Source organism: Periplaneta americana, chromosome 2 (assembly GCF_040183065.1).
Source record: "Periplaneta americana isolate PAMFEO1 chromosome 2, P.americana_PAMFEO1_priV1, whole genome shotgun sequence".
NCBI classification, from domain to species: domain Eukaryota; kingdom Metazoa; phylum Arthropoda; class Insecta; order Blattodea; family Blattidae; genus Periplaneta; species Periplaneta americana.
In genome coordinates, this window is record NC_091118.1 from 113,674,127 (window position 1) to 114,827,559 (window position 1,153,433).

The window sequence follows — 1,153,433 nt, forward strand, 5'->3', positions numbered from 1 at the left end:
TTACGACTAATCGGCGATATACGAGTATGCAATGGAGGGCGAAAGGAACTGACCACTCTACCCCATTATCTCCTGAACTAGTTGCCTCCTAAATAGTGACATTATTGTTTCACTTGTGAGTTTGAGACCTGTCTTCGGACAGTTGTCTAAGCAACACCAACAACAAACAACTTCCACTGTGGAAAACAGTTTATTAATTGAAAATCTTTACAAGCATTTCCTTATGCATTGTCACCCAAAAGTGTGAAATTATGGATTTGAGCGTCGTACTTAATTTCCGGTATTCTTGGCAATATTGAAGATTGATATGGCTATTATATGGCGATCTACGTGTTTTCACTTGTAAAAGTTGTGAGCCTGTTCTTCTTCCTAAAAAACATATAAAATTGTCAATGACATTTTTGAAACACATAAAATCCTAAAACTACTTCGAGAAATTTGTAATTTTAGTTTAATTTTAGATGTTAAAACTTCTATGCTTAATTACCTCTTGATCTATGCAGAGTATAAACAGTGTTATCCTAATGGTAATGTTTGTGATTCAAATCCTTATTTATGAAGATCGGAGACTCGAGCTTGAATCTGTGAGAGTTGGTGCTGCAATTAAACTATCAAGGTCCTACGATTCTATTCTTGGTGATAGGCTTTGTTCTTATTTATATTGCTGGAGACTGCATCTTTTTGTGTTTTTTCTCACTTTAGAATTTATACTTCAACGAAACTCTGAATACAGGTGTGAGACAAATGGGCAACAGACTAGGAGCTCACAACTTTTTCTCTCATAATTAAAACTGTTTTCATCATTCATTAGATCCATGGAACCGTTCAGTCTCCTGTGCTATCCGCAATATCCAGAGACCTCTATGTAAGTTATATAAATACTCTCTTTCCAATTTGGTTTAAATTACTAAATTATTTTGGGTAGATAAGTTTCATTTATATGCCCTAAACGGTCCCACTGAGATATTCTGCATTAATTTATAATTTATTTTCTTTAAACTCCAAACACCTTTTAACGGTAACACTTACTTTCTTTACAATTCGCTATTGCTATCCTATTTCTATTCTTTCCACCATAGTGGCAGCAGTTTCTGTTCTACTCGAAATCTAATGATTGTATTCCCCTCCTAAAATCGTAAATTTCCCGACTTCAGACTCATTTTATTCCTTTCGGCGACCTTGTCCTCATCAATTAGCTGGCTTTCGACCCACATCAGGATTTGGTCTGAGAACCCGCCAGGACAAGTGGCTGGGAGCCCAATAAATGACTGATTATTCTCCTTTGGTTTCTGTTCCTGTTCTATATTTCTGAATTACCGTATCTGTTATCCGTTCATTCTTTATTGTATTTTTCTTGTAATTGGAAGATACATATTTTGGGTCTTCTTTTTGTCATGGTTGTGTCTTTGTTTATTTAGTATACTGCTCCGTCGATTTAGTAGAATGCGTTTGAGTCTAAAGAAAGCAGAAAACCGTACAAAGTGTGACGAGATTCCAAGCTCCCGTATGTCTGTAAGGCATCGTGTTACAAACACTTTCAAGTCTGTGTATTTCAGACAAAGCAAATATTATTCAAAGCCTTGAAAACGGCACAAATGTTAAGGGTATTGCTTGAGAAAGACTGTGTCTGATGTGACCCCATAAAAGGTGGAAGGAAACTGTAACAAGACTACTACTAGGACTATTATTTGACAGCTGATGAACATGCTCATACATACATACATACATACATACATACATACATACATACATACATACATACATACATACATACATACATACATACATACATACATACATACATACATACATACATACATACATACATACATACATACATACATACATACATACATACATACATACATACATACACTCTGTTTGCTGTATTAGATTTTAAATAATTCCACACCTATTTACCTAGTTCCTCGCTTCACACTTTTAGCATCCCACCACAACCGTGATACACGTTCACAGCATAACCTTGTTCTATCAATTCCATATCATCAAACATCTCTCTACTCCGCTTCTTTCACAATACACACAGCCCGTTCCTGGAATTCCTTGTCATAGGAAATCAGGAGCAGTCGGACTCTAAAATCTTTTAAGGGGACACTCAACTATATTTTGGAACTTTTTTCCTATTTGACCAATCTTTTTCAAATTTGGAGAAAAAGTTTAATATACAGATGGAAAGTAACATGCAAAATCTCAGCTCATTAGATCCAATACTTTTCAAAATAAAAATATTTCAATTTTTAATCAATCATTAATTGAAATATCACTTTTAATTATATATTTTTTTTGGCTTTGTGCATTTGACTGTGACTTATCAATGAATAGGGGAAGAATTCTGCATATTGATTTAGTTCTGTCATGTAAATTAGTTTAGAAATTTAATTTTTCATTTCTATGACACTTGTTCTCCAATTTTTAAGTTGAGTGTCCCCTTAAGCACACTCTACTTAGAAATGTTTTTATTGAACAGAACTAGACTCTTGCGGAAGTTTCTAAATAGTCTTAAATGACCAAGTTGTTATTTTTTTCTCCTCTCTCTTCTTCTTTTTTTTTCTTTTCTTTTTTTTTATTATCTAGTTGTATTTGTATGCCATTTAGTACGACTTTGCTAATCAACATTTTATGTCATGTAACCCACATGTATTCTCCTGTTAGTATATTAACTGTTTAATATAACTCAAGTGAATTAATCGTCGAATTTATCTCGAGCATTTTAGGTCTTATAAATTGTGTGTTTGTGTGTGTGTGTGTGTGAGTGTGTATATTCCCCTTATGTTATGTAACTGATTTTGATTATGTGTAATTTTCTACTTTATTTTATATATTATGTAACCGATCTTGACTATTTGTAATTTTATATTATGTAACCGATCTTGACTATTTGTAATTTTCTACTATATTTTATGTAATTTCTGAGGTATCTTGTTTTGCGTTGTTTTGTAATCTAATTTTGTACTTCATGTATATTATTGAAACCTGGTTGAGTGGAAGAGAAGGTCTTATGGCCTTAACTCTGCCAGGCAAAATAAACCCACTACTACTACTACTACTACTACTACTACTACTACTACTACTACTACTACTACTACTACTACTAGTACTACTACTACTACTACAACATACATACATACATACATACATACATATATATATATATATATATATATATATACATATAATAATATTGATTTTTTTAAATTTGTAAATAGAAAAACAGAACAGGCTCTAAAATAGTGTTGTACAATGTATTTAAAAGGTTCAACAGTAGCATAAATGTTGACACGTTGTTATTAGTAAATTTAAGGGAAATAGGTTAATTTGTTATATAGTATACTTCTAAACATAGTTTTTAAAAGGATTAACAATAGTATTGGAGGTTTTTAAAATTTGTAAATAGAAAAACAGAATAGACTCTAAATTAGTGTTGTACAATGTCTTTAAAAGATTCAGCAGTAGCATAGATGTTAACAAGTTGTAAATAGTAAATTTAGGGAAAGTAAAATAGGCTAGCAATAATATGTGTACATTGTATTCCGAAGAGTTAGCAATATTGTAATGTGTAAACTATTAGCATGAAGGATTAAAAAATACATAACATACATACATACATACATACATACATACATACATACATACATACATACATACATACATACATACATACATACATACATACATACATACATACATACATACATGCATAAACGCTCGCGCACGGATGGCTTGTTCCTGGGAACGTCGTGCTTCCTTAACGTTCCCAGCTGAATTTGTAGTTCCGGCCGAGGCTCGTTTACATAATTTGGTCGTTATCGTTACTTGCAAGCAAAACTCTCACAGCAAGCAGAGGCATGGGTTCTGGTCCAGGGAGCGGCATTACGAGGAGGCCATGCAGGTTGCCATGGTAACTGATTCGAACAAGACTCTTATGCGTTTAATTGGAACAAGTAGCGATGTTAACCCTGCATAGTGTTGTGGACTATTGGAATATGGGAGCAAATTGTCTGGAAAAACTGAAGTTGTGGAGGCGTTATTCCATATGTAATGTGATTTCATGCTCACCTGCGTGGTGGTTTATAAACTGGACTGCATTACATATGTAGCAATGACTGTAAGATCTTAGTAAAATAAAGAAGTGAATAGAATCAATCTTTCTTCCGTTACCTGAGGGTGGAAAAGGAGAAAGATAGGTGGGAAGAAGGAATTAAAAGAGAAGGAGACATTGAAATAAACGGTAAATAAGAAACGGGGAAAGGAAGAAAGATAAAAAGAAAAGAGGGAATTCAAGATGGTTCAAAGATCAAATGGAAGAGAAAGAAAGAAAGAAAGAAAGAAAGAAAGAAAGAAAGAAAGAAAGAAAGAAAGAAAGAAAGAAAAGAAAGAAGAAGAAAAAAGAGGAACTAGTAAGAGGAAAAAGAAGAGACATAAGGAAGTAAACAGACTGAAGTTGGAAAGAAAATGTAAAGGGAAGGAGGGTAAAAGAGAGGGAGAAAGTAAAACGAACAAAGGAAGAAAACGAAGTAGAGCGGTTGGAATGTTCAATAGTGAAAAGTCTTCCTTTGGGATCGCACTTTAGAGTTGGAGGTGAATAAAATGGCATGCTAACATCTAGGCAGTAAAGATGGTTAAAAATGGGTATCCGAGTTATTCAACTTCACATTTTCCTTGTAAGTTGAAATGCTTTCTCGCATTGTCGTAATGATGCACAATGCGGACAATGTATACGTGAACATGAGAAACCCGTCCACTAAGGATGTAATTAATTTAATATGTTGACATTCATTAAAAACATTCCTGAACAAAATGCGTCTTTCAATGTCGCCTTTAAACATTTTCTTATGATGGAATTGTACAATCCTCACCATATATTACAGACATAGAACTATAACTATGTACGTCTTTCTTCTCACTATGTATGGGAATTGAACGTCGTGTTATAATGCAACTCTCTTTTCCTTGTCCTTATTGTATTCCCATGTTCTGCTTGAATTCTTCTTGTTCTCCTTGTCTTCCTTCTTCCTCCTTGTCGAGCCTTTATTCTCCTTGTCTTCGCCTTGTTCTTCTTGTCATCGTCTTGTTCCCCTTGTCTTCCTCCTTTCTCCTTATATAGCCTTTATTCTCTTCTTCTTCCCCTTGTTCTCCTAGTCTTCGCCTTGTTCTCCTTGTCTTCCCTTTGTTCTCCTTGTGTTCGCCTTGTTCTCCATGTCTTCCCCTTGTTCTCCTAGTCTTCGCCTTGTTCTCCTTGTCTTCCCTTTGTTCTCCTTGTGTTCGCTTTGCTCTCCATGACTTCCCCTTGTTCTCCTAGTCTTCGCCTTGTTCTCCATGTCTTCCCCTTGTTCTCCTACTCTTCGCCTTGTTCTCCTTATCTTCCCTTTGTTCTCCTTGTGTTCGCCTTGTTCTCCATGTCTTCCCCTTGTTCTCCTAGTCTTCGCCTTGTTCTCCTAGTCTTCGCCTTGTTCTCCTTGTCTTCCCTTTGTTCTCCATATCTTCCCCTTGTTCTCCTACTCTTCGCCTTGTTCTCCTTGTCTTCCCTTTGTTCTCCTTGTGTTCGCCTTGTTCTCCATGTCTTCCCCTTGTTCTCGTACTCTTCGCCTTGTTCTCCTTGTCTTCCCTTTGTTCTCCTTGTGTTCGCCTTGTTCTCCATGTCTTCCCCTTGTTCTCATAGTCTTCGCCTTGTTTCCTTGTCTTCCCTTTGTTCTTCTTGTGTTCGCCTTGTTCTCCACGACTTCGCCTTGTTCTCCTAGTATTCGCCTTGTTCTCCTTATCTTCCCTTTGTCCTCCATGTCTTCGCCTTGTTCTCCTTGTGTTCCCCTTCTTCTCCTAGTCTTCGCCTTGTTCTCCTTGCTTCCCTTTGTTCTCCTTGTGTTCGCCTTGTTCTCCATGTCTTCGCCTTGTTCTCCTTGTGTTCCCCTTGTTCTCCATGTCTTCGCCTTGCTCTCCTTGTGTTCCCCTTGTTCTACTAGTCTTCGCCTTGTTCTCCTTGTCTTCCCTTTGTTCTCCTTGTGTTCGCCTTGTTCTCCATGTCTTCCTCTTGTTCTCCTACTCTTCGCCTTGTTCTCCTTGTCTTCCCTTTGTTCTCCTTGTGTTCGCCTTGTTCTCCATGTCTTCCCCTTGTTCTCCTACTCTTCGCCTTGTTCTCCTTGTCTTCCCTTTGTTCTCCTTGTGTTCGCCTTGTTCTCCATGTCTTCCCCTTGTTCTCCTACTCTTCGCCTTGTTCTCCTAGTCTTCGCCTTGTTCTCCTTGTCTTCCCTTTGTTCTCCTTGTGTTCGCCTTGTTCTCCATGTCTTCCCCTTGTTCTCCTAGTCTTCGCCTTGTTTCCTTGTCTTCCCTTTGTTCTTCTTGTGTTCGCCTTGTTCTCCACGACTTCGCCTTGTTCTCCTAGTATTCGCCTTGTTCTCCTTATCTTCCCTTTGTTCTCCATGTCTTCGCCTTGTTCTCCTTGTGTTCCCCTTGTTCTCCTAGTCTTCGCCTTGTTCTCCTTGCTTCCCTTTGTTCTCCTTGTGTTCGCCTTGTTCTCCATGTCTTCGCCTTGTTCTCCTTGTGTTCCCCTTGTTCTCCATGTCTTCGCCTTGTTCTCCTTGTGTTCCCCTTGTTCTACTAGTCTTCGCCTTGTTCTCCTTGTCTTCCCTTTGTTCTCCTTGTGTTCGCCTTGTTCTCCATGTCTTCCCCTTGTTCTCGTACTCTTCGCCTTGTTCTCCTTGTCTTCCCTTTGTTCTCCTTGTGTTCGCCTTGTTCTCCATGTCTTCCCCTTGTTCTCCTAGTCTTCGCCTTGTTTCCTTGTCTTCCCTTTGTTCTTCTTGTGTTCGCCTTGTTCTCCACGACTTCGCCTTGTTCTCCTAGTATTCGCCTTGTTCTCCTTATCTTCCCTTTGTCCTCCATGTCTTCGCCTTGTTCTCCTTGTGTTCCCCTTGTTCTCCTAGTCTTCGCCTTGTTCTCCTTGCTTCCCTTTGTTCTCCTTGTGTTCGCCATGTTCTCCATGTCTTCGCCTTGTTCTCCTTGTGTTCCCCTTGTACTCCATGTCTTCGCCTTGTTCTCCTTGTGTTCCCCTTGTTCTACTAGTCTTCGCCTTGTTCTCCTTGTCTTCCCTTTGTTCTCCTTGTGTTCGCCTTGTTCTCCATGTCTTCCCCTTGTTCTCCTACTCTTCGCCTTGTTCTCCTTGTCTTCCCTTTGTTCTCCTTGTGTTCGCCTTGTTCTCCATGTCTTCCCCTTGTTCTCCTACTCTTCGCCTTGTTCTCCTTGTCTTCCCTTTGTTCTCCTTGTGTTCGCCTTGTTCTCCATGTCTTCCCCTTGTTCTCCTAGTCTTCGCCTTGTTTCCTTGTCTTCCCTTTGTTCTTCTTGTGTTCGCCTTGTTCTCCACGACTTCGCCTTGTTCTCCTAGTATTCGCCTTGTTCTCCTTATCTTCCCTTTGTTCTCCATGTCTTCGCCTTGTTCTCCTTGTGTTCCCCTTGTTCTCCTAGTCTTCGCCTTGTTCTCCTTGCTTCCCTTTGTTCTCCTTGTGTTCGCCTTGTTCTCCATGTCTTCGCCTTGTTCTCCTTGTGTTCCCCTTGTTCTCCATGTCTTCGCCTTGTTCTCCTTGTGTTCCCCTTGTTCTACTAGTCTTCGCCTTGTTCTCCTTGTCTTCCCTTTGTTCTCCTTGTGTTCGCCTTGTTCTCCATGTCTTCCCCTTGTTCTCCTACTCTTCGCCTTGTTCTCCTTGTCTTCCCTTTGTTCTCCTTGTGTTCGCCTTGTTCTCCATGTCTTCCCCTTGTTCTCCTACTCTTCGCCTTGTTCTCCTTGTCTTCCCTTTGTTCTCCTTGTGTTCGCCTTGTTCTCCATGTCTTCCCCTTGTTCTCCTAGTCTTCGCCTTGTTCTCCTAGTCTTCGCCTTGTTCTCCTTGTCTTCCCTTTGTTCTCCATATCTTCCCCTTGTTTTCCTACTCTTCGCCTTGTTCTCCTTGTCTTCCCATTGTTCTCCTTGTGTTCGCCTTGTTCTCCATGTCTTCCCCTTGTTCTCCTACTCTTCGCCTTGTTCTCCTTGTCTTCCCTTTGTTCTCCTTGTGTTCGCCTTGTTCTCCATGTCTTCCCCTTGTTCTCCTAGTCTTCGCCTTGTTTCCTTGTCTTCCCTTTGTTCTCCTTGTGTTCGCCTTATTCTCCACGACTTCGCCTTGTTCTCCTAGTATTCGCCTTGTTCTCCTTATCTTCCCTTTGTTCTCCATGTCTTCGCCTTGTTCTCCTTGTGTTCCCCTTGTTCTCCTAGTCTTCGCCTTGTTCTCCTTGCTTCCCTTTGTTCTCCTTGTGTTCGCCTTGTTCTCCATGTCTTCGCCTTGTTCTCCTTGTGTTCCCATTGTTCTCCATGTCTTCGCCTTGTTCTCCTTGTGTTCCCCTTGTTCTACTAGTCTTCGCCGTGTTCTCCTTGTCTTCCCTTTGTCCTCCTTGTGTTCGCCTTGTTCTCCTTGTGTTCCCCTTGTTCTCCATGTCTTCGCCTTGTTCTCCTTGTGTTCCCCTTGTTCTACTAGCCTTCGCCTTGTTCTCCTTGTCTTCCCTTTGTTTTCCTTGTCTTCCCTTTGTTCTCCTTGTCTTCCCTTTGTTCTCTTTGTCTTCGCCTTGTTCTCCTTGTGTTCGCCTTATTCTCCATGTCCTCCCCTTGTTCTCCTTGTCTTCTCCTTGTTCTCCATGCCTTCGCCTTGTTCTCCTTGTCTTCTCCTTGTTCCCCTTGTCTTCCTCCTTCCTCTTTGTCTAGCCTTTATTCTCTTTGTCTTCGCCTTGTTCTCCTTGTCTTCCTCCTTTCTCCTTGTCTTCCCTTTGTTCTCCTTGTCTTCCCTTTGTTCTCCTTGTCTTCCCTTTGTTCTCTTTGTCTTCGCCTTGTTCTCCTTGTGTTCGCCTTGTTCTCCATGTCCTCCCCTTGTTCTCCTTGTCTTCTCCTTGTTCTCCATGCCTTCGCCTTGTTCTCCTTGTCTTCTCCTTGTTCCCCTTGTCTTCCTCCTTTCTCCTTGTCTAGCCTTTATTCTCTTTGTCTTCGCCTTGTTCTCCTTGACTTCGCCTTGTTCTCTTTGTCTTCGCCTTGTTCTCCTTGTCTTCTCCTTGTTCCCCTTGTCTTCCTCCTTTCTCCTTGTCTAGCCTTTATTCTCTTTGTCTTCGCCTTGTTCTCCTTGACTTCGCCTTGTTCTCTTTGTCTTCGTCTAGTTCTCCTTGACTTCGCCTTGTTCACTTTGTCTTCTCCTTGTTCCCCTTGTCTTCCTCCTTTCTCCTTGTCTAGCCTTTATTCTCTTTGCCTTCGCCTTGTTCTCTTTGTTTTCGCCTTGTTCTCCTTGTCTTCCTCCTTTCTCGTTGCCTAGCCTTAATTCTTTGTCTTCGCCTTGTTCTCCTTGTCTTCCTCCTTTCTCGTTGCCTAGCCTTAATTCTTTGTCTTCGCCTTGTTTTCCTTGTCTTCGCCTTGTTCTCCTTGTCTTTGTCTTGTTCTCCTTGTCTTTATCTTGTTCTCTTTGACCTCGTCTTGTTCTCCTTGACTTCGCCTTGCTCTCTTTGTCTTCGCCTTGTTCTCCTTGTCTTCTCCTTGTTCTCCTTGTCTTCCTCCTTTCTTCTTGTCTAGCCTTTAGTCTCTTTGTCTTCTTCTTGTTCTCCATGCCTTCGCCTTGTTCTCCTTGTCTAGCCTTTATTCGCTTTGTTTTCGCCTTGTTCTCCTTGTCTTCCTCCTTTCTCCTTGTCTTCCTCCTTTCTCCTTGTCTTCGCCTTGTTCTCCTTGTCTTCGCCTTGTTCTCCTTGTCTTTCTCTTCTTGTTCTCCTTGTCTTTACCTTGTTCTCTTTGACTTCGCCTTGTTCTCCTTGACTTCGCCTTGCTCTCTTTATCTTCGCCTTGTTCTCCTTGTCTTTCCTTGTTCTCTTTGTCTTCCTCCTTTCTCCTTGTCTAGCCTTTATTCTCTTTGTCTTCGCCTTGTTCTCCTTGACTTCGCCTTGCTCTCTTTGTCTTCGCCTTGTTCTACTTGTCTTCTCCTTGTTCTCCATGTCTTCCCCTTGTTCTCCTTGTCTTCGCCTTGTTCTCCTTGTCCTCTCCTTGTTCTCCTTGTCTTCCTCCTTTCTCCTTGTCTAGCCTTTATTCTCTTTGTCTTCGCCTTGTTCTCCTTGACTTCGCCTTGTTCTCTTTGTCTTCGTCTTGTTCTCCTTGACTTCGCCTTGTTCTTTTTGTCTTCTCCTTGTTCCCCTTGTCCTCCTCCTTTCTCCTTGTCTAGCCTTTATTCTCTTTGTCTTCGCCTTGTTCTCCTTGTCCTCTCCTTGTTCTCCTTGTCTTCCTCCTTTCTCCTTGTCTAGCCTTTATTCTCTTTGTCTTCGCCTTGTTCTCCTTGACTTCGCCTTGTTCTCTTTGTCTTCGTCTTGTTCTCCTTGACTTCGCCTTGTTCTTTTTGTCTTCTCCTTGTTCCCCTTGTCCTCCTCCTTTCTCCTTGTCTAGCCTTTATTCTCTTTGTCTTCGCCTTGTTCTCTTTGTCTTCGCCTTGTTCTCCTTGTCTTCCTCCTTTCTCCTTGCCCACCCTTAATTCTTTGTCTTCGCCTTGTTCCCCTTGTCTTCGCCTTGTTCTCCTTGTCTTCGCCTTGTCTCCTTGTCTTTGTCTTGTTCTCCTTGTCTTTACCTTGTTATCTTTGACTTCGTCTTGTTGTCCACCCACACACGTAGCCATTTTCCCTTTTTTATTATGGTGTAATTTAAACATTCGAAACCACCCCAATCGCTACTATCGTTTGGAGATCCATCGCAATGCGAGGCTCGCGGTGAAGAGTTCCAAATAGATGTTGGCCGATGTGGTCCGTACATGTATGGGAATTTGCGAGAATGCTTGGAAGTGTGTGGGGGCTTGATTACTGACTTTGGCGATATAGAGGAAAGAGGAAGCAGAGACAGGAACGCCACCGCCAGACGTCCGTCCGTTACCTGGCCTTGATATCGTGCTGGATTATTTATAGGCGCTATTATGCATGGCGGCTTCTTTGATTGTTGCGTCGCGCTCGGCTGCGAGTTACGCATTTGCATAACAACAGGCGCAATTGTTGCTGCCGGTCTCATTTGTTTCATATTCATATTCCGACGCTCCTCTTTGTTGCTATAGAAACCCCTGACGTTTACGACTCGCTGAAATGCGCATCTCACTTGTCTGTTAGTCATACGCATGTGCAGAATACGCTATGTTAGAACAAAGGTACTAACAGCACCATGATTTTTACAAGTAGGCCAATTTCACATATTACGTCCCGGATTTTTACGTTTTAACTTGTTTTTTCTTGTTTTCTATTTTTAAAACTTCAATAATTTTCCTTTTCATGTTAATTGCAGCCAAACCCGTGAATTATATTGACTATAAACTGTTAAAAGGACTGTAAAACCTAAAAATGGGCTAAATTTAAACAATAAAATTAAAGACAAATTATCCACAATTGAAGAAAAATATAGTTCAAGTTTTAAATGTTAATCAGCAGCACTTTAAATTTGCCATTTCGTCTAATATATAATCTAGCTTAAACCACTATGTATAAAATAACATAATTAAAATGCATGTAACATGGGATATAAATGAGAGGGATTCTAGCATTCAATTAAAAATAGGAAATTTAATTGTTGAATCGTAGCTTTAAGAACTTTGTCGCATTTATATGTAATTTTATTTTTAATACTCGTTCTTTGACATATAAATTATTTAGAGACGTGATATTTAAAATTAGATCCACTCCATTGTTACGTCAATATTGTGAACTGCAAGTCGGTATGCTTTTAAGTTATAATAGAAGTTTCTTTAACACAAGCCTAGATCTACAAAAGGTGAAAGAGGCGTATGCAGTTATCCAAAGAGTAAAGTTAATAAATGGACTATCGTGAAGACCAGTAGTATCGTCAATGAAATAGTTCTGTATTGTATATAGTGTATTGGAATACCATAGCACATGGGGTGTGGTGAGAGTACAGCGCGCTTTCAGACGGGAGTTTCAACATGCGACACCTATTGACAAGACGATTCTGTGGTAGTACGATACACATTACACACCAAATACATTTCTGTAGGTTCGCTATAACTCTCTAGGTGCTGCAGAATTCACAATGAATTGAAATGTAAACATTCACACCATTTAACACAATTTGCTTCTATCCAACAATGCCACAGTAGCAAGCAAAAGAGCAGGAACTCTGGACTCATTTCGCCGGCATTATCACTTTAAGCTCACTCAGACGCTAGATAACCATAGCAGTTGATAAAACATCATAAAATAACCAACTAAATAGAAAATAACAGGACAGTTGGTTATAGGAATTACCAAATACAATTTAAAAGCATTAAGTACATTTGGAAATACACCAATGAAATTATTTTGGTACCGGTGAAAATATGTTGTAATATCTTAGCAACTAACTGATATACACTCTTGATAAAAACAATTTGCGTTTTTAAGATACTTATGGCCAGTTTGTTCAAGAAATGTTTAATTTGGGTTAACTTTACTAGTGTTAAATTAACAGTCTGTTTATTTTTAACTTTTTGTTAATGTATTTTCCAGTTCTTCAACATCATTTTGTTTAAAACAACCAATACTTAACTGTAACAGTCGTTAACACTATTTTGACCACTCAGTAGCAGTTGGTAATGATTTTGCACATGTAAGGCAATTTTTTATTGGGTGATATTATTCTTTAAATTCTGTATTGTAGAATAAGTAATGAAACATGTATAAAATCATAACCTGGTACACTAGGCCATGATCGATAAAGAAGAAGACAAATGAAAGTTGTAGGCGACTACTATTGAATAATATTATTACAAAGTAAGGTTGTAGTACTAATGGTAACATATTATGACTTCTCAAAGAAGCAATTTTTGCTGAAACCTTTTTAATATAATACCCACTGTATATTGTGTATTTTGAAACATTATTGACATTGGCTATATTTAGTTTAAAATAGCCAGTATCATAGAATCAAGAATAAATAGTAGATGTTGAATTTGAGTAAGTGGTCTGTTTGTGTTTGTGAGATTATTCAAGTCTGGTTTAAATTTCTTGTAAAATTTTGAGGCCAACTTGTTTTGAAAATCTATATTGTCACAAAATGAGTATCATGCATAGTTATATAAATCATCATTCCTAGTTATCTTGCCACGTTGAGATCCCACATTTTCTAAATATTCAATAATAGCTCAGTATCAAAATAAGTAGCCAATGTGATAATTAGTTCACTTTTGAAGATTATCTTCCTTATATTAGCTTTCCAAAGTGTCTTTTAAATGTTCCGTTATCAGTCATTCACGAAATATTCCTTAAGGAGATACATAAAATATTATTTTCACAACATCTGTTTGAACAGCTGTGGTGTCATCTGCCATATTTAACTATCTGTCAAATGAGTTAACTGCCTAAAATCCTATACTTAAATTTGACAAACACTTAACAATCTGTTAAGCCTAACTAGTGTTGAAGACATGAAAAAATTATATTTAACAAACTGTTTAGAGTTTAACATTCATTAAATATTCTAACAATACTTGGAGAAACCGACCATTAACATTTATATAAAATAGGTTTTCCCTTAACAGATCTCAACATAACGTTTGGGGCAGGGTCTAGGAACCCTTAATAGTAGGAACCCTAAAATGCGGCCCTTTAGTTCCCCTCTTAATTAGGGCCTGACGTCTACAAAATTTCTTGCTAACGAAAGCTGGCAATATTCAAGTATGATGTGCACAAGTTGATAACAGATATCATTGAAACTGAAACGAGTATAAAAGAGCCATGAAACAAGTATAAAAGAGCCAAATACGTTTTTGACTAATGTTTCCGCAGTCACAGTCGGCAAACGAACTTGTGTACGTTGTGTTAGGTAAGACACTTTACTTTATATAACAGGAAAATCCATGTAAACAATAAAATATATTGAAATATATGTTTCTTTTGGTTCAAAAGGGGGGGGTTCAAACTCGATAACCCCCTCTTGCGAGGAGCTCCTGTGGAGCTATGGGGTAAGTATTCTGCTTGCCATTACAATTCACTCTGGCTCTACGATTATTTGTTTCTTTTGTTTTGTGCGTCCGATCAATAGAAAGCCTATAATTTTTTTATGAAATAATATTTCAATTCGCCGGACAAGTTGCTACAACGCAAAAATCAGAACTTAGATGGGCTAAAAACGTTGCATAATCCATCATTCAGTACAAATGTTGCGCCATGTGATTGGATGGATATGGACGTAAGTTTAACACATTTTAAGAAGCCTCAATGATCTGTTGAAGTTTATTCGTCTAGGTTTCGCAGGCAATTTCGGCTACTTTCAGAGAGAGGGTTGAATAACACAGAAAATAACTGTATTTTTTAATTAATATCTTGCTGTAGATTGTGTATGTGTTACAAACAAATTAAAAACTAGGAAAACAATTAAGCAGCTTAAGAACTAATTTGTGATTCACGACGGAGGTGTAAATACGAGTGTCTCTCAACATCGCCTTCATCCACCTCAAATTTAACTTGCAATCCTAGTCCTGAGGTTAGACTATCAATTGTCATGCACAAGAAGTATACATGATAACATTAAAGAAATTGTGTAACGGTCTGATAGGCAAGATTAGCGACACATAATCGCAAGTTATGAAGAAGTCATATAATAAAACTACTATAGAACTCATTCGAAATGTTTGAGATGGTTAATTTGTCTCCATTTCTGCATTGAGTTTATTTGCGATAACTATGATAGAACAGTTGACATAATAGTAGGAGCACGTGTGTATTAGACCTGTGCTTTATGTCCTACTGGATTTATTGTCCCCTTTTCTTAATGGAACTTACGATTTTATTGAAACTTAAACAATAACATAAAGAATTATAATATTTTATCTGAGAAAGAGCTGCAAGGATCTGTTACAATCTTCAGGCTGATAGTATGTATAACAATTGAGATGCGTTCAGGTTCTGATATGTTTCTACTGTATTATTTTTCCTGATATTACTTGTAGATCTGGGCATGCCATCATCATATTATTTCCCAAGTGTAATCTCAAGGAAAGTTGCTCCGTCCTCATTGAACAATCATCCTACCAGCCCCAAGGTCATACATTGCATAGTAGAGGTTTCGTGACAACATAACCTCAATATCAAGGTTCTCATTGCCCTTTTGTTACCGAAGCTTGTCTATGCTTGTAACGACTACTTCTTTATAATACCTTAACACCATATAATGAGGAATGTAAGTTTGCTTTGAACAAAACTACGAAATGATACTTTATACCGATCGGCATTTTATTATTTTCAAATGCTAGAAACACATTACCTCCCATTATACGTTCTACGTGTTTCCAAACAATAAAATTAAGCTCTTTTCTCAAAGTTGTTAGTTACCCGCAAACATAGTGAATATCAAACTTTAAAGTATTTTTAAATCAAGTCGAGAGAATATCTGTAGAATAAAACTTTTTACACATTTGAGGAATTATTGTTATCACTGCACTATTTAGCATCTGTAACTTATGGTTAATATTGTTCCTTGTTATTTATAATGGTTCTTGTAGGCTACTGCGTATGACTAACAAGGTACATTCGCGAAGTGCCTGATGGAAAGTTCAGCTGTAATCAATGTTTATGGTACCAGTTGTAGCTGCCCAGAGTGGTAATTATAAAATGTTTATCAACCTAGATAGATATTGGTATAATAATGAATACGGAAGGAAACTCATCTATAAATAATTATTATTCTACTAATTTTAGCTGTCCTTACATATAGTTAATTCCGGGTTTCGTCCTTTGTTGTTGCTGCAATTTACCATCAATACGGTCCCTTCGAAATCCTCATTCTTTTAATAAATCTTTCGCTTATGTATCGTCAGTCACCATAAAAGAGCTGAGTTTCCTAGTAGTGTTAGTTATTTGTCGCTTGGATCGCTAGCTGTATTCTTGCGCATGTCTGTCTGCCAAGAAAAATGGCGAAGTTTCCTTACTGTGTGCATAGTTATAATGCGGTGTTACTTTCTTCCTCACTAATATACTAATACTTGTTTTTCAGTAACATGGTTGTATTTCATGTGCAACATTCTCGTTAACTAGATTCGCAGATAATGAATATCGACAAAATCTGTCGAATAGTTTAGGAACAATTGCTGTATACACAGACGGCATTTCGAAAACCACTTTTTCTGTATGAGACAGTAAAAACATGAATACCCGTAAAAATCTAAAAATTGATATGTTCTAGGCTGCAAATATATGATTGAAATAGTTTTCCCAAGTTTAAAGAAAACACACCAATAGATGAGATATTCAATCATTACATAAGAAATTATTAAAATTAGTGCATCCTTAAAGTATAGAGCGTTGTTTAAGTGTTATTTAACGGACTGCCAGTTACGCCTATTGTTCTATTAGCCATTCAAGTTTTTATTTCGGGCGATTGAACGTCACCGGCTATAGTCACACAAATTCCACAAGAAATAACACCACTATACATGCGCAATTGTATTAAAAAATATTCGTAAACATATTTTGTAAGTTAGCTATAACCAGTCTTTGGAAGTTCGTACCAAAACATTGTTTTCAGGTTGAGTGCAGCGAGCATATAGATCTATTTCACTAGCATACTATACTCTGATCATATAAACAACTCACAGTATATCCGCAACTATGGGTGAACGACTACAGTCACTACATTACAAGAATACGCACAGTAGAGAAGCAGTTTCAGTACGTACTAACGTTCGCAGTGGAGTTGTGCAGTTAAATGAGCGGTTTTCAACGTTGACAAAAGTTAAATCCTCAAATCACAAGAAGTTGAATGCAATACTTCAAGAATTCGCTTGCAATCATATTAACAAATGGAGAAACACTTTACTGGAAATTATGTAATGTGGAAATTTAATCTATGCTACGAATAGTAGTTCAGTGTAGTAGCAGCAGCAGCAGCAGCAGCACACGCGGAAAACCTCTGTTTACATGACAAATATAGCAGTGAAGAGAAACCGTCTTCTTCAATACCTAAGTCAAATATACGTAATTCTTTTTCGATGTAATATGTATAATGTTGGTATGTTGCAATTCCCTTCAAACAATTGAATTGCCTATAACAATCATTCTGCTGAAGTCCAGAAATGTGGAAAGGATTGAAGCTTGAGATATGTGGAAGAATAATATTGTACAAGTATGTATACCAATCCACCGAAGTCGCAATAGTCATTAAAAGAAATATGAAAAATATCATTGAAAATAATTAATCGTGAAATACGATGTACCACGTAAGAGATGCACTGTTAGATTCACAAAGCTATTGTGAACTTGATGAAATAGTTTAATAAGAAATATTGCATCATATTTCAGATTTTCTCCAGTCACGTCTTGTAACGTAAAACATAATTATATACAAATAGTTTTTTCCTGAACAAAGAAAGAGTATTTCTTTTGATAAACTTAAAATGTACATTATTAACTGTTGTAACAAGTCTAGAGACATCACTATGTAGGCCTATTTGAGTTCTTACTCTTGTACGTAAATGATTTTATACTGAAAATTACGAAGGTTCTAATTGACTATGTTTTTTATATTATTTGCTTATTGTGTTTCGTGTTCTATGGCCAAGGACCACTGGCACAAAGACAAGTTTGGTTACCACCTGATTGTACACGTTTCTTGTACTGATTTGTTGACATTTAGGACTGCGTTATTACTCTTCATTCCGTAGAGATATAGTCCAAGATCACACAACATAATAGTTTCGGTACCAACTTCCTAGCTCTAAACACCATAATAGACATAAGAAATCAATATTATCATACGTTTCTCTCCGATTAGATCTGGGTTTTCCTGCAACTAAGCACTGAAAAATGGCAGGTGCCGTGGAAGATATAGTTACGAAGTTTCATCATCAGATGTCTGTACCAGCTGCAGTAGTCAGAACGTCCGTGATAATAAGCGAGTAAATAACCCTTCACTTTGTAGCCTATACCATTCTATCACTGCTATTCAAGTGCCAATTTGTTTCCTCACTACTCCTAAAATTTAATATTCTACATTTTACCTTTTATTTTCTGAAACTGGTAGCTTATTTAGAATCTTGTACGTTTCTGTGAGATTACATCTGGATATTTCTGCAATTAAGCACAGAAAAATGTCAGTAGGTTGGAAGATCCAGTTTCACCATTAGGCCTAGATGTTTGTAGGTACTGCCTGCCCGTCTATATCAATATATGAGTAACTAACTCAAATTGTACTCAGTTTTATCTCTATGTTCAAATGCCAATTTGTTTCCTCACTAACCTTGAAATGAAATAATATTTCCTTTTATATTCTGAACCTGGTAACTTATTCACAGTTCACAATTGAAGCGTTACGTCTTAGATTTATAACTTAGAGAACTTTTTTATTGAAACATTAACATTATCTGACGTTCTTTTAACTTCACATTAGTACTTATAGAACCGTAAAAGTTAAAGAACCGATGAATAGATTTTGCAATCTTGCATTTATCTTTCCATTTCGTATAGTGAGAGACTAAGAAGAGGAAGAAGTTGATGATGATGATGATGATGAAGATGAAGATGAAGAAAAATGCATTTTCTGTGTTGTTGTTGATAATATTCGCGACTAGGATGGTGAGAAAAAGAACGAGCATATAATCATAATAGCAATGACGTTACCTGCAAATTACTCTTCGTCTTTCCTCTTTCAACTTACTTAATTACTACTTCTTGATGATAAGAAATTAATTGGAAGGAGATGACAATTAAAATAAATTGAATGCTTTTAATTTCATTTAATTGCTTCAATTATCAAATCAAGATAGATGCAAAGTGTTATTTCTTTAGACTTCTTTATTTACATACGAGTATTTTCGATTTAATATTTAAATTGTTCTTTGTTGATAGAGACGAATTTCCTTCAGATGTCGCATTTGCTCTTTCCTTACTTAAAATACCATCATACTGTTAGTGCAGAAATTCAGATGAAAGATGGCAAATCATATCTCTGGGATAATGATGATGAAAAAAAAAGTTATGTTTTATTTAACGACGCTCGCAACTGCCGAGGTTATATCAGCGTCGCCAGTGTAACGAAATTTTGTCACGCAGGAGTTCTTTTACATGCCAGTAAATCTACTGACATGAGCCTGTCGCATTTAAGCGACCTGGCCTGGAATCGAACCCGCAACCTATAGGCATAGAAGGCCAGCGCTATATCAACTGCGCCAAGCAGGCCGACAATGATGCTGATATAATAATAATAATAATAATAATAATAATAATAATAATAATAATAATAATATGGAATTATTAAATTAAAATTATACCGTTGAGGAATAAAAAAGCCTAAGAACCGCGTAAAACGAATTCCTTTTTTATCTCATGCATTATTACTGTTTGAGTTATTTTAATTACAGAAAGATCAATCGCCGAAATTTAATTATACAATAATAAACAAGTTTGCGAAAGTCTTAAGTAGGAGTACTTATTACAGACTGAGAATTTATATTAATTACCTTTTCATATGTAAGGTAACCTCACCTAATCTCAGTGATAGAGAGTTAACTATATATATATATATATATATATATATATATATATATATATAAACTCGATTTCTGTCTTCCTCGCTGAATGAATAGTAATTTAATGTGATGCATAAGATCACGGAATGAAGATTTTCCCTGTCGTTCTCCAATTTCCTTCAGCAATACAGATTTAATTCCATCAATTACAGTTTGTATGCATTTGAAGTCTGACTACTGTAATATCCTAGATCTTATTATATACCCAGATTGCTCGGTCTTATAGACTTTGACGGTGACAACTTTTGTCAGGTTTACTATGCTGCCATCTAGTTGTTACATAGGGAATCACGTCATAACTCCCATTTGAATTGCATTAGCGACTGTACTGCCATCTCGTGTACGTTTAAGGAGGACGGATGGCGATCCTAGAGGTTCCTCTCTTCAAAGTGCTACCGATTTTAACATAGGGGTGATCAATCTGTTATTATCTGGGGTAATATGTAGCTAGTCGGCATGTACGCAATGAAGTGGGAAAGAAACTGGCCACCCTACCCCATTATCTCCTGGCCTAGTTGCTTCATGAGTGATGCCTTGTTGGTGTCACTTGTGGGGTCCAGATCTCTCTTCGGACAGTTGACTAAACACTACTACAGTACTTTATTTCACCCTCGCTTTTCCTCATTTAAAGCCATTTCATGTCATGAAAGTGTGGTCACGTACGAGCTTACAGAATGAAGATGTCAGCCAGATTACTATTGTTCTCTGTAAAAATACCACGACAGTGGACCGGCATCAGTCTGTAACGCCCAATTGACGAGATATGTTGGCGTAAAGAAATATTCCCCGTGCCAGTTGAAGTACACCCTGGTGGCGAGACTCGCTGGCATCCGAAGAATTGCCAGTATCAGGCTATCTGTCGGAAGATATGTAGATTTGGTGACCGTTAAGGAACTCTTATACTATTTCATCGAGACTGGAAATCTACTTGTACAGAATCACTAATTTCACCCTCTATGTAGAAAATTTACGCATAACGGATCAACAGTTTTGTTCAAAATAACGAAGAATTTTCGTTTGCTATCTCTCGGATCTTTCGGGGGGGGGGGGGGGAGCAGCCAGAGCGTCGTGCTCGCCAAATCATCTCCTCCTAGTATCGAAATCAAGAAAGCATGGGAGCTCTGTCTCCCTGCTCTCTTTGCGTCTTACTTATGCATACAGAAATGTGTACTTTTCTCTGAGTTATCATGGCCACAGAAATCTTTCACAGATCGACACAGACATTTTTAAATGAATAATAATAATAATAAAAGTTTATTTCGCTTGACTTCTGAAAATGAGTTACTCATTTTTACTTTCTGAAAAGTATAGAGAAAGTAAGTACTTCAATTAACCAAGAATCGATGTAGAGTTTTGGTAGAAATAAGAGTATTCAGTATTTGTATTTGTACATATGAAGCCTTTTCTCTTACACTATCAAAATTTTTCGTTATTTAGAAGCAGATTTTTGGACATTCCACCGTGTGCTGAAACTTCACATTTTTAACGTTTAGAAACTGTGTATAGATTCCTTCTTCAGGAAAATAGAGGGGAAGAGGTGCTTATCGGGCGACACGTGAAGCATCAATATCAGCCCAAGTAGGCATGTGAACTCCTTATGGAATAGGTTGCGTGCTGATTGTCCTGCCTGACTAAGCAGATCCCACCATCTCCATACCACGCATTCGTCTCCATACGCTAAATCTGTAGATCATATCTCTGGTGGTGGTCTGTCGTATCCCACAGATATATTTTGTTCCCGTCATAATGAGAAAGAAAAGGAGTGCAGGAGTTTCGAGGGCAATATAGGATAGAAATTGTCTACCTGTTGGTTCCGTTATGCTTGGCTACTCCAAAACAGAACCTGTTTGCTGTTCTCAAAACGTTAGTCTGCTTTTGAGTACAATCACGGTTAAAGCTTGAAATCACATACATTTTTATTATTCAACAGATCTTTCTACACGTAACTTACGCCTGCTGAAATGGTAAAATAAGATAGATACTGTATTTCAAAGCAAAGCAAAGAGTTTCTCTGAAAGAATATATTGCAATAATTTAAGTCCGAGCCATTATAAAATACTCGTACACTACGCAGCTAAAGTGTATTACCCAACCTAACAACATTCTCCTTCTAGAATCGAAAATTATTAACGGACCCAATATGTTATAAAACAAACACTTAAATCAAACAAAGCCACGTAACAACACATATTCAACCTGAATGATATTTCCTATTTGCATATGCAATTCTACGATCAATCCCAAACAAATTAGGAGGTGTAATCGCCACTTGACTTAAATGAAGAGGAAAAGAACCACAAAACTACGCTTAAGAAATAAACTCAAAATTGAAATAAATCAACTGGACATGAAGGCCACATGCTTGTGTGTCGATGGCGCCCATCTCTCGCTCCTCTAAACAACATTTTCCTCAGGAAAATTCTCTGCTTTGGAAAACAATAAATTTGTAGTTTTCTGGGGGTTATTTTACGACGCTGTATTATCTCAGGTTATTTAGCGTCTGAATAAAATGAAGGTAATAATGCCGGTGAGATGAGTCTGGAGTTCAGGACCGAAAGTTACCCAGCATTAGCTCGTATTGGGTTGAGGGGAAATACCGGAAAAAAATCTCAACCAGGTAACTTGCCCCGATCGGGATTCGAACACGGGCCACCTGGTTTCGCGGTCAGACGTGTTAACTGTTACTCCAACAGGTGTGGACGTAAATTGTTAATACTGGAACAAAATTTGGGCAGAATTGGTTCTAAATGATTTCTCTGTTCCTTTCCTTGATGTAGAGGAAGGCCTGTTGAAAATCTTTGGTTTAGAAAAGTGTACAATTTATTTATACTGCACATGTAATTTTATAAGAAGGTCTTCGCCAGTTATTGGGTAGCACAGGATAACAGAACTATCTTCAAATTAATAGGTACATTTTGCAGTATAGTCCATGAGAGGTTTGGAAGAGAGTCAATTTCGCTCTGAAAATGGAGTAAACAAAATTAAGCAGACAAAATAATTATTGCTTTAAAATGCATGTTTTTACTTAGCGGTATGATTATTGTGAATTTTCATCTGTGAGTATGTGCAATTGAAGGGTTTGCAGCCATAGTGGGCCAAGCGCCATTTACTAAAAACGGAGAAAGCAAGGGTTAAAGTTAAGTGAATACCATAGTTTAATGAAGATTGACATATAATTTAGTTTTAATGTGTATACTTTATATTACTTGCTATATGTTTCCATTGAATTATGGAAATAACTTCATTTTAACCCTTGTTTTCTACGGTTTTAGTAAATGAGTAAATGGCGCTTGGCCCACTATGGTTCTGAACCATTCAATTATGCAGTTACTTTGACACAGTTTTACATACTCGTATAACAGCGATTCTAAGCCTAAATGGTAAGTATGAAACAGTGCGATATTATCATAATACTTTATTTACCATTGCTGAGTGGCGTGGTTCTCAGATTGCTCGTGGTCGTGTGTTCGCAGTGGGTGATAGACGGTGCGAACTCGCTACCGTTGCTTCCTCCGTGGGGACCGAGACAAGTGGGAAATTCTACTCGGCCGGCGGAAGCCAAGTAATTGCGATTGTTAGAAAATACAAACATGGACGTAATTGCTACAAGACTTATTTTGGGTACGTCACGCACTCTTAACTATGAGAACTGAGGGCCAAAGAGCTACGAGTTGAGTTACAGCCCATTGAGATAGTTAAAATCGTAGCAAATAATAAAACAAGAAACCGTGCAATATGTTGTACACACGCATTCTCACATAGGAACTAATAAAATTATATTGTTACCTAAAGTTCCGTCAAATGGTTACTCAAAGCCCATCTTATTACTTCCTTTAGAGGGAGGTAGTGCAGATAGAAGTCCTGATTATGTATTTTACGTAAAACAAAACAGAACATGGATTTTATTTTCCCACAATTAGGCTATAGATTGTGGCAGAAATGTACAAACTTATTGAGTGTTTGAGAAAGTAGCCTATGTATGACGTGGACGTACTTTTGTTAAAGAGAAACAATGAGTGAATAAATTCTTAACTATGGTTTACATTTTTTCACAATGTAAGTTCGTGTGTCGCAGGGATACACGTTTACGTCATCCAACAGCATACGCTATCCCATTATTTGATTTGAATCGCTTCCCTCAAAAACCCCAGGGCAGTACAATATCGCTCAGCATTCACAGTTTATCATTATTAAAGAAATCGGCAAGCAGTGTTGTTAGGGCCGATTTCACTAACATGTTACTAATCCACAATTTTTCTCAGTTTCTGATATTTTATTCTTAATAAGGCCAGTGCCTGCATTGACAGGGCACATGACCTACGGAATCATAATTTTACTGTGTTTCAGAAGGCTGTGATTACTTAATTGGGAATTAACTTGATTTTATTTTAATTGTGTATTAGCTTAGTGAAATGCAAACGAATAATTAAATATGATTTAACTTCCGCATTTAACTTAAATTACAATTACTGTACTCCAACCACGAGAAAGTCTCCAGGGAATGAGACGGAGCGGGGTGATGCTGTGAATGAATGTTGATGTCGTAAGATGTCATAAGGTCACACACGTGGGTACTCGTATCTCTATTGGCTATCTCTCAAAGCACAAACAATAACACTGATATACACATTTTTATACTACCCTAGTTACAAAATTAGATCACGGTTAAGTTCCTGGTATTTTAATCCCTCCATACAGGAAATAACATATACAGGAGAGCGCATGATTTTTAAACTGACGTTATAACTCTAATATTATCTATCTACTTCGCTCCGATAAATGACGCAATAGTAAGCACATTCCTTTCACGGTTTATCTCCTGGTTGGAGAACAGTAGTTAATTGTGCGTTTTCTTTTGAAGCATAATTCTGTCCTAGGACTTCAGTTGATGTGCCATTGCAGTTCTCATAGGAATGCTCACTTACACACAGGGAAATTTAAAATTATGTGCACACATTTTGAGTCGTTATTGAGAGCATTTGAGTACAACTTATATGGCAGTAGTACGGTAGGATGCTAGGCGTCGCGTGCAGGGCATTGGAAAAATGACGCTGCTAAACGCTATTTATTGCTGTACAGCTTGATGTAATACCATCACATGGACTAGTGCACCAAACGAATAAGTCAGCTGTATGTTTGTTGTGAGTGAGCGTGTTCATTTCGACCTGGCGCAACGATGCAGTGCTCAGCCTGGCCATAACTTGCAGACATTCACCTTGTTTACGGAGCAGCAGGAGACAGTGGTGGTTGTGCTGCTCAACTGATTCAACCCGCAAGCCTAGCGACAAATGCAACGTTCACATCTCGTACGATGTTGACAGGAACACGTGAGGACATGGTCTGTTTTGGGTAAGTTTTGTTTTCACACGAAATGTCTTCTAATGTGCCGCCGCACGCAACGCAAGAAGAACAAGCACGAACAATCAGCGTGAAAGAACAGGTGCCCTTGCGTTCCGCAGAGAATCCTGCCTGAGACTAGCACTCACTCAACGAATGAGCTACCATTTAGCAGTGTTTGCCTCAGAATGTTCACAATGATCCTAAGTTTCTGTCGGTTCTCTTTTAGCGACGAGGCTTTTTTGAGCCTGAACGGATCTTCAAATACTGCTCAGACACGTGTATTTGTCACTTGTTTATTTACAAACTGGGGATCTTAACTGGAGGTACGGCGTGGGTGATGTGAAGGTAGAGATGATTGTCAGATAGTCCAAAACGATAAACATGAAGCTTATGTACTGTATTTAATAATATCAGATAATGCTAATTGTCGAACACATTATGTAAATACGTTAGAGTGTGTTTTCAGTTTGTATTTAAATACGCAGTATCAACTACTAGATCATTTAGCGTCGATGGAATTAGTGACGAGATAGTATTTGACGTGATGAGGCCGAGTATTCGTCATAGATTACCTGATGTTCGTCTTACGGTTGGGAAAAACTTCGGTAAAAACCCAACTAGATAATCAAATCAAGTGGAAATTGAACCCATGCCCGAGCGCAGATTCGGATCAGCTAGCAAACACGCCTGCCTGTGTATGTGACAAATTACAGGTTAGTATTATTCGACCAAGGCCAGTGGAGTCCTGCAGCCCGGAGCCGTGGTGCTACTGCTCCTGCGTTCGTAATACCGCATCGCGATAATTCACATTACGCCCGCGGCTCCCTCCACTCGCCTCGGTCAAGTAATAATCGTTAAGATCGTGCTTCATTTACTTTAGGATGCTCTTTGTTAATTTTATTATACTATTGTTAATATTATTTATTACTATTATTATTATTTATTAGTATTTATTATTATTATTAGTTTATTATTTATTTTGTTATTATTTGTGTTTATTATTATGTGTCATTGAGTGTAATTAGTTACTACTGCCACCGAGTATTTACCCATTTGCAGTGTGAATAAATACATACACATACATATCATTTTAAGGCAGGTAAAACAATTTTAGATGCAGTTTTATTTGCTGATGACGAAGTCATTTATGCAGAAATCGTAAACCAACTACAGATATCAGCTTATCAAAATAATGTAAATATAATTTAGACATTTCAACTGATAAAACAAAATGCATAGCCTTTCAAGGTAAATACAGTATAAGATAAAAAAATAATAATAAATAATAAAGCCAGTGGACAGGTTCGAAGTTTTAATTATCTAGGATGCGAAATTTATTTTCATGTATCTATCAAGGAGATATTGAACATTAAGTACACAACTTTCAGAACTTGTATGCAACAATAAGAACATGAAAAATAAAGTTAGAAAGGAAACATTACTTGAATTCTACAAAACAATGATTTTACCTGTATTAATTTGTGGATCAGAAAATTGGACCACGAATACCAAAAATAAGAGAATGGTTGAAACATCGGAAATGAAATCCTTATGTTATGTAGCTGGATATACCCTAAGAGACCAAGTACGGAATGATGTTATACGAGATAAGCTGCATATACTTACAAATGACTTTTAAGGAACACGCAGGTTCATTGCCGCCCTCACATAAGCCCGCCATCGGTCCCTATCCTGTGCAAGATTAATCCATTCTCTATCATCATATCTCACCTCCCTCAAATCCATTTTAATATTATCTTCCCATCTATGTCTCGGCCTCTCCAATGGTCTTTTTCCCTCCGGTCTCCCAACGAACACTCTATAATTATGCATTTCTGGATACACCCATACGTGTTACATGCCCTGCCCATCTCAAACGTCTGGATTTAATGTTCCTAGTCGCATATAACGACTTAAGTAGTATGATTCGAGAAAAAAAAATGATTCCAACATATACAAAGAATGACACTATCAAGACCAGCTAGATGCCTTTATGAATATAAACCAAAAGGAAAACGAAGTATTGGTCGACCACGACTACGATGGGAAGAAGACCTCTGAGTCGGAACGGATCGGAATCGGTCCACCTTGAAGTAGACGATGATGATGATGATGATGATGTAATCGTTAAGCAATGGTGATATCGGAGTTCCTATAACCTAATGCTCTGAATTTAATGGCTACAACTATCTTACGCCTTCTGTATCGTAAAACCCACCTCGAAATTTGTTACAGAAAATTAAATTGTTGTGTCGACCGCCACAGAAGAATTGAAACCAGGAGGTTGCACCTTCAAATACTCTCCTTATAGTTGCATTACGATGTACGTACAAACCTACTACAACACACATAAACGACACAGGAACAATGCAAAGTAACACGCCTTGCAGTGCTCTTAAAATGCTTTAATTACACATTAGCACATTTACAATAAAAACTCTTTAAACACTTAATTATGCATTACTCGTTTTCTTTTTATTACCGCATTAACATGAACATTAGGTACTAGTCAGTAGTCACTGTTAACGGCTTCCATGTGAAACATATCACTTCATGGCTGATGGACTCTGTTGTGGAATTCTGCACATTCACGAAACAGCTCGAATTTCAGTTTACTGTAGACATTAAACTTTCTGACATCATCATTACCTTCTTCATCACATTCATTATCATGGTCGTCACTTTTTACAGAATTGTCATTATAATATTATTACTACAGTTGTCATTATTATTAATCATATAATTACGTCATTATTGTAATAATAATAATAATAATAATAATAATAATAATAATAATAATAATAATAACTTATTTATTTTATCTATTTATTATTAATATTTATGTGCTGAACAACAACCAGAGGCCAATTCAGCACAATACAAAGACAGAATAAACAAAAGATACAAATAATAAACGAGAATAATTAAATTAATATCTATATAAACAAAACATAAATAATGAGAACAAAATAACATACATAAAATGATAATAATGATAATAATAATAATAATAATAATAATAATAATAATAATAATAATAATAATAATAATAGCAGCACACTCAGCCAAAAAATTAAGACAAATCCACCTCTTCTATATTCAACATTAAATCCAGAAACCAATTCAGACTTACCTTCAGCAAAATCAGAAGGAATACGATTAGTTTCTGTCAAACAAGAAGTAAATCAAACCATTGCTAATTGAATATACAGGGTGTTTAAAAATACGGGGCATAATTTCAGGTATGTATTTCCCACATGTAGACAATCAAAATAGTTCATTACAACATGTGTCCGGAAATGCTTCAGTCACAACATTGAAATTCACCGGAACGTTTTTCTTTCCGCAGGTCGTTGTCATTACAGAAGATGTTCAAAATGTCCACCTCCTGCTTGAATACAGACCTCACATCGATGTCTCATTGACATGCGAACACGATCCCAAACTCCAGGAGTATTGCATATGTCCTTAGAACATGCCACAATTCGATTCCGAAGGGATTCCAAATCAGGCACCGGAGACGAATAAACCAATGATTTTAAATGGCCCCACAAGTAGAAATCGAGAGGGTTCAGATCAGGTGAGCGTGGAGGCCAAGCAATTGGGCCACCTCTACCTATCCATCGATCAGGAAACCTTCGATCCAAGTACCGGCGAGCCGTACGACTGAAGTGTGCAGGAGCGCCATCATGCAAGAAGTGAATGTGTTGACGATTGATCAGTGGAGTGTCTTCTAAAACATGAGGTATGGTGTTTTCCAGGAAGTTTGTGTACGCCTGCCCCGTAAGTCTGTTTACAAGTACATGGGGTCCGACTAATCGATCACCAATGATACCGGCCACATGTTGAGGGAGAACCGCACCTGGTGATGAGATGGAACAGTTGCACGTGGGTTTTCATACGCCCATACATGCTGATTGTGGAAATTTGTTATGCCATCTCGTGTGAACTGTGCTTCATCTGTAAATAATACTAAGGCAGGAAAGTTCGGATTTACTGTACACCACACTGCTGCAAGAACCACTGACAGAACCTAACTCGTGCAGGGTAATCTGCTGGTGACAGGGCCTGTACAAGTTGCAAATGATAAGGATACAGTTGATACTCTTTCAACAGTCTCCAGACAGTCGTATGAGGAACATTGACTTGCAACGCTACCCTTCGTGTGCAGATAGAAGGAGTCATGTTCACAGCCTCCAGAATCTCCTCCTGTACTTCTGGAGTTGTAGATCTTGTTCGTCCCCTTCCCAAACCAGGAGAGTTAAATTTTCCATACTCGCACACACGGTAATGGAGACGTACAAATGTCTTCCGATCTGGACATTGTCGCTGTGGGTAGGCCTACCTCTCCTGGTACAAACGACGAGCCAGCGCAGCATTGCCGTCCGCCTTACCGTACATGAAGTGTATCTCTGCCAGCTCTTGATTTGAATACATGTCGCACAGTCTAACGCCTACACAACACTGAATGTAACCTTCGCCTCGGAATGAACTGTCAGAGAGCCCTCTTAATGTCTCCTTTGGCGGCAACGACCTGCGGAAAGAAAAACGTTCCGGTGAATTTCAATGTTGTGAAGGCCATAACTCGGAAATAAAGCATTTCCGGACACATGTTGTAATGAACTATTTTGATTGTCTACATGTGAGAAATACATACCTGAAATTATGCCCCGTATTTTTGATACACCCTGTATATCATTTATAAATTATTATTATTATTATTATTATTATTATTATTATTATTATTATTATTGTCATTATTATTTTATTATGATTATTATTATTGTCATTATTATTATTATTATTATTATTATTATTATTATTCTATACTATCGTAAATTAGAACGTAATAAGGTCTTTATTATAATTAATTAGCGCACCGTTAGCCGAACGGCTACAGCATTGGCTTTCCACCCTCTTAAGCCAAATTCGAATCCCGATAGATCAAGGTGAAATTTTTTATGGACGTAGCCAGTGCTTGGTGTTAGGTTTTCGTCGGCTTCTCCCGTTTCCCCTACCGTTCCTACATTAATAATCATCATGTAATGATTATGTTGGTGGCCTCCCATGGTGCACCGAGGTCAGAGCTACGGCCGAAGAATATCGACAAATCTAATCATTGTGACTCTTTGTTTTCTTCATAGCTTAAGCCATCTGATCTGTTCCGGATCAGTGTTCCATCCTACTAATTTTCGATGGCGTTTGTGCAAAAGGAGATAAGTCATAAGAATGAGTTTTGAGATAAATAAAAATTAAACTTCTGACTCGTCTTGAAAATAATTTTCTACTCAAGTAAAACAAATCAAATGCTAGTATTATTTAAATAAAACTTTTTTTTTTCAGGAATAGCTAATAGATAGGCTACAATTCCTTGTGTGCTACCATAATCACTGCTATTATTACAATACTTCATAGTCTTTCTATATCATTAACCATTATTATCACAATCAAGAACATTACTGTTTTTTCTTGTTGATTTCAACCTCGTAATTCTGAACAGTTCCCTTCATATTTCTCAACAAAGGATCAGTTACTTTATTTTCAGAACCTTTTTGTGATATGGCTTACGTTAGAATCAGAGCTCTTCAATTTCATAGCCCACCTACCAATTTTGGAAAATTACTTGTGGTGATTTAAGATCCATTTCACAGAATTATCAACAGTAATCTCACTAGAAGTTTTTATTTATTTAGAGAAAATCAAAACTCGAGTGGGATTTAATTGACTATTACACGATTAGAAGAAAGTATATAAAGATTAGAAGAAATAAAGTACTCTAATACAATAAAATATTAACTGACTTGCTGAAATTCTTTTTCACTAATGTTAGCTTCACCAAAATGTTTGAACAGAGCCGCTATTTTCAGTTGTTTGAAAATAAATGACGATTGCAAATCATGTTTTATAGTCTACCGTAAAGAATTTTCAGTTTGAAATGTTAGCAAACAAAGAAACAAATGCTAGGGCAGTGATAAAAACAAACAAATGCTAGGGAAACGATAAAATTATACAAATGCTAGAGAAGCGATAAAATTGTGCGATAAGCAGCCATGATTGGTTGAAAGACGTCCTTCCGTACCGTATTATTGGTGAAAAGTAGTATGACGTAGTAAAATTGTAATAGTCAGAATAAACATGAAATTTGACTCCCGCAAGATATAACTGAATCTGTCTATTGCGTATGTTAAGCTTAAGTCTTCGTTTTCAACAACTGGGCATACCTTTTTCCCTTTCATTCAACTTCCGACTGCAAAATGCTACCGGCACAAAATTTCCACAACTAACTATTTGATTAAGAGTTCCTGCAATTGCAATATCGGAAGCATCTAAAAACAAATGAATTTTTTTTAATCCGGTAAATGTATGGACGGCAATGAACTTAATTATTGAGATTAGATTGTATCAAAACTGTCTTGTTCGATTTGAGTCCGTTTAAAGACTGGTTTGTTTTCTCAGATCATTAAGCTGTGTTATTCATTGAGAATAATTGGGTTTATGTTTGTGATAGAAACCGCACGTGCCTAGGAAAGAAGCTATTTGTTTCTGATTTACAGGTACAGGAGAATGTATTATGGGCTGTATTTTATCTTTAATTAGGCTATATTGATTTTCCAATGTACAATATTATATCCCATAAATTCAATATTATCAACAGCTAAAATAACCTTGGAAGGGTTCACTTTCAATCCTGTTGAATCCAATTTCTGCAATAATTGTCATAGGTCTATATGCTGATAATGAGATTCTACTAAATCTGGACTTCAGTTTAAAGAAGCTATACTTACTTATAGCTATGACTATTGCTGTATTAAAAGAATAATATTTGTACTGAAAATATTATTTTGTGCCCGAGGTTGCGGGTTCTATCCCGGCTCAGATCGATGACATTTAAGTGTACTTAAATGCGACAGGCTCATGTCAGTAGATTTACTGGCATGTGAAAGAACTCCAGCAGGACAAAATTTCGGCACATCGGCAATGCTGGCATAACTTCGGCAGGTGCGAACGTCGTTAAATAAAACGTAATTTAAAAAAAAAATTTAAAAACATTATTTTGTTTTCTGGTTAATATTCAGTCTCTGTATAGGCTACATTTGTGAGCTCTTATGTGCTCTTAAATCTAGCGAAAACAGTTCGTCGATACCAGTAACGGCACAGAACATAATACGGTACTTATAGTGGCAATTTTAAGTGCCCCAATCTATATATGTACTACATTATAAATAGGTTATATACAGGGTGTTTCAAAAATACGGGGCATAATTTCAGGTATGTATTTCCCACATGTAGACAATCAAAATAGTTCATTACAACATGTGTCCGGAAATGCTTCATTTCCGAGTTATGGCCTTCACAACATTGAAATTCACCGGAACGTTTTTCTTTCCGCAGGTCGTTGTCATTACAGAAGATGTTCAAAATGTCCACCTCCTGCTTGAATACAGACCTCACATCGATGTCTCATTGACCTGCGAACACGATCCCAAACTCCAGGAGTATTGCGTATGTCCTCAGAACATGCCACAATTTGATTCCGAAGGGATTCCAAATCAGGCACCGGAGACGAATAAACCATTGAGTTTAAATGGCCCCACAAGTAGAAATCGAGAGGGTTCAGATCAGGTGAGCGTGGAGGCCAAGCAATTGGGCCACCTCTACCTATCCATCGATCAGGAAACCTTCGATCCAAGTACGCCTACACAACACTGAATGTAACCTTCGCCTCGGAATGAACTGTCAGAGTGCCCTCTTAATGTCTCCTTTGACGGCAACGACCTACGGAAAGAAAAACGTTCCGGTGAATTTCAATGTTGTGAAGGCCATAACTCGGAAATAAAGCATTTCCGGACACATGTTGTAATGAACTATTTTGATTGTCTACATGTGGGAAATACATACCTGAAATTATGCCCCGTATTTTTGAAACACCCTATATAACTCTATATAATATATAACATACAGTATGTACCGTATATATAAATAGGCTATATATCTTTCGGAAGTTATGACGAGATGAAAATCCGTCCTTCTCCCAAATCCGACTGATCTTTTTCCGACATAGCTACCTCGTCTCTACTTTACATTGGATAAATAGATGTAATCATATTTAGAAGGTACTCCTGAAACTTGAAACACGACACTTGATGGTGTCACGAACATCTTGACAAATTGCATTAGGAACAGGACGACAGCAACAGAGTCGTTAATATTTGGATGGCGTGCATGTCATCATAAATATCAGCCTCGTGTAACCTGCTGAGACGCAATAAGGCCTTGGGGGTTATTGAATATGAAGCAAAGATTTCCGCTGTTTATTATCCTAGCGCATTATTATGAAGAATCTCATGATCAATTCATACATGGACCGATATTCAAGTATTGGCAACCTCGTCTTTGCAATTCACACTGTCACTTTTTATATTAATACAGATTAAAAATAAACGGCGCCATGAATATGTTTTTCCAGAGAAAAGGTCAAAACGTAAAGGTTCTTACCTACTTATGGCTTTTAGAGAACCCGGAGGTTCATTGTCATACTCACATAAGCCAGTCATCGGTCCCTATCCTGAACAAGATTAATCCAGCCTCTAGCATCATATTCCACCTACCTCAAATTCATTTTAATAACATCCTCCCGTCTACATCTCGGCCTCCCTTAAGGTCTCTTTTCCTCCGGCCTCCCAACTAACACTCTACTGTATATACATTTCTGCATTCGTCCATACGTGCTACAAATCTGCCTATCTCAAACGTCTGAATTTAATGTTCCTAATTATGCCAGGTAAAGAATACAATGCGTACAGTTATGCGTTGAGTAACTTTCTCCATTTTCCTATAACTTCTTAGCACTAAATATTTTCCTAGGCACCTTATTCTCAAACACCCTTAACCTCTGTTCCTCTCTCAAAGTGGAGTCCAAGATTCACATGCAGAACAACCGGTAACATAACTGTTTTATAAATCCTAACTTTCAGGTTTCTTGAGAGCAGTCTGAATGACAAAAGCTTCTCAACCGAATAATAACAAGCATGTCCCATATTTATTCTGCGTTTGATTTCCTCCCGAGTGCCATTTATATTTGTTAATGTACAGGTCCAAATATATGAAATATCCATACTAGGAAGTCCGGGCATGTACTGGTCCAGGGAACTTAGTCCAGGAATAAAAGGTCCAGCAAATAGAAATATCCAAACTTAAAATGTTCAACAGGCAAAACTGGCCAATGTGTAAAAGTATCTAATCGGCAGACTGGTCCAATATGAAGAAGGCTAATCGATAAAAGGGGTGAATGTGTAAAACAATACAATGACGTCCAGTACTTAATGAGACAAATCCAGACAGAAATGTTTCGTATGTGACAGGGTCAAGTGAGGAACTCAAGAACAAATTTTTTTGTTGAAATGGTAATTTCAAAAAATACATTTAAAATAACTGTGGGCAGTCAAATTTTCAAGCAAATCAAAATAGTTGAAACTGTATTCTCACAGAAGAACAAACCTTCTACTATATAGAAACAACCTCTACCACTCACGAAATATTAGTTGAAGTGAGTGAACATGCAAATATTAAACACCCTCTGTGCAGAAGATATCTTCAGAATCAACATGTGGAAATCCTCATGACTGGATACCAACAATTCAAGGACGATAATGATATCTGTAGCTACTTAAGAGCAATTTCCTACCACCTGAAACTGCATTCTGGCCCATTACGACATAAAAATTAACTTTGAAGTATGTCCTCCAGTTCCGAGCTATTACAATTCTGAATAAATTTAATAAACTTATTTAAACACAGTTAATATTTAAATCCATTGATGATTTATTTATTTTTAGTAAGTCTGGACATTTTCCACATACAGTAACGTTTTGCAAAGTGGATTAGATTCAATTACGTGTTGGAGCTTTTGAAGTCCGAATCCCCGTCCGATTTGGAAATTTTAATTTTGGACTCTAAGTAATTGGTCATCCTTTCCATTTGGATCTTCTACATAATTGGTTACAACATTATGGATATTCTCGTGCTTTGGATATGGGACATGTTAGTATTGAACCATTTTTCTGCTAAATCATAAAAATGACACATACTTTCAATAAAATGTTGGTATAACAAAATTCGGGGCACAGTGAAATTATTTTTGTTTTATTAAAATTTCGTTAAACTGGGAAAATACAATAGATTCAAGTCGAGTAACATAGTTCATACGTATGATCTCACGCTCGCGGAGGTAGAGCGGAAGCGGCAGTGTACAGCGCAGCTGTTAAAATGAGAGTGTAGAAAGATAAAATGTATGCACAAGTGTAGATACATTGATGAAATATTACGTCGCTGCATCGGATATCTTCTGGGTTTTGTTTACTTCTTCTAAAATTTTAAAATGTTCTTTTAAAAAGAACGTTTTGCATTTTCTCTTTGCCGCTACATTGATTTAAATGTTTTACCTAAGATTCTCTGCACACTTAAATTCAGGACAATCATATCTTCGGGTACAGTACACTACGGTACACTAAAAAAAATATTAGGTCCACAAGACACAAATGTCCGGTGTATACAAAAGTCTAAAACTGTTTTCCAATGGCACATTTAATCTTCTTTAGCACATGGACAAAACAATAAAGCTCACTGTGGATATGTACGTATGTTTGAGTGATACGATTATATTTTTGACAAAAGAGGACATGATCTAGGCGAGGAAATACCGTAAGGGGACGTGGATGAGCAACTTGTTCCTTGAATTAGGTTACGATATACATTTACGGAGTTAATTATAGGAAAATTAATTTAAAAATTCTTTGTTCGGTCATATTTTGATGAAGGAACATTATTCTGTGCATTCTAACAAAATTTTAGTAATACCGACATTTCTACAAGTTACATTATTTAACATTGTGCATTTTGGAAACATAGTCGGAGTTTCCAATATTTAGCTGAACTGAAAAATTCGTTGAACTAGTGTTCGTTATATCTACTATCAAGTGTACGTTTTATGCAGTAACCAATAACACATCTACTTTAGGTAACTTATTGGAAATGAATTCTACGCAGCTTCTGTCTAACGAATATCAATTCCTTGTATGTGTCAAATCTCTCATAATTTGAGCACAGTTACACCAAACGTATTAGGCCTACTTCATATTATATAAATAATTCATTTTACCTTTTTTATTAGATTTTGTAATTATGTAAATATCCGTATATTGTAGCGCTTAACATATATTATTTGGATTCAATTACTTTTATTTTTAAAAAATAACTACCGGTATTTAAAAGGGATAGGAATATGAAAAGGTATTAGGTCTAGTTGTTATAATGTCATTCCGTGTTAATTTTAGAAAAGAAAAATAAAGTCATTGAAATGAAAATAATTTATAATTCGCCATAAATGGACGGTTTCGTAATAGACTGGGGCATTGTTTGGCTGCGAATTGTCTCATTTTGAGCATATGTTGTAAAGTTTTGTTTACTTTTATGTCTACTCAACATGATTTTACATAGGCCTACTTATTTGTTTCAAGTCTGAGGTCCACGAAATAAGTTTAATAAATAGTTAAAAGATATGAAACGGTTGAATGGATGAAATTTCTACACATTCATACGTAGAATTTAATGGTGATCGTGTAATTAGTAGGCATTTTCCGAACAGTTGGCCTTCTAGGTCACCAGACATAAATCCAGCTGACTACAGGTTATGCGGTTATCTAAAAGAAAAGGTATTTCTTAGTATACCTACGTGAGGAACTGAAACAGTCAATATCGGATGTCATTGAAAACATCCCTAGGAATGCAGTTTATAGCATAGAAGAAAGACTATTTCTTATTGAACAACACGGTGGTGGTCATATTTAATTTTTTCGTGATTTAATAAAATCCCATTTCTTTACGAATAAATTGGTTTTCTATTTTTGTGGAATCTAAAAATTTGACAAACGTATTACCATTTCAAAAAGGAAACTTACTTTTGAATAACCTTATATAATAAACTCACAGAGAAGAGAGATTACTTAATGGCAACGGAAAAAGTCTGGTTGGAAAAAATTATTGTAAACAATAAGTTTACAGTAATTCGCGGAAAGTCGAATGGAAAAGATGACGATAGTGTAGAACGTGAAGATGTTATATAAGATGATGATGGTGGTGGTGATATAGATGATGGAAAAGATGATGGTGTGGTTAAGATGACATGAAAGTAAGATAATGGATACTGACACTGATGATGATAGAGAAGATTTGTGAAGGATGGACAGAACAGAGAAAAATTCTCTCCGGCACCGGGACTCGAACCCGTGTTTTCAGCTCTATGTGCTGATGCTTTATCCACTAAGCCACACCGAATTCTCGTTCCGATGCCGGATTGAATCCTTCTCAGTTTAAGTTCTACCTCTCAGTTCCCCTTTGGTGGCCTACCCTCATGTACTGTGTCATAGAATATGTGACAGTGGCACAATATCCAACACATGTTCTACCCATCCTTCATCATATGGTAACGCAGAATTCCTGCACGGAAATATCATATGAAGAGTCCACTGCAAAAATGATGGACGTCATTTGGAACACATTTTTCAGGAGAAGCAATTGAAAGTTTGAAATGCTTAGCGCTCAAAGCTTAACTGTGATTTTCCGATCATTACTGGACAATGACTATCAGTGTTAATGCCATCTCTCTATGCACATTCTATATGTCTTAAGCTATGCATTGACAGTCTTTTTTCGACAAGAAAGTGACATCCATCATTCTTGCAGTGGACTCTTCATATGTACTTCGGTACATCATATTAAGAAAAGATTTAGTTGCCAATAAAGACAGAAAACAATTGGAAAAGATGAACCGGATGATGATAATGATTTAAAAGAAGAAAAAAGTAAGAAAAATAAACCGTTGATCGCCAGTGTTGCTCAGTAACTTACTTGAGGGAATACAAAATCCGGAGAAGAATGAAGTCGTAATCTGCGAATTCATGGCTCGTTGAATTGCCCTCTGCTCGCAATCTCTCAGATATTAATGGACGCTCACATCCTATTAAGACAATCACAAGAGACTGTAAAACGCTTTACGATCCGGCACTAAATAGCGCGAAAATCAGTGCCATGAATAATAGCCGAAGGCACGTTCAAGTTTTGATAATGTTCTATGATCCATTATAATGAATAATATTACGACATCACTTTTTTTGTTTCTCGTTGACCAGTGCTGTAGTTGGGCCGGTACGGGCCGGTACGCCGTACCGTCTGAAATAAAAACTCGCTGTTACCGTACCGGAAAAAAAAATTAGACTCGAAAATATTTAATAATGTATAAATAGTCTTTAATATATTTTGAAATAGGGAATGTTAGCTGTTTGAAAAAAACATTTTGATTTTGATATCTGGCATAAAAACAGCGGCTGGCATCTCATATCCTTTGCTTAAACACTTGTCCATTCGTTGTTTTATCGAAAACCATGGTCTGGCACTTCAGGAGTAGTTGTGACTTGTTAATTTCAAGCTTGCATATCGCCGTGGTATTTCTATAAGTAATTAACACTAACTTTATGGCATGACGCCTCAAGAAATCTGCTACACTGATTCGCTAATTTCAAAACTTGCGTAGTTGCGTTCGCATAAAACTAATTTTTGTGATGTGGCGCCTCAATAATTCTGCTGCACTGATTCGCTAATTTTAAAATTCGCCCGGACGTAATGCTAGCAGATTGCTAGGGGAGGGAATTTTTGTGCGTTCATGAATCTTGAGTCCAGTTACACATTATAGATTCTATTCAAATTTCAACTAAAGAATGTGAATGAGCATTACTGTAATGAACGATATCTGCACTAAGAAAAGGAATATTCTTCCAGTAAAAGAATTCCTGAACTTTTGTTCCTAAAAAGTGTTGGGCCACCAATGTCAGCCTTTAATTTCTTATCTTATATGCAATTGTGGCTGCGATCTGGAAGGAGGTCTGCATGACGAAGAAGTAACTTTTGAAAAGAAGTGCAATACGAGTCTATAGAGAGTCTAGTCTAACCAAGGACATTTCAACAGTACCCCCTAAAATGCGTTTCAAACTGCAGCACTGTCGTTGAAACATGAGCTGTTGAGAGCAGAAGTGGTATAAGTCAAAAATGGGGAATGAGAGTTAAAGTAAACATTCTGTAAAATATAGCGCAAAGTAGCAATTAATATTCAATTTATTTAAAACTATTAGTAGTCAGTGGAGAGCACCAAGGATATATTAATTGCTACTTTGCGCTGTGTTTTATAGAATTTTTACTTTAAACTTCATTACCCAATTTTGACTTAACATCACTTCTGCTCTGAACGGCTCATATTGTGAATGTGAAAAGTCAGGCAGTGCAATCACTCAGCCCAGTCAGTTCAGTTATGAGCTATTGGAGCAATAGTAACAATAACAGGCATAATTGAATGATTTCACAAACAGTTAAACCCGTAGAAAAATAAAATTAAAAAAATCCAAAGATATTTATATAATTATCTCAAAGATACTATTTCCAACATCAAATCCTTTGAATAAAACCCAGCTCAGTCAGTTTGTCAGTCTGTCACTTGACCAATTAGCTTGTTAGTCTAGCCCGTCAATTAAATAATCCGGGGCGCTACAGCCCGTGAAGGGCCTAGACCGACCAGCCGGCTGCTGGCCTCACGCCCACATGCCGAAGCAGAGGTGGACGGATCATCCAACCAGAATGGAGGTATCGTGTGGTTAGCACGATGATCCCCCCAGCCGTTATAGCTGGTATTCGCAACCGGATTTCGCTACCTATCGTAGCTCCCCAAGTGCATCACGATGCTGGGTGGGCACCGGTCCCATACACTGGCCGAAATTTCATGAGAAAATTTCTTCCCCCATGAGGACTCGAACCAGCGCGCATTCCGTAACGCGAGTCCTAGGCGGGATGCCTTAGACCACTACGCCACGGCGCGGGACAGTCTGTCAATTAATTTAGTAAATTATTTTGGTCAGTCAGTGCAGTCCATCCCAGTCAGTCAGCCAGTCCTGTTTCTTCGGCTTTACTGCAGCGCTTGCAGCTAGCAGTGAAGAGAAATAAGGTTCGATTTCCATCAAGGAAAGATACATTTTTCTGCGAGAGACTGTCTCTAGAAGGAGAATAGCAGGCAAAGAAAGGGGAAAGGCAGTCATATACGAAATAGAGGAAAAAAGTGGCAGGGAATTCACCGAATCCCAATAATTTCGTGGAACGTTTATGCTGTTCGTGATTATTATAGTGAGCATGGTGGGGTTATTAAAGGTGTTTGAGATTTGAAATAACAGTTTGATATTTCTTTTTATGTCTGTCTTCATACTTCCTGCATTTAAAATTTACAAGGCTGTGTCTTCTCGTTAACTTCTTCATAATATTCTCTTCCTCATTGCACGAGTCCTAGTCTCGAGACAACAATGCAATTGACAATCGAAACAATTCAGATATCAACATGACGCCAATGAGTTCTTTGAATAAGTAATGAATAATTATGTCATTACAGAGAATTAGATTCGTTTGAAAATGAATAGCACAGTTCAGTACATTAAGATTAGACTGTGTTAAATTAACTATTCCCGTCTTTATTATCCCCGTATTTATTAATTATCCCATTTGTGTACAAATAATATAGTTTTCTTAAATCAAAACGTAATATTGCGTTAAGATTTTACACGTCGAATGTTTTACGTGAATCTTTCCAAGTCCATCTGATCCCTGAAATCACATGTACAGTAACTGTTTTTAATACGGTCCTCCTTGTATAAAGATATAACTTAAATTACTGAAATGAGAAATCATCAAAATACATTATTTACTTTTTAATTTTATTAATATATCATCTGTTATTGTTGGAATTGCCTATATAAAGAGACGACATCTCTGATGGCAGGGTGGTTTCTTTCAGGAAATGCTGTGATTCACACAACTTTTTAACAAATAAAAAAAAAACATATATTAGGATGGATACATTAACATAATGAGTATAAATTGCGCATTTCATTTGACCAATGTTGCAGTTTCAGGAAATGCCTCTTAAAATATGAAATAAATGTGGATGGATCCATTAACATATGAAATATAGGTTGCACTTTCCATTTGATCAATGTTATAGCATCAGGAAATACTGCGATACACATAACCTCTTACAATATTAAAACAGATGAGGATGGATCCGCCAACGCAAGAAGTAGGCCTATATGATGTAGCAGAAGCAGACGTGGACCGTGAGTGAACAAAATATGAAATTCTTTAACGAATGCATTGCGGGTGGCATCGACGCAACTGCCTTAAGGGGCAATGTTGTAACTTTTGTTACATGTTTCTCTAGTGGTATGCAGAAATACGTTCGACATTAAAAGGGGAAGAACAGAATTGAGAAGAAAGGGAAGGAGGAGAAGAGACAAGAAAGAAGGGGAGATGAAGTTGACGTGAAGAGAAGTATTTGAGAAGTGGTGAAAAGAAAAAGGACGATGCTGAGAGCAAGAAAACGGGGTAGGAAAAGTGAAATGGAAACGAGGAAGGAGTGAAAGAAAATTCGATGGCGGGTAAGCAAAAGTAGGGAAAGGAAAATGAGAGGGGATGACAATAAATACGAGGAGGGGAAAGTGGAAGGCGACGATAAAGAAGAGAAAGAACAAATTTTGTTAATACTACTGTATCTCCTTTTTTATATTGATTGTATTATTTTATTTCTATTTCTCTTGCTTGTATTTTATTCTTTATTCTGTATATTTAAATTGAAAGAAAAAATAAAACATTTCAAGTGAGCTGATTGGCTGGTGGTCAGCATGCTTGCTTTCAAATATGGGAGGTCCCGAGTTCGATTTCCGGACTCCACTCTCGGGAAATTTTCCTTGAAGGATGAAAGTCTCCTCGGTGTCTAGACTTTGGAAATTTCTATGAATGCGAATATGACTGCGAATATATACCGTAATTAATTAAACACCCTTCAAATAAAATATCATTATCAGCGCTGTCGCTGGGCAGAAATTCGAACACAACTTCCAACATGGTATGTAACGCCATCAGTGAGCACAAAAAGGAAGTATCAGAAGATGCTAAACAGTCAACAGTAGATTTTTAAATATGTATATAAATGAGTTGATAGGGTACGTGAATAGTGACTGCGGATAATGAACCGTGAAAGCAAAGCCTGACTGCAGAGATATAATCGTAGCAAATCAAAGCGTGTCAGTCAGTCAGCTCTTTAACGGATGGACTTGTGTGTAGGTTGCATTTATTACGGTAGGGGCAAAGCAGCGGTTATGCGAGCCTACTGCCCACGTGTGTTAAAACCCTTAAATAGGCTATGTATCCTATAGGATATAACAGGTTAATAGGCTATATGCTATAATTTTAATAGAACAATAGAAAAAAAAAATTGGTAGGAAAATTAAAATTTCACAGTACTACAATATTGTACAACATATAAAAAAAAAGTACATTGCGATAGTTGTTTTCTTTACAGTCCGACACGGTTTAATAAACTAGTGTGAGAAATGAAGTTTTGCCAATTTAAAACCTGTTTGGAATTTTAATTAGATCTTCGAGATCTGTAGTGCATGGAGCTGTAGTATCTTAGATTTCTCCAGTTTCCTCTCCCAATACACCATTGCGCTGGTTTCTTCTCACACTAGGGTTGCTAGGTCTCCCCAGCGAATAAAGAATGGACACTGAGTGAATTTTCCTGTGTTTTGTTTCTCTGTGCTCCGGCGTTTAGTTCCACTTTCAAGCGCTAGAGGTTAGTGTAATCGAGGACACGCTAAGATAATAATTGAGAATAGAGTTGATACACAGGATCCAAACATCGCCTACCTTATTGCATAATCCAGTAACGCTTTGCTTCAAATACATTCAAGTTAACAGCTTTTCCTTATTTCTCAGTGACAAATTAGTCTATACTAATAATAAATCTGTAGCCGAAATTTTTCTGGTAATTTTCGATTTTCCAAAAATAATTGGTCCTAACATATATAATTAACCACCCTGAAACCGAAAATCGTTTTTTTTTTTAATTTTTGTTTGTCTGTCTGTCTGTCTGTCTGTATGTTTGTTACCTTTTCACGCGATAATGGCTGAACGGATTCCGATGAAAATTGGAATATAAATTAAGTTCGTTGTAACTTAGATTTTAGGCTATGTGGCATTCAAAATACATTATTTAAAAGGGGGGGTTATAAGGTGGCCTGAATTAAATAAATCGAAATATCTCGCTTATTATTGCTTTTTGTGAAACATGTTCATAATAAAAGTTTCTTTAAAAATAATTTGCAATAAGTTTTATTTCTTGAAAGATTTTGATAGGACTGATATTTAATGAGATAAATGAGTTTCAAAATTAAAATAACTGCCATCTAAGGCCGTGTAATGAATTAAAAAACAAATGACTTCGTCTATAAGGGGCCTTGGACAGCAACAATCGAAAGCTATGAAAGATAGCCTACAGATAATGTTTCTGCGTTTCTGTGAAGTAATATCGGAAGCTAAATTAACCGATTTGTATAATTAATTATTAATTCACCATTGGAAAGTATAGTTTCTCTAGATGGACATAATGCTATAATGTTATCACAGTAACTTCTGAGTGAATCGAGGACAGGTAAGATTAAAATAGATTCTTATGCACAGAAAACTTGATAGGCTATTCTGTATATTCGTTTCCTGTAGTTCCTAAACTAATTTTTATGACAAAATAAGTGGTCTCTGGATCAAAATGATCGCATTTTAATTTTTTAATTCAATTTAAATTAAGTAACATAATAAACGATTTATCCTTCTATCAAACACGAATGTTCCCTGGATCAAATGTCCTATTTTAATTATATAAATACTTTATATTTATTTCTAACGGGTGCAGCGGATCGCAGGGTACGGTTAGTTGAAATAATAATTTTTTATATTTTATCTATACTAATAATAAATCTGTTGCCGAAATTTTTCTGGTAATTTTCGATTTTCCAAAAATAATTGGTCCTAACATATATAATTAACCACCCTGAAACCAAAAATCGTTTTTTTTTTTGTTTGTATGTCTGTCTGTCTGTCTGCTGTATGTTTGTTACCTTTTCACGCGATAATGGCTGAACGGATTCCGATGAAAATTGGAATATAAATTAAGTTCGTTGTAACTTAGATTTTAGGCTATATGGCATTCAAAATACATTATTTAAAAGGGGGAGTTATAAGGGGGCCTGAATTAAATAAATCGAAATATCTCGCTTATTATTGCTTTTTGTGAAACATGTTCATAACAAAAGTTTCTTTAAAAATAATTTGCGATAAGTTTTATTCCTTGAAATATTTTGATAGGACTGATATTTAATGAGATAAATGAGTTTCAAAATTAAAATAACTGCCATCTAAGGCCGTGTAATGAATTAAAAAACAAATGACTTCGTCTATAAGGGGCCTTGGACAGCAACAATCGAAAGCTATGAAAGATAGCCTACAGATAATGTTTCTGCGTTTCTGTGAAGTAATATCGGAAGCTAAATTAACCGATTTGTATAATTAATTATTATTTCACCACTGGAAAATGTAGTTTCTCTAGATGGACATAATGCAATAATGTTATTGCAGTAATTTCTGATATAATATAATATAATATAATATAATATAATATAATATAATATAATATAATATAATATAATATAATTTAAGTTATTTGAAGGGTTCAGTACCATATTGGGCCAAGCGCCATTTACTGAATACGTAGAAAACAAGGGTTAAAATTAAGTTATTACCATAATTTAAAGGAAACCTATAACAAGTAAAATAAAATATACACATTAAATCTAAATGATGTCAATCTTCATTAAACTATGGTTGCATGTAATAAAATTAAGAAACAGGTTAAAGGAATTGTCATTGCACCAAATGAGTGTCTCTGGACCAAAATGATCGCATTTTAATTATTTGGATGCAATTTAAAATAAGCAACATATTAAACGATTTATCCTTCTATCAAACACGAATGTTCCCTGGATCAAATGTCCTATTTTAATTATGTAATTACTTTATATTTATTTCTAACGGGTGCAGCGGAGCGCACGGGTACGGCTAGTATATAATAAATTATAATATAAAATAATATACATTATAAAATTATGTATCAAATTCTTTTAATATTTGTATACAATATAATATAGGTATATGGTTTTACTTCTCATAGGAGTTTTGTTTTTCCATTTTCAGCGCTATCAAATTATTACATATTTTAAATTGTTGTTGCGGGTCAACTTCTCAACTCTCATTATAAAGGAACTCTAGAGTCTAGACATTAGAGTTAATGACGGATTTATTATTTCATCGGTCCAATTTATTTTATTTGAGTACATAATACGAGTATACCTAGATGTATTAATTGTATGTTTGTATTTCCGCTGTGTCGACTGCTAGCTGGTGTGATGTCAGTTCCAACGCCTGGGAGAAAGCAGAAATTCACGCTCAAACTGGTTTGAAGGTCATTGAAATCAGTCCTGCTACAACAAAGGTACCGACACGAAGTGTCCATACTGTATAATTATCTATACGCTGGTGTCCCCCTATTTTACGGGTTCTCCCGTATTTTATCCACATTTTCGTCAATCTTCTGTCTCACGTATTTGGCAGGCCTAATATTTTCTCCCGTAATTTATTTATTTTGGAGTATGAGCGAATCCAGAAATGCATATAGAGTACAATTGTGACGGTTGTCGTGTATAGTTTCTGGGGTAGCTCAGTCGGTAGAGCATTCGTGCACTAAGCGAAGGGTTCCGGGATCGATACCCGGCCCCGGAACAATTTTTCCCTTGAAATTTTTCAAGCCTGCAGATGAGTGTTAGTTGGAAGGCTGGAGGGAAAAAGATCTTTGGGGAGGCCGAGACATAGATGAGAGGATAATATTAAGATGGTTTTGAGGAATGTGGTATATGATTGTAGAGATTGGAGCAAGACCTGTTTTCAACTTCATTCATTCATTAGGTAACTCTTAACTAATAATTTAGGCCTACCGTAATAAAACTGAACGCCCGCCCGCGCTGCTACAGCTTACCGGTGAGTCGAGCAATGTATTGCGGGCAATCTGTTCCCCGACGTCTCCTGCATAGTGCGGTAACTTTTCGCTGCCCCTCTCTTTATAATGGGAGTTAATAAAACAATTAGGTAGGTTATATGCAATTTTCAGTTCTTCCATGAAGTTTAAGACGATATGAGGCTAATCTCGGAAAATCTTATGAGTTCGCTAACTAACTATTTTTGTTGAACTGAAGAGTTCGTTCAGAGTGACATCTAGCGTGCACAACTTTACTGTTAAACCATGATTCCGACATTTTGAACTCATTTCCAGTTCCCATAAATCAATTTTATTAAGAGGAACAGAGCTCAGTGAATAAATATTTTAAATATCGTATGTACAAGGACATAACAATATTTCTTCCGGGATTTTTTTCAGAACGACTTGACTCTCCTTCATGTACGTTTTACCGAGGGTGAGACTTCCACGCATGGGTGGCAGGCGTATCTCAGTAGATGATATTATGATGTATGAGAAGTAATGGGAAGGAGACAGGTCGTGACCCTTTGAATTGGTACTCTCCCACTATTCTCCTCGAGAGGCTTGTTAAATTACGAAAACCCAAGTCAGGATAGCTGATCCCTGGCATCGAACTCCAGCTAAGAGGGGGAATGATAAACATTGTTCCACCGCGCTTGGTTACAGAAATATTTTTATTAATTATGAATATTTGTGCTGAAAACAGTTGATTTCTTGAAGAATTAATGTTGAAACAATATTTTGTAACAAACCTCAAAATGACGATGCGATATGGGTTATTTATCAACAGGAAGCAGAGCGAGAGGTGTTTAACCCTTTTTATAATTTTGCTAGAAGTACCGGTCAAGATCTAATAGTGATACAGTTTCTATTTTGCTGTTATTCTCTAGACGGAACAAAAAAAAACACTGTTTTGTTGTGCTAAGAGCACAGAGGAATGTTCATCGTGATGCATTTTTGTGTAAATTTACTTCGCATTGTACACATAATACTACGCCAAAGGGATCGGCACTAAGAAGGTTAATAGCCTATCATCAGTTCACTGTTTCTCTATGTGAAAATCTCTCTCCTGGATCGGATAACTTGTGCACTATCCCACAATCAACTTCACGATACGAATATTGAATTTTTGCCGCTCAAATTTGGGATTAGGATCCCCGTGCGTCTCATTGCATCAGTACAACATATATGCCGTATGTAGAATATTCTTTTTTTCTGGGTTGGAAAATGATTGGGTAAAGGCAAAATCCCACTTTCAGAACCGAGAATATATCGCCGTTGTTCTTGGTAATTGATGTTACTACGACAATGACTGCGGAGATATCTGGTAGAAACGACGTTTAATCACAGACATTCAAACGGGTACAAGGAGTTTTCTGTACATTTCTGTGTGTTTCAGCCACGTACTGAAGACAAGCAGTGGCGGTATCATGTCGCTCTACAAACTCTGTCTCTACAAGCAGTATGAGGTGGTTTCGTAAAGCATGAGAAACAGAACTTCTTTGTTGTTCTGTTGGACAGAATGTAACCTGTTTACTTTGCTTAACGGTTCAATTAGGAGCATACAGAAACATTAATTGCCAAGCTGAATAATAATAATAATAATAATAATAATAATAATAATAATAATAATAATAATAATAATAATAATAATAAAATAATAATAGTATTATTATTACTACTACTACTACTACTGACCACTAAGTATGCGTTTCTAACATTCTTCTGTACGTGAATGAATATTGATATTTTTAGATATTCTCCCTAGAAGGATAAAATTATTAGGTTTTATCTCATTTTAATCTTCTTAATCTTTAGGGGCCGTATTCATAGACATTCTTAGCGCGGGCTTTCGGTGGATGATCAGCGAACTAACGTTTTTCGTATTCATAAGCCAGTGTCAGAGATATGATATGAATCCTATTTAGCACGCTTGTAGCGCGGGCTAGCGAAATGTCTATGAATAGCACCCTAGATGAGGGTAACAATTTATTAGTTATTCATTTAATAATAATATTGTAGAAAAACTGATTCAATATTATGTGCCAACGAACTGTTAAACGCCAGGAATTGACATGTCTTAAATCATAAGCAGGAAGAGAAAGATGACATAAATAAATGTAAGAAAGACAGCTACCTAATGGGGTTTGAAATATCGCGTGCTCTAAAGCCTTTTAATAGAACCGAATTTCTCAAAAGAGTAATGATTAAAATAGCTTAAATAACTTGTCCATAAGAAGTTTTTAATTTTTAAATACTACAAATTTCTCGACCAAGTATCGAGAGAAGAATTTAGAAAATTTCTGATTACTGTATATTCAAGAGGAAGGTTAAAAAAAGAAGCAAGAAAAATCGTATATTATTCACTGGCTCTTGATGACAGCAGTGACATTGCTGATACAGCAAAAGTTGAGATTGTTATCCGCGGGATTGATCAAGATGTTAGTATAGGAACCACCACTGGTTGTAGTTCTCATGTCAAGTACCTTTCCTCCATCTCCTTACTTCATAGGCTGTATGTCGCATGTAATCACTGCAGCTCGAGTTGGTCACCGCTGATCGACTAGTATGCAGTATTCCCTTCGACGCGCAAGGTGCACAGATATGAAATGTAGACCTATCTCAATATGTTAATCCCAAACCAATCGAAAAAAAAACAAATTACTTGGTTTCTAAGTGCTCTGTGAGTATGTACTATAGTGGACAAAAAGACTGTCGGGCTAGAATATTTCTAAGTCGAAGAATTAAATATCGCTTATATCCAGCGTCAAAAGCGCCGGTTCAAAACACAAATTTTCAAAACTGTGCAAACAAAGGTTAAACTAGCATAATCTCAAGTGTAATTTGATGCATCTCATATGAACCGCGCGTTATGACTTTATCATTTCAATGCTGGCAATGTTTTTGTCCACCATCGCACATTAAATCCGAGATTAGGCCTACTGCGAATGAACTGTCGTAGTCAAGGAGATGCACTCGGAAGAGGTTTGGAAACGGAAAGCGGGGCCCATACCTCGGTATCGCGGGCGATCTCTGAACCGTTGGAGGTATTCCGCTGTTAATAACCAACATCCGCTCCTCTGTCATTCGCAGCGACGTCGCGTGACCTCAAGCCAGTAATTAAAAGCGGAAACCGACCGGACCCACGAGGTCCGGACTTTGATACCCGGCATCAGCTGAAGGTCATAATATCCACACTGCCATCTAACAAGCTGTACGGACTCTCGAACTTTTAAAACGATCTTAATAATGAAATTGTCAAATGTGATCAAATTAATATGGCGAATATTACATTTTACATCTGTTTATATCAAACTATAATAAAAGAAGTCATATAATTTCTGTTATCTAATATATTTTTGGAGAAATGTATTTATTTATTTAATGTAATTTCATTCTACAAAGGGTAAAGGAGGAAATAATATTAAGCTAAGTTACTCTTCTGACAAAACTGAATCTTCAAAATATTATTATTTTTAATAAGTTGTTTCTGTTTAAGTGTATTTCATTTTCCAATTCTAAAGTTTATACAAAGAAACTAAATTAAAATCAACATCGAAGTAAGAAGAGAAACTGATAAGGCGAAGGAAGATTGGATGAAAGAGAAATGTAAAGAAATAGAGAATCTAGAGAGAAAAGGAAGATATGATTTAATGTACCGCGAAGAAAAATGTTTGGATTTCAAAAATATGAAAAGTAAATCCATGTGATTGATAGAGGACGAAATCGGAAATGAAATAACAGACGGACCAGGGATACTGAACAGATGGACGAAATATATACAGAAGAGTTATATGAGACAGCGAATCGTCCAGATGACTTAGCTATAGAAGACGAAGCAGCCGTATCAGAAGACCAAAAATGATTTTCTGTTCTAAGGGCAGAAGTTGAACTAGCGCTTAGGGAAATGAAGAATGGGAAAGCAACAGGAGTTGATGAAATCCTCACTGAATGAGTGAAATGCTTGAGTGAAGACAACTGATCATTGTTTCTTGTCTCTAAATTCAAAATTATTTGTTGAAGCCTCGCACATATCCGGCCGGACGAATCGATCCGAGGCGACGCAGCGAGGCCTCTCTGCGAACCTGTACAGACCGCGCACCTCGCAGCTTTAGAAACCACTCACTATAGCTCGTGCAGTCTGTATTTATGCTAGACGGACCTCACACCTCGAGCCTCGCTTACGTCGGTTCTGAAAAACCAAGTTTTAAACACAGGTGCATATATGCATTAGCCTCCTCTTCCAAAAGCAGCAAACAGTCGGCAAGACCATTGTCAATGTCAGTGGAGAAATGGGAGGAGAAACAATTAAAAGGTACCCGAAAACAGGTCCTTATAATGGAATTTGGGACTGAGTAAAACTGAATATGTGAGCTCCAAGCCTGTTGGCCACTTGTCTCACTCCGAGTTTCGCCGTTCCACTGAAGGAACTTCGGGGATTTTTGAATGAAAAATCCGGACACAACTGCGCTCAGCAACTAATCCTCCACGCGAACTCGCTTAACAAACCAAGGCTTAACAGTTTCTATTGCCAGCTACGTCCCTAGTTAGAAACGTCATCAACATCCGCTAGTAACATGGTAGATACTGATCCGGGGCTGAGCTCGGGCGTGTCTTCGAATCCCTCTTTGGCTAATTAACTGACTTTTTTTTTCGACTTTTTCTCAACTGCAAGACAAATTCCAGGTTATTACATGTTGATTCCTCAACATCATAGTGTCAAATACCATCTCGCTATCACTAATTCCACTACTGCAAATTACCTAGTACTTGGTACAGCGTCGTTAAATAACTGATTAAAACACCATAATAATGTTTCCAAGAAAGTCAATGAAAAGGACGTGAATAAAAAAAAAATATAACAATTGTGTTCTTAGGAATTTGTGTCAGTACCTACTACGAGCAGGAAACAAAGATATTTACTATGACAGTAGTTCATTGGATATCTCTCTCATTTGACACACATTTTTTACAAAGTAACTGTTTAATTGTTACTCAGCAAATGTATAATGGGAAAATATGTGTAATTTGCATTGGTCTGTTTCCTTAACGACTGGTGTACAAGGAATTCTCTTGTAAGCGGTAGTTACCAAGGAAGATATCCATCCTTAACGATGGTAAACGTGCAAGGCGGTGAGAACAGCTGCGATCGTCATGACAACGGTTCAGCTGTTATTACAGATGAAGGGTACTGAGATCGATTCGGCGACCTCCAGCTTGACGGTGAACGACTCGTAACAATGTTATCGCCGTGCCATTGTTTCCTTGCGGATGTGCTGATTGTAAATCTCTGTCTGTTATTTGTTGCTACTCACGCAAGATGGTGTTAGCGTAGAATTACAGATGCTTCGCTATTACTTTATCCAGTGGGTGTGATCTGCCCATTTCACTCCATTCATTGTAAATACGGGACAGGCGGCGCGCACTCTGTATCCGGGCTGATGGCTCCCTGGTAAAGGAAAGTGTACAATATGTACGGCCGTGGTTACTAAGACGTAACGTAAAGCCTTATCTACTCGCGGAATTCACGCACATTTCATCAAAATTTTGGATCTTAAATTAAAGGTGCGTGATTTAAGAGAAGAAGTTAAAAAATAAATTCTGGATCTTTGAATTCGCTTTCAGTTGCTCTTCTTTCATGCTTTTCTGCATTGCATAATAATAATAGTAATAGTAATAGTAATAATAATAATAATAATAATAATAATAATAATAATAATAGTAGTAGTAGTAATAATAATCCGTGGCGCTACAGCCCGTGAAGGGCCTAGACCGACCAGCCGGCTGCTGGCCTCACGTACACATGTCGAGCAGAGGTGGACGCTCATCCAACCACAATGGAGGTATCGTGTGGTTAGCACGATGATCCCCCCAGCCGTTATAGCTGGTATTCGCAACCGGATTTCGCTACTTATCGTAGCTCCCCAAGTGCATCACGATGCTGGGTGGGCACCGGTCCCATACACTGGCCGAAATCTCATGAGAAAATTTCTTCCCCCATGAGGACTCGAACCAGCGCGCATTCCGTAACGTGAGTCCTAGGCAGGATGCCTTAGACCGCGACGCCACGGCGCGGGACCATTGCATAATCTATGGTCTTCAATTTGAAGGTTGCAGTATGGCTCGAATATCGCAATTTGTTCATTGCTAAACTTCAACATATTCACACAATTTGCTATTTTCTGTTCACCCTGTCAAACTCAACTTGATAAGAATATAATATTAATTATTTTACCTACGGTATTCTCGCTTCGCTTCCATTGGCAACAGGATGCGTGCTTCAAGTTTAGTGCAAAGAACACTAATGGACCTATAAGTCCTCCCGCGCCAGTCGCATTGTTTTTCAACTCTCAAAGTTTAGTTACTGTAATTTCTTTTCATGTCAACTGTCGCTCATGACACTGATCAAGTTCAATACCATGTTCGTCATTTACATCCTAATTTAACTGGTTACTGGAAAGTCCTGACGTTTTCAAATGCTCGAAAAGGCGAGAAGGATCTAGCAGTTATCTGTACGGTACCGGTATTTCATACACCGTTGTACAATTGTTATAGTATTTCAAAGATAATTCAAAGGCTACGCAGATTGTCAAAATTCAACATTTTAGTAAGGGGCTGTTCAAGTTTCAGCATGGTGAGGCGCACTATATCGTTAAACGAATTATGAAAACAATTATTGCGTGAAATAAATAAAAATATGCATTTTCCTTTCATTCTATGGCAAACTTCCATATGCGTGAATTACGCGAGTGAATACAGTATGATTTTGAACTTCTGTAGCTGTGAGAAAAGGATTAACAGAGGACAAGGCATGGCACGAACCAATACCAAGTACAATCTGTCATACCTTAAGACAAAAAGCAATATGGCTGTTAATCAAAAGCGAAGTTTTAAATTGTAATACTCATAATGTATTGTTGTTGTTTAGTCAACTGTCCGAAGACAGATCTGAACCTCACAAGCGATGCCAAGAAGGCACCACTTATGAGGTATCTAGGCCAGGAGATGATGGGATAGAGTGGCTAGTTCCTTTCTCCCTCCAGTGCATACACCGCCAACTAGCTACATATTACACTAATCAGACTTCAGATGCATACAAACAGTTGTTATTCCTCTGACATATAGCCTAAGTTATCGTCAAGGGAGATGTACTGATAATAGATATAGGCCTACACATCAGCCAGAACCTCAATCAGAGGATATAATTTATTAATATGATGGATATTAGAGATTTTGCTTAACGCAAAATTATATATCATCTATAAGAAATGTTGTTTTAAGAACCAAGTATTCGCCGTGTAAATCATATAATACACATTTTATGTAAATAATTTACGTCGCGTAAAAAGGCTAATATTTTGCACCATATTCTACGCGGCATAATAAATTTTTTCATGAAAGTAAATTAATAAGTTATAGGTCATTCGTTATCTCGTAAAACCAAATGTTTGCATATAGTAGAATGTTATGGTGGAGGTAAGCTAGCTCCTTAGCTACAAGTAGAAGCGTAGCGAGGGAAAAAAGCTTCTGAGTCCACTTTCTTTTTCTCCTGATGCGCAGGTAGGTTTCACGAGATAACGAATGGTCTATACATACACTATTATATCTTTGAAGACGCTGTGTTGCTGTGTTCTTAATTAGCTAACCACAAATTACAGGTATACATTTTGCGCAGGTTTTATTTTCAAATTTTTTTAAATAAAACCAGAACTTTTTATGTGGGTTTTAAATACCGTCATTAGGGGTTACTTTGATATTGGGGGCTACTTTGATAACCACTTCGATCGATTACTAAAATCGAATTCGCGCGAAAGATATCAGAATGTGGCCAACTTTGGATCTCGTGTTGGCAGCTCCGTTAAACTAGTTATGAGATAGCGACGGTGCTATATAAATACTGCATGTTGTAGAGGAGAAATTAAATATTTTGTGGTTTATAAAGTGAATGAGGATTTCTGATACCTGCAAAACTTTGAAGCTACACAGGTAAGCATACTTATAAATGAATATTCAATTCTATCTTCAAATAAAGTAGTTCTTTGGCATTTAAAGTGTTGCTTGCCGTTTACTTGAAAGTTGCAGTATGCACACCAGTTACGTTGAAGAGTCACGGGGTAACTTTGATAGAGAGGATGGGGCTAAATTGATAATCTAGTCAAACATTTAAAATTACATTTATATTGTTTTAAACGTTATCGCTGTCCGTCCAGAGCTACTATGGTGCGAGATTATAAAAAGGAACTAGGTTCTCGCCCGTACAAAAAATGTTCAGATTTTTCAAAGGAGCCTGGCAACATATTTTGATGGAGTGGAAAGAGAAAAATCCTCAATTTTCAACTGTAACCAAGGCTATTTTTCCAAGCTTGTTGAAGATATCATTTATCCACATGGATAAGACGAAGTTACAGACAAATATTAGTAAACAATCATTGCCCGGAGATACGGAACATTCAGAAATAAAACACATTTTGATAAAACAGTTTCTTTTCTACTGGCATTTGTCCTTGCAATAAGAAAGAAGGCCTAAAAAAATTCCGGAGCCTGTAGAAGTTGTTGAACAACAAGTTGAGAGTTGCCTCATGGCATTTCTTCAACAACACTGATTTGGGAATTCTAGTACAGCTGGCTCTATGATGAGAAAAAAGAGACGACTCAATGTTGAATCAGGTAAGAGTATAGTTACTGCGTCTACTTCAAACAACAAAGGCAGCAATGATGACGAAGAGCCTCAGATGATTTGTGTAAATAGGCAGATCAAAGTTTCAGGCCCCATAATTCCAGAAGATGCTAACATATGAAATAGAGTCAGAAAAGCCAAAAACAGGAAATTTCATCCTTGCTAAATTTCTTTATATAAAGATAAGAAAATCTTCACACATGTCTTTGAAATTGTGGACATGGCATCAAATGGGATAGTGATTCATGGTCTGAAAAGAGCTGATGAGAGTGAAACAAAATTTAAGCCAATTGACAGAACATTTCTACCATTTCAATGCAACACATCATCAAGATTTTACCTTCTTCAGTCGCAGAACTAACTGACAATTCCATGATTTATCTCTTCCCTATTGTTCTTGAATTCAAGTAAATTCTAGTTTTGTTTCCATTATTTTTATGAAAAGTTGATTTAGTTTGTAGTCTAGATTAATTTTATTATTTATGAGATTGGTAATGTTTTGCTAGAACAAATTTGATTTCAACAATTTATATAATTTTCTATGTCTATTATAATGTACAGTGAGCCTTTGTACTTTTCTTGCAAATGAAAAACTAATGTGGTATTTGAAATGTCCTTTAAATATAATTTCATTTGCTTAATTTGCCCTGATTTACCTCTATAATAGCAAATCTCACAACTTTAGTTTGACTCTATTATGTCATCTTCGGGTTACTACGGAAATTTGGCTTTAAATAATGGTATATCAAAGTAGCCCCCATCACAGTTTAGCTTTGATAGTATGGTCTTTATTTTTTTTCACGGGTACAAATCAACACATTTATTTTCTTAGAAATAAGATAGCAAGGTAAAGACAGACTGATATCTACATATTTTTTATATGTTAAAATACTAAAAAATTAAACTGTAACCATAAAAAAATGTAAGTTAAATCTATCAAAGTAGCCCCACTTGACGGTACTATCACGTTTTACCTATAGGATATACTGTGGAATATTTAAATTAAAATTGTAATTTACAGTTAATTAGTTAATGCCTTGTAAATGAGAAATCACTTTCCACAGGTTAGATATTATCATACTTGCTATGCAAAGGTCTTCCTGCGTACGACATGTCTTCAATTATTATTTTTAATGCAGGATCTTACTAATTTCAATATCACTTATTACAAACCCTTACTGAACGCTTTGGAACTATGCTGTGAACTGAAGTTGATTATGTCCTCTGGGAAAGTGTCCACAGAGTTTTTAAAAGAAAACAGAGTTTGTGTTTTCTCTTTTAATATTGGTCTCTCTGAACAGGGCTTCTTCCGTCAGAGGATAAAGGAAAATAAACGAAGTCAGCATTACGCACAAATACGCTACCCATTGTCACATTGATGTAAGGAGTTTGGCTAAAATATATACGTAAAGACAAAAAATACCGATGAAAACCAAGAGATGTACAATGAAAAATGATAAAACCGTCGCCAGCCTTTGATGACTAGTAAACTCTAGAATCTATACCGGCCCGGCGAGTAGCTAAGCAACACGAGGAAACATTGTTTGGTGTCGGCTTAAGTTTCAAAGGACAGAAGAAATGAAGGCTTAATATGAAGAGCTCGAGTGAATTACACAATTAATGCGTGCTGGTAACCTGGGAACCCGATTACAACATGTGTCAATTTATTACATTTTTTAAATTTATAACAGACAGAGTTTGGAATTGAACGGGTTACATCAACTTCTTGTCTATGCGGATGACGTGAACATGTTAGTAGAAAATCCACAAACTATTAGGGAAAACACGGAAATTTTACTTGAAGCAAGTAAAGCGATAGGTTTGGAAGTAATCACGAAAAGACAAAGTATATGATTATGTCTCGTGACCAGAATATTGTACGAAATGGAACATAAAAATTGGAAATTTATCCTTTGAAAAGGTGGAAAAATTCAAATATCTTGGAACAACTGTGACAAATATAAACGACACTAGGGAGGAAATTAAACGCAGAATAAACATGGGAAATACCTGTTATTATTCGGTTGAGAAGCTTTTGTCTTCTAATCTGCTGTCAAAAAATCTCAAAGTTAGAATTTATAGAATAGTTATATTACCGGTTGTTCTGTATGGTTGTGAAACTCGGACTCTCACTTTGAGAGAGGAACAGAGATAAAGGGTGTTTGAGAATAAGGTCCTTAGGAAATATTTGGTGCTAAGATGGATGAAGTTACAGGAGAATGGAGAAAGTTACACAACGCAGAAATGCACGCATTGTATTCTTTACCTGACATAATTAGGAACATTAAATCCAGACGTTTGAGATGGGCAAGGCATGTAGCACGTATGGGCGAATCCACAAATGCATATAGAGTGTTAGTTGGAACACCGGAGGGAAAAAGACCTTTGGGGAGGCCGAGACGTAGGTGGGAGGATAATATTAAAATGAATTTGAGGGAGGTGGGATATGATAATAGAGACTGGATTAATCTTGCACAGGATAGAGACCGATGGCGGGCTTATGTGAGGGCGGCAATGAACCTCCGGGTTCCTCAAAAGCCATTTGTAAATATGTTGTAAGTATGGCATAAATTAAGCATTTTTACGCGTGTTTTGCGTGTCGTGTAAAAACAATTTTTTTACGCGTAACTTTCCAGTCCTTGAGTAACCACACATATTCAACAACGAAATCAATAAATTGAGTACCGTATAATAAATTTACGATAAAGTGTAAATTTTAAACACTACATATAATGCTGAGTTGAAAATTGCATCGCGTTTCTGATAACCTACAAACAATAATTTCCGATTCGTGTCACATTTGAACATCTCATCTGAATTTAAAATATGCACTGTAGTGACCAACCGTGAAATTAATTAATTTATTGTCTAAAACATGCAACATTACATTCTGTATTTTTTAAGTTGCTTATTTAACGACGCTGTATCAACTACTAGGTTATTTAGCAACGATGAGATTGGTGATAGCGAGATGGTATTTGGCGAGATGAGGCCGAGGATTCGCCATAGATTACCTGGAATTCACTTTACGGTTGGGAAAAACCTCGGAAAAACCCCAACCAAGTAATCAGCCCAAGCGGGGATCGAACCCGCACCCGAGCGCAACTTCAGACCGGTAATCAAGAGCCTTAACCGACTGAGCCACGCCGGTGGCTTACATTATGTAGCATGTACTGGTTACTAAATAGTCATCCATAGAAAAACTTTAACAATATTTTTTATGAACTACTAGAATTTGTAAAGTATATAAAGATACAAAAAAATATTGTTCTCTTAGTAGATATTTCTTTGCTGCTGAGTTTGAATTCTTCAAGTTTTGTCACATTTACCAAAATTCCCTGTTAAGCGTCTTCACATATTTTTCTCTTCTGATTTCTATATTTCTTATCTAATTCTTTTAAAATATTATTTTCATTTGAAAGCTATAGTAGCCTACATATATTTGTTAATGCGATAAAAAATATTGGACAACACTTTAACACCAATTCTTGTCTTCCTTTCAGTATCTGCATACGATCCATAATGTTGTCTGTCATCTGATATCTTCTTTTGTCCCGAACGTTTTTCCTCTTTCACCGTTCCTTTCAGTGCCTTCTTTAGTAGGCATTTTCTTCTTAGCCAGTGATTCAGTCAATTTCTTTTCCTCTTCCTGAACAGTTTCAGCATTAATATTTCTGAAGATGGAAATTAGAATGAAATACAAAGTTAGCACAACGTAATGAAATAAAATGTTTTCATTCATGTTGTAAATACATTCAAAACATCCATTTGTTAGACGATTTTCCCACTTTTTCTTTCATTCATTCATTCATTCATTCATTCATTCATTCATTCATTCTCTGATTCGTTCAATTATTAAGGCATTCGTTTATTTTATCATTCCTAGAATCATCCATTATTTCATCGATTTAATTATTCATTCGTTCACTCGTTCATTGATTAAGTCCTTCTGTATTTAATTAACTGTGTTATTTGCTCATGTTCTCATTTGTCTTTGATGAGTACTTTCACAAACCATTGATTATTCCATTTATTAAATTACGAATTTTTCAGTTCCATCGCTTATTTATTCATTTACTCATTCATTTTCCATTCATTTATTCACCTATTCGCTCATTTATTATTTCTTTAACTTTTTATTTCATTAATAATATTGCTTTTCACTTAATCTTCCATTCATATTGCAAGATTTACAAATTATGTAATTAAGAGATCTGAATAATTTCGAGGGAAAAATTGTTCTGGGGCCAGGTATCGAACCCGGGACCTTTGGTTTAACGTACCAACGCTCTACCAACTGAGCTACCCGGGAACTCTACCAGACTCCGATCCAATTTTTCCCTCTATGTTCACAGACCTCAAAGTGGGCTGACAGCTGTCAAGCAACCAACGTTGAGTGCACACTAACTCTGTGTGACTTAAATTGTGGCTTTCTGTTAATGAACAGTGACGTGTATTATGCAAATCAAACTTTCAGGTATAACTCCCTGTAAAGTTGATTTGAATAATATTTCGAGGGAAAAATTGTTCCGGGGCCAGATATCGAGATCTCTTCAACTCTAGGATGTCTTGCCAAATCACTAAAACAATACGGATGAACGGAGACCAAGTAGTGGATCAGTTAACTGACGACATTAACAAGGGGATCATAATTGTTATATCCCAGTGAAATTATGTAATACTTGTACAAAATTAAGCGTCTGAGGCTGTTTTTTGTTTTTGTTTATTATTTCGACTTTTCCTGCATTCTTGCTGTTCTATTGCGTCACCACCACTGTAGTTAAATTGCGAAACTAGGTGAAAAATAAATATACATATATACGTATAGGTAAATAAAATACTGGAAGATTAAGGATAGAGTGATGCAATCCCTGATTTAACAACAATAATAATCTTATTCTGACACATCCACTCGCAAGCGTTGATGTAGGGTAATATTAATGTGATGTCGAATACCCACATTGAAGCATCCTTCACTCTTTAATCTCAATAACATGTAGGGCGATCCAGAAGGAATAGTAATTAATATTTTACAGGATGATAGTACGCACTATTCTGGGAAAAATGTTCTATCACTTGTGAGATTCAGATCTGTCTTCGGACAGTTAACTAAACAACAAATAACAATTATTATTATTATTATTATTATTATTATTATTATTATTATTATTATTGTCTGTGTATGTATGTATTTATTCACACTGCAAATGGGTATATACCCGGAGGCAGTGGTAACTAATTACACTCAATAATGACATTAATAAGAAACACAATTAATAATAAATTAATAATACCACTAATAATAATTAATACTAATAATAATATAATAATAATAGTAACAACAGGGAGCATCCTAAATTAAATGAAGCACGATCACTAAAAATAACATTTAAAGTAAATCTAATTTGTATCTTAACCCTAAGTTCGAACTAAAACGGACGAGTATGATATGTTCATACCTACACAAGTACCTTTCAGCAATACTCTCATTTCGCTGACAACTCACTCACTGCACTGGAACTACGACACATTTCACTGATTTTTATCCTGAGTTCACTAACACTTCAAAAACATTTCACTGTTCAAATACTTTGTACTGCCACTATAAACTATAAAACTTCACTGACACAAACATACTTCACTTACACAATACACTTCACTGACACAATACACTTCACTGACACAATACACTTCACTGACACAATACACTTCACTGGCACAACACACTTCACACTTCACTGACACAACACACTTCTTCACTGATACAACACTTCAAATAAAAAAATATCAATTACACCCTTTAAATAGTGTGTATAATATACTACCGTCTATTAGAAAAGTCTTTAAGTCTATTATTATTATTATTATTATTATTATTATTATTATAGACAAAATCGATAAGAATAAGGTCTGGGGACCTTGGTGGCTAGAGATCGTTGAAGGCTCTGCCTTGTGTATTATTCTTTAATTCAATAATTCTTTTTTCTTTTTGTTCAAGTTGTTTATTTTTTATGTATTTCACCAATTTTACCGATGTCCTTCCACCTTTATCTTCCTCTTCTTTTCTCTTTTCGTCCCTTCTTTCTTCGTTTTCTTTTGTCTTTCCTTCTTTTTCCCGCCTGAAGTGAACTTGTCTCGTTCTTTTGTTAGTTATTTCAGTCGTATTTAATTCAGTCTGTCTGCTTTCTTTATTTTTTTCCATTACTTTTATTGCTACGTTCTTTCTTTGTTTCCTTTCTTCTTTCTTTCTTCGTCCCTTTCGCATCTTAACCTCTCTGTACAATTATGAGCTCGACTCAGTGTGCGAGCGGCCTGTCTCATTGTTCCTGTGGGACAAATCGCGGCCCCCGGCTCGCACACGCTACACCGTGGGACACGCGGCTCAACTTGTGAATGAAGTCAGAGCGTGACCAGACCATCTTACTACGGAGGCTATTCAGGGAACATGCCGACCACATCGAGTGACTTCCAGTTCCTAAAATTGAGGAACATCAGATTAATACGCTTGGACAACATTTTAGCGCATAGATGTGTCACAATGCTTCTTCGGCATAGCCGGTTTCCTTTCAGAACTTCTATTTCTCATACCGATACACTTCACCACCGTCACCTCTTCTCACAAAACCTTATTGTTTCATTTTTATGCTTACACAAATAGTGTACCGTACATTGAGGAGAAAATAACTTAAAATGTTATGCGTACAATTGAATTTCTTCTTCTTCCTACAATATTTCTCCATTCCTTGGACTTATCTTCCCAAATACCAATTCCATCGATGCTAGGTAACCAAAGTCGTTAAATATACAGTTTAAAATATTCACATTAGTATCTTGTCGATTTTGCTCACTCTTGACAAAAGAGCTGTGCGCCTATCAGGTGGATAGTAAAGACATCTGACAACATCTTTTAAAAAGTAATTTTTATTGTAAGTTGGCTGACCATTACACTTAGCAGATAGCCTATATGTGTTTGAGTCTACTCTTCAAACCCTTCATTTTAGTATAAGTTTCAGTTGAAATATCGCCTTTCCCTATTTCGAACTCTCCTTGAAAGTACTGTGATTTAGTGAAGAGTGCTACTATTTTTTTTCTTGGTTTAGTAGGCCCCACTGTTTACTTTCAAGTCATTGGATGTTTCCCTTTTTTAATTTCACATCTTGGAGGTAAAACAGATCTCCTTCACATAGGATTCGTGAAAGTGTAAACTATTCTGAAACCCTGGTAAAAGGACAAATGATTTTGAAGATAAAGAATGGCGACAAATAGATCTAAATACAAAAGTGTCGAAAAATGTTAACACCGTATGCTGTATCTCAACTAAATCTTTTGAGTAAGTACAGTGGAATCTCGTAAGTTCGACAGAACAGAATTGAAAGTTCTGACCAATAAGGGTAGTGGGCGTGACAGGTGAAATGAATACAAATTCTTATTGGTTATCCATCAACGAATACAGTACTGTACTTGCATTTCCTGCCCGCCCCGAGACTTGTGTATGCGCTTCTAGTACCACAGTGGGTTTCGACAGTTCCGTCTCACAAATGGCACAATTCTCAAATAGAAAAAGAAGAGTTCATTAATTTAAAATCAATGATCAATATGGATGTCCTAATCAATAAAATATTCTGTTTTCCTTTAAAAAAAGTATCACTACAAGATACAGGACCAATTTCCATTCAAATGGCAAACCCATTTCTTAGTGCCCGTATAGGGACGTGTCTAATTCCCCTACGTAAGCAGTCGAACTATGGGATGTCGAACTTGATTTCTGACGAATTTAAGAGCTTCCACTGTATATTATCTTTCTATTTATTTTTTAGGGTAATTAACTCACTTACTTACTTACATACTTACTTACGGGTTTTAAGGAACCCGCAGGTTCATTGCCGCCCTCATATAAGCCCACCATCGGTCCCTATCCTATGCAAGATTAATCCAGTCCCTACCATCATATCCCACCTCCCTCAAATCCATTTTAATATTATCCTCCCATTTTTTCATAACAAGTTTTTTTTTATGGTGATGGGTTGTTAGCCCTTCGCCCAACCTCCAAGCTGGAGGACCACACCTTATCGGCTGTACCTTGTTTTTAATTTCGGGTTGACTTTTGATTTGGTGTCTACATTTAATACATATCAGTATTGATTGGAATCTTGAAACTCAAAGAATTTGACGGTATTTTTTACCCATCAGTAAAAAAGAATGCAACAAAAACTAAGATCTTATTTGAAGGGCTCAGAGCCAAACGCGACTAACCCACAATTACAAAATTAGTAAATAAAGAGTTGAAATTAAGAGGATCCTGACAAAAATGATTGGTTTCACAATTTATTTTAATTGATCTACATTGAATAAATACGAAAAATATCATTCATCTATAACAACAATGTATAGTTTTGAAAAAAGGCTTAATAATGAACAATACAAAATTGTGGGTTGGTCGCCTTTGGCTCTGAGCCCTTCATTTAATAGTCAGAGTCAGTGGTTGATGATATTGCGATATGGAAAACAAACTCGAATTGTGAAATGTGCATAACGATGGAAATCTATTTCTGCCTCACAGTCGTTTTGTGCAGCGGAGTCTGGATTTTTGCCCTGCAAGATCTTCCTGTACTCGTTTCCGTGTTTGTGGAACGCCAGGAATTCGTGATAGGAGCTAGCTGTCTGGATTCGAAGGCGGGACATTTCGTCGTAATGCATGGGCTGCCTCACATAATTCGTGAGCTTAATATGCAAAGGGGAGATCGTATCACAGCCTTCTGAATGTGGACTGTTCTCGCGATGCATGTCGGATAATGATAACGTTTGTTGTGAGGAAGTTATTGTAATAACCACTGGGGGCAGCTCGCTCGCCGGAACGGTTGGCGGGCACTTTCACACCTGCCGAATTGAAATGGGACTAGAATCCGTGCAGTGATTTAACAAGTAACAGAAATTGCAGTTCTTTAGCTAACAACCGCAGTAGAGGTCATTCTATAATAAATTGAGAGTGGAAAGATTGTAGGACATGAAGAAACTTGCCTTAGTCCACAAACCTTACTGATTCTGGAAGATATCTATCTAGTGAGAATTCCTTGTTTCCGCTCACATTGTGTCATAGAATAATAATTATTTCTTTCTTATCCAGGTATCATACAGGGTTCGAATTTATTTGCAATATTTAGAAGTCTTCAGATATTTCATCTAATGAAATTCAAGAGTTTTTGGTAAAACAACCATAGTCCAAAAACATAAATTTTCGGGAGACACACGCTCTCGTCATGAAACAATACTAACAATACCATCCCATCGCACCTCCTCATACTCATCCTCTTTCACAATAGCCCTGCGAAGACTCTGGAATTCGCTACCTGCTAGCATCAGGGACTGTCGAAATAAAATTGAATTCAAAGCAAACTTGCTAGGCACCTGGTCAGTAATTGAAACTCGTTTAGACATGGTTTCTTGTAAACAGTTTCTTTAATCTATCACAAAATATTTCAATATCCGGTGATTTCATCACTATACAATTTTGTTATTCTATGTTTAATTTGTAATTCAGTAAATATAAAATATTCTTTGTTTTTCTATGGTAAATTATCTAGCTTTCATTAGTCAGGTAATCTTTTAGAACTTTGATTTTTATTGTAATTGTAATTGTAATTTAATACTAATTGTAATTTTGTTTGTAATTGTAATTGAAAATGTAATACTAATTGTAATTTTATTCTTCATATTATAGTTGGAATCTCCTGGTAGAGAGGCAGAGAAGGCCTGACGGCCTTAGCTCTACCAGGTTAAATAAATAAATACTAATACTAAAAAAAACTATATGGCATAGCATGCCATTTCTTAAGGCGTTATAGGAACTTGGGAAAACTTATAACTTAAATTGTCTCACAGAAATACATTGGTAAATATAGGTATAACTGTGAACAATGGTTGTTTTAAGAACAAAGTTCCTCTCATTAACTTGCAAGTTCTTTACTCTGTTAACTTTTAGGTAATTACCTGGTTGACTAGTTTCGAAGTGTTATCCTTCATTATCCAAAGCCAAGTCCAAAGTTGACTAGGATTTGGATGATGAAGGATAACACTTCGAAAGTAGTCAACCAGGTAATTACCTAAAAGTTAACACTATAAAGAAGCTGCAAGTTAATCAGTGATTATCTAAATGTTGAAAGTATACAGTGTTTTAATTAAGTATGGAATATTGCTAATAACTCTTTATATATTAATTTTATGAAAGAATACAAAAAACAAAAGTTTTTGGAGGTATCTTACTAAAACTGATCGCTATGGTCTCACAAAAGTATTGGTTCATGTACAGAGTGTGACAAAAATAACACTTTTTTTTAAATGACATTATATATTAAATTTATTATTTTTGAAATAACCATTCAATTTTACATACAAATAGAAGTTTGACTCAGCATAAATGATTAACACTCTCTTGTAAATGTTATGGTTCTTTCAAATGCTTTGATATGTAACACAAAACAAATGTGTGTTTTCATATGGAATAGGCCATGAAACAAACAAAACAATAACATAAATCAACAATGATTGGAAAAAGAGGTCACATTGAATGGCCAGCTAGATCAACTGAGCTCAACCCATTGGATTTCTTCCTGTGGGGTTACTTAAAGTCCAGACCGAACAGTATTGAAGACCTGAAATTAAGGATTAGTAATGAGATGGAACTGATCACTCCTGAAACTGTGAGAAAGTCAATGGCCTGCTTTCGTGATAGACTGAGGCATTGTTTGTAAGTGAATGGTTCTCATTTTGAACATTTGTTATAATTTTAAACATCCTCTGAAACAGTTACGTTATTGTTTTTTTTTTTTTTGTTTCATGGCCTACTCCATATGAATACATACATTTATTTTGTATTACATCATCAAATCATTTGAAAAAACCATAACATTTACAAGAGAGTATTCATCATTTATGCTGAGTCAAACTTCTTTTTGTATGTAAAATTGAATGGAGATTTCAAATATGTAAAATTTAATATACGGTGTTATTTAAAAAAAGTGTTATTTTCTGCCACATTCTATAATATGTGAATCAATACTTTTGTGAGACCACAGCCATAAGTTTTAGTTAGATATCTCCAACTTTTGTTTTTGGCATTTTTTCATAAAATTAATATATAAAGAGTTATTAGCAATATTCTATACTTAATTAACACACTGTATGTAGAACAATGAAGAAAATATTATCTGTTGTGGCTGAAGTATGCCTCGCCTTTAATCTTCTTTTTCTTTATTATATCATCTTATTCCGCACCTAAAGATGATTTCATAACTAATACAACAATTTACGTGCTAAAGTATTTGTCTTTGAGGTGGTTTTGTCACGTAAATATGAAACAGTACTGCCGATCTACTATAGTTAAAAATTGTATGAATAAATGTTTCAATATTATGTGAAGAGGATATTTGTAAATGCTACCATCGTCCTGAACAATGACTGTTTTCACAAAAAAAAAAAAAAAAAAATTGGACTATGGTTGTTTTATGAAAACTAGTGAAAATTTCCACTCCTGTAACATAAAACTATTTTTTTTCATTAACAATTAATTCAGTAGATGGCCGCCGAAATACGCTCACCACTTGCTTAATATCTCAAATTTGCATTTTATGAACTATGGTTCTTTTTTTTCTAAAAACAATTCAATTTTTCACAGTTGGAAGTCGAGATATACAGTTATAATTGTATTACCTATTATTGCGGAGCCAGACCAATTTCTTTCACCCAAACTATGTTCTTTTCTATCGCTATACCTTAAGTGCAGTAAATTAGATTTCCAATCTACGTGTATTTTTTATAATTTCTTTATATCTTGCATCAATTTGCATACTAGATGTGAAGTATGCCAAATCTTTGAAATTTCGTTCCTCGCATGTTGTTAACATAAACTACAATTCGGAATTTCATTGTCACAATGACGCAAGAATTTTAATGAAGAAAACATAATTTGGTATGACTCTATAAGACGTCAGGGTGACTATTTTGATTACCTTTTCAGAGAAGCTGTGTGAGAGTCTGTGATAAAATTTCTTGGTCTCCATAATTCTAAGACTCATTACCTTAATTTCTTCTAAGCCTGTAATGTAGACGTTTATTGAATTACCGCGCGATAAAATTTTATGGTTATGATAAGCCAGTACTAATTAAATTATTCTAACTCGGCATTTAAGACTTTGAATACAGTGAAGTGTATGCGATGAAATTTTGTGGTCATAATAATTCAGGTGTTGAAATTATTTAGTAGATGTATGAAGGATAGTTATTATTTGAATTTCAGAGTTTTGATAATGTGTACCAATGTAATTGCACTACAGCTGCTTTCATTACACATCTATACGTATACTTACTCGTGGCGTTTTGTTACATTTCAAATTCTTGTAATACACACAAAAAAAAAACAAAAACAAAAAAAAGTATTTAATATCCAGAAAAGATAGAGTAAATTAATTTTTATTTTTGTACTCTAACCTCCACATCGCTTACAGCCTTGAATGAGAGATAATCTTTCTTTCAACGAACTGTCATCAGAAGCTTTACTTCGAATAGTTCATATTTAGGCAATATGAGACACAAAATTCACCATAATGAAATAAATGAAGTTTTTTTTAGCGAGATACTGAATTTAAGATACTTGTACATTGTATGATTGACCTGCGGTGGCTGAGAGGTCAGACCTTCAGCCTGTCATGCAGGCGGTCTGGGTTCGAGTGACACTTGTGGCGCACAAGGTCACAGCTGAGTATTTTCTCGGGGTTCTTCCGTTTTCACATATTAAGCATCTACATAATTCCGTGAACATTTCTCCATTTCGTCATCATTCCATAGCATTACCCGAACGCCATCTGGTGATATAGTGGACTAGCCTAAGGACGAGTGGGGTTGCTTGCTCACCTGTGTACGCAACGAACCTTGATGTAATCAGTCGGTGTGGATTTGGGAATGCGCCTAGATTGCGGGTTAGCCCAATATAATTTAAGATCGCAGTGTCCCCTCTCCCAAAATTTCATTCCATTCCATGTTATGATTTCATAATTCAATATTTTTTTAAGTAGGTTATTTTACGACGCTGTATCAATGTCTTAGGTTATTTAGCGTCTGAATGAGATGAAGGTGAAAATGCCGGTGAAATGAGTCCGGGGTCCATCACCGAAAGTTGCCTAGCATTTGCTCAAATTGGGTTGAGGGAAAACCCCGGAAAAAACCTCAACCAGGTAACTTGCTCCGACCAGGATTCGAACCCGCGCCACCTGGTTTCGCGGCCAGATCCGCTAACCGTTACTGAACAGGTGTGGACAATTCAATAGCAATAGTAGCAGTAGTAGTGGTAGTAGTGAGGGTGATGGGAGCGGTGAGAGCGGTGACAGTGATAATAGTATTTTATTTTACAACACTTTCAACTGCAGAGTTTATTCAGCGTTGAGATTCAACGTGCGCGATAAATGGCCAACAGATTTTACCTGGAACCCTCTCTCAGAAGGATGTTATACGTGCTATAAACATAAGCTTATAGTGCGTTTGATATTGTCCGCAACCGTGCTTCATGCGAGTCCAGTGCAGGCAGTAGGGGAGAGTCGGGTAGTATCGAACATCGGGTAGTATCGGACAGTGCGTTTTTTCATCTACTACCATATGGTAGTACCTGAATGACATGGTTACGTTTCTCTATGCGACGTCACAGAAACGTAACCATGTCAATCAGGTACTATCATCGTGTGGTAGATGAAAGAAACTCACTGTCCGGTATTATCCGATGTCCGATACTACCCGACTCTCCCCTAACTCATTCATGTAACTGCTGACTAAAGCCTTGGATTTCTGAAGTGACGCGTGCGAGGTGAGAGGTGCGAGGCGAGGCTCGCCTCGCACAAATCCGGATTACACGAGAGATCATGAGTGATTTCTATAGCTGCGAGGTGCGAGGCCTATCCCATACAGCGTATTCTGAATCTCACCGGTCCGGTGGCATCAATGACGTCACGTTGTAGCGAAATAAGGAACAAAACTGCTGGAAGGATCGATGGCTGTCATGGCGACTGTACAAGTTGTTGTCTGTGCTACGCTAGCAAAATTTTGCGAAATTTTCGTACTCCCATCTCGTTTAAAGAAAAAAGAGCATAAACAATTTATTTCTTGAACCGGTAGTAATAACGGGTCCGTTGACATGTTCGCTCATAAGCCATTAACATATTGTTTTTACGTTGTGCTCATTACAAACAATACAGCAGAACTAAAGCAGAACACACCGCCATGACACAACAGTGCACCATGTTATTCGTCTGCTAATTCCCGCCCTATGCAAGAACCAATCAGATTCACTGATGGCGGCTGATGGAAACTGCCACCACCTCTGCAAGCTGATGGCACCGGTGCGACACCGGTGGAGCATCAATGACGTCATCGGTGGAATTCGGAACACCGTGATGCCATCGGATTGCTCACCGGTGAGATTCGGAATACGCTCATAGTGACATTTGTGGCGACCTTGTCCGCAATTGGGGGTTTTTCTCGGGGTTCTCTTATGGACGAGGGAGATTGCGTGCTCGAAACCAGGGTACGTTGCGATCCTTATTAATCCCGGTAGGGCTATGAAAAGGGAGCAGTTAAAGCTAGTGATGGTTCCGAGTATAGCTGCGGCGGGTGGAATGGGGTGAATTTCCCCTACAACTTGACATAAGCAGCGTACAGTCTGTACCGCTGCTTACCTCAAGTTGTAGGAGGGGAAATTCACCCCTTTGTTATGTTCCATTTAGTGAAAAATAGTTATTTATAGGAACCGCCCCCGAATACAAGATTTCTCAAATGGGTGTGCGCTACTTCAGTAATATATATTTATTTTGTATTGTATCTAGTAATAAATATTAAATACTAAATACTTGTTTAGATAGAAAAAGAAATGAGGATGTTCAAAATTCTTTAAAAACGAAACAAAACATCTTTGAGGGAATAAAGGACCAAAATCAAAATGGATGTCGGGAACACTTGCATTGCTAGACTTCCCAGGACAGAACACTAAGGCTTCTAAACCTGATGTGTTCATGATGATGATGATGATGATGATGATGATGATGATGATGATGATGATGGTGGTGGTGGTCTTGGTCGTGGCAGATTTCAAGTAACTGTATTGACATATCTGAAGATACCGACAGAATCCACAAAATACCTTCGAGTAGCTATTCTTGAGAATAGAACCTGCGTCGCTGGCAGGTGCTGATATCGTGCTGTGGGGTCGTCTGGACTCCAGCCGCTGTCTACAAGCGATAATCGCAGGTTCGATGAAGTTGGCTCAAATAATTACACACAAAGACCTTCATTTAAATGAACCGGGGAGGGGGACAGACTATTCCTTCCGCCAACCAGGATCAATGTCTAGCTTTGACTGAATACATATCTATGGTGGACAAGATCACAGAATAAATGGTTTTTATGTTTTTCTCAACTCTACGAATTTCATTTCATGAACACTCTTCACTTTACCTCACTTTTTCCCCCCCATTTTAATTTCATAAGAAAAGAACAGACTTTCTTATTATATTTCCACTCACAATTCGGTACCTTTATCATGTTACGAATGGTGTTATTGTCTATAGTTTATTTGGTCAATAGTCAGTTTCCTCTTGCCACTTTCAACGGACTCCTAACGAGTATTCACACGTTTATCACTGGGATTGTGACGCTGGAAATCAATTTATAACACTTTTATCTCAGCCACGACACATTTCAATTTTCATTGTACAATATCAATGCAATTATCACTACAATGACACAATAATTCTTACAGATAACACAGAATCAACTTAGGAAACGTAATTAACAGAGTCGCAGTTTCACTTCACTTCCACTAGTTGACTTTTGACTTCCAGCAGATGATATGCTATAGGTGTAGCAGGGATGCCAATATCGGCAAACGAAATGAAACTGTGAGGAATGTTACAATAGGTGTATAGTACGTTAGGTTAGATTAGATTTGGTTAAGTGTGTAAGATTATATTAATGGTTACCACAGTTGGCGACACTGCAATCATTCTCCCACTCCACCTCAGATTACATCACAACGACGAAATATGTCCGCCTTCTTCATTAAAGTACCAGTACGACGATTTTCCTATACAAGTAAGAAACCTATTTAGGGCGGGTTGGGTGCGACCACAGCTCTCCCAGTGATCACATAGAGTTTCTACAGGGACATCATTTTATTTTTACTTCAATTTTTATTGTACCGGAGTTTTTTAATGTACTTCACTCCCACCCCTTCCACTAATGAAGTTCAACCGTACTCCACACAGATCCAAGACCGCATATACAGATATAGTAGCCTTACGGTCATAGTAAACAGTACGTTCCAAAAATATGTTCGCGTTTTCCAGTGACGAAAGAGCTTTTAATATTGAATCATTTTCGCACAGGTACTGTCCTCCATTTACCTACGTCGTATTCCGGTTTTCCCCACCAGCTTTTATTCGCCAACTAGTGGCTGGGCTGTCTTGGCTCTTTTCTGAGAACATTAATTTCTGTTAGGAATTGGACGTCTACGTAATATTATACAACTGCTTAAAATAACGTAAATAAAAGGGCCTCGTTAAATAATTAACTGTCACGTGATTTTCTCCCTTTCTACGACCCTGCGACAAAACCACTTGGACGGACAGTAGATAGTATGTCTGAGTAATTTTATCTTTTCGGATCGGACAGAAGTGAAGACTGAATTTACAGTACGTAAGGTACTCTTTTATAGAGTAAGTACAGAATTATTTCAACATGAATTACTAGTACGAAGGACGAAACTGGTAATTGGGATTAGGTACAATAGTCTATAGTGCAATAATATGCACATTAGAACTGAAGCCTGTATCGAAATGAACGGCCACTTTTAAAAAATGTGTTTAAATATCCATATTATGATTATTTCTCAATTTAACTTCATTCTCTGTAGTGTACGCTAATGTGCAGTAGACAGTATAATATACACTATATAATGAATACGTTCGCATGGATAACTCAGTTCGTGAGTAAAAACACTCATTGTTAATACTGTACTGTGTTTCCTAGTTTACGTAAATGGATGAACTACTTTTCTTCCCTCCTATACCTAGTAAAGTGATTTGTTTGTATATTACGCCAGTATCATCGAACTCCAATCGTGGAAAGGGGTAGCAAACGGCGTTGATCCAGAGGTATAGGCAAGTTAATATTAAAAATGTTAGTAAAAATAAAATGATGTCCCTGTACTACTCCACACTACAAGACTGAGGTATTTTCAGTGTTTGTGTTTAATTCCCTATACTGGTAAGACCAAATTAAACATTCACCGTTTATTTCCTTGAACTGTTATACAAAAGAGGGCACATAAATAACCTAATTTAATATTGTTCCCAAATATATAGGTCTAATTTTTACAACTGCAGTGCCCTTAATTTGTCGCGGCCTGACTCTACGAGTGCGCTCATAGATGTCACTAGTGCCGAGAAAGTAGACCACTTTGTTCGTCAGAAAATATCCAGAATGCACAACAGGTGGTAGGTTCACATTACACTCATAATGATGAATGATGATGATAGAGAATTTAGGAGAACCGAAGTACCCATAGGAAGCCCCTGTGTTGCCTGGATCGTGGGCTTGCACAACATAAGTTTTAAATTCAGGTTAGAGTGGGATTTGAATCCGGACCCCCTAACTTATAAACCCAGATCTTTAATACTGAGCCATTGTGGCATTTGTATCCACCGAATAAGATGAAATTTTTCTTTCTTCATTGTATTTGAAATTAATAAAATTCTTTATAATCCAAAACTTAAAATATTTGACTTATTATACAATTTGTACGGCTTAAGTAGGCCTACATATAATATGTAATAATTTTCATAATTTTGCTGTGTGGAGTTTCTTTGCTTTTAAGCTTTACTGATGTGTAACAAATGTGTCACTATCATTTCCTTCACAATGTTAATTAGAATTGCCTGATAAGTCTAGATTTAGACAAATTCGTAATAAAAGTAGAAATCATAACAAATTCATGCCTTTTAGCAAAACTTTTTTTCAGTCGATAATAACTTGAGCGTCTCATATCTTACTTCATTCTACGCAATACAAGAAACGGCGAGGAGATTAACTGGATTTAATTACACTGGTCTACAACGAAAACTCATCAAGAAATTCAATTTCATGTTGATGTTTGCCGATAAGCTATTAATGTTTGACTATAATTATATGTGTACAAAACCGCCTTTGCTTATCATAAAATAAATAAATTAATTTTCATTAACGTTTTCGATACTTGTGTATCATCTTCAGATGTGAAGTTAGATTAATATGATGAAAACCTTGCCTATTAGATGGAACTTAATGTGGTAATTTTCGGGTCATATTAGTGTGGTTGCTTGGACTTAACTTAGGTTGATCTATGATATACATGCTATGTTAGGTTAAATCACTGCGAGTCATGTGATATGATCTAAAATATAAAATAAAACTGTTTAAGAATTGTAACCACTATTAACGTAGTTATTGAAATGTGAACACTTTGTACAAACACTTTAAAAGTTTAAATCACTTTGAACATATATTGGCTGTATTTGCCGATTTAAATCACTGCAAGTCATGTGATATGATCTAAAATATATAAAAATAAAACTGTTTAAGAATTGTAACCACTATTAGCGTAGTCATTGAAGTGTGAACACTTTGTAAAATCACTTTAAAGTTTATAATCACTTTGAACATATGTTGGCTATATTTGCCGATTTAAAATCCGTTGAATAGGGTAGTTTCTGTCGGTCTTGATGTTTGACGTTGAACTAAAGCGCAGTGTCGTTTTGTCACTAACATGTCTATATTTTGTTAAAATGCGTGTTGTTAAGACGTTTCATCCAATTGTAGTTGATAAAATTGTTGTAAATCATGGATATATTACTGAATACAATATGGAGGTTGTCATGTCCATAAATTTAGTACAGCCTGGCGTGTCTGTAACAATATGAATAAATATTAATAAATTGATTTGAAAATTTAGCTGGTATTGTATTAATTTTGGTTAAAACTGCTTGGGGTAATGACTATTACGAAAGAAAATTAACTTACGGTTTGACATGTGTTGGTCTGCTCGTGCTAGATGCCAGGCTGATACTAAAGTGATGGGCTTGCTCACAGTATTTTAAGTTACGTTATCTAATCCCGGAAGTGGAGGGGGGATTGGTGGGACCTGTGTGTGCGTTTGTTTGGGCGGGAATAATTTGAATAAATTGAAGAGTGGATTGTTTGTGTTAGCTATTTATTCATTTAGAAAGGGGTTTCCTGAGTTGTGTCCTTTTATGATGTGGAATTGTTCAGCTGTTTCTATTGTGGGATCATTTGTGATTTTTAGTATTTTCAAAGTTTCATTGATGTTTGCTAGTTCATGATTTTCATCTATGAGATGCTGTGCGAATTTGGATCTGTTTCTATTATGAATTAAATCGGAGGTATGTTCACGAAATCTTATTTTAAAATTGCGCCGGGTCTGATTATAAACTTTAAAGTGATTTTACAAAGTGTTCACATTTCAATGACTACGCTAATAGTGGTTACAATTCTTAAACAGTTTTATTTTTATATATTTTAGATCATATCACATGACTTGCAGTGATTTAAATCGGCAAATACAGCCAACATATGTTCAAAGTGATTTAAACTTTTAAAGTGTTTGTACAAAGTGTTCACATTTCAATAACTACGTTAATAGTGGTTACAATTCTTAAACAGTTTTATTTTATATTTTAGATCATATCACATGACTCGCAGTGATTTAACCTAACATAGCATGTATATCATAGATCAACCTAAGTTAAGTCCAAGCAACCACACTAATATGACCCGAAAATTACCACATTAAGTTCCATCTAATAGGCAAGGTTTTCATCATATTAATCTAACTTCACATCTGAAGATGATACACAAGTATCGAAAACGTTAATGAAAATTAATTTATTTATTTTATGATAAGCAAAGGCGGTTTTGTACATATATAAAATTATAGTCAAACTCATCAAGAAAAGTAATATGCGAATTTGGCTAAGTTTGGACTCCTGATTTCAAATCTGTAAATAGTTTTTTTCTATCACGTACAGTTTTTGAGATAATAAGGGAAGATGATAGACTGTCGTCCATGTGAAAATGATATAAATAATTCAGAAAATTCCCTCTTTTTAAGCGGATAGAATGCTTTACATGCACATTTGTTAAACAATTTTTATATTGTTTAATTCACATAACATCCGCAGCTAGTTTGTTATTTGTTTATATTAAATAGCCTGTGAAAATGATGTAAATGGCTACAGAGAATTCTTTTTTTACTAAATATATTCAGTGCTTTATGTGCACAATTGTTAAACATTTTATATTGTTTAATTCTCGTAACATCCGCATCTAGTTTACCGTGTTACTTGTTTATATTAAATTGAAAAAACAGAAAAGACAATGACAACATTTTGACAATACTCTTATTTGGTACTCGAAGAGATAGAATGTGATGATGGTTCCATCAGTCTAGTACGCGTTTCTCAAACTTTTTTGAAGTGGGGACCACTTTTTTAAGTCAGAACAGTTCCGCGGACCACCTTACTCTTGTTTCCTTCGAAAGCAAATTTATCATTTTTGTATTTTAATACCAGTATAGGCCTACTTATATTTTGAAATGTAATTACAATACTTTTCTAATTGTATTTTTGTAGCCAATCACAAGTAACTTATAACAAATTTTGTGCATTTTTTATTCATCGCTTGCCTGTTAGCAGTTAGTTGTTTGAAATCCTTCTTATGTGGTACGCGCTTGTAGTTGTCGATGTCTCTGCTAAATAGTGCCCATTATAAATAACGAAAAACTGGCTTCGATCCGGATATTTGAAAAGAACGAAACATGATGATACGCTTCATTTAGGTAGTGATAATAGTTCAGAAGCTGTGTGTGAATAAGTATATTAAAATCAGTGATTATAGTGCCATTAAAGAATATCTAGTCCTACAGTCGCGCTCAAACCTCCTGACGTTTGCAGGTGTGTCTGCTTATCGGCGATAGCCAATAGCGGCAGTGCTGCGTTGCAACATACGGGCTACGCAGACCCGCCGCATAGTCGCCGCTTAGAAATCTCAAAATCAAATAACAAGTGCGCTGGGAAAATTGGTATGTTGTTGGGACCCTGCATGTATATATGATGAATGCTTAATGTTTTCTGAACACATAGAAACAAAAATCACGTTTCTACCCCCAGTAGTTCCAATTTTATGGGTTAATACGATAAAACCCCGATAAGACGCTGTTCAAGGGACCGCGTGTAAACCTCGTATTAATCGGGACGGCGTATTAAACGGGTTTACTTTGTAATTTTGACTTATATACAGTATCTATTAGCATTTTCCTTTATGGAAATGCATGATTCATGAAAAGTAATACAGTATTACTCCATTATGTAATTACTTTATTGTACGTCAAAGACATTTACAATATGTACTGTACTCAATTCTATCGAAAAAAGTAATTTATATTTATTTGTCGTGTGCATGTTTCCAAGTTCTCATGTTTATCACACTTCACTCTCTTGCGCTTACATCCTTCCGACGTCGCAGCTGTAGAGATTTTTTATTATTGTCCTTAATGTGGATGATGGGATTTCTAATGAATCAGAGAGTTGTTTCTGATCATCGTAATTTCGTAAGATTTTTTCGTCACAGTTGCCTCTGTCTGATTGCTTTGTGCTGACTTCCAGCAATGAAGTAGTGGACGATGTTTATACAGCTGCGATGCGATAAGGAATGTTTATCATATGTAAGAATTTTGAGAACCATAAACTTACAGCTTCAAGCAAAGGGTCCCTTCAGAATATAAACAGAGTTATCTGTTTATGAGAGGAGAGAAGAGAGACTACTAAATTGAAATGTCAGTTCGATTTCTAATGGTGTTGTGTGCAGTTGGCTCTGTTTAAAGTACGGTATATGAAAGTGTAATGTAATATCTTTTTCGTGTGTTGGAAATTTGGCATTCTCAAAACAATTATGTCTCTTAGTGAGCCCAGTGTAATTGGGAATGGTGGATCGAGTGGATATGACAGTAAAATTCGGAAAATGGTGTTTAGTGTTTATAATTTCTTTAGGAAATACTCTTCTGAAGAAATGCGTAAAAATCTTAACTTTTCAAAATGTCAAGCACTGACTGCCGAGGCGTGTTCTTTAAGTGTGTCTACAGTGTCCCGTGTATGCAGAGACGTTAAAAGAGCGCAAACACAGTGTGCCAATAAATTATTCCATTCTCCTAGAAAGCATATGAATGTTCCTAAAAGAGTTACAAATCTAGACGACTTCCAAAAAGACGTTGTACGACGTACAATTTTTTACTTTTACGATAACGGAAAATTTCCGACAGCTGACAAACTAACCGTACTGCTTAGAAAAAAATTAATTACTCAGGTTCAGTTTCTTCCACTAAAAGATTATTGAATCGGTTGGGATTCCGCTACAGGAAAACCAATGATGGGCAAAAATATCTAATGGAACGGAATGATATTGTTGCCGCAAGACTGACGTTTCTGCGCAAAATGCACATGATGAGATCATCAGGTGACACTCGACCCACATTTTACCTTGATGAAACGTGGGTCAACAAAAATCATTCTCTGAAATATGTTTGGCAAGACTCAAATAGAAATGGAGGTCTTAAAGTGCCTTTGGGAAAGGGAAGTAGACTTATTTTTTGCCATGTAGGATCAGCTGAAACAGCTTTCGTTCCAGGTAGTAAATGGGTATTCAGATCAAAGAAAAACAGTGATTATCACGGAGAAATGACGACACAATCATTTCGCGATTCGTTCTTAAACAGATTTCTAAATCATCTAGAGGAAGGGAGTATAATTATAATGGACAATGCTCCATACCATTCCGTTAGCATTAATAGACCACCAAATACCTCCTCTAAAAAAGATGAAATCAGTGAATGGCTGAAAAGTAAAGGTGTTAGTTTTTCTCCCTCAGACACTAAGTCAGAACTTTTGGAAAAAGTGTTGCCTTTCAAAAGCAGTGAAAAAATGTATGAACTTGATCAGTTGGCCAATGAAATGGGGCATGAAGTGATAAGACTCCCACGTTATCATTGCCAGTGTAGTGCAATAGAACTAATTTGGGCCCAGGTGAAAAGGGAGTTCGCTAGAAACAATAAAATCTTCAAAATGTCGGATGTGGAAGAACTTGTAAATAAGGAACTTGAAAATGCGTGAAACACGCGGTGAAATTATTAGAGGAGGATTTCGCTAAAGTGTTAGGCCGGGAAAGCATTTTAGAACCAGTGGTCATTAATTTACAAGAAGACAGTGACACAGATGACAGTGAAACTGATGGTGAGGGGGCTGACGACGACGATGTTGGCTCACCATTAGCTCTGCCACTGGAGTAGAAATTTGCAGCACAAAAGGTACGTTTTATTAATTCATCACTTTCCTTAAACGGAACACAGGCATATAATAACCGCTATTATTGTAGTAATGTGCTCTGACTGCATGGACATAATGCTATTTAGGGCCATGTCAATTCGATCAATTCATTTGTAGGCTACAGAAAATTAGGGTCTACTATTTCAAATTAATCCTATCGTTCAATTTATTTCATAAAGCTGCGCCTTTGTGTTATTCGACAACTTTATTAACCCTAATAAAAGTAAAACTTACAAAACTGATATAAATTCAGCGAGTTACGTCTGACTCAACTAATTTTTCTATATTTTGTGACTTATAATTTCATTCGATGCAATCTGAAGATAATAATAAATATTATTATTATTATTATTATTATTATTATTATTATTATTATTATTATTATTATTATTAAGTTTTCTGCATCTCCCTATCAAACCAACCTCAGGTAAAGGGTCGCGCTCCACAGTTTTAAAACTACTGCCGCTGAGTGACAGAGACGGAGAGAGCAGTTGTGACAACATCGAGCTCGCATGTTACTGGCTTTCGCGAAACGTCAGGAGGTTTGAGCGCGACTGTAGTGGTAGCTATTCAAAGAAAAAATACTTCCGTAAATATGACAAGAGTTATTTGGAACTTGGATTTACTTGGTGTGCCAATGAGAGTGAACTAAAACCTCTGTGCGTTGTTTGTTACGAAGTGCTTTAAACGAGTATATGAAACCCGTGAAATTGAAACGGCACTTAGAGACGAAACAGGCAAGTGTAAAAAGTAAATCTGTCGGATTTTAAAATAGGCGGAGTCTGAAATTTCTTATATCGTCATCTGGAAAAACAAATAAAAAAAGTTAATGCAGAAACATGCCCAATTTTCAACAGGTAAAAATGCAATTTGGTACGTTCTATTATTGGTGTACGACGTGCAGTATGTGCCCATTTCAATGTGTAAAACTATTATGAAAGTCATCGATATATCAAAAGGTTCGGTACTTTGATCCTCTTATGAATTTGGATGGTTCCTGGGTGGGTTACAGACGCGTCGCGACATATGCAGGGAAACGCATCATTCATAACGCTTTAAATCCCTCTTTTATTGCTGAGAGTAGAGTGGGAAGTGGGTTGACGGGTAGGGTAAGAGATTTCATAAAATATTAATACTGGGAGAAAAAATGAAAGGCGATTGCCATGTGTCATTTCCAAACTCTGAGATTTTCAGCTATAGTGTGATACGCAATTCGTTTGAATTTTATTTTTTCTTCTGTCTTTTTTGAAGGACCACAGGTGGTCCGCGGGCCATAGTTTGAGAAACGCTGGTCTAGTATATACAGTCACGAAGCTTGAGGTGATGGGGTACTAGGAACAGTAGACTGTGCCAGTACCATTTCGCATTGTCTGTGATGAGGCGATAGTAGCGATCCTAGTGATTAGCAACTATATATTGATGCATATTCCCTACGTATTGAGCTTCGTGACTGTATACACTAGACTGTGGTTCCATACTTGATCAAAGTTTAGAATTTAGATGATGATGATGATGATGATGATGATGATGATGATGATGATGACGACGAATATCTTCCAGAGAAATATTCAGAGCCGAAACCTTTTAATCAGCAGGAACTGAATGATTTAATTAGAGATCTTTTTTTTACCGAAATACAAAGCAGAACTTCTTGCTTCTAGACTGAAGGAAAGGAACATGTTAAAGGATGATGTCAGAGTTTGCCATTTCCGTATAAGGAGTCAGAACTTATATCAATTTTTTGTGGTTGATGGTCCAATGGTTTATTGTCATAACATTAATGCCCTATTCACAGAACTGCATAAAGAGCATGTAGCAGCTGACGGGAAACGTGTACTCACGATGACAACACTGGACGCAAGCTGCAGTACATAAGATGTAATATCAATCGAGGAGTATAGAGCACTCAATTCGGATCCCAGTGGCGGACTCTCGACCCAATCATCTGACGTAGACTACACAACATTGATTTATAGATGGACAGATTAGATTATATTTTATTTCACCTTTATTTTTACTGTGCTACAACAACCTAGGAAAATACGTCACAAATTGCCACTATTAATACAACTCGTAAACTTTCGTCTGTTAGTCACAATATTTGTTTCGATTTCACAAACTTTTGTTCACAAAAGAGTAGTTCGGAAATAATACTGAATACAGACCCAAACATAGCGGCAGGCGACCTATGATAGGACTAGACATATTTTTCTATGGAGAGCATTTTAAATAAATCTAAGCCAGTCTGGTGTGTTATACAGTATAATGACAACGTTTTATATCCTCACTTATTTCCAGCCCTCTTAATAATACGTTATTCCATCTAGTAGACTTTTTTTTTTAATTCGTATTTCGAGTCCCGTATGTTACTACAGACACAAATTATTTTATGTTCAAATTCATATCTTCTACATATTTTCTTCATGCTTGGAATAACTCATCTCCTGTTGTATTTCCTTGGAATGCAATGACATCGAACAAATATTCGTATACAGAAAGATCCTTCGTAACTCCGCGGGTAAACATTATCAATTCCACTGTATCAATATCTGTGTTTCCACCTAAAGCGAGAGATTAGACCATATTTATACACCTTTGATTTTATTTCTCGTTCAATATCCCTTATCCTTCTTTGTATTATCCTTGTGGATAATTTCATACTGTTATAAACATCAGATTATTCGGGACAAATAATGCTAGCAACTTTATTCAGACATATTTTAATCAACTCTTCTTCATTATAGCACTTCACTGATTTTGCGATTTCCAAAGCAATGACGTAACTTGTATGGACTTCCCTTTGACTCGTAGCTTGTTTCATCGCATTTTAGACCGGAACTGTTATTTTAATTTAGGTTTTTTATGTAATTGCTTCGCCCCGTCCAGCCCTACAAAAGGAAAATTATTTGTATATTTAATTTCTACTGTAAACATTTACGTTTACAATTACATTGGATATATTCATGCGTACCTATGACTTTTGATAATCGTAATGTCGCTAGGTGTTTAATTTATAAATGTCTATTATAATTTTAGAACACAAGAGGCGTCTACATTTTCACCATGTGCACAACAAATACTGTTCCTCCCATTCTTCCTTAAACACGTTTCCGAACAGACGTTGAAGATTTCGAGAAAAAAGCAATATAACTTTAAGCAGGTAACCCGCCACTGTTAGATCCCTGTGTACTGGAGTTGTAGGGGAGTTGGACGGAAAGGACGGTGTGAAGCAAACACAGTTTACTGCGCTGCCCCTGCACGATGACATTTTTCGCTATCCCTGGCATATACCACAGATTTCAACAATTTCGGCAGCCGAAATTCGTCAGGTGTTTAATAACGTGTTCGAAAGGTGCCAGGCTTCTCTAGCAGCAGATGGACGTCATTTTGAGCACCTTCTGTAAATAAAGGTAAATTTAATCTACGCGCAACTCAGGGGAGACAAGTCGAGCCGTGACGCGGCAACTGTGCAGGCCTGTGCGGTAGACGTGCCGTGGGAGATGTGGGCAGGCGATTGCGTCGTAAGTGATAAACCCTGTATTACGGAGTGTTACTCTTAAATGCGTAACTATGTTCGGGACGACCTATCCCAGCGAAAAAATCTTTGTCACTTATAAAATTAGCCTACCTAGGGTGACCAGATTCACTTCGATAAAAAAGAGGACACAAAGTTTGAAAAAGGAGGACATTGTTCGAAAAATGAGATTAGAAAATATTATGTACTTAGATTTATTTATTTTTAATTGGTTATTTAACGATGTTGTATCAACTACTATGTTATTTAGCGTCGATGGGATAGTGATAGCGAGATATTTGGCCAGATGAGGCCAAGGATTCGCCATAGATTACCTAACATTTTTCTTTGTGGTTGGAGAAAACCACGTAAAAAAATTCAACCATGTAATCAACCCAAGTGAAGATCCAATCCACGCTCAAGCGCAACTCAGAATCGGCAAGCAAGGGCCTTAGCCGACTGAGCTACGCCGGTGGCTACTTAGACTTAGGCTTAGGTCTATATTATACTTTAAATTACGTCCATATCTATTTACAGTACAGATTTAGGCTTATATCATACTTAAAAGTATGTTAAAATCTACTTTATTACAAAATAATTATGATAAAACTTGATAATAATGATTTAACAGTTAGCTACTTATGAAAGTTAAGGGAACTATAATTATTAAAGAGGAGAAAAAGAGTATATTCCGTCGATGCTGCTTACAGGCAAATTACTTTAAAAAGGCGTCAAATCAGATAACTTCAAAATATCAGGCATAGAAGTTATGAAAAGGAGGACATTTCTTGATTTTTAAAAATCCGCCCGGACTCCGGACAAAGGCCTAAAACAGAGGACATGTCCGGACAAAAGAGGACGTCTGGTCACCCTAGGCCTACCTCACTAAGAGAGCACGTTCACGCTTGAATTAGTGATTCACATCTAAAGCCTTGATTTTTCTGAACCGACGCATACGACGTGCGAGATGCGAAATCCGCCTCGCACAAATCTCGCATCTCGCAGTTACAGAAACCACTCACTATCTCTTGTGTAGCCGGATTTGTACGAGGCGCGCCTCGCATCTCGCACGTCGCATGCGTCGGTTCAGAAAAACCAAGGCTTAAACGGCTTCTACTTGGACATCACTGAAATTCTCAATAACATTAAAGTTCAAGGGTACCAATACTCTGGTGAGTATTGTGAAAGTGTTATATTATTTCCTAGTTAATGTAATTCATATATTACACCTATTCGACTTCATGGTGCTTGTCCTCAGAATTACTTCATGGTGCTCACAATCTTAAGAAGGTCCAAACCCCTGCATTAGAGGATCATCCATTGCTGCCAAATCCTTTCTCAATGTCCTCCTTTCAAATATTCTAAGCCCAAGTTAGAACATAAATAAAATCCGAATAGATGCAGACGTTTTGATAGGAGAATCTTGTCTGAGGTTTCGCTTGGAATGAGGAGGAAGAAGGAGATCTAAGACAACGTAGTGGGTGTGACTGCTGATTAGCATATAATGCACGAAGCTGCTAATGCCTAGCAACGCGATTTTTTCCGTTAATGATCAGATCAAATGGGAGGGTAAAGAGCGGTGCTTCCTGTGAGTCAACCTCTTATTCATCATTGGGCACATAAATCAAACTGCAAACAAGAACTGTGGAATCAGAAGAGTCTGGGTTAGAATTCCTACATAAGAGACGGAACTTAATACGTCACATTTTTTGAGAACTTGACATAAAACCTAATGTTAGTTAATATATTTTAATTATAAATCTAATATATTGGAGGAATAAATTCCAGAAAATTCTCTGAAGGCTTGCTGAACTACAGACGTGGACAAATTAGACTAAATTAATTATATATACACAAAGCTGTATTTATCGGCAGAAATAATGAACAAAAATGTATTTTGCACAGATATAATGAACAGAAAATTGAGTCCAGAGGTTACTAATATTTTGTGAACATTCACTTATTCTTCATTAACACGTTGATTTTGTCAGGGATGCTGGAAACCAAAGTTGGCACTTTCGTTGAATATCAGCATCATTTAGCCAGTGCTTAAATGAGTCCATGTTTTGTTGTAAGCCACTTTTTGTTTACTTTCTTTTTCAGTATAGATCACAGATTTTCAATTTCGTTCGTGTCCGGTATTCTTGCAGGCGATGGGAGAACAGACTGTTGAATATCTTCTGCAGTATATAATTAAAACACCAGTAGTACCAATACAGCAAGAGAAAATATACTTAACCATTGGAAAAATGTACCAGAAGATGTAAACAATCATATTTACAACAATAGAGACTCTGTGAATTATACTGATAGTTGATATGACGAGTTATATTATGTTTCAAAGAAAAACATTTTAGTTTAAAATTTGTCCACGTCTGTATAATGAACAAAGAAGAATGTCAGTTGGGTTACAATGAAGCTGGCGTGGGTGGCTCAAACGGTAGACACATAGAGGCATGGAATATCTCTACCGCTTGGTCAGAAGAGTTATGGACTCGGGTCCTACCTCGGGCATGGGTATTGTGGTTGTATTGGTTAATTTAGGAAGGAAACAGAACAGAAAAATAAAAACTGAAACCAAACAAAAAAATGAACAGCAATCAAATTTTAAACATCGAGGGCAGAATTGCGATTTATAGTCCGAAAATATGGTAATTTATTTCAATAAATGTTATATAACTAGTTTATATTCTGGTTTCTGAACCGCCTAATGTGAGGTTCTTTTAGTGATAACACTGGTGATAATATCGTGGCTACAAAATTCCTTGTACTTTAGCTAGATAAATGTGGTACCACTATTTTTGCTTTCCCTGTCATTGAATTCACTCCCCTTTCTTAACAGACCGTGGATCATCATAAGACAGAAAACAGAACTGGAACACATTTTCGTCTATCACTTCAAATTTGTCATCTTTATCACCTGAATTAATCATTTTTCTACACAAAGAACGCATTTGCTTCTTTCCCGATGTTTTTCCCTCTCCATGTCACTACTTTTCTTTCTTTCCTGTTATAGAGATTCAGGTGATGTCAGAATGCAAGCAGATTGCTTGGATCTCCTTGATTTCTTTACTATGTTCACCTTGGTTGGTGTAGGAAGTGTGTCCCTAAGTGACATCACGGATTACGAAGTAGAAGCGGGAGTTCCCGATGCTTTGTCATTATCATTCTTTTGTGTAGTTGGTGTTTCTAGCGAGGTGTCCTTGCGATGGTCAGTGTTTGCTGAAATACTGGAGGTCTCCGAAGAGTTCAAGTTTTGTGGACATTCTGATTGGTGCTGTGAGGTCTGAGTAAAAGAACTGGAATTTTCGAAGTACGCTGATTTCAAATTAGTTGCATGGAAACTCACACTCTGTAAGTATTCATGATTTTGAACAACATCAGGATTAAAATGGAAAGTTCCTGTGGAAGAAATCCCCTCTAAGCTATCGATAGAGTGGCTGTCTTGGACCAAGCCATTTTCAAAATCCACCAAATGTTACTTCCGAGATTTTTCTGGGACCTCATCCGCAGAAGAAAACCAGTGCACAATGTGGTTACTAGCCTGATAGTAATACTTCTTTAGAGGCTTAAAGAAGGACTTATAGCGAGATTATAGCCTGAGGGATGTCTTGAGAGACATGACATGAATTTGGTTCTCCTCACAGAACTCTAAAGCTTTCAGATACTTGTGGCTGACTTGTCCATCCAGATATATTACCCTGTTATTCCTAAGGTAATTTAACCTGCAACAGGAAAATCTAAAGTATAAAAAGTACGTCGTTAAATGAACGTGATAACTTATTACACAAAGTTTCATTATAGGTTATGTTCACAAAGGGAGTATTCTTTAACCTCATGTCTATGTAAATATATATAAACATGTTTCAACTACAAATCCTTAAATTAGCACATAAATAAAACAAGAAAAAGAGACAATTCTGCGGTAAAAGTTCGTTGAAACTATTTCGTAGCGGTTTCAAACTAATTACAACGACCCACACCCAGGCTGCCACAATGATTCTCAACAGAAAGCTTCACTCAATAGCTCAATAGTTACTAGGTGTTGCCACTTGTCAACAAAAAATTGCGCGCCTTATCAGGAAAATCAAACGCAATCGGATTCACCTTCTTGAGAAGGCGATCGGAATCGCCGTACTCTAATTGTGGAAGCTTGTTCCATCTGATTATTGCTAGTAGAACACTGGTAGACTTACTAGAAGATACAGCAAGACGGATGTATAGCTGTTTAAGAACTATTTCCTGTTATAATGATGGAGCAAATTTGTACACACATTATACGAAGGTGATTCTAAAAGTAATGTAACAAGAGCTCTCACGGATGACATATTCCAGTCTTGCTCGAATTTTCCGCCAGGACCGCAACAATACAGCACAGTTTTATCACGCAGCCATAAGATGGCGCATATGTTGCGTCATACCCTCATAATGTGTTGTAAAATGGCTGTGCTCACGGAAACATTGTCAAACGTGGGAGTGAGTAGTGTGATCCGGTTTTTGTGTCTGAAGGGCACCTCACTAACAGAAATTCATCGTCAACTTTTAGAGGTGCACGGTGTGAATATCATGTCATGGAACTAGGTGTGAGTTTGATGCACTTAGTTCGATAACGGTAGACAGTTGTGCAAGATGACCAACGGTGCGGCCGGCCAAGCACGTCCACCACGGATGACAGTGTGTGTTGTATTGAAGATCTGATTCAGGACGACAGTCGCATTCCATTTAGCGACATGCTAAGGAACTCACAACTCAGTGGGCAGTCTGCACACTATTGTTCATGAGCAACTGGGATACCAAATACCCTCTTCATGGTGGGTGCCAAGGCAACTTACAAAAGATCACAAAGCCACTCCGTTGGAATTGTCTTTCATGCACTTCATGCGGTTTCATGTGGAAGGAGTGCCGTTCCTGCACCGTATTATTGCAGGGGATATAACATGGGTGCATCATGCGACACTGGAGACGAAGCAAAGCACTCATGTCATGGAAACACGCATCGTCCCCATCTCGCAAGAAAATCCGAATAGCTCCATCCGCGAAGAAAGTTATAGCGACATCTTTTGGAACCACAAGGGCGTGCATCTGGTTGATTTCTTCACCAGGGGAGTGACAGTGAATACTACTAGTTATTACACATTGGGTCATTTGCAGTAAGTAATTCATAAAAAACGACCTGGACTTCTCTCAACAGGCGTCGTGTAGCTGCATGACAACGCTACACCACGCAGCAACAGTACGCGTGTACTGTTGCGGCACTTCCGTTGGGAGGTACTGGACCCATCTCTCTACAGCCCTAACCTGATACCCAGTGATTTCCATATCTTCGGACCATTGAAGAAGCACCTGAGTGGTGAGCGATTCAACGCCCATACGTCCGTCCAGCAAGCCGTCATGACGTGGTTTCAGGAACGTGACATAGATTTTCTTCTATGCCGACATCGATGTCTTGGTCTACCGTTGGAACAAGTGTTTGGCAAGCATGGCGAATATGTTGAATTCATTCATAGTGCTCTGTCCAAGGGCAGGTCTTTCACTGCAAACCAAGCTTTCTCCAATATTTCCTATCTTTTGCCTTCCTCTTTGTCTTCGCTTATGATATATACAGTAGAACTCCTATTATCCGTCACCCTATTAACCAATCGGAGGATTATCCGACTTTCTTTCTCTCTCCTTCTTTTTTGCTATAGAACAAAATATGAAGTCCTGTAGATTGTTAATATGTATTGTTTCTTTAAAGGGTTAGGTAGGCTACAGCTTACAGCAGTAAAATTTTGAAAATATTCAACATTGTTTTTTTTTTTACTGTATCTTGTAGACTATAATAATGAAAATTAGTATGTGTAAAACACTGTCCTTCTGCTATATGAAAAAAAAAATATTTTTACGATTTAAAAAAATTATTTACATTTTTTTTTTTTCAAAATTCAGTTCACTGTGCAGTGATGAAGCGTTTCCCACATAACTCAAAACTATCCAACATTCTGTGATGAAACTTTTTGTGTGCATTTATGCATGTCGTATCTATAATATGATGCAAGATCACTTCTCTACCTTCGATAGATTGTCTGATAAAAAATAAATTCATTTTAAGAAATGGTCAAATATCAGTATTTTCTTCTAACACAAATTAAAAAAAAATTATGAAGAAATGTAGTTGAAAGAGCATGATATTGTAAACATGAGTTCCAGCAATAAAATAAAAGAGAGAGAACATGAAAAAGTTAAAAGTTAATGAGTTTTGAGGGAAATGCTTCATCGCAGCACAGTAAACAGCCACCATTTTGAATTGTGAAAAAATATATATAAATAATTTTTTTAACGGTAAAAATATTTTTTTCATATACCAGAAGGACAGTGTTTTACACATACGAATTTTCATTATTGTACAAGATACAGTAATGGGGGGAAAAAGTTGAATCCAAAAATTTTACTGCTGTAAGCTGTACCTAACGCCTTAAAGGGTTATTAGAAGCCTTTACACATGTATAGTAAGACTGTTTTCACGCACTTCAAGTAACAGAAGCAGTTACTTGTTATTTGTGGGGGAGGGTGTTTTTTTCCAACTTGTGAAATAGTCGCTATCTGCTTTCAAAGAAATGACTCCAGGAACTTTTACACAATTGCAAACCCATGCACCAATCAGTCTTTGTTCTACTGTTCGAGTAACTGTACTGTTTACCTTCTGTGCAAAATATCTTTCATGATCGTCGAAAGAAAACGTATTGTGCTTAATATCGAAAAAAGTGCAAATTATTGAGAGGTTTGGGAAAGGAGAAAATGTAACTCATGTCGAATGAGAATACGAGACTGACATTACAACTGTACGCTATTTAATAAAATAAAAACAGTGATAAAGTGTATAAAGTACGAGAGTGTATATCTACGACACGGCTTCTATCATTCCACAGACAACCATCAGGATTCCCTTGGCATTTCAAATCCGTTATTGACAACCGAACTTAAATTATTGAACTTCTGATCCACTAACCAGCATGTTAAACACAAGATCACGGAGAAAATTACGAAATTGTAGGCCTCAGTATTAGGCCTACGCACATAATTTATGAAAATCTTTTATGATACGGATTATCCAATTTTTCCGATTAACCGTTCAATCCACCCCCTTCATTATCACTGATAATAGAGGTTGTACTGTATATCCATTTCTTCCAGTGCATCATTCAGTATGCAGTTTCTTCTCATCCAGTGACCCAACCAATTCCTTTTCCTCTTCCTGATCAGTAGGGCTCGGAAGTTGAAGACCTATAAATTTCCTAAAAAGACCTAAAGATGTTCTAAAAAGGACCTAATAGGGTAAACATTGGTAATTTCGTGGCAATGGTTATTTCGTGGTACTTTTTCTTTGCTCTTTTGTGAACTAACCAATGGTGTTACGAGATCCAAATTTCCGCCAAGGGATTGCATATGTTATCCAATTTGCAGGAACATACAGCTAAGCTTTGTGTGACTATTGTAGTTGCTTCAGTGAGCTTTTATGTTTGGAGAGAGCAAGTTTGCGTCGACTTCTCAGGCGTACAAATTTTGTGCGTGTTTGTAATTACATTACAGGCTTATTACTAAAGGTAAGCATATGATACTGTATTTGGTACAAAGATTTATTGTATCTTCATGAAATTTTAGGAAATGTTTTTGGAATTTTAGATACATCTGTAGTCGCCATATAGGCTTAGCTTTACTGAAAGAAATCTTAGCTGTTTGAGGAGAAATTTTGTTGAGCATTAAGTGTTACATTTTATAATATTTTAAAAATTGTATTACAATATGAATTTTAGAAATCTGAAGACAAGATGTGATAAAAAAGAAAACGGAGACGCAATGGGTTCAGTGTAGCTTCTGTTTGAATTGTTATCATGCTAAGTGTCAATGATAAGTGCTAGATGACTTACTTGCAAGAATTGTGACAGAAGATGAAACATGGCTCCACCATTTTGGACCGGAGAAAGAGGCAGACAATGGAGTGGCATTATGCAAATTCACCAAAGAAATAGAAATTCAAAAGTACACCTTCGGCAGGAAACGTTATGGCTACTGTGTTTTTTGGATTCAGAAGGACTCTTGCTTGTGGACATCATGCCACACGGAACCACCATTAATTCTGACGGGTATGTTGCAAATCTCAAGAAACTTCTAGTTCGACTGAGTCGTGTTCGACGACATCGGGAGAAGCAGGATGTTCTGCTATTGCACGACAACGCACAGCCATATGTCAGTCACAAGACCACAGACCAGATCAGAAAATTCGGATAGACAACACTGAAACATCCGCCTTACAGTCCTGAACTGGCACCGTGCGATTACCATCTCTTTGGTAAACTGAAGGATCCCTTCGCGGAACGAGGTTAGAAGATGACTCCCTTGAGCACGCTGCTAAAGAGTGGCTCAGACGTGTTGGTCCAGACTTTTACCGTGCTGGTCTACAGGCCCTCGTTCCTAGGTTACGTAAGGCAGTTGAAAGGGACGGGAATTATGTGGAAAAGTGACATTTTGTTCCTTAAGGATGCATCTACATTCTGTGAAAATAGCAAAGCTGTAGGATAAAAACATAATTTTTAAACAAACGTTATGCATTACTTTTGGAGTTACCCTAGTAATATAGGCTATAGTAAAGTCCGTAATAAAAGTGTTCACCCTTTCAGGGCAAAGAAGATCCCTTTTCAATTTCAATTTCTACTTTGATTTCATTCTTATTATGTGTTGATATGTATTTCTATGTTTTCTTGCTATGAATATTAGACGGAATTACTATGTTTGAAATCTTGTAACAATAAATGAGAATTTCATTTGACTTTAATGAATTTTTCCACAATTCTTCTACCTCTCACGAAATTATCAATGCAATATCACGAAATTACCAAGGTTATCACGAAATAACCAACCTTTTAGCTTAAGTTGTAAAAGTGGTTTTTGGCACATATTCAAGAACGTATCCAATCTTTTATGTCTCCAGATTTGTACAGCAAGTTATCGTCTTTTAGATTAAAAAATCGGAATAAGGATATATTTAAACATTTGAATTTTAAATTAGTTTTCATGAAATTATCACGAAATTACCAATGTTTACCCTATAATGTTTCAAAAACACAAAATTCTGGTTGTATGTAACATACAGTGCGAAAAACACTATATGAATGAACTGCTTGTTCTTTCAGACATTATATATATATATATATATATATATATATATATATATATATATATATATATATATTTAGATTAAGATAATTTGAAAAAGGAATTCCATGTTTGTTAAAATAAAAGTACTTGGAGAATTTAGAATGAACGATTTTTGCCACCTAGAATGAATTCAGCGAACCCGCAATGGACATCCTGGAGAAAGAAATCGAAATTAGTATAACTAGGATATCTGGCTTAACCACACTAGGGTTACAGAAATTGGACTTCGGAAACTTTACCTCAGTTAGCATTGCAGTTTATTTGGCCGCGAAACCAGGTGGCCCGGGTTCGATTCCCGGTCGGGGCAAGTTACCTAGTTGAGGTTTTTTCCGGAGTTTTCCCTCAACCCAATATGAGCAAATGCTGGGTAACTTTCGGTGCTGGACCCCGGACTCATTTCACCGTCATTATCACCTTCATCTCATTCAGACGCTAAATAATCTAAGATGTTGATAAAGGGTCGTAAAATAACCTACTAAAAAAAACAATAGCCATCTCCAGGTTCTTAGGTGTAAAGAATCGTCGGTTTTTTGACAGCACGTTGCGGAACTTCGAGAAACTTCTCTCCACATCAACGGATGTCATTGGTGCATAGCCTACTTGAAGCAAGTGAGATCTCAAATGGCAGTAAATTGTAGTCGAAAGAAGCTGAAGTTGCACAAAGAGTCATTAAGATCTAAAAGAGATGCTAAAAAAAAGACCAATAAGCTGAAAAACGCCGAAAAGGGCAAAAAGGGATAAATAAAACCCACCATTTTTTGGCCTACAATGAGCCAAAATAATAATATAATATGTTCATTTTGGGTCATAATGTTGGGACTGGTCTTCGGACACTCGAAAAAAAAAGTATTTTTCCTCAACTTCCGGCCCTACTGATCTGTATCAGCATCATTCTTTCTTCTCCCACTCTTTCCAACACAGCTTCAATAGATCGATTATAGAGCCATCTCGAAATCTGTTCTCGCACGCGGAATATACTGTATTTCCCACAGGAAGCCTAAGCAGTAGAGTTTATTTGCGCCACTTGTATGTGCAAACCAGCTTGAGCAAACTGTTTCTATTCACACCTGTAAACGCTACTTAACGCATGTTGTTACGTGCTATGGTTGCTACATGTCTTTTGAAGGGGAACTTGGTGAATCACTCATCGATAATTCCAACCCATTTATCACTTTTCCGTGATTATGTAGGGAAACAATTGAACAAAGTGTTCTTAGCTAGATTTAGTTTAATTTACCTGAATGAATGGGATGGAATTTACGGGAGGGGGTCACTATTACCCAGCACTGCGACCTGTTATGATCTATTGCGCTAACACTCTAGCTACGCGCATTCCCAAACCCACACCGGCTGACTACTCTAAAGTTTGCTGCGTACCCAGGTTTCGAGCAGGCAACCATCCCCTCGTTCCTAGGCCAGCCCTCTCCGTGCGTCGCCAGCCGGCGATTGGAGAATGCTAGGGAATGATGACGAAATGGAGAAATGGTGACGGAATGGTGTAGATGCCTAATATTGGGAAAAACGGAAGAACCCCGAGAAAAACCCTAACTGCGATCTTGTCCACCACAAGTGTCACTATGGTTTGAAAAATCGCAGACCAGATCAGAACTCGAACCCGGGCCGCCCGAGACTGGCCATTCAGCCACCGCAGGTGTTTTAATGTAGAGGAAGTGTTACAAACATGGAATACCCGTACCATTTTGTTTTTTTCTTTTGGGAACTACTCCACGCTGGGGCACCCTGAGATCTTTTAAGGTGCGAAAGAGAGTGGTGTGCGGAAAGCAATGGAAAGGTAATGCATTTACGTTTCCCAAGAAAAACCTGACTGAGAAGAAACTGCCTATTGAAGGATGCACAGGAAGAAATGGTGAACGGGAGAAGAGTTCGGGGCAGAAGAAATAAGATGATAGATGACATTAAGATAAATATATGGATCACATGCGGAGACAAAGAGGAAGGCTGAAAATAGGAACGATTGGAGAATGCTGGGTTTGTAGTGAAAGACCTGTCCTTGGGCAGAACACTATGAATGAATGAATGAATGAAATGAATGTTTTGAATACTAAACGTAAAGTATCATCTTGTTTATACGTCGAATGTCCCTGTGAATGGTACACCGGACTAAGAAGTTAGTAAGATATGAAATATTTGAAAAAAAATTTCTTCAAAATCTCACATATTTCCTTCATAAAAATGGAGGTACACATATGGAATACTATTAACAAGTTACAAGATTAACAAAATTACGAAGTCAAAATGGTCTCTACTAAGAAAAGCACAAAACGAGCATTCAGCATCTTCATTAGAAAATGTTTTCCCAACCGTAATACTGAATCCAGATGAATCGTCTCTCACGTCTTTTCTCCAACTTGTTTTTATGGCTTCTTGCATTGCCTTTTCATTCCACTGTTTTCTAAGTTTGTTGGAAGGTGAGGTTTTCCCTCCTCCTACAATTGCCAACAGTAGTAACAAAACAAAAACCCAGGGAATAAAGATGAAATACTAATAATACTAGTATTTCATATTTGTGACGCACTGATGTTGTAAGTTATAAACTCAAAACATATCATAATTTAAAAACGAAATCAATTAAACATACATTGCTATAAACGTAGATTATTTCTCCTTAAGAATATATATCAGAATATTTCTAGCATTGAGAAATAACAATGCATATTCAAGAAAATAACTTAACGCCAATTTTCACTTTCCTCGAAAACGCAATAATGATAAACATTTCAACAGTTCAGCTTCTAACAGCGAATTAACACATTCCCACGAAAGAGAGTATCAGTGCGTAGTAGGCCTACCGCTAGAATACGACATGTCTCAGGTCGTATATCACAGTATTTCATATTTTGTACTCCTATTTCTTATTTGTAACCCTTCCTCTACCTGAAAATGAAACATTTATAGATTATTAAATTTTAATCGGTTTCGCTAAAAAAAATTAGTTTATTTTGACGAAATCTTGGTGTTATAAACGACGATCGAAAGCCATTTAGCAACACTGGACCTGCTACATTTAAATGGCTAGTTGTTGTTTAGTCGACTGTCCGGAGACAAGTTTGAACCTCATAAGTGATATTAATAAGGAATCATCCAGGCAACTAAGCCAGGAGATAATGGGGTAGATTGGCCAGTTCCTTTCCCCCTGACTGTTTAGTACTGATTAAGTTGTGAGAGCCGCCGGCGTGGCTCAGTCGGTTAAGGCGCTTGCCTGCCGGTCTGAAGTTTCGCTCGGACGCGGGTTCGATCCCCGCTTGGGCTGATTACCTGGTTGGGTTTTTTCCGAGGTTTTCCCCAACCGTAATGTGAATGCAAGGCAATCTATGGCGAATTCTCGGCCTCATCTCTCCAAATATCATCTCGATATCACCAATCTCATCGACGCTAAATAACCTAGTAGTTGATACAGCGTCCTTAAATAACCAACTAAAAAAAGTTGTGAGGATGAAATGTTTCGGAGAAATCGATTTTTAAAGAAGAAGAAGAAGAAGAAGAAGAAGAAGAAGAAGATGATGATGATGATGATGATGATGATGATGATGATGATGATGAAATTTAGTTAAGGATATTTTCAGAAAGTCACCCAAGTTTAAAATATCATGGTTGTTGACTCAATGTGCGTCTTGCTATACTTCTTCGCACAACGCGGAAAAGAAACGTTGAAGAATTTACGTTTCCTCCAGAACATTGGGCGCCGTCGCGGTGGTTGCTTCTAGCATGCATGTCGAGTTAGTTCTTCCCAAGTCTGAACAAGATTGAAATATCACTTTTTTGCATTCATTTCTTACTCAGTAATTATGTATATATATTTTTTTCTACTTTAAAGCTACTTTTAAATGTTTACTTATTTAGGCTATTTACAACGGCGATATTATTTGTATATCTATATTTCTCAATAATATACATAAAGTAAAATACCCAAATAAGAGACACTTTTTTTAACTGCTTATAAATGAGGATGGTAATAGACATTTTTAATTGAATGTGTGGAATACATACAGCATTTCGTCTATTTTTAGAATTGACAATACAAATTTTAGTCAGTTTTTTTGTTATTACTTTAAATAAAAAAAAAAAAGTAAAACTGGGAAATAATGATGTTTAGGAAATGGGTTCTAAATAAGAGTTACGTGTGATATTTAAGTTTATTTTTGAACATGGACAAAAATTATCATCATTTGGCTCAAAATTGAAGCAATAGGCCTATATATATAACATTGTGAAGTCATGTAGATACTTTAATAAATTCAGGTACATTTTAAAATTGAAGGGGTCAGTGCAACAGTGGTCTAACTCCTCTCAACAGAAATTCTGTTGTTTATTTGGCATTTTTCCGAGTGAAATTAAGATGGTTTACGAAAAGAACACAAAGTCGGTCAAATCGGACATGAATGTACTAATCTTATTTCGGCTACTATTGCTAACGTCAATATTTTCTTAGAGAAAGAAATATGATAGAATATTAAATTTCGATCTCCATATTTTAATTTTAAGTTGATTGCACTTATTTTGCCGACCCCTTTAATTGACACAATTCTTATTTCGGTGTACTGAGCAAGTTGGGCAAATGAAATGTTCTTCATCAGTGCTGCAGTCTTCGTGTGCCCAACGATGGCATTTTGAAAACTGAATCTATTTCTCGCCCCTGGGCCCTCGTGTCCTCTGAAAAAAATTCAGTGCAAAACAAGCACTCTCCATCATAATTTTCTCCACATTCCGAGTCACTAGAGTTAATTAATTCCATTTCCACATCGGATTATTCAACACTGGACGAACTCAAGTAGTGCTTCTTGGACTGAGTTTTTCTGTGGTTTTTGTTGTTTTTCGGACAACTTCCTGCGAGCTCCATTTTTTCTTTGTTTTTCCTTCTCTAAACTTCTCTCATTTGTTTCTGTAAGAGTTGATATTATGATAGCTCATTTTCCTGTCCTGGATGACTTTACATGCGACTACCTACTGGTTGAAGCTTGCGCCTTTTGAGGTTGTGGTTGTTGCTGCTACTGCTGCTGCTGCTTCTGTAGGAATAACTGTGGTATAACCAAAGTCTCCGTTTCTGACGCGCAAAATAAGTAATGGGAACGTTGAGAGCGAATAACTCATCTTTGCAACAGCCTATGGGCATTAAAGCTGACAACTGTGATTGGCAGATTGCTTACGTGACGTGTTGGGTGTTACCGTTCTCAGCTACACTGGCAACAAGTGCTCACTGACTGGCTTTTTGCTCAAGAACACGCGCCACAAATGCTGGCACTGGTTGTAGTGGCGACATTTACACAGCTCCAACAAAATTTTCGAAACCAGGAATCACAATTAAATTTAATAGTTTTAATAATTACACAAGATTTTTATTATAAATGTATAGAGAATATTTTACAAATTAAGCACTTATGTTTTGATCTTTAAGTAAGGTAAATATTGTCGGACTAGCCAATTTTAATTGACTTTAGCTATTGATATTATTGCCATCTCAATGAATAACTAATTTTGGTCATTAATAATAATAACTTAATCATTACAATTAGTAATTATTGTAATAAATAATTGAGGACAATTAATGATTGACATAATTCGTAATTAATTTTAATTAATGGTTCAATTAATCTTTCATTGGTTCTTATGTAGTTACTCGCAGACAAACTGACACGACTGGAAGCATTAACGCTTTTCGTAAACTCTCAAAGGTGAGCATCATAATAATACCAAATATGGGTTCTAAATAAGAGATACTATCTCTTAATAGGACCCTTAGGTATCTCTTATTAGGGAACAGAGAAAGTAAAAATGAAATAGCTACCCAAGGTCATAAATTATTATCTTCCTTATTAGCAATCTACCTTATTATATGCAACATTTTTCCAGCAATTTTATAAAATTAATAATAAATTTGTTGTAGCTTACATTACCTGCTGTTCTCTTTCTCAACAAAAACCAGTAAAAAGTTCAAAGTATGAAAAATTACTTTGCTTGCTCTCAGCTTCGTTGCTTACTTTCAACTGAGGTTAGACAAAGAACACGATGCCTTAGAAGCACAAACATTGATTTACCATAGTTTTCGAGAGATGGCAAATTATACCAGAGAAGTTAACAATGTATCTCTTATTAGGGCACTGTCCCTTATTTGGGTACTTTTCCTTACAGTGTACGTGAAGACAAGATGCAAAATGTTCATTTGTTTATTTATTTACGTATTTATTTAACTTTTCGGTAGGCCTAGATACTGTATTTATTTTTCGCTTATTATAAAAACTATAAATTAATCGAGTTTTGATCGAGTTGAATAAATGTTTTAATATAGTGTAATACACAATTATTATTAATTTAGTTTATGTTCGGTGATAAGCATAAGTATTAAATGTTGTATATCTGTATATATTGTATCGTTATATTTCAAAACAATTATTTTAATTACATATTAACATATTTATTATGAGGATTATAATTTGTGTCAATTTCTCCGGGGATTTTTGAGACAAATATGAATAACAAAAAGTATGAAGACTCACCTAGTTAATGCTGCTTCATCCATGATTTTAAACATGTGAATGCATTCACATGCTCCGATTTAAGTGCCGCTCTACGTTTAGTAATAATGTTTCCTGCATCACTAAATACGATTTTTTTTCTGTCAAGCACTTCTCCACGATCGTTCAATTGAAATCCAAACGTTTCACCGAGTTTACCTTTCAAATTCTCATATGAAATAATGGAGTTTACACTTTCCACAAACCACAGAAAACTTTTTTTTTTCTTCATCAAACTAAACACAATCTTCATGTAAGCCTACAAACTCAGTATAGAAACTGCAGAAGTGTGTAATTCGATTATCAGATTTTAGAAAGAGAAAAAGGTAGTTGTTACGCTCTCACTTGCACACAGTGTAGACATGGGTATCTTATAAGGGTTGAGGAGACGAATCCCAGGAAAGTATGTATTTCTTATGCTAGGAAGATGAGCTGACAACAAGATGGAAGTTTTCTTGGAAAACCGTAGAACTTAATAAATGTTTCGTATTGTGTTTCAACTTTCAAGAGAGGTAGACTAGGTCACTATCCTCCCATCTCCATCTCTTTCTGAAGTGTTTATGCAAAGATTTTTCCTACGATACCTGGTTTACAGTTAGAAAATAACACTACTATTGTGCTTTTAAGTAAGCAATTTCCGAGAGAGAAATATTGTAGGAATTTTTCGTATGAGTTTGTATTTGACAAAATAATAATTAATATCAACTACAACCGATTAAATTTAATCGACTGGACTATTCGATTAAATATTTTTGATCGAGTAATCTTACAACAGAAATTGATCGATTAATCGATTACATTAAATGATTAAAATCACAACACTAATAAAAACTGTTTTTTTTCTTATTTATAGATAATAATTGTTATATTTCCTTATTTATTTCTTTGTTTATTTTACTTGAAGCAAGTAAAGAGATAGTTTTGGAAGTAAATCTCGAAAAGACAAAGTAGGCTTATATGATTATGTCTCGTGACCAGAATATTGTACGAAATGGAAATATAAAAATTGGAGATTTATCCTTTGAAGATGTGAAAAAATTGAAATGTCTTGGAGTTGCTGTAACAATATCTCGGCAGGAAATTAAGCACAGAATAAATATGAGAAATGTCTGTTATTATTCAGTTGAGAAGCTTTTGTCATCCAGTCTGCCCTCAAAAAATTTTAAAGTTAGAATTTATAAAACAGTTATATTACCGGTTGTTCTGTATGGTTGTGAAACTTAGACCTTAACTTTGAGAGAGGATCAGAGGTTAAGAGCGTTTGAGAGTAAGGCTCTTAGGAAAATATTTGGGGCTAAGATGGATGAAGTTACAGGAGAATGGAGAAAGTTACACAACGCAGTACTGCACGCAGTGTAATCGTTACCTGACATAATTGGGAATATTAAATCCAGACTTTTGAGATGGGCAGGGCATGTAGCAAGTTTGGGCGAATCAGAGATGCATATAGAGAGTTAGTTGGGAGGCCGGAGCGCAAAAGACCTTTGTGTAGTTGGAAGAATGATATTAAAATGTATTAGAGGGAGATGGGATATGATGGTAGAGACTGGATTAATCTTCCTCAGGATAAAAGTTGTAAATCTCATTCAAACTTGCGAAGTATGATTACATCCGCAACGTAGTCCTGGTATTAAGGGATTCTACTGACTAAGGACGACTTCGGATACACAGGTTCCTACACGAAAAGGCTTCATTGCAAATCAATTGTAGGAACTGTTTCTATGTTATTATCCTTTGTTGTTTAGTCAACTGTCTAAAGACAGGTCTGAACCTCACGATTGATACCAACAAGACACCACTTTATGAGACAACTAGGCCAGGAAATAATGGGATAGGATGCCCAGTTCCTTTCCTCCTCCATTGCATACATCGCTGACTAGTAACATATTTCACTAATCAGACTTCAGATGCATACAAACAATTGTTTTTCCTCTAATATGTATCGTCAAGTGATATATATATATATACTATATATAATATATATATAATATATATATATTATATATAATATATATATAATATATATATATTATATATAATATATATATACATATATATATCAGCCAGAACCTCAATCAGAGGCACTATTGTATGTAGTCTGTGAAAAAATGATTACATATTTTGTACTTAAACCGTAAAAATTATGTATATGACGCCAAATGTCTAATTTTTTTAATTATGGAGAAGGTCTTTTGTGTATAATCAGAGGACGGTAATTGAAGCTAATTTTACAAACATAGCCATAGTCAAAAACTGCTTTATTAAATATTGAATGCTGCTTTATGGTTACTTTAGCGTTCATTTGCTAAACTACACTTTATTGCGAAGAGGAATAATGCTCTGCCTGAGTTTTAATCAAGTTTAATTAAAGATAAAGAGAACTCTGAATACTATCGTCTTTCCCTATTGAAAGATAATTATTTGTGGACTACGATTGTTCTTTTTTTTTTTTTGTAAAAAAATGCTTGAATTCTTCTTTTAATTTTGGTGCATATAAAATTATATTTTTCAGTTACTTTTTTTTGGTATAATTATAGTTCTTGAACTCAGCTATAAATGATATCATTCTACGATAAAGGAAATTAATTGTTGCAGAATGGGTAAAATTTTTAATGAGAACGTATGTATCATCTTTGTTACACCTTTCTTTCTATTCTTATTTTTATGTAATGAAACAGACTAGACGGTAACACTTCTTCTGGTTTCAGCTTCATTTCTTACTTTTGAACAATCTGTTTTCGCAATAACTGATAACGTCTATCTTTTTCTCTTCTGGTTGTGTTTTTGTTCCTCCCTTCTGTAGGTTGAATTATATCTGAAGCTAATTTGTTCACATTAATTTTTTTCTGAGGAATTTAATATTTACCAGTCTTTATTTTGCTTTTAACTTTGTGCTTACAAGCAAACATTCTCATGTGGGCAGATAAAAACTTATTTTGTTTCCTTCCGCCATGTTAATAATGTCAAATTGTGTCCACTCGAGCGCAATTACGAGGGGCTACCCAGAAAGTAAGTTTCCCTGGAGCCGTTTACAGACAGAAAACAAAATGTCATAGAAATATTTATTGGAACAGATACAGGAATTCTTGCGTTATTTTTCATCATATTCCCCACCGAAATTAAGACTTTTATCATACAGTGGGATCAGCATAGAGGTGCAGACGGCTGTCATTCCGATTCCAGGCGGCAGTCTTCTACGACACAGGAATACCCACAAACGTTGATCCCCGGTAGGACAACTGTCTCAATACCGGTGGGGAATATGTTGAAAAATAGCTCAATAATTGCTGTATCTTCAAATAAACCTTTCCATGAAATTGTGTTTTTTCTTTATCTAAACGCCTCTAGGGAAACTTACTTTCGGGGCGCCTTTGTGATTATGGTCGAGTGGCCAAAATTTGTATAAGCATTTGTTTTGACACTATTAACATGGTGGTAGAAAAAAATAACTTTTTAATCTGCCCCCATGAGAATGTTTGCATGTTAGTTATTCACGACTACTTTTACAGGTAGGCAAGAACAATAATTATCCTGTAAAGTTTATTTCATGTCTTGAATGTTCCTTGAAATCCAACCATTTTGTATAGACTATGTCTCCATCCATATCAAATTGCTTCCTGTGTATTAGAGATAATTATATTAATTAATTTAGTTTTGTTGATTTATATTTAAGATTTGATGTAGCATTATGTACAGCCTTGGTTACTCGGTTGACAGATCACTGCTTACAATGATCGAGAACTTACTTATTTACTTACTTACGACTTTTAAAGAACCCGGAGGTTCATTGCTGCACTCACATAAGCCCGCCATCGATCCTTATCCTGTGCAAGATTAATCTAGTCTATCATCATATCCCACTTCCCTAATCCTTTTTAATATTATCCTCCCATCTACGTCTCGGCCTCTTCAAAGGTATTTTTCCCTCCGGTCTCTCAACTAACACTATATGCATTTTTGGATTCGCCCTTACGTAACAACGACCGAGAACTCAACTTCAAACTCTACGATAACTGAGATGTATTTGTGATGGACAAAGTCAATGTTGTGAGGGTTTTCTCTGAGTTCTCCCGTCTTTTTCTCTTCATTCCACCAACAATTTCTACAATTCTCCTTTCATTACCATCTTCGTTTCCAAAAATTGAGCATGTAATTGTGTTGTCGGTGTCGCAATTTCCGTCCGTCGTGGCATGTGTTCCTCTTGGTATGAATAAAGTTTGGTAGATGACAGTAGTGTTGGTTTCTAGACGATTCAGAGGTTTACATAGGAACTGAAGTTCCGAATCTAGAGCGAGTAAATAGAGGATTCAGGTAGTCCTCGACTGTACGACAGACCATCATCAGGAAGCATGATTGCTGAACTTGATGGCTGAAGAAGAATGGTGCGCCGAATGATGCCAGCACAATTGAAAAGCAACTAATTGCATAAAGGATGCACAAAAAGCCTACTTTGGCTGCAGTGCCCAAGAATAATCTATACCACCCCAACAATTACCTTGTCTGCCGAACCTGTCTAACTTATAACGACTGTTAGAGAGTATCTTAATTTTTATATTGCTGTTGATATAACAGAAAACATTAGGTTTTAGTATTGATGTGATTTTCCATATATTTTACAAAATGAACTCGAAATTTGTTAATACCTGTGTCACGCAAATGACACCTCCACACCCTCTTCCTAGCATCTCGTTTTGTTTATATTTCACTACCTCGAACCCGAAACATATACCTTCTCTCTATTCCTCTGCACAGAAGATCTTTCTACTCATCATCTTTCAGCATATCGATTCCACGCCTCTGGAATTATTCTCTCCCTGACCATGTCAGAGACTGTCGGACAATATCAAAATTAAAATTAAAATTAAAGAATCACATTCTAGTTCATGGAATTGCTTGTTGAACACCTGTCAGGTTGCACAACTTCGGCTTAACCCATGATATATAATAAATATTGTAACTGTGCTGTTGTAAAATTGACAATTAATATGTAATGTATTTATAATAATAATAATAATAATAATAATAATAATAATAATAATAATAATAATAATAATAATATAATAATAATAATAATAATTATTATTATTATTATTATTATTATTATTATTATTATTATTATTATTATCAGTTATCACTATCATCATTGCTATCTTTGCTTTTCTTTCTCTTTCTTTCTTGTATTCGCTCAATGAGAGCTCTATAGCCTAGTGTTCTTTTGACTCTGTTGACCCTCTATAGGGCTTTAATTTAATTTGTATTATTTTCATCAGTGTTGTATTTCTTATAATATGCTATCTGGTAGGCTGGAAGAAAAGGTCTTATGGTCTTAATCCTGTCAGATTAAATATAATTAATTAAATAATAATCTGTAATTAAATGTCTTATGAAGTAGTTAATGAAACTGGTATTTAACGTAATTTTATGTTAAATAAATTGAATGCGGCTACCATCTAATTTTTTTCTCTTCTCAAATTGAAATTTAAAAAAATCAATGCGAATTAGAAAATATTTATTACATACTCTTGTATTTATTTTCAGACTTCAGAGTGGTAACGCGGAGCTGAACCTGAATTACAAGTAATAATGGACTGAATATTAATATAAAACGTGAATGCACCTCTTGTTTCCAGTCACGCTATCCATAGTCGTCACAGGATCGACTTCCGCTTGGCGCTGTTCTAGATAATTTGAATTTTATAGCTCATAATTGCTGGACAAAGGTCTGTCATTATGACAACTGTGTACTAATTGAGTTCCTTCGTATAATTAACTGTCTTTCTCGTCACATTTACAGACCCTTCATCTTCATACCTGCGGACCACAGTTTGTGCAATTGAGAAGAAAAAAATACATCTGTATTGTTAAGAGAGCGCTGTGACATCAGCTATTCCCATGATGAAATTCGTCCTAAGTACAGTCCACAGGTAAGTGTACCATAAAATTAGTATTTATTCACTCGTTTTGGTAATTACAACTGGAAACTCTTTACAGAAGTACAGTACAACGTATAACTTACACTAGGTGGATTTATTAAGAAATTTTCGTTATTTGCACGGGGGGTGTGAGAATGGAAAAAAGGAACAATAATTACAGGGCGCCAGAGGCTCAGGGGTAATTAAGAGGATATATTCAATTAAGCCCGTGCTCTGGTTTTATTGCGCGTATATCTCATTACCGTCGCCATTTCCTGACATCGACCGCAAAACTCGTAAAAAGTTTTTTCATGTTTCGTAATTATTGCGCATAGATCGTGGCGTTAACATCGCATCACTTCAGTTACACTAATTGCAGTAATTATCACTGTTGTGATAGAGCGGGTCACATCCACTTAGGGAAAACACTAGCACCAGATAACATCGGGCGCCGGCCGTGTGACTGGACACGCATCGTGCGACGCGGTTGTCAGATTTCTGACATCACTCACACCTGTGCGCATGCGCCATCTCGGCTATCATATTTACATACGTTCTAGCACTTATTGGTGTCGGCATGCACGCTTCTTACCTTACCTTCCAGTGTGAAATGCAACTTCTTCAGTCTGTACGCATGCTATAGTTGTCACTTCATCTCTCATGTGACTTTCGAGCACAATTCTTTATAGGATACGGATCATTCGCCATAAATTTTTCGTCACTAGGACGATTAGTAACACATTACAATTTCGTTACAGGACAATTCATAAGACATTACGAATTATGGATTATATTTGAAAAACTAAAAGAAGAAATTGTTACTCGACTTAATAAAACACTGATACCGGCTTTTATTTCGGTTGAGTACGAACCTGCAGTTTTGAGTGCCATTGGAACATCAACAATTGATGGATGTCTGTTTTTCCTTGCCCCAAGCATTCTGGAGACGTATACAGCTTGAAGGAATCAATGAAGACTTCAGAGGGAAGAAAACGGTGAACTTCGTGTTCATTTTTATTCCCTTATTGCCTTAACATTTGTTCCCGTGGACGATGTGACACTTGCACCTAACCAGCTGCGAGAGGTAACTGAGGAAGAACTGCTCTCAATTACTGACTATGCGGAAGACAATTTCATTAGAGGTCGAAGATGTGGTCGTGGGAGGCAACAACCCCTTTTCCCACCGAACATATGCAACTGCAATGATAGAACCTTAATGGAATTACCAAGAACAACAAACTCCTGTGAAGTTTGGCATAGGCGATTTAACCTTTGAATGGGAAAAGCGCACCCCTCACTATAACATCTTCTGGAACTCCTTCAGAGAGAGACGGCAGAAATCAGCGTGGAAATAGGAAGAATGGCAAGTGGCATACTCCACGCAAGAAAAAGAAGAAATACGTTCACTCAGATAAAAGAATTCAGAGAATTGTTGAATAATATGGGGAGTACAAGGATAACGATAATATATTGGGGTACTTACGGTCTCTTGAACATAACGTAGCAGGAAATTTTTGACTTTTATATATTGAAAAAATAATAAAATTAATAAAATGTTTAAGAATACAATATTTATTCATTCATATTGGCAGCCAGTAGTTCTGTGACCAGTTGTCACGAATGTGCCACATGTTACGAAAAAATACTTGTGACCAACTTATCATTGTGACGAACAGGTATTGTGACCAACAGGTATTATGATCAAATTTCCATTGTGACGAACTGCCAGTGACTAAAATAGCAGATGATGAAACATTTGTGACAAAATGTCTTAGACCCATTCTTTACAGCACGTCAACCACAATGTCACTAAAAGAGATATAAAATAAGATTGTCAAAGAAACCAAATCAGCTACAACGTTACCAATTGTTGCAAAGTACCAATTCAGTCAAATAAGATGCAAACACTGCAACGATAGGCGTAGTTGAGGAACAACACTTTTTAATCAAACTAGAGACTTCAGCTACAACGAAACCGTTAGCTGAAAGACAATCTTCCACTCACATAGAACACATCCGCTAAAACTAACAAATGGTGAAGTTGTCAGAAAACAGGGAATTTCATCTATAACGTTACCTGTGAGGCGCCAAAGTTCTCATACAATCAAGACACGTAAGCAAAAGCGAAACTGTTAGACAACAAGTGACAAATCTCTGATCCAACAGGATGCGTAGCTAAAATGGTACCAATAATTGAGATGTGCCAGATTTCACATCTTAATTCGACATGCGGCTAAAACTGTACCAATATTTGAAAGGCGGCAGATCTCACATCCAAATATGGCATGCCAGCTAAAACCTTATTAACACTTGGCGTTAAATTCCTCATACAAGCAGGATAAATCAACATTTTTCCAGTAATTCAAAGATACCAAATCCTTCATTCAAACAAGTCAGTCAAAAACAGAACTGAAGTTCAAATTCATAAAATTTCTCAGCTAATCATAACATGTCAGCTGGAATTGTACTAATGCTGAAAGGTGTGAAATATCTAAATACAAGTACAGCAGACCTAGTAAAACAATATCACAGACGAGAACTGCATACTCTTATCTCAAAGAATATCATATTCATTATTCTCCAGTGATAACTGTTCAATGGTAAGCATTAACCTTGCTGTTCTTCAAAGAATTGTATTGTCTACCTATAGCATTATTATGTGTGAATAACACAAAACATTTAATTGCAAAGTAGAAATTTTTTTCAGTTCTAGTGTGTAGTTTTTGTAAATAAATCAGATGAAAATTGCCCTAATCAACTAAACGTTTCTCCGTTATATAATAGCTTGTCTGAATCATTTCTTATGACAGTGTACAAGTGTGCTGCTCTGGTGATTTATTCTTATTGGAAGAGCATTATATCTCGCCAAGCTGAAATATTTTTATATGTTGGGTTATGAAGAATGGAATCAAGATATATTCCATGGCGTGAAGAAATTCACAAACTTCGTACACCTCAACTCTTTGCTTCCAGATTTGTGAAAGATTAGGAAAGTCGAAAAGTCTGTGTGTTTTATTTATTGGCTGACGGGTTGGAATTTTATTTCCTTAAAAAATTAAATTATTTTATTATCATTTCTTCCTTTGTTTAATGTCTTAACGCCACTTTTAACTGCAAGTAGTATTCAGCATGGTTGAGATGATTTTATGATTATAAACTAGCGTAAAGGAATCTTTCACGGCTACATGAAGGTACTATCCTGATATTTACCTATAGATAGACTGCCTCGGGTATCGAACCCGATAACGTGATCATATTACCTGACCAATGAGATCGTATACCTAGTGGTTGGCAGCAATGTTGCGGAAGAAATAAAAATAAACAACAAACAATCGTAATATTTTAATGTCATAATTATTACTATTATTATTATTATTATTATTATTATTATTATTATTATTATTATTATTATTATTATGAGTCTTCGCATTTGATGAACACATTGCGATTCGACTAGGCTGTGATGTATTGTGACTGTACTTACTGTGAACTCATTTCCCGCTCATCAGTGATTCTACGTTTTGCCGCAACATGGCAGGTCTACAGTGAGGAGGGCTCGCGACAGGAAGAACTTGGCTGTGAGCTCAAACTGCGCATGCGGGGACTTCTCATGAAGTGCCAGCTGATCCTTATCTGGATTTATAATTATTTTCTCGTGCACATTGCAGATCAAATCAAGAAGTTCCCTTCGTACTCCGGTTACACATCTTGCACACCTGAAGGTTAGGTTTGGTTAGTTTAGGTTTTTATTAACCAACTCCGCGCATGCGCGGTTTGATCTCACAGCCAAGTTCTTCCTGTCGTGAGCCATAGGTCTACGGTGAGCGTAGCAGATAATATTGTTTCTAGGCTATATGTTAGAGATTTGATTCTTCACGTCTGGGACCCGGATTAAATTTTCCGCTAATAATCGAAGTGGAATTGCAGTTGGAATAAAACTATGTTGAGTAGGTTTTCTTGCAGTGGTTCATTTACAATGCCATAACTAGACTGTAGTATTTCTACATCATCACAATCCCACTAAGAAGTATCTGACCTTGTAAACCGGCACTCTGGATCACATTAGGATATCTGACGAGCCACTTGGGTGAAGCAAATTATGAGAAACTACTAAGTAGCTTATGGTGCAAACAGCGCATGCATTATGTCCAGACACTTCCCCACTCTTCCTACAGAGCTGCGCATGAGATCGGTTGCCTTTGCCTTGAACTCGGTAGACATACGCCCGACCTTCCCTTCTATTCCTACCCCCCCTACCGCCGTACTGCACATCGCGAGTGTCTTGACAAAATGCATGAGCTGTACAGAGGGTTTGGAAAATTTTATCAACAGTAATCTCACTAGAGGTTTTGATTTATCTAGAGAAAATCAAAACTCGAGTGGGATTTCATTGACTATTACACGATTAGAAGTAAGTATATAAAGATTAGAAGTAATGAAGTACTCCAATACAGTAAAATATTAATTGACTTACGAAAATACAACTGTCTTCACCTGTACCATCTCAACATTACAAATATTACGCTAGATGGCAGTAGTATGTTATGATTAGCTGTTTTCTTGTTATCAGTTGTGCCAACTATGGAATCTACATTGAACTCTGTGGACAGTTAATGGTCAAGAAGGCTTTGTTGATTCAGTTTCATTTTATTAAAAAAGTTGCATTCTACTTCAATTATCCGGATCCCAGTAATCAACGTCACTTGACAGATGGTTTTCAATAAATCTTAGTATTAAACAATCTCTGATACGTGACTATTCATAATATCATACAGCAGAAGCTATAACATAACCTAAATAATATAAACAAGTGTTAGAAAAGTTTTAATTAGGGATGATGAAATAAACAAGAAAAATTTTAATTAACGATGATGAAATAAAAAATTATTGAAATTACAATTTTCAAATTTGAATGTTTTAGTGGTTGGTGCTTCAGTTGATGTTATATTGGACGTGTACGTAAAAGAAGTGGAACTCGTTGATGTACATGGTGTATTCCTCAACTTATTCAGGATTTCCGAGTGGTGCTCTTCATTTATTTGTAAATAGGATTTCAGAGAAGATGCATAGCTATGACCAATGATCTTTATTAATTCTTGTTCTTGAATGTCAATGCGAGTCATATTTGAAATTGCTGTGCATTGACTGGAGTGGTTTGTAATTTTCTGTTTTTTTTTTTCTTTTTTTTTTGACGTCCAGACCAGTGCAGTTTGAAATGTTGGCAAACAAAGAAACAAATGTTAGGGTAGTGATAAAAATAAACAAATGTTATGGAAGCGAGAAAATTAAACAAATGCTAGGGACGCGATAAAATTGTGCGATAAGCAGCCATGATAGGTTGAAAGACATCCATTCGTACCGTTTTATTGGTCAAAAGTAGTATGACGTAGGCCTAGTAAAAGTGTAATAGTCACTGACATAGTATAGCGAAAGGGGCCTAAGACAAAAAATTTCCATTAAGCAATGTCTGTCTTTTATTGTTATTGTTATCGTTAAATATTACTTCCGTTGACCATTCATAGGTAACCATTTATGAAAGATTCTTTGTCACTTTACTATTTCGAGTGTTATTAATTAAGATGGCTTCCAAATTGTCATCGCACAGTGAAAAAAAAATTGTGAAGAATGATGAATCACAACTTAGGTGACTAACCATGAATTGCGCAATACTGGGCGTTATAGTAATTGTAATGGCTTCCGGTGATGCTAAGAAAGGTATCGCGTACAAAATAATGCCAAGATGGTCTGCGATTAGTCCAAGCCTGGAATACAGGTTATTCTCGAAAGAGTTCAGAGTCAATGTACCAGCGGTGCAGTACTGTGTAGAGCAGGAAGGTGGTCTATCTGAGTATCGTCTGTAATTAATAACATCTCAGATGGTTGAGTGACAACGACCCACACATGAGTGATTGTCTGCAAGCAGACGCTGTTAGAAACATTTTACAATGTGGAGTAGCGTAACGAAGCTTGTTTGAACATTCATTACAAAATAGGAAATATGATGACTCTTTACCTACGCTATACAAGGTAAGTTTTCAAATGCCTGTATATGTAGACCTACATACTGACAGGAAACCAAAGCCGTAAGTTCCACTTCTTTGGTTCATAAGCTGTACCCCAGATCACATATAGATTGCTCGTTCCTTTGTTGAAATCGTTTGCACTTTGAAGAGGACAACCGCAGGATCGCCACCTATCCGCCGTAAACGAATACGAGATGACAGCACAGCCGCTAATGCAATTCAAATGGAAGTTATGACGTGACTCGTTATGTAGTAACTAGATGGCGGCATAGTAAACCTGACAAAAGTTGTTAACTTTAAAACGTATAACGCGGAGCAATCTGGGTATATATGACCTAGGGCTGTACCTACACACCATGTGAAAAATCCATAGTGACACTTGTGACTGACAAGGTCGCAGTTGGGGTTTTTCTTGACGTTCTCCCTTTTCCCCATATTAGGTATCTATATAATTTCGTTCTTCTCATTATTCCATAGCATTTCCTGACGTACCTCAGTGTGCAATAACGCAGATCTAGCTGGAAAAAAATAATAATTTCTCTGCATTCCAACCGATTGTTATGAAACTTTGTACAGACCTTATGAACAGCATATATTTTTTGTGTACAAACTCTGACTACGCTTGTGTAGGAGAAACTACCCCTTTATAAGTGGTGGTTTTAGACTAAAATAATAACTTGCCTCCTATTTAACAGATTTCTAAGAAACATTGTACGGAAGTTACAGGTAGAATATGTTTTTTGTGTATAAACTATATTTACGGTTCCATAAGAGGAAATAAATTCTTATTACATCTACAGGGTGTTTCCGAGGTGGTGTTACAAACTTTCAGGGTTGATGGCGAATGGCACATGTATCAATTTGAGATAAGGAACCATGGTCCGGAAATGACCGAGTCGAAAGTTACAAACAAAAATAGTTCTGTGGAAATGAAATAATTTTATTCCTCTGTACACCTTATTTATGTGTCTTTACCTGTACATCTTACATATACAATATTAATCTGACGTTGTTTACGTTGTCTACTTACAGTATTCCATTCAGTGCGTTGTCTGAGGGATGGGGACAGGAAACTACACCAAAGCAATGCAGATAGCGTAATGTGTAACGGACATGGTCGGTCCTGATATGCACGTCTGTAGACAGCAATGTATGTGTACAAGTTGCAGTGTCCAGTCGATCAGTCATAATGAAATGGAGGAGTACAAGAGAGCGGAATATGCACTCCTGATTTTCGAATACGGATGAGCCAATGGGAACAGTAGACAAGCTCACAGATTGTATCAGGGCAAGTACCCACGTAGGAGACATCTGGCCCATATCATTTTTCCACGCCTGTTCCTAAAGTTAAGTGAAGGAGGGCACGTGATGCCAAATTACAATTCCATTTCCACACAACTATTTATGCTTATTACTTTCGACTGAGTTATTTCCGGACCATGGTTCCTTATCTCAAATTTATACATGTGCCCTTCGCCATCATCCCTGAAAGTTTGTAACACCACCTCGGAAACACCCTGTAGGCCTATATGCTATCTGTAGGCCTAATTGTTGCACAAAATTTCATAAAAAATAAAAATATATTATATAGGAGAGAAATTATTAATTTCACTATAATGGGGCAGTTCCTCTTATAAAACATAATCAGACTTTGTAGACGAAAATATACTCTACTTGTAACTTGTGTATAAAGTTTCATAAAAAAACTGTTAGATAGGAGTGCAGTTATTAATTTTGTATAAATGCACCCGCTATATAGGGATAGTTTTCTTATACAAATGTAATCAGAGTTTGTACACAAAACATGTGTGCCACCTGTAAGGCATGTACAAAGTTTCATAACAATCCGTTAGAATGCAGAGAAGTTATTAATTTTGGCCAGCTAGGATTTGCGTTCTAATTTACTATGCGTTTGTTAAGGTTAGATAAAAATGTGTCCAATGTATTTTAACCTAATGTTCGATGTCATGTGAATAAAGTTGGAGGACTAAAACACTCACAAGTTATTAAAAACTTCTTTATTCCATGATTCTTTTCTGCTGTTAAGCCAAACATGAAACAGTTACCATATGCCCCACCATTGAAAAAAATTAATTACTGATAAATGCGCAAAAAACGCTCAAACTTTAAAACAGGGATTGAATACTTTAAATGATGCTGTATTAAATGGTAAAAGAGTTACTGTAACCGGACGTCACGGGCTATATTAAATCTCACATTATATTTGGAGAATTTTAAAATATAGCCTATATTTTTTTCAGTTGTATTGTTTAAACACTTCTATAAGAAGAAAAATACTTTACAAACTTATAATTGAAGTTACATTAGTAAGAAGGTACCTATCTGAACAGATTTCATATCTCACAACACAATAAATCACTAACAAATGGCTCTTTTTCATCCAAATAATAACCTCTCTGTCTATGACTGAACAGGAGCGAGAAGTATTAGGAAGAACTCATTGTTCATACCCTTCTAAATACAGCTTGCTACTAATAAAACAGTAAAAGCTGTTTCTCACAACATTCTTCAAATGTTAAAGAACATGAATCCTTTTTCACCTATGCCTAACTAAACAAGTCAAAATTTGATTTTTGTCCACCTAGACTGGGAAAATTGCACACGTGCGTACGAAGAGGAATAACCTAGAGACGAGTGAAGTTGCCTTCTCGAAAATTGGATACGCAGCGAAATTTAGTGTAGTCAGTCGGCTAGGGTTGGGAATGCTCTTTGCTTCAGGATTAATAAATAGTTTTATAAAGTAGCAGTGCTGGGTTGTAATACCCCTCTCGGCAAATTCAATTCCACGGAGGGTAGATGGAAATCTGATTTGTGTCCTGTATTAAAATTATGAAAGTTTTGATTAGTATTTTCCCGTGAAAATATCTATATTACTTCTTACAGCGTCACAGTACTTTCTCTGCTCATCTCGTATAATGAAAAAGTGAAAATTTGATGTTTAATCCTATCCAGTACAGGCTGAAGTCATTAAAACTTTGAGCAAATGTACAGAGTGATCCGTTTGGGAAGACATAAAACAAAAACGCTGTTATAAACATGAGAACGGTTGCTATTGTTTTTGGTAAGAATGGAAACATGCCCACTATTGTATACACACAATTCATATCGTGAGACTAATTCCTCTTATATCTAAAGGGTATTTTTTTTACAAAATTCGAAACAGTCTTTGCTTTGAGATCATCAATATTCTGGGTCGCTCTACATCAACATAATTTTTCACAAAACCCCGAACAAAAAAATAGGGTGACGACAGATGTGGAGAATTTTGACGCCATGTAATTGATCAACCACGATCGAATTAGTTGACGTCGAATGTTATTCACCACTTCTTTTCTCCAATTACTAGGTGGTGTACAATCCTGCTGGAACACCGTGCCCTTTTTATTTCCCTGTTGCAGCTGTGGTATGAACAGCAAATATGATCTATTTCTGGAGATCTACATCGTGTAATGTCTGAACACATTTCATGCTGTAGGGGTTGAGATAACGTTGAAAAAATGCATACCGTAGCTATCTCCGCGGACAGTCTTCCATGTCTCTTCTTGGGACTTACTGCAATAGCAGCGCCAACAGGAACTTTGGTTCCGCGAACATGCCTATGACCACCAGTGTGTGTTATGTTAACAGATCAGTTTTCTTCAAACTGCGATACCATTACATTATAAACTTGTAATATCTACAAACTTAAATCCGAATTGTTCGGAGCTCTTCAAACACCATACTCACCGCGTAAATGAAGTTTAACTAATGTTACAGTTCATAATTTTGTAAACCTCGCAAATTTCAAGCGCAATAATTAAAAATAGGTCCCTATTAGAAACAATAACCAAATTTCTAGGCTTAAAAGTCGATAATGTATTAAAATGGAAAAATCAATTTAAGAAATTACCCCAAAACTAAATTTAGCATGTTTTGCTATTAGATCTATGCAAAAGATAGTAAATATCAGTACCTTAAAAACAATATACTTTGCATATTTCCACTCGGTAATGAGTTTTGGAATAATATTCTGGGGAAATTCCACAGACAGTAACGGTATATTTCTACTACAAAAATAGTAATTGAAGAATCCACTGCAAGAATGATGGATGTCATTTGGAATACATTTTTCAGGAGAAGCAATTGAAAGTTTGAAATGCTTAGCGCTCAAAGCTTAACTGTGATTTTCCAATCATAACTATCAGTGTTAATGCCATATAACTCTCTATGTGCATTCTATATATCTTAAGGTATGCATTGATAGTCTTGGTCCATTTTCGACAAGAAAGTGACATCCATCATTCTTGCATTGGACTCTTCAATTAGAATAATAGTAGAGACCAAATCTAGGGAATCGTGTAGGACTATTTAAAAAAAACTACAAATAATGCACATGGCTTGTCAGTATATTTTCTCATTAATAATCTTCCTCGTATGTAATCGTGAAAACTTTGCAACTAATTCAACAGTTTATAACCTAAATACGCGTAAAAAAATGACTTTCATACTCCATCGGCAAGTCTATACTGCTATCAAAAAGGAGTGTGTTATATGGCAGTAAAAATTTTTAATAGCCTCCCTATCGATATAAAAATGAAACTCAAAACATAAGATTATTTAGGATCAAATTAAAGAAGTACCTAATTTCTCACGTCTTCTATTCTGTATGTGAAATTCATGACTTTCAACAACGCTTCACGAAATTGATACTAAAACTTTGTGTTGTACTAATATACTATATTGAATACCTCTTCTGTATACAGGGTGATTCACAAGGAAGATAAAAAATTTAGGTTACGATATCTTAGGCCATTTTGAGTGAAAAAGTTTATGTGAACATAGATCCGTTTTCTAACGACGGAGGAGCTAGGTGCATTTTTTTGGTAAAACGTCTCGCCCCAATTTGAATCAGACGTTACCATATGCTGCTGACGTGAGAACGTGAGACAAAGTAACCGATCGCATTGAATGACGTAACATTGGAATCTGCAATGTGAGCGATGTAGATATAAGAAACAAAGCGGGTGGTAGGGCATTACAAATGTCCAATCGCCTGCTCTTGTCTGATGTAATGACACAGAATCAGTACATAACACAAATACACTATCACTTATCAGTTCACAGCAGTTCAGTCAGCTACTTACATTACAGTAGTTATGCAGGTACAGTTATCGAAAGTGTTAAGTTGTGTTTTTCAAGATGCTTTATAAATTTTAGACTGCAGAATACGCCGATATTGTGTATGTTTATGGTTTGTGCGATGGAAGTTCCTTGCGTGCCGTCGCTGAATATGAACGACGCTTTACGAACAGAAGGGTACCATAACGAAGAGTATTTACTATCTATGTGGTTGAATGAAAGACTTGTTATAACAAACGAAAGGGGAAACAAGAGCGGCGCTAATCGACCATATTGTGGATGCTGCATAAAGAACAAGCATGAGCAACTCTCCCGAGCGAGAAGCGCGATTCACGCCCGAGCGCAGTAGTACATTGAAGCAGAAGGAGTTACTTTTGAAAATGTGCGAAAACATCGATCCCGACGTCTAGAATATTAGGTATGTATGCATACGTGAATATAAACTTTAAATTTGTCCGTTATCTGTCTCTAAATGCGAGTTAGTACAATGTAATCTCAGAAGTTTTTGTGAAATCAAAGAGCCATATCTCCGTAACCGTTCAAACACGGACCCATATTCATATAGACTTTTTGACTCAGAATGACTTTAGAATTCACATCCTAAATTTTTTACCTTTCCTCGTGAATCACCCAGTATATTTCAACTAGACTGTGACTATAAATTAAGACTTTATAGTAGTATTAAGTTTTCTGACTTGTTCCATATTCTATCTGTGAAGCAATGTATGAATACTATGGAATGTTAATAAATACAACACAATACAAAACCACTACATACATTTTCTCTAGTTGCATTGGTGTGCACGTCATTTTATTTATTCAGTCGCTTCTAAGTGGTAATCTGTTTTATTTTGTTTGTAAAAACAGTGATACAAAGCCATCGTGTTTAACGTCATTTTGGAACTAATATAACTTTTGTATAACTCCTGATATAATTTTATAACGATTTTACAACATGTCTTGCTAAACGGATCAGGCTGTATTCTAAAATTTATCACATTATGTTTTCTATTATTGAAACACTTTCACCAAATTTGAATAACTCTTTTACTTCAAACAAGTTCTTTACACGCCACGTATTTATTTCTTTACATCGAACTCGCGACCCCGTGTAGCCCGGTAGTATAGCCACCTCGCGGTGGATAAGTTATTAACACTGCTGATCCGGATGCTGATTGCGCTTTGGTGTCACCCCCCCTCAGATCCCTGGAGTGCATGGGGGCCCCATACCATGTCTGGCCCGCTCTCACGGGTCCGAAGCAATTGGCTCTTCAGAGATGGTATCTTAGAGTTCTCTGCTGAGAATTATTGCTTTTTAGACTGGTTTCCGAGGAGAAGAAGAAGTAAATTTATGCGTGGATGTCTCTCGTAACGTGTGAACCTGTGTTAGGTTCCTGTACAGCGTTTAACCCTGATATGAGAATCGTGTGAAATCAAGATCGCGGCGGTTTGTTTACATAACAAAAGAATGGACACATCCAGCAGTCAAGTTCACTGACTATTATTGCGTGAACAAGAGCGAATCACATCGCCATCACACTTGGCAGAATTGATATACTCAGGATTTTGCTGAATTTAGCAAGGGAAATACGATTTCTTAGAGCAGTTACAAGATTTCTCAAATGTTAAAAGAAAATTCATATAAGAGTACTTACTCGTAATAAATGGCCTTAGAACCCGGAGGTTCATTGCCGCTCTCACATAATCCCGCCATCAGTCCCTATCCTGTGCAAGATTAATCCAGTCTTTACCATCATATCCCATCTTCTCCAAATCCATTTCGACATTATCCTCCCATCTACGTCTCGGCCTCCACAAAAGTCTTTTTCTCTCCCAACTAACACTCTAACACTCTATTTAAATAAATATTTACTAGTCGCTAAAACTTAACTGAAGAATATTGCTGGAGAATCTTTTCAGTGTAGTGTAAATATTCGTAATTTAAATATGTATTGTATTGATTAAAGCTGGTTGAGTGGAAGAGAAGGCTCTATAGCCTTAACTCTGCCAGCGAAAATAAATTATTCTATTCTATTCTATAGGCATTTCTAGATTCGCTCATACGTGCTACATGCCCTGTCCATCTCAAACGTCTGGATTTAATGTTCCTAATAATTATGTTAGGTGAAGAATACAATGCGTGCAGTTCTGCGTTGTGTAACTTTTTCCTTTCTCCTGTAACTTCATTCCTCTTAGCCCTAAATATTTTCCTAAGAACCTTATTCTCAACACCCTTAATCTCTGTTCCTCATATAAGAGTACACTTATGTAATATACGTCCACCCAGCGGGCCGGGGTTCGATTTCCCGCTTGGGACGAGTTGCTTGGTTGAGGTTTTTTTCCGGGTTTTTCCCTCACTGCTATGGATGAATATGAGCTAACTTTATCAGGCGTATGGAACCTCACTCATTTCGCCACTTCCTTTCCCCCCCACCATCATCCTTTCATTATTATTCCGGTTGTCTTCTTGGTTTTCAGATCGCGCCTGCGACGGCCCTCCGAAGTTCCTGAATGTCTCGGCCGTCCTCCATGGATATGCCCTAGCATGGTAGTTGGTGACCCAGCAGCGGAACTCACTCCCCTCCCTACGGGAGAGGTGGCCTACACCTCAGACCGTTGGCCAGACGGGAGGGGTGGCTTACACCTCAGACCGTTTGACGGGGGAATGTGGCGGGGGCTGTTGAGGTGGAATGGTACACGGACTTAGAGGGATGGTGGGACTGGTCGTTAGGATGTTGGGGGTTAGGCCGGTACGCCGTGGGTGCGGTCGTTGGGCTACAACTCTTCCCAGGGGCGCACAATAGACCTCAGGTCGCGGTGCATAGGGATGTTCCCCTCCCGGCCTCATAGAAAAAAAAATATAATATAATATAATATTCATTCATTGTTCTGCCCAAGGGCAGGTCTTTCACTGCAAATCCAGCGTTCTCCAATCTTTCCTATTTTCTGCCTTCCTATTTGTTTCTTCATATGATCCATATATCTTAATGTCGTCTCTCCTCCCGTTCACCATGCCTTCTAGTGCATCCTTCAGTAGGCACTTTATTCTCAGCCAATTCCTTTTGCTCCTTCTGATCAGTTTCAGCATAATTATTTCTTCGCCTACTCTTTCCAACACAGCTTCATTTCTTATTCTGTCTGTCCACTTCACACGTTCCATTCTTCTCCATATCCACATTTCAAATGCTTCTATTCGCTTCTCTTCACTTCGTCGTAATGTCCATGTTTCTGCCCCATACAATGCCACAGTCCATGCAAAGCACTTCACTAATCTCTTCCTTAGTTCTTTTTTCAGAGGTCCACAGAAGATGCTTCTGTTCCTATTAAAAGCTTCCTTGGCCTTTCCATGTTACTGCTTATAGTACATCCCAAGTATTTGAAGCTGTCCACTTGCTCTACTGCATAATTTAGAATTCGCAAGTTTATCTTCTGTTTTTTCTTTCTATGACCATGCTCTTCGTCTTAATATAATATAATATAATAGACGAAGTACTACAATTAGTATGATATAGTACGATATATGACCTGAGACGTGTTGTATTCTTGCGGAAGCCTTCCAAATTGCTACGCAGTGATAGGCCTACTCTCTTTCGCGGGACTGTGTTAGTTTGCAGTTACAAGCTGAACTAGTGAAACGTTTATCATTATTGCTTTTTCGAAGGAAAGTGAAAACCCTGAATACATAAACATTGTTATTCCTTAATGTTAGAAATATTAATTATATATTAATTATTAAAGAGAAATAATCTACGTTTATAGCAATGTATGTTTAATTGATTTCGTTTTAAAATTATAATATGTTTTGAGGTTATGACTTACAACATCAGTGTGTCACAAATATGAAATACGAGGGCTATTTTTTTTTCAAGGTCCGATCGGACGCGAAATGAAAACCACAGTGAAAATCTGATAAAGCTTTGCGCGGATGTGTTACCCAGTGTCTGTAGTATGCCCGTCGATCGCGTCACATCGCACTTGTCAGTTTTGAGCGCGTAGTGAGCACGTAAACATGCCTACAACAATAGAGTCTCCCGCGAAATGTGAAGTGCGTGCTGCAATTCGATTTCTTTATGCGGAGGGGTGCAATGCAGCCGAAATTCATCGACGAATGAGTAATGTATACGGTGAAACTTTCACGCCTTCCGTTTATCGGGTAGAAAATGTTACAGTGTGCGCTTTTTGTCATTCGCCGCTTGTAGAAGACTGTGATCCTGGTCATGTTCTTTGAGAGCTGAAGTGCCTTCCATACGTCTTTTGTTTAGCTCATGTGCATAACGGCAGCGCTCTGAGGTAGTCTTTTATTATCTGCCGAGAATGCCCCGCTGAGATCAGATACCGGTGCAAAATTGTTGCTATAAAAACTGGGAACGTTGCGAATTAGGTGATCATCGTGTGGGAAAGGAGATCGTAATAATGGAGCAGATGAGGTCATGTAAGGATGGATGGATTATAGGCGAAGAATTACAAATCTAAGTGCATTTAGACAACACATCCGTATTAATTACGAAAACTGGTGTTGAATTTTTCGTTGACGGTAAATAATCCGTAAATCTGACAGGGACCGTCTCACATAGCGACAATATTATTTTACGTATCATAAATCTACCTCATGGGATTTTCAGTTTCTTTTTTCTTTCTTTTTTTTTCTTTTCTTTTTTTTTCTGACGGACTTTTAAAAATCCATCATCGATGGTCAGGTTTGAATTCAGGATCCTCGAATCCAATAAGTATCATATATAGCAGCGGTGACCAAAACTCGAACGGCAGTGATTACACGCGAGTGGCAGTCTAAGAATTAAGGAGAGGGGGAGAGGTATGACAACTACAACCAGTGGTGGTTCGTGCACTAACATTGAGTTCTTCATCAACTCCGCGAATAAAAATAGCAATCTTTGCTGTATCAATTATGTTACTACTGTCATCAAGAACCAATAGAAGTATATACAAATTTTCTTGCTTTTTTTTTTTTTTTTTTTAATATTCCTCAATGAACACAATCAGAAATTTCCTTAATTCTCTTCTGGATATTTAGTCGAGAAATGCGCAGTTTTTCAAAATTAATTATCATCTTTCATTGGACAAATTATTTCAGCCACCTTGACCTTCGTTGGAAGATTTAAGAGAACGAGCTTATTTCGTTCGCCACTAGATAGCTGGCTTCCTTACGTTTATTTATGTTATCATTCTCTTCATGACGATGATTGAAGGCTGATTTCAGTTCCTGGAGTTTAATAGCTCGTTTCATTACTACACTAGCAGGTAATATTCTATCAGTTTCTTTATATTATTATTATTATTATTATTATTATTATTATTATTATTATTATTATTACTATTATTTTATTACTACTGCTGCTACTGATAAAGCTATCAGTATTGTTATTAGTATTAGTCTATTATTATTATTATTATTATTATTATTATTATTATTATTATTATTATTATTATTATTATTATTATTATTATTGAATTAAATAACTGATAATAGTCATCAAAAGATTTAAAAAAATTAAAATTGAGATATAGCGTAGTAATTATTTTATCATTCAAGAGAAGACGTAGGCCTATATTGAGGCACGTAGGTGCATAAGAATTATGGTAACACTTGCTGTTAAATAATAATAATAATAATAATAATAATAATAATAATACTAACTGTTATGCCATGTATTCAGCGTAATGTCCTGTAATGTCGCTTCTATATTATACCACTACTAATTGAACCGTTGAGTAAAGCAACATATTACATTTTCTCCGACAGAACAGCGAATAAATTCCTCTTCCCATTCTGTACGAAACCTATCTCGTAGAGACAGAGGGTTTGTAGAGTGATATGGTACCGACACTGCTTACCTTCAGTACGTGAGCGAGACAGAGAGCAATGTAGAGGAAACTCCCCTTACCAATATGAATGTCTTTGATTACACGATGTAATCACGATACCCAGATTGGTCACCGCTGATATACAGTATCAGCAATAGTAATCACTACATAATCTACAAGTGGAAGAGATCTTAGGAAACAGTGCGAGATTTTTGGAACTGAAGTAGGCTTACAATATGAATGTATCCCCCATACAAAGTAATGGTAAATCACAAATTTCATCACGTTCCTTGAGAATCGAACTCAAGTTTCTCTAGAATGTAGGCCTAATTATCATCTGATGCGCTCAACTAAATTCGTCTCTTTTTCGTAGAGGGTCTGTCCCCTTTCCAATCCCGATTACATTGCAGCATATTCCCTTACTATGTTCGTACTTCTATTTTTTTATACTTCATTTCCTACTTTGTATGCTAGACGTCTCTATGACCTCATAGCTCTCCAGACAATCTGTAGTCTCAATCAAGGCATTGTCTCCGCGGAAACATCTTTCCATAAATTAACTTAACTTTATGACAAACAGCCATCTATTTTTTAGTAGATTATTTTACGACGCTTTATCAACAGCTTAGGTTATTTAGCGTCTGAATGAGGTGAAGGTGATAATGCCGGTGAAATGAATCCGGGGTCCAGCGCCGAAAGTTACCCAGCATTTGCTCATATTGGGTTGAGGGAAAACCCCGGAAAAAACCTCAACCAGGTAACTTGCCCCGACCGGGAATCGAACCCGGGCCACCTGGTTTCGCGGCCAGACGCGCTGACCGTTACTCCACAGGTGTGGACGAACAGCCGTCTAGTAGGCCAATATTTTGTACTAGATATTCACGAATCAGAGACATACAGGGTTGTTTCCGATCTCTGATAACGAATTTGAATGACGTCATGTGCGTCAGGAGTCACACGACAGCTGAACTGTGGCGCGAGGTGACAGACCAGTAGTGAGTGATCTCTTAGTCAGAGCGCATGGCGGCTCACAGCAGAAATTCCCAAGAAAGTCGAGCGCTTTTTGGAGAGGTACATTACAACCCTTTCCGATGCCAAGTACAGTTAAGTGAAAATAAAAGAATCCTGCAATAAACGAGGTTTCGTTATTTGCGAGAAAGGCATCTTCTGTGTACTTAATAAGATTGGTAAAGCTCGGATGGAATTAATTTATATCATCTCGTGGGGTGCGACGACTTGTGACGGGGGGGTAGATTTGCTTGTTTTTTCTAATCTGGAATTAATCCCACCCGAGCTTTGCCACACAAGATGCCTATTTTGGAAATAACGAAACCACGTCTTTTGCAGGCTCCTATGATTTTCTCGTAACTATAATTGGCATCAGAAAGAGTTGTTATGTATCCCTCCCAGAAAGGCTCGATTTTCTTGGGCATTGCTACTGTGATACACCGTGCACTCTGATTATGAAATCACTCACTACTGGTCTGTCACCTCTCGCCGCAATTCAACTGTATGTCGGTGTGATTCCTGACGCACATGACGTCATTCAAATTCGTTATCAGAGATCGGAAACAACCCTGTAGTCCATTTAGTTCTTGTTAATCTACTACAAGTGAAATTCGATTTCAATTTCCTCCTAAAAGAGACCGTGATGCAGACATTCATCACTACACCATAAAGTACCTCAGTTAACTCAATAATGGAGCATGGTCTTCTTATCCTGTAATTGAGGGTTCAATTCGTGACGTTGACTGGAGTCGTACTTGTTCGGGACAACATAGAAAGATGTCGGTTTGTTCTGTAGTTGTCACGTTTCTCTCAACGTTACACATTAAATTACGCCAACATTCACAGTTTTTCTTTATTTCACATTAGTACCGTAGAACTACGTCTTTTTCCTCACTAGCTATGGCAGGATAGTTTGGAAATTTACCGTTACATAAAAATGCAACCTCCAATCATCGCTACTGCTGGTATTCCCATTGTTCTCCTCATATTCCCCTTGTATTCCCTTTGTTCTCCTTAGATTTCCCTTGATCTCGTCATATTCACCTGTTCCTTCCTATATTCTCCTTATTCTACTTGTTTGTCCCTTATTCTCCTTGAATTCTCGTTTTTCTTCCTGTCTTCATTTTCTCCTTATACTCTTTGTATTCCCCTGGTCTTCCTCGTCGTTCCTTTATTCTTTTTGTTGTCTAATTGTTCTCCTTATATTCCTTTTGTATTGTCCTTTTTCTGTTTGTAGTTCTCTTGTTCTCCTTGTGTTCCCACCTTTCTTATAGTATTTCCCTTGTTTTTGTATTTCCATGACATACCCATCTTGCGCGCTGGTGAGTTCAACATAGACATATCCATAAGCGAGAACCCTTGACTTCATGCTCAACGTTTTGGTCAAGAGGCGCTTCTCGAAGATGCCGCCTACGACACTTCGCAGCTCGTGCGTTACATGGCCTTCGTAAGAAACGTGGACGGTTTACAATGCAGCCACAACACACCTACTGCTCCTATTATTGTCCTAGCCCTATTCTTGCCGTTTATGATTCCGTTATATTTGTAGAGTGCTGCGATTTGTTGTCCAATAAAAATTAGTATTGTTTACACAACTTCGTTTCATTTCTCGCACCACCCACACGCACTTCTACGCAAAAATATACAGCATAGTAAACCTATGCACCTATCGAGATATGTTCGCACCTACGCGTAGTTCTACATAAGCAGTGGTTCCTAAATGAGGGACGCGACCCATGGAGCTAGTGAGCTAGATGATTTACAAAATGAGACAAAAAAGTCATATTAACATACATTTGAAGGGGTGAGAATGGTATAGTCCTAAGTCACACAGACAACATTTTACAGGAGAGCGTGTTAAAGGTTTAGAGTCCAATGCTCTTAGGTGCGGTATCATGATTTTTTTTGTCGTATACTTACGTCAGTTCTGTGGTGTTCGGGTAAATGGGGATGTCATTTTTTGTGCAGATGGAATTTTGTTCCCCATATGAACACATAAATTAAATTATACAAATGAGTGTGCAAAAATCAGAAGAATACTAGCATTTGATATGTTTTATTTGTGCAGAAAATTATTTGCAATAAGGATCCGAAGTTTAATTTTCATTTATCTCCAAACTCATTTGTATGACTTATCTCCCTTTACTCAAACAACAAAGATTTGTTGAGTAATTTTTACAATATTTTAACAATAGCTTCCCCATATGTTTAAGAAATGAATTCACAAAAAAATCATTCTTGTTAAAAGTGTGGCTTTGAACTATCTCATTCTCACCCTTCAATTTATATTGCATTTAGAAACATAAACATAAACAAGTTGAACATAGAATAAAAAATGTTTTAGTAGTTATAAATTAAAAAAATAGTTAATGCGCTAAATGTGCATGCTTTTCAGAAATTATCTCCTCAAATCTGGATTCTGTATGCCATATACAAACAATGATATCATTTCCAAGTTCAAAGAAATTTGTGGTGATCATAGACAAGAAACTTATTTTGCATAAATACGAGTTTGCAAACATTAAATATATATATATATATATATATATATATATATATATATATATATATATTACGTGCTTCTGCAAGCTCGAGGTATTCTTGTACCCTTTTGATTCAAAATGGTCCAGACTTTGCAAAAAAAAAAATAACATTTCATCAGTAGATAGTCCTACACATTTCAATGAGTTTTTCCTTCATATTTACTGGAATTTCAACCAGTTGAACGAAACTATTTAAAAACGGATTCACTACTCATCTGTGACTATATTAATAATTATTTTGAGTTATTCCGGAAAACATTAAAAAAAGCTATTGTTTAAAATTATGGAAACTTAATTGCATGTCTTCAAAAACAAACTTAATATATTTGTCTGTCACACGTAGCTAAGTTTTCCATGAGTTCTTTAATACGCTGTAATGAATCAAATTCCTTTTCGTCAAGTAGTGTTGACCAGAAATCAAGTATCTCTACAAATTCGTTTTATTTTATCCTTGGCTGTTATAACATTACCATTTCGGCGTTGCAAACTGTTATTCAAAGTGTTCAAGTGTTCGAAAATATCAGCGAGGAAGGCCAATCTAAGGAGCCAAATAAAATTGGAAATAGATTTGCATATTCCGATTTCTCGTCTTGCATGTACCTGTATATTAAAAGTTCTGCTCTTAACTGTAAAATTCGTTGCACCACGAAAGCCATCTTACTTCCGTATGATAAAGAATATTTTTTTATAATAATGATCCCATGTCTTAAGAAATTTTGCTGAAAATAGGAGTTTGCAACGCTCTTCCTCTTTATAGAATTTATCACTTTGTATTGAACTATTACCGTAGTGCCACAATGATATTGTTTCGAATAGGTACTAGAAATTATGTTTACTTGATATTTGGTATCACTTTTGCACCGAATATTTGTGTTTTAGTCGTTCTTTGGGTGATATCCAGTGGTTTTGAATAAAATTATCGTTATTTTCGATTATACAAGGATTTGTATTTTTTCGAATGACTTTAAGACAAATATGACAGTGAAAAAAGTCTCGGCCGAAAGTGAGTTACTCCTTCGAAAATTTTGGGAATCACTGTACCTAAGGGTATACCGCATAGTGAAGCTATACAACTATGGAGATGTGATCGGACTCATGAGTAGTTCTACGTAAAGATATACATAAGAGTACAGATAATCTGCTCATCTGTCGACAGATGATCACACCCACAAGTATTTCTGCTTAAAAATATGCAGCATAACAAAGCTATACACCTGGCGATAGGTGATCGCACCCACATATAATTAGTTACACACAGTTCCACTTAAAAATACGCAGTAGTCTATAGTAAAGTTACTATGTACCTGTACATTTTATATCCTCAAGAAATATGACAGAGGATAACGTTCGACCGTTTGTGCTATCGGATGTAAACGGCCAGGGGATATAATTTTCATTCTTTAATACTTACCACCATAAACTGTTGAATGACATCTTCGGACGCCTTGTCTGAGGCAGTAGTCGCACAAACACCAATGCTGCAATGATTTATTTTTGGAACCGGAATGATAATGAAGGAAAATTGTGGAAAGTGTTGGTGAAATGAGGAAAGAAAAACGTGAGAACCCCGAGAAAAATACTAATCATTTTGACTTTGTCCACCACAAATACAGCTCCGCTATCATCGAGATTTGAACTTGGGCTCAGCAATCGTCGTAAGTCAACCCTCTGCCGACTAAACTACCAAGGTAGCTGCAATGTAGAGTAACTAAATCGTATCAAAATTGTCCTACTTCCTTCAAAAGCGTTTAATTTCCGAACGTCTAATCGGTGTACTCTATGCACGAGATATACTACGGATGGCAAATTAGTATTTGTTTTTACTTGTGTGCTGCCATATCCAAATACTCAGCGTCGATGTCAACTGAGGAATTCCGTACAATCTTGTTCCACAGAACGTTCGTCCTGTTTGGTTTCCTATATTTGCGTCGCTGTTTTTCCCAGCGTGACTCCTCCTCTTTGTTTACGCCTTTGGAAGTGAAGGCTCTATAAAGTCTAGGTAGGTAGTATTGTTCGCCATTTTTGTTCTTTCATTGCCGAGCTACCAGACGAGAAATCTATTTGCCGCGCCGTTATACATTATCATGTCGTAGCTCCTATGATAATAAATAAAACGCACTGTAATTGAGCAAATAATTGAGCAGCAAATAACATCCTCGTGTGCTTTCTGCGAACGCCAACGAAAGAGCAAAAATGGCGGGCGATTATATTAAGTATTTGTCGAGCCTTAGGAAGTACATAACGTGATCAGCAGCGGATCACAAGACGCACACATTAAATGTAGCCGACCTGCAACGTGATTGGCTGCCGGAAATAAGAGCGACGAGACTATAGTTGGAAAAATGTGTACGGTGTCGTATTTCCCATTTGCCACTGAACTGGTGATAGAAAAGATTATGAGCTGTGGAAAAATGGCAGTCCGATGGGAAAGAAAACTAGAGAGTTACGAGAAATGCTTTCAATCATCGTTCATGTGCACCAGAAATTTGAATGTCCTCGCGTGGACTGAAGACATGTTCCCAGGATGGAATTCTGTCTCTCTATCTGTGCGTCAAAATTGTTACGTTAGCGTCTGTTTTATGCTTATTCGTGCAGAACTGCTCGCCTAATTGTGTATTATTGCTGTATTTTTCATTATACGCTATAGTTTCCGCGAACTGATATTATCATCTGTGTTTAGTTAGGGTCTGAAGGAAGCCTACGAGTCCAGACTTTGACTACATGTTGCTCGGAGTCACGCGAGCCCGCCGTGGTACCGGAACCTGTCCCTAGGGGTCCGTGGACTCCCTGCTCGTTTGAAATTGTGTGCAGAAAAGTAATTAACAGCAATGGATGTGGAACATCACATCAGCAGCTTTTAAAACATTTGGCTACCTGAACCGTATCGACGACGATATCATGCCCAAGGTTCCGGAACATCCTTATGATTCCATAATTCGTAATTCTTTATGTTTTAAATCTCAAGAGTTATTCAGAAACAATGAGATGATGACCTAGCACAAATCGGACAAAGAAAAATGAAAATGGCAGCCGAAGCTGGACTACTCTGAGAAGACCTGCTTCAGATCAGGATATGTAACTGTAGTACATTTCATATGGAAATGAGATGGGCAGAGCGTTAGACTATGAGCTGAAAGAGCTTGGGTTCAAGTTCTGGTGAAGCGGGTATTTTCTTATGGTCTTAAGTTACGGAACTTCTCTGAGGGTCAGTCAAGAAATTGAGTATCGGTTCTTTCTCGACTGTAAAAGTAGTCTGTCGGATCGTGGCTCTGAACACACTCCTCCTACTGCCGGGGTCATAAAATGAGGTTCACGAAGGTCACATATACTTATTTATTATTTACTTTTAAATGTCTCGAAATAATACAGTTTTGTTATGTTGCGGATATTATTACCGTTCATACTTTACTCTCTTCAACTATCATTCATAAGACCAAACTAAACGAAGTGAATTAACATGCACTGAAATTAAAGATGAACTCTTATCCTCTGGATTACACGCAAATTGAATTAGGCCTATCTATAATCTATTTTATTTCCTGCTTATTTATAATCTGTTCTTTTAAGAACATTCAGTAAATATGACTAAATGTAACATGAAACTAAGAGCTAAATCATAACTATTCTACTATGGTTAAATATTCAGTGCGTAAATTTGTACACATCTTGAAACGTACATGCAAAAAATTAAATCGTTTAGCAGAGCAGAGGAAAATGTTAGACCTTACTTTCTTGGCCGTCCACTCATGTGTAGAGAAAGACACTAAATTTAGTGAATATGTTTAAATGAAACATGTTTTGTGAATGATGTGATGTGAATTATATATCACACAATATGGGCAACACTTCCAGTAACTCCTAGTGTGTACCGAATGTTATTAATGTAATAGAGTACGTAAATTTTAATGCGGCGAAGCAATGGGTTTGCGGATGCAAGCAACGGCCGGTAGCGCGGGGATCTTTTCGTTCGGCAAAGGCATTTTACAACGTTACATGTGTACCGATCAAATTTCTGCACATCTAAAGGACGAAACTGAAATTCTTCAATCGTTTATTATCACAATACTCTGCTCTATTAAATTGGCTGAGTATTTGGGAATTAAATGAATGGCTTTTCCAAAACACGCTATGAAATATTTAATATAAAACAAATTTTATCTCGAAATGAAAGCAAAATACGAACAAAATTCTATTAAACTTTTTGTCCAAAAATAACCTTCTGAAATTAGTGACATTACTTACAATTAATCCTGTACACACTATGTATTTCCGGATTTAAAATGTAGCCTATTTGCACATTAATGTGTTTCAGTACAATGTCACTTTATTTTCGATTCATTTATCTACTATACATCTGACTGGCCGATATGTAAGTTATTATCAGGCAGTAACCTACATCTCGCTTGACGATATGTGTCAGAGGAAGAACAATTGTTTGTATAGATCTTAAGTCTGATTAGTGGAATATGTAGCTAATCGACGATGTATGCAATGGGAGGAGAAAGAAACTGGCCACCCTACCTAATTATCTCCTGGCCTAGTTGCCTCATGAATGATGGCTTATTGGTGTCACGTATGAGGTTCCAATCTGTCTTCAGGCAGTTGACTACTCTTGTCATTAAATGAAGTTCTCATGTTTTACCCAAGTGTCTAGTATATGAGCTCCATCTTTTCATTCTTTTGAAAACGCTCCTTAACATTCTCCGCTTCGATAACTATATCTTAAACATGTTCAGGCCGTTCCAATAGTTTTTGTTGAAGAGCTACAATAAATTATTTCTTGAGCTTTATAATTAAGTCGGTAAGTTAAAATTCTTGAAAATAAAGCATTTATTTCAATAACGAAAAAATCTTAAACCTTCTGATGACGGTTTGCTTAATTGAACTATTTTTCTACTACGCAGAACAAAAAATATACAGCGTGATTCACTAGGATTTTCCGTTCTTTACGGGGCTTATTTTCGAAGACATTCTGAGCAAAAATGTCGTATAAACATTTGTCCTAATCTCACTATTTTCAGAATTACACTAATTTGAATTTGTTTGTAAACTACCATTATTTTTCAGTTTTAAGGGTAAAATAATATTACATACAAAGAATGAACTATTCAGAAGTATCATTTTTTAATTAGCTAGTATTCTGAAGTTAGAAATATGTTGTGAATTTCATAGTTGCTTCGTACAGATTTTTTTTTCGGTTTTTAGCTACAAAATTACATTTTCTTACGCATTTATCACAGCAATTGTTACAAATAACACCACTCTTGTAAATTCTTCAAGACTGTACATTAGGATTCATAATTAAACTGTAAAGAATCAAGTTCCTAAAGTCATATGATTTGTAACAATTTTTGTGATAAGTGAGTAAGAATGGTGTATTTTAGTTAAAAAATTAAAATCAAAATCGGTACAAAGCAATTAACAACACATTTTTTTAGATTCAGAACACTAGCCAAATAAAGAAGTGATACTTCTGAATAGATCATTATCTATTTGTAATATCTCTTTACCTTTAAAATTAAAGAAAAAAAGGTATTTGACTAACAACTTGAAATTAGTGTAACTCTGAAAATATTGAGATTAGGACAAATGTTTTTTCTCAGAATGTCTTCGGAAATAAACTCCGTAAGTGACGGTAAATCCTCGTGAATCATCCTGTATAAAGGGTAGAAGTGAAATAGGCTTACAGATTTCCAGAGCGAATAGCTCATTTTGTATGTAGGCCTAACAAAAAACTATAATATCATATTTGTAGAAAGTTAATATTTTCTTCAGAAAAAATGTTTTTCCCAAATGTTTAACAATCTCTTATTCAGTAACTTGCGAGTAAGATCGTGATTTTTGTCCATATCGATAGAAAGTCTAATAAAGATTAATTTGATTTGGCGTATTTGATTAGCGTGCACGGTTTTCGTGTAACTTTAATTTAAAAAGAAATTAAACTCAAATCATTTCACGAAGCGAACGCGTGGTAACGTCTTGGCAGCTTACGTACGGAGACTCATCGAGTTCGTTAACCTCTTACATCTGTATCACGAGTAGAGTGTATTAGCGACGATTTTGCCGGGCTGCTGAAACTTCAAACTTAATTTTTTTTAATTAACCGTGCATTTAATCACAAAACGTAGTAGAGGCCTATAGGTTTTGTACTCATTTACGTGTACCCTATCGTCTCTTTCAATCTGCTAGGTTATGTCACTTCCACTTGTATACGAAGAACCACTGGGGATCAAACTCCGGTTCCCATGGGAAAAAATCGTCAGAGCTACAACGGACTCGCCACTCTGCTTTTCATTCATTCATCACTAAGTTCCTATGCTGCTCATATAGAAATTTCAATTTACTTTATGTTTCACATTCCGATGAAGGAAAGATGAGGATCTGAAATTTCCTGAAGCGACATGATTAGGAGATTAGGTCCTAAAGATCCAATTCCATTATTAATATGACTATCCCTTTAATATGGTTGATTATTAATTGTTTTAATTAATTTTTTTTATTTAAAGAGGAAGAAACTAATACTGTTTTTAGTGATTAAGTAGTGAGGTTTTATTTTTTCAGTCCAATTTCCAAAAGAAATTATGTTAAGTAGAAGGGTTTAATTCTGAAAATCTAAGCAATTATATCATTGCAAAGTGGTATTCAAGAAGTGTGTAAATAATGTTCAATGAGGGCTCATAGTCTTCATAAGAGTGACGACACAATTGATCTCAACGGTGTATTTCATTCATAGCAAAGTGTTTTCAGTATCATTCTAGGAGTCGTAAATGTCTAACATGAATGTGGTAATATACTCTAGAATATTTTCGAAAAGTTTAATGTGAACGGTTGAATGTTGTAAGAGACATAAAAGTTTTTTATTTGCTTATAAAGTCATTAAAGGTTTTGTTTGAATATACACTACAATAACACATGTTTTATAGGGTAAATGTTGGTAATATTGTGATATGAGTAATATTGTGATAGTTCTTTTTGAGAATTTATTACAATTTTACTGTGCTGAGTAAAATTGTGACAAATTCTCAAAAAGACCTATCACAGTATTACTTGTATCACAATATTACCAACCTTTACCTTACGTAATGGTATACCGCAACTTTAATTTAGTTCTAAAAACAGCTTATTAAAGCCATATATACGGTATTTCAAAAATATATGGACTCGTTAAATATAGGCTACAGTTCGAAGAAGAACTTAATTTGAGTTTTTATATTATACAAATTTGGGGCTTACACATCAGCACCAGCACTTGTGTAGCTGCGATACGTCATTCAATAAAACAGTCTGCGCCTTGGACAGGACTATAGACTCTGTGAAATGTTATCAGCTTCAGAAGTTTGGTTGGTACGCGCTTCTCCCACACTGGCGTTGCCATGGTGATATAACCTCGAGTATTTATTTGGTCTTTAAAACGTCCTCGCGCTTCTTTATAGACTGGAGGGGACCTCCATCTTGCCCGCATTTTATTGCGTTCTCACGTCTCGCCGATATATTACCTACCTTCAGCTCTTTTCACTCCACACAGAATTCCTTGATAGAGATGTTACAGTGCAGCCCTGTCTTACTGTTCTGCGTTTCATTTTGGGACGAGCACACACTCGATATCTTGATAGTATCGATAATGAGAGGTATCGAGTATCGTCGGAAAAGTACTGTATACTCTTCGGGTATTTTGTTGTTTTTCTTGAAATTCTTGTCATCACTTACCTCGTCCATACTACATGAGTTGTGTCTTGGCCTTTGTATGAGCAACGGCGGTCTTTTAGAAGGACTGCTTAACCACAGGGCATAAATTGATTGGACTAGGAATGGAAATGGTGTTAAAATCTGTAAAAAGTAATAGTAGGCTGTTACCATCATAATCATAATCACGTCTTGAATTTTGTGAAAAATGGCGTTTAGAATGATACTAAATGTTATAAAAAGAAGTCTTGACATTTTGAATAGGGAACTCTCAGAAATTTGATTAAAAACTTCCATTGTTATAGTAAAACTTAACATTTTCCATGCTACTATATACTATTAAAATACACAGTATAAACAATGGCATACATATATTATAATGTATAATTCACCATTATATTCTTCTTCTTCTTCTTGCTTGTATACATCTTCCAGAGAACATTGACAGAGCAAAGGCGCAACAAAATAACGCTGGAAGTAGGCTATACTTCGTAAAAACGCACCGCGGAAACGTGAAAAGCGCACAGAATTTTCCTTCCCACTTTTACACACTTAGGACTGTCTACTGCTAACCACAGATGAAAGAATGTAAAATTGTAGTTCCCAATAGGGTTAGAGATTAGAGTTAGCAGTAGGTGTAGTTAAACCTTTTTGTGCGTTAAAATTTGTAGGTGATATAGACACACAAGTCTGTAGTTTAAATTTACGGGCATGTTTAGTCAACTGACCTTTATAATCTGTAATCAGCTGATATTTTTATTTGTCGTACTTCTGACTTTACAAATTTACAGAGTGGAAGTGAAATAACCTTGCATATTGAAAGAGACGATAGGGTACACGTAAACGAATATGAAACCTATGTTACGTTTTGTGATTTAAATGCACGGTTAATTAGAAAATTAAGTTTGAAGTTTCAGCAGTCGGTAACATCGTCGCTAAAACTCTACTCGTATACAGACGTAAAAGGTCAACGAAGTCGGCGAGTCTCCGTACGTAAGTTGCCAAGCTGTCAAGACGTTGCCACGCGTTCGCTTCGTGCGATGGTTTGAATTTAGAGGTTATTTAATTAAATTAACACGAAAACAGTGCAAGCTATTGAAATACGTACGCCAGAGGGATAAATTATTCTTTATTAGATTCCCTATCGATACGGACAAAAATTACGATCCTACTCGCAATAGTTACCGAATAAGATATTGTTAAACATTTTGGAAAAAAAATCTTTTTTTTTTCTGAAAAAAAAAAACTTTCCACCAATATGATATTATAGTTTCTTCTTACGTACAATATGAGCTATTCTCTCTGGAAATATACAAGGCTCTTTCACTTCCACCCTGTATATGTATTTCATTTTCTGCCTTCTTCTGAACTGCTTTCTGCTGGCACCTTGAAATTTAAAATACGTTTCAGCATGAAATTTTATTAGCACATCAATGGCTATGTGGATTGATGGATTAGACGTATAGAAATTCTTCTTTGAGATGCTTGTGGAGGCATTCGTCTCCATTAGTAGTGCAAGGAGTGTGTAAACCAGTATAAGTCCAAAGTACAGGAGGAAAGGAACTATCTTCCGCGACGTAGGTTTCAAGAATATAGTCGAAAAAACTGCTAACTCTGCTGTCCGTTTGCGGTGAAAAACGCTGATCAGGTTCACAAATGCACTAAGTGTTGTGCGCTTTTCATTGATAGGTTTTGGTGCGCTTTCATTAGTGCACAAAAATTTACCTGGGCGCGCTTTCAATGCGTAGCCATTCTCTTCGCACACTAAGGATTAGTAGTCTTCTTTCTATAGGGTATATTGATATGTGTACATAAATACCTGAAAAACAGCTGAAGAATGACGTAGTGTACGAAAAATGCCATGAAGACCAAAAAATTCCCACAAAACATGGGACGTCTGTTTTATTTATATAACTGCACTTCCACTATCCATAGCTGTGTCACCGGCCGAGCCTGCACAGGTAGAAAGTAGAACAGAGTCCTCTGAACGAAGAATTTCCCTGTAATGCACATTATCTTACCTCTCACTTTTGTTTCAATTTAGAAAAACGTCATTATTGCTTGTAGAATAGATATGTGTAATAACAGCCGATTCCTTTTTGAGCTTATTCTTTGGGCAACAGCAACAGACGTTGAAAGTGTAACATGTAGGAGGCGTTGTTGTTGAAGTTGAAGTTGAAGTGTTTCCCTAGTGATATAATTATCTCTTCTTCTTATGTAGATGGAAAATCTTCGAACCGCGTTCATATTTCTCATCTAATTGTAAGCAACTTATCCTCAACCACTGGAAAACAATGTTTAATAATTTCTATCCTGTTGGCCTTTGATCCTTGCTCATGTGAATTTCTCAATCCGATAGCTACTACCATTCACTATTACAAGAACATAAAACTTACAAAACTGTTTTCGGGGGGGGGGGCGTTACAACTAGATCAAAATATTTGTAGATTTTTGTCATTGAGTAGCGTTCTAACACCTGGCACCTTAGATCATTTACATTACTTCATACGTAAGAATGAAAACCTCTAGAACAAAGTGATGGGGTAAGGCTGGGGAATTCATGGATTGATTGGCTAATAAGAAGATCTAGGAAAGCAGTATAAACCTAAACAATTTAAGGGGTTAGGTACAGTTTACAGCACTAATTTTTTTGGAAATATTCAACATTTTTTTCCTCCATTACTGTATCTTGTTCAATAATGAAAATTGGTATGTGTAAAACACTGTCCTTCTGTTATATGAAAATACTTAGAGGAAAATACTGATATTTGACCATTTTTTAAAATGAATTTAATTTTTATCAATCTATCAAAGGTAGAGAAGTGATCTTGCATCATATTGTAGATATGACATGCATAAATACACAAAAACAATTTCATCACAGAATGTTGGGTAGTTTTTTATTTATGTGGGAAACGCTTCATCACTGCACAGTGAACTGGATTTTGAAAAAAAAATGTAAATAATGTTTTTTAATTGTAAAAATATTTTTTTCATATAGCAGAAGGACAGTGTTTTACACATACTAATTTTCATTATTGTACAAGATATAATAATGGAGGAAAAAATGTTGAATATTTCCAAAATTTTACTGCTGTAAGCTGTACCTAACCCCTTAAACTGACATTGATAACGACGAAGTGGACTTGTCGCAAGTGAGACGGTATCGTCTCTGGATTCCCTTCAAAGGAAGACGATAGTGTTCCTGGACTTATACAATGGCATATTGTTGTGTTTCTGGATTGTAGTAGGAAAAAGATAGTCCAGGATTTGTAGTGAGAGAGACTTTAGTATCCTAATTTTTTAGTATGGGAGACAATGCTGTTTCTGAATTTGTGGTGAGGGAGACAGCAATGTTCTGAATTTAGAGTAGAAGTAGCCTATCTGCAATAGAGGATACGATAGTGTTTCTGGAACTGTAGTAGAGAAGACGTTAGTGTTTCTGGACTTGCAATAGGTGAGTCGGTATTGCCCAAGGTGGACGTGTTTCAGTACCGTCCTTTCCAGCCGGAAATCGCGAGGACTTGAAGTTGCGTTTGCAGCTGGGTAAGTGCCAATTTACTACGCGATAATGGTTATTGCAACAGCGACTAGACTTATCGCTTGCCCTGAGTTGCTGCTTTGCCTTCTTTTACTTCGCAAAGTGTTTTCTCCGTGGCTTGTTCGTCTTCCTATGATCCTGCGTGTTATTATAATAATAATTGCCCCGGCTTCCGGCAGAGCCGTGCCACCCCGCTGCTTCCCCCACTCCTTGAGACGGTGATCATGACCATTCCGTTCCGCCATGTCACACTCTATTACATTATAAACCTCCGCCATTATAATTTTTATTTCTTATCACTGTTGCTGTTAGTGTTATTATCGCCGCCTTATTACTATTATTCACCACGTTATCTCCATTATTATTATTATTATTATTATTATTATTATTATTATTATTATCATTATTATTATTATTATTATTATTATTATTATTATTATTATTATTATCTATGAAGTAAATGAGTGTGAGTGGCTCTTGCAATCTCGAAATGCGGACACTGAAGAAATCTATTACGAAATATTTAGAGGGTGGGAACAAAAAAGAGGCACACAGTCGTATAAACCTCGTACATATACTGTAAGTGCAGGCTATAGGCCTAGATATAATTTTATCCCGCGTCTTAGCTACGTGGCCTAGGCCTTGCTATGCCTTGGACTAGCGTTAAGGAAAGAGCGCTGGTTGGTCTTCTTGGGGAAAGATATATTATGACATTTCGGCCAATACCGTTTTATTCACCTACAGCAGCGTTTCTCAAATTATGGTCGGCGGACCACCTGTGGTCCTCGAGATCTGCCCTTGTGGTCCTTCAAAAAGGACAGAAGAAAAAAATGAAATTCAAACGAATTGCGTATCAAACTATAGCTGAAAATCTCAGAGTTTGGAAATGACACAAGGCAATCACCTTTCACTTTTTCTTCCAGTACTAACATTTTATGAAATTTATTACCCTACCTGTCTATCGACTTCCCACTTTACTCTCAGCAACAAAAGAGGGATTTAAAGCACTATGAACGTGGTGTTTCTCGCCATCTTTCACCCTGCACATCAACTGATGGCGCATGAGAAAATAAATTTGGTTTGTGGGTCAGTTCCGTAAAACAGACAATTTTTTCACTATTTCCAACCCTAGAATCATTTTTGGTCGAAAATGATTTCGTTATTGGAAAAGAATTATGCAATGACACACATTCGCATCTCGAAACTACGACGTCACAATTTCAAACTTATTTTCCAAGTAAATATGACGAATTTTCATGTGTTCGTGATCCATTTCATTGCGATATTGAAAATAACAAACTTTCATTGAGTGAAAGAGAACAGTTAATTGAACTCTCGAATGACACCGGACTTAAAGTGAAATTTTGAGAATGTGTATGGTTAATTTCTGGACCTCATCACAAGTGAAAAGAGAATATAGTGAATTGTACAATGATGCTTTACAGACTATAGTTCAGTTTGCTTTTACGTATCTGTGTGAGAAAGGGTTTTCATCACTAACTCTAATAAAAACAAAGTACCGAAATCGACTCGATGTATGTGACGATCTCCGACTTAAGCTTACCAGCATACATCTAAATATACAACAACTGTGCAAGAATCGGCAGGCTTAGCCATCTCATTAATGTGAGTACCGATACCAACATTTATTTATTTTGTTTAGTTAGTAAGTTAAAGATTATCCAAACTCTAATAGCCTTGATTTATTAAAAACGAAAATGATTTTTTTCTATCAACATTAACTTAATTAGTTAATACTAATATAAAATTAAATGAATTAAATTAATTTTAATTAATTAATTCTCTTTTAAAATAGAAGTATACTGGCATTAAAATATGCTACAAAAATAATAAATTTTCTTTCGCAGGGAACGAGAGTAAGGTGGTCCGCGGAAATGTTCTGACTTAAAAAAGTGGTCCCCACTTCAAAAAAAGTTTGAGAAACGCTGACCTACAGAATGGGCTAAAAGTCACGCACCATAGGGATTTGACTTATTCTTCGTTTACATGTTTCAGATAAACAATGTTGACGACTGAAGAGCGTGTAGAACATATTCTCCTCTGTTATGTTATGTTTTCAGATGAAGCAAATTTTTATGTGAATGGTGAGATTAACAGCCAAATGTACGTCACTGGTCTGACAGAAATCCACATTGGTTTACCAGCAACAAACAACAAGGAGCTGCTCGTGTAATGGTTTGGTGTGGTCTGTGGAAAGACATATCATTGACTCATACTTTTTTCACGGAAATTTCGACAGTGATACTTACCTGACAATGTTGGGAGACTTATTACTGCCCGATTTGGATATCATTGGTTCACACCCTGATTGGTTCATGCAGGATGGTGCACCACCACATTACGCCATTCAAGTACGCACTTGGCTGGACAACTTTCCACAGTAGATTGGCAGTAGAGGACAAGAGGAATGGCCTCCTCGATCTCCGGATTTAAATCCAATGGATTTTGCTGTATAGGGCTACCTGAAGGCAAAAGCCGTAAAGATCAGGGATGAAGACCATCTGCGAGAGCAAATTGTAGCGGAGTGCCGTGATGTGACACCACACTTGGTGACCAATGTTATATACGGAACATGGCTGACCGTTTACAGACATGTTTTGATATGGAAGGTTCTCATATTGAACACAAAATAGAATAATCCCTATGGTGCGTGACTTTTGGCACAGCCTGTACTTGACTTCTCTCACGTATAAGACCTCATCTATTTTAAGAGTAAAATATAAATAACAATGAATAAAGGAAGCTTTTAATAGAAAAAGGAGCATCTTCTGCGGATCTAGTGAATTGCTTTGTGTGGAGTATGACATTGTACGGAGCAGAAACGTGGACATTGCTACGAAGTGAAGAGAAACGAATAGAAGCATTTGAAATGTGGATACGGAGAAGAATGGAGCATGTTAAGTTGACAGACAGAATAAGAATTGAAGCTGTGTTGGAAAGAGTGGGTGAAGAAAGAATGATGTTGAAACTGAGCAGAAAGAGAAAAAAGAATTGGATCTGTCACTGGATGAGAAGAAACTGCCTACTAAAGGAAGGAATGGTGAACGGGAGAAGAGTTCGGGGCAAAAGAAGACATCAGATGATAGACGACATTAAGATATTATGTAAGAGGAAGGCAGAAAATAGGAAAGATTGGAGAATGCTGTGTTTGCAGTGAAAGACCTGCCCATGAGCATAACACTTATGTATGTATGTATGTATGTATGTATGTATGTATGTATGTATGTATGTATGTATGTATGTATGTATGTATACACACACAGGGTGAACAATAAGTACAGAATATTACTAATAACTGCTTAAATTTTAATTAAAAAAAAAGTTTTATACAAAAGCTGTTGGAGATTAACCATACAATATCATACCATTGTTTCAGAAAAGTTAGTTATTGAGGTAGACAGAGTGTGACAGTAAACTTTATTTTTTAAATGGCACCCTATATTAAAATTCACATGTTCCGAATTTCCATTAAATTTTACGTATGAATGTGTATAAATTTTACCCATTCATCGGATTCATGTCTCTTAACTATTTATGAAACTTGTTCTGTGGACTTCAAACTTGAGACAAATAAGTATGTAAAATTATGTTGAGTGGGCCATGAAACTAAACAAAATACTGTGACTAAGCAAACTTTATCACAGATGCTCAAAAGATAACCATTCACAGCTAAACAATATCCCAGTCTATCAAGAAAATAGTCCATTGTCTTCTTCATAGTTATAAGACTGATTAAGTTCCATCTCGTATCTACAATGGATTATTTTCGTTATAATAATTGTTGGATGATTGTTCAACTCTGCTGAGGTATGTGGACGTGAAGCCGGCAGTCAGACGGCTGGTCTTGGAGTGTTACCGGGCTCGTATTTAAGGCTCTCCTATACGCTATATAATTTTCATCGACGAGATTTGAGTTATCTTCGATGATCTTGGAGATGCTACCTGTTGGATGCGAAATTCATGGGTTCAAACGCTACCGAAAGCGATGGGTTTTAGAGGGCAATAAGATTCGTAACATGGTTTCTTCTGTGAAAGAAGTAAAGCTGTAAGAGCCATTTCGTAGATTTACAGAATATAGGATACTGAGTACAGACAAAATTTTTAGGTCATTTCCCAACCATTATTAATTTCCACGCTCAATAATTTTGCAGTTGAAAGCATTGGTAAAAGAAAATAATACTGTCGCTATGAAATCTGTACAAGAATAAGTAAAGTTAGAACTATCTGTCCTTTGAAGACTTGGAACATTTATCTTCCAGTCAAAGTCGCTGCAGTCTGCTTATCTTTCCACCTGGACAGAGTCGATCATAAAATATCCAAAATCAGTCTTTCCAATTAGTAAATCTTTCACTAGGAAAATTGCTTGCATTCATTTTAACTATATTCTAAATCGAAACCGCATTACTTAGATCTAAATGTGTAAAAGACCTTAGGAGAGTAAACTTTATTTCTATTAACATATTGATTTCGTCTACACAGATTAATTGAGCCGTTCAGAGCAGAAGTAGTGTAAGTCAAAATTTGGTAATGATGTTTAAAGTAAAAATTCTGTAAAATACAGCGCAAAGTTGCAATTCATATGTTCTTCGTACTATCCACTGACTACTAATAGTTTAAATAAAATGAATATTAATTGCTACTTTACACTGTATTTTACAGAATGTTTACTTTAACCCTCATTACCCATTTTTAACTTACATCACTTCTGCTCTCAACGCCTCAATTATAGTTTTTTCGACAATTTATTAATTCTTAATAGTTTAGTTCGCAGTATTCGTAATATAAACTAGAATACGCAACTATAATTCTGAATGTTAAAACACGCGACTCTGTATGCTCTTCCTTTTTTGTTTTTAAAGGAAATGTAACCTACTAATCATTTCTTTTTGCACCGATTTATGCGTTCCAATGAAAGGCAAGACAAATCATAATTTTTCCTACACCAATATTTCTAAGTCCTTTTCCCCTGTAGCGAATGTATTGAAACTGCACATTTGTATACTGTCTCCAGAAAAATCATTACCTACTTTGACAGTGGATAATATTCATCAAAATAAATTAAATTTTCTACTAAACAATTTTTCAGAAACAATATCCTCGGAGATACAGACGATATCTCCATTTAACTAGATAGGGTAAAACTACGATAGGTGGAGATCTATCAATTGAAGAACAATACATTGACTGTGAAAGACAAAACATCTCATTTCAACGTGTTTACATTTTACGCTATGATTTGAACATGCAGCAGTCAAAACTAATTAATAAATTAGAAAATTGACTTACTTTTCGAGAGCCGAACACGGGACGAATCCTTGCACTTAGACTTGTTTTGACCTATTGTGCGCCCTATACAGCCTATGTCCTATGCGGTGAGTATCCTAATTTGAAAGATGGACTGGGAGGCAGTTCCAGAGCCCGGAGCCCCACGGCCTTCCAATATCAGCATCGGAAATCCAAAACTTCACGCCCGGTTACTTTTAACTTCAGTACAACTCCAATTCTGTATAAAATCCTTTACGGAAAGAGCCCATCTCTTTTGGTTCACTAAGATCGCAGTGATGCAGGCACACTAGGAAAAGATCCATAATCACGATAGTACCACAAAGAAGTACGCATTGTTATATAATGTAACATTTGCTTTAATACTAAACACAAATTACATCTTCATAATATATCAGATATACAGATCTTTTTTTTCTTTTGTGAGCTATAATATTTTAGGACTAAAAGAGTTCCTAACAAACTTGTAGTTTTATTGTGTTCTTAAATAAAAGTAAATAGTATTTTACAAACAGTTCTGATAAAAGTCGTGCCTGCAGCATAATGACTGGAGGATTGTACATAAGATTTCTTTATTCAGAAGTCGCCATTTTCACTTTTTGTGCAAGTTATTTATTCCAACTTGTCTTTAAAGTTTCAGTGGAAATTTTAGCCAGCAGGCAGTGACATTATAAATTGTTGCGTGGGAATATTAATATTACAATTACCTGCGATACGTTTAAATTCTTCGCCATTTCAATTCGACGAGTAACTTATAGTTTTTGTTGCATGTTTAAACATGTCCGCTTCACAGACATTTCTTACCGTCTGCAATGTGCTCTGTGCCAGTGCCTGAACTGCACTGGCATCATCGTTGTTTACTAAGCCACGGTGCGCTTACAACCATTTACAGAATTGGTATCGCATTATATTGCAGGTGATAGATGAAATGAGAGGAAAATGGAGAATGTCAGTGGAATGATAGAGGGTACCGGGAGTACTCCGAGAAAAACCGTTGTAATGTCTGCTTTCCACCATAAATTTCATAATGACCAGATAGGGGATCGAAACCAGCTCGACTGGGTGGAAGATCAGCGCGCTAGCCCTTTACCCACAGACGAGGTTGGTTGTAACATATGTAACGCTACATCAACGAGCTGTGAACACATTTCAGCATAGCAGACTGCGGCCTAGGGTCACCGATTCGCAAGATTGAAGTTTGGAACGCACGGAGTATACATGACGTCGTGACCCATGGGGTGAGATAGCACTGTGCTAGTACAGTTCGTTTCGTAAGAAATTACAGTATCGCCTTTATAATTCTGCTTGGCGTGGGTCCTTGAAATCACCACACGTAGGAGCCTACTTGAGATCCGGTAAGTATTTATTTTCATTTATTTATTTGATTATTTATACATGCATATTTGTGTTAGTCTTAATTTCGCTGTTTTATAATTCACACTACTGAGGAACATGTCGAAAATTAAGAGGACCAGGCGTTCACTTCAGATCGAACTTACAGAGAAGTTCGGAAAGGCATATTTTCTCATTAAAGGAAAAAAAAAAAAAAAAAAAAAACACTGAATTTTGTATATGCTTAAAAAAGTATAAGGACAGATAGAACTCGATTCTTTCAAAAACAGTGTAAAAAGCAAAAGATACATGAATAATATTTAATTATACAGTCAAAACTGCTATTAAACATCAAAATCAGACATAAAGCATGTAAAAGAATTTCATCGATATTTGTGTATAATCTTGGTACATGCCAACATCCCTTTCAAATATTTCAAAGCGTTTCTTGAAAAAAGCTATTTTGAGTGAAAGTAGGAGATACTTTTCTTTTGATGCGTTGCGGATGTACCTACCTTGTAATTCGGTGCATTGAATGGTGAAGAAATGTATTTTACGTAAGTATCGGTACTGTATATTTTTTCTTCTCCACTCTCACACAAATGGTTATTTCATATTGTTAAAACTGTACAGTATAATGTAAATTGAAACATATAATGTTAGACAATTATTTGTTATATTAGAAATGCACTCTATACATTATATTTGTAAACGTGAACATTTATTTTGTGCCTTACTCTGACTGAATGTTTACAGTACATTTTGAGACAAGGAATAATTGCACTTTCAATCTCCCATTCCCCTCGATCTACACAACACAGTGGTCAGTGCGTTCTTAACTTAATGCGTTTCGGTAGCCTGCGCCGCAGTCTGTTTATGAGTATCCAGAAGCATTCGAAACAAAACTTTTGCGACGAAGAGCTAAGTACCATACAGAAATGGTTGAACACATCACTGTAATAATATCGTACTGTAGGTATTATTCTTACTTAGAAAAAACTACGTCTTTTTCGTTACTAGGTATGGGGAGGATAATTTGAGAATTGACCGTCACATAAAAATGGAACTTTCTCTCCTTGTTTTCCTATATTGCCCTTGTTCTACTTTTATTTCCCTTGCTTTCCTTGCATTCTACTTATTACCCTCGTCTTCCCCTTATTCTCCTTGTACTCGCCTTCTTCTCTATGTATTCCTCTTGTCTTTCTTGTATTCTCCTTGCTACCTTCTCCCCGTTCTCCTTGTATTCCCCTTGTTTTCAATGTATTTTCTTTGTTTTGCTTATTTTCCCCTACTTCTCGTTGTCTTCTCCTTGCTCTTTGTTCTCCTTATCATTCCCTTGTTTTTTTTTTGTTTTTCACTCGTTTTTTCTACTTGTCTTCCCTTTGTCTCCTTGTCATCCCCTCCCCTCTCGTATTCCCATTATTCTCTTTTATATTCCACTTGTCATTTAACGATGTACTGAACTTGGAAACACATAGATTAACAGATCAAAATACTCAGATGCGAGAATGTATCTTCTTGTATTCCCTTTTTTTCTCCTTATTTTCCCCTTGTTCTCCTCGTCCTCCCTTTGTTTCCCTGTTATTCCCCTCGTGTGATCGTACCTACTCGTAGTTCTAAGTAAAGATATCAACTATAGCAAAACTATGTATCTGTCAATGTTTATTACAAATCATTTTATTTACTTATTTTGATGCGTACTATGCATTACCAAATACTGTAATTTGAATATCCTGCACAGTAAAATTTATTATTCGTACGCCAGTAAAAGTTCAAATACCGGAATAGAAAAAAACATTAGATTTTAAATTCCTAAGTTACAAGTTAATAACAGTATGCTGTATGTATATATACATATTATTATTATTATTATTATTATTATTATTATTATTATTATTATTATTATTATTACGTCAAGATGTAATTGCCTATGTTCTATTGATTAACACGTTGATGTCCCCGCGTGGTCTAAGGGCAACGGACGGCACTCCTACATTGAGATGCAATAGGGCTTTGGTTCTATTTTCGATTGAACTTATTAGCTTACCTCGTGCGTTCTTTCCGAGGTTTTCCCCAAATGTAACGAAAGTCAATGTTGAATCCTCGTGTTCTTGTTATTAAAGTATTATTACCGAAGCCAAATAACATCGCAGTTGGTACAGTGGTGTATGTGTATGTATGTATTTATTTACACTGCAAGTGGGCAAGCACCCGGTGGCAGTGATATACACAATATAAACAATACACAATAAAATGATAAACAATACACAATAAAACTTACAATACACAATACAATTATACAATACACAATACATTTTTATACACAATACAATAATAATAGACTATACAATTTAACACAATAATTACAATTAATAATAAAACATAAATAAAATGCATAATTTTACAATACAACCTACATAATTGCGTATAGGCCCTACATAAGTTTCAATAGTCTTTCACTTTACTCTCATCTCACTCACTGTAGTGGCACTATGACGCATTTCACTGACACTTTAGGACACATTTCACTGACACTCTATAACACGTTTCACTGACACTATAGAACACATTTCATTGACGCTATAAATTATCACTGATCGGAACTATTCACTGCACTGTAAAACCATAACTTCACTGACTCACCTCGCTTCACTGATACAACAGTTCAAATAAGTCAAATAATTACACCCTTATGCATACTTATAAACAGAACTACATTTAAACTAAACATTTCTGGTCTAAGGCCCTCTTACACGCTATTTTTAAATAATTTACAATTCAAACCAAGGAAGTAACTCGTAAGGCTAAATAAATACATGTCACCTTAAAAAATTAAATGTTAAATGTCACCTTAATTTTAATTTGCACTTTATACACAACTTTTTAAGTTATTCTTGAATCTCCTTAAGGAAGGACAGCCCTCAAAGACCGCTGCAGGTAGGTCATTCCAATCATTTATAGTTCTATTTAAAAATAAGAATTTACCTACATCCGTTTTCTGTTTCCTACATTTGATTTTAAAATCATGATCCTTCCTACCATAACCAAGCCGTTATGTCTACCCATGCTTTCTGACCTAGATGTGCTCTATACAATGATGTTATTCTAGTATTCCTACGTCTGTTTTCCAAAGTTTTCCATTTAAGTTCTTTTATCGTATCGTTTCCATCATCTCTTTTACCTTTAACAATTTTAGCTGCTCTATACTGCTGGATTCTTTCTAAGGAATTTACCTGATATATTCTATAGGGATTCCAACATGTATTCCATTAACGGTCGCACTAACGTTAGATATGCTATTTCCCTCGATTTGGGGCTAGCCTTTCTCAAGATTCTCATAATAAAGTGAAGTACCCTCCATGCTTTACCCCTAACAATATCAACATGCTCTCCCCAAGAAAGTTTGGAGTTTAAATACACTCCAAGGTATTTACAACATTGTTCTTGGGGAATTACAACACCACTGAATTCGTAATTAAGACTAGTTTCCTCTCGGGTTTTACAAAATGTTATAGATTTACTTTTAGAACCATTTATTTTCATCCTATGCATTAACGCCCGGTTATAAATTTTATTCAAGTCTGTTTGAATAGCATCTACATCGGAATTATTTCTAATCTTTCTATAGATAATGCAGTCGTCTGCAAATAGCCTCACATTTGATGTAACATTCTGGCATAAGTCATTTACGTATATTATAAAGAGTAATGGACCCAGAACGCTGCCCTGTGGCACCCCTGAACTTGTTATATAATAATCTTTTAAAAATGAATATCTATTATTATTATTATTATTATTATTATTATTATTATTATCATTATTATTATTATTATTATTATTATTATTGTAGTGGTGGTGGTGATGGTGATTTGTAATTCAATTATCACTGATTTCGAAGTGTCCGAAGTCCGATCATTATCATGTAATTGAGATGATGTAATCTGTCCTTGATACATTTTATAAACTTTCATGACTTGATTTTTTGCTGCAGAGTAGTCTGTAATAGTAGTAGTAGCAGCAGCAGCATCAATAAAAGTAGTAGTAGCAGTAGGAGTAGCAGCAGCAGTAGTAGTAGCGGAGCAGCAGCAAAGGAGTAACAGCAGCAGTAGTTGTAACAGCAGAAGCAGCAGCAGCAGTAATAGTAGCAGCAGTAGATCTGCAGCAGAAGTAGTAGTAGTAAAAGTAGTAGTGATAGTAGTAGTAGTATTGGTAATAGTAATGGTGGTGGTAGTAGTAGTAGTAGTAGTAGTGGTAGTAGTAGTTGTGATAGTGGTAGTGGTAGTAGTAGTAGTTGTGATAGTGGTAGTGGTAGTCATAGTAGTAGTAATAGTAGTAGTAGTAGTAGTAGTAGTAGTTGTGATAGTGGTAGTGGTAGTCGTAGTAGTAGTTGTTGTTTCAAAGCTTATTGTGCCGCACATTTAGTAGTAGTAGCACTAACAGCAGCAGTAGTGGTAGTAGTAATGGTGCTGGTAGTAGAAGTGGTGGTGGTATTGGTAGTAGTGGTGGTGATGATAGTAGTAGCAGCAGCAATGGTAATAGTAACAATGTGTTAGTGGCACAGACATATCTGAATGTGTCGATAGAAAAATTTAGTGTCAATAAACGAGAGCAGTTGATTGAGAACAAGTTTCACAATTACAAATAGGCCTAACTAGAAGAGAGCTATTACCATCAACTGCATCATCTCAGAAATGTCGACAACTATTGAAGTTGATGTATAAGTTAAAAAAAGATAATGACATTTTGTTCTAAGAGTTAATTTCAATTTTTGATCTTCATCTTTTAAAATTATGAATGTAATGATTTATTTTTGTTTTAAGGTTAATCTGTTACCAGATTGCGATCTACACATAAAACTTCTCCGTTAATTTGTGCTACTCGTTTTGTAGTCCAGCACATAAATATGTCTGCTTCAACCAGCGGAAATCATCAGAATAATTCATCCCTAAGTGCGCTAACAATGGTATCATAAAGCTATCATATGCGTAGTTCCTTTCGCACTCACTGGCGGCGCTTCTGTCTTGCAGGAACCGGAAATAATTGCAGACGTCACTGTGTGTTTATCTTGGTAACATATGCAGAGTAACGGAGTCAAGTGTGTAGAATAAATAATCCCACACTCGTATCTATGGCAACCTATTTGTTATGCGTTTAATTTCTTTCTAACCTACTTTTGGTTTCAGGAAGGAGGTAGGTTACCGGATGTCTGTATATGTTTGCATTCTTAACAAGTGTTTATACTATGAAATCTTTGCTATTCCGAGCTTCTTCGACATCATCTTTCACATTGCCTTCATTCATTCATAGTTTTCTGCCCAAGAGCAGGTCTTTCACTGCAAACCCAACATTCTCCAGTCTTTCCTATTTTCTGCCTTCTTCTTACAAGCAAACATTCTCATGGGGGCAGATAAAAAAATTTTAATAATGTCAAAACAAGTGCTTTTACAAATTTTGGCCACTCGAGCGCAATTACGAGTGCCGTCCAGAAAGTAAGATTCCCTGGAACCGTTTACAGAAAGAAAACACAATTTGATGGAAAGATTTATTGGAACAGATACAATTGTTAAGCTATTTTTCAATATTTCTCACCGGAATTGAGACATTTGTCATACCGTGGGAGGATCAACAGAGAGGTGCAGATGGCTGTCACACACTGGTTGCGAACCCAGGCGGCAGACTTCTACGACACAGAGTTACAAAAGTTCAGCATCATTCTTTCTTCACCCACTCTTTCCAACGCAGCTTCATTCCTTACTCTCCCTGTCCATTTCTCACGCTCCATTCTTCTCCATATCGACATTTAAAATATTTCTATACGCTTCTCTTCACTTCGTTGTAATATCCATGTTTGTGTCCCCATACAATGCCACACTCCACACAAAGCACTTCACTAGTCTCTTCCTTAGTTCTTTCTCCAGAGGTCCGCAGAAGATGCTCCTTTTTCTATTAAAAGCTTTCTTTGCCATTGCTATCCTCCACTGGACTTCCTGGCTGCAGCTCATAGATAGATAGACAGACAGACAGACAGACAGACAGACAGACAGACAGACAGACAGACAGACAGACAGACAGACAGACAGACAGACAGATAGATAGATAGATAGATAGATAGATAGATAGATAGATAGATAGATAGATAGATAGATAGATAGATAGATAGATAGATAGATAGATAGATAGATAGATAGATAGCTACTTCATTACTTGGACATGAAATACAATATGCATAGCAACGCCAATATAAATAAAATCATACAAAAGTATTAGCCAGGTTAAAATATTCGTTAATGCTATACAAACTGTGTTCATACAATTTTCTTTTAATTAACGATTTGTATAAATCGTAATTTAAATTTTTAGTTGAACTTGGTAAGCTATTATATAACTTCAGAGACATACGTATAATAAAAACTGTTTTGTGTAGTATTGTATCTACATAAATCAAGTCTTATATCCTTACAACTTCTCTTATGGTGTTCGTGAAAATTCAAGTTTAAAGGGAAATAATCAATATTCACTTTGGTATATAGCTAACACTGCAATACAAATAACGATGGAAGAGTGAGAATTTTACAGGATTGAAATAAAGGTTTACAATGTTCTTTTAGTCCAACACCACAAATAATTCTCACTGCTTTCTTCTGTAATTTAAAAATATTAAAAGATGAACTATGATTCCACCATAATAAAACACCATATTGAAGATGACTATGAATATATGAAAAATATACTGTTAATAGCACTTTTGTATCCACATTTTTAGACAAACATCTTAACATAGATATTCCTTTAGATATCTTACCCGAAATCATATTGATATGGCTATCCCAACCCTACTGCTTATAGTACACTTCCAGTATTTGAAGCTGTACATTTGCTCTACTGCCTCATTTATAATTCGCATGTTTACCTTCTTTATTTTTCTTCCTATAACCATGGTGTTTGTCTTGCTTGCATTTATCTTCATCCCATACTGCTCACAGCTGTCATTTAGCTCCAGTAGCATATCCCTTAACATCATCTCCTCTTCTTCCAACAACGCGATATCGTCATCAGATATGTAATTGAATCAACACGCATCATTATTTGAACAGAGAGGATGTTGAATTCCTACGTCGGAAACGCAAGTCCAAATGCCAAGTATCAGTGAAGTAGTAGTAGTAGTAGTAGTAGTAGTAGTAGTAGTAGTAGTAGTAGTAGTAGTAGTAGTAGTATTAGTAGTAGTAGTAGTTGGATGTTATGTTTCATTTAACAACTCTCGTAACTGCCGAGGTTATATCAGCGTTGCCGGTGTGTCGGAATTTTGTCCCGCAGAAGTTCTTTTACATGCCAGTAAATCTACTGACATAAGCCTGTCGCATTTAAGCACACTTAAATACCATCGACCTGGCCCGGGATCAAATCCGCAACCTCGGGCATAGAAAGTCAGCGCTATACCAACTGTGCCAACCAGGCCGACAGTAGTAGTAGTAGTAGCAGTTGTAGCAGCAGAAATAATAATAATAATAATAATAATAATAATAATAATAATAATAATAATAATAATAATAATTTCATTTACAAAGCTAGAACGAAACTAGTTGCAGATGTTCAGAGAGTGGATTATTTTCCAACTCTGGCACTACTTCATGGAGCACTTCAAAGTATTTTTTATAATTAACAATCCAGTCTTAAAAATTGAATCCGATGAGTCCATCAGCAAAAATTCTCGATCAAACAACATCAGAAGCATCACTAAATGTGTGTAGGCCTATCCAATGCCTACCCACTTCACTTACGTGATTCGGGTTCCGTATATTGCGGATAAATGGCAGGACTGTGACCCATTTTCAAGTTGCACACCACTTCGGCGGGCTGTGCAACACGTGTATCTATGGAGAAAGTTATGTCGTGTACTAGAGTGAGTGTATGTGTATGGGTAAGGTTGATGATGAAGATGAGGAAGGGAGAAGGAGGAACCCGGTGACGACACGTTAGCACCAAGAGGGCCGCTAGGCTTAACGTACCCGTCAGACGGACGAATCAGTATTAACAGATGCCTCTCTTCATATGCACTGGGGAAAGATTTGGGATTTAACCCAGGCATATTGATGCACAATCTAGTAATTAGAAGTTGTGCACCGCTATTTCTCCTAGTTCCGAGGTAGAAATTTTACACAAAAATATCTGACCTCGCTGGGAATTGAACCCGGGCCGACTAGTCTGGAGGGAGACGTGCTATCACAGAGTTAACTCGGCGGATCGCATCACTGAAACTGGATTCAGTAAATTTGGATTCTCAGAATTCCAGTAGACACAGTTTGCTTGTTCACTTTCCCATTTAACTTAAAAGTTGCTTTGTCACTCCACTCAGTGCTTTGTGAGCACTGACTTCGCCTTTATATCGCATTGTGTACCACTCGCAGAATTCTGTACGTCTGTCAGACCATCTACATCTAGACTTTGAAGTAAAATAGGCCTATAATAATGTACTGTAGTATATGGTCTCAGCTAAAATTTTTCTGCATTCTTTGTATATACTGGGTGTTCATTTCAAAGTGTGTTATGACGTCACTGTTGTTGGGTCACCGATTTGAAGCGAGTTTCAACTTATATGTTAGAGAAGTTGCCTATTATTTAAGGCGTTCTTCAATCTGTACTTGAGAACGTGTAGCAACAGATGGCGGTCTGTACAGTCTGTGTGCTACCATAACCTCTTTCGAACTGTGTTTTGCGCCGGCAAGTCGTACGCAGGGTATTTGTTATCATCGGTTGCGTACGGTAACATTCCACAACACAAATCAAATGCTCCGTGTCCATGTTGACCGTCGAATTTAATGTCAACAAATACGTAAGTAATCGTCTTAACCCTCTCCCCATATCCCGACAGTACGTATTTCCAAACAGTTCACATTCCTGCCACTACCGACGTTACCGTACGTATCGGTACGTACTCTTCAGAATGAACGCCGTACTTGCTAGCCAACTTCTCTGCCTCTTAGATTATACACCTGAGCTGCGGAAGTGTAGGAAGATTGAATTCTCTAGGCTCATCAGCTAGCCACATGACGGCATACAGCGAGCCAAGACACATTTTGAATTGAACACCCAGTACTTGTAAGTATGTCATATTCACGGAACTCCTTTCGTCTTGATTTTGTAGGTGACTGTACAAAATATTGCACTACGTCAAAATTGTCTCCCGCAGTAACAGGTATATGCCTACAGATGCTGTCTTTTCGAGATGAAGGAACAGTGTTCCGGAAAATGATCCAAAATAATAAACAAAATTGCAGTAATTGTCATGTTTTCATCAATTCTGAAGTACAGTGGACTCTCCCAAGTTCGACTGAACAGCATTAAAAGTTCAGTCCAATAAAGGTAGTGGGTGTGGCAGGTGAAATGAATACAAATTCCTATTGGTTATCCATCAACGCATACAGTACTGTACTTGCATTTCCTGCTCGCCCCGAGACTTGTGTATGCGCTTCTAGTACCACAGTGGGTTTCGACAGTTCCGTCTCACAAACGGCACAATTCTGGAATAGAAGAAAAAGAGTTCGTCAGTCATTAAATATGGATGTCCTAATCAATAAAATATTATGTTTTCCTTTAACAAAAATATCACTACAAGACACATTCAAAGGGCAAACCCATATCTTAGTGTCCGTGTAGGGGCGTGTATAATTCTCCTACGTAAGCAGTTGAACTATGGAATGTCGAACTTGTTTTCTTTCGAACTTAAGAGCTTCCACTGTACAAAAACACGCTCTTCCGTATATAACTTTCTATTCATTGTACACTTGTTAACTATCGAACTCTACAAGTGCTTTTTAATAGCTGTCACTCACTAACAACATAACTAGGATTAGGATTCTTAGGTAAATAAATATTTTATTTGCACTGTAATAGAAACTCGTAATTGTGTTTTATGTTTCGGACAAGGTCACCTGAGCATATGTTTCAAATTTTATTTTACATAAAAACACAAATTTTGAACATTTATGTAAATACATATTTTCAAATATTCACATAAAACACATAAAGTTAAGTTTTTGTCAAATACTTTTCGACAAAAGCTCTGTTTCAGATTAATAATCATCCGAATGTTCAATGCAGTTGCTTCAACTGTTTCTCGGAATTGCCTACCTGAGGACATGTGGAACTGCAGTCTGCTCTCTCACCACAAGCGATAAGAGCTGTCACCACTGAAAAATTATACTGCAACTGAAACACATGAGCCCTGATATGTCATTTAGGAGTCCTTGTAAGTTATCGTAACGCTAATTCAGGAAGAAATTATAATTTCATAAACATCAGCTGCCTCTGTTTTCGCTTCCAATCACAAACATGTCTCTAGGGAGTGCATGTTGTTTCTCAACGTCCAGAGCACTCTTTTTTCCAGTAGGAAGGCAATGTTCCGCGATAATCGTTAGTTATTTGTGATGGACAACTTGGGGAAGAATCTCAGTGTGTACTGTAATTCTTCAGCAGTTGGCGAGACAGCATAATTTATACTGCTGGGTACTGAATATTGTTTATATTCACATAAAATAATTGGCATAATTAAATGTTTTTCCTTTTTTTATTACATATTTTCCCGATTTTAGCACATAAAAATAAATATTTCCCGATTTTTAGCAACTAAAAATCCGAGCCCAAAACATACAAGCAGCTACTATGCTATCCAAGGAAGAAAGAAATATCAACGGACTTATGAGCCATCCTGCAATGGTAGTATCAGTAAGGGCAGTAGCTTAAGACCTACTCTTAACAAATATGAGTTACTCAGCGCACGTGGTCGGCTAACTACTGCACCCTATTGTTATACTGGAGCTTATTTATTTCACGTGTATTTTTCTATTTATAGATATCTTTTCGCGGTTTGAAATATTAGTAGGCCTATATCCAAATAAAAAATTCACGACAAACATTAAGCAAAATATATCAACTATTTGCACATTTTCACAAATTACCGATTTATTCGACAAATACAACATTATTCATCACCATAACAAACTTTTTTTTTGTCTAATGGTAGGGCCCTTAATTTATTGGTTGTTATTTGTCCCGACTCTCATAGATGTCGCTGGTGCAGACCACTTAATTCATCAGAGATTATAAAAAATTAATAAATGAATAATGCACCCTTATTGTGATTTATACTCCTCTACAAGTCCCGCGCCGTGGCGTCGTGGTCTAAGGCATCCTGCCTAGGATTCGCGTTACGGAATGCGCGCTGGTTCGAGTCCTCATGGGGGAAGAAATTTTCTCATGAAATTTCGGCCAGTGTATAGAACCGATGCCCATCCAGTATCGTGATGCACTTGGAAAACTACGATAGGTAGCGAAATGCGGTTGCGAAATCAAGCTATAACGTGGGGGATCATCGTGCTGACCACACGATACCTCCATTCTGGTTGGATGATCGTCCACCTCTGTTTCAGCATGTGAATGTGAGGCCAGCAGCCGGTGGTTGTTCTGGGTCCTTCAAGGCCTGAGGCTTCACGGATTATTATTACTATACCCTTATACAAAGGGAAAACCGTGTTGAAAAGGTTTGCTGTAGATTTGTGATTTCAGTAATCAGATAGACTTGGGAAAATTAATGTAAAACGTTTTTATTATGTAAAAGCTTGACGAAATATTAAATTCAATTTAAATTTAATCAAATAATTATTTGCAATAAATGGAGGTGATTAATAAATTCGGGCAGTATAAAGATAGAAATAAGCAATACTCATTTATACATAGTGTAGTGTAATCTATTGCACCTTTTATAATTGTTTCGGAACACTGAAGGGATTTCTCATTCGTGTATAGTGTAATCAAAGCTATCGTGTTTTTTCAAATTGATTTACAACGGTATATTGCGTAATGTAGCAAGTATTTGTGCTTTTCAGTTATGCAGTTAATGGAAGAAACATCTGATAAGTTATTTCGATCACTTCGCATGAAGAGCTTGCTCGACTATTTCAGAACAATTTTGGAATACATAAACCATTGTTCCCTACACTACTTTTATTGTTAAGACTATTTTATTACTAGTCAAGGCACAAGAAAAGTGAACAGATTTAAGCTAAATCTGGAGTTCTGAGACATAACTTCACGAACATAGTCATATTACTCAAATTAATAAGACAAGATGGGAAGTAGCTGTTAGACAAAATTTTACTTAATATACACACAATCAGATTTACTCGAGTTGGGGAAACTAAACAACGAGGGCACTGCATTGAATATTATTAATAAATATCTAAAGTATTTCATATGGTAACGCTTTGCTCTTTCACTTTGGTATTATTATTATTATTATTATTATTATTATTATTATTATTATTATTATTATTATTATTAAAAATTGGAAATTTATCTTTTGAAGAGGTGGAGAAGTTCAAATATCTGGGAGCAACAGTAACAAATATAAATGATACTTGGGAGGAAATTAAACACAGAATAAATATGGGAAATGCCTGTTATTATTCGGTTGAGAAACTTTTATCATCCAGTCTGCTGTCGAAAAATCTGAAAGTTAGAATTTATAAAACAGTTATATTACCGGTTGTTCTTTATGGCTGTGAAACTTGGACTCTCACTTTGAGAGAGGAACAGAGATTAAGGTTGTTTGAGAATAAGGTGCTTAGGAAAATATTTGGGGCTAAGAGGGATTAAGTTACAGGTGAATGGAGAAAGTTACACAATACAGAACTTCACGCATTGTATTCTTCACCTGACATAATTAGGAACATTAAATCCAGACGTTTGAGATGGGCAGGGCATGTAGCACGTATGGGCGAATCCAGAAATGCATATAGAGTGTTAGTTGGGAGGCCGGAGGGAAAAATACCTTTAGGAAGGCCGAGACGTAGATAGGATGATAATATTAAAATGGATTTGAGGGAGGTGGGATATGATGATAGAGAATGGATTAATCTTGCTCAGGATAGGGACCAATGGCGGGCTTATGTGAGGGCGGCAATGAACCTCCGGGTTCCTTAAAAGCCAGTAAGTAAGTAAGTGAGTATTATTATTATTATTATTATTATTATTATTATTATTATTATTATTATTATTATTATTATTATACATTTTCTTATTTTTGCTAAATAGGTCTACGTGTTATTCTATTCGCGAAATAGTCCTAGTAACTACCACAAGGGGTCTTTCGAGTATATTAAAATTTATCTGCAAAATAGAAAACCTCGCTAGGTATTGCAGTGATAATAGGCAACCTCCAAAGTAAGGAAACGCTTATTTGTGGGTGAAAGTCACTGTCACTGAGTTTCATCTATCCATGGCTGTGAATATTTCCTTCCTGTGGCAACAAAATTGCCCTAAATAGCATGACATAAATCTGAAATTGTTTAAATGAAATTACAATCTCCGAAGGAAGAAGGAATTTGAGTACTGGGAGGAATTTTCCCCTTCCCAGAAAGAAGTTCTCTGTTTAGTTCGACACTGGTTGAAAGTGTTAAAAAAACACAGAATTTTTTAACAACTTTTGCAGCGTGGGAGGCAGAAAGAGAGCACTTATTAATTTCTGGCGTGCACACTAGTCCACCGAATCCCTCTCTGTTTGCGAGTCACTTCAGTGAGTTGTCATGGAAACGCACGAGTAACAAAAACATAAAGTTTGTTTTAAAGAACCGCGTAATTGTTGTATCAATTAACATGGTGGACGGATTCATTAATTAGCGAACGCCAACTGCGCATGCGCTATCTGTGTTTGTTTATACAGAAGGTGTCCTTCCGTTTGTCGCGTGCGTCAGCACTTGTAAGCGACGATGGAACGATCTTGCACAGGAATGTCAGCAAACTTCTTTCCTTCCTCAGATATTTTGCCCTTGACAGGGTTTGGCGTTTCGTTCTTTCAACCTTAGGCCTACATAAAAACGGACATCTAGAACTATGCACAGGACATGGTGTCAGCCTCAGCACGTCGGCGAACCATCACTCAAAACACTCACAGGACATCGCATCAAATTCAAAACGGACAAACATCCATGTCCTATAGATTCTACAGAATGTTTAAGGATACTCCTAGAAATACATGTTTTAATCTTGTCCTTATATGTATTTATGTGACATCCTTGAGTTTTATACAGGAAACCAAATGCCTGTGAAAAGTGAAGTTTTTTTTACTGTAAACCCAATCTATCTTTCTAACTGTAGATTAGCCTATATAATAATTTTTCTGTTATGAAAACTTGAAAAATTACATTTTTGTAGGAAAAAAATTAATTACTCCAGAATGGATGTATTTATATCAATTAATTTTGGAATAGAGTTAGATACTATCTCAAGCTACTCTTCCACATCTCAATAATCTGCCACTTTACATCCACACTCATGAATTTCCACTCATTTTCACTTTTTTCAAGGGAAAAATCTAACCTTTCCACACTTGTAGCAAACTTCACAACTGTTTAATAAAATGGAGGGAATAAGCTGATTGACCAGTGTTAATAAGTCCCAATGTTATGATGTAAATGGCAGTGGTGGTCCCACTCAAACTCAAGAGAATTTTATAAAATGAAGAAACTTCTGGATTTTAATGCGTGAACGAGGTGTCGCAATTTGTTTAAAAAAGTAATATTTGCACAAGAAGCCTTTCAGATGTTTCTTGGGAAAATATTTGGGGCTAAGAGAGATGAAGTTACAGGAGAATGGAGAAAGTTACACAAAGTAGAAATGCAGCGTTGTATTCTTCACCTGACATAATTAGGAACATTAAATCCAGACGTTTGAGATGGGCTGGGCATGTAGCACGTATGGGCGAATCCAGAAATCCATATAGAGTGTTAGGTAGGAGACCGGAGGGAAAAAGACCTTTGGGGAGGCCGAGACGTAGATGGGAAGATAATATTAAAATGGATTTGAGGGAGGTGGAATATGATGATAGAGACTGGATTAATGTTGCAACAGGATAGGGACCGATGGCGGGCTTATGTGAGGGCGGCAATGAACCTCCGGGTTCCTTAAAAGCCATTTATAAGTAAGTAAGCCTTTCAGATATTTCTAACTCTATCCCAAAATTCATTGATCTAAGTATATTCATTCTAGAGTAATTAATCTTTTTCCAACAAAAAATGCAAGTTTTCATCAAGTCTCCATAACAGAAAAATTGTTATACAAGGTGTTTCCGAGGTGGTGTTACAAACTTTCAGGGATGATGGCGAAGGGCACATGTATTAATTTGAGATAAGGAACCCTGGTCCTGAAATGACCGAGTCGAAAGTTACAAGCAAAAATAGTTCTGTGGAAATGAAATAATTTTATTCCTCTGTACACCTTATTTATGTGTATTTATCTGTACATCTTACACTGTATTCATCTGACGTTGTTTACGTTGTCTACTTACAGTATTCCATTAAATGCGCTGTCTGAGGGATGGGGACAGGAAACTACACTAAAGCAATGCAGATAGCGTAATGTGTAACGGACATGGTCGGTCCTGATATGCAAGTCTGTAGACAGCAGTGTATTTGCACAAGTTTCAGTGTCCAGTCGATCAGTCCTAGTGAAATGGAGGAATACACGAGAGCGGAATAAGCAGACCTGATTTTCGAATACGGATGAGCCAATGAGAACGGTAGACAAGCTCACAGATTGTATCGGTGCAAGTACCCACGTAGGAGACATCCGGCCCATATCATTTTTCCACGACTGTTCCAAAAGTTAAGGGAAGGAGGGCACGCGGTGCCAAATTACAATTCCATTTCCACACAACTATTTTTGCTTATAACTTTCGACTCAGTCATTTCCGGACCAGGGTTCCATATCTCAAATTGATACATGTGCCCTTCGCCATCATCCCTGAAAGTTTGTAACACCACCTCGGAAACATCCTGTATAATCCGCAGTTTGAAAGATGGAGTAATTGGGTTTGCAGCAGAAAAAACTTCATTTTTGACATATATTAGTTCCCTTTATAAACATCTGGAGATTTCACGTAAGTAGAAGTATAAGGACAGGAGAGCAACATCTGTTTCGAGGGGTGTCCTTAAACTTCTAGTAGACCTGAATGCGGGATATGACACTGGGACTGTGATTTCATGAAATGATACAGTTGCGCACCTGCGCTGTTCGGCACGACACAAATACCTATACATATTTACTATAAGAGTATAAATAAAAAATTAGAAATTTCGAGTTGTGGGAAGCAGCTGTTATGTTGTCATTGAGAAACTAAATAAATTAATTTCATATACTAGTATTGGGACTGAAACAAAGCTCTCGACACTAGGTGGGAGTCATTATCACAAGTTTGAGTTCTGTCTGAGAAGGAGTCAATTCAATAAAAGACCGTCAAGTTTCGTGTTGACTTCAATTAAGTTAGACCCACTGCATGTTTGTCTATTGCCTTCGATAAAATCAGAATATGGAGATAAGTTTCTTATGTTAAGCCCAATGAGTCAACGAAACCTCCACATTAATAGTTAAGTAAATGGATGTCTAGGAAAGTATTTAAGTGATTGTAATAGAGACAACCGTACAAATGAATATATTCAAATAACTTAAAATTATTATTTTCTCCAAGTCAATTACGCTGCAGATATTTGACGTCGTACTGTACATTTATTTCAGTTTGAGGTACATCTTAATATGCAACACGTTCACAAGCCAAACAGTTTGGAATCGCGTGGTCTACATTGTCTTTTTGTAAAGATAAAGCTGAAGAGTTTTCTTGATGTAAACTACACCTTCTGTTGTTTTGACCTAGAAGTTAATTAATTTATTTAAATCAATTAATTAATTTGTTTAAATCCACCACCAACAGAAGCAGGCTTCGAATTACAGGTGGCTTACATAGATACATACACAAAATACATAATAAGAAAAAAACAAAACAAACAACACAAACGAAAGAAAGAAAATACATAACGGTATAGATGCTAGAATATAATATTGCAATTAATATAGTGCCAAATGTCAATATAATGATGCAAAATTATTTAAAAGTTAAGAGTAAAAACATTATACGAGTAATACACTTCTTCACAATTTAAATATCTAAGGAAATACAATTCTTTTTAATATTGTATGAAATTTTTCAACTGTCAAACTGAAATCTAATTGAGAATCACAGTTTAAAGACAGAGAGCTATAAGCATTACACATAACAAAAATGGAGAGTTCTTGAAGAAAACAGTTCTAGGAATGGGAATAACAAAAGGTTGCCTATGATATAATTCTGTTTTTTTTTTTTTTTAAATTGAACTGAAGGAATTTAAGAAAATCAGTTATCTTAATAGTAGGCTTAGCATTTCATGTGCACACTTTTCGGATGAATTAACTTGAACAAAGAAAACTCCCCTAGCAATTTAGAAGAGATACATACATACAAGTTCTCAATCAAAATTGTAAATATCTTGTTCTAATGTCATAAATTATGTAAATAATTATTGTAATATGTTATGTAAAGCATGTAGTATTACTCCAATGTAATGGAGCATGCTGATATACAAAAAAACATACATACATACATACATACATACATACATACATACATACATACATACATACATACATACATACATACATACAATGACATAAAGGTATATTCATTTATTGGTTTATTCAGTCGACCATAGTGGTCTAGTGGCTACCATTCTAGCTCTTTGATCCGACATCTGTGGGCTCAAATCTAGCCAAATCTATATGTCATTAAAATCCTTGGCATATCTTCCTCCGTAAGGGCTCCAGGCAAAATTTGCGGGCCATTTGCATTTCTCATCCACGTTACATTTCGATTCAGAATATCATCTACAACTGAAAGTGACGTAAAATAAAATAAAATCACTACTACCACCACCACCACCACCACCACCACCACCACCACCACCACCACCACCACCACCACCACCACCACCACCACCACCACTACTACTATTACTACTACACTACATACATTTAGTTACACTGCATGCTAAACGCATCTTTTCTACAGCCTATAATAATGTAATAATGATTGCTGTACATGCGTCGCGTTTTGAAATCATTTAATTTTCCAGCAAAACTGCACTTTGTGTGTACTTCACGTCACAAGAAAGTCATATAATTTAATTGTTGTTTCTCGTGTTCAATTATGCTACTAAGTAGGCCTAACGTCTATGAAACTGCAGTAGAAAATTAATAATTTAATAAGAATTGCATGTAGCCGTGATGGTGAGTAGCTAGTGGCACTGATGAAGGGATATGATCTCTGCACCTTTGCTTCATGTTTCATGTTTCGCTCACGATCTCCTCCCCGCTCGACGTGGGTTTGTTAAAGCAACGAATTAGATCTCGTTATCAGATCGACCAACGGGTGAACGGTCCGTGTAATAAATTTCCCGCGATGTCATTTCAGCTGTTGTTTCCTTGGCTTCGTCACACACAGAGGCGCTGCGTTGCGTGCTGAAGGTCGCGAAGCAGTGACCCGCGGGCAGATGCCGGCCCGGCCCCATCCGGGGTGCGAACCACGTGCGCCGATACCCGTGACGCTATTTATAACAAAACAAGGCCCCTTCTTTCTGCAATTTTGTAGATCCAACGTAGTTTGGAAACGTACCTTACTTTTAATCTAAAAAAATAGAGTATCCATGAAGGTTGTTATCCAATCTTCTTCCAAATGCCCTATGTGTGGATATGTATAAAGGTTACTACAGAATGTTTCAGTAAAAGCATGCGAAAATTGAAAAGGACATACGGGATGCTCTAATTGAACATTTGGACGTAGGGAACCTAGGGTCTGAGCAACCAGCTTAAGCAGATATGGGGTTAAACATGTCTATCATTATCACTGTTTTCTGGATTATTTGCAGCTAATTTTTACGTGTATTTCTTTACATTTCACTCGGGAGGAAATTAAACGCAGAATAAATATGGGAAATGCGTGTTATTATTCGGTTGAGAAGCTTTTGTAATCTAGTCTGCTGTCAAAAAATCTGAAAATTAGAATTTACAAAACAGTTATATTACCGATTGTTCTATATGGTAGTGAAACTTGGACTCTCACTTTGAGAGAGGAACAGAGATTAAGTGTGTTTGAGAATAAAGTTTTTAGGAAAATATTTGGGGCTAAGAGGGATGAAGTTACAGGAGAATGGAGAAAGTTACACAACGCAGAACTGCACGCATTGTATTCTTCACATGACATAATTAGGAACATTAAATCCAGACGTTTGAGATGGGCAGGGCATGCAGCACGTATGGGCGAATCCAAAAATTCATACAGAGTGTTAGTTGGGAGGCCGGAGGGAAAAAGACCTTTGGGAAGGCCGAGACGTAGATGGGAGGATAATATTAAAATGGATTTGAGGGAGGTGGGATATGATGATAGAGAGTGGATTAATCTTGCACAGGATAGGGACCGATGGCGGGCTTATGTGAGGGCGGCAATGAACCTCTGGGTTCCTTAAAAGCCATTTGTAAGTAAGTTTGTAAGTTTCTTTACATTTAGTTTTTACATTATTTACATTTATTACTGTACAGTACCACATCCAAGAACGTCGCGTCAGGGAACGCTCGTATGCTCAGCGTTCCCCAGCTCTGCTTTTCCCATTATTTTCTTTATGCCTAATTGTTTTGTATTATATTTTCAATTTTAATAATAGATTTTACAGGTTGTAGTGCTGGCCAGAAATAGCCAATTAGCCACCTGCACTTGCCAACGTCGTATGTATGGCCTTAACTCTGCCAGCGAAAATAAAACATTATTATTATTATTATTATTATTATTATTATTATTATTATTATTATTATTATTATTATGTGTGTTACACAAGTCAATCTGTATTGTTGGAAACAGCGGCTGTGAACGAAACCCTACGATTTAGGACGAAACGCAGCATTTCTCTGCCTGCACTGACATTGGTGGATGATGTATCTGCGCATGCGTTTTACTCCCCTCACAATCTCTCAGATGCCCACAGCCACGGAGTAGGCCAGGCATGTCAATTGATGTCCACAGGAGCAACCGCGCGCTTTAGAGCCCAGAAGAGCTTGAGCGCTTTACAGCGGAAATGAAAGAGACAGACGAAAGGGGTATTATATGCAGCTTGGTCGAGCTATATTCAGAGATGGCCAGCACTGATTCAATAGTTAAAGGGAAGAGAACTTATTAAAACTGTATCCATGTTAATTTTTAGATTTATCTGAGAAGTATAAGTGCATTATAAGAATTTAAGTTTTAATTTTAATGCTCATTTTTCACAAGTTTGATTTTTTTATTCAAAAGAAATATTTTCTCAACTTTTCGTATAGAAAAGTGAAATTTTCAGATATAGGCCTATTTATTTAGTAGCCTTACAGAATGTTTTCGTAAATATAATATACCGTATATAGCCTACGTATTACTGAAGATAGTGTATTGAAAATTTTGAAAATATTCGCATGGAAATTGTTTGTAAGGAAATGAATTAACAAAGCAACTACTGTTACATCATAAGCAAAAGATATGTGCCCGTGTGTTGTAAAAATGTCAGCTCTATAGCTTCAGCAGATTTCGAGAAAATAATTTAATACTCTGATGATAGGAAGTTGCTCACAAATATCACCTTAAAAGCATAATGCGATAAGAGTTTTGTTATGTAATATTAGTTACACTTAAAAACAGATATAATACCTAGGTAACTTTGCTTTGTACTGTAATATTGTTTTGATTAGTTTATTGATTACTTTTGTAAGGCTAAAGATATCATCAATATAAATTCCAACTTATGATGTCATAATCTCTTTCTTTGGAATATCACTTTCTTTATATGAATGATGTGTTTCATCCACTTAATACAGTATAATATTATACTACTATGGAATTTAAGTGAATATTCCTTCTTAACTCTCTATTATGTTATTAAGATTTAAAACACAAGTGCAATATTAAGAAATTAGTGTTAGTAGTTTTGTTTTACAGACAATATAGATAATAATAATTTCAAGGGAAAAATTGTTCCGGGGCCGGGTATCGATCCCGGGACCTCTGGTTGAACGTACCAGCGCTCTACCACTGAGCTACCCGGGAACTCCACCCGACATCGTTTCAACTTTTCCCTTTTATATCCACACAACTCGCGTGGGCTGACGAAACGCCAGAGACCCACAACGATACCCGGCCCCGGAACAATTTTTCCCTTGAAATTATTCAAATCTGCTTTACAGGGAGCTTCACCTGAAAAACTACATTGTATAATATATAGTGTACGTTAACAGAAAACCACAATTCCAAGTCATACAGAGATTGTGTGCGCTCGTTGTGGGTCTCTGGCGTTTCGTCAGCCCACGCGAGTTGTGTGGATATAAAAGGGAAAAGTTGAAACGGTGTCGGTGGAGTTCCCGGGTAGCTCAGTGGTAGAGCGCTGGTACGTTCAACCAGAGGTCCCGGGATCGATACCCGGCCCCGGAACAATTTTTCCCTTGAAATTATTCAAATCTGCTTTACAGGGAGCTTCACCTGAAAAACTAGATTTGCATAATATATACGTTACTGTGTACGTTAACAGAAAACCACAATTCCAAGTCACACAGTGATTGTGTGCTCCTTGTGGGTCTCTGGCGTTTCGTCAGCCCACGCGAGTTGTGTGGATATAAAAAGGGAAAAGTTGAAACGGTGTCGGGTGGAGTTCCCGGGTAGCTCAGTGGTAGAGCGCTGGTACGTTCAACCAGAGGTCCCGGGATCGATACCCGGCCCCGGAACAATTTTTCCCTTGAAATTATTCAAATCTGCTTTACAGGGAGCTTCACCTGAAAAACTAGATTTGTATAATATAATATAGATAATATTAAACAGAAAAAAGCCATATAAAAATAACGACATAAAATTTCACGTTCCGTTTGAAGTTTGTGCACCACTGTTTTCTTAATTCAACAGGTTGCTTATTCATATACACAACCCTTCCTCTTTCCATACTTAGCGCTTGCTGCCCGCGCACGACGTCAAGGTCGTAGGCTATAGAGTACGCCGTGCCACACCCCACACATTGCCAGCCTGCCCATATGCTAGCCGGCTAGGTACGAAATCGCGAAAAACCTGAAGGTCATGGAAGCAAGTTTGTCGTAGTTTTTTGCAATTAGGTATCTTTGTGTGAAGAGATGTAGTGTATAAAAGTGAATGACATACCCGAACCATTAGATTTGTTAGATATTTTACAGTTAAAATGATTATAAAATATAGGCCTACAGTGGAACCTCCGTAATTCGGATTGACTGGGGGAAATTTAGTCTAAATGAGTGAAAGTCCGAATTATTGAGAATTGACTGAAACAAAATTATTTCGATAATTGAAAGAAAACAATGATAGTGTTTAATCATTCTAATGTACAAACATAAATTGGAACACAAAACATTAATTAAAAAAATTAATGAATGTGAATTTCTTTAGTCCACGTCAATTACTGCACAGATTTACATATTGTAATTCGCTTTTACAAACTTATGGAACTAAAAACATTATTTAAAAAAGGAATGAGTGTGAAGATCTTAGTCCAAGTCAGTTACTGCACAGGAAGCACATACTGTAACTAGCTTTTACATATACATGGAACACAAAACGCTAATTGAAAAAATATTGAATTTGAAGTTCTTTACTCCAAGTCAATTACTGCACAGAAAGTACTAGCTTTGGAGTGGTAAAGACTTAGGTTGCGGTGCTAGCTTTCGGTCTCCTCCTCCGTATAAAAGAGGGGGGGAAACAATTTTTTTTTCTTCATTGTACTTGCAATGTCTCCATCTGGTTAGCTCGGCTGGAAAATTCGTCTATGAGACTTCATCGTTGACTTTGGTCTCAGAACCTGCCTGTGCGAACAGCTGACTTCGGATGTATTTCGTGAACTTTCTATGACTCTTGAGACTAATTGGTCACTCGCATTGTGAATAGTACTTAGCTTGCCTTTGCGAAGGCTGGACGGGGACTGGTCCGTAAGTTACATTTTGACACGCTTTGGTCCATTATGCGCTTTATGTATGCGATGGTTTTCCAAGTCCGACAGGTAGTCTGAATGGCATTCGCGAACCAGATGCTGACAGGTGGGCTATCCTGCCTTGGCCCCTAATAGAGCAAATCCTGTTTCGCGGACGTGTAGCCTGATAAGCTCCAAGAACCCGGAGCACCAAGTTCTTCCTATATCAGTATCATAAACCCATACGACCCCAATACTTCACCCCAGCCTATTTTTAACTATTGCAGATGATAGATGAGTGTTGGTGGAATGATAGAGGGAAACGGGAGTACCCCGAGAAAAACCCGTCTTTAACGTTTGCTTTATCTACCACAAATTCCATCATGACCTGGCTGGGGATCGAACCTGGTCCGCCTGGATGAAAGATCAGACCGCTCGTACTTTAGTCACAGAATTATGAATAATATTACTTACTTATTGGCTTTTAAGGAACCAGGAGGTTCATTGCCGCCCTTACATAAGCCCGCCATTGGTCCCTATCCTGAGCGAGACTAATCCAGTCTCTATAATCAAATCCCACCTCCCTCAAATCCATTTTAATATCTTCCCATCTACGTCTCGGCCTCCCTAAAGGTCTTTTCCTCTCTGGCCTCCCAACTAACACTCTATATGCATTTCTGGATTCGCCCATACGTGCTACATGCCCTGCCCATCTCAAACGTCTGGATTTAATGTTCCTAATTATGTCAGGTGAAGAATACAATGCGTGCAGTTCTGTGTTGTGTAACTTCCTCCATTCTCCTGTAACTTCATCCCTCTCAGCCCCAAATATTTTCCTAAGCACGTTATTCTCAAACACCCTTAACCTACGTTCCTCTCTCAAAGTGAGAGTCCAAGTTTCACAACCATATAGAAATTATGAATAATATTGCCTTCATAAAAGAATGACAAAACGACTTCAGAAAAGCAATATTTACTGTTGTCAACAGAACGGAATAGTGCTGAAATGCACTGATACGATGTAAATAAGCTATAAATCTAATTTTTAAGTCATTTTGTCTTTCCTTCGTTCCACTTGAAAGACTTGTTATGCATAACATTCAAACTGCTGTATTCCCACACTTATTGAAAATTGGACACATGTTTATATGAACTTTTTTATTCAGAATAATCCATATTACCACTCTCTAAATGTTTACTATTTCTCCTTAATCGCTCTCTATAGTGACCCTACGTATTTCCAGCTCTTTCTCGTAAAACTTCGCTTTCACTGCCGCTATGCAATCCGATGCTTTGGACGATTAGTTGCAATTTAGCTGCATCCGTAAGAAGTACCGATGCCAAAGAATAAAACAATTGAAATTGGTCTCTTATTCTTGAAGGTATCCTCGTGAAATCTTTATGGAGTAACAGAAATGCGTTGCAATGGTAACCTGAGCCCCGAGTGAGGATCGGCGAGAAACTCAAAGACGAATCTAGAGGTTAAATGGAGACACAATAAATCGTAAATGGCCCATAAATCGCCATGCACTGACTATTGGAACAAATGCAAAACCTAAGTCTGCTCCGATAATCGGATTCCGTTAACCTCTGAAATACACGAATTTTGTAAGGTTTTAATTTTAATTGTTTCGTACCTCTTATCACTGAAGACTGTGACATCCCTACCTGCTGAGCTATACGACGGGATGATGTAGGACTTCTCTCTAGTCCAATCATGTCAACTGATGCCCATAGGAGAAAGCGCGCTCTTTAGGCCTAGAGCTCAGGAGAACCTGAGGGCTTTACAACGGAAAGGAAAGAGACAGAAGAAAGAGGTATTATATGCAACTTGGACGAGCTATATTCAGGGATGGCCAGCACTGACTCAAGAGATAAAGGGAAGAGAACTTATTAAAACTGTATCCATGTTAATGTTTAGATTTATCTGAGAAGTATAAGCGCATTATAAGAATATAAGTTTTAATTTTAATGCTAATTTTTCACAAGTTTGATTTTTTTATTCAAAAGAAATATTTTCTCAACTTTTTTTAATAGAAAAGTAAAATTTTCAGATATAGACCTATTTATTTAGTAGCCTTACAGAATGTTTTCGTAAATCTAATATACCGTAAATACGTATTAGGCTACTGAAGATAGTGTATTGAAAATTTTGAAAATATTCCCAAGGAAATTGTTTGTAAGGAAATGAATTAACAAAGGAACTACTGTTATATCATAAGCAAAAGATGCGTGCCCATGCGTTGTAAAAATGTCAGTTCTATAGTTTCAGCACATTTCGAGAAAATAATTTAATATTCTCATGATAGGAAGTTGCTCACCAATATCACCTTAAAAGTATAATGCGATAAGAGTTCTGTTATGGAATATTAGCTACACTTAAAACATATAAAGCATCTAGGTAAGTTTGCTTTGTATTATAATATTGTTTTGATTAGTTTTTTTATTACTTTTACAAGGCCAAAGGTACCATCAATATCAATTCCAACGTATCATGTCACACTCAATTTTTTTTGGGGGGGGGGGGATATCACTTTCTTTATGAATGATGTGTTTCATCCATTTTGTACAGTATAGTTGTACTACTATGGAATTTATGTGAATATTCCTCTTAATTCTTTATTATGTTATTAAGATTTAAAACACAACTGCAATATTAAGAAATTGGTATTAGTACTTTTGCTTTACAGACAATATAGATAATATCAAACAGAAAGAAGCCATATAAAAATAACGACATAAAATTTCACATTCCGTTTGAAGTTTGTGCACCACTGTTTTCTTAATCCAACAGGCTGCTTATTCATATACACAACCCTTCCTCTTTCCATACTAAGTGCTTAATGCCCGCGCACGACTCAAGGTCAGAAAAATGCGCTTGCTTTGACATCACTGCTCTAGTCGATAGCCAATTTCATCTAACATATCCTTAGTGTGAACACGCTTCATACATGTTCGTTTCTTATCCAATACTGATCCAGTTGTACGACATTTCTTCACTAAATTGTAAATAATTGCTTTAGAAGGTTTTGGCAAATCAGGAATGACTAACGGAAGTTTGTTACAACTGTTCTCCAAGATTCGTATTTCACAAAGTTGTCGTAAATAAACATTCGTTGTTCAAGGCTATACTTCATAATGGACACACTACTGTACCACAGTCTAGTATATACAGTCACGAAGCTCAATACTTACTAAATATGTAAACAAAGACAGTTGAAATGTGCATCCATAGATAGTTGCTAACCACCAGGATCGCTACTATCGCCTCATCATAGACCCTTTCCCCAGCAGACGATAAAATGTATTGTACTTTCGATATCGTATTCTTTTGAAAAAATTAACACCTTCCTTCCATTATCGAAATGTGAAATACATAAGGTTTATATATTATTTTCATAAGGTATATACTATATTTTATGAACTCACCTTCCTGGATTTCTCGGAAGAATGATAAATCTGACCTCTTTTTCTTACAATATTTATAATACCATAAACGTCTCCTTGTCCCATATTATTATTCAAATTATTGTATTTTAGCCATTTGCAGTTATTACAATCGATAACGAACATTTCACAGTTTACACAACTTTTCACAACAAAGCGAAATACGGCACAGTCAATGCTTTTTATATCTAGACCAGGCCGTAATGTATGTTCGGGTTTTCTATTTCAGTGCATGGAGCTCAGTGAAATATTATATTATAACTTTATTGCATATCATTGCTAAGTTTTATTTAGTGTAATGTGTCCATAAGTTTCGTTTACTTCTTGTTGCATTATATGTTGCAGAAATAATTACAAAACTGTGTTATTTTAATGTGAAGAGAATTTTACGCGTTAACATAATCTGTTCGCATCAACATTTTAAGTTTAGAATGGAAGATTCAGTACTCAATTGAAGTATTAAAATACAGACAAATAGAATGTGACGGGTATCATACATGACATTATGTTTAATTATAACATATAATTGCGAATATAGGAATATAAGTTAAATATAGTAAACATAACCTATAGTTTCCATATGACATAACATACATATGTAGTGTCAGGACATTGGAGACCATTAAAATTAGACAGAAATGGGCAACTGGTACAGTAAACATAACCTATAATTTCAACACATCTAAATATTCGTGCAGTGCAATTGAAAATTATTGAATCGTGCATAAATGAATGTACAAGAATTTCGCAATATTTAATCAGAATAAAGGCAGGTATTACACATAAGAACAACGTAATTCTCACACCAAAAATAATATTACACCTTAACTCGCAAGGAATTATGTCTGAAGTGTCCCCTAATCATTGTTTTAAATTTTATTAATGGAATTACACTACATTTTAGAGAAATATATGTTACTCTTTATGTGTTCCAATTAATTTATATGGTTGAAACGCCGCCCTTCGTGATCGGGTTAAGCGAGTCACATGGTCTGCCTTACGGCCTGTATTAGATCACGATGGCAGTGACACAGTCTATTGTTCCTAGTACTCACAGCGCTCGAAGCGGCTAGCAACTATCGTGAGAAATGCAAAAATTACCCCAAGCTTCGTGACTGTATATAGTAGACTGTGACTGCATTCTAAATCATGGAAGGGCACCCTGCGACTCAGAGTACAGCAACCAGTAATACAGGGAAAAGTTGGGAGGGGTGGAAATGTAAACACAGCTGTTTCGGACCGATCCCTAGCGGATTCCAGTACGCAGCCGTAGTCTCATTATATTACTGTCTGCAGATGTCTTCAAAATCTGATTCTTCATCCGTGAGAGCAATATTTAATATTACTAACAAATGTTCATTGCTCAAACGAGACCTACGTTCTGATTTAACATATTTCATGAAGGAGAATAATTTTATTGTTCACATAGATATGTGGAGCACAACATGGCTAACATTTTGGAACCAAATTTACGAAGGTTCGGGTATTTTGAGTTTGGCAGTATTTAAAAAATGTTTGAGCATATAGACCTTGGCACCTACTTTTAATGACCATGTCATTTTGCATTTCTATAACTTCCAACTGTAAATTCAAGTGCTCACTTCGCACAGTCATTGGATTAGAAAATAATAAACAATCATTTTACATTTGTTGGAAATCTCTAAATTGCTGACAATTAAATTCTATATGTAGGTTTTCTAATAGATTGCTGTAATTTTGAAATTTTTGTTGTGTCACATTTCCTAAAGAGTTGAGACTAGGAAAGTGGTACAGGTTGTTTTCTAAAATTTAAGATTTCCACAGATCTAGTTTCGAAATTAATGCCTTCACGTCTCCATACGCATCCACTATATTTTTTTGTTTTCCCTGCAAATGTGTATTTAACTGATTCAAATATCGGTCAGAAATGCCAGGTCATATTAACCAATCTTCGTCTTCTAACTCAGGAACAGGTAATCCCTGTGTTCGCATGAATTCAGCAATTACCTCACGAAGTTCGAAGAATCTGTGTAGCAAACGACCGCGGCTGAGCCACCTCACTTCAGTGTAGTAAATTAAATCTTCATAATGTTGACCCATATCTTTAAGAAATGTTCGAAATCGACGGTGCTTAAGTGCTTTAGATTTTATTTTATTGATTGTCTTTACAACAATGTTCATGACGTTATCCATATTCAGCATACAAAGACTCCTGATGGATAATGCAATGAAAATGATACACTTTCTTATTTATACCCATCTCTTGTAAGTATGCCCTCAGTCTACCAACAAAACCTCGGGTTTCACCAATCATAGCTGGAGCGCCATCTGTTGCAACGGACACTAATTTTTGCCAATCCAATTCCTTATTTGTAATCAAAGTAGGAACTGCCGTAAAAATATCCTCTCCTGTTGTTTGTCCTGATAATGATATGAAATCCAGCTAACACTCAGCTATTGTTAACTCTTGATTCACACCACGAACAAACACGGCTAATTGTAGAGTATCACCTATAATCACAACTTTCGTCCAAAGCTATTGAAAAATGTTCAAATTCATTTAATTGCGCTGACAACTTTGTATCAATATATTTTCATATGTCCTCTAGTCTTCTTACTATGGTGCGTCTGGACAAACATACTTTCTCAAAATGTATTTTAAGACACACTTCTTCACAAACTCACTTTCAACGAAAGGTTTCATAGCTTTACAAATCTCCCGCGCTACACAATAACTGGCTATTAACACCTTCTTTGTCATTTCATCTTCTTTTGGTTCAGCCTGTTCATCATCATCATCATCATCATCATCATCATCATCATCATCATAAACAACACGGTTTAGGCCATAAGGCTTGTTCCGTCTCCATACGTGCTCTAAATGTTAAAATTAAAATTGGTCACTCCATCTCTTCCTAAGTCGACCGATGTCTCTTCTACCTCTTGGTTGATATTGATATATTAATTGTGGAATACGGTTTTGTTCCATCCTGGTAATATAGTCATGCCATCTATTTATATATTCATGTGTTGTTGTTATTACACTTGTCATATTTAGTTCTTCACGTATTTCTGTATTTATTTTATGGTGGAGTAGACTGTAACCTGTCAATGGTCTGAGCAGTCTCATTTCCGCTGCTTCCATTCTTTTCTTTTGTTTCTCAGTCAAAGTCCAAATCTCAGATCCATAGATTAACGACGGTATGGCAAGTACTTTATAAAATTTCATAACTGTTTCCTTTCTGACCTTGTTGCAAAATGTTCTTTTGATGGTTCCTACTAGCTGCTGGAATTTAGGAAGTTTTATTTCTACATCAGATGTTTTATCATACGATATATTACAGCCAAGTTAGCTAAAATTGTTAATTGCTCAATGGGCTCATTATTTATTACAATTTTCGTTCTAAGAGGCATTTTCCCCTGAAAGCCCATTACTTTCGTTTTCTCCGTTGAGACCTTCAGGTCATAATTGCAGGCTATCTGATTTAGTTGAAATAGTGCCCGTTGCATATCATCCTTTGAATTAGCAAATACAACCTGATCATAAGCGAATAAGACCGTATTTATAGGTGTATTTTTATTATAAAATGTGAACTTAGTTTTCATTGCCAAATTCTGGCAATTTCATCAATATATAAATTAAAGAGAGTAGGTGACAATGGGCACCCTTGTCGTACACCTCTTCACTTTGTTTATTACGATATAAGCGTCCTTTAATTAATGTAATAATATTGCCCTTTCCATCCCCACAATCTGATGATAATCTTTGATTCAACTGATAAGGGCGTCTAACGTTTCCCTTAAAAATGCCAATAGCGTTTTGGAATAGCGTTTTGGAACATAGCAGACAGGTAACATTTTCTCCACTTGCTACACAGAAAAACTCTTCTTCCCAGTCTCCTTTAAATTTTCATGTCGTGATACTATTTTTGAAAATTTGTCTCCACAAAGAGGTTTGACAACGAATACATATAAAATTAGTCACTTTCTTATCAGAAATAATTCCAAAAAGCTTAACAAATTGCAAAGTATCATCTACTGAAGTAGTATGACTTTCCTAAAAAAAATTGAAACATCGCACCTCGTTCGAGAATCGAACGGTGCGCGAGGACCGCCGCGTCGTGTGGTGAACGACCTCGTGGTGTGAACCGATTGCAGCAGGGATTCCTGAGATCTTCATCTCCGAAACCCGAGCCGTGTGCCGTCATTATGGCCCATATCTTTCGTTCTTTACGCTCGCTGCCAGCTCACAGGTGTCTGTGGAAATGCCGACATCAGTGGCGGATTTCAGGATCCTTCTAGACATTCAGATTCGCTTCAGCAGTGGCGGAATAATAAACTGAAGTACGCGGAGAAAAGCAATATCTTTTATTATCTCAGAACGTCGGGAAATGAAATCAGTCTTTTTTATCAGAAGTAGGATGGCGGCTGATGGAATTACAGTTGAATACAGTTGAAAAAAAGGTTAAAAAGTAAGAGGGAATTTGAGGAAATCCCCATGGTTGCTTGTATCTTCTATGCAGGAATTAAGGCAATCAAATTAGTATAAATAAATAATTACAATTTGTTGTAAGATTCAAGTGTGTCTGTAGAAACAGAATTAAACAAACTATGATAGTCAATTCTTCAACAAGGGGCAGATTTTTATGACACTGAGCAGCCTATATACCATTAGCCATGTATAGAAATATATAAGTTAAATACCTTATTTACTTGTTTCAAATTCAAAGAGTCTTTGCTAAACATATGACATTTTCAATTAAACTAATCATATTTTATGTAAACCGCGCGCAGCAGCTCTCGTTACCAATCGAGAGTGTACTACTGTATAATCTTCGCTCTGTTCACGTTCACTGTCAAAGAATTACTCAATATATTTCAGGATCAACGTTCACCAGACCTTAACAGAGTGCCCAATGACAATGAGAATTCTACCTGATACAGAGGAAATCTTCATTGATTTTGAACTAAACTAGGTTGCAATACTAATATTTAGCCTAGGTAATAAAAATCCGTTTCCTAATGCATTAAAACAGAATTTGCTCTTAAGGGGTTAGGTACAGCTTACAGTAGTAAAATTTTTGGAAATATTCAACATTTTTTTTCCTCCATTACTGTATCTTGTACAATAATGGAAATTGGTATGTATAAAACACTATCCTCCTGCTATATGAAAAAAATTCGATTTAAAAAAATTATTTATATATATTTTTTTTCAAAATTCAAAATGTTGGCAGTTCACGGTGCCGTGATGAAGCATTTCCCTCATAACTAAAAAACTTGTTAAATTGCTCATGTTCTCTCTCTTTTATTTTATTTCTGAAACTCATGTATACAATATCATGCTCTTTCAACTACATTCCTTTTCATTTTGTGTAATAGAAAATATTGATATTTGACCATTATTTAAAAATGAATTTATTTTTATCAGACAATCTATCAAAGGTAGAGAAGTGATCTTGCATCATATGGTAGATATGACATGGATAAATACACACAAAAAATTTCATCACATAATCTTAGATAGTTTTTTAATTATGTGGGAAACGCATCATCACTGCATAGTGAATTGAATTTTGAAAAAAAAAAAAAAACAAAAAAACAAAAAAAACAAAAAAAAAGGTAAATTTTTTTTATATCGTAAAAATATTTTTTTCATACAGCAGAAGGACAGTGTTTTACACATACTAATTTTCATTATTGTACAAGATAAAAAAAAGTTGAATATTTCCAAAATTTTACAGTTGTAAGCTGTACCTAATCCCTTAAGAGGAAAAATGAAAAACTGTTTTTGAGCCACAGACAATTAACAATTAAGCGGTATAATGTAATCCAGTGGTTTCCAAAGTCGGGGTCGTGACCCCTGGTGGGTCGTGTAAAGAGCTGAGGGGGTCGCGAGATGAATTATAAGATAAAACAAAAACGCCTTTTTAACATACGTTTATTTTTAAATTAGAAACAAACAACGCTGAACATAGAAGTAGAAAACTTTTTTGGCAGTTATAAAGTAAAAAATAATTAATGTGATAACTCTGTCTGTTTTTCAGACCAAGCCACTCAAATTTGGAATTTTACTTCATTTTAGGAATCTTCTCATCATTTGTGAGTTGTTGCCAGAAAGGACAAAGAGTACTTTAAGCATATATGGTTGTTTAGAAACATCGCGACACGCTATGGAAAAATGTTAATGTTGGGCTCAATTGATGCAGTTTTTATTCTAATTTTTCCCTAATATGTATGGATATGTTTTCCATACATTTCACATATCTGGTGCCAATGTCATAATTTTATATCTCTGTATTTAAAAAAATATAAATCGATTCCGAAGTATCAGCTCCTCCCATAATAGGGGAGATTTCGACACAGTATGAGAAATATAGGAAACATTTTAAAACCCAACATTTAAAACACAAATTTTGCTCCTGAAATATAGGCTACGTATAATATACAGTGTGGTGACTTGGAATACGCACCATAGCGATTTCAATGCTAAAAATTTATTTTTGTGATATTAACTCCCCTAATTATTATAGAAGAAAATGTCATAAAAGCTTTTTGTAGAGAAAAAAATTCTGCATACAATCATAACATTAAAACAAATTTTTGGCTTGGAAGAAAAAAAATCTAAAAAAATAATATAAAATACTCCGCCACAGAAACTGCACTAATTTTTAAAATGCATGCTAATCATAGTTGACCATGGATTAGTAAAAACAATTGAATGCAAAGATATTGTTGTTTATGATTAATTTATTAATCTGAGAATATGTATGCCATGAAAGGAAAAGTTCAAATTATTAAACGGTATTATACTGGAAATAATTGACTCCAAAGCACTACAGTATGTACCAGAATACGTAAACCTAGGACAATTGGTAGGAATATAGAACAACATGGACAGAGAACTAAAACGTAGAGTAGGGATAGCATGGAAAGCTTTCTGGGCCCTAAAATTCATTCTGTTAGACAAAAAACTAACCGGAAAAATCAAGATCAAAAGATTAGACTCCTGCATCTTTCCATCGCTACTATACGAATGCCAAACCTGGAACTTGACGGATACACAAAAAAAAAAAACGCATCCAAGTTTGTCAAAGAAAGATTGAGAGGAAAGTGTTATGATTATCCCTTAAAGACAAAGTACCAAACACCAGGATAAGGGAAGTAACTAAATTGGAAGACGTATCCCAACGAGCCATCAACTTGAAATGGAAATGGGGAGGCCACGTGGCAAGGTTCCAGAGCACCAGATGGGCGTAAATTTCTACAAAGTGGACCGCCGCACTGACAATAGCCGAAGAGGCAGACCAAGAACGAGATGGGACGACGCCTTCAAGAAGGAAGCAGGAGGACACTGGGCTAGGGTTGCACGAGACCGCAGTAGCTGGAGAGAGATCCGAAGAAGGAGGCAGGAAGTGCTCAACACGATCATCTAGTGCCCGATCGGGAAGAAGGGAGGATGTGCGCGAAGTGCGGAGTGACGAACACGATCACACAGTGCCCGATCGCAAAGAAGTGAAAGAGGAATAAAGAGGTGAAGTGCGGAAGTGATCCAGTGACTGCCCGGAATTGAGCGAATTCCAACGAAGCTAATCATTTACGAAGACTAGCTCCCAGCGTGAGTCTTACCGAGCTACCTCTCGCAAGAGGTGGCCTTAGCCCTTCAGGGACAAATCGGCTGTTCATTCATTCATTCATTCATTCATTCATTCATTCATTCATTCATTCATTCATTCATTCATTCATTCATTCATTCATTCATTCATTCATTCATTCATTGTACTGGAAACAGTGCACTTAGAAAATGCAACAAAATATCAAACATACAGTTAGCAAAAACGTCAGAGAGTTTTATAATATAATTGGTTATTGTTTAGCAGCAAATGGAGGTCTGTTTGACTATTTTTTGTGATTTACTAATTTACCATGAAATAATGTAAACATTGGTATTTTCATTGTTAGTCTGTAAAAAATGAATTTATATTGATGTCACACTCATTTGTTTCCTCTTTAAATTTTATCATAACTGGTTGGATCCTAAACTATTTTTTAAACACCAATATCAGTTATTCATGACTTACTGTAATTAAATTTTCATTAAAGATGGCTATAATTACTTTTTTAATTGTAATTAATTCCAAACACACTCATAATCAAAATCTTAATTTAACAAAACAAATGGATGCAGAATTTTTTTGTCTTCTACATTTTCTTGTGTAATAATTAGGGGAGATAATATAACAAAATATAAATTTCAGCATTGAAATTCCTATGCTGCGTGTTCCAAATCATCACACTCACTGACAGCAGTAAGGTCGATGCCTAGTCAAACTTTCAGCACAACCCGTTGTCGCCAAATCGGCTGCAACGACACAGAAACCCTTGGACATGTGCTGGGGTTCTGCCGAAGCATCGAACTGCTGCGAAACAATCGTCACCATCGAGTCAGAGCATCTATAGCTCAAATCCTACAACAACGTGGATGGGAAGTGCATGAGGAAGTTCATTGTCTTTTCGTAGAAGATTCTAATCGGAGAGCTGACATCATAGTACTTAAAAGGAATGAAAATATAGCATTGGTTTTAGATCCCACCATTCGCTTCGAAAGAAACACCACCCAGGCGGAAAAAGTAAATTTTGAGAAACAGGCTATCTACGAACCTTGCCTGCTATTCCTGTCAGAAAAATATAAAATTCCGATTAATCAATGTAGTATGAAAGGCCTCTTATTTGGAGCAAGATGTACCCTACCAAAATTCAACGGTGATGTCCTTAAAAATCTAAAAATTAATTTCTATGAAATTCAAGAAATTCTGATTAAAATTCTTAGAGATTCTCTCCAAATAATAAAGTACCACTTTGATGTTACGTTAAATTAATTTTTCTTTCACTGTTAACACTGTATTAATTTTAATCTTGAACTTCAACTTTGTAAATTCATTATTGTATTATTGCCTTCCGGATCCTTATGGTCACCCTCAGTGGAGGGCAGACGATTTTTTCAAATATCTCTCTCTCTCTCTCTCTCTCTCTCTCTCTCTCTCTCTCTCTCATATAATACTCTTAGTCACGTTGGTCAAATGTGCTTTTTTTCCTCATTACCACTAAACACGGTTGATCCTTCAGTATTCCTGATTCGGACAAGTAGGTCAGTAGGCCTATATTATTATTCCTATAAACCCAGTTACCTCATGAAACGATGGAAGAAAGAGTACAACGGTACTTGTAGTTCACTTTTTAATCTGCCTATTTTGAGAGGTAATTTCGCTGATTTTGTTTCATTTCCTGTCGTAAATAGAGGTGGAATTACGTGAGTCTCATCGTACGACGGAACATCGTAGCCATGATATATAAGTGAAATAACATTGCTACGTACAAATTTTTATTATGTATGAGTTGGAAGTATAGGCCTACAACGAAATTCTTGAAATTCATTAAATTATCGCGAATAAGTAGACCTACTACATATGCCTGAAATAAAAACCGATATTTCATATATTTACGAAAAAAAAATTCTTTTAAAACACGTGTCCGCTAATGACGTAGCTTATACTGCTTATTAGTTTATGAAAAATCTATATCTCTCCAGTAAGTACTTAATAAGTACTTACCGCACTGCTTTAGTATAATGCGTGTTTGCAGAATATAATCGAATAATTTTTTTCGCGTGTATGAGGCAATTGACTGTTTACATAGTTTACTATATGTCATTAAAATAATGTCCCAGAGCTCACATTTTTACTGCCTTAACCCCACGCAGAAACTTAAACTCCTCTATCGCATCCTTAAAACTCGGAATAATATAATACTAAGTAGAATTCGTCTTCTATTTAGGCCAGGCCTGCAGAACCCGTAAGTAGGGGAAATATGACGTCAGCCTCACTCCATTTCTATTGGGGATGATCGACTTACGCATAGAGTTGTTTATATTCTTTTCCCGTGCAAGATCCATCAGTGACGGCACTGTAGCCTAATTTTCAAACAGGATTGTAATAAATGCTTTGTATTTACAATGCGTTACCTGGTTTCAAGGCTTACAATTATGCTAGATTTCCTGTCGGTAGTTTCTTTGAGATTTCTTTGCACCTAGCCTGCTTTAGATTTTCGAAAACTTTCCTCCTATCACCACCTGCTGAAACATAAATTTATAGCATTTAAGTAATGAACCTTGAAAGTCAATATTAATTTCAATTCAAAATGAACACAACGAGAGACGTCCTTAATTTAACAGTATATAAATAAATAATCAATATACAGTTCGTGCATTCCATAATTCTTAATATGGACTTTGTTGAAATGTGGTTTAATATTGAAATGACGAGTAGAAATAAATTGGATGGGACACAGTAAACAAGCAATTATTTCGTCTTCAACTACAAAATAATCATATTCCCATTTCCTTTGGAAGTAGTATTCCTTCACGGGTTTGGATTTTGCCATGTTCCAGTTCTCTTTAAACTGCAGTACGCGTATTATTTGTTTGTTTGTTTACTTATTTACTTATTTTCTTATTTATTTATTTATTTGTTCATTCATTCATTTATTCATTCACTCATTTATTAATTCATTCATTTATTCATTTATTCGTTCGTTTGTTTGTTCGTTTATTTGTTCGTTCGTTCGTTTGTTTTGTTTATTTGTTTTGTTTTGTTTTGTTTGTTTGTTTGTTTGTTTATTTACTTGGCTGCAGTGCGTTACAATGTTGAATGACAGCATTGACATCCGGTCATATAGCTATCACTCACTTATCAACGTACAATTTATTTATCGTCCTATTACTTGTAAAACCAGTTAAGACCAGTAATGCAAGTTTTGTAAAAACAGGAATTAAAACTTTATTAATGCACGAAAAATCATAATAAATTCTTCAAATAAAGTAATTGGTTTGTTGCCTGCATGCAACATTTCGAACTTATTCCATTCTAGTAGAATACAGAGCACGGAAAGACAAGTCGGGTACTGTACTTAACTTATTTTACACAAAAATTGGACTTAATCGGTTTTACTAGTAATATAACGATATATATATATATATATATATATACATATAGGTAGACCTTCTTACATTATATACACACATACATTTTAAAATTTATTATACATGTCTTTTAATTATTTATTTCCCCTCATTCATTTTTCTCTTACTTTCTAAGGACATGTTCCTAAGGATTTTATTATTATCTGTTCATTTGTAATTCCTGATAGTGTATTGTATACCTGCCGCCGCAAGAATGAATGTTGATGCAGCCGAGCGTAACTAGAACGCTATAAGGCCGGAGGGACAGAGACCTTTGGGGAGGTCGAGAGGTAGATGAGAGGATAATATTAAAATGGATTTGAGGGAGGTGGGATATGATGATAGAGACTGGATTAAACTTGCACAGGATAGGGATCGATGGCGGGCTTATGTGAGGGCGGCAATGAACCTCCGGGTTCCTCTATAGGTTTTTTTAGTAGGTTATTTTACGACGCTTTATCAACAGCTTAGGTTATTTAGCGTCTGAATGAGATGAAGGTGATAATGCCGGTGAAATGAGTCCGGGGTCCAGCACCGAAAGTTACCCAGCATTTGCTCATATTGGGTTGAGGGAAAACCCCGGAAAAAACCTCAACCAGGTAACTTGCCCCAACCGGGAATCGAACCCGGGCCACCTGGTTTCGCAGCCAGACGCGCTAGCCGTTACTCCACAGGTGTGGACTCCTCTATAGGTATGCAAGAAATAGACAAATTACTATTTCTCACGTTTGGCTCTCCTCTAATTTCTAGTGAGTACCACTGCTTTATATAATAGTCCTATGTGTATGACATCAATTGTGTATGCTCATATTTAAATACATTTCTTAACATTATTCTCGTTGTTTCCATTACCGGTTTATTGTGAACCAGCCTTTACTGTGCCTATACATATCTATTAAGACACCGTAGTCAGCCTTTGTGGAGCACTCGGTAGCGTCGCGGTTAAGATGTAACTACGCAAACCGGAAGGCCGCGGGTTCGATTCCCGATGGAATCGTGGATTTTTCCATAGATCTAATCCTTGCGGCCGCACTATGGCCCTGGGATCTATGCAGCCTCTACAACAGGCATGCCAAAACCCTGCACATTGTACAGCTGTCTCTGTGCGATGTGCAGTTCCCATTCCCCTATCTGGAGGGCGTGAATGAGGTTGGAAGGGAGCGCGTCAGGGCTGCAGTAGCAGACCAACTTTTGTTTCAGTAACACAGGTCAGTACGGGTGCTGATTGAGCTGTAACTGTGAATGCGTTAGAAGAATAAAGTGAGGAGTTCAGAAATATAACGAAGAAGAGGAATCAGGAATCATATAACATAATTGTTATGTTTTCCTCAGCCAATAATAATTATTTTAAAATGAAAGGCTTTCATCAGCCCATGTCGAGGTAATAGTCTTGTGGCAGTTTAGATCAGATTAGTAAAGTTCTCAAAAAATGATATTGCCAGCGCTTATTTCTTAATCAGTAGGCTCACGGCTAAACAAACTTGACAATGGCGTTGTTTTGGAGTCTGTACTAACACAGTCATGAAAGATTAGGCGACTTACGACTTCCATTTCATAAGCTGTAAGTGATGAGAATGTAGTGAGGAATACATGTGAAGCTCTTGAGGTTGTAAGGAGCGAAGAAAGCAACTATTTGCAAGGCGGAAAAATTTTCTAGAAAAATATATAATGACAAATTTTCTATCTCACGTCACTATACTATGTTAAATCTTTAAACCTGACATAAAGAGAATGTCGTCGCTTCACACCTTGTGAACTACACTTTTAATTTCTTTCAGTAACGCTCCCAACTTGTCGATACTTGCTCTCAAAGTTTTCCAAATAAACTATATTTGAATTTAAATTGTAAGCTTAATTTATATTGACATACAGCAAGAAAATGATTTCAGTGTAAAAACTTCATATTGTCCTACTGCATGTAATTAATTAGGAGTATAATATTTTCTTCAACATTTGTGTACCAATGGTCCCAATAAATAACAATGCTTGACGAACAATGAAAGAGTAGGGTCTATTTCTTTAATATATTAGTACCTACTACGTAAAAAGAAATACTATGTTCTTTTTCGTTGTTTAGAAATTACTGCAATATATGTTTTCTTCAAATACTATATAAAAATCATGTTAATAAATTATGCTTTACAAACCACTGCTTTATGAAGTATAACTGAGTAAGGCTAATGTTTCTTGTATTTAGAGTATCAAATGTAGATACTGATAACAACTGCTTTTTTTCCTTCTGCTAAGTGTGTTTATAATGTCCAAATGCCTATTTAATCCAACACTAGAAACGCAGAATAGATTGTTGTACACCCCTCCAAGAGCGACGCTTGAATGACGCAGTCCGCACAGACCGGCGATCCGCGCACATAACTGCACAACCAGTGCCTCATTTCTGGCATGCCTGCTCTACAATAGTGAATAATCAGGGGAATTTCCATGGGGGTAAAGATGGCGTGCACATAGGACTGACATCCCTACTGCCATTAAATGCCGATGGCCTGTAGAGGTGGGAGCCTTAACCTCTCACTACCCTCTGGATCGATTTGGCCTGTCATGGGGTTGACTTTACTTTATCTAGCCATCCTTTCTGAACTTGCTGTTGGTCCCGATGTTCGCGAGTTTAAGCCCGTGCAAGTTCGATAAAGCCAGTAGCATGAGTTCCTCCCGGAGGGACCTACGACCTTGGAGGTCCATTTCGTAGATTTACGGCACGTAAATGAACTTGTCCCTGATAGGTAAAACCTGTCGGTCATTTTTCGCATATGTGTTGAATTTAGACGCTGAATAAATTCTGCAGTTAAAATCGTTCTAAAATTAACAACTACTACTACTACTACTACTACTACTACTACTACTACTACTACTACTACTACTACTACTACCACCACCACCACCAAAACTAATAGGCCTAATACTAATACTATTACTACTACCAATATCATATATATTTTGTAATAGAATAACGGTTGATTTGTATTTCCATTTGAAGACTATCGCATCAATATTATAAAAATAAAGCCTTCATTTTATCAAATAGTAGTTACGTTTTGTGGCTGATGGCGATGAGATCATTCCCTGCACGATCCATTAATGTGTCTTCACAGGTAGCCCGTTCATGTTAAATGCTTTATAAATACCTCCGCTTCAATGTCAACCTAGTAGCATCAGTGGAGCACTGGCTGCTGGGCAACCGTTATTATTTGATTCTAAAGAACACTTCGTTTCCCAGTTACATTTTCAAAGAGAAATGATTTCACACAGTAGTTACGCGCATCAGTGCTAGAAAATAAAAGTGAAGTCTCGTTTAGACCTTTCCCGCTAGTATAATTCCCTGGTCACTCTCTGCTTCTGTTTACTTTCACTGACGTACTTACGCATTTTTTATTTATATGTTCGTCTACTTTTCAATTTCTTCAGAATATTTTATGTAGAAAACATAAGCAGTGTTTGTCATGTGAGATATGCGGTAGATGTAATTTTCGGCGATCATGGCTTAACCTATCATTATAAGTTAGAAATAGAACAGAAAATATTGGGTAATAGTTTTTTTAATTAATACAAACTCACCTACTTTGAAATAGATACAGCATTTTCTAAGCAATTCCAATATCGATAAATTTAACGTAAAAGCTTCATGCCATTCATTTGAAATTTGTTTACACAATAGGCCTATAAGAACAAAGGTATATGCTCCTTTCACTCATAAAATGGGTCGAAATGTAAAAATTAAATAGACCTAGATCGTATCCAACCGTCAAATATCAGACTTGTACAAGTGTATACAACAGACGTAAAATAAGTAATCATGTAGTTGCCTCACAAGTGGTGCCTTATTCGTATCATTTGTGAGGTTCAGACCTGTCTTTGGACAGTCGACTAAACAACAAACAATCTTGTTTTTAACACATCATAGGTTACTTCTTTGTGAGAAGAATTTATTGCTGACACTGGTACGTAGTTAATGATTATATTAGGACACAAACTATAAACTGCTGCCAGGAAGTCAAAAGGAGGATAGCAATGGTCAAGGAAACTTTTAATAGATAAAGGAACATCTTCTGCGGACCTCTGGAAAAATAACTAAGGAAGAGACTAGTGGAGTGCTTAGTATGGAGTGTGGCATTTTATGGGGCAGAAACATGGACATTACGACGAAGTGACGAGAAGCGAGAAGCATTTGAAATGTGGATATGGAGAAGAATGGAACGTGTGAAGCGGACAGACGGAATAAGAAATGAAGCTGTGTTGGAAAGAGTGGGTGAAAAAAAAAATGATGCTGAAACTGATCAGGAAGAGAAAAAGGAATTGGTTGAGTCACTAGCTGAGAAGAAACTGCCTTCTGAAAGATGCACTGGAAGGAATGGTGAACGGGAAAAGAGTTCGGAGTAGAAGTAGATATCAGATGATAGAAGACATTAAGATATATGGATCATATGAGGAAACAAAGAGGAAGGCAGAAAAAAAGGAAAAACTGGAGAAAGCTGGGTTTGCAGTGAAAGACCTGCCCTTGGGCAGAACACTAAATGAATGAATGACTATAAAAAATATAGCAGCGTCGCTGTTATTTCCGTCGTGGCTCCTTCTCTTTGCTTGCGTCTAGGGCTGGCCGCGTTGTTGCACATTCTATAACTGCTTGCCGCCGAACAGGACAGTATATTAATTTAACAGCTGTTTACGAAATGTGGCAGTAGTGGAAGTGCGTAACGTCATCAGCTGCCAATGACAAGATGCGCACTTTTGAATGTAGCCAAGCTGCAACGTGATTGGCTGCCGGTGATAACAGCGACGCGGCTATAAGAGCGGACAGAGTTCCGGTGCCTTTCGGACGGTACAGGAAGCATTCCTAAACATTTCAGCCAAATGGGTTTTTTATGCATCCGTGATGGAATGAGTTGCGTGTCTACTTGCTGCCCGGCTAAGCCGGTCACATCCAACACATTACGCATTCTTGCCCAGCTTTCAAATCTTCATAACCTATCATAGATCTGGTGGTGGTCTGCTGTACCTGACAGATCTACAAGTACTATTATGAGTCGTCATATACCCATTAGATGGAAGGAAGAACTTGGTACCTCTTATACATACCAGTGGATCGCCTAGAATCCACTACCACTGTAATATATCAATCTTTGGACACATCGCTAGAAACACCCTCAATGGAGGACTCCCGATTCAGCACTATGCAAATATATGGAAACCTCTGCGGTGGCTGAATGGTCAGACCTTAAGACTGTCACGCAGGCGTCCCGGGTTTGATTCCCGATCAGGTCTTTTTTTGTTTTGATTGAAAAAATCCACAGTGACACATGTGGCGGACAAGGTCGCAAGGTTTTTCCCGGGGTTCTCCCGTTTTTCTCCATATTAGTCATTTACATCATTCCGTCACCATTTCTCCATTTCATTATCATTCCGTAGCATTCCCCGAACGCCGGCCTGCGACGCATGGAGGGGGTTGGCCTAGGGACGAGTGGGGTTGGCTGCTCGAAACCTGGATCAGAGAACCTTAGTGTGGTCGGTCGGTGTGGGTTTGGGAATGCGTCACCAGAGGGCTAGCGCAATAGATCTGAACAAGGTCGCAATACTGGGCCATAGTGTCCCCCTCCATTAAATTCAATTCAATTCAATTCAAAACACAGGGAGGTGCCCTTGTTTTCGGGACGGGGATAGTAATGAAAGGGGAATTTTGGAAAATGTTAGTGGAATGATATGGGAAAAACGGAAGGATCCAGGAAAACTCTCACAATCTTGGCTTTCTTCAAATACAAATCCATCATCGCCGAGGTTTTTTAATGTTTATAATATCTAATCTATTTTCCCAAGTTAGCCACAATATTCAGGACTTTAGATTTACTGTATTTGGAAATTTATAGCAAAAAAATTCTGATATTCATTGTCTAGAATTAGGTTTTAAATGCCAAACAACTGGTACTGCAAAAGAGAAGAAAGTGCAATAAAACGTAACAAAAATAGGGACAAAATATTTCCTATTACAGGAAACAATAATTTTATTATACTTATGGTGATACGAGAGAAGAATATTATGACTAGAGTACTGTATTTAGTTACCTAAAGTCTTCAAGCGACCCGCAACAGTGTAGGTACCGATATGTATGGAGTATGTATGGATCGGCGGCACCCGATCTTACTACACAGTTCAGGTCTGCTGTTCAGTGAACATGCGAAAACAAAACAAAGCTGGGGGCTTGGAAATAAGTGTTCTAATAGAAGAGTGTCATTAGAAATGAAAGAAGTCATTTTTTATTTTAAACACTTAAAATGTTTATAGTCATTCATCGTAATGAGTAGATACTCGTAAAGTACGCACTCATAATTTCTTTTATTTTAAGTTTGTGCTGATATTTATGTTTTTTTATTTATTAATTCCATTTTTAATTAAATATAAAGTATGTTAATGAGTATTATTTATAGAAAAAATCGGGGTAGACAAGTTCCGGGCGGCATGTAACCATGACGAATAAAAATTGTTATATGTTGTCTGAATTGTTTGTTGAGTTCACATTTTTGTTTACTTTGGTTTCTTTTATAACGCTACAACTAATACATAATGTTAATAAAACCTGTTGTAGGAAGAAATGCGAATGTGATTCTTAGATTAAAATTGGTACATTTGTTGCACATCTCAAGCTGTTGTCTCTACATAGCTTCAGTGGAGAGCACAGAGGCAGAGCGTCTCTGAGAGCGTGTGTTTGTATTGCATAGATATTTAGTATTGTTTAATATATTTCAATAAATGTGTCTTCATCTTAGCTCGATTGGTTTTCTCATTGTATGTGTGGGAAAAATGTGCTGGCTCCCGAATATAAAGGGGCTTGGGTCCTGGAAATTTTTAATTTTATCTAACCGTGGTAAAAATGATCTTTTATTGCATATAAGCTGCTTTTAAATAAATATTTTGTTATTGTTATTAAATCCAAGTAGTATTTTATACATGAGTGCTATTCCTGTTATTCACCGACTTATACACACAGGTCAGGGTTGCCAGATGTTAGGTCTACCAAGGAGGGACATCCTTCTTCCATCACATATAGTACTCATATTTTGTCTTATAGGAAGAGTGATATGAATGAGGGCAGAGTTAACATTTTCGTGACTGCAAAAATTTATTAAAAATGATCCCTTTGTATGCAGGTGAAGAAACTAATAATATGAATATCAAAATTGCAATTTTAATTTTAAAAAATATTGCAGGTACAGGTTTCCAAGTTCAAGACAATATTTATCTGGCTGTAAGTTACATCACATTTGTATGGCATATTTCTGAAGGGCTTGTGACAATAATATGTTATGCCAAATTATTATATTAACTCAATGACTTAATAGTAGTTCTGTCTCATAGATTTTCCCAGCTGTTTATTGTAATTGTAAAGCACAAATTCCATAACATAGCATCACATGTGACAAAATATTTAAATTTCAATGTTTTTCATTGATTACAATGACATAAAATTTATTTATAGCTAAATTCATATTTATTTTGTGACTTAACATTTTACTTAACATACAATATACATTTTCAGAGCTTCTACATAATATTCTTTTATCGCTGTACTTTAGCATTTTCAACAAACTTTTTTCCATTCTCTGTGTCATGAATGTCTGATGAACGTCTCTTTTTAAATGTTTAGAAATATCATATTCGCAACTGAATTCGCTGTCACAAACCTTACACTTGCCAAAATATTAGTTTTTTTTTCAATGTGCAAACCTAAATTGTCAAAAAAATTAATTTAAATTTAATGTAATTATTACTTAGGCCGAGTAAAAAATAGTTACTAGAAAGCGACAAAATTATACAACTGATGTTAATTTTCTAATGAAGGGACTTTTTGCGTCCCACCTGGAGTCGAAGCTGGACTCGGGATTTTTATACGGGACATCTGGCAATCCTGACACAGGTACACGAATAAATAGATGAAAACACACAAACTGGAGCATGTGGAGAGAGACCGCAGTTGTCCATAGCAAGAGAAGCTAGTATTATCGACGTACAGCTAACTTGTATTCAAAGTAACCAAACGCAGAACTCTAATTATGACAAATAAAATGTTCAGAAGAAGAATTTTTTCCTTGATACGATTGTCAGCTTATTATTATTATTATTATTATTATTATTATTATTATTATTATTATTATTATTGGTGGTGGTGGTGGTACCCGTTAGACCATGTCTACAGAAAGAAGATAGATCATCTTTTTGGATTGTGACTGTTACGACATTTTCGATAGGTAACAATAGGAACTTTGCACGTTGTTAATTCATCTGGATACCAGAGGGCACTGTCAGGGATAGTAAAGTTATTTTATATGCCATTAATTTAGTGTTACATGGGGCCTACAGCTTTATTTCTCGTCTGAAGGAAGCTATACTTCGTGTGACTAGATTCTGTGGCCTTGGAGGTTAAAAAAATTAAGACTGGAAATATATTATACTACTCTTCTGGGTGAGGTATTGGTAGTTGATTATATTTCACTTGTAAAAGAACGTTAGTTTACCAGATCAGAGATCCTTCGTTAAGGACACACCGTTAGTCAAACTGCTTAGAACGATGGCTTTCCACATTGGTAACCCGGTTCGAATCCCGGAGGGTCCAAGTAGAATCTGTGGTGGAAAAAATCGAAACTATTCACTACGCTGTAAAATCATAACTTCACTGACACCACGGTTCATTGATAGTTTACAACAGTTCAAATAAGACAAACAATTACACCCTTACTCATAATTTACATAATTTGGTATGCCGATTGTATGAATCCGAATGTCGTATAGGCTACGTACGAATATGACATAGACGGCGGTACATATTCTGAGCGCTAGTTTCTAAACAACAATACTTACTCACTTACTTACTTACAACTGGCTTTTAAGGAACCCGCAGGTTCATTGCCGTCCTCACATAAGCCCGCCATCGGTCCTTATCCTGTGGAAGATTAATTCACGCTCTACCATCATATCCCACCTCCCTCAAATCCATTTTAATATTATCCTCCCATCTACGTCTCGGCCTCCCGAAAGATCTTTTTCCCTCGGTCTCCCAACTAACACTCTATATGAATTTCTGGATTTGCCCATACGTGCTACATGCCCTGCCCATCTCAGTCTAAACAACAATACATATTAACTAATTTATTTATGAAAGGCTTTGTTTAGTCTTGTGAAAATATAAATGATAATTCGAAGAAATTTCAATCCGAGTAAGAAACATTGAATGTTTGGTTATATTTGTTATATGATGAACTGTTTTGTTGAGAACACTGATAAAGTTTCTGACAAACATAATAACACAACGTTGGCTTTTATTTGTTGATATATGATAAAGTATTTTGTTTAAAACCCTGTTAAAGTTGGTAAAACGATTGTCACTGCCGTCTGGATCCGCTAAAGTTAATTTTTCGGCCTAGATCGTTAAAGTTAATTTTTCGGCCTAGGCGCTAAAGTTCAAGTTTTCGGACTAATAGACCTAACAGTACGAAAAGCAACTATTTTAGAGAGCATGTACTAAAAAATGTATGTATTAGTAAAATTATGTGTATTCATTTTTCGCACCTACGTCATGTAACTTGCAACAAGTCCTTGTAAATTAGGGGAGAGTCGGGTAGTATCGGACATCGGGTAGTATCGGACAGTGCGTTTCTTTCATCTACCACCATATGGTAGTACCTGAATGACATGGTTACGTTTCTCTATGCGACATCACAGAAACGTAACCATGTCAATCTACTGTCATCGTGTGGTAGATGAAAGAAACTCACTGTCCTATATTACTCGATGTCCGATACTCCCCTACTTATCGTTTATGTTGGATAAAAAATTAAAAATTGGTCTTTGAGTGAAAACTGGAAATATATTTTAAAGTTAGGTAGACTTGACCACAAAACAAAATAAAAATTAAAGCACGATATCAATACTATTTCTGATTTAGAAAAATAAAATAATACTTAAGAAATGGAGGAAGAAGAATTACCTTTAAACCATGTTCAGTGCACCTGATATCGTGACTTAAATCCTTGTTTTATGGTCAAATGTACCCCAGTGAACAAGTTTACCACAGTTTAGTAATATATTATCTATATTTAATATAAATGAATTAGATTAAATATAATTAAAAGTATATTGGTTTATTAATTGTGGCTATTATAGATTGTGGATTTCTCAATTGAATTATTTTTCATACTTACTTATTAATTTGTTTACCTTCATTTGTTTGTTCATTTGAGAGAAATGGGTAGTGAGAACACCACGCGATATGGACCTACCCTTTAAGGTCTTGCTTAAATATCTTGCTCCCAAGAAAAACTTAATTGACGCTCCTAATTAAATTTTATCCTTTGCTTTACAAACTTGGAATTTGCAGTATTTTAAAATATGTGTCATTAGAACTATTGTTATTATTAATATTGTTACTACATTATCATTGCCATTAATATTGTTGTATTATTTTAGCAATACTAGTACTCACTATTATTGGTTAATCGCTGTTGAATAGGTCATTAATATTAAGTAAATAAAATACATTATCTCTCTTTCTACAATTACTAATACATTTGCGATGGTTGTTTTTTCATTGGCTTATTTTACGACGCTGTATCAACATTTCAGGTTATTTAGCGTCTGATTGAAATGAAGGTGTTAATGCCGGTGAAATGAGTCCGGGCTTCAGCACCGAAAGTTATCCAGCATTTGCTTGTATTGGATTGAGGAAAAACCCCGGAAAAATCTCAATCAGGTAACTTGCCCCGACCAGGATTCGAACCCGGGCCACGTAGTTTTGCTGCGCTAACCATTACTCCACAAATGTGGACGTGATGATTGTTATGAGGGTGGATTTAAAGAAGAAAAAAGTGATGATGATGATGATGATGATGATGATGATGATGATGATTGTACATCTTCTGTATAACTCACAATATTGGATGAACTTACGATAATAAATAAACACATTCTGTCTTTAACTCCGGTCGCAAAAACTTCTTCTGCAGGGACCGATACGCAGTGGGACGGTGGAAGAATGTTGTTTTTGTTTAGAAATAAACAGCTGTCAGCAGGCTTGTGGCATTGGAGGCACTCAGTCTGCCTGAAATAATTTTTCATTCACGATAGTTGACAACGTCTGTTTAGTCTTCGGTTCTTTAGTTCTGTTACGCAACCATTCTGTCTGTGTTTTTCGTGGTTTTCGTAAGTTGCAAAATCATATGTCGATATGAGCATCAGAAATAATGGACAACGGAGCTATTCATCTTCCGTTTAAACATTTAACTTTCTTGAACTTCAAGTATTCACTTTTCGGCTGATGTTTCCTTGACCTTGGTCACAAGGGCTATGAATTTGCACGAATCACGTTTCCAATCCCGACTTGTATGCTTCAGGTTCGAATCTTTACGACTGCGAAAGATGGTGCTGGCGATAAACCGCTAAGGTAGCCTACTGTCCGGCCTTGCTGCTGAGAATGTTGTCTCTCTTGAAGTATAGTTTGTTTAATATTCTCCAGTGCAATTTCACAGAAAGGACTTTATCGATTGACCTTATACTGTCCCCTATCAATTGGTTGTCATGAATAAATCTATTTTTACTATGACGGAAATCTTGCCTTCACCTGCTAGTAAGTAATCACAACCCTCATTTAGAAACACTGACAGCTTCCCTTTATCTCCACGTTGAGGAACAGTTGCCACATGTTTTCCGAATTCCAAGAATCCCTTATCAGTTAGCATGAGAATATCAACTGAATCTGGCAACTCTGAGCATGGGAATGGGGAATGGGGAATGGAATGGGATGGTCAGAAGTGTTTGTGTAAGAAGTCGTGAATTTGTTAAGTGGGTGTTCAAAGGAGTCACCGAACTGCACACGATGACAGTAAACCAACTGTACGCCTAATGCTTAGGTCGATATGTGTTCGGAGCAGTTACAGCGCTTAAGGGGTTGCTACTAGAGTCCTGCAAAACCGGTTGAAAGCCGAACAAACTTGCATAGCGCTACTGAACGCCTGGCTTTATAGGCAGTATGCGAAGTACATCTGCTTGCGTACTGCCTCAGTATTCGGTTTAACGTGTATTCGAGTTGATTCGATCTCTCTCTGGGTGGACAGCTCTGGCGTATAAAATGAAGATCACAGTGAACCATCCAGATATTATAGCTGCGGATCATCAAGAGGAACAAACAGCATGCAGCGTGAAACTACAGACGTTGTAAAGCGTAAATTGCACAAAAAAATCTTTCGGTATCCACAAATTACCAAGGTTGTAATTTTTGCTTACACTAGAAAACTGAATTATAATATTACAATAATTACATACTTAAAAAACAGTAAACTCGATCAATAGTAAAACTAAAACAAAAATAACTTTATATCTTCTGAAACCTACTACAACCAATGCTTTTAGTATGTTTACTATGACTAGAGAATTAAACGTAATATAGGTTTTCCATTCATTTAAGTGAACCTTATCGCCCCGTATAATCTGCAGGGTTATTTCACTTCTACCCTGTATATGAATAGCTACTGTTTTGGAGGAATGCATTTAGAGTTAATAATTATTTAATTTTATGTTTTGTGATTAATTGTAATTCTATTTTGGATTGATTTACTTATTATATCTCACATTACACATTATGCTTATTTCATTTTCTACATACTAAATTGATGGAAAGATCACCAAACAATTCTAGCCTCTCTAGCAACACTTGTGAATCGAATATTGGCCATTCCATGAATAAGTGTTTGCACCGAGCGTAACTCTAGACTAGTAAAACAGATTTATTAATACATAAACACAAGAAGTCAACACTGATCATGTAGTCTATGATAATAGGCCCTAAATAATAATTGTGAACATCAAATAGTTGATATTAGCACGTGTGCAATAAAATAGTTCTTTGAATGACACTTGTTTTCTCTGAAGTAGATCTTTTCTATACAGAATGATTTGTTTCTAAACCTTGCTATTCTTTTGTTATTCGTAGTTTAGAAATGTGTAAATTATACTTATTTAGTACAGAAAAACCACCATTGGGAGCCAAAGTAATCGTATTGTTGAAAATAACATTACTGTTTATCTTTTTAAATTGATTTCTTAATAAATAATATTGCAACTGATTAGAATAATTAAAAAGCATGCAACTATTGTTTTAGAGGTAGGCCTATACTTTTTTTAGTTTAAAGTACAAACGTCATAATGGACTTATGTACTTATTTCCTATTTTGTTTTATAATGAATTGTAATTATATTTTTGAATATGTTTACATTATATTTCACATTATACATTACGTCTATTTCCTTCGATGTCACTGTGTCCATTGTTCATTTATTTGGTACTAGTCAAATTACTGTAATATCAAAATACGAAAATAAATGTATTAAAGTGTCAAATTTTTTGTATTTCTATTTGAAGCAAACATATTTTTGTAATTAAACAAAATAAATATCTTTCAATATTATTACTCTGTTTGTATAGCCTATTGAGAAAATGTTAAAAAGTTATTGTATGATGAAATGTACCTGGTGTTATTTGGAGATGGTATTTTCTTCCTCCTTACCATTTCTTTCTGTGTGAGATTTGTGTTCTAAATAATTCGCGATCTTACATGAACTTATGTAATATCGATCATTGGGTTATACAAATCGAACAAGATTCAGTCAATATGTGACGAGAAAGAGTTACGACGTAATCAAATGATGAAGTTATGACGTATACTATTTAACACTGATATGGAAAAACGCCAGCTATATAGCGTTTATTGGTAAGAAAAATATACATGGCTTGTGCACGTCTTGTTCTGTGAAAAACTATAACATTGTTTAACATATCTATAAGCAACTTTCATTAGTAAAACTCTAAAAGTTTAAAATATAAACGATACTTATAAAGTTACTGCAAGTTCAGAATAATAAAGAAAATATATGTGTTATAGTGTCGAATGAACTGTAAGAATACTTGCAAACACTTTTTTTTTTCAATAAGACAACGTAAATTTCCTTGTTACTCCGGTTATGTACTCGAAAAACGTTATTTTCATGTAAATGCGCCTGATGTTCTGTCTACTCTGCAATACATCAGGCGTAATCGCTCGACAGCGGAGTTATTCGGCCCGATGTCATCGTAGCCGGTTGAGCTCCCGACCGGACGAATCTAAACCGGTTGTGTGCGCAGTTTTGCAGGTCTCTATCAGGTACAGCTTACAGCAGTAAAATTTTGGACATGTTCAACATTTTTCCTGCATTATTGTATCTTGTACAATAATGAAAATTAGTATGTGTAAAACACTATACTTCTGCTATATGAAAAAAAATATTTTTGCGATTTAAAAAAATTATTTACATTTTTTTTTTTTTTTTTTTTCAAAATTCAATTCACTGTGCAGTGATGATGCATTTCCCACATAACTAAAAACCTATCCAACATTCTCCAGTATATAATATCGCCATTTTCATTGTGCTATTTTCTGAAGTTTCTTTGTCATAATTTTTGTGTTTTCACATAACTTATTTCCTGAGCAACAGTGACATAAGTGTTAAGGTAGCGTTACTTGGTACGTGTACCTTATAAAGAATACTGGCTATTGAACGTATGCATGAAGACAGGTTCCCAAAATTACTTTTGAACTGTACTCCAGTTGGAAGAAGGAGTAATAGATGGGAAGATTAGTTTTTCTAAGAAAGATGGCCCAAACCTTAAAGATGATTATGGTGATTGTTCAATCATCCTCATGAAGTGTTCAAACTAATAATTCAATTCCTTATTTCATTTGTCTTCACCAGTCTTCTCTGTTTTCACTAGTCTCCGTATATCTTCATTTCGGATTTTTTATAATCGGGATATCTCTTCGTATGTTCTAAAATGTTTCCATCTCTAATGCTAAGAGTTTTCTTAACCAATGTTTTGCCTATTGGAGTAACACTTTCTTTGTAAATTGAATCGGTCATTTTTAATACCACATAGTCCACATTTTCACGAAAATGAGTTACGGGTACTATAACAATCTTGAGGGGTAGGCACATCATTTCCAGTGAAAAGAACTTGAGTCCAATCATTATTAAGCAGTTTTTTTAATCTTAAAATATTGAATTATTTTCAAAACCACATCAGTCCCGGACTCATGTGGCTTTAATGCTGTACGGTTGTTATATTTTAGCTGTACTAACTGCTACCAAAAAGTTCAATAAAATAGTTCATTACTTATCTATACGAGGACTCATATCTTCCCTGCGATAGGGATTTCGGCGTAGCTAAACGACTGATTCGACACACTGACAGGATCTGCGAACCTTCTGAGTGTACGGAAGTAATAGTAAAATCAAGTAAAAGCAATAAATTCACAGTGATAGAAGTAAAACATGATATGATAGATTTCAAGCACTGGTGACCTCAATACTTCAAGAAAAACACATTGTTCATTGCTTCTTAGGGTAAAGACATACATAAAGACTACTGTAGAAGGTTTCATCTGGTATTACAAACTAGAGGATGTTTATATACGATGCTACCACTCCCGGAGTTGTAGCAACATCAACCTATATTAATGGAGTAGAGACCCATTTATTTAGTCTTGGAAAGGCAATCAAGATACCACCACTGTCTACAGAAAGAGCATACATTTCACTGGTGCCCATTCAAGAAAGAAAGATGCAGAACATGGGGAAGATCATCCTCAATATATCCCACATCAACATGTTGAGTTTTATGATAATATATTGTAATGGCCGACTCACTCTCAAGCCTTGGAAACAGAGACTGATGATTAAGTAAAAGAACAATCTGAAAATGAAGATATAAGTAACACTGCGTGTTTTGTATGGATTTCTTCTTGCCTTTGTAGAGGTAAATATGAAATTTTATGTTATTTACTTATTGTTAACTGAGGATATGTGTGTACTTATACATTCATATTAAACATATGGTCGACCTGGTTGGCGAGTTGGTATAGCGCTGACCTTCTATGCCCAAGGTTGCGGGTTCGATCCCGGCCCAGGTCGATTGCATTTAAGTGTGCTTAAATGCGACAGACTCATGTCAGTAGATTTACTGGCATGTAAAAGAACTCCTGCGGGACAAAAATCCGGCACATCTGGCGACGCTGATATAACCTCTGCAGTTGCGAGCGTCGTTAAATAAAACATAACATTTAAACATATGATGGTACATTGGTTTGTATACTATGAAATAACTGTTTAAGACGGCTATGACATTTAGAATTTTATTTTGTGAATGATATAAACTGTTTTAAATCTGAAATAATAATAACATTGATTTAAAACTGTATACTAATGTATTTCGTGCTGCAACTACATAACATTGTATTAGGATAATAGAGTTTTTTTTTGGATACTTGTTAAAACAACATGAGTCTAAGAAACTAATGATTTGAAATGAGATAATATTATAATACCATGCTTCTGCAATAAAACAAACTACTTTATAAACACCCTATAAAATGTCACAGAGCTAACTTAAAATTCATTAACTGTAGACAGTTTTTTCTATTTTTTTCTTCAGAACATACTTTCTGTAACTCATGTGGTATTACGAATGACCGATTCAATTTTAGATCCAATTTTTAAAAACTGTTCAAACCAGTTTTTTTATTCTTTTCAATCTTATAGATTGTATTAAATATAAGTTCTCCTGTTATAGTTTCGCTTGGAATGTGCTCTTTGAGCGTCAGTATATCAGATGAACTTCATTTCTGCCGTCTCTCTTAGTATTCAGTTCCGATCTGTTCATGGCCCAGTTTTCTGCTCCACAAGTTAGCACTGAAACTGCTATGACTTTATAAAACTTCATCATTGTTTCTTTTCTGGTTTCATTTCGTAATGTTCTTTCACTGGTTCCACGCATGCTTTGGAAATTGGAAACTTTCTGGTTGAGATTGCTTTATCACTTATCTGGCAGCACGACAGATTAAAAATCTATAAGTCTATCTGTTAAATAATTTTATTATATAATACAATTTTTTACGAAATTGAATGTGCTCATAAAATGGTATAGGCTATGTTATTATTTGTATAGATGTCTAAATTATATTTCTCCACAATTTTATTGAGCACTAGTGTGGCCTTTCATAATTGATTTCCAGATTTTTCTGTGAATTCAAATTTCCTGACCCTCCTGGTTTTGTAGGTGGGTTGGTAGCCCTTGCAAGGAAAACAACATTACTCGTGTCTCTCAGAAGATGAAGAGACCTAGACTTTTTTTAAAGCTTTCAGAAATTATTTTAACCAGAAACTCGCCAGATTCAAGAATTAAATAAACTGTTAACAGCCAGTTACAAGAGCTTTATTGAGACATCGTAACTGCAGTATTCTATCACATACATTTTGTTGTAATATTAGACAACTGTTGTAGGTTCGTTTCCCGATGAGATCATGGAATTTCTTCATGGATTTAATCCATCTGTTCGCGCTATGACTTCGGAGTTCATTCAGCCTCTAACATAAATTAGTATTTCTTTTGGAACAAAGACGATCAACACATAGGTCTAACATCCCTACTACTAACCACTGCCGATTATTTCGCCAAGTGGAGGCCATAAATTTCCACACTAGGCCTTTCGTTACTTCGTGTGGGAAGCTTTGCCTTTACCAATAATTTTTAACGGGCCTACTATTTGAATTTTCAGAACTACAAGACCGTATTGTATAGACTTTATTGTAATTACAATGTAATAAAATTGTTCAATAAATACTCCTTGAGAATAATTTTTGTTAATTTTTTTTTTATTTTAGCAGGTTCTTTTACGGGGCGTTATCGACATCTTAGGTTATTTAGCGTCTGAATGAGATGAAGGTGACAATGCCGGTGAAATAAGTCCGGGATCCAACACCGAAAGTTATCCAGCATTTGCTCATGTTGGGTTGAGGGAAAACCCCGGAAAAAAACCTGAACCAGATAACTTTCCCCGACCGGAAATCGAACCCGGTCCACCTGGTTTCGCGGCCAGACGCGCTAACTGTTACTCCACAGGTGTGGACTAATTTTGTTAATTTGTCGAATGATATGAGCATATTTCCCAAGATTCCATCACGACTGAACTCATTGTAATAATATATATTTACTAAAAATATTCTCTAATACCTAACAATTTTAATTAATTTCTTATGGATTTATCATAAGCTAAAAATTGTATCACAAAACCACACACCCCCTTATTGAGAAAATATTTTAAAAGTTTACAGTGACCCTCAGTTGTTGTTGTTGTTGTCTAGTGTGCTGCATCTAACACTGAAGTCATTAACACTTGCTCTCCAGTACTTCCTTAAAATACGTAGTGTACTTAATTATTGTTAAAATGTGAAAATATCTTCTGCGACTAATTTATTTTCACTTACGGAGATTGACACCGACACCAACTGGCAGCTGAAACAGTTCGATCTCTTTCTTGATTGGACAATTTCCAAAGGAAATGTTACCTGTCAAGAGATCAATCAGTCGTCAGTTAAATTGAAAACCTGGAAAGTAGGCAACACTTCGTGCATCTAAACGAGAAGCGCTGCATGAGTTAGCTATGTCTGACGACCCGTATGTCATGATGCATGACGTGAGGTGTGGGAAGAAGAATTAAAAGAAGGAGAAGACAGAAAAAAGAAAAAGAAGTTGGAAAGAGATAGGAATAAGAAAAGAAGAAAAGTTATAGAGCAGAAATGATAACATAAGACGATATCTAGAAAAAGAGGATAATGATGATATAAGTGTGAATGGGAAGGGTAATTAATGCCGACAGAATGTAAGGTAAAAAGTTAAAGTAATTTCTTCAGAAGCCTTAAGGCTCATTGGGGCATGGAGGCAGAGTATCATCTTTCGTGATCTGGGCACAAGAATGAGTTGATGTGATCGACACCACGATTCGACCGTCTTTTACCACCTGGAAAGACGGTACTCAATAGACAGGAGGCTAAATGAACTCCGAGGCCTTCTAGATGTTTCGCAGTGCGAAAAATCCCGCCACCACCCTGGTTTGAACCCGGCACCTTTTAGTCAGTAGCCAGTTGCTATACTGTACCAGTTGAGCTACCGGGCCGCCAGAATAGTAGAAGATAAAGGTTGTAATAAAGAAGAATAAGAAGTAGAAGAATGGAGGGAAATTAAGTAGTGACGGTGGTATTCAACGACGTTGTCTGTGAAAAATAATAATTGACAGATTTTGCCTAGAACCCTGCATCAGGGACAGAGATATTTGCATACCATAAAGGCTACAATACGAAATTCACAACTTTATTTTTTTCATAGAGGCTGCTAACCTAAGGAGTTTATCTGCCCTTAAAGTCTCTCGCTCTTTGCCCGTTTCGAATCCTACGGCTAGTGTGGTAACCACTAGACCACTCAGGATGACGAGAGACGAGATGAGTAGGAATGAATAAACATATGAAAAAATATAGTAGAGAAACATTAAAAGGAAGTGAAGAAGAAAGAGAATGTTACTGAACACTGTTGGACAGGTTAGGTTTTGTAAAGGAAGAAGAAAGTCTCCTTGTCATCTCTAAAATATGGCATCTCTTTTGTTTGCGTGATGTCGAATCGGCCGTCGCCATGGTGGGTGTTCCTCGCGGTTTGTCGAAATGAATGAATGAATGAATGAATGAATGAATGAATGAATGAATGAATGAATGAATGAATGAATGAATTCAATTGAATTGAATTGAATTGAAAGAAAAGTGGGAGGAGAAATTTAAAAGGTACGCAAAACGCGTCCTCGCAAAGGGTTCGGGGCTGAAAGACACTGAATATGTAAGCTCCAAGCCTGTTGGCCACTTGTCTCACTCCGGGTTACGATGCTTCATTGAAGGAGCTGTAGAAAATTTTGAAGGGGGAAAGCCGAAAATTTACGTAACCTCTAAGGTATCACATACGCGAGGGGAGGGAAATGTGATCAAAGTGATCACAGGACAGGACGAGGAAGAATTGGCGGAAGGTATAAGTCTGCACATTGAAAGGAACTTTGTCATTCGCAGTGCAGATAGAGTCGAGAAGACTCCTTTGTCTGCTGTTCGATGACTAAGTCAAATAAAAGCCGTCGGAAGAGACGCCGCTAATTCTAAGTCTACAAATTGAAAGTTTCTCTGTCCTTTCGCAATGCGGCTAAAGACGAGTAACCTCGCCAATGTAAAAGGTATTTAATAGAATCTGAACCAGGGCATCTACGTCGTTTTATCAGAAATTGGGGAACTTTATAGGGAAGGGCATATAGGTCCGTGGCTCATTTCTCTTAGGGCTCATCCCGACATTTGTCATAGCGCCTTAGGAAAATCACGGAAATATCTTAGGCAGGGTGAGTTGTCTCAATATAAAAGACTAGCCAATTGGCTCTTAGGTAAAAGAGTCGATTGAATTATGAGAATGATGGAAGGAGAAATAGCCCTATTTAAAAGGTATGCGAAAACACGTCTCTGCAAGGGAAATTGAGGCTGAAAGAAAGTGTGTATGAACTCCAAGCCACTTGCCTCACCTCGATTTTCGCCGTTCCACATGAAGAAACATTAGAGAATTTTGAAAGGGAAAACCGAAAATGAATGTAACCTAATAGCTAACACATGAGGGTGGAGAACAGAACAGAAGGGATCCCTGCCCTTGAGTACCAAGGCGACATGCGAAAGCCAGGAGTCCGATTTCAGAAGAAAATGCCTAAATTTCAGTGGGTGAGGGAGGTGTAGGTTCGTGGCCCATTATTTTAAGGATCATCCCGAAATTTGTCTTAGCGCCTTAGCAAAACCACGGAGAACACAGGGTAATGATATTACTATGATGTATCGAAGTATACCTTTTCTACCTATTCTTCACCACAGGATAATGAATTATCTCAATTTAGGAGACTAGCCAATAAGTGTGCATAATTCTAATAAAATATAACCGAACGGCTGAGGGCATAATGTGGGGGAGGGTGTGTATTCTTCTTACCAAGGGGAAAATGAATTGCGTCTCTGGCTTAGTGATTGGTTGGGAGTGAGGTGCATTTACCATCCTCATTCTCAGTATAAATGATTCAATTGCTGAAGCAACAGCCATCGAGTTGGATGCCGAGTTAGCCGTGAAACCGAGTTCAGTTCCGTCGACCAATTCCGGGATTTGGGAATGTGTAGGGATGAAGGATAGGATCCTTTGACTAAAGATTGGTATATGACAGTCATGGTGCACTCTAGACGACACATAGCTCTATATAAGAGGCACTGAATCTTTCCTGGATCTCATTCCTGACTGGGAGGGAAATGACGACTCATGTAGAGCTGTGAGGTACGGCAGACTATCACCTAAGGTATGGTATACAGATTTTAAGACTGGAGAGGAATGCTTAGTGTAGCGGATGGTGGGACCGGCTTAACCAGGCAGCACATTCGGTATGCAGTTTATTCCATCAGAGTTGCACAAAAAAGGCTGTTTGGACTGAAGTGCTGAAGGATGCTCCGTGTTCCACAGTGTAAGCACTTTTATACCTCTAAGGCAGGGACTGGCAATACTCGATCGCAATCTACCAGCAAATTGCGAGAAGAGATTTAGAGGATCACGAGTATTTTAGCGAAGAGAAAAATAAAAAAAAAAGTGTAACATGATAATTAGTAATTTATTACCTCTCTTCGAATCGGCCGTGCTAAATTCTGATGAATGAAGGCTTCGTTTGCTTCAGCTTACATAAATTACACAGATATGCAACTTTTTTGCTACAAAGAAACTTTATATTTTTCAGCTCCCCACTATGGATAGTTACAAAGCCCATATGTAGTTCTTTTCAACACGTCCGATTTTCTAAAAGTAACGTTTTCTTTTTATAAGTTCATGAAAATGTCGAAATACTGAAACTAGTACATATCCTTAAATTATTATTATTATTATTATTATTATTATTATTATTATTATTATTATTGTTATTATTGTTATTATAATTATTGTTATTATAGGCCTACTTACTTACTTACTTATTTACTTACTTACTGGCTTTTAAGGAACCCGGAGGTTCATTGCCGCCCTCACATAAGACCGCTATTGGTCCCTATCCTGAGCAAGATTAATCCAGTCTCTATCATCATATCCCACCTCCCTCAAATCCATTTTAATATTATTGTTGTTGTTATTATTATTATTATTACTATTATTGTTGTTGTTGTTATAATTATAATTATTATTGTTATTATACTTACTTACTTACTTACTGGCTTTTAAGGAACCCGGAGGTTCATTGCCGCCCTCACATAAGACCGCTATTGGTCTCTATCCTGAGCAAGATTAATCCAGTCTCTATCATCATATCCCACTTCCCTCAAATCCATTTTAGTATTATTATTATTATTATTATTATTATTATTATTATTATTATTATTATTATTATTATTATTATTATTACGTTAAATCTGGTAATTCAGACATAATAGAATCACTAAAATGTTATAAAACAACATGAATTAAAAATGAACAAGGTATTCTAAATTTCATTTTTCTTGCTTAAAATTGTTAGGAAACTTGACAAAAATATTCACTTAATTTCTACATTTATTCATGTGCCATTCCTTGGAACTGGAAGATATAAGGCTTAAATGTGTGTTTATTTTGTGAAAAAAAGTCTCTTAAGTATTACAATAAAAGTACTTCCTGTTGAAGTGCACCGCCAAAGAGCAGAATTCCAAAACGACGTAACGGTACAAGCGACATTTTGGACATCTGAATTGATGTAAGTAATTTTAAATAATAATTTAAAGTGATTCATAATAAATAATATAATATAATAATATGGTGTTATATTAATTATATAAAAATGATTTTTGTTCGGTTAATAATTATTAATTTGACGTTTTTGAAATTCTTGTTCAGGTTTTTAAGTTTTTTGTTCTAATTTCCAAAAATTACAGAAAAATCTGCGCGATAGAGAAAATATGAATATAGACTCGGATTCAACAACCTTTAATACCTAAAAGCAGTCATGTAAGTTACATTATCGAATTAAATTTATATTTTTATATCTTGAACTGTGCCAATTTTGACATTTTTTCATTTTTCTTTTCAAAATTACAGAAAAACTTAACGTGATACAGAAAATATGACTACAGATTCGGATTCAGGGCACTTCAGTTAACTAGAATCAGTAATATTTTCTCTTGTAGCAGAAAACATTTTTTGAAATGCATATCAGTGTTGTGAATCTTGCTTTTAAAACATGAACTTCGTAACAAATAAATACAGGGCGAAGCTAACCGATGAACCTATGGAATCATGCATTTTACTCAGTATTGTCAATTATTGACCAAACATGAAAGCTTTGTTAAGGAAAGTTCCTGCCAAGTTTCACACTGACAAGGGAAGTACCCCAGCTCGAACGGCTAAAACCGAGTGTAATTGCGTTTACAATATAGAGCTGTGCTTGTTCTACCACTCATCAAGGTTATTTATCTGTAAAACTCCGCAGTCGTGTGCAATCAATGATTGAAGAATAACGAATCTAATCACTAGAGAAGCACAAATCGCTGAAGAAACAACACCGTGTAACAGACAGTTATGACAAGGAGATCCACAAAATACATAAATGAGGTATTATGAGGCAAGAAGTTACACGACATTTGCTTTAAATAATATACGAGTATAGGGTATTTCAAAAGTCAGTTCAAACATTAAACCACTATAAATATTATAATATGAGATAGGGAAAAAACAAACACATCACAGTGTTGGGCAAACAACGGGGTTTACAAAACATTGGGAAGATTTCCGCCGTTCTCTTGTTCAACGTACAGCATTCTGCCTGCTACACCATACACAGCATTTGGCAGATAATGTCTTGGAATACTGGCAATTTCTTGCGAGATGGCATCTTTCGGTTGTAGTAGGGTTGTTGGATGTGTGAGGAAAACTCGTTCTTTAAGGTAACCCCACAACCAAAAGTCGGCCGGATTGAAACCTGGAGATCGCGGAGGTCACATGGTTGAAAAGTGACTACTAATAACTTTGGTCGGAAAACAAACCTTAATTGCGCGTGTTAACTCCACCATTAATTATTTTAGTAGGTTATTTACGATGCTTTATCAATATCTTATGTTATTTAGCGTCTTAATGAGATGAAGGTGATAATGCCGGTGAAATGAGTCCAGGGTCCAGAACCGAAAGTTACCCAGCATTTGTTCATATTGAGTTGAAGGAAAACCCCGGAAAAAACATCAACCATTTAATTTGACCTGACCGGGAATCGAACCCGGTCCACCTGGTTTCCCGTCTAGACGCGCTAACCGTTACTCTAAAGGTGTGGACAATAATGGAATAAGACAGACTGTTACAGTAAACGGGGAGCTCTACTACAGCATGTTACAGAACTTCGTCATCCCTAGACTGAGGAATCACGATATGGAAAACATAATCTTCATGCAAGATGCCACTCCACCCCTCATCTTTATCCCTGAAAAACAATTAATTACGCAGATGTTTGGCGATCGTGTCATCAGTAGGCACTTTTCAACAATGTAACCTCCGCGATCTCCAGATTTCAATCCGGCCGACTTTTGGTTGTGGGGTTATCTTAATAAACGAGTTTTCCTGACACATCCAACAACCCTACTACAACTGAAAGATGCCATCTCGCAAGAAATTGCCAATATTCCAAGACATTATCTGCAAAATGCTGTGCATGGTGTAGCAGACAGAATGCCGTACGTTGAACAAGAGAACGGCGGAAATCTTCTCAATGTTTTGTAAACCCCGTTGTTTGCCCAACATTGTGATGTTTTTGTTTTTTCCCTATCTCATATTATAATATTTATAGCGGTTTAATGTTTGAACTGACTTTTGAAATACCCTATACTCATATATTATTTAAAGCAAATGTCGTGTAACTTCTTGCCACATAATACCTCATTTATGTATTTTGTGGATCTCCTTGTCATAATTGTCTGTTACACGGTGTTGTTTCTTCAGCGATTTGTGCTTCTCTAGTGATTAGATTCGTTATTCTTCAATCATTGATTGTATACGACTGCGGAGTTTTACAGATAAATAACCTTGATGAGTGGTAGAACAAGCACAGCTCTGTATTTTAAACGCATTTACACTCGGTTTTAGCCGTTCGAGCTGGGGTACTTCCCTTGTGAGTAAGTAAGAGTAGCTTTTCATAGCAAATTTGTAAAATTTTATATTCAAAAGTAGGTTCATAATTTTATTGTCTTAAATATTTTTTACTGTTGTCATATTAACTTAGTTTTCCAGAAATAAAAAATGGCATGGTAATTGTGATTATTATAGAGAAGATCATTTCAAAATGTGTGGATTTCTCAGTACTATATAGGCCTATGTTACTAATCATCGATGTCTGCAATTGAGGGGAAAGAAATTTGCCACCCTACCTCATGGTCGCCTGGCTTAATTGCCTCATGAGCGATGCCTTCTTGGTTTCACTTGTAAGATTCCAACCCTGTCTTCGAGCAGTTTATTAAACAATGTCGCCAAAACTTCGAGACTACCTTTTACTGCTTAACGGAAAAAATGAATATAATAGGAATAGAATACGAAGAGGAAGGAAGAAAGGAATTGAGATTGAGAAGAAAAAGAGAGAAAATAAGAGAGATCTGGAGAAACAAGTAGCGGGAAGAGAGGAAAGATATGAATAAGAGAATGTATCGTAGAACTGGGAAAAGACGAGCGATTGAGAGGGTGAGAAAGAAAGTGTTTGGATAAAATGAAAAGAGAGTTACCGGATAGAAATGAAAAAGGAGTGGAATAAATTCAATATAAGGGGAAGGGTGAGAAAATATACAATTTGGAAATGGTAGGCGAAGGTTATAGGAATGAGGTGGTGTCAAACCATGGAAGGAAGAATGGTATACAATAAATTTCAAAACCAAGCAGTTAATATTCCTTGAGATAGATTTCTTAATCGTATTAACGACCTTTTATAAGAGTATATATTTAAATTCATGCATGAGTTGCGATCGAATCATCAGTTTTGCTGACTGATACTTAAGACTGCCAGCCAGTCCGCCGGAGCGCGCGGGACGTGGGAACCTGCCCCTGCGATGCAGCCCGCAGATAAGCCCCGTCACGGAGCCGGGCCAGGCCGGGCGACAGATCTGGTGCAGTTCAAGGACGTAGCGCGGCCAATTCTGTCATTACCGTCCTAGTATGAAGAAACTTTCCAGTTCACACAGTAGTATAAACCTCACAGGCAGAACTAGACGCTCTTGCGCATGCAGCTTCCGAGGGTTACAATGATTCAATTTCGTTATTATCGTATACCTTTAGCAGAAGAATTAGGACATCGACTTTCCGTGGTTCTGAAATTTGTATCTCAGTTTGCAACAGTGAGAACTTTAAGGCTATTTTTAATGTGTTATTTACATATTTGTAACATACACAATGTACTGCAGAAAACATGGTATGCAAAAGTTAGATTGAGTTTCAATTGAAGGTTTTTTTTGAAGAAAAAAAAAACATGGTCCAAAAACATAAATTTTCAGGAGAAACAAAAAACTATCTGGCATGGATGTTGTTGACACTCTAAGTATGAAATTCGTCTCGTCATTTCTTAAGGTTTGTAGAAACTTGGGAAAAGTGAAATACATTTATAACTTAAATTTCCTCATAGAAATACATGTGCAAATGTAGGTAACTGCGTGGACAGTGGTTGTCTAAAAAGAAATACTCTGTTGTGGCTGAACTGTGCCTCTTCTATAATCTTCTTTTTGTTTATTATATCCTGTTTCTTCTCCTTTCGTTGCTTACGTTTCTTCCATGGGGTTATTTCTATACCTAAAGATGATTCCATAATTAACACAACAAATCACGCGTAAAAGTATTTTTCTCTGAGATGGCTTTTGCCGCGTACGTAAGAAGCAGTATTGCGAATCTACTACAGTTTAAAATTGTATGGAAAAATGTTTAAACCTGATTCATTCATTCATTCATTCATTCATTCATTCATTCATTCATTCATTCATTCATAGTGTTCTGCCCAAGGCCAGGTCTTTCATTGCAAACCCAACATTCTCCAGTCTTTCCTATTTGCTGCCTTCCTCTTAGTCTCCGCATATGATCCATATATCTTAATGTCGTCAATCATCTGATATCTTCTTTTGCCCCGAACTCTTCTGCCGTTCACCATTTCTTTCATTGCATCCTTCAGAAGGCAGTTTCTTCTCAACCAGTGACCACAAGTTGATATGAATGGGATATCTGTAAATGCTACCTTCGTCCTGGCTGGACAATGAATGTTTTCATAAAAAAATCTTTGGACTAATGTTGTTTTATGAAAACCACTGAAAATTTAACTCCTATAACATAGGTCTATGGTGTCTTTTTCCCCTAACAACTAATTCAGTAGATGGCCGCTGCAATATGCTTACCATAATATGCATAATATCTTAAATTTGAATTTTTTGTACTAAGTTTCTTTTTTCAAAAAACCCTTCAAATAAATAAGCAAACAAGCAAATAAATAATATTTTATATGGAACTTTTATCACACAATAGATTTTACGTCATTTCTTGCAAATTTCCCAGAAAATTATTACAGTAAAAGTGATAGGAAGTAAATCGTACTAGAAGGAGACCGGATAATTGAGTGGTCGGATTACTGAGGGCCGGAATAGCGAGAGTCTAGTGTATTAATAATAATTATGTCCACATACTTACAGGGTTAGGTACAGCTTACAGCAGTAAAATTTTGTAAATATTCAACATTTTTTTCCTCCATTACTGTATCTTGTACAATAATGAAAATTAGTATGTGTAAAACACTGTCCTGCTATATGAAAAAAAAAAAACATTTTTACAATTTAAAAAAATTATTTACATTTTTTTCTTTCAAAATTTAGTTCACTGTGCAGTGATGAAGCTTTTCCCACATAACTCAAAAACTATCCAACATTCTGTAATGAAATTTTTGTGTGTATTTATGCATGTCATACCTACAATATGATGCAAGAATACTTCTCTACCTTTGATAGATTGTCTGATAAAAAATAAATTCATTTTTAAAAATGGTCAACTATCAGTATTCTCTTCTAACACGAAAGAAAAAAAATCTATTTATTAAGGAATGTAGTTAAAAGAGCATGATATTGTAAACATGAGTTTCAGCAATAAAATAACAGAGACATAACATGAAAAAGTTAACAAGTTTATGAGTTGTGAGGGAAACACTTCATCTCTGCACAGTGAACTGCCAACATTTTGAATTTTGAAAAAAAATTTTATATATATATTTATAAATGTATTTTTTTAAATCGTAAATATATATATATATATGTATATATATATATGTATATATATATATATTTTCATATAGCAGGAGGACAGTATTTTACACATACCAATTTTCATTATTGTACAATATACAGTAATGGAGGAAGAAAATGTTGAATATTTCCAAAACTTTTACTACTGTAAGCTGTTCCTAACCCCTTACGCAGAAGTGAACAAATTATCCAATAAGTACGGGATAACGTGTGATGATCTCACCAGCCGTTACAGCTGGCTTGGGGAACCGGATTTCGCTATCGACTGTACTTCACCAAATTAATCACGATGCTGGGTGGACACTAGTTGAAATTTCATGACAGTAATTCTTGCCTCTTGGAGATTCGAAACATCTCTCATTCCGTAACGTGAGTCCAGTAATGATCCTTAGACCAGGGCTGGGCACCAAGAGCAATTTCTACTCTCTCACGGGGAGCCATATGACTTCTCGTCAACCCCTTCTTTCCCGCCGAACACCGCGCAGCGTTGAATTCGTAACGGATGAATATTGTGTCCCCGTTTAGAGATTGGATTTGCTCCAGGTGCCCAGACCTGCCTTAGGTAGTCATAGGCCTACATCTGTATACACACACCCAGTTGCCCTCAGGAGGATGATACATTTCGAATCACCTTTCTGGATTCGAAACTTTGTGCCCAGGACTTATTTAAGGCTATCATTACCAGCGTTTATGCCACTGTAAGAGGGAACTCCTTTGTAGTTTTTCGACAAAATTTCGCGATAATGTACCTGGAATAGACTTCTTAGAATAAGGTCGTAATGAAAAAACCGTACACCTTTTCGAACAGATTAATAGGAAAGTATGACGCATTGTATTTGTTACCGTGTCACAAAGGGCAGGGCGAGAGGTCGCTCGAAGGTTGAAATGCTATTTGACCTCACCATCAGTTTTACGCACGTGTGCTGGTGAGTATCAAGTTGTAACACCCACGACTTCGAGGAAGAGGGGGATATTGCACACCACGCGACGGTGTAATACAAACAGAACTAGCAACTGACAATGTATTATATTACTGATACAAATCTGTGGCTTTCAGCTATAAGCGTAATAACGATTTTCTTTACCTGCTGGTGACTATGGTGAAGTCCGAACGTTCATTTAATGCCAGTGTGCCCAACTGTAGCGGAATTCCGCTACGCGTAGCGAAATTTGTAGCGGAATTTTAAGAAATATATTTTAAAAGTTTAAAGTTGTATATATTCTCTGAAACTTTTCAAAAACTTTTATTCGTTTTTATACAAGATTTTGCGTAACTCTAATGTTCCCTAAGAAATGGTTCTAATGCTTATAATGACATGTAAAAATTGAAATATCATTTCTTTCCCAACTGTAAGAAATAAATAGACTATCACCTGCCATTGTAAGTGCTTTACTGAGAATAAAATTAGATCTTAAAAATACAAATATATGCTGTGAAACCTATAAACTTGGTGATAATCACATCAGAATATTCACAAACAAATGAATGACAAGAAAACCCCATCAACTTCATAGGATTGACCTGGGGAGGATTAACTTTTATATGTACAAAAAAAATAAATAAATTTTTTTTTCAGTAGTAGGGGGATGTGGTAATAAATAAAAAAAATAAGAATTTAATATGCATTTTGTATTCTAGAGTGTATAAGTAAAGAAATACATTAGAATACGCTTATTAATCCTACATATATTTCGACTTAAAGCAACATTATGTTATAATAAAAATGAATTAAAATGTATACTATGTTATTGTTATTAGTTATTACAGAAAGAAGAATAATTAGTAAAACAACTTGCTTTCAAACTGTCTTTATAAAATAAATATGCTTCAATAAAATAATAGCATTAGGCCCTACTTATTTTTCTGTTTACAAAAGAGAGTAATTTCAAATTTGAGTTCCAATATATCTAAATTGTGTCAATTCCCATCATTAAAGCCTGACCAAAAATTATCCATAATCAATCAATATACAGGTTGTTTCCGGGCTGGTGTTACTAACTTTCAGGGATGATGGGGAAGAGCACATATATCAATTTGAGAAAAGGAACTCTGGTCCGGAAATGACTGAGTCGAAAGTTATAATCAAAAAGCAAAAATTATTGTGTGGAAATTAAATAATTTTATTCCTCTGTACACCTTATTTATGTGTATTTATCTGTACATCTTACGGATACTGTATTCATCTGACGTTGTTTACGTTGTCTACCTACAGTATTCCGTTTTTGAGAGACGTACTCCCCGAGTTGTTGGAACATATCCCACTGGATGTTCGTCAACATATGTGGTCCCAACATAATGGAGCCCCATCCCACTTTGCACATACTGTTCGTGACCATCTGTGTGTGACGTTCCCTGAAAGGTGGATAGGAAGAGGAGGTCCTGTTTCGTGGCCAGCTCGTTCACCTGATCTGACCTCACTTGATTTCTTCTTGTGGGTTATGTGAAAAGTTTTGTGTATGAGACACCAGTCGCCACGGAAGAAGATCTCCGAGCACGAATTCTCACTGCCTGTGACAATGTTCGAACAAAACGGGATTATTCCAAAGGATACGTCAGAACCTTGTGCGACGATGTCATGCCTGCATCGAAGCTGGGGGACGCAACTTTGAAGACCTGTTGTGAATACAGTACAGTAGGCTATGTGTACGATGTACAGATGAATACACATAAATACTGTAAGTTGTATAGAGGAATAAAATTATTTAATTTCCACACAACTATTTTTGCTTATAACTTTCCACTCAGTCATTTCCAGAACAAGGTTCCTTATCTCAAATTGATACATGTGCCCTTCCCCATCATCCCTGAAAGTTAGTAACACTAGTCCGGAAGCACTCTGTATATGGCCCACACTTATTTATCCTTTACAATGTGCGTCATTAAATAAAATTTTTAATGTACTTCTAGAATGTGGATAAGTTGTTACGGGAAGCAGTTAAGGGAATTATTGGTTTACTCCATGATTGTCTAGATAGTAATTATGATTTACGCCCCTAAACGATATCGTGGTTTAGGACATATACAAGCCAAATGGGAAGCACTGGTCCAACATTTTAACATATGTAGCAGATTGCTTCAAGTTGACGACGCATATCTTCATGGTGTAAGAGATCTTTCTGCCGAAAGAAAAATATTGTAATGAAGAAATTGAACCTACGCGATGATAATGATGGTACCCAATGGACAGGTAGGAAAATAAGGAAAAACATTACGAGAACGAGTTTTTACATGGAAAGTGCATACATTAAGAGGCAGAGGCGTTGAGGTTTTTGCAGATCATCCTAAGGCAACCTTTTACGTCTTTATCAAAGTTTAAGCATTTCTGAATAAATATGAAATAAAATAAATATAATTCACAGCTTTGAGTATCAAACAATATAAATTACGCCAGAAAACACAATAAAATCTATTTTTATTATTCTTTAACATATTTCTAATTGTCAGCCTCTGTAGTGTAGTTGGTATAGCGCTGGCCTTCTATGCTCGAGGTTGCGGGTTCGATCCCGGCCCAGATCGATGGTATTTAAGTCTCCCCATCAAAGACTATTTCATCATTAAAATGTACCCCCAGATATCGAATAGGTTCATCACTGTTAGTCAATGATTCGATTGCAGAACCGTTATTTGTTGAAGAAGCCAGGCATAACGCTTTTAAGATATAAGTAATTACTTTTATTGGGATTTATTTTTAAACCAATGATAGATAAACCATTTTATGCTACAGAAATGAGAGAAGTTATAGGAATACTTTAACGCTGAAAAAAGTGACAGCAAATTGCTAATTAAGCTGAACATTTTGAATCATACCCATAAAAAAATTAATCAGGTAGACTACATATTATTATAACAATGAGACGTAAATATATTACTTACTTACAAATGGCTTTTAAGGAACCCGAAGGTTCATTGCCGCCCTCACATAAAGCCCGCTATCGGTCCCTATCCTGTGCAAGATTAATCCAGTCTCTATCATCATAAACCACCTCCTTCAAATCCATTTTAATATTATCCTCCCATTTACGTCTCGGCCTCCCCAAAGGTCTTTTTCCCTCCGGCCTCCCAACTAACACTCTATATATATTTCTGGATTCGCCCATGTACGTGCTACATGCCCTGCCCATCTCAAACGCCTGGATTTAATGTTCCTGATTATGTCAGGTAAAGAATATAATGCGTGCAGTTCTGTGTTGTGTAACTTCTCTATTTTCCTGTAACTTCATCTCTCTTAGCACTAAATATTTTCCTAAGAACCTTATTCCCAAACACCCTTAATCTCTGTTCCTCTCTCAAAGTGAGAATCCAAGTTTCACAACCATACAGAATAACCGGTAATATAACTGTTTTATAAATTCTAACTTTCAGATTTTTTTGACAGCAGACTAGATGGCAAAAGTTTCTCAACCGAATAATAATAGGCATTTCCCACATTTATTCTGCGTTTAATTTCCTCCCGAGTTCATTTATATTTGTTACTGTTGCTCCAAGATATTTGAATTTTTTCACCTCTTCGAATGATAAATCTTCAATTTTTATGTTTCCATTTCGTACAATATTCTGGTCACGAGACATAATCATAGACTTCGTCTTCTCAGGGTTTACTTCCAAACCTATCGCTTTACTTGCTTCAAGTAAAATTCCCGTGTTTTCCCTAATCGTTTGTGGATTTTCTCCTAACATATTCACGTCATCAGCATAGACAAGATGCTGATGTAACCCGTTCAATTCCATGCCCTCTCTGATATCCTGAACATTCCTAATGGGATATTCTAGAGCGAAATTAAAAAGTAAAGGTGATAGTGCATCTACTTGCTTTAGCACGCAATGAATTGAAATAGCGTCAGATAGAAATTGGCCTATACGGACTCTGCTGTAAGTTTCACTGAGACACAGTTTAATTAATCGAACTAGTTTCTTGGGAATACCAAATTCTATAAGAATATTATATAAAACTTCTCTCTTAACCGAGTCATATGCCTTTTTGAAATCTATGAATAACTGATGTACTGTACCTTTATACTCCCATTTTTCTCCAATATCTGTCGAATACAAAAAATCTGATCTATAGTCGATCTATTACGGTGGGTGGGTAGGTGGGTGAGTGGGTGAGTGGAGATGAAATGTTGAAACTATACTCCTTTCGGAGAGTTTAGACCAGTTTTGGTTCGAAGGAATGCAAGAATAGCTTGAGCTTGTTCTTAGGCTTTTGATAGTATAGCCTATGTAAGTTGGTATTTATGGAAATTAATTTTCTCGTCTATGATTACCATCAGAACAAAAGGGAGAAAATTCCTCAAGTTTGAAAATGATGTCAATGTGTGTAACGAATATATAGTTCAGATTTACTAAGTTTTATCTGTTCAAGTACAGTTGGTTGGATATAACATTTGATTTCCTGCAGCTGGAGATTCTTACACAACTCTTCAGCACCTTTTCACAATATTACAGCAATCCATTTCTACAATACGTTTGGTTAGGTTATGTAACGGGGTGGGTTAGGGACAACCCTTTGCACGTCGGTCATACTGAGGCCTATTGTGCACCTCGAATTTATGTAATGATTTAGGATGAGGTGTACCATCCCCATCGGCCGCATGTGACCCCCCCGCCATAAATTCCTACCGCCAAGGTGACCAAGCAACACAGGATCCGTTCCAACGATCCTTCCAAAGTGTCGAAGCGCTCTTGGAAGCACTCTTAAGAAATGAACCCTGGCAGAGATATTGGGGAAGGCTGGGAAACCAGATACGGTTTCGGAGAGGTCGCCCCCTCCCATAAGCGGACGAAGACATGCGTCTTGGCCTGAATATGTCTATGGAATGAGATGAAGATGAATGATGTGAAATCTAAATTATTTTTCTACACGCGAGAAGGGAAATGAACCGTAGCAATGAAAATTCCAACCCGGCATTTATCTAAGTAGCTGGAAAACCACGGAAAAATCACCATCAGGTTGGTCGGTCCGGGAATTGAAGCACGGATCTTCTGAATGCCAGTCCCATGACGAACGCATGAGCCACCTCATTCAGGCATCGCTACAATAATACCAGAAACTTGCAGGGCTCTTCTTGATATACTACAGGATTTAATTTGAAGTAATCGTAATTGTAACATAGCCTAATGCAAATTAAATCAGATTTTATTTAATATAAACAAAAACCTCGGTGCTTTCTCCGAAGAAATCCTCTCCATACACGTCACAAATCTTTCGAGCCGCCTCCGCTGCCCTTGCTTCTCTATTAAACTCAAACAAAAGAATATATCGAAAGTGTTCTATTTTTCCACTTGATACTTCATTTTCAAGCTACAAACAGCACAAATTTCTTCAAATCCGCAAAATTGTAAGCGTAGGTATTTACAAACACTACACTCCAAATAACAAAGGACAAATGATAAAGGATAAAAAAAAATCTAAATGCTACGAACTTATGCATGTTACCTAATATTTGAACGTAAAATGTTTATATTTTAGACAGATACTTCTTCTGTTTCTTGAACTAATATCTCCTTCCTATCATCCTCGTGGTAGCTAGAAGAATGGGATTTTGCTTTCGGAGTTGGAGAGGAAACTGAAGATATATTGAAATTCATCTACTGAGTCTCTTCAAACGCCAGATTTATTAGAACTGCTAGCAGATTTACTTCTCCTTATACACTGCTGGCGAATTATGTTGAGAAATCCCATACTTACTCCACGAAACCTGGTTTTCCACCATATGTGTTAAGTCTGAAATAATATGGTTTTATTTTTACAGAACGGTAGGTTTGTCCATACAGAACATAAATTAGCAATAAAATCAATTTTTTGTAAAATGTGACTTAGTGAAGTTTAACAAATTGATTCAATTGGACTTTCTTCTTTCAATTAGTATTTAGATACCAGACCTTAACAATTTAAAAATGTAATAAATGAATATTCATGGAATAAATTTGTATTGTAATAACCAGGCTTCGTATTCCAGCTACCTAAAGACTGAAGTTAAAGGATACATTGGGTATATAGTATGCCGAACATAGGTAATGCAACGGATAAGGATATAAACGAACAGGTCGTCGCTGTGTGTTCGTGGAGTACAGTCAACTCCCAACATTCTGAAGCTATGCTAGTAAACACATGCTTGAACCTTGATGTTATTTTCGTCGTGATCTTTGCAGTGCATAATAACGTGCATTCGTAAGTTACGGAACTTGAACATATGCGGATGTCACTTGAAATGATTTTGTATTGCAAGAAATTCTTTCAATAACTGGCGTTCAAAGATATCTGACCTACGATTTTGTGATCGTGTAAGCGAATTTTCCAACCACGGGATAAGTCAGAACCAAAGATAGAAAAAATTGACAAACTTTGAAAGAGTTCCGCTAGTTGTCAATAGGTGGTGTCATTATTGGAGCCATTAAAAAGGTGCCAGGGAAAATTATGTAGATTATTCCCATAAATGACAATATCAGCAGTTTCCAACTGTTTTACAATGAGTAAAGTGATTTGAAAAATTGAATTCTATAATGCTCGTATATTTATGTACGACTATTATCATCGCCATCTATTCATAGAAGTAATGACTAAAGGAACTACACTTACATCAACAAATTATCCATCACTATCGATTGGTGGGGTCAGATATCTTTGAATGTCGTGTGTATGACATTATTGGTGCATGATGTAGTACAAGATATTCCTATTGTCTGATATTTTTTCGTATTTGATTAGGATATTGCATATGTCGCTTATCAGTGAAAACTCACTAATTTTCTATGTAATTTTCTAGAAATTCCCTAAAATGTAGATTTATAGACCATGATTACATAATACATTTATTAATTGGGATGTTAGTACTGAACATCATGGTAGGCTACACAAATCCATGCAAAACGTCGAGTTAATATCTTCATAATATTCAGATTGTGATAGTACTTGTTTTTTTAGATTACGTGTAACACACTTTCTGTGCCTCTTGATATTGCAGTGTCTATTAGTGCAATGTTTTTATCACGTTTACCTTTATTTTACACTTTTACATGTAATGTTTTCTATATTGACAGTGAAAATATTAGTTTAAACATCCTCAAGTGTGCCCTGCAATATTACACGCTTGAGCGTCTTACCTAAGGCATTTTACCTCTGCAATGAACCTTCAATCAGCCACAAAGGTGTAGTTATTTAAATAATACGACTAGTAAGAGCAGTGATCGATAAGACTACTCACTATGACGGCGTCCCGGTTTTGACTTTCTAGAGAAAGAGGGCAGAGAATGCGTAGCCTATTTTGTATATGAACGTACCTGTTCCTGCGCTATGACGTCACATATACTTCGAATCAGGCAACCTCATTGCAGTTTATAGGTAGCTGAATTACGAAGCCTAATAATAAGGTTTAATGAAAGCTGTCTTTGATTTGTGTGTTTTGCTATTCCATCGGAATTATTGAGTTGCAATATGTATGACCATGTTGTCAGTACAACAGCCGCCGCTGATATTACTTCAAGAACGCACCTCTATTCTTACGCACATATTCCTGTCCGTGGCGCGTTTGACGCTTGCATATAAAATAGAAGCCATATCCAGTGTGCTTGTAATCTCTGTGTGTATCTGTGACTTTCGTGTACTGGACACCATACTCTGTCACAGCGGGTGTCGTCTGTCAGTTGTACCTCGACGGTGGTGCTACCGTGTGGGAGATTTGTTTTGGCACCTGCAACAAATCAAGAAGTACTCGGAGGGGGGTGCTAAAATTTCGTAACGTAATAGGATCGGACCAGATGTGACTGAAATCTTAATTGTTGACCTGGCGGCGACAACGTGAGTTAGAGGCGTGCTGGGTGTGGGCGTGTTGGTTCCTGACTTCTGTGCTGTAACCCAACTCGGGGGACACCTGCAGCTCGTACACGCCGGTCGTAGCTCAGTCAGCTGACAAGGCACTGGGAGGCAGGCTTTCTTCGAGAACTTCGGTTAATCATACTGTTGGTGTGCGTCGCTTTCATTGTGCCACATGTTCTAGACATTCTCATTGGTTTCTGGTCTTATTTTCCCACTGTGTGAAACAGCAAGTATTGTATTGCTGCAAGAAATCGATTAAGAGATTTTCATGAAAACACATTTTTAAAATAATTTGGTAACGGAAAAGAGGTTTTGGGCGTGCAGTTTGTCTCTCTTGTGAACACCGATTTTTCATGAATTATTGAACATACTATATATTCGCAATCAGTACATTCATTCATCCATTCATTCATTCATTTATTCATTTATTCATTCATTCATTCATAGTTTTCTGCCCAAGGGCAGGTCTTTCACTACAACCCAGAATTCTCCAATCTTTCCTGTTTTCCAATATTCTTTAGCTTCCGCATACGATCCCCATACCTTGTAGACTGTACACCCGGTGGCAGTGATAATATAATATATAATAATAATTACAATACTTTTATTAATACAGTTTATAATAATTACAGCAATAAAAAATAAAGTAAACGTAAATTTAATTCTAACTATGAATAAATAAATAAACTTAGGAATATGTATAATAAGATTTTCTTGTGTTAAATTCTAATGTACCTTGTTTACATGTTTCGACCTATTTATGGGTCATCCTCAGAACTGGTCGTTGTTGGTCTTGGCGCCTCTTGTTTTGTTTCCTGTGGGTGTGTTCATGTGGTATAATGTAGAGTCAAAGAGTCTGTGTGTTCTGAAATTGAGTTGTGTTTTGAGAATTTCGTTGGGGTGTGTTTTCGTGTGTCTGTATATTTCATATCCATGTATTGTGGGTCCCTATCACCACGGCATGGCGCGTCCTTAGGTTGCGGATAGAGGAGACGGCCTCCAGATATGGAGGGTAGCTGCGAATATATTGAATAAGCAGTCGTGGACAGCCGATAAGAGGTGGTCCTCCAGCTTAGGGGTTGGGCGAAGGACTAACAACCCATCACCGTAAAAAAAACAGCTTTTTACGAATCCCTACAATAAGCCTCGGAATAGGACTGATTCTCTGGCACGACCACAGCAAAGGAATAAGGTTTTGAGATTTGGCACTTGGAACGTAACTAGTCTTTATAGAACAGGAGGGGTAACATTAGTAGCAAAAGAACTAGCTAGATATAGAATAGACTTCGTGGGAATACAAGAGGTTAGGTTAGATGGGAATGGCATATCACAAATAGGAGATTACTTGTTGTATTATGGGGAAGGAAAGAATAATCACCAATTAGGAACAGGATTCTTTGTTCATAAAAGAATAAAATCAGCAGTAAAAAGGTCGAATTTATCAGTGACAGGTTATCATATTTAGTACTTAAGGGTAGATGGTGCGACATCATAGTTATAAATGCTCACGCCCCTACAGAAGAGAAAGACGACCATATAAAGGATAGCTTCTATGAGGAATTGGAACATACTTTTGATCAGTTCCCTAGATATCACATGAAAATTTTATTGGGGGATTTCAACGCTAAAGTAGGACGGGAGGATTTTTTTAGACCAACTATTGGAAAAGAGAGGCTACACGCAATTAGTAGTGACAATGGAGTTAGATTAGTCAACTTTGCCACATCGAAAAGTTTAATTGTCAAAAGTACAACATTCCCCCATAAGGATATACATAAATATACTTGGACTTCTCCAGATGGATTGACACACAACCAAATAGATCACATCTTGATAGATAAACGGAGACATACTAGTATAGTAGATATTCGAACTTTCAGGGGTGCAGACTGTAATACTGACCATTATTTGGTGATTGGAGAATTAAGAGGAAGACTATCAGTAGCCAAGCGAGTAGAGCAACAAGTTTGTTGTGTATATCAATTCTAGATGCCCGTGCGTCCTACTTTAAACGGTTCAAACCTACCCGCGCAAATTAGAGTCGCTGCTTTTTCTCTCTCAGAAAGTAGGTTGGCTCGCTTTTTTCCCTCTTGTGAGGGAGAAAGCAAAGATCGCGCGGCGACGAGTCACGTTGGCAATAGAAATACCCCCAGGCACTGTGACGTCAATGGCGTCCTCAACCACCATTGTTCCGAGGGGTATAAATATAACGCATCTCCGCGACTTCAGTCTCATCCTGCCTAAGGTTTTTCCGTGGTTTTCCTAAGGCGCTAAGACAAATGTCGGGATGAGCCCTAAAAGAAATGGGCCACGGACCTGCACTCATATCCCCATGAATCTCCCTAATTACTCTAAATTAATTAACAATTACATCTCTCCCCCTCTTCGTAATTGAGCCATCATATAGCCAAATGGCTGGTCTCAACAAGGCCATGCCAACAATCACCTCCTACATAATAGCCAAATTTGCTAGTCTCTTATATATGAGACAACTCATCCTGCCTAAGGTATTCCGTGGTTTTCCTCAGGCGTAAGACAAATGTCGGGATGAGCCCTATAAGAAATGGGCCACGGACCTATATGCCCTTCCCCATATATATATATATATATATATATATATATATATATATATATATATATATATATATATATATATTCCCCTTTCTTGTAAACGACGTATGCCCTAGTTCAGAACCTATAAATTGTCTATTAAATATACGAGGTCACTCAATTAGTCACAAATTGAAAGGACAGGGACCTCTCAAATTGCAGATTTAGATTTCACGGCGCTTCTTCCGACGGCCTTCACATGCTTTGTCATCGAACAACAGATGACAGCCTCTTGCCATCCTAACGGCAAACACCAGCCAACTCCTCCTCGCCCCGTTCCGTGATCACTTGATCAGAAACCTTCGACTTCAGTCACTGGTTGTCTAGATAGCAAAGAGGTCACTCTAACGCGTCCTCCGTCACTAGCAGCAGTCTTCCAACCAGGCCTCGCTATGGTTGTCTTTTGTTCGGACGTGCCTACACACGGCCACCACTCCGGGAACAGGAAGCCAAGTTGCGCCCCTGTCTCCTGTATTCTTTCCTACACCAGCCGAATCTTCCTCACTTCTTACGTATTCTAAACTTATTTTATTCTAGTCTCGCTACAAGCCTCATCACCACCTCCAACCCGCACACTTCTCTCCCCTGATCACCCTTAACTCTCACTATCCTGACTTCGACTCCCAGCTCTTATCCCGGCTTGTTCGATTAAACACAACCATCTCCTCAGCCCCCCTCTAGAGTCGGTAAGTCGCGAGTGCGCTCTGTTGATCCGTCGATGATAAAGGTCACCCTTCCCCGCTCCTGAAGTCGGCAAGTCGCACAGTACGCTGTGTTGATCCTCCGATGCCAGGAGCTTGTTCTCGAAGTCGGTAAGTCGCACAGTACGCTGTGTTGATCCTCCGATGCCAGGAGCTTGTTCTCGAAGTCGGTAAGTCGCACAGCACGCTGTGTTGATCCTCCGATGCCAGGAGCTTGTTCTCGAAGTCGGTAAGTCGCACAGTACGCTGTGTTGATCCTCCGATGCCAGGAGCTTGTTCTCGAAGTCGGTAAGTCGCACAGCACGCTGTGTTGATCCTCCGATGCCAGGAGCTTGTTCTCGAAGTCGGTAAGTCGCACAGTACGCTGTGTTGATCCTCCGATGCCAGGAGCTTGTTCTCGAAGTCGGTAAGTCGCACAGCACGCTGTGTTGATCCTTCGAACTAGAGAACTAACCTTCTACCCGATTCCTCTCTCTCTCGTTATTCTGCCCCCTCCACAACACCCATGAGAGCAAACCGATTTTCCCCAGGCACTCCCGTTACCCCTACCTCCCTCTCACTCAAGTCGCACTTTACTATCACGCATCATAACTCTTCCCGCATCGAAGCCTCAGGACGAATTTCTAAACTATCAATTTCTATCACGACTCCCCCGTTACCCCTGCCACAGAACTAGGAGGGAATCATAGTTACACTTTCACTGCTATATCTGTAATAAACAATGTTACTTTGAAAACAGTCTTTCCTTTAAACTTCACCACAGTTTCGTATCACCCCACCCACAAACCACAGCCATCTTGTCACGTCACTCCCGTTTCCCCTCCCCACCTCGACAACACGTCGTCGGAGAGAAACGACAAGGAGACCGGCGTACGACAAGTTAATATTACTAAATTCAATATTTTGAAATTAAAGGGCGAGGAAGTTAAGTAAAATTATCAGGTCGAAATTTCGAATAGGTTTGCCACTTTAGAAAGTTCCGACGAAGTTGAGAAAGAATCAGATGTTAATAGCGTGTGGGAAAATATCAGAGATAGTATCAAAATTGCAGCTGAGCAGAGCATAGGTTATTATGAAACTAAGAAAAAGAAACCGTGGTTTGATGAAGATTGTTGCATGGTAGTAGAAAGAAGGAAACAGGCAAAATTGAAATTCTTACAGGATCCAGTTGAGGAGAAGAGAGATAATTATTTCAATGAAAGACGGGAAGCAAGTCGTACACTTAGGAATAAAAAGAGAGGTTACTTGAGGGAAAAACTGAATGAGGTAGAAACAAATAGTAATAATAAAAACATTCGAGATTTACAGTATATAAGGGTATAAAGGAATTTAAGAACGGATATCAGCCAAGGGTAAACGTGATCAAGGATGATTATGGTGACTTGCTTGCAGACTCTCCATCAATCCTAAACAGATGGAAAAACTATTTTGCGCAACTACTAAATGTACGTACATAGGCCAAATAGAAATGATCGGGACGAAATTGAAATACAAACTGCTGAGCCATTTATACCCGAACCCACGCTTTCAGAAGTCGAAATTGCGATAGAAAATCTGAAAAAGTACAAGTCTCCAGGTATCGATCAAATTCCAGCAGAATTAATACAAGAGGGTGGAAGTGCATTATATAGCGAAATTTATAAACTTCTACTTGCTATTTGGGAAAAGGAAATTGTACCAGAACAATGGAAGGAGTCCATAATTGTACCTATTTTTAAAAAGGGGGACAAAACCAACTGTGGTGCTTTCGAGGAATATCACTTTTGTTGACGTCGTACAAAATTTTGTCCAATATTCTTTTGAGAAGATTAACTCCGTACGTAGATGAAATTATTGGGGATCATCAGTGCGGTTTTCGGCGTAATAGATCGACTATTGATCAGATTTTTTGTATTCGACAGATAATGGAGAAAAATGGGAGTATAAGGGTACAGTACATCAGTTATTCATAGATTTCAAAAAGGCATATGACTCGGTTAAGAGGGAAGTATTATATGATATTCTTATTGAATTTGGTATTCCCAAGAAACTAGTTCGATTAAAATGTGTCTTAGTGAAACATACAGCAGAGTTCGTATAGGTCAGTTTCTATCTGATGCTTTTCCAATTTACTGCGGGCTAAAGCAGGGAGATGCACTATCACCTTTACTTTTTAACTTCGCTCTAGAATATGCCATTAGGAAAGTTCAGGATAACAGGCAGGGTTTGGAAATGAACGGGTTACATCAGCTTCTTGTCTATGCGGATGACGTGAATATGTTAGGAGAAAATACACAAACGATTAGGGAAAACACGGAAATTTTACTTGAAGCAAGTAAAGCGATCGGTTTGGAAGTAAATCTCGAAAAGACAAAGTATATGATTATGTCTCGTGACCAGAATATTGTACGAAATGGAAATATAAAAATTGGAGATTTATCCTTCGAAGAGGTGGAAAAATTCAAATATCTTGGAGCAACAGTAACAAATATAAATGACACTCGGGAGGAAATTAAACGCAGAATAAATATGGGAAATGCGTGTTATTATTCGGTTGAGAAGTTCTTATCATCCAGTCTGCTGTCAAAAAATCTGAAAGTAGAATTTATAAAACAGTTATATTACCAGTTCTTCTGTATGGTTGTGAAACTTGGACTCTCACTCTGAGAGAGGAACATAGGATAAGGGTGTTTGAGAATAAGGTGCTTAGGAAAATATTTGGGGCTAAGCGGGATGAAGTTACAGGAGAATGGAGAAAGTTACACAACACAGAACTGCACGCATTGTATTCTTCACCTGACATAATTAGGATCATTAAATCCAGACGTTTGAGATGGGCAGGGCACGTAGCACGTATGGGCGAATCGAGAAATGCATATAGAGTGTTAGTTGGGAGACCGGAGGGAAAAAGATCTTTAGGGAGGCCCAGACGTAGATGGGAAGATAATATTAAAATGGATTTGAGGGAGGTGGGGTATGATGATAGAGACTGGATTAATCTTGCACAGGATAGGGACCGCTGGCGGGCTTATGTGAGGGCGGCAATGAACCTTCGGGTTCCTTAAAAGCCATTTGTAAGTAAGTAAGTATATTTCATATTGTTCTAGTGTGTTTAGTTTCTGGCTTTTTGGTTGGATGTGTATTATGTCCATGTCTTTGTTGATGTCTCTGTGGGTGTGGTTAGCATTTGTGATGTGTTCTGCATATGTGGAGGTGTTTTGTAATTTTGTTATAGCTGTGATGTGTTCTTTGTAAGGTGTTTGAAATGATCTGCCTGTCTGTCTTATGTAGAAGTTTTTGCAGGTGTTACATTTGAGTTTGTATATGCCTGTGTGGTTGTGTTTGTTTGTGTTGTTTGTGTGTTGTACTATTTGTTTAAACTGTTGTTAGCTATGCATAACCGTGTAGATCTGTAGGGAGTGCATAGTTACTTACCAGTAGGATACTTCAACTCCAGCACCTACATCGGATTACGCTCGAAAGGTACACTGAGGGCAGACGGTTACACTTTGCCCGGGATTATACTTGCTGGGCATGGCTGTTCTACATTATATTGACTCCCAGTAAATGAATTCCCTGCATATTCGTTCAGAGTAAGATTGATAAAGTCAAAACAGAGCCGTAGTAATTCCTGACAGGTGTAGAAAACCCCATATTGAATCATGTTTATTATTATTATTATTATTATTATTATTATTATTATTATTATTATTCTGAATAATGGAATTGTTATGTAAAGCACTCAGCTAGATGATGTTACGGTTTAGTCAGCCACAATCTCATAATAGAACTCCTAATAGAACTGTTTCATCTCGATCATTGTCACCCACAATCTCATGGGATAATGTGAGGTACTAGTAGGCCTAATAGAACTGTTTCATCTCGGTCATTGTCACCCACAATCTCATGGGATAATATGAGGTACTCGTAGCCTAATAGAACTGTTTCATCTCGGTCATTGTCACCCACAATCTCATGGGATAATGTGAGGTACTCGTAGCCTAATAGAACTGTTTCATCTCGGTCATTGTCACCCACAATCTCATGGGATAATATGAGGTACTCGTAGCCTAATAGAACTGTTTCATCTCGATCATTGTCACGCACAATCTCATGGAATAATGTGAGGTACTCGTAGCCTAATAGAACTGTTTCATCTCGGTCATTGTCACCCACAATCTCATGGGATAATGTGAGGTACTCGTAGCCTAATAGAACTGTTTCATCTCGGTCATTGTCACCCACAATCTCATGGGATAATGTGAGGTACTCGTAGCCTAATAGAACTGTTTCATCTCGGTCATTGTCACCCACAATCTCATGGGATAATGTGATGTACTCGTAGCCTAATAAAACTGTTTCATCTCGGTCATTGTCACCCACAATCTCATGGGATAATGTGAGGTACTCGTAGCCTAATAGAACTGTTTCATCTCGGTCATTGTTACCCACAATCTCATGGGATAATGTGAGGTACTCGTAGCCTAATAGAACTGTTTCATCTCGGTCATTGTCACCCACAATCTCATGGGATAATGTGAGGTACTCGTAGCCTAATAGAACTGTTTCATCTCGGTCATTGTCACCCACAATCTCATGGGATAATGTGAGGTACTCGTAGCCTAATAGAACTGTTTCATCTCGGTCATTGTCACCCACAATCTCATGGGATAATGTGAGGTACTCGTAGCCTAATAGAACTGTTTCATCTCGGTCACTGTCACCCACAATCTCATGGGATAATGTGAGGTACTCGTAGCCTAATAGAACTGTTTCATCTCGGTCATTGTCACCCACAATCTCATGGGATAATGTGAGGTACTCGTAGCCTAATAGAACTGTTTCATCTCGGTCATTGTCACCCACAATCTCATGGGATAATGTGAGGTACTCGTAGCCTAATAGAACTGTTTCATCTCGGTCATTGTCACCCACAATCTCATGGGATAATGTGAGGTACTCGTAGCCTAATAGAACTGTTTCATCTCGGTCATTGTCACCCACAATCTCATGGGGTAATGTGAGGTACTCGTAGGCCTAAGAGAACTGTTTCATCTCGGTCATTGTCACCCACAATCTCATGGGATAATGTGAGGTACTCGTAGCCTAATAGAACTGTTTCATCTCGGTCATTGTCACCCACAATCTCATGGGATAATGTGAGGTACTCGTAGCCTAATAGAACTGTTTCATCTCGGTCATTGTCACCCACAATCTCATGGGATAATGTGATGTACTCGTAGCCTAATAAAACTGTTTCATATCGGTCATTGTCACCCACAATCTCATGGGATAATATGAGGTACTCGTAGCCTAATAGAACTGTTTCATCTCGGTCATTGTTACCCACAATCTCATGGGATAATGTGAGGTACTCGTAGCCTAATAGAACTGTTTCATCTCGGTCATTGTTACCCACAATCTCATGGGATAATGTGAGGTACTCGTAGCCTAATAGAACTGTTTCATCTCGGTCATTGTCACCCACAATCTCATGGGATAATGTGAGGTACTCGTAGCCTAATAGAACTGTTTCATCTCGGTCATTGTCACCCACAATCTCATGGGATAATGTGAGGTACTCGTAGCCTAATAGAACTGTTTCATCTCGGTCATTGTCACCCACAATCTCATGGGATAATGTGAGGTACTCGTAGCCTAATAGAACTGTTTCATCTCGGTCATTGTCACCCACAATCTCATGGGGTAATGTGAGGTACTCGTAGGCCTAATAGAACTGTTTCATCTCGGTCATTGTCACCCACAATCTCATGGGGTAATGTGAGTTACTCGTAGCCTAATAGAACTGTTTCATCTCGGTCATTGTCACCCACAATCTCATGGGATAATGTGAGGTACTCGTAGCCTAATAGAACTGTTTCATCTCGGTCATTGTCACCCACAATCTCATGGGATAATGTGAGGTACTCGTAGGCCTAATAGAACTGTTTCATCTCGGTCATTGTCACCCACAATCTCATGGGATAATGTGAGGTACTCGTAGCCTAATAGAACTGTTTTATCTCGGTCATTGTCACCCACAATCTCATGGGATAATGTGAGGTACTCGTAGCCTAATAGAACTGTTTCATCTCGGTCATTTTCACCCACAATCTCATGGCATAATGTGAGGTACTCGTAGCCTAATAGAACTGTTTCATCTCGGTCATTGTCACCCACAATCTCATGGGATAATGTGAGGTACTCGTAGCCTAATAGAACTGTTTTATCTCGGTCATTGTCACCCACAATCTCATGGGATAATGTGAGGTACTCGTAGCCTAATAGAACTGTTTCATCTCGGTCATTGTCACCCACAATCTCATGGGATAATGTGAGGTACTCGTAGCCTAATAGAACTGTTTCATCTCGGTCATTGTCACCCACAATCTCATGGGATAATGTGAGGTACTCGTAGCCTAATAGAACTGTTTCATCTCGGTCATTGTCACCCACAATCTCATGGGATAATGTGAGGTACTCGTAGCCTAATAGAACTGTTTCATCTCGGTCATTGTCACCCACAATCTCATGGGATAATGTAAGGTACTCGTAGCCTAATAGAACTGTTTCATCTCGGTCATTGTCACCCACAATCTCATGGGATAATGTGAGGTACTCGTAGCCTAATAGAACTGTTTCATCTCGGTCATTGTCACCCACAATCTCATGGGATAATGTGAGGTACTCGTAGCCTAATAGAACTGTTTTTTCTCGGTCATTGTCACCCACAATCTCATGGGATAATGTGATGTACTCGTAGCCTAATAGAACTGTTTCATCTCGGTCATTGTCACCCACAATCTCATGGGATAATGTGAGGTACTCGTAGCCTAATAGAACTGTTTCATCTCGGTCATTGTCACCCACAATCTCATGGAATAATGTGAGGTACTCGTAGCCTAATAGAACTGTTTCATCTCGGTCATTGTCACCCACAATCTCATGGGATAATGTGAGGTACTCGTAGCCTAATAGAACTGTTTCATCTCGGTCATTGTCACCCACAATCTCATGGGATAATGTGAGGTACTCGTAGCCTAATAGAACTGTTTCATCTCGGTCATTGTCACCGACAATCTCATGGGATAATGTGAGGTACTCGTAGCCTAATAGAACTGTTTCATCTCGGTCATTGTCACCCACAATCTCATGGGATAATGTGAGGTACTCGTAGCCTAATAGAACTGTTTCATCTCGGTCACCAACTGAGGACGCGCAGAAGAGAAACAGTTCAGGAGCACGGATGCTTATCAGTTGGGTTGACCGTGATAACCTTCCTCACGTTGAAGGGGTGCATCACCTCCAGCACAACCACCCCGGTTTTATCTGTTTTATTTCACGTTTCAGTTACTGTCCCCCTGTCTCTTTCTTTTCCTTACTCCTTTTTTCTATTCTTTTTGGTTTCTTTTTTCAGTTTAGTTTTCTCCGTTCTCTCTTTGCTTCTTCCTTGTTTATTTTCTTTACGTTCACATTCATGTATTCCTCCTCTTCCATTTTTTACTTTTCTTGTTTATATTTCTTCCTTGTTTTTCCTTTAATCCTGTTTCGTTTATTGCAATTTTAATTCACTTTTATTTATCTCTTCTAGTTTTAATTTCTGACTTTCATCACAGTCTAGTGTATACATACAGTCACGAAGCTTGAGGTTTGAGGGTACTAGAAACAATAGACTGTGCAGGTACTATTTCGCATTGTCTCTAATGAGGCGATAGTAGCGATCCTAGTGGTTAGCAACTATCTATGTATGCATATTTACACGTATTGAGGATCGTGACTGTATATACTAGACTGTGCTTACATTCTCTCTCATTTCTATCTTCTATTTTTCGTCTCCTCTCTATTTTCTTCTTTCTTCCTCCTATACATTTTTTCCTCCTTTTGATTTATTTTCTGTTTATTTTCTTTTTCATTACTTCCTTAGTTTCTTTTTTCTTCTTTTCTCCCATTTTTTCTCTTTATTTCTTCTTCGTTTCCTACTTTGCTCATTCTTTTTCTTTTTTCCTTTTCCTTTGACCATGTCTACGAAGGTAAGTGATTCAAAGAGAAAAATAAAAAGAGAGAGAGAGCGAGAGAGACAAGAAGAAAATATGGAGAGGAAGAGAGTGAATAATCAGTGATCTAACTCATAATATAAATTGTTTTTATTTTACACTATTTATGAGCTGCTGTAAAAACTGGTAAAAAACGGTACCATATTACTGAAGTAAATGTGTTTCATTGACTTCAGAATGTAACGCATGTAATGGAATAGTAGTTTTCTTTTATGAATTAGCTCTCTTTCGTTGATATACTGAACCAACTTCACGCAATTAATTGAGATAACAGCTTAGTATTATCGTCGTCACAGTCATCATCACGACTACCATCACCACAGCTATCACCATGACAATTATCACCACAACCACAATTACCATCATCACCGTAAGCACCATATCTTACAAGCACATGCCAGCATTATCTTCTACTCTTCTTTTGCGGGAATTTGTGAGGCCTGCGTAAACTACGTTCCATCGTCATTTGAGAGATTTTAGACATTTACAGTACAATTATTTAATCCTGACAGTCGCCGGAGATGTGCACCTGGGTCAGACGAGTCCATTTAGTTACGCCAAGGAGTGTTTGGGTTAGTCACTCGCTTGCATTCGGTGCAATCGGATGTCATGTGTGCGGTAGAGCCATATGTTTCTAGTACAATTAAGCTGTACTGCATTCCTTTACCGACCGTTCGCCCTTATCTCTACTCCGGAGCTCTCCCCACTACTCCTATTACTTCCCCTCTTTCGCGTCGCTGAGCTGTCAGGACTAAATAATCGGTCTGTACGCCAGACTTTTCGTTCATAAAGCCAGTACGTGCATTCCACTCTCGCTGTGCAAAATTATGGCATTCATTAATAGTTGGACTATCCGTTATTCCAGATGGTCCGCACACTAAATTTGCGAGAATTAGACATTTACAAAGAGCGGGATTTTTTTGCATATTCGTATATGTTCCAATGTCACGTTGCGAGGATTCATACATTTTACAAATAGCCGAACTTTTCGTCTATGAGGTCAGCAAGTATGCTCCACTCCCACTTTATGAGATTTTAGGCATTCACAAGTAGCTGGACTTTTTGTCCATGAGGCCAGCATGTTCCTTCCTTTGTCATTTTACGAGATTCTATGATTTACAAATTCACGGATTTTGTTTTTCTCTTCAGGCTATCATATACACTTCAATGTCACTTAGCGAGATTTTAGACATTTACAAATAGCAGAAGTTTTGTTCTTGAGGCATGGATGTAATAATGTTCCACTGTCACTTTGCTAGAATTTAGACAGTAACAGACAGCCAGGCTATTTGGCAATGAGACCAGTACTTACTGTACAATCCACTCTCACTTCGTGAGAATTTATATATTTACAGTATTCCAGGCCTGGGCGTTATTGACTCGATTAGGTCACTGCAGCCCACCCCTTAACTTCGCATTCCGCCTTCCGCCGGCTGAGACAATAATGTTTTGGTGCAGCACTAGCAGGCAGAAAGGTCAGTGACGGGTTATATCAGGCGGACATAGTAGGTTTTAGGAACTTTCGTTTCCCTCTGGCGCTTAAAATCCCCATTGATGCACAGAGTCAAACTGCGCGTTTGTTTATAACGCGGTGTAAGCAAAAAGGACATGGACGAGGGTTTCTCCGTCCCTTTCGCTTGTCCTCTTATATCCAGGGCTGCAGTATTGGATGTTTTGTCTATGAGCATGTTTGTACCGCTGTTACAAAGTCCATGATAGCTGCACAGTCTAGTATATACAGTCACGAAGCTCAATACGTAGTAAATATGCATCCATAGATAGTTGCTAACCACTAGGATCGCTAATATCGCCTCATTACAGACAATGCGAAATAGTACCGGCACAGTCTATTGTTCCTAGCACCCTCACAACTCAAGCTTCGTGACTGGATATACTACACTGTGATATCTGCGTGATAAATAGAGACCGGAATCTTAGTCACTACTCATTGTGCAATGAACGAAATGACGACGAAGAGTAGTGGCGAGCGGCGCTGTACGATTCAAAACAGACTACTCCCGCATCAAGGTCAATAACCACAATGCACACATTAAAGAATGATTTCAAGAGTAGGGGTGTTTTGTGTATTACAAAGGAATAAACAGAGTCTTTGTTGTAAACTTTTAACTTAAAATGTTACAATTTCACAGCCACTACTCTTAATGAAATGTTTAAGCCTATGTTACAACATTTGGTGTAAAATTTTAACTTAAAATGTTACTGTATCAGAGGCACTACTCTTAACATGTTTAAACCTATATATTACAATAATCCTCGTGTAAAATTTTAACATGAAATTTCGCTCTTTCATAGGTATCGATATTAATGTATTGTTTATGGCCATATTAATATAATCTTTGTTGTAAAATTTTAACTTAAAACACCGCTACAACTGTAACACAGGTACTGCCTATATTAAAATAATACTTGCTGTAAAATTTAACTTAAAATGCCGGACCACTGTAACACAGGTACTGTACTTGTGTGTTAAGTGTACTTTCCAACAAAATTTTTAAAGCGGTTGTCCTCAACTTTGTTCAAAGGAATGTTTATAGGTATGCACCATCATTTCATACAGATCTCTGCTAAATTCGTCTGCTGGAACTGAATTACTAGTTGAAGGTAGATCGTCAGACTCACTTCTTTCTATTAATTTCAAATGTTATATATATTTTTTTTTAATCACACTTCTCCTTTAAATACCATCTTTTAGAACAGATTATGTCAGCCTTACAAAAATGAAACACAATTATGTAGCCACTTACACAGACATATTGTCTTCCGAATTCCTCTACCCACGTCACATTTATTTCAACTAGTAGTGTATAATATCATAAACGTAGTTAAAATGAAGTATACTGTACTTGTTTAGGAGTAAGGGAACCTGTTTAGAGTGACCCTGTTGCGCGCGTTACTTGTGCTTGTGGGCAGGGTGTCTACTGAAGGGCACGTGACGTAATGTATATCGTGTGCACACTTATATTCATGTCAGTATTGTTGGACTAAGAAAACGGTCTTTAGTGACAATATCACTTCTTGAAGGAACAGAGAACAGACAGGGCACGTGTATTTGTTTATGTGGAAGGAAAGAAATTTCTACTTCACTGTTGGAAATAAAGTTCTGCTTTCATAGATCTTGGAGAGTCATGACTGAAGATCAAGACTGAGTCCTTCTCGAACGGGCACTAAACCAGGGATGCAAAACTGTGCTCCAATTGTGGCACACGCCACAAGCCGGAACACGTGACTCATCCCTTCTTTTCATCCCCACACGTCATTGGTTATGGTAGGGAGAGAGGAAATACGTATTCAGTGTGATTGCGGACGTCACAGATACTATACGTACTGTAATTAAAGGCCGGGGGAATTTGGACGGGGAACAAACTCTTTCCCCAAGCTTTCACCTCTCTCTTCCCCAGTTCCGCAGCCCTGCATTAGACTGATAGCTAGTTGTCGAGAGTTCTGTGACGTGAAGTAAGCCGACCGTCTGAGACAACAAGACATCTTGCTGATAAAGGAAACAAATCTCTCTGTCTTACGCCAGATTTCAAGCCACGATCATGACTACTACGAAACGTTACAAATAGTTGCCGTAGAATTTCCATGGACGACCAGAGATTTTGACAGAGAATTAACATTGTTAAGTGCTAATTTAAAGTATAAATAATGGTTTTATAACATAACTTTTTATATAAGTTGATGTAAAAACTCTCCGAGTTTCGGAAAATGGTCAGTGTGCGCCTCGAACTACCCTGAAGACATCTGAAAGGTACTTAACCTTCTGCCAAGTGTTCCGTAAGATTTTTGGGGTGATCAGCGCAGCTGCATTTATAATGCGTTGTCTCAGCTTGTCAACTGTATCACGCTGGTACACAACACTTGTCACAAAGCCTCAGAGAAAGGTCAATGGGCGTCAAGTCGGTTGCTCTAGGTGGCCAGGCAAGGGTTCTCCTCTTCCTATCAACCTATTGGGAAAGTTTGCATTCAAGAAGCCATGCACTGCTCCATAGTAATGGGGTGGAGACCCATGTTGCTGAAAAACCGATTCTGGAAGGAGATAATCAACAACAAAAGTTCTGCAACATGTCCAGATACACATTCCCTGTGACTGTTGCCTCGATGAAGGAGAATGGTCCATGACGGAAGGTTCTACTGAATGGCGCCAGGCTTGTTTCCACGATAAAAGTTAGTGCACATGCGCATGAGCATGCAACTGTTTTTAAACCATTGGTGCATAAACTTGGACAGTTTCTGCATCTTGTCAGATGTAAATCACAACGATATCTTCTTCTGATTTTAAATGGTGAACATTTACTTCTCGATCCCTCTAAGCTTCTACCGTCTATTTAAAAGAAACAAGTCCACATGTGTGGAGTAACGGTTAGCGCGTCTGGCCGCGAAAGCAGGTGGCCTGGGGTTCGATTCCCGGTCGGGGCAAGTTATCTGGTTGAGGTTTTCTCCGAGCTTTTCCCTCAACCCAATATGAGCAAATGCTGGGTAACTTTGGTTGGACCCCGGACTCATTTCACCGACATTATCACCTTCACCTCAGTCAGACGCTAAATAACCTCAGATGTTGATAAAGCATCGTACTAAATAAAGAAATAATTTAACAAAGACAGATTTACTTGGAAGGATGTTGATGACGAAACTGAAAGCGTCTCATTCTGTCTCAAGATTTTTTCGCACTATAATATTACTCTATTTGTACGTCTTGATAAAAGCGTGTGTAATTAAATTGCACCATGTATTAAGTGCTGTGGGTCTTCCTCGCAATTTAACACATTTTAACGTAACGACTAGATCTGTTCCGGCCACGGGGCAACTCAATTAAAGCAAAACAAACCCAGACAGGAAGTAGCGGAACTTTGCACGGTGTTTCGAAATGAAGGAAACTACATTTAAAAGACTGAATATGTTGCAGGAAAGAATTACTTAGCAATATTAGTATTTCTGAAAATAAATCATAGGACTAAGCCAACAAAAGTAAAAATTACGTAAACAAAAGTGTTTCTGACGAAAGCGGAGAGAAATAATTGTGATTATAGAGAGAAGTATAAACTACAGGTGAAATAAATCCAGACGCTGAACATGGATTTGGTTTTTAGAGTAGGTTCACGACGGTCATGGTCCTTCATGGGCTGTCGTGCCGAATTATTATCACAAGTAGAAAAGCACGAGTACTTCCTGCTTACTGGAATTCCTTTTCCACTCTGGCTTAGATGCTGCAATTATTCGTACTACTGTTTTGGCGTTGAATTATGTTATCATTAGACGAAGAAGAAAGAGGAATTATTGTTATGCTGCAAAAATTGATTACGATATTGTTGCAGAAATACATGTTTTCTGCATCTCTGATATCGAAAAGTGGTTTTGACCAAGTCATTTGCCTGTCTGTCCGTCCACCCATCTGTAAACTGCGATTTCTCGTAAACTAATAGACGTATTTTGTTCATATTCAGCATCTATAGTCAGTTTATACAGAAATTATTCACATTAAATGCAGTGATTTTAACGCATATGTATTTGAAATGTAAACAAGCACAAAATGACGGTAAATTCGAAATCTGCTCATACGATTTTTGTATTTATTTCTTGCATACTCTTAAGGAATTTGTAGCCAGAACTATATATTTAAGAACGTTATCATTAGGGTTTGAGACTTTGGACCGGATACAATAAATTTACTGTGCATGTACTATAGGTTGTTGACTCACTGTAGGTAGTGAAAGATAGAGATGTATTGAGGTAACAACGTTGCTGTTTAGAGTAGACTAAAGTAGTATGGGGAAACACACACACATGTACAGTAGTGGCAAAAAAACCGGACCGACCCTTGTAGCTGATTTCAGAGCCTTGTTCACTCCAGAGCACGATAGACTGGTAACTAAGACTTTCGTGGTTCGAATCCTGCCTGGAAAGGAAACTTTTTTTGTTCCTTATTCAAATTTATTTCCAATACTTTTCGATTGCTGGTAAAATTCATGTTCTGGGAATAATAAGTTAATTAAGTAGTGAAATATCGCTGCAATCGAAAAGTATTGGGAATAAATTTGAATAAGGAACAAAAAAAGTTTCCTTCACAGGCAGGATTCGAACCACGAAAGTCTTAGTTACCAGTCTATCGTTCTCTGGAGTGAACAAGGCTCTGAAATCAGCTACAAGAGACGGTCCGTTTTTTTTTTTTTCCACTACTGTACATTCTGAAAGTAAATATACATTACACAATGACAATATCAAAAGAATGTGAAAAGCATTTATTATCCTGTCTTTTATAAGCATTTGTGTCTGGCGAAAATAAACATGTAGCAATTTTAATTTCTTCATTTATCCTATTGGTCGTCTTTAGGAAGTGCGGTTACAGTACCGAATTGCAGTGTACTACAAGATACATTCTCAGTGTCTCAAAAGTAAATCTTTTTTCGATTATCTGCCAAACAAAATTTGCACTGTGAAAAGCTGCGCTCTACGTCACATGACGTGATAGGAGCAAAACGAAAAAAACCTAACATCATTTCAGTCTCTAAGAGACTGTCCTTTATTCTCGGGTGACTCTATGTCCACTAATTTTCTGTTTATGTTACACAATGTTCCATATCCGTTATTTTTACATAAAATTGACTTCTGTTTTACACGTTCAGTAACCGGTGTACTTGGTGTCTCATTAATTCTATGGGTCATTTCCTCAACTAATTTGAGGGCTTCCGGCTCTGATTTTTCTAAAAGTAATAGTTTCAGACACAGTTTGGAAATGGGTATGTAGGCTATGGAAACCAAATTATTCGTCAGAACCTTCAAATCCAGAACTTTAATTATTCTGATTGCAGAACAGTCGTCACTCAATGTGTGGATTGTCTGCACAATTGTACGCGAGTATTTGGCATAATAAATAGCTGCATTAAGCCATGTACCCCATATAGTAACGATAGGCTCTGGAGGTAGAGGAAGAGTGTGTGCTAGTTTCTTGAATTTCGCAACCCCCTTTGCGTATTTGTTGGCATTCATTTATTCTACAGAACCCTCATCCACTGTACGTTTCACCACTATATTCAGTACGCCGTTATGCGGGTTCCCATTGAACTGCTCTATTGGGTCCGAAGTCTCGAAGCCTGCTTATCATATACAGAAGTATTTATAATTATTTTCGTTGTGAATATTCTAAGGCCGAATAGCCCAGACCCAAAACGGAATAGTCACTCACTACTTTTTTTCTCAAAATCCAAGATTCGCCTCCATACTTCGAAGCTGGCTTAGATACAATGTTATGTAATTTTAATTATACACTGTACATTGTTTCATTGTTTATAATGGGTGATATTCTACAAACCTCATACTTAGCACTTTAACAAGAATATATTTATATATTTTATTTTTCACATTAACTGGTTTATTATTTCGAGCATAAAGCGTAACTGTTTGCAGCAACATTGAAAAAGAATGTAAGATATAAGATTACCTAAGTTGGCCTTCACCTAGGCTACAAGTTGTTTGACCGGAGAAATATAGACAGACCGAAGAAAAGTTAGCAAGACGAGGTAGAATCGGAATTGTTTCCAGCCTTGAACCGTGAAGTGTAGCCTATAAAGAAGAGAATTCATATTTGCTACATATTACAAGAAATTCTGTCTTGTTACCAATTACCTTTGATTTTGATTTTGCTGGTAATAATTCTAGTGTCACTTTGCCTGCAATTTGTTTATTTCTTTCGGTTTATCTTCAGATTTAATCATTTCCTAACGCTTGTTGAAACTCTTTCAGAATGTTTCATAAATTTACTGCCAGATGACATTCAATACCACAATTGTCATGTTGATCAATACTCTAATAGCAGTTCATAAATTTCTCACCAGGTACTACACATCCAGCAATTACAGACAGCATAATTTAAATAAATTATTAAATAATTATCTGTAGTAATGTGTTTATAAATATTGAACGGCTGTCTAAAAGATTAGTGTACAACACATGTTACAAATGGTTTTATTTTGTTCGTAAATTTATTTCACTCGATCTACGACTTATTATCGCAAACATGATTACTCATGACATAAAATTCCATTCTTAACACTTATAATTTATCGTGAATAACTATTTTATGTGCAATGCAGAAAAAATAATTATCTACTTATTTTAGTGCGCAGTAAATTGCTTCGTATATGTGTGTCTGTTGAATAACAGTTTTAAAAATAATGTCACGGAACTCACATATATTTCTTCATTATACCTTTCACGCATTACATAATTCAGTTCTTTTGTTCCGACTAAGATTGATCGGGTTCAGCTGTGATCATTTTTGTTGTATCTGGAAGTGTATGCCACTTAATCAGGAAAGAGAATTGGAGTGGTGCATAACGCAACTGCGTTTGCTATGAAGTTAAAAAAAATGGCGACAGCTTCTTCACTGCACAGAGCTCGTTTTTACTGCAATACAGTGTCCATCATAATGACCTAGTGCCAACTTCGTATGCTATCAAAACGTTGGTAAACATTTTGAAGAGACAGAATCTGCTGTAAAGATAAAGCCTACAGTGAGTGTGAGAATCATTCATTCATTCATTCATTCATTCATTCATTCATTCATTCATTCATTCATTCACTCATTCATTCACTCATTCATTCATTCATTCATTCATTCATTCATTCATTCATTCATTCATTCATTCATTCATTCATTCATTCATTCATTCATTCATTCATTCATCTGGTAGAGATAAAGCCTTCATTCAGACCTTCTCTTCCACTAAACCAGAACTAACTACCACAAACAACTTATAATATAATAAACTAAGATAGAGACAATAAATGGTTTTAGAAGACAGCAATGGGCATATAAAGATTCAAGTAATATGTATAACACAAAAATGTAAGGTACACTAAGAAGTGCTCAGCATTCTCCAATCTTTCCTATTTTCTGCCTTCCTCTTAGTCTCAGCGTATGATCCGTATATCTTACTGTCTTATATCATTTTATATATTCTTCTGCCACGAACTCTTCTCCCGTTCACCATTCCTTCCAGTGCATCCTTCAGTATGCAATTTCTTCTCAGTCATTGGCCCAACTAATTCCTTTTTCTCTTTCTGATCAGTTTCAGCATCATTCTTTCTTCACTCACTCTTTCCAACACATCTTCTTTTCTTATTCTGTCTGTCCATTTCACATGCTTCATTCTTCTTCATATACACATTTCAAATCATTCTAGTCGCTTCTGCCACCATACAATGCCACACTCCATACAAAGCACTTCACTAGTCTCTTCCTTAGTTCTTTCTCCAGAGGTCCTCAGGAGATGCTCCTTTTTCTATTAAAAGTTTCCTTTGCCATTGCCATCCTCCTTTTGATTCTTCCCAGCGGCTCATGTTACTGCTTATAGTACACCCCAAGTATTTGAAGCTGTCCACTTGCTTTACTGCCTCATTTAGTATTCGCAAGATTAACTTTTTTTGTTTTTCTTCCTATAACCACGGTCTTAGTCTTGTTTGCATTTATCTTCATCCCATTCTTCTCACAGCTGTCATTTAGCTCCAGTAGCATATCCCTTAGTATCGTATCTTCCGCTAGTAACGCCACATCATGAGCAAATATCGTATGTACTTTATTCTTCTTCCTCCTGCTATCACCCCTCCCATGTTCTGAAAACAATTCACAAAATCTTCCAAGTAGATTTTGAACAGGATATGTGGTAAAGGACATCCTTGTCGTACTCCTCTCCCTATTACACTTCCTTCTGTCATTTGTTCTCCTGTCCTGACTTTGATTCGTTTCATATAAAGATTACTGAACAAGTAAATGACAGTATTAAGTAATTAACTCGTATATTACGCCCAGCAATTACACAAAAATGTACAATTAATAAGAGAGAAAGGAAATAAACGTATGAGTTGACAATCATATTTTACATTACTGATAGTGAGGTATTTAATTGGGTTATTTACAGAGCACAGAAGAGGCTGCAAAATTACATAATTCATTATAATGACATCCAGTAGAAGCAATATATTCTTCAAAATGTATTCCGCGGTAGCCTATACGGTATAATCATTGGTTTCCTATTGCTCCAATATGAACATTTGATTCTTTGATGGAATCAGCTCTTATCTATGATTGCTGCTATTATCGTTTATCGTCGTTCCAACATGTAGGCCTACGTACCCCTTAAAAATATGGCATGATCAATTTTGAGAGGCGGCAGGCTGAGACTTAGCCTATAGCAAGATGAAAAATAAATAAGAAATATGTAAGTAAATTAGTAACAAATAAATAAACACAGATCAATTAAAATATAATAATATTAATAATAATAATAGCCCTAACAACAACAATAATAATAATAATAATAATAATAATAATAATAATAATAATAATTATTATTATTATTATTATTATTATTATTATTATTATTATTATTATAAACCTAATAGAGCCCGGATTTTATGTAATTACATATTTTAATGCTACATATTTATGCACGAATAAAAGGCAAATGTTGACGAGATATACATGTAGGAATGTTGTCCACAAATTTAATTTTACATTTTTTTTCGCATAATTATTTGGTATTTGGTATAATGTCCCGCTCCGTGGCGTCGCGATCTAAGGCATCCTGTCTAGGACTCGCGTTACGGAATACGCGCTGGTTCGAGTCCTCATGAAATTTCGGCCAGTGTATGGGACCGGTGCCCACTCAGCATCGTGATGCACTTGGGGAGCTACGATAGGTAGCGAAATTCGGTTGCGAATACCAGCTATAACGGCTGGGGGGATCATCGTGCTAACCACACGATACCTCCATTCTGGTTGGATGATCGTCCACCTCTGCTTCGGCATATGGGCGTAAAGCCAGCAGCCGGCCGGTCGGTCTAGGCCCTTCACGGGCTGTAGCGCCACGGATTATTATTATGATTATTATTATTATTATTATTATTATTATTATTATTATTATTATTATTATTATTATTATTATTGGGTATAATATTACATATTTCACACCATACTATATAATTTTACATATTTTAACAGTATTCCAGAATATTGTAATAAATAATAATAATAATTTATTGAACACTATTGAGCTACTCATACATTATCGACATATTCAAAGCTAAATTACATGATTTCGATGCCACCAACAATGACTAGTTCCAAAAGTTTTCCTTCCTTGTTCTCAAACAAAACGCATCAGTTTATATATTTCTTTGTCAGTTATTTCCACCTCTTGTTGGAGATCACAGATTGTGTAACACACGGTATGCCAGTATAGACCTAAATTATTAGGAAGAACTGACTCTCAGTCTCTTATGTTTTTATCCTCATACGTCGTCAGGCTTTCTTCAGGTTTGAGACTCGCTGGATTATGTAAGATTTGTGATATGTACTGTACAGGGCCTTCAAACAGACGTTTATCCATGAAAGTGCGATCGCCTTGTTTTCCGGCAGAGTCGGATATTCATAGCCCTAAGTCAAGCTCATAGATTGCTCATGCAAAATAAAATTACAATAACCACCTACCTTTGGCATAGAATATATTGGAAATGATGTCCTTGTGTCACCACACATCTCTCACACCTTTTAAGAAAATTTGCATTAGCACGTATTTTATTCTTCTGAAATTGCTTCAGTTCCCTTCTTTCAGTTCTTCCAACGTATGCGACTTATTTCGATACACTTTATTTTTTAAGATTCCCTATAAATAGAAATCTCACCATCGCGCTAGCCATACTTCCTTACTGAAGACCTTATGTATGTATGTATGTATGTATGTACGTATGTATGTTTTTTTTTTTTTAATATTAGTTGAACGGCATGTCCCATTACAATAAAGGTAATACTACATGCCTTGCTACCTATATGTTTACAATATAACACATTATGTCTCGTTTCTGTCACTCTCTAAGCGTATGTAGGTCTGTTATTCTGTTGTGAAAATTTCAGTCTTTCATTATATCTATTGCCTACTCTTATCTATCCTAGATTAAATTATCCTACGTTTACTCGTCTAAATTTATAACATTGACATAGTTTGTGAATGTATGCGCATGAGGTGTATGTATGTATGTATGTATGTATGTATGTATGTATGTATGTATGTATGTATGTATGTATGTATGTATGTATGTATGTATGTATGTATGTATGTATGTATGTATGTATGTATGTATGTATGTATGTATGTATGTACTGGCGGGCGGACAACTGGTCGTTGTGAGGGTGTGTAGGTGGTTGGTGAGAGTTGATGGGTGGATAAATATTTATTTGACCAGGACATTATAAATACGTAGCACCATCAGGTAACAGAGCTGAAAATGCTGAAATATTAAAACACCTTTCAACCATAAAACTCATAAACGCGATGGAGAGAATTACGTTTCCATACTGATACCGTCATCCTGAATGCCAAGTAAGAAAGGCTTCTCATTTTAAAGGAAAGGCCGACTATCGAAGTAGGCCTATACTGAAAACTATTATAAGTCAAAATATGTTTAAATATTTTATTAACATAGAAGTTTATTCTCTGATTGAAGTTCTGGCTGATATGTAGGCTATGCCTATTATCAGGCAGTACATCTCACTTGACGATATGTGTCAGAGGAAGAACAATTGTTTGTATGCATCTGAAGTCTGATTAGTGTAATATAGGCCTATGTATCTAGTCGACGATGTATGCAATGGAGGGAGAAAGGAACTGGCCACCCTACCCCATTATCGCCTAGCCTATTTGCCTCATAATTGGTGCCTTGTTGGTATCACTTGTGAGGTTCAGACCTGTTTTCGGACAGTTGACTAAACAACAAGAAACAACATAGAAGTTAGAATTATCACGTGTGAACTAATTATTCGAGATAAAATTGTGAAGCTATTTTAGTTGCGCCCAACATATAGGAGATAGCCTGGAACAAACATTGAGGATAATGTGGAAATACCCATTTTAATGATAAGTAGTAATGTCACCATCCTTTTAAGGGTAAGTTATATTGGAGACCTGCGTAACTCCTGTACTGTGCTGTTATATGGGTGTCAGACATGGTCTCTTACTGCCAAACTTCGTAACAGTCTCCAAATATGCCAAAGAAAGATGCTGAGAAAGATACTAGGCTTATCACTGAGGGACAGAGTTCCAAACGAAGTGCTACAAAAGATGGCAGCAATTAAAGATCCAGCACTGCAAGCCACCAACACCAAATGGAAGTGGGGAGGCCATGTTGCACGACTTAGAGACGGAAGATGGACGCAGAAAGTCACACTATGGGATCCCCGCATTGGCAAGAGATCACCCGGAAGACCAAGACGAAGATGGGCCGACCTCTTCAGTGAACGAGTAGGAAGCCATTGGTCAAGCAGAGCAAGACATAGGGAAGACTGGAAAAACATAAGAAGACAAGTGAACAGCGACTAAAACCAGTGCGTCAGAAACAAGCGAACAATACCAAACTGTGCAGAATGTGAACCAAGTGAACAATTCCACTCTTACGCGGAGTAGCTCACCGCGTGAGACAAATTGAGTCTCCCTCTATAGGCGGAGGCCTTTGCCCTTAACAGGACATTTTTAGGCTAATCATTTCATCATTTCATTTCATATACTGTCGGTTACTTTAAGTCTCTTGGCCGTTGGTTCAGGAGCTTCGGTGAGTCACTTTGATTTCTGGTGGTTTCGCAGGAGCTGGGGTCGGCGGGTATGGCGGCGGCCCGCTAGACGTGCTAGAGCCCAAGTTTACGCAGCGCGCGACATATGGGAAACGTCGGGCTGCGCCGCCTGGGTTCGCTTTGCCCACGAGAATTTTCTTTCTTATCTAACATTTTTTCATTCTGTATACGCTTTGTCCTGTGACTCTCATAATATTCGAAGCATATGACAGGACATTTATACTATAAAGTTCGACAGTTTTCTACTTTTATTTTAAGCCGCGTCCGAAAGGTTTTGCTTGCTAATCGTAGCTTCCCATAATTTGACGAAACAAATCGTTCGATGCAAGTCCAATCGATCTAGCACTTCCCTTTGCCGATTTATGACTGCCTGAGACTTACCGAAGAGTGCTATTTTTAACCAGGCCTCAGGCAAGCGCTCAAGGTCATTCGACCGATAGCTCCCACCATGCACTAAACTTTCATCCTAGCTCTATCGATTGTTGTGCATTGTTTAGTTATTGTATATTAGTCATTTTAATTTTGTATAATTTTCGCCACAGGCCACACCACACTGGTTTTCACGACCTATCATCCTATACTGAGGTGCGAACAAAGACGTATTGTACCTCAAATAAATAGGAAGAACGAAGATAAGGAATAAATTAAGAAGAATAAGAAAAAGGTGAGGTGCAGGAAGAGTTCAAGTTCAGTATTATCTGTTCAAGATTCTTCCTGGTTCAAGCAAACCTTAATATTGATGTAAACAAAGAAATGGAAAAAGTATTTATAACTACACCACACGATTGAAAAGAAGAAACACGAACGTGCTTGATTTCAAATACTTCACATTACTGTCCCGTCCTCAGACAGGTACTTGATAAACCCAAGTTCTTCCTGCATCAGCACTGGAAAACCGTAGCCTACTATCACCAGAACTTCACCCCAGCCTACTTGTAACTCTTGCAGATGATAGATGATAGATGAAATGAAGGATATGATGGAGAATGTTGCTGAAATGAAAGAATGGAACGATAGGACTCCGAGAAAAACCATCTGCAACGTCTGCTTTGTTCACCAAAAAATTCCATCACGACCTGGCAGGGGTCGAACTTGGATGAAAGAACAGCATGCTAGCACCGAGCCACAGACGCAGAAGATTTTAGTAGTAGTTTTGGTAGTGATGTGACAGTAATAATGGTGGCCATACCATGCTGGTAGCAATGATGGTGATGGGGAACAAGATAACGCAGAATGAGACAATGAAGATGAAGGCGGTGGCAAAGGATACGGAAGAAAAGAGAGAAGAAAATGAGAAATATGAGGAACAACACTGAAGTCTACCGAGTATGTCATATCTCAAAAACTCATGGTTATCTTACAAGTTGATGTGAGTGTTCAGTTCGTCACAGTTGGCAACACTTGTTCTCATAACATTAAACTTCCGGGTACAGATATGTTATATATAAAAAGTCGACATTTCCTGCTGGAAGTCCGTGTTTGTACTGTGCACAGAAACGTTCATATTCATGTTCTCTCCTTACTGTAGTGACAAGCGACAATTTCCGAATGGCTCACACTATCCCCTGTCAGATGTGATGTGGCTAGTGTTAGGCGATCAAAATAGAAGCTAACCCCTCTCCATTAGGCAAGTGTACAGTGAATCAGCTTTCCACGCTTTAAACCAAAGTTCGAAATCCAGGCTAATATGAGATTTTGCTTGTCAGAGCACTTTCATTTTGTCAATAATAGTTTTGTATTCTCAGTCAAACACTTATCAAATATATTATGGCAGAAAAATAAATTCTGTTACATCATGTTACAATTTTATATATCACAAATATTTTTTACTTTTTATAAGTCATCCTCAGGTGAGTTTTCTGACAGACAATTAATAGAACTAGGTGAAAAACATATCAAACACATTTATACAGTGGTAATTAAAATGCTCATGCATGCATTTACATAAGTATGGTTTCCATAGCCTTAAAATTGATTAATGTATATAAAGTCAGAGATTTAAAATTTAAACACATGTTTACATTAATGATTAATCTGCCATTGCGTGCGTTTACATAAAGGTTAAATGGCGTCTATGGCCTTAGATTGGACATGTAGAATCGAGGTTCTTTGATCTTTGACTGAACATAGTTATCTGAGCATTTACTGTATGCTTGAATTGTGAAATTAAAAGATTAAAATCATATAAATGTTATAAAATTAAAATTGAAAAATTGTACATTATTATTTCGATGTGTTGCAGAAAGTGAAGAGGATTCTCAGTCTGTTTCACCGTGGTGATAGGCGTTTTGTCTGAAAAGATTAAGTAATCAAGTTTTAAAATTTTGAAAAGTGATATGTAAGCCTTTATAGGCATTTAAGTTTTTATACTCACAAAAGATGATCCATTGAGGGTATCCAGACGATGGTGGCCTTCTCACCCGACGTTACATGGCAGAAGGGATGCTATTCGGAAGGGAGGCCTGGAGGAAATGACAGACTGAACTGGTCGATAAACGGTTATTCTGCTATATGGTATAGAGGGTTACGCAAGTTAGGTATTTGTTCATTGAGTAACTGTGTATTGTGATTGTGATTTTTAACAATAAAGTACTCCTCGGCGGTATTGATAAGACGTGGATCATTTACTATTTTCAGTATTTTTTTTTTGCATATTATTAAGCTCATGGCCGGAATCGATTAGGTGGGTGGCAAATTTTGATTTATTTCTGTTATTAAAAAAGTCTGATTTATGTTCTTTGAATCTTGTTTGGAAATTTCGTTTTGTTTGACCTATGTATTTCTTATTACAATTTTTACAATCCAGTTGATATATACCACTTTGTGAGAATTTATTATTTTTTCTGTGTCTATTGGGGATTATGCTATTTAGTTTATTGTTAGTTCTGTGTGTGACATTTATGTTTTCTTTTTTAAAGAAGGTGGATAGCTGGTTATTGACTTTTCCGACATAGGTCATGGGGTGCCATGTTGTAACTTTTTTGGTGTTATGGGTTGCAAAGTGGTGGAGGTTTTGTTTCCTAATTTTCTAATTCTATTCCGGATGTAATTCTGTATCATGTTCTTATTGAAACCGTTTTCTATGGCCAGTTGTATTATGTAATTACGTTCGTTAGTGTAAGCTGTTTGGTTTAGTGGTGTATTTATTAAACGGTCAATTAGGAATCTAAATTTACATGACTTATGGGAATGTGGATGGTTAGATGTCTTATCTATAGTATAATTGATCGACATTGGTTTTCGGTAACTATTATAAATGAGTTTTGATTTATTTATTTTAATGGTTAAATCGAGGAAATTAATGCTTCTTTGGATTTCTTCTTCAAATGTAAATTTTATATTATGGTGTAATTTATTAAATGAGTCAACAATTGATTCAGAAGGAATTGTGCCACTATGTATAATAAAAGTGTCATCCACGTACCGGGAGTAGATTTTGATATTATGCTGTTTTTGTATGTTCGGAATGTTTTCATTTTCAAAGTTCTGTAGGAAGATTTCCGCTAAAAGGCCTGAAAGAGAGTCGCCCATGGCTAAACCTTTGGTTTGTTTGTATATCTTGTCATTGAAGGTGAGTAATTTTGGTGTAGGGAGATGTGTAATAAGTTTTCTAGTTGCTTGACTAAAGTTGGGTCAAGTTTTAAATCTAATAATTTTGTGACGATGATCTGAATGGTTTCGTCTATAGGAATATTGGTGTAGAGGCTTTCGATGTCAAGGGATAACATTTTATCCCGTTTGTTAACTTTTAGTTTTTGTAATCGCTGGATTAGTTGATGTGTTTTAGGAGAGTGTATTTGTTATCAATAGGAAAAGTCTTTTTTTAGAAACTGCAAGAGAAATTTGTTAATTTTATGGTTAGGGGCTTGCATACTGTTTACAACTGGTCTTATGGACAGGGTTGGTTTGTGAGTTTTAGGTAAAGTCTTTAAGATGGGAATGCTGGAGGCGGGGAGAGATAGGAGGGATACAAGTTGGGAAAGGAAAGGAAAAAAGAAGTTTAGTTAGGAAGAAGTGGAAGAAAAAAATTAGGAGGAAGAAGACAAGAAGAAGTTGAAAAGAAGTAAGAAGAAAATGTAAAATGAAGAACGAGAATTAAAACGGAGAGAAGGCGGAGGAAGAATTTGTAGGGGAAGGATTAGGGAAAGAGGAAGAAGTAAAGGAAGGATATGAGGAAGAAAGAACAAAAAGAAGGAAAGGAAGAAAACAAGGAGGTCGATGGGGAAGAAAAAGTTTGGTGGTGAAGGGGAAGGAAAAGAGGAAGAAGTAAAGGAAGGATATGAGGAAGGCAGAGGAGGAAGAAAGAACAAAGAGGAAGGAAAGGAAGAAAACAAGGAGGTCGGTGTGGAAGAAGAAGTTTGGTGGTGAAGGGGGAAGGAAAAGAGGAAGAAGTAAAGGAAGGATATGAGGAAGGAAGAGGAGGAAGAAAGAACAAAGAAGAAGTAAAGGAAGAAAACAAGGAGGTCGGTGAGGAAGAAGAAGTTTGGTGGTGAAGGGGAAGAAAAAGAGGAAGAAGTAAAGGAAGGATATGAGGAAGAAGGAAAAAAGAACAAGGGAGAAAAAAGGGAACAAGGAAGTAGATGAGGAAGAAGACGAAATTTGATGGTGAAGGTGCAGAAAAAAGAGGAAGACATAAAGGAAGGATGTGAGAAGGGAAAAAGATGGAAAAAGGAAGAAGAAAAGAAAGAAAATGAAGAGATAGGAGAGGAAGGCTTTCGGTGGGGAAGGTGCAGGAAAAGAGGAAGTAGACGAGGGATATGAGGAGGGAGAGAGAACGAAGGTGAAGAAAAATGGAGGATGAAGGAAAAGGAATTTGAATGAGGAAGGAATAGAAAAAGAGCAGGAAGTAGAGATAGGATATGAAGAGGAAAGAAGAGAGGAAGAAAGAAAAGAGGAGATAGAACAAAAGATAGAAAAGGAGAAATGGGAAGGAAGAAGAAGTTCGATGGGGAAGAGGCAGAAAGAGAGGAAGAAGGTGAAGAGAAATATGGGAACAGAAAGAAAAAAATGGAGAGAAAGAAGAACGAGTGGGATAATAACGTTCGAAGTTAACGGAGAATATAAAGAGACTAAGAAGATAAAGAGAAATAGGTAAATTATGGAAGAAGACAAAGAAAAATGAGGACGAGGAAGGAGCATTTTTAACGGATGAAAATGGAAAGAGGAAGGAATAGCAGAGGATGGAGTAAACGATGATAGATGTGAAAAGAAAGAGATAAATGGCAGAAGAAAACAGTGAGGGTAGAAGGAATAATAACAAAGTCGTACAATGAAGGAAAAGGGGAAGAGGAGTCAGGAAGTACGAAAGGAGATGAGAGATAAGAAAATGCAGACCATGAGGAACTAGGTGGAGGGGTAGAAAAAAGAGCGGAGAAGAAAAAAGGAGGGAAAAATGGAAGGACAATATCTTTTATAAGTCATCGAATTGAGACTGAGAAGGTGCAGCAAGGGTGGAACTGATGGCATTATTTTCTTAATGGAGGCGAATGTTCTTGAAAGAGACTCCCCTCGCAAGCTCTTCTGAGCATCGAACACGGAGAAGCCGAATCAAGTGGACGGGACACGCACGGGTTTTTTGAGGCAGGCTGGTGCGTTGCTAGGGAACAGAGACGGGGTCTGTTATCACAACCCGGTCATGCGGCTATCAGCTGATGTGTGCCACAGAAGAGGAGTTTTTATGAAAACATTATCTGAGAGATAGCTGCACTCTCGTGCGCATGCGTGTCGGTGTTCCACGGAACAGCGGTCTAAGGAAGCAACAACAATTGTCCGCGGGTTTGTGCGGCGCAGGTTCCGTTTGTTCAAGAATGAAAGGAAACCTGTGAGATAGAATTTATTGTAAGGGCAAATTGTACGACGTGCGATACAGAGTGATATAATTATTCATAGTTTTCTGCCCAAGGGCAGGACTTTCACTGCAAACCCATCATTATCCAATATTTCCTATTTTGTGCCTTCTTTGTCTCCTCATATGATCTACACAGGGTGATTGAAAACCTCTGCGACAAACTCTGAGGGTAATAGATCTAACAATAAGGAACCCTTTTTGTTAAACAACGTATGTCTTTTGACGCGTCGTTTCGAAGTTACTGTTGAAAATGTTTTTGCGCGGGCGTACGTCAACGTATGCGAATGTGTGCACCCCTCTTTGTTTGTTGAGATGTATGTAAGAGACGAGAAGGGTTGTTGTTTGTTTACGTCTAATGTCTAATACCTTTTCCTTTCAGTTCAGTCTAATCATCAATTTATTGAGAATGGATGTCTACACTTTTCCCGAGTTAGCCGACATGGTAATGTGTTATGGGGAGGCTCGCGGAAACGGAAGAAGAGCTCTCCACATGTAGCTACCAACAACACTTTCAAAACAGAAATCACCCTCACCACACAATGTTTGCTCGACTTTATCAGCGCCTTCGAGACGATGGGTCTCTTCGTCCCCGGCGCATTGGTGTAAGACCGCGTAGACATCCATTCTCAATTGATGATTACACTGCTGAACTGAAAGGAAAAGGTATTGAACATTAAACCTAAACAAACAACAACCCTTCACGTCTCTTACAAACATTTCAACAAACAAACAAACAAATAAACAAACAAACAAACATACAGGGGTGCACTCATTCCCATACATTGACGTACGCCCGCGCAAAAATATTTTCAACGGTAACTTCGAAACGACGCGTCAAAAGACATAGACTGTTTAACAAAAATGGTTCCTTATTGTTAGATCTATCACCCCTCAGAGTTTGTCGCAGAGGTTTTGAATCACCTTGTATATCTTAATGTTGTCTATCATCTGATATCTTCTTCTGACCCGAACTCTTCTTCCGTTCGCCATTCCTTCCAGTGCATCCTTCAGCAGACAGTTTCTTCTCAGCCAGTCAATCAATTTCTTTATCTCTTCCTGATCAGTTTCAGCATCATTTTTTCTTCACCCATTCTTTCTAACACGACTTCAATTCATTATTCTGTCAGTCCATTTCACATGCTCCATTCTTCTCCATACCCACATTTCAAATGTTTCTATTCGCTTCTCTTCATTTCATCGTAATGTCTATGTTTCTACCCCATACAATGCCACACTCTATACAAATCACTTCACTGATCTCTTCCTTAGTTCTTTTTCCAGAGGTCGCAGAAGATGCTCTTTTTCCTATTTTAAAAGCTTCTTTTACCATAGCTATCCTCCTTTTGCGTTCCTGGCAGCAGCTATGTTTCTCCAAAGTAACCTACATCCCAAATATTTAAAGCTGGCTTCTTGTTCTACTGCCTCGTTTCGAATTCGCACGTTTACCTTCTTTATTTTTCTTGCAATAACCATGATTTTCGTCTTGTTTGCATTTATCTTCATTCTATACTGCTGTAATTTAGCTGCAGTTCTTCTGCTAACAACACCACAGCACTTTATTCTTCTTCGTCCCTCCCCTCCCATGTTCTGAGCACAGTTAGAGTGGGATAATAGTGATGTAAATTTAACATTTATTTCAGAAGTGAACTGAAATTCTTAAATTGTTCCTTACATTAACAGAAAATTCTACCGATTCACTTTGTGTTCTACTTTCATATAATTTACAATTTGGCTATAAAACTTTGTAGTAAATAATCAAAATAGAATATTATATGAGTCAGATAAAAGATTTTCATCCTGAAATCTCAAATTACGATTTTATTAGAACTGTGTCGATTTTGTGGAATTTTTCTCTCTTGCAATTTTATGCATCAAAACGTTGTTGTTGTTGTTGTTGTTTAGTCAACTGTCCGAAGACAGGTCTGAACCTCACAAATGATACCAACAAGGCACCACTTATGAGGCAACTATAGCAGGAGATAATAGGGTAGGGTAGTCTGTTCCTTTCCCCCTCCATTACATACATCGCCGACTAGCTATATTACACTAGTGAGACTTCAGCTGTATACAATTAATTTGTTCTTCCTCTGACACATATAGGGTAACCAGACGTTCTCTTTTGTCCGCACATGTCTTCCTTTTTAGACCTTTGTCCGGGGTCCGGGCGGATTTAAAAAAAATCAAGAAATGTCCTCTTTTTCGTAACTTGTATGCCTGACGTTTTGAAATTATCTGATTTGACGCCTTTTTCAAGTAATTTGCCTGTAGGTGGCAGCAGCACCGACGGAATATACTCTTTGCCAATGATAACTCTCTTTGCTTAGGAAGTAATATTAAATTCACTTTTTGTGCCGTCTTTTTATGTATTTTGATATTTCTCTTTGCTGTCATATGTAGTTAACTGTAAAATCATTTTCTATTATTAAGTTTTATTATAAGTATGCTGTAATAAAATAGATATTGACATAATTTTAAGTATAATATATGCCTAAGCTTAAATCTAAATAGATATTTTCTGTCTTCTTCAATAATTATAGTTCCCTTGACTTTCATAAGTACCTAACAGTAAAATCATTATTATCAAGTTTTATCATAATTATTTTGTAATATTAACATACTTTTAAGTATGATATAAGCCAAAATCTGTACTGTAAATACTTTGTAATTTAAAGTATAATATAGGCCTAAGCCTAAATCTAAGTACATATTTTCTGTCCTCTTTTTTTCGAACAATGTCCTCCTTTTTGAAGCCTTGTGTCCTCTTTTCTATCGATGTGAATCTGGTCACCCTGGACACATATGATCAAGTGAGATGTACTGCCTGATAACAGATGTACATATCAGCCAGAATCTCAATCAGAGGATAAAATTTTATTATGCTAAAAAAAGTTACGATCACTCGTTTTCACAGTGAATTATAATCGATATGATCTGAAGCCGAGTAGCGTTTTTATAATAATTCTGTTTATTCCATTGTTTAGCGGTATATTTGTTCATTATGAGTTATGTACGAATCTAACCAATCATTATCATCCTTATTGATTGAATTTATAGCGTAACAGGTAAAAACTTAATAAAATAATAAGCAATATTAGTATATTGACAACGAGATAAGGATGTAGCACAGTTGGATTACGGAGTAGAGGCCGCTCGCCTTCAGGTCACTGATACGGGCTATTTGTGCTATGTCAGAACTGCGACGTGAGCGACAGATAGCCGAAAAACTTTTCCAGAAACCCTCTCTCTATCAGAGAGGATGTCAAGTTGATATCTATGGAATTTCAGTACAATAATGATCGAAGGAAAGTAACAAGTGATGAAAATATAATATACGTACTAGGCATAGACAGGGTGAACAACAAGTAATTGAATTTATTATTTGAGATATTTCACACAAAAAAGGTTTAATACAATTTTGCTCGTTTTTTCTTCCTTTTCGATATAAAATTGTTTTGTATGAAACATTTATAACGTGTTTTGGTAAAGCCATTGATTTAATTTTCCAATATGCTCAGTCAGTTTACGAGAGCAGTGTATTATGATAATGAATGATTGAAAGAATTTGAGTTTTGTTCTTTAATTTTATAGAAATTTGATCCGAACAAATGCAACTTTTCGTTCTGGAAAGGAATTTTACAATGTTACATTTGTTCGGATCAAACTTCTGCATATTTAAAGGACAAAACTAAAATTATTTCAACCATCTATTCTTATGATACACTGCTCTATTAAGCTGACTAAGCATATTAGGAATTCAGTCAATGACTTTCCCAAATCACGCTGTGAAATGTTTCATATAATACAATTTTACCTCGAAAAGGAAGCAAAAACGAGACAAATTGTATTCAACTTTTTTGTTTGAAACATCTCAAGGAATAACCTCTGAAATTATGACATTACAGTACTTACTGTTCATCCTGTATACTTTAACAGTACGTAGGCATACTCTTCCTAATAAAAATATTACTTAGATTTATTTTTTACATTCATATTTAATTTCACTTAGATAAGTGGGTGGATGAATGGATGGATGGATGGTTGGATGGATGGATGGATGGATGGATGGATGGATGGATGGATGAATGGATGAATGGATAGACGGGCAGATATTGGAGACCGAAAAATCAGAGATTCAACCTATCCGTAATTGTTAGCAGCAATTTTATTTATGGGTTAAAGCGGTAGCTATGACGTTCCCAGTCTGTTCTGTGAGACAGAGAAGCAGAAAAGTGCCTCGACAAGATTCACATTATTCAGACATTGATGGAAGTAAAGCAATTCGCAAATTGATTATAGTACTGATGTCTTTTATAAGATATAAACCAAGCACTATTTTATAACTGTATTTTTTTAAGGAAAATAGGGAAATCTCTTTCAATGAAAGGCTAATAAAACTATGATGTGAATGAAAGATGCGGATGTAAAAATATTGGAAATATTTCTTTTATTAAGAACTTTATTGAACTTTAAATTTTTAACCTAAATAGGCCTATTATTTACTGTAGAAGGGATTTTTTTTCAGTAATTTGTAATACCACTTAGTTCTTTTTAAGTAAAAGGCTGTCCACTTGCATATTACGTAAATTAATTAGCATTATAATGTAATGTATGTAATAATGTATATTGTTATACATACAGCGTCATTCAGGACCTCTGCAACAAACTCTGGGGATCGATAGATCTCGCAATTAGGATAATTTTTCGTAAAACAACCCATGTTCTCCTAGGAGCTAAGCCACATCGAAACAAAGATAGGTTTTAGTGACATTAACAATTATGAAATGAATTATTTTTCAAGTATATTTGCTGAAAAGTTACAGGTGTTCAAAGTGAACCTGATTACATTCATTACACCGTCGTAGCAGTGCTTATCGGTCTGTGTCGAATTTGATCAAAAGCAGCTAACACTCGCATAGTCGGTTCCTCTCTGGTGTCAATTAGAACGATGTATTACTTTACATGTTCCAAAAGAAAAAAAAAATATTAAGAGCGTGAAGTCGTGTGATCACGCTGGCCACGCAACAGGATCTCCCTATCCATTGCTCTCCGTAGATGTTGTTCAGATGTGCTCGTACACCAGATTGAAGTTCGTTGGGACATTATGTTGAATCACATGTCCCCTCACATCATGAAGGGACATCCTCTATGAGCAGCGGAAGCGTGTTCCGAAGAGCACTCTATTCAAACGGGGCAGCAAAATGACAGGACACTTGTAACCTGTTCGCAAGGGTACTCGAAGAAATAAATGAATAATTCATTTCATAATTAACTGTAAATGTCACTAAAACCAGTTTTTTTCGAAGTCGCGTAGCTCCTACACGAGGCATCGGAGAACATGGTCTATCAATCCCCAGAGTTTGTTGCAGAAGTTCTGAATCACACTGCATATTTAAGTTTTTTAGTTAACGACGCTGTATCTATTACTAGGTTATTTAGCGTTGATGGAATTTGTGGTGATCGATGGTATTTGGCGAGCTGGGCCGAGGATTCGCCATATGGTTGGAGAAAACTCCGGAAAAAATCCAACCCAAGCGGGAATCGAACCCACGCCCAAACGTAGCACCGGATCAGAAGGCAAGCAAGTACTTCTGCCGACTGAGCTACGTCCTTGGCTTTGTTATATTTATTTCATTTTAAAATGTATCATATAATCTAGTTTCAAAATATTTGACATAAAAAATTAATTACCCCCATTAATCTTAAAAGTATTTATTTGAGTCACTGACTTCACAGCATATGTTTAAGGTGCTACACCTTTACATTACATATTTAAAAGACGTATGAACGTTTTCGTTGGTCTACGCCAACATCATCAGATACGAGGTACATTTCAGCAATATCAATGTTCTGTACATAATATCTACAAATACAAAACATACTTAGTGGCATGCAAAATGAGACATATTAAAAACCATGCATGCCACTAAGTATGTTTTGTATTTGTAGATATTATGTAGAGAACATTGATATTGCTGAAATGTACCTCGTATCTGATGATGTTGGCGTAGACCAACGAAAACGTTCATACGTCTTTTAAATATGTAATGTAAAGGTGTAGCACCTTAAACATATGCTGTGAAGTCAGTGACTGAAATAAATACTTTTAAGATACAATATAGACTTCTCTGAAAATTAAAAATGAATTGCAAAATACCCCCATTAAGTTTGCCTTGAGATTAAACTTGAATGCATTTAGGATTTGTGTTAAAAGAATAGCTTGCCACGAAAGCAATATTGAGAGCCAACGGGCCCAGTCCACTTGCTGTTAAACAAAAGTGGCAATCATCCAACAGATATGGAGATAACATGTGGTCAGTATGGTAAATACCCGAACAGTAAGCAAATGTATAATAAACAAACCAATATGGAATTTATATATGTAAACTTATATATTGGGGCAGGGCATGTAGCACGTATGGGCGAATTCAGAAATGCATATTGAGTGTTAGTTGGGAGACCGGAGGGAAAAAAGACCTTTGGGGAGGATAATATTAAAATGTGGGGAGGTGGGATATGATGATAGAGATTGGATTAATCTCGCACAGGATAGGGACCGATGGCGGGCTTATGTGAGGGCGGCAATGTACCTGCGGGTTCCTTAAAAGCCATTTGTAAGTAAGCTTATATATTGACTAGCTGTACCCGTGCGCTCCCCTGCACTTGTTAGAAATAAATATAAAGTAATTACATAATTAAAATAGGACATCTGGTCCAGGGAACATTCGTGTTTGATAGAAGGATAAATTGTTTAATATGTCACTTAATTTATATTGTATTTAAATAATTAAAATGGGATCATTTTGGTCCAGAGACCACTCATTTAGTGCAATGATAATTCCTTTAACATATTTCTTAACTGTTATTACATGCAAATAATTAAAATATGAGCATTTGGTTCAGAGAACATCCGTTTTTGGTGCAATTTGGTCCCATCAAAATTTGGCTTGGAATGAAAGGTATCGGGAATCATTTTTAAAGAAACTTTTCTTACGTAACATTTGTCACAAAAACCAATAATAAGGGAGATATTTCGGTTTATTTAATTCAGACCCCTTATAACCGCTCTTTTAAATAAAGTATTTTGAATGACATATAGCCTAAAATCTAAGTTACAACGAACTTAATTTATATTCCAATTTTCATATCAATAGGTTCAGCCATTATCGCGTGAAAAGGTAACAAACATCCAGACAGACAGACAGACAGACAGACATACAAACAAAATTTTCAAAAAAGCGATTTTCGGTTTCAGGATGATTAATTATACATGTTAACACCAATTATTTTTGGAAAATCGAAAACTACCAGAAAAATTTTGGCTACAGATTTATTATTAGTATAAATAAGAAAACTTATTACTTTGGATTTAAAACTAGAAGTACTTTGCTACGTGACCGGTGAAGCTTGACTTTGCGTATTTCAGCAGAAAGCTTCACCACTCACCAAACAAATTCTACGTGAAGTAGCTATAATGTAGCGACAAACGTATTGTGTAATAAACAGTCAGTCTTTCGGGGGCTGCCTGACCGCTAGTTGAACCTGGTTGGGCAGGCTAATCATGACAGCGCACCGTAATGCTTTCATTTAAACCTACGAATCCTAGCGGGACCGTCGATCCTAGCCTGCTGGCGGACAGTTAGAGTATGAGTTCCCCCATGCTACTTTGCTTGTCTCTGCTAGGTACAGTAAGTAGGAAGATATTTTTGTAGCATTTATTAATTGTCTTTAGGCGCTATGCAGGCAATTGAAAAAAACTCAATCAAAAAAAGCAGTACATAGTACCACAGTCTACTAATAACAGTCACGAAGCTTGAGTTTTGAGAGTACTAGAAACAATAGACTGTGACGATACTACTTTCCATTGCCTGTAATGAGGCGATATTAGCGATCCTAGTGATGAGCAACTATCTAATGTTTGCATATTTACTAAGTATTGAGCTTCGCGACTGTATATACTAGACTGTGATAGCACATTGTTAAAAAATAAATTACTTATTAATATTACATAAATTAAAATTTAAAAATTCATCAGTTGAATAAAAAGGATGCTTTACTAACCACGTGTATACTCAAGTTTTAAAGCTTTATTACTTAAATTTTTAAATTTTCAGGCAATTTGTTATAAAATTTAGATCCAAGCTGCAAGTAACTATTCTGAGAAAGATGAATGAATGAATGAATGAATGAATGAATGAATGAATGATTGAATGTTCTCTCTCTTTCCTTTCTTTCTTTCTTTCTTTCTGAAAGACGAGTAGACAGTTAAAAAGAAAGAAAGAAAGAAAGAAAGAAAGAAAGAAAGAAAGAAAGAAGGATGAATGAATGAATGAATGAATGCTCTCTGTCTCTCTCTCGATTCTCTCTTTTTTCCTATTATTATTATTATTATTATTATTATTATTATTATTATTATTATTATTATTATTATTATTATTATTATTATTATGACAAAAATGTGCGGATGTACAAGACTGGTCAGTCATATGGCACATAATTTTCTTCATTCTTCATGTTATATTTTGTTAGGTTAATTATTTATTAATATTCTTTTTCTGTTTTTTGTTTATTTTTTCACATTCACTTCTTCCTCTTTTGCTTCCAACATTTTTTAAACCATTTCTTTTCCTTTTCATTGTTTATTTTTCTTACTTTGATTGTATTAGTATTTTTCCTTTTGCTTCTTCCTTAGCTTTCTTCCTTTGTGTCTCTCTTCATTTATTACTTACTTTCTCCATTGTGAACCCCTTTCTCTTTACCTGAACATTATGTTTTTTTTTTTCCACTCTTTTCTTTATTTATTTTTCTTTGTTTCTTCTTTTCGTTCTTTATATCGCTTCTTTACTCATTATTCCTCTTTTCTCAATTTCCGTGCTCTCCATTTTTTATTTGTTGCTCTGGACCCTCTCGTCTCCCACGCCTGGGTTATCAGGATTGATTGCTCTGCGTCTCGGGAGCAAATCCCGGGTCACTCAGACACGTATAAATTGCTGAGCCCTAAACGCGTTCAGAAACACCAACAAATCATTCGCCCGCAGCTGCCTCTAATCAGGGCATCTCTGTCGCTGTGTTCAACTTGTCCAAGAGCCCCCCCTCCCCCCTCGACTGAACTAATAATAACATGGAAATTGAAGAAAACGCTTTGTACTCGGGGCTGTCACCGCCAACAAACGCTTATACTTACTGTCTTATTTAATGATGTCTTTCAACTGGAGAGGCTATTCGAGGTCTGTGAGATGACGGTGTTCAGATAAGGGTGGGATGACTGCCATGGAAAACCGAAGTATTCAGAGAAAACTTTTGCTAATGCCGATTTGTGTATCAAAGAGCTAAATGTCTGGTTGGAAGTGTGACATTAAATGAGAAGCGTTAAGTCGACGTAATTCAGAATTCTCATAACCGTCTTGTTTTCATTACCGTGATATAATTTTATTTTGCGCGAAATCGTGCGTATTTGCTTGCTTTCCGCACAAAACCAATACGCGGTAAGTGTGAAATACCACATTCAGTATTCCCAACGTAACACACATAACAATTTCCCTCTTCTTACCGCTTAAGCTCCATATTCATTTTACTGCTTTACGCTTTTAACATATTATTTTTAGAGACGTTTAACATAGTAATAATTATAAATTGGAAACTTACCACTGCAATTTCACCTAAATTGCACTGTTAGTTATTGTTTTTAAATATTTGCAAAAATTAAGTAAACTCTACAACACCACAAAAGTTACTGCATTTGTAATGCAAGTAACATTAAGGAAGCCGTGAAAAAATCAACAAGATACCAGATGCCGATGTTATTACTACAATACGTTATATAAATAATATTGTTAAAATATTAAAATGAAAAATAAATCATTACATAACCTTACCGTTTGTTTTAAGTTCGCATTTATAGACTGGGGGAAAAAAAAGACAGACGTATATCACGGCCTGCTGGAATATAGTAAACACAGAAAACATTTTATAGCGACAATGTTGAAGATAGATATTTTAGTTTTTAAAAGTTACCGTCATTGAACAGAAACCAAGATGGAGATTTCATTGCAACTAATTAGAAATTCCTCTTTCAGGTATGTAATAAATGATCTTCGCACAAAATAATGTACGATACACGAGCGGTAAGTTTGTTTTCATGTTCTCGGAAATTAAAAAAGCTCAACTGCGTTTCGCTTTTTCAATCTTTTCCTCTCTTGTAACGCATATTACTATTTTATTTATTTATTTATTTATTTATTTATTTATTTATTTATTTATTTATTTATTTATTTATTTATTTATTTATTTATTTTTTACTGTAGATGTGAGTTACAATAGTAACGTCACAATGATCTGTGTAATGCAAGTTGCACTTTGGTGGCACGTGCTGTATGCCGTTTCGCTTGCCACTGTGTAACATAAAATAATGTTAAAGGAGAGAATCATTAGATGGAAGTTAGAACAGATTTTGATCGTCACCATTTTGTGTGTGTCTTTTAATAACAGTTCTACTACGAATTGCAATTCACGTCCATTAACCTCGAACTACTCGAAAATGACTCTTAGATACAGAATGTAAATAAACTTCGTACCGAGACGGAGTTTATGTACATTCTATATCTACGAATCAATTACGAGTAATACGAGGTTAATGGACATGAATTGCAATTCGAACTAGAACTGTTATTAAAAGACACACAAAATGGTGACGATTAAAATCGGTTCCATCTAATGATAATGAACTGTTCTGGGGAAAACGTTATGTCCAGACGGACAGATGGATGGTACACCAAAATCTTATGATAAGATAAATATAAATAAACTTCTTTCCCCGTAAACATTCCGAAATGTGTGTTTTACAAAGGACAATACTACGTAGGGTCTGTTTATATTTTGTGACACAGAAGTCACTTGCTAAATAATAATAATAATAATAATAATAATAATAACAATAATAATAATAATAATAATAATAATAATAATAATAATGTATTACTTGAACAAAAATACATATGAATAATTTCAAGGGAAAAATTGTTCCGGGGCCGGGTATCGATCCCGGGACCTCTGGTTGAACGTACATATAAAAATGCATTTATTAATATATATTATGATATAGAGCACGGATGTTTGGCAAAATGCCTTTCTTACTGGAAGTAAGTAGGCCTAATTACTTTCATAGATATAAATGTGGTTTGGGGTAAATCGAAGTGAAAGGGCCAATTTTTGTTTTGCCTATTTTGCCTTTTTAAGGTGTTTCTTACTAATTCAATAACAAATGCCTTTTTTGGCATTTTAAAGCAATTTTTCTTGTTTATTTACAATTTTCTAATTAATTGTAATGCAATGTGTATGAAATGTAAACATATGAAATAACTGCTCATTTTACTAACAATAGTAAATAAAAGTAATTTATTTCAGTGCTTAATCTGCTAATAATCGTGCTTTAATATTATTGGTGTAATATGAATAGTGATCGACAATCCACAGTTACAAATATAATATTGTCATGCCTTCACGATACCAACATAAAATAATTTTAAATATTAAGCTCTTTCTCATAGATGTTGTCACGTAACATTTTCAACTGTTTGCTTCCGAGTGGTTATTGTCGGGTGACAGAAGGTATAAGATCGGTTAGCTAGAACGCTTAAATTCAGTAAACCATTGAAAAGTAAACTTCATGCTTGCGTTGGTGAATTTGGTGCCCATGTTTTTTCAACCGATGGAACAGTTTTATTAAGTAAGGTTTGTGAAAAGACAGTTAATAAAAAAAATAATAAAAAAAAATAAGATTGCGTCAACTACGAAGTAAAAATGTGAATTATGTTGATATAATTTAAATGTATTACTAAAATACTTACTTTTTTTTAGTAGGTTATTTTACGACGCTTTATCAACAGCTTAGGTTATTTAGTGTCTGAATGAGATGAAGGTGATAATGCCGGTGAAATGAGTCCGGGGGTCCAACACCGAAAGTTACCCAGCATTTGGTCATATTGGGTTGAGGGAAAACCCCGGAAAAAACCTCAGCCAGGTAACTTTCCCCTACCGGGAATCGAACCCGGGCCACCTGGTTTAGCGGCTAGACGCGCTAACCCTTACTCCACAGGTGTAGACCTTACTGACTTACTGGCTTTTAAGGAACCCGGAGGTTCATTGCCGCCCTCACATAAGCCCGCCATTGGTCCCTATCCTGAGCAAGAGTAATCCAGTCTCTATCCTCTATCATCATAACCCACCTCCCTCAAATCCATTTTAATATTATCTTCCCATCTACGTCTCGGCCTCTCCAAAGGTCTTTTTCCCCAACTAACACTCTATATGCATTTCTGGATTCGCCCATACGTGGTACATGCCCTGCCCATCTCAAACGTCTGGGTTTAATGTTCCTAATTATGTCAGGTGAAGAATAAAATATATTATGCCTTTTTAAAATTGATATTGCCTTTTTCAAAATTCATTGTGCCTCTTTTTACGTTTTAATTGCCTTTTTTGCCTACCTATTTTAACTGTTATAAATGCCTAAACATCCGGGCTCTAATTATGAAGCAAGTTCATAATTATATACTTTATTGCAGGGATCAATATTTAGGGAACGGGCGAAGCGAATTTCCTAATTTTGTTGAAAGCAGTGACTATATGACATTATAAACATGTTCCATATGTTATTTTTGTACGACAGCATTATAAAACAATTAATAAATACCGTAGGGTAAATAACATATTAAATTTGTAATGATGGGTAGTTTTATATCATGATCTATGAAGAAAGGTGTCGCTATGACAACAGTGATGTGTTAAATATTATATCACGACAAATCATAATATTATTGACTTTATGATACAAATTATGCCGTCATAATAGAAGTCATGACGTTTTAGTTGACATGGTAATGTTTTACGGCTCTAGTACAGTAATGTGGCATATTATGAAAGATTTTCACTAACGATAAAGATTGTTTATAATGCTGGTGTACAAAAAAAGATTTATTGCAAATAGATTTTTTATCGACCGTAATTTTCGGAGCATTCTTTGTTAATGTGCTCATAAACGTTAACATATTTTGATAGCTCCAACTTTATTTGTCGTCTGATTGTGCGCTTTTATCTAATAATACCACTGTTGCATCCCGTTCCGTTTCTCGCGAGTGACTCTTGAGTTGATTTTATTTACTGTAGTTGGTTATTTAAAGACGCTGTAGGCCAGCCATAGCGAAAATGTGACTCGCGAGCACATTGTGGCTCGCAATGATAGCTATGCATTTCTCTTGCTTCCTACTTCCCCCAACCCCCACCCTCTCACCCACTAAAGTCAAATTCAGTGTCATTTGTATTTGTTTCTGACCTGTGAGTGGCGTATCGTCGCAATGTCTCTCTCGAAACCATGTACCTCTACAAAAACGAAAGTTTCCAGTAGGATGAGAGGACGCATTTTCTTGCTGCCAATATGATGAGAATTTAAATGTATGATTTGTACACAAGTATTACGAGGAAAACGGTTGTATAACATAAAACGACATTATACTACATGTCACTCATGAAACCTAAAAAGGTTAAGTGTTGTTGTTATTATTATTATTATTATTATTATTATTATTATTATTATTATTATTATTATCAACTCTGTACGTCGATCCTTTTTCAGCAGATGTACGAATAATGCTGTTAGATCTTCAATTTAAACTCACAGATTTACAATGTGATGTTAAATGAAAGCTAGATGTAAGGATTTGCCAAATGTTGAACTTTTAAAATCTTTGCCAAAAAATAAATATCCGAAGCTTCGTTCTTTCGCTTGCTCTGTTGAAGCCATGTTAGCTACAACTTACGTTTATAAAAAATTATTTTCAACAATAAAAATAGTAAAAACCAAATTTAGTTTGATTTTTATGCACTAATTCATTACTAATTTTTCCATCTTTCTTATTTTCAGTATCATATTTTCATTCTATCCTTTTATTTTCTAATTTTATGTTATTTTTGTTCTACTTTTGTTTATTTTTATTTCGATATTTTCCTTTTTTCTTCTTTTCCCAGAGCGGGGCGGTGTATTACACACTACGGTGTTACGCCAACAGATCAGAGCTGTCTTCAAGATGCATACCGACTCGCTCTACAAACTGAGATGAAGCCATAAATCTCGCAGATGGATGGACTCTCAGGAAAAATTGTGGGCGGATGTAGATTGCTGGTGTGGGCTTGCGGCCCACGGACGTAGGTGGAAGCATTTACCATTGGTGTAGTCATACATACGGGTTCGATTCTGAATAACTGCACACATCTACTACAAGATAAACCCCTTCAATTCAAGCTACTTTGGTACGGGCATGTGGACGCCGGACCATGATAGAAGAGATTTACCAGATTTTACATTTTCCACACCTTAAATATCGCTAATAACTGCAATATAGCCAATTGCTTTTATATATTGAAATTGAAGTATTCATAGAACTCTTCATACGAGTATATATAAATAGAACTTTGTTAGTATTTTAATTAATTATTATACTTAGAAAGCATTGATAGAGATATTCCGATAGTCAATATAATGTAATATAAATTAAAAATATTTTATTTAGAGTTCAGTCTAAATGACATAGGCTATCACAGTTTAAAATCAATAACACTTACAAATGTAAATGATCATTGCATATTATAAAATTGAAATGCAAACGTTTTCGCCCTTGGGCATCATCAGGCATTTAACTCACAATATCTTATACAATTTTTCATATCTTTGCTGTGAAATGCGTACCAGATAATTGAAGAGTCCATTGCAAGAATGATGGATGTCATATGGAATACATTTTGCAGGAGAAGCAACTGAAAGTTTGAAATGCTTAGCGCTCAAAGCTTAACTGTGATTTTCCGATCATTTCTGGACATTGACTATCAGTGTTAATGCCATATACCTGTCTATGTACATTCTATATGTCTTAAGCTATGCATTGACAGTCTTGGTTCATTTTCACTATCCATCATTCTTGCAGTGGAATCTTCAATTGAAATTTACAATCTTCTATATATTAATATTTTGATAGAGATATTCCGATAGTCAATATAATGTAATATAATCTAATAATAATAACCTAGTGCAGTATATATGAACTTAAATAATGATTCCACCATTGAATGGAGTGACAAATCATTGAGACCAATGCTCACACTACAAACACTCAACTAATGGAAGTGTATTTGGCCTATTATGAAGTTTAAGAGGAATCATATGGTTTTTCGTCATGTTGTTTTAATGATCACAATTTTATAATTTGAAACATAAGATCAATACAACATTTTAGTCGTCCACACCTGTGGAGTAACGGTCAGCGCGTCTGGCTGCGAAACCAGGTGGCCCGGGTTCGAATCCCGGTCGGGGCAAGTTACCTGGTTGAGGTTTTTTCCGGGGTTTTCCCTCAACCCAATGGGTAACTTTCGGCACTGGACCCCGGACTCATTTCACCGGCATTATCACCTTCATTTCATTCAGACGCTAAATAACCTAGATGTTGATACAGCGTCGTAAAATAACCCAATAAAAATAAAAAAAACATTTTAGTCACAATTTCATCATATATAATTTTAATACCTGTACTCATTTAAATTTCAGTTTGTTATTTATCATAGAGTTAACCATGTAAATAGTTGTTTATTAATATATACAAGATTGTAAGTTTCAATTATCTGGTACGCATTTCACAGCAAAGATATGAAAAATTGTATAAGATATTGTGAGTTAAATGGCTTATGATGCCCAAGGGCGAAAACGTTTGCATTTCAATTTTATAATATGCAATGATCATTTACATTTGTAAGTGTTATTGATTTTAAACTGTGATATGTCAATTAGACTGAACTCTAAATAAAATATTATTAGATTATATTAATTATTACACATTCAATTTAATTTAAATTCACCAGAAACCAGTCACGTACAGACAGTTCAATAAAAGCCTTAAATGATGAGTCAAATACATTTTAATTCGTTGCTGTTTGCATTATCGTGATCGTAATATTGCTTCACACAGGCATTGAGAAAATTGAATGACTAAGTTAAAATGACCCAAAAATGTATCAAATAGACTCCAATTCTAATAATAGAGAGTTCAACAGGAAATGTACTTGCTGAGCCAGAAAAATTTATTATTATTATTATTATTATTATTATTATTATTATTATTATTATTATTATTATTATTATTATTATTATTATTACAAACTTGGAATTCATTGTAATAATAGAGAGTTCAAACAAAAATGTTAAACCTCGAATTGTCCACCGCAGTGGAGTAACGGTTATCACGTCTGACCGTTGAAATCCTTGTTGGGACAAGTTACAGTACCTGGTCGGGGTTTTTCCGTGGTTTTCCCTCAACCAATTGAAGCAGAATTGTTGGGTAACTTTCGGCGTTATGCTATACTTGTACAAGAGCGCGGCCTTTCGGCTAATCATTCACAGAATAGGAGTGGTAAGCACAAGAAGCCTCAGGCTGCAGTGTAAGCAAGAGGAAAGAAAAAGAACATCGAGTTTGAGGAATTTTGGATAGTTCCTTTTTCTTAAGTAGTAGTAGTAGTAGTAGTAGTAGTAGTAGTAGTAGTAGTAGTAGTATGTTTATTTTGCCTGGCAGAGTTAAGGCCATGAGGCCTTCTCTTCCACTCAACCAGGTTTCAATAATATACATGAAATACAAAATTAGATTACTAAACAACACAAAAGAAAATAAGTCTCCGTAGCACAAGAATCCATCACGCAGAATTCATTGAAAAATAGTTGTTTATTAATGGTTAAAATTTTATTCATCAGGCCTATTATTTGAAATATCGTGACAAAAAGATCAGGCCTACATCACAGACTCACATAGACATTACAAAAAAAAAAAAAAAAAAAAAAAAAGATAGGAAAAGCAGTGTAGAAGACCTGTGATTGTGTATTTACGATGGACTCTTAAGATACATACATTTCTGTAATTTCTCATTCGATTCATTAAATAAACTGAAAATAATATAAAAATCACGTGAAAACTAAGTCAGCTTATCTGGTTTTTGCTTAATTACTCTTATGGTTGGGATCCTCGTCACACAAGATTCCGTCATACAAAATTAATTGTAGTAACAAAGAGTTCAAATGTTTACTGACTATTGTCTGAAATATCGTAACGAGAAAATTCCATCATAGACTCGTAATGACATACGAAGAAAGAACAGTGTACCAGATCTGTGATCATATCTTTCTGATGTAATCTCAAGACACATTCTCATCTTACACATTAAGTAAACTGAAAATAAATAAGGAAACCACGTAAAACCTGAGTCAGTGTATCTGAAACAGACATTGCGATTAGGCAGTGTAGTGAAACTGGAGCACCGTGATGGCCCGGGGTGGGGCGTGACCCCTTGTCGTCTGCTCTACAATCTAAGCGAGGCAATGTCCCGTGACAAGTGACATGAGACCAGATGACTATGTGTTGATAGCGAAGAGGGGTGCAGCGAGCCCAAATGGACACCCCTTTATCTCAGACAACGCATCGTAAGGTGCTGACCTAGTCTCTCAATTTGTACTATGTGTATGCAATGTATCTATTATGATGTCATTTACAGTCGATGAGCGAGCCAAATGCAAGATTCATTCATTCATTCAGTGTTCTGCCCAAGGGCAGGACTTTCTCTACAAACCCAGCTTTCTCCAATCTTTCCTATTTTCTGCCTTCCTCTTGTCTCCTCATATGATCAATATAGCTAATCTTAAAGTTGTCTATCATCTGATATCTTCTTCCACCCGAACTCTTCTCCCGTTCACCATTCATTCCAGTGCATCCTTCAGTAAGCAATTTCTTCTCAACCAGTGACCCAACCCATTCCTTTTCCTCTTTCTCTTATAATCATTGAGCGGGCTAAATGCAGGATTAATGGACAGGAATTTGAGATGAAATGGAAGTGCTCTGAGAGAAGCTGCTTCCTTAGCTCTATGTTCTCAATAATATCAAAGACACTGAGAAGGATGATCATACGTCGTTAACTGAATTGCGATCGGACCTTCTATGTATATATGTAAGCAAAATATGTACGGACTAGTAATATACCGTATTTCACTAACCAGACTTCAGATGTAAGCAAAATATGTACGGACTAGTAATATACCGTATTTCACTAACCAGGCTTCAGATGTATACAAACAATAATTATGATTGTTCTTTCTCCGACAGAGATCAAGTGAAATGTTCTGCGTGGTAATAAATGTAACATGCCAGCCAGAATCTGTCAGAAGTAAATGTTGGCACACGATATTGTTTATTATTAGTAAAATAATATGTACAAAGATACAGTCTTAATTCTTCCCTGAAGGAGTAAAAACTCGTGCTTAGGGAGTTATCTAAACACATACTTAACACAAACAAAGATAATTATTTGACACAAAGTGGGTCAAGGAAAAACAATTATAGGAATAAATTAACTTTAAAAAAATACAATTTCAATCTTAACAATTTAACTCATACAAATACATATATATATATATATATATATATATATATATATATATATATATATATATATACAGGTGTTTCAAAAATACGGGGCATAATTTCAGGTATGTATTTCCCACATGTAGACAATCAAAATAGTTCATTACAACATGTGTCCGGAAATGCTTTATTTCCGAGTTATGGCCTTCACAACATTGAAATTCACCGGAAAGTTTTTCTTTCCGCAGGTCGTTGCCGTCAAAGGAGACATTAAGAGGGCACTCTGACAGTTCATTCCGAGGCGAAGGTTACATTCAGTGTTGTGTAGGCGTTAGACTGTGCGACATGTATTCAAATCAAGAGCTGGCAGAGATACACTTCATGTACGGTAAGGCGGACGGCAATGCTGCGCTGGCTCGTCGTTTGTATCAGGAGAGGTACCCACAGCGACAATGTCCAGATCGGAAGACATTTGTACGTCTCCATTACCGTCTGTGCGAGTATGGAAAATTTAACTCTCCTGGTTTGGGAAGGGGACGACCAAGATCTACAACCTCAGAAGTACAGGAGGAGATTTTGGAGGCTATGAACATGACTCCTTCTATCAGCACACGAAGGGTAGCGTTGCAAGTCAATGTTCCTCATACGACTGTCTGGAGACTGTTGAAAGAGTATCAATTGTATCCTTATCATTTGCAACGTGTACAGGCCCTGTCACCAACAGATTACCCTGCACGAGTTAGGTTCTGTCAGTGGTTCTTGCAGCAGTGTGGTGTAAATCCGAACTTTCCTGCCTTAGTATTATTTACAGATGAAGCACAGTTCACACGAGATGACATAACAAATTTCCACAATCAGCATGTATGGGCGTATGAAAACCCACGTGCAACTGTTCCATCTCATCACCAGGTGCGGTTCTCCCTCAACATGTGGGCCGGTATCATTGGTGATCGATCGATTATTTGGACCCCATGTACTTGTAAACAGACTTACGGGGCAGGCGTACACAAACTTCCTGGAAAACACCATACCTCATGTTTTAGAAGACACATTCAACACATTCACTTCTTGCATGATGGCGCTCCTGCACACTTCAGACGTACGGCTCGCCGGTACTTGGATCGAAGGTTTCCTGATCGATGGATAGGTAGAGGTGGCCCAATTGCTTGGCCTCCACGCTCACCTGATCTGAACCCTCTCGATTTCTACTTGTGGGGGCATTTAAAATCATTGGTTTATTCGTCTCCGGTGCCTGATTTGGAATCCCTTCGGAATCGAATTGTGGCATGTTCTGGGGACATACGCAATACTCCTGGAGTTTGGGATCGTGTTCGCAGGTCAATGAGACATCGATGTGAGGTCTGTATTCAAGCAGGAGGTGGACATTTTGAACATCTTCTGTAATGACAACGACCTGCGGAAGGAAAACCGTTCCTGTGAATTTCAATGTTGTGAAGGCCATAACTCGGAAATGAAGCATTTCCGGACACATGTTGTAATGAACTATTTTGATTGTCTACATGTGGGAAATACATACCTGAAATTATGCCCCGTATTTTTTAAACACCCTGATATATATATATATATATATATATATATATATATATATATATATATATATTCTTTAAAAATTAAATTCATAACGCTGTTTTTCCAAATTTTGGTATTTTTCATTTATTTTATTATATAACCTTGGACCAAAGTAGGTACTATGACCAAGAGCTGTGCTTGTGAAACACTAAAATCGGATCTTTTAGTTCCATATTTATGATGATACAATGTTTTAATTTATTGCGATTTTTATGTATGAAGTTCAATAAGGCAATAGGCCTATAATAAATTTGTTTAATTTTCAAAACATTAAAATCAGTGAACAAAAGCTCGGATGAGTAATCAATTGGTTTATTAAGGCATATTTTAATTATTCTTTTCTGATTAAGTATTAGTGGAGTGAGATAGAATTGCAAGCATTTCCCCATCCTAAAATTCCATACTGGAGAATGGATTGAAATAAAGCTAAATAAATGAGACATATATTAACTGGTAAATATGACCGAAGTATAACAAAGATATAAATTTGTTTTACTTAATCTATTGCATAAATATGTAATATGTTTATTCCATCTTAAGTGCTGGTCGATTGCAATGCCTAAATACTCAACTTCTGAGGATTCGATTAATATGGGACTTTCACAATTTTGAGAAGAACAATCAGAATGATGAATTTTGAGCCTAAAAGAAGATTGAGGAGATTTAAGACCGCTGGACTTTAGTGAAAACGGAACAACAGTTGTTTTTGATGTGTTTAAGGAAAGAGCGTTATATAAGAGCGAAATATGTAGATTATACTCTATAAAACATAATATTGGTTTGACTTGGCTTTTGGAAGGAAGAATATGGGACGAATTCTTACACTTAAACTTGCTTTCGTCCAATGTGAGCCCTATATAGGCTATGCGACGAGTGTGAGTGCAATTCGTGAATCCGATGCTGACAGGTGGGCCATCTTACTTCAGCCGTGACAGGGTCAGGCCCCATTCTCAGACGAGACTCCAATAAGTCTCAGAGCCCGGAGCACAAAGTTCTTCCTACATCAGCATCGGAAACCCGTACTATACCCCAAGACTTCACTCCAGCCTATTTTAACTATTTCAAACGATATATGAAATGAGGGAAAGATGAAGAATGTTGGTGGAGTGATAAGGGAGAATACTCCGAAAAAAACTCCCTGCAACATTGGTCTGGAATCTTCTGGCAACCCTGTAGGTTCTCGTTGGGGCCCGACGAGCCTGGCCCGCCTGCCGGACGGAAGCGACAGTCACAGTGCCACTGAACAGTGGGTTAATTCTAGAAGTGTCCGTGTGAACTTTGAATAGTGCATGCTAAAGTGGATTACCTATTAAAACATCGTTTTCTTCGTTAAAATTAGAAGATAAACTTGAAGTTAAACGACGAGGCACACATCAACTTAATGGCTTAAGTTTTAACACAGGCGGATGGTATGAAAAGGAGAATTTCTACAACTCGTGGTTTACAAAGAAGTCCTGTCTAACGGACGAAAAACAAAGTTTATTTTGTTTCTATTGTCTATTGTTTGGTGGCGAGGGACTGTGGACGTCGACAGGTTAGAAAGATCTAAAACATTTAAGAGAGCGCATCAAAAAACAAGAATACATTTAGAAAATGCTTGTAAGTTTAAACTATTTGGGACAGTAAATATCGCAGCAAAAATTGATTCCGCGGTCAAATTTTCAATCCAGAAACACAACAACAGGTCACAAAAAACAGACATATACTAACAAGAGTAATTGATTCTTTAGTATTTTGCGGAACTCACGAATTATAATTGAGGGTTCAGAACGAAAATCAGGGATCTGCAAATCGGGGAAATTTGTTAGACTTGTTATCTTTATTTGCCAGTCTTTATAATGTATTGGATGAACACTTAACTTCTGTTTTTAAATATACTTTACACATTATACCAAATGAATTATTAGACAGTATGTATGATGTATACATCGAAGATCTGAAACAGAACATTAATTCTACAGATTTTGTTGTTGTGCAGACTGACGAAACAACAGACATAACCTGCAAAAGCCAATGTGTTATTATTTTGAGATACAAAAAAGATTGTAAACCTGTGGAAAGGTTTCTTTCTTTCAAAGAGGTAAACAGCCGCACGGCTAACGGTCTGAGCGAAGTTCTAAAATAAAGTCTACAACCGTTCAATTTAGAAAATAAACTCATAGCTCAAGCATATGATGGTGCTGCAGTAATGAGTGGTAGTTTTAGTTGTATTGTGCTGAACTAATTTTTAAGCAGAAACAATTAACTAAAGTGAAATAAAAAATCTTGGTGCATTATTTGACATATACCGCAAAATTTGTGAAATATCTGGTCCCACCAACAAAAATGATCACGAGCCGCCACAGCAAAATACCCTTTTTGAGCTGTGGTGTCGACTTCGCGTAACGGGGCGAGAAAAAAATGTTGATGCCTTGAGAAACCGAAGCACTGGGAGACAAGCTGTTTCACTGAAGCCTCATGTGGATCTTTCTAATATCGAACGGTGATCATTTTGCTTCGCAATCAACGAGATAAGAGTTAGGAGTGCATTAAATGAAATATTAGCATAACGTATGGCTGTAGATTTATCTAGATAAGCTTCGTTGCTCTCGGAATGTTTCGAATTGATGGCTTTGATCTGTTTCGAACTCAAGACTCCCATTATTGAAGGCAACAAGGTGCTGTGGCATTTTTCATTTGATGTCCCATAACGAGGGCAACTAAATCAATGCCATAAAATAAACAAACAGCAAGCCGAGACATAAAAGCTTTTTAATTGACCATTCATACTGCTGCGTTATCTCGGACCGTTTCCTTCTATCCGAAACTCGCTGCACGATCTTATCGAGACGATAACATCGAGTGCGCCGAGTTGGTGCAGCATGGCGGAACATAATCCATTTCAAATTACAATACCACACTAAATAAACAGTGCAGTTTAAGTCTCGCATACAGTACCTATAAATTTTTAATTCTTACGAAAATATGTTTACTCTTTATTAAACGTCAGTGTGATTTTTACGATGTTTTGTAATATTTAAAATATAATTTATCCAAAAAATCTTTTATAACAGTTTAAAAACACTGCAATATAAGTTATGTTAAAATTTCTTGCAATACATTAAAGTTATTTAAAAGAGATTAATTTTTATAGACTATAAATCCCGAGGACCAATCTTAGATTCCGACAGATAATTTTAATTTACTCTCATTCGCCAGAGATTGAATTGCATCTTTTCTTATCATTATCTGAAGCAATGTACGCTTGCATTCTGACCCATGCCAGTGGATCCCAGCTGCTGGTTCATACCAATCAAAATAAATTTTAACAGATCGGAGATAAATAGTTTATTTTACTTTATTCCATTGCACCTATATGAACTGTTCTACGAACCTAATTTATTCAGTGAGTCTAATCTATTCTAGCTATTAGATATATTCGACAAAACTAAACTATAATATCCATCTAATGCATTCTACCCATCTAATCTATTCAATTCATTCATTCATTGTTTTCTACCCAATGGCAGGTCTTTCACTGCAAACTCAGCGTCATCCAATCTTTCATATTTTCCTTCTTCCTATTAGTCTCCGCATATGAATCATGTATCTTAATGTCGTCTATCATCTGATATCTTCTTCTGCCCCGAACTTTTCTCCCGTTCACCATTTCTTCTAGTACATCCTTCAGTAGGCAGTTTCTTGTTAGCAAGTGAACCAGCCAATTTCTTTTTCTCTTCCTGATCAATTTCAGCATTATTCTTTCTTAGGCCACTCTTTCTAGCACAGCTTTATTTCTTGTTCTGTCTGTCCATTTCACACGCTCCATTCTTCCTCATATCCACATTTCAAATGTTTTTAGTCGTTTCCCTTCAATTCGTCGTAATGTCCATGTTTCTGCTCCATACAATGCCACACTCAATACAAAGCACTTCACTAGTCTCTTCCACAATTCTTTTAACAGAGGTCCGCCTTTTTCTATTATTAAAGTCTTCCTCTGTCATTGCTATCCAATTTTATACAGGGACATCATTTTATTTTTACTAACATTTCTAATATTAACCTGGCTATACCTTGTTGAGAACCGAAAACACAGTTTACTACCCCCTTCCACGACTTGAGTTCGATGATACTGGCGTAATATACAAACAAATCACTTTACTAGGTATAGGATGGAAGAAAAGTAGTTAATCCATTTACGTAAACTAGGAAATATTGAGTTTGATAATTTTCATTAGGTTTTTGTTTAATCAAAATACAGTACTGTATTAACAATAAGTGCTTTTACTCACTAATTGAGCTATCCATTCTGACGTATTCATTATGCAGTATATATTATACTGTCTTCAGGACATTAGCGTACAATTTAGAGAATGAAGTTAAATTGAAAAATAATCATAATATGGATATTTAAACACATTTTTAAAAATAGTGGCAGTTCATTTCGATACAGGCTTCAGTTCTAATGTGCATATTATTTTATTATATACTATTGTACCTAATTCCAATTACCAGTTTCGTCCTTCATACCAGTAACTCATGTTGAAATAATTCTGTACCTACTCTATAAAAGAGTACCTTACTTATTATAAATTCAATCTTCACTTCTGCCCGATTGGAAAAGATAAAATTACTCAGACATGCTATCTACTGCCCGTCCAAGTGGTTATGTCATAGGGTCGTAGAAAGGGGGGGGATAAATCACGTGACAGTTAATTTCTTAACGAGGCCCTTTTATTTAACTTATTTTAAGCAATTGTATGAGTATAATATTACGTAGACTTCCAATTCCTAACAAAAATTAATGTACTCAGAAAATAACTAAGACAACTCAGCCACTAGCCTTTACAGAGAGGCGAATAGAAGCAGGTGGGGGAAACCGGGATGCGACGTAGGCAAATGGGCGACAGTAACTGTGAGAAAATGATTCAATATTGAAAGTCCTTTCGTCACTGGAAAACGCGAACATATTTTTGGAACGTACTGTTTACTATGACCGTATGGCTACTATGACTGTATATGCGGTCTTGGATCTGTGTGGAGGACGGTTGAACTTCATTAGTATAAGGGGTGGGAGTGAAGTACATTCAAAAACTGAGGTACAATAAAAATTGAAATAAAATGATGTCCCTGTGTATCTGGATATACATATACAGGCCTAATGTAATCTACTATTCCATCAAATATACAAAATGCAACAATATATTATTCTACACATTACCTGTGATATATTCCAACGATAAAACTAATCTCCATTATGCATCTCATCTGTTCGGTTACTAAAATATCAACTCACCTTTCAACAAATCTACTAAGTACTAAAATTCTATATTATACCTCTAATCTATTCCAGCTATAAAACTAATCTACTGTACATTACTCATCTAATTTCTTCTATTCATAAAATGTGTTCATTTCATAAAATTTATTAAACGCAAAAATTATACGCTGTAGCTATAATTTGTTTCGGCGATAAAACTAATCTACTGCATGTTATCCAACTCATCTATTCGATGCATCCCTACTGCAATTAAATGCCGATTTTTTGTACCACCTTCTGGGCCTATTTAGTCTGTCATGGGGTTGACTTTACCTTTACCTATTAGATGCATAAAATACAGTGTGATCCGTTTGGGCATGGATAAATAAAAACACCGTAAAACATTTACTACTGAACTTTATTTATTGAAACTTTGTGTATACAACACTGAAAGATGGAAGATTCCTCAGAGCTCAACATGACTCCCATTGCGCACCCTGCACAACTCATAACGGTAATGCAATTCAGCCCATGTCCGTTGTAACATAAGAGAGGTGATTTGTTGAAAAGTTTGAGTAAATTTTACTCTCAGATCGTGAATGTTCCTGGATTTCTGTGAATAGACAATGTCTTTAACAAAACCCCACACGCAGAAGTCAGGAGGGGTTAGATCTGGGGAGTTTGGCGACCGAGCCAAGAGATAGCTGCTTCTCGTACTGGGTTTCGCCTGCGACCTCCTGCATGTTTTTTTTTAAACACAGAACCTGTTTCTACAAATGTTCGATACCACAACATTATGAAATCGTATGTTTTTTTTTTAACACAGAACCTGTTTCTACAAATGTTCGATACCACAACATTATGAAATCGTATTTAGGTACATTACGCATACCATACTCACGTCGAAATTCCCTTTGAACTCTTTTAATACCCTCAAATTTAGCATACCAAAGAACTCATTGTGCCTTCTGTTGATTTGTAGTAGACATTTTAATCATCTACGGTTTTCATTTGTCCTTTCAGATTATGCATTGTTGATTGTCATATATGGAAACTCCCATCATTTAATCATAATATAACCAACAAGAAATTGTTTCTACTATCATACATAATCGCTTTATAATAATAAATTAATATTATCCATACTCAAACGAATCAGACAACAATTAAGGAAATTTCTATGATAGCTTTGAAGGTTTCTCTGCAGATTTTACGGCTACACTTGTATTTCAATTCAAATTGAATTTTCTCATTCTATTTTTTATCTGTATTTTTTATTTTACTGCAAATTTTCATTATTGTGAAATATTATCTACTGTAAGTTTTAGTTTATTGTAAACAAATTTCTTGTAAGACATTTTTAATGTCATCTTAAATGTTATTGTTTAACATTCTTTGTCTTCGGCAACCTCACCAAGTTGAGGAAGATTAAATATTAAATTAATAAACTCTATTAAATCTACTAAGTACAACACTTTTGCACTATGCTTCTAATATATTCCAACGATGTAACCTATCTACTTTTCTATCCAACCTATTCGATCCATTAAATCTATCCATTCTATCAAATCTAGAAAAATAAAAAAAACCCTATAGCTATAAACTATTCTAGCGATAAAACTAATCTACATTATCCATTTAATGTATTCGACGCATATAATTTTAAAAGCAATTAAATAACATTGTATATTTAATTTTTGGTCTATAAAATCTATTAAATTCCGTTCATCCTTACTATTCATTAGGGTGGATCGAATTTTTTTTTTCAGAATATTTATTTTGGATAGGGATAAAAAGCTTCAAAGTGTTAATACTGTATGTTGAAAACTTATTCGTGTCAAATAAATTTTCACAGTAACGCAATTGACTTAAAGTTTAATATTAATAAATTAAAACGAAACAAATTTAAATTTAATTTTTACTAAATATTTATTACTGACTGTACATTCTAATAGCTTACAGGAGTTGGGGAAATGATGCTATTACTTCGTTTGTAAGAGTTGTGGGATTGGGGGCGGTTTTGATAGAGTGACTCCGTGCCCGACCAGCAGTAAGGCCTATAGTGTTGAGAGTGCCTTGCAGTGTAGCAGCTTCGTTTGCTCTACTGCCATTGTTTCTCTTGCATTATGAAATAGAAGAAAAGCTGACTAAATCGACTAGAAAGAAATCTGTTACGAAAGCAGAGGAGATTTTATGAACTCCGGATGATCTCAGCTCCTGAAGGGAAGCGGAAGCATAGAACCAGCCGAGAATGTGATTTCAAATAAGGTAGGAAAAAATTATAAGATATTTGGAAAAGAGCTTCAATTTCCGTGTTTTCTCTCTGCCGAATATCTATAATTTTTATCAGTTGCTACAAAAGAGTTAGAAATTTTTTAAAATTTGATAATAATAGGGGAATTGAAAGGAAAAGTAAGATTCTACAATTTAAAGTGAATGACAAGAAATTGTTTGATATTGCGGCTTTAAGTATCCAGATTTCACTTTGTGCCATTGTGACAAGCAATGGCGCTGACTTAAAATTAATTTGGGGGGGGGGGTGCAAGAGGCTTGACTGAAAAGAACATTAGAATTTGGAGGGGGAAAATGAAAACAGTAAATAATAAGATGAATTTTGCTATTTTCTTTAATATTCACATTTAGGCCTACAGTATAAAAGTAAACACAACTCCATAACTCGCTTCCCAAATACATTTTGTGAAGGAAAGTTTTATTTCTTTGCTTATTTATTTATATTGATTTGCAAAGAACATTGGATTCTGGAGTGAAAAGAATAAGTAAATATTAAAATGAATGTTTCTATGTATTAAAAATGTTCATATGTAGTCCTAACAATAGAAAAATAAACAGAACACAACAGTATAATTTGATTTACAAATACATTTTCTGAAAGAATGTCCTCTTTCTTTGCTCGTTTCTTGATATGAACTCATCTGACATCTTCTCCAGATCTAACGCCTTAGCAACCTCCTTGTGGACATATAAAATTTTATTTTCAAAACCTTTTGTAAGAATTCTGTTGTGTTGTGAGTTGGTGCTTTTCTAAAATTTACTGTTGGTGTAATGGGGATATTTTGTTTATGAATTTTAGGCAGATCTCATCTTAGGTCGTGGAGGGTTCATTTGTCTTAAGGAGTGCTTTTCTTTTTCAGTTAGGAAAAAATTATTATTTTTATAGTTTTATTCAGGTTTTCTTGATACTGAATAGTGGAATCTTTTTTGAGTAACTCAAAATTATTGTCCGAATTGAATTTTTTTTTCGATGTAAGCCAACAGTTCCATAATAACCGTAGCAATGCCCTCGTTGCCTTTGTGATAATTAGATTAATATCTTGAACTTTCTTTTTTATGTTTATGATGATTTTTTTAATCTTGTTTACTAATCGAATTTGTGTTTTCATTCTTCTTGGACTGAAAATTATTAGTGTGTTTGTTTATCTCACGTATAATAATGCTTTTATGTGGACCACTGATATTATTAAGTGCCATTCTATGTCTGTAATGGATTTTTTGAATGACTTTACTCTTATCCAAAGTATTCAGATTCTACTTTCCCCTTTCTGGAATTATGGCCTAATCTTTTTTAACAATTTAGAAAATATGTCCATTGAACGCAATAAACAAAATATTACAAAATGGGTAAGATATGTAGATGATGCATTGATCATATATCATAACAACACGTCGGAGGTCCTTTTAGATATTATTAACAAAATTAATTCCAAAGTCTCATGTACGAAAGAACATGAAACAAATAGACTAATAATAAGATAAATTTTCTTGACATCATAGTAGAGAAAAGTAATAATACATTTGATCACTTCATGTCCAACCGTCCAGCTCAACATAAAATAGCCGATCTCAATAGTTTCATAAATATAGGCTACTTAATCAAAATTCCTATGAATGAACAGGACTACGAAATGAATTAGAAATCGCCTTTGAAAATGAATATAAAAATCATTAGTTGATAATATAATAAAACGTACAAATCGAAGAAAGTTAATTAATGAAAATACTAAACTTTCCCAGATTAAAGAAAACTAAAAGTTCTTTACTTTCACATTTTCTAATAACTCCACATATCTAAGTACCAGTGCTTTCAGAAAGTTTAAATACAAAATAGCATATAGAACGAACAACACATTCCAAAAAAAATGTTATTCAGTAATTTGGACCCAAACCACAATAAATTTAATGTTTCAGGAGTTTACAAATTAGAATTTCAATTTCCTAATTGCAGTTCCACATATATAGCCTACTGTACGTAGGTCGTACTGAAATGACTTTCAACACAAGATATAAAGAACACAGACAGATTTCGCAAAACAATATTTTCCAATCAGCCTTCAATGGACATATTTATAATAATCAGCATTTCTTTACAAATATTGAATCTGATATGATTATATTACACTTACAAAATTAAGGTCAGCCACTTAACATTTTACAATCCATAGACATTTATAAAGATAAATTTAGAAGTCATAATAATATAAATGATAAAGACCTAGTTGACAAGAACATTCTCATAGATTTATATAGGCCTATCGGTTCTCAACTTGACTAACGTAGTTGAAACATACGTATACAGTCTCAAACTTAGTCAGTCAGTCAGTCAGTCAGTCAGTCAGCCAGCGATACATCGGCATCAGACGTCAGCAAGAACAGCTGATCCGGCTTTCCAAGTAGTCATTCTATTTTCACCTTTCATATACATACAACTTTTTAAATCAATATTATAACATTAATATCTCAACATAGTTCAATATACGAGTACCGGTATCTATATTACAATAGATTTTTCACTCTCCTTTCAGTTAGCTATTGAGAATAGGACGGCATTGCCCTGAAACATGTCTAGATAACACGAATTTTAACTGCATAAGTGTTTTAAAACTGTAATATCTTAAATTTAAGTACATTTTAATACACAAGCAATGTTGGGGAGAATGTCAAACCGAACCTGGCGACGTATTATTTTGTGTGACGATAATGGTGGGAGACATACTGACCCTTTGGGCACTTAGGACACATAGTTAGTGTAAAGTGGATGTATGTCTGTATTATGATCGGAATTATATAAATAGTGTGTATATTTTAGGTATTTATAGGGTAACGGAACTTTATGCCCACCCTGTAAAGCATTAACTTTTTCTGCAAGAAAGTAAAATAAAATAAAACCTTACAAGAAGGGGCAAAATGCATCACACCTGCTGACAGAAATAAACACGGCCTTACTTATTGACTAAAAATTAATAATATGATTTTTGAAATAAATAAATAAATAAATAAATAAATAAATAAATAAATAAATAAATAAATAAATAAATAAATAAATAAATAAATAAATAAATAAATAAATATAAATAAATAAATATATCGTGCGGGCGGGCGGAGAACTGTTCTATTTATTGTTAAATAATTTGTAAATGCATTCTAGAAGAATGGGAGTTTTGTCCAAATTAGACCTGAACGTGCCCATTATTGCGAACAGGATACAGTTCATATCTTGAGGCTAATTCCTCCCATGTGTGGTCTAACATCTCAGGGACAACTTTCTCAAATGTTGTATATTCTAATAATAATAATAATAATAATAATAATAATAATAATAATAATAATAATAATAGCTGAAAATTACTTTTTAAACACTGTTGTTCTGTATAACTCTTTATAGGCCAAATAAAATGTTATGTGACTACATCTGAGAGACAATAATACATTGTATTCTGGCCTACATAATATTTACGTTTGTCCTTCAAGCGGAAGTTTATGTAATAATTCATTTGCTCAGCCTTCGTATATTGCAAAATATTCAACCGATGCGGCGTGAGAATGATGGGAGAGGACTACCTCGCCAGCTGCTCTGTGAACACTGCTATATCCTGTGTGCATGTAACTTCAGAGTTTATGTGACTCAACTTCAAAGTCTAGTTATAGACCTAACAAAACTGATACTACGACTAAAGTGACGGAATTAAAAATATTATAAACCAACGGTTGCTAAAAACTTAAAACAGTGAGCATTATCTTTTCCATAATCCGCATTTGACTGTCGTTACTAACGATTCTAAAAATGCAAACGTAAATGTTTTCTAACTTTATATTGATCCTGTGTGGAGTAGGCTACATACATTAAACATTTAAGTAATGATTACAGAAAGCTAAATTGACTCTGCGAATAGTGAGACTACAGACTGAAGGAAACCTAGTTCAAACCCAAATTGAAGCGAGAATTTTAATCTCTCCATACTTCTACGACGACTTCGGGATTCATTCAGCTTCATATAAAATGGAGCAATAGGTCTTTCCTGGGGGTATAAGATGGATTGAGCGTGTCATAATTCCAAGGTTTACAAAGCGTGGGAGCTCTACCTACCAGCCTCTTGTACAACATTCAATAGCGTGTACACGAACAGGTTATGTTCATAAATTTGTAGAATTGCTACCTTTGAAGACAACTGTAACAATGCAAGATGGTATTTAAGGTACAGTATTAACTTGCAGCCTTCTTCACACGGAAGGCTTCCTCGCACACACTGGTCGCTGTCTTCGCTGTATTGCGACTGTCAACAAATGCTGCTTACTTCGCGTAGTACTTGTTGAATAGGCCATATTGGCTCGGGTTCCTTATTTCTGTTTGTTCGTGGAACTGAGTCGGGTAATGGGCCCGCCTCACGACACCCAATTTGCAAGTACCGGGAAGTAGGTAATGAGACCCAAGTTCTTACTACGTCACGCGAGCCGGCTGCTGCACACGACACCTGTCAGCTTGTCTGCAGGGGTCCTTATGGTCGGATGATGGATTTGTTTGAATGCAGACTGTCGGACAGATGGATGTCTGGGAAGATGAATTGATTGGTTGATTTATAAGCGAATTGCGGATGGATGGCTGAACGAATGAACGCACAAATGATTAGATACGTAGAAGGGTGGGGGGGATAGATAGCAGAATGGTTAAATAAGTGGGTAGGATGGGTGGATGGATGAACGAGTGAATGTGTGGATAAAAGAACGTTTAGAAAGGTTGAGGTATTTATGGACAGATAGATGGATAAAATGGGTAAACAGTTAGAAGGATGGATGGCTAGACGTTGAATGGATTGATAGGTTAATGAATGGATAGATTATGAATGAAACGTTAGATAAATTATCAAATGAAAGATAGCTGAAAGTAGCCTATATATAAATAGATGATGGAAGAACGCTTGCATAAATTGTTAAATGAATAGATGGATAGATGATGGATGTATGTATAAACAGATGGATAAAGAGTTAGATAAATGGTTAAATGAATGAATGGATGAAAGTAGCCTATATACTCCTATAAGTAGATGATGGAAGAACGCTTGCATAAATGGTTAAATGAATGGATGGATAGATGATGGATGCATGTATAAACAGATGGATAAAGAGTTAGATAAATGAGTAAATGAATTGATGGCTGAAAGTAGCCTATATATAAATAGATTATGGAAGAACGCTTGCATAAATGGTTAAATGAATGGATGGATAGATGATGGATGCATGTATAAACAGATGGATAAAGAGTTAGATAAATGTGTAAATGAATGGATGGCTGAAAGTAGCCTATATATAAATAGATTATGGAAGAACGCTTGCATAAATGGTTAAATGAATGGATGGATAGATGATGGATGCATGTATAAACAGATGGATAAAGAGTTAGATAAATGAGTAAATGAATGGATGGCTGAAAATAGCCTATATATAAATAGATTATGGAAGAACGCTTGCATAAATGGTTAAATGAATGGATGGATAGATGATGGATGCATGTATAAACAGATGGATAAAGAGTTAGATAAATGTGTAAATGAATGGATGGCTGAAAGTAGCCTATATATAAATAGATGATGGAAGAACGCTTGCATAAATGGTTAAATGAATGGATGGATAGATGATGGATGTATGTATAAACAGATGGATAAAGAGTTAGATGAATGTGTAAATGAATGGATGGCTGAAAGTAGTCTATATATAAATAGATGATGGAAGAATGGTTGCATAAATGGTTAAATGAATGGATGGATAGATGATGGATGCATGTATAAACAGATGGATAAAGAGTTAGATAAATGTGTAAATGAATGGATGGCTGAAAGTAGTCTATATATAAATAGATGATGGAAGAATGGTTGCATAAATGGTTAAATGAATGGATGGATAGATGATGGATGTATGTATAAACAGATGGGTAAAGAGTTAGATAAATGTGTAAATGAATGGATGGCTGAAAGTAGCCTATATATAAATAGATTATGGAAGAACGCTTGCATAAATGGTTAAATGAATGGATGGATAGATGATGGATGCATGTATAAACAGATGGATAAAGAGTTAGATAAATGTGTAAATGAATGGATGGCTGAAAGTAGTCTATATATAAATAGATGATGGAAGAATGGTTGCATAAATGGTTAAATGAATGGATGGATAGATGATGGATGTATGTATAAACAGATGGATAAAGAGTTAGATAAATGTGTAAATGAATGGATGGCTGAAAGTAGCCTATATATAAATAGATGATGGAAGAACGGTTGCATAAATGATTGAATGAATGGATGGATAGATGATGGATATATGGATAAATAGATGGATGAAAAGTTAGATAAATGGGCAAATGAATGAATGAATGAATGAATGAATGAATGAATGAATGAATGAATGAATGAATGAATGACTGGATGGAAGTTTGAATAGATGGATTAAATAATGTAAAGGGTAGATGATGGATGGGTGGATGGGTAGATGGATAAATGATTAGAACAATGGATAAACGGTTGGATGGATGGATGAATGAAGAATCAGATAAATAGGTAAATGAATGAATGGATGAATGGATGATCAATTAGATAAATCTATAAGTGGATAGATGAATGGAAGAATAGACTAATAATTGGATGAAAGCATTGATGGGTGAATAGATGAGTAGATTAATGAATGGATGAATGGCCTCGAGTGGTTAAAGCTTTCCGTAACAAATTTTTGAGACTTTAGTCCACAACTTACAGTATTTTCAGACTTGCTGGATGGGTGGATGGATGGATGGATGGATGGATGGATGGATGGATGGATGCGTGGTTAAACGTTTTGGTAACAGATAGTGAGGCCCGGTGTACTTTCTGATTTCATCACTTGCCGGATATACAAATACAATGTGAATTAGGAGGAATAGTACGTATTGCAAGTGTACAGAAATTTGATGAGAAGAAAATTTAGCAATGTAAAACTCCTTTGCAGAACAAAAAGTTACATTTGTTCTGCTCAAAGAAATACATATTCTGATATTTGATTAGAGTATCCAATACGATTATAAAGAACTAACCTACCAAGCTGTAAAATATTAGGTAATCGTGCAATTTTTTTCTTTGACCTAATTTTGTATTTTTAGTTCTCTTCTATTTTTCACAATGAGACACTTTTCTGAAGGCTGTTTGGTGTAATAATTATTTATGGACAATAAAGTGTTATAATTGGGCTGCACTCGCTTTATTCTTCAGAATCATAGGTTGATGTCTGCATGACGACTTTCCCTTTTCCGGAGAAAATTCCGTGAGAGTGATACATTATTATTACAACATATTAATCACTTTTGAAACACATGCTTGTTTTCACGTATAGTATTCACTACATTTTGATATTCCAGTGAAATTTATGTTACTTTAGTTTTATTTCATCTTTTTCCCCTATAATGTCTATCATGTTATGTCTATCGTGTGAGAACTCGAGCATCTTATTATAATAAATTTTCTATCTCGAATTTATTATGGAGCGTTCCTCCGACTTCGGTAAACGCTCTCAATGCCACTCAAGTCTCATATATATTAGGATGGTCCTTATATGACCTGAAAAAAAAAGTTAGAAAATTTCCACCTCCCACCCTCCTATCTAGTAGCACTCCATTAAAAATGGACATGTGCCAAAAATTGGAGCGATCAGAGCATATTTAGAGTATGCTCAACGATTTCAATTTCATGCAGGATGTAACATACTGACATGGGTAATTGAGTAATACACAGGTGCGATCCATCGAGCACGGTTCATGGAAAGATTGATCTATGCTCTGAAAATATTCTTGTTTAGAGATACGGGTTTCAAGCTAACAAACGCAGAGAAGCGAGGTCTTGGGTGCTTCTGTGTCTTTGGCGTTGGACTGCTGTACGTCGAAGCCTGGTTTCTCACCCGGCTGTCAACTGCGGCTCCCGCCAGTGATTTGGGTCTGTTGAAACTCCTTACGGCACAAACATCACCAGCAGCCAAGAGTGCCCTGAAGAAAGTGTGTGGACATCTGTGGTATCTAAGCTAAGAACTGGTAGCACTCGCATTCTTTGACAGAGACGTTGACTCATCAGAGAAGAGGACGATAGTGAAAAGACTCAGTCATGAGGCAGATGACGATCCTCCAAAGAGAATTAGTCTGGAACTGGCTACGATACCTGACAGCAGACTTCGGGGTTTTGTAACGAAGAACACCCGGAGGTTCTTCCAGATTCTACCCATCCCATATTCATTTTTGGATATGGATCCTGACACTTGGCTAATAAATCACGATTACCTGGAAGCAGAGCAGGTCGTTCCAGAGCTTCGCGTTGTCAACGACACCGCGGAACGGGGGCTCCTCTTCATGCAGGAATACAACACTTTGCTGACGAAAGACGAGGAACAGACTCAGTTCATCTTGCAAGTCGTCCAGCAACACCGCAAGTGCTATCCCGATTCAAAGAAGTCTACACTCTTACAGGGTCTTTCTTCACTCTCTGTTATCGAATAAACGCCAGATGTATTGTGCTGGAATGTGGACTAAGTAGTTTCCTTTATAACAACATAACATTACAGTTTCTTCTGTTATTAATAAACGGGCTCGACGGCTCGTAGTGTTCTTGTATACTTTGAATATCGACATTCAGCTTTTTATGTGAAAATGTCACTGTTTCAATTGTTCCATGTTGTTACTTACAATGATAAAAGAATGACACATCGATTGATTTATTGATTAATAAATTGATTTAGGAATTAAAACATGGTTCCAACAGATCCTACGTAATGTGCGGAATAACCGTTCAATAAGGGGAAATTTCACTTGTATTGAGCATATCTTAAATATTAACATATTGGACCAGAATTTCACCCACATTAGTTCTAAGTCAAGGAGAATCGATTGGAGGGGTGGGAGGGAGGTATTTTAAAACTTGAAAAATAAGGGCCACCCTAATATATATATATATATATATATATATATATATATATATAAGGGGTTTACAACAAGAATTGACCAAGTCCTTCTGGAATAATTTTGAGAAATTGAGTCTTAAAGTTCTTGGCTCATGCTTAGCAACCTTCACCTTCCATAGGAAATCCTGCCCTCTGTGGAGTAGCAAATGAGTTATGGACTTGGTTTGTTATAGCAATGAATAAATCTAAGTTTTCTTCATCCGAGATTGTATTAATCCACAAACTGACCACTGGTGGACTTGGTCCACTCTGGTTGTGAGCCCCTCATATATATGGAATCTATATTGAAGCATTTATCATATTCCCGAAAATAAATTTATCAGTTCGTTGTCAAAGCGTTCTTCAAATCTCTTGTGAGGAATGTAGTGTAATATTTAATTTTGAAATGTTGTATTTGGGGCAACTATTACTACATAATAGCTTTTTGACGCCAAGGGAGAGAATCAGCATAACTTCAGCAGAAAAAAGGATTATTGTAACATGTTTTCGATATATTAGAGTTTCCATATTTTCATAACTTCCTGAAGAGTGGTGCCTCATCTCACTAAACTCTCATCACGTTTGTGTTTCAGGATATACAACACATTTCGAATCGACTGATCTTAAGACTTGCTTTTACAATGCGATGAATCCTGTCTTCTGGCAATCACAAGGGCAAATACAATTTTCACAGTGGCAATAATACATCTTTAATCATTAACTCCGTGCTCTCACCATAATTCTGTGATTCCAAGCAAAATGTAGTATCTCATTTCTTGTTGTTTTCAGGAGCGAGCATTTAAAGTATGAACGACAGTATAAAATCATAGAAATCATGTTTTGTAACGAATTAGAGATAAAAATAATAGAGATTTGCATGTCATCCTTTTCCACATTATACAGTAAAAATAATAGAGATTTGCATGTCATCCTTTTCCACATTATACAGTAGATACCACCAGAATGCATAACATATCGCAAAATCTCATTTTCGCCAAAAATTTAAATATAACCTTTTTCCTTGGAATCACAGAATTCCATCTGCAACTGCTGAGATGAACATACAGGCACGAGGTTCATCCTTCCTTGTCGTTTTGCAAACGTTATATTTTTTTTCACCATTTGAAAACCGAAGATATGTAGGTGAAGTTTCGCGATGATTAATGAGGTGAACACTTTTTGATCCAAATTTTCAAGCAATATGCATGATTCAGTAGCGTAACGTTGTCGCTCTCCACTGACAGAGTACCTAACTTAATATTCAGCTAAGCAAAGGCTTGCGTTTTATATTGGAAGTAGTAACAGTTTAAATACTAGTTCAACTTTATTTACGGAACGTAAATATTTTAGTTCAGTATTACTACTCATAAAATACCAAGAATAAAGTCAGTTCAGTTGTTACCTAAGAGAGACATGTATACCTATTGTGTGTTTCATTTATAGAGCCAAACAAGATAACAGGGGACGAAAGTACAAAAGTGAAATAATTGTGTCAACCGTAGGCCACGCTTATTTGTTCTATATCAATTTCATATTTTTGAACTCACTTTTATCTGCAGAATTTAACTGATTTTGTATGTTCATTATGTAACTAAGTGTAGGCCTACTATGGGTCAAACTGAAACTTTCTGCTAACTCACATATTTAGCAACAAATTATTTCTGATTATACAAATCTAGCTTTCAGGTAAAGCTCCCTGTGAAGCAGACTTGAAAAATTGTTCCCGGCTGGGGCCTTTGGTTGAACGCACCAACACTTTTACCAACTGAGCTACCCAGGAACTTCACCCGGCACCGTCTCAACTTTTCCCTTGAAATTATTCATGTCTGGTTCACAGGGAGCTTTACCTGAAAGCTAGAGTTGTATAATATTCTAGTCTATACGGTACTGTAGGTACGTTAACAGAAAATCACAATTTCAAGTCACACAGAGTTTGTGAGCACTCGATATGGGTTTCTGGAGTCTCGTCAACCCACTCAAGTTATGTGGACATAATGGGAAAGTTGAGAGCGTAGCGAGTGAAGTTCCTGGGTAGCACAGTTGGTAAGAGTGTTGCTGCGTTCAGCGAAAAGTTTCGGGATCGATACCTGGCTGCGGAACAATTTTTCCCTTGAAATTATTCAAATTATTCCTGATTTTGGCTTTATTGCTCCTCAAAATATTTTCCCTTAAATCTTATTCGTCCATCCGGTGTAACCAGTCATCAAAGCACTGTACCCACTTCTCTAGAGATACTTCAAACACCAACTTGTTGAAGGCCTCAATCACAACTTCATCGATGTTAAAGGACAGCCCGCTCATTTACTTTTTTACTTTTCTTGGCTTATCTTCCTTCGAGGAGATCCATTGTGCCGATTACCGTATATTTTCTGGCTTATAACAGTAAATCCGTGTTTCGTCACCTGTTATGATGTTAAGAATAGAATTAGATCGGCGTCAATTAAATTTTTTAAGCATTTACGTGCACCAATCAATACAAGTTTGTTTCTCAGCTTCTGTCAAATTATGTGGAATCCACCCAGCACACAGCTTCCTTACAGGAAGATGATTACGGAGGATTTTCTGTATTCAGCCTATCTCCAAAGATGCCCCGAATCTCGATGTAGATGACCCGTTTATTTTCTTTAATCATTTGTTGCACAGCGTCGATATTCTCACTGGTTGCTGTGGCAGATGGACCCTCACTGATATTTTCGCTGATATAAGTACGTCTATATTATAATTCCTCACACCTATCGTACAGAGTCCTCGCTGACATTCTGAAGTCGTTGGATGCATTTTTTGACGTCAATGACAATCTGAACTATTAAAAAATCATAGCCCGAAAGTCGTATCGATTAAAGTCCATTAATTTCATAGGCTTTTGACTTATAATAATATCTAGCAGGTAAAGTATGAAATAAAAAATAAATAAATAAGTAAACAAACAAACAATTAAATAAATAAATAAACAACGTATACATACAGTATATGTGTATATATATGTATATATATATATATATACTTTTTTATTTCTAAACAGCAGTTGTCTTGGAAACTGAATTTCACTTATTATCGAACAAAAGACAATCTAATTTGTTGCTATGCATATAGGGGTGTCAAAAGCAAAGGTAAGTGCACTTAAGATATTTTTTTTAGAAAAGTGGTTGAAAGTATTTAAGGGAACCAGGTAGTGATTAAGGGTCAAAAATCCGATTTTTTATTTTGTGTTTTAAAAACAAGTGCAAAGCTTGCTCTTTAAAACAATATAAAAATATTGCGGGGGTATTTCTGCAGATAAGCCCGTTAAGCGGCCTCTTTAAATTTGGAGGTGCATGTAATTCATACGTTCTTCTTTTTCTTAAATGCAGTTTTCTATAAGTTGACATTTTCCAAACTTAGGTGCATTTTTCTCTGAAACTACTGAATCAATTTACATGAAATTTTTACATTAGTTTCTGCAGCCTATGTTTTACATAGTAGACCTACGGTTTTAAGAATATCATATACATAACACGAGAAAAAAATATATATGCACTGAAAAAAATTGCAAAAATATTAAACAACGTTCAATATTTTTTCTGTTTCACTAGGTGTGAAATATTTAACTAAATTTTGCTTTAGAATTTACATTATGCATTACTAGATAACTTAAAAAACTCGAAGTATATGAGTGAAGATTGTAGCAAGTAATGTGCACTTGAAGAATGAGGTACACTGAGAAAACAGGTTTTCAGTTAAGGCCTTTATTTTGCACTTGGATACAAAACTAATTAGTCGTCTTTTATACCACTGAATTCAAAATGATTGATTGTATAAGCACGGAAATTTTTATTCCATTCTGAGCACTAAAAGCCTAGAAATATTGAACTAAACTTTTGTACTGAAATTTTTTAATTGCACAGGCATCACTACCTACTACCCTTAAGCTTTCGTAAATTTCGTGAAATGTTTTATTTCAATTTTAGTATGTGATGTGTTTAAAACATTGTATCCCTTTGCCCATTAAATTTTAGATGCTTTAGCTTGCCCTTGATGTACTTAACTCATATGCTCAGAAATGTCACTTGCACTCTTTTGCTTCTGATCCCCTCATATCAATTCGCATTAACTTTCAGTGTGACTCCCGTAAACAAGTGTAGGTTCCATGTGCGTATGAACAAAATGTGTCCAATTTTTTGGGTAAATAGGTATTTTAATCTGATTTTTAAGACGCTGTATCAGCTACGAGGTATCTAGCGTCGTTGTAATTGTTGATAGCGAGGTAGTTCCTGGCGAGATAAGTCTGAGAATTCGCTACCGGATTACTTGACATTCGCCTTACAGTTTGGTAAAACCTCGTAAAATCCCAAATAGATAGTGTAACGGTATGAGTGTGTATGTGTCGTTTTGTTGTAATTTGACAGAATAGTCAATCGAGATCTCAAGTTTCCGATATGAAAGAAACTATTTTCTGAAAGTCTATAATTTGTTTTGACAAAGGTGGGGCCCGAAGGCTTGTACCCAGGCCGAAGATTATTTTGCTTACTACTGCTGTTCTGTGCGTGATATTAAGTTGTCGATTGGCCGCGCTCTTGTAGGAATACAGCACGCTGCACCGTGAACTTAACCCGGGCAATGGTAAGAAAGACAATGACATTTGAGGAATAACTCTTCTCGGGTTCTCAGCCAAGCTTTCGACGGCTAGCTCTTCCATCTTCTTCAGGGAATGAAGTGATGTGGGACCATGTCTAGCCGCCGGTATATATGCAATAGTAGGGCTTCCCTCTGCGGGCCGACCGCCAGGCACATTCAGAATGAATAAGTGCTGTACAAATGAGTCCGAGGTCTAACGCCGAAAGGTAACTAACAATTCTGTTTCAGTTGGTTGAGAGATTATCTCGGATAAACCACAACCAACTATTGTAACTTGTCTCACCAGGATTTGTATTCGGACCCGCTAGTTTCACAGTCAGGCATGCTAACTGCTACTCTAGTCCGCCGCTGTGGTGGAGTAACGGTTGCATATTGGGACGGATTATCTGGCTGAGCTTTTTTTTCCGGGGTTTTCTCTCAACCCTATAAGAGCAAATGTTGTGTAACTTTCCGAGCTGGACCTTGGACTCATTCGCTGGCATTATCACCTTCATCTCATTCAGACACTAGATAACCACAGCAGTTGATAAATTGTTGTATAATAACCAATAACGTTACTCCACAGCGGTGGACAAGCTATGCTCATGTTACTTAACTCGTGATGCAAGGAGGGTGTATTTAATAGAGGAATTTTTGAGGGGTTAAAGGGGTAAATTCTTAGAAGGGTTATATAGATTCAATAACAATAGTGGTCGAACGCAGCATGAGTCCAGTAGCAAACACTCTACCACTAGCCTATAGCTGTGCCGATGGGTTAGAAAAAGTTATAGTTTACAGATGTATACAGAAAAACGGCATGCCTATTGACACTTTGGAGTAGGCCTACGAGATATGCCGAAAACTTCTATTCTACCAAAAGATACGAAATGACTTTTTGAAGCATTATAATATTTCCCTGTGTTTTTATATATAAGGATTGTCACGTTGGTGATGTCACTGTTGTAGTAATTGTGGTGACAGAGAAGGAGACGAATCATAAAACGGGACGGAGATAAACAAACAATAGACTTCGTTTATTGCCCACTTTATGCACATCATATTCTGACCGTGAATTTTACGTGCTATTATAAATATTTCATCCGCGTTGAGAACAATAGCATTCGTCTTCTATGCTGGATAAAAATTACGACTGCCTCGTGTTTCTAGAGCTATTTAATACATAAATGTCTTATTCTTAGTAAAATACTATGTTAAAATACTGCTCAAAATTTTGTATTTCCTCTTTAACGGGATTATAAAATATGTACGAGTAATATTCGTATCGTAATAATTTATATCATTATCAGTATTTAATGAGATTATTTCGTATCACGGAATTAGGAGTATCACGGAATTAGGCAACTTTACCCTACTTACCAGTCCTTTGTCTGATGATGTGATGATTATTCAAGAAGTTGAAGGGGTTTTTTTAGTGGAAAAGGACTGTACCTTTGTGTTCAACAAAAGAGTTCACGATTCACATGTTTTGTTGCAGTTGGCTTGCAGGCAATTTTAGGCCTGCCATAAACAGCGGTATTCCCTTTTCCGAATATCGAAAACCATATAAGTATGAAGAATTCCCGATCTACAAAAAATAAGTCGCTTGGTCATTGACATTTATTACACAGATATAACTTAGTCAGAATTTATTGTTCAGAGACTATCTGATCTGCACTTTTCGACACAGTCACGAACATTATTCTCCTAAGAATATTTCCACTGTAAAATACTAATTTTTTCGCGAAAAATTATCAAACACGTGAAATTAGAAATTCCAGGAGAATATCTCACGGCCCGGTATAATTGATGTCAGGGCACGGCGGTTGAAAAACACTGGTGTAGACTGCGATCGTGACTAGTTGTTTAGGAAGAGACCCTGGAAAACAAAGGAACATATAGAGGGCGGGAAAAGATATGAGTCTAATTTCTGATGATGGATTTAATTGGCTATTTAACAACTCTATATCATCTTTGAAGTTATTTGGCGTCGGTGGAAATGGTAATAATGAGATATTTGGATAGATGAATCCGAGGATTGGTCATGGGATTGCTTGATACTTGTTTTACAGTTGGAGAAACCTAGAAAGAAACCCAACCAAATCAGCACAAGCAGGATTTGAACACATGTTCGACCGCAGCACCGGATCAGCAGGCAAATGATCCTATTACATACCCCGATTATCATAAGTGAGCCGTTCAGACCAGAAGTGTTGTAAGTCAGAATTGGGTAATGAGATTTAAAGTAAAAATTCTATAAAATACAGCGCAAAGAAGCAATTAATATCTTCTTCGTGTTATCCACTGACTACTAATAGTTTAAATAAATTGAATATTTATTGCTACTTTGCGCTGTATTTTACAGAATGCTTTTACCCATTTTGACTTACAACACTTTTGCTCTCAACGGCTCAAGTAATACCACATCTTGTCGATAATTTCACAAGCGCGGAGCGAAGCGAAGCACAATGGATATTACCTGAGAAGTGGATCCACGAGTGATATTCGCTAAGACTATTTCGTGAATGGAATATTAAAAAAACAGTATTAATAAAATAAAAATAATAATATATTTATCTTAATTCAATTTAATAATACTTGCAAATCGAATTTCGTACGTTGGTACAGCCTTCTATATGCTATACTTAGTACTATTTCCTATCAGTGTTAAGAATCTGAACTATAGACGAAGTATTGATTTTAATTCACCATTCTGTACTACTTGGCATCTAATGTTAAGAATCTCAACTACAGGTGAATAAGTGAACAGCGGAATGATGTGGAGTATTGAATTTTATTAAACTGAATGTGATCTAAACATATTGAAAGTTGCCATTTAACCATTGTTAATTCTAAATAATAGTTTGAAACTTTATGATATGGATCTTAATATCCACTTATGTTTCCTAATTGAAAGTACAATTGTGGAATTGGCGTTCTTTAAAGTAAAAGTATTTGATAATGACATTGATGGGTGGTTTCGTAGTTTGTTTATGACGATGTTATGATGTTTCTCGTTAATTTGTACATAAAGTTTCAGTGAGGATGAGCTGTCACTTTCTTCTGAATATTCCTCGTACTAACCAGGAACAATTGCGAATCAGATGCGACAATACTCAGACAATTGAGAATCAGGTGCGACAAGAATATTTCGACAACATTACAGTGATAGATGACAGTGATTGATTGAAACTGGACGAATTCCTATACAGGATTGGTCACTGATTGCATGTGCGAAATAGTCATAAAAAGATCTTCATTCCTATAGCACGTACGAAAATTACCTTTCAAATGAGTAACAAGTATATGTAACTGACTGAACCTGCAAAAAAATTTCGAAACTGTTTCCATTTGCTTTCATAACATTCTTTGAAAGGAATCGTCATTCTCTCATTCCTGAAGCGTTGCGGGCTGGTATTAAATTACCGCACGGGTGCTGACTTCCTAACGTCGTACACTGAACTACACCGCTCTGATTTGCACCTCATGTGAACATAGTCCTGTTAGTTATGTGCAAAAGTTTCCTCAAAGGAAGTCCGGTCTGTAAGCTCTGTTGTCAAGGAAACGAAAGCGTCGGCAAGGCCATCTGCAACCGTTGCTACATATGGCTGTGAAAAACTTTCGTATGTGTGAATCGTTGCTTACGAGATAGTATCAGGCTGGGAAAACGGCGTTGAACATGGGGTCATTTAATTTAGTTGCCTATTTGTTACCAAATTTGTATCTTTCTTTTAGTAGAGCCACCAATGTAGCTCAGTCGGCAAACTCGCTGGCCTGTTGATCCGGAGCTGCGCACGGGCTTGGTTTGGATCCCCCGTTTGGTCTTATTGGTTGGTTTCTTCCGAGGTTTTCCTCAGATGTCGGGTGGTCTATGGCGAGTCCTCGGCCTCACTTCGCTTCATCCCCGTTGGGTCTGATTACCTGGTGGGTTTTTTCCGAGGTTTTCCCAACCATAAGGCAAATGCCAGGTAATCTGTTGGCGAATCCTCGGCGTCACTTCATCTCACTACATCTCGCCAAAAAATTGTAAAAAAACTTATATCTAAATTGTAAAAAATTGTAAAAATTGTAATTATTGTATTTGACCTGCTCCACATCATAAAGATTCATTGCTAATGCAAGATCTATGGAATACAATAAATGAAATGAAATGAAATGAAAATAGTGACTAATATTGTATTTTTTTTCAGCTGACTAAAAAAGGGTGTTAAACATTGGACATGTAATCTGAGAACCATCCAATGATAATTCCGATTTCGTATCGTATTTAGCAACTTCAAGTCCGAGTCCCTTTCACCTTTAGTCTTCTCGTTGGTGGATTTTCAGAGTGACATTCAGAAATTGGATGAAAAAGAAGATGACATCATGATTATGTTTTTAATATATCTAGTGATTACTACGATGACCATACAATGCAATAACGGACCCGACTTAATAATTATCTTACTTGGCAACCTCAAGTCCTATCTTTTCTAAGTGATAGTTCCAACTTCATATCTCATTTCACAACCTCAAGTGCGAGTCACTTTTCTTTTGAATGGGTGACATTAAGGAATTTGATGAAATAGAGAATGACAGCATGGTGGTTTCTGTCATTTAGAGATTACTATCTTATCATACGATTCTAATGATAATCCTGATTTTGTCTCTTATATCACAACCTCAAGTCCAAGTGGTTTTTTTCTTCTAGTCTTCTCATTGGTGAATCTAGAGAGTGATTTTCAGGAATATAACGAAAAAGAGAATGAAATCATGGTGTTTTCTTCGTTATTTAGAGATTACTATCATTGCCATACGATTATAATGATAATCCTGGCTTTGTATCTCATGTCACAACCTCAAGTCTAATTCTTTTTTTCTTCTAGCTTTCTCATTGGTGTATCTGGAGAGTGATTTTCAGGAATTTGACGAAATAGAGAATGATGTGAATGTGTTTTCTTCATTATTTAGTGAATGCTATCATTGCCATATGATCTAATGATAATTCTGACTTTGTATCTTATGTCACAACCTCAAGTCCAAGTTGTTATTTTCCCATTAGTGAATCTGGACTCCACGTAATAATTAATTGTTCTCTGGAGGTTGACTGTCATTAATTTGTGATATGTTACTTCGAAATCTCTCTCTCACATATTGTCGACAGGGTTCATGCTGGGGTAGTCATCAGAGAACTAACAACAGGATTCTTTGGGCCATATTCGTAGACATTCTTAGCGCGGGCTTCCGGTGGATGATAAGCGAACTAACGTTTTTCGTATTCATAAACCAGTGTTAGCGATATGATATGATATGATATGATATGATATGATATGATATGATATGATATGATATGATATGATATGATATATTATATTTTTTGATATGATATGATGTGATATATGATATGATATGATATGATATACGATATGATATGATATGATATGATATGATATGATATGATATGATATGATATATTATATTTTTTGATATGATATGATGTGATATATGATATGATATGATATGATATATGATATGATATGATATGATATGATATGATATGATATGATATGATATGATATGATATGATATGATATGATATGATATGATATGAATCCTCTACAAGTAATCCTTCGATAGCCAGAGTTAGTTTAGCACGCTCGTAGCGTGGGCTAGCAAAATGTCTATGCATAGCATCCATCGTCATTGCTTAACTGCACCGCACGGAGCTAAATCTTGCACAAATACTTTACGTACTTTTCCTGGAAACCAGTGTTTAATCTCAGGCATTAGCCTACATTTGACTCTAGATATATTTGTACTGTTGTTCTTAGAGCGAGAGTAATAATATTGTTGAGATGAAGTGTTACCACCTACAGAGAAATTTAACAAATAAAGAATATAGGTATATAGTAATTGTATTTGTCGTGTACCACACACACGATTGTTACATTTGGTGAATTCTCACTGTGTAATGAAGGAAGCATCATGTAAAGCTGTAATTTGCTAGAAAGTCTGAACACGAAGGCTAGTTAATTGCTTGCATTGTCAGTGTGTGAATAACGAATGAAAGTCTGAAATTGGAAACAATCGAAGAAACGCGGCGGGCTAATGGAGTGGTAAAATCGCAAGCGTGGACCATTTCAGTGCGAGTTATGGCTTATTTACTGTTCACGGCTGTTGCCAGAACAAGCGGAACGTTCTTATGTATCCCCTTAATGTAATAACGTACGGCGAACTCTTACTGCTGCTGGACAAGAACACTATAGCAGGTTGTATTTATTTATTTATTTATTTATTTATTTATTTATTTATTTATTTATTTATTTATTTATTTATTTATTTATTTATTTATTTATGTATTTATTTATTTATTTATTTATTTATTTATTTATTTATTTATTTATTTATTTATTTATTTTACTGTATAATAGTTATATACTCAGATTATTACTTTCTACCTTTCCTCACCTATAAATTGAACCTATATTCTATACACATACTGTAGTAGGCCAGTAGTTCCCAATCTGTTGTCCGCGGACCCCAAGGAGTCTGCGAGTAATTTGAAAAGGATCCGCGCTCAATAAAGGTGTGTCTTCAATTTACATTTTGACTGAGCTTAACTTTATCACTTTTTCTGATTTTTAACAGCTTGCTGGAATATGTTTGATCTCAGACTTTTAAGACATAGGCCTAGGATTTAACAGAAATGAGTTCGCATTATGGACTTACTTAGCTTGCAAGTCTCACATACCTATCCAATATTTTTATTTATTTCTTTTTTCCTAATTTTCAGGGTCCAATTTTAAACTGAGTTTACCGTTCAGGATAACTCAAGCAACGACAAACAAGTTAAACTTGTGATCTCACTGAGTTGCCAATCGATAATTTGATTCATTTCCCACTCTCAGAGACTGTACTATAGTAACAAAGTTAATGATCTTTAACTCTCGTCCGATATCTTTGGAAGAATAAAGAACATATTTTTCTTTTTTCCTCGCTGTTATTTATAGTCGCTTTAACATCTTTGGTCATATCGCGAGTTAATCTTTGAGTTAATCTTTGGTTGAAATCCAAAGGCCTATGTACTATTGTTGAGACTGGTTCTATTGTTGTGAATTAGATGGCGACTGTATGGGCTGTTCCATATGAAATCGGACAAAATTTCAGAAAATTTGACATCACATTAAAAAAAAAGAAAGGTGCTTCTGTCATTGAAATACCTTCACTGGACAAGCTTAATGGTGGGTTAAAATATCCCCAACTAGTATTACTTTTCATTTTATAGAGCATCAAATTTATCGTACTTTCGTAAAATTCTTAATTTTGGAAGGACATTGCTCAGAGACATTTAGTGGTAGGATTTTCAACAGCATCTCTTTTTAAGGCAGACTCAGAGAGTAATACAATGACTTTGGAGGGATTTTTTTTTTAATTCTTATTCACTTGACTAGGCAGATTTATTTATATTACTTTTTTCAAAAACTTGCCCAGACATGTTCAAACATTTTTAACAAGAGCCAGAACAGGTCACATTGTCACTCAATTGTACCTACACCGATTTCACATTTCTGATAATCCTACTTGTCTGTGGTGTAATAATCATGATGAAGATCTGGAACACATTCTTCTATACTGTCCATCCATAAACCACAAAAGAAGTAAATTAAAATCATCAGTACCAATTGCAAAAAGACACAGCCCTGCAGTATATATTGACTACACCCCACCTCTGGCTATTAGCAACAGGCATCTATAATGAACACCGATCAAAATACCCTTCATTTCTCGTGAAAAACAACAACTGAATAGACTACAGTGGACTATAGTGGACTTTATGTTGTCAGCAAACAGCTGGATACATTAAGAAGATTGATTTCTTGACGAATTAGCTAAAAAATAAAAATACGACAATATGGGCGACTTTGTATAGAATAAAACACAGTTTACAGATCCAAAATTTTCTTTGGGTAAGGTGAAAAATAAAATAAAGAAAGAATTCTCACTGGGGATTTCTTCGCAGCGCGACTCCATCCCACAGCAAGCTGAGTGAGCGCGTAGATGGCTAACGCTAGCAGCTCGTAAGTTCCGTCATGAGAGTAGTTCACGCATTCGAAAACAACTCGAAATGAAAGATATATTTCTCTGAATACTAAAATAATTTGATACAGATACTACATAATCACTACACTAACCTGTTACAGTTTAGTATGGTTACGATTGGTATAATTCTTGCTTTTAAAACAATACGTAATCACTATCTTACCTTAATATAGCAGTTTTTTTTTTTTAATTTGCTGCAACACAATAAAGGAAAACTCTCAAACATTGGAATTGAATAACCATGACTGTCACCTTGTAATAATACACACAGAAGATTGGCTGGTGGGTCACGTATTCGTCTCATTCCTTGTGTTGTGACAACACACCAGTTGTTTCAAGACCACTCAAGGCCAGCTGATAAGAATATTCTGGCTCCTCTCACATTTCCGCATAAAGCTGCAGGGAGCGCGTATTTTTATAGCGAGATTTGAAATATTTATTTTAAGGCTCTTCATTTAAAATAGCTTTTTTAAAAAAAATTATGGTTTTTGTCTCAACAATAACTAATATTATAATATTTTATATCCATACTTTTTTTGGTGGTAACATGTTATAAATCACAAAAAACAGTATATCCATAATTTCCACAAACAATACAATATATGTGTTATACCCCATTAATACACTTAAATGTGCACTACAAAATTAGCTATAGCTTAAGTTTCTATTTCGAAGTCAGACGTAATAGTACGCGTTGAAAGTAAGAAGAAAATACAAAATACGCTAAATTTTAAGGAATTTTATCTGTAGAACTACTGAGCTAAAGTAAGTAAAAATTTGTACATTTACTAGTTCCCATACACTAAACCTCTGTACGAATTTTCAGACAATTCTGACATGTCATGGCATTTCGTTGTCCGATTTCATATGGAATAGCCCGTATATGTATTACTGATTTGCTATGAATATGATTTCGGTGATGAATGAGGTCGGTGATATTCAGGGATGTTGTGGTCCGAATTTCTTGGCATTTGCCTTACGATTGAGGGAAAACCCTTAAAAATCTCAACCAGAAAATTCAACTCGACCGGGAATCGAACCCGGGTCCTCTGCGTAAAAGATCAGCATGCTGACCCCTACACCACAGAGGTGGTCAACATCTTTATTGATTGACATTGAAATTGAGGGGATATTATCCTCTCTGTAATGGAAAATACGAATTGTATGAAAACAAATAGGCTTCTAGTTTGCCCGTTCAAAAAGTAGAGGGTCTGTTAGAATCATGAGAATAATCTTCTGATTGGAACTTGAAAGTCGTGTTTCCTAGAATGTCTCTGTTCCAATCTTGATTGTATGCACCACCCATATATCCTGATGTTTCTCGGATTGCAATAGAACAATATTATAATACAATTTGCATGAATGTATATTTTATACAATGAAGTTTTCTTGGAAAAAAAAAAGAAGAAAAAGAATTGCATGAGCATACTTGTGTGAAAATACATTTTCTGCCCTGATATGCTTGAAGAATAACTAAAGAAGTAAACTTAAGTTAATGTTGTGGTCGACTTGTGACTTCAAAGTATCTACAATAAATTGAGCCAGACATCGCAAACAACATGAGACATCCCATCGGTGCACAGTATCTAGCTGGACAAAATTAATAACTTCTCTGCATTCTAATGGATTGTTATGAAACTTTGTACAGAGCTTATAAATAGCACATATTTTTTGTGTACAAACTCTGACGACTACATTTGTGTACCAGGAACTACCCCTTTATAGAGAGTGGTTTTAGACTAAAATAATAACTTCTCTTCTATCTAACAGATTTTTATGAAACAGTGTACAGTAGTTATAGGTAGCATATATTTTATGTACAAATTTTCATTACATCTGTATGCTACCTGTAGATCTAATTGTTGTACAAAGTTTCATAAACATATATTATATAAGAGAGAAGTAATTAATTTTGTCTATATTCACTAATATAAAGGGACAGTTCTTCTTATGAAGCATAATCAGACTTTGTAGACAAAAAATAAAATATTCCACCTGTAACTTCTGTATAAAGTTTCATAAAAATCTGTTAGATAGGAGAGAAGTTATTAATTTTGTTTAAATGCACCCGCTATAAAGGGGTAGTCTTTCTTGTGCAACCGTAATCAGAGTTTGTACACAAAATATACGTGCCACCTACAAGGCATATACAAAGTTTCATAACAATCCGTTGGAATGCAGAGAAGTTATTAATTTTGTCCAACTAGTGATTTGCGTTCTGATTCACTGTGCGTTTATTAAGGTTAGATGAAAATGTGTCCAATGCATTTTTAATCTAGTGTTCGATGTCATGTAAATTATTTTGTAGGCCTAAAACACTCACAAGTGATTAAAAACTTTTTTATTCCATGATAATTTTTTTGCTGTTAAGGCAGATATTGAAAAGTTACCGTATGCCCCACCATTGAAAAAAATTAATTACTGATAAATGCGCAAGAACGCGCGAACTTTAAAACAGGGATTCAACACTCTAAATGATGCTGTATTAAATGGTGAAAGAATTGTTGTAACCGGACGTGACCGGCTATATTAAAACTTACATTATATTTAGAGAACTTTAAAAAAAATATTTTTTTCAATTGTAATGTTTAAACCCTTCTGTAAGAAGAATAATACTTTACAAACTTGTAATTGAAGTTACATTAGTAAGAAAGTACTTATCTGAACAGATTCCATGTCTCTCAACACAATAAACAATTGGCTCTTTTTTCACTCATATAGTAAGCCTCTCTGTCTACAACTGAACAGGAGCGAGAAGTGTTAGGAAGAATTAAATAGGTCATTTGTAAAACCACATGAGTCACAGAAAATGTTTCGAGAAAAATAGAAAAAACTATCTATAGCTAATGGATTTTATGTTAGCTCTGTGAAATGTTTACAGGATGAGACCATACTTTAGTATTTCTGATTACAAAACCATTGTGTCTTAATAATATCTCATTTCATACCATCTTAAAATATTTTTTAAGTTCTTGCAGTCATGTTATTTTAACAAGCACCAATAAGACCAACTCCAGTATCCTGTTACAATATATAGTGTATTGTTTGTTGCAGTGTGAAACACATTATTATACAGTGTTCAATCAATTTTTATTGTTATTTTTACTTGAGATTCAAAATGGTTTATTTTATTCACAAATTAAATACAAAATATCATAGCCGATTAAAAAAAAAGTTATTTCTGAGTAATTCATTTTCAAAGCACTGTGGCACATGCTTAATGGAAATGTATGAGTACACACATATCTTTAGTTAACAATAAGTAAATAACATAAATTGCATATTATCCCTCCAACAAAGACGGTGTTTCTTGCTTTGGGATCTCTTTTCTAGGACTTTTCTCTTTTTATTATGCACTTCTACGATTCTTGAAGGTACAGAACCTGCTCATTTTTGCTTTCAAATGATGCAGTTTTGTTAAAAATGTCTATTCTATCTGGTACAGGTATTTTCGTAGAACACTGTTCCTTGAACATGAAAGCAACAAAAATGACAATATTATTATCTGTGCCATGTTTCTGACCATAACCCTATTTAATTTCACATAAATGCTTCTCGTTGACAGAACTAACAACGAGATCTAGTGACAATGTAACATATTCCCATCAAAACTTCATACCGATAACATAAAATTAAACAATCATGTTGTACTTACATGCATGGATCTCCTTGCTTCCTTGCAACTATATTAGGTATTCCCTCTGTGAGAGACCCTTCTCTTTGCAATGCTTTATCCTCTCTTTTATACACATCTCTGATAATCACACCTTTTTGCTTATTTTTTTCTTCTACAGAACTTTTGGAACTACACTCACTGTCCAATATCTTGACAAAGAAGTGCATGGTAGCAAATGCAATAGGGTGCATCATGGCGTTATTAGTTAAAACCATATGAGTCCGGGACTGATGTGGTTTTGAAAGAAACTCAATATTTTAATATTTTATAGACTGCTTAGTAAAGATCGGACTCATGTTATTTCAACTGGAAATGATGCGCCTACCCGTAGTGCTTGCTATAGTACCAGTAACTTATTTTCGTAAAAATGTGGACTCATGTGGTATTTCAAACGACCGATTCAATTCATTGTTCATACACTTCTATATATAGCTTTTCGCTGATGAAACAGTAAAGGTTATTCCTCACAACATTCTTCAAATGTTAAAGAACATTAATTCATATTCACCTATGCCTAACTAAACAAGTCTAAATTTGATTTTTGTCCACCTAGACCGGGAAAATTGCACACTGTGCGGTGCTGGACTCCGGGCTTATTTCACCGGCATTATTAACTTCATTTCATTCAGACTCTAAATAACCTAAGATGTTGATACAGCGTCGTAAAATAACCCACTAAAATTTAAAATATATATATATATATACAGTGTCTGTTACCTTCAATTTATCATTGCAAATGTGCAACGACACAATCGTAATTCGAAAGCTTCTGCATTTCTTTTGGAATAGGAAGATACGAGTGTAAAATCAGCAGCTGCAGAAATATACAGTACATATCAAGCCTGCCGGCTTTCGGAGAATGCTATGGAATTATGAATAAATTGAGAAATGTTGTTGGAATGATGTAGATTACTAATATGGGAAAACGGGAGAACCCCGTGAAAACACCAACTGCGAACTTGTCCGCCATAAATATGACTACGGATTTTTCAATGAAAAATCTCAGGTCTGACCGGGACTCGATCTTGGACCACTTGCATGACAGGCTGAAGGTCTGACCACTCAGCCACCGCAGGAAAGTATATAAAAAGGGTTAGTTTATCTATACATTATGTTTATCGGCATGTGTAACTTATTCATAGTAGCTCAGTTTATTGTACCGAGCTCACAAGCATCTCATAGATCAGTGAATTTTATTGCTCTGCTGCCAATCCTCAAATCCCGGGTCATACCACAGTGATATCAAGACTTCACACATACATTTAATTTCACACATGAGGTCAGGGGAAACAAGAGAGTCCGAGGAAATCTTCATTCTTTCATGTTTGCCCAGTAAAATCCCACTTAGAAACCGGAAGCGCGACTGTAGTTATTTCGGACAATGTTGCGCCTCCTATAAACAGTAAATAAACTTTGTGGTGTCTTGGTATCAAGGTATACAGGGGCCGGGGTTGATCTTAGGTGGTAGAGCTGTTTACAAAGGACTACCACAAAGTGTGCGCAGTAACCAAATCCCCTTCATTTGTTATTCCACCCTCCTAGTATTAGTAAAATATTTACTTTAACAGTGGTTCTGTGCAAGAGTAGCATCAGAGAAGCCATTGGTAGCTGCATTGACGGTCAGCAATGAGAATGACGTCGTTTCCGAGTTCTCTCTTAAACGACAGTTCAAGAAAATAAGCTATAGAAAGTAAAATCAGAAAGAAACTGCAACTGTAGCAAAATTCGTGAAATATTTGAGGAAGTACGTGTGATTTTCGTGATATTATTTTTCCTCCTTTGTAGCAAGGATTGGTACGGTAATTATTTAATGCCGTTGATATTATTGTTTTTTTTTTTTAAGTTGGTTATTTAACGACGCTGTATCAATTATTAAGTTATTTAGCGTCGATGAGATTGGTGGTAGCGAGATGGTATTTGGCGAGATAAAGCCGAGGATTCGCCATAGATTACCTGGCATTCATCTTACGGTTTGAGAAAACCTCGGAAAACCCAACCAGGTAATCAGCCCAAGCGGGGATCGAACCCGCGCCCGAGCGCAACTTCACACCGGCAGGCAAGCGCCTTAACCGACTGAGCCTCGCGGTGGCTGAAATTATTGTCTATCATGTTTTTCAACGAATCGGACATCAACCACCGATTAATAGGCCTGTTAAAAATTAACACCAATTATTAAAGGCAAACAGAAAATCTCAAATTCTGCACAAGTTATCAATGTTTCAATGCAGCAGACTGACCAAATTAATCTCACACCGAAAAACATACAATATTACTCGTACAAACACGAGGCTTAGTTAAGAACGCTCAATGCTTAATTATCAATAATAGGGATTAAGATACTGTATGTTTAATTCAGTTACGAAAAGCAAAATGAAATGGCAGGCATTATTGTCGACTATAATATATTAAGAGCTTTCTGTAACCGCTTTAGTAATAAAACAGTTTTGAAATCTACAAATTTATTGGTTCACGCACCTTCACTGGACACTCCATGGACACTAAGGGCCGTATTCATAGACATTTTTAGCGCGGGCTTCCGGTGGATGATCAGCGAAACTAACGTTTTTCATATTTATAAACCAATGTTAGCGATATGAATAATTCGTCCCTCCTCTGGCAAAGTCGGGGCTAGTTTAGCACGCTCGTAGCGGGGCTAGCGAAATGTCTATGAATAGCGCCCTTAGAGGTGTACAATCGCCATGTAATTGAATAAGTTAACTTAAAAGTGCCTGAATTAGAGAATAGAACACTATTTTTTTTTTGTTTCTTATTTATTCTCTTTTCCTCCCTATGTTCTTGATAAACTTTCTCATTTATGATCATTCTTTCATATCTTTTTGTTCTTTTTATTCTCTATGCCTGTAATCCTTTGCTTTTCTTAATAATGTGTGAGTTGTATATGAAAAGAGAAATACCAATGCCGTTTTTTTTTATCAGTTCTACGTAACATTGATTCACAGTAAAGCTGTGCATCTGTCGATTTTCTCTGTCCTTTCCGCTTGACTTCTGCCATCTTCTTTCGGATTTCTCGTCTCCGTTTAATTCCTCTTCTCCTTTTCTTCCTTTTCATCCCTTTCTTTTCTTTCTTCTTTTACAACTTCTCGTTCTCCTTTTCGCATTCTATCAATCTCTTTTTTTGTCCTTTTCCTTTTTCAAGCCTTACATTCTCCTTTTTCTTCTATTTTCATTCCCTTGTATCTTTTTCCTCGATTTTTCTTCCCTTTCTATTCTTTCAACATTTGCTACTCCCCTTGTCCTTTTCTTCTTCTCTTGAATCCTCTAACCTCCTTTTTCTGAACCTCCTCCTTCTTTTATTATGAATGAGGAATATAGTCTAGCACTTGGGCTGTTCGGTCGCCTCTACACAGTGGCATGTCCCTGACAAGACAAATCTCCCCGCTTCTTGGATGTCTTTCAGCCTGGGGTCGAATGAGGTCGCGGTGTGAGTGAAATATGGCGTCCCCAGGGACTCGGCAGCGCAGCGAGATTAATGCCGCATTCCAGCATTGGCACAACCATCGCGTTGCTATGACAACTGGCGGTGCTCACAATATTAACGACCATTTTAAGATGCAATGGTAATTTTTTATTCAACGTATCTTTCAAATTACAGTCTCTCTTCAGAGACGATGAGACAGTGACAGGCCCAATGGAGTAAATACTACATGGGAATGGTGGGAGAAACCGAAGTACTTAGACAAAACCTGCCTCACAGGCGCTTTGATCAGTACACATCGCTCGACTCAGCTCAGGATCAAACAATGGTCAACTACCTCATCTACAGCAAGAAGTAGAACAGCAGTGACACATTGAAGTGCTCGGACAAAACTAAATTTGGCTTAACATATGCTTCGTACAGAAAAAAACCCAGAATCGAGCTCCGGTAGGTCTGAATACAAGTCGTCGGTCCTGCCGCAATGATTACGAAGATTATGACGATAATGATGGCGTAACTGTGCAAAGAGTAAGGAAGGTAAACTGCCTCAGTTATTTCACACTTATCAGTTACTCTATGTAAATTGTCCCACTTATTGCACAGTTATCAATTACCCCAAGTGAATTATCTGACTTATTGTACAATTACCACTGCATTCAGCTCTATTAGTGCACATTTACCAATCATTCTAATGCAATTTATCTTACTTACTGTACAGTTATCAGTGGCTGCACAGTGCTCAATTATAGCACAGTTACCAGTTACTCTACGTGAAATCTTACTTATTGTACAGTTACCAGTAGCTACACAGTGCTCAATTATAACACTTTTACCAGTTACTCTACGTGAATTATCTTATTTATTGTACAGTTATCAGTGGCTGCACAGTGCTCAATTATAGCACAGATACCAGTTACTCTAAGTGAATTATCTTACTTATTGTACAGTTACCAGTAGCTACACAGTGCTCAATTATAACACTTTTACCAGTTACTCTATGTGAATTATCTTATTTATTGTACAGTTATCAGTGGCTGCACAGTGCTCAATTATAGCACAGATACCAGTTACTCTACGTGAATTATCTTACTTATTGTACAGTTACCAGTAGCTACACAGTGCTCAATTATAACACTTTTACCAGTTACTCTATGTGAATTATTTTATTTATTGTACAGTTATCAGTGGCTGCACAGTGCTCAATTATAGCACAGATACCAGTTACTCTAAGTGAATTATCTTACTTATTGTACAGTTACCAGTAGCTACACAGTGCTCAATTATAACACTTTTACCAGTTACTCTATGTGAATTATCTTATTTATTGTACAGTTATCAGTGGCTGCACAGTGCTCAATTATAGCACAGATACCAGTTACTCTACGTGAATTATCTTACTTATTGTACAGTTACCAGTAGCTACACAGTGCTCAATTATAACACTTTTACCAGTTACTCTATGTGAATTATCTTACTTATTGTACAGTTATCAGTGGCTGCACAGTGCTCAATTATAGCACAGTTACCAGTTACTCTAAGTGAATTATCTTACTTATTGTACAGTTACCAGTAGCTACACAGTGCTCAATTATAACACTTTTACCAGTTACTCTATGTGAATTATCTTATTTATTGTACAGTTATCAGTGGCTGCACAGTGCTCAATTATAGCACAGTTACCAGTTACTCTAAGTGAATTATCTTACTTATTGTACAGTTATCAGTGGCTGCACAATGCTCAATTACAGCATAGTTACCAGTTACTCTACGTGAATTATCTTACTTATTGTACAGTTATCAGTGGCTGCACAATGCTCAATTAGAGCATAGTTACCAGTTACTCTACGTGAATTATCTTACTTATTGTACAGTTACCAGTGGCTGCACAGTGCTCAATTACAGCATAGTTACCAGTTACTCTACGTGAATTATCTTACTTATTGTACAGTCATCAATGGCTGCACAATGCTCAATTACAGCACAGTTACCAGTTACTCTATGTGAATTATCTTACTTATTGTACAGTCATCAGTGGCTGCACAATGCTCAATTACAGCATAGTTACCAGTTACTCTACGTGAATTATCTTACTTATTGTACAGTTATCAGTGGCTGCACAATGCTCAATTACAGCATAGTTACCAGTTACTCTACGTGAATTATCTTACTTATTGTACAGTCATCAGTGGCTGCACAATGCTCAATTACAGCACAGTTACCAGTTACTCTACGTGAAATCTTACTTATTGTACAGTTACCAGTAGCTACACAGTGCTCAATTATAACACTTTTACCAGTTACTCTACGTGAATTATCTTACTTATTGTACAGTTATCAGTGGCTGCACAGTGCTCAATTATAGCACAGTTACCAGTTACTCTACGTGAATTATCTTACTTATTGTACAGTTATCAGTGGCTGCACAATGCTCAATTACAGCATAGTTACCAGTTACTCTACGTGAATTATCTTACTTATTGTACAGTCATCAGTGGCTGCACAATGCTGAATTACAGCATAGTTACCAGTTACTCTACGTGAATTATCTTACTTATTGTACAGTCATCAGTGGCTGCACAATGCTCAATTACAGCATAGTTACCAGTTACTCTACGTGAATTATCTTACTTATTGTACAGTTATCAGTGGCTGCACAATGCTCAATTACAGCATAGTTACCAGTTACTCTACGTGAATTATCTTACTTATTGTACAGTTACCAGTAGCTGCACAGTGCTCAATTATAACACAGTTACCAGTTACTCTACGTGAATTATCTTACTTATTGTACAGTCATCAGTGGCTGTACAATGCTCAATTACAACATAGTTACCAGTTACTCTACGTGAATTATCTTACTTATTGTACAGTCATCAGTGGCTACACAATGCTCAATTACAGCATAGTTACCAGTTACTCTACGTGAATTATCTTACTTATTGTACAGTTACCAGTAGATGCACAGTGCTCAATTATAGCACAGATACCAGTTACTCTACGTGAATTATCTTACTTATTGTACAGTTATCAGTGGCTGCACAATGCTCAATTACAGCATAGTTACCAGTTACTCTACGTGAATTATCTTACTTATTGTACAGTCATCAGTGGCTGCACAATGCTCAATTACAGCATAGTTACCAGTTACTCTACGTGAATTATCTTACTTATTGTACAGTTATCAGTGGCTGCACAATGCTCAATTACAGCATAGTTACCAGTTACTCTACGTGAATTATCTTACTTATTGTACAGTTACCAGTAGCTGCACAGTGCTCAATTATAACACAGTTACCAGTTACTCTACGTGAATTATCTTACTTATTGTACAGTCATCAGTGGCTGTACAATGCTCAATTACAACATAGTTACCAGTTACTCTACGTGAATTATCTTACTTATTGTACAGTCATCAGTGGCTACACAATGCTCAATTACAGCATAGTTACCAGTTACTCTACGTGAATTATCTTACTTATTGTACAGTTACCAGTAGATGCACAGTGCTCAATTATAGCACAGATACCAGTTACTCTACGTGAATTATCTTACTTATTGTACAGTCATCAGTGGCTGTACAATGCTCAATTACAACATAGTTACCAGTTACTCTACGTGAATTATCTTACTTATTGTACAGTCATCAGTGGCTACACAATGCTCAATTACAGCATAGTTACCAGTTACTCTACGTGAATTATCTTACTTATTGTACAGTTACCAGTAGATGCACAGTGCTCAATTATAACACAGTTACCAGTTACTCTACGTGAATTATCTTACTTATTGTACAGTCATCAGTGGCTACACAATGCTCAATTACAGCATAGTTACCAGTTACTCTACGTGAATTATCTTACTTATTGTACAGTTACCAGTAGATGCACAGTGCTCAATTATAGCACAGATACCAGTTACTCTACGTGAATTATCTTACTTATTGTACAGTTCAGTGGCTGCAAAGTGCTCAATTACAGCATAGTTACCAGTTACTCTACGTGAATTATCTTACTTATTGTACAGTTATCAGTGGCTGCACAATGCTCAATTACAGCATAGTTACCAGTTACTCTACGAGAATTATCTTACTTATTGTACAGTTACCAGTAGCTGCACAGTGCTCAGTTATAACACAGTTACCAGTTACTCTACGTGAATTATCTTACTTATTGTACAGTCATCAGTGGCTGTACAATGCTCAATTACAACATAGTTACCAGTTACTCTACGTGAATTATCTTACTTATTGTACAGTCATCAGTGGCTACACAATGCTCAATTACAGCATAGTTACCAGTTACTCTACGTGAATTATCTTACTTATTGTACAGTTACCAGTAGATGCACAGTGCTCAATTATAGCACAGATACCAGTTACTCTACGTGAATTATCTTACTTATTGTACAGTTATCAGTGGCTGCACAATGCTCAATTACAGCATAGTTACCAGTTACTCTACGTGAATTATCTTACTTATTGTACAGTCATCAGTGGCTGCACAATGCTGAATTACAGCATAGTTACCAGTTACTCTACGTGAATTATCTTACTTATTGTACAGTCATCAGTGGCTGCACAATGCTCAATTACAGCATAGTTACCAGTTACTCTACGTGAATTATCTTACTTATTGTACAGTTACCAGTAGCTGCACAGTGCTCAATTATAACACATTTACCAGTTACTCTACGTGAATTATCTTACTTATTGTACAGTTATCAGTGGCTGCACAGTGCTCAATTATAGCACAGATACCAGTTACTCTACGTGAATTATCTTACTTATTGTACAGTTATCAGTGGCTGCACAATGCTCAATTACAGCATAGTTACCAGTTACTCTACGTGAATTATCTTACTTATTGTACAGTTACCAGTAGCTGCACAGTGCTCAATTATAACACAGTTACCAGTTACTCTACGTGAATTATCTTACTTATTGTACAGTCATCAGTGGCTGTACAATGCTCAATTACAACATAGTTACCAGTTACTCTACGTGAATTATCTTACTTATTGTACAGTCATCAGTGGCTACACAATGCTCAATTACAGCATAGTTACCAGTTACTCTACGTGAATTATCTTACTTATTGTACAGTTATCAGTGGCTGCACAATGCTCAATTATAGCACAGATACCAGTTACTCTACGTGAATTATCTTACTTATTGTACAGTCATCAGTGGCTACACAATGCTCAATTACAGCATAGTTACCAGTTACTCTACGTGAATTATCTTACTTATTGTACAGTTATCAGTGGCTGCACAATGCTCAATTATAGCACAGATACCAGTTACTCTACGTGAATTATCTTACTTATTGTACAGTCATCAGTGGCTACACAATGCTCAATTACAGCATAGTTACCAGTTACTCTACGTGAATTATCTTACTTATTGTACAGTTACCAGTAGATGCACAGTGCTCAATTATAACACAGTTACCAGTTACTCTACGTGAATTATCTTACTTATTGTACAGTCATCAGTGGCTACACAATGCTCAATTACAGCATAGTTACCAGTTACTCTACGTGAATTATCTTACTTATTGTACAGTTACCAGTAGATGCACAGTGCTCAATTATAGCACAGATACCAGTTACTCTACGTGAATTATCTTACTTATTGTACAGTTACCAGTAGCTGCACAGTGCTCAATTATAACACAGTTACCAGTTACTCTACGTGAATTATCTTACTTATTGTACAGTCATCAGTGGCTGTACAATGCTCAATTACAACATAGTTACCAGTTACTCTACGTGAATTATCTTACTTATTGTACAGTTACCTGTGGCTGCACAATGCTCAATTACAGCACAGTTACCAGTTACTCCACGTGAATTATCTTACTTATTGTACAGTTACCAGTAGCTGCACAGTGCTCAATTATAACACAGTTACCAGTTACTCTACGTGAATTATCTTACTTATTGTACAGTTATCAGTGGCTGCACAGTGCTCAATTATAATACAGTTAGCAGTTACTCTACGTGAATTATCTTACTTATTCTACAGTTACCAATGGCTGCACAGTGCTTAATTATAGCACAGTTACCAGTTACTCTACGTGAATTATCTGTCTTATTGTACAATTACCAGTGACTGCATACAGCTCACTTATAGCATAGTTACCAGTTAATCTACGTGAATTATCGTACTTATTGTACAGTTACCAAAGGCTGCACAGTGCTCAATTATAGCACAGTTACCAGTTACTCTACGTGAATTATGTGACTTTTGTACACTTACCAGTAACTGCATACTGCTGAATTATTGCACAGTTAACATTTACTCTATGTGAATTTTTAGACTTATTGCACTGTTACTATTTTCTGCAGACTGCTCAATTAATACACAGTTATCAGTTATTCAATGTGAATTGTCTGACTAATTTATTATACACTTACTGCATACTGCTTACCTGTTTCATAGTTACCACTTACACCACGTGAATTATCTGACTTAGTGTACAGTTAACCAGTGACTGAATACTGCTCAATTATTACACAGTTACCAGTTACTCCAAGTAAATTGTCTGACTTATTGTACAGTTCCCAGTGACTATATACCGCTCAATTATTGCACAGTACCAATTACTCTGTATGAATTGTCTGACTTATTGTACAGTTACCAGTGACCGCATGTTGATCAATTATATGACGGTTACTAGTTATACTATATGAATTATCTGATTTATTGTATTGTTATTAGTTACTGCAGACTGCTCAATTATTGCACAATTATCAGTTACAGTTACCCCATGTGAAATGGTCACCACTTATTGCACAGTTATCAGTTGCTCCAGTTTGTAGACAGAGGAATTAGAAAATTTTCTCATAAGCATGTGGCAAAATAAATATCATACTTCGATCCTTCAAAGTGGAAACTAATTACGTAACTGAAGGCCAAGATTGTCACCAGTGTTCTCATTAAATAATTAATGATGAAGCTAATATTGACGATCGTTATAATATTAATGATAACGACAGTATTATCATAGTATGCCTAATGGTAATCATGGCGATATCAGTTAAATTAATATTTTGATGATTCGGAACAAAATTTTCCATTGTCTGTGAAATGACGATCATAAGAATGATAATCTTACTGTTTCTGATAATTCTGTTGGTGATACAGTACTTATGTTGATGATGAGGCTATGAAATATATTGTCACTTTGATGATAATGTCAGTATAACAGATTTTTATTCGATGAAGTGGTTATAATGGAGAAGCTAATGGTACTGTAATGGGAGTAATGATAATGATAACGATAAATCGTGGAATACTGTATGTATTAGATCATTCCCGGTCGGGACAAGTTACCTGGTTGAGATTTTTTCCGGGGTTTTCCCTCAACCCAATATGAGCAAATGCTGGGTAACTTACGGTGTTGGACCCCGGACTCATTTCACCGGCATTATCACCTTCATCTCATTCAGACGGTAAATAACCAAAACTGTTGATAAAGCGTCGTAAAATAACCTACTTAAAAATGTATTAGATCATTTTGTCTATTCCATTTCCTGGATTCAGACGATCCTTCAAACGTTTCTTTCGTTTCCAGTTAATATAATAATTGTTAATGTAATGATTATGAGTAAAGAGTAAATTTGCCTAATTCCTGAATTATGATTATTAGAGGAGAAAAATTCACGCCGGCGCCGGGGATCGAACCCGGGTCCTTGATTGTACGTAGCAAGTGCTCTAACCACTGAGCTACGCCGAAGTTCAGTCCACAACACCGGATCGAATCCCTCTCCTTTATATTATGTAGGACCAAAAATTAATCTTTACGTAATTCCTGAATTGATCACAATACTAATGTTGATGGTGGTGATGGTGATAATGTTCATGGTGATGGTTATGTTATGGTTTTGACGATGCTAGAGGTGGTGCTGTTTATGGCGGTAATGGGAATTATGGTGGTGATGGGGATGGTGTTGTTTAGTCAACTGTCCGAAGACAAGTTGAGCCTCACAAGTGATATCAAGAAGGCACCACTTATGAGACAACTAGACCAGGAGATAATGGGGTATGGTGGCCAGTTCCTTTCCCTCTCCATTGCATTGCCGATTAGCTACATATTACACAAATCAGACCTCAGATGCATACAAACAATTGTTCTTCCTGACACATATCATCAAACGAGATATACTGCCTGATACAGATGTACATATCAGCCAGAACCTAAATCAGAGACTGATGGTGTTGGTTGTGGTGATATGTTCTTGATGACGCTGGTGATGGTGTTGGTGGTGATGATGGTGTTGGTGTTAATAGTGGTAAGAGGATTGTGGTGGTGGTGATGAGAATGGTGTGGATGGTGATAATAAGTTCCTCATGAAGCCGATGATGAGGTGTTGGTGGTGAAATGGTTTCGATTATATTTGGTGATGATGGTTCTGATGTTTTTTTTGTATTAATAATAATTAATTAATAATTTATTTATTTAATCTGGCAGAGCTAAGGCCAGTAAGCCTTCTCTTCCGCTCAGCCAGACTCTAATTTTAATTGAATACAATTGCTTACATAGTTATTACATTAATATCTAGAACATAAAACAACATGAAAATAAATAATGAAAGTTGGATAACTAATGTTAGTGTGACAATAATAAACATTGGTAAGAAATAGTTATAATAATAATAATAATAATAATAATAATAATAATAATAATAATAATAATAATAATAATAATAATGAGATAATTTAGATATTTAGCTGTGATATATATAACTATTAAACATTGAGAAACCTGAAACAGCTATTATTGTTAACAAGAATTGTTAGAAAAATATTTCGTTACCCTATTCTTAAATTGGTTTGATGTCTGACAGTCCCTGACATTACTCTGTAGGGAATTCCAAAGTCGAGGAACAGCCACAGTGAAAGAAGATGAATATGAGGATGTTCGGTGGGAGGGAATGGATAATATTGAGGAGTGTTGTGATCGTGTGTCTAGGTTATGATGGGTCGATAAATTTTGAAAACGAGACTCAAGATAGACAGGAGTGGAGAAATGCAATATGTGAAAGAGAAGGGAAAGATAGTGGATTTTCCTACGATCTTCTAGACGGAGCCAGGACAACATTTCGAGGGATCAGCCCGGCGAATATTGCAGACGAAACGGACGCACATATTATGAACACGTTGTAGTCTCTGCACCGAAGTAACGCTTAGGTCAGTAAGCAGAATATCACAGTAATCGAAGTGGGGCATCACGAGTATTTGCACTAACATTTTTTTCATGGAAAAGGGTAGAAAATTCTTCAATCGCCTAAACGAATGGATCAATGAGAATACCTTTTTTGCAGGTTTCTGCAACTTGAATGTTCCAATTTAAACTTTTATCCATATAAATACCTAGATTCTTTACTGATTCACTGAACGGAATTTCGGTGCCATATATTTTAATCGGGAACAAATTTGGTATGGTAATAGTGCTTAACAAACGTGAATGCCCCACAATGATTGACTGTGATTTTTCTGGATTTAGTTTAAGTCGGAATTTCCGTGTCGTTTTCATATGGTTTATATGATGCTGGTGATGGTGGTTGTGATATAATTTTGATGATGTTGGTGATGATGGTGTCGGTGATTGTGATATAATTGTAATGATGTTGGTGATGGTAGTTTCGGTTGTGATATGATTTTTATGATGCTTAGTAATGATATGGTCTTGATGATGCTAGTGACTATGGTGTTGGTGGTGATAATATGGTTTTAATGATGTTGGTATGGTAGTGTTGGTGATTGTGATATAGTTTTGTTGATATTGGTGTTGATGGTGGCGATATGGTTTTGATGTTTATGATGCTGGTGTTGGTGGTGGTGATTGGTTTTGATGATGTTGGTGTTGGTGGTGTCGGTGATTGTGATATGGTTTTAATGATGTTTGTGATTATGGTGTTGGTAGCGGTGATATGGTTTTGATGATGTTGGTGATGATGGTGCTCCTGGTGGTGAAATGGTTTTGATGATCCCAGTTTGTAGTGATATAGTTTTTGATGATTCTTGTGACGATGATGTTTATATCGGTGGCGATGACTGTTGATATTGATGGTTGATGTTATTGATGGTTGTGTTGATAATGATGCTAACGAAGTATTTTTGCTGTTGATGATAATGTTGATAGTGCAATGCTGCTGCTACTGCTGACTAAGACGACGACGACGATGATGATGATGATGATGATGATGATGATGATGAGGATGATATCAATAACAGCAATGCTGAAGATGATGATAGTTATTATTTCGAAGGAGTAGCATAATGAGACTGAAGGAATACTCGAAATATTGCTTTTACTAGGAATTCCACCTAAATACAGGTCTAATTTTAATTTATGCTGCAAGAAAACAGTTTTACGAGCCTGCGTCAAGCAAATGCACAGAGGTTAGGGTATAGCAAATGTACTGATAAATGTACTGATAACACCAAGGTCTAAGTGAAATCTACACCTAAATAACTCAAACCGACATTATTATACTCAGTTTTCTTTCAGATTACATTTCCATATTAATGAGATTTTTTAATTGAATATAAATTCTATAGTTAAAAATGCTTGAGAAGTAGATAGTAGCTGAATTGTTGAGATGTTGAACAAGAAACAATGCATGAAATGTATGGGTCTGCTCTGTCCAGAGAAAGTATAAAGTGACGTGAGCCATAGAACATCAATAAATCTGTCCACGTGGCAACAAACAAAAGTCACTGTCAATTCAGAGATCTCAATACCAAGTGCATGTATTTACATCGCTTCATTCTTTCTTTGGACTCACGTTAGAAGGAAATATATATGAAATTAGAACATATTCAGAAAAAAATAAAATGGAAAACACGGGGCAATTGAATGCAGATGAAGTCACAGATTATTGATGATGGTATAGAAGTTATGTTAAGGTCGAAAATATTGGTGATCATTTTGATGGTGGTGATAATAGTTCCGGAGTTGGTGGTGATAAATATGCTGCTAGTGATAACAACGCATCAGACTGAATAAAAAGAATTGAATAGGAAGGAACAACTGAAAGCAGAAGAGGAAGAAGTGGATGAAGTTGCTGAGGGTGAAGGCGATGGGACATGAACCAGTATGTCATGTGAGGGCCGCGTAAATCACTTGGTTGGTGTGAGAGTGTATCACTCTGTTATCGGCCTGCACAGACCCCATCCGTTAAAGAACGGTCTGGCAACTGTCACCAACAGCAAAACATGAAGAAGCCTTGTAATTAATGAAGCGAGCTAACAGAACCATTGTTCAGTCGAGAGGCAATAAATAAACAACGATAAAAAGGGAAGCAAGAATGGAGGGAAGAATGAAAGGAATAGTAAATGGAAGGGAGCAGAGAAATGTGGAAGAAAAACTAAGGCGTAAGAAAGGACATGAAGAAGAAAGAGAAGAAGCAAGGGAGAAACTCACAGACAAAGGAAAAAAGAGTTATAAAAATTAAAAAAACTAATTAATTGAAAGAAGATAAATTATGTATTCTTTATTATTTATTTATTTATTTATTTATTTATTTATTTATTTATTTATTTATTTATTTATTTATTTATTTATTTATTTATTTAATTTGGTGAGGTTAAGGCCACCAGAAATACAAATACAAGAAAACAAATTCAGAGAGAAGATATAGATCCTAAATAAAGAAACCAAATGACCTGGAAATGTACAAAAACTTGCCCAGGCATGTTCAGACATTTTTAACAAGAGCCAGAACAGGTCACATTGTCACACAATTGTACCTACATTGATTTCACATTTCCGATAATCCTACTTGTCAGTGGTGTAATAATCATGATGGAGATCTGGAACACATTCTTCTATACTGTCCATCCATAAATCACAAAAGAAGTAAATTAAAATCATCAGTAGGCCTACCAGTTGCGGAAGACACAGCCCTGCAGTATATATTGACTATATCCCAACTCTGGCTATTAGCAACAGGCATCTATAATGAACACCGATCAAAATACCTCTCATTTCACGTGAAAAACAAAACTGAATGGATTACAATGGACTATAGTGGACTTTATGTTGTCAGCAAACAACTGAATACATTAAGAAGATTGATTGATTGATGTAGGTCCTAAATAAGAAAAAGAAAATAAAATACTAATACAAATACAAAAATAGGGGAAGGGGAAAAAGTACAAGTACAGAGATAAAATCACGATATGTACAAATACAAAATGTACTAGTAAGGTTGTTTTGGGAGATCTGGGCACTTTTAATAAAAGTAGCCATTGCGAGCACTGCTCCTAGTGAAAAAAATTCGAACTATATGAGATCTGTGTTAACTGTGTTTGTAATCTTTGTGTAAGTGAACCTCGTGGCGTCAACTAGTGTTTCACGTTCACAGAAGGTAACAAACACAATAAAACTGAGTTACACTTTTCTTTTCGGTCATGATATATAATATAACATCTTTAGTTTATTGTACTTCGGTTCTGCGTGATGATAGTAGATGCACAAATTATTGTATTTACATTTTACAGGTTACCAAAGGCGCCATAGTGATACTCTCAAACAATTATTTTTGTTTCGAGTGTCCAGTTATCTTTTGAATCAATGTGTATCTCGGGGAGATTTCGACACTGTGTTTTTGGGGAGATCTCGACATGTCTAGAGTTCTTGATTTCACTTGTGGTTCTTTTCAGATAACCTGTGAGGCTGTCTCTATCAAAATTGTTGTGTTTTGTCTTAGGACAGTTCCCAATCCTTCATAGAGCTTTTCAGTGCCACTTTGTCCGTCTACCTGTTTTTGTCTCTGTGTGTCTGACTGCATGCATGAAACTACTCATATTACATTGAACCAATCTTAAGTAAACTTTATTCTTTAATATTCATTGATTTCGGACAAATAGGAAACGGCACAACTCTCGATACAAACATGGGAGGTTCGGCATATCCTTCGCCTTAATTCTAAAGGCTACACATGAATTAACAATGACATAAGGTAATTGACATCCTGAAGTATTGCAGAAAAACATATTCGAGTACGAACTGGTTCTAGCCGAAAATTGATGTGAAATTCGCGTTGAAGAAGACATTACCACTGCCCCAAGAACACAATAGACACCATCTGCACAAGGACATTTAGACTGACTAATTCCACACCTACTGATAGCCTACTTTATTTGACGAAATGTCGCCAGTTCCGTTGCTAACACTTCCATATGGTGGCAAAATAATAAGAAAACTACAAGACTCAGACTAATAACGTCTATAGGAAACAGCTGAAGGAGAATAAACTGCAAAAATAAGTTAGGCTTTCTCACAGAAAGAAGTCATCTAATTCTCGGCGTGTAGAGAGAGGGAGCTAGTTAATCATTCTGCACAATAAAAAAACCTATTATGTCTCTTATAGTGAGTAATACTCGGATAATAATGGTAGAGAACATTGTGTTCAGTGTGTTGGAGAATAACAAAAATGGTTTCACAAGGCATGTGTGGAAAATGGCACCATGAAAAATTCATACTTGACCAACGCGAGTAAGAGTATTATAAAATAGATATATTTCAGGAGCAAAATTCGTGTTGTACACGTTGAGTTTTAAAATGTTTCCTACGCTTGTCACAATATGTCGAAATCTCACCCATTAGGCCTATGGGAGAAGTCGAAACTTCGTTATCAGTATGTACTTTTTTAAATACAGTGATGCAAAATGATCACATTGGTACCAGAGATGTGAAATGTACAGAAAACTTGTCCATACGTATTAGGGAAAGAAATTGGAATAAAATTTGCATAAATTGGTCCCAAAATTAACATTTTTCCTTAGCGTTTCGAGATGTTCCTAAACGACTCTATATTAAGTGACTAATAGCCTATATTTAGTGATTAAAGGAAGTAATTAAACATCTAAAGTAGTGGTGGTTCCTCGGGGGAGGGAAGGGAGGAACGTCCTCCTCACATTTTCTTCTTTTGAAAGTAAATAACCAAATGAAATATGTGCCTTGAAATTCAAGGAAGATTCGATAATTTTTAAGTTCACGGCTATAAGAAAACCTCGGTTGATTGAGTTTTAAACGATGCAGGCTCATGTGCTGCTAGAAAACTGTGAAAAAGATGCGAATTGTTTGTGTGGAGGAAAGTCAATCCATTCCTCCTTTATTGCAGTTAGTACACATATAGCCACTATAGTACACATAGACAACAGCGCACTAGCGGCCAGAGACAGAAGCAGAGTTTTAAAGCGAGTAAATGAACGGAGAGGGAGGAGATCCTCCTCTGAATCAGCGCATGGGCGGGAAATAGAAACCGACTGGTCTTGCAGCAAGCTCGCTACCGCTACGATCTAACGATCTTGCATTCAACCAGACTATAATACATCTAGGAGGAGACACAATAAAAACAGTTTTAACGCAACTCTATGAAAGGCACCATATAAACTTTTTTTTAATTACAAATCAAAAATATTATTCATTGCACTTTATATAAGCTACTATCCGTGGTTTGAAACTTTCGAGGATATTTGAAAGTTAAAGTCGGGTTTATATAAAACAAAGAGGAAGTACTTCTACGTTAGTATCGCAGATCTTTTTGGCCCCTGAAATTCACTTCCATTCATTGTGTACTAGACAGGGCAACAGCCAAGTTGTCAGTTTTGTATAAATATATTTGAAATTGAAAGTAGGTACTCCAAACTACATTATTTTTAACATAAAAAATTAATTGGCCACCGGCAACTTTGAACAATAATGGTAGTATGACTTTACAAGAACTGATATTCTTCAAAAGCATGTGATACTGAACTTGTAAAATATACATGTGGCAACACAGACCACGTGGGTGGGTGCAGTGTTCTCGCTTTCCTCAGATTATTTCCCATTCCCATTTCCGCGGTTCCGATTACGTGTTAGTAGCTATAGTCTCTTCCAACACGTGTGATGCTGCAGTGTGCTCGAAAAATACTGCGAGGTGAATTTCCTTATAATTGTTAATTTGTGAAATTGTTCAACAATGAATGGAAGTGAAAACATTATATATTTTGGAAAATTTAGAAAACTCAGTTTACAAGAACAGATTATTGCTATACATAAGGGAAGACCAACCCCAACACTACCTGGTCTTACATGTATGCATGTTGGCTAATTTGTAGCATATTTCATTCAAGAAGGTGTCATTTCGTCCTGTTAGCCTACCTTCTTTCCTCCTCTTAAGAAATACGTAGGAGCCACCACTGATCTAAAGATTAATAAGTGATTGAATGTACAAATTTGAAGAGAAACAAAAACAGTAACAATAGCTAAACAGTCGGCCCAGTTGGCGCAGTTGGCATAGCGCTGGCCTTCTATGTCCGAACTTGCGGTTTCGATCCCAGGCCAGGTCGATGGCATTGAAGTGTGCTTAAATGCGACAGACTCATGTCAGTAGATTTGCTGGCATGTAAAAGAACTCCTGCGGGACAAAATTCCGGCACACCGGCGACGCTGATATAACCTCTGCAGTTGCGAGCGTCGTTAAATAAAACATAACATTAAAACATATCTAAACCTTTAAAATAAAGTTCACATTTTCAGTTTATTGCATTGCACTCTACTCACTAAATACATTTTTACTAAGTTTGTTTTTGAAAACTTAAATTCCCAGTCTCTGATGTCACTGAGTAGGGTATTCCACAAACGCGATAGTGAGACAGTGAGTGATGATGAATACATTGATTTTTTTAGTGGTTTATTTTACATCTCTTTATTAACTGCTATGGTTATCTAGCGTCTGAATGATATAAAGATGATAATGCCTGCGAAATGAGTCCAGGGTCCAGAGCCGAAAGTTACCCAGCTTTGTATGCTAACCTTTACTCCATAGCGGTGGACGACACGTTGGTGTTATACATTGGTGTTGCCAGTATACGGCTATTTTGCGTGCGTTTGTAGAGATTGTGATGTAATAATAGATAGCCTAATTGAAGCTGGAGGCAAAGTAGGTAGGTGAAGACATGTAAAGGACTTAAAAAAATTGAATATGGAAATGAAAATTTCTAGTTTTGTGAAGCCAAAGTCAGTTTAAAGTTTGGAAGGTTGAGGTAAATTGGTGAGCGCGACGGACATCGCAGATGCGAACACAAGAATTATGAACTCGTTACACGTAATCTTTGAAAGAGATTGATATTGAGGGAGGTCAGTACAAGATCACAGTAATCAATATGGAACATTTTATTAATGTTTACACCAGATTTTTTAGAATAAAGTGATAATGGAAGTGCAAGAGAAAGGAAGGAATAGGAAACAAGATGATGAAATAAATAAATAAAAAGAGAAAAGAAGGAAGGGCAGAGTAAAGATAGAAAATTAATGGAGGAAAGAGAAAGAGAACGACAAAGATGATAGTGAAAATGGGCAGGTTAGAGAAAAAGAGCTATATAAAATAAAGGAAGAAAACAAAATAGGAAAAGAAATTAAGACAGGCACGACGAATAGGAGGAGAGCGGAGACAAGGAGGATAGAACAGGAAATGTAAATTGAAGTAAAAGTAGAACAGAAGGAAGGAATGCGGAATAAATGAAAAAAGAAATCAGCTAAGAAAAGGGCTAGGAAGAAGAGAAAGAGGACATATGAAGAAAAATAAGTCGGAATAAATTAAGAGATAAATAGATTAAAAGGCAAACGAACTTTGTAAAGAAAAAGGCAGAAATAACGAAGAAAGGATGAAAAATGTAGTCAGAAAATGAGATTGACATGTTGACCGCCCCGGGAACAGAACTCCCGATAGCTCGGTCGTGCGGGGTGATGCTATCGCCCGTAATGGCTCTTCGGAGCGCGCGCCACTATCGCCGTCGTGTATCACCTGCAATTTTGGAAAGCGTGCGCGCAGCCACGAGTTGAGGAACACGTCTCGTTGCCTTGGAAACAGAGTCCTCCGCCCCACATGCGTGGCGCCGCTCCTACGATTCGTAGCAGAGTTCATATTTCCCGCAGAAAATCTGGATTACCGAAACATTTCTTGTAAAAGCTCGTATATTAAGTTGGACGGTATGATAAATCAGTGCAAAACTTTTTTTCATGTTTTGAAATTACTAATGTGAATTCTCTCTAAGGGGGAAAGGAACTGGCCACCCTACCCCATTACCTCCTGGCTTAGTTGCCTCATGACTGATGCCCTATTGGTGTTACTTATGAGGTTCAAACCTGTCTTCGGACAGTTGACTAAACAACAACAATTCTCTCTAAAGTGAATCTAAGAAAAAATCCTTTTGTATTAAAGCTTACAACATACCTTTTCTATTCATTTTCAGATACTGTATATGAGTGTGAATATTACAATATCTTAATGTATAAAATTGAATGTGGGTATGTATGTATGTATGTATGTATGTATATATGTGTGTGTGTGTATGTTCTCTATACAAATCTACACGCTTTGACCAATATGTGCCAAAGTTTGCACTTTTAACCTTCATAACCAGGAGAAGAACATAGGCTACATTAAAATTGTGCAAATGGAAGTTAAATTAATTAAAATTATAAAAAATAAAAATAGATGAAAATCTTCATGTATAATATTAAAATACAAAATCATCTACAGTCAATTGTTTTTTATTATTGTCTGTTGTATTCAACATCGACTTTCACGAGGCCATGGAAATTTTAACACGAAATTAAATTACATTGTTGTTACACATCATGAAATCTAAAACAAGATAATTCATGCAATACATATCTTTACGCAGTCCAGGACCGTATTATGAATTCCTCGATGCAGTTTTGTAGATAGTGAGAAAACTGTTTTATACAACTGAATTCTAGAATTCTTTGAAACTACAAGGATTGCTACCACATAATTTACTTAATAATGAATAACCAATAGTACTATTGCGAAATATCGACCCACCAAAATTATGCACGAATAAGAATTGGTGTGAAAAACTCATACGAAACGTAATAGAATTGGCAATATTAACTGCAAAAATAAAAGGAGATGTTTTTATTCCACGTATTGCTAGGATACTCATTCAATTTTAAGCAACTGCAATTTCAATGCCATTTGCAATAGCCATATTAAAATGAAGCTCAAGGACAGTCGCTCAAAGTTGCAGACATTAACTTAAAAACTGAGTGTTTTTCACATCCTCAACTATATTTTATTCAAAGAAGTGAAAAAAAAAAGATTTTACACATATCAATAAGCAATTCAATGATACTTTTGTCATGTTGCTAATGTAGTATGTGAATATACATAATCCCAATGAAAATAACATTGTAATAATTCTAAAAATATTGTTGTTCACGTTGCAAATTTAGTATGTTAAGCGTTGTGGAAATAAAAATCTCTTAATTTCTAAAATACCGGTAGGCCTATACGTTTCTCAGAATATTAGTCTTTATGTTAAAAATGACTTATTGCGAGTATATATTGTATCTGTATTCTTTGTATAAAATTAGAACAAATATAATATGTTCTGAATTTATGGGACATAGTTTCAAGTTATATTAAAAAAAACTGCGTATGATATAAGTGGGTGTACAGCGGTCAAGAGGTAAAAAAATTTTCCAATATAAATTAAATATTATATATGTATATATTGATTCGATGCTGAAACTGATCAGAAAGAGGAGAAGGAATTATATTTTCGTTGGGTTTTACTTTGTTTATAGTTTGATTTTTCTATTACTTTATTTGTATTTCTGTCGGTGTGGAAGAGAAGGCCTAATGGCCTTAACTACACCAGAATAAATAAATAAATAAATAAATAAATAAATAAATAAATAAATAAATAAATAAATAAATAAAAACAAATAAATAAATAAAAACAAGTAAATAAATAAATTTACTGTAAAACAACTGTTTAACGTCAGGCACATGATGACATGTTTTCTTTTCGGTGCCTGATCTACAACTGTTTTAAATAGAGTTAACCCTGGCAGGCATTTGGCTAAGGAGTTCATTAATTCATGTAAGTGACGTTAAGTAAAGATTCATCTTTATGGGCGAGGAAAGCTTAGTAAAGACAATTCATTTTGGTTGTGCATAGTTAGGTTTCCAAGATTTCCGAAAATTTATTAACCAGTTTAGTTAAAAATAGAAGTAGAAAGGAAATCCCGGGCAACGCCGGGTACTTTCAGCTAGTGTCATATAAAAAACAAAAACACCACTATATTGAGCAAGTAATAGAGTTTCTTACTTGTCACTTGTTTTTTTTTTTTTTTTCATTTCCAAAGCAACCATTTTGTTGATTGAAACAATAATTTTATTAGAAACGTTAATAATTTTATTAGTAGCTACTGCTAGAAGAATGTTGAAGTTTCAAGCCATGGTATCATCATTGAGACACAACCCGGATGCTCATTTAATGTAAGAGAAAAAGGAAACTCTCCTGTCTTGCCAGTGATTCAGGAGATAAAAGAACTTTTTGCACCAGAAGAAGACAATGCCAAATACTCAAGAAAAATCACTATCACAAGATGTGTAACTTCACTTGAGTTCTTGAGAGAAATAGAGGAAAAAACAGAAAAAAGCAAGTTGGAAGCAATGTAAAAGATGCAATTTGTAGTACCATCAAACATGCCAAAATTTGTCAAAAAAGTTTCTATATGTCAAATGTAAATAGTAGTGAACAATGTCCTGGTCAGTTTAATTACGTCACTCTAATTTTTATGTAAATTGTTTCAAAGATGTACGTACTTTTGCTCTCTACAAAACAAAATGTATATTCCTTCAGTTTGCGTTAATAATTTGAAGATGTAGGTCTACCATCATGAAAATAATATCCAGAATTTTGATCCTCAATTAGTTCCGGTCACTATTTGCGGATCACATTGCTTATCTTAATCTGTGCATGCGCCTTACATTTATATGATCCTTGTGCTATTCTGTATTAACATATGAAAGGAAAATGTTTTTCGTTAACTGTTCCTCAACTAGTGCCGGGGGTTTAGTTGTGGATCAAATGCTACTTTTTACTTTTTCAAAAAAATATGTGCTGAATTGAAATTGTTGTAAATGTAAACGACCTTAAAATATTGTAGAGAGATCAATTAATAAATTGTAGGTAAAACTCGTTATTCTCTGTCATTCCAATCTCCCGAATCGGCCTGTATGCTTAGGTAGATTCGCAACTAGTGGTCTTACCCCTATGACAAACAATACACATTCTCCTAAGAACGCAGTATTGTGATGAACAAAAACGCTAAGAACTTAAGCATCAACGTAGTAATATTATTGCCTAGTTTTCCTCGTTAACCAGCGAAGAAGACTATTGTTCGCTTAGTGATCTGACCGCTCCAATAATATTTTGTCCTTTTTTACGCTAGCCGCTCCAATCATATTAACTGTTTCCACTCAAAAACAATGGAGGATTTCAACGCGACAGCTACTCGCTATTTCCACGTGAAAAAATTTCCAGAGATACGATACATAGGCTACCTTCCAGCTTAATGTAATGAAAAGTACGAGAGCGGAGGAAAAAGTGGCATCCTCGCTTTCTGCGAATTTTCTTTCTTTTTTTATTATTTAACGACGCTGTATCAACTACTGGGTCATTTAGCATCAATGGGATTGGTGATATCGAGATGGTATTTGGCGAGATGAGGTGGAGGATTCTCCGTAGATTACCTGACATTTGCCTTACGGTTGGGAAAAACCTCAGAAGAACTCAACCAAATAATCAGCCAAGCGGGAATCGAACCCACTTCCGAGCGCAACTCCGGATCAGCAGACAAACGCGCTACCGCTTGAGCTACGCCGCCGGTGGCTTTCTGCGAACTCGAACGAGACTGCATTTGCTATTGTTAGCAATATTCTTTGATATGCCGGTGATTAAGGAGGAAAACGCGGCAGCAATAGAGAAGTTTTCTCGGGGTACTCTCGTTTCTTTCTTTCATCAATACACTCTCATTTCATCTACCAGCTGTAATAGTTGAAAATAAAATGGGATGAAGCCTTGGGGACAGTATGTGTTTCCGATGCTAATATGTTTCTTAGGTCTTGGGGTTTCGGGTGCTGGGGATTCTCAGGTCTCGTCTGGGGATGGAATATGAACCTATCACGTCTGAGGAAGGATGGTTTGTCTGTAGGCATCGGATTCATGAATGCCACCCAGATCGCTATCGTACTTTGACAAATCATATATAGAACGTGTCGTTGTGAACCTAAATACATGAATCCGACACGGATTCGAAACTCGAAAGCACGCCAAGTGCAAATGTGTTTGTACTTTGAAATATTATTAGGTCACACCTCTTCTCTAAAGTTTCCAAAAATGTTTACATAATAACTTCTCAATTGATATATCGAAACTCGTCAAATTCAGTGTTTGAGAGTCATGTAAACTATTAATAATGTATTTATTCTGTTAAACTGTGTAGAACTTCCAAGGGTCACCTTAAAGAAAGACCAAAACTTTGTGAGCAAGAGAGCTTTACGATTATACTCCACTGATTGTATTGACTCTACTTGTTAATTTTATATAATGACTGAGATCCGATGCAAAATTATCTTGTAAAACAAAACATTGTTCTCGTGTATTGTAGCGAAAGGTCTTGATGTTGAATTCAAAAGTAACACGTTCTCGGGGATATGACCAATATTAGTTCTTTAATAAAGGATCCAGCCTGAACTAAGCCAGCTGAAGACTATGGCCATTGAGACCAGACGACGTTTATTTTTTAGAAATACGTGTGTGTGTTAAAGATTGGACAGTGAATTAACGTTGCTTATCTTCAGTAGTGTGTTACAGGGGAGAACTTGTAAGCAGGGGTCCACATATCTGCATGTTTCTGTCTCTGCGTTTCCTAGCAACGGGATGTTAACGTCACGGAGTAGCATTGTTGTGCGGCTACTGGAGATTCTTTGAGGACAGCGGCGGGAGGCAACCCAGCTCGAGCTTGGAGAACCTACCACACAAAGACTCGGAAGTGTTATGGAAGCCAGGCCGAGGAACTGTGCATATTAGTTTCACCCTCTAAGCCCCACCATCCCTTTTAAATTTCAAATGATACCCCTATATTTACTTCTCATTGAGGTTCTGGCTGATATGTACATATTTTATCAGGCAGTGCATCTCACTTGACGATATGTGTCAGAGGAAGTTTGTTTGTATACGTCTGAAGTCTGACTGGTGTAATATGTAGCTAGTCAGCGATGTATGCAATGGAGGGGGAAAAGAACTGGCTACGCTACCCCTTATCTCCTGGCCTAGTTGCCTCATGAGTGATGTCTTATTGGTGTCACTTATGATGTTCAGACCTGTCTTCGGACTGTTGACTAAACAAACAAAAAATCTCTATATTGTGATATTTAAATTTGAAACAGTATTCAATTTTTTATACATCTCATTAATTTCTCAATTTTTTTCGTTTCTTGTTTCTCTCAACTATCCCAATACAAGAAAATGATTATCTGTAAAACAGTAATTAGGCCAGTATGGACATATGGAATACAATTGTGGGGTTTTGTCAGCAATTCCAACATAGATATCTTAAGAAGATTCGAAGCTAAATCTCTTCGCTGTGTACGGAATGCACCATGGTTCGTGTCCAATATTAACTTACACTGTGACCTGGGAATCCTCATCATCAAGGAAGGAATCACCTTCTACTGTTGTCGGTATCAGCAGCGACTCAACTTACATCCAAATTCTTCGGCCATCACCTTACTGGACAATAGTGAAGCAATGTATCGCCTCAAGCGACATCACATTCTTGATTTGACATTTCGTTTTGTGAACAATAACTAAGGAGTTGTCTGACAACTCTTCGGTTTTCTTGTCCAGTCTTGCAACATATTTACTGAATGTTCCTTTAGAAAATGGATTGTGAAGAACTGGTAATATATACCCATGTTATGTTATGTTTTTTTATTTAATGATGCTCACAACTGCCGAGGTTATATCAGCATCGCTGGTGTGCCGAAATTTTGTCCCGCAGTAGTTCTTTTACATGCCAGTAAATCTACTTACATGAGCCTGTCTCATTTAAGCACACTTAAATGTCATCGACCTGTCCCGGGATCGAAACCGCAACCTCGGGCATAGAAGGCCAGCCCTATACCAACTGCGCCAACCAGGCCGACTAATAAATAAATAAATAAATAAATAAATAAATATGCATTTCTTATTGACGCCTGGCAACCTTGATTATTGTTGTCAGTTGTAGGACGAACGTAGTTTATTTTGGGTACTTCCCTAAATTTAATTAATTCAGTTTACTAAATTAAATGTTCAAAATGTGCTCCGTTGTTGGCTAAACAGTAATACGGCCTATTTCGGAACTCTGCATAGCAATTGCCATAGTACCCAAAACCTTACATAAATTACGTAAATCCTGACGTCCGCTATGTTATCCTCTATCCTTTTTTAAATTTTCAAAAAATAAGTTTATAATACACAACCAGAATATTCCTCAATATTAGTTTGTGTTACTACCTGAAATAACCTGTAATCGACAATAGTCTTTGTAGTTTTATTCTGTTCAGGTCTAATCAACCACAACAACAATCCAGGTTGTTAGGCGACGATAGAAAACAAACCATGTAAGAACAAATGAATGAGATGTATAAACAATTCAATACTCTTTCAAATTGGGGTAAACTAGGGTCTGTTGGACAGTCGGGCATGTTGGGCACTCCGTACTTTAACGTGTTACCACGCCACTTGTGGGCACCACATTCTGCTAGAAGTCAATGACGGAAGTAGTCCCACTCGTGGCTACTTCCGTCATTGACTTCTAGCTGAATGTGGTGCCCACAAGTGGCGTGGTAACACGTTAAAGTACGGAGTGCCCAACATGCCCGACAGTCCAACAGACCCTAGTTTACCATATATATATATATATATATATATATATATATATATATATATATATATAAGGGTAAAATATGATATTTAAAATGAGTGAGGGAGATAAGGAGATGAAACCTAAAATGCAATCAATATTGCTTTTTATTCTTTAACCTCAATACCGAAATTGACCTGTTTTTTTGCTTAAATTTAATTTCATTGAAATAGTTATTGGGGTTTAAAAAGGGCGCGTCAGAGCTATTTGCGCCCTTATCTAAAATTCTTTCAAAAACATAAACAATCTCATAAGCTGAATGCTAACATGAACTATAAAACGTTGTCATATTAAAAACGAGGTACACAAATGTATTACCAGCAAGGTGATTCTTGAAATAATTTAATTGAAATTAATTAATTTTTATATGAAAGTCTATATACTATAGGCCAGCGTTTCTCTAACTTTTTTGAAGTGGGGACCACTTTTAAAGTCAGAACAGTTCCGCGGACCACCTTACTCTTGTTTCCTTCGAAAGCAAATTTATCATTTTCGTAGCATATTTTAATACCAATAGGCCTATATTTATATTTTAAAATTGGATTAAGGTTCGGTACCTTGGTCCTCTGTTATGAATTCGAGTGGTCAGTGGCTGGGTTACAGGCGCAGCGCCACATGTGCAGGGAAAAGATGTCGAGAAACACCACATATATAGTGATTTAAATCCCTCTTTTGTTGCTGAGAGTAGAATGGGAAGTCGATAGACGGGTAGGGTAATAAATTTCATAAAATGCAGTACTGGGAGAAAAAGTGAAATTCGTTTCGCAGGTGTCATTTCCAAACTCTGAGATTTTAAGCTATAGTGTGATACGCAATTAGTTTGAATTTAATTTTTTCTTCTGTTTTTTTAAGGACCACAAGGACAGACCTCGAGGACCACAGATGGTCCGCGGACCATAGTTTGAGAAACGCTGCTATAGGCTAATGACAAACCGATCTAGAGAGTCAGAAGCTAAAATTTTCATAAGAAGAAGCTATACTACTCTCTCAATTACAGTCATATTATTCATATCTGTAGAAAAATTCTAAAGAAAATAAATATATTAAGGGAAAATGAACCAAGTCAACTGAACTATATTTGAAGAATTAATACTAGTGATATAAAAATTTAAAAATAGTAATAAATCGTTAGGTCCATATGGTATACATGTCTAGTTATTTGTATATGCTTCAGTAACATTTATATTGATATTCTTGAAAACTCTTATAAACATGTGTTGCAAAGCAGGCTCAAAGCAGATGAATGGAATGATACTCAAACATTCTATATATCAGGATAAATAGAATAACAATTCAAGAATCCCAAAAATTATGATGCAATATAAACCTAGAGGACATCGTCGACCAGGAAGACCGTTAAGAAGACTGCTAGATGGGGCCGAAACAGGTCTACAGAGGCCTAATTCGTGAAGGATGATGATGATGATGATGAAATAGAATAACTGATATAATATTACATGGGGAACAAAGTGGTTCCGGAAAAGAATGATCAACCATAGACTGCGTTTTCACTATGATCCAATTAAATTAAAATAGGAAAGAATGTAATTTATCTACGTATATAGTTTTTATGGATGTACAAAATCATTCAACAGTGCCAAGAAAAAAAAAATACCTCTCTAAACAACTTGTGAGATCCATACAAAATTTATAATTGATTGTGGAGATAGAATTAGTAAAAACAAAATTTGAATAAATCAGGGAATTGGATAAGTATGTTCACTGCACTTTATAATTTAAAATTTGACCGCGTCATTAATTAAATGGAAAGAACAAATTCATTTCTATGGAAAGTTTAACTTGACGAAGCTGCTGTTTGCAGACTTCGAAGTCATTATGACTCCATCTGAGAATAATTCTCTACAACAATTTTTATCGCAATTACATAAGGTATCCTCATTATATAATTTAAATGTATCCAGATCTAAAACAAAACTTTTAGCTTTTAAACGAAAACAAATTCAAAGGTCGAAGAGAGTACCTGACCTAATGATATGATAATATACCAAGTACAGTGTTTTAATTATTTAGAATGTGAAATAGATAACTTCAAACATTATGACGTATAAACTAAAATACAGAGACTTAATTACAAAGTATATGATTATGTCTCGTGACCAGAATATTGTATGAAATGGAAATATAAAATACAAATCTGGCTTTCAAGTAGTAGTTCCCTGTGAAATGACACTCAGGAGGAAATTTAACGTAGAATAAATATGTGAAATGCCTGTTATTATTTGGTTGAGAATCTTTTATCATCAAGTCTGCTCTTAAAAAAGTTGAAAGTTAGAATTTATAAAACAGTTATATTACCGGTTGTTCTTTATGGTTGTAAAACTTGGACTCTCGCTTTGAGAAAGAGAAGAGGTTAAGGGTATTTGAGAATAAAGTTCTTAGGAAAATATTTGGGGCTAAGAGGGATGAAGTTACAGGAGAATGGAGAAAGTTACAAAACGCAGAACTGCACGCATTCTATTCTTCACCTGACATAATTAGGAACATTAAATCCAGACGTTTGAGATGGGCAGGGCATGTAGCACGTATGGGCGAATCCAGAAATGCATATAGAGTGTGACTTGGGAGGCCGGAGGGAAAAAGACCTTTAGGGAGGCCGGGACTTAGATGGGAAGATAATATTAAAATGGATTTGAGGGAGGTGGAATATGATGGTAGAGACAGCATTAATCTTGCTCAGAATAAGGATCGATGGCGGGCTTATGTGAGGGCGGTAATGAACCTCCGAGTTCCTTAAAAACCGTAAGTAACAGAGATTTACCTATGTGGTACAATAAAACGAACGTTATTAGAAAAAAGAAGAAAAGAAACCATGTTAAAATTATAGCCGTAGGCCTACTAATCTCTATTATATGGATGTGAATGCTGGATGTTAACAAGAAAAGAAATCAGACAGGTAGAATTAACAGATATGGAAATTTTGAAAGCAGTGGCAGATTATTATAAGAGAATAGATCAAAAGAAAAATGGGGAAAGAAAGCGGGAACTGTATTTAATTTAAATGAAAAAGTAAACGACTACCACGAAGCTTACTTTAAATATATTCAGAGAATGGAAGACCACAGGACTCCGAAACAGTTACTGAAATACAAACCAACAGGGAAGAGACTACAAGGACGTCCATCAAAGAGATGGATGATAATGGTGAAGCTAGCACAAACCTCGCGGCTTGACCATTGATGTAAATCACTGGGCCTCACAAAATGTTACGGTTGTTTGAAAACGGTAATGCAACCGAAGTATTTAAGTCTGCATCCAATCTAAATATGAAGCTATAAAGTTTAAGTCCTCTCTAAAATAGCCTTTAAAGCTCAATTGGCCCATTAAATTGTAAGTCATATTTAGACAGTATTCATCTTAATTTGAAATTTCCGTACAATAACGTTCATATTATAGTGTATACAGTACATGCTTACATTTGTGTAGTACAGTATTTACGGTATATTAATTGTATTACATTTTGTAAACGTAAAACCGTTAGTCTCTGATAGAAAAGAGTTGGAGTGCAAAGACCACAAATTGGTATTATATAGCTATTTCGAAACCTGTAGAAAAAAAAAAAACAAACAAAAATTTTCTTAAAAATGTCAAATTTCAGTTTTCAGATTTTTAACAATATAATGACGATGATGATTATGATGATAATAGTAATAATGATGCGGCGATGGTAACGATGAAAATAATTATATGACTATTTTTAAAGTTAATATTTAAAAACGCTCTATCAATTACTAGGTTATTTAGCGTCAATAGAATTGACAATAGCGAGAAGGTATTTCGCAAGCTGCCATGGATTACCTGACATTTTCCTTACGGTTGGAGAAATCCCAGTCCAGTTAATCACCCAAGCGGGAATAGAACTTACCGCAGCTTCTGATCAGCAGACAAACGCTGAGCTACACCGGTAGCAATCTGATTATTGTAGTGGTGATGCTAAGAATGGTTTTGTAAATGAGAGGATATAAAAATAGTAGTGATGATGATTATGATAATAATTCCACGCTGAGGTTTTTAAGACCATTACTAAGCTACTAAGCTTACTGATGCTCAATTGACCACTGAGAATCGAACTACAATGATAGTTTTTTTTTTCTCTCAACGAGTTCATATTTCATTCCAACATAGTGGAAAGTTTAAGAGGAAATGGTAGCAATCAAATGCTTACATGAAGCATACAGGGTCAACATGGAACTGTAATTGATTATATCGAAAGTACTGTTAATTACTATTAAAGTAAATTCGAAATAAGACGTATAATGTATAATTTTTCAAATACAAATCAATAATAGGCTACCTAGTTCGAAATAAACCGTCATATAGTAGGCCTATATAATCATATTAATTTCCGAGATAAAGGTATAATAATACTCATTTCACAAAAAAGCGTTATAATATTCTCTTCTTTTATTGCAAGGAGGCTAAGGTCTTAATTTTGTCAAATATTTATCAACAACTTTCGTATTCCAGAAGGTTCACCCACAGAAAAGAATTGAATCCATTCATGTAATAAGATTAATTCTTCGAGTGAGAATTGTCTAGCCGAATACAACTATTACACTTTTACTACGTCATACTACTTTTGAGCAATAAAACGGTACGAAACCACATGTTTCAACCAATCATGGCTGCTTAACCTACAATTTTTATCACCTCCCTAGCATTTGTTTTATCACCTCCCTAGCATTTGGTTGTTTTTATCGCCTCCCTAGCATTTGTTTCTTTGTTTACCAACATTGTACTTTCAATAACTGTACCTTTTGAAATGATTCATGTTTATTTCACCATCCTTAATTAAAACTTTTCTATCCTTTATCTTGTTTCTATTATTTAGGTTATATTTAGAGACCGGATTTTTATGTAATTACATATTCTATTCCTTTATAATATGTAGACACACAGAAACAGAAAATGTCTACGAATTTAAGCATGGACATTGTGGTATTCAAGTTTCAATTCACATATTTTTACATATTTCAGTGTATAAAATATTTCGTACAATATTACATAAAAATAAATATTTTGCCATTTTATGCTCAAGTTCTTTCTTTTTTTTTCTTTTTCTTTCTTTCTTTCTTTCTTTCTTTCTTTCTTTCTTTCTTTCTATAAATTCATCTTTACTTATTTCTTCTCCCTCCAGTATTGAAATAAAGTGAAGGTTGTTGATATTGCATAGCTATGTGTTAGTTGACATTAACTGATATTATTGTCGCTACGCTTTGTCAAAGTATCCGAGTGATACAATAATCGTGCCTTTCAGTTTAAGAAACATGATCTCCACTTCGCTATTTCGGGGCGTTTGAGGTCAATCACGTCTTGTTTCTGTTCATTGTTGGTATGTCGCAATTGCGTCGCTATGTGGACGATAGTTGAGATGAAAATTAAATTGTCGGTAACATACATAATATTAAACTTAGACCATTGGAAAAGAATGTGATTGACGCGTGAGAACTTAAAATACTTGCAGGTCGTCTTTGCTCGCTAAATGTCGCCGATGATAGCAACGCAATTATACCGGTGCGCTACCTTGTTTTAGCATTGGAAAGACTGCAGATGTGTTCTGAAATAAGTACTTTATTTAGATTTCTCTGCGTATTGTAGACCAGAGAAGCTTAGTCTTAACTTCTACTTCAAGTGAAAGTGATTCTATAATGGCACCAATAGCATCTTCACTAGCCGAAAAATCAAAAGCGTGCGTTGCGATGGACGAGGGGTTACCGACCGATGGTAAAATTGTAGTATGCCAAGTATGTGAGAAAAAGATAGGCCGTTCAACGAAGTCGCAACTGGGACAATATATACGAAGTGCGCTATACCAAAGAAACAAATAGTGTCATTCTTCTAGAAAGCGAGTTCTACTGACTCAAATGCAGCATGAGTTTACTGCTTCGAAAAATGTTTTTTAAAGACATGTGTACTGCGATGATAGCTGCAGACATATCGTGGTACAAACTTCAAGTCCCTGAACATCGCTCTTTCTTGAAGAAATACTGCCAACGACAAATTCCAGACGAGTCTACTCTCCGAAAGAACTACCTTGATGTCTGCTATTAAGAAACTATAAAAAAAATAAAAAGCGAAATAGGAGATTCCTGCATATGGATCGCTGTTGATGAGACGACGGACGTAATGAGTCGCTATATAGCCAATCTCATTGTGGGAAATTAGACCCTGAAGCCCCCACCAAGCCATTCTTGATTGCCTCCAAAACCCTAGAACATACGAATCATTCTACAGTAGCCAGATTCGTTAACGATGGATTGAAGGTATTGTAGCCCAATGGAGTCCAAGAGGAAAAAGTGCTAGTTTTGTTCTGCGATGCTGCAGAATATATGTTGAAAGCTGCAAGTGCTCTCAAAGTATTCTATCCGAACTTAATACACTTCACATGTCTTACTCATATTCTGCAACGTGTGGCCAAAGAAATAAGAACCAACTTTCCTCAAGTTAATAAACTTATTTCATCCACAAAAGAGGTTTCTGTGAAAGCTCCTCAAAGAGTTCAGTGTTACAAACTGCACTTGTCTGATGTACCTCTGCCTCCAGAGCCAGTAGGCCTACTTACGAGGTGGGGTACTTGGATACGAGCCGTGAACTTCTACACTGAATATTTTGAATCCGTAAAGTCTGTAGTTGAAATGTTCTCGTCATAGTCTGCTCTTTCAGTGCGTGAAGCTCAAGCTGCTTTCAGGGAACCTAAAATGGATTACTCGCATATATTACAAGCAATTTTTGGTAGACCTTCTTACATTATAGGCCTACACACACACATACATTTTAACATTTATGTCACATGTCTTCTAACTTATTTATTTTCCTCATTCGTTTTTCTCTTACTTTCCAAAGGTATGTTCCTAAGGATTTTATTATCTGTTCACTTGTAATTCTTAAATAGCGTATTGTGTATCTGCCGCCGCGAGAATGAATGTCGATATAGCCGAGCGCAACTAGAATTCTATGACCACACTCACAGTGTGTAATTTCAAGCAGCTAGCCGGCCAAAAATCAATTTTCACACCTTATCTTTAATGCTAAATTCTTATATAGACGTGTTTATAACTCTCCAAAGTATAATATCCAAATGTAGACAGATGCATACATCTGGTAGGGGACTCTCACAACAGAGCGAAAGTTGCATGTCTCCGATAAGATCATTTACGCTGCAGAGGCAGGCGTGCAGTTTGTTTTTGAATGGTGCAAAGTGGTGTAGTACAGTATTTTTTTCTAATACAGAGTGTGGATATATTATAAGAAGGTATGTACTTACATATAAGCTAATTTTCGTGACAAAAATTGTTACCTTTTTGTCTAGAATACGTGTCTGGATAAACATGTGCAAAGAGTTTGATTTTTACCTTATTATAGGACTTCGAGTTGACTTTTAAAAGGTGTAGCCCTCTATCACCTCGATAAAATTTTGTAGAGATATTCATTATACTTTTCTGAATACGACGTCGTGATTTTTTTTCTGTAAACAGGTGCATACAGAGTAGCTATTAATTATTTTCAGACACCATGCGCTCCGTAATCCGGAGAGCTGTTTTCCAGATGTGAAACAAAAGCGAGAGAAAAGTGAAATTCTCAAGTATAATTGAACATTTTGGTCTCAAAGATTACTCTGAAGACATTTTACAGCCAATAAAAAAATGAATTAAATTTCTATGCTCGAAAATTCGATTACGGTGGGAAAAATACAGCAGAAATGAGAAACATTTCTTAAAATATAATGCGCTATGTTTGAATCAAGATGCAAAGTCTGAGAATAAAATATATAATACTTTGCCATCTACTACAAAACAATTCCAATTTGAGTCTGCCAGTACAAGCATTCGAGGACGTCCACGTAAACTTTTCGGAGAACTGAGCGAAAGATCAAGACAGAAAAAAAGTCCACTTTTTAAAGAAAGATCGCCAGAAGAAAAGCTTTCTGCTGTCCATATGAGTTTCAGAACTTCTAGGAAAAGAGATGCGGCCAATATTGTAGGAGAGCTTTCACTTGCATCACTTCAACGTGCGACAAAATCGAGAAAAAAACGTGAAAATTGATTTTGCAGGAACGACCAACAATTGTCACCTAATAAGGGTCACGCTTAGATTACTGATTTACAGTTGACCTCTAATCAATATAAAGAATTAAGGGAAATGCAAAATCTTGTAACAGTTAATTTAGACGGACCGTTTTATTTTATTGCGAAACATTGAAGATAGGATAGGTTCAGGCAGGAAAGGGGACTACCTTGTTCACATGATAAAACAAAGCAGTCTCAATAAAAACGATGCAAATACTGCAAGAATATTTTTCAGGGAGGTTTCCACTTTCGAATATATTACGGGAATAGATGGAAATCTAATAAGTCGTTTACACACATAGGCCCTAGTATCAGAAACCTTTTTCTTGCGGTTTTGCAATACTGATGAACGGGCACATGACATGTATGCAAGGTAGACAAGGGAATTATATTTATACTTGCAAAAATAGTATTATATGCCTAAAACCCTTCACAAACTCTTGCTCAAGGACGGCAGGCCACAGGACACTATTATACTTACTGGCAAACTATCTGAGGAAGCCCAGAAAACGAGGAACAAATACTATATATTACACTTTTCAGAGAAGTCTTCGCACGAAAAACATAAAAAAAAGACACAAATACCGATCTTTTACTCAGGCTACTTATTTCTTTGGACTCTTACATCACCAGCTTAAAGAAATTAAGAAGAGAAAATCGCGGTCGATTTTAATAGTAGTGCTGCAGTTGTCTCCGAGCCTCCATTACTCGGTGCTGCCGAAGAAGAAACTAACAGCGAGGATACAGATTCTGACCGGGCTGCATCTGACGTCTGAACGAGTAAGAAATGTAGCAATATTCCTTTGTCTTACGCTTTGAATTTTAAGCGCATTCCACATCATGAACATTAATTTATTTTTTTCACTCAAATCGATCTTTTTTACAATATTACTAATTTTATTTTCAGTAAAAATAGTTGCTATTTTCATTTTCATTATTAAAAACTTATCCACTTCAATAATTGAAGGTACATACCAAATTTTACGAAAATTAAGCGATTAGTTTTCGAGAAATGATTTTTGGCCGTCTAGACTCGCTAAATTACACACTGTGCACTGGTAGAAAAGGTGGGTGGGATAGAAGGGGTACGAAGGCAATCGCTCTGAGGAGCTGCAGTTCTGCACGTCTGGTTTAGGTGAAGATTATATTATTATTGTGGTTGGGGTATTTGATAGTGACAACGATAGTAATAACATCATACTATTTGTAGTTACTGTTTTGATAGTTGTCGCTGTGATGATATAGCGGTACTTGACACTGATACAGGTTGTTTACGTAGGCTGTACTAATTCTGGGGAGGTGTAGAGCGAAGTGTTAGCGTTTCTCTCGAACTTGTGCGTCAGTCAACGGAAGAGCGAGAGAGCTGCGAAACCACCAATAAACCACAAAGAGCCTCCGGTACTAGAGACCGCAACTTGGAGGTCGGAAGTAGTTGAGACCACGACCATCTCATTGTAAAGATGGGTCGATTTCTTGGGGAGGAAGACGATGGGGTTACTTTAACCCTTTCTGATTTCTTTTCGGAAAACATTAAAGGAATTTATAGCCATATTTCCTCTATAAATTTGCTGTTGTGCAGTCCACATAATTAGAAAGAAAATAATTGTAAATGTGACCTGAAGACCTCAGGACAGCATGCTAGCTTTACAGGTTGATTGCTAACCTCAATTAAAAGAGATCACCATTAACGTTACAAGCAAACATTCTCATGGGGCAGATAAAAAAGTTAATTTTGTTCTTTTACCCTGTTAATAATATCAAAAGAAGTGCTTACACAAACTTTGGCCACTCGGTCGCAATTACGATGCCGTCCAGAAAGTGATTTTCCCTGCTGTCGTTTATAGAAAAAAACACAATTGCTTGGAAAGATTTCTTTCAACAGATACAGAAATTGTTTCGCTATTTGTCAACATATTCCCCACTGGAATACCATGAAATCAATTTTTGTATCCTTGTGTCGTAGAAGTCAGCCGCCTGGGCTCGGAATCAGCGTTTGACAGCCGTCTGCACCTCTCTGTTGATCCCACGGTATGACAAATGGCTCATTTCCGGTGGGGAATATGTTGAAAAATAGATCAACAATTGATGTGTCTGTTCCAATAAATTTTTTAAATGACATTGTGTTTTCTTTCTGTTAACGACTCCTGGCGAACTTATTTTTACAGTCCTCGTAATTGCGGTCGAGTGGCCAAAATTTATATAAGCACTACTTTTGACATTATTAACATGGTGAAAGAAAAAAAAATAACTTTTTTATCTGCCCCCATCAGAATGTTTGCTTGTTAGCCAATTTCCAGGCTTTGTACTAGCGTGTAGAAAGATTTCATTAAATACCTAGGGATGTACGTAGCATCGAATGTAACGTGTTCAATTTTGCAAAGACTATTGGTGCTATAGAATTATAATTTAAGTCTACATGTGTCACAATTCAGGTCTTTATTCCTGTGCTCTCACATTTCCATAAAGTCACCCCTAAGTCATATAAACATCCTTTCTCTAGCCTTCAACGAGGCGATGTACGTACCATCGAATGTAACGTGTTCAATTTTGCAAAGACTATTGGTGCTATAGAATTATAATTTAAGTCTACATGTGTCACAATTCAGGTCTTTATTCCTGTGCTCTCACACTTCCATAAAGTCACCCCTAAGTCATAAGCATCCTTCCTCTAGCCTTCAACGAGGCGATATGGCATAGTTGCACACCGCGGTAAATTGGGAGGCCTAGGCATGGCATAATTGCGCCCCGAAGAAATGAGGTAGCAGAAGGGACATGGCATAGTTGCGCCCCGAAGAAATCAGGTAGCAGATTGTATATGGCATAGTTGCGCCCCGATGGGCATAGTACACACTAAAGTGATTCTCATAAAATAAATTACTTAAAAATATTACAGTGATAACTGCATTGAAATCAGGTAGGCATGGCATATGATCAATTTTTCTATTTAAAATAAGACTTTTTTTTATCGATCACACATAATAGGCCTAAATGAACTGGATTTTTTGTTTGTACATCGATATCTTAACTCTACGGAACAGGGTTTCGAAAATTGAAACTTAGAACCATTGCGAATTATTAACTCTTTACCCTTTTCACTAAACTTAACATTCATTTTAAATTAACCTCACTATACGCCACAGACGGTGTGAAAATCACTAATAAAATGTCAAAGATTGCTAAGGCCCCATATTCCAACGACTCACTCATTTGAATATGTCAGTTAATAATGTACTGCCAACTTCATGGTGTTCATTTTAACGGTAGGCTATTGATAATCACTGCATAAACAGTAGAAAAACAGTTAATAAAGTACTGCCAAATTCATGGTGTTCATTTCAATGGTATGCTATTGATAATCACTGCATAAACAGTAGAAAAACAGTTAATAAATTACTGCCAACTTCATGGTGTTCATTTTAACGGTATCGATAATGAATATTAAATCGAATAAGAAGTCAATAAGGTTGGTTGATTACGAGGCTCGAGTTTCCATAGTGTCTTTTTCTCTACCTATTTCATCGGGGCGCAACTATGCCATGCCCCTTTTCTCTACCTGATGGGAACGGGGCGCAACTATGCCCACAAAACAGGGATCCTTTTTTATCTGCTGCATCTTATCTGATCGTGGGGCGCAACTATACCCTGACCCAACGAGGAACAAGGCGATCTGAGTGAGCAAATTCTCGTCACTAGCATTCCACTAACCAAATGTTAAATGTTGACGTCATGCAGTAGCTACCAGGAAAAATAAAACAGAAAGAGAAAGTAGTTTCGTGTGTCCAGTTACTTGGAAGGAAGTGAAAACTCGAATTATAATTTTTGCGCGTTACTATTAATAGGCCTATTCAATTAGAAAATTAAGTTGGAAGTGTCAGCAGTCTGGCAACGTCACCACTAACACACTGTTTTTTCTTCTCTAATACAGATGTACAGACTGATTATTTAGTCCTGACAGCTCAGCGACGCGAAAGAGGGAAGTAATAGGAGTAGTGGGGAGAGCTCCGGGCGAGAGATAAGGGCGAGCGGTCGGTAAAGGAATGCAATACAGCTTACCTGTACTAGAAACATACGGCTCTACCGCACGCATGACATCCGATCGCTCCGAAGGCAAGCGAGTGACTAACCCAAACACACCTTTGCGTAACTAAATGGACTCGCCTGACCCAGGCGCACATTTCCGGCGACTGTCAGGGCTAAATACTGTAATGGTACTGTAAGAGATCAACGAACTCGGCCTGTCTCTCTAGGTGAACCTCTCCCTTTCTGACTGCAACGTTGCTATCTGTTCGCATCGTTCAGTGGCTTGAAATTAGTGGTTTTTTAAATTAAATTTAGCGAAAACCGTTCACGTTATGGAAATACACCAGAGGAATAAATAATTCTTTATTAGATTTTCTATCGATATGGACAAAAATCACGATCTACTTGCAACAGTTATCGGTACCGAATAAGAAGGTGTTAAACATGTCGGAAATGTTCTTTCTCTGAGAAAACTATGAAATTCCCACCCATATATGGTAGGGTCGATTGCACTTTTTTTTGTTACATACAACATATCCTATTCGCTCTGATGTCATACATGAAAGTATAATTTCCATCACAGCATATGTGTTTGTGTGTGTATGTGTGTCTGTGTGTGTAATGGCATGATGGAAATGATATTTTTAATGTTAATATTATGCTAATATTATATTATATTATTTCATTGCAGCCGTAATTTTAATTTTAGTCCTTATTTTATTTTATTTTCTATATTCGTCTTATATTAATATATTATATTATGTAATTTCCCTGTAGCTGTAATTTTAATTTAATTCCTATTTTATTTTACTTTGTATATTCTCTTATAGCCTGTTAATAATATATCTAAACTGGGACCGAACACGAGCGCTGCTCATTCGGTCCTCAGATTTTGTTAATATTACTGTATCTCTTTTTTATTATGATTGTATTATTTTATTTCCACTTCTATTGTAATTATATTGGTTCTGTATTCTGTATAAATAAATAGATAAATAAATAAATAAATAAATAAATAAATAAATAAATAAATAAATAAATACATACATAAATAAATAAATAAATAAATAAATAAAAACAAGTAAATCAATAAACAAACAAACAAACGAACAAACAAATGAACAAAAAAAAAAAAACATCGTACAAAGCACTGTAGTATAGCTCATGACGAAAGAGTGGGGATGACGCTATTCTCTCTCACGAAGGCGAATCTCAGCTACAGCTGTAGGCTGAAGCCTTTCCTTTCACGAAACAGGATTCGAGCCCCGTCAGGTCTCGTGGTATATGTAATGGATGAAGGTGCTCTGGGATAGTCTTCTCATTCCTCTGTCGCTATTTTATCTGATTGGATAATTCTATCGTTGAAGAATAATTGTCCATTCCCGTAACGGATCCCAAGACAAGCGATATATATGTCTGCGCCGTATAAGCGAAGTCCACCAGTGAGCTGGCGGCATTACATTTCTGTCCTAGTCCTGATATCCCAGAGAAAGAGAGAGAAGGTACCCTGCGGCGTTGCAATGTCTCTATGCCAGCCGTCATGATAACCACGGTCATTTCGTACCTGTTATTATAAGACGGGTTGTGGAGGGAAGGGCTCTGTAACAATTGAGGCGCGTTCACGTTTAATTTGCACTTGTTCCAATTAACATTCCTACTGTGGAACTTCGTGAAACTGTATGTCTCACATTTTTGGGAAGGGGGGGGGGAATTCAATGTTAAGTTAGTACTGTATAATTTTTTGTCACACGATTAAGATTTTATTTTCATTACAGAGACAATGTTCCGTCATCCTACTTTCTACCTGTAACCGTAAAAAATGTCGGGTAGTAATTGATAAACAGGCAGATACTCTGTAAGAGAATTATTCACTCATAGGACAGGTGTTGAACTTTTTTCACCTCTAATTTCCCTCCTTCTATTTTATAGGCTGAACAGTCCGCTATGGCTAATACAAAGAGTTAATATTCACAAAAACAATTTTGTTGTTGTTCCATATCTTCTTCTTGAGAATAGCCTATAATATAAAATTTGATGTAGTTAATACATCAATTGAATCGGTAGTTGCGTAAACAACATTAGTCCAAAAAAGTGCAGTTTACAGAAGAGATATAAAGCAATTTTTCAACTAAAATCTAAATCAGCCGTGGCGAAAATGTGACTCGCGAGCACATTGTGGCTCGCAATAATAGCTGTGCATTTCTCTTGCTTCCTACCTTCCCCAACCCCCACACTCTCTCTCTCATTGGAGTCAAACTCCGTTCCATTTGTATTTGTCTCTGACCTGCGAGTGGTGTATCATCGCAATGTCTCTCTCGAAATCATGTACCTCTACAAAAACGAAATTTCAAGTAGGATGGGAGAACGCATTTTTTGCTGCCAATATGATGAGAAAATTAAATGTATTTGTTCACAAGTATTACGAGGAAAACGGTTGTATAACATAAAACGGCATTATACTAGCATACGTGTCACTCATGAAACATTAAAAGGTTAAGTGTTATTATTATTATTATTATTATTATTATTATTATTATTATTATTATTATTATTATTATTATCTCTGTACGTCGATCATTTTTCAGCAGATGTACGAATAATGCGATTAGGTCTTCAATTTAAACTCACAGATTTACAATGTGAAGTTAAATGAAAGCTAGCCTAGATGTAAGGACTTGACAAATGTTGAACTTTTCAAATCTTTGCCAAAAAAATTAATATCCGAAACTTCGTTCTTTCGCTTGCTCTGTTGAAGCCATGTTCGCTACAACTTACGTTTGTAAAAAATTATTTTCAACAATGAAAATAGTAAAAACCAAATTTAGATCACGACAGACAGACAAATACATTCGTGATCAACTATTACTGGCAGTAAGTGACATAATTCCTGATTTTGAATTCTGTCGCAGAGACATTCTGAAGACAGTTAATTTTAGGTTGTGATAATGTGTCCTATGTTTTCTTATTCATTTCTTTCTTCGTTACACGTACTAAACATTAGTTTTTAACCTTATACTGTATAAAATTATATTTCAGTCCTTGACGCAAGGAAAATAAAAATCCGTTAATAAGTCAGACAGTTGCATTACTTCCCCTTCGGGTATCCGCCTCCCTCCATATGCACGTTGCAGGTTACACAATAGCTCGGCGCACAATCACATTTTCGCCACGGCTGCTCTAAATGCGTGGATATTTTCAGTTGGTGTAATATTAACCTTACATATTGGGCTTGCGAAAATTATGTGGAATGTGACGGTGAGAGAGAAATTTTAGGGAATATTAATGAAATTTCAACCTTTTGCAGATCAAGGATAGAGGATAGTCTAATGCAAGAAATTCCAAAACGAATCAATTACAGAACATGCTATAGAAAAGAAAAGTCAGTGCTGTAACAATAAAATCAATTGTGTATTTCATTAATAACCAAATTGTGTTTTCGTAATCCGTGATCACGAAAAGGTTATGTAATTTTATGTAACAATGTGTCGATCAGGTCTATTTTATTTAAATAGCTTATTTTACGACGCTTTATGACCATCTTAGGTTATTTAGCGTCTGAATGAGATGAAGGTGATAATGCCTGTCAAATGAGTCCGGGATCCAGCACCGATAGTTACCCAGCATTTGCTCATATTGTGTTATGTTAATTTAACATAGTCTAAAGTAGGCCTACTTATCCTAATTGAGATATTAATTTTCAAATTAATCCAATTTTCTGTATTCATTAATTCATAGTTTTCTGCCCAAAGGCAAGCCTTTCACTGCAAACCCAGCATTTTCCAATCGTCCATCTTTTTCTCCTTCGTTTTACTCCGCATACGATTCATATTATATTAATATTGTCTATCATATGATATCTTCTTCTGCCCCGAACTTTTCTCCCGTTCACCATTCCTTACAGTGCATCCTTCACTAGGCAGTTCCTTCTTAGCTAGTGGCCTAGCCAATTTATATTTCTCTTCCTGATCAGTTTCAGCATTATTCTTTCTTCACCTACTCTTTCTAGCACAGCTTCATTTCTTATTCTGTCTGTCCATTTTACACACTCCATTCTGCCCCATATCCACATTTCAAATGCTGCGGAAGCTAATTGGGTTTTCCCGCTCTCTGATCGGGTAAAAAATCATGATATAACTGATATTTAAGCCTTGTGGTGAAATTCTGGCCAAGTTTGGACAGGCTAATTAGTCAAATCCACTCTCCTCACCTCCACGCTGGAGCCTCTAGGGCCTCTTAAGATGCAAAAGAGAGAGAAATGTAAGGAAAGGTGCCGCATTTTTAACTTTCCCCTAAAAAGCTGCAGATATGAAATTCTCTAAAATTCCATTATTATTATATACAATTTCAGACAACTCATTGACGTCATATCGATATGTGAATCGCTTCGATTATCAATTGCATTGTTGTTTTCTCCCGACTAAGCCTCATGGAATGAGGAAGCAATAATACGAAGTAATCAAAGAGAAGGCCTAGCCTTGAGGACAGAAATGTAAAGAAATGTGGAACTTTTATTTCAAATACCCAAACATCCTTACCATTCCAACCATGCTCACAACAAAAATCACGAACAACATAAACGTTTCACGCAATGATAGAGATTCGATTAATCCCCTGTCACTTTTTGATTGTATTCGTGTGTAATCATCTTTATTAAAATTTTCGCCATCAATTTTGGAACAATCTATAAACAAGTATAAGGAGAAACTTTGGTTCCCGTATTAATCACAAAACGATTATTTTTGTATTCTCTGAAAGTAGGACATCTGACTTCATTGGCAAATAGTGGATCTAAGGTTTAAGTAGTTGCGTGTATTGACAAAATTCTATATTTAGAATTAATAGAAGTATTACAATGCACTAGTGGTTTGTAATGATAGAGCCCGGATGTTAGGCAAAATGCCTTTTTTAAACTAAGTGTATGTATGAAAGATCTATTAGAGATAAACACGTTTCCACACATTTGGGGACGATAGGCCCAATTTTTATTTTGCCTTTTTCTGCCTATTTTAGCTCCCGTTGCCTATTTTAAGGTTAAATGCCTTGTTAGCCTTTTTACGTCGTTATTGTACATTTTCTATATCTTAATGCATTTAAAATAAACCGCACATAAATTATATAAAAAAAGCAAAAAATAACGGTTGTAGAAATTAAAAATATATATTCACCTCACACAAATATTTGCTGAGAATCTTATTCTCCAGCAATACATATGTTTCTAAGAAGTCGTAAACTTTTCAATTCCAAACCCTCTCTGTTATCCTGAACTTTTCTAATGGCATATTCTAGAGCGAAGTTAAAAAGTAAAGGTGATAGTGCATCTCCTTATTTTAGCACATAATAATAATAATAATAATAATAATAATAATAATAATAATAATAATAATAATGAACGGCAGGATGAAAATAGAGGCTAGCCTAATAGCCTAAATTTAATAAATCCACCTCTGAATATTTCTAGAAATACTGCCTCAACATTCCCAATCCCGTAAAGTACTCGCTGTCCGGTTATTTGTCGCGCAGATGTTTTGTGTTGGGGTTCTAGTCGATTTATCTGGGAACTATTTAGTAACTGTCTATGGCTTTTGCACTGATGGTGAAGATAACATTTAAGCATGGGAAATTCTGCAGTTATGACGGGAGAAATGGTAATATTCCAGATAAACCTGCTCCAACTTCTCTATTGTCAACTATTACTGTCGGTATGGTTTCATCCTGATCCCCAAACTGTGATCGTGGCAAGTAAAATAAAACTTCAGTTGGCGCGCCTATCTAGTTGTTAGATATTTCCTCCATTCACAGAGTGTCCGATAAGTTCCGCATCATAGACTAAAAAGAAGGTATACGAAGTGGAGAATCGTGACCTGTAACATATACGAACGCGGATCGAGGAAAAGTATCGTGAAATCACCGCCGACATGTTACACCGCGGTGTAAATAACATGAAGTTCTATCTTCAGATATGTTTGGAAATCGGAGCGAGTGATATTAAACATATTTTATTTAAGATTCTGTCTACGATGCGGAACTTATCGGACACCTTGTAGGCCTACTTCTATTGTGTTTCCCACGAATTCGAGATTCGTTTGCCGTGTAGTTAGCTCTAAGTACGTTTTATCTTGAGACACAATCATTCGTCCATAACCACAATCATCGCTATCATCACCATAACCATTACCACTTAATTGTCATCATAGTAATTGTCTTCATTATCATCACAATAACGACCACAATCATATTCTCCACTGTCGTTATCACCATCATTATCACCGTCATTATTATCGACACTCCTCTCATTACGTCACTATAATTATCATCATGTCAAGTTCAGGGATAGCGAGAATTATCCGTTATCCAGGCGTATGCTAGGGGGCATAGGTTCGAATCCCGCTTTCACTGATTACCTGGCTAGCTTTCATCCAGGTTTTCTCAACTGTAATCAGAATGTCAGGTAATCTTATGGCGAATCCTCGAACCTATATCTCCAAATATCACCTCACTGTCACCATTTCCACCGACGTTACTTCACTTCGCAGTTGATTCAGCGTCGTTAAATAGTCGATTTTAAAAAGTTATGTCACATTCATCACTAGGACTCGTATATGCACAAAGTCTGCAATGTGGTTATTAAAACAAGAAAAATGAAGGAAAAAACTTGCTAAATCCAATGTTAGTAGGGCTTACCCTGTTTCTAAAAACAAAATGTGGATGATATATCAGGTAGGTATGCCTATATGATTTTTTTTTTATTTGACACTAACAAGGAGGTTGTCAGATCGATGCCACAGTTTTGTATGGAGATTTGTTTGGTGAAAATACACCAAAAATAAAACGATCCATGTCTCGGCTTTCTCTCCCATAAGCCCTAGTTTACTCGTAAAAAAATAAAGTATGAAATACTATCAAGTGTTCTTGAGTTGCTGTTGCATGCAACTTAATCACCTCTCAAACAGCAACACAGACTGATGTCTTAGATCTCTGTAACCGAGTTTACATAAGTTATATTATTTTATGTTTTGATATTATTAAGTCTGTTATTTTTTACTTATTGTAATTATTGTTTGTTGATTTTCTTCTACTTGTTCGATAATATCAAGCGACAAGTACACAAACACATCGCCTGACGTTTCGATGAATGCGGAAACAATCAATAAACGGTGTGATATTTTCAAAGCGAAGACATTATGTATTACTACTTCTTAAAATTAATCACCATGATCATTATAATGATTTTTCGTTCTATGAAAATTTTATCAATTTTTGTTCTTAGTAGAAATACAGTCATTAAAATAATAATAAAATTAACTACATAAAACATAATTTCAAAGATTACTAATTTGTTAGATGAACAGAATATTTTTGTTATTTATTTTAACTACCAGATCGGCTTCTAGAGTTGGGACTGATTGAAGACCTCTCCAATGCGGAAGTAAATTTGCAGTCTCGACAGACAGGTGACGAAGCTGTAAATTTATTCATGGAAGCTCTAGAAAGTTTCAAGTTCGAAAATACAGGAGAATTAATCTTCGATGAAGCTGTTCCTGAAAAGGATGCAGAAACACCTAGTGCTACCTCAACAGATGAGAGTGATGTAACAGACTTTCAACCAAGTCAAGAAAAACTCCAGAGATAAGAGCGGATACCACTGGACACAAAAATAAAAGTGGTAAATTTGGCTCATGAACTGGAGTTTGCATACATTGCAGCATCAGGGTTTCCGTCTGTTAAAACACAAGGAGCTTCTTGCATTGTGGCGGTGAGACATCGAAACAGGAGGTACGCGGTACGATAAAATGGTGATGATAGGCAAGTGGGTGTATGACAGATTTGTGGAGGTCAGAGAAAGTAATGAAAAAATGACAACCAAGAGACTGCAGGGGTGGGCTTTAGCGGCGGCCTTTCAATAGATTTCGTTCAATATTCTTCGTTCGACTTCACAGCAAGTTACAGCTGGGTCGTTGCTTTCAAGAAACGACACATTCGTACACTGCACAATACGCAATAACATATTCGGGAAAACATTACCTAAAGTGTCGTCTGGTACTTTAGATTATCTTTGTAAAGCGTACTAATTTATTAGGCTAAGTGCTCATTTTATAATTGTACTCCATAAATTCTAATGAAAACAGAAAGTCCATGTTAATGACGGTAATTATGATGTTAATAATAATAATAATAATAATAATAATAATAATAATAATAATAGTATTTTTGGTGTTTTTGTATAATGAAATAATTTAGTCACCTACTTCCTGTTAATTCGGATTTTCTTGTGTTTTCTGTTAGACATTTTTTCTTTTCCGCAAGTGTGCCAAATTCGGGCTCCATATCCGAAGAACACAGACTTTGCATTGACATTAAATTTCTCTCACTAATATTGGTCCGTGTGAGTGTTTCATTGTTATCCATTTTTGAGAAAATTGTTTACGTGTAAATGTAGACCAAAACATTGCTGTCAAACGATAGATGGATTTGCAATGATTAGAAAATAATGGTTTCAGGCAATGAAAAATTCAATTTCAGACCAAGGTTTCCTGAACTGAGCAAATTAACTAACTTGAGGAAATGAAAGAAATGCCAAACAGCGAAGACGAAGAAATCCGAATAAACAAGAACTAGGTGAGTGAATTATTTCATTATAAATAAAACACATTATTTATTGTTACTATTATTAGTACTATTATTATTATTATTATTATTATTATTATTATTATTATTATTATTATTATTATTATTATTATTATTACAATTTACGAAGTATACGGTACATTTACAAAATGAGCACTTATTAAATTATTAAGCTGTACAAAAGTGATACAAAGTACCAATCGCCACAGTTAGTAGCGTTGCACTGTTTATATTCATTCGACGAGCCTAAAGTTCACAGCTTGGGGGCGGTGTTTGACCTCCCTAATATAACGCCATCATTATAATCATTTTGATCATTATCATTTGATCTGGGATTTATATGACCTAAACACTGGAATTCATTCATTATTCACAGTGTTCTGTCCAAGGGCAGGTCTTTCACTGGAAACCTAGTTTTTTCAATTCTTTCCTATTTTCTGCCGTCCTCTTTGTCTCCGCATATGATCAATATATCTTAATGTAGTCTATCATCTGGCATCTTCTTCTGCCCCGAACTCTTCTCTCGTTCACCAGTCCTTCCAGTGCATCTTCAGTAGGCAGTTTTTTTCTCAGCCAGTGACCCAACCAATTTCTTTTCCTCTTCCTGATCAGTTTCAGCATTATTCTTACACTCTGGAAATATGCATGCATTTATGCCCGAAAAAGTACCATTATATGACATAAAAACGTGAAAATATGACGCAAAACAAATTAAATATTTTCCAAAAATTAGTTACAAAACTTTTTTATATTCGCCATTCTACAAACTTGTTTTTTTTAATATTAAACTTCTTGCAGTGGCCATAGCGGACTGTTCAATTCTATAAAAATATGAGACGGGGGGGGGGGAAGATGAAAATGTCCAATATCTGTCCTCTGCGTGACCAGTTCCTTTACAGCTATGTGAATAGGGTCACGGCTGTTTATGAAATACTAACTGGCAACAGCGGGGTTGGAAATGCTAACGTCACATGTTTAGGAGGTGTGAGAGGATGAAGGTGAGACCGAACAGCAACAATCTGGCCATATTCCTAACATTCTTTGGTCCTTTGTGTTTTGACAATTAAATTGCTGGCGAATCCAATTACTTTCAAACTTTATTTAACCACAAAATATTTCTAAGAAAAGAGAATCCAAAATAAATAACCAAAAGCAAACAAAATCCTTGTAATTATTGGCACACAACGTTAGAATAATACTTAGAGAACTTTTACTTATTACTTACTTACTGACTTTTAAGGAACCCGGAGGTTCATTGCCGCCCTCACATAAGCCCACAATCAGACCCTATCCTCAGCAAGATTAATCCAGTTCCTAGCATTATATCCTACCAAACTAACATCTATATTCATTTCTGTATTCGCCCATACGTGCTACATGCAGTGCCCAACTTAAACGTCTGGATTTAATATTCCTAATTATGTCAAGAAGTGAAGAATACAATGCGTGCAGTTCTGCGTTGTATAACTTTCTCCATTCTCCTGTAACTTCATCCCTCTTAACCCCAACTATTTTCCTAAGCACTTATTCTCGAACACCTTCAACATCTGTTCTTCTCTCAAAGTGAGAGTCCAAGTTCCACAACCATACTGAACAACCGGTAATATAACTGTTTTATAAATTCTAATTTTCAGCTGTTTTAAGAGCAGACCGGATGACAAAAGCTTCTCAACCGAATAATAACAGGAATTTCCCATATTTATTCTGCGTTTAATTACCTCCCGAGTGCCATTTATATTTGTTACTGTTGCTCCAAGGTATTTGAATACTTAGAGAACTGTTAAAACGATTACAGTAGAGCGTCTCGTTTAGGCACAGTGAAAACGTAAAGAAAGTGCAGGTAACGTGTGGGAGAGGACGAGCAGTACGATAAACACGAGGGATGCACAAGGTTTTAGTTACAATATTTATGGCGGAGCATTAATTGAAATTATAATTTCCAGAAACACACAAAACAAAAGAACACAAATTGCATAACTTTATCATACATACATTTTAACAAACAAGCAATTGTAATATTGAAATAATTCAACAAATCAAATTTTGCTACTTATATAATGTTGCTTTCAAGCAGCATTTTTACGGCCATAAATTTCAATCTCCATATGACTAACATAATATCACCGTCTTTTATGGCCGAATTAACAAACCTACAGTATATTGGTCTGAAGTGACAACACTATTTCCTAATCATAATAATTATCCTTTCTCAAAGTTCAATTTATTCAGGTACTGTACAGAAGACGGTGATATTATGTTAGTCATACAGAGAATGAAATTCATGACCGTAAAAAAATGCTACTTGAAAACAACATCATAATTATAGACTAAGTAGCAAAATTTGATTCGTTATATTGAATTATTTCAACATTACAATTCCTTTATTGTTAAAATGTGTATATGATAATGTTATGCAATTTGTGTTCTTTTATTTTGTGTGTTTTTGGAAAATATAATGTCAATTAATGTTAATTAATATAACTAATTGCAACTAAAACCTTGTGCATCCCTCGTGTTTATCGTACGGCTCGTCCTCTCCTACACATTACCTGCACTTTGTTTACGTTTTCACTGTGCCTAAACGAGACGCTCTGCTGTAATTGTAATATGACCAAAAATACACTTTTATACCATTTTGGTCATATCTTACTTTATGCTAAACTATGGTAAAATATGCATTTATTTGACAATAAAACCCATGTCATTGAGTTCAGAAAAGCTAGAAAAGTGTTTAATTTAAGTTTATAAAAAGAGACCAGAATAAAAATAAGTCGTCAGAGAAATCCGAGCCAGAGCTGTCATCATCATCATCATCATCATCATCATCATCATCATCATCATCATCATCATCATCATCATCATCGACCAAGTATTTTTGTCTCTTGAGGATTAAGATTTATTAGGTTCTAAAGATTTGCCGCCTCCCTCGTTGTACTGAGCACAGCGAATAGCCGCTTCTTGAGACAATACAATACAATCACACACACAATTTTCCTTCGTGGTGGGGTAGAGGGCGTGTGGCGCCACCTGCCGGCGGGGCAGCGCATCACCTGTCCTCCCCCCTCCACGCCCACGTGGTGGTTGCCCGGCCGGCCGCAGCGAGCGCTGGCGTCGCCGCGCGGGGCCCTCGCTGGCCGGAGCCTCAGTCTGCGTGTGCGGCGTGACATGCGCGGAGGCTCGACACCTGTGGAGCGAGTGCGAGGAGGGCTCGTGGTAGTGCTTGTTTGTTGTGGTGCTGCCGGCGGGGATCGAATGCCGCCCTGAACCGATGGGAGTGTGTGAGGAGGCCGCACCCGGGATGCATTGGGTGAGAACAAGTGCAGTGGTACACATGTTGCATGTTCCACACACGCCAGTACTTGTTTCACGACTCGCTATCAATTAGTGTGGTCATAAAACGGTTTTAAATGTTGTTTGTTTGTGATAGATTTCCGTACGCGTGCCAGATGTCGATCGTTGGACACTCAGATGTGCGATCATTTTGTAGTTTAAACCGCGAATGGCAGGAGAGTTTTAAATTTGGTGGCGGATTTTGAGGCGCACATGCAATGACATAGTGATATGACAGTAAAAGGGTTATATGTTCGTAGGAATTAACAGCAGAGATGTTCAGTTGTTAAAAATGTTACATTTATTATCATTGTTTATAACTCTAGAACAAAACATGTTTCAGCCAGAGAACATGACATCCGTCAATCAGTAATGGTAATTATTTTGTAAACAGCAAGTGCTGATATAATCGTTGGGATGAGTTCGCAAAATGCTTCGTAAGTCGTTTTAACTTGAAATCGTTCTGGCTCGTCTGTTGAAACTGTATGATACGTTGAACCGGATGTGTTATAGTTATGTCTAAAATGATTATGCTGCCTAACTCCTGAATTTTTATACAAATAATGATAAGTGTTAAATGTCCTGCGACTAGGGTCGAAATTAATACCCTCCCAGTACCGGCTTAATACAGCGTTAGCCTGAGGTCTAACATCAATAAACGAATTACGATATTTAAAGTGTTACGAAAAGCAATAGTGCTTAAATTGCCAGTCACAGGCCTAAAATCTGATTGAACGATGTCCGACTGTCCAGCACGGAACTTTCGTAAAAGAGTTCGTAAAACATGAGTTTAATGAGCAAAGTATAATTGAATTTTTTTTTTTGGCGACTTTAGTGACTTCAAAGTAAACTGTGAAACTACTTACCGGTAGAGCCCATGTGATTATTTTGTGCGTTTGTATGTGAAATTTGCGTAGCCTCCTCGAGGAACTATACTACATCGTAGAGGTATTCTAGAGTCTTATTTATGTTGGTGATTACTATAAATTATTATATTTTTATTGCACACTATGTAATATTTCATCTTATAATGAAACATTAAACACAGTTCTTCAGTAACACCTTTTAATATTTCTGTGTCGAGAAATCAACCGTCTCTTAGCTGTGACTGTAACAGTGATACAGTAGGGTGAAAATGTAGAATTACTCAAATTAATTTAAATTCTATATTTTGTTACGCAAATATTTGTTCAGCATTAGGATTGCAATGAATATTTAATTATCCAAGTGTGTCTTAAATAAAAATCATATACTAGTAATTGCAATTGTTTTGCAATAAATAAGTTTATTTATTTTCAAAATGTTGGCATGTTAACGATGATAGATACTTGGGATACAAATTTTTTGGATTTAAATTTATTGCCCTTAGGTCTGATTTTGAGAGAAGTATATTTAGAACAATTGTATTGTATTTTAAATAGGAATCAGATAAGCTGTTAGGGTTATTTCATGACTGACTAGGGGCACCAAGATAGTTTGATTATTGCAGAACGAATCATACATAAACACTGCGAAGTGAATTGCGTTATCATTTATATTTCGTGTCTCACAATGTATTGGAATTATTTACCTGAAAATGTTTTATTTTATTTTCATCCCTGTAATCGATGTCTGGACTTCTAAAATATAAATACCTAGCTTAAAATCTCGTTGTTAATGTAGTATTAATTTACTACAATCACAACTCGTAAGGATAATGTTGTACATTCTTGGAATATAGGCCTATGGAATTCTTATTTAATTCATGACTTAAGAAGAGAGAAGAATACGTTAAATTTTATATCTTTAAGTGGTGCTACTGTAGCAACTACTTTTGGTACGGAAGAATGTGTGCAAGCGCTCACACTTTTTAATGCGCGCTTATATTTTTATTAGTATTGCCAGATTTTCGAATTACAGTATTGTGATGTACGTATGTAGGTTGTATTTCTCCTGGAATTGTTTTTATATTTGGCCAAATTTGTCCATGGAATCTGAGAGATATTATAACCGCGTTACAACCCGCAAGACGTGGCTACTACCATTGAAGGCCTTTAAATACGCATCAGTATGTCCCTCGTCAGATGCAAGAAGTTCTCAGTGCATCAAAAGACGGCCATAAACATTCCTGTCAACATTTACCAGGAATCATATAAACTACAGCAATAAATTCTGGTGTTAAAATCTGTCAGTGATTGTACAAAGTTCAGTAAGACGATACTCGTACTTATGGTGTCAATATTCATCTAGCGTCGTTAAATAAACCATAATTATTTTTTCATCGAATATTGTACAAGCTGAAATAATAATAGTACAACAGTAAAATAATTCCAGTGCCAATGCTTATCGAATATAGTACAAACTACAATGTCAAAATAATTCCGGTGCCAACGTTTACCGAAAATAGTACAAACTACAGTAGTAAAATAGTTCCGGTGCCAAGGCTTATCTGAAATTGTAAAATAGTTCCGGTGCAAACGTTTATCGAAAACAGTACAAACTACAGTGGTGAAATAATTCCAGTTACAACGTTTATCAGAAATTGTATAGTAGTTCCGGTGCCAACTTTTATGGAAATCGTAAAATAGTTTCGTTGCCAACAGTAATAGAAAATAGTAAAAAACTACAATGGTAAAATAATTTCGATGTCAACATTTATTATAAATTGTAAAATAATTCCGGTGCCAACGTTAATCGAAAATAGTACAAACTACAATGGTAAAATAATTCCGTCGCCAACGTTTATAGGGAATTTTAAAATAATTCTGATGCCATCGTTTATCGAAAAATAGTAAAAACTACAATGGTAAAATAACTCCGGTGCCAACGTTTATCAGAAATTGTATAGTAGTTCCGGTGCCAGGTTTTATGGGAAATTGTAAAATAGTTTCAGTGCCAACTGTGATAGAAAATAGTACAAACTACAATGGTAAAATAATTTCGATGTCAACGTTTATTAGAAATTGTAAAATAATTCTGATGCCATCGTTTATCGAAAAATAGTAAAAACTACAAAAGTGAAATAATTCCGGTGCCATCTTTTACCGGAAATAGTACAAACTGCAATAGTAAAATAATTCCGGTGCCAAAATTTATCGAAAATAATACAAACTAGAATCTGCACGCATTGTGTTCTTCACCTGACATAATTAGGAACATTAAATCCTGACGTTTGGAATTCACAGGGCATATAGCACGTATGGGCGAATCCAGAAATGCATATAGGCCTAGAGTGTTGGTTGGGAGGCCGAGACGTAGATGGGAGGATAACATTAAATGGATTTGAGGGAGGTACGATATGATTGTAGAGACTGGATTAATCTTGCTTAGGATAGGGATCGATGGCGGTCTTATGTGAGGGCCATAAGTAAGTACAAACTAGAATAGTAAACTAATTCCGTTATCGTAAATTGTACAAATAATATAAATTAGATGGTAAATTAATTCCAGTATCACCGTTTATCGGATACAGTACAAACTACCAAAAAAATAATAATTTCGGTGCCAAGTTTTCTGGAAAATTGTACACACTGCAATAATAAAATAATTCCGATACCAACGTGTATTTGAAATTATACAAACTGCGATAAAAATAGTTTCGGTACCAAGGTTTCTCGGAAATTGTACAAACTAAAATAGTAACATAATTCCAGTGCCAAAGTTTATTGGAAATTGTACAAATTGCAATAATAAAATTTATAGGAAATGTTACAGAAGTATTAAAATAATTCTACTATAAACATTTGTTGGAAATTTCACATACAATAATAATAATATACTGCCTAGCAATTAATAATTCTAATGAAATAGTGAATTAGAAGTTGAAAAAAACAACAGTTAATTGTTCCGATGTCAAGATTTGTCGGGAATTCTGGCGCAATAATCGGCCAGAAATTCAATAGAGTAAACCAATTCATTCCATTACCAACGTAGCCTATAGGAAAATATACAGACTACAACAATACGTAATCCCGATGTCAGGACCTTTCGGTAGTTGCACAAACTGCGACAAAAATAATTCCGGTATCTGAAATTGTATCGTTAAGATAATTCCGACGATAAGATTTATCAGTATTTGTAGAGTCTATGTAGAGAGTTAATTCCGGCACCAGGCTTTGACGGGAGTTTTGTAACATTTGTTGGAATTTAAATGCGGTGCCAAGATTTGTCTGCCATTGTACAGACTTGACGATGCTAGGTTTTGTTGAAAATTATACGAACTACGAGAAGGAGATAATTTTGATGTCAGTACTTATCTGTAATTGTACAGATTTTATCTAAACTTAGTTCGGTGCCGGGATTTTATGGGAATTATACAGATTATAATGAAAGGGTAATTGAGATGTTGGTATTTATTAGGAGATTTGAACAAACTAGAATGATTTTAGTGTCAGAATTTATCGGGAAGAAAACAAATTACTGCGAAAAGATTATCCATATTATGGTACAAGAATGTATGAAGGATTGAACGGGCAACAAAAATACAATTCTAGGAGGTTGTAGGCAAGAAGATAATTTTGGTGCGAAAATTTGTGGGGAATTGTACAGAATTTACTGAAGTTATATGCAAATAAAGCGGGAATTTGTGATAATTACTGCAGCCTCGCCAACTCAACCATTTAGTCTCATTACGCTTAATTTAGTCACGCTGATACATCGGTGTGGCATTTTAGGCATAGGTTCAACTTGAACCTAAAACGACATGATCTTTTCTGTAAGTGTTGTTTGTTTTTAATATTATTAGAATATGTTTAGACGTGACCAACTCCATTCCAGGCGCGAAGTAATTGCGGTTTTAACTCATGACGTCAGTGGAGAAACTTCAGACTGAGTCAGAATTAGATGTAGTTTGTATTAGTAGAGATTGCGTTGGTTCTTATGTTATTATTATATTGAGTATTCATTCAGAAAAGATTCTTAATATCCAACAAAACGAGATTTGTATTACAATAATTGAATAAAATATAACAGAATAAAATATACCTGCATTTAAACAATGTTGGTGAGACCAAGTAAGAATTCGTTGTGTACAGAGAGCTTTGTGAAGAAGTTTGTTCTCAGCGAAGAAATTTTAGCTTGAGAGAGTTACGATGCAGTTTGTAATAGTATAAATTGCGTTGTTTCTTTATGTTATTGGTATTACAATCAATTTTCTTGGAAAGAATATCCTTCTTAAAAATCCAACAAATAAGCATTGTAATGTGATATACATATGAAGTCCACACCTGTGGAATAACGTTTAGCGCGTCTGGCCGCGAAACCAGGTGGCCCGGGTTCGAGTCCCGGTCGGGGCAAGTTACCTGGTTGAGGTTTTAGCAGGGTTTACCCTCAACCCAACATGAGCAAATACTGAGTAACTTTCGGTGCTGGACCCCGGATTCATTTCACCGGCATTATCATCTTCATCTCATTCAGACACTAAATAACCCAAGATGTTGATAAAGCGTCGTAAAATAACCTATTAAAAATAATAATAATAATAATATATATATATATATATATATATATATATATACGTGTGAAAATAATGTTACATTAACTGTACAAAATATAACTGGGTTAAATACTTGGTGAGAACAAATTAGAGTTCGTAGTGCACAGAGAGAAATTACGAAAAGTACCTCTCAGCACTTTTGTTGTTTTCTTCCTTGAACATAATCTCATTAGGTCCCACCAAAACAGCAGTACAAGCAAAATAAATACCTCTGTCTTAAACGACTGATCAGTAAAGAATGTATGTCTTCTCACATGAGAAATGAAAATCCTTAATGAACAAATGGAACGTTTAATAATAATAATAATAATAATAATAATAATAATAATAGGAATAATAATTATATTAATTTAATAAATATTTTACAAGTGATACTTCAGAAAGTAATAAATATTATCACCTGTAGTATAACGAAGATTTATGAATTTAATTCAGATTGGATTGGATACCTGCCAACTTCTAGTATGCCAAGTAATAATTGTAAATTCATTTAGAATAAGATAACTTAACTAGTAGTATTGATAGTAATAATATTATTATAATGTATTGTATAATATTCGTATCATCGTTTTCAAGAACAGGAGCTGATGAAATTGCATCAGAATTTAAAGTATGGAAACTTAGGAGTCAGAAATAAAGAAGTAGTCGCAATATTAATAGTAATGCTTGCACAATAATAATTTGTTTCAAAGAACCTTCACACAAATATCTGTAAACTTACTAGTCATAATTTTGGTACCAGGAATACATAAATGAATTATATATATATATATATATATATCTTAATGGTTTATTGTGACTACCAAAATATTGCAGTGTGAACCAGTACACTCAGAAACTGTTTAAAATAGGTCTAATATCAGTATAATAATAATAATAATAATAATAATGATAATAATAATATAATGATGATAATAATAATAATAATAAAAGAAGAAGAAGAAGAAGAAGAAGAAAGAAAAAGATTAATAACATGCAGGCGTCATACAAATGTCATCCCACACTGATCTCCTAATGTGGAATGTTGATCAACGGACATCGGATTCAAAGAAGGAGCTCAATACTTGTCATATTGTTCTAAAATTCTTTCATGCCATAGATCCGATGCAAAAAAACATGCAATTAGAGTTGCCATGCGTCCCATAAATATCTAAATTGTCACTTTTTTGGCTTCAAAAGAGCCCCGCTGGACTGGAAGGAGAATCAAGTTCCCGATAATGAGAAAATTACTAACAAATAAATTTTGATAAGGAAAATATAACATATAATAGAAAGAAAATAAATAAGTGAAGTTCTTTGTGTTTACAAGTTGCTTCAAGACACAGCTGACATGGTCAACCATTAAAGACAATAAATATAATAAATATATATTTCTTTAGTGTTTACAATATATGACATAGTGTTTTGTCAATTTAAGTATTTTTATAAACACTATGATTTAAAAATTCCATGAAATAGGCAAATGAAATTAGGTGTTGTAAGTTGAGACCAAAATTATTAAATAAATTTATATTATGATAGGTAGCCCACTTTGTACTAAAAAGTAAACCTCTCTTCATGAAATAAACAATGTAGGACTATTTATTCTCCGATTTCATCACATTAGTTTAGAAAAGAAAAAAAACTTCTTCATTTAATGACTAGTAACATAAAATATAGGCCTATCCTATATTGAAAATTATGTTTGTAAATTTAAACTCGAAAACACATGTTAATAGACCTAAATCACAAAAATATGAATAGCTTATTAAATCTTAAATGCTGAAGAGACCTGATTTATCGTATTAAAATATTCTACAGATATTTGTCGTTGTTTAGACGAGTCAGAAAGTTATAAAATATATGTAAAAGTAATGCCTGTTTTCCATGCATTGTCTTGTTCATGCATAGTATTAATTTTCTAGAGATCAGTCTAGTTAGAATTTGTCCCAATTTCGCTGAACTAATGTAACGATATAGCTTGATTTATTATCCACCATATCATCTTTGTCCATAGTAAATTTCGGACAATGAATAGAAAATAATAATAATAATAATAATAATAATAATAATAATAATGTGATATATTTATAACCTCAGTTTTCAACACATTAAATTTATATGAATATATTTTTGTGTAATGTAATATCCAAAAAAATGTATGTAATAAAGAAATTATGTAGGTAATCAGCTTTTTTTTTAATGTGTAACACATCTTCCGATAGCCCCTTTCTATTCTTCTTTGTAGTAACACTGATCCTCTTCTGAATGTAATATCTCCATTGCTCTGTGCATATTATATTATAATAATATGTAATTGTCATCATAGTGCCCTCCAATTGACCTGTCATAGTTGTTCTTAATGAAATAGATGATGAAGTTCAGCTAATTATAGACGTTGGAGGTTAGAGTTACATTAAGCGAAAAGCTGCAGAAAGCACACAATGTAGACTAATCAATCAGTAAATACCACTATTTAGCTCAAGAGCTCAAGACGCATTTGGGAAATAGACTATCATTGTTAGACCTATCGTTATTTCAGCAACAGTAATAATCCCGAAATTTACAACATAAATATAATAGACGCTCTGTAAATACAATAACATTTATTCAACATGCTGAAATCAATAGTTCCTAAACACTTGACATTTGTCAAGTTCACACTTGTAGAATTTATTGTGATATTAGTCTGAATTTTCTGGGTCTGTTTATTGAAATCTAAACCAATTTTTGCAGTAGGCCTAATTATAGCGATAACCGTATTCTAAAAATTAAAATATTTCACCTTGATTTAATTTCGTGAATATTTTATCAGCAAAAACAATTATTTTGAAATAAAAATCTGTGTACATTCTTAAGCATTTTGAATGCGGTGGTCGTATTATTATTTGCGGTACGAAAGTTTTGGCTTTCGGCGTATCATAAATGTAGAAATATGTGTTTCGGAGCTACGATTTTGTTCCATCATGAGGCAAGTGAAATAAAAGTGTACAGCTATCAAGAACTGAACTGAAATCATACTTCTAGTAAAGAATTAATAAATGTACTAACAGCGGTTAGGATTTCAGGCACGAAGATAAACATCGCAATTATTACTGTACACAGTTACAGATAGGGGAGAGTCGGGTAGTATCGGACATCGGGTAGTATCGGACAGTGCGTTGCTTTCATCTACCACCATATGGTAGTACTTGAATGACATGGTTACGTTTCTCTATGCGACATCACAGAAACGTAACCATGTCAATCAGGTACTATCATCGTGTGGTAGATGAAAGAAACTCACTATCCGATATTACCCGATGTCCGATACTACCCGACTCTCCCCTACTCACTTTTTGAAATGTGAATTTCACACGTATCTACAGCAAAAGAAACACAAGAAAGAAAATCCTTACGAACGACAACTCATCATTATACTCTTTCTTTGAAACTAAGTAACTTAATATCGGGAGTTCCTGGTCGCAATTTAATGTAATAATAAATTGATCGCATGATATATTCATGAAACAGTAGATATGAAACGCAATTCACAGATAAAAGAGTTCCACACAGTTACGAACCTCCAAGCATTGGCAAAGTTGTGCAACATTGTTAACTTGACGTAACCGATAAACACCGTTTATATCATGCGAACTTTATGAAACAGCAACTTCAAACCATTGGGTGCTTTTGACCTAATGTAAACAGCTACATTTCTTTTTGGTATTTTTAACTTTAATTTATACGCCAAGTTCAGTGCATGGGAATACACACAGCAGACATGATCTTTCAGTATATAGGATGAAAATCATCGTCCCATTAGTTCAAATCCAAAGCAGGTGACAAGAGACAGACTAGAGTTACCAGAAATTATCTTGTCTCCAGACATACACCGTATTTGTTTCTTGTTTTTTAAGGATATCGCCGAATTTCTTCTTTTAGGTATGGAAAACCTCTTCAAAATTTTCAATAAGTAAATCTAACATTTGTACAGTCCCCTCAATTATTGCAGGCGTATAAACTGTCATTTCCTGCCGCTACTATAGTCACTATCGTATTGTATTCCTTGGTCTTGCTACAAAAATAAAAATGTTTTGCTATATTTAAAACCGCGAATTTTTACATTGACATTAACAACTGTTAAGTTTAAGTATATCGAGGTAGATAGACTATAAAGTTGTGATGGTGTTTTCTGTTGTTACCAAATTCAAAAATGTGTTTTAGTGAACATTTAGGAAAAACGAATCGAATACACACACGCTAGCATATGTACATGTTAAATCGCGTGAAGAAAAAAAATCTTTTTGATAGTTAATCACGCTAATCTACGGTGAGCCACTTTAGTAGCTACTATAAATCAGTGAATGAAAGAAGAGTATTTTCTTTGGACCAAAAATACAATGCGAATGAGTAAAAATTAATATTTTGCCTTGAACCAAATTTGTGGTAAAACGAGTTACGTACACATTACCGTGGATCACTATAGTTGTTGTTAGTCATGTGGTTACCCACAGACAGACAGACGATAATGCGAAATCAACGTTACGTTTCCTTATCACAGCGTTCTTCCACTTATTCCCATGTTTATAAAACAAAAACAAAATTGAAAAATACAAAAGTAAAGTTTGATATTTCCCTCTTTAACTTATTTATTAAAATGTCAACCAAGTCATTTTTGCTAATACATCTTATTACACGTGTAACAAAGTTATTTTTACTAATGCATCTTATTACACGTGTAGTAAGATGTATTAGCAAAAATAAATTTGTTGTCATTTTAATAAATAAGTCAAAGACGGAAGTACGAAACTTTACTTTTGTAATTTTCATTATTACATGACTTATTTGAATATATACAAAAATGAATTCAAAATTAGAATTTAAAAACAAAATTGCTTTTGCACAATTAATGCAATTCTAAAATGTGTAAAGTCTTTAAAAATATGACATTTTTAAATTAAACTTGAATAGTGCAATCAATAAACTAATAAACCAAATATAACTCTTGACTTTTCCCATATCTTAAAGCTTTAATGCTGATGTAAGATCTATGGAATAAGTGAAGAAAGGAGATATCGATATATCGAAGATTTTAACAAACAGAAGACGGTGATCTAAGATACTTGCGTCACCATAGTCACAATGTGGCATAAAATTCGGTTCGATGTTATTTGTAGCGTAAAAATTTGTTCGTATGTCGGGTTCTGTAAGATAAACGAGATCTACCGCCGCCTAGCAACGCACATACATGGCACGCCGCAGAGGGCACGTCGCCGGCCGGCATTCGACGCCTCGTGGGCCGCTCCACGGCAACATACAGTAGCTTGAGTTGATGAAAAATTAGGTTTTGTTCCCATGGATGCATGTAGCATACTGCTGTGAAATCGTGAAGAGAAATTTGTCACAGAAATGGCATTAGCTATTGATCTTACACTAAGCTGTGCTGTTGCAAGACACGGAAGAAATAATGTCGAGAGAACACAATATTCTTAAAGTCGGTTTTGGAGAAGTTTGAATTTTGCAACGATTTTAATAAAAATAAATAAATTTATACGTTAAAATATTATATTTTATAATGCTTCATTGCTGTATCTATTAATGCTTAGGATTTCTGAAAATTGGCATTTGAAAATGCACTTGGTTCGAACTAGCCTACATTCTCTTTAGAGATAATTTTAAAATCATATAATGAATTTGAGACACTTCGATGCATTAACAGTGGAATTATCGCACAGAAAATTCTTTTTCTACTAAATGGTAGATAGATTTTATTCATATTCACTGAAAGCTGTAAAGATACGTATATAGGCTACAGTTCATGATCGTTTTAAATACGGTGTTAGAAGCATTATGGCCAATTATTATTAATTTAAATTATCATGACCACAAAGTCCCTTCACACAGTCTGGTCGTAATAATAAATAACTCAATTAAGATCTTAAATACCGAGAAGTTTGATTAATTACTCTTTGAGTTATCGTCACCACAAAATTTCATTTGTTATACCTACTCCATTTCACAATACACAGTTCAGGGATTTTAAATACCAGGTGAGAAGAATTTGATTAATTATAGTTTTATCTTAATCACACAATTGAAGGGTTCAGAACCGTAATGGGCCAAGTGCCATTTACTAAAACCGCAGAAAGTAAGGATTAAAATGAACTTATAACCATAATTCAATGGAAACATATAGCAAGTTATATAAAGTATACACATTAAAACTAAATGAAGTGTCAATCTTCATTAAACTATGGTATTCACTTAAATTTAACCCTTGCTTTCTCCGTTTTTAATAAATGGCGCTTGGCCCACTACGGCTCTGAACCCTTCAATTTCATCATCAGGCTTCATTACCCTCAAGATTTCTGTTCAAGCTGTCATCTTCATCTGGACTTCATCGCAATGATAGACAGTTAAATAAAGTTTTAATTCCAATCGGGGACAGTGTCCGTTATTGATTTATCACCATATCAAAATTTCGCCGTACACATTTTATTGTGTAATAGGTTACGATTACTCTTTAAAGAGTTTTAAAGGCCTCCTGTACGTGAACCTAAAAGGCTTATTGTGCATCATTGTGTAATACATTTAAATCCCATAAAAGTTTTAAACGCCGAGAAAGAGAGAAAACTTTGGTTATTTGTAATATTAGAATTATAATTATAATAGAATTATAATATTAGAATTATTATGACCATAAACATTCCATACCACATACTCACAAACAAGTAAAATTGCGAAAGTAGTCGAAACTTAAACAGAGGACGTGAAAATGTATATTTGTACGAAGATCTGAGAGTGGTTTGTTCAAATGCAATATATAAGCTACTTCAAATTACGTTATAACGCAAATATCTGATTTACTAATGTCGCGTAACAAGAAAATTGTAAGACAGTGAATGACTGAAGATTGGGTTTTGGAAACATGAGATTGTCATCATTACATAACTTGATTAGCAATCGATATATAATTTATGCCTCGTATATTATTGCTAACAAATTATTTATTTATTTTTATTTATTTTAAACTCCACCACAAATAGAAGGAGCTTCCAGGTATAGGTGGCTTATATTTGATGCATATACAAAATACATAATAGTTAAAAAAACAAAACAAGCAACACAAACGAAAGAAAGAAAGAAAGATACATAATAGATGCTAGAATATAACATTGCAGTTAATATAATGCCAATGCAAAATTATTTCAAAACTAGAGTAAAAAACATTATAATACACTTATTCATAATTTAAATACCTAAGGAAATACAATTCTTTTTAATATGGTATGAAATTTTTTAACTGTTAAACTGAAATCTAATCGAGAATTACAGTTTAAAGACAGAGAGTTGTAAGTATTATACATAACAAACAATGGAGAGTTCTTGAAGAAAACAGTTGTAGGAATTGGAATAACAAAAGGTTGCCTATGACCTAATTCTGTTCTTTTTACTTTGAACTGAAGGAATTTAAGAAAATCACAGTTATTCAATATACCGTTAACAGTCTTATAGAGTAAAATTTGGCTATTTATTAATCGTCTAGATTTTAAATTTTTATAATTAAATTAAAAAAGTAACTGATTATATGAAATTTACTTTTCATAAGACGACACTTTATGTTTTTTAAAATATGAATAACGTAAAATTTTTTTATATGTAGGTCTATCTAAAACAAAGAGAAACATTTCATCATAAAATGTGAGAGAAAAGTATTTTAATATAAAACATTTGAAGGGAAATATGCTATATCAGACAAATTCAGAAAAAAATCGCATACAAACAAATGAATAGAGAAATATTAGCATTTTAATGTAAAGGACTGGGGGAAATTTATACAAAAGTTGAAGTAAAATATTAATGTATGATACAATTTCTGGAAACAATATTTTGAAATAATGTTATTGAAAGACATTTTACTATGGGAAATTTTAGGAAAATCTTGTCATTTAAGAGTTAGAGAATTTAATTTGTTATGGAAGAACTGAAGATAAAATATTTAAATTAAATTTTAAAGGAAAGACTTTATAAAACAATTGAGAAGTCATTTCATGCTTAAAAGAAGGCACCTTAAAACTATTTGATATAAAATTTAAAAAAGGCTACAAACAACATTTCAGGCTGAAAAACAGAAATATTAATCTCTTGACTTCCTAAAGAGATAGAGAGATAGGCCTAGTATGATTGTTTTCACACCTGAATTACAAAACTATATAGGCTATTAACAAATTTATCTAATGAGATAACCCGATATAGCAGTGCGCTGAAAGAGTAAGTAACGTTTGTTGGTAAATATCGACCGCGTGTGGATAAGAAAATAGCCTATTCGCATTTAAACGTGTCATAATGACTGAAAGAAATCCAGGCTTCTCACAAAATACGCCCTTTGTTTGATATTATTAAGATATTGAAGCAATATTAATTTGATAAGGCATTTATAAAAGAAAATATTTACATTTATTAAAATGTGTTTTATTACTTAACCTACCTCATATATTCGGAATCAGTTGCAACGAAGTTTGCCGTACACATAATTGCTCCAATCGAGACTGTAAATAGATTAGCAGAAATCGAATTTGTAACATAAAAAGTCTTAATCCGTTCTCTCATATTAGTTTCTTTCTAGTAGACTTTAAAATAATTTTTACTTCAAAATAGGCCTAAAATTACTACTAACAATATCGCCCGCTGAGTCCGATATATAAACATCCTAGAAAAAATAATATAAAATATTTTATTGTAATTTTTCATTTCTACACACTGTTGTGATAGAAATAATAATAATAATAATAATAATAATAATAATAATAATAATAATAATAATAATGATAGTAAGTCCATTTACTTATTTTAACAATTATTGCATTTCTATATCCCTTAAACATGTTTCGACCAATCTAGTAAGTCTTATAAGTAATTAAAATTAGCCTGTACAGTATTTGTATAATGGAATCCTGTAAACACGATAACAGAAATAGTAGTTCACCAAAATTATCCTAACTTTCTACTCTAAACTTTTACTGAATTATATAATATTACAGTAAATTCTCTGTGATGAAATCTTGTGATCACGTGGCCTATATGGTAATTAACTAAAACAATTCTAACTGTATGTTGAAAATGCTTATGTGACTGTACGATTCTGGTATGAACAAAAGTAAATTCTCAGAGCAAGGAATTCTACTCATTATTTCAAAATAATAGCCTACATTTTCATAAAACTCAAACTGGGGCGAAACGTGAATCAAATTCAGAAACCGTTTGAATAAAAGGTAAAACGTGTGTGGACATAGTAATCTTTACACCAATGTGTTATGGTTTTTAAAGGCATAAATTGCATTACAATATCTGAAGTTAAATTATAACTTCTTAAATTCTTTAATTTACGTATAATTAAAGTTAATGTTAGTAATAAGCCTACATTGTTTCAATTTTTATCACACTTATGACTACACACATGAATGTGACAATCCGAAACGTTTTTCATCTCAATGTTTATACTAAAATATATATTTTTAAATTGTTTTACAAGTTCAAAACAATATTTGTACACCAGAAAAAAAATACATTTGTTTGTGCAACTTATCAATACATCCACAATATCATTAACTATGAAGATTAAAACTATTATAATTATATTTTTATCTGATATGTCTTCAATAATTTGTTTTAAAAATGTGCAATTTAGATACCATAAATAATACCTGGACTTTTACATTAACTTACATTCTATTCATATTCATCTGCAGATACAGACAGCATAATATTTTTGTATTTATTACCTTCCATTTATTAAATATTATGGTTACAAAACATTTACATATTTGACAGGTAGGCCTATTGCATTTTCCGAATTATAGTACTATATAAAAATATATATTTTGGCTTCCTGGCAGTGTTACAGTTTTTAAAGACGTAACGTGATAGGCCTAAGTTACGGAACGATGTTTCAATATAATATATAACATTTCAACTGAACAAGACCAAGACTTTCAAATATCAACAAACTGAATATTTTAGTCACTTACCTGCCGTTTTCACTGAGATGTATAACAAATTGTGATTAAATTAAAATACCTTTATTAACCTTCGAAGGTACGATTATAGATTTTCCCAATTGCGACAAAAGAAAATTGAAAGCAAATAAAATATCTTTGCTTTCTGTGGAGGAAAGACGGGTTCCAGTAAACTGTAAAAATTGTCGACTTTTATATTGAATTATTATATTGCCACATTTGAAGTCTAAGCTTATACAACGGTTATCCTATCGTTAAAATGAAGTTTCTCTGATACATTATTTGGTTTACTGTCTCTTTTTAACACGCCATCTTTAGGGCAATGTATTTGGTCGAAATAAATTACATAAAACTATAGCCTAACCATGATTATAAGTGTACAGTATTATAGTTATTGTATTTTTCAATGCTGCCATTAAATATGTAGTTACATACGAGAGAGAGTCAAAAAGTAACCTTAATACTTAATTGTTTTATTAATTGAATATGTACAATAAGACTACAAACACTTCATTACTTTTCAACATAGTTCCCACTACGCTCAATGCAAGTGTTCCTGTTATACTATGTTAAAAGTGAAGAAGTGTTTGCAGTCTTATTGTACATATTCAATTAATAAAACAATTATTAAGGTTACTTTTGACTCTCCCTCATATTTTGAGGATTTTCTTATAACATTTATTATATTCTAAAATATAATAATTCTACATAGAAATCTGAGCTATGAGTATGAAGGTAATCAAAGTATTGAACTGTGATTTGTTGTTAAAGAGAGACCTAATTTTCAAAGCTTCGAAGTTCAAAATTGCACAGAAATACCAAGATTTGACAATAGTATAGACGAATATAAGACACTCAATAATTGTATCTTACATGATTACAGAATAATGTGTACGCAGGTAAGATTGTGTTTATTTGGTAATGTAAACCAACAACTCATAGTACAATACCTATCACTTAAACAGACCAGTTCGTTGTCCGTCTTCTGAAACATCTGAACACTGTTATGAGGACAAAATGGTCTAAATTTTTGATATGCCTGACTGTGGGGGCGTGTTTTGTTACAATTCTTCATATATGAGATATAACAAGTGCCTGTCCGCCAGACTTCCTAAGCAACGTCCCGAAATGTCTGTAACTAATGTTGTGTTGCCTAGAAATGTCAGCTGACACAATCCGTTGCCATGGCGGCATTAACTTCACGTCAGACTTCATCTGTTCCTTTCGTTCGTGTCAAATTAGTACCAACATTTCAACATGTATTTCCAGTACACGTGCAATTAGAAGCGATTAATACACTTTGCGTAGTTTTCGTTCAGATAGCGCTGTGGAGAGAAGAACTTTGCGTGATTTACTTGCGAAGTTCAGTGTTTGTCTATATATACAAGGCATTAGACCAAATGACTAATTAATTAATTGCCTTATTTAATGACATTTCAATCACAGACGTTATTTACCGATATTGAGATGGTGTGATAATTAGGAATTGATGAAGAGAAAGGGATTTGAAAGGAATGCCATGAACCTTCGCCTTCTGAAGAAAGTGGAGAAAATAATAGAAAAGAAACATGATTTTTACGACTAAACTCTGCATTTCCCGATGAAAACATACACAATCTCAGCTTTTATACATCACAGTCGTCTTAGCTCAAATTGCCAGGTTCCTATATTTTAGTTTATAATGCTATCTCTCAAACATCTTTTTCGATTTATGTATGGTGAAGCTGAGACGTTATAGATGTAACACGAAAGGATTGAATTTTATTATTACTCAGTGTAAGTCTGGAAGCATGTTGCTATTTCCTTACTTCGTTATATTGTCTTGAAATGTTGCATTGCATTGTATTGTATTTATTAACATTCCAAGGTATTCATACATTGCTTCACAGATAGAATATGGAACAAGTCATAAAAACTTAATACTATTGGAAAGTCTTAATTTATAGTTACAGTCTAGATGAAATATATACAGACGAGGTTTACAATATAGTCTACTAGTACAGCACAAAGTTTTAGTATCAATTTCATGAAGCGTTGTTGAATGTCATGAATTCATCTACAGACAAGAAAGCGTGAGAAATTAGGTACTTCTTTAATTTGGCCCTAAATAATTTTATGTTTTGAGTTTCATTTTTTATATCGATAGAGAGGCAATTAAAATTTTTTACTGCCATATAACGCACTCCTTTTTGATAGCACGATAGACTTTCCGGTGGAGTATGAAAGTCTTTTTTTTTTTTTTTTTGACGTGTATTTATGCTATGAGCTGTTGAATTAGTTACAAAGTTTTCACGATTACATACGAGGGAGATTATTAATAAAAAAATATACTGACAAGTCATGGGCATTATTTGTAGTTTTTGAAATTAGTCCTACACGATTCCCTAGATTTGGTACCTACTATTATTCTAATTACTCTTTTTTTGTTGTATGAATGTACTGTTACTATCTGTGGAATTTCCCCAGAATATTATTCCAAAACTCATTACCGTGTGAAAGTATGTAAAGTTTATTGTTTTTAAGGTATTGATATTTACTATCTTTTGAATAAATCTAATAGCAAAGCATGCTGAATTTAGTTTGAGGGTAATTTCTTTAATATGATTTTTTCAATTTAACACATTATCGATCTTTAAGCCAAGAAATTTGGTTGTTGCTATTTCTAATAGGGATCTATTGTTAATTATTGCGTTTGAAATTTGCGAGGTTGAATTTGGACAGGATTTAAATTGAATTATGTTAGTTTTGTTACAATGTAATACTAATGTATTGACTGAGAACCAGTCACATATTTTGAAGAGAATTTCCTCTGTTGAAGATTGGAATGTGTTGGAGTTATTGGCTGTAATTACTATACTTGTATCATCTGCAAATAATATGGGATTACCTACATCTTTTATTAGGGGGGCAAGATCATTTATGAACACTAGAAAAAGTAGGGGACCTAATATTGATCCTTAGTTTAGTCAGCCAACGATTTCTGGAAAGAAGAACAAGGATTCAATTCCTGACATATCCTTTGTAATTTTGGTAAAAGTAACATCGGCGCAAGTTAACTCCACATATATCAATTTAATTGTCACATTTCTCCACTCTACATTACCGTCCTACTACATCGGCGGTTATGAATAGCGTCTATACTTCATAATAGCCGTGAAACGAAACAAAACGGTTATTTCAAACATTAAGCTTATACTTGTGGGCTCTTGATGTTGAACTATTTTTTCTGACACAAAGTGACATTTGTAGTTGAAGCACAGACTACAAAGAACTTCACTTCATGTATTCAATGGCAGTATCACAAGAGCGCATTGATATACAGTTGTGAATATTCTACATCGGTTGCTATACACAAAGTGACCTAACAACAAGGGGCTTGAATTGAACGGAAATAGAAAAACTAGCGAATGCCGGTAATATTAACTGTGTTTTACTCTTTCTATTGCTAGGTGCACAGCAATTCATAATATCGTACTATATATTGTAGAAAATGATGATGATGATAATAATAATAATAATAATAATAATAATAATAATAATAATAATAATAATAATGTTTTCTGTCCAAGGACAGGTCGTTCACTGCAAACTCAGCATTCTCCAATCTTTCCTATTTTACACCTTCCTTTTAGTGTCCACGTACGACCCATATATCTTAACATTGTCTATTATCTGATATCTTCTTCTGTCCCGAACTTTTCTTCCGTTCATCATTCCTACCAGTGCATCCTTCAATAAGCAATTCCTTCTTATTCAGTGACACAGCCAATTTCTCTCTTCCTGATCAGTTTCAGTATTATTCTTTCTGCCATTCTTTCCAACACAGCTTCATTTCTTATACCGTCTGTCCATTGCACATGCTCCATTTTCTCCATACCCACAATTCAAATGCTTCTAGTCATTTATCTTTATTTCGACATAATGTTCGTGTTTCTACTCCATACAATACCATACTCCACACAAAGCACTTTACTAGTCTCTTTCTTCGTTCTTTTTCCAAAGATCCGCAGATGATGCTCCTTTTTCTATGAAAAAAATTAGCAGAGAATAGTCAAGAATGGTAAAATTGCATTAACACAAGATCTCTCAAAGGAAAGCAAATACAATGAAGTCAAACAATTTGGGGATAGCTGTATTGAAATTTTGTCAATTATTGGCCATAAAAATAGTAAAGAGAAACATCCTCTTGAATTGTTACCTCTCATCCGGAATCTATCCGTTGCATTATGTGTCATTTTTCGCATTGTACTATAGGAATAATAATAATAATAATAATAATAATAATAATAATAATAATAATAATAATAAAATAATAATAATAATAATAATAATAATGACAATAATAATAAAAAGTATACAGTACAGTGTAGGCAGGTACACAAAGAATAAAGTCATGTTAGTGGATACATGATGATGATGATGATGATGATGATGATGATGATGATAATGATAATGATGATGGGAATAATAAACAGAACGATGAAAATAAAGATAATATTTTTATTTTACTTATTACAGAACACATTTTGTAGTCTTAAGATACTGTAGGTACAAGAGTCTGTTGTTGCCGGGAAAATTTAGTTTTGTTGACTCAAATGTCCTACACAGGAAAAACATCGAGAAACCACATTATGGCGAAGAGGAATACGTGTGTGAAATCAGCCATTATAACTGTAGATAACACAAAGATTGTAGTCTGCAGCTATTGCAGCAAGTAGCCTACAGGAGCACTAAAATTAGATTAGAAAGAATACACTTTCTTACATCGGCTTCCTTCCGAAAGGTCGCGTGTTAGATTCCCAACAATCGTTACGACATTTTGTGGTAATCAAAGCCATTGTAGGGCAGCTTTTTTCTAGAGTACCTATTTCGGTTCGGCTTATGCTGCCTCCTTATTTCGTCTTTGCACCGTTATTGCCATTTCATCACATTACTATGAATACTTCACTTAGATTGTAAGAGACGGTAGATAAAGAACCACAATTTTACTTCCTGGCCTGACGAAAACATAGACATGACCAAATTGAAAACGAAATGAAAGATATGTGATTTCAGAGTTCGGACCCAGCTAACATCTCGCATTATACCGCAAGAGAGGGCGCTGGGTAAGCTGATATGCCTCAAACCTTATCTGCGGCCTTCCTCTTTGGGTACGTTCCATATTTAAACGCATTTATGCACAAGTGTAGAACGTTGACATGACAATGCGATTTGTCGCTTTTGAATGTAACAACGCGTGTAACCACGGTGAACGAAGTTACATTTAGTTAATATCTGTGACTAGTTGCGGGGAATGGGACCTGAAGTCAGATTTTTCATTTTTTGTTTTTTTTTTTTTTTTTTTTTTTTGTGGTTTCAAAAAGAGGATGAAATACTGAGCATTTTTAAAAATTCGAGTTCTAGGTGCTATAGTTTTTAATATATTACTTATTGAATGTTGATGTTACATTATGTACTTTTCGAGAAAAATGCAATTAAAGTTTTCATTTGTTTTCTTAGGAACTATTCCCCAGCCGTGGGACTGACACCGGGTGGTCTATGGTGAGTCCTCGGCCTCACTTCATTTCACCCCCTTTGGTTTGATTACCTGGTTGAGTTTTTTCCGAGGTTTTCCAACTATAAGGCAAATGCCAGGTAATCTGTTGGCGAATCCTCGGGCCTCACCTCATCTCACTACATCTCGCCAAAATATTGTAAAAAATTGTAGAAAATTATAAAATTGTAAAATATTGTAAAAATAGTAATAATTTGAAAAAATTGTAATTGTAATATTGTAAAATTTTGACTTGTTCCACATCTTAAAGCTTCATTGCTAATGTAAGATCTATGGAATATAATTAATGAAATGAAAAAAATGAAAGATTTAGGTATTTAAGAAGCACTGTGTAAAACTACGTCCTAGTTTAGTATGTAAAAAAAGCCTACAGGTAGCGCAAGATGTCAAAACATAGAAATGCAGTTTTTACACCGCAAATTCGTTATTTTGTTCTCCTGTAAAATTTGCTTTCACGACTTTAGGTCCCTTTTCGCGCAACGGGTCAAATTTTGATATTTTTCAGCATGCCTTTATGTAGACAGAATGGCAAGAGAAAGAGAGAAAGAAAACTGTTGTAGGCTTGTAGTCACTATAAATAAATTAAAATAATATGTAAGTATATTAACCAAAATTCTTTTAACTTGTAACTGAAAACTTAATTGAATACCCTGAAGACAGTAGGCATGATAAATTGTATGAAAACTAGGTCTAATAGAATTTCGTATTTAGTGGTTAATCGTATAGCGTCATACCGGCAAAACGAAATGTCTCCTCGTCTTTCTATGTTTGAGTGATTATGGAGGCTCTATTTTCCTGCCCAGAAAATCCATTAATATACAGTTCAAGAAAGCAATTCTTTTCTTGCCAGCGCAAAAAAAAAAAAAAAAAAAAAAATCGAAGTAGGTATGACATTTCTTTGTTGAGATATGGCGGGTTCTATCAAAAAAGGTGTGCGAGTTTTTGCTAATGGAATTTTGATTCAGACTCGTGAAGTAAGTCTGTGTTTGGTTATAAATGATCGGAAGAGTTTGTGAAGGATTTGTATTGAAGACAGTAAACTCGTAAAAGTAAAGTGGAATATTAATAATACTATAACTTTGACTAGTTCATCGGACTTCACTACTTAGACAACAATGACTCTTCTATCAGATTGATTTCTAAACTCCTGGTCTTATACCAACCTGTCACTATACAGATAGAACCGTAAGTAATATCATTAATTTCAGGGGGTTATTCTTTGAGATATTTCAAACAAAATAGTTTCATATAATTTTGCTCCTTTTTGCTTCCTTTCCGAGATGATAATTGTTTTATATGAAACATTTCATGGCGTATTTTGGGAAAGTCATTGATTTAATTCCCAATATTATGAGTCAATTTTAAGAGCGCAAGGTAGTATGATAATAAATGATTGCAAGAATTTTAATTTTGTCCTCTAAATATGCAGAAATTTGATCCGAACAAATGTAACATTTTAAAATTCCTTTGCAGAACGAAAAGTTACATTTGTTCAGATCATATTTCTGCATATTTAAAAAACAAAACTAAATTTCTTTCGATCGTTTATTATCATAATACCCTGCTCTCTTAAACTGTCTGAGAATATTGGGAATTAACTCAGTAGCTTTCCCAAAACACGCTATGAAATATTTCATATAAAATAATTTGTTTCTCGTAAAGGAGGCAAAAACAAGCAAACTTATATTAAACTTATTGTTTGAATTTATGTTAAAGAATTACCCCTTGAAAAGGCTGATATGCTTACGCTTCACTCTCTATAATTAATAACAACAAGTTTGTTTTTTTTTTTCAGTCTAATGATGTTAGAGGTCTCATATAACGATGTCAACAATAACGACAATTATTTCAACTGTGACATTTCTTAGGTTTCACTAAGTCCTTAATTGAAACAATGTTTAGTTTAATTCAGAATATTCTAAATTTCTCATTAGTTCACATCTTACATATTTTAACTTGAATTGAAGGGTTCAGAGCCATAGTGGGCCAAGCGCCATTTATTAAAAACGAAGAAAGCAAGGATTAAAGCTAAGTGAATACCATAGTTTAATGAAGATTGACATATCATTTAGTGTTAATGTGTATACTTTATATTACTTGCTATATGTTTCCATTGAATTATGGTAATAACTTCATTTTGACTCTTATTTTCTACGGTTTTAGTAAATGGCGCTTGGCTCACTATGGTTCTAAACCCTTCAATTACTCCCAGGATTTACAGTATAAATATTCAATTATCATAATATCTTACTAAAATAAAGGTATTAAAAGATATGAATTAATAATAGCGCGTCCTTTTGGCAAGACAAGAGAGTAATACCTACAGGATGCAAAACCACTCTCCTGCCAGTAAAATGCGTCCTGCTGGCAGGACAGCACATTGAAAATATTTTTTAAGTAGGCCTATCTGTCCTACTGGCAGAGTAGTGTGTTTCTATGTAATGAAGTCCTTTCCGAAAGCGCTTCCGATAGGACATGTCTAAAATTATCAGTAAAAGTAAAATAAATGTCATTGCTTATTTATGGTATGATACACGAATATTCAGATTTATCCATCAACTCTAAAGATTCCTTGATTACTTGTCCTTAAGATATTCTAAGGAAGGGAATATGATGCTACAGGCCTAAATTACTGTTACTATTTCATCGGTGATAAGAATCTTTATGGAGGAATAATTTCAGTGGAAGTGGAAGTGTTCCGAGAAAACCTATCGCAAGGCAACTGGCGTAGCTCAAGCCGTAGTCGCTTATCCCAATACGTGGAGTGGATTCCCACTTGTGCTAATTATCTGGTTGGATTTTTTCCGAGGTTTTCTCTAACTGCAAGGCTAATGTCGGATAATCACATGGCGAATCCTTGGCCTCATTTGTCAAATATTATCTCGCTATCGCTAATTCCATCGATGTTAAATAACCTACTAGTTAAATAACCGACAAGAAACCTGTTTCCACACGCTTTCTGTCCACAAATTCCACTTGGATTCTTTTAGGTTTGAAGGCTGAGATCCACTTTGAAAAATGATATTCGTCATACTAAATTAGCTTAGGCCGCACCCATCTATGTAGCCCTCAGTGAACATCGATGAATGTAAATGACTACTTTATTTTAAAAACCTAAAACTTATGAGAATAATTTCATTTACGTCAAATTCATTTTGTGCGAAATGAACACTAATCAGATGTTTGTGAACCAAGTATGCTCTACACTTTTAAGGGTTCTTAATAGCTTTAGCTTATGAAAAACCTCAATAAATATTTTCCTTTCTCGGTCTCGTTTATGCGTAAGTAACTGGTGACGTAAATTAAAAAGGGTTAATTTCATTGTCGGTGTCATTTTACAACTTTTCAGGTTCTTGCTATTGAAATTGAGTTTTAGGGGCTGCATAAGTTACAATATGAAGTCCTGCAAGATCATTTATTGTTCATTCTGTTTTCTCTATTCATAACTGAATTGATTTTTGTGAACTAAGTTCAGTTTTGTAGAAAGTACATAGAGGATTCATGAGTTTGTTGTCTGTTTGATTTCCCAACTTTCATATTTTTAAGGCTGTCTGTCAGACGATTTCTGGTTTATTGCAGATTTAACTTTATAACCGTTAGGGTTTTGTGAAACAGCTAAATTTTGGAGGATATTTGTCGGAAAATTAACGATGTAAACATTCAGTTTCTGTTAAAAGTTCAACTTTGGAACCTCCGTTGTAACAGTTTAGAGTTCGTGAACAAAGAACAGTTTTTAATAACGTTCGTCAAAGAGTTGATGACTTTCATTTGTTAACCAATAAGATTTTTGTAAACGAAGCACAGTTTGCAGAATATTGTCAGCTTCATGATTTCATTTCCATTTTTTTTTTAAATTTGTTTGTGATCCAACTCTGTGGAGTAACGGTTAACATGTCTGACCGTGGAACGAACGGCCTCGGGTTCACATTCTAGTTGGAACAAGTCACCTGATTGAGATTTTTCCGGGGTTTTCCCCTCAACTCTTTAAGGGCAAATACTGGGTAACTTTCGCCGCTGGACCCTGGACTCATTTCGCTGGCATTATCACCTTCATCTCATTTAGACACTAGATAACCTTAGCAGTTGATAAGGTGTAGTAAAATAACCTATTAAAAGAAAAAATTATATGAATCATCGCTGTTTTTATTTCATAATTGATCAGATCTTTCTGAACCAAGTAGAGTTTTGGAGAAGACTTGCCATATTGATGGTTTCATTGCCGTTTTCGTTTTATAATCATTCAGATTTTCTATGAACCAAGTACAGCTTTTGTGAAGGCTTTAAAGATTGATGATTTCATTGTCTATTTTATTTTGTAAGTTTTTGGATGCTTTTGCAAAATTCAGTTGTAAGGTGTGCCTGGTATGTAAACATAATAAAGACTACAACATTTTTCTCACTTTTAACACTTAGTTACAATAACTGCTCATGTGCGACTCGATAGAACTGGTTACTTACTAGTCAATTTTATTGCACGGCTTTACATAAGTGTTAATGATTAAAAAATTAACAATAACTCAGTAGATTTGCAAATTAAACAAAAGTTAATTACACGAAAATAAAGCTTGTACAGTGCAGTTTTGTTGACAATTCTGAGTTACCTCCGAAAAATAATATCCGTTAAGTGACGACCTTCCTTCTGTATGCACTCTCGCAATCTCACTTCGAAATTCTGCATTGCTCTTCCCAATATTTCTTCCTACACATTAGCGATTTCCTAGCAAATGGAATCTTTCAGTTCTGGATGTTGCGAGGTTTGTTTATGTAGACCTTTGATTTGAGGTAATACTGTACCACAAAAATTAATCACATACGGACAAATCAGGTGAGCGGGGCGGCCAATAGATATCACCGAAACCGGACGGCAATTACGGACTTTGTTTCAGTTTAAGTTTCAAAGACAGACAATCGATGCTCCAAGGTCCACGGTGCGCCATGACTACTGAAACTGCATAATCGAAGCTGTCTACTAGCAAGCGGCAAAAACCCCCACCCCTCCTCTTTGCCGAGCACGAGCCGATCAAAAAACATGGGTTTTCTCTGCCGTATCTTATAGTTACATCATAGGCCTATGGAGATTATTTTCTCAATGTCTTCTGAGCTCAAGTACTTGTAGCTAGATATGATGTCAGAGGATTGATGATTACATTCCCGATTTAATTTAAATTTTTTCGTATAGGTCTAATATTAATCAGAGGTTTTTGATAGAAATGTAGTTATTTTAGCATGCTCCGCCTTTATCAACATTTATGTCAGCATAGGCCAAGTAACTAGAGAAGATAAAATTAAAAGCTTCAACTGACACAGGGAATAAAACTGGAAGATATTTAACATATTTAATGACTCCTATAGTTATTCATACTCCGTCGTCAAATCGGTATGGTCTTTATCTTCTTTGCTTTCGTGCTTGTTTCTTATCCTTTAATGACGGTTTTCACCTGTCGTGGTTGAATTTAAGTTGAGGTAAGGATATGATGAGAAGAAGAGACCAGCAACTGAAAAGCAGTACCCAAAATCTGAAAGACACGTTTCCTCAAAAAAGGGAGTCAACTTGTCTCTGAAGGGCTGCGTGTTCTAGAACTTCAACTTGTCATGCAGGAAGTTCGGTTTCGAATCTCGGTTAGGCCTGGGATTTTTAATTAATATATCCATATTGAGAAGCTGATGTTTTCTCGGGGTTTTCAAATAAAAAACATCAACACTATTACATCCGATCTCGATTATATTATCATAGCTGGTCAAGGGATGAGTGGAGTTGCTTACTTGAAACGTGAATAATAGGGCTACTCAGCGAACATCAGTGTGGTCAGCTGACGTGAGTTGGAAATGCGCCTTGGATGTAGCACTAGGGTTTACCCTCCCCTTCGGGGTAATGATGAAGATAACTAGCTGAATCTGTTAAGTTGGCTGACCGTTGTACACTGAAAGAATCTGAGCCTCGATCACATATAGATTTTCTGAGATTTATGGTAGAGAAAGCAGCTGTAGTGAGTGTGTATATGAGCTTTCAAGATGAATGTGAACAGAGATAGACTGAGTATTTCGCCGTGGCCTGATAACATTTCCAACGTTTCGGAAATATAACATAAGTTCCATAATCAGGACAAGATAAGCATAACCAGAGAGGTCGCCTACCCTGTTGGACCCATTATGTCTCGGTACTCCAGGTGACGGAACAATAATAATTTTTCGGTATTGTTTATGCAGACTGTTTCGTAACGTGTGGGATTCACTGCATTGGTAGAAGAACAAAATCAATGCAAAATGTCTCATAAACATTGTCCTGTTTGATCTTGGTCCCAAGTTATAGGGTCTACACGTGTTTGTACGTCAATAATATGGGGCTACTTGCCGTTACAGGAAGTGCTCAAGACGGCTCACGTTTAGCCCGAATGGACGTCTGCAGGCGCCGTGTCGTAGGTTGTATTTTTTCAAAACTACCCAGGTGTTTGTTAAGTTGGCAGCCATCTTGGATACGTTGACAAAGTAGCTTATGTATTTCAGTATACGTAATGGGCTGTGATGAACTATTTTTCAACTGGCCTCCCACAAATAAAAGCCGAATGTGTTTAGGTGTGGCGAACGCGCAGGCCAGTTTCAGAAACCTAGTAAACAGGTCTGAAATAGAGTGCATGTAGAAATCATTTAGCCTTAAGTCGGCAACAAGGATACGTCGTACAGACCCAGAAAAAAAAAATTGGGCCACCTGAATTTTACAAGTTCCAGTTGTAACATACTGCGCATGCTCAGTAAGGGTTGTACAAATATGTAGGCCTATATGAACTTTTTGAAATCTTTTTGTCTCATCTATCCAACGATGAATCGGGTTCCACATGTTAACGGAACACTCTGTATAAGAAAAATCTAATTGCTGTGGTCAAATGAGACTCGAATAAATGCATGTAAAAGAGAACTATAATTTATTCGGATTTATAGAAACTGATTAATAGTAGACTATTGTTTTTGTTGTTTAGTCAACTGTCCGAAGACAAGTCTGAACCTCACAAGTGATAACAACAAGGCACCATTCATGAGGCAACTAGGCCAGGAGATGGGGTAGGGTAGACTGCAGCAGTATTATTATTAGCGCAAAGAAAAATAATTCAGTCATTCGGTCTAAAAAATAAGTAGTTATAGGCCTATGTATGATCTGCGTATTGTTACCCATGATATAATCGGTAGCCTCAGCAGTCGTGCAAAGTCAATATGGTGTATATCGCTGAGATGCTATAGTGAATGAATGTGATAAAGAGAGATCAAAGTTAAAAGCAGATGCGGTTGAGCTGAGTGTAAATAGTAAAATCTATTGAGTTATTACACCCAAGTAATTATTTGGAATACACTGAGAGTTACGGTAGAATGATGGAAAAAAGCAGGAGGTCCCCGAGAAAAACTCTCAGGAATCTTGACTTCATCCACCAGAAATAATACTTCGGGACTCGAACCCTGGTTCACAGTCATCGTAAGCCAGTGCTCTACGAAATGAGCTCCCAAAAGCAGCTTTACGAGGAATAGAAATGAAAAATCATAATAGGCCTAAATTTGAAAGTCATGTTGAGGTTAAGATTTCAGACAAATATTAATATAGCCTATAATAGGCCTAATTATAGTCTTAGTAATGAATATGGTTGTGTTAAACGTTATTATTGGGTACTGGTAACGGACGTTTTTATCATTTGATAATAGATGTTAACTTTGCTAATGTACATTTTTGTCAACATTGTATAACAAATAACATGAACATTGATAAAAGGAATGTTGAGAAACAATTTACTGTTGGAAAAGGTTAACATTTATTGTCGAAACATGACCATTAATGGTGTTAATGGTAATTGTTAACCAAGAACTTTCAATAACTTCGATGTGGATTCATAAAACGTAACTTTTTTTTGTTATTTTTTAATTCTTTATTGAAAGATGCTGCATCAACTGCTATGTTAGAACTATTTAGCGTCGATGGACTTTGTGATAGCGAGATGGTATTTGGGGAGATGAGGCCGAGGTTTCTCTAGATATTACCTGACAGTGGGAAAAACCTGGTGGGGGGGGAGGCAGGTGGGAAACAGGTACTCAGCCCAAACGGAAATCAAACTGCAAAAGTTTAGGCCTATAAGTGAAAATAGCTCGAAGGTTATGCACAATAACAAAAATAATAATGATTTTTACCTGTGTATAATGGCACAGACAACTCGTACGATAACGTCTGTAGCTTTTAGAGCTACTAGTGTAGATTATTAAAGAAAACGAATGGTGGAGATATAAGAAACGCTACGCTGGTATATTGACGCGAGAGGTAGCAAGACATAGAAAATTACTTGAAATATCGTCGTTGTTCCTGGAATAACGCCTATGTGACATATTTATCGATTTTCAGATTTTTATTTTATTAAATAACTTAAATAGTGATACAGCAAATAATTAAATCTCTTACATGTAATTATATTTCTTTGTTTCGAAAATGTAAGAATTCACATTCTCCTATGTATAGCTGCCATAGGATGAATAAATGTTTTTTTTCCTTCCTCCTGAAAGATTTTATATTTTGCACATAGGAGTTATTGCAGGAACAACGACGATATACAATATGGTGACAATGAGGAGGAGAATGGTCGTACTAGAAGGAAATAAATTGCGAAACATAAAGATTACAGTCCGAATTTGGGATTCGTCCACAAGAGCGTCACGACATGAGGGAGTTTCACTCACCAGGTTGAGGATTGGCCACTGTCGTTCTGACACATGGCCATCTCCTACGTGGCGAACCTCAACCAGAGTGTGATGTATGCCATGTACAAGTTACGGTCGAACATATTTTATTGCGTTGTAGGAAATATGACCGTGTTCGTCGTCAATACGCAATTCGACGGAATCTACTTGACGCTCTTGGAAATGATTTTAATTGTACAAATGCAGTTCTGAGATTTTTATCCAATACAGTACTTGACAAGATGCTTTAGATTTTATTTACCCGTTGCTTTTTTATCCTCCGGACCCTTTACATCCGGAGTTTTTTTTTTTTTTGTTTTACTTAATTTGACATTTCGGACCGTTTACATTTGAATATTTTATGGAGTTTTATTTTTGTTAAATCTCCAGATTATTTGTGTCTGGTGACGTTTGCTTTGTCATTTTATGGTTGCTTTTTAAACTTAGTCTGGGGTCCAATAATTGTATATTTTTTTTATAATTTTTTAACGAATCGCCTTGCTAGTAATGCATTTGTTTGGCTGATTTCAATGTGACAGCGTTTTTTTTTTAGTTCGTGTTTGCTTTTGCTTAAGGTATTGTTTGTGTTTTCGTTTTTGAAAGAATTTTAGATAAGGTCGCAAATAGCCATAGTAACTGACGCGCCCTTTTTAAACCCTACTAACTACAAGAAACGCCAAAAAATTGGAATTTTCTATGGTAGGTAAGGTAGGTAGATATGAAGACGCAAAGAAAAGGAAGAACGAAGATTGGGTGTTTATGACGTGCGTACATTTTACAACCACGTGTCAGTAAACGTCAAGATATCGACTGTGTGTGTGTCCTCACTGTAGCAATCTCCCCTCTAAACGACATTTCATACAAGTTGAGAGGATGCGAAGGCATTTCTATCCCCTTCTACTTGCCCTGAATCTGTCGGTAACAGAACAATAGCTGTTACCTCTTATACCTGTACCCCCCCCCCCCCAAGTTGTACAGAAAAGAAAAAAAAAATATTAAATAAAGTACATAAGTGGATAAAAAATACAGTGACACAGATATTATTTTAGTGCCGTTCTTACAATATTTTAAACTAATAATTAAATTAAGGAATGTTAGTTTGTGTTATGAAGTCGGGGTGGGAGTGACAGTGCAGATTGTCCCATTGTGTATGCTATAGAGTAGCAACTAGTGTTAAAAAACATTTATCTTCTGCTCTCAGTAGCTTTTTAATGTGCCAGTTGATATAAACAACAATAAAATGAAATATAAACGCTTAGTATAGACTTTCGAAATATAAATTACCGGTATACATTTTTAATAGTAAAAATTTTCACTATGTTCAAAGTCAATTAGTCGAACATTAGTAAGATGGATAGTAGCATCTTCCCCTTCACGGATGGTAAAGAGTGTGAGTAGAGGGGAAGGCCTATCAACCAAACTGAAATGGGGATTAGTTCTCGTTCCGCCACTGACCCATTATCGCCATATCGTATCACCGACTCTGAACTGCCACTGGTATTGCGAATGGACACTAAATAACATTATCTTACTTTAAACTCGCAGAAACTGACGGGACGGAACCCCGGTCCGTGCATTGAGCGGCTCTCAGATGTGTCTGGCTTCTTAGCAGTTAAATGGTTGGAAAATTGTCCCCGTAGTTACATGGTGCTGTGACAAGCTAATTGCACAATTAAAAATAATTATGACAGTTATGACACTGAAGAACTGATTTATCCAGTGTGTCCGGTCTGGCTGCTAGCGGACATTACTGTCATAATAAATCGAACGACAGAGCCTGTTAACGCGGTCGGGGGTTCGATATCCGTTCTTATCTTTTGCTTCCCATCGTAAGGCACACGGTTTAACCGAATGAGTACGACGTCAACTTTCTATACTGGAGACTCGACTTCAGTTCTTGGTTAAGTCAAGGGCAATTTATAGTGAATAAGTACGTTATTAGGAATGGTTTTTCAAGATACTGCCGTTTCCTCTATCCTTACGTTATATACATACTGTGGTCCACACCTGTGGAGTAATGGTTAGCAGTAGCGGCCCGCGGTTACAAAGGTTGGCAGTTCTGCATGAAAAATAGTGTGTTTAGCGAATGCATGCTGTTTATTGCATCTAAATCGGATAACGCGTGTAATTGCAGCCCCTTCTCGAAGTTGACTGTGCACCCGAAATTGTACTCCAGCCATCCGTGCGCTACACCTCTCCCACCTGGTACAATTAGTCACGTAGTGGAGATGTGCCCCACATGCTTTTCTAGTTTTTTAAGTCAAATTAACTAAATCCTTCACTCCGGTGTTTGTCAATGTATTTTCTCCTCTAAACAGAATACACGGGTGGGGGAGAAAGCGTTTTCATGAGCGCAGCTGAAAACCAATCGTTTCCATTACACATTTCGGTATTAAAATGACTAGTAGGCTACATGATTTCCTCAACTTTTTCCAGAAATTTCAATATTTAAATTTTGTGTAGGACGTCCTAATTTCTTAAGTTAACATGCAATTTCTCTTTTAATTTCGAAAAGGGTTGGTCGATTAGGTTTTAATTTCATTTATTTTTAATATAAAATATTTCCTTAGACACACTGACTAATCACATCACACCACCCACAGTACTATAACACACGAACTGTAATGATATACTGTAATCCAGAAGCCTATGTGTTCTAACGCAGGTCATAAAGAGATGAGGGTGTTGACGGTTCTTTTGTATAGTGAGGATCACGTAAGTTCAGTTCCCAAACAGCAAATATTTCCGCCTTGTCAGTGTTGCCAACTGTTACCAGATATCACCACATGTAGTAAAATCACGATCCTATGTACTGAATGACTTCTTTACTCACCGTACTTTACCTTAATGTTGGAAGGTTATTCTAAATAGTTTCAATAATAATGAGAAATGTATTGCTATGTTCTATTCTTTTATTCCTTTACATTATTATTAGTATTAGCATTAATAGGTTACTAGACGTAAATATACAACAAAGTATAGTATATAATATTCAAGAATCAAATCTGTTCCAAGACCAATTAAATTATTGTCACTTCACTTCAAAGATTCCAGCGTACATATACTGTACTTCCTAAAGGTAGATAAATTAATAACCAATTGACTTTTGGTTGGAATTCGAATGAACTTCTGATTATCTTTTGAAATTAGTAAGGAAATGGATAATACAACTAGGCTAAAACTGAAATAATAATAAATCAACTTAAAAAATTATTTTGGTCCTTAAAAGCCATAAGTAATTTCACTTCTAGATACCTTTTTAAAGATTTCATTTGTTTGTAAATTGCTTAATAATGCTACACTTACACTTATTATTTCTGCAACTCAACGTCTGTCATTGAAAAAATGTATGATACATAACTGTGAAGTCTCTTTTTGGCTCTTGTGTCCTAAATTTAAATAAGAAAAAACAAATGATTCAAGAAATGTGAGCTGGTGAAAATTAAATACTCAATTAATAAAATAATTACTACCAAAAGAATATTTTATTAATTCTATACAAAAGATGGATTACACAGAACAGATGGCCAGAAATCATAGATTTATACACAACATACAGCATGAAACGATCATCAAAAAATGCTTTTTGTACACAATAACATCTTTCAAACGAAGTGAAATAGCCAATAAGTTCAATAAATATTATGCTAATAAGTAATAACTACAATTAATAATTATCTACAAGCTGTAAAAGGGAATAAAATAGTATATTGTTGAAATTAGGGGGTTATGGTTTATTACGTGTATTTATAATTTTAATTACTTTTTCTACATTTAATTATATTTTAATTTCTATTAGATTAGTTGGTGGTGTGGTTGTTAGTTTTATCTGTGTACGTCAGACTATTAAGGAAAAACTGAAAGAAATATTAAATCTACTATCTACTTTATATAACAATATTTAATCAAGAACTGAATATTACTATTAATTTAATAACATAAGACCCAAAATATCTCCAAGTCCAGACAATACACATGCTGATTTTCTTAAACATGTTGGCAAATAAGCAAACTCACTACTTTTATCTTGTAATCTCATCTAAAATACAATATCTGTCTGGAGAAAATCTACCATAACATCAATTTTGAAAAGCAATTATTCAACTAATATCTTTTCGAGTTATCGACAGATACCACTTACTAGTATGATAGCCAAAATTATGGAAGAGATGATTTCATAGATTGAATTGGTTCCTGGAATCTAGTAACTAACTTTCATTTTATTGGGTTGACTTTAGAGAATTGCATTCAACAAATGGACAGATTTTAAATTTTAGTCAAGATATTAAAGATATTTTAAACAGAAAACAAAACAACTTAACAATTTTAATTTATTTTCAAGGATCATATGGCTCTGTAGATATAAATCACTTAAGAAATTGCAAACTTAGGGTGTCCATGATAAAGTGTTACACTGGGTCAGTGACTTGATTATTTGATTCATTGTCACAAATATGTAAATAGAGACAGATTCATCTGGGCTTCCCACATTGTTGTTTTCAGGAATACATTTTCCAATATTAATGTCGATGGTCTAACTAAAGAAATAGATCTTATGATAATCTCATCATTTGCAGATAATATGGTTGTCTAGAACAAAAAATCACAGTCTACAAATATTAATAAACTGAGCCAAAATCCCAACAGACTTTTTGACTCTACTTGGAGAACTCAAACTTGCTCAATTAAGGGAAACTTTACTAATAAAACATAATCCCAAGTTATTTCAAAATGAATAGTATATAAGTTAACTTTAACAGATGATGTTAAGAAATGTGATACTTCTCCAGACATTTTAAAAATCATTAGAAACGATAAATGATCTGGTCAGTGAGTGACTACATACAGTATTTTTTATAGATGGATCCTGTTTACCAAGCCATAGATGTAGTGGTGTTGTAGTACAATACCAGTATATTCCCTTTTACAGGGAATTATATTCAAACACTTGTTTGCCCCATTTTAACCGTGACAATGCTTTTTAGCATTTTAAACATTCCGGTTATTGTATTGTGTTTAGTGAAAGATTTTAGATAAGGGTGCAAATAGCCATAGTAGCTGACGCGCCCTTTTTAAACGCCACTAACTAACTAACTAACTAACTTCAAACACTGACTAATTTTGATAGTGAAAATTTAGATACACTTTTACGCTTACAAAATCTCCAGTATCGACTTCATAAATCTGAGAAGGCTGTCATACTATCAGATTCAAAATCAGATGTTCTTGCTGCAGTAATGGACGTAACAGCATGAAATCTCAATATTTTACAGTGTTTTAATATTTTAAGCAAAATGGTCGAATTACATCGATGACTGGTACTTCCGTGGATCCATGAACTTTATGGAGTGGGAGGTAATGAGGTAGCTGAAAGGTAGCAAAATTACTGTAAGGTTATCTATACCTGCATCTTACCACACTGTTAAAAGAATAACAAGATCAGTACATGACAATGTGGTAACAAAAATCGGAATGATTCTAAAGCAAATGAAAAAATTGCAATAGGCCATCCGGCATCTGCTCCACGATGGAGGAAAATCCTCAGAAGAAACCAACTAATCAGACCAAATGGGGGATCCAAACTACCCTCGAGTGCAGCTCTGAATTTGCAGGCCAACGAGTCTACCGACTAAGCTACATTGGTGGCTCCACTAAAAATATGAAGTACATGGCACTCAGATTATTAAATTGACAAACCTAAACAATTATTCATCAGTTAAGCTATAAAATATAATACATAGCAAGCAAGTTAATTCAATTTAAAAGTATAAACAATTCAATCAGTTGAAATATACAGAAACTGATAATAAATATCATGCAAATTACTTCACATTACAAGCATAAACAATTCATCACTTGTGGTATACAGCCTACTATTTAATTTACAGCACATACAATTCATCAGTTAAGCTATAGACCTACAGTCTACTATTCAATTTACAGCATATATAATTCATCAATTAAGCGAAACAAAAATATAGTACAATACATAGTAAAAATAATACACCTAATTTAATAACTGAACTTCTATGAAAATCTACAGTGGCAGTACTCATATTATCACAGGCCATGATTGTCTCAAATATTTACAAAGAACTGATATTTCAGAATCTCCCCATGCCATTTCTGAAATCTCAATGAAGATATGGATCATTGTATTGACTGTTTAACTTTACATAGCTTTCAATCATCTGGTTAAATATTGGAGTGCAAGATAACAAATGACATCAACTGCTGAACACTTGGTATCAATCAACCAACAACTTCATTACATTAAAGGGGAAAAAAAACTGAAAGAATTAATTGTATATAGACACAACACATAAGACAAGGCCGCTTCAGAACAGTAATTGGCAAGGCTCTGTTGTTTTAGGATTCTTATGTAGATTCAATTTCACCTGAAAGAAAAAAGTAGCATCTATAAGTAGTAGTAGTAGTAGTAGTAGTAGTAAAGATAATAATAATAATAATAATAATAATAATAATAATAATAATAATGACTGTAAAGTATGGAAATTAATATTGCAATGTAATATCAAAAGGTGATTTCACACCATCAACGCTTATCATTTAGTACAACTCTTATCATTTAGTACAACAAATCTATTATATTCAGTTGCAATCACCAGTAGCTGTTCTTTCCTCCATTTTGTTGTTGGCTGATTTTTCACAAGTCTGCTATGATATGCAGCACTATCCATGACAATAACGCATTGCCCTAATGTTCTCAGGTCAACAACTGTGTTTGCACCCACTTCTCAACTACAGGGCTATTCATAGCACTATGGTAGTCCTGACTTTTCTTTCAATTGCATGAAGAAATTAAATCAGCACCTGCAATAAAAATTATACCTGGGCATATAATTACGTCACATGAATTCACAGCATTTAAATAAAGAAAATAAAACATAACATAACATAACATAACATGACATGACATGACATGAGATCCTCTTTGGTGAAAGGCTTTCCCACGTTTTTATTTAGTCACCAATTTTTATATTTTTGTACCCTGATTTAAAAAATTACTCTTGCCAAATTTATGTAAAATATAAATCAATATAACTTACCAAGTATAAATCCACCTTTCGTTCCGGCATCTAATTTTCCACCCTCATTTGTTGGTCTATGAATAACACCATTCATGTCACTGGAAACTTCACCTGGTTTATTCATAAATAAGTGGGTGATCATACTTAAAAAAACAGAGAGAGAAAAGCAATTCACATTGACACTCTAAGAGACACAAAAATTTTAAAGACAGGAAAACCCTTTCAAGAATTTTATAACTAACCTCTAGTTATAATATGAAACTATTAATTGCAAAACATGTTGTTCCCACCTGAATTCATTACTAGTAGCCTATATTAATTGTAATTTCATATTCCACATAAGTGTAATTCTATTTGTTAGTAAAAAATTCAATCACTCAATGTCTCACAATACATTGAAATTTACCATTCATAAAAATCCAAGTCTCATCCAAGAATACTACGGGTTTAGGGTTCTCACGCTCCACATTTCTTATATATTCTCTTAAAAACGAATAACATCACTTTCTCATACATGTGTATAAGGATCCCCTTTGCTCCATAGAAATTTCATCTCTTTCAAAATTTTTTTCACCGATGATAAGGATACTCTAAATAAATATGTTTCATAATCATCATTCATATGTTCCAGAACTTTTGCTGCTGTTAGTACTTCCCCTGTAACAGTAAATGAAAATTATGCCATATTTTTATACATAGGCCTATGACTAATATCAGAATTACATTGCATAAATCAACACAATAATTCCTGTAACTTCCCTACCTTTATGTAACTTGTCATAAATAAATCTCGCAATTGCATCTTTCGTAAAATCATCAGCATCAGTCACTGGATGTTTACGTAGTCTATGTTTTCCTGGTGTCACGAGTGGGGTCCCCTTGTGTGAATTTATCACTTTCGTGGCTGTAGTTAAGCCAAGCTGTAATAACAAACAATAACATAATACTTCTAAAAATTGTTATATCATAAAATTCATGCATAATACCAACATTTACAGCTATATGAATAGAAAATGATCAACATGTTAGGTTGGGTCTACGATAGGTTTAAGTAGGCTAATATTTAGGTAATTCTCCAGAAAAGCTACACCAAAGAAGGCATAATTTTATTTTGTTTAATTGATTTCTGTGATATTTACATAGTGATGAACACGTGGTTTTAGTGCACAGCCACAAATACTTTCAGCACAAAAATCCTTTGACACTTACCTGTATATTCTAATGCATTGTTGTAGTCCCTCCCTCAAACTTGTTACTAATTACCAATATAACATGCGAGAGGTCCAGGACGAAGAGAAATGGTTAGTTTCCCAGTAGTGCGTCCTCGTCCTCTCGAGTGTTATATCTTAACAAGTACTTTGGGTGGGGTAGCTTTTCTGAAGAAACACCATATTTAATATTACTTAGACCAGTCATGAATAAATTATTCAGCCAGAGTCAACGTTCCTATGCTTTATAGAGTATGTTATATAGTTATTATATAAAACTGAATTATTTTTAAGCACCATAACAGGCCAACATTCATGTAATATTTGCTGCAATATCAAGTTAATAATTACAATATGACTTGTATTTTCTTCGGCCGATGTGGCATGTAAATTGTGATCTGAACGGTTAATTTAATACCAAAAGAGAAAACTGGAAATTTACTTTCGTGCTGTTTGATTACTTGTTCGTCTAATTTGTAAATGTATTTAAGCTATCACCTACTGCAGTATTACAGTATCTTAAATGTATTTAGTTTGGCAATATGAAAATCACTGACTTGATTAAACATTAGGCCTAACCTAAAAATTTGTTTTGTTTGACCACAATCATGAAATTATTAGTGCAAACTCCTAAAACTGAATACCACTTTGAAATGTATGCTTAAGAATACTTACTCCTAATAATTGTCCTATTCTGGTTGTAATTGCTGTCTCCGTTAGCATAATTCCTTCTTCATTATCTTCTTTCTTCAACTCATTATACACGTGAACTACAGATTTCTGAAGCGTACTCTGAATGCCACACATTTTCTTCCTTGGAGGAGTCACTGCAACACTATTTCATTTTTTTGACATAGTAATAAAAATCTAAACACGAAAGAAATTCATTAAAATTTGAAATAATATTTCTATCCATTACCCACGTGCATTATCACGCCCAAGTATATTATATTCATTCGTACTTATCTGACTATTCTTGAATTATAACCACAACGCAACACATAACATAACTATTATGTATTAATATTAATACTAATATTAATTAATTATTAATAAGTTCGAATTTCACTATCTTCCAGTAACCGGCTGAGAAATCTAGTACAATTTTAATTTCATGGAACTCCAGTACTGGCAAATATTGTCGATATTTGCCTCAGCTGCCAACATACCGGTTACAAAATCACTACCATTTATAGTATTTGTCAGTATCGAAATTCGAAACGAAGTTGGCAAAAGAAAATTCAACCTTCAAACTAGAAAATCACCATAATCCACTAGCATTTGTAGTAATGGGGGAAAAATGGTTAGGTTTCACCCTTAGGGTATCAAGTTACCTGGTCTTCCCTATATATTCGGAGAGAGCTGCTTCGGTTGCAGCTCTAATGCAGTCTTATGGGACGGTGAAGAAAACCAGTTTTCTGCTGCCGACTACCCTACGTTGAGCTTCAGGAACTGCCGATCACAGATCCTAAAAGTACACTACAGCTAAAATTCTCGAGCAGTTCAAGGCTCCTACAGACAGTAAAATCTCGAATCGAAGGAGAATGAATTGGAAAAATAAATGAAACAATTAACTAGATTACATAAAAGCACGTTTTATATTTTTAATTTCTTCAGGTCCATTTAAATGGCGGTTCTGCAGCTCTGCAGTTCTTATTGTAGAGCCGCCTCTGATGGTTAGCGCGTCTGGCCGCGAAACCAGGTGGCCCGGGTTCGACTCCCAGTCGGGGCAAGTTACCTGGTTGTGGTTTTTTTCCAGGATTTTTCCTCAATATGGTCGCCCTCGGTAGCGCAGTTGGTATAGCGCTGGCTTTCTATGCTCGAGGTTGCGGGTTCGATCCCGGCCGAGGTCGATGGCATTTAAATGTGTTTAAATGCGACAGGCTCATGTCAGTATATTTACTGGCATGTAAAAAAACTCCTGCGGGACAAAAATTCCGGCACACTGGCGACGCTGATAAACCTCTGCAGTTGCGAGCGTCGTCAAATAAACTATATTATTTGTCCTCAATATGAGCAAATGCTGGGTAACTATCGGTGCTGGACCCCGACTCATTATCACCTTCATCTCATTCAGACGCTAAATAACCTAAGATGTTGATAAAGCGTCGTAAAATAACTTACTTAAAAATGCATACTGCTTTTCAAAAGTTGTGGGATTTCAAAGTATTACATCTATTAAACGGAACTTGGTGCATGCATTAAAGACGAATTCAATTAAAAAAATAACACAAATAGTTTTTCTCGCATGTTTATCGAAATTCATTGCCGACTCTATTGGTGAATCTGCAAATGTCTAAACGGTGTTCCACTTCCTGCCACATTCGACAGATTCCACAGCTTTCCTAATTCGATGTTTCAAATGTTGAAAGGTTCGAGACATGTCCATTGGCATAACGTAAGAATATGAGCTAATAAACCCCGTTCCCTTCATGATTCTGTCTGAATTTGAGCGTGATATTCGTAAAGTTAATGCATAGTATGCTCTTGCCACAGATCGCGTGACTGATCCATTTTTATTTGTGGAATACACGCTGACATAACACAGTTACACATGTTTGCAGTAGCCAATTTGGAGGGGCCACCTCGCTCTCCGGACAAGACTTTTGGATTTTTTATGTTTGAGATGTGTGTAGCAAACCGCCTATGGTGCTCGTATTCAGTTATATCATATCGCAATTCGATGCTTTAAATTAGGATATTGTTCTAGAGACATCTTAAAAAACACTGAATGATTTTGATATTAAGCCTATTGTATATATGAAGAAAGTCTTCAACCCGTAGCCGCGTGGTTTAAGGTACCATGTCTTGGATTAGCGATATAGAATGAGCCTGTGGTTCAATATGTTCTTAAGTCTGTTGCGGTTCCTTTATTTGTTGCCGCCATCTTTTTGGTGGTCGACCAATACTTCTATTTCCTTTGAGAGAATATTCAGCAACAATGTTGGGTACGTAGTCTACTTTGGTCCATTCGTTGTAGTCTATATGATGCCACCAATTTGACTGATATTGAACAACAGTATCTATAAAACTGCGGACCTCCAAATTTTGTCTAATTGTACTTATCATTTCTGATTCGATCTAATCGTGTCACTCCTTAGACACTTTGGCGGAGAAAGCTCATTTTTGCTGTCCACAACCTATTTGTATCCTCCGTCATGGTCCAAGTCTCACTTCCTTAAGATCCTGCAGGTATTGCCATTACTTTATATAATTTAATCTGGGTGTCTTTTCTTGTTTTATTACGGAGTGTTCTTCTAATGGTGCCACATATATTATTAAATCTAGATATTTTATGGATAATATAAATTTCACCCATATATGATATTTGGCATCCCAAGAAATTACATTTGTTTACTTGCTCAATAATATAATCTTCCATCACGATGTTAGATCTTACAGATCTTTAACCTATAAAGGCCACCACTTTAGTCTTTTGTTTTGAAATTGTGAGATTCATATTTCTTTTGTAATTTTATTCAATTCAAATAGTTCTCTCTGCAAAGTGTCTTCGTTGCTTGATAGAATTACTTGATCATCGGCAAACATAATTTTTTTTCAACAAATTTCTTTCTCTAAAATGTTCTGGTATAGGCTACTGTAGAAAACGTACTCAGCTGTATTTTCATATTCCTAACAGCTTCGTCCAGATCCTAAATTAAATAATGTCGGCGACAAGTTGCAGCCCTACCTTACACCTAACTTTATTGTCTCCGTATATATTTTCCCCTGTTTGATTTGCAACAAATTTCGGAATTTTCGTACAATGTCTCCTATAACTTCAAATCAGACGTGTTTAGGGATACCTCTTTGTGTCATTATTTCCCAAAGTTTCTTTCTCCTAACATTATCAAATGCTGTTTGGTAATCGATAAAATAGCTAAAGTTCTTTATTAAATTCCTCATTTGGGAAGAAATTGTTTCGTGAAATTTATGCCAGCGTATGGGACCAATGCCCATCCAGCATCGTGATGAATTTGGGGAAATCCGGTTTCGTACGTCAGTGATGATGACTGGGGTGTAACATCGTGCCGGTCATATGTTACTCCGGTGCCGGTTGGATCATCGTTCAGCTCTGGCCCTTCATGGACTGTCGCGTCACGAATTATTATATGAGATGAATGTTTATGAATCGTAAAGCAGTGACTACAATATAAGACAGAAACAATGAATGCCAGATAAAAGTAGGAAGTAGTCACGAATTTTTATGAGCCAGTCACCTGTAATGAAGATGGTTGAATTTAATATAGGCCTAATTCATTTTTTACTTTACTTTTTTTTTCTCTCGGCGGGTTTTAAACATAAATCAGGCCCCGTCAGTACGCCACTGCTTTCTATCTGTGGTGTCCATCCGCGCATCTTGAACTATTGTACAGATTTTGTTTTAGAGTCTGTATTTCAAAAGTCAATTCATCCGGAAACTTCCATATATTTTTATAACTTGCCAATTTCATTCTTCTCTCTCTTTTCAATCTTCTTCCTTCTCCTTTCCTTATGCTTATCTTTTACCACAACTTACTTCTATCTCTTTCCTCCGTAATTTCATCTTCCCATTCTCCACCTCCACTTCTTGTCCTACTTCTCCTCCTCCTCCTCCTCCTCCTCCTCCTCATGCTTCGCCGTTTCCCCTTCTCTTCTTTGATATCCCCTTCCTCCCCTTTCTTCTTTCTTTATCTCTTTCCTACATTCTTCGTGCTCTTTGTTTCCCTTCTTCACTTATTCTTACTATTCCTGTTTTTTTCTTCTACATTCAGCAGTTAGTCTGACATTTTGAAGTGACGAAAAAATGCTTAAAAATTCTTCTAGTCCTACTAAAGCAATGAGTTTTCTCTTGGCTTGGTAATTCTCGTAGCAAGTAATAAAATAAATGACCGCGTATGTGATATTACCGGGGTTGTTGCAGCAATTAAACATATTTTCCTTATAGATTTGTATTAGAACATCACTGCTCATTGTTGTTGTCAGCTTGCCTGATTGTACAAGGAAACAAGTGGATCGTGCACACTGGAGAAGAGCAGAGGCCTACTTTGAAACGTACCATAATAAGATTGCAACTCCAGTGTTTCATTAGCGCCGGAAGATGTGTAAATATTAGCTTCCTGGTGGAGCGTGGAGCTGGCAATTGATACATTGAGTGTTATGGTTCGATTCCTACATAGACTTACTGTATATATGTGGGCGTAGCTTATGTATATAAATATAAAACATAAAAATTCGGAGATCTGATTGTATTTATTTAATCAATCTGTCCCAGAGCGGGCTTACCATTAAGACATAAAATAACTGACAATTCTTTTAATTAATATAGAGATAGGACATGGACTAATTTACAAATTTTGATTATTATCACTAATACAAATTACTCCTGTCAAGTTTCGCATAAGAATCTCGAACACCATGTATACTGTAAGTCAGGCCTGCACGAGGTTTGCGCTCTCCGAGCCGGCTCACAGCTCATGAGCGGAATGCAGGTATTAGCTGCGCTCTCTATAAGGGTGGACTGGAAGAAGGGGTGATCTCGTACAAAATGTACATAAGGTGTTCATGAAATGAATTCCCGTTCGGTGTTTACAAAACTATCTTGGACTATTATTAATTAATAAACAAATATTTATTTACAGAAACAATAGAAATTCTATAGCTACTTAAATGTACAATATCATTTTGTTATGTATTTTTATTTATCAGTACATGAAAACGAGGTTTTATGCTGTTGGCAGCTGAAAGGAACAGTAGCCTACTGATCGCAATGAAACATCTGTTACAGATGTTCGATGCCTGCCTTTATTAAAGTTGATTATAGAAAACAGTTGCTCACAAATATAAATGTTGAGCCAAACATAGCAATCATTTTCGCAGCCAGCCTGTGTAGTCGTAGATATTATTGTTAATGTTTAGTCTTGCAAAAGTCAACCAGACTAGTAGTATTATTCAAACGGTCTTTAGTCCTTACGTCACATGAAGATCAGCAAGTTCAAGCTGTAAATTGTTAAATGTTATGTTTTATTTAACGACGCTCGCAACTGCCGAGGTTATATCAGCGTCACCCGTGTGCCGGAATTTTGAGCCTGTCGCATTTAAGCACACTGAAATGTTATGTATGACACTGTATCAACTGGTGTTGAAGGAATTTATTATGATAACTTTAAACTTCTTTCCAATTAAGACAAGATCTTGGAACCTAGAATTAGATTCATTTTGAATTTAAATGAATATTTGCACATAATCGTTTAACATGGATTCATTACGAGCAGTTTCTATCGTTCGAAAGTGAGCCATATTACCTTCCCGAAACTGACTTACGAAAAGTGTAAGTTTACGACTGAAATCCCGTAATTTATTCAACACATCAACAATGAGCTGGCCTTTTCCCTGAAGAGAGATATTTATAAATTGTTGAAGATTAATAAATTCTAACGTACCCTACCTCATGTAACAATGCAACTTTCAACTCCTGAACCTCTTTACTACGATCTTCACCAACAAAACCATCGTATCTCTATGTGTGGACTAGTAATGACGCATTATATGAGGTATGCTCAAAATTGTAAAAGCCCCGATTACACGGATGATGCTGCACTGCATAACACACACAGTGTACGGACTGGGCTCCGCAACTACGTTGCAGCAACGCCTGTGGCATCGCTCTCATACTCTTACAAATATGGATAATAAACTGAATTTGAAAAAGGAAAGAGTATACACAGTAATATTCAGTTATTACATTGTGTATTATATTTAATATAGTTATTATATTATTATTATATTATGGATAATGTTATTTTCATATTCCACCATGCATTGCGGTCTGTTCAACATGTGGATTCTTTTCTGCAAGTAATCGGAAATCTATTTCTAACGAATTTACTAAATGCGCAGCTGGCTAAAAAAAAATGCCCATCGGGATCTATGTTTGGATTTAGCAACTTTCATTCTCTAAAATAATTCTTCGCACACATAAGTCGAGGCAAAGGTAGCTAACATAGTGGCAGCGAATAAGCTCATCTTGGGATATTTCGTGTTGTTAATTTTTTAATACTTCTATGCTTGTCAAGTCATATTCTCTGCATTTAGTTCTGAATTCTACGTTACTTTGTAAATCAATTAACTCGTCCTGGAACTGCACTCTCACGTATTGTACTAAATTTACTACGAAAGGATTAACAAAAAGATTAATATCACTTTCCATACGTCTAAAATCACTAAATCTATGTTCTGTGAATTCAAATTTGAGTTGTTCCAGTACACAGATATAATTAACTATATTTTGTTCAGGCACCATACATCTCTTTACAAGTTCACCATCCATGAAGGGTTTTAGTGCCTTAGCTAATTCCCAACACACTACATAACTTGCTCCTAAACATACGCTCTAAATTTTTCGACTCTCTTCAATGTTTGGCCTTTCATTAAGTGCTTTCAATTCTTGAAACTGTAGTGCCTCTGAAAAATTATTTTATCATAACATGTATTTATGTTGAAATAAAATCACCACAATAATAATAATAATAATAATAATAATAATAATAATAATAATAATAATTTTATTGTAATATACCTAACAATAGTAATAACAATACTACTACTACTATTACTACTACTACTAATAGTAATAATAATAATAATAATAATAATAATAATAATAATTTTATTGTAATATACCTAACAATAGTAATAACAATACTACTACTACTATTACTACTACTACTAATAGTAATAATAATAATAATAATAATAATAATAATAATAATAATAATAATAATAGTAATAGTAATAACAACGTTGGTATATGAATACATATTACAGAAAATAGCTTCCCTGTCACTTCGGCATGTTCTGGATGGCAGAGCGTATAATGTAATTTTATGTTGCTCAGTAGTATTCCTGACAGTACCTTACAACATAGTAAACACTTTACCGAACGCAAAACAATATGGTATATGTCGTTTGCTTACAGAAGGTTTTGACTCTGCCATTGTCCCGCAATGTTCGTGCGTTTACTAAGTACTTGAACTGCCTTCCGCAGTCATCCGTCGAGCTTCGAACGAGGAACAGCACGCTCTACATTCGAAGGTTGTGATTACAGAACTTAATCGCGAGTCAGAGAATGAGCATACCTGCATTATATTATGTTTTCCTCTTTCTTTCAAACTCTTGTGGCAGATAAGTATTGACTCCAGCTGCTGTGAAACAATAAGCATACTTCCATACAATATTGACAGAATTTGCATGATAATCACTTTCCGTCTTTTAGATTCCTCCCTTATGTAACCGCAGATAGGCAAAGTGAAATAGCTACTGATAATACACACTACTCCAGATAGCTGCGTGGATTATCCTCTACCTATAGCAAGCATACGTCATTCCGACGTAACTTTCCGGCGAGCTGTTCGAACGGCTATCCCGCTCCGAAGGAGCGGCCGCGCTCGATGAGCGCCCTTTGTGCAGGCCTGATATAAGTAAATGATTTCTTAAGATAGCAACTGAGTGCTTTATGATTAGTCTACATATTAGGCCCTAGAACGTTGTTTCGTAAATACTTTTGAGTTTATAAGTTCCTCCCAACTCAACAAAACACATTAGGACAATTGGATTCTATGTGTCTAAAAAGTATGCACTGTATGTTCATATAATACCTATATTGTAGCGTTTCTTGGAAAAATAAATAAATTAATTAACTAATAAATAGATAATTAAATAGATAAATAAATAAATAAATAAATAAATAAAAATGCAATAAATAAATAAATAAATAAAAATGCAATAAATAAATGAAAAAAAGAGGAGATGTGGAATCAATACTTCGTCCACATACCATCCGTTAGCTTAACTGCATCTATCCTACGACATCAAATGTGGCTAGAACTAATTAGATTAAATCGATTCATAGACCTATTATACGTCTTCTATAAATCGCGTAGTTCTGCGTATTATCGTTATATTTGAAGTATTGAGTAAGACATTCACAAAACATCGAAAAATAACGTTGAACTAGGTTAAAGAATATAATATGAAATAAATAAAAAAGAGGACTCAAATGCGAGTCTTTACACGATCTGTCTCATGATAGCGTAATTACTAGGCCACTTCGTCACATGCTGTAACGTTTATTGTTTTGGCCGTTCAAAGACAACGCGTTCTTTATTATCAAGTCTTTCCTCACGTTCGAGCAAGATATTAGAAGAAAAACAACTAGAATAGAAGCTGGGAATGACCGATGTAATTAATTCTTCCACTTGGAAATGCAATAGCACAGCAATATTTTTGTCCATTATGGTACTTGCTTCCTAAATATTGAATTCAAATAAATAACTAGGTCTAAGTAAGTAAATAAATACTTGCATTAATACATAATTACTCGTAAATACATAGGCAATGAAAAAATTAGTAGGATATTAAATTAATAAAGCAGTTAATTAATCAATTAATTAATTGTTAATAAGCAAGCAAATGTGCGTAACTATCTACATACATCAAGGTCAAGACTTACGTCGTCACATGTTTCAGGGAAAGCAAAACAATAAGACTAATATTTTGTGAGATATTCCTGTTTCATTGTAATGACACAGTATTATTAGCACTGTCCTCTTTCGTTCGGTATTCGACTGTTAAGCTCTTTATAGAAAAAGATGCTACTCACAGGCGAAAGTAGAATTCATTAAATATAATAGACCTATAAATTTTATAGAAGTCGATAAAAAAAATTCGAATTATGGTTTATTTAATGACGCTCGAACTTCCGAGATTATATCAGCGTCGCCAGTGTGCCGGAGTTCTTTTACATGACAGCAAATCTACTTACATGAGTCTATCGCATTTAAGCACACTTAAATGCCATCGACCTGGGCCGGAATCGAACCCTCAACCTCAAACACAGAAGACCAGCGTTATACCGACTACGCTACCCAGGCCGACAGAAGTCTATAAAAGTTTCTGCATTTGTAAATGGAAAATTTGCCCAAAATTCATAGATAGTTTTATGTATATGTAATATAATTCAATGTAATGTGTAGGCTCTAATATATAATATAATATAATATAATATAATATAATATAATATAATATAATATGTTTCCATATATAACATTTTGATCCTGAAGTGAATACTTCAGTGTGCAGCCACACATTCAATGTCTAAATATTTTCCGTTCACGATACAGTATTTTAAAGTTAACACAGATCATGTTAAAATAATGCGACATATCTTAAAAGACACGTGTTATTGATATTATAAACTATTAAATCAGAATAAATTATGTAAGTGGACTAACTCTCTCAGGGAAATTTTTAGCATAATTGATTTTAAGTAGAGAAAAATGCTAGCATTCATTGGTAGTGACATTCTGAGAATGTGTTTGGGGGGAAAAAACCTTTGTACTGATATTGTGAAATGTAATTAACTTATTGTAAGATCTACTAGGGATGAGGCTTTTATTTCATTTCGAAGTTGATCTGGCACATTTCTTTTTTAAAGACTTTTGTTAGGAGATTTTTGTGGGGTTATTTTGTGATATTTACGAGATGTGTCGATTCGTTGTGAAGATTTGGTAACGAGATATCTCACCGCTTTCAAAGGTGTTTGATGTCAAGATGTTTTATCGGATTGTTAGAAGACGTTTGATTAAGAGGTGATGTTTAGGTTTATTGGTACAATGTTGACTGTGAAGCAGCATAATTATCAATTTGTTGAATGATGTTTCATTTCGAGATGTTATGTGGATTTATTAGAAGACATTTGATTGAAAGCTGTTTCATAGGTTTGTGGGTAGAATTTTGATTGCGAGGTACCCGTTCTTATCGGTTTGTTGTATTTAAGTTCGATATGATTAGCCTATATCAGTTTGTTAGAAAGCTTTTGATTACGATGTACTGTAAGTTTGGTTTCGTTGGAAGACGTTTCATTACGATGGGCATTCGATGTTTTTGGAAGACGTTTCTTTACAATATGTAGGTCTATCGATTTTTGGCAAACGTCTGTTTTTATAGATAATATATCGGTTAATTAGAAGATTTTTAATACAGATTTTTATCAGTTTTAATAGATGTGATGAACTAGATGCTTCATTGGTTTGTTGAGAGACTTTTGATTACCATATGTTTCATCGGTTTGTTATAATCTCGCTTTTGGTTGCGAGATTACATTGGGTTATTAAAAGACTATGACAAAATATTTCATCTTTTTTGTTGAAAGATGTTTTATTGGTTCATTGGAGATTTTTGGTTAAGACATTTTTCAGCGGTTTATTAGCAGGCTTTTGATGATGATTTATTTTATCGGCTATTGAAAGATATGTAATTACGATATGTTTTATAGGTTTGTTGCAAGATATTTGATTGTGAGTTGCGTTACCTGTTTCTTTGGAAGAGATTTGTTTACGAGATGTTATAACTACATTAGAATGCTTTTGGTTACGGAATGTTTTATCGGTTTGTTAGATAACAACTTCTTTCGAGATGCTTTATCGGTTTTTGAGAGATTTTTCGTGACGAAAGGCATCCTTTCTGGATGGTTTCACAAGTTTTCCCTCGGCAGTTGTTTCTATATTTCTTTTGAAGCGGTGAAACTGCGAAAAAGATTCGCATCAGTGTGTAAAGTTGTTTAGTCACGTGTAAGACTGTCGGATTACTTTTAAAGTATTACTAAATTTGCTCTAACATGATTATTTAATGACGCTATATTATCTGCAGAGGTTATTTAGAAGGTGATGTTAATGAACGGTTGTGGACGGCGATTCCGCAAGTCATGGTCTTTTCTAAGGGGCTATCCTGTCATTTGCTCGGGCCGGACACGGTAATGCAAGCGCTTGTGCGAGGGTACGACTTAATTCTGACTGACGGGGGCGCACATGCTTTCGTGTCAGTTGTTTTACATTCCCATGATTCTTTACTGAATACGATGATAACAGTAATCACAACAATAATAACAGGTCTGCACACATCGTAAGCTGTTATCAGTTCTCCTCTCTTATCGAGTTTTATAAAATTGCTAATTATAATTTTAGCAAGTGAAATTTAATTGAATGAGAATTGAAAAGAATACATTCATGGAATAAGAACATTATTTGCATATATAAGTTGGAACATTATAAATAATTCAGTTGAATCAGTAGTGGATACAGAATGCTGTAAAGTCAGATTATGCGACAGAAGAGTAACAAAATTAATCGTGTAACATTCTAGGTTCCCATGAAGAATATGTTCAGACGTTGCAGAATTACTTTCTGGTTCCGTATCATCTGTCCAAAACCTTGTCAAGTTGTCTAACTAGCCAGTATTAACAGACAAAAAGATGTAGGTGATCTTAGCCGCCTCTGTGGCTCGAGCGTTAGCTCGCTTGTCTTCCATCCGGGCGGTCCGGATCACGATTCCCTGCCAGGTCGTGATGGAAATTGTGATGGACAAAACAGACGTTGCAGAGGGATTTTCTCGGAACACTCTCGTTTCCCTCTTCCATTACACCAACAATCTCCACCTTTCCCTGATTTCATATTATCATCTCAATTAGTTAAGAATAGAGTCGGGTGAAGTATTGGGGGAAGAAACTGCTTCCGATGTTGATAGGCTATAGGAAGGGTTTGGTGCTGCGAACCCTGGGGCTTATCAGGCTACTAATTTGTCGATGAGATCTGGCTCTTTCAGGGCTGTACCAGGATGGTCCACATGTCAGCATCGAATTGACAAATCACATGAGCCACCTGTCAGACTTGAAAAATCATAGCATACAAAGGGAACATAATGGACCAGAATAAGCGCAAGGACTCGAAAAGCCAAGCTAAGCCAAAATAGGTGACTCTTTTCAAATCTTGGGTAATACGATCCTGATGATGAAACCTGTAAGTACAGTAGTTTCGAAACGTCAACGGGGTTAATATGTTTCTGTGAAAGAAAGAAATGGCGAACATTGTTGTTTAAAGATATAAATGGCCCAGTTTCAGTTCGTTCAGTTAATGGCTTCAGATAAAAGGACTGAAGTTAGATTCCCGTCAGCACGTGTGTAGTTTTTAATGTACACTCTTTCGACTCTAAATAACCTAGTAGTTGATACAGCGCCGTTAAATAACCAAATAAAATAAAAAATAAAAATATGCACTTTTTGACACGGAAAATGGTCGCTGTCCTGTAGCGTGAATTTAACAGTCGCTCGGATTAACGCGAGATTCACACTGGGAAATATTTAAGCATCCAGGCTTGAGGATGAAATCAAATCGTAGCGGCGACGTATCTGTATGTCATGAAACGACATATTCTCTACGAAGTCTTTGTGGCTTAGCGATAAAGCTCTTTCTTCTCTTTGAAAAGGCCGGGCTTCGAATCTCTGTAGATAAAACGCACGCGTGTAAACACAGAGCACACGATGATTCCCGAGCTATTCCGAGATGGGACTTAATGTCTGAACAGCAATCAGGGACTTAAGGCTGGTTCACGATAAACCTGGAATGGAAACTACAATGAGAACGAGAACGGAAATAATGTTAAAATAAATGTATTTAAATGTGAGCACTCACAATAGTTAATTGTGAATGCTTACATTTAAATACATTTATTTTAACAATATTTCCGTTCTCGTTCTCGTTGTCGTTTCCGTTCCCGGTTTATTGTGGACCGGCCTTAGTCTCTGAACAGCGATCAATTTCCATGTCAAAGGATGTACTAGAAAAAAAGTTGTCTCCTGCGGTTTCTGCTGTCATTCCATTACTACCTTGGTTACATTATATCACGGGCTTATACGGCGTATAAAGACTCGACGTAATTTAAAATACTATGTCGCTCTAAAAATTAAACATTAACTCCGTGGCCCATGAAAAGCCAAGGCCATTCATCCGACTGCTGGCCTCGAGTCCACGTGCCTCAGCACAAGCGAACTGTCACCCAACGTATACAAGGGTAACGTGTGGTCAGCTCTTTTCTCCACCCGCATTACTGGCAGTATGTCACTCAGAAAATTTTGATGGAAGTATTTGATTTTATTTTTGTACTAACAAACAGAATATTGTCAACAATAGATTAGGCCTAGCACATTACGTTGTATGCTACTGTGCCCGAGATTACGGATTCGATTCCGGTCCAGGTCGATGGTATTTAAATGTGCTTAAATGTGACAGGCTCATGTCAGTAGATTTATTGCGGGACAAAATTCCGATACACCGGCCACGTTGATATGTATAATCTTGACAGTTGCGAGCATCGTTAAATAAAAAATATAAAAAAAACGGTGTGTGTGTGTGTGTGTGTGTGTGTGTGTGTGTGTGTGGTGCTATTATACGAGTCGCTATAGAAATATGTAAAACAGGTCACACATTATTTAATAATACAGAGTAATAATTAAGGAGGAATGGTAAAAATTTTAGAGGGTGGTAGTACGGGTTATTCTAAGTAAAGAAGTTTATGTGAACATGTTTCCAATTTTCAATGTGTTACGCATACCAAGCCTTACAAATGGTATGAAGGAACTACAAATTACTACATTCTATTGACTGCAAAGATAGCAATAGCACATTTTCTGAGATCGTCTGAGGACAGCACTATTCATAATTTATGTAGAGAAGCAGCTGTTTGTAGTTCTCTTTGGTACTAGGATGGGAATGTTCATCCAGCCTGACGGAGCCCTGTACATTTTAGTCGTCAAGTGACAGATAATCTAATTCTCACATTCCCCGAACGATGCGTCGGACGTGGTGGTCACATGCATTGGTCAACAAGGTTCCCAGACCTTACTCCTGTGATTTTTTTTTTTTATCTCTGGGGGTAAGTAAAAGACGAAATGCACAAAACGTAGTAAACACAAGAGACGAATTGGTCGCTCGCATTATCAATAATGCACGTCCTTAGAAGAGCAACACTTAAGTTACTGTTATCAATAGAGCGGAAAAGTACATTGAATTGTTGAAATGTACTGATATCATGTAAATAAGCAATAATTGCAATCATTAAGTCATTTTCTTTTCTTTCTTGCAAATTTTAACGCTTATTATCTATGCATAGCATTAAAATAGCTTTTTCTCAGAATCCATTGAAAATTGGACACATTTTTATATAACGTTTTTCCTTAGAATAGTGTATAGGCCTACTACTACCTCCATAAATAGTCACTATTTCTCCTGAATTAGCCTGTTTATACTCTCTTTTAAATAAAATACTGGAGGTAAAGGGATATCTGGTAATACACAAGTTAGCATAAATACGTCTACGCATGGGAGACAGGACATGTAGAAATGATTTTATATGTCATGCCTTTCATAAGAAATTGTAAACTAATGTATTAGAAAAATAGTATTCATAATGGTGGTGTGGTGGCAAGAATTATAATCAGGAGTAAATAATTTTAAGATGCCTAGTCTCCTTGGCGCCTGAAAATTTTTACTTGGTACCTGAATTTTTTTTATTAAATACTCATATGTCATTATTTTTACTCTGCGTCTTAAAGGAAAAGGGAAAGAAAAGACTGGCTCTTGAAAATTCTGTTTTCTTACTTACTGCTGGTAACAATACGTAATTTCACATCTTATTTACAAATATAAGAGTAATTTAATTTTGTAAGCTAATGACTTAGGGCAGGTGGGCTGTATGTTTGCCTTGCAATCTGGAGCCGAGCTTGGGCGTAGGTTTGATACCTGCTTGAATTCATTACCTTGTGAGATTTTTTTTCCCCACAGGATTTTCCCAACTATAAGGCGAATATTAGGTAATCCCATAACAAATCCTCTGTGTCATCTCGCCAATTACCATATCGATAGCACCAATATTATCGATGCTTAGTAACTTGCTATTTAATACAGAGTCATTAGCAGTCAACTTATTTTGCATTAGTCGAAGTTCAGCTCCAGTCGATCTGTTGTAGCGGATTCGAAGAACGTTATTTTATTCCAAAATACTTTTTTTTTTAGAATACGAGCCTCGAATAGTCCTGTCGTGCTACTTTTAGTAGATTTTCTGCCAACATTCATGATACATTCCAGGATCGCTCAACCTTAGTTGCCGTACCCAAGTTCGACTGTTTTCAGTTATAGGCCTAAGGTTCTTAAGTTTTAGTTGCTCTGTAGCTTCCTCCCACTCTAAGCTGTGATCAAACTGTATAACTTCAATATTCAGGCATGATTATGTATAAATTATGGATTACAAATGACTCCTGCGGTGGTTGAGTAGTCAGAGCTTCAGCCTGTCACGTAAGCTGACCGGATTCGAGTCCCGGTCAGGTCTGGGATTTTTCATTTAAAAATCCTTAGTGACACATGTGGCAGACAAGGTCGCAGTTCGGGTTTTCTCGGGACTCTCCCGTTTTCTCCATATTAGACATCTACATCAATCCGCCACCATTTCTTCATTTCGTCATCATTTCATAGCACTACCCGATCGCTGACTTGCGACGCACGGAGGGAGCTGGCCTAGGGACGAGGGGAGTTGCCTGCTCGAAACCTGGGTACGCAGCGATCCTTAGTGTAGTCGGCTGTTGTGGGTTTGAGAATGCGCCTGGCTTGAATAAATAAATCGTAACAAGTCGCTGTGCTGGACCAGAGTGCCCCCCTCCCGTAAATTTCATTCCATTCCATTGGTTACAATATCCTGCTCTTCTGATACTCTGCGTTCAGTATGAATCTGCTAGCTTTTCAAAATTGTATGATGGTTCGCTGAAATTATGGCTAGGTACAGGAACACATTATTATTATTATTATTATTATTATTATTATTATTATTATTATTATTATTATTATTATTATTACCTTAATTCCTATATAAGTTAGAGAGTAAATGCAATCAGGGATTTCCTGAAACCTCCTGTCATTTCTTTGTGTTTAAAATGTTCTTGACATATATATTACATATTCTGTAATATTAGTTTGTAGTTACTAATACATTAAATTTGTATACAGAGGAAAATATTTAGAAATTTGAATGTAGAAAATAACTATTATTGACGTTTTTCACAAATATGCAATATGCATGAACATTGAGGAGATTTCGTTTCCTTTAATAATAATAATAATAATAATAATAATAATAATAATAATAATAATAATAATAATAACAATAACAATAATAACAATAATAATATGGAGGCAAAAGCATTTATAATACACCTTTAAAGCACAGAAGCTTATTTCCAAGCCACGCATTACTTTTGTGTTCTTCACTTGTCTGTAAGTTCGGTTGAGTTGCTGCGACTTGACAAAAGAAAGTCTGTAAATTTATGTGAGATGCAGCTCGAAAACAAATGCGCAACGAGCCTGGAGTCGCTCCTCGCGTTAGATGTTATCGTGCGGCCATATTTTATGCAGTTTCCATGTACTTTTATTAGAACTGCGTCTGTCTTTCATTACGGAGCGAAGTCCTGGGTGACGCTGGGAGCGTCTTTGCTGTCTGGTTCGTGTGTATCACTCCTGAATTGTTTTCTCTGATACTGCTCCGGAATTGTTTATGTCAATGTCAACTTTTTGTTTCCATTACTATCGTGTGTTTATTTTTGTAGCTCTCTGTATAGAAGGAATCTGCGGAATAAATTTGGATTATGTGTAATTGTACAACATTCAGAACCTTTAAAATTAATTGAATAATATCATGATATAATTTAAAAAATTCGCTTTTCAAACTTATCGTTATACATTTTTTTTTTAGTTGATCGACAACAGAATGGCGGACACGTAAATTTCATAAATGCATTTGTTTATTAGGTTCTTAATGAAATGATGATACACCGGGACACCGCACCGGTATGAATGAAATTACCTATTGTTTACATTTCCTGTCAGCAAGAAGTTGGATTAACTGTACTGTATGTGTGTATGTGTGTATGTATGTATGTATGTATGTATGTATGTATGTATGTATGTATGTATGTACTGTATGTACTGTATGTATGCAATGTATGTATGCAATGCAATGTATGTATGCAATGTATGTATGTATGTATGTATGTATGTATGTATGTATGTATGTATGTATGTATGTATGTATGTATGTATGTATGTATGTATGTATGTATGTATGTATGTAGGGTATTTATCTATGTATGTATGTATGTACAATAAGGTCCGAAAGTCTTGTCACCCCCCCCTATTTGTATGTTGATGTGCATCCATTCTGAACATGTCATAGCAGATGTGTGACAATGGTTGATGCTTTACGTTCCAGCTTGTTTAGTGATCCAGAACATCAGTATGGGACCATCATTGTCCCGGCGTAAAATGATGTGTGAAATCTTCCGCAGCAAAGGCAGCATTATTTCCCTGAATATCTTCCTAACAGCTTGCTTCAAATGTTCAATTGTCTGGTATTGATGTTTCGAGACATGCTGCTTAATTATTCCCCAAAGGGAAATAACACCGCCTTTGCTGCGGAAAATTTCACACAGGACATGGCGCAGCATCATTTTGCGCCGCGACAATGATGGTCCCATACTGATGTTCTGGATCACTAAACAAGCTGGAACGTAAAGTATCAACCATTGTCACACATCTGCTATGATATGTTCAGAATGGATTCATGTCAACATACAAACGGGGGGGGGGTGACAAGTCTTTCGGACCTTACTGAACAAATATTCAGTTACTTACGGTTGAAATTTTAATGTTTACGACCTATAGAAAATGGTACGGTAGCTGAAATTTTATCCTTTCACAGTGATTTTCTTGTGAATAAGATTTTTGTTTTTTTTTTTCCACTTTGTGTTAATCAGTTTCTCTAATGTTTTATAACAACGTGAAGTTTCTGGTCTTAGAGTTTATAACGATACGATCCTGATTATGGAACTTTTTCAGCAGTTCCGTAAGGTCGAATAAGCTAAATACCAATACGGAGTGTTACGAGTAAACAAATATATACAGTAGTCTTAGACATAGTGTGGTGCTTGAACAATTTTGCTCGAAACTCTTAAATTAATGAAGAGGCGTCAGAGTGTTGAAGCAACGCGGACAAAAAATTGTTACGATAAAATGCACTTACTCGTCGCGTGTGTAGCATGCCGCATGCTGACGGAGATCGCGTCCACTTTGCCGCGGAAGGATCGCGAGCCAAGCCTGCTGCGCGGGCCGTCTCTCCCCCGAGGTCTCGACGGAAATGATCTCTGGCAAATCTGGAGTTGAGGCTTAGTTTGAGACGCTTGAGTGAGGTAATATCGGGTTCAAGCATTAAATTTTTGAGAGCAAAGGATGTGTTTATAAATCAACTTAAAGAAGGACAAATCATATCCATGGCGCAAAGAAGTGATATCTCGATCTATAGAAGTGCAGGTCAAATAAAAATATTTTAAAAATATTTTTTTATAAAAATATGTAAACTCTTTATGTATTTTTTGCTTTGCAAGGTTTCCTATTCTAGAAGAACATATTAGGAATTGTTTAATTTTGTGAACATAGTAGGGCCTAATAATGTAATTACTTAACCTAAATGGCCAGTTTTGCAGATAGGCTATAAAGTATCATTCCTTAGCTATCGATATGTAAGTAAATATAGTTACGAATAGGGAGAGACGCCTACATCTCGGAGTTTTAGTCTCTGGAGACTTTTGAGCCTGATAGTCGGAAATCGGAATCGTGATTCCCATGGTGTGTTGTCCAATACGACGCTGAGAGGCAGGATTCGAACCCATAACCATTTCTATTATGAATCATTAAAGGTACGTACGTGTCTTAGCCGTTCCGTGCACCACAGGCATCTGAATAATGATATAAGTAAATAATAAATGTACCTGGGTAGCTCAGTTGGTAGAGCAGCTGGCTACGGACTGGAAGGTCCGGGATTCGATCTCAGGTGGTGACAGGATTTTTTCTCGTTACCAGACTTTCAGAACGGCCCCGAGGTTCACTCAGCCTCCTATAAAATTGAGTACCGTGTCTTTTTCGGGCGTAAAAGGCGTTCAGAGCGTGGTGCCGACCACACCACCTCATTCTAGTGCCGAGGTCAAGAAAGCATGGAGCTCTACCTCCATGCCCTCCAAGTGCCTTCATGGCATGTTACGGGGATACCTTTACCTTTTTAGCTATATACAGACAAAGGAAAGATTGGAGAATACTGGGTTTGCAGTGAAAGACCTGCCCATGAGCAGAACACTTATGTATGTATGTATGTATGTATGTATGTATGTATGTATGTATGTATGTATGTATGTATGTGTGTATGTATGTATGTATGTGTGTGTGTATGTAGGCTATGTATGTATGCATGTATTGTATGTTATATATGTTTGTATGTATGTATTGTGTGTTATGTATGTTCTATATGTTACGTACGTACGTATGTATGTATGTATGTAGTCTATGTATGTATGTTTGTATGTATGTAGTCTATGTATGTATGTAGTATGCCTATGTAGACAGACAACAACATAATCGGACGTTAATAATCAAACTATAATATGCCTGTTTCGGCTACTTTGGTTCTGGTATAATGTTATATTTTATCTATATTTTGGTTTGCTAGGGATCGCAGTCCTATTTTTTATAGGTATGCAGTTAGTTCTGTTATGTTATGGTGAAGTGTTCTTGATGTTAATCTGATAAGGGATAAATTTGATGAATAAAAATATGAGTAAATTAGAGGTAAGTAAGTAGACGGGCAGAGAGCTAATTGGATAGATTGACAGACAGATAGACACTTTTACACACAGAGATATAAATTACAGACAGACAGATAGCAAGCAGATAGATATCGATAGAGAGATAACGGTAGTACAGTATCTGTAAGTATCCTGTACATAAGCCTACACACATACATGTCTACACACAGCCTACCTGTTAATTTCGAATAGTGTAATTTCACCATATTATCATTTAATAATAATAATAATAATAATAATAATAATAATAATAATAATAATAATAATAAAGTCTTAATAAACACGAATGTGTACAATTTTGTCATTTTTTATTTGTTCTGGGGGCTGGATCGGGACTTCACAGAGTGAGGGTGGTGGTGAAATACTGGTGAAATTATGATAATAATGGTGAGGGCAAACGAGTAAAGCTCCTTTGTCCACCACAAATTTCTTCATAGCTCAGACGGTGATCAAACCCGGGTTGCCACGGTGGAAAGCAGATAGGCTAACCACTTGGTCACAAGCTATCCTGTTATCCCTTTAGGTTCTGAGTAGCGCCTTTAGTTAAGAAGATTCGTTAAATGAAGAATGTCTCATTTAAAACAGTTCTACTCATCTGGGAAAATGTAGTACGTACTAATTAGACTAGTTATTATGATTTATTGCAAAATCGTACATTTCCCGTGATAACAAAATATCTTGATGCTTAAAGGCATTAATTTCGTGATTGTGTTGAAAATACATAAATTCAATGTAAGAAGTAGCTTTCGCCATGCCATCTGTCTGTATGTCTTTCTGTCTGTGTCTGTCTGTCTGTCTGTCAGTACAGATTTCTTACCTTGGTGAATATTATTGATTTATCACCATTATCATCATCGTTGTCATTACCGCCACCACAATAATTAACAACAATATTTAAGAATTTGACTCTTTCTTTCATTCCAGCTTCATTCTTCTAAGGGTTGAGAAGCAAAGGTATTTCGATGTAGCGTACGTGGTTAACATGGCGAAGAATCACTTTTTACGACAGCATAGGAAAAACACGCACACACATACACACACACACACACACACTACAATTAAAAAACTGGAAAATAGGCTACTTGGATATAGGTGAATGTTGATAACGAAGATAACGAACTCGCAAATCAGTTGGCCAAAAAGGTGGCATGCAGCTCGGACTTGGAAGTGGTTTACACTCGAACACCTATCGACACTATAAAGCGCTGAGTGCGGAAAGCCATCGCCTGTGGGAGAGCGAGTGGGAAAATACTACAAATGGGCATCTGACTAAATCTTATTTTTCTAGTGTGACAAATGGATTAAACACCAAATTAATTGTGAACCACAACATCACCGCTATTACTACGGGCCACGGGGTGTTTGATGAATACTTTAGATATAGAATAAATGATGATCCCATATGCGTGTGTAGAAAAAATTCTCAGACAGTAGATCATATTTTTTTGGAGTGTAAGTTGGTAAGTTCTGAAAGAAACGAATTTTATAGAAGTGTATTAAGGTCAGGTGGTCACGCCCCGATGGACAAAAGTGAACTCATGGACAGAAACCTTAAATATTTCCAAAAGTTTGTGAACAAAATAAACTTTGACGCATTGCAAAAACATAAGAATGCATAAGTAGCAAAGACACAATAATGGAAAAAATTGTAACATAATGTACGGTACGTGTATTTAAACTACTAATATGATATTGTGTAAATGCTTTGTAGTATTACATTTCTTGTAATGAAGCATGCTGTAAATAAACTGTTAAAAACACACACCCACACACACACACACGGTCTCAATAGAAAGACTTACATCTTACTGTTGGACCTATATCCTGAAACAGTATTGATTCAGTCAGATTTTGGGGTGAATTCATCCAGGAAATATGTACTGTACATAAAATATTATGATTTATTAAATATCGACTGCTCGAAGTTTTTTTTTCCCCTTCTAGTATCGCGCAAAACATAAAAACATTTTAGCCTAATTATTTAGAAATGCATGCCAGGGAGATATTTCCTTACACTTTTCTTTCACCGCCAGTCGATGTGTGAATCTTACCACTTTTTAAATGTGGGGAGAGAGAGAGAGGGGGGGGGGAGAGGCGTTTATATTTTTACTTGTCATTTCGAAGCTTCCATTTAAGTGATTAAAGTCAGTGAATTTCTGAACAGAAAGATGTCTACAAGAATCTGTCTGAGGATAATTCAACGCAACTTAAAGGAAGAGAATGTGTTTCTTACATAACTGTGTAAAATACAAAATCAAAATGTATGTAGTGTCTCTCTTTTCGGACGCAAATCCTAATAAACAGTACAATCTAGAATTAACTCATAGAAAAAATCAACTTATTACAATATCGTAACGAATGTCGTAGAAACATAGCAACTGTCTGCGAACGTTCAGGACATGTAGAATTTCTCATAGCTTGTCAGTTATTTATGTCGAAGATACCTGTATCGATTTAGAAATGTTATTGAAGCCGTTTGTGCTAAATATTCGATATGTTTATTCCGGACATTAGTGAATTGTGCAGTATAACATAAAATGTAGACGGGAGCTTGGAATGGATTGAAATTAAACACGGATGTCGGCACAGTGACTTACAGTAATAAATGGCGTTAAATATTATTTAGGCTATCAACATAAAAAACTTATTAAAATGCGTTTGTTTTGTACAGTATTATCTGTTAGAACGTTTTGTTACAAGAAACCTACTTTCGGTCTCGTCTTGCAATAGAACTGTTAATGAACTGACTTCGAAACCTCCCCTAAAATTATTGACAATGTTAGATTTCCACAACAGGCAGGCAAATAAAAAAATTAGTTGCCCATACTACATCTCATTTTACGTTGTGTGTCAGAGAAACAACTATTTGTATACATCTGAAGTCTGATTAGTGAAATATATTACCAGTCAGCAATGTATGCAATGGAGAGAGGAAAAGAAACTGGCCATTCTACCCCATATCTCCTGGCTTAGTTGCCTTATGAGTGATGTCTTATTGATGTATCTTATAAGATTCTAACTTCTCTTAGGACAGTTGACTAAACAACTGTGGTAGCATTCACGTAAGATTATTTCCTAAAAAATCTAATATGGCTGCCTTTTCAATGTTACCGTTCTGTTAGCAGATAAATCACCAAAGCAGGTAAAATCGCAATCATATGTACTGAAATAATAATAATAATAATATTTCATAAACCATATTATTCTCTGTGTGTTGATTAAGTACTAATCAGGTTCAGACACTTGAATCATTTGCTCTAAAGGATTTTGCCTTCTGCCCCGTTCGATCTTCACGTTATAAAATTATAAATCCATATTTAAATAGACTAGAAATCTTCAGCCAGATAGGTAGTTTTAGGCCTATTTAACAACTCCCAAAGTTTCAGGTCCTAGCCTAATTCCACCTAGAAATGTTCTTTAAAATTTTAAATATCAATAGATACAAGTAAGGCTTTATACAGTCTTAGAAAAACGTTTTGTGGCACAGATACTTCACAAGTCCCAGAAAGGAGACATTGCGCATGATCAGACATACAACGAAACAAAACTAATTATATTACCTCAACTAGTCGTTCTCTTGTGAACCAGGTCGCTCGTCCTCTGATCATGCGCACTGCAACTTTTCTGGGACTTAAAAAGTATCTGTGCGACAAAACATTTTTCTAAGACTGTACGTTCAGAGTATATGTTTAATTAATCTTACCGAACGTTAAATTTTCCATGTTTAGGTCTGTATTTTTTTTGCCAAAATTGCTGATATTAAAATCATGCACACAAGTTAATGTAAACAAGATGTAGCTATGTATACATTTATGCAAGGATAGTTCAGTAGCTTACTTATAACTACTTTTTATCCGACACCAGCATTGCTTCTAGAGCTATTTCTTTTATCAAATTAAGAAAATATATTTTTAAGATATGTGCATACAATAGCCTAATTTTTTCCCAACAATTTACATATGTACTATCTAAGATAAATTTGTATAAAAATTTTAAGTCTATGCCCTAAATAGTTTGGGAGAAAAACATACCAGAGATATTAAGTGTATTAAAAATATAATGATCCCAAAAATACCACTCTATATGTTGAAGTGACCTGAAAAATTTCAGTATAGACCACACCACTTGTAATGTGCATGCAAAATTCCAACTCTCTGCAATGATAACTGCATTAATGGTAAAATATTTTCTAATTCACTGCATTTTTGCCTGCGTTCCCCCTTAAGACAACACAAGACGGCCATACAACAAAGAATACAAAAAAAAAAAAAAACTTAAAATTTGGAGGCTAGAAGAACTTCCATTAGTGTCGTCCTATTGTAGTTTTCGTGATCACAAGAATTCGTCGCATACATACATACATACATACATACATACATACATACATACATACATACATACATACATACATACATACATACATACATACATACAGTCCATACCTGCGGTGTAACAGTTAGCCGTCTGGCCGAGAAATCAGGTGGCTCGGGTTCGATTCACGGTCGGCGCAAGTTACCTGGTTGAGGTTTTTTCCGGGGTTTTCCCTTAACCCAATATGAGCAAATGCTGGGCAACTTTCGGTGCTGGACCCCGGACTCATTTCACCGGCATTATCACCTTCATCTCATTCAGACGCTAAATAACCTAAGATGTTGATAAAGCGTCGTAAAATAACCTACTAAAATACATACATACATACATACATACATACATACATACATACATACATACATACATACATACATACATACATACATACATACATACATACATACATACATACTCAGCGTCCTCTTGATGTATAGCAGTATGGACAAAACTTAAATCTTCTCTCTAGATCGTCAGTTTTGTACATGTTAATGATTCTGATTGTGTTGGCAGGCCTGATAGCAGAGCTAAGGCGTTTCGCCTGACCTTGAACCGCGTCTCGGGGTGGGATGGATGGATGTATGTCCTGTGTTGCGAATTTGTACCAGCGGTTGCTCGTTGTCAGTTGCACTTGTACCTCATTTGAATTAAACGCTCATTTTTACGCAATGTTTAATTAATGTTGACTGGTCTGCGTGTTCGCTGCTGTCCTCGCAGTGGCAGTGCGAGTGTCGCTGATTGCTGACGTCTCTTTAAGCGGAAAGCGTTCATAAACTGTTAATCCGAAACATTCCCATGTCAGGTCATTTTTATTTTAATAGGTTAGTTTACGGCGCTTTATCAACATCTTAGGTTATTTAGCGTCTGAATGAGATGAATGTGATAATGCCGGTGAAATGAGTCCGGGGTCCAGCACCGAAAGTTACCCAGCATTTACTCATATTGAGTTGAGTGGAAACCTCGGAAAAAATCTCAACTAGATAACTTGTCCCAACCGGGAATCGAACCCGGGCCACCTGGTTTCGCGACCAGACGCGCTAACCGTTAGTCCACAGGTGTGGACTGTCAGGTAGTGCACTGGTTTTCGCAGTAACGAAGAATAATAACTTCCTGTGAATTGTGATTATGTTTACTTTCCACCTTTGCTCCATTAATCAACATCGTCGTCATGCGGTATTATCTAATTTGCCTTCCATGGTGTGTCGACGGCAACGCTTTCGGCGGCGAAAAGAACTACGGCTTCGGAACCGCGCTCATAGATGAGGATGCTGAGTTCAATAACGCAAAGGACCACCATTAAATTATTATTATTATTATTATTATTATTATTATTATTATTATTATTATTACTACTACTACTACTCAGCTTGCGTTCTTCCTATTTCGGTAGTTAGTGTTTCATTTTCGAACATAGACATTAATCTATGCGATTGACGAGAAGGGAGTGATTCAGGTTTACTCGGGTATTCCCCTTTCTTCACGTCATATCACATTTCACCATTATCTTCATTGCAACCGTTGAAGCTCTCTCTCACCAGCTTCCCAGCCGGCACAGCATATCCCAAGTTCGTATTATCAGAATACTTGTTGCGAGAAAGAAATAACTATTAATTAATCTAATAATGAAATGTTTCTCGATAAGAGAGACTGGCATTTATTTCCTCGTCACAGAGGTTGGTCATTTGTATCATTTCCTTGTACTCGTATTTATTCATAGTTAAAACAAATGTTCACATCACCATGCTGACTACACGAACAAAGAGTTTCACATATGCTGAATGTCTAATATCTGTACAAAATATTAGGCCTAAGTTATAATGATTTGGGCATTATCGCTGAAAGATGACCAACCTCTATAATATATTTTGGAAGTTTCTCTTTCTGTAAAAATTGTGTTCCTTCAAATGGTTATTTAGATGTATAGAATAGAGCGGAATGTAGGGTTATTAAACTTGAAAGGAGCACGTGAAGTTGGGTGTTGTGAAGGAGAAGTGTAAGAAATCCTCCAGCTCACAAGATTGCAGTTTCCATGGACACGCGCTTGTTGTCTGACTGCGGTGTTGCCGTCACCAAGTATCGTACTTTGATTCCCATTTCTTCGGTCTCCCCACTTTTCATCTCTGCTGCCTGTCAGTTGACAGCTTCACAAAAAATTTGACCTCCCTTCGATCCCCGACAGGTCTGTGTTCATTTATAGTCGACAAAGCAGCTGTTTCTATGGTCATCCTTTCCATCATTGATTAATTACGATACTTACTTTTCAGAAAGTAGAAGATCCTGTGTACAGAATAACTACTCAGTTATATAATATAATATAATATAATATAATATAATATAATATAATATAATATAATATAATATAATATAATATAATATAGCTAGTTTTATAACCTATATTTAAGTATTGCAGATTGTATAAATGTTAAATATTATGTTTTATTTAACGACGCTCGCAACTGCCAAGGTTATATCAGCGTCGCCGGTGTGCCGGAATTTTGTCCCGCAGGAGTTCTTTTACATGCCAATAAATCAACTGATATGATATCGCATTTAAGCACACTGAAATGCCATCGATCTGGCCCGGGATCGAACCCGTAAACTCGGGCATAGAAGGCCAGCGCTATACCAACTGCGCCAACCAGCCCGATCAGATTGTAGAAATGAGGTGAGGTAGAGAAAGTATTAGTAGAATTAAATAATTCCCTCTACCTAGTGAAAAATCCTTCAACAGCTGCTTTTTCCAGCACAAATTCAGTCATCTGCTTTTTCCACCACAAATTCAGTCATCTGCTTTTTCCACCACAAATTCAGTCATCTGCTTTTTCCACCACAAATTCAGTCATCTGCTTTTTCCACCACAAATTCAGTCATCTGCTTTTTCCACAACAAATTCAGTCATCTGCTTTTTCCACCACAAATTCAGTCATCTGCTTTTTCCACCACAAATTCAGTCATCTGCTTTATCCACCACAAATTCAGTCATCTGCTTTTTCCACCACAAATTCAGTCATATGCTTTTTCCACCACAAATTCAGTCATCTGCTTTTTCCATCACAAATTCAGTCATCTACTTTTTCCACCACAAATTCAGTCATCTGCTTTTTCCACTACAAATTCAGTCATCTGCTTTTTCCACCTTCAATAGCTGCTTTTTCTATCACAAATTCAGTCATATGCTTTATCCACCACAAATTCAGTCATCTGCTTTTTCCACCACAAATTCAGTCATCTGCTTTTTCCACTACAAATTCAGTCATCTGTTTTTTCTACCTTCAACAGCTACTTTTTCTGTCACAAATTCAGTCATCTGCTTTTACCACCACAAATTCAGTCATATGCTTTATCCACAACAAATTCAGTCATCTGCCTTTTCCACCACAAATTCAATCATTCTCAGGCCAGGAATCGACCCGCCTGTAAAGAAGACGAGCGTGCTAGCGCGAAGTCACTTACGCGTCTATTTGAAGTTTTACAAAAATACTGACTTTGTATTGTCAATAAAGTTACAAAACGACTGAAGATGAGCGTAAAAAACAGTGGTGATTTCTTAGAAAGTAGCTTGAATTGTATCCATATAACGCTTAAGGCTACAAGAATGAATGATTTTAGTCTACAAGTCAAACCACAAGTGAAACCACAGTGCCCTGATAATGTAGTTAGGACTGACGAAGCGCATTTTCGTTTGCGTAAATTCGCATAATTGCAGAATTCGGTCATCCAATAACACACATTAAGTCATACAAGAAGGATTCACGATTTAATGGTTACCGTTTAGTGTGATTTCACATCTCGTTACATCACAGAAACTTACTTCTCTCCCTACTCTGTCTCCCTTTTTTGTGAGATTGGAGATGGAGTAATAAACGGAGTTACAGTTATTGGACGGCGTTATCTGAATAAGCTTCGTGAATATGCGAGGCTATTATTAAGATATTAAAACACCGAGAACGTTACATTCATGCAGGATAGTGCACCTCCCCACATTTCAACACTAGTAGAATGACTATTAAGGAACATATCTATTGAAGGTATAGTTAGTTGTCGTCATCATCGTTATCATCATCATCATCATCATCGTCATCATCATCATCATCATCATCATCATCATCATCATCATGGCTTAAAAACTCTTTGAGAGTAATATCCTACCTCAGAAGCGTTTTCCTCTCTTCTCCGTTTTCGCTTTAGCCACTTAGTTACTTGAGACAATAATTTACGGGTGCTATGCATAGACATTTCGCTAGCCCGCGCTACGTGCGTGCTAAACTAGCCCCGGCTATCGAGTGATTACTTGTACAGGATTCATATCATATAATAAATAAATAAATAAATAAATAAAAAATAAGTAAGTAAATAAATAAATAAATGAAAAATAAATAAATATCGCTAACACTGATTTATGAATACGAAAAACGTTAGTTCGCTGATCATCTATCGGAAGCCCGCGCTAAGAATGACTATGAATATGGCCCGAAGGGATCAGAGCCATAGTGGGCCAAGCGCCATTTATTAAAAACGAAGAAAGCAAGGGTTAAAGTTAAGTGAATACCATAGTTTAATAAAGATTTACATATCATTTAATTTCAATGTGTATACTTTATATTACTTAGCCTACTATATGTTTCCATTGAATTACGGTAATACTTCATTTTAACCCTTGTTTTCTACGGTTTTAGTAAATGGCGCTTGGCCCACTATGGTTCTGAACCCTTCAATTTTGGCATCTTCTATCACATTATCCTCCTATCTGGTTCTTGGTCTCCTCTGTATCTGGCACCCCCTGGATTGGATAAAAAGACTGCTAGTCGTCCATTCCTATTAAGCGCAAGTCCATTGCGCTCGGTCACTTTGCGAATGTGATGGGCCTATCTGGTTCCCTGAACAAGTCATATAATTAGTTAGTATAGATATCTGTTGCGCTAACCACCAAGCTAGGCGCATTGTCAACCCACACTGGCTGACTACACTAAGGTTCTGTGCGTACGCAGGTTTCGAGCAGACAATCCTACTCGTCCCTAGGATGGAATGATGACGAACTGGAGAAATGTTAACAGAATTATCTTCTTCTTCTTTTTCTTCTTCTGTGGCACTATGATCCTTTAAGTATAACCTTGGCCTCCCTTATGACCGCCTTCCATTCTGTCCGATAACTTCATATCAGCCCGATTTGCATCATAGGGTACGCATGCAAGGGTATGAGCTTTACGATCCAACCCCCCTACCAGGAGGACCAGGGACTCTCTTTTAGGGGTTTAGGGGTTAGCCGAGGAGTCCCCATTTTAAGGCGTCGGGAATTCGCCTTCACCCATCCAAACTGACAGAATTATATAGATGTTTAATATGGGGAAACGGGAGAACCCTGAGAAAAAACCTAACTGCAAACTTGTCCGCTACAACCATCACCGGGACTCGAACCCGGACCTTCTCCGTAATAGGCTGAAGGCCTAACTACTCAGCCACCCCGGGAGTTTGTTAGTATAGGCCTGTTTCACTCTCCATACATTATTCACTTTAATTGCTCCACATATGGCTCTCAACAATTTCCTTTTCGAGAACACGTGTCTTTTATGTTGTTAATAAACAGTTTCTTGTGACTTGCCTAAAAATTCTTCAGATAATTTATCAATCCTGGGGACTTCTGGTTATGAATTTACTAGAAACAAATTGTATGGGTCAAATCACCAGTAAAAGAAATCTGTCACGCAAAAAGTAAAACCTATTCCAGTACTCAGGTACTCGTATATTCAGATCTGCGGATTAAAGCATTGAATGGAACATGGCAGACATATATTTACGACTAAATGAATATTTTAATATTTAATTTGCTTATGTATAAACAGTTGATTTTATTTCTACATAGTTTGAAGTAAAGAAAATAGTATATTAGTATCCTACCGCGTTTGAAGATCATTTACTTTGAAAAACTGTATGCAGTCCAACTAAAAAGTATTTGCACTAACTTTGAGGGTGATTTCGTCACAATCAAACAAGAATCAATGTCTTATACACATATGTCTTGAAATGCTTGATTTGTGAGTTAAAAATCGAAATATCACATTCAATACTTGGGTTTCGATCTATTATAATCCAACACCTTGTTGACCCAATCAATTACCCTATTCAGTTGGTGTTATAAATAAGGCAGTTCTATCTGCAGATGAAGGTGGTCATAATTCGACGTGTCCATGCTTGTATTGAAGCAAGTGGAGGACATTTTGGGCAATTGTGATAAAAATTGTACTGAAGACTTATTACATTGATCAAGTGCTATTATAAATGTATCAGTTCGAGGTAACTGTGTTTAATGCAATCTTTCGATTCTAACTGATAAATTAAACATTTCCTGGCCTATAAGTAACACATTTTTTCTTGTTTAGGTGTGGGGAACTCACCCTAAACGTTGTTATAAGGTAATTATAATTTCATTTTCATTATTGGTGAGGGAAAACTGTATAAAATGGGATAATTTTAATTAAATAGTAGATACTGTACCAAAGTATATGGGACCTATAATATACTGTATTATAATGTATAGTAATATAATTATTGACTATACATTAATATGATTTATCATAATGTATTATTTAAATGCTGAAACTTGTGGACAATCCTGGGAAGATTCCAGCTTGTGAAACGTGTTTGTGTGTAATCGCGCGTCTGGCCGTTCACCCAGAACCGGCATTTGGACTGTACACAGGATCAAAGTCGCACTATGTGATTTATCCCACAATTTGTCTCTCCGCGGCTGCCTATATGAAGGACTGCCCCTGGCATCGCTGCCAAAGCGTCTCTCGAGAGGCGTGACATTGTTGCAGTGCGAAGATGGTACTTCCTCATTACTGCAATTCTGCAAGAAATCGATTAAAGTATTTTGGGGGATTACCATCTCGATATCATTAATTCCATCGACGCTAGATAACTTAGTAGTTCATATAACGTTGTTAAATAACAAAGTAAAAATATTATTTCTTACTGTTCAATAATTTTATACTAGGATATACTGATAGCATTCTATAGCAGTTTCTAGATAATTGCATTAATTAGAGCTTACTCTGAACTAAGTACGTTGAACACACATACATTTAGGAAACAAATTAGATTAATTATTTAATTGTTTTGTCTTTTCTTGAGCTAATTGATTTTAAAATTGTAATCTAATATTCCTGTAGTTTATATTTTCTACATTTGTATTATGTTATTACATGGTCTGTATTTTACTACATAGTCGACCTCGGTAGCGAAGTTGGTGTAGCGCTGGCCTTCTGTGCTCGACGTTGCGGGTTCGATCCCGGGCCAGGTCGATGACATTTAAGTGTGCTTAAATGCGACAGGTCACTAGATTTACTGACATATAAAAGAACTCCTGTGGGACAAAATTCCGGCACACCGGCGACGCTGATATAACCTCGGCAATTGCGAGCGTCGTTAAGTAAACCATAATTAAACTTTACTACATATTAATATTATTGTGCTGAATGAACAGTCTTCAATTTTGTATAACTGAACTGAACTGCTTCCGAACAGTGTATTAAATAAATAAATTTGAAATTTGAATAAATGAATTTGAAATTTGAAAAAAAAAAAAAAAGAGATAAGTTTAGATATGTATCTACGGTATGTAGGCTATCTAAAGAAATTTGTTGCCTACATCGACCTAAGACACCGGCGTAGCTCAGTCGGCAGGCTTGTTTGTCTGCTAATCCAGAGCTGTTCTTGGGCGTGGTTTCGATTCCCGCTTGGGCTGACTACCTGGTTGAGATTTTTCCGAGGTTCTCCGATAATATACCGATGTACGAGTCTGTATTCGCTCAAATACGCTTAAACACATTCATAGTTAAGGAGTACCGAACGGCTAGAGCGTTAGAGCGTCGACTCTCCGCGCTGGAAACCCAGGCTCGAATCCCTGTGAGTCCAAGTGGAATTTGTGGTGTGTATTTCGTAATATGCTTTCACGGTGTACGCCTTCTTTCTCCAAGGGGGATTCCACCAGTGCTCTCTTAATCTTGATCATATGGTGCTATGTAGAACGCCTTCCATGGTGCACCAAGGGTAACGTAATGACGGCAAGAAGATATGCAGTTGTGGCACGTTATTCTTGCAGTGGAACGGTTGGGCGTATGACACAAGTCAAATGGGGGAAAAATATTTGGAGTATCTATCGTTTGGGCGATTAAAGTATTTTCTTCCTTTGTTCCTGAAAGAAATTAGTGCAAACATTAGTGATGCCTCACTTCGATTACTGTGATATTCTGTTTACTGACCTTTTACTTTAGCGCAGTGATTACAACGTGTTCATAATAAGTGCTTCCGTTTCGTCTGCAATATTCGCCGGACTGATCAAGTTTCTTGTAGAAGATCGTAGAAAAATCCACCGTTTTTCTCTCTTTCGTAGGCCTGTAGTGTATTTCTCCACTCGTCTAATTCGCTTTCCATTGTCAAAACTTTACCACCCACCATAATCTATTCTAGACACACGATGGCGTTACTTTTCGATGCTATCGCCTCCCACCGAATATCCTCAGAGGCTACTCATCTTTTTTCGCTGTGACGTACTCGACTTCGGAATTCCCTACCGAACGAATTTAAGAATGAACTAAGTAAGCATTAATTTATCAATTAATTCTCGATAACAGTAGTATCTGTGTTAATTTTTAAAAACATTATTGCTTTAGAAGAATAAATATGCAAATTATCTCATGAGTCATATTATTATTATTATTATTATTATTATTATTATTATTATTATCATTATTATTATCACTATTATTATTATTATCACTATTATTATTATTATTATTATTATTATTATTATTATTATTATTATTATTATTATTATTATTATTATTTAGTAGTAGCAGTATCAATGTTTATTGCTTCACTAACACAACTTATCTAAGTTATCATTTGATTTTTCACTTTATTATTGTTTACTGTTATTACTCATTGTCATTTGTAGTACGTTCTAGTTATAATAATTATTACTGTAATATGCAAGGCTACTGTATCAAATTATAGCAGTGGTTTCCAAACGTTTTGAAGGCGTGACCCACTTTTGGGCGCTGTGTCCAACTGACTGAAATTCCAAAAAAATTTGAAGAAAAAAGTCATTGAAATATATACCTACTGATGGAATGTTGAAACTAGACTTTTTTTTTTCAGAGCATAGACTAATTTTGTATCAAAAGAATACCCCGAGCTTGAAAAAGAAGCTTTTAAATTTTAACCCTTAACTTGGCAAAGCTTCATTTCTCACACTAGTTTATTAAACAGTGTCGGACCGTAAAGAAAACAACTATCGCAATGCAAATCAAGCTTTCAGGTATAACTCCCTGTGAAGTTTATTTGAATAATTTCGAGGGAAAAATCGTTCCGGGGCCGGATATCGAACCCGGGACCTTTTGGTTAAACGTACCAACGCACTACCAACTGAGCTACCCGGGAACTCTACTAGACACCGATCCAATTTTTCCCTCTATATCCACAGACCTCAAAGTGGGCTGACAACCGTCAAGCAACCAACATTGAGTGCACACTAACTCTGTGTGACTTAAATTGTGGTTTTCTGTTAACGAACAGTGACGTATATTATGCAAATCAAGCTTTCAGGTATAACTCCCTGTGAAGTTGATTTGAATAATTTCGAGGAAACAATCATTCCGGGGACGGGTATCGAACCCGGGACCTTTGGTTAAACGTACCAACGCTCTACCAACTGTCGGTTTGTCAGCCCAATTTGGTATGTGGATATAAAGGGAAAAATGGAATCGGTGTCTAGCTAGGCCTAGAGTTCTGAGCTGAGATACTCGAAGTAACGCTCATCCCGTAACTTAGTCCAAAGCATAATGCTATAGACCACGTAGCTACGACACGGGTTGTCAGTTGATACAGCGGCGTTAATAACTTATTAAAATAATCAGTAACCAACTATAATTATTGTTAAATCAGAAGCAAGTAGTCTACAAGAAAATTATTTAATCAGTTACTAAAATAACTCTAAATTGGAATTAGAAAAAAAAACACTGATCACACACACACACACACACACACACACACACATATATATATATATATATATATATATATATATATATATATATACATATATTCTCCACTTTCGAAAATTTAATTTTTTGCTACCGACCGCTAGATGGACGTACAGCTGCAAGCTATTATTCTATGCAATTCCATTAGAGTTATAAAGTGGCCTTTTTTGCAGTCGCTAGATGGCAGCATAGTGAAATTGATAAAAGATGTTGTCTTGAAAGTGCATTAGGCTGAACAATCTGTTATATGTGATCAGGGAAAAAATTCCTGCAGTAACTAAAGTTGATGAATGAACAAAAGCAAATACTGAAGTCTAGATGCGCTATTTTGTTTTAAATTTAGTTCTTAGAGCTGTATACTTTTCTGAACACCGATGTGCCAATATCCTTAGAATATTATTGAAAATGAAATAATTCTTTTATTGTGTCCACAGTTTAATGAACGTGAATCAATTTTTATGTCTGCACGTTTGCTATAAGGAGGACTGGGTTTTATTGTTATTAACGGTAAACACGAAGTGTGATTGGCAAGGAAAGGGTTTGGAGAATCGTCACAAACGTTTCTGAGGTGGTCAAGCAAGAGACCAAAGTAACTGGTGCAAAGTGCGGCATTTCGGAGTCACCCGTAATCCCTATAACATGGCTTATGAAATTGGAGCTCGAACTTCTAATGTTTACAGTCATAAATGATCAAATACATTGTACCTGAGGGCTCTAGTGTTATAGGAGATATGACACATGCCTAGCAATGTCCTTTGTGTCCATCAGTGACTGGAGGTTAAGTAATAGCCTATGTTTTAAGGCATAGGCCTGACCCTACGCTAACGAATACGTGTAGACTATTGTGTGTTTTGCAAAATGGCTTGTAACCCTCATGCTGTGGCACAAATTCGATGAATGAGATAAGAGGACAACACGGCTTCAACGTTCCTCGAGTTGCATAGCCAATTGGAACAACATGTCAGTGACGACGCTGTCATGTTGGAAGGATAGACATTGTGGTGTGATAGTGATGGAACGTCGGGCACTTCATCTGAATATATTGATACCCCGAGATCTCCAATACACAACACGGCGACCAGTTTCAGTTGCCAAAGTGAAATAGAAAAGCTTTCATAAACAGTTTTCTGAAAAAAAAAAAATGCGAAGTGTCTATGAGAGTGTCACAATTATAAAGAAAACTTTTGCGGCAACCGCCGAAAATTCAGGATATCACCGGAAAAGTGCAGCAAATAGTTTTAGCTCTTGAGAGAGGTGGTATAATAAAACACAGAACTGCTCGAATTCGCCATATGTACGGGTACGGAATTTAAAAATGTGCAGAGTCCTGGTGGCATTCCTCCTTTATGTAGGCAACAAGCTTCGCAAGACTGTCCGCAATTAGCATACATTTAGGCGCCCTTGTTTACTGCACATGCGCAGTGCGTTGTATCTGGAGCTTAGTAAAATTAGATGATCCAAATTTTGTTTCTGGTTCTGTACACCAAATTTCTGAATACGTATGGCATGAGATACGTAATTCACTACTGACATTTAAAGAAGTTGGCGAAAAAAAGTAGCTATCTCGATGGGCAATTTTAAAGCCAGCAAGTATTTCCTTGACCAATTCAGACGCCGCTATAAAATAACATCACGCAAGATCACAAGGTTCGTTGCTAGCGGAATGTCACTCTTGCCACCGTCGTGAGGACCACAGCATTGGAGTTTGTACGAGAAATTAGGACTACATTACTGCTAATGAAATCGATGCCTACATGGTGTTCAATACGGACCGAAGTCATTTTGAATTGTGTTAGACACTAAACTTTATGATTGCAAACATTATTGGCGCGCTAAACTTTCATAAGCCATATTATAGGCCTAGGGGTTACTGGCGATTTTTTGCGAAATGCACTCCGCACCAGTTATTTTGATCTTATGTTTGTCCACTCCAGAAAGTTTCGTGACGATTCTCGTCGGGAGGTACAAAGCTTCCCTTGTGAGATGCACCAAGAAGTATAACTTATGCAACTTTTATCATAAATATGACTGATTTATGACAGTAAATTTATCGCGAATTTCTTCATTTCTGCGATAAGAAATAACATTATTTTAAATAAATACAGGTTAATAATTTTGGAGATGTCAGCTACAAAAGAATAGGAAGAAAAATTATTTGTGAATTATATTATATTCTAAAATGGGCTACTGGATTTCTTTTATAAAACTAAAATAATTAACAATAAGACTGATTCACAAAGGATAGAAATGATTATTAATAAGAACTTTATTTCGCCATGAATGTTGCAAATACAATGCGGTGTATAAGCTTATCGCTAATTAGCATTATGTATGAGTGTATGTATGTATTTATTTATTCACACTGCAAATGGGTAGGCCTATATTCCCGGTGGCAATGGTAACTAATTACACTCAATAATGGCAATTAATAATAACCACAATTAATAAAATAATAATAATAATAATAATAATAATAATAATAATAATAATAGGGAGTATCCTAAATTAAATGAAGCCCGATCATTTAAAATAACATTTAAAGTAAATCTAATTTGTATCTTAACCCTAAGTTCGAACTAAAACCCATGAGTATGATATGTTCATAGGTGCACAAGTACCTGTCAGCACTACACTTATTTCGCTGTCAACTCACTCACTGCACTGGAACTACGACACATTTCACTGATACTATCCTGATTTCACTAACACTTCAAAAACATTTCACTGTTCAAATACTTTGTACTGCCACTATAAACTATAAAACTTAACTGATACAAACACACTTCACTTATACAACACACTTCACTGACACTTCACACTTCACTGACACAACACACTTCTTCACTGATACAACACTTCAATAACAAAATATCAATTACACCCTTTAAATATTGTGTATAATATATTACCGTCTATTAGTAAAGTCCTTAAGCCTATTTTAAATACATTTTTGGTTATTGGTAAAGCCTTTAGTAAATCTGCAGGTAAAGCATTCCAGTCCCTGATAGTATGATTGAGAAAAGAAAACTTTCCAGTGTCCGTCCTCTGTCTTCTTTCCCTGATATTATATGATGGAAAAAAATAATGATCACGAAATTTCTGTCACATTTTAACCATAAGTAGACATTTTATTTATTTTTCAAGAATTATTTCTAAAATGTTCACCAAAAACCTGCTCCTGGCTATAAGGCAATAACTTTCTAGTAATGACAGCTTCAATACTAATATAGCCTACTGGAACACTTAACACTCAGCTCCTCAGACCGTGGTAAATCTCTTCAGTTTTCCTTGAACAAGTTGATGTTTAAGTGCTACTTAGCTATTGGATCGCCCGAGGAAGGTCGTTGGTTGTTGCGCTGTTGTTCTCGTAAATGGAACTGAAGTCGCCATGACGATTGGAGGTTCTCGCATGTCGCTGGTCATGTTACCAGATAGCTGCGATCTCCTTTTCGTTAGCAAGTGCTTGCCTTTCTCGCAAGACTGCCTGATTGAATTTTTGTCGTTTAAATCACAGACCAGGAGCAATCGGACTGGCTTCTGGACAGTTAGAAGCGATCAGTTGGCGATGCGGGCTTGTACCGTTGCTTGGAAACTGCTGCTACTCATTCCATTTACATAAGCTATCCCAGTTTGATGGGGTGTCTTGTGGCCTCGTTAACTTGTTAACCAGTTTTTGGCAGCGCACCCACTCCCTGGAAGAGTCTACACTTCTTATTCCTCATTGTTGATATTTCAGGTTCGCAAAACATTTAATAGGACGAGCGGTAGTGTTGTGGTACAAAGCCGGAAGGTTGCGGGTTCGATTCCCAATGTAGTAGGCTAATGAATTTTCTCCATTGATATACTAATCTTTCTGGCCATACTATAACTCTCAGAAATTAGTACCAAGTATATTTGATTCAGGAATTGCAGAAACAGCACATGCCACTATTTGTGGCGAAATGAGTTATTCGAGTTTCATGGACTGTTGATATAGGGGTATCATTCCATGCAGAAACCACATATTATGTCAGTATAGCCGTCTCACATTTGGAGACCTGTGAAATCCTGGAAGCGCGCAGAAACAACTCATGTCAAAGATATGTGCCGACACATTGGTTCCGATTCCAGACGGCAGACATCTACGACACAAGGATACAAAAATTGATCCCACTGAATGACAAATGTCTCAATTCTGATGGAATATATGTTGATAAAATAACTCAACAATTGTTATATCTGTTCCCATAAAACGTACCATGAAATTTTGTTCTCTTTCTGTAAACGGCCTCAGGGAAACTTATTTGTTTACGGCCTTCGTAATTGCGCTCGAGTGGCCAAAACTTGTGTAAGCACTTCTTTTGACATTATTAAAATGATGGAAGAAAAAATATGAATGTTTTATCTGCCCCCATGAGAATGTTTGCTTGTAAGTACAAAGGAGGATACAATATTTACCTTCTTCATTGACATATCCAGACAAAATCGTGCCAATTCAAAGAGAGAAGCTTGACGATATACGCAAACTAATGTGTTACATACCACATGCATATCAAGAATTTTACAATAATATTCTTCAGTGGCGTATTGTGGAAAAATAAGTTCATTTAAATGTTGAACTTATGTATTAAGTACACAGTAGGCCTATGCATATATTGTATCCCTGATTTCACAAATAAACTTTAGTTGAACTGAAATTATTATACTACAATTTTGATTCCCCGCAGAAACAGCACATGTGAAGCTAATGTATATTGACTTATTTCATTAACAATTCATTAGATTTCAATAAATTTGATATAAAACGACACATCTATTACGCTTCTGTCTGAAGAAGCCAGTAGGCCTACTATAACCACAAATAATACAGTTTTTGTGTCTACTAGTTTTCATCACATGCGCTGTTTCTGCAATCCCCGATTCATTTTCTTCAGGGTAATGACGGAAGGCACACAGGACTGAAATTCCTACTGCCACTAACACCGATTGTCTAAAGCAGTGATGGATAGATTCCTTATTGCGTGCATGTAGGCGTACTATACAGCGTAGATATTTCATGCACGAGGAACTTAATTATAGGAAAGTTAAAACTGTATGGAGTCAAAAACCATAATAATTATATAACAATATGTGATAGAAATGCTAGAATTGGTTTTGCGTGGATTAGTTAGGAGTGTAGAGGTTTTAGAGGTAATATAATATGGCAGATATACACTTTTTTAAGTTTATTTATACACGCTTTAAAATCTGTCATCATATCGCCTGTGTGTAGGATCTGTGGATATACCAATAGATCGTTGTTACAATTGTTGAGTCGTCTGAATCAACTCGCTCGATAAGATGTACATTATTATGTGGCGGAATAGAAGATATAAAACATATACCTATTGTTAACATGTGTTAACACATAATGGACTGAACGCAGATTTATGAAAAAGGAGTGGCTACATTTTAGTACTGAAATTATATTAGCCAAAATATCAAGAATTACAAATGAACAGATAATAAAATCCTTAGGAACATATTTTTGGAAAGTACGAGAAAAGCGAATAAGGGAAATAAAAAGTTAAAACAAATTTTAAATGTGTGTATATGTGCATATAATGTAAGTAGGCCTACCTATGTATGTTGGTAGGCTAAGTGAATGATAACATCTGCGTTCACTCCAATCTGTCGTAACACAGCCAAATAGACTATATAAATCACGTATATGATAAACTTCTTTAAGTAATTTAAACAATGAAATAACACTACATACACACATACATACATACATACATACATACATACATACATACATACATACATAGGCCTACATACATACATACATACACACATACACACATACACACATACACACATACATACATACACACATACACACATACACACATACATACATACATACATACATACATACATACATACATACATACATACATACATACATACATACATACATACATTACATACGTGTTCTGCCCATGGACAGGTCTTTCGCTGCAAAGCCAGCATTCTCAAATCTTTCCTATTTTCTACCTTCCTCTTATTCTCCGCATATGATCCTGTCGTCTATCATCTGATATCTTCTTCTGCCTCGAACTCTTCTCCCGTTCACCATTCCTTCCAGTGAATCTTCAGTAGGTAGTTTCTTCTCAGCCAGTGACCCAATCAATTCCCTTTCTTCTTTCTGATCAGTTTCACCATCATTCTTCCTTCACCCACACTTTCCAACATATTTTCATTTCTTATTCTGTCTGTCCACTTCATATGTTCCATTCTTCTCCATATCCACATTTTAAATGCTTTTAGTCGCTTCTCTTTATTTTGTCGTAATAGCCATGTTTCTGACTCATACAATGCCACACTCCACACAAAGCACTTTACCAGTCTCTTCCTTAGTTATTTTTCCAGAGGTTCGCAAAAGATGCTTCTTTTTCTATTAAACGCTTTCTTTGCCATTGCTATCCTCCTTTTGACTTCCTGACAGCAACTCATGTTACTGCTTATAGTACATCCCACGTATTTGAAGCTGTTCACTTGTTCTACTGCCTCATTTAGAATTCGCAAGTTTATCGTCTTTAATTTTCTTGCAACAACCATGTTCTTCGTCTTGTTTGCATTTATCTTCAATCCATACTGCTCACAGCTGTCATTTAGCTCTAGTAGCATATCCCTTAGCATCGGCTCCTCTTCTGCTAACAAAGCCATATCATCAGCAAATCTTATGCACTTTATACTTCTTCCTCCTACTTTTACCCCTCCCATGTTCTGAAAACAGTTCTTCACCTAATCCTTCACGTAGATATTGAACAGGGTAGATGATAAAGGGCATTCTTGTTGCACTCCACTTCCTAAATCACTTCCTTCAGACATTTCTTTTCCTATTCTGACTGAACAGCCTCCTGTCTTTCCAATCCACACTTACTCCCTTCAGGTTATCCATCAGTTTGTTCCAATCCACGCTATCAAACGCCTTTCCTAGGTCCACAAATACTATATACATTTCTTTATTCTTCTCTAGGTATCTTTCGCCGATTGTTCGTGTAGGTATTTTTATTAAATTTTAAATACCTGAACTGGACCTGATATCTCAACACTTGAGAAGAACACATCGTAAATAAATGTTTCTTTGAAAAGAAGCTAAAATTAAAATAAATGTTTTTTTTTCTGAAAGAAAGATCTCAATTAATGCACAACGTATTCATGACATACAGTAGGATTAAATAATCTTTCTTCTATCGCAAGTTTACCATTACGAAACCACGTTCAGAAGGGTTTCACACTTCACTCCTACGACATCTCCATTCTGTCGAATATGGTGTTTTATAATGACGTTCTATATGTAATTTTCTGAGTGGTAATAACTTTTCCTCAAACTCAACACTGTGCTCCATTTTCTGCTTCCGAATATAAATAGGATACTTTCCCACAGAAATCCATTTAAATCTACTCGTGCTAGACATACTGTAACTGAATCACAAAAGCTCTTTTTATATAACACATTTATTTATTACGTATTTTAGTTCGCTCTTTTTTTTTCAGTATTAAATTTGTCGATCACTGACTTCAACGAGACAAAAAACCTAGAGTGTCTAGAGGTTAGGCAGTCTTCTCTACACTGTATTCGTGAGAAGGCACTCTATGCATGCGGTACAAAGCACAAGAAAGCCAATCTCTAGTCAAATTGTGAGAACCTTAACCTTCGTCTGCCCTATGCGCCTTCGTGGCCTAGAACAGGAAAACTTTAGGTCTACCTTTTAAAAAAATAGTCAATGCCAAAACCTCCTTCCTCTGTTTTCGATATAGGCCCATCATAGTATCTCGTACTTGTATATAGATATTATAATATGCCGACGAGTAGGCCTAAGTTTACCAGAAATATTAGGTTGATGCCTAAGTTCGTAGCGTTTTTTTTGTTCCTCAACACAACGCTGCTATGTTACGAGATTATTCATCGTTTGTCACTTGTCATTTGTTATTTGAAGTGTTGTCCTTATAAATTCGCCTTGAATTTTGTGGATTTGAAAAAAAGTTTATGCAATTTGTGAACTAAAAAAGATGAAGTGTCAAGTGGAAAAAAGAACATTTTCGACATATGCTTCTGTTTGAGCTTAATAGAGGAGCAAAGGCAGAGGAAGTGGCTCAAAACATTCGTGCCGTGTACGGGGAGAATTCCATCGGAGAAACCACTGCAAGAAAATGGTTTTATCGTTAGAACACACAACACCCCATAGAAAATTTAGTGTCCATCCACAGAAGATGATGTTATGCGTCTGGCGGGATAAAGAAGACGTCGTGTACGAGGCGCATCCAGAAAGTAAGTTTCCCTATTTAAAAAAAAAAGAACACACACTTTCAGGAAAACATTTATTGGCAACAGGTACAGCAATGTTTCAGCTATTTTTCAACATAGCCACCATCAGAACTGAAACACTTGTCGTATCGTGGGATCAACTTTTGTATCCCTCTGTCGTAGAACTCTGCCGCCTGTGAATGGAACCAGCGTGTGACAGACGTCTTCAGCTCTTCGTCGTTGCCAAAACGCTCACCGGAGGACAGGAATTTCTTGAGGTGCAAGAAAACGTGAATATCGCTGGGAGCAAGATCAGGACTGTAGGGTGGTAGATCAAACAACTCCCAGCCAAATTCCGTCAAAACAGCTGCTGTGCGCCGAGCCGTATGTGGACGAGCATTGTCATGGAGGAGCACAACACCTGCAGTAAGCATTCCACGCCTCTTGTTTTGAATGGCACGTCGCAATTTCCGCAGTGTTTCATAGTAACGGTCAGCGTTCACTGTTTCACCTCTTGGAAGGAAGTCAATGAGGAGAATGCCCTTCCTGTCCCAGAACACCGTGCACATCACTTTCCGTACCGACAGCATCTGTTTGAATTTCGTCCTGACCGGAGATCCACTATGCCGCCAATGCATTGACTGCTGCTTGGTTTCCGCCGTGAAGTGCAAAATCCAAGTCTCATCGCCCGTGACGATCCTGTCGAAGAACTCGTCGCCGTCATCGTGATACCGTTGCAGAAATGTCAGTGCTGCTCTTAAACGTTGCATTTTGTGTTCGGGTAAGGGTTTTTCGGCACCCACCTGGCACACACTTTTTTGAACAGCAGGTGCTTAGTAACAATCTCGTGCAACAAGGATCGCGATATCTGCGGAAAATGGTTGCTCAGCTCCGTAATCGTGAAGCGACGGTTCTCCATGATGCACTGCCGCACCAGCTCAACACGATCATCATTGATTAGGGACGGTCGCCCACTGCGCTCTTCATCATGGACACTTTGACGACCTTCGGAAAACTGCCTACATCAGCGACGCACCATCTGCTTACTCATGATGTTCGACCTGACAGAGCTGCCGATGAATTTCAATTGGCGCAATGCTTTGTGCATTAAAGAACTTTATCACCGACCGAACATCGCAGGCGGCGGGAGAAGGAATAAGAGCTTCCATTTCGGACCACTGCTGTCACGCTACTGGCACCAGGCGGGACCTGTCCGCCTGGCATATGATTGATACGTCATAGATCTGTTACGCATGCGCAATTGACACGGCTACTTACGTTTACTTTCAAGGGGAAAAATCGGGAAACTTACTTTCTGGATGCGCCTTGTACTACAAATTGCTTCCCAGGAATGTGACCATAACTGCTGACATAATATGTATGTATTTATTTACACTGCAAATGGACAAGCACCCGGTGACAGTGGTACAAACAATATAAACAATGCACAATAAAATTGCAATACACAGTACAATTAGATACACAATACAATTAAAATACACATTACAATTATACACAATAATTACAATTAATAATAATACATAAAATAACCTAATTAATAAGTAAACCTAATTTTACGTTAAACTTACATAAGTTTGACATTGATACGGATAATAATCTTTCACTTTACTATCATCTTACTCACTGTACAGGCACTATGACACATTTCACTGACACTTTAGAACATATTTAACTCACACTATATAACACACTTCACTGACACTATAGAACACATTTCAATGACACTATAAATTGTCACTGATCGAAACTATTCACTGCACTGTAAAACCATAACTTTACTGACTCGCCACACTTCACTGATACTAAGACTCTCTTATAAGCTATTTTTAAATAATTTACAATTCAAACCAAGGGAATAACTCCTCAGGCTAAATAAATACATATCACCTTAAAAAATAAATGTCATCTTAATTTTAATTTACACTTTATACACAATGTTTTAAGTTATTCTTGAATCTCTTTAAGGAAGGACAGTTCTCAAAAATCGCTGCAACTCTTACACCCTTTCGCCTCAATTGAAGAAAAACGACAGGGAAAATTGCATGAAGTGCTGCTGGAACACGATAAGTCGACAACGTACATCCTTACTCTGCTAACATGACAAATGCAGATATCCAGGAGCTTTGTTGAAAGGTGGTTCCACATTCCCCATATTTTCCCGATCTTGCGCTCTCAGATTTCCACTTTTTCCATTCTACACTATGTTCAACAATCTTCAAAAGAACTCCTTTGACAACGAAGATGCTTTACAAACTTGGCTTGATGACTTCTTTAACTCCAAAGCCGCACTCAAAGTTGGGTATCTGGCGCCTTGTCAGCCCATTTGAGATGTGTGGATATAAAGGAAAAAATTGAGACGGTGTCGGGTGTAGTTCCTGGGTAATTCAGTCGGTAGAACATTCGTGCGCTAAGCGAAGGTCCCGGGATCGATACCCGGCCCCGGAATAATTTTTCTCTTGAAATTATTCAAGTCTGCTTCACAAGGAGCTTATATCTGAAAGCCAGATTTGCACAATATATACATCACAGTAGGTACTTTACAGAAAAACACAATTCAAGTTACAGAGAGTTTGTGTGCACTCAATGTTGGATTTCTGGCACCTTGTCAGCCCACTTGAGATGTGTGGATGTAAAAGGAAAATTTGAGACGATGTCTGGTGTAGTTCCTAGGTAGCTCAGCCGGTAGAGCATTCGTGCGCTAAGCGAAGGGCCCCGGGATCGATACCCAGCCCCAGAACAATTTTTCCCTTGAAATTATAAATATATATATATTGTAATTTCGTCGGCCTCGATAGCGTAGTCGGTATAGCGCTGGCCTTCTATGTTCGAGGTTGCGGGTTCGATCCCGGCCCAGGTCGATGGCATTTAAGTGTATTTAAATACGACAGGCTCATGTCAGTAGATCTACTGGCATGTAAAAGAACTCCTGCGGGATAAAATTCCGGCACACCGGAATTTCTATTAGAAAAAATGATTTAGATATTCATATAGTGCTTGTACATATATATTTTTTTACTAATGGCGAACACTTGACTGTTCGTCGTTCACCCATATGAATCCAGTTATGTAGACCAATTTACCGACAGACATAGTCGTTGCCCAGGGTGCGCCATAGGAGGCTGGACTACGTTACATTCGCGATGAGATGAGATGATGATTTTTTAGGATGTTACAGGGAATCGGAGCTCCCGAAGAAAATTCTGTGTTACCTGGACCACGGGCTTGCCCAACACGTTATAAATCGGGGCTACATTGGGGATCGAACCCGGGTCCACAAGATTACAAGTCCTTTGCTCTAGCCACTAGACCACCGTGGTGGCCTGGCCGCGGGTTTTGAACTCGGGACCTCCTGAATGCGAGTCTCAAACGTTACCATCTCAGCCAACTTATAGTCTTACTTCTTCCAGTCGTCAACAGAAGTTTTCTTTCTTTTTGATTATGCTCAGAACAGCTTCATTTATGGATCTATCAGTCAAGTGATTTTAAATATTAGAAAGCCTCAAGTTTGTTCGTGGTAAACACATTCATTCTCAGGGATTTACTTCCTAATAGAGAACTACGTACTAAGCTAAGAGCCGACGCAATAGTTGTACGACTAATGGAGCTATTATTTAGTCAGAGATGTAAGGGAGTAGGAGTAGCCGATATTGTAAACGTTATTGTATGTACGGTGAATGTTGTTTTGCTGCCACTCTGTCTTGAAAGTGGTAAAATATGTCTTTGCCCAAGTTCCACTTGTAATTTAGCAAGAGGGATCGTCTGGTCCTTCCAGGAAGGTGAGATAATCCTTTTCCTCACGCACCACGTGAAGTTATCTGGATTTTCGGAATTGTCTCCAAAACGTTCACTCACTGGTGCCAACATGCAATATATTTCACAAGATCTAAAGGAATGTTTTTGTCTTACACAGTGAGAAACACGCATACGCAAGCGTCGGCGCCAAACTTCTAGTTTTATATTGCTTGTATCTTCCTAGAATATTCGCCATACGTGTCTATTGGATTTTGTTTGCTGAGAAAGATGATACAATGCGGTCCGTAATAAAGATGACACTTAACCTAGGCGAAGTAGTAGAATTTTCCATAGCCTATTAGATAAAACGATATTTAGATTGTCATTTTTCTTATAGCATTCTTTAATAGAATGCAATTGAGAACATTAATTAAAAATTATACACTCTACCCATCTAAAAATCAATACAGCAAGAAGTCGCTCTTCAGCGATCCAATCTCTATTAATTGTTGTGAAGATAATATCATTATAACTTAGTCATAAAATTAATGATTAATATTAAGAACCGTTACAAATTTGCATATTAACATTAAGAACCGTTACATATTTGCATATTAATTTTATACCAGTGAATGAAACAAAACCGTATGATTTTGTTACTCATATATAAGAGAAAACGAATTATTTGGCATAAAATGGACCTTACTTCTACTTAACAAATTATGAGGGCAAAAATGTCCAATACCAAAATTGACATTTTATTCCGTGTCGCTATATATTCTGCTCAATATTCTGGATATCTTTTGATATGAGGGGGGAATCAATAGTTACAAACTGAGTAAAGAATTATCCACGCGGTCCGGGTTCTATCCTCGGCCAGTGGTTACGGAATTTGTGATGGACAAAGCAGATGTTGAAGAGGGTTTTTCTCGAAGAACTCCCCTTTTCCTATTTTATTCCACCAACACACTCCATCCCCTCTTCATTTCATTTATAATCTGCGATAATAAAAATATGCTGTTGTGAAGTCTTGGTGTATTACGGATTACTGATGCTGATGTAGGAAGGAATTTGGCTACGCGCCCTGGAGTTTATCAGGTACTAGAATGAAAACTGGCTCTGTCAGGATTCAGAAGATCCGCCTGTCAGCATCGGATGCATCTAATTCAGGAATACAGTACTGTAAATAATGTAATCACCAAACACAAGAAAAAATACTTACTTTAATAATAATAATAATAATAATAATAATAATACTTTATTGCCAGAACAAAGATACATATTGTTTTTTATATAAAAAACACTCTAGCAGCACCAGAAAGAGTAAGTTACATACTCGTGCTCAGGAGGTATTCCACATAATGTTAAGAAATTTTATTAAATAACAGAGTATAAGGTAAAAAAAAAGAAAAGAAAAAAAGAAGAAGAAACACATCACAATAATTGAGCTTCAAATTTTCTCTCTAAACAGCAATTTTTAATTGATTTTTAAAAATAAGGAGCATTAGCAAATTGTATGTTTGGGAATTTATCTATTATCACGTTATAAAGCCTTGGACCGAAGTTGCTACTGTGATTATATGCTACAGTTGTAGTACATTTAGGAACTGACCAGCATAATTATGTTGTCTGATCTTTTGGTTTTATATTTATGTGAATATAAATTAAGTATGTTTCGGTTTTTATGTATGAAATTCAGTAATACACTGTTATAAATTTGTTGGAAGTCAAATACTTTAAATTCTGAATGTAACAGTTCTGAAGAATAATATCAAGAAGTTTATTAAGGCATATTTTTATTATTCTTTTCTGTACCAGACTTATTGACATGAGGGAGGTACTATAAGCACTACCCCATCCCATAATGCCGTATTTTAATATAGCTTGTACTTATGCGATATAGGGTAAATCAGTCGTAAAGTATGGCCAGTCAAGTAATTTCGTAGCATGGTAAAATATAAATTACTAGTTATACAATTTTACTCTTGTGAAACATTAATGCAGTGTACAACTGTACCTTTGAGAAATTGAAGTTTAATTTTTATTGTAAGTCTATAGCTGACAATTCGAAATGGAGATGCGTATCATTGTTCTACATTGTATACATCAAAATCACCCGAAGAGAAAGAATTTTCACTTCGGAAGTGAAAGAACTTTACCAAACTGATATTCACTGGTAATTATTTTTTATTCGACATAATTTCCACCGCGTTATTCGCGATTATTCCATAACTATAATGAAGTTTTTACTCTCTTAATTAATAAATAAATTATGTACAGACCAACGCCAATTATCATTTTGGGGTGCATTGTTTATTTTTATTTCTCGGTTTTGAATTATTTAAATATATTTTATGCCACCCTATCATTATAAACAGGTTGTTACTACATCGAAAATTGTGCATAATTGGCTTATTGTGGCACGCGTGCTGATAAAAGCAATGACGTATTTGCTATGACGTAATACCGGAACGCTTGCTATCTTAGTTATCGTTTCTACGCGCGACGAAACAAGAAATGAAATGCAAGTCAGAAGGTAACGTATCATTTATTTCCAGTCTTTAACAATTTTGTACTACTTTTGTAATATCACATAAAACAGTTCTGTGTTCAGAGAAACTATGTTAACAAAATAAAGAAACATTTGTAACATAACCTGCAAGGTCATCCATTACTCTTTACTCAATGCCAAGGCCAGGCTCAACTAATCAATACGAACATATGAAGACAATTTGTCATTTCTGTAGATCCCGAATTGAATTTATTTCGTAACTTTCCTACAATTTATAATGCTAAGATGCCATAAAGTGTTGTATCCAACTCGTGGATAAGCTTATTTTCACGAGTGTCATAATCATCAAGATTATACACTTGTTGCATAAATAACTATTCTTTCTTTTACGTTTCATATAAAATCAATACCTGTAGTATATTCTTTGCAGTGAAATGCTATTTATCTTAAATTTTAAATATTGTCTCTATTTTTGTGTTATATGTAATCTGTGACGGGATTTTGTGGTCAGGAAAATTTCAAACGTAAGTAGGCCTACAGTACTGTTAAATTTGTATAGCATAGGCAGCATCCTCGCAGGTATTATAAACATTTTGTGACTACAACTTATCAACCATTATATGTTTCGTTTTAAGCGAGAATCAAGGATACCGTATAACGTACAATTGGAAAGTATGTTCGATTTAAATTGTACCTATTATTTAGTTTATAATCTAGGAATAGACGTAAAAGAGAATGCTTGCACTTTGTTCCCGCATCTGATTGTTGACGTGGTCCTTTTGTTTAAACGCCCAAGTGGTGGCTCAAAGGACGCCAAACAAACATGTACGCATCAAAGAGTGCAAATTGCATCACTTCTTGTTTACAATTCACATACATTGAAGTCGCCATCTTATTTTTTTTTCTTCTTCTGTCCTCGTGTCTGTCTCTTTTCTTTCACTTCCACTCTTCCTCTTCTTCATCCTGTTGTTGTCTCCGTCCTTTTCTTTATTCTCCTCTTTCTGTTACTGCCACTGCTGCTATTACTTCTAATGCTGCTGTACCGCCACCAATCCTGCTATTACTACTTATTATTTTAATTCTGTTATGTTGCTATTACTACTACTGTAATGTTACTGTTATTAACAATAATACTTCATTGTTATTGCTTTATTGCTAGTACCACAGTCTAGTATATACAGTCACGAAGCTTGAGTTGTGAGGGTGCTAGGAACAATAGACTGTGCCAGTACTATTTCGGATTGTCTGCAATGAGGCGATATTAGCGATTTTAGTGGTTAGCAACTATCTATGGATGCATATTTACTACGTATTGAGCTTCGTGACTGTATATACTACACTGTGCTAGTACTATGACTGTTACTATTACTTTCATAACTGTTGCTACTACTATTACAGTTTTTACTATTACAACAGTTATTTTTACTCAGATTACTATGTGTACTAATTTTACTGTTAGCACTATTACTGGTGTTAGTATTAGAGGGTTTACTGCCTTTTTTAAATTGCTGTTACTGTTTTTACTATTGCTACTGTTAGTATTACTGTCATTATTGTTGCTACTATTATTACTACTTTAATATTACTGTCAACTATTGCTATTATTATTACTGCTTCAAATATCACTGCTTTTACTATTGTTATTACAATTACTGTTTTACTAGGCGTATCAGTACTGTTATTACTGCCATTCTATTACCACTACTATTACTGCTTTTGTTATTACTACTGTTATTATTACTAATATTTCTATTGCTACTATATATTTACTGTTTTTGATGTTACTGTTGTTACTATTACTGTTACTATTATTGTTATTACTATTATTGTTACTATTACTGCTTTTATTATTGCTACTACGATTCTATTATTAGTGTTATTATTGCTGCTATTACTATTTGGTACTCTTATTTTTGCTTTTTCTACTAGCACTATTTCTATTTCTATTACTGACATTACTTCAATTAGACTACTGTTAGCATAGCCTACTATTAATATCACTACTACTACTGCATAATGTGTTACTGTTATTACTATTACTTTATCTCTACCAGAGTTATTGCTGCTGCCTCTTCTATTCTCCAATTTCTTCTTTCGTTTCTTGTTTTTATTTGTGTTTTTTACTTACCGGTATATTACCTTTCCGCGGGGCGTTTTAAATAATTGTTTCTCTGCTTCTATTTGTAGTATAATATTTTTACATTTATTTGTTCTCCATTGCTTTCCTGGAAATATATATTTGCTGCAAACCTGATACTGAAAAAAGTGGTATTTATCTGCGTACAGCGATTTACGCGTGATATATATATATATTGAAATGGTTTCGTTAAAATTCAGTGTTACGAGCTATTTTTTTTTCGCAGACGTTGCATATGAAATAAATGCATGCTTACTAAAATATAAATGTTTACTTGCAAATAGCATCTTATTTTATCTTATTGTTGTCACTTTACGACGCTTTATCGACTGCAGTGTTTATATAGCGCCTGAGTGAAATGAATGCCAGCGAAATGAGTCCAGGGTGCGGCTCTGAAAATTGCCCAGCATTTGTTCTTAATGGGTTAAGGAAAACCCCGATAAAACTTCAACCAGGTAACTTGTCCCAAGCAGAATTTGAACCCGGACTCGCTCGTTTTATGGTCAATCACGCTAACCGTTACTCCACAGCGGTGGACTGCAAATAGCAATATCCCAGTCATAATATAAGGACTAGTTTTCACTTGCAGTCAGCGGCAAATATTTTTTTCTTGATTTTTTCCGTACATAGTATGAAGTGAGGCATAAAACGGGATTACTTATGACATGCAAATGCTATTGTCTTGCTAATGACTTTTCTTATTAAGCCTATAATTTTTAGATTTTCACTTTTACTTCTTGAATTGTTATAGATCTTACTTGTCTCGTATATTTTATATTACTAAGCTCTCGTGTCGAGAACTTTTATATTAGAGAAATAATTTCCAACTTCTATAATTAATGTCATTTTTTTTTTTATTCGGAAGAAGTCGCATAGTGCTTTTAGATAGTGACACTAATCGTAAAAACTGGACTGCGATACCCTTTCTCTCCACCACAAATTCGTATTCTGGCTCCGGGATGTGATCCCAGGACTCAACAGACTACAAGCGAATGTGATATGCATGGCGCCGTGAGTCATGGCACTTCGCTCCGATAACCTCTGATATCTCAGGGCGGGTTGAATGCTCGCCGGGTATGCCACGCTACAGGGGCTTTTCCTCTGGAAGCGGCAGTGTAACAGACATTTTCTCAAGAACTTTAGCTTCCCTTCCAAAGAATATTTTGGATTTTAAACCATGTTCGTGTTTAATTTATTTGACATTTCGTAAGTATCAACAGGTTTTGTTCGCGAGGATACTATCGCTGAAGATCCTGTAGTGTGAGAAATTGTATACAAGGAAAAACATTCTTCACAACCTTAACACTTTAATTTCGCCTTTGTTTCATTATCACCATCTCGTAATTTCATGACTTTGTAATACACGTGCATTTTTCATAAGTTTTCAAACTCTCGAATACAGAGACAGAGATGACCAACTTTACTAACCCATTAATTCACTAATTTTTCTATGTAATTTTTCATTCATTCATTCATTCATTCATTCATTCATGCATTCATTCATTCATTTTATCTACCAAACTATTCATCCAATTGATTCATGCCATTTCATCAATTCACTCATTTATTCACTGATACCCTCATTCAACCATTCGCTTGTTCATTCCTATATTTATATCAACTAATTAAGTTACTAATTACTTTTATCCATCCATTCATGCCTGGATTCAATTCAGTCATGAATCCATTCTATTTCAAGCGTGCATTCATTTTCCTTCAATTCATCTTCTCATGTGTGCATTCAGTTCATTTGGTCAGACTTTCATTCCTTCCATCCGGTCAGCTATCTGGACATAGCCTACTTTCAATCCTTCCATCCGTTCATTCGCTCATTCCAGCCATCTGGTCATAACTTAATTTCATACTTCCATCCGGTCTTTCGTACATTTCAGCCATCTGGTCATAGTCTACTTTCATTTCTTTCATCCGGTCATTCGTGCATTCCTGCCATCTGGTCATAGCCACTTTCATTCCTTCCATCCGGTCATTCGTGCATTTCAGCCATCTCGTCATAGCCTACTTTCAATCCTTCTATTTGGTCATTCGCGCATTCCAGCCATCTGGTCATAACTTACTTTCATACTTTCTATCCGGTCATTCGTGCACTTCAGCCATCTGGTCACAGCCTACTTTCATTTCTTTCATCCGGTCATTCGTGCATTCCAGCCATCTGATTATAGCCAACTTTCATTCCTTCCATTCAGTCATTCGCGCATTTCAGCTCTCTGGTCATAGCCTACTTTCAATCCTTCCATCCAATCATTTAGCGCATTCCAGCCATCTAGTCATAGCCTACTTTCAGTTCTTCGATATGGTCATTCGCGCATTCCAGCCATCTGGTCATAGCCTACTTTCATATCTTCCATCCGGTCATTCGTGCATTTCAGCCATCTGGTCACAGTCTACTTTCATTTCTTTCATCCGGTCATTCGTGCATTCCTTTCATCTGGTCATAGTCAACTTTCATTCCTTCCATGCGGTCATTAATGTATTTCAGCAATCTCGTCATAGCCTACTTTCAATCCTTCTATATGGTCATTCGCGCATTCCAGCTATCTCGTCATAGCCTACTTTCAATCCTTCTATATGGTCATTCGCGCATTCCAGCTATCTCGTCATAGCCTACTTTCAATCCTTCTATATGGTCATTCGCGCATTCCAGCTATCTCGTCATAGCCTACTTTCAATTCTTCGATATGGTCATTCGCGCATTCCAGCTATCTCGTCATAGCCTACTTTCAATTCTTCGATATGGTCATTCGCGCATTCCAGCTATCTGGTCATAGCCTACTGTCAATCCTTCCATCCATCTGGTCATAGCCTACTCTCATTCCTTCCATTCGGTCTTTCGCGCATCCCAGTCATCTGGTCCTAGCCTATTTTCATATCTTCCATCCGATCATTTGTGCATTTCCGCCTTCTGGTCACAGTCTACTTTCATTTCTTTAATCCGGTCATTCGTGGATTCCAGCCATCTTGTCATAGCCTACTTTCAATCCTTCCATCTGGTCATTTGCGCATTCAAGCCATCTGATCATTGTCTACTTTCATACCTTCTATCCGATCATTCGTGCATTTCAGCCATCTGGTCATAGCCTACTTTCATACCTTCCATCTGGTCATTCGTGCATTTCAGCCATCTGGTCACAGTCTACTTTCATTTCTTTCATCCAGTCATTCGCGCATTCCAGCCATCTGGTCATAGCCGACTTTCATACCTTCCATCCGGTCGTTCGTGCATTTCAACCATCTTGTCATAGCCTACTTTCTGGTCATACTTTCATTCCATCCGTTTTTTCGTGCATTCCAATCATTTGGTCATAGCCTATTTTCATTCCTACCAACCGGTCATTTGTGCAGCCCATCCACCTGATCTATAAATTCTCGATTGTGTTTGAACTCCGTTTGAGTCTATAGGAAAGCACGGTAACCATTAGACAGCCGATAAGCCTCGAATCAAGTATATTTTTAATATCATATTACAATAACATTTATTATTATTATTATTATTATTATTATTATTATTATTATTATTAGTATTATTATTATTATTATTATTATTATTATTATTATTATTATTATTATTATTATTATTATTGACGTGAGCGCAACAACGATAATGCATCATAATAAAAACAGAACTTCAGACCGACCTTGTCTATCGTCTATTAGTCTGTGCACTGCTTTTGAATGCAGTAGTCTCAGAGTAGCCAGCGGGATTTGTGATCAGAGGTTGCACTGGAGCGTCGGTTCGACTTCCTCTTGAGTCTATTAATTGATTGAATTTTTTTGGCTTTCCCCAAGTATAAGGGGAATGTCACACATACCATCGTGAATCCTCGGATTGAACTCGACACAATACATCTCGCTGTAACCAATTCTACGGACGCTATATATAACCCCGTACTTCGTACAGCGTCGTTAAATAATAATTAAAGTACTGCCACCCTGAAGGTTCGATTGTCTACTATACTAGCATGTCTTCTTTTATCTATTAAGATGTGACCTATCTGGTTAGACTATGTGTCAATCCATCTGGACTGGAGAAGTCCAAGTATATTCATGTATATCCTTATGGGGAAATGTACTTTTGACAATTACATTTTTTGATGTGGGAAAGTTAACTAACTCCATTGTCATTACTAGTTATGTGTAGGCTCTCTTTATTCCGAGGCTTATTTGAAGGATTCGTAACAAGCTGTTTTTTACGGTGATGGATTGTTAGCCCTTCGCTCAACCCCCAAGCTGGAGGACCACCCCTCATCGGCTGTCCGCGACTGCATATTACCGGTTGTTCTTTATGGTTGTGAAACTTGGACTCTCACTTTGAGAGAGGAACATAGGTTAAGGGTGTTTGGGAATAAGGTGCTTAGGAAAATATTTGGGGCTAAGCGGGATGAAGTTACAGGAGAATGGAGAAAGTTACACAACACAGAATTGCACACATTGTATTCTTCACCTGACGTAATTAGGAACGTTAAATCCAGACGTTTGAGATGGGCAGGGCACGTAGCACGTATGGGCGAATCCAGAAATGCATATAAAGTGTTAGTTGGGAGGCCGGAGGGAAAAAGACCTTTAGGGAGGCCGAGACGTAGATGGGAAGATAATATGAAAATGGACTTGAGGGAGGTGGGATATGATGATAGAGAATGGATTAATCTTGCTCAGGATAGGGACCAATGGCGGGCTTATGTGAGGGCGGCAATGAACCTCCGGATTCCTTAAAAGCCAGTAAGTAAGTAAGTAAGTAAGTAAGTACTAATATATTTGGCCATATTTTGTCCATAATATTTCTGCAGCATGATTCATTGAAATTTGACGCATGTGTTTTTTTTCTGTTTGTTTTTAATTCAGATGTATTTCAAAGCAATACACGATTTTTCAAGATGATAGCAACACGTTCATATGATTATTATCAAGTAAGCATTAATGAGCAATTAACATGTTATAGGCCTCTGCCAATTTATAGTCAAAATCTCAAAGTTTCCAGTTATAAATTTAGAAGAACATATTATTTCTGTTATCATTGTAAAAAAAGTGGCAACTCTACAATATAGGCCTAAATCACTTTTACGTTTTGCAGCTTGCGAAAACAAATTCATTAACAATGGTACATAGGTTGTTTCGTAGAAATTTCCGAATTCTCAAGAGATTCTCAAATTGTTTTTATGACATACCAATAAACAATTTGAGTTTCTTAAACAATAATGTGCACAAAGTTATTGTATCAATCATATTATGAAAGTGTTACCAAAATTCTGAAACACGGTGTGCAGTGTAAGAGAGAGTAGTCCCAGTCCAAAAATGAGACTCCAAATGCTGAAGTGCTTGTCGTTGTATAGAATACTTTTACATGCTCTACCTTGAGGTGACAGCTGCCTTCTTTACTGTCGATATGGCAAGAGTCGATGAAGTCACTCGACTGATAAAGAACCACTCAGACTTCTTTCAAGTGTAGTGGCTCTTTAATGTCGGTGTAATTACGAGGTGGTTGTGAATTCTTGAGTAAAGTAACGTAGAAGATGTCTTCGTGACAGCCTATTTGATTCAAATTTATAAAAAGGGTAGAACATTTTATCCAAAATCGGGAGCCATTTTCAGTACCAACTTTGCTTATAAGAGACACCTAACTTCATATAATGTTTAGAGAATTAGAGAAAGAGATGATAAAAGCGAGCAATGAACACGAAAGTATTAGGCCTAACGGATCAAATATGATACAATTGTTCTTATGATGAAAGATGAGTGGAACGGAGAAAAATTCTCTCCGGCACTGGGATTTGAACCCGGGTTTTCAGCTCTACGTGCTGACACTCTATCCACTAAGACACACCGGATTCCCATCCCGATGTCGGATCGAATCCTCTCAGTTTAAGTTCCACCTCTTTGGTTTCCTCTAGTGGCCTACCCTCATGCACTGCGTCATAGATGTATGACAGTGGGACCAACTCCACACAGATGTGCAGAGGTGCACTCATTATGAGTGACTAACTAGCCGAGATCCGACGGTATAAGCGCTTAAGTACCGGTACAGTTGTGGGCTGTCTCAACCAAAAGCTTCTCTAAAAAGTGGGTCAGGACGTTTGGAACGCACTGGTCTAAACTATAGCACTCTATCTATCTCTTCAGGAGAGGGCAGGGACTGGGACTGTCCTTGCACGTAGGCCGCTCGGGTGGCCCCATACAGCCTAAATGATCGCTTTTCCTTTCCGCGTAGGCCTCATCGCAATCCCTCAACCTCGGTCCCACTAGTTACTATTAGCCCAGTGGAGAGTCCACGGTGCTTAGCGCTACCACCAACAACGAATGACCATATATCCATGGGATCCAAGTTCTGCGACGACACGCAGGCGACTCTAAATAGGAGCAAGCCCGAAACCTATTAAAGAAACGAAGATGAAATGAATCCGAGGTCCAACGCCGAAAATTAGCCAGCAATTCTACTTCGATTGGTTGAGGAGAAACCTCAATCTGGTAACTTGGCAGGATTCGAATCTGGGCACGCTATTTCCACGGTTACTCCACAGCGGTGGAAACTATAGCCCTAATATACTTCAGTAAAAGAGGACTTTATAAATTTGGAATAAATAGGCCTACTAGGCCTACTGCTAGGTACTGAAGTTGCAATAAAAATTTAAACCACTGTTTACACATAACATAAACAGACTTCTACGAGTATTTTCTTTACCGGCAATATTTGGCTACGTTGGCATTTTTTCGTCAAGAATTAACTCTCGCTGACCCCACTGTAGCGAAGTCGGTTTATGGTCGGCTATGGACTATCAGGCTAGGTCACTCTACTGTTGTACAACGGAAGGAACGATGTCGTTGTTCCACATATCGGGAATCAAAGATTCACGCCAATGAACGGAGTTGCGTAAGTGAGTCCAGTCCATCAATAACAAGATCAGAATGTGTAAACAATGGAAAAATTTCTTGGTAACGAAATTTATACTCTGCAACGAACAATCTGGTTGTAAGAATTTTAAATTCGTCCTTTTAAACTTATTATTAATTAAGATTTGTTGTTTTATGGGTCCGAGTTAGGTAGGTCTTTTAGTACAGCAACAGATTACGAACTGAAGGAGCACGGTTTCAGTCCTGTCTAATTTGTATAAAACCTCTTCCTTAACTCCAGAATTCACTGAGATTTCTGTAGAACCGAGTTCAGAGAGCCATAGTCAGGAAAAAGAAGCTGTTATTTATCTCCAATAGTAGACCTGTTAATTATCCTGAAGAGGAAGAGTGAATCCTAGCGTTACATCCCTCTGAGAGAACTAATACGCCGACCTGCAGCTGGGTGCATTTCAAACCTACACCAGCTGCCAACGCTGTTCACTGAGTATTCAGGTCTCGAAGTAGGCAACCTCGCTAGTTCTTACACCAGTCTCCACCATGCTATTTATTCACCCGTGATGGAATGAGTTACGTGCCGACTGTGCTGCCAGTCTAAGCCGGTTCACCGTCCACCGCTGTGGAGTAACGGTCAGCGCGTCTGGTCGTGAAACGAGCGGGCCCGGGTTCGAATCTGGTTGAGACAAATTACCTGGTTGAGGTATTTTCCAGGGTTTTCCCTCTACCAATTGAAGCAGAATTGCTGGTTAACTTTCGGCATTGGACTTCGGACTTATTTCGCCATCATTAATTCATCCATACCACAGCCCGGGTTCAGTTCACGGTGCGGCTTGCTGTACTTGTACAAGAGCGCAGCCGTTCGGCTACCCAATCATTCATAGAATAGGAGTGGTAAGCACAATAGGCTTCAGGCTATAGTGCAAACCTTCGTGTCCCTCCTCTGTACAAAAGAGAAAAAATAAGCCGACCCACCATTCGCCACACTACACAGTTCTCTGCAGCAGTCATATCCGTGTACCATCCCTCTGGTAGTGGTGTGCCGTAGGCACTTCACATATTATCTGTATGAATCATGTTTCCGTTAGGAGAAAGGTAAGATCCTGGGGTGTGCCTCGGTGCCTCTGACGTAAATCTTTGAGTTGTCTAGAATCAGTGAGCTCTATACGAAACTGGAGGCACCACCGCAATGCTCTTTCCTATCTAAAAGCGTGACCGTAGACGTCATGTTGAAGAATATATTGCTTTCTCTTGCTAACTTATATGTTTCAATGAGTTTTTCGTGAGGCGCAGTAAGTAATAAAAATACCGTTAGTGTAAGCTAGCATTCACTGCAAGAGAGACAAGGACAACACTATGTTAGAAAAAGATAGCAATACGCTCTGGCGCTCAGCATTCCCGCCACGCTTTTAAAGCACTGAGTTGTGCCTCCAGTTTAGTATAGGCTAAAGCTCACTGTCTAAAATCCACCAGTACTGCCATCTACGAATCTTTAAACAAACCACAAGCAACACCCACTATGACGGACTAACAATTCGGCGTCACGCAAACATAGGTTTTGTCCTATTTTTCGAGTCGAAGATGATAATTTTTAGTTGATTACCTAACCTCGCTATATCCACTATATTATTTAGCGTCGATGGCATTGATAATAGCCAGGTGATATTTAGCGAGATGAGGTCGAGGATTCGCCATAGACTGCCGGACATTCGCCTTACCATTGGAAAAATGTCAGGCAAAACCAAGCAGTTAATCTATCAGCTCAAGTGGGAATCAAACCCACGGCCGAGCGCAACTTCAGTAGGCGAACGCTCCTGCCGGCCGAGTTACGGCGGTGGCTGAGGTGAAAATCAAAGCGGAAATTCTGGAGGTGTTGGTGGAATGACGAGGGAAAACCGTAGAACCCCGACAAAAACATTTGTCTTTGTCCGCCACAAATACAACACAACACTGCGATCGCCGTGGTTTGAACTGGGGTAACCTGTCGTTGAAACCCAGCGTTGTACCTACTGAGCTAATAAGGCGATTTTCTATAGTTATTACTGTAAATGTGTAATATTCTCTTGTATATATGTTGTATTTTGCAAGATGTGACCTTAAGCAAAGTTAAAGCCATATGACATGTTTCGCTACTTAAGTGACCTCTAGCGGTGATTCATTATTCTGTTAAACAGCCTAAAATTTCGTCATTTAAGTGTAGATGAAGACGATTATTATTATTATTATTATTATTATTATTATTATTATTATTATTATTATTATTATCATCGAAGTTAATAATTTTCAATCAGTGTCGAGAATTCAGTAAATCAGCATTAATTATGAATCTTCATCAAAGAACGTAGCAGACACTAGCACATAAGGAGATATAACTTGGGATAGGATAGTTATGTAATAACAACTTTTTTTTATTCGATTAAAACATATGCAGATTGTAATATGTGCACTAAGCAGTGTTACCTCATTCAGAAAATGTAATTTATATAGCCTACTGCGTGTTTTTGCATATTATTGGATTCTTTTCATAATTGCATAATATTTAGTACATCGTTACAATTAACTTATATAGCCTATCGTCGTTGTTCCTGCAATAACTCCTATGTGACATGTTTATAGATTTTCAGTTTTTTGCTCTATTAAATAACTTACATAGTGATATAGCAAATAATAACATCTCCTATATGTAATTATATTTCTTTGTTTCGAAAATGTAAGAATTCACAGTCTCCTATGTATGGCTGTCATAGGATGAATAAATGTGTTTTTTCTTCCTACTGAAAAATGTTATATTTTACGCATAGGGGTTATTGCAGGAACAACGACGATATATTTCTGCAATTTTCACAGAAAAATGTCGTCGAACATTATTTATTATATTATTAATAATAATTAAACATAATTGTTAGTAGGTCTACTATATTATATAAGTTAATCTTAACTTAAATCTGCTCCAGGCAATATTGCAGAGACCGTAGTAGAAAAATGTAACTAGGCTACGTATTACAAGAGAAGTCCGGGTTACCGTACATTACAACAATAAATATTAATATAATAATAATAATAATAATAATAATAATAATAATAATAATCCTAGGCACGACAGTCCATGAAGGACCATGTCTGACCAGCCGGCTGCTGGCCTCAGTCTACATGCCGAAGCAGAGGTGGACGATCATCCAACGAAAGTGGAGATATCGTGTGGTTAGCACGGTGATCCTCCCAGCCGTTATACGTAGCTAGCTTTCGTAACCGAATTTCGATACCTTTCGTAGCTCCCCAAGTGCATCACGATACTGAGTGAGCACCGAGTCCCATATGTTGACTGAAATTTCATAGGAAAATTTCTTCCCCCATGAGGACTCGAATCAGCGCGCATTCCGTAACGCGAGTCCTAGACACGATGCCACGGCGCGGGACCGTACATTACAACATTATTGTAATCTTTTCTGGTAAAACGGAGAGCAAATTGTCGCACATCGAAGAAATACTGTCACTGGAAGAAATCGCAAATCTTAAGTAGGCGCCAGGAATGTCAGTTGTAACTGAACGTTGTTTTGTCTCAGTACAAATAAATGTTTAGTAACAACATAGAACGTCCGTGTTTTCAAACCTTAAAATGATGATGATTGTTAAACACTGTAATGGGAAGAATTAAGTTCACTTTGATTTAACACAGTAGCAGCTCCAATTCACTAGTTTTATAATATTATATTTTTATTATTCTGCTATTTGTTAACGTAGATTTTCAATGACAAAACAATGGATGACAAAGAACGTAATACTGTTTTCTACATTATTTCACCATTTTCGGGAGGTTTGGTATAGGTTCATATTTTCTGGGTTGTTAATGCATATACACCTGTTTCAAATCGCATAATTAGGCCCTACATACATAGGCCTATTTTGCACTTTTAATGCATACCTATCCGAGCCCTACTAACAATAATAATTATCCCAACTGGACTTGTTGTTTTTGTTGTGGTCGTAACTGTTTCCGGGTGCTGGCACCAATCCAGGGGGTCCCATGCAGTGGTTGACTACAGTGCTCTTCCGATTAATGCAGTTATCAGGAATATTATCGACATCTATCACGAAGGTCGTGCCACTGACATTGAGTAACGAACCAGAGCCGCCAACTTATATTCTTTCAATTGCCCCAAATTATGTCACTTTTCGCTAAATTATTAATTTATTTTGTTTTTTATGTTCCTTATGCGAAGAGTGGAAATGGCAAAGGTTCTAAGTGCCATTGTTTAGCATTTTCCTTTTTCTGACTGATTATGTTCCATTCGACATAGTAATATTGTGGAAGTTCCATGAGGCTAAGGCCTTTACAAGTAGTTCGAGCATTCACCCTATAATGATGAATGTTCAAGCAGTGTTCCATGTGCCTCGTCAGGTATTACTGGTTCCAAACCTTACCCACAGGAACATGTTTTATAGTGGACGAGACTTGTTACAATTTAAGCATAGACCCTACATGTTACAGACACTACATGTGTACGTGGGATGAGAGCATTGCCTTTCGTGCAAAAATGAAATCGTGTCAGGCATCTTGAAATTTATAAGGTAAGGAGGGTACCTGAAGAAGAAGTTAGTTATTTGGTCCGATAATTGCGCAGGCCAAAACAAAAATCGCGTAATGATTTTCCTTATTATGCTTTTGGTACATAACGGTCACTTTGATGTTACACAGAAGCTTCTTGTGAGTGGACACAGCTTTTTGAGTTGTGACCAAGATTTTGGCATAATTGAGAAGAGAAATAGAATTTGCAAGTCATACATAGGGGTTTGCATCACGTTTAAACATTTAAACATCGTGGAGATGGAAGCAGATGTTTTCTTGGATATGAAATATGTCCCAGACTCTGTGATAACTACCAAAAAATGTGAGATTTCGAAACTGAGCACGATTAGTATATCCGAAAGGAAAATATTTAGTATTCAAGAGGAATGGAAAGTATTAACATTATGAAAAAAGAAAAACACCCATCTAATGTAGGAGATGCTTTTCTCCAAATTCTCCCAAGATGAATTTGATCTAGAGCAAAAAAGCATCTCCTTAGCACGATACCGTTTCTACCAGATTATGCAAAGGTGTTTTACGAAGAACTTTGCAGACATTGAGCCTCTCAACGTAATCTTGAACTAAATTGTGATATTTTAATGTTACTGTACTCCAACCACGAGAAAGTCTTTGGGAACTGAGACGAAACGGGGTAATGCTGTCAATGAATGTTGATGTCATAAGGTCACACACGTGGGTACTCGTATCTGTATTGGCTAGCTCTCACAACACAAACAATAACATTGATACACACATATTGATACTACCCTAGTTACAAAATTAGATCACTGTTAATCTCCTGGTCTTTTAATCTCTCCATACAGGAAATAACATATGCAGGAGAGCGCATGGTTTTTAAACTGACGTTATAACGGTAATATTATTTATCTACTTCGCTCCAATAGATGACGCAATAGTAAGCATATTCCTTTCACGGTTGATCTCCTGGTTGGAGAACAGTATTGATTTTGCATGATCATGTATTAAGCTTACCACTCGTTTTTGTTTGGATATTATAACGCCTCTTTAAAAGTGTGGTTACTTGGAACACTATAAGTGAAAGATATATGGAACTTGAAACTTTCTATAATGTTTACTGTGTTATATATATGACATACGTTACAATAAGATAGGCTATAGACATTATCCACACAGTATTTTGCGTTTAAGTTTGAAGTGTATCCTTTATAACTATGTAAATAGTTTGAAAAATGAACATTAACAACAGAACAGAGAAAGTTTCTACTGTTTCCTGTAAAATTTTCTGACTGGCACTTAAAACCTTTGTAATTTCCATCTTATTACTTTCTCAGAGGGAGGCAGAAAATAGAAAAGATTGGAGAATGCTAGATTTGCAGTGAAATATCCGTCCTTGGGTAGAACACTATGTATGTATGTATGTATGTATGTATGTATGTATGTATGTATGTATGTATGTATGTATGTATGTATGTATGTATGTATGTATGTATGTATGTATGTATGTATGTATGTATGTATGTATGTATGTATGTATGTATATCCTTTCCTTACTATTTTCCAATGTATTGTGACTCCTGTTATTTTACCGTATAACACAGTAATAATGAAAACACTGTTTGCAGCTTCCAAAATAGTGCTGCTCATCGGAGTGACTACTACCGCGGAGTAATCGGAGATTACGAATAAAGCTCTCCACCGGTGATCTGCGGTACTATCGTAGGTGGAACAGGGGACATACGGAGGGATACGGTAGTTCGGAGCGAAGCGAAGTTGGAGGACGTAGAGCTCAAGGACGACCGGCGCGTACGGACTGAGGGTAGTTGTGAGTGGAATAAAATGGCACCAAATCGTATATCCGTCGCATGGAAATTCTTTAATTTAGTTGAAGATAATAATAAAGTCGCACGCTGTGAACTTTGTGGGCGAATTTACTCTAAGGGTGGTGGAACATCGAATTTGTTAGACCATTTGAAGCGATCGCACAATCGCGAACTTGAAGAAAGTAAGTAAATTTAACTGTTCAAAACACTTTTGAACTCTTTTAAAAAGCGTGTTTACTTTGATTTATATATAAAAGTTCTAATAAATAATTTCGTGGTTTTGTGTGCAGACAGAGTAACATTGCGAATGAAAAACTGAAAAGCAAAAGAATTTCAGCAAAAAAGAACCCTCTAAGATTGATCCAGCATATTGTTACGAGATGAAACTCCAAACTTCAGTGATGAGCCGCTTACTTGAAAGGAAATATGAGTTGGTGATTGTGTTGCCAGAAAAGCCAAACGCTCCTAGGACGCTAACAGGTCCGTATTTGGAAATCTCTATGGCGTGGACCAGGTTAGATAGATTCTCTGAGTAGGTCTAAATTTTAAAATGTAGGTATGTAAGTGTTCAGGCTAACATTAAGAGCCGCGGTTGTGGTACTCGTACTTGCTGTCAAAAATAAATTATTATCATTCAGATACACATTAATGGTTAATTAGTGATATCATCGTTTTCGTAGTTTTAAAATTACGCAAAACATTTGATACGATTTTTTTAAACTGCTTTAGTGCTATTGTTCCAAAGGTCCACAGTCTAGAAAAAAAGTATTGAAATTTCTATAAAACGTAACTTTCGAGGCAATAAACATCATACATAACTTATATGGAATATTTAAAGGGCAACTTGAGTTATTGGATTAAAATATTGAGTTTCATTCTGAAACTAAAGAAACGTGTGGTAATAACATAATTACAATTATCCTTAAGTTGATATCCGCTTATAATTTTTATTACGGAGGAAGAGTGATGCGTTTTAGAAGAGACAGTTCAAATACTGACACCCTTTAACACAATGATCACAATCCTGTCTGGTGAAGAATCTTAATAAATTATTTTGGACAGTAAACTTCAACCCATTGATACCACATGTTTCTTTTGTTCCATTCTGAAACTCCCTTAATATATTTTACATTAAACTAAACCGATTAGAATAATAATTGACAAAAACTGTTTGTGAATAAACGAGTGTTTCCAGGAGAATTATAAATGTTTACATTTACTAAAAAGCTTTACTTCTGCGTTAGTTTGCAGTTAATTTTAATGTTATTCATTTGATCAATGATATAAAACTAATACGCCTTTCCACATATACTATGAATTTTAAAACTAAAAAAAAATCTGTCAACTAACATAGTACTTCAAGCAAAACAAGAAAAAAAGAAGAGCCGAAGAAAGAGAGAGAGAGAGAGAGAGGTAAATAAAAAAGAGAAAATAAACAACAAAAAATTACACACTTATTTTAAAAGATACGTGGACGTCAGCGGACTTCAATCACTACCTGATCCGATTAAAGGAATGCTCAGCGGAAAATGTATGTCTGCGCCGCAGCATTTACATTACAACCTGCGCGGCATCAATCGGAGGTAACCGGAGGTCTCCGATTGAAAGCGCACAAACAACCGCTCCGGAGAAAAACCTAATCATAAGCAGCACTATTCCAAAACAAAAACGTTTTGAGAATCACTCGACACATTTTTAATGATTTTGTTGAAGATGGATATTTGTGTTGAATGTAGCTCAATAATAATAATAATAATAATAATAATAATAATAATAATAATAATAATAATAATAATAATAATGTAACACCGTTGAATATTATTTTATTGAATCGAGTGCAATTGCAAAGATGTGACAGGGATATTAACAAAAACTTGTATTAGGTTGCACTGTTGATATTTCAGAAACATAAGTGTGTGGAACAGCTTTATGTCGTGTGCAATACTTAAAACTGGGGCTAGTTTTTGCACCCTGCCATGGTAGTAAAAGGCGCGGTGGGTGGGCCAGGCAGAACCGCGATTGTCATCTGTCGGCGCGCCTCATTGGCTGGCAGGAAGGGGAAACCCCGGGTTAAATTTACGCGACGCAATCTCGACGGGGCGGACCTGAGAGAGAAGCATCGCTTCGTTACAGTGACAGTGGGCGAGGGATTTGCATTCGTTTCGTCGCCAGGGAGACAACGCGCTTTGCACGCGTAGCAGTGCTTGTGCCTTGACAACAGATTTTAAATGTAAATGGCTTCCTCTATCGCATCCTATGAATCGTGATACTACTAAATTTAATTACGGGGTTTATTCATATTTTTATTTGCCAACACTTTTGGTACTGAATGTGGTTTCTCGGGTATCGTTTTCATCTTCGTCCTTCCGTCCATATCTCTGTCAAGTACTCAATCAATTCGTCGTCAGTTCAATTCTAATCTTTCCCTCTGGATTGTTGGACTACATTTCTGTTATACTCCGTAATAAATATTACCAGTCCGTATGTATCGTTGTCCCTCTGTGCGTACGTTGTCTATGTATGTATGTATGTATGTATGTATGTATGTATGTATGTATGTATGTATGTATGTATGTATGGTATCCCTAATGTTAGTCCCGCGCCGTGGCGTCGTGGTCTAAGGCATCTTGCCTAGGACTCGCGTTACGGAATGCGCACTGGTTCGAGTCCTCATGAGGGAAGAAATTTTCTCATGAAATTTCGGCCAGTGTATGGGACCGGTGCCCACCCAGCATCGTGATGCACTTGGGGAGCTACGATAGGTAGCGAAATCCGGTTGCGAATGCCAGCTATAACGGCTGGGGGGATCATCGTGCTAACCACACGATACCTCCATTCTGGTTGGATGATCGTCCACCTCTGCTTCGGCATGCGGGCGTGAGACCAGCAGCCGGCTGGTCGGTCTAGCCCCTTCACGGGCTGTAGCGCCACAGATTATTATTATTATTATTATTATTATTATTATTATTATTATTATTATTATTATTATTATTCCCTAATGTTAGGCCACTGAGGACCACATGTTCACAGATTCAGTGCTTGAAACAGCGAATGGAAGCTGTTGAATCTGTCTTTCAGCTAAAATGCTTTCATCTCAGATAGGCCTACTAGCCGTGGAAATAGCCTAATTCTGTACGAGTTACGGGAAGTATGAAAGACCACGTAATCCATTCGGTGGTGGTCTTCTTCTGTCTCAACGACTGAAGGAAAAGTAATTTTAGAATTGTTGTAGCATATGGTTGAGAATAATAACTTCGCTTTACAATGTAGTTTGATCCGCTCTTATCTTTTTAAAGTACGAGCCTTATCATTGTGCACAGTTCCTCGAATTATCAGCATTTATTTTGTGATTTAATGAGTCGCGAAAGAAAATTGAAAACAATTCGGCACTCAGCACCAAAATATGTTACGGTAATAGCCTATATTTTCTGTGGTATGTTAAGAACGGTAATGCTGCAGTTGTGGTTGGTAACTGCTGTAGTTGGCATTGTTTGTGTTATATCCCTTTCTTCCTGGAAAACCCCTGTCTTCGGAATCCTCTAGAATTGTTGTTGCTCTTTTGTTGCGGAAGTCTCTTATTTCCAGATATGTTGATAGTTCTGTCACAGCTGTTGTCATGTTCCTTGCTCATAGACTGGTGGTAGCCGTGATGAAGTTACAAAGGAGTTAAAGAGTTGAAAGAGGTAACGTAGGTGTACCGTTATCTGGGAGACTCAAGCATAGTTTATATTTATAATTTTTATGTTTATATATTTAGTAGACTATCGGGATGCCAACTAGCGCAAGTATCTCATTTTGCGGCTGGTTTACACGTGTAGAACAAACTGAAAATAAAGATAAAAAAGTCGCAAAATTTTGCTTTGTTATCCTCGAGTAAAAAACGGTTAGGAAGACAGTTGTATCAGATGAGATAGAGTAATGTTTGTACTACTAGTTACTAACGTTTGCCACTCTATTTCTTTTACCATCGGATTTTTTAGTTGGCGGCGAACTTCACCGCATATTCTTTGTATAAAATAAATAAATAAATAAATAAATAAATAAATACATAAATAAATAAATACATAAATAAATAAATACATAAATAAATAAATAAATACATAAATAAATAAATACATAAAATAAATAAATACATTACATAAATAAATACATAAAATAAATAAATAAATAAATAAATAAATGATACTTTTTGTTAAACGCAATGTGTAACATTTTTAGCCATTTTTATTTGTTCTGGAAGTCTGACTCGGAATCTCACAGAGTGGAAGCGAATGTGGAATGTTGGTGGAATGATGATAATGTGAGGGGAAACAATAATTTTCATTTAGTTTCGAAATAGGTGATAGTCTAACGTGGTTAATGTAGGGAAGTGGGAAATGAAATACACATAGGTACATAGGACTTTTTTTTAAGTCTTTGCCCTTCGTTTGAGCCCCATTCATTCTGAGATCCTAGAATATAGACGCGTAATTTTCATGCTGGCGTAGGAAAAGGTGTTTTCTCAATGTATCCGCCTTACGCGCATAAATTTCCTTGTCGGAAAACTCTTAAAAAAAGAAAAAAGGCCACCTTTTCAGCGACCGATATTCAATTTTATTACAATTGAATTTTTATAAAACATAATTTATTTAAAATTTGACAGTTTTGCTAAAATGTTTACTACGAAACTATATAGCCTACATATTATTCCATAAAGATCATACAATATTCTAGGAATTCATATGTGATATAACTGTAATGAAAAGAGTTCATATAAACACGTCATTTTTTAAATAATTGTCTGTTACACTATTCTGAAAGTTGAACATGAAACTGGAAGTTATGAAGGTATAGGCCTTTAAATATATAGAAAAATGGTACTGGATGAATTATTGTAACTGTATTAAAGTACATTTACATTATTACTCACCAGAAAAAATTGCACTAAAACTAGCTACTTCGACAACAATACACGTAGTCGCTCGAGAGTGAACTGCGCTTGTCAACATAATACTATACTAGTAATAAATGAAAAAAATTGCCAATAATGGATCCAATTTTAGTTCGTTGTGAATTATTATGGAATACTTTATCTACAAAAGGCTCTAGCGAAGTTCATAAGATTCTGTTTTACGGAAACACTAAATTGTGCACCAATATGGATGGCTTAAATCCAAAATCTCCCCGTAATACATATGAAGAGAAGGCATATGTCACTATTAATAGTGATTCGTCCGTCGGACTTGGAGACATTAAGCCTGGCGGCCCCTTAGTGCTATTTGATATGAGTAGGCTACGTGCCGGCACTGGGGTTCCCCTTCTCCCTTCCTCATCTTCATCATCATTCTCACCTATTCCCTACAATACACTTACACATACATTCACTCTAGTACAGGACATAACTCTCCACGGATACACATCATGCATAGTGTGATGAGCAACTTTAAAATGGGTCATAGTTCTGCCATCTATCCGCAATATGCGAAAGCCGAATCACGCAAGTGAAGTGGGTAGATATTACATACATGAATACATACATATGTACATACATACATACACACACATACATACATACATACATACATACATACATACATACATACATACATACATACATACATACATACATACATACATACATACATACATGTTTTACGGAAACAAGAACCGTGATTATTTCAAAACTATTCAAAATTGGACATACGAGTACTGTATGTAGGCTATATATTAACTTTTTTCTTCACAATGATATCAGGAATTAGTTTTAGTATAGGCTTATTGCGTGATATTCGTGAATCTCTCTGTACATCAAAGGACATACGTAATATTTTCAATGGTAACCTCTTTCGAAAGGTTAAGGACTTAGCCAGGGAACATTTAAAATATAGCGCTTCCGTTGTCGAGTCGCATATGACGTCATTGTTCTACATGGGTTAATCCCCACGTCAGTCTGACGGGTAGGAGCATTTAGTTTCTACGCACTATGAAATGTATATTGTCTCGCTATAGCTTTGATTCTCCCATGCGTAACAAATAGGCTAGACTATATTTACGTCAAAGAGTGCTAATAGGCTACTGTACTTAAACAGTGAGGCTATGATCACTAGGAGTAATGACTAGGCCTGAGAGTTATTGGAGTTTGAAAATAATGATGATGATAATAATAATAATAATAATAATAATAATAATAATAAGTTAATAATAATAAGTTAATAATAATAAATAATAATAATAATGGTACAATGATAATTAGAAATAATTCTCTATAACATAATATTAAATTATTTCGAAACATAGGTGTCTGAGAACCTATTGTACAACTAATTTAATGACGTGATTTATAACAAAATTGTTGTGATAAATGCGTAAGAGAAATGTAATTTTGTAATTAAAATTTGAAAAAAAAAAAAATTCTGTACGAAGCAACTATGCAATTAATAAGTTCTCAATAGTTAATTCTCTAATTGTAATATTATTTTACTCTTAAAACTTCAATTTAGTATAATTCTGAAAATATTGCGAATTGGAGCCATGTTTATATGACATTTTTATGTCTTCGAGAATATGCTCCGTAGGTGGAGGTAATTCCTTGGAAATCAACTTGTATACATTTTACAGACCAATAGACATACTGAGAAATACGAGAATAATACAGTTATTACAGTAATAAGTATATAGGCTACCAAAATAGGGGTGCAATATATGCACAGTACCAGTCGCCACTGTTACTAGTACAACAGCTCTATTTACGTTCACGCGCCTTTCCCTGCCTTACGTTGAATCATCAATGCAAGGGACACGAAGCAGTCAGTAGACTGGTAACCACTCCCTCCGTATTCGTTCGCGTCTTGGGAGCACTATTTTGACAGGCATGATTTAGATAGTCAATGAGTTTACTGTATCACATATTTCAGCATCAATAGAGGGAATTGTTACGAGAATACTGTAATTCTTTTAATGTAAGGAACGCAAAACGGTGTTTTCTCAGAACAAAGTTTCTTGATATTACACCACAACCAAACAACCCAATTGTATTGTGATAATATTAAGTTAAGTATCTAATTTGAAATTGAGTTACAAAGTTTGAACTAACAAATTATAAACACTGGAAGTATGAAAAAATGTATAACCGGAATTAAATTTTTAATTCTAATCATATTAAAATTCTGTCACACTTAACTTCATTCTAAATTAAAAAGCTAACAATCGAGCACAGTGAAATAATGATTATCATTTCCACTTTGTACTTGGGAAATTTGGGATTCGATTCCAAGAGCCGGCTTTCCTGACTTGACTTTTCGTGATTCTACAAGCCTTTCCAGGCGAGTGCTGGAATAATACAAATTCAAAGAGCTTCAGCCAATATCCTAATCGTAATCAAGCCTTCATCAACATTTTTCATACATTATCATATTACTTCCCTGGAAGTCTTTCCCCCGCTACAACACGGAGAATTACGACATCGTGGAAATCCGGAAAAGAAAAGAAAAGAAAAAACTTCTAAAATACCGTATCTAGCCTATCTAAAAATCATGATTGAACATTCGTTAAACCCTGGCTGTACAAAACAGTAGTTAGTTAATAGGTGGACTCAATATGTAGAAATCATTTGAATTAACCTATAGTCCCAGTGTTCTTACTTTTTATCTTAAGGGCGAAACTAACTATTCCCCTCCATACCACTACATAATTGTGCTAGTAGATTATAGTGATTTTCTAGTTGTCAGGTTGAACTTTTTTGCCAACTCTGTTTCCAATTTCAGTACTGACAAACACTAAAACTGGCAGGACATCACATCGCCTGTATTAAGCGGCCAACGTTCATGAAACGAAAATTACTAGCGAGTGTTATTTGAAATTAGAAAGCAATTAATAATTAATAATACTAATATATAAATGTTAATCTGCGGACCTCTGGAAAAAGAACTAAGGAAGAGACTAGTGAAGTAATTTGTGTGGAGTGTGGCATTGCAGCACATGGAGCAGAAACATGTACATTACAGAGAGAATAAGAAATGAAGCTGTGTTGGAAAGAGTGGATGAAGAAAGAATGATGTTGAAACTGATCAGAAAAGAAAAACAAATTGGTTGGATCACTGCCTGAGAAGAAACTGTCTGCTGAAGGATGCACTGAAAGGAAAGGTGAACGGGAGAAAAGTTCGTGGCAAAAGAATATAATAGATAGGCGACATAAGATATATATGGATCATATGCGGAGACTAAGAGGAAGGCAGAGAATAGAAAAGACTGGAGAAAGCTGGGTTTGCAGTGAAAGACCTGCCTTTGGGCAGAACACTATGAATGAATGAATGAATGAATGAAACAATACAGTAAAAATAAAATTAATAAACTGTATAAATTTTCAAGCGCTTTTCGGTTTTTAGAGTTCGTACCAATCTTCCATGTGTCAAACAAATACATTTTTAGGTTAGGTCTCACGAATGATAGGCCTACACTGTTTAGTCAAACCAATGAATTTCAAGTTGTAAGGCAAAGTACACTTTGATGTTACATTAATCAATGAATTATTATTATTATTATTATTATTATTATTATTATTATTATTATTATTATTTCCGTATATAGCTTTGTGATTTTACGTGCTTTGGTGATACCTGGTAAAAATTTGCAATATTGAAAAGATGATCATATTAGCTGTTTAGGAACTAATCTTACCTGATCCCCACTATAGTTGAGAAAGTAATTTTGAAATAACCTAGATGTTGATACAGCGTCCTAAAATAACCTTGATCTTCGAACCATGGGCTGTTTGATTGGGAAGCTCCCGCGCTATCCACTGAGCTGGACGCATAATTACTGTATCTACTCACACTTAGCTAAAATAGCGTAACTCTTGTACTCTCAAAATGGATGAGTATTTTTAATGATAATCTGCGAATACCCTAGTTTGTGGAACATTGGTGGAAGTTAGCTTTTTCACCCTCAATCTGGAAAGGTGTACTTAATGTTAGAGATTCGAAAACAAAAGTAAAAAGTGAATATTTTCACTAAATGAAGATAACGAGAATTCATTTATCTTGTAGATTTAAACACGAAATTCCAGATAGTATGCCATATCTTAGATAGGAGTTGCGAACTTTATTTATGTAAAATATTTGCAATATTTGAAATTGTTTAGTAATCTGTTACGTGTTAGACCTACCCCCACTGTTTACCTCACATCCACATGCCTCATCAGAGATGAACGATCATTCAACAAGTACTGTAGTAGCCTTTATTGGCACAGCTCGGAGCATTCCTTGAAAAGAGCTCAGAAACAAATATTTTTAAGAAAAAGGAATCATAGGGATACGAAATGTTGTAAAACGTCAAGTGTCTGTTCGAGTTTGAATCGGGCTTGATACCGACACCCACGGTGGTGAGTCCTGTCACTTGTCAGTACGATGTTTAATATTTAAAATTATATTAACGGCTAAGGGTTGAAGCCCAGTAAGACTACCAGAAACTTTAAAATGTAACAATAATTACAAAAATACTTAAACATTTTCAAGTGATAAATTTAGAAATTTTTGTGTATGATTTATCGTTTAAATTGTCCCACCAATGAATTTGAGACCCTTTAGGCCTATCTACTCATAACAAATTAAAAGAAACCTTGACAATATCATTCAATTGATTTTCGACATATTGACATTGCAATTCCTGTGCTCAGACATTGAGACCTTTACTGAAGCGCTTTTAAAACCATAATTTTTGGAGAAACTTCATAAGATATAAATAGTTAAGAGAAATCTGTAAAAATGTTGCTCAGCTACTATTTCATTTTGAAAAGATTCCGTTACAGAAGCACACACAAAAATAATTTAAGAAATACCCAACATACATTTTACATAGCCTATCTATTCCCCCCGAAATCTATAATTGTTTTTTATTTGCAATCCGTAATATTCTCTCTGTGAGTGATATGAAGAAAGTGAAATTATTCTGGAGTAGAGTAAATTATAGTATGGCATCTTGCGGAGTGGGTACACTCCACTGAGTTTACTTAGGAACCTTGAAACATTTCAAATACATTTAGTGACTGGCCCAGTGCATTGAGTCTCCATCACCCCCTCTCCGTGTACTCGAGAACAATGCAGTAATCCCTGTTTGGTGGCAAATCCCACCCCTGTTGACAAGGGTTGAGCAGTTCCCGGAATCAGACCAGATAATAGCACTGACAATGAACACAATGCTTGCACCTGCGGACAAGACAGCACGCGCTGCAGATCAGCTTCATGGAATGGTGCGTTGTCGCAAAACCAACTTCACCTTGTATGATGGCTCGCTTAGGAAAATGAGGGAGTTTAGCTATTGCTTGGACACAACGGCTCCATTCAGTTGTCTCTTTTCGTTAAACTCGGCACTTGGATACAACGGTCTGATTCAATTGTTGACTCGTTTCGTTAAACTAGTCACTTGGATACAACGGTCTGATTCAATTGTTGATTCGTTTCGTTAAACTAGTCACTTGGATACAACGGTCTGATTCAATTGTTGACTCGTTTCGTTAAACTAGTCACTTGGATACAACGGTCTGATTCAATTGTTGACTCGTTTCGTTAAACTAGTCACTTGGATACAACGGTCTGATTCAATTGTTGACTCGTTTCGTTAAACTAGTCACTTGGATACGACGGTCTGATTCAATTGTTGACTCGTTTCGTTAAACTAGTCACTTGGATACAACGGTCTGATTCAATTGTTGACTCGTTTCGTTAAACTAGTCACTTGGATACGACGGTCTGATTCAATTGTTGACCCATTTCGTTAAACTAGTCACTTGGATACAACGGTCTGATTCAATTGTTGACTCGTTTCGTTAAACTAGTCACTTGGATACAACGGTCTGATTCAATTGTTGATTCGTCACTTGATACGACAATCTAAGTCAATAATTGCCGATTTGTCTTGTTAAACTAGTCGCCTGGATACTATAGATCTGATTCAATTGTTGACTCATTTCATTAAACCAGTCAGTTGGATACCCCAGACTGAGTCAATAAATTGGTTCATTTTGTTAAAATAAGTCACTTAAATATAATTTTTTCATTTTCAATTGTTGACTCGTTTAGTTAAACTCGTCACTTGAATACTATAGCTTGATTCATTGTTTACTCGTTCACTTGCATGATTCACTTGTTGATTCGTTTCGTTAATCTCTTTTTTTAGATAATAAGTTAAGACGATTTGATTAATTTTTGTCTTCTTTCTTTGAACTACTGTAGTTACATGGTGACGCCGGTTTCATTACTTCGTCTTGCTCAGAACAAAGACTTATTTGTGGAGATTGTAAACGTACATAAATGACCATGTTTAATAAAATAATTAATAAAATATGTTAAAACAGACCCAATTCACATTTTTAATTTGAGGATATAAGAATTTTCTCCTTTCATTACTTTTTCGATCGTTAAATATTATGTGCATAGGAACATATCACAATCGTTATGTCACTGTTGATAGTGATTCGTCCGTAGGATGGGGACGTTAAGACTGGTGGTCCCCAATGGTGTTATTCGACAGGAGTAGGCTACGTGCCGGCATCGGGTTTCTCTTCTCCCTTCCTCATCTTCATCATCATCCTCACCCATTCCCTACACTACACTTACACGAACACTTAACATACACTCACCCAAGTACACGACATAACTCTTCACAGATACACATCATGCATAACGTGGCCCGTCGAAGTGGTGTGCAATTTGAAAAAAAAAATGGGTCACAGTCCTGCCATCTATCCGCAATATTCGGGAACCCGAATCACATAAAGTGAAGTGGGTAGGCATTAGACACACACATGGTTTGTATTTTCTTAAGAAACAAGATGTATTGCAAATGGCATTTTCAGAGGGATTTTCAGATATCATCATCATCATCATCATCATCATCATCATCATCATCATCATCATCATCATCAGCTAACCTGACTAGGTCTATTGGTCTGTTCCGTACTTTCGGAAATTTTGACATTAAAAATGCAGTTTTTGGTATGCTGTCTATATATCCATCCATCCATCCATCCATTCATTCATTCATAGCTTATTTTAGTACTTTCTCCTAAGATGGTGATGTTAACGAATTATTTTCGTTTCCTGTAATGTATTAATCGATACAGAAAGTTAACACACAATATGTATGGATTTTTAGCTGAAAAATATCTTAGTTTATTTGAAGTCACTACAAAAAATGTCGTATTTCACTGAAAACGACTCCTATAATTACTTTCTTCATTATGCAGGCATATATGAAATGATATTGAATTGAGCAGTCCCGCCCCTTAGCGCAGTGATCTGAGACATCATCAAGAGCCACTATACGGAATGCGCACTGGTTCGAGTCCTCATTGGGAAGTAATTTTCTCATGAAATTTTAGTGACTGTGCATAGCGGTACCCATCCTGCATCATGATGAATTTGGGGAACTACGATAGGTAGCGAAATCCCGTTACGGAAACCAGTTATAATGGCTGAAGGCATCATCGTGCTAACCACACGGTATCTCCATTCTGTTTGTATACTCGTTCTCCTTTGCTCGGTGCATGTGGACGTATCCTAATTGTGATGGTTGTATCAGGTGTTTGTACTTCAGTTGTGTTGCTGTTTCGAACCATCGAAAGCGATGGAAGTGAGTCAGAGAGATGGCGGAGATGAGCAGGTGGAGGATGTGAGTGAGTGAGCAACAGACGGAGAGAATTCTAAGTGTTGAGCTGCAGAAAAATGAAGAAGGAAGATTGTGAATTTGTTAGACATTCAGCACTCAAGCACGAATGATCGATTGTGCGTCCCATAAACCAGAAATCATCCCAAAAGATCGTATTGGATGGCCGGTTTCATGATGCTGCGAGTTTTGATTTCCCAAGCTATCGATGTTTGATTTTACTGAATCCTGGATAAACCAGAAAAATTTGAAGTAATGACTTAACATCCATCCCACATTTTCTACAAGTTGAATCTTCTTTGAGGCCCAGATACTAACTGTTCACATGACATGTCATGTCACTAGTCCTATTGCCCTTCTTAAGCTGCTAACAGAGCTATTCGGTGAATTCATTTGAAAGATCCTCGTGTAAAATAAAAGTTTGTTAATTGTTGCTTGAAGTATAGGGGGAGAAATTGTGTGTCATTAAAGTGGCACCGTTTTTATCTTCCGAGTTTGTCTCACTTTTTAAGAAACGAGAAGGTGATGTTTGGTGCCATCGTGACATTGAAACAACCTTCTTGTGTCGTCACACTTGACTCTAAAAATCGTTGCTAGGATAGAACGTTTTTATTACCAGTAGACAAGACATGCGCAGTGGTAAGATTCTGGAGTAAATTCGCTCTTCTTTTGTCAGGAATTCGAGCAAGAGCACAAAACGCCTGAGCAAGTGCAGCTGACCGGAAACTTCCGTGAGAGTCTACTTCCGGTCAGGGTGTGAAACTCGCATCGTGTTACCAGATGCATAATTAACATTTAGGCAGTGGACTATGAAAATAAAACAAGGCGAAAATGGTTATGTCGAAATTGGTTTAATAATAATAATGATAATAATATGGCATAATATAATAATAGTAATAATAATAATAATAATAATTATTATTATTATTTATTTACTTATTTACTTATATTTAATGTGCTGTACAACAGCCAGTGGTCAATTACAGTTCAGAACTAAGACAATATGACAAAAACAATAGCAATGATATAGATTACAATAAAAGTACAATGGAATAATTATTAAAATAATGGCAGTTAAATAAGGTGATAATTGCAAATGAAAGAATGAAATCATATAAATGAAGAATGGAATCCTATAAATAGTATTACAAAGATATACAAGATGACGAGAATATTATAATACATATCTAAACAAAAGGCATAAATTAATAACTGATATAAAACTCAAAAAATATATACTACACATTAAATGGATCCTAGTTCAATTCATGCAAATTAGCATATTTTATACATTTGCAGACCGGAGAGAGAGATTTAGAATTTCTGTTATAAAAAAAAATTTATGAAATCTTAAACTGTTAGGAGGAATACGAAGACTGATATTGCTTATGAATGATTCACAATCAATATCACCCTTAATGACTTTACAAAAAAATAAATAATCAAGATCTTGACGTATGGCAAATAAACTACAGCAATTAAAATACTAGTTGCAGTTAATCTCATATTTAGCCTATAGGCCTAATCGGAATTTGGTAAAAATCTATAAGAACACAAGGAAATCAATTTTCTTTGAATATTCTCCAATTTAGCCGAGTCAGTGGAAGTAATGGAATTCCTTACAACAGATGCATATTCAAACTTCGATCTAACCAATGTATAGTATAAAATTAATAGACACGTAGGAGTAGAAAAAGAATAAGTTATAGATCTAATTAGACCAAGCATTCTTAATGAATGGGTATAAATATATTGCACATGATCATGGAAATATAGTTTAGAATCAAGTAAGACATCAAGATCTCTAATACAATCTTTCTTAGTAATAATGACATTGCTAAGAGAATAATTAAATTTTAGGGAAGTAGTTTTCCGTGAGAAGGAAATGACAAAAGTTGCAATAATAATAATAATAATAATAATAATAATAATAATAATAATAATAATAATAATAATAATAATAGTGATGATAATAATAATAATAATAATAATAATGATAATAACAATAATAATAATAATAATAATAATAATAATAACAAAAAGCAAAGGAAAATTCTACAGTCCGCAACTTGAGGCCTGAATAGCGCGATGCACCACTGGATAACGAAGAGAAATTACAACACAATCACAGTGGTATCTCTGTTCCTTGCATGCACTGTTCTGTCAGGTTTAATTATTATTTCCGTAATTTAGTATTGTGTGATCAGTAGCCCATTAATTTTATAAATTACGTAACATATTTAAATAATTCCATATTCGTTCTGACTTTGCAAACAATGTTTTTTTCGTCTTCAATAACCGTTTCGAATTAGTTATAATTGCAAATAATATTTTGAAAATGACTAAGTTATGTTATGGCTTGAACTTCCATAATATTGTTTTTAAAATTAATTTTTAACGTTGAACGTTTAAGTTAGCACTTATTTGGAAAAAATATTTGTTACCATTATTCTGAAATAGGTCTACTTTATGTGCACATTTCTCCTTAGCGGGAACGAACCGACGCAACCCGCAACATTGTACTTGCTCATTAGCGGCAGCGGGCCGATGCAACCTGCAACGGATTTGCAAGTGCGATAAAAATACCTGCCTTGTTAGCATAGTTTCCTTCGGAGGGGAATCTGGGGTTTAGTATTTTCAAATGACGGCACGTAAAAAATCCTTCCCTTGGTAGAGAATTCCAGACAAAATATGTTGGCCATTTCTTGCACACATCAAAATTTAGAAAGAATTAATGTGGGCCTATATTCGTAAATGTCTAATTTCACGCAGATTTATCCCACCCGTTATTCATACTGTACTCATGAACAAGCATCAGGCCTACGTGGAGAAAAGCTCAGATCTTGAAATACAGAATCGTCATGCTGGAATCACAACACCAATTCAAAAGTCAGATAACTAATATTGTTTTAACATAAAATATAACACACCAGAATTCCTCGTGAAAAATAATATCACAGAACTGTAAGAAACAGCTCTAGTGGACACTCAACACAATTAAAGGAATTTTACTGAATGTTGTGAGATATAATACCTAATATATATATATTTTTTTTTAGAATTGTAGACTACACAATTAAATTATGTTTCAGTAAATAAATATTGTATCTCATCGTACCTGCATGGTCTAGGGTGTCATATCTTGGAATAGCAATATGGAATGCTCGCTGGTTCGAGTCTTCATGGGGGAAGGAATTTTCCCATGAAATTTAGGCCAACGTATGGGAATGGTGTCTCCCCTACCCCCATGAATTTAGAGAGCCTCAGTGACTAGCAAAATCCAGCATAATCCGAGGGTTGGGGAGGATCATTGCGCTAACTACACGTTACCTCCGTACTTTTTGGAAGACTGTTCGCTTCTGCTGAGGTACAGTAGGGCTATATGGACGTGAGACCAGCAACGAGCTTGTCCGCCTTGGATCTCCGTATTTTGTTGCGCCACATATTATTATTATTATTATTATTATTATTATTATTATTATTATTATTATTATTATTATTATCCTGGAAAGACAAAGTATATGATTAGGTCTCGTGACCAGAATATTGTACGAAATGGAAATATAAAAAATGGAGATTCATCCTTCGAAGAGGTGGAAAAATTCAAATATATTGGAGCAACAGTAACAAATATAAATGACACTCGGGAGGAAATTAAACGTAGAATAAATATGGGAAATGCCTGTTATTATTCGGTTGAGAAGTTTTTGTCATCTAATCTGCTGTCAAAAATCTTAAAGTTAGAATTTATAAAACAATTATATTACCGGTTGTTCTGAATGGTTGTGAAACTTGAACTCCCACTTTGAGACAGGAACAGAGATTAAGGGTGTTTGAGAATAAAGTTCTTAGGAAAATATTTGGGGCTAAGAGGGATGAAGTTACAGGAGAATGGAGAAAGTTACACAACGCACAACTGCACGGATTGTATTCTTCGCCTGACATAATTAGGAACATTAAATTCAGAGTTTGAGATGGGCAGGGCATGTAGCACGTATGGACGAATCCATAAATGCATATAGAGTGTTAGTTGTGAGACCGGAGGGAAAAAAGACCTTTGGGGAAGCCGAGACGTAGATGGGAAGATGATATTAAAATGGATTTGAGGGAGTTGGGATGTGATGATAGAGAGCAGATTAATCTTGCATAGGATAGGGACCGATGGCGGGCTTATGTGTGGGCGGCAATGAATCCCCGGGTGTCTTAAAATACATTTGTAAATTAGTTGTATTAGGCCTATTATTATGATTATTATTATTATTATTATTATTATTATTATTATTATTATTATTATTATTATTATTATTATTATTATTAAAATAAATGCAAAAATTGGAAACGTACGTATATATCCGAGAACTTTAAGGGATGATCAGCCTTCGTGGCATAACACCCATTTTGTTATGGTTGAATATGACTATAACAGCAACAATAGTAATAGTAAGAACAATGATTATGTGTCTGGAAGTTGATTTAGTACTTACACACAAGTAGCAATGCATGTGGAATGTTGGTGCTTGCGTGTTGTGCCGCGTTTAACGGCCTCACTATCAGTGCGTCGGCGATAGCAGATATCAGCCCGCCCGCGCCCGGAATTGTAACTCAGCAACAGCTCCTTTCCCGAAACGCTGCGCATTTATTTCGTTGCTACGATGTTCTTTTTAAATAGACGCACCAGCCTTTCCCTGATTGTTATCGGCCCGGAAATATCTGAGGTCGTACAGGCAACCGAACAATTGCCGGGCGTCCTGACAGAACCAGCAGGGTTCTCACTTGAGAGGGAAATTTCCTTCAAAGTTTCGTGTCAAGCGTAACTTTGGGGAAAATTAAATTCATACATGAAAATATAACTGTGCCTAAATGTGTCGAGAGGGTCCATATCATTATACACACCTTGCATTTCAGGTATGTTTGTGGTCGCAGACATTAGGCTTTACTACGATTTGTCTGTAAATTAGAAGACGTAGAGGTGCTTATGGGACGGGACATGGAGCATCCCTTAACACTTCACCCCAAATAGGTTTTTAGTGCATGGAATAAGTTGCGTGTCGATTGTCGGTCCGGCTAAGCCGGCTGCATAATTCGTCACACCACGTTTTCTTATATAGCCATAAAATCCGAAGACCGTACCTAACATGTACATAAGTCATCATGTCTCTGCTAGAAAGGGCGGCTACAGTGAATTTTATGTATAGGCCTATATGTGAGCCGTCTAGAATCCACCACCACTACTGCGAGGAATACCCACTATGACGGACGGTCGATTCGGCGTCAAGTAAACACAAGTGGTGCTCTGTTTTTCGAGACGGGGATGTGATGATGAAAGTGGAATTGTAAACACTTTCGTTGGAGACGAGGGAAAAACTGGAGAACCAAGGGAAGAACCTTTACAATCTTGACTTTGGTCTTCACAAATGCAATTCCATCATCTTTGATATTACAATTCGGGTCCGCGATCGTCGAAAGACAGTTCCGTACCAACTGAACTGCAAAGTGTCACACGTCTAAGATTAAGATTGTTTTATTTAACGACGCTCGCAACTGCAGAGGTTATATCAGCGTCGCCGGATGTGCCGGAATTTTGTCCCGCAGTTCTTTTACATGCCAGTAAATCTACTGACATGAGCCTGTCGCATTTAAGCACACTTAAATGCCATCGACTGGGCCCGGGATCGAACCCGCAACCTTGGACATAGAAGGCCAGCGCTATACCAACTCGCCAACCAGGTCGACTCACACGCCTATGGTTCAAGCACTAGTGCTCTGATCTTGCATCCAAGCAAATCGAGTTTCATCCCCGGCCAGATCGTAATGGAATTTGTGGTGAATAAATTAGACGTAGCAGAGGGTTTTTCGGGACACTCTCGTTTTCTTTTTCATTCCTCCAGCATTCTCTGCCTCCCCCTCATTTCAACTAGGCCTATAATCTGCAATAGTTGAAAGTAGGTTGGGTGAAGTTTTGGTAACAAAGATGTCCAAGTTACTGATATAGGCAGGGTTGGGACTAGTTTTGTAAAGGCTGAGGCAGAATGACCCATATGTCAGAATCGGATTGACGAATACCACCCAAGCTATCTGTCGGACTTGTACAGTACAATCGTTTCATACAGTGCATTTCAAAAGCCACTCATATTTTCTGCTACAGCTAAATAGGAATGTTTTTCGAAAAATGATCTGATACATGGAACAGTATATTTTAAAAGGCACTTTTTCACACAAACAAACCATTTTTGATATCACTGTTGTGTCAGTTGTGACGTCATCGGAAATATTTTTAAATGACACCCTGTATTTTTCTATATACCATCTGAAAGATTTTATTATTCTCCATGGATACACAAGCTATCAATTGTTTTATACAATTGTTTTATGGAAGTATGCTATTGGTTAAACGACGTTGTACCCGACCACTGGATTGGCCGAAAGGGGCCGATTGACAGAGCTCGTTTCGCATGGCCTCCACGTTCACCAGATCTTACGCCATGCGATTTTTTCTTTTGGGGATTCATAAAGGATCGTGTGTATGTACCTCCGCTACCAGCTGACCTACCAGACTTAAGACAGAGGATTGAAGCAGTTGTTGCAACAATTACTCCAGACACACTGATCAAGGTTTGGGAAGAACTCGCTTATCGAATCGATGTGTGCCGTGTGGCGAATGGTGCTCACATTGAGCACTTGTAGCAAAACTGTTTGAGGTGCTCTTTCATTTGATGTATTATTTATAATTGTACGTTAAATGTAATAAATACTGCAAAGCCTTAAAACCTCTATATTCATTTTGAAACATCCGGTATAGTGTTTGACGTGTCCAAGCGTTTTTCGAGAAACATTTTCATTTAGCTGTAGCAGAAGATATGCGTGACTTTTGAAACGTGCTGTATAGGACGCATAATGTAAGACTTGGTGCTTGAATCCTTCATGTGTCCGGTCCTCGAAAAGTCAAGCCAAACCGAGAGCTATCAAGCTGTTTATGAAGAAAGTGCTTACCTCTACAATCAAGATTCGCAGATTTAAACTGTTTTCAGAAGGGAAGTAAATACGGAATTTTCGTGTAATATTAATAGGCTATGAATGGAGATATAATTTAGTAAAATTTCAGCATCTGTTCTATTGAATCATTCACGTATATCGCCACTACTGGCTTTGTGTCCTTGAAGGTGTGTATTCCACGGAGACTACTGATAGTAAGTAGTAGTATACAATATTACAAGACCAGTTCAGCTGATAATAATAAAGTAATATGACTTTGTCATTCATATGTTAAGTTAAAAAATATATTACATAGAGGTTTAATAACTAACTTATGAAAATAATAATAATACAGCAGAGTAGTCAATTTTGATGTAATGTGTTACACAGTGATACAATTTTCTAGAAAATGTTATTTGTATGCCTACTGATGCATAGATATTGGATCATTTCACAGTGCGCTAGTGTGAACTTCAGAATCAAGAAGTGGTCAGGTATAGAATTTCATTGGAAAGCTCGTCTACAAGGAGCGTAAAAACTATGGAACATTGCTTGTACAAAAGTCTGGGATGAAAAAAAGAATATTTATAATATATTTTCAATTTTTTATAGAGTCATATACTTTCTATTTCATTTTATAATTCTTCAGGTCTCCGTAATTTTTTTCAAACGTTAAAATAAATATCTTTTTTGGCTTGGGAAGTGGATATGCAAAAATTAGAATTTAACTATAATATTAATATAATTAATAGAATTTAAAGAAAGAAAAACCATCACAAAACAATTTAACAATTGAATAATTTCAAGGAAAAAATTGTTGCGGGGCCGGTTATCGATCCCAGGACCCTTCGCCTAGCGCACGAATGCTCTATCGACTGAGCTACCCAGGAACCATACACGACTCCGTCACAATTCTTCCCTTTATATCCACACAACTCAAATGGGCTGACAAGACGCCGGAACCCAACTTTGAGTGCACACAATTCTGTGTGACTTTAATTGTGGCTTCCTGTTAACGTACCTACAGTAACGAATACATTATGCATAATTTAATAGTATTTTTCTTATGTCACGTGTTGACATCTGTTCACGCATTAAAGTGTTCAAAATGGCCTCCATTTAATGCCAAACAATATACAACTCTGTGTAATGTTTTTAATAGCACTGGTAGGTTGATCTGTTGTAACACGTCCATAATTTTATTCTTCGTTTTACCTCTTCCAAGTCTCGGTCCTGGTAGATCCTTCGTTTCATATAGTTGCTCAAGAAAAAAATCTCATGGATTAAGATTAGAGGATCTTGGGGGGCCTTTCAAGAACCATTGTTATATATTTTATATTAGTTTTTCTGTATCACTATTTAATTCATGGTCCCTTATTCTCCATTGTGATAAATTGAAATAATGAAGCATTTCTCTTTGTTACTTCCACATACGAGTACATTTGGAGTTATACATTTCAGATAAGTTCTACAAAATAAAAGCTTATTAATGATGAAATATGATTTTGTACGTCTTGAGGCTTGTAGAATCTAAAAAAAGTATATGCTATTATTAAAAAACAGATCCCCTTGGCACACTCTTTATAATTAATGAAAATCATAGTTTATGAAAACATGTTCAAAATATTCCTTTTTTCGGCCACCTATAACTCCTTATATACTGTATATGGAATTGCTTCATAAAATTAAGAGTAGAAAAGCAACAAGCAGTATACCGTACTTCTATTCACCTTATAGATACAGAATCAGAAGATCTTTGAGTTTGCTGTTTGATTTATCACGACCACTAGATTCCATCACACATATTTAATTGCAGTAAGTTATTAGACAATACAATGAATACCGCAAATGCCGAGTTAAAAGAATATTAGATAATTATTGTAATTTATATTTATCATAAATACAGTTCTAACAAACAAACTTCACTGTAATAATGTGCATAGACCTACAGCTCAATATAAATCTCGATAGGCTAACTGTGTTTGAACCACGCTGTGTGAACTACGCCTTATCTGTCGTCTATGGAATTCGGGTAATATTTTGGCTACAAGAACCTGAGAATTCGCTATGTGGTTACCTAACCTTTACCTTACAATTGGGGAAAATATCGGAGAAAATATTCATCCAAGTAATCTGCCCAAGCGGAGTTTCGAAGCGCGAGTCTGCACTTTACTCCTACACTACGCTGAATATAAATCTGAAATACCGAGTCGAAAGCACTTCGATTGTTTTCTGCTTAAGTTGTCGTGACCAGAAGATCCCATCACACGAACTTTGCTGTAGTAATAGACAATTAATTAAAAGTCTTAAATGCCGAGTTAGAAGAGTTTTGATTAATTATTCACTTACCTCGAATGCAAGTTTTCATCACATAGACAACATTGTAATGATAGTTCAATAAAAGACTGAAATACCAAGTTATAAGAACTTCGATTGAATATCGTTTTGAGTCTTCCTGTCCATAAGATTCTACGATTGACAAAAGCAGGCATGATTGCGGACATAGTCGTATGTTCAAAAGACCTGTCATAAATCTTTCATTGGCATTATTATTATTATTATTATTATTATTATTATTATTATTATTATTATTATTATTATTATTATTATTATTATTATTAACTAATGGCAAGTAATTGACTTTTTCTCATTGACCCATATGAAGCCAGTAGTGTAGACCAATTTACCGACAGTCATTATATATCATTATTATTATTATTATTATTATTATTTCTTCTACTACTACTACTACTACTACTACTACTACTACTACTACTACTACTACTACTACTACTACTACTACTACTACTACTACTACTACTAGACTAGTGTTTTTTGTGATTGAAGCATTTTTGTTCATGAAATATTCATACGAACTATGTATTAAGTACCACTTGGCATTCTTAAAAGAACACGTCTTCCGTCAGCATCCTCGAGATCTGGTGGAACTCAGAGCCCATGTTGTGAAAGTGTGCAACACAGTCGTTGAAAGTCTGTGTCGGCGAATATTGCCGAATATGGACGTTTGTCTTGAAGAGCTACTGCGGCAAAACGGTGGACACATTGAACAAGCTCTTCATTAATATAAATTCTCCATAAGTTTGTGATTCTAAGCTTATGTAGTTCGTTATGTTATGGGTCATAGTATTCAAATAAATTGAAATATAAATGGTTCAACATTTCGTGCGCCACCCTGTATAACATGGTCCTATAAATACGCCAATTTTTTAGCGTCAGTGTTATGCGAAAATCTGTCAATTTTTTTCCTAGTGATCCTCGAATGATAACGTTATTCCTGCTCCATCCTAAATCGACCTGAAGATCGCAGAATTGTAGATACCGTGATTCATCATGGCTTCATCTATCAGGAGGAGCAGCTACGTAGAGCTACTAGATCCTTGGTTTGTCGTCCGCTGTGAAAGCCCCTTCGACTCCATGCAGGCGAATCACAGCACTTCGTCTGCTGGATCTCCGGTCAACCTGAAACTGTTGTAGATGACTAGAGCCCGGAATTTTAGGTGCTAAAAGTTAGTATTGTTCCTCGGTATAGTTTATAAAATAGAAACCATGCCCCCACTTCTTTGACACGTCATTCTTTTTATTCAGTATTTTCCTTTCGGTTCCGTTAAGTCTCTAATCCTCTTGACTAGCCTACCACTTACAAATTAGCGTACGGTTTACAAGATTCATTACCCAGTCCTTGTGACTTTGTTGTCTATTATTACATATCGGACTCCTGTGAACTAGGTTTAAACCCTCCTCACGGGCACCACATCTATTCATCTACACTCAGTGTCATTCTTAACTTTTAGCACCTAAAATTCCGGGCTCTATAGATGACACATGAAGTTGAAACAAATGAAGGTGAAATGGGCCCGAATTTCAACGCCGAAAGTTACCCAGCAATAAATTATGTTTCAAGTAGTTGCAGGGGATAACCTCGGAAAAAACCTTAATTTGTCCGAATCAGTATTTGAATCCGGGCCCGCTCCTTTCACTGTCAAGTATGCTAACTGTTATACAGCGGTGTGTTTAATAAAGACAATACCATAATTAATACAATACATGAAGTCATAAGACGATAGACGCAGCTTGTCCACTTCCCTGCCGGGTATCAAACCCGGGTCCACAGTGTTTGTAGCTAGAATTCTACCATTACAGCAGAGCCGGAGACTCCAAGGAAATATGGAAATCAGTTTTTTCGCGGTTGCTGTACTTTCTCCATTGAGTAGCGTGAGAGCGGTGATATGTAGCGTTTGGTTCGACAGGCAGGCTCGCAGATAGTCCTTGTAGCCGTCACGCTACAAGACTCTGCAGATAAGCATCTGGAAGGCTGCATAATTATATCATTTCGAAAATTACATTTCTTAATGACAAATTCATAGACATGTAAGAGCAGATATAATTAATAATTTTAATATGTAATTGTAGGTGTGCTTCAGCATTAATAAGTGATATCAGGGTATAATTGTGTTTCCTCTTAATGCAAGTGCAGCCTCAATGTAAACTTGTGTCGTGGGTACTGTTTAACATGCTAACTACAACAAATATGCATATTCTCTGCCCTCTCTTACAGAACGAAGTAGCCTGTAGAGGAAGCATTCTAGCACGGAAAAAAAAGCCGATTTTTAAGTTTGACGTAATATTGCTGACTGAAATAATTGCCGCTATCGCTTCGTAGTACGTAGGCTATGTCTGTATTTAAGCTGCTTGCTGCGTGTTGTTGCGTGTGTGCTCTTTTCCTGCTAAGCTATTATACACAATTTCATTGTATCATATATTTACGAGACCAGACGCACCGCTATATAACCTCTACAGTGACGTCTTTTAACGCCGAGGACCCGTGTTTGTGTACCAGCACATACCGTGCATGTCAGTGAACAGACTATTTTAAAAGTTATTTTCTCGGAGTACTCCGGTTTTGTTAACGACCAGCGTAACATTTACCGGTAGCCAACTGAATAATAATAATAATAATAATAATAATAATAATAATAATAATAATAATAATAATAATAATTGTATTCAAAACAACATTTTTATCTTTCATTGTTTTATTCATTTGGTTCTCGTTGTAGCTGCGTGGTCTAAAGCTTCATGCCTTGGACTGAAGTTCGAGTCTTAATGGGGGAAGAAATTTTCTCATGAAATTTTGACCAATGTATTGGACCAGTGCCCCCCCCCCCCAGCATCGTGATGAATTTGGAGAGCTACAGTGAGTAGCGTAATCCAATTTCGTAAGCGAGCTATAACGGCGGGGGGAGGGGACACTCATTTTGCTAACCATACGTTACACATGTACTGGTTCAATGATGATGGAGCATGTGGACGTGAGATCAGTAGTTGACTAGTAGACCTTGGTCCTTTACTGGATATTGCGCAACCGATGGAAAGGCCTATTCTATTTATTTATTCTACTATAAAGCTAATTAGCATATTCAAATTTTTAGAAGTTGCCCTATTATGGGTAGGTGATTTAACAGAAATAAAATGTGTGTATGTATGTAATGTATGTATGTATGTATGTATGTATGTATGTACAGTATGCATGTATGTATGTATGTACAGTATGTATGTATGTATGTATGGTGGTCATAGTAATTTAATTTCATGAATGGCATTAGCAGAAGATTTCGAAATATCGAAGTTAGAAGTAACGCTTTGAAGTTACCTATATAAGATTAATTGTCTGTTAGTCTCAACTTCATTGTGTAAAAGTGAAAGGAAGACAAAGTTAATAGATAAAAATATAATAAAAAATGAAATAAAATACAACTCTTAAGGGCCTCATACACCTACAGACTTACCAGGTAAGTCTGTGCAAACCGAAATCCACAGGCAAATCTCAGTGTGTGTATATATATATATATATATATATATATATATATATATATATATATATATATAACTTTCTTTTTTTCTTTAATGTATCACATCACATTATATTGTACATATTTATTGTATTCAGGATCCTTGTGGTCACTCAAATTCTTTGAGCTGATGCCTATAATTTAGAAATTTATATATATATATATATATATATATATATATATATATATATAATATGAAAAGTATAAAGGCTTATGGCGGATTTCAGAAAAACCTCCAGACTTCTAGCACTGTTTGAAATTTTCCGACTGCAGCGCTCTCCAAATTAAGCGGTAGAAAAAGTAAACATAGAAACAAACGATACTGCAAACATATGGTCGAGATTTCATTGTTTCGATTTGTGGTTCTCTGTCGCGAAATGTCGGCAAGCTATGAATGTCCTGATTTAAGTAACTGTTCTCATTCATTTTTGTTAGAATTTTTAGAGATGTATAAATCGTTTCCATGCCTACGGAAAATCACATAAGTTATAACAACACAATTGCGAAACTACAGATAGCTATAGTCTACTATTTAAAAATAACGGTAAGGAATCACGAACAAATGAACGCAGAACCATGGAGGAATAGTATTTCTCGAGTGATCGCATTTCTCCATGGGAAATAACTGACTTCAACGATCTCTTACGACTTCTTGTTGAACTATAAGTCTACGAGGTAAGTCTGAGCATGTATGCGCGATCATCCATACCTCTCGAGATAATTATGTAGGCTACAGGCTTACCCCCCCCCCCTCCAAGGTAAGTCTTTGCGTGTATGGAGCCCTTTATATATATTGGGGGACTTTTCACTGTAATTGCTTATGATGAATGTTAGCCTTTCGAAGGTGTGATACCGTGGATTTGGATAGATTGAACTATATAGAACTATTAGAATTCCGGATAACTAAGCTGATAGGACATAGTAGTAATTGTACTCGTACGTAAGACAAGTAAAGAATTAATGTATGTATGTATGTATGTATGTATGTATGTAGGCCTATGTATGCGGATCTGGAGTATGAACAGAGGATTAAATTGTTCACGTCGCGATGTGATGATGATGATGATGATGATGATGATGACGACGACATGAATTGGGTAAGAAAAACAGTTTGGGAAGAGTGAATCGTGGTCTATTCTAAAATTTCCTACCCTGACTTTTGCAGGACAAGCAGAGAAAATGTAGGTACTACATTGAGAACTTTTATCAGACATACAGTTGGAGACTGAACTCTGGTTTTTCCAATTCGAAGTCAGGACGGCACTCCACGCATAGCCCGTTTTGGTAGATTAATTTTCTTCACGCAGTAGTAAAAAGAAGGCGTGTTCACCGTGGAAACCGGTCTTCGTGGAAGAGTGAATATGAATTAAAATTTACGAAAGGGAAGCTTCGTGTAATGATCGTCAATTTTTCCTTATCTGGAATCGTGTTTTCAATTACGTAATGGATTGCATTGTTGCTTACATTCTGAATGAAAGGCGTTCTTTGTACGCATGCGCCGGCCTCGAATGCCAGTTGAATACAATTATCCTCACTTCATACAATTTATGTGGTTGTCTGGTGAGCTCTGACTTAATCCGGGATTGAAGCCGAGGCCGGAGATTGAGTGGAGGTGAATACTCAGGCGCGTTCCGTCATTTGTTGTGTGATCCATTAATCAGTTTGTGGCCACATGTATCTCCTGCCTCTGTCATTACTACTTTTCTTTTTTTTCATTATTGATCTTTATGTTTAAAAAAGGACGTAAGTTAGTAGTTACGTGCGATATACAGAATTAAGTCAAGAGTATTTCTGTAAAAGGGGAAGCTTTGTTTATCAAACAATCTATCCAAACTACAGAACCGTGTGGAGACGTTAAAATAATTAAGTAGTGATAGGAACAAAGGCTAAGGGTATTTGAGAATAGGATGCTTATGAAAATATTTCGGGCTATGGGGGATAAAGTTACAGGAGAATGGAGAAAGTTACACAACACAGAACTGCACGCATTGCATTCTTCACCTGACACAATTAGGAATATTAAATCCAGATATTTGAGATGGTCAGAGCATGTAGCACTTATGGGCGAATCCAGAAATGCCTATAGAGTGTTAGTTAGAAGGCCTGAGAGAAAAAGACATTTGGGGAGGCCGAGACTTAGATGGAAGGATAATATTGAAATGGATTTGAGGGAGATGGGATATGATGGTAGGGACTGGATTAATGTTGGCTAGGACGGGCTTATGTGAGGGCGGCAATGAATCTCCTGATAGACTTCTTTGCACTCTCTAAACTCAACGATGTCGAACGAAAAATGTGCCAGGAATATACTGCTTAAGCAATGGGTTGAGGGACACGCAACTTTAGCAACTGATGTTATCTCAGTATTCTTATGTATAACATAAAACCGTCAATAATAGTAATTTACTTAAAATAAAATATACCAGTATATATTTTTATTTTAACAGTTCAGATTTTGTTATTTTTAGTACATATATCCTGGTTTTTAAGTGCATATGTGCATGCATATTTTGCCCTTTTTTTAAATAGGTTATTTTACGACGCTTTATCAACATCTTCGGTTATTTAGCGTCTGAATGAGATGAAGGTGGTAATGCAGGTGAAATGAGTCCGGGGTCCAACACCGATAGTTGCCCAGCATTCGCTCATATTGGGTCGAGGGAAAACCCCGGAAAAAACCTTAACCAGGTAACTTGCCCCAACCAAGAATCGAACCCGGGCCACCTGGTTTCGCGGTCAGACGCGCTAACCGTTACTCCACAGGTGTGGACTTGCCTTTCTTTAGTGCATATGAATCCGCTCCCCCCCATTCATAACTTGACCTATAAACAAACAGAAAAGCAATAAACAAACAAAAGAAAGGAAAAACGAAGCGGACTCGCGCATAAGAAATTCCTTCACGTGTAAACCTTAACTCTCACGGAATCAACCGAAGTGATCCGAAAGGGACTTGGCGTATGGCAGCCGGTCATTTTTTTTGTCTAAGCCTGTACCTCCTTCCTTCTAAACAAAATGATCTGTAGATGATTGTTGTACTTGCTTTCTTAACAATCTGCAGTTACACGTTTTGAACAGCTGAATCTTGAATCACAGAAGTCCCACCAGTCACATTTTTTTTCAAATGCAGTTTTCATATATGGTTGTAATATCCATATATAGGCCTTTCAAGTGGTGCAGAAACCCCACATGTCCAGTGCTGAGAGTATACCTACATTTCACAGCTGCAATAAGTTACAATGAAGTGCAGGAAATTGCAGAAACACCGCAAATCCACTGCATGTGGAATTAAAAAAATGCAGTTTGTTGTTCTTTGTTTTTATGGAATTTAAGGAATGTTGAAGAATTAACATATGTTATTCACATAATTTTCTATTTCTGTATGTTTGTGAATTTTTTTCAATCTCTTGCTTAAATATAGGTCTATATTTCAAGTTCTTTAATTGTCCTTCTCCGTCTTCATCACTAAAATTGTTTTAAAGAAACATAAATATTGTTACTATACAGGGTGTTTAAAAATACGGGGCATAATTTCAGGTATGTATTTCCCACATGTAGACAATCAAAATAGTTCATTACAACATGTGTCCGGAAATGCTTTATTTCCGAGTTATGGCCTTCACAACATTGAAATTCACCGGAACGTTTTTCTTTCCGCAGATCGTTGCCGTCAAAGGAGACATTAAGAGGGCACTCTGACAGTTCATTCCGAGGCGAAGGTTACATTCAGTGTTGTGTAGGCGTTAGACTGTGCGACATGTATTCAAATCAAGAGCTGGCAGAGATACACTTCATGTACGGTAAGGCGGACGGCAATGCTGCGCTGGCTCGTCGTTTGTATCAGGAGAGGTACCCACAGCGACAATGTCCAGATCGGAAGACATTTGTACGTCTCCATTACCGTCTGTGCGAGTATGGAAAATTTAACTCTCTTGGTTTGGGAAGGGGACGACCAAGATCTACAACTCCAGAAGTACAGGAGGAGATTCTGGAGGCTGTGAACATGACTCCTTCTATCAACACACGAAGGGTAGCGTTGCAAGTCAGTGTTCCTCATACGACTGTCTGGAGACTGTTGAAAGAGTATCAATTGTATCCTTATCATTTGCAACGTGTACAGGCCCTGTCACCAGCAGATTACCCTGCACGAGTTAGATTCTGTCAGTGGTTCTTGCAGCAGTGTGGTGTAAATCCGAACTTTCCTGCCTTAGTATTATTTACAGATGAAGTACAGTTCACACGAGATGGCATAACAAATTTCCACAATCAGCATGTATGGGCGTATGAAAACCCACGTGCAACTGTTCCATCTCATCACCAGGTGCGGTTCTCCCTCAACATGTGGGCCGGTATCATTGGTGATAGATTAGTTGGACCCCATGTACTTGTAAACAGACTTACGGGGCAGGCGTATACAAACTTTCTGGAAAACACCATACCTCATGTTTTAGAAGACACTCCACTGATCAATCGTCAACACATTCACTTCTTGCATGATGGGGCTCCTGCACAATTCAGTCGTACGGCTCGCCGGTACTTGGATCGAAGGTTTCCTGATCGATGGATAGGTAGAGGTGGCCCAATTGCTTGGCCTCCACGCTCACCTGATCTGAACCCTCTCGATTTCTACTTGTGAGGCCATTTAAAATCATTTGTTTATTCGTCTCCGGTGCCTGATTTGGAATCCCTTCGGAATCGAATTGTGGCATGTTCTGAGGACATACGCAAGACTAATGGAATTTGGGATCGTGTTCGCAGGTCAATGAGACATCGATGTGAGGTCTGTATTCAAGCAGGAGGTGGAAATTTTGAACATCTTCTGTAATGACAACGACCTGCGGAAAGAAAAACGTTCCGGTGAATTTCAATGTTGTGAAGGCCATAACTCGGAAATGAAGCATTTCCGGACACATGTTGTAATGAACTATTTTGATTGTCTACATGTGGGAAATACATACCTGAAATTATGCCCCGTATTTTTTAAACATTCTGTATAAAGAAGGGGAACAACTTACAAAACTCCGTTGGTCTGCGCATGTGTCAGTCTTAAAGAGTGTCATAATATACTATTCACCACCTCCTTTCTAATTGTTAGCCAGTAGTAGCGCGTACTGACAACAGTGATGCGTCAGACGACTTGTCAATCTGTAGCGACAATGGTTCAGATTAGTGGAGGGAGACTCCAAACTCCGCCTCCAGCACAGCGGTAGGTTTAGTTACCTCCTACAACGGAGTTTTGCCAGTTGTAGGCGTACAATCGTGAATTGCAGAAACCCCACATGTACTGTACAGGCAATTCAGACTTTTTTTTAGAAAAATAATAAAAAAAATTGCCACTGATATAGGTCCATTGTGCTACTTTCAAATTGTGAAGTTGACGGAATTGGTTATAAATTTCTTCCCGGATTTCGCTATCAGAGGCAAGGTTCTTTTAAACTAAACTAAAACTAAACTCAGTGACACTATAGCCACACAAGATTATTATAACTTTGTAACTACCAGAGTGGATAGGGATGCTGCATACTCAATGTTGCGAATCTCGACGTTATTCAAAGACTTTTTTGACCAGACAGGTTCCATTACGAGCTTTGCAAGCTACAGTACAGAGCTGGTAAGGTTGCACATAGTACAACGTTGTATAGGAATAAGAGGGAATGCCGAAGTACTTCAAGAATACCTGTCCAACTGTCACTTTATCCTTTGTATTGTCAAGAATCGAGAAATAGCCTTACTGACTTAATGACTGATTGATCGAGTGACTGGCTGGTTGATTGAATGACTAACTTAGAAACAAACATTCTCATGGAGGCAGATAAATTTTTTTGTTCCACCTTGTTAATAATGTCCTATAATGTCATAATAATGAGATAGTTGTCATTTCATGGGATCAAGTCTGTATTCCTGTGTCGTAGAAATCTCCGCCAGGGATCGGAACCAGTGTTTTTGTGACAGCCGTGTGTACCTCTTTGTTGATCCCACGGTATGAGAAATGTCTCAATTTGGGTGGGGAATATGTTGAAAAATAGCTCAAAAATTGCTGTATCTATGCCAATAAATATTTCCATGAAATTGTGTTTTCTTTCTGTAAACGACCCCACGGAAACTTACTTTCTGGGTGGCTCTCGTATTTGCGCTCGAGTGACCAAAATTTGTATAAGCACTTGTTTTGACATTAACAAGGTGGAAGAAAAAGAAATAACTTTTTTATCTGCCCCCATGAGAATGTTTGGTTGTTAGTTCATAAATTGCGAACAGGCTTTGGTCAGATTGAGTTAGATTTAGATTTAGATTTTATTTAATAATAACATATACATAAAAACGTTACATTAAAATACCCCGAAAGAGCAAAGCAATGGTGGCAATGACTTGGTGACTGGTCGGCTGACGGACTGACTGACAGATAGGTTGACTCGTTAAATGGGTAGGTAGATCATTGATTACTTGGCTGGTTGTGTTCTGAGAGACTGATTGTTTGGGTTGGCTGGTTGAATGGATAAATAATTTGATTGGCTGATTGGCATCTGAGAGATTGATTGACTGGCTGACTGACAGATGGTTTGGCTGTAGTTGAGTAAGTAGATATCTCATTGGTTGACTTAGGAGAGACTGATTGACTGACAGGTTGGTTAGTCGAATGGATAAGTAGCTTTCGGTTTGGTTGACTTCAGAGAGGATGATTGACTGACAGGTTGGTTAGTCGAATGGATAAGTAGCTCTCGGATTGGTTGACTTCAGAGAGACTGATTGACTGACAGGTTGGTTAGTCGAATGGATAAGTAGCTCTCGGTTTGGTTGACTTCAGAGAGACTGATTGACTGACAGGTTGGTTAGTCGAATGAGTAAGTAGCTCTCGGATTGGTTGACTTCTAAGAGGCTGATTGACCGACAGGTTGGTTAGTCGAATGGATAAGTAGCTCTTTGATTGGATGACTTCTGAGTGACTGGCTGACTCACTGACTGGTGGGTTGACTGGATGAATGGGTAAGTAGTTACCTGATTGATAAATTGATTGGTTCCCTAGGTGGCTATCTTCTAAGAGGTTGACTAACTGATTGACAGATGGGTTGACTGATTGAATGTGCACCGTAAGTATCTCACTGATTGATTCACTGACTGGTTGACTTCTGAGAGTCTGATTGACTGTCTGATTCATAGTTGGGTATATTGGTTGATTGGATTATGTAGCTCACGGACCGGCTGATTGTCTGCTGAGAGACTGGTTGATTGGCTGTCTGACCGAACGATTGATTGGCTGATTGACAAAAGGATGGGTTTGTTGAATTTATAAGCTTACTGATTGACTTATTGGCTAGTTCTCTGCTGATTGTTTAATCAGCTGGTTGACCAATTAAACGGCTAAATTATGAGTGCCTTCGTAACTTGCTATGTTTGTAGTAAATGGAATGACTGGAGTTTGACTGACTGCTTGACTGCTGGATATATGACGACTGACTGGCTGATTTGCCGAGAGTTGGGTGATTAGCTTGCCAATTGTTGGTTGCCTGAGTGAACATCTAATGGATTGGTAGACCGACTGAAAAACTAAATTGCTGACTAGGTTGGCGACTGGCTGAATGGTTGAAGGACTGACTAGAACTACAGATTAGTTGAGTGACTTATTTAGCTAGTTGACTGGATGATGAACTGATTGAATGACCGAGTGGCTGGCTGTGTAACTGCCTTGAGGTATGCATATATCGGAATGTTAGCGGACTTCGTCATGTGGACTTGAAACAGTCATATCTGCATAAATCAGCTGTAAAGCCATCACCTCTCATCGCTGCCAGGTCATGTATCTATATAGACCTGGTCGAAGGGTTATCTCTTGCTCTCTGAAACTCAAGAAATTTGTGCGATACAAAGTAAGTCATCTGGCAATAACAAAACTACGAGATTCGGTTTCCGACAAATACTGTGTTGAAGAAATTTGTGTTATGGAGTGCTAGGAAGAGAACTTTTGTCAAAGGGCAGGGTTTGATATCTGACACATATTTTTTAAATTTGTGAGGGATAGATTTTCTCCTATTGCTTCGGTTTATTCTTTTATTCTAGCTTCATAATATTTCAGTCACCAGAGAAGTCAATAAAGCAAGCTTACGAATACTAAGGAAATGTTTCCGACTTGTTTAGCTTTTTGGCAGACCGTTCCTTGTTTAACAATCTTAATAACCAATGAGATTATGATTTAGACCGAATAATTTGGAAGTTACGACGCAGCTATTACGCTATGAAGAAAGTAAAGAATAACCTATAGTCCTTCCCAGGAATCTGTGAAGTAGAAATACGAAACAAGACCACTGTGCAAGTGATATGTGGAAGGGCTAGGACCAATGATCGCTCTGGGGGGGAGGTGTTGGTACAATCGCTTGCAGGGGGGGGATCATTTCTAGTGCTGTTCATCGGAGTGATTACTACCGCGGAGGAATCGGAGATTACGAATAAAGCTCTCCACCGGTGATCTCCGGTACTATCGTAGGTGGAACAGGGAACATACGGAGGGATGCGGTGGTTCGGAGCGAAGCGACGTTGGAGGACGTAGAGCTCAAGGACGACCGGCGCGTATGGACTGACTGTAGTTGGAGTGGAATAAAATGGCACCAAATCATATATCCGCCGCATGGAAATTCTTTAATTTAGTTGAAGATGATAATAAAGTCGCACGCTGTGAACTTTGTGGGCGAATTTACTGTAAGGTTGGTGGAACTTCGAATTTGTTAGACCATTTGAAACGATCGCACAATCACGAACTTGAAGAAAGCGCCGACAATTATGTTGGACAGCAGCTCGAGCACTCAGCACAACTATCGAACAGTGCTGAAAAAGTTAAATTGGATAAATTTTTAATTCAATTTATGTCCAATGATGTACAACCACTCAGCGTCGTCGAAGATGCCGGATTTAAATATCTCGTCAAGGGTTTAAACCCAAGATATTCACTGCAGTGTCGTAAGACTTTTTCTCATGTAAGTAAATAGAGGACGTGGTTTACGTGATAAAAACATTGTGATAGTGTGCAGAATTGACTAACATAAAAAACTATTTATTATAATTTAACTAACCAGGGTTCTTAGTTGCTTTTTTCAATTGGTATCTACTTTTACGTGAATATTGCAAGTTCTTTTAGGCGACTTATACAGCGTTCAGAATAAACTGCGAACGGAATTAAAGGACTTAAAAAAACTGTTGGTCCTCCAACAGGTAAGATGGATACGTAACAGTAACAGGTCACTACGTAACAGGTGACCAATTAACTTCTGTTCTTTGGACTTGTCTATCATCAAGGGAAATCATACAGCCGACAAAATTGCTGGTTGAATTCATTAATACATGGGGACTAAACAACAGAGTTTCTGCCACTGTCACAGACAATGCCCCAAATATTGTTGCTGCCGTTAAAAAAAAATAAATTTTTGCCATCTAGGCTGTGGTACGCACATCTTGAACTTTACCGTGAAAGTAGGAATTTATAAGACCCCAGATACGGGTGAATTTCTCTCTCACTTTTCGGCAATCGTCACTTTTTTCAATTAAGTAAATTTAACTGTTCAAAACACTGTTGAAGTCTTTTAAAAAGCGTGTTTACTTTGATTTATATATAAAAGTTCTAATAAATAATTTCGTGGTTTGGTGTGCAGACAGAGTAACATTGCGAATGAAAAACTGAAAAGCAGAAGAATTTCAGCAAAAAAGGACCCTCTAAGATTGATCCAGCATATTGTTACGAGATGAAACTCCAAACGTCAATGATGAGCCGCTTACTTGAAATGAAAGACGAGTTGGTGATTGTGTTGCCAGAAAAGTCAAACGCTCCTAGGACGCTAACAGGACCGTATTTGGAAATCTCTATGGCGTGGACCAGGTTAGATAGATTCTCTGAGTAGGTCTAAATTTTAAAAGGTAGGTATGTAAGTGTTTAGGCTAACATTAAGGGTCGCGGTTGTGGTACTCGTACTTGCTGTCAAAAATAAATTATTACCATTCAGATACACATTGACGGTTAGTTAGTGATATCATCGTTTTCGTAGTTTTAAAATTACGCAAAACATTTGATACGATTTTTTTTAAACTGCTTTAGTGCTATTGTTCCAAAAGTCCACAGTCTAGAAAAAAAGTCTTGAAATTTCTATAAAACGTAACTTTCGAGGCAATAAAAACATACATAACTTATGTGAAATATTTAAAAGGCAACTTGAGTTATTAGATTAAAATATTGAGTTTCATTCTGAAACTAAAGAAACGTGTGGTAATAATATAATTACAATTATCCTTAAGTTGATATCAGCTTATATTTTTATTACAGAGGAAGAGTGACGCGTTTTAGAAGAGACAGTTCAAATACTTGCACCCTTTAACACAATGATCACAATCCTGTCCGGTGAAGAATTTGAATAAATTATTTTGGACAGTAAACTTTAATCCATTGATACCACACGTTTCTTTTGTTTCATTCTGAAACTCCCTTAATATATTTTACGTTAAACTAAACCGATTAGAATAATAATTGACAAAAACTGTTTGTGAATAAATGTTTCCAGGAAAATTATAAATGTTTACACTAGCTACTGAAAAGCTTTACTTCAGCGTTAGTCTTCAGTTAATTTTAATGTTATTAATTTGATCATTGACTTAAACTAATACGCTTTTCCACTATACTATGAATTTCAAAACTAGAAAAATGAATCTGTCAGCTAACTTAGTACTTCAAGCAAAACAAGAAAAAAAGAAGAGCCGAAGAAAGAGAGAGAGAGAGGTAAATAAAAAAGAGAAAATAAACAACAACAAAATTACAAATTATTATAAAAGATACGCGGACGTCAGCGGACTCGAATCACTACCTGATCCGATTAAAGGAATGCTCAGCGGAAAATGTATGTCTGCGCCGCCGCACATATACAACTTGCGCGGCATCAATCGGAGGTAACCGGAGGTCTCCGATTGAAAGCGCACAAACAACCGCTCCGGAGAAAAACCTAATCATAAGCAGCACTAATCATTTCTATCTGAACTCTACTCTACCTTTTATTACGAGCATATTACCCCTTAGCGGCGTCGGGTAGATGCTGCCTGCAATACACTCCGGCACAATAGACTCAGCCCCCGTATGCGTGAAGTTATTCTACAGAATCCTGGGACGGGTCATAAGTGGAGTCAATCCTCGCCATTCGTGGCAGTGACGACGTTCCTATGAAACCTCGTGTATAGAGAAAACGCTAATACAGAATCTCTGGTCGTATGGGAATATTCAATTCAATTTCTGAACTGTGTCCACCATACTTTTTTATACCTATCACCATAAACTCTTCATTTCGTGTATCCTCGTAAAAATCAGCTTTTTTTATGAATGAATATGAACTGGTGTTCTTTGCGTGGATGTTTGCCAATACTGGCAAAGGCCTATTACGTTAATCCCAAGCTAGATGCATCCTCAGCCACACCGGCTGACCGTGCTAAGACACGGTCTGTACGCAGGAAACATTTAGACACACACACACCCTGGATTAGCGAACTCTGCATATCGCCAACCTACAATGGGACATAGCTGATGAAATGGTGATGAAATTGAGACATATTGGTAGGATGATTTCGAGCTCGTAGTAGGGAAACCGGATAATCTCGAGAAAAATACCAAGTGCGACTTTGTCTATCGCAAAACTCACTGTAGATTTTTCACTCACCGGTATTCGAACCCAGACGGCCTGCATAAACTCCTGATAATCTAGACTACGCAGCCACTAGAGAGACATGCACTTCATTACAACATGCCATCTTGGCAGCTCACTTGACAATGTTGACTTACGACGAACGCAGGCCCGATTTCAAATCCCGGAGATAGTGAATTTGTATTTGTAGTGAACAAAGTCAAAGTTGTGATAAGTTTTCTCGGGATTCTCCCGTTTTCCGTATTTATTCCACTAACGCATTCTACAATTTCCTTCCAATTATCCTCGCTTCGAAAGTAGGGCATAACTTATGTTTGTGCGCCGAAGAATCGGCCGTCCGCCGTGTCGAATATTTCTTGTGGTTTGTTCAGAGGTTTGTACATGGCAATGGTGGTGGATTCTAGATGACTTAGAAATTTTCAAACGAATGGAAGCCCCGAACCTGCAAAGCAGAACTGTTTAGGGATGCTTCTTGTCCTGTCGGATGATAACCTTTATATCTCTATCATTACCAAAGGCCTGGTAAGGAATCAAAATTTGTATACATAACATTTAAAATTAGAAATAAGTAGCATCGAGAATATTAAAAAAAAAAATTAAACTTTTTTCTGCTCCATATGGCTCTGAATAGGAACGAAATGAATTGCAAGAAATGAAATTCGCTTTATTTTGCGCGAACATGAGGATAATGATACATAGCCTACTTTGAGAGTACCTGCTTATTAGTTACTGAAATGATTCAGATTCCCCGGTTAGGTCCGCGGCTGGGCCACCAGGCAAGAGCCCATCCCATCCTGTTGGGGGTGTTTTCGAGGATGGCTCGTGCCACTCTTGAGCCTTCGAGTGCCTTTGCCTCCTACCTAGAGGGTCTCGCTCTTGATGAAGACACAAAACGGGTCGACATATTTACCTGAACAGGGTAGGCAGCTGTCGTTAGTTGAAAGCGATTCAAGTCCACAGCAAGCGAGTTTACTTCCTTATTGTAATTCTGTGCGTAAATAACGAGAAAGAGTACCACCAACGTCTAAAAATGGAGGCGCTTTTAACTGCAAATCCAGCGGACCATGGTTTCGTTCCCTTTATGGAAGTGGAAGTTCAATTCTCTTCCAGAAGAATTGAAATTGTGTCAATTATCTTGCGTACATCTTATATTGTTTCAAGCGGTGGCTTTCTGCCATTGTGGCGTCATGATTAAATATTTCTATACAGTAGGCCCTACTTATACTGAATAGTCTTTGTGATTAAAATTTTAAGTAAAGTAACTTAGTACCACCTCCACGAACACTAACCACCATTAGTTATTAACTTAAAATCCGTGGCGTGACAGCCAATGGAGGACTAGTGACCACATGCCTTAGCAGATGTGAACGATCTTCCACTCATTATGGGGTTAGGTACAGCTTACAGCAGTAAAAGTTTTGGAAATATCCACCAATTTTTTCCTCCATTACTGTATCTTGTACAATAATTAAAATTGGTATGTGTAAAACACTGTCCTTCTGCTATATGAAAAATATATTTTTATGATTAAAAAAAATTATTTATATATATTGTTTCCAAATTCAAAATGGTGGCAGTTAATTGTGCAGTGACGAAACGTTTCCCTCATAACTCATAAACTTATCTTTTTCATGTTCATGTTTTCATTCTATTTTATTTTATTGCTGAAACTCATGTTTAAAGTAGCATGCTCTTTCAACTACATTCTTTAATAAATGATATATATATATATATATATATATATATATATATATATATATATATATTGTGTTAGAAGAAAATACTGATATTTGACCATTTTTAAATGAATTTATTTTTTATCAGACAATCTATCAAAGGTAGAGAAGTGATCTTGCATCATATTGTAGATATGCATAAATACACACAAAAAATTTCATTACAGAATGTTGAATAGTTATTTAGTTATGAGGAAAACGCTTCATCACTGCATAGTGAACTGAATTTTGAAAAAGAAAGAAAAAAAAGTAATTATTTTTTTAACGGTAAAACTATTTTTTTTTCATATAGCAGAAGGACAGTGTTTTACACATACTAATTTTCATTATCATACAAGATACAGTAATGGAGGAAAAAAATGTTGAATATTTCCAAAATTTACTGCTGTAAGCTGTACCAAACCCCTTTAGGGGTTTTCGTTTACTCAGCATGATCACCCCTAGCCGATATAGCTGACTTACGAAGCTGCATTTCGTTATGCATTGTAGCTTTCCAAATTAATCACGATGCTAGGTGGTCACCAGTCCCATACACTGGTCGAGATTTAGTGAGAAAATTTCTTTCCCACGAGAACTTGAACCAGAGGTCATTTCGTACCGCTAGATCAAGATATGACGCCTTAGACCACGCAACTACGATGTGCGATGCATTTATTATATATATTCATTTATTCATTCATTCATTAGAACTCATAAGATACAGTAGGTTACATTACTACAGCAGTAACATTTATTACAGTCCACTGCTGTGAGGTAACGGTTAGTATGTCTGCCTGTGAAAGGAGCGGACCCTGGTTCAAATCCTGGTTGAGACAAGTTGCCTGCGTGAGAGTTTTCCGAGGTTTTCTCTTAGTAATATTGAAGCAGTGTTGTTGGGTAACTTTCGACATTGGACCTCGGACTCATTTCGCTATCATTTCTTCACATGTCATTATCATCATTATCCTAGTCCAGGTTAAATTCATGATGTAGCGCAGTAGTGTCAGAGTTGTAAGCTCCGAAACCGGTTGTGGTGCTAGACACGTCCAGTCAGAGCGTGAACTTGCTTATGTCTGTGGAAGCACCGGAGCACGCAACGAGTTATAGTGGAGCGCTCCGCTCCGTTTAGGCTGTGTCTGACAACGCTGGTGTAGCGTGCTATATACATACGAGAACACGACCTTTCTGAGACAAAATAATATCATTCACAGAACAGAAGTGGTAAAGCACAATAAGCCACAAGCAGTGGTGCTAGCCTTTGGATCTCTTCTCCATATGAAGAAAAGAAAAAGACATGTAGGCTATTACACTTTTTAGCAGCTACTATTACGACATAAATACTGTATTTAGATAATTTGAACTTAACTAGTTTTTTTTAAATTGAGTTATTTTACGACGCTCTATCAACATCTCAGGTTATTTAACCTCTGAATGAAATGAAGTTGATAATGTCGGTGAAATGAGTCCGGGGTCCAGCACCGAAAGTTACCCAGCATTTGCTCGTATTGGGTTGAGGAAAAACCCCGGATAAAACCTCAACCAGATAATTTGCCCCGACCGCGATTCGAACCCAGGCCACCTGGTTTCACGGCCAGACGCGCTGACCGTTACTCCATAGGTGTGGACCTTTACTAGTTATTTGGATGTTTTTCTAATGCTGAACCATAGTTAATTTGCAATAAGGATGTCGCGAAACGAGAACGGTTATTGTGCTATTATTATTATTATTATTATTATTATTATTATTATTATTATTATTATTATTATTATTTACTTACAAATGGCTTTTAGAGAACCCAGAGGTTCATTGCCAGCTTCACATAAGCCCGCCATGGGTCCCTATCCTGAGCAAGATTAATCCAGTCCCTAGCATCATATCCCACCTCCCTCAAATCCATTTTAATATTATCCTCCCATCTACTTCTCGGCATCCCGAAAGGTCTTTTTTCCTCAGATCTCTCAACTAACACTCTGTATACTCATTTCTGGATTCACCCATACGTGATACATGCCCTGCACATCTCAAACGTCTGGATTTAATGTTCCTAATTGTGTTAGGTGAAGAATACAATACATGCAGTTTTGCGTTGTGTAACTTTCTTCATTCTCCTGTAACTTCATCCCTCTTAGCCCCAAATAGACTATTTTCCTAAGCACCTTATTCTCGAATGCCCTTAACTTCTACTCCCTCTCTCAAAGTGGGAGTTCAAGTGTCGAAACGATACAGAACAACCGGTAATATAACTGTTTTATACATTCTAACTTTCAGTTTTTTTAAAAAGCAGAGTGGATGGCAAAAGCTTTTCAAACGAGTAATAACAGGCATTTCCCATATTTATTCTGCGTTTAATTTCCTCTTGAGTATCATTTATATTTGTTACTGTTGCTCGAAGATACTTGAATTTTTCCACCTCTTCAAAGAATAAATGTCTAATTTTTATATTTCCGTTTCGCACTGTGTTCTGGTCACGAGACATAATCATATACTTTGTCTTTTCTGAATTTACTTCCATGCCTGTTTCTTGGTTTGGTACCAATTCATCCAGGGAATTTTCGCCCAGGAGCATTTTCATCCTCGGAACAGTCGTCCATTGTATCATTTGCTCAAAATTATTAATTCAAAAGAACGTTCAGCCAAAGAAAATTGTCCCAAATGTATAATTTTATTAGATGTATGTATTAAAATTTTTATTTCGTAGTTCTATCAAACATCATAATTTACATTGCCATATTATGACCACAAGCATGCAGATATCCAATAGTGATTCAGCCAATAATGATATAGGATGATTCAGCTGCTGCCAAATCTGGAAAATAAATAAAGTGTAGTGCAGCATTTCTCATAATAGCTCAGTTAGCCTTACCGTTTTTATTCCACCATGTGACGAAGTTAAATGGAGGTGCACTTATTGTAGTTCAATTGACAAACGTAATCACTTATGTTGGAAGATGCGCAATGCATGTGTCCATTATATTTGCAATATTCGGAAGTATGATCGTGATTTCCCGTCTTTCCAAAATCTGTCTTGGCTAAGGCTACGACGAACCCTGCATTCTCTTATTCTCTTATTTCAAATTCTGCGCACCGCCACCCCGATCTCTTTGGCTTCTCGTTTTCAAAATTTATCCGCATATCATCAGCTAAGTATTAGGTCTCATCATAAAAATTTGCTCATTAGGGCCTATGCCTTACCACATCTTTATATTCTTCATCCTGTACAGTTTCAGTTAGGCCTACTAGAAATTGGAACTCGCTTCCGAGTGATGTAAGGGGTTGTTGGAAAATAACTTCATTTAGGTCAAAATTACTTAAATTATTACTTAACAGATTAATATTTGTTATTTATAATGAAACTAACATCGTCCATTCTTATTATTACCATTATTTTTTCTAAATAGAATACAAAACCTCTAATGGCAAAATTTCATTACATTAATATTCTCATTATATAATAGCACATTATGCAACGAGCCTATAATTATAGTAATTAAGACGCGAGTATGTTTGTTTATGAAACGAGCGCAAGTTTCATACGACTTTTTATGCTCGACCATATTTCTAACTTGAAATTATTCATAAGTATCTGACTGGGAGCGGAAGTGACCTTGTGCAATCTCGTAAATTGTGAGATGTGCGCAGACGCGAAAGTATTGATTTTTTTCCGAGGAACAAATATCATTGACCTTGATAGCCTATAATCTAGAGAGTAAAATGAACATTAATCTTGATATAACCTGGAAATTGATTTAGACATTGAAAAACGAGATGACAAATTTAATTTATTTGAATATTATTTACAATTAACGCTAATTATTATAGTAACAGAACATAACCTTCTGCGACAGTATTGGATTTCCAGCCTCCGTGACGTTTTGCTAGTTGTCTTTCGATTGCATATCCGAGAATAATCGGTACTTGCGCTTTTATAATGCTACAATGGTGATTTCTCATTGGCTGAACAACTGAACTATAATGAATAGGTGTACTTTAATGAGGTGCATTAAAGGGCTACTACCAGGTGTATAATTACTACATTTCGGCATGGTCGAGCATAAATATATTTTAGATTTATATTTTTTTCTCCCTATAACATAGTTCTAGTAAACTTATATTAAATTAATTCTCATCATTTTAACTAACTAGCTATATCAAGTTAATTATAATTATTTACATATTGCATATAGACTGAATTGAATTAAATTAGCTTATAAATTAAGTTATTACTTTATCTTATAGGTTTATCTCAATTTGAATAAACTTGTACCAGTCATTAAAACTTAAATGAAGAATATTGCTGGAGAATCTTTTAAGTCAATTGTAAATATTCATAATTTAAATATGTATGTAACTATTGTATTGATTAAGACTGGTTGAGTGGAAGAGAAGGCCTTATGGCCTTAACTCTGCCAGAGAGAATAAAACATTCTATTTTATTCTATGTATAAGATGCAGCAAATGTTTCTTTCATGACCACAGAGCCCTTTACTGCTGCATTCAATTTTCGCATCACTACCTTGAAGGAAGGCAGCTAGTTACCACTTATGTCACTCTCGCGCACCGAAAGGCACACACGTCAGCTCGAGTGTTCCTGGCTGTTTCGTAGGAAAGATGATAATTGTTATGCATCAGATAACAGCTCGGTAATCCTGACCTCACAGCCTGTGCGGACGGTTAACACACTCTCACTTGCGGGGAAACGGACGCACGGCACAGAGCAAACACTATGCGCTTCCACCCCGAAGGACCTTGTTGAAATCCTGGGGAGTCCAGCTGAAACTCAGTCAACTTACGGTTTTTCACCAAAGAAACCGTATTCGTTCTTATGTTTGTGGTGGATAAGTGGCCTTCGTTAAGGTCTTTCAGTGCACCTGCTTCATTATCTTCTTATCTCACCAAGTTTGAGTATAACCTGTGTTTAAGAAATATAGCCAACGATAATAATTATATCGTATTTGACCTTGCACTATGTTTGCCACAAAGCCACAAGTTTCACAGTTCTGGAGTACCGATTGTTGTCTCTATGCTTAGGAGTTTCTTGTGCACTAATGTTGTGTACCTTCGCTCAGAGCCAAGGCGTTGGGCTCTAATGAGCATTCTGAGCGTAAAATAGCTCGAGTAATTGTAAGTAAAGGTAATGTTAAACTTTAAAAGTACAGTATAATGCCACAATAGTCGAACCGTTTCGGCGAAATTAATAACCTATTTCTCTTACGCTGTTTTCACAATCACAGAATGCATGTAACATCAGACCTACCAGCCTACGGCAGATGAAATACAGGAGATTGGAATTTGGTAAGGGATACCCCTGTTTAGAATGGTGGTAGTGGTGATGACGATGGTAATAATACTAATAATAATAATAATAATAATAATAATAATAATAATAATAATAATTTATTTTAACTGGCAGAGTTAAGGCCATTCGACCTTTTCTTTCACTCAACCAGTATGATACAAAATTATAGGTAATCACAAAGAAATAAAGGGGGGAAAAAAAAGTGGGCTGAGGAAATATCATTGAAATGAACGGAAGTAAATTTGCGATTAATGTTCGCCAAAGCGTTAACTACGTAATTATACCCCGTTGCAGTTTTATTTTTGGCCTAGAGAAAATACCTCCTCATATAACATTTTAGAAATATTTTTGTTGTATATTTTTGAATTTGTACTCATTTTGCTTCCAGCTAAATAAATAAAATTGTTGTATTACGTATGAGTAATATATAAATTAAACAGTTTATGTTTAAAGTTACAAATCATTTATTAAGTACAGTATGATATAATATTTAAATTAGTGCATGGAGAATGAAATGAAATCTTATGTTTAAATTAGTAAGTTTTGTCAACGACATAAAATGTGATAGAATTTGTACTACATAATAATATGTAAATGAAGTTTATATTAAATTCCTCTGTCACTTGGTTATCCCCTCAATTTACCTAACCTTGTCACATTTCTCGACCTCATGTCACTTATCTACCCCGTCATCAAAACCTTTCTAACTTTGTCACATTCCACAACCTCATGTTATTTAGCTATCCTGTCATCTAAGCCATGTAATCTACTAGCAATATTTATGCAAATACATGCCGGGGGAGAGTAAAACATAGTGGAACACAAGATTTTTTTGTTAATAAGAAAAACAACGGTATCTAATGCTAACGTCAATATATTTTAAAACATTGTTAAGAAACAGCATAATTCTAATGAAAATATATTTCAAAACACTTTTAAAGAACAACATAATCCTAACGAGAGTATAGGCCTATTTCAAAATATTAACAACCCTTATTACTCTCCGTTTGTCTAAATTAGACAAACCTTGTCGCTAACAGCGTACTATCTCTCAGTAATGTTCAGAACGAAGAAAAGATAGAGAGAACAAAAATTCCCCTTTTAACAACGCCACAGGCCAACGTCATGCCCTTATCTTGGCGACATTGTGTATTTAGTTACATTTGGTAGTAATCGTAACGGCGCGGTTGAAAGCTACCGTAGCTAATTCTCCAGTTTAGCGGTCAAAAGAAACAATGTTAACAAATTAAAAAGTAAAAAGGACACTAGAAAGAAACAGTGTTAACATATTTAATTAGAAATAAGGAGGCCACTAATCTATGGAAATGATGTTAATAATTTAAAAATATAAACACCATTCTAAAGAAGCAATATTAACAAATTAAGAATCGAAGACACTGATTTATGGAAACACTGGTAATAAATTAACTACCAAAGACACAAGTTTAAACTAAACGATGAAACAGATTAACAATCGAAAAAGTGTTTACAGATTAAAAATTACAAAGACACTAATTTGAGGAAAGAAATTAAGTTTCAAAGACACAAGTTAAAAAAGGAAATACAATGTTAACAAAGGCAAAAATCTGAACAGTGTAAACACATTAATAATCAAATAAACGTGTCTGAGTAAACAATGCTTACAAATATTCAAAGAAATAGCTGTAGACAATGTAAGAAAATTACAATAATCAAGCGTAAGTAAACAATGTAATCATCTCTACACAAACAATCTGAACAGTGTAACAATCAAACTATCAAATTTAAACAAACAAAGGAAACAGATTAACAAATAAATGGTCAGTCATAAGTAAACATAATACAACTGAATGAAGAGAAGCAAATGTAAACAAGCTGCCCGGACTGACGGATGGAGTCAATTAACAAATCACGCTCTGCGCTCGCTTGCCGCGATGTTACCTGCCCCGTTGCTGAGAGTCCGTAATTTGGGTCTGTGACCTAATCAGATGACGGGGTGGGGGCTCAGTGGGTCGTGACCGCTGCCGGCGCGGCGCGATCATGCGCTTCGGATCATCCAGTTCACGAACGAAACAGCTGTCAACATCGGGATTGGGCCGGCGCGGCGCATAGATATTGCGAAACACCGAGCTCTAATTTTTGAAGGAAATACACGCTTCATCTTTCCCCAGATCGGAAAATATTCTTCTGGCACACCTTCATCTGCGTGCAGCCTTTTCTCCTAAGTTATTGGACGAATTTTGTATCTTCAGTGTTTCATAGTCGGTTAATCCCGGAAGTCTATATTTCATAATCAAGGACTGGACAATTTTATTTATACCATTCATTTTTGGCGATTTTAATGCATTACATAAATAACGAAGAAACTTCCTCGTTTTGTTCTGAGCGTAACGTAACGCCACCGCCAATGGGGATAACACAAAGCTAAAAGACAACGAAGTACAGTGTACATGTCCAATTCCAGTTTTAACCCATCGTTCCGATGATGGAGGTTTCAGTACCTACAAGGAATTTAGTTACATTTATTTGCCGGCAGGGGACAGAGGAATAAGAGTTAAGCTCATCGTCTCAAACGCCTCCTAGTATATAACTAAGGTATTACTAGGACGCGAGAGAGAAAAAAATTGGTCCAGAAGCTCTTGTTTAGGCAAAATTCCGAAACGGAACACACGGCTTAAAATCCCTCCCAGAAGACTCTTGCGCTCCTGATTTTTGCGTCCTGAAAAATCCATCAACCTCAGTCGATTTGAATCCGCAACCCTAAGGTCTAAAGGAGAGCGCTTTACTCTTAGAGCACTGTTGGCGACCCAATTCCAATTGGGAGCTATAAATTGTTAGATTCTTGAAGTATGTGCTTTGAATATCATAACACTCTCGTCATCTAACCTCTCTCTGCTCAAATGAAAATGTTTTATGCGACACTATTGAAGAAAATTAGTTCAATTTTGAGAAATCGACATTAGCAATAATTTTTTTCTACCCAATAAATTTGTTTAATGTAGAACCAGTTAAAGAGTTATATACCTGAAACATCAAGTAATGGAATAAAACCGATATGAAGAATATTTTATTTAATGTTGCCTGGAGAAAATAAAAATGAAATTAAAAAGCCTTATCCAGAGTTCAGAAGCTCCATCAAGGCTTTCATTGCGCAAGTAAATTAAAAGTAAATAATCCTTACACAAACCTCAATTCAATACAAATTTTAATTAGCCTACGTACATAAACTTTTGAATAAGTTACCAACTTTAAATGCTTCGAATGATTCTGAACTCATAAAAGAAGGCCTATATTAGAGAAGAAAGTAATGTCATATTAGGCTACATTTAAATCCAAGTTAATACGCTCTGTCAAATTATCTTAGAGAGTGTGGTGTAATTTCTAGATCTACGAACACATATTTTTTTATAATCTTTAACACAGTCATATGCTTGTAAAATCTGGATGTTGACTAAAATGAGAATGGATTGATTGATTGATTGATTACAGGTGCAGGTTGAGATAAGACCATACTCACTTAAACCGCTGCTGAGCACTCATTGTGGTACTGTACTTTCAAATTTTAACACGGGCGAGAAGTGGCAGGCTAATTTTACTTGCAAACCTTCATTAGGCAGGCCTTCCTTACGTTTTGTAAATTACGACATGGGCTTGCTTGATTTAGCTTAGCTTGGCGTTTCGGGACGTGGATCCGAAACGGGTCCTTCCACTTAGACCTACGACATGGGACTCATATCTTTAATTGCTCTCCTTATTTGAACCCCCGAACTTAACTCCAAGCATGGTAACCACGAGAGTACTAGATCACAGAGGATGACTGTCAAAAGCGGGATTTAAAAAATGAAGAATATTTGGAAGGAAGTTACTACTGAAATGTTGGGAGAAGTGAAGAATTGTGTTACGAAAAATTGAAAGGACCCTGAAAGTGTTGTCAAAATGAAATTAGACTTATTATGTGGATTGGATATGTTAGAGGAATGACTGATTAAGAAGGTTGTGGATGAAGTTTCTGAAGGAAGAAAACCTCTTGTGGCCAAAAATTACGACACCTTTATAACTTTCAAATCAAAGTTTGTTTAAAAAATGTGCCGGGAGTAGTAAAGAGCATGTCTTACTTGATTTAATCCTGTATCTCCCACTGGAGCAGAGGGCCTCAACTAAAGCTCGCCACAGTCTTCTGTTTGGACTAATTCTGCCTCTCTCGTTCCATAATGTTCCTGCCACTGTCATTTCATCCTCTACACTTCTTCTCCGGTTTTTTTTAGTCTTCCTAACCTCCTGCTACCTTGGAGGTTTCATTGTAAATTCTCAATAGGAACCAAAATGTGTTGATACCATGCTGTCCAGATATGTGAATTCTGTTACAGCTTCAACTCTTTTTCCATTTATCTGTAAATTCTTTCTAGGTTCACATAGAATATAAAATGTTTCTTATAAAATAATAGTGTTTTAGATTTATCTGTAAATTTTTTCTAGATTAATACAGAATATAAAAGTTTCCTATAAATAATAGTCTTTTCCATTTATCTGTAAATTCCTTCTAAGTTCACATAGAATATATAATGTTTCTTATAAAATAATAATCGTCTTTTACATTTATCTGTAAATTCCTTCTAAGTTCACATAGGATATAAAATGTTTCTTATAAAATAATAATCGTCTTTTACATTTATCTGTAAATTGCTTCTAAGTTAATATACAATATAAAATTTTCCTATGAAATAATAGTCTTTTCCATTTATCTGTAAATTCCTTCTAAGTTCACATAGAATATATAATGTTTCTTATAAAATAATAATCGTCTTTTACATTTATCTGTAAATTCCTTCTAAGTTCACATAGGATATAAAATGTTTCTTATAAAATAATAATCGTCTTTTACATTTATCTGTAAATTGCTTCTAGGTTAATATACAATATAAAATTTTCCTATGAAATAATAGTCTTTTCCATTTATCTGTAAATTCCTTCTAAGTTCACATAGAATATAAAATGTTTCTTATAAAATAATAGTATTTTACATTTATCTGTAAATTGCTTCTAGGTTAATATACAATATAAAATTTTCCTATGAAATAATAGTCTTTTCCATTTATCTGTAAATTCCTTCTAGGTTCACATAGAATATAAAATGTTTCTTATAAAATAATAGTATTTTACATTTATCTGTAAATTGCTTCTAGGTTAATATACAATATAAAATTTTCCTATGAAATAATAGTCTTTTCCATTTATCTGTAAATTCCTTCTAGGTTCACATAGAATATAAAATGTTTCTTATAAAATAATAGTATTTTACATTTATCTGTAAATTGCTTCTAGGTTAATATACAATATAAAAGTTTCCTATAAAATAATAGTCTTTTCCTTTTATCTGTAAATTCCTTCTAGGTTCACATAGAATATAAAATGTTTTCTATAAAATAATAGTCTTTTCCATTTATCTGTAAGTTTCTTCTATGTTCACATAGAATATAAAATGTTTCTTATAAAATAAGTCTTTTCCATTTATCTGTATAAAATGTTTCTTATAAAATAATAGTCTTTTACATTTATCTGTAAATTCCTTCTAGACGTTTTATCTAGAATTGTGACGTTTTATTACTAACAGAATATATTGTGACGTTTTATTACTAACAGCAATGAACTGTTAATCTTAACTAATATTTACAAAGCACTATTTACAAATCAGAACTGTCAGTTCTCAGTTCACAGTTCTTCTAGCTCAGTCACTAGAGTTCACAGTATCTCGAGCCACAGACCTTCAGAGACAGTCCACTGTACTCGAACTCAGGTCCCTCCAACTGCGGTCCACTGCACTCGAACTCAGGCCTTCGGATGCTGACACAGTTGCGGACGCACACTCAAGTCGAACTCCGGTACACAAGACTGGCTTGCTCTGTTCACTGGGTTACTCACTGCACTAAACATGAATCACACTCACACTCCTTCGCGTCCGTAATTTATAACCACAGCGACGTAACCGAGAAACTTCGAATTCGCGATTTTTCCACTTCGACGGCTTCTGGAAGAGTCGGGAGAGTCCTCCCCCCTTCACTCCGCACGGAGCAGTTGCGCGCGCACCCTCCCCTCGTCGCGTTGACGTAATACACCCCCTCTGCCCTTCAGCATGCAGATGCTCCCCGTACCAGCGTTTCGGCTGCCGCGCGCCCTGTCGGACGCGTGTTCAAACCCCGTTGCAGCTGTCACAATATAATATTTTCTACAAAATAATAGTAATTTTCCATTTATCGGTACATTCCTGTAGGTTCACATAGAATTAAATGTTTCTTATAAAGTAATAGCAATTTTCCACATTTTATGTGGGAATTCCTGCTAGGTTAATATATATTATAAAATGCTTCTTATAAAATAATAGTCATTTCCCATTTATCTGTAAATTCCTTCAAGGTTCACACAGAATATGAAATGTTTCTTATAAAATAGTCACAATAATAATAATAATAATAATAATAATAATAATAATAATAATAATAATAATAATAATAATAAATATTGATGGAATAATAGGCCAGGACAAAAATTTTTGACCCACTTCGAGTTATAAATGTTAAGGACGAGGATATGCTTTCAGATAAAGATGATGCATGTATCTACTTATGACTTCTGTGATGACATGTCAGAATACTGAGTCGTCAACATCAGTGAAAAAGAATCTCGTCATTTGTTTCAGAGAAAATTCGCAGTATGAATCATAGGGAAGGTAATATGATACAGTGCTATAGTTTCCAATTATTGAACCAGTGATAGAGGAAGAGATAGAGAGCATTAAGCACCTCAGACAAAGCAGGTTTTTGTGCACTTGTTGTGGAATTAATTAGATTGTGCTGTCTGGCTACGCCAGCCCCACAATCCACTGCACCATGCATTCCTCTCTAGCCAACAAGTCTGATTAATATAGGCTACATTTGGTAATCGTTCGCGGTAACTCCGAGATCCACCTGAGCAGTTTATTTTCCCGTCCTGGAGACTTAAGATTTTCGTTCCTCTGTAAATTTCGCGAGTCGTCTAGAGCAGTGATTCTCAACCTATGGTACGCGTACCACTGATATAAATTATCATAAAATATAAAAATATTTAGGCCTACCTGTTGCCTGTATATTTCATTGAACACTTCATTGAATAAATTGAAAGAGTAGGCCTAACTGTTTCTTAATTAAACATGGCTAAATGAAGCAAGCTCTTATTGGTATTGGAGCATAGAAACGTTAATTTTGACCCTGGAAGCGACATATGACATTTTCCCATAGTAGTCTAAATTTCATTAGTGATGCAGCAAATTTCCTAAGTAAAAATACTGGTACTGTACGCCATTAAAAATATTGAGAACCGCTTTTCTAGAGCCAACCACCAACGTTTGGACAAACCACAAGGAATACCTGGCACGCATATGCACAAGAGGTGCTCTGTTATTCGAAACTGAAATGACAATTAAAGAAGAATTGTATGAAATGTTGGTGGAACGAAGAGAATTCCGAGAAAAAAAAAACCGTCGTAAATACAACTCCGCCGTGATCAAGATTTGAAGTAATAAGGTTGCAATCTATCAACTGATCTACCACGGTGGCTTGCATAGGTGGTAGGGACGGTTATAAATTATGGAATATGGTGGAATAGTAGTAGAGAATAAGAATGGAGTGCTTCGAGAAAAAGTTGCCATAGTGACATTTTTCTTCACCAGAAAATTCCGTCCGGCCTCGAAGGGGTTTAAACGCTGGTCATCAGCGTGAAAAGTCAACACTGTACTCATTCAACTGACGTTGTGTCCTACATAAATTACTCCACACAAAAAGAATGAACAGTTAGCCGGTTAGTCTATAGATCAAAAGTGACATAGCAGTTAAATCCAGTTGCAACATTGTCATTAGTGAAGTTTTTTTCGTATCGCCAACCCAAGCAAGAGACACACACAAAGTTCCTTGGTTTGGAGATGGATAATCACTTGAAGTGGAAAACGTACATAGAATTTATTACTTGTAAATTCAACTCTGTTATGCAGTAAGATCCTTATCTTCCATTGGCAATATAAATACCCTTAAAATGTACTTTCATTCTACAATGAAATATGGATTAATATTCTGGGGAAACTCATCTGAAGCTAAACATATTTTTGCTTTACAAAAGAAAGCTATAAGAATAATGACAGGTGTGCATAAAAGAACATCATATAAAAATATTTTCCAAAATTTAGAAATACTGACCTTACCTTGTGAGTACATTCTTTCCCTGATATTATTTTATGTTAAAAACCAAAATATATTTAATACTAATAAAAAAATTCATAGTTGTAATACAAGACACATATCAGATCTTCATCTACCCTGTATTATCTCAGCTTAAAAAATAATTCACTATTGTATTTTTTTTTATTTTAGTGGGTCATTTTACGATGCTTTATTAACATCTTAGGTTATTTAGCGTCTGAATGAGATGAAAGTGATAATGTCGGTGAAATGAGTCCGGGGTCCAGCACCGATAGTTACCCAGCATTCGCTCATATTGGGTTGAGGGAAAATCCCGGAAAAAACCTCAACCAGGTAACTTGCTTCAACCGGGAATCGAACCCGGGCCACGTGGTTTCGCAGCCAGACGTGCTAACCGTTACTCCACAGGTGTAGACTTCACTATTGTATGACTGCCTAATTGTCTTATAGCTTTGAAGGGCTAATAGAAAAGTTTCAGATCAGAATTAACGAAATTTCTGCATACATTCTACTCAACTGACGAATTTTATTAATTTTATTGTGTATGTTTGTAAATTGAATTAATCTACTTAGTTTTTTATTTTAGTAGGTTATTTTACGACGCTTTATCAACATTTTAGGTTATTTAGTGTCTGAATGAGATGAAGGTAATAATGCTGATGAAATGAGTCCGGGGTCCAACACCGAAAGTTATCTAGTATTTGCTCATATTGGGTTGAGGGAAAACCCCAGAAAAAACCTCAACCAGATAAGTTGTCCCGACCGGGAATCGAACCTGGGCCACCTGGTTTCGCGGCTAGACGCGCTAACCGTTACTCCACAGGTGTGGACTCTGCTTATTATGTATTGTATATTTTTGTATAACCTTTGTCTTGTTCCACGTCTGAAAGCTACAATCCTGATGTAAGATCTATGGAATACAAAAAATGAAGTGAAATGAAATATCAGATGCATTTCCTATTATCTTTTAAATTCCTTTAAAATCATACATTAGTGGATAATGAAGGAGTAGGCTATGTAAGTTACATTTCAAATATCCATGTTTACCAAGATTTAATTGCATTTACATGCTTTGGGACAGAGACATCTCTTAAGTAGCCTGGAATTCTTCAGTATTCGGTTCCATGCTATGTAGCCATACCTTATTTCCTCAACTGTTATTAAGAACAAAACAAGGTTCTTTATACGTTTTGAGGACAGCATGTCGTTAAAGTTATAAATAAATCTTTGTTACGCGTAGGCCTATGTTTTCATGACTTTATATTGCACATTTGATTCTGGACTATCAATATACGAGGAGGTCGATTTGTTCTTAACCTAACTTGGGAAGAGTACTGTATTTCAAAACAAGTTTTTATTTATTCAACATAATCACCTTTCAACCCTATGCATTTGGCGCAATGGTTATAATGGAGGATTTTTTAGTTACGGAAATACTGGTAAACGATTGTCTGAGGTTGCTAAATCAGGAAAACGAGAGTGATCAAACAATTCAGAATCAAATTCATAATTTTTTACAACTCAGGGAAGGACTTGTGATCGGGACCTTTACCACGACGTTCCCCCACAATTTAATTTTCTTATCATTCCGTCTTCGTGCCAAAAATCCGATGCGAGGACCATTCCTGCCGACTTCTGTATTTCGAATTCCTCCAGACGGGGAGAACTGTAGTATTTTCATTCTTTTGTTTTCGCATCATAATGTTGGATCTATGTTTCATATATAGTTACAGTACAATTCAAAATTTCAGATGAATTCTCTTCAAAATGATGGAAATTATATTGAGAGTCATTTATGATCAGTGTAGCGTTCGAACAGTTCAGAGATGCATTTAGCAGATAATTTTCTTATACCAAAATCATAAAAGACATGTATAGGAGTCTCTGACATATGTTTGAGCTCAATTCTCGATGCTCCAAAATTATGTCATACACTAACCCCTGCGGTGGTTGAGTGGTCATACCTCCGTCCTGTCACACAGACGGTCCGGGTTCAGTTCTGGTCAGGTCTGAGATTTTTTTAGTGACACTTGTGGCGGACAAGGTCGCAGTTGGGGTTTTCCTCGGGGGTCTCTCGTTTTCCCCCATGTTAGGTATCTACATAATTCCGGCATCATTTCTCCATTTCGTCATCATTCCATAGCATTCTCCGATCGCCAACTGAAGACGCACGGAGGGGGTTGGCCTACGAATGAGGGGTGGTTGCCTGCTCGAAACCTGGGTATGCAGCGAATCTTAGTGTAGTCAGCCGGTGTGGGTTTGGCAATGCGCCTAGCTTGAGGGTTAGCGCAATAGAACGTAGCAGGTCGCAGTGCTGAACCATATTACCTCCCTCTCGTAAATTCCATTTCATTCTATTCCATTCCATGTCATACACTACATCCGTTTTCTGGAGTGGTCACAGAAGCATGTCTTCCAACATGGTGTTCATGTTTAATCTTCGTTCTTCTTGTCTTAAATTTTGCAACTCAATTCTTTATGGTAACATATGAAAGACCTTTGGGGAGGCCGAGACGTAGATGGGAAGATAATATTAAAATGGATTTGAGGGAGGTGGGATATGATGGTAGAGACTGGATTAATCTTGCTCAGGATAGGGACCAATGGCGGGCTTATGTGAGGGCGGCAATGAACCTCCGGGTTCATTAAAAGCCAGTAAGTAAGTAAGTAAGTAAGTAAGTAAGTAACATATGAAAGGAAAGTGATTTCTCATGCTTGTTGAACAACCCATTCAAAAATAATTCTTTTTCACCTATATTCATTTTTATCAACAATTTATTTAAAAATTCATAATACAGGTTCGCTTAAACTTTTATTTAACATTCTTCTTTCCAAGGTAATCGCTTTCGCTTTGGTTCATATCAAAGTTTCAAAGCTAACTACGTATAATACAGTATCAATATCTCTTAGTAAAACATGCGCCTAACATACCATTTTACAGACTTTTAATTAGGTTCTTGTGCAAGAAGCTGTATCAAGAGCTATTTCCTTAATGTTTGTTTTAATATTAGAACAATGATTTTCAAATTTTAATTACATAGGCTAAAGGTAATTGTTTTTTTTTATTTTCCACAGTAGTAAAACAGTCTGAGGAATGGAATTACACAATATGAACGTAATACAGTTGATAATTATTAAAACATGAGATGCTAAAACTAAAGAAAAAATTAATTTTGAAAATGAAAAGTAGGTATGTGTATGTAAGTATTTTTATATACTAACATCCTGTTATTTGATGGTTTTATGAACATATTTTTCGTTATCTCGCTTTTGAAGTTTGAAATCTCGTTTCAATTTTTTTATGACATTGGTATATTTGTACCTGTCTTACTTGTGATATAGAGTTTACATGTACTGTTTTTGTAATTTTACTAATTTTGCTTATATTTTAAAACTAAAAAAAATCTCAATATAGACCTAATTCTATTCAAACTGCATCTTCAAAAGGGATTTAGTTTACACTTTTTACTTTATTGGTAAGGAAATCATTTTACAACTTTCCGAACAATAGTTAGTATTCAATTTCAAAAAGTGACAATCGTTGATCAGTAAAATATGTTTAACCACTTATTTAATTTAATTCATTTATTTAAATTCAAATATACAGAATAAAGAAATATAATTACAAAACAAACAAAGAGAAATACAAATAAAATAATACAAGCAATATAAAAAGAAGATACAGTAGTATTAACAAAATTTGAGACCGGATGAGCAGCGCTCGTGCTCGGTCGCAGTTCAGATATAATATTAAAATAAATAATAATAATAATAATAATAATAATAATAATAATAATAATAAATAAGTAAAATAAAATAGGAACTAAAATATAATTACAGCGGCAATGGAATTATATAATATAATATTAACACTAGAGAAGAATAATATCGCACGTGAAAAGTAGGACTAATATATATTTCAAAATTATAGAATACAAATATAATATAGGTTGATTAATTCATACACATAGGCTATAAATTTATTTAATCGAATTGAAGATATTAACACGTTTCTAATTTTCTTGTTATATGTTAGTGGGTTACATGTTAGAAGTTCTGGGTGTAATTTAGTTAAAGCATTGTACAACCGAGGGCCAAAATTTATGCTATGCTTTAGACCAGCAGATGTGAGACATTTAGCTTCTACTAATGTTGAATTAATATTTCGTCTTGTGTCATAATTGTGTGTCTGTAATACAAACTTATTACGATTTTTATGATAAAATTTTAACAGCGTATACTTATAAATTTGTTCAATATTAAATACATTAAATTCAGAATAAATTAATTTAGTTGGATAATCGAAACGTTTCTTCAAACAAATTTTGATTATTCGTTTTTGTAGTAAATTTAACGGACTAAGATTAATTTTTGTACTTCCACCCCAAACAATTATACCACATTGAATGATAGACTGAATAATGGCCAAATAAACATTTCGTAGAACTCTAATAGGTAAGTAGCATCGAAGATTAACGGATTTATAAATTGTTTTACGAAGCCTCTTGCAAAGATAAGTAATGTGATGAGGCCATTTTAAATTCTGATCAATAATGACACCCAGATATTTGACATACGTGGCTTCTTTAAAAGGTGGACATTTACAACTTTTGGGATCTAAACAATTTTCACTGTGTATTATTAGTTTATATTTATCGCTAAATTTTAAATTTTGAACACTGGCAGCTGTTAACGAAAAAGGAACTAAAGTTGATTTAGATATATTTAAAGAAAGGAAGTTGGAATTAAGCCATTTTTTAACAATGTTAGCACCTATATTAGCATTTCTATATGCTTCCTGCTTGTAACAATTATTCTAATGGATAGCAAACCTGAAGGAATAATAATAATAATAATAATAATAATAATAATAATAATAATAATAATAATAATAATGAGGATTGCATGTTGAAAGATATCTCAGCAGTTTAGGTACACTGCTACAGCTGAATTCGGTTCGAGTATTTTAAGTATGGAAATACAAATGCAGGATCTGTGCCTATGGAATTATTATTATTATTATTATTATTATTATTATTATTATTATTATTATTATTACTATTATTATTATTATTACTATTATTATTATTATTATTATTATTATTATTATTATTATTATTATTATTATTACTTACTGTGCAACTGAAGATGCATGACAGAATAAATCCAGTATGTTTAATATCTGGCAAATGTGATTTTCTTTTATGAGTTAATGCTTTCCGGAGGATTTTATCAGTCTGCAGTAATACAGTAGCTTTCATTTTCCACTTATTTTTGGCAGATTTAATTCCACACTTAGTGAGTTTAACGAAAGATCAATTACAATTATTGGCACAGCCTCAGTCCTCATATCGCGAATTCCGAACACCTCAATTGCAGGATTGTAGTAGTTGAATTGCCCCCCTTCTTCCTTAGACAAGATCCAGTAGCAGAGAATCCGAAAACCAGTTATGGCCTAATTGTAATAGTATGAGTATAATAATCTTCATATAAATATGTGCCCAATTCCCAATGGGTATGGAAATACACTTGTTTGAATGTTGCACATAACAAAGCTTACAAATAGTATGAATCAACGACTGATGATTGCGTACAAAAGAATAGTACGTATCGCTCTTCTGAGATCGTCTGAGAGCAGCACTGTTCACAATGAATGTCGAGAAACAGCTGTTTGTAGTTTCCTTGCCTACAAGCATGGGCGTATTCTTCCAGCATGAGCTACTGTACATATTAGACGTCAGGTGACACATCATCTGAATCTCACATTCCCCAAACGATGGATCGGCGGCGGTGATCACGTGCATTGGCCACCAAGATCTCCAGTCCTTATTTCTGTCAATTTTTATCTGTGGAAGTGGATTAAAGGCGATGTGTATAAAACATAGTAAACACATGAGACGAAATAGTCACACCTCGCATTACGATTAGTGCTGCCTTCTTGTAAGTAAAAGCCGGCCTAAGAAGAACGAAACTTACTGTTGTCAAGTGAACGGGAAAGTGAATTGAACTTTTTAAATGCATTCATAAAATTTCATTAATCATTAAAAATGTTGCCTAATAGTTATGCCAATAGTCTTTCCTTTTTGCTCTTTGTAAGGTTTGTTATACGTAACATTCTAATGACTGTTATCTCCACATCCACTGAAAATTGGACACAATCATATCTATATTAACTATTTTTGCTCAGAATGGTCCCCTAAATATTTGCTGTTCTTCTTGACCATATGCGTTCTTGCAAAGGGATTGATTCAAACTTAAAGAATCTTGAAGAAACGTTTGTGCTCTTATGCATGTAAACAGAGTGAATTGGTTAGATTCGCCGAGACAACTACTGTACATATTGCCATATGTCTGTTGTTATTCTAACATTGGTACTGTCAACATCATTAAGACATTTTCCGTTCCCTGGTCTTCGCGCGGACCTGTCAAATTTTTGACAGTGTAGGCGAATCTAGTATTCACGCCTGTAATAAAATTAGTTTAGTTTGTTTGTCACTCAGGTGTCGCACGTTAGAAAAGTTGAGTCTATTTGCAGAACTGTCGTTTCGTATATCAGGTAATTTTTTGTGTTTATTTTAGACCTGATGATTAGAATTAGGCTCGTAAATAAATTTACTATATTTGAAGCAGATAAGTTATTTTTTTCATTCGATGGTGGAACTATTTAAACACTCATAGATCTAATCTACATGTCTGAAATAATCCGCTCCTCATAAAAGGAGCGGGTCTTCTTATGATTTTAGTTCAAAGAATTGCCACGTTCGAAGTACATGATGAATTGTTTCAGGATGTTTAACAAAGGCGGCATTTTAGTCTTAAATAAATCTTATTACACGCAGATGAAAATTTATTATGTAGTTAAGGCTTGAAATAGGTCATCACTCAACAAATAACTTAGTAAGAGAACGTGTTCGAATCCCGACACATGTGAATTTTGTGGTTTATAAAACAAATGCTGAATAGGACTTGTTTATATGTTGTCCCAACTTGTTTGGTCATTTTCCGTCGCCATTTTTCATTTCGAAGGTGGATTGACTCGATCCCTGGTTCATATCCCAGTGTTATGCAACATCGCGTTGGTCGAAATATTTGGGTTTTATTTAATCTACAATACTGTTACTCAACAAGGGACATTGTCCTGAACTGAATGACTCGTTTTAAAACGGAGGACCGAACAGTTGAATTGCTACTAAGCGATTATGAGTTTTTCTTGATGTTGTTATGTAATTTACACCAAGAAGTCGTTGCTATGCAACGAACCATTAACAACGCATTTCAACTACAGTCTTGTCTGCAGGAAAGAACGGAACAGGACAAGTTTTCTTGATTAAACATTTGTAATCGTAATTGCATATTATCACGTGAACCAAGTCTTAAATTAGGCGCAATAGTATTTTCCACTAGTGGAACGCAAATGTATGTAGGGCTAAGTAGATAGATGGATAGATAAATAATTAGGCTAAGTAGTGAGATAGTCCTACGTTGATCAATAGATGAATGGGCGAGTAAATGAATAGGAATTACAAATGGATTAGCGGATATGCTGGATTAGGTAGGATGGATAAGATAGGTTATTATTATGCCTCGGCAGCGATTACAAGATACGTCAAGTTGAGCCATACCCGACTATAGATTATATTCTGTTCGGCATGCCTTGCCGGGAGGGGAGGTAAAGGGGAACTTTCAGCCACAGGTACAATCAAGTGGAAGAAGTGGGACTGAAATGTATGTACTTAAAGAGCTAGCTAACTATACAATATTGTTTATATAACGTACATTTTTCATATTTTACATTTAATATTAAACACCCGAAAACAACGTTTAAAGCTCTTAAACGTGTTTACTATAAAGTAATAAATTAAAATAAAATAATGCTCACTTAACACTCATTCCCTTACATTTCATTACAGTGAGTTACAGCATATTATTGTTTTAGTGTGTTAACAAAAAATGTTTGCTGTTATCTTCTATAATATGAATGCTGATTTTTCCGCTAATTTAATTGAGCTTAACGAATGTTTGTTGTTATGATAATTATTTTGAGACCGTAAGTCGAGAAATAATTATCTAATGACAGCAAACATGCGTGTAAAAATTGAAATTAAATTACCTATAGATAGCTATTATCATGAATTGTATTCGGCAAGATAATCCCAATGGGAACAACTGTAATTCTGAACAACTAAACATTCGAGGTTATAAAAATAAGATTCAGAAAAACAGTCGAATCGAAGCAGTAATGATAAGAATAAAAACTCCTTGGAATAAAAAGAACTGAACATATTTTGAGATTATAACAACGCCTTATTTTGAACTCTTTTATCATTGCTTACCTGTAATTTTCAATATGTTTATTTTTTTTGTAAACATTTTTACTTATAGTAATTAATTGTGCAACTATTGTTGAAATTAAATGTTGAGACTGCGAATCTCACGTAATTGCTTCATTGCTGATATATCGAAACAGAGACGATACAAATAAAACAAATGAACGTAAGAGGAAAAACTATCATTTATTATACCTATATTATATATTATAGCGACATACCGAAGTACATATGAATTTCTATGCAGGAATTCTGCGTTATCATATGATGAAGGATCGTTGGAGCGGAGAAAAATTCTCTCCGGCACCGGGATTCGAACCGGCATCGGTCCTTCATCATATGATAACGCAGAATTCCTGCATGGAAATATCATATGTACTTCGGTACATCGCTGTAATACAATATGATATGCGTATATAATCACTTAGCGATTTAAGACGGCGCTCATTCCGTCGGATCCCGGCCACTTAATCATTAGTGTGTGACACATCTGTGACGCAGTGCATGAGGGTTGGCCACTAAAGGGAAACTAAGAGGTGGAGCTTAAACTGAGAGGATTCAATCCGGCATCGGAATTGGAATTCGGTGTGGCTTAGTGGATAGAGCGTCAGCACGTAGAGCTGAAAACCCAGGTTCGAATCCCGGTGCCGGAGAGAATTTTTCTCCGTTCCACCGATCCTTCATCATATCACTTATTAATTTTGGGCAGCATACTTTTAACTGTCAGTGTAATTCGATTCTCATTTGTCAATCTAGCGCCAAAGAGCTCGTTCATGGCTGAGAAACGTTCGCGTGGGATTATCACTTAAACTAACTTTGTATCGAGAATAACTTCTCTCTACGTCACATGACGTGACTGATGCATATCGAAAATAAGGAATGTCGCAAATATTTACTGTTTCACATACGCTCACTTTAGAATCCCAAGATATTATCTGGTATACCGCACAAAGTTGCATAGCCAATATTTTTCTCCAAAATATTTTCCAGTTTCATTCTCAAATTGTAATAGGAAAATCTCGCTATGCTTCATTGGATTCTTAAACTACTCGATCCACTAGTCGAAGTGTCTCGGGGATTTCTATGTTTGACGACTCCAGTAACTTTACGGCTTTAGACGCATGAGAAAAATAATTGACATGAATACGAGAGAGAATATCTTAATTTTTCTTGTGTCAGGGATTTTGATTGCTGAACTATCTTCCCTGTGTAAGAAGTTACTAACTTCAGTCATTTTGTTATATTGTCATTGACATAAAAGCCATATAGAATGTGTTAGTTTACCTACTGGAGATACACATAAAGTGAGTAGGTTCCTCAGTGTTCCTTTCCACTACGTCTACGCTACGACTTCTGTTCGCCACCCCTGACCGCTAGTTTGAACTGTCTGCATTACGTCATGTTATGTCCGTGTCGCTGTTAACATATATCTCGGTGAAGCGCAACCGCTGCCGAAGCATAATTTTTATGTATAGCAGTGATTGCCACTTGATGGTCCAGGGAGTTCGTGGGTCGTGGCACTATTAATAAGGAAAGCTCCACTGATAAAGTAGTACGAACTTTTCTTATAGATTCACATTTGCATTCATTTGTATACCATCAGTTCTGTTCTCTTCTACAAGACATGTTAATGATTCAATACAAGACGAAAAATAAACTTTTTCAAGAATGTACTTCAAACAACGTTGCGTGTCGGAAATAATGTCTGTTGTGTCAATGAGTGTGAAGAAGTAGCCATCCTTAAGATACCTGTATTGTGAAAAGATGCTATGTCCTGAACAGTTCTTGGTGAACCCGAATTATCGTGTGTAAACATAGCAGGTGAGTTTACCGTAAATATTATCCATTTTCGTTTTAAATACAAATGTGAACATGTACGACTTCTAGATTTCTAACAGGGATAGAAGAAAGTATTTTCCTCGCCTCTAGTGCTCTCTGCAAGTAGGTTGTGAGCAAGCTGCACGCAAGAACGACATACAATCCATATTTTAAAAAATTGCTGTATTTTCACAAACATGCAATTCAGAAATGAGAGACCTTCACCATCGTTTTCAGGAACCTTAAATCAGTCCACATTAGCACTTTCAGCCAAATCCAACGTGCCCTACTGGAAAGTCTCCCTTTTTAGCGGGAACCGTGATCATATGAAGGGTTCAGAGCCATAGTGGGCCAAGCGCCATTTATTAGAAACGGAGAATGTAAGGGTTAAAGTTAAGTGTATACCTTAGTTTAATGAAGATTGACATATCATTTAGTTTTAATGTGTATACTTTGTATTACTTGCTATATGTTTCCCTTGAATTATGGTAATAACTTCATTTTAATCCTTATTTTCTACGGTTTTAGTAAATGGCGCTTTGCCCACTATGGTTCTGAACCTGTCATAAGTAGGAGGCTTGCACGAAGTAAAAGCACAGTCTAGTATATACAGTCACGAAGCTTGAGTTGTGAGGATGCTAGGAACAATAGACTGTGCCGGTACTATTTTGCATTGTCTGTAATGAGGCGATATTAGCGATCCTAGTGGTTAGCAACTATCTATGGATGCATATTTACTATGTATTGAGCTTCGTGACTGTATATACTAGACTGTGCTTTTACTTCGCGCAAGCTGAGGTCTTGATATATTAAGCTATAAGTTACTCTACAGTTTTTTCTACCTTTATGACATAAGTTACGCTCGTTAGCCATATTTGTATATAGGCCATGTATTTATGTAGGCCTATGTATGTATGTATGTATGTATGTATGTATGTATGTATGTATGTATGTATGTATGTATGTATGTATGTATGTATGTATGTATGTATGTATGTTATGCTTTCTTGCGTGTGTTTATATGTATTTACGCCTTTTATGTGTGAGAGTAGGTACGTGTTATGTAAGTGCATGTATGTCTCTCATTTATGTATGTATTCACGTATGTATTATTGTTAATGCTGTGTCGTGTGCTTCCTGCGCCAGTTGTCTGCTTCCTGTGACTGTAATCTTAGTTGGGCTTTGATCTCTCACCGCCGCTAAACAATCAGTGGAAGCATCGTTAAATAAACAACGGGCTGAGGCAGCCGGCAGCTGTCATCGCGCGAGGAGGACCGGTTTGCGGGGAGGCGTGGCGCGGCGCTTGAAAACGCTGATGAAGACATTCGCGGGACAAGCGAGTCTCTAATGGCGCAAGCACAGTAGCCCGAAACAAGCATCCAAACCCAGCTACCCCCACTTGAGCTCACATATCTCTCGGGGATCGAAGCCCTGTTCTTTGGTCTGAATGCCGAAGACTTAGCTGTAGTTTAGTGATCTAGGTTCGATTCCTGGGAGAGAGAGTCTGAGGTCTTGATATATTAATCGATTGTAAAAATGGTTTCTCTGGAGTACGCATCTTAATAATATTTGATTATTTGCTTCTTTACTACTTCGCCATATTCGACTCTATTAAACGCATTTAGAAACACATTTAATATTTCAATTGTTAATAAACCACTTTACCCTAAGTAATGAATGTTTGGCCACTTAGAAGATCGTGAGTTTAGCTCGAAATTTTATTTCTTCTTGTGCACAACAAAAAAATAAGAAAATCCTTACTTAGTCTTGCTTAGTTCAGTAGTTTGATGTAGTCTTCAAAAGATAAGTGAATTACCTCGGTGAACTTCCCCCCTCCCCACTGCCATGTTTGGACTCCTAGCGTAGGAGATGCGTAAGTGCGACACGAAACGGCGATGCTTCACAATTCGGGTGAAGCTAATGACGCGCGTCGACCATTCACTGAGATGACAAACGTATGCTTCAACTAATTTCAGTGTAGCTCTTTCCTAAAAATATTTCCTGTTCGGAATTGGAAGTCTGCGTAATATTATAAAACTGTTTAAAATAATATAAAGAAAAAAACTCTGTAGGCCTAAAGTAAGAAACTGTCACGTGACATAACCACTCGATCGGTCAGTAGTAGATATTGATAGTAGTAGTAGTAGTAGTAGTAGTAGTAGTAGTAGTAGTAGTAGTAGTAGTAGTAGTAGTAGTAGTAGTAGTAGTAGTAGCTATATGATAAGGGACACTTTTAGTAGTAGCAGGAGCAGCAGCACAATTTCACGCAGAGGGTTATTCAACGTCGAAATTCACGTGTCGCAAATGCGCAATACGGCGTCTAATAACTCTACTTCTCTCTCGGAGAAAAACATGCTAAAGATTACCGTCCTTTAAAACTATTGCCCGTCAGGCCTGGTTGCTACATGGTCTAAGGCTACGGCCAGACACACTGTAAATGTCGCTGATTTTCGGCGACAAATGAAGCTGGAATTATATACACTACGTTAGGTGAAATGCAAGCGGCCAGAGAGAGAGCAGTAAATGTAGCTTGTGAGATGCGTTCCAAGGTCGTGTTGCAACTCGAATGCGCCTTGGTTCATTTATTCTGCTAAAGAACATCATCGTAAGCAGTTCGGTGGCTCCTTTGAACACCCACTTAACAGATTTATGACTTCTACACAAATAACCTTTGACCATCCCATCTCGTCCCCTGTCCCCATATTGCACATTTGCCACATTCCTGGCGACCCTCGGCATGAGAGGATTCGTGGCCGTCATCCCCATCTGGACGCCACGTGTTTGACTTTGAAGAAGGGAAATTAACTCACGAGCTGACCGCTCCATGACGGCTGTATTTTACTGAAGGTCATTCGTAGGTAACTTAACTTCATTATTAAAGTCTGCGTTTGGTTACTTTGAATACAAGTTATTAAGTAGGTGTACCTCGATCCTACTACTGTAGCTTCACGTTGCGGTCTACCCTCGCACGCTCCGATACTGTGTGTTTACATCTATTCGTGTACAACAGGAGTAGTACTCGTGTACAAAATACCACTTGAATTTAATAACAGTATGCCCCCCAAGTGCCTTCATGGCATGTTACGGGGATACATTTACCTTTACCTTTTAATAACGAAGTATTTTTAAAGGCTACTTATATGTAATAAAAACATTTTTTTTACCACAGTTAGACAAAACTTAAAAATTTCCAGGAGGCATACCCTTTATTTTCGGGAGTCATCACATTTTTCCCACACATGCAATGAGAAAACTATTCCAGCTAAGTTGATGCATTTACTGAAATATATTAAACAATATTAAATATCTATGCAACCATGGCGAAAATGTGACTCGCGAGAACATTGTGGCTCACAATTATAGCTATGCATTTCTCTTGCTTCCTACCTCCCGCAACCCCTACCTTCTCACTCACTGGAGTCAAACTCCGTTCCATTTGTATTTGTCTCTGACTTGCGAGTAGCGCATCGTCGCAATGTTACTCTCGAAACCGTGTACCTCTACAAAAACGAAAGTTTAAAGTTGAATGAGAGGACGCATTTTTGCTGCCAATACGATGAGAATATTAAATGTATGATTTGTTCACAAGTATTAAAGGAAAACGGTTGTACAACATAAAACGGCATTTTACTACATGTCACTCATGAAACATTAAAGGATTAAGTGTTGTTATTATTAGGCCTATTATTATTATTATTATTATTATTATTATTATTATTATCTCTGTACGTCGATCTTTTTTCAACAGATGTACGAATAATGCGGTTAGCTCACAGATTTAGAATGTGATGTTAAATAAAAGCTAGATGTAAGGACTTGACAAATGTTGAACTTTTCAAATCTTTGCCAAAAAATAAATATCCGAAGCTTCGTTCTTTCGCTTGCTCTGTTGAAGCCATGTTCGCTACAACTTACGTTTGTGAAAAATTATTTTCAACAATGAAAATAGTAAAAACCAAATTTAGATCACGACTGACAGGCCTTCGTGATCAACTACGAGTGGCAGTAAGTGACATAATTCCTGATTTTGAAACTCTGTTGCAGAGACATTCTGAAGACAGTTAATTTTACGTTGTGATAATGTATCCTATGTTTTCTTATTCATTTCTTTCTTCGTTACACGTACTAAACATTACTTTGTAACCTTGTACTGTATAAAATTATATTTAAGTGCTTGACGTAAGGAACATGAAAATCCGTTAATAAGTCAGACAGTTGCTTCACTTCCCCTTCGGGAGTCCGCCTCCCTCCATAGGCGCTATGCACGTTGCAGGTTACACAGTGGCTCGGCGCACGATCACATTTTCGCCTCATTCTATGCAATACAAACACTCTCTCTCAGAGACGCTCTGTGCTCTCCACTGTATTTACAATATCTTGAAGTGCGCAACAAATGTAACAATAGTAATCTAAGAATTTCTTCCTACAACCGCTTTTATTAACATTATGTATTAGTCGTAGTGACATAAAAGAAATCGATGTCTTAAACAAATTTTGAACTCAAAAAAAACAATTCAGGCACCACAAAAATCTTTAGTCGCCATGGTTACATGCTGCCCGGAATTTGTCTATCTTGATTTTAACATTAAGATACGGTACATTAGATATGATTAAAGGTTGGAATTAACAGATTAAAAACAAAAATATCAGCACAAACTTAAAATAAAACAAATTATGACTGCGTGCTTTACGAGTCCCTACACATTACGATAAATGACTGTAAATATTTTAAGTGTTTCATATGAAAAATTTCTCCTTTTTTATAAATACATGTTCTTCTTTCTTAATGAAGTGCTGGCTACCAAATTCTTCTGTTAGAGCACTGATCTCAAGCGCCCAGCTTTGTTTTGTTTTCTCATGTTCACTGAACAGTAGATCTGAACTGTGTAGTAGAGTCGAGTGCACCAATCTATACGCCATACCTACGAGTACATTGTTGGAAGCTTTAGGTAAACAAACGCGGGACTCTAGTGATAACTTCTATATTTGAAAACGCATCTAGCTGCCGGTCTGCGTAATAGTTCACTCAGATGGACATAGCGCTAGGTTTTGTTCTCTCAGTTAGTACTAGGCCTACTACTAGGACTGCTAATAATAATAATAATAATAATAATAATAATAATAATAATAATAATAATGGTAATGATAGTAATAATAATGATAATGATAATAATAATAATAATAATAATAATAATAATAATAATAAGAAGAAGAAGAAGAAGAAGAAGAAGAAGAAGAAGAAAAAGAAGAAGAATGATAATAATAATAATAATAATAATAATAATAAGATGCATAGTTTTATGTTTGTTGTTAGATCGATGTAGGCGCCGAGACAAAGACGATGGTGGTTGCATCAACACTGATTTGAAAGATCTGTCTTGTAAAAGAATTCGTTAATGTTGTGTCCTGTGTTTGTCTACTGTAAAATTAGTAGCTTTGTTTTGTTATTTCACTGTTTTTGATCTTCTTACATTGTGTGTCCTTTACATGAAATTTGATTTTCCCTGTGGAGGTCCCTACGTTTTGCTGACCACTGGCTAAGGGAGGCCCACATGTATCGTTGTTTAGTGTGTCGTTCTCTCCCCTACAGTCATTTGAACCGAAAAACTTCGGATCCAACGGCCACTATGGTAAACGCACGACCATAGTGGGCGATCCATCACACAACTACCGCCATTAACAATAGCACCAATACTACCAAAACCACACCACCATCACTAGCGCTACTCTTATACAGCAAGATTTACCACCACTGTCACCAACAGAAACATAACTACTGTACTTGCACAACTACCACCACCACAGTCTGCACTTACCCTATTATCACATTCAATATTAGACTATCAATGACACTACCAACCCATCCATTAGGACTACCGCCAGCTTGGCTACTGCTACCCTATTAACATTACCAGCTGTCTGCAGTGTCGCCACCGTTTCCACTCGTCAAAACTACTACCACAGTTCAGTAGCGGCTGGTGGTGATTTTGAATATGTCATGTCATGAGTAATTTATAAGTAAACGGTGCAATTGGAATTTACTATTGTATGCAAAATCTAGATATCTTATGAAGTTAGCCAACAACGATAAATTGGAGAAGAACACGTCTAAAATCCTATCAATCTCGTAGAATGAACAGCTTTAAGAATTTTTTTATATTTTGCTGTGAGCACGAAAATGTAGCCTATGTACATTTCAAGCTAAACATCTTTGATGTTCCTATTCATGGAATTGTAAAATAAAAATAAAATTTAAATCGAATCCACACACTTTCGTATTTTTATCCATTGTTCGCACTTTATTCATTTTATTTTTATTTATTTATTACTTTTTAACTCTTGAGAAGTAATATTTACCAATCTTAAGCTACGGAAAGGCAATCTTTTCGAACTAAATGTGTAAAATAGTTAAACATCATCCACATCATCATTTTTGTCGTTGGCAATCAAATTAGAGTCCCATCGAGCTTCAAATAGGCACACTACAAGTTGGACCGTTCACTTTTCACGATATTTGAGTACATGGTTTCGAAACGTGGGCAGGACATAAACAACCCACCTTAGTTCCAGCTTTTTTTCCGTTTTGGGAAACCAAATTTAATTCCTTGGGTTCTCCTACGTTGTCAAGTGATTTTTTTTTTGTACTCCTACACCATGAGCTTCTGTACAAGTGGACATCGCGCGGACTATTCGTGCTTACTTCCATTTAGACCTATATTTTAAAAATATATTTATCTGCATATATTTCGTTCATTGCATATAACTGAAGTTCATTTCTGTGAAATCAAATTCTAAAGAAATTATAAATATAATCATAACTCGACTTTGTAGCTCATTATTATTATTATTATTATTATTATTATTATTATTATTATTATTATTATTTTGTGTTGACATTTCTTGAGGTTTACGCTGTGTTATTTAGGGTTGAAACACAATTTAAAACCGCTGTTGAAGTCAATTTCAACCTGAATCCTGAAGATACCACGACATGCTGTATCTACAAGATTTGACAACGTTGTTTTCTTTCGTTAAGGATGAACTCTTGATGAATGCCCTACTCTATAGAAAACATCTTACCAATTCGAATGCACCTCATTGATTGCCATGACTTTGGATTTGCAGTAATCTTTGTGGCGTTATCTGACTTTATCCAAGTATTGAGTGTGGCGATATACAGTATGTATAAGAATGACTGCAGGTAGCTGAGTTTTCTTGTTGATCTTGCCTCATCATCGGCTGTGCCAGTGAATAGCCCCGTGATGACGCAGCTCCGAAAGAGTTCAGTTGGTAGCGCGACTTGGTACTGACTAGGAGACGAGAAGAGATTATATTTCTTTTTATTTGGGGAACGATCTTCTTTCAAATGAGTACCTGGAAGTAAAGACTGTCGAAGCATGATGCTAAATACTCACTTCTAATAACGAGTTAAAAATAAGAGCATAGAACATACAGCACATATTTGTTGCCTTCAACATGTGTGTGCACAGGGAAGGATAATATTTATGATTTTCATGTATCTTTTAAACTCTTGGAATTCATTTGAAATCAAATAATGACAGTCACACATGTTACATAGGCCTATCGTTAATAATAACATTATATTACTAGCCTCAAAATACTATGTGGCTTTTGTGATGGCAGTGGAAAATGTTGGTGGAACGAAAAAGAGAAACGGGAATACCCTGAGAAAAATCCTCTGCAACGCCTCCATTGTCTACCACAAATTCCATTACGACTATATAGGGAATTGAACCCGGACCACCTGTGTGACATGAAAAGTATGATTATCATAACGATACGGCTGTAGTTGTGTGACATGCAAAGTATGATTATCATAATAACGATACGGCTGTGGTTGTCTTACATGCAAAGTATGATTATCATAACGATACGGCTATGGTTGTATGACATGTAAAGTATGACTATCATAATAACGATACGGCTGTAGTTGTGTGACATGAAAAGAATGATTATCATAACAACGATACGGCTGTGGTTGTGTGACATGCAAAGTATGATTAATTATCATAAGAACGATACGGCTGTGGTTGTGTGACATGCAAAGTATGATTAATTATCATAATAACGATACGGCTGTGGTTGTGTTACATGCAAAGTATGATTATCATAATAACGATACGGCTATGGTTGTATGACATGTAAAGTATGATTATCATAATAACGATACGGCTGTAGTTGTGTGACATGAAAAGTATGATTATCATAACGATACAGCTGTAGTTGTGTGACATACAAAGTATGATTATCATAACAACGATACGGCTGTGGTTGTGTGACATGCAAAGTATGATTAATTATCATAAGAACGATACGGCTATGGTGTGACATGCAAAGCATGATTATCATAACAACGATACGGCTGTGGTTGTGTGACATGCAAAGTATGATTATCATAACAACGATACGGCTGTGGTTGTGTGACAGGCAAAGTATGATTAATTATCATAACAACGATACGGCTGTGGTTGTGTGACATGCAAAGTATGATTATCATAACGATACGGCTGTGGTTGTGTGACATGCAAAGTATGATTAATTATCATAACAACGATACGGCTGTGGTTGTGTGACATGCAAAGTATGATTATCATAACGATACGGCTGTGATTGTATGGTTCTTTATCTTTATGGTAACAAATATAACCATGGTTGCGTGGCTTGTGGTTGTCAAGGCAACGTTACGACCATGGTTGCGTGGCTTGTGGTTGTCATGGCAACGCTACGACCACTGTTGCGTGGCTTGTGGTTGTCATGGCAACAACACGACCATGGTTGCGTGGCTTGTGGTTGTCATGGCAACGCTACGACCATGGTTGCGTGGCTTTTGGTTGTTATGGCAACGACACGGCCATGGTCGTCACAACAGCCTCTTTTCTGCTTGTTGCAGCAGCAGCACGAGCGCTACATCGGTCCCGCGTACGACCCGTCCCGCGACCTGTCTCCCAACCTGCCGGTCCACTCCTGCGACCCCTCGTCCATGGGCGACCTGGAGCCCGGAAACACCAGCACAAGCAACTGTAGCACCCCCAGCACCACCGGCAGCAGCTGTGCGCACCACGCGCCACACCGGGCGCCCCCGCCCTGCAACAACAACTGCGACGCGCCTCTCCTGCCCCCCGACGACGCCGTGGTGTGCGCGGGCTGCGGGCATCGCATATCCGACCGCTTCTACCTGCTGGCCGTCGACCGGCGCTGGCACGCGTCCTGTCTGCAGTGCTGCCAGTGCCGACAGACGCTGGACGGCGAGATGACATGCTACGCGCGAGACGGCAACATCTACTGCAAGAAGGACTACTACAGGTAGGTCCACAATCAGTTACTGAGTGACGTTGAACATTCATTAGGACATGAGCAATTATTATTGTGCACTATTAGAAAGTGTGTATCTTTATAGACCTTATTATTCAATTATTTATTTACATTGTACTCGTATATTTCGTAACTGTTAATAGTAATATGCGTTACAAGAGCGGTATGTTGAAGTTTTCATGTTCGAGAAAAAGTTTGAAAAAGCGAAACGTAGTTGAGCTTTTTTAATTTCCGAGAATTGAAAGAAAACATACCGCTCGTGTATCGTACATTATTTTGTGCGAAGATCGTTTATTACATACCTGAAAGAGGAATTTCTAATTAGTTGCAATGAAATCTCCATCTTGGTTTCTGTTCAATGACGGCAAATTTGCAAAACAAAAATATCTATCTTCAACATTGTTGCTTTAAAATGTTTTCTGTTGTTACTATACTCCAGCAGGCCGTGATATACGTCTGTCTTCCCCCCCCCCCCAGTCTATAAATGCGAACTTAAAACAAACGGTAAGGTTATGTAATGATTTAGAGTTTACTTAATTTTTGCAAATATTTAAAAACAATAATTAACAGTGGAATTTAGGTGAAATTGCAGTGGAAAGTTTCCAATTTATAATTATTACTATATTGAACGTCTCTAAAACAATGTGTTAAAAGCCTAAAGCAGTAAAATCAATATGTCACTTAAGCGGTAAGAAGAGGGAAATTGTTATGTGTGTTAGGTTGGGAATACTGAATGTGAAATTTTAGATTTTCCGCGGATTCGTTTTGTGCGGAAACCAAGCAAATACGCACGATCTCGCACAAAATATATACTTTTAATTATATCACGTCGATATGTATGAGTGTGTTTTACATCACTTTTTTCTCTAGCTGAATTTGTAGTATCTGTACCTTGCTCTTCGATTCCCACATAATTGGATAACTTATTTAGTTGTTGGAGGTTACATGGCATGTGCAGAGGTGCCAACTACAGTAGAGTATCGATTATCCGAACACCGATCAACCGAAACATCGGTTAACCGAAAGCGTTCCAGTTGGCAAATTCAAATTTGCGCGCGCGAGCCATGTAGAAGTTTTGCTAGCGTTATTTGCGAGATTTAGCGGAAAAAAAACCAGTTTCAGCTCTTGGGGGTGGGGGGGAGACTTTTTTTCCTAAACTGTAGGCCTAATTTAATGACCATTTTGAACTTGTCAAACTAGGCTAGTCAGTGCTCTGTGTTATTTGTAAGACGTGTGATACAAAATATATACTGTGTGTACAGTTTTGTGTTCAATATCAGTGTTTCTTTGTTTCATACTGCTCCTATGACACCAGTACAATTTGTTTTCTTAAATGATCGGTTATCCGAAAAAATCAGTTATCCGAACATCCCCCGTCCCCAATTGTTTCGGATAATCGATGCTGTACTGTATTACGAATTTTTCCCCACTATTACGGCATTATTGCCAGAGGGAAATTTATTATGGAAAAGTAAAATTATCACGGCATTCTATATAATTTATTCCGAAAAGAGGAAAAAAATATGTAAAGAAATGTCCAATTTAAGACGGAATTTCTTAAGTATGCATAAGTTGTAGACATTCCACAAAAAAAAAGCTTCTTATTGATCCCGTGAATATTTTATTCAAAGATTCTAAAATTTGGTTAATGAAGGAGAATCTTACCAATGCGATGCTTTTCCTTAATATGCTACATTACAAATGGACGTAGAATAGATTCAAAAATGAAATTAACAATATGAACTATAAATTAAAATTTAATCTTTGTTATAAAGGTTATAAAATGCTATTTGAGTATAGCCTATCAATTTATATAATTTACTTTTAAACATCGCATCTCTTCAATACTTTCCGCCATTTATGATACGCAGATTTCGCATCGCTCCTTCACCATGTTGTTTGGTATGACTGTAATTTTTTTCTGTATAGCGGCCTTAAAATGCGTTAATGTCTCTTGGTTTCTTAATGTAGGTCTACACTTGAGACCCCAAGAAGGTAATCCCATCCTATTTGGAGAACGCGAGGTCCACGGAACGTCTCCTTCTCTGTAAATCACATGGTTTGAAAACATTTCTTGAATTATTGCAATGGGCGCTTCTGAAGTTTGAGTTTGCTGAAAGTATCGGTGTTGAAATCGCTTCCACGATAATGTAGCTCTGGAGTAAGGAAGTCCCCTAACATCTCCGTATAGGCCTACCGATCAGAATCCACTTTGATCGTTTGGTAATTCTCTTCAAAGAAATGAAGGCCTATGATTCCAAAATTGGCAACACCACAACACGTGAATTATGAGGAGTGAGCATGAAAAGCTGCTTTGTGTGTGAATCAGACCAATAACGACAAATTTTGCTTATTTACTGTACTATTTAAATGAAAGTGGGCTTCATCGATCATTAACAGGACCATTTCATCAGTCAACAACTTGAGAAAGTTGATTTTCTTACGTGAAGATTAGTCAGCTTACTGTTAAACTAAATTCCTTTAATAGTGCCCAGTCTCTAATTGAAGTTTTCTTATGGACATTGGTAATGTTAATTGTTAGGGCATGAGTTTTTGGCGATGAAACTCCTAATCTCGGTGCTATAAATTCTTCTATTTCGTGAAATAAATAGCCATATTTCTCGTTATCAAATTTTGTATATGATACATCTGAAGTCTGATTAGTGTAATATTTTACTAGTCAGCGATGTATGCAATTGAGGGGAAGAAGAACTGACCACTCAACCCCACTATCTCCTGGCTTAGTTGTCTTATGAGTGATGCCTTATTAGTGTCACTTATGAGTAGGCTCCGTATTCCAGTTACCTAAAGACTCAAGTTGAAGACACATTGGGTATGTAGTACGCCGAACACAGGTAATGCAACGGATAAAGATGTAAACAAACACGTTGTCGCTGTTTGTTCGTGGAGTACAGTCAACTCCCGACATTCTGAAGCTGTACTAGTAAACACATGCTTGAGCCGTGATGTTTATTTTCGTCGTGATCTTTGCCGTGAATAATAACATGCGTTCGTAAGTTACGGAACTTGAACATATGCGGATGTCACTTGAAATGATTTTATATTGCAATAAATTCTTTCAATAGGACATGACATTCTATTGTCTGATATTTTTTCGTGTTTCATTAGTATATTGTATATGTCGGTCGTCACTGATAATCCACTAATTTTCTATGTACTTTTCTAGAAATTCCCTAAAATGTAGATTATTTAATTTATTAATTGTGATGTTGGCACAGAACATCATGATAGGCTACAGAAATCCATGCTAAACGTCGACATAATTTTCAGATTTTGACTTTTGGATTACGTTCAACACATTTTCTGTACCTTTTGGTATTGCAGTATCTTTGAGTGCACTGTTTTTGTCGCTTTTACATTCATCTTACACAATTTATATATAATGTTGTCTATATTGACAGTGAAAATATTAGTTCAAATATCCTCAACTATGCCCTGCATTATTACGCGCTTGAGCGTCTTACCTAAGGCACTTTACCTCTGCAATTAACCTTCAATCAGCCACAAAGATGTAGTTATTTAAATAATATAACTAGTAAGAGCAGTGATCGATAAGACTACTCACTATGACTGCATCCCGATTTTGTCTTTAAGAGGAACAGGGCAGAGGATGCGTAACTATTTTGTATAAACGAACGTACATATACCAGCTCTGTGACGTCACATATACTTCGAATCAGACAACCTCATTCCAGTTTATAGGTAGCTGGAATACGAAGCCTACTTATGAGGTTCAAACCTGTCTTCCGACAGTTGACTGAACAATGTATCTGCTTGCTTAAAACTTCACACAGAATACACAATATTCCCCCCCCCCCCATAATTTTACGGGATCCATGACTAAAAACATACAGAAGTGAACAGTTGTAATCCGTTTCCTCTACCATAATTCCATCATTTTCTATGACATCTCTTTTCTTCTGGGACAGAAAGTGACACAGTACATAGCAGCGAGTTTGTATGAAATGCAGAATGAAGTTTATAATTACGAAATTGATTATTGTGGTTTTACTGATTTTTTTAAATATTGATATGAAATCAAGGAGAATGGCTTGTCATTTGAAGGTCGCCTTGTTTAAGTCGTTAACAATTTGTGTACAAAAAGTTGTAGATACATAAATTGATTTACGTCTCTAGTAATAATCGATTTACTTTAAACGTAATTCATTTGACGATCCTTTTAAACTGTAGGCCTACATAAAATCTTCAGATTCACACAACAGAAAGTAAGAGGAAACTGATGTACAAGGAGTGAAGCAGCTTTCCAGTCGCCCTTGAAACACAAATTTCATAAAATCTGGCGAAGATGAAAATTAAGTTGATGTTTATGAGAAATCGCTTATACTTATGAGAAATCGCTCCTGTTCCCCTGTGACATCCCAAAAAATTTCCATTATCGTCTCATTGTGGGTGTAGCGTAGAGCAGCCTCCTATGGCGCACACTGGGCAGCGACTCTGTCGGTAAATTGGTCTGTGCAACTGGATTTTTCCTTGAATAACCCGTAATGACACTTGTGGCAGACAAGGCCTCAGTTGGGGTTTTCTTCCAGGTTCTCCCGCTTCCCCATATTAAGAATCTATAATATCATTCCGTCAACGTTTCTCCACCCGTCATCATTCCATAGCATTCTCCGAAGTCCAGCTGTGACGCACGGAGGGGGCTGGCCAAGGAACGAGTGGGTTTGCCTGCTCGAAACCTGGGTACGCAGCGAACCTTAGTGTAGTCAGCCGGTGTGGGTTGGGAATGCTTCTAACTTGAGGCTTAGCGCAATAGACCTTGAAAGACCGCAGTGCTATGTCGTAATGTTCCCCCCCCCCCCGAAATTCCATTCCTTTTCATTCCTTACATATACGAGCGTACTACTATATTCTTGTCCCCCGTCGTAGCTACGAGACCTCAAGCCTTGGTTTTTTCTGAACCTACGCATGTGACGTGCAAGGTGCGAGGCCCGCCTCGCACAAATCCAGACTACACGAGAGATAGTGAGTGGTTTCTATGGCTGCGAGATTCGATGCCTGCGTACCTCGCAATTATAGAAACCACTCACTATCTCTCGTGTAGTCCGGATTTGTGCGAGGCAGACCTCGATTCTCGCAAGTCGCATGCGTCAGTTCAGAAAAAAACAAGGCTTAAGGCATCATGTCTTAGACTAGTGTTACTGAATGAGTGATTCGAGTATTCATTGGGGGAAGAAATTTTCGCTTGAAATGTCGGTCAATGCATGGACCAGCGCCCATCCAGCATTGTGATGAGTTTTGAGAGTTAAAGTTGAGTAGCGAAATTAGGTTCCGCAAACCATTTATAACGGCTGGGGGTGGGGGACCGTCGTGTTGATCACAAATTACTCCGTATTGGTTGGATGTTCTTTCACCTCTCCTGAGGTACAGACTTAGAAAAAAGTTTTGTCGCACAGATACTGTATGTCCCAGAAAGGAGGTAGTGCGCATGATCAGAGTACGTGCGACTTGATTCACAAGAGGACTAGTTAAGGTAATACAATTAGTTTTATCGATACCCGGCTCCGGAACAATTTTTTCCTTGAAATTATTCAAGTCTGCTTCACAGGGAGCTTTACCTGAAAGCCAGATTTGTAAAATTAGTTTTGTTTCGTTGTATGTCTGTTCATGAATTTAGTGAAGCACGGTCTAAATAAAGAAAACGAAAAGATATAAAGACTATAACACTTACCATAACGGGAAGGGTGAAAATTAGCACTAGGAAGGCTCAGATCTCTCCTCTTGCGAGTCCTGCGGACTCTTCCCGCTCGCTGTCCAGGGTGTTAACATCTCCGGCAATCCTGCTCTCTTGCCGATTTGTCGTGCTTCGTCCACTCTCATGTAGTAGCTATTAACATACGTCCATTTTTAGCTTTGATCATAAAAATTCTCTGATGTTCTTTCATATGGGGCGGCGAACATCAGAGTGAGACAAATGGCCAACATCCTTGCAGCTCACATAAACACTTTCTCTCAGCTCCATTTTCCCTTGTAAGAACGTGTTTTTCGCCTAGCTTTTAAACGTTTCCTTACCGATTCCCAATTAATTAATCCATTCATTCATTCATTGTGGAAAATGAAACAAATGTAGATTTCTATAAAACCACTATTTACTGATCAGAGGTATGCTATATTGATTCCTGGCGTGGACAAGAGAAGAAATTTTTCTCCCGTCCACAGTACTGAGTGTTACTCCCTTGTCATACGCTGTCCTGTGTTGTCTCAGCGCTGGCCCTGCGCCGTGCTGACTACAGAGAAAGAAGATCTACGTTGTATCTAGTGTTAGCTTACCTCTGATTGAGGTTCTGGCTATTATGTGCATCTCACTTCACGATATGTGTTGGAGGAAGAACAATTTGTTTGTATAGCCTACATCTGAAGTCCGATTAGTGTAATTTGCTGCTAGTCAGTGATATATGCAATGGAGGAGGAAAGGAACTGGCCACTATTCCCTATTATCTTCTGGCTTAGTTGCCTCATGTGTGATGCCTTGTTGGTGTCACTTGTGAGGTTCAAACCTGTCTTCGGACAGTTGACTAAACAACAACTAGTAATATCCTTCCCGACACCATACTGGATTGTAAGTCGATAAGAATGGAGGAGGTGAAACATGACGAAGAATAAAAAAAAAAAGAAAGTATAGTAGGGGAGACTCCGCTAATTCCGCAATATTAAGACGTAAATCTATCATATTTTTTATCAAAATGTTTATTGAAAAATATTATCAAGGTATGTAGACATGGACAAAACCTTTCATTACTAAATGAGATAAAGAGACCTGTCGACCTGGTTGGCGAGTTGGTACAGCGCTGGCCTTCTATGCCCAAGGTTGCGGGTTCGATCCGGGCCAGGCCGATGGCATTTAAGTGTGCTTAAATGCGACAGGCTCATGTCAGTAGGTTTACTGGCATGTAAAAGAACTCCTGCGGGACAAAATTCCGGCACATCCGGCGACGCTGATATAACCTCTGCAATTGCGAGCGTCGTTGAATAAAACATAACATTTTAAAGAGACCTATTCAAATGCAAATATATTTAGTTGTACATACATTACAGTTGAAAAAGAACAACTCGGGTAATTCTGCAACAGTGCGGATAATTCCTCAGTCGTAAATAATTATGAAATACATTATGAAAGTAACATAAAAGGAACAATTTATATGTAACAATGCTCACTTTCTTCACAGCTGTGTAGCAAAACACGAAAAAGAGCCAACTTTCGATGTTTCACTGTATTGCCGACAGAGGTGTCGACCAATTTTTTTCTGTAGTACTGCAGAGGACATGCCTCCTGTTGACAGCCTCTCAAAACTTACGTTCACGCAATAAAATCATATATGCACTACTGCGGAATTAGCCGAGTTTCCCCTACAATCTACATTAAAGAGATAATCAGCAGTGTGTGATGGGCCTGTGGTCACTCAAATTACAACGGTATTTAATATAGTTACTTTGCGATATGGTCTATATTAAACGAAGACGTAGCATCGTTTCAGATCTAGGCTACACTTAAACTACAAAATTAATCTGCAGTCACTCGGTAGTCTGTGCTAAATGGACAAATACCATCGTGTGAGGTGGTCACTCGGACTACAAGGGTTAAGCTGAAGTCAATCAGCCGGTGGTCTGTGCTAAATGGGTAGATAGCATCGTGTGTGGGGCCGCACGACCCGCCTGGGGCTGCCTCATTGTTCGATCCCATGTCTTCATCCGTCACGCCCGATGCCTATCGCTGCAGACGTTTAACCAATAATTTTGATTGAATTTGAATTATTGTTGGTCGGGACACGGTCCATGGGACAGGCTTCAGTTCCAGAAGAGTAGCGTCAGGACGGTCCAGCCGTGTCCTTGTGCCTCGAAACCTGACCAGCAGGCTTTGTGCCTTCGATGTAATCGCACAGTTTACAGAATTTTATAACCTCGTACATTGAAATTTAAATATTAACACGGCGTTAAATCAGAAATGAATTTGAAATAGCCACATTGGAGTACCCACAGGCAGTAGGTCCTAAAGTAAAAGCTGGTAGACCTCAGAATTGACCTAATATTTGCTTATTTCACTGCTTTTTTTTTTCTTACTTGGACACCGACGTAGCTCAGACGATATGCGCAGTGTAATTCTATATGTCTACGAGGGGTATAATTTAATAATTTATGTCTTTCCGTTTTATGATTTATCTCAATTTTAGCCAATTCCTATAAATAGGTCTATCTATATTTATGAAGAAGAAGAAGAAGAAACGCACAATTACTGCACTGAAACTCCATATGTACTTGAGTACATCATAGTAATGTAGTAAAATAATCTATATTTTTGTTTTCCATTTCCTACTTCATGCTAAACTTCAAAATTTAATTTCATTTGCGTGGAATATATTCCCGTCTTTTCCCTTCATTATCCGAATTCCGCTTTGTATGAAAGCTTCCGAACCAACTCATTCGTACACCACTTACAATGATGAAGTTTGTTTTGTTCCTCTGGTGTGTATTGTCTATATATGATCTTCTATATTCCATATATTTAGGCCTACATGTATTTGCTTGTTCAAAATGTCCTCAATTTAGGCGTTATTTCAGTAACATTACGTTTAATTTCACTTGTATTTTGTTACTATTTCGTTTATCTTAGTTTATAAGCTTGAGTTCGCAAATTATTCTCAGAACTAGAGATCTTAACTTAATCATTAGTGACAGTAAGTGCAATTACAAAATATGTCCGATTATAACTCTGCGAGTAAAATTATGTTAAATCTTCAATCTATTTCCTGGCAATAGTAATTTTCTCAGTTAAAAAAGGCTGAAATGAAGGTAAAATAATTGATCAACTATATGAAGGCTTCTACCAAACGGAGAGAGGTTCTTAACTTTGCAAATCTTGTGAGATTTACGTTTATACCAGGTATCTTCGAATACTTAAATATTCACTCATTATTTCAATAAGCTTAATAATCGTTTCATTCAGTAGTCCCTATAGTTTAAACTGAGCGTTAAATTGAAAGGTTAGGTAATATTTTGAGTAGAAACTTTTCTTCCATGTATGTATAGAAGCTAGCATGATTTCTGCAGTGACGTTCTTACTGGTTTTCTGACTGACAGGTGATTGACGTAATAAGGACTTCCGATGTTGTTTTCGGGCTGGCACAAATGAGAGCATTGAGGCTACTTCAGTGTGTGTCGTTAGTCTGAATTTCTTCTGGAAGATTATAAGGAGGCCGTGCTGGTTTCTGTGGAATCAAATAGGACACCATGTGATATATGAGAGCTTAATTATAAATATAAACGACTTAGCAAAGTTAAGTCATATATTAATTAAATGAACCGTGTCATGTGTCACAAAGTTTCTCATTATCCAGTTGACACAGTATAACGACTGAGATAAATAACATTTGAGCAAATCTGTCAAATGAATATAACCACGATCATCTGTATAACCAATCCATCCTCCTGTTAAGTTTATAAATATGTTTCAGATATTGAACATTTTTCCCCTTTCACGTGCACCAAGGCTTACACCACAACCAGAGGCTTATTGTGTTTACCATTCCTATCGTGGGGATGATTGTTGAAGTCCGTAGGATAGATTGAACATTTTTTCCCTTTCACGTGAACCAAGGCTTACACCACAACCAGAGGCTTATTGTGTTTACCATTCCTATCGTGGGGATGATTGTTGAAGTCCGTAGGATAGATTGAACATTTTTTTCCTTTTACATGCACCAAGGCTTACACCACAACCAGAGACTTATTGTGTTTACCATTCCTATCGTAGGAATGATTGTTGAAGTCCGTAGGATAGATTGAACATTTTTCCCCTTTCACATGCACCAAGGCTTACACCACAACCAGAGACTTATTGTGTTTACCACTCCTATCGTAGGAATGATTGTTGAAGTCCGTAGGATAGATTGAAAATTTTTCCCCTTTCACATGCACCAAGGCTTACACCACAATCAGAGGCTTATTGTGTTTACCATTTCTATCGTAGGAATGATTGTTGGAGTCCGTAGGAGAGATTGAAAATTTTTCCCCTTTCACATGCACCAAGGCTTACACCACAACCAGAGGCTTATTGTGTTTAGCACTCCTATCATAGGAATGATTGTTGAAGTCCGTAGGATAGCATTCTTGTAAGTATCGTGATTCGCTGATTGGTGCCATATATATCGAATCAGCTTACACAGCACTCAGTTCCGACGAAGTTCGTCTTTAACCTCCTCCTGTTCTCTTGAGAGTTCTACAACCTCTTCAGAACGTTACAGTTCTGTGCAAGGCAACTTTGATATATCCTGCAAGAAAAGAAATTCAAGCTAGTTTTGAGAGACTACGATTGAGATACATTGATAATTACAAATGAATATTTGTTTATTTCCGTCAAATTACTTATCTTTTATTATAAACCATCAAGCCATTAAATTATGACATAAAAATGGAATATATTGTTAAACTTACAAGAGACGAACGTTTTCGCCATGAAATTGCATCATCAAGTCTCGTAATAGTGAGTAACACACAATGAACACTTTCCAAATCTGGTTATTTAACTTAATACTTTTAAATATACATGTAGACAAAGATTAATAGAGCAATAATAAAATGTTGATAAAATTTAATGTAACATGTATGATTATTAAAATGTAGGTTACATATGTCACATCAGTAGAATTTGAAGGAAATAACCAAGTCTATATTATAAAATGTAATAACATGACTAGTAAAACGATGTTGGGGAATTTGAAGGAAATAAGAGTCTATACAGGGTCTTTAATAAGAACGAGTATATTGAAAAATTAACTATTTTGGATAATTTTTTGAAATGATGTTCATCCTCACGAGAAAGAACCCTTCCCGGTGCCGTACAGTCGATTTGGAAACAAACATCCCCTCCCCTCACCGGAAAGAATGGTTATGTTCGAAACCTTTATTAAAACACATAAATGTAAAAACAATTTCAATTGTTGACAAATTATGGTGTACAATTTTCAAAATGTCTTTCGTTCTGCTGAATTCGCAAATGTAAGCAATGTATCAATTCTTCATGAAATCCGGTGAGCATGTCAGGCGTAACCATTTATATCGTGTGTCCAATTCGTTCCACTAATTCAGGAATGATGCGTGACTTAGTCGCATAGACACGATCCTTGATGAATCCCCAGAAAAAGAAGTCCAGGAGAGACAAATCAGGTGATCGAGGAGGCCAACTGATTGGGCCTGTGCGACCGATCCACCTGTGTATAGGCATGGCCGTGTGCCATTATCCTTGTCGTATAGAAGGGCATGCTCCAGGTCATATTTAAGTTGGCATCAAATGTACATTATACATGGATAAGTAGCTTCCTCTGGCGGAGGGAAGAGGGGGTGTTTGCTTCCAAATCGAATGTACAGAATCTCATCTCGTGAGGATGAACATCATTTAAAAAAACTATCCAAAATAGTTGATTTTTCGATAGACTCGTTACTTATGAAAGACTCTGTATTATAAAATCTAATAACATGACTAGTAAAACGATGTTGTGGTAGTATCACAGTGTATAATATAATTATTTACAAGTATGGTACACAATGTATAATGGACTACCCCAGCATCGTTTTACTAGTCATGTTATTACTTTTTATAATCTAGACTCGGTTATTTCTTCAAATTCTACTGATGTTACATAATATGTAACCTACATTTTTAATAATCACACATGTTACATTTTATCAACATTTTATTATTGTTCTATTAATCTTTGTCTATATGTAACTTATATTTAAGGATAGTAAGTAAAATAAACAGATTTGGAAAATGTTCATTGTGTGTTACCCACTACTACTATTATGAGACCTGATGATGCCATTTCATGGCGAAAACATTCGCCTCTTGTAAGTTCAACAATATATTCCATTTTTATGTCATAATTTAATGGCTTGATGGTTTATAATAAAAGATAAGTAATTTGACGGAAATAAACAAATATAGATATATTCATTTTGCAATATTTATACGTATCGGACCAAATTATTACAATGATAATGTTGAATAAATTCTACAAGTACTAGAAGAAGGAAACGAATATGAGGAGGAAGGTGATTAGCGAAACATAGACAGTGACAGACTATTTCGTTATACATTGCTGAGCCACGCAAAAAGTGCCCATGGCTTGTTAGCATTATGATGATGGTAATAACACTAACACTAACAGTAATACTAAAGTAAGCGTAACTGATTTGTGTGAACTTTAAACGTGTCTGTGAAGTTGTTATATCTTTTATAGCTGCATAACTTTAATTATTAAAGTAAAATGGAAATTTATATGCAGTTTTATTCTTATCATCATTACCACCGCAAGGATTACACAATTTGGACTTATCGTCACCATTCAAAGAAGAATTATGAATTAGCACCATAAATATCAGGATGTCATGATTATGTGGTCAGTATGACGCAATGTCACCGTTTTTGATAATACAACACAAACACGATACCGCTTTGGATGTTTTTTTTAGATAACTTAAGAGAGGTGTTTGTATAATTTACTGTTATTTTAAAATGTGATTAAATATCTTCTATGCTCAGTGTACACGTTGTCATAGGTGTAGAAACATCCAAAATTTCGAAAATTTATACGGGTTCTATTATGGGAGAAAACGAGAAAGGCAATCTCTTATCTGTCGGACTCGATAGGAAGACTATTCTGTAGGATTGGAGACGACTCCAACGATCAAGTTCCCCTTTTCTTGCCTTAACTGCTAATGAAGCCTTATATAATTGAAACTTGGAATGTTTTTACATCTATGCTAAGTGCACAAATCCATAATCAGAGAGGAACAAAGCAACATCTCATCTATTGAATTCAATACCAGAACTATTCTGCGGGCCTGAAGACGGATCCAACAGATCTCTTCCTTTCCTGTCGTTGGTAATGGAACCGTTACATAGCTCAAACGTTGAATGTTTGTTACGTAAATGTCAAGGTGCACAAATAAATCATGAGAGAAGAAAAGGAGAACAACATCTCATCTGTTGGATTCGCTACTAGAACTGTTCTGCGAGACTGGAGACGGATCCAACAGTTAAGTTCTCACTTTCTTTGCCTTCCCTGGAAATAGATATATAATTGAACCGTTGGATGTTTCTACATTTGTGACGTGATGCAGACACCCAAAGCCTTCGCACCACATGGAACACTGAGGAAGAATTAATTCATACTAAAAGTCAAGGAGTTTTTATATGCAAAATATTTTCATCAGTGCCTGATATATTGAAACTTATTTTTCGTCTCTTTGTTATTCTCCAAGCCCTCTTTATATCTTATTTCGTGGGTTAGGCTCTTCTGCCTAATAGCCTAACACAGATTATAAGTCCTGCCTCATTTCCCTAGGTCTTTCCTGGTTTGCTCAGTATAACTGCGTTGCTTTTGGTAGTTTACCTGTATCAATTTTATTTAAATATTCTGTGTAGTTTGGTCTGTCTTCAGCTGCGAAGTATATTGAGGGGAGAGAACGGTATTTTGGGGTAAAATATGAGTAAATTTAAAAAAAATATTCTTTAAAATACTCTGTGATATGTGTGGAATACATTGCATAACATTTTGTGGATATTTGTGCCCTTATCTGATGTTGAGACACCATTTTTAAAGTTCCTGCGCTTTGGGGTTTTAAATCACACCCCCCCTTTGATTGTTGTTTCCGGTAACTTCATTTTTTGCTACATTGCCAGACAAAAATGGATATAATTTCTGAACTATTAAAGATACGCGTATGAAATTTACAACACACTGTCTAGAGCAGCGGTCGTCAGTACAGAGCACCCTGGGGCTAGCGTCTCTTACCCGCGGAGAAAACAGTGCACCATGGTGCACTCGTAGCTGCTAGCGGGTATTCTCTCTACCTCTTCCTGCTGCACGAAGGGGCACACGGGACGGCTCCGCTTACCCTTTGCACATTTCAGCGAGTGCTGACGACCATTGCTCTAGAGTATTAGGAAACTTTTCTCTGTAACAGAATTTTGCTAATTGATTTCATTTAAAAAATATGTCTACCTGTTTGCAAAAAAGAAATAAAAAAAGTGTTATTAAATTTTAATTGCTTCTTTTACAAATGTAAGGACTGACATCAAAATTCTGTTATAGATAGTTTATACAGCATGCTTTTACACGTAAAATGTAAAAAAAAAAAACTGTTTGAATTTATCGTTAAAAAAATATATCTGGTTTAGGAAAATTCTATATTGGTACATTTTTTTCATATCTGGGCCCCCAAATATTGTTTTTCAAAATATTTATATTTTATTGAGTTGCTATAACCATGAGCTCCCTACAACAAAAAATTAATATTTTACACCAAATAGGAAAAAAGTTAAAAAAAATACCGTCCTCTCCCCGTTAATTCCTGCCTTAGACTATATATCCATCTCATATTGTGTGTAGTGTTGTATAGTCTTTTATTTTCCAGGGAAGATTGTTTTCTACGGACGAGGTTTCCTACAATTTAGTATTGTATGGTATTGAGTACACATTTTTATAGAAGTTTAAGGTGCTACCGATTTTTCATGTACACTTATTCCGGTCCTTGCTTATATTGATTTATTTTTAATACTCATTAGCTAAAGTTAAAGTTATATATAGAGAGCGGAATTTAGGCAAAAACCTATTTTTTTCCTTGATACATACATGCTTGAGATTTAATATTTACATTTTTCATGGAAATATTGCTATAAATAAAGGGGTTTTATAGTACTTAAATGACAATTTCGACGTTAGTGCCTATTTCTTTTAGTTTTTTTTTTTAATTTTTGCATCCTTTTTCGTAACTGTTTATTGTTTTTCTTAACATTCTGTACCGTTTACATTCCAAGATAGATAACAACTCTTTCCTAGCAGTGAACTACACAATAGAGAAATACCTCCAGACCATCCCTTCTCATTCTTACAATCTTTCAATCCTAAAATTTCAACTTTCAGTCGGTCTGGGTAACGTAGTCGGTGTAGCGCTGGCTTTCTGTGTTCGAGGTTGCGGGTTCGATCCCGGCCCAGGTCAGTGACGTCGTTTAAGTGTGCTTATGTCTGTAGATTTACTGGCATGTAAAAGAACTCCTGCGGGACAATATTATTATTATTATTATTATTATTATTATTATTATTATTATTATTATTATTATATCATCTTACTTACTTACTTACTTACAAATGGCTTTTAAGGAACCCGAAGGTTCATTGCCTCCCTCACATAAGCCCGCCATCGGTCCCTATCCTGTGCAAGATCAATCCAGTCTCTACCATCATATCCCACCTCCCTCAAATCCATTTTAATATTATCCTCCCATCTACGTCTCGGCCTCCTCGAAGGTCTTTTTCCCTCTGGTCTCCCAACTAACACTCTATATGCATTTCTGGATTCGCCCATACGTGCTACATGCCCTGCCCATCTCAAACGTCTGGATTTAATGTTCCTAATTATGTCAGGTGAAGAATACAATGCATGCAGTTCTGCGTTGTGTAACTTTTTCCATTCTCCTGTAACCTCATCCCGCTTAGCCCCAAATATTTTCCTAAGCACCTTATTCTCAGACACCCTTAACCTATGTTCCTCTCTCAGAGTGAGAGCCCAAGTTTCACAACCATACAGAACAACCGGTAATATAACTGTTTTATAAATTCTAACTTTCAGATTTTTTGACAGCAGACTAGATGATAAAAGCTTCTCAACCGAATAATAACACGCATTTCCCATATTTATTCTGCGTTTAATTTCATCCCGAGTGTCATTTATATTTGTTACTGTTGCTCCAAGATATTTGAATTTTTCCACCCCTTCGAAGGATAAATCTCCAATTTTTATATTTCCATTTCGTACAATATTCTGGTCACGAGACATCATCTTCCTCTGTCAGAAATTTAACACAAACTCGCATAAGAACTCTCTTACATTCCAAGACATAACAACCTCTTCCTGTATTTTCGTCATTTGTAAGTTCAGCAGTGAGCGACACAGTAGCCACAATAGGTGCTGATCATCTACTGTGAAGCAAACTATGGAAATGTGATTGGTGAATGAAAAACACTAACTTAAAGATAGAATATCATTTTGTGTATGCATGTGTACCCTTGTGAAATGTGTGGAAGTTTCTTTTAATCGTAGAATTTTGCGTTAAATAAATGTTGAATCTTATATTAGAGGCATTCTTCAACAAAAAAACCTATTTAATTTTATAGAGTCTAAATAAAGGCGTTTTAGAGTCTATTTTTGGCGCCTAAAATTCCGTTCTCTAGTTATATAATAGTTTTTAGGTCAAGTAAGAATATATATGTATCACATAATATAACCCTTGAAGATTGCTAGTAGTGAAGCCGTTGTGGATGTAATTTTCATTCAGATTTAGATTTTCTTGCGGTTGTGTAATGATGTCGCAGGAGATTGACAGTGTACTTGCAGAATACCTGCCCCTGACTCACAGATCTGCCGAGCACGAAGCGCTCCCGGCCGTCTACGCGGGAATATTGTTTTACGGTTATAAACACAACGAGGGCCGTGTTGAAACATCTCGTTATGTGGCCGACCCTTCCCAGATAGGCACGCTCTATTCTTCTTCTCCTTCTTTTTCTCCTCTCTCTCTTCTTTTTCTTTTTTCTTTCTTCATTTTCTTTTCCTGTAGGCTAGTCTCACTTATCATTGACACCATTACTCTCACATTATTACCTCTACCACTACTAAGATCTCCTCTTTCGTTATTTTTACATTAATACATTTTTTTTAGTTATACTCTTCCTTAATAATAATAATAATAATAATAATAATAATAATAATAATAATAATAATAATAATATAAACTTTTAAAACTTCAATTTATATAATCTAATAGTGCTCTAAAATCAAAATTCTTTAGTGAGATTAAAAGGTATACCCTAAATGATTTAAAATTACAATAGATACAGAGTGAACAGTAAGTAATGTGATTAATTTCAGGGGATTATTCTTTGAGATATCTCAAACAATGAAGTTAAATATAATTTTGCTCTTGTTTGCTTCTTTCCGAGATAAAAATTTTGCTACGTAAGTTATGAAACATTTCATAGCGGTGTTTTGTGAAAGCCACTGATTTAATTCCCAATATGTTTAGTCATTTTAAGAGAGCAGTGTATTATGACAGTAACTGATTGAAAGAATTTCAGTTTCGTCCTTTAAATGTACAGAAATTTGATCCGAACAAATGTAACTTTTCGATCTGCAAAGGAATTTTACAATGTTACATTTGTTCGGATCAAGTTTATGCACCTTTATAGGGCAAAACTAAAATTATTTCAATCATTTATTATCATAATGCTCTGCTCTCTTAAATTGACTAAGTGTATTGGGAATTATGTCAATGGCTTTCACAGATACGCTATGAAATGTTTTATATAAAACAATTTTATTTTGACAAGGAGCAGAAACGAGCGAAAAAGAATTTAATTTTTTTTTTTTGTATGAAATAACTCCCTGAAATTAGCCTAACGATATTACTTACGGTTCGCATTGTATATGTATTGGAATGCCCAACAAATCTGACGGGATCTGTCATGGTTGGAATCGAAATAATTACAAGGAATACTTCTTGAGAACACTATTATACCAATTCCTTGAGGGCGGTTTTATTTGATGGAAACATGGAAAAAGGAAAGAGTATGAAGTGTAATGTTAACGCGGTTCAAGCACAGAACGCCGCAGACTTTGTTACTTGTATTCGTATGTCTAGGTCGGCGTCGTGATCGCATGATGAACTATACGCTTACAGATTACAGATTACAGATTATTCCATAGGCCTATATCAATGGTACAGCGACACTAGCGAGACCTTGGCAGTAGAAAAAAATAGTAAGAAAGTGTTGGCAGATACTACAATAATTACCACGGCACTGTCCGTTCGACTTGGAAATTATTAACTCTACTTTAAAAATCTTACGATAAACATGTGAAGTGTTCGACCATTCACAACCTCTTCCTCTTTTCTTCCACTACCTTTGTTTTGCCTGCAACTTATTTTCTTTGATTGAAGATGTCTTATTGGTGAACTAGTTGATGATGATGGTGATGACCAACTTCTCACCCAGCGCTTTGGAGACCTTCCGTCAGGACTATGCCTGCTATTGTCCCTAGCTATACTTGACAAGCTTCATAATGCATTCTGTCAACATGAGCCTTTCTTGCTGTCTATTTAAGCAATTTCCGTTCTATGTGATGTAATAAGTGTATATATGTAGTATATTTGCTTCTCTGTACTACATTAATCAGGGATCCATATGTTACAGCTCCTTTCCGTACGTGATAAGAGTATTGTACCTTTTTACACATGTCTGTAGATACAGCTAGGTATTTGGACTCCTAGTGAATTGAAGCAAGTAAAGCGATAGGTTTGAAAGTAAATTCCGAAAAGACAGAGTATATGATTATGTCTCGTGACCAGAATATTGTACGAAATGGAAATATAACAATTGGAAATTTATTCTTCGAAGAGGTGGAAAAATTCTAATATCTTTGAGCAACAGAAACAAATATAAATGACACTCAGGAGGAAATTAAACGCAGAATAAATATGGGAAATACCTGTTATTATTCGGTTGAGAAGCTTTTGTCATCTAGTCTGATGTCAAAAAATCTGAAAGTTAGAATTTATAAAACAGTTATATTACCGGTTGTTCTGTATGGTTGTGAAACTTGGGACTCTCATTGTGAGAGAGGAACAGAGATTAAGGGTGTTTGAGCATAAGGTTCTTAGAAAAATATTTGGGGCTAAAAGGGATGAAGTTACAGGAGAATGGAGAAAGTTACATAACGCAGAACTGCACGCATTTTATTCTTCACCTGACATAATTAGAACCATTAAATCCAGACGTTTGAGATGGGCAGGACATGCAGCACGTATGGGCGAATCCAGAAATGCATATAGAGTGTTAGTTGGAAGATCGGAGGGGAAAATACCTTTGGGGAGTTAATTAATATTTGAGGAGAAAAATTCGCTCCGGCTCGAACCCGGGTCCTTGGTTGTACGTACCAAGCGCTCGGACCACTGAGCTATGCCGAATTTAATCCACAGCACCGCACCGAACTCTCCTCTTTCGATGTTTCCCTTTATGGCCTGAAAAATCGAAGGAGGGGAGTTCGGTCCTGTGCTTTGGATTGAATTCGGCGTGGCTCAGTGGTCAGAGCGCTTGATACGTAGAACCAAGGACCCGGGTTCAATCCCCGGCGCCGGAGCGAATTTTTCTCCTCGAATATTAATTGTCAATATTACATTCTCCAGCACAAATTAATAAAATCTTTAATATTTAATATTAATACCTTTGGGGAGGCCGAGACGTAGATGGGAGGATGATCTCTATTAAAATTGATTTGAGGGAGGTGGGTTATGATGATAGAGACTGGATTAATCTTGCGCAGGATAGGGACCGATGGCGGGCTTATGTGAGGGTGGTAATGAACCTGCGGGTTCCTTAAAAGACATTTATAAGTAATATATTTGTTTTCTTTCATCATTATTTTTTTGCCACTCGCCGTGTCTGCATAATTTCATTTTCACTTTCTTCTCTTTTTTAAGCTTCCTATAGGATATATTGTGCACTTATCTGTTTCGCCATCATCTCAAAGGACAACTGTGTAACACTGCTTTTTAAAGTAGCTACACCTAGGCCTATATTGTAATTCACCTTGGGTTAAAAATAGGTTATATATGTGCGAACTTCCCTTCTGTGTAGGAATGCACTCGTTCACATTGTTGAGTACATCGCATATGACATAGGCCTAAGTATTTCCAAGGCTACCAGAATCGATTGAAAGTAGCCTCACAGTCTAGTATATACAGTCACAAAGATCAATACGTAGTAAATATGCATCCATAGATGGTTGCTAACCACTAGGATCGCTACTATCGCCTCATTACAGAAAATGCGGAATAGTACCGGCACAGTCTCTTGTTCCTAGCACCCTCACAACTCAAGCTTCGTGACTGTATATAGTAGACTGTGGTAGCCTAACAAGCCGTTCCACAGAATTCTTTAATTTTATACAAATGATTTGAGTCGAATATAGACGTCACACGTCAAAAATTATATTGTTTGTTTCGAACAGAGATAATGAACATGAATACTAATAACATATCAAGTGAAAAATAATACATTAAGTGGAAAAATTGATTTAAAAAATTTAACCCAAGAAATAGAATAAGCTAAGTTTAAGAAGAGAGAATACTCAAGTAAACAAAAATGTCCTTCACTGGATACTACCTGGAAAACGAAAATGAGGAAATCATTGGCCTGCTTGGAAAGATGGATTAAGGGATAATACGCAGAAAACAAGTGGAGAACACAACAATATTTCTAAAAAATTAATGAAGTCCGAGGTTCTCTGGTTCAAACCCATTTGACCATAACCGAAGTTAAGGTGCTGTAAATGCTTAGCGTGGCGTCCTTTGGAAGTAAAATGAAAGTGAGTAGCCCATGCCATAAATTAGGCTAGAAAAAAAAAACCTTTCCATTACCATTATTACGTCAGAATTTCATACCAGAGATCGAGTTAAAATCCCGTTAGAAACAAGTAGAATAAATAAATTATGGATGAAGGCGGTGCATGAGGCAGATTTTCTGTGTACTCCAGTTCTCCTTGCGATGTCACTCCATTATTTCTTTTCCAATTAACAGCGGCGTAGGGAACACTGAAAAGTTGCCGCATAGTTCACATTCCCAGGAAACCAACTGCGTACAATTTCCACAACGACAAGAAACCAAGATTAATTCCTATATTTGACCGATAGACTAAGTTTAATTAATCAGATGTCAGTCTGACTGTACAGTCTCTGTGTAAGTCCATAAAAGTCTGTCTGTCAGTAATTCTCGGTCAGTTGGTTCGTGTGGTAATGTTGGACCTGATAGTTATTCACACAGTCAACTAGTCAGTCAGTTCATCCTCTCAGCACTAAATCAAGACAAACAGTTTCCCAGCCACTCACTTTGTCACTCAGTCACTGCCAGCCACTTATCCACTCTGTTAATCAGCCACTCAGTCTCTCACTGGCTAGTAATTCAGTTGTTCTGCTAATTAGGTTTTTAATCAAAGTTAATCACTCATGTAGACAGACGGACAGTTAGTCAATTAATCAGATCTCCAGCCACTTACTTCGTCACTCAGTGTTAGTCACTTCTTCGTTTTGCTTATTAGTCTCTCAGTCTCCCACTGGCTAGTCATTCAGCCATTCCACTAATTAGATGCTTACTTGCTACTCAGACACTCTCAATCACTTGTTTACTCTCTTAAAGAGTCTCTCACTTATTCAGTCATTTCCTTAATCACATTGATAATCATTCAGTAAAACAGTCAGGGTGCTATTCATAGACATTTCGCTAGCCCGCGCTACGAGCGTGCTAAATAGGATTCATATCATATCATATAGCTAACACTGGTTTATGAATACGAAAAACGTTAGTTCGCTGATCATCCACCGGAAGCCCGCGCTAAGAATGTCTATGAATACGGGCCTCAGTTTTTAACCACTCACTTTGTCACTCAGTCACTTTAAGCCACTTATTAGCTCTGGTAATCAGTTTCTCACTGGCTAGTCCACCAATCACTCCTCTAATAAGATTCTTTATTTGTTTTATTTGAAAGTATGCAGACATGATTTCCGTAAAATGATCTTCTTCACGTAAGCAACTTCATTACAAAAACAAATAATAATACTACATAAAACACAATGCATACAGCCGAATTAATAATACATAGGCCTACCATGAGAAATCAAAATGTAACGTCAGAAAGGAATCATGTTTAAGTAAATTTTGCTTTTTAAATGCATCATCTGTTCTCGAATATAAATCAGTTTTATTCAAATAATTTAATGTGTTAAAAAGAGACAGAATTCTAACTACAAGTGAATTGTTGCGATTGACTGTCCTTAATATTAGGATTTGAAAAAGTGTGTTTTTGCCTGACACAGAAAGAAAGTAATAATTTTATTTTAACATTTTTGGTAAATCTATTTTGCCACGATTTTTCTGAAGAAGAGAATATTAATTTTATGTACTGATCTCCTATGATCAGTGGTGGTGGTGGTGGTGGTAGTGACTGGCTAGAGGCGGGTTAGAGATGACCCTTCGGCAAGTCAACTCGACAGTGGCCTATTGTGCACCCCGAATTATGGGATGAATGAGAATGAGGTGTACCATCTCACCGGCCGCATGAGACCACTCACCCGCTTACTCAATGGGCCCCTTACACTCCTCAGCCTTAAGTTCATACCGCGAAGTAACCAAGCAGTACAGGATCCATTACGATAGTCCTTCTAAGGTGTCGAAGCGCCCTCGGAAGTGCATTAAGGAATGAATCCTGGCAGCGATATTGCGAAGGCTTTGAATCCAGAAACGGTTTCTGAGGGGACGCCCCTTCTGCAAGCGGACGAAGACATGCGTCATGACCTGAATATGTCTATGGAATGAGATGATGAAGATGAATGAAATGATATCAAATCTAAATTCTTTTTCGCTACAGGGAAGAGGAAGGGAAATGGTCCTTGGAAATGAAAATTCCAACCCGACATTCGCCTATGTAATTGTGGCAAACCACGGAAAAACCACAGTCCGATTGGTCGGTCCGGAGATTTGAACCGCTGACCTCCTGAATGAGAGTCCCGTGTGGTATGAGCCACCTCGTTCGGTTCCTATCATGAAGGGATTGCATATTGAACGTTGACCTTAGGAATGTTCTTGGTGTCTGAATGGAGAACGAAATTCTGTACAATTTTAAATACAGATATCTTCGGAGCTTTCAAAAGAAACTCCAAAATTTGCGATAGCATGCATATTATTTACAAACTTGTATTTATGCAAAATAAGTTTCTAGTCTATGATTGCCATCAAAACAGAAGCGATAAATCTTCTTGAAATTGAAAATGATATCGGTGTGTGTATCGATTATAGAGTTAAGATGTGAGAAACTACATTCTCTAAAAAGGCACATTTATAGCATTATTTTTCACTTCTTAAATACTGAAAACTTTTTTCTTATTTTATATTCAACATTGTTTATGTTTATGCCTCTAAATACAACATAAATTTATGTTAATAAGGCGATTTTATGTTTTATTTAAAAAATCATCACCCTTAGCTCTTTACACGACTCTCCAAGGGATTGCGGCCCAGACTTTCGGAACCACGTTGTAGAGGAATGTTTGTCTGTACTGTATTTTACAATTGAAGTCTTATGTTGAGGGCTGCTCTCCAGAAGATCGTGGACTGTGGAATGGTTGCTTTGTCATACTCCACCTGCCAGCTCATGATCCATCAGCCGCTTGTCAATTTGTCAATCACAGCGAGTGACGCAAGCCGGGGCGGGCCCGCGCGGTAAATGGCGAACTCGTGACCATTAGCGGAGCATGACGGACGGATGAGGAGCCTTTCACCCCGACGACTTCATCCGCGCTGCCATGGGAACCACCAGCCAGTTTCACAATGTTTTCGTTAAAAGGAATTCAGGCAGTGGATTGCGAACTCAGGTTGTGATATCCCAGATCGGGTGGTAGCGTTTCTGTTTGGTTCCATACTTCACTCCACTTGGTCTAGCAAACATCGCTGGTCTCATTTAGCCTGGTGGAGGATGAAAATTTTCATTTATGAAATGAGAGCGTCTACATTTGCAATTACTTACTAGGTGTATTAGTGTCCCTTCTCAACTACAAAACGGTGGCATGACGCTGTGGCAGTAATGCGATTATACTTGGTGGGAAGGACAGGAAATACTCGAAGAAACTCCGTTCTTACAGTAGTTACAATTCTGACTAACACCGTTAGTTATTGTTATTGCCGTATGGTTTGTTTTCGTAAAATATAGGGATGTTGTCTCCAAAATCATAAAATGTAGTTAATGAAAATAATGAAAATGAAGTGAAGATTTTTCATTCTTTAAAAAATTTAGAACTATGAGACACCTATGAGAAGAAATACATTGGTCCAAAGTACTACCAAATGATGTTACCTTCACTTGTGACTTATACTGAACCATCAGGTAGATATGATTCTGGTAAGTCATTCTGTCAGTCAATCCTTTTATTTCATTCATCCGTTTAGTCGTTCAATTTGTTCCGCCAGTTGTTCAGTTCAGCCAGTCGTTCAGTTTGTTCCGCCAGTAGTTCAGTGTGTTTCGGCAATCGTTCAATTTGTTCTGCCAGTAGTTCAGTGTGTTTCGGCAATCGTTCAATTTGTTCCGCCAGTCGTTCAGTGTGTTCGGCTAGTCATTCAGTTTGTTTCGCCAGTAGTTCAGTTTGTTCCGCCAGTCGTTCAATTTGTTCAGCCGGTCGTTCAATTTGTTCAGCCAGTCGTTTAGTTTGTTCAGCAGTCGTTTGTTGAGCTTGTTAAGTCAGTCGTTTATTTTTTTAATCAGTCGTTCATTTTTTTCAGCCAATCGTTCATTTTGTTCGGCCAATCGTTCATTTTGTTCAGCCAGTCATTTATTTTGTTCAATCAGCCATTAATTTCGTTGAAACAGCCATACAATTAATTCAGGCAGTCGTTCAGTTCAGCTGGTCGTTTAATTTTGTTCGGTCAATCATTCATTTGTTTGGTCAGTCGTCAATTTCGTCCAGTCGTTCAGTTAGTTCAGCCAATTGTTCATTTTGTTCAGCCAGTCGTTCGTTTTGTTCAACTAGTCTTCCATTTTGTTTTGACCTGTCGTTCATTCAGCCAGTTCTTCAATTAGTTCATTCAGTCGTTCAGTTAATTCAGCAAGTCGTTCAGTTCGTTAATATGTTTAGCCACTCATTCGCACTATTTTGCTCTGAAGCAGAACTGCTTACGAAATGCTTATTGATAACTGTAATGTTCTTGTGGCCGCAATAACATGATTTACGACAAATATTTACACGGTTTTTATGCTAACGAAGAGGAAGGGAGACCAGATTAGGCGCAGGAGAAAATAAGAGGTTTTGTATTGTTGGAAAAGGTTTCAGAGTATAAACTGTGAATGAAATAATAATTAAAATCTTAAATTGTCATCTAAATGCTGAAATTTGACGGTTGCTTGTGGTTAGGATGTAGACCTACGGGTTGAAGAATAGACGAGGGATCTCTGTGAATGTAAACTTTTCAGTAGAAAACGGATTGAAGGTGGGTTGTAGGCGACTTGACGTTTAATTCTGACGTGTTACATGGAAATAATCAACTTGAAAATTGAATGACAGAGTGAGCTAACCCACAATGAGAAACATCGATAACTTATACTCATGGCTGCTGTTCTTTCATTATTAAAACCTCTCCTTACTTTGGGATATTAGTGGCTTTCCATAAGAACAACTTTGTTTTCCAGAAAAGAAAACAAAACTTTCAAGATGTGCTTGTTGGATTTTCTGACTGATGTGAGAAAACTGATTTTTAATGGAGTACTGTATACACATAATATTTTTGAAAGACTCTGCAGCGCCGTAAGTTCTACTGGGTGTTCATTTCAAAGTGTGTCATTACGTCACTGTTGTGAGTCGGCGATTTTAAGCGAGTTTCAGCTTTTATGTCAGAGAAGTTGCCTATTATTCAAGGCGTTCAATCTGAACTTGAGAACGTGTACACTATAACTTGAACATCGTAGCAACAGACGGCGGTCTGTACGGTCTGTGTGCTACCATAACCTCTTCCGAACTGTGCTTTGCGCGGCGTAAGTAATCGTCTTCACCCTCTCCCCATTTCCCGACAGTGAGAAAAAAACTGACCTCAGTACATATTTCCAAACAGTTCACATTCCTGCCACTACAGGTGTTACGTACATATCGGTAAGTACTCTTCAGAATGAACGCCGTACTTGCCAGGCAACTTCTTTGGCACATAGGTTATACGCCTTTGCGGAAGTATAGGCAGATTGAGTTCTCTAGGCTCATCGGCTAGCCACCTGACGGCATACAGCGAGCCATTGCGCACTTTGAACTTAACACGCAGTATTTCTTGGACATGAAATCTGAATTTGGCAGAAATTATCGACATTGAGTGGAAACTTTTTCGATGGTTCTTTTCTTTCGATTTAATTAACTGATAACATTTTTGGTAGGCCAATCTTCTGAGAATCCGCCTTACTGTTGACTACCTGGCTTGAATTTTCGAAGACTGAAACCGATGAGCGGCCTTAGTGGAATTCAATGCTGACAGGCTCAGTTCCGACAGAACCAGGTCCCATTCCTAGACCAGTACCTGATAAATCCGATAAGCCCTCAAATCTAATATCAGCACCAACCTATTTATAACTATTGCAGTTGATAGACAAAATGAAGACGTGGTGGAGAGTGTTGAGAGAATGAAAGAGGGAGTAGGCCTACCTCGAGAAACATTCTCTGCAAAATCAATTTTTAACCACCACGAATTCACTCACGATACGCCGAGGATGGAATCCGAACCACCTTCTTGGAGAACATAGCGAGCGTTGAGTCAAAGTGGCGACGTTGAATAGCTAATCTACAGTTCTCGTGCTGCTTTCTTCGTACTTCATGTTGCATATTCCTCAGAATATCACGAGTTTTCTGCATTTTGTATGAAACTATAACAGTCATTAGGCCTACATCCTTACTATAGATTTTGATCTACCAGAAGGTTTTATCTGCTACGAGATTGGTAACCTCAAATCTTGTAAGGAACTTAGCTTATAGAGGAGTTACAGGATCAGTACCTCACACGCAATTCACAACATTTAATATTTGCAGGACGTCAGTAGATTGTCTATTGCATTAAAATATAATTGTCATAATAATAATAATAATAATAATAATAATAATAATAATAATAATAATAATAATAATAATAATAACGATGACGGTGATGATGATGATGAATAATTCTCTCTTTCTTTCGAGAACTAGATTTCTCCACATTAAAGGAATCAATGATCCACATGGTAAAAATTGCTTAAATAGATTTGAATTGGTACATTTTTAAATAAACGGGCTTATTGTGTTTTTTTTTTCTTTCGGAGGAGAGCCCGCAGGCAAGCACCGCAGCCTTAGGCTTATTGTGCAACCTCCTTATGTTGGAATGATTGTTGAAGTCGTGATCTTAAGATTGCTTCTTTCAAGCCGTGATTCACTGCATGGTGTCATCTAGATTTGAACAACTGTCGAGAAAGCAAGGCTAAAGCGCCCGCAAAGCCGAAAACCCGCACTACAGTATTGCCTATGTCATTGACTGCTTGTAAGCAAATGTTCAAGACATCGGGACTTCGGGAGTGATCAACTCTCGAACGTCAAGCAGCCTTGAATCGTCACAGTTCTTTATACCAGTCTGAACTTTTATCTGTTTCGGAAACTGTTATATATGTATAAACAATCAAGTAGCCTGTTTGCAACATTATCTCTATCTCTCAGTGTATAATAATCCGTTCCCCAATCTTTATTTAATTACTAGGCCCTTATTAAAAGGCTATGGTTTTTTTTGTATGTTTGAGATCAAGTGTACAATCTCAAGTAAAAAACTATCAACGCTCTTGAGGAATGAATCCTGGCAGAGATATTGCGGAAGCCTGGGTGTCCAGGAACGGTTGCGGAGAGGACGCCTCCTCCCGTAAGCGGATAAAAACATGCGTCTTCACCTGAATATGACTATTGAATGAAATGAAGAAGCTGAATGATATGAAATTAAGTCTAAATTCTTTTTCTACACGGTAGTGGAAGTGAAATGAACTGTGGCAATGAAAATTCCAACTCGGCATTTGCTTGAGTAACTGTGGAAAACCACATAAACACCACAGTCAGATTGGTCGATCCGGGAATCGAACCACGGACATCCCAAAATGCAAGCCCCATGCGAAACGCTGCTTATCACGCAATTTTATCACTTCCCAAGCATTTGTTTGTTTTTATCACTTCCCTAGCATTTGTTTCTTTATTTTCCAAGATTTCAAACTGAAAATTCTTTACGGTATTCTATAACATGCTTTGCGATCGTCATTTGTTTCCCGCATATATAGTCGACTGAAAATTGCGGCTCCGTTTATGTTTTGGTGAAGCTAACATTAGTGAAATAGAATTTTAGTAAGTCATTATTTTATTGTATTAGAGTACTTTATTTCTTCTAATCTTTATATACTTTCTTCTAATCGTGTAATAAGTACTCAATTAAATCCCACTCGAGCTTTGATTTTCTGTAGATAAATCAAAATCTCTAGTGAGATTACTGTTAATAAATAATGGAAATTTAAATGCAGAGCGACGGTGGGAAACTGCAGAACTCCGAGAGAAACCCTCAAGAACATTGGTGTTGGATATATCTGTTTAACGGAATAATCAACAATTTTCCTACATCCATTCCGTTAAGGCTTACCTATTCGCACTTCGTTACACTTAATTACTGTTGAGAAATGAATAGATCAATGTTATGCATAATTGCTCTTTGTGGCACATAGTAAGCGCTTCCTATGAAAGCGTAGAAATTCTTCCGTGAAATAACTCACTCTTTCACTGAACCACTAGTATACATTCTCTGACTAACTTTCAACGGAACAAATAGAATCCGTTAACTCTGAAACAAGAAAATATGAAGCCAAGAAATGGGCAAAAACTTGATTCACTTCAAGTCCCTAAAATATAAGAAGAATAAAAAAAACCCTCAAGGATGTTACACAATGCATTGTAGTATACACAGAATTAGTTTTCTATTTTTGGAACTAAACTTGTTTATTTTGTCAAAACTTTCTGTAGACAAAAGTTGTATGCATTTCAATTTGCAAGTAGGAATTACTCATGTCGGTGCAAGGTCCAGAAAGGTCATTTATCTTTGTTACGTAATGATCTATCGGTCTTGTTAATTTTATTCGCCCAACATACTCCCAACTATCAACAATGATTTAAGTGGTTACATAACGACGGGCTGTTCCAGAACTTAACATTTATGTCTGTCTTCTTCCCGGTTCCAAACCTCTATCTACTGTTTCCCCGGTTACAGGAGTCTGCTGTCGATTAAAATGCTAAAAGATTTCTTATGTCAGATACGGTTACACCGTCATTTAGTATAGGCCTACATAATTGTTTATGGAAATTACCAGTTGACAAAAATGTTATTTTCGGTATTAATTAGAAGGAAATATTTTTGTGTACAAAAATAAATTCTTCTTTCAGTTGATCACTGTGATTTTGAAATTATCAAGAAACAGGCATAAAAATAGTATACAAATTAGAGTTTGGAAAGCAATTGTCAGGAAAACAAAAATTAATTATTAGGCCTACATAAAGAACACTACATTATAAGAGTGAGTATGAATTCTTGAAAGAAGAAAATCAGGAACAGTACAAAGGAAATTTTACTACTTATTGGGTTTAACAATGTAAGTGGGAAAGGAATACAGTTTCGGCTTTGTACGCCGGTGACACAGCGTTAAATTCCGGCGTGTACAATTAGAAATTCTGAAGATAAAAGACGGCATTGGGACACTACCGTTTTCATAATTCATGATTCCATTGATTCTCCTCCATCATCTCTTTATCATTGTCCCATGAGTAAGTAATTCATGTATATCCTGTACGTAAAGGGAGCTTCATATCTCAGAGCTCCTTATCCATTAGCGGTCTTACTAATAAAAACTCTATATACAGACTTTTAACTGTCTTATACTTATACAATGAGTAGCTCGTTTATAAGTTGTGTGTAAATTCCTTACTAATAATCACTACATACGTCGTGTATAACAGTATAACTGTTACGCAGCTACGTCATAGTTTCGTCATTACTTCGTTACGAAAGGTAATAGAATATCAGAGGTTCTCTACTGGATCCGGTAGAGCGCTATAGTGTGGCGTGTTGAAATATCGATAGTACAACTAGTTCTAATCGATTACCACACTGCATTTTGGTCAAAGAGTACAAGCTACAGCAATATTATTCTAATAATTCTATAATCTTTGGTTTGTTCTTCTGTGGTTACAAGGTAAACATCATCATAAAATGACAGTCGATACGAACAGCTGTTAAAGGGGCGGCCATTTTTTCACTATATACAACGCTTAAACAAGGGGTTTCGTGTATATAACTACCGCAAAGCAATTCCCATTGTATAGTTACAGCCTGTTTATACGTCCATAGCTTATTCACGGTTTATTAGTAACGTTTTCTGTCTCAACTCTGCATAAGTCTCGTATAAAAACTATACACGGTTTATTAGTAAGACTGTAGAACTATCGTTGTGCTATACACTCACTAACGACACTTTCTCCCATCAACTTAATATATTCTTCTTGTTTCCAGTAGCGATTTAGGAGGACTCTGATCTCAAACTTTATCTCCTTCATTTAATATTCTTTTAACAATTGACGACTGGCACATGTTTACAGTACACTGTAATAAATAACTATAGCATTATTCAACTGAAGAAGACCAACAAACTTACAAAAGTGACAATACTTATGAGACGACCTAATATATTCTTCAAATATTAGCTCATACATGAGGGACGACAAAAAATTTAAAAGCATCTGGATATTCCAAAGAACAGGACAATGGTTGAAAAACATGCAAGTGTTCCGGACGATAATGATTGTGGTGGTGGTGGTGGTGGTGGTGGTGGTGGTGGTGGTGGTTAGGCCTGAGAAATACATGCCGTTATTCTACCAGTGCCCTTCGTGCGCCTCTAACTTTGAGGCGTCTCAGAGTTGGAGTGAGTTAACGCAGTGTCTTTCGTTCGTTTGAACTCATGCTTATCATCACGGTAAGTTAGTCCTCAGCATTTGGGTGGTTGAAAGCCACTCCTTTGACTTCGAAGCACAACTATCTGCTAAAGAAAAATTTAAAGACATCATTTTCTTTGTTAAAGAAAAATTGCACTATTTTAATGATATTTTATTTGCTGTCTGTAAAAAATACATCTAATATAACATTGACAAGTATCAGCCTTTTTATTTCACTATGTTAATACGATGGGGTATTACGTTTTTGTTTTACATAATTTTTCATTTCATATAGGCCTATTGTTGCAGTGAATAACAAATCACATTTCCAAATTTTCAAAGGAGAATGGTTAAATCTTTAAGTTAAGAATTTTATCGTGCAATTCGGTATAATCTGAAATGTTATATAAATTATTTTATTTTATTTTTTCACACCCTTACATCTAGAAAAACTTCGTTTCACTTCTGTAGAAACAATGAGAACATGTTTTAAATATTTCACACAAGCATTATCTATCTCAAAATCTGTATCATTATTAATAAATTTCCTCATTTGAAATTGTCACAAAGTTCGTCCTCGGCATCTTGCTATCATTCTTCTTTATCTAAGCCCTAACAGGGGCAGTCTCGCTCCAGGGTGGGTACCTGATAAATTTCAAACCCTTCTTATATCAGTGTCGAAAATCCGTACGACGTCTTCCCTCACGTCTATTTTTAATTCTAGAAGATGATATAAAATGCAATGAGTGGAAAGTGGAGAGTGTAAGTGGGATGAAAGATGGAACGGAATACCCCGAAAATAACTTTCTGCAATGTTTGCTTTGTTCCCACAAATTCATCACGATTTGAAACACCAGCGGGCTTATCGCTGACCCACAGCCGCGCCTATTACTGGAATGTAATCATGGACTCTTCAGCAGTGTAAAGATATTTGTTAGTACGGCATGGATACCTGCAATGTATTGCGTTTTTAATGTACGTACGCATTCAGTGTACGATCCGACTGGGTTTGAAAAGGAACCCAATTTTGAAGTTAAATATCGATTGTAAAAGTAGTTCATAATTTAAATAAATGAACAGGTTATATAATGTAAAAAATAAAGGCATTGCAACAAATTCCAGTATTTGAAAAACAGCCAATATCATTTAATAGTAAATCAAATCCATTAACATTGCTAATTGAAAATAAACATTTAAAGTAAATTTTAGTCACAATATTATCGAGTATGTTAATTTACGACAAATGTATCTCGGTGGAAATATATAAATTAATAATGATGTGTCCCGTTCTCCAGATAGAGAAACTGTCGGCTTTGTGTTGCTGTGGTGATGTGGTTTGGAGCTGGAGTGAGGAAACTGGAATTTCTTGTTAAATTTGTGCTCTGCGACAAAAAGAAATGTACAACTGATCAACTTTCTATTTTAGGGTAAATGGGGTGGTCAAGGACCCGATGTCTTTACTTCCTCGTTGCTAAATTCCACTCGGGTCAAGTATTACTATATGGGCGGCAGGTTCACAGTTCGAACCTTTGGACTACTCCACACATTGACCACTTTCCCAGATTCGTGGTAACAGCAAAGCGATTCTTGAAAAGTATAATATAGGACGACTGCCTTGCTCGCATTGAATACATACTGTAGATGCTTTCAACCAAGAACCGAGGTAATTGTACTTACATTTATTTTCATCTGTAATCAAATCAAGTCAAATGTTAAATAGAACTACTTACCATATAGTATTACAGGGGGTAATTATACAGGGTGATTCACGAGGATTTACCGTCCCTTACGGAGCTTATTTCCGAAGACATTCTGAGCAAAAAAGTCATATAAACATGTGTCCTAATCTAAATATTTTCAGAATTACACTGATTTCAAGTTGTTTGTAAAATACCATTATTCTTGAGTTTTAAGAGTAAAAGGATATTACAGATAAAGAGTGAACTGTTCAGGAGTATCATTTTTTTAATTAGCTAATATTCTGAAGCTAAAAATGCTTCGTACAGATTTTTTTTTTTTTTTTTTTTTTCGATTTTTAACTTTGAAAATATTGAGTTTAGGACAAATGTTTATATGATATTTTTGCTCAGAATGTCTTCGGGAATAAGCTACGTAAGTGATGATAAATTCTCGTGAATCAATCTGTATACAGTATATAATAAGGATTATTTGTTTCTAAACATTGTATAATTAATTTAATTCTATATCTTACAATGGCGAGATGTATCTAACTTTTTAATAGAGATTATATCTCCCCCTAGAAGTAAAGCGCTAAACTTACAGTTCATGTATTTTCCTTGATATATTTTCCACCTTCGGCGTTGCCTTTCACACACTAGTATGATCGTTAACCGAGTAGTTGGCGGGATGCTGGCAGGGAAAACTATAGTACTTGTCGAGAATCCATCCCAAACACCACTTTTTCCACTTTTCCGAAATTTTAAATCAGTTCTTCTGTAGCCTATCGACGAGAAATGCTGTAAACCTAACTCTTCGCGTAACAGTGTTTTTTTAGTAGCCTTCATTACGCGTTGAACTACTTGAAAATAAGGTTGGAATATTTTAATTTATCCAGGCATAAGAAGTTAATGGAAAATGTGAAAGTAACGAATAATTCGAAATTAAAAAACCAGCAGTAAGCAATTGAAATGACTTGTTTGCTATTTTTATAACCGATTGCACGGAATTAGTTCTCATGTTTAGTCTACTGTCCCCCTGTTCCCCATGCTGTGATCTACTTCTTGAGTTACTGTCAACTGAAAAAGAAGGAACTACATTCATCATTTCTATTCATTATAATTTAATTTTTGGCCTAGTGAATAATTTACTCTAGATCTATTTTTGAACTTATTTAGACTGGAAATAAGTTGTTAGCCTACATGTTGTAGCGTTAATGAGTGGTATAAACGTACATATTTAATTCCAATGGTAATGATAATGACAAAAGATGAATGATAAAAAGTATAAGATAGAAGCTGGGCTAACTAAACGTGTAAAATGCCGTTTGTAAATTTTCTCAATATATATAATCGATTTCTCTTTTCTTATTTACCTTCCAGCTCCTTCTCTTCCACTCATTTATCCCTCCTTTCTCCAATTTTTTTATCATTTTCTTCCTTTCTCTCTATTCTCATCTTCTGTTTTTCCTCCTTCCTCTCATATTCTATAGATGGCTGGATGGATGGGTAGCTAAAAAGACCGATTGTCAGATGGATATATACAGGGTGATTCACGAGGATTTGCCGTTCTTTACAGAGCTTATTTCCGAAGACATTCTGAGCAAAAAATGTCATATAAAAATGGGTCCTATTCTCAATATTTACAGAGGTATGTTTCGTTATTGGAACGCATTGCTGTGAACGCGTGATCTTGGTCAGCGTGCAGTCAGCAGCCAGCGCGAGCGCTACGGAAATCAAAGATAGCCGTATGCAGTTACGTAGCGCGACGAGTGCCGTTCACAAGCGTGCAGCCAAGTGTACTCAAGCGGACGGCGACATTTTTTTAAATGTGTTGTAAACTCTCCAAGACAATAAATTAGGATGCAAAATTCAACTGCAAATAATTAAGTCGGTGGAAGTGGTGTGATTTGTAATAATTGTTGTGATAAGTGCGTAAGAATAATGCAATTTTCTAGTTAAAAATATAAAAAGATGTCTGTACGAAGCACCTAAAGAGTTCACAGCACATTTTTAGCTCCATAATACTTGGATATTAAAGAAACGATGCTTCTGAATGGTTCATTCTCTATTTGTATTAGCCTGTTCTTTTACCCTCAAACTAAAGAAAAAACATATTTTACAAACAACTTTAAATTAGTGTAACTCGGAAAGTATTGAGAAAAGGAACTATGTTTATATGACATATTTTGCTCAAAATGTCTTCAGAAATAAGCTCCGTAAAGGACGGTAAATCCTCGTGAATCACCCTGTATGTGTGTATGTATGTATGTATGTATGTATGTATGTATGTGTATGTATGTATGTACGTATGTATATATAGATGGACACAGGCACATGCACACATACATACATACATACATACATACATACATACATACATACATACATACATACATACATACATACATACATACATACATACCGCCATTTCGATATAATTTATAACCTATTTCGTTGGAAAATGTCAATATTTTACAAATTTGTACTACACAAGCTTTCATGAGGTAGATAACAGGCGTGCAAAACGTGTAAACAACTCTATGATAGCCGTGAAGTCAGACAACCCCCCCCCCCCAACCAACCGTAGATATCAGTAATGTATTTCTTGTTCTTCCCACTTTGTCATTTTGTTGTTATGCAGGCTGCATCAACTGCTCCTTACATTTTGCCCGCCTCTGAGGTAGATCGTCGCGGAAGTCCTTCCATGCAAGCATTAATACAGTTTTATGTACTTACAGCAGACAAAATCATAATACCTTTGTACCTTTTAATCACTTGTCCTAAGATACTGGCATAAACACACAGAGAGACTTGCAAGGTGTATGTATACCAAAATAAAGTCGTTAGCAATGTGATACACATCAGACTTCTGCTGTCTCTTCATATTTCAAGTGTGACGTGGAACCAGATAATACGCAGAGCGAGAAGGAAATGCGGATGTTTCTGTGTCAGTTTAGATTTAGATTATACTTGAGTGCAAAGGTCTTGAGTCTGTAACTATATTAGGCCTATGTGTATACACAAGCTGTCTGTTCACTTTAGTATGCAACTTAAAATCTTGACAATGCTAATTCACTTCGTGTCTTAAGATAATGCAGAAGTCTTGAAGTCTTCAGAACGTTCGTAATAATGCTATAATGATTTCCCTCCGACGTAAGATACCCCTCTTAACACATATTGCTCCTAACACGTGTTCGACTAACCCTATTCAACCTTTTGTTAGGTTGCAGCTTATTGATTTCAGATTTTGTTTTCACATTTGTACGTCTCTGTTAACGATTTGGAAAACTACATCCGATTAAAAATTTGTGACACATATTAAACAAAATACAGTATCTTACTATTTATAAATTTTTTCAATTGCCAATTTATTCGACAAACGCAATATTATTCGCCGCCATATTTGTTATGAGCTTTTTGTAAAAAAAACTTTTGTTTGTCAATAATACAGTTGAATTTTATGGACAATTTGATATTATATGAGACACGTCGTGTAATATTTTAAGAAGGAATAAGGGTACGCCACGTCTTTGCTGTAAATTGTGAAACAATTCGTATACCCAAGAAAATATGGAAATGCTGCTATTACACTATCAAAGTTCTTTGACAAAGAGTATGATAAAATATTTTATCAAAGATCTGATCTTCGATAAAAGATAGGATTTGGAGTATATTACGCTACATAATATCTCTTATAAAAGATTTTATCAAAGATAATCTAACATTAGGAACAAAAGCTCTCACACTTGTTCCACAACAGTGAAAACGTGTTCCGAGGATTTGTTGATACTAATATTTATCCAGCAGATCAGCAGGCCTCCTGATGAACATGACCAAGACACACGTAATGTCAAACGGGCCGGAGTCACCCATAATAATAGATGGTGCAGAAATACAGTACGTATCTGAATACGTATACCTAGGACAGCTAGTCTCCATTCACCAGAAGACAGAGAAGGAAATAAAACGAAGGATTTCTCTCGCGTTGAAGGCATTCTGGACTCTCAAGTTCATCATACTGGAGAAAACACTCAGCAAGAAACTCAGAATAGAAATATTGGAGACTTGCGTAACTCCTGTACTGTTATATGGGTATCAGACATGGTCTCTCACTGCCAAACTTCGTAACAGTCTCCAAATATGACAAAGAAAGATGCTGAGAAGGATACTAGGCTTATCACTGAGGGACAGAGTTCCAAACAAAGTGCTACAAAAAATGTCAGCAATTAAAGATCCAGCACTGCAAGCCACCAACACCAAATGGAAGTGAGGAGGCCATGTTGCACGACTTAGAGACGGAAGATGGACGCAGACAATCACACTATGGGATCCCCGCATTGGCAAGAGATCACGTGGAAGACCAAGAAGAAGATGGGTCGACCTCTTCAGTGAACGTGTAGGAAGCCATTGGTCAAGCAGAGCAAGACATAGGGAAGACTGGAAAAACCTAAGAAGACAAGTGAACAGCGACTAAAACCAGTGCGACAGAAACAAACGAATAATATCAAACAGTGCAAATGTGAACTCGGTGAACAATTTCAAGCATGAAAAAATTCTCTTACGCGGAGTAGCTTACCGCGTGAGACAAATAGAACTCTCCTTTTATAGGAGGAGACCTTTGCCCTTAACGGGACATTTTTAGGCTAATCATTTCATTTCATTTCATATCATTTCATTTCAATATTTATCTATTAAGTTTATGATTTGTTGATACTAATATTTACCCGTAAAGTTCATGATTTGTTGATACTGACATTTACGCGTTAAGTTTATAAAACCATGGATGAATAGCAGTATTATGCTTGTTTAGCTACAATTAGTTCAATTATTATAATATGCACGTTGCTGAAAAAAAAAGAAACGCCTGTAGGTTAAACCATGGATTGCAAGACGTGATAGGAGAGGTACACTTAGCGGCAAAAAGAATGGGCCGCCGACAATTTCTAAGTTCCAGAAACATAACATTGCGCATGCTCGTCTCGTCAAAGTTGTAGTTCACCAGGCAACATATAGTTAAACCATTTAAATTTGCTGTTTTTTTGTTTAAGAGTCTAAGCTACCGGAATGTTATAAAATTCAATGGAGGGTTGATTCTAGATACATCAGAGCCTTGGAAGAGTGAAATGATGATAAAATTGATAAACAAAATCAACCGAAGCGAATATGAACAGGAAAACCACGTATTATGCCGAAACGATATTAACAGTCTTAGTAGCATAAGTCATTACGGCATTGGTTAATTGAACGAGTTAATAGTAGCAGCTTAAGGTTCGAATCTCCCACAATCTCCTTTTTTTAATTACAGATTTGCCATCATATGTCTCGCAAAGCTATATTTATGTCGCGACATCTTTTAGAATATGCCCAAACTCTAATAAATAATAAATCTCCCTCTCTCATCCAAGCAAAACTCTTGTCTGTTAGTAAAACGTTTTGTCTCGTCATTACGGTTGAAGATGGCACAGAGACAACAACTCCGTCAACAAGTCATTGCCCTGGTTCGCTTAGGTTATTTTGCGTCGATGGCGGCCAGAGAGATTGGAGTCCCTTTGTCAATTGAAAAGCAGTGGACTAAACTTTTTATCAAGAATGGTGAAGTTGTGAATCGTCCCATTCCTGGTCGGCCGCAGAACTCTGCAAGGAAAGAGGACTCCTTTAGAACTGCTTCTCAATTCATTATGGCGTCCAACTTTCCAGGTTCCCCACACACCGTGAGGGGACTTTTTATAGAGCGTAGCATACGGTGTCGTCGAGCTGTGAGGAGAGAACATTTTTTGATGTTGGAGCATGCCGTGGACGTCTGGCGTATGCTACTCTCCGACAAGACTTCGATTGGAGAAATGTCATTTTCTTCGACGAGGTAATTGTCTCCAGTAGCAATGATGGCCCTTTCCTAGTTTATCGTACGGATGGCCACCGATACGATGAACGCTTCGTGAGACGACTTAACAGGTCGGGTCGCGTGAGCGTCGCGTTTTGGGGGGGGGATGTCATTCGATGGAGCAGGACTTCTGGAACGCATTCACGGGCGGTTTACGGCAGAAGTCTACGAACACATTTTCACAAATGTAATGATCCTTTCCTTCCGAGAACTATAGCCAGAAGGAACACTTTTCTTCCAGCAGGATGATCTCCCGGTACACACCGCCAACTGGATTCAAAGATGGTTTACAAGGAGGCCTGATGCCGACCTGGTCGACTGGCCTCCAAAATCACCAGATATTAAATCTTGACTCGCAAGCTTGAGGGGTGACCAGAGAGGAGGTATCGATTCGCTTCAACTCCGTACGCGATGAGGCTAACCTTCCGTCACATTTTTTTTTTTTTTAAACATCAGCTCAAAGAATTTTGAGTGACCACAAGGGTCCTGAATACAATAAACATGTATAATAATGTGATGTGATACATTAAAGAAAAAAGAAAGTTAATTGTTACGTCGCGCTATATTAGTGTTCTCTGAAAGCGCAGTGTTGTTGAGTTTAGTTAAATCAGAAGTGCATGCGTGTGTGTATTACATATTAATTTTGTGTAAAATGGCTCATATTGAGAGAACATTGAGATCATTATTTGTAGAATTAAAGGAGGAACCGTTTTCAAGTTGGACGTATGAAACAAAATGTGTCTACAAAGATAGCAGGTCGACGCCGCATTTACATATTAAAATAGCGGTTGGAGGAAGACAAAATAGAAATGTTCAGTTTTCATGACATAAGAAATATTCTTGCTAATAGGGTGCTCTGAGACAAATACGTTACGGTATTGTTTTACCTGTATTCTGTTTGGGGGTGAAAATGAGTGGTCATCGACTTTTTGTGGGGTCTGTGTCACAAAAAATTTGATAGAAAAGCCGAGAAAATTCTGCTCTATAAAAATATATAAGCTAAACAGGTAAACAGATTTTTTCTCCCTACCCAGTATTTACACCTTAGCTTCTACTGCTACGGCTACAATTGAGCGCACTTATCCAAGATGGTTTGAGTATGGGTTTTTGGAGAAAATTATTTCACAGAGAAATCTTTGTGAATCGAACGGTTGATACTCTTCATCAAGGCATTGTGGATCTAAATTCTGAGTCGTGTAGCTTCACTTAAAAAAAGGTTATGTCGCTGGATTCCAGGAGAGGGTGATTAATTTTTGTATGTTCGAAATGGGTACTTACCGAATGCATAAAGTTGGCGATCGCGTGGGGTCTGTGTAAGAAATCGCCAACAGCGCGGCTTCTGAGGCGCTGTGAAGATTGATTCCTCAAGCGGCGAAGTAGATAATGACAGATTGCGTCAATCACACGTCACGCGCATGCGTGCGGCACGCAAACATTTCATCGCCGCGATGAATAAATCACCTGAGAGGCGATCTCAATCGGGTGCTCTGAGGCTACGTGTAATTTGTTTGTTTACTTGGCTAATCATTTGTTTATGTCATGCCTAATCTCTTAATTCATATATTTTTAACTTTTCTAATGTGGGCATGGAGAAGAATGGAGGGTGTGAAATGGACAGACAGAATAAGAAACGAAGCTGTGTTGGAAAGAGTGGGTGTAGAAAGAATGATGCTGAAACTGATCAGGAAGAGGAAAGGAATTAGTTAGCTCACTGGCTGAGGAGAAACTGCATACTGAAGGATGCACTGGAAGGAATGGTGAACAGGAGAAGAGTTCGGAGCAGAAGAAGATATCAAATGATAGACGACATTAAGATAAGTGGAACATATGCGGAGACTAAGAAGAAGGCAGAAAATAGGAAAGATTGGAGAAAGTGGGTTTGCAGTGAAAGCCCTGCCCTTGGGCAGAACACTTATGCATATGTTCACTTATTAATTTGTCAGCAGTTTGATTATCGTCGTCCTGTCAAAAACTTAGTTCAAATAGCCTGTTTTAACTCTCTTTTCAGGCTGAAGAAATTTTTGCTACTTGAATATTTTCTTGGGTGACGTTATTGGTTGTGTCCTATTCATGTAATTCATGCAGTATTTATGAATCCTGTCTTTTATGCAGTAGCAGTTCGAGAGACTAAGTCACCGAAGGGTTCTGTTATGAAATATCAATGTAAAAGTAAATTGCTGAAATTCTAGAATGCCATGTCCTGCATATTATATACACGCGCTCACTTTAGACTATTTCAGTCGACATAATATTCACACACACTAGGTAGCTCCCAAAGAAATAATAAATATTTGAACTGACACTGCATTCCTCCTCCTTGCTAGTGGGCTTTCCGGAGCTTCGCCCCAAAGTGTCACTACAGTGAACAGAGGACGCAAAATATCTTCGAACCTGGCCTATGTGACAGTGAAAAAAGGGCGAGATAAGGAAAAACAAACAGTGATTCTGTAGCGCGGATTGTTATGCGTGTATGTTAAAATGAAAACATCGAATACTCACTCCTCTATAGGCTGCTAATCCATTCCAGTGAAAAACTTAGTCTGACAGTGACAGTGAGCGGATTTTTTTTTTTCATTTCAGCAGTGTGAAGGATTTGTTTTTATATTAATAATGTCGCCACAACCGTTCCTTCTTCTGTTATGTCCACTTCCAGGAATCGGAATCTTTATCGTAACGGTTGTCAGACTCGGAGATATTCTGTGAACACTATATAGTGTCAATGGTGGGGAGTGGTAATGGTGTCCGTTATTGTAGGCCTAACAACGCCATGTTCAACAGAGTAGCTGAAGAACTCTCGCATTGTAGATTCACGACATGTGAAAGAAATCTATCTCTGATAAAAGGATTTAGGCCGTTTCTCCCCCAGGTCAGAATTTCTAGGCGTCACAAAAGTCTCATATCATTAGTCATATTTTATTCAACATAATTAATTGTTGTGATCGTCCACCTCTGCTTCGGCATGTGAATGTGAGGCCAGCATTATTATTATTATTATTATTATTATTATTATTATTATTATTATTATTATTATTATTATTATTATTATTATTATTATTTATTGTTGCGTTCCTTGAAGTAATCCTGACTGGTAAGCAATGTTATATTTTATCAAAATGCCCATTTCGACGTAGAACTGCATCTTTCTTCCTTGAAGTTGTCTTGTTGCCTTGGACTTATCTCCCATATTTTCCTTGCATTTCTTTTATTCTCCTGATGTTCCTCTGTTCTTGAATTCCTCTTGTTCTCCTTGTATTCCCATTACTCATTATTCTCCTTATCTGTCCATGGTTAACTTTGTATTCCCCTTGTTTTCCTTGTCTTCCTCTTATCCTTGTCTTCCCCATATTCTCCTGTTATTTCACTTGTTATCTTTATTTTTCCCCCGTTCTTGTACTCCACAGTTCTCATTTTATTCCCCCTTTCCTCCTCTTTCCTTTTTATTCCAATTGTTATCATTCTGTTACCCTTGTTCTCTTTGTATTCCCCTTGCTCTCCTGTTTCCCCTTGTTCTCTTTGCATCCCCTTCTTTTCCTTGTCTTTCCCGTTCTTCTTCCATTCCCGTTGTCCTTGCCTTCCCCTTGTTCTGTTTGTATTTCCCTCGTTGGACCTTGTATATCATTTTCCTCGTTCTTTTTGCATTCCTCTCGTTCTCCTCGTCTTCCCTCCGTGCTCCTGTATTACCATTGTTATTCTAGTATTCCCGTTGTTTTTATTGTCTTTCCCTGACTTGCGACTCATTCCGCGCGCTGTTCGTCAACAACACTTTCTACATAGCTAAATGCAGCATAGTACCCATCTGTCGTCAAGTGATCGCACCCATACAGTTCTACGTAAAGATATGCAGCATAGTAAAGTTATGCACCTATCGATTTTTGATCATGAATCTTGTGTGGAGAAAATGAGTTGATGTTGGAGCAACATACCTTCAAGGATTTATTGAGGCTGACAGTTGAGACCGAAATATAGAGAGATAACCTGCCATAAATCAGATTTGTTCACTACAAATGTCGTGCAATCGATTCGATGTGAAACTTAGGCACCTGAATGAGACTTTTAAACTTAAGGCCGGTTCAGACGGTGCTTGTTTCCGTGATGGATTCCAAGGTGGCTGCGCCGATGGCTACTCTGCGTGCTTACTTGCTGGAAGTAAGTGCACTGGTGGATGCTTTGGTGGTTTGCTTGCTTGGATGTCGAGGGTAGATTCCTTGCTATTTTTGTGTTGGTTTGCAGGCTGCAACCAACGATGATGATATAGTGTCACCACTGAAACCATGTCGCCATGTTCGTTTTTTCAACTAAATCCGCTTTTTTCTATATTCTTTAGCTTCTAAGAAACAGCAATTAAATATCGGACTTGAGCTGTTTTGTACTAATGGCTTAATTACTTTATTACGACATTCACTATTGTTCATGTAGAACTTTAGTTATTTTCCATTCACGGTTTAGTTTCTTTTTGACCATGAGTGTTGGCAAAAGATGAAACAGCTGATGATTTTTCAATTTGAACTGTGAAAAGAGCGAGCTCCGTGAGAACAACAACCATCACTAGGGCTAGGATTTTGATAACCCATAATCATGAAAAAATGTCTTAAAAACAATGCATTTATGATCTAAAAATCTTTCAAAAATGCCCTTAAAATGCCCTAAAAATTGATCTTACATAATTGGCTTAGTAGGAATATTAATATTTAGACTAGTAATTAAATTAAATTCTAGTGCCAACTTTCAAGTTTATTTAATTTTACATAATTTTTCTAAGTAGAACACTTTAATTATTTTACCTGACTTAGTTCCATGTAGTTCACCACAAGGCCTCTCTTATCCGGAACTAGTATATATAGAGGAGTCTATATTGAAGGGGTGGTTGGACTGATCCATTACGTGGAGGTGTACTACGTTAAAGAGACAATATTTGTGTAGAAAAACGATTAAAATAATATACAAAATAATGGGTATTAATTGAAAAAAAATATGTAGAGAAAATATCAGAGGAAATAAATAATATTTTACATTAATAATGGGGATTTATGGCCTTAATTAAATGAAAATGCTCCAAAAGTGAACGAATAAAACAAATAATGCTCTTATGAGTTGTAAGAGGTAAAAAATGCAAAAAAATGCCCTAACAAATATGTTTTAAAAACACTCAGTTTATCACATAACATATAAATACTAAAGCAGCAGTGTTTCTGGCTTACTAGAAAAAAGATGTAATTTCATCAAAATCCTAGCCCTAATCATCACCATAGCCACCACGGCACCCAGCCTGCTAGCCAGCAAGGAAACAAGCACCGTCTGAACCGGGCTTAACTTGCAGAACTGCGTCTGCAGGTAATCGGCACTTAGTTCTAAAGTCTGTTAATTTAAGTGTGAATCACTGACAATGAGATTTTTATCTTGAATTTGATTGGCTACAAAGTTCAGATGATCACTTAACCAGGTTACCATATGAGTAAATAATGGGAGCCTATTCTTAAGGTCTATATTGTAGAGTTTTTATATTTTACAATCTTCTAAATCCGTAATTCTATGAATGAATTCCAAATGTTTTGCAATTTCCGGAAGTGACGTCTGTTTGGTTCTGAGACAGTAGAATGGAGATGGATTTCTGGGGTGATGCAGTGGGGCACGAACTCTCCCCTCTAATTGTGCGGCTTCCTGACATGAAACAGAGATTCCAAGAACACTGCCGCAAAAGTGTGTCACGACAAATTACCGGTAACAGCAGCCCCGAGGCATCTCGGCGATCCCGCGAGGTATTGGGGCCCTACTCATCATGAGACGGGGCACAGTGTTGGTTCGTTGTACGAGGAGTCCTTATTCGATTCCTACAGCTGACTTTACACTCTATTCTCGCAGCCTTTTTTTACTATACTCAATTTTCGCAGTCTAAATCAAACTTTACAGAAGGTCCGCAGCCCATCTGAACTTTATTCTATTATGGCAGCTTAACTCAACTATTTAATTTTAGCAGTCCACTTAGAATGTACACTATCTACCAAAAAGTAATTGGGCACTGTTTTTGGCCATTTAGAACCTCGTGATACTATCTCTTCTTGCTATAACAGCAGCCACCTTGTCAGGCATGCTCTCCACTAGTTTGGGTAGGATACCCACTGGAATATGTCGTCATTCCTCTTGCAACATGGCACTCAGTTGGAGAATGGAATTTGGCCCCATGTTTCGGCTGCTACTATGCAGTGGTATGCAGACAATAATGCTTACCTGTTGGACTGGCCTGCACAGAGTCCTGATCTCAATCCCATTTAGTAACTTTGGAGCGATTTGGACCAGCAATTGAGGTTTCAGGAGATGCGGCCAACTTCCATTGTCCAACTGAGTACCATGTTACAAGAGAAATGGCGACGCATTCCAGTGGATATTGTACACAAACTAGTGGAGAGCATGTCTGACGGGATGGCTGCTGTTATAGCAACAAGATTGGTACCACGAGGTTCTAAAGGGGCAAAAACGGTGCCCAATTACTTTTTGGTAGATAGTGTATTTGATTCTCGTATCCCACTTAAAATGTGTTTTATTTTGTAGACCTTAAGTGTGTTCTAATGTGTTGTATTCTCGCAGTCTAGTAGGAGTAGTACTGTATTGTCATTTAACCTCGCTTTCAGCTGCAGAGGTTATGCAGCGTCAAAATTTAACGTGGGCGAGATGTGGCCAAAAATGTTGCCTGCAGTCCTCTACTAGGAACAGTTTTTTAGGTAAGTTACTTGTGTATACGAAATCGTGTCCAAAGCTTAGCTTCCTCTTGGAGAAAGCTATACTAAGAGTTTTATCGGCCATTAAAGTCAATCGCCTTCAGCTAGCGACCTTTGGATTCAAGGACTACATAGTAACCACTAACCCACCGAGAACGACTTCCATAGTCTATCTCAAAAGTGTTCCATTCCGCAGTCCGTCTCAACAGTTCCATTCCCGCAGTCCATCTTAACAGTGTTGCAATCTCGCAATCCGTATCAACACTGTCCACAATTCATCTCAATAGCGTTGAATTAGATTTCTTCGGTGTACTTCACAGTCACTAGATGTATACCCTCCCCTGTGTTGTTATGGGTTCAGTGTATTTACATTGAAGGAATTCGTTTTAAAACTGAATTAGAGTACTGTAGGAAATGCTTACAATAACGTAATAAACCACTGATATCTTTTGACATTTATAGGCTATCACTTACACTCATTTTCGTTCCTATTAAAATATTACAAAAGTTACAATACGTGAATTCACACAAAACTTATACAGGGTGATTCATAAATACCTGATCAAACTTTGTGGGTGTAACATAGAGGTAAAAATAAAACTAAAATATTCTATACAATTTTTTCCGCAAACCCTTACTTTCAGAGTTATGATGCAAAATGTCCTACCTTCCTAGATTTCAAAAACATTGACCAGTAAAGCCTTTGGATGTGTCTTGCTCACCTACATAGCGACTGCGTTAGATGTTTGTTATTCGTATACTCGCTACTGTTGATTCCGACCTGATAGGACTTTGTTTACTGTATGTAGGTGTGTGAACTGATCTTGAAATTTTACAGACCCCGTTCAACTCATTCCGAACAGTTTCATAGCAATTTTGATTTCACTGCTGTAGTTCTGCTACGTTTGGAATTTGAGTGGCATAAACTAGCACCTTCAAACGACCCTAAAAGTAGAAGTCCGGTGATCTGACTGGCCAAGCACCTGTTTTGCACGATCTATTGTACCGAACACAACTAAAGCCTACTGAACTAAAGACAAAATGAATGTGTACTTACGAGATGTGGTACGGTAGGAACTGTAACAGCGCCATACAACTAAATATACTTACGTACAGTAAACAAAGTTCTATCAGGTCGGAATCAACTGTAGTGGGGTGTACGAATAACAGACATCTACCGCAGTCACTATGTAGCCGAACGTGACACATTCGAAGGCCGAAGGATTTGCGGGAAAAGTTGTATAGAACATTTTAGTCTCAGTTTTACCTCTACAGTACACCCACCACGTTTGTACAGATACTTATGAATCACCCTGTATAATTCCATCTAAAGCGTACAATTTATAGAGAATGGCAAATGTCTTGGTTTTACTGTCCCGTTTTATGAAGATTAACGATGCCGACAATGTTTTGTGATGATTAAAAAAATCGAGTTCGAAAATTTCGCGGAAATACACCGATACCCAATTTGGTCATGCTGTGTACAGCGATTTCTCGCCATCTGATTACCGGACATTTACCTTATAATTGAAGAAAATCTCGATTCTTCGTAAATTATTGTAGGTATGTTACATATCTTTACGTAGAAAGATTGAATCGATAGATGCATAGCTTTACTAACAACCTACCACAATTGTAAAAATTCCAAAGTTTGACAAACAGCATGAGGAATGAGGAGAACTATGGGAATACAGGGGAATTCGAGGATTATAAGAGAAATACAGAGAATAAACAAGAAATACTAGAACAAAGAGAACGAGAGGAATGTAAGGGAGAAATGGAGAATACAAGCAGAACAACAGAAATACAAGGAGAACAGGGAGAATTGAAGGAGAATAAAGGAGGAGAAGGAGAACAGGGGAAATTGAAAATGAACAAGGAGAATACAATAAGAATAAGGATAATGGAAAGATAAGAAGGAGAACAAGGAAAATATAAATAGAAGAAGCGGAATACCAAGAGAAGTAAGGGAATGCAAGGACAACAAGATAATGGAAGAAGAACAAGGTGAATACTAGATGAACGAAGGGAAGGCAAAGAAATCAATAAAACTTCCTTCGACATAGGGATAGCGTGTCCAGTACGCCGAAGATAAAAGTTTAAGTCCCGATGCCGGAATTATGTTCATATGTGTATAGAGTAAAGACGACTCTGTGTAATTGTTTGAGATCCGAATGATATAGGCTACTTAAAATTTAAGGACCTTAATCATCCTGATATCTAAAATATGTCAGTTACTAAATACAGTACTGTCTTCCCTACAATTTAACGTCAGGTTTGTAAGTCATCAAATGTCCACTGTAAAGAATTTCTTAATTCAGTGAAGTCTCTGCACACGATTCGTATGTCCAAGCGACTTGCAGGCAGTTACTTATAAGGGGACAGCGCGAACGGGAAACTCGATAGTTTTAATGAAACCAATGCCATTTTAAGAATATAATCTGAACACAGGTTTACAGTCGTTCGTTAAAAAAAAAAAAAAAAACAAAAAACAAAAAGTCTTTTAAATGCTGCTGTGGTTAGTATTCTTGAATATAATTCAGTTATAACTCACATTCCACACGCCAGAATAGCTGAGCGAATTACATCACACATTAATACTAGGAGGCCGTAGAATCTAATCCCAGATATACATCACTCAATGATATCATTAAAAGATCTTTGACGACTTGTGGCATCCCGTCTCTTTTGGAACCACCAGGTATTAGTCGTGCAGATGGTTAACGACCCGATGGTCTCACCTTAATCCCATGGTCTAGAGCAGCGGTCATCAGAACATTGCACCCTCGGACTAGCGTCTCTTACTCGCGCACAAGACACTGCCCTAGCGTGCATTCATGGCTGCTGGCGGGTATGCTGTCTCCCTATCCCTTCCGCATTCTATCCATTTCAGTGAGTACTGACGACCACTGGTCTAGAGGAAAATCTTTAATTTGGGACTCCGCTTGCGTTGACACTATACCGTAGCTTCATCTCACTTGCCGAATATCTCCAGACGCGCAGCGTCTGCTACTGAATAAAGGCTGGTTCACAATAAACCGGGAACGGAAACGACAACAGGAACGAGAACGTTAATATTGTTAAATATATTTCCGTTCTTGTTCTTGTTTCCGTTCCCGTCTTATTGTGGACCAGCCTTTAGCCGTGAAGAAAAATGTCAATAAATATGCAGATCTTTTAGAAAATTAGGCCTATATCTTTATCTCCTTTGCTGTGAGGACCTTTTGGTCCTTGGAGTCATGACGCTAAAGTTGGTATCTCAAATCGGCCAAATTTTTTATCTCCATTACTGGTGATCGCCGTTGCACTAATTATTTGCGTCAACGCTTAAGTATTGCTATTCAACGCGGAAATGCAATGAGCGTTTTAGGTACTCTTCCCAAATCCAGCACTTTGGACGAACTTTTCCTTCTTTAAAATTTATTAAGTATTCTGTGTGCGTAAGTTTATTTACTGTAAATAAGTGATGTAATCCAATTTCTGCCACGTACTGGTCTGGTTCAGTAAAATGCTTATTTCATTAAGTGGGTCATTTAGGAAATAAAAGGGATAAAGGTATTTTGTACACGTAAAATTGTACATTATGTATTGTATTAATTCTCTGGTTTTTATTATCCTTCTATTTCATTATTGCTGTTATTTCAAATTCACATGTTCCGATTAAAAGGAAAATTTAAAAATAAAAAATAATCCACATACTTACGTTCCATTTTCAAGTTTCAGTTAAAGGTGTTTTATTGCTCTATAATTTTTATACTATGTTCATATTTACAAAGACAATTATCTTTCAAACATAATCGAAAAGAATTAATAATCTCAAGATATCAATTAGTAAAACTGAGACAATCAATCATATCTTTGAATATTGGAATAAAATTAAGATACACTATATTAACATATGCTGATGATTTAGTATTATTGCCAGAAAGCGAAGAGAATTTCAAAGATCTGACGATAAAACACTGTGATGTCGTAACTGCAAATGATTTGCAAATTAATAGTGGCAAGATAAAATATCAAGTAGTTCTCGAAATCCACCTCCATGCCATGCAGGTCCGAAGATATTCCTTTTCATTGTAATTGGGAGAAAAAACTGGATTTCTCTTAAATTATTATATATTGCATATCTTTACGACGGAGTATCTACAACTATAACAGGGAATTTGTAAATAGGAAACTTTAGATGTTTCTACATTTTTGACTCTGCACAAAACTCAAAATTTCGCATTACATTGTGAAAGCGGTAAATTATTCTACAAACCAATTGTTGGTTCGTTTTTAGAATTTTTTTCCATTTTTTAACACTTTTTTTTTTCTCAGATTTTCCGCTCACCTTTGTCGTGTGAACTCGACTACTGCCAGTCTTCGTAGATGGAACTCAGAGACAGCGTATAAAGAGGGGGATGAAATTTTTTGTGGTCGATTTTGATAATTTCTTCCATGGTTGTGCGGTGCTCGGAAAGAGAGGGATTACCCAACAGCCAGCGCGGCGTCATCACATTGAGATTCAGCGCTTCTTGCACAATCAAATACATATCACGAACGCAGGGGTGGCAAAACCCACGAATCTTCTTATCCATGCCCATCTTGTGAGATTTTACTTAGACGAAAAGTTGTGACGCAATTTTATTCCTGATAGTGAGGTCGCCCCACAATTTTCGTTCCACAATTGCACATTAGCACACGTGACAGCCTCCAAAGCTATTTTCTTGCTTTCATATCACTGTGCTCGGATACTCTAGCGTAAGGAACCAAATTCACACAGAGCTCTGTGTAGGTATCTCATTGATTTGAACTTGATAATTCTATTGTTGACAGAACTCAGTTGCTTCGGTACTAAATCTTTGCATATATCTACTATCCTAAGCTGGCAGAAGAAACCAGCGATATCTGTCAGGCGAAGCAAGAAGGAAGACTTTTGAACCACTGAAATGGTCACATTGGGAACTGGTGATTCTGATTCATTATTTTGGAATATTGAAAAAGACTAAATTTTGGCAACTTGGCAGTGTACAGAATAAGACATTCTACCGTATTACATTCGACCTCTTCTGATCATTCCTTCTTCCTAGACGAACTGTACTGATGTTTATTGCTGGGCCCATATTGTTACGTAAAGTGGCTTCAGATCACGTTGACCACAAGGCCATGGAGCTTGGCACTGTTGATTGGCGTGAGAACATGCTAGATGTAGAAGGATGCTGCTCCATCTCCTGCACGCGTTCTGTGAATGCCGGCTCTGCAGTGTTTCAACAATATTGTGGAATTTTAACCACTTGGTAAGAGATATGGTTGGAATCTCCATAAGACAAAAGATATGGTTGGAATCTCATCAAGCCTACCACCCTGAAACTTCCACTCTCGGCCGCCTGTAACAATTTAAGGTATTCCTGTGAACGTAAAAATTAACATGAATCTTGCGTCTCTATTAGTTTCCAGTTCATAAATTTAAATCTTAACACACAACCTTCCTTATGTACTCATTTCTAATTCTCTTCAACTCTGTTACTTTCTATTTATTATTATTATTATTATTATTATTATTATTATTATTATTATTATTATTATTATTATTATTCTCTTCTCCATCTGTCTCCTACTTTTCCCTCAAGTACTTTCGTTTTTATTCTTCGTTTCCTTACCAAGTCTATTTTTTAACCCCCTGCTCATTATTCTTTTCCACCCTGTTTCTCAATTTTTCTTATCCTTTATCACCCTCTTGTTTCTTCTTTTCTTCCCTCTAATTCTCTTATTTTTTCTTCTACTTTCTACATTTCTTACTTTCACTCTTCCTGCTCGCATTCTCACTCCTAATTATACTTCAAATTTTCCTGTTCCAATTTTTTCTCCTACTTCTCTTCCTGCTCCCAGTGAAGTTCTCCTACTTCTACTCTTCCTGTATCCATTCCTTCTCCTAATTATACTCTTTGTTTCATTCCTTTTCCCACTTCTACGCTTCCTGTTTCATTCCTTCTCCTATTTCTACTCTTCCTGTTTCCATTCCTCCTACATCTTCTATTCCTGTTCCCATTCCTCCTACATCTACTCTTCCTGTTCCCATTCCTTCTCCTACTTCTACGCTTCCTGTTTCATTCCTTCTCTTACTTCTACTCTTCCTGTTTCATTCCTTCTCCTATTTCTACTCTTCCTGTTTCCTTTCCTCCTACATCTTCTATTCCTGTTCCCATTCCTCCTACATCTACTCTTCCTGTTCCCATTCCTTCTCCTACTTCTACGCTTCCTGTTTCATTCCTTCTCTTACTTCTACTCTTCCTGTTTCATTCCTTCTCCTATTTCTACTCTTCCTGTTTCCTTTCCTCCTACATCTTCTATTCCTGTTCCCATTCCTCCTACATCTACTCTTCCTGTTCCCATTCCATCTCCTACTTCTACGCTTCCTGTTCCCATTCCTTCTCTTACTTCTACGCTTCCTGTTTTCTTCCTTCTCCTACTTCTATTCTTCCTGTTCCCATTCCTTCTCTTACTTCTACGCTTCCTGTTTCATTCCTTCTACTTCTACTCTTCCTGTTTCATTCCTTCTCCTACATCTACTCTTCCTATTCCTATTCCTTCCCCTACTTCTACTCTTCCTGTTCCCATTCTTCCTCCTACATCTACTCTTCCTGTTTCATTCCTTCTCCTACTTCTTCTCTTTCTGTTTCTATCCTTTTCCTATTTCTACTCTTCCTGTTCCCATTCCTTCTTCTACTTCTACTTTTCCTGTTCCCATTCATTCTCCTACTTCTACTCTTCCTATTTCATTCCTCCTATTTCTACTCTTCCTGTTCTCATTCCTTCTCCTACTTCTACTCTTCCTGTTTCATTCCTTCTCTTACTTCTACTCTTCCTGTTCCCATTCCTCCTTCTACCTCTACTCTTCCTGTTCCCATTCCTCCTTCTACTTCTACTCTTCCTGTTCCCATTCCTCCTCCTACTTATACTCTTCCTCTTCTCATTCCTCCTACTATTTCTATTATTCTTGTTCCCATTCTTTCTCCTACTTCTACTCTTCCTGTTCTCATTACTTCTCCTATTTCTATTCTTACTGTTCCCATTCACTCTCCTACTTCTACTCTTCCTGTTCCCATTCCTTCTACTTCTACTCTTCCTGTTCTCATTACTTCTCCTATTTCTATTCTTACTGTTCCCATTCACTCTCCTACTTTTACTCTTCCTGTTCCCATTTCTCCTCCTACTTCTCTTCCTGTTCCCATTCCTTCTCCTACTTCTACTCTTTGTTTCATTCCTTCTTCTACTCTTACTGTTCCCATTTCTCCTCCTACTTCTACTCTTCCTGCTCCCATTCGTCCTCCTATTTCTACTCTTCTGTTTCCATGTTTTCTACTTCTACTCTTTCTGTTTTCATACTTCATTCTACTTATATTCTTTCTCCTCCTACTGCTACTCTGTTTCCATTTCACCTCCTACTTCTCTTCCTGTTTCCATGTTTCCTACTTCTACTCTTTAGTTTTCCTTTCCTACTCCAATTCTACTCTTCTTTTTCCATTTATCCTCTTACTTCTATTTTTTCTGTTTCCATCAGCTCTCCTACTTCTACTGTTCCTCTTCCTATTTGTCAATTTTTTAACTACTCCTGATTTTTCTTTCAGTGCTTCTTCCTTCTATTGCCTATTTTTATTTTTTACGTATCATTTTTCTACTGGGAGACTCTTTGTAGTATTTGAACTGGTGTTTAAATTTTAAAATTTAAATGTTGTACTTGATTGGGATTTTTCTTTTCCAATACGTCTTGCTGTTTGTAGTTTAATATCAAGTTCTGTGTTCGGTTCTTGAATTCATTCGATTTACAGAAATGGAATACGCACAGTCTGGAATCCTTTTGTCTCCACAATTTGTATCACTCCAGTTGCCATCCCGGTAGCTCAGGTGGCAGGGCATCTGCTTAGGATGACTGCGGGCATGTTCGAATCTCGACAGTGGCGAAGTAGTCACAGTCATTCCGCATTTGAATATTTATCGTATAATTTCAATAGTATTCATTCGAAACTGTGAGGAGTGACGTAGTATTGTGATTGGCGTACAGATGGTAGGCTATCGGTCTGAGAAGGCGCAGTACATTTCGTGGAAGAGGGTTGAAAGACACTAGTAGGACTCCACCGCAAACTTAAGACGCGAAAGCTGAATCGAAAAATGATACCACAGTTTCGTCATGACATACCGAGTGTATCTCTTGCCCATGGGTGAGCAACTCGTGCTCTCTCACTGTCAACACAACCTCAGTCAGGTAGAACGAACTCTGTACTAGCTGTAGTGTCTGCACACAGGTCTTACAAGACTGAAGTTCGCTCGCGTCTGCAGTAAGTGGCGGCTCGTTATGAATGTGAAACTGTATAATCCGATCAGATCGTTTCCCTTCTTTAGTGACGAATGGGAAAAAAGTACATTTTTGTTAAGAAGGAAGATAAAGGTTGGTTTGCAGCCGATGGAATCTCCTGGAAGTTTGCAGATTGAATTTATAAATCTACAGAACAGCACGCTACTCAGAGTTTCAGCGAAATCAGAAATCGAGGAATCTGCCTAAATCATATTTTCCAAATCGACGCTAGTTTCCTCCTGCCCAGTAACGACATTTGCTTCCTCATTGCGCTTCCAAACTTGAACCAAATGTTAATGATAGAGAGACGTTTCAACTCTCTAAACATATAGCAATAGTTCAGGAGTAAGTTTTTCATTTTCCGTGGTATGTAAAACAATAATATTACTTCCTTCAATTTGAGATTATTTAGAAATGTAGGCTAATAGGTTGCCTTTCTGAAAATAAAGAGATACTCTTTCATACTTTATAAACTCTCACATTCTATGTTTCAACTAAGACAAATAACAAATAGTGTACTAATAAATAAGCTCTGCAGTTATATTTGTTGTATCTTGAAAAGGTTGTCTTCACTTCGTTTTCAGTAGGCCTTCTAAATAATAACGTATTATAATTTACAAAGCTTGAAAATGTCTGTGTTTAGGTACAGTCTGTTTAAAACTAATGGTAGGCCTACTATAATTAATTGTTGTACCATGCGTCATTCTGAAATACAGATCATGGCGTAGATATTATCATGACCATCTTCCTGAGCCGCCAAAGCTCATCATGGCAGTGAACTAATTCTGTAACGTAACTACAAACAACTTGTAACTGCTGCGGCTGGCTCCGTCTGTCTTTCTTTATGTCAAGGTTTTTAGCACTTCGTGAGCACGAGTTGCCCATCCATACTCTTGCCCATAGTCGTTTTGAAGTTATATAATCCCGCACATTCACCGGTCATGCTGTAAATGCAATTCTGTGCTCCTCGAGTCAGGGCACGTCGCGAGTGGAGGCAATTTCATAACTACGTCTATTGGCTCGTCATAAAAATCAACAGTATTTTATTGGAAATGCGTCTGACTCGCAAGCGGGAAGTGATAAGTTCGATTATTTCCAGTTATTTGAGTAGAGATTGCTGTAGAAGGAAACGTTTTCAAATAAAATACAATTTCCTGCATATAATATCCATAATGTAATTTACAAACAAACAACAGGGAACACATAATAATAATAATAATAATAATAATAATAATAATAATAATAATAATAATAATAATAATAATAATAATAATAATACAGTACAAAGTTATCCAGGTGTAAATTCAAACAACTCAAACATATTCCTTCCCTTCTTCTCTACAAGGCTATCATAACAAGTATGAAAAACAGAACTAAATACATAATTAACAATCCTCTTTGAAGAGACATTTTAATCTGTAACTAATTGATACTAGGTACACGCTATGCATTGCACATTACGTCCTATTAGTAACGCCCTTTATTTTAACCCTCATCCTCTCATTACAAAAAAAAAATCGTCTGCCGTGGGATTCGAACCCAAACTGTTTGGTTAAAAATACTTTAGATACACTTTACATTCGTCGTCTTACGCAATTTATTACTATTCATACTTGCATGGAACCACTTCCTGCACGAAAGACACCTGAATTTCGTTGTCATTCCATAAAATGCAATATTCCCTATAACCCGACGACTGGGGATAAGAGATACATCCGGTGTATAAGAACGCTACTGTTCGGACTTAAAACATCATTCTTATGAGTGTATGTCATAGTAACCCCACTAAAGACTCCAGTGCTAACCTTTGTAATCCCCTCCATACCAAATAAAAATAATCACTTTCAGTTGATCTATTGCAGGGATACAGAACTGGCGAGAGAGGGGTGGAAACGCGTTGGTTCCCCGTCCACAGTCCACCGACGTTGAATGACGTATCTCTGGCCCGTACGCAATCAGCAATCACATAACACAGACAGTTAATACAAATCCCCTCCCCTAACAAGTCAATGAAGCGGCGGTAGAAGGAAGGGGTTAGTGACGTATTCTGACGAGTGACGTAACGGCACAATTGTCCCCCAGTTCTGCAAGCCTGGCCTATTGCTTAAATATATTTTATCCATGACTGTTACCTGAACTAGTCTTTATTTTGCGTCATTAGTAAACTAAATTGTTGCATTTATTAACAGCAGTGAATTAATTTTTTTTTAACTCAGCCTCGGTGAATTAAAAATTTCAAATCACTCTCTTCATACAACTAACACTAAAGTCAGCAACAAACCATTCATTCATTAATTTATAACTTTTTTTCACAAACAAAACATTACAAAGAAAAGGCCTACAATTTAAAATCAAATTTAGATACCAGTAATGGATAAAATATTGTATAGCACACAAGAGTAAACAGATTTTGTGCGCTCGTGGAAATTATCGCCCTCGGCTTCGCGTCGAACGCTACACTTTCCACTCGCGGATAATATCTAATTTTACTCTCTTATAGGTCTACTATAAATTGCTGGTTTTAAATAATTAGAAGAACCATTAATTTATCTACAATTTATTAAGCTTGCACGTTGTGGTTTACTGATTAGCCTAGTAGAGACTAGGATTTTAAAGGGAATTCTTTTTTTTTTTTTTTTTTTTTTTCAATGCGAAACATGAAATAATTAATTACGATGTTCAAAACTTCTTCCACCGACTAAATTATATGGTTTTGACTTCCCTTTTTCAGTCCATATTCCCCTTTTCCCCCTTTTTAAAAAACATCTCTTATTTTGGTCCTCTTTTGACAGAATATCGCAAACATTTAGATAATTTCCCTATATATATTTTTTTTTTTCCGATAGACCTGTAACTTGCTGAGCAAGCGAAAATAAATATCGTTCTTCTTCTGATTCTAGACATTGAAAAACTAATAAAGTGTGCTGATTTAGAGTTCAGGATAAAAATAAAATTTTCACGTCTGGTTTGAGTTGATGTTGAGCGATCATTTTCTGTTTATAAAGATATTCTCGATTCAAAGAGGCAGAATCATATTGAAACATATTAAAATGTTGAATGTTATCAAATACAATACTTCCCTTATGTTGTGGAGCGATAAATATAAGCTTGTGTGTGCTATGAATGTGCTAAAGTGTGTTTTCAATTAAAATAGCACCTTTTTGAGGAAGTAATATAGAGTCCTTTTTGAAGTATCAGATACAACACTTTCCTTATATTGTGAAGAGATAAATGTAAGATTGTGTGTGTATATTCATGAATGTACTGAAGTGTGTTTTGGGGAGTAATATACTGTAGTTCTTTTTCAAGTCCTTTTTTTGGCTATAACTTTCCCTTTTTTTTGTCCTTTTTTGATGAACAATGAAATTCCCTTTAAAATCCGGTCTCTGCTGATTACATTATAGATCCCTGTTATCATCATTAGTATCATTAATAATTATACTCATAACACAAGTAGTATTAAGAAATGCATATTAACAAAATATTACAACACATTATAATTTCTTGCGTTGCCGCCAATGGTATTACCACTAGGTTTACATCTGTAAAATTCTTCTCCGTCTCCCCTCAGATCTTCCGTTAAGGCTCTTAGAATGCAAGCACTCTGCTTATTGTTATACACGGCTGCAATAATCTTGAGTGTGTAACGATTGTTTTATGTTTGCTGTATAAATATTTATAAGCGCAACATGCTGGATAAGGATCCAGTAATAAACAAATTAACAGTTGAGGGCAGCGCTGCGAGTTTTATCGCTTTATGTGTATACGGCCGGCAGCGATTTGCATTTCCAAATGTGGGTCGTGCCAGCTCCCCGTGGGCCGTGGGGGAGGTTTTCTTGTTTCGCTCATTTCTGGTGCTCATATTTCCAGTAATTGTTTCTCCTACCATCTCCTGCAGTTTCGTGGACACGTAAAGTTCTTTCATGAATAATTTGTAACATAAAAACAAATTTATTAATTAACAGAGGTCTAGAACAAAGATGCAATTTATCACTTATCCTTTTAATAAGTTATATTCTGGCGACATTGTGAGATAAATTCATGGAAAGTTAGCAATGCACTTTATTCATTACCAATGAACTATAAAGTACATGATGCTTGGGCTGTAGGCCTGTTTTTTTTTCGGATGAGATAGGGTGAAGGAAAGTTATCATATTCGTTGGGGTCTTTACTAGCGGCCAATTCCAGTTTACTAACCAACGAAGAAGCAAGAACAGGAAGTGAGGAATTATAAGTAGCGAAGTAACATCATATTTATTAGTGAGTTACAAAAAAAAACCGTAATATGCTCGTACATAGCAACTGATATGCTGTTTCTTGTTCCTATTTTTTTAACAACTTGAAATAGTTCGAAGCACATTTAGAACTATTATTTAAGTCCGTTTTTCTCCCAGTGTAAAGGAATTAAACAGGCAATTCAGATGAATTGTAAGCTTGCATGAGATTAGGCCTACTGATTTAGTCCCTTTTAAATTTTCGGATGTCAAAGTAAATTTTTGAAGACATAATTGAAGGATTCAGAGCCATAGTGGGCCAAACGCCATTTATTAAAAACGGAGAAAGCAAAGTGAATACCATAGCTTAATGAATATTTATATATCATTTAGTTTTAATGTGTATAGTTTATATTATTTGCTATATGTTTCCATTGAATTATGGTAATAACTTAATTTTAACCCTTGTTTTCTACGGTTTTAGTAAATGACGCTTGGCCCACTATGGTTCTGAACCCATGAATTATATGCCTGACTCCATTCAGTTCAGCATATTGGAGCAGGATAAGTAAGAAATTTTCCTCTTTTTTATCCACACCGCATGTATAATTCGAAGATATCCTTGTTTCTTAAGCCAATCTGTGCTGTAAGTATTCTGTCGTATTCATATTAAATTCAGTCGCTAAGCATTACAAAATGCAATATACTTCGTCAAATAGATTTTTGCGTAACGTAATATTATATTCGTTCATTCCCAGTGTTCTGCTCAAGGGCAAGTCTTTCATAGCAAACCCAGCATTCTCCAATCGTTCCTATTTTCAACCTTCCTTTTAGTCTCCGCATTCCATGTATCTTAATGTTGTCTATCATCTGATATCTTCTTCTGTCCCGAACTTTTCTTCCATTCACCATTCCTTTCAGTGAATCCTTCAATAGACAGTCTCTTCTTAACCAGTGACTCAGCCAATTTCTTTTTCTCTTCCTGATCAGTTTCAGCAATATGTATTTTATTTCATACACCGAAAAAGTGTAATGACACTAACGTAATAACTACGTGACTAGCTACGATTTGTTAGAATCCAGAAAGTCTTTACATTATGAGTGAAATGCCTTTTCTTTTAATTACTTAATGGCTGTTTTAAATCTTTGTTCAAAGATTAACCTGGATGAGAGAAGTAAACTTAAATATTAAGTTTTATAGCAGCTGCCTATTTCAGAAGACCTAAGTCTAATATTGGGAAAATAAGTAATTCACATCTTCTGATAGTCTGCGTTGTACACAATGGAGGGGGAAAGGTACTGGCCACCCTTTCCCATTATCTCCTCGCCTAGTTACCTCATAAGTGGTGCCTTTATGGTATCGCAAGTTCAATCTGTTCTGCGATTATCGTTTGATCATCATTTGTCAGATATTTCACATAGTTCATATACAGAAATTTAAGCTAAGGCCTATTTCATCTGTTCTGAAACTTAATTCGGTAGTGTCCGAACATGAGTGTCTTTATATATGCTTCTTTATTTAATACAATTTTATTAAGATTTTCCGTTATCTGCTATACGATACTTGCGTTATATTCCATCCACTTCCTGCAATGTCTATTTAAGCCTAATCTTCTTCACCGTCTACAACAAGAGGTAATAAAAGCCTCCTTCTGCCGGTTTCCTAGGATCACAGACATTCCCCACTAAGTGAAGTTAAACTATTCTTATTGAACTAGAACCCTTTACTTGTCTTTCATGGTAGTGGTGTAGGGGGAGGTGAAGAAATGTTGGAAATGTATCGGAGAAAAGTCCCTGCAAAATTGTCATTGTCTACTCAAATTGCTACTTTCACTATCCAAGATTTGAAGCCAGGAGCTCGGCAGGGCACAGAATAAGTCGATTTGTGCTACCCCTGGTAGGTGACGAGTTTATCATCGTCGTTCATGTCGCAGGGTGTTTATGGTTATATTGCACGCTCTGGACGTGTTGAACACTGATATGCGGCATCCCTTGAATCGTGTTGTCTGGTCATCTAAAACATATTTATGCTTCGGTCCTCTTGGGTGGCCCTGGAATGTCTGGTAACGTTGCCCTCCGACGTGAACGAGGAGTTTACACCAGTGGTTGTAAAGATTAGCATCTTGCTTGGCATCTTGAGTAATTTTAGTTTAATTAAATGTTTACACGTGACGAAATTAAAAAAAAGTAAGAAAGACATGTTGGTCCATATCTTGTCCAAAACTGGCAATTTTCCTTTCCCCATCTTTAGTAATTTCGTGGTTTCCGAGAAGAATGTGTTGCAATAAGTGAATTGCAAATTTTATTTTATTAACCCTGTGATGCAGGAAATAATAATAATAATAATAATAATAATAATAATAATAATAATAATAATAATAATAATAATACTTACAAATAGCTTTTAGAGAACTCAGAGGTTTATTGCCGCTCTCACATAAGTCCACCATCGGCCCCTATCCTAAGCAAGATTAATCCAGTTCCTATCATCATATTCCACCTCCCTAAAATCCTTTTTAATATTATCCTCCCAACAACGTCTCGGCTCCCCAAAAGTCTTTTTCCCTCCGACCTCGCAACTAACACTCTATATGCATTTATGGATTCGTCCATACGTGCTATATGCCCTGCCCATCTCAAACGTCTGGATTTAATGTTCCTAATTTTGTCAGGCGAAGAATACAGTGCGTGCAAGGAATAATAATAATAACAATAATAATAATAATAATAATAATGATAATGATAATAATAACGAAAAGACCAGATTTTCATATTTCAAAAGAACTATACGGTTTGAGATACACGTTATTAGGGTCGTTCTCAAATTAGAGTGGGTTGATACTTTGTGGTCACAATTAGCCTTAACAGTAAAGGTAAAGATACTCCTACGGTAGATGACTGGTCAGACCTTCGGTCACATGCGGCCGGGTTCGAATCCCCGTCTCCACTGGGACTTTTTATGTGAAGAATTCTTAGTAGAGCTTGTGGAGGAGAAAATCGCAGTTGGGACTTTTCCAAGAGCTTTCGCATTTCCCGAATATGTAGACATTTACATTATTACGCCAACTCTCTACCTCCTTTTCGTAATATTTTCCGATTACTGACTGTCGCTGACGTCATAGCTTCTGAGCTTGTTCACAAACACGTCACTGAGTTGGATGGGACACAGTATGTAGGACATCTATGCTTTATATTTTCGACATTAGAAGAAGGCGCTATAGTGATCCCTTTTTCAACTCAAGAAAGACACAGTACTCAGTAGATGCTAGAATGGACTCCGAATCTTTCTGGGAACAATAACGAGGTGTAAAATTCCCCGTTCATTACCTATTTTCTTTTCAGTTCCATTTACTATTATATACCATTTTCTTATAGGTTTGGCGGCGCTGTTATCTGTTCTGTTATCTGTTTTGTTGCATTTATTCTCATTAAATTCGAAGTTCTTGTTGTTGGGACACCTTTAGTTGAACAGTCGAAAGTCAGATTTCATTTATTGTTTTATTGATGTATTATTTCTAGTTAATAGCGTAGTCTATGATTTAGTTCATGTCCCAAGTTTTATCGCGCATGAAACCTTAAATCCTCGTTAATAATTGAAGACTTATCTTTCCAGAGGGACTCTAAGTACCAATTTTTCAAATTTAATTTCATTCATTCTAAGAGAGATATAACCATATGGGAATATCATACTAAAACGTTCTGTCGTAGTTGAAATCTGAGTGACTCATTCGTTTTCCAAAAATGGTGTTGAAAGTATCTAAATGCATTTGGCAGTATGGTTTTAATCAATATTGAATCAATATTTCGGAAAGTTAGCCCCTTTGGAAAGATATATCTCCAATTATGAACATGTTTTTAAATTGGTGTTTGTTACAATACGACTTTTATAGGCCTACCTATTGAGTACAGAAACGGATAATAATAATTTTAAATAGTAGTTAAATGACAATCTTATTTCCATTAATTTCTCTGAATTCATATCTACTTCGCCATATTCCCTGGAGACTTCGGAAACGGTGTCAAATTCTCAGGCGAATTCTAATGAAGATGATTCAACAAGATGAACAGATATTGTTATCATTTATAAAAAAATAACACAGGAACAATACTAGACCCGACTATCAGGTTTGAAAGAGATGCACAACAGCCAAAACTTACTGATGATGAAGAGAGAATCATCTATGATCATGGCTAATCGTTGGTCAGTGCACGGACTTCTTTTTGGAGTTCGTGGTACCATCTCCAAATACACCTATAACCTTTTGAAATCAAAGGGATTCACATTTTACAATAATGAGAAAATCTTTAGAGAAATTCTAATGGACTCAATTCAAATTTTGCAATTTCATCTGTATTTCAAGTAATATGATTCACTTCAATTTTTTTTTAATTTATTGTATTTATTTTCATTGTAAACTTTTATTATATGTAAGTTATTTGTTTTCTGGGTCCTTTTGTTCACCCTTATTAAGGCGGAGATGGTTTTATTTTATAAATCCGATGTGTGATGGCCACAGGTGTAACTCATCCAGATGTACTAGCAGGTTTACACTGCTCAGCTTCCCGTATGGGACTTGCAAAATGCTTCTCCGCGTTATCGGTACCAATTTAAGTTCGTGGGCTTGCATACGAGAATGCTTGATAAGAATAAGATTTTCTTTTTTATGGCGCTTATAATACTCGACGATCCTTGACCCAAATCCATATCTTGACTTTCACGATATCCGACACATATTTTTTTTTTTTTTTTTTTTTTTTTTTGCTGCAACATGGGGTCAGCATAGTGCAGAACTTTCACCGAAGTTAAATGTCGTTATATGACATAACAAATATCTATACAGCAAGCACGTTTGGAAGCAACAATTGCTTGATAACTGAAATATTAGCGATCTTACATTCATAATAGTTTTATGACCCCCTGGTGCTGCTGAGACTGAAGCAACCTCGGTTATAAGTTTCAATGTCTGCGGGCTCCCTGATTTGATGCTTGCATTGTAAACTTCTGACCCGTTACAGTGTTGCACTAATATTCCGAGAAGGAGCGCGCGTCTTAGAAATTCGGGGATGTAACAACCACGCACATGCGCAAGATGTGTTGCGTGAAGCGGCATAATCAGGTCATTGGCGGCGCCAGCGTGTCCGGGGGCGGGAAGTTTGGGGGCGTGTGGTGGCAACACTTGAGGATGGCACATTGCGTGCTGGAAGTCAGGTGACATTGAGGACGCGTCCATTGTCTGCAGCTCACGCGATGATGCCTCGTAATTACCGCAGTGAGATCTTAGTTTGAGAGCAGGGGTGCCCACCACCACCCTCCACTCATTGATCCTTTTCTTCTTTTTTTGTTATCTTTTATTACATTCTTTTTCTCTCTTTCTCTTCTGATTTTCTATACCTTTGTCCCTTTCTTCTGTATTGATTTTCCTCTCATTTGTTTTATATCTTATGTTTCTTTTTCTTCTCGTATATTCTCTCCTTGCATTTGTTTCTTTTTATTTTTCTTGCTTTGTGGCTATCTTTCTTGTGACGTTTCCTTCGTATTTATTTATTCCGCTTTTTCTGTTCTTTTTGTTCCTCCTTTCACTCAATTTCTTTTTGTGTTTAATTTTGCTGCTCAAAATTTGTTTTATATATATATATATATATATATATATATATATATATATATATATTCTTTAACTTTTTCCTGTTTTTTTATATATTTTGTATCTATTATTCTTCACTTTTTCTGTTTCTATTTTCTTCTTGTTTATTTATAATTTTTTTACCTAAGTATATCTTCTTTCCTGTTTTTCTCTCTGCCTGTACGATTTATTTTGGCTCTTTATTTGTATTGTCGGTTTTTCATCCTATTTTTTTCTCTGATTTTCAATTATCTTAATTTTTTTTCCCTTCATTTTTGTTTGTCTGTTTTTCGTCCTATTTTATTTTGCTCTCATATTTTCAATTAGGCATATTCCAAATTTGTATTACTGCTTCATTTATATTTTGTTCTTGATCTATTTTTACCTTTCAATCCTTACCATCATTATCATCATCGTTATCACCATACCGCAATCTTGTTCCTACTTACGTACATTTTTTTTTTCATCCTTACTCTTTCTACAAGTGCATTCATTTATGCTTTCGTTATATTATACCTTCCTTCCTCAACTGCTTTGGAGTAGTGGTCAGCGCGTCTGATTGTCGAGCTAGCGGACGCTGTATCGAATCCTGTTTGGGACAAATTGCCTGGTTGAGGTTTTTCTCGGGATTATCTCTAAACCCATTATGAGCAAATACTGGTCAACTTTTAGTGCCGGACCCTGGACTTATTTCGCCGTCATATCATCTTCATCTTCAGCCATCTTGCGTATTCATGTTATCCTATCAGAATCCGACCTAATAGCTACATTAACTAGAGAAAAGGATTCTTCATCATAATCGCCAAAAAAGTAGGTAAAGGCGCAAATGGTTACATGTGAATATGCGCAGCACTAACAAAAAATGTAACTCAGGCCTAGGCATATATATATATATATATATATATATATATATATATATATATATATATATATATTCATTTTAGTTATTTCGTTTTTAAATATTTATTCCTCTTTTCATCTTATTTTTAATTCATTGCATGGCTGCTTTTTTTTTCGTCTTTATTTTTTTAATTATCACACAATTGGGCCAATTATTCCTCACACTACTCACATGTCTTTTATCCTGGAATTACACACAAGGCTTGGTGACTTTTATTTTGTTTAATGTCACTGTCTTGCTGTGATTGAATGGTCTACACCTTCGACATGTCATCCGGGCGGCCCAGATTCGAGTCGAGGTCAAGTCAGGGATTTTGCATTGAAAACTCCATAGTGATACCTATGGCTAACGAGGTGCAGTCGGGATTTCTCTCTATATTCCCCCTTTTCCCACTTCAGACATCATCATCATTAGAGACGAGAATTTCATGCAGTATCTTCTTCTTCTTCTTCTTCTTCTTCTTCTTCTTCTTCTTCTTCACTTCATGGTACGGGCAATTGCCCGTTCCGGCTTCAAAGTTCGCTCCATCTTTTCATCGGTCGTCCCTGATCTCTTCGTCTTTTTGGTTTATAATTTATTGCTTTATTGGGAAGTCTGTAGTCGTCCATTCTCTCTATATGTCATTTCTAGTCTTGTCTGTAATTGTTTCTTATCAATAAGTGGATATACTCCTAGTTCCTGCCTAATATCTTCATTTCTAATTCTATCTAATCTCGTGCATCCTTTTACTTTCCGCAAGAATCTCATCTCTGCCGCTTGTATTTTACTAACTTCAGGTTTTGTTGTAACCCAACTTTCACTTCCATATAAAAGAGTAGGGATTGCCATTACATTGTAGAATTTCATTTTTGTTTCCGTTCTGCTTTTATTCTTCAAAGTTCTATTAATTGTGCCACATACTGTCTGGAATGATTGTAATTTTATTTTTATATCATTATCCTTTTTGTAACTCTCATCACATCCCAGGTACTTAAAATTTGTTACTTGTTCTACTGCTTTATTATCTATTTCAATCTTAGATCTTACAGTATTTTTGCCTTGAAATGCCATTACTTTTGTTCTTGTATTTGATATGTTAAAGTTATGCTTCTGGCATATTTTATTTAGTTCATATACTGCTTTTTGTAGTTTTGCTTCAGTATCTTGTATTACAATCATATCATCGGCAAATACCAGAATATTAATTTTTATTCCTCTATCAATTAAAATTCCATGCACTAAAAAATCCCAAAATATGCATGCATTCATGCACTGTCAAACTATGAAACATGCACGATCAAGTGAAAAATACATAAAAAAAAAGCATGCACTTTCATTTTTGTTCCAAATTTCTTATTTCACTCCACTTTTTTTGCACAGTTAACAACTAACAACATGTCTCAGTTAAATTGGTTTCTGTGAGGTTTCTGCGCTTGTCAGTCAATATGTTTTATAGGCAGAGAATGACTTCTCTACATTGCAAGAAGTTATGGATACAAACTTGAATAAATCTTTTTCTGTTATTTAGTTTTTTTTTTTTTCGTTTCCTTTTCAATCCTGATTTCTGAAGCTAAAATGAGGATCTTAAAAATCGAGAAATTGAGGTGTCCACTCAGAACCCTTAAAACATGCATTTAAACTGAATATAATGTAATACTATATGCATGATTAAGCTAAAAATTGCTTAAATGTGCATTATGCATGTTTTTATTCCCAAAAAAGGCCAAAATATGCACGGAAAAAGTACACGTATTTGGAACCGGAAAATAATGAAATGGATAAGTAGACTAATTTTGAGCTATGACCTATGTTAGTATAAAATTATGTATTTGCTGCATGGAATTCTCGTCTCTAATCATCATCATTCTGTCCGATCTCCAGCCCATCATTCCATATCATTCCCCAACTGCCGGGTGGCGACGCAAGAAGGGAACTAGTTTAGGGACGAGTAGAGTTGTGTGCTCGAACCGTGGATACTCAGCTGGTGTGGGTTGGAAAATCTCTTGGATGGACGTAGCGCTAGGACTCGCCCTACCCTTCCAGAATAACATACTGCAAGATTTAACGCCACTATCAACTGCAGAGTTGTATTCATGTAGGCCTATGTTATGAGCGTGCGGACAGACGGGAGAGATCGAAAGAAACAGTACCGTGATGTTCCACGGACCTCCCATCCTCTAGGCGAGCAAGGTGTTAGTGGAGCTGTATAGTGCCGTTCCTCTTCCGGTATGCCCCACGCATCTCTGTCGCGCCTCGTGGGGTTCTTCAGCTTGTTCACGCCATCGTTTATTCTGCTAAACAAAGCCAGGTTTTTGCTCTTTGTGTGTCATTTTGTATTAGCCTGTAATTACACGTGTGAGGAAATTAGCGTCGTGTTGACCTCGTTCGCAGGAGTCCTGTACCCCACGTTTTCATCACGTTCAATGCAGATATGTAGCGTGCGAAATGGTAACCCGGAGGGGAGTGCCTCCCTCAGAGAGGAAATGTTTAAACGCTCCAATGCTTCAATTTAATCGATATTAAAGGACGGGTGGTCGCATATCTTGTTTGAAGTATCCTTACGGAATGACGTCAGTTTCAACACGCGTTAAACATTTGCAACCCCTTGGCTGTTTCGAGCGATTTTGAGGTGTATACTTGATAATGTGTTGGTACTAGCGTGTCACACATGTTAACAAATAATTTACCAACATCGTACGCATTCGCGTTCTGTGCTGTGAACTGTGCGTCTAACCCGCTCCCAGTCGCCGCGCCACCGTTTCGAAACGATTTTCAGAGCAATCTAGCTAGATCAGTGACGTAGAAGACACTTCTGCACACTTGCAATTGAATTACTGGTTATTACTTGAAAGCCATGCATGCTATCACTGGAGATTATACGCACGCAAACCCTCGTGAACTTAATGTCAATACAACGCACTAAACATCACATTTTATTCTAAGAGGGATATTCAAATAATGGATGTCCAAGTCTTCCACAGACCATCAAAGTTAGTTTTTAATAGGCCTAATATAGTTAATAATGATATATGTATACAGGGTGTTTCCGAGGTGGTGTTACAAACTTTCAGGGATGATGGCGAAGGGCACATGTATCAATATGAGATGAGGAACCATGGTCCGGAAATGACTGAGTCGAAAGTTATAAGCAAAAATAGTTGTGTGGAAATGGAATTGTAATTTGGCACCACGTGCCCTTCTTCCCTTAACTTTTGGAACAGTCGTGGAAATATGATATGGGCCGGATGTCTCCTACGTGGGTACTTGTACCCGATACAATCTGTGAGCTTGTCTACTGTTCCCATTGGCTCATTCGTATTCGATAATCAGGTCTGCTTATTCCGCTCTCGTGTACTACTCCATTTCACTAGGACTGATCCACTGGTCACTGCAATTTGTACACATACACTGCTGTCTACAGACGTGCATATCAGGACCGACCATGTCCGTTACATATTACGCTATCTGCATTGCTTTAGTGTAGTTTCCTCTCCCCATCCCTCAGACAGCGCATTGAATGGAATACTGGAAGTGGACAACGTAAACAACGTCGGACGAATACAGTATGTGTAAGATGTACAGATAAATACACATAAATAAGGTGTACAGAGGAATAAAATTATTTCATTTCCACAGAACTATTTTTGCTTGTAACTTTCGACTCGGTCATTTCCGGACCAGGGTTCCTTATCTCAAATTGATACATGTACTCTTCGCCATCATCCCTGAAAGTTTGTAACACCACCTCGGAAACATTCTGTATATAGGCTATCATATACCTATTACTGATCATTTTAGTAGGTTATTTTACGAAGTTTTATCAATATCTTAGGTTATTTTTAGCCTCTGAATGAGATGAAGATGATAATGTCGGTGAAATGAGTCCGGAGTCCAGCACCGAAAGTTACCCAACATTTGTTCACATTGGGTTGAAGGGAAACTCCGTGAAATAATCTCAACCAGGTAAGTTTCCCCGACCGGGAATCGAACCCGGGTCACCTGGTTGGGCCAGACGCGCTAACCGTTACTCCATAGGTGTGAACTTATCGATCATAATCTTATCTGAAAGACACCCCTAAAATGAATTGCAAACTAATTTTTAATGTTGTGTGCATTGCCGAAATAATTTTGTTACGATAAAAATATAAATTAATTAAATGGCGGAGCATTGAAATTAAATAAATAATTTGTTAGAATTTATGTATTTGTATTAAGCATTAGATTTTAAGCCTATTCATAAATAGGCCTATATTTCGAGTATTCAACCGTTTTGTAATAAAGTACTTTAAGTATTGCTCTTACTAAGTTTCCCATAACGAATAATTAATGTCAGAAATGGAAAAAAAAAAAAAAAGAAAAAATGTTATATTTGAAAATTGAAAGTATGGCGTGGAAATTTTGTTGTTCCAATGGTAAAATTGCGAATTGGCGTCTTTCCGAAAATAAGTTACTCGTAATAATGGTTCCGGTTTTTATTACTCGAGAAACACTGTGGAAAAATACTTATGTAGGTTATATATTCCAGTGGCGTGTTTTGTGGGGGGGATAGGGTAATTGTTCCACCTCTGAGTTTAAGAATAATGGGCTACCCACTACAATCTTTGCAGAAGCCAAATGCAGAGGCAAGACGTGGTGAGAGATCAAGGAGCTCGCCAAGATGGAGGAGTTTTCTTAGAGCCCTATATTCCTTACTGGAATGATGGGAACTTTGATTGATTCTACAGTTATACTTCGTCCCATAATGTCTGACAGGAGAAGTAAACATTGTCTGCAGAGGAGGAGAGAAGTATAATTTCTATTCAACCAATGACAGAGATCTCATTCCACACTTGTCTTGAGCTGGACGTCTGAAGCGTTCTACCCCCGCCCAACTTCAAGAAAAGCGTGGAATGAGATCTATGCCATTGGTTGAATAGCAACTATACTTCTCTCCTTCTCTGCCAGCAATGTTTACTTATCCTGTCAGACATTATGGAACGAAGTATAGTCCAATATTATCTGGGTATTTATTTACAGCACCTCGTATTTTAACTTCTCTTACTTGCATTTCAGTTGTATTGGAAATGTGTTACCAATTTCAAATTTTCATGTACCGTATCTCAAGACAAGTCAAATAATTGACCGATATTCACCAAACTCGGTTTTATGACTGCAGTTTGTGTGAGCGCTGTACTGCACTGCTGGCGTAATGCTGTGTGACTTGTTCTCATCCTGCGGTTGTAATTGCGTTACAGCGCAACACGCGATACTGCTGTACCGTACAAAACACTCTGTTTGACACCCGACGCTTTCACACGAGAACGGCACAGACACCTGTCCAACTCTGGACTCACAGGTGATGGTATGCGCTCTTCGTCTTCAGCTCAGGTGGCGCCTACCATGTGCCAGAGTAACGCCGTTGTGTTTATGTGGATAACGAGTGCGCTTTCTGACCAAACGGTCCAAGGTTCTGTTCCCGGTGTGGGCAATTGAAGAAATAATTAATCTTTCGTCCATGGAACTGAGTGTTTGTCCGTTGTCTTGTGATTGCTCTGTGATGTCTCAGCGATTGTCTAGTGATGTCTCAGCGATTGCCTTGCTTCATGCTAATCCGATGGCCAGGAAGACCTGTATTTTTTAGATGTCTGGTGTTATAACTGTGTAGTGTGAAGAGAGCACTATAATACTTTAAAATAAGTATAAGATACTTTTTCTGCGTTTTGTAATAAGTGTATGGTTCATTAGAAAATTTTGCTGAAAGTCTGCGTAGTTTGACAACAACGTGACGCCGGCTCACGTACGAAAGCACACACGCACTCGGTGTGAACAATTGAGTTCCGTCCCTTAGTCACTCTAGTAGAGTTGATAACAAAGATGAAAAACGAGCGAGAAGACGAGACTAACAGCGCCCGCAAAGCCGAAAACCCGCACGACAATGTTGTATTACGTCGCGTCCTTGACGTAAAGACTGGTTGTGAGTCTTCCGAGACTCGATATTGATCATCTCCCGAAGTCAGCAGTTGTTTATACCTGACTGAACTTTTATCTACTTGGCAACTGTTATGTATGTGTAAACAATCATGTAGCTTATTTGAAACATCATCTCTATCTTTCAGTGTATAATAATCCGTTCCCCAGTCTTTATTTAATAACTAGGCCCTTATTAAAAGGCTAAGAATTTTGTTTTTATATGTTTAAGATCAAGTGTGCAATTTCAAGTAAAAATATATTAGCGTAATGTTTTATGTTTCTTAGAAATGCAAATTTATTTGAGAATTGTTTTTTTTTTATTTACATAATCATAGGTAATATCATGTAGTAGAACCAGAACATTTTGATAACTAAGATACTGTTCTGTTTTGTCTTTTTGTCTCATTTAAACATTTATAATGTTATTTATTTCAATGATGTATGTTATTCAAAGTTACGAAATCTTTCCACGCCGACCAAATGCTACTTCGAGAATGACGAGCGACACTCGAAAGACAAATGCAGCGAACACAGCGAGCGAGAGCGGCAGTTAGTTTTGTTCATCTCTAGTTGACAGACATCCTAATCTTTTTATTTCACTTTTAAGAAAACTGTTGATTTCATTGAAAAATTGCAAGGGATAAATCGTTCCTTATCAGTTTCTCTAACGATAAGAGTAAAAATCAGAATCGTACTGTACTTATCGAGTAAAACAGTGTTAACATTTAGGACAATTTTTTTTCTGAGAAAATTTTTCGCTTGGAACTAATGTATTAGAATTTTTTTGTTGGAATAAGCTGTTAAAATCTGCACAGTTACATTGTTCTACTTTCATCCTATATTGAATTTCCCTGTCCTTCTGCAGTCGTGTGCAAGTTCGATAAAAGGGGGTAATAAAGAGAGAAAGAAAAATGAGAGAGAAAGAAAGAATAAGTAAGACAGAAAAAGAAAGAAATAATGAGAGAGAAAGAATAAGAGAAAAGGAAAGAAGGGAAGAAAGAAAAAAGAACAAACGAAACAGAAGAAAGAAAGAAAGAAAGAAAGAAAGAAAGAAAGAAAGAAAGAAAGAAAGAAATACTTATGCCTATCGTGCTTCAGATTTACCTAGATGTCCCACAATTGCGTAAAAATTATCCCGAAATAACGGCATGGCTGGAAGTAAGTCTACGTCAAATTTTACAAAAGTGCCGCTGAAGTATGTTTGTTAAATGAGATCAGTGATTGTTGATAGGGCCTAAATGTATCTGTTGACACTTCGATTTCGCACATCTCACAAAATGAAATCTCTCCATCCGTAGGCCTAAGGTGAAGGATATTTTTTTCTTGGAACTCGGAAACACATTTTCTACGTGACTCGTATCAGAAGGTTTCATTTTAGGCATGGTCATTTTAGGTACAGTTAAATGAAATAAAACAATGACTGCTATTTCAAGTCAGTTAAAACGAATTCAGTGTTTCTTTATGGTCGGTGTGGCTACTCCGTATAGATACAAAATCGGGTGCCAACAATGGGTTACGTGCTAGAAGAAAGAAATGTAATTCTTAATGACTTCGTTATGGTCGGTAACAACATGAACCGTCGCATTAATTTTGCTGTTACGATATGTTTATGGCTCTACCGCGCATATTAAGTAACGGTTGAGAATGTTGTGCGCTTAACCTTATCGGGAATGCCGACACTAAAAACAATTTTCAGTGTTTAAGTTTTAATAATTATAAACAAAGATGTTAACTAGGCGTGTATTATGTTTTAATAAAGTGCACATAATGACTTAAGACTTGACTTAAAACTTAGCTTAAATATACTCCCAAATCTAAAAAGTTAAAATTCTAAAATAGTAAAACATGACAGTGAATGAAATATAAAATAATGCAATGTTATGAATTGAGGATCATAAACAAAATTTATAATATCTCAGATTAAAAAAACAAAGCTTCTTTCTAAGAAAATAAGGTACATGCTAATGATTTACCGTGCTTGGCTGGGTGTAAATCCATAAATTTCAAAACGAATAGTAACAATACTAATCACAGATGACGAGGAATTTTTCAATTTCTGAAGTAAATATTAATTCAATAGCGTAATATTCTTGATGGAATCAATGGATTGTAATTTATATGCTATCCATGTTATGAACAATTTCACAGTTATTGTTATGTTCAAAATTTACGAGGCAGGAAGTATAACTGCAGGTTGCCTCAGAATCCAATACACAAACTGAAGGTGTAGTCGGGGATTCCAAGACTTATAGTTTTCATCAGGCAACATGGGGTTATCCACACCTGTGGAGTAACGGTTAGCGCGCCTGACTGCGAAACCAGGTGACCTGGGTTCGATTCCCGGTCGGGGCAAGTTACCTGGTTGAGGTCTTTTCCGGGGTTTTCCCTCAACCCAATATGAGCAAATGCTGGGTAACTTTCGGTGCTGGACCCCGGACTCAATTCACCGGCATTATCACCTTCATCTCATTCAGACGCTAAATAGCCTAAGATGTTGATAAAGTGTAGTAAAATAACCTTCTAAAAAAATGGGTTGGCGACTTGTTATAGTGCAATGCCACAACCGTTGTCAGCAACCAACAAGTAGGCCTACTTAACGCTGGCGCAGTCGCAGTGCGTAGGCTCGTCCATTTATCAATGGTTGGTTCGTAGCGCCTGAACAGTGACACTTACCTTCACTTTCTCCTGGAAACGCTACTTCCCTTGCTTGAGGATGGTCTTTTCTGATGAGACGACGCATGTGGTACCAGTAGTGATGGTTATACAGCGCATTGGCGCATTAATATTCGTTATTTTCTGATAGTTCTGGTGGACTGGTTGCTTGGCTAGCAAGATCATCAGATTGATCTGTTTCGAATTTGTTTGTGGGACCGCAAGTGCAATTTGGTTTTTGCCACTGCAACGAAGAGGAGGATCTCTTACAAAATCATGGCAGCAGCACAATCAGTGACACTATAACGAAATCTGAAATCTCTTATCAGGCACATATAGTATAGACTAGCAACATTGTCTTCCGAAATTATTAATTAGGACTAATCACATCTACGAGTACATGCTAAATGTAACTAGATTACAAAGCCTATGGATGTAATCAACTTACCTAAACACTTAACTTGATATATAATTTAACTGTTAGCGTTTGAAATAGATCGGAATTTAACTAAGACTTCCCGCTTGTATCAGTTCCTCTTTGAAGGATGTACCAGCGTATAAGGAATTATAGGGTTGTTTCCGATCTCAGATAACGAATTTGAATGATTTGAATGATGGAATTAATTTGTATCATCTCGTGGGGTGCGGCGACTTGTGACGAGGGTAGATTTGCTTGCTTTTCCACTCTGGAATTAATCCCATCCGAGCTTTGCCAATCTTAGGTACACACAAGATGCCTTTCTTGGAAATAACGAACCACGTGTTTGCAGGCTCCTATGATTTTCACGTAACTGTACTCGGCATCGAAAAAAGTTATGTACCCCTCCCAAAAAGGCTGGTGGCTAATAAGGTGTCATATACAGGATGGAAGGGGAAAACCCTGCAGATTTTCAAAGCAAATAGCTCATGTTATATGTAAAAAAAAAGTGTAATAACATATTGGTGGAAAATTAATTGTTTCCTCAGGAAAAGATGTTTCCCCCCCCCCCAAGTGTTGAACACCCTCTTATTCTGTAACTATTGCGAGTAGGATCGTAATTTTTGTCCATATCGATAAATATGTGATAAAAAATAATTTATTTCTCTGACGTATTTCAATAGCGTGGACGCTATTAGTGTAAATTTAATTTAAAAGCCACTAATTTCAAATATAAGGCACACTAGGTCTGTCTCCACTTATCAATTTAATTGATAAGTGCAGACGAACCTAGTGTATCTTATATAATATGCAGTGACATCCGGACAACCAGTAATGTCTATTAAATCGCTAATTTCAAGCCACTGAACAATGCGAGCAGATTGCAATGTCGTAGCGAGAGAGGGAGGCTTACGTACAGAGACAGACCTGAGTTCGTTAACCTCTTACATCTTTATTGCAAGAAGAAAGAAGACTATGTTAGCGGCGATGTTGCCAGACTGCTGAAACTTCCAACTTAATTATCTAATTAACCGTTCATTATTCACGAAACATATAGGTTTTCTATTCCTTTAAGTGTATCCTATCGCTCCTTTCAATCTGCATGGTTATTTCATTTTCACTCTGTATTTTACATTTACAACATAGGGCTCTATAAAAACGTAAGTAAAACAGTGGTTCCCAATCTTTTTTGGCGACACACTTCACTGACGACCCACTATATCACGACACACTTATTTATTTTTGATTAATAATATAATAATGAGTGCTTTCCTTCTGCAGAAAAATGTGTTGGAACTCTGTGTAGAATAGTTTATAGCGGACAGAGAGGTGATTAGGCCTACTGTTCACTGCAGGGGAATTTTGTCATTTTAAGCTCCTTTTCGTCCAACTAAGACTTTCAAGGTCTAAGCGGAATTCAAAGAAAAATTATATTAAAAACATAATTATTCACACAAGCGCATTCCGCCAGTAAAAAAGCACTGATAACTTCTTTGTAGTGTCGGACAGTGTTGTAAATAGGTCGATGTTAACACGCAATCGAAAATTCTATTTAAAAAAAACGAACAGCAACTTGAGTGGCATTAGAAGAAAACAAACTTAGGTGTCAAAAATCCCAACCTATCTATGCTGGATATCCGATAAAATATTTTTATGATCGCTTTTGAAAACTCACCTATTTAAAGTAATGTGAAGTCTGCACTTGGTGGGTTACACAGAGTTTTTTTCTATATGTGGCCTTATGCTTGACAGATCAACACGTAAATCATCTTCAAGATGCAGCAATCTATTCCTTTGTTTAGATTTCACTATTTTCACGGTAGAAAATGCTGACTCGCACAATTATGACGTTCAAAACGGCAGTTATAAATATTTTTTTAGTTTATTCGGCACCATCAACTGATTTAACAAAAATTTCCACATGTAAGACACTCGGGATTTTGTTTATAAGTTATATTCATCGCCACGCCATGTAAAACTATATTGCAAGTATTCATCACTATATTTACGAAGCGCAGTACGTTTTTGTGGGCACTGAAGGCAATTTTCGCTCACATTATTTGAATTAGCACTGACAGAACTTGATTCCGATTGTCTTTTTCGAATTAAAAATTTGTCCATGATAAAATAGTCGCACTATCACCTGCTCACACGTATATACCAAAACTGACCAATATGTTCTGGCGATTCTAAGCTCTGTTTATTACTAAGTGGGAAGAGTAAACGAATTACTAAACGTTGTTGCAGTGTTCACTTTCATTTGAATATCGCCAGGCAGAAAAATTAAACTGAGCATTGTTGCAGGCGTTCACGTTTCATTGGTAAAGTCTGTCTCAAAATAAAATGTACCATATTAAAGACTTCGTTGTAAATTAAAAAATGCGTTGTAAATAGATTTTCTGGATTATAAAATTTTATAATTTCAAAATTTCGCGACACACTCCATGGGGATGCGCGACACACCGGTTGGGAACCCCTGCTGGCATTTAAAATTATTTTCCTCAAAATTTTCCTAAAGAGGTGTTGAACGTTATTCGTGTGTAATGCAGTTATCAGGTACAAACTATATCCAGATACCAGAGATACTTTTCACTGATTAGTATCAAGAGTTCGTTTCATTTCTCTCTTTGCACAATTCCCTGACGCGAATTCCCTTAATGTAAGCGTTTAACAGCAGGAGCGATCGTTCTGGCCGGTCCCACGAGAGTTCCGTGACGCGAAAGTTAATCGTCGGCATTGTTGGAACGAGGTCGCTGAATTGCCGGGTAGAGCGCCGATTGTTTGCACTAGTGAGCGGTTCTGGGAACGAGGTGGATGAAGACATCGATACCTGTAGCGGACGCTTCAGAGTGTAGGTTCGAGACCCGAGTGTGAATGTTCCGGCAAATGTAGTACGTGCTGAGGGAAAATGAAGGACTTAACACAGCAATAAGTAGGATGAAAGGTATCGAAATAAATTCTTGCATACCTAATAAAAAATGAAGGATTTACGCAGCAATAGATAGGATAAAAGGTACCGAAATAAACTCCATTTGCAAAATAAAGATGAAGGATTTAACACGGTATTAAGTAGGATGAAAGATTTAGAAATAAGTTTCACTTTGCAAAATAAAAATGAAGGATTTAACGTGGAAATAAGGAGGATAAAGAATGTCGAAATGAGCTCCAATTTGCAAAATAAAAATTAAGGATTTAGCGTGAAGATAGACAGGCTGAAGAATGTTGGAATAAGGTTCACTTTGCAGAATAAAAATGAAGGGTTTGAAGTGCCAGTCGGGTGGGATGAAGAATGTTGAAATAAAGTCCAATTTGCAAAATAAAAATTAAGGATTTAGCGTGAAGATAGACAGGATGAAGAATGTTGGAATAAGGTTCACTTTGCAGAATAAAAATGAAGGGTTTGAAGTGCCAGTCGGATAGGATGAAGAATGTTGAAATAAAGTCCAATTTGCAAAATACAAATAAAAGATATAACAATGTAGTGGATATGATAGAAAATGTCGAAATAAGGTCCACTTTGTTAAAGGAAGTATTGGGCGTTTCAATAGGATGAAATATGTCGAAATAAGCTTCAATTTGCAAAATAAAAATAAAAGGTTTAACGTAGCAAAAGGTGTGATGCAGAAAGTCGCATCAGGGCCACTCTGCAGAATAAAGAATAAAAAGTAGCCTAAATAAATACATACAATTTAAAACGTCGCTTAAGTAAAGTGCTACTCCTATTCCCATTACTCCTACCACTTCCACTACTATCATTACACCACAACCAGTACCACCACCACTAATTTTTTTCTTCCGGAGTAGGGTCCATAGGCAATAACCACAGCCTTAGACTTGTGCAGCCTCCTTATATTAGGATGATTTCGAAGTCCTTAGGATTGTTCTTTAAGCACGTGATTCACTGCTGGGTTCCATCTTATGATTCGGCTATGGTAATCAGTTGTGACGAAGGCCACAAACGTCCGTCCGTCTCCCTGTTAATATGCCGCCTCCTCAGATCGATGGCATCTATATGCAATTCACGTGCTTGCGTTAACCCCCCTGCCCGAAGAACGAGGCACCCCAGGCAACTTACCACGGCGCCATCTATCCGAGGGAGCTACAGTCCCCGATCTGCGTAGTCCACTGTAGAAGGCCCTACGGCTCCCTGGGATTTGTGCAACTCCCCTAGACAGATGACATCTGTAGGCGAATCCCGAAACCACATCTGCCACGATCCCCCGATCGATCTGAAACTATTAACATGATACATTAAAGTGAAGTTAATGAAGGCAATGAGTCCGAGTTCCAATGCCGAAAGTTACCCAGCATTTCTTTTTTTAAGTTGTTGACAGAAAACCTTGGAAAAACCTCAACCAGGTAACTTGCCCCAACCAGGATTAGAATGCAGGCCCGCTCATTTCACTGTCAAGCAAGCTAACCGTTACGCCACAGATTTGGACTACCACCATTATTATCACCAACACCACCACTACCACCACCACTATTAACCATACTCATTACTATAGTCTTAGAACTAAGCAACTTATCTGTAATGGCCATGTCCAAAGAATGGAGAATGAAAGGTTACCAAAACAAATATTTAAACATATATAAACGGTGTTTTTTCCGCGTAAATAATGCCGCGGACCCCCCGGAAAGTTTAATAGTTCCCGGAGATGTGCACACCACAAATCGGGAACCACCGCAGTAAAGAAAATATAGTGGCGATGGTGTTGGTGATGGTGATGGTGATGGAGGTGAGGACTGACCCCTAGCCCGGGGCGGCAGCACGACCTTGCCTGTGTACGTGATGACAGAGTATGCGTGTCTGCATTCAATTACAGCGCTGAAGTTCTGGGGAATCGCGTGTGGCGCTTCCGCAAACACGTGAGAGAGAGCGTGACATCCACGACGCAGGGTGAACGCACCGCGCAAATCGATGTCTTAGCTCTTCATATATCTCTCATCTATCAATTCGAGATGAGTCTAATGGAGATGCATAGTTCCTTTTAAAAAGATTTAACCTAGTTCGGAAAGTGTCGTCATTGTCTCCACCGCCGTCAACATCGTCACCGTCATAGTCTCATTCTGAATTATAATCATTGCTTATCTCGATTACACTCACCATTACAACCTTACTCATGTAGATACTTTAAATGCATAATCATTTTCTTCCACACACTTTTATTTTCATAGGCTAAACCTTATCAAACAATTTTCATAATCGCCTTGGTTTTGCTATGATTTCGTTTTCACAATCGGTTCTTTTTGTCACTTAACGACACTGTTGTAGGCCTACAAACTACTAAGTTTTTAGTGTCGACGAAATAGGTGATAGCGAGATTTTATTTCGCAAGATGAAGCCGAGAATTCGTCATGGGAGTACATGACATTTGCCTTAGAATTGTAGAAAACATCGGGAGGAAACCCAACCAACTATTGAGTGCTACTGTTACATATATTAATATGTTAAAGCTTTTTTCAATCTTTATGGCTTAACACATTGAACAAAAATAGGTCCGCGTCACCGTTTTTGGCGTGTGAAATAAGTAATGGGAACGTTAAATAAGATTGTTTTACATTTGCCGCAGTCAGTCTGACAACCGTGTTTGACAAATGGCTGATGTGACGTGTATAGGAAGTGGTACCATTCTCGGCTACACTAGCAACATGCTCACTAACTGGGCATTGTATATCTAGGATACACGCCAAAAACGCTGGCGCCAGCCTGTACATATCACTGTTTTGTATATTTACATTTGTACTTTACGTTTTCACCCTCCAAGGGACATCATCAGGTAAAACAATATTAAAATATCATATGCCTAAAATCAAATATATAAAATGTACAAGAATTTTTAACATTACGTACTGTTTAACAGTAAGTTTTAATAAACATTGGTTCAAGTCCATTGCAACATGTTTATTTGTGCACACTATAATATGAGATTTTTCTTCGTACGTTATGTATCATGTTAAACAGTCTTGTACAGTTTATATACTTGATTTTAGACATATGATATTTTAATATTGTTTTACTTGATAATGTCCCTTGGAGAGTGAAAACGTTCGTAAAGTACAAATGTAAATATACAAAAAAGTGGTATGTAACCTGTTTTTGTTTAATGTGTTAAGACATAAAGATTGAAAAAAAAAAAAAGCTTTAATATATTGATATATGTAACAGTAAGATCGTCTTATCCGATTATCAAAAATGAACTGTAAATTATTGAGTCCTTGCTGCAATGGAACTCTCAACCGAGCGCATCTCCGAATCATTATGCAAATGCACCTACCGTCTGAATTAAGGCAGTGAATTTTTTTTTATCGTTGTAGGCCCTAATTTGTTTCATTTTGATAATTATTTTATTCCTTCTAATAATACACTCAGGGACAAAAAAAAACCGGACACTTCTATATTTGCTTGTATTTTGTTGCCAATTATTTCAAAATCAAACAAAACCCATTTAAACAAAATAATGTTTCATTTAGCACCTTATACGACAACATTTGAAAAAAAAAATCTCTGATGAGAAAATTTACAAAAATTACAAAGGACGTTTAACTATGGCATCGTTTGGTCTTACTGTTTTTTCATTTTATGGTGCCTTAAACATTAAAAACTCTTTTTTGTAACGGGTACTACCCCCTCTGGCTTGAATAACTGCATCCATACGTCTTGGTATGCTCTCAATTTGGTTAACAATGTCTTCTTGAGGAATAAGTTCCCATTCTTCGCCAAGTGCTCGCCTCAACTCTTGTAACGATTCTGGTCTCGGTCGTCTATTCTTAACATGCCGTCCCAGCATGTCCCACACGTGTTCAATTGGGTTCATATCTGGACTCCTTGCTGGCCATGGAAGAACATGGATTCCCATTTCTTGGAGATAATCTCCGACCGCATGGGCAATATGCGGCCGTGCATTATCATGCATTAAAACAAAATTATCCCCTACAAATTGGCCAAATGGCACAACATGATCAGCCAAACATTCATTTGTATACCTATCAGCTGTTAGTATTCCATTTTCAACAAAAACCAACTCTGTAACGAGCATCCGTACACACTCCTGCCCAAACCATCACTCCACCACCTCCATACGGCACATTTTCGGAAATGCAACACTGTGAAAATTGTTCTCCCCTCCTTCTCCAAACTCTTTCACGTCCATCAGGTGAGCACAGATTGAAACGGGACTCATCGGTGAACAGAACACAGCTCCACTGTCCATTTCTCCAATCCCTGTGATCATTTGCAAAACGCAGTCGTTCAACTCGATGCATCCTGAGAAATCTGGGACCAGTTGCAGGTCTACTTGATATCAGTCCACTTGCTTTCAACCTCCTTCTAACTGTTTTGGCCGAAATTGGGCGTCCATGCATGTTAACAAATTGCTGGGCTACACTAGTAGTTGGCAGGTTGCGCTCCCTAAGAACTCTCAACACCATATACCTGTCTTCATTTGGATTTGTAGCTCTTGGACGACCCGAACCTGGTCTTCTGGTATATTCTAGGGTCTCTCTATACCGTTTTATGGCATCATGGGTTGTGCTTCTAGCCATATTTATAACATTTGCAATGTAACGTACACTGCGTCCATCATCGTAAAGGGCTACAGCTCGAGCCACATCTTCAGGTCGCATCTTGTTTTAAGACAAATGTTACAACCCCACTTAAACTCAGAAAATGTAAAAATAAAGAAATAACGAATGATAACGATAATGAAGCACAAAATGGTTGAGACAAAATTGTTATAGCTGAGACTCCGAAAGCAAAATTGGAATATTTGGTTCTAATGGCTTGTTCATAAAACAAAAAACAATCAACAAAGTATACACGTCTCCATAACAACAGATGGCTACCATAATATTGTATGTGAAGATAATATTTTGCAAAATACCAGCAAATATTAAAGTGTCCGGGTTTTTTTTGTCCCTGAGTGTATTTTATAATAATTTTTAACAGCAATGATAATTTTCCTAATGTTAATCAGGATAATTTCAGCTTCGTTATAGCCTTCTTCTAAAATAATATTCTTTATATTTTAATAATTTTCTCCATTTGTAAGATCATTATTTTCTTATTTTTCACCTTCCTTTTCCTAATTTCGTCCTCCATTATTTTCGTAATTTTCCCACTTTCATCTTTTAGCGATTTTCACTTTTAACAGCCATCATTATCTGGGAACAAAAAAAAAATTCTAAATTATATGGTTTATTTAACGACGCTCGCAACTGCAGAGGTTATATCAGCGTCGCCGAGTGAGGTAGCCTATAGTTAGACCAGTACATGAGGAAAGGACAGTGACTATAGATTTCAGAGTGGAATGCGTTTACCAATCCCATTCTGATGCTAATTTAGTTAATTCTTTCATGTAATGTAAAATGCATTAAGTTTTTTCACACCAATAGTCCGATAAAATTATTCATAAGTCGAATCACAGTATGTGCGGTAAGAGAAAGTTCCTGACGTTAGCAAGTGCACTAAGAACCCGTGTTACCACTCAATTTGAATAACCCGTACATAGCAGATTTAAAAAGTTATTCCGAAGACCGCATTCACAATGAAAACTAAGCATAAGCATAACGTAAACATAAAACTTTGTATCTACAGGGCTTTCATTTCAAAATTTCCCAGTCTAAATAACTAATTATTTATATTTAATTCAATTTAAACAAAAAAAGACGTCAATTTAGATATTGAGCGGAAAGTCTGAAACCAAGCTTAATTGCATTTTAGATTTCATTCCCCACCCCTTGCCATCCCGACTTTGAAATTTCAAATTACACCTCTATATTTTTATACTTAAACATAAAAGATAATTCAATTGTTTATACATCTCGCTCATTTGTTTTCAATCTTTTGTTTTTCTATTGTCGCCTGGGAACCTGTATTTTTGTTATCAGTTGATTGTAGGATGAAAAAACATCTTATTTTGTGTGATTTCCTAAATGTAATCAATCAGGATAATTTGTGTTCTCTCTTGAAAGGTATACACCATTTTAAAATAATTTAACAAACGAACACAACTATTACATGAAGCGCTTAATAAGTTTTTGTAGCTTTATTCTCTTCAGCCTCAATCAACAATAACAACAATCCAGGTTGTCAGGCGACGATAGAAAACAAAAGATGCGAAAACGAATGAGGTATGTAAACAATTGAATACTCTTTCATAATTAAGTATAAAAATATAGGGATGTCATTTGAAATTTCAAAGTGGTGGAGGCTGGAGGTGGGCATGAAATCTAAAATGCAATTAGGCCTGGTTTCAGACTTCCCCCTCAATATCTAAATTGCTTTGTTTTTTTTTTGTTTTTTTTTTTTTTTTTGTTTAAATTGAATTCAATTTATTAGTTATTTAGACTGAAAAGTTTTGAAATGAAAGCCCTCTTTGTTATTTACTGAGAACGTTCAGAGTAAACTTAAACACAAGACTTTAACGCGAAAGTTTGCAAACTCAAAGTTTACATGTTTATTTCAGCGATAATATGATTTTGTGTTGTCTTAAAATCACGTAGGCCTATGCATAAACATGAAAGTTTGGAATTCGCAGACAGTCATGTTATCGTCTAGCGGTAATGTTAATGTCAGTGTTTATGTGAATCATTGTGAATGGCCCCATCAAATAACCTGTGTTTATGTTACGTTTATGTTCATTGTTCAGTTTTCATTGTGAATTAGTCTTTACACTCATCCGTAATCGGCAATTATTCCGTTTCCTAAAGAATGCAATGAGGATATAGGTTCAAGAAGTAGGTTGCTGGACTTTCTATTGGTTGCTGTTCATCTCGAAGCAGGGTAAACAGAGAGTGGGATGAAAAGGACGTGCTGAGAGTTGTCGGACAATTTCTTTCGTCACACGATCTGTATATATTAATAATCACCATGGTGACAAGAGATATTCTGAAATGAAACTACAGAGTGCCCCAAATTGATATATACATATTTTGAAACTATTTCTCAGCAACGAGATGAGACAGAAATACTATTTTTGCGATTTTGTATTCCTTGATTCCGTACATGTTCAAAATGACCCCCTTCCGTCACAGTACACTCCCAACAACGACGTACAACAGAGCGACAGACGAACTCGATTGTTGCTAACGGAATATCATTACAGACAGTTCCTCCTATGTTTGTGGTTTTGTAGCGTACACTGTGTCCTTTAGAGCTCCCAATAGGAAGAAGTCTGGAAGGGTTAAATCCGGAGATAGAGGTGGGAAATACGCAGCACTTCCTCTTCGTTCTATCAATCTCTGGGTCGTCCTCATTTAGTGCGTGGACATGTCTCAATGTAAGGCTTCCATTTTTGAGCTCGCAAAATTTGATGAACACTGGATTTGCTGATACTAAGGAAAGGAATTTTCCTTTGCCATTTTGATTTTATTTCTTATTTAAAAGGAAGTCGACTTTGTTTCTAGAAAAATATTAAACATCGCAATAAATATAGTAGCATCTTTCAACACATGGAAACGTCCTTCTCCGCAGCAGCTAGGACGGTTAGGTAGGTAGCCGATGTCAACATCAACTTCTCTTACGAAGTGATTGCCATTAACTCCAGAGCTAGTTGAGTTGGAGCACTTGTTTGATAACAGCATTGCCAAACATTCATGAATAATTAGTGTATTAAAACTCTCATAAACAGTATGCAAAATTATTTGTTGTAACCTAGAACTCTAATATAAAGACGTTTAAAAAATGTGTATTTCTAAATGTGTTTAAAAGATAATGGGATCAAAATTTATCATGCAAAATAATTATTCCTGAACTGTCATTGAACTCCTTCCACCTTGTATACTGACAGTGATACTTGTATTATTATTATTATTATTATTATTATTATTATTATTATTATTATTATTATTATGGTCTATGCACTTAACTAAAAAATCCCATCCCGGCACATTTGTGACTACAAATTCCGCTCGAACTGAGGTGGATTTGAAGCCAGGTCTTCGGCCGAACTGCTCCATCTATCACGCGCGCAGCTGTAAAGCGATAACAAGCGTTGTGGCTGCACTTCACAATTATTTCCATGCATTCGTGTGGAACGCAGGAAGGAAGATGAATGAAGCCACGAAGCCCGTAACACAAGTGCAATGATTCGGGTGGCCGAGGAGCAGAACAGAACCCGAAGACGCTACAATGACACATCACAGAATGCGCCAAGTCTGGAGTCATGTTGCATTTGTACACCACGACAGTACATTCAAGCAAACTTTGATTCTTTCTCTTTCAACGCCTTTTTTCTAGCGGTGAAAAACTTGTGCAAGTTGAGGTATACTGTACAGTCCCGAGGAATGAACTCACCCTCGCTTAATGTTCATTACAATACGTCTGCATGTGACCATAATACCCAAGTAAATCTGCAGTAAAACCAAATTAAATTCCCAGTATAGAATTGCGGAATTACTTACCACCCAATAGGACTGGATATACACCTCTTGTTTTATATTTGTCCTATGTTATCTTAAACGGTGTCCACTTGACCAGACGATATCACTACCTAAAGTATGAACGTTGTCTAATAGTTCTAAGAAAACCCTATAAAGAAAATTACTAACACAATATAATAGTGGCTCCCTAATTAGCTAAGATCTATGAAATTCCTGTTTTTTTTTAAGCAAGCCAAGGGCATTTACTTTTGAAAATTTCCATATTTGTATGATAGCTTGGCTTATCTATGTGAAGCAATTTTCTGGAGAAAATGTGAATTAGTTAGAAAAAAAACTAATTTAATTTTTACTAACTTCTATAATAAGTGAACAAAATTCACATGTCCTAAAGTGACGAAACCTAAATCACACTGAGAAAAATCATGCCTTCTTTTACACTGAAAAATCCCTTCTATATCCAGTTAAATATTTCATATTTCCAGTTTCAAATCTAGATCAACTTCGACACGTTTCTATGGTTGTCAAAGAAGTATCATTTAGAATGAGTCGCTTTTGGACATGTCATGTTTTGTTCACTTATTACAGAAATTAGTAAAATTAAATTTGCCCTTTTCTAACTAATTCACATTTCTCCAGAAAATTGCATCACATAAGTGGCTATCATACAAATATGAAAATTTTCAAAAGCAGAGGTCCGTGGCTTGCTTTTTTTGAAAAAAAAAAAAAAAAAAAAAAACAGGAGGTTCACAGACTTATTGGGAACCGCTATTATATTGTATTGGTTATTTCCTTTCTATGTAGGTTCTTAGAACCGTTTGCGAACTATAATTTTTCGTAGAACAACCCATGTTCTCCGATGCCGAACAATAATGCAGGAAAAGTTAATTACCAGAATTGCCCTTAGTACTATACCATGTTACAAAATAACTGCAGATGCAGTAACTAACGTTTGTGTCATTATGACATTTATCTTTAAATAACTTGAAAACGATTAGAAACATCTCAAAACAGATTGCACCATTGTTTCTTTTTTCAGAAACTTTCAAATGATTTTGAGTACCTACATGACCCCCTTTCCATTTAAAATTTCGAAGTTGCTTCTAAAATGGCGGCTTTTGGGATAGCTGAGGGCTAGAATCGAATGTGTCACTGGTAAAGCATTTGTTCTTACAAATACAATACTGATAACACCTATAGTAATCGAAAATCAATCATATGGAAGATATTTATATGGTTCAAGACTTTTGATTTACTCTGTATATATAGGGCCTATATATATTATTATTTATTTATTTATTTATTTATTTATTTATTTATTTATTTATTTATTTATTTATACCAACCATAACAATTCACAAATGCAACTTGATCTTTTGCATAGGCCTAGTTGTTAATTGTACACTGCCATATTTAAAGATAATGTTTTGTCCATGATTTTTCAGAAGGCCTATTTGGCACAGGAAAATAATTTCTCAGCCTGGACACTAAATTACACAGGTACTCAGTGATGCACCTATGTTTAACTTCTCGTAGCAACACTTCACCAGTGAACTCCAGAAATATCCCGAGTGTTTGGATATTGGTTATGCTACCGTCTTCAATTCGGCTTGTACAGAACCGTAATTAATGTAAATGCTTGTATTCACGTATAATTAACCTTAAAGCCAATTCTTGCCTTGTAGTGTTGAGCATATAAAATATCTAAGTAGTTTAACATATGAAACAGCCACCGGCATAGCTCAGTTGACTAAGGCGCTTGCCTGCTGATCCGAAGTTGCGCTCGGGCGAGGGTTCGATCCCACTTGTGCTGATAACCTACTTGAGTTTTAAATGTTAAATGTTAGGTTTTATTTAACGACGCTCGCAACTGCAGAGGTTATATCAGCGTCGCCGGATGTGCCGGAATTTTGTCCCGCAGAAGTTCTTTTACATGCCAGTAAATCTACTGACATGAGCCTGTCGCATTTAAGCACACTTAAATGCCATCGACCTGGCCCGGAATCGAACCCGCAACCTTGGGCATAGAAGGCTAGCGCTATACCAACTCGCCAACCAGGTCGACTATTTGAGTTTTTTTTCCGAGGGTTTCTCCAATCGTAAGGCGAATGTCAGATAATCTTTAGTTAATCCTCGGCCTTATCTCACCAAATGCCATCTCGCTGTCACCAATCCCATCGACATTAAATAACCTAATAGTTGATACAGTATCATTAGCTAACCAAGTAAAAAAATATATGTCAAACCACAAAAATTTGTTCAATTGACCATATGAAAATTTTGAATCCGGAATAAAAAATTTGTATTTCACGAATAGAATTTCTCCTATCCGATTGATGGGTTACGTGGACTCAGAGGTTCCTGGACCACCAATTGTGAATCACTGCATATATTGAGGGAACTGGACCAAATGAAGACCTAACATTCTAAATGTGCTAAGTGCCAATATTTTAATTCATTTTATACAATCTAAGGGATAAACATCTATACGAGAATATCATACTAGCCTAAATTGTCTTCGTCTTAGCGCAACTGTAAGTGACTCATTCGTGCGTCAAAAGACTGTGTTGTAGGTATCTCAACATGCATTTCACAGTATGTTTTTCATCAATATCTCAGAAAGTTGTTTTTGGCACTTAGCACGTTTAGAATGTTAGGTCCTCAAATGTTGAGACATTTTGGTGCAGGATTTGTGCTTGGCGCAGTGCTCCGAAAGCAACTATCTCAGAACCGAGTAAGGATGCGATCCCCGCGGCCAGTAGAGACAGACTGCGCTCTCCCCTTACTCCGCGGAATGCATGGCGCGCGGACTGGTTCTGCATTCTCTCCGTACATGGTTTCAAATGGGGCTATTCCAATACACCGCGTATCAGCAGTACAATGTAAATTGCACATACTTTCTAATTGGTCTATATACTTCACGCAGTAGTGCCTCGTGTCACTCAGCAGGCTGGATGTCTCACCTTAGCAAGGAAGCAAAGATTTACCTTTCTTCGACTGAAGCTGGATGTGCTTCCACAGCTTAGTGATTTTACTGCATTGTCTTAAACGATGGTCTTGCATCACGCTAACAACATTACCAAGGAGGCTGTAATCTAGATACTGATAAGAAGACCTTGGGCTAAATCTAAAAAAAAAAATATGCTAATCATGATGCCAATGGATGTTCCTAGATGTCGGCCTCGGTAGCGTAGTCGGTATAGTGCTGGCCTTCTGTGCTCGAGGTTGCAGGTTCTATCCCGGCCCAGGTCGATGGCATTGAAGTGTGTTTAAATGTGACAGGCTGATGTCAGTAGATTTACCGGCATGTAAAAGAACTCCTGCGGGACAAAATGCCGGCTCACTCACTCACTCACTCACTCACTCACTCACTCACTCACTCACTCACTCACTCACTCACTCACTCACTCACTCACTCACTCACTCACTCACTCACTCACTCACTCACTCAACGGATCCTAATCTAGATTCTCTTTTGAGCATCTTCCATTTTCAGTCAGGTTGCTTTCAAGTATTTCGGTCTGTTCCGTAATTTTATATTCCATTATTCGTTTAATATCGCCATGTCATTGTCAGATCCCCACTTTTATGCAATTACTTATTCTAATTCCTCCTAATGTTCAGGTATAAAAATAAATCTTTTGCAGTTTGTCTTTGATTATACTACTGTAAAATTTAAGACATTCTTCATATCTTCCAAAATTACATTGACCTATAGCCTATCTATGCTAAGTTATTCTAAATAAAACACATGTTGTTAATTTCCTGCTATATTTTGTGACTCACAAGCAAACGTTCTGATGCGGGCAGATAAAGAAGTTAAATTTTTTTTCCACCATGTTAATAATGTAAAAAGAAGTGCTTATACAAATTTTGGGCACTCGACCGCAATTACGAGGCCGTCCAGAAAGTGATTTTCCCTGAGGCCGTTTATAGAAAAAAAAGCACAGTTGCTTGGAATTATTTATTGAAAAAGATACAGCAATTGTTGTGCTATTTGTCAACATATCCCCCACTGGAATTAAGACATTTGTCATACCATAGGATCAATTTTTGTGTCGTAGAAGTCAGCCGCCTCAGATCGGAACCAGCGTTTGACAGCCGTCTGCACCTCTATCTGTCGATCCCATGATACGAGAAATGTCTCAATTCTGATGGAAAATGTGTTGAAAAATAGCTCAACAATTGCTGTGTCCATTTCAATAAATTTGTCCAATTAAATTGTGTTTTTTTTCTGTTAACAACTCCTGGAGAACTTATTTTTTACGGCCCTCATAATTGCGGTCGAGTGGCCAAAATTTGTATAAGCACTTCTTTTGACATTATTAACAAGGTGGAAGAAACAAATTTAACTTTTTTTATCTGCCCCCCATCAGTTTTGAAATAACTAGTGCTTCAACAAACAGATATTCAGCTGATAATGGCAAACATTTTCTATTACCTGTGAACAAATTATCTTCTTAGGTTACCATTGGATTAGAATTACGCGGGTACAAGTCAGAATGAGGGCATGAAACTTTAAGGGCAATAAAATTCTTAGTACTGTTCGCGCAACTTATCTGGGCAGCTAAAAGAGCGGGGTAGCGGGGTGTAGCGAGGTTGCTTGTAGCGGTAGCGTGGCATGAGAGGGAAGGAGAGGGACAGCGAGAGAGCTCTAGGGAACCCAAGTGCCTAGATAAGTTGCGCGGACAATAAGCCTATGGTTGCTTGCAGGAGGAAAGTAAAGCTGTGAATAACGTCATATATTACGAGACACAAAAAACCCTGTCTCTGATGGAGGGCTTGAGGCAAAATTCGTCTGCTTGCTCTCGCTTACATTGATTAATCTCTGAAGTTTAAAGTGTCCTTAAATAAATAAAATGCCACTACTACTACTACGACTAACAAATTGGTGGAGTTATTTCCAGCTCAGGATACTGTTTTGGAATATCACTAATGTTAAGCTGTAGACAGTATTGTAAGCTATGTCAAAATTAATAAAACATTAAATATACTGTACCTATAATCTATAATTTATTGGCTTTCACTGGGAAAATTTCCCACACATAGGCATAAAAATTGAACTGCTAAATAATGAGAAAAATGTATTTGATTTCCGAGTTGGAGAGAGTTAAAGAGTTTCACAATTCCAGAAGGCAAATAGTTGAAATATCAATTAAAACGTGGAGTAGCTGTCAGTATGCCTGACCGTAAAACGAACGGAATCGAGTTAAAATCCTGGTTGCGATAAGTTACTTGTTTGAAGTTTTTCCGGGATTTTCCCTCAACCCATTAAGAGCAAATGCTGGATAACTTTCGGCGTTGGACCCTGGACTCATTTCGCTGGAATTATCACCTTCATCTCGCTCAGACGCTAGATAACCTTACTTAATACTTACTTATGGCTTTTAAGGAACCCGGAGGTTCATTGCCGCCCTCACATAAGCCCGCCATTGGTCCCTATCCTGAGCAAGATTAATCCAGTCCCTACCATCATATCCCACCTCCCTCAAATCCATTTCAATTTTATCCTCCAATCTACGTCTCGGCTTCCCCAAAGGTCTTATTCCCTCCGGCCTCCCAACCAACACTCTATATGCATTTCTGGATTCGCTCATTCGTGTTACATGCCCTGCCTATCTCAGACGTCTGGATTTAATGGTCTTAATAATGTCAGGTGAAGAATGCAATGCGTCGCTAGATAACCATGGCAGTTTATAAAGCTCCATAAAATAACCCAATTACAAATTAAAAAAAAAACAATCAAAAAACAAAATTAAAAAAAAAATATATATATATATATATACATATATTTCAAGTGCAATAAAATTCGTCTGTTTTTGCATTTATGTCACTTTTAAAAATTGAGTAACGACTTCAGTAGATTTATTTTTTTACATAATTTAAGACTAAGAAGGTCTATAACCTGAACGTGAGAGTAAAAGTATAGTTTGGTTTTATTTTGCCGTCTAGTCGCTCACCATTGCAAGAATGATGTATAGGCTACCTATACCTGAGTATATTGCCGCAATACTGTACTTACAGATGTGTAATAGCGGTTATGTAATTTTAGTACCTACAACATATTTACGAGTAGTTACATATTGCGATCACTTTCTCTGCACATAGGCCTACAGCACTCATTTCAGAATAGATACTACATACAAATTCACGCACTAATTCATCATGTCGTGATGTGTCAGCAGTCTCTGTGAATTATAAATGTCATGAAATAAACTATCATTGACTTCGCAATGAATTTCTATTTGCATGTCACTAGGCTGCTGGTGTGATTGACGATTTAGAACGTTTGGAAAGAAGCGAACGCCTCGTGTCGTGGAATCGGGTCGTCCGGAGACTTGAACGCGCGTGTAAGACAGGAGCGGGCGCTGTCCGTCATGGCTTGCGTGCCGCCACGCGTGGCTCCCAGATGCTGACCGATAGCGCCGCGCGGGGTCCAAACCTTTGCTTGGGTGGCGACAAAGATCGGGCGCCCGGGGGTGACTGACCCATTCAAGTCGGCAATTAACTCATCCAGGCTCTGCGGTTCCTTGCGCCCAAATTCGGCCGTCCCTCGCCCTTGTCACGCCGCAATAAAAATTTAAATTACAATAAAAGTAATAAGGGGCAATAAAAAGCCTGCGTAATAAATCCTGGAATCACAGATAGCATTCAGGGTCTGATGGCGACTGGAAAATTGTTGTCACGAAGAGGTGAAGACGGGGTAATTGTGACGTAGGGAGTGAGAACTGACTTGCACGTTGCACTTGGAAAGTGTCTGGCGCAAAGATAGAACATATTATGTAGAACTACATACTCATACTAATTGCGAACAATATTTAGTTATCTGATGAAGATGGGCATCATTATAGTTGTTGCTTGGAGGCAAGAGTTTTAGGGAGGACCTTAAGGAGTAGTGTGCTTAGGCCTACCCCCTAATTCCTCTGAAATTAACTACTTTCCATAATACCGTAAATTGGGTAGCAAACTTGACCGCTAGGGTAAACTTGTCCATAAAATAAAAATATATATATTAAAGCATGATACCGGATGTACTCGGCTATTTTTAAAGTTTATAATTTGAATCCTCTAGATTTAAAACCCCCTAAATGTCTTCTTTTTTTTTTCACAATTGAGTTATGCACATCAATAAATTGCCAAGGATATGTTCTATTTATTTACATGGCATTGAGTACCAAAAGCCACTACATTTAATGAAAATGGCTTTATAAATGGCACTGTTAAGTTCAAAAACTTTCTCTCTCCTTACATCAGTTCGGGCATACTTTCAAAATCCCTTAATTTGTGAAAGTGGATAGAGGAGATTTTGAATTCATAGTGGAACTATTCATTTGTTCTCCATTTCTTAAGTTTTTTTTATTAGGTTTAGTCACAAATAGGGCTAATATCACGGATTAAATTTTTTGTGTCACTGTTAAGTTTACCCCAATTTACAGTACATTTCCTGTTTCCACACATAGCCCTAATTTTAACTTATTATCTTACATATATAGAATACGTAATTTACATGCACTTCCTGCTAATGTGACATAGGGTGAAAATAATTTTATTGATAAGTTAATTTAAATTTTATTTAATAAAAAAAATTGTTCTTTTATTTGTATAGGTAACGACCACTAATAATGCAAATGGTAGCGCTTCCGCCTTATTTGAGCAAAGTCATTAACTAGTTCGATTTTTCTTCTTTCTTAAAGATAAAAGTAAATTCATTCCCATGACAGACCAAATCGGCCCATAGGGTGGCGAGAGATTAAGACTCCATCCTTTACAGACAATCGGCATTTAATGGCAGTAGGGATGTCCGTCCTACGTGCCCGCCGCCTTTACCCCCAAGGAGATGCCCCTGGTACTCATTTCTGTTAGAAGCTGAGTATATCCTAGGGCCATAGTGCAGTCGAAAGAATTATAGGCTTATCAGTGAAAAAATCCATGCCCCGTCGGGAATCGAACCCGCGACCTACCTGTTTGCAGCGTTACGTCTTAGTCGCCATGCTACCCGCGTCCCTTATTCTTTCGTAAGCGTTTATAAAGGTGAAATATTTTAATATTGAAGTATGCAGTCCTCACATTTTTTCTGTAGTAGTTGCTACTGACCTAATATTACTCAATAAATTAATTTATCTTAATTGGGGGAGGCTATCCTCTTTAAGTGACACCTGTACTAATGAAACAAATAACTATACGAGATTTATTGAACTTCTTGTGTTAAAGCCTATTCAATGCCACTACCACGATCAAAATTAAGAATAATTACCACCATCTACTTTCAAGGTATGGGTAGTAGGCCCGCAGCGTTGTTATTGAGGTTTGTAAATCCATACTAGAACCACTATAATGGGAAGAAACGGCCATGTAGTCTGTATGGCAGAAGACCACCAATTGACAGCATACAAGAAAAGACACGAACCAAATTTCTATAGAACGGAGATGAATGTTTAACATCGATTCCGAATCCGCTGGATTAACAGGCAGCATAAATATCACTTTGTGCCATAAGAGGACATTTTAGGCATACAAAATGAAATTATTGAACAATTATAGTTATGTTATTAACTCTGATCGTTGTTAAATTTAAACTGGAAATAGTTTCATAGTTACAGACCAATGAACATTACTCATTCTCAGCTACGGCGCTAGTGGTAATGTTGCTGGTTACAAATTCTGGATCCATTTCAGGCATTTATCCCCTTCCACAGGAGGTGCATGCCTTTCCTTGTGTTTGTTTTGTCTTTTCTCAAGTGCTGGACGGTAGCCTAAATGATAGTAATTATTATTTATTTTGATTATTGTGGTGGTACTGGATATCGAAAGGACACTTACTGCTTTATTGGACAGCTAAAATAATGTTATTCGCAATTCGTATGAGTAGGGGAGAGTCGGGTAGTATCGGACATCGGGTAATATCGGACAGTGAGTTTCTTTCATCTACCACACGATGATAGTACGTGATTGACATGGTTACGTTTCTGTGATGCCGCATAGAGAAACGTAACCATGTCATTCAGGTACTACCATATGGTGGTAGATGAAAGAAACGCACTGTCCGATACTACCCGATGTCCGATACTACCCGACTCTCCCCTACGCATCCCGGAATATAGACATGTAGGGCGTTTCAAAAGTTTTTGCTATAAATGTTCTGCTAATTTTATTTTGAGTTATACTAGGCAACCAACGACGTGATTATATCTCTTGTTCGCATTGTTTTTAAGCCCATATCAAGAAGAATATAACTGTACAGATATGCGATGTACAGGGTGTTAATTAATATGTATATGTTATTGGGAGTTTGAGGAAGGTGTTATGGATGTCCTTTAGGAAACAGAAATAAAATAAATGGAAGCTGATTTAACTTTCCTATCACGGGGGGGGGGGGGAGTCATTCCTTTTATTAAGGTACCTGGGGGTATTAAGACCCAGCATGTTATAAGGCCCACTACCTAGTTAGACACTGTTGCAAAAGAGAGCAATAGCTCTTAAGACCTATTTCTTCTTACATTCGAGTGAGGTACAAAGAAATTAGATTTTCGTTATTGTTTGTAGCTGACTGGTGGCAACAAAATTATGTGTGATTATTTCTGCTTTCATTATAAAATTTTGTAAAATTTAAGCTGATATTTAATCGTTTCACTGTGTGTTATTAATATAATATTAAATGCACGTTATTGTGTAAACATTAAGAAGTTTGGGGCTATCGTGAAACTTTCGCTAATGAGCATATGAGCACTCCATAAATTAAAATTGGCGCGAAGTAACAGAGCACGAAATAAGGCCCATGAAATAAATACGTGGAAACGCCCACAAGTTCATAGAAGTCCCTGAACTACAAAAGTTCAAACTCTGAAGCACAATCTTTTTTTTGCAAGAAATGAAGCAAGCGAAAGATTGACAATTCCTAATGCAGAAGGAGCATTAGATGAGCCATCAACTTCAGGATTTGTAAATATCCAGGAGACGCGGATGTGTTCTGTCTGCGAAGAGAATTGTTGTAGATATACATGTGTGTCTCTCTTGTGAATATTGGGTGCACGATGAGTGTGTAGGTCTAACCGAGAAAAAAAACTGAAGACTTTGTATGCCCAAGTTGTGTTCATTACTTATATTCTTTATCATCTGTCACAGCAGGAAATGAGGCCCAGTGACATGATGTTAATTTTCATTGCTCACAGCATTTATATGTCTGTTTGAATATTTTTGAAGTAAAATATTATAGGATAACTATAAAATTGTGCTATTCCATTTTTTAAAAATTGCTAAACGTCCCCAGTTGAAAGAAAGAACATTTTATTTCTTAGGTGGGCCTTATTACTCCTGGTTACCTTAGTTTCCTTGTAACTCACGTCTAATAATTTTCTTGCTTTTAATTCCTTAATTCATCAATGTCTTTCTCTGTCTTGTGTATTGAATTTGTTGCTATATTCTCATCCTTCTTTTCTTCGTACTTGTTATCTCTACTTCTTTTCTTACGCGTACTTTTTCTTTATTTTTTCTTCAATCTAATTTCTATTTCATTGTATCTTTCTGTACCGTCCCAGACTTAATTTTTCTCGAATTTCCGCCTAATTTTGATCTCTCTTTTACTTATACACATCGTGGTTTCATGCAGATCCGTTTATCTTCTTATTTCAGATATAATTTTCAATCTTATTTTAGATTTCTCCAGTAGTCTAAATCCGTTGTGATACATTTTTGTAATGTTATTTCTCGAAGAGTTCTTTCTCTGAATCAAAGCCGGCCGGACTGTGGCCATTTACCTCCAGACAGTACTGTGTTTCAAAACACGCATAGTTGCGTGTCTTCCATAAAACAGTGGAAACACTCTGCACTGAATAGGAATTCGTATTGTCTCATTCGTTTCAAGACAACACCTGAATTTTTGTGACATAGTTAATATTCTGTTTGTGGGCATTCGAACGGTCTTATTAAGCAAATATTGTTTTACTTGGAAACATGTAAGCTGGATCGTTACAGGTACAGATCTGAATTTCACACTTGCGGCATGTAGGTAGGCTACACATGGCCAGAGAACTTGATACAGATGAATGTGGAAATTTAAAATATAATTAACCTAACGATTTGACACAGAAATTGTTAAATATTTACGTACGATTTGCACATTGTGATGATTTGTAGTACAGCATAGTGGAATTACTCATACTTCGCAATAGCGCTGTTAGTAGGATTGTGTTTGCTGATTGCTGAAGTAGATTTTAAGCTTGTATATATACCTATAAGCAGGGCCTAATGTAATTAATTCCAGGGGGTTATTCTTTGAAATATTTCAGACAAAAGTTTAATACAATTTTGCTTATTTTTGCTTTTTTTTTTCGATATAAAAATATTGTTTTATATGAAATATTTCATAGCGTGTTTTGGGAAAGCCATTGATTGAAATCCAAATTGCCCAGCCAATTTAAGAGAGCAGTGTATTATGATAATGAACGATTGAAATAATTTTAGTTTTGTTCTTTAAATGTGCAAAAATTTGATCGGAGCAGATGTCACATTGTAAAATTCCTTTGCAGAACGAAAAGTTACATTTGTTCGGATTACATTTCTGCACATTTAAGGGATAAAACTAAAATTTCCTCGAATCATTTATTATCTTAATTCACTGCTCTCTTAAATTGACAGAGAATATTGGGAATTAAATCAATGACTTTCCCTAAACACGCTATTAAATGTTTCATATAAACCAATTTTTATCTCGAAAAGGAAGCTAAACGTGCAAAATTGTAGTAAACATTTTTGTTTGAAATATCTCAGAGAATAGTTCCCTGAAATTAATGACATTATTTACGATTCACCCTGTATCTATAATTGTTGTTCATATATACTATGAACAGTCCAAATATAGATTAGTCTCTCTCTCTCCCCCCCCCCTCTCTCACACACGCTCACTCACGAATAATTTGATCCCCTCTTTCTTGTCTCCTGTACAAAGCTTCTTCTCGTAAACTATGAAGCATTATCCATCATGCTAGAATGTTGTGTAGGTTAAATGCAAATGCGCACTTAATCGAATGTATGCGATGCATTCTGGCTGATGAGAACTCAGTTCAATGGGATGTGGTTGCCCAATCCGCTACGGGCGTCAAGTGCGACGTGATAATGATGCTAACAAAAGAGGAATTGCAGCCGCTATCGTTACAGTTCAGAGTCTTGGTTACACTGCGCTGGCATGACGCGGTGTGAACCATGTGTTACAGGAAATGGAGAGGGAAGTGTGGAAGGAATGGAGGAAGGAATAAAAAGGACGAAGGTAAGATACAGATGCATAGATGAATGAATGGATAAAACTAAGGAGAAGAAAAATGTAAGAAGAAATGAAGGAAAGGCGGAAGATAAGAAGGAATGAAGGGAAGTACGTAAAAGGGTATGCAGGGATAAGGTAAGAAGGAAAGAAGAAATGGAAGAATATAAGAAGTAATAAAATTCATGCATAAAAATCGTAATAATTTTGAATTGTATTCTCATAGTTATGAAACAAAAGGTATGAATTCTTTAAGATTGTTTGAACCAAAATGCGACACTGCTACAGTATTTAATCATAGTAGTAATTTAGGCCCAAGAATATATAACAAGTTTATGTTTAAATATCCTAATCTTGTTAATTCCAATAATTCTTGTATTAAATTTAAAAAGTTATGTATGGATTTTATAAAAATTTAGAAATTGTAAATTTAAATTGATATATTCTTATTGCGTAGTAGACATAAGACAAATTGTATTATAATATACTTCTTAATTTCAATTCGGGAATCCGCATGAGCACGAGTTCTTCTCTTTCAGGGGCGAGCTAAAGTTTTTCTGTATATATTATATTTTGTTACAATTATGAACAAAATAAATAAATAAATAAATAAATAAATAAATAAATAAATAAATAAATAAATAAATAAATAAATAAATAAATAAATGAGAAAAAGTCGACAAGTGCAAAGCTTTATTTTATTTTTTTAACGGGGATATTGAATCAAAGTGAAATTTTAATGGAAAGCAGAGTAATAATTATCCTATGCCTCCATGTTAATTTTATTATACCAGTGCACTCCATTTAAACCAGGTACCCAGCTTTGAAGCCGCTAGCCCTGTGAATTTACAGTGAATTTATTTCCCCTGTATAAAAATTTTAGATTTTATTAAAATATTCACAGTAATTTATTAATGGAGAGTAGAAATAACCTGGCATAATATCCAAGCAAGTGCCAATAGTAGAAGAGAAGAGTTGAGAGGAGGGAGGAGGAGGAGTTCCGTGGTCCATTTCTTTTAGGTCTCATTCCGACATTTGTCTTATTACCCAAGGGAAACCACGGAAAACCTTGAGCAGGATGACTTGTACTCACGACAAGCCAATTGGCTTCATTGAAAATGAGGTTTAGTTAGGAAGTAGGTCTCACTTTATTCATCATTTATAATAAATCATGTACATTACGGAACAGGGAATGCAAAGCTTTGCTATGCTGCATATCTTTATATGGAACTACGTGCTGGTGCGAGCACCTGTCAACAGGTTCATAGTTTTACTATGCTGCATATCTTTATATGGAACTACGTGCTGGTGCGAGCACCTGTCAACAGGTTCATAGCTTTACTATGCTGCATATCTTTATATGGAACTACGTGCTGGTGCGAGCACCTGTCAACAGGTTCATAGCTTTACTATGCTGCATATCTTTATATGGAACTACGTGCTGGTGCGAGCACCTTTCAACAGGTTCATAGCTTTACTATGCTGCATATCTTTGTATGGAACTACGTGCTGGTGCGAGCACCTGTCAACAGGTTCATAGCTTTACTATGCTGCATATCTTTATATGGAACTACGTGCTGGTGCGAGCACCTGTCAACAGGTTCATAGCTTTACTATGCTGCATATCTTTATATGGAACTACGTGCTGGTGCGAGCACCTGTCAACAGGTTCATAGCTTTACTATGCTGCATATCTTTATATGGAACTACGTGCTGGTGCGAGCACCTTTCAACAGGTTCAAGCTTTACTATGCTGCATATCTTTATATGGAACTACGTGCTGGTGCAAGCACCTTTCAACAGGTTCATAGCTTTACTATGCTGCATATCTTTATATGGAACTACGTGCTGGTGCAAGCACCTGTCAAAAGATGCATATCTTTATGTAGAACTATATGTGGTTGGTGCGAAAAATGAAACAAGGGGAATACGAGGAGAACAAGGAGAATACAAGGAAAGCGAGAAAACAAAAAACAAGGAGAAGGCAAGGAGAACAAGGAGAAGGTGAAAGGTGAATGTAAGAACAGTAAGAGGAATATAATGATGATAAAGCGAAGATAAGGTGAACATGACGAAGGAAGGAAAGGAGAAGACAAGAAAAACAAGGGAAGGCAAGGAGAACAGTGGGAAGAAAATGAGAACAAGGGAAATACATGGAGGATAAGGGAATACAAGGAGAAGAAAAGGAATACAAGTAGACAACAAGGTGAACAAGGGGAAGAGAAGATAAACAAGGGGATGAAAGGAGGACAAGGGAAACACAAAGAAACAAGCGAAACAAAAAAAAATTGAAATACAAGAAGAACAAGGGGAATATTAGGAAACCCATAACTCTTGAATATAAATAAAACTTAATAGATACTAACCTATTACCAATATCAACCCTAGACATTTCATGTCGAAATCATTTATCTAAAAATCTGACCAATAAAACTAAAGTTTTCAAATAGAAAGGCAAACAAATTAACAGAGGGGTATGAAAAATAATTCAACTAAAATAAAATCTATATTAAAAGAATAAGGGAGATGATTGCATTTTTATGTGACCGTCTGTAGTTATCCCTTCTCATACCTAGTATAAAGAAAAACACAGTTCTATGTGATGAAGAATGACGAAAAAGGGATTTAAGAAATGAGATGAGGGGATAACGTGTGTATGGGTACAATAATAAAAGATTCTCAGATATAATCCATGCGGAGGGCGTTGGATTTTTAAGGGGAAATAAAAATCTGTACCAGGGTTTTGTTGGAAGGGAGAAAAACTCGCTTCCAGCTTACGCAAAAAACCGCTGATCGCTACTTGAGGGTTCCATGCTGTAACAGCAGCAATAAAATGTAACAGACGTACGAATATCAGTTATTCTGGAAATAGCCACATTGTGAGGACACTACGAACTTCCACAACATGTTGGAAATATCTGATCGAAATTAACCGAATTTGCTTCAGTTATAAAATAACAATAAGAGTTTTCTTGAAAACGACTCGTTTGGAATTCTGCATAAATTGAATGCTTGAACTCTAGAAACTGGACTTGGGATTATCTAAGTCTTCTTCTTACGGTTGATTGACCTGCTCAGTAGGCGAACGAAGCAGAAAAAAGAGAGTTTACAGACCACGCAGCTTGTCACTATTCGACAATTTGATACAAATGCTTGTTTCCAACATCTCTGGCATGGAAAAAGTGGCTTTGGCATTCTGCTCGTATCTCTTTCTGTGTGTAGTGTTTCTTTTCTAAAACGTTTGAAGTACAGTATTTTGTTTCTGGCATTCACTCGTGACAGTTCCTTTTTGAAATATGCATATAAGTTGTCAGATGGTTGTTTTTGATTAAGAGGAGTAGAAAGCGATTCACATTCGAAATTATCGCGACAAAAATGAACACAACGTTGCCATACCTCTAAGCAGCAATTTTGTGCCGGCGAGCGCCCGAACGCAGACTATTGTAGATGAAGTTCTTTGTTTATTCCATGGACAATACTGCCTTGACCTTCTAGTAACAGCATCTGCCTTTGCGAGCGCGTCAGTTGACAGCAATAATGGCGCTTTGCGGTATAGAGAGGTTTTGCTCACCATACCCCACGGAATGAGAAAATGCATGCCAGATGTTTATGAAGGTGTTTTATTGAAATCCGTGGTTTCCTCTCTATAAATCTGCTTTGAGCTTGTATATCGGATATAAAGCCTTTAATGTATCAATTGGCTAAGTAGTGCATTTTCTCATGGAGTAAAGATATTGAAATCATGATTGAGAATTGGTGATGCTCCGAGGAAACCTGCCATGTTACATTTTTCTTCACCAACAGGCCCATTTTTTTCCTTAAACTTCTCATTTATACCAAACATTTATTTTCAGACTCTGCAAATTGTCTGAGTTTAAATTTTAACGTGAATTTTCATAACTTAGTGTACTGAATTTCTCATAATTGTTGTCCTAAACGCCATAAACGAGAAAAATTGATATTTCGTAATTTATTTTTAATAAATAAACATTATATGTGTAATTATCGTCTGCCATGAACATGGTTGAAATTTAAGGTTGTCCCATATTCAGGTAGTTGAGAGTTTGGGCGGGTGATTTCACTATTCTTGAAGATCCAAATTTCTTCTTTTACTACTATTACTACTACTACTACTACTGCTGCTGCTGCTGCCGCCGCCGCCGCCGCCGCCGCCGCCACCACCACCACCACCACCACCACCACCACCACCACTATCACTACTACTTTAACTGGTTTTAAAGATAATTTTGCTGACCTTGCTTATTTGCTGTTATGAAGTGGAATTGAAAGAACAGGACATGGATCGACAACTTGAAGTAAGTGCATCTTATGTAAAGAAGTGTCGCCTTCTCGTGGCCATGAAATGTATTTAAATGGTAACAGGATTAAACACAGAATAAATATGGGAAATGCCTGTTATTATTCGGTTGAGAAGCTTTTATCATTCAGTCTGCTGTCAAAAAATCTGAAAGTTAGAATTTATAAAACAGTTATATTACCGGTTGTTCTTTATGGTTGTGAAACTTGGACTCTCACTTTGAGAGAGGAACATAGGTTAAGAACGTTTGAGAATAAGATGCTTAGGAAAATATTGGGGCTAAAAGGGATGAAGTTACAGGAGAATGGAGAAAGTTACACAACACAGAACTGCACGCATTGTATTCTTCACCTAACATAATTAGAAACATTAAATCCAGACGTTTGAGATGGGCAGGCCATGTAGTTCGTATGGGCGAATCCAGAAATGCATATAGAGTATTAGCTGGGAGGCCGGAGGGAAGAAAACCTTCGGAGGCCAAGACGTAGTTGGGAAGAAATGGATTTGAGGGAGATGGGATATGATGATAGAGACTGGATTGATCTTGCTCAGGATAGGGACCTATGGCAGGCTTATATGAGGGCGGCAATGAACCTCCGGGTTCTTTAAAAGCCAGTAAGTAAGCAAGTAAGTAAGTATAGGCCTATTATCTTATGTGTAAACTTTATATTGTAGGAATAGAGTATAAATAGCAAGAATCTTGAGAAATTCACGAGGAATCTTATTATGAACATTGTTACTTAAATTAGCAAGTAAAAACAATTCTTATAGACATTTTACGTTGAGTAAAAAGAGGAAAGAAACACGGCTGTCCACTAAAATTCCTGTCTATTCCCCGAGACTTGAACTCGGTCTTCCAAAATAGACGAGCAGTTAAATTAGCAGTGGTCGTCAGCACTCGCTGAAATAGGTAAAGGGTAAGCGGAGCCGTCCCGTGTGCACCGTCGTGCAGCAGGAAGAGGTAGAGAGCATACTCGCTAGCAGCTACGAATGCACCATGGTGCAGTTTGTTCTCCGCGGGTAAGAGACGCTAGACCCAGGGTACTCTGAGCTGATGACCGCTGAGTTGCACTGTAATTTGTTGCTTTCTAGAAATGAATGTGTTACAAATCAATGTGTAAGTTGGGTAAAGTTTCTCGATAATGAGTAATTATTGAGAAAATTAAATAAAATTATTACCTTACTCGTATTTATGTTATTGTATTATTTCTTTATGCTATCGGCGTAGCTCAGTCGGCTAAGGCGCTTGTCTGCCAATCATGAGTTGAGTTCGAGCGTGGATTCGATTCTCTGGTTGGCTTATTCCGAGGTTTTCCGAACCGTAAGGCTAATGTCAGATAATCTATGGCAATCCTTGACCTCATCTCGCTATCACTAATTCCATCGGTGCTAAATAAAGTAGTAGTTGATACAGCGTCGTTAATAACCAAGTAAACAGAAAAACTCGTAATACTGAGTATGTAGGCTTACTGACATTATTTCCATCTGTTATCAATGCATCGTCTTTTGACTCTGAACATTATCTATAGTCTATAGTGAACGAGTTAAAGAATTAATGTGTCTCAAGAATGAAGGATGGGTGCTGCGAAGAAAAATTCCATCGGATCTCGGCCACTTAGTCACTCGTAATGAATGCGCCTCTGCACATAGTGAGTTGGACATTGTGCCACTGTCACACATCTGTGACACAGTGCATGAGGGTTGGCCACTAAAGGGAAACTAAGAGGTGGAAATTAAACTGAGAGGATTCAATCCGGCATCGGAACTGAAATCCGGTGTGGCCTAGTGGATAAATCGTCAGCACGTAGAGCTGAAAACTCAAGTTCGAGTCCATCCTTCATCATATGGTAATGCAGAATTCCTGCACTGAAATATCATAAGTACTTCGGTACATCACAATAATATGTCTCAAGAAGTTATGTAGTTTTCTGTGACGTTCTACAGTATATTATTTTCTGAAAATAATATACTACTTACATCATCTTGGGCGTATGGTACAGAGAGACTCCATGATTTCTTTGATGACTGAATAAACGAAGTGTAGACTGTACAGAATTGCAAAAACAAGACCCATTGATTTGCCCGTTCGACAACATCGTACCTTGGTCTCCATGGTGACGGGCCTTGCGTCTGCTTGCATTCCTTCTCTGCTGTTTCCCAGAAGCAATGCGATGCTATCTGAGAGCACGGACGTCGCCAAGGTAACGAACGAGGAGTGAGAACAACTGCCTACGTCGCACTAACAAATCGCAGATTGGGAAGCAAACATTCTACCATCAATACTTACGTGTCTGTGAGTTCCTCTAATAATAATTTATGCATGTATTAATTTTGACGGACTTGAGAACGCAAATTAAGTCAGAAACATGAAGGGCCTCAAATTCGATTGTTCATATTTTAAAATTGAATTTGGAAGAATATAGGCCTGCCGTACAAGTCAATGGATAATTTTTAGGCCTACATATTTATGTGAAGTAGGCTATAAAAAGAAAGTTGTGTGTTGCTGTAAAATTGAAACCGAAAGAAAGTTTCTGCTATACTGTCTTTTTCTGTATGTAGGCCTCTGCGTAACTATTGGACAATTTTTGCCAATATTTAGTATTTACAAGTCAATTTATTCCGGTGTAAATAATATAAGCTACCAAATTTAAACAAATGTTACATAAATTCCGTCTGAACAAGAGAAATCTAAGCACGCTTTGTTCTGATTGTAAGGATTTGCCCATAAAAAGAGAAATAGATTTGTAAGACGAATTTTTTTGTAAAAAAAATAACGTTGGCTAGAGAAACTCACCTGATCAATGTCGCGGGGCATTAACAAATAGCAACAGGACGAGCTATATTAAAAATCTCACATCAATGAGTGCTGGTGAGTCACTTTCTATTATATGACAGATATGGATGGCGTTGATGGATTTTGTGTTCAGGAGCTTTATAACATGTACTTGTTTTTGAAGAGAATAACTGTGTCACGAGAAAAACGCTCGAACTTCATCAAGAATGCTTTCTACAACTTCAACTTCTTGTCCGATCAACGTTTGTTGCTGTTGACTAAATAGCCTATTGAGATTGGTATGAAATCGATGTTGTGATCTCTGGCTACTCTCTCTCTTACAAACATATTTCACTGCGTTGGAGTTAAAGTAGGGCGTGGTAGACGAAATCTGTTGAGATTAATTGAAATGTGCTATGCCACCTATGTAGGTTTGCCAGCTTGCATCGCTTACACTCTGTGTGATAATTGTAATTAAAATTAATGGGTCGTCGAAGAAATAACACGAAATGCGATTGACTCAGAATCGTATGAAGCGATTTTCTTTTTGATAAGAGAAATTATCCTCAAATAATTTAAATACGGCAAGCTTATCAACTGCAGAACTGTCTCGATTTGAAAATTCAGACAAAAATCCACAGGTGCAAAGCTTTACTATGTCAGATCTACATACATACAAACGTGCGTACGTACATACATACGTGCGTACGTACATACATACATACATACATACATACATACATACATACATACATACATGTTCTGCCTCATGGCAGGATTTTCACTGCAAACCCAGCATTCTCTAATCTTTCCTATTTTCTGCCATCCTCTTAGTCTCCACATAATATGATCCGTATATCTTAATGTCGTCTATCATCTGATATCTTCTTTATGTAAAACTACAAGTAAAATAAGAGGAATACACTGAGAACAAGAGAAAAGCAAGGAGAACAAGGGGAAGACTAAGATAGCAAGGGTAATATATAAGGAGAACAAAGCGAAGACAAGGAAAATAAGGGGAACACAAGGGGAAGAATTGGAATACGAGGAGAAGAATGGAAACACAAGGAGAAAGAGGGGAATACATGAGGACAAGGAGAACAGAAGAACAGGTGAAAGACCAGAACATGAGGAATATAAAGAGAATCATGTAAGACAAGACAAACTAGAGAAAGACAAGGAGAACAAGAGAAAGACAAGGAGTACAATAGTAATACAAGAAGAACTATGGGAATACAAGGAGAACAAGGGGGAATATAAGTATATAAAGGAGAAGACGAGAACAAGGGGAATACAAGGAGAATAAACCAATGGTTGCATTTTTGAGAAGGTTAATTCTCAAGCTACCGCCCCTCCCCCATACCTAGTGAGCAGAAAGGCGTAGCACTACATCAGAATTTTAACGCTGTTACATACGAGCAAACATATGCAGTCACCTCCCTGTTCCCATATATCTTTTACAGCGTGTGCAAGGTTAAATTTGTTTTTATACTGTGGGAGAAATGAGTAATTGGAACTGTCGATAGGGCTGCCTACCTGTAGGGGCTTGTCGCACGACTGCACAAGGAGTGTGCTGGTGATCGGAGTGGGGTCGTCTGGCTCCATCTCAGTGCGTGGCCGGGAATTGATTTGCAAGTTAAGTCTGCGATTGTTCTATCTCACTCTACAATATATTCCGGTAGGAAGTTTAGCGCGTGGAAGTACTTTCAAATAAAACTCTTCGATTTGCCACTTTATTACCACAGCTGATTAGTAAAACTGGGTGAAAATTTTCACTTAACTACACTGATCGTTCAAATCCTCGGGCACTGTGTTAGGGTAGCTGCACTTTTAAACTTAACACGTGATATCAGAATGAATACCGATAACTTGTTGTGATACAAGTAACTATGAAAATCCCTGGCGTGTGTGGCACGCAAATTAAATTACAACTGACATTTCTGGATCATTATTTAGCACGATTTTACAGTAATTATGTTTCTTGATTTGATGTTTTCATTTCTAAACTATAATTAGAGTCTGTAGTCCCGAGCCGTAGCGTCGTGCTCTAAGGTGTCATGTCTGGACTTGCTTTACGGAATGAATACTGGTTCGAATCCTCATGAGGAAGGAATTTCCTAATGCAATTTCGGCCAGGATCTATGAGAGCGATGTACACCCAGCATCGTGATGAATTTGGGGAGCTATGAGAGGTAGCGAAATTCAGTTACGAAATCCAGCTATAACGGCTGGGGAGATCATTGTCCTAACCACATGGCTCCTTCGTTCTAATTGGATGATCGTTCACCTCTGCTGATACACTTGGGAACGAGAGCATGAGCAGGATGGTCGGTCTTGGCTCTTCATGGGCTGTCGCTTCGCGGATTTATTATTATTATTATTATTATTATTATTATTATTATTATTATTATTATTATTATTATTATTATTATTATTATTAGAGAAAGTGTTACAAATATGACATAGTATGATATTAGATCTGAGACGTGTTGTATTCTTGCGGAAACCTTCCAAATTCCTACACACTGATACGCTCTTTCCCGGGAATGTGTTAGTTTGCAGTTACAAGCTGAACTGTTGAAACGTTTATTTTTATCTGCGTTTTCGAGGAAAGTGAAAATTTTGGCGGTAAGTTCTTTTCTTGAATATGCATTACCATTCTTCAATGTTAGAAATATGAACTATATATATTTCTATAGAGAAATGTCCAACGTTTACAGCAATGTATGTTTAATTGATTTTGTTTTTAAATTCTGCAGTGCCTGGGAAAAGTGACATAAGTCAGTTTCCACAAACCTTTTTTGATAATTTATTGACAACTGACGGAACATCTGCTCGCTTGGAAAAAGAGGCATAAGTATTCCTCCCATTACAATAATTCATACAGAAAAAAATCAAATCGACATAAACCAGTGTAAGTTGTCAATAGATTATCAAAAAAGGTTTGTGGAAACTGACTTATGTCACTTTTCCCAGGCACTGCAGAATTATTATGATATGTTTTGGGGTTATGACTTACATGAGTGAGTCACAAATATGACATACTAGCATTATTAGTATTCCAGCCTTATACTCTAGTGTTCTGTTTCGTTACTAGTGTTGGCACCTGTAGGAGGAGAGAAAACTTCACCTTCCAACAAAATTAGAAAACAGTGGAATGAAAAAGCTATGCAAGAAGCCATAAAACAAGTTCGAGAAAGTACGTGGGGGACGATTCATCTGGATTCAGTATTACGGTTGGGAAAACACCTTCTAAAGAAGTTGCTGAATACTTGTTCTGTGCTTTTCTTAGTAGAGGCCATTTTGACTTTGCAATTTTGTCAATCTTATAACTTGTCAATAGCATTCCATATTTATACCTACATTTTTATGAAAGAAATGTGTTCGATTTTGAGGAAATTATTTTTTTCCAAACATTTTATAACATCCTACAAACTTCTAAGTCAGGTGTACCATTCATAGGAACATTCAGCAATAAATAGGACGATACTTTACGTTCAGTATTCAAAACATATAGGTTCCAAAACGAAGAAAGAAAATGGTATTCCATATTCGTAACACTTCCTCTATTATTATTATTATTATTATTATTATTATTATTATTATTATTATTATTATTATTATTATTTACCAGTGGCGTAACATGAAATTTTGAGCAGGGGAAGCCAACTCATGTTGTCTTTCATGTATGAGGAAACGTATTGCAAAAATATAGTCTTAAAATAAATAGCAGTCCATATCAACAGTCCGAAGATTGGTTGGAACGTCATAAGTCATAACATAAGTAACACCAATAAGGCATCACCTCAAATGGTACATAGTAAAATATGATTTCATGGTTTACGCATATCTCTAACAAATAGACACTTACACGCCTAATTTAACATTAGCTCACTCTCTGTCATATGTAGAGAAATCACAATATTTAACGGTCAATAGATACAGTGTTAGTATATTTACGTCAATCAACGTTAAAATCGTTATCAGAAGATCATTGTTCACTACATAAATTAGTCTCAGGAACTGTTATTTCACTCATATTTATTATATCAACCACAGTGCACATTAACACTTCAAATAAACACAACTCACGAAAGGGATAACTCGGAAGCTAAATTCCTTTCAATGTCAAAGCCAGCTTCTTGCGAGTCTTGCGACCAGGGTAGTCCAGTTAGAAAGCGATGGAAAATCTGCGGGGTGAGTTACACAGAAGAATGCGTGAAAGGAACGAGTCTGCTTGTAGTGCAGTGGAGAGAATTTGGGCTTCATGTTTACTGCTGCATCATAAAATCATCCTGAGCTGCCGCATCACAGCATTTGACGTGTAAATATATATTGCATTAAAATTAATAAATAATTTTGTTTATAAACTACAGGTTTATTATGGAGTTATTAACTGGGGAAGCTGAGCTTTTTAGCTTACATTGACGCTACACCACTGTTATTTACTATCCGTCCATTGTAAATTGGCCGGTGTTGATTTCACGAACTAGCAGAGTGCGTCATACTTCCCTGCACTAATGCTTTGATCACCTCAATGCCCCGCGCTCCGTAATCGATTACTATGCCTTGTATACGACAGTGACGACATCAGCGCCCATCGGTAATGTAACATGGAATGCGCTGTACTTCAGTATTGAACTTTTCGGCACGTTATGTTCTGACTCTAGTGAACTAATACTATAGTTTGACAACTTCAAGTGAAACCCGTAAAACACGCCAACTTCTGGAATCTCTCTCTTTCTTTCTTCTCTCTCCTTCGCTCCTCGTCATTCAGTCACCAATCACCACGTAAATATCTGAGAGGGTGTGTGTGGGCATAGAAGAACCACTCTCCAGTATTACCACAATAACGGATTCTTCATTTTTGCCTCGACTGTCGGCTAGGAAGGTTCCATTATGCTAGCATTGCAGGCAACTAGTCAACCTTTTAATGCTTTAATTAGCAGGTTTGACAAACTGTGAGTGGACCTGCAAGTACATAGTGCATAGTGCTCTCTCCCTTCCCCCCGTGCTTTCTCACTTGCTCCTCCACAAGACAGCCAGCGCTCACCTAGTAACTCGGTCAGGATTTCAGTTCGATTTGTCAATCTATATACGTACACAAGTAGACTTACATTGACTCCTTCGCTGCGTGGTTAGCATGGATTAAGGTTGCTGATTAAACCGTTAAAGCAACACTGATAAGATAGATGCCTGGTAGAGAAATATCTCTTTAATCCTGCTGAAAATTGACCAGGTGTCTGCTGTATTTATAGGTACCACCACAAATTTAATTAATGATAAATTATAGACAAACTCCAGACGTTAAATTATGTGGGTGGGTTGTAGAATTCTTCATACCTTAAATTTCAGTCATTTGTGTTTTGAAACTTCACGAGAAAAAAAACCAGTTATATTATTATTATTTTTTTTTGCAAAGAACTGTAATCACTGTCATGTAAACTGGCTGTGTTTGACACAGAACAGCGCTTCTCCATCTGGACTCTTTAGGACCAGTTGAAGACTTCTCTGATGCAAGTACACATCAAGACAGAGTGTTTTTGTGACACGGTTTAGCCGTGACATCAGCTACGAATGGAGGTGATTACTGTCTTCTCTGAGAAGCCGGGGCAAAAATTCCATTGCCTAAGGCTGGGTTCGAACTCGGCATGTAGGTTGCATTGTAGCTGCAGAAGTTGTCATGCTGCCGGTCTCCTGAACAATGGGTTACCTCGGTGCATAGGAATGGGAATGACTAATGGAAACTAGGGACGTCTATACCGTGACATTTTATCCATTGACAGGTTGCTTATAAGCACTGAGAACAAAGGACATTAAGGAAGAAAACAAGCAAAGACACTCAGATAAAAATTTACACCATTCTACCTATAAAACATTGTAGTGAGTTAGTTTAGAGCGTCGCCTTCATAATTATATGCTTTGCAAGGCAGCAGATAGCTGTTACAGACAGCAGTCTCTGGTAATGATTCCGAACATAGGAATGTGTCTGTAGAAAGAGCTTTTACAGTAGTCTAATCTGAAACGAATACATCCTTTTTAAGAGATATAACGCTCTAATATTAAATCCTCGTCCTTCATATTGTCAGACTATACGAAGGACTCTCAGTGGGTTATGACGTAAGTTTCGTTTGTAAAAGTGCAACACCTCCTAAATCCTGAAAACGTTCTCAAGACTTACGAGGTTTTGCACTTTTGCCAACGAACAAATAAATACCTTTTTAATTTCTTCCATTAAAAAGTTCAATTGAGAAACGTTTTTGCAAAACTTGCTAACTGAAAAAACTAAATTTTACAGGAGAGGCAAAACACTATAGTAAGCAAGTTTTGCTGTATCTCTCACTTATAGCAGAAAGCAAGTTTTGAAAAAACGATCACACTTTGACACACTACAATGAAGAGAAATAACCCAATTTTACTAAGACGCCTTGAACATTATGTAGAGGACTGCCTTATGATAACGAATCCATCAAAATCTCAATTTTGCAAATTTTGCAGTTAGCAAGTTTTGCAAAAGCGGTCCTCAATTCTTCCTCTATCGAAAAATGGTAACAGTTTTCTTGTTTCACCATTTATAAGTCCCTAGCGTAAGCTACAATTTTAGAAAGCACCAACATCGCATTTTAAAGTCGAATAGGTTTTCATTCCCTGTTTCCTCAGTTTTTTTTTAATGCATAATAAATGTTCCTTGTGACATAGTTATTACTAGGGCTAGGATTTTGATGACCTATAAATCATGAAAAAATGTCCTAAAAACAATGAATTTATGACCTAAAAATCTTTCAAAAATGCCCTTAAAAATCCCCTAAAAATTGATCTTACATAATTGGCTTAGTAGGAAAAGAGGTTTTGTACTTCGTAATATTTAGACTAGTAATTAAATTAAATTTTACATATTTTTTTCTAAGTAGTACACTTTAATTAATTGTTTTACCTGATGTAGTTTCCATGTATGATCGTTCACCTCTGCGTCGGTATGTGGACGTGAGGTCAGCAGTCGGCTGGTCTGTCTTGCCCTTAATGGGCTGTATCGCCATGGATTTACTTTACTTTTAGTTTCCATGTAGTCTACCACAAGACCACTCTTATCCGGAATTAGCAGGTATAGAGGAGTCTATATTGAAGGGGTGGTTGGGCTGATCCATTACATGGGGTGTACTACGTTAAAATGGCAATATTTGTGTAGAAAAACGATTAAAAATCATAAAAAATAATGGGTATTAATGGACAAAATATGTAAAGAAAATATCAAAGGAAATAAACATTATTTTACATTAATAGTGGGGATTTATGGCCAAAATTAAATGAAAATGCCTAAAAAATGACCGAATAAAACAAAAGATGCTCTTATGAGTTGAAACAGGCAAAAAATGCAAAAAAAAATGCCCTAACAAATGTGTCTTAAAACACTCAGTTTACCACATAACATATAAATACTAAAGCAGTTATGTTTCTGGCTTACTAGAAAAAAGATGCGATTTCATCAAAATCCTAGCCCCAGTTATTATGCAACTCGGTTTAAAATGTTTCAGAATTTTGTAATATGTTGTTTGTTGTTGTTATTTAGTCAACTATCCGAAAACAAGTCTGAACCCCATAAGTGATACCAAGAAGACACCACTTATGAGGCAACTAGACCAGGAGATAATGGGGTAGGGTGGCTAGTTCTTATCTACTTTGTTGCAATATGTGCAAGGATTAAAATTTACTTCGAGTTTTTATGTCCGTTTGTTGGGTTTTATTATACATTTTGTTATGAGCAAATGCTGTGTAGCTTTCGGTGCTGGACCCCGGACTCATTTCACCGGCATTATCACCTTCATCTCATTTAGACGCTAAATAACCTAAGATGTTGATAAAGCGTCGTAAAATAACCTACTAAAAATATATGCCTACATTTTGTTGCACCTCTATGTAGTAACGTTTATCGCGAAACGAGCGGACACATGTTCAAATCCTGGTTGAGACAAATTACCTGGCTGAAGTTTTTTACGGGGTATTCCCTCAGCCCATGAAGAGCTAATCCTAAGTAACTTTAGCCGCTGGACCCCAGACTCATTTCCCTGGCATTATCATCTTCATTTCATTCTGATGGTAGATAACCGTAGCAGATGATAAATCGTTATAAAATAACCAATTAAAGTATATGTATTTTGGTAAAAAGAGTTGGCCCGGGTTCATAACCAAGTAGAGATTTTTTTAGGGCGGTTTTCCCTCAACACATTAATAGCAAATGCTGGGTAACTTTCGGCGCTGAACTCTGAACTCATTTCGCTGGTACTATCACTTTCATCTCACTCAGGCGCTAGAAAACCATCGCAGTTGATAAAGCGTCGTAAAATAAATAAATAAAAAATATATACATTTTTACACGTGGAATTACATAATAATTAAATTGAAAATAATAAATATGAAAATTATAGCTATTTATGTATCAAGTGCGCAAAATAAACTTAGAGATTGCGATTGTGAGATGGGTTATGTTTTAGGTCGAGATATTTAACAGATATGTAAAAGGGGCTGTTGCTGAATAAGATAATCTTGTTATTTATTTTTTGGAAGTTTGCTGTTCATTCTACTGGGTGTTCATTTCAAAGTGTGTCATGACGTCACTGTTGTGAGTCAGCGATTTGAAGCGAGTTTCAGTTTTTATGTCAGAGAAGTTGCCTATTAATCAAGGCGTTCAATCTGAACTTGAGAACGTGTACGGTATAACTTGAACGTCGTAGCAACAGATGGCGGTCTGTACGGTCTATGTGCTACCATAACCTATTTCGAACTGTGTTTTACGCGAGCAAGTCGTATGCAGGCTATTTGTTATCATCGGTTGCGTACCGCAACATTCCACAAGACAAATCAAATGCTCCCTGTCCATGTTAACCATCCAAGTTAATGTCAACAAATACTGTACTTAAGTAATCGTCTTAACCCTCTCCCCATATCCCGACAGTAAGAAAAAAACTCACCTCAGTACGTGTTTCCAAACAGTTCACATTCCTGCCACTACCGGCGTTACCGTATGTATCGGTATGTTCTCTTCTGAATGAACGCCGTACTTGCTAGGCAACTTCTCTAGCACATAGGTAATACGTCTCTGCGGAAGTGTAGGAAGATTGAATTCTCTAGGCTCATCGGCTAGCCATATGACAACATACAGCGAGCCATGACACACTTTGACTGAACACCCAGTATTTAAGAGAAAGATTATAATACTGGGAGATATTCTTGTTACTTATTGTTGGAAGTTTGCTGTTAATTCTATTTTGAAAGAAAGATTATAATAAAAGGAGATATTCTTGTTACTCATTGTTAAAAGTTTGCTGCTAATCTAATTTAAGAGAAAATTATAATAAAGAGAGATATTGTAATTTTTTTGCTTTCTTTTTCCTGAATTTATTTGTTTTTCAAAGTTTCCTCAGTTAAACACTGGTGTAGTGAGGGACCGTATCAAAATATAGGGTGTAAGTTATTTCTCAAAATTTCAGCTAAATCACATTAAAACTATTACGCAAGAGGCTTTTTAAAATGCCCAGTAGTAATCAAAATGTATGTATAATCTAGCTCAGAAATGGCGGCATCCACTCAGAAACCTATTTTTAGTATTATATTATACTGATATGATTTTGAAACTCTCAGTTATTGCTCTTTCATTATTCATTTACTTCATTTCATTAATGTTACACGCGTGAAACAAAATAAATCTAACAATTTGTAATTATACGTCTGATCTAGGGAAGTATGTTTCTGTCTTAAGTTTACAACACTCTCACCCCATCCCTCTCCCTTCTAACCGTATTCTGCTAGGAAAAGAGGACTTCCGACCCCTAACCGCCCCTTACTGTCGGTTTATTTGTCTCGCGCAAGTCAGTATACCATCAGTTTGGAGTTTTTTTTTATACAATCTGCATGCTCCATTACTGTGGAGTAATACTACATACATTGGTTTATCTTAAACTATGTTCATATGACTACTTTATATTATACTCAGAGTTATTTTATTTATAGGCAATATAGATGGATAAATTTTGTACTTTTCTTTCATTGTAATTTGTCTAATTGTAGGGCCTATAGGCTATTGTTAGTAAATTTGGTCAAGTTCTTGTGGTATTTATGCACTAGTTTGTCTTTACTCACTAATTTACAGTTGCATAACAAGTGATCTATCGTTTTTTCGTCATTATTCCATGGACATAATGGGTTATCTATAATTTTATATTTATGTAGATAAGATTTTATATTTCCGTGTCCTGTTATTATGGTTGTAAAGTTTGGATTAAGTTTTAGTTTTAACCGATCGTTTATATTTGGGAAAAAAGATTTGTGATTTTTCCTCTTGTTGTGTTGTCCCATTCGTTTTGCCACTTCACTATAATGAATGCTAATAATAAGTTTAGAACCAAATTTCATGCAGCGTGAACTGATACATGCATAAACATGGGGTAGACATTTCCTAATGATACATAATTTTAAAACTACAGAAATTGAAAAATTCAGTCGTTAACTCCCGAGTGAATCTACAACTGCTGGACGGGGAGAATCGTCATCTGTAAGAAGTATATGTACAGTAGCATTTGGCTTTCTGTCACAGTTAATTGTGACAGTGATGCGAGATACCTACCTCATTACGCGTAATTTCTTCCTCGTTCTTAGATCTGAGTTTCTTTCACGATTTTTTTTTTACCGTTAGAGAAAAAAGTTGTTTGTTGGAGTTCCTGCAAAATGGGAACAGAGCGGTGAGGATTTGTCACCAGGTTGTCCGGCTGCCCACGGCTCGATTCATCAAACTACAAAGTAAAGATGATGGACGCCTAGAGTTGTGCTCTTGACAGGTATGACAAATCTCCCGCTGCTCCTTTTTTTTATTCTTGTTCATTTATTTTCGGACGAGTGAACGTGTGGCTCGCAGCCGTAGGATTTGCCTTCTGTCCGCTTGGATTAGCGCTCTGTGTCTCTTACCGCTCATCAGGTGAGTCGCTCTTATGTCAGAACATCTAACGTCATTCTGTCCGTACGCTGAAAAAAGAAGAGTGCATTCTCCAGGGAAGAACATGATGTTTAATGGATTTACGAAAACCAGAACAGGATATAGATTAAAGTTGGTTATATTTTTCATCTGGATACATAATATTTCCCTATGTAACATTTAAATCAAATTGAAGTATGACGCACAAAGTGGTTACACAAGTAATGGTACCATCGAGTGGGATGGCTCAGCGGTAACTCACTGAACTCGAATTCGGGGGTACTGAATTCAATTCCCATTGCTCACCAATCTGATCGAGGATTTTTCATTGTTTTTCTCAACTGAATGCATGTAAATTTTCCGTTAAATAAAGATGAATATCGAATTGGACCCTATTACTCCGAACTATTGGACACAATACAAGAACAAGTATTCCCAACAATAAAACTGTAGGTAAGTCTTCACTCACTCACTCACTCACTCACTCACTCACTCACTCACTCACTCACTCACTCACTCACTCACTCACTCACTCACTCACTCACTCACTCACTCACTCGCTCATCGATTCGCTTATTCAGTAGTTTATTGATTCATACACTCAATCGTTTGCTGATTTCTCCTTTCTTCCGCTTGACAATTCTCTCATATTTACTGATTCGCCCACTATTTTAATGGTTAATTTTTTTCATTTAAAAATTCATCACTCGCTTTTTGATTAGGCCTACTTTGCTCATGATTTTAATGTTTGAAATGCATTTTTGGAGAACTCAGGTTAGAAAGTTAAGAAAAGACAGACTGAAATATCATTATAAAGGAAATCATGGTGGAAAGGAGACATCTCGAAGCAGTACAAAAGAGAGAGAGAGAGAGAGAGAGAGAGAGAGCGAGCACAGGTGTGAAATGAGAGGAGCTCAGAAAGATTTGGAGTGCAAGCCGGAGAAAGAAGAAGAGGAATAACAAAGAACAATGGACGAATAGAATGAAATAAGACAAAATATGGATTAATATGGTTTGACAGATGTCATTGCCGACAAAAAACTGTAGAAAAGTACGTTAATTAACTTCTAGTAAATGGAAACTATTGCAAATAGAAATGTTTCATAACATGAATAAGTAAAATAAATAAATAAATAAATAAATAAATAAATAAATAAATAAATAAATAAATAAATAAATAATGAGAATACAATTCCGTATTATCTGGAAATAGTACCTTGAAAGCATTTATATTTGGCATATTAGTTGGAACTAGAGGCACAGTACCGAAACACTTAATCAAGATTTGGAAACTTTTTCACATAGACCTTCAGAATCTGGAAACTATAACTCTGTTAGCCATAAGGAGGCCGCTTCAAATTTGTAAGAATTATTGTTGTAAAGCTTAAACGTCTTTTCTATTTTAACTACTTTCTGTGCAATTTTTTCAACTGTCAAAAATTTTAGTTGTTTTTAATTTTTTATTAAGATTTTAAAAGATAAACTGATTTAATTATATTATTATTCTACTTCATTACTATCAAAATTTATCAGAATACTAGTACGTATATGAAAATGTCTTCCTCGTTATTTTGTACTTCGTTTTGCGGGCGTCCTACAAAGGTAGAAAGTTAAATAAAATTAATATGAATGAATGAATAAATGAATGAATGAATGAATGAATGAATGAATGAATGAATGAATGAATGAATGAATGAAGACGCCACGGTGGTCTAGTAGCTACAGCGCTGAACTTATAATCCTGTGGTCCCGGGTTCGATCCCCGGCGTACCTCTGATTTATTATAACTTGTGTTGGACAAGCCCGTGATCGAGGTAACACAGGGGTTTTCTCCAGAAGCTCCTGTTCCCCTATGGCATCACAACAAATCTCCATCATCTCATCTCATCTCATCTCATCTCATCTCATCTCATCTCATCTCATCTCATCTCATCTCATCTCATCTCATCTCATCTCATCTCATCTCATCTCATCTCATCTCATCTCATCTCATCTCATCTCATCTCATCTCATCTCATCTCATCTCATCTCATCTCATCTCATCTCATCTCATCTCATCTCATCTCATCTCATCTCATCTCATCTCGGGTGTAGCGTAGGCTAGTCTACTATGGCGCACCCTGGGCAACGACTTTGTCGGTAAATTGGTTACATAATTGGCTTCATATGGATGAATGACGAACAATCAACTATCCGCCATTAGCAAAAAAGATTAAATACTAAGTAAATACGCAAATTGATAAATAGATAAATAGATAAATAAATAAATAAATAAATAAATAAATAATAAATTAAATAAATAAATAAATAAGTAAATAATTGAAATGCGATCGTTGGAATAGTTTTAGATATCTTTCCCCATTGACTAGTTGAAAATTCATTTCTCTCTTCAGTATTTTAACTTTGAATTCAGTATTTGTGTATAAAGTTGCCCTAGTAGTTCGTACACCACCGTTCATCAGGATAAAGAATAGGAGTATCCTATTGTCTAACCATTATTTTCAACTACAGACATCAATCAAAGCGAGTGAGATATTAAAACAATAATGGCTTACGGTGAATTGCCAAAAGAAGAAGAAACCGAAGTTTTCGTAAAAATCCTACCTTAGATCTACTTTTTCGCAAGGGTATATCTCACAAGGTTCGAACCTCGGTCCATGTGAGAAGAATCCATCAGCTGACCGGACCCTTGATTTACTTTTGTAATTGAAAGGGCTAAGTCGTGCGTTCCGGGGGTGCTACGCCCCCGTTGCGGCCGCGCCTTGAGCCGTGAATGAGTTCCTTGATTTACAGCGCAGGTAAGCGCGAGCAAATTGGATCCTTCATCTCGCGCTGATTTATTCCCTCGCGTGCAGCACGCATGCGCGCCGGCAGTAGTCGCGGCTTAATAGTGAGCAAACAGATCTCAGGCACTGCAACAATGCTGAACAATATAAACGACTTTATTTGTTTATTTACATATTTGTTTTTAAATTTGTAATTACTCATTATGTTCTTGCCATCAGTTCCTAGGTTCAATTCCTGAGACTATTAATTTATTTTTAAGGTCAGTAAAAGTCCGTGATATCCCGGGACTTTGGTAAAAAAGATTCAGGAATGTAGAGCCTATTCAGATAAAAATTGATGATGGCGGTAGAGGGTTTCCAGATGCTATGTCCACGGATATTTCGTCCCTGTTTCGTACGTCCCTTTGATATTCTGTCCACTATATTTTTTCGTCCTCTGGTGTTTTATGCCCACTATTATTTCGTCCACAGTTTAAATGTCAATTGTGCTATTTTTTTCCTCTGAAAGTTTGGTCCACATTTTATTATGCCCTACGTTTATCTTTGTTCTCTTTATTAAGTTGTCCATTTTATTGTCTCGCTCTGCACATTGTGTCCAATATTCCTGATTGTCCTTTTGCATAAATGGTTTAAAAGTAATATTACTTCTATACCATTACCATTACCACTACTACTACTACTACTACTACTACTACTACTACTACTACTACTACTACAATAATAATAATAATAATGTGAATGAAAGTGGTAAGTATAATTTTTGTGGACTAGCATGTCCTGCCCTTTTACGGTTCTTATCATATAAGCCATTTTAAAGGTTTTCACTTACTTCAAAATTTAATACTGTACCAATGAACTACATATTTCCATAGGAATAAACATTATTATGCTACAAAATAATTAAATGCATTTCCATAGCAACCCTTCTTTTTTAAATTGCATATTGGAAGTACTTAGTACCCAAAAATGAACAAAATATTCGACGACAAAATATATAGTTGGCACAGAAACTTGTGAACAAAGAAAAATTGGGAAAAAATTATGGACACAATAATTCTTGACCGAAATATTAATGGACAAATTTTTTGGTGGACGAAATGTTTGCTGGACCAATTTCCTTGGGCAAAATAGTTGTGGACATAAGATAGTGGACAAATTGTCTGATGGTCGTACTGCTGTGGACATATTTATTTATTTATTTATTTAATCTGGTGTAGTTAAGGCCATCAGGCCTTCTTTTCCACAACACCAGGAATACAAATACAATAATAGAAATAAAAAGAGAAAAAATACACTATATACAAAATAAAGCTACACAAAAAATAAAGAGAGAGAGAAAAAAACACTATAAACAAAGTAAAGCCACACAAAATATACACAGGTTGCAGTCACAAACTTTAAATGAGTGATTAAGTATCATAATTAATTGTATCCTAACTAACGTACCGTCCTGGATGCCGGCAGAGTGATGCTGCTGTACAATAAGATGGTTCTGGAGGAACAGTAAATATTATGTGAGGTGTTGGTAGCGAGTAAAAGAGTTGACATAAACCTGTGTCAGCAGGTGTGATATACTGACGTTTGAATATTACGCGTAACCTTTACAAATGGTATGTAGGAACGACAAAATGATTATATGTATACTATTGATTACTTACAAAAGAACAGTACGTGTCGCTCTTCTGAGATCGTCTGAGGCCAGCACTGTTCATAATGGGTGCAGAAAAAACAGCTCTTTGTAGTTAGTCCAGCGAATAGTTATAATAAAGAATGGACACTGGGCCAATTTTCCTGCTCTTGTTTTTCTGTGCGCATGCGCTCCGTTAGCGCTTGAATCCATTTTCAAACACTAGAGATCAGAGTAATTGAGCACCCGCGAACTATGAAACAGCAATCCTTATTCGCTAGCATGTCTTCTAAAGGGTATTTCTGTGTCGATTGCTGGTGCGATATCGGCGCCAAGCAGGATCAGAACCTGCAGGTACTACTGATTTGAAGGTCATTGAAATAAGTCGTTGCTACATCAGTGGACGCGCAGTGTCCATAGTTGTAATTTCTTATACGCTGGTTACTCTGTACAGATTCGATGCGCGCGCAAGTCTGAAGCAGATAAACACTCAGCCCCCCGTAATGACATGTGACTTCAGTTGTGTTCTTACGCTGTTGAGTATTATAAATATTTTCAACAATGCCGCAGATCTTTACACATGCTAAATTGGTCACCAAGGTCCCCAGACCTTCTATTGGTTTTTGTTTCTGGGGTGGAATTGGTGGATGGAAGGCGAAGTGTAAAAAAAACAAAGTAAAACACGCCGCGTACCTTTCGGAAAATAAAATACTCGTACTACCCGCGAAATATGTGGTATGCATATTTCGGTAATGGAATGCACCATAATTGTATGTATTGTTAGAGATCTAGCTCCATCTGTGCGTCCTGTTACGTCAGGGAAGTCAGTATCCAACGTTCAGGAACTTTAATTCAACTATAATAATTGTACCCACCCCCTCACAAGAAAAAAGATGGCAGGAAATTTGTTGAATTCCTGGAACTGTGTGGAACATTAAAGTGATTGATAGTTGTGTGATCGTAAAGGTTTGGGTATGTATGAAATAAATTAAATTTAATTATACATGTTGCATTATTTAAAGTTAGGTTATTTCATTTGTTTCTCTTATGCTATGTTGCGGGTTACATTCGCTAACTGGCTCTAAAGAGCAAAAATATGTTGCGGGTTGTATCGTCATGCTACCGCTTAAGATATAGATGCGCATATTACAGAAAATATGGTATCATTTTTCCATAATAGGTATTCTACCCAATTAAGTCCCGCGCCGTGACGTTGTGGTCTAAGGCATCCTGCCTAGGGCTCGCGTTACGGAATGCGCTCTGGTTCGAGTCCTCATGGAGGAAGAAATTTTCTCACGAAATTTCGGCCAGTGTATGGGACCGGTGCCCACCCAGCATCGTGATGCACTTGGAGAGCTGCGATAGGTAGCGAAATCCGGTTGCGAATGCCAGCTATAACGGCTGGGAGATCATCGTGATAACCACACGATACCTCCACCTTGGATGATCGTCCACCTCTGCTTCAGCTTGTGGGCGTGAGGCTAGCAGTCGGTCTAGGCCCTCCACGGATTATTACTATTATTATTATTATTATTATTATTATTATTATTATTATTATTATTATTATTATTATTATTATTAGGTACCCAATTAAACGTTTCACATTAAAGTGAAAAAATGGTTGGGCCTTTGCTTATGCCCCATTGTAGAGAGAATTATGGACCTCGGAAAAATAAATCTATTTTCATCATGACTCATTTATAATTATCATTTAATTTTAATATTAGTATCATATATAATAATTGTAATAATTTTCAATGAGTATATTAATCGATTTCTGACAATTTTATCCCTGCAAACCCCCTAGAATGTCCAGTAAATATTCAACCATAAGGAAAACGCAGAATAGAATATGAAGGTAAGAAATCTATAAATTCATTAAGTCTAATGAGTACATGAATCATTTAATGAGTGAGTGAATAATTGTATAAATTAATGAATTAACTAGTAAATGAATTAATCAGTAAACGTGTAAAAGAATCAATAAGTATGAATTGGGTAGAGAGAAGAATCTACAGAATTGAGTTTAAAAGCTTACCTAGTAAATGACAAAATACATCAATCCCTCAGTAATTGAATGCAGTATGTTGCTATGACGAAGGAAATATCTACTTTTTATCATTTATCTGTATAGACCAGAGGAGTCCGTTCGTGTGCCTAACCTGTAGGCACTCCTTACTTTCTTGTTTTACTGGTCAATGATCGACAATCGCCTATTACACCGCATAGCAGCGGAGTAAGATATGTTAATGCAAACTTTTGAGAGTCAGTTATTGTAACATAAACGTCGCTCAGGGTCTCTATTGAATCCTCCGTGGGAAATAGATTGTTCATTTTCCATTTTCAATGGTAGAAACTGGGACACAGTGTTTAGTATGTAGAAAGACTTATTACAGTTGTCAGAAAATCCTATTTAGAGCTCTATCATAAAACATACTATAATATTCAATGTTAAGTTTTGGCAGAATTGGATCGTATAGCAGTATTGAATGATTTTCCTAATGACAAACTGGCACCATCGCCAATTCTTAACCCATCCTCACGTGCTAAGGTACCGCTTCTGTTGAAATTCGTTGCCTCGTTCTTTCCAAGAAAAAAAATTAACATCATGGGCATTCGGAGATCAAGATGTTCCAGGGATTGGCTGTTAGAGAGACGTGAATTTACTTTCTTTTGGTCATTTAAAAATCAAGGATATCAAGATACCACAGTGTAGGTTTGTAGATATCAGTTTTACCTGACCCATATCTAATTGATTTATTTATTTTAGTCAACTCTTTCTTGTACACAGTTTGTTCTCTTTGTTGGCCGATACATCTATCTTTTTTTATATTTTTGGTGAGAGGTTCGGATGTCTGACCCTTCTTATTCCGGCCACTATAATCCTACTTTTCACTTCCCACATGCGAGGAAAACTCCGATATAGTTTAATACATTCGCACAGATATTCACGAGAACACTAACGGATATCAGACATATTTAAGTACCGATGTACAAATATTTGAAGCATAAAATACACATTATTATTATTATTATTATTATTATTATTATTATTATTATTATTATTACTTTATAAGCACACTACAATACTCCGACCACGACACTAAGATAAAGGAGAACTGATTAAGGTTGAACGATAAGACGGAAGGCCGGTCCACACGTTCCTTCGTGTTGTATCAATTCTCGGAAATTAATATTTCCGTGATCAGTTTTAATTTGCAGTCCAATCTCATTCCGTTCATACAATAAGTGCGTTTTGCAGTCCAAACGCTCTATCTTTCTTGATACAATTTGTCTGATTCGACAAGACGTAGGTATGATAAATCGTTGCGTGTAGATCGGACTTTACAGTTTATGTAAATCTCGCGAAATAAGCGACCATTTGATCTGCAAAAGCGTAAATTAAATATAGTCTACGTCGGAGCGCAATCCCTTATCCCATGTTGACGGCCCTCGAGGAAATCGATTCATTTACCCATTTGTCGACTCATTTATTAATTTTCTCATTCTATTAATGTTTAATTTGTTTTTATTTAACCTCCTCCTGTTGTAGCATTTTACACCTCGATGCCTGTAGAGGCGTGTACGATTCTATGGACCACACGCACTAGAAACCGATACATTTGTGGATCTCCTCTGGTCTGGGATCAGCAGAATGTAGGAGCGTCCACATAGACACACACACACACACACACACACACACACACACACACACACACACACACACACACACACACACACACACACACACACACACACACACACACAGGATATCCATCCATACCCGAGGCAGAATTCGATCCCACGAACCTTCTGATAGCGGCGCCAAAGAGTAGTGCACGCCTTTGACCACGTACTCACACGGCCCGGTTCCTTTAATGTTTCGCCAAATAAATTGACTACTCCCAACGATTCATTTATTGACTCCAGTACTCATAATTAGGGCCTATTTACCTTAACGAATTTTCGCATTCATTCATTCATTCATTCATTCATTCATTCATTCATTCATTCATTCATTCATTCATTCATTCATTCATTCATTCATTCGTTTCCTGGTACGTTAATGAATTCGCCCACTCTATCGCTCATTAACACTTTCACTTAGCATTCATATACTGATTTTTTTTATCTTTACCGGTACCTTATTTTATCGTCTACTTTGATATAAGTTAGACTTAAAATTTAAATGCAGTGTAGGAGAGAATGTATCTTTGGACTGACATTAGACAATAATACGTTATGGGTCCTCCTGTCGTGTGGTCAGCATGGCACAGTGCCACCGCTGAGACAACACAAGACAGCAGCACATGGTAAGGGATAAATCTCCTCAATTATTGATCACGCAGGAAATCGAATCACGGACTTTAATGAGAAGTGCGTTCGCTGTTCATAGTATTGACTTATTCCTTACTGAACTGATTTCCTTATTTCTTAATGATTTTGCCGAGTTATTCATTCATCTATTTATTTACTCATTATTTTCACTTATTATATCACTCAACTGTTGCGTAATTAAAAATTAATGACGTTCTTGTATCTCATCATTCATTGTTTTAATTATTTCCTACTTTCATTGACTCAAATCTCACGTGGCTTATAAGCCAGGGGAGCCCAGATTGAAATCCAACTTGTGTAGGGGAAGTCAGTGTTCCAAGCAACACAGTCGATTCCTCCGTGCAGTACGTTTCCCCTGTGATATCCCAACAATCCTTCTTCGTCGTCGTCACCACCACCACCACCACCGTCCACCGCTGTTGAATAAAGGTTACCTGGTTGGGGTTTTTCCGTGGTTTTCCCTCAACCCATCAAGAGCAAATGCTGGGTAACTTTCGGCGTTTGACCCTGGACTCGGTTAGCTGGCATTATCATCTTCATTTCACTCAGATGCTATACACAGTGTGTGTGTGTGTGTGTGTGTGTGTGTGTGTGTGTGTGTGTGAGTGTGTATATATATATATATATATATATGTCTATAAATGTGGGGGCGTATTCCTGACACCAAAAATGAAAGGAATTTCCTGTAGTGACACCTGACTATGTAATTCACCTCAAACTTGCATTTTACCACTTTCTTCATTACAGTTGGTCATGACATTTGTTCTGTTTTTTTCTGATTGCCTTTTGCATGGCCTGCTCAATCATCAGATTTAAACCCAATGGATTTTTGCCTTTGGGGATATTTAAAATCCTTGGTGTATTCAACACCTGTAACTAAAATCGATGTTCTGAGGGAGCGTATCCAAAATGAAGTTGATCAAATTTGCACAGAGTACGGCAAAGCATAGAACGCAGGCTCAGGGCATGCATCGAAGCAGAAGGAGGTCACTTTGGGCAATTTTTGTAAATGTGTGTTGTTAAATGTATCACATGTACTATTACCAATAAACCCTAACTCCCTAACGAAGGGTTTGCGGACCCATGTTCATATGAACTTTTTGTTATGGTTTGGTGTCAGGAATACTCCCCTACATTTAAGGACACATATATAGATACACCCTGTATAATCATCGCATTTACAAAGCGTCGTAAAATAAAGAAATTAAAACCATCGTCGCCATCATTATTCATTTGTTCATTTCTTCATTACGAGTGTAATATAATTCATCGCCTGTGGCGCACTCTGGATAGTCTCTGCGAACTACTTAAGTAGGCGACTTTAAGTTTCTCGGAAGTAGCGATATCTATGAGCCACGCTAGTAGATCCGGTGCGAATAATGACAAAATTAATGGTCCTGCCATGCATGGGGGAAAAAAAAAACTTTTATTGTTTCACTTATACATTTAGTGCTTAGGCCTAATTCAAGAATGCTTCAGTTTATTCATTTAATCGTTAGCGAAATAGACTTAACTGACTAATTAGTTCCTTTTGTTGCTTATTTGTTAATTGGTTTATTGTTTTCTTTCCCACTGATGCTTTCGTAAACTGTCCATTATACCGTTCATTCAGTTGGCTGTTTCATTCTACTCCACGTCGCAGCTGTCCGCACCTCTGCATATCGTATTTTTCAAGCGACCTTCGACCTGTGAATGATGAATGTAAGGAAAGTAAATGATTTACGAAGAGAACTTCCAAAATAGTTTCAGACAATTATTCCACATACGTAACTCAGGTCACGCCTGGTGACCAAATGAGCCATACTTCATCGTTTATAGACAGACAAAAAGGAGGCTGACTTAGACTTACTGCCTGCCTGACTGGCTGATTGACTTACTGACTCTATGACATATGCTTCTTGGAAGTGAAGCATTTTCTTCTTTCTTTTCTTTTGTGGGCTCTTCCACTCTTCAGCGGTTGCCTGAATTCCCTTCTCGATCCCGCCAATCCTCCTCCTGCATATGTCGGCCCTTCATCATTTGCATGACACCGGCTTTCCATGTTTTTCTTGGTCTCGCACGCTTCCTCCTTCCCCGAGGTGACCATTCCAGAATAATCTTTGGCCATCTTCCTTCTTTCATCCTTTTTACGTGGCCATACCATTGAAGAGTTCGTTTTTCGATTCTTTCAATTACCGACTCTTCCATCTCCATCATTTGCCTCACATCCTCATTCCTTCTCCTTTCCAATCTGGATACTCTAGCACCTCTTCTTATTCCCTCCATCTCCGTCGCTTGTATCTTACACTTCTGACGTTCAACAAGTGCCCATCCCTCTGCCCCGTATGTTAGTATAGATTCAACTATAGATTGTAGAATTATTTTCTTCATTTGTTTGGAAATGGATCTACTCCACAGTACCCCATTCAGCATCTTTATTGCCCTTCTTGCCTGTTGCACTCTGTGATCTACATCTGCTTCACAGCTCCCAGAAGCATTTTCAATTTAACATATAGACTTCATAAAGAATTATGCACTTTGAAAATTAAGTTAACTTGCTATGCTGTCTCATTTTTAGTTCGAGTGACGACTTTCAAATAGGATTGTAGGTTCCATCCTAATTGGGTTTCTATAGTACTTCCGAAGTTTCATTGGTTGCATTGTCTGAGTTGTATTACTCAAGACCTGAAGGGCCGCCTACTGCGTTATATTAAATTGAAAAATTGACGAATGGACTGGAGAAGTTACCGGTAGCACAGACTGAAACACGCTTTCACAAGAGGAATTTTATTTCGGAAAACGTATTATGTGTCTTTAACTGTTAAATTTTGCATTATCTCGTTAACATGTTTCAGCCTGTTATCGACCATCTTCAGAACTGGTTGTTGCTGATCTTGGCGCCTTTTGTTTGTGTTTTCTTTTGGGGGTGTGTTTGTGTAATGTAATGTGGAGTCAAAGACACACAAAACGCATCCAAATGAAATTCTAAACACACAACTCAATTTCAGAACACATACACTCTTTGACTCTACGTTGCACTACATAAACACACCCCCACAGGAAATACAAACAAAAGGCGCCAAAACCAGCAACAACCAGTTCTGAAGATGGCCTATAACAGCCTGAAACATGTTAATGAGGTAATGTAAAATTTAACACGAGAAAGACACATAATACGTTTTCCGAAGTGATATAGTGTTAAAACTTGTGTAATCAAGATGCATAAGGAATTTTATATTACCAAGTCCTATTTTTTTTATTAGCGTTAAATGTGAAATGTGACAGATGCACCAAGTAGTACATTCAGGTTTTATCATATATGAGGCACTCAGAAGCAAAGTAATACAAGTGACATTTTTTTTTTAAATTGAGGTAAGTGTATATTCTAAATCTTTAACGTCACTTCTGTTCAAAAAAAAAAGTAATATAAGTGCAGTTCCAGTCAGTGCTGCTCCATGTTGGCGTAACTCTTATATTACATTGCATACAGAGTTTTGTCTCAGAGGCAAACTAATACAAGTGCGTTGTTTACATAGTGTTGCTTTTTTTCTGTTTATGACTAATTCATTTGCCACAATGGAGGGAGGTAACATGTTACATATTCGAAACATCTTATTGGAAGGCCTGCACACATTGAGCTGGACCAACTATACAATAAGGATAACTTTTGCTAAGTGGAGCAACTTGCAATAGCTAAAGAAATTCATCCCACCCATACACTACTCTGCATTTGATTTTGAAGCATGAAGGATGGGCTTATAATAAGGACTGCAGGACGTGGAAGAGTGCGTGGAAGAGAAAGTTCAAGGAATACTCGAGGTAGGAGTCCTACAGATGTAATATTCAACCTATCAGACACTATGTATTAAACAAGGATATAAAATACGTCATTTAAAATTGAAAGTCTCATCCAGATCTCAGATGTTCTTCAAACTATCGGATAATATCCTGTGTAACTTCTACAAAATAAAGAGAGAAGAAATACCAATATATATCACAGACACCACTCATTGTTAAAACTTCAGTTGTGAAATTCCTCCATGGAAATGGGTAATTCCAGAACATAGCATACAAATTGCAGGATATCATTCCAAAAATGATCCTCCATACATTCTTAGGTTAGATGCCATGGAACTACTCTGCAGCACATATAAGGAGCATCTTCAAATTTGTTCAGATTGATCTCTAAACCCTGATGATGGGATATCAGGAGCAGGGTATTATATTTCAAAATATCAAGAAAGTTGCTTCATACCATGTTCATCTTCCACCGTCTTGACATTGAATTGCTAGTTATTGATGCTGCTCTTCAGTGTGTTGCTCAAATTTCTGAAAAATCTATTTGCATACTTACCGACTACAAGGAAGCTATATTTAACATAGTTAAATATGTACCAAACCTATACCCACATAGAATTATTGCAATTCTGAAAAAAACTAAGTAAACTAAAAAAAAACTCCAAAAGGAAATAACATTTCAACGGATACCTAGTCATTGTGGTATACCTGGAAACGAGAAAATTAATAACGTTGCGAAATAGGCAACATATTTGCAACCAAGACCTCTTCAAGTGATATCTCTATTCAATGCCTTTGCTTCAGTAAAGTCTCATTTTATAAACTTATGGATCAACAATTGGTTCTCTTCTGAAAAAGGAAAAAAATTACAGTCCGTTCAAAAGAAACCAAATAATCTGGAAATGTACAAAAAATTGCCCAGACATGTCAACATTTTTAACAAGAGCCAGAACAGGTCACATTGTCACACAATTACCTACACCGATTTCACCTTTCTGATACTCCTACTTGTCTGTGATGTAATAATCCTGATGAAGATCTGAAACACATTCTTCTATACTGTCCATCCATAAACCACAAAAGAAGTAAATTAAAATCATCAATATTAATTGCAGAAGACAGCTCTGTCGTATATATTGACTACTTTGGTTACTAGCAACAGGAATCTATAATGAACAACTTTCAAAATACCCCTCACTTCTCATGAAAAACAAAAACTGAATAGACTATAGTGGACTTTAGTTGTCAGCAAACAGCTGGATACGTTAAGAAGATTGACTGAGTGATTCTTTCGGTTATACAGACACATTTTGTGTTGTAATATGATAATCAGAAAGCTCAAATGCTGTTAAGACAGGAATGTTTTAATGCTATAAGCAATCTTCTTGTTCTTGTTTTAAATAATATACAAATACTGAAAACTGTTGCACTTATATTACATCTCCACAAAAATATTTCCGAGGAAAAATAATACAAGTGACTTTAGGACCCTATTTTACCTAAAATTATTTAGAATAGATAATTTCTATTTAGAAGTTAAAAAATATAGGTACCAACATACACAACTGTAAATTTACAGCAACATAGTCCTGTAACAGATTTAAAGTCATTTATCTCAAAACTTACTAAATGTCACTTGTATCACTTTGCTTCTGAGTGCCTCATATCTGACTGATTTATGGAAGTAAATGTGTCGGGAATATTCTGCAAAAAAAAAATCTTCATTTCTAGGATAAAAACTATATATATAATAAATCATTTTAAAGAAATTCAGTCTAGGCCTATTACTTTTGAAGATACTAGCTGAAAAAGAATAGGAAGAGAAATTATTTTGTAATTCCATTATTCTCTTTAATGGCCTACAAGACCATTAGTAACTGAGTTTTTTTATGAAACTGAATTAAACTACAATAAGGTTGATTTTCGTATGTTACAATTATTATTATTATTATTATTATTATTATTATTATTATTATTATTATTATTAACAGCTTTATTTCGCCATGAATGTTGCAAATATTGAAATTATTCAAGTCTGCTTCACAGGGAACTTTACTTGAAAGCTAGATTTGCACGAAGAAAACTGTTAACCGTAAAGGCGGTTGTCCGTGATATCTAGGTTTTCCATGAAAATAATATTGTCATTTCTGAACTTGAAAGCCACAATCGCCCTCAGTGTCCCAACAATAACATTGACTACCAACCTTGTACAAACAGATATTCTTAAACTATTGAGAGTTTAGCTACCAGCGTTTGTGATCTGATAGAGAAGCCTTTTCTTATTAAGAAACATCGAGAATACGAAAATAACAAAAAAGGGCAACCGTCGTTGATAAGTTTGCCGACTTTTCAGCTTTTAGTGCATATATTAATGCAATTTTCGACATTTTAACGGCATATTGCACGCATATTTTAGAGTTCTTAGTGTAGACTATATAATTCTCTACACAAATCATATTAACAAGGCGACAACAGAAATCTGATCACATTGCGGCTCATTCCTTTCACACATTTTCGTAACAAGGGACATCAGGGCACGTACAGATTAGCGTTGTCGTCAGAAACGTACATTTTAAAAACAAAATAAGGAATCGTTTTCAATAGTTTATAGAAAAGCATTCCTCTCGCCAAAAAATGTAGAGATCTAACTATTGACTTGATCCACGTCTTAAAGCTTCAATGCCAATGTAAGATCTATGATTTACAATAAATAAAATGAAAATTAAATAAAAATAGATGTCGGAGTTTTGTCATTTGAAGGAAGTTCACTGTTTTCTATATGCATAAGCAATACAGTGCCATCTCTAGGAATATGAAGTAATCAGCGTCATTTGTTTACGATGAATCATATAGATAAACGATTATTTTTCTTGTAGACTAATTCTATGTTGTTCACGGTCGTGTCACAGAAAAAATTATTGTGGGGTTCATTAGATTGGTTTCGCTCTTCGGCAGGTGTCTGGTACTAATCAGGAGAGTATATAGAGAGAGGTAAGGGGCACCTCCGCCCCTAAAATGTAGAAGTAGAAGTGGAAAATTATGAGTAATGTGACCACATTCTTAAATTATCCTATAAAATGAACTGTGGTAATAAGAAAAAGAAACTCAATCAATAATATTATAAAATAACATTTCCGAATTTTCTAGAAGCTCCTAATGCTGCGGCCACAGACAGTAAATTACCCATAACACGACCAGTAATTTATTTATTATAATACACGAACACTTATGAAATTTCCATCTTACAACATCAAAGATTTACAAAGCATTAACCATGTAACATTGCTACTTAATAGTAGATAGATGAACCTTAAATTATAAATGAATTATATATGTCTATCAACATAGTACTTCCCAAACCATATGTTGCAGTTTAATATATTTCAACCATAAAATATCTCGAGATCCCCTATAATACTAACACCAGAAAATATTATAAATTCACCATTTATTTTTGAAAACCACAAAATAATTGTAATAACTTTAATTAAATATAATTAATTAAGGCCTATTGTAGACTGAAGCTGTATATCCAATCCAGTGTAAATATACAGTAGATCAATTGACTTCTTCCATTTAGAATAATATGCCACTATTTCACTTAGGATAAACAACAAATGCAAACACTACACATTTTAAGTATAATGGATCAAGCGAGCTTCCGCTTACATTAACCAATTATGCGCACACTTTAAAATGTAAGTGAAGACCCGTGATATATTTTTGTAAATGTTTTTATTCTCACATATTTATCTAGATTTTAATTCAACTCATTAGGCTACTCTTATTTTATTGTTTTATCTATTTTATCTAGTGATAATTGATGCTTGATGTACTGTACATGTATTGACAAATTTGAGGTTAAAATATAACCTATACTTACTTACTGGCTTTTAAGGAACCCGGAAGTTCATTGCCGCCCTCACACAAGCCCGCCATTGGTCCCTATCCTGAGCAGGATTAATCCATTCTCTATCATCATATCCCACCTCCCTCAAATCCATTTTCATATTATCTTCCCATCTACGTCTCGGCCTCCCCAAAGGTCTTTTTCCCTCCGGCCTCCCAACTAACACTCTATATGCACTTCTGGATTCGCCCATACGTGCTACATGCCCTGCCCATCTCAAACGTCTGAATTTAATGTTCCTAATTATGTCAGGTGAAGAATACAATGCGTGCAATTCTGTGTTCTGTAACTTTCTCCATTCTCCTATAACTTCATCCCTCTTAGCCCCAAATATTTTCCTAAGTACCTTATTCTCAAACGTTCTTAATCTATGTTCCTCTCTCAAAGTGAGAGTCCAAGTTTCACGACCATAAAGAACAACCGGTAATATAACTGTTTTATAAATTCTAACTTTCAGATTTTTTGACAGCAAACTGGATGATAAAAGCTTTTCAGCCGAATAATAACAGGCATTTCCCATATTTATTCTGTGTTTAATTTCCTCCCGAGTATCATTTATATTTGTTACTGTTGCTCCAAGATATCTGAACTTCTCCACCTCTTCAAAAGATAAATTTCCAGTTTTTATATTTCCATTTCCTACAATATTCTCGTCACGAGACGTAATCATATACTTCGTCTTTTCGGGATTTACTTCCAAACCTATCTCTTTACTTGCTTCAAGTAAACTTTCCGTATTTTCCCTAATCGTTTGTAGATTTTCTCCTATACATGAAGTTTTATCTGATGATGTTGCTTGGCGACGAAAACGTTCATAAAACATTAAATGTAATATAAAGGAATGAATTCTTAAATATTATGCGATTAAGTTATTGACTGGAAAATATACAATATATTTATTCAACTAAAGACGACCAGTAATGTTAAATTAAGCCATTTATTACTTTATATTAAAAATCCAGTTGAAAATGTCTTAGAACTAGTTCAATGACTTGAATCGTCTTACCATCGTACCGGTACTTTACGAGTATAAAGAGGTGAGGAATTTTGCTTCCACAGTGGCCCCCCCCCTCCCTGGAAAAATTCTATATATGTCTAACCTGCACCGAGAAAGAAAGCTGGTGATGCCAAATTAGTGTTAGTCCATGCTCCTCATTGCATGGCATATTGATTAGATGCAGCCGTTCCCAGCCTGTCCGCAAGTGATTGAAATGCTGTCGCGGAACCTACGCGTGTTTTCAAACGGTATTTTAATAAAATTATGGTTAACTTTATCTTGGTCTCTGATTTTTCTCAGATTATTGGAATATGTTTTGCTTATCTGAGACTTCTGACTCAGATTTTAATAGGAATGAAATCGCCTGAGAGATTTTTGTTTGCTTGCAAATTTTTTCTATCTGTGCCATATATCTTTTCTTTAATTTTCTAAATTCCAGTCCTCAGCTTTCAACTTCAACAGTGTTCACCATTAAAGATAAGTTTGAAACAACGATAAAGAAAATTAAGCTTGTGGTCTCGGTGAGTTATTAATCGAGAATTCGACTCTTTTCCATTCTCATTGACTTCTTAGCGATAAATGATGACGAAATATCGTCTGGTATAATAAATCTAGAGTTATTAAATTTAAAATTAGGAGAATATCTTCCTTCCTGCAATAGAAAAAATAAATAATTGAATGAAAAACCTCTTCTTGCTACCAAAAATAGTTTGCCTGTCAAAGAAGAGGACTAGCTGTTAGAAGAATTGTCTTCTGATTCTTGCTTAGAAATCGTGTTTCTTATAAGGACCCTTGCAAACTTGGGTTGGCTTCTGAATTGCAATAAAACACTTAATTATCATTTGCATGAACATATTTCTGTAAGTGTTTATTTCTTGCTTTGATTTTCTTGAAGACGAAATAGGTTATAGAAGTAAACTTAGTGTGGAGTTAGACTTGCGACTTAGAGCATGTACAGTAGAATAAAATTGAGCCCGACTTCGCAAAACTGACAGCTGCGAGGTAGCATCAACCATCCCACTGATAACCTTACTATGTTAAGTCTAAAAAACTGGCTTTATTTTTCACAGCAAAGGCATCAGCCAGCCCAATCATAACCTTATAATAAGTCTAAAATAGTTTTCATTTTCACAGAAAAAATATGCTGTAGCATAAATTGATTTTTTATTTAGGGCGTATATGTATTTTCAGATTATATTCAAAACTGAAACTAGAATTTTATATCGCCATAAATTTATTAAGGCTGCTTAATTCACTACATTGTCCAAATATTTAACAAATGTAACTTGCCTTGGGCTTAAATTATGCGAAATCTTTTAGTGGGTCCGTGAAAAGAATGCATTAGCTATAAAGCGTCAGTGACATTCACATGATTGGGAACCGCTGTGTTAGAAGGACGTAGGTAAAGAATGGCTGAGATCGAACGTCATTTGTCACGACGGTAGTTATTACGTCGTTATTGTTTTATATTTGATCATCATCATCATCATCATCATCATCATCATCATCATCATCATCATCATTTGCTTTACGGGTTAGGCCTTTGGCCTGTTCCGTCTTCAGGGGAATTGCTCTTGCCGCCTTGTTCTAGGTACAATATCTCTGTAACCCTGTAGTTTGTAATTTAGTACTACTTTCGGTAGCCTACTATTGTCCATTCTTAAAATATTCTGGTACGAGTTGTGTTTTTGTTGCGTAATAGTTTCTTTTAAATTATATTGGCCTATATTTAGTTGTTTGCGGATAAGTTATCTGTATTTCTGTTTTTATCTAAACGGGTAACACCAGCTACTGCTCTCAAAAATTTTATTTCTGCAGTTTCTATTCTTCTTTTATCCCTTTTATTTATTGTTCAGTTCTCGCAGCTCTACTTACATCAGCATCGGATTTGCTAATACTTTATTGAATTTTGTTTGTGCACTTCTTGTGTTTTTTGTCTTAAAGATTTTCTGATAGTCCCACATATTCTTTCAAATTTGTTTAGTTCAATAGCCTATCTATTTCTTCACTCCAGTCTTGTGATATATTAAGCCTAAATAGTTAAAATTGGAAACCTGTTTAATTGATTTATCGTTAATAACTAATTTGCATCTGATAGGATTTTTCCCCCGAAAGGCTATAACCTTAGTTTTAGTAGTTGTAATTTTTAGATTATATTCAACCATAACCTTTTCAAGACTGTAGGTATGTGTATATTTGTAGCACAGTCTAGTATATACAGTCACGAAGCTTGAGTTGTTGAGGGTGCTAGGAACAATAGACTGTGCAGATACTATTTCGCATTGTCTGTGATGAGGCGATCGTAGCAATCCTAGTGGTTAGGAACTATCTCTGGATGCATATATACTACGTATTGAGTTTCGTGAATGTATATACTAGACTGTGCTTGTAGACTGTCTTCTGATATTCCAACTACTGCCTGGTTTTCGGCAAATAAAATTGTCTTTAAGATATTATTATCTAAAGGTATTTTATTATTTATTTATTTATTTATTTATTTATTTAAACTAACAGGATTAAGGCCAAAGCACATATAAATACAAAAAAGAAATACAAACACAGATGAAAATAATACATATTAAATTAAAGCCCTGTAGAGGGTCAACAGAGTCAAAAGAACACTATAGAGCTCTCATCGAGCTAGTACAAGAAAAAATAAAGAAAATAGAGATAGCAATGATGATAGTGATAACTGATAATGATGATAATAATAATAATGATAATAATAATAAATATACAGTATTAGGCCTACATATTAATTGTCAATTTTACAACAGCATAGTTACAATATTTATTATATGTCATGGGTTAAGCCGAAGTTGCGTAACCTAACAGGTGTTCAACAAGCAATTCCATGAACTAGAATGTGATTTTTTAATTTACATTTGAATTTTGATATTGTCCGACAGTCTCTGACATGGTCAGGGAGAGAGTTCCAGAGGCGTGGAATAGATATGCTGAAAGGTATCTCATTTATTAAATTATTTTTCAATTTTTGTATGGCTCCATCAATATAAATATAAACCAGAGCATGGGGCATGGGACATCCCTGCATAACACCTTGATTGATTGATTTATTTATTTATTTATTTATTTATTTATTTATTTATTTATTTATTTATTTATTTATTTATTTATTTATTTATTTATTTATATTTAATATCATCACATGATTAATTATTTGAGAGCGGCAGTGACAGCGACGACGACGACGACGACGATGGTGGTGGTGATGATGGTGGTGATTGTGGTGGATATTAAGATGGTACCCCCTACCATATGGTGATATGAAGAAAGTGGCGATATTATTGTTATTTTTGTTGTTGGGTTCTTGCAGATATAACATTTTATATCTTCTCGACAGACTCAGAAGAAATTGCGGTCTTAAATTTTTTCCGTTATAACTAAATGTCAAAACTTAACAGACGTAGATATATTTTCACAGAGGTCCATTTCTTGACCACACTGTGTGGTGTTGACATACTCACCGCTGTGCTATGTTTTCTTGTTTCGCCAAACAACCGAACTCCCCACGCCGCCGTGCATTCAGTAGCTGGTATCTCGACCGGGTTTGAAGATTTATCGCTTTTATATCAACTCCTTTACGTGGATAATGGATTCAGGAACGGGAGGCAGTAAATAAAGTTGTAACTTGTTGCTTGGCGCATTCAAACATCTCTCACAGTTGGATTTCCACACGGGGTTAGAACATATGCTCACTCATGAAAGAGGCGCCCCGGGGGGTCGCCCCTTGAGGGATGCCGCCCCTATACGATCCCGAGGGAGGGTACTTGAGGTCCATTCTCTCAAATCTCAGCGTGGTGGTTGTACCCGCACCGGTAAAACGCGATTTCTGCTGCATCATTAGTACAGCCGTGTTCAAGGTTTCTCCTTGCTCTTCAATTTATTTTCTTGATTTATTTTTATTTTTTGTCCAATCCTTTTCTATATTTTCTTCTCTTCTCTCTCTTCTTTTTCCAATTCTGTTTATTTTATTTCTTCTTCTCTTATCTTCTCTGTGTTGTATTCTATCTATACACTGCTCTCCTTCGCTTTCTTACTCTATTTTCCTCACCTACTTCCTTTCCAATGTTTCTCTTCTCTCAATTATAATTATGCAATTTTTTTCTCTCTAACATTTTCATTTACATTAAATCTCCTTCCTTCACTTTTCTTTATTTTCATTTTCTTTCATTTTCAATCTTTTTCACTTTTTTTTCTTTTCCCATGCTCTCATTTCTAATTTACCGTTGCCTGTTTCTTTCTTCCTTGATTTTTCTTTTTTTTTCCCCTCTTTCCTCTTATTTTTTCCTGCTCATTTTATGTCTCCCTTACTTTCACAATACTTTATTTATCTTTTTCTTTCTTATATTATTTTTCTAATTTTCTTTCTCTACCTTTGTTTAATTTAATCTTTCTTTCCCCACTACATTTGTTTCTTCTGTCTTCAGTTCTTTCTCTCTCATTTTTCCCTCTTCATCTATTTGCCTTTTTCATTCTTTCTCACGAAGGAGCTCATTAATTTTTTTGTTATGTAATCTTATTGAATATTCCCCTGAGCACGAGAACACTCTGTTTCAGATAACTGCTAGAAGTTTTGTATATTATTAATAATAAAATGTTTTACAATATTATAAAAATGATTAACATGGCTTCTGGTAGTAATCCCTATGAGAACAGTTCTCAAATTTCATATCAATATTTTAATATTTTTTTGAGTTAATGCTGATTTTAAGCAACAACTTCGTCAGCCAATCCTACGATCTTCTCGTTGTTGGAAGCCTAAAGCGATAATATGGAGACCTATGTTTCAGAATGCGAAATAACCGTGACATTCACTGTCTCGTCCACACCTGTGCAGTAACGGTTAGCGCGTCTGGCCGCGAAACCAGGTGGCCCGGTTTCGATTCCCTGTTGGGGCAAGTTACCTGGTTGAGGCTTTTTCCGGGGTTTTCCCTCAACCCAATATGAGCAAATGGTGGGTAACTTTCGGTGCTGAACCCCGGACTCATTTCACCGGCATTATCACCTTCATCCCATTCAGACGCTAAATAACCTAAGATATTGAAAAACATCGTAAAATAACCTACTGAAATAAAAAAAAATCACTATCTCGCTATGCTAGCCGATCATAGACATGTTTGTAGAGGGTCACAAGAGAAACTTTGCCACATATATATATATATATATATATATATATATATATATATATATATATATAGGCCCTATATATTTACGTAAAATGCTGATGTCTTTGCACTAGGTATCTAACGTTTATCTTAAATATTATGTTTGCCTAATCTTTGAAAGGATTTGTGCAATTTTCAGAACAATATCACGTTTATATGACATTTTTTTTAAATATGTCAACACATAGCGGTACATTTTCACATTGATAGGACAACAGTGGACTTCGGCAAAGACATCAGCTTTTTACGTAAATACTTACGTTGCTTTATAGAGCGACAGGTAGACTAATAAATTATGGTCATAAATATATGTACAGGCCTATTCATAGACTATGAAGTATTATTTTTCTAAATTATGCTGAAAAATACTATCCTAAGAAGAAAGCGCTGAAATGATCGTCGGAATAATGCGTAATTATTGTTCATTCCGAGTACTTCACGCTTACTGTAAACTTGAAGTTCAGTCCTAATTCAAACTCTTTCACAGCTCAGTAGGAAAATAGAATTGAGGCATAGAATGATACGTTTTTCTTAACTCCTTTAAAATATAACGATCGTTAAAGTAAGGGGATTCTTGTGAATTAGAGAAGAAAGAGAGATTTATCAGACAATTTTTTGCGACAATCGGAGATGATTCTTAAGATCGTACATTAGACATCCCACAAATACGGACCTCGCTGGTCAAGGGATCGGCATGACGCATGTCACCGCAGAGACATCACAGGACAATCATAAGACAACGGACAAACATCCAGTCCCGTGGACGGAAGATAAATTTCTTCCATTGCCTTGCCCGCGCTGGAAAATGGAACCTTGGACCGCTTGTTTGGGAAGCACGCACGCTAGCCACAGAACCACAACGGTGGACACAGATTTTCTTACTTTGTGAAACATCTACTGTAATGTAAAAGTATGTGTCATTTTTATGACACCGCTTTTTTACTTTTATTTTTTCTTCTCTTTCTATTTTATTTACATATTTTCTTTCCACTCCTATGTTCCCATATATTACTTGTCCCTTTTTTTTCTCCATTTCATCACTAGTCTCTGTCATAGCTGGGTTTGCAACCATACCACTAGTCACCTAATTCACAGACAATTATTATTATTATTATTATTATTATTATTATTATTATTATTATTGTTATTATTATTATTGTTATTATTATTATTATTATTATTATTATTATTATTATTATTATTACAAAGGGCATGTGTATCACAATTTTACAGAACTCCTGCTATAATATTGTTTGTAGACCTCATGCATCTGAAGTCTGATTAGTGTAATATGTAGCTAGTAGACGATGTATGCAATGGAGGGGAAAGGAACTGGCCATCCTACCCCATTATCTCCTGGCCTAGTTGCCTCTTACGTGGTGCCATGTTGATATTACTTGTGGGGTACAGACCTGTCTTCGGACAGTTGACTAAACAACAACAAAATAACAACTGCTCTACTGCTCATTTCAAAGTGTGTCATGACGTCACTGTTGATGAGTCAGCGATTTCAAGCGAGTTTCAGCTTTTGTGTCAGAGAAGTTGCCTATTAATCAAGGCGTTCAATCTGAACTTGAGAACGTGTACGGTATAACTTCAACGTCGTAGCAACAGATGGCGGTCTGTACGGTCTGTGTGCTACCATAACCTCTTTCGAACTGTGTTTTGCGCGGGCAAGTCGTTCGCAGGGTATTTGTTATCATCGGTTGCGTACGGCAACATTCCACAACACAAATCAAATGCTCCGTGTCCATGTTGACTGTCAAAATTAACCCTCTCCCCATATCCCGACAATAAGAAAAAAACTCACCTCAGTACATGTTTCGAAACAGTTCACATTCCTGCCACTACCGTCGTTACCGTATGTATCGGTAAGTACTCTTCAGAATGAACGCCGTACTTGCTAGGAAACTTCTCTGGCACATAAGTAATACACCTCTGCGGAAGTGTAGGAAGATTGAATTCTCTAGGCTCATCGACTAGCCACATGACGGCATACAGCGAGCCATGACACACTTTGAACTGAACACCCAGTATATCATGGCTGCATCTGGTTGACCAGGCACAGTGCTCTAAAGTCAAATATTCACTTTTAGTTACCGGTACTTAGGATGTGTGGAAGCTGTCCTCGACATGTTCAAAAATCTCAATTTTTTGTTGAAAGGCAGTTTGATATGCAGTTTTTTTTATTTAATAGGCCCTGGTACAAAAGTCTGCAGAGAATGCCATTAATGTGGGCAACGTTTATAAAACAATCGTAAAAGCAATAAGATTTATGTAAAACAAAAGTTGTAACGTGAAGTATGCTGCCATGGGAATAGTATTCGTAGCATGAAATCTCGTTTTTCGCAAGTGAACACTGGAGACAAGTCTCACACGTTGTGGGAGCCCGAGGGCCGGGAAAGAACATTCCTTGAGGAGATAACGTACCCAACTGTGGGAAAGGCACGAAACATCATCGCGAAGTGGCGTTGTAGTGCAACTCACTCTGTTACAATGTGTGTGATACACTGCATCGTAATACTACGTTACCCAACTTTCACAACGCTATTCTTAATGATTTCAAATAGTTTGGAGTCAAGTAATTTATATTTGAATATTTTACAAGTGTTAGCATTGTCATTATCAGGGAAAGGATTTATATGTAAATACATATTTACTTATAAAGCTAATATAATTTATATTTTGCATTATCTTTATGTTTCACAATGTGTAGGGTTGAAAAATCCTACTTTTATTTTCCATATTTTTCCATATTTTAGAGTTTAGTACATATTTTCGTTAATTTCCATATATTTTCCATATTTCATATAAAACAGTCCATATTATATTAGGTTTAACAATAAAACAAAACAAAATTCCATTAACTTTTAAAAATACATTTCAACAATAGAGATTTAAACACATGTTCAGTAATCCCTTTAACATCAGAGTTATTTGAAAATTAGCAGTCCTATCAACAATGGGAAAGTAAGTTACAAAACTGTATTAATTTAATTTAAAATTTTTAACAGACTTCAGTTGTGCAGCTCAACAGTTAAATGCCAGTCAGAGTACACATAGGTTCAGTTTTGTAAATCATACTATAAAGACGGTAAATATGCCAAAAGTACGTCATTCAGTCAATTTAAAATCAAAACTAACAAGTTACATTTCAGAATTTAAAGAAGATGGTTTATCAACTGACAATAAAATATTATTTTGTAATTTGTGTCAGTGTGCAGTATCATCTACACAAAAGTTCCTGGTGCAACAACACATTACAACTAGTAAACATCAGGCCAACAAACAACTAAATTCCAAGCAGAGACAATTGTTTTTAACACAACCAACAACATCGAATGTAAGATCTGAGTTTAACATCGACCTGTGCCGTTCTCTCATCTCTGCTGATATTCCTCTCTACAAACTAAAGAATAAGGTCTTCAGGGAATTCCTTGAAAAATATACTCAACATACAATCCCGGATGAGTCAACACTTAGGAAGACGTATGCTCCATCCATCTACGATGAGACAATACAGAAGATAAGAGATGAAATTAAAGATAGTTCAATTTGGGTTTCCATTGATGAGACTCCCGACAAAGAAGGTAGACTTGTTGGTAATGTAGTTATCGGTTTGTTAAGTGAACAATATTCTGAACGAATTCTTTTACATTGTGATGTTCTAGAAAAGTGCAATAACAAAACTATAGTTAAACTGTTCAACGAAGCTATGGGTATCCTGTGGCCAAAGGGTATTATGTACGATAATGTGTTATTCTTTATTAGCGATGCTGCCCCTTATATGGTCAAAGCTGGACAAGCATTATCTGTTGTATATCCTAAATTGACTCATTTTACTTGTGTGGCGCATGCATTTCATCGTGTGGCAGAAGTGGTCAGAGACAATTTCCCTAAAGTAGATTTGTTGATTTCATCAGTGAAAAAAGTATTTCTCAAAGCTCCCAGTAGAGTTAACGTGTTGAAAGAAATGTACCCTGAAATTCCATTGCCACCAAAGCCAATTTTAACTAGATGGGGTACATGGCTAGAAGCAGTTGAATATTATGCCGAACATATAGACTCTATTAACAATGTTCTCCTTGCATTGGACTCTGAAGATGCAGTCTCAATTGATACTGCGAAAACAGTTACCTGTGACATAAGTGTGAAGAATGACTTAGCTCACATTCAGCATACATTTTCATGCATCATAAAAACGCTCAAAAGTCTCCAAAATAGGCACCTTTCACTATCTGAAAGTTTTGAAATTATAAATAGTACTGTGGAACAACTGAATCGTGGTAGAGGTAAAGTTGCAGATGCAGTAAGAGCTAAGGTGGACACTGTACTTTCAAAAAACCCTGGATATGAAGAACTACAAAAGGTTGTTGCTGTGATGAGTGGTGAATCAACAGTGAAGATTAACTTGGACTTATCCCCAGCAGACATTGTGAAATTGAATTATGTACCAGTTACTTCTTGTGACGTCGAACGCTCTTTTAGTCAGTATAAATCTATCCTCAGAGACAATAGAAATGTTTGTAACCTATTGTTATGGTAACAGACAATAAAAATTGTGTTTTGTTGAAACTACATTGGAAGATAAGGTACGTCCATTATATTTTTTGTTTAGTTTGATTAAAATGTACCAATATTTAACGTACATAGTCATTTTTTTATAATTTTAAGTCCATATTTAATTCCATATTTTGGTAAAAATCCATATTTAATTCCATATTTTGGTAAAAATAACTACATATATATTTACATATTTCATATATTTTTAGTCTATATAAATCCGTTCCCTGGTCATTATTATACAGTGTGAATAAAAAGCATGTAGCTTTTTTTTTACCCTTATTTATAATATTATGAAGCAACTCTATATACAAAAAAATTATAAGGAATAGAAAAGAAGTATTTTGGAAATATTTTCGAAAACGATGTTTCCCATTTGAAAAGGATGTGCCAAGGAGTTTTTTTTTTCTCCATTACTTAAGTATTAGTCTATTTTTTTATTCTCAGGTTTCAAAACGTACATAATACAAAACATTATGACTTACAAGCACTATTGAAATTTAACTATAATATTAATGCAAGGCATAGAATTTAAAAAGTCATTAAAACTGTATAAACTGTTTCTAATTATTTTGTCATTGCCAAAAATGTGCACCGGTAAGTTTGTCTTCGAGATAGACACTGTTTACATCAACACTATTCTGTTTCGTTGTATCTCACTCTTTTCAATTCTTCCAGTTTTCATGGTCGGTTCTGGTAGACCCTTCAATTCATGTAGCCCACAGAAATTGGAATGTAACCGATAACACTTTTATTGCAATCCAGAAAAGTGAGGTTTATGACAGCACCTAGGATCTTTCCAATAATAGTTCAATAGTATATTCAATATAAACAGTGTTATTCTTAATATTAACAAGTTCTAACGTTTTTAACGTAGGCCTATTTGTCGAATACACCGAACTGTGACACTGGATTTAAGATAGGCTAAATATTATATTTTTCTTTGTATATTTGATATGTTTTAATTTTATTTTACTAATTGAAGACAAATTCGATTATAATGTAATATGTATTTGAATACATCTTTGAATTTATCACTTAATATATTAAGAAGGAAACATTTTTTTATAGTGTAGTTGCGTCGTGAGAAAATCTACTTAATAGAGGTCTTTTATTCATGCTTCAGTACAGATAGAAGAGAAAGATGGTTAGTACTATATACTATTACGGTTGAGCGTAAAGAATTCGCTGTTGAAGATCTGTTTTAAGAATGATAGTAGGCCTACAGTTTTCTGTCACAATACACAATCAAAAAAATATATACTGTATACACGATCCCTCTTATATGAATGAGACACAGAGGGATAGTAAGAGAAAAAGAAAATAGGGAAAGTGAGAAAAGAAAGACGAAAAAATGTTTAGGAAAAGGAAAAAAGTGGGAATGGGAAAGAGAAAAGGGGAAAAACAAACGCAACAAGAGGAAAAGGATAAGGGAAAAAACAAAAGAAAAGAGTAATAGAAGGAACGGAAAATACAAAAGAAGACAATTGAAAAATAAAAACGAGGAAAAGGAAAAAAGGAAAAAAAAGGTAAAAAGTTGAATGGAGAAGGGGAAAAAGAGAAGGAAAAAGGAAAATAAAGAAAGGAAAGAGGGAAAGGAAAATGGAACAAGAAGAAAAGGAAGAATGGGGAAAAGGTAAAGAAAAAAAGAGAAGAGTTGAAAGAAGAAGGGACAGGAGTTGAAAGCAGAAGGGAAAAGATGGAAAAGAGAAAATGGGAAAGAGGAGAAAGAGATGAGAAATAGGGAAAGGAGAAGGAAAAAGATGGAGAGGAGAAGGGGAAGACATGGAGAGAAGGTTAAAAGAGGAGAGAAGAGGGAAAGGAGAGGAAAAGGGGAAGAGAGAGAAATGAGAGAGGAAAGAAGAAAGGGGAAAGATTAATTTAATAATTTCAAGGGAAAAATTGTTCCGGGGCCGGGTATCGATCCCGGGACCTCTGGTTGAACGTACCAGCGCTCTACCAACTGAGCTACCCGGGAACTCCACCCGACACCGTCTCAACTTTTCCCTTTATATCCACACAACTCGCGTGGGCTGACGAAACGCCAGAGACTCACATCGAGTGCACACAATCTCTGTGTGACTTGGAATTGTGGTTTTCTGTTAACGTACACAGTGACGTATATATTATGCAAATCTAGTCTTACAGGTGAAGCTCCCTGTAAGATTTGCAAGGGGAAAGATGTTAGGAAGGAGAGGAAAAGAGGGAGAGAAGAAAGGGAAAAGAGGGAAAGTAGAGGGGAAAAGAGGGAAAGTAGATGGGGAAAGAGGGAAAGGAAAACGGTAAAGAAGGAACGGAGAAGGTGCAAAAATGTGAAAGGGAATAAAGGACAGGAGAGGATGTACAGGAAAGATAAGTAAAGGGAAAGGTATGGTTAGAAGAAGTGTGAAATTAAAATGGAAGGAATAAGAGAGAAAGTCAAGCAATATAGGTAGGGTAAAGTTAATAGAATTAGGAAAGAGGCATACAAAATATTCAGACAAGGAAAAAAAATGAAAGGAAACTAAGAAAAGGGAAAAGTAGAAAGAAAGTAATAATAATAACAATCTAAAGAAAATGAGTAAGGAAAGGAGAAAATGGTAGGGAAAAAAAGAGAAATGAATGCAAGGTGAAGTCTTGAAAACTCGCACTTCGCAGTCGCTGTTGTGTAACAGTTATTAACTTGTGTACTGCCGTGGGAAGAGATGTGATAGGCCTCTCCTGAGTTGATATCTGCATTTTGTTTTGGTGCTGTAATGAAAACGATATGAAAAAACGGGTGTACGTTTATCTTATCTGCATAATGGCATTGTAGAGTGAAAATCGTGCGGAACAATGCGCAATAAAATGAAGTATTCGAACGAAATCGCGTGCCGTGTGGAACTCTGTTTCATTCACTTGAATTCCACACGATTATAAAGGTATAAACCACATCCGGAGTACATTTGAAATTAAGCAAAAGTGGCTAAATGAATGACAACATACATGTTAGTACTTCTCGAAATCACACGTCACGTGTGTATGACGCATCAAATTTATCATTAAATTGAATTAGTAGCTACTATTCTAGGACCATTTATTATTTCAATATGATTTTGATTGATCCCATTACGACACTATATTTTATGAAATAAATTATTAACAAACTGTACATACGGAATTCAATAGTAAATAGAAATACAAATCCTAATGATCATAAGCAAGGAGCTCTATAAGATAATTGCAATGGTAGGGCGCGAATTTTACACTCCGCAGATTCAAGTTCAAATCCTGGCGAGCCAAAATGGAATTTGTGACGGAAAAACAGCTTTGGTAAATGTTCTTTAGTTACTAATTCTATATTGAGCCGTATTTCATATTTTGAGAGAGGAAATTTTCTGCTCTAGTGTTATGGTAAATAAAAAAAAAAACTTTTTTTTTACAGCAAAGACATGTTGCAGCTTAAAATAACTTTGAATTCGTGTATTTTCGGATTATATAAAAAAAACTGAAATTTAATATCGTTGTCAATTTATAAATGAAGTTTAATTCACTATACTATGCAAATTTTTAATGATCAGAACATGATTACGAGCCTAAATTTTAAAAAATATTTTGAGGGTCCCCAAAATGAAAGGGGTCAGTGACACTCAAAAGCTCTACAGTTATTTCTATAGGGAAGTCTTTACTATGTTATATTACACCTATGATGCAAGCAATCGTTTTCGGATAATTCATGTGATACAACTTTATTTAAAGTATAGGCTAGATTTAATTAGTTACTGCGTAAAATACGCAACAAGAAAGAATGTGCGATTTGCGTGCCCTGTTTATTTACACTTGTTTTCAGCACGCATTCCGAAGGCTATCAACTATCGAACCACTCTTGAGATACAAGTGGAGTCTCTGGGCTTGAGGTCCGTCCTTGGAGCGGTAGCTCTGCCCTGCACGTCTTTCTTTTCTTTTCTTTGTAAATTCTTTTTCCTGATTTCTGTCGTCTGGCTTTGCAGTTGGTCCAGTGCGTGTTTCCACGTCTGTCCAATCAGATCTCTGCTTCCGCGAGATGGTCTTTTGTTTACTTCAACCTGTCCAATTTATTCGCCTCCTCCAATGCGGTTGTGTCTTGTAATCGCCGCCACGTGTGCCAGCCCCCGAGAGAAGTGGGTAACCGGAATGGGAGACCGCTCACCTGCTGCTTCATAAACACAACATCTAATGTGAACGAACCTATTGTTATGCTTATTTATGTATTTATTTATATATTTACCTATTTATTTATTACCAATTTATAATTATACTTGTTAGATAGCCTTAGATAATTGGAGCTTTTTCACAGTTGACGATAGTGTTAGAAATTCGATATTATAAGTAAAATATTAGACTTAAAAGTAATTTACTTTTAATACCTACCGCATTAAAAGTAAGTTTAATTATTTTAAACTTTTTCTAACGATTGACAAACGATGCATAACCGCCTTTAAAAATAGACTGTTTTATTAAGGGGAAAAACTGGTTTTAATATGGTGGAAAATCAATGAATTTTGAAAAAAAAAATCTTTAAAGAACTTTTCTGTGTGGAAAATGTATTGCATGAAATTTAAAGCGCATTTATTCTCTTGTCAGCTACTACAACGCTACATTTAAAGCTCTGGTGTATAGAGTTTTCGAAGGAAAACGATGGTTAAATTGTTGAATATAATGGAAAATCAGTCGATTTAAATATACATACAGCTTTAAAATAATTGTTGATATGTGAAAAGTAGCTATTACATTAAATTAAATGCCAATTTATGGTGTTGTTAACTACTGTGACGCCATGTTTAAAGCTCTGGTGCACTAGGACTTTAAATTATATTAAACTTTGATTTCATTATCCCGTAACTTTAATTTTTGTTTCATTCTCGTATAAAAAGTTATATCTTACTTACAGGTATATCTTCCGAATTATTAATGCTACATGTATTATATTTGGAATACATAATTCTTTAGGCGAAATTTATTAGGGAACTTTTCTCTGGAATAGAAATTTGTTATTTTGTTGCATATTTCTATAAAAGTGTCTCTAAAATTCATTCTTAAAATGTAATGGTTAAGACAAACATTTGAAATCCAATATAAAAATTATGCTCCAGATATTTTATAGAATGTGCTGTTAGGAGCAAAATGTCATCAGATTTTGAATTTATCTTCGAAATGGCCGAGATATGTCCATTTTTAGTGAATTGCTGAGTCCTTATATTTTTTTTAAAATTTGAGCCTCATTTTGTTTGCAAAAACTTTTATTGTATATAAGTTCTTGTAGTACAAACAAAACAATTAGAGTGCTATTCATAGACATTTCGCTAGCCCGGGCTACGAGCGTGCTAAACAGAATTCATATCATATCATATCGCTGACACTGGTTTATGAATACGAAAAACGTTAGTTAGCTGATCATCCACCGAAAGCCCGCGCTAAGAATGTCTATGAATATGGCCCTTAAAAATTTGCATCAATTAGGAAAAACATTACAAATTATACTATTCTTTCCCCTGGATTATTTCATTAAAAACGGAACATTAAAGCATTAAAATAAATAACATGAATATTAATTTTATTCAGAAATACACTACACATTAAAAATAGTTATTTACTGACTTCCTCTTTAAGAATGCTAATAACTTAAACTATTTACATTTAAGCACAGTTTAATCATGGAATAGTTTGAGCCTAATGTCGGAAGATTCCCATATTCCAGACCTTACAACGAAGTCCGTCAGCAACATATTTTTGCAATAGGGTTACTTATTTTCTACATTTCTTACCTTACACCATTCAAGAAACCTGTCACGAGCTATATCGTAATGATGCTTTTATTCTGATGGTAGAAACTCGAAACTTATTGTCCCAACAGATTTTTGGTTTCTTGCGGTTCGTCATTGTCATTATATTCAGCAAAATCCATTTTGCATGTTACCACTAAACAGTAAACATTTTACAGTCATTCAAACATCTGACAAACTATGCAGAACGTACTAATTAATAAGAAGAAGATGCATAGCATAACCTGCTGTTAGTTTATGGTCTGTGATTCACACTATTGTTGTTTTGTTCAGAAAGCAGGAAACTGAATAAATAACATGAAATGGATCCAAATATAATTTATTTATAAATATTGAACGGCTGTTTAAAAATAATGGACGATACAGATACGTTAAAAATGATTTTATTTTGCTCGCACGATTGCTAAACTAAGCCTGCGACCTCATTACGTAAACATTCCTATTAGCAAAATAAAATGTCATTTGCGGTGCAAATGTTAAGAATGATATTCGATGAGGAGGCGAGACCGGGCATGGGAGCTGTGCGAGAGGGGAAAGACTGAGCCGTCAAAAAGAGAGTTTATTTCATGACTGTTAATATTATACGAATCTACCGAAACGGAAGTTCCTCTCGGACCAAAACATATCTCTCCTCTCCATACCCATTGGTGATATAGCCACGGCACATAACAAGATCACAGGACAGTGCTTGCCTCCTCTATTTTACTTGGGTTAATTACTTGCTTGATTTTTTCTGAGGTATTCCCCAATTATAAAGCAAATGTCAAGTTTACAATTCCACACCGAATTCTCAGGACATAAGTTAATTTTTTTCTTTTATCATGTTAATAATGCTAAAACAAGTGCTTATAGAAATTTTGGCCACTCGACCATAAAAAAATAAGTTCGCCAGGGTTCGTTAACAGAAAAAAAAAACACAATTTCATTAGAAAAAAATTATTGTTACAGACACAACAATTTGTTGAGCTATTTTTCAACATATTCCCCATCGGAATTGAGACATTTGCAATATCATGGCATCGACAGAGCGGTGCAGACGGTTGTCAAACGCTGGTTCCAATTCCAGGCGGCTGACTTCTACGATACAAGGATACAAAAAGTGATCCCACGGTAAATGTCTCAATTCCAGTGGAGGATATGTTGACAAATAGCGCAATAATTGCTGTTATCTGTTTCAATAAATCTTTCCATGCAATTGTGCTTTTTTTCTGTCAACGGTCCCAAGGAAAATTACTTTCTTGACGGTCTCGTAATTGCGGTCGAGTGGCCAAAATTTGTTTAAGTAACTTGTTTTAACATTATTAGCATGGTGGAAGAAAAAACTTAACTTTACCTGCTCCCATCAGAATATTTGCTTGTGAGCTTCTGGCTACATTTTATGAGGTCCTGGCTTCAATTCCCGGAGAGAATTAGAAACTTTCCTTAAATGGAATGTTCCTATTTTCGTCCATGATCTGGAATTTAGATTAAGTTTGGACTTAACATCTCCCCTGTTATATACAGATACGTGGTCATCTTGTAATAACATCGAGGTAATGTAACTCGGCCTTCCAGGTATACCAATCACAAAAGTAGATTAAATGGAAGCTACTATCAGGAGAGAAGACCTGAAATGTCAAAAGTTGCCCTGATGGTATTAGAAAAAAACCACATCAGTCAGATAACTTTGCAATTGTTAGGCCTACAGTGTTGCCAAATAATCAATTAAAAAAGTAAAAACTATAGTGTCTAGCACCATTTTATTTTATGAATATCTGATAGACAATAAAGCTTGAACTGAAAATTGCATAATATTGTCTTTTAACGAATAATCTCACAATATTGTTTATTTTGAGGATAAAATTTTTATGCGATAATCTGTATTTAATTATTATTATTATTATTATTATTATTATTATTATTATTATTATTATTATTAGACCTATTAGGGCTATTATTAATTAAAATATAACTTATTACTTTATTGGGTTTAATTATGAGTATTGAATCAATTTTGTTACTAGAATTTACTTTGTGATCGAATAACTGCTTATAAGGATCATGCTGAAAAATTTTACTCTGATTTTTAATGATGCATTATGTGAACACAAAATCCACTGTGTAGAAACATAGTACGTACTTTTGAGAACATTTTTATGTGCTTATAATTCGATATAATCGCCATGGCTTTGCTCACATTTGCACCTTCCATGAACCAGTTTCAGTAGGCCTATACTGTCACACAACGGTGCACGACCTCGAGAACGCACCCATCTACGCACTGTTGTCTTCTGATCATCGTTCTACTGTAGCTCTTGTTTAGCGTAGTGAACCCAACATTTGTAACCAATGACTGTAACAAGAATATTTTCTTCCGTTTCTCATAGCGCTGAAAAATTATTCTTCTTTTAGCCTTGCGAACTTAAGTTGTAAGGCAACCACCATGGGCAAACTTTCTTGCACCCGGTATCAGCCATAATCTTCTCATCAGCATGGAACAGCGTGGTGCCCAATGCCAACAACACGATTCAACTCACCCTATATGATTCGTTGGTTCTCACATATCTCTCTGCTTGTTCACGTCGTGTTACTGCTGAATGTTTATTGCAAGGCGACCACTTTGCAGTTATCAGCAACATGTCTCCTACTGTCTTGTAGTTAACTTAACCAACTCCTAACAGTCTTCATACTAACAGCTTCTTACTCATACACGTTTTGTGAATAATTTTAGGCTCAACCTTCAGCTGTGAGTTATTCAAACACAATACTTTGCTTCTGGCGTGAATTCAATTTTAAAAACTATTGTAACAAAGCTATCTGGTACCAGCTTACTGAAACTTTCGTGACATTGACTGAGAAGTTAAAAAATTCTTGTAATTAGAGGAGAAAAATTCGCTCCGGTGCCGGGGATCGAACCCGGGTCATTGATTTTACGTACCAAGCGCTCTAACCATTGAGCTACACCGAAGTTCAATCCACAGCACCAGATTGAATCCCACTCCTCTAGTGTTTTTACATTTGTTTTAGCGTTTTTATGTTGACATATTGAGTCAACTGTCATTGTACAGTACAAGGAGCGCACTCAATTCAGTGACTTGGTGGTTCGGGATTCCACAATATATGCACTGTTGGGCGAAGAATCTACGTAAAGATTAATTTTTGATCCTACAGAATTTATCTGTTATGATAACAGTTTGTAATTAGAGCGCTTGGTACATAGAACCAAGGACCCGGGTTCGATCCCCGGCGCCGGAGCAAATTTTTCTCCTCTAATTACAATTGTTACCATAACAGATAAATTCTGTAGGACCAAAAATTAATCTTTACGTAGATTCTTCGCCAAACAGTGCATATATATATATATATATATATATATATAGTGGAATCCCGGCCACCAAGTCACTCAATTGAGTGCGCTCCTTGTACAATGGCAGTTGTTGGTAAAATTCATGTTCTGGGAATAATAAGTTAATTAAGTAGTAAAATATCGCTGCAATCTAATAGTATTGGGAATAAATTTGAATAAGGAACAAAAAAAAGTTTCCTTCCCAGGCAGAATTCGAACCACGAAAGTCTTAGTTACCAGTCTATCGTGCTCTGGAGTGAACAAGGCTCTGAAATCAGCTACAAGGGTCTGTCCGTTTTTTTTGCCACTACTGTACACAATAATACAAGAAATGAAATCAATAGGAAAGTAAGAGTCGATTTTTCACAAGCAGTTATCTTGTGCTGTGTTGTAGCAATGAACTGTTATTGTAAATAGTGTACATTGAATTATAAGAAGTAACAACTTCGAAATTGCAGTGGTTTCGAAAAAGCACTGACTATTACTGGGCATAAATAAAAACTGTCCAAAGCACAGGAAGACAAGCTGCAAAAGTCTAATACTGGAAACAGTTTATTAGCGCCTCAATCACATTCACTTGCCAGTAGTGTGATAAGGAAGTGTGTCCCGCGGATTGGAACAGCAGATGTCATTGCAGAGCATCAGGTGAAAAGAGTGTTGCATGCAGATTCCATAAACTTGTACACACAGCGGAGCAAGATTTTGTAATTTTGTGAGCTTTCTTTCGACTTTATTGGGGTGCGTCACGCGACGCCTAGCGGCGCATCTCGGAACTACACGCGAGGACGACAGGAGCTTCCTGTGAGCTAAATTTGTAACGAAGCTGCCAGCCTATCCCGCTTTGTAGTGGCGGGATGCCGCCAGTGGCGGATCTATGAAGTTTCAGACAAAAAATTAAAAATAATGACTGGTGAAATTAATTTCTTATCATTGTACCTACTTTTTCTTTCTATCTTTTTAATTGTATTCTATTACTACTACTTTAAATTTTACTTCAATTTACGGTACTGCATATGAAACTTCTTTATCTTATTATTTAATTATTAAGAAATAATTTATATACGTCGTTTATTAGGGCCTTTATATTTACAGTCTTTATTTCTATGTCATAACACCACATAAATATTCCTCCTCCTCCTCCTTCTTCTTCTTCTTCTTCTTCTTCTTCTTCTTCTTCTTCTTCTTCTTCTGCAAGCTTTGGCTATAAAGCCCGTTCCGACGCAAAGACATCTCTCTAAAGGAAAGAAACCTGATACAAATATCCCGTAAGCTTGGAGACGGAGAGTTAGCAATCCCACCACCAAGCTAACCCTGCGTCGGAGTGTTTTTTTCGACCAGGGGAGATTTATCCAAACTCATTCAACGCGAAACATTTCTTATTAAGCTGAATTCTTCATAATGTACTAGTATTATTTGCTTAACACACTACTGAACAAAATCAATAAATTATCCTTCTAAATTCAAAGAAAATTTTAGTAGAATAGCCTATTCAAAGAGATTGGCGAAAATATTTGCTATAGGCTGTATTCCATCTCATTTAGCCTACTATCCCTCAAACAGGGGCGGTTCTTGGCCTTATTCAATAAAGCTCTCGAGCAGAGATTTCTCTATTCAGCTGCGTCTTGATGAAGTGATGTAGGGTGCTATGTGTATATACATTATATATCTATGCGTATAGGCTATATACATTATATATAATCTTCACGGTATTACCTACCATCGTCATCAGATAGTCTATAAAAACAGTGTAGTAGGAAATAGGTATTCTGTTCCTTGGAGTCTTTAAAAGTGGCTAAATTATCATGTTATGCATTTAATCAAAATTGGATACTCTTTCATGCCATCAGTTAATTTTTTATTCGGTTAATTAACGACACTGTACCAACTACTATGGTTATTTGGCGTCGATGGAATTGGCCATAGCTAAATGTTATTTGGCGAGATGCGTCCGAGGATTTGCTATGAACTACCTGACATTCGCCTTACAGTTTTGGAAAATCTCGGAGAAAACACAAACAGATAAACAGCCCAACCGGGAATCGAACTCACGCCCGAGCACAGCATCGGATTATCGGGCAAACGCGCTATCTATTGAGTTATGCCGCTAGCTGCCATTTGCTACTTCATAAATTAATAATGATAATTAAGAGACTAGTGAAGTGTTTTGTGTGGAGTGTAGCATTTTACGGGACAGAAACATGGACATTACGGCGAAGTGAAGAAAAGCGACTAGAAGCATTTGAAATGTGGATATGAAGAAGGATGGAGCGTGTGAAATGGACAGACAGAATAAGAAACTAAGCAGTATTGGAAAGAGTGGGTGAAGAAAGAATTATCTGAAACTGATCAGGAAGAGGAAAAGAAATTGGCTGGGTCACTGGTTGAGAAGAAACTGCCTTCTGAAGAATTCAGTGGAAGGAATGGTGAACGGGAGAAGAGTTCGAGACAGAAGAAGATATCAGATGATAGACAACATTAAGATATATGGATCATATGCGGAGGGTAAGAGGAAATAGGAAAGAGTGGAGAATGCTGGGTTTGCAGTGAAAAACCTGCCCTTGGGTAGAACACAATGAATGAATGAATGAATGAATGAATGAATGAATGAATGAATGAATGAATAAGAGACCGGCACAATAGGAAGACATTTTTTCCAAAAAATATGGAATATATTTGCAAAATATGAAAATATGAATTAAATATTTTAGTGATAAAATATCGTCGTTCCTAAATCATTATTTATAAATTAAACATTTAGAGATTAATAGTTCTGTCTTTATTTAATATGCTTCAAAATAAAATTTGAATAATTAAATAGTTTATCAACATTATTAAACCCTTACCTAATGCAAGGCCTAGATAACTCAGCTTTTACATTAGAGAAAAGAAAAGAAAAAAAAAATAGTTCTTACATTTTCATTGGCTGGGTTCAACAGTGGTTTCAATACAAATTAACTTTTCTATATTTTCTGACGAAAGATTACACCTTCTGTCGAATAATATTGTTTTCTGTGATGAACATATGTCCGAAGCAGTATAAGGGTCTGAGGAATGTTACCAGGTCCATTAGATGTTAAGAATGGTGTGCGACAAGGAGATACGCTATCGTGTCTCTTTTTTAATGTTGCATTGGAAAAGGTGATAAGAGAGCAAACCTACTTAGCAGAGGGATTATATTTTATAAATCAGTGCAAATACTTGCATACGCCGATGATATAGATATAGTGGCAAGATCTAGAAGGGCAATGGAAGATGCATTCTGAATGTAGAAAAAGGCAGGAAGGAATATAGGATTGACCATTAATCAGTCGAAAACTGAATACATGGCTTGTGGAAAGGCAAACCTCAAGAATATGCCATTCTCAATAACAATAGGCAGATATGACTTCAAGAGAGTGGATGAATTTAAATACTTGGGATCAACAGTTACTTATTCTAAGGATATTTCGTACGAAATAAAGCAGAGGTTAATGGCCGCCAATAGAGCTTACTTCGTCTTAAGAAAATTACTTTGCTCAAGAATTTTGTCTCATGCCATAAAGGCAACAATCTATAAAATACTTATAAAACCTGTAGTATCATATGCTGCTGAGACTTAGTCCCTGGAAATTTGGATGCCTTTGAGAGGAAGATACTCCGTAAAATAATTGGCCCAGTATATAGACAGGAAGGTAGAGGAGGCGATATAATAAAGAGTTGTATTCCATATATAAAGATCCGCCTATTAGAAGAATGCTAAAAGCAGCAATATTAAGGTGGGCTGGGCATATGGCACGGATAAGTGACGTAGAAATTCCTAAAAGGATATTAAATGGAAATCCTGGGGGCCAAAGAAGCCGTGGACGACCAAGAATAAAGTGGCTGGATGGAGTTGAGGAAGACATACGTAAGATGGGTTGAGGGAAAACTTTGGAAAAAAACCTCAACCAGGCAACTTGCCCCTACCGGGAATCGAACCCAGGCCACCTGGTTTTGCGGCCAGACGCGCTAGACGTTACTTCATAAATGTGGACTTATTATTATTATTATTGTTATTATTATTATTATTATTATTATTATTATTATTATTATTATTATTATTATTAATATAAAGCACAATAAGAAAAAAATTAAACATGTAGAAAGTGAGAGAAGAAAGATACCTTACTCTTTGGGGTCATTGAAAATGGTCCAATATTACCGTCTTGCCTCCGTATTTTTTTAAAACTGAAAGATAGAAATAGATTCAACCTTCGTAACGTGAAAATTTTTCTGTAAGTTCGATTAAATTTATTTCATAGAAATGAAATCACTCCAACCTTAACATACCGAAATTAAATTTGTAATAGATAAATAAAGGAATAAAAATTAGTATCTTAACAACTTGGGCTACTTATTACTTTTATTTTCGTTGCGTTTTTATTTCTTAATCAATTTTTGTTTTCATAGTCGTCTTCACCTTAGAATCTCTTCCATTAGTGTAAGATGTTTGCGTATTTCCAGGCGCAGGTGTTATTTTCAAAGTTCTTCCCCTGGGACGTTTTGCAGTGGAAACGTTACATCTGGCTTTTCTTCGTTAACAAGTAAATAAAGTTAAAAAATAACGACGGAACATTTGGCGAAGTGTTTTAGATTTTTTTTATATGAAAACGTTTTATCTGAGAAGAATGGATCACGTAAAATAGAGAGACAGAATAAGAAACGAAGCTTAGTTGGAAAGAGTGGGTGAAGAAAGAATAATGCTAGAATTGATCAGAAAGAGAAAAAGGAATTGGCTGGAACACTGGCTGAGAAGAAACTACCTACTGAAAGATGCACTGCAAGGAATGGTGAACGGGAGAAGAGTTCGGAGTAGAAGAAGATATCAATTAGACGACATTAAGATGTATATGGATCATATACGGAGACAAAGCGGAAGACAGAAAACAGGAAAGACTGGAGAATACTGGCTTTGCAGTGAAAGACTTACCCTTGGGCAGAACACAATGATTGAACATCTTATGAACAGCAATAGGATATAATTTTTAGTAGGTTATTTTATGTCTCTTTATCAACATCTTAGGTTATTTAGCGTCTGAATGAGGTGAAGATGATAATACCGGTGAAATGAGTCCAGGGTCCAGCACCGATAGTAACTGAGAATTTGCTCATATTTGGTTGAGAGAAAACATCGGAAAAACCTCAACCAGGTAATTTGCCCCGACTGGGAATAGAGCCCGGGCCACCTGGTTTCGCGGCCAGATGCGCTAACCGTTACTCCACAGTTGTGGGCGGATATAATTTAAGATATGAAATGAATGAATGGAGAACTGAGAGGAGATACATTTAAAAGGTACGCGAAAACGCGTCCTTGCATGAAAAATTGGGGCTGAGAGGGAATGTGTATGTAAGCTCCAATCTCTTTGGTCACTTGTCTGACTCTAATTTTCGCCGTTGCACTTGAAGAAACATCCAGAATTTTGAAGCGAGTAAGTCGGAAATAGAGTAACCTAATAGCTACCTTGTCAGGGGAGGCACAGCAATAGACTACAGCAACAGTGTAGTCTGTAGCCGAAAATGTTAAAATCCGGGGCAGCGATAAAAAATGCAAGGAAATCCGTTGTGGAAGGCAGGTGTTGCGCGGTCAACAACTACTATGGAGACTAGAAATGTGGTTTGGATGTGGGTTGAACTCCCGTTTGGGCTGAATGCCTTCTTGAATTCTGTCCGATGTTTTCTCCAACAACTGTAAAGCGAATGTAAGATAATCCGATTGTGGGGTCTCGGACTCTTATCTCCAAATACCATCTCACTATCACTATTGCATCGACGATAAATAACCTAATAGATGATACAGCGTCGTTAAATAAAAAGAAAACGAAGTTATGGAAGTTCACGATGTAAAATAACTTTTTTGTTTTCTTTTTTCAAAATTTTGCTCGCAATTATAACTAATTCAGAATGAATAATAGGAAAAGACGAAAAATGATCCTGATTTAATGTTTGATGTTTTCGCATACTATGTCTACAAAGATCCAATTCTCGCGACATTCCTTTTTGTGCCTCACAGCATGTATTGGCGTTTCAATTTTGTGGTACACGTGCTGTTTACAGTGGTTACTGGTATGCAAGCGTTAGAGAAGATTTCTGCTTTATGATGTGAAAGGTCTTCTTGTCAGTCCCGGATCGTGAGCTCGTACAATTTACGTCGTGTTGTATCGATATAGTCGTATACTGAGAATGAGAAGGGCACGAAAGAGCTCACTAACGATATCTCGAGAATCGAACAGAGAGTTCACAACTTGCACGTTAGATCCGTCACTGAGTGTCCATCATCAACAGCTCGAAGGGGAGGGGGCATTCGCGTGTGAATACGCGACGGTTACGCAAGGACTGCCGCGCGGGCCGACCCCGTGCTGTGCGCCCCACAATAGGAGACACAGAAAATACACGGCAGCTAGGGACTGTGGCCACAACAACAAACAGCATCGGATACTGTAACCACCACTTGCCTGGAAAAGCGTCCTATCTCACAGCTCATGGGTCAGCATCAATGTAACACATGGAAACATCCTAGACATACAAAATCCGGATTCAAGAACAGGTGGCGATGCAATTTTTCGTCTCGCCACAATTTCCATAATAGACTACTGGGTCCATTCAGTCGCGTCTAAGTTAACTCCTTGCCTTCAGCATGCCCTCATGCGTATAAAAAAGGCATTTTACATTAAAGTTGTCGAGTATGTATGTATGTATGTATGTATGTATGTATGTATGTATGTATGTATGTATGTATGTATGTATATGTATGTGTGTATTTACTAGAGATGAACAAAACTAACTACCGCTCTCGCTCGCTGTGTTCGCTGCATTTGTCTTTCGACTCTCGTCTCGTCATTCTCGCTGCACTTCGAGTCTCGCTCGTCATTCTCGAAATAGCATTTGGTCGGCGTGGAAAGATTTCGTACCTTTGAATAACATACATCATTGAAATAAATAACATTATAAATGTTTAAATGAGACAAAAAGACACAACAGAACAGTATCTTAGTTATCAAAATATTCTGGTTCTATTATATTATATTACCTATGATTATATAAGTAGGAAAAAAAAATTCTCAAATAAATTAATATCTTTTTTACTTGAGATTGCACACTTGATTTTAAACATATGAAAAGAAAATTCCTAGCCTTTTAATAAGGGCTTAGTAATTAAATAAAGACTGGAGAACGGATTATTATACACTGAAAGGTAGAGATGTTTCAAATAGGCTACTTTATTGTTTATACATATATAACAGTTGCCAAGTAGATAAAAGTTCAGTCAGGTATAAAACAACTGCTGACTTCGGGACTTCGGTAGATGATCAATATCGAGTCTCGGAACACTCACAACCAGTCTTTACGTCAAGGACGCGACGTAATACAACATTGTCTTGCGGGTTTTCGGCTTTACGAGCGCTGTTAGTCTCGTTTTCTCGATCGTTATTCATCTCTAGTATGTATGTATGTATGTACTCATGTATGTATGTACTCATGTATGTATGTACTCAAGCGGCAGTGCTTTGTCTTACAAATGTTAAGACCCGTGTTCGATTCTTTAGCAGGGATATGGAGACTTTTTTTCTTAGGGCGTAATATGTATGTTCATTTCTTTGTATCAGCTTTGGTGTCTTAAGCTGTGACTATACTGTGACCTTGCACCATACCACCCAAAGAGCGTTGCTTATGTGAATGGCTTGGCTTGAATATCTTGTGAATAAGAAAGTAGCCGATGAGATGACGTAATCTTTTGATATTATTATTATTATTATTATTATTATTATTATTATTATTATTATTATTATTATGTTGTTATTACAAAAGTGAGAAAATGTGTAAACAAGTCTATAAAACTTTGTTTTGAACTTATTGTTGGGAAAAGTCGACAACTAGCCATAGGTTCACTTTCGTCTTGGGGCGCATTACAAGCGACGCACATTCTGCAAATGACCTTCCTCGAACTTAGGACGTTTTTGTGTTGAGTCGCAAACTGTGCACGGACCCGCCCTCGCGATGAGTACCTCGGAATTCGTGCGGAGCCCCGCGACCCCCCGCTGGGTCGGTATCACAGAGTGTGGGAACCCGGTCGAGGGGGTGGCGACGCCGAAGGGTTGCGGCGAGAATCACGCCCAGGAAGCGTCGCGCTTTGTGCTGTCCTCAACTGTTTCCTGCAATTAAAAACTAAAGGGCAGGGAGGCACACATTACTTGGAGTCTCTACCGCCTTTATTCTCAACGTGGTCTTGCTGGAATATGAACCTGGAACACGGACTTCGGAAACCGACGAGCTAACGGGTCGTTTGACGGGAAGGGAAACGTGAACTATTGTTTTCGATTAATTTTGGTCATGTTTTCTGTGACCGTTTTGGTCAAAATTTAGGAACCCTACTTCATTACGTTGACATTCTGTACAGCAATGAATTATTTTGTTTCCAAATTTTTAATGAAATGTTTTACAAATTGAAGTATGCGGCCGAATAAGGATCTATGTTACATTTTGTCTATGTTGAATTTATAATGAAATAGAGGTATCTGGTTCTACTTCTACCATTTACCACATCAGGTTTAAAATAATCTCACCAGGTGTTAGTAGAAATATTGTATTCTGCTAGATGAAAGACGAAAATATTCGTTGGAATGAAGGTCTATGATACAGTCACACAGTGTGGAGCACGTGGCCACTATATATACTATGGAGCGTAGAAAATATGGAGTTTTTGACGCAAATGTTGATTCCTTTGGGAGTAGCAGTGGTGTAAACATAAACACAAGCAGGGGCGTCATTTCAGTTTTTGCTTGAGGGAGGGAAGACTTTTTAAAGAAGATCTTATAGGGTATAGGGAAAACTTCAGCATACAATAAAAAGGGAGGGAAGACCATCATATCAGATGCACTGAACATATTTGTCAAGTTCATTATTTTTTCATTTATTAAGAATTTTATTATTATTTCAAGTCACTAACAGAGTTGAATTAGTTTAATTTCTTTTGTTTCATGGTCAAGTGTAGGCCTACTGCACTTTCCAGTATACTCGTATTTCCAGTTCTCACACATAGGCCTATGCTTAATTTTATTATCCTGCTTATGAGTCATTCCACGTCAAATCGCACAAAATTATACAAATTTTGACCTTCATATTTCTGATTGCGTTTATATTTTTTTTTTACCAACTCTATGGGTCTCATAAACCAACAAGTGTATTTTTATTTCCTCCTAAGTCCACATGTTTTTAAAATATCACATGTTAAAATTCGTTAAAAATGTCGCACAATGCAACATTTAAAGCGTCATATCTCTGACGATATTGATGTAAAAAATGTTTTTAAACATGCATTTAAAAGCTTATAGTACTGTCTTTTATTAAATATTTACTAACTAATTTTAATACAATTATTACAAATATTTTTTTTTATAATTCAATTTTTAAAAGTTATATAGACCCTATCAATGTGAAATAGCCCCATTAAAAATCTAAAAAAATTCTTACTAGGTGCACTGAAGTATTCTTAATAATTCCAGAAAAAAATAGAAAGGATCTCCGATAGTTTAATGGAAATTTAATTACTTACGACACAATGTGTAGCGGTCGGCGCAGCAGCAGTGGACGGGAGCGTTAAAGCTCGCTGGGAGGTTTATCGGCGCTGGATGATCGACTGAACGTTGCAACATTACACCCAGTACGGATCAAGTCACTCGAGGAAACACTGCTAATTTACTTATTATATCTTCAAATATTTGTACATTATGCTTTTTAAATGTTTCTTTTCATTCACACTTTAAATTTTCATTCGCCTACCTTCTTTCTTGAAAGAAAATTGTTTTACTAAATCTTCAGTTTTTGACAACGGAGTAAAAGAATGTAATTTTAATGTACCAGTTATTGGTTTTAGATTATGGTATCTGGCCTGCAAATTTTCAGTGTGGTTTTTGTGCTTATTCAATGGACGAAATATAAATGACACGTTAGAAATGTTTTTGTGACCAATCAAACAGTTTTTTTTTTTATGTTGTTATAGGATCTTGTATAGGCTGGCTCTCGTGGCAAGTCTTTCAACAGTTTCTCCAATGCCATCACATGGACCTTTACCATGCGACGTTGCAAAGAAGTGTCATTCAGCACTAATTCCATAATCGTCTTCATGTAAGCAATTATTTTAATTTTTGTATTATGAACTTGATCCACTGGAAAAGTAGATGATTTTTTTCATATCGTTGAATTCTTGCTTTAAGAAATTGATTGCTTCGGATTGAAAAAAGTGAAAGGGATCGGTGTCATGTTTCATGGTTTCTGAGATGACAATACTTTTGTGACGAATTTCTGCATCTCCTTTGAAATATACTACGAAAGGCATATGTTCCAATGCACGTCTTGTATTGAATCTTGTATTACAAATGAATAATTTTCAGAAAAGTCTGCAATAACTATGTAATTTTCAGGTTGTACATTTCTTTGCATTCCGTCAAAAATAAAATATGGCTGACTTTTGAAGGGATGACGATGCATCTTCTACATGAAAACCTTTACATGCTAGGGAGCCTTTTACTTTTTGAAACTTTTCACGGGGGTATCGTTTTTGTTGTAGCTTTCTTTTCTTGATAGGGGATTATATTGACATCAAACTCTTGTTTAATTCCTCAATATTAGTGGTTTCTAGCACTGTATCCATAGAACTGCTAGAAGAAGAACTGGGATAATCACTTTCTCTGTCCGCACTTTCATTTGATTCATGTTTATTAATATCTCAAAAACTACCGGCTTCACATATAATTTCACCTGACCTATCCGGAAATTGATTGATTTTTACGGAACGAATCCCATATTTGCACATTCAAAGGCTCCTTTAATTTGTCGCACTTACGCGTCTTAGTGTACTTTTCTTTTTAAAAGCGTGATTAGGAAGGTAAATGGATTTAAACACTTGTTATATATTACGCGATCTTTACCATCACTCATGTTGTATAGACGTCATGTCACTCCGTGAAATTCAAACCCAAACTGATTAATTTTCTTTTCTATATTTTGTCTCCTGCCATCTGTTTACTGCCATAAAGTTTACTGCCTTACCCAGCCTTGCTATCATTAAACACTTGACTATATTACAGTATAAACATACAGAACTGTGAAGGGCTTCCCCTCTTAGCTGAGCTGACAATAATAAAATAACTTTAGGTAAGTTATTTACTGTTTCTTAAGGTATTAATCATTTGATGATTAGTATAATGACATCAGATGCAACGGGGAATTTCGTAAAACTTTCCCCGGACAGCCTTCTACCCTATGGCTGCAAGCAGTTCATTAGCTGGGCATCGCGAGCGCGTGCATGCCTCCGGAAAATAAATTGTTACAAATGTATGGGTGCCGATCCCATATTTATAAATGCAGCAGTTACAGATAATACATCAGCGAACAAGTCTATATTTTTTCAGATTTTTAACTTGGTTATTTAATATAGTAATTTTGCTTTGAAAAAGAAATGATAAAAAATGGGCCAAATTTTAAGTTTATTTGTGATAGGGCTAAAGTAATAAAAAGTGTTTTATTTAGTCTTTCAAATTCGCCAAACCGCAAATCTCAATTATATGTAGACACAGAGTTCCAAGTGAGTTTATGTAACAGTGCGCGCATAATTTGCGTAACTTCAAATAATCATAACTACACAAATAATTAATAATTGTGAAAATAAAACAATACGGGTCTCCTTATTTGATGTCTGGACTTCATGAAAAAAAATTCGACCATTTCCGAGAAGGTCGTGTTTTATTGCTGTGCGATTTGACGTGGAATGACTCTTATACGATAAGTAATTTACAGTACATTCATTTAATGTTAATATGGTGTACCTAGGTGCGTACAAATGACCGCACACAGTTTTCATTTATTAAGTTTATTTATACACTCTTTAACATCTGTGGGACAGAACCATTGCTCGCTTTTTGCTCTACATTTTATATAGAATCTTTCACTGTCTTTGCCTTCCCCTTCCTGCTACGATTTTTACTCTGATAACATTTATTAACTTGTGTTCAAATTACAAATTCTTCTTCATCAAGTTAGATAATATTTTAACACGTTAGTGCACGGACGCAATAGCCACAGAAGGTGACGCGCTCTAACAAACCACCGTCACCATCACTCCTCCTTCGTCCTCATTTTTTCCTTCCTTTCATCCCATTCGTCTCATTTCTTTCTCTTCTGCTCCCTTCCAATCAGAGTACTTTCCTATTCTTTTTTTTTCTTGTTCTACTCCTCCATTTTCCTTCATAAGTACTGCGTCTTCCACCTTCATCTTCTTCTCTTAGCAACAAGTCTAGATGTCATTTAAACAACCACTACAAATCTCAATCTTATTTCTGTGGTTCTGTGTTTAAAGTTTTGTATTGGCAGAATATTGCAATTTTTTTTTGTAGTCGGACGTCGTCTTCTCTTGCAGTCCGCCACGCTATTCCGACATTCCTGGCCTTCATTCTTCATGGCGCAGGACACGAAGGAAGAACGCGACGTTCCTGGAAGAAGTCGGAGACGGCCGGAAGGAGGCGTCACGCGTTTCCTCTGGAACCGGTGTTCCCAGTATCGCAGTTGTGCACCGTGTTTTATGTCTCAAAATGAGCATTGCAATTAATGCATTATATTCTATGGAAAAAAATATGCAGAAATAATGAAAAAATTTCTGCTCTGTGCCAGAGTTGCACCGGCACCTAGAATACATCAGTTGTGTTGGTTTAAATGTTTTATTTTTGTTTCGGTTTAAAAATGTAGAGTATGGATCTATGATAAGAAAAGTTATCTAGCTAAATCTGACCTACTTCTAAGGGCAACACAAGCATCCAGGCTATACATACTAAGGAGCAATTCTTAATCCAGAAAAAATCCCTTGGCTGAATCGGAACTCGAACCGAAATCACCTGGTTAAAAGCAGAGTCGCTAACCACCAGACCAAGAAGCTGATCAAAGTGTAGACTATCGTACGTAATAATTATCACTTTAATATTGCAGAAATCGCGATTAAATTCAGACGAGCGATAACACAAATCTGTAGCTGCTCTCGATGTCGAGATATTAATGAGAGAGGCGCGCGGCGCGGCTAAGGGCACGTAAGTTACACGTTGGAGCGACGATAAACGATAAAAGAAGCAGCGAGGCTGTATCAGAGAGAATTGAAGTATGCATTATCATTGAGGTGTGCATATTGGAGTAACGATAAAAACGAAGAGATACGATAAAAGCGACGAAAAAGAAAAATTCCATTTTCTTTGCTCTTTTCGTTCATATGATCTCTGATTAAGATAATATTTATCTGTATCATGACCGGTGGTTATTAATATATCCTAATATTAATCGATTTATTATTATTTCGGCATATTAAATTAATTATCATAGATATTTGTAAATTGATCAGTTGTGTATTTATTCGTGATACGTGTGATCACAAGAACCAATCACAACACAATGAATTAATAGTAGCTTTGGGATGAGAAACGGGTTCAATTTTGTATGTATTTAGGCCTAAGTTATATTAACCTTGAACCTAGCAGCTGATATTTTCTATGTATCTTCTTTCATTAAGTAATGTATAGAATATCTTCCACTGATAAATCAAAATGTTCGCTTCCCGCGTCCTCGTTGCTCCGATACGAACACTTGATTCTTTGATAATACCAAAGATTCGCTAGGTCGTTTCTTTTATCGTTTATCGTTGCTCCAACGTGTACAGTACGTACCCTAATACGCAAATTCGGCGCTCTCATGCCCGTAACGAGATGTGGCATTATTGAGTGTTCTCACACAAGTTACATTAGTTCATAGCCTAACTGCTAATAATATTAACAGTCAACTGTGACTGATAGTATTGTTACACCAAGCATTTGACATTTGATTGGCCTCTAAATTTTCGTCTTACCACGGATCCCCATGTTCGGTGCGGGGAAGAACGTATTTTACATCAAATAGCGTATGCTAGAAACCCGAAATAGCGCAATCCTATAAACCTCGGTGAAAACTATATCCTCGAATAAAAAAATCTTTATCATTTAAATTCTTAATTATAGAGATTCAGTGAATTAGTCAGCAAAGAATGAGTCTATATTGCAATTTATCACCAACATTAGGTCGAGATGATAGGAAATCCCATGCCATTTCCAGCTCCACATCATTGCATTTCCTCATGACTAAAGGTTTTAATTCTTATAATATAATTTTGTAAATTGCATGGAATTCTTAACAGTGGAAAACTAGTTCAATATACAAAGGGAAGTTAACTCTGCAGTAGCTGATCTTGGCTGTTTTCTCAGAAAACTCTCTTGATGTAGAGTTCTCTTTTTAGGCTCGCGCCTCTAATCTCTAACAAACAACCGACGACAACAATCCTCATCCCTTACTGAGAGCTATATAATCTTAATTATGCAGTACGTTTGCATAGTAGCCTAATGAGTCTTGAGTTCAGTGCACGTGTAATGTCTTACAAAGAAGAGCGTATTTAGGGAATGGCAACTCAAAGTATTTGATCGTGTGAAGAACGGGGACTTAGTACCAAGTTTATCACGTAAGTACCGCATTCTAGAAGGAACAATTAGAGAGTGGATGAAAGAGCACACGCTTATAAATTTTGTCACTCTACAGGTCACCTTTCGATATACCGCGCTTAAGCTATAAGTTACAGAATAATGGAGAAAGTTACAGAACGCAGAACTGCACGTATTGTATTCTTCACTTGACATAATTAGGAACATTAAATCCAGATGTTTGAGATGGACAGGGTATGTAGCACGTATCGGTGAATCCAGAAATGCATGTGGAGTGTTAGTTGGAAGACCTGGGTGGGGAGGCCGAAACGTAGATGGGAGGATAATATTAAAATGGAATTTAGGAAGACTGGATATGATGGTAGGGACTGGATCGATGTCGGGCTTATGCGAGGGCGGCAATGAACCTCCGTATTCTTTAAAAAAATATTTGTAAGTAAATACCCATATTTAGTTGTTTCAAACTGAATAGGTAATACCAAAACTGAACATTTCTATTTGATTACTTTAAATATCCCATAATATTTTACTTCTCATTAATCAAAAGTGAAATTGAAATAACACACAATATTTTCTTCTCTGCTACCAAAACAATAGATTACGAAAGTTTCTTTCAAGTGCTCGAAAGTGAATCTCCTTCTCTTGTCTCTGAGGAGAGATTTGTATTGACTTAAGCCGCATTCAGTATCACATGATGTAATGGAACTGCATTTCAAATCCACAGTGTCTGCTAATCGGCGATGTACGCATGAAGGGGGAAAGGAACTGGCCATTCAACTCCATTATCTTCTGATCTAGTTACCTCATGAGTGATTCCTTATTGGTATCACTTATGAGGTTCAGACCTGCCTTCGGACAATTGACCAAAGAACAATGTCTGCTGAGATTAACTCCAAGTTTATCTTCACATTTGAATTTCCACATATCACTGCAACATACCGTATTCTTTCATATCCAGAGTACAATGTCCTCTTCCCTTTTACTGCTTCTTGCAGTAAGTGCTAAACCTTAAACTATGAGAAAATATGACAAATAAAAATATAATTTTTAACTCGACATGTCGTGATACACAAATTAATAATAATAATAATAATAATAATAATAATAATAATAATAATAATAATAATAATAATAATACTAGTAATAATAATAATTTATTTTAGCTTCATAAAAATATATATTTGCATATAAATTATTATCCTGATAATTATCAGACAACGTATCGTGAAATTGTTTAAAAGTTTAAAATAGCTATGAATGTTAATTTTCTTTTCAAGTTGAATTTTTCATATAAGCAGCAGATTGGCGACCGTTAGGGCCTAATTACTTTAGTATAATTTGAATTTGAATTAGTTAAGTGTAGTTGCTTCGTTTGGCTTACTCTACTTCACGAATTTAGTTTGGTTTAGGCTAGTTTTCTTTCTGTTTGACTAACTATGCTAAGCGATAACCGAAAAGTCGTAGGCTGTTGCTGCTTTTCTGCTCGAAGTCGCAAACGAGCTCCGCCTGAAACTTCCGCGTCCAGCAAAACTCGTCGCCCGCCATTGTCAGAGAAAGCGAGGGGTGACAAAAGTGGTATCCTGCTTAACAATGACGAATGCATCGGAAAATCTTTTGATAGAAATCATAAACTTGAACAGTTATAGAGCGATGTATGTGTACGTCGCAAATCCTTCGTCATTCCAAGAGCCTATGACGTCGACGTACCTACAGATGTGCCCCAAAAATTCCCCTTAACAAAGAGTGCTCTACTGAGTGTAGCATTTCTCGTACACTGTTAAAGACACACTACTGAAATGGAGACTATGAATTAATCCTTAAATAAATTTCCATGTAAACCAATAAGAAGACATAATTGAGACAGGCCATAAAACGACACAAAGACTTTTTAAACTCGAAAGAGGCGTTGGCATCTATTCACTCACTGAAGAAATAGAAGAAATGTTTCATATAAGACTGCTATTTCTCTTCAATGGCATTGATAAATTCATCATGAAGATTGAAAAATGCATAGAATTATAGTAAACAACAACAACAACAATAATAATGATAATAATAATAATAATAATAATAATAGTTTAAATATTGTTTGATATTTGAAGGGTTCAGAGCCATAGTGGGCCAAGCGCCATATATTAAAAACGGAGAAAAAAACGGTTAAAATTAAGTGATTCCCATAATTCAACGAAACATATAGCAAATAATATAAAGTATGCACTTTAAAACTAAATGATATGTCAGTCTTCATTAAACTATACTATTCACTTATCTTTAACCCTTGCTGTCTCTGTTTTTAATAAATGGCGTTTGGCCCACTATGGTTCTGAACCCTTCATTTATGTGCTGGACAACAGCCATTGGCCAATAAAAGTCCAGCACAGTGTACAATTTAATACAATAAAATTAACAACAATGATACAAATTAACTACTGTATATAATTTGTGACAATAACAACAAACAAGGATTACAATGGTTAATTTATAACAATCAGTACTATTAGATTTTATAGAAAGGAGTTACATCTTACAGAAAATATTACCAGTTTGTGTAGAAAAATTATGAAAATAATATAAAAGCAAATGACACTGCCATATTCTAATACTTCTGTACGTTGAATGGATCGAAATCGCCTACATGCAAGTTAGCATCTTTAATACATCTGGAGACCGGAGAGAGAGGTTTAGAATTTCTTAATAAGATCATAATAATAATAATAATAATAATAATAATAATAATAATAATAATAATAATTCCAAAGCTAGTACCTTACCGTAATTGACTTGGACTAAAGATCTTCAAACCCATTTTTTAAATCAATGTTTTTCTGCCATAAATTTGTAAAGGCTAGTTACAGTATGTAGGCCTATTTGCTATGAAGTAAATAACTTCGTCTAAAGCACTTCAAACTTTTTTTTAATTAATGTTTTATGTTCCGTATGTTTGTAAACCAAAGTGATTGAACGCTGAGTTAGTAATCAAAAAAAAAAAAAAAACTCTACAATATCATAATTTTTTTAATTATCGAAAAAAAAAATCCTATTAGAGTAAATTCTATGTAATTCGGACTTTTACTATTTCAGACTGGATTTTTCCGCAAGTAGTTCGAATTGGTGAGGTTCTACTATATTTGGGATGAAATAATAAAGAATTAAGCAGTTAATATATACTGCTGTACGCATTATTGGCCGAATAGCTATAGCACTGTTTTTGTACTTTGTTGAATTAGGCCTAAATACATTTTTCGAGAAGAGTGCAAGGAAATTTCTTACTTAGGGACTATTTTAAACTGCAGATGTTTTCAGAGTCTTTGATATGGCATGACAATATTAAGAAGAGAACAGCCACCGGCGTCAAATTTGCACTTCATCCTTTGCAAATGACACAAGTTTTGGTAAGCATATCCACTCAGTAGACAACGAGGAGTATTAAATTTACAATCTGACAACATGTACAGTATGTACAGCGTACATTGCACTTTTTATTTTTTCACGTGGGGCGTAGTGACAAGTCAGAGCATTGCCGGCCACATGAAGCACGCTAGCCACCCGTTGGTCACCTCTCTGTTAACTCCGAAGGCCCGAAGAAGTGGTTTCCAATGTGATTGGGCCGACACCGATTTCCGAAGCTTACGTAACTACTGACAACCGGTTGCACATTGCCAGGAAGGCCAATGCCTCCTGGACCTGGCCGTTACCACGGAAATGGGGCAAAGCTCCCGTGACCCTCGGGCAGATGTAAATCTGTTTATTGCGGCTCACACAGATGCTGCAAATTTTTGCTTGTTCAAATTAATCACACATGCATGTTAACCCTTTAACTATCATTAAAATTGTTACTTTTTAAAAGTTTTTTTACCCCCTCAAGTAATACCAAGAGCTGTAAATCCACTCTAAAGCAGAATCAGCCTCGAGATTCGCAGGCAAGAAAGCAGGAATGTACTACTTTACAATGAGTACAACTTATTCATTTGTTTCTTTATTTTATGGCTCGTTCAATGCTGATTTGAACTTCAGAGGTTATTCAACGGCGCTGAGACGATCGGAAGACCAACCGTAAAAGCATGGACCTGGAAGGAATCGCCCGAGGATTATTTGAAAATGCTTTTCTCACATTCAATTCAGGAAGTTAATATGGGTGTTGCGTAGGACAACTGTAAGTTCCATACCATTTTAAGGGAGAAGACAGGTGAGATTTTCGTAATTTTAAATAAAAATTGCATTTTGATTTATATGAAAAATGAAAGCAGTCTCTTATTTAGCCTAGGCTATATTTTGACGAAGTTTCAGCGCTCTGAGGCGTTCAGAAGCATAAAAATTATGTCATATCTAAATGGCTACGGACACTGGAAAGTTTTCTTTTCTCAATCGTACTATCACGGACTGGAATGCTTTACCTGCAGACTTACTAAAGGCTTTACCAACAACCAAAAACGTATTTAAAAATAGGCTTAAGGACTTTACTAATAGACGATAATTATACACAGTATGTAAAGGATGTAAATGGTATTTTGTTATTGAAGTGTTGTATCAGTGAAGAATGATGTTGTGTCAGTGAAGTGTGTTGTGTCAGTGAAACGTGTTCCTGTCAGGGAAGCTTTATAGTTTATAGTGGCAGTGCAAAGTATTTGAACAGTGAAATGTTTTTGAAGTGTTAGTGAAATCAGGATAGAATCAGTGAAATGTGTCGTAGTTCCAGTGCAGTGAGTGAGTTGACAGCGAAATGAGTGTAATGTGGAAAGGTGCTTGTACAGATATGAACATATCATACTCGTGGGTTTTAGTTCGAACTCAGATTTAAGATACAAATTAGATTTATTTTAAATGTTATTTTAAGTGATCGTGCTTCATTTAATTTAGGATATTCCCTATTAATATTATTATTATTATTATTATTATTATTATTATATTATTATTATTATAAATTATTGTTAGTATTAATTATTTGTATTAATTATTGGTATTATTATTAAGTGCATTTTTAATTAATAAGTTTATTATTGTCATTATTGAGTGTAATTAGTTACCACTGCCACCGGGTATATACCCATTGCAGTGTGAATACATACATACATACATACATACATACATACATACATACATACATACATACATACATACATACATACATACATACATACATACATACATACATACATTGCATGGTATGCAGATTTTGAAAGCTGTTTTTTTTTTCAGCACATTTCGTCATGTTAAAAGAATGTACAGGCTTCCACAATTTTGATATTAAGAAATTGAAATTTTTGCATTTTCTATAGACTGTGGTTAAAAAACCACATTAACATACTACTTTGATAAACCAAAAAACTTTCCAAATTAAAAAAAAAATTAAAACATGTTGAGTGGACACTCAAAATTTAAGCTTCGAATTTGAACATATTTGTAAGAAGTTGTCTCTCCATTTATATGTTTAAACTTAAAATTCAGGATATTCAGTTCTTTCTAAACTGTCAGAAATGTCATAAAAAAAGTCATGCATGAAACTTAAATTTTGTATGAGGTGATAGATTTTGAAAACATGGGTATTTTTATTTTAAAATTTCGATTAGTTTAAAAAAAAATTATTCATCTAACCATAATGAAACATGTGAGAATACTCATAGAAAGTGGATGAAGTGTACAAAATACGAAGTCTCTGCCTTAGAAATGGTATGATATGAAATGATATGAATTTCAACCATCATCTCCCTTAAACTAAAGTGAGTTAGGGGTTGAATGTGGTTCTTTCTGACCTTGCTTACTGTCATAAAACACAGTTCACTTCTCTATGTTATGAATGGAGCAGCGTTTTTCACAATGATTAACATAGGCCTACCGGTAGCCTAAACTATTTACTACCGATTCAGTATCGATAGGCAGGCACAGTACAAAAAAAAAAAAGAATGATCTCCGGATAACATGTTGATAGACGTATTTTAATACAAAACAAGTAGCCTACACATTTCCGAGTAGTAGGCCAATTATCACGACATTGAGCATTTATGATTATTTTGCAGTATATTACATATCTGCTTTTTAAATTAAGCGAAGGGATGTAAGAAAACAATACCAAAGTCATTTCACATTCATTGCTTTATTCTTGTGCTGAAAACAATACAATACAATAGCGGTATCAGAGACCGCACGTCTGTGTTCACGGCTCACATTACGCATGTCTCTTGTTGACGGATAATATCAGAGTTCCTGTTTAACTTCTGTAATTGAAAACGTAGTGAATTACAATTAAATACAGTGACAACATTGAAGTTTACTGCAAAGATGGTAATAGTAAAGTTATGGGCATGGTGATAACGATGATGATAGTGATGGTGATAGTAAGAAGAGCTATACGATGACAGGAAGATGTACTATTCTACGTATTTGAAGAACCTTTCTACTTGTTAGTTAAGTTAAACTAGATATGTCGCAACTGATATATTGTTGCAGGGGCAGATTGATGTGACTAATATAAATCACAGTTTAACTAGATCAGTATCTACTAGAGATGAACAACGATCGAGAAAGCAAGACTAACAGCGCCAGCAAAGCCGAAAACCCGCATGACAATGTTGTATCTGTCGCGTCGTTGACGTAAAGACTGCTTGTGAGTGTTTCGAGACGTCGAGATTGATCATTCCTGAAGCCCCGAACGTCAAGCAGCCTTGAATCGCCACAGTTGTTTATACCTGACTGAACTTTTATCTACTTTGGCAACTGTTATATATGTATAAACAATCAAGTAGTCTATTTGAAACATCATCTCTACCTTTCAGTGTATAATAATCCGTTCCCCAATCTTTATTTAATTACTAGGCCCTTATTAAAAGGCTAGGAAATTTCTTTTCATATGTCTGAGATCAACTGTGCAATCTCAAGTAAAAATATATTAACGTTGTTTTATGTTCCTTAGAAATGCAAATTTATTTGAGAATTGTTTTTTTTTTCTATTTATATAACCATAGGTAATATGATATAATAGAACCAGAAGATTTTGATGATTAAGATACTATTCTGTTTTGTCTTTTTGTCTCATTTAAAGATTTATAATGTTATTTATTTCAATGATATGTTATGTTATTGAAAGTTACGAAATATTTGCACGCCGATCAAATGCTATTTCGAGAATGATGAGCGAGACTCGAAGCGCACGAGAATGACGAGACGAGACTCAAAAGACAAATGCAGCGAACACAGCGAGCGGGAGCGGCAGTTTTGTTCATCTCTAGTATCTACTACACATTAACGGTGTGCTGTGCTATCGTAGAACGCTTGTCAGAATTACCTCACCCGATCTGTCGGAAATTCTTGTGATGAAAAAGGTTAAATACAGTAGGCCTACATTTATATTCTATCTACAGATCATGGTAATAAAGGAAATATTAGGATGTTGGCCAGCGGCTCGAAGCACGTGTATTCCAACAGCCAAACAAATGGCTATTCTGATACAGATTTTAAACTCTTTTTAGAAGCGGATTATTGTGCTTCACAGATCACATTGACAATTAAATGTATACAGTATCAGTAAAAAAAACTGTAGAAATCACTATTCATTACTTTCGTATTCTAAATTTTTGACAAAACAGTTCAAAATTGTCAAGATTGGATTTGACCATTTGAAAGTCATAGTATAAAATATAAAAACATAGGAGAGGTGAAATTATTGTTATTTTTTAATTGATTAAGATTAGATCAATTTCTTTTTAAATTTCGCTTCGTAGACGTTACCCGCGAACTTATATCTTAATAGGCCTATTGTCTTTTTTTTATTATCGTCATTCATTCATTCATGCATATTTTTCTGCCCAAGGGCAGGTTTTTCACTGCAAACCCAGCATTTTCCAGTTTTTCCAATTTTCTGCCTTCCTCTTTATTTCTACATATGATCCATATAATTATCTTAATGTCTTCTATCATCTGATATCTTCTTCTACCCCAAACTCTTCTCCCGTCCACCATTCCCTCCAGTGCATCCTTCGGAAGGCAGTTTCTTCTCAACCAGTGATCCAGCCAAATCCTTTTTCTGTTTCTGATCAGTTTCAGCATCATTCATTCTTCATCCACTCTTTCCAACACAGCTTCGTTTCTTATTCGGTCTGTCCACTACACACTTCCTTCTCCATATCTACATTTCAAATGGTTCTAGTCGCTTCTCTTCACTACGTCGTAATATCAAAGTTTCTGCACCATACAATGCCACACTCCACACACAGCACTTCACTAGTCTCTTCCTTAGTTCTTTCTCGAGAGGTCCGCAATGAGTTGAGATAACTTTATGCCTTAAATGATTTTCAAGATCGAGAAACATTTTGAAATTATGCTGTCACCTGCCTTAACATACAGTAGGCCTATTTGCAAAAGAGAGGAACATTTGAAAACCCTTTGTTTAGACAAATCAGAATACCTGGCTATCTATAAACGCTACCGAAATCGAACAAGTGTCAACTCTTAACGATATTATTTACTACAGGGATAGCATTTAGGTCCTACAAGATCCTCGCTGATCTCTTGTTCAGAGTTAACCTCATGAAGAGTTTTCAAAGTTTTCTCCCTTTTTAAAAATTTAATCTGTTAAGGCAGTGCCAAATTAATTTCAAATGTTTTTGGATATACCTACTACAATGTATTTATTTATGAAGGTATCATTACTGATACTGTAATAAAAATAAGACAATATGGAGATATAAGATCGTGGTTAACGTCCATAAAGCAAAATTCTTTGAAAAATGAACTAATAAAAAAACAAAGAAATAAGTACCTATAGAACTTCAATAATGTTACTATACCTCAATAGTTTTCACTTTTCTTTGTTATTTATTTGTTATTTCCCGGTAAATCTTAAATTATTTCGCCAAAAAAGTTGGTACGAAAATTTACAGAATGTTAATGTAATGAACTGGGGTTTGTCTTACACTGTATCAACTTCTCTCTTTCAGAACCTACTTGTGGATCACTTTTCAGACGGTTATGTGCTGATAATTTTTAAGTATGTTATTTAACTACACAATATCAACAACTAGATTATTCAGTGTCAGTGGAATTGGTGAATGCGATGTGCTATTGTGACCAATAGAACTCGGAAGAAGTTAATATTGTTCCTCAGTATAGTTTATAAAATAGAAGCCATGCCCCCACTTCTTTGACATGTCATTCTCGTCATTCAGTATTTTCCTTTCGGTACCGTTAAAGGTCTCTAATCCTCTTCACCACCACTTACAAATTAGCGCACAGTTTACAATATTGTGACTCTGTTGTCTATTATTGTGAACTAGGCTTAAAACCCTCTTCACGGGCACCACATCTATTCATCTACGCTAAGTGTCATTCTAATTTTTAGAACCTAAATTTCCGGGCTCTACTGAGCACATGATATTCGCCTTACAGTTGGAAAAAACCTCGGAAAAATCCAAGCGCGAATCGAATCCATGCAAGAGTGAAGCCACCGTTGGAGCTAAGCATCTGGCTTTGATGTTTCTGAAGAAATGTTCCCTTTGATATTACAGTGTTGATAAGCAAAGCACCTTGTGGTGTCGAGATAATGAAGATTGTTGGATAAAGATTTCAGGGTTACCTATAAGTTTGCCCGTCTTACACCTCTTCGCAATCTAAACTTCGTGATGATAGTGACAGTGAACAACTTTGGTGACTGGAACATGAAGATGGTGGTTGATGATGGTAGCGCTTTTGGCTTGAATAGAATGGAGGTGTCTTGGTAGACACGAAGTTCAAACTATCATGCAACACGTGCTCCTTTGACTTCATTTTGACACGTGAACAGGCCTGTGGCGTGGCCGTGCCTGATGTGGGGCGCCTCGCACACCAGTGATCAGTGAGTTGCGTACTTCTGTAATGATTGAAGTCCGTTTCCGTTTGAGGTATGTTGCCAGTCTATTATTTCAAGTCTGATCGGGTATTTATATCAAATGAAGTATAGATCAACACTTGTTATCATGACCATCAAAATTATAGCTTCACTTTCTCATGTTTTATGCTCCTAACGGCAGTTGTTACAGTTCGTTTGTTTTCGGAATGCCGATGGAGATACTGGCGCTAGTGTTTTACTTTTATTTGTATTCGAGTATACAGATGGATACAAGAGTCAGTGAAGGTGACGATCACCATACCACGTCTCTTCAAGTGAGTTGGTTGCAAATTCTAATGTTGCAAAGTCTATAGTAAATCAGATCTACATAAAATCCACTTGCGGTTTTACCTTCTAGGAATCCACAAAAAAACAACACTTGTCTTCATTTTCTTTTATTCATTAATTTCTTTCATTTTTCTTCCTATGTTTTGTTTCCTTTCTTATTTGTTTGTTTCTTTTAGCTTTTATTTACATCCTGGATGAATGAATGTGTGGCTGGGAGATGTATGGATGGTTAATTAGAGTGACGAGTGAATGCATCGGTTGGTGGGTGAGTGAGTAGATGTATTAACAGACATGTGTTGGTATATGGGTAGATGGATTGTTGGATGGAAGTACGAACAGGTGGATTGGTGGATAGACGATCAGACAGACAGGTGGACGGACGGGCAGGGACCTAGATACATTGGTGGTTAGGTTGATGAATATGTGATTGAGTGGGTGGATGAATTCATTAACAAATAGTTAGATGAATTGGTAGATGGGTGGATGTTTAGATGGATTGATAGGTGGGTGGGTATGAATGGACAGCCGGATAGGTGGGTTGGTGCTGAGTGGATTGTTGGGTGATTGTTATGTAGATGGTTGGGTGAATGGATGTAGAGATGGAGAGGTGGGTTAGTGAATGTGGATGAATGTATGAATGGATAGACGGATAAGTGGGTTGGTGCTGAGTGGATTGTTGGGTGATTGTTATATAGATGGTTGGGTGAATGGATGTACAGATGGAGAGGTGGGTTAGTGAATGTGGATGAATGTATGAATGGATAGACGGATAAGTGGGTTGGTGCTGAGTGGATTGTTGGGTGATTGTTATATAGATGGTTGGGTGAATGGATGTACAGATGGAGAGGTGGGTTAGTGAATGTGGATGAATGTATGAATGGATAGACGGATAAGTGGGTTGGTGCTGAGTGGATTGTTGGGTGATTGTTATATAGATGGTTGGGTGAATGGATGTACAGATGGAGAGGTGGGTTAGTGAATGTGGATGGATGTATGAATAGATAGACGGATAGGTGGTTTGTTGCTGAGTGGATTGTTGGGTGAATAGATGTACAGATGAAGAGGTGGGTTAGTGAATGTGGATGGATGTATGAATGGATAGACGGATAGGTGGGTTGGTGCTGAGTGGATTGTTGCTTGATTGTTATGTAGATGGTTGGGTGAATGGATGTACAGGTGAGGTGGGTTAGTGAATAATGAATGGCTATATGAATGAACAGGTGGGTTGGTTTTGAGTGGATTATTTGGTGATTGTTATGTGGGTTGTTTGTGGATGGATGAATATATGGATGTATAAATATATATATATATATATATATATATATATATATATATATGTATACATATTAGTTGGGTTGTTGAATAATGGATGGATGAGCACATGATACCGGCTTTTTATTCGAAGCAACTTGAGATATACGCCTATAATCATGACCGAAAGAGAAAATAGAGAGTGGTTACCCCTGACCTGTGATAAGGTCGCACATCCAAGCTGTATCCTGCGGGACTGATAGCGGCTGGCAGTTACTATGGCAACGCGTGGCAAACAGTCCGCCATGCCTCACCATTTCAGGAATCAAACTCGTTTGGTCAACGGCTGGCTACTAGACAGATCTTGTGGCGGCATGGCGACCGCGAGGCAACTGTTTTCCGGTGAACCCTGAATTTTTAAATTCACCATTCCTCCTTGTCCCTTTCTCATACGGAGTAAAATACGGGAATCTTTGGAGTAATCAGTGTGACATCACATAGGAAAATAAAATAGATGAAAATAGCCCCTTCACTTGCCATGAACACATTTGGAGGTAGGGCCCCATGCTTTCTTGACCTCGGCTCTAGAATGAGGTGATGTGGTCGGTACCGTCTATTATTCCCGAGAAAGACTCAATTAATAGGTGGCAGAGTGAATCTTGGGGTCGTTCTGAATATTTGACGAGAAAATCCCGTCACCACCCGAAATCGAATCTCGGACCCTCCAGTCCGTAGCCAGCTGCTCTACTAACTAAGCTACTCGGCCACCAGAAAAATAAAATACCAAGTGTAAATAATTTAAACTTACAGTTCTGAATTAATTCAATGTAGGCGTAGCTTAATATATCCATTTAAAAGTGTCATGATCACTATTTTCACAAAAATCATCTGTCGAGGATTGGACTTCATCAGTTTGTTTCATCCCAATCAGTCTTAAGTCTCAGAGACTTCGATAGTCGTCCAGTTTGTTTTTCCTCTACTTATTTGTATGTTTTCAGTTTATTTTTATAATTTACTTCGTTATGATATCTAGTGAGAAATATCAAACAGTCGAGAGAGGGAATTTCATTTCCAAATATCTACATTAGTTTTTCTTAATGGTCACGTTTCATTAGATTTGTTTCTCCAGCAGTTTCCAACGTTTCCAACCGTCATGAACATGTTCGTCCAGCGATAACTTGACAACTTGCTGATTAAAGTTAGGCGTTTTTGCAGCATATCAAACCGTCACCAAACCGTTTCCAGACGTGAGAAAAACTTGGGATCAAGAGCAGACCAATCTCAAATCACATTGATGCATGTGCATTACGATAGTTATATTTTACTCTTATCCACTGGACTGGCTACACACGTACTTTTGCATTAGTAGGCTTATGTAAAGTTTTCATACTTTCTGTATTTGGTTATTAAAATATAAGTACTGTGAAATTTAATGACATATTCAATATACGAGATTAGTAGGCCTAAATTATTTTACAGTACATGGGCGTTTGTGCAGGAATGGTCTGAAATTATGATCATCGTAATAGCTGAGGTTCGAACAGTTTTCAATAGTTGTCAAACCATAACAAACTCGCTGCAGAAACAAACCTATTACATAAAACAATATATATATATATATGTATATATATATATGTATATATATATATATATATATACACATACATCTATTCTTTTCTAAGATTCAAATTGAGTATTATTTCTTATTTTCAGGACAAGGGTTCACTTGTTAGTTTCATACATATGCTGAAGTTTGTGGAGTTTATTAATATCTGGCCTGCAGAACTACTGTTATATGACACCTCAAGCAGCTACATACAGAATCTTGCTCGATTATAAGCTTCTTTGTTGTTGCGAGTTGAATGATAAAAGTTTGTATTACAGAATATTTTGAAATTACACTATTTCATACAGAGTGCGAATTAAGATTTCTGATGAGGGTGGTTAGAATCCTAGATAGAGAATACCATACATCAAATTATTATTATCCTCATTCGATACGGCTCAACGCTTGGTCGCACTGAGTTGCTTGTTTTGCATCTTGATAATAATAATAATAATAATAATAATAATAATAATAATAATAATAATAATAATGATAGGCCTATCCATGAGCAGGCTTAAGATAAGATGTGTAATTCCTAAGTTATTGATTGTTGTCAGCTTGCCGGTGATGATAATACATCAATATTATTTTCTTTGCTTACTTTACACTTTATAAAGTAGACTTGTATTAAAACAATTATATTTTATGAGGGGGATAGAAGTTATCTCTGGCGGGGATGTTAATGTGAATTTATGAGAGGGAGATAACTTTCCAACTTTCCCGTTAATTCGCACCCTGCTTTCATGACAACATTCTTTCGATTCGATTTAATTTGTAAAACACCTTTTCTTTTCTCAGTCTATACTTGATTGTGTGTTTATGGTATGACAGCAACAGAGTTATTATCCATTTAAAAATAATTGTTATGTAAAAAATGTAAATTCTGCTTTATTTAACGACGCTCGCAACTTCCGAGGTTATATCAGCGTCGCCGGAGTGCCAGAATTTTGTCCCGCAGGAGTTTTTTTACATGCCAGTAAACCTACTGACACGAACCTTTCTCATTTAAGCACACTTAAATGCCATTGACCTGACTTGATTGTGTGTTTATAGTATGACAGCAACAGAGTTATTATCCACTTAAAAAATTGTTATGTAAAAAATGTAAATTCTGCTTTATTTAACGACGCTCGCAACTGCCGAGGTTATATCAGCGTCGCCGGTGTGCCGGAATTTTGTCCTGCAGGAGATTTTTTACATGCCAGTAAACCTACTGGCACGAACCTTTCTCATTTAAGCACACTTAAATGCCATTGACCTGGACAGGGATCGAACCCGCAACCGCGGGCTCAGAAGGCCAGCACTCTACCGATTGCGACACCCACACCGACATTCTTTATGAGTGGTCACTATAAGGGGATTGCATGAGTTAGATGTCCTTCCCCTTTGATGACCTAGTCCGGTAATGACAAATATGGCAGGCGAAACTGTTGAATTTACCATCGTCTGTAAGCAGTTTGGTCTTCCTCTAAAGCTTTTTTCGAGTGCAGAGTGCAGGACAGTGTGACTGAGCAACATCTGCCATATCCACTAGTGCATTCTTGCGGCGCGGAGGCAAACAATCCGTGGGTCGGCGCCCATGGCAGCAGATTGTTACATATCTGCGAGTCGAACAAAAAAACTGATTTACACCCTGCAGAGCAGTGCGGGCTATCAGGATTAACTCCTCTCCGCTGCTGACAGACTCGGCCGATATTTTGTAGCCACTGTTTCTTTTTATTCCCTCTGAATGGGCTCGTAGAATGCGTATTTTATGGACGAATTTTACTTTTGTGTGGAGGTTTGGCAGGCGCGCGCTTTAAAGAAGGCGTTTTACTGTCCGACCCAGTGTAATCCTGTAACACAACCGCGTATAAAGTATGGTTAAGAATTTAATCTTCGGAAGGTACTGCCTCTTCACAAACAAATAGACCCGCCGCGTAAATTACACTTGTTTCAGGACTTTAAAGGAAGTTACGGGACTCGCTCGTCAACTGTTTTACGAGGCTACACCCCGCTGTCTCTATTTCCACATTTGTGAAAGCTGTCTGACAAGTGAGCTTCGTCCTGTATAGTAAATGTTACTTAAGGGACGTACACAAAATTTCATAATAATTTTACCATAGAATACATTCGCTTGACTGTTCGCTATGTGTGCTTTATAAATAAATTGCAGAGTATCGTCTGTCATTGTTTCTTAATAAGGCATGCTTGAATTAACTTCTGGCCCCTCCCATATTATTAAGAGAAAGTAAAGCTATCATTAAACGTGTATTTCATTGGTAATATACTTCACGAGATCCTCTGGACACGTTTTGACAATTTTCACAGTGGTACTTGCTTGTTTCTTTGTCAGAATCTTTTGTCAACAACAAATCTGGAAGATAATTAACTACAATTGAAGAGCTCCCTGCAAAAAGAGGGTGGGTCCCTTTTTGGTGAAATTAATGTATTGTTTGTTTCATATGTTAAAAAATTTGCCCGATCTTTCAGTGCAAGAATGGTTTGATTTCGAGTATTTTGTAGTAAGTTAAAGTGGAAATGGAGCTGAGCTTCCAATCGTTTCGTTTCAAAATGAAGGTAGTTCCTGGAATTAGGCTATAAGCTTATATAGAGTGATCCGTAAGTAGTGTAATTAACTTCAGGGGGTTATTCTTTGAGAAATTTCAAACTGAAAAGTTAAATTAAATTTTGCTCGTTTTTACGTCCTTTTGGAGATCAAAATTATTTTATATGAATTATTTCATAGCGTGTTCTGGAAAAGCCATTGATTTAATTCCCAAACTGTTCAGTTAATTTAAGAGAACAGTGTAACTTATTATTATTATAAATGATTGAAAGAATTCCAGTTTTGTCCTTTAAATGGGCAGAAATTTGAGCATAATGTAACTTTTCGTTCTGCAAGAAAAAAAAATTTACAATGTTAATTTTGTTCGCATCATATTTCTTCACATTTAAAGGACAAAACTAAAATTTATTTCAATCAATTATTATCATAATACATACACTGCTCTCTTAAATTGACTGAGCATATTGTAAATTAAATCAGTGGCTTTCCCAAAACACGCTACGTAGACTAATGTTTAATATAAAACAACTTTTATCTCCAAAAAAAAAAAAAAAAGAGAAAAATTGTATTAAACTTTTTTGTTTCAAATATCTCAAACAGTAATCCCTTGAAATTATTGGCTTTGCTTACGGTTCACTGTGTGTGTGTGTGTGTGTGTGTGTGTGTGTATATATATAATACAATCTTGTTTTGTAGTTAATGATATATCTATATTTTACCCCCCCCCGCCCTATATTGCTGATTGTAATAAATGGGTGAGTGATAAACTGAAACTCCTAGGTACATAAGACATATTGCGTAAAGGGAAAGAAGCTCAGATAACATTTGAAATTTTTTATAATGTTTTTGTTATTTTCCACAACTTTGTAAAAGTAGAGATACCGTAGCTCCATTTTGCAAGTAGCAAAATGTCTGAGTTATCAGTTGTTAAAATTGTTTAGCCTACATTTGATACTCATAAGCCAGTATTAAAAAAAATCTACTACCGGTATGTAATGTTATGCGATGGTTTCGGACTTCAATAGGGGATAGATGAAGTGTGATTGTTAAGAACTAATCGACCTGTGTTTTCAGAATTTAGCTTTCACAGAATCTGTAAAATTGTCGGCAAATAGACCTAATAATATAGTACTCCACAGCACTACTTTCTGTTTGACCTTCATTTTCTTTATTGTTGCTATTTTAGAAGAGAATTATTGGCATGCAACTGTGGTGTAGCGGATTACAAGTCAGATTTAAAGCCAAAAGGATCGAGTCCCACCGTGGTATTTTTTTTTTTTTATAATTTCAATATCTCAATCAGTGGCGTACTGTCAATAAATGTTTCATACCGGTATGTGCAAGTTTGGACCCGAAGAACCCTAGTTCCCATCTCAAGATACTTAGCTAGAACGCCTCCACAACCCCTTAAATTTCTTCGATTCAATTGTAAAACACCCGGTATATTTCAAATAAGAAATGTCAAATTACTGTGATTGCTCCACATGGATATAGTGTGAGAATTCACTGAAAAATAAGGCTAAATATGAAGGGTATGGTCTCAACCATAAATTATTTTTCGCACTCTCTACAACAGGAATCACTGGTAGAAAAACTCATAAATTGAATAATTTCAAGGGAGCTTTACCTGAAAGCTAGATTTGCATAACTCATAAATTGAACGACGACATCAAAGTGCGTCGTGATATTCAAAATACAATAGTTGCGTGTATAAGACTCGTTGACAGAATGAATCGGTAATATAAACATGGAATACAGTTAGGATAATTGTGTTTGTGCGTTTACATGTTACATTGATGGCCTATGTTCTTAACTTGTATAGGCCTAAACAACTCTTTACGCCATAGTAAGAGTGGCCATGATGATGCTGATGATGATGATGATAATAATAATAATAATAATAATAATAATAATAATAATAATAATAATAATAATAGCAGCCTTCATGTAGTAGTAATAGTTTATTTAGCGACTTTTTAATTCCGGAGGTCATTCAACGTCGAAATTTAAAGTCATCTTCCTCTTCTTCTTCTTCTTCTTCTTCTTCTTCTTCCTCTTCTTCCTCTTCTTCCTCCGATACAAGGATGAGTGAAGTCCCGTTCCGAGATCAATGAAATTATTGACTCCATCTTGTAAATGAACGTCCAATATCTAGTCTTCCTGTCGTCCTCGGTAGCGTAGTCGGCATAGCGCTGGCCTTCTGTGCACGAGGTTGCGGGTTCGATCCCGGCCAAGGTCGATGACATTTTAAGTGCGACAGGCTCATTTCAGTAGATTTACTGACATGTAAAAGAATTCCTGCGGGACTAAATTCCGGCACATCGGCGACGCTGATGTAACCTCCGCAGTTGCAAGCGTCGTTAAATTAACCATACTTTTTTAAATTTCGATTCCGGCCCAGGTGGATGGCATTTAAGTGTGCTTAAATGCGACTGGCTCATGTCAATAGATTTACTGGCATGTAAAAGAACTCCTGCGGGACAAAATTCCGGCACACCGACGACGCTGATATAACCTCTGCAGTTTCGAGCGTCCTTAAATAAACTATGATTTTTTTTCTAGTCTTCCTTGGGGATGGTAGTTGATGGCTTGTCACGGAAAACGTTCATGAGACATCCTCTGCACATGAGAAATATACTGTAATTCTTTTACGTGCCATAAATATACTTTTCTCTCGAAGAAAGAAATGCTAAAACTTTATCGCTCTTTAAAATCACCTCAATCGGCCGAGATTGAGCTCGTGAACTTTGGATTCAACGGCTAGCCTGGAAATCCGAGGACTATTCAACTTTATTGTACACTAGTCTATATGGGAAGCTTTTTATTGTACATTGGCAGGTTCCTTACATGATGTTATTCGCCCCGACTCTACGACAATGTAACCAGAATTTCCTGATTCTTAAAACGGGGCACTTGCCCTAATACGTATAGTACAGCTTCCCAGATAACCCCTACTCCTAATCGTAGAGCATTCAATACCGCAAATAAAAATTTAATTTTACAATGATATAATCAAAATGCAGACATTAACTCTTTAATATGTATCATACGAGTATATGTATATAAATTATAGGCTATATAATGATATGTGAATTACATGTAATTGAAGAGTGTGATTCCAAAACTCGCTCAGTCCATAAGGCTATTTTTATGATTTATACATATATATGATTATGTTTGAGACCTATATCATTATATTTTAAGCTTCTTTTCTTCCAAAACAACGCCAATTCTTGTGTAAAATTTGTGTTATTGTACATGTCACTTGAAAATTCGCTCAGTACGTAGACAGATGGATAAAAAAAAAATAACAAGCTCAGTTCTTTAAAAAATGAACTTGATGCATTTTGGGATATTGTATAGGTTATACAATATCATAATCATCTTCTTCACTTCATGGATTAGGCTTTAAAGTTCGTTCCGTTTTAACATTGAATTCAATACAGAATACAATTACGTTATTCATAACATAAAATTACATCCCACTTAACCTTATAAGGCATAACACTTGTATTAGTCACATTTTCCTGGTAAATGAATTAAGTTATTAGAAGAAGTTTCTTAATCTCCTTCAATAAATTGAAGAAATGAAGAAACCTGTATTTGAAGTTAACAGTGATGATTGACAATGCCTTCAGTGTGTCAACCTTCAATTGTGTTTTCTCCGACGTTCATATTTTGTTCATGGTTTGTGACAAAAATACTTTATGTAGGAGCATTGGTTGAAGAAAGGGATAAGCCATATTCTGCAATTTTAGCATTCCTTCTGAATGATAAAATGTTGAAAAGACAAATGCTGTTACATTTCTATCTACCTCATATTGACTTCTTTCTCTTCTGTATTCTATTAAGTAACTTTGTCTGCACCAGCAAATCACTGCACATAACAAATTTACTTTGTCACAATCAAAAATGTTCGAATCGCCAGAAAGAAGTTTTACTAGACGAGATGAAATTCCGAACGAAGATAATAGAACACTTAGGAGCCAGAAATTTAGTACAATATATACTTTTTCCCCCCTCTTGTACAGAGGAGGGACCCGAAAGCTTGCACTGCAGCCTGGGACTTATTGTGCTTACCACTCCTATTCTATGAATGATTTTGTAGCCGAACGGCCGCACCCTTGTACAAGTACAGTACGCCGCACAGTGAACTTTATCCGGGCTACGATAGGTCTATGGATGATATGTGAATTAATGAAGGCGAAATGAGTCCGAGGTCCAACGCCCAAAGTTACCCAGCAATTCTGCTTCAATTGAGTGAGGGAAAATCCCAACCAGGTAACTTGTTCCCAACCAGGATTTGCACCCGTTTCACGGTCAGACGCGCTAACCACTACTCCACAGTGGTGGACACAATATATAATACTATAGAAAGAACAGTGGAGAATGGACTTACGTCGAATGAGAGCTGAGAAATTTCCGGAGAGTTCTCTGTATTATAGACCAGTTGAACAGAGGATATAGGGAGACCACAGAGATGATGGTCCGTTCAATCTTATTGAATCTCGAAAAGAGCCTTGACAACTCAGTCTTTGTTAGTCTTGAAATAATAATAATAATAATAATAATAATAATAATAATAATAATAATAATAATAATAATAGTAAAGCATTGTCAATCTGTAAGTATTAGGCCTGTTCGTGTAGATTCGAAGCTCAGACCCAGCAGTTCACTGTGACCGAGTTCGTGCGAATCTGTTTCGTGACTACTGAAGTTGTTTAAGATGTAATGGGCCAGCCTTGGCCACTGCGCTTGGCTTTTCAGAGATAATAGGAGGCTCCTAACGATGACACAGAACCACGTAACGTCACGCAAAATCGCAGTGATGATATAATAATAATAATAATAATAATAATAATAATAATAATAATAATAATAATAATAATCGTCATCATCATCATCATCTCTCACATTATCAGACATTTCTGAATTCCTTCTTTTCTCGATGTTAGAGTTTAAAATATTTTACGAAACTCCAGAACGATTTCTGTCGGAATGAAGGTGATCTGTCGATCCTAAGAACACTCTGTTTGCAACCATGTTTTATCTCGTGATTGTTAGATACTATGACGATTAGAGGTAACTTAATAGTAACAATACATTGTGACGAATGCGAGTTTTCTTTCCTTTCACAATAAAGGCTTACCATATCTTTGATAAACCCCTAATTTGGAGGACCAGGGAATTTTTATTCGTAGTAATTTTCTCCTTGGAAGTTACATAGTCTTTAGCTTCCGAGATTATCCAAGGGTATATAAGAAATTCCTTTCTTCTAGCTTCTAGAGACTTGCATCTTAACAAGTGTAAAGAGGGAACAGAGAAATGGTCGATCCCAGAAAGCAAAAAAAAAAAAAAAAAAGAAAAAAAAAAGAAAAAAAAAAGAGAGAGAGAGAAGAAAATGATGAAAATATTAGGCTATTATAATATTGATTTCTAATAGCAATAATAATAATAATAATAATAATAATAATAATAATAATAATAATAATAATAAAAAGGTAAAGGTATCCCCGTAAAATGCCATGATGGCACTTGGGGGCATGGAGGTAGAGCCCCATGCTTTCCATGACCTCGGCACTAGAATGAGGTGGTGTGGTCGGCACCACGCTCTGACCGCCTTTTACCCCCGGGAAAGACCCGGTACTCAATTTTATAGGAGGCTGAGTGAACCTCGGGGCCGTTCTGAAAGTTTGGCAACGAGAAAAAAATCCTCTCACCACCTGGGATCGAACCCCGGACCTTCCAGTCCGTAGCCAGCTGCTCTACCAACTGAGCTACCCGGCCGCCCAATAATAATAATAATAATAATAATAATAATAATAATAATATTATTATTATTATTATTATTATTATTATTATTATTATTATTATTATTATTATTATTATTATTCTCTCCGTTCTGCCGATTCTTCATCATATGGAAACGCAGAATTACTGTACTGAAACTGCATAGGCCTATGTACGTCGGTACATCATAGCAATATTATTATTAATATTATTATTATTATTATTATTATTATTAATATTATTGTTGTTATTATACAATAAAAAGTAAATGAAGATAATATATTTTAACTTTTCAAGAAGAAGTAGGATACTCGTATTATTATTATTATTATTATTATTATTATTATTATTATTATTATTATTATTATTATTAGCCATGAATGGCACAGAAAGTGTTCAGAGAAATCTTGACACAAAGATAAAGAACCTTCCATTCAAAATCAGAAGTAAATAATAGGCCTAATGCAGACATGAAACGTTGCTTTTTGTGTTACAGTGTTAAGTACAAGCAACTCGCATATGTTTGCAGCAAAAATGGGCAGTAGCGAGCTAAAAAAAAGACTCTTGATTGATGTAGGCTAATGTCTTTAAGGTTGTTAAGCTTTGTCCTTACATCCGTCCTCCGCTAAAACTTACAGTCTCTTTGGGTACCAGATCAGCATTGTTCATTATAGCATATATTTACGATTATGTTTTCTACATGAGCTCTGCAAACAAAGTGAAAAATTTCGTTCCTTAATCGTCAGTCATCTACAGTTAAAGAATTTCGACAAATTGTGTCTCCAGTGCACGAAAAGCGGAACCTTGTAGTGAAGGTGCAATAACCGCTACACCGCTTTACGGCGACACTCAATTCTTGCTGGATAGCGGTGATGTTCAGAGAAAATACCAAGAGATGGTGTCCATGAAACATTTATGTATATGTATATACATAATAGGTGCAAAGCAAGCCATGTAAATACGTCTCTGTTCGCAGTGTTTGCATGGTCCTGAGAGCCTCTAGAAACTTTGTACATTGCCACATAAGTACGAGGCCAGCTCTCGGAAGCCTGCGTGTCTTCATTACACTGGCAATTCCCTCGCGTGTCGACACGTCCTTCCACCAGAGGTCAGGCCAGGCAGTCAGGGTAGCATACAGCCCACTGCCGTTAATTCTCACACGTTGTTGGCTGTCAACAAACAATAATTTTACCCAGTTAATTATATTTGTGTTTTCTCAGTACAAAATGAATGACAAGAACAACAAAATTATAGCATCACAAACAAAAAATAATATGCAGGATGTTACCTCCATAATTTGGAAAGGGCGTTGCATTCTTTTGTAAGTGTAACGCACAGGGCTGTGAGATAGGTGGAACAAGCTGAATGCACGTACTTTTATTTATTTATTTATTCATTCATTATTTTATACTAAGTTGGATCCAAACAATTTTTAGTTACAATAATACTACTACTACTACTACTACTACTACTACTACTACTAATAATAATAATAATAATAATAATAATAATAATAATAATAATAATAATAATAACTTATTTATTTATTAATATTAAGTGCTGAACAACAGTCATTGGCCAATAAAAGTCCAGCACAGTGATACAATTAATACAATAAAATGAACAACTATGGTACAAATTAAATAATTGAGATAACAAAATGAAGAAAATAGATTATAATGATTAATTTACTATAATTAATACTACAATATTTTATGGAAAGGATTTGATTCTTACCAATTTGTGTAGAAAGATTATGCAAATAATATTAGCAAAGAATTGCCATGTTCTAATACTTCTATGCATTGAATGGATCAAAATCGCCTACATGTATGTTAGCATTTTTAATACATCTGGAGACCGGCGAGGAAGATTTAGAGTTTCTAATATAGAAGAGTTTGTGATGTCTCACGTCCTTAATAGAAATACGAAGGCTGACACTGTTTAAGAAAGATTGACAATTAATGTCCCCTTTAAGGATCTTACATAAGAATAAGTAATCGAGATCATGACGTCTATCTTACAAGCTTCGACATTTAAAGTGCTCCCATTTTTTATCGTAGTTATATCCGGAGTTATTAGGCAGAAATCTGTAGGAATATAATGAAATAAATTTCCTTTGAATATTTTCCAGTTTTGCCGAATCAGTACTAGTAATAGAGTTCCAAACTACAGATGCATATTGGAGTTTCGATCTCACTAATGTATAGTATAGGCTAGTATTAAAAGAGAGTCAAGTGTTGAAAAGAATAAGTAATTGACCGAATTATTCCTAACATTCTTACTCTATGGTTATAAATATAATCAATGTGGTTGTGAAAATATAATTTATTGTCAACTAATATACTGAGGTCTCTAATACAATCTTTTCTGTTAATAATTAATGCATTTTTAGATTATAGTTATATTTTAGTGTAGAGGTTTTACTTGAAAATGATATTTCATAAGTTTTGGATTCATTAATCAACATCCCGTTATCAACTGACCAATTGGTAATTGAATTAATGTCATCCTTACTTTTGATTTTTCGAAAAATTTTAAGATCTTCAGCGAATAATAGATAGTCAGAACTTATTCTTTTGCAAATGTCGTCAATGAAGATTAAAAATAGAAGAGGTCCTAAAGTTGAGCCCTGAGGCTAATGTATGTAGGTCCTACTACAGAAACAAATTAGGGGCAAAAAGATATTCTAAGTAATTCAGTAATTTGTAACATATTTTCGTAAGCAAACTACTGTATACGAGAAAGAGATCAACATGTTAGGTATTTTGTCTGGCAATATGAAATTCATTGGTTTGACTGAACAATTGATTCATGAGACCTAACTTAAAAATGTATTTTGTATGACCACATGAAGTTATTAGTACTAACTCCGAAAGCCGACTATAACCATGAAATGTATACTATTCTAGTTATAGCCTAATTGCTGTCTCCGTGAGCATAATTTTATTCCTTCTTCATTATTATTTTTTTTCGGTTAAATCTGAAAGAACAGAACGCCAGTAGGGGAAGTTATCCCCACTCTCGCAGCAGGTTTACGCTTTCTTGGTAGAGTCGCTGCCATGCTTTTCCTCTTTTTGACATTATTGTAATAAAAATCTAAACACGAAAGAAATTCATTAAAATGTGAAATGATATTTCTATCGAATTTATTTGCAAACTGACTATAGTTTTGAATTGTAACCACAACGCAACACATAAAATAACTGTTATCTAGTAATATTAATACTGATATTAATTATTTATTATGTTCAAATTTCACTAGCTTCCAGTAACCGGCTGAGAAATCTAGAAGGCCTATAATTTTAATTTCATGGAACTCCAGTCTGCCTCAGCTGCCAACATTAACAGTTACAAAATCACTACAATTTGTGGTATTTGTCATTATCGAAATTCGAAACGAAGTTGGCAAAAGAAAATTCAACCTGTAGCCTAAACTATAAAATCACCACAACCCACTAGCATATGTAGTAATGGGGGAAAAATTGTTAGGTTTCACCCTTAAGAGTGTGAAGTAAGCTGACCCGGAATATGCAACGAGCCAGCTTATCGGCTCACTTTTTAATTTTGTTTGCATTTAGCAAGGCCTCTAAAAAATGTTGATGATGGAGAAATCGTTAATGAACGCTTAATAATGTCTGCACAAGAATTTTGCATTAGTCCGTTGCGATGTCACATAGCACTGCTAAACACAGAAATATATTTTGCTAAAGACATGTAAAAGTTGATTTATGACCATAAATGCTTGAAATGTAGTATAATATTACTTTATTAAGAACTTAGCATTAAAACGCGTTACTGGTTTGATCACATTTGTAAGTTACTGGTAGTATTGCAGTTTATGCATTATACTACCCCTTGAACTATAAAAACACTCCGTGTCACAAAATTCTATAGTGCACGCCATTGAAGCTGCGAGCTTACATCCGAGAGTGGAACTGTAGACTCACATTGCCAGCAAAGCAAGAGCATGCTCGTACGGGCAAAGAGAGTGCTAGAGTCTGGTCTATGGACTGCTTTGTCAAGGATTATTATTATTATTATTATTATTATTATTATTATTATTATTATTATTATTAACATACGCAGTATGGCACAACAATTAGTATCGCAGTTAAATATGCATATAGTATTTGTGGATTTAGAAAAGGAATTTGACAGAATGGATTGGATTGGAATAAACTGATGGGGATCCCGAAGAAAATTGATGTCGTCGTTAGCAGAAGAGGAGACGATACAAAGGGATATGTTACTGGAGTTAAATGACAGCTATGAGCAGTATGGGCTGAAGATAATTGCAAACAAGACGAAGACCATGGTTATCAGAAGAAAAATAAGGAAGGTAAAGGTGTGAATACTAAATGAGGCAGTAGAGCAAGTAGATAGTTTGAAATACTTGGGATGTACTATAAGCACTAATATGAGCTGCTGGCAGGAAGTCAAAAGGAGGATAGCAATGGCATAGGAAGTTTTTAATACAGAAAGGGAGCATCTTCTGCGGACCTCCGGAAAAAGAACTGAGGAACAGACTAGTGAAGTGCTTTACTTGGAGTGTGGCATTGTATGGATCAGAAACATGGACATTACGACGAAGTGAAGAGAGGCTAATAGAAGCATTTGAAATATGGATAGGCCTATGGAGAAAATGGAGCGTGTGAAATGGACAGACATAATAAGAAATGAAAGAGTGGAAAGAGTGAGTGACGAAAGAATGATGCTGAAATTGATCAGGAAGAGAAAAAGGAATTGGTTGGGTCACTGGCTGAGAAGAAACTATCTACTGGAGGATGTACTGGAAGGAATGATGAACGGGAGAAAAATTCGATACAGAAGAAGATATCAGATGATAGACGACATTAAGATATGTGGATCATATGGGGAGACTAAAGGAAGGCAGAAAATAGGAAAGATCTGAGAATGCTGGATTTTGCAGTGAAAGACCTCCCTTGGGCAGAAAACTATGAATAAATGAATGAATTAATTAAATTCCACTCACCAGCTTCATGTGAACAGAACAGCTCAAATAAGTATTTATATATTCCCAATCCCATATAAGATTAGTTTATGTATGTATGTATGTATGTATGTATGTATGTATGTATGTATGTATGTATGTATGTATGTATGTATGTATGTATGTATGTATGTATGTATGTATGTATGTATGTATGTATGTATGTATGTATGTATGTATGTATGTATGTATGTATCTATGTATGTGTGTATGTATGTGTGTATCTATGTATGTATGTATTTTATTAGGTTATTTTACGACTCTTTATCAACAGCTCAGGTTATTTAACGTCTGAATGAGATGAAGGTGACAATGCCGGTGAAATGAGTCCGGAGTCCAGCACCGAAAGTTACCCAGCATTTGCTCATTTTGGGTGAGGGGAAAACCCCGGAAAAAAACCTCAACCAGGTAACTTGCCCCAACCGGGAATCGAACCCGGTCCACCTGGTTTCGCGGCCAGACGGGCTAACCGTTACTTCACAGGTGTGGAATGTATGTATGTATGTATGTATGTATGTATGTATGTATGTATGTATGTATGTATGTATGTATGCATGCATGTATGCATAGGCTTACGTGAAATTCTTCCCCAAGTTTCTCCTGATTAAGTTGTTGGATAGAGTTCAAAACTTCCCTGACCGTAATCGTTGAACTACAAAATGAAATGTAAACTCATCAGTCAAATGAGTTTTTAATATTTTAGATTGATGCCTGAAACTTTGTGCAGCCCTGCTGGACATTTTTTGCTGGGGAATCATCAAGTGGTTGAAATGTCCGCCCCCGAGTCTTCCCAATCAATTCTCACAGCCTCGCCGTGATAACATCGTTACTCGCCGGCCCCTAGTGCTTGGTTGTGTGACTTTACAGCATACCTGCTGATGAATAGGTCGGACTGCTGGTCTGTGTTTCCATTTTTTATAAACATATTATTGCTACTCCGAATTGAGTTGTAAACCTCATGTGTTATACATATACTGAAAAAGAAAACACACATTATATATACGTATTAAACATTTAAATTATAAGTTATTTAACGACGCTCGCAACTGCAGAGGTTATATCTGCGTCGCCGGTGTGTCGGAATTTTTGTCCCGCAGGAATTCTTTTACATGCCAGTAAATCTACTGCCATGAGCCTGTCGCATTTAAACACACTTAAATGCCATCGACCTGGGCCGGGATCGAACCTGCAACCTCGATCATAGAGGGTCAGCGCTATACCAAGTACGCTACCGAAGCCGACTATATACATATGCACACACACATTAATTAGTAACCATCGTAGTATCTATCGGCAGGTAAGTAATGTCAGGGTAATGCACCTACAGTAATGTTAATATGTAGCTTAAATAGTGTACTTAACAGAAAGGTTAGTGTCATTTTTTAATTTTATTTTAATTTTTAATGTATGTAGAATTCGGGCGAAAATATGTTCATTAAAACTTATTTGATGTGAAGTAGCCTGTGACTTTTCGGAACTTCATATTTTACCAGAATTATACCAAAACTTCAGCAATGCATCTACTTAACCTATAGGGTTAGAGACCGTAGATAGAGAAAAAAATAAGACTTATTGATTTTGTCACTGCGAAGGATAGTAAATTCTTACATATAGTTATAGGCTATGAGATGAAGACAAAAATGTTACAATCATAGGACAAATTACAGCATTCCACATAGAAGACAAAACGAATATATACAAAAAAAAAAAAATGAAGAAACTAGCCTATTTAAGAATTAAGAAAGATAGCCCTACACGTGCCTTGAAGAAATTCTACAATCCAGTTGAACCTGTGTTTAACAGAATCTGTAATAATCGAAACCTGTCCATAGGGGGAATATTTTCTTGGTTCCGTGAATGTACTGTGATAAAACGACAGAACATATTTAACGTAAAATGTGTAAAGTAGAAACAGAAGAACTTATGAAGGGAAATAAGTATTAGATTTTACTTATTTAATTATTGCAGCATATTGTTTGAATCAGCAATTGATACGTGAGATCAGCGCTGTCGTCTACGTGTTCGTTTAATAGATATCCTTTAGTCAATGACTATCAGGCTGCGTTCAACAGAAAAGAGGAGAATTTGAGAATGGTAGGCCTACAAGGATGGATAGTAAAGACAGTAAAGAAACCTTAGAACACAGGTCAGTATTCGTTGCAGCCGCAAATTATCATAGCTAGGGATAAACTATCATGGTCTGTCAACTGACTTCTCTTTTGCACCAGTCTGACGAGACGTCTGCTAAATAATGCGCATTTAGTAAACTGGAAAGGCATGAAATACCTGCCGCGAACAGATTAGGTATGACATTGTTATGTACTATAGCAGGAGGACATGATTTAAAAAAAGAAAGAAACTATATGGATTTATTGCTTATTTATTCTTAATTTAAAACGAAGCTGTAGTGAATTTTTGTTATATTACCTTAAAACATCGTGAACTATTGTAGCTGCTTCACAAAGCGTTTCTGAAAACCGGACCACATATAGTATAATATAATAATACTTTATTGCCAGAACAAAGATACATATTGATTTTTTTATATAAGAGCTCTCTAGCACCCCCAGAAAGAGTAAGTTACATAATTGTGCTCAGGGAGCATTCCACATAAGTTAATGTTAAGACATTTTATTGTACATCTTGATTATACAACTTTTAACACTGTATCACTTCGGAATATGTATTATATGACTTTCTTGTGTTAAATTCTATAGCACCTGGTTTACATGTTTCGACCTATTATCGGTCTTCTTCAGAACTGGTCGTTGCTGGTGTTGGCGCCTCTTGTTTTGTTTCCTGTGAGAGTGTGTTTGTGTAGTGTAATGTGGAGTCAAAGAGTGTGTGTCCTCTGAAATTGAGTTGTGTGCTGATAATTTCATTGGGCGTGTTTTTGAACAACAGAGTAAAATGTAATAAAAGAAAAGAAGAAGAAGAAACACAGATATCACAATATCGAACTTTAAATTTTCTCTGTTAACAGCCATTTTTAATAGATTTTTTAAAATAAGAAGCATTAGCAAATTGTATGCTTGGGAATTTGTCTATTAGCATGTTATAAAGCCTTGGACCAAAGTTTCTACTGCTATTATATGCTATAGTTGTGGTACATTTAGGAACTGTCAAGCATATGTTGTCTGATCTTTTGGTTTTATATTTATGTGAATATAAATTAAATATGTTTCGGTTTTTATGTATGAAATTCAGTAATACATTGTTATAAATTTGATGGAAGTCAAATACTTTAAATTCTGAATACAGCAGCTGTGAAGGATAATCAAGAGGTTTATTAAGGCATATTTTTATCATTCTTTTCTGTAGCAGAGTTATTGGCATGAGGGAGATACTATAAGCACTACCCCATCCTATAATGCCGTATTGTAATATAGCTTGTACTAATGCGAGGAAAATCAGTCGTAAAGTATAGACAGTCAAGTAATTTTGTAGGATGACAAAACAGTGAATAATTTTTCTTAACCTATTACACAGAAAAAGAACATGTTTATCCCAACGTAAATGTTGGTCGATTATTATTCCGAGATATTTAACTTGAGGAGATTCGTTTACAATAGGACAGTTACAACTATTAGAAGAACAATTGGATGTATGAATTTTTAAACATAAGCGCGAATTAGGAGATTTCATACCAACAGATGTTAACGAAAATGGTACAACCGTAATTTTAGAATGCTTACAACCGTAGTTTTAGAATGAATATGCAATCTCTTGGCGGAAATTTGAATCTCGTAAGAACATTGGTTAGTTCACCAAAGAGTCAGGAAAAAATATCACGCAATAACCACTGCTACGAAATTACCTAGGTTTACCCTATTTTCAATTTGAACATGAAGTAATTAGGACTAAGTCCATATCTTTATTAAGCGGAAAGGTATTTATGACGAAAATAAATTATGACAACTACTAAGTTATTTAACGTCAGTGGGATTGGTGATATCGAGAGAGTATTTAGCGAGATGAGGCCGAGTATTCGCCATAGATTACCTGACATTCACCTTATGGTTGGGAAAACCTCGGAAAAACCTAACCAGTTAATCAGCCCAAGCGGGAATCGAACCCGCGCCCGAGCGCAACTCCGGATCGGCAGGCAAGCGCCTCAGCCGCCCGAGCTATAGACCGATTAGTCGCCACCTCTATTTTATACCTGTGTGGGTTAGAGGAGGAGAGACGTTAGAAACTGAAATTTTTCTCAGCCCGCGACAAGTCTTCGTGTAGGCTACGTAAATTCGAGCTGTTTAGAGATGTGCCAGTTGTACTCGATGTAGCAGAGAACATTTCAAGCGGCTACTGTGAAATGTTACGCAGTCATGTTTCGAAGCCGGTGTGATGGTCATTGCCGGGATGCGACTTGCTTGCAAGATGTTACGTATGTTAAAAATGGTACTTTAATAATTCATCCGATTTACAGGTAGAATTAAGAAAAATAAAATCAAACGAATATTATGAACGCGTCATTTTACTATCAACTGAACCCAGTTCATTCGATTGGTGCTGTGATCGTTAAACGCTGCTCTTTTGGGAGCGCTGAGCTTCCGCAAGGTGATTCCCATGTGTTATGGCGATTGCATCAAATGAGACGCCGTATTATGTGCGAGTAATTCTATTCATCGTCGTAAACAATGTTCTTTATTACGGATATAATCGTTTTCCGCTTCTGGATTCCAGATTTACTTTGCAGAACTGCAACTGTCTTGGAGCATTCGCTCTGACACTTTTTATTTCCATCATTTGGCTGGCATTTCTCTCTCTCTCTCTTTGGTAACCTATGTGGTATACCACACTCTGTTCGGCCATCTATATTCGTCCATCCTCTAGAAGTCTAGATAACCATACAGTAATAGATAGACTAGTGATACTCTCTTCCCTTGCCCGAATATCATTCTTATATTTTCCTTACACCTGCAAATACGAGTAATTACGAAGACGAAGCGATGACAGATTACAAAATATGAGTAGATACATATAGACCTAATTAGATGTTAGTTGAATTGAAGATTTTGAGGAAGAAATTTGCTTTCCGGAGGAGTTGCTACGCAGTCTTTTTATGTCGTGTTCGTGTTCATACAAGACCTGGAAGTTGTATAAAAGAGGTATTTACAACGCGACAGTGTAAGGAATGCACTGTATGGGTCCCACGTTGTATAATGGGTTGGTGCTTACTCTAATTATTGTTGGGATCTAACGGGATCGGCCGCGCATCGTGTTCTTACAAGTCGCTTGTAATTAGTAAAATAAAATTAACATATAATTAACATGAGAGCGCCGACAAAATCGTAATAAAATGTTTATTCTGGCAATAAAAACACCCAGACCCTCCCTCGCTTTATTGCTGTATTGTTTGCTGCCCCCGCGTCCGTTTCCCTCGCAGCATTGTAGATTTATCTTTTTCCTTTCGGACCAGAATACCCTTGTACGCTGTATTGGATGAAGATTTTAATGTTGTAGTACCTATCTCTTACAGTACTTACTTACTTTTCCCATGCGTCGTCCTCAAATACTCATCAATTATTATTTTGCATGGCAGCGGTTGGTGAAAGAGGACGCAGTGAGTTGAAATAATGTTATACGTTTATTGCAACTTGGCTAGCAAGTTTCTTATCACTATTTCTATCTAGTCTCAAATTAAGGTTTTAATATCTTCTTAAAACCTTTATCAAAATTCCTTCCAGACTAAATATTTATAGATGTGTTATTTTTTATAAAGTCGATGATGCTCCAACCTTCACACTAGGTACCGAAAAGAAGGGTCGGAACAAACAAGATTAAGAGGAGATAAATAAGGAAGAGCAGATGAACAGGAAGGTGCAGGAAGGACAGGTGAACGAGAACGAGAAAGGGGAGGTGAAAGAGGGAGAGGAGGGATAGGTAAATGAAAGGAAGGAGAAGGAAGGGTAGGGATATGAGGAGGAGGAAAGGTAGGTAAATGAGGGGGAGGAGGAAGGGTAGGTAAAGGTAAATTGCAAAAGTTAACACAGTAAAGATACCGTATCATAAAGTTATTCATTAAGTGAAGGAGGTGAAGGAAGAGGAAGGATAGATAAATGAGGAGAAGTAAAGGATAAGGAGAAGAAAAAATGATAGATAAATGAGGAGGAGGAGGATTGGTAGGTAAATAGTGGGAGGGAAGGGTGAGTAAATGAGGGGGAGGAGAAAGGGTAAGAGGAAGAGAAAAGTGCAGGCAATGAAGATGGAAGAGAAACCGTAGGTAAATAAGGGGAAGGAGGAAGGTCAGGTAAGAGAGAGGGAGCAGAGGAAAGGTAGATAAATGATGAGGGAAGGGTAACGGTAGGTTAAATGACAGGTGAAGGAGTAAGGGTAAGATATGAAGAGTAAAAGGTAGAGAAGGCAAATGAGGAGGAGAATGTGTAAGCATGGCTAAATGAAGTTGAGGAGGTAACGTAGGCAAATGAGGAGGAGAATGTGGAAGGGAGGTAAATGAGGGGGAAGAGGAAAGGGAAGTACATGGGTGGTGGAAGAAGGGAGAGGATGAGAAAGGATAGAGGGGGAGGGGGAGGAAGAAGTGTAGATAAATGAAGCGGTGTAGAAGGAAGGGTAATTAAAGGAGGGGAGGGCAAAGAAGAATAGTTAAATGAGGGAGCGAAGGAGAAAGGGTAGATAACTGAAGGGGGAAGAGGTAAAAGGATAGGTAAATGAGGGGGGAAAGTGGGAGGGATAGGTAATTAGGGGGAGTAGGAGGAATAGAAGGTAAATGATGGGGAGTATGTGGAAGGGTACGTAAATGAGGCATAGTAGAAGGAAGTGCGGATAAATGGAGGGGAATGGAAGGATGTGTATGTAAGTGAGGGGAAGAAGGAGGAAGAATAGCTGAATGAGTGGAGTAGAATGAAGGATATGTAAAGGAAGGGAGGAGAAGGAAGAATAGGTAAATGAGAGGGAAGAGGAAGGATAGATAAATGAAGAAGAGTGAGAGAAAGGATATGTAAATGAAGGGGAGGGGAAAAAGGGTAGGTAAACAAGGGGCAGTAGGAGGAAGGGTAGGTAAATGAGGGGGAATAGGAAGGGTAGGTAAATGAGAGGAGGAGAAGGAGTATGGGAGGTAAATGAGGGTGAGTAACAGGAAGGGTAGGTAAATGAGGAGGGGTAGGAAGGATATATAAATGAGTGGGAGGAGGATGATGAGTAAGTAAATGAGGAGGAAGGGTTGGTAAATTTTTTTTTTTTAGTTGGTTATTTAACGACGCTGTATCAACTACGAGGTTATTTAGCGTCGATGAGATTGGTGATAGCGAGATGGTATTTGGCGAGATGGGGCTGAGGATTCGCCATAGATTACCTGGCATTCACCTTACGGTTGGGGAAAACCTCTGAAAAACCCAACCAGGTAATCAGCCCAAGCAGGGATCGAACCCGCGCCCGAGCGCAACTTCAGACCGGCAGGCAAGCGCCTTAACCGACTGAGCCACGCCGGTGGCGGGTTGGTAAATGAGGGGGAGGAAGAGGAAGAGTAGCAAATGAGGGGAGTAGAAGGAAGGGTAATTAACCCTTTCCGCTCGAATGAGTCCATTTGAAATCACTAACATTTCTGTAATCTCTGACTCCTATGATTTGCCTGATGATTCCATTTGGTATCCTCAGAAATAGTTTCGTTCTTTACCGATAGAATGCAGCACCCGTCAGTTCCTTGGCCAGCTGTTATTAGGAAGGGGATTTTTTGGTTGTTTGTTTTTCCAGGGTGTTTCTGTTATCTTGTGCACCCATAATTGTGGAAAATCATGGAAGGTATATAAAACTTCACGTCAGAAGGGGTTAAATGAGGGCAAGGAGGAGAAAGATTAAGAAAGTAGGAGGAGATGGATGTAAATGTGGGAAGGAGGAAGCGTAGGTAAATAAGGGAAGGAGGAAGGGTAGCTAAATGCGGGAAGGAGGAGGAAGGGTAGGTAAAAATGAATGGAGGAGGAAGAATAAGTGAACGAGAAGGAGGGGTAAGGGTAGGTAAAGGAGGAGAAGAAATGGTATGAAAACTTGGAGGAGCCTAAGGGTAGACAAACTTGGAGTAATAGGTACACGAGACGGAGTAAATTTGACAATCAACAAGAAGAATGAAGGAAGGCAGTTGAAAGTGAACAAAGGTTTTGGTACCATATAAGGATAGAACAGTGAGTGAGGAAGGGGTAATGAGCCAGGAAAGTAACAAAGAAGAGAGTACAACTGAAAAGGAGAGAAGAATATTAAAGGTAAGAAATTAATACCAAAGAAAAGAAGTGTCTTTATGAGGAAGGAGGCGAACAAGATCGGGACGGTGATAGGATCTAAAAAAACATGAGTACCGGTAATGAAATAATGATGAAATGAAGAAGCAGAAGAAAGGGACAAGTAGGGATAGGGACAGAAGAGGATTGGATAATGAGGGATGAAGAGGCAAAGGAGAAGTACAGGAAATGGGTCGGAGAAGGAAATTGGATAAAAGTTGAGAAGAGACGAAGGAATTTCAACAGAATAAGACTGATCTGCGCGGATGCACAGCGAGTCCCGCTGAGTTATGACTCACACCTCGGCAGTAGCGGCTGATTTCAAGTAATTAAGGCGTTGCAAAAACTTGTCTTGTCTCGCGGTTAATTGGATGTCGATTATTGCAGTGCAGCAATAAACAACCATGTGACACACGCAGCGCTGAACAGTTTGTTTAAATGTTGAAGTGGTACACACAACACTGAGCAGTTTGTTTAAATATTAAAGTGAGGGACACTGAGTGAGTAGTTTGTCTAAAAATTGGAGCTGACAGATGCAATACTGAGCAGTCTATAGAAATGTTGAAGTGATAGACACAACACTGAGCAGTTTGTTTAAATATTAAAGTGAGAGAAACGGAGTGAGTAGTTTGTCTAAAAATTGGAACTGGCAGATGCAATACTGAGCAGTCTATTGAAATATTGGAGTACGTAGTAGACACAACACTGAGCAGTTTGTTTAAATATTAAAGTGAGGGACACTGAGTGAGTAGTTTGTCTAAAAATTGGAGCTGACAGATGCAATACTGAGCAGTCTATAGAAATGTTGAAGTGGTAGACACAACACTGAGCAGTTTGTTTAAATATTAAAGTGAGAGATACTGAGTGAGTAGTTTGTCTAAAAATTGGAACTGACAGATGCAATACTGAGCAGTCTATTGAAATGTTGAAGTGGTAGACACAACACTGAGCAGTTTGTTTAAATATTAAAGTGAGAGACACTGAGTGAGTAGTTTGTCTAAAAATTGGAACTGACAGATGCAATACTGAGCAGTCTATTGAAATGTTGAAGTGGTAGACACAACACTGAGCAGTTTGTTTAAATATTAAAGTGAGAGACACTGAGTGAGTAGTTTGTCTAAAAATTGGAACTGACAGATGCAATACTGAGCAGTCTATTGAAATGTTGAAATGATAGGCACAACACTGAGAAGTTTGTTTAAATATTAAAGTGAGAGACAGTGACTGAGTAGTTTGTGTAAAAATTGGAACTGACAGATGCAATACTGAACAGTCTATTGAAATATTGAAGTGATAGACACAACACTGAGCAGTTTGTTTAAATATTAAAGTGAGAGACACTGAGTGAGTAGTTTGTCTAAAAATTGGAAGTGACAGATGCAATACTGAGCAGTCTATTAAAATATTGGAGTACGTAGTAGACACAATACAGATCAGTTTTCTTAAATAGTGTAGTGACATTATGCTACATTGAACAGTTTGTATATTGAGGTTACAGTCAAAACACAGAGTAATTTGTTTCAATATTATTGTGACAATTTTTATACTGAAGAGTTAAATTGTCTAAAATATAAATAGTGTAGTGACATACCCTACACCTAGCAGTGTTTTAAATATTGAAGTTACAGACACAATGCTGAGCAGTTTGTTTAAATATTGAGTTTGCAGATGAAACACTGAATAATATGTTACAATATTGTAGTGACACACACTACGTTGAGCAGCTTATTTAAATACTGTAGTGAAAAACACAGTACTAAACAGTTTGTTTAAATATTGAAGTGACACACTACACTGAGCAGTTGCTAATAGAAAAAAATATAAAAAATCTATTTATTTAAATATTTAAGGTACAGAACAACGCTGAGCAGTTTCTTTAAATATTGAAATGACACACACTACACAGAGCAGTTGGTTTCGATAGGTGTATTGAAGTTACAGAAAACGAGAAACCTTTTTAAGTTATAGAAACAACGCTGAGAGGTTTGTTTAAATATTGAACTGACATAGATAGCAGTTGTTTAAAATTTAATAGTTGGAGCTCTAGACTACATTACAGAATGGACTAGGAGAGAGAGATGTACTAGTACATAGTTTATTGAAAACATTAACAGTAGCTAAAACTGTTGCAAGCAAAGAACAGACTTCTGACAATTTCATAAATTCTAGTTATCACTCTCCTTTCTGTGCGCCACATGGCACGCGAGAAGGCGCTGCGACATAGATCCTTAGCCCAGTTGATATCGAACAGTAATGTAAACACTTCGTTGCACTCTGAAGAGTAACGCCCATATACTCTCTGTCTCTGTGGGAGGGGAGGGATGGGGGATGCAGCTAGCTCCAACACAGCGCTCTGGCCATGCACCTTCCATGTGCTCCACTAGAGAAGTCAAATGTACAGTAATTTCTTTCTACATTGAGCAGTTTGCTCATAAATAGAGAAGTCTTTTGTGTTCTGGATTACAAGCAAAAGACAATTTCGGAATAACTATGTAAGAGTATTTAGTCGAGTTTAGAGATTCTGAAAACTTATAGGCCTATTTCCTTGAAAATTTCGAGATCACGTCCAATAAATGAAGTTTCTAAGACTTGGGATATCAGACAAACGAATATATTACAAACCAAGTTATCAGTTAAACGAATATATTATTATAAACCAAGTTCTCAGTCACCTATCCGTAAAAAAACTTTTACAAAAATACTGTCGTTGGAAGTACAAAATTCATAGACTAATAACAGTCTTTATTAAACACGAATGCGTAGGTCTACAGCATTCAGCAAATTTTTATTTTTCTGGAGGCTTGGCAATGGATTTGACAAAGTGAGGGTAATTATGGAGTATGGTGGCATGATGATAATGGTGAGGGAAAATAGGAGAATCTCGAGGCTTACCACTCGGTCACGGGCGAGACTTATACAAAAAGGACCTCATGGTGAAGACCAAAGTTCTTTTTTTGTATAGAATCTAATGGAAGCATGATAATATTGTGGGTGAATGGTGTAACTGTGCTAAGCAAATAATACTTTAAGCCAACGGTTACCTTTGATTGAGGTTCTGGCCAGTAACGGCTCGTCGTAAAGAAAATAGGTGAAGTGCTGTTCGCATACACAAATGCATGAACAGTTTTGCTAATATAATAAGTAGGCCTAGTATTTGTAAACTACGTACAATTTTACTAGTTCTAGAACACGTGCAAATAGGAAAATTAATTTATTTCAGGACTAACCGAATTTCTTGCATACCAAGTCAATCCTCCTGTCATTTAAAGCAGCAAACCTGTCGATGATGTCGTCATAAAATGTCTCAGTTTAACTGAAGGTGGACGTATATCTCTATGCAAAGCTATGGGGCTAATGATGAAAGTCTCTCCTGTTATGTGGCATTCCAAATGAAATTTTCAGTCTTTTCAAAGATAAAAGCTTGTTTCATCGGAATAATTTAAGTTATTTTATACAATTTCTCTATTTTAGCACTTTTTAAAACAAAGAACAAATGGAACTGTAGGGCATCCAGAATTAAAAACATCTTTTCTATCCTCATATTTATGTCTACAAAACGGCATTTCTGATAATATATTACAAACCGTGCCATTTTCGGGATACATGTTTCGCACTCGTTTATCAATATTTTCTATGTACTGATACCTAAGTATTTATATAACATCACTATAGTGATTAAACATATAATATACACTATGATGTAGGATTAATACAATATATACACATATCACTGATATACTCTAAACACATTAAATAATAAGTTAATAAGCACTAAACTACATGTTAGGCCTACATTTACGAGCGCGTTAAACTTTCAAGTACAAGAGCTGGAACAAAACTGACAAACTCATGAGAAGAAATAACACACGCGGCGGAAAACAACTTTTAAACTTTACGAATGTATGTGGCGTGCATTCCTGATAAAATAACATATAGCCAGCTAATTTACCGCTGCAGGGGTGGCTGCTTAGACACAAGGAATGAGGATACTTTTCTCGAGTCAGGTAGTACATACTGTAAAATTTCACAGCCCTTAAACAATAGCCCCCGGTCTTGGAGACAGCTTCAACCCTTCTCTACCGTTAGATCTGCAAACTGGTTACTCCACCTACAAGTCTGACAGTTCTCCGTAACTGAAAGACTCAGAAACGCACTTCACTCATAGAATCTTTCTTTAGTGCGTGACGTCACGTTACCATGGAAACCAAGGGCCGTATGAGAATGGGAGCCCAAATATTTTCACCTCTACAGTATTACAGGTTTCAATAGACACCGCTCGGCGCTCGTAACAGTTGACATTATTCTATTCAGCGGACGGTTACAGGTACTATTTATATAACTGAACACTATTAATAACGACTGAAAATAAAAAGTTTTTTTTTTTAATTTTAGAAAGACGGAACCGATAATAAATGGGAATTAATTATTAATTCGAGATAAAAATGTGTTTTACACGTAAATAGGTGAAATGGTACTTCACCTACTTCACCTGAATAACCGCCCCTGGTTCTGGCTGATAGTTGCCTTTATTATCAGATAGTACATCTCACTTGACGATGTAGCAGAGGAAAAACAATTTGTTTGTATATGCTGTACATCTTAAGTATGATGTATGTAATGGAGGCGGTAAGAAACTGACCAACTTACCCTATTATCTCCTGGCTTAGTTTCCTCATGTTTGCTGTCTCATTGATGTCACTTATGAGTTTCCAATCTGTCTTCGAAAAGTTGACTAAACAAGTCCAACGGAAGAAGCAGACTAAATGAAGACGGGAACGTTGCTGGTCATGCCATTAGAATCCAGGATCGAGACTAATGTTCAAATGTCGAATGTGACGACGCACGGACAGAAAAATGAGGATCATTAGAAATGTTTCTTATTCATGGTTCTTCGTTTCATCTTCAGTTTACACCTAAATCCTAATTCATGGAATCTGTTCCAGACTTCGATGGTGTGAGCACTTCACCTTCACATTGCATTGAGTTCTGAGAATTCATAAAAATTGAAAGGAAAGAAGGGAATGTTTCCATCACCTGACTTTTGTGTTTCCAGGCTTTTCGGCATGAAGAGGTGCGCGCGCTGCCAGGCGGCCATCTTGTTCACCGAGCTGGTGATGCGGGCGCGCGACCTTGTGTTCCACGTGCACTGCTTCACGTGCGCTGTGTGCAACGCGACGCTGAGCAAGGGCGACCACTTCGGCATGCGGGAGGGCGCCGTGCTGTGCAGGGCGCACTACGAGTTGGAGCCCCACCCCGCGCCCTTCCCGTCCCCCGAGTTCCCGCACCACCACCAGCACCAAGCGTCGCCCATGCCGCTGCCCCCGCCACCCTCCGCCGACAGCGTCGTCAGTACCAAAGTGCCCTACTTCAATGGGTCGACGGCGGCGCCCACAGGCACCACGAGGCAGAAGGGGCGGCCCCGGAAGAGAAAGCCGAAAGACCTCGAGGCTATGACTGCCAATCTAGGTACGTGCCTGTTTATGTCAACATTGATTGAGCTTCTGCTGGCGATGTCGTTGTTGTTGTCTTGCAGTGTTTAAATTTTCAACAGGACGCACTGTATAAGTGTGATTTAAGACTGTCGACAAGCATACTTTATCACTTATAATTAGAGATATCTACTTTTCGCAATTCACGGATTCACGAAATACGGTTTCTCAGCTCATAAAAGCAAAAATTTTATATTTCAAACCCTTCAATGTCAAATAGGCCTAAACGCAAGTTTAAACTTGAGCAGTAATGCCTATACGCGAAATGTTTGTTTTTAGCACGAATTATTTCGAAATTGGTCTTTTAAGGAGAGATTTTATTTATTTTTTTTTTACGAAATTTTAATTTGAAATCCAAAAAAAAGATATAGCCTATTTATTGGAAGTCACATAAATATATGTTTGGAATTAATACAATAAGCTTTGGTGAAGCTAAGTTCCCTGCGCGCTGTACTGTTGGCAGGCATGGCAGTGACTGGAGTTAGCTGGATTTACGATTTTGTTTTAATTAGGTAGTGGAATTTTCTTAAAATTATATTATGCCGGTAATCTGTTTTGCACTGATATTTATGTACAACATTTTAAATTTAATATTAAAACCCTATTTCAGTACATAATTTTGAATCTAATATTCATACCATATTTCAAGCGACTTTATTTTTAACATAAATTAGAAATAGCCTGAATTTTTTGTGGTGCCTGTTAGTTTATATTAGCCTATTCACACACACAGTATGGCAGACTGTTACACAGATTTTTTTACAGAACAGGTAAGTGCCAATAGAAAACTATTAGTTTTGTTAAAAGGTAAACTATCTTTGAGATTCCCTCGATGGTATAGACTAGTATGCGTAGTTATGTTAGCAGGGAAAGTATTTATGCCTTAAACTGACTTCGAACACGTGATCATTATTTTCTCATAACAATGAAGACGCGTGCCTTAGTCATTGTGTACACTGCAACAGATATAATAATAATAATAATAATAATAATAATAATAATAATAATAATAATAATAATAATCATAGTAATAATTATTATTATAAAGTTAATGATACGAATCCTACTATATGGAAATTAAACTCGTGTTCTAAAAGAAACGCAAAAACAATGGAATCTGCAGAAATTAAGCTCTTGAGACACCTGCTGGGCTTTATTAGATCAGATAGAGAAGCAAGCACAGATATCCGAGAAACCCTTAGATTTCCGAATATCTATATTTTTTTCGTTTTCGTTTAACCTCCTTTTGTTGTAGGAATTAGAGCGTACACACGAATGCCTGTAGAGGTGGGGACAATTCTATAGATCACACACACTACACATCCCTAGCCTAGCGTAGGAACCTCCACAGACATGTACAGGACATTAACGAAAGACGTCCATTCATATCCTAGAAGGGATTCAAACCCACGAAACTTCGGACCGCGTCGCCTAAGGGCAGTGCGCCTTAAACTGCGTAGCCATCCGGCCCGACAAGTTCAGAATATAATAGAAGAAATTAAATTACACCAAAAAAACTAGAAATACCATGAATGAATACAGAAAGAAACCCAAACAAGCTCTTTCATGCCAGCCAGTAGGACGAAGAGATTTGCGGCGACTAAGAAATAAATGGCATGACCAAGAAAACCTTCAAGAGAAGTAACGAAACAGGACCTAATGGACCTAATCCGGAAGAGTTGTTGACGATGATGATGATGACAATGATTTGGGTCTTTGCTTCACAGTTTTGAGATTTAAATTATCATTAGACTTTCACAGGTAAACGGACTTAGCAGCCATAATTTCAAAGCAAAGGTGAACATCTGGAAGTGAACTGTCTCACCGTTCTGCCTGAGAGGTCGTTGTCTGCTCCCTCTAGCTCGGCGGACTGGCACAATCTTTTCTTTCTTATTAATTAACTTTCAATGTGTCCCGCTATAGAACGGTAGTGGGAATTTGGCTACAATCCCTCCTATCCCAGTCAAGGAGCGGATATTTTCTACAACGTATTTTCTTGTCCGTATTCACTTCTGGTCAAGATTACACACAATTGATGTCTATTATTGATTCGGAGTGCAGCCTACATTTAAATGGGATTACACAGATAGTACTATCTCGTATATAATGTCGGTTTTGGAGTAAAATTTTAGTTGGAATGTGCTATGACATGAAACAATCTAGTTCTCAAAGTAAAGGCCATTAGGTTCTATAGTCTTGAGTCTTTCAGCAAGGTTTGTTGGAATGTGCTGTGACAAGAAACAATCTAATTCTCAAAGTAAATGCCATTAGGTTCTATGGTGCCTCCTTTCAGAAAGGTTTGCTGGAATGTGCAGTGACAAGAAACAATCTAATTCTCAAAGTAAAGGCCATTAGGTTCTATGGCCTAAAGTCTTTCAGCAAGGCTTGTTGGAATGTGCTGTGACAAGAAACAATCTAATTCTCAAAGTAAAGGCCATTAGGTTCTATGGTGCCTCCTTTCAGAAACGTTTGCTGGAATGTGCTATGACATGAAACAATCTAGTTCTCAAAGTAAAGGCCATTAGGCTCTATGGCCTTGAGTCTTTCAGCAAGGTTTGTTGGAATGTGCTGTGACAAGAAACAATCTAATTCTCAAAGTAAAGGCCATTAGGTTCTATGGTGCCTCCTTTCAGCAAGGTTTGTTGGAATGTGCTGTGACAAGAAACAATCTAATTCTCAAAGTAAATACCATTACGTTCTATGGTCTTGAGCCTCCTTTCAGCAAGGTTTGTAATCTCGCGGTTATATCAGTTCCTGATTTTTGATGGTGAGACCTGATTATTGGTGAGAGAACTCGGTGATACCCAGTTCAATGGCTTCAAAGTTTTGGACATTTTTTCCACGCAGGAAATGGACTATAGATCGAAGGCGCAAGATCAGTGCTATATGCCGGGTGTAGTAGCAGTTTGATCCTTCCCAATTCCTGAATTTTTTCCCTGGTTGTTCGAGCGGAATGGGATCTCGTATGTCCTGTTGCAAGAGAATTCTATTTCGATTAACTAATGCCGGTATCTCGCTCTCAAAACTTCATGAACGTGTACTAGCTGTTGAGAATGTAGATCCGCATAGACTGTACTTTGGATTAAGCTCCCAGTGACTCACCTTAAAAAATTCCAGCAGACGCATAACATTACTTTGGGACCGAAGTGATTTTATTTAACGACGACTTTGGCAGACCGACGGAAATCGAGATACTGTTTTGAGGTGTCAGGATTGCGGAATATATACCGTACTGTACATTTTTCATCACATATGACAAATCTTCTCATTAATCTATCGTTCATGGGATTAGCGATAAGCCGAGATAGATATCCACTCTGCGTTGAGCCTGTACAGGTGTCAATTCATGATATACAGATCTACAAGTTGGGTATGATTTTCTAAGCTACTTAATGTGACGATATATTATACCTTTTTAAGTACGAAGTTCTTCTGACAATTTACGAGTGATTTTCTTTTTGTCGATTTTCTTGAAAACTCTGCATGTATTCCATACCTTTGGTCTTCCAGAACGTTATAAATCTTTAGTGTCTCTTTCTCCGTTACTGAAACGCTGGAACCATAATTGTGAAACACACTCACTAACAACACCTTCACCCTCGACTTCACGTTTTTTCGAGCCACGGCAGCAGCCAGCAGCTGTATAATCTTGTTTCCAGTTGTGCTTTAGAAGGACTCTAATCTCAGATGTTCACCTCCATTTATATTCTTTGTATTAAAATTGACGACTCGCACATGATCACAATACGCATTAATAACCATAGCGTGCTATAAATTGCATTGCCCAAATAAAGGAAGCCATTAAATTCTTACGGAATACCAAACTTGAAAAAAACGACGTTACTTATGAGACGACATAGGGTAAACATTGGTAATTTCGTGATAATTTCATGAAAATTAATTTAAAATGCAAATGTGTAAATATATCCTTATTCCGATTTTTTCATCTAAAAGACGATAATTTGCTGTACAAATCTGGAGACATAAAAGACTGGACACGTATTTGATCAAGTGCCAAAAACCACTTTTACAACTTAAGCTAAAAGGTTGGTTATTTCGTGATAACCTTGGTAATTTCGTGATATTACATTGATAATTTCGTGAGAGGTAGAAGAATTGTGGAAAAATTCATTAAAGTCAAATGAAATTCTCATTTATTGTTACAAGACTTCAAACATAGTAATTCCGTCTAATATTCATAGCAAGAAAACATAGAAATACATATCAACACATAATAAGAATGAAATCAAAGTAAAAATTGAAATTGAAAAGGGATCTTCTTTGCCCTGAAAGGGTGAACACTTTTATTACGGACTTTACTATAGCCTATATGACTAGGATAACTCCAAAAATAATGCATAACATTTGTTTAAAAATTATATTTTTATCCTACAGCTTTGCTATTTTTACAGAATGTAGATACATCCTTTAGGAACAAAATGTCACTTTTCCACATAATCCCCTTCCCTTTCAACTGCCTTACATAACCTAGGAACGAGGACCTGTAGACCAGCACGGTAAAAGTCTGGACCAACATGTCTGAGCCACTCTTTAGCAGCGTGCACAAGGGAGTCATCTTCTAACCTCGTTCCGCGAAGGGACCCTTCAGTTTACCAAAGAGATGGTAATCGCATGGTGCCAGTTCAGGAGTGTAAGGCGGATGTTTCAGTGTTGTCTATCCGAATTTTCTGATCTGGTCTGTGGTCTTGTGACTGACATATGGCAGTGCGTTGTCGTGCAATAGCAGAACATCCTGCTTCTCCCGATGTCGTCGAACACGACTCAGTCGATTTGAAGTTTCTTGAGAATTGCCACATACGCGTCAGAATTAATGGCGATTCCGTGTGACATGATGTCCACAAGCAAGAGTCCTTCTGAATCGATAAACACAGTACCCATAACGTTTCCTGCCGAGGGTGCATTTTTGAATTTCCATTTCTTTGGTGAATTTGCATGACGCCACTCCATTGTCTGTCTCTGTCTCCGGTCCAAAATGGTGGAGCCATGTTTCATATTCTGTCACAATTATTGCAAGTAAGTCTTCTAGCACTTATCATTGGCGCTTAGCATGATAACAATTCAAACAGAAGCTATTGCGTCCCCCTTTTCTTTTTTGTTATCACATCTTATCTTCATATTTCTAAAACTCTATTGTAATACAATTTTTAAAATAGTATAAAATGTAACGCTTAATGCTCAACAAAATTTCGCCTCAAACAGCTAAGATTTCTATCAGTAAAACTAAGCCTATATGGCGACTACATTTGTATCTAAAATTCCAAAAACATTTCCTAAAATTTCATTAAGATATAATAAATCATTGTACCAAATATCATATGCTTAGCTTTAGTAATAAGCCTGTAATGTAATTACAAACATCACAAAATTTGTACGCCTGAGAAGTTGACGCTAACTTGCTCCCTCCAAACATAAAAGCTCACTGAAGCAGCTACAATAGTCACACAAAGCATAGTTGTATGTTTCTGGAAACCGGACAACATATGCAATCCCTTGGCGGAAATTTGAATCTCGTAACACCATTGGTTAGTTCACGAAAGAGCAAAGAAAACGTATCACGAAATAACCACTGCCACGAAATTACCAATGTTTACCCTATAAAGGTGGTGATGATGATAATGATGATGATAATAATTATTATTATATTATTATTTTCCAAAATGTAACCTATTAGACCAACGGTCTCACTCACATCAATCCATCAATTCCCTGGCCAAACGAATAGCTCTTTTTTGGGTACATATTACAGGATTTATTGGGTGAAGGTGTACCTTTTGGGCAGTATAATTTTACTATATTTAAAGAATTTTTTTCTCAGAATCTATGAATTTTTTTGGAAATAAAATTTGCCTTGCTTAATATAGGACTACACTAAGCAATTTTAATGTTTTAGATAACCAATTTTTTTAAATATGAAAATGTGTGGAGTATTTTGTTCAGCAGGACAGTGTTTATATAACTCAAGAAGTGCCTAAGATATTTAAATTAAACATTCATACTTGTATAGTTTTTTAGTAATATTGGTCAAGTTCTTTATGAAAAATTTAGTGTGAAATTTGAAAAAAAAAAAAAAAAAAAAAAAAAAAAAGATGAAAAAGGATATGAACTGACATTTTAGAAATTTTACTCTTTGTTGTAGATATATTTATTCCTACTTTGAAATTCACATATTTGAGTAATTTATCACGTAAACGCTACTCGGTTTACAAAACACGACACAAATTTAGGTAATTTAAAACAATTAATATAAATTTAAAAAACGTTAAAATTGCTTAGTGGTGTACAGATAACGTATATTAAGCAAGCCAATTTTCATTTCCAAACGACCTATAGATTCTGGGGGAAAAAAAATGTTGAAATGTAGTAAAATGATACTAGTGGAAGATGTACCTCCCCCTTAAGGATGTGTCCCCCCTCTCTCTAAGTCATGCTCACTATCTCGCCCTGTTCTTACGAACGAGACTATGTTTAAAGAGAATTTCAGCAGTATAACTGCAACATTCGGAATGAAGAAAATTCTGTTCTCCAAATGTGTATGGAGGCTTAAAGGTAGCAGCACTACCACAAACTTGCTCCCCGTGTTGGACAGCATCCCACTGGGAGGACTTGAACCTGCTTCCATGTCTGACAAACAGAAATCCCGGATTGATATAATGGCAGTCTTTGCGAGTTAATAATTATGAATGAATAAATATTGGAAAAGAATAATAACCGGTGTGGCTTAGGGGTAGCGGGCGATATTCGTGTTCGAGATATTCTCGCGCATGAGTATCTTGTATGCTTTTTCGGTGTTCTTTCTGACTGTAAGTCATAATGTGAGATAATGTCATTATGAATTCTCATCTCGCTGTTGACAAAGCACCATCTTGCAATCATCAATTCGATCTGCGTTAAATAAGTGCACAGTTTGATACAACGTCGCTAAATGAAAAATAGTTTATATAGCTCTCCCAGCATCGATAGTGAATATTAAAATAACTGTTAACGAATGATAATCTCTTTGTAGAAGATAAAGGCTTAATGATTAGCATCCAAGAAACAAGAACTAAAACTATTATGAGACATAAAATGGAGACAGACACAAATGCAGGAAATGGGAAACAGCTGCACACATAACAGCAGGAAGTCCCATTCTAGCACCAAGAGAACATATCAGGAGACACGATAATGCTGCAAAACAAATCCACATAGTCTACGGTTGCTGTCACGTAAGTAACACTTAAAAAGAGGATCTAACATCCCTCAAAAGTATACTCCTAAACATTCTTGGAAATAAACTGCAAATAATATAAATAAATAATAAATTATGTAAGCTGCAAAATAATAGCAATAGATAATAAATTATGTGCGGTCTTAGGAAAAAGTTTTTTGCAACAAATACTTTGTAAGTCCCAGAAATGAGACATTGCGCATGATCAGACATACAATGAAACAAAACTAATTTTATTACTCAATTAGTCGTTCGCTTGTGAACCAGGTCGCTCGTCCTCTGATCATGCGCACTGTCTCCTTTCTGGGACTTATATAAAGTATCTGTGCGACAAAACTTTTTTCTAAGACTGTACAATCCAAACAAACCTAGAGAAAAAGAAGTGTATGTAGTAGGGACTACTTCTAAACATGGAAAAGAGTGGACTGGAACAAACTTATGGAAATCCAGAAGAAAATAGGTATGGATTGGAAAGAGAGAAGGCTGTTTTATAACGTCCATATGAAACGATTCAAAGTCAGGATAGGAGAAGAAATGTCAAAGGGAAATAGAATAGGGAGAGGAGTACTACAAAGATGCCTTTTATGACCTAGCTTGTTCAAAATCTACTTGGAGAATTTAACGAAGAACTGTTTTCAGAACAATAGGAGGGTGACAGTAGGGATAAGAAGAATGAAGTACATAAGATTTGCTGATGATATGGCGTTGTTAACAGAAGTGCATACAATACTAAGGGACATGTTACGGGAGCTAAATGACCTGTGAGCAGTATGGGATGAAGATAAATGCAAACAAGACGAAGATTATGGTTATCGGAAGAAAACTAAAGAAGGTAAACGCGCAAATACTGTACTAAATGGAACAGTAGAAAAAGTGGACAGCTTCAATACTTGGGGTGTACTGTAAGCAGTAACATGAGCTGCTGCCAGGAAGTCAAGAGGAGCATAGCAATGACCAAGGAGGCTTTTAATAGAAAAAGCAGCATTTTCTGCGGACTTCTGGAAAAAGACCTAAGAAAGAGACTAGTGAAGTGCTTTGTGTAGAGCGTGGCATTGTATAGAGCAGAAACATGGACATTACGACTAAGTGAAGAGAAGCAAATAGAAGCATTTGAAATGTGGATATGGAGAAGAATGGAACATGTGAAATGGACGGGCAAAATAAGAAATGAAATTGTGTTGAAAAGAGTCGATGAAGGTAGAATAATGCTGAAAGTGATTAGGAGGAGGAAAAGGAATTGTTTGGGTTACTGGCTGAGAAGAAACTGCCTACTGAAGGATGCACTGGAAGGAATGGTGAACGGCAGAAAAGTTCGGGGCAAAAGAAGATACGTGTGTGTGTATGTGTGTGCGTGCGTGCGCGTGTGTATAAAATAGTAGGAGCAGTCTTGTAGAAATGTGGAAAATGAACACGTGTATTTCTCGAGTCTTTGTCTCGGTAACTAGCATTGCATTATAGCATCTGATCACTGAGATGCAATTTGAACGAAATAGCGAAGAAAATGTAATATTATAAAACCAGTCATGTTTAGAACGAAATGTGTGTAATGAACACTTTTATTTCTCCAGTCTTTGTATTCGTAACTGGCACTGCATAATTGATGAAGAGAGCCGAGATATAGATTGAACAAAATAGCGAAGAAAATACTATATCATCGTTGTTTCTGCAATAACTCCTATGTGACATATTTATCAATTTTCAGATTTTTGCTCTAAAAAAACTTAAATAGTAATACATCAAATAATAAAATCCCCTATATGTAATTATATTTCTTTGTTTCGAAAATGTAAGAATTCACAGTGTCCTATGCACGGCTGCCATAGGATGAATAAATGTTTTTTTTCTTCCTCCTGAAAAATGTTATATTTTGCACATAGCAGTTATCGCAGGAACAACGACGATATATAATTATAATAGAACCAGTCATGCATACCCTAGATCGAAGAAGTACGGAAAATGAACGTGTAGGTATACTTCTCCAGTTGTTATTTTCGTAACAGACATTGTAAGCCTCTGAAAACTCAGAAATAAAACGTGAAATTTGAACTTAGTTTGCGAGATGTCGATCAACATCCTACCTGTAGCTAAAACTGACATCCTTATTTTATGGCATTGAAAATCAAATTCTACGTAGACCTACTTGGATTCCTCGTCGCCAGTCTTGTCTATCTTAGCATCGTCTATAATCTCAAGATCACTCTTTTTTGAGATCTCTCGCTACCTTGTATTTTTCAGTCTTCCTATTTCCCTTGTCCTCGGACGGATCCAGTGCAATACTCCTTGTAACAGTCTATCCGTTGAGCATGACCAGACCATGCCAGTAGTTTTTTGCGAATACCAATGAGGGCACAGTATTTGTCATTGTCTCTTTTCCTTCATAGCCGCATTTCATTTCGAGCACGATCTTTCCTTAATATTTAGATATTCCTAAAGTTTCCAAAATTAATCTCCACTACTAATGTATTTTGTTATCACGTATTCGCTGTTGTCATATTATAAAGGTTAGGTCAAAATCTCGCCAGAAGTATTGTAAAGAATGAAATGAGATTGTACCTTTCCACATTCGTACTTAATTCTGCATTTATTGTAAGCAAATATAGCACGATATTTTCTTCCCTTTAATGAAAGAACGGGTAACGAGAGAATAATGCTCAAACTCATCAGGAAGAGAAAAAGGAATTGACTGGGTCACTGTCTAAGAGGAAACTGCATACTGAAGGATGTACTGGAAGGAATGGTGAACGAAAGAAAAGTTTGGGGTGTAAGAAAATATCAAATGATAGATGGCATTAAGATATAATGGATCGTATGTGGGGACTAAGAGGAAGGCGGAAAATAATGAAGATTGGAGAGGGTTTGCAGAGAAAGACCTACAGAAAAATATGAATAAATGCATAATGAATATTATTATTTAGAATTTGTTTACACTACAGTAGTTTTCCTACAACCCATTAGCAATTCAGTTTCTTCATAAGTTCCTATCGTCCGTGTCTTCTTCGGTCAACCCTCTGTAATCCACACTTCTTTGGACTCCATCCGCTCATTGTTCCTGAGGTCTTTCCCGTCTTCTTTTGCCCTCTACTTCCCACTCTAGCCTATCTTTGGTAATCTATCCGTTGTCATCCTCTTCACATGTCCGAAATATTTTAATCTTATTTCTTATACTAACCTATCTCTACGTATAAGATATTTTTTTAAATCCATAATTTATCTAATTTTTTTTATTTATAACTTCATCTTTAGATATCGAGAAGACCTTCTCCAAAAATTCATCTCGGTTTTTTTTTTTGTATGATAACGTCCAGTTAACCGCTTCATATAGCCAGTAGTAGCAGTAGCAGCAGCATACATTTTATTATTAAGACTATTAGTAAGACATGCGTTACTGGACCAGGAAAAGACTGAGAACAGTCTTGAGTAACAGACTGTAGACAAAATCACCATCAATTTAGGAATAACTTGAGGAGCCATGCAGTAAGAATGGATACAGTACACTACAAGATGTTTTATTATATCTTTGTCTCTGTGCAACGTCACATTTTGAGGTTAGGGGGAAGAGAGATAGCAAAAGACTGTACTGCTTTTCAGTACTTTGACTCCGACGACCAAGATAAGCCACTTGAAATTTAACGGTCACTCACCGGCAGAGATATAATGCAACATCTGTACCTTACAAATCTCTGACCTGCAGACCAACCTGAATAGCTCCAAGAAGCACTTGAAAATTCATCTTTGACATCTACATATCATGAACTGCTGAATAGTGAACAGGCATAGTACTTGTGAATATAATAATAATAATAATAATAATAATAATAATAATAATAATAATAATAATAATACTTGCTTACAAATGGCTTTTAAGGAACCCGCAGGTTCATTGCCGCCCTCATATAAGCCCGCCATCGGTCCATATCCTGTGCAAGATTAATCCAGTCTCTATCATCATATCCCACCTCCCTCAAATCCATTTTAATATTATCCTTCCATCTACGTCTCGGCCTTCACAAGGTATTTTTCCCTCCTGTCTTCCAACTAACACTCTATATGCATTGGGTTCGCCCATATGTGCTACATGCCCTGCCCATCTCAAACGTCTGGATTTAATGTTCCTAATTATGTCAGGTGGAGAATACAATGCGTACAATTCTGAGTTGTGTAACTTTGTCCATTCTCCTGTAACTTCATCCCTCTTAGCCCCAAATATTTTCCTAAGAACCTTATTCACAAACACCTTAATCCCTGTTCTTCTCTCAAAGTGAGAGTCCAAGTTTCACAATCATACAGAATAACCGGTAATATAACTGTTTTATAAATTCTAACTTTCAGATTTTTTGTCAGCAGACTAGATGACAAAAGCTTCTCAACCGAATAATAACAGGCATTTCCCATATTTATTCTGCATTTAAATTCCTCCCGAGTGTCATTTATATTTGTTACTGTTGCTCCAAGATAATAATAATAATAATAATAATAATAATAATAATAATAATAATAATAATAATAATAGGCTATCACCAACAAATATTACGGTACTATCTGTTGCAAACTGTTGTATGCACACTATTTCAAGCGATAACATACTATTGCTCTGAAGTCATCGGGATGGCGGGCCAGAACTGGTAAATAACTCTTATGTTCTGCAACTGCAGTGTTTATTGAGCGAGTTGCTTGTCGTGGGCGATTCATGTGGCACAACTCTACGTAAAACAGAAAGTGTGTTATTACGGCAGATAGCGATCGTTCACCACCGTCTCCATTGAGGAAGAGCCACAAGAAACGGGGGGCAGTCAGTCATGAGACCAGCGCCTCTATTTTTGTTCTTCACGCTAGCAACCTGTTGTGCAGGGCTGTCCAGCAACTTTCGACACGATGATCTTTCCAAAAACTTCAGATCTCGGAGTCGCTTAAAATCTTCCACGTTGCTAAATGTGCGTTTCATGTGACACAACTGTACAGTAGTATCACAGGCATATACAGTCACGAAGCATGAGTTGTGAGGGTGCTGGGAACAATAGACTGTGCAGGTACTATTTCGCATTGTCTGTAATGAGGCGATATTAGCGATCCTAGTGGTTAGCAACTATCTATGGATGCATATTTACTACGTATTGAGCTTCGTGACTGTATATACTAGTAGTATGTTGCTAAATGTACGATACATGTGGTACAACTCTACGTAAAACAGAAAGTGTGTTATTACGGCAGATAGCGATAGTTCACCACCATCTCCATTGAGGAAGAGCCACACGAAGATGCACCAAAAAAAAAGACATGATAGTTCGAAGGACAAAGAATCCTTCTAGCAGGAGACATTGCAAATGGCTACTTATATGTCTTCTTAACACATTACCATCAGCGAAAATCAGAACAGAGGAAAGTCTCATTATTGGTAAGTTACAGTTGCTTCCTTTCGTCACGACCACTTATAATGTCTATTTGAACATGTGAAAACAATTAATTATATTTAATAATATTTATTTATTTATTATACTCCAATTTTACAGACAACTCTATTTTTCTCTAGATAGGTACGTATCCATTATAATATTTATATGATATTGATTAATTAAATCACCTATAGAATTAATTTTATGTTTCAATTATTATTAAATTAATAAAATTTTACAAATCTATAAATTCAGCAAATCTGTACAACGTTTTATAATTTATATACATGAATGAATGAAATGAAATGAGATGAAATTAAATACTAAAATACAATCTTATATTTCAATTAACAAGTTTCATGAAATATATTATAACCTAAACAAACAACTAATCCAAATATTCACTAGAACGTATTTCTGTGAGTTGAAATTTCTGAAGACGTTACACAGTTTTCCGTAAAACAGTGTTGTTACAAGCAGTTTATAAATTTCATACAACACATTTATCGTGAATTTATTGTAAATTATTATCCTAATTAATTTCTATCAACTGTTAAATTAAATATTTATAAGAAAATATGTAAAAACTATAGATAATAAAAAAGATCAGTGTGGATATGTACAAATTTTATCATGTGTTACGATTACAACTTTTGTGAACGTAATTCGCATAGCTCATAAAATCTTGATAACAGAATTTATTTCGGAACACTTGTAATGGTGGTGAGTACTTGGTGAGCACCTGTCTAATCGACAAACTAGTTCAAGACGTTGTAGTTCAAATTTGTGACACTCAAATAACAAGTGTTTGACTGTTTGCAGGGAGTCATCACATGCACAAATATTTAATAGTAATGAAAACAAAAAACAGAGAAAATAAAGGAAACACAAAAAACATAGACACCATAACAAATAAATTGCACTGCAAGAAATTATCTATGATACGTCTAGAATTCACCACCTCTAACATCTTTCAATCTTTGGACAAATCACGAGATGTTGAGATCATGATGTTGGAGATCGATTTAGTATCAAACAAATACAAGTGGTGTCCATAACGAAAGAGGAATTGTGGAGAATGTTTGTGGGATGACGAGAAGGAACCCCGAGAAAAACCCACGCTGAGATTTAAACGCGGTTCCGCTGCCGTAAGCCAGCGCTGCGCTAACTGGGCTACCAAGGCGGCTTTTCTCAGAGTAATTCTCTCGCTTCTTTCATAAATCACTCTCATCCACAAAAATAAATGTGCAATAAAACTTCGTACTGACACAGACCTGATGACCGTCGACAGACGCTGTAGCTAGGTATTCATCCATGAATGATGCTTGCGGACTTGTACGGTGGATTCAGGCTTAAGTCACAAGAACTGTGACAAGATCATTCTCAACTAAGCATTTCTTGCAGTCGTGCGGTCTGAATATTTTTATTTGACAGTATTTCTTGCATAGAAATGGGGAAAGTTGTCGGACGAGATTTAGAATATATTGCCATTTTCAGCAGTTCTTCTAAAGTGTGGGAGTTACACACTTTGATATTTAAAATTCCCACAGTTACAAATCAGACCGTATGAGATCGGAAGAGGCATTTCTAATTTCATCTAACTTCTCTTCTGCTATCGTCCGACATCCGTTTCTGTTCTCTTGTATAAAATATAAAATAGATGCTCTATTTCTGGTTTTATTTACATTCCTATGTATTGTAGTCCTGGGGAATGGTAATACAATTTTCATCACCGTCTTCAAGCTTTAAACTATGGTTGATTTGTTCCGGTTTCTTGCAATTTAAAAAATTGGTCTCTGCAGCGCTTCCGTGAACATCCCAATATGTTTTCCTTTCTGCTTCTTGTTGTAAAGGTTTTAAGAGTATAGGCTTACATCCATCGTATATTAAATTTAGGAGATTCAGTTAATTGTGATTAGAATTCTATTTTTGTGTAATTCTTTACATATTTCTTCGTTCCTTTTCAGGTCCATAAGAGTGTAACCAGTTACATGTCTCAAGGATCTCATTTTAGCTACCTCAATTCTTTTAGGATTTTTGTTGTTATAGTCGAAACAGTATTTGAAAATAGACCAAGTATCACATTGGAATCAAAATAGAAAAAGAGTGGAATATCATGTAATAGAAAAAATTCGTAAAATAACTTGATCCCCAGTTGAAAACACAAAGATAGGTCGGTTGAAAGAAAGGTGTAAAGTTGACTTTAAAAATTACATTGTAGTCTACATTTTTAGTGCTCCGGTTAAGGGATATATATATATATATATATATATATATATATATATACATATACATATACATATACATAACTTACACATACATACACACAGACAGGCAGCACACACGCACACAGATATATAATATATACGGAGTAGAAGTGAAATAAACCTGTATGACTGATGATGATGATGATGATGATGATGATGATGATGATGATGATGATGATGGTGATGATGACGGTGATGATGATGATGATGATGAAGAAGAAGAAGAAGTTGGAAGTTTCAGCAATTTGTCAACATCGCCGCTAAAACAGTCCTATTTCTCTCGTAATACAGATTTAAGAGAGTAACGAACTCAGGTCTATCTTCTAGGTGAACCTCTTCTTCTCTGGACTACAACTTTGCAATCTGTTTGCATCGTTCAGTGTCTTGAAATGAGTGGTTTTTAAATTAAATTTACGCGAAAACCGTCCACGCTATGGGACTAGAGGAATAAATTATTCATTACTAGATTTTCTATCGATATGGATAAAAATCACGATCCTACTCACAAAAGTTACCGAATAAGGGGTGTTAAACATAAAAAACATATTTTCTGAGAAAACTATGAACTTTCCACCAATATGGTATTACATTTTTTTGTTACATACAACATGAGCTATTCGCTCTGAAAATCTGTAGGGTTATTTCACTTCCACCCCGTATATACACATATACATACAGTCAGAATGGAAGTAATAGGCCTATAATTGTGCAGATTGACAGGGGCAATAGAATAGGCTACATTAAAATACGTAAACAAACCTATTACGCATTTTATAATTAAGTGTAGCCTATGGTTAATTAGATAATTAGAAAATGAGGCAGAAAATCGATATAGTTTGACAACAGAGCATCTCCGGTTCACTTACGAATACACACACTATCTGAATAGCAGCATTCCGTCTCTTAGTCACTGTACCAGGGTTGCGAGACTTCCTGGTGGCAGGAAATAACGATACATGTTAATATTTCTATTCAATTTGCAAGAAAACCATTAATTTTATTGAAAACTTGAAAGGGATAAATCATTCCTTATCAGTTTCTCTAATGATAAAGGTAAGAATCATGATCGTACGGATTGTACGTACCGAGTAAAACAGTGTTAACATTTAAGGAAACATCATTTTTTCTGAGAAAAGTAGGCATATTCATTTGTGATTAATTTGGTATTAGAATTTTTTGTTGTACTGTACTTTATTCAAGGAATGAGCTGTTAAAATCTGCACAGGTACATTATAAAGCTATTAGAGCAACCCGAGAACCTTCGAAGGAACACTCTGTACTCGCTCTTGGTTACCATGGAGACACGTTCGTCCGTGTTAACGTAACGCGTCGAAACGAGACGGTAAACAGAGGAGCGTGACGCGCGGTGGAGCGTGGTAATACGGTGACACGCGCAGGGCGCAGGGTTGTCACGCCGTGCGAGGCGTGGACAGAGACGGTATTGCGCAGACTACTCCCGTTTCCTCTGGCGACATTACACAGCTCCTCTCCTGTGATTTCATTAGCATTCTGTTGGATATCAGATTCAGTTATCCAATATCACGCGACATTTGTTAGTGATATGCTATCTGACAACTACTTGGGCTGAGTACTTTTGAGGAAGGACAGGTTCTTACTCCTTTTCGAACTGCTATGGATTATAATGATTATTGTATTCTAAATTTCCTAGTTCATTGATCTTGATAGAGGAGTGTAGGTTTCAACGAGGGTTAAGGAATCATTAGGCTATGGTAAACACAGAGTGAGCAACGTTTCGCTATACCGCCAATTGGCATGTTTGAGTGAATTCTGCAGACACGTGTAGATGTTAGGTATTACGTAATTTCTGACAGAGAGAAGATTTTCAGACGTGGATTATGACAGTAATCTGGTATAAAACTGCAATGCTGAAAATTCATGAGGAAACCTCCCTTTGCACAAATCCGGACTACACGAGAGATAGTGAGTGATTTCTATGGCTGCGAGATGCGAGGTCTGCGCACCTCGCAACTATAGGAACCACTCAATATCTCTCGTGTAGTCCCGATTTGTTGCGACGGGGCCTCGCACCTCGCATCATGCAAGCGTTGGTGCAGAAAAACCAAAGCTTTAGAGTCTTCCGTTAAGATCGCGACTGAACTGAAGTTGTCCGTGAAAAGGATCAGCGCTATAACCAGGGACAGATATTTATGGAGATCCCGAAAATCACGACATAATAGATATACAATAAATTTTTACTAATCTTTACGAATTAAGTGATTCTGATTAATAATATGCGGATAAAACAATCGCGACAAATCGCGAAATAGAGTTCTAATAGCAAAATATGAACACATTCGCGAATTATTACTATTGGGTCGTTTTATAGCGAATTTCATATTCTGAGTTTTTCGTCGGGTTTTATTTTTCACTTGAATTGTTATATATCCAAGTAGGCTACATTACTTGGAATTCCAGGTGTTCTGATTACATTAGTGAACTCAAAAGACGGAGAATTCAACATTTCGCTAATAATTTGAAAGTGTTAATTTGAGGGTTGAAAGTTTTTTTATCGTTTTTAATGAATGTGTTTTAAATACAGTCTTAATCCAACAAATGAGCCTTTCAAAGCAGAAGTGGTGTAAATAAAAAATGGGTAATGACGGTTAAACATTCTGTAAAATACAGCGCAAAGTAGCAATTGATATTCAGTTTATTTAAACTATTAGTAGTCAGTGGATAGCACGAAGGACGTATTAATTGCTACCTTGCCTGTATTTTACAGAATTTTTACTTCAAACTTTATTACCTAATTTTGACTTACACCACTTCTGCTCTGAACGGCTCAAATATTGTCTATTGGCCATAACGCACCTCTACCAGAATCCAACGAACCTTTAATGTTAATTATTTGGAAAGTAATATTCATACTGATTAATACTTCAATTCCAAAATAATTTTATTTTCCAAAATTTTCATTAAGAAATGATGGTTTATTTAACGACGCTCACAACTGGAGAGGTTATATCAACGTCGCCGGTGTGCCGGAATTTTTGTCCCGCAGGAGTTCTTTTACATGTCAGTAAAATCTACTGACATGAACCTGTCACATTTAAACACACTTAAATGCCATCGACCTCGGCCGGGACCGAATCCGCAACCTCGAGCATAGAAGGCCAGTGCTATACCAACTGCGCTACCGATGGCAACAAATTTTCATTAATCTCCGCCAAGAGTATAAATCAATCTCCAACGATACCAATATTAAAAAACACAAATGATAAAATTAATCTCCATAAATACCTGCCCCTGGCTATAACATTCAAAAGACGGTGGAGGCTGCAGAGTCCAGTCGCGTTCGTAATGGAAAACTCTGGTACAAACAGTAGACTACTTAAACTTATTTTGCTAGAGGCATGTTTGGGTTAGGATAGTTACATAAATAATAAACAAAATTAAAAATAATACAAATTATAATGTAACATTCATGGTTGCAATTTTTCTTGTTATTGATCCCCTTATACTATTTTTTAATTGGTTATTTAACGACGTTATTTAACGACGCTGTATCAACTACGAGGTTATTTAATATTAATGGGATTGGCGATAGCGAGATGATATTTAGGGAGATGAGGCTGAGAATTCGCCATAGATTACCTGACATTTGCCTTTTGGTTAGGGAAACCTCGGAAAAAAACCCGACTAGGTAATCAGCTCAACCGGGAATCGAACACGCGCCCGAGCGCAACTCCGGTTCAGCGGGAAGCGCCTTAGCCAACCGAGTTTCTGCGATGGCCCCCTTATACTATTAAGACTGGTCCATAATAAACAGGGAACGGAAACGACAACGAGAACAAGAACGGAAATATTGTTAAAATAAGTGTATTTAAATGTGAGCATTCACAGTAGTTATTTTAACATTATTTCCGTTCTCGTTCTCGTTTCCGTTCCCGGTTTATTGTGAACTAGCCTTAAATCCTCTTATCGTTCCAGATGTAAGTGAGCGTTGCATGCTGCTGGCTTCGCTACTTGGTCAGCTTTCTAATTGTTCGCTGTTCCTGCGTGGCCTCGTACCCATGTTAATATGGTCCATATCTTGACTTATGGTCTCCCTTATGGTCACTAATACAAAATTGAGATTGAATGCAACTTTGATAGAATTTAGTGCCATTTGGGAATCGCTGAATACATGGACACTACTATTACATCCACACCATTTTTAAGCTTCCTTGATTGAATAAGGTTCTGCTACAATAGAATAATTAGAAATTATAGCTATATTCTAAAACAATAAAATAAGAAGACAAAACAAATTCGATACAACATATCTCAAGTATATCTTTGAATAATCTGTGCATAATTATTTAATATCAACCCACAGCAAAAAGAAAACTTAGCAGATCTGTGAAACGACTAACAGACGAAATCCGCTCGGAAACCGAAAGAGGCCACTACGTCTATAGGGCTACTCATAATAGGATATGATGGTGATGATTTCTAGATTATGTCGAAAGTTCAGTCATTGCGACACTGCTTGCATTGTATACACGGTCGTGCAAATTCTTCCAGCCTTGTCACGTTATTTGCTTGCTGATCACTAGAGCAATTGTTTGTATTCCATTTCTAGTTATTAGTGACGCATTGTCCTCCCTTAATTCCCCCTGTTCATGGCCGATTTCGCCGCTGGAATTGTTAAAAGAAAGCGTCAATATTCCTGACGTGTGAAAATGATTACTGCATTGCATTTTTTTTCTCCCGCGACATTGTGTAAAGCTGTGATAGTTGTCAATTCAGTTGTTTCTAGGTTCTCTATAGGCTACAGAGTGATTTACTTGCAAATTCCCTTTCAGTTTTATGCAGTCCTTAATTTTACAGCATGCCATCGAAATTTCGGTACTGTTTCTAGGAGATTTCAACTCAAGGTAAAGTATGAAACTTCTGTACTTACAGTTTTAGTTATTTACGCTATTCTTATTAAAAATAGTCGACTCTGGATTTTATAGGATGACCAAGGGATGATAATAGACGTTCTCTTCTTTTCAAAACGCTAGGTTAAGTTATACTGATACATTTTAATAATGCATTTATTGAAATGTTTTAAGTATTCAAGATGTTGTTATTGTTTCAAGTAGGCCTACTATAATTTCATAATGCATGATCATAATTTGCTTTATATATCCTGCGTATTGTCCCGCGCCATAGCGTCGTAGTGTATGGCAGTGGTATTCAATCTATGGTACGCGTATTATTGCATCAGTAGCTATGTACCGTGTAATAATAATAATAATAATAATAATAATAATAATAATAATAATAATAGTAATAATAATAATAATAATAATCTTTATTGGCCATTAAACAATACAATTATAATAGAATAGGCTTCGTCATTATTGAATTACATCAAACAATCATTAACTATTAAGAAACTCACGTATGCTATAACAACTATTTTAAATTAGAAAAGTCCTGAGAGAATTGCTAAAATTAATAGCTTCTTTTAAGTGTTTTGGTAATTTTTTATAAAATTTAACACTTAAAAAAACAAAACCGTAAAGTGTTGTAGTTAATCTGCAAGCAGGAATTGCCTAGTTATTTGTAGTTCTTGTGTTATAATTATATATATATTCAGTTCTTTGGTAGCCTACATCAAATAAATTTATTCAAATGTACATATTTTGCACATTCAAATATATATATATATATATATATATATATATATATATATATATATATAAACTAGGAAGAGTTAATATGGATAACTGTTTAAATAAGGGTTTACAAGACTCCCATGGAGAACATCCAAGAATAATGCTAATAGCCCTTTTTTGTAGAATAAAAATATCTTTAGCACCACTACTGTTTCCCCACAATTTAATCCCATAATTTACGAGTATAATACTGTGAAAAAACCATAATATGCACTTAGTACAGTTTTCATTGTGATACAATGTTCAACTTTTCTTAACATAAAAATGACCTTACTTAACTTTTTAGAAATTTCATTAGTATGGTTAACCCAATTCAATTTGCTGTCAATATGGAAACCCAGTAATTTCACTACAGTAGAAGGTTGGTCAACATATCTTTTTTAGACTAAAACATATAGTCTGAGTCTTACTTAAATTTAGACTTAATCTATTTGTACTGAACTAATACATTAGATTATTCATAATAGTAGTACTATTCAAATTTATGGTTTGTAAAACCATAGCATCATCAGCATACAGTACATAATAATAATAGACCTTATAATAATAATAATAATAATAATAATAATAATGATAATGATAATGATAATAATAATAATAATAATAATAATAATTTATTTTAGTACTGTACATTAATCATAGTCTTTCGTTTATCTTACTTAGTTATTTAACGACGCTGTACCAACTACGAGGTTATTTAGCGTCAATGGAATTGATGATAGCGAGATGAGGCCGAGTATTCGCCATAGATTACCGACATTTGCCTTACGGTTGGAGAAAACCTCGGAAGAAACACAACCAGGTAATCAGCCCAAGCGGGGGTCGAACCCGCGCCCGAGCGTAACTTCTGATCTGCAGGCAAACGCTTTAGCCGATTGAGCTACGCCGGTGGCTAGTCTTTTGTTAATTCTCATATAATTGCAATGTAGTTTGGAGGTACAAATATATTTCGGGGGTACGATAGCAAACAAGATTGAATGCCACTGGCCTAAGGCATCGTACCTGGACTAGCATTATGGAATGCTCGCTGTTTCGAGTCCCCATAGGGAAGAAATTTTCTCATTAAATTTTGACCGGCGTATGGGACCAGTGCCCGCCCAGAGTCGTAATGAATTTGGGGAGCTGCAGGTATCGAAATTCTGTTTCGGAAATCCCCTATAACGACTGGTTAATCATCATATTGACCACATTGCCCCAGTACTGGTTGGATGATCGTTCATCTCTGCTGAGGGATTTGGACCAGAGACCAGCAGCCAGCTGTTCTGTCTTGGCCCTTAATGGGCTGTCCCGCCACGGGTTACTTAACCTGGATATTGTACCTGAGAAGCCATATTCCAACCAACGCTGGAATTTACACGAGTTCGAACTTTTAGAAATAATGACTGAGAATTAGGATAAATAATATGTAGGCCTAGTTCCTACACGAATTAAAACGACGCGCACTCGAATTCGCCGCAGATGCATGTCTTCTGAGCAAGCATGTCTTTCATACCATTGCTTTTGTATTCTTGATCTGAGTTTGGGTATTGAGTTTACGGCAGAGGCGGGCAAAATATAAGGAGCAATTGATGCAGCCTGCATGACAACGAAATGACAAAGTGAGGAGAACAAGAACTGTTACCTACGGTTGGTTGAGGGGAGGGGGAGTTATTACTCCACAGCGATCACAGAATTTGTTTCGTGTTGCAACACACATTTTGCTCGACTGTGGTTTACGGGATCGACAATGGTTGTGCGGGATTGCATAACTTCATACAAAGAAAGAACAGGTGACTCGCATTACAAAACAGTTTCAACATTAGAAAACAGTCCCCACGGACAAAAACTGGAATTTTTTTTATTTAGTTTTGCTAGCACAGGTGAAGATATAATTTTTCGTAATAATAAAAAAATCTTCGAATTGTTATTCTAAGATGGTTACTGTAACTGTGGCCATCTTCCACAATTAACTCTTCTAGCAGTGTGCAGAGGTACTGTATGTATTCTGATAATCCCGCATTTTAGAAGTGAGCCTAAATTTCTATTTTATTTGTTACTCTTTTTGCTGACTTATTACTAGAAACGAGAATTTCATGCACTTTATAATCCCAAAATATGCATGCATTCATGCAGTATCAAATTATGAAACATGCACGATCAAGCGAAAAATACATTAAATATGCACTTTCGTTTTTGTTCCAAATTTCTTATTTCACTTTACTTTTTCACTTTTTTTTAGTACAGTTAACAACTAACAACATTTCTAAATTGGTTTATGTGAAGTTACTCCGTTTGTCAGTCAGTATGTTTTCTGTAGACAGAGAATGACTTCTCTACATCACCAGAAGTTATGGGTGCAAACTTGAATGAAGCTTTTTTTGTTATTTAGTTTTTTTTTCTTTTTCTTCTTCAATCCTGATTTCTTAAGCTAAAGTAAGGGACATAAAAATCGAGAAACTGAGATGTCTACCCAAAACCATTAAAACATGCATTTAAACTGAATATAATATATATTATATGCATTATTAAGCTAAAAATTGCTTAAATATGCGTGTTTTTATTCCAAAAAAAGGCCAAAACATGCAAATATGCATGGGAAAAGTACACATATTTGGAACCGGAAAGTAATGAAATGGGTAGGTACTAAGTTTGAACTATGTCCTATGTTTCTACAAAAACATGTATTTGCATGGAATTCTCGTCTCTACTCATTACACACAAAGAGAAAGTATTGTGATGATGCAAGGAATACTATTTAGATATTTCTACTAAAATACGCCTTCTTTCAGCATATGTAATACTGAAAAAGATGTTTTCTGCAAACTGCCTGTGCGTCTGTCTTTCTGTCTGTAGGATATTGCGATTTCTCCAACACTACCGAACAAATTTCGTTCATGTTGTACGAGTTAATTTAACAGGAGTGATGCACATGAAAGTAATGTTTCAAAATAAATGGATCTTTACGTGTAGAAGAAACGCTTATTTTTTTTTTTTTTAACTTTTCTTAACAGTCGGTGGTTGCTGGGCAATAAACAGTGATAATGTAAAATTGTTCATATTCCACCCGTTTTATTCACTGACTTCCGTAAATAGCAAAATAATAATTAGAACGGAATACTCTGTAAGAAGAACTCCATATATTCCGGAAATTTATGACGAAGCAATTACACGAGTCTACGTAAACCATGTCCTCTGATTGAGGTTTTGGCTATTACGTAGGCCTATATTTATTATCAGGCAGCACAGTCTTAGAAAAAAAAATTGTCGCACATATACTTTATAAGTCCCAGAAAGGACACAGTGCGCATGATCAGAGTACATGCGACCTGGTCCACAAGAGAAGAACTAGTTGAGGTAATAAAATTAGTTTTGTTTCTTTGTATATCTGATCGTGCGCATTGCCTCCTTTCTGAGACTTATAAAATATGTGTGACAGAACTTTTTACTAAGACTGTAGATCTCACTTGACGATATGTGTCAGAGAAAGAGCAATAATTGTTTGTATAAGTACATCTGAAGTCTGATTAGACCTAGCGTAATATGTAGCCAGTCGGCGATGTATGCAATGGAGGGGGAAAGGAAATGGCCTCCCTATCTCATTATCTCCTGGCCTACTTGCCTCATAAGCTATGCCTTGTCGATATCACTTATGAGATTCAGACCTGCTTTGGACAGTTAACTACAAGACAACATGTAAACCATAATTTTTTAGAATTGAAGTCTTATTCTCCCCCCCCCTTTCCTTGGTTGACCTATACTTTTTTTTCGAATTGGAACTTTTCCGTTTTTTTTTTTTTTTTTTTTTTGCGATTTTCTGTTTTCCATACGACTTACATGACCATTGTATTTGAATCCATAGTGATATTTCGTCTATTTTCAAATAATGTCTTATTTTTTAACTTCTGAGTTGAATACTTAATCTTAATGTTTTATTTATTGTTGCTCTTAAAACTTTTATATCATATCATGTGTTTAAAAAGTCCTATTGCACTTATGTCTGGCCTAATTTCTTCTGTTTATGAAATATCTAATCTAATAACTAATTTATATATATATTATTTAATTATTATTATTACCCTATTACTATTATTATTATTATTATTATTATTATTATTATTATTATTATTATTATTATTACTTAGTAACCTATGCACCAGCCTTTAAAATTAATGTTTATTCTTACAAATTGTTTCCTTAAACAACCTGGAAATTCTATTAACCTTTTTATTTGTTTAATCAAATACTTTCTCTTTTAAACTTGGAAAGCTAGTAATATTTATGCGCGTATATTTGAATTTTGTCACTTGTTCAATAATATTATTATCCACAACAAACTTGCATCTTACGAGATTATCGTATCTTAAATTTGTTATAATATGTAGAAAATCAAAGTATTTTGCTGTTATGTCAGTGCACAGTCCATGATAAAAATTATATAGGCCTATATTAAAAATGGGAATATTATTGGTCACACGATAAAAACTAGAGTTTCTTTTCCCTTCTTTTGTTTTCTCTTTCTTTCAATTTGTAATTTTATTTTGTGTACTGTAATTGGAGAGTTTGCTCTGCTGTTGCGCAGATTTAAAAAATAAAGAAGCTTAAATACATAAATTATTGAAAAGTGCACAGAACTACAACGAGAAAGTGTTACTTCATGGCACCGGTTTTAAAAGCATTTTAAAACTGTATCAGCATAGACCTACACTTTAATCAATCAAGAGACCGCAGAAAATGACAGCAAAAGGTCCTAGAATTTTGTCATAAATCACTGGCAGTGCGTTGATTCGCCCAGTACTTCTCTTGTTTTATCTATTCGTGCATTCACCAATTTATCATACAGTTTATTTTCTCTCTTTTCTCGATTTTGCCATTTTAGTTTAGATCGCTGCCACAAGTTCAGCTGGCGCCAAATTAGGTTTCAGATTCCCGTCACTACATACGGACGTGTACATACTCGACAATGCATCACTTGCAAACAGTCGTCGCTTATCTTGACGTTAATCACTAGACGACATTACCTGGTGATGCCGTGTACTGAAGCCTCTACAGTCTAAATGCAAGCTTGGATTCGAGAATAGCAAAACATTCAGTAATTCGATAACAAATGCATCGCTGCGTTGTCAATGTCGCACTTCGGAAATGCAATGCATGTCAGATATCGTTTAAGTCCATCGACTGTAAGATTGTTTTACCCGTAGATATATACAGAGTGTAACGAAGAATGTTGGGCAAAACTTAAGGTATGGATTCCTCATGTGTGTGGAAGAAAAAATGGTTATATGGATATGGGTCCGTAAACGTTAGGTTTCTGAGTAGGGCTAGCATATAATCATAATGCACTCCAGTACGTTTGTTTGCTGGAATTATGATGCATTCTGTTCATATTTCCTCACATGAACCTGCCTGAATATAGGCCGCATCTCGTCGTCTTATTGAGATCCGAACATGGTCCCAAATTCCTGGCATAGTTCTTACTGTCTGACAGTCTTGCAGAATCCGCCGACTGAGAGTTCCTTTATTATCAACAGGAGTCGAATACACTAACGACTATAAGTGCTCTCACAGAAAGAAGTGCAATGGGTTGAGGTCTGGTGAGCGTGGAGGCCAAGCTTGTTCGGATCGCGATCAAATGATATGTGCGGCCTGTGTTCAGGCAGGAGGCAAATATTTTGATCACTTCATCTAAGGAAATGTAAACAGAATGTATCATAATTCAAGCAAACAAACATACTGGTTGCACTGTGATAAATATTTGGAGAGCCTACTCAGAAACCAAGCATTTCAGAACCCATGTTAATAGCCTATAACCATTTTTTCTTGTATAGTACATATGGAATCCATACCAGAAGTTTCGTCCACTTTTTCATTACACTCTGTAGAAGTGCTTATCGAGCAGTGTATGAAAAATCATCCCTAAGCAGTTTGGTACAAATACTTTTTGTACACCCGTGATGGAATAAATTGCTTATAGATTTTGCTGCCGGCCTAAGCCGGCTTAACCGTCCGGCGCGCTACTTACTCATTTCTCTCCAGCCATCAAATTTGTATGCCGTATCTCTGGCGGGATACTAATGTATCTCACAGATCTACATTAGTCATTAGAGAAGCGAAAATCTTGAGAGATTCCTGCTTTTCTTATGCAGATCTATGAATCGTCTAGAATTTACGACCACTACCATCCACCAATCTTTGGACAAACCGCGGACGATTGATTCGGCGTTACGCAAACACAAGTGGTGCCCAATTTTTCGAGACGGAGAGGATAACTAGAGAGCGGAATTTAGGTCCTAAAAAGCGGCATTTTAGGCGTATAAAATAGGCTCTTAAACTCCTTTATTTAGGCTCTATAAAATAAAAAATAGGCTTTTTTTATTTGTTAAAGAATGTCACTAATATAAAATTCAACATTTATTTAGTGCAAAATTCTTGGTTTAAAAGAAACTTCCACACATTTCACATTTTACAAGGGTACACATGCATACAAAAAATGAACACATTCTGTCTTTAAGTTATAGTTTTTCATTCACCGTTCACATTTCCATAGTTTGCTTCACAGTAGATGATCAGCACCTATTGTGGCTATTGTGTCGCTCACTGCTGTACTTACAAATGGTGAGTAAAAAGAAAGGGTTGTTATCTGTCTTGGAATTTAAGAGAATGCTTATTCGAGCATTAAATTGCTGACGGACAGAGGAAGATATAATAATAATAATAATAATAATAATAATAATAATAATAATAATAATATATAATAAGCACGCTTAAATGCCATTGACTTGAGCAGGGATAGAACCCGCAATCGAGCACAGAAGGCCAGCGCTATACCGACTACGCTACCCAGTCCGACTGAAAGTTGGAATTTTAGGATTGAAAGAATGTAAGAATGAGAAGGAGTGACCTGGAGGTACTTCTCTATTGTGTTTTTCACTGCTAGGAAGAAGTTGTTATCCGTCTTGGAATGTAAACGGTACAGGATGATAAGAAAAACTGTAAACAGTTACGAAAAATATGCAAAAATAAAAAAAAAAACTAAAAATAGGTACATAAGTCGAAATAGGCATTTTAGGCACTGTAAAACCCCTTTATTTATACCTATATTTCCATGAAAAATGTAAATATTAAATCTCAAGCCTGTATGTATCAAGGAAAACAATATGTTTATGCCTAAATTCTTCTCTCTAATGATAACCCAGGCTTACATAACTGGGCGACAATTGTGGCGTTACGTCACTCATCGGAATACGTCACTTACCCCTTCCTTTCACCTCCACGTCATTGACTTTATAGAGGAGGGGATTTGTATTCACTTTCTGTCTTTTGTGATTGCGTACGGGCCATAGATAAGTCATTCAACGCTGGTGGACTGTGGACGGGGAACGAACGCTTTCCCCATGATTTCCACCCCTCTCTCGCCAGTTCTGTATACCTGTAATAACCTAAAGGAATTATAGAGAATATTGGTGGAATAACGAGAAAAATCCTCACAATCTTGGCTTTGTCCACCACAAATAGTCTGCTCCATCGCCTAGATTTGAACTCGACTCTAATCATCACAAGCCAGCGCTCTGGTATTATGTGCTGAGGAGGTTTGTTATACCCATACAGTTCAAGATGCTACTTGTTAAGTGGGCTAAAGGGAGACCAGTGTAGCGTTTCCAGTTTCAACGTAACTTTCGGTCACTTGGTCAGGAGGCCTGGTAGGTTTATAATCCCAGCAGAACTTGCCCTTGAAGAAAAAAATTTCATGACGATGGGCGATGTTACTGTGTTATTGGGGCAAAGCTGTAGGCCTAATAAAATGGTAGTGAAAAACAAAGAATCCTCACATAGTGTTCTCGTGAATTTGTCTACCACAAATATCAAAAGGGTCTGTCCCCGGCCCTTTCGGTGAAATACTATCGTCAGACTGAGTTAAGGCCAGTCCTTCTTCCATAGAGAACAGCAATTAAAGCGGTCGGTGGATGTGAGGATGTGAGCGCTTAGTGAATTGCGTCTGCCGTGTGCTGCACGGTCCGTGAATTGTGGAACAATAACAATGAATCATAACCGTATCACGGCCGCCATTGCATTATTCATTTGTTTTTGCGCGGCGCGCTTATCTTTTTTTCATAAGATTCCGAGAAGCTACTGCAGCGCTGAGCGAAAGAGTCCTAAAGCAGCGCGACGATTATGTGCAGCGAGCAGCAGATGCAGGCCTCCGCCGGCCGGTGATGCATTGCGTATAACTCAACTCCCAGGCCGCTGTTAATGTCAGGCTGCACAAAATTAAGTTGTCGCATAAACTTGCGAATTTCCGAGAATCGCTCCCGGTTTCTCTGTGTAGCAGACATCTTGTGACTCTCTGAACCCATTCGTACCTCAGCCATCGTGCTACGGGTTTCTGGTCAAAAGATTGGAGTTTGATGCTTGAAAAACTATGTAAAATAAGTGAAAAAGTGTTTGTGGAACAGATTTCCTCATAATATATATGTTTCCTTTGAAATTTCATTCTACCATTGCCCCATTTTCACTATATCACAATCTTATCGTCTCTTACAAGCAAACATTCTCATGGGGGTAGATAAGTGCTAATACAAATTTTGGCCACTCGACCGCAATTACGAGACCGTCCATAGAGTGAATTTCCCTGGGGCCATTTACAGAAAGAAAGCACAATTTCATGGAAAGATTTATTGAAACATGTACAGCAATTGTTGCGCTATTTTTAACATATTTCCCACTGGAATTGAGACATTTTTCATACCATAGAATAAATTTTTTTCCCACACTCAGGCTAAAAACTAAATTATAATGGACTTCGAGTTCGGGTAATAAATTCTGTGACTGCTAAGTTTCCACCTTCATCAATAAGTTAACTGAAGTGTGTCTATTTGTTCTGTTTGTGAATAATGTGTATTTTGTTTGGTACTTCTCAACACTTTTCCCCATACGCTCTTTCACTACTCATCACACTACCTATGTTGACTAAAAATACAGTGGAAGCAAGTTCGACAGAAATCAAGTTCGACATCCTATAGTTCGACTGCTTACGTAGGAGAATTAGACACGCCCCTATACGGGCAATAAGGAATGGGTTCGCCATTTGAATGGGAATTGGTTCTGTGTCTTGTAGTGATACTTTGTTAAAGGAAAACATAGTATTTTATTGATTAGGAAATCCATATTGATCACTAATTTTAAATTAAAGAACTCTTCTTTTTTTATTTGAGAATTGTGCCGTTTGTGAGACGGAACTGTCGAAACCCACTGTGTTACTAGAAGCGCATACACAAGTCTGGGGCGGGCAGGAAATGCAAGTACAGTACTGTATTCGTTGATGGGTAACCAATAAGAATTTGTATTCATTCCTCCTGCCACACCTACTACCCTTATTGGACTGAACTTTCAATTCTGTTTTGTCGAACTTAGGAGAGTCCACTGTAATGGATATAAAATTTAAAATATCTTATGTCATATATTAATACATATACATTTAAGCATATCTCATTTACTTGCATTTTAGATTCCTGACTCCCTCCTAAAACCCTCAAAATTCTTCCTGGTTGGAACCACTGATTTACATTATATGATTGTGCCAGGGGATTTTAATTTACACCTTTAGTGTGTCATATTTTGTGGAAGATTGAAAAAACGCTGATAAACAGTACAAAGGAACACAAGCCGGGGGAAGAAGAAGAGTACCTGGACTTGAATATGAAATGTGGAATGCTTGTGATAAAGTTTTCACACGTCAGGATAATAGAATTGAGCGTCAAATTACAACACACCGCACTTTAATTTGGAAATCTGAATTCTTGACGAAAGACGAAAATTACCATTATGCAGCTCCTTGGAAGTCACCAGAATGTCAAAGCAGCCAACTGAAAAGTCATACGTCCTGAATTTCTGACAAGTAGAAAAAGGGTTCATAATGATTACATAGAGTCTAGGTATAAGAATGAAGGTAACATAATAAATTATCTGAAGGGAATTAGTTATCGTCAATCTTCATTGAAGGTGCAGAAATAAGCAGCAATGAAATGAGTAAAATTATACATATATCCTTAAAGGAAATCTATTTTTACTTCGCTCAATATTATATCTACTGGACATCCCACAACTACCAATTTCTTTTGTGGACTTCAGGAATAATGGACATTATATCTTTTTTCTTTTCTCGTGAACCTCATTTCGTGGACATTTGTCGATATTAAAGGAAGGGGCATGTAATTTATAGACATTACTAAGTGGACATCGTGCCTATGTTCCCATGCAACATTGTGTTCATATTTTTATCAAAATATATGTATAATATTTAAGAAAACAGATATAATGTACCGTACTTTATTGAACTTTGTTTTGATTATTTAATCCCGTGAAATCATGATTGTGTAAGAAGTCGTGAGAAATAATAATAATAATAATAATAATAATAATAATAATAATAATAATAATAACTAATCGACTTGACAATAATTCAAATTATAATTTTGTCAAAACATTGTCTTAAAATAATGTATTTAATTGTGTTTATGGAAGGAGTCGCAAAAGAATTTTGCTCAACAACTGAAAACAATAAATCTTTCAAAACAAGTACTTACATCGTTTCAAAAAGCAAAATTACTGAAGAGCTGTCAAATTGTGTGAGATTGCTCACTACAGAAGGCTGAGATAAATTCCTGAGTCTTAGCTAAACCGGTATTTTTACTTTGTAATTCTGAGGTATTTTTATACTCGATGTAATGACAATGGTAATAACAATTCCTGCCTTCTTTAAGTGAATTAATCTTACGAGACAGAATTAGAAGTGACTAACTCAGAAATAAATGGAATGTCGAAAAAATTATGAAAGAAATTGTGAAAGAAATTCGAAAGTATCGATCAGATTGGAGCCAACATGTTCTACGAATGCCAGATATAAGAGTTTAAACAGGAAATTTATTGGATTACAAAACCTAAGGAGTAATTCATTTAGCGAGACCATATTGCCGATGGATTTATAAATTATTATAGTTCTAGAACGGGCATTGGACTCAGACCTGTAAGAGGAAGAAAATAATAATAATAATAATAATAATAATAATAATAATAATAATAATAATAATAATAATAATAATAATACTTAACCAGATAATAGATATCTATTAATTTCTGCACACAAAACATGTATGTTCATGACTGTAGATCAGAAATACTTTGGCTGATAAAATTCATGTGGCTGTACTCATGACGGATTTTGCAGCTTCCCTCATTTCCAAGCTTAAGAAAAATAAGTCCTACAAAATTAAACAAATGTATCAACTTGACAGTCGAAATTAGATTTATCTGGAAAACTGCATTCCGCTAAATTAGTGCCTATCATTATATCGATGGAAAAAGTTGTAACAAAGAACTTCACACAACACTTGAAAGTAATAAATCTTTCAGAAAGAGCATTTATAACAATCTAGAGAGCAATAGCACTGTCATTCTGTGGGAATTCCTCACTACGGGCGACTGTATTGAATTTTTCTTCAATTGGACGAGTACTTAAACCAACGTACGTGCTTTTAATGCTGAAATATTTGATAAATGAAAGTCATTTTTATTATTTAAGAATTTCGACAAGACAAAGACTTCTCCTTTTCTCAAAGGTAATTTAATTTCGTCAAAATTCTCTGTGTTAGAAGTATCGTCGTTTAACTGATGTGACAATGCATAATTTATCTAATTTCATTTCTACATTAATATTTTGGCCTCCCTTTTCTGTTAACTTTTCAACATATTAATCGATGTTGAAACAGCCATTGAAATGCCAACTCCATTTGAGTCTTTAGTCTTATTTGTATTTTGAGTTGTTATTGTCCAAATTCCTTCTCGACGTAATAACTTGTAACAAAGCCGTGATAATTATGTATATATTTTCATCCCATGAAGGTAAGCCTTCTTTAAAAATATTGTATTCAACATTCCAATTACTTCTTGTCTGCCCTGACTTTTCTCTATTTTTAACGTGATTTAAGTTCCATATTTCATGTTAAAACAATTATTGAGTCTTGATTTTCAGTGCTAATTTTATTCCATTCCAGTTTCTATGATATTCTAGTGCTATTAACCGAATAGACATATTTAGTACAGTTCGTCATTCCATAGGGTCTACAATTGTGCGAATGAATTAATATTAATCACCTAACGTCCTCATTTACTCCCATGTTAGAATTAGTCATTTTTTTACTTATTTGTGTAGGCTATTATTCGTCGGAAAATTTTAATTTATTTGATTATCTAGAAGGTAAAGTTCCTTCTTTATTCAGTTGGGCTTATGTGCATAGTTCAGAGTTTTTAGAATAAACTGTTGTAATTATTACTAAACCTAGTTACTGTTTTATTATCGTGTAGCCTATTTAATGAAAACAAACTTCACTTTCATTAAAACCCTTTGAGGATTATAAGTTACCATGCTGTGAGCTAAATCTGCCTCATATTCCTTGCGTCTGAGTACGTTTTAACATTAGATTTCATTTTTTAATTGGTCGTTTAATCTCCCCTGTTATAGGTCTTACATACCAATCCTAGAGGGGAGAGGACGATTTTATGGACACAACACACCTGACATCGACACATTTGTGGCCTCCCCTAGCCTGGGGTCAGGAGAGCGTAAGAGTTTCTTCTGAGACAGAACATTAACAAGGGATATTCATCCATGCCTGAGGCGGGATTCGAACCCACGAATCTTTTGACCGTGACGCTTAAAGGAAAAAGTGCCTGAGACCGCGTAGCCACCCGGCTTGGCTTGAAGTTGCATATAAATACAAAAACCGAGACTGAGATATCAGAAAATGTGTTTTCAGAATTAATTTATGTTGATAATTTAATAGCATAAAATTCGTATTTTCTTCAGTGATATAGGCACAGTCTAGTATATACAGTCACGAAGCTCAATACGTAGTAAATATCCATCCATAGATAATTGCTAACCATTAGGATCGCTAATATCGCCTCATTACAGACAATGCGAAATAGTACCGGCACAGTCTATTGTTCCTAGCACCCTCACAACTCAAGCTTCGTGACTGTATATACTAGGCTGTGATAGACTTACACATAGGCAATTACATGATTTCAGAAATAATGCTTTCTGACTTCTCCTCATAGGCGAGCTATTTTTTTTTTGTGAACGTTAAAGAATATGCAACGTTCAGGGGCTAAGTATTGTCTGCATTAAATGGTGAAGCAAATTAAATTAAATTATGTTTTATTTAACGACGCTCGCAACTGCCGAGATTATATCAGCGTCGCCGGTGTGCCGGAATTTTGTCCCGCAGGAGTTCTTTTACATGCCAGCAAATCTACTGACATGAGTCTGTCGCATTTAAGCATCTACCTGAACAGGGATATAACCTCAACCTTGGGCACAGAAGGCCAGCCACCCAGACCGACATGTTGAGACAAACAAAGGGGACTTTAAACATTGGCGTTTGCCACCATCTTCTTTTATTTAAATTTTTTCTTGTTAAACTGTCTAAAATAACAAGGGCGGCACTTGTAATAATTACTTCTTCGTCCTATAGGCCCTATTACGGATAATCAGCGAATGCGAATGTTCTTTTTTCGCTAGTCATTCATATTTGCTCAAATAAAGATCAAATAGCAGATATTCGCACTCGTCATTCGTTCCTTGTTGGTTCGCTAAGTGTAGGGTAAACGCTGATAATATTGTGATATGAGTAATATTGTGATAGTTCTATTTGAGAATTTACTACAATTTTACTGTGAGAGAGAGGAAGATCGGTTTCTTGCGTCAACGTATTACGGGAATGTTCATGGACAAGTTTCTGCACAAAACCGGTTCTTCTCTCACTCAGTAAAATTGTAATAAATTCTCAAAAAGAACTATCACAGTATTACTCGTATCACAAAATTACTAACTTTTAGCCTATATATACAGTAGTGGCAAATAAACCGGACTGACCCTTGTAGCTGATTTCAGACTCACAGATTAAAATTTTGCTAGTCACAAAACAAATCCATCTTGTATAATTAATTGTAACATGAAATTTATTGCATTTGTTCGATTCTTATCGTCTTTTGTTTCCTTCAGTGCCTCAAACTTACAGAAGAAAAAGCTTTGAGAGTTTTATTTTCATCTGGCATCAGTATTACATTTATACCTCTATTTGGCAAAAATAACTGCGTATTTTTACATTAAATAGCAGTACATACCTCTGGCTTCACTATCCATATTGAAATTACCACAGTTTGACACAATACACAGCACAGGATTCTTTTGTATCAGCTATAAGAGTCGGTCCGGTTTTTTTGTCACTACTGTACATCGCCCCTCAATTCGCGAACCCCGGATTCAAAATCTGGTGATACTTCAGCTATGTTGGGGAGGGGCAAGAGTCCCGTGTTTCACTTCGGTGCAACCGTAAAGGGCAGTAATAGTCTACATGCCGCATAAGAGATTCGAACCGGCGACTGTCTCTTCTACGCAGCGTGTTCCGCGGTCCGGCGTGTATTCAATTTTAATTTCGGTCCGTGTGTTGGATGCGGCCGCTGGTTGTAGTTTTATTGGTTCGGTTTATGCGCCCATAAAGACGCGCTGTTGTTACACCTGTGGGCACGCCGTGTCCTGGCGCCACGGACGCGATGCTCTCGTGTTTTACAGCTCGGGCGGCCACACTTCTTCTTCCTCCTTCTCATCGGCTTCGGCTTCGGCTTTGTTTTTTTTTTTTTTTTTTGTAGGGCTCCGCGTATTAAAACACGATTATGTCGTAAAGCGAGAGGCGTGTCATGTGTGATGCATAACTCGCAGGTGACGTGGGAGCGGGATTTTTATAACTCGGTGGAAAAACTCGTTCTGAGTATACTAAACCTCGTCAAGTGCACAAGCTATTTCTCAGCTCTTTGAAATGCTTTGGCCTTCACTTGTCTTTCACGTTGAGTATTGATGCTCGAGAATGATTGGTGCTTAACATTAGAGTATTTCTATATATTTTCCATCATCATCATCATTATCATCATCATCGTTATCGTCATCGTTATCTTCGTCATCATCAAGGACTCTTGGCCTGTTCCGGCAAAGTCACAGTCCCATTTTCTTCTGGATCCTCCTCGGTTTCTTCTCCATTTCAGATTGTTAAATAAGTTATTGTATTAAATATCCATTGTGAAGACGTGTTCGCACCAGTTCAGTTTTTGTGGTATTCTGCAGTTATATTATTGATATGAAATATATTTAGCTATTGAAATATATTTAGCTGTTCTTTCTATATCGGCTTTCTCAAACTATTTCTACCGCGCAACCCCTTTTAAACTATAGTGCAACTGCGGAACACTTGTAATCCACTTTATTCGTTTTTTTGATATTATTATTATTATTATTATTATTATTATTATTATTATTATTATTATACATTTATTTATCTTGGAGCAACAGTAACAAATATAAATGACACTCGGGAGTAAATTAAACGTATAATAAATATGAGAAATGCCTGTTATTATTTGGTTGAGAAGCTTGTCATCCAGTCTGCTGTCAAAAAATCTGAAAGTTAGAATTTATAAAACAGTTATATTACCGGTTGTCTTTTATGGTTGTGAAACTTGGACTCTCACTTCGAGAGAGGAACAGAGATTAAGGGTGTTTGAGAATAAGGTTCTTAGGAAAATATTTGGGGCTAAGAGGAATGAAGTTACAGGGGAATGGAGGAAGTTTCACAATGCAGAACTGTATGCATTGTATTCTTCAACTGACATAATTATAAACATTAAATCCAGACGTTTGAGATAGGCAGGGCATGTAGCACGTTTGGGCGAATCCAGAAATGCATATAATGATGATGATAATGATAATGATAATGATTTATTTTAGCTGGCAGAGTTAAGGCCGTAAGGCCTTCTCTTCCACACAACCAGCAAAAAGTGTATATACATATGCATGAACTTACAAAGAATTCAACAATTTGATTTAGATGAGAGTTACATGTATACAAGAGTTATTTACGAATTAAACAACAAAATAATATGAACTATTAATTAAACACTGAAATAAACTGGGTAGCAGAATTAAACTAAAATACATAGAATGTTAATATATTTCAAATTATATTAGATAATAGAAAGAGATTATTATGAGACAATTTTGAAAATGCAGCACAATCAGGATGATGTCTAAAGAAAAAAAGCAACAGTGTAGTCAGTAATATTTTAAATCAGTATGATTGGAGTGAAATGCTAATAAGGTTATCTTTTAAGCTGTTCTTAAAGGTGTTTGTTGTCTTGCAGCCCCTAATACTTTGTGACAAGGAATTCCATTGACGCATATAGAGTGTTAGTTGGGAGACCGGAGGGAAAAAGACCTTTAAGGAGCCCGAGACATAGATGGGAGGAGAATATTAAAATGGATTTGAGGGATGTGGGATATGATGATAGAGACTGGATTAATCTTACACAGGATAGGGACCGATTGCGGGCTTAAGTGAGGGCGGCAATGAACCTGTGGGTTCCTTAAAAGCCATTTGTAAGTATTATTATTATTATTATTATTATTATTATTATTATCATCATCATCATCATCATCATTATTATTATTATTATTATTATTATTATTATTATTATTATTATTATATATTTATTGAAGTGGGTGTAACTGCAAAATATGTATAAACTGTCAGAATATTGCATTTTCAATTTTATTGAAATTACAGATATATTACAGGCCTAATCAGTAATACTATAGAATTTTATAATAACTTTATAAATACGATCAGATCACCTTTTTGATTCAAAATGTATTATATTTTTATTAGTAGGCGTAGTTCGTAATTAAGAAAAATGTGAAAGCTAGTATTTCAATAATTCTGTTCAGTGGGATGAAAGTGTTTGTTTTTTCAGCCTGCAGATTCTCTTAGGCCTATATTTGGGTATATGGGGGAAAGTTGTACTGCATTTAGTGTGTTTCAGTATTTTGTTTTGGGACACACACATGGAGAATGTCCAGTGATAAAAGTGATGTGATAAATATATTTCCGTTTCAGGTGTTTAATAATAATAATAATAATAATAATAATAATAATAATAATAATATAATATATTATTGAAATTATTGGTAATGTTTTTTGTTATTATTAATTCGTATGTTCGTGATTTTTGTATAGGCCTACATTTTATAATATCTTCTAAGGACAAATAAAATGTAAGAACCATTCAGAACTAGCGAAGATTCTAAGATTCGCTGGCAGAATGTGTGAGATTCCGCCGGAACATATTTTGAGAAACGCTGTCCTATATAATCATTTCTAACTTGAGCAGCCATACATGTTTTTTAGCAACATCATTTCCGTTGTCCGTTTTTGGCTTTCTTCTTTTTTTATTTAGAATCCAACCCTAACATTCAAACAAAAGCATCGGCACAGCTACTTTCTTGTAGGACTTAGGCCGAAGTTGAGCTTCTCTGCGCGCCTTTGTATTTAATGTTCTTTTAATTGTGCTGCACATGAGTTCATATTTTGTAAGTTTCATATTGTATGTAATATTAATAGGCGAGGTATAAAAGTTAGAAACCCGCTAGCGTTAGTTGTAAATTCCAATTTTTGATCTCACTCAGTTTTTCACATACAAGGCAATTAGTGCTGCATTTGTTGTACAAATTTTACAGTTGAAATTCTCTGCTATTTGATTAAAAGTAAAGACCATGTTTTGTAGATGGAATAACATCATTAGAAAATAGATGTACCGTACATTAATATTTATTTACAATCGGTAAATTCGAGTGCTCGTATTAAATGTTTAGCTTTCCATTATTTGAATAGAGCGTCCATGTATAGCCCAAAATAAATAATGTCAAAAGTAAGTAACATCCTTCTCGGACAGCAGTGCTTACAGATAAAATTGTTTACCATTTTATTCCCGAAGTTATTTTTTCTTTCACAGTGCAGAAAATACGAAGAGTCACAGGCTAGGTGATAGACTTTCCTCATCATTACACATTCGAGAAGGGATCGTTTGAAATGAGTTCATTAATTCTAATGTGTCATACCCAAGTACTTAAGGCATATATGCCAATTCTCAGACATTCCCAAGGCAACTCGAAGAGTAAAAAATACATTTATTATTTTCATAAGTCATCATTGTATTAGGATTATATTTTATGTTGGACTTTTAATTATAATGTAAGAAAAAAGAACTTATACAACTGAACAATATTATCATACAATCTTAATACTTCTTTCAAGTTTAGACCTAGGGCCATGGAATTAGTTTTCTTGGAAAGATGGCAAAGTGCAGTAGCTCCCCGTTCCTACTGCATCGGAGTTGGGGGATCGTGTTTTTCTTCAAGTATTGTCTCCAGACTCGTACCCTGTCTAAATTTTCGTTTCTATCCCGTTTCCTGGGCCGATATTTCCTTTCCTTTTTGATCGGAAATACAAGAGAAGCTTTGGATTCTTTTTTTCGGCTGTTTTTTGAACATGACTAAACATTTCAAATTCAAATTCAAATTCAAATTTATTTACAATTTACATTTGAAATGAATACATATGAATAGATACCCGAAATGAGCATATGCTCGTGCTCGGGTACAGTCCAGTAGTCTACATAAATTTTACAGGGATGAAATAATAATGCTGATGGTAGAAAAAATAGTAACAATAATAATAATAATAATAATAATAATAATAATAATAATAATAATAATAATAGAATAATCGTGACGGAGTTGATACAAAGATAGTAATATAAAATAATACATTAATAATAATAATAATAATAATTATTATTATTATTATTATTATTATTATTATTATTATAATGTGATAAAACAAAAATATTTACAATAATAAAATAAATACTAAGACGGATAAAATAAAGTATAAAACCACTAGCGAGAGTTAACACAACTTAAATAAGCATATTATAATAACCGGAAAAAAATGAACTCGAAAATCAACAGAAAAGTTCGTTGTATCGCAGACGACAGCAACCGCCGTATTGACATTTTGTTATGCATTAATGATAGTAGGGGGGAGCCGAAAGTCTACGTAACTGCCGTTGTCTTCAAATCTTCTCGTACAATCATGGGAAGTTAATGCTGCAAAAACAAAATGTCTACGAGTCAAACTGTTCATTATTACCAGGATAAATACAAATAATACTGAAATATATTAATCAAGTTTCAGTTATAGATCTCCCCTTTTGTGCAAGAGGTATCATATCAAAATATTTCATGAATGGCGGGAAATGAAGTTGTTAATGTTTTAAATATTTTCTCATAGGAAGGATAAGATAGCTACAGTATGTTTTATTGTTGTCACTGTAGAGATAGACAAGAAAAGATACAATATTAAGAAGAAGGTAGAATAAATAGTAGGCCTACTAAAGCAATTTAATGACCTACTCAAAACTACAAAAATATTATTCAGAAAGTAATGTTTTTATAACTTTCTTAAAATATTAATATTGCTGATTTTATAAATTCTATTAGGAATCTTACAATATAACTGATGGAGCACATGAAGGTTTAAGATCATCTGGTTGTTTTAAAACAATTTGTATAGATACGCATTTTATTTCGTTTAAAATTATATTGGTAGTGTATACCTAAGTTCTATATAGACTTTAAATAACTGTAGGCTATATTACTTTTATACAACAAAGCAATCTTGTAAATATACAGACCAGTCAGTGTTAAAATATTACACTGCTTAAAGATATCACGTAAGGAATCTCTTGGTCTTAAGTTGAAACTAACTTTATGTTGCCTCTTCTGAATGATAAATATTCTCTGGCCCTATGTTAAAATGTTATAAAACAGAATAGATTGAGAAAAGGAAGTATTATGTTTGCCACAGAGATTTTTTTTATCTTCTCTAGAAATACACATTTTAAGCACAATTGAGACCACAGCATTGTTATTGTGACATCGGAATTTAGGTAAAACCTATTTTGTTCCTGAAAAGGTAGACTAATATTGTCACATATATTAACACGTTGAATGAGTTATTGTAATAATGCTAATTTTATAGAATCTAAAACATTTAATTTGATATCAGAACCTATTTCAGCATATTTTATTTTAAAATATTAATACATTTTTTCTATTTTATTTCTTTGTCATGATCAAAATCAATTCGCTATATGTTGCCGAAGTGACATTATTTTCCCTTCGCAAGATGAGGCAACTTGTATTTCCTGTGCTAAGTAGGGGAAGGTTGCCTATATCGTACCACTTTTCAGTTTTTCTTCAATTGTTTAGAAATGGGGAAGGGATTTTAATTGCATATAATGTTAGACATTGAGGCAGTACCTTGGGACAAAAAATGTATATTTTTCAGAATTTTTAAACAATTATAAATTGTTTTAAAGGACATTATTTAAAACTCTTGCAAGTGGTACGATTTATGCGCCTAGTTTCCTAAATCGTACCTATAGGTTGCTTAAATCGTACCATCTATAAAATACATAATTTTAACAATAAGAACTTCATAAAAATAACATATTTCATTACATTATTATCATTTAATATGGAATTTTATTAATATAAATGAGAAACAGAGATGTTTTAAGATACAAAGATTTATGTAATATATAAATCTTAAATATTATCAAGATCTAGTAAAACGAAAACACGAAGGGTCACTTAAGATTGAATCTTATTTAACACATATGAAAGTTACCTACTTGTCAGATTCTGTCGTTACACGTCACAGACAAAATGAGCCGTAGAAACTTCTCTACATGTCTCATGCACAGAGAGCAAGGAATCATAATGACAGCTTCTTCACAGATAAAATAAAACCAGTCCTCTTCTTTTACATTAACACCAATAATTTTAGATGCCTTTTTCGTTCTTTTTGGTAGCTGATTTGTTGTTTTTTTTGTCCCCCCCCCCCTTGAAGTTCTTCCTTTCGATTTCTGTTGCAATTGATTCTTACAGGGACTTGAAGTTAGCACAAGAGCTTACTGAACACTTTTTCTCGTTCTCATTTGAACTGAAATCTTTGGTTTAGGGAGAAACCCGTTTCGTCAACGTTAAATTTGTACAAAGCGTCCCGTTAACGGATCCATTTGCGCGACGATCCAGACCTCTCTTTACCTTGCCCATCAAATCTCGCTTGAAAATCGATTTTGATATTTCGTACTTACGGCAACATTCATTCAATCCCACTGCTCCGGATCGGAATTCATCCAGTGCCTTAAGTACAACACTTGGTTCCGATTTTCCGTATTCTTGTTTGATCATTATCTATTCTGAAATTTGAAAATATTATGCACCTAACGTTATTTGTTCACGTTGCCAAAATCGTACTGGTACGATATGAGCAACCTTTCAATGGTACGATTTAGGAAACCAGCACTCCAAGCAAACTATTCAGATTATAACCTAAACAAAACTGTTACAGTGACTATTTTTACCGTTTAAATAATGCAAACAATCTCATAATAATACACATTCATTAAACTAACTCAATGTTTTAATAAAAGCTTACGAAAGAGTAAGAAAATCTTATATGAGAAATCAGAACTTACTATTAAGCACGATTTAATACAGCTGTTGTCTTGGGTGAAAGGCGGGAAACTGAATGAGTGTCAGTTTCTATTTGTATTTCATGAAAAATTCCTCAGATGTTTCCTGCATGCAATACTTTCCTCAATATTAATAGTGGTACGATTTCGGCGCCGGTACGATATAGGATACTTTCCCCTATAAGCTTAAGGATGACTCCATTCACATCAAGGTGGCTTACATCATGTCACATTTTACTAGGTGACCACAAAGTGACCACAAATGAAGTAGCAAACCGGTGGACACATCTTCGGTTTTCTAGTGATTATCATGCCACTGAATCTGAGATTCAGAGGCGAAAACCCAGTCGAATGCGATGGATTTTGAAAGATTGTAAAACACTTAGTATGTGTTCCTTTAGGAGAAAAGTAAAAATGTGAATCCTGTGTCGTAGATTTGCAGTAATAAATGGATAGTTTGGCTTCATGACAAATTTATTGTCCATTTCTCGCAGTGGATTTTGTTGATGATAATAGGCCTAATTAAAAAAAAAAGATACATTTATAACAAAACCAATATGATATTAATTTAAAAAACGATAACATTTATGAGAAAACCGATATATTATACGACATATAAAATCAAAATTTCACACCGATATATCGAAACGAAAATATCGGCATTTCGTAAAAACCGATAGGCCTATATCTTTCTCATCCTACCAATGAGTTGGGCGGCCCGACTACCGATCCCTTCCTTCCAAAATTTTCTCTCACATTTCTCGGTAATTTTTCTAATTTTTCGTCTTTCATTTTCTCTTCTGATCTGTTCTTCGGACATTGACTTCGCCGTCTTACTTTTGCCGTCAATCTTACAGACAATGCGAAGTAGTACCGGCACAGTCCATTGTTCCTAGCACCCTTAACAACTCAAGCTTCGTGACTGTATATACTAGACTGTGGTAATACGTTAAAATGGCGCACTACTACATCCTATACTTGTTTGAATAGCCACAGTTATTGTTATCGAAACTGCTTTTAATGTTAATGTGAAATAAGAGGAACTAAATAAACTGCAAGTTAAGAGTGATAATGCCTTCGAAAATGGGTACCTGGTTTGTAAATTAACAAGGAGACATAGAGATGAAACTCTGCCAGCCATTACAAATCACTCCGGCTTTTCTTCTAGTTCTTTCTTTCGATAATTGTTCGCGGAAGGTAGGGCGAAGTTGAAAATGTCGCTGGAACGATCATAATCGTCATTCCAGAGTTCAGACAATATCCAGAATTAAAACTAAGTTCACGAAATGGTATGACAGCTCTCTTGCACCGAGCAACTGCAATTTTCCAGATGTGAGACTTCGATCACCGAGTCCGACTTGCTGGTTCTAGTCACTTTGCTAACATATGCCGGGATATTATACTTAATGACTTCTTCCTTGCAGATCCTCGCCTCTGTTTTAGATTTATCACCATCTGACTGACAAGGACTGTTAAATAAATAGAGTTAATAAATGCAAGGTGTCACCCCTTGTCCTTGGCCGCCGCTGTGTGTGGCGACAGTCGCTTGTTCCACGCTCGTAAACCCGGCTGTGAAATGGAGTGGAACTGCGGTCCCCGGGTTCCCACGCGCAGCGCTGCCACATGTAGACCTCGTCATTTCTCTTCTTTCTCCTTTTTTACTTTCATTCATTTCTTACTTTCATTTTTCTCCCCTGCTTTATACGGCCTTTCTTTTTTTCTTATTTCTTTCATCCATCCATTCACTCATTCGTTCGTCTGTTTCTTTGTTCATCCATTTGCGATTGTTTATTTCTCTAATGTCTTTTATTAGTTTTATTCAATTAATACTTTGCTCCTTTCATTCATCCATTATTCATTTATTTCTTTTGTTTTCTATGTAACTTTTTCTCAGTCCTGCATTATTTATTTTATTCTCCATTCTTCTCTCTCACTCTTTATTCCTTATTCTTCTTTCCATTTTTATTTTCTTCAATCTTTCTTTTTCCTTCAGTCTTCCCCTTCTTACTTTCATCGTTCCTTCTTTGTTCATCCTTTCCTTCCTTTAATTTCATATGAGAAGTCTTTTTGGGAGTGACACTTCTTGCATTTGTTTGTTTTGCGAAGACACCAGGTTCTGTTCCTGTGATATTATTGTTATGTGTATAAAATGCCTACCCACTTCACTTACGTGATTCGAGTTCTGCATATTGTGGACAGATGTCAGGACTGTGAGCCATTTTAAAATTGCACACTACTTCGGCGGCCCACGCAGTGCATGATATGTATCTGTGCAGAATTATGTCGTGTACTAGGGTGAGTATATGTGTAATTGTAATGGGTGAGGATGATGAAGATGAGGAAAGGAGAAGGGAAATCCGGTGCCAGCATGTAGCCTACTCCTGTCGAATAGCGCCAGGCTTAATGTCCCCATCTGACGGATGAATCACTATCAACAGTGACATAGCCTATGTCTTCTCTTCATATGCACTGCGGAGAGATGTGGGATCTAACTCAGACATATTGGTGCACAATGTAATGATTAGAAGTAAGTTGTGCACCGCCACCTCTCCTAATCCCGAGGTACAGCGCATGCATTGTGTCCAGACACTCCCCCACTCTTCTACAGAGCTGCGCACGAAATCGGATGAGTCTACTTACGAATTATAGGGGGATGGGTTTGTCTTTGCCTTGAACTCGGTAGACACACGCCCGACCTTCTCTTCTATTCCTACCCCTCTACAGAAACGTTGTTCCCGTACTGCACATCGCGAGTGTCTTGAAAAAATGCGTGAAAAGTAGAAGTTTTGCACGAAAATTTCTGACCCTGCTGGGAATCGAACCCGGGCCGGCTAATCTGGAGGCAGACGTGCTACCACAAAGCTAACTCGACGGACATTATTATTATTATTATTATTATTATTATTATTATTATTATTATTATTATTATTATTATTATTATACCGAGCATGATGGTGTAATTGTTATCATTCCCACCTTTAATTCGAAGAATCTGGAGTTCGATTTTTTTAATTTATTATTTTCCGGCGATTTTTCAACTGTTATGGTTATATTGCATCTGAATGAGATGAAAGTGATAATGCCAGGGTCCAACGCCGAAAGTTACCTAGCATTTACTCTTATTGGGTTGAGGGAAAACCTAGGAAAAAAACTTCAACCAGGTAACTATTTGAACCCGGTTTTCCTGTTATTCATGCTAACCGTTACTTCACAGCGGTGGACCAGAGTTCGATTCCAAGGGACAGCTATCCATATTCCTGCAGGCGAACAGTGGGACAGTTTTAATTTCAAGGGTTACGATCCGGCTGTTAGAAATCCTCATTATGCCTTCATCATCATCACCTCTCATCTATCATCCTACCATATCTTCTGTATGGTGTGTACGACGATAAACACCGTAATGTGTAGGAATCTGGCAGAATTATTATTAAAATCATTATTTAATTCTTAATATTAAACCAACTTTGAACTTGACCTTCTACATGTCAGAGAAAGTTGTGATAAATTGAAAGTTTTAAAATAGATGGCGGAGCATGACTTTTGAACTTCAGTACCGTACTAGGTATCGTCACTCTCTGAGGAACTACGGCAACTTTCACTCTTCATGTAACCTGTCTTTTTAGACCTTCTTCGGTACAGTCTGTACTCTATATCGTCTCTTCTTCGTGGACTTAGAAAAAGAGTTGAGCTTCCTTATAGATTTTTTAAATTTTAGATAAACAAAATTAAAAGAATTTCTGTTTTGGTGAACCAACTTATTTTTTATAATATTCTCAAACACAATCATTTTCATACACAATTTAGTTAATTATTCAAGTGTTGAATATTTTCTGTGAACATTTCGGCGTGTTTTCTGTTTTGAAATAAAAATAGTTATTTATTTGGCCTACACACAATCTCTTGTCAAGTTCATTTTATAACAGAATGGAACTGATATAATTTTTTTCTGGACTGGATTTTTAAAAACCGGTACCCTTTATTGTACAACATAAACTTTTTGGCCGCATCAAATATAAAACACACAGAGCCCATCAGAAACTAGTACATCGGTATTTTTATTGCATCTCATCTTAAAACAATAGGATATTGTTTTAAATGAGGGGGAAAGCAATGGTGAAGTGTTTGCAAGAGGCATAGCTCATAATTTTTGCCATTGTAATGCAACAAAATTCATTTACGTTTTTTTTTTTTACCCACAATGGAAAAGTCGAAGCTGCGTCTCTTAAAAAAAAAACATAGCGTACTAAATAAACTTATTGTGAGGTTTTTCTTTCTTCTTTCTTTCTTATAAAACGTGTATCACTTTCTGAGTAGGCCAATGTAATTTATGTAAACGAAACCTGTAAGTTATTGTAGTGCAACAAAAATTTATTTCCATATTTTTGCTTAAATGCATTTTTAAAATATCCGATATCGATAAAATAATCTTTAGCATACTCTCAGACAGATTTGTCCTTAAATATTGGACTGCTGTTGTTCATTATGAATGCCGATGAGTCATTTCAGCTGAATGTGATTGACATGAATACTTTCGTTTTACTTAAAATTTACATGTGTATTCATCTGAAAGAAATGGTGATTGTGTCTTTCAAATAAAACATATTACTTTTTGTTAAAATTACTATTTGATATGCACAAATCCGGATAAATTTATTCATAAATATTGATTATGAATGAAATCTATAGTGATTTACTGAAAATTCGTTCTGACAGTTCCGTGCCGTAGCTTCGTGGTCTAAGCCGTCACGGCGAGAATTGGTTCGGTCTTCATGGCGAAGATATTTCTCATGAAATTTGATCCAGTGTATGGGACCGGAGCCCACTCAGCATCGTGATGAATTAGGGAAGCTACGTTAGTTAGCGAAAATCAGCTATGACGGATGAGGGAATCACTGTGTTGTCCATACGTTACATCATTCTGATTGAATGATCGTTCACCTCTCCTGGGTCATGTGAACGTAAGACCAACAGTTTGCTGATCTGCCTTGGGCCTTCATGTGCTGTCTCGCCACAAGACAGATTTCGGCTCCACCGCCATCTTGTACAAAACATCAGGTTATTGGGACCTGCATCAAGAAAGCCATCGAAATCCAGCTAGATGGCAATAATTTCAACAGAGATGGGGGTCTACAGCTGAGTACAGCGTGGAAACCTGCCATCAACACACTTCGACCACCAGCACACGGCAGGCAGTCGGGACCAGGAACTAGTTCCTGATTGACCATCGATTCGGCCAACCAGAATGCGGCCGGCAGTCGGGTCTAGGAACTAACTCCTGATTGGCCCGCAACGGGAAGCCCTACTGACGTATATATACTGTATGTTAGCGCAAAGAAGGTCGACAGGCCTGTAAGTTCTCCCGCGCCAATCACACAGTTTTCCAACAGTCAAAGTTTAATTATTGTATGTTGCCGGCAAATTTCTTCTCATCTCAACTGTTGCCTGTCGCCCATGATACCGATCTAGTAATATCATTCGGATGTGACTTTTGTCTAGCAGAACGAGTGTGTAGGCGCAGTAGTTGCAGCTCGTTTCCTGGGATTTAGTAAGAATTTCTCATATGACCAGATGATATCGTACAACGTTTTTAGGTATAGTTTATGCTATAGTTACCGAATTTCTTGCGACGCACTGAGACGCAAATGAGACAAGACATTTAAGAGGTCGCTTTCTTGTCATTCAGTGTGCCGCATCAAAGATTATTAGTCTGCCGCATTACAGACAGTTTGCATCGTGAGTTAGAAAGTCGCTTCTTATACATGCCAACAGGTTCGAAGTGATAATGTCAATTAATGCTGATGTTCTCAAGAGGATAGGTTCTCCCTTCACTTGTGCTGGCGCTGCGTCTCTGGTAGTAATTTTATGCAAACTCCTGCATGTAGCCTTAGGTAAATTCTGAAATTACTCTGAACCGATAGCAAAACTAGAAGCATCCGGTGAGCTGTTTTGTTTGTTTCTCAGTTTTTCAATCGCTCAACGAGGTGGCGGCCCGCAGACTGCCCGTAAAAACTTTATTGCGTTTAGATTACAGTCATTGAGGCTTTTTGCTGTCATTATGTGGGCGGCACTGCGTATCACACGTTGAGCACCTTAACAAGGCTCGCTGGCCAGCAGCTGTCGTGTAATACAGAAAGACAACATGTGTCTTGTTCAGCTGCGAGACAACTCAGCGACCCAGCTTCGATGTCCGGACAAGAAAGAGGAGATTTTTCATCCTAACAAAGTAACTAGCAAACTACACTTCTGTCCACTGTGTTCTGTTCGGTAGACCAGGTAGTGAAGAAATAGCCATGATGATGGTGATAATAATAATAATAATAATAATAATAATAATAATAATAATAATAATAATAATAATTTTACCAAAATATCATGAAATATGATTTTTTTTTTTGCTTTAATTGCATTCTCTACATCGAGAATCGTGAAAATTCTTGATCCCCTACCGCTTGTAGGAATGGTTGCAGGGTTAGGTACAGTTTACAGCAGTAAAATTTTGGAAATATTCACCATTTTTTTCCTCCATTACTGTATCTTGTACAATAATGAAAATTAGTAGGTGTAAAATACTGTCCTTCTGCTATATGATAAAAATATTTTAAGATTAAAAAAAGATTATATATACTTTTTTTCAAAATTCAAAATGATGACAGTTCACCGTGCAGTAATGAAGCGTTTCCTTCATAACTCGAAAACAATCCAACATTCTGTAATAAAATTTTTTGTGTGTATTTATGCATATCATATCTACAATATGATGCAAAATCACTTCTGTACCTTTGCTAGGTTGTCTGATAAAAATAAATTCATTTTTAAAAATGGTCAAATATCAGTAGGATATTTTCTTTTAACACAAAATAAAAAAAAATAATTATTAGGGATTGTAGTTGAAAGGGCATGATATTGTAAACACGAGTTTCAGAAATAAAATAGAAGAGAGAGAATATGAAAAAGTTAACAGATTTATGAATTATGAGGGAAACGCTTCATCACTGCATAGTGAACTGTCACCGTTCTGAATTTTGAAAAAGAAAATATAAAAAAAAAAAAAATATATATATATATATATTTTAATCGTAAAAATATTTCTTTATCATATAGCAGAAGGACAGTGTTTTACACATACCAATTTTTATTATTGTACAAGATACAGTAATGGAGGAAAAAAATGTTGAATATTTCCAAAAATTTTACTGCTGTAAGCCGTATCTAACCCATTAATTTAGAATATAAAATCTATATTTTTCCTCTCTCTATTTATTATCACCTTGTTGAATTTCATCTGTGTATTTTTAATGTCTTATTCTTTTCTTATTAATCCATTCATTTCCCTAACTTTATTCATTTTATATTCAAATCATCTAGAACAATATATGAGATTAAAGCCGGGATAATTATTCCAGCGTTTATTGTCTTATATCATATATGATTTTTTCTTCTGACTGGTCGTCCTGAACTTTGTTTTAGCGATTGAAATCTTCGAATGTCGTTAGACATATCTTTTAGATTATTAATTCCTCTTTGTAATCCAGCTCACGTTTCGCCAAAGATAATCTGATGATCAGCAAATACAATAGCATGCTATTGGATTATTAAATATTCGTAAGTAATATTTATTTATTTATTTATTTATTTATTTATTTATTTATTTATTTATTTATTTATTTATTTATTTATTTATTTATTTATGTTTTAATAAAATTTAATTTGTTTCCTTTATTACACTACATTAAAATACCTACCTGAAATGACTTCGAAATTCTGCGTATTATTTTCATACAGTACAGGCACAATTTCTGAACTATTGTGTTCTGTAACCTCGAAGTTTGCAGCAGAACCATAATTCTCATAATGATCACTAGAGAGAGTATGATATATTTAACGTAGCATCAGTCACAATGCCTAGTATGTCAGGTTCAGACTGCCAATGATCAATCAGTATGGTAATTAAAACCTCGTAATTTCCCACCTAATGGGGTTCCGAGGTTTTGTGTCTTAGATTAAGAGCAATGAAAACCTTGTGATTCCAGTCTACTGGAGATCCGAGGTTTTGAGTCTGAGATTAAAGACTAAGGATATACGAGGTTTTTGTAAAAGGTTAATATGTGGCTTCTGTAAGACTGAGGATTACAAGGCTTTAATAGATCATGGACAATGTTATTTGTTGCCACGTAATGGAAAAAAATATATTTTACTTGTAAATGGAGTTACGAGGTTTTGATCGCCGACCGACGAAACATGGAAAGAATGTAAGGGAGAATGGAAGAAAGGAAAAAGCAGAGGGTAATACAGAAAATTTATGAAGTGAAGGTGAAAGGAAAAGGGGGAATAGGGAAATAAAGCAATGAAGAAGCAGAAGGAAAGAAGAAAGACATAAAAAGAATAAAGGAAGAAAGAGTAAACAGGAAAGAATATGGCACATTGTTTATTTATTTAATAGTTGATCCGATGACTGAGACAGATTATATCAGGGATGTCAAGCTCAAAAGAACGTGAGCGACTCTACGTGCTATCAAGCGCTCACTGGTTGCAATGAATCTATTCTGCAGGCAGTAGCAGTCAACAAGAAGGAATGAGTAAAATGAACTCTATTGGCCTACCACTGCGAGATGAATTAACTGCTCTTAAGTAATAGATAACGTGTTACACTCATACAAGGAAACAAGAAATCAAAGCATGTTTTATAGTATGTACCTCTCTGATAAATGCAATTAATTATAAAGTAGTAGGGTACAAGAAATAATAAGTATATTCTTATTACGGTTTCAAATAATAACTAGGATTTAATTAATTGTAATTATAATTATTATCTAATAATGCAATCAGTGCATAAACACTACTGTTTTGTTTTAAACTTATACAAAAGGAAACGAAATCATAGGACATTCTGCATATCGTAAAATGAAATAATAGGCCTACAACAAATAATAAATATACATTCTCTTTAACTTAAGGAGTTTTACTTAATAATTAGCCTAATCATTGTTAAGTAACCATTACATAATCATTTAGGCCTACTAGTTATATGAAACTAGAAACAAATTTAAATTCCAGGCTTTTCGCCTAATTCAGAAGTGCGTTTTCTGTTTTTTGCCGACACCAGGCTTTCTTTTGTCCGGTGAAAGTTGTTTCCTGCAGAAAAATAATTTTTAATGGAAGACCTGAATTGACAGTTATTCCAAGTCCATTGAAGTAAATTTTTCAGGATATCAAAGAAACAGTCGACCTGGTTCGCGAGTTGGTATAGCGCTGGCCTTCTATCCCCAAGGTTGCGGGTTCGATCCCGGGCCAGGGCGAAGGCATTTAAGTGTGCACATATCAGTAGATTTACTGGCATGTAAAAGAACTCCTGCGGGACATCCGACGACGCTGATATAACCTCTGCAGTTGCGAGCGTCGTTAAATAAAACATAACATTTGACATCAAAGAAACTATTATAGGCTTGCAATATGAGTATTAAAATAAATATTTGTACGATCAAAAAAACACAAGCTTAAAATCGGGCAAGGGATATTCTTTTTTACAGAATGGTAGCCTAAGCAAAACACTTGTCAGGTAAAAGTCGAATTCGGCAAATTTTGGACTTGGCATGTTTGTCAATTCAGATATTCAATTGTAACTGTAATGGTATATTTTCTGAGTCTGATGAGTAAGATTTGCAAAATAAATTCAACTTGGACTGGAGCAGGTCAATATCTTTAAATCGTTCCCAGAGATTTTTTAAAACATTGCAGGATTTTACACTGTTGAGCATGGAGTTAAATGACTGAAGCGTTGAAATTATAAAAATTGTGCTGTGAGTTCTTTGACATCACAATGGTAAGAAACATCGTCAAACTGAGAATTTATGTACGAAAATCTAGGAAATTCATAGACACAAGTCGTAACTGACATGTAACGACTCTACGTCATTAGTAATACACCCTTCTGTTTGTACTTCATTCTGTAAAAATAAATACAATGCTGTGAGGAAGAAGCTCTACAATACATCTTCAAACACATTTACTACTATTTAATGTCAATAAAAACAATCAAATTTGAATACATCATTCTGTAAATGGACTGACAATTTCAGGCGTTTTACACTGTTTCTCTTTGTAACTAAATGATTTACACATACCAAAAAAGAGTAGGGCCTATCACCTCCACTTTCATTACATAAGAAGTCAAGAATTCAGTTAGCTTGAAACTTAAATGTACAACTTTTACCTCAATATTTAATGTACAACCCTTGAGGTCACCAGTGACTTGTACCTGCGTGCCTTACGTGCTCTGAACAGCGCATACGTGCGGTGAGGCACGCTTGCACTCTCGTTGACATCACTGAACTATATGGAGTGACTGTTTGACTATCTGTCCTTACTGACTGACTCAATTACGGTATATCTAATTGAAATATGGGTCAATTACATAAAAGAAATCATATAATATTATGCACAAATATGGCATGCGCTCAGAATAGATCCAACATTTTTACAGCAAAACAGGTCCACTCTATAAGCCGAAAGGAAGTTGAAGTGTTGAATGACCAAAAAGGAGATGAAATTACCACTTTTAAGCAATTTTTACTTTGCTTATGTGGAGATGGAACAGGTCAAAATGTTTTAAGTCGTAATGATAATGATGGTGATGATGATGGTGATTATTATTATTAAAAGTTCCAGATCAGTTCCTTTGCATTACAGTTCATATGAGCCAAAGTCTACGTAGCCCTACCAATCGCCTCATGTCCACAGGTTTCAGCAGAGGTGGACGATAATCCAACCGGTACAAGGGTAACGTGTGGTTAGTACGATGTTTCCCCAACCGTTACAACCGGCTTTTATAACCGGATTTCACTCCTACCTGGAGTTTTCTAAATTCGCCACGATGCTGGGTGGATACAGGTTCCATACACTGGCCGAGATTTTATAAGAAAATTTCTTTCCGCATGGGAATTCGAACCAGTGAACATTCCGTATCACTAGTGTAACGCATAACGCTCTAGGCCACGCGGCTACAGAGGGGGCTGATGATGATGATGGTGGTGGATATTATTGTTATTATTATTATTATTATTATTATTATTATTATTATTATTATTGAGGGAGGTGGGATATGATGATAGAGACTGGATTAATCTTGCACAGGATAGGGACCGATGGCGGGCTTATGTGAGGGCGGCAATGAACCTTCGGGTTCCTTAAAAGCCATTGTAAGTAAGTATTATTATTATTATTATTATTATTATTATTAATATTATTATTATTATTATTATTATTATTATTATTATTATTATTATTATTATTATTATTATTATTATTATTAGAGACCGGATTTTAAAGGGAAAATTTTTCATCAAAAAAGGAGAAGAGAAGGGAAAGTTATAGCCATTAAAAAAAGGACTTGAAAAAGGACTATATTACTGCCCAAAACACACTTCAGCACATTCATAGATATACATGGCACACGCAATCTTACATTTATCACTTTACAACATAGGAAAGTGTTGTATTTGATGTAGTCACAAAAGGACTTCGATAAGGATTATATTACTCCCTCAAATGGGAGTTATTTTAATTGAAAAAACACTTCAGCACATTCATGGATACACATAGCACACACAAGCTTATATTTATCGTTTCACAACATAAGGAAAATATTGTATTTGATCGCATTCAACATTTCAATATGTTTCAATATGATTCTGCCTCTTTGAATGCAGAATGTCTTTATAAACAGAAAATGACCGCTCAACATCAACTGAAACCAGAGGTGAAAATTTTCTTTTTATCCTGAACTCTAAATCAGCACAGTTCATTAGTTTTTCAATGTCTGGAATCAGAAGAAGAACGATGTTTATTTTCGTTTGCTCAGGAATTTATAGGTCTATCGGAAAAAATATAGGAAAATTATCAAAATGTTTGCAATATTCTGTCAAAAAAAAACGACCAAAATAAGATACGTTTTTAAAAAGGGGGAAAAAAGGGAATATGGACTAAAAAGGGGGAAAAAAGGGAAGTCAAAACCTCATAATTTGGTCGGTGGAAGATAGTTTTGAACATTGTAATTAATTATTTCATGTTTCGTGTTCAAATAAAAAAAAAGGGATTCCCTTTAAAATCCGTCTCTAATTATTATTATTATTATTATTATTATTATTATTATTATTATTATTATTATTATTATCATCATCATCATCATCATCATCATCATCATCATCATCATCATCATCAAGAAAATGGATATAATGAAACGAAAGAGGAGAGAAACCAAGAAAACTCAAAGAAGATGGCAGCAAGAACGTGTGCCATTGTTGCATGTAGGTGCTGAATCCAGTAATTTATTGTTCCCACGGTCTTGCTGTACCTGTCTTGTCGTTGGTTTTTGTATCGACATATTCTGACACATGCTTAAAAAATTGCACATACTCTCATTTTATACATTCCTGCAGTTTTTGTTAACTAGCCTTCAGCATCTTTACGGAAATTTGCGTCAGATTAACTGCGTAAATATTAGCGCCAGGACAGGTGATCAACTATACTAATACCTCTGCTGTCTGGCTAAGCTACTGATGATTACTGAAACAAACTATGCAATTCTGCCAGGCCCAGCCTGAATTCATTTGTAGTAAATTGCTCCTTATCGTGAGTTAAGCAATACAAGTATGGAAGTCGGCAGTAGACATTTGGGTATCGTGATCGTGTAATGGATTTGAAATGTGAGACGGGTGCATTCATCCACGATGATGATTGATTCACGAGCTGCCTTGTGTAGCAATGATGATAATGGTTTATGGTCTGTTGAGGATTTCTTTTTCATACCTGACCTCACATTAGATTGAGTCATTGCGGGACTAAAGGAATACGCAGTCAGCAAAATATTATGTATCCATCTAAGGCCGGGTGCACATGGAATCAGACGCGTCGCGACGCGACGTTGTGTTTATAGTAGGCTTCGCGACACATCACAAATTCATGACGCAATATAAATACTACCCGCTACACACAAAGTGAAGACAGGGGATGGGGAGCATCGGTCACAGTAAGCTACACAGCAGAGGTGGTATGTGATCATCACTACCTTCCGTGACAAAGAAATAACAAGAGAAAGAAGGATTGAATATCTTTTTAGGATTGTATTACTTTCATCTTCATTCTTTTATTTTTTGATTACAATATTTTCTTTTGGCAAGATATCAAAATTAGGGGTTGCCTCATAAGTAGCCACTGCCAAATGCGCGCAAAGACTGTTAAGCATGTCCCTTTTTTATTTTAATAGTTTAATTAAAATAATATTCACAAATATACGTAGATACGTAGAACCGAACATAGCTGCGATTGTTGCAGCAAATGATCTAAGACGTGAATATTTAGAGGAGTCAGTATTTTAAAATGCATCTAAACCGATACAATCCTCATGGTTACTTTTCGCAAAGGTGTTATTTTGAAGATCAGAAACCTGAAATTGGACCAGTTACTAAAAAAAAAAAAATTGAGATTTGCACAAATCTCTTGTTGATTGGATTAACTCGGAAAAAAATAAAGAATGTGATATCTACATTTTGCTGCTATTTATAAGCAAAATTCTTTTATTGCATAAAATTGATTTATTTCTTTATTTGCTTATTTTTCTTTTCAATATTAAATCAATTGCTGGTCTGGTCTGTTATTAAAAATCGGTTAGCCCTTTTTTAGTATTATTTGTTCTATTTTTGTAAGAGTAAGAATGTTACAATACTTCTTGCATAAAATATAGGAATTATATTCATTTAAATGGTCAGTATCTCGAAAACAGATTTTTGGCTGTATTTTCTCAAAGAATTTCACATACGTAAAATGTTGAAATGGCTCTTCTTGCGCCAAAAATAATCAAATCACTTTAATTTCCCATGTCACATATTTCGTCGAAAATATTCAGACGTGGGTTCATATAACTAGTAAACGAGGAAAATCAACATATATTATATGTTGTTTTTCCTCATTTACTAATTGAGGTTGATCAGCTGTTGTCTCGAACCGCACCGTTGGATCTATAATGATCATCTTATTATTTTTTCTGTATATCGAGATTACATCGAGAACTTCCATCTTGAGCAGTACATAATACTTCTTAGTGGGCTTCATAGCAATCTGAGAGAGTCTTCGCAAGTAGTTTTGAACGGTATGATGTCTTGAATTCCGTATCATCATTCCATGTCGGCAGTGACCAAGGATGTGTGTTAGAGTTTCTATCTCAGTACAATGTCTGCACAAGGTATTACTATCTGAGAACGCCCAGGAATCGCTCTGATGTTAAAACTTGTCCGATCATTTTTGCTGCTTCTTTTCATTCTGAAATGGACAAGTCATCTCTTGTTTTTATCCATTTATTGGCTGGTGTGTATTCTTGAAGTAAATTGACTTCTTTCCCTCTTTTTCTTATGCTTCAGGTTGCACCAGTTGTATTATTATTTAGTTGTTCAATTTCCTCTTAAAGTTTTCCATTGTTGTGAATCAACTCAGTTTTAAGTTGATTTCCTTGAATTTCATATTTCCTAAGACATGAAGTTCTAGTAAATGACACAGAGCTCAGTTAGGATGTAACTGACTGGGCTTTTGAATACATATTCAAATTTAAAGAACTGGAACAAGTTTATGAATTTACGTAGAAGGCATGAAGTTTGAAAATTTGATACGTGGACTTATTAATAGGTTCATAATTTTTGTCTCAGAATTTTTCAGAAAGATTTTGTGTAAGTATGGACAGAAAAAGATCAATACTACTTAATGATTCTTGGTCAGTATATGTTAAGTTAATGTCATTACGTTACTGCGAATGTCGATTAGATTAAAATAATTGTTCTTTGTTACCCTCCTCTCTTCCTTCTACAGCTTCTTTCTACGCCTTGCCCAGTGCACCTGTCGACGTCCGTTCCAGGTATTATAATATTACGCCAAGACATGCACATAAGCAATGCCAATATAACAGAAGTAGGTTGTTATTTTAACTTGTCTTCTTGTCTTATGTATTGCCTTCTTAAGATTAGAATAGGAATTTTATATACAATTATTCTTTCACAAATAATTTGAAATAAAGTCTTAATCGGAAAAGTTAACTACACCTGGACTTCAATAACACTGGAAAATTAACAAAGAAATAGAAAAGAAAACTTTAAATGAAATCGACTACGACAAACATTAGGGATTAAAATTTCTCGCGTTGCTGTGCATAATTATAAACTCAATCGCTTCTTCTTCTTACTATTATTATTATTATTATTATTATTATTATTATTATTATTATTTTCATTTTTGTAGTTCTTGATAACCGTATTTTGTTGGTTGTGTACCTGATATCAACCCCAAATTACTTTTCTCAAAAGTACATCCGGAAAGGTTATTTTCTTCCAGAGTTTTATTCGAAGAATGTGAGAAGTTCCAAATAGTACAATGTCCTTAGAGCTCTTATTTTTTTTCTTATCTCCGCAATCCAGCTGAGCTCTTTGTTTTTGTAACCCGCACCGGATCATCTTAATTGCAAGGTTTCATGTTTTAACTCTTTCCAACTTCCTTAAACAGAAATTTTTGATTGCACGCAACAGCATCACCAACCTTGGTATAATTTCTTTCATATCTGAATTTCAGCTTACAATATCTTAGTTTTTGTTATTGTGCGTTCAGTGTGGATCTGTTGATGTTAAAGTGAACTGGTGTATCATCATATTTTTGTTACAAGTTTCAGTTAAAAATCTTTGAAACCTCTTAATAAATTATTTATTATTATTATTATTATTATTATTATTATTATTATTATTACTGTTATTAATATCACTATTATAATCATTCTTGTACAAATCTACAATTGGCTAATTGCACATCGTTCAACTGATTAATAATAGATCAATAATAACTAAATAATTATCAACAGTAATCTCACTAGAGATTTTGCTTTATCTAGAGAAAATCAAAATTCCAGTGGGATTTAATTGATTATTACACGATTAGAAGAAAGTATATAAAGATTAGAGGAAAGAAATTACTCTAATACAATAAACTATTAATTCACTTACTAAAATTATATTTCACTAATGTTAGCTTCACCAATATGTTTGAATGGAGTCGCCATTGTCAGTTGACTATCTATGCGGTAAATAAATGACGATCGCAAAGCATGTTTTACAGTACTGTGAAGAATTTGCAGTTTGAAATATTGGCAAACAAAGAAACAAATGGTATGGAGGTGATAAAAACAGAAGAAAGTATATAGGCCCCTAAAGATTAGAAGAAATAAAGCACTCTAATACAATAAAATAGATATTAATTGACTTATTAAAATTATATTTTATTAGTATTTATATTTATTAATATTATAATATTATTAATTTATAAAACAGTTATATTACCGGTTCTTCTGTATGGTTGTGAAACTTGGACTCTCACGCTGAGAGAGGAACATAGGTTAAGGGTGTTTGAGAATAAGGTGCTTAGGAAAATATTTGGGGCTAAGAGGGATGAAGTTACAGGATAATGGAGAAAGTTACACAACGCAGAACTGCACGCATTGTATTCTTCACCTGACATAATTAGGAACATAAAATCCAGACGTTTGAGATGGGCAGGGCATGTAGCACGTATGGGCGAATCCAGAAATGCATATAGAGTGTTAGTTGGGAGACCGGAGGGAAAAAGACCTTTAGGGAGGCCAAGACGTAGATGGGAGGATAATATTAAAATGGATTTGAGGGAGGTGGGATATGATGATAGAGACTGGATTAATCTTGCACAGGATAGGGACCGATGGCGGGCTTATGTGAGGGCGGCAATGAACCTTCGGGTTCCTTAAAAGCCATTTGTAAGTAAGTATTAATATTACCTTCACCAATACGTTTGAACGGAGCCGCCATTTTCAGTTGTCTATCTAATAGGGACACAAATGACGATCGCAAAGCATATTTTATAATACCGTAAAGAATGTGCAGTTTAAAATGTTGGTAAACAAAGAAACAAATGCTAGGGAGGTGATAAAAATAAACAAATGTTAGGAAAGTGATAAAAGTGTAGCGGTAAACAGCCATGATTGGTTGAAACATATCCTTTCGTGCTGTTTTATTGGTAAAAAGTAGTATGACGTAGTAAAAATGAAGACATTATTACTAAAACAATCCTTGTCAAAATTGCTATTTTTCAGGAGAACAATAAAAATAAATGTCAGCTGTTTCCGTACAACTAGTGTTTATCCTTGTGGTTATTGCACCTGACATGTGTCATTTTTGGAGTCTATAAACATTTGAAATAGTAGCAAATGTGTCCTTAACTCAATTTCATTAAAAATGACTAGGGCTGTTTTTGTAATAATGTCTTCAAAGTAAGAGGTCCACTGTATTTCTGAAGATGACTCTTACAGAAGAGCTGATATAATAGTACTAAACAGGCAACAACAAAAGACTATTATCATAGATCCAACTATACGCATGGAGGGAGATCTCAACCAAGCTCATCAGGTTGTTCATGAAAAGAGGACCATTTATAAGCCTTGTATTCCCTACCTTAGTGCCAAGTATAACATCCCTCTCTTCAATTGGCCAGTGATAGGTTTACTTTTTGGTACTCGGGGTTCTTTACCAAAATATACATTTAATTCTTTTTAAATAATTATCAATACCATCTTTTGAAATTAAAAAAAAAAATCATCACCCAAATTCTTAAAGATTCCCTGTAGATTATACAATATTTCATTTATACCACTCAGAAGGTCTTAATTAAAACATTTTCCATAAGCTAATTTTAACTAAAATCTTTTATTTACAAATTTAATTTTAAGAATTGATATTATAATTCATATTAACAGTACTTAATAATCACAGTTTATTTTTACAATAATACTCATCTTTAATTCATTGCATTAATCCTATTAATTTCCGGATCCTCGTGGCCATCTTTAATAAAAACTGGACGATTTATTTTTCTTTAAATCTCTCTCTCTCTCTCTCTCTCTACATATATATATATATATATATATATATATATTCTTTTTCCTAGTTATACTGAGGAAAACCATGCCAACGTGCGACCTGCTAGCTGCCCCAGTGTCTGTGGAATGCTCGTATGTAGCTGACAGTCGACTGACAAGTGCCGGCTGTCTCTGTAATTATGCTGCAGTCTGCGTTCGGCATGATTTCCTGCCGCGGTCATTGATTCGTCACCTGTGCAGCAGATATGTTAGTTGGGTTGCATAATGTGACAGGGTACCATATTTTCTTGCAATTAAACGTGTAGCTGTTACTGTACAACAGGTTCTCTCTATGCTCCTTGCTGTCGTCTCTGTCTCCGCCGTTAATAACACCAAACACTAACACGAGCATGAAATCTGAAAAACGGCCTAAGTCCATTAACACCATTCTCAAAGAACTGCGTATAAAACGAATATAAATGCAAAATACTGGTTTGTGGGAATAAATAGGTACAATATGCTGAACATGGAAAACGGGCTTTCGGATGCGAAGAAGAAAGAAGATATACGGGCACGTGATAATAAAATTGGATATAGAATTAAGACTATTATAATTACAATTACAGTATATTATTATTATTATTATTATTATTATTATTATTATTATTATTATTATTATTATTATTATTATTATGTTATTATTATTATTATTATTATTATTATTATTATTATTATTATTATTATTATTATTATTAAACTTTACGAATTAGACTGTAGTTTAAAATTAAAAATAATGGAGATAATTATTACAGTTGTCTGAACACTATTTATTGATAAAATAAATAAAATAATAAACCAATTAATCAATACATTGCTGGATACTCCTATGTCCATATCAGATTATGACAAGGAACTAGATACAATTTATTCTATAGCTTCAGACAATGGCTACAATAGGCAAATAGTTGATAGAATTATTTATCAAACCAATCGGAAAAGACAGTTAAAAAATTACACCCATTTGTCAAATAATAAAGAGAAGAAGGATTACGTAAGCTTTGTTTACACAAATCCATATGTTCATAACATTGCCTCCATTTTAAAAAAAAACTTAACTTTGACATAGCGTACAAAACAAGCAACTCCTTAGGCAAAATTTTGTTTAATAAATTTCCTATTACAAATTTTGACAAATTCAATAATTCAGGTGTATATAAACTGAAATGTCAATTCCCAGAATGCGAAGCAACATATATAGGTCAAACTGGCCGAAACTTTAACATAAGATATAAAGAACACAAAAATACATCTCATGAAGCTTCGCATTCAGCTTTTAGTGAACATATTTTTAACAGTCAACATTTTTTCACTAACATTAATTCCGATATGGAAGTTCTACACACCAACAGAAAAGGCAAATTATTAAATATATTGGAATCAATATGCATTTATAAAGACAAGCTTATTAACCTTCATAATTTGAACGACAAAGCTATTTATGATAATAATATCCTATTTGACCTCTACATCACTTCCGGTTCGAACAAAAAAAGATCAACGTAGTATGGTTACGTATTCTTTGTCGTGCTCTTTAGCATAGTCAGTCCTCTTTAAGATACTACACGCGGTAGAACATCTACACCGTAGATGAATTCAGCATCTAAATTGTAGTAGTGTCCATTCTTCTAAAGTATTTCTGGTTGTACTTATAGTATAAGAACATAAGTTCTATTTTTGAAACTTTTTTAAAATTCTTAACATCAGTTTTTAACTTCATTGATGGTTAATCTTTAATTCCAAATATTTTGGAATGAATAACATTCACATCTTGTCATTGACATTCTATAATAATATGACATTTTAACATTATTCTTGGGTCACCATTAGTATCACTTAAGATTTATATATTGTATCATCAGAATTGTATTATATATATTTCTTCTATAAGATATCATTTAACAATATTTAATAACTATTCTCAAGTTTATTTTTTATTAAGTTTATAATGAAATTTCAATTCAATACATTAGATCATTTTACTTTTTAACGATATTGTCTCAGACTTAGTATTTTATAAATTTTATAATTTTGTAGCATATTCAAGATCATTATACATTCCATTCTCTTGTTGCAGTCGTGGTACAACCACTGAAGATGGGGGAGCAATTGAATAAATTAGAAAGTAAATAATTCATATATTTTCTCCAATATTTATAGCTACTAATATTCACCCTATATGGTTAATTGAAGAATATGTCAAAATTTTTCGAATTGAAATTTGATTTAATCCACCAATAGATTAGTTGTGTTAAAAGTACGTTGTGAGTTGGTTGAAATGTATGGAGAAATTCGGGTTTTACTTTTTTTATTTTTTATTTTATTTATTCTTTATTTTTTTATTTAGCCCCCGAAACATGTATGGTTTCTAACCAGTTTTATTATTTTATTTATTTTATCAATAAATAGTGTTCAGACAACTGTAATAATTATCTCCATTATTTTTAATCTTCACTTATGAACACTGTTGTATTTTGACCTTTTAAGTATTTAGACTGTAGTTGTTTGTTCTGATTTTGACTGAACCATCTTTCTTTTGAGTAGCTATTCTTGGTCTTTCTTTCCTCCTCTTGATCTGTGTAACATTGCTGTTTTTTAAAATCGAGAATTTTTCATCCTTTCTACGTGCAATTTGAATTTTTAACTGTAGTCTTCTATTACTGAAATTTTATATCTAACTTTTAATTTTGATCATATAACTTTCTTTCTTTGACAGTAATCTTATTAATCCTATTATGTTCGAGAAAATTTAATTTGGGTTGAATTTTAAAATTGGTCTTGCTATTATATTATATGGTTTAATTTTGGTCTCGTTTAACATCCGTTTGCCAAATTTTCTTCTTATTGTACCATTTACAAAATTAAGAGCATCTATTACGCATTTTCTACTGTATACTTACTTACTTACTGGCTTTTAAGGAACCCGGAGGTTCATTGCCGCCCTCACATAAGCCCGTCGTCTCTATCATCATATCCCACCTCCCTCAAATCCATTTTAATATTATCTTCCCAAAGGTATTTTTACCTCCGGCCTCTCAACTAACACTCTATATGCATTTCTGGATTTGCCCATACGTGCTGCATGCCCTGCCCATTATTTTGAGGTTTCGTAACAAGCTGTTTTTTTACGGTAATGGGTTGTTAGCCCTTCGCCCAAGCCCCAAGCTGGAAAACCACCCCTCATCGGCTGTCCGCGACTGCTTATTCAATATATTCACTGTACATAATTATTAATTAATATTTAAATTTGAATTATTGTTTCCAAAATAGTTGAATGGTGAAACGTCTGTAATAATTGCAGCATTATCTATCACTATTTTGGATACACTTCCTCTGATACTTAATGCCAGTGACTTGGTTTTAGATACTGTATCTTACTGTATGTTCGTCATCTTTTGCAATTTATTTTTAGTTGCGCTTTGTGAAATAATTGTCTTCATTATCTGAAATTATTAACTGATCATCGGCATATATTAGGGCTTTAAATTTAGTAGTTTGTTAATTTGTATCCCACGAATTTGAACAGAGGTCATTTCTGTATCATAAGATTAATGTATATATGTTGAGGAATAATGGTGATAAGGAAGAAATTGTCGGACACCCTTATTTATAATTATAACTTATGATATAGAATTTATAAGTTTTATTTCGATTTTTGTCTTTGATATAAACTCTATGTATAACCAATAAGCGAAAGAAATTATTGTAGTCTTCTAATATTTTCCACAATTTTTGTGTTTTTTCCATATGCATTTAAACTAATAATATACATAATTATTCTATTATTATTATTGTTATTGTTATTATTATTATTATTATTATTATTATTATTATTAGGATAGGGACCGATGGCGGGCTTATGTGAGGGCGGCAATGAACCTGCTGGTTCCTTGTAAGTATTATTATTATTATTATTATTATTATTATTATTATTATTATTATTATTATTATTATTATTATTACCACTAGTATCAAAATGCAACCCAGCGTCTGAACATATCGGTGAAATGAATCGTCTCACTTCATTCTTTACAAACACAGTACGGAAGTGACATCTGTCCAGTCAACCTACAAGACATGAAATAACGGAGATCGGAATTTGGCATGTGGTATTTTAATAATAATAATAATAATAATAATAATAATAATAATAATAATAATAATAATAATAATAATGAAATGAAAGCATAACATTAAAACCTAAAATCATGCGATCACCTCTAAATCCTGCAGGTTATCTTGTCAATGCGAGACAGTAGACGTTCTTTGAGTGTACAGTGAAACCTGTCTAAATTGGCCATCTGAAGTTACCTTGTAAAATGGCCGTTTTATCAGGTGGCCGCTTGATTAAGGTTGCGGTTTTTTATGAATCAGCATGAAAATACTGAATTGCATTGACATTTTAGTACTGTGGGCGTACAATAATCGTCAGCCTCTTCCATTCTTGCAACTAGCCTTATCAAAACTCGCTTGCGGTACAGTACCTCAGTTTAAATGACTGGGGAATAACTTGATCAAGGTGTGTTGATGTATTTGGGCGAAGAAACACCAATTTCACGGATCACATTGCGATTTTGTCGTTTAATCTTGCAATTGAAATCGCATAGCTAATTCTCAAACAATGATGATGTCATCCAAGCTTTATTGTTGGCAGTCCACTTCACCCCCAATAAGCCCATGTCAACATTTTTCAAACATTTCGGTTTCAATGATTTCCCTATTATTAAGAGTGGTTATTTTTCTCCTGCAGCATTACAACAAAAGAGCAGGGTTCTTCTGCCTTTTGCCAACTTCCCCCCTTTTACACTCTTTTTTCTTAAAACTTAAAGTTTTGTTAGGGAGGACCCTGAAAAAAAAACCTGTTTTGTCAACATTGTAAATGTCTCTGAGTTCATATTCCGTAAGAATTGAAGGCAGTCTATTTTTTCCATTCTTCAATAACATTGGTTGCAATGTCACCTCCTTCACCAGACAGAACGAAATGCAATGTTATGCCGTTTTCTAAAGCACTATAACCACCCATTACTAGCAACAAAATTGCTCACATTGAGTTCTTTGGCAATTTCAAGAGCTTTATCTTGAATCATAGGCCCAATTACTGTCAATTTCTTGTCCTCGGACACTTGAACCATTCGTAAACGAAATCATTCACATTACTAAACACAGATTCTTTCTTTTTTGGTCACTAAGCATATTTTTCTCCCATTCTTTTAATATTTCATCTTTATTCTTAATTGTACCGTTTATTTGTGTCCTTTCACATTTGAATATTTCTGCAATTTTTCTCGCAGATGTTCCCTTCTCACTTTATTAAATAATTTTTCGTCTCACCTCTAAACTTAACACCACTCTAGATTTATTGTTAGACATGATTTCTCTCTCAAACTAACTTCACAGTTTCTCTGAATGAAAAGAAGAAAAATTCGTAAAAACTGGTCCCAATAGAGAAAGATAGAACGAGGAGAAAAAATGAATGGTCAACTACTGACCTAAAACATACTGTGACATTGTCCATAGAAAATGTCCATGTTTCAATCCTTTAAAAACGAGTAAGAATTTATAGCTGTAAAGGGTCGGAGTGGAAAGTGACAAAAGAGTCATAAAACAGTAACCACTAACCCCAAGGTATGGAGGGTGTACTGTTGTACACTTAGATATTGTCCTAAGTGTGATATTGCTTCCTGTCCTCTAACCATCGAAAAAATAGGTCAGGCAGTATACGTGAAAAGATTTTTTGTTACACAGTGACTGTTATAGTCAGGTTCCAATCCAAATCCGCTGGCCGGAGCATGAGGTGGCCGCTAAATAAAGAGAGAATGTGTATTGATCTTATGGAAATTCCAATTGGTTCCAGAAAAAATTGGCCTTTTGGCCAATGAAGTGACCGCAAAGGCAGGTTTCACTGTATGTGGCTTTCTATGGGGCATAGCGCTAAACATACTCGCTTTAACAATTCACAAAGTGTTTCGAAAACATTATTATGGTAATTGTGCAGAAATCTGTACTAACATGAATTTACGTTTTATACTTCTTTTTTTTTACAGAGTCATTAATAATAATAACAATAATAATAAACGCTTGTACGTCAGTTTGTGTTCACATCAGTCGATTCATTGTTGATGTTTGTCAGTAGATTCATAACGACCCTCCATCCCTGCCTGTGTGCGATTTATTTTGGGATTAAAAGTTCCTATTTCAGCCCGGCCACTCCCCCTGTGGATGCACTCATAGGATTTGCTAAAAATTAATCACAGATTAATTCACTGTACACAATGACGCCCGGTGGCTAGGGTAGCCTTCGCGGATTAGCTGCTCTTTTGTTGCCGGCTAATTGACGATTGGCCGACAGATGTCACCCCTGTCGGCATTGAAACCGAGAGTGTGTTTGTTTATGCTTGATTTACTCGTTCTGTTCTGTGTAAAAGTGGAGCACAGGACATAAAGGAAATTTTGACGAGAAAACAAGTTGAAGTACTCCTGTAGGTCTATTATACTTTTTTCATGTATGTGATTTTGTTCGTTTTTTTATATTTACAAATAACCAATATGAGGAATATATGCGTGCATTTTAAACTTTTACTAGAAAATATTAATTACTTAAAACTCGCGCAAAAGTGGCACAAATATTGATGACTTAAGTCAGAAAATTTTCAAGTTTTATTCTTGTGTACGAAAGAATTTCTAGTAAAACAGGAATAATAACATATCAATTCCAGACATAATAATTCCTCATAAACTGAGCAGTTGAAATGGTAATGTGACGTCTTCTACATCTATCTTTACTACATTTTTTCACTTAAGCTGCAATCTGCTTTCTTGTTTCAGTTTTGTAATTTGAACCATACAATATGGTGCCCCGGGATTAGCCGAATTGAATCCCCTAACAGAATTTACTTCAACTTTATACATACGTTTCATGGCAAACCAAATAAAATTATCACTCTTACTGACATGTAATGAATTGTGTTAAAGATTTATGGTAATTGGATTGTGGAGAAACTTTTTTACACAGATGTAATTTATCCGATGCTATAAAATTACTTATAGGGTTACATGGTCAAGTCAATATCGGTAAACATCCTGAAGAGAGAACCTGTAAATAGTTTTGAAACGTTGTAAAAATTAAACTCCAGCAGAAGATGAAAAACTCAACATCTCATAAAATTCGTTCATCACACCTTAGCCATGAGAAGTACACATATAATTTTTAATCCGTTATGCAGAGATACTCAGAAGGAATATTGAATACTTAAGAGGATGATAGTATTGATTATTCTAAGTAAAATACTTTATACAAATATGTAGCTACTTTTCAATAGGTGTGAAGATACATCTGTTTGAATGTTACTTATAACAAGCATTGGAAGTAGCAAGAGGGAAAGACAAATTGATAAATGATTACATTTATTGCTTATTTGCATATTATCAATACATTTCAACAGTCCAAAGTAATGGTTAAATAATTACACCTGCTTCAATGCACTTATCTGCTCTATTGACAACAGTAAATGTTGCTCTTCTGAAATCGTCTTGTCGTTTCATAAGGGTAACACTATTCGTAATGCGAGCGGCCAATTCGTCCCTTATATTTATTTTGTTTTTGTACGCTTCGCCTTTATTCCATCCACACAGACAAAAACTGATAGGAGTATGGTCTGAAGACCTAGGTGGTCAGTGCATGTGATCCACGCGGCCCATTCATCGTTCGGGGAATGTGAGATTTAGAAGATGCGTCACCAGGCGTCTGAATGTAAAGGGACTCCGTCTTTCTGGAAGAACATGTCATACTTGAAGCCAAGGGAACCTCCAAAACATCAGTGCAAATTGTTTTTGCAGAAAGGCTTATTAGCTACGCTTAGACGATCTCAAAATAGAATAGGTACTATTTCTTTGTACGTAGTCAGTAGTACATAGTCATTTTGTCGTTTCTTCATATCATTTGTAATATTTATTATTCGTAACATTCGAACAGCTGTATCTCTATACTAATTGAAAATTAGGCACATGTTTACTTTAACTTTTTTACTCAGAATAGATCCATACTATCACACCCTGAAGTATTTACTATTCTTCCTGAATCATCTTGTTTAGCGATGGTATATAAACTATGATGTTGTAGCATCGATGACATTTATTGTAGCAAAATATTATTTTGAGGAGAGAAGTTCGAGAATCCTCCATGATATTACACGACGTTCGCCTTACAACTGGTGGAAAGTCTCGGAAAATGTCTAACCAGGGAATATTGTCAAGCAGAATTCGAACACACGTCTGAGTGCAGACTTGAAGCAAGAATACTCCTTGATATCCCTAGACCATGCCAGGAGACTTCATACAGTTCGCAATGTGTCTGGAGAGAGATGAAATATCACACGTTATGTACTAGTATGTAGAGTACTCTACAGTGAAATTGTGTGATTTCATTGAGACTTCTCCGATATTTTCCGAAAAGAGAGCAACCCACGAAGAAAAAAAAAATAATCAAGCCATATTATACTGTTTCTTTACTGTTTATACTTACTCGTATATACAACTTATTTTTGTTCGCAGAATTCAACTTAAATTGTTTCATATGATGTTTTATCCTCTGATTGAGGTTCTGGCTGACATCTCACTTGACGATATGTGTCAGAGGAAGAACAATTATGCATCTGAAGTCTGATTAGTGTAATATGTTGCTAGTCAGCGATGTATGCAATAGAAGGGGAAAGGAAGTGGTCACCCTACTCCATTCTCTCCATTTTGTAAAATTGTAAAATATTGTAAAAATTATAATTGTAATATTGTAAAATTTTGACTTGTTCCACATCTTAAAGCTTCATTGCTCATGTAAGATCTATGGAATATAATGAATGAATGAATGAATGAATGAATGAATGGCCTAGTTGCCTCATAAGTGGTGCCTTGTTGGTATCACTTGTGACGTTTAGACCTGCCTTCGGGCAGTTAACTAAACAACAACATACGATGTATATGTGCAATGGAGGGGACAGAACTGGCTACCCTACCCCATTTTTTCTCCTGGCCTAGTTGCCTCATGAGTGATGCCTTGTTGATGTCGCTTGTCGAGTCCAGACCTGTCTTTGGGCAGTTGACTAAACAAATATGTGCAAATTAAATAACTTTGAATAAATATTTATTTTGCTTTTGAGATTGAGTTTTGATAGCTTATTCCTTATTTCCAGTATTATATGAATTGTTTAGTTATGCAAAATTGTATTTAGTTAAGAATTTTTCGAGTCGTATTATATTTTGACAGTTTCTATAATAGCTTACAAATGATATAGGCCTGTAGTAAAGACATTGTGTACTGTATCTCAATATTAAAAATGTCATAGGGTCATATGGAGTAGTATAGGGAAATTGTGTGATTTGATTAATATTTTCTGATATTTTTCGAAATGGGAGCAACCCACGGAATAAAAATGAATTAACCATTTGAGTGCAGAACTCAGCTGATATTATAAATTATTTCGCATGCAAACTAATTTCGAATATTCTTTTGTTCTTTTATTGAAAATTGATTTTAACAGCTTGCTTTTTAGTTCCAGTTTTGTTTCTGCAGAACTATATGTAATTTTAAAAGAAGAGTAAATTTTCGAGCAGTATAATACTTTAAAAGTTTCTGTAACGGCTTACAAATTATGCAAATTGAAGATATGTGTACTGTGCCTCAATATAAAAAACATGTCAGTTGCTGCCACTCTAACAAAATATCGCCTTGTCTCATTCCCATCGTCGTTAGCCCGTTCTGACTCTAATCCACTACATTTCGCCTCTCCAGAGTTGTTAACATCAAATTTTGACACATTCTCTGCGGTATTGTCACTTTTAAAAGATTCATTTATTGTTAACACTTCATCTGTATCATCTTCTAGCTGCAATAATCGACTTTATTGGTCGATGATCGAAACTCGATAAGTGTTAACAACAGGACTGGACTTTACAGCCCTGTATTGATTGTGTTTTTATAGCGTCTGCCCTTCTCCGAGGCCTGCAGGCTTATATAGACCTGATCTATATAAAAGCGAGGCTACAAAAAGTTGCCACATACGATAAGAATAAAATTTCCATCACATTTCGCTCCTAAACGAGCAATCGGTTTGATGGTTATTGCGCCTGCGCATTTGCAGGTGTTCCCAAGCTCTCGTTCCAGCTTTATAGAGCTCAAGATCTTCAAATTTTGGAGCTTACGGCGAGAGTTCTACGACCTCAGAGTTCCTGCTCCCGGTTCAACCTTCCGTTAGCACGACCCACTATAAAAATTTATCAATCACTCCTAGTAAGTAATCCAGAATGGAAGAAGTTACTGAATAACAAACTATTTAATTGAAAATACACAAACATTCTTTTCCTGAAGTAGGTCTGTTTTTTTGTTAATGCTGCTTTAAAAATCTTTAAATAAATTTGTAACAGATAACATTAATTTACCAAAGGCGAGGACAGTCTGTTTCAAGGCGATTTCACATCTAGCACCTGTCTTGGCTGAGATGCCTCTGTTACTCTTACAGAGAGCCTTGCACAATTTGAGGTTAAAATCAGCTTTGAAAACTTGCACACTGGAAAGTGCTGTAAAAAAGAGTGACATACAGAAACATACCTGCTAATACAAACTGTAATATACAAAAAGTTGTTGAAAAATAGTGCTAGACGTTCTGTTGTGCTATTATATCAATAACATTTATACTCCTCTTCAGCTGTAAAGCTTTCGTAGTTTAGGAAATACTATTTGGTATAGGCCTATAGACGTCTTCTTAGCAGACATCTTCCCTCTTTGTAATGGAACTAAAATAAGTTACGTATTTTCTAACGTAGGTCTATATAAGATAACGGAAGGAAATCTAAATATGTAACTAAGGATTATTCCAAATATATACCCTTTGTGTTGCTTCTAAGTAGAGACATGCTATGTTAGTTCATTTGTATTTCCAATAACCGAATAAATGGAATAGCCTTATTTACTTCTGTTATTTTATTTACACTAGACTCTCGCTAATCCGACTCTCACTAATCCGGCCTCCTCCTAGTGTATTTCTATCACTTCTACTGTGCACCGATGCCATGTGTTACACTGTATTACTTAGGACTATACACGTACGTATACACGCGCAGACCACTTATGGAATGTTCTAATTTCGATTTAGAAGTGCAAGTAGAGTGGTTGGCTAGCTTATAATATTAAATTTTATTAAATTTTTAAGCACTTTCAGTAATCCGACACTCTCGTTAATCCGGCACCACCTGTGCAAGAAATGGCCAGATTAGCAAGAATTTACTGTACGTTACAAATGCGTAAATAGCTTACTTTAATCATATTACAAATAGTATGATGTCCTCTATGAAGGCACCTAAGTCTAATGGTATTTTTTTTAACTCCAAACGCACTATAAACTGTTACATTTTACACTATAATGGAGACAAGCAGGTATAACATTTATGTTACAATTTAACTAATCCCCATTTCAGTTTGGTTGAAAGGCCTTTCCCTCTACTCACACTCTCAACCACCAGTGAAGGGGAAGACGCTACTGTCCATCTCACAAACGTTCGACTAATTGACTTTCAACATAGTGAAAAATTATATTATTGAACATTTTTACTGATAAAATGTATATTTCGAAAGTTTATACTAAGCGTTTACATTTAATTTTATTGCTGTTTATATCAACTCGCACATTGAAAGCTACTGAGAGCAGAAGATAAATGTTTTCTCCACCGCTAGTTGCTACTCTACAATACGCACAGTGTGTCACTGCCACCTGACTTTATAATCCAAACTAACATTTCTTGCTATAATTATTAGTTGAAAATATTGTAAGAACGACACTAAAATATACTCAACCATGTAATTGTCGGACATGTGTCACTGTATTTTATATTCACTTATGTACTTTATTTAATATTTTCTATTTTTGTTGTGTGTACAACTTGGGGGGTGCAGGTATAAGAGGTAACAGCTACCGCTCTGTTACTGAAGAACTCTGGGCAAGTAGTAGGGGAAAAAATGCTTTCGCATCCTCTCAGCTTCTATGAAATGTCGTTTAGAGTAGTATATGCTGTGAACTGTGTGCTATGTCCTTTTTGAACCCTTGTGAGGAAATTCTCAGATTACCTGCCAATAAAAATCCAGTGCGTTGTAGAAGATCGAAAAACCATATGTGTACAGGTAGACCTTCAATGCCTAAGATGTTCCAGCAGCCTGGCGATAAAGACTACTGAAATGAAGGTTTTATGTTATTTTTGGAAGAAGTTTTGTTGTTCCTTACAGCTGATCTTTTGTACTTTCCTCTCCGTGTACGAATTCCCCAGTGAGGATTTCAGCTGATGAATTGTTAATGTTGTCGGTGTACAAGTTACCGATTCTCACTTTGAGTTGTAGTAGGCTTATATCAAATGAGTACCTTATGGTTAAGTACGTTAGCAAAAGAGGTCGAAGTGTGAAGTTTCTCGTATTTACTTCAAGGTAGCGGCAGGCTGTACCTTCTTTCATCCTTTTCGTTTTGTGTTGCGTTTCAGTTAAGATTATGCTACGATATTTTTTTATGGAGGTTGTGTCACAGTCTAAAATCAAGCTACTCCATGTCGAAATTATCTTAAAACTTACGAATTTGAACGATATATAGAAACAAATAGCTAAATTTCCAAGACTACATCACACGCAAATGATATGAAAGCCACATGATTTCAGTTTTAACTTTAGTCAAGGAAAGAAATAACTACTCGGAAAATCAGTAAGCTATAGGGTTATAAATTGAATAGTTAAATATCCTATTTTCATTATTAAATTTTCTCAAACTTTGTTTCGAATTTGAATGTAATACCGTTTTGTGTGAATAGCCTTCTTTTTCTGGGGCTGTACTGGGTTTGTGTAATTCTTATAATAGATTCAAATGATATGTTATTTACACTTCAGCAGAAAAAAATATTTATAGTTTGTAATGAATATGATTATGCTGAGTGGATACTAAATGTCACCTGCGAACACTAAAGAGTAATAGATTACGTCAAAACAGGTATAAATAAGATTAAGTCCTGACCTATGTATTGGATTTTTTTCCAAAAGTCGAATGTCGAGTGTGGCAACTTGTATTTCAGTAAGTAATGTATCTGTAAGTACGATTGAAACACGGACTCTTGCTTTCTACATAACCTCGTCATCTATTCCACTGTCTTGAATTACTCTTCACATATTTAATGTACCGTGCACGGCTTTAGGGCATATTTGGAAATGGGAGATGAAGAATGCATATTGAGCACTAGGAAGAAAATGTCAGGGAACACGCAGTTCGGCAGATGAAGAACGATATTATACATTTTCCGTACATAATGATATACAGTTTGCCTGTTTTCAAAGCAGGCTATTTAGTTTTCTGTTTTTGTATTTTTTGGTTACAGATATTATTAATTTCGGAATTCCTTTCAAATAATCCTCATCTCACACTTTCATTATTCTGACGTTCCTGCACCAGCTTATTAGCTGAGTTTTACTTATTTTCTTCTTCTTCTTCTTCTTCTTCTTCTTAGGTTCAACAACCTTTTTAGGCCAATATCCTCCAGCGATTCTCCTGCACTGACTCCTATCCTTGTTTTCCTTTTCCATTGGTTTACTTGAGTCTTAAGATCTCTTTCGACGTCGTCAAGCCACTTCGTAGTTGGTCTTCCTTTTCTACTCTTCCTATAGTATAAAACGGATCAGTGAAAGTAATCTTTTACATGGATTCTTGTAATCTGTTCTAATTAGATACTCAAGCCATCTCAATCTATTGACTTTAATTACATTTATTACATCGGACTCTTTATACAAGTTATAGATTTCGGTATTGTATCTTATCCGTCGTATGCTTTTGTCATTCACGAGCCCATATGTTTTCCTTGCACCCTTTTTTTCTCAAATATCAGTAGTTCCTGTATTATCCTTATTCAAGGTCATTCACGAGCCCATATATTTTTCTTAGAAGTTTTTTCTCAAATATCACTAGTCTTTCTGTATTTTCGTTATTCAAGATCCAACTTTCTTATCCGCATATAATGACTAGTATAATTAATGTTTTATTTAATTTTCGTTTGGTTTTGTAAGGAAACGGGACTGAAGTTATTTCTTTAACGTTTATTTGCCATTAGAGTTTATTTCTGTTGTTATGTTGTTATGGTTTGTGATTACGGATCGAAGATATTTAAATTCTGTGACACATTCAAATATATAATTTTATTTTTATCATAATACCAAACTTAAGCTCTACAAAATGATGGCTGCTCCAGTGTTGATGCATGGGTGTGAGAATTGGACCTTAAGTAGAAGTGGAAAACGAAAAATTTAATAGAAAGAGCCGAAATGAGATTTTTAAGCATAGTCGGATATACGTACCTACACTAAGAGATGAAAAGCGTAATGAAGCAATAAGAGAAGAACTCGAAATATTTCACATATCTGTACACTAGGCACTAAAAAACTTGAGAATTATGTCTTGAACTAGACAATATTTTCTTACTTTTTTCTCAGAACATATTTTTTTGAAATATGGATAGTCACTAGTCAGTGTCGTTTTTTTTTCTATAAATGTCTGAGGTAAGTAGGTACTATACAAAGATTTGTACATCATAAGGGGGTGGGAGCAGTACAATTTTAACTTTCGGAAAATTACCTGTAACTAAGGGCCACCGTAATAGTCAATGTTTTTTTCTATAAATATCTGAGGTACATACTATAGCCTAAACACATTTCTAGATCATAATAGGCCTATACTTGACAATATGTGTCAGAAGAAGAACAATTGTTTGTATACATCTGAAGTCAGATTAGTATAATATGTAGCTAATTGACGATGTATGCAATGGAGGGGGAAGGGAACTGGTCATCCTATCCCATTATCTCCTGGCCTAGTTGCCTCATAAGTGGTGTCTTGTTGGTATCACTTGTGAGGTTCAGACCTGTCTTCGGACAGTTGGCTAAACAACAATAGGCCTATACTGAAGTTTATGTCAAGAGATAAAGTTTGAAAATATATCCCTTTTTTCAAAATAAAAAGTACATAGGCTAACTCAAAAACTACTTCAGTGACAAGAAATTAAATTTTTAGCATGTATACATATAAAGGGTGCGTCAGAAAGAACGGATGGATTTCAAACTATCGATACGCAACGAGGAGAGAGATATAGTGAGGGGGACCACGACTGTTGGGTCAGCCATAGAATGCAGTTTCAGTTGAGAATATGGTGTTGGTCTGGTGTACAACGTGCTTTCATCGTAGAGACATTTTTGAAAATTGAAGAGTCTGTGATCGCCACTCAGGACTCATTTCGACATCGGATGTCACGCTAGGATTCCAACTCGGAATACAATTTTGCGGTGGGTAGCTTCATTTCGTATCACAGGTTCAACATTAAAGAAGAAATCACCTGGACGAAATTCTATTGCGCTGAGATTGTCCGAGGCTACGGTAAGATCTCGCGCCCTGCGACTTCTTTCTTTGGGACCATTTGAAGGCGTAAGTTTGTAAACATCGATCACATACACTGGACGAACTGAAGACAGCGATTCGTGAAGAAATCGTGGCAATTGCACTAGCTATGACTGTGAAAGTGATGGCGATCATCAGAAAACGCCTCGATGCCTGTATTGAAAGCCAAGGACATCATATGGATAATGTTGTTTTCCATAAATAAACTGCATGTATTGGTGAATATGTTGATAACAATAAATTTATGATTTGATGAATCTTTACAATTTTCTTGCCATGTGAAATCCATCCGTTCTTTCTGACGCACCCTGTACAAGCGAAACATGTGTGAAAAAAGTAAATTTTGTGGTTAAAAAATATAAGTTAAAATATTGTATTCACCTATCTCCTCCCTTTAAAGTGTAAACCTAATGGAATAATGTCTTCTGTAAGACGTAATAAAAGGTAGAATGAGACTATAAGGAACCATAATGGCTTAATACATATCATGAAAGGAAACAGACTTCGATCGAAATGTATACGACGTCCAAGTGGATGAGATTTACGATACATGGAAGCTACTGTCATAGGTTGAAATTCCTTCTTGGGTATGTACGTTGTTCATTTTATGTTTTATTTTATCTTATATGGAGGTCTAGCGTCGTGCTGACCTCATGTAACGGGAATCTCGCCGTGTGCCTATATAGTAGATAAAAAAATCTGGGATTTGTGTAAGCCCCGTAAAAACTCTGTATGAATAGTACTTTACAAGTAAGATTTTCCATCAGGTGATCAACCCTTCTCAGTTTATACATGTTTATCTATGAAATATGATCTGGACAAAGCGGCTGTGGGCGGGTTTCCCCTGACTTGTGACGGGACTGTACGTTCTAATCCCCTGCCGGGCAGGCAGCCAGCTTTACTCAAATCGGCTTGGGGCCGGATCCTGCGTTGTGCGGGCCAATTAATTTGCCGACAGACAGAAGGGGGCGAGGACATGAGGCTGGTCTTTATCCTCTTTGATTTGAAAGCTAACAACCCCTGTAGCCTCATCACGAGGCCTCTAGTTCGACTCCCAACGTGCCTTAGTTAACTAGTTTCAATTACTGTGCTGTCTGCGTGTTTATGTGAATGCATGTTTGGTGTTCGATGCATGGCACACCATTTGTGCGGCCCCTGCTGATTTTGACACTACTGACGGATGTCCTTTGCTTCCTCCGTCTCTTTTCCAAGCAGAATATCTAACTCCTCACCTCGTGACTTGTATTAATGCCACCATTTTCATACAGTATTCATAACAAGGCAGATTTTAGAAGGACTTAGAACGTAGCTGAAAACCCATATTTCCCGAATCCCTTGTTTGTGAAAAATGGGTAAACTTCTAATTATGATATTTAACAATAATAATGATAATAATAATAATAATAATAATAATAATAATAATCATCATCATCATCATAATAATAGGCCTAATAATAATACGCCTTTTTATTATTATTGTTAATATTATTGTATAACTTAATAGCTTCATACCAAAATGTCAGAATTGGTTTATGGTTTGATCTTGAGCCACTCTTACACAGATGCCACACCTCTGCCCGTTTCTGAAAGATGGACTCGAGAATTTATGAGGTGGGTGTGGCACAGCGTGCACTGCGATATATCATGCAAAGATGAATAATTCTTCTTTAAGAATGCAATGTAAACGCATCTCTGCTCCTTTGCTGGTATCTGTTCACACCTACAATGAGGTTGGCTTTTCGACGCTTCATTCTTCGTTCCATGTATACCGATTTTTGATTGGTACGGTAGTCATTTTGTTTTAACATTGAAACAATACGGCCTTAATAACAAAATGTTTATTCTACAAACATTTATATCGTATATCGCATATTGTAGATTTTACTCCATTGTAGAAAGAGGGCAGAGAAAGTAATGCGATCGAGGAAAAAAAAATCGATTTCGAGATTTTTTGCATTCCTAACATCAAAAATATGTTCTTTGGCATGCTGCCTCTAAGTCTATATTCATCTGTGTAGTTAGTTTCATAACTATTAGGCCTATTTTATAAATATTCTGAATCAGAATTTCATACGTGATTGTTGACATAAAGTATAAAGATTTTGTCTAAAATTAATATATTTTTACGAATAGGGAATTACATAAAGCGGTTCTAACGATTTAATTCTATTATTGTTTTGAAGTAGGCCTTTAACGTAGCGTATAATATTCATTCGACTTATACTAATAAAAAATGAAAATATTTTGTGGAACGGAAATTCAACTTTGGTTGCCCTGGAAATGCATAAATTACCTCATATCCGATAAACCCTAGATCATAATATATACCCAGATTGCTCGATCTTAGAGGGTTTGATGGTAACAACTTTTGTCAGGTTTATTATGTTGCCATCTAGTTGTTACATAAGGAGTCACGTCATAACTCCCATTTGAATTGAATTAGCGACTGTACTGCCGTACTGTACTGTTCGTTTACGGCGGACGGGTGGCGATCCTGGTGTTGTTCTCTTCAAAGTGCTACCGATTTTAACATAGGGATGAGCTAGTTATACTCAACAATGTGACCGAGTCCATTCCTATACACAAGCAGTGTCCGCATATATACATATGTATTTGGAGTAATTTATTATAAACCATAGGGGGTTGCAATATACTTATAAACTAATGTTAGTCAATAAATTGTGTTTTGAATAGACGCGAAACAAACTCGTGCTCAATACATGCGTAACTGCAGAAAGTTAATACAAGCTTCGAATTACTCACATACAACATTAACAATGTTTAAGGGATATTTTATGTGCTTATATACAGTATACCAATTAATTCTTAATTGTTTGTGTTTCAGAAACAGTTCTTTACCTTCCTCTTATTAATAGATTCTGTTTTAATGCATTATTATTATTATTATTATTATTATTGTTATTATTATTATTATTATTATTATTATTATTATTATTATTATTATTATTATTATTATTATTATTATTGTAGGATTGGCTGCCATTAGTAGATTATTTGATTCCCTTTGTTAGTCATACCTACTTAAATCTTATAGTGCCCCTTTTCTTCTTCTTTGTCTTCTTCTTCTTCTTCTTCTTCTTCTTTTTTTTTTACAGAAGATTGAGTGTTTGACTGCCAAATGAAAGGCATATATCGTGTTCTTACAAATATCCTATTTAATTAATTTCATTATTAATTCATTTGGAGTTTCGTATAAGACGAATAAAACTTTATTACTGCTGTCGGCCAACACATTGATAAAGACAGTCTCTTATAGGCACAATGCAATATTATGAGTTGAGCGAAGAAGCAACACATGTGGTTGTACTTTTCTTGTATTGGTGAGCATGCCGATAGAAGAAGTAGTACATAGCGGTATAGCTAACTTTTATTTATATTGTATTTGCTCTTTTTATAAATGTACGGAAATATGTTGACATATGTAAGCCGAATGGCCTTCAAAATATAGTCTTCTATTTCTCATTATTTGTAGCCTATGTTGAATTAGTCGAAAAAATTTATAAAAAAGTTTATAATTTTAAAATTATCGAATATATCAAATATATATCTAATGATCTTACAGTGCACGAATCTTACGTTCACCTCAGAAAATTAACAAGTCCGCCATTCTGATGGACGAAGAGATATTCCAAAATGGCACGGTTTCTCCCACTTGCTAAGAAAAATATTAATTTTATTGATATACAAATTTCTTCTCTAGGCCTACAAGCATGAGAAATAAACAAAATTGAATTTCGTCGATATTTTCTCTCTAGCAAAATGCGTAAATAATAAATTCGATAAATTTCATTAGCTCTTCCATTAAGAGAGACGTCATCAAGGAAGAAATCATCTACGAGTTGGTACATAATCGTTTAAGTGACCTTTGACATTTAATTAAAAAGCATGTTCTGGAATCGAAGGCCGCACTCTGTCAAGTACGGGTAGCATCTCGTCAACTTGTCAACATGGCTGACTACAAAGGTCGGCAATTAGAAGTTGAGCTTCTGACTCCGTGCCAAATATTTGGACACTTCGACGAACGAACGAGAAGTCGAGCAGACAGTCCAACCCTCCTCCGTCACTACATGTGCATCTGCCATCTAGTGTTTGAATTCGAAACAGCTATAAACAGAAAAATAAATGTTGTTAGGGTATTTATAATAGACCTAGGCCTACTTATCTAAAAGTACTGCGTTTAGAGTTATTGGAGACGGTGAACTTGCTCTCCGCTCCGTTCTGTTCTTAACTCTATGAGCGTTGTTTTTTTAGTTGGTTATTTTACGATGCTTTATCAACATCTTAGGTTATTAAGCGTCTAAATGATATGAAGGTGATAAGCCTGTGAAATGAGTCCGGGGTCCAGCACCGAAAGTTATCCAGCATTTGCTTATATTGGGTTGAGGAAAAACCCCGGAAAAAAACCTCAACTAAGTAACTTGCCCCGACCGGGATTCGAATCTGGGCCAGCTGGTTTCGCGGTCAGACACGCTAACCGTTACTCCACAGGTATGGACTTGGGCGTTGTTCATAGATGTCATTAGTGACAAGAAGCATAGAGCATTTAGTTCGTCAGAGACTATCCAGAGTGCACCAAAGGCGGTGATTGTATATTACACTCTTAATGAATGATGTTGATAATGGAGCATTGTTGGGATGTTGTAGAGGAACCGGAATACCCAGAAAAAACCTCGGGTTACCTGGACCATGGGTTTGGCAACATGTTACAAATTCAGAGACTGGATCAACCGGGATTTAAATCCGTGCCCTCTGGCTTATAACCCTAGCGCGCTAGCACTGAGCTAACATGGCAGTTGAAAATATTTGAAGGTTCAAACGTTAGATAAACGTGAGTGAGGTGATTCCGATCGAATTTTGGGAAATTGCCTCTAGATTAAATAATATAAATATTTCCACAAAACTATGTTGTGAATTAAAAGGCTGCTCTATTGCCTCTAATATGTAGTATGAAAATATTTCTTTAGAAGATTTTAATTTAGCTGTTTTATATTTTCTGCGAGTCTTCCAAACGATCGGGGTCACCCTCCAAGTTCGGGTGAATCCGATCACATGTCGGTTGATTCTTATCGTTGAAATTAAACATGTGAAAGACACACAAAAAGCAAGTTATATTATTCCAATGCAATAATAAACATTTATCTATAATAACACAAATAACGTGCTTTTGAGCAATTGATCATTGGCCTTGAAAAGATGCTATAAACCCAAGCATAAAAGCAAGTGCATTCATTGTTCAGCCCTGCCTCAAATATTCAGTCACTTTTTTTAGCGGGTTATTTTACGACTCTGTATCAACATCTCAAGTTATTTAGCGTCTGAATAAATGAAGGTGATAATGCCAGTGAAATGAGTCCGAGGTCCAGCACCGATAGTTACCCACTATTTGATCATATTGGGTTGAGGGAAAACCCCGGTAAAAGCCTCAACCAGGTAACTTGCCCCGACCGAGATTCGAACCTGGTTGCGCGGTCAGACGCGCTAACCGTTACTCCACAGGTGTGGACTTCAGTCACTTAACTTATATAAAATCTACATACATTTGTCACAAACGAACTGTTTTATCCCTCTTGTCTCTACACAAATCTCACGGTACCATTCTTTTTGCTTTCCCTGGCATTGAATCCATTCTCCTTTCATAATAATAGGCCCTGGATCATCATAAGATATAAAATAAAACTGCCATACATTTTTCCTATTATTCTTCGTTAAGCCATAGTCGAAGTGGGCGAGTTTGGCAATTCGTTTTTAATTGACATTCTTGCTCACCACTAAAAACTTTAGAGGCCGCTGACTTTTCTAGTTTTTTGGTGTTTTTAGAATCCATGCATTCTCTTATTTCTATTCTGAAGCGTAGTATAAGGAATTTTAAACCGCTTCGCAGCTTCTTTAATAGACATGAAAGCTCGCACTGCAGCAATTGTCTCTTCCATATAATTTTCTGTCCACGTTTACTCTTTTTTTTATTTTTGTATTTTTCCATCTGCAGCAGGAAAATAAAAAAATATATATAAAAACTACGTCGTTATATAAATGTGAACATGCGATCGAAATCACCCACCGACGTAGTGTAATTTTCAACACAAAAATTGAGAGCCTTATCCGGGAAAATCAAACGCGATAGGATTCACCCGCCTTGAAAATGCGATTGGAATCGCCCTACTGTACTCTACTTTCTGAATACACTTGAGTTGAGGTAAGTGGGTGGAGTTAGAGGTCCAAGGTCTATCCAATTTTAATGAAGTCTAACGCACTGTATCAACTTAGCAGTATGCTCGAAGCTGTCTTGACCCCGTATCATGGATTAGGCCTAAACCATGTGATTGTTAATTTAATTTATTTCGTATTTAAAGATTAATTAAGATATTTTGTTGTCCTGCGACGCCTCTGTACAACAGAAAATGTTTTCAATGAGATGGGAAACAATTGTAGTATTTGGTAATATGAGATGAGTAGATGTAGATTATTTCTAAAAAGGTTCGTGCATAGAAGTGTCACATGTTTTTGCGAAAGATTTTTAGTTTTATACAGGATGAATCGTAAGTAATGTCATTAATTTTGGGGGTTATTCTCCGATATATTTGAAACAAAAACTTTTAATACAATTTTGCTCGCTTTTGCTTCCTTTTCAAGATAAGAATTGTTTTATATGAAACATTTCATGGCGTATTTTGGGTAAACCATTGATTTAATTCCCAATATGCTTAGTAAATTTAAGATAGCAGTGTATTATGATATTAAATTATTGAAGAAAAAATTTACTTTTGTTCTTTAAATGTGCAGAAATTTTATCATAAATGTAATTTTTCGTTCAGCAAAGGAATTTTACTGCCAGTAACATGACCCAGCAACAGCATGGCAAAGTTGCCTGAGATATTAGCAGACTTGGAACGAATGGTTAAAGACGTTAGTCGCTATCCTCGCTAGACAAGAGAACCAAGCTGTTGAACTAAGCGGAATAAGCAACAAAAGTCATAACGCAATGGTACTACGCTGTCAGCTATATAGAAGAGAAGCAAGATTGGAACGATGAATGAAAAACATTAAAGTACAGTAGATTACAGTCAGCCGAAATGAGATTCTTATGATTTGTACAGGGGAGTAAAAAGAGACGACAGTTTACCATAGAAGACATACAAAGTAAAGGATAATTATTTAATGCAAATGAAAAAAAACTGACTAACGGAAACAGTGGTCACACCACCTACAGACTATGGGTGTAAAATAACATTCTAATCTAATCCTTAATTATAAAGCAAAAGAAAGGCCAATCTTGGAACGGTCGAAGAAGAGATGTCTTGAAGCATATTAAAGCAGCAACGGATTTCAGTCTAATGCTCGAAGAAAAGTAAAAAAAAAAAAAAGATGAAGATAATAATGATGATGTTTTATTGAATTGAATTATAACAGATAACTGCCACAAATAAGAAGTATTAAATGAAGTTACGTGTGCTGTAAGTACGAGTAGTAATATGAACTGCTCCAAGAAGTGAAAAGGAGGATAACAATGGCAAAGGAAGTTTTTAATAGGAAAAGGAGCATCTTCTGCGGTTCTCTGGAAAAAAGAACTAAAAAACAAGACTAGTGAAGTGCTTTGTGTGAAGTGTGGCATTGTATGGGACAGAAACATGGCCATTACGACGAACTGAAGAGAAACGACTGGAAGCATTTGAAATGTGAATATGAAGAAGAATGGAACGTGTGAAATTGACACACAAAATAAGCAATGAAGCTTTGCTAAAAAGAGTAGGTGAAGAAAGAAGAATGCTGGAACTGATCAAGAAGAGGAAAAAATTGGCTGGGCCACTGGCTAAGAAGAAACTGCCTACTGAAGGACTCACTGGAAGGGCAGAAGAAGAAGATGATAGATAACATTAAGATAAATGGATCATATGCGGAGAATAAGAGAAAGGCAGAAAGTAGGAAAGATTGGAGAAAGACCTGCCCTTGGGCAAAATAATATAAATGAAATGAAGTTAAGAGAATTGGTGTCGCTTGTGGTAAGTTCTTTATTTCACAATATTAGTCTGAGATAGAACTGGTTCACGTTACGCTAGGACTGTTCTAGACTCGGGTGAGGTTGCCGGAGGGCTAGAAAAAGCCATTGCATTGGTCCATTTTTACCTGAGCAAACTATATCCTTCGTCATTTGTTTACGTTTAGTTATTGTGTTCTCTAAGAGAGGGCAGTGTGGCAGTGATTTATATTTCCATACATAAATTTATGAGGTTGCTCCGGTCCACAAGGGAATTAATTTTGAGTTTCCCGCGTGAGTGTGCTTTTGCGTGCATCCTCCCGGCAAGGCAGTTGCATATTAGTTGTCTGCCTCCGTGACGCCAAACTTAAGAGTTTGAAGATGGTGACAGGGATTAAAAATTAGTTTTGAAACGTAGATAAATATTATCAATTGAATAACATAATTATTTTCGCATTTACAAAACAATAATTTTACGGAACCCAGTTGTATAAATGTTGGGACGCAATAAAGTAGGCCTACCTCTCCCATCTAATAAAGTTTCTAATGAAATAGTGGCACCAACTTTGTAGGGAGCATTCAGGTAGGCAGAAATTAACCCACTTCACCTTTCACCTTTAGTGATGTCATATTCTCTCGTGAATGTGGGGTGAGAAATTATTAAAAGGGCTGCTGAATTTCCCACTTTTTAAAATTTAATCAAATTTATTATTATTTATTCTGTTTTTGTCTTGTAACACTAAAATTAGTTTACATGGTGTAGAGGAGATTCGACTGCAGAGTATTCGGAGTTTAGAAAATACCAGTGGCTATATGTGTCTTCTTAGCGGACACTTTCTCTTTTTGTAATATAACTTAAGTTAGTTACGCTTTTTCTGACGTATGTAATAAAAACAGAAGTAAATCTAATTATTTTATTTTGGACATACAAATAAACTAATATTAAAATATATTTATAAGCAATATAACGTGTTTGTAATGTACCAATGCTTAATTACAGTATTTAGATTTAAGCCTACTTCCGTTGTTTTACATACGCAGAAAATACGGAAACAATTTCTTTTAGTTATACAGTATTACAAAGAGGAGGGATATCTGCTATGAAGAAATCTATATACCCAATGATATTTTCTGAACTCAGAATACTCTATACGGTACGCCTTTTTGTTAATGAGCCAAGACATTCCAAAAGATAACTTGTTTCTTACTGAGCCTATGTTATCCGTACTATACTGTTAAATATTAGGTTGGAAGTTATATCAAACGGCCTTTACAATTTTAGCCTTTGCACATTACTTATTAATATGGCTAAGAATTGTATGCCGTTACAATGCTCTTCATGCGCCTCTGATTTTAGGTACCAGTACGTAATTGCGTTGGGGTGGGGGATTTCAGTGTGTTTCGTTCAGCAGTGAACTTCAGTTGATCTGTTACATTACGACTGAATACTGCTATTCGTAACAGGCAACATTCAACGTCCTGTAAAGAAGAATAATAGCAAGATGCCGAGGACGAAATTTGTAATAATGATATAGATTTTGAGATAAATAATGCTTGTGTAAAATATGTAAATTATTCCCCCATTGTTCCTGCAGAAGTGGAACGAAGTTTCTCTAGATATAAGGCTGTATTTTCAGCAACAGGCAATCATTCTCCTTTGAAAATTTTAAAATGTCGTTTGTTATTCATTGCAACAATATATGAAATAAAAAAATATGTAAAGAAAAACGTAATACACTATCATATTAACATAGTGAAATAAGGCTGATACTTGTCAATGTCATATTAGGTGTATTTTCTACAGACATAAAATAGTCAATGATATTGTGACGAACCGAACAGCTGGAAAACTAAATAGGAAAAAAGTAGCAAACAGTATGGAAAAAAATACTGGATAAACATTATGAATCGTGAAGGACCCAGACCGACCAGCCGGCTGCTGGCCTCACGCCCACATGCCGAAGCAGAGGTGGACCATCATCCAAACAGAATGAAGATATCGTGTGGTTAGCACGACGGTTCTCCCAGCCGTTATACCTGGCTTTCGCAACCGGATTTCGCTACCTATCGCAGTTCTCCAAGTGCATCACGATGCTGGGTGGGCACCGGTCCCATACACTGGCCGAAATTTCATGAGAAAGTTTCTTTCCCTATGAAGACTCGAACCAGCACGCATTCCGTAACGCGAGTCGTAGGCAGGATGCCTTAGACCACGACGCCACGGCGCGGGACTTTGGATATTTAGCTCTATTTAAAATTTGTGCCAAATCCAAATGAAGAAATTTATAATAATGATACAGATTTTCAGATAGATAATGCTGTATAAAATATTTCAAATATGTCCTCATTGTTTCTGCAAAAGTGGAATGAAGTTTTTTTAGATGTAAGTCTGTGTTTTTTAGCAACAGGCAATCATTCATCTTTGAAAATTTGAAAATGTGGTTTGTTATTCACTGCAACAATATTATATGAAATGAAAAATTATGTAAAGAAACGTAATACACCATAATATTAACATAGTGAAATAATAAGGCTGATACTTGTCAGTGTTATAAAAGGTGTATCTTTTGCAGACTCAAAATAAAATGTCTTTAAAATAGTGCAATTTTTCTTTAACAAAGAAAATGATGTCTTTGAGTTTTTTTTAGCACAGAGTTGTGTTTCGAAGTCAAAGGAGTGACTTTGAACCACACAAACGCTGAGGACTAACTTACCTTGATGATAAGCATGAGTTCAAACGAACTAAAGATACTGAGTTAACTCCAACTCTGAGACGTACTCAAAGTTAGAGGCGCACGAAGCGCACTGGTAGTATAACGGCATATATATCTCAGGCCTAGTTATTAACAAACCTGATGACTTCGCCAGATAAGATCTGCTGTTTCTACAGCGTATTCTTTCTGATTTTCGACTCGGCATTGCGGAAGACAATATATACAGTATATAGTTCTGAGTTCATTTCAGCAGCTCTCTTAGAAGGTAGGTATATATTTGGATGTGCGATAGTGCTTATATTCTGTTCAATTTCGAGTGGAACGACTCATAAGGGTTAGTTTTTCGTCTCGATAATGAAAACGAGGCCCACATTGTTCCCGGGAATGTAGTAGCATTTATTATAAAAGTATTCTGGAAGTAACACATAAATAAATTCAGTTTTTCGTCACTGGATTGAATGGGAAATAAGTTAAGAACATAACACCTTTACCTTCATGTGGAGGAAGGAATGCCAAAAATAATTTAAAAAATTGTCATACCTAAGAATTCTGTTTGTCCGTGAACAGACTAAAAGACTGCATTTTCGTGTACGAGATCTGATGTACTCTAAATGAAATCGGCAAGTCCCTATTTCCAATGATGGCCGAGTATTACTGATTGCCCCGTGTGTCGTCCGATCAATCAAATAACACTTTTTTGGGAAATATTTTCAACTATATATATATATATATATTCGAACTTTATACACACGAGAGTCAGTCCGCAGATTACAATGAAATAAAAACTAAAAAAACTAAACCAGTTCGACGTCCTCGAATCGCATGGACCCTGTTTTATTGCAAGAGAATGTGCGGTGTATTGTTGATCTCATGTCACGGGAATTTCGCTATTTGTTATCTAAAGAGTATCAGGTCTCTAGAAAGTTCAGATATGAACTTAGCTGGTCTCTTCAAATGCCTTAAATGTCATTAAAAATAGGACAACACTTAACAGCAGTAAAGAAAAGAGAAGAGGATGTAAAGAAAAGAGAAGAAGATGTAAAGAAAGGCATTACAGAAGAAAATATAAAGAAAAGGAAAGAAAGAAGAACAAAGCTAGAAGGATGTGTAAGGAAAGGGAAGAGAGGAAAAGAAACACACAAAGGGTTACTATAAAGAAAAGAAAACAGAGGAAAGAAAGATGTAACGAAAAGGAAAGTGAGAAAAATGCAGAAGAAGATATAAAGAAAGAGAAGAAAAAGAAAGGCAAAATAATATGTAAAGTAAAGGGAAGAGAGAAAAACAAAGGCAGAAGGATGTGTAAGGAAAGGAAAGGAGGAAAAGAAACACAGAAGGAGTTACTATAAAGAAAAGCAAACAGAGGAAAGAAAGATGTAACGAAAAGGAGGAAGAGAAAAATACAGAATAAGATTAAAGAAAGAGAAGGAGAAAAAGAAAGGCAAAAGAATATGTAAAGTAAAGGGAAGAGAGAAAAAGAAAGACATAAAAAGATGCTAAGAAAAGGAAAAATAAAAGAAAGAAGACGTAACGAAAAGGAAAAAGAGAAAAAGAACGGTATAAAAAGATGTAAAAGAATGAAAAGAGACAAAAAGGAAGACAGAAGAAGATGTAAAGAAAAGGAAAGAAAGAAAAGAAATAGAGAAGAAGATGTAAGTTAATGGAAAAAGAGAAAAAAAACAAAAGAAGTTGTAAAGGAAAGAAAAAAGAGAAGAAATGAAGATGTAACAGAAAGGAAAGAGAGAAAAGAAACACAAAAGATGATGTAAAAATGGAGAGAGAAATAAGGAAAGACAGAAGAAGATGTAGCTAAATAAAAGGAAAGAGAGAAGAATATATCAAGAAAGCTAGCGAAGGAGTTGAAATTAAGAAGAGAAAGATAGAAAAAGATATAATGGTAACAAAATGAAAAAGTTAAAAAGCAGAAAGAAGAAAAAAAGAAAGGAAGAAAAATGGAAGACTGTGAGAAAAGATACGTAAAGTTAGAGGAAAAGAGAAACGAAGTAAATGAAATAGTGAGTGAAGGCGAATGGTAGAAAGAAAGAGAGAGAGAAGTAGAGTTATCCGAGTTATTTGCACTTACGATGTGTGTTCGCTGAACTCAACAATATACTGTAGTAGTGTAAGGAAAATGATACACGACTTGCAGTCTGCGAGGCTTGTATATCGTGAAAAATGGAAAAAGAAGCGTAATATTTCATTGCTTCGTGTCCTGTTTTATGTTCATTAGTCTTGACAGACGTTAAGAGAATTAATATTTCCAACAAGCAACGCATTTCTTGTAGCGGCGCTATAGGAAGCAGGTGCGACAACAAGAAAAAGATAAATATTTTTTAGCGTTACACAAAACATAATGAATTGATTGTCATACATTTAATGGCGGTGTATTTATTATCTTCATTTGTCTTTTTCGACGCAGTTGGCAAGAATTTTCATCACCACGGATATAATATAATATCCAAATATTCTCTTCTTTCCAATTATTATCGTGAGGGGCGGGGAAGGTTGTTTCGAATAAAGAGTAAATTTTGTACGTACATGTAGTGCATTTTAACATTTCCTCCACTGCATTCTGTTAGATAATTTACACTCACTACTCTAATTTCTCTGAGAGTATAACCTTAACGAAAGTCACGTCATTTTATCGATATTGTTTTCTGTGAACTAGTAGCTTTTATATATTATTTCAATGTACCGAAGTACATATGATATTTCCATGCAGATATTCTCCGTTCCATTACTCTTTCATCGTAGTAGCTTTTAGCTATTGGATCCTTGATTCGAGGCTAGCTTTTACAGGAAGGAAGTAGGGCCAATACCTGATTGGGAGGGGGTCAAAACCCAATTATTTTAGCTATTTCTTGCCTACGTTTAACTTCAACGAAAGCGTCACATACAGGGTTGTTTCCGATATCTGGTAACGAATTTGAATGACGTCACGTGCGTCAGGAATCACACCGACAGCTGAATTGCGGCGAGAGGTGACAGATCAGTAGTGAGTCATTTAATAGTCAGAGTGCACGGTCTATCACAGTCTATCGAGCCTTTTTGGAAGGGGTACATAACAACTCTTTCCGATGCCAAGTACAGTTACGAAAAAATCATAGGAGCCTACAAAAACGTGGTTTCGTTATTGCCAAGAAAGGCATCTTTTGTGTACCTAATAAGACTGGCAAAGCTCGGATGGGATTAATTCCAGAGTGGTAAAAGCAAGCAAATCCACCCCCCGTCACAAGTCGTCGCACCCCACGAGATGATACAAATTTATTCAATTGGGGTTTTCTTTCTTTTATTTGATAAGATTCGTTCTTCTGCTCAGTATTGATAAAATGGTTCTGAGTGCTGAAACTTCTGCGGTCTTTGGCAGAAACTCTTGACTGTGTTAAGGTTTATCAAATTATCAGTGATACATATATACAAAGTTGAAAAAAAAAAAAAAATATGACATAACCTTGGGAGTTCGAAGATACCGTTTCCAAATCGGAAATTAAGTTCTGTGAATAAATTGTACCTTATCTGAAACATTTTGCTCTAGTTAATACCTGTAAATTGCTAATTTTGCATAAATTGTTTTGCAAAATTTTCGTGAAGTTCTCTTGAAGACAAACTTTTTCTGTGATGAAAATTAGTTTTGTTGAAATGTAGTATCTATTTAGCCTTATTTACTACGTAATAAAAGCCAAGAAGAGTATAATCTGATCCAATTTCTGTTTAGTGATTTTGACAAAAGTGCTTTACACTGTGTTTTTAATAATAATATTGCATTAACTTTCTACTTCTCGCATTAATTTATTTATATATTAAATATGAGCTAAATGTTTCCAGTAGCTTAGAAAAATGTTGGAACGCAGACACCTCTCTCTCTCTCTCTCTCTCTATATATATATATATATATATATATATATATATATATATATATATATATATATATAATATGTTTTATTTAACGACGCTCGCAACTGCAGAGGTTATATCAGCGTCGCCGGATGTGCCGGAATTTTGTCCCGCAGGAGTTCTTTTACATGCCAGTAAATCTACTGACATGAGCCTGTCGCATTTAAGCACACTTAAATGCCATCGATCTGGCCCAGGATCGAACCCGCAACCCTGGGCATAGAAGGCCAGCGCTATACCAACTCGCCAACCACGTCGACTATACACACACACACACACACACACACACACGGTTAGCGCGTCTGGCCGCGAAACCAGGGTTCCATTCCCGGTCGGGGCTAGTTACCTGATTAAGTTTTTCTTCCGGAGGTTTCCCTCAACCCAATATGAGCAAATGTTGGGTAACTTTCGGTGCTGGACTCCGGACCCCGGACCCATTTACCGGCATCACCTTCACCTCATTCAGACGCTAAATAACCTAAGCTGTTGATAAAGCGTCGTAAAATAACCTTCTTAAAAATAAAAAAATACCCACACAATGTACTGTATATACATATATATGTAAGGTACGATGGAATTTATGGCCTGCATTTCTCTGAAAATGTTTAAATTGTTCTTTTTATCACTCTGTTGCATAGAATGAGAAAATTAAAAATTAAAGCTATCTTACTACCAGAAACTTTTATCACACAAAGTGACATGTGTTCCGTCCTGGGATAATTTCTTGAGGTGCAGTGAGTTGAACGCAACATATAGTGGACATCTCCTTTATTAATACCTGAATTCGTACCAGGATGTAGCCTACCACAAAGTACACCAGGGCATCATTGCTGCCACTCCTTCACAATATGAACAAAAACCGGATGTTCTGTGAAGTTTAACAGAGAATGAATCAAAACACTCCTTGTTTCACACCTGAACGCGATTCATATGTTCTACGAGGTTAAGTAGAGCATGATTCAAAACACTTCTTGTTTCAGACCTGAATGCAATCTGGATGTTCTATGAAGTTCAGCAGAGCATTGCTCAAATCACTCCATGTTTCAGATAGATCTGAAAGTAATACAGATGTTTTATGATGTTGAGCAGAGCATAATTCAAAACATTCCTTGTTTCACACCTGAACACGATTCAGATGTTCTTCGAGGTTGAGCAGAGCTTGATTCAAAACACTTCTTGTTTCAGACCTGAATTCAATCTGGATGTTCTATGAAGTTCAGCAGAGCATTGCTCAAATCACTCCATGTTTCAGATAGATCTGAAAGTAATACAGATATTTTATGATGTTGAGCAGAGCATAATTCAAAACATTCCTTGTTTCACACCTGAACACGATTCAGATGTTCTTCGAGGTTGAGCAGAGCTTGATTCAAAACACTTCTTGTTTCAGACCTGAATGCAATCTGGATGTTCTATGAAGTTCAGCAGAGCATTGCTCAAATCACTCCATGTTTCAGATAGATCTGAAAGCAATACAGATGTTTTATGATGTTGAGCAGAGCATAATTCAAAACACTCCTTGTTTCACACCTGAACGCGATTCAGATGTTCTTCGAGATTGAGCAGAGCTTGATTCAAAACACTTCTTGTTTCAGACCTGAATGCAATCTGGATATTCTATGAAGTTCAGTAGAGCATTGCTCAAGTCATTCCATGCTTCAGATCTGAAAGCAATACAGATGCTCTATGAACCTGACCGTCTTGTTCAAGACCCGAACGCTGTCTGATGTTCGGTGAAGTTGAGCAGAAAATGATTAAATAAACTCTTTATTTCAGATCTGAACGCGGACTACTTGGATGTTCCTTTCGGGCGATCGGGTCCCGGCACTCCGGGTCTTCCCGGTTCCAACGGGCAGCAGCGCACAAAACGCATGCGCACATCGTTCAAGCACCACCAGCTGCGAACTATGAAGTCCTACTTCGCCATCAACCACAACCCCGACGCCAAAGACCTGAAACAGCTGTCCCAAAAGACGGGGTTGCCCAAGAGGGTGCTGCAGGTGAGTAGTCATACTTGCTGAAAGGTAGAGTAGTTCAAGATCTTCACTGCCGAACAGTTAATGGCCAGTTTCTTGTGCTGGATTTCCGAGTGAAAGTCTTCACGACCCCAAAATTTGTTGTGAAAAAGACAGTGTTAAGACAGGTTTTTAAGGTAACCCCTTTTTTCTGTGTCATTGTTCTGTCACGTCTCCGCTATTAATAACATCGATGCTGAAAACAAAAGGGACTGTTTTATTTCATCTTTTCATATCAACTCGATGGACTCATAAAATGAATGTGCACTGGAATAAGTAACAGAGACAGTTCCTGAATTTTGCGCAGATATCTGGGTTTTCTGTTAGGAGACCGTAAGATATGTTGCAGACTTCCACTGCAGTTCTTGAAGTGTTATTAACGTCAAGAACAATTAATGTTGCCGAACACAACTTGAAAATAGAGCCGGTAATTAGTTAGGAACTTGTTAAGGTCATCTCACCATTTTAAGGGCTGAACATGACCTTTGCCCAGGCATATAGCTTCGAACTTCTATTGAATTGTCTGCGTGCGGAGCTCAAATGAGGTTCGCACGAAAACAAACAGTTTTCAATCACAGTTTTCGTGCACCCAGTTTGTTTAGGATGGCGGCCACCTCCCGTTTCAGGATGAGCAATTACCGAGTGTTGGTCGTCCCTCGTAAAAAGGCCATCTCACGACCCTTTATGTCCACTCATAAAATACATTTTACAAAAGGAAAGACAGAACTTCTCCAAGACACTTTAAGTGCATGATTTTTGCATCGAACACGGCAATTTTATGATTCATTACGAGAAGACAGCGTGGCCATTAAATGTTTACAGTTCGTCCCGCTGTTATTTGTCTTCAAGATGGCGCGTCGGACAAATATCCCAGGTTAATAATAATAATAATAATAATAATAATAATAATAATAATAATAATAATAATAACAATAATAATACATATGAGAAGAAATAATATAATAATAATAATAATAATAATAATAATAATAATAATAATAATAATAATAATAATGAATATGGGAAACGCCTATTATTATTCGGTTGAGAAGCTTTTGTCATCTAGTCTGCTGTCAAAAAATCTGAAAGTTAAAATTTATAAAATAGTTATATTACCGGTTGTTCTGTATGGTTGTGAAACTTGGACTCTCACTCTGAGAGAGGAATAGAGATTAAGGGTGTTTGAGAATAAGGTTCTTAGGAAAATATTTGGGGCTAAGAGGGATGAAGTTACAGGAGAATGAGAAAGTTACACAACACAACTGCACGCATTGTATTCTTCACCTGACATAATTAGGAACATTAAATCCAGACTTTTGAGATGGGCAGGGCATGTAGCACGTATGGACGAATCCAGAAATGCATATAGTGTTAGTTGGGAGACCGGAGGGAAAAAGACCTTTGGAGAGGCCGAGACGTAGGTGGGAGGATAATATTAAAATGGATTTGAGGGAGGTGGGATATGATGATGATAGAGAGTGGATTAATCTTGCAGAAGATAGGGAGCGATGGCGGGCTTATGTGAGGGCGGGTTCCTTAAAAACCATTTGTAAGTAAGTAATAATACATACATATATAAATTACTGTACATGTACATACATCTATTATTCTGCCAAATAGCAGGTCTTTCACTGCAAACTCAGCATTCTCCAAACTTTCCTATTTTCTGCCTTACTCTCAGTCTCTGCGTATGATCCACGTATCTTAACATCGTTTTTTATTTAGTAGGTTATTTTACGACGCTTTATCAACATCTTAGGTTATTCAGCGTCTGAATGTGATGAAGATGATAATGCCGGTGAAATGAGTCCGGGGTCCAACACCGAAAGTTACCCAGCATTCTGCTCATATTGGGTTGAGGGAAAACCCCGGAAAAAACCTGAACCAGGTAACTTGCCCCAACCGGGAATCGGTCCCGGGCCACCTTTTTTCGCGGCCAGACGCGCTAACCGTTATTCCACAGATGTGGACTCTTAATATCGTCTATCATCTGATATCTGCTTCTGCCCCGAACTCTTCTCCCGTTCACCATTCTTTCAAGTAGGCAGTTTCTTCTCAGCCAGTACCCAACCAATTCCTTTTTCTCTTCCTGTTCAGTTTCAGCATCATTTTTCTTCACCCACTCTTTCCAACACAGCTTCATTTCTTATTCTGTCTGTGCATTTCACACGCTCCATCCTTCTCCATATCCACAAATTCTTCTAGTCGCTTCTCTTCATTTCGTCGTACTGTCCATGTTTCTGTCTCCATACAATGCCATGCTCCATAGAAAACACTTCACTAGTCTCTTCTTAGTATAATAATAATAATAATAATAATAATAATAATAATAATAATAATAATAATAATAATAATAATAATGATAATAGTAATAATAATAGTAATATAAGAAAACCAGTTTTTTTTGTCTATAATCCTGTCTCAGAATCCGAAAAATTCAGAACGATTTAATAATTGAAGGGTCAAGGGGAAGAACGATATAAGTTCATTTTTTAAGAAAAAAAGAGCTAATGGTGTCATCTGTTGCATGAGATCAAGTACTATCTTCTTAATGTCATTTCTTTGTAGAAAAGTGTTCAGAGTACTGAATATGAGGGGTAAACATTTGAATTCAAATGGAAAAATGATCAAAATACTAGAATTGTATGGAAGAGTGATCAAAATCCTTGTGAGACAAAATAAGAACATGTTTTATTGGCATATTTGTTATTAGGTAGACCAAACTGTATTGGTGTTCAATTAAATTTTGTTCCATTGTTGTTAGTGTTTAATCAAGACCTGCAAGTAACCCACTAAAAAGGTTCTGCTGTGAAGCTGCACAGGAATACAACAATGCCTTACCACAATGTTCTACAGTGAATGATAACAATGATGAAGCATTTTAACTACCAAATTGAGATGTAAGATAAAAAAACTGAAAACTTTTTTTTTTCGCATCTATATATGTCAAATCACTACAAACATTGATCGTTTTTCCATACCTGAGAGTGTAATTACAATATGTTCAATGGGACATTATTGTGAAAAACACTATATAAGACTCAAACTGTTTCATAAAATCATTTATACTATCCCTAAGTGTATTTCTTAATCAATATTAAATTTCATTGTTTCTCAGTTACTATATAAATGGGTGTTTAAGATTCAACATTGAATAACTTGAAGAAAGTGTGACTTTGATCGTTATTCCGCTGGATGCTTCAATTATTATTTTTCATTTAAACCTGAAGCTGCAGAAAAATGAGTTTGACCGTCTCTGCACTCCATTCCCATCTCTTAGAATTCCAGTTCTTGGCCCGTAAAATACATTTGTCACAGTAACTGAAAACGACATTTGTCAATAACACTTCCACCTAATGGCGAATTATTCTCAATGACATTCTTGGTTTAGTGTAGGTAGGACATGAATTGAAGAGTTCTGAGTCTTAGTGGGCCAAGCGCCGTATTTTAAAAACGGAGAAAAGAAAGGGTTGAAATTAAGTGATTACATAATTCAATGATACATGTAGCAAATAATATGAAGTATGCACATTAAAATTAAATGATATGTCAATCTTTATTGAACCATGATATTCACTTAACTTTAACCCTTGCTTTCTCCGTTTTTAATAAATGGCACTTGGCCCACTATGGCTCCTGAACCCTTCAATTATCAGAGAATTTACACTGTTGGTAGGTAAATACCGCTATAAAGAAGTTAGTTTATTAAAAATTTGTCGTTTTGAAAATAATAAATCTCATTTCTTTAATTTAAATGGAAACCGTACTTCTTACTAGTGACAGTCGGTATAGCCGAGGAGTCGCACAAACCGTGGTCGCTATAAGTTAATTGTACCCAGTTTAATAATAATTACAGATTTGTAAAGATTAACAGGTATCATAAATAAAATTTTCGAATCAAATTTAGTTCATAGACGTAATAAAATAAAAATTTACAGTGACCAAATAGACTAAATGAGATTTATTGGCTGGGTCACTGGCTAAGACTTACTAAAGGATGCACTGGTAGGAATGATGAACGGAAGAAAGTTCGGGGCAGAAGAAGATATTATATGATAGACAACATTAAGATACATGGATCGTATGCGGAGACTAAGAAGAAGGTGGAAAATAGGAAAGATTGGAGAATGGTGGGTTTGCAGTGAAAGTCTTTCTCTGGACAGAACACTGCGAATAAATGAATTAATATTAAATTAATTAATTAATGGGAAGGTTACTAGAAACAAATACAATTGTACATATTTAATGATAAAACACACATGTTAGATCAATAATACAGTGTTCATTAATTTGATGAAATATGTTGAAGGTGATAGGTTACAGTTGTGTTCTTGTTTGGCTTAGTCTCCTTTAAGCCAAGCAAGAACACGGTTCGAACAACTGAACCACATCTTCGTTGTAATTAGTCACTGAAGATGGAGAAGCATTTCCGAAAAATGTCTGACTAACATCTTCAATAAACTTATTGTACTTATTAGTGTTCATACAACTGTTCATCTTTAATGTATTTCATCACAATAATTGTACATTTTCTTAATTCATTATCAGAAAATTTTTTAATACCACGTTGCAAGAATGGATTCAGGAAGAATACCTAAATTTTTATTATATATGATCTTGTTAATCCCTTTATGTTTATTAGGTAATTCTTAGTTAATAATTCAGTCGTTAATATTCCTGTTATGTTTTTTATTTATGTTTTCTATATCTGGTTTATTTTATTGGGGTAACCACCTAAGTCACTTATTTGGTAGTGATTTAATTTCTTTTAGTTTAATTTTATTATAATTTGTAATATCGAATTATCAACTAAAATGGAAAATAAATTTTTGAGGAATACCCCTGGAAAAATGGAAGGAATCTTAATCTAAAGCCTGTAAGAGGCCTTAACAGGCTTAACACTTCACAGAATTGAAGGGTTCAGAGCCATAGCGGGTAAAACGCCATTGATTAAAAACAGAGAACGCAAGGTTAAAGTTAAGTAAATACCATCATTTAATGAAGATTGACATATAATTTAATTTTAATGTGCACAGGCTACTTTATCTTACTTGCTATATGTTTCGTTAAATTATGATAATCACTTAATTTTAAGTCTTGTTTTCTCCGTTTTTAATAAATGGCGCTTGGCCCACTATAGCTCTGAACCCTTCAATTGTGGTGGTGGTGATGATGATGACGATGATGATGATGATGATGATGATGATGACGACGACGACGACGACGATGATGATGATGATGATGATGACGACGACGACGATAATGAAGAAGAAGGAGGCCTGTTACGTAGAACAATCAGGGACTAGGACACTGCTAGATCATCGGCTTATCACTGTGATAACCGCATTTCCTCTACCAGTATTCCACAATTGCTTCATTACTCATCATGCCGTGCTTTATGGTTCGCCTCCCATGGTGCACAGAGGGTAACACCTACGAGGACAAAAAGATCTAGAGTTTCAGCACGTCGCTTACAGATGGCGGCACTAGGGTGAATGAAGCAAAGTAAAGTATTCTTCATTGAGAAAAAAAAGACAATCAGGAACGACGCCAGTGAAGAGTGAAGCTTCGGTGAACTTGTTCCCATCCAGAGGTACACTGCTTACCCGTCTGCTCTTTTTCACCCACTCCCATAAATATTAGAAGTACAGCCAAAACTCGTTTCATGATAATTTTATTACATAATTTATTTATTAGGCTACATTACTTAATTATTGTTGTCTATAATTAGCTCATAGTTTTCTCTTAGTAATTACTTTACAACTTCTGTTATCGTTGTACATAATACTGGAAATGTTCTTGTTTGAGTTGTTAAATCTTCTTGGCCCATTCTTTTTTATTGTTTATATAAATGGTCTTCCAAATTACATGCTGGGTAACAGTGTTTTGTATACTGTTGATACGACTTTTTTAACTACAAGTAAATCTGTAACTACTCTTTAAAAATTTAATGAAGAAGTAATAAGTAAATTTGCAACTTGATTTGATTCTAAAAGATTAACTATAAATGGAAATAAAACAGAAGAAATAATATTTAGTCTATGTAATATTAATGTTAAATATATGATATTCTTATTGAATTTGGTATTCCCAAGAAACTAGTTCGATTAATTGAGATGTGTCTCAGTGAAACGTACAGCAGAGTCAGTATACGTCAGTTTCTATCAGATGCGTTTCCAATTCACTCTGGGCTAAAGCAAGGAGATGTACTATCACCTTTACTTTTAAACTTTGCTCTAGACTATGCCATTAGGAAAGTCCAGGATAACAGAGAAGGTTTGGAATTGAACGGGTTACATTAGCTGCTTGTCTATGCGGATGACGTGAATATGTTAGGAGAAAATCCACAAACGATTAGGGAAAATACGGAAATTTTACTTGAAGAAAGTAAAGACATAGGTTTGGAAGTACATCCCGAAAAGACAAAAGTGTATGATTATGTCTCGTGACCAGAATATTGTACGAAATGGAAATATAAAAATGGAAATTCATCCTTTGAAGAGGTGGAAATATTCAAATACCTGGGAGCAACAGTAACAAATATAAATGATAGTCGGGAGGAAATTAAACACAGAATAAATATGGGAAATGACTGTTATTATTCGGTTGAGAAGCTTTTATCATACAGTCTGCTCTCAAAAAATCTGAAAGTTACAATTTATAAAACCGTTATATTACCGGTTGTTCTTTATGGTTGTGAAACTTGGACTCTCACTTTGAGAGAGGATAATAGGTTAAGGGTGTTTGAGAATAAGGTGCTTAGGAAAATATTTGGGGCTAAGAGGGATGAAGTTACAGGAGAATGGAGAAAGTTACATAACACAGAACTGCACGTATCGTATTCTTCACCTGACATAATTAGAAACATTAAATCCAGACGTTTGAGATGGACAGGGCATGTAGTATGTATGAGCGAATCCAGAAATGCATATAGAGTGTTAGTTTGGAGGCCGGAAGAAAAAAGACCTTTGGGGAGGCCGAGATGTAGATGGGAAGATAATATTAAAATGGAGTTGAGGGAGGTGGGATATGATGATATAGACTGAATTAATTTTGCTCAGGATAGGGACCGATGGCGGGCTTATGTGAGGGCGGCAATGAACCTCCGGGTTCCTTAAAAGCCAGTAAGTAAGTAATATTAATGTTAAAAGTGTAAAATTATTAGGTAGAGGAGAAAGTGTAAATATGGGCTAGGAGTGGTAATATGGTCTACCTCGTTTTTTACTATATAATTATGATGTCGTTACCTAGCGAAAAAGCTCTAAAAGTACATCTCGCATCCATCAGTCTGCGTGCACAAAGACACAAACCAATTGCCTTTGTGGTGTGGATGTGTTGTGTCCTTTGTGTGTTTTTCATCAATTTCAAAGTTTTTTTCAGGTATGTAGTTTCAATTTTATTGAAAGAAATATATTTCGTGTTTAAAAATTAAGCTTGATGTGTTACACTGATTAAGAATAGCTCTATTACATAGCATAAATGTTATAAATGTTATGTTTTATTTAACGACGCTCGCAACTGCAGAGGGTATATCAGCGTCGCCGGATGTGCCGGAATTTTGTCCCACAGGAGTTCTTTTACATGCCAGTAAATCTACTGACATGAGCCTGTCGCATTTAAGCACACTTAAATGCCATCGCCCTGGCCCGGGATCGAACCCGCAACCTTGGGCATTAGAAGGCCAGCGCTATACCAACTCGCCAACCAAGTCGACTCTCTATTACATAGCATAAGAGTAATATTTATTTAGAACAACAATTGCCATACATAATTTTAGAAACCATCATGAGTCGATGCTGCTAATATGGGCTACCGCTATGTCAAATATGGGATAGGTAGCCCATAATACCAACACATTAACACGTCCCTTATTTTCACTATCGTGCTTTGTGTTATTTGCTGCAGAATATTGCCACTGATGTGACACAGTTTCCTACTTATGTTTCTTTGTTTTTCCCAATTTTATTTTCAAATTTTTGTGGTAGTTCATATTTAGACCCGACTACTTATAAAGGTCCAGTTCGTCTTCCTTTCAAAAAGTAATTATATGCAAATATCTATTGCAACTACTGACCTTTAAGACTGGAAAAATTGTATATGAATAATTACTTTGTATGCCAATAAACATTCCCCAGTAATGTACCACACCATTTTCCATTATTATGAGGAAAACAAAATGGTAGCCCATACGTCCATCTTCTCCTCTATATATTTAGATAGTAATTATTAAATTATCAAGAATGTTGTATCTATTAAAAAACTGAAATTATATACACAAACAAATTTAATATTGCATGCATATTTTGCGTTTTATCATTTACAGTTAACATATGGGATTCTCCTATGGGGCAATTCAACTGGGACAAAACAGGTTTTCTCATGACAGAAAAAGGCTGTAAGATGTATAACGGGGATTAAGCAAACAGACTCCTGTAGGAGATATTTTCAACAGTTGAAAATAATGACTGTACCTCGCCTTTACATCTTTTACAGTTTGTTGTTTGTTGGAATTATAATACACTCAATTTGAGAGGTACATCAGTATAACACTAGAAAAGGAAATCGTATTGACTTTGAATACACTAGATTAGCAAAAGTTCAAAATTGTTATAGGGTTGTTGGAATTAAGCTATTTAATTTACTTCCCTCAAGTGCAGCATCCTGTAGAATTAATAAATTTAAGAGAGTGTTGAAAAACTGGCTTGTGACCAAAGCATTTTATAATATTAATGAGTTTGAAATGACTGGTAAATTAGATCTTATTTTATTTTAAAATAATTATGAAGTTTTTAGTTTCAGCTTTATGTTTCGCTAAGCCTATTGCAATATTTTGTTTAATGGCTGCTCTGTATCTTAAATATCTTCATTAAATTTAAGCTTAGTTTTCGTATAATTATTTGGATCCTGCGTGGTGCTCAAATAGAAGTGATTTCTATGGCAATCATCACTAATGTTTTATTGTAATCTGGAAACATTCTTATTGCCCAATTTGATGTATTTCTTTCTCTCTGGATGACCCTTCCAAATGGAAATTCCTCGCATTGCCACTGTGGACTATGATCCCCTCATAGTAAGAGACCGTCAAGGCGCAGCCGAGAACAGGAATCTTTGGAGAACTTTAGTGAATGAGTCCTATGTTTGAGTGGTTGTAAACGTAGGAATGACATCCCTACTGGTATCTAGTACTGATTGTCTGTAGAGGTGAGAACATTAACATCTCGCCATTCTGTGGACCTCCATGGACTGTAATGGGGATGAAATTTATGTATGAATCAATTATTTATTGCTTAGATTTTCAAGAACTCACACATTTTGGTTAGGCCTATATTATAAAGTAATTAATATTGCCATGGAGACAGAGAAAAGGCGCAGGTTACAATCCACGCTTATCTTGAAATTGGGCGGTCAGGAGCGTACTACCTCCGCCCAACGTCAAGATAAGCTGAAATGTGACCGCTGCCATTGTTTTTTTTAGCAATTATGCGCCTCCCTAATTCTGCCGGCAATGTTTACGTCTCCTGTCAGGCATTATGAAACGCAGTATAGACATACTGAGTTTAATCGACGTAGAATAACTTGTCTTAAGGGATTAGGTACAGCTTACAGCAGTAAAATTTTTGGAAATATTCAACATTTGTTTCCTCCTTTACTCTATCTTGTACAATAATGAAATTGATATATGTAAAACACTGTCCTTCTGCTATATGAAAAAAATATATATATATATTTTTACGATTAAAAATTATTAATGCTCTAATATTTATGTACTTTCGTATTTTCTATTTGTATATAGACCCTATTATTACATGCTGTATGTATTTTACCATTTATTAATGTTATTGTGCTCAATGAACTCTCTTAATTTTGTGATATATTTTGTATAACTGATCTGAACTGCACCCGAGCACGAGCTTCTGCTCTTTCGGGCTGCAATGCCTAATGTAGCTCAAGTTTAAAGTATTAAATAAATAAATTAAATTAAATTACATTTTTTTTTTCAAAATTCATAATAGTGGCAGTTCACTGTGCAGTGATGAAGCGTTTCCCTCATAACTCATAAACTTGTTAGCTTTTTCACGTTATTTCTCTTTTATTTTATTCCTGAAACTCATGTTTACAATATCATGCTCTTTCAACTACATTCCTTAATAAATAATATATGTTTTTATTTTGTGTTAGACGAAAATACTGATATTTGACCATTTTTTAAAATGAATTTATTTTCATCAGAAAATCTATCGAAGGTAGAGACGTGATCTTGCATCATATGAAATGCATAAATACACACAAAAAAATTCATCACAGAGTGTTTGATAGTTTTTGAGTTATGTGGGAAACGCTTCATTACTGCACAGTGAACTGAACTTTGGAAAAGAAATGTAAATAATTTTTTTATCTTAAAAATATGTTTGTCATATAGCAGAAGGATAGTGTTTACACATACTAATATTCATTATTGTAGTGGAGAAAAAAAAATGTTTAATATTACCAAAATTTTACTGCTGTAAGCTGTACCTAACCCCTTAAGCTAAAGAATGCGTCATTCAATTCCTAAATATCAAAGTTGAAACACCCTGTATATTGCACATATTGCACTATCTTTTTATATCATTATAGGTATAAAATAGTATATTAGAATGTAATAGTCTCGTAATAGCATTGACATCGAAATTGTTAGTGCAGTGGAGTTCAATACAGAATTTGAGATTTAATTTCAAATAATCTTGTCAAAATAGCGACGATGTTTTGTGAAGTTGCTCTCGCTTCACTTGCTATCTTTCAACATTCCACTCTTTTTTCATAATTGTTACTTTAGTCCATAACCCTATCATGGGTGCAGAAAGTATTGAGTAACTACTTCAGAGTATGAAACATCGGGTTTCTTGGGAAAAGAAGGATTTAAACGGCAGGGAATTGTTCTCATCCCAATTCGACTTACATCATCTGGGTGTAAGTCCCAGTGGGGACAGTTTGAAATCTGTGGTAGTGGATTCGGTTTCTTAGGGAGCTGCTGTTCCATTTATTGCCAACTTTCTCTCATTGTCACTGCCGTCAGATGCAGGAGTGTGGTGAGAGCTGTCATATGCGACTCTTGAGTCTTGAAAGTTACCACAGTCACTCCACAGCCGGAAGGAAGAGTGTGTCAAAATGGCGTCTGCTGAGTGATAATGCAGGCGGTGGGTCCGGCGATTTATTTAAAAATACTGACAAAGGGGAGAGGCCTAGGGAGAGGATCAGAGGGGACAAAGAGCAGATTAAACAGTGAAGCAGGAAATGCGGGAGAATGAGTCAACGAAAAGAAGATAAGGGATAATGCAATAGAAAAAGAAGAAAGTAACAATGCCAATAAGGAGACTGGAAGTAATGGGGAGTATAGACTAAGCAGAATATAAAATAATAATAATAATAATAATAATAATAATAATAATAATAATAATAGCATGACCGTGATGGAGATGATACAAACATAGTAATACAAATTAATTCATTAATAATAATAATAATAATAATAATAATAATAATAATAATAATAATAATTCTAATTCTAATTTATTCACAATTTAAATTTGAAATTATACATATGAATTGATACCCGAAATGAGCATATGCTCGTGCTCGGGTACAGTCCAGTAGTCTACATAAATTTTACAGAGATCAATAATAATGTTGGTAATAGAAATAATAGTAATAATAATAATAATAATAATAATAATAATAATAATAATAATAATAATAATGAAAACAAAAATATTTAAAGTAATAAAATAAATACTAAGATAGATAAAATAAAATATAAAAAAAACCACTTAGCGAGAGTTAACACAATTTAAATAAGCATATAGGCTAATAGCCAGGAAAAAAATGACGAACTCGAAAATCAACAGTAAAGTTCGTTGTAACGCAGACGACAGCAACCGCTGTATTGACATTGTGATACGCATTATTGGTAGTAGTGGGGAGCCGAAGGTCTACGTAACTGCCGTTCTCTTCGAATCTTCTCAAACAATCATGGGAAGTTAATGCTGAAAAACAAAATGTCTACGAGTCAAACTGTTCATTATTACCAGGATAAATACAAATAATACTGAAATATATTAATCAAGTTTCAGTTATAGATCTCCCCTTTTGTGCAAGAGGTATCATATCAAAATATTTTATGAATGGCAGGGAAAATATAAATTTCAAGAACTCTCTAGTGACAGAGATAGTAACAAGTACAATCAAGTGTATCTGTGGCGATGCTAAGAAATAATTTATTGGAGATTTGCACTTTTATTAATTAAGAAAGTGATCTATTTATATTTATTACAATGTTTTATCTTATAGGCTACATGGATCAGATAAATACGATAAATATTAGTAACATAATTTGCTAGTAACACTTAAAATATTAATAAAATTTAGCAAATATCATACAAACATTTTCGCTTTACTTTTAAACTTAAGAATGTGTAAATTGCTTAGGTCTGGATTATTTTTCAATACTAAATTGTATAGTCTTGGTCCATAATCCCTACTGTGTCTTAATCCAGCTGTAGTGTGGCATTTAGGTTCTGCCAAAAGAGTTGGGACATTTTTTCTGGTGTTATGTATATGTTTTTCAGTTATAAAATTCATTCGATTTTTTGTGAAAATAAATTAGTACTGTATATTTATATATTTGCTCAATTTTTAGTACTTGGAATTCAGAATAAATAAATTGTGTCGGATAATCAAGTGGTTTATGCAGACAAATTTTGATGATATGTTTTTGTAGTAATATTAATGGAGTTAGGATAGTGAATAATAATAATAATAATAATAATAATAATAATAACAATAGTAGTAGTAATGTCAGCCGTAGTATGGACAGAACTTGTTCCAACCCAACAATAATAAAGAGCTGGAAGAAGAGCGTGAAAGCTGCAGCGAAGGGAGGCGCTATATCCGACACTGAGGCGCGTTGTATCGGGCTGGCGCGACGCCCGGCCATCCGTCACGCGGCGCCCATTGCTCATCGCACACGCGTGCCGTGCATGCCGCGCCGCGCCCAGGCAGCGGCAATTAGCGGAAATAGAAATAAACGCGCATCTATCACGACAGGTCAGCTACCCAAATAGCAGCACACCGTGAGCCCCGCTTCCTGGATGTGGAGAACTGACAACACTGATAAGAGGAAGTATTGGGAACAAGTTGAACATTTCAGCGAGATAGTGCACTCTTGTGCTATCAAGTAACGATAACAGTTTGAAAAATCTCCATGGGAGGTGGCACACCAGTTAATGATTGCGAGTTGCAACCCAAAATATTTGTCACCAAAATACCAGAACACCAGGCAAATTTGATCGGATAGGCCTATAACTTTAGCAACAGATCGGTATTAACTATTCCAAAATGCTAAAGATTGCAATAACTTTCCTACATTTTAGTAGAAATTATTTTGATTTTTAGCTCTTAGTCATGGCGGCTCCAAACTTAAATTTTTATTTCAAAATTTCTTCTTATTATGAGCCTCTCTGCTCTTAAAAGACTGGAACACAGTCACTTAAACATTCTTTACAGCTTTGTCATTATGTGGAGTTTAAAGTGGCAATAGACCTACTTTGATTCAGGAAAGCTGTTTTTTTTTAGTTATTTCCCAAAATAATTTGTTACCATTTTTTATGGTGAAATGAAAATTGACTCCATTATGCTGGTTTTTTGTTTACTTTCATGATTAGCATTTTCAGATACATAATACCCACACGTCTAAGTAAACCTATATCATGTAATTTCTGTGTACCACCATTAATCAAAATAAGCCTACTTCTAATGTTTCTTCAAATAAATAAAACAATACTTCTAACATTTGGGGTATAATCCTTAGGTATACTCTAGCAAGAAGAATTAAATGCATTGGATGTAGCCTAAATATATAAATATACTCCCATATGTTTCCTTTTATGTAATTAAATTGGATAATATACTCTCATATACATCATTTTATGTAATTAAATGCATCGGTTTTAGACTAAATATATAAATAGTATTCCCATATATTTCATTTTATATAATTAAGTGCATGGGTTTTAGGCTAAATATATAAATATACTCCCATATATTTCATTTTATTTAATTAACTGCATTGGTTTTAGACTAAATATATAAATATACTCCCATATATTTCATTTTATGTAATTAAATGAATTGGTTTTAGACTAAATATATAAATATATTGCCATATATTTCATTTTATGTAATTAAATACATAGGTTTTAGACTAAATATATAAATATACTCTCATATATTTCATGTTATTTAATTAACTGCATTGATTTTAGACTAAACATATAAATATACTGTACTCCCATACACGGTATTTCATTTTATTTAATTAACTACATTCGTTTTAGTCTAAATATATAAATAAACTCCTATATATTTCATTTTATGTAATTAAATGAATTGGTTTTAGACTAAATATATAAATATATTGCCATATATTTCATTTTATGTAAATAAATGCATTGGTTTTAGACTAAATATATAAATATACTCCCATATATTTAATTTTATGTAATGAAATAAATTCAATATGGCCTAAATATATACATACATTCCCATATATTTCATTTTATGTAAAATGCGATTTCTACGTAGAGTCGCGAAATGTAATAGGACTGACCATGTTGGAAACGGCGCGATTAGAGAAGAATTGAAGATTTTAAATATTATAGGTAAAAATTGATGAATTTAATTCAACCACATAGAAAGAATAGAATCAAGTATACATAATGAACAGTAAGTAATGCCATTTATTGAAGACCTCCCCGCAATAAGGGTATAACCAACAAATCTATAATACACGTTCCAGAAGAAAAAAAAATAATTTCAGGGGCATATTTCGTTAGGTTTGCATTTACTAGCAGAATCATTTGTATAATCAGGGTTACAAGTTTATTCAGATATTGGATGCAAAAAAGTTATTGTTATAAATACTGTAAATCCTTCAAAATTACTTTTTCCATCTAAGTTCTATATTTCAGTAATTTGATGTTATATCCTTTTTCCGGTGAGGTCTTCAGCTTCAGAGAGTTATTCTTTGTGATATTTTTAAACAAAATAGGTTCATATAATTTTGCTTGTTTTTGCTTCCTCTTAGAGATAAAAATAGTTTTATATGAAACATTTCATAATGTGTTTTGGGGAAGCCATTGATTTAATTCTCAATATGCTCAATCAATTTAAGAGAGCAGTGTATTGTGGTAGTAAATGATTGAAAGAATTTTAGTTTTGTTCTTTGAATATGCAGAAATTTGATCCGAACAAATGTAACTTCTCATTCTCCAAAGGAATATTACAGTCTTACATTTGTTCTGATCGAATTTCTACACATTTAAAGGACGAAACTAAAATTCATTCAATCATGTATTATCATAATACACTGCCCTCTTAAATTGACTGTGCATATTGGGAATTCAATCAATGGCTTCCCCCAAAAAAAACTATGAAATATTTCTTATAAAACAATTTTTATCTTGAAAAGATAGCAAAAAGGAGCAAAATTATATTAACTTTTTTGTTTGAAATGTCTCAAAGAATAACCATCTGAAACTAATGGCATTACTTACGGTTCATTCTGTATACCCCAAGATATTCTATCAATAGACCTACACCAATACAGAAAAAAAGAACTGAGAATAAGGGGATGACCAACCATGCGTTGGGAGTATCAATTTGTGAACTTCCTTGAAGACGAAACGGTCTAAGAAGAACAATGCCTGAAGTTGATGATGATGATGATGATGATGATGATGATGATGATGATGTAATGTTACTTTTTAGCTGTTTAGAAAAGTGTATTACAATATACTGGTACATAGTAGTGTGTACTTTTAACACAAAATTTACTTAGATACTCTTCCTATCTTTTGATGCGAGACTAAATTTGTGTTTAGAATATGTCATATCGTCGTTGTTCCTGCAATAACTCCTATGTGCAAAATATACAATTTTTCAGTAGGAAGAAGAAACAAATTTATTCATCCTATGGCAGCCGTACATAGGAGGCTGTGAATTCTTACATTTCCGAAAGATAGAAATATAATTACATATAGGAGATTTTATTATTTGCTGTATCACTATTTAAGTTATTTAACAGAGCAAAAATCTGAAAATCGATAAATATGTCACATAGGACTTATTGCAGGAACAACGACGATATAAATACTGATTCATAACAGTTTCTGCTGCTGAAAACACTTATATCAACTTTTAAATTGCTACGGGAGTTGGCTCTTCTATGCTGAAAAAAGCTTATATCTTCCAAATGTAACAAAATAAATTATAAATCGATTACAGCTTAGAGATTTCACTGATTTGATGGCAATATTGAAGTATTAATACCGCCACTGTGTTCGCAAAGGCTAAAGCGTATAACTTTAAAATTTCATGGAAGTCATTGCTGTAGGTTAAAAATCCACCTACGGCATGGTTATTTGTCATTTGCCAATTGAAGGGTTCAGAGCCATACTAGGTCATGCTCCATTTAATAAAAACGGAGAAAGTAAGTGAATACCATAGTTTAATGAAGATTGACATATTATTTAGTTTTAATGTGCATACTTTATATTACTTGCTATATGTTTCTATTGAATTATGGTAACTTAATAACTTAATTTTAACCCTTATTTTCTACGTATTTAATATATGGCGCTTGGCCCACTATGGTTCTGAACCCTTCAATTGATGTTCTATCTTGCCTTAAATGAAAGAGTGGCATGTGCTGATCCCATGTTATTGGAATCCCGTCATGTGTCTGTCTATATCACATTTCATAATAAAAAAGGTGAGCTTATAGTAAATCCCTGATAGGACCAAGGAAATCCTGATTTCATACATATCAAAATAGTAGACAACTGACAAAAGCGAACATACCCATCATGGCCCGGGGGCGAGGGGCAACATCGCAGTTATGCATTGCGCAGCAAGCTGGAAGATCACAAGTTCGACTTCCGACGGAGTCATGTACTTGCATTATTCATATTATTCTGGCCGCACTGTGGAATTTGGGTTCGACTCAGTCTTTAACAGTAAAAAGCGGCAACAATGGTAGAACTGACATCCGATTGCAAAACTACGAGCTTTAATCTCCCATTAGGCCTACCTTGTTGATTTCCATGGCCTGTAATAAGGACTCTACTTGCTTCATTATTTACGCAAGATTCTGATTAAAATAAACTTCTGAAGTGAAGTAGGTCTGGAAACCTGGTATTTAAATGGGGAATCCTTAAGCGCCCAATACACAAAAATACTTATTGGAGACTTATCTGTACAGACTTACCCGCTAGACTTATAGTTCACAAAGAATTCGTAAGAAGTCGTCGAAATCAATAAATAATTCCCTGTTAATAATTGCGATAACTTGAGAAATGCTAGTCTATTCTTTCATAGTTCTACGTTCATTGAAATGCATGAGAATAGTTTCTCAAATCTGTACTTTCATATCTTGCCGCCATTCCCTTCAGAGAACTGCTTAAAACGAAACACTGACGAAATCTCGACCGTATGCTCGCGGTATCGCTTGTTTCTATGTTACCGTTTTCCCCGCTTAATTTGGAGAGAACTAAAATTGTAAAATTTCAAGCTGCCGCTGAACTCTGGAGACTTATCTCAAGGTCGAAAATCTTAATAGTTTTCGCCCATACACTAGGAAGTTTGCCTGGATTTAGGTTTGTATAGACTGACCTCCAGGTGAGTCTCTGCGTGTATGACGCCTTTTACAAAATTGTAAGGTTTTGAAAAGTTTATTGAAACACAAATGAACATAGGCATAGACGTTCAGCCACTCCCTGAAAAGTAACTTTAAAATAATGTTTGGTTCAGGTTTCATAACTGCCCAACAGCAGTACCTTCTTTGCAAAAAGTCAGCGTAGCTAAGTGGATAGCGATGTAAGCTAATATGCGTCAGTTTGCCTCTTCGAGACTTAATTCTTGCAATTTTTCTCTCCTTTTTACATTGTTATTTTATATTTTTCAACAGTATTTTTATATTGCCATGGCTTTGTTTTTTCACGTTATTCTTAAACCCATTTTTCGCTTATCCCAACCTATGAAACTCATAGTCCGGTACACGCCGAAAATATGTATAAACATATCTGAAATTCAGTTAAATAATATCAATATTATGATACTGTGAAGCCTTTTTCAACTGGAAAAAATAATCGAATAAAGGGAAAAGAAAAAAATGAAAGTACGGAGATCTGAATCGGGACACTCGCATATACAGTAGGCCTAGTAGTCTACAGATATACCCGTTATCCATTCGCTTACGCGGAATTCTAAATGTTCTCAATTGTCGAGTAGTCATGATCGGATACGGATTTTTGGTCACTACATAGTAACAAGACTTCACGTCTCTTGGCGTACAGAAGCAGCGTAGCAATGAATTCAATGACTTCCCATACACCTAACGTTCAGTATAGGGACCGAAAATCCGCTGTTTGGCCATGACTAATCAAGGTACTGTTTTTATAATTTCTTAGAAACAAGGCTAACTGCTAGACCTGTTAACTTACACATTCTTTAGTATACTCTTCAGACCCTTCAGTTTGGTGTATATTTAATTAAAATACAGGCGACCTTTGTTAATTTTAAGTTGAAGGGGCAATTGAAGGGTTCAGAACCATAGTGAGCCAAGCGCCATTTATTAAAACCGTAGAAAACAAGGGTTAAAATGAAGTTATTATCATAATTCAATGGAAACATATAGCAATTAATATAAAGTATACACATTAAAACTAAATGATATCTCAATCTTCATTAAACTATGGCAATCACTTAACTTTAACCCTTTCCTTCTCCGTTTTTAATAAATGGCGCTTGGTCCACTATGGCTCTGAACCCTTCAATTAAAAAAAGTCGAATTGTCTAAGATTTCGAATTAGATAAGCTTCAGTTGTTTTCTTACTTTCTACGCAAGAGACAGTTTGATTGAAATATTCTAAACAAATTTTTAGAGAAAGGCCCAAACCAACTAAATTTGAGACTCCAAGGAAATCATGACTGGAACCTCCTGTATAAAAATAAATACAATACAGTAAGAACAAAACTATTTAGGCATATTCAAGATTTTGTATAGCATTGTGAAAATACAGGACATTCAATTTTTAGTATTTAATTGTTTGATTAATGCAAAATTCTTTGAGTTTATTCAACGATTGGGAAATTGTTTCATTCATATTTTGTTGTCCTTCAACATAGCACCTCAATTCCTAGATGTGGTCCATGGCTTCTGTGACTTGTTTCTTGGGATGTTATGGCCCTTCTTCATCTGAAGACAGAGTGACAGTCTCCTCATGCTATATTAAGAGGTGATTTTCGTAATTTTGTAACTGAATTTCATTGCAATTCACTTCGAATTAGCAAGAAAAAAGAGAACCTATTACAAACGACTTTTTAACATTATATTATATAGATAGGAATGTCAATGAACCGCGCGAAAAGATCGAAGTAAGAAACATTGGAATTAGACAAGATCGAACTGTATTGCATTTTCAGGTCGCGATTTAAACTTCTAAAAATAATTCACATTGCTCGATTTAACTCAGATTTGTGATTGGTTACTAAAAAAATCAGATAACCTGTATCATCATTCTCGTTATTTTTCATAATGACGCGGTTATCTGTCGATTGCGATCGCAGAAACAAGAATATCAACCACAGAATTATTCCGCTACGTTAAAATCAGATTTATTGATAATGGTGTCCGTAATTTGGAAAAATACAGAGAAATTAATTTATAATTTGAGAACGGTTGGGCCTACAGCGCTCATCGATGCAATGCGTCATAGGCATTTATGTCACCTTACCTCGTACGAGCTGAGTCAACCTTTCTGGAAAGCAGCAGAGCGTGATCTTTTAGTCATTCTAGCTTAGTGGCTCGGTACAATATCAAACAGAGAATTCTTTTAGTGATATATATTATTTTTACAAAATGAAAAACTGTAATAGTACATCGTGTCCCGCTTAGAGGGATCGAGAAATAAATGCTCACCACTTAAAACCAGATAAATATATCGTTGTGATTTACATCTGACAAGATAGAGAAACTGTCCAAGTTTACGTAACAAAGTCTGAAAACAGGTGCATGTGTAACTTTCATTTGTTTGTTGTTAAAACAAGCCTGGCACCATTTTTTAGAACACCCCATGGTCAACATGTGGACACTATAGCAGGAAGTTCAGTGTGTGCTATGACTAGCAGAAGAAAAATCTGTTACGCGAGTACAACGCCGTGTTCGTCGTACATGGATAGGTGGATCGGAAAAGTAGGACCCATTGCCTGGCCAATCAGGTCACCCGATCTTACCCCTTTGGACATTTTTTCTGAGGCTTTGTGAAGGACACTGTGTACGAAAGAGGCAGAGCTAACACTTTGGAGGAACAGAGACAACGCATCACAAATGCAGCTGCGCTAGTGACTCCACAAATGCCACAGAACAATTGACGGGAGGTTTAATACCGTCGTTTAGATGTCTACAAGGCAACTCAAGACTCACAAATCGAGTTGCATTCAGCATCCTCCGAAACTCGGAGAGTTTTTACATCAAGTTTTGTAAAAAGTTATGTTAATAAATCATTATTGACACTTGAAATTATCACTTATTTCTCGATCCCTTTAAGCGGAACACGGTGTATTGAAAGCTGCATTCATATGTTTCGTCACAGATATCCAGACTCTCCCGTACCAATCAAGTCATATGTTCATGCACATTCGAAAGTGGAGTAATAAGGGTTTTGTATTAAACGAAACAGAAAACGAAGTGTTTTGATACAATAAAACTTAGCTGATATTCAGAAAAGATTGCAGCTAAAACTAAAAAAAAAGGTCCGTTGTGCGATAGACTGTAGAGAGCCAAGGTCTACCAGCTGACCGTTAGCCTGAGTTTCACATGCCTGAGCAGAGGTGAACGATCATTCAACCAGTACTGGGTGACGTGTGTTTAGTACGATGGTCCTCTCAGCAGTTATTTTTAGTAAGTGATTTTACGACGCTTTTTCAACATCTTAGGTTATTTAGCGTATGAATGAGATGAAGGTGATAATGCCGGTGAAATGAGTCCAGGGTCCAGCACCGAAAGTTACCCAGCATTTCCTCATATTGGGTTGAGGGAAAACTCCGGAAAAAACCTCAACCAGATAACTTGCTCCGGCCGGGAATCGAACCCGGGTCACTCAGCAGTAATAACTGACTTTCTATAATTACCGAATTTTCTATGCACTGTAGCTCCCCAAATTAATTACGATGCTGGGTGAGCACTGGTCCCATACACTGGTCACAATTTCATGAGAAAATTTCATCCCTCATGAAGGTTCGAACCAGCACACATTCTTTATCGCTAGTCTAAGGCACGACGCTTTAGACCACGGAGCTTCGGTGCAAGAAAAGATTGCAGATTACAACTGAGCTCTCGAAAATCAATTAGAAGATTATCTAAAAATTTGGCGTTTTGTATAAAAAATGTCCTGCAGCCCTTCATCGCACAGGGAAACTTCTTTACTAGATGTGGAGCTTGTATTCGGTCAAAAGGTAGGCCTAATCATTTTCAGATTTTATGTAAATTCGATAGGTCTCAAAATTCTGTTTCTTCATCATTAATATTATTAAAATAATAGCATATAGACTAAAAATTCTATTACACATAACTTGCAAATAGGTTATATAGTGCGAAAGTCCGGGCATAGATCTATATGACGAAACTTATAAATGCACTTTTTAGTACATTTTACAGAGTTTTTAATCTGTAAATAAATTTCCACTGAACAAATTCTCTACCTAATACTGTTGCGAACCATTATCTTAAAATGAATGAACGGTCACGCTCAGCTGCATCCTGAAAGGTTAACACAGCTGATACGGGAGCAGGTTAGAAAAATACCAAATACTTATAGCATCTATGGGCGCTGTTACAGTTCTCAAATTATAAATGGATCTTTCTGAATTAATTTATTGAAAAAATTCAAGTATTTCTTGCAATGGTCCTATAACGTTGGTGAATTTACATGGGAGTAAAACAGTTTGTTGTGATGCTGTTTCAAGTAGACTTACTTCATCATCATCATCATCATCATCCTTCATGCATTAGGAAATTGATTCCTATAGCAGCTACTGAAATTGGTCCATCCATCTTTTGCCTGGTCTTCCAATATTTCTTCTTCCCCGAGGTTTATATTTCCAAAACTTATATGGTATCCTCTCCTCCTGCATCCTTGAAATGTGAGACATCCATGTATTTCTATATTCTTCTATTTTGTTTTTTAATTCATATATCTCAAGTTCTTCTCTTATTTCTTCGTTTCTTTTATGTTCTATTTTCCTGTAACCTGCTACGCTTCTCAAAAATTTCATCTCATTTGTTTGTAATCTAGAGGTATCTCTCTTTTTCATAACCCATGTTTCGCTTCCATATAGTAAACTGGGCACTGACATCACCTTATAAAATTTTAACAATGTATCTTTTCTAGCTTTTGATTTCAGGGTTCTTCTTATTGTTCCATTTATGTAATTAAATTTTTCTATTTTTTCTTTTTGATCATAAGTAGACTTACTTAAGTCATGGAATAGAGAAATAAAAATTGATTCAGCAATAAAATCCGTTGAGGTTTGTAAGTGAATATAGACTCACCGTCTGACGGTTTATATAGCTCTTCGTGGAAACTGCATGAAGTCGGCACGTATCATCAATGTTTTCTACTTTTCACTCTTACTCTCAAGTTATAGACGGAGATTAGTCTTGAGTGAAATGTTAAAATAAGTAAAAAACACAAAACGCACGAGTGCTTTTCCATGTTTTTTGTCAGTAATTTCAATTTAGTTTCAATTTTCTCTACAGTTACGTGAAAGCGAACTGTGAAACACTGTAGAATTCCATAGAACAATTCAGTAGCCTAAACATCTTTGCAGGCAACGTGTGTAAAAACCAGGTAATGATATTATTCCTTCCGTGTGTTGTACTTAACGGTATCACAATTTTAGGTTCTGAAAAAAAAAAAAACATTCTCAATGTCTCTCTTGTTTCATTATAGTATAGGGAGCTTTAAAAAATGTTAATTTAACCTCCTGTCACTGAATTTCATGTTACATTAGCATTGGAATCGTCGCGCCCACAAACTTCAGCACTCTCTCGAAATATATTGCTCTGCATATTGTTGGGCTACTTTGAAATGTTGAATTTGAAGAAATTTTGTGCATTAGCATTGAAATTATCTTGCCCTCAACTTCAAGTCCTTTAAAGTGGTCCTCGACCCACGTCTTCATGTGTCTACATAAGATAGTTCGTAAACCCTCGACAGATAAACGGAAAGAGAGAATTTAATGACTTTTAACATTATTCTAAGCTGAAGGAAACTATTCTGGTCAATAGAGGCCAGTAAAACTCTTAAATATCGAGTTCAAGGAATTTTTTTAAATTAACATTTGGGATATTATGACCAAAAGTTTCCATCGAAGCTCTGACATACACAGAAATGAGGATACAGTGGAACTGTGTTATGGGTTCTGAAACTGGTATTTATCACTACTTAGGCTGTCAACTTAGCAGCCGATGTGGTCTGTGATTCCATAACAGAAATTATTGTGTGAAAGAAACATCTGTATTTTAGTTCCGATATGAGTCTTAAGTTTTTATTCTCTCAGGTACTGAAGATTACCCTGATATTCTTTCTTAGAGGATTAGTGGTCACTGTTGAAAACTCTCCTTGTTGTTGAGACCTGAATTTTCACTTTAACGCAAAAGTTTGCTTCTAATCTCTTTGTGATATATATACAGGGTGGAAGTGAAATAACCCTGCAGATTGAAAGGGACGATAGGGTACGCTGAAATTAATAGAAACGTAGCTATATTACGTTTTGTGATTAAATGCACGGTTAATTACAAAATTAAGTTTGAAGTTTCAGCAGTCGGACAACATCGCTTCGAACACACGCTTCTCGTGATATAGATGTAAGAGTCAACGAACTCTGTAACTCGGTGTGTCTCGCTAGATGAGCTGTTGTCTGGCGCTGTGATGTAACCAACTTGCAGCGTGCAAAGGCTTGAATTTGGAGGTTTTTAAAATTAAATTTACACGAAAACCGTCCACAATATTGAAATACTCCAGAGGGATAAATTATTCTTTATTAGTTTTCCTTTCGATATGAACAAAAATCACGATCCTACTCGTAATAGTTACCAAATAAGAGGGTGTTAAAAATTTGGGATTTTTTTTTCTAAAAAATACTATGAGCTTTCCACCAATATGATATTATAGTTTTTGTTACATACAACATGAGCTATTCGCTCTGAAAATCTGCAAGGCTATTTCACTTATATATATATATATATATATATATATATATATATACTATATAGATGTATATGCATGATTAGTAGGAGAAAAGAAATTTTCAATTGAGACTGAATTTCTTAAGCATGAAGTTGTACATATTTCATACAGAAAAAAAAATTCATAATCATTTCTTGGATATTTTATTGAAGGAGTACTAAATTTTGTTAATAAAGATGGACATGATAGATTATAAGAGAAATTTACAGCTTAATAATATGATACTTTTGCAGAATACATTGTAAATGGATGTAGAATAGATGCAAATAGAAATGAAAATGAGTACAAAACATTAAGTAAAGTTCTGTTCGTAGTTCTAAGTGTATATCATATTGATTCTCCTGCGAAAAGAATCGTCAGTTTTGTGAGAAAAAATCAGACAGAATTTAGACCTACAATAAACGCATCAACACTAGAGTCATTTGTGATCCAGAAGATCAAGATATTACAAGGAGAAGCATGCTTAAAGAAGAAATTTTCAGAAAAACAGCTGCTAGATGCAAAACATGCCACAAAGAATTTTTTTTTTCCTCAGAAGAAGTGACAGGCAACGTATCGGGAAGCTAACGCATTTATCTTTCCTAAGAAAAACTGCAAACATAGCATGATTTTAAACTGATTGCTAATATTGACGGCGACAATAGTGATAAAAATCCGTTTTAGATTCCATATCATATTTCTAAGTAGGTATTCGTACATCCTCATTTATGTATATGTGAGACTCATTGAAGAAACTGTACTAGAAATGGGAAGAATGGGTGAAGAAATAATAATGCTGAAACTGATCAGAGAGAGAAATATGAATTGGCTGATTCGCTGGCTAAGAAGATACTGTCTACTGAAGGATGCACTGGAAGGAATGGTGAACGGAAGAAAAGTTCGGGGCAGAAGAAGATATCAGATGACAGAAAACATTAAGATACATGGATCGTATGCAGAGACTAAGAGGAAGGCGTGATATAGGAAATATTGGATAGTGCTGGGTTTGAAGTGAAAGACCTGCCCTTGGGCAAAACACTGTAAATGAATGAATATCCACGCTAACGTGCACGATGGGATTTGGCTACTCATAACTAAGATACGGATTTTTAGGTCGTTAAAATGTAATTTTTGGTGCCTAAAATAGACTTAAAAGTGCAGGAAATAGTCTCTAAAGAATTGAAAATAGGTTCTAACAAAAATAATGCTTTCTTTACAAACATGTTCCAAATCATCAGGAATTTCTAGAATTTAATAATTTTAAATGCTTATACACCGTTACCACCACTACTACTAAAAGTACAAGAACAACAAATATCTAACTAGTTAGCCCTATACATAAACTAAACAATTTAATGTGAAGAATAAGTTTTAGACATAAATTCACTATATAAACAAGTCAAATATAATCCGTTAATGTCCATAATTGGCTTCACAAAAAATTACTAATACTTTGTCTAATTTTTAAACTAAAAAGTAATGTGTCTATCTGATCCTTTTCCAATTCACTGCGGGCTAAAGCAGGGAGATGCACTATCACCTTTATTTTTTAACTTCGCTTTAGAATATGCCATTAGGAAAGTTCAGGATAACAGGCAGGGTTTGGAATTGAACGGGCTACATCAGCTTCTTGTCTATGCGGATGACGTGAATATGTTAGGAGAAAATACACAAACGGTTAGGGAAAACACGGAAATTTTACTTGAAGCAAGTAAAGCGATCGGTTTGGAAGTAAATCCTGAAAAGACAAAGTATATGATTATGTCTCGTGACGGGAATATTGTACGAAATGGAAATATAAATATTGGAGATTTATCCTTCGAAGAGGTGGAAAAATTCAAATATCTTGGAGCAACAGTAACAAATATAAGTGACACTCGGGAGGAAATTAAACGCAGAATAAATATGGGAAATGCGTGTTATTATTCGGTTGAGAAGCTCTTATCATCCAGTCTGCTCTCCAAAAATCTGAAAGTTAGAATTTATAAAACAGTTATATTACCGGTTCTTCTATATGGCTGTGAAACTTGGACTCTCACTCTGAGAGAGGAACATAGGTTAAGGGTGTTTGAGAATAAGGTGCTTAGGAAAATATTTGGGGCTAAGCGGGATGAAGTTACAGGAGAATGGAGAAAGTTACACAACACAGAACTGCACGCATTGTATTCTTCACCTGACATAATTAGGAACTTGAAATCCAGACGTTTGAGATGGGCAGGGCATGTAGCACGTATGGGCGAATCCAGAAATGCATATAGAGTGTTAGTTGGGAGACCGGAGGGAAAAAGACCTTTAGGGAGGCCGAGACGTAGATGGGAGGATAATATTAAAATGGATTTGAGGGAGGTGGGGTATGATGATAGAGACTGGCTTAATCTTGCACAGGATAGGGACCGATGGCGGGCTTATGTGAGGGCGGCAATGAACCTTCGGGTTCCTTAAAAGCCATTTGTAAGTAAGTAAGTAAGTAATGTGTCTGTCACTCAACACATTTGTTTGCTGAAAATGAACGTTTCACATCCACTGAAGTAAGAGAAGCGTATTTCAATTTTGACTCTAGTTGGACAGGAATGTTACATTGTAAATCCGTGTTCTTCCCTGTTAGGATGTTTGAAGCAGTACGCAGGTCCTTCAGTCCTACATTTCTCTGCAGAACTTGCTCCAGTTTATCCCGTACTTTATTTCCAACAGCACCAGGAACACATTTGGAATTTAAAATACAAATTTTCGAAATAAGAATGGGTGTTTTGACCTATTAGAGATAAAACATACATAATAGGTCAAAATAGACTTTGTCGTCAAAATAGGCATTTTTAGGTAGCATTATTAAAATACCAATTTTAGGCATAGTTTTGTATGAAACATGTACTTGCAAGTTTTTAAGAACTTATCGTTTAAGGATTAAAACAGATGTTTACCTAAAATCCGAACTTCTACTGATAACCACTTTAAAGATTTGTGGTTACAATAAATGCCTGTTTACAGATGTTTTATGCAAATTTATTTAAAAGTATTAATCATCATAAATCTACTAAATCGTTCAGTTTCTAAATTTCATCAAACAGCTTAGTCTTTGGGATTATAAAGAATGCTTTCTCTGCAATCTAGAAAATGAAGGTTCAACTTCTTACTTGGATGCACAGCAAATGATGACCTTATGCGTGTGTCTTTTGAATAGTAGTTCATTAAAATAAACTGAACGGTAATATCATTCACAATATGATACAAGGAATTAAATGCAGCAAACAGGATTAGTGTTTCGAAGCTATGATCGTATGCTCGGGCGTATATTCGGATCCCACGTGGAATTATTTTTATTTCTCCAACTGCGAAGTGAATGTCAATTTCATGACGAGTTTTCGAGATAATGTCGCCGAAATATGAACCCACTCATCATTAATTCTTTTGAAGTTAGATAGTTGCGCAGTTGATATTTTACATTACAGTTTGTTTCATCACCAAAGCAATGGCTATGAGGCCGAACAGCGTTCGTTTTCTGTCACTGAACACAGAAAAGAGTCCGGAATGTTAATAACTGGTGACGGTGAGGCGTGTGACAGAAACCACGATGTGGAAACATAACCTATAAGTGGTGCGAAACCCTGTCCGGGTCTAACAAGGAAGTTCGTCTTGTAAATTAGGCAGGCACGGCATCTGTCACCTGTAGAACATTTTCCAGAGAACCTTCCCCAGTCTGAGGGGAGGTTCTTGAGCACATTTCAAAGCGTACTGTTGGGCTTGAATGATGCCAAAGTTCTGACGAGCGTATGCGGGAAGAGGGTGAGCTGAAATATAAAACACAAGAGATGTGTTGTATTTGTTAGGTTGCTCGTAAGTGTCACATTATTTCACTTTAGAATAGTTCGAGTTGCCACAGAAACTGTTCAAAACCACGGAACTCAGGAAGGTATGTGAACTATTTTGTGGGTATGACAAATTGTACCGTAGCTAGTCTTTTTGAAATTCATAACAGTTTTAATTGCATCATTTTCAGAGCTCTGTTCAGAACATACCTTCAGAGGAAGGAAGGGATGTTATTGTTACGATTATGATGATGATGTTTATCATTAAATGTGATAACATGTTCAGCATCGAATTTGATCCATTCATGTTATAGATTTCACTGTAAAGGCTTTTTTTAACCTTATAAATATTCATCATTAAAGTTACTGATTATTGTTTAATTTTCAGTTACTGTTATTTTCAATTTTTCATTATTTTTATTTATTCATTAAGATTATATTCTTAATTTTATCAAATCTATGTATCAAATTTAGTTTTGTAGAGACCAACTTAAATAACATTTTGTAATTATTATCATAGTAATTTTTGTTTTCATTTTATATCGTATTATTATTGTTATTATTATTATTATTATTATTATTATTATTATTATTATTATTATTATTTATATCTATTGTGCTAGAATATTATTGGTCAACCGTTGTTAACTAACACATTAATATTAATAATAATTAGAAATAATTATTATTGTTGTTATTATTATTTTTAATCTCTTATCATTTTAATTATTTTTTTGTGTTATTGTCGCATAAATTGTACTATCCCAATATTGGCTATTCGCTCCTGATTAGCACATTCATATTAATAATAAATAAATACAATTAATAATAATGATATCATCATTATCATCATCACTTGCTCCACTCGTTAATCAAACAAGTCTATTCAGCTAACCATTTTAAAATTGGCTAACCAAAGTTTCATTGGACTTCCAGTAGGCCTATTTTGTTATCCCATTATCGTATAAAAGGAAATTTTTCTGGTAATCAGCATTCATTAAACACGTTACTCTATTAGTTTCTATAATAATAATAATAATAATAATAATAATAATAATAATAATAATAATAATAATAATAATAATATTAATATATATCGCTCTCAATACTCGGAAGTATCAAGGACGCGAATTATAATCTATTATTATTATTATTATTATTATTATTATTATTATTAGTGTTAGTATTAATATTATCATTATTAAATCTTTAGCCAATTATATTTAATGCTTGCTTTGTAAAAGCCGTTAAAGAATGGATAACAATATTCCTAGGAATGTGTGTTCTTTGAAATGGAAAATTTCTTTATTTATATTATTTTTATAGGTTCAAGTGATGCTTGCTCAGGAACTTGAGAATATCGAGTATCTGGTACGAAAATTAAGGGATCAGTACAATAATAGTAGTCTGAAGATGAATATGGCTAAAATAAATTGCAATGTATTATATTAACGGAAAGGCGAAAAAATTATTTTAGTTTGTAGATTAAAAAATAAAGTAACTGAAATATCTCGGGGTTGAAATAACTGGAAGTGGAACACAAGGCATTGAAAACAAAATAAATATTGAAAGGCCCCTAAATGAGTTAGTACTTTATGTAACAAAAATGTAACTAAAACACAGAAAGATAGAAATGTATAACAGTACGGTCAAAAGCATATGAGGCTCGGAAATTTTGTAAAAACAACGTATAGGTACTAAAAGATAGTGAACAAAATACTGCGATTGTAGACACATGTTAGGATCATGTGGAATCTCCAGAAAAGATGAACTCTGAAATGAAATTACAAAGAGAAAATGGTATGTTTGGAGGAAAGGGATAGCTGCATTAGAATAAATAAACGAAGTAAAGGGAATGGTATAGTCTTGTGTAACGTATGACCACTACCAAAAACAATGATGTGGATACCAGCTGTGAGGAAAAAAAGGAACAGACTGAAAAAGAGCTATGGAAACATGACGAATCCGTGCAACATAAAAACTGAACGAAAATATGTGTTGGAATCATGAGAATCTCAAGACAACATAATTGTTTTTATATTAATATAATACACATCATCATTATATAAAGAAAGTCAGCATTTAAGTGTAAGATATTACAAGGAGTAGTGAAGGGAGTGTAACCTAACAACTTGTTTCATAAGACACGAGATTTGTTACTAATGATTACTACAGATGACAGAAAGACTCAGCCACATACAGGTTCCTACGTCTTTTGCAAATAGTTTGGTCACTCCTCCATATTAGCTTTCACAGTAGCCTATGAATAGCAAAGAATGTGACCTACCACATAATCTCTTTGTTGTTATCTGTACCGTTATCTCGGGTTTTCAATTAATCTGTGCTAGAATATTGGCTGTCCATGCTATCTCTTTAGGCCTAGTGTTCACTCACAAACAAGATGTATGTGATAGCAGGTGATTGAGAATGAGTAACAAGATGGGGATAAATTCACACATGTCTTTTGGCATATTTTTTAATGTTCACATTTTCACTACAATTTTATATGCTACTTCACTCATTTTCGAGAATTTCAACTGCAAATTTATAAAATGTACATGTTAACACACTGAATTTCTACCACCAGACTATTCATAAAAATGATTTATCTCAAACCGCAGAAAAAATGCTAATTTTAACATTGAAAGAGATATAAAATGCTGAATTTTTTAATTTTTTTATTTCAAGTTGCTTAAATCTACCATCTCCTATTATTACTAATAAAATAATTAATTTTCATGTCCACGAAAGGAACGTCGAGTAATCGGACACCTCAAGAGGAGTTCAGAAAAACCAAGACTTTACAAGTAACTGCTACTGTCGTCCCTTTCAATCCGCAAGGTTATTTCACTTCCATCATATATATATATATTTTTTAAACATCGGTAATTTTGGGTGAATTGCAAAGTGTGTCGCATTTAAAATGTTTCCATATTGCCCTTCTCTTACGATTCAGAGGGTAATATTCAGCTATTAATGTTGTTACTGTTGCTATCGGTACAGTCACAGCTTAGCCAGATAACAGATCGATTTGGTAGGTCTCTCATAGAAAATACTCGGCTGAGTTTCATCGTATCGCCAAATTTTCACATCGTAATCTCTCATAAACTTTCTTTTGTTATCCCTTCATGAATATACTCTGTTTCTGCGGTTGTCTGTAGGCCTACTCTTATTTTATTTCTCGTAGCCTTAAGAACGTCTGTTCATATTTTGAGGTATCTTGTGCCTCACATGGCACTGACAGAGTGCAGTATGTAGTAGGATCAGCATGAACCGGGTCTAAGCCTGAGACACTACGTACGGATCACGTTGATGACGGACATTCATTCTCTAGTGAGTTTTCAAATTCATGGCCATTCTTCCACGCCGCGACGCAGCTGCGTTTGCAACGGCCTGTGATTTCGATTGTGTGCTCGAGAAATAAGTTTCAATTTGTGAGACAGGACTTTCCTGAGTGTAAAATTGATCTGTCAGGACCACAGCAGGACTTGAAGTATTGCACATTATCAAACTACCAAAAGCAATAAGAACAAAGAAAATAGCACAAATAACAGAATGAATATAATAAAAACAAGCTAGAGTTGCAGGAAATCAAGAAGAACAACAGCCAATGCAACAAAAAGAACTTCAAAGAGAACTAAGACTAAGAAGAGAAAGTACGAGTAAAAACAAGAGTAACAGTAAACGTAAAAACGGTATGAAACACAAAAATAAAGTAAAAATGGGAATATCGTAATTGTTCCTGCAATAACGCCTATGTGACATATTTATCGATTTCCAGAATTTTGCTCTATTAAATAACTTAAATAGTGATACAGCAAATAATAAAATCTCCTATATTTAATTACATTTCTTTCTTTCGAAAATGTAAGAATTCACAGTGTCCTATGTGCGTCTGCCATAGGCTGAATAAATGTATTTTTTCTTCCTACTGAAAAACTTTATATTTTGCACATAGGAGTTATTACAGGAACAACGACGATATATAAAAATTACAGTGAAAGTGAAAATTTAAAAAAAAGAACAAACATAGGCATAAATAAGATCAAAGATACGAGAGTGAAGAAAAGCTAAAGTAATAGTAGAAGCAAGGATGAGCAGAATAAAGATAATAAAGACAAGAATACAGGAAGAAATTAGAAGCAGTATGAAGATAAGAAAAAAATAAAGTTGCATGCGCGAAAATATAAATAAATACAGCATGAAAACGAAGAACGAAAGAAACAGGTACAAAAAATAAGTAGAGAATGATAACAAGACAGATAAAAAATGAAACAAGAGAAAAAGCAGCAACTATGAAAAAGAACATAAATTAGGGGATAATATAAATTCAAACAACGCGAAGATAAAACAGGACAACAGAAAACATAATAAGAGCAACATGAAGAATGAAACAAAAACAATGAAACCGGAAATAAAGGAACAAAAATAGAAGCATAAACGAAAGTTTTGCAATGAGAACAAGCAAAAAAAAAAAAAAAAAAAAAAAAAAAAAGAGAGAGAGAGAGAGACGAAGGGGACATGAGGGAGAACAAAGTGAATAAGAGAGTAACACAAACACCTCCATTCAAAATAATATTTTCATATTAATCAATTACTTATGAATGAAGTAGGTAATAGACTCTGCGCAAATATAAAATATTTTCTGTGCAGATAATCGCTCTTTTAGGTGGAGGTAAAAGTTAAGTAAATTTTAATTATTTAGGATTTCATAATTGTGTTAATAAAGAAATGGATATTAATTTAAAACTATAACCATTCAAACAAATGTTTGGCACAAGTATTGCAGTATATAAAAAATTCACAAAGTTTTGAAAAGTAAGCTCTCTTTAATTGCTAAGCTGCGACACGTCCTATGTAGGAGAGATTGATACAGGAAAGGAAGAAACATATAATCAGATATGTGGAACTATCAGAAGAAAAGCCAAGGTTAGAAGAGACACACATGCTAAAGTTTTATAAGATTATGGCAGTTCTGTGCGCATTATGTGGCAGTGAAACTTGAATTTTAGACATAAAAATACGCAGCAGAATACTGACAACATTAATGGAGTTTTAAGAAAATGTCTAGAAGCTACGAGAAGGAATAGACTTCATAATGATTAATTACGGAACCGCCTAGGAATCCATGAAATTAATGAAAGAGTAGAGAAATTTAGAAGAGAATGGAAAGACCACGTCGAAAGGATGAAGGATACAAGAATACTCAAGAAGAAAAGAAGAGAGGAAAACGAAATATTGGAAGACCAATAAGAAGGTTGACAGATCAGTGAGAAGCAACGAATCGAAAGCTCTAATGCTTGAAAACGTAGAAGAAATGTTTAAATTTTGGATCTGTCTTTGTCTTCAGAGGAGAGTAACCTACACTTTCGGATCGTCGCAGAACCTGTGATTAATCCATTAGTCAAATGTAACGATCTCAACAAGTTACCCCTTTGTCAACATGAAAATTCAGTCTTAGGAACGTTATGACACTTCTGTGTTTTCACCAGCACTGGAAAATGTCGATGCTCCGCCTTATTTAATTCGTCATTGCATTCTCTTTTACTTAGAATGAACTTGTGTTAAATAGGAACAGGTTCTAGGATTTGAACGGACGACATTCATAATGATAGTGACAATAGTGATGACTGTGACTGCGATGACTTTAAAGTATTGTCAAGTTGCAGCGTGTCATCAATTCGTCCTGCCTGCGCTACGCCGTGAAATCGCGCCCGCTGCTCGCGGCGAGGCATGGCCTCCTGATGCGCGTCACGGCCGCCTGCACGCAGCATCCGACTGCGATCCACAGCAAGATGTGCTGCGATTATTATTTGATTTGAGACAACGTGAAATAGTACAGAATTTATCTGCGCATTAGTTTAGTTAATCCATGGTAAACAAGAATAAGAAATGTAACTAAAATACTGTATACTGGACTATCGTACGGCATATCATTTCAAAAAATACGATGCGCCCAACAAAATGCGACGTGTTTTGTGGGAAAATAATTTTAATTATCATTTAAAAAAATCTGTAGACATGTAACATTTTGTGAAGTTCGTGACATTCGTAAACATATATATCTTTGAGCCGTTTTATGATATTCTAATAGTTTATGTGGAAACTCACCAAAAATCCCAGGTGGCGACGATTATACCTCATTATCGAAAACGTGACAATTATGAGCATTGTAACAAGTCTAATTTCAGCCCACTCTCACATTGGCAGACACACCTGTGCTTTGAGTTTGGGATACACGTGATAATTGTAGTAGGATATGTTGCTGTTCCCACGTCTTATAGGAAATATATTTAAAATATCTGCGCAATGTTGTCTATATGTGAGTATATTTTAGAATTTTTCGATCACGAAACCTCCAAAAGTAATTGATTTAAATTCCTGTTACTCGGTAATTGAGGTTTTTATTAAATTATCCATTATTATTATTATTATTGTTATTATTATTATTATTATCATTATTATTATTATTTACTTACAACTTACGAATGGCTTTTTAAGGGCCCCGCAGATTCATTATCGCCCTCACATAAGCCCGCCATCGGTCCCTATCCTGTACAAGATTAATCCAGTCTCCATCATCATAACCCACCTCCCTCAAATCCATTTCAATGTTATCCTCCCATCTACGTCTCGGCCTCCCCAAAGGTCTTTTTCCCTCCGGCCTCTCAACTAACACTCTATATGCATTTCTGGATTCACCCATATTATTATTATTATTATTATTATTATTATTATTATTATTATTATTATTATTATTATGTGGCCACCGTAACTAAAACAATAGTTAACCAAAATTCTTCTAACTTGTAATTTAAGATTCTCATTGACCTGTCTTGGTCAAGACAATTCAGTAGGCCTAATTACTATCTAAAATTTTTGTAATATCGAATTAAGAAATCATAACATTATCAGAAAAGGAGTATCTTCTGTTGACCTCTAGAAAAATAACTAAGGAAGAGACTAATGAAGTGCTTTGCATGGAGTGTGGCATTGTATGGGACAGAAACATGGACATTGCGAGGAAGTGAAGCGAATAGAAGCATTTGAAATATGGATATGGAGAAGAATGGAACGTGTGAAGTGGACAGACAGAATAAGAAACGAAGCCGTGTTGGAAAGAGTGGGTGAAGAAAGAATGAGCTGAAACTGATCAGAAAGAGGAAAAGGAATTGGTTGGGTCATTGGCTGAGAAGAAACTGCCTACTGAAGGATGCACTGGAAGGAATGGTGAACGGGAGAAGAGTTAGGGACAGAAGAAGATGTCAGATGATAGACGACATTAAGATATATGAATCATATGAGGAGACAAAGAGGAAGGCAGAACATATGAAAGATTGGAGAAAGCGGGTTTGCAGTGAAAAGTCTGCCCTTGGGCAGAACAGTAGGCCTAAATGAATGAATGAATGAATGAATGAACATTGTCAGAACCTTGTTTAGTTTTAAGACATAGTTCAATTCTAGGGAATGTTAAGTGATAAGCAGGGAAAGGATTTATATGTAAATACATATTTACTTATAAAGCTAATATAATTTATATTTTGCATTATCTTTATGTTTCACAATGTGTAGGGTTGAAAAATCCTACTTTTATTTTCCATATTTTTCCATATTTTAGAGTTTAGTACATATTTTCGTTAATTTCCATATATTTTCCATATTTCATATAAAACAGTCCATATTATATTAGGTTTAACAATAAAACAAAACAAAATTCCATTAACTTTTAAAAATACATTTCAACAATAGAGATTTAAACACATGTTCAGTAATCCCTTTAACATCAGAGTTATTTGAAAATTAGCAGTCCTATCAACAATGGGAAAGTAAGTTACAAAACTGTATTAATTTAATTTAAAATTTTTAACAGACTTCAGTTGTGCAGCTCAACAGTTAAATGCCAGTCAGAGTACACATAGGTTCAGTTTTGTAAATCATACTATAAAGACGGTAAATATGCCAAAAGTACGTCATTCAGTCAATTTAAAATCAAAACTAACAAGTTACATTTCAGAATTTAAAGAAGATGGTTTATCAACTGACAATAAAATATTATTTTGTAATTTGTGTCAGTGTGCAGTATCATCTACACAAAAGTTCCTGGTGCAACAACACATTACAACTAGTAAACATCAGGCCAACAAACAACTAAATTCCAAGCAGAGACAATTGTTTTTAACACAACCAACAACATCGAATGTAAGATCTGAGTTTAACATCGACCTGTGCCGTTCTCTCATCTCTGCTGATATTCCTCTCTACAAACTAAAGAATAAGGTCTTCAGGGAATTCCTTGAAAAATATACTCAACATACAATCCCGGATGAGTCAACACTTAGGAAGACGTATGCTCCATCCATCTACGATGAGACAATACAGAAGATAAGAGATGAAATTAAAGATAGTTCAATTTGGGTTTCCATTGATGAGACTCCCGACAAAGAAGGTAGACTTGTTGGTAATGTAGTTATCGGTTTGTTAAGTGAACAATATTCTGAACGAATTCTTTTACATTGTGATGTTCTAGAAAAGTGCAATAACAAAACTATAGTTAAACTGTTCAACGAAGCTATGGGTATCCTGTGGCCAAAGGGTATTATGTACGATAATGTGTTATTCTTTATTAGCGATGCTGCCCCTTATATGGTCAAAGCTGGACAAGCATTATCTGTTGTATATCCTAAATTGACTCATTTTACTTGTGTGGCGCATGCATTTCATCGTGTGGCAGAAGTGGTCAGAGACAATTTCCCTAAAGTAGATTTGTTGATTTCATCAGTGAAAAAAGTATTTCTCAAAGCTCCCAGTAGAGTTAACGTGTTGAAAGAAATGTACCCTGAAATTCCATTGCCACCAAAGCCAATTTTAACTAGATGGGGTACATGGCTAGAAGCAGTTGAATATTATGCCGAACATATAGACTCTATTAACAATGTTCTCCTTGCATTGGACTCTGAAGATGCAGTCTCAATTGATACTGCGAAAACAGTTACCTGTGACATAAGTGTGAAGAATGACTTAGCTCACATTCAGCATACATTTTCATGCATCATAAAAACGCTCAAAAGTCTCCAAAATAGGCACCTTTCACTATCTGAAAGTTTTGAAATTATAAATAGTACTGTGGAACAACTGAATCGTGGTAGAGGTAAAGTTGCAGATGCAGTAAGAGCTAAGGTGGACACTGTACTTTCAAAAAACCCTGGATATGAAGAACTACAAAAGGTTGTTGCTGTGATGAGTGGTGAATCAACAGTGAAGATTAACTTGGACTTATCCCCAGCAGACATTGTGAAATTGAATTATGTACCAGTTACTTCTTGTGACGTCGAACGCTCTTTTAGTCAGTATAAATCTATCCTCAGAGACAATAGAAGAAGATTCACTTTTCAGCACTTGAAAGAAATGTTTGTAACCTATTGTTATGGTAACAGACAATAAAAATTGTGTTTTGTTGAAACTACATTGGAAGATAAGGTACGTCCATTATATTTTTTGTTTAGTTTGATTAAAATGTACCAATATTTAACGTACATAGTCATTTTTTTATAATTTTAAGTCCATATTTAATTCCATATTTTGGTAAAAATCCATATTTAATTCCATATTTTGGTAAAAATAACTACATATATATTTACATATTTCATATATTTTTAGTCCATATAAATCCGTTCCCTGGTGATAAGTATGACACACTGTGGTGAATTCTATTACTGGCAAATCAATATGTTGAGTCTTAAATATTTTATGATAAAATAATATAAAATTGAGAAACTCTTGTCAATATTGTTAATGGCAGATACATAACAATGTTTCAAAATCAGTGTAGTAACTGCGGGACAAATTATTATTTGAAATGGTTAATTACAGTGTCCGTAACGGCTAACGCGCTTAGACGTTGCATTGAAAACTCGTTCATGAGTTTCAGTCTCATCTGGGGCTTGGGTGATTGTTGTCAATAGCTGTCTTGTGTTGTAATAAATGGAGATCGGATGCTGTGCTAACTCTGCGTAACGGGAGTCCTGCCAAGCGTCCCTTTTAATGTTAGGTCGAAAGCTTTCCCCAATAATGGGTTTAGAGTAAACCCTGTCACGGAAATGAAAGTTCTTTATATCAAAAGTAGCGAATTAACATAAATTAAACGACTTAAAAAACAAACAAAACAACAACTATTTTTAACAAAATAATCTGCCCTCAATGAGGGTGACCATAAAGATCCAGAATAAAAGCACTACAGAATAATTTAGAAAGACAAAAAGATTAAATACAGGAATTGTTTAGTAAAACATCCAGAGAAATGCAAACCCAATAGAATCATCAATGACCAAAATATAAATGGTAATGTAATATTTGGATTCAATCCTTAAGAATATTCAAGTGCCGAGACCGAGTGCTTTTAAAACATTCCATGTGAATTTAGGAAGTGTGCCACGCGCACCAAACAAAAGACCAGAAACACTCTTGTAATTCCTGAAAACTTCATGATATTGACAAAATCTAGCGCTTCTGGCGTGCTGATTATTGTTTCATATTATTATTCTCTTTCAACCTGATCATAAATGCCAATGTTGGAGAGGATTTTTGGAATATTAAAATCAATAGGCTTTATACGGTTTTGTGCCTCTTCAGTGGCGTGAATATTGTAAGTTACATTCTTGTAAATGGTATAGCTAAACACGTCCCTATTTTCTTTATATTTGTGATATTAAAATGAAACCTTCACTTGTGTCAAGTAGTAAATGGACCTCATTGAAATTTCGGACGTAGAGCATCTTAAACTCGTATCCTTTGAGAGGAATGCCTTTCTGGGATAATAGGAGCATTTCCTTGCTAACAACAAATAACAAATGGGTCGTTGACTTGGCCACGTCTCTCCAGTTTATGGAGCATGAAACTCGTCTCCAGGTATTCTTTACTAATTATTCCGTTTGTTTCACGAAATCAAGGTCGAGCGGGTCTTGGACACACTATCGAAGAATCCCGTCAGCACTTTTTGTCTCTTCCGACAAATCGTTAGTACGTGTATCACTTTTTTGAGTTCCACAACCAAATTTCGAAACTAGTTTGAAAGTCGTTGTAAACTTGACGAGGTAGGGAGTTCATATCACGTCTTCACACAACAATTTAAGCAAGTTATCGTGTTGGTAGTATTTATTGCAGTTCATCATTTCACTTCACACACTTTATTCTGCCGCTTCACTCCATTACAAAGAAAGAGAGCCAAATGAACATATTTGATAACGAACTCTGAAAATAAAACAAAACTGCTGAATTTCTGTGTTTATTGATTTATTAGTTAATTCAATCACACATGCATTTATATTGATATAGTAATAAATAGCGGTCAGCGATATAAGTATACCTACTGATACTATCTCATAAAAATGACTTTTGGTACAGAGTTTTATTCAGAATATATATTCAAAGTAAAATAATTAGATTCAATGTTTAAGCCAGACCTGCACATGGTTTGCACTCTCCGAGTCGAAAAGGAAGTACTAGTACGAATGTTCATAAAATGAATTCCCGTTCACTATTTAAAAAAACTATCTTGGACTATTATTACATTAATTAATAAAGAAATATTTATTTTACAGAAATAATACGAACTCTATAGCTACTTAAATATACAATATCATTTTGTTATATTTCTATTTATCAGTACATCAAAACGGGGGTTTATGTTGTTGGCAGCTGAAAGGAACAGTACTGATCGTAATGAAACATCAGTTACAGATGTTCGCTGTCTACCTTTATTAAAGTTGATAATAGAAAAATGTTGAGCCAAACAGCAATCATTTTCACGGCCAGCCTGTGTAGTCGTGTATATTATTGCTGAGGTTTAGTCTTGTAAAACTCAACCAGACTAGTAGTATTATTCAAACGTTCTTTAGCCCTTAGGTCACATTGAAGATCAATAACTTCAAGCTGTAAATCGTATGACACTGTTTCAACTGGTGTTGAAGGAATTTATTATGATAACTTTAAACTTCTTTCCAATTAAGACAAGATCTTGGAATCTAAAATTAAATTCATTTTGAATTTCAATTAGAAATGATACTTCTGAATGGTTCATTCTCTATTTTTATTATTCTTTTACCTTCAAACTAAAGTAAAACGTATTTTACAAACAACTTTAAATTAGTGTAACTCTGAAAATATTGAGAATAGGAACTATGTTTATATGCCATTTTTTGCTCAAAATGTCTTCAGAAATAAGCTCCGCAAAGGATGGTAAATCCTTGTGAATCACCATGTATAAGCTAAGCATGTGACGCGAAAAACATCGACGCCGTATTCGAACTCCTGCCAGTCTTTGGATAACAGATCAGGTGTCACAGTGACTGTGACTCCCTCAGTCTTCATTCAGAGTTCACGCTGGTTACGTGGAAAACGCAATACAAAGACACTGTCCTTCATATAACCACACACTAAAAAATCGCATGGAATTAAATCAGGAGATCGTAAGGGTCATGTCATGACAGCATTGTGTTTGTTTACCATTAGTTTTATCCACCATGCTAGTACAAGTAATTATCAAAGCCCTCATTCAATTACGTCATCAACCAGTTATGAGGCTATTGAGATGGGTTATGTTATTTTTTGTGGGCGTAAACAACCAGAAGTGGAAAATTTTATATTTTATTCCGTAATAGACTTACTGGCGGATGCTACATTAGTATATAGCCATGAAGAATCGTTACATTTGTGTTTCACAACAATTTTTGGTGAACTGCAGGACGTAAAAAGCTTTCTAATCACCAGCCCCGCTTACGGGGAACTGGGTAATTGCAGTGAAAAAAAAAACGGGTAGTGTGTTCTTACACATGACGTCTGACACATCCTGATATATCTGCCATGCAATGCGCTGTAAGTTCCGCTCAAAGTGTATCATTATTGAAACACTGGAACCATTGTTGTACTACACGCTCATTGTTGATTCCTTTGTATTTTACATATTTTTCGTGTCGTGACAGCATCTTTATAATTTTATTTGCAAGTGTGCGTAAGAAGGACTCGAAATACCTTTACTCTGTGTTTTTTAAAGTAATAGTTGACGATTACCATAGGCCTATGCTCATAATACATCATTACTACCAAGCCACCGGTCGGTTAAGGCGCTTGCCTGCCGATCCGGAGTTGCACTCGGGCTCGGGTTCGATTCCCGGTTGGGTTTTTTCCGAGGTTTTCTCCAACAATAAGGCACACGTCAGGTAATCTATGGCGAATCCTCGGCCTCATCTCGCCAAATATCATCTCACTATCACCAATCCCATCGACGCTAAATAACCTCGTAGTTGATACAGCGTCGTTAAATAACCAAGTAAAAAAATAAAAGAAATTACGATCATAGATTAAATCTAGTAAAATTTGATCCTAAGACCTATATGACATCAACTGCTCGCTCGGTCTGCCCATTGTTCCAACTTATACTACAGAAATTAATTAATGACAGTTCCATTTTTAAAAAGCGTGATATCACAACTTGAAATGGATGTCATAAAAATATCAAGTTTCCCATTCGCGACCTTCTCTTGTGAGATATAGGCCTAAATTCAAACCGATTAAATTATTATAGGCCTATCGTAATCATGATATGGATTGACCAGACGCCAACAAATATGGCACGATTCGCAAGACGGTAGCAAAGTGTAGTTTCACACGGTCCACTCTATCGTCAAAACAATATGTAGCAGGGAGTGGAGTGCGCAGTTTATAGTTAACAATTTTCTTATTTTATGAAACGCGTTGGTTCGGCGAAAACCAGTGGAATGCCAGTAGACATCCAAAAAGACATTGCCATAATTATGGGTGTGGAATGTTTTCGTTTACTTTGTCCATGTATTGTTGTAGGGTTAAAAAGAGCTAATTAAAAATAATGGGTATTTTGGGAGGAAAAAGTGGTACAAATATTTTTGTTTTCCGTTTATTGCATGCAAACTTTTCAGATATATAAAATATAAAGTTTAAGGCGTATTGCTTTTGTAGCAATAAATCGTTATATGAGAATATCTATCAATTCAAGTAACCTTTTACGTCATCCAGCATCTTAAAATTTATTTGACTGTGATTAAGTTCTCATGGTGAAGAAATAATAATTGTGAAAATCGAAGTTCTAGAAGAAAACCTACTCCACACTGTTTCGTGCACCAAAAATTCAGCAAGCTCTAGAGAGTATCGAACTATCGAAGCTCGTTCCACTTTGTGAGATAACTTAAGTTGAGTCACTAGGAGGCCTATCCATGTGTTGTCGTGGTTCAAGGCGCACTTTCAAGGAATAATTGGTAAGGAGCCCACACAAAAGAATAAGTAGTAATAAATCGTCCCTGCTGACGTGCTGGCTTCTGGAACAAAACCTGCCGGACAAGATGGATTTTTGGAATGAAGAAATTCAAAGTAGTCTTACCCATTCCCTGGGAAGGAAGGGGAAGTTCGTGACATTCCATCGATTAAAATCATAAGCAGATTATTTTTAACTTTTGTATCATTTGCTTAAAGCGTTCCTGCTATCAGGCACAGATAGCTTTGAAGCTATATAAAAGCATCGGATGTTGTCGTCTGGTATCTAAGAGTAGAAACTCTAATAAAATATTTAGGCCTATCTATAATAATGTCATAAGAGGTCTTAGATTTGCCGATAAATCCACGAGCGAAGTGAGTGACGTATTTGAGAAATCTCAGACCTCGAGTGACATTTATTAGAACTATTTCATGAATAAAATAAAAATGTAAATAATATATCCCTAAAATTCGCTAATAAAATGTTAATAGTTGTATAATTATGAATACTTAACCTATTCAGACATTGTGAAGTCTAAATAGATGAATAATGACTACTGTAATAAAGAAATTGAATGTTATACAGTAATGCCAATTGAGAAAAGTGAAATACAGGTCTAAAAATGTTAATTACATGTACTGCGCTTTTCTCTTGTTATTGTAACAGAAATACGTTTTCATTATCTGCTGAAATCAGAATTTAATTTAAACATTTTATGGTATAAATACAAATGACGTGATTAATACATTAATTAAATGAACAATTTGTTATGAAGGAGTGTCAGTTTCTTTAGATACAATGGACATTGAATTAGAAGATGAAGATGTAGGCCTAGATGTGGAAGTAGGATTTCGCACTTTATTTAGTACAATGGATTCATGCTAATCGACTTACATGGAAACAATTGGCGACACTGACTAAACAAAAGAACGACCATGCGATAAATTGATGACGATAAATCGAGCTGCAGAAATTATCGCGATGTATGACTGTGATTGGTTGGAATTCCAAATTTCATTACACTTCATTGGCCGAAAATGGAATGATGTCATATAAACGAAATAGTCCCAATAAATTCATCTTTATCTGTCTCCATCTGGGATAATGAGTTCTTACTTGATAAACGAAAGTTACAAATTTGTCGAATCTAAGAAAGGAACGAAGCAGAGGGCTATAGCTATGTCTACCTTAAATCATCATAACTGAAGGCTTGGAAATCAACTAACCAACAGTAACAATAACAGTATATAATAAAATAAATGAAATTATAAAATACCCTACTTTTAAATAACTGTTAACCAATATAAAATTTGTTTTAAACATTATTTTTTTAATATGGAAGCTAAATTTGACTGGAAACGGTTCAAATTAGACTCTGACGAGTACTTTTACGATGCACTTTTAGATGATTAAAAAAATACCAAATTACGAACAAAATTAAAAGTAAATTACATAACTTAGGCCTACTAGGATTCCAGAGAAATTTCTGTGCAATTGGTTTCAGCACATTGACTCGATGAACATTGAGCGAGTCTAAAGTTGCTTTATATTATAGGCCTAACGAACGAAAGACGGCAAAAAATCTAATAAGAGGTGAATCGAACAAAAACATTAGACTTGTATAGACAGAAATAAATAGTCCTAAACCTTCTTGTGCTAATGATGATGATGATGATGATAATAATAATAATAATAATAATAATAATAATAATAATAATAATAATAATGCTTTATTTTTTCCAGCTGAGTTAAGGTCGTGAAACGTTCTCTTCCACTCAGCTAAAGGATAAAAAAGAAATAAATACATGATAATATACTATGAATACAAAAGAAAGTTATATGTGTACCTAAGACAAAATCGAAACGAAAAATATGTATAAACCAGAGGATTATCGAACTTAAATACTTACTTAAACTAGATGAAAAATTAAATTACATGATTATAATAGGGTGTAGTGGTGGTACAAAAATGAAACAAAATAAAAGAAACATTTTCAACAAGTGTTAACCACTACAATGTTAAGTTTTTATAATATTTATTTCATAGCAATATTGAAATATAGAAAGTAAATTACGATTTGAAATTAAAAAATTAAAATGTAATGGCATATTTGAAATGTATTTTAGGTGCTGAATACGATAGTGTCATTAAATTACATAAGTTTGGTCAGATGCAACAGTGTTCATGAGTGAGATAGTTATATACAATAGAAGTAATTTAATACAGTTATATGAACACAAGTTATTTACGAATTAAACAACAAAATACTATGAACTATTAATTAAACACTGATAAAAAATTGTGTAGCAGTATTAAGCTAAAATACATAGAATGTTAATATAGTTCAAATAATGTTAGATAATAGAAAGAGATTATTATGAGACAATTTTGAAAATACAGCACTATCAGGATGCATGTCTAAAGGAAGGAGTAACAATATAGACAGTGATAGTTTGTCAGTATGATTGGAGTGAAATGCTAAGAAGGTTATCTTTTAAGCTGTTTTTAAAAGTGTTTATTGTCTTGCAGCCCCTAATACTTTGTGACAGGGAATTCCATTGTCGCGAGGTGGATATTGTAAAAGATTATGAATAACGAGATGTTCTATGGAGAGGTATACTTAACGTGCCACAGATAAGTGATCTGATATTTACGTCGTGGTTAGAGTATTGATAAGAGAAGCGAGACGAAAGGTAATTTGGTGTTGAAGTGTGCAGAATTCGAAAGAGCAATGACAAGGAGTGTAAATGACAAGGAGTGTTGGGGGTGTGGTATGTTGCTTGATTTAATAGTATTAAGATGGCTTCAACTAGTATGGTCGCTGAAGATGTAGGCATCTCCGATGAATATAGCGATTGTAAATAATTAACGGTAGTACAGTTTGTACAATAATGTGTAGTGATCGTTTACGGTTATAGTGTGTTTATACCTTTTCTTCAAAGCAGTAGTGACTGTGTTGTATCCACTATTAGACTACATGTTTAGACTGTAAGATTTTACTTATATTTTGGTGTTTAGTTATTTGGTTAGGCTAGGCTAGGTTAGTGTGCTACCATTTAGTTTAGTTTAGTTTAGTTTAGTTTAGTTTAGTTTAGTTTAATTTAGGCTTAATGCTTACTGTAAAATGCAATTTTCGAAATGTATGTCTCTGCTACTGATTTTGTTTTAGATAAAAAAACCAGTTTTAATTCTCTGTGGTGTAGTTAAAACCATTGTGAAATATTTTCCCAAACTTGCAGAACAATTGCTTGAAAACAAAAGAAAATTATTCTATCAGTTTCGGGAAACAAATAATTATATTTTATTGGTGCACACAGTAAAATTCAATAGAGGTAGAGATGTTCGACAACTGTGGGTTCAGCGTGCCTAGCATAGTGCCTGTGCTAAATATCATTGCATTCATGTAATGGACTCACGAGATATGAGACTGCTGTCCTGTGTTGCAGGTATGGTTCCAGAACGCGCGGGCCAAGTGGCGACGGATGATGATCAAGCAGGAGGGCAAGTCCGGGGACAAGTGTCCGGGCACCGACTCCGGGAACAGCCTGGCGGACATGGAGTCGTTCCAGACGCACGGTCCTGGAGCCGTGGGTCCCGAGTTCCACCAGCAGCCGCTCCCGCCCCGCAGCCCGCCCTTCGTTCTTGGGGGCTCCTCCCCGTCGCCGCTGGAGTGCTCCTAATGCGCACGCGTTAATTTATATACTCTATGAGATGTAACCATAGTGACTGGTTGCCCAGCGACACGTCTATCGGCGGCGGGACGATGCGCAGATCTCGAAACAGTTGAAATGCGGCCGGAAGTGCGTTAACAGATCTCTCGAGGCTGCCATGACGCGGGAAATTTTTCAGAACTTTATCACGGTGCAATTGTTGTAAAACAAAACAAGTCATGGATATGCGAGCTTTTATTTTCTGCAGTAGACTATGCGTTTTCATTGGCTCAATGTTTTTGTGTATGTAGATATGAGACCAGCCTCGGCCTCGGCCCTCCGTGGGCTTTCGCGTCAGATCTCTAATGTTATCAATTTAACGCTTTTGTAATCTTATGTGTGAGTTAAATTTTAATTAATCTTCAGGGTGATTTGAAACTTTTTTAACCCTGAACTTAAGGAAATGGAAATTTCAAAGGAGATAGTAAGAACTTTTAAATTCTAAATTATATAAATTTCAATTAAAAATACACAGATGATCGACATTTTTAGAAATTCTGTGTGGGTAAAAATCTGTCTACATTGCACAAGTTGAAGCTTTGCATTATCTGTGAATTTTGATTGTTGAGAACATTTTTGTTCTTGTTTTACTTATACTGATTGTAGAAGTTTTAATTGTAAACGAAGATTGGAGATTAAAATTCAATTTTAATTTTTTTTTCATGTGCAATATTTTAAAGAAATATTATTCTATATCTTTTTTCAATGGCGACGCAAGTAAATTTCCTGTAAGCAAAGGTGTTGTGTCCTGGACTAGCGTTACGAAATGAACGCTGGTTCGAGTTTTCATCGGGGAAGAAATTTTCCCATAAAATTTCAGCCAGTGTTATTAATTTGGAGAGCTACAGTGAGTAGCGAAATCCGGTTTCGTGAGCCAGCTGACGGCTGGGAATGTTTTCATCGTGCTAACCACACATTATCCCCGTGTTGGATGGATGATTGTTAACCTCTGCTGAGAAATGTAGACGTATGGGAAGCAATCGGCTCGTTGGTCTTGGCCCTCCAAGGCTGTTGGGCTTGATTGCTGAACGATCTTCACCTAGTAATTTACTGTACTTGGTGTCTCTGAAGAAGGAAGTATGTCCTAAATTTAAGAAAACAATTGAATCCTACAGATTCAAAATCTCCTATATCCCCTTTCACAAATTAAAGGATTCTGATGGTAAATGGTGGAAAATAGAGGGAATTTTCAATCTAATAGTGACTTTTAACAAACCTTTTGCTGTAAATTTAGTGGCCTTTTTAAATCCAAACTACATAAATCATTAGAATTCATTTTTAGCAAGCAATGTGGACATAACTCATGCGGCTCTCAAAAACATTTATTGCGGACCCTGTACTAATAAGCCAACTGCTGTTTTACATGATAATTATTTTTTAATTTCTGTAATAATGTGCCACGGAGAAAACTTTGGTTACCCTGCATCATTACTGCCATGTTCCATGTGCTTATTATGTCTTGTATTAATGGGTTATAAACGTTTATCTTAATAAATATATTATAATAGCGTGCATTCAAGTTTTGGTAAGAAGACGTGTTCAAAACATTCTTAACCAAGAATATAAACTGGAAATGTTAAAAATGTCCGCGATATCTGAACAGAAAGCAATGTATTATACAGTACATAATAACGAACTGAAACCAAAGCATCGTATAATGTAACAGAAATTAAGCCATTTAGAGATGCGGAGATTGATAAATTAGTGCCTTCTAGCTGTAGGCCTATGTGACACTTTAGGCCTATTTTATAAATTTTCAAAATAAAAACAGATTGCAGATCAAATAAAACAACAATTCAACCTGCTCGTATTGATGTGATTTTACAGAAGAGTAGAAAAATCCGCCTTTAAACTTCAAAAACACCAATCATATATTATTAAATAATAATAAATCCGCGTATTTTGTTAAGCTTCAATACTATGAAATGCATTGTGGCTCCCGGCAAATAATCATTTATCATTTTTGGCTCTTTAATAATTACTAGTGAATACCACTGGTCTATAAGAACACAGGATAAATTCGTGAAATTCAATTCACGTTCGATACAATTATCTGCCAAGTTTATTGTGGGACCAAATTTATGATTCCCTGTGTGCATAAGAGAATATAGAAAAAATTCACTGCAGCTACGAAAAATAAGTAAAATTCGCACTCAGTTGTAGAAATACACATAAACAGAGGGATCTGTAAAGTAATGCCATGAAATTCGGGAGCTTAATCTTTCTGGTATTTCAAGAAGAAGAATTGAATGCAGTATTATGCATTTTTGCTCACGTTTCGAAAAAAAAAATGTTCTAAATCATTCAGAAGCGAATTTTAAAAAAACTATTGACTGAATTCCCAATATCCTTGGTCAATTTAAGAGAGTAAATTCTGACAATAATTATTAAACGCATTTTAGTTTTATCCTTTCAATTTGCAGAAATTTTATCTGAATAAATGTAACTTTTCATTCCTCAGAGTAATTTTAAATTGATGGAATCGTGACAACGCTGTAAAAGGTTATTACCTGGAGTTAACAGATACATACCGATTATTTAGTCCTGACATCTCAGTGACGCGCATGAGGGGAAGTAATAGGAGTAGTGGCGAGAGCTCCGGAGTAGAGAGAGGAGCGAGCCGTCAGTAAAGAAATGCAGTATAGATTAACTGGAAACACACCGCTCTACCGCACATGTGGCATCCGATCGCTCTGAAGGCAAGCGACTTACTAACCTGTCCTGAACACCCCTTGGCATAACTAAATGGACTCGCCTGACCCAGGCGCACAATGTCGGCGACTGCCAGGACTAAATAATCGTACTGTATGTAATGAAGCTCGTTTGCGTGTTACAGCGATTGAGGAGGGAACAGGAAATGTAAATATAAACAATTGCGTTAAAGACAGCTCTAGAAATTCACTTTCTCATATGTAAGTTTACCACGTAACTGCTTTAAAAATTGAAAAGTGATGCAACTATTTCTAATTGATCGAAGAAAAATACTGCTTGCAACTTCTCTCTATACGTTTAAAAGAAAAAATTAAAGAGTACCTACGTCATCTACTTGCCAATGACATCACACTCCCAAATTGAAAACATTTCTGTTTAAGGCGTGTTCACCGGAACACAACAGACTACTGTGCATTCGGTCACTGATTACAATGTTTCATGAGCCACAATTCACGTGTTTGAATTTTACGTTTTTCTTGAAAAATATCCAAAACACAGCAAACCGGTATTACTCGACCAAGGCCAGTGGAGTCCTGCAGCCGGGAGCGCCACTAGTACTTCTCCTGCGTTCGTATAGCGTCATCGCGATAGTTCACATTACGTCCGCGTCTCCACTTTCCTCGGTCGAGTTATACTCAACATTTTTGTTGCTCTTTGTTAAAAGAATCATCCACCAAAATTAGTGACATGGCTATTCGTTCCCCTGGTGTGTGTCTGTATGTGTGTGTGTGTGTGTGTGTGTGTGTATACTTACTCACTCCATGGCGTTACGGTCCCTGTAGAGCCAGAGCCTGCAGTACTATTGAAGCTCAATCTTTTCTATCATGTATCCTTCTTCTCCATTCTCTTATACCTAGCTCTCTCTTATCTTCCTCAATGTTTTCCAACCATTTCTTTCTCGGTCTTCCCACACATCTTCTTACTCCTTTCCATCTGTCCTGTCCATCTTAGTCTTGCACTTCTTATATCTCCTGTAATTTGGGGTTTACCATACAAATAATAGAGTGATATATATACATATACATATACATACATATACATTAATGTTTCCAAAGTTAACGTTCTCAAAAATTTTGTACGAGTACAGCTCGTGCGGAACCTGGTGAAGCTTGGAGGGAGAGAGCAGTAGTGTGGTGTGGAGTCGGCTACCAGCCGATTTTATAGTAACGAGATGCAAGAGAGACTTAACAAGCGTTATTCCCTCCACTCCTAACCGCCCGCAGAACTGGTTTCTCCATCAAGGTCAAGCTTCACCAGGTTCCGTTCGAGCTCTATTAAATACTACGCCTATGTGTGTGTGTGTATGTCTATATATATATATATATATATATATATATATATATATATATATATATATATAATATGGATATACACATTAATGTTCCCAAAATTGTTAACGGTCTCAAAAATATTGCACGAGTATTAAGTTACTTAGAGAATATAAAAGAAGATTATGAAAAAGAAAAGTTAATATTTTCTAGCGTCGCGACGCCTCGGCATGTTAACATTTGACGGCCAGTTCATCGTTGCAGAGATCTGCGCATGCGAAAAACGTCCCAGCAGACCGAGTGAGTGTGTGACTGTTATTCGACGTCATTCCAAGTGGTGCGACTACCGGGCATGAACAAAATATTCCAAGTTTGTATAAAGTGACGTTTTTGTGGGTTTTCAAGTTTTCAAGCGGATCGAGTTTCACAGTTTGACGTGAGTTTTCTCTCTATATCTCTCTTTTTTTGCAGTGAATTGAACGAGAAAAAGTGTTTCGTGGTCATGCACTTTTGTTCTCTAAACCGGACGGCATAGGCCTATCTCAAGTTGGAACTAAATTTATAAAAAGTTATCAAGGTTATTTGAGGCCTATTAAACGTGACTTTTCCACAACTTATGTTATCATTGATGGCCCATTAAACTAGTTATTTTATAAAGCTCAGTTTCAGATGTATTTATGCCACATTTTCCTCTCCTTTTTTCCTTAGAAATCATCGTCATTGAGATATTAACTGAAGAGGAGATATACAGAAGTATAGTAGATATGTCAACAGAGAAATTATACGTGCTTCCCTTCATGTTGGGAATGAGATTATAAAACAGCTAGGAGAGTTCAACAATTCTGTGTTGAAGATGAGAGCTGACATTAAAACTGTCGTCTGGTTAAGAAATTCCAGTGTTGGTGGAAGACTTGAATTCAGGTACTTCTTAAAGAACAGTGTAGTAGTTTATTCATATTGGTCCAACACAATAAATCTGTAACTCTGACCTTTCTAAGCATTAGTTAAGTTTCTGAATTATTCTAGATGAATCAGAAAGCGAATTTATCGGTTGAGGAACTATGGCCAGATATGATTCAAGTTCGATCCCTGTCAAAGCATAAGTTCTTGATCGGATTTGGGACCACCGATTGTTGTTAAATATTGTTTCGAATGGAAGTTAATATAAAACGAATGAGAACTAGGTCAAATTATATACAATGCTCAATGATGACCAAGCTTTAGGCAATGAAAATTGTGGTCTCATGCCTCTTTAGTTAATGCATGTATATTTTTCACCTTCCGATCAACTAATCGCTCTAGTTCATTTATTAGTCGCGAGACTATAATTCGTTCCAACTTCAAGTTAAGCGTGGAATGAGACGTCTACGATTGGTTGTATAGCAATTGTAATTCTCTCCTCCTCTGCCGGCAAAGTTCACTTCTCCTATCAGACATTATGGAGCTAAGTATAGTAACGTGTAGGTTTGGGGTTCGAGAACAGTTAAGTTTAGGCTATCCTTTTCTTTCTTTCTTGCCATGTGTTTAGTTTAATTTAGTAGTCTGACCCAATATTTTGGGTTTGCCTTGCGACATAAAATAGCTCACAATAAAATTTAAAATGAAAAATTATATAAGCAGGTTTCAAACAAGAGACATTAAGATATACAGAGTATCCCATTCATCTTGTACGCCTATTATAACTTTTGGTTTGGATAGGTATTGCAATTTTTGTTTTTGAGAGTTATGTTAGAACGAGAGGCTAACATGAGTGTAGAGACTTGGTGCATGCAACTACATTATGGTACAAGATACACGTGTGTTATGTGTTTGCTGTCTTAACATGTAAACAAACCACAACTGTCGACGCCACAGTGGCCTGCACGTTCTCCGGACCTGTCGCCATTTGACTTCTTCCTATGGGGAACTGTAAAGGACAGTGTGTATCAAAACATTCTGACAACATCAGACGACATGCAGCAACGCATTCGACAGACTTGTGTGCCCATTCAGCCAGAAACATCCCGGGCAGTCATACGGTCTTTCGGGGAACGCCTTCGAATGTGTGAAGGTCACCATTTGGAACAACTTCTGTGATTCTCAAAGCATAATATTATCACATTGGAAGCACGTTTATGTTTCGTTTTGTTGTTTTTGATTAGGAAGGTGAAATTGTGTCTTAATGTGTGTAATCAATGTACGAGTAACATGATTAAAGTATGTAGTGCTATTTGAAAAATTGATGACGTCACGTATATCTTGTACCATAATATAGTTACATGCACCAAATCTCCACACTCATGTTAGCCCCTCGTTCTAACATAACGCTCAAAAACAAAAATTCCAATATCTATCCAAACAAAAAAGTTATAATAGGTGCACAAGATTAATGGGACACTCTGTATAGAAAAAAAATATAACCTAGTACAATTTCAATTGAGTGTACACCATAAAGATGCTGGCGAAATATCACTATAGAAAATTTTATTATGATGCTGACGATGTCATCTTGAAGATCTCTCTTCAGCTTGTATCTTTCCCTCCACTTTACAAAAGTTTTCGGAATGGTTCCTCTCGCTCCGAAGAAGAGACCGGTAACTGTGATTTTTTCAATGTTGTATTTCGCTGACAGGTTCTGAATCGTGGCCTCGTAGATTTTCTTTTTCTCCTCGTTCACGTCAGATGGTTGAGTGGCTGAGATTTCAAATCTGATCGTAGGATCAATTATTTTGGCTGTCTGTTTATTTCTATTTATAGCTATGATATCGATCCTGCGATTGCTCCCACCATCAGCAATACAGTGAACTTCCTCGTGAACTTCTAGATTTTTGAATCGGAGTGCATCTGATATCATAGAGAGTATGGTGTGACGTTTTATTCTGAATACTTCTCCCTGTGGGCAACTCCCAAGCACATGTGGCAAAGTTTCATACTCACTGCAATGGCTACAGGGGGCTGTGCCTAGTATAGAGCGACCAGGGAGAGAACATAATGGTGCCACTATTGCAATCATTTTTAACATTTCTCTCCACTCAGAACTTGATAATCCTTCATGCTTGATGATCCACGAGTTTACTGCAGGTACTTCTTCAAACAATACAACTCCTTTCCCTTTCTGGGGGTATGCACACCAGATTTTTAATTTAGAATATTAACGTAATTTATTTCTATATGTGTTTCTAGTGTGTTTAAAATAATATAGGCTATGAAGACATGTCCGTAAATAAATTACAGGTTAATTTTAATTAGGAATAATAGTGTCAAATACACTGTCGTAACTCAGGAGTAACAAGCTGGAATCTTGATCCTAGGCTTCGCTTGGGCATGGGTTCAAATCTCTTTTAGGTTGATTATGCAATTAATTGGTTGGGTTTTTTTCGAAGTTTTCTCCAACTGTAAGGTTAGCATCAGGTAATCCGATAGCGAATCTTTAGACTTAACACGATGCTTCTCTATTAACAGTTTCACAGGCACTGTGCTGGCATAACTGGCAGGTGAAAGATGGAAAATTGTTAGTATATTAATTAACAAGGTGATAGGCGCCAATAATTCGGCAACGCATTAATAAAAATCGTTAAACCGAACTTTCACTGCAAACAACTCGGCAACACATTAATAAACATCATGCAGACCAAGCTTCCAATACCAATAACAAAGTAACAGATTAGTAAAAATTGTGTACACACAACATTTACTGCCAATAACTCGGCAATGTAATAATAAAAATCGGGTAAATCGAATCTCCACTGCTAAAAACCCGTCAACGTATTAATGAAAATAGGGTAAATGGAATTTTCACTGCCAATAACTCGGTAACGTACTAATATAAATCGGATAAACCGAACCTTCACTGCCAAATCGGCAACGGATTAATGAAAATTGTCTAAACGAAACTTCACTGCCAATAACTCGGTAATGATTTATAAAAATCGTTTAAACCGAATTATCACTGTCAATAACTCGAAGACACATTAATAAAAATAAGATAAATCGAATCTTCACTTATAAAAACCCGACAATGTATTAATAAAAATCGGGTAAACCAAATGTTTACTGCTAATAACCCGGAAACGTATTAGTAAAAATCGGGTAAATCGAATTTTCAATGCCAGTAACTCGGCAACATATTAATAAAACCGATTAAACATAAACTTCACTGTCAATAACTCTACAACAGATTAATAAAAATCGGGCAAATCGATTTTTCAATACCAGAACTCGGCAACAGATTAGGCCTAATAAAAACCGATTAAATATAAACTTCACAGCCAATAACTCTGCAACAGATTAATAAACATAGAGTAAACCGAACCTTCATCGCAAAAAAATTCGGCAATAGATTAATAAAAATCGGGTAAACCGAATTTTCACTCGGCAACAGATTAATAAAAATCGGTTAAACCTAAACTTCACTGCCAATAGCTGTGTAACAGATTAATAAACATTGAGTAAACCGATCCTAATTTGCCAAAAAAATCGGCAACAGATTAATATAAATCGAGCAAACTGAATTTTTGCTGTCAATACCTCGGTAACGGATCAATAAAAATCAATAAAATTGAACTTTCGCTGTCAATAACTGGACAATAGATTAATAAAAATAGGATAAACCGAATTTTGACTCTCAATAATTCAGAAAGAAATGAATATAATCCGGCTATAACAAAGGCTAACTTGTCCTTGTCATTCTTGTCTGAAATGAGTAGATTACCAGAGCTGTCGTAGGGTTCTTAAGTTTGATTTTAAATTATGAACTCCGCCTAGTGCTGAGGTTTATGAAAGAATAGCATATATCAGGCTCCTACGCCTGGCAACATCCATCTCGGCTTCTCATTGGAAGGACCTGTGACGAGCAAAGAAACCGAGGAGCAGCATGTCGGTTCGCCTCTGCCGTCATCCCCCATTTTTGCCCCATCGACGAGAACAGGGTGGGTGTCAGACTGATCGAGACGAAGTCTTCCTTCCGGCTGTGTGATTTCAGTGAGAGGCCCCTCCTTTTTGTCTGTCGACAGTTATAATTACATAAATTAAGTTCCAAGAAACTTGGAGGCCACAAACTGTACAACATGTCGTAATTCTATTGTCAAACAGCATGTAACACACGCACATACAAGTGGCAGCAATTATTCTCACCGAGAGATACGTTAATTGTTGAATGATTGCAAACACGTTGGTCTGGAGTTGGGTTACCGCCGAGAATAGTTTTTCTGCCTCTGCTATTCCTCGTAAGGCGTTGGTGATTTCGGTGCCAAAATAGTTTTGAGCAAAATCTGCCTCACAGCCTCTTTCACCAATAAAAAATCTTTCAGACTACACCGGCTATCGAAACATTGTGAGAATATATCCGTTTACTTTAAGATCTCTTGGTATAACATATTGTCCTGCTGCATCTATTTTTCCTTTCCATTGTTGTTTCTTTTTCTCCCAACAACGGTACTTACAATTTGGATTGTCATTGACCTCAAGCATCCTATCTAAGAGCCGAAATTTCTAAACCACTTACAAGGAAAGGATACTCTTCTGGGATCAGATACCACCGTACTGAGTGAAAGTTAAAGATAAGGCAACACATTTGGGAAAGAAACACTAATACGGTACTGCTTTTCTCTTATTTTAAACATAATATTAGATGATACATAAATTTGTAGTACTTATGTTTACTAAAACTGTCTACTTTATATAAACAAAATAGGCCTACATAACCAATAACTTACAGTATTCTCCAGGATTGTTTATGTCTGACTCCCAACGTTCTGCTAGTTTTTCGGTTCCACGCATAAAGAAATCCGGTGGTTTAGAGTTAAAAAATTCGTCAAGTCAATTTCGATGAGTAGCTTCATTAATAAAGGATATTAATTCCCGGGAATTGTTCGATAGAGAACAGAAAATATGAAAATATTTCAAGGAATATCGGGAGAATAGGATGGATATGTAATAACATTTCACCCGAACTCTTGGATAACCGAACTTTATAATGTAACAGTATATCAGTTTGGGCATTATCACCCTGAAAAATCACTAGATGCAATCTTCCCAGTCGTTTTTCTTCCAAAAGCTGATTGTTCTGTTAGCAATAAATCTCAGTAGTGATGGAAATATTTCTCAGAAATAATTCATAATAGCTACATGACGCCCATACGCCCATTTTTTCCCACCAGATGCACAGTATTAGCTCACGTGGACGGATACCAGCATTTGCACGGGGAGGTCATTTTCTGTTAGAGCTCAGCCATTTCTTTCTGTTCATTTTTCGTCACCAGTAGGCCTAATAGTCTATTTAAAAAGCGATAGTTGTTGTTGACGAACTAAACGATGACAGTAAGCAAAACAGCACAAATATGAACACGCTTGGTTCAATGGTCACAATGCATCATATTCGCCAATTCCCGAGTTAACTGACGTGGATAATGTAAATTAAAGCGTTTAAATGATTTTCTAAGTTCAAGACTCTTTCTGAACGTGGAGAATTAAGCCTATTCATGTTAAAAGGACCCTTTGTGAAATGATAAAAACTGTTTTCGTTCCATAGTTTCTCTGATCGTGTTCTTTCCGTAAAAGGTACAAATTATTCAAACGGTTTCCGATGTTTTTATTCCTCGGTCAAACTCAGAAGGATAAGTTGTAAATGTTCGTTTTCTTCTTGACATTCCATTTTCTTTAGCCCATAACTAACACAAATTATTTTAAAAATTGAAAAGTTCAAAGTTTATATTCAGTCACACAATAGTGTACCATTAAAGTGAGGAATAAGAAATCTCAAACAAATTTCTTACAAAGGCCCTCTTACGATGGAAAACAAAAAGGTTACGAGATTATGCATCATTCTGTTAAATGCGCCCATAAATAATTTATAAATCATGGAAGACACAGAATATTATGGTAGGAAAATAATAAAGAATTATGAACTACATGTCTCAAACTCGATATATCGGAAGTACCAATCTCAAGTCTAGGCACTGAGCTACCGCTGCGACCTGACGGCTGTAGGATGGAGATAAGTATTTTAATCAAACGACAGCCATAAACTCTGCAATCTTTGAGCGCTGTGTAATTTTGCTTTCCTATACTGCGTTTTACTTCATTAAGTTCCATCCGAAATCACTAGTATCATGAAACTCAGCGAATTCCTTCTTTGTTGTCTTCGCATTTGCACGTGGTGCATCAAGATAGGATTTAGGACTATGTAGGCTATCAGAATGAGAGTAATGTTGATTATTGAAGAAATGGTGGCATGTCATTAGATAACGAGGAATGTCCCGTGAGAATATGCTCAAAAAGTAAGTTAATTCCAGCCCTGCGCTAAGTTATTAAGAAGATTTTGGAGTTTCCGAGCGTTAGTAAGTACGAGATATTCGACTGTGTTATTGTAAGTGGGAAGGAAATAGGTACAATGTATCATAAACATTTTGTTTGATTTTCTTTGTTTTGTTCACCGTTAGGGTCGCTTTTACATTCCTTTGTTGGACAACAGCCATTTTGGTGCTTGTTTAGTGGTGTATTGGAGGAGAGTATTGCTTTCGTAATCCTTTCAAAAGTAGTAAATTTAGTGTAATGGCAATAGAACTTGTACTTCTGCCAATTTCAGAGTGGCTTAAGAAATCAATGAAACTATTGTTTTCTTCTCGTTTTAGAACTTCTGAAGTCCAATCACCCATAGGGTTGTTAAAAATATGCCTGGCTAAATGGTTTGTATCAGAGGCATCTCCTGTTTGTTCTATAACACTTTTTATTTTATTTCTCACTTTCTTATGTTTTTGTACTCGTGTGGTACCACAAGTCGCATTCATAGTCTACAGGTTACCATGCGTAAACATGGACTAGAGGAACCCGACCAAGAGCGCTGGAAAGTGGGCGAAATCTGCTATGAAAAGTGTTTGACGAAAACGTAGCTGTCAATAAAAATAGTTTGAAAAACAGTATAAAATGCTGTTCAGCGGTTGTGAAGTAACCTATTTGTCTTTAGTGATGGTAAGCTAGTTGTGTCAGTCGCTACATAGATTGTATTCCTATAAATTGTAAGTTACAATATTGTACTATAGGCCTATAATTGTATGCTGTAAACTGTTTGAATTTTCTTTTAACATTTATGAGCAGACAGCGGATTTTCGGTCCCGATACTGAATATTAGGTGTACGTCAGTTGCAAGGAAGTCACTAAACCCTTTGCTACGCTCCCTCCGTAAGCCAAGTGACGTGACGTCTTGTCGCTGTGTAGGGACCGAAAATCCGCTGTCTGCTTATGAGGAAGTCCACGACCTCACTATTAGGGCTAATAGAAATTCAGGTGTTGTTGTTGTTTAGTCTACTGTCCGAATATAGGTTGGAACCTCATAAGTAACATAGAACATCACTCATGCGACACCTAAGCCAGGAGATGATAGAGTAGGGTTTCTACTTCCTTTCCCCCTACATACATCGCTGACCAGTTAAGCCTACATATTTCATTATTAATGGAGGAAAATTAGTTCCTGTACTGGGAATCGATTCTAGGACCCCTCAATTTGACGCACTGAGTACTCTTAACCAACTCTAGAGGGCGACGAGGTCCTCAAATAAGAATATATCTACATAGAGTATTTCACTAATCAAACTTAAGATGTAAGTTAACAGGGTCCAGCATTTGGTTCTGACGAGTTTCAACATGCTGTTGTAAAGGAACTATAAGGTTTAAAAATTAAAAATAATACAGAACGTAGCTTGGATAATGCAATTTATTGGAACGTCTTCATTTTTTTTTTAATTACACATTTCAAGTGATCCCCTTGGTATTTTATGGCCTGTTGTAAGCTAATCTTACACGAAAATTGTTCATGACACTTTGCAATAAACCTGGGGTTTCGTTGATTTCTTGCACTTCAACCTGTATCCTGTTCTTCAGATCCTGGATAGAGTATGGTCTGGTTTGAAACACTCTTGCTTTGAGGGTGACCTTATGGTGTGCTGTTTCTGCTACAGTCATAATTGATCCCTATTTTTTTTCGAAGATGGAAATGAGAGAGCTGTTACGGTGATTGGTGAACGGTATCGACAGATGTTACAGACATTTAGAGGCGCACTAAACAGGGATGACATGTGGTTTCAACCAGGTGGGGCTACGGCCCACACTGCCAGAGACACACTGTGAGTGTTGAGAAATTTCTTCCCAGGACGCATAATTTCTCGGTTTGGAGATATCAATTGGCCGGCTCGATCCCCAGATTTAACAGCTCCTTTTTGTGGGGACACCTCAAAGCAAGAGCGTTTCAAACCAGACCACACTCTATCCAGGATCTGAAGAACAGGATACAGGCTGAAGTGCAAGAAATCAACGAAACCCCAGGTTTATTGCAAAGCGTAATGAACAATTTTCGTGTAAGATTACAACAGGTCATAAAATACCATGGGGATCACTTGAAATGTGTAATCAAGAAAATGAAGACATTCCAATAAATTGGATTATTCAAGCTGCATACTGTGTTATTTTTTAATGTTTAAACCTTATAGTCCTTTTACAACAGCATGTTGAAACTCGTCAGAACCAAATGACTGACCCTGTACAAACAATAGAAATTCAATATTATATAGAAAGTCGAAGGCTCAATATTCATAACTTATCTACAAGTTGGTATTGTGTTATAGTTTGAAACTGTACATTATTTTAGGGATTGTTGGTAGCTAGCTGTCTTAAATCTTTACATTACATATCGTGAACGGTAATTTACGGAGTTATTCTGATGATTTTAAAAGATTTCCTTTTTACCTTGACTTCCTTGGGAATGTCCTGTTTTTCGCGAGCGGTGACTCAGTATTAGAGCACCAGTCTTATACGCGAGGGGACCCGGGTTCAAAACCCTTTCCATTCTGAATTTAAAACTTGAGTTGTGCCAGTCCGTGATCCAGGCAAATAGGCCTACAGGCGTTTTCTCCAAGTAATCCGGTTCCCCTGTGACGACCCAACAATTCTCCATCATCATCATGCATTACGAGTGTAATATGGATCCACCGCTTGTGGTGCACTCTGGATAGTACCTCACGAACTAAGAGACCTATTCTTCACTGCGCTAACGACATCTTTCAGCCGCTCAGAGCCGGGAATATTGCAACAAGTTACAAGCCCTGCCATTGAACAAAATAAACAAAAAATGTCTCTCCGAATCAACTCCTCCTGTGAGCAAAGATAACTCCGACGAACAAACAAACATACAGGACAGTAGCATTTAAAAGACACAGAATGGAGATCTCGTCAATGAATGAATTGTTTTATATTGACACAATCAAATATTGAGACGTCGGAACCAATTTAATAGATTTAGGTTGGCGCTTGCATACTTTATTCGTCAGACGTTCCTCTACTGAGTAAGACTCCTGTGAAAGACGGTACGATGAAGTGAGTAAGACTTCTGTGAAAGACGGTACGATGAAGTAGTATTATGTGAAGAGATGATGTCCGGGAAAACTCGTCACAACACCGTCCTTGCTCACCATAAATCCTACTTAGCTCACTGGTATTTCAATTGGAATCTGGGCGTGAAAAATAGTTTCTGTTGCTGCTGGACTGAAAAAATTGTTTTAAAGTTTGTCTTACTATTTGATTTATATTTATATCCTTTCTTTTCTTTCTTCCTGAGGTTCTACATCATCACTAAGGTACGTATTTTTGTCTTTTATGAACAAACTCTTGAATATCTATCATATGGTAGGCCTCCTTGATCATGCGATCAGCATGGTGCAGCATCACCGCAGAGATATCGTAGAACACGTACAAACAGTGTATTACGAATCTCACTGGACCGGTGGACGTCAATGACGTCACGCTGCAGCGAAAGAGGAAAAAAACTGCTGGAAGGTTCAATGGCTAACATGGCGGCTGTACAAGTTGTTGTCTGTGCTACGCTAGCAAGATTTTGCGAAATTTCCGTACTGTGATCTCGTTCAAAGAAAAAGAGCATAAACAATTTATTTCTTGAACCAGTAGTAATAACTGGTCCGTTGACATGTTCGCTCATAAGCCATTAATATATTATTTTCACGTTGTGCTCATTACAAACAATACAGCAGAACCAAAGCAGAACACACCGCCATGACACAACAGTGCAAAATGTCATTCGTCTGCTAATTCCCGCCCTATACAAGAACCAATAAAATTAACTGATTGTGGCTGATGGATATTGCCATCACCTCTGCAAGCTGATGGAATTGGTGCGACACCGGTGGAGCATCAGTGATGTCATCTTTTAAATTCGGAACAACGCGATGGCATCAGATTGCTCAGCGCTGAGATTCGGAATATGCTCAACGCAAAGGATAAACACCTAGATCCGTGGAATGGATATAAATCTCCTCCGACTGTCGGAAATTAAACCACGGACCTATTAGTTGAGAAACGCATGTGCCATCCATGAGCGGTTGAGGCGAATATGTCAGCTACATTATAATTATTTACATTTTAAGATACGCATATCAAAGTTCCAGGTTTTAATATTTATATACTAGTTGCAGATCATACTCTTGTATAGAAGAACTGTTTCTGTACCATATATAACATTTTTGTCTTAATTCCTCTTATCGTTCTTTCCCCAAAAATGATCTTAAATAAGCCTAAGGTGTCAGGGACCTTATTTTTTGGTGAAATGAAATGGGTGATTTTGATTTCAAACCTGCCAGTATCTCTGTGGGTATAACGTGAAATAATTCGTCAATTTCGTAAGTATTTTGTGAGACAAGTTGTAAGTTAAATGTATTATGTTATGTTTAATATAAAACTCTTAGTTATTTAATTCACGATATCAGCATCACCAAAATGTAAACTAAGCATGGTGAACATGTATGTTGCTTCAGTATTCTTCAATCTTTGCTGCAGCCGATTACAGAAATCGATCATTTTTCGATAGACATAGAGATAGTAAAAGTGAGTGTACACAACATCTATTGAGAAAATATACAAATAGGCGTGTTGGGTTACTAAGCGATTGACTATTTCTAGCATCCCTCCACAACCATCCAAATCCGCTAATAAGTAAATATATACCGGTTCCTCTTACATGACATTATCAATTTGCTCACTCTTCTATTGGTAGAGTTACGTTGCCTTGCAATATTTTAATTTCTAACTTGTCATATGATCTCCTACACTTATTTTAAAAGGAAAGAGTCAATTCCGACCTGGTACTTATGAAGAAATAATCATTAAAGAAAAAAAAAGTGATTGACATATTAATTGAAACAAATGTCACAAACATATTTTTTATTTTGATATCAAGTACAATTTTGGTGAATAGTTGCTTCTGCAATAGAGAAAGTAGCCTATATTTCGTGATTATTGACATATGAAGGGTTCAGAGTCATAGTGGGCCAAGCGCCATTTATTAAAAACGGAGAAAGCGAGAGTTAAATTTAAGTGTATACCATAGTTTAATGAAGATTGACATGTCATTTAGTTTTAATGTGCATTCTTTATATTAATTGCTATATGTTCCATTGAATTATGGTATTCACTTTATTTTTAACCGTTGTTTTCTCCGTTTTTAATATATGGCACTTGGCCCGCTATGGCTCTGAACCCTTCATATTTCGCACAGTGATCTAAATTTCGCGTTATTTCGCGAGTTAGTTTTGCTTAAATGTAGTATTTTAGGTATCTGGAAGAGTATATGTCACAAAGAAAGTAACTGTGAAACATTTCGCTCTTACATATTGCCATTACCAAAAAATACGGTCCCTAGTTGTGTTTTTTTCGATGCCCTTACTTCTTTATTAGGCCTATTTACCCATGCCGAGACCTGGACAACTAATTTATTGTCTTTTCTCAGTTCCTATTAGCTTAATTAATACGCTCTTAAACATACCTGAAAGATCATTATACACGTCATAGTTTTATGATCAGAAAGATTATGAATCGATATGTTCCCGCTCTTCTTCAACAGAGGTCTTTTAATCATTGTTAAGAGTAACCTGATGTCGGTGTAATAACATTGCGAACAAAGGGTTTATTTTCATACAGTGAATAGGCTACATTATATGGATCAATTGTATGTTTACTTTGGGTAGAAATCGCGGGTGGGATTTTTACCCCTAAATATAGTACATTGTCCCCGATTGAGAGGAAACCCACGTACCGAGGATGTGCACGGTAACCACTAGATGATCGACGATATCTCCAATGTTGTCTGCGAATTGTACTACTTCCTAATGTTTTAAGTTCATTGCTTGCTATAGCCTATTGCTTGATTCTTCACTTATAGTTTGCGTCCTCCATGGTTAGGCCTATACACTTTAATTGTCCGCCATGGTTATAGACTTTATTATATTTTGTGATAATTTTATATTTCTCGAAACCGTGCTCAGTTTTTTAAACATACTGTATGCATTCTTCCGAATCAGCTGTGAGGAATGGAGGGAATAAATCTACTATGCCCCGCATTCATCTTGTGAGTTATTCTCTCCTTAGTTTTCGAGAGTCCACACCTGTGGAGTAACGGCCAGCGCGTCTGGCCACGAAACCAGGTAGCCCGGGTTCGAATCCCGGTCGGGGCAAGTTATCTGGTTGAGGTTTTTTCCGGGGTTTTCCCTCAATACGAGCAAATGCTGGGTAACTTTCGGTGTTGGACCCCGGACTCATTTTACCGGCATTATCACCTTCATATCATTCAGACGCTAAATAACCTGAGATGTTGATACAGCGTCGTAAACTAACCCAATAAAATAAGTTCTCGAGAAATATCAACTCATTAGTAAACCTATGCGCATATCAATACCAAAGGCAAGTGGGATGAATTTAATTGTTGCGGACTTTTTATCTATAAGGATCCCTGAATGCGATTTCCTATAATATGCGGACTCAGATCATGACTATGAAGACAATTCCCTACCCCTAACGATGTAATTTAGAACTATACACTGTAGGACATCTTTTTAAAATAAGTGTAGGTTAAATTTTACAAGGTACAGTAGAACGTCTCGTTTAGGCACAGTGAAAACGTAAACAAAATGCAGGTAACGTGTGGGAGAGGTCGAGCCGTACGATAAACACGAGGGATGCACAAGGTTTTAATTACAAGAATTATGGCGGAACATTAATTGAAAATATATATTTTCCAAAAACACACAAAACAAAAAAACACAAATTACATAACGTTATCATATACACATTTTAACAAACAAGCAATTGTAGCGTTGAAATAATTCAATATAACAATTCAAATTTTGCTAGTTATATGATGTTGTTTTCAAGCAGCATTTTTACGGTCATGAATTTCTCTGTATGACTAACATAATATCACCGTCTTCTGTACTGTACCTGAATAAATTGAACTTTGAGAAGGGATAATTATGTCAAGGAAGTAGTGTTATCACTTCATATCAATATACTGCACTTTTATTAATTCGGCCATAGAAGACGGTGAAATTATGTTAGTCATACAGAGGATGCAATTCATGACCGTACAAAATGCTGCTTGAAAGCAACATCATATTATAAGTAGCAGAATTCTATTTGTTATATTGAATTAGTTCAACGTTACAAATTATTTGTTTGTTATAACGTGTATATGGTAACGTCATGCAATTTGTGTTCTTTTGTTTGTGTGTTCTTGAAAAATATAATTTCAATTAATATTCTGCCATAAATGTTGTAACTAAAACCTTGTGTCCCGCGCCGTGGCGTCGCGGTCTAAGGCAACCTGCCTAGGACTCGCGTTACGGAATGCGCGCTGGTTCGAGCCGTCATGGGGGAAGAAATTTTCTCATGGAATTTCGGCCAGTGTATGGGACCGGTGCTCACCCAGCATCGCGATGCACTTGGGAAGCTACGATAGGTAGCGAAATCCGGCTGGGGGGATCATCGTGATAACCACACGATACCTCCATTCTGGTTGGATGATCGTCCACCTCTGTTTCGGCATGTGGGCGTGAGGCCAGCAGCCGGCTGGTCGGTCTAGGCCCTTCACGGGCTGTAGCGCCACGGATTATTATTATAAAACCTTGTGCATTCCTCGTGTTTGTCACACGGGTCTTTCTCCCCCCACACGTTACCTGCACTTTGTTTACGTTTTCACTGTGCCTAAACGAGACGCTCTATCGTAGCCTAAATTGCATTTTAAGCTTCGTTTACAGTGGGAGACGAAAATAGTTTATTCTGAATTCTCCGTGTTTAACTCATATTGCGCGATTTTCAAATGGTTTGAACCAGGACATTGATCTTATTTTTAAAGTTCATTGTGTTCAACGATGAACAGACCTCTTTCTTATGGAGAAGTTATGAATGTACTACCAACAATAGTTATTCTCCTGTTTATAGTTGATTCGAAAGTCAAACACAAGACGGCAGATGCACATATAAAAATTACATTGGAAAAATGGAGCTGTTTGTACCCAATCATAGCACACAAGTTGTTTCATCATATTAAAATTCATATTTACACGGAACAAAAAATCGAACAGTATCGATAGCATCTTTCGATTGCTAATTCTCGTTCGTGTACCGTGTCATTTGGTGCGCTCACAAAGGAAACATGTTGCCTGCTCGCAGGCAGTCAGAAGCATTCGCGCGGAGTTGTTCAGGACATAAAAAAGCACATTAAAGCATGTAAACCTGCCGTTGCTTCCAACATTCTCGTAGGCCTCCAGCTCGTCTTGCGAAGGTCTCATTTTTCCTGATAATTCAGCTTAAATAATTAAATTGTATCCGTCTAGCGAGTCATAAAAAGTAAACGAGGCGGATATGGTAATTTATTTAATAAACTGACAGCACACAATTCCTTTTTGACAGTGACACTTGGTAACATTTGACAGCATTTGAAATAAAGCCGAGCATCGTTTAAACTAATTTATGTCCTTCTTTAGCGATACGGTATATGCCATTTGTTTTGTGTTTACTCTGTTTTCTAAAAAGTTGTGTTCCAGTGACATGCTGACCACGTGACCAAGGAGTCCTGCTATTTATGTCTTAAGTTAGTTTCAAGTTCTCATAACAATAGTGAGTACGAGATAGTTCACAGAACCCAATGGTTGAAGAGTTATGATGGTGAAGAAGAAGAAGAAGAAGAAGAAGAAGAAGAAGAAGAAGAAGATGATGATGATGATGGTGATGGTGATGGTGATGGTTATGATGTTCAAAAAATAATGTTTTGTATACTATGAACACATTTCAAAGATGAAAGTTCACTGAATATCATGAACTACAAACCCAAAACCAAGATATTGAGAAAACATTCCCCGAGGAGATGGAAGAAGTAATTTTATTCGACTCACTCTTAGACTCGAAATGACTCAACAGGCTCAGTTTTTGGCGGCTGATAATTTTTACTATGCTACTGGGTACAAAAAGAATTGACTGCCTTGTGACCGACTGTTATATTTAAAGAAAACACCAGATAAACATAACTGGGTTCTAGATTATGTTGATATATAATATTTTAAACAGCCTATTGCATAGGACTTTCGGTATCTCGTGAAACCTATCAATGCGTAAGAGCGAGGGGCAAGTGGACTGGGAAGATTTTCTCCCTTGCTACACTTCCACTTGCAACTAACTAGCTCACTTCTCCCCACCATAAAGATCGCCTAAAATCCTCCACTGATACACAGTGCCTTACTGAACGTTTGTTTCTAAGGTAGTGTAAGCGAAAAGAAAAGGCGAGGGTTTCTCCCTTCCCTTTCACTTCCCCTTCATGCCCCGGGCTGACTCATTCATTCGTAATGTTCTGCCCAAGAGCAGGTCTTTCACTGCAAACCCAGCATTCTCCAGTATTTTCTATTTTCTACCTCCCTCTTTGTCTCCGCATATGATCTATATATCTTAATGTCGTCTATCATCTGTTATCTTCTTCTGCCACGAACTCTTCTCCCGTTCATCATTCCTTCTAGTGCATCCTTCAGCAGGCAGTTTTTCCTCAGTCAGTGACCCAACCAATTCCTTCTTCTCTTTCTGATCAGTTTCAGAATCATTCTTTCTTTATCCCACTTTTTCCAACACAGCTTCATTTCTTATTCTGTCTGTCCACTTTACACGTTCCATTCTTCTCCATATCCACATTTCAAATGCTTCTATTCACTTCATCATAATGTCCATGTTTCTGCTCCATACAATGCTACACTCCACACAAAGCACTTCACTAATCTCTTCCTTAGTTCTTTCTCCAGAGTCCACAGAAGATGCTCTTTTTTCTATTAAAGGCTTCTTTGGCTATTGCTATTCTCCTTTTGACTTCTTGGCAGCAGCTCATATTACTGCTTATAGTATTTGAAGCTGTCCACTTGCTCTACTGCCTCATTTAGAATATCAAGTTTACCTTCTTAACACTTCTTCCTATTACCATAGTCTTCGTCTTGTGGTTATCTAAATTCCATGGTTATATTTAAAATACTGTATTTTCAAAGACATGTCCAGGGCATATTTTATCTTATTGAATTTTTTAACCAAATTATTTAACTTGTTGAACATTTTAACCACCAGCACATTGTTCATCATTTTTATTGCTGTGTACTTGGTTATTTTAGATTTTATTGTCACGAATGCATTCATAACCTTATATGTTTGTATTGGTTACAATTTTAACTTTGTTTAGTGCTGGTTATGATTAGGTTTTTCACCGGAGCGGTTGTTTTTGCGCTTTCAATCGGAGACCTCCGGATACCTCCGATTGATGCCGCGCAGGTTGTATATGTTCTGTTGTGCAGACATACATTTTCCGCTAAGCATTCCTTTAATCGGATCAGGTAGTGACTGGAGTCCGCTGACGTCCGTGTATCTTTTAAAATAAGTGTGTAATTTTTTGTTGTTTATTTTCTCTTTTATATATATATATTTTTTTTTTTCCGGCTCTTCTTTTTTTTCTTGTTCTGCTTGAAGTACTATGTTAGTTGACAGATTTTTTTTTCTAGTTTTGAAATTCATAGTATATGTGGAAAGGCGTATTAGTTTTATGTCATTGATCAAATTAATAACATTAGAATTAACTGAAAACTAAAGCAAAAAGTAAAGATTTTCTATAGCTAATGTAAACATTTATAATTTTCCTGGAAACACTCGTTTATTCACAAACAGTTTTTGTCAATTATTATTCTAATCGGTTTAGTTTAATGTAAAATATATTCAGGGAGTTTCAGAATGGAACAAAAGAAACGTGTGGTATCAATGGGTTAAAGTTTACTGTCCAAAATAATTTATTAAGATTTTTCACCATATAGGATTGTGATCATTGTGTTAAAGGGTGTCAGTATTTGAACTGTCTCTTCTAAAACGCGTCACTCTTCCTCTGTAATAAAAATATAATCGGATATCAACTTATGGATAATTGTAGCTAATTATATTATTACCACACGTTTCTTTAGTTTCAGAATGAAACTCAATATTTTAATCTAATAACTCAAGTTGCCTTTTAAATATTCCATATAAGTTATGTATGATTTTTATTGCCTCGAAAGTTACGTTTTATAGAAATTTCAAGACTTTTTTTCTAGACTGTGGACCTTTGGAACAATAGCACTAAAGCAGTTTAAAAAAATCGTATCACATGTTTTGCGTAATTTTAAAACTACGAAAACAATGATATCACTAATTAACCATTAATGTGTATCTGAATGGTAGTAATTGATTTTTGACAGCTAGTACGAGTACCACAACCGCGGCTCTTAATGTTAGCCTATACACTTACATATCTACATTTTAAAATTTAGACCTACTCAGAGAATCTATCTAACCTGGTCCACGCCATAGAGATTTCCAAATACGGACCTGTTAGCGTCCTAGGAGCGTTTGGCTTTTCTGGCAACACAATCACCAACTCATATTTCCTTTCAAGTAAGCGGCTCATCACTGAAGTTTGGAGTTTCATCTCGTAACAATATGCCGGATCAATCTTAGAGGGTCCTTTTTTGCTGAAATTCTTCTGCTTTTCAGTTTTTCATTCGCAATATTACTCTGTCTGCACACAAAACCACGAAATTATTTATTAGAACTTTTATATATAAATCAAAGTAAACATGCTTTTTAAAAGAGTTCAAAAGTGTTTTGAACAATTAAATTTACATACTTACTTTCTTCAAGTTCGCGATTGTGCGATCGCTTCAAATGGTCTAACAAATTCGAAGTTCCACCACCCTTAGAGTAAATTCGCCCACAAGGTTCACAGCGTGCGACTTTATTATTATCTTCAACTAAATTAAAGAATTTCCATGCGACGGATATACGATTTGGTGCCATTTTATTCCACTCACAACTACCCTCAGTCCGTACGCGCCGGTCGTCCTTGAGCTCTACGTCCTCCAACTTCGCTTCGCTCCGAACCACCGCATCCCTCCTTTGTCCCCTGTTCCACTCACGATAGTACCGGAGATCACCGGTGGAGAGCTTTATTCGTAATCTCCGATTCCTCCGCGGTAGTAGTCACTCCGATAACAGCACTAACTTTGTTTGTCCAGACATATACTCCAATGATTGTATACATACTAAAGATAAAAGTGTCCATCTTGTGTTCCGTCGCCATGAGACCTGAAGATGCCATACTTATGTCGAAAACGTTCGTCTTTCACTATGTATTACCTTATGTCATAATTTAATGACTTGAATGATTGTTCTTGATAAGTAACTTTGACGGTAATAAGCCCTTATATATTTAAAACTGTATACTGTATTTTGTTTGTTGGTGTCTAGAATTTATTCATTGCTAGATAATGTGGATGGGAAATACCCGGATATTGAAAGATTCGCACATCGCAGCATTGCTAACGGCTCTCAATATAATATTAGATCTAGTCCCATATATTACTTACTGTCCTCCTTTGGTTTTCTTTTACTACTTTCTAACACTTCCCAACGACATTTCTGTTGCAATAAAACTCGTTTCTTCCATCCCACAATGGAGAGTTTTCAAGTATAACAGCAATTAAAGCCTCACTAACCATTTAAAGCGTCTACGTGCTGAAATATCTGAGATGCTGACGCGTGCAGTCGGCGAGAAAGAATTGCATTTTATACCGGTAAGTCTCATCGGAACACCGACAAGTCTGCATTTACGTCATTGTGTTCAGTCTCGTTTGATAGCCTGCAAACAACTCCACGCTGCTTGGAGTCTGTTCCTTTCTTAGTGAATGTACCCGTTGAATCATCGCCGGAGAGTCAGCTAGTTTTGCTTTATTCCGAAGGCAACTTGTGCCTTGTGGCTGAGCAGCTGGCTTGGAGTAACCAGCATGAAGGCATGTTGTGACGGCGGCCGTCGACCAGTTCCAACTCTGGAATGTAAAGTAACAGAACGTCACTAAATGTCAACAGTGAATTTACGATTATCAAGTAAGTGGATATTCCTAATTCACGGTCCGGAATTTTGTATTCATATGAGAACATGACGAGAACTGTGTTGCGATTGTGTGTAAGAGGTTATATTGTGTACTTTATCTTTTGTGTAAGTTAAAAACTCTTTTATCTGCTAGATATTTGAAACAAGCCTATTATGCATTTTTCCATAGTGTATTTCTTTATGGTATTCGTTTGTGGGGTAACGGTGCTAATGTTAATAGTGTTATAATCTTGCAGAAAAAAGCATTACGTATTATTACTAATTCATCTTTTAATGCTCATTGTCGACCTTTATTTCGTAATGCTAATATTCTTAATGTAATGAATCAATACATTTATGACTGTTTAGTCTATACCAAGATTAATTTAAATAGACATGCTTCTCAATCCCAGATTCACAAATATTGTACTAGAAATAATCATTATATTATAACACCTACGGTTAGGTTGACAAAGACCAAGAAATGGTTTAATGTTATTTCTTTAGATATGTTTAATAGATTGCCTAAGAATGCCCACTCGGTTAGCTTATTTAGATTTAAAATTGTTAAAAAAAATAGCTTTTAGATAATCCTTTTTATCACATTAGTGAATTTTTTGACAGCCATATGAACTTGGAATTTTAATCTGTTTCTTTTTATTGACCATTGTCTACAATTACGCTATTGTAATTCTGACAAATAAACATGATTGATTAATTGATTGATTGATAAGTTTCTTCAATTTACATTATTAGACTTATTTAAAAAGAGTAGAAATCACCTTTACTTCTTAACTTTGCTCTAGAGTATGCCATTAGGAAAGTCCAGGATAACAGAGAGGGTTTGGAATTGAACGGTTACATCAGCTGCTTGTCTATGCGGATGACGTGAATATATTAGGAGAAAATCCACAAACGATTAGGGAAAACACGGGAATTTTACTGGAACCAAGTAAAGAGATAGGTTTGGAAGTAAATCCCGAAAAGACAAAGTATATGATTATGTCTCGTGACGAGAATATTGTACGAAATGAAAACATAAAAATTGGAGAATTATCTTTTGAAGAGGTGGAGAAGTTCAAATATCTGGGAGCAACAGTAACAAATATAAATGATACTCGGGAGGAAATTAAACACAGAATAAATATGGGAAATGCCTGTTATTATTCGGTTGAGAAACTTTTATCATCCAGTCTGCTGTCGAATAATCTGAAAGTTAGAATTTATAAAACAGTTATATTACCGGTTGTTCTGTATGGTTGTGAAACTTGGTCTCTCACTTTCAGAGAGGAACAGAGATTAAGGGTGTTTGAGAATAAGGTGCTTAGGAAAATATTTGGGGCTAAGAGGGATGAAGTTACAGGAGAATGGAGAAAGTTACACAACACAGAACTGCACTCATTGTATTCTTCACCTGACATAATTAGGAACATTAAATCCAGACATTTGAGATGGGCAGGAATGTAGCACGTATGGGCGAATCCAGAAATGCATATAGAGTGCTATGGGAGGCCGGAGGGAAAAAAGACCTTTAGGGAGGCCGAGATGTAGATGGGAAGATAATATTAAAATGGATTTGAGGGAGGTGGGATATGATGATAGAGAATGGATTAATTTTGTTCAGGATAGGGACCAATGGCGGGCTTATATGAGGGCGGCAATGAACCTGCGGGTTCCTTAAAAGCCAGTAAGTAAGTAAGTAATTAAGTAAGAAATTACCTGTACGCATTGTATTCTTCACCTGACATAATTAGGAACATTAAATCTAGACGTTTGAGATGGGCAGGGCATGTAGCACGTATGGGCGAATCGAGAAATACATATAGAGTCCGGAGGGAAATAGACCTTTGGGGAGGGCGAAATGTAGATTGGAGGATAATGGATTTGAGGGAGGTGGGATATGATGATGGAGACTGGATTAATCTTGCACAGGATAGGGACCCATGGCGGGCTTATGTGAGGGCGGCAGTGAACCTGTGAGTTCCTTAAAAGGCATTTGTAAGTAAATAAAAAATTACCTGTAACAAACCATTTTTCTGTGCAATAAACTTCGAATTACTTGGTTTATTGAGTACAGAATGTCCAAACAATGATTAGACATTTAAAGAAGTAAACTATTAACTAAAAAAACACGTATGGAGCTATTTATTTATTTATTCATTTATTTATTTATTTATTTATTATTTTGCTAATATGTAACATAAATTATAAAATATGCAGAGAAACTTTAACTCGCCTATTGCTATATTAAGTGCTCTATGTGATGACTAGTCATTCGTACGTAGTGTTCAGCTTTTTGTCGCAGAAAAACACTAGTTTATTCGAGAATTTCTGATTACTCTCGAAGCTGCTAACAAATATTCATATTGGTTAGTTATGAATACACGAAATTTTAAATGTGCCCACAGCCAAACATAAGAATAGTTCAGGAGGAGTAATGAATATTTTAGCGAGTGTAGTATGCATTACTTTCAGTAAAAAGCTCATGTAAACATATTGTATATCCAATTTTCAATAAATGTGGAAATACAGCTGTTTGAATGGTACGCATAACAAGACTTACAAGACGGAAAGTCAAATGTCTTAAAATCCACCGGCGTAGCTTAGGCGGTAGCGCTTTTTCCTGCTGATCCAGAGTTGGGTTCGATTCCCGCTTGGGCTGATTATCTTCTTGATTTTTTCCGAAGTTTTCCCCAACCATAAGACGATTGTCAGGTAATCTATGGCGAATCATCAGCTTCAAATCGCCAAATACTATCTCGATATCATCAATTCGAGCGACGCTAAATAACCTAGTAGTTGATACAGCGTCGTTAAATAACCAACTAAAATGTCTTAATGATTATATGTATTGTTTATTTACATGCTATTAGTACATGTCAACAGTCAAATGCACTATTCCGCTCTGTTGACAACAGTAAGCGTTGCTTTTAGGTGGTCTTGTCGTTTTTTCATGAAGGCAACACTATTCGTAATGCGACAGACCAATTCGTTCCTTGTGTTTACTTTATTTTTGTACGCTTCGCCTTTCAACTACCACCACAAACAAAAATTTACAGGAGTAACGTCTGGCGTCTGGAGATCTTGGTGACTAATGCTTGACATGACATGATCAGTACTGCCGATCCATTATTCGGCGAATGTAGATTTATACTAGGTGTCACTTGACGATTAAAATGTGCTGGAAGAACATGCCCATCCTTGTAGCCAAGGCAGGGATACAGAACTGGCGAGAGGGGGTGGAAAGCATGGGTTCCCCGTCCACAGTCCACCGGCGTTGAATGACGTATCTGTGGCCCGTACGCAATCACATAAGACAGACACTGAATATAAATCCCATCTCCTACCAAGTCAATGACGCGGGGCTGGAAGGAAGGGGTGAGTGATGTATCCGATGAGTAACGCAACGCCACAATTGTCGCTCAATTCTGCAAGCCTGAGTCAAGGGAACGAACAGCCATTTCTTCACAGCCATTATAAACAGTACTGCTCTTAGACGATTGCAGATGAGCGACACATAATGTTTCTTTGTACGTTGTCAATAGTGCATAGTCATTTGTCGTTCCTTCATTCCATTTGTAGGCTTGTTATACGTAATATTCAAACAGCTAGGCTATATCTTCCAACCTATTAAAAATTGGAGACATTTAATGAGTTATTTTATTCTAAATATTCCATGCTACACACCTTCTAAAATATTTACTATGCCTCGTGAATCACCCTGTATAAGGATCATTGGTGAGATGATCGTGTAGGCTAACGAACTGGGAGCTTACAAAAATATGGAATTCCAAAGTACATGGCTTTGGTTTTTCAAGCGCCGCACCCAAGACGGATTCATGCATTCAGATACTCACTGGACAAATCCGACGGGTGATCTGAGCGGCATTGGTGAATCCGGGGCTGACAGGCGGACCTGCCAGCCAGATCTCATGACCAGAAAAAATAAACTCTAGGTTCCAAAACCTCAAAAAACCTTAAATCCTTTAATTAAGATGGAATGAGACGGAGATTGGAGATGTTAGTAGAATGTGGGTGAGAAATAAAAATAGATATTCCGAGAAAAATCCTCTGCATCAATCGTCTCCTTTGACATTACTATCATCATGTTCACCATAGTCATCGATAGGGCTCTAGCTTAGGCAGCATGGGCCCAATTTCCTGCTGATCCGGTACTGTGTTAAGGCATGGATTCGATTCCTGCTTGGATGATTACCTGGTTGGGTTTTGTTCGAGGGTTCCACAACTGTAAGCGGAATGTCAAGTAATGTATTATTATTATTATTATTATTATTATTATTATTATTATTATTATTATTATTATCATCATCATCATCATCATCAAATCATGATTTAGGCCCAAGATTCGTTCCGACTTCACATTTCTTAACTTCATCTTTGAACATCCCACAACTTTTTTTTTCCTATTTTGTCATGTAACTACTCTTACACAATTTTTGGTAGCCTTAAACTCTCCGTTTTAAGCAGAACTTCTGTGTACAGTTAAGCCTTGGTTTTTCTGAACCGACGCATGTGAGGTGCGAGGCCCGCTTCGCACAAATCCGGACTACACGAGAGATAGTGAGTGGCTTCTATAGTTACGAGATGCGCAGGCCTCGAACCTCGCAGTTATAGAAACTCTCTCTCGTGTAGTTCGTCTCGCACCTCGCATGCATCGGTTCAGAAAAACCAAAGCTGTATTCAGAGAACGAATTAATTCCTAATTGTATCATATCCTCATTACGTATTCGGTAAATTCTCGTCTGTTTTGTCCACCGGAAATTCAATCACGACCAGGCAGGTGATAGTGGTTGGCAAATGCGGTTTGTTCGGAAGGGTAGAGACCCACACGATCAATCTAAAAGCGTATCTGCGGGGGTGAGAATTGCTACAATAAAAATAACCTACCTGTCCTTTGCGCAAGGTCTAAACATCTGTGAGGTTTCTCTGAGATGACTGAATGATTTCAACCTTCGATTTGTCAAGCTTTTAAGATACATTCATTTCGTTTTAAAAGCCGTAGCCAGGTGGCACTGTGAACTTGTCTCCTCCAGAAATAAATATCTGAATTGAACACTGAACTGATCGCTAACTTACGAGTACCTAATTTCAGTTAATTTGTATTTGATATTAATTCAATTTGGCTTAGTTTTTAAAAATGATTTCGTACCGTATTAATTATTTTTACATCATGTACTCCGTGAATTTATTAGACAATAATTTCCTTCTTACCCCATTTTTTTGTTTAACTTCGTTTAACTGTTTCAATGTGTACAGGGTGTTAAAAATATCCAATATTTTAGGAGATGATATTACGCATCAAAACAAGAAAATAATGTCTAATAAACATGGGTCCTATAACACATACTTTCTGAGATCTGAACACTTGTTCATAGGAGGTGCCCAATGTGACGTCCATTCATGACAATGCATTCCTCTGCCCTACAATACAGCAGACTACCAGATAATCATATCGTAGTTCACACCCCTGGCATGGAATAATGATACGTCGGAATGAATACTGAAAACAAAAGTCTGGTTGCGGATATGAGCGGGGTTCAGCAGAGATGGTGTTGTGAATTTTCGTAATCAGCATGTGTAGGCTAATGAAAATCCCCATCCATTTGAATAAACAAGGCATCAGCATCGATTCTCAATCAACTTATGGGCAGGCGTTCTTGGTGATAGATTAATAGGGCAATACGTGCTACCACAGAGATTAACTGGGGATCGTTATCAGGACTTTCTTATCAATGTATTAAAACAAATTTCAAAGAGTGCGTGATTCCTTACTCCGAAGGGCAGAGGAATGCATTGCCATGAACGGACGTCACATTGAGTACCTCCTATGAACAAGTATTCAGATCTCAAAGTATGTGTTGTAGGATCCATGTTTATTTGACATTATTTTCTTGTTTTTATGCATACTATCACCTCCTAAAATATTGGATATTTTTTCTTAACACTCTGTATTTTACTTGGCTTTTAAAGGTCTTACTTAACTTTCTTTAAGGTCACGTGAAGTGTTTTGTTACGTCAATCCATAGCATCAGAATCGAGAACGTCCGACATAAAGCGACGTTTTCGCTGTAGGTACAATGTGGCAAGTGACATTGTTCGCCCAAATTCAACATTTAGTTTTCCCGGACAGTAGCAGATATCGGTTATGAATGAGAGGATCGACTCATTATGCACTTGTCTGAAGTAATTAGAAGTTTCCTTGGAGATCCAGAGGCTCGTGTTATGCAAGGTGTCCCCGGGCGGCGCATGCGACGTTGCAACACTTTCCGTGGAACAGTGGGGTTGTAATTATTACGTGGAAACTGAGAGGCGAGTGGGTGGCGTGTGGGAATGGAAGCTGTGCCCGCGGAGAGTACTTCTTCGTGAAATAACTTTCTCTTCTGATGGCAAAGAATTAATAAGCGATTTTATGTCAGAGGAACTCGCTTGATATGAGGGTTATTCTGTGTAATTTGAGCAGATACGCAGATATGCACAGTGGTCCTCTGTTATTGTGTTTAAAGGTTTTATTTTTATGAGTTCTAATAAAATCACATAGGCGAGTGTTAGAGCAAAAAAAAATTGACTATTTACAACTCAAATAAATACTACCTGTTTTATGAAGATTATTACACTCTTACTACGTCATACTACTTTTGACCAATAAAACGGTAGGAAAGGACGTATTTCAACCAATCATGGCTGCTTATCGCACAATTTTATCGCGTCCCTATCATTTGTTTCTTTGTTTGCCAACATTTGAAACTGCGCTGGTCTGGACGTCAAAAATATATATAAAATTACAAACCACTCCAGTCGATGCACAGCAGTTTCAAATATGACTCGCATTGGCATTCAAGAACAAGAATTAATAAAAATCACTGATCATACCTATGCATCTTCTGAAATCCGATTTACAAATAAATGAAGGACACCATTCGGAAATCCTGAATAAGTTGAATACACCATGTAGGCCTAAATCAACGAGTTCCACTTCTATTATGCACACGTCCAATATAACATCAATTGAACCACCAACCACTTTCAAATTTTAAAATTGTACATTCAATAATTATTCCTTTTGAAATTATTCATTCGGAAATTCTGAATAAGTTGAATACACCATGTAGGCCTAAATCAACGAGTTCCACTTCTATTACGCACACGTCCAATATACAGTAACATCAATTGAACCACCAACCACATTCAAATTTGAAAGTTATACATTCAATAATTATTCCTTTTAAAATTATTCATGTTTATTTTTTATGTCATCGTCGTTAATTAAAACTTTTCTAATACTTGTGTATATTAGTTAGGTTATGTTATAGCTTCTGCTCTGAGAGGATAAAAAGAACCTCTGCTATATGATATTATGGATAGTCACGTATCAGAGATTGTTTAATATTAAGATTTATTGAATAGCAATCATTACAGTGTCTGTATAAAGACACTACTGCCATCTAGCATGCATCTAGCGTAATATTTGTAATGTTGAGATGGTACAATAATACATTTGAAGACAGTTGTATTTTCGTAAGTCAATTAATATTTTATTGTATTGGAGTACTTCGTTACTTCCAAGCGTTATATACTTTCTTCTAATCGTGTAATAGTCAATTAAATCCCACTCGAGTTTTGATTTTCTCTAGATAAATCAAAACGTCTAGTGAGATTACTATTGATAAATTAGGATTGCAATCCGTTAGTTGAACAAATAGCACGTTTACGGAGAAAGAAACAATGTTAATACCTGAGGCGGCACCAAGTTCTGAGTATTTTGGTATAGTTTCATACAATAAACAAATGTGAAGTTACCATTATGGAATAATTTTTTATTAATTTCGTAAATATAAATTAAAATATTCGTATGCCAAAGTTTATATCGAACTCTCATAATATGCGTAAACTATTTTTAAAGAAATCTGAATTATCGAGGATATTTTCAGCCCTGCATTATATTTCTGTTCCGCAGAACGACGACGACTTACGCAACAGAGAACGTTTTCCAAAAGAAACAAAAAAATAAAATCTTATCGTATTTATAAATAATCGTTTTAAAGATTAAAAAATATTGAAAAAAATTGTTATGACAATTGAAATGAAGCAAAATAATATAATTTTTGGTTACATTTAAATAGCATTAGATAGATAAGGGTGTTTTTACTATTCACCCCAATTTTTCAGTTCTTCCGGAACAGCGATATGGTTCATCTATAACAAAATGACTCTCAGTTTCGAAAGAAAACTTCATGCCTTTGACTAAAATAAAGAAAGTTACAGGGGATTCAGACAATCCCGAAGATTTTACAAATAAGTTTTTGTTTTGTTTCCTACTTTGGTGTTATTTTTATAATTAGGAACATGTTTTTATTATTCCATATCTTAATTGCATTTTACTGTTTTTTTTTATTAAAACTATAACTGAGTTGCTTAAACTTAAATACTTACTTAACTTTCGTCGCTTATTCACTTGGAAGAAGATTACACAACACTCGTCAAATGGCGACATGTGTACGCTTTGTCATGTGCAGCATCTAGCGGGAACTTCTTGAACTTCCTGTTACGCTAAAATGTGACGTTTTAACATCAATGATAACTCGAACAACAGCCCAAAAAGCTAAAAAACAAAAATAAATTTCAATTTCTCACAGTTACGCTCATACCTTAGTACATACATACATACATACATACATACATACATACATACATACATACATACATACATACATACATACATATACATATATACATACATATTCATATTCACACGTTGTACGAGTAGCCTATATTAAGAAAATCAGTCGCCCTGTAGTTTGCTGGTGGATAATGGAATTTTTTCCTAATGTGATCAAGTGTAATAGTTCCATGCTCTCGATTGTTTAATTTTAATTTGCTATTGATTTCATTGAATTTAAGGGGACACTCAACTTAAAAATTGGAGAAAAAGTGTCATAGAAATGAAAAATTAAATTTCTACACTAATTTACGTGACAGAACTAAATCAATACGCAGAATTCTTTCCCTATTCATTGAGAAGTCACAGTCAAATGCACAAAGCCAAAAAATAAAAAATGATAATTAAAAGTGATATTTCAATTAATGATTGATTAAAAATTGAAATATTTTTTATTTTGAAAAGTATTGGATCTAATGAGCTGAGATTTTGCATGTTACTTTCCATGTGTATATTAAACTTTTTCTCCAAATTTGAAAAAGATTGGTCAAATAGGAGAAAAGTTCCAAAATATAGTTGAGTGTCCCCTTAAGAATGTTAAAAATTAATACCGTACTTTCCAAAATAATATGAATACATTTTTCCAGTCTTCCGTTTAATTCTAATAAGTGCCTCGTTACAAAGTGTATGCTCAGTTTTGTTAATTTAGCAGCACATTAAAGCGAATACTTTGCGTCATTCGTATAATTATCATCTCTAATATGTAATAGATATTTCACATCTGACCAGCCACATGAGCAGAACACAGAAAAGGAAGAAGATAATTATTAGTTCGTCCAAGCTGAGATGCCGGACTTGTTAGCCACGTGTTTGAGAACCTGTTGAAATCAATTGAGCACTGCAGCTGACGAGGTTCGCGTGACTGCATCCCGCTTGCAGTAGCGAGGGACGCAGCCCTCCTGACATTATCTGCATCCGATGATCTCTCGCCTCACTACCGGAGGCGATTTTTCCAGATATGCTGCAATAAGTGTAATAAAAGGAATCATAAATAGCTTTGCATGTACCTTATAATTCAGAAAAGCGATCGAACGAATTAAAGGAGCAACAGGTGGTGTGAGCTAAAGTTTATTCTAAGTTCATTTTCTGTCTCTTTCCTCGCACTGCTCTATGGATACTCCGCAGTAAGATTCAGATCAAGTTATATAATACTAGTTTAGTACATTTCTCAAAATATAGTGTATAAAGTTAAAATTATTATCGTAGTGTTGACGCTGATGTTGCGGGTTTCAATAGTATGCTGAAATGAATATTTTTGAGAGTTGCTTATTGATGCTATAAACGGTTAAAAAACTAAAACATAAAATCAAAACTTAATTCTATTAGAGTTAATTATGGTTATTTAGATCTTTTAGATATTGTCTTCAATGTACGTGTATTTTTTTTTCAAAGGGCAATTTCGTACATGGACCTGAACTTTCTGGAGCTGGTGATTATTTTACAAAGAGAAAATCTTCAATGAATAAATTGGAAATTTTATATTTCTTTAGTCTTAAATAATAACTTTGAATTTTAAATGAAACCGGAAATTTTACTGACAAAATCATCGAACTGAGTACTGAAACATGTCAAATTTCTGCTTGCCTCCTCTTTTTTTGCTATCCACTATCTCAGACTTGATTCATTTCTATAGGTCCTAAACATTTTTACCTACTTGGTTGATTTCAGTTTATTTCATATAGGCCTACATGGAAAGCTATTTTATTTTTGTTACGGCAACTTAATATGTTTGCATTGTATGAAACTCGTATATGTCTTTATAATTTTTAACATAACTTTGGCAAGAGAATTTTTCAGAATCCATTCCTCGCACTCACATAACACAATTTAGAAGCTATACAATAGGCCTATTACATCTTCCTACACAGTTTAAAATAGGCTTAGTTTTTGTCATATTTTTTAGAGTTCGCTTAATCTCTCCTGTTAGAGGTCTTACACACAAATGCCTGTAGGGAAGGGAACGATTTTACGGACACACACACACACACACACACACACACACACACACACACACACACACACACACACACACACACACACACACACACACACACACACACACTAGACATGGAGAATTTGTGGGCCCCCATTATTCTGGGATCAGCAGTGTGTAGACCTCCACTAAGGCACATAGCTACAGGACAGAACATTAACAAGGGACACCCATCCATGCTCGAGGCGGGATTCGAATCCACGAAACTTCGGGCCGCGCCGCATAGAGATGAACAGCGATCGAGAAACCAAGACTAACAGCGCCCGCAAAGCCGAAAACCAGCACGACAATGTTCTATATGTCGCGTCGTTGACGTAAAGACTGTTTGTGAGTGTTTCGAGACGCCGAGATTGATCACTCCCGAAGTCCCGAACGTCAAGCAGCCTTGAATCGCAACAGTTGTTTATACCTGACTGGACTTTGGCAACTGTTATATATGCATAAACAATCAAATAGCCTATTTGAAACATCATCTCTACCTTTCAGGTATAATAATCCATTATCCAGTCTTTATTTAATTACTAGGCCTTTATTAAAATGCTAGGAATTTTCTTTTCATATGTTTGAGATCAAGTGTACAAAGAAGTAAAAAGTTTCTTAGAAATGCAAATTTATTTCAGATTTGTTTTTTTTTTTCTGTTTATATAACCATAGGTAATATCATATAAAAGAACCAGAACAGTTTGATAACTACTGTTCTGTTTTGTCTTTTTGTGTCATTTAAACATTTATATTGTTATTTATTTCAATGATGTATGTTACTCAAAGTTACGAAATCTTTCCACGCCGACCAAATGCTATTTCGAGAATGATGAGCGAGACTCGAAGCGCACGAGACGAGACTCGAAAGACAAATGCAACGAACACAGCGAGCGAGAGCGGCAGTTAGTTTTGTTCATCTCTAGTGCTGCATTATCGGGGCGCGCCCTAGACTTCGTAGCTACTCAGTCCGCTATATGTTTTTGTCTCCGGTAAAAAGAAAAAAAGGACTGTAGACTGGTACATCGTATCGCATTCTTAAAAATATCTCTATGGGAATTCTACAATGCAAAATAACAATAATGTTCTATGAACTATTTACTGCCGAGATTACCTACAGCCATTTCCGACACGAGACTCATCACCAATTTAGGAACTAGTCAATCAGTTTGGTTATTTGGGCGATTCGTCAGTCAGTCAGTCAGCCTGTGTGTCTGTCAGAAATTAACTCATTCAGTTGGTCGGTCAATGAACCAACTAGAGTCGACGGCAATTCGGAAGGCGGTAGTCTGCTAGCGTTTGCGTCGAGAGAGACAGCTAGATAGAGCAAAGCAGCGTACAGCATTACCACATCGTACTTCACGAACACGTGCAATACAAGTAGTGCAGGAGAGAATTTAAATTATCAAAAGACAATAATGACCTTAGCCGTTGATTGCTGTAAGCATGACTCCAAACAAACCCTCTTTCCTTCACTAACAATATTCTTTGCACAGTTCTCAATCCCGCACCATATGCTTCTGCAGTCGTTTCTTGCACGTTGGTAACGTTGCAGTCAGCATCAAGATGGCCGGCAGCGTTCTGCTCGTCAAAGTTTTTAAAATAATTATACACCTTAACACTATTTTCCGCGCCTGCCTGTGCAATACTTGTCTTTTTGCACTCTCTTATTCCATTTATCTCGCACACACAGTAAATGTTAGTTTTACTTATTCAATGTATTGAAACACTCATACATGAACAAACGCACTCGGGAAGTACTTGCTATAAACTGATTCCGAATGGTTCTACTGTACAAGCTTGTGACGTCACATACCAGAAATGCTACGGCGCATATAGCAGCCGACCGCCTTCCGAAATGCCGTCTAGTCTAATAGTCAATGAGTGAGTGGGTTGTCTGCCGGTAATTCATTTATGCGGTCTGTCATTCTATCAATGGATCTTTCAATCAATCGAACCATTAATTAATTTACTGAATTAATTAATTAATTCAGTATATTCTTCTTCCATAATGTCAATTTGATGAAGTGGGATCTATCAATCTATCAATGGTTCTTTCAATGTCACTAATTATCGGTAATTACTTAATTACTTAATTAAATTAATGAATTCATTCAGTATGTTCATTCATTTGTGGATTTGATGAGATGATATCAATCTATGAATGACTCTTCCAATCAGTAGAGTCATTAATTATGTACAGTAATTAATTAAATTAAGTTATTCACTCAGTATGTTCGTAATTCCAGTTTTTAATTTGGTGTGGTTATTTGCTTGCTGTCCCGTAATCAACAGTTACCGACGGCCTATAGGCTATGTCGAGCCACACTCCCGAGAACGGTGAATGCTCAAGCCCGGTTAATACACAAAACATCGGAACTGAAGTATAGACTAGAGAATGCTGTTTGCACGCACACATTTTTTTTACACCTTGCAAGCCCCACTAAGAAAGCTAATATTTCCGGACCCATGTTGATATAACAATTTTTTTGTTCTAGGTATAAAGATGAGGAATCCATATCTGAAGTTTTTTCCACTTTTTTCGTTACATCCTGTACGGTATTATTAAAATGCCATGCATGTCAATGTATGAAGCCATTGAGTGTGTACTGGAATGGCGTGTGTTTCATTTTGGGTGGAGTCTGAAATCACATGACAACCAGGGATAAAATGACTGCAGTGTGATGCTACGTTCTAGTGCTGAGATTAGCAAAACAAGTATCGAAGTAATGGCGCAAACCTATCACAGCCCAGATTTGTAAAGCAGGTGTTACCCTTCCCATGTTGTCACCTGGGTTACATTTATAATTACATTAGTTTTGGAATGTGTCACTTAGCGAGAGTTGTGCGGAAAGAGTGAATTATGAGAAATCTGGACTTACTTCCTGAGGCAGCGTGCCAGAACACGGGGGCCTGTGTCCAACAAATAGCACCGTCATGTTAGATAGCCGGCTGTCAGTGGGTAAGCTTTATGTAACGCGAGGGTTTCATCTTCCACACGATTTATAGTAACAATTAACACGAGTACTTAGTAGTAAAGAGTGAGCTAAGCCATATAATACAATGTTTGCTTTTTATTACATTTGCACATCAATAAGACGCTCCACTTCGAGTCTTGTGTGTTTTAACAGTTTCTGTGGTGACTGGCGAGTATTCTGAACTTCTAAGAACTCAAGTCTTCGTAATGGAAGCATGACAGTTATGAGTATTCTGACAAAATTTGGTATCTTTCGTAATGGCGATGAACAAACTCTTTCCCTCGTCGAAATATTCGATATTAATTACTTCCTTGAGAAAGAAGAATCCCCTGACAGTAGCTATAGTATGGTATGGTTAAATGGAGGTTCCCAACATTTCAAAACTTCCTACTTGACGTAAAAGTAATCATCTGAAGTCTGAAGTTTACCGTACTATAAGTTAGTTCTCGGGTTCAGAGCCGGTCAAGTGATATACATTTTAGAGCAGGCATCAAAATTGTGTTTCGTGAAACAGAGCCTGAACTCTGACGTAAGTTCTACGTGACAACACCCCTCTCCGCATTGAACCCTTTCCTCTAGCTTGAAAATGGGTCACAATACATCCATCTATCCGCAGTATGCGGAACCCAAATCACTCAAGTGAAATGGGTACGCATTAAGTACACACACAATCGCTACTTGTCAACAAAGCTTCTAGTAATAGAACAGAAGTAATGCAGAATGTTCTTACGTTTTAATTTCCATCGGAAGTGGCTTGTCTTATAACAACATATGTAGTATTCTATAGTTTAATTAATATTTATCTTATCTCATTGAAATGGAAAGAAATTAGGAAAGGCTTCAAATATTTTACGTAAATTGAGAAAATATTATTTCGTTGATGTGGCGTCACAGCACATATTACTAACAGGTCGATGCATAAGTTTTATGACCATGGCAACAGGGTCTTTTTAAGAAATTTGTTTGGGATTTGTCATTTGTAATTTCAATGTCACTATATTATATTTCTGAATTTTTCAATTTTCTTAAGGAAAGTTTGCGTTAATAAGGACTAAAGGAAATTGAGTTCCAAGAAAAAAAAAGAAGACATTTGCAGTATATCATTTTCCTTGTGTTTAACCGAGGAGCAAAGGCATTGGAAGCCACTAGGACCATTTGTGTCGTTTACAGGGAGAACACCATCGAAAAAAGTACGGTATGAAAGTGATTTTCTAGTTTCAAAGGTGGTGATTTTGACAAGAAGGATTCTCTATGTTCAGGAAGACCGTCCGACTTTGATGACGATGGTTTAAATGCTTTGATTCACGATTATAAACGTCAGCCAACTAGGTAATTGGCCAATGTGATGAATTGTGAAGAATCAACCATCGTACAAAATTTACATTCCATGAGCGAAGTTAAAAACTTAGGTGTAAGCCTATGGGTACCGTACATTTTGAGCGAAAATGACAACAATCAGCTTGTTAGCATTTTTGTGCTTGTTTGCTTTCTAGTCAATAACATCGATCTTTTTGTACCAGATTGTTACTTGTGACGTAAAATGGCATCTTTACATCAACATCAAGAACAAAACGGAATGACCGAGCACAGACAAAAAAGCTATTCCCTGTGCAAAAGCTGGTGTCCTTCCACGTAACCTAGTGCATGTGATGGGACAAATAATATATCGTCTACTATGAATTGCTTCGAAGAATTTAGCCCTCACTGCTGAGATTTATTGCGAACAACATAGTCATCTTGGGGTCGCAATTCAATAAAAACGACCTGGAAGACTACATGAAGTGATTTTGCAGCATTGTAATGCCGTGGTGATCCAACAGCTCGGTTAGGGTGTCATTCCATATCACCTCATTCTTCTGGTCTTTCTCCATATGATATTCACACCGGAATCTTATGAGGTGGCTTTCCAACCCTTCTTCGTAGCAAGAAAAGGTCATAGAACCTATTTCAACTAGAAAGATGTAGTAACATGTTACCCATTGTGCGCCTCATGTGTGTTCCATATTACCATATTACGCAGTTGGACGAGGTCACGTGAACAGTAAATTTGCTACTAGCCTATATTTATCTCACCTACTAAAGTAATTAAGAGACGTGAGTGGAGTAATTTTACAGCAATGAGAGTTTTTCTGTAATTTGAAAGTCTCAGACTAGTTTTCAGAAAAATCGAATTGTAAATATTGCTTATAAATTAAAATACAATTCATTGTTCAGGTAGAAATATTACATTCGCACAGGCAGACAAATAGACGGACTACGAATAGATTGCCACGACATCTGTTATTTGGAATGGTCAAGCGAATTTTCGTCGGAATATTTAAGTCGATTTCTCAGACATTGCAATAATTCTCTTTGCTTTCCAAAAAATTGTGAGACGTCTTCAGAAAATCTAGTCTTACGCCTGCCTACAAAGTTGAAGTCTTTTTCTTCGTAGTGTTAGTCACAGTCTAGTATATACAGTCACGAAGCTCAATACGTAGTAAATATGCATCCATTAGATAGTTATTAACCACTAGGATCGCTACTATCGCCTCATTAAAGACAATGCGAAATAGTACCTGCAGAGTCCATTGTTCCTAGTACCCTCATAAACTCAAGCTTCGACTAGACTGTGGTGTTAGTCACAATCCGCTGCGCCTCCAACGTTAGTTCTTATACTGGATGAACAGTATGGAGCAGAACAGGTTTCACGGCCGATCGGCTATACGCACGGAGGTGGGGGACTCAAGGTCGCGTGAGGCCATGAAACCTGTTCTGCTCCATACTGTTCATCCAGTGTTTTTATGTCACCGGCCCATATTTATTCGTCTGTCTGAGTTATGTCGAAGAAATCCCTTGCGTGGTTTGTCGTTTTTCATTCCGGGCTCAAGATTAAGTTATTTCTTATATTTGTATAATTCCTCCTTGGCAGGCAGTTGGTACAGCAATTGACTTCATCCTGGAAGGTCTCGGGTTTAATACCGAGTGATTGCAGAATTTTCCTCGTTACCTAAGTTTCAGAATGACCCCAAGATCCACCCAGCCTCCTTATTGAATACAGAGTATTTCCCAGTGTTAAAAGCTTCCGAAACCATGAAAGCATGTACGTAGCTGTGTCTCCATGTCTCCCCTGTGCTTCATGGCTTATAAAGGCGTTTACTTATTGATCTGGAACTTCGTTCAGGCGTGTGTTCGATTCTCGCTTGGGCAGATTGCCTAGTAGGGTTTCCTCAATGTTTTTCCAACTGTAGGGCGAAAGTCATGTAACCTCGTGGTGATTCCTCGGTCTCATCTCGCCAAATACCGTCTCGATAGCACAAATTTCACTGACGCTAAATAACCTTAAGTTCATTCAGCGTCGTTAAATATCCAACTAAAGAGAAAGGAAAAAGAGAAAAGAAAATCTAATACACATTTTCTGACACCTTGTCAGATTGCGATAACTTCTATGAATCTTACGAAAATCTTTCAAAGTACGGTACTCATAAGTTTAAACATCCCTAGGAGGGTTGAACCGAAATTTCTACAATGATTTTGAAGAAATAACAAATAACTAATTAGTCATATTTCGGGCTAGGATTTTGATGAAATTGCATCTTTTTTGTAGTAAGACAGAAACATAGCTGCTTTATTATTTATATGTTATGTGATAAACTAAGTGTTTTAAGACATATTTGTTAGAGCATTTTGTTGCCTGTTTCAACTCATAAGAGCATTTTTTGTTTTATTCTGTCATTTTTTAGACATTTTCATTTCATTTTGGCCATAAATCCCCATTATTAATGTAAAATAATGTTTATTTCTTTTGATATTTTCTCTACATATTTTGTCCATTAATACCCATTATTTTATATAACATTTTAATCGTTTTTTAGTTAACGTAGTACACCCCCACGTAATGGATCAGTCCAACCACCCCTTCAATATAGACTCCTCTATGCCTGCTAGTTCCGGATAAGAGTGGCCTTGTGTTGGACTACATGGAACTACAGCAGGTAAAATAATTAATTAAAGTGTAGACTACTTACTTACTTACAAATGGCTTTTAAGAAACCCGAAGGTTCATTGCCGCCCTCACATAAGCCCGCCATCGGTCCCTATCCTGTGCAAGATTAATCCAGTCTGTATCATCATATCCCACCTCCATCAAATCCATTTTAATATTATCCTCCCATCTACGTCTCGGCCTCCCCAAAGGTCTTTTTCCCTCCGGTCTCCCAACTAACACTCTATATGCATTTCTTGATTCGCCCATACGTGCTACATGCCCTGCCCATCTCAAACGTCTGGATTTAATGTTCCTAATTATGTCAGGTGAAGAATACAATGCGTGCAGTTCTGCGTTGTGTAACTTTCTCCATCCTCCTGTAACTTCATCCCGCTTAGCCCCAAATATTTTCCTAAGCACCTTAAAGTGTAGACTAGACTACTACTTAGAAAAAATTATGTAAAATTAAATAAACTTAAATGTTGGTACTAGAATTTAATTTAAATACTAGTCTAAATATTAAGTAGTACAAAACCTCTTTTCCTACTAAGCCAATTGGTATAGAGCTGGCCTTCTATGCCCGAGGTTGCGGGTTCGATCCCGGGTCAGGTCGATGGTATTTAAGTTTGCTTAAATACAACAGGCTCATGTCAGTGGACTTATTAGTATGTAAAAGAACTCCTGCGGGACAAAATTCCGGCACATCCGGCGATATAACCTCTGCAGTTGCGACCGTCGTTAAATAAAACATAACATTTATGTAAGATCAATTTTTAGGGAATTTTTAAGGACATTTTGAAAGATTTTAGGTCATAAATGCATTGCTCTTACGGCATTTTTTTCATGATTTATAGGTCATCAAAATCCTAGCTCTAGTCATATCACTGTTTAATAAGCACTGCAGAATGATGAATTTAAAAAACGTTATACTCCGTGCAATATAAACATACAATAGGCCTAAAGTAGGCATAATAATCTACTATCAGGAATTATATTATAATATCTGATGGGCCCTAATGTGAATATTTGCCATTTCGAAAAGGTTCGGACTCCAATTTACTCGGAATAGCGAGCTACTTCAACACACCTCTTCTTTCATAAGTCCGTACTTATCGCAGCATCTGTTGACATACTTGTGACTACGTAGGCCTACATAAATAAAGAAGGAGCATTTATAACATACCGACAGACAGCTTTTTTTTTTTTTTTCAAAGTCACAGACATAAAAGTATTTTTTACGTCGTCGCTTGTTTTTCAGTTGCCATGACACCCTGTAGGCGTCGCTCATTGCTGCCAACTTGCCGGCACATCCGTCTCGACTGTCGAGCTAATTGCAGCCTCTACCTGCGAGCAACACAAGCGAGGCGGCGAGCCAACGCCGGCCCGCGTGAAATTCGTCATGCCTGGTGCCAGCCACCCACCCCTGACCCGCAGTAACGATTTTATGCCGTTCCATAGTCTATTGAGATCTCTAATTAAACAGGAGTGCTGGATGTCTTATTATTTATTGAAGTACACGAGAGTCCATTAAGACCTAGCTATGAAACCAATGTATGATAATGGGTTAGAGTCCTATTGGTTCGCGGATTTGTAGCCCTAACAGTTGTTAGTGTTTTGCCTGAAGCTGCTTGTACACGATCAAATTTTCCTCACATTCAGCAATTCACAGAATTTTCAAGACTTGTCAATATTTCACAAGTTTTATTTTCAAATCACTTAAAATAGGCTACTTCAAAAGTCTTTGATTGTCTTGAAAGTAAATAAGAACATGTTCCGTTCGATCAAAGATTTGACAATTCTTTGAAGGAAATGACCAATGGGATTCGATAATATTACGGTGCCAAAAACCACAAAAACATGACTTCCTGGCAGAGAGAAGTTGTTTGCGAGTTAGGCCCTAATTCAACTACAATAGGCCTTATATGAATAAAACTCGTTATGCCTGTGGTCTGTCAGTGCTGTGAAATATCACAATAAAATGAAAAATAATGAAATAATGCGTATGAGGAACTGCCTACAAGGCAGACATGTCTAGTAAAGTACCAATACATGTATTTTTTGAATGAAGAAGATTCTAACTTATAATCTAGGCGAACACTAATCGAAAATATTTTGTTTCGAAACAACATACAATAAATTTATATCATTCTTCTTTTAAGGTACCGTACGATTAAGTACAGATTTTTATTGTATCTCTGCTGGTAACTGACGGTTGGGTTTCGAATGACTTATCTTGATCATGGGCGTAAGTGTACTAAAAAGCAAAACAAAATAGGCTATTTCTTTTTGCCTTCATTTCAATGCTCTGGTCACTGCTGGCCTGAGTGTTTAGACATAATTTTTCTCACAGATTAGATTAGCTATCTCTCTTCCCCTCTCCGTTAACTGTGACATTCCAAAGAGGCAGAGATATACGAGTAATATAAGATTTGTAATACAAATATTGTTTTTAAATTATGTTTTATTTAACGACGCTCGCAACTGCAGAGGATATATCAGCGTCGCCGGTGTGCCAGAATTTTGTCCCGCAGGAGTTCTTTTACATGCAGTAAATCTACTGACATGAGTCTGTCGCATTTAAACACACTTAAATGCCATCGACCTGGGTCGGGATCGAATCCGCAACCTCGAGTATAGAAGGCGACTTTACCTCACAATATTAGCTTAATAGTCATGAGTATTTTAGCAATACAAACTGTAGCTTATCATAATTTTCTCAATATATTAGGTTGGTGCTTAAGATCGTAGCGTTTTGTCATAAGTTTATTAAACACATCACATACACATAAGAGAGAAGTTAATCTTCACTATTTACAACAGTCTACCAACGCTGGATTAGTTTTTCGATTCCACGCCTGTAGAAATATCGTGGTTTTGAGTTAAAGAAGTCAAACCATGTTCGGAGCGCATTTTCATCGGAAAGGAAGTTCCTTGAAGGTTGTTCAATAGAGAGCGGAAAAGGTGAAAATCTGAGGGCGCAAGATCAGGCGAATAAAATGGGTGCGGAATGACTTACCAACCCAACTCCTGGATAGTGTGTTGTGTCAAGTTAGCAGAGTACGGACGGGCGTTATCGTGGAGTAGCATCACTTCACGCAGTTTTGTTGATCGTTTTTCTTGGGTTGCGTGTGCCTGACGACTCAGTTGGTGTCAATAGATGTCGCACGATGGTGGAATGGTCACAGTTCATCACATTTGCCAGTGACGTGGATCATTGTGGATTAATGTGTTTAAATAGTCATCAAACCCCGAAGATCTTCCTAAATGTGAAGTATTATTAATGTCAAAACGATCCTATTTAAAATGAGAAAACCATTTTCTTGCAGTGTTCTCTCCGATAGCATTGTCTCCATACACGGCGCAAATGTTTCTGCCCGCCTCCGCTGCTTTCTCTCTCTATTGAACTAAAAAAAAGAGAATGTATCTGAAATGTTCCACTTTTGCCACTCCATTTTCTAGCGTCCACGCCCCACTCACTATCTGCAAAAATGGAAACTTCAATAACTAAACTCAAGCACAACAATTGAACTTCAAATAAAAAATTACAATAGATAAATAAACCCATAGAACCGAAGTACCAACACGCGAAACAGAAACGCTACGAACTTATGTACTACCCAACATTTTCTTACATACAAAATTATTTGTACATAAAGAAATGTTCTAATATTGGCAGCAAGTGTAAAAATTCCAATAAAGTGTATAAATGTTTACGTGAAAAAGAGATCATTACTAAAGTTGTTAAATCCTAGTCAATTTTAATGTGATTTGATCCAAACTTTTACAGTTGATACATTAAGCATCTGTATGCTTCACAATATCCTTACTTTATTGTCTATTTTATATGGCCAGATTTATAGCACTGTATCAGAATAGCCCACACAGAAGACTATTATGATAAACTGGTCTTGTTTAATTTCATCCATTATTACAATTAAAAAACAAATCTTTCATATGTGTCTGAAATAGCACATGCCTTAATTTTTCCAAATATTGAGCAAGAAACACACATCCAATTCTAATGGAAGAAGGGCAACTGTCCAATACTCTCAGGAAAGGTTCGTTAGTTTTGTGGTTCCAAACTTTGTTAAAATAGTTTATTTGCATTTTTATTTCATTTCTTTTATTACATAGAACTTACATCAACATTGCAACTTTGAGATCTGAATCAAGCAAAACGTTATAGAGCGTGTTAAAAAAAGTATCCAATATTTTAGGAGGTGATATTATGCATTAAAACAAGAAAAAATATCTAATAAATATTGGTCCTACAACACCTACTTTCTGAGATCTGAACACTTATTCATAGAAAGTGCTCAATGTGACGTCCATTTATGACAATGCACTTTTCTGTCCTACAATATAGCAGGCTACCAGATAATCATACCGTAGTTGACACTCCTGGCATGCAATAATGATACGTCGCAAGGAATACTGAAAAGAAAAGTTTGGATGCGGATGTGAAAGCGGTTCAGCAGAGAAGGTGTTGTGAATTTTCGTAATCAGCATGTGTGGGCTGATGAAAATTCCCATGCACTAGAAGAAACAAGGCATTAACACCGATTCTCAATCAACGTATAGTTAGCATTCTTGGCGATACGTGGTCCATACGTGCTACCACAGAGATTAACTGAGGCTCGTTATCAGGATTTTCTAATTAATGTATTGCCTACCTTGTTGGAGCATGTGCCATGTCAGCAGACTACAGATGAGGTTCATGCATGATGGCACACCAGCACACTTTTTCCGCAATGAGCGTGAATACCTGAAGCTGACATAATAATAATAATAATAATAATAATAATAATAATAATAATAATAATAATACCTTTAGGGAGGCCGAGACGTAGATGGGAGGATAATATTAAAATGGATTTGGGGATGTGGGGTATGATGATAGAGACTGGATTAATCTTGCACAGGGTACGGACCGCTGGTGGGCTTATGTGAGTGGCAATGAACCTTCGGGTTCCTTAAAAGCCATTTGTAAGTAAGTAAGTAATAATAATAATAATAATAATAATAATAATAATAATAATAATAATAATAATAATAATAAAATAATAATAATAACATTCTCAATTTCACTTCTTTCATAGAGTAATTTTACTCATGATCGTATGACCGAATTTCCCCCAAAGAGTTATTTTAAGTTAATTTAACCTCTTTTAATAGAAGTGCTTCTTTAAGTTCATTTATTAGGCCTAATTTAATTTGCTATTCACCTACATAGACTTAGTTATAATATTGTTGGCTGTGATATACGGAGTAATGTCTCTTTTAAAGATTTCGTACATATTAAACATTTTGCACTTACTTCGAATTCAATAAAGAACATTTTTTTCCAATCACACTTAAACATAGGCGTGATAGATCTCCGCTTATCGCTTGGGCTTGGTTCAGACATTTTCTTCCTCTGTACATTTGTAGCTTACTGAACTCTGTAACTCCACTGGTCTCATGGCATGTGACGTCACACCAGGCAGTCCGACAACTTGCCACGCGGATACTCTTGCTGCTCTTTGCTCGTAGAACGCTAATGCACGTGTCTGACGTGGACTATAGTCTATGCTTCAGGTAACCTATTTCAGACAGAAAAAGAATAGTGAATATGAAGACAATCGTAATAAGCCTAATCTATCTTCATGTGCTGAACCATCTTGCAAGGATTTTAAACCACCACTATTTTCGAATTCACTTTTGGAAGTTACTGTTGGCTTGGTATAGGATATAGCTCACACAAGGAACGATTACCGAAAAACAGTGGTGGCGTTACTGTCAGTTTTGACATGTGTATGTAGGCACGCCGAGGGAGAGAGAGATACGGGCCGATGGAAGTACTGCCTCTTCCAAGAATATTAACAGATAGGGATATTGCCTGTAGAAATGAAGAGCGTAACAAGAGAAAAATTCGAAGCGAATTAAACGCGCAACATTATGTTTACGGATAAAATAATGATACTCTGCGAGGGGAACGCTCCATCACTACATAATAAAATAAGCGCACTTGGAACAAGACATGTATTCACATGCAGTGGAACTGAAACTAAAACCGTAATGTAACTATCGCAATGCAAGACTGATTTTATCGATATCGTTTCTCTTCCGACTGTACTCTTCAATATCATTCAAGTTATCTCGTGACCTTTCCTGTCGCCCGCTCTTCCTTATCGAATTATTTCGTTCGCATTCCTATCGTCAGTAATCCTTGCTTGCGAGACCTGTATGACTTTGCCTCGCCAGTTATGTAACTGGGTTTGTAAGAAATCAAAAACCTTTGAAAGTCCTTCCTGACATTGTTTCTATCGACAGTCGAGAAATTTTGAATGTATTATTCATCATGAAGATGTTGCCTGTGCATTTACTACGGTAATAGGCCTATTCAGCGTATTTATTTTGCTAGGGCCCGCTCGCGGAAGCTCAATATATGCGGCATTAAACAACGCAGCTGCCCACAGGCGACCCTTGGGCTGTTGGTTGTAAGTCAAGAGCACGCGAGACAGTTATCTGCAATTTGAAATTGAAAAAATGCTCACATTTTCAAAGACAATGTTGAAGGTGTTCCCATTTGCTACGACACAGGCGTTATAGAGTCTGGTTAAACACATTTTTATTCTCACGTTGCAGCTCTGCTTCGGAAACGTTGGCTATTTCTTCTGGTATAAGGTGACCAGATTAACATCGATAGAAAAGAGGACACAAAGCTTCAAAAAGGAGGACATTAGTCAAAAAAAGAGGACAGATAATATGTAGGCCTACTTAGATTTAGGCTGGCCTATATTATACTATAAATTAAAACAATATCAATTTTCTTACAAAATATTTACAGTACAGATTTAGGCTTATATCATACTTAAAAGTATGTTAATATTACAAAAATAATTATGATAAAACTTAATAATATTGCTTTTACAGTTAGCTACACATGAAAGTCAAGAGAACTATAATTATTAAAGAGGACAGAAAATATCTACCCTATTTAGATTTAGGCTTAGGCCTATATTATACTTAAAATTATGTCAACATCTATTTTATTACAGTATACTTATGATAAAACTTAATAATATAAAATGAGTTTACTGTTAGCTACTCGTACAGTCATATGAAAGCCAAGGGAACTGTAATTACTATCAAAATACATAAAAAGACCGCACAAAATGTGAATTTAATATTATTTTGTATGAAAAGAGAGTCATGATCGTTGGCAAAGTGTATATTCTGTCGATGCTGCTGCCACCTACAGGAAAATTACTTGAAAAAGGCGTCAAATCAGATAATTTAAAAATATCACACATACAAGTTACGAAAAGGAGGACATTTATTGTTTTTTTTTTTAAATCCGTCCGGACCCCGGACAAAGGCCTGAAAAGGAGGACATGTTCGGACAAAAGAGGACGTCTGGTTACCCTATTCTGATATGCTGTTTTGTGACGTCTTCCATTTTATTTTTTGTTCAGTACTGATCCCGTAGTTCTGAATCTGTTCACTATTTTATGAACTGTTCTATTAGCTGGATCAACCCTGGCAAATCGATTCTGAAATTCTCTACAGCACTGGGCAAGTGATTCGTTTTTTAAAAGTTACAACAAGTGAAAATTCTTTGTTTGTTCGGCATGTTGCAATCAGTAGATACAAAGAGAGAAATGAAACCACACTGCACATATCTCTCAAAACAACTGACTCCTGCGTATCGCTGCCTATCTATTCGGGTTGTGCTTACGTAACTGCCGTGTCCGTATTCCGTACAGTGGCGAGCCCAAGCAAAATAAATGCACTGTAGCCTACAAAAATGAAAACTTTAAAAGGACTTGTAAATTGTTGTGCAGTAGATGGGTAATAGGCACAGACAGAAAAAACGTCCTTCATCCGCTACTATTACTCAGCCAATGGTTTTCAAACTGTGAGGTCTTTATTTATTTATTTAGTTATTTATTTGTCCGTCTCTTTGTTTAATGAAGTTAATTTATTTACTTATTTACTTACTTATTTATCTATTTATTTATTCTAATTAATGTAATATTCATAATTTAAGTGTATAGTATTTCCTCCCTCCAGACATTACATCTGAACAATTGTACATGTAAAATCAGCCACTTTTTTACATTTTTTGTCCAGAGAAAACAGGAAATGTTAATTAAATTACAAACGTTTAAATGTAGAAAAAAAGTGCTTTAATGGCAATTTGCTGATCTGCTCATTTCTCTCTCTTTCTCTTTTTTTAGTCTTGTGTGTTATTTATCGGTCTGAATTAAGTTAATTACTATATTTAGTAAACTGTCTTTGTAAATTTTATGTCACATTATTGGCTAAGACCACACCGTACAGGAGCCTGGCTCTTACAGTAATGATTACAAACATTTTTGTTTTATAAACTTAATTTGTACTCACTTTGCTAGCTAAATAAATGAAAATGTCTTGGACTTATAGTATTGGTTAATGAAAATTGATGTGAACACTGGGAGAGCTGTAAGCCCACCCACACCGCCCTAAATACGTACCTTACTTAGGCTATATATGAAAATCGTCGTGCGTAATGTAACAGTGAGTTTCAGTGTTGCCAACATAGTAATAATACTACACACCTAATCAAACCTAACCTAACCTGTCACATAATACACACCTAATCAAACCTAACCTAACCTATCACATAATACACACCTAATCAAACCTAACCTAACCTATCACATAATACACACCTAATCAAATTTAACCTAACCTGTCACATAATACACACCTAATAAAACCTAACCTAACCTGTCACATAATACACACCTAATCAAACCTAACCTAACCTATCACATAATACACACCTAATCAAACCTAACCTAACCTGTCACATAATACACACCTAATCAAACCTAACCTAACCTAACCTATCACATAATACTACACACCTGTAGTAACTTTCCTCACATTTAGTATCATTTCGTTTTCATGTATTGCCGGCTCTGCCAATCGTGTCGGTTTCCATCTAGTGGAAGTGGATCGTACTAATACTACTAATTCGAAGAAGACGCTATGGCGACTTTCATAATAATTACATTCTACATGTTTCGTGATATGTTAATGTAGTAATAGCCTAATTCTATATCTATGGTACAATAAGATTTGAAATGTATTGTGGTTGTGATAAAAGTATTGAAAATTGGTTTATAGCGCCACATTGGCAGTGATAGGCGTGTGCAATATTCGTTCAGTGGCTGGTGGATGCTCTAGATTGACGAATTAAATAATAAATAAATTAATTAATTAATTAATAAGTAAATATATAAAAATAAATAAATAAATAAATAAATAAATAAATAAATAAATAAATAAATAAATAAATAAATAAATAAATAAATAAATAAGGGAGCTGGGAGAACTATTTAGAGGTTAAGGGATATGTGGAGCCAAATAATCTGAAAACACTGCAGTAACTTGAAATAGTGTGGGAATTTATAGACATAGCGAAAGACAATTCTCAATTATACTCTTAGAATATTTAAGAAAAAACACGCAGAAATGAATGTATGTAGGCCTATATCTTTTCACATAAATGCATTCTATATTACAAGTATAATAATGATCAGGGAAAGGATTTATATGTAAATACATATTTACTTATAAAGCTAATATAATTTATATTTTGCATTATCTTTATGTTTCACAATGTGTAGGGTTGAAAAATCCTACTTTTATTTTCCATATTTTTCCATATTTTAGAGTTTAGTACATATTTTCGTTAATTTCCATATATTTTCCATATTTCATATAAAACAGTCCATATTATATTAGGTTTAACAATAAAACAAAACAAAATTCCATTAACTTTTAAAAATACATTTCAACAATAGAGATTTAAACACATGTTCAGTAATCCCTTTAACATCAGAGTTATTTGAAAATTAGCAGTCCTATCAACAATGGGAAAGTAAGTTACAAAACTGTATTAATTTAATTTAAAATTTTTAACAGACTTCAGTTGTGCAGCTCAACAGTTAAATGCCAGTCAGAGTACACATAGGTTCAGTTTTGTAAATCATACTATAAAGTAGTGATGGGCGAAGTTGTTCTTTTCCCGGAACAGTTCCGACTGTTCCGGTTCCGAAAAAATACTATGTTCCAAATAACAGTTCCGAAATAACAGTCACCAGTGGTGATGAGTCGGAGTCGTTGAGTCGTTCAAACGAACGGTACAGTACCCTCCCTCTTTACCATGCTGCTCACACTGGAGTACTCATAGGCATGACATAGTACACATTCTTATCTATAGATGGCACTGCAATGCACATTCGAATCGATTTTGGAAAACTGCTGTGCATGCGGACAGAACTCAAAAGCTTAATGTTAGTAATTAAACAGCTGTTGACTACAAAGACAGAATACAACACTTTGTTTTCGTACATAAAGTTATAAAGACATGGTAGCCAACTAAAAAAAATAACATAACATTTAAAACATATGGTATGTAATTTCTCTTCTCTCTATTACATAATAAAAAAAAAACAAATCATTAATTTTTATTTTTACTTTTCTTAATGCAGTTATAATAATAATAATAATAATAATAATAATAATAATAATAATAATAATAAATATTACAATTTCATAAATAAAAAAGATATATATTGGCAGTACTGAAACCTGGAAACCCCGCAGTGGGTTAGTAAAATGTTGGAATCGCATCTTTACCAAAGTGTAATTTAAACTTCGCATTAAACCTCGCTCTCCAAATCAGTACTTATATGGGTAGTTTCTAACAAATAATGCTACAACATTTTTGTCGTTCTTTGATAACAGAGAAGATAGCACAAAAAGTTGTGCTTGTCAGACTTAACCTCAACAAACGACATACAAACATTGTAACTAAACCACTCATTACCATTTACGACTTTAACCTTTGTATAGAATCAGCTGATCAATGAATTAATAATAGTATGCGTACTTTATGACTTTGTAGAATGTTTATAAAACAGAATTAGTCAACTAATGGTGAAATAAACCATAAAGCGGGAATGAATATTACAGATTATTAAATACTTACTATAACATTACAGATGATTGGCCAGTCTTACAAATGTTGATATTAAAGTTCGCGCCACCGCAAGGATTTCAATTTCCATGCGCCCCCCTCCAACCACGTGAGAGTTTCAAGTACCAACTTCATCCAACGAAGTTCCAAGTATAACATAAAGAACAACGAGAACAGTGTAACTGCAGCTGTCGGTTCATCGGAACAAGCTCCGACGTTCCGACTGTTATCTCGGAGTCGGAACATACCTTGTGCAACGCGGTACTGCGAGCCCGCAACAGCTGGGCAAGTGAGCAGCTCGGAGTCGGAACACTGTTATTTCGGAACAGGAGGTCCCGACCTACTGTTCATTTTTGCAACAGTTCCGAGAGAGTCGGAACATACCCTGTGCAACGCGGTACTGCGAGCCCGCAACAGCTGGGCAAGTGAGCAGCTCGGAGTCGGAACACTGTTATTTCGGAACAGGAGGTTCCGACCTACTGTTCATTTTTGCAACAGTTCCGAGACCGGAACAGTTCCAAAATAACTGTTGTGTTATTTTTTACCCATCTCTACTATAAAGACGGTAAATATGCCAAAAGTACGTCATTCAGTCAATTTAAAATCAAAACTAACAAGTTACATTTCAGAATTTAAAGAAGATGGTTTATCAACTGACAATAAAATATTATTTTGTAATTTGTGTCAGTGTGCAGTATCATCTACACAAAAGTTCCTGGTGCAACAACACATTACAACTAGTAAACATCAGGCCAACAAACAACTAAATTCCAAGCAGAGACAATTGTTTTTAACACAACCAACAACATCGAATGTAAGATCTGAGTTTAACATCGACCTGTGCCGTTCTCTCATCTCTGCTGATATTCCTCTCTACAAACTAAAGAATAAGGTCTTCAGGGAATTCCTTGAAAAATATACTCAACATACAATCCCGGATGAGTCAACACTTAGGAAGACGTATGCTCCATCCATCTACGATGAGACAATACAGAAGATAAGAGATGAAATTAAAGATAGTTCAATTTGGGTTTCCATTGATGAGACTCCCGACAAAGAAGGTAGACTTGTTGGTAATGTAGTTATCGGTTTGTTAAGTGAACAATATTCTGAACGAATTCTTTTACATTGTGATGTTCTAGAAAAGTGCAATAACAAAACTATAGTTAAACTGTTCAACGAAGCTATGGGTATCCTGTGGCCAAAGGGTATTATGTACGATAATGTGTTATTCTTTATTAGCGATGCTGCCCCTTATATGGTCAAAGCTGGACAAGCATTATCTGTTGTATATCCTAAATTGACTCATTTTACTTGTGTGGCGCATGCATTTCATCGTGTGGCAGAAGTGGTCAGAGACAATTTCCCTAAAGTAGATTTGTTGATTTCATCAGTGAAAAAAGTATTTCTCAAAGCTCCCAGTAGAGTTAACGTGTTGAAAGAAATGTACCCTGAAATTCCATTGCCACCAAAGCCAATTTTAACTAGATGGGGTACATGGCTAGAAGCAGTTGAATATTATGCCGAACATATAGACTCTATTAACAATGTTCTCCTTGCATTGGACTCTGAAGATGCAGTCTCAATTGATACTGCGAAAACAGTTACCTGTGACATAAGTGTGAAGAATGACTTAGCTCACATTCAGCATACATTTTCATGCATCATAAAAACGCTCAAAAGTCTCCAAAATAGGCACCTTTCACTATCTGAAAGTTTTGAAATTATAAATAGTACTGTGGAACAACTGAATCGTGGTAGAGGTAAAGTTGCAGATGCAGTAAGAGCTAAGGTGGACACTGTACTTTCAAAAAACCCTGGATATGAAGAACTACAAAAGGTTGTTGCTGTGATGAGTGGTGAATCAACAGTGAAGATTAACTTGGACTTATCCCCAGCAGACATTGTGAAATTGAATTATGTACCAGTTACTTCTTGTGACGTCGAACGCTCTTTTAGTCAGTATAAATCTATCCTCAGAGACAATAGAAGAAGATTCACTTTTCAGCACTTGAAAGAAATGTTTGTAACCTATTGTTATGGTAACAGACAATAAAAATTGTGTTTTGTTGAAACTACATTGGAAGATAAGGTACGTCCATTATATTTTTTGTTTAGTTTGATTAAAATGTACCAATATTTAACGTACATAGTCATTTTTTTATAATTTTAAGTCCATATTTAATTCCATATTTTGGTAAAAATCCATATTTAATTCCATATTTTGGTAAAAATAACTACATATATATTTACATATTTCATATATTTTTAGTCCATATAAATCCGTTCCCTGATAATGATACTTGACTTGTAAGTTGTAGTCTCGGACGCGCGGATGGAACTGAACCAGGCTGTCGTGTTTATCCGTTGTGGCGCACCCGGTGGCATCCCGCCAGACAGAGACAAATGTCGCGGCCAGCTGCCGCGCGTAATCGCTGCTCTCACAATTTATTATTGGTCCGGCTCGGTTGAGGACAAACTCGAGGGGCGGGGCGAATACACAGACAGACGGATGGGCGGCGATGCGGCGTAGCGAGAGTTATTGCGTGCCATGCTCACACCCCGCCAAGTGAGCCCTGACAAAGCGACTGCGTGCGGGGCAGCTTGTCTTGCACTGTTTACGAGTAAACACACACACATAAATATACATATGTATATATGTACATACATTACTTACATAAAAGCATGATACATCTATAAAACGTACCGAAAAACAACACGAATAATGAGATATATCGTAAAATATATAATTTTACTTTCAGAACAAATGGGTTGAAGTTGTGTGGACTACGTGCTTACTCTGAAACGAATTATTGAGGAACATAAATATTTTGATTAACAAACTCTATTTCATTTTCATATTTATTCAGTAATGTAGGCCTACACTAAGAAATTCAAGCTAATAAAAGCGTGTGACTTTTTCGGAACAGATACGAATGTACAACCCTTTATATAATACGTAGACTACAAACTGTAAATAGCATTTACGAGCTACATATAAGTTAGAACATAACTTATATGTAAGTTATTATATAATTATACAATCTGAACCGTAAGTAATGACAATAATTTCAGGGGGTTATTCTTTAAGATATTTCAAATAAAAAAGTTAAATGCAATTTTGCTCGTTTTTGCTTCCTTCCGAGTTTAAAAATTGTTTTACATGAAACATTTCATAGCGTGTTTAGCCATTGATTTAATTCCCAATATACTCAGTCGGGGAGGGGGCAAAGACTAATTGGGATTTCCATCCTCATAGTAGGCCTACTGATATTTAACCTAACCCTTGCGATGAATTTCAGTGAAATTCGGAGGGTCTAATTAGTCAAATCCATTTTCCTCACCTCCACGTTGGAGCCCCTTCGTATCTTTTAAAATGAGAAAGAGAGAGTGGTGTGCGGAAAGCAACGGGAAGCTACCACATTTACCTTTCCCAAGAAAAACTGCAAACATGGCGTAATGAGATAGTGGGTGAAGAACGAATGATGTTGAAACTGATTAGGAAGAGGAAAAGGATTTGGCTGGGTCACTGATTGAGAAGAAACTGCCTTTTGAAGGATGCACTGGAAGGATTGGTGAACGGGAGAAGAGTTCGGGGCAGAAGAAGATATCAGATGATAGACGACATTAAGATATATGGATCATAAACGGAGACTAAGAGAAAGGCAGAAAAGAAGAAAGATTGGAGAATGGTGGGTTTGCATGAAAGACCTGTCCTTGGACAGAACACTATGAATGAATGAATGAATGCTCAGTCAGTTAAAGAGAGCAGTGCATTATGATGACTAGGGCTAGGATTTTGATGACCTATAAATCATGAAAAAATGTCCTAAAAACAATGCATTTATGAACTAAAAATCTTTAAAAAATTCCCTTAAAATGCCCTAAAAATTGATCTTACATAATTGGGTTAGTAGGAATATTAATATTTAGACTAGTAATTAAATTAAAATCTAGTACCAACATTCAAGTTTATTTAATTCTATATAATTTTTCTAAGTAGTACACTTTAATTAATTATTTTACCTGCTGTAGTTCCATGTAGTCCACCACAAGGCCACTCTTATCCAGAACTAGCAAGCATGAGGAGTCTATATTGAAGGGGTGGTTGAAGTAATCCATTACGTGGTGTGTACTACGTTAATATGACAATATTTGTGTAGAAAAACGATTAAAATAAAATACAAAATAATGGGTAGGCCTATTAATTGAAAAAATATGTAGAGAAAATATCACAGGAAATAAATAATATTTTACATTAATAATGGGGATTTATGACCAAAATTAAGTGAAAATTCCCCAGAAATGACCGAATAAAACAAAAAATGCTTTTATGAATTGTAAGAGGTAAAAAATGCAAAAAAATGCCCTAACAAATATGTTTTAAAACACTCAGTTTATCACATAACTTATAAATACTAAAGCAGCAATGTTTCTGGCTTACTAGAAAAAAGATGCAATTTCATCAAAATCCTAGCCCTAATGATGACTAATGATTAAAAGAATTTTAGTTTTGTCGTTTTAATATGCATAAATTTGAACCGAAGAATAATGTAACATTATAAAATTCCTTTGCAGGAGAAAAAGTTATATTTTGTTCGGTTCAAATTTCTGCAAATTTAAGGGTTTAAAACTGAGATTCTTTCAACCATTTATTCTATAATAATAATAATAATAATAATAATAATAATAATAATAATAATAATAATAATAATAATAATAATGTTTTATTTTCGCTGGCAGAGTTAAGGCCATAAGGCCTTCTCTTCCACTCAACCAGCTCTCTTAAATTGACTGAACATGCAATGAAATATTTCATGTTAAACAATTCTTATCTCGGAAAAGAAACAAAAACGATAAAAATTGTATTAAACTTTTTTGTTTTAAATATCTCACACACATAATATATGTACATCCTATGTAGGAATACACATTACATGCTTAAAAGCATGATACATCTATAAAATTTATAAAATATACGTATGTAGGCCTATATAACTTATGTAGCCTATGTATAACCCCCTAAAATTAATGACATTACTTACTTGTCATCTATGTATGTATGTATGTATGTATGTATGTATGTATGTATGTATGTATGTATGTATGTATGTATGCATGTAGGCTATGTATGTATTCTAGTCATGAAAATAACACATTTCTAACGAAGACACTTTTATTTTGTCGTGGCTGGTTGTTCCCTCACTCGGTGAAATATTTACACGCAGAGTCGGACAGTTCCATGCTGACGCACACAGATGTGAAGCTTCCTTCTCTCGCATAGGCCTACCTACGCACAACGCAGTTGAAACGGGAGTTAGAAATTCGTAAGACAAATGAATGCAACCTCTGTTCTAACTTAATGCTAAAGTGGAGTACGGATCGCACAGGTTGTGTGTTAATTAATAAAGCAAACAGCGGAGCGCGTTCCAGTTCGACGCATGCGCATTACAAACAGAACTGCACGTTTTAATTAGATTTATGAAGCCAAATCCGGTCTGCATCCAGGAGCATTTGCTACATAAATATAGAGTTGCAAGGTAAGGGAAAGTAGCCCAGTGTGCTCATCACGTGTGGTGACTTATTTCATGGTCCCTCTAATTGTGTCTGAGGATCTCTAGGAATTTGGAATAAAATGGGCCACAACCGTTTAACCTCAAACTACTTTGTTTTCATTACGTGATAACTCAGTTGTAACAAGCGTCTTTATTTATATTGTTGAGTGTGTAAAAGACAAAGGTAAATGAATTAGTAATAAAATAAACGAATGGAAACTAAATAAAAATAAACTTCTCTAGCATAGGCGGTATCATTTTATTCACCTAGAAATCTAGAAGACTTGAGTTTCATTCCCGGTAAGAGATTGAAGATCTATGTTTCCTTAGAGATAGAATTATGTGTCCCTTATTTGTGTTTGTTCATTGTTGTCCTAAACGGGTGCTGTTCACCATGCTGACCGCATGGTACTGACCCCTACTTACTAATATCAATTGCTGGAACTTCATAATCTTCCTATTTGTTCTTTTATTCATAATTTTTCAACCCGTTCCAGACTTGATATATATTTAACTAAGTACAAATACAGTAGGCCTACTACAAGCAATAGTTTTATTTCCATATCATAAAAACTTTATAACTCTTTACCCATGAATTACGTTTTAGATTCTATTATTTTAAGCTTATGTAAATGACACATTTGTACATTTTAACCTGATCTTATACCATTTCTTTTAACATTTTTATTCTGTCTTTGTAATTGTCTGGTAATTGTATATTTATTTTAATTTTATTCCAATATCTATCTATATTATTGCAGACCATGTATTAGATATTTGTATTTTGACGTCTATGGGCTGTATATTTGCTGAATGACATTAAATTTATCTATCTATCTATCTATCTATCTATCTATCTATCTATCTATCTATCTATCTATCTATCTATCTATCTATCTATCTATCTATCTATCTATCTATCTATCTATCTATCTATCTATCTATCTATCTATCTATCTATCTATCTATCTATCTATCTATCTATCTATCTATCTATCTATCTATCTATCTATCTATCTATCTATCTATCTATCTATCTATCTATCTATCTATCTATCTATCTATCTATCTATCTATCTATCTATCTATCTATCTATCTATCTATCTATCTATCTATCTATCTATCTATCTATCTATCTATCTATCTATCTATCTATCTATCTATCTATCTATCTATCTATCTATCTATCTATCTATCTATCTATCTATCTATCTATCTATCTATCTATCTATCTATCTATCTATCTATCTATCTATCTATCTATCTATCTATCTATCTATCTATCTATCTATCTATCTATCTATCTATCTATCTATCTATCTATCTATCTATCTATCTATCTGTCTAAGACTAAATATAAAACGGGTCACTGGTTAGATATCTATAATAAATAAATAAATAAATAAATAAATAAATAAATAAATAAATAAATAAATAAATAAATAAATAAATAAATAAATAAATAAATAATTACATAAGTAAATAAATAAATATGTAAAGACATAAGTAACTAATAAGGAATTCAAATAAATAATAAATGAATATATGGACAGATAGATAAATAGAGGTAAATAAATAGATAAATAAATGAATAAATGAATTATTAAATACATATATAAAAATATATGATAAATAAATAAGAAAGAAATAAGTAAAAATGAAGGGAAGAAAGGTATGAAAAAAGGAGGAAATAAAAAAGAAAGAAAGAAATAAGAAAGAGAGAAAGAAATATAAAAAGATAAAAAGAGAAAAGGAAAAAATAATTTTAGAAAAAGAAATAAAGAAGGAAAGAAATAAGTAAAAAATAAGGTAATAAATGCCACCGTATGCCTCTTTGACAATGTATTCTGTTTCAAAGGAAGTCTTGATTGCGATTACTCCGTAGAAAAATGGAACCCTACCTTGTGATATGATTCACTGCCACAGGTGGCCAATGTTAGCTTACAAGCCAGAGAGCCCGGTTTCAAATTCCTGTCGATCTATTCTAAATTTATATTTTGTATTGGGCAAGTCCGTGATCCAGGCAACACGTTTTCTCTGGGTACATCGGTTCCCTTGTGACAGGCATGTCAAAACCCTGCACACTGTGCAATCGCGCACATTGTGCAGTAGACTCTGTGCACTGTGCGTTTCCTATTCCCCTACCTGGAGGGAGTGAATCGGCGTGGAGGGGAGCGCGACAGGACTGTACAGTACGGTACCTGCAGTAGCAGATAAGTTATCGTTCTAGGAACACAGTATGTCCTGCAACCCAGAAAAATGAAAATCCTCCAATCGATTCAATCCCGATTGGCGCTGTATGTTTCTCAGTGCAGAATATCGTGGAAATGCACAGTGTTTAGTTTGCAAGAAACAAATTATTAAAACTACATTATGTTTACATACGCTGGTTTCCCTTCAATTTATACATTTTCCTGCATTTTCTTTCCTTAATATTATTAACCATTTTTTAAACTTATTTATGTAGCTAAGTTTTATAAAATTATAAAATCACCTCTTATTCTGATAAGTGGATGAATTATTTGCTTCTCAAATACTACCATTTACTCAATGCGTACTTTTGTATCACACTCGCTCAAAAAACTGTACACGCGCAATTCAGAAGCGATCAGGATTTGAAAATAATTAATTTTCTTAGAAAATCACAGACCTCATTTAGTACAATGTAGAACTTTACACTTGTTTTGAATATGGTGAATGATTGACCTGTGAATGTGAACGCGTTACGAAGAATAAAGTGAGTCCGCAGACATAACGAAGACGAGAAATCAGGAATCATAGAAAATAATTATTAATTTTTACTGAATCAAATATAGCTAATAATTATTTTAAAACGGTAGGATTTCATCAGCCCATGTCAAACTAATAATGTTGTGACAGTTTAGATTAAATTAGTAAAGTTTTCAGAATAGCCTATATTCGACAACGCTTATTTCTTAATCAGCAGGCCTATTGTCAAAGCAAGACAAATGTGAGTTTCTTCTCACACTACCGTCAAAAGTTCAACGACTTACGACTTCCATTTTGATAAGCTTTTAAGTTATGAAACTACTGAGCGAGGAATACGTGTGAGGCTCTTGAGGTTGTAAGGGAGCAAGAAAGAAACTATTTGCAAAGACGGAAACATTTTCTGGAAAAAAGTAATGGCAAATTTTCCATGTCACGTCACTGTATCATTTTGATATACTTCCAGTAATTTATCTTTAATTTTTATTCCAACACCAGAAGCGCAGAATAGATTCTCGTACACCCCTCCAGCTAAGAACTGGTAAGAGCAGCACGTGAATGACGCAATCTGCACAGACAGGCGATCCCGCGCACTAATACTGCACATTCAGTGCCTCGTTTCTGACATGTCTGCCTTATGATATCCAATAACTCTACTAATCATGATTGATTACGAATGTAATGTAGACCCGCCGCCTGTAATGCATTTTGGGTAGACTCTGACGAATTAATCTATGCTTTTCGCCACTAGTGACATCTATGAGCTACGCTCGTAGAGTTTGGGCGAATAATGGCAAGTTAAAGGGGCTGCCATTGTAGAAAATAAAACCTTGTGTTATGGGTAGAGACCGGAAGTTCAGGCGTTTATTTTGGCTTAAGTAGGTAGGCAAATAGGCACATAAAATTAAGGAAGTAGGCAATAAAATAATAAAAATAGTAATTTCAAAGTTATGAAAATATACAATAAAATTGTAATAGGATAGTAATTTGATATAGGTTATCAATAATGCTGTGTATCATATTTCAATAATTTCACTTTTCCTGGTTAGCCTACATGTTACAAGAAGTTTTTTTCAAGTTTTCTATTAGAGTCAGTCGCCAGTCAGGGATAGGGTGACCAGATTCACATCGATAAAAAAAAGAGGACACAAAGATTAAAAAAGGACAGAAAATATGTACTTAAATTTAGGCTTGGGCCTATATTGTACTTTAAATTACGTCAATATATAGTTTATTAAAATGTTTACAGTACAGGTTGAGGCTTATATCACGCTTAAAAGTATGTTAATGTCTATATTATTATAAAATAACTACGAAAAAACTTAATAATACTGATTTTACAGTTAGTTACATACGAAAGTCAAGGGAACTATAATTATTAAAGATAACACGAAAATAATATCTATTTAGATTTATATTCGCACCTCGATCACTCGATTTACTAGCTACCTGTGAGCAACGACCATAACAAAGAGGAGCAAAGAGAGTTATAATATGATCGTTGGCAAACAGTAGACTATATTCCGTCGATACTGCTGCCACCTACAGGCAAATTGCTTTAAAAAGGCGTCAAATCAGATAATTTCAAAATATCAGACATACATGTTACGAAAAGGAGGACATTTCTTGATTTTTTTAAAATCCGCCCGGACCCCGGACAAAGGCTTAGAGGACATGTCCGAACAAAAGAGGACGTCTGGTCACCCTAGTCAGGTAGAATGTTTTTCATCATGAAAAAAGTCGTTATATTTACTCCGAAGTGTTTAGAGATACTTAAAATATGCTGTGGTATGGATGGACTTATATCGGCAACAACAGGACAAACTAATGTGCCAGTTCTGCTAATCACTTTCAATATGACCCCTTTCTGCAGTGTTTCTTGGAATTTACAGAAACTGAACGTCTCAGATAAGAGAAACCAACTGCCTCAGGGTATGAGATAACAGCAGTAACTGGTCCACTAACCCTCTCGTATGACAGATCAATTTAAGACTGATTTGTAGTCACACAACCAAAAATATTTTAAATGCAGTTATGTGGACTGAGATTCTCAATATAGATTCTCATTGTGAAAAAATATCGTTTAATTTTGTAACAGGTGCTTCATTAAAAAAATTAAAAATTGTTTTCCTTTAGACTTTTAATATAATTCAGAATTGGTACTTTTTTCCCTTGTACTGATTACTTAATATTATATAAATTTACTTATTTAAAGATGATTTTTAAGGAATCCGGAGGTTCATTGCCACCCTCACATAAACCCGCATTCGGTCCCTATCTTGAGCAAGATTAATCCAGTCCCTAGCGTCATATGCCACCTTCCTTCGTCCAGAAAGTTGCGAAAACATGTTTTTCTGTATTAAACTCTTTCGTAAAGCTATTCACTTAAAAAAAGAAGGAATTTTGCCTAATTTCAAGGCTCTACTTACGGAGAATTGCTCTGTTGTTTGTACTGTATTCGCTTGAGCAAGAAATTACATTTTTTAAAATCAAGTCTAGTATTGGGCTACTAGAAAATCTTACATAGGTATCAGGATCACTTGCTATATTTAATAAGAGAACAATAATTATTATGTTTAGATATACGATAGAATTCATTTTGTTTTTCAGATAAGTCGGTTATACAGATTTATAAAAATATTATAGTTTTTTTAATCATATGATTTATCTAGATTTAATATTTAATAACACTTATTAATATATTGATTGGATGTTAAAGTATATAAAATAAAATATTTGTACAAACATTTTCGCCTTTTGTACTTGTCGATTCGATATCTGTTTGCTTCAATCATAGTAAATATAGTATTTGTATTACGTCATTCCATGAAAGTAATGATATTCTTAAAATGTTAAGATAAGTAAGTTCGATACATGTGTTAATCTTCATGAGTTTTATGATTACGTATGTTCTTACTGGATAATAATATATTCAATTAATTTTATTAGCCATATTTATAAATAAGTTATCATTATCCTATTCACATTACTATAGTTAAAATTTGTTAAAAATATAAAAAAACATAGGCCTATATGTGTACAAAACCCATGAATTACAATTATTAACATGCAATTATATATGTTTATCTTATATGTTCTAAAATTGTGGATAAAAACGTTACCTATACCATTATTTCACACGATCAATTATTTTGAATTTAGGCCTATCACTCACTAAGTACTCATTTATTTCCTGAGACCATCACATGTGCACTGAATTCAGACTCAAAACTGAATGTACTGTATTATTAAGATCTATCAAATAACTTTCATTGTAGACCTAATATCATTTCAATATAAAAGTTTTAAATACAGAATTAAAATTGTGTTATTTGGGTAAGGAGGACCTAACTGTTGTATTGTGTTAAGGGGTTAGGTATAGCTTACAGCAGTAAAATTTTGAAATATTCAACATTTTATTCCTCCATTACTGTATCTTGTACAGTAATGGAAATTAGTATACTCGTATGTAAAACACTATCCTTCTGCTATATGCAAAAAATATTTTTACGATTTAAAAAAAAAATACTTTTTTTTTTTTTTTTTTTTTCAAAATTCAGTTCACTGTGCGGTGATGAAACGTTTCCCACATAATAAAAAACTATCCAACATATTATGATGAATTTTTTTGTGTGTATTTATCCATGCCATATCTACAATATGATGCAAGATCACTTCTCTACCTTTAATAGATTGTCAGATAAAAAATGAATTCATTAAAAAATGATCAAATATCAGTATTTTCTTCTAACAGAAAAAAATATATTATTTATTAAGCGATATAGTTGAAACATGAGTTTCAGCAATAAAATAAAAGAAATAGAACATGAAGAAGTTAACAAGTTTATTTGAGTTATGAGGGAAACGCTTCTTCATTCCACAGTCAACTACCACCATTATGAATTTTGGAAAAATAAAATATATATATATATATATATATAAATTTTTAAATCGTAAAAATATTTTTTTTTAATATAGCAGAAGGACAGTGTTTTACACATACCAATTTTCATTATTGTACAAGATACAATAATGCAGGAAAAAATGTTGAATATTTCCAAAAATTTTACTGTTGTAAGCTGTAGCTAACCCCTTAATGTAACGAGAAAATTCATAACACAGTTTTCATTTGTAATAACATTGAAATAAACGTCTTAAATAGCAAGTCAGATTATTTTGGTTTATTGTTTTGAGTTACGCCCACAAGTTGAATTATAATCTTTCATTTAATCAAATTTAAATTGATAAAAAAAATTTCGGGTTAGAATTATTTAGGTTAACCGTTGTTTTGGGTTGTCGTGACTGCAATATTCACCGCTCAGATTTCATTGTAGTATCAATAAAATTTAAGTGAAAGTCTTAAATAGCGAATCAGTATTATTGTGGTTATTGTAGTATTGTTTTAGTTATCATTATGGCTATAAGATTATTTAATTCATTTCAGTAGATGTCATTGTAATGACATTTAAATGAAAATCTTGAATTGGCCTAGTCAAAATTTTTTGATGAACCGTTCGTTGCTTGAGTTATCTTGAAGACAGGATTCATCGCACAGCTTTCATTGTAATAACATTTAATTAAAGTCTTAAATAGTGAGTTAGGATTACCTTGTTGAGCAGCTTTCTTTAATTAAAGCGATCACAAGATTCACCTCTACCGATTTCATTGTAATAACTTTTATAATTAATAAAATAAAGTCTTAAATTGCGATTAAGATCTATTTTGATTAAGTATTATTTTACATATCATAATGGGCACAAGATTTACCACGTAGACCTCATTATCGTAAGTGAAATATTTATTGTAACTTGTCCAATCAGCAATTTAATGTAAAGTTGTAATTGGTTTTAAAGAAGAATCTATACTAATAATAAATCTGTAGCCAAAATTTTTCTGGTAATTTTCGATTTTCCAAAAATAATTGGTGTTAACATGTATAATTAACCATCCTGAAACCGAAAATCGTTTTTTTGACATTTTTGTTTGTATGTCTGTCTGTCTGGATGTTTGTTACCTTTTCACGCGATAATGGCTGAACCGATTTATATGAATATTGGAATATAAATTAAGTTCGTTGTAACTTAGATTTTAGGCTATATGGCATTCAAAATACTTTATTTAAAAGGAGGGTTATAAGGGGGCCTGAATTAAATAAATCGAAATATCTAGCTTATTATTGATTTTCATGAAAAATATTACATAACAAAAGTTTCTTTAAAACTAATTTTCGATAAGTTTTATTCTATACAAAATTTTGATAGGACTGATATTTAATGAGATAAATGAATTTTAAAGTTACAATAACAACGCCATCTAAGGCGCTGTACTGAAATAAAAACAAATGACTTCGTCTATAAGGGGCTTTGGACAACAACAATCGAAAGCTATTAAATATAGCCTACAAAGAATGTTTCTGTGTTTATATGAAGTTATATCGGAAGCTAATTAATTGTTTAATTATTATTTCACCATTGGAAAGTGTAGTTTCTTTAGATGGACATAATTCTACAATGTTATTACAGTAACTTCTGAAACATATAGCAAGTAATATAAAGTATACACATTAAAACTAAATGATATGTCAATCTTCATTAAACTATGGATGCATGTAATAACAATTAAGAAACATGTTAAAGGAATTGTTATTGCACCAAATGATTGCTCTCTGGACCAAAATGACCGCATTTTAATTATTTAAATAGAATTTAAATTAAGTAACATGTTAAACGATTTATCCTTCTATCAAACACGAATGTTCCCTGGATCAAACGTCCTATTTTAATTATGTAATTACTTTATATTTATTTCTAACAGGTGCAGCGGAGCGCACGGGTACGGCTAGTAATAAATATATTTGAAGATTGTGAAAAAAGTAAAATATTAAATACCTAGCATGCCAGAGTAGTGTAGGTTGAATTACGACCGTAAACTTCCATCACATAGATTTCAGTGTGATAAAACGTTTTTGAAAAAAAAAAAAAAAAAAAAAAAAAAAAAAAAAAAAAAAAAAAAAAAACACGAGAGAATAATTTTGATTAATTGCTTTTTTGAGCAATCGTGTTCACAATATTCAATCATGCAGACCGCATTCAGGCCCATATTTACCAATGGGCAAACGGGGCGATAGTTTTTGCCAGCAGGATCTGTGAAATATTCATAATTTTGTTATGAGTAAGGAAAAATAAATCGTTGTGAGCGAGAAAAAAAATAAATACTTCAAAAATCGGCACTTAAAATTATTTGTGATATAATTCTTTGCGATAAAATATATTGATTCGACATTCGAACAAGCCCAAAGCCAGTAAAAGAATAAGTTACTCCTAGTACAACAAAGAATGATTACCAATTACTATTCATCTGTGAAACGACGCGCGGTGTCTTTATTCTCAAAACAACAAAAAACATGTAGCATTCATAAAAGCAGTCAGTGATGTATTTGTATGAAATTAAAAATAGCAACAATAAAGTTCTAAGAAAATAATGGAAGCGAATTGACAGACTAACAGTTACAGCCGTGCACTTAAGGTTTAATGCAGCATACCCGATCGAACAATAAAATTGTGAACGTCTTTACTCATTTTTAAAACTGCACTGAACCGTCGTTAACAGTACTCGCTATTGAACTATTTATTCGTACGTTATGTTTGTTTGCAGATGCATTTTCTGCGTAGTGATGGTAGCCTGGTAACTACGTTGATTAGTTGGTGTGAGGTTTAGTGATTAGTTAATTATTAAAGAATGGGTGATCTTAGAGTTACATTAAGTAGTGCACTGTGCAAAAAAAAAAAAAAAAAAAAAAACAGAAGATAGGGCTGTGTGTTTTTTTACTTGGTTATTTTACAACTCTGTGTCAACTACTAGGTTATTTAGCATCGATGGGATTAATGATAGCGAGATGGTATTTTGACAAGAGGAGGCCGAGGATTCGCTATAGATTACCTGACATTCGCCTTACGGTTCGGGAAAACCTCGGAAAAAGCCCAACCAGGTAATCAGCCCAAGCAGGGATCGAACCCGCGCTCGTGCGCAACTCCGGATCGGAAGGCAAAAGGGCTGTTTAGAACAATGAATCAATCAGACAAATTTCATAACTTGAATAATTCTTTTTTTTTATGAAAAGTTCGATCCAACAAGCTAGTACGGCAGTTCTATGTCAAGTGCTTCTGACTTAAGTAATAGCCTAGCTCATATATACCCAGATTGCTCGGCCTTATAGGCTTTGACGGTAACAACTTTTGTCAGGTTAACTATGCTGCCATCTAGTTGTTACATAAGGAGTCACGTCATAACTCCCATTTGAATTGCATTAGCGACTGTACTGCCATCTCATGTTCGCTTATGACGGACGGATGACGATCCTGGCGGTTGTTCTCTTCCAAGTGCTGCCGATTTTAACATAGGGATGAGCTATCTGTTACATACGCCTATGATAGGGCAATAAGCTAATATTGTTGATTGAAATCATACAAATAGAGTAGACAACAATTTCTTCACTAGTAAATGATAGTGACATTTCATTTTTCCGGATAAGCAGAACGTAATGAAATGTGCGTTAAAATAATTTATCACAAATTTTAGTTAACTATTATTTTAAAAACTTACTTTTATAGTCATGTATTCGTGTGGAGTGTAGCATTGTATAGGGCAGAAACACGGACATCACGACGAAGTGCAGAGAAGCGAATAGAAGCATTTGAAATGTGGATATGGAGAAGGATGGAGCGTGTAAAATGGACAGAGTAAGAAACGAAACTGCGTTGAAAAGAATGGATGAAAAAGAATGATGCTGAAACTGATCAGAAAGAGGAGAAGAAAGTGGCTGGGTCCACTGGTTGAGAAGAAACTGCCTACTGAAGGATGCATTGGAAAGAATGGTGAACGGGAGAAGAGTTCGGGGCAGAAGAAGATATCAGATGATAGACGACATTAAGATATAGATATAGATATATATATATATATATATATATATATATATATATATATATATATATATATGCAGAGACAAAGAGGAAGACAGAAAAGAGAGAATGCTGGATTTGCAGTGAAAACCTGCCCTTGGGCACAACACTATGGATGAATGAATAGTCATGTAAAGCTTTTTAAAATAGTGTAATTAAGACGCGAGTATGTTTATGGAACGAACATAAACTAGTTTCATAATTTTCATGCGAGCGTCTTAATTAAGGCAACATGCAGACGACTGTTTTTGTTCGATCATAATTAAATGTCTAAATCTTGAGTTTTTACAAAAATCTTATCTGAGTGTCTTTTCTGTGTGTTCCCGAGAACTGCAACAGATGGCAGGCAAGGAGCACTTTTCCATGTACACCGTATTTATTGATTTTTTGCAGGGATTTGGTTTGGCAATTTTAACCTCAAAGCAACACACATTAAAATACAGGAAATGAACTCAATTTATTACAATATTAAAATTAACATGAACAGAATTTATTTCATTTTAAATACGTGTTGTTGATTGTGTAGTTTGTGCCTGCCATTTTAGATTGCTTCTTTCAAGGCTTGGGGGTTGTTGCGCGTACAATATTAATAAATATTGCATAATTATGCTTAGTCGTAAATTGATAGTTGGAATAATATAATGAATAGCAGCACTTTAATGTATAGGCCTATCACATGTAATGAGCGTATTATAGTATAGTGGAGTAAAAATTTTTAAAGTTATGCTGTATGATTAAATTTTTCATCAATTCTTTCAAGAGTGGAACCTCTCTATTTGAAACTGAGTACACATGATTTATGACTGCTAGAATTTTCGAAGTAATGACCCTGTTGACTGTTTGCATTAAAGTGAATCCATTAAAGAACGGGGCAGCAAAATATAAACTGCCCCGGGCGGCAGAATATTTAAATACGGCCCTGACCGCATTGAAGTAAATGTTAAGTAAAACCTAAATACTGAGTTATAAGAATTTCGGTTAATTACTGTCCAAGTTATTATGACTACAAGAGCCCATTAAACACATAGATAGGCCTAATAAATTATTGTAAAACATTAACAAGGAGTTGAGCGAAGATCTTAAACTCCGTTTGATAAGAATACTAGTGAAGTAGGATTAATTGAATCAATGTCACTACAAATAAATTATATCACACACACTTTAATACCTATAAGCAAGGTTAATATTATATAGTGGATGACTAAATTTTAAATACCAAGTTAGGCTTACAAAAATAATTGAATGGCTATTTGAGTGTTCGTGAGAACACATTTCCGCCATAGAAACAGGCACGGAGATCAATAGAAAATTTGTAAAAACTTGTTCAGAGAATCTTGGAACTTGTATTTCGGCTGAGATCTGAAAATAGATTTCTTAGGATGGTGCTGTAGTAATTAGCGCAAAGCTTCTGCGGCACATCCGACGACTGTGTAGACGGGACGCGGCACAAAAAGGCGGAGGAAGCGCTACTGCGTGGCCATGTTGACACACGCGGCAAAAAAAGTGTCGCCCGCCACGCCCACGGCAGAGCCGACCAGCATTTCCAGCAACTACTAATCTGTCGGGTTACTGGAAGCAAATTTTTGGGATTTCAACGACCTCAAAATTTCAGTATCAAAGGAACTGTAACACTGTTCTGGCTATTGTAACATGGAATCTATGCGACATAATTCTTCGGCCTTCGACAGCAGGATAGCCTACTATGTATACTGCCTATTACTATAAGCTTACTATTATTGCAACTAGTACTATTATTATTATTACTATTAATATTCGATTACCATTGAGTGAGGTTCTGGTTGATGCACATATCAGGCAGTTACATCTCACTTGACGATAGGGTCAGAGGAAGAACAATTGAATGGGAATTTTTTAAAAGGGCGTCAATCATAAGAAGTATTTCTGTGGGGAAATGAAAAAAAAAAAACTATCTCAAGTTAAAAATAATTAGAAAAATTCATTTCCGTTGATATCTAAACTAACAAAGAATAATTCATTTTCATGCGTGCATTTAGTTGTTATTCAAATTTAAAATGAGGAAAATGATGACTTTAAAAAAAAACTTAATAGTAAAATTTCATTTCAGTTTATATTAATAGCCATTTTAATTAAGACATTGCAATACATGTCAAACCAAACTATACATTTGAAATTATCTCTCAATGCAGAAATTAAGATATATATATATATATATATATATATATATATATATATATATATATATATATATATATTTAAAGACATTTAGTCATGTCGTTCAATGGTTACAGGCCACTTCATAATGGCCCTATATAGATCACAATATTTCTCTGGAACATGTTGCAAAATTTTAGCCAAATCCTTCATTTTGTCAACTTTGATAGGCACTTTACCACTCATGTACGCTTTGTTCTGTGGGAAACTGATTTCCGGATGATTGTGCACTCTCATGTCAAATGTGTGGCCAATAACGCCATTGATAATGCCATATGCCTTGATACACCCCTTACTTTCTGTATCAAAAACAAAATAGTAAAAGTTGCTTATCAAGAAAGGCACTCGTTCTTGACGGGGCTTATATTTTATTTCAAGGGACACTGCCGATTTATTGTAATATTTTGTCCACCATTGTTTGTAGTCCAAAATATCTGAAGTTTGAACTTCTTGAACAGTGAATTTACCTAGTTTATTGGCACTCGAGGTAATAAGCTCAGTAACTTGATGGATAGTGAAAATTCCTTTCCTGTTCAGTGTACCCTTACCCCTATGTTCCTCACTGCTATCACATTCATTCATTATTTGATGAACATTAGACAACTAACTGAATAATCTGGAACATGAAATAAATACAGCTTCACTGTGGAGGGAAATGAGCAAAGAGGAACAGAAAGTGAATGCTACCAATGTTGCCACAAATTTTATTATCATTACTACTATCAGATCAGTTTTAAAAGGGCATGAATCTAGGATTGATGCCTTTTTTTCTTTAAGAAATCGCAAAGCTCATTTGCCAATCAAATCACAGAGAATTGCATAACTGAGGTCTTTCTAAAACCGAACGTTCGGCTAATGTAAGTAGTGCTCGAATCAATAAAAATATGACTGATGCCCTTTTAAAAATTTCTCACTCAATTATTGTTGCATACATCTGAAGTGTGATTAGTGAACTATGTTACTAGTTAGTCATGTATGCAATGAAGGAGGAAATAAACTGACCACCCAACCCCATTATTTCCTGGCCTAGTAACCTCCAGTGATGCCTTATTGATGTCACTTATGAAGTTCCAAATAGCCTTCGGACTGTTGACAGAACATACAACACATTACTACATAGGCATATAAACTTATTATTAGGCTTACTATTAATATTATAATCATTGCTATTAGTATTACGACATATCTATTAATAATAATAGACCTATTCATTACTGTTTACATTACTGCTATTATTGATACTACTATTTCTATAACCAAAGCCACCGTTTCTGGCGCGTGAAATAAGTAATGGGAATGTTGAGAGCGAGTATCTTATCTTTGCCACAATATGTGGACGAGAATGCTGACAACTGTGATTGGCAGATTACTGAGTCACATCTGTTTAAGAAGTGGTACCACCACAGTCTAGTATATCGTACCACTTTTCAGTCTTTATTTATTTCGAAATGGGAAGGAATTTTAATTGCATATATTGACAGACAATCGGACAGTACCATGGGACACAAAACATATTTTTTTTAGAATTTTAAAATATTCATCAAGTGTTTTTAAAAGGCATTATCCAAAACTCTGCGAGCGGTACGATTTATGCGCCCAGTTTCCTAAATCGTACCTAGAGGTTGCTTAAATCGTACCCATTAGTAAAATATACATACAATTTTCAAAATAAGAACTACAACAGAGGCAAGCTACCTGACGTCTGTTACAATAAGTTCAGAAAGAATATGTTGAAACGATTCCTCTTCTATTTACCGTAGAAAAGCTGTATTCCTCCCGTTGACGAATTCATTTGCAGCACGTTCCAGACCATCAAATGTCGCTTGAAGTCCGTTTTGGAATTTCGTACTTACAGCAACATTCATACAATCCCACTGCTCCGGATCGAAATTCATCCAGTGTCTTACGTAAATCACTTGGTTCCCATTTTCCGTATTCTCATTTGCCCATTATACAGAGCTGCCAATGGTCCCCACGGTAACTGAGTGAGATCACTGGTCAGGAAGAGTTAAATCCAAGGAAAATGAGTAAGACAACAAATTTCTTTTATATATCCATTTAGTTCATAATTAATTAATAGTAGACCACAATTTTTTTATAATACAAATTATTTTTATGTAATATTCATCATTTTTGTGGAAAACAACACAGCACAAAATAAGTTAATATATTCCAATGTGGTACTTAATTGTAAACGATACAAATTTCACTTTTTATTGCAATGTGTTTTGTTAAACTGATGCTATGCTTTCTTAGCATTAGCTACCACTTCTTTTGGTGGTTCGAATGTGTGGCATAGCTCAGGGGTGGCCATTTTCATGGTCAAGACAGATGATAACGTACAATCCACGTTCAATGAAGGTCTAAAAGCTGTTTTATTTTTCCTTATCATAGAAAAAATACGTTCTTCACCAGCAATAGAATATGGAATTATCAAAACCAATTTTGCAAACTTAGATAGCTTCTTGTACCTTACTTCTGCCTTTGCTAGTTTCATCTGAGATAAATATGCCCAAATTACATCCGACTTACTTGCACCTCATCTTTGACTTCAGGACTTTCCCGTACATCTTCAGGGATATTGTTTTGTTTTAAAATTTTGTAATCCACAAATGCGTGAGATTTCATCTCGCGTACTTGTGAGAGTGAGATCAGTCTCAAATCCGTGTCTCACGCATAGACAGGTCTGAATTACATATTCTGCAATTTAAAAAATATTATGCACCTAATTGTTTACGTTGCCAAAATCGTACTGGTACGATATGAGCAACCTTTCAAAGATACGATTTAGAAAACCAGCACTCCTAGTAAACTATTCAGAATATAACCTAAACAAAGCTGTTACAGTGACTATTTTTAACGTTTAAATAATGCAAACAATCTTATGTGTTAGATGTAATAAAAGACATGCATTAAATTAACTCAATTTTTCAATAAAAGCTTACGAAAGAGTAACAAAATCTTATATGAGAAATCAGAACTTATTATTAATTACGATTTAATACGGCTGTTGTCTTGGGTGAAAGACGGGAAACTGAACGAGTGTAGTTTCTATTTGTATTTCATGAAAAATTCCCCAGATGGTCCCTGCATGCAATACTTTCCTCAATATTAATAGTGGTACGATTTCGGCGTCGCGTCGGTACGATTGAGGCTTCTTTCCCCTACAGTCACGAAGCTTGAGTTGTTGAGGGTACTAGGAACAATAAACTGTGCCGTACTATTTCGCATTGTCTGTGATGAGGCGATAGTAGTAATCCTAGTGGTTAGCAACTATCTATGGATGCATATTCCCTACGTATTGAGCTTCGTGACTGTATATACTAGACTGTGATAATACTAGTAGAAATGATTGTAGCAATAGTAATAGTAGTAGTAAGAGAAATAGTAGTTAAGTAGGTTTATCATCATCATCATCATCATCATCATCATCATCATCATCATCATCATCCAAGGTTGGTGCTACAATATGGTATTCTTCTTCAAATTGAGGAGCCATGTTCGCAGCGATGCTGCTCTCAGAAAACTGTTCGGTCACGGAGTTTTCGCGTTGGTGTGTTCCTAAAAGTTCGCAAAGAGTTCGTGATCGCGTTCGCATTCGCAGTAGCATTCGCATCCTCCTTGGTCTGCTTAGACAAAGTCAATAAAATGTTCCTGCCATCTTCGAAGGATCATCTCATCTCCATTTATAATCACAACATCTTTATCTTTGCAAAGTGTTGTCTTAGGTTAAAAAACTTACGTTCAATATTAATTTTTTTGTAGAATATTGTCTTTGCACATCTCACAATGCAAAAGTGAAATTTGAGCCAGCAATTCTCAGGGAACCTTGTGGAATGTGGAAATCAGAATTTATTGCGATTATTAAACTTTCTACACTCATCGGTACCTAAGAAATGAAATCAGTTTCTCACCATCACTATCATTATCACCATCATTATGATGTCAAGTTTTGAGTCCTTAACTCTTTTACACTTCTGCAATGAGTACAAACGACCTTTATGCATTGACGTAGCGGGACTGTCAAATATTCAACATGGCATATGGTTATCCCTTCAGACAACACAGAACAAACACAACACAGTGAACTTCACCCATTCCATGAAGAACACGGATGAAATATCTCTTTGTTTACATGGATTCTAATCCGTGTGTTATGTCTTCTGCCAGATAACGTACCATTTTTTTTCCACAGCGAAGAACTAGTTTGTCATTATTATAAAAAAAATAACACGAAAGCTGTTTTTGTATAAGGAAATGCTATCACGGAAACAGGTTATGAAATAAACAAAACAAAGTCTAAGTAGTTCTGTGAGGGGAAAAAACAGCAAAAAACCAGATTCGTGCAAAATTTCCATTTAAATGTGTAATGTGAGGTGGCATATCTTCGTGTTACTTATTATTTGTGTTCATCTACAGAACAAACGCTAATTAAAATATCAGGCAACTCATTTTGTATCTTCATATCTATGACTTAATTTACAGAGATGATATCAACTGGATACGAAACGGTTTGGACACCCCTGCCTGGTTAATTAGTTGCAGCAGATACACTTTCATATGTGTGATAACATTTTAATTGCCTGCAGCAAATACTCAAGTACAAGAATTCGCCATTTTCCCCGTAAATGAGTTTAGTTCAAACACAAGCGTAATTAACGACACTTGTTAACACTAATTACAACAAAGGACGGTGATAGTGCGGATGGCATGCACGAAACGCGCTGGCCACACAGTGCGGGTCCCACTCAGGTGAAGTGCAGGGGCAGGTAGCAGCAGACGTCGACAGGAGGGTGGTGGTCAGTATCACGCTCCGTCCGTCTCTATCCCCGTGATACGTAACAGACGTTATTACTAATGTCACGGAGGAAAACTATCTTGCCTTTAATAACAGAAACTAGTCCTCCAATCTGTATCAAATGAGAGATTTGTAATGCACAATACTAAATTAATATTTTATTGACTATTTCACACCTGTTTCGTCTAATAAATAAGAACAACAGATTTAATTATTCAAAATTTCTAGGACTTTTTATAGACTCCAGTTTAATATGGGATAACCACATCGAATATATCTGCACAAAGTTATGAAGAGTTTTATATTTGTTAAAGAAATTAACGACTTGCGTTTCTTAAAATTATTTAAGATGTGCCTACTTTTCTTTCTTTGAATCGATAATTCGATATGCCTTAATTTTCTGGGGAACAAAATTGGAAGTGTCTTGATTTTGCAAAAGAAAGCCTTTAGAATTTTACGTAAATCAAATTATCTGGAACATTGTCGACTACTTTTCAGATAATCACAGATATTAACAATCATAAATTTGTGTGTGTGTGTGTGTGTGTGTGTGTGTGTGTGTGTGTGTGTGTGTGTGTGTGTGTGTGTATATATATATATATATATATATATATATAGTCGGCCGGTTGGCGGAGTTGTATAGTACTGGCCTTTTATGCCCGAGGTTTCGGATTCGATCCCGGGCCAGGTTGATGGCATTTAAGTGGCGAACCGGCGACACTGATATAACCTCGGCAGTTGCGAGCGTCGTCAAATAAAACATAACATTTTATATATATTATAATCTAGTACGTTACACTCGACAAAATATCTACAATTAGTCCACGCATTAGTGCATTAGTGGCCAATATACATGATCATGTAATTAGAAGTAGTGAACAAATTAATATTCCATACTGTAGATTACACACGAACAACACAAATTTTTCAATTATGGGAATGAAATTATATAATAAGCTTCCCAGTCAATACTATAAATTACCATTCAATAGCTTCAAAACTAGATTTTATAATTGATAATTAAACAATTTCTTTTACTCTGTTGGTGAGTTTTTTTAACACAAATTTATATGAAATTGTTTTTCAATAAATAGATTTAATTGCAACTAATTACAATTAATACACTAAGGGTGAAATATTTTCATTACTTTAAAGTTTCAAATTATTTCATGTTTTTATTGTATTATTTAAATTTAACTGTTTCAATTAGACCTACATTAGCGTTTTTTCAAATGTATTATATGTTTTCAATGTATCTGTGACGAAGCCTGTAGGCTAACTGTATGTCTAATGGCCTAATAAATTGAATTTAATTGAATTCTACTTTCTACCAATGACGGTAAAGAATGCTTCAGATTAGAACCAATCACAGCCGTGATTTTTCTGAAAATTATCGTTTTCGGTTTATCAGTTCCAACTTTCTCTGTTCATTGAATATGCGTAACTAAGATTCAGTGTGCACTGCAACATGGCGATAATGGCGGGCATTGTAACTCGCCTTGGCCAAGCGTCAAACGAAGAAAGTGTTTCAATAATTCAGAATGTATAGCCACAAAACAGGAAGAAGGAAGAAACAGAAAATATGTGTGGAATCAATTTCCGCAATTCTGTGAAGTGTGTGTTTATGAACTGGAAAGAAAAACCCTTAGTCAACACATCTGCTAAATGCATCGCTAAATGTGAACTCAGAGTAAATATTTCCTATTAGCCTTTCCACCGTTTGAAGAGGATATATAACGTTTTTGGATATTATTGTGACTATGGATCCATTATTACGGTTCGGAAACAAAAGAACAGTGAAAAGAATGGAAAAACTCTGGTTCTTTGCACCCAAAGAAATTTCACGTTCAAAAATCAGCAGAAAGGTTACTCGCATCAGCACGTCTGGTATAAGAATTCACATATTTCCGCCTTATATCTTATTCTTGGCAGAATTTTAGTTTAGGCAACAACAGTTTCTTCGAAAAGAAGATGTAACACTGCTGTCTGTTGATGCATTTGTAACTGCGTCTGCGAAAGTCAACTGTCAATTTGTGTGCTGAATAGGCCATATCGGTTGCAGTAATGGGGTCTTTGCTGTCCACATTGTTTACCGACGGTAAACACCGCAGCAGTCCTCTATGAACTGCAGAATTGTGCGTTATATGACAAATGCCTTTCCCTGTCTTGCTAGATATTCCCAGATTTTTACTGATAATCGTCTTTTTTTTCTGCATAATTGACACAGAAATTTTCTCTCTTACATTTCTCCGAATGTTAGTATTTTTGCTTGTACATTATTTTCTTTTAAGCTATCGAACAAGTTATTTATCAATATTCAATACCTATATCAGCTTCATAATCATAATTGTGAACAGAAAGAACAATAAAGAATATTAAACTTTTTGACCCATTTCTTTTCCATTTTTGTGAATAAGTTAAACTAAAATTCGACAGTCACAAATAGCGAGTTTTCTGGTTGCGTATGTTGACACCATCGAATAAATAAAGAATTGTCACGAACTGAAATTATACATATTTTCTTGTAATACATTTTATGTGATTCAAAAGAATTCAGTTCCTTCATAGGCATGTTATGGATTATAAAACTGACAATGCATTTTCTTGAATTATTATGTCTTTCGAGAAGTTTCCCCCCCCCCTCTATTATTGCGCTTCGGTTAACTCATACGAATCTAATCGTCGCCATCTACACACAATCCAAATCGGTAGAGGTGGCAACAGAAGACTGTGATCTTTGAAACACCAAAACTTTCTGATAATTTACTGCTACTGGCCCAATGGCTGCTCTTCCAGTCTGATAGACACAGCTTCATTTTCTAGATTATATGGTCTTCTGAGCGACATTTACCTTTAATATAGGCCTACCTCTACATTCTCTTGAAAACGGCCGACCGAGCTCGCCGATCAGTCCTCTGTTGTGAAGAAGACAGTCGGAAAGCGATACACTCGAGCACATGCAATCGGTAATTTATAACCGACCAGTTGAAACGTTTACTCCGTCGGTCGCGAGTACTGGTAGTTCTTGTACTATAATTGCATCACCTTTTAATGCCTGATACCAAAAACAGACTACCTGAGAAGGTTACCATTTTGTTTTCATTTCAGATAGCACGAAAATTAGGAAGTATTTTAACATTTAAATAACAAAATTCTTTAACTGAAATAATGCTTTATGTTATCATTAATATTATTCATCATCCATCTTGTTGAACTCATTATATCAGTAATGCAAAAGTTTAATGTAGCTTAGTAAATATGTGAGTGCATAAAAAGAACAGAGATTTTGTAATGCGTGTCAAATTTCTTCAAAACCAGACATAATCTATTTCAGTCACAGCATTTGATAAAATAAACCAAATCGACACGTCCACTGGTTAACATTTTTACAAGAGCGTGTATTTAGTAAAAATAATTATTTTTCATATCATGTCTAGCCATTCTTGATTGAAGTGGTTAGTAATACTAAGTATCAACAAATCGCAGGCAGGCAGGCAGGCAGGCAGGCAGCTAACGACATATTCGATAACATAGATGCTGGAAATTTGTATTTTCGTGAAAATCTCAAAACTTAGTCCATGTATTAACATTTATAGTTTTCTGCCAAGAGCAGGTCTTTTACTGTCTATCATCTGCTATCTTCTTTTGCCCTGAACTTTTCCCCCGTTCATCATTCCTTCCTGTGCATCCTTCAGTAGGCAGTTTTTTTCTTAGTTAGTGACTCAGTCAATTTCTTTTTCTCTTCCTAACCGAATGGGAGATTGTTTACGTCCGGAATCTTTTAATCTTTTACTTTGGAAAGACTCATCATGTCATGTTTTCAGTTTTTCTTTGGAAATATAAATGAGATAACTTTCCTCACACCACTGTCTCTTTCGCATCTTGAAAGATCCTAGGGGGCACCAGCGTGGAGATGGGGAAGCTAATTTCACTAAATAGGCCCACCGGACTTCATCGACATTCACCGCAAGAATTAAATATTAGTTCTATGAGGGTTTTTGGCCCGATCATAGACCGGGAAATCCCGATTAACAATCTGATTTGTAATACTTATATTTGCATCAGTGCTTTTTTTCTTTTGCTGACAAGAGTTCTTTCTTTGGAAATATTTATACTACACTATTACCAAATCAAGTTTAAGTGTTTTCTGCCTTGTATAGGTCCATCGTTGTCTGAAATTAACCCATTATATCCCAGTGGCAACTAAAGTTGCCAAGGCAATAAAGCTTTATTGATTGGTCAGTTTTAAATTTGTTCATTGTTCACAACAGTTGGTGTAAAGATTCAACTATCCTCCTCTAGTTCGAGTTGAGTTTTATCACATCCGTTCGTTACGTCGTCAGTACAGAAGAAATTAGTAAGTAATGCACACACTAAATTCTGGACTGCTACACATTCCTTCAATAATGTAAGTAAAATTATACCTCAAAATTGCTGCACAACAATTTCAATTACATAAATCTAATAAGAATATGTGCAATTTTATTATACTAACAGGTTTTTAATTTACAACTTATCACAATTTCATTAGAGTGGTTTGAATTTGTATGGCAACTTTAGTTGCCAGTGGGCACTTACGATTATTTGTTTATTCATTTTACATATTGTTCAAAATTTTACCATTGCTAACTAAGATCTACTTAGAGAAACAGTAAAATCTCCTTTAGATGCTCTCAGAACCTTTTTCTCTACAGAATTATTTGAACTTATAGTTATGGAAACCAATAGATATGTGACTCAGCATTTTATGCATAATTTGAATGCCTCAATAGAAGAGATTCTTACTCTAATCGGTATTCTACTTCTGTCTGGGTACCACAAACTGCCATAAAGAAGGCCTTACTGTAGAAGCAAACCGGATGTTCATGTGCCAATAATGTCAGAATTTATGCGACGCAACCGATTTGATGAACTACTGAGATTCCTTCACCTGACCAATAATGACGGATTAGATGGTCCTGATTCTCTCTGTAAAGTGAGACAACTCTTCTATATACTGAACGCTTCCTTCAAACAGATGTCTCCTGGCAAATGTGTAAGCATTGATGAAAGTATGATTCCATATTATGGACGTCAATTCATAAGGGAAATGCCTGTGCGCTTCAGATTCGAATTATGGGTTGCTGCTGATCCATCTGGATTTATCTTTCATGCTGAACCATATTGTGGAAGTTCAACTCGCCTTCCTGAAACAGGTCTTGGCCAAGGAAGTAATGTTCCTTTGGGAATGGTTGCCCATGTGCAGTTACCACAAGGAATATAGCTCTACTTCGATAATCTCTTCACAACTGTTGGACTGATGCAAGGACTTACTAACAGAAGGTTCGGAGCCACTGGAACTCTACGGGAAAACAGAATCATTGATTCAATGAATCTGCCTGATAAAAAAAAAAGCTGGAAGAAAGTATCCCGAGGTGAAATGGCATCCTCTACTTGCAACGATTTGCTGGTAGTTCGATGGAATATCAACAGTGTCGTTACAGTTCTCACAAACTATCATCCTGTTGATCCCATGAGAAAGTCAAGCAGATATTCCAGAGCTGATAGGAAGAAAATTTCTGTCAACTTTCCAGGACCTGTAGCGCAGTATAATAACAACATGGGTGGTGTTGATATTGGTGATCAGTTTATAGCTACTTACATTACAGCATCCATACTAAGAACTAACATGTGTTCAAGGATGGCTTCTGTATCGTAGATTTGGGAATGACGTCTCTCTTCTTGAATACAAACATCAATGCGTCATTCATCTCCTGAAGTCATATGGTTATACAACAAACTCGCTAGGAATCCGTCGCTCTTTATCATTGCAGTGCTGGATGAAGTGCTTAAGGATGATAATGGCCATATAGTCGAGAAAGATCTACCCAAGTGTCGAAGATGTCGTGTATGTGGTTCTCGTATAAAATTCGTTTGGAATAAGAGTGATGCTGCGCTTCATCCTGATTCGTGTTTCAGAACATTTCATGATGCATAAGGACTATTTGGTATTGAATAAAATAGACTTTTCCCTTATATCTGACACAAAAATTATGGGCAAAGTGTAAAGTAATAGTCTAAAGTTATGTAGAGTGTGTAAATTTGTAAGTGCTAAATAAAGCAAAAGCTTTTTAGTGAAGTAAGATGCATTTATTTCACAATAACAAATATCAGACACGCAAGTGCCCAGTGGCAACTAAAGTTGCCAGCCTAAAATGGACCTTTTGGTTGTAGGTACATGAATGAAATGAAATTATAGTGATTAGGGTTCTTCCAGGATCACATAACAGAAATATGACTCCAAAATCTCACACAGGGAATTACGGGCATTAATGGGTTAAGTCATTACGTCATGGTGACCGCATGGTGAGCGTGTGACTGACAATTGTTGATGTATAATTTACAATTCAGTGGGAACGGAAGAGACTACAAATTCTTTAAGGTCCAACCCTTGTCCAGCCAGTTTGTAGATTCTCGTGACAGTGATATGCGTTCCATTTCCATTAGATCATTCGAGATTCATTATGCACAATGCAACTCGAGGCTGATTTACTCCGGATACATTGTCACCATATCATCATCTCACGTTTTCTGCCTACACTTTCTATCTTTTTCTTTTTTTCAGCTTTACATTGATGTTTTAGAATATGTGTTTAGTTTTTTAGCTTCTTTTTATTTTCAAATCACATATTCCAATTCTTTTTTAAACTTAAAATGTCTGTATTCGACCTACACTAATTTAAAGAAATGATTTTATGAAACGTCATTTGACTTTATTAACATAGAAATGTTTACGTCATATTCTATTAACTCGACTCCTGTACAAGGTGTTAAAAAGTAGTCTATCCAATATTTTAGGAGGTGCTAATATGCATCAAAACAAGAAAATAATGTCTAATAAATAAGGGTCCTACAACACATACTTTCTGAGATCTGAGCACTTGAGGTGCTCAATGTGACGTCCATTCATGGCAATGCATTCCTCTGCCCTTCGGCGTAAGGAATTATGCACTCTTTGAATTTTGTTTTAATACATTAATAAGAAAGTCCTGATAACGGTACCCAGTTAATCTCTGTGGTAGCACGTATGGCTCTTAATCTATCGTCAAGAACGCCTGCCCATAAGTTGATTGAGAATCGGTGCTGATGCCTTGTTTCTTGAACTGCATGGAGATTTCCATCAGCCTACATATGCTGATTACGAAAATTCACATCATCTCTGCTGAACCCTGCTCATATCCGCAACCAAACTTTTGTTTTCAGTATTCCTTGCGACGTATCATTATTCCATGCCAGGGGTGTCAACTACAGTAACATTATCTGGTAGTCTGCTGTATTGTAGGGCAGAGAAATGCATTGCCATGAATGGACATCACATTGAGCACCTCCTATGAACAAGTGTTCAGATCTCAGAAAATATGTGTTGTAGGACCCATGTTTATTAGACATTATTTTCTTGTTTTGATGCATACTATCATTTCCTAAAGTATTGGATACTTTTTTTAACACTCTGTGTAGGGTGAATGGTAACCTCTGGACAAAAATTTACAAGTGATTCTACATGTTAAATATAACACAATTGTATTACATTTTTCTTCGATGAAGCACCGTTAAGCAGAAAAAAATAGTCTTTGCCCAATTTTTGCAGCGCTCTATTGCGGTAATGGCCCGAGATAAATGGCTGATTGCTACATAAGCAGATAGGTAAAAATAATCTGAAGAGTTAATGTCTTGAATCTTTTTTTTTTTTTTTTTTTTTTTTGCAAATTAAACCGTTTAGCCATTAATTTAAATTGAATAACAGCTAAAATCATTTTAAATACATTTCGCAACGGAGCGTACGTCGCATATTATCGACTGAATACAGCAGAGGGGGAAGGGAAGGTAAGGAGTGCAGGCCGCGCTTGCTTAGAGTTATTGCAGCAGCCGTGATGTTACCAAATGCCTCATAGAAACATAACGATTTCCTCTAAAACGGTAAATGTTTGAGAAAAAAACTTATTTAAATTTTTCAAATCTCCTCATGATCTATTACCAGTTTCACTTTGGTGCAGAAGTTGCCACTCACTTTGTATGCCTACACAAAGCGATTACGCATACAGAAGCAACAAAAGAACGGGGAAAAAATTCTCGAATGAATTCCTCATAAGCAGAGAATAAAAATAGGAAATAACAATATCTGTTCACAAATGAATAATTTCAGAGATATCAGGCTTTCAATTTTATTATGATCTTAATGCATTCCACAAGAAATGGAATCCAGAATATCCATACAGCAGAGAGACACAAATTACAACGTAACAGTTCAACCTTCTCATCAACAGAGGTTCTCATCAACATCTGAGGTGATTAGACCTACTTATTCGAACCCCACATACTTAGTGCATACTTTCGAACATGGTTACAAGGCGGAACTAAAGAGCTTTCTTGTGCATCACATTGTTTGCTTTCTTAGACTACATACTAGTAGTAGTCCTTAATTAATTACATAACAATTTAATTAACTAGTTTACCTGTGAAATTAATTATATTTTATCTTAAATAATTTCATATCAACTTAAATAATTATATTGCACCAACATTATTATTAAATCTCAGTCTAATGTCTTCAACTTTTATTTATTTATTTATTTATTTATTTATTTATTTATTTTTATTTTGCTAATAATTGTAACATAAAAATATGCAGAAATATATAAATATACAGAAAAACTTTAGCTCGCCCCTGAAAGAGTACGACTCGTGCTCAGGGGCGTTTTCCTGAATTGAAATTAATAAGTATAGAATACAATTTGTCCTATGTCTACTAGGCAATTACAGTATATAAATTTAAATTTACAATTTTTAAAATTTTATAAAATCCATACATAACTTTTTAAATTTAATACTAAAACTATTAGAATTGACAAGACTAGGATATTTAAATATAAATTTGTTACATATTCTTGGGCCTAAATTACTACTATGATTAAATACTGTAACAGTGTTGCATTTTGGTTCAAACAATTTTAAAGAATTCATACCTTTTGTTTCATAACTATGAGAATACAATTCCAAATTATTTCGATTTTTATGTATGAATATTATTAATACAATATAATAAATTTGTCTTATGTTAAGTAGGCCTACATTATAGTCTAAAAACAATTTTTGAGATGGAAAATCAATAGGTTTATGAAGACATATTTTAATTATTTTCTTATGTAATAAATAAAGTGGATTAAAATTGGATTTAAATGAGCTATCCCATCCTATAATTCCATACATAATTACCGATTGAAATGAAGTTAAATATATTGTGCGTAATAAACTTATTGACAAGTAATTCCTCAATAAAACAAAATAATATTCTATTTTCGTAATTTATTACAAAGGTAATTAATGTGTTGGTTCCATTTTAAATGATTATCGAAAATTATGCCTAAATACTTAACTTCAGAGGACTCTTTCATAATCGGACATTTACACTGTATAAGACAACAATCAGAATTATGTAATTTAATACTTAATATAGATGTAGGAGCTTTGTTACATTTTTCAGATAATGAGAAAGGAATAATTATGGTTTTATTTTCGTTGATAGAAAGATAGTTTATGTCAAACCATTTTTTATTAATTTATTAATGTGTTGAATTTGAGAGGACCACCCTGAAAGATTGCTGCAGGTAAGCTGTTCCAATCTACTATTGCACAGTTTACAAAGGAAAATTTTGCCACGTCTCTCCTTTGTTTTCTGCATTTAATTTTATAATATTATCAACCCTGCCTAAGTATGATAGTGTCATTAACCTAGTATACATGTCGGTTCATGCTTTGTGACCCATTTATGCCTAAACAATACGCTAAGTCTGCCTTTTCGTCGGCTTGATTTGAGCAATTTTCACCTCAATTCTTCTATTATCTCCTCGCCATGTCACTTCCCCATTTTGAAATACTTTGCTAACCTGTGTTGGACCATTCCTATTGAATCAATTTGGATTTGTTTGTTAGGAACCCAACCTACCGCTCCATATTTCATTATTGGGCGAACAAGGGTTAAGAACAACTGAATACCTTGTACTATAGTCACGACGCTGTTATCCCGGCGTGACTCCTCCTCTTTGCTTACATCTTAGGAAGTGAAGGCTCTATAAAGTCTATGTAGGTAGTATCGTTCGCCATTTTTGTTTTTTCGTTGCCGAGCTACCATACGAGGAATCTATTTGCCACACCGTTAAACATCATCATGTCGTAGCTCCTATGATAATAAATCAAACGCACTGTAATTCAGCAAATAATTGAGCGGCAAATACGTCTTCGTATGCTTTCTGCGAACGCCAACGAAAGAGCTAAAATGGCGGGCGATTATATTAAGTATTTATCGAACCTTAAGAAATGAATAACGTCTTCATAAGCGAATCACAAGACGCACACGTTTAAATGTAGCCGACCTGCAACGCGATTGGCTGCCGGAAATTAGAGCGAAGGGATTATACGTGTGCAATTAGCCTTATATGAGACATTCAGCAACTTATATCAAGATACTATGAGCCACACTGAAATTTCCTACAAAATAATATGTATAGAAGCAAATTATTTCCGCTTTCCCCTTTATTTCTTCTCAAAATATTCCCCTTAAACCTTATACATTTCTCCATTCGAAGGAACCAGTCATCAAAGCATTGCAACTTTTCTATAGGCATTTGGGATACCAGCTCGTTGAAAGCCTCAATCATAGCTTCAGCGGTTTCAAAGAAAAGTCCGTACTTTTTTACCTTGTTGACTGGGAACAAGAAAAAGTCTGATGACCCCAGATCAGGACTGTATGGGGTTTAAAATAATAATTTCATATCTGAAATGACAAAAAAAAAAAAAATCCACTGCCTGTTCCGCTGTTCCGTAGTGTGGGACGATACATTTTCATGGTGCAGGATGATATGGCATTGAGATCGTTCTGTGCAAACTTTTTCCAATACTGTCTGTAAAAAAATGGTGATATACAGCTCGGCGACCCTCCAATGGAACTGAGATGACAGGACCAGAGTGACGAAAGAATGGAACAACCATCTTCTTGCCAGTATTTCGATGTTTTTTTTTTTTTTTTTTTTTTTTTTTTTTTTTTTTTTTTTTTTTTCTGTGAAGATTCATCGTATCGATTTCTGTTTATTTTCTGGATTATTATAGTAAATTCATGTTCATCACCTGTTATAATGTCAGAAATAGAATTAGACAGGCCTCGGCTGAATTTTTTAAACATTTCCGTGCATTAATCGAACACGTGTTTGCTTCTCAGTTTCTGTCAAATTATATGCAATCAACCGAACACACAGCTTCCTCACAGGAAGATGAATATTGATGATTTTTTGTATTTCACTCTTAATCCCCAAGATGCCCTAATCACAGCGTAGGCGATTTCATTGTCTTCTTTAATCAATTGACGTACTGCATCGACATTTCTGTCACTGGACCCTGTAACAGGTTGACCCTCAAGGAAATCGTGCATGTTTTAAGAATGTCTATTTTTGAATTCCGTAAGTCAATTGAAGGGTCGAGGGGAAAAACCAGGTAAGTCACTTTTTTCATGAAACCTGGTTTTTACTCTGAAACAGTTGACTTACCTGCTTCTTTTCCTGTACGCCAAAAATTTGAAGGCAAATAAACCCATGACTAATCTGTTTCTTTTCCTGTTTCATACCTCTAAAATATAGTCCTTTCCATAGAAAATCTAATGGCACCTCAAACTCCATCTCGACAAAAAAGTGACTTACCTGGTTTTTTTTTCCTGGACCCTTCAATTATTAACAGTCCTTGTTGATGATACTTTATCTCCAAAAGAATTTTGAAGTCGTTGGATTCATTTCTTTGACATCAATGACGATTTAAAATCATAAAAAAATTAGCCCGAAAGTCTTGTCGACTTAAATCTATTAATTTGATAGACTGTTAACTTCAAACACATTTATCAGTTAAATAGGAAATATATTTCGGATATCTCCAAATGAATTTTGAATTCGTTGAATTTATTCCTTCTACGTCAATGACCTTTTAAAATCACAAAAAATCATAGCCCGAAAGTCTTGTCGACTTAAATCTATTAATTTGATAGACTGTTAACTTCAGAAATAGGAAAGATATTTTGGCTTTGTAAACAACAATTGTTTTGGAAACTGAAAAAAATTGGAGTATGACCTACGTACAGAAGTTTTATTCACCATAACTCATGTAAGTCTGTGGTGTAGAAAGTGGTTACGGGACAGATTTCCCTAAGAGAACTTCTGTATTTTACTTGCATTAAGTTTCCGTTATTAATGTAGCCTACCATTATTTTTCTTGCTCTATGGCGGAGTAATTATAAGTGGATTAAGCCTATTTAATGAATCCTTATCAACTGCGCAGTTATCTAGCGTCGATTTAATTAGTGATAAGGAAACTATATTTAGACTAGATTAATTAGAAGATTCGATATAGAATTACCCGATATTCGCTTTACAGACAGAAAAGCTCGAAATGATCAAATCGACAGGCGCATAGCTTGACTATGCTACAGAGCTACGTGTGGGTGGTATCATCTATTGACAGGTGCATAGCTTTACTATGCTGTGTATCTTTACGAAGAACTGCTTGTGGGTGCGATGACTTGTTGACAGGTGTATAGCTTTAACTACTACCTTTGTGCTAAATGTCTTTACATATAGGCCTAGATACGTGCGGGTCCGTTTACCTGTCGACAGGCGCATAACATTACTGTGCTGAATATCTTTACGAAGAGCTACTTGTGTGTGCAATCAACTGTCGACAGGTGCATAGCTGTTTTCCGCGTTTTTATGTTGTTCTCTTTGTCTTTCTCTAGTTCGCTTTATACAGGGACATCATTTTATTTTTACTTCAATTTTTATTGTACCTGAGTTTTTGAATGTACTTCACTCCCACCCCTTCTACTAATGAAGTTCAACCGTCCTCCACACAGATCCAAGACCGCATAGTAGTCGTAGTAAACAGTACGTTCCAAAAATATGTTCGCGTTTTCCAATGACGAAAGAACTTTCAATATTGCATCATTTTCGCACAGGTACTGTCGTCCATTTGCCTAGGTCGCATTCTGGTTTTCCCCACCAGCTTCTGTTTGCCTTTCTGTAAAGGCTAGTGGCTGGGCTGCCTTAGCTCTTTTCTGAGAACATTAATTTCTGTTAGGAATTGGACGTCTACGTAATATTATACCCATACAGCTGTTTAAAGTAACTTAAATAAAAGGGCCTCGTTAAGTAATTAACTGTCACGTGATTTCCCCCCTTTCTACGATCCTGTGACATAACCACTTGGACGGACAGTAGATGCATGTCTGAGTAATTTTATCTTTTCGGATCGAGCAGAAGTGAAGACTGAATTTACAGTACGTAAGGTACTCTTTTATAAAATAGGTACGGAATTATTTCAACATGAGTTACTAGTACGAAGGACGAAACTGGTAATTGGAATTGCACATATTAGAACTGAAGCCTGTATCGAAATGAACGGCCACCATTTTGAAAAATGTGTTTAAATATCCTTATTATGATTATTTTTCAATTTAACTTCATTCTCTATAGTGTATGCTAATGTGCTGTAGACAGTATAATATACACTGCATAATAAATACGTCCGCATGGACAGCTCAGTTCGTGAGTAAAAGCACTCATTGTTAATACTGTACCGTATTTTGATTAAACAAAAACCTAATGAAAATTATCAAAAGTGTGATATTTCCTAGTTTACGTAAATGGATGAACTACTTTTCTTCCCTCCTATACCTAGTAAAGTGATATGTTTGTATATTACGCCAGTATCATCGAACTCGAGTCGTGGAAGGGGGTAGCAACCATTGATCCAAAGGTATAGCCAGGTTAGAAATGTTAGTAAAAATAAAATGATGTCCCTGTATTTCCCTCGTTACCCTTGTATTGCCTTTGTACTCATTCCTATTTTTCTCCCTGTACGCCTATTACCCTTGTTTTCTTTATATTTCCCTTGTTCTCATAATCTTTTCCTTAGGCCCATTCTTCTTGTCTTGTCATTGTATTTCTTGTCTTTCTCAAATTTTCCTTATACTATCCTTGTATCCCATTACTTCTCTTGTTAACCTTGTGTTCTCATTGTCCTTCCCAAGTTTCCCATTCATTCCCCTATTTTATTTTTATGCCCGTTGTTCTCTTTGGATTCTCGTTGTTTTTCTTCTCCTCGCCTTGTTATTTTTATCTTCACGTTCGCTTTGTCTTATCTTTTTCTCCTTGTCTTTACTTTGTTCTCCTTGTAAGCTCCTTGTGTCCCCTTTGTTCTCCTTGTTTTCTCCCTGTTTTCCTTGTATTTTCCTTGTATTTTCCTAATTCTTCTTATCTTCGTCTTGTTCTTTTTTCCATTCCAATATCCTTGTATTTCCCCTGCCTTTTGTCTTCATACTTACTTATGGCTTTTAAGGAACCCGGAGGTTCATTGCCGCCCCTACATAAGCTTGTCATCGGTCCCTATCCTGCGCAAGATTAATCCAGTCTCTACCATCATATCCCACCTCCCTCAAATCCATTTTTTGTCTTCTCCTTGTTTTAATTATTGTAATCCCCTTGTTCTTATTGTTTCCCCTTGTAATTACTCCTTCGCTCTCCTTGTATTCCTCTTGTTCTCCTTGTCTTCTCTCTTATTTTCCTGCCTCCCCATCGTTTCCCTTGCTTTCCCCTTGCTTCCCTTGCCTTCCCCTTATTCTCATTCATTCCCATTGTTCTCGTTTTCTTAGTTTTTTCCCTCATTTTTATCCCCTTGTTTTCCTTGTCTTTCTTACCTTCACCTTGTTCTCCATTTCTTTCCCTTATTCCTCTTATATCCCCTTTGTTCTCCTTGTATTTTCCTTGTTCTCCTTGTTTCCGTCTGCTAGAGGGAATTGCATTTTTTCGTGATTGCTAATTCTCCAGTTATCTCCCCCTGTCTAGAGCGGAGCGTAGAAAGACGTATGTCTTCAAATCCCAACCAGATAACCACCTCAAGCGAGGTTGAAACCCACGCAGTAGCATATTTCGGAGCGCGATTCCCACTATCTACTGTCGGTGACTCAGGAGAAGACGAGAGCGGACTGAGGGGGAAGGGATGTGAACAGATAACGTACGACAACACGCCAATATTTGCAATGTAGTAAGCGGAAACATTAGGTCTCCTTCTGTTCAACTTAGCTTTAATTTCCATACGCATTGTTACTCATGTTTCCTGCACGAGTAATAACCTGGCTACTGGGATGCTTATCTGAGCGATGTTTATAATAAACAGCGATAGTCAAGAAGATCACATTCTTGCCCCTCATCTTCTCCTGAGTAACGGACAATACTTGTACTGTACCTATAAGCTACCACGTCGGTAACAGTGAAGGAGTTACACTGGGAATTATGTCCCATTCCTGGATCCCTGAGCTTCCCTAACAATATATTATCTTACAACCACGAGAATTGCCAGGGAACAAACTACATCCGCTGACTGGAAATATATACGTATGTCGTCGAGACCTGATATCAGTGTGCGCGTGAGCGTGGAGATTTGTTCTACATCCAATCAGTGGGCCTGCCTGGTATCGATCAGCGGGGCTCCTCCCCAGGGCAGAACTTGCAGATACCGAGTCCCTCAAACTGTGTGGAGCAGCAAACTTCTCGTGTATTTCTTACAATTCATATGAACTTTATTTTCAGTAAGGAGTAGGATAGACCTACCTATCGTTTTGCTGTAGAGACAGGGTTGGTGTTTAGTTCGTGATCTGTGATGTCCTGAAGATAGTAATATCCATACGTCGAATGTGTCTTGTTATTTAGTCATTCTATGGTTGTATAACATTAAGTGGAAGCATACCCAGCCATAGTTAAATCAAGGTTCTATTTCTTGAAGTTCCTCTCATATTTGTCAACAAATTAAGTATTCGAAAGTATTCCCCGTACGGTAGGCCCTTCCAGTTGTGTTTCTATGCTGTTTTTCATCCATTACTGCATTACTTTTTGCTATTCAATATCCAGTCTATAGGTTGTTGTTGTTTAGTCAACTGTCCGAAGACAGGTCTGAACCCCACAAGTGACACCAATAAGGCATTACACATGAGGCAACTAGGCCAGGAGATAATGGGATAGAGTAGCCTTTCCCTCTCCATTGCATGCATCGCTCACTAGTTAGGCCTACATATTACTAGTCAAACTACAGATATATACATATATATATGTGTATATATATATTGTTCTTCCTCTGAAACATATCGTCAATTAGTGAGATGTACTGCTTGACAACAGACGTACTGTAGGCCTACGTATCAGCCAGAACCTCAATCAGAGGTAGGCCTATAGGTATAAGTTCCTATGAGGAGATACTAGATGAAAGAATAAGATAATTGGTAATGGAAATTACTGCGAAAATTTTACCAATGCTTATAATAATAAAATTAGTAACCAAAAGTGGACTGACAGTAATGGTGACGGGAAAAAATGGTGCTAAGAAATACAGACATCTGTTGCAAGAACATACATTATTTAGGAATTTCAGAAAAATGAAAGCTTTAGTACAAAAACTTGTATTGGCTGGAGTTGTTTTACTTTAGTTTGCCTATAATTTTACGACATAGTGAAAGCAGAAGCGATGCTCTCATAACAATATACTGCATTCAGTTAGTAAAGGCTCTGAGTTGGCTAGATATTCCTTTCCACATTCCTGGTTTCATTTTCTACAATAAATATGTCACTAGCACAATTTTCCTTATTTGGATTTCTTGTAAGAGAAATACATTTAGGCTATTTGCTTTGAAGGTGTTTTTGATAAGACGGCTTCATGTATTAATAAAATACTTGAAAGACATCTACTATCATATTAAACATATTTTTGGTACAAAATTCCTGGATTATTACACAGCGTCGTAGAATTAAAAACATTCAACATTTTGGAGCTACTTAACAATGGTTTGATACGTTACTGTGGAACTGGACAATAACCCTTCGTCTCGGATGCAACAGATAGCTCCAGACCTAGAGAATAGTTTTGATAATGGGTCCAACTAATAGATTGCCTTTCCTGATTATGGACTCTGAAAGTAGGCCTTAATTCCGAAATTTTGAGTGTGTCTACATTTAGTCTATAACATGTTATAAAATATAAAGTTTTCACACAGTGTTGAATAGCTTATCGTGAAAGTCTGAAATGATACTCTAACAAACAAACATTCTTATGGGGGCAGATAAAAAAGTTAAATATTTTTCTTCCACCATGTTAATAATGTCAAAACAAGTGCTTTTACAAATGTTGACCACTCCACCGAAATTACGAGGCCGTTCAGAAAGTGATTTTCCCTGGGGCCATTTACAGAAAAAATATAATTTCATGGAAAGATTTATTAGAACAGATACAGCAATTGTTTCGCTATTTTTTTTAGCATATTCCCCATCAGAACTGAAACATTTGTCACACCATGGGATCAACAGAGAGGTGCACAGCGCGACACAAGGATACAAAATATATTGATGTCTAGCGTGGATGGAATTGCGATAGCGAAATTAGTCCGAGTATTCGCCATGGGATTACCTGAAATTCGCCTTGTAATCGAGAAACACATCAGTATAATCCAATTAAATAATGAGCCTAAGCGATATTGGAACACACATTTGTGTAAGCCTCGAAGCACGAGTCCCGCTCATTATTTGTAAAGCAATTTTATCTTATCATCGGCATGTCCGCATCACATCTCCTAGCAGTCTCTAGTTTAAGAAGGACGCTAAGCAAAGAGTTATTAGAGAGTTTTTGCAATAACGTGTTTCTTGACACGGTGTACTCTGTCACGTGACAATACGGTAACTGCGATACGAGAGAGTATTTGTCCGGTTGCGAGTGATTGGATAAGGTAAAGACAACACATAGAAGAATTGCGTCAGATCACACCATTTTACTACTTAGTAGAGGATATAATATTAAATAATGTTGACAGAAGAAGGAACATTGGACGAGGCTTGGCGAAGTCTAGATTTGATTTAAATCAATTGATAAATTTCGAAAAATATTATTTTAGGTTATGTTCACATGAAGTCTTAGTCTATGCCTATGTCAGCGTTGCCAATTTAGCGACTTTTAACTTGTTTTTCGGCAATAATTTATTTTAACATTAGTATTGCTTATATAGGAATCTGGCAACTTTTGAACCACGGTTTTGTGACTTTTCATACACGTTTAAAACATTGCCTATAGTGTAATGTTGTCTACTGTAAAGCTTCACCTTAATTTAATCGGATTAGCGTGTAACCTTATTAGTTTATCGTTACGGGAAAGTGACGCTTGCTAGAACATTAAGTTAGCTGACAGCGCTTACCGTAAATTTTAGCAAGTTGGAGAAAAACTCTATTATTGTAGACCTATTAGTGCCGTAAAATATTAACATACCAACTAAAGCGTCATTACTTCTATTATGACGGCATAATTTGTGCCATAAAGTTAACATTACGAAACGATTTGCCGCGCTATTAGAGATGTAATATAATATAATATATTATAATATAATATAATATAATATAATATAATATAATATAATACGATACGATACGGTACGATACGATACGGTACGGTACGATACGATACGATACGATACGATACGATACGATACGATACGATACGATACGATACGATACGATACGATACGATACGATACGATACGATACGATACGATACGATACGATAGGATATGATATATGATATGATATGATATGATATGATATGATATGATATGATATGATATGATATGATATGATATGATATGATATGATATATTTAATACATAAGTGATGGCAAGAAATGGGCTGATCTTGTTGACAAGTCAGATATACTTCCAGATCATCCCCGTAAAGAGACTAGCTGCTATAAGGATTGCCACAGGACACGACTGCCTGGTGGAATATTTATATAAACTCATCACCTCAGTGTGTCATTTGTAATGAGGAAAATTCTATTATGAATTAGGAACATTTAAATGTTTATGAAAAACTTGTAAATTTTAAATCCTCTATGGGGACTTTGTACTGGTCTGCCACAAACTATAATGATGTTGAATCAATCTGGTTGAGCATTAAATACATACATACATAATACATACATACATACATACATACATACATACATACATACATACATACATACATACATACATATTTAATACATAATTTTTTTTCATAGCAACCCCTTTCTTCATAGACTATGATACCAAACTATCCGTCATTATAAGTTTGATGTTATTTCTTTATTAATTGTTTTACAATGCTAACGTACAAAAATAACTGAAAAGTATGAAATTCACTTCACTCTTTTCCTAAACACTGACTCGTGCCGTAAAGTATGCGTAGATTTACAACATATAAGCTATTGTAAATGGCAAAAATACCGAACTGTTGAGAAGTGCAGGCGTTATCCACATAAGTTAGATATAACGGCGGGACTATTATATATACATATTCAAATTTTTAAAGAAAACGATACCATTCATAGTTATAGAATTATTGATTGTACAGTAGTTTCTTGTGCTGATGAGATTTTATTATAAGATATTATTTTACTATTATTACTATTATTATTATTATTATTATTATTATTATTACTACTACTACTACTACTACTACTACTACTACTACTACTACTACTACTACTACTACTACAACTTTTCTAAGAGCTCTGATTTATTATTGTGGAGTAGACAAATGGTGGACCTAACAGTTTCCGATGGAATTGTCGATTATTGAAAGTCACATCTGGGCCTTCAATTCTTTTGTACGAAACGGGTATTCGTATTCCGCGTTTCAATTCTGCACTGCCTGACTTGACAGAGATCACTCACACAATTCCCTCCGCAGAGTTTCTACCTCATTCGCGGTTCATGTTATTTCAAACGCGGCTGAGAACTGCGTAACCATGGCGACGACCGCTCTCTAAACAAATGCCGCTCGATAGTAAACAAGCGAGCAGCGTGCTGCGTCAGCTCAACGGATCAAACACTCGCTCGCTTTTTGCGGCCCTCATTTTCCTTATTTAAATGGTCAATATTTGCTCGCGAGACGTGGCAACACTGCGGCCTCATCTCCGCACACATTTATTCAATTTAAGAGCAAAACTTCTGTTTTCACTTCTGTTGGCTCTCACAAAGAGTATAGGCCTAGTTTGTGAATTGGTTGGATGAATAAAAAAAGTTGGCAAGGCAACCACGGCAAAGCTTCCTCGTACGATAAAGTATACATTTTAGACTTTTCTGTTAAGTACGCCTTAAAAGTCTCTCAAAAAATCTGTAATTTAGTACTGTAATATTATTGAATAGCCTATTATAATTATATCACTGCCACCGGGTGTATACCTAATTGTAGTGTTAATAAATACATGTCCACACCTGTGGAGTAACGGGTAGCACGTCTGGCCGCCAAAGAAGGTGGCCCGGGTTCGATTCCCTTTCGGGGTAAGTTACCTGGTTGAGTTTTTTTGCGGGGTTTTCCCCGGACTCATTTCACCTTCATCTCGTTCAGACGCTAAATAACCTAAGCTGTTGATAAAGCGTTGTAAAATAAAATACATACATACAAAATTGTACTTGTTTTGTAAAAGGCAAACAATGTTACGCTTCTGCAGTGTTCAAATATCGGAAGTTGAAATATTTTAATGCGTCATCATCTTTCGACGTAGAAGTGCGTGCTTCTCACTAGATTTGGAGGAGTAACTTCGGAATTTACCTTCACACAAAAATACAAGTCCCTCCTTTGTTGTTCCTGTATTCCCCTTTTTCTCCTTGTGTTCCCATTGTTCTTCTTGTATTTCCTTTTGTCTCTTTGTGTTCCTTTTGTTTCTTGCCTTCCTCTTGTTCTCTTTGTATTTCCTTTCTTCTTCTTCTCCTTCTTCTTCTTCTTCTTCTTCTTCTTCTTCTTCTTATACTATCATTATTGTTCTTGTATTCGTCTTGTCCTTCTATTGCCTTTGTTCTCATTGTCTCCCCTTTGTTTTTCCCCTCTTTCTCTTGTTTTTTGTGTCTTACTCTTGTTCTCTTTGTCCTCCTCTTGTATCTTTGTGTTACCTTTGTTCTCCTTGTTTCTCCCTTATTCAGCTTGTAGCCTATTTCCCTTGTTTTCGCTCTATTCCCTGTGTTCTCATATATTTCCCTCTTTCTCATGTAACTTAATCCCCTTAATCTCTTTGTCCTCCCCTTCATATCCTTGGTTCCCCTTGGTCTCCTTGTCTTTGCTTTATTATGTTCCCCTTCTTCTCCTTTCTTTGCTTTGTTCTTCTTGTCTTCCTCTTGTTCTCCTTTTTTCCCGTTATCGTTGTATTTTCCTTTATTCTCCTAGTTTCATTTCTCGCAATACACAGATTAGTTCTACGTGAAGATATGCAGCATAGTAGAGCTATATACCTGTCGATCTTCTAGGCCCATACAATAATGATGCATTAATTACACTGGTCTACAAAGAAAATTAATCAAGAAAAGTAATATGCAATTTTGGTTAAGTTTGAACTGCTATTTCAAATCCATAATTAGTTTTTTTCTAGCGCGTACAGTTTTTGAGATAATTAGGGGATATGATAGACTGTTTTCCATGTGAAAATAATGTAAATAACTTCATAAAATTCTCTCTTCTTAAGCAGGTAGAATGCTTTATGTTAAAAATGTTTTATATTGTTTAATTCTCATAACATCCGCAGCTATTTTGCCGTGTTACTTATTTATAGGCCTATTACAGTATACTGTGACTTATATTAAGTGAAAAACCTCTTGTGAAATTGAATTTCAGTTAAATTTTTTGCTAGAGATGGAGGAAATAATTTAAATACCGAAATATTGATATAGCAATATATTGCAAACCCAATTTCGATAAACAATATACATTGCAGAAAATATATCGGTATATCGAAACGATTAACGATATATCGCTATTCGGTTAGCAAATTAATAGATATTAATGCAATTACATTTGCAATAAACATACTTATTATATTAGCATTGAATTAACATAAGAGTCAAAAGATTAAATGTAAAATTGCAAGGATAAACAATACTTTTCTAATTGTTATGTAGTTCCTAACCTACATCAATTATTATGGTAGAGGTAAGATGAGCTGAAATGATACAATGGGAAAGTGTTAAGTGAACTCTATATGAGTCAGTATTTAATACTGAAACATACATTCATTCATAGTGTTGTGCCCAAGGGCAGATCTTTCACTGCAAACCCAACATTCTCCAGTCTTTCCCATTTTTTGCCTTATATATTTATTCATTCATAGTATTCCGCCCAAGAGCACATCTTTCACTGTAAACCCAGCATTCTCCAGTCTTTCCTACTTTCTGCCTTTCTCTTTGTCTCCGCATATGATCCATATATCTTAATGTCGTCTATCATCTGATATCTACTTCTGCACCAAACTCTTCTCCCGTTCACCATTCCTTCTAGTACATCCTTCAGTAGGCAGTTTCTTCTCAGCCAGTGACCCAGCCAATTCCTTTTCCAGTTTCTGATCAGTTTCAGTATCATTCTTTCTTCATCCACTGTTTCCAATACAGCTTCGTTTCTTACTCTGTTTGTCCATTTCACACGTTCGATTCTTCTCCTCCGTATCCACATTCAAAATGCTTCTATTTGCTTCTCTTCACTTCGTAGTACTGTAATTCCATGCTTCTGCCCCATAAAATGCTACACTCCACACAAAGCACTTCACTAGTCTCTTCCTTAGTTAGTTCTCCAGAGGTCCGCAGAAGATGCTCCTTTTCTATTAAAAGCTTCCTTTGCCATTGATATTCTCCTTTTGACTTCTTGGCAGCAGCTCATGTTACTGCTTATAGTACACCCCAACTAGTTGAAGCTGTTCACTTGATCTATTGCCTCATTTAGAATTCGCAAGTTTACCTTCTTTACTTTTCTTCCTATAATCATGGTTTTCGTCTTGTTGGCATTTACCTTCATTCCAAACTGCTCACAGCTGTCATTTAGCTCCAGTAGCTTATCCCTTAGTATCAATGTAACAATGTCATATCAGCAAATCCTAAACACTTTATTCTTTTTCCTCTTACTATCACTTCTCCCATGTTCTGATAACAGTTCTTCACTAAATCCTCCAAGTAGATGCAGGTGATAAAGAGCATCCTTGTCGTAGTAGTCTCCCTATTTCACTTGCTTCTGACATTTCTTCTACTTTGACTCGTTGTTTCATTTATAGGTTACTGAAAAGCCTCCTCTCTTTGCAATCCACGCCAATTTTCTTTAGGATTCCAATCAGTTTATTCCAACTCACGATTCTATTATTATAATATTTTATAGGATTCAATCCAGAACACAAATATAATGCTCTTTTCTAGATAACAACATAATCATTTTAAATGTAAGTAAACAGTTCTTGTATTCATTTTTAAATGTAAGTAAACAGTACTTAGAATATTACAAGTTTTAACAAACTTCACAATTGATTTGATACAGTCCTTCTATAGTAAGTTCCAATCGCAATTTATTGTTACACTCCAACATTCCAAACATGATAGTGATGATAATAGTGATGATGATGATGATGATGATGATGATGATGATGATGATGATGATAGCGATAGAATTTTTATGTACTAAAATATATAATATGAAAACAAAGTCAGTCCTAGGTTGTGCATAGAAATCATTGCCGTAAACAAATCTCAAACCTTGTTTCTCTTTCCATTTCAAAAAACAGAAATAAAAGTTTTGAAATCAGACGGTTCCTTTCCAGAGTGGCAGTTGATCCTGTCTTGAAGAACATTAATACTAAAACAGTAGTAGATAAACCTCCCGTCTCAGTCTCACGTTCGCATACGTTATATTTTGAATTCGGTATACTGCATATTAAACAGTTTGAATTCGAATTCCCGACCAGCCAATCAGAGAAAGGCATTGATTGGATTGGATATTTCAAGGTTGTACAATTACGCAACTGCCCACTTTCATTAACGCCATCACTCAGGAATTATCGGAGTTAACTAGTGTGGATTTTGTTGTTCATAATAATTCCACAAAAACAAATACAAAAAAAAACCGATAAATTTATGAGAAAACCGATATATTGAATCAAAATTTCGATATCGGTAAATCCATTGAAGCAGTAATTAGGAGAGGGAGAGACCGATTTATTAGCGAAGTGATATCTCCATATTTCTATTACATGTATTCGCGGGGATTTTCTGGCGACTTCGTTAGAATTAGCTTCCCCACACAGGTGTTTCGTCACTTGTCAGCATCGGACAGATTTAGGGCCACCTTGAACGGGGTTTCGTATAGACTCGATGAAGCATAAAAGCCGGAGTCGGACTAGACCCGTGGGAAAGATACTGCCAAGCTTGGGTTTTCCAAAGAACGGGTATTCTTGTGAGTTATACAAACTAATTAGATGTTATGGGAAATCCAAAGTTTAAATTTAGAGATGACATATTTCGCGCCCAATAAGAAGAGATCTTGGTCCAGCTTATGAGGTCACTTTGGACCAATAGGGAATAGATTTTAGGCCAGTTAGTGACGTAGTTTTTAACCAATAGGATAGTTAGTTTTAGCGTAGGATAGGTTTTTATAAATAAGGGTGACGGGGAGCGGAGATGACGACTACTATTCCGCTTCGGAGCGGAGATCATCGAAACAACTTTACATCGTGTCGGCGGCCCTACATACAGGGCAGAATAACTACTTCGTTTGGTGTCGACAGGACTACTATTTCGCTTCGTGTCATAGTGTACTGGACAGAGTATTGAATTTGTAGTATCGGATAGAGCTTATTCAGAGCCGCCATAGAGTCGATACAAAAGGCGATCAACGATTGAATTATATGTCAGCCGGAAATACATATTCTAGGGTTTACCAAGTGGATAGGACAATAAACTTATAGTTTTGAAGTTTACGCTGCCTTTTATTTAAGTAGCCGGCTTGGTATTATTCCCGACATCAACCTACACCACAACCGTACCTCGGCTACCCTGAGTGAATCTCACGCAACATCGAGACGCACCCACCCTCAAATGGCGCCCAACGTGTGGTCACAATAACCACTCACCCTCAAATGGCGTCCAACGTGGGAACTCAATAACGACCACCACCCACACCATATATCGAAACGAAAATACCGGTATTTCGTAAAAACTGATATATCGTTCCCATCCCTAGTTCTTTCAGTGTAATGTATGCAGTTGCGAAGTTGGAGGTGATGGGGTACTGGGAACAGTAGAATGTGCCGGTATTATTTCGCATTGTCTGTGATGACGTGATGACGCGATAGTAGCGATCCTAGTAGAGATGGAGGAAATAATTTAAATATCGATATAGGCTACATTAATATTGCAAACCTAATTTCGATAAACGGTATATATTGCATAAAATATATTTGTATATCGAAACGATTATCGATATATCGCTATTCCGTAAGCAAATTAATAGATACTAATGCAGTTACATTTGCAGGAGTCCATTTATTAAAGTAAACATAAATTTTAATAAAAATCCGTGGCGCTACAGCCCATAAAGGGCCAAGACCGACCAGCCGACTCTTGGCGTCACGTTCACATGCCGAAGCAGAGGTTGACGATCATCCAACTAGTATGAAGGTATCGTGTAGTTAGCACGATGATCCACCCAGCCGTTATAGCTGGTTTGGGAACCGGATTTTCGCTACCTATCGTAGCTCCACGAATGCATCACGATGCTGGGTGGGCACCGGTCCCATACACTGGCCGAAATTTCATGAGAACATTTCGAACCAGTGCGCATTCCGTAACGCAAGTCCTAGGCAGGATGCCTTAGACCACGACGCCACGGCGCAGGGCACTTAAATTTTAATAGCCTATTCCTTATTAGCAATGAAATTAACATCATAACAGTCAAAAGATTAAATGTAAAATTGCAACGATAAACAATAAATTTTCAATACCATAATTATTATGTAGTTCCTTACCTAAATCAAAATTATAGTGGCGTTAAGATGAGCTTAAATGATATAATGGGAAAGTGTTAAGTGAACTCTATATGGGTCAGTATTTGATTTTGAAACATTCATTCATAGTGTTCTGCGCAAGGGCAGGTCTTTCACTGCAACCCAGCATTCTCTAGTCTTTCCTATTTTCTGGGTTCCTCTTTGTTATATATATTCATTCATAGCATTCTGCCCAGGGGCAGATCTTTCACTGCAAACCCAGCATTCTCCAGTCTTCATCTGACATCTTCTTCTGTCCCAAACTCTTCTCCCGTTCACCATTCCTTCTAGTGCATCCTTCAGTAGACAGTTTCTTCTCAACCAGTGATCCAGCCAATTCCTTTTCTTCCTTCTGATCAGTTTCAGCATCATTCTTTCTTCATCCACTCTTTCCAACACAGCTTCGTTTCTTATTCTGTCCATTTCACATGCTCCATCCTTCTCCATATCCACATTCCAAATGCTTCTATTTGCTTCTCTTCACTTCATAGTAATGTCCATGTTTCTGCCCCATACAATGCTACACTCCACACAAAGCACTTCCTTAGTTCTTTTTCCAGAGATCCGCAGAAGATGCTCCTTTTTCTATTAGAAGCTTCCTTTGCCATTGCTATTCTCTTTTTGACTTCTTGGCAGCAGCTCATGTTTCTGCTTATAGTACACCCCAAGTATTTGAAGCTGTCCATTTTCTCTACGGCCTCATTTAGAATTCGCAAGTTTACCTTCTTTACTTTTCTTTCTATGACCATGGTTTTCGTCTTGTTGGCATTTATCTTCTATCCACACTGCTCACAGCTGTCAGTTAGCTCCAGTAGCTTATCTCTTAGTATCATTTGACAACGCCATATCAGCAAATCTTAAACACTTTATTCTTTTTCCTCTTACTATCACTCCCTTGTTATGAAAACAGTTCTTCACTAAATCCTCCAAGTAGATGTTGAACAGGATAGGTGATAAAGGGCATCCTTGTCATACTCGTCTCCCTATTTCACTTGCTTCTGACATTTCTTCTCCTTTGACTCATTATTTCATTTATAGGTTACTGAAAAGCCTTCTCTCTTTGCAATCCACGCCAATTTTCTTTAGGATCCCCATCAGTTTATTCCAATCCACGATTCAATTATTGTAATTTTATATAGGATTCAATCCAGGACACAATGCTCTTTTCTATATAACAACGTAATCATTTTTAAATGTAAGTAAACAGTTCTTGTATTCATTTCTAAATGTAAGTAAACAGTACTTGTATTCATTTTTAAATGTAAGTAAACAGTACTTAGAATGTTACAAGTTTTAACTAACTTCATAATTGATCTGATGCAATCCTTCTATAGTAAGTTCCCATTGCAGGTTATTGTTACACTCCAACTTTCCAAATATCAATGGCGGTGATGATGAAGATGATGATGATGATGATGATGATGATAGGGATGTAATTTTTATGTACTAAAATATATAATAAGAAAACAATGCCAGTACTACTGTAGGTTGTGCATAGAAATCCTAGCTATAAACAAATCTCAAACCAATGTTATATCCTCGTTTCTCTTTCCATTCCAAACATAGAAATAAAAGTTTTGAAGTCAGACGGTTCCTTTTGAGAGTGGCAGTTTCTCCTGCCTTGGAGAACATTAATACCAAAACACTAGCAGATAAACCTCCTGTCTCAGTCTCACGTTCGCATACGTTGCATTTTGAATTTGGTACTGCATATTAAAGTTTGAATTCGAATTCCAGACCAGACAATCTGAGAAAGGCATTGATTGGATTGGATATTTCAAGGTTGCACAATTATGTAACTGCCCACTTTCATTAACGCTGTCACTTGGGGAATTATCGGAGTTAACTAGTGTGGATTTTGTTGTTCATAATAATTCCACAATAACAAAAATAAATAAAAAAACTATAAATTTATGAGAAAACCGATATATTATGCGATATATTGAATCAAAATTTCGATATCGATATATCGAAACAAAAATATCGGTATTTCATAATAATCCATCTCTAAATCCTAGTGGTTAGTAACTATCTATGAATGCATATTCCCTATGTGTTGAGCTTCGTGACTGTATATACTAGACTGTGGTTCCATACTTGATCATAGTTTAGAATTTAGATGATGATGATGATGATGATGGTTATCTCTCAGGGAAAAATTCAGACCCGAAACCTTTTAATCAGCAGGAACTGAATGATTTAATTAGATATCTTTCTTTACAGAAATACAAAGCAGAACTTTTTGCTTCTGGACTCAAGGAAAGGAGCATGTTAAAGGATGATGTCAGAGTCTGCCATTTTCGTATAAGGAATCAGAACTTATACCAATTTTTGTGGTTGATGGTCCAGTGGTTTATTGTCATAACATTAATGCCCTATTCACAGAACTGCATCAAGAGCATATCGTCGTTGTTCCTGCAATAACTCCTATGTGCAAAATATAACATTTTTCAGGAGGAAGGACGGCCGTACATAAGAGACTATGAATTCTTACATTTTCGAAACAAAAATATATAATTACATATAGGAGATTTTATAATTTGCTGTATCACTATGTAAGTTATTTAATAGAGCAAAAATCTGAAAATCGATAAATATGTCACATAGGAGTTATTGCAGGAACAACGACGATATACCATCAGATTGGAGACTATTCATTGAATCCTCACAGCAAAGTCTGAAGGCTGTACTTCTTCATAATGGTAATTTGAAATCTTCAATTCCAATTATTGATCATTCTATGCATCTCAAGAAATCTATGACAACATGAAACTGCTACTAGAAACATTTTGTTACGATCGTTACCAGTGGAATATCTGTGGAGATCTCAAGGTTTTTGGCATGTTGATGGGCTTGCAAGCTGACTTCACAAAGTTTTGCTGTTTACTATGCCTTTGGGATAGCCGCAATACATATCAACATTATATTAAAACCCATTTTAACCTAGCGTTACCATATGGTAACGCAGTGCAGAAAGGAATATAACTTGCTTCATACACATCCTTAATTAATAAACCTGGAATTTTTTTTTTTTTTTTTTTTTTTTTTGTGAATCCAAGCTACATGAATGGTTCTTTCTTATGACATTATGAAATTACAAATTTATTATACCAGTTGGGCAAGAGCAGCTGCGCGGTTTAGATGTTGCTTTCTCAGCAGCAATTTTGGAGAGCAACAAGAAGTAAGATAATTTATTTGTTACTTTGATTAATTTGATTGTAATGTTTGTTGTGGTATTTTACTTATTGTTGATTGAGTATTCATGTACATCAAGCACAAGTTTACAATCCGTAACATTGTTGTGGATATAATACATTGTTTCTTACGTTACCATATGGTAACGCTAGGCTAATATGTTGTCACTCATTCTTTGTGCTCTCTTGCTACTAACAGTAAGATGGAGGAGTTGCAAGAAAGTACAAGTAACAAAATGTATGTTACAAACAGTGTGTGAAAGTGCATGAGATACTTTTGGAATTAGAAAACGAAAAATTAGAGCATTCTACATACAGCCACCAAAGCCCAACTTTGTATCTGACGAGAACTCTGCTGATGTAGAGGGTGGCATGTTCGACAACCTAAGTGGAAGGAAACCGAATACTCAAGCAGGGGTTATTTTTGTTAATAGCGACAGAATAGGTGCACCAGATGATATTCCTTTTCTAGAAGAAGAGGAAGTTGAAGAGTCATTTGTGATAGAAAAAGAATGATACCGTCAACATTGCAATGTGTGGAAATGATGCCATCAAAGGAAACGTAAGTGGATAAAACAGTATGTTACAACAGTTCAATCGATTTCTCCAGAGAGTGACTTTTAAAGACAGAGATGTGACAAATTTTGTTTTCATTATAAAAATTCGCTTTATCTATGTAAAAACTGTTTTAGCCCATGTTCACATGGTTCTTAGATGTAGCTATACAAAATTCTTGGCAGCCAAGTAGAAGATCTGGCTCACCATTGAATGAATTATAATTCAAATGGGAGATTTGAAGAAGTCGGGGAACATCCCAAAAGGCAAGGAGTGACCGTCTACTTCCAAATACAGCAATATTGGAGCTACGAGACGTGTCCAAAAAGTAAGTTTCCCTGGGGCCGTTTGCAGAAATAAAATACAATTTTATGGAAAGATTTATTCGAACAGATGCAGGAATTGTTGAGCTATTTTTTCAACATATTTCCACCTGAATTGAGACTTTTTGATACCATGGTATCAACAGAGAGGTGCAAACGGCTGTCACATACTGGTTCCGATTCCAGGCGGGAGACTTCTACGTGGGACAAAAGTTGTTCCCACGGTGTGACAAATGTCTCAGTTCCAGTGGGAAATATGTTGAAAAATAGTTCAATTGTTGTATCTGTTCCAATAAATCTTTTCATGAAATTGTGAACGGCTCCGGGTAAACTTACTTTCTGGACGTCACTCGCAGAACATTTGATTATATAAGATACGATGGAATGGAACATTAGTGATTTAGATACCCGGAAACAATAGACAGCGATGTGCTAGTGAGATTGCTCTTCCGACATACAGCTTCCTCAAAATTGATGTAGCTCATGTTTTTTGTCATATCATAAGAAATGTTTTACCTTACTACCGAAATATGTGAAAATCACACAAAAAAATTATGTAAAACGTTATGTTACGAAAATGTGTTTTGTTCATATGAGTATTTTGTGGCAACAATTCTATTATGTATAGACTATTTGTTCAGGTATTGTGAAAATAATTTTCTTATTTTTGTATTTTTTGTATTATTTGTATGGAGTGTGGAATTGTGTGGGGCAGAAACGTGGACATTACGACGAAGTGAAGAGAAACGAATAGATGCATTTGAAATGTGAATAAGGAGAAGAATGGAACGTGTTAAGTGGACAGACACTAAGAATTTAAGCCGTGTTGGAAAGAGTGGGTGAATAAAGAATGATGCTGAAACTGATTAGGAAGAGGAAAAGGAATTGGTTGGGTCACTGATTGAGAAGATACTGCTTACGGAAGGATGCACTGGAAGGAATAGTGAACGGGAGTAAATGGTAAAGAGTTCGGAGCAGAAGAAGATATCAGATGATAGACGACATGAAGATATATGGATCATACGAGAAGACAAACAGGAAGGCAGAAGATAGGAAACATTGGAGAATGCTGGGTTTGCAGTGAAAGATCTGATCTTGGGCAGGACACTGAATGAGTGATGAATATATTATTTGTATGGTAAAGTTCAGTTAAGTTCAATAAATTGCTTGAAAGATGTCAATATAAGGCAACAACTCATTCTTTAAGATTTGACAACATAATGACCTAGCGTTACCATATGGTAACGCCCTGTAATTCCACATATTCGCTTCAACAATTGAAAACAAAAGCATTGTTGTGTTCAATTACATCCGTTTAATTAGTCTTTAACGAAATAATCGAAAAACTTGACGAAAAATAATTCAGGCTTTTAAGGGTTAAACATGACTGGGAACTAAGAAAGATGTATAAACCAGGAGATCATTGTGTTAAATATCAACCACTTGTGAATCTCGAGAAGATATTTCTTCCTCCTCTACATATTATGAAACTGGGATTGATAAAGTGCATAATAAAGACAATAGCAAAGACAGAGCCACAAGGATTTCAATATCTGAGAGACAAATTTCCTCGAATTAGCGAAGCAGAATTAAAGGAAGGTATCTTTGTTGGACCTCAAATCCGAGAAATCCTTAAAGATGAAGCTTTCTTTACTATTCTGACAGACAAAGAACAAACAGCTTGGGAACATTTCAAATGGATTTGCAGCAATTTCTTAGGCATGAAGAAAGCTCCTGATTTCAAGAATGGTATCCGCAAACTTCTACACTCATACAAGGAACTTGAGTATCATATGTAATTGAAAGTTCATCTCCTGCATTCCCATCTAGAATTCTTCCCAGAAAACCTTGGTGAAGTAAGCGATGCATGTTTCCACCAGGATATAAAGTCAATGGAGTAACGTTACCAAAGTTTCTGGAATCATTCCATGATGGTGGTTTACTGCTGGATGTTGTACCGGGATGCTCCAGAAACCGTAAAAAGAGGATGTCAACTACCTTTTAATCATAGAAGATATGTTTACTATAATTATTATCATTTCATCATATTTCAGGTCTTAGATTTACGGATATCAATATATCCTACCGCAATAACATATATTGTACTGTAAAAACTATACGTGCTAGAAAAAGTTAAAAAGTATTTTCGTAATCAGTATGAAAAACTGGTCTAGAGACGCATATTTTCATTTCTGATGATTAAAAAAAGTTTGATTTTGTAGATCAGTGTTATAAGATTATACAGCATGGCCGACATTAGTAATAGTCACGTAGTATTTTGAGGAAATGAAATCGAGGATTCGCCTTATAGCTGAAGCACATCTCAAGACCCCAACAAAGTATTCACCCCATGTGGGATTCGTACTCATTCCTGAACGCAGTTTCGGGTCCGATTCGATATCTCTACATCACGTCGCCGCGCCGGTGACCTCGATGTGCTATCTCAATATAAATAAATGGAAATTGTGCATTCTAGGTGACATATACTAATCCGTTAAAAGTGGGAACATTTACCAATTATTAAATAACAGTGTATTGGAATTAAAATGACAATGTCAACTAATCATGTTTAGGTAGCTGTATAACAGTCTTATTTACTGAGTTAGAAGGAGATTGTTCATAAATTAATGTTTGAGTTATCGTCATACAAGAGTCCACCATACATTGTAGTGGAATAGGCAATAACATCCATAAGATTACAGCTTCAATGCCTACTTTTATTCGAGTTATCGTCAAAGAAATACAGGTTGAATAAAAAAATATAAGTATCTTCCATATGTTTGATTTTCGATTACTATAAGTGTTACCAGTATATGTAACACCAAATATTCTACCAGTGACACATTCTATTCTAGCCCTCAGCTATCTCAAAAGCCGCCATTTTGGATGCAACTTTGAAATTTTAAATGGAAAGAGGTACTCATGTAGGTACTCAAAATCATGTGAAATTAAAAAAAACACACTGGTGAAATCTGTTTTTATATATCTCTAATCGTTTTCAAGTTATTTAAATATACAGTGGAACCTCTTAAGTTCGACAGAAAACAAGTTCGACATCCTATAATTCGACTGCTTACCTAGGAAAATTAGACACGCCCCTATACGGGCACTAAGAAATGGGTTTGCCATTTGAATGGGAATTGGTTCTGTGTCTTGTAGTGATGCTTTTGTTAAAGGAAAATAGAATATTTTATTGAATAGGACATCTATATTTAATCACTGATTTTAAATTAATGAACTCTTCTTTTTCTACTGTATTTAAGAATTGTGCCGTTTGTGAGAGGGAACTGTCGAAACCTACTGTGGTACTAGAAGCGCATACATAAGTCTCGGGGCGAGCAGGAAATGCAAGTACAGTACTGTATTCGTTGATGTATAACCAAAAAGAATTTGTATTCATTTCACCTGCCACATCCACCACTCTTATTGGACTGAACTTTCAATTCTGTTCAGTCGAACATAGGAGAGTCCACTGTAACTGTCATAATGACACAAACATTAGTTACTGCATCTACAGATATTTTGTAACATGGTACAGTACTAAGGAGGCTTTGGAAAAGGTATTTTATGTAATTCTGGCAGTTAACGTTTCCTACTTTAACTTACAAGATTTACCAACAACATCGGTAATGTTGTTAAAAAACACGATCAGCCAAAACGTATTATAGTGAAGTCTGTGTCATAAAACATTTATTTCATGACAACTCAAACAAACTTGAAGATTAAAAAAAAATCAATAAAATATTTAAGTTCAGGGTAGGATTTTTTTTTTGTAAATAACTATTTGGATTAAATATAAGGAAAATGAAGAATAACTTTTCCTTCATATACTTTAGTCTATACGTAGATACGATCACAATTCGTTGAGTGGAAGTATTAAATCATAGCTATATTATTTATTCCATTATCTCTGCTTCAAAAAAGAATAATATAGATTTGTTTGTCAAAATCTATTTTTATTTTTCAGATTTTTGTGTTCTTAATATTGAACAAATTTACAATTTAATTTTGTTTAACTTTTTATACAAAAATCGTTGTAAGTATAAAGATGACATAGGTACATTTCATAATATGACTATTAGACTAAATTTTCATCTCTTTTATTTAACCAAAATAAAATACAAATCTGGCAAAAATTCATTCTCTATATTTTGGACCAAAACTATGTAATCAGTTTTTTAACACAAATCCAGAATTAAATAAGAGAATAAATAACTTTCTTTAAATTGAAACTGTCCATTATTTCATTAGATAAATATAGGCCTATTTCTATTACGCAACTAGTTAGGTAATGATACTGCTATTACATAAATGGTTGCGTAATGTGAACCACACATTCAATTAAATAAAATGGAATTGATTTTAAACATTAACAACAATATGTTCCACTTTATATCTTACGCGGGATTTCGATGGTAATGAACTTTCAACTGCAGAATTTGCAGAATTTTTAATGTCTGAATCCTGTTTTTTTTTTATTTATCTAGCTAGTAGGCAAAGTGAGTACAAATTAAAATTATAAAACAAAAATGTTTCTAGCCACTACAGTAAGAGCCAAGCTCGTGTATAGTGTGGTCTTAGCCAATAATATAATATGAAATTTACAAAGACAGTTTACTAAATACAGTAATGAACTTAATTCAAACCTGTAAATAACGTACAAGAGCAAAAAAAAAGAAAGAAGAACGAGAAAAGGAGAGAAAAGCACATTTAACATAAATTGGCAATCAGACAGAAGCCAGTGAAACATGAATATAGTCGACAGAAATAAAAAGGGTAAAAAATACACACATTTGTTAGTATTATATCATGAATAATTTTATAAATCCCTTTTTTAAAAGCTCCAATTTTAACATATTTTAAATTTTGAAAATGATTTGTAAATTTATTATAAAGTCTTGGGCCGAAACTAGCACCATGTTTAAGTGCTGCACTTGTATGATATTTAGGCTCAATTAATGGGAAAGTAGACTTTTGTCTTCGAATACGATATTCATGTCGATTAGATTTATGTTTTATTTGATTTCTGTGGTAGTAAGTTAGTGAACTATATTCATAAATTTCTTTAATTTAAAATCTGTATAAATTAAATTTGTTGGGTAATCCATATTTTTGGTTAGAAAAATTTTTATTAATCTTCTGTGTAATAAAATTAATGGATTAAGTACAGATGATGCTATTTCCACCCCAATTTATTAAACCATATTTTATTAATGATTTTACTAAAACTAAAAATATTATTCTCAACAATTTATAAATTCATAATACTTCGAAATTTTAACAAAACTTGTACACATAAAATAAATTTGTTTATCCCAACGTAAATTCTGATCTATAATAATTCCTAAATATTTGACTTGTGTGGAAAGTGTTAGATGTGGGCAAATACAATTTTTTTTAAATTTATTACATGAAATATTATATAACTTATTACTAAGTGATAATTATCCATAGATGGAGGTAAACCTTTCGTTTTAAAGAAAATGGATTATAGGTAATTTTATTAGTATTTAAGGACAGCAGATTAGAGTCAAGCCAATTTTTCACTACGTTAATTCCATAGCTAGCATTTAAATAAGTGTTATCCCAATTTTCTCTATTAAACGTTAGTATAGTATTATATCGAAAAGAAACTGTATTACCACCACATTTCTTTCGATAAATTTCCAATAAATTATTAATATACATTATAAATAAGATTAGTCATAATACTGTACCTTGTGGAATTCCAAAATCGACCAATTTATAATTGCTATTATAATTGTCAATTTTAAATTTTGATATCTATTTTCTAATATGAACGAAACGTTAGAGTACAACTCTTCTAATATCAATGTTTTCTAATTTTGAAAGAAGAATATCATGATTAACTGTATCAAACGCTTTTTTCAAATCAAGAAATATTCCTCATTTGAACACTATTTGTTTTACTTCTCGTTGTATTGCTGTTCTTCTGTTATAAATAAAAACCTATCGTTTTCAAAACTAGTAAAACTAACATAAACAAATCACCTTTCGCAGGAAGAAGCTAATAATAATAAAATCGTCTCTCAACAAAAGACATGTTCAAAACTAATAAAAATAATACAATTACTTTAATTGAACATTAATTTTATATCAAAGTGGATGAAACGTTCGATATACTTATCGTCACTTCATATTACAATACTCGACTGGTTATCAAACAAGGCCTGCGGCCACGTTTGACAACTTTACAATCTCGTATTGTAATATGAAACGTTACGATACTCACATCGTAAATAACTATTCCATAGTAATTTATGAATTGCTTTTCAAACTGCTTTGTAAGAAACTTCTTAAATCCACTACGCCCCTACTTATGAGTAGGCCTACAGCATTACTAGAACAGAACTTGTCAACATGGAATCATATATAACTCTCTCCTGAATACAGGAAATGAGATCAGAATGGAATGATCTAAGGACTTACGTAGGCCTATATAATGTCCATAGTATGGTCATGTCGAATGGTATTATACAGATCATGCTTACGTGGTAGTTTATAATTTATGGTCCACACCTGTGGAGTAACGGTCAGCGCGTCTGGCCGCGAAACCAGGTGGCCCGGGTTCGAATCCCGGTCGGGACAAGTTACCTGGTTGAGGTTTTTTCCGGGGTTTTCCCTCAACCCAATACGAGCAAATGCTGGGTAACTTTCTGTGCTGGATCCCGGACTCATTTCACCGGCATTATCACCTTCATTTCATTCAGACGCTAAATAACCTAGATGTTGATACAGCGTCGTAAAATAAAAAAATATATAATTTATGTTAATGTGATATCTTGCATTTTTGGCGCAGCGGTAACCCTCCACGAGTTTTTCATTGACCAATATCTGTATTACCACAGTCTAGTATATACAGTCACGAAGCTTGAGTTGTTGAGGATACTAGGAACAATAGACTGTGCCGGTACTATTTCGCATTGTCTGTGATGAGGCGATAGTAGCGATCCTAGTGGCTAGCAACTATCTATGGATGCATATTCCCTACATATGAGCTTTGTGACTGTATATACTAGACTGTGGTATTACGTTGAAATCCTATTACTGGTAGTAAAACTTTTCATAATGCGCAAATCTTGAAATGTATAACTGTTGCATTACTTACTTACTTACTTACTTACTGGCTTTTAAGGAACCCGGAGGTTCATTGCCGCCCTCACATAAGACCGCCATTGGTCCCTATCCTGAGCAAGATTAATCCAGTCCCTACCATCATATCCCACCTTCCTCAAATCCATTTTAATATTATTTTCCCATCTACGTCTCGGCCTCCCTAAAGGTCTTTTTCCCTCCGGCCTCCCAACTAACACTCTATATGCATTTCTGGATTCGCCCATACGTGCTACATGCCCTGCCCATCTCAAACGTCTGGATTTAATGTTCCTAATTACGTCAGGTGAAGAAGCAATGCGTGCAGTTCTGTGTTGTGTAACTTTCTCCATTCGCCTGTAACTTCAACATGCATTACTTACATTCTCAAAATTGCAAGTACGTTCCTTTTTGCAAACATTTTCAATGAAAATAACATAGTCAGGTGGCTTTAATCTCTTGTGTGTAGAAAAATTCGGTTCGTACCGACATCACTTCCTGTGTTGAAACAAAGTGAAAAATTTGAGGACCGCCTTCCAGAGTGTGAAGCTGCGATCCATGCCACATGCAGACCACATGTGTGCACCCTCCTGTCCCGTATGAAATGTAATGAATGGACGAAATCAAGTGACCCCGAAATTCTAAGGAGAGCAGCTGCAAGGCGCTCCAGAAATATGTTCACTGCACCTAAGTGTGTTAAGTAATTAGCTTAGAATGAGAAATTCTAGTAATTACGAAAAGCATTTATTCTGAAAATAGGTATATATCAACATGCACAAAGCTGGCAAAGCAACTGCTTCAAACTTACAAAATTTGTTAGTTAATAATTAATATTATTAAAAAATTCGCTCCGGCGCTGGAAATCCTTGGTTCCTTGGTTCCTTGGTTCTACGTACCAAGCGCTCTAACCATTGAGCTACGCCGAAATTCAATCCACAGCACCGGATCGAATCCCTCTCCTCCAGTGCTTTTCCCTTTGTGATCTGACTGCGCGTTCGACATGTATGTTGACATTTTTATATTAAGTCAACTGCCATTATACAAGGAGCACACTCAGTTGAGTGACTTGGTGGCCGGGATTCCACAGTAATATGCAATGTTGCTCTATCGTTACAAACATATTCTGTAGGATCAAAAAATTAAACTTTACGTAAAATTTGTTAGGCTTAAATCTAGAATTCAGCATATTCGGTCGTATTCGACATGGGATTTGAGGTGAATTCTAAATTTTGATTATATATAACCTGTTCTGTGATTAATGTGGCTGATATCAGTAAGAGAACAATATCTGTAAATTATTTTATGAAGGATAAGTCGTACATCATTTCGTTTCCTGTTTTATCAGTGACACTGGTGCTGTGTTTGTGTCTATTGTACGAATATTTCGGGAAGCACAGACGAGGATAAGAATTAGCAGCTATAGTTACATAATATAATATTTCTACATTTGATTCATTGGCAAGTCGGTCCGAGTAGCATAGCTGGTATAGCGCTGGCCGTCTATGCTCAAGGTCGCGGGTTCGATCCCGGTCCAGGTCGATGGCATTTAAGTGTATTTAAATGCTACAGCCTCATGTCAGTAGATTTACTGACATGTAAAAGAACTCCTGCGGGACAAAATTCCGGCACATCGGCGACGCTGATATAACCTCTGCAGTTGCGAGTTCGTTAAATAAACCATAATTTAAAATTTTTTCATTGGCAAAGTTAAATCAACAGCTAAACTATTGATCCTTATGAGTGTATTTTCTTTATGTTGACTGTACCTTGTTACAGAATTTGATTATGTCACAGGAGTAACTCCCTTCTCTGTCACATATAGTTAATTAATGATAGACTTATATTTGCTTGGAGAAGGTGTAAAAAATATCAGAATGGCCAGTTATTAATATTAACTCATTCTTATTTGTTATCTAGAGCAACCAGTTTTCTCTGATTGAATAATCGTTCACCTCTGCAGCAGTCGGCGTTGGCTTTCAGGAGGATGTAGAACACCAATAGAGAGACATCATAGAACAATCACAGATCAATCCAGTTCCATGGAATGGAGACAAAATCCTGTCCATACTCGGAATCGAAACATTGGCCGCTTGGTGCAGAAGCTCAAGCGCTATCAACCGAGCCATAGCGGAATATTTATTTTAATAATTAATTACAGAAGTGTCCTTGAATGTAGCCTACTTATTGCTTAAATCTAATTATTAAGCAACAAAACTAACAAAAATTCAACCAATAGAACAGACTAATAAAAAAGAGATTAATGTACTGGCTAACTAAGAAAACAACAGAGCAATATGTAGAAGTGAGATTAATAAACGAACCAAGAAAACATTCAGTCAAACAAAAGAAAAGAATAATCGAGAAAAAGATTAATAATCTACCTAGCCGAGAAAACATTCAATCAACAAAAAGAACAGACCAATACAAATATTTATGCTCGACCTTGCCGAAATGTAGTAATTATACACCTGGTAGCAGTCCTTTAATGCATGTCATTAAAGTACATATATTCATTAAAGTTCAGGTTTTCGATTATTCTCGGAAATGCAATCGAAAGACAACTAGGGAAACGTCACGGAGGCTGGAAATCCAATACTGTCGCAGAAGGTTATGTTCTGTTACTATAATAATTAGCGTTAATTGTGAATAATATTAAAATAAATTCAATTTGTCATCTCGTTTTTCAATTCTAAATCAATTTCCAGGTTATATCAAAATTAATGTTCATGTTATTCTCTAGATTATATCAAGGTCAATGACACATTCTTTCCTCGGAAAAAATCAATACTTTCGCGTCTGCGCACATCTCACAATTTAGGTCAGTTCCGCTCCTCTCTTACATAACCATAACATGAATACTTATGAATAATTTCAAGTTAGAAATATGGTCGAGCATAAAAAGTCGTATGAAACTTGCCTATAATGGTAATTAAGACGCTCGTATGAAAATTATGAAACTCGCTTGCGCTCGTTTCAAAAAGAAACATACTCGCGTCTTAATTACTACCATTATAGGCTCGTTGCATAATGTACTATAATAAACTAACCAAAACAACGTTCAGTGAACCAAAACAAGGGGTCAATAGAAATGAGATTAATAATCAAACCATGAAAACACTAAATCAACCAAACCAACAGACTAATCGAAAAAAAAAAACATTAGTGAACTAACCAAGAAAACATTCAGTCAACGAAAACAACAGACCAATAGAAGAAAAGATTAATAAAAAACTAATCTTAAAACATGCAGTCAACCAAAACAACATACCTATGTAAAAAAATCAATATCCTAACTAACCAGGAAAATATTTAGTCAACAAAAACAACAGACCTTTGGAAAAAGAGACTAATAAACAAATTAATAAAAAAATGTGAATTTAACCAAAATAACATACTTATAGGAAAATAAATTAATATACTAACTAACCAAGAAAATATTCAGTCAACAAAAACATCAGACCTATGGAAGAATAGATTAATAAATTAACTAAACAAGAAAACAAGTAATCAACCAAAACAACAACAAAATATTTAGTTAATCAAAAATATATTCATTTAATAAACTAAGTAACCAAGAAAACAATCAGCGAACCAAGATAACGGACCAATAGAAAAAGATATTAATATACTAACGAAGAAACCATAGAGAAAAAGATTAATAAACTAAGGAAGAAAACATACAGTCAAACAAAAATAAAATAACCATACAATGAACCATTCAACAAATAAATCAGTAAAGAAACAAAAACCTAGCCAACCAATCAACTACATATCAAACAAACGAGTTAATCATCCAATAAAGCAACTATCAAACCTATCGTCTAACAACATACTCGGAAAACCAACAGACCGAAGAGGCAAACAAATAAACAAGCAATCAATTATGGGACCAACTAATGATGCAATGCAATCAAGCAACTACATATTATTCCAACAAAATAGCCAGTAAAATATTCATGGAGGGAGATTTAGATGTCGAAATATATATTATATTATTATATTATGTTCTACAAACTATTTTAGATAAATTCAAGAAAGTTATTTGGAAACTGATCAATCTATCTGAGTGTTCAAACCAGCGAATAGGGTTTATAAAGAATGGACACTAAGCGAATTTTCCTGTTTTGTTTCTCTGTGCGCCGGCGTTTAGCTCCACTTTCAAGCGCTAGACGTTAGTGCAATCGAGCATACGCTAAGATAATAATTGAGTATAGAGTTGAGACACAGGATCCAAACATCGTCTACCTTATTGCATAATCTTGTAACGCTTTACTTCAAATAAATTCAAGTTAACAGCTTTTCCTTATTTCTCAGTGACAAACTAGTTGTAATAATATTTTTTTTTTATATTTCAGATATAATAAATTATATTATAAAATAATATAATACATTATAAAATTAAGTATCGAATTCGTTTAATATTAGTATATAATATAATATAGGTATATGGTTTTACTTCTCATAAGAGTTTTGTTTTTCCATTTTCAGTGCTATCAAATCATTACATATTTTAATTATTGTTGGGGTCAACGTCTCAACTCCCATTATAAAGGAACTCTAGAGTCTAGACATTACAGTTAATGACGGATTTATTATTTTATGGATCCAATTTATTTTATACTGTACCTAGATGTATTAATTTTATGTGTTATATTTCCGCTGTGTCGACTGCTAACTGGTGTGATGTCAGCGCCAACTCTAGGAAGAAAGCAGAATCTCACGCTCTAGCTGGCTTGAAGGTCATTGAAATCAGTCCGGCTACATCAAAGGTACCGACGCGAAGTGTCGATACTTAATTACCTATAAGCTGTTCAACCGACCAACAAACAAACCTTTCAATAAATCGAGAAATATAACAATCAGCAAACAAAACAAGAACAAATAAAAACATATAAAAAGTAATAAATCAAGGAACAGAACTAAGCAATAGAACAAACAACGAAACAATCAATTAGTCAACAATGAAATAACGAATCCACTTGTGCATTTCTGCTGTTTTAGTGGTTCGTAGCTCCCGTTGTGAGTATGATGCGTTTAAATCACCCGACTTTCCCCTAAATTGCTTGGCGCAGTTCTGAGCGGAGGTGAATGTGACGAGTGATAAATCAGGGGTGGACCACCCACAGAGACACCCTGCAAGATGCGCAGTCATTTAGTCACGCAGCTTTCAAGGGGATCCGCAGTTAAAACGTGCGTAGAGATAGGAGCCATTGTTGCCATCAGTGTCGTCGTCATCATCATCATCATCATCATCATCATCATCATCATCATCATCATCGTCAAAACTCGCATTAATTTTTTCATCCTTCGTATCTTCACTAATTTCATCATCAGCAGTAGCAATATCATTGTAAACATAATCATTGTCATCGTAATCATTTTCGCAGTCATAAACAGTCAACATTTTAATATTTGTGGCGTTGAACTCTTTCGGCGAGAACTAGTCAGTCGCATCATTTAGCTGCAATTTACTGCAATAGCTGAGTCTCATTCCCTGCATTCTTCTACAGCAAGTTGAGACGTGAAAGCAGGACCGACATTTACTGAACCGTGTTTATTGGACTTCTCACACAAGAAGGCCGAGGTGCTAGCAATGAAGGGAGTAAGGAATGTAATGTGAATCACTTGCAGAATAGAGTGCGATATAAAACACTGTACATATCTTGTCGGTGCAAGTTTACGATTCGGCTGTAAAACAGTTACTGGATTTTACGAAACGTTCATGGGAGAAACGATTTATTGTTGCGGTAAAGGTTCCTTGCTACCTTAGTGGATATTGAGTATGTAACATTTTGCTGGAAACTACTTTACAAAAGAGATAACATCTTGATTTACATCTTAAACGGCTAACTTTACATATGAATTTGTAAAGAGATTTTGTCTTAAAACTTTAGCATGAAAATTCGAGATCTAATGTATGTTAATATATGAGGAGCTTGGTATCAAAGTTGGACAACTCCACTTTTGCTTTTTTTTACAGGAGAAACGAAAAACTAGATCCTTGGAAACCAATGTCACCGTTATATGTACATTTTTTTTTCAAACATTCTCTGGGCCATAGAAATATTTTTTCAGTCTCAAAATGTGATTAAAATAATTAATATTCAGGTCGAAATTTAAATTTAAAAAGTGGAGTTACCCATCTCTGAAACTAAGTCATGGAGGTGTCTGTTTTTCAAACCAAACGAAGCCATATTTAAAGTGAAATTGTCTACTATTGAATCTAAATCTCTTCTAACTCGGTTTCAAAGCAAATGTATGTAAAACAGTACTTATTCATCCACAAACCGATTATATAAACAATCAGCTATGTTGGATTCGCGATGAGTGATGGAAAAAGGTGGTACGAATGTGGGCTTCTCATTGGCTACTGAAGGAATTGAAACCAAGCCACAGTGGAGTTGTCTACATTTTGATTCTAAACCGCACAATTAAAGTGCTATTTTCGCTCTGTTCTGTCCGTTTTAAACAGTTCCAGAATCGCATTCAGCACACAAAATGTTATGAGAAACAATCAATAACTCGAAATCACAAAAAAAGGAGTTGTCTAACTTTGATATTATGCTCCTCATACGTCTATTTAAAAGTTAATTTCAATATTAAAGCTTTATAAGGATTAGGTATAATATTTGGAAAAGGGGGGAAGCAAAATATCATTATATTAAATACATTTTGGAGTTTATTTTACAGTGCTACAAGACATTTTGATTATGTCCGCTGTTCTCTTATAATCAATCGTTATTGTGTCTGAAATATGATGTGCAACTTTTGGAAGAGAAATGTCTTGGAATATTTGTAATTTTCTTCCTAAATTGCAACCATTAGTTGCTATCTGACTTGAGTTATCCCACAAAAAGTTATTCTTTCAGGTGAGCATACAACCAAAAGTTGATCAGATTGCGATCTGACGATCGTGTAGGCAGGATTGCTCGAAAGTGTCTGCTGATGAAACGATCTCTAAAGATCTAAGGAATTAACTACTTTGCAGGTGTGTAGAGGTAGGACGATGCGCCATCTGAATGAAGGTTATGTTTTCCCACTCGTGATCCCATAGTCTCGGGATGATGAAGTCCTGCAGGAAAGCGGTTTAAAGTTTGGGCTGGCTTTGAATAACCTGCACTGTAATTACTGTAATACCGCACTTGCATTTTTATGTCATCGGGAATGTACTGCGTAATTTGCGATCTTTTTTTGTATAGTGGAGAATGGCAGAATTTTAACTTCTTTGTAAGAGATGTGACAATTCCACTATTTCTGTTGGAAGTATTCAAATTGTGCCGTTTTAGTTTCGGCACACTGTGTTTCTTTCTTTCCTTTCCTTTTTTCTTCTTTATTTTTGTCATATTACTGATTATTAGTTACCCTTACTTCTCATAGGTGGCTTCCTATTCCTCCATTTTAAGTCATTCTTCCTTTTTATAGATAGCTTGTTTTCTTTCCGCCATTCTTGGTCTCTTATTTCTCACTTATAAGGAGCAAATTTAAGTTACCACGTGACATGAGCTTTAGTATTTCATTGGTCCTATTTGCATTAATTATTTATTAGCGTCGGTTATTCTGAGAGGGACGCTTGACGCGTGGCAGTTTGGGGCCAACGCTCGAAGAGCATGGTTATGTGACAGCCATGGAGAGCTGGGCGGGTTTGCTTAGCGACTATCTGTGATGGGATCACGGATAACCCAGTCAGGGCAGGGACGTGAATTGCTGTAGTCGGGGATCGAACGGGGATTGTGTCTTACTACAGGCAGACACGTGGCCAAGCTGTGGTGTGGTATGCTGTGTGATTACGGAGGCATGAGAGTTGAAGAGAGACCATTGTTGTTTTGGTTTCGAGACTGGCCTACCAGCAATCGTAACAGGTTTTTATAAGTCAGTAATTGTAAGTTTCTTGTAATTGGTAGAAGTACATATAGCCTATTTGATTTCATATAGAGTATTAGATAATTCATGAATAAGCTGGCATTCGTCAAGTGTATATTACCTTGGTTGGGTTTGGTTTTGTATTAGTGCTTTCTGCCACATCCGACAAGTTTGGACTTGTCTAGCAAGTTACTAATACTTACAATCTGTGGATATAGATTGTGTGTAATGGTGAATGCCAGTTCAGTGACCTTTAGTGGCAAGCCAGTTTCGATGCATTAGTGAAGTATCGGTGATTGTATTTCTACTGCAGATTTTTTGTTCATTTTTACAATTTCCAGAAGTGTTAATTAATGAATGTAAGCAGATAATTGATTATTTATGTTGAGTGGTTTCTTTTGTACCACCTCACTCAAGAGACAATCGACCCTATCATACTTTCGACGGCAGGGTAAAACTTAATTGTTTAAGTATTGTTTACTTATTATTTATACCAACTATTCCAAGTAGACAGAGGCCCACCGTTGCAAAATAAAATATCCTTCACTTATCAAGTAAAGCTGCTACATTATATTTTATACGCCTATTACTTACCGGTACATAATGAATATGAATAACATCCGTAAAATATTTTAGGACAGAAAAATGAGAGACGTCAAACCTTAAACCACTGTTGCTAAAAATGAAATTTCTGTTGTAATATTTAAACTTTTTTTTTCAGCGTTGCAATGGGGAAGAGTAGCGTATTTAGAGACAGAACAGGGAATCTGTAGCTTCAATTAAGAAACAATTGAAAATTAAAACATTATTCTAATGAATATGATATAAATTATACATGCCGCCAAATACCATCTTACTTTCACCAATCCCATCGACGCTAAATAACCGAGTAATTGATACAGCATCGTTAAATAACCAACTTAAAAACCATATAATTTGTTAAGTTTCAGAATATGGTGGAATACCTAAGGTGTACTTCTGATGCATCACATTCACTGGTGGTAGGAAGGTAGATGTTATTGGGCGGAACATAGAGCATCCCTTAGCGCTTGAGTCCAAACAATTATGCACCCATGATGCAATAAGTTGCATTCTGATTGTGCTGCCAGGCCATTCCGGTCCCATCATCCGCCACTCCACGCATTCCTCTACAGCCATCAAATCCGTACAGCATACTTCTGATGCTTGTATGATATACCTTACAGATCTACAACAGTCGTCATATCCAGCCAGGCAAGCAACAGCCTGGGGTTTTCCGGTGCCTCCGATGCAGATCAATGTCATCTAGCATCCACAACCACTGCCATTTGCCAGTCTTTGGAGCATCCGCTATGGTGGACATCGATTAGGTGTCACTCAAACACAAGTGGTGTCTTATTTTCCGAGATAAAAAAGGGAGGGAAACAGAGATGAGTGACGTAATAGAAAAGTGATCAAGATCATTTATATGTAATAGCCGGATGTTTAAAAAAGCGTAAGCAGAAAATTATGTATCCAAGGGAGTGATGGCACTGTATGTAGAAATGTGAAGGGCCATCACGACCGATGTAAGTTGGTGGAATAAATATATATCATATCATATCATATCATATCATATCATATCATATCATATCATATCATATCATATCATATCATATCATATCTACGAAATGCTTACTTTTTAATGTAACAAATCTGTGTGTGATATGTCCTGGGAAAGTATTGTATGTGATATGTCTGTTTCATATATTGTGCATCTATTTCTATGTATTATATCTATTTTATCTCATATCTACCTATTTGTATATAATATAACTAGTCCACACCTGTGGAGTAACGGCTAGCGCTTCTGGTCGTGAAACCAGGTGGCCCGGTTTCGATTCCCGGTCGGGGCAAGTTACCTGGTTGAGGTTTTTTCCGGGGTTTTCCCTCAACCCAATATGAGCAAATGCTGGGTAACTTTCGGTTTTGGACCCCGGACTCGTTTCACCGGCATTATCACCTTCATCTCATTCAGACGCTAAATAACCTAAGCTGTTGATAAAGCGTCGTAAAATAACCCACTAAAATAATATATATATATATATATATATATATATATATATATATATATATAAAACTATGATTTTTATTATGTAATACACAGTTAATGTAGCATGTGTTTTTATGTCATAATTATGTATATATTTTATGTAAGTATTTGTACAGGGCTATAATATGTATGATTTAATTACTGCCTTAATATACCTTCGCGTAAAATAGGGTTAAATAAACTTGGAAATTCAATAATAATCATATCATATATCATATCATATCATATCATATCATTTCATACCATACCATACCTAACCATATCATATATCATATCATATCATATCATATCATATCATATCATATCATATCATATCATATCATATCATATCATATATCATATATCATATATCATATATCATATCATATCATATCATATCATATCATATCATATCATATCATATCATATCATATCATATCATATCATATCATATCATATCATATCATATCATATCATATCATATCATATCATATCATATCATATCATATCTCATCATATCATGTCATATCACTCTCAATTTTAATTTTATTTTTGTCTGTATTGGAATCCTCTCCTGAGCACGAGTCTTACTCATTCAGGAGTGGGCTAGTTTATCTTTCATTGTGTTTATTAATTTGTATTCATTTCAAACTTACTAGCAATAATAAATAATAAAATAAAATAAAAATAGATAAATATCATATCATATCATATCATATCATATCATATCATATCATATCATATCATATCATATCATATCATATCATACCATGTCATATCATATGATATATCATATCATACCATATCATATCATATCATATCATATCATATCATATCATATCATATCATATCATATCATATCATATCATATCATATCATATCATATATCATATCATATATTTTTCGAGACGGATATGATAATGAAAAGAGAAATGTGGTGTATGTTCGTGGAATAAGGAAGGAAAAACTCTCACAACTTTGGTTTTATCTACTTTAAATACAACTCCGCCTTCTCCGAGATTTGAACTTGGATTCGCTGTCCTCATAAGTCAGCACTCTGCCAACAGAGCTGACAAGATTACTTTCCAAAGTTAATAAAACTTAATTAACAGTAGCAGGTATTGAATAAAATGCAAAAACCACTCGCCAGACTGACTGCAGGTTAATCCGTTATCTGAAGTGTAGAATAGGTATGTAACATAAATAGCCTAATAAATATATCTGACGACAATTTGTTGTGCTGTTCCCTAAGGAACGAATGTGATCTAGGCATATGTAAAATAAGAATATAGAATTAAATTTAGAATGTTTATCCTTTCTATATGGTGACTTGCAACATGTGTACATTATCAGCAACCAACTAGGGGAATATATTCATATGCTAATTTTAAAAACTGGCAATGAATTCACTGACTGTCTGTCTGTCGATCTTATAATTGCAGACTAGTGCAGAATGACACTTTGTAATGCTAATGTTTCCTACGTATGAAATATTTTAGAAATAAAAACTTGTACCATGTTGCACAGTAGGCCTATATTAGCATACCTACTGTAAACTCAATTCATAGGCCTACGTGCTACATTGTATCTCCAAATTGGTATCCAACTTAAGTAGATGTAGACGTGAGCTCAGTGTAAGAATTTGTAATGGGATCGTGATAATGGTGTGATGGAACAGGATTTTGTGGAATGGTTGTAGAAGAAACGAAAGAGAACTGTGTGGTGTGATCATTGGGCTCGCTAGTTTGCACACTTCCTGTCGCAGTTCTATCAATTTGAGCGCAGTAGACTGGATGGGCATGGTCGCCAGATGGAGGGCGGGGGAAGACAATCTGGTGGTGTCAAAGAGGGCGCCGAAGATGAATGGTGCGTCCATGCAAGGGGTTGTGGGAACAACGTGTGACCTGCAAGTTGATACAGCCACCAGCTACGTAGAGATCGCAATTTATATTACGACATTTACATTATTAATTACTTTCTTATTTTCTTCTTCCTTTCTTTGCTTTTTACATTCATTCTTATGTTCTTTTTCTATCTTTTTCACTATTTACTTCCACTCATTCTTAGGTTTTGTTTCTTGTCTCTTTCGTTCATATTTTTCTTATTTCTTTCTTTTTACATTCTTGTCTTTCATTTTCGAACGATCTTTCGTGTTTTCCAGCATTTTACTTTCCTTCTTTGCGTTCTTTCTTTCTTTCTTTCTTTCTTTCTTTCTTTCTTTCTTGCTTTCATTTTGCTCCTTATACTCTATTTGTTGGAATCAAGCTACAAACGTTCATCCGTTAGCTGTGTAATTATAGCTATTATTTGTTTTAAGATAATTAAATTTAGTACATAGCCTAAATGGGTTAAATTTATATTTTCTGTTTATGAAAGAAACTATATCTTCACAATGTTTACTTTCGCACTAAATTAAGTATAAATAAAAGAAAAATCACAGAAAAACACTTCTTTGCATTCATTGTACCAAAAAATCAATGTTGAGACAATACAGATGCCCCAAATTGATGTAAGTACACACATTTTGAAACACTATTTCTCAGCAACGAGATGAGACGGAAACACAGTTTTTGCGGTTTTGTATTCCTTAAGCCCGTACATGTTCAAAATGGCCCCCTTCCTCCACAATACATTCCCAACAACGATGTATAACAGAGCGACATAGCACTATTACTCCTGGAAGATTGACGGCCTTTTCTTGAAAGATGTGTGGGTTTTCGTTAACCCAGTATACAAAATTGTGCCGGTTAATTGTGCCATTAAGTTTAAATGTAATTTCATCTGACCAAACAATTAAGTCTTGGAAATCTTCCCTTTCATCACACATGTTCAATAATCACTCACAAAATTCCAGTCACCTATCTGGGTCGTCCTCATTTAGTGCGTAGACAAGTTTCGAAATGTAAGGCTTCCATTTTTGAGCTTGCAAAATTCGATGAACACTGGATTTGCTGATACCAATCTCACGAGAACATTGGCTCATTGACTTCTTTGGGAATTGTGCAAAAGTCTTCATGACTCCATAAACACTCTAGTTATCCGTGGAACTTTTCTTGCTTCCTCACCGCCCTTTCAACACATCTTGCATCGTTCCGTCGACTTCAAACTTGTCTCGTATTCTTGTGATAGTCAACCTTGTTAATAATAATAATAATAATAATAATAATAATAATAATAATAATAATAATAATAGTTTTATTATTTATTGTTGGTGGTTGTGTTCCAAATTCAACCCTCCAACGTCGTTGAACCTCAACACATTCTCCACTTTCCAACAACATTTCAATATCCACTTACGTTCATCGAAATCGAACGATAATTGCACCGCCATGTTTGTTTATAAGCAGATGAAAATGTTTCCATGCTTTCCACTGCCTTCTGAATCATAAACCGCAAAAATCGTATTTCTATCTCATTTCTTTGCTATGTATTTCAAAGAGTGTATACATCAATTTGGGACTTTCTGTATTTGTCTGCGTATGTTGTCTTTCCTTCCATCCTCATGGAAATATGTCTTTATACTGAACATCTAGAATTTAGTACATCCGATTAATGGATAGAAAACGTAATTTTTACTGCAATAGACTTTTTTTAACTAACAAAAAATAATTTACTCGAAAAGACTACAAGGGAATGCTTTTTGATGTACAGATTCTACCAAAATTTAAGGACATCCCTCCATAAGTGATGTGTCACTCCTGTATACTTATGTGAAACCTCCAGATGTTTATACAGGGACCAAATGCCTGTGAAAAGTGAAGTTTTTACTGCAGTCCCAATCTATCTATTTTCCAAGCTGTCGATTATAGTTATGACAATTTTCCTGTTATGAAACGAATTGAAAAAATACATATGAAGGATTCAGAACCATAGTAAACCAAGTGCCATTTACTAAAACCGTAGAAAACAAGAGTTGAAATGAAGTTATTACCATAATTCAATGGAAACATATAGAAAGTAATATAAAGTAACACATTAAAACTAAATGATATGCCAATCTTCATTAAACTATGGTATTCACTTAACTTTAACCCTTGCTTTCTCCGTTTTTAATAAATGGCGATTGGTTCACTATGGCTAGAAAACAAGAGTTAAAATGAAGTTAATACCATAATTCAATGGAAAAATAGGGCAAGTAATATATATATATTTTTTTTCAGTAGGTTATTTTACGACGCTTTATCAACATCTTTGGTTATTTAGCGTCTGAATGAGATGAAGGTGATAATGCCGGTGAAATGAGTCCGGGGTCCAGCACCGAAAGGTACCCAGCATTTGCTCATATTGGATTGAGGGAAAACCCCGGAAAAAACCTCAACCAGGTAACTTGCCCCGACCGGGAATCGAACCCGGGCCACCTGGTTTCGCGGCCAGACGCGCTGACCGTTACTCCACAGGTGTGGACGCAAGTAATATAAAGTAACACATTAAAACTAAATGATATGCCAATCTTCATTAAACTATGGTATTCACTTAACTTTAACTCTTGCTTTCTCTGTTTTTAATAAATGGCGCTTGGCTCACTATGGCTAGAAACCAAGAGTTAAAATGAAGTTAGTACCATAATTCAATGGAAACATATAGCAAGTAATATAAAGTAACACATTAAAACTAAACGATATGCCATTCTTCATAAAGTATGGTATTCACTTAACTTTAACCCTTGCTTTCTCCGTTTTTAATAAATAGCGCTTGGCTCACTATGGCTCTGACCATTTATATGTTGTAGGAAAAAATTATTTCTCCTGAATGGATTGAATTAGATTTCTGCCCAAAGCAGGTCTTTCATTGCAAACTCAGCATTCTCCAGTTTTTTTCTATTTTCTGCCTTCCTCTTAGTCTCCGCATGATCCAAGAAAATTAAGCGTATGTTATTTCTGTATTATATTGAAGAAAAATATATTGCCGATGTTTGATAATGTGTAAAGTGCATTTCAACAAGTGTATCATTTGCATGGCATCGTTTAATTTGGTCCACAAAATATCGGAAAATAAGTTTATTGTAAAGCAGTAATGGAATCGTATTGTACGTGAATAACAAACAGTGATTTAAAGGAGAAAATAACGGATGACGATAACAGTCCTGCATTTTGTCTAGCAGTCCTGTTGAAGATACATTATTCATTATCACGTTGTGAGATTTACTTGAAAGTCGAGCAGCGAACCTGGTGACAAGAAAGAAAACCAGTCACAATTAGTAGTAAGTTGTGACCGCTACGCTGCCTCCTCCGACAAGGCAATTCATTTGTTTATTGCCATGCAGACGGAATGTCGAGCCTGTGCTCATGATGGCCGACTCTGTGCTCAGCATTTCCAATGTCTCGGCGGACATGGAATGCCTAATGTCTCCAAGACAATATAAAAAAACCGAATCCGCGCAAATCGCAGCAACGAAAACAAAAGACGGTGTGTGGAGCGTCCCACAAATCATCGCCTGACGTTCCTTCTTTATTGGTTTCTGCTTCTTTTTGCTCCTCCTTCGCGTGACCGGACCGGACCGCGTAGAAAACGCTCTTGGCTGCGTTGTGGTTATCTAGCAGCATCTCGGTTCACATGCTCGAGGCAGGTTTCCTAAAGGAAAGCAGCTTCCAGTGCTACACTCATGTTCCAAGCACAAGAGCTAAACACAAGCCACATGAAATCTTTACGATTCGTCAATATTTAATAACAGGAACAAAACTTATAACAATTATCTACCTTTCATTTGGTACGTCGGATTCTTACTCTTGCGAATAACTACCATTGAAGATTAGCAATTAGTTGAAATCTGTGACCCTGTGGGCAGCGTGGTACAAAACAAACGCTTGAAACAAAGACAGAAAGGAAAGGTAAGGTACACATATCTAGTAGTGAGACAAGTGGCCAACAGGCTTGGAGTTACATATCCAATTATCCTCAGCCCCAAATTCCTTTGCAAGCACGCGTTTTCGCGTATCTTTAAAATGTTTCTCATCCTATTTCCTCATCGACGACAATGAATCGTTATTCGGTCTCAAAGAGAGGCGGGTGGTTATAACAATGACAATAATAATAATAATAATAATAATAATAATAATAATAATAATAATAATGGCCACCGGCGTAGCTCTGTCGGCTAAGTCGCTTGCCTACCGACCTGGAGTTGCGCTCGGGCGCGGGTTCGATTCCCGCTTGGGCTGATTACCTGTTGGGTTTCTCCGAGGTTTTCCCCAACCGTAAGGCAAATGTCAGGTAATCTAGGGCGAATCCTCAGCCTCATCTCGCCAAAAATCATCTCATTATCACCAATCTCATCGACGCTAAATAACCTCGTAGTTGATACAGAGTCGTTAAATAACCAAGTAAAATAATACTAATAATAATATAATAATAATAATATAATAATAATAATAATAATAATAATAATAATAATAATAATAATAATAATAATAATAATAATAGGCCACCGTCGTAGCTCGGTCGGCTGAGGCGCTTACCTGCTGATCCTGAGTTGCGCTCGAGCAGGGGTTCGATTCCTGCTAGGGCTGACTATCTGGTTGGGTGTTTCCCGAGGTTTTCCCCAATCGTAAGGAGAATGTCAGGTAATTATGGCGAATTCTCGACCTCAACTCGTCAAATATCATCTTGCTATCACCAATCCCATGCACGCTAAATAACGTAGGTAGTAGTTGATACTGCGTCTTTAAATAAACAAATAAAGTAATAATAATAATAATAATAATAATAATAATAATAATAATAAACTTGTGAATTCTAAATGAGACAGTAGAGCAAGTACTTCAAATACTTGGAGTGTACTATAAGCAGTAACACGAGCTGCTGTCAGGAAGTCAAAAGGAGCATAGCAATGGCAAAGGAAGCTCTTAATAGAAAAGGGAGCATCTTCTGTGAAGCTCTGGAAAAAGAACTAAGGAAGAGACTAGTGAAGTGCCTTGTATGGAGTGTGGCATTGTATGGGGCAGAAACATGGACATTACGACGAAGTGAAGAGAAGCGAATAGAAGCATTTGAAATGTGGATATGGAGAAGAATGGAACTTGTGAAGTGGATAGACAGAATAAGAAACGAAGCTGTGCTGGAAAAAGTGGGTGAAGAAAGAATGATGCTGAAAGTGATTAGAAAGAGAAGAAGGATTTGGTTGGGCCACTGGCTGAGAAGGAACTGCCTACTGAAGGATGCACTAGAAGAAATGGTGAACGGGAGAAGAATTCAGGGTAGAAGAAGATAAAAGATGATAAACGACATTAAGATAACTGGATCATATGCGGAGACTAAGAGGAAGGCAGAAAGTAGGAAAGATTGGAGAATGCTTGGTTTGCAGTGAAAGACCTGTATGTATGTATGTATGTATGTATGTATGTATGTATGTATGTATGTATGTATGTATGTATGTATGTATGTATGTATGTATGTATGTATGTATGTATGTATGTATGTATGTATGTATGTATGTATGTGGTTTTTGTCCTCTTGTCTTAATACCCAACATTTACTACTATAGAGCATTGTTTGGATTACCATAACCTTATAGAATTTGAGTTATGTTCTGTTCCAGTTTTCAAAGTTTTCTTTATCGTTCGACATACTGTTGAAACTTGTGCAATTTACTCGTATTATATCTTGATCATAGTTATAGCTTATATGACATATTGAAACGTTGAACCTGCTCAATCGTTTTATTTTTAATTGCAATTTTTTTTAGCTAATAGGCCTAGGATTTCTTCCTACGAATGTCACGGCATGAAAGTGTTAATGAATAACTAAATAAATAAGAAATAAAAAAGTCAGGTAGAAAAAAGTGAAGGAAACATTTAAGAAAAATTGTATTAAATAATGAACAACCAGAGGAACAAACAAATATAGAATATATCGTGGAACAGAAATTAAAATTATTGAAAGGAAGACTACGAAAAATAAAAATACAATTTGTATACTGTAGTTGACAGGAATAGTCAACACAAAATGAGAAGCGTTTATAGTTGATAAATTGCTGCTTTGTTTTAGGAAGAAGTAATTGTTTGTTTGTTTGTGAGTTTGCTTTAACAGCCACAAGAGTGCGTGCGAGAAGAGGGGCCACGTAATTAACAGGTTTAATCAATATAGCGGGAGGGGGCAGTCACTCGGTGATATGTGGCGCTGCTCTCATCAAGAATACTTTCCGGTATAATGCCTAATCCCATGTCTAATACAGTCAGCTGTTGATTCATTTACCAAAGAGCTGGTTTTCGATTCTGCGAGGCACAAAGTGACAGTGCGACTGCATGCCAGCTTCTCTTGACGTGGACTACTTCGGATTTTCCAATCATTCACATTTCAGCATTGCCTCATCACAGTCATTGCTAGGGATCGGATTTGTAGGTTTCTACTTTTTTTTTCTTACTTCTAAACTAAATCTGATTGTACAGTACACAACGTAAATACTGTTATACACTGTACCTACTATTAGAAGAAATTTGGATCAAGCGAATCTAGCAATTGTTTGTATAGCCTACGTACATCTGAAGTCTGATTAGTGGGATATGTTACCAGTCAGTGATGTATGCAATGGAGAGGGAAAGGAACTGGTAATCCTACCCCATTATCTAACTTAGTTGTCTCATGAGTGATGCTTTATTGGTGTAACTTATGAAGGTCAAACCTATTTTCCGGAAGTTGATTGAGCAACATCTTAAGTCTAATTAGTGGGATATGTTACCAGTCAGTGATGTATGCAATGGAGAGGGAAAGAAACTAGCCACTCTTTACTGTTACCTCCTGGCTTAGTTGTCTCATAATTGATGTCACTTATGAGGTTCTAACCTGTTTCCGGAGTCTCAAGATTAGCCTGCTTTTAAGTCTAATAATAAAATCATACTCTGATATGACGCTAAGTAAAATAAATATTCGTTGGAGAACTCAATAAGTAAATATCAGAAAGCATTGCATTATGAATCCATTAATGAAACTGGTATGGGTAAAATTATCGGTTGCTCTTTGTGCATGACGTACTGTTACTATGATTGCATACTCTGTTTATGAAGAAGAATAAGGAAAGCATGAGTGTCCCATGTAGGGCAAAGACCTCCTAGATCGGGGTGGCCCATTTGAACCTACTCCGTGTAAGTGTATAGGCCTACTTTGTTTATAAACTCTTAAATTTGGAATTCAAATAATTATGAAAACGTGAGGTTAAAGGATTTTACACAAACATACATGCAGAACTATTTTATTTCCCTCTTTTCTGAGTGCAATTATTCCTACAAATATTTACTTTAAGGTGAGATTAGACGTCAGATTTTGAAAAGAAAAAATTAAAATTTAATTTTCTGTCCCAAATAGTTATTTCGTATTTTCTACGTAATGTATGCAATTCATTGAAAAAGTCTAATTGTAAGATGCTTTTAAATACGCATTACTTTTATGTGTCAAACTATATTTTAACTAGAGAAGCCTACGTCTTTAAAATCAGACTGATATATGGGATATCAGGACGAAACTACGATATGACGATGTAAAGTTTACAGGATAACGCATTCCGACACCATACCTTCATGACTAATAGTCTAACACGACTGAAATAAATGTGGTTTCGTTCGACCGGATATACTACTACGATGCTAGCACGAATTTAGTGGGGGACCGAGGCGACTTGTTGCCATTTTGAACGTGGGCGAAAATTTCCGGGCAGTAGTCCTATATAGCCTATCACGACTCCGAAGTGGTAGCGCCTTGAGTTTGGTGTCAAACAAAAGACCTATCGATTCGTATTCACATAAAACCCACATCCATTTTTTTTATCATACCGCACTATTGCATAAAAATATAAATATCTCTGAAACTATTTGGTGAAGAAGAAAGTTGTGGTTTGGCTTGTTTTGTAGCTGAATATTTGTTTCATAAAATGGTGGCATTTTTGAAGATTGAATTTGTTTTGACTTTTCGAAATAATTTTGTATTCTGTGTTATTGAAAATGTAAGTTTTTTAAATATTTACTTTGTCGCTCATTTTCTCGAAAATCAAAACAAAATTTGTAGACTATCCATTTACTGTATTTCTCCGAAACTAAGATAGCTAGAAGCACGACAATTTTACGGCTTATTTACGGTAGTACATTGATTGCTGGGCTGTAGTTTCAGAACAATTGGATAAAAACTTTATTGTGCATGAATATTAAAATATTCTTACAAAGAAAATCGTAATTTATTTTCAAAAAATGGACATTCTCTATACAAGAGCTCAGCACTTTCAAGATAATAAAGAACCAGCAATAACATTTTCACAGGGATACTGTATCTACAGGGTGATTCAGTGACTATGTTACAAACTCTTAGGGATGATAGAGGAGACAATTATGAACACTTTCATATAGGAACCTATATTTTCTTCCACTGCCTTTTGCTGTTCCGTAAATGAAATGCATGTCAACAAATCAGCAAGTTGCGAGGAGAGTTCCAAGGTTTAATCAGTAAAAATATCATTTACGATGCCAACTAGCTTATACCATGTTCATGATAAAATACCAACGTTTGGAGGAACAGATCGTCTGCAACCAAACTTGAAAAGGGTGGCCTTGAGTTCGATTCTAGCTGGTTGCACTAACATATCTAGGCTTGTAACTACCAAATGGAATTGACTAAATATTATTATTTACTAAACATTATTATTTTTTTGGTCCACAGAGTATATCTGTTATGGTAATAATTAATATTATAGGAGAAAAATTTGCTCCGGCGCCGAGGATCGAACCCGGGTCCTTGGTTCTATGTACCAAGCGCTCTCACCATTGAGATACGCCGAAGTCCAATCTACAGCACCGGATCGAACTCTCCTCCTCCAGTGGTTTTCCCTTTGTGGCCTGACTCCAAGTTGGGCATGTATGTTGAGATTTTATTAAGTCAACCGTCATTATACAAGGAGTGCACTCAGTTGGGTGACTTGGTAGCCGGGATTCTACAGTAATGTGCACAGTAATCTATACAGAAATATACATTGTTGCTAGAAGAATTTACTAAAGATTATTATTTTTTTGGTCCTACAGACTACATCTGTTATGGTAACAATTACTATTAGAGGAGAAAAATTCACTCCGGTGCCAGCGATAGAACCCGGGTCCTTGGTTCTACGTATCAAGCACTCTCACCATTGAGCTACGCCGAAGTCCAATCCACAACACCGGATCGAACTCCCTTCCTTCAGTGTTTTTCCCTTTGTTGCCTGACTCGACCCCCGGCGCCGGAGCGAATTTTTCTCCTCTAATATTAATTGTTACCAAATGGAATATTTCCGGACATAGGTTCCTGTATGAAAGTTGTTCATAATTGTCTCTTCTATCATCCCTAAGAGTTTGTAACATAGTCATTGAATCACCCTGTATAATGAGATAAAGGCACTTAAAATGATTCATTTAACATTGGTAATATAGGGTCTATGATTTCATCTTAAGGTTGTATGGATAAATACTAGTAGTTAAAGTTCCCATATTTCTTCTTGTAGTCTACAGTTTCAAATTTGTATTATTGAACGATTTTCAGAAAAAGAAATATTACCTTACCTTTTCGAAATCCCTTGTACGATGGACTTTTGTTCGATGCTTCGTCATCGTAGCTCTTTTCTATTCGCTATGAAACCCAAGTGTCGAGTGCTCCAACTGCAGTTAATCCAGGTTATCTCAATTCTCCTTCCCTTATGCCCACGGTCACCCACAGGATTATAAAAGGGTGTCCTCCACCGGAGTAAATCCGATACACACCCCTCGCAGGTGGCTTGTCTTGTATCAGCACAAAGAGCAGTCGACCGAATCAAGATATCGGCGTCATTCAGTAGGGCCCCTGGACAATTTCACGGTCCGCAATCTCATTGTTCTGTGACGCACGTGTTTGTCTCATGATTTTTCAATAGGCAAATTCAACAGGAGTTTTATTTTGTGGTCATATAAAATGAAAGAGATTATGTTGCGAACTCGAATTTAGTTTCTAGCCATACTATATAATCTTCATTGAAAGTAATAGGCATAATGGCTTTTTACGGTCTACAACCACCATTTGTGAAGTCTTTATCTGCATATAACAAAGTATCAATATATTGTCCCCTGCGGTGGCTGAGTGATAACACATTCAGCAGGTCATACAGGTGGACCACCTGGTCAAGTTAGGGATTTTACATTGAAAAATCTAAAGTGACACTTGTGGCGGACAATGTCACAGTTACATTTTCTCGGGATTCTCCTGTTTCTTCATATTAGGCATCTAGGTAATTCCGTCAACTTTTCGAGTCTACTGGAGAACACGATATTGAACTTTACGTTTTTGGTAGGTTAAGAGCTTTGTGAGGTATTTTCAAGTATTTGTGACATGTGTGACTTGACTTAAAATATATATGTGACTTTGTCACACCGATTAAAAAAACCCAAACACGTAGTACACTAGTACTCTACACCAGCCGTGGCGAAAATGCGATCGTGCGCCGAGCCACTGTGTAATCTGCAACATGCATAGCACCTATAGAGGAAAGCGGACACCCGAAGGGGAAGTGAAGCAACTGCCTGACTTATTAACGGATTTTCATTTTCCTTACGTCAAGCATTTAAATATAACTTTATACAGTATAAGCACAGTCTAGTATATACAGTCACGAAGCTCAATACGTAGTAAATATGCATCCATACATAGTTGCTAACCACTACGATCGCTACTATCGCCTCATTACAGACAATTCAAAATGGTACCGGCACAGTGTATTGTTCCTAGCACCCTCACAATTCAAGCCTCTTGACTGTATATACTAGACTGTGGTATAAGGTTACAAACTAATGTTTAGTACGTGTAACAAAGAAAGAAATGAATAACAAAACATAGGACACATTATTACAACCTAAAATTAACTGTCTTCAGAATGTCTCTGGGACAGAGTTTCAAAATCAGGAATTATGTCACTTACTTCCAGTCGTAGTTGATCACGAAGGTGTTTACTCTGTTAGTCGTGATCTAAATTTGGTTTTTACTATTTTCATTGTTGAAAATAATTTTTCACAAACGTAAGTTCTAGCGAACATGGCTTCAACAGAGGAAGCGAAAGAACGAAGCTTCTGATATTTATTTTTTTGGCAAAGATTTGAAAAGTTCAACATTTGTCAAGTCCTTACATCTAGCTTTCATGTAACATTTGTGAGTTTAAATTGAAAATCTAACCGCATTATTCGTACATCTGCTGAAAAAGGATCGACGTACAGAGATATTAATAATAATAATAATAATAATAATAATAATAATAATAATAATAATAATGATAATAATAATAATAAAAATCACTTAACCTTTTAATGTTTCATGAGTGACATGTAGTATGTTATGTTATACAACCTCGTAATACTTGTGAACAAATCATACATTTAAAATTGGGTCACCCCCTCCTGCTGGGTCAAAAAAGATGTATTTAGGTTTCGATCAGTTAATAATATAGTAATCTTTTTTTAGTGCTGCTTATACTTTATACCTTTATTCATATATTTCCATCATATTGGCAGCAAAAAAAAAAAAAAAAAAAAAATGCGTCCTCCCATCCTTGAAACTTTAGTTTATGTAGAGGTACATGATTTCAAGAGAGACATTGCGATGATACGCCACTCGCAGATCAGAGACAAATACAAATTTAACGGAGGTTGACTCCAGTGAGTGAGAGGGTGGGGATTGGGGGAGGTAGGAAGCAAGAGAAATGCATAGCTATCATTGCGAGCCACAATGTGCTCGCGAGTCACATTTTCGCCACGGCTGCTCTACATTATCGACTATGAAACACACTCTCCAGCAAATAAAATATACTATTACACAAAATGAGTTCTACTGTCAGCTAGACCTCGGTTTTAGTGCTTATTCCTTGATATATGCTAAAGTTGCGAAGCATTAATACGAGTACATTTACCAGGAAGTTGTATTGTAGGTATTTAGTGAATTAGATGATCAGAGAATGTGTAAAGTAAAAACCCGGTTTTGGATAATTCTTACTTCATCCAAAACCTACGGTATTCCGTTTGGTACATTATGGAGATGGGTGAAGGATCATGTGGCTAACGATAGGTTTAAACATGGACCGAAAACATCACTATCAGAAGAAGCGGAGAAATAAATTAAAGAAAGTGTATTAGAACTGCAAAAACAATGAATTTGGTTTGATAACAAAAGAAGTAATGGATTTGGCCGCAAAAAAAAAAAAACTGATTCCATGCAGGAGACACCTGAATTCAAAAGTGGTCAACCTAGTAATAGATTATTTCAAAGGTTCATGAAGAGGTATGGTCTGCAGTGTTTTGTTTCATCAGACATCTAGAACTTGTCAAACACAGCACATCCCAAGCGATTTGTTTGCGCACAGTGTAAAAATTCAAAATTATTATTTTCTATTCAATACCGGGCATTTTATGCATGTTAAAAAACTTGCTGTAATAAATTAAGAAGCTCAAGTGATGCCATCAGAACATGAAAATCGTTCTTAAAAAAGTTTGGAGAATGATTAGAAAATTGAGATTTGTCAATTGTTTTGAATAGGACCCATCGATTTTAGGGCACTCAATGCCGTTATTGGATAATTATGTTCATTTTATCTTACAGCATATCTTTATTGATAAGAGTGATAAAATTTAATTATATTTGTCAAAAGTTAGTGTATAGGCTACTTTCTTAAAACTTGAATTAAATTTTTGTTCTGGAATGTCAAAATTTATACTATTGATTAACACCACTTCAAAATATAAATCAAAAACCGGGCCGTCACCTTACGTCTTGGGACAATTTTCTAATGGAGAGTGGCACGGGAAAATTGAGATTTTGTGATTGCCTTACATGGTCTTAAAATTGATACTCTTTAGTGTTAAAATTTATGATGAATAGGTAAAGTAGGCCTATCTGAAATCGGAATATTGATACAACAATAATAGTAAGTTGTGATCTTGTGAACCAATACTGAGTTTTTGGCAATAAAGCCATTAACTCTCTCTTGCTCTCCAATATACCGGAGTGGTGTAGCAAAAAGCATAACCGTTTTAATGAAGTCACCATGTTTTCATAGTAAATAATAATAATAATAATAATAATAATAATAATAATAATAATAATAATAATAATAATAATATCTAAAGAAAATTGGTGTGGATTGGAAAGAGAGAAGACTGTTCAGTAATCTTTATAAGAAAAAACGAATCAAAGTCAGGATAGGAAAAGAAATGTCAGAAGGAAGTGAAATAGGGAGAGGAGTACGTCAAGGATGCCCTTTATCACCTACCCTGTTCAACATCTACTTGGAGGATTTACTGAAGAAATGTTTATACAACATGGGAGGAGCGATAGTAGGAGGAAGAAGAATAAAATGCACAAGATTTGCTGATGATATGGTGTTGTTAGCAGAAGTGGAGATGGTACTAAGGGATATGCTACTGGAGCTAAATGACAGCTGTAAGCAGTATGGCATGAAGATAAATGCAAATAAGACGAAGGCCATGGTCACAGCACGGTTTACTATATACAGTCACGAAGCTTGAGTTTTGAGGGTGCTAGAAACACTAGACTGTGACGGTACTATTTTGCATTGCCTACAATGAGGCGATATTAGCGATCCTAGTGGTGAGCAACTATCTAATGTTTTCATATTTACTACGTATTGAGCTTTGCGACTGTGTATACTAGACTGTGATCATAGGAAGAAAAATAAAGAAAGTAAACTTGAGAATTCTAAATGAGGCAGTCGAGCAGGAAGTGAACAGTTTCAAATACTTAGGATGTACTATAAGCAGTAACATGAGCTGCTGCCAGAAAGTCAAAAGGAGGCCAAGAAAGCTTTTAATAGAAAACTGAGCATAATTTGCTGACCTCTGGAAAAAGAGCAAAAGAAAAGACTAGTTAAGTGCTTTGTATAGAGTATGGCATTGTATGGAGCAGAAACATGGATATTACGACGACGTGAAGAGAATCGAAATGTGGATGTGGAGAAGAATGAAGCGTGTGAAGTGGCAGACTGAACAAGAAATGAAGCTTTGTTGGAAAGAGTGGGTCAAGAAGGATGATGCTGAAACTGATCAGAAAGAGGAAAAGGAATTGGTTGGGTCTCTGGCTGAGAATAAACTGTCTACTGAAGGATGCACTGGAAGGAATGGTGAACGGGAGAAGAGTACGGTGGAGAAGATATCAGATGACAGATGAAGATATATTATGGATCATGTACGGAGACTAAAAGGAAGGCAGAAAATAGGAAAGATTGGAGAATGCTGGGTTTACAGTGAAAGATCTGCTCCTGGGGAGAACACTATGAATAATAATAATAATAATAATAATAATAATAATAATAATAATAATAATAATAATAATAATAATAATAATAATATAATTGTAATATAATATAAATTAGGCATAATATAATTATATTATATTACATTACATTACATTATATTATATTATATTATATTATATTATATTATATTATATTATATTATATTATATTATATTGTATTACATTATTATGTTATATTACTGTATTATTTTACTCCGCTTCACCTATCCTTCATCCTTCATAATAAAATGTAACTTAACAAAATAACATAGGATCTAGCTTAAAATAGTACTTAGCTTAAAATAGCCTAGTATCTAGCATAACACTCGAAAAATATTACAAAATTATTTTATATAGAGACTGGAATAATCTTGCTCAGGATAAGGACCGATGACGGGCTTATGTGAGGGAGGCAATGAACTTCAGGGTTCCTTGCAAGCAAGCAAGCAAGCGAGCAAGCGAGCAAGCGAGCAAGCGAGCAAGCAAGCATTGACACAGGATCATGCACAAGGGAAGTACAGGTTATCAGCTTAATACAAGTAATGCTTTATTGACTAATCAAATAACAGCAAGCACTGGTCTGCATGTATGTAAATTTGTAGGCCTACATATATAAAATTACGCATTAATTTTTAGAATGTGAAACGGAACTATTTCGTTTTGATGTTCTTTTATTTACTCTTTATTATGTCCTCAACCCCGGTTTTTCGAACGTGAGATATCGATCCTATAACGCTGTCGAATACATAACCGAGGTTTTTGCGTTTCTCGAACGTGTGATATCGATCCTATAACGCTATCGAATAGAGAATCGAGGTTCTTCCGTTTCTCGAACGTGAGATTGTCCTATCGGTTCGAAAGGTCTTTGCTGACTAAGTCTACGTACGCGTTGGAGCAACGATAAACGATAAAAGAAACGATCTAGCGACGCTTTGGTGTTATCAAAGAATCAAGTGTTCATATCGGAGCAACGAGGACGCGGGAAGCGAACATTTTGATTTAGCAGTAGAAGATATTCTATGCATTCACTTAATGAAAGAAGATATATAGGAAATATTAGCTGCTAAGTTCAAGGTTAATATAAGTTAAATACGTACAAAATTAAGCCAGTTTCTCATCCCAAAGATAGTATAAATTCGTTATGTTGTGATTGGTTCTTGTGATCACATAACATATGACCAATAAATACACAACTGATCAATTTGCCAATATCTACAATAATTAATTTAATATGCGGAAATAATAATAAATCGATTAATATTCGGATATATTGACAACCACCGGTAATTATACAGTTTAATATTATCTTAATCAGAGGTCATATAAACGACAAGAGCGAAGAAAATGGTACTTTTCTTTTTCGTCGCTTTTATCGTGTATCTTCGCTTTTATCGTTACTCCAATATGCATACCTCAATGACAATGCATGCTTCAATTCTCCCTGATATAGCATCGCTGCTTCTTTTATCGTTTATCGTCGCTCCAACGTGTACGTACCCTTATAGGTCTGTCAACGAGGAGTTACTCGTACTGTTAATTGCGTTCGCATGCGCGTGGTAAACATTCTAAAACGGTATACTGAATGTTCTATATCGCTACTATTACGAAAGTAATTGGCACTTAATGTTATTTAATGGTTGAAATAAATAATAATAATAATAATAATAATAATAATAATAATAATAAAATTATTATTATTATTTTCTTCGCGACACTCATTAACTGCTCCTTGGCCACCCAGAGGGCCGAGGACACTCAGTTGAGAATCTTGGGTTGTGCTGATAAGTAAAATTCTTATACAGTTACCGAGAAAAGTAGAAGCTGAGCTTTACTGAAATAGAAAAAAATTCTCTTCTCTTAACGTTAAAGTTGTTTGTGATCATTCCGTGAAATTTATAGATATTGCTACACGATTCCCTGGATCTGTTCATGATAGTTAAATATTCAATAGTTCCCATATTAGAGCTACATTTGAAGTTAAGGAATTTGATAGCGTAGTGCTTGACGACAGTGCTTATTCTTGTCTTTCATAGAATAATATCCTTAATTCTGATACTGAAGATATAATGATGCTCATATTAGAACCAGGGTGTCAAGTAAATTCGATGGTGTTTAGGTGAAATGGCCTAACCCTAATTTTTTTAATGTTACTTTCTTGCTGTAGGCTCCCAAATTAGTGTAATTAGTTAAAATTTAATTACAAAACTTGGAGATATATTTATTAAAAATTATGTTACATTCCTTCTTATAAGGTAACTAATAATAATGTGTTAAAGTTTAATTTTTGTTGGCACTGGAAATTTTTTTTTTTTTTTTTTTTTTTTTGTGGGTTAAGCCATTTTACCTAAACACCGTCGATATGGTTTAAAGAGTGCATTACATACAGCTGCGAATGTTTTTAACAAATTACCTTTAGCAATTAAGCAGACATCTAAACTACAATTTAAAAAGAAAATACACATATTCTATCTTCTAGCTTACTAGAAGGAAACTCCCAAACTTAGTAAAGATATTATTCGCTACGTACTTTATAATTATATATGTTTTATTTCTTTTATTAATATTCTTACCTTTTTGTTTTTGTTTATGTTCTTTGTAATAATTATGTAGCTATGTTTTATTCCTTCCATTATGTACGAGTATGTGTACAGTTTTGTGTGTACCTTAGCATTAGTACTCTAGGCCTTCATAGTCTATTATATACTCTACTTCTTTCATGAATATTCTCTAGTTATATACATATTTTCTAATGCTCTCTGCATGGTTAACCCTTGTCCTACTACAAATTTTTGTGACACTGAATACCATGGGGTCAATTCTAACCCCAGTATATTTAACATATCGGAAAAAAAGTATTTACACTTTTAAAATTGACATTTCAGTACTAAATTAGTTTTCACTCATTGTTTTAATGTTTTGATCATAATTTATTCATAAAATGATTACTTAACTATATTAATATTTTTATACATTTATTGACATTGATGTGTAGAGAGAATACATTTTTCAAATATTTTCATGTGTGTTTCGAAGAACTTCTCCAATCAATTTCTACATTGTTTGCATATCAAATGGTCTTGACATATAAACTTTGCACAACTTGAGCACATGTTTGAACTTTTTCGGTCCACAGAAGTGCCCCGATAAAATTCCTAACCTTCCGATTTTATCCATAATGATTATTATATAAGTCAACACCGGGGATTGAACTCGGAAGTATGTAGTGAAAAGGACACTCGCTAGCGCTTATGAACTGCAAGATTTTATTCCATGTTCAGGACATTATGCAATAAGGATATGAGTCCACACCTGTGGAGTAACGGTTAGCACACCTGACTGCGAAACCAGGTGGCACAGGTATGATTCCCGATCGGGGCAATTTACCTGGTTGAGGTTTTTTCCGGGGTTTTCCCTCACCCAATATGAACAAATGCTGGGTAACTATCGGTGCTGGACCCAGGACTCAATTCATCGGCATTATCACCTTCATCTCATTCAGACGCTAAATAACCTAAGATGTTGATAAAACGTCGTAAAATAACCTACTAAAATATGAGCAAATGCTGGGTAACTATCGGTGGTGGCCTCCGGACTAATGTCATCATCGGCATTATCATCTTCATCTGATTGAGATAAATAACCTAAGATGTTGATAAAGCGTCGTAAAATAACCTACTAAAAAGATATGACTTCTATGTTTTTTGTTATTTAACGACGCTATATCAACTACTAGATTATCTAGCGTAGATGGAATTGATGATAGTGAGATGGTATTTGGCGAGACTGAGAATTCGCCATAGATTACCTGACATTCGCCTTACGGTTAGAGAAAACCTAGGAAAAACCCAACCAGGTAATCAGCCCAAGCGGGAATCGAATCCACGCTAGAGCGTAATTTCGGATTAGCAGGTAAACGCGCTTCCACCTGAGCTACGCCTGTGGCTATGACACTTGAAAATGCTTTGGACAGCATCAGAGTCAACATTTTCATCCTCACCGTCAACACATAACTACTCGAAGCAGCACTTTCGATGACGTCAATCTGTCCATCGTCATCACAGATATCCTGGTCGTCGTTCGTCAACAACATGCCATCACAATGTTTCGCATCATCATTTTCTTGTAACAGAATGTTGTATACTTCATGATCGGGCAGATTTACAGTAACCATAGTGACGTCGCTTAACAGACCGCGAAACAAGGGCAGCTAATCGCTGAAGTACTAGTGCATTATGGCTGAAAAAAATAAGAACAGATCTAAAGAATGTCATAATCTGCCACTAGGTGGCATAAGAAGAGTTAATTACGATTGAATTGTTTGTTATTATTAGGGCTAAGTATTGTATGCCGTTACATTGCGCTTCATACGCCTCTGACTTTAGGTATCAGTACGTAATTGCGTTGGAGTGGGGGATTTCAGTGTGTTTCGTTCAGCAGTGAACTTCAGTTGATCGGTTACATTACGACCGAATACTGCTATTTGTAACAGGCAACATTCAGCGTCCTGTAAAGAAGAATAATAGCAAGATGCCGAGGACGAAATTTGTAATAATTATACAGATTTTGAGATAAATATTGCTTGTGTAAAATATTTTAACTATTCCCCCATTGTTTCTGCAGAAGTGGAACAAAGTTTCTCGAGATATGAGGCTGTGTTTTCTAGCAATAGGCAATCATTCTTGTTTCAAAATGTGAAAATGTGATGTGTTATCACTGCAACAATATATGAAATGAAAAATTATGTAAATCAAAAACGTAATACACTATCATATTAACATAGTGAAATAATAAGGCTGATACTTGTTAATGTCATATTAGGTGTATTTTCTACAGACATACTGTAAAATAAGATGTAGTCAATGATACTGTGACGAACCGAATAGTTGGAACAAGAAATAGAAAAAAAGGTAGCAAACAAGATGAATAAAATACCGGATAAACATTATGAATTTTTAGCTCTATGTAAAATTAGTGACAATTCAAATGAGGAAATTTTAATGATACAGATTTTGTGATAGATAATACTTGTGTAAAATATTTCAAATATGTCCTCATTATTTCTGAAGAAGTGGAAAGAAGTTTTTCTAGGTGTAAAGCTGCGTTTTCTAGCAATAGACAATCATTCTTCTTTGAAAATTTGAAAATGTGGTTTGTTATTCACTGCAACAATAAATGAAATGAAAAATTATGTAGGCCTAAAACAAAAACGTAATAGGCCTACACCATCATATTAACATAGTGAAATAATAAGGCTGTTATTTGTAAATGTTATACGTATTAGATGCATTTTTTACAGACAGAAACTAAAATGTCTTTAAAATAGTGCAGTTTTTCTTTAACAAAGAAAATGATGTCTTTAAATTTTTCTTTAGCAGATAATTGTGTTTCGAAGTCAAAGGAGTGGCTTTCAACCATCCAAAAGCTGAGGACTAACATACCGTGATGATAAGGATGAATTCAAACGAACGAAAAACACTGCGTTAATTAACCCCAACTCCGAGACGTACTCAAAGTTAGAGGCGCACGAAGCGCACTGGTAGTATAACGGCATATACATCTCAGGCCTAGTTATTGTAAATCGGACAAAATGTTTTGAAGTCTATGTTGACCCTGCGGTAATATACTTCGTTCCATAATGTCTGACAGGAGATGTAAACATTACCGGCAGAGGAGGAGAGAAATATAATTGCTATTCAACTAATTGCAGAGGTCTCTTTCCATGCTTAACTTGAAGTTCGAGTCTGAAGCTTTCTATCACCTCCCAACTTCTTGACAAGCGTGCAATGAGACCTCTATTATTGGTTGAATAGCAATATTATACTTCTCTCCTCCTCTGCAGGCAATATTACTTCTCCTGTCAGGTATTATGGAACGAAATATAGATGTAATTAAATAAATATATCAGAAACTAAGGTAAATGAAAAATATTATACAGGAGCAGAGCTGGGAACGATATATCGGTTTTTACGAAATACCGATATTTTCGTTTCGATATGGCAATATATCGATATCGAAATTTTGATTCAATATATCGTATAATATATCGGGTTTTCTCATAAATTTATCGATTTTTTTTTGTGGAATTATTATCATTATCAACAACAACAAAATCCACACTAGACAACTCCGATAGTTCCCGAGAGATGGCGCTACTGAAGATAGACACATAATTGTGCAACCTCACTCAATACCTTGTTCTAATTGGCAGGACTGGAATTCGAATTCAAACTATTTAATATGCAGCACCAAATTCAAAATGCAGCGTGTGCGAATGTGAGACAGACGGGAGGTTTACCTACTAGTGTTTTAATATTGTCATTAATGTTCTCCAAGGCAGGAGAGCAACTCCCACTCCGAAATGGAACCGTCTGACCTCAAAACGGGTATCAAAACTTTTGTTTTTATATTCTGAAATGGAAAGAAAAACAAGGATTTAATACCGATGTGACATTTTGTTACGTCTATGATTTCTATTCACAACCTAGTGCTGACATTGTTTTCTTATTATATCTTTTAGTGCATAAAAATTCTATCCCTATAATTATCACCGTTGTTGTTTGGAATCTTGGAGTGTAACAATAACTTGCAATGGGAACTTACTGTAGAAGGACTGCATCAAATCAACTGTGAAGTTTGTTAAAACTTGTAACATTCTACGGTTTACTTACATTTAAAAATAATTACAAGTTCTGTTTACTTACATTTAAAAATTATTACGTTGTTAGGTAAGAAAGAGCATTATATCTGTGTCCTGGATTGAATCCTACATAACATTAGAATAATTGAATCGTGTTCCATTATCAAATACTCAATCATGTATAGTTCACTTAACTCTTTCCCACTATATCATTTAAGCTCTCTTTCCTCCACCATAATTTTGAGTTAGGACCTACATCATATGGTATTATTGTTACAATTTTACATTTATGCTTTTGACTGTTATGTTGTTAATTTCAATGGTAAAAAGGAATATTAAAATTTAAGTAATTTTATTGTAATACAGTAAATGTACGCCTGAAAATGCAATTTGCTTACGGAATATCGATATATTTTCTGCGATATATATCGTTTATCGAAATTAGGTTTGCAATATCAATATATCGGTATTCAATTTATTTCCTCCATCGCTATATAGGAGTGTCATTAAACGAAAATAAATAAAAGTTAAAGAAAGGAATTGGGAAAATGTTTTGGAGAAGATCCAAACGATTTATTTAATCAATTTTTAATGTGGAGAGAAAGTAAAATTATGACAGAGTAAATATCTCGTGCGGATGGTGTTATGACTTCATAATGCAATTAATTCCCCTATTTTTTTTTTTTGATCACGATAGTGGGAAGATTAATAGATATGCCTCCCGATTGTAAAGGGGAGTCCCATCCTCGAACCCCTCGCTCATAGCGACATTCGTAATGAATAGAAAATGAAATAAAATAAAATAATATTGGACATGTATTTGGTGTCTGGAATACGAGATTTTCTTGTTTATTATATATATATATATATATATATATAGACTATACGTCCAAGAATTAATTTGAATACTGATCAATAATAAATGCATGAAATGCAAATTAGACTGTCGTGACATCTAGCGGATATTTTTGAAACTTGATCAACCAATCAATAGTTGACCGATAAATTAGAGGTTGTGATGTTCAATGAACAAGATAAAGATTTAACAAATCAACAACTTTAACAAATCAATAGTAAATGATTGGATATATCAGTGTTCGAGAAACCGGGCATTAATGACATTATTAGTCAGTGCCTCCTTTGTATTTGTTTTGTGGTGATTTCATTTGTTTAATTTTGTTATACTGGCAGTACTGTGTTGTGTTTGTAGTGGTAGTTATGTTTGTTTTTGTGGTTAGTGATGTGTTGTGAAGTGCTTTGTAACAGTTTTCTGTAGTATTTTTTTGGTAAGTTGATGGAATTTCATTCGTTATATTTGAGATTTAATTCAATTATTTCGCTAACATGGCTAGTGCTAGCGGATTGCAACAGAAACAGTATATTGATGAACATGTAAATGAAAGTGATGCTGGTAGGGAATGTGAAGGCTATTTTACTATTAGTGACTATGAAGTGTGTCAAAACAGGACGAAGTAGGCTATAGAAGAATGTGAAGGTGTTCCAGGGGGCACTTAGTTTAAAGACTCAAAATTCAGTCTGGTGAATGCCTATATAGGTTATGTATGAACGAGGTTAGGGTAAAAATTAGGGTCAATGTAGAGTATCTATCCACCGGCCACTGAATGAATATTGCACACATTTTTACTGCCAATGTGACGCTATAAACTAATTTTAAATGCTTTTATCACAACCACAACACATTTAAATTCTTACTGTACCATATATAGAGAATTATTACTACATTAACACAGTTAGTAGATCACGAAACATGTGAAACCTAATTATTATGAAAGTCGCCATTGCTTCTTCTTCAAATTAGTAGTATTAGTACGATCCACTTCAACTAGATGGAAACCGACACGATTGGTAGAGCCGGCAATACATGAAAACGAAATGATACTAAATGTGAGGAATGTTACTACAGGTGTGTAGTATTATGTGACAGGTTAGGTTAGGTTTGTTTAGGTGTGTATATTATTACAATGTTGGCAACACTGAAACCCACTGTTACATTAAAGAAATATGGCGGTATTCTTCGTTCACGCACGACGATTTTCGTATATAAGTAAGGTACGTAGCTATTTATAGCGGGATGGGCGGGCTTAGAGCTCTCCCAGTGATCACATCAATTATCTACTACTCAATACTTTAAATTCAAGGCATTTTGAAGGTGTTTTATCAAGTTCCTATAGTGGCCGGGAGATAAGTAACATTCACCAAAATTCGAAAAGACGGACACTTTCCAAATTTTTCAAAATAGTACATATCGGCGTCTTTTTATCTACCGAACACGATGAAACCTCTAGTTTTTGTCGGAACCCAGATTCCGAAGTTACAGCACATGTCAATTTTACTCTCACAATAGCGTTATCAAAGGAAGGAGGGCAGCAAGTCTCCCGACCAAAAACATTACAGTGAAGCGTGGGGGAGAAAAGTTTGGGTGGACTGGTGACATACTTAGATAATTTTGAGGGTAATGATCTATAAGTACTGGTTTTGGTTTTATATTAAATTAATATTTTAAAACGTTCTGATTATTCCTAATGTGGAAACACTTGGAAAAAGTGAGCGGCATCCTATACGTGTAGGACCCTGTAACGGGCGCTGGCTCAAAACCAGAAATGTCAATAAACCATACCACGTTGAAGTTGATAATCTTCTTCTTCTTCCTATCACGTATTAAGCCTGGTGGTCTGTTAGGGTCTCACTACATCGTTTCAGCGGACACCGGAAAGATCTTGTTCCTAAAGGGCAGTAATTTAGTTGAAATTAATAATAATAATAATAATAATAATAATAATAATAATAATAATAATAATAATAATAATAAATCTACATCTAGGCCTACATCTCGTCGACTGAGAAAAACTAACAACAATAATGATGTGATCATATTCGCTGGCGGCCATGTTGAGTTTTGTGTGCTGTAAAGAATGACGCTGTCAGTGTTGTGGCGGATGTGGAACAGTTTCTTCTCCAGCGATTGGTTCTAATTTGCAGGTGGACGGAATTCTTGTCTCTCTGTATAAATGGGAACAATTGCGGGTGAACAGGCTGGTTCTCGGCGTCTCCTAGCAACGTGCCCCGGGCGCCGGCATTTTCGTGTTTCAGCACTTACCGAACAAATGAACATCAAGATGCGAGAATATTTCTTTAACGACAGTTGCGCTGGAATCCCAGAAATTGCCTCTGTTTTAAGTCACACTGGATGCGTTCAGATGCGAAGTCATACAAGCAAGACTGTTCAGTATTCGAGATCTCAGTTGTATTTTGATTGCGAAGTCTTAGTTACGCTATGTATTTTTTTATCAGCTTTAGGCATTTAGTGCTTTTTTTTTCTCCATTTAATTATGTCAAGAACATACAGAAATCTCAGTATAATCACTGCAGAACTACTCATTGCGATGTAAATCTTCAGCATAAAACTATTTAAGATGAGTTTGTATTCACTGAATTTAAACATGTGTTTGAAGATAGTTTTCGTTCGTGGCTTTCAATTTCAATTACTTTGTGGCAATAGTATAACAGTATACCCACGAACTTTAGCTTTTTCTCACAATTTTATTGTTTTGATTAAGTAATAAGATCTGGCGAACTCAATGATTTCTAGAATATGTGAATGGGTTATTTGTGAAAGGGCCTAAGCCTTGAATACTAAATTGTTAGCAATTAAAGAAAAATTGCTTATAAGCCGAAATTTTGAAATTAAGGCTGAAATGAAAATGGTATCATAAATTTACAAAGCATTTAGAGTGTGAAACTTAGTCCTCTTCATATCTAAATAGATGTATCTACACCCAAAGATCAGTTATTACATTACAAACTCATTTTCATAAAATAATGACTTAGGCCCTTTCATAAATAACCCATTCATTTCGGCCTAATTAAATTATATTTTGATTAATTACTTTTTCAATTAACCTGACTAAAAATATAATCACACAAAATTTACTATAAAATACAAATTATACTTTATTTAACGACGCTCACAGCTGCCGAGGTTATATCAGCGTCGCCGGTATGCCGGAATTTTGTCCCGCAGGAGTTCTTTGACATGCCAGTAAATCTACTGACATGAGACTGTCTCATTTAAGCACTATTAAATGCCATCTACCTGGGACGGAATCGAACTCGCAACCTCGGGTATAGAAGGCTAGCACTCTACCAACTGCGTCACTCGAGTCGACAATTCACTGTAGTAACAGATTAATAGAATATTATTTTTTTTATTCATGTTGCCGAGACCACAAAATTCCAACATAAAGACTTTGTTGTAATAATAGGCAGTAAAATAAAAGTCGTAAATACTGAATTAGAAGAACTTAGATTTCACAGCGTTCATTTTAATAATATACAATAATAAAAGTAGGCTACATAGTAAGTATCAATTGAAAGAATTTTGATTGATGCAGATCTCATTGTAATAATAGCCAACACAACTCAATTTTAGAGACTACTTTTCATGAACTGTATGAATTAATTACCGGTATTGAGAAAAATTGTACTAGTTTGGGGTGTATATACATTATTGTGGTTCCTAAACATAATCACGTAGAGCCCGAATGTTTAGACATTTATTTTGGTTAAAATAGGCAGGCATATAGGCACTAAAATAGTAAAAATAGGCAGTGAAATAGGCATTTATTATTCATGGAAACAGATAAAAAAATAGACAAATATTTAATAAACTATCCCATTCGGTACTCACTTTCCTGGGTTACATGTCACAACAAGATGTTTTTTTTTTAAGTTGTCAACTGTCATAGAGAGCCGTCTGTCAGAGAGAACGTTTTTCATGGTGAAAAAAAAATCTTTCTACTTCTACTGAAGTGATTGGAGCAAACTTAAAACAACTTATTTCAGAAGAACTGTCTCTACTTTCTTTCAGAAATCGGGAAAAACCGACTGTGTATTTTCTCAAAAAGAGGGGTGTGAGAAGGGATTAGAGATTTCAAAGTACGCGTGACTTGTGCGTACAAGCGAAAACAGTAACGGGATCTGGAGACTTGGTTTTAATACTTCTCTCATCCCCTTTCATTCGCTGGTAAACTCCGAAGTGACCTGACCACTGAGGGTTATAGGTACTGTTCAAACATCTTTGTTAAGTGGCATAAAAGATGGAATCGGTAGGAAAGAGAGGTTTACGACTTCTTGGAAACATATGTATTGCTGGAGAATAAGATTCTCAGCAAATATTTGTGTGAGGTGAATATATATTTTTAATTTGTACAACCGTTCTTTTTTGTTTTTTGATATAATTTATGTGCAGTTTATGTTAAAAATATAGAAAATGTACAATAACGACGTAAAAAGGCTAAAAAAAGGCATTTAACCTTAAAATAGGCAACGGGAGCTAAAATAGGCAAAAAAGGCAAAATAAAAATTGGGTCTATCGTCCCCAATAGGTCTTTCATATATACATTCAGTTTAAAAAAGGCATTTTGCCTAACATCCGAACTCTAATAATCAGTTTATTCAAACATTTTAGGTAAACTATAAGAATCCCTTCATAAACGCCGAAAAGAGTCGGAAGTATAACACTCACAAATTGTAATTAACCACAGTTCGGTGTTTGATAGCGTATGCTCTTCAAATGAACACTAAATATAGGCTACGTAGCTAGGATACATCTTGGTGATTGACTCAAGGACTTTCATGGCATGTAAACATAGAGAAATCTATGCAATTATTAGTGACTGGTTACAGGTATCAATCTTAATCCCAAACTGTATCAGTTTGACACAAACTGGGATGTTTACAACAAACAGAACCACTGAACACATATCGGAAATATCGTGTCCTAGAACACCAGCCATCACAGAAAGCCCGGCGCCCGCGTTCCACGACTTGGGGTCCCGCCCTCGCGGGCCCTGTGATGTGAGTGTCGCCAGGTCGTGTTGCTAACTACATCCGCAGCCGATGGTAATGGCCTATGACAACTCCGCCTTCCGCATGTTTCTCTGCGATCATGTGTTCCGAAAATCGACTTTTTGACGTCGCCGCATCCATTGATGCTAAATCTGCCGCCATGGGTTTCGTAACTTGGGGGACCGCGATATACTTACTACTACATTAGGTGAAGATATTCGTCCGTAATGAACGTAACATATAAGATGAAATATTAGCCGAACGACTTTCCATGCTGGTAAAGCGGGTTATGATGAACGAAGACTGTATTCGGAGGTAGGTTTCGCATAGTATTACCTTTTATTCTACCGTTATTGGACAAGTGCTCCATTAATTATCATAGTGTTGTGTTGTTTACCATCTCCCACAAAGCGCCATGGGCAATTAGTTTACAATTACGGCGACACTTGTGCGTTGATGACGTAAGTCAAGTACCCGCCCCATTGCATTAGGGGGACGGGAGAATGTTACAATGCAGGACTCTCATCTCAGGCAGTAGTGGGTGTGACAAATGTGGGGAAATGTGCATACAAACACGGTCATTGACATCATAAGGATACAGGACTAATTTTTTCCACTGTTCCTGAAGTGTCTAAATGATCTAGACCAGCGGCAATCAGCACAGCGCACTCTCGGGCTAGCGTCTGTTACCCGCGGATAAGACATTGCTCTAGCGTGCATCCGTGGCTGGTGGCGGATATGCTTCCTTCCTTTCCCTTCTGCACGACGGTGCATATTCAGATACACTTCTTACCCTGCAAATCTGGCTTTCAGGTAGAAGCTCCCTGTGAAGCAGGCTTGAATAATTTCAAGGGAAAAATTTAAGTCAGACAGAATTGTGTGCACTCATAGTTGGCTTCTGGCGTCTTGTCAGCCCATTTGAGTTGTGTAAATATAAAGAGAAGAATTGTGACTGTGTCGTGTAGAGTTCCTGGGGTAGCTCAATCGGTAGAGCATTCGTGCGCCAAGTGAAAGGTCCCGGGATCAATACCCGGCCCAGAGAAAATTTTCCCCTTGAAATTATTCACACTTCTTACCCGTTACCCATTTCAACGAGTTCTGACGACCACTGTTCTACACCTTCGGCCTGTTATTGAAGGAGTCCGGGTTCGAGTTCCGGTCAGGTCTAGGATTTTTCATTGAAATGTCCAGGAGAGAGTAGTTGGAAATGTTTAGTGGTACTGAATTAGATTAATATCAAGGCATCAGAGTAACGGAGGTGTGAATAGTAGGAATTAGTTTGTGGTGGAAATAAGTAGTTACAGCAAATAGGGAACTGAATAACGAATCGGCTGTAGAAGTGAACTGGTACAAACAGGTATATATGAACTAGTGAATAAATAATGGAAATGATTAACAAAAGAAAGGTAGGATAAGTATTAAATATACGATAGATAGAGTAAAAAGAGAGGACATAACTAGTGGGTAGTTTTAATAAAATATACTGCAAAGAAGTGTTATTTGTAATGATTGTTAATGGTGGCACCGTATGCGTGAAAATGTGAGGTCCACCGTTACAAGAAACAATGTGACAAAATATATTTTATATATATCGTATCGTATCATATAATACATACATAAGTGTTCTGCTCATTGGCAGCTCTTTCACTTCAAACCCAGCATTCTCCAATCTTTTCTATTCTCTGCCTTCCTCTTAGTCTCCGAATATGATCCACATAGCCTATCTTAATGTCATCTATAATCTGATATCTTCTTCTGCCCAAACTCTTGTCCCGTTCACCATTCCTTCTCCTTCAATAAGCAGTTTATTCCCAGCCAGTGACTCAACCAATTCTTTTTTTCTCTTTCTGATCAGTTTCAGCATCATTCTTTCATCACCCACTCTTTCCAACACAGCTTCATTTCTTATTCTGTCTGTCCATTTCACACGCTCCATTCTTCTCCATATCCACATTTGAAATGCTTTATTCGTTTCTCTTCATTTGTCGTAATGTCCATGTTTCTGCTCCACACAATGCCACTCTCCACACAAAGCACTTCAGTAGTTCACGAAATTCACCGCAAGAGTTTAATATCACTTCTATAAGGGTTTTCGATCCAATCAGAGACAAGGAAATCCCAATTAGCCTTTGTCCCATATATCATATATCATATCATATCATATCATATCATATCATATCATATCATATCATATCATATCATATCATATCATATCATATCATATCATGACATATCATTGAAATGCCCAGAGTAACGCTAGAGTCGTTCAAGAAAGCATTTGACGTTATCATATATCGTATTGTAACGTTTTAAACTAGACAACAATGTAACTTTATTATCTCAACAATAGGATTTGCTCTCCACACAGTAACACAGTATTCGTTAGTGCACTCCACTGACGACAATGACAATTTACTTGGACTATTACGAACAACAATGAACTGTTAATCTTAACTAATATTTACAAAGCACTATTTACAAATCAGAACTGTCAGTTCTCGGTTCACAGTTCTTCTAGCACAGTCACTCGAGTTCACAGTATCTCGAACCACAGACCTTCAGAGGCAGTCCACTGTACTCGAACTCAGGTCCCTCCAACTGCGGTCCACTGCACGCGAACTCAGGCTTTCGGATGCTGACACAGTTGCGGACGTACACTCAAGTCGAACTCCGGTACACAAGACTGGCTGGCTTGCTCTGTTCACTGGCTTACTGACTGAACTAATCATGAATCACACACACACTGTCTGAGTTCCCTCGCGTTTCTTCTTTTATAACCACAGCGACGTAGCCTGGAAAGTTCGAATTCGCGATTTTTCCACTTCGACGGACTTCTCGGCCTCTCTAGGCAAGCAGAAGATGCGCGCGCAAACTCCCTCGCCGCGTAAGCCCTTTCCTCTCTCTTCTCTCCGCAGCGCGCCGTCCCTCAGTGCTCCGTGGAGCCCGCGCGATCTGCTCTCTTGCGGGACGCTGGTCGTGAGTTCGAATCTCATATCGCTGTCACAGTATGATTGAAATGTCCATAGTGTCACTAGAGTCGGACAAGAACGCAGTAGGCGTTTTTCTTGGGATTCTCCCTTTTCCCTACGTCAGGTATTAATATCATTCCGTCCAAGCTCCATTTCATGAACATAATCATACCAGTCCACGCTGTGGAGTAACTGTTATCGTGTCTGACCGTGAAATGAGAGGACCCGTGTTCAATTTCTGGTTGGGAAAGGTTACCTGGTTGGATTCCTTTTCGAGTTTTTCCCTCAACCAATTGGAAGAGAATTGCTGGGTAACTTTCGATGTTGAACCTCGGACTCATTCCGCCATCATCAATTCCTATATCATCATCGTCGTCATCATCATCATCATCATCATCATCATCATCATCATCATCATCATCATTCATAATTAAGTTCATGGTGCAGCATGCTGTACTAGATTGTACAAAAGCGTGGCCCTGGCGACCATTGTGACCATTCAAGAAGACCTCGACCACATATTCACCTTCCTGGAAACTGTTCGTCTAACCATGAACGAACTTGGTGACTATATTTGGGTAGGGGAAAGTCTTGCTGAAACATGTCGGTAATATTCTATTGTTCATTCAGAAGCACGAGAAAACACTCTCTTAAAGAATTTTCTTGAACCTTTTAGCAGTGAGATTACATTCGGTAAAAAAAAAAAAAAAAAAACGCCCAACGACGGTTGTTCCAAGAAACCATCAATTTTCCTGCCCCTTGAAGTTTGGACGGATCTATCCAATTGAGATTTGTTTCACTCCAATACCGCCAATTTTGCTTACGGACTTCGCCATTAATACAAAAATTGAATTCATCGCTGAACAGAATTTGAAGAAAGAAAATGGACAGTTTTCCTAGTAATCTGACTTTTGACTCATTTTGTTTTGTACACTTCACTCAATTACATTTTATTGTATTAGGTCTAGATTCCAGTGTAGTGTTTCATTCCATTTAATTTAGTGATATTGTATTAATTAATTCTATGTTTCATTTCATTAATGTCTGCTTATCTCATTTTATTCTATTTAATTGGATTTTATATTATTTTCCATTTAATTAATTACATTGTACATTTTCTGTCTAACCTATTCTATTACAACTCTGAGTTAGGTATGCAGCGAATTACAGTGGAAGCTCTTACGTTCGATAGAAAACAAGTTCGACACCCTATAGTTCGACTGCTTACGTAGGAGAATTAGACACGTCCCTATACAGACACTAAGAAATGGGTTTGTCATTGGAATGGGAATTGGTTCTGTGTCTTGTAGTGATACTTTTGTTAAAGGAAAACAGAATATTTGATTTAATCACTGATTTGAAATTAATGAACTCTTCTTTTCTATTTGAGAATTGTGCCGTTTGTAAGACGTAACTGTCGAAACAAATTGTGGCACTAGAAGTGCATACACAAGTCTCTGGGCGGGCAGGAAATGCAAGTACAGTACTGTATTCGTTGATGGATAACCAATAAGAATTTGTATTCATTTCACCTGCCACACCCACCACCCTTATTGGACTGAACTTTCAATTCTCTTCAGTTGAACTTAGGAGAGTCCATTGTACTCAATAGAATATGACATTGACATGTATCCTAGGCTTGCTCTTCCTAACGAGTTTCATAAAAGAATTTTCAATAATAATTCCGAAGTCACTTAGAAAACTTATTTACACAGACAGGCAAATAGACAGACATTGATAGATATCAATACATGCGACAACCTCCGAATTTTTCCTTCATGAATAGGACGATAACCTAACAGAAAACTATCCGTTCAACCATGGCAAGAATAAGTTTGCTCATCCCTGGTTTTGTGTTGTATGAATTCGCACACACTAGAAACAGATTTAACACGTGTTTTGTTTTGTATACGTTTTCATAATAAGAGATTGAGGAACAAGAGACTGATGCTAATGAAATTAGTACCATGACAACGGAAACCAGTCGAGATGTTATCTTTAATGCAAGTGCGTGCATGCGATCGTCATGACATTTTTTTTTATTACTGCACGCTAATTAAAACCGGTCCATTCTAGAGACCCTCCCTGACGTCAGGTACAAATATCCATCACATTTCTCACAAAATCTCACTCATTTGTCTCCGTCAGGTAATTTTTCTTCCACAGTCTTTGGAGATTCAATCTTCGTCGGTTCAGACGTCACTTGGTGTAGAAAATGCTGTTCTGGAACACATTTTTCTCGTGTATTTTTGTTTCGCATGTTAGTGATTTTTATTTTACTTGGATATTTCACGATCAACTACGAGGTTATTTAGCGTCGATGGGACTGGTGATAGCGAGATGGTATTTGGCGAGATGAGGTCTAGGATTCTCCATAGATTACCTGACATTTGCCTTACGGTTGGGGAAAACCTCATAAATAGCCCAACCAGGTAATCAGCTCAAGCGGGAATCGAACCCGAGCCCGAACGCAACTCCGGATCGCCAGATAAGCGCCTTAGCCGGTGGCTTCATGCATGTTAGTAATACTCTAAGAAACATTCATTAGAAAATAAATGAAGAAATACGAGATATGAAAGTTAAATGCTACGAAATTACAGATTAAAATAGTAGGGAAGCTTACAAGGGTATCATATGAAAATGCACAATCACAAGTAAAAAGAAAAGCAGAATGTTGGCTATCGAACATAGCAAACCAGTGGCTCCCAACCATTTGAGTGAGAATGTCACAGACCTCTTGTAGCTGATGTATTTCACTTTGGCGGACCCCCAAAATGTTTTGTATAATTTAGGCTTATAATCATGAATAATGTTGTGAATCAGGCCGTAAACATCCTTAATAAATTGGCAGCAATATTAGACCTATATTTCAGTTTTAGCTTTTCAATATAACCTGAAAATATATCAATACAAAGTTATTTTAAGTTATATAATGTCTTCGCTGTGAAAAATGAAACCATATTTTAGACTGACCACAAGGTTATCAGTGGGATGATTAAATGCCTTTGCTGTGAACAATTAAAGCAGTTTTATCTTACCTTAATGTTATCAATGGGATAGTTGATGTAACTTTACGAAATTTGGCTTGACTGTAGATACTTTAAATCGCATTTCTGGCTCAACATTAAATTCTATATTTGTTCTTCAAAAAGATCAGAGCAGAAAATGTACACTCACACAAGTATGCTTATGCAAAGGGCATTGAGTGTTGTACTACAATTCGGGAAATAGCTATCTGGAAATGTGGTTGGTGCATGCAACCAAGACTGCAACATGGGCGTTGTAGAAAACAAGATTAGGCCTATTAAGCTTGGCTCAGAAGATAAATCTAATAATTTGTAACGACGCCACTTGATCCACCGCTGTGGTCTCGTGGTAGCGTCTTCGTTCCTGAACTCAGCGGGCCGGAGTTCGATTTCCCGCTTGAGACGAGTTGCCTGGGTGAGGTTTTTTCGGGGTTTTCCCCTCACTCCTATGGCTAACTATCAGGTAATTTTATCAGGCTAATGGAACCACATTCATTCTCGCCACTTCCTTTCCTCCCTCATCATCCTTTCCTAATCATTCCGGTTGTCTTTTTTGGTTTTCAGATCGCGCCTGCGGCGGCCCTCCGAAGCTGCTGATACTCTCGGTCGGCTTCTATGGATATGTCAAGCGTAGTAGCTGGTGACCCAGCAGCGGAACCCAATCCCCACCCGGCGGGAGAGGAGGTCTACACCTCTGACCGTTGAGGAGACGGGAGAGGTGGTTTACACCTCAGACCGTTTGAGGGAGGAATTTGGGGGGCTGTTGGGGGTGGAATGGTATACGGACTTGGAGGAATGGTGGGACTGGTTGTCAGGGTGTTTGCGGTTAGATCGGTTCGGCGTGGGTGCAGTCGGTGGGCTTGCAACTCATTCCAGGGGCGCACAATAAACCTCAGGTCGCAATGCATAGGGATGTTCCCCTCCCGTCCTCACAGAGAGAGAAAAAAGAAGACACTACTTCTTTTTAACGGGAAAACTATTATTTGTCACCAAGAAGAGATTTTTCGTAGAATATATATATATATATATATTTTTTGTTACAGGAAGGAAAATTTAATGCCAATCAACGAAGATTTCTTTATACCTACTTGCAAAGATATCGGGCGGGAATTTATCATCCAGCAAAATTACAAATTTAATTTAATTATCATTGTTTCTGTCTTATTCTGAAAGATGAACACAGTTAAAGCTGGACCCTAGGTATTAGAATTAAAGAAAACACTTAAAAATCCGATAGGTGGACCTACACAAGACTAGCAAGCTAATAGAAATCCCTCAGGAGAACACATTCCTGTTAAACACTGTACCTCAAATGTCTGAGATAAAAAAATTATTCCAGAAAAATTATAAAAATCAGAGAATGTGATTAGTAAAGCTTAATTAAAATATCGTTTGAAAACACACCTTGGTTCCGCAAACCCCTTTCAAATCATTCGTGGGACCCTTGAGTCCGCGGACCACAGGTTGGGAATCGCTGGAGTAAACGTTGGGGAGTAAGAGGTCAGTGGGTCTAAGCCGTGTGATTTATGATCATATAAACTCACTCTACTGCCATCAACACATCACTTTGCGAACGACGATTAAATTACTCGTAATATATGAACAAATGAGAAAGTAAATGAATCACCCATTATCATCAATCACCAACTAAGCCTTTGTACGTATCGCTCGTTTCATCCATTGAATTTTCGAGGTCTTCCTTTCCTTTTGTATATTTTTGTCTTATTGTTCTAGGCCTTTAGTTTCTGAAGAAGGTTGGCTAAAACATACACCGTTGTTGGTGAAGTATCGTAACACAAACCCTGACAGTTTCCTAACGGTCACCAGATTTACAGAGCAAATTTTCATTTACCAGCGATGCCACTAACGGGATTCTCGGCCTACAACCGATACCTGGTCATGAGAGGAACATTAGAAAAATGTAATATGGCTCTATCACACCGTGTGCAATATTATTTTCGTTAAATGCAAAATTAAAGGATTTTTTCAAGTGCATAACAATGTTGGAGGAATAATATGTTTAAAGTTCAGAGACATGAGACAGTCCAGAAAGAAATTCTCATCCACCACGACACCTAGAATTTAACCTGAATCTGCAGGAAGTTTTTTTTAAAAGAATATTCTTTTTAATGGGTTATCTAACGACGACATATCAATTGAGAAGTTATCTAGCGTCAGTGGAACTGGCGATTGCGAGGTGAAGTCGAGGATTCGACATTCCTAACATTCGTCTTACAGGTGAAAATTTCGAAAAAAAGAAAGTACGCTGGCACCCTGCGGAATGTTAAGGTCTCGTTGAAATGTTGAGCCAGCGAAGGATCAGGAAAAAAGTCACTACTGTTACTGCATGACCGTGAATTAATTGTGCACAGACTGCTGGAGCAAACGTGATTGTTCTGAGAAAATCTGCCTCAGCACACAGTCCAGGGTTGCCATATGTACGCATATGACTATTTTGACTAATTGTACGAGGTACGACTGAATTCTATGTCGTACGCAATTTTGTACGACTATTTTAATGAAGGAACAAAGTTATTTTGGAACTTAGGACCTATAATATTGGTCTATAATTACAATAAAATTAAAGATTAATTCGTCCCTTTCTAGACTAGTTTCCTTCATTCAGTATGTCGTTGACTAATATGAAAAAAAAAAAACATGTTTTAAGGGGACTAAAGATGCTTTGAAAATCGATATGGTGGCTATACTTGCCATGTAAGCCATAATTGGTCATCTTCGGCTCTTGGTTTCATTGTACTGCGCGGTTATGTCAAAGTACGAGTAATACGAGTTCAGACATCTGCTAACTTCCTTATACAGGACGTTTAAAAATACGGAGCATAATTTCAGGTATGTATTTCCCACATGTCGACAATAAAAATAGTTCATTACAACATGTGTCCGGAAATGCTTCATTTCCGAGTTATGGCCTTCACAAAATTGAAATTCACCGGAACGTTTTTCTTTCCGCAGGTCGTTGTCATTACAGAAGATGTTCAAAATGTCCACCTCCTGCTTGAATACAGACCTCACATCGATGTCTCATTGACCTACGAACACGATCCCAAACTCCAGGAGTATTGCGTATGTCCTCAGAACATGCCACAATTCGATTCCGAAGGGATTCCAAATCAGGCACCGGAGATGAATAAACCAATGATTTTAAATGGCCCCACAAGTAGAAATCGAGAGGGTTCAGATCAGGTGAGCGTGGAGGCCAAGCAATTGGGCCACCTCTACCTATCCATCGATCAGGAAACCTTCGATCCAAGTACCGGCGAGCCGTACGACTGAAGTGTGCAGCAGCGCCATCATGCAAGAAGTGAATGTGTTGACGATTGATCAGTGGAGTGTCTTCTAAAACATGAGGTATGGTGTTTTCCAGGAAGTTTGTGTACGCCTGCCCCGTAAGTCTGTTTACAAGTACATGGGGTCCAACTAATCGATCACCAATGATACCGGCCCACATGTTGAGGGAGAACCGCACCTGGTGATGAGATGGAACAGTTGCACGTGGGTTTTCATACGCCCATACATGCTGATTGTGGAAATTTGTTATGCCGTCTCGTGTGAACTGTGTTTCATCTGTAAATAATACTAAGGCAGGAAAGTTCGGATTTACACCACACTGTTGCAAGAACCACTGACAGAACCTAACTCGTGCAGGGTAATCTGCTGGTGACAGGGCCTGTACACGTTGCAAATGATAAAGATACAATTGATACTCTTTCAACAGTCTCCAGACAGTCGTATGAGGAACATTGACTTGCAACGCTACCCTTCGTGTGCTGATAGAAGGAGTCATGTTCACAGCCTCCAGAATCTCCTCCTGTACTTCTGGAGTTGTAGATCTTGGTCGTCCCCTTCCCAAACCAAGAGAGTTAAATTTTCCATACTCGCCCAGACGGTAATGGAGACGTACAAATGTCTTCCGATCTGGACATTGTCGCTGTGGGTACCTCTCCTGATACAAACGACGAGCCAGCGCAGCATTGCCGTCCGCCTTACCGTACATGAAGTGCATCTCTGCCAGCTCTTGATTTGAATACATGTCGCACAGTCTAACGCCTACACAACACTGAATGTAACCTTCGCCTCGGAATGAACTGTCAGAGTGCCCACTTAATGTCTCCTTTGACGGCAACGACCTGCGGAAAGAAAAACGTTCCGGTGAATTTCAATGTTGTGAAGGCCATAACTCGGAAATAAAGCATTTCCGGACACATGTTGTAATGAACTATTTTGATTGTCTACATGTGGGAAATACATACCTGAAATTATGCCCCGTATTTTTTAAACACCCTGTATATTCGGCAATGGAAGTCTCAATGAAATAGTACTGAAGTAGGATTAAGAAGTCTAGAGGCGCCGATATTATAGACTATAGTGGTGTCGGATTTGAATCAACTGCAAGTGGATTAATTTTACATAATTATTGAAGCATTGATTTATTCAAATCGAGATTTCAGGTATAACTCCCTGTAAAGTTGATTTGAATAATTTCGAGGGAAAAATTGTTCCTGAGCCGGGTATCGAACCCGGGACCTTTGGTTTAACGTACTAACGCTCTACCACTGAGCTACTCGGGAACTCTAACCGACACCGATCCAATTATTCATTGATTTATTATTGAAAATATGCCGTCGCACTGGGCAAAGACAAGTTTCTGCTGACTTTCAGTATAATAATAATGTTTCTGACCAAGCGTCATCGTGCATGCTTTACGGAGTTACGGAGTTGACAGTGTTGATGAAGAAATGGTAATTTGTTTGAATGTTAAATGTCATTGTGGATGTGAACAATAAAATTAATAATATTCTTAATTTGAACAAAAATTTACTGGTATAATTATAAATAGGCCTATGAACCACTTTCTTTAGTGTTATGTGAAATGTATTTGTACGCACTATCTATAAAAAATAGTAAGGTGAGAAATGTACGACAATTTTATGCTGAAGTACGACATTTTCATAAGTTCGTACGACGGTTGTGTTTCCTTCATCTGGGAACCCTGGCACAGACTTTGAACAACTAATTAGGACTTCCTTTACAATTGGCGCGCCAGGACTGGAATAGAATTTACGGGAAGAGTCACTATGGCCGAGCATTGCGATCTGTTACGATCTATTGCGCTAACCCTCAAACTAGTCGCATTCCCAAACCCACAGCGGCTGACTAAACTAAGGTTCGCTGCGTACCCAGGTTTTAAGCAGGCAAACCCCCTCAACCCTAGGTCAGCTCTTTCTGTGCGTCTAGCCGGCGATCGGGGAATGCTGTGGAATGATGACGAAATGGAGAAATGGTGATGGAGTGATGTAGATGTCTAATATGGGAAAAACGGGAGAACCCCGAGAAAAACCTCAACTGCGACCTTGTCCGCCATAAGTGTCACTATAGATTTTTCAATGTACAGTACCAGTGCGTAAGCCCAGTTTTCCGCCTGTTCTATCCCGTCTATTGACTCACTGCGACTTCTTCTGATACGCCCGTACAGAAGTAGTACACTTCGGTTAGAATCTTTATTCACTAATTTCGATTAAAGAGAGCGACAGGCGTAGCTCAGTAGTAGCAAACTGGACTCACGATCCAAGACTGCTCTCAAACATGGGTTCGAAACCCGCGTAGGCTTCTTACCTGGTTTGCTTTTTTTTCCCGCGGTTTTTCCTTAATTTAAATACGAATATCAGGTAATACCACGGCAAATCCTAGGACTCATCTCACCAAATACCATCGACTTCGAAGCTGGCTCAGCATAGTAAAATAAGCGATTAATAGGAAGACTAAAGGGGTGCAATGTTATGCAGACCTATATTATACGCCACTGAACGCGGCGTCGCTAGGCTGTTGACGGATCGCCGCCCTGACCTGCAGGATCATCGGGCAAGAGGTCGCCAAGCGTACGATGAGGGAAGCATAATCATTTACGTGAATGTGCAGATGTGGATTACACTTAAACTGATTGAAGTACAGTGTGCTGTATCCTAACAACCACGATGTAGTTCATATTCAATTACGAATAGAAATCATTTTAAGTGCTCACTTCAGCTATTGGTAAGCCACGTACAGTACTGCACATATTGATAATTTTATTGGAGAAGAATTAAATAAAATAATTTTATAAATCATAACGTATTCCACTTTTGTAATTTTAACCTATAACTTGTAATAGCTTCACGTTTCCCTCTGTATTTTTACATACTTATGGCCGAAGTAGAATTTAAAACAGTGTATATAATGCTTTACATTAAAATTGCATGAACTTAATCGAAAGGACAAAACGACTGATGACGTGAGTCTTGTTGTTGTTTAGTCAACTGTTGAAATATGTATGCACCCTACCCCATTATTTCCTGGCCTAGTTGTCTCATGAGTGGTGCCTTGTCGGTATCACTTGTGAGGTTCAGACCAATGCGACGTTGATTCCGAGTCTACATAACCTCTACACCATCAAATAAAATACAGTGCATATAAGTTATTTCATCTTTCCATGCTTTGAACATCGTCTCTGAAGAGGTAAGGACCTTTTTAACACTTCTCCAATTTCATATCGTAAAAAAACTGTCCGTTCTATGGTTTGTCTCGCCTGTTCTTGACTCATAATCGAACGCTCAGTGCGAACCGCGTGTGGTTAGCTGAGCTGTGCACTGCCGCTTCCATTCTCCTTCCGTGAGCGTGGAAAGATAAAATGTATGCATTGTACTGTTACTACTACTACTACTACTACTATTACTACTATTATTGCTACTATTACTACTACTATTACTACTACTACTATTATTATTACTACTACTACTAGTATTACTATTACTACTATTACTATTACTACTACTACTATTACTATTACTACTACTACTATTATTACTACTACTAGTATTACTACTACTACTATTACTACTACTACTATTACTATTACTACTACTATTACTATTACTACTACTATTACTATTACTACTATTACTACTACTACTATTACTACTACTATTACTATTACTACTACCACTACTACTACTATTACTACTATTACTGCTACTATTACTAATACTATTACTATTACTACTACTACTACTATTACTACTACTACTATTACTACTATTACTGCTACTATTACTACTACTATTACTATTACTACTACTACTATTACTACTACTACTATTGCTACTACTACTATTACTATTACTACTACTACTGTTACTACTACTACTGTTACTACTAATACCACTACTACTGAAACCATAGTAACAATGAGAGAGGAGGAGGAGGGCCCGATGGCTAGCACCTCAGCCTCAGGCTTATTATCCAACCTCCATATTATAAATAAGTATATAATAAATTTCAATCTTAAGACATATCAACTTGCAAATGTTTATTTGCTATGTAATAACAATATGAACGTTTTCGCCGTTTAGGGCATCTTCAGATATAACAAAAACATATAATCTGGACCTATAACAGTAAATTATGCAAATGACAAAGAATAGAAAACAATATATGTAATACATAAGATTCATGAGCTATATGTAAATATGACATAATGCAGGATGAATATAGAGATAATCTTTGGATTTTAAAATTAGACTAGACGAATATTTTATACATATAGCTCATGTTACAATTAAATATACAATGGTTAAAATTTGTCAATGATGTTAAAATTTAAAATTTATAATGATGATAATAAAATATTTTAGAGTAATCATAGCTGAGAATTGTCGTGAGTTACAAGATAGTTTGCGTAGCTGATGTTCGTGTATTTTGTAATTGTTTCATTTAGAGAGATCCATTTCAAAAGCCAACGATCTCTCTAAATGAAACAATTACAAAATACACGAACATCAGCTACGCAAACTATCTTGTAACTCACGACAATTCTCAGCTATGATTACTCTAAAATATTTTATTATCATCATTATAAATTTTAAATTTTAACATCATTGACAAATTTTAACCATTGTATATTTAATTGTAACATGAGCTATATGTATAAAATATTCGTCTAGTCTAATTTTAAAATGCAAAGATTATCTCTATATTCATCCTGCATTATGTCATATTTTCATATAGCTCATGAATCTTATGTATTACATATATTGTTTTCTATTCTTTGTCATTTGCATAATTTACTGTTATAGGTCCAGATTATATGTTTTTGTTATATCTGAAGATGCCCTAAACAGCGAAAACGTTCATATTGTTATTACCAGGGAACGGATTTATATGGACTAAAAATATATGAAATATGTAAATATATATGTAGTTATTTTTACCAAAATATGGAATTAAATATGGATTTTTACCAAAATATGGAATTAAATATGGACTTAAAATTATAAAAAAATGACTATGTACGTTAAATATTGGTACATTTTAATCAAACTAAACAAAAAATATAATGGACGTACCTTATCTTCCAATGTAGTTTCAACAAAACACAATTTTTATTGTCTGTTACCATAACAATAGGTTACAAACATTTCTTTCAAGTGCTGAAAAGTGAATCTTCTTCTATTGTCTCTGAGGATAGATTTATACTGACTAAAAGAGCGTTCGACGTCACAAGAAGTAACTGGTACATAATTCAATTTCACAATGTCTGCTGGGGATAAGTCCAAGTTAATCTTCACTGTTGATTCACCACTCATCACAGCAACAACCTTTTGTAGTTCTTCATATCCAGGGTTTTTTGAAAGTACAGTGTCCACCTTAGCTCTTACTGCATCTGCAACTTTACCTCTACCACGATTCAGTTGTTCCACAGTACTATTTATAATTTCAAAACTTTCAGATAGTGAAAGGTGCCTATTTTGGAGACTTTTGAGCGTTTTTATGATGCATGAAAATGTATGCTGAATGTGAGCTAAGTCATTCTTCACACTTATGTCACAGGTAACTGTTTTCGCAGTATCAATTGAGACTGCATCTTCAGAGTCCAATGCAAGGAGAACATTGTTAATAGAGTCTATATGTTCGGCATAATATTCAACTGCTTCTAGCCATGTACCCCATCTAGTTAAAATTGGCTTTGGTGGCAATGGAATTTCAGGGTACATTTCTTTCAACACGTTAACTCTACTGGGAGCTTTGAGAAATACTTTTTTCACTGATGAAATCAACAAATCTACTTTAGGGAAATTGTCTCTGACCACTTCTGCCACACGATGAAATGCATGCGCCACACAAGTAAAATGAGTCAATTTAGGATATACAACAGATAATGCTTGTCCAGCTTTGACCATATAAGGGGCAGCATCGCTAATAAAGAATAACACATTATCGTACATAATACCCTTTGGCCACAGGATACCCATAGCTTCGTTGAACAGTTTAACTATAGTTTTGTTATTGCACTTTTCTAGAACATCACAATGTAAAAGAATTCGTTCAGAATATTGTTCACTTAACAAACCGATAACTACATTACCAACAAGTCTACCTTCTTTGTCGGGAGTCTCATCAATGGAAACCCAAATTGAACTATCTTTAATTTCATCTCTTATCTTCTGTATTGTCTCATCGTAGATGGATGGAGCATACGTCTTCCTAAGTGTTGACTCATCCGGGATTGTATGTTGAGTATATTTTTCAAGGAATTCCCTGAAGACCTTATTCTTTAGTTTGTAGAGAGGAATATCAGCAGAGATGAGAGAACGGCACAGGTCGATGTTAAACTCAGATCTTACATTCGATGTTGTTGGTTGTGTTAAAAACAATTGTCTCTGCTTGGAATTTAGTTGTTTGTTGGCCTGATGTTTACTAGTTGTAATGTGTTGTTGCACCAGGAACTTTTGTGTAGATGATACTGCACACTGACACAAATTACAAAATAATATTTTATTGTCAGTTGATAAACCATCTTCTTTAAATTCTGAAATGTAACTTGTTAGTTTTGATTTTAAATTGACTGAATGACGTACTTTTGGCATATTTACCGTCTTTATAGTATGATTTACAAAACTGAACCTATGTGTACTCTGACTGGCATTTAACTGTTGAGCTGCACAACTGAAGTCTGTTAAAAATTTTAAATTAAATTAATACAGTTTTGTAACTTACTTTCCCATTGTTGATAGGACTGCTAATTTTCAAATAACTCTGATGTTAAAGGGATTACTGAACATGTGTTTAAATCTCTATTGTTGAAATGTATTTTTAAAAGTTAATGGAATTTTGTTTTGTTTTATTGTTAAACCTAATATAATATGGACTGTTTTATATGAAATATGGAAAATATATGGAAATTAACGAAAATATGTACTAAACTCTAAAATATGGAAAAATATGGAAAATAAAAGTAGGATTTTTCAACCCTACACATTGTGAAACATAAAGATAATGCAAAATATAAATTATATTAGCTTTATAAGTAAATATGTATTTACATATAAATCCTTTCCCTGGTTATTACATAGCAAATAAACATTTGCAAGTTGATTATGTCTTAGGATTGAAATTTATTATATACTTATTTAATAATTTACCAGGCATATTGATATATAAAGTGAATTGTAAATTACTCCATATTATAGAATGACTGTTGAAGTCCTTAGGTTCACATTTCTGTAAATACGTGATTCATATCTTGGTACCATCTTATCGATTCAGCAACAAAATTCAGTTCTGGTGGAGTCCGCATGAACAGGAACGCCCCTTTGTGTCCTATTTGTTTTTCTGCAGCCTCCTTATATTGATCTGAAGATCGCAGTACCGTTGATGCCGCAAGATACTATGCCTATCTGTGTAGCTTCACCAGATAGATGACATCTGTAAACGAATCACGGTACCATGTCTGCTGGATCCCTTGGTCGACCTGAAACTATTGAAGGTAATAGAGGAAGTTGAAATTAATGAAGGCGAAATGAGTCTGAAGTCCAACGTAGAATTACCCAGAAATTCTGTTTCAATTTTTTAGGGGAAAAACTTCGGAAGAAACCTAACTATGCAACTTGTCCCAACCAGGATTTGAATCAGAGTCCGCTCGTTTCACTATCAGTGGTGCTAACCGCCATTCCACAGCAGTAGACTAATAATAATAATGATAATAACAATAATAATAATATCATAATAATAATAAAGACTAAAAAAGCCTTTTGATATCTGAGCCTTGGCTTTCCCATATTGCCTTCGGTACTCTAAGGCATGTTAGCTCGAGCGCCACTCGTACAGTGCAAGGACTGTGATCCCTTTTCTCGCGGAGACTACTGCGCCCTTGTTCGACGCTCAATGTGCAGGTTCTATCATTTTCGACGATCCAAACCTGTTGATGTTCTGTCGTGCTTCTCCTCCTCCCCTCATGTGGTAGCTGTTAAGTTACGTCCATTTCCCGTTTTCCCCTAAAAAAATTCTCCTATATTCGTTCAATGGAACGGCGAAAATTGGAGTGAGACAAGTGGTCAACCAGTTTGGAGTTCACATACGAGAAGGCACTTTTCTCAGCCACACTTTTTCCTGCGTTTTCGCGTAGCCTGCCTTTTAAAATGTGTTTCTTTGCTCATTTCCCCATTGACATATAGGCCTATTAACTATATTGACTAACTTTCAGGATCCATACCAGTCTTAATCAATTATTCAGTAATTATTTTAAATTTTGTTCTTCTTTATTACTTCTACGGTTTCGCTTGCTGTACAAAGTTTCGTGATGCTCTGTCCTTGGCATTTGTATTACAGAGTAACATTATTTTGTTCTGTAGTAAAGAATGTTTTCCTTTTCTGGTGTAAACTTCCTACACTTTACATTTCATTTTTTAATTTACTGATATTAACGAGATCCCAAACCAAATATTAGAATCTATTTATAACATGAGCCGTTCAGAGCAGAAGTGGTGTAAGTCAAAATTAAGTAATGAGGTTTAAAGTAAAAATTCTATAAAATACAGCGTGAAGTAGCAATTAATATGTCCTTCGTGCTATCCACTGACTACTAATACTTTAAATAAATTCAATATTAATTGCTACTTTGCGCTGCATTTTACAAAATGTTTACTTTAACCCTCATTACCCATTTCTGACTTACACCACTTCTGTTCTGAACGGCTCACACGTACAAGAACACAAAAATTGCAGTTAGAGTAAATAATCAACTAACAGATTTTAAAACTATTAACACAGATGTACGACAGGAACGTCCTCTTTTGCCTCTGCTTTTTATAATCTACATGAACTCTATGATATGTAAATGGCGTTTCCAAAACCCATACAGACACCATGTTCTTATAAACAGACGGACCAAAATAGATACAATCCTCTTCGCAGATGACCAGGCTTTATTAGCCACTTCAGAAGATGATCTCCAAAAGTCAATACAGAGTCTTTCATAAGTAACGAGTATATCGAAAAATAAACTATTTTGTATAATTTTTTAAATAATCTTCATCCTCACGACAAAGAACCCTTCCCGGTGCCGTAAAGTCGATTTGGAAACAAACACCCCCTCCCCCCGCTGCCAGAGGAAGCTACTTAACCATGTGTAATGTGCATTTGATGTCAACTTAAAATGATCTGGAGCATGATCTTATATATGCCAAGGACTTAAAATTACCTGGAGCATGGCCTTCTATATGCCAAGGACAATGGCACACGGCCATGACTATACACATTGTTGTGATAGACTGGAATGATAAAATGCCACGCAGCCGCTTAACATTATTGTAGAATTGAACAATTGCTGCCTGGTTTGAACTTGGAAACAGTGTCGCTCAAATTAAGCGTTTATTCCGTAAACGAAATGTTTCCAGGCAGGTGGATTGGTCGCACAGGCCCAATCCTTTGGCCTCCGCGATCACCTGATTTGACTCCCCTGTACTTTTTCTGGGAATTCATTAAGGATCGCGTTTATTCGACTAAGCCACACACCATTCTTGATTAGCTGAACGAATTGAAAACACGATACAAATGGTTAACCCTGTCATGCTCACCACGTCCATGAAGAGTTGATACGTCGCTTACATTTGTGCATTCAGCAGAACGGAAGACATTTTGAAAATTGTACACCATAATTTGTCAACAATTGAAACTTTTTTTACATTTATGTGCTTTAATAAAGGTTTAAAACACTAACCAGTCTTTCATTTAATAACTCTGGCGGCGTGGGGAGGGGGTGTTTGTTTCCAAATCGACTGTACGGCACCGGAAAGGGTTCTTACTCGTGAGGATGAACATTACTTCAAAAATTATCCAAAATAATTAATTTTCTATAGATTCGTTACTTATGAAAGATTCTGTATATTCATTAAACACAGTTGTAAAAGGCTATAATATAACCATTTCTGTAGAAAAGTCAAAGTTATGGCGTTTAAAGGTAAATACCTAGTAAGAAGTCAAATCTGTACTGAAAACAGAATTCTAGAACAAGTGAACACATTTAACTATTTAGGATACCGACTTTCATATGAAAAAGAAAAGGATATCGATTCTAAAATAACAAATTTTGTAAAAGTTATCGGCATTATCAATTCAGTTTGCAAACCTAATTAGTACAGAAACGTACTAGATTAAAGATGTACAACATTTTAGCACGACCTACTTTAGTCTATGGATCAGAAGCCTGGACTTTGACAAAAAGAAAGATGTTCAAAGTATAACTACCAACGAAATGAAATTCATGAGAAAAACGGCGCGATACATACTTAGGGATAGAAAACGAAATACAGAAATTTTGGAAGAATTGAACGTCCAACCTATATTAAATTTTATTCACAACTTTACTATAGAGTTAATTGGAAACAGCATGTCGAGAGAATGCCAATAGAAAGATGGCCAAAGGCAGTGCTACATTACTGCCCTTCTGGACAATGATCTGTTGAAGATCATTACAAAGATGACATGAGACAATTGAGACCGCAACAGACCAATAGGTCAAGTTCTTGCATTGGATGATGATGATGGTGATTATTATTATTATTATTATTATTATTATTATTATTATTATTATTATTATTATTATTATTATTATCAAGCTGCGGATTTTTAGGCACTAAAAAAAGTTGAAATAGGCAGGCAAAATAGGCATTCAAAATTCTAAAATAGGCATTTAAAAAGGCACTAACAAATTTCTAATTCTCAATGGCTAACACGACCATAGCGTAGCATTATACACTACTTTCTATACGAATGTCATTACGGAAATTAATAATTAAATATTCGTCCAAATATTGTAATGAGAACTGATGTCTACTGTCTGTAAGAATGTTCTTAATTTGGGAAAAACTCCCTTCCACTTCACATGAAGTGATGGGGCAATACTTCAGAGATCCAATCTCAGCTGAGGACCAAACCAGTGGGAATGCAGTAATGTCAATGTATTTTCCAATCAGTGCTTCTGATGACTTTTTCTTTGGCATATCTCCACGGTATACTTCACGTATTACAGCAGAAACCTCAACTCCATACTCAATTCACAAACTCACAAAACGGATACACAGTTTAAAACAACTACCCTAGTCAATTACCACAATGATTCATGCGCCTTTCGAAATAATTTTTTTCTTATTGATTGATTTTAAATTATTCTATTTCTCCGCGCTCTGGTGGCAGTAAAACGTAACACACAGAATTATGGATAGTTCTATATCACTTCCCACTGCTAGATAAAAAAGAAACAAATTACAGATTCAAAAAATATCGATAGAATAGTCAGTAAATTCAAGTATAATAAATGATACGGATATTTAGGCAACGTTTAGACATTTATAAACAAATAGGCATTTACTAGTGAAATAGGCAATTATAGGCACTATAGAATTCGCATATAATTCTAACAATGTCTTAAAATGGATATGTAACCTAAAAATCTTCCGCCTTCAGGTTAAGGATTAAAATAGGCATAAAGGCACAAATCCGCAGCTTAATTATTATTATAGTAATGATGGCGGTACTAGTATTAGTATTAGGCCTATTAGGTGGGATATTTACTGCATTAAGAACAGGATTATGTAACCAGGGGTTTCAATCTTCCAGTAAATGCCCTGTCTTACGAATTTCGTCTGTATTTCATTAATGCAGCTGGGGCTGAAAGGGCATTGGTTCAATTTCCGCAGGAGGCAAGGAATGAGGATTTTTCTACTCGCCTCCTCTGAACGAGTGCCGGATGCGACTCATATCTCGCAGTGGAACGTGTGCGGTAGACGCCCTGTGCGACTTATTGATTTTGTCTTACAGACAACAATGCAGCCGACCGCAGCGGACTTGAGAGTTCACAGTCAGCATCACTAAGCAAAGTGCAGAGCGCACGTATTTGAGTTCTAATACAGGAGACAAATTCTATAGGAACTCCGAAGCATACAATTTTCGGAATTACAGATACATCTATCAGAGCAATAGCAAAATGAAAACGGTAATATAAGGTGAACCAGGAATGAAAAACTTGAACCCTCAAAATATTATTTTTTTGTTAGTTGTTTCTATTTATTTTTCCAATTCTACGTTTATACACATACATTATGTACATAATAATACTCGCCTTCTTGTCAGAACTAATATTTTTGTCTTAATGTGCTTTGATTTTAAGCCGAAGCGCACTTACAAATCTATATGAATATATAATACATGAGTTACTAGAAATGGAAATGAAATTATGTTATTATATCACATGCAGATTCTATTAAAGCTGCAGTTTGCCATTTGATTTATTCGTTAATATTATATCTAAAGACTGATTTACTGTGGTAAGATTTAGGCGAGTTTCCCTATAGTCTATTTCAATTTTAGCATGTGGATGTGAACACGTGCCAATGCTATTAATTTTTGAAATAGTGGGAATAGCTGGATAAAACCATCTATATGAATTCAATATATATATATATATATATATATATATATATATATATATATATATATATATAAAGTATTGCGTTATCATGCATTATTAGGAAAAAGCATTATTAATGTGATACAGCGAATAGTATATTACGTGTATGATATTATAATAGATGTATTGAAGAAAGAGAAATGCTTCGTTCTCTTTTCGGACAGGCTGAAATGAGAGTTGGTAGGTTGTCAGCCATCTTCTCGTAGTTTATTAACAAATGTTGCCAATATTAAAAATATACAAATTCAACGTTATCAATATACAAATACATAATAGAAGGTTGATAATAACAATAATTAAAGATGAAATTTACCTAACATAGATGAAATTTACCTGACACAGGCTAAGTACACTGCCTCTTGGTTACTATTCACAACCGTGACAGAGGAGGCCTTCGCAATAAACCCACTCATTTCACTAATTATTATTAAAAATAACCACCCCGTGTCTGGCCGCGAAACCAGGTGGTCCGGGTTCGATTTCCGGTCGGGGAAAGTTACCTGGTTGAGGGTTTTTCCTCAACTCATTATGATCAAATGCTGGGTAACTATCGGTGCTGGACCCCGGACTCATTTCACCGTCATTATCACCTTCATCTCATTCAGACGCTAAATAACCGAAGATGTTGATAAAGTGTCATAAAATAACATATAAAATAAATCATGCACCAAATTTGTGGTATAACGGCTTAAGTACACATTGCCGTGGACCACTATAATAGCTATTCCGCAAATTGTATGTGGCCTATATATCCTAATTTCCATTACACTATTTTCTTTGTATACGTTACACTCAATCATAGGAATTCCCTCAAAACTCATGCCATTTTTTATATATATTTCCTTAGGTTTTATTTTCTCTCTTTATTTTTTCTTTTGTTCGTCTTTGTTTTCTTATAGTTTCTTCAGTTATTTTCCCTTTCTTTCTTCTTTCTTTGTTTCTTCTTTCTTTCTTTCCTTTTTTGTTTGTTTGTTTGTTTCTTTCCTTCTTTGTTTGTTTGTTTGTTTGTTTCCTTCTTTGTTTGTTTGTTTGTTTCTTTCTTTCCTTCTTTTTTTTCTTTGTTTCTCTCTCTCTCTCTTTCTTTCTTTTTTCTTTCTTCCCTTCTTTGTTTGTTTGTTTCTTTCTTTCTTTCCTTCTTTTTTCTTTCTTTCTTTGTTTCTCTCTTTCTTCCTTTCTTTCTTTCTTTCTTTCTTCCTTCCTTCCTTTCTTTCTTTCTTTCTGTGTTACTTTCTTCTTCCTTTTTCATTTTTTCTCTTTATTTCTTTCTTGGCTCGTCTCTGTCTGTTTTCCTTTTTATTTAATTCCCCCCCCCCCCTTTCTTTCATTCATTACATTTTACGTCTAATTTCTTCCGTTCCTTACTCATGCTATTTGAATATTTAACATTACTGTATCTTATTTCAGTCGGTTTCCATAGCAACCGACTCGGGTCTCCTTGCAATCTTCCCTTTCAGTCCGATGCTTTACTGTTATTGCAAACGTTGTTGTACGCTGTGCAAACAAGGAAATCGGGCTGGAAAATTTGCAATTTTTTCCGTTTCTCTTTGAGTGACGTATGAAATATTAAGAGCGAACATGATGACAGAGTGAAGCACGCGATCGAAGTGATCAAACATTCCCCCGCCCTATCTGAAACTGTCCCACAGGAAATCAGGAGGCTCACTTCTTCCACTCTGTTTGTCTGATTAGTGTACTTAGTGTAATCCATTGTTGACGGCACTCTCAATTAAGAGCGCAAGCAAATCCTCAGCTCTCCCTCCACCCCACAGGATATCCGAAGAGAAGAAGTCCGTAGATCGAAGATACTCATTTCTAAGGTAACAGTTCTTTGTAGTTATCTGCTGCTCCTACACACACACCCGTAATAATTTCACCTTCGCGCAGATTGTATTTCATTCTTGGCAGAATCTACAGAATTTCAGACAAAATATTTCCATATTCATGAAGCAATGTCAGCAGTTTCACATGAATATATAGACTATTAAATTTCAAAATTAGTTATGTAAGCCTTGCTTGGAATTTAGCAAATATATCGGCTTATATTTACCTAGGAAATTCGGCCAAAATAACCAATGTAAAAGCTTGGGTTCGATCGTGATAAGAGAAAAGAATTTTTCTTTTTCATAACATGCAGAACGATTCCAGAGTCACCCAGGCTTCAATGAAATGCATATGAATTACAGTTGGGACCATCTTGCTGTAGTGGCGAGGGTATGAAACTCCGGAACGTACATACTCCTTTTATGTATATGTCACGGGAGCTATTAGCACTTAAGTACTCGCGAACTATTTTGTGACATTAGTACTCGCGTGGAGGTCAAAGTGACCCCCAAGCAAAAATATGAATAATTAAAATATAAAATTCATAGTTCCACTTAAGCTTTCTAGCACATATGGGTCATTACTTGTCAAAATATTCTTAAGAAATAATTTGCATGTATACAGGGTGTTAAAAAAAAGCATCCAATATTTTAGGAGGTGATAGTATGCATCAAAACAAGAAAAAATGTCTAATAAACATGGGTCCTAAAACACATACTTTCTGAGATCTGAACACTTGTTCACAGGAGGTGCTCAATGTGGCGTCCATTCATGGCAATGCATTCCTCTGCCCCTCGGCGTAAGGAATCACGCACGCTTTGAAATTTGTTTTAATACGTTAATAAGAAAGTCCTGATAACGATCCCCAGTTAATCTATGTGGCAACACGTATGGCCCTTAATCTATCACCAAGGACGCCTGCCCATAAGTTGATTGAGAATCGGTGCTGATGCCTTGTTTCTTCCTCTGGATGGGGATTTTCATCAGTCTACACATGTTGATTACGAAAATTCACAACACCATCTCTGCTGAATCCCGCTCATATCCGCAACCAGACTTTTGTTTTCAGTATTCCTTGCGACGTATCATTATTCCATATCAAGGGTATCAACTACGGTATGATTATCTGGTAGTCTGCTGTATTGTAGAGCAGAGAAATGCATTGCCATAAATGTACGTCACATTGAGCACCTCCTATGATCTCAGAAAGTATGTGTTGTAGGACCCATGTTTATTAGACATTATTTTCCTGTTTTGATGCATGCTATCACCTCCTAAAATATTCGATACTTTTTTTAACACCCTGAATGTACGTACAGTACCTGTAGGCTACTCTGTCTGTATCTCTGTTTATATGTATTTATCTATCTTTCCCTCTGTCTGTCTTCCTGCCTACCTGCGCCTCTAACTCCCTCCTACTCACCAACACACCTGTTACATGACTCAATTACTCCATACACGCAGCCCTGTGTTACCTTTTAGCCCTCTTATCTATCCTCCCACCTATTCGTTTTATATAGTCTCTTTTGCAGCAACCGGCAACACATCTTATGAATTACATTTCGTCACATTGGATTTTATTTTTTGTCTTTTTTATTGCGTATCCTTCCTTGTTTTGTGTTTCAAAGTTTAATTCTCTCATGTTCTAACTCACTAAGTGTGTTATAAAAGCGTAATTTAATGTAAGTACAAGATATATTAAAAAGAAGACATTCTACATTCTCTCGGGAAGCTTAGTAAAGACAAATGTACTGGAATTTGTACAAATATATATAAAGAAACTGAGGCGCCTTCAAATTACGGTATATACGTCATATTCTTAGTAAAAGAAATAGTGCGTTACCAGTGCTTTGTTTTCCATATGTGTCGATAAGAACTGGATATTCATAAACATGTCGTCATTTGCATTGGTCTTTGTACACAATTTAACGATTTATAATTCACACTAAGCAACATAACTACTGTTTTTGTGTATATTTAGGCTTGTTTGAACAGAAGATTTGCAGAAATACAGTACGTAACACTAGTTTCATTTTAACTTAAGGGAATAGGTACAGCTTACAGCAGTAAAATTTTGGAAATATTCAACATTTTTTTCCTCCATTATTGTATATTGTACAATAATGAAAATTAGTGTGTGTAAAACACTGTCCTTCTGCTATATGAAAAAAAAATATTTTTACGATATAAAAAATTACTTACATTTTTTTTTCAAAATTCAGTTCACTGTGCAGTGATCAAGCGTTTCCCACAAACAAAAAAACTATTCAACATTCTATGATGACATTTTTTGTGTGCATTTATGCATGTCATATCTACAATATGATGCAAGATCACTTCTCTATCTTTGATAGATTGTCTGATAAAAAATAAATTCATTTAAAAATAATCGAATATCAGTATTTTCTTCTAACACAAAATAAAAAAAAATATTTATTAAGGAATATAGGTGAAAGAGCATGATATTGTAAACATGAGTTTCAGCAATAAAATAAAAGAGAGAGAACATGAAAGAAGTTAACAGATTGATGAGTTATGAGGGAAACATTTCATCACTGCACAGTGAACTGCCACCATTTTGAATTTTGAAAAAAAATATATAATTTTTTTTAATCGTAAATAGAAATATTTATTTTCATATAGCAGAAGGACAGTGTTTTACACATACCAATTTTCATTATTGTACAAGGTACAGTAATGGAGGAAAAAATGTTAAATATTTCCAAAAATTTTACTCCTGTAAGCTGTACCTAATCCCTTAACCAAAAAATGAACACTTTGTTATTGAGTCATTCCATCTCAAATCAACAAATTTTGCCGAAAATCTGTGGCGGTCAAATTCCAAATTTGAGTGAAACTTAGTCTGAACAATTATTGAAGTATCATAGGAAGGGAAACACAGTATTTTGTTCTATGGGACAGTAGTTTTCGAGAAATGTACAATTGAGTATGCTGGGGTGTACAGACTCTTGACACTCTGTCTGAAAGGAAAAAAAATAATTACAGACGAACTACTGCAGAGAAATTCACGAAATTTCTTCCAGTTATAGTGGTGTTGTATTGCCTCATTCTGAGTTGTGAGACATCTTGATCTACTGTTCGACCTTGGCTGAAATTAAAACAAAATATAGTTTTTGAAGTATTTTTGTTTAATTTATTGTGTGAAAGGGCACATGGAAAACATTATGAAATTTTTACAGGAGATTATTCATTATCTGTACTATCAATACAAAAAAAACTGGCTTGTATTTTCCATTCTTGGAAGAGATACAATATTTCTATCATTGACATGCATAATTGACAATGAATTTTACTGACTCTGATCTATGACATTTTTATTGCATATTCAGGCCTACTTACTCATTATACTTCATGCCTACTTTATTACAGATATATCAACAAATTTACATGACACTGAAACTCTGGAAACTCTCAAATGTCTGTCATCTAATGGTACATATGAGTGGTTTTCTCTTGTACCAGGAATTCGTACAGAGTTATTAAATCGTTCCATCAGTTCCACTTCCGTGAGACGAATGTCTTCTTTACTGACATAAAAATATTTCACTCCAGCAATATGTTCATTTGCAAATTTGTATAGATCTCTGGCCGACAAAATTTGGCCCATATATGGACGCTGCAAGCTGGCTTTTGTTGCTAGTCTTTTCGTTGTCCCACCAATAGCGTCACAAGGGTTTTTCCCATGGCTTTTGGCAAAAAAATGCCATTCTGCATCTATTCCAAAATCATTTTCATGATGAACTAAATTAACAAAATTCTTCCTGTTTTTATACTGAGATGCGGCTCCGTCACTAAGTAAAAAATTTTCTTCATATTGTCATCTAATGTTTTGAGGTGTTGAATTAACACTTTCTGGAAATGGTAAAAAGTACTGGTTACATGCATCAAACAGTCACTTATTATACATAGAGAAACGGGCTTGGGAACAGTTGGTGTTTCATCCTGGTGCATATAAATAACTACCGGGTGGAGTGTCGCCTGGTCATTTGTCCAGTGATAGCCTTGAACCACATCTTGAACTATGAATGTATAATTTTCGGAAAAATCAACCAGTACTACACATTCGTGTTTCTTTAGTGTTTCTTTGCACTGCTTCAAATATTGGGCCTGATTATGAGCAATGAAGCTATGAGGACGATAAATTACCCATATCTTATCAATGAGCTCTTCAACGAATTCTTCGAATGGTGTAACAAGTGTTTTCAATGTAGATCGGTCTACTGTCACCCACTGTTTATATTCAACGTCCTGCATGCTTTCCTCACTTTCCAGCAAGAATTCACGTGCTTTTCCAGGGCCAGGACATTTTTCACATCCTGATAAGGAACAGGGTTCATTTTGTGTAGAACATACCATCATTTGAAGGAGACTTTTTTTCATCCATTCCATGAACTGTCAGTATGTGTTTTAAACTTTGCACCATGAGACTTACATTTTGGTGTATTGCACACACGCACACTGTATGTGTTCCTTTTGCACCTGCCAGTATGCAGTGTTTTGGACGCAACTCGGAAAATTTGGAAAACCCAATAGAAAGTGAGGGGTTTTTCTCGCAGAATAATATGTACAATTCTTTCAAGTTACACAATATTAAACGCTTTTGCACCTGCTCTCGTACAATAGAATCTGCTGTAGTCATTTTTACAGACACAAAGTCTTTTTTCCGGGACATACGCGACTATAATCATCATCTTCATAAAATTCAACTACTGCTGTCTTAACGTTCTCAGGCACGGGATGGCCAGTCTTCTTTGTGATATCAAAGAACAAACCACGTGATCTCGCCTTTCTTACAATATACTCTGATACTCCAAATTCCTCAGCTACTTTCTTTAATGACCAGCTTCGTGGCGCAACTGAAACTAGTCGCATTTTCTCTTGAACTGTCAATGCCGTTTGTAAGGAACTTTTAACACAGTCAAGAAGGTCCTTATAGTCCCTACCAAGAGCAACCAAATCGTTTTCTGAATTGTTTGAACTCGAATCTAATGTAATCTGAAGAGCTTTTTCCAGTCTACCTTTGATAGCTGATGAAGCTTGTGCTAACTTTCTCTTCCCTAGCGCATGTTTTTGTTCACTGCTGAGTCTCTTCTGCTTTAAGGGTGATATTCCTACTTGTGAAAATGATACATTTATTGACTCTCGCTCTTCGTCTGGCGGTACTGAGAATGGCTGATCGTCCATTGATTCATCAGAATCATCACTACTATTTTGTAATCTTGTATAGCAATTTGTACATACACACTGTCCAGGTATAAGAGAGAATTTTTTCTTTCTGTTGACGAGGTCTTCTGTTATCTGTCGTAAACCCTTCTTAATAACGGCCTTATGTCTTCTATATGGATCACAACATTTACGTCCAAAGAGATGTATATATTTGTCGCTGCAGTATATCTTCAGATGATGATAACAAACAGTCTCTATGTTCTTCGGTTTCCTCAGTCTGCACCACAATAATTGTCTGTCTTGATCAGGCAAGGTTTTCACGTCCAACAAGGCAATAGATTGGGTATATGTTAGTTTGTGACAACTATCACCTGTCAGTTGTCCTACAGAACAAGAATCCATTTCCTTGGACATTTTCCTACTTCTAGAGTCACCCGTGAAATACACTGAAATAGAAATGTCTTAACGTCAAACTACTGTAAAATATGCACTTTTTAAATAACGGCGCACAGTTTTAATTCACTTACCTATAACCCAACAGTTCTTAGTCTGGTAACTTGTCTTGTTGCTAATTCTGGTGTGATGTCAGCCCCGGCTGTGACGAGCTCGAACCAAGGTAACACACAGCTACCACAATTAATGATAGATTTACTGATGATACCACTTAATTATGAAAGTGAACGTTACTGTACACAGGTATGACAAATACTGTAGTTTGCGTATCCCGAGACTGACAGTGGAGTGCCGCGTCACCTCCAAGACATGCTTAGTCTTGCTCCGCGCAGGTTTGAACATGCATGTATGTACACACGTGTCTACACGGAAGGGAGGCGAAATACAAGTTCAAAATTTCACCATGCATACAGAATGTTTTAATGTCTTTACGACTAATATTTCGTTATTATTTCACCTTGCCTTTATCTTCTATACAACATAAAAGTATTGACCCATTTTTTGTATATTTTGTTTTATTTACATTATAATATAAACTTTTTTTCCACTGTTGTATCACTAAATAGTAGAAAATGTTCTTGAATATATTGTCACTAACTTTGACAGAGAAATTTCGAGTCGTTTGTAAGTTATGGATTTTTTTCCGAATAGGCGCACACCAATATCGAGAGCTGAAGTACTGTACACACACGTGCATATCAAAGAAATGAGTAGGATTTCGCACAAAATACTTTGCCTGTACTCATAGTCAATATCAATCAATAACTGGAACAATTTTCACCAGTATCCGAAAAAGTTGCGCCACAGCCAATTTGTTGATTTGACATGGAATGACTCTATTGTCAGTTGGTCATTTTTAGTTCTTCGCAATTCAGAGTTATTTATTCAATCATTATTTCTTGAGGACAAAAATGCGAAACAAATAGTTGACTTTAACTGAGTTCCATTCTCACTGATAACATTTTCTAAAACTGCCTAATATCAAGTTTGGGATGTGAGAACTTTAGTTGTTTGAATAGAACAAAGAGATTGAGCTCTATGCGATATGCATAGTATCATTAACAGACGTTCAGGACGGATCTTCTCCGTTGCATTCAGTGGGGATACTCCCGAATCATAAGTAACGCTTTTCAAAAACAGCTGAACAAGAGCTTCTGATTAGGTGGCCGTGCTACTGAAGCAATAGGGGTGGCCATACACTCGGTGCTAGGTCAACGTCAAACTATTATTCCAGGCGGGCCGAAAGATACAATCCATTTCAACACGAGTTGAGGATTTGAAAGCAGCCATTTATAGCTAAGGGTTTTGAATAAATTTATCTATACTAATGTCACAAGAGGTCTGAGATTTGCCGATAAATACACGAACGAAGCGAGTGGATTTATTTAGGAAATCTCAGACCTCGAGTGACATTTATTAGGACTATTTCGTGAATAAAATAAAAATGTAAACGATATATCCCTAAAATTCGCTCACAAAATGTTAATAATTGTATATTTATGAATACTTAACATATTCAGACATTGTGAAGTCGAAATAGATGAATAACGATTACTGCAATAAAGAAATTGAATGTTATTCAGTAATGCCAATTGAGAAAAGCGAAATACACGTTTAAAAATGTTAATTTAATTACATGTACTTCGCTTTTCTCTTGTTATTATAACAGAAACACGTTTTCATTATCTGCTGGAATCATAATTTAACTTAACCATTTTATAGTACAATTACAAACAACCTGACTAATACATTAATTAAATGAACAATTGTTATGAAGGAATGTAATTTTCTTTAGATACAATGGACATGGAATTAGAAGTTGAAGATGTAGATGTGGAAGTAGGATTTCGTACTTTATTTAGTACAATCGATTAATGGTCATCGATTTACGTGGAAACAGTTGGCGCCTGACTAATCAAAAGAACGACCATGCGATAAATTGATAGTGATAAATCGAGCTGCAGAAATTATCGCGATGTATGACTGTGATTGGTTGGAATTCAAAATTTCATTACACTTCATTGGCCGAAAATGGAATGACGTCATATAAACGAAATAGTCAAGATCAAATACTGCACAGAAGAGTTTATACAGAATATTTCATATTTCAACCGAAGAAATTTATCTGGTTACACAGGGATTGCAGACAAGCAATTTGAGATAAGGATCTAGGGTCTCGACGAAAAATAATCGAGTTAACAGTATTAAAGTTGTCTAAATTTGATATGCATAACTCAGTATTAAAATTAAATAGAGGTATGGAATGTTATGGGATGGATTTGCGTCCTTATTAGTGATTACATGAAGCTCAACTGTTAAGAATTAACGAACTGTGTTTTCAAAATTTAGCTGTTACAGAATCTGTCAAATTACCGGCATTTAATGAGACAGTATACCACTGCACTTCTTCTAGTTTCAGTCTCATTCATTTTCGTTATTGTACCTATTTTAGAAGAGAATTATCAGAACGAAGCTGAGGCCAAAAGTGATACGCTCGAGTCTCACGTTGATAGTTTCTTTCAATCTCAATACTTCTTACTTTATTTATGACATCTCTGAATCCTTTCTTTTCTGAACCACCGAAATACGTATTATAGTAATTATTATGATTTCGGCAAGAGTCTACTATACAGTAGCTACTACTCATTAGTTTAAGATCAAGTCCGACGTAATTTATTTATTAATTAATTTATTTACTTATTTATTTATTTACTTATATTTAATGTGCTATACAACAGCCAGAGGCCAATTATAGTTCAGCACAAACAATATAAAAAAACATTGGCAATAGTATACAATAAAAGTACAAAGAAATAATTAAATTAATGGTAATTAATTAAAATGATAGTTACAAATGAAATAATAGAATCATAAATGAAGAATGGAATCATATAAAATAGTATTACAAAGATATACAAGATTATAATACAACGACAATAATGACAATGAATGGACGGGATAAAATGGATGACTAAACTACATAGCATAATGAGATTAAAAGTAATTGTATTTGAAAATGAAAGGATGGAATCAAGTAAATTAATAAATAACAAAATGATATAAAAGTTAGCGAGAATAATATTAAAATACATGTTTAAACAAAAGATATAAATGAAAACTGATATAAAACTTCAAAGTATATACTACACATTAAATGGATCCAAGTTTGATCCATGCAAATTAGCATATTTTATACATCTGCAGACCGGAGAGAGAGATTTAGAATTTCTATTGTAAAACATCTTATGATATCTTAAACCCTTAGCAGGAATACGAAGACTGATATTGCTTAGGAAAGATTCGCAATCAATATCACCCTTAAAAACTATACAAAAAATAAATAATCAAGATCTTGACGTCTGGCAAATAAGCTATAACAATTCAAGTATTTAGTTAATCTCATATTTATAATCATCAGAATTAGGTAAAAATCTATAAGATCACAGGGAAATAAATTTTCTTTGAATATTCTCTAGCTTAGCCGAGATGATGATGATAATATTAATAATAATAATAATAATAATAATAATAATAATAATAATAATAAATTATTTACTTATATTTAATATGCTGTCCAACAGCTCGCGGCCAATTACAGTTCAGCACAAAGACAATATAACAAAAATAATAGCAATGATATAAATTACAATAAAAGTACAATAGAATAATTATTAAAATAATGGCAGTTAAATGAGATGATAATTGCAAATGAAAGAATGGAGTCATGTAAATGAAGAATCATATAAATAGTATTACAAAGATATACAAGATGACGAGAATATTATAATTAGGGAACGGAATTTGGAGTAGTAAAAGCTAGTATTGGCATCTATACAGTCATTTGTTTACAACCCTTTATACCAAGTCCTCCCCTCCATGACATACTCGCAGGTCTCTACACGTCAACAACAGGTGAACGGGACAGTTGTCGCATAAGAACTTCAACATGCAGGTTTGCAGTTCAGAGTAGTGAAGTGCAGGTACAATGCCGAAAGTGAAACCAACTAACAATACAAAATTGAAAGACTATATTTGTAAAACCTCCAGATCAAGTATCAAAATTCAGGAAACAATTCCCTAAATTGTCGCTTCCCCCATGTCCAGTTCCTACGAGATGGGGGTCATGGTTAGAAGCTTGCAATTATTTCGCACGTCACCTCCAATCTGTGAAGAAAGTGGTCCAGTCTTTCGATACCGATGACGCGGCTGCGATTCAAATACGCCAGGAACTGCTAAATGATGAAACAATCGAGAAAGAAGTCACGGATATTAAGTCAAATTTTGGATATTTACCGGATGCCATTATTCAATTAGGAAAGTCAGGAGTAGAACTAGTTGAGCAAATAAATATTATGAGGACTATTGTAAATAAACTGAGTGCAGTAGAAGGTGAAATAGGAAAACGTGTTGGTGAAAAAATGAACAAAGTTTTGATTAAAAATTATGGATACGATATTCTTAGTCGGATTTCAGATGTACTAACAAAGACGTGTCCCAATGACGTCATTCAACATGTGAATTTAATTGACGTATCTTGTTTCAAGTACTCTCTAATTGTCTCTGAAGATGGAGAGCGGAGTTTTTCCATGTTACAAAATTTCCTTCCTTGCAACAGAGCAAAGTTGTATTTTGAAAATTTGAAAATAATATTTACAATTTATTATAACAAGGCATAACAAGGCATAGCATTAATTGAAAATGCCATTTCGTTTGGACCTACATATTCAGAGGCGAGTTCCATACAGAAGACAACTGTCTATCAACATCAGTATGTCCACTGACACGCGAAGATGCAGAGGTTCATATTTAATTATGTATATTTGTAATGTTGTTTATTGGTGTCTTGTGCGTTGCGAAGAAAAGCACATGTAGTTAAAAAAGAAATGCAGATTATGTATGTAGGTCACTATATGTCATTAAACTATTCCATTTGTTTATTCTGAAATATATTTACAGACGTTGCGTGTAAGTTTGTATGAAGTGGACTGTACTCTTCCATGCACCGTGACGCAGCTCGCTTGACAGTCACTGAGCTACGAATATCTATACTACGTTTCACCATTCTTTATAATACTCCAAATCCCTTTCCCTGATTATAATACATATCTAAACAAAAGGCATAAATTAATAAGAACTGATATAAAACTAAAAAAGTATATACTACACATTAAATGAATCCAAGTTCAATCCATGCAAATTAGCATATTTTACACATCTGCAGACCGGAGAGAGAGATTTAGAATTTCTATCATAAAAAAAAGTTATGAAATCTTAAACCTTTAGCAAGAATACGAAGACTGATATTGCTTAAGAAAGATTCACAATCAATAACACCCTCAATGACTTTACAAAAAAATAAATAATCAAGATCTTGACGTCTGGCAAATAAACTACAGCAATTAAAATATTTGCAGTTAATCTAATATTTGCAATCGGAATTTGGTAAAAATCTATATGGACACAAGAAAATAAGTAGTAGTAGTAGTAGTAGTAGTAGTAGTAGTAGTAGTGGTAGTGGTAGTGGTAGTGGTAGTGGTAGTGGTAGTGGTAGTGGTAGTGGTAGTGGTAGTGGTAGTGGTAGTGGTGGTAGTAGTGGTAGTAGTGGTAGTAGTGGTAGTAGTGGTAGTAGTGGTAGTGGTAGTGGTAGTGGTAGTGGTAGTGGTAGTGGTAGTGGTAGTGGTAGTGGTAGTAGTAGTAGTAGTAGCAGTAGCAGTAGCAGTAGCAGCAGCAGCAGCAGCAGCTGTAGTTGTAGTTGTAGTAGTAGTAATATTGGACTCCTGTAGAGCTCAGAAACACGCTAGCCTTTGGTTGAAAAGGTGAAGACTTCATGGCCTTTTTGTATTCTGTGTTAATGTGTTATTATTTTCATGCATTTTGTCCCATTTTAATGTTTAACTTGTATGAAATTCATAACTTTTATAGTAATGAATATGCATTTTCTCAAACTACATTATTTCTTCATTCTTCTAAACAATTATTGTAATTATTACATACATTACAAAATAACTAGAGCTGGCTTTTTAATCTTACAACACAAGTTCAAATTTACATAACTTAAGTTTAAGAAAAAGTACCATAACTTAATACGTTATTTTTGTGTTTTCCAACATAGGGCCTATATAAAAGAAAAGAAATAAATCAATTCTATTAATTCGGTTATTGGAAATACAAAGAAACTAATTGGCCTATATAAATATAATTACAAGCAATATAAAGCTTCTAAGCCTATATTTTTTTGAAGCAGTGTGATTAGTTAGTGTTCAGATTTACTTCTGTTATTTTATATACGTTAGAAAATACGTAAATAGCTTATTTAAGTTTTACAAAGAGGGGAGATATCCGCTAATAAGATGCCTATATAATCAATGTTATTATCTAAGCTCCCAACGCTCTATAAACCAGACTTAATCAGCGGCGCCAATTGGCGGCGATTGGATAATGCAATGGAATGATAATGGAACGGAGACTGGGTAGAATGATGTTAATGCTTAATGTAGGAAAACGGGAGAATGCAGAGAAAAACCTTTGTTCTCCAAAAGTGTGACTCCAGGTCTAATCGGAACATAAACTCGGACCGCCTATTTGACAGACCGAAGTCCTAGAGCACTCAGCCATCACAGGATTAAAATTTTACTTCAATATCGAAAGATTTTTGGTCATATACTCGAAATTATATGTTATTTTCTTTGGAAACTGTGCATATGAAATTCCGTAAGTTCTAGTCTCGAAGTAAAGGAAATTTATATATGAAGCGCCATCAATAACAACACGACTCGGGCATTCAGGACTGGCCTTCCCTAAGATTTATGGGAAAACTGGCTCCTCCATCTTCCTGCATAGGGAGGTCGCGAACGGGAAACGGGGTATATTAATGAAACCCACACCGAGTTGTATCGTTTGAAGAGCAGATTTAATACCTAAGCTACAGACATACAGTAGATGTACGGCCGCTTAGAAAATAGCTTTTTGAAACTGTGAGATAGTCAGGTTCTTGATTATACATCAGTCGTGTTAACCGAGCAATTAAAATTAGAAAATAGCACACTTAAGATCGTAAGTAGTGTAGAACCTCTATAATTCCAGTTAGTTTTTGTTTTCATTTTAGTTTAATTGTCATTATTTTTGTTTTACTTTACTGATTTACGATTGTTGAAACTCATTGCTGGCATAAATCGAAACATGACTACGTGTAAAAGCTAGAAATATTTCAACATGTATCAATATACAAAACAATTACCAATACTATAATGGTAATGTAATTTATTCATAAGTAACATGAAATAATTAAAAGGTGAACATTTTATTAATTCATCACAATACCTCATACACACTATCCTGTGACAAAATTCATTTGACTAGGCCGACTAACGGAGAACAAGTTTCTACTTTTGCATAGTGAAGAAAAATAAAGAAAATTATTTTTCTAAAAGAAGTTTATTATTATTATTATTATTATTATTATTATTATTATTATTATTATTATTATTACTACTACTACTATTACCCTATTATTATTATTATTATTATTATTATTATTATTATTATTATTATTATTATTATTGTTGATATTATTATTATCATTATTATTATTATTGTTATTATTATTTAATAGCTTAACTTCTGCCTACGAGAATTATTCTCCTCAACCCTATATAAATAAACAAATAAATAAATAATAACATAGGCCTAATACAATTATTACCATATTATTATTATTATTATTATTATTATTATTATTATTATTATTATTATTGCTGCTGCTATAGTCGTCATCGTCGTCATTTGACCTATGTGTCTTGTACCTCTTATGCTGTATTTACATAGGTTGCATTAAAGGTAAAAGCGTATGGAGTTATAGTTCAAACTTGTGTAATTTACCGTTTGCGTCATTATGTAACCTTTGTTTGAAACCGATATACAAAAATAAATGCAGTGATAGGTCTATTTTGTTTTGAAACATGTCAAATAATATAGCACAGACTTACGTAACCACGAATTTCTATTTTATATCAACTTTTATTTTGTGTTAAAAATACGGATATCAGAATACATTTGAAGAGTTTGAAAGGATCTGCACAAATCACTAGTTACGTACGGTTTCTATAAACGTGGGAACATAAATTTGTTGTGGCTCATGCTCATCTCCATTCTTTGCGCCGTAATTTCTGTTCCATGGTCAATAATATCACCCTACCCTAGGTAGGTTCTTAAGATCATAAAAAGTGAACAGTTTGTTACTAAAAACCGATAGCCAATTTGACCGGTCAGTTAGACTGGAGTAACTCATCCTGCCTGTGGTTTTTTTGCAGTTTTCCTACGGCACTGAGAAGACAACTGTGAGAAAGAGTCTTACAGTAATGTACCACTAACCTATCGTCCTTCACTGGTGAGTTTTCAAATTCGTTCAAAATTTTAGTCGTTCACTTAAGACATTGGCGTCAATTCAGGATAAGCTTCTCCTAAGAATTGTGTTTCGAATTCCGATTCATCATACTTAGAAATGATACTCGTATGGTTACTGTGTTCGACCCTGCAACTATTGAGAATCACGCTGTTCACCGACAAACGGCTTTGGGGTTTGCCGTCCTGCGACTTTTAAGACTATGCTCTTGCAGTTTTAGAAAGGTTGACCCTCTCATGAATTCTAGTAGATTGCGTCCTCGTTGGAGCTGTTCCTTTGAAAACTTTCTTCAAAGTTCCTTTAATGGAATAGTGCAGATTAAAAAGTTACCATTTGGCTTGGAGTTCATAAATATAGTTGGATATGCGATGTAATATTGTGTGCTCCAAAGTTTAAACTCTTTTCTTTTCTGATTAAAATAAAATATGAAAGATATTAGAAAATATTGCAGAAAACTATTTCGTTGATTGACGTCTCCGCGTACTACACAATATCTAATCCGAGTTAATAGTTTTAGTATTTTCCATTATTCTTATTTACATATTCCTGCATTGCGCGTTCGTTATCAGTAGTACGAACTTAAACTGATCATGATTTAAAAGTTCATACGAGGGAACTTCCTCTGTTCGTGTGTGATGTTATTGCACTTCACAATGAATTTGCCAATTCTGCGTTTAACTTAAACGTTCTTCGACATTGTTAACTTAAATTCCTTCACTAGCCGTGAATTTCAGCCGATACGAAATATTTTGATGATAATATTATTGTTATCATTATTTTAAATTTACATATTAGGCCTATGTTGTCGTTTACAGCTTGAAATTAATCTTTGCTAGCTATCAGGAAAATCTGATTCAACTTTAATGCCGTTTTCTCTACTTTAATCTAAGTGACCAATAAAGAGATCCGAGGTGCTTGAAGTATATTGCTTCACCATACGGTTGAAATACAGTGAAAATCTATCAACGAAATATTGTTAGGATTTACGCTACGCCAAAGTCGCTTATATTCTGCAGTTTTGTGCAACCCTGCTCTACGTGCACAAAGCGACTCCCGTGTTGGCGCCCGTCTGTGGAATTCTGGGCACTGATCTCACGACAAACAAGTTAATAACTGATGATGTCTCAATGCGGGCCCAGGCCATTGTAGACTAATCACGGACGTTTGTGCTCGTCTTCAGATGTGCCGCCATTTTATATCATCACCGGTGTACCATAATAAAGAATGACCTCTGCCTTACTTAATTTTTACTCCTCTAAACATGCATTGGTTTATGAATCAATCACAGGTAGTTAGTTTGATGTTTAACAAGAAACGTGTAATGCCACCTATTGAAGAAGAAGTGGAACTACCGTAAATTGTTTACATCGACGAACAGTGCAGCAGTCAGATTCATTTCATTTTGTTCTGAAAGTCACGCGGTGGATAAGGGGAGATTGGATGAAGGTGAATTCGAAATTAATTCGTTTCAGAAAAATGTGAGACAAATGTTTAATATTAAATGTCTGACATCACAGTGTCTTGGAAAACATCTTTAGCTTCTCATCAAGGCTATGAAACTAGTTCGATCCTTTGCTATTCATTTCATTTCATTTTTATTTGTCCATTAAATAGTTAAATAGGACTTGTCAAAGAGAGAGAGAGAAAAAAAGAATAATTAAAACAGAAAACAATAATTAAAATAGATAAAAATACAATAAATTAGGACAAATGTAAACCCGCACGTATTTCATCCAAATTGCAGGGACAGAGCTTTCTTAAAATTCTTTTGATGTATCTTTTAAAATATCTTAAATTATTCGTATTTTTAATTTCATGATGCAAACCATGATATATTTTTAAGCCATAGACCATATACAGTACGTTTTGTTGAAACTTGCCAATCGCTGTAATGGAATATTAAAATTTTCCTTAAAACGAGTGTTGTAATGATGAAAATCACTATTTCGATAAAAATGGTTCTTATTAGAATGTATTAATCCCATAAGCTTAAAAATATATAAAGCATAAATTGTTAAAATATTAAAACTATTAAAATATTCCCTACATGATGTACGATTATCAACACCTGCCATGCACCTCACAACATGCTTCTGAGCAATGAAAACATCATTCATCTTCGAACTTGACCCCCAGAAGCCTATATGCCTTATGATAATCTCGATTCTACTTCAGCATAATAAAAGGACTGCATGGTTCTATGACACAAACAAGATTTCAAATTTATAATTTTGTAACAGACAACGTTCATTTTCTGAATTAGGTGTGAACAGTGTAATTTCCAATTCGAATGAGCAGTTATTATTATTATTATTATTATTATTATTATTATTATTATTATTATTATTATTATTGTTGTTGTTGTTGTAGAAGAATATTATTTTCTTCAACGTTTAGGAAGCATTTACAGATTAAATTTTCACAAGTTTATCGCTTGACACTTTAGACCAGGCACTGCAAAATATTGTGTTTCGTGGAACAGCGCCTGAACTCTGACGTAAGTTCCACATAACAACACCCCTCTCCGCGCTGAACTCCTTCCTCTAGCGTTGTCGTACTGTCATCAGTGGCTCATTATGTTATCCAGTACTATCGGAATAGTGATTTGGCGTTCATAACAGATATTTCTGAATAGCTGAACAAACTAAACTGTCGACTTCACGGACGTGATCAGAACATACTCTTAGTTGACATGTATGACGCGGTGAAATTTTTTTCCATGATGATAAATGTTTCGAAAGTGCAATTGAAAGAAAATGAGTTTCATCATTTTTCTTGTCTGAAGTCACTTTCAAATGTTTCTGATTCTATAACAGATAAATATTGCGACATCCTGGAACATTTCTTTCAGAATTCACAGATAGAAAATTTTGTGATTGTAAACAAATGCAAAATAACTTCTCTCTATTTGCAAATTCTTTTAACACACCCATTCTGAAGGTACGACGAAACTTACAATTGGACAGAGTTACGCAATAAGAGACCAACCGCCAAAAATCTGTTTTCGAGATACTGATCATTGAAATAAATCTGGTTTTTATTAAACATTTTATGCAAGAACTATTGTAACATCCATACTTTTACAAAAATAGTACAAATAATACTAAAAAGGGCCAGCTGATTTTAATAACAGACCAGCATCTGAGTTAATATTGCAAAACAAAATAAATAAATAAATAAATAAATAAATAAATAAATAAATAAATAAATAAATAAATAAATAAATAAATAAATAAATAAATAAATAAATAAATAATTTTATGCAATAAACGAATTTTGTCAGACGTTTTGAGATGAACATGGCATATAACACGTATAGACGAATCCAGAAATGCACATAGAGTGTTAGTTGGGAGGCCGGAGGGAAAAAAGACCTTTGGAGAGGCCGAGACTTAGATGGGAGGATAATATTAAAATGAATTTGAGGGAGGTGGGATATGATTGTAGACACTGGGTTAATGTTGCTCAGGATAGGGACCGATGGCTGGCTTATGTGAGGGCTGCAATGAACCTCCTGGCTACTTACAAGCCATAAGTAGTAAGTAATAAGTAAGTAAGTAATAATAATAATAATAATAATAATAATAATAATAATAATAATAATTATTATTATTATTATTATTATTATTATTATTATTATTATTCTATATAATGAAAGCTGAAAAGTTTGATGTAATTAGGAACTTGCACAAAATATTATTTTATGAGATTTTAGATCTTTGAATTTGTACAAGAAGAAAATGTATTTGCAGAAAAAAGTAGCCTTTTAATTCAAATGTAAAGACTACCAAAATTCACTTTTGGATGACACTACAATGAAACAGAGAAGAAATAAAGACTACAATTAGGCCTGTATCTGATTTGCTGTGGGATATTCAACGGTAGTATTCGAAACTAATTCAGCTGGGAGGAAAGATAATTATTCCGTTTCTTTCCTTCTTTCTTTCTTTCTTTCTTTCTTTCTTTCTTTCTTTCTTTCTTTCTTTCTTTCTTTCTTTCTTTCTTTCTTTCTTTCTTCCTTCCTTCCTTTCTTTCTTTCTTTCTTTCTTTCTTTCTTTCTTCCTTTCTTTCTTTCTTTCTTTCTTTCTTTGGTGTATAACACTAAAATGTAGTTAATATAATATATAATAAATTGAAAGCTTTACGCTTCATTGGGAGGTGAGAAGAGTGTATTCAGAAAGTCTTTAGGTTTATTTCATGTTTTTTAATAAATTGTACCAGAACGGATGCCTTCTGTTTTGACATTGTTTGCAACGCAGTAGTTTCGCATGGAGGAGTAAAGTGTATATACCTAACAATAGTTATTTCTCTGTTTGTAGCTGATTCGAAATTCAAACACTACTGTATGACAGATGCACATGTAAACAGTGACGTCGGAAAGGTGGAGTTGTTTCTGGCCAATTACAGTGCACAGTCCATTACACAATTCACATTTACATTGATAAAAAATTGAACAGTGATGATAATGCCATTTGATTACTATGATATATACTTACTGTATCCATCTGTAAACCTCTATATCAATAAAAACAAAACTCTAGCACCATACTCCCTATCGGAACTTCGGAGACAAGCAGATTGTAAAAATTATATTAAAAATTTATTAACGTACTACGGGCTATTAACTGTACAAAAATATTGAGAAGAAAAGTAAGTTGTTTGGTAAATGTCTTGCGTTGGACATGAACGTTTTTTTCTGTTATGAATTATTTGACAAATGACAAAATTTCTATGTTGAAAATCTGAAGAAACACCTTGCAATTTTGTGCAACAAATGACAAACAGCAATAAAATGGCGAGTCTAGTATCTTTGTGGGTTTTCTTTGTAAATAATATTGCTGTTTAAAAATATAAATGCCCTTTTACTAGGTCTATATTGCATATTTTAAGTACCTTTTTGCCTGTCTTTTTCTACCCTTTTTAATGTCTGAACGTCCGGTCTCTAGTCAACACATGTGATGGAATGTGATTATAAAACAAGACAGAATTCTATGTAAGCACGCGAATTCTTCTCAATTTAAAAACGTTCGCAACAATACTTCCATTGGAGTCATGATTGTTGATTCTCTTCTTATTTGACGCCATAGAGAGTCTCCGCAGTACTGGGTGCTCCAGAAGGAAAACGACAATGGGAATGTTGCGCTACAGTTCTTAGAAGAGTTTTCCAGGGTGTGCTAAGAAAGAAAAGCTATTTTTCGTGAGTAGCTTTTGAGTCGAGAAAATGCATAACTTGTAATGTAAGGCAGTCAGTGGGAGTACTAAACGAAATCGGCTGAGTACCTTTAGAACATGCGCCTCATAGCCCATATCTACAACCTTACATTGTTTGGGCATTTGAGCGTCACTCCCAGATTTCGGCAGAGAACCACTCATCTCCATGTTAAATCCTTGAATAGTGCAACCGTTTTGAAATGACCTTGTTCCAACTTGGGCTAAAATATAATCACTCCCCAAATAGTACCCTTTCGCCGATCGTTAAATTCGTAGAGCCAATTGGCTAGTCTACACCCATCGAGTCATAGAGTCACCTCACCTAAGAGCCAATTGGCGCTAGGCTTTGAAATTGAGACAACTCATCCTGCCTAAGGTTTTCCCATGGTTATCCTAAGGAGCTAAGACAAATGTCGGGATGAGTCTTAAAAGAAATGGGCCACTGACCTGCATTCCCTTTCCCATCAGACCTCGGTTTTTATTGAACATTTAATAATCACTTCACAACTAGTACTCTCTCGCCGATCGCGTGCTAATTGAGTCACTATAGAGCCAATTGGCTGGTCTCTACATTGAAACAAAATGTCAGGACTCAAGTCATAATTCAATAGAAGCCTTTTCAAGAACCCATTGGCTAGTCTCTTAAATTGAGACAACTCATCCTGCCTAAGGTATTTCCTTGCTTTTTCTAAGGCGCTAAGACAAATTTCGGGATGTAATGTACGGACATTTAACAATACCCCAACATTTTGCTCCTCATGTTTATTACGGTCGTTACCATAACATTACAGGGTTCCTGTGCCACAATCATTACAGCACATATACCCGTTCTAAAGGCCCTCAAAGTAGCTATCCACCTCGCAGCTGTCCGGTATGGATGGGCATTATTCCTGACAACTTCTACCAACTCTCTGTGACATTCTCTGGATTCCTTCCACGGAGAACGGCTATTTTGATATATGAGCGTTGTTCAACACGGGTTACATTCATCCTACACAGTGCTACACTAACAATTGATTTAACATTACTTTCTGTTCTATTACAGACAGCACAGAGGTCATCTCATGTTGTGCACACACACTATGACTGCACGGCTTCCGTGCGACAGACATTTTGTGATGCCAACCCTTACCTTTGAAAAAAAAATAGTTGCCATGACTTATGCCCCAACCCTCGTAGTTAAAAGTAGACCGAGGGCAAATCTTAGGCGTAGTATGAGGTTCCGTTTCTGATACAAGTTCTAAGGGCTTGGCGCTTCGGGCTCTGCATTTTACCAGGTTCTTGTATGAGGATGGGATCTAGCTCTATCAGGACTAAGACAAAATGGCCCGCCTGTCAGCGTCGTTTTCACTGATGCAACTCAGGCCACCTGTACAAGCGTAAAAATGATTGCGTAAGGCATAGCATGTATAGGGCACACAATGGGCCAATATGAGTCCAAGTGCATGGATCCAATACTGGTCCGACCCTCAGAAAGCAAGCCAGCTAGACCTACCAACGATAGTTACAAAATTTTAAGAGGATGGCTAAGAATCGAATAGGCTATAAAAACTAGTTTTCAATCATAGGAGGATCGAAAGAAGCGATGTCGGAAGGCTGAATGTAGGTCTATAATTTACCTGGAGAACAAGAGCGTTTGAATTTCGACTTGAAGACCTAATCTGCAAACAAAAAAAATTATAGTGATTTATATTCCTATTATGTGTTATCTTATGCCGTATTGCAAATTAATCAGTATCATCTGGATATAAATAGAATGCGATTTGTAGTGAAATGCGTCCAATAAAGAAAATAACTGATGGAAGTGTCTTGCATTGAGACAAACACCTGGAATACAGCATGACGGTTGCAAGAGGATGTGGAATACTGGACTAGAGTGATCATGTTTACAGCAGTTAAGAGGAAATAACTGAAAGGAACACACTGAACATAATTAAATGTCAGCTTTGTGGTATAAGAATCGTTAGAAATGTGCATTTCAGTTAAAATCTAGAAATAGCTATCATCCGGTATCAGGATACTTGATCCGTACTAGTCTAATGAGAAAGGGAATTGATACGGATACTGAAGTGAGGCAATTGCTGTAATAAAGTATGACCGTATTTGCGATGTTGCTGGGCAGGAGATAACGTGCGGGCAGGTTGCATGCGTTGTAACTGCAATTAAACACGCGTCGTGGGCAGTGGAATATGAAATCTATCGAACAATGAAAGCAAAACGCAGCCGGAAACAAAACAAGCAGCAATTAAATAAGTACAACTCGATGAATATGCAATCAAGAACAGGAGGACGGCCGATTTGTAACTGTCACTTACAAACAAACAAAGGAAGATGTTAACATGTGTGTGCAAGCACGCATCCGTGAGTGACTGCAAGAAAGCCAATGTTCCCTGATATATGTCTGCGTATGTATGTATGTATGTATGTATGTATGTATGTATGTATGTATGTATGTATGTATGTATGTATGTATGTATGTACGTACATATGTATGCACGTATGTAGCCAATGTACGTACGTATGTAAGTACGTACGTGCGTATGTGCGTATGTATGTATGTATGTATGAATGAATGTATGTATGTATGTATGTATGTATGTATGCATGCATGTATGTATGTATGTATGTATGTATGTACGCATGTATGTATGTATGTACGTACATATGTATGCACGTATGTAGCCTATGTAGGCTACGTACGTATGTAAGTACGTACGTGCGTATGTGCGTATGTATGTATGTATGTAGCCTATGTATGAATGAATGAATGAATGAATGAATGTATGTATGTATGTACGCATGTATGTATGTACGTACATATGTATGCACGTATGTAACCTATGTACGTATGTATGTAAGTACGTACGTACGTATGTGCGTATGTATGTATGTATGTATGTATGTATGTATGTATGTATGTATGTATGTATGTATGTATGTATGTATTGTATGTATGTATGTATGTATGTATGATATTTATTAATTAATAGTTCAAAAGTGCATAAACCTAATAATCAAAACTGACATATGCACAAATAGTTATTATACACAATAAATATACAATTTAATAACGAATTTTCTATCATATAACTATTCATGTTGGTTTAACTTACACTTATGTATGTATGTATGTATGTATGTATGTATGTATGTATGTATGTATGTATGTATGTATGTATGTATGTATGTATGTATGTATGTAATGGTGCATATGCTTCTTTGAATATTCTGATAAAGATTTCACACAAATGATTTTATTTCCGACATTCATTACACGATGGTTCTTCATTGATGGATAATAATCTAATTAACAGGGCAAAGGAAACAGGATACATAGAATAAAGCGTGCTCATTACCTCAGAAGTGACAGTGCGACGCGGCACGAATCTGAACAACCATGTGGTCTTTGAGGTGGAACAGAAATCCTTAAAGAATAATGAGAAAAATTTCGTAGGAGGAGTTTTCAGTAGGCCTATGTTTCGAGACCTACGTCTTGTAGTCAAAAAATCTTATTCCAGTGCAAATAATCACACACGGCAGTGAAAAGTGTTTCCACGGTTTGCGCACCCGAAGACAATGCTGCGTGACCTCGGAGGTCGCGGCTCCGCAGGGGGCCGTGCCTGGCTGGGAGACCCTCCCGTCACAAATCACGCAGCCGCCCGCTCCGCGATCAAGTCCCTGGAGAGAGTACTGCGCGCAACACGGATGCAAGGGACCCTATGGTGCATCAAATTGAGAATTACGTATTTCCGTGAAACAGTATCGTAACGCTTATGTCAAAAGTGTGCACTGCTAAGAAAGGTATTGCAATAAAATTGTTTATATTAATTATGTACAATAAAATACTAGTCTACATCTTGAGTCAATAATCTACATTTGTAAAAGAAGTAGATCAATTGGCTAAGTTTCCAGGAAATCATCCTAACGTTTGTATCGATACTACCAATTTTTAAGAAGAGTAGTTAACTGTAATCCATTATGTTAACACTGGTAGTTATGTTAACTACATTAATGCTGTTATCAAATTACTAATATAAAAAACATAGGCTATTATATTTACCAGATTTTAAACGAAAAATTATCCCAGAGTAATTATTTTATTTTAGGAAGTGTTGCACTCGTTTTCAATGTCTTTGGATAAAGACACTATCAAAACGATTTCATGGATACTACTAAGTTTTGAAAGAAAATTGTTTTAATATTTTTATTGTTTTTCAATGGAAACACTATCGTAATGCTTGTATTCATTCATCCATTCACTCATAGTGTTCTGCTCAGGGGCAGGTCTTTTTTTAAGTTGGTTATTTAACGACACTGTATTAAGTACTAGATTATTTAGCGTCGATGAGATTGGTGATAGCGAGAGGTATTTGGCGAGATGAGACCGAGGATTCGCCATAGATTACCTGGTTGGGAAAAACCTCGGAAAAACCCAACCAAGCATTCAGCACAAGCGGGGATCGAACCCGTGCCCGAACGCAACTTCAGACCGGTAGACAAGCGCCTTAACCGACTGAACCACACCGGTGGCCGGCAGGTCTTTCACTGTAAACTCAGCATTCTGCAATCTTTTCTATTTTCCGCCTTCTTAGTCTCCGCTTGTGAACCATTTATCTTAATGTTGCCTGCCATCTGCTACCTTCTTCTGCCCCGAACTTTTCTTCCGTTCACCATTCCTAAAAGTGCATCCTTCAGTGGGTAGTTTCTTCTTAGCCAGTGGCCCAGCCAATTTTCTTTTATCTTCCTGATCAGTTTGAACATTAAACTTTCTTCATCCCCTCTTTCTAGCACAACTTCATTCCTCATTCTATTTCTCACTCTCCAATCTTCTCCACATCCACATTTCAAATGCTTCTAGTCGCTTCCCTCCACTTTTATCGCGAACCTCGTTTTAACAGTCACAACGCTTTTCAGTTCTTGTAAGTATTCTGGTTATTGTATCGTGTTTCTGTTTAGTGAAGGATTTTAGATAAGGGCGCAAATAGCCATAGTAGCTGTCGCGCCCTTTTTAAACCCCACTAACTAACTAACTAACTAACTAACTAACTAACTAACTAACTAACTAACTAACTAACTAACTAACTAACTAACTAACTTCACTTTCATCGTAATGCCCATGTTTCTACCCCATACAATGTCATAATCCACAGAAATTACTTCACTAGTCTCTTCCTTTGTTATTTTTCCAGAGATTGGCAGAAGATGCTTTTTCTATTACTATGAAATTTAAAGGGATGTATTACCTATAACTGACTGAGTTTCCACGGAAAGGATAAACATTTTAAAGAAAAGTTATAGAGTATTTAACTGTCTTCTAATGGGTGCATTATTGTGATGCTTATAACTTATCAATATTACGCATCGTTATGAAGCACATACTTTTTAATTTCGTGAGTATGTTGTCTATAGGTCTACTCCCAATGCTACATATTGGTAAGTTGTGTTATATATTCAAAGGTGTATTATTCTAATCCTTATGCCAACACTAAAAATTCGCAAGAAAAGTGCTGCGATTAGGTGGGTTAGGCCTACTTTAGGAGAATGTTGTAATTATAAAATAAGTACCGTAATCTTCGGTAAAGGACAAGAGCGCAGAACATTTTTCGGAAACCAAAAACACACATTTGAGCAAGTTAAACAAGTACCAAGAGACTAAACACTATAGTAGATCTTATGATGGAGGAAGCAGCGACGTTTGAAAATATAAGAACGCCTATACGAAAATATACAATGATTCATGCTACCAAAAATTATATTTGTATGATAATGATAGCCATCTACGAGTATATTCCGGATCAGCTTACTTAATACCCTAAGGGTGAAACCTAACCATTTTTCCACTGTTACTACATATGCTAGTGGATTAAGTTATAGTGATTTTCTAGCTCTCAGATTGAATTTTCTTTTACCAACTTCGTTTCGAATTTCGGGTATTGACAAATACTTTAACTGGTAGTTATTTTCTAACTGTTATGTTGGCAGGCATGATTTCCGTTTACAGTAAAGCAAACTGATGAAAATGCAAGTAATTAATACATTTTTAGGTTAGGTCTCATGAATCGTAAACTCTTCAGTCAAAACCAATTAAATTTCATGTTGCCTGACAAAATAAATTGTAATATTAGATCATACTAATCCTAATTACCAACATAATATGCGAGAAATCCAAGAAGAAAATATACTATTTCATAAATAAATTATATTGAACCAGTTAGGAAACACCTCGAAACATAAAGATGAGATGTGGTAAATAAGGAAGACATTGTTATTGTTAGCACAGATTATTATTATTATTATTATTATTATTATTATTATTATTATTATTTCAGTACGTAGATAGCATTGTGATTTTACCCTCTTTGGTGATATCTAGTATTAGTTGACAACACTGAAGAGACGGCCAAATTAGCCTTTTAGGAACTACACTTACGTAATCCTCATTATAGCTACACAAAGAGAACACAAAAATTGAAAGACAAATACATGATGTCGTTAAAGAAAACAGACTCCATGGCACAGCCTATATAAATTAAAGACTTAGTTTTAGAAAATATGTCCAAAATATTCCTTTTACACCCCTATATTTTTTTTTCTTAATAGGAAGGAGAAGGACATTGACTTTCTCCTATATCAGCGGAGCAATGTACTTATTAGTCAATTACAGCTACAGCGTCATGATTTGTTTTGAAATATTATAAACTTATGAAAGATCTTTTATACTGCGTTTTAATACATTTACTAAAATTCAGCACATTCTTCTACTAACTAGCAAAATAACTCTCCTCACTCACTTGATGAAAACGGAGTAGCTCCGCTGTTAAGTTGTTGCGCTGCAAGCCGGAAGGTTGCAGATTCGATTCTCGATCGGGTCATGGATTTTTATTTATTGATCTAATTCTTCTGATCTCACTAGGGGCCTGATGTTCAATCAGCCTGTAACAGAAATTAATACCAGAGACATTTCCTGGGGCCATCACATAGTACTAACATGCTTACATCCAATGCCACCGTTTCTGGCGTGTGAAATAAGTAATGAGAACGTTGAGAGCGAGTATTTTATATTTGCCACAAATTGTGGGCGACAAAGCTGACAACTGTGATTGGCAGATTGCTGACGTCACATCTGTTTAGGATGTGGTACTGTCTTGACTTTGACACAGTGGACAGATTGCTGACGTGACGTGCTGGGTGGTACCGTTCTTAGATGCACTGGCAACAAGTGCTCATTGACTGGCTTTTTACCCAAGGACACGCGCCAAAAACGCTGGCACTGACTATACTGTTTAATGTCAAGTCACACCCTTAGCCTAACATTTCCCTATCGTGAAGGCGTTTCGAAAACTGTAATAATGGTAATAGAATAGCTTTGACTTTCGTTGATTATAACATAATAATAATAATAATAATAATAATAATAATAATAATAATCCGTAGCGCCACAGCCCTTGAAGGGCCCAGACCGACTCGCCAGCTGCTGGCCTCCGTTCACATGCCGAAGGAGAGGTGGACGATCATGCAACCAGAATGGAGGTATCGTGTGGTTAGCACGATGATTCCCCCAGCCGTTATATCTGGCTCTTGCAACCGGATTTCGCCACCTATCTTTGCTCCCCAAGTGTATCACGATGCTGCGTAGGCACCGGTCCCATACCCTGGCCGAAATTTTATGAGAAAATTTCTTCCCTCAAGAGGACTCGAACCAGAGCGCATTTCGTAATGCGAGTCCTAGGCAGGATGCCTTAGATCACGACGCTACGGCATGATTACAACAAAGATAAAGAATTTTTGTGTTACATTCTACCCTAAGATCAAATAACTGTGGGATTACTTACAGTCAGTGGCATGATGAATTGGAGAATGCGGAACAATGGTCTAGTAATGTAGTGAGACTTGGGGCAATATTCCAGGAGGAAACAAGTTCCAGGGTCAATTAAACGGTTATAGATCTCACAAGATTATAGAATTTTCTTTGACTTGAAAAAAGTTATACGTATACATTCTTCAAGACAAGTCTGAAGGTATTCCTCAGCGACTCGGACCTCATTGGCTTGTTAATTGATACAATCACTGTGGAATCAAAAGTTCATGTCGGTAGAAACGAAAATGCTCCGCGTCTTACCTCGATATAAAATACTTTTCCAAACATGTTCGCTATTTTATGGATTGCCAGTGATCTCATGACCAGAAAGATTCAGAGATTCCATGAAGCATTGGGATGCATTGTATGAGAATAATCTTCATAATTTTGATTCAGAAACTTTAAGAATTGGCTTTTGCAAAAAAAAAAAAAATACTCGTACTTAAATACAAATATTGGCAACTAGCGTAGCTCAAGCGGTTTGTGCGTTTGTCTGCTGAGCCGGAATTGCGCTCGGGCGTGGGTTCGATTCCCGTTTGGGCTTATTACTGGTTTGATTTTTTTCAAAGGTTTTCTCCAACCGTAAGGCGAATGTCAGGTAACCTATGGTGAATTCTCGGCCTCACCTCGCCAAATACCATCTCGTTATCACCACTTTCATCCACACTAAATAACCTAGTAGTTGATAGAGCGTTGTAAAATAAAAGTTAAGAAATACAAATTTTACAAGTCAAAGAAGCGACAAGCACTTACTGCATTACTTTTTCAAGACTCCTGAACAAGTTCCATCCCTCAGCCCATCTTAATTCAGAATGACCCTCCTTAATCCTCATCCTCCCTCATATTATTTGAGCTGATGGAGCTGAACTCTATCTCTGGCGACTTGGAATACAGCATCGGTAGCTGCCACAGCAGCGGCAAGCCAGCTATTGCCTGTTCGAGTCTCCGGATGTGGACCCATGTAGCTCATCTTATGGCAGAATCACCGCGATTTACTATCTCAAGGTGAACTACATTCCGGGCTATTAGACCTAAGTACATACCAAAGATCCTAGCCTTAATCTCCACACACTTCCAAACTTCGGGATTGATTGAAGGTGCTGGACTCGCTTTCCAGGATAGCCCAGCATCCAGCGCGATGGATGTTTTCACCAGCGACTGGATAACTGATATTCGGAATGAGATTTCCAAACATACCACACCCTCGAACGCTTCTTGAGCAAGTTACATATTCATTTCTCCCTTAGATAGAATATCAACCTTCTTCCACATTATGCTCTCAGATTAGATCGGGCTACATTTTATTAATCACTTCATTCTCACGTCATTCTCATAAATCAAGACAACTCACAGTCGCTTGAGACGCTTGCCTGCCGATCCGGAGTTGCGCTCGGGCGTGAGTTCGATTCCCACTTTGGCTGATTATCTGGTTGGGCTTTTTTTCTATTTTCTCCCCACCCGTAAGACGAATTTCAGGTAATATATAATTTCCGGCCTCATCCCGGCAAATACCATCTCGCTGTCATCAATTACAACGACTCTAAATAACTATGTAATTGATACAGAGTCGTTAAGTAAGCAAGCAAAAAAAGACAACTCATCCTGCATGTGGTTTTCTAAAGTGACAGGAGAAATGGGATGAGAACTAAATAAAATGTGACACTGACCTACACACTCCCCCCACATGTATTTCTTCATTTTTCAAATTAAAACCTTAAAAAATCGGAGCTTTGTTTTTCTCGTGTCGCCTTGGGTTCTTCAGGGCCAGCTTACTCGTACTCGATCGTCACTCGCTCAGTCCAATGGCTCCGATCCCTTGTATAGCGAGGACAGAGAGCCCTTCTTTCACCACTCACCCTTCAAGCTTTTAACATATTCCGCGACGCTGCCCTGCTGCTGGTTAGTCGTGCTGCTGATCGTATTTGCGACATTAATCCCCCTCATGTAGTAGCTCTTACGTTAGATGCATTTTTAGGATTTTTCCCATTCAAAATTCTCTCACAGTAAGTTACTTCAATGAAACGATGGAAAAATGGAGTGAGACAAGTGACCAACAGGCATGGAGCTCACTTTCATTCTTCCTCACAGCCTCAAATTCCTTTGCAAGGAAGTGCAATCGCGTGTCTTGTAAATGTCTCTCCTCCCATTTCCTCCTCCTTTCATTGTCATCATTAAGAAGCAGCATTATAAGCGTGGTGCTGATGATATCAATCGTAGGATTACTGTTGATTATTACGACACAGTCTTATTCTTAATCTGACTTTCTTAGTCTCTCTTAGTTCTTTTCCTGTGTGTTCCGAACTCAACGCAGCCCGAAGGTCCATTGTGCTTGTAGGTAGAGACAGTGATATGGGCATGGTATTTAGCGACGTGAGTCCGAAGATTCGCCATCAGATTACCTGAAATTCCCCTTAGAAGAAAACATCAGAAAAAATGCAACCGTGTAATCAGTTGAACCCATGAACAATACAGCCTCAGATATCCAGTCTAACCAATTGACCAACAGCCGTCGCTCAAACACAGCATTGTTCTTAGTCCCAATATAATTTTTACGACCTAAGTCTTAGTTTCAGTCTGTCCGAGGCTTAGTCTTAATCTAATTCTTAGTCTGAGTCTCAATCTGAGTCTTAGAATGAGTCAGGATTTTAGTCTTAGTCTGAGTCTCAATCTGAGTCTTAGAATGAATCAGGATTGTAGTCTTAATCTAAGTCTCAATCTGGGTCTTAGAATGAATCAGGATTTTAGTCTTAGTTTGAGTCTCAATCTGAGTCTTAAAATGAATCAGGATTTTAGTCTTAGTCTGAGTCTCAATCTGAGTCTTAGAATGAGTCAGGACTTTAGTCTTAGTTTGAGTCTCAATCTGAGTCTTAGAATGAATCAGGATTTTAGTCTTAGTCTGAGTCTCAATCTGAGTCTTAGAATGAATCGGATTTTAGTCTTAATCTGAATCTCAATCTGAGTCTTAGAATGAATCAGGATTTTAGTCTTAGTCTGAGTCTCAATCTGAGTCTTAGAATGAATCGGATTTTAGTCCTAGTCTGAGTCTCAATCTGAGTCTTAGAATGAATCAGGATTTTAATGTTAGTCTGTGTCTCAATCTGAGTCTTAGAATGAATTAGGATTGTAGTGTTAGTTTGAGTCTCAATCTGAGACTCAGAATGAATCAGGATTTTAATCTTAGTCTGTGTCTCAATCTGAGTCTTAAAATGAATCAGGATTTTAGTCTTAGTTTGAGTCTCAATCTGAGTCTTAAAATGAATCAGGATTTTAGTCTTAGTCTGAGTCTCAATCTGAGTCTTAGAATGAATCGGATTTTAGTCTTAGTCTGAGTCTCAACCTGAGTCTTAGAATTAATAAGAATTTTACTTTTTGTCTGAGTCTCAATTTCAGTCTTAGAATGAGTTAGGATTTTAGTCTTAGTCTGAGTTATGGTTTGAATTCTAGTGTTTGAATATTAGTATGAATGTTAGTCTTACTCTAAGAAAGGTTCTTGGTCTTTTACTTAGTTTAATTCTTAGTTTTAGCAATAAACCTAGTAAGTCTTAATCTGAGTATGTATTATAGTATGATTTCTAATCCTAGTTTGAGTCTTAGTCTGAGTCTCAATTGAGTCCTAGAATGAGTTTGAAGTTTAGTTTTAGTCTCAGACTGTGTTCTAGTCTGAAGCTTAGTCTGAGTCTTTGTTTGAATATCAGTCTGCATCTTAGTTTTACTCTGGATACGAGTCTTAACCTTTGACTGAGTTTTATTCTTAGTCTCAGCATTGCTCTTAGTAAATCTTAATTTTAGTATGCATTTTAGACTGATTTTAATTCTAATTAGAATGAGTCTGAATTTTAGTCTTACATTGGTGTGAATCTTAATTTTACCCTGAATCTTTGTCTTAGTCTTAATATCAGTACTGGTAGTTGTAGAGAGTCTGAACGTGACTCTGAGTCTTGGTCCATGGCTTAGTCTGAACTTAACTCTAGATCAGCCCGAGTCTTTGATTCGGACGTTTCGTGTTCGACCCCTCATGTCGTTTTGCGGGGAAGTTAGACTGAGAACTGCATTTATTTGGTGTCGCGTCATAATACCTTACACCTTATCACGTCTAAATGTCATACAAGTGCACTCTTAAACATGGTGCTAGTTTCGGCCCAAGATTTTATAATAAAATTACAAACCATTTTCCAACTTTGAAATATTTTAAAATTGAAGCTCTTAGAAAAGAAATTTATAAAATTATTCATGATATATAATATTAAAAAAATGTGAGTATTTTTTTAACTTTTATTTCTGTCGATTATATTCATGTTGTTATTGAATATCATTGGTTTCTGTTTAATTTGTCAATTTTTATTAAATATGTTTTTTCTCTCTTTTTATCTTTTTTCTTCTTTTTTTTTTTTTTGCTCTTGTGTGTTATTTATTGGTTTGAATTAAGTTACTTACTGTATTTAGTAAACTATCCTTGTAAATTTTATGTTATATTATTGGGTAAGACCACACCGTACACGAGCCTGGCTCTTACGGTAGTGGCTAGAAACATTTTTGTTTTATAATTTTAATTTGTACTCGCTAGCTAGCTAGCTAAATAAATGAAATAAATAAAAGGAAAGTAACGGGATTCTACAGGAAAAAGAACTCATACATAGCCTCTAAAATCGATATTATTATAAAATATAATTAATCACAGTGTAAATAAATGAATGCCGATTACTGTTATAAACTGTGAATACCGGCGAGAGGGAAAATAACGACGAAAATTTCTGCAACATATGACAGATTTGTTTGCCAAAACTGATCACCTGGTCTAACATTCGTAAAGGATCCTAATGGTGAAATCTTAGGAAAGTACCTAAAAGGATCCTAATGGTGAAATCTTAGGAAAGTACCTAATCTGTGAAACAGAAATCAAGAAAATCGCAGTGCAGAGCCATGGTTATTGCAGTATCGCCATGTGTTTTGAGTTTCCATCGACTCTCTACTTGGCACGGTGTTGCGCTGAGCCTCCTCCCTCTCATTGTTGGACGTGACGAGGATTGGTCCTCGGCTGCGCCTTGGAGTTATGTGTCCCAACGGACTACAAATCCTGATAGGGGATTCAACGAAATAATGTCGGGTCTGTAAAATGGCAGTAAAGCACAATGGCGGACGCAAGAGCAAATGTTTGCAATTCATTAAGAATTTCGCCGTGCTGGAAGTGGAAACCAGATTAGCTAACGCGAGGAAAAATGAAACCGGGTAATTGCACGAGAAAAAGCCGGCGCATTACCGCATTGGATTGCAACATTCATACCCACTAGAATTGTGGTCAGTTCTATTACGCGATCAATTCTAAACCCAATCATGGCTTCCTTTTCTGGAAGTTCAAGGTTCAATCCTTGGAGTTAACTGCCTTGTGTTTCTGGTGTAAATGTAAATTTCAGGATTTTTAAAAAATTACTGTACATAAACAAACAGGTATTGTGCTAAAATAAAAATGAAAATTAAATTACTTGAACAAAAATTTAATACTGCAAGAAAATAAAAAGAGTCAAGCCGTGGGAAAAAGTCCCACGGAGAGAAAATAAAGAAAATATCTCATTTGACACTTAACGATAATTCTCATGACTTGAGAGTGAAATAAAGCCGATAAAGATGATAATGGTAATAATAATAATAATAGCAATAATAATGATAATAATAGTAATAATAAATAATGTAGTAATGAACGAATGAAGCAAAAGATACTTGAAGATACGTAGGAGCGAATAAACATATTAAAAAATTAGTTAACGTGAAAGTAATAAGCATAGGCTATAAAAGAGTTAATAAGAGTTTGCATGAATGAGCGAATAAATGAATTAATAGGTTATGGAATGAGCGATACACGAATTAAAGAGTGAATGAAGTAACGATTGAATAAGAGCATGAATAAATTAACGAGTGAGTGAGCATATTCATTAAGGAATCAAATAATGGAGCAATACATAAGTTTACTAGTGAATATATGACCGAATGAATGGCATATCAGTTGAGTGAATAATAGAAATAAATTCATTGACGAGTGAATGGATAAGAAAATGAGTTTATGAACAATTAAGCGAATGAGAAAATAATTGCATTTGCGAATGAATGAACGGATAGATGGATGAATGAATAAATGAATGAATAAGAAATGAAATAATAAACATATGAAGTAACAATTGAATATCCATGACAAAATAAAATATGCATTATCGAATGAATGAATCAGCAAACGAATGAAGAAACAATTACATGAGTGAGAAAATAAATTCATTAGCAAGTGAATAAAATAAGGAAATGAAAAGAAACAACTGAGTGAAAGAGATAAACTAATTGGCGATCAAATTGAAGAATAATATAAAGTAACAGGTAAATTGATGAGAAATCAAATGGATTAATGAGAGAATAAATAAGCAAGTGTAATGATGATAGAATAAATTAATCAGTGAGCAAATAAATATGTTACGGAAAGAGGGAATATGAACAAATGTATAAATAAATAAATAAATAAATAAATAAATAAATAAATAAATAAATAAATAAATAAATAAATAAATAAATAAATAAATAAATAAATAAATAAATAAATGAATGAATAAATTAAATAAATAAATATACCTAAATAAATAATTAAAAGAATATTAAGAATTTATTACCGTTTGTTGAAGTTTAATTTTTCAGACGTCTGGGAGCTATTCACAGGTTTTATGACTAGAGACTTCGCAAAAAAGTATCGCACAAAACTTAAAAAAAAAGAAAAACAGCCTGTCTTTTTAGGTCTGCTTTGTTTAACTAATCTAAACAACTATAAAAAAGTAAAACCGCGTCAATTTGCTTTTTATAATGCGGCCAGTGCGACATCATAATATGTAGAGTTGGTGCAAATACGAGTAAATGCGTGCCATGAAGAACACAAAGATATGTAATTTCTCACTAAACGTTTCATACAGTTACCAACAATTTAGATTTTTATCATATTGGGAATATCATCGCCATCCTTTATGCATTACACAATTTTGTCTGTATTAATATATAGCTGCCTTGCCCTTCGTTTTCTTGGGCGTCCAATGTTCAATCTCTCTCCTGCCAATCGGTCTGTAATTCTTAAACCGATTTGATAGCCTGGCCGGTTACATTCTTTGTACTGCATGCGATAACCAATAATTATTTCTCTATTGCTTTATTCTGTCGTTTATCTAAAATATTTCTAATTATTCTTGGATATCTGCATTTCGTTTATGATCTGTTCTTTTGTATTCTTCAGTAAATATAGCAGTTGATAAAGCGTCGTAAAATAACCAAATAGAAAAGACTCATAATAGTTATGAAATTGCAATAGGCGTAGGCCTGCATCATAAAACACTACGAATTATTTACATGGATGACTTTCTCTCTCCATGAACTAATCAGTTCGTCCCTTAAAGGTTCAAGCAATAAACGTTGTATCCATCGTGTTGTTGCCTTTTGTGAAATGAGGGAACTCTGAAAGCTGGGCACTGACTCTCTATTACATCCGTTCCACAAAAGTATAAAGTTACAAAAATTGTGTATCTGTGTGTCTTACGCCCTTGTGGACCTAAATTCTTCAATTTATTTCCGGAAACTTCTTTCTCCCTTTCTACGGCGATGAGATCTGCGGCGGTCTCCATGACGACGCTGGGACATTCCTGCACGCACAGACTGCCCACCAATCCCAGCACTGGGTTGCCACAAATATTTCAACAATGGCGCTCTCTCTGAGCTTGCCAACGTGACACATTGGAGACTAAATGCTTCCAAGGACCTCGGTTCGATTTCCGTCACCTCTAAGTAGTATCAGTAGTAATATCTAACGCTTTACTATCAAAGATATCTGGATTCGACGCTCGACAGGTACCATAACAATTTTAGTCTCAAACTCACTATAAGGAATAATCTGATATGATAATATGATTCAAAACTCTCACGTGTTCAAAGTGGTGAGAGATTATTAAGTTTTCGTGCAGGAAGCTAGATATCGGCTGCATCATGAAAAAAATGCTGAAAAGGGGGTTGAGAACGGTATCTTTTTGAAAACTATATTTTTAATTTACAGAATGTTAAAGAAAAGGGTGCAATGTTTTATGAAGTGATAGAACTCATCAAAACAAGTTTAAAAAGTATAATGAATAGGCCTATGAGTCCTTAAACTAATATCTTAAAAAATATTAGCAATTAATTTGTTCACAGTACTGTACATGCTCGATGTGACTTCCAGTCATCATAACATTTCCTTTGCAATTCATTTTAAAGCATCTGATAAGCCAATTATAATGTTATTGCTAAAATATTAATCAGTTACAAATCAGTCTTATGACTTCTCACAATTAATGTAATCTTACAAACAGTCTACGTTAAATACTTTATTGTTAACGTTTTCGCCTAAAACGGCATCTTCAGACAAGTAATATTTGATATCATGTGAAAATTTAAAAATTGCACGAATGTTCCTTGTGACGTAAGATTTACAGTGTATATGATGGAGTTATATAAATCAATGTACATTGTATTACATAAAGTGTCGCCATTTTCTTCTCAGAGCTGCTCGCAGACTGTTTCGCAAAAACGAACAGTAGTACTTTGCATTAACGTTCTGCCTTGGAACGATCACACAATTCCAATCATAGGCAAGAATTAGCATAGCCTTCACATTGTTGGGGATTTACCGAACTGTTGTTTTACGTGGTGACTCGTGATGACGCCACTCGTACGATTGGCGTTTCAGCTGAGGTTCATAAGATCTGGCCCAGGTTTCATCAATTGTAATGATACGCCATAAGAAGACCTCTCCTTCGTGCTCGTAGCGCGCAAGAGTGTATGAAAAACGTCATTGCTGCCATTTCTGCATGTCGTTAAATCATGCGGAACCCATTTTGAGGCAATTTTCCGCATTTTCAGGCGGTCCTTCAGGATGTGAAGCATAGTCGAAGGCGCCAATCCTCTACCTTGGGCTAACTCACGAATCGTTAAGTTCCGATCCAACACACTTTCGCGTCCTTGCCTGAAGGCTCTAACCCACCTTGCTACCGTTCGGTAAGGTAACGCAGCCGCACCGCAAGCCTCTTGCAGTCCTTGATGACACTGTCGTGCCGTGCGACCTCTAGCACATTGAATTTTTAGCCAGCTTCTCTGTTCCTCCTTCGAAAACATTGCGACTGTATTCTGCAACCGCTTGCTCACAACTGCTCGTCTTATTGTTGTCACTGTGAACGGACATGGAGGGGGAGGGCGAGTTCATTAGCTCTGAGAGAGGGGAGGCATGTAAGCAACCTGTGGTATAAACGATATTGCCTGGCTCCTTTGTACGGCATCGCTGCAGCATAGTTGCCACTACTAAAAAATCAATCCATGTAACAGTTATTAACACCAACTTGCACCCTCACATTTCAACCCTTAAGCCTCATCGCCACGAGCGACGTATTAACGAAACAAAGCTTGCTACTGTGTCTAGATACTGCATTCTCTCTACTTTTAAGACCTCTAAACGTACAAGATCATATTTATTTTTGGCATTTATAATAGATTATTATGAAGCAAGTTTATTATGTGATTGGCCAACACCTACTTTACGGCACGAGTCAATATTTAGGAAACGTGTGAAGTGAATTTTCTCATTTTGACGAGTGCAATAACTGTATAACGTTATAAAAGTGTTTCAAAGGCATTATAAAACAATTAATATAGAAAATTTGTAATACCGCGCAGTTAGTCTATGAAAAAAGGGATTGCTATGACAAAAATGATGTATTAAAATATAGGCTACTCGTATTATATAGCGTGACAAATCGTTTCATAATGTTAACTTTATAAATATATTTCATAATTAACTTTATGGCACAGTTATGCCGTCATTATATAAGTCATGACGTTTTAGTTTGCATGGTAATATTTTACGGCACTAGTAGCACAATAACAGAGTTATTTTCCAGATTGCTACAATTTACGGCAAACTGTCACCTAACTGATGCTCTACGCATGAGTCACTTTCCTGTAACGATAAACTAATAAGTAGGGCTATGAAAAGGGAGCAGTTAAAAACTAGTGATGGTACCGAGTATAGCTGCGGCGGGTGGAATGGGATGAATTTCCCCTACAACTTGACGTAAACAGCGTACAGTCGGTACCGCTGCTTACGTCAAGTTGTAGGGGAAATTCACCCCATTCCACCCACAGCAGCTATACTTGGTACCATCACTAGCTTTTAACTTCTCTTTTTTCATAGCCCTACTTATAAGATTACACGCTAATCACATTCTTTTAAGGTGTAGCTTTACGGCAGTGCTCCCAACGTATGGAAAGTCGTCAAAAAGTAGGCTAATTCAAAAGTCGTTAGATACCCATTTAAGCAATAGAAATGTAAAATAGAAATTCTTGCCGAAAAACAGTTAAAAGTCGCTAAATTGACAACATTGACATGGACGTAGGCGTAAGAGTTCGTGTGAACATAACCTCAGTACTATTTGTCGACATTCATCAATTGATTTAAATCAAATCTAGACTTCGCAAAACCTCGTTCCTCAATTTTCCTTCTTCTGTCAACATGATTTATTATATTATTCTCTAATAAATCATCTTAAGTGCCTTCAAATGCTGTGAATTGAAGCAATTTTTGTTGTCATTACCGTATCCAATCACTTGTAATTGGGTAAAAACTCTTTCATACTAAATACCGTTATTGTAGTTACCGTATCATCACGTGTCATTACAGCATACAGTCTCAAGAAACACGTTATTGCAAAAAGTCTCTAATGTGGCACATTAAGCACAATTTTTACTAACGGTAAAGACTGTTCATAATGCTGAGTACAAGAAACTGTTATTACTGGTATTTTGAAAAATTAACCTCATATTTACGATCCCGATATGTGTGTAGCCTACATAACAAAGATAAATACTACAGTACAGTACATCAATTTATCACAGTGGAGAATAAGACGGCTATGAATTAAATAATCATAGACAAAAGATAATAAAAAACAATTGAATAACAATGATTTTTAATGGTCCCCAAGATTCCACAACCCATTAGATTTTTGTAGAGCTGTTTGATATAGGAGGTCTACCAGGACCGACCACTAGACCTGAAAGAGTTAAAACGAAGAATTATGGATGAGATGGAACATCAATCGAAAGTGTTGCTGAAAACGTTAAATAATTTCCAAGACATAAGCCTATATGCATTGTTGTTTTTGTTGTCGGCCTCGGTAACGTACTTGGTATAGCTCTAGCCTTCTATGCTCGAGGTTGCGGGTTCGATCCCGGCCCAGGTCGATGGCATTTAAGTGTGTTTAAATGCGACAGGCTCATGTCAGTAGATTTACTGGCATGTAAAAGAACTCCTGCGGGACAAAATTCCGGCACACCGGCGACGCTGATATAACCTTTACAGTTGCGAGCGTCGTTAAATAAACCATTATTTAAAAATTTATATATATTGTTTGATAGTGAAGACATGTGAACTGGTATCAACACGTGACAGAACACTGTTAAATTGTTTTTAATTGTTTTTCTTCAAATTCTCTGCCTTAGGCTATATTAGTCATTCGTCCATTCATTCGTTCGCCCACCTGCCCGCCCGCCCGCCGCTCACTCACTCACTCACTCACTCACTCACTCACTCACTCACTCACTCACTCACTCACTCACTCACTCACTCACTCACTCACTCACTCACTCACTCACTCAATCACTAACTCACTCACTCATTGGGCCTTCTCTTACACTTCAACAGATCACAAACTACACAAGCAGTGAAATTTAACAAAAAGTGACAAGAACAAAATATTAACACATTACGAACTAATAACAAAATTGACACTAAGCAAAATGAAAATAATACCATAATAGAAAAAGTAAAATAGTCTACAGTTCTAAAGACTGAAATATAACATAAGCAACTCAATAAGCACAAATAGTTAAGAGGGAAAGGTAAGGAAGAATACAACAAATGGAATGTAATAAAATAATAAAAAAAACTAAATTTAAATAAAGCCACAATAAAAAAGTCTATTAATATTGTAGTTAAATTTTAACAGTCATATCTATTCTCTAGGCCATCAATGTGTTTTATAATTTATGAAAAAAAAAGTGTTTTGTATTTTGTAGATAGATGGATTTATTGAGTAATATTATACATACAGATTTTTATATTACCATAGTTTTCTCTAAAATCTAATGCACGGGTCTTCTAACCGTACGTGCTTTATACCTAAAACAAGTCCTACTTTGTAGGTTTCACCCCCCCCCCACCCACCCACCTATGATTATATCCATTACTCTAAAAGAACACACATATTAAAAAGAAAATGGCACACAAAACATATTATATAATATATCCTAACCTAAAACAGACATAAAAGTGTATAGTTGGGTAGATACTATTATCCCTTCCTCAGTTCGTGTCACAAATTTCAACAGCTGAAGTTCTAATCTTTCTCGCCTTCAAGAGGAACAAGCCAATCTTTTGTTCGTATTCTCTATTCCCCATGAGGTCAAGGTATGCAAGCGAACTCCTATTCTGACTTAGTATCGAGGGTGGTAGATATTTTCTCCGTTCCAATTCGACACACTGTATTAAAATATGTTTATAGGAGTCCTTTTCTCTGCAAAGGTTTCGAAACCTGAAGAATCTAAAAGTGAAAAAAAGTAAATGTCATTAAAATGACTCCTTGGCACAATCTTTACAAACGAAAAACTTCGTTTTTAAACCATGTACAGAAAATATCACTTTTCCACTTTTGTATGTAAAATTTCTTCATAAAATTAAAAAAATAGGAAAACTGCACGATGTGTTCCATACTTTTTACTCACCTTATGTTCAGATTTGTCTGAATTTCTGGCGATTTTTTGTGATTTTTATATTAGACTATACCAATTGAAATATGGAATTATAAACTAGATAAATTGATTTTATTATACAAGCCCTTAACATGTTAATGAAAAAATTAATAAAATTTCTGCTTATCTTCACTGAATAAAAGAGTAACACATTGAAAGTAATGGAAAGCTACCGTATGAGAAGGCTGTTGCTAGGTAGTAAACGGCGATGTTGGTGTTATCACTCGGTGGTTATATTTCCAGCTGTGTTGGCCGCGCATCCGTATTCCAGGAGTTGTTGTAATGATGTCGTTTTTATGAGGGTTTTCGGTTTTAAAGTGGTCCGGTTCTGCTGACCTTCAGATTCGACCCAATATTCCGAACACACACAAATACACACATACATAGACACAAGCACACACATATACATAAGCCGTTTGACTTGACATGTCGTCCGTTAGATGACCGCTTCCCATTCCAGTCACATTCTGTAAAATTTGTGGTGAACAAACAGACTACGAAACAGGATTTCTTTTCTCGACCTTATTTAATCATTTATCTATGTCCATAATAAGTAGTCTAAGATGCAACCATTCACTGCAACTTTAACGTTGCATGGAGGCCGAAGTCTCATTGTCAACAGCTAGAGGCCGGATTTCCATGCACTACAAAATCTAAAAAAAGAAAAAAAAAAGAAAAAAAAAAAAAGGAAACATGCATGCATTCATGCACTATCATATTATGACAAAACATACACCATGAAAAAAAAAGAAACAGGAAAAATATACACTATCAAAACTGAGTTCTATATAATGTTACATTTTCATTTTCTTTCAGAACAGTGTACTGCAACTAGTTTCTCGCCCAATCTGAAGCAGGCTGATTATTTTTTATGGGGTTATCTCAAAGTAAGAGTTTTCTGAAACAAACCACGGACCATAGATGCCTTCAAAGCAAACATAACCGAAGAAATTCAAGCAGTGACAGGGAATGTACTGACAAAGAATTTCCAAAATATGACGCGTCGGGTTGAATCCTGTATGAACGCATATGGTGCTCATTTCCAGCACATTTGATGATGTATTTTTCTTTTATTGAACAACATGCTCCATTACAGAGTAATACTACATGATTTAGATTTTCCCTTTCCTACGATAAATATACATATTTTGGATTTGTATTGGTGAATACTCCCGATTTAGTCTATTTTGTCTATTTACATTGATCATACCTAAGCAAGATACGGAATTAATGCAAATACATATGCACATTTGATGATGTATTCACATTTCTCACAAAACGAGGTAGACCGCTTCAAACTGCATTGCAATATGTTCATTAGTTGTACTCATAAGTGTTAAAATTACTCAAGAAATTAAGGGTTCTGTAGCGAACGGAAGACCCAATACAATACATAGCCCTAACTAGAAGACCGACGGTTTCCTAAATATTGACTGTGCCGTAAAGTAGGTGTTGGCCTATGATATAATAAACTTGTTTCATAATAATCTATTATAAATGGCAAAAATAAATATTTTGTATGTTTAGAGATCTTAAATGTTGTCATAGCAATCCCTTTCTTCGTAGAATGTGATAACAAACTACCCATCATTTGATGTCATTTCTTTATTAATTGTTTTATAATGCTATCGTACAAAAATGACGTTTGAAACACTTTTATACTGTTGTGCAGTTATTGCACTCGTCAAAAAGAGTAATTAGGAAATTCACTTCACTCGTCTAAAGGAGGGGTACGGTGTTAAAAAAAGCATCCAATTTTTAAGAAATGATAGCATGCATCAAAACAAGAAAAAAAAGTGTAATAAATATGGGTCCTACAACACATACTTTCTGAGATTTGAATACTTGTTCATAGGAGGTGCTCAATGTGACGTCCATTTATGGCAATGCATTTTGCTGCCCTACCATACAGCAGGCTACCAGATAATCATACCTTAGTTGACAACCCTGGCATGTAGTACTAATACGTCGCAAGGAATACTGAAACCAAAAGTTTGGTTGCGGATATGAGCAGCATTTACCAGAGATGGTGTTGTGAATTTTCGTAATCAGCATGTGTGGGCTGATGAAAATTCCCATGCACTTGAAGAAACAAGGCATCAGCATCGATTCTCAATCAACGTATGGTTAGCGTTCTTGGCGATAGATTAATAAGGCCATACGTGCTACCACAGAGATTAACTGGGGCTAGTTATCAGGACTTACTTATTAAAGTATTGCCTACCTTGTTGGAGCATGTGCCATGTCAGCAAAGACTACAGATGTGGTTCATGCATGATGGCACACCAGCACATTTTTTCCGCAATGAGCGTGAACACCTGACGCTAACATTTCAGGACCGCTGGTTTGATTAGGGAGGCCCCGCACCTTGGCCTGCTCGTTTCTCAAATCTAAATCCTTTACTAAACTTTTGGTTATCAAGAACAATCAGGTCAATTTCAAAGAGGGCGTGATTCCTTATGCCGAAGGGCAGAAGAATGTATTGCCATGAATGGACGTCACATTGAGCACCTCCTATGAACAAGTGTTCAGATCTCAGAAAGTATGTGTTGTAGGACCCATGTTTATTAGACATTTTTTCTTGTTTTGATGCATACTAGCACCTCCTAAATATTTGGTATATTTTTAACACCCTGTATATGACACAGTCGCAAGCTTTATTTCACGAATACGTCGCGCGTGGTGATTAGGCTTAGGGATGAAATGAGAACGCAAGTGAGAGGTTGCAAGTTGCAAGTTGGTGTTATTAACTGTTCACTGTCTTCATGACTACTTCCTACATCTCCTACCGGAGATGACGAGCTAGCCTCATGGCGCCGCGCGACCTCTTCCTTCTTTCGCTTCTGCATCGTTAAGCATTGGTGAGTTTAGGCTCCTTGGATTCGTCTCGACGAAATCTATTACCTGAGACATGTTTCCTAAAGTGTTGGACTTAATTCCCAACTCACATGATCGGATATCGCCGATTTTTCGTCCTCGCTCAATTTCACTGCCGATTTTCATTAATTGAGGGGTTTGGTGTAAGAACCTGGTAAGTCCAGAAAAAAAAAACTTTTGGAGTAAATGCAAAAACAAAGTTTGACATCCATTGAAGGCGTGTATTTTTAAGAATTGTAAAAATGTAATTACACTGAACGATTTCTGTATGTTTTATGTGTGTTATATGCGAAGTATTTTTTAGTTGGTTATTTAACGAGCTGTATCAACTACGAGGTTATTTAGCGTCGATGAGATTGGTGATAGCGAGATGGTATTTGGCGAGATGAGGCCGAGGATTCGCCATAGATGACCTGGAATTCACCTTACGGTTGGGGAAACCTCTGAAAAAATCCAACCAGGTTATCAGTCCATGCCGGAATCGAACACGCGCCCGATCAGGCAAGTGCCTTAACCGACTGAGCCACGCCGGTGGCCTTTTATGTGAATGTCAATTATAAAATTGGAGATGGGCATTTTAAAATTAATTATATATTTTGGTAGTTCCTGACATTCCCAGGCTTGCAGTGACCCAGAATTACTTCCTAGACCATACGTTCCTATTCTAAAGTTGTTGTATTTCGACCCCTCCATAAGCTCCTTAAGTTTGTGCGCAATCTTTTGAATCAACCTGTATATGGTCGAGCTCGAGAAACTATTGAAATTATAAGTAAATGTTATTGCCAGTGGCTGCAAAAATTGGAAGTACATCTCATGTTACACACCCCGATCGGTATTGCAGGTATCGACTACACCCATAATTACTTAGCTACTTATTATTATTACTTAAGGCTTTTAAGGAATCCGGAGGTTCATTTCCGCCTTCACAAAAGCCCGCCTTCGGTCCCTATCCTGAGCAGGATTAATTCAGTTTCTATCATCACATCCCACTTCCCTCAAATCCATTTTAATATTATCCTTCCTTCTACGTTTCGGCGTCCCCAAAGATATTATTCCCTCCGGCCTCCCAACTAACACTTCATATGCATTTCTGGATTCGTCCATACGTGCTATATATCCTGCCCATCTCAAACGTCTGGATTTAATTTTCCTAATTATGTCAAGTGAAGAATAAAATGCGTGCAGTCCTGCGTTATGTAACTTTTTCATTCTCCTGTAACTTCATCCCTCTTAGCCCAAAATATTTTCCTAAGCACCTTATTCTTAACCACTCTTAACCTCTGTTCCTCTCTCAAAGTGAGAGTCCAAGTTTCACAACCATACAGAAGAACCAGTAAAATAGTTGTTTTATAAATCCTAATTTTCAGCTTTTTTGAGAGCAGACTGGATGACAAAAACTTCTCAAAACCTGTTCTGGGCTTATCAGAAATACCAGGTCCTAAAGAGTATTTTTCTAATATCAGTTTGATAAATGAACTGTGAATTGGAAGTATATGGCTCGTATGTCGTCTGAAAAAATGTTGTACAAGACTCTGTAATATCATGTAAAACGCTATTGCCCTATTGCATACGGACGGAATGGATAGGCCTATGCATAGTCTACAGTGCCTTCACGATTCCTACTGAACTGTAATTGGAAAAGTTAGTGAAAATGAATGCAGAACTAATGCCCATCGAGGCACAAGTCACTGTACGACAGTGCGAGAGTGTGAGTCGCCGAATTGAATTTAATTATGTTGTGTTATCAATTAGAAAGAAATGTTATATGTCGTTAATGATACAAAAAAATACGTGCTTATTTAATCAAAATTGAAAATGAATTCTGGAAAACCGAAGAACTGATCGATGATATTGTGGACAGTATTAGCTATTAGTAGTCGAGATGCACCTCTATTGAGAGTAAGTGTAATGATTGGTATAGACTTTGATACTGACTATGTGTAACGTTGCATTCCCAGTTGACCTGCACGGATATAATCTAAGTACTGTGTTTTCCTCGCGGTGGCTGCGTGATCTAGACCATCATCCTGTCACGAATATAGTTCGGATTAGTGTACCAGGTATATTACCAGGTATATTTGATATTTTGACGTGTAACATGTCTATATACGACCTACATTAATAAAAAGAAATGAAAAGAATTTTGTCGCCATGGAAATATTTAACTTACGTCATATGCTATAAATCGTGGCTAACGAGAGGTAGACAACGGCGCGACTTCACATTCTTAGTCATAACATGGCCAACATTGAACACGTTTATATATAAATGCATGTTTAACATGAGTTTAATATAGCAATTCCTTTGTTTTTTACAACTTTGAACGATTGTCACGATGGCCATAACTAAACCAAGATAACCATGTGACTCCGATTCGCACCGTAGCCTGTCTTTCTCGTTAGCCACGCTATGATTTCAACAACGTACGCGAATCGATTCCTACACACAAGGGGAATTCGTATGTATATGTAACCTACTCCGAGACATTATCATAGCCACCGGCGTGGCTCAGTCGGTTAAGGCGCTTGCCTGCCAGTCTGAAGTTGCGTTCGGGCGCGGGTTCGATCACCGCTTTGGGCGGATTACATGGTTGGGTTTTTTCGGAGGTTTTTCCAACCGTAATGTGAATGCAAGGTAATCTATGGCGAATTCTCGGCCTCATCTCGCCAAATATCATATCGCTATCACTAATCTCATCGACGCTAAATAATCTCATAGTTGATACAGCGTCGTTAAATAACCAACTAAAAAAACATTATTATATTTCATTGAGATTGTAAAATAAACACACACAAAGAAAGGATAGCTTACTTATTAACCTGTTAGACCCAACATTCTAAATGTATGATTATATATGCAATCTACATACTTGTGAAAATGAAATTTATTGTCAAAATTTCTCTAAGATTTTTGACACAATCTGTTCTGTTAATCTGATTAAGTTATTATTTGAGTTAAAGTCCGAGTTCAATTCCTGATGGGGTTATGAATTTTCGCAATTGATCTAATTCTTCCGGTCCCGAGGTTTACTAAGCCTGTAACAGAAATAAAGGCGGTGGACATATAGAGCTGACGTCCCTACTGTCATTAATGCCGAGTGTCTGTATAAGTGGAAGCCGTAATCTTCCGCCACTCTGTGAGCCTCTATGGCCTGAAATAGAGATGACTGTAACTATTTAAGAGAATAATAAGCAGTCAGAACTTATTTTATACAGATATCATATTAAATATTATAAGAAACGTGGCCCTAATGGTGAACCTTGTGGCTCTCCACAGTTTATGTTGACTAAATCGTAGACTCTGTTGAACGGACATACACAGGATTGTCTGTCACTTGGTTTTTAAATCAGTTTACGTAACCTTTATAAAGTCCGATGTTTTTTAATTTGATATTACTCCTATGTGAAAGTATATCGAAAGCTTTGCTGAAATCAAAATATAATGTATCAGTATGTCTTCGCGTTTCAGTTATAAGTAAAATTTGATTTGGGTATGAAAGTCAGTCCATGCTGTGTTGGGCTTAATTTTATTTACCTTTTTTTTTTACAAAAAGGAAGTATGCTTATGGGTAAAAATTTCAGAAAGTTTTTTAAATTGATTTAGAATAGAAGTTGGTCTGTAGTTCCTACAATCATGACATTGGTCGATTTTAAATACAGGGATAATTACCGCTTGTTTCCATAATGTAGGAAATTTACATTCATTCAGACTGCAGTTAAATATGTGGGTTAACAAAGGCATAATATTTTAGACTTAGAGCATTCTTTAATTATTATAAAATTTGGTATGCCATAAATACAGACTGCTTTTGCTGCTTTTAATTCCTAATTATTGTCTTGCAAACATCTTCGTGCATTACAGTTTGTACAGATAGTCGGAGTACTGATCGTACTATTGTTTTTATGTGTTTTCTAAACAGTTTAAAGTGATTGGCGGAAGCATGAATAATTTATTGTTGATCTATAAGGTGTTTATCAAGATAAAGTTCTGGTTCTGTTGGAATATTATCTATTTTACGAAATAATTCGACGTATTTCCACATTTTTTGGTTTTGTTTTCAGATTTTCGAATTTTATGAGATTTCATTTTTTATTTGACGACCTTCCTATAATAAGATATTTTTGATAATATTCACATTTTAATTTTTTGTGTGGGTCAAGCCTTCCTTTCTGTTAAATTTACATTAAGCTGTTAAAAATCAGAACATTTTTCCTTTGGTGACTGAAACTGCCTGAGACACAGCTTTATTAAAACAGGCATTAGTGAATTCGGTACACGATCAATCATAATTATATAAATTCTGTGGTGCCCGGGTAAAGGGGTATGTCTTAAATTTAACTTTCGAGAAAATGCAAAAAACAAAGTTTGCAACAAATCTGTAAATCCCAGTGTGTTTCTTTTTACAATATACCCTGGTTATTTTGTCCTTCGCTTAATACTTTTGAAGTTCTATTACGAAAATTTACTTATTTTTAATATTTTGATCATATTTTCTATATTATAGTAAGTTTGGACAACTTATCCCCCTTTACACAAACTTAGATACAACTTATCTCCTTTTATCCCAAAATATCTCTCACAGAATAAACACGCAAAGCTCATATTATGAAACATAATTACTATTAAAAATTACACAAATGTTCCAAGATGACTGAACAGCTGCATTAAAAAAAATAAGCAAAGTTTAAGAAGAAAGTAAATTTTACTGTTCATAACACCAATAGTATTAGACGTTTCAATGGCAATAAAATGTTATTTTCAAAATAATATCTGCCTCAGTATACCTAAGGAATGTTAAGATAATATTTTGAAACTATAGAAAATAAGAATTAATTAGCACTTTCTTTAACACTATCAAAATCACTAATCTTCATCGACTTCTTCGATTGTGTCGGGATAGATATCTCGTACTGTTGAGGTTGTTGGAAGTGCAGTGTAAAAGGAATGAAATATATTTGGAACGAGCGGTAGCAGGTCAAATGAATCTTTCTTCTTTTGACAAGAAATTGGTATAGGATCCTGATATGAAACAGATAACTGGAGTAGATTACGTGATTGTCCTCTTCGCCTGACATTCAGTGTCTTGAAATCTCTTGATGTATCAAGTGTTTCTTTAAACAATACCATGCCAACATCCTTTGTAAATTTTAACCACTTCACAATTTTCCAGAGAAATCTTTCACCTTATTCTGTGGTTTTCTTCATTTATAGAGCATAATTATCAGCTCGATAATTTCCTGAAAACCTAGTTCAACGAGTACAACTGTGTCCCAAGCTTCGAGTTCAATAACACTCAGTTTTGACCTGAGCCTAGTGTCACACATCATAATTAAAATTAGAAATGTTATTATTTTTAAATTCTGACGTTATAGAAAAAACAGACTTCAGATCTGTAATCAGAACACTCAAATTGGGGTTGGTACACTTGTGCTTGTTCGCTAGCAAAATCATAATAAAATAAATAAAATGGATCTATATGTAATTAAAAATGTAAAAATTAAAAAAGTTATTATTTTCAAATTGTGACGTGATAGAAAAAAACGGACATAAGATCTGTAATCAGCACACTCAAATTAGATTTGGTACACTTGTTTTTGTTCAGTAGCAAAATCACAATAAAATAAATGAAATGGATCTAAATGTATTAAAATGGAAAAAATTAAAAATGTTATTATTTTAAAATTGTGACGTGATAGAAAAAAACGGACTTCAGATCTGTAATCAGCACACTCGAATTAGGGTTGTATACTTGTTTTTGTTTAGTAGCAAAATCACTGTAGACCGGTGATATTGAAGCAAGCCTGACTGACTCATTTCAATCACTTTGAATGTTTTCTTTTTGCCTGTAAGTCGTACAAGCTGCATTCAGTCATGAGGAATGTGGATTTTTATATCACAGTTTTTCTTTTTTCCCTCAATTTAGGCATTGTCGGAGTCGCACTCCGACAATGGCCTTTTATAAAATTATTGTGACTAAATGTTTCAAGGTGTGGATGACTTTTCTGTCCAGATACACACATAGCCAGCATGTGAGAATTTATTTCGTCCCCCCTCATGTGTCTGAATACATTACTACATGTTTCACATGAAAAGGCAGATTATAGAGAAATTTTGAAATGCAAGATGCAATTTGATTAGCCCCTCCGGTCACGATCAACTTCACTCCACATAAAACATATGACTTATCCGTCTTTACAGTTATGTACGACCAGTTTGAAAGTCAAAATTTGACGCTTGTAGAAAGCAACAGAAGTATTCAACATAGGTGTCTGTAAACATTATTGTAAGTCAAATGTTATAAAATAACAACCAAACTTTCATGTGACTTTGTCAATACGTTTGTCACAAATTGAATCGTAATAATTATTGTGCCAATTATAATATCATGAAAGTGTTTTATGTGCAGGTTGTATTCCTGATCATAGGAAAAGATAACTGCCTCTTTGCTCATTGCAGCTGAATGTTAAACGACTCAGTTGGAGGTATAATAATTTAAGATAAAAGAGGATTTCACTCTCCTCCAAACAAGAGTTCACTATTAGAAAATGATGGGTAACTATCAGTGTTGGACTCCGGACTCAGTTCACCAGCATTATCACCTTCATTGCATTCAGATGTTAAATAACCTGAGATATTGATACAGCATCGTAAAATAACCCACTGATTGTATATTCTTTGCCTTGAGATTTTGCAAGATATGCTCTATCAGCCAGATCTTGATATTGCAATGGGGACACTTGTACTGCTGTCTTTCCATCTCCCTGGCCTTCTATGCCCAAGGTTGCGGGTTCGATCCCGGGCCAGATCTATGGCATTTAAGTGTGCTTAAATGCGACAGGCTCATGTCAGTAGATTTACTGGCATGTAAAAGAACTCCTGCGGGACAAACTTCCGGCACATCCGGCGACGCTGATATAACCTCTGCAGTTGCGAGCGTCGTTAAATAAAACATAACATTTAAACAACATTTTCCATCTCCTGATAAACAACTCAGTTTTATCTTCACATGTGTGATATGTATCTACGAGTATTTTGGAATGCTTGATTTTTAGATTCAATTCATGAAATAATTGTTCATAGGCTGTGCGACTTACTGGCTTCAAATTTCCACAGTATCGATTTAGAAGGAAGAGATAGTCTCATCAAATGTTGCCAAGAAACACTTTTTGCATACAGGAACCATCTGTGCATCAATTCTCAATGGATACTTCGATATTAAATAATGTAGCTGTTGTGCCATAATCCTGCATAATATTGGTACCGCACATGAATTATTCGAATGATATATGCAGCCATCAAATATGCAAAAATATTGTTATTCTTGCTATGTGATTCAGTATATTTGCCAAACTACCAGTAAATTTTAAGTACGGTGTTACAGGTCTACACGTGTCTTCATTTAGAGGTTGTGTAAAAGGGTATAAGTTCAGTACCAAACATGTATGTACAATTCCAGATCGTGTAAATGGATATAAGTATACTTATCTCCCTTTACCCGAACAAACATTAGCTTTTTGGGATTAATACCCCTTTTCACATCTCTATATATACTTTTCTGAGCCGGATGGACTTATGTCCCTTTACCCAGTTATAGAATATGCCTTTCCGAACATCATGGTGTACGTAACTCATTTCTCCATTTTTTGGACTTTACCCGGGCACCACAGAATTGTGGTATAGATTCGATCACCTTGAGAATATTTTAGGTAAGAACTCTGGTGGCGATGTGAAAATTTGTATAATATGACTTTCAGTTATGATAATAATAATAATAATAATAATAATAATAATAATAATAATAATAATAATAATAGTGTGGCCTTATAACAGAAGCTAAGGAAAAAGTAATCATCATTATCATTATCATCATCATCATTGCTCTCTCCAATTATGAACAAGACTAGTAGCCTCTTTCTACGCCTCAACTTCCCTAAAATTACGTAGTAGTTTATGATTCATTTCGTGGTTTTATTATAAGAACATGTTCTTTCCATATTCTTACATCCTCTTTATTTTTTATTTACAGAATATAGATCTTATTCTGCAAGATGATGTCTTTTAATTACTGTATTTACTTTCTGATCTTATCTCACATAGTACAACCCTGCACGCCTCTCTAAAATTCATTTAACTTATCTTTTTCTTGCATCTTTCTTCATGGGAACCGAGGATTCATTTCCGCGTTACAGGTTGGTCAGGTTTCCATGCAGATATTTCTAACTTATAGCGATTACTATATATTATATATTACAAAACCAGCAAGCACCTGGACCTCAGTGAGGAAGCTGAACATGATGTGTGGAATGAATTATATAGCCAACCCCATACAACTCAAACTACAAAATTTTCCTCACTAATTTTTACCTGCTATATTGTGAGAAATTTTGTACAAGGAAATTTTGCTGTAATAATAATAATAATAATAATAATAATAATAATAATAATAATAATAATAATAATAATAATAATAATAATAATAATAGTTCGCCGAGTTAGCTCTGTGGTACCGTGTCTGCTTCCAGACTAGTCGATCCGGGTTCGATTCCCGACGGGATCAGAAATTTTTGTGTAAAATTTCTACCTCGAGACTAGGAAAGATGGCGGTGCATAACTTCTAATATACTGTGTACCAATGTGCCTGGGTTAAATCCCAAATCTCTCCGCAATGCATATGAAGGGAAGGCATATTATGTCACTGTTGATAGTGATTCGTCCGTCAGACGGGAACATTAAGCCTGGCGGCCAGCTTAGTGCTATTCGATAGGAGTAGGCTACATGCCAACACCGGGTTTCTCATTCATTCATTCATTCATTCATTCATTCATTCATTCATTCATTCATTACACTTACACATACACTCACCCTAGTACACGACATAATTCTCCACAGATACATATAACTCTCCACACACACAGCGTGGCCCACCGAAGTGGTGTGCAACTAGAAAAATGGGTCATAGTTCTGCCATCTAACCACAATATGCGGAACCCGAACCACGTAAAGTGAAGTGGGTAGGCATTAGATACATACGCGTATAATAATAATAATAATAATAATAATAATAATAATAATAATAATAATAATAATAATAATAATAATATCATTATTTTAGCCATGTAGGCTAGTTGCCACTTTTTATCTTGTAGAAAAATGAAATGAACTCATAATAATAGTAATAATAATAATAATAATACTTATAATAATATTGATAATAATAATAATAATAATAATAATAATAATAATAATAACAACAATGGCGAACTTTACTTAATATTGAAATAATGTAAAACGTACTGAATCTAGAGGCCTCGCTGCCGATAAGGACTATCTCTTGAAAATTAACTTAGTTAACAAATAGCCCTAGGTCTACACAAGCAAGGGGTATAATATAGACCAGTTTCCATTGACATTATTGTATCACTGACAGTAATGTTCAGAGTAAATAGCCTACTATTGACATAATTAAGAAGCATGATTACGTACTGAATAAAAGTACAGATACATTAAAGATAGTAAAATAGTCGTTTTAATTTTAGTAATAGGCCTATTAAGGATTATGAAGAAAACGGAATATACTTTACTGAAGTTTCTAAAAAAAGACTAGATTTATAGTTATTTACACAACTAGTGGGATATGAACGTGATTATGGCTCGAGTTGTAAGCTCATTCCACTAATTGTGTACAATATTTTATCCGCGCTCATTTAATAACGCTTTCATACGATTATTTCTTAATAACAGCATCATCATTCAGTTATATTCTAATACACTATGATTTAATGTATAGGTAGAGTGTGCTTAGTATTTCGTAGATCATAGTTGGTCTAGAAACAACATGGTAACGATATTGATTTGTTTATGATGACAATAGATGTAAGATTAAATGCAACGGACGAAAATCTGTAGGCCTAAGGAACAAAAATAAATCTTTTTAGAAAATTAGCGATTCTGAGGAGAATTTGCCTTTAGATATATAATTAGCAGCTTCAACAGTTGTTTCATCACTTCTGCCAAATAAATCGAATGTGACGTATGAATTGGCATATGAGTCGCCCATTTTCAGAAACAGTTAAGTCCATAAAAATTCAAATTTTAGTTTTGTATCATCTGATAGATGGCATTGTCTTACACCTTTTAAGGAACATTTACAGGTACTATATGCGTTATTTCTTATTCAAAATTTACGACTGAATGTTGGCTGCAGTTCCAGAACCCGTTAAGTCCTTGACTGTTACAGGTCAATAAAACGTCATGTCCATAAGAGTAAACAGGAACAAAGCCTGTTAAGTCCACTAGAAAACAGTGCATTATAGAAGATACAGTTTCAAACAACTTTATATTCATATTTTCCTCAATCACTAATTTCTGCTAAATTAATAAATAAAAACCACATTATGTTGGATATGTTATGCTCGTGGATAGCCGAAGAATATTCAACAACTGTAAGGAATATTATTCTACTGTTCCTCGTTGGCTACTCGTTCATACCTTCTGATAGAGTGTTTGTTAATATAGGCTCTAAAGGAGCAAGTTAAAGCAAGAAGCCTTATCTTGAAACTTACTGATTATGGACTAATTATAATAGAGTCTGAGACTTCATTAGAAAGGCAGAATCATAAAAATTATTTTTTGTCTTAATTTTCATCCACGTTATCGTATTAATTGTGTTTTCAAAGATAACCTCTTAAAAGATTTGTTTAACTTACATAATGTGTCACTCATGAATCATAGGCCTACTACTTGTACAAATATTATGTTCCATCTGTATTTTTTGCAAGTGATAAACTGATGTGATATACTATAGTAACAGACTGATTCTAGTCGATATTTTGTATTAATAATAAATCAGTAACTACGTAATTTTCATCTAAAATATCTTCATGAATTCTCTCTTCTTGTGTGCCAGCTTGAATAGTCAAATACAGTTCCAAACTCCGTTATGTCCCTGTTACAGAACCTAACACCGTTAAGTCCAATCTAAAATATTTAATTAAAAATAAACCATTACAGTATGATTTCAGCATTGCATATAACTCAAATGGGAATACATCGCCGTATAAAACTAAACAAAGAAATTACAGAGAAGCAAATTTAGAAACAAATGACAGTTTTTCTTGATTTCTGTAAAATTTTGTTCGAAGGACTTAAAAGGTATTGGAAATAGACTTTTTTTGCAGAAGCCGTTTTGAAGCGTGCCATGTAGGCTAAGTAGGCCTAGTATGATGAAACGGAACGGAGAAAAATTCTCTCCGGCCCCGGGATTTAAACACGGGTTTTCAGCTCTACGTGCTGATGCTTTATCCACTAAGCCACACCGGATACCCATCCCGGCGTCGGACAGAATCGTCTCAGATTAAGTTCCAACTCTTGGGTTCCCTCTATTGGCCGCCCTTTGCACTACGTCATTGATGTCTATGAACGTAGGACTGAAGTCCACACATGTGCTGAGGTGCACTCGTTATGAGTGACTACAGTAGTTGGCCGGGATCCGACGGAATAAGCGCCGTCTTAAATCACGAAGTGATTTACGCATATCATATATTATATTACTCTTTCATCATATGATGACGCAGAATATCTGCATGGAAATATCATATGTATCGGTACATTAAAATAATATATAAGTAGGCCTAGGCCTAGCTATTTTAGTTCATTACTAAATTCAGTGCGATAATAAGATGATTACTGTACTCAGTGCGGTAATGGCTGCCATTACCATAGTGATATGATAGTGGATAAGTAGGCCTAGTTATTATTAAATGATCGCGGATAAAATTCATTAGGCCTACTACGACTTGTAACATTAAGTTATTAGGAAAGTTGTTAGTGATATTTCTCCAACCGAATACGAGATGTGCATATTTGTAATAATAATAATAATAATAATAATAATAATAATAATAATAATAATAATAATAATAATAATAATAATACGCGCTACTTTCCATCACGCGGACTGTGGAAGCTGTTACCATGGCACGGTCTCGTGTCACTTGTCGTATTGATTTTCAGCTGCTTCTTCTTCTGTCCCCGCCCATTTTCTTCCGTCAGACGTGGGCGCCAGTGGTCGCAGCTTCCGTGCCGGATCAATGCTACGGGACGCCATCTTGCGGACGACGAGGGATTTCTTCTTCTTATCTCAACTTGAGACGCCATCTTGATCATTCGGCTGCAGATATTTTCCAGTCCGTCAATCTGACTCGGAGGAGTTAGTGTGTAAGTTCAAAAGTGACTCAAGGGACGGTACAGTGACATGAGAAATGCAAAGAGGGTGGAAGAACAAACTGTATACAAATATATACCGGGACATCATTTTATTTTTACTAACATTTCTACTAATAACCTGGCTATACTTTTTGATTAACGGTTGAGAACTGGAAACACCGTTTTCTACCCCCTTCGACGACCGGAGTTTGGTGATACTGGCGTAAAATACAAGCAAATCACTTTACTAGGTATAGGAGGGAAGAAAAGTAGTTCATCCATTTACGTAAACTAGGAAATATCACGATTTTGAGTTTGATAATTTTCATTAGGTTTTTCTTTAATCAAAATACAGTACAGTATTAACAATAAGTGTTTTTACTCACGAACTGAGCTATCCATTCGGACGTATTCATTATGCAGTGCATATTAGCGTACAATATAGAGAGTGAATTTAAATTGAAAAATAATGATAATATGTATATTTAAACACATATTTGAACATGGTGGGCGTCCATTTCGATACAGGATTCAGTTCTTTTGTGCATATTATCTCACTATAGACTATTGTACCTAATTCCAACTTCGTACCAGTAACACATGTTGAAATAATTCTGTACCAACTCTATGAAAGAGTAACTTACTTACTGTAAATTCAATCTTCATTTCTGCCCAATCCGAAAAGATAAAATTACTCAGACATGCTATCTACTGTCCGTCTCAGTAGTTATGTCGTAGGATCGTAGAAAGATGGGAAATCACGTGACAGTTAATTGCTTAACGAGGCCCTTTTATTTAAGTTATTTTAAACAGTTGTATAATATTATGTAGACGTCTAATTTCTAACAGAAAATGTCTTCAGAAAAGAGCTAAGACAGCTCACCCACTAGCCTAGCCTTTATAGAGGGGCGAACAGAAGAGGGTGTGGGAAACCGGGATGCGACGTAAGCAAACGGACGCACAGTATCCTGTTCAATATTGAAAGCTCTTTCTTCAGTACTGTGATCGTAAGACGACTTTAACTCCATATCCGGCCTTGGATCTGTGTGGAGGACGGTTGAACTTCATTAATAGAAGAGGTGGGAGTGAAGTACATTAAAAAACTTAGGTACAATAACAATTGAAGTAAAAATAAACTGATATCTCTGTAAATAAGCATACATATTATGTAATTAATACTAAGATGATATAGGCTTTGTAGGCCTATCAGTAAGAAAGTGACGCAAAGAGAAAAAGTAAATAAAAATTAATTAATCCAGTCTTAATAATCGTCATTAATGTCGCCACAACAATAATTACCATTGTGATAATCATAATCACCATCGTTACTATTATCACAAAATAAAAGATTTGGCCTCAGTATATTGTTATCGTCCCAAAGCAAAATGTTAAGAAAGTTTGCTTTCTACAGATAGACCTGATAGGTCTTTTCCTAGATATTATTATTATTATTATTATTATTATTATTATTATTATTATTATTATTATCAACATTAATATCTTCATTATGAGTACTATTATTCAGATTTATATTGAAAGACATTTAGAAAATATTGTACATTATATTTTATTTACAACAAGGTGCAATTTTAATTATTTAATTGAAAAGAACTAAATAACATCTTACTTGCAATGAAAATGATCTGGATATTAAAATAAACAAATTTAGGACGATTGGAAGAATAAGAAGGAGATTAAGGTATAAGACAAGATGAGAAACGCAAATTAAATTTGATAAATTCATAACAATCATAATCTTGATTTACTGTAGCGAATCAAAGGCAATAGCTAAAAACAAAAAACAGGTTACTAATTAAAACTTCACAGATAAACTTCCCAAGACCTCTAATGGGACACTTTCGCATAGATAGGATAAGAAATTAAAACAAAAGAATATTCGTCCTTAAAGAAAAGCAGTGAATATAACAAACAGGAGTGGAAATAAGGAAACATTTGGAAGAATGGATTAGGACTATATTATTACCCAAAGAAGCTATAAGATATAGACAGATCTCCATTCCTTTATCATCCCATAGCATTCCCCAGTCGCCGGCTGGCGATGCGAGGAGGGAGTTAGTCTAGGAACGAGTGGATTGTCTGCTTCAAAACCTGGATACTCTGTGAATCTTAGAGTAGTCAGCTGGTATGGGTTGGAATGCACCTAGCTGCGGATTTAGCGCAGCTGTGACCAAAACTGATTACATGCGACAGGCAGCCTATGAAAAAAGGAGACGGAGCAAAGGTAGTTGTAACGAAAACTACAACCAGTGGTGGTTCCTTTACTAACATCTTGATCAATCCTGCGGATAAAAATCTCAAGCTTTGCTGTATCAATAACGTCACTGCTGTCAACAAGAGCCAGTGAATAATATACGATTTTTCTTACTTCTCCTTTTAACCTTCCTCTTGAATATAATCAGGAATTTTCTAAATTCTTCTCTCGATACTTGGTCGAGAAATTCGTAGTTTTTCAAAATTAAAAACTTCTTATGGACAAGTTATTTAAGCTATTTTAATCATTACTCTTTTGAGAAATTCCGTTCTGTTCTGTTCTGCTTTAGAGCACAAGATATTTCAAACCCCATTAGGTAGCTGACTTCCTTACATTTATTTATCTTATCTTTCTCTTCCTGGCTATGATTTAAGGAATGTCAATTCCTGGTGTTTAACAGTTCGTTGGCACATAATATTGAATCGGTTTTTATACAATATTATTATTAAATGAATGACTAATAAATAGTTACCGTCATCCAAAGATAAAGAAGATTGAAATTGAGATAAACCTATTAATTTTATCCTTCTAGGGAGAAGATCTAAAAATATCAATATTCATGCACGTACAAAAGAATTATAGAAACACATACTTAGTGGTCAGTAATAATAATAATAATAATAATAATAATAATAATAATAATAATAATAATAATAATAATACATTATTCAGTTCAGCATGGCAATTAATGTTTCTATACTCCTACCGTTGAACCGTTGAGCAAAGTAAACATATTACATTTTGTCCGGCAGAACAACAAAGAAGTTCTCCTTCTCATTCTTTACGAAACCACCTCTTACTGCTTGTAGGGACAGAGTTTGTAGAGCGACATGATACCGCCACTGCTTGCCTTCAGTACGTGAATGAAACACACAGCAATGTACAGGAAACTCCTCATACCCGTTTGAATGTCTGTGATTACACGATATAATAACGACACCCGCTTTGGTCACCGCTGGTTTAGCGTAATTGCTGTCTTAGATGGTAGTAGCGTAAGGGTTCTCTTCAAGATGATGATGATGATGATAATAATATTACTAGTATAATAATATTAATAATAATAATAATAATGATAACAATAATAATAAGGATAACAATAGTAATAATATAATAATAATAATGATAACAATAGCATTAATAATAATAATAATAATAATAATAATAATAATAATAATAATAATAATAATAATAAAGTCAACCACGTAACGCCATTAGACATATGGGGCATGGAAGTATGATTCACATGCTTTCCTTACCTCGACACGAAATAGTAAAAGTGATGAGCACCACACTTTGACTGCTTTTTTTATCCCTGGAAAGAGTCTGTACTCAATTTGACAAAAGACTAAGTACGTCCCAGAGCCATCGTGAAAATTATGATAAAGGTTATTCCTCTGCCACCTGCATACGAAATCGGGGACCTTCTAGTTCTCAGTCTGTATCTCTACTAACTGAGCTACTATAGCTCCATTCATAATATTGAAACATACTTTTATTCTAATTACAATTTTCCTGATGCATTGCAAATTACTCGTAATGAGCTATTTAGCATATATACGAATTTAGATACTGTTTAACTTTTAGAAGATTGCAAACTATTCGTTTTAACAAACGATTAGTCTTAACGTGATGCAAAGTTTTAGGTTTCTTGCACTATGTCATAGATTTCAAAGCATCATAACGTTTTAAAGCTACTTGGGGCCCATTTGTTAGCCTGCACTCTCTTACTTACTTATGGCTTTTAAGGAACCCGAAAGTTCGTTGCCGCCCTCACGTAAGACCGCCATCGGTCCCTATTCTGAGCAAGATTAATCCAGTCCCTACCATTATATTCCACCTCCTTCAAATCTATATTAATATCATCCTCCCATGTACGTCTCGGCCTCCCCAAAAGTAGTTTTCTCTCTGACCTCCCAACTAGCACTCTATATGAATTTCTGGATTCACCCTTACATGCTACATGCCCTGCCCATCTCAAACGTCTGGTTTAATGTTCCTAGTTATGTCAGGTGTAGAATACAATGCGTGCAGTTCTGCGTTGTGTAACTTTCTCCATTCTCCTGTAACTTCATCCCTCTTAGTCCCAAATATTTTCATAAGCACCTTATTCTCAAATACCCTTAACCTCTGTTCCTCTCTCAAAGTGAGAGTTCAAGTTTCACAACCATACAGAACAACCGGTAATATAACTGTTTTTATAAATTCTAACTTTCAACTTTTTTCAGAACAGACTGGATGAAAAAAGCTTCTCAACCGAATAATAACAGGCATTTCCCATATTTATTCTACGTTTAATTTCCTCCCGAGTGTCATATTTGTTACTGTTGCTCAGGCTACACTCCCTACTAGAGAAAAAATCTTTATAACCAGCATAACAGATAGATTCCATATGCCTTTCTCTTCTCTGATGATAGAATCGACTCACAGCTCCGAAAACTTAAGAAGTTTTTTTTTTTTTTAATTTTACATAGAAACCACTCACTACACTTGTGTAGCCCGGATTTGTGCGAGGCGGGCCTCGCACCTCGGACGTCGCATGCGTCGGTTCAGAAAAACCAAGGCTTAAGCGTTTAGATTTGTACACAGAAGTATTTAATTAGCTATGTACTCATAAGTGTTTAGATTTGTAGCCTATTTTTATTCTTAAATTTATTTATGTTTCTATTTTTGTTATCTGTAACTGCTACTACTATAGCCTAGATGAAAACTCATTTGTAGTTCATAAATATTCATTCATCATTCATCCGTATATAAAATTAGCTCTACAATCAGTCTATTTTTTGTGTCATTTTCTCAATATCTGTCGGATATCGAACTTTTGTTTCTCCGGATTTTCAACTTACTGATTGAAAGCTGGGTCTCAAACTGAAGTAGTAATTCCGGGAGAGATGCCCCACGGGGAGAGTCGCCCCACCCTCCTTTTCTCCTTATCTCAAAACCTCTAAGGAATCGACCTTGGGACCATTTGTTTAATTCGTATACGACCCTCGAAGGCAACCAGTGCAATCTTTGTGACGGTTTTTTGTGTGTGAAAAGTGAATAGAAAAAGGAAATGCTGTTTTTCGTAGGCTTTGTTATAGGGGATAGTTGCCGAATTTGGACCGTTGCCTAAATTGGACCGCAGTTGTATTTCCATATATAGAAGTATTTCAAACATTTCATTTGGCACCACTGCTTGCTGACGCTGCCTAAGGTGCTCATCTTGAAGTTCGGTGCGCTGCAGCCATATTAGCGAATAGGATTGCCGTTAACGTATTTTGGTGTTTTCGCTTACAATTTTTACGCTACGGATCTTAAGCTTCTATATAAAGTAGGAGTAAGTAATAACAATTTCTATACTATACATTACAAGTATTTTTTATTGGCTACTATCTGCGTGTTTTAAAACTAGTTTTTAATTTCATGTGTTTGTTTAGTGATGTCTATTTGCATAAGTGAACAAGTTGCCTAGGTTGGACCTCTGCGCGTTGCCTGGATTGGACTGGTCCAATATAGAAAACTGTTAGTATTTTTTTTCAACATGAATATAAATCATTATATTATGGTCAACGTTAAAGAAAAAGTAGCATATTGGGGGATTCTGTGTCTTTATGTTTCCAAGATGTCAAAAAGGGGAACTTACCGGAAATGAAATGATGCTTTGAAGATGGCGGTAGCAGCATAAAGGAATGGCGACTATGGATTCAACGAGTGTGCTCGCGTATATAGAGTGCCATAGACTACAGCAAAGATATATGCTGATTGCAAAAACGCTTTCCAATGAAGTACTTCGGAAGACAAGCAACCTTCAGTTGAGATATGGAAAAAATTATTGCCGACCACATTCTCTTGTTTGAAGAAAGGTTTTATGGGTTGACAATCAAAGATATGCATAAGCTTGCTTTTGATATCGCAGGAAAATATTATGTTCCCTACACTTTTAACAAGGAGAAAAAATGACCGGAAAGAAGTGGTTCTGTGCTTCTATGAAGCGAAACTCAAAACTTTCTTTCCGTCACCCAGAAGGAGCATAAATGGCCCGAGCTAAGGAGTTCAATAGGGACAGTGTTATCCAGTTTTCCGACCTGCTGAAAAAAAACTGTCGATGAGAATGGTATCACAGCAAATACTGTGTTCAACGTTGACGAATCTGGATATACAACGGTGCAAAAGAGGCAACAGAAAGTTATAGCTCAGAAAGAGCAACACCAAGTTGAAGCCGTAAGTGGTGAAAGAGGTGTAAACACCACAGTAGTCTGTGTTGTCAATGCGGCAGGGTTCTTTATACTGTCACTGGTAACTTTCAAACGTGGGAGGAAATCATATCAGCTTTTTATTTTTTATGTCTACGTTTCCTTATTCACAGGGACTTTCCAATTCTATGTAACATTTTGCATTTTTTTTTTTTTTTTTTTTTACTTTTCTTTGAGTCTTCCTCTAATTTTGAAATAGGCTATGTAACCGAGACAAGCAACTAACATAAAACTACTTCAGTACAAAGAGAAATATTATGACTGTAACAATCAGCTTGAATGCAATAGTGTTTCTGTAATTAATTTATCTTGTTTTTCTTTAATTTCTCATCAAAGTTCAGAGAATTGTGTAACTTCTTTCGCCAAATATTAATAGCTGATACATTTTTAACGTAAAATTTGGTGAATTAAAGATATTTATAATAAATACCCTTCTTCTACTTATTTGTTTACTATTACTAATGTATTTTTGCGAGGTCCAAATTGGGACACTATGAGTCCAAATTAGGCAACCGGTTTCCCAATTTGGACCATTTCCATGATTTTGGTTTTACCTTTTTATATTTATTAGGAATTGTGTAATTTAAAATATAACACTATAGGATGAAAGTGCATAGAATGTAGAATGTACTAGAACATATTTTGATTTAATTTAATCATTATTAAAGACATGGGATTAAAAAACAAAAAACTGGTCCAATATAGGCAACCTTCCCCTAATATTTATAATTTTTCAAAATTCGTAATTGGGATAATGGCTATGTATATGTTGCTTAATCCAATATATTTGACAAGTACATGCATTGTACTCCATTCTAAAAAAAAAATTAAGTAATCGTCCATTACGGTTGCCCTTAAATACATAAGGCGTAATGGTCATGCTAAAGGGAGAGATGCCCCACCTGTTCGAGGGAGAGACGCCCCATGTACTTAAGAGTGATATTACAGTACATAACTAATTATTATTAGTGTCCTTGCTGAATTTATTGGAATTTTAATTGAATTATTATATTGGAATATAATTATTATATATTAGAGGCCAATAATTTTTAAAGGATGACCAAAACTTGCTAGAGGATCACATATTTTCAAGAGGTGTCCAAAGTTGAAATCCATGAACATTTTAAGGAATACCGGTATTCTAAATTTGTTGCAGCGACATTTTCAATAGGTGCCCAAAGTTGAGGGCCTTCAAAATTTTAAGGGATGTCCAAAGTTATGTTTGAAAGACACATTTCACGACCAAACGTTAGTCAATGCAATCCCAGAGATTTCTTCAATCTTACTGTAACTTTTTGGGGAATTGGGAATTAAGAAGCATCGCACTGTTATGGAATTATTTAGAGAACAATCCACCGACTGAAATCTAGTGGAGTATTCAAGAATTATCCAATGGCTGCAATTCTACCTAGAGCGAAACCTGGAGTTACCTGTCAGGCAGTCAGAAGGATCATCCATCTCTCTGAAGAGGTCAAGGTATGTCGAGACAAGAAGTCAAGCAGTATTTTGACCTATTGGAAACAGCTCTATGTGAATGCAATTTGTAGGAAAGCCACATAAAATAGAGGAAAGTGGCATCCAACTAAACAAATTTACAAGGAAAAGTGGTTGAGAAAAAGGGATCCAAAGATGTTGAAGTCTAACTTCAAGCGAGAAAGGTGGAAGTGATTCTGTCATAACATGTTGCAATTCGTAGGGAACATTTCTTCTACCGTCAATATTTGAGACGAAAAATGGAAGTTTTTTGACGGATTCCCAGCAGAAACGGGGGTTTATATGAATCCAAAATCGTCCTATGTCCCATCAGAATTATTTATGAAGCGATTGAAGGAAACTTTACTCCAAGAAAGAATCCTGGCAAGATTCCCTTAATTTTGGATGAACATTCAGCACATTTAGATAACATAAAATGCTAGAATGAGGATAATGAATCACAATTGTTTGCCTACCAACCTATGCAACTCAGGCACTTCATTCTCTTGATTGCTCACATTTTAAGTCTCTCAAGCATTATTTCAAGAAGAGAATCACAGCAATGGATGGCTTATAAAAAGCAAGCCTGACTATCCATCTAGAAAGCTGCGTTGGTAGTAACAGAGAGGTCATTTGGATTTCGAGCCAAAGGTTTCTATCCTTTCAATCCAGATGCAGTTCCTGAGCACCTCTGCAGTATTTATGATGCATCAATCAACAACACAGCTGTAAGAATTCCTTTCTGTGCCTCTTCAGGAAATCTCAAAGAAAAGAAACTTTATCGGCTACAAGTTCTAATGATAACTGGATAATAAGTTGTAATTTCGGCTCAAGTGCCACAATAGCAAATTCAGCAACAGCGACTCCTTTCAAATCCCTTCATGAAATAAACTATGTGACAGCAATATCTTTTTGCTGTGAACAAAAGAAAGCGATCTATAGAACGCGTTACAGGTGGAGATAAAAATGGAAACACCATCTTTGAAACCCTCCCAGTTCCAAAAAGCTCAAAGTCAAATTCTTCAAAATCTTGTAGATATAGAAGACACTTTTGGAGAAAATATGAAGAGAGTGTCGTCAAATGAAACAAAGTAGATAGTTCCTACTTTGTTGAGTGCCTTGAAAATTTTATCAAATGCAGGAAGTTGTTGATTGGATTCAGTGACTTTCCTGCAAGAAGTTGCGTAACATGTGGGCTAAGTGCCATATATGTGATCGCACTGAAAAACGAGCTCAGAAAATGAACTTATTGGAAAAATAAAATAAGCAACATTATATAGTGTTATTTATCAAATTAATAGTTTAATTTTGGAATTACCACAGCGGGGCATCTCTCCCCTATATGTGTGTATATTACAGTGATGTCGTATCTGATTATTTTTATTTTGCCACTTGTTGTGTACGAATTATCGATTATTTCATATTTTACATAAACCTTTAATGTATGTTACATGCTATAACACAAGACTAAAGTATCTGCTTTGGTTTGTTTAATTTTTAAACGATAAAAACCTTAAGTGGGGCAACTCTCCCGGAATTACCGCCCGGATTTGTGCGAGGCGGGCCTCGCACGTCGCATGCGTCGGTTCAGAAAAACCAAGGCTTAAGCATTTAGATTTGTACACAGAAGTATTTAATTAGCTATGTACTCATAAGTGTTTAGATTTGTAGCCTATTTTTATTCTTAAATTTATTTATGTTTCTATTTTTGTTATCTGTAACTGCTACTACTATAGTCTAGGTGAAAACTCATTTGTAGTTCATAAATATTCATTCATCACTCATCCGTATATAAAATTAGCTCTACAATCAGTCTATTTTTTGTGTCATTTTCTCAATATCTGTCGGATATCGAACTTTTGTTTCTCCGGATTTTCAACTTACTGATTGAAAGCTGGGTCTCAAACTGAAGTAGTTCATGAAAGCCTTCTCCAGCGTCGTATTTTTCACCAAAGATCTTTTCAGATATATCGGGGATCGAACTCATGTTTTTTCGGTGAGAAATCGTCACCTGATTAGAGTGGGAACATCTCAGTGTTGAGCTTGGCACCATCTTGCAATTAGTTGTTTTGAAAGATTAATTATAAAAATAATATACGAGACGGTGATAGTTATCGTGTGTCAAGTGCTTCCCCTCTGTTCACGTGTAGAATTTCTTATCAGAGATCAATAAGTCAGGTTTTTTAAAAACGAAATATCCTAGCAGTCGAGACTGTGCAGATGCTCTTTGGCTTTCCGAAACTCGTCTCAGATAAAGATCAGGGAGCAGGGAAGAAGTAAAAGAAATGAACTCGTGTCCAAACATACTGCAACAGACGTTCGAATATAATTACTGCCTGTGCAAACACACAATTCTTTTGAGAATTCTCGAAAATTTTAATTATATCGTCTGTTAAATTTCACAGAATATAAAAGTTTTGCTGCAAGACGGATCTATACCGCGTTTTCTTTGGAAAAAACGGTTTGAACTATTTGCACATACATTCTCATTATACATTTATTCAGTGATTACTTTGTGGAAATGTTTTTCGACTGAATTACATGAAGACTTGAGTGCAAGAATATAATTGCAACTTTCTAGCTAGCACAGTTATTGAGTTGCCATAAGAGTTTTGAGTTTCGTAACTATATACAGACTTATGCAAACATCTGGCACACTTATAATTTAAAAAAAGATATATCAACCTCTACTCAATACGAAATACCCATCTAAAAATTTATAATTCCCAAAGTAGCTATTGCATATAAAATATTATCGATATGTATATAGACGACACATTTATAATTTTGCGACATGATTTGGACAAGTTATAGACCAATCTACTGTCTACCTCAGTAATCAAGTTGCTTTGATTGCTCAGTTAACAAAGGGCTAGCTTCAAACGACCAAGGATCCGAGTTCAAATTCGGTGAAGGTAGAGTTATATTCATGGCGGACAAAGCCAGGGTTGTAAGAGTTTTTTCTTCTGAGGTTCTCTCGTTTTTACTTCGTCAATCCACCAATGCTCTTCCCTTTAATTATTTTCTATGTATCCAAAAATAAGGCACCACTTGTGTTAGCGTAACGCCGTGCTCGTCATCCGCCATGGTGGGTGTATCTCGCAGTTTGCCCGATTGGTAGATAGCAGTAGCGGTAGATTCTAAGTTACTCGTATTTACATATGAGACACCGAAGTTCCTTAGATTTGTTCTTCCCTGACGAAGGCATGGCGAGTCATGTAAACCTGTAAGGTACGGCAGACCACCATTAGAAGTATTGTATAGGAATTTGATGCCTTGAGAGTAGTGCGCAGTGTGGTGTACCGTGGAGCCGTCCTCGCCATGCAGCACAATCGGCACGCAACTCGTTCCATCAGAGGTGTACAAAAGTCTACTTGGACTGAAGTGTTTAGGGCAGTGGTTCTTAACTTTATTTTGGCCAAGATCCAAAGTGTCCTAGGTGATCAACTTACGCGACCCGTTTACTTATTAAACAGTGCTACTTTAATAAGGTCATATAAATAAGAGAAGAAATTAAATTATTAGATTACATATAGGGTAAAGGTTGGTAAATTGTGATACTAATAATTTTATGTTAGTTCTTTTTGAGAATGTTTTACAATTTTACTGAGCGAGAGGAAGATCGGTTTTTTGCGTCAACGTATTAAGGGAATGTTCGTGGTCAAGTTTCTGCACAAAACTGGTCCTCTTCTCGCTCAGTAAAATTGTAAAAAATTCTAAAAAAAATGCTATAATAATATTATTAGTATCATAAAATTACCAACCTTTACCCTACCTGTAATATTTCATAATAAGCAATTATTATAAAATGTAATCACATCTCAATACTGGGGAAGTATGAATATAACAAGTAATATGTAATAGGTCTAATAATTGCAAATCAAAATGCTTTATAAAACAAAAAGTTATATATATAATTTGCATTAGTTCAGTGTAATTCTTCGTTTAGTACTAGTGCTGAAAGCTCTTTTTTAGCAGGTTATTTTACGACGCATTATCAACAATCTTAGGTTATTTAGCGTCTGACTGAGATGAAGGTGATAATGCTGGTGAAAGAAGTCCGGGGTCCAGCATTGATAGTTACCCAGCATTTGCTCGTAATGGGTTGAGGGAAAACCCCGGAAAAACCTCAACCAGGTAACTTGCCCCGACTGGGAATCGAACCCGGGCCACCTGGTTTCGCGGCCAGACGCGCTAACCGTTACTCCACAGGTTTGGATGAAAGCTCTTCATTTATGTATTTATTTTTCGGGAACTTACGGTGACCCATCCCAAAACCCACGCCGATCTATGTTCGGATCGCGACTCATAGGCTAAGAACCCCTGGTTTAAGGAATGCTCTATATACCGCCCGGTAAGCACCTTTATGTCTTAATACCAGAGTAGCCAACATCCGAATATACAATTTACCATGTAAATAATATTTCAATGTCACATACTCTTATTACTTATTAGATATCGATATACATAGAAACCTGACGAGACGCTAGGACACAAAGTTTACTGGAAAGTCACATGTATTTGAATGCTTCCTTATATCACCATTATTCCAACAAACTCACAGTAATTTTGATTTTAGTGAACAGGACTTGAGCTATATGTGACGAGGACAATATTAATTTCGAAATATACTTCTGAAAGAAGTCTTTCGTAAAAACGGTTATTCTAGTTATGAGGTTTAAAAGACATTAAAGAAAAGAAGTAAGGAAACTACACGCAATATGCCAGGATATTTTTACTTGTCCTACAAAAACGTTTAGGACCATTCTTTATTTTCTTTTCTTCAAATATCATTTTTGTTCTTGAAGAAATATCACATTAGAACTTCAGCTGATTAAGTTTACTTCGACGATTACTCAAATTATAAAGCGAATGTCAGGTAATTCCATGGGAATTCTCGGCGTCAACTCGTCAGAATAACACCTCGGTATCACCGATTTTGTAACTAACATCGTTTATTTATAGGCTACTTAAAGGCATTTGACAAAATATCAAGACCGATACTATGGAATATTAAAATAAGCAGAGGCATACCACTACACTTAATAGACGTTATGATAAGTACAAAGTGTATAAGGTAAAACACAAATAGAAATTACTTTTTAAAAAGTCAACAATATAGGCCTATTAATAGTGATGTGAGACGAACTTCTCCTTTATCAACCGCTTTTTTAAATTTATATAGGCTATATATAGGTAAAATAATCAGAATTTGGAAAAATGAACTGAAAGGAGGAATCACTTTGATAGGACAAATAATTATGGCTATGATGATGGCAGATGATGAAATGTTATTGGCCACAAATTAAGAATACTTGCGAAGAATTCTGTATTGATTCAACAATAACTCTTCTCGGGTTCTCAGCCAGGTAAGTTGGAGATTTGCTTCCAAGCTTTCGACGGCTAGCTCTGCCATCTTCTTCAGGGAATGAAGTGAAGAAGACGGCAGAGCTAGTCGTCGAAAGCTTGGAAGTAAATCTCCAACTTACCTGGCTGAGAACCCAAGAAGAGTTATTCTACATCAAACGCCGGGAAAGCCTCAAGTCATACATTGATTCAACAATGTTTTCAAAGAATTTAAAATGGAAATATCCAGCATAAAAACAAAAACTATGATCTTCAAAGACACATACCCAGTTTAGATCCAAGATAACTTTGTATAACTAACTAAGGGGCAAGTATCACATCCATATATTTAGGTTATAATGTCTTATGCCAAACTGAAGTTGATATAAATAATAAAATAAATAAATTTAACCATATAACAGGAACAATATAACGCACTCTTATAAACACTCTATGACAATAGCCTACGAACTCTCACATTTGGGTCAGAAACTGGACACTAACGGCAAAGCATACATCCAGAATAAAAGCAGCAGAAATGAGATTCTTTAGATCAGTAGTTGGCTGCACAAAACTTGACAAGAAAAAAAATACCGATATCCAACAAGAATTAGAAATACAGTAGAAATAAATGAAATAATAAATAAAAACAGAACAAATTGGCGACAACATAGGCCTAGAAACAGGATGACGAAAAGCAGAATCCCTAAATTAGTGATAAAATACCAGCTTAAAGGCAGAAGAAACCTACGTAGGCCAAAGAGGAGATGGTCCGAACAATATGGAACTGGAACGGATTAGATTAAATGCTAGTCCAAACCGTGAAGAAGAGGAAGAAGAAGAAGAAGAAGGAGAAGAAGGAGAAGGAGAAGAAGAAGAAGAAGAAAAAGAAGAAGAAAAAGAAAAAGAAAAAGAAAAAGAAAAAGAAAAAGAAAAAGAAAAAGAAAAAGAAAAAGAAAAAGAAAAAGAAAAAGAAAAAGAAAAAGAAAAAGAAAAAGAAAAAGAAAAAGAAAAAGAAAAAGAAAAAGAAAAAGAAAAAGAAAAAGAAGAAGAAGAAAAGAAGAAAAAGAAGAAGAAAAAAAAGAAAAAGAAAACGAAAAAGAAAAAGAAAAGAAGAAGAAGAAGAAGAAGAAGAAGAAGAAGAAGAAGAAGAGGGTATGACCAATTCCACCGACGGTATGAAACAGCTCATTTAATACTACGTTATTAAAGACAGATTAAAAAGTATATAAAACAGATAATGAAAATTGCTAGGAATGATTCTCTTGGCTTAAATATACTAATTTTAACTAGAGTCTTTAATATGTAATAATTGTTTCCATTGCTTGTGCATACTTTTCGGACAAATTAAATTAACTTAAACATACTGTGGGTGCTATGCATAGACATTTCGCTAGCCCGCGCTACGAGCGAGCTAAACTAGCCCCTACTATCGAGTGATTACTTGTACAGGATTCATATCTTATCATATCGCTAACACTGGTTTATGAATACGAAAAGCGTTAGTTCGCTGACCATCCACCGGAAGCCCGCGCTAAGAATGTCTATGAATATGGCCCACTATCTTGTTTGTAGACTGAATTAGACTGATATTCAGAAGACCAGTGACCTTGTACCGAAGCAATTTGGAGCAGATTTTCTTAACATAAATGTTTAATACATACAGAATGCTGTATCTGCTATTTATACTGCACCATTTATTTTTTCTGATTCCAATGCTTGAGTCGTCCGTAATCGTACATTCTGGTTCCAGCGGCAATAATGATTATTTTCCAAGGAGAATCGAACCCACGACTTGAGAGCAAGTGTAGTTAGTGAAATGTACAAGATGCTTTATATGGTCCAGTCTAATATGCTTATCGTCTGATCTGGGCCTGGCGGAACCATCTTGATGTGTTTCTATAGCAACATTGTTTGTCGACATGCATAAGCAAGTGTGGCTTGACAAGCTTGTAACATGGAAACCTGGCCCAAGGAAAAAAAATTGAATGTCTGAGCTTCAAGGGACATGACGTAAATCTGCAATATGGCGAACAGCATTATTTGTATTCCCTCCACGTGCTGCACAGACTGGGAGGATCAGGGTTCGATCCTAAACTGTGCTTTGTCAAGGAATTTCTCGCTATGTTAGTCATAGTAAAATAAGAGATATACTGTAAAATTCTACAGTACAATAAGTTCTACATTTTATAACCTATATTAGTCTTCATATACGTATTTGTTAGCCTATTCTCTATTTATCATCTAGAATCTAAATACTACATTGTCTAGGGTGACCAGATTCACCTCGATAAAAAAGAGGACACAAAGCTTCAAGAAGGAGGACATTGTTCGAAAAAGGAGGACAGAAGATAGGCTACTATGTACAGTAGTGGAAAAAAAAAAAAAAACCGGACCGTTCCTTTTAGCTAATTTCAGAGCCTTGTTCACTCCAGAGCTAGATAGACTGGTAACTAAGACTTTCGTGGTTCGAATCCTGCCTGGAAAGGAAATTTTTTTTGTTCCTTATTCAAATTTATTCCCAATACTTTTCGATTGCAGCGATAGTTTACTACTTAATTAACTTATTATTCCCAGAACATTAATTTTATCAGCAATCGAAAAGTATTGGGAATAAATTTGTATAAGGAACAAAAAAAAGTTTCCTTCCCAGGCAGGATTCGAACCACGAAAGTCTTAGTTACCAGTCTATCGTGCTCTGGAGTGAACAAGGCTCTGAAATCAGCTACAAGGGTCGGTCCGGTTTTTTTGCCACTATTGTACTTAGATTTACTTATTTCTTTTTACTTGGTTATTTAACGACGCTGTATCAGCTACTGGGTTATTTAGCGTCGATGAGATTGGTGATAGCGAGATGAGGTCCAGGATTCGTCATAGATTATCTGACATTTGCCTTACGGTTGGAAAAAACACAACCAGGTAATCAATCTATGAGAGGATCGAACCCACGCCTTAGCCGACTGAGCTACGCCCGTGGCTATTTAGATTTACACTTGGGCCTATATAGTATTTTAAATTAGGTGAATATCTATTTTATTATAAAATATTTACAGTACAGATTTAGGCTTATATCATACTTAAAATTATGTTAATATATATTTTACTACAAAATAATTATGATAAAACCTAATAATAATAATTTTACTGTTAGCTACATATGAAAGTCAAATTAAAGTGGACAGAAAGAGTATATTCCATCGCTGCTGCTGCCACCTACAGGCAAATTACTTGAAAAAGGCGTCAAATCAGATAACTTCAAAATATCATGGATACAAGTTATGAAAAGGAAGACATTTCTCGATTTTTTTTAATCCGTCCGGACTCCGGACAAAAGCCTGCAAAGGAGGGCATGTCCGGACAAGAGAGTACATCTGGTCACCCTAACATTGTCAACTTGTTCAATGATAGCAAGAAATATAGCATTTTCTTTCTTAGGCCTATATGTCTGAGTTCGTAATCAGAATCTGAGTAACTTCCAGTTAGCTATGGATACTTTCAATTCTAAAAACGAATATCCACCACTCCGATGACTGATATGGTTACTCTCGAGCGTGATATGTTTGTTTCAGTCGCTTATTGTAGACCTATGACGTTGTCGTCGAAGTTGGTGACAGTGTGATGGTATTTTGGTGAGATGAATCCGCGAATTCGTCATGAGATTATCTGACATCCATCTTTTACTCGGGGAAACCTTGGAAAAAACTTATTTCAGGTAATCAACCCTTAGCGGGATTCGAATTTATTCCCGAGTGCAGCATCGAAACACAAGTATGGTGTAGGTTATATATATCCTCGAGCATGGTGAATAAGTGACCGAACATGTTAAAGATATTTTCAATTGGCATGGCATGAATACTCTCGAGCATTTTATGGTTACACTCACCCACGTCATAAATATCCTCAAAACAGATATAGATATCAATAAAACTATTCTGAATGTCCTTCACTATGGAATAGTACATTTGAGCAAACTAAGAATACTCTCGATCTAAGCTTGATATACAGGGTGATTCAGTGACTATGTTATAAATTCTTAGGGATGATAGAGGAGACAATTATGAACAACTTTCATATAAGAACCTATGTTCGGAAACGTTCTGTTTCATAGTTACAAACCTAGATATGTTAATCAGTGTAACCAGCTAGAATTGAATTCAAGGCCATCGTTTTGAAGTTCCGTTGCAGACGACCGTTGTGTGTCTTTTTATAATCTGCTTCAGTTCGAACGTCATTTGCAGATAAGGCTACATTTTCAGACGTTTGCGTAAAATATTCCAAACAGTGCTGTATGGCATTTGCAAAGTTTAACACATTAGTATTGCTAATTGATAACAGATTTTCTTTAGCTAGGTTTTGGCTTTCATGAACTAAACAAGTTTCAGGAGGGATGGAGAGTATCCAAATTAAAGGAATGGATCTTAATCTGTTACTTTTTTTATTTCAAAACTAAAGGGATTGTGCTAACAAGAATGGCCTTAATATTCTTTAATTTACCACTACTGCTTCTTCGATACATTCCGCTTAGTCATTGCATTACTTGCCACTTCACTGACATGGCTAAACTGCTGCAGTTTAAATAGTAGGCTAACCATTGTAATATATTGTGCTTCTCTCTGCCTCTATCTTCTGTCTCTCTTTCGCAATTAACTAATGAATCAGTCATTTCTTAAAGGGGTTTATTCAATTTTCTTTTTGCTAAAATCAGTTAAGAACTCTATCGTATTCGTCTTACTTTAATATATCTGTTTGTTAAGAAAGGGCATTATTCCGTGTATTTATTAAAATATAAGCAGGTTTCAGAATAGTCACAGAACATTTGAAAGGTCTCTATTCCTGAAATAAAGTCATTTTTATGGTGATAGGATTGCTGTTCTAATTTCGGAATAAGACCCTATTAGAACTAACTGGTTCAATTATCCTCCTGAGTCCTGACACATTTGTTGTTTTATTTTTAAAGTTCAATATAATTCTACACTTCAAAAAAGTCACTGACATGAGGAAAACTGCTGAAAAAATTCTACAGGTTACAATAGGGCACAAATGCAGGTATATTGTAATATACTTTGGGTCTCTGCACATACATCTTATATCATAATCATGTATGAAGTATACTAGTAGGGCTATATAGTGAGAATCACGTAGGCTACTGTAAGTGAAATTCCTATTAATCTAATTTGGCCGTCTCTTTAATGTTGCCAACTAATACCAGATATCACCAAAGAAGGTAAAAATCACAATGCTACGTACTGAAATAATAATAATAATAATAATAATAATAATAATAATAATAATAATAATAATAATAATATTAATAATAATAATAATAATAACAACAACAATAATAATACAGTATTAACAATAACAATGTCTTGCTTATTTACCACATCTTATCTTTATGTTACGAGGTGTTTCCTAAATGGTATATTTTCCTACTGGACTTCTCGCATATTATGTTGGTAATTAGGATTAGTATGATCTAATATTAAAATATATTTTGTCTGCCAACATGAAATTCATTGCTTTGACTTTGACTAGACAGTTTACGATTCAGGAGACCTAACCTAAAACTATATTTACTTGCTTGCATTGCCATCAGTTTTCTTTACTGCAAACTGAAATTGTTGCTGCCAACATAACAGTTAGAAAATTACTGCTAGTTGTAGTATTTGTCAGTACTCGAAATTCGAAACGAAGTTGGTAAAAGAAATTTTTCTACTTGACATTAATCGAACAAGCAATAGGACTTCTATTGCGGAGTTCAAAACGATACTGACTCTCCATGATGATATTTGACATGACACTAATCATCCATTGTGCGATAGAAGAGATTCGAACTTACTTAGCGTCAAAACTGTTTCTTAACAATTCATTAAAACCTGTCTCTTAATTCTAGTCAATAAATGTAGAGAATGAAACTGATATGCAAACGAGTAGGCCCATTCAGGCGAGTCAATTTGAGATTCGAGCAAAAAAGACTGCAGAACAGTAGGCTTAATATGTTTTGATTCAATTAATAAAACTTGTAAGAATTTTTTTGTGAAAATCATGCTAAGCTAGAAAGTAACAAATGTGAATATACAAAATACTATACCAATAGATTATTTTATATAAAACTTTCCTAAAAGCTTATAACTTTAAAAGTGCTAAACTTTTTTAAAAGGTTCTACAACTTATATGACGGATGGCACCGGTTCGATACTGGTATCATGTCTTCGTCAGCATCTGTTGTAGTACTGTCAACACTTATAAAGTTTCCAGTTTTTAAGAAAGTTTTATATTGTTAACGAGTGTTAAAATAAACTTAAAAGATAAATGAATAATTATTTCAGTCACCGGTTTACCTCAGACGGTAGCGCGTTTTCCTGCTGATCCGGAGGTGCAATTTGACGTGGGATTAATTCTCGCCTGTGCTGATTATCTAGTTGGGGGTTTTCAAGGTTTTTACCCAACTATAAGACGAATGTTAGGTAATCCCTGGCGAATCCTCAGCCTCAGCTCGCCAAATATCATCTCGCTCTTGTCAATTTCAGAGCGTTATATAATCTAGTAGTTGATGCAGCATCGTTAAATAACTAACCGAATAAAAAGCAATTAGCCTATTACAGTAGCTATTAGAAATGGATTGGGTAGCACTAAAGAACTTGGATTCGAAAAGAAATTCTTAGAAAAGTCAAGGCTTTTTGGTACCGGTATACAACTTTGATATTTTTTTTTATATTCCTGAATATAGTTTACATATTCATCCTTTTGTAACATACGTTGTAGTGTCCGTTCGTGTACGACACCTTTGACATTTGTCTGTCGGTAGATCTTCATTTAGATCGTCAACCTACCTCAGTCTTTATCATTATTTTTTATAACCTTAGTAAAATTCTGGTAGTTTTTGACCGGAGACAAATCATAGGCCTATCTCTTAGATCTTGTGGAAGTCCTCAGTGCCCGCTTCACTATTTCTACGGCTCCCAGAGGAACTGATCTCTGGATTTATTATTATTACTATTATTATTGTTATTATTATTGTACTCATCAGAGATTTATCTCTACTACATTGTTGTCTTGTGACCCGAGCGGCAACGTGACCGTAGCGCGGAGCCTGCCCGCTTGTAATTGGTTCAATAAAGCCGCGGGGGTTCCCCAGCCCTGGAACATGTTTTCCACGTAACGAAGCCACTTAGCTGCGCGCATCTTGCAGGAGAGTCCGCGCGTCGACACTCGAGTACATGCGCGTGCCAAGAAATGATTTATACGTTTCGAGCACATCGAAAATCGTCGCTGACAAATATAGCTTTCCTGTTACAGTCTAGCATACGTAAGCAGCGCTTATTCAGTTCTCAAAAATAGGGTTTCGTTATTTCGATAGAATGAGACTGCTCTTTTATGATATATAGTTTAAAAATAAAGGTCGTTTGGCTTCAACTACCTAGGTAAGCACATCTAGACTGCTGAATGAATAGGTTCTCGATATTGAGTTAGAAAAATGTTGGTTAGTCACTATTAAATTTGAGCTATTTTGATCAAAAGAGTCTAACACAGATATGTTATTCGAACTTAAGAAATTTCAGTAGAAGTTTTAAATACCAAAACTAATATCTCACTTATCGTGACCATAATATTACCCTACATCACACATAATTCGTTGTAATAATAACTTAGGCCTATATAGTAGGGTGGAGTGAAAATATGAAGTTCATGAAATCAAAATGTAATACCAGGGAAAAGTTGTGGAATGATATCATAAAGAACAATGCAAAATATATTTTCTCTAGATTAATATTTAGAGGTGTCTCAAGAGCACCATATTTTGAAATTTTCACAAAATTTTGAGGTTCAGAATTTTTAGAGAGAGAACATTCTCCAGTAATTTAATCTGAACAGGATACCGGGAACAAGTTAAAAAAATACATGTTAAAAGACTCGGCATGTTTTTGGCCTCCTGTTGTTTCATCTTGAAGTGTCACAAAAACCTCAATTTATAAGGAAATTGGAAATAATCACAAAACTCTTAGGCATGATATAATTAATATAATAAAATTAATGGAAATTCATTCTCTTTACGTTGCAGGGTATTTAAATCAGAATATCTATAATTAATACAAGAAATTTGACCTTCTACCCTATATTCGCAATGCCAGAAGGGCTGAACCCATCACAATTACCTACCTATCATGACGTAATGAAATATTATCTATAGGTAAAAAATGAATTAAAATCTGGCTTCAAATCGAAAGAATCTACTGTTGGAAAGATTTCATAAAGAGCTGCTATCAGAACTAAGGAAACCCAGGTAAAGGCATAAATTCCGAAAGTCAGTCATACAAGAATAATACAACTGATTCGTGCTTACCATGATCAATACACAAACTTAATGAACCTTTGTAAGAACGACATACCCTAATGACGACAACCAAAATGACAACATTGCAAAATTCAAAGAAGAAGTAAAGGAACTATTTGATATATGCAGTTGCAAATGCAAAAAAAAAAAATTAATACTGTAGGCTTAATTGTGATAAAGATCGCCGTGTTCCAGAACAAGAAAGAATGTTTTACTAGAGCAAAGAACAGAAAGAAGGACGATAATTGGATCTGTTTATTTAGTTACCACTCAGAAAGAAATGAAAAAGAAAACAGGAATAAATTCTAACTAGAAAAATAAATGGGCTGAAATGGAATTTTTGCCATATTTTATGTAAAATACTAGTATATATTTTTTTCCCTTTGGATCCCCTCAAAAATACTGTATACTGCAACCACAATTCAGAGTCTTCCAAATAAAGTTTAAATATGTGATTTTACAGCAATTCATTAGCTATGTAGTCTAATGAAAAACAAAATTAATGGAACAAATATACGAGGCAAAAAATTATAATTACTTTAAGAAACTTCAAAGCCCTTTGGGCACATCAAAAATTGAATATAGAAACTCCATGTTTTTTTACATTCCTTAGTTAAATGAAAATACAGATTATTGCAACTATTACATTTAGAAAGCAGATAATAGTAATATACGTTACAAGAGCGGTATGTTGACGTTTTCATGTTCGAGGAAAGGATTGAAAAAGCGAAACGTAGTTGAGCTTTTTTAATTTCCGAGAACATGAAAACAAACATACCGCTCGTGTATCGTACATTATTTTGTGCGAAGATCGTTTATTACGTACCTGAAAGACGAATTTCTAATTAGTTGCAATGAAATCTCCATCTTGGTTTCTGTTTAATGACGGCAACTTTAGAAAACAAAAATATCTATACTCCAGCAGGCCGTGATATACGTCTGTCTTCCCCCCCCCCCCCAGTCTATAAATGCGAACTTAAAACAAACGGTATGGTTATGTAATGATTTATTTTTCATTTTTAATTTTAACAATATTATTTATATAACATATTGCAGTAATAACATCGGCATCTGGAATCTCGTTGATTTTTTCACGGCTTCCTTAATGTTACTTGTATCAGGAATGCAATAAGTTTCGTGGAGTAGTAGACTTTACTTAATTTTTGCAAATATTTAAAAACAATAATTAACATTGCAATTTAGGTGAAATTGCAGTGGTAAGTTTCCAATTTATAATTATTACTATGTTAAACGTCTCTAAAAATAATATGTTAAAAGCCTAAAGCAGTAAAATGAATGTCGCGCTTAAGCGCTAAGAAGAGGGAAATTGTTATGTGTGTTACGTTGGGAATACTGAATGTGGTATTTCACACTTACCGCGTATTGGTTGTGTGCGGAAAACAAGCAAATACGCACGATCTCGCACAAAAATCAATTGCATGTATAGATTCACTCTACCCCATTATATAGGCCTAGGTTACTCTGTAACATAGTATTTTAAGTGCGATGTTAGAAGAACTTTGCTTAATTACTATTTGATTTATTCAGACTTATTTTGATTTCATTACGGATTCACAGACAAACATCATTTCGGAAATAGTCAAATAGTATAAACACAATCAGGAAACAGGCAATTACTTTACAATGTATGAAACATATTGGCATACGAAGTGAAAAGGATTTTGATTTACAGATACTCAGCAACCTATGTGAATTATCGCAATCAAATAATTCAAGCACGCGTACTTGCTAACAGTAACAAGCAAACCCATTAAATGTCTAAAATATCGACATAGAAGAGTTTTCATTAATTAATGCTTGAGTTGTCGTGAACACAAAATTCCGTCACACAGATACCAAAACGCAATTATCATAAATGTTTATGGAACGACAAAACCTGTAATTTCTTTGAAATGTGGGAAGCAATATTTTTGTGTCTGCATACTTTCCCACCATATTTTATAGCCTTAATTTTCTCAGGAGCTTGAAGTAGAACTTTGTTACTGATTGTGGAATCCGCAGTCGTAGTTTTGATTGTTTTCTAATTTCTGAATATTTCTTCTTTGCACATACCTATAAACATTGTAGAGTCTGAGTTGGAGGCCAGACCTCAAATATACCGGAATTCGAAGACTCTCATCATTATAAGTTACTATTACAGCTTCTACCAAAAATTTAAGGACACCCCTCTATAAGTGATGTTTCACTCCTGTCCTTATACTTATGTGAAATCCCTTGATGTTTATACAGGGACCAAATGCCTGTGAAAAGTAAAGTTTTTACTGCAAATCCAATCTATCTTCTCCCCCCTACTACCATTATGTAATGCACAACACAATGTCAATACGGCGGTTGCTGTCGTCTGCGATACAACGAACTTTTCTGTTGATTTTCGAGTTCGTCATTTTTTCCGGTTATTATATGCTTATTTAAGTTGTGTTAACTCTCGCTAGTGGTTTTATACTCTATTTTATCCGTCTTAGTATTTATTTTATTATTGCAAATATTTTTGTTTTATCACTATTATTATTATTATTATTATTATTAATTAATTAATTAATTAATTATTTTGTATTACAATCTTTGTATCATTTCTGTCACGATTATTCTATTATTATTATTATTATTATTATTATTATTATTATTATTATTATTATTATTATTATTACTACTACTACTATTATTTCTATCATCAGCATTATTATTTGATCCCTGTAAAATTTATGTAGACTACTGGACTGTACCCAAGCACGAGCATATGCTCATTTCGGGTATCTATTCATATGTATTCATTTCAAATGTAAATTGTAAATAAATTTGAATTTGAATTCCAAACTGTGGATTATATAACAGTTTGTGTACTATGAGTTTATTGACAACTTTCATATTTTCTAGGAAAAAAATTAATTACTCCAGAATGGGTTGACTTAGATCAATGAATTTTGGAATGGAGTTAGATATTATCTCCAGTCATTCTTCCACATCTCTATAATCTGCGACCTCACGTCCACACTCTCTGAATTTCGATATATTTTCATTTTTTTTTTCAAGGAAGAAATCCAACCTTACCACTCTTGTAGCAAACTCACAGCTGATTACTAAAAACGGAGGGAATAAGTCGATTGATCAATGTTACCAACTCACAATGTTATTATGTAAATGGCAATGACGGACCCGGGTCCATTTGCTGCGATTTATAAGCTCAAGAGAATTGTAGAAAATGACAATTTTTCCTAAAGGAAAAAAAAAACTGAATTATAATGCCTGCACGAACTATCACAAATTTTTAAACAAAAAGCAATAATTGCACAAGAAGTCTTTCAGATATGTCTAACTCTATTCCAAAATTCACCTATCTCTTTACTTGCTTCAAGTTATATTTCCGTGTTTTCTCTAATCGTTTGTGGATTTTCTCCTAACAAGCAGCTGATGTAACCCGTCAGATTCCAAACCCTCCCTGTTATACTAGACTTTCCTAACGGTATATCGTAGAGCAAAGCTAAAAAGTAAAGGCGATAGTGCATCTCCTTGCTTTAACCCGGAATGAACTGGAAAAGTGTTATACAGAAAATGGCCTATACGGACTCTGCTGTATGCTTCACTGAGACATATTTTAATTAATGGAACTAGTTTCTTGGGAATGAGTCAATAATAATATTATATAATACTTCTCTCTTAATTGAGTCATGTGCCTTTTGAAATCTATGAATAACTGATGTACTGTGCCCTTATACTCCCATTTTTTCTCCATTATCTGTCGAATACAAAATATCTGATCAATAGTTGATCTCTTACGCCTAAAACCACACTGATGATCCCCAATAATTTAATCTACATATGGAGTCAATCTTCTCAAAAGAATATTGAACAAAATTTTATACGACGTCAACAAAAGTGATATTCCTCGAAAGCTACTACAGTTAGTCTTGTCCCCCTTCTTAAAGATAGGTACGATTATGCACTCCTTCCATTGTTCTGGTACAATTTCCTTTTCCCAAATAGCAAGTACAAGCTTATAAATTTCGTTAGATAATGCGCTTCCACTCTCTTGTATTAATTCTGCTGGAATTTGATCGATACCTGGAGACTTATAATTTTTCAGATTTTCTATCGCAATTTCGCTCAAAACCTTATTCCTCTGCTGTGGTAGTGCCAGAGAATCAGTCCCATTCCGAGGCTTATTTGAAGGTTTCATAACAAACTGTTTTTTACGGTGATGGGTTGTTAGCCCTTCGTCCAACCCCCAAGCTGGAAGACCACCCCTCATCGATTGTCCGCGAGTGCTTATTCAATATATTCACACATTATGTCGTTATTTGTCAGAAATGTTTCCTTCAAAAAATGCGTTTAAATGCAAAAGCGTTGAACGAGTTGCAGTTGCAGGACTGAATAGGCCCATATGTAATGCACTACCTCGAAACGAAGCAATCGTGGCGCCCAGCGGTTTCAGAAATGTTTAAATCTCCCCCTTTCAGCTGCAGAATAATTTAACTTCAACTTTTTTAATGGAAACAGATTTCAGAGAATAAGGCAAATTCATCAGACATAATAATATAATATATAATTTTCCATTTCAGATAATATGTGAGACAATGAAGAAGAATTAGGTAAGTGCTCTTAACTGTACCAATTTAATTCTTTCGGAATGTAAGGCCGTGGAGATTGCTATCTGATGTATTGCTTCTACTCGGCTGCTTGCATGGTGGAGCCGCGAACAAGATATGCCGGTGGCGAAATTCGATGCCTCATTGTTGCGGCGCTCACAAAGCATGAATAGACTGCGTGACCTCTGACAGAATCGAGCCCAGTGTGCGGCACACTGCCATTGGCTACCTTGTGTGTGTCTCAAAGTTTCCTATTAAAGAAACATTTTAGCCGAAGCTTGTAATCATATAATGTATTGCAAGCATTTTTCATTTGACAAAAATTGCAGGTTCTAAATTAACACACAAAACCTGTGAACTGACCATTGAAAGTCTGAAGAAACGCCATATTTAATATACATATTTATAGCTTTTACTGACGTTATTCAATAAAGAAATAACAGTAAAACCGAAATTGTACAGAAAATTAATTGTTGGGAGGTGTTTTCTAAAAGGTTCAATAATTTGTGAAAGAGTAGGCCTATATTTTCCTCCTGGACCACTTGCACATTATATTGGTAATTTGTAAATTAATATGATCTAATATTAAAATATATTTTGTCTGACAACATGAAATTTATTGCTTTGACTAAACAGTTTACGATTCACGAGATCTAACCTAAAAATATATTTTGTTTGATCATGTGAAAAGATTAGTATAAAGTCCGAAAACCGAATACCACTTTGAAATGTATGCTTAAGAATACTTACTTTTAATAATTTTGTTATTATAGTTATATTGCTGTCTCCGTGCAAATAATTCCTTCTTCATTATCCTCTTCCTTCAGTTCATTATACATAATATGAACTATAGATTTCTGAAGCGTAGGCCTACTCTGAATGGCACATGCTTTCTTTCTTGGAGGAGTTACTGCTATGCTATTTTTTTCTCTTTGACATTATTATGATAAGGATCTAAACATGAAAGAAATTAATTAAAATGTGAAATGGTATTTCTATCGATTACCCAAGTATATGTATCACACCAAGTAGGCCTATGCTATATTTATTAACATTTACCTGACTATAAACTTGAATTGTAACCACAACGCAACGTAACACAGAGGCTAAAATAATTATTATGTATTAATATTAATACTGGTATTAATTAATTATTAGTATATTCAAATTTCACTAGCTTCCAGTAATCGGTTTAAAAATCTAGAACGATTTAATCTTCACAATTTGCATTACCGACAACTGCTGTCACTGCTGTCAATATATAGTCAGAAAATCACTATCAGTTGTAGTATTTCTCAGTACCGAAATTTGAAACGAAGTTGGCAAAAGAAAATTCAATCTGAAAACTGGAAAATCACCATAATCTACTGGCATGTGTAGTAATAAAATAAAAAGGTTATATTTCACCCTTGGGGCATTAAGGTACAGTAGCTGATACGGACTATAATAACGCATTCAAAACATTCAAAGTTGTCACAGCTTCAGGTGTACCGAATCTCCAGAATAAATAACTGTGTTTATGTGTATTCTTCTCAATTCTAAATGAATCTATATTTGGTCAGATTTTCCAGGTTTGAGATATAAGAGTGAATATGAAATGTCAATCATAAGTTTCGCGAGCTTGGCAATGTTTTGTGAAAAAAAGAAAGAAACAACTTTGATGTGGGTGATAATTTGTATTTATAGTCGCGTTTGTTAGTCCTAAAGGCACGTTTTCCTCGGTACGACTATTGCGATGATCGTTCAACGATGATTGTGCAACGATAATCGTTGAGCACTATTTCTTTGTATTTTCTAGAGTCGCGGCAGTCGCTCGAAGGAAAACAGCTCCATAGAAAATACAAAGAAATAGTGCTCAACGATTATCGTTGCATGATCATCGTTGAACGATCATCGCAATAGTAGCACCGAGGAAACGTACCTTAATTCTAAGTTCAATTAATGTGTCAGAGAAGCCAATTTTATATCTATAATAGGCTGCTACAGCATTTATTTCTTATTAATGGAGAATATATTGTATAGTATATAAAAAGTATTTATACAGTTTTTATAATTATACAGGATTCTTCACGAGGAGTTACCGCAACTTACAGAGCTTATTTCTGAAGATATTCTGAGCAAAAACTGCCTTATAAACGTGTGCAATTCTCAATATTTTCAAAGTTATACTAGTTTAAAATTGTTAAAAATACCATTTTTCTTTATTTTTAAGGGCACAAAATGTTACAAATAGAAAATGAACAATTCAGAAGTACAGTATACTTTCTTTAATTGGATAGTATTCTGAAGCTAAAAATGTGTTTTTAATTCCATAGTTGCTTTGTACAGTTGCTTTTTCCAATTGTTGACTAAAAATTACATTATTCTTACTCACTTATCACAACAATTGTGTCGGCCTGGTTGGTGCAGTAATTGGTATAGCGCTGGCCTTCTATGCCCGAGGTTGCGGGTTCGATCTCGGGCCAGGTCGATGGTATTTAAGTGTGCTTAAATGCGACAGGCTCATGTCAGTAGATTTATTGGCATGTAAAAGAACTCCTGCGGGACAAAATTCCGGCACACCGGCGACGCTGATAACATAACCTCGGCAGTTGCGAGCGTCGTTAAATAAAACATAACATTTAAATGATAATTGATAAATGAGTTCTATTCAGTCAATACTTAACATAATAAAACATGTTATAACAACATTTAAACAGGTTTAAAAACAAACGTTTTCGCCAATTTTGATTGGCATCTTCAGGTCGTGTGGGTCGAATAGAACATGTTATAATTTAGGTCAGCTCGCAGATATTGCTTATTCCACTTGCAATGAGAGGGTTAATGGCCTTCTAGAGAAAAAATACTCCAAATTAAACAAGAAATTAAATGAATTAATTCGTACTCAAAAGCCCACAATAGATCAGACAACTGATACCAAACAACAAAATAATATTGTCAATCTAACAACTCTTCAACTAACACCGGAAGAAATTCAAATCTTGAACAGGGGTTATAAACATAACTATGCTATCCATGATGTTAAGAAGGTCATAGACGATCTCATTATCGAAACTGAATCCACTATCCAAAGTAGCTCGCATCATAACAAGGATTACTTAAGATTCCAAGCAGCTAAAATTATCGAAAATTATTCTACAAACCAATCTTTAACTACACATACTCAACAAGCAAAATTTGCCAATAATAGAATTAGAAAACTAGGAAAAAGATTAAAAGACAATAATATAATCCATGTCAAAGCAGATAAAAATAATGCCATTGTTTTAATGACTAAAGAGGATTACATTAATAAAACCAACGACTTCATTAATAAAAATGATGTAATAGAATTAAAAAGTGATCTCACGGATTCCTTTCAGAAACAGATAAAACAAGCCATTAAATCTGCTTCAACAATTATTCCGAGTTCTAATGCGCATAAATATATGGTACAAAACCCCAGTGCACCAGTTTTAAGAACCCTCCCGAAAACACATAAAAGTGTACTTAATGAGACCAGTCGTGAATAGCGTTAAGGCTCCTAATCACAAAATTAAGAAATTCTTGCATAATTTCTTAAAAAATGCCTTGCAACTTGAAAACAAATACTCTTTAAATAACTCGTTACCTCTCATTGATAACTTGAAATCAATTAAGTTAAACAAGAATACCAAGTTAATATCTTTGGACACTGAAAACCTATATTCCAATATTCCTATTAAGGAAACCATAGATATTGTAAAAGATAAATTAAGATCGAAGAACATAGATCTCAACATCATAGAACAAATTGCCAACTTACTTTCCGTTTCCTTAAGACAGAATTATTTTTCTTTCAATGACAAAATTTATCAACAAACAAAAGGCTTAGCCATGGGCGATCCCCTATCTGGTCTCCTCTCGGAAGTGTTCTTACAAAGTTTGGAATGTAAACAAGATCCCAATTTAACTACTCAGTATAACATACTCTTCTATACCCGTTACGTGGATGATACTCTCATACTTTACAATAGTAATAGTGCAATCCATGAAGATATTCTCAAAAGTTTTAATAATCTACATCCGAATCTAAAATTTACTTGTGAGACAGAACATAATAGAACTATAAACTTTTTGGATTTGAACATAGCCATTCGAGGCTCCAATTTTTGTTATAATATTTATAGGAAATCCACAACCACCAGTCACTCCATTCAATTTGATTCCAATCACCCCTACACACATAAGATTAGTAATTTCCTTTTTAGAAAAGAAAAAATTAACGTAGCATTCCGTACCAACAATGAACTTAATAATATAATTCCCAATAACATTCAAAATTACAATAAATTTGCCAATAGCGGTATCTATCTATTACAATGTAAAAACTGTCCCAGTAAATATATTGGCCACACAAAAAGGAACTTTCGCACGCGTTACAAAGAACACGTCTCTGACTTTAAATTCAATAAGAATAAATCAAAGTTTGCCACTTATCTTATTTCTCATAATCACGAACTCACTGGCATAGAAGAAGTCCTTCAGGTCTTAAAGACTATTAACAATCATAATTATATTAATGCTGCCGAAGAACTATATATTACCACCCATTCTAATAATAATAATAATAATAATAATAATAATAATAATAATAATAATAATGATAGCCCGCTCCTTAATGAACAGTACCCAAATTCGAATAACCCGCTGTTTAAGATCATAAGCAAGTAACTTTCACCCATCCACTAGTCTTGCCAGGTATACAGTTTTCGTCATACGCTACCACTTAATGTAAAGCTCAGTCGTGTCGCCGCCCTCATGGATTCAAGACGCTTTTCCTACTTTTTGTAAGTATTGTTTTAGAAGATTTAAATAATACTTAAATGTTTCTAAATACTCTTCCATTCTATTCTTACAATTTACAGGATTTTTCCTGCTTTCCATGATCAGCCACACGACGGACCTATTTGTAGCATCGTTAAATCTGTCTCGAAAACTGTACCTGCAATGACGGAAGAGTTTTGCCGTTTCCTTGGGTCACACACGCCTCTTTCAACATAGTGCTTCTACATACATCGTGGCTTTTTGCTAGTTCTATTCTCTATTTTTAAGTTATATTATAATTTTAACGTCTGTTTTTAATTTTATATACCAAGTGTTCACTTATTATAACATGTTCTATTCGACCCACACGACCTGAAGATGCCAATCGTCTACACCTGTGGAGTAACGGTCAGCGCGTCTGGCTGCGAAACCAGGTGGCCCGGGTTCGAATCCCGGTCGGGGCAGGTTACCTCGTTGAGGTTTTTTCCGGGGTTTTCCCTCAACCCAATACGAGCAAATGCTGGGTAACTTTCGCTGCTGGACCTCGGACTCATTTCACCGGCATTATCACCTTCCTTTCATTCAGACGCTAAATAACCTAGATGTTGATACAGTGTCGTAAAATAACCCAATAAAATAAATAAAAAAAAAGATGCCAATCAAAATTGGCGAAAACGTTTGTTTTTAAACCTGTTTAATTGTTGTTATAACATGTTTTATTATGTTAAGTATTGACTGAATAGAACTCATTTATCAACTAACATTGTATTTAACGGATCCAATATGCCTTTAAAATTAAAAAAAAAAACATTTAAACATTTAAACACAATTGTTACAGATCACACGATTTCTTGATTCTTTACAGTTCAATTTTATATTCTAATATACATTCGTAAAGAGTTCACAAGAATGACGTGATTTGTAACAATTGTTTTGATAAATGCGTAAGACAAGTGTAATTTTGTAGTTAAAAATTAAAAAAACAAAAAAAAAATCTGTACGAAGGAACTATGGAATTAACAACACATTTTTAGCTTCAGAATAGGTTACTAACCAATTAAAGAAATTGTACTTCTGAATAGTTAATTTTCTTATTGTAATTTTCTTTTGCCCTTAAAACTAAAGAAAAAAAAAAGTATTTTTTTTTTTTTTTTTTTTTTTTTTTTTAGCAATTTGAAATTATTGTAACTCTGAAAATATTGAGAAAAGGACCCATGTTTATATGGCACGTTTTCTTCAAAATGTCTTCGGGATTATGCTCCGTAAGTAGCAGTAACTCTCGTGAATCACTCTGTATAGTACGAGTATATTAAATCCAGATTTATAATAAATTATTTTAAATTGTATAATTTTATTAAGAAAGAGAAGTAGTGGGAAATTTAATATTCATAACGGATTGAGCCATTCAATCAAACTCTACTAAGGAAAACTGAAGCCCGTGATGGAGTAAACAAATCTGAAAGGTCGGATGTCCATACAAACTGTCATGAAATTCGAATAATGGAATGTGACGGATTTTCTTCTCAGATTTATGACATTATCGCTAGGGGTAACATTCCTTTATTCGTCATAGTGACACCCACTTAAATATCCCACTCTGAAAATATATTACCATCCAGGCTGGGTTCATCTGTTTACATTTGGGAAAGGTGGTAGTGGTCTATTAAGGGGATAATTGTCCGCGGAATACTAGTGACGTTGAGTTGTGGGCTTCAGCAATTTCCAGGAAGTACAGAGTTCGCCTCAAGATACAGGGGGCACACATGGGGAGCAGAGAGCTGTGGTGGAAAGAGCGAGAATATAGACAGAGACAAAAAGGAGGGGGAGAAGGAGTGGGAAAGAGGGTGAGAAGTTAAAGGATAGGGAAGCAGAAAATGAAGCAGGAAGAAAAACCTGAAGAAGGAGAAGGGAGAATAAAACAACAATGGTGCTGAAAGAAGAGGAGAAAGAATAATAATAGATCAAAATAACAAAAAATACAGGAATAGGGAAAGATAATAAAAGAACAAGAAATATAAAAGCCGCAGGAGTGGTCTAGAGTTCACGAGCTGGACTCGTACTGAAGGCTACGCTCAATCGTGGGTTCAAATTCGATTTGGGTTCATTACTTGGTTTTCCCAAAGTATATCCTGCGGAAAAGTATATTCTATTATCCATGTGCTAAAAAGGATAAATGTTCATCTCCCCTCTTGCTTAAAAAAGTCCCTTGTGCAGACACTTGTATTTCGACTATGCGGACATTTTACTGACTGACCTCTCCAGCGACAACAAAATGAAACTTCAACGTGCTCATAATTTGTGTGTACGTTTTGTAAGCAATGTTCGTAAATATGATCATATTACTCCATCCCTGGAAGCAATAGGTTGGCTTAAACTAGATAAGAAAAGAAATTTATATTCACTTCTCTTTCTCTTCGAAATCTTGAACTCTTCTATTCCTTCGTACCTGTCGTCTCGCTTCACTTCCTTTCTTCCCACCACAATCTGAACACACGCTCTCGCCATGAAACAATACTAACAATACCATCCCATCGCACCTCCTAATACTCATCTTCTTTCACAATAGCCCTGCCAAGACTCTGGAATTCGCTACCTGCTAGCATCAGGGACTGTCGAAATAAAATTGAATTCAAACGAAAACTTACTAGGCACTTGGTCAGTTATTGATTTCTTGTAAATAGTTTCTTTAATCTATCACAAAATATTTCAATATTCAGTAATTTAATCGCTATACAATTTTGTTATTCTAGATTTAATTTGTAATTCAGTAAATATAAAATATTCTTTGTTTCTCTATGATAAATTATCTAGCTTTAATTAGTCAGGTAATCTTTTCGTACTTTGATTTTATTGTAATTGTAATTGTAACTTTAATACTAATTGTAATGTTATTTGTAATTGCAATTATAAATTTAATACTAATTGTAATTTTATTGTTCATATTATAGTTGGAATCTCCTGGTAGAGGGTAGAGACAAAAATAAGTATAAGTGCACTGTTTCGGATATAAATTGGCTAGACTAATACGACGTTACCAGTTTGGTCGACATACAACCACCAACTGATGAGACATCATAAACGGAAAATATAAAAAAATAATTCTAAAAATATTTCATAATTAAATGATTTATGATATATGAAATATGAAAAGCCTGAAATACCATAAGGGCAACGGCCTCCTAAAGAGCTGAAGGTCTACTACACTTGGGGAGCCAGTCCAAGAGAGCTTATACTATACTTAGAAACTACATACATAAACAAACTATATAAGCTAAGCGCGAAAAACTATACAGACTAAACACACAAACTATACAAACTATACAAACTAAACACCCAAAAAAACTATACGAATTGAACACATAAATTATAGTCTGAACACACAACTATCCACACTAAACACACAATAAATTTACAATTATACGGTCTTAACTCACACACAAACTAAACACACAAAACTTAAACAAATTGAATACATAAATTATAGTCTTAACACAGAAGAGCTATACAAACTGCACACATAAATTATATAGTCTAAAAACTCAAACTATCTAATCTAAACACACAAAAACATTCAATTAAATACAAAAATTGTACTAACTGAATACATGAACTATACCAACTAAACACGGACTCAAACTATCCAAACTAACACACACAAAAGGAACTATGTATAAACAATACTAAACTATACACAGTTTGCATAGTGTTCGTAATTTCTTCCAGTCTTTTTTAGGCCTAAATAAATACAAGGTGGGGCAGAAATATCTCTCCATTTTCAACTGCACATCAAATGGAAAATATTCAAGTAAAATATAAAACAGTAATAAAAATGTATTCCTTATGGTATGCCATTTTATCCTACAGTTCAGTTCCGCACATGCTTCCAGATTCCACGTCAAGGCGTGTTCGTAGCCGCAGACCATAAAATTGTGGATTGCGTCATTTCGGAATACGACTTCAGCACTAAAACAGAAACCACCAGAGCGACCAAGATCAGTGCGATCTCCATAAAACATAGCAATTGTGCGTCAAAAATTCGTAAGGAGCCCACAACGTTCGGCGAGAAAACATGCAGCAGTTTTGCAATTAAGTAATCGTAGCCTTAGGAGAATTTTGCAACAGGATCTTAACTTTCATCCATACAAAATGGTAATGGTCCACGAACTTAAAGATTGTGATATGGGAAATCGTCTGAGATTTGTTAAACAGTTTTTGAAATCCTGTTCAAGAATATTGTCCTGTTAAGCCTTGGTTTTTCTGAACCGACGCATGCGACGTGCGAGGTCGAGGCCCGCCTTGCACAAATCCGGACTACACGAAAGATAGTGAGTGGTTTCTATAATTGCGAGGTGCGAGGTCTGCGCACCTCGCAGTTATAGAAACCACTCACTATCTTTCGTGTAGTCCGGATTTGTGCGAGGCGGGCCTCGACCTCGCACGTCACATGCGTCGGTTGAGAAAAACCAAGGCTTTAATGTCGGACGAAGCACATTCACCACCCTCCAGGTCGATTTGACCTGTAATGGGGTTGAGTCTTTCTATATCCCTTTAATAAATATTGGATACCAAGAAAAACATTTGCAATATACAGTATTGTAATTAACCCAAAATAGACAAAAAAAAAAATCTCAAGCATTTCAGTTCGATATCAGAAAAAGTTATGTGTCAGAGGAAGAACAGTTGTTTGTATAATCTAAAGTCTGATTAGTGTAATATGTATCTAGCTAATCGGCGATGTATGCAATGGAGAGGGAAAGGAACTGGTCACCCTAGCCCATTATCTCCTGGCATAGTTGCCTCATAAGTGGTGTCTTCGGACAGTTAACTAAACAACATCCTCAGTACATGAACTTTCAAGTATTCATTCTTAATGCTGAGATAAGTCTGCATTCTTCTTTCTATCCAAGAGCCTGTAGATCGCAGTTCAATTCTGAAGTCTCATTTGTTTCGTTTCTAATCTTCTCATTTAAATGACATATTTCACCCGCAGCAAGATGGAAGGAATAGACATTACATTTTTATGTACGTATTTGAGAAGTAAGTATCAGCTGTCTTCTTCTGTGGCCTTGAGGTTGGATCCAAAATTTAAAATAAAATTTGTAGCAGGCTATGTTACTGAGAGCTCTGAAGTTATTTGTTCACTGCCGATAAGAGTTTTCATATTTTAGTGGACCGCATTCAGTTGTAAAGTTACACTTCACAAACACACAAGCAGAAAGTCATGCGGTGGACGCACTGGCGATTTCTTTCTTTTGGAATCTGGAAACCGAATTCGTTCCCAGCAGTTGTTCGAGGGGCGGGTGCCCCTTTGTTGGCGACTCAATGGACCAAGTCCTGCGCGGATTGAGACGACACACGCCGGACACGTGCTGTGCAGAGCGCGTGTTCTTCCGACTACATGACCCCATTCATTAGCGCAACCACAGGGGGAGACTCAATCCTTGCCATTCGAAACCGCCCCAACCCCCTATCAACAACTTGATCATATAATAAAGGCTTTTCGGCATAGAGACCTCCCCAATTAGGCACCCTTCGGTACGAGGGTAGCCACCCCCGTGTACGTACCAGTCAGTTTCCGTCTCGTTTATACACCCTCTTCGCCACCCGCGCGCAAGGATACTCTGACGTACTAATTATGACGTCACACGCACTTCTGATCTGCGGACGTGAGCGCTGTGATTCTCGCTGCTAATGAGGACAACACACAGACTGCCTAATCACAATGTAAGCTTGCTTCAATGTCTCCGCCTAGAGGAAAATGTGTAGTTTTTAATTCAAAGAAGTTCAGAATAGCTACAACACTCTCATTGGTTTGTTGTATCTTTCTTAATTAATTTGTTTACTTCTTATGTTCATTTACGGTAGGCCTAACAATTGTATGACTTACACGACATTCAATTGTAGGCGTTAATCGATCGGCCGACTAAAACAACTATACATTTGTGAACTGGAATTAAATTGAATGTCTATCTAAACTCTGTAACAGGGATATGACACACTCATTAAAATCACGAAAAATCAATTGAATCACTTCTGACAAAATCGGCAATTGCTTTATAACAGGCTATAACCTATTAGTTTCGAGTAACATCTTCATTCCAAAGAGGGAATTTTGAATTTTTCATTATTGTGAATATAATGAGTTCAGTATTTGAAAAAGAAAAATCCATAGACTAAGCTGACAGACAGCTAGACAGACAGAAAACAAGCCAGAAACTATTTTCCTTAGTTAGAGTGTGTAATGAGAAAACGACAAGAATGTCGAATTCTTTCGTAATATCTTTTTTGTCTCTGAGTATAATAATAATAATAATAATAATAATAATAATAATATAGTAATAATAATAATAATAATAATAATAATAATAATAATAGTACTGTTAATTAAGCCACATTTTCTTATTATGCTATATCCAAGAGTAATTATGAATCACTTGTCACTTAATTTTATTCTACGCGGCTTTCTTCGAAGAAGTTAAATGTGGAAGGTCTGTCTTGTGTATACAGGGTGTCTCTAAATTAGACCGACAAACTTTGGGATCGGATAGATAACCTTATTTCAAACAGTGTTTCTTAAGGAACCCATGGGCTGCGACATTCCGTTTCAGAGCAAGAGGAATTTATGTCATTACATGGTTCGATCATACAGGAAGGGACTAAAGTAATTAGTTACGTGAAAAGTAAATAAACAAATCATTAATGTTACAGGCACAAATTATTGACCCAAACATACAGAAAAACACAAACAAAACAAAGCGAATGTAAAAGAAAAACACTCACTTCAGTCTTAAATTAGCAGTATGGATACACTGCTTTACTGTCTCATCACTACAACAAGTGCTGGAACACACGCCCATTGACTTCCAGGCAAGCATTGCATCGACGCGCCATACTTCGTCGTACCCTTTCAAAGACGCCAGGCGTTTCCCTGATTTCAGCTATTGCCCAGTCAATGGGTGTTGCAAGATCTTCTTCAGAGTCAACAGGGGTTTCATAAGCCACAGGTAGTAATCAAATTGGATTAATGCATGATACCGAGCTCAGGGAATAAACAAACGCGGTCGTAGAATAATACTGCGCCGACGGAGCAAACTATTGGGTGGTAGCATTAAACCCCTCTTGCACTGAAAAGAAGCGTCCAAGCCCATAGGTTCCTTAACAAAACGGTTTGAAATAAAGTTAGCTATCCGATCCAAAAGTTTGTCGGTCTAATTTAGAGACACTGTGTATAACAGGGCTCCATGCAAAATTTACCAATTGTTTCTAGCCCACGTCAATTTTGTTTCGGTTTACAAATAAACAGTATGGTCTATGGTAAAAGAAGTAGTTAATGAAGGGCATGCAATATATTTTCTCTTCATTTGAAACGATATTCCGAAATTATTTATTTATTTATTTATTTAGTAGACCTATATTTATTTCTACTGGCAGAGTTAAGGCCATAAAGCCTTCTCTTCCACTCAACCAGTATTAGAACAATAGCAAATATAAAGATGACAGGAAACAGGAACAATAGACAATTAAAATAATAATAATAATAATAATAATAATAATAATAATAATAATAACAAAATGAAAACAAGTTTAGTTAGATGTAATTATATGAATCAAACAATTACAGTAATGCGAATCGAAGTAATTGTTAAAATAATAAAAGTTAAAAATAAAAGTCATATAATTATTAGAAAAAATTATATTTTAGGAAAGCTCAAAGTCTAAGCAGTCTATTTGATAACGGGTTTTGAAATTAGTAAATGTCTGACAGCCCCTTAAGATATGAGGTAGGGAGTTCCAATGACGAGAAATTGAAACGGTGAATGATGAAAAATATCGGGAAGTGTTTTGGTGAGGTATACCTTCTCAATATACCGGTGATCTGAGATCTATTATTTAGATTATGGTTGGAGCATAAATACACAAGACGAGACGACAGATAACTTGGGGTTGAGGTGCGCAGAATTTGAAATACGCGTAGAAGAGAAAGACAGTGTAAAGTTCTGCTATCGTTGAGCCGGAGCAAAGATAAGGATTCGAAAAATGGCGAAATATGACCTTATCGTCAGGCATTGCACACATATCTTATAGGCTACATATATTATGAACACGTTGTAATTTGTTCGAGAGTTCGGTGTTTACGTCAGTGAACAACACGTCACAATAGTCAAAGTGCGGCATTACAAGTGTTTGAAATAATGTTTGTTTCAGTGGCGCGGGAAAGAAATGCTTGAATCGGCTTAACGAGTAAATAGACGAGCAGATTTTTTTACAAGTGTGTTTTACTTGGTAATTCCAATTTAATTCGTTATCAAAATATATTCCTAGATTTTTAACGATACGTGAGTAAGGAATTTCAATATTACTAAGCGTAATGGCTGGAATTTGACGATAGTTCAAAGTGTTCAGCAGTCTTTTGGCTCCGATGATTATGGCCTGCGTCTTAACTGCATTAAGTCTAAGTCCGAGTCTGTTGGCCCATGTCGAGACAGAAATGAGATCGCTGTTCAATTTGTGGATAGAATCATTTAATGCATCAGGTCGAAAATGTACATAGATTTGGAGATCATCAGCATATAGGAGGTAGCGACAATTAGGCCCAGTTTACTAGAAATTTTCACTGTGGTTCATTCAAGTTGTCTAGTACGTGTCTATGATCACTATAATATTGCAGAACTCGCGGATACAAATTAAAGGAGTTGTCGTATAGGTCTGTAGCTGCTCTCGATACCGATTGCATTACTGGGAGAAGACGCGCGGCACGGGTAATTTTACAGACAAAATTGGGGCTCTCATCCCTCTAGAGAGGGGAAGTGACATTATTGGTCGTGGTCACACAAATTACATTAATTCATGACCTAACTATTAATAACATTAGTGTCTACTATTTTGGAGTAACAGTTACCACGTTTGACCGTGAAACGAGCTGCTTTAAATCCTGATTGGGACAATTTACCTGGTTGAGGTTTTTCCTGGGTTTTCCCTCAACACATTAAGAACAAAATATACTGAGTAACTTTCGGCGCTGGATCCTGGACTCATTTCGCTGGCATTATCACCTTCATCTCACTCAGATGTTAGGTAATCAATGCGGTTGATATGGCGTCGTAAAATAAACCAATTAAAAATATAACATTAGTATTCGACTGTGGCTCATAGTGTTATTACAGTAAGCATTTGAAATTCTTGGAGAAAAATTTGCTCCGGTACCGGGGATCAAACCCGGGACCCTCAGTCCTACGCACGGGGCGTTCTAACCACTAAGCTACGTCGTGGCTCATTCCATAGCACCGGATTGGTATTTTCTACCTTGGTATTTTCCCTTAGTGGCCTTACTCCATGTTCGATATATATATATATATATATATATATATATATATATATATTTTAAGTCAACAGTCATTACACAAAGAGCGCCATTCATTTTCCCAACAGTGCTAATGTAGCCTATGTATGTATGTTATATATATATATATATATATATATATATATATATATATATATATATATATATATAATGTCGAAAATGAAGCAGGGCCACTAAGTGGAACATACCAAAGGAGAAAGATTCGATCCTGTGCTGTGGATTGAGCCTCGGCTTAGCTCATTTGTTAGAGCGCCCAGTGCGTAAAACTTGGGGCCCCGGGTTCGATTCCCGACGCCGAGCGAATTTTTATCTCCATTAATAACCAATGGTAGCCATAACAGATAATTATGTAGCATCAAAAAATTAATCTTCACGTAGATTTGAAATTCTGTCATTTTTTATTTCAACACGAATCCCGGAACGGGTGCCGTGCTCGGTGTTGGAAAAGACGTATTCTACGTCAAGAATAAGAGTGTATCCACACTAATTGCAGTTGTAAGGATGTGGAAATTTTCTTGGACTGTGACGTTAAGAAACAATGGTGTTTAACTTGCTTGAAGAGAGTAGTTGACTTTCCATTCTCCGGGATGACTGCCCTGTCATGATTGTGACATCAAAATAAGCTCGTGCACTGAATGACGTGCGCCAACTGTGTGAACTCTATTTTATGGACTGATCAATTTTTTTAGACAATCTTTTATTCAAGCTTTAACATTGCAACCTTAGCCTTGACATGGGCAGCTAATTGTCTGTGCTTGTGAACAACAATATGCGTAGTTTAAGGGAATTTTTCTCAATAAACTCATTAAGAGTTTCCTTGTCAGGGCTTTCTATGCATCACCTCAGTCGTCTAGGTAACATAATCGGAACATGGTTTCGAACCGCAGTACTTCTCACGTAATTTACAAGGTCACTCTAGAATCAGTAAAATTCCTTAACATTTTATTTATTTCTCCTTTCAAGTCTGAATGTCTGACTTCAATTTACAGGTTAAAGATTTTTTTTTCTTAATTGTAGTACATTTCAACTTGCAAAGGAATTTCCGTTAAGTGAGAAAGTGTCTTGTGAAAAAAAAATCTTGCTCATATAGGGAATACCATCACGTACAAGTTTGAATTTTCAGTTGAGGCCTTGAATTTTAAACGGTAGCATTATAGAAAGACGAAGATAATGTTACAGCATTTCAGCATCAGTATTTTCCAATTAGAATGGCATGTGATGAAATTACGTGAAGTATTTTATAACATTAACATAGACAGCATATGGAACTACCAACCTTACCGAAACGGGATGGAAGATCGCCAGACCGCATTTATGTATCTCACTACTTTCAAATTTTACTTAGTTTTCGAGAATTTAAAGATCTCTTCCCGTAGTCTCTAGTCAGTATTTTCCTCGAGGTCTATTCATCAATGTGTAGAGCATAGGCATATGTGAAACGGTGGAGAGTTGATCTCGTGATCCAAAAATGTTTTCGGGCGTGGGTTCGGGTCCCACTTGAGATGATTACGTGGTTGCTTTTCTTCCTACATTTGCCACAACCGTAAGACGAATAATCCTGTAGTGAATCCTCGACTCCATATCGCTAATGACCATCTCTCTAGCATTAATTCCGTCCACACTTGGCAACGTCGCAGTTGATACAGCGTCGTTAAATAACCAATAAAAAGTGAAAGTAGATTCTTAGGATAGTAGGGCAAAATAGATTTTTATGCAGACAAAATCGAGAAACCGAATTCTCTGTTTCAATGAAAAACCAACATAAACTAGAACTATTCTAGAAGTACTAATCTAGTTATTAAGCTATATCAATATTGAATAATTGCAAGGAAAAATTGTTCCGGGGCTGTGTATCGAACCCGGAACCGTTGACTGAGTGCACCAATGCTCTAACGACTGAGGTACTCAGAAACTGTTACAGACAGCGGTTCAATATTTTCCTTTATATCCTCATACCTCATGTGGGCTGACAAGACGCCAGAACCCAACACTGAGAGCACACAAACTCTGTGTGACTTGAATTGTGGTTTTTCCCTTAACGAACATTGTGGTTTTTCTTTTACGTCACTGTTCGTTTTATTGGTTATTTAACGATGCTGTACCAACTGCGACACTGTTGAATCCATTACCAAAAGCTATTCCACTTTTCATCCAACTCGAGTCATACAGTAATGCCGTCAGTGTAACAAATACTGTAACTACACAGATGCACCAATACAATTACAAGCATCACCACCACCACCACCACCGCCGCCGCCGCCGCCACCACCACCACCACCACCACCACCACCACCACCAATATCATTACGAGAACCAAAAACACCCTGTTAACATTATTTTGACTATTTGTATCGTCTCTAAGACTCCCACCGCTAATACTGTATACCATTACTTATAATTATTAACATAATTATTACAATAAAATTGTCGTATCACACCTTCACCATAACTATCATCATCGCAATCATCAAGACTACAACTGTCGCTTCCCAATTTATATTTTCATCATTATCTCACCATTATCATCATCATATCATCATCATCAATAATATTCGCCCCTCAATGTTGAGACTCAGGCTTACTTGTGTTGTTAGGGATGATAGTTTTGGTGGAAACATCTCAGGATGAAGGTTTTTTACTGGCGCTATTGTTTCCATTAATTTTTCAAATTTCGTAATGCCAATACTCAGGTAATTCTTGGAGAATTTCGCATTTTTTTCTATCAAATACTACCTCATTGTTCCATTTTCTTCTTATTTGTGAGCATAGTAAATAATTTTAGTTTCTGAATTATAGAAGTGAATATTAGAATTCATAGCAACATATAAATAATAGATGGACGTCAGTGTGCATTTGCATCGCGTGCCTTAAATATCGTTACTTGTTTCACTATTCTTAGGATGGTGCAAACGTCTAGACGCTTTTGAATTTCTTGTCTTGTTTAAGTCATTGATCGACAAACATTAAGTGCAACATGTTAAAGTTATAAGTCTATTAATCCATCAATGTTGTATGTAAACAGAGTTTTTTGTGGCTAACACGAGCGATGTTAAACAACTCTCAGGATCTAAATTGAATTTTCTGTACGAAAGTAATTATTTATTTTCGGAAGGTAAAGTGGAGCATAATGTTTACTTTGCAGAAAAGTTATTAACACTGTTAGAAAAATCCATTTAGAGCACCATTATAAAACACACCTTTCTATCCTAATATATAGATATTTCGTAGAGATGGATCCTGAAGCCGTTCTGAACGATCTACGTAATAATAAACTTGTGCGATTTATTTCACTTTGTTCGCACTTCCAAACAACTCGCTCATCCTTAATCCTGCCTCACGTGTTATGTACCGCTTTGGCTGAGAATCGGTTCTTCGTGCATGAAATATGCACTCCGTTTCAGTCTTGCACAGTGAATGCACACAGTGCAGAAATCTGCTCATCACTGTTGTAAATGAACTAATTTGTTATGAAGAGCGTAAAATGTAGAAGTAGAAAGTATGTGTAATTTTTGTGACAGTGATTCTCTTTTCGAGTTTATTCTTTTATGGTTCGATTACGCTTACTCCATGTTTTTAATCTCTCCCTGACTACTCATATAAGTTTTGCATTTAGTATTACTGCCTTATGTAAGTGTTTTTGAATCGTCTTAAAAATCTTTGTTATCATTTCCGTTTGTGCTATATTCAGCATTTGTCTCATTTTTCTACTTCGGTTACCGGTATTGTTCCTTTTCCTGTTAGTAGGAATAAATATGCCCAAGATTTTATCTCAGCACGGAATCTCTCTCAGTAAGTTGCACCAAGCTTGGTCGGATGACTCAGAAGGAATAAAACCTCAGTACTAAACATTCGGGTAATTTTCCCATACCGTGATTATGTGAAGATTTTGTGACGTTGACGTTTGTTTGAGGGATATTACGTATGCACTAAGTTTGGCTGGAATCGATTCACACATTCAGCGATAATCATTTAGCTCGCTCTAGAAACTCGACCCTCGTTAAGAAGGGGATGTTTGATTCCCCCTCCGCCGCCCCATACAAGAGTCTCTCAGGATTAAGCAGCATCGGCGCTAATGATGAAGAGAACGTCTGTCTGCCAACTGGGGTGCAATAACATTGTTGCAGCGACGCGAGTGCCACCTGCTTCCACACTGCAGAAATGTGCAGCAGCGAGTTAGAGAAAGGGTTCGACAGATTTGTTTGCTCTGATTTTAGGACCAAAGCAAACTGAGTATTCAGAGCACTCTAGAGAGGGTATTGTGCGTGTGCGAACTGAGAGAAGGATGAATTAAAATTATTGCTTTGCATTCGCAGGCGAAAATATGAGTTCAGTTTTGAAAGGGGAGTTGGAAACTTAAGTCTCAAATCTACGGATTTTAATTCCATTGTTTTATTCAATGACACTTGCGACTAAAGAGTTATTCATGTCGTTGAGATAGGCCTATGTTGATTCGTTGCCTGAAGTAACAGCGTTTCAAAAATTCAAATTATCGATGAGTTAGGGGTGACTGTGAAGCAGGTCTTTTTTAGAGTAGCTTGCTTACATCTCTCTGACTTTCCAATTTCCACATGAACGTCTGTGAACGGTTCCGTACAAACTGGCCCGCTAGTGAAATAAGTAACGATTGTTTTACAAGTCCGGAGAATTGAGTAGACGAATTATGGTGCCAATGTCTTGCATTAATATTTTGAAGTAGTAGGAGCGTATGTAGTGGGGCAATTATCTGCATGGAGAATGAATCGAAAAAAAATATGTGTGCTTTCTTCACCCCAAACCAGTCAATAATATGTTCTGTTGCGGAGTATTAAATACTTCGTAATGGTTCATTTAAACCATGTAGTGGCTGAGCGGTCAGATCTTAGCCTGTCACGCAGGCAGCCCGGGTTCGAATGCCGGTCTTGCCTGGGATTTTTCTTGTAGCGGACGAGACAGTAGAGGTTTCTTCCGTTTTCCTAATAGGGCGTTAATCATTTGGGCCAATGACCTTATCCTACAAGAAAAACATTCGATCATTTGACAAATCGAATTGTATCGTTTGATTTATTACTTGACCTTATGTGTGGTACAGTAGACAAGGTATACTGGACTCCAAAAGAATCCGCATTCGAAGTGTAGTTAATATTATAACTTATAACTACAAGAACAAATGAAGTCATAGAAGTTAGTGCACATTTTAGAATTGATCAAACGTTTATTTGTTCGTGAAATCGATAAAGATGTCCAGGTGAATTGGTTGTTTTTAAATATAAATTTTATGTTCCTATTGCTTTCTACATCCTGGCAAGCAAAACAGTATTTTTCATGTCGGTAGAATTGTGGGACTTAGTGAGAGTTTTTGAAAGAAATCCTTTCGGCTTGAAATTTTAATGTAGATTTAAAGAACGCCACGCATACTGTGGCTAGTAGTTTGTTTCCGAGCTACAGAATTAGTTGTGAGTTTCATTTGTCCCAAGTTTGGTTTAAGCATATTCAATCGAATATATTCTTATTGAACATTACTAGGAAGAAAATTGAGCAGTTAGGCATTCGCCCATAAGAAGCCAGATGTGTATACCCAAATTATAGGCAGACCCGTTGCCCAGGGTAAACCATAGAGGGATGGTCTCTAAGGCTCTAAGATACACCCGTGATGGAATGATGATGGAGATATGAAGAGCTTTCTCCCAAAAACGAGTTAAGTCCATCTTCAGTAATTTGATAGGAAGGTCAAAGAACTGTGGATGTTGTTTAGATTTATACGGGATGTTTCCTGATGATTTCTCATTGTTGTGCACAAATATGTGTTTTCAGTCAAGGTAAAATAATAAATCCTCAGTTTAAATCTACGTTTTGAATACAATTTCTAAAGAAATAAATTAATACAAATTCTGCGTTATGCTTTTTATTGGCCAAAATCCCAGGAACAGTACAAAACATGTTTGTGTTTGTAAGTTTATACCTTACATTTATGCAAAATTCTCATCGTACACCTCGACATGCATGCAACAAGATGCTACCTACTGCCCTACGGTCAACGGCGAGCTTTTGAAAATAACAAGGTGAAACTTCTAGCAGTAGGCGGAACCACGTAAACATGATACTTTGACTCACCACGTACGGTACTCGCTTGCTGTCTCCTGCATATTTTTTGGCCGATAATTCGAATCGCCAGTATCTATTTCACTCGGAAAGGCTCGGAAATTAATTAAATATCATCTTTTTTTTTTTTTCTGAGACATCACATTCAATGCAGGATGCAATACAAACACGTTTCACTTCAACACGAACTAATACAGCCTACTTTTATTTTGCATGTTTTTTTTTTTCGGACTTTTATTGCCTATTAGTCATTTCTTAGGAAGTATTCTACTTTTTGTTGCATTTTTGTCTTTTTCTGTTTATAAACAGGCTTTTTTTACGGTGTACTCATAGTCTATATTCGAGAACATACTGTAGATTGCTTACGCAATTTGATTTCGTCTTACAAGAATTTTCCATTGCATCTGCGTTGACTCATGATCACTTGTGTTAGGCTACATGCTTCCCCCCATTCAACGCAATAGAACAAATACTGCAGCCGCAGTGCCCGCAGTCAGCATATTGTATCACACAAGTTAAGTCTTAAAAATGCCGAAAGAAAAACAAAGCAGAATAATATATATATATATATATATATATATATATATTATTTTAATGTACCGAAGTACATATGATATTTCCATGCAGATATTCTGCGTCATCATACGATGAAAGAGTAATGGAACGGAGAAAAATTATCTCCGGCGCCGGGAATTGAACCCGGGTTTTCAGCTCTACGTGCTGACGCTTTATCCACTAAGCCACACCGGATACCACCCCGGCGTCGGACAGAATCGTCTCAGATTAAGCTTCAACTCTTGGGTTCCCTCTAGTGGACGCCCTCTGCACTACGTCATAGATGTCTATGAACGTAGGACCGAAGTCCACACATGTGCTGAGGTGCACTCGTAATGAGTGACTAGTTGGCCGGGATCCGACGGAATCATATATACTTCGGTACATTAAAATAATATATATGATATGCGTAAATCACTTCGTGATTTAAGACGCCGCTTATTCCGTCGGATCCCGGCCAACTAGTCACTCATTACGAGTGCACCTCAGTAAATGTGTGGACTTCGGTCCTAGGTTCATAGATATCTATGACGTAGTGCAGAGGGTGGTCACTAGAGGGAACCCAAGAGTTGGAGCTTAATCTGAGACGATTCTGTCCGACGTCGGGGTGGTATCCGGTGTTGCTTAGTGGATAAAGCATCAGCACGTAGTGCTGAAGACCCGGATTCAAATCCCGGTGCCGGAGAGAATTTTTCTCCGTTCCATTACTCTTTCACCAAAGCAGAATAAGTTTCTTGTGACAGTTAGTGACTATGTTTAGTGAGAATGTATTTTCCTCAAATGGAATTATATTATTATTTTGTTTGTAGGCCTATTTTACTGTTAAAATCATTATCATTTGTTTTTAATTTTAATGTCACATTTTCAGAAATTTCAACTCATTTATCGGTTATTTTTCTGTGATTTTTAGGTCATAAACTTCCGAGTTCCACTTATAACCTCAGACTTGTCGCTATGAAAACCTCTGTTGTTCTCCATTGTCTTGGCTGGTAGCGGCCATCTTCATACTCAGCTTTTCCTTGAACAAATGTGCATGTACGAAGGACTTCTGTTTCCTGCACAAATGTGAAGGTGCAAATGACTCCTGTTTCCTGCACAAATACGGGAAGGACTTAACGTATTTCGATGGAAATAGAGCTATGGACTTAACTTGTTTTGCATGAAATCATTATATTTCTACTTCGGTATTTACTTCATGGAAGTGAGTTTCGAGGGAAAACATACAGCACATCTCCGACGATTGAAAAGAATACTATAAATACAGCAGAAAGTCTTATTTTAGTTTTTGTGGACTTAAGTCGTTTTGGGAGATGTCAAGGGAAATCGGATCTCCCGGAGAAAACCCCTGTGTTACTTGGACCACAGGCTTGCCCAACACAAGTTAGGCCTATAAATGAGGATACGCCGGGATCGAACACGGGTCCACAGGATCAAAACTCTAGCACTTTAACCATTAGACCATCTGACGTCTAGTTGGGAAACACTCCAAATATACTTCGGACTGCCTTACTTACCGCCATCTGAAGTGGTGGAGGGTTGTATGGGATTGATCGACATTACTCCAAATGGTGCGGAAGACTTTGTTGATTACGTGCTAGATAATTACATTTCTGAAGATGTGACATTCTCATTTGAACTGTGGGCTGTCCTCAGACAGAAGACCCAAGAACAACTAATGGTCCAGAGTCTTTCCGCAGGTGTTATAATAAACACTTTTATCATCCACACCCAAATATTCACGTCGTAATCCAAACATTAATGGAAATCCAAGCAGAGAACATACAAAAATTAATTGAATTAACAAAAATGTAAAGAACAGGCTGAGAAAACATACTGCAGAACCAATTAAGACAACACAAGATACGCGGGAAATATTCCAGAAACGTAAAATTAGTCGTTTGGATTAGATCTACATTCAATGTTTGTGTTATAGACGTCAAGGCAAGAATTTCCAGTACGTAATGAAATGATATTACTTTTTGAATTGCATGTAATTATTGTTTATTATACGCCTGTATGTTTAAATATGTGTTCGGTTTTCATATAAAATGTGAAAGTTGTTATTCTCCAATATTCCTGGCTCTGAAATTCCTCGCTACACTCGACGAAATGATACATTTCCTCCTTAAATTCCTGCCTAATGATGGGTGAAATTCACCCAAATGATTAGTCGTTAGGATTACCTAGTCAAAATGAAAGCCTCTACCCCAATAAGACCTGTACAGAGTGGAAATGAAATAACCTTTTTGATTGAAAGGGACGATAGGGTACACTGAAATGAATAGAAAACCTATATTACGATTTGTGGTTAAATGCACAGTCAATTAGAAAATTAAGTTTGAAGTTTCAGCAGTCTGGGAACATCGCCGCAAACACACGCTTCTCGTGATACAGATGTAAGAGATCAACGAACTCGGTAACTCGGTGTGTCTCTCTAGAGGAGCTAGCTGTTCTTTGCCCGCTTGTTGCAACCAACTCGCAATGTGCAATGTCTTGCATTTAGAGGTTTTTAAAATTAAATTTACACGAAAACCGTCTACAATATTGAAATACGCCAAAGGGATAAATTATTCTTTATTAGTTTTTCTATCGATATGGATAAAAAATCACGATCCTACTCGCAATAGTTACCGAATAAGAGGTTGTTAAACATTTGAGAAAAAGAAAACATTTTTCTGAAGAAACTAATAACTTTCCAACAATATGATATTATAGGTTTTTTTGTTGCATACAACTGAGCTATTCGCTCTGAAAATCTGCAAGGTTATTTCACTTCCACCCTGCTTAGGCAATTAAATAATGTCACCAACTTTCCACTTCTTCCTCTTTCCATAAATTCTCAGATCGCCGCCTGGAGACACAAGGCGGGGGGTGGCCTGATGGAGTGTAATGTTGACTACAGGGTACCTGGGTCGAACAGGACCTTAGTGTAGTCAGCTGGTGGGATGTGAATGCGCCTAGCCAAAGGGATTAGCACAATACATAGATACAATTTTTCCCTTGTGGGATGACAGCAGTGCGATGGTTTGGCCCTTTCGTCTAGAAAAAATGGTTCATTTAGTACATCCAGATATGTTTCATACTTTGGACAACAAAATAATAATAATAATAATAATAATAATAATAATAATAATAATAATAATAATATACAAATACAAGTCAAAATGTACTGAAGCTGAAAATACGAATCACTTAAGACAGCCGTGACGAAAATGTGACTCACGAGCACTTTGTGACTCGCAATGATAGCTGTGCATTTCTCTTACTTCCTGCCTTCCCCAACCCCTACCCTCTCACTCACTGGAATCAAACTCCATTCCATTTCCTTATTTGTCTCTGACCTGCAACTGGCGTATCGTCCCAATGTCTCTCTCGAAACCATGTACCTCTACAAAAACGAAAGCTTCAAGTAAGTTGGGAGGACGCATTTTTTGTTGCCAATATGATGAGAATATTAAATGTATAATTTGTTCACAAGTATTACAAGGAAATTGTTGTATAACATAAAACAGCATTATACTTCATGTCACTCATGAAATATTAAAAGGTGAAGTATTATTATTATTATTATTATTATTATTATTATTATTATTATTATTATTATTATCATCATCAACATCATTATCATCATCATCATCATCATCATCTCTGTACGTCGATCCTTTTTCAGCAGATATACGAATAATGCCATTAGATATTCAGTTTAAACTCACAGATTTACAATGTGATGTTAAATGAAATCTAGATGTAAGGACTTGACAAATGTTGAACTTTTCAAATCCTTGCCAAAAAATAAATATCCGAAGCTTCGTTTTTTCGCTTGCTCTGTTGAAGCCATGTTCGCTACAACTTAAGTTTGTGAAAAATTATTTTCAACAATGAAAATAGTAAAAACCAATTTAGATCACGACTGACAGACAAATACCTTCGTGATCAACTACGACCGGTAGTAAGTGACATAATTCTGAGTGTGAAACTCTGTTGCAGAGACATTCTCAAGACAATAGGTTGTTATCATGTGTCCTATGTTTTCTTGTTCATTTCTTTCTTCGTTACAAGTACTAAACATTAGTTTGTAACCTTATACTGTATAAAATTATATTTAAGTGCTTGACATAAGGAAAATGAAAATCCATTAATCATTCAGACAGTTGCTTTGCTTCCCCTTCGGGTGTCCGCCTCCCTCCATAGGTGATATGCACGTTGCAGGTTACACAGTGGCTCGGCGCACAATGACATTTTCGCCATGGCTGACTTAAGGGGAGAGGATGGTATTTTTTGGTGAAAAATTAGTACATTAAAAAATTCTTTAAAATACTCTGTAATATGTGTGAAATGCATAGCATAACATTTTGTGGGTATTTGTGCTCTTATCGGATGTTGAGACGTCATTTTTAAACTTCGTGCGCTATGGATTTTTAAATCACACGCCCGCTTTTATCAGTTTCCAGTAACTTCATTTTTTTTGCTACATTGCCAGACAAAAATGGATATAATTTCTCAACTATTAAAGATACATGCATGAAATTTAGAACACACATTATTTAGACTATTAGGAAACTTTTCTTTGTAACAGAATTTTGTTAATTGATTTCATTTTCAAAATACGTCCGTTTGTTGCAAGAAAGGAAATCAGAAAATTGTTATTAAATTTTAATTGTTTATTTTACAAACGTAGGGATTAATATCAAAATTCTGTTACAGACAGTTTGTAGAACATGCTTTTGCAAATACATTGCAAAAACTGTTTGAATCTATCTTTAAAAACGATTTGCATATATATCGGTTTTAGTACAGTCCTGCATTGGGTATATTTTATTTTTTCAAATTTGGGCCCTCGAATAATTTTTTTTTCAAAATATTTTTATTTGGTTGAGGTGCCACAGCTATGAGCTCTCTACATACAAAAAATTAATATTTTACACCAAGTAGGAAAAAAGTTAAAAAAAATATCATCCTCTCCCCTTAAGATATAACTACGAAAAATATCTTAATAACAAAATGTACTAGACATACATGGAATTCATAAAGGAATAGGCTACATGAAAATTGTCTAGTCTTTACTGAAGATCAATATGGCTTTATGAAAGAAACTAACAAAGGAAACTGGCACACAGGGAAAAGTTAATAACAATTAAGTGCATTATGATTTAAGGCTTTTGAAATCTTCAATGCTGCTAGAATTTGTATATTGATTCTTAAGCGCCTGATAGAAAACCCTGCTAGATTTGATATTCAATTCAATTCAATTTAATTTATTAAGCCATAAAATTAAGTTATGAATATATTCAACTTTCTCTTCTCTTTTCATGATTCATGCTTTGTGTCTGCTATATCTTTCAATTACAATAGGTAAAGAAGTTACTTCTTCACATTGTTTGACAATATATTCATACTTCAAAATCAAACTCTTCAGAGGTACAAAATAATAAATATTCAGTTTTCTACAAATTTGGTGTTCAATTGAATTGAATATATGTTCTTTTACTTACCTTCTAGCCTTTTATTCGAGGCCCTGAAATTCGTGTTTAGTGTTTGTTTGCAACCAAAATTATCTACTAATTGATTTGCTCGTATTTGAAAGTACTAAATTAGAATACCTTTATTGTAAAGTATTTATTTAAATGTAACACATTTTTCTTTAGCTATAGATCAAATGACAGCGTTCACACGAGTAGATAGAATTCGCGCTATGGTTGGGGTTTTAGTCCTCAATTACTGTAGGTAAAATATCTAAGTGCGCCATGGTAGATAAATTTGTTTTAAATGGACATAAATCTAGTACATTTCTATGTTACATTTTGGATTTTCATTTCTACAAATTGAAAACATTGACGACTACTTCACAGATGATTTTATGGCTAGCAGACCTGAAGAAGGCAGAATAGATTCATTTCGTGATTAAATTTAATATTCCAGAACTATATTTTCCAGACGCCAAGTTCCCCTTCAGAATGTCGGCAAACGTATACTGTACAGAGATGAAAGAAATCACAAAAGTCACAGAATAATTCAATTCAAAGTTCAATTCTTTCTTTTATCATAAGCAATCCCACTATTTCTCTTCATTGTCACCTTCTAATATAATATATGCAAAAATCCGAAGCAGTCATCATCATGTACCAGTGAGAAAAATGTGTAGTCTGTGACAAGTACAAGCGAATTATGGTTCTGAAAGAATGTATCGTACGCTGAAAACAGAATAACATGCTTTAAACTTAAACAGTAATGAATTATACAGGGTGTTTAAAAAAGTGTCACAAATTTTTACAGAAGGCAACATAGATCGAAACTAAAAAAAAAGTTCCTATAAACATATTCGAAAACAAATATCTGTTGAGATATAAACCATGCTGTATTGTGACCTATGATCATCATCCGTTTAAAAACACAAAACATAGTGTATGTTTTGAGAGCAGAAAGCATCCCTTAACAGAAGTAAGCAGAGAATGTAGTAGTAAACAAAAGTTCAGGATGCTACGGAATCTATCATTTTACTTGTATTAGCAAGAACGTACAGTATTCAGTGGTGTAGGCTGTCTTTCTCTATAAGCACTACCCTA

The 1,153,433-nt window shown here is 36.0% G+C and overlaps 1 protein-coding gene, 1 long non-coding RNA gene and 1 other non-coding gene across 5 annotated transcripts; 2 read left to right on the plus strand and 1 right to left on the minus strand.

The window, feature by feature from the left end:
- Positions 1-45,565: 45,565 nt before the first annotated feature.
- On the plus strand, positions 45,566-45,638 carry TRNAS-ACU (transfer RNA serine (anticodon ACU)). The gene has a single exon. It is a non-coding gene; the product is annotated as a tRNA-Ser (tRNA).
- Positions 45,639-350,661: 305,023 nt separating this feature from the next.
- LOC138694525 (LIM/homeobox protein Lhx9-like) lies at positions 350,662-873,910 on the plus strand. 3 transcript variants are annotated; one of them, XM_069818331.1, is made up of 6 exons: positions 350,670-350,855; positions 420,142-420,174; positions 525,119-525,531; positions 730,657-731,069; positions 822,912-823,135; positions 869,005-873,910. In XM_069818331.1, the coding sequence occupies exons 1-6, from the start codon at positions 350,817-350,819 to the stop codon at positions 869,236-869,238; spliced, it is 1,356 nt and encodes a 451-aa protein (XP_069674432.1). In that variant the 5' UTR covers positions 350,670-350,816; the 3' UTR covers positions 869,239-873,910. The 3 variants fall into 3 exon arrangements, with proteins under 3 accessions (XP_069674434.1, XP_069674432.1, XP_069674435.1); XM_069818333.1 differs by lacking the exon at positions 420,142-420,174 and having other exon boundaries at positions 350,662-350,855; XM_069818334.1 differs by lacking the exon at positions 420,142-420,174 and having other exon boundaries at positions 525,122-525,531.
- Positions 387,700-389,052, minus strand: LOC138695293 (uncharacterized). The gene is made up of 3 exons (XR_011331119.1): positions 388,404-389,052; positions 388,047-388,297; positions 387,700-387,783 (listed from the first exon to the last, which is right to left on the minus strand). It is a non-coding gene; the product is annotated as an uncharacterized lncRNA (long non-coding RNA).
- Positions 873,911-1,153,433: the final 279,523 nt, after the last annotated feature.

Coding starts and splice junctions, on each gene's coding strand:
- LOC138694525 (XM_069818331.1), top strand. CDS start 350,817: ATGGGAGTGTGTGAGGAGGCCGCACCCGGGATGCATTGG. Junction 350,856..420,141: donor CCGCACCCGGGATGCATTGG/GTGAGAACAAGT, acceptor TTTCTTGTTTAG/GTGTGGGGAACTCACCCTAA. Junction 731,070..822,911: donor GGCTATGACTGCCAATCTAG/GTACGTGCCTGT, acceptor TCTTTATTTCAG/ATCTGAACGCGGACTACTTG.